The 1,153,433-nt window shown below is 49.2% G+C and overlaps 6 protein-coding genes and 1 long non-coding RNA gene across 15 annotated transcripts; 3 read left to right on the plus strand and 4 right to left on the minus strand.

Moving 5' to 3' along the window:
• Window positions 1–31,449: 31,449 nt before the first annotated feature.
• Window positions 31,450–46,429, minus strand: CCDC190 (coiled-coil domain containing 190). 3 transcript variants are annotated; one of them, XM_045028305.1, is made up of 4 exons: window positions 46,121–46,429; window positions 35,989–36,156; window positions 34,763–34,892; window positions 31,450–32,261 (listed from the first exon to the last, which is right to left on the minus strand). In XM_045028305.1, exons 2-4 carry the CDS (start codon window positions 36,047–36,049, stop codon window positions 31,637–31,639), a joined length of 816 nt encoding a protein of 271 aa, XP_044884240.1. In that variant the 5' UTR covers window positions 36,050–36,156; window positions 46,121–46,429; the 3' UTR covers window positions 31,450–31,636. The 3 variants fall into 3 exon arrangements, with proteins under 3 accessions (XP_044884240.1, XP_044884238.1, XP_044884239.1); XM_045028303.1 differs by having other exon boundaries at window positions 35,989–36,294; XM_045028304.1 differs by having other exon boundaries at window positions 35,989–36,305.
• A 17,443-nt stretch (window positions 46,430–63,872) lies between these two features.
• OLFML2B (olfactomedin like 2B) lies at window positions 63,873–200,613 on the plus strand. The gene is made up of 8 exons (XM_045026747.1): window positions 63,873–64,209; window positions 65,698–65,961; window positions 135,345–135,452; window positions 169,311–169,487; window positions 181,904–182,129; window positions 190,929–191,543; window positions 197,252–197,428; window positions 198,812–200,613. Exons 1-8 carry the CDS (start codon window positions 64,030–64,032, stop codon window positions 199,411–199,413), a joined length of 2,349 nt encoding a protein of 782 aa, XP_044882682.1. The 5' UTR covers window positions 63,873–64,029; the 3' UTR covers window positions 199,414–200,613.
• A 7,486-nt stretch (window positions 200,614–208,099) lies between these two features.
• ATF6 (activating transcription factor 6) lies at window positions 208,100–609,491 on the minus strand. 4 transcript variants are annotated; one of them, XM_045028792.1, is made up of 16 exons: window positions 609,228–609,491; window positions 608,082–608,158; window positions 589,610–589,697; window positions 587,520–587,611; window positions 580,839–580,950; window positions 578,553–578,762; window positions 535,703–535,911; window positions 498,673–498,858; window positions 496,208–496,299; window positions 419,112–419,252; window positions 404,898–405,011; window positions 402,006–402,108; window positions 393,487–393,551; window positions 374,390–374,504; window positions 266,816–266,900; window positions 208,100–213,006 (listed from the first exon to the last, which is right to left on the minus strand). In XM_045028792.1, exons 3-16 carry the CDS (start codon window positions 589,656–589,658, stop codon window positions 212,798–212,800), a joined length of 1,782 nt encoding a protein of 593 aa, XP_044884727.1. In that variant the 5' UTR covers window positions 589,659–589,697; window positions 608,082–608,158; window positions 609,228–609,491; the 3' UTR covers window positions 208,100–212,797. The 4 variants fall into 4 exon arrangements, with proteins under 4 accessions (XP_044884727.1, XP_044884726.1, XP_044884725.1 ...); XM_045028791.1 differs by lacking the exon at window positions 609,228–609,491 and adding an exon at window positions 608,790–608,951 and having other exon boundaries at window positions 374,390–374,501; XM_045028790.1 differs by lacking the exon at window positions 609,228–609,491 and adding an exon at window positions 608,790–608,951.
• An 8,533-nt stretch (window positions 609,492–618,024) lies between these two features.
• On the minus strand, window positions 618,025–694,200 carry LOC123375390 (P-selectin-like). Of its 3 annotated transcripts, XM_045026220.1 has the most exons (19): window positions 694,116–694,200; window positions 691,439–691,529; window positions 682,633–683,022; window positions 681,073–681,180; window positions 664,123–664,308; window positions 662,128–662,313; window positions 661,234–661,419; window positions 660,285–660,470; window positions 656,110–656,295; window positions 655,638–655,823; window positions 654,677–654,862; window positions 653,461–653,646; window positions 652,990–653,175; window positions 652,029–652,214; window positions 635,674–635,859; window positions 629,256–629,378; window positions 627,233–627,263; window positions 625,943–625,998; window positions 618,025–618,932 (listed from the first exon to the last, which is right to left on the minus strand). In XM_045026220.1, exons 1-18 carry the CDS (start codon window positions 694,116–694,118, stop codon window positions 625,944–625,946), a joined length of 2,847 nt encoding a protein of 948 aa, XP_044882155.1. In that variant the 5' UTR covers window positions 694,119–694,200; the 3' UTR covers window positions 618,025–618,932; window position 625,943. The 3 variants fall into 3 exon arrangements, with proteins under 3 accessions (XP_044882155.1, XP_044882156.1, XP_044882157.1); XM_045026221.1 differs by lacking the exon at window positions 660,285–660,470; XM_045026222.1 differs by lacking the exon at window positions 654,677–654,862.
• A 151,539-nt stretch (window positions 694,201–845,739) lies between these two features.
• RGS4 (regulator of G protein signaling 4) lies at window positions 845,740–886,027 on the plus strand. Its single transcript, XM_045028190.1, is given in 7 exon segments — window positions 845,740–845,837; window positions 881,777–881,838; window positions 883,077–883,124; window positions 883,127–883,242; window positions 883,844–883,902; window positions 883,904–883,956; window positions 885,837–886,027. Coding segments are annotated over 7 exon segments (570 nt in total). The 5' UTR covers window positions 845,740–845,742; the 3' UTR covers window positions 885,974–886,027.
• Window positions 886,028–902,384: 16,357 nt separating this feature from the next.
• On the minus strand, window positions 902,385–1,003,720 carry RGS5 (regulator of G protein signaling 5). The gene is made up of 5 exons (XM_045028768.1): window positions 1,003,521–1,003,720; window positions 964,514–964,624; window positions 923,796–923,857; window positions 914,414–914,580; window positions 902,385–909,344 (listed from the first exon to the last, which is right to left on the minus strand). The coding sequence occupies exons 1-5, from the start codon at window positions 1,003,562–1,003,564 to the stop codon at window positions 909,183–909,185; spliced, it is 546 nt and encodes a 181-aa protein (XP_044884703.1). The 5' UTR covers window positions 1,003,565–1,003,720; the 3' UTR covers window positions 902,385–909,182.
• On the plus strand, window positions 974,499–981,587 carry LOC123376617. 2 transcript variants are annotated; one of them, XR_006581849.1, is made up of 3 exons: window positions 974,499–974,855; window positions 980,493–980,646; window positions 981,244–981,587. It is a non-coding gene; the product is annotated as an uncharacterized LOC123376617 (long non-coding RNA). The 2 variants fall into 2 exon arrangements; XR_006581850.1 differs by lacking the exon at window positions 974,499–974,855 and adding an exon at window positions 979,627–979,646 and having other exon boundaries at window positions 981,244–981,585.
• Window positions 1,003,721–1,153,433: the final 149,713 nt, after the last annotated feature.

Below are 1,153,433 nucleotides of genomic sequence, written 5' to 3' on the forward strand. Positions count from 1 at the left end.
GCGGCAGGTTATATATGTTTGCGGTGCTCAAGCACCAGGAATATTCAGGGCTGGGGGCCCTGCTCCAGCAATATTTGGAGCTGGGTCTCTCCCCCGGCCCTGCCTGGATCGGGCCCCGGCCCCCGCGGGTCTCCCCCCGCCGTGTCCCCGCCTGACAGAAAGCAGCGCGGTGCCTCTCCCCTGCCTGCTTCTGCTGCCGGAGTAGAGCGGCTCCCGGCAGAACTGCTGTCTGCTGCCCCAGGATCCTAGCGCCCACCATTCACTAATGGCAAGGCAGGCTGCCCTTATCCTGCCCTTCTGCCCTAGCCCTGAACCTCTCCAATGCCCCAAACCCCTCATCCCCAGCCAGAGCCCTCATCCCCCCGCACCCTAATCCTCAGCCCCAGCCCTGAGCCCCCCCGCAGCATGAACCCCTCATCCTCAGCCCCACAGCCCTCACCCCACACCCCAACCCTCTGCCCTAGCCCTAAGCCCCCTCCTGCATCATGAACCCCTCATCCCCTAGCCCCAGCCAGAACCCTCATCCTCCTGCACTCTAATCCTCTGCCCTAGCCCTGAGCCCCCCCCACAGCATGAACCCCTCAGCCCCAGCCAGAACCCTCATCCCCCTGCACCCTAATCCTCTGCCCCAGCCCTGAGCCCCTCTGCAGCATGAACCCCTCATCCTCAGCCCCAACCCTCATCCCCCTGCACCCTAATCCTCTGCCCCAGCCCTGAGCCCCCCCATCATGAACCCCTCATCCCCATCCCCACAGCCCTAACCCCATACCCCAACCCTCTACCCTAGCCCTGAGTCCCCCCGCATCATGAACCCCTCATCCTCAGCCCCACAGCCCTCACCCTTGCACTCCCTCCTATCCCCAAACTCCCTCCCAGAGTGTGCATTACTTCCCCCTTCCCACACACCCCTTCCCACCCTCAAACTCCGTCCCAAAGCCTGCACCCCTCACCCCCTCCTGCCACCCACCCCCTGCCCCAGCCCGGAGCCTGCACCCAGCTCCCAAACTCCATCCCAAAGCCTGCACCCTAATCCCCAGCCCAGGACCTGCACCCCAGACCTCCCCCCTCAAACCCCTCCCAGAGCCTTAGGCAGGTGGGGGCGGAGTTTGGGGGGGTGGAGTTGGGCGGGCGGGTTCTGGGCACCACCAAAATTTCTACAAACTTGCCACCCATGCCACCAGGCCCAGGGTGCCCAGTCTAAAGGCTTCTGGTCGGCCACCACTGAACCGAGGGTGCCAGAGGCCTCAGGCAGTTCCCCCCCACCCCCCAGTGATGCTGAGGAGGTGCCGTGCTCCCACCCTCCTCAGAACCAATTCCAACACCGGTTTCTGAGTCAGAGACTGATAGCGAAGCAGGTCATCAGGCTCCTGATGAGCAGGAGGGTTGGGAGGATCCTGTTCCTACCTTGGCCTCTTCGTCCCCCTCCCCTAACAAGGCCATTGCAGGCACTTCTGTCTCTGGGCCATGTCCCATAGACAGCTGCGCCCACCAGTGTCTTCTGCGCAGGGAGGCGTGCAATGTGGGTCTGCAGGCCAAGGAGGGATGGAGTCAGAGGACCTAGTGGTAGACATTTTGGTCTGGAAGGTCCGTCGAGTGTGGTCCTTCCCCTTGTCAAAACTATTCAGGCCAATGCCAAGACTATCTAGCAGACTCCGGCCTCCATCCCCCCTGCAGCCAAAGGTGTGGAGAGGAAGTACTTTGTGCCTTTGAAGGGGTACAAAAACCTCTTCATGCACCTGCAGCACTGCTCTCTGGTGGTTGCAGCCATGAATGAGAAAGAGAGGCGGGACAGCAGGCCCCAGTGCCTAAATCAAAAGATGCCAAGCGACTGGACTTATTTGGCATTAAGGTGTATTTCACGGAGCGGGGCTCCAGCTCAGGATTGCCAACTAGCAGGCTATCCTGAGCCGATATAACTTCCAACTCCTGGAACTCGATGGTCAAGTTCAAGGAGCTTGTGCCACCTGAGTCCAGGGAGGAGTTTGGGGCTATAGGAGAGGAGGGCAAGGCAGTAGCACGGAGCGCTTTACAGGTCTCACTGGATGCTGCGGACTTGGCGGCGTGTACCTTGTCCTCAGGAATTGCCATGAGGCGCACCTCTTGATTACAAGCCAGGGGCCTACCGCCTGAGGTTCCACAGACAATGCAGGACCTGCCCTTTGACGGGGCAGGCCTGATCACGGAACAGACTGACTCTAGGCTGCATAGCCTAAAGGACTCAAGAGTGACTATGAAGTCCTGCGTATGCACTCCCCAGCAACCCAAAGGAAGTACTTCAAGCCCCAGCAGCTGCAACAGCAGTCCTGCCCTCCTCGGCTGAGGCAGGACTTTTACAGGCGGAGGAGAAGGAACGGCAGAAGGAAGCCTTCCAGCCCCTCGTCTGGACAAGGCCAGGGCCCAACTAAACCATCGTCAGGTTTCAAACAGGCCTTTTGAAGGGACACCTGAGGACGGCGCACCAGACTTACCCTCATATCCTTCCCTGCCCTTTTTGAATCATTTGTCCCATTCGGCCGTGCATGGTCCCAAATAACCTCGGACTGCTGGGTCCTCCGCACAGTGGAAGCAGGATACTGTCTCCAGTTCTGTTCCTACCTTCCCTCTCACCCCCCCTTCCCTGTCCCCCTTTAGGAACCCCTCTTGCGAGCAACTCCTTATCCAGGAGGTGTGAGCGCTTCTCACCATGGGAGCAGTGGAGGAAGTTCCTCAGGAGCCAAGAGGCAAGGGATTCTAGTACTGGTACTTCCTAATCCCCAAGGCCAAGGGCGGTTTTCAGACCTATCCTGGACCTGTGTGGGCTCAACAAGTTGATGGTAAAGTTGAAGTTCCGCATAGTCTCCCTAGGTACTATTATCCCCTCCCTGGATCCGTGAGTCTGGTGTGCTGCCCTTGACGTGAAGGACACGTACTTCCACATAGCAATTTGTCCTGCGCACAGATGCTTTCTGCGCTTCGTGGTCAACCGTTATTTGGCGCTGTTCTTAAAGCCCCAGCTCCCGGAGTCATGTGATGATGAGAATCTTCAGTTTTAATTAAAATAAAAAATGTCACCCTCCTAACCCTCCTTCCTCCTGCACCAGCTTCCCAGGCTCCAGGCCCCCTCCCCCACACCTGCTTCCAAGCTTCCTGACCCCTCTTCCCCCTGCACCTGTTTTCCAGCCTCCTGACCCCTCTAAAATGCATAGAAAAATGTGTCCTAGAGGAAAGCCCAGAGAAAAGTGATGAAGTCCTAGAGACCACTGTGGTGGTTAAGGATTCCATGGGCTCTGTAGCTGAAGCAAACCCAATTCAAAGATGGAGAAGGGTGCAGTGTTTGCCAGTGAAAAGACTGTTCTGGCTGTTAGTTGTGAGCCTACAGCTGAATGGGGGACAGATTCCACTCTAGGGAGCCCAGGGATGTATGCCCTTGACGGGGGCCCAGAGAAGGAAGTTAAGAAATGTGAGGGTACAGGAATGTCTCCTCCCTGATTACATGTGGGGGAGTTGCCCAGGAGAAATTTGCTGGATCTGCATCTGTGATCCGAGGCACCTCACCTGTGGCTCCGGTTTTAAGAGGGGAGCAGCCATACAGCTGACCTCTGGGGAATGGAGAGAGGGGTGACTGAGGGTACCCCAATCCAGGTTCCACTATTGCAAAACGTTGTTCCTGCTGTACTTGTGAAAACTAACTCTGTCCCTTTAAGGCAGGAGGGTTCTAAGCATGCTGGTGTAAATAAACATGCTAATTAACCATCTGAGAAGGCGAGGAGTCTGCCATTTCCTGGGCAGGTAAACCCATCTCAACAGCTAAGTATCAAAGGCTGAGTGATGGGGATGGACAACACAAAAGGATTGGAGGGGTGTGTGTGTGTGTGTGTGTGAATTCGTCACATGGGCTTAACGCTGGAGAGGAAATGCAAATTCACAGGGGGTGGACCAGTAATATACAAGATCCCCACACACCCTTTCCTTGCCAAAACCCCAAAGACATAATTAAAGTAAAATCCTTTACTGAGGGGATGAGGAATACAACATATGCTGAACAAACTGGTTTGTTTAGACAGAGGGGTGGTATGATAGTCATACTTGGAAGGGTCTTCCTGTCATTAATTTGATGGTCATTTTTTGTCTCTTACTACACACTCTACGGGTAAAAAGAAAAAAAATTGTACTAATGGTAAATGCTTTAAAAATATGTAACCTGCATGATTTTTGGAAGAAACTTTGGTACAGGCTAGAAGTGATAACAAGAAAGTCCTGTAAGAATACTACTCAGCTAGTACCTGTGAACAGGCTTAGATCTTGGCACAGCAGAGAGAGCATAACCAATCTAGACTGCTGTGTGGAAGGGGAAACCGAGGCACACCGCCTCCTGGCATTGATGGCTAAATGCCAAGATATCTACACTTTAAAAGATATTGACATCTGCATTATGTTAACAGTGCTACACATCAAAATATTTTCAGGCAACCTGGGAACAGAAATCCAGAACTTCGCAAAAACGCCTATGGATAACATTACAGTGTTTGGTAACACTTGGAGGTTGTATAACCAAAGCCAAAAAAACATTTTAGATACACTGCCTCTGCATTGGTCAGTGATCAACCCTCTGGCAGTAATTTAAGCGGAGAGATGTGATGTTACACCCCATATTCTTCATAGAAATATGATTATGATACGAATATGGCATAACTAAGATATACGTTATGCAAGATGGCGCATGTAAGGTATCTTTGGAAAGATTATTAGTTACTGAATGTGATTATCCAATTTGTATGCATGTATCATTTCTGTACCTAAAGTTAGGAATATGGACTATGTAACAATTACAACTGGGTTTGTATTTGGGAGACAGGGAACAGACAACAGGCCATCAGGCAACAGGCCTTCTTCCTGTCAAAGGTAGGGGCCCGGGCAGAGACAGATGCATCATGGAGGTGAATGCCTGGCTGCGAAGATGGTGTCGCCAGGAGGGCTTTGGCTTCCTCGACCACGGGATGCTATTCGAGGAAGGACTGCTAGGTAGAGATGGCATTCACCTTTCGAGGAGGGGAAAGACCCTATTTGCACACAGACTGGCTAACCTAGTGAGGAGGGCTTTAAACTAGGTTCAACGGGGACAGGTGAGCAAAGCCCACAGGTAAGTGGGGAACATGGAGACCTGGGAGATGGGTCGGAAACAAGAGGGAGCATGAGCTATAATGGCAGAGAGAAAGGAGGGTCAGGGCAAAACTGGGAGGCAAGATCAAACCAGTATCTTAGATGTCTATATATAAATGCGAGAAGTATGGGTAATAAGCAGGAAGAACTGGAAGTGCTAATAAATAAATACAACTATGACATTGTTGGCATCACTGAAACTTGGTGGGATAATACACATGATTGGAATGTTGGTGTGGATGGGTACAGCTTGCTCAGGAAGGATAGATGGGAAAAAGGGAGGAGGTGTTGCCTTATATATTAAAAGTGTACACACTTGGACTGAGGTGGAGATGGACATAGGAGACTGTGGAAGCAGGGAAAGAATTAATAAGGATTTGAAGGGGATTTTAATGCATGTTAGTCAGTTAGCAAGAGTCAGGCCATACTGTAACCCTAATGACGTGAGACTTGTAGAAGCAAGGATAGTGCGAGGCGAGAGGACAAGAACTGTGTACAAAGTTATTACGACCTTGCAACAGTCTAACCAAATATGCAGGCTTGCTTTTCTTAGGAGTGAGACAAATAAGATAGCAGAAAGGCTTATGTATAAACAAAATGTATTTCTTGCTTTTTACCGTCTGTATTATTGCTAGAAATTGTCTGTAACAAAGGTATAAAGCTTGCTGTAATTGTTTACCAGTTGAGAGTCCTGTCCGGGACTGGGGTGACCCTGTGTCCTATGGCACTCTCTCCCTCCATTGTAATTACTGGAGAAATAATAAAGTATTTGATTTTGCTGCACCCAAACAAAAAGCGAGAACTGAGTTTTTCTCCGACAATTTGGGGGCTCGTCCGGGATGGCAATGCCCACGGACCCACAGACGGCTACTACGGATCATTCCCCTTCGAACCCCATGGCGCCACATGAGAGGTATGAGACCTTTTGAAATCTCTATTGGGGTATCGGAGGAGGACTTTCCGTGAGGACGTCTGTCTCTGTTGGGCTAACGCCATCTGAACTTATTGACTGTGCAGCAAGATCAGATGCAAGTGGTATTGGGGAAAGGCCCCAATAAGGTTAGTTTATAGCAGTATTGGGAACTGCTGAGTTGGCCAACAAGGTAAATGCATAGGTAAATGCATAAGGTAATGCATAGGTAAATGCATTAGAATGCACCGGTGCTGCGGGGTTTTTACCGCCTCAGGAGGGGTTGTCATACCGCCTCATGGTATTGGTCCGGACCAGGTAAAGATGCATCGAGAGAAAAAAATTTTTTTAAAAAGAGATAAAAAGGTTAAAAAAGGGTTAAAAAAAAAAGAAAAAAAGAGGCCTTGGTGTGTGTGTGTACACCAGTGTGAGTGATCGTTATCGGAAGACGCCCAGAGTACCCTGTGAAGCGGAAGCTCATGATCAGGACTGCTCTAACGCAAGCCCGGTAACTAGTGGATCTTTAGGAGATCCGACCCATGGTGGGCTGACTCGGCCTGGCATAGTCCGGCGAGGAAGCTACCTGGGTCTAGGAGTGTGTGAACCCATCTTCCCTCCCCTTCCTTTCCGTGTGGGCTACTGACAGTCTGATCATCTCACTGGATGCAATCAGAGTAAGCGGCGCCGTCTCCCAGAGACTAGCCGACGCTCTTTGCTGAAGGGAGGTGTAGGAGAGTCGTGGTCATTTTTGTGAGTCTCTCCTGTGTGAGTACCCTGTAGGGAGAGATCCTTAGATTCTGATCCGCTAGCGCGGACAGGGCACCCCCCTCAGTTTGTGTGATTGGAAAATGGGGGAGGGACAGTCTAAACATTCCACCTTACCCCCTAAGGGTACCCCAGCATATTACATGTACGTACATTATAGTCCTAAAACCTGCAGGTATTTAAATGATTGGAATCTGTACACGCGTGAAAATTCATTTAAACAGTGCCCATTAGAAGGTACCTTCAATCTAGATAAGATCATATATCTCAGAGGAGCCTTTAATCACCAAAGAAAAGCCTCTGACACAGTGTGAGCAATTTGTCTAGGAACGGGTTAATTTGAAATTCAGCTTAGCCCAGAGATAAAGGAGAAGTTGTTTTGTGTTCAAGGTCAAGAATCAGTGCGGACTATGCTAAGTGCAAAGAAAAACTGCTTTCAGCCCCAGCTGCTTGTGGAAAATAGAGACAGAGGCAAACCAAAGGCAATACAAGTTACAGGATTGAAATTACATTTGCAAAGCTTAACTTTCCAGTGAGACATGTGTGAGTATTAAAGTGGCTTAAGGCTTGGGGCATTCATATTTTTCCTGTGTGATGTGGGAGCGTTCCCAACACTCTCCATTGTTGTTTTATTATTTTTAATGAAGCTTTAAAATTTGATTATATGCAGTGTCAGTCTGATCACCTGACATGAGGGATAAATTGGTAACAGAAATTTGTCACAGTTTGGTGAGCAATTGAGAATGGGGGGGCCTGCAGAATTTACACCATCTATCTGTTTTACCCTTGTTATTTTATGTTTGTTTTGTTTGGTGCTGTTGGTGTTATATGTTAAGAATAGCATGATTAAAGGTAAGCCCTAATAGAATATGGAAACACTATCTGGTTTTGTTCTGTTTTGTTTAACCGGTTACTGTTGTTTTTCTGCTCTGTTCATTTGGGCGTTGGGTGTGTGGGCGGAACTGAACTTCTCATTCGTAATTCCTCAGAGTGGAAGCCATGTGTGCGATGAAGCTCTGAGGTTGTATTGAGATCTTTCTGTCCCGCCCCCTGTAACGGACAATGTAATAGAAGTAGAAAAATCTGGCTTAGACTGTAATTCTCTCTGCTTTCTGTGTAATTTTCTTTTCTGTTTAAGTGTCAGCATACCAATGGGTGGGTCTCTGGGTAGACCCCCTAAAGTGGTTTGGATTATGTGTTAAGTAAATGGCCTTTACCCAATGACCATGTATTTTTGCCCAGGTGACAACCCTTACTAGGGAGGACTCAGGTAGTCTTGTGAGTAGAAATGTTTTAGGGAATAGACCAGAAGGGTGGGGGCTAGTTGAGAAGCTCACCATCCTAGCTAAACTGGTAGTGGAGCAAATTGGTGCCAATGGAAGGGACGACTCAGCGAGAAAAAAGGATCGGGCCCAGACGGGCAGGCAACAGACAAAGAGATTGGAAAACAGGTTGGAAACTTTTGAGGGTGTAGTGGAAAGAAGGAGTAAGTGAATATAAGCATGAGGATTTCAAATACTCAGGAGGATATTTGGAATGGTGATTTGAGTTGATAAAAGTGACTGTTGGGAGACAAGCAAGTGATTTTTAAGGAAAGTGAAAAGTTGACTCTGTAGTTGCTGGAGGGGACAGCAGTTGAACTTTGTAAAAATGCTAAAGAGAAAAGTTTTTGGTGTCTTTGAAATGTTTGTAGATAAATTCAGGCAAAGAAATTATTAGATTGCAATCATTTGGCCATGAACAATTTTGTTAAATTAGTTGAAGCATGTATACAGTGCTATGTAATGAAAATTTTATTAGGCTCTAAAGGCACTATAAGTGGTAATGTTATCTTTCAGTGTTTAAAAGCAGGAGTTAAAAGTCAAAAAAAAGCAAGCCAGAAAGCATCTGTGTTAATGCAAATTAACTAACTGATAAGGTAGAGGCCGCTGAACCAGGGCTGTCTAAGAAACACATACGAGAAAATATGGGGTAATTCCTCTGTTTTGCCTAGAATCAACAAGAGTATTTGTATATTTTAAGTATTTAACTGCCCAGAAGGGGTGGACCTCTGTTTTTGTCTTTCAGATTATCAAAGAAAACTAATGCCAGCTGCACAGCATTCAACGTACCATGATTTACTGGCACAGTCAAAATTATGTTGTGTGTTCTATGTTCTGTCTTGTGGTGTTTGTCTCGTGGCCAGAATTGTTGTGTTTAATATTTTCATGAGATGGTCTGATTTGAAATCAAGAGGAAGTGTTGGATTGAAATGCAGATACTTGTTTTGGTCAACTTAGAATACAAAGTGTTTGGTTACATCAGAAAAATGTGATATACTAAAGTCTAATACATTTTCTTAAGTAAGAGAAAGAAACTGAATTGGCCAAATCTTTTAATTGAGAATTGTTGTTAAAATTTGCATACTGACAGTCTTTGGAAGCAAGGACATGAAAAGTTAACCCACTCCCCATATTGTACAAGGGATCCTTCTGGCTACCTCAGACTTTTAGCCAGAGGGCTGGGGATGGTGGAAAGCTATTGGACTAGAGGTTATATTAAGTGAACTTCTCAAAGTGGGTGTGCTTGTCCTGGCTTGTTGTTCCAAAGTTCTGTAATAAGGCTATTTTAATGAAAGGGTATATGTGGCATACATAAGACTAATGTACTGTATAACAGTAATGTTTATGTGTTCATGGTATAAAAGAAGGTGTATAAGTAAAGAGTAAAAGTTTCCTTTGTAGGTTAAAAAAAAAAAGCCATGAAGGGAGAAAAAGAGAATAGCTAACATGCGCTGGCCCCAGTCAAGAACACCGCTCACGGCTAAGACTTGGCTGACTACCGAGGAAAGGGGGGGATGGTTGCTGCAGTTAAACGAGATTGGTGTGCAGCGGGCAGCCCACCCTCCTCCTTGGGGACCTTTTGTAAATATTCAGATTGATTTTATTTCAATGTCTAAATGTGGTTATGGATATGTATTAGTTTTAGTTGATGTATTTACCAATTGGGTTGACGCTTTTCCCTGCAGGAAAGCAGATGTCAGGACTGTTGTGAAATTTTGCTTAAAGATTTTGTACCATGTTTTGGCATCCCTGTGAGTATCAACAGTGATCGTGGAACTCATTTTACTGGACAGATTGTAAAGGAGTTATGTGCAGCTCACTGCCCTCACCACCCACAGTCTGCTGGGACAGTGGAACACCAGAACGGGATTTTAAAAAATAAACTGGCCAAGATTTGTGCTGAAACAAACTTAAGGTGGCCAGATGCCCTTCCTTTGGTACTGATGAGTATGAGAGCCCTTCCCAATCGAAAGACTGGACTCAGCCCTCATGAAATTTTGACAGGACGCCCAATGCGGCTACCAGCTGCACCCCCACTAACGCTAGCTCAGATGGACATTCATTTGATGGATGACATAAGTATTGTCAGGCACTAATGAAATATGTTAAGTCTTTTTATACACAGGTGAAGGAAGCACTACCGAAGAATCCTGTGCAACCCTGCCACTCGTTGGAACCAGAAGACTGGGTCTCCATAAAGATCCATCAACGGAAGACTGCCTTGGCTCCACGCTGGAAAGGCCCTTTCCAAGTCCTGTTGACTACCAACACCGCTGTGAAGTGCCACATACTGACTGCTTGGACCCAGGATTCTCACTGCACAAAGACCCCTCCACATCAGGAGAATTTTCCTACTGATGATTAGCCTATTCTTTCTTCTAGTTCCACTGTGCTTCTGGACAGCAGGAAAAAGGACAAGGTGACGTACTAGCAACCTCTCCCTTGTCCACTGACAGACCTACTGTGCCTTTGAACTTTTGTAGAAAAAGCAAATCATTACAGGATGATGTCCTGGTAATCTCCCCTGTAGGATGCTGAACCACAACTGCTTCAGGAAAGAAGAAGAAACACTCACTCCACTGACATTGCCAAAGTCCAGGAATTCCTGACTAAAAAGGACATTGAGAACTGACCCTGGTGAAGAAACAAAGAATTACACACTGGCAGGAAGAAATTTGTGGGACCCATGCTTGGGAATGTGGTATTGATTGGATTTTGGGGTTTATTCTACAGGCTGCGCCCTGTGTTTTGGATAAATCCTTCAGTATGTATTGCCCTCCCTAATTGGATTTTAATTGACATTGCCCTTATCCAGTTTTCGGATCACTTCTACATACCCAGATTGCTCACAAGGGGCTGCCATTAGATTAGCACAACAGAGGGCCTGGGTTATTTCCTCTGGAAAGAATGAGAATTGAGCAGATCCCTGTGGGCTAGGGCCAATATCTTAAAAGCCAAGAATGTGATAAGAAATTGGGCCAACTAGAAAAGGCCACTAGCCTTATTTTTGAAGCTCAGCTATCTTAAGTACAGGCTGGAGTTGGTGAGTTACATGTCATTTCCACCCTTAGTTCTATGACCCAGAAGTTACTGACAGAGATGGTATTGAATATCACTGAGGCTGGGAAGGCATTGCAGTGGGATCTAGACCAGACTTGGCCCACTGCCCTTACAGACACATCAGGAGTACCATCTGATCTGTGGTCATGAAGACATACTTGGACACTTTCTGGATGGAAGTGTGGACATTCACAGTGCTCCTTCCAAGCATATGGACCGGTTAGGGTGGGTGTGGGCTCCCACATACCGAATCCTGCCGGGTCCATGGGGAGGATGCATGTGGGACTGCATTATTTACCGAGACATCTGGGAAATTAGACCACCTGGTATACCTAACTGATTTATAGACAGTACCCCTAGAATAACACCTGACATTTTGGATAAGAATAGAGAGTCAATGGACATTTTGGCCGTTAGAACCACCACAGCTCAGTGTATCTATAAACTGATGCCAGGGGAAGTTGTCACTGTTTATGACAATATTTGCTGAGAGGGTGGAGGTCGAGGAACTACCCTGACGGGACACCCACTTTTTCAAGCTAATGATAGCTGTGTGTACGTTAAAGCCACCGCATTGCAAGATATACATATTAATCTTACCACTGCTGCAGGCAATCATATCATTTCCTGGCCTGCAGATAGAATGTTGCAAGTAGCTCTTAGATTTCAGGTATATTTTAATTGGATTAGAGTAGTGCCTGATCGGTTTCAAAATTTGCTTTCATTGTTACCAGAGGTTCGAAGAATCTCTGAATTGCAAGGGCAAATTCATATGCTTCAGAATATATATATCATGCTGAACAGAATGCCTTTCATACAGCTTATAGAGTGTCTACTTTATGTACTACGTATGATGTATTGTGCTTTGTAACCCCATTATTTTATTTCTATGGGAATGTTATTGTTTGTAGTGTTGTTAGTTAGTTTAGGATTATGTTATTGTTGTTTTTGCTATCCCTTATAATCACTTAAAATCTGCCTTTTGTAGTTAATAAACATAAACATAAAATGCTATCATGTGCCAGCCTTCTGACCCCCCTTCAACCTGCACCTGCTTCCCAGCTTCCTGACCCCCTTCCCTCTGCACATGCTTCTGAGCTTCCTGACCTCCCCTTTCTCTGCACCTGCTTCCTAGCTGTCTAACCTGCTTTCCCCCACACCTGCTTCCCAGCCTCCTCACCTCCCTTCCTCTGCAGCCACCTCTCAGCCTCCTGACAACCCATACCCCTGTACCTGCTTCCCAGCTTCCTAACCCCCTTCCCTCTGCATCAGCTTCCCATTTCCCACCTCCTGACCATTATTCCCCCTACACCTTCTTCCCAGCCTCCTGACCCCCTGTAATGAAGCGGCCTCTTGGTGGGACATAACTGAGAGTATCAATTCATTACAAATTGCTTAGAGCAGAGCAGTTATAGCCCAAGGCTGGGGTTCCTTTACTACTGAGACAAACCAAACCAGCCAAACAGAGAGAAGTTCGGTTTTACCCCACTGTCTAACCAGAAGTCATACAAGCAATTCCCTGAGACATGACTGTTTCCTAGTATCACCACCAGCGCCACTCCTTATGGGGAAGAATGGTTATGAAAACCAATACCCCAGTAAAAGGAAAAAGTTTCTCCTGATCCCAAAGGACCAAGCCCCAGACCCAGGTCAATATACCAGTTAGATCTTACCCACAAATCATGCTGTTGCCAAACCTTTAGAATCTAAAATCTAAAGGTTTATTCATAAAAAGAAAGAAATATAGATGAGAGTTCAAATTGGTTAAATGGAATCAATTACATACAGCAATGGCAAAGTTCTTGGTTCAGGCTTGTAGCAGTGCTGGAATAAACTGTAGGCTCAAATCAAGTCTCTGGAGTATATCCAAAGCTTGGATGGGTCATTCAGTCCTTTGTTCAGAGCTTCAGTTTGTAACAAAGTTCCTCCAGAGGTAAGAAGCAGGATAAACAGGGCCGGTGCAAGGATGTTTCGCGCCCTAGGCGAAACTTCCACCTTGCGCCCCACCCTCCGCTCTGAGGCACCCCCCCCGCCCCAGCTCACCCCTGCTCCATGCACGAGCACCCCGAGTATGCTGTGGCTGCTTCACTTCTCCCGCCTCCCAGGCTTGCGGTGCCAATCAGCTTAGGCACCGCAAGCCTGGGAGAAGTGAAGCAGCCATGGCATGCTCGGGGAGCAGGCGGGGCAGGGGTGAGCTGGGGCAGGGAGTTCCCCTCTGTGCTGCCCCCCCCTTTCTTGCTGCAAGCGGCCCTCCCCGCGCTCCCCTGCCCCAGCTCCCTCCACCTAAATGCCGGTGGCAACCGGGGCGGCCAAAGATCCGGCCGCCGCAGTCGCTGCCAAAGAAAATGGTGCCCCTCAAATCCCAGCGCCCTAGGCGACCGCCTACGTCGCCTAAATGGTTGCACTGGCCCTGAGGATAAAGGCAAAATGGAGAAGATACAGCTGCCTTTTATAGTCTCTTGCCATGCAGCCTGTGCTTCCTTTGTTCCAAACACAAGCTGCCCAGCACATGGCTTGAAAGCCTTAGAGTTCTCTCCATAGGCATGTCCCTGCATGCCTGGCTGAGTCATAAGGTGCATCTATCTGCCTTCTCTCAATGGGTCAATTGTGTAGCTGATGGTCCTTAATGGGCCATCAAGCAGGCTAGGCAGTGCTGATTCCAAACTGTCTGGGGTGTCACCCAGAAGCATAGCCCAAGTTTGAAATACAGTATAGAGCAGTGGTCCCCCAATGCAGTGCCCACGGGCGCCATGGTGCCCGCCGGGGCATCTATGTGTGCCGCTGTACTGTCCGGCGGACGAGAATCTGTCAAAATGCCGCCGAGAAGCTGTGTCATCCAGAGGCGTCGCCACCGAAATCCCGCTGATTTTCAGTGGTGACGCCTCTGGATGACGATGCTTGTCAGCGGCATTTCGGTGGCAACACCTATTGATGTTGCCGCTTCTCAGCGTCCTTTTGGCGGATGCTCGTCCACCGGCCATGGTCCTTGGTGGCTTGTCGTCCAGCGCCTGCCAGACGAAAGAGGTTGGGGACCACTGGTATAGAGCCAATACTTATAACTTTAAATACAAAATGATACCTGCATGCAGATAGCATAAATCATAATGAGCAAATCATAACCTTTTCATACACACCTTATCTGACATCCTTTGTACAAGATTTGGTGCAAGTATAGGACCTTGGTTGCAACAATGATCTATACAGTCACAGTTCATGACAGTAATATCACCCCCCCTTTCATGTGCACCTGCTTCCTAGCCTCCTAACCCGCTTTCCCCAGCACCTGCTTCCCAGTCTCCTGACCTCCCCCCCCTTCACCCTGTACCTGCTTCCTAGCTTCTTGGCCCCACTTTCCCCTACATCTACTTTCCACCCTTCTGACCCTCTTCTCCCTGCACCTGCTTTCCAGCCTCCTGACTCCTCTTCCCCCTCCACCTTCTTCTCAGCCTCCTCACCCCCTTCCTTCTGCACCTGCTTCCCAGCCTCTGACCCCCCCGCACCTGCTTTCCAGCTTCCTGCCCCCCCTTCCCTCTACACCTACTTTCCAGCCTTCTGACCACCCTTACCCCTGCACATGTTTCCCAGCCTCCTGATCCCCCTTCCACCTGCACCTGCTTCCCAGCCTCCTGGCCCCCCTTCACCCTACACCTGTGTGGTGAAGTGGGGATTTTCCCTTGTTATGTTGTATGTGAGCCTATGTGAGTCTTACTGTGTTGCATGAATGCTGTGTGTGCCTCAGTTTCCCTGTGCATTGCACCAATGTCTAGGTGGTGGGAATAAGGATGTGCAACTTTTGTGGGGGTCGCTCCAGCGGCCTGCACAGATCCTATGGCCACCCCTTCATAACCTGAGACCCAGGAGGGGCATGCGACCAGGTGACTGTTGGCCCAGGAAATGAGACAAAGGCCGGCAGGGACCAGGCAGCTGGAAGCGAGTCAGTCTTGGCTGGCTTGGGGCACAAGGGGAGGACCAGAGCCCTGGCTCTGGGCTCCCCTCCCCCCAAGATGGACTTGGCTGAAAGTCACTGATTTCTGTGCTAACAAGTTCTCTCCTATGATGTGTTCCTATCAACTAATAAACCTTCTGTTTTACCGGCTGGATGAGAGTCATGTCTGATTGTGGAATTGGGGTGCAGGGCCCTCTGGCTTTCCCAGGAGCCCCTCCTGGGAAGACTCATTGCGGGAAGTGCACAGTGTGTGGAAGGGGATGCTGAATGCTCTGAGGTCAGATCCAGAAAGGTCAAAGCTGTGTGAGCTTCTTGCCCTGGAGACAGTATGCTCAGAGAGAGGAGGCATGCTACACCAGAATCCTGACTGGCTTTGTATGGAGTAGTTTCCAGAGCATTGGCCTGGTGACTCTGTGACATTCCCCTTCCCCCTGCACCTGCTTCCCAGCCTCTGGACCTGTTGTATTTATTTAGATGGTATAGATTGAAAGGTGGTAACATAACCCAGTCACTGTCCCACATTAAACAGGATTAGACAAGGTTGGGGTTGGTGCACAGAGACCAGCTCAGTACGTTGGCGAACACACTATTAAAAAGCCTTTTAACTTTTCCTTAGAGATAAAGAAAATAAAGAAAAAGTGTGAAAGCGTTTGCAGTGTAAGGTATTAAGTCAGGCTTCATGTAACATCAGCCCTTGTGCACTGTCCCGTCAACTGCAGAGCATTTTTGAACGAAACCCCGCCTGTTTGTCAGTCTCTTATATGGGATCAGAGATTTTCGGAACTGTCCTTTTGGGGAAAAGAGAAGTTAATTGAGAGTGGCTGGCACTTGTGTTGTTACAGTCTGATGCCGTTTCATCCTACGTGTTAGTTGGGGTTAAGCTGACACCACTAGAGGTGGTAATGTCATCTGGGCAGGAAGCACTGGTAGAGAGGGATGGGGAGCTAATGAGGGGGCTACCAGTCAGTGCTGAGCACCCACCATTTTTTCCCTGTGGGTGCTCCAGTCCCAGGGCACCCATGGAGTTAGTGCCTGTGATTTTGTCCACCAATTAGGCCTAATATTTGACAATTTTGGTTCATTAATTTTCAGACCCACGTTTTCCTGTTTACCAGACATGATCTTAACACAGTCCTTGAGTTATAGCCATAGACCTTTTTGTTTAGACTAATTCAGTCTGTCTCCCTTTCGTACTTTTTCCCATCAACATTTGGTATTATAGGTTACTGTGACACTTTATTAACTTTTCCATTCATTTTACAGATGAGCTCACAAGTCGGGTAAATTTGTCAGCCCAATTATCACAACAGATCCCTTCCCCTGCACCTGCTTCCCATCCTCCTACCCCCTCCCAAGCTGTTTCTCCCTTGGTCATGTTTTCTGGCTGCCTCACTCCCTTCTCCTTTGCTCCCTTGGCCTTTCCTGTCTTGCTGGACCTGTTGTCTCTGGTCTCACAAGTGGCTCCAGTTCTCAAAAGCAGCTCCACTTTCCTCTCCTTCCCCCCTATAGTAGTGGCTGTTAGGATATAGATATTTAGGTCTGTTTGCAAAGGCCTATACTTTAAGAATTTAGGTGTATTTTTATTACTTAGCTAGTTATAGAGGTATACAAGAAAGAATTAAAATTACTGTCGGCCAGTGTAAGGGCCTTCTTTTACTGTGACAGTCTGAGGCCTGGTTCTTAGGCTAAGGCCTTTAAGCTAAGCAGCAGAGGCCAGCCATAAACTGGGAACTATATGGTCACATTCTTACATTTCAAACTAGTTACATTGAAATAAGGTGCTATTGGGCTGTTAGGAATACAATTCTGTTTTGATATTTTTCTTACCTCCAGAGAAAGGGAAGAGCCTAGAAGATGTAAAAGGAAACTTAGTTAGATAGCATCCTGTCTGCCAAGAACTTACTTATTAATAGCTGAAATGTAAAATTCTTATTTTTGTATTGTTTTATTACTGTAGTCTTTACTTTCCTATTGTTTGTTTGTATAATCTCTGTCTGGTTCTGTGATTGTTTGGTTTGCTGTATAATTAATTTTGTTGGGTGTAAACCAATTAAGGTGGTGGAATATAATTTGTTAAATAACCATGTTACAGTATGTTAGAATTGGTTGGTTAAATTTTAGTAAAATGATTGGTTAAGGTATAGCTAAGCAAAACTCAAGTTTTACTATATAGTCTGCAGTCAATCAGGAAGTAAGGGGGGAATAGGAACAGGGACTGGAGGTGAGGGAATTGGGATCATGTTTTGCTAACGGGGGGAATGGGAACAGGGAATGGGAACAGGAACAGGGACACAGCCAAGGCTCTGTGGTGTCAGAGCTGGGAATGGGGACACTAAGGAAGGAAACTGGAATCATGCTTGCTGGAAGTTCACCCCAATAAACATTGAATTGTTTGCACCTTTGGACTTCGGGTATTGTTGCTCTCTGTTCATGCAAAAAGGACCAGGGAAGTGAGAGGGTGAAGGAATAAGCCCCTGACATCTTGGTGCCGGTGACTTGGATGCATCGCATTGGATAGGTGAGTGGCAGCCTGTAAGATCCCCTCCCCAACATTCTGCGTAGCTGCTTGGAGGGGGTATAGTGAACTCTCGTGATGATAATTGCAGGTTCTGCCAAGCCAGGGTAAAGGATTTTTTGGATAAATGGATAAGGAAAAATCAGGGCCCATAACAGGTGCAGGGGTCAGCCTGGGATGAGATTAAAAAGGAAATGGAGGAAGTGTTAGGGGACCCAGAGGGATGGGGGGTGGCTGAAGAGCCCACCATCCTTTGGTATATGGGTAGTGAAAGATGGTCCCTGCCCATTGGGACTGAATGCCTTCCAGGGAAAGGAGGCACTTCAGTCCACTTGTGAGAGGTTTGAAGTAAGGGCAGCATTATGGGAAGCTGCCAGTAATCTTCCAGGTTTGGTGCTGTTTCAGCAGGGGCTGCTGAAGCATTGTAAATTAGTTAGGGTGGTTAAAGATGATTTGGCACAACAGGGTTTAGAGTCAGAAGCAGAGTTAACAGACCACCTTTAGAGACAGGAGCTGGGACTTGGTCCTGGGGGAGTGGAGGAAAAAAGAAAAGGTTTCAACGTGAAAAATGGCAGGGTTTGCAGGAGCAGGTAACAACAACCCCTGGTCTTCTCCCAGAGCCAGGATGAGAACCTGGGGGTAAGGGTTCCCAACTGGTTCAACCCAGGGAGCCTACTCTTGGTTCAAAGCTAACTCTATGTCCTTTTCTTCTTTTCTCAGTTTACTTAATTTGCTGCTGGTAGCCTGTACTTTAAACTGACCTAATGGGCTTAACTGGTTTATTTCCATCTCTTCCCCTTTCTCTCCCCCTGCCTTTCCACACTTGTGTACAAATATCTCTTGCAAAAATTGATAATACAGGGTTTGGAGGAAAGTAAACATTTGGGAGTTGTAAAAATGGTACAGGTAACAGTTGTGGTGTTACAAGAAGGAAGTTTTTGGTTTAATAATAAAACCCAGTTATATAAATGTAACTGTATGTGCAACTCTGTGCAGTCACATTGGATGGAAGCTTGGTAATTAAATTATACCAGGGGGTCAGGTAAAGTGGCTACTGCCACCACTATGCTTCTGTCCCCAGAAGCCTTTACAGCTATTCTGAGGGAGAATGAGCCCTTTTCCCACAAAAATGGTCTATAGGGGTCTGCTGCAGGCAGCAGGTGGAGAAATAATCTAATCAAAATTATTTGACTATTCGGTAACGTAATCAAAATCACTAAACGAATGTCAGGGGTTTCTATTGGAACTTAACTTGACTGCCCCTGGCTGTCTCTGGTTGTACAAGACGTAAGTGTAATCAGGCTACAGTTATGTAAAAAAGAGTAATCACAGTGCAAGGGATGTTAGACAAAATAGAATTTTGTGTGTGCACACAGGAAAAGGGGAGCAATGATGGGAACACTGAGCCTTGGGGTGGCTCTGGAGGATGGACTGTCGCTTTGGTTGAGGTGCATGAAAACTCTGTGGGCACAAGGGAGGCAGTTACACCTTGTGTAAAATTAATATGGCTAATATAATGTTATGGAGGTTAGACTATTTCCCAGGACATGTGCAGTGTATATTGGAAGGGGTAAAAAAAATGCAAACAAAACATGGTACTTAATTAAAATCCTGTTAGGGCTCCAAAAGGAGCCACAATAAATTGTGCTTTTTTTTCAGATCTGTGTGTGTTTTGGATCAGGAGGTGAAAGCAAAAAGTAGTCAAAACTCTGGTAAAAGTGGAATGTGTCCCTTTTAAAACAGTCTCTGAGCTGCTGATAGCTTTGAATCCAGAGGCAAGCCAAAAAAGCCTCTGTGTGGATGCAAATTACCTAGCTGATGGGGGAAGGAGGAAACTGCCCATAAGTAGCAGCACAAAAAACCTGCAAATAATAAATACATCTGGTCAGCAAACAAGCTACTAGAAGTCTCAGATTATGGCCCTCCAGGAAAGGGAGGTGAAAAAACAAGTCAAGCCTAAAAATAAAGGGGACAGGTTAAGAGTGTGTGTATGTGTGTGTGTATGCGTGCGCATGTGCGCACACAGCAAAAATCTAAAGCTGTCTCTCAGCTATTACCTAAAAATAAACTTAAAGCTTGGTGCAGCAAAAAAACTATTGCAAACCTGGTCTGTTGTACAAGAGGGGAAACTGAAGCACACCACCTCATAAATTTCATAAATAACCAGTAAGTGGGGTAATTCACTAGCCTAACTATAAAACAAAATAAGAACAACCTGAAGGTAATTCTTCTGTTTTTCCTGCAATTACATTTGCAAGGACATTTGTAAAAAAAATTGGTATTATTATTAAGCAATAATCTGTCCCCACCAGGGGGGTGGAAATTGTTTCTTTTGTTTTTCAGACACTCTACAAGCATGCTGGCACCAGCAAAAAAATAACCCAAAATACCATAAATCTATGTTTTGTGTTGTTTGTCTGTGGTGTTTGTCTTGTTGCTAGCATGACGTGTGTGGGGGATGGCTTCAAAAGGCTGACCTGGGGGGAGATGTGTATAAAAATGCAAAATGCTCAACTGAAAGGCCAGCACCTGTATAATAGCTACCATGGTGCCTGGAAATAGAGCGGCAACTAAGGTGGGCCCCATAACCCCTATGGGAATAATGAGAAGGGGAGGAGCTCACTGGAAATCAATTAAGGGTGTGTTAAATGGTGTAAATCCAAAAAAAAATGTTTGCATGTGCCCGTCTCCTATGACTATGGAGGAGCAGGATCCTATGGCAGGGGTCAGCAACCTTTCAGAAGTGGTGTGTCGAGTCTTCATTTATTCACTTTAATTTAAGTGTGCCAGTAATACATTTTAATGTTTTTTAGAAGGTCTCTCTCTATAAGTCTATATATTATATAACTAAACTATTGTTGTAGTGTAAAATAAACAAGGTTTTCAAAATGTTTAAGAAGCTTCATTTAAAATTAAATGAAAATGTTGATCTTACGCCGCCGGCCCGCTCAGCCAGTTGCTGGTCTGGGGTTGTGTTCACCTAGGCCGGCAGTGGGCTGAGTGGGGCCTGTGGCCGGGACCCCGGCTGGCAAGGGTCCGGCAGCCAGAACCCCAGACTGGCTGTGGGCTGAGTGGCTCAGCCTGCTGCCACTCAGGGGTTCCATCCACCGGCTCCTGCCAGCCAGGATCCTGGCTGCTGGACCCACTCAGCCCGCTGCCAGTCTGGGGTCCCGGCCCTACCCATATACAGTGGGTACCTACCTTCTCCCTGATTCTGGCCCATTCTCTTCCTCTCTCTGCACTGAGCTGAGGGTGGGAGTGGACCGAGCACAGGGCTGGGGGTGAAGGGTCTGGCCAGGAGCTAGAATGAGGGAGGGGGCTCAGGGTTGGGGCAGGAGGTTTGGGTGTGGGGCACTTACCTAGGAAGCTCCCATTTGGTGCAAGGGGTGCAGGTGGGAATGTGGGGTGGTGGTGCAGGAGCTCCCATTTGGTGTGAGAGGTAAGGATGTGGGGGTTGCATGGGGGGGTGGGGCGGCTGGGTATGTGGGGGGGTGCAAGAGTCAGGGCAGAGGGCTGGGGGCATGTGAAGGGGGTGCAGGTGTCAGGGCAGGGGGGGCTGGGTATGTGTGGGGGTGCCAGAGGCAGGGCTGGGGTCGTGGGGCGGGGAGTGAAGGAGTCAAGCAGAGGGCTGGGTGTGTATGAGGGAGGTACAGGGCTCAGAGCAGGGACCTGGGGGATATGCAGGGCTCAGGGCACAGGCCTGGGGGGTGTGCAGGGCGCAGGGCAGAGGGCTGGGTGTGTGTGAGATGGAGGTCAGGGCAGAGGCCCTCCCCCCCACTCCTGCAGCCCCCAGCTGGCTCACCCACTCGGGGCCCGCAACTAGTGCCCCCCAGCGAGACAGTCTCTTCTGTCTGTGTCTGGAGGAGCTGCTCCGGGTGGCACATGACCCCACAGTATGCGAGCTCTTTGCCCCAGGGCTCTCTGGCCACCACCAATTCCTGCTCACCCACACCTGCTACGCACTCAGCACCGCCAGGCTGTGAGGCTCTCCACTCCTCCCAGCTCAAGAATAGCAGGTACCAATCCATGGCCATGGCTGGGCGCCTCCTCTCGGGGATGCTCAGCAGCTGGCACTGCTGCCACCACCGGCCTCTCCCACCTCCACCACCCTCACTTCTGCTTCCTGCCACCGGCAGTCGGGATCAGATCCCACAGTGAACCCGCACCCCCCCCTGGCGCGCTGCCAATCCACCATGGCCAGCTATACCAAGGCGGCCCAGGTGAGCGGGCCCCTCTGTGCCCCCGGGCAGGGCTCCTCACCGGGTGAGGGGATGCGGGAACTTGTGGGCAGGTCGCTGAGGCGGCTCCTCTCTCGGGGGGCGTGGGCTCTGCCCCTCACTGTCTGTGTGTCCTTGGGACTCCAGCAGGCAGCAGCGTGCCATTAAAAATTGGCTCGCATGCCGTCTTTGGCACAAGTGCCTTAGGTTGCCGACCCCTGGCCTATGGCAAGGGATAAACAATTGGGTGTACTGTGTATAAGGTGTTTTGCTAAAAATGTACATATTACTAGAGGGTGCAATTACATCAGCCCCTAACCAAACTACACACATCTATATGCTGCTATCTGGACTTTGGTGCACAAATAAATCTGTAAATCTTATTGCTGTAAATAATCGAACCAGGGCATACTGCCTGATTCCATACCAAGTGGTTAAGTTGGTTTGGACAATAACCCATTTCTCTGTGAACATTCAATAAACTTATAATATAAACAAAAGCATGTAAAACTTGCAGGAGCAGCTTGCTGCAACTTCCAGCAACTGGACATATTAAAATCTTAACCCTGTCAAAGGAGAAGAGGCAGTGTTTTGGTCGTGGCTCAAATGTTGGACCATACTGCAGTGGTCAGGACGCAATGGTGCTATAAATTGTGTAGTGTTAACTGTACTTGTGTTATGTTGCATATGAAAAAAACCTACAAGTAATGTAGTAAGCCCTCCCCACCCCGTAGTGTGCGGACCCAACCTTCTCGGCCCCAATATAATGGGAAGTCTGGAACAGTAATTAAAATTGGTGTGGTATGCCTGTACGAGAGAAGGTACAGGGCACTGTACTACACAAGGGGCAGTGAAACAAATAAAATATCAACACTTTCCAACTTGATGCGTGGCCCTATCAGGAAATGTGTCACCATAGGTCCTATGCTTTTCCAGGCATACCTGGGCAGGAGGATCCCAAAGGAAAAAAAAGGGGTGGTGTGTTAGGATATAGATATTCAAGTCTGTCTGCAAAGGCCTATACTTTAAGCATTTAGGTGTATTCTTATCACTTAGCTAGTTATAGAGGTATAAAAGAAAGAATCAAAATCACTGTCTGCCGGTGTAAGGGCCTTCTCTTACTGTGACAGTCTGAGGCCTGGTTCTTACAGCCTTCGGCTAAGCAGCAGAGGCCAGCCATAAACTGGGAAGTGTATGGTTACATCCTCACATTCCAAACTAGTCACACTGAAATAAGGTGCTATTGGGCTGTTAGGAATATAATCCTGTCCTGATATTTTTCTTACCTCCAGAGAAAGGGAAGAGCCTAGAAGATGTAAAAGGAAACTTAGTTTGATAGTATCCTGTCTGGCAAGAACTCACTTATCAATAGCTGAAATGTAAAATCCTCATTTCTGTATTGTTCTATCACTATAGACTCCACTTCCCTATTGTTTGTCTGTATAATCTCTGTCTGGTTCTGTGATTGTTTCTATCTGCTGTATAATTAATTTTGTTGGGTGTAAACCAATTAAGGTGGTGAGATAAAATTGGTTAAATAACCATGTTACAGTATGTTAGGATTGGTTAGTTAAATTTCAGTAAAATAATTGGTTAAGATATAGCTAAGCAAAACTCAAGTTTTACTATATAGTCTGCAGTCAATCAGACAGTAAGGGGGGAATGGGAACAGGGACTGGGGGTGGGGGAATTGGGATCATGTTTTGCTACGGGGGGGAATGGGAACAGGGAATGGGAACAGGAATTAGGGTGACCAGATGTCCTGATTTTATAGGGACAGTCCAGATTTTTGGGTCTTTTTCTTATAGAGGTTCCTATTACCCCACCCCCCCACCTCCATCCTGATTTTTCATATTTGCTGTCTAGTCACCCTAACAGGAACAGGGACACAGGCAAGGCTCTGTGGTGTCAGAGCTGGGAAAGGGTACACTAAGGAAGGAAACTGGACTCATGCTTGCTGAAAGTTCACTCCGATAAACATCAAATTGTTTGCACCTTCAGACTTTGGGTATTGTTGCTCTCTGCTCATGCAAAAAGGACCAGGGAAGTGAGAGGGTGAAGGAATAAGCCCCTTAACGGTGACCCCTATATACCAGCTGCTAGGCTGATCACCACTTCTTGTTCACATCTCCTGGAGTCAAGTGTCTGCATAAGGGAAATAGACTTCTAGGAGGGAGGCTGGCTCATCTGATCAAAAGAGCTTTAAACTAGGTATTGGGGGGAGATGGTTGGGAGATGTCCAGAAACTCTCCACGCCAAATTTAAACATTGAGAGGGAGGACAACAGGATAAGAACGGATATAGCCAGAGGGAGGGGTTTGGACATAAGGAAGAGGGCGGGGGGATGGATACTAGACCAATAGGTCATACTGGTGGTACTGGGTCCCTACCAAATTGGGTAACAAAGGTGAGAAAAGCCAAACAGGAAAAATTAGGATGTTTGTTCACCAATGCGAGAAGCCTAGGTAACAAAATGGAGGAATTGGAGCTCCTGGTCCGAGAATTGAAACCGGATATCGTAGGAATAACCGAAACATGGTGGAACGGTAGTCATGACTGGAGTACAGGTATGGAAGGGTATGTGCTGTTTAGGAAAGACCGAAACAAAGGTAAAGGTGGGGGAGTAGCATTGTATGTCAATAATGAGGTAAACTGTAATGAAATAACTAGTAATGGAATGGATAATACGGAGTCTGTTTGGGCAATGGTCACATTAGGGAAGAAAACTACTAGAGCCTCCCCTGGGATAGTGATTGGGGTGTGCTATAGACTGCCGGGATCTAGCCTGGATCTGGATAGAGAACTCTTTAATGTTTTTAAGGAGGTAAATACTAATAGGAACTGTATGATCATGGGAGACTTTAACTTCCTGGATATAGATTGGGGAACAAATGCTAGTAATAATAATAGGGCTCAGCTTTTCCTAGACGTGATAGCTGATGAATTCCTTCATCAAGTAGTAGCTGAACCGACGAGGGGGGATGCCATTTTAGATTTGGTTTTGGTGAGTAGTGAGGACCTTGTTGAGGAAATGGTTGTAGGGGACAATCTTGGCTCGAGTGATCATGAGCTAATTCGGTTCAAAATAAATGGAAGGATAAACAAAATTGCATCTGAGACTAAGGTTTACGATTTCAAAAGGGCTAACTTTACTAAATTAATGTGACTAGTTAGGGAAGTAGATTGGACTAACATATTTAGGGATCTAAAGGCGGAAGATGCCTGGGATTATTTCAGGTTGAAGTTGCAGGAGCTGTCAGAGGCCTGTATCCCAAGAAAGGGAAAACGGTCCATAGGTAGCAGTTTTAGACCGAGCTGGATGAGCAAGCGTCTCAGAGGGATGATTAAGAAAAAACAGAAAGCGTACAAGGAGTGGAGGATGGGAGGGATCAGCAAAGAAACCTATCTTATTGAGGTCAGAGGGTGTAGGGATGCAGTGAGAAAGGCCAAAAGCCGGGTAGAGATGGACCTTGCGAAGGGAATTAAAACCAATAGTAAAAGGTTTTTTTAGCCATATAAATAAGAAGAAAACCAAGAAAGAAGTGGGACCACTTAAAACTGTAAACGGAGTGGAGATTAAGGATAAGCTGGGCATGGCACAATATCTAAACGAATATTTTGCCTCGGTCTTTAATGAGGCTAATGAAGGGCTTAGGAATAGTGGCAGAGTGACTGATGGGAATGAAGGTGCGGGGTTGGAAATTACAGTATCCGAGGTAGAAGCCAAACTTGAACAGCTTAACGGTAGTAAATCAGGCAGCTCGGATAATCTTCATCCTAGATTATTAAAGGAATTGGTGAGTGAAATTGCAAGCCCGTTAGCGATAATTTTTAACGAATCTCTAAACTTGGGGGTTGTACCGTTTGACTGGAGATTAGCTAATATAGTTCCTATTTTCAAGAAGGGGAAAAAAAGTGACCCGGGTAACTACAGGCCTGTTAGTTTAACATCTGTAGTATGTAAAGTCATGGAAAAAATATTAAAGGAGAGAATAGTTACGGACCTTGAGGTCAATGGCAATTGGAACAAATTACAACATGGTTTTACGAAAGGTAGATCGTGCCAAACCAACCTGATCTCCTTCTTTGAGAAAGTAACAGATTTTTTAGACAAGGGAAATGCGGTGGATCTAATATATCTTGATTTCAGTAAGGCGTTTGATACGGTACCGCATGAAGAATTACTGGTTAAATTGGAAAAGATGGGGATCGAAATGAAAATCCAGAGGTGGATAAGGAACTGGTTAAAGGGGAGACTGCAGCAGGTCGTATTGAAAGGTGATCTGTCGGGTTGGAGGGAGGTTACCAGTGGAGTTCCTCAAGGTTCGGTTTTGGGTCCGATCTTATTCAATCTATTTATCACTGACCTCGGAACCAAAAGTAGGAGTGGGCTGATAAAGTTTGTGGATGACACGAAGTTGGGAGGTATTGCCAATTCGGAGAAGGATCGGGATATCCTCCAGGGAGATTTGGATGACCTTGTAAACTGGAGTATTAGTAATAGGATGAAATTCAATAGTGAGAAGTGTAAGGTTATGCATTTAGGAATGACTAACAGGAATTTTAGTTATAAGCTGGGGACGCACCAATTGGAAGTAACGGAAGAGGAGAAGGACCTCGGAGTCCTGGTTGATCGCAGGATGACTATGAGTCGGCAATGTGATGTGGCCGTTAAAAAAGCTAATGCGGTCTTGGGATGCATTAGGCGAGGTATTTCTAGTAGAGATAAGGAGGTGCTAGTCCCGTTATATAAGGCGTTGGTGAGACCTCATTTGGAGTACTGTGTGCAGTTTTGGTCTCCCATGTTTAAGAAGGATGAATTCAAACTGGAACGGGTACAAAGAAGGGCCACTAGAATGATCCGAGGAATGGAAAGCCTGTCGTATGAAAGGAGACTTGAGGAGCTCGGTTTGTTTTCCTTAACCAAAAGAAGGTTGAGAGGAGATATGATTGCTCTCTTTAAATATATCAGAGGGATAAATACCAGGGAGGGAGAGGACTTATTTCAGCTCAGTACTAATGTGGACACGAGAACAAATGGATATAAATTGGCAGTCGGGAAGTTTAGGCTTGAAATTAGACGAAGGTTTCTAACCATCAGGGGAGTGAAATTCTGGAACAGCCTACCGAGGGAAACAGTGGGGGCGAAGGACCTCTCTGGCTTTAAGATTAAGCTTGATAAGTTTATGGAGGGAATGGTTTGATAGGATAACGTGATTTAGTCAATAGGTCAATAATGTGCGACCACTGGTAATTAGTACCGAGGGTCAATGTTGGGATATTGAAAGTCTTTTTCCATAGTGTCTGGCTGGAGAGTCTTGCCCGCATGCTCGGGGTTCAGCTGATCGCCATATTTGGGGTCGGGAAGGAATTTTTCTCCAGGGTAGATTGGCAGTGGCCCTGGAGGTTTTTCACCTTCCTCCGCAGCATGGGGCAGGGGTCGCTTGCTGGAGGATTATCTGCTACTTGAAGTCTTTAAATCAGGATTTGGGGACTTCAACAGCTGAGTCAAGGGAGAGAATTATTTCAGGAGTGGGTGGGTCAGCTTTTGTGGCCTGCATCTTGCGGGAGGTCAGACTAGATGATCATAATGGTCCCTTCTGATTTTAAGTTCTATGATTCTATAAGAACTGTGACTTGGCTTTTAAAAAGTAAGTTTCTCACTCTCCCAGTTGTGGAGAAAACCAGGAAGATATGACATTCCTCTCCCCAGGAGCACTGAAAAAACAGAATCAGTGTAAGCAGGGGCTGAATGAGCTCTCCCCTAACATCTAGCGACACACTGGGGGAAAAGGCTTCAGGAACAGACCGGATTTGCAGAGACACAATATTCTGCCTAGGTGCACAGCATGATGGAGCTGCTTTGCCAAAGTGATCACTTTTGCTGGGTGTTAGATTACACGGGGGTGAGATTACAGTGTGCACTGCCCACAGTGGGGTCTGCCCGGGTAGGGCTCCTGGGGAAGCTGGAGGGGCCCTGCACCCCAACTCTGCAGTCAGCAGTGACTCTCAGCCAGTGTTGTAAAATGGAAGGTTTATTAGTTGCCAGGCACACAGCGTAGAGCAAAGCTTGTTAGCACAGAAATCAAAGACTTTCAGCCAAGCCCATCTTGGGGGACTCCTGGACCTGGTGCCCTGAATTCCCCACTCTGAGTCCCAAACAGGAGACTGACCAGTTCCAGTTGCCTGCCCCCAGACATGCCTGTTGCCCATCCTCATTCCTTTGTCTTTTTCTCTGGACCAGCAGGTCACCTGGTCTGCAGCAACACCTCAACACCTCCAGCTGATCTTTGCAGAGGAGGGGACGCAGCCCTCAATTGCCAGGCTACAGAGTATCAGCTGTTCTCCCAGGCAGCCAGTTGCAGTCACACACCTTCTTGGACTGCTCCACCTAAATACTTGAGTAACACATGGGGGAAACGGAGGCACACACAGTATTCAGAGAAGACATTGACAACATTCCCACTTCGTTACAGCTAGCATAGCAACAATCACATACTATAAAGGCTGAGGAGAACAGAGTTTACCACACATTCAGGCCATCCATTAGTAAAGCAGCAGCATGCTCCAGTCCCAGGGCCTTTCAGATGGACGTTGTTATGCTGGAAGGTGCTAGCAACTGCTATCAGGTGGGTCTCAGACCCAAAGACAATCACAGACCCTCTTATGCTCCGCAAATGGAGCGACCAAGCCTGTCTATGTAGTAAAACTAGCCATAGCCAATGGGGATGCCCGCGCAAGACACTGAGACATGTGGCCAGGCCAGAGGTAACGGAGATAGATTAACAGGGGTTTCCCTGGGTGCAGATGCAGGGGCTAGGCTCTCTGTTGCAGGCGATGTGTGCTGGGAACAGAAAGCCTAGAGAAGGAGTTGTCAGCATGACCCTGAGAGGCAGTAGAGGGGCAGGGCATTTTGGACGCAGAGCTCGCTGGAGGGGCAGATGTGAGGATTTGTGAGCAAGGAAACTGCCTGCTGTTGTGTTCAGGAACACTGGAGTGTGTGGCCACTCTGTGACACCAGGAATAGCCCTGACTTCTAGCAGCCAGTCCTCAGCCTAATGCAAACAACCTTGCAAGGCCCCAGATATGGTGAACCCCCTCAGACCAAAGAGGCAACAGTAATTGATTTGGTGCACTTAAGTTGTATATAAGACAATTAAAGTCACATCCAGACTAATATTTTGAGTCTCCTGGATGGTCCAAGGGAGGCAAAAACTCAAGGCACAGATTGGAAAAGGAATGTCCCATACTCTTGTTCTCAGCTGGCAGAAATTATTCTATCATTTATTATTTGTATTATCATAGCACCTACAAGCCCTAGTCATGGACAAGGACCCCATTGGGCTAGGCACGGTACAAACAGGCCATAAACAGCCAGTCCCTGCCCCAAAGAGTGTCACAAGATACACACATGGCTGCCTCAGAAGAGCATGCCCAAGTCCTGCCTCTGGACACCAGCAGGGGCGGCTCTAGACATTTTGCCGCCACAGGCAGGGCGGCATGCCGCGGGGGGCGCTCTGCTGGTCGCCGGGAGGGCGGCAGGCGGCTCCGGTGGATGTCCTGCAGGCGTGCTTGCGGAGGGTCCACTGGTCCCGCGGTCTGCTGGTCCCGCGGCTTTGGTGGATCTCCCGCAGGCACGCCTGCGGGAGGTCCACCGGAGCCGCCTGCCGCCCTACCGGCGACCAGCAGAGCGCCCCTTGCGGCATGCCGCCCCAAGCACGCGCTTGGCGTGCTGGGGCCTGGAGCCGCCCCTGGACACCAGACTCAGATCATTAGGGGTGGAGGGAAAGCCTTCCCTAGTGGTTAGAGCTTTGGGGTTCAGGAGAGCTGGGCTGATCCTCTGGGTAACCTTCAGCATGTCACTTAACCTCCCAGCTGCAGAAAGATTTTTAAACATGCCACAGGCTCCTTCCAACTGCTGCCTATGCCTGCAGCTGCCCGCAGAGAGAGTCCCTGCAGAACCTGTGCCTGGGCGCAGGCCAGTAGGAGCAGCACTGCATGGGCATCCCAACATGGGGGCACACTGCACCCAGGAGGGCATGGAATGTGGCCTGGGACTTGCAGAGCCCCAGACCTTGGATGATGCTCTGGGTGGTTTGGGGTGATTGGGAACAGTGAGGAGATGCTCCGCTTCATTCCAGAGGAGTGAGATCCAAAGGTGGTCTGAACTCCCCTGCTCTGCCATTGCAGGGTTGCCATACAGTGTGTGTACTGTATCAGTGAGACCATTACCAGACACTGCGTCTCTTCTGGGGCCCACACTTCTACAGGGATGCTGAGATAGTGAAAGGGTTCGGAGAAGAGTCACGAGACTGATTTGAGGGCTGGCAATCCTGCCTGTGAGTGAGAGAGAAATTCAGCTCAATCTCTTTAGCTGATCAAAGAGAAGAAGGTTAAGAAACCACTTGATTATGGGCTACCAGTACCACCATGGGGAGATGATTTCTGAGAGAAGAGGGCTCTTCATTCTAGCAGACACAGGCAAAACGAGAGCCAAGAGCAGGAAGCTGAAGCTAGATAAATTCAGATTGGGAGAAAGGGGTAACTTATTTACAGTGCGGGTAAAACACCTTCCCAAGGGCTGTGGTGGATTCTTCGTCAGATGAAATCTTTTCGTCAGGAGGTGGTGTCTCTTTCGAAAAGCTAGGCTGTAGCTCAAGCAGAAGCAATGGGCAGTAGCTGGGTGAAATTCCCTGGCCTGTCTTAGAAAGGTCAGACTAGATGCCCTAATGGCCTTACTGTTAGAATATAGATATTCAGGCCTGTCTGCAAAGGCCTATACTTTAAGATTTTAGGTGTATTCTTATTGCTTAGCTAGTTATAGAAGTACAAAACAAGAATCAAAATCAGTCTGCCTGTTTATAGGCTTTCTTTCACTATGATAGTCTAAGGCCTTGTTCTTAGGCTAAGGTCTTTGGCTAAGCAGCAGAGGCAGCCATAAGCTGGGAAGCGAAGGGTCACAGTCCTCACCAGTCACACTGAAATAAGACAGTTTTGGGCTGTTAGAAAGGTGATCCAATCTATCACCTCCAGCGAAAGGGAAGAGCCTAGAAGATTTATAGAAAACTTAGTTTGATGCATCCTGTCTGGCAAGAACTCACTTATCAATAGCTGGGTGTGAAATTCTCATTTCTTTGTTGTTCTATCACTGTAGTCTCCATTCCCCTATTGTTTGTCTGTATAATCTCTGTCTGGTTCTGTGATTGTTTCTGTCTGCCGTATAATTAATTTTGTTGGGTGTAAACCAATTAAGGTGGAGGGATATAATTGGTTAGATAATCATGTTACAGTATGTTAGGCTTGGTTAGTTAAATTTCAGTAAAATGATTGGTTAAGGTATAGCTAAGCAGAACTCAAGTTTTACTACATAGTCTGCAGTCAATCAGGAAGTAAAGGGGAGGGGGAATTGGAATCATGTTTTGCTAAGGGGGGAATGGGAATAGGGAATGGGAACAGGGACACAGTCAAGGCTCTGTGGTTTTCAGAGCTGGGATGGGGAACACTAAGGAAGGAAATTGGAATCACTGCTTGCTGGAAGTTCACCCCAATAAACATTGAATTGTTTGCACCTTTGGACTTCAGGTATTGTTGCTCTCTATTCATGCGAGAAGGACCAGGGAAGTGAGTGGGTGAAGGAATAAGCCCCCTAACATTTACAATCTATGAATCTGTAACCCCGGCTAGCTGGCTGTTCCAGACAGCAGGGCAGACCACCTTTTCCTGTGGTTGACCCTAACAAGCCTCCCTTAGGGGAAGGAGCCATCATTCAGGGCTGTGGTGCTCCTGTTCTGCTGCTGGGGGGCTGGGGTCTAAGCTGTTTTCATGCCCAAAGATCTCTTGCAGGCTGAGTTCCTTCTCTGAGGCTGGAATGCCCTTGTGCCGGATATACCGGGCCTTCCTGGCTTCAGCATACAACTCCAGAAACCCAGGCCTGCTGTGCATAGGTCTGGGGTGGCTCCTGTCAGGGACATAGGGATCTGTATCAGAGTTTAGCTTCTCGTGGCCAAGGGAAGGCTTCCTTCTCTCTGTGCAGCTAGTGGGCTTGGGCATGGTGACACTGCCATCCACATCGCTGGCCTCTGCCTGTTCACAGGGCAGCACTGTGCGGCCTGTACCCAGCACTCCTTGGCTGTTGGTTTCTTCCTGCTCTGCTGGATTGGCAGAGGTGCTCAGCCGCCTAGCGATGGAATGCCTGAGGTCTGACAGGCTGATGTCTGTGATGGAGCTTGCAGCTTTGGCCTGGGTGCATGTTGAAGTTGACCCATGCCTTCCACAGGACTCCTGCCCCTCATCATCCAGGATGACACGATCGCATATCTGATGCTGCAAGGGTGATTGGGCTGCCTGTGTGGGACCTTCCATCTTGGGCAAAGTACTTCTTGGTGCTCTATAAAGGAGGGAAGGGAAAGGGGTGGAAAACTGTGCAGACACTGACCAGCAGCTCTCCCTTAGTCACCTCTCTTTGCTTGCCATCCTGACCCCAGCGACCACGACACTGCCCAGCTGCTTTGCCCACCTGTCGTGCTTAGCTGCTCTGCCAGGTGAGTCTCCTTCATGGAGCCGTGAGCACAGGTGTGTACCTGGCGTGGGTCACTCCCCTCCCTGACATCTGCCTCTTCTGCAGTGAAAGGGAGACAGGGCTGGCTCCAGTGTTTTTGCTGCCCTAAGCAGCCAAAAAAAAAAAAGCTGTGATGGGTGGCACTTCGGCAGCAGCTCTACTGCTTCTGCTTCATTCTATTCTTTGGCAGCAAGTCCTTCCCTCTGAGAGGGATGGAGGGACCTGCTGCTGAAGAGCTGGACGTGCGGCCCCTTTCTGTTGGCTGCCCCAAGCACCTGCTTGCTGTGCTGGCGGGAGACCCTAATGCATGTCTACCTGGAGTGCACCAGACTGCAGCCCCTTTTCCTGCTCCTCTAGAGCCTTCTCCTCAGGCTCTAGCTGCACTTCTCCCTGCACCATGCACACCCCATCAAGTCATGAGACCTTGCCAACTATCTCCTGGCACTGGCCAAGGTGGCTGTCATAGAATTTCAGGGTTGGAAGGGACCTCAGGAAGTCATCTAGTCTAACCCCCTGCTCAAAGCAGGACCAATCCCCAGACAGATTTTTGCCCCAGATACCTAGATGGCCCCCTCAAGGATTGAACTCACAACCCTGCGTTTATCAGGCCAATGCTCAAACCACTGAGTGATCCCTCCCCCCATCCATTGCACTAGGAGGAGGCTGTTGGATGAGGAGGTGCTCTGCACCTGTAGGGCCTATTTCCATTCCTCCCTCAGGTAACATCTCCGGGCAGAGTTCCTCTGGGCTGCATCTGCTGGCTCCCTCGATGCCTTAGAGGAGCAGTGGGCGCTGTCCAGGGTTCTCTGCTCGCTGTCCCTCTCTGGCTCCCTGCTTATGATTCTGTGACCCTCACTCCCACCCTTGCTTTTAATTAGTTGTCCCTCACATTCACTTGAGTCCTGGATCCAGTAGCACCTCCCCTTAGGCTGGGGGAGGGACCTTCAGCTGTGGGCAGGCTTGTGCCAAACCACCTTCCCAGGTGCTCTGCCAGGTGAGCCCCACAGGACTCCTTCAACCAAGATTCCCGGTGCTCATATATATGGGTTGGGCACTGCTCCCTTAAGCCCGGACAGGCCATATTTTTCCAATAAAAAAAAATCTTTTTTCAAAAAATGAGGACTTATCGGCAACGCACACACATGTTTTGCAGAGAGTTTGTGTACAGTAACATTTTTCATTGTTTAAAAAAATATTGAAGTGAAAAATGTATTTAAAAAGTAAGAATGTTTTTGAGTATTTGATACATTTTTGTTTCAAAATTATTGTAAAATGCCCACTTAGTATATTTTACTCTCTCCCTGCTGTTTTTTCACTGAAACAAAGCAGGAAAAGGTAAAAAATGAAAAGAAAGTGAGAAAATAACTCATTTTTTCCACTTCATTATTTTTTGCACTGGCAAATATGAGAAAAAGAAAGTGGAAAACCTGGGGTGTATGAAATGACGTAAGTGGATGTTTTTCCTCTTTCTACCCTTTTTCCTCCATTTCCCTTTATCTTGTCACTGAGTGTGACAGATTAAATAACATCAAGGGTTTGATTCTTGTCATTTTTTGCTACCTCTTTTCCTTTTTTCCTCTCTGTAACTTCAAAACACCCTCAAGCTTTGACAGGAGCTCAGTTCGCCCTTTGCTGCTCTGTTCCTTGCCAAAAATCAGGGAAGTTTTGAAATTAGTGAGTAGAAAAAGAAAAAATGCTACAGGAATGAGTGACAAGCAGCTATGCCTCCACCCTGCCCCTCCCATGTTACTAAATTTATTGCACTTGACGGCAATGGGGGGGGCAACAACACAAATTTGAAATTTTAAAAATCCAAAATTTTTAAGTTTTAAAAATTCAAATATTTTTGAAAAATATGTCATGACATTTAAAAAAAAACAAAATAAACTATGGCTCCATTTCACACCCTGTGACAAAGGGACAATGTCACCATTTCAACATGTTTCATGAACTTGTTTTTCCAAGTTCTGACCAGTTCTGTTAGTCAGTAAGTGCCATCAGAAGCTGGTTTCATGTGGGGCTAACCTCTGTCAGGACAAGATAGCCTGGGATAACTTCGTCCAGTCTGGAAGTTACCCTCTGTTCCCTATCCCCTGTCTTGTGATGAGCATCTCCAGCCATAAGCTGCTCAGCATGTTTGTAACCATCTAACTCCCTCTTGCTACCCACCCTCAGCCACCCCAAGGCTTACTCCACCCGGGGGCAGGAGATGGCTCAGTACAGCCCTCGCCTGTGCCTGGTTGGGCATTATGTTTTAATGAACATTTGTGTGTGGCGAGTGACTCAGGTTGCCAGGCTGCAAAGGAAGGTTACATTACACACATCCTTACCTCAGTCGTTCCGCTCGTCTCTTGCTGTGCTGCTGCCCTGACAAAGTGGGGAGCCTGGGCAGAACTGGCCTTTTACCAACCTCCTGGGAGAGGTCCCCTAGAGTTGCATGGGCCTTCTTCCGGGAATTGCCTAGGACATGAGCAAACACTGATCTCTAATCATGGAGAACACTGGGGAGCAGCACAGGAGAGCCTAGGGCCCACATAAAGCCACTCCTAGAAATGCACAGCTACCAAGGCACTGCTGAGGGCCAGGCTGGCTGGCTGGAAATCTTACCATCCATTTTGCCCTTCCCTTTGCCACCTCCACACGCTGTGTGCAATCCTCTCTCATCACTGGGGCTTTCACCTGAGTCTCCCACCCTCAGCTGTGTGTTTTCTCTCATGCCGCCCCTAGCCACTTGGCACAGCCATCTAGTTCTCCACTGCCAGGTGCTCTCTCCTCCTTAAAATCCAGCCATTCACACACTCCCAGCCCTCCCCATTCTCATTGCCAGTGCTTTCCCTCTTGGGCCTGATTCTTTGCCTGGGCAGTCTGACAATGCCTTTGGGCGCTGGCTTAGCCAATGTTTGCAAAGTGGCATGAACATTTATGGTGGCACAGAAGCGATTTTGAAATCAAGTGATAATTCATAACTAAACCCAGATACTTATGCCAACCATGTATGGCACCAACGGTGCCATGAACAAACTTCCCAAATAAATCTAACTACAATATAAAAGATCTAGCAAACTTACTGTTACAACCAACTCCCCACACCCCTGGCTTCACTTGGTCTGGTGACATGCCTGAAACCTGACTGACAGCCACATCTTCCAGAAACATTGCCTCCCCTTTCTACTTACACCCCACAGCAGCTTAGAGCGCTGCAAAAATGCCCTGATGTGGAAATGCAAAGGCTTCGTGAGCTGCTCATACACCTAACCTATGAATGGAACTGATATTGACACGGGGAAGTTCCGGCATGGAAGACAGGCAAGTGCAGTACAGCTACGTAGCACAGACACTAATACCAAAAATCCCAGTCCAGTGGCTCTTTAACTGGCCCTTTCTGCAGGTTGCCTCACAGATTCTCTCCTTCACTCGCACTTACCCCACTGCTTGGATTGCTGAGCTTGCTGCTGAGCAGGATCTCTTCTTACTGCATGTCTAATTTTGGAGGGTTTCTTTGTTACTGGTGCTGGGCTGGGGGCTCTATTTGGAGGAGATGGGAAAGGAGCCTCACCTTGCTGCAGTCTCTGTAGCTCCTTCTGGATCTGCCTCTGCTCTTTGATCATTGAATTCATTTGGTAGAGTCGTGCTTCCTCTAAGTCCTGCAGCCCATGGCTGAGCCGGGCTTCAGCCCGCTTGACATCCTGTCTCTCCAGCTCCCAGCGCTTGGATGGGTCTCCCTCTGCCATAGACCAATGTATGATGCCGAGAGTTGCTCCCCTCCTAGGCTGGGAAGTCCCAGATAACAGCACAGCACCACGGAAGGGACCTGTCAAGGCTGATTTCCCACTCTGGCACTTCGAGTGCAGGAGTTGGGGGCCTGCAAGGAGTCTAAAAATTAATACTGGTCACTCCAGGCTTGTATTAAACTCCCAAGATTACAGCTTCTCTCTGACCTTGGATGGATAGATGCTGCCACCACCCAAGTGCCAAAAAAGAGAAAACTCCTTTAGACCCAGGAAGGCGCACTTGGGACTTCCTCCCTGTGAGGTATCCTCAAGCCCACCCCCCACCCGGGGAAGAGCTGAGAAAGAAAACAAAGGAAATCAGCTGTTGTCACCAGCTAATTAAACAACAGATGCACAAACCTCTTAGGACACAAAAATCCTAATCCTGTTCTTAAAAAAGGTAAATTTTATTAAAACCAAAAAGAAAGAAAATACATCTGGAACTTAGGCTATTGCTAGGTTTTAAAAAGAGCAAATATAATAATTAAGCATCAAGAATGGTTTTCTTGAGGTCAGGTTAATGGTTACAAGCAAAACAAAAGCATTTGGGGGTTAGCACAGAGAAGTCCACAAGCCATAAAGAAATAAAAGAGATAAACCTATTTGCATCTTCCTAGACATTTCCTGATCTACTTACATATCTGGGATTTCAAATGAGTAGTTTCTAAGTATGATTTAATGATTTTCCATACCTAGCGCAAGCTCTTACAGCATAGTCCAGCCCTGTCCCAGCTCTCCGGGAGAACAACCACACACAGACAAAAGGGAAGTCTTGTTTCAATTTTAAAAAGTTCTAGCCTTCCCATTGGCTCTTTTGGTCAGGTGCCCACTCACTTCCTTATACCCAGTGGTGAGCTCCAGCCGGTTCGCAGCAGTTCGCGCGAACGGGTTGTTAAATTTAGAAGCCTTTTTAGAACCGGTTGTTCCAGGACAACCGATTCTAAAAAGCTTTTAAATTTAACAAAGGCTCGGGCAGCTGTCTGCCCGGCCCCAGCTCACCTCCCCCTCTCCCCTGAACGCTCCGCCCTCCTCCTCCTCCCCTTCCCCTGAATCAAATGTTCACGGGAAACCTGAAAAAAGGAGCAGGCAGGTAAGCCGGGCGTGTGGGGGAGGGGGCGAGACGGCTCCTCCTGGCCCTGGCCGAGCGCCCCAGCCTGGTCCCAGCGAAGCGTCCCCGGCTCAGGCTGGTCCCGCCTGCGCGGCTCGGACCCAGCCCAGCTCGGGCACCGCGGTTGCGGCTCCGGCTCCGGTCCTGGCCCGGGGCCGGGGAGTCGGGCCCCGCGGCTGCGGCTGCGGTCCCGGTGTCAGCCCGGCCCGGGGAGTCGGGCCCCGTGGCTGCGGCTGCAGCTCCGGTCCCGGTGCTGGCCGGGGGAGTCGGGCCCCGCGGCTGCGGCTCCGGCGCCGGTCCTGGTGCCGGCCGGTCCCGGTGTCGGCCGGGCCCCGCGGCTGCGGCTCCGGCGCCGGCCCCGGTCCCGGCCGGGCCCCGCGGCTGCGGCTCCGGCTCCGGTCCCGGCCGGGCCCCGCGGCTGCGGCTCCGGCGCCGGTCCCGGCCGGGCCCCGCGGCTGCGGCTCCGGCGCCGGTCCCGGTGTCGGCAGGGGTAAGAGGCCAGGGCCAGGGCCGGGACTGGGGAGGAGGGGTTGGATCGGGCAGAGGTTCTGGGGGGGGCAGACAGGGGATGGGGAAGGGGGGGTTGGGTAGGCACCACGTGGGAGTTCCTGGGGTCTGTTGGGATGGTGGTGGATGGAGTCGGGGCAGTCAGGGGACAGGCAGCGGGGCAAGTTTGGCAGGGGTGGGGTCCTGGGGGGGAGTTAGGGTTGGGGGTCTTGGGAAGGAGTGGTCAGGGGACAAGGAGCAGGGCAGGGGGGTTTATGGGTTGTGGTTTCTGAGGGGGGGCAGGATGTGGGTGGGGGGTGTACTCATTGGGCGGTTCCCTACCGGGTCTTCGGTGGTGGGTCCTTCAGCCGCCGGAGCCGTGCCGCCGAAGACCCAGTAGGGAACCGGTTCCTAAGATTTTGGCAGCTCATCACTGCTTATACCTATGCATGCAGTCAGACTTTTTAACCTTTTGCAGGTAAAGCAAGTAGAGAACAGCTACCAAGAGGGATTTTATAGCTAATTGGCTGGCTGGGTCCATAAAAGGAAGCTACCCTCCCTTCATTTATCACAGGACCTGAAAGAAGGAAGAACTCCGCAGGCTAAGGAACACTTTGCCATGAGAGAGTCTCCATCTCCCACCACAGGACCTGAAGCACTTTCCAGACCTGGCTGGCTTCACCCTCATCACACTGAAGCAGCTATTCTCACCACCAAGCTATTCTCAATTTGCCAAGTCAGAAAGCCATTAGAAGACTCACCCAACAGGCCAGTGGCACAGGCCGTCTTGCCTTACCTAATATCACAGACCAGTGGTCCCCAACCTTTTCATCTGGCAGGCGCCAGACAAAGGACCGTGGCGGCGGTCGAGCATCCACCGAAATGCCACTGAATTTCGGCAGCATTTCGGTGGCAACACCTCTCAATGACGTTGCTTGTCGGCAGCAAGCGGCATCATCCAGAGGCATCGCCGCTGAAATGCCGCCGAATTTCGGCAGCATTTCGGCGGATGCTCGACCGCCAGCCAGGATGCAGGCGCATTTAGATGCCCCCGTGGGCACCACATTGGGGACCCCTGCCACAGACAGTGCTTTTATCCCCTGACGGGGGCGTCTTCCAAAGATGGACTGATTTGGGATTGCTATCCCTATGGCGTCCCCCCTTGGCCCAGTTAATGTTGGTACTGTCCCCGTGCCCCAGTGTCACTGGGCCACTCTGGGTGAGGAGGGCCTTGTGCAACGGGAATGTTGAGATGTTTAAATGCACAAACCCCACAACATGCCCATGGTGTGATCGCCATAAGCATGTCCCCCAGCACCAACCTTACAGCCGTGGTGCAGCGGGGCTACCTGAGCAAAAGGCCAGCTTTCAATCGAGGAGAGCTTTGCTTGTCTTTGCTCTGCATGCACTCTGCCAAGCAGACATTCCACCCTGGCGCCTGCAGCCCTGGGCCCCTCCTCTTCGCTGTGAAAGCTTCTCTGTAGCTATTAAACTGTTGCCGGGTATTATATTGCTGAGAAGGCATTGCCAGTTTGTTTGTAATGGAAGCTCCACTGTGCAGAGGCTCAAGGGCAGCAGCAGCATACATCACCCGCAGGGCTGTCTGGGAGGGTGGGCAAGTGGGGCAATCTGCCCCAGGCCCCGGGCCCCACAAGGGCCCCATGAGCCCTGGCCTGGCGGCGGTCCGGGTCTTTGGCAGCATTTCGGCGGTGGGGGGCCCTTCAGTGCTGCCGAAGATGTGGAGCGACTGAAGGGCCCCCTGCCGCCGAAATGCCACCGAAGACCCGGACCGCCGCTGGGTGAGTACAAGCACTGCAGCTCCCCCACTTTGCCCCAGGCCCCCTGAATCCTCTGGGCAGCCCATATCACTCTTATTGGATTGCCACAGGCTTCTCCAGCACGTAGGCAGCACAGCTCAGCCACCAGCTCAGCCCACTCTGCCTGCTTAACTCCCTGCTGTGGGTATTTCTAAGGCACCTGTCCCCTGGGTATCTAAGAGCTTAGCAAGATTATTCCTTTCTCCTTGTTTGCTAAAGAAAAAAGCAAGTGTTCTCCTATGGTGGATAGGGCCTTCTCCTCCTCCTTATTACTATCATTAGTTATGCAGTGTTGTTGTAGCCTATCAGTCCCAGGATATTAGTGAGACAAGGTGGGTGAGGTAGTATCTTTGATTGGACCTACCTCTGTTGGTGAGAGAGACAAGCTTTCCAGCTTACACAGAGCTTTTCCTCAGATCAGACCTCTTATCATAGAATCATAGAAGATTAAGGTTGGAAGGGACCTCAGGAGGTCATCTAGTCCAACCCCCTGCTCAAAGCAGGACCAATCCCCAACTAAATCACCAACTCTTGGCTGCTCTTGTGGCTGCATGCTTTGTGTGGTTTGAAAGCTTCTCTCTCTCAACAGCAGAAATTGATGTAGTACAAGATATTTCCCCCGCCTCCCTTGTCTCTCTCTGTCAGGGGCAGGTTTAGACATTTCGCTGCCCCAAGCAGGGCGGCATGCTGCAGGGGGCACTCTGCCGGTCGCCGGTCCTGCGGCTCCGGTGGACCTCCCGCAGGCGTGCCTGCGGAGGGTCCGCTGGTCCCGCAGCTCCACCGAAGCCGCGGGACCAGCGGACCCTCCGCAGGCACGCCTGCGGGAGGTCCACCGGAGCCCTGCCTGCCGCCCTCCCGGGGACCGGCAGAGCGCCCCCCGCGGCATGCCGCCCCAAGCACGCGCTTGGCGTGCTGGGGTCTGGAGCCGCCCCTGCTCTCTGTAGTTATCTATGTATCTGTAGGTAGTGCTCAAAAGCCCCAGTACAGGACACGGCCCCCATGGCGCTAGGTATATAAACACACTGTGACACAGCCCCTGGGCTGGCCTGACAAGCTCACCGTGTAAATATCTGAAGGGGGTGGGGATAGGCAATGAACTACAAAAGGCCCACAGAATAAATGAAATGTAGAGCTGGCAGGATCTCAAGACATCAAGTCCAGCCCCCTGCACTGAGGCAGGACCAAGTAACCCTTGACCAGCCCTGACAGGGGTTTGTCTAGCCTGTTATTAAAAACCTCCAGTGACAGGGATTCCACAACCTCCCTTGTAAGCCTGTTCTAGAGCTTAACTGTCCTTATCAAAAGAAAGTTTTTTCTAATATCTAATGTAAATCTCCCTGTTGCAGATTAAGCCTACTACTTTTTGTCCAACCTTCAGTGAACGTGGAGAACAATTGATGACTATCCTCTTTAAAACAGCCCTTAACATATTTGATGGCTGCTATCAGATCCCCTCTCAGTCTTCTAAACATGCCCTTTTTAAAAACTTTCCTCAGAGGTCAGGTTTTCTAAACATTTGATCATTTTTGTTGCTCTCCTCTGGTCTCTCTCCAACTTATCCACATCTTTCCTAAAATGTGGTGTCCAGAGGGACGATAGGCATGGCTGGTTAGCTCATTTTTTTCTCTATATTCTGAATTTGACCCTAGTGCAGAGTATAATACAGCTTGCTAGGAAAATTCTTCAACAGGAAGCGCCCACTTTAGCATGGCCCACTTCATTGATTGAAATAAGCTGAGCTCAGAAGCTTCTGTATGGGTAGGGCTGGTTGAAAGTTTTCCATCAAAACTGTATTTTGATGGGAAAGTGAAAAGTTGCATTTAATTGAAACTATGTGTCTGCTTCTCATGGAAAATTTTGACTTTTTGTCGAAAAGCTGGACATCCAAACATTAGCAAGTTTTTGGTTTTTAGTTGAAAACTGAAAGTTTTCAATTTGGAAATGCCACTGCTGTGCTTCCTGGGAGTTTTAGTTTGGCTGCTTTATATCTCCATTTTGCTTTATGAGACAGGTTCCCTAGCCAGATTACATCTCCCTTGACACACAGTGGCAACTCAGTAAGAGGGGAGAATGCGGTGCATGATGAGAGACGTAATCTGGCCAGGGAGCCCAACCCATAGAGGAGAATGGGGGTGTGAGGCATCCAAACTACAATGGCCATGAGGCAGTGCAGCAGTGGCATTTCTGAATTGAAATTTTCAGTTTTTAATCAAAAGATTTTGGCCATAAATGTAAAGTGTTTGATTTTTTTTTTACTGAAAAAAATGTTGACCTTTATATAACTATATCATCTATATCAGCATGTTCATTTTTATCTTCCCTGGGAAAAAACCTCTTTTCTGACCAGCTCTACTTGGGGGTCAGCAGATCAAAAAACTGGCAACCTTAGCAGTAAATCTTTGAGCTCAGTGGCCCTGCTTAAAGGATATGAGGCTGAGAGGGGCCAAATCTAAGAGGTCTTTGGCTGGCTTCGTCCACCGTCAGCATGCAGCCTGACCCTGAGTGGAAGTTAAACTAGGGACTTGGTCCAGACAAAGCTGTGTGAGAGAGACATTGGAGAAAGCCAGCCTTTGTTCCTGGCTGTAACTGAATTCTGAGACCTGTATGGCCACTCAGTGCTGAAGGAACAGGCAGCAGCCCCAGGTGATTCCAAACCCAGCAGGATAGATTTGTGGCCCTGGTAGCAACAGTGCCCACTGTTAGTGCAGAGAGAAAATCCTGTGGAGAGAAGTCCTAACCCTCTCAAGTGACCCATCTCCTCCAGGCCAGGTGTTAGCCAGATCTGGACAAGCAGGGAAGCTGGCACCTCAGCTATAATTTGTTGTTAGAGACTGATGATGGTTACAGATTGTTTCTAGAGAAGCAGTGGGGAAGGCATGAGGATGTGTGTACTGTGTGTTTTATCTGTCGCAGGGAACAAAGCCTGGGAGGTGGGAGGGGAAAGTTTAATCAAGGAAGGGCTGAAATGTGGACTAGAGTCTCTCTAGTCTAGTGGTTTCATTGCCAGCCTGAAGAGGAGCCAGGTAAATCATGAGCACTAGTCCAAGGAAGACAATAGGACATTTTCAGGCAGGTTAAATGATGCTGTTCTGTGAGCTAACGTACAGCCAGTGAGTCACTGTGCCACTTTCAATCCACAGGCACCAACCCGCGGGGCGCAGAGCAGCTGCAAATTCAGTTCAGCTCCACTGGCTAGTCAAGCACAGCACAGACAGGTGCTGTAAAAGCACCTCCCTATGCATCTTCCTCTCAATCTGAAGCAACCCAGCTATGCCAGCCCTGGCTGCCCCATATAAAACTTTGCCAATGCACCTCAGCCCTGACTGGCAGCCCTCCAGCTATGCCAGTCTTCCCTTCTACCCCTCACCTGCTGACCTATTACTGTATTGGTATTTATTGTACTGTGGTACCCCTAGGAGCCCCAGTCATGGATCTCACTGGTGCCACTGACCCTCTATTTTAACTTTATCAGGCCTTGTTAGAGCCTCCCCCACCCCCAGTTCTGCCAACATACCTCACTCCTGGTTCTAGAGTACTAACAGACACTTCAGTGTAAGCAGAGGCTATTTGATCTTTTGTTAAGAAGTGTTTATTTTACTCTGAGGTGAGGCGTTCCCTTGGACTACTTAGCAGGCCAGCTCTTGTAAGCTGGAGGTGATCGCAGCAGGGGGTTGAGTTTCTTGCAGACACTTGAGCAATGGGCTCTGTGAGCTCTGTTGTCTTGGATTCTTACCGAGGTGTCAATAAAATGCTCCTCGTGTAAACAAGACACTCTCTTCCAGTCTAGCTCTGGACCACCCCCACCCAGTCCACCCACGCACATGCAACTATTCCTGCTTTCTGCACAAACAGCTCTGCCTGTGGACTCCTGCATGACCTCCTGCATTCCCAGCCCTGGGCACCCCAGCAGGGCAGCCCAGCCCTGACCCACAGCAGCATTGGTTATTCTAAGAGACAGAGGGACAGCTCTGCAGACAGAACATGAAAGGGTCCAATTCTCCTCTCCCATACACTTGTGTGTGCTGCGTGGGTTAATGTGTGGAGAGGCCATGACTTGGAGGCACTGGAGATGGAAGTTTTGGAGTGGTTTCCTTTGATTTGGTCAAAAAAATTGGTCAAAAAATTTCTACCAAAACAGTCTCAGTATTGCCAATATCAAGAGATCAAAACTGATGGGCTGGACACAAAGAAACCCACCAGATCTGTTTTTAAGAGGACTATATGGTGATTTGTGGTCTGTCCTTTGGTTGCTGAATGCCCCCTGCCCAGCCCCAGTGCATGTGGAGACAGTGTTGCCAATGTTCCAGATATATTGGATCAGGGGATTCTGGCCCCTGCTGCAGGAGCTCTTGCCCCAGAAGTAGCCATCCCCCAGCTTCCCCTTTGCTCCTCTTGGGGCACTTCACACCAGTCTCCCAGGCCTGGGGGGGGGCAGGGGGCTGAATGGGGTCCCCATCCTTGCCAAGGTGTGGGGGAGGATCCAGAGGCTCCTCACCCCCTCTCCCCTTGCCCAGGCATGTGCTGCAGGGGAGCCAACTCCTCCCTGATGGCAGAAGAGCCGCAAGAGTTGGGGGAGAGGCCTTCTGCCATCAGAAAGGGGTCTGCCATGACTGCAGCATCCCCAGCAGGATCTTCTGTCAGGAAAATCAACACCAAACATTTTGTTTAATTTCTTATCAATGTTAATCTCTGTTTCCTCATGGGAACTGTTGTGAGTCCAGGTCCCTCGTGCCACTGTTCACCATTATGGGAGTTGCTCCCAGGCTGGACTACATTTCCCATGATGCACCCCAGAGCCCGCACCCCTAGCCGGAGCCCTCACACCCCTCCCGCACTCCAACCCCACTGCCCCAGCAAGTGAGTGAGGGTGGCAAAGAGCAAGCGACAGAGGGAGGGGGGGATGGAGTGAGTGGGGGCGAGGCCTCTGAGATTAGAAAGTTGGCAACCCTAAACCCAGGGCTAGTAGTTATTTTAGGCTTTTGTGCTCTCTCCTGCTGGAGCTGTTCCACTTTGTATAAATAATTAACTATTCATTGGACCAGCAAGAAAGACTGACTCTGTAGCTTGGTAATTAGGTACTCATCAAGGATGTGAGAGACTCACATTTAAATCAGGTTTCAGAGTAGCAGCCGTGTTAGTCTGTATCCGCAAAAAAAACAGGAGTACTTGTGGCACCTTAAAGACTAACAAATTTATTTTAGCATGAGCTTTTGTGAGCTAAAGCTCACTTCTTCGGATGCATAGAATGGAACACACAGACAGGAGATATTTATACATACAGAGAACATGAAAAGGTGGAAGTATGCATACCAACAGGCAGAGTCTAATCAATTGAGATGAGCTATCGTTAGCAGGAAGAAAAAAAACTTTTTGAAGTGATAATTAAGATGGCCCATAGAAGGTGTGAGGAGAACTTAACATAGGGAAATAGATTCAATTGGTGCAAACTAGATACTATTAACTGTGGTCTAAACAAAGACTGGGAATGGTTGGGTCATTACACCAATTGAATCTATTTCCCTATGTTAAGTTCTCCTCACACCTTCTATGGGCCATCTTAATTATCACTTCAAAAAGTTTTTTTTCCTCCTGCTAACGATAGCTCATCTCAATTGATTAGACTCTGCCTGTTGGTATGCATACTTCCACCTTTTCATGTTCTCTGTATGTATAAATATCTCCTGTCTGTGTGTTCCATTCTATGCATCCGAAGAAGTGAGCTTTAGCTCACGAAAGCTCATGCTAAAATAAATTTGTTAGTCTTTAAGGTGCCACAAGTACTCCTACATTTAAATCAGGCAGTCCTGATAGGAAGCTAGAACCTGGGTCTTCTCTATGCCTGGTGAATGCCCTCATCACTGGGATACCAGCTATAACAGGGTAGTAGGGTCTGGAATTTTCTTGTTTAATCACAAAAAAATGTGAAAGGTCTCTGTTTCATCCTGCTATGGATTTGTGAAATGGAATTCCTGTTTTCCAGCCAGCCCTAGTTTACATTGTCTAGACAGCCTTTGCTATGGTAAAAGCAGATCAAAGCCCCTTTGCACAAACCACAATCCGTTCCTTTAATGTGAAACGTGGATTCTAGGAATATGCCAGGAACCCTCCCACACAACAGGGGATTTTGGAGCTGGGGGCGGGGGAGGGGGGGGGGACGGGGGATGGACACAACTGCCAGGCCCCAGCCCAGACTAGAAAGCAAAGTCCCAAGGCAGTGCAAAAGCCTGCTCTTGCCATATGTAAAGCTCACAGCTTTGCTAGTTATTCATCCTGAGTTCACGGTTGTGAAAGCAAAGTCTGAACCACTGGCAGGAACAGACCCCGACAGAGGTGACCAGTGATGGATCCAAAGGGACAGGGGAATGGGAGTTAGGAGCTTACAGAGCAGGGAGGGAAACACGCAGGCACAGTGCCCAGTAGACTAGGCGAGGTGCTGCTATGCCCTGCTCCTGGGCTAAGGCCACCACTAACCAGGCCTGAGGGTGCAGGGACAGCACAGGTACTTACCTGATTGGGAGCTAGCAGAGGGAGGCTGTTTCCTAGCAGAGCAGGGAGCTGGACAGGATCAGACTCACAGCTCAGGGCACAGATGCAGCACTGGAGCAGGGACTTTTCTGAAGGTAGGCTCACTCCTCCTTTGCATGGTTCACTCCTTCTCTCTCATTGGCCTGCAGGGAAGAGCCCACGCCCCCGACCGACCGCAGGACACAGCAAGGAAACACCCAAAGCACCTGCAGCTGCTTGGAGGCTGGCAGCCCCTTTGTCTCCCTGCCAGCAGGATGGGAGCAGCTCTGCCTGGCTCCACAGCCCAGCCTGCCCCCACCCTGCAGCGGGGCTGCTCAAGTCACTATTGCTCCTTCCCCAACCCCAGCATGCCTGTTCCCTGGCTCTGCTGCTGCCTGGAGATGGCTAATCGCCTGGGAGGTGGAGGCTGGGCCAGAGCCAGACACAGTAGGCATAGGGCTCTGGGAAGGAGCTGCACAGCACAGATTACTGCATGGGAAGCTGGCTTGGGAAGGAGCTGAAGCAGAAATGATCCATTGGAAGCAGCCAGCCGAGAAACTAGAGGACAAGACCCAGCCTTGGCCTGCTGAGAATGCCCCTGGGTGGGTGCGCCAACCCCACCAGCCCAGTGAGCATGCCCGGACTTGGAAGACAGAGCCCATGGCAGGAGCATCCCTAGGTCCTGACAATCTCAGCTCCCTCAGGACATACATCCCTTGCTGGGCCAAGAGCACAAAGACAGCTCACAGCCCCTGCGCACTGAGCCGTGCCAAGTGCATCAGGGACCTACAGATGCTCCTGTTCTTTACACCAGGCCAATGTTCTCTCCCTACCCCTGCCCTGCAAGGCAGGTGCAGGGTGTGTCTGGCTGAACGGGTCTGTGTGGGTGAGGGGCCATTGGGAGAAAGCCGCCAGGCTGAAGGACAGGGGAGGTAGGAGTTCACAGTCAGCTCAGATTCTAACGACCTCTTGTGGGAGACACTCGGGCCCAGGGGAATCGGTCTCTTTGTAAACACCATGTGCTTTGCTCTGGAGAGGCATCCTCCAAGAAGGCCTGCAGCTAGCGGCAAAGTCCCCAGCATGTATGATGAAGGAAAGGGTAACTAGAGCATGCCAGCCAGGGTTCCAGAGACAGATGCTGGATCACAAAAGCAGAAGCTACAGGCTGTGAAGGGCCGTTAGCTCCACTGGCCCATTGCCCGTCCAGCCACATATTTTTCTCCAGTGCAGCTATAGGTGCCTTGGACAATGGCCATCGCCAGAGTAGCAAGACAAGGTGGGAGAGGGAATATTTTTTATCAGACCATCTTCTGCTGGTGAGAGAGACAAGCTTTTGAGCCCCACAGAGCTCTTCTGCAGGGCTGGGAAATGTACTCACTGTCACAGCTACATACAAGGTGGAACAGATTGTTTAGTAGACCTAGTTAACATATATTTCAAGAGACCATTCAAGGTGGAGTGACCCAGTGACACCTTTGCAGTCTTAGGGGGTGTAACGCTCCCTCACTCACCCCGGAGGAGGGAGGTCCCTGGAGGGCTGTGATAACCTGTCTCCAGGCTTGTTTCAGTTTACCTGCATACCGGGCTTCCCTGGGCTCAGGCAGCCCATCCCCCGACAGTCTTAAGGGGCCGGCTATAGCCCGGGCAGGGCTCAGGCAGCCAGCAAACAACTGTCTTACAGGTAGGCTGGGGCCTGGGCTTGCAGGGTTCAGGCAGCCAGCAAACAACACAGTCTTAAGGGGCCGGCTATAGCTTGGGCGGGGCTCAGGCAGCCAGCAAACAGCACAGTCTTACAGGTAGGTTGGGGCCAGGGCCGTCCTTAGGCATAGGCAGAATAGGCAGCCGCCTAGGGCACCACTAGGTCTGGGGGCACCACTCTGCCCGGAGCCGAGACAGATGGGAAGCAGTGGAGCATGTAAGAGCAGGCTGCTGGGTCCTAGAGAGAGCCGAATGCAGCACAGTCTGAGGGAGGGGATTGGCTGCTGGGGTCTCTGGGAAGGAGCTCACCTGTGAGTGTGACTCTTTCTCCCTGGCTGAGGTGAGGTGAGGCAGGCTCTGCGGGTCTGGAACCAGTATCCTTGTCCCCCATAACATCCATTCTTCTCCCCCCCTTCCCCATGGAGCACCCCCTCCTTTCTCCCTCCTCCCCAGGAGCATCCCTCTCTCTCTCCTCCCTCCCCTCCGTCAGGGCTGGGTTGGGTGAGGTGCTGGGAGGTAGGTGGGGGGGAGGCTGCCTGCCTGCTGAGGAATGAAAGTGAAAGTAACTCACTTCCTCTGCCAGGATTGGAATGTCTCACAGGGCTGGGCTGGGGTTAGCCAGATGTGTGAAAAATCAGGACGGGGGTTGGGGTAGGGTGAGCAGATATCCCTATTTTATAGGGCCAGTCCCAATTTTGGGGTCTTTTTTTTATATAGGCTCCTTTTACCCCCCACCCCGTCCTGATTTTTCACACTTGCTGTCTGGTCACTCTAGGTGGGGGTAATTGGTGCCTATATAAGACAAAGCCCCAAATATCGGGACTGGCCCTATAAAATCAGGACATCTGGATCTGGTCACCCTAGCTGGGGAGCGCCTCTCCCCCGGGCTGGCAGCTGCCAGTGATCCATCTCATCCCGGGGGAGCTGCACAGGGCAGGATGAGCTGCTGTGGCTCCATGGGTGACCTGTCCCTGAGATCAGATGCTGTGCTAACTTCACCATGGTCCGTAAGGCTGGTGGTGGTGCCCATTGGCGTGTGATTGGACCTGAGGGTTTGCTGCTGCTGTTGCCACTCTGCACCCCAAGAGGTGGATTTTGGGGTCTACTGCAGCTGTTGGACCAGCAGGCTGGGGGGTGAGCCAAGCATGAAAGCAGTACTGTGTTGCCATTTAGATTGTCATTTAACAACTTTGATTGCCAAAAATTCTTGCTAACAATCCTGAATCCAATTTCAATATTTTTTTTAAATTAATATCTTAGCCAAAAACAGAAAATTAAGTTGTTGACAATTATTAGTGACAGGTTTGGTTTGCGGCAGGGAGTGGGCCAGGTTTCATCATAGAAACAAAAAATGTTGACTGACTTTCCTACAGCCTGTTACTGCTGATAAGAGCCCTCCAACAACTGTAATATGCTCATCTCCTTACTAGTGTATAAAGCAGGGGTCGGCAACCTACAGCACACATGCCAAAGGTGGCAGGTGAGCTGATTTTTGATGGGCGGCTCAGCCCATCACTGCTCTGGGGTTCCAGCTGCTGCCCTATTGCCAGCTGGGATACCAGCCGCCGGCCCCACTCAGCACCTGCTGCTGGCCTGGGGACCCCCAAGGAACCCCAGACTGGCAGAGGGCTGAGCAGGCCAGCTGAACCACTCAACCTGCTGTCAGCCTGGGGTTCCATTCACTCAGCCGGCAGCGGGCTGGGGGGTTGAGTGGTTCAGTCTGCTGCCAGTCTGGGGTGCCGGCAGCACTCAGCCTACTGCTACTCCGGGGTTCTGGCTGCCGGCCCCTTGCCAGTCAGGAGCCCAGCCGCTGGCCCCACTCTGCCTCCTGCCAGCCTGGGTGAGCAGAATCCCAGGCTGGTAGCAGGTTGAGGGGGGTTGGCAGCCGGGATCCTGGGTGGCAGGAGTTGGTGGTCAGAACCCCAGACCAGCAGCGGGCTGAGCAGGGCCTGGGATCCTTGTCTAGGGTTCCAGTCACCAGTCCCGCTCGGCCCGCTGCCAGTCTGGGGTTTCATTTATTCAGTTGGCAGTGGCCTGAGCAGGACCTCAGATAATAACAATAGTTTATTTATATAATATAGACATAGAGAGAGACCTTCTACAAACATTAAAATGTATTACTGGCAAGAGAAACCTTAAATTACAGTGAACTTGGCACACCACTTCTGAAAGGTTGCCGACCCCTGGTATAGACTGACCATATGTTGTACTAAGATTCTCCTGCTTTTTTTTTTCCTGTGTGTCAGTATAGCTTTTGCCAGCCCAGAAGTTGGGCAGCCAATGTTTTACATTTTCACAGTGTTTTCTCCAACTTTCATAAAGTAAATACATAGTTAATATGAGTTAAAAAGGCCAGGGACACTTCCTTGTGAAGAATCTGTACAGCAGATCATGCTAGAGCTGTGAAAATGTCAGTTTTTGATGGAACTTTAGAGACAGTGATTTATCATGTATTTTATCATGTGAATGTGCTGCTATTGCCAATGTCTTTCCAAACAAAAATAAGGCACAATAGGACTTCTGTAACATTTTTGTGCTACCTTAATCTAGATGAGATGATTCTGTGCTGACTTCATTTTGGTCACTTTGTGCTTTACCTAGCAGTAAAACTAGGGTTATATTTTCCCACTGTTTGGAAAACCAGCTTATTAAACTGATTTTGCAGCCAAAAAAGCCAGAAAAATTCCTTTTAATTAAAAATAAATCTTTGTTTCAATACCTCTTCATATACATTTCCAATAAAATTTTGACAAATTACAAAAATTATATTATTTGTATCATTCTGTCAAATCAGAATTTTTTCTATAGGGCTACTTCTTTAGTGCTAGTGCATCAGCATTACAGTGTGCTTAATTAAGTTAAACTGATTTTAATAACGTGAATGTGGCAAGTTTTCCAATACTGTATGCTTATATTTGTGTTGCTAAGAGCAGATCAGGCACAGGGGCACCAGTTTAATAATCTCGCCTAGGGCACCATAAATCCTAAGGACGGCCCTGGTTGGGGCCTGGGCTTGCAGAGCTCAGGCAGCCAGCAAACAACACAGTCTTAAGGGGGCTGGCTATAGCCTGGGCGGGGCTCAGGCAGCCAGCAAACAACACAGTCTTAAGGGGGCTGGGGCCACTTCTCTTCAGAGTGAGAGCCCCTTGCAGAGGAACGACAGTCAGCCAGCCAGGGGGAAGGCAGGGGGACGCGGGCCATCCCTATTCCACTGCGTCCCAGCCCAGGGCCCTGGCAGGGGCAGAGTTAGCTGCCCCAGGGTCGGCGGGGATCCAGCTGCAACACACCGATGCTGGGGGTCTGGGCTTTGCAGCCAGCCCTACGGCAGCTACCCCTGGGCCACTTCCTGCATCCAGGCGTTGTCCGGATCCTCTGACTAAACAGCAGCGGGCACTCCAGGCCAGTCGTCGTCCACGTCTGGGGCATGGACCAGGCTAGGCGGGGGAGCTGCTCCAGAACCAGTGAGACGTCCTTCCCCTCTGCAGGTTTCCCCCTGAACGGGCTGCGGGTCTGGTCTTTTATACTTCCAGCCCCGCCCTTCTCCTTCCGGCAAGGGGGGTGAGGAGGCTTAGGCTCTGCCCTCCCAGGGGCGGGTAACGCTCCCTCACTCATCCCGGAGGAGGGAGGCCCGTCCGCCTCACTACAGGGGGAAAGGGGGAAAAAAGCTGGAGAGGTGGTTTAAGTGGGTTATGGCTTGTTATAATAAGTCACAAATCATAGAATCATAGAATCTCAGAGTTGGAAGGGACCTCAGGAGGTCATCTAGTCCAACCCCCTGCTCAAAGCAGGATCAAACCCAACTAAATCATCCCAGCCAGGGCTTTGTCAAGTCTGACCTTAAAAACCTCTAAGGAAGGAGATTCCACCACCTCCCTAGGTAACCCATTCCAGTGCTTCACCACCCTACTAGTGAAAAAGTTTTTCCTAATGTCCAACCTAAATCTCCCCCTCTGCAACTTGAGACCATTACTCCTTGTTCTGTCATCTTCTACCACTGAGAACAGTCTAGATCCATCCTCTTTGGAACCCCCTTTCAGGTAGTTGAAAGCAGCTATCAAACCCCCCCCTCATTCTTCTCTTCTGCAGGCTAAACAATCTCAGTTCCCTCAGCCTCTCCTCATAAGTCATGTGCTCCAGCCCCCTAATCATTTTTGTTGCCCTCTGCTGGACTCTCTCCAATTTATCCACATCCTTCTTGTAGTGTGGGGCCCAAAACTGGACACAGTACTCCAAATGAGGCCTCACCAGTGCTGAATAGAGGGGAATGATCACATCCCTCGATCTGCTGGAAATGCCCCTACTTATACAACCCAAAATGCCATTAGCCTTCTTGGCAACAAGGGCACACTGTTGACTCATATTCAGCTTTTCGTCCACTGTAACCCCTAGGTCCCTTTCTGCAGAACTGCTGCCGAGCCATTCGGTCCCTAGTCTATAGCAGTGCATGGGATTCTTCCGTCCTAAATGCAGGACTCTGCACTTGTCCTTGTTGAACCTCATCATATTTCTTTTGGCCCAATCTTCTAATTTGTCTAGGTCCCTCTGTATCCTATCCCTACCCTCCAGCGTATCAACCACTTCTCCCAGTTTAGTGTCATCTGCAAACTTGCTAAGGGTGCAGTCCACACCATCCTCCAGATCGTTAATGAAGATATTGAACAAAACCGGCCCCAGCACCGACCCTTGGGGCACTCCACTTGATACCAGCTGCCAACTAGACATGGAACCATTGATCACTACCTGTTGAGCCCGTTTTCTAGCCAGTTTTCTATCCACCTTACCATCCATTCATCCAGCCCAGACTTCTTTAACTTGCTGGCAAGAATACTGTGGGAGACTCTATCAAAAGCTTTGCTAAAGTCCAGAAATAGCACATCCACTGCTTTCCCCCATCCACAGAGCCGGTTATCTCATCATAGAAGGCAATTAGGTTAGTCAGGCATGACTTGCCCTTGGTGAATCCATGCTGACTGTTCCTGATCACTTTCCCCTCCTTTAAGTGGTTCAGAATTGATTCCTTGAGGACCTGTTCCATGATTTTTCCAGGGACTGAGGTGAGACTGACTGGCCTGTAGTTCCCTGGATCTTCCTTCTTCCCTTTTTTAAAGATGGGCACTACATTAGCTTTTTTCCAGTCATCCGGGACCTCCCCCGATCGCCATGATTTTTCAAAGATAATGTCCAATGGCTCTGCAATCTCATCGGCCAACTCCTTTAGCACCCTCAGATGCAGTGCATCCGGCCCCATGGACTTGTGCTCGTCCAGCTTTTCTAAATAGTCCCGAACTACTTCTTTCTCCACAGAGAGCTGGTCACCTCCTCCCCATACCGTGCTGCAGAGTGCAGCTGTCTGGGAGCTGACCTTGTCTGTGAAGACAGAGGCAAAAAAAAGCATTGAGTACACTAGTTTTCTCCACATCCTCTGTCACTAGGTTCCCTCCCTCATTCAGCAAGGGGCCCACACTTTCCTTGACTTTCTTCTTGTTGCTAACATACCTGAAGAAACCCTTCTTGTTACTCCTAACATCTCCGGCTAGCTGCAACTCCAAATGTGATTTGGCCTTCCTAATTTCACTCCTGCATGCCTGAGCAATACTTTTATACTCCTCCCTGGTTATTTGTCCAATCTTCCACTTCTTGTAAGCTGTTTTTTTGTGTTTAAGACGAGCAAGGATTTCACTGTTAAGCCAAGCTGGTCGCCTGCCATATTTATTTTTCTTCCTACACAATCCAGTGTCTCTGTTCAGGCCAAGATTTTTAGTATCTAGCAAAGTTATGAATTTACACTCCCAGGCTCATCTTTTGAAGGCATGCAGGTTTCCTTTGAGGATGAGGACTGTAGAGTGATCGCTTTGTGAGAAGGGCTCACCGACAGGTGATATGGTGTTTTTGTCTATCATTTTTCTGTCACGTGTAACCCTTTGACCACTACACACAAGTCCAAATATGCTGAACAAGGCCTTGAGAAAAAATGAGGAACAACTTGATGCACCTCAGACACTCCAGAAGGGATCATGTCAGACAAGGAATCAATAGAAGCTCCCACACACTGGAAGAAACTTACCTGGAAATCATGCAAGAAACCCAAAACAACCATTCAGAAAACCTGATGACAGCCATCAAACCCAAAAACAAAAAGTGGAACCAACTACAATTCTACAACCCACAAAACACCATGTCCAGGAGAAACGATAGTGCCAGGATCTACCACATAGGCACTATACAACAACCCAACCTCATCAGTTTATCAAGACTACCCCTAACTGGAGCTAAATTACCTGTACTCTCCAAAGGACTGAACTTCTGCTCCACCACAGAACCTGAATCCATACTAACATGCACTGGCTCTGCCTCAAAAAATTCATAACAATAGCAACATCACCCACACCTACCATGTCCCTACCGACAGTCATAAGAAAAAAAAATTATCTGACTGAACACCCCGCAGAGTGGATGAAATCAAACTCTTGATCGTTACATCAATTGTTTCAGGAAAAAAATGACTGAAATCCTTAACAAACTTTACATCCACTATAATCGCTCCACTGCAGAGAGGACAGTTATACAGTCCCTAAAATCCAACCACCAAATAGTGATAAAACCAACAGACAAAGTGGGCACCCCTGTAGTCCTTAAGCATGAAGACTATGGCAACAAGGCAAATCAACACCTTTCTGACCCCACCTACTATAAAGAACTCAAAGAAGACCACAGTTTACCCAGGGATTTAAGGATCTCATCAAATCCTTCCCCAAACAACTCCAAGAGAAACCTACAACCTCATACCCCATGAACCCACCCCATGGATCTTTGACATGCTTCCCAAACAAGGGAACCCAGGCAGACCCATCATATCTGTCCATGGCACTCTTACCGAAGGAATATTGGGACTCATAGAAACCATCCTCAAAACACTCACCACACAAAGAGGCAGCTTCCTCCAGGACACAACCAACTTCCTCTGGAAACTCTGCAACATTAGCAACCTCCCTACGCCATCTTTGCCACCATGCATGTCACCTTTTTATACGCCAACATCCCTCACAATGATGGCATAGCTGCTTGCCTCAAATATTTACCAGATAATGGACACTCACCTCAGATATCCACTCCAAACAATCGCCAAACTCATCCTCACCCACAACAATTTTACATTCAACAAACACTTTGTCCAAACCATGGGAACAGCCATGGTACTAGGAAGATTCCCCACTGTGCCAACTTCTTCATGGGCCACCTTGAAGAAGAATTTCTGGACAAATGCAACATGAAACCAATGATATACTTGAGCTACACTGATGATATTTTCATCCTCTGGCCAGATGATCCAAACTCCCTCACAGATTTCCACCACAACTTCAACAACCACCACATGTCCATTAAACTCAGACAACTCCTACACCAAAATTAACTTCCTGGACACCACAATCAGCTTCAACAATGGAACTATACAAACAACTATATACAAGAAATCCACGAACCACCACACCTACCTTCATAGATCCAGTAACTACTCCAAACATACCAAGAAATCTGCTATCTACAGCCAGGCATTCAGATATCACAGCATATGCTCTTAGGAGAAAGTCAGAAAATCAGGTGCCAGGCAGTAGTGAGTAAAATAGAGTCATGTAGCTGCCACTGGGTGGCACTGTGCTCTCATCTTGGGAATCTCAGAGACCACTGAGTGAACAAGAGACCAGGCTGCAAAGCAGCAGCTGGGAGAGAGCGGGAGTTTCAATCCTTGGCCTGTGTCCAATGGGCTGTGACAGCCAGGACCTGAAAATGTGCTCCCCTATTGCCAGCTGGGACTGCTGTAGAACTCCCACACAGCCCAGTTTGGGGAAAGGTGTGTCTATATGATTTTATAAAAATATGCTAAGGAGTGAATATAATGTAACTGGAATATGCTTCATGCAAAAGGTCTCTTGTAAAGTATCATTACAAAGCTTATAATCTACTGAGTGTGATCATCCTATTTTATAAATGTACCACTCTTGTATCTGAAACTAGAAATATGAAATATAAATCTGAGGACCTATTGTAATTATGCAAAGTGTGGGACATTAATGGTGATTTTGAATCTTGATGACTCCCATTAACCAGGACAATTGACTGCAGATGGCTGTGTTTTACCTGTAAATCTTCCTATATACCTGTGTGCTGGCAAGTGGGCAATGAAATCTCGCAGTGACATGAGATCATGTCACCTGAACTGGAATACATCTTTAACCTGGTGTCTTTCCATTGAGAAGGAGGGGGTGGGAACCCAGAGAGGGACAAAGGATTCCTGCCTTATGCAAAAGATATATAAAGGGGTGGAACAGAACAAAGCAGGAGGAGCCATCATGAAGAATCCTTTAGCTACCACCTGAGCTGGAACAAGAGCTGTACCAGGGGAAAGAATTGTCCCCAGGCCTGGAAGGTGTCCAGTCTGAGGAAAAAACTTACTGGAGCATCTCTGAGGGTGAGATTATCTGTATTTAGTTTGATTAGACATAGATTTGCGCATTTTATTTTATTTTGCTTGGTGACTTACTTTGTTCTGTCTGTTACTACTTGGAACCACTTAAATTCTACTTTCTGTATTTAATAAAATCACTTTTTACTTATTAATTAACTCAGAGTATGTATTAATACCTGGAGGAGCAAACAACTGTGTATATCTCTCTATCAGTGTTATAGAAGGCGAACAATTTATGAGTTTACCCTGCTTAAGCTTTATACGTGGTAAAACGGATTTATTTGGGTTTAGACCCCATTGGGAGTTGGGCATCTGAGTGTTAAAGACAAGAACACTTCTGTTAGCTTCTTTCAGGTAAACCTGCAGCTTTGGGGCAAGTAATTCAGACCCTGGGTCTTTGTTGGAGCAGACGAGAGTGTCTGGCTCAGCAAGACAGGGTGCTGGGACCCCGAGCTGGCAGGGAAGGCAGGGGTAGAAGTAGTCTTGGCACATCAGGTGGCAGCTCCCAAGAGGGTTTCTGTGATCCAACCCGTCACACCCAGCTTCAGAGGAGGGGGTAAATGGGGGTATCCTCTCATGTCTGTGGGAGCTATCACAGGATATTGGGCCTCCAATTGCTATGATCTCTTATAAATAACTTTTCTGTATGTAATGCTCACCCTGCCCTATACTGAATAACCTGATAACCCTAACCACTCACACGGACCCTCACCTCTGATCCAAAACTAATCCATTAATCTCACCCTGTCACTCATCCCTGAACTACATCTTAGCTCCAGCCCCCTAATGCTAACTATAGCACAACCCTGAGATGGCATCAGCTCCAACCCTAAAGCACAGGACTGTTGGGTCCATCAAGCAGTGTGGTAGAGAATGTATGGGTCCCCAGTGATGAATGGCATCACACAATGGTGTGTTGTTAGGGTCCAACAGGACATTCCTTCCAATATGGTGGGAAGTGTTTGGATCCTGGCATAGCTTCTATTCCCCCAATGGCATTGCCCCTCTGCAAAAACTGGGGAAGTGGGAAACCAAGAAGACAATCAGGTCAGTGCAGGCCGATGTATTAGGGCCCTGTTATTTTTTTTCCTACAATGTTAAAAACTTGTTATCCCCCAACTGGATTGCATGGGGTGTGAGGATCCAGGAGGAGACTTTGCAATGTACCAGGAAGGTGAGAGTTCATTCTCTGACTGTGGTTTATATTTTTAACTCATGAGGAAATATTGACTAGTTCAGCAAAAACAACACTTGCCCCCAGCCACACAGCGAGGGACTAACCGTAATGGCTGCACTGCACCCAGTTCCAGGATACCCTGGGCCCCTGCTGGCCCCACCTTGTCTTTCATAAAGTTTCCTTCTTCTAACTGGTGTTTTGTGGGTCTTGGGTTTGTTTTAAATCAAAGCACTAAGATTCACATGGCCAGTTGAGGGCTTTAGTTATAGCTTGTTTCTCTTTATTGGCTAAAACAGGATCATCACTCCTGAGCCAGCACCATACACAAGGCCTGTGCCCAGCCCCTTTCTCTACATATCTTATCTGGCCCTGGTCATGCAGCAGCTGAGCCCCTCACAGCCATTAATGGCTTTGTGTCTTCTCCACAGCCTGGTGAGATAGGGCAGTGAACTGGGACTCAGGAGACCTGGTTCAATCCCAGGGTCAGCCACAGACCTTGCACTCGTCACTTGTGCCTCAGATCCCCATCTGTTAAATGGGGACAGACGCCTAGCTAATAGGCCACCACGGAGTTAGGAACCAATGACATCCAAGTTTAGGTGCTTGTCCAGGGATCTCACAGTGGCCAGAGAACTTGATGTGCTCAATCAACAGCTCTACAAAGGCCTGAGAGCAGCAAGCCAGAGACATTGAATCATTAACCACAGAAAGTCCTCTGGCTGGCCTGATGCCCTAATATTCGGGGCCTTCATGTAAGCATGACAAACTACAGGTGCTGATACAACGAACTTATCCCTTGATATCAGACCAGCCAGCTTGCAGAGCTGAGCCTGTGACCATACAGAGCCTGTGCCTTGACACAAGCCAAGAAAGGTTCACACTGACAGGAGTGAGCCAGTCACCTGCACAGAGGCCAGCTTTGACATCAGCCCAGAGTGGTGAAATCGCTGAGCTAGTGACATCACCGACCAGTCCCCGGACAGCAGGCCAGCAAGCCAGAGGAAGGTGCTAAGTCAGTGACTTCACAGAGCCTGAGCCTTGAGCCAGTAAACTCAGAGAGGCTTGTACCTTGACAACAGCCCAGCAAGCCGGACGTGTGGAGTTGGATACTTCACAGAAGCATGTCCCTTCGCACAATTGTGCTGGATATCAGCCCCGCAACCAAGAGCTGCTCTCAGGACCTGCCATTAGTGCTCAGCTTGGCTCAGCTGTGGTTAAAATAAGTGAGAATGCTGGAGATCACAAGCCCTGTCCTCCACTAAAAGCAGAGGGAGAGTTTCCTCCCTTCTCCCTTGCTTGAGCTCAGCTCTCCCTGAACCCTCCTTTCAGTCTCTTCATGGGCTGCTTGGGGAACTGCAGTGGGAGCAACAGGCCACATTGGTGCTTGGCAGAGGAGTTTTCTGGGACCCAGGCCTTCCCACCAGCACCCTCTCTTGCCCAGAGTGTGAGGGCATCTAGAGGGGAAGCAGAAAAGATGGTCTTGCTTGCAGGCCAGTGGCTGCAGAAGGCCAACCCATGGAGTTTTTACAGAACCCAGAATTGCCCTTTCTGAGGTTTCACCCATGCCGTATTCCCATTGGCTGTCTGGATTCTGGCTGCCCAAAATTTCAGACCAACAGCTCTGGCTCCCTCCACACTTCCCCTGACAAGGGAGGACACCGCTTATGTCTTGCTCTTGTTCCCAGCAAATCTTGCAATGTAGAGGCCTACATTTTCCATGCCCCTGACTCCTCTGGGGATTATGCTTTCCAGAAGTCCTTGTGGCGGAGAGGGGAGCCTTGCCCCACTTGCCTTCAAGGCCTAGGTTCCTGACCCTAGAGTCTGAGTTTGAGCTGTGTCTCAGACCAAACTGTCACGCTGGGATGACTTCCTTTCTCCCAAGGGTTATGTCTTTTGTTCCATGGGTCTGTCTTTGCAGTACGACTTCTGGAACAAGGCAGAACAGCTTCAGAGACTTCCCTGATCGGCTCTGACGGGCCAATATTCCCTGTTCTGTGCATGCCATGCACACTTTTGCGAGGCTAGCTATGGGCATGTTTGGGGACATGGTCTCTTTTCAGATACTGTTATTCCATTGGCCCTGTTCTCCTTCCTGTGTTGTGTCCCATCACACAATATGACAGAGGGTCACTTCGCCATGTGCTAGTAGTGCCCATGATGACATAAAGCCTCCCGCACTGGGAAAATCCCCCATTTATTCTGATCTTTAACCACTGCCCTCATATTTCACCCTCCATAGCTCTTCAGCCTAGCTGGTACTTTCACTCTCCAAATATCTGCAGAGTGCTTTCATTTCCATCACTCCCCATACACACCCATTGAAATCTTCACTTAGCCGTACTACACATATTTTAATCTGTCCTCATCATTCAGTCCCTCTATCACACTGTGGCTGTAGTTGCTTTCCTCTGAACTGCTTCCCACTTGTCAGCTCTTCCTGGTGGAGCCCAACATTAAATACCTTAGTCTAGGTGTAGCTGCACAGAGAGAAAAGGTGAGTAAATCCCTCTTCTATGATGTGATGCCTTTGCATATGCAACCCCAAAATGGCACTGCCCTTTTCTGAAACCATACTGTATTGCAAATGTATGTTTTTTAGGGCTGCAGTGTTGCCCACCTGAAGCATTCAAAAGCCATGAGCCCAGGTTCCAGAAAACACAAGATTGGCTTAAAAAACAGGAAATTTTAAAAAACATCTAGGTTCTGTTTATTTGCTTTCTGGTGTCATAGCCTTTAGGGGCTGTGTTTTGAGGCATTATGGTGCAACCAAGAGGGCTAGAAATGGACTTTTTAGAATGAAAGCTGGGATTCAAGTATATTCCCATGACTCCAGGAGCTGGGGCTTAAAAAACCATCAAAAATCATAAGACATGATAAAACTGCAAGAAATACCACACAGTGGGGCCTACACCACATGTCCAGCCTCCTGTGTGACACTCACCATCTGTCACGTGGCACGCCTGCCCATGGGATTGCTTGCAGTTGATTCTCCCAGTCTCTGGAGCTGTTGAAACCTGCTCTGCAGGCAGGTGACAGGGTCTCTCTCCCTCTTCTGAGTGCTCCCACTGCCAGCCAGCCCCACATGTTCGGGGGAGAGACTCAGCTGGCAGCGCAGGGCAGCAGGAACCATCTAGTAAAGGGTACTGCCTGCAGTGATCACTTTGGACATTTGCTTCCCTCTGCAACTGCCAACTGCCCCACATTCTCCCCTCCCTCCTGCTCCCCCTGCCCGGTCCCCTCCCTCCAGCTGCTGCCTCCAACTGCCCCACATTCTCCCCTCCCTCCTGCTCCCCCTGCCCGGTCCCCTCCCTCCAGCTGCTGCCTCCAACTGCCCCACATTCTCCCCTCCCTCCTGCTCCCCCTGCCCGGTCCCCTCCCCCCAGGGCCAGCCTTAGGGAAAATGGTGCCCTGGGTGAACTTGTATTTTGGTGCCTTTGGTCCCCATGAGGGCTGTGCCCCTCCCATTGTCCCTGGCCCTTGTGGGTGCCCCCCATTGTCCTTGGCCCCCATGGGGTCTTCACCCCCCTTCATCCTTAATCCCTGCATCCCCTTCCTGCGATCACATGGGAAACTGACCTGGATGCACAGAGCAACTGGCTGCTCCCCCACTTGAATGCTGCTCCTCTGTGCATGGCTAGGGGGCTCTGAGGGGGAGCAAGGGACAACATCAGCTCTCTCTGCATCCAGGTCACTTTTGCCACCTGGTCTGCATAAGGGGAGGACAGGAGAATAGCAGCTCCTGATGCTCGCCTCACAGAACAGCCCAGATGGGGAAAGTGACCTGGATATATGGAGCGCTTGGTGTTGCCCCTCGCTCCCCCACTTAGAGACCCCTAGGGGGCCGCAGAGGAACGTTGGGAGGCTGGGCCGGCTTTAGGCACCGCGGGTCCCAATTCGAAGGAGCTGCTGCTGAAGCCCCACTGCTGTCTTCGGTGGCAGCTCAATCACTGCCGCGGAGGAAGGACCCTCCACCGAAATGCCGCAAAAGACAGCGGCAATGAGTGAGCTGCCGCTGTCGACAGTGCCGGGACTTCAGCGGCAGCTCAATCGGCTGCCGGTGCCTTTGGCGGTATTTTGGCGGAGGGACCTTCCTCCGCGGCAGTGATTGAGCTGCTGCCAAAGACAGTGGCAGGACTTCAGCGGCAGCTCCTTCAGGATGTTGCAGGGCCCTCTTACGGGTCCGGGTCCGATTCCAGGGAATCAGCTGAATCACCCTAATGCCGGCCCTATTGGGAGGAGACGAGCAGTATCTGTGTGTCACCGCTTGCACGCCCTGCCCTGCATTCCTCTGCTGGAGGAATCAGGGAGAAATCTAGGCATCCCCCCAATGTAGCACTCCCCTGCCAGGTGTGAGGAGTTTCTGACTACACCAGCAGCACATACCTCTGTCCCCTTGACCATGGCACCTCTGGGTGGTTTTCTGGGTGGCCTACCCCTAAGGCTGGGCCCGCCTTCCTCCTTTGTCTCTGACCCTTCTCAAATGATTAACATACATGAAAAATAAACACACCCACACCCCTCCCAAAACCCAGACACAACAGGATGCTGGTTTGCTCTGCATCAGGTAGCCTTCCCCACCCCAACTTACTGTCTGCCTCGGCTATTCAGGCTGTGAGTGTGTGGGGGCAGAGATCACCTCTCATCTTGCATCTGTGCAGAACCTGGCACAAGAGGCCTGGATCTCAGGTGGCCTTTATGTGCTGTTAGTTCTAGTATTACTATCTCCTGACAATGCATGCTGCTGCGCAGTTTCCCCAGAACCCTCCCCACTAACCCAGCATTAACCTCACCAGCACCTCTCCAGAGCTACCCCCAGAAACCTCCCCACCAGCTACCCCTCAGTCGGGCAGGGACGGGCACAGCACTAACCCCCTGACAGATGTAATCCACACACTTTCTGGGTATGCTGCTCTGTCCCTTTTAGTGGCACTAAGACCACTCAGAGATTAATGAGTCTGCTTTATGGCCTTAGCCAGCGGCGGCTCCAGGCACCAGCGCTCCAAGCGAGTGCCTGGGGCACGCCCTGCCAGTCCCTGCGAGGGCGTCAGTCAGGTCGCTTTCAGCGGCGTGCCTGCGGGAGGTCCACCGGTCCCACGTATTTGGCGGCAATTCGGCGGTGGGTACGCTGAAGCCACGGGACTGGCGGACCTCCCACAGGCACGCCACCGAATCCGCGGGACCGGTAGCTGCCTGACTGCCATGCTTGGGGTGGCAAAAAAGCTAGAGCTGCCCTTGTCCTTAGCTAAGGGCCATGTGGCTTTTAGTTCATGCATTTAGCTCCAGAGGTCCCTGGTTCAATCCTGCTTGCTGATGACTGGGGTCTGTCTGTGTTACACAGACACTTTCTAGCTACCCACAGCCACACCAGTGCCCCCCTATGCCAGCTCCTACACACAGCTCCAGCCCCAGTCAGGTAACCCCCAGCAACCACTTGGGTACAAGCCATCCAGAAACCCTGGTTCCCCCACTACACATACAGCACCCATCCAACATCTCACCCACCCAGCAGTCCTTGTCTCCCTCCAGCCCTAAGCAGCCCTTCTAGCTGCTTCCCTCACCTTCCCTGGAGATGGGGGAATCGCACCCGGAACCCTAAGCTGTGTGGTGAATGTGCTCTGCTGGCGGCCAGCACAGTGCCTGCCACCCCTAAGCTCCTACACTGGGACCCATACTGTGCCACAGAGGTTCTCTGGGGCTCCCCCTCCTGCATGGATGCTGTGGTGCCTCCTAAGTCTCTGTCAGAGGGATGATCGAGGGCTCCCTTCTCTGTTCCCTTCCCCTGGTGCCCGTTGTCTCTGTCTGTGCAGGGGAGCCATGTGCCAAGCTTGAGGTCAGGGCCTTCGGCAACCACTCTTGCATTAACCCAGGTAGTCCCTCTCCTTGGCTGTGGCCTGCTGGGTGACTGTCACAGTGCTAGGCTGGTTGGCTGGCACAGCTAGTGTGGGAACCAGATGCCACTGTCCTGTGGGCTGCTGGGAGGGGTCCCTGGCTGGACAGAGCATCAATGGGATTGGGGTGGGGTGGCAGCCCCAGCCCCTCAGCGCAGGGGAGGGATGTCAATGCCCCCGTGCCCGGGGCGCGCCCATCCCTTTGATACAGGCTCTGGGGACATAGCACCCCAGTGGGGGGAAGGGCTCATTGCCCTGGGCTCTGCCGAGCGCCCTCTGAACGCTGCCTCGACCTGCCAGCCCCGGTGCACGGCATCTGCCCGGGGTGAACGGGCAGCCACGGGGCGGAGGGGCTCAGACCCTTGGGGCGGGCGCTGGACCCCCAGCTTCCAGGCGCCGGTGCCAGCCTCTGGCCCGGGCTGCTCCTCCTCTGTCCCTGCCCCGGCCGAACAGAGACACAATAGCCAGGCTCCTCCTCCCGCCCCCTGCCCTGCCGCCGAGCCCAGCCAGCCGCCAGCCCGGCGCGCTCCGCCGACACTCGCCAGGGAAGCGCGCCCGGCGGCGCAAGCGGAGCCCTGCGCCCTCCCCGGGGGACATGCGCGGCGCGCCCCGGCAGCGGCCCTTGCCGCGCACGTAGCCCGAGGGAGCCGGGATCTCCGCTGCGGCCGCCCTGCCCGCTGCCCCCATGGCTCAGCCCCTGGTGCTGCTGTGCTGCTGCGCTGCGCTCGTGGCTGTGGGCAGGGGCGTCCCTCCGACTGCGACCCCCGCCTGGCCCGGCTCGGCCCGCACCTCGCAGCCGGAGGGGGTCCCAGAGGAGGAGCCCCTGCAAAACGAGGCGGACAACCAGGAGAACATCTTATCTCAGGTACCCCCCCCCCCGCAGTGTGCAGAGCCGAGCTGCCCTGGCACCAGCCGGGCGTGAGGATCCCTCGCCAGGGAGCTGCGCGTGTGTGTGTGTCACTCTCCCGGCTCTGCACAAAGGCGCGGGGCTTGGCCCTCTGGTGCCAAATTTCCCTAAAGGACGCTGGGGCTTTAACCCTTCCAGTCCCGCTTGCTCTAAGGTGAGGCCCCCAGCCAGGCGTGGGGAGGCAAGGCAGCCAGTGGCTAAGGGAGAGCCAAATTCCTGTGGCTTTACGAATCCGAACTGTCTTGCTCTCCCGCTTTGGGAACTGGATTAGTTATTGGAGCTGAGAGCAGGAGAGGTTTATTATTCTGATTATTGCTGCATATAATTAATTGCCAATCCGCATAGTTAATTCCATTCATCCTTTTGTTTATTTGCAACTGCAGCAAAGTAATTGTTCCCTGTATACAGATGAACTGCTGTATAGGGAACTGGAGAATCAATTCACAGTTTCTCTGTATCATAGAGAAATGATTGAAAATCAAGAATATTCCATGAATGCGGTGTTGTAGCCTGTTGGGCCTACGATATTAGACAGAGAAGGTGGGTGAGGTCATATCTTGTATTCTGTCGGTGAGAGAGGCAAACTTTCCAGCTTACACAGAGGTCTTCTTCAGACCAGACCTCCTGACTGCTCCTGTGTCTGCGTGTTTTATACGCAAATCAGACCGGAGGAAGAGTTCACTGTAAGCTCCAAAACTTGTCTCTCTCACCAACAGAAATTGGTCCAGTCAAAGATATTACCTCCCCCACCTTGTCTCAAGAATAGTGCATCTGGATTAAAGCAGCAAAGTTCAGGGTTTGTTCTCTGTTAGATTTGGCAGATGTACTGTATAGTATTATCTATCCTTGGAAATGTCTAACACAGAAGAATATTGAAAACATACTGTCAAGTTATTTTTATATTTCAATTTCATGACCGATGTCTGTGAATCTCTATAAAGGAAACCTGTGGAATTGTAGGAGACTACTAGAAATTATATATTATCAGGAAGTATATGGGTTACTTTTATGCATTATTCCAGACCACGCATTGACTCCCTTAACTCCTAAAACCCACCCAAGTGCACCTTGTATGTAGTTGCAAAGAATTCAGTGGATTAACTCTGATAGAATCAGTGTATTTAATATAAACTGTGGTGGCTCTGTCCCTTTGTTTAAATTTTAATTTTACCAAACCCTTTGTAGATAAGGATTGTTTGGGCTTGAGCAGTTTCTTTTCCAATGGTGAAAGGAAATACCCCATCAGAAATCCCTCTTTCCCAAATAGCTAAGTAGCAAAAAACCAAGCAGTCTTGAAGAAATGTTAGTCAGCAATTTGTGTAAGCAGTGAGCTATTTCTGCAAGGTTCAGAGTGTCTGAGCCTTTCTCAAAAACTTTACAAAGTAAACCAAAAGTAAAATCTTATGTTAGGAGCAAACTGATGCATTGTGATTTTCTTGTGATTAGTTGCTAGGTGACTATGACAAGGTGAAAGCAGTGTCCGAAGGCTCCAACTGTCAGTGTAAGTGTCTGGTCAGACCTCTGGGCCGAGGCGCCTGCCAAAGGATTAATGAAGGCACATCCAAAGCAGAGGATTTTTACACTGTAGAAACCATCACTTCAGGACCTGATTGCAAGTGTGCCTGCGTGGCTCCACCTTCTGCTCTGAACCCTTGTGAGGGGGACTTCAGGTTGAAGAAGTTGCGGGAAGCAGAGAGCAGTGACTTAAAGGTATCAGTATAGTTCCTTTTCAATGGGAGTGCAAGTTTGCAAAAGACGTTGTGCATCTGAAGCAGGCTTGGCTTGCCCTTTGTAGGTTCAGCCCCGGAAGAAGATCAGTTATAAGGTGTACAAACATAGATTGATTACTTCAGCTGGCAAAGCTGCTGCTAACACTTTGGTGCCAAGTTTTGGCTGTGATAATGTGCAGGAAGCCTCATCTACGGTAGGGAAATTGTTACCACCAGCTAGCAAGTGTTAAAATATCAACAGACGAAAGAAAGGCAATATTTTCCTGAACACTATGTACAGCATAGCTCCTATCCACACAGCAGTGATTTGCACTTATTCCGTGTAGAACAGGGGTTCTCAAACTGGGGTCAGGACCTCTCAGGGGGTCGCGACGTTATTACATGGGGGGTCGTGAGCTGTCAACCTCCACCCCAAACCCTGCTTTGCCTCGAGCATTTATAATGGTGTTAAATATATTAAAAAGTGGTTTTAATTTATAAGGGAAGTCGCACTCAGAGGCTTACTGTGTGAAAGGAGTCACCAGTACAAAAGTTTGAGAACCACTGGTGTAGGACTACTGCTGACATCAGTGGAAGTCATGCAGACATGAGCAGTGGGTATCTTAGGCCAGGGGAGGCTAAGCCTCCCCAAACAGCCAGGCGTGGCCCCACCCATGCTCTGTCCTGAGACCCCGTTCCTGCACTTCCCCCATGGCACCACCCACATTGCTCCTCTTCCCGCCCTTGCTCAGCCTCTCCCCCAAAGCTGGCTGGGGCTAGGGTGGGTGGGCTGACGGGCCAGGGGTTGGGTGTGCTGGCGGGCTGAGGCTCCGGCTGGCTGGGGGTGGCCAGTGCATGGGCCAGCTGGCGGTGTCTTGGGGCTCAGGGCGGCTGGGGCTCAGGGCTCTGCCGGGGGAGGAGGGGGAAGAAGGGATGGGGTAGGGGAGGGTCCTTGGGCAGAAGGGGCAGAGCTGGGGGCTACCCTCCGTGAATGGGGGGCTCTTGCAGAGGAGTACAGAATATGCAATAGATCTGAAATCTGCAATGTTGAAAAGATATTAACAAGTGGACTGGAGAGGAGAATGTTGCCCTGAAAAGCACAGAGTATCCACAGCAGATGTTGCCTATTCCAGTCTGAAATAAAATCCAGTTAAAAACCGGTTATAAACTTTGCCAACTCTTAATAACATCAGTAGTATCATTTAAAACTCTCTTTTTCTGATCTTGTTGCACTTTAATTACCTAATACTTTTTTACAAATGTTATCTCTTGGCTGCTCTTGTATCTGCATGTTTTATACACAAATCTAGCTTAAATGAGTCATAAGGGAGTGATTTAAATTAACACACCACAGTGGATTTACTCCTAAAGTTGACACTCAATCCTTAAGTCACGTTGTTTTCTCTGTTTGCTATAGCTCTTGTGATGTGAAATTCTCATTTGCTGCTCTGTGGATTCAGAGAACACAGAATGAGCTGAGCCAAGGATGGAGTGCATATTTGTCACTTGTCATAAAATGCTGAATGGGGTTACTTCACTTTGTTAAACCGCTGCTCCATTTCACTCCATTGGAGGCTAGTGTGACCCTGGCAGATCAATCTGTAAGGCATTTTGGGTTCCTTTGGGATGAAAGTTACTACAATGTAAATATAAGATTGATATTGCAGTGAACCATCTTGCCGACCAGTAGGGGACGGGCTAGCTGACTTAATAGGTCAATAGGTCTTTCCCATTTCAAATTTTTGTGATGCTACAGTAACATATTAACCCTTTCCTTTCCAAATGACATAGTGAACAGTTATGAACAAGTCTGGGGACTTAACAGTTGGAAGTGACAGAGGAGGAGAATGACCTGGGGGTATTGGTTACTCACAGGTTGACTATGAACTGCCAATGTGATGCGGCCATGAAAAAGGCTAATGCCGTCCTTCTAGGATGTATCGAGAGATTTCCAACTGAGATTGGGAAGTGTTCTTACCATTGAACAAGGCATTGGTGAGACCTCATATGGTATACTGGGTGCAATTCTGGTTTCATATGTTTAAGAAAGATGAAATCAGACTGGGACAGGTGCAGAGAAGAGCTACTAGGATGATCTGAGGAATTGAAAACCTACCTTATGAGAAGAGACTCAAAGAGCATGGCTTGATTAGCCTAACCAAACGAAGGCTGAGGGGAGCTATGATTGCTCTCTCTATATACATCAGAAGGATAAATACCAGGGAGGGAGAGGAGTTATTTAAATTAAGTCCAATGTTGACACAAGAACAAATGGATATAAACTGGCCATCAACAAGTTTAGGCTTGAAATAACATGAAGGTTTCTACCCATCAGAGGAATGTGGTTCTGGAACAGTCTCCCAGTGGGGGCAAAAAACCTAACTGGCTTCAAGACTGAGCTTGTGAAGTGTCTAGAGGGGATGGTAATGATGAGATTGCTTACAATGGCATGTGGCTGATCTGTGACGGCTAGTAACAAATACCTCCAATGGCTGGAGATGGGGCATTGAGTTACTACAGAGAATTCTTTCCCGAGTGTCTGCCTGGTGGGTTTTGCCCACATGCTCAGGGTCTAACTAATCGCCATATTTGGGGTCAGGAAGGAATTTTCCCTTGGGTCAGATTGACAGAGACCCTGGGGGTTATCACCTTCCTCTGCAGCGTGGGGCACGGGTCACTTGCAGGTTTAAACAAGAGTAAATGGTGGATTCTCTGTAACTTGAAGCCTTTAAACCAGGGTGGATTTGATTTAAAACAACAATGTTATGTATTCTGGGTATTTTTCATCAACAGCAAACATATAATATTTTAACAAAACAAGCATATGAATTTTTGAATTTAGTTAAACATTCACGTTTTTTAAAATCAAGTTTGTTTTTGTTAAAATTATTTTTAACTAAAATAGTTAAATGAAATATTTAAAAAAAAACAACAAAAATTAAATCGACTATGTCAGCCAGGTCAACATGAGAAACTTAAAATATTGTCTTCTGCAGCTAACTTAGTCATCTTCACCTTCATTTTCCTGTTTGTTCATAATCTGGAAAAGAAAAACAAGCTTTCCTGCTTTTTCACATCCCAAACGATTTCTCCATTTGGAATGAATTTGTCCAAAGGAAGAAGATACTCTTTCTACAATGGCAGTCTCTAAATCCAAGTGCTTAAGTGACTTCCACCAGTTCACTGGTGTGACTTTCTTTAAAACATCATTAGCAAACATATATTTCTTGAATGGTTCACCCTTAGATCTGAAGTTTATTATAGTTGGCCTTATGGAGGGATGATTGCTGGATGTCCATGTCATAGCTAACTCCTCTTCTTCAGCAGTTAAGGTTTGACCCTGATACCGGGTATTGAGAATATTTGCAAGAAAATGAGCTGGAGATAGTGCTTGTCCTATTCGTTTTTTTAGTGCCATCTATTTTTTCATGATTTTGTTCACAAACTCTTATCAGATTAGGCCAGTTCTTGATATAGTGCTCAAAACAGTCCACTACTGAGTTCCATCGCACGTCTTGTGGGAGAGTTAGCTTGGTTCCTCCCACTTTTTTCTGAGCAGCTGCTGCAAAGTGGTTGTTACGGAAGTATTTTGCAATTTGGACAACATTAGCCTTTATTTCTGGAAAACTGAAGTCTTTGGCTAGGAGGTGCATCAAATGAACACTGCAACTGTATGTTGTTAGCTTGGGACTCTCTTCTAAATTTCTTCTTATCTTGGATACATTTGCAGCATTGTTTGTGACCAACCTGCGTACTAGACATTTGAATTTTTTTTCACAGTTTGTTATAGCTTTTACTGCTGCTACTTGTAAGCATTCTGCTGTGTGTGCATTTCCTGATGTATCAATTGTTTCTGTAAGGAAGACATTCCCTTCTTCTGTTGTCACACAAGCACATACAACAGGATCATTGTGGACATTGCTCCACCCATCAAGACTCAAGTTAACAATTTCATCCTCTAGACCTTTTGCACACTGCTCAATTTCTCTTTCATACACTTTATCCAGCAATTTGCCTGTGACATCTGCTCTGTTGGGTGGACTGTATCCTGGTCTTAATGACTGAACTATGTTAATGAAGCGTGGGTTCAACTTCTCAATCACATGGAAAGGCGGGTTTGTTGCATAAACAAACTGGGCAACTTTTTCATCAATTACCTCATTTTGTAATCTGCTGGTTCTTATTACAAATTTATCTATGGTTGTTTCTGGATGATGGAGATTTTTTTTTTCTTTTTGCTACAGGTGATATACTGTGGCTATGTGACATACATGATGTGACTGAAACACTATCATTGGCAGATAATTCTGAAACTATAGAAAATGATGGTGATCTTGAAGGTAGATAGTCTTCAGAATTCTGTATGTTGAGGATGGATTCTGCTAAACAAAATAAGTCAATGCAGTTATTTAATTATTATTACCATACTGCTCATTTAGTATTATTCGTTGCATTCACTGACACTCAGTACTATTTTAAAGGTGAAATTGTAAAAGGAAGATCTATCTACTTCAGCTATTGATTTTATATCACAACTGCAGCTAAAATGGTAGTATCATAGAGAAACAACTATATTTTTTGCTCAAACATGAGAATTCAAGAATAGTCCAGAAGGAAGACAGACAGTCCTTAAGAAAGAAGTATGAAATAAAAAACTTTACCAACCTGAAGATCCTGCATGTTCAGACATGTTCCTTTCATCATCTTCAACACAGCTTCCTCCTGAGAAGAAACACTTCTCTTGATGTTGTTTCATTGAGGCAACCAGGCCTTGCATTTCTTTGTTACACTGTTTGCATTTTGCACACGTGCCTGTCTTACCCACAGGTAGAGGAACTTCATTAAAATATTCCCAAACTGGGTCTCTTTTACGTCCTGTTGCCATTATAGGTATTCCCTTCTAGTGAGAGAATGGTATGGAAGATCTCAAATTAATGAAAGCTACACTCAGAAAGACCTCAAGACTTCTGGAATATGCTGCTCAAACAGTTTCACTTTTGTTTCTACTGCCTGTCCCTCCTTCCTCACATTTATATCCAGACGTCTTCTCCTTCTCCAGATCTATTCCACCCCCAACAATCTTCTATTCATTGAACTTTGTGAAACTTTGCACTTTTAGAGAGAGGTAAGAGATTGACTCTGTGTACACACATTTGCAGAGGGACAATAGGGTTGAGGTCCGTTATTTCTCATCTCTATATATTATTTATTTTAAAAGATTTTTGCTGTTAACAAGCATATTATCTCTGGAGACACAAATCTATGGTTTGAGAACTGCAAAACTAAGCATCTCTGATGGTATCTTCTCGACCAGAGGTGATACGATGCCCTCTGGTCGAAACGATGGCAAACGATGGCCCGCGGGCCACATAAGGCCCACAGGACCGTCCTGCCTGGCCCCTGAGCTCCTGGCCCAGGAGGCTAGCCCCCGGACCCTCCCCCGCTGTTCCCTCTCCCCTGCAGGCTCAGCGCACCGCGCTGCTGGCACAATGCTCTGGGCGGCCGGGCAGCGCAGCTGCAGAGCCGCAGCCTGACCCGTTGCTCTGTGCTGCACAGTGGCATGGCTGGCTCCAGCCACAAGCATGCCGCCAGCCACCAGTGCTCCAGGCAGTGTGGTAAGGGGGCAAGAAGCAGGGAGGGTTGGATAGAGGGCAGGGGAGTTCAGGGTGGTGGTCAGAGGGCGAGAGTGTGGATAGGGGTTGGGACGGTCAGAGGGCGGGGAACGGGGGGCTTGAATGGGTGCAGGGGTCCTGGGGGGCAGTGAGGAACAGGGGGGTGTTGTATGGGACAGCGGGGGGCAGTCAGGGGCAGGGGTTCGGGGGTGGTCAGGGAGAAGGGGTGGGTGGATGGGGCAGAAGTCCTGGGGGTGGGCACTCAGGAATGAGAGGCGGGGTTGCAGGGGCGGCTCTAGACATTTCGCCGCCCCAGGCATGGCGTCATGCTGCAGGGAGTGCTCTGCCGGTCGCCGGTCCCGCGGCTCCGGTGGACCTCCCGCAGGCGTGCCTGCAGAGGGTCTGCTGGTCCTGCGGCTTCGGTGGAACCGTGGGACCCTCCGCAGGCACACCTGCGGGAGGTCCACCGAAGCCACGGCAGAGCACCCCCCTGCGGCATGCTGCCCCAAGCACGCGTTTGGTGTGCTGGGGCCTGGATCCGCCCCTGCGGGGTTGCATGGGGCAGCAGGGGGCAATCAGCGGTGAGGGTTCTGGGGACGGTCAAGGGACAGGGAGCTGGGGGGATGGATGGGGCAGAGGTCCTGGGGGCCTATCAGGGAACGAGGGGGTTGGATGGGGCAGGAGTCCAGAGGGGGCAAGAAGCAGGAGGGAGATACGGGGTGGGGGCCAGGCCACACGTGGCTGTTTGGGGAGGCACAGCCTCCCCTAACCAGCCCTCCATACAATTTCCGAAACCCGATGCAGCCCTTAGGCCAAAAATTTTTCCGCCTCTATTCTAGACTAAGCACTGAGTCCCATTGGGTAGATAGAAAGATTAACCTAAATAATCTATACAGAAACCCCTGGAACCCTTTTAAGACTGGGTCCCTAATCCATGAACTATTGGAACTCATTTACAAAACTTTTCTTAAACATTACATGAATATATTGTCTCATACTATAGAATTAGAATTTATAATCCCTATTACATTATAGCTCAAAGATATCTCATCATGGATCTTAATTAAAACTATCTAAAGATAGTTTTTTTCCTCAAAAAGCATTTTATCAAAAAAATCAGATTTAAATAAAAAAATCAGATTTTTTTTATTTAAAAAAAGTGTCATTGATTTTTATCCACCCTGCTTTATTCCACGATTTGAGGACTTCAGTAACTTAGCCAGAGGTTAGGGGTCTATTACAGGAGGGAAAGCGGGGGGGGTTGTGGCCTGCGATGTGTAGGAGGTCAGACTAGATGATCACGTTGGTCCCTTCTGGCCTTAAAGTCTATGAAACTGTGAGACTTTGCAGCCATTTCCAATGTCACTGGACCTACAACTTTGCTTAGTAGTCTTCCTATTCATTGTCTACATAGGCCACGGGGACCCCTCTCCAAGGAGCTGTTACTGTGGATGGTGTCAGTGCATAGTTAAAACAGTACCCAGTGCATGGATAAGCTATATGTTATCCAGCTTTTTGCACAGTACTATGTTTGGTTTTGCACGGTGACTCAGTTCACTGTAATGGCTCCATTACCATGTTTACAGTCACAGCTCAGACAAAGTGAGAAGTATGAAGTCATTATGATGATAAAAGGCAAACTCACACTGGGTCTCTTTGTTTATTGTGAGTTAATCTGAGAGTCAAATGACAGACCCAGACACTGAAGTTCTCTTTATCAACAGACATGTGCAACAGCAGTGTGAGCTTCCTGCACATCATCCACACACAGCAGCCTGTCCCAAGCCCAGCAACAAGAGCCTGCCTCTAGGAGGAGTTCATTCTCCATGGATAGTTCAGTCCTTGGCCTCTGCTGAGACTCCCCCCAAGGAGGTATTTACAGCCAGTTGTGGCGTGGATACTTGTCATCTAGGAATGGGCTGAGCCCCGCCAGCTCAGTTCAGAAAGATCCCTCAACAGGGTTAGCCAAACATTTTTTTTGCTGAAGAAATCAAGCTGCAGAAGCTGTGAGAACAGGCTCTCTCTCACAAAGGGCGATGCTTCCTGGTGCCAGACAGGACAGCAATATATAGCCACAGTGCGGAAGCCATGCACTGTAAAGCCTGGCAGGGGGAAGACATGCACTTTCGATTTTTAAACTTTCTCCTTGGGAAATTAATAGATTTTAAGTTCAGAAGGAATCACCTAGGCTGACCTCCTGTATATCACAGACCATCACATTTTACCCAGTTACCCTGATACTGAGTTCAATAACTTATATCTTCCAGAAAGGTTGGATTGGCGAATCCCCCACTTCCCTGGAGAGTTTGTTCTAATGTCTAATTTCCCTCTCTGTTAGAAATGTGGGCCTTATTCTCATTGGGATTGGTCTGGCTTCAGCTTCCAGCCATTGGTTCTTGTTCTGCCTTTCTCTGCTAGATTAAAGAGACCTTTAGTATCCAGTATTTTCTCCCTGTGGAGGTACTGGTACACCATAATCAAGTCACCTCTTGATTTTTTTATTAAGCTGAAAAGATGGAGCTCTTTAAGTCTTTCATTATCAGGCATTTTCTCCAGCCCTTGAATAATTTTAGTGGTTCTTTTTTGCACCTTTTCCAATTTTTCAACATCCTTTTTAAGATTTGGACACCAGAACTGGATGCATAATCCAGTATTGGTCTCACCAAGGCCATATGCAGAGGTAAAATCACCTCCCTACTGCTACTCTCCTGTTTATACATCCAAGCATCACATTAGCTGTTTTTGCCACAGCGCCACTCATTTTTAGTTCCTCATCCACTATGACTCCTAAATCTTCCCAGAGTCACTGCTTTCCAGGATACAGGCCCTCCTCTTGTAGTTATGGCCTGCATTCTTTACTCTCAGATGTATGGTCATACTTGACTGGATGGCTTGGAAAACTTTTAATGGACTCTACAACTTTTCTTTCCTAGGTCAGTGGTGCATATCCAGCCTCTATCAACAATGTGACTATCTGATGGCTGTTTGGTGGCTTATGTAAACTCTGTTGATGGTCTCAGTCCAGTTCCTAGTGGAGAGTAAATGCATATCCACAAAGCAGACTGTGTTACGAAAAGCTGCCATGTCATTTAGCAGAAAGTCTCCCCTGCTGGCAGGCTTAGCAGAGTAGCCACAGAGCCTGGACAGGAAGGACATTGGGTGCCACTCAGCTGTGCCTGAGGGTACGTCTACACTACGGGACTATTCCGAATTTGCATAAACCGGTTTTGTAAAACAGATTTTATAAAATCGAGTGCGCGCGGCCACACTAAACACATTAATTCGGTGGTGTGCGTCCGCGGTCCGAGGCTAGCGTCGGATTCTGGAGCGTTGCACTGTGGGTAGCTATTCCCTAGCTATCCCATAGTTCCCGCAGCCTCCCCCGCCCCTTGGAACTTCCGGGTTGAGATCCCAGTGCCTGATGGGGCAAAAATCATTGTCGCGGGTGGTTCTGGGTAAATGTCGTTAGTCACTCCTTCCTCTGGGAAAGCAACGGCAGACAAGCATTTCGCGCCTTTTTCCCCTGGATTGCCCTGGCAGATGCCATAGCATGGCAATCATGGAGCTTGTTTTGCCTTTTGTGACTCTCACCGTATGTGTACTAGATGCCGCTCACAGAGGCGATTCAGCAGCGCTACACAGAAGCATGCTTTTGCTTTTGCATGACAGCAGAGATGGTTACCAGTCATACTGCACCATCCAAACCCTTCCATAAATTGGAACTGGTGAGGATGATTATGGCTACCAGTCCTTTTGTACCATTTGCTGCTGTCATAAGTGCCCCTGGCTGCTCTTAGCCAGGGGCGCAAAAGCCAAAATTGGGAATGACTCCCTGAGTCAATCCCTCCTTTTTGGTATCTAAAAATAGAATCAGTCCTGCCTAGAATATAGGTAAGTGTACTAGATAACCACTGTATCATAGAACCAGAGAGCACAGCTGCTCTGTGTCAGATCCTGCAGAAACTATGATCTGTATGCTATTCACAGGGGGTGCTCCTGTAACAACCCCACCTGTTGATTCCGTTCTTCCCCCAGCCTTTCTGGGCTACCGTAGCATTGTCCCCCCACTTGTGTGATGAAGTAATAAAGAATGCAGGAATAAAAAGACATGGTGACTTGTTAGTGAGAAATGAGTGGAAGGCAGCCTCCAGCTGCTATGATAGTCCAGACAGGACATTAAGCAGTGTGTAGGAGAGAAGCCCAGCATCCCTCTGCTAGTCCAGGGGCAACTGAATCTGTTCTTTACACATGAAGGGTGGGGGCTGATGGAGCTCAGCCCCCTGTTGCTATGATGACGATGGTTACCAGCCATACTGCACCATCCACCATCCACCAGAAAAAATTAGAGCCAGGAGCCCTTGATCGACCTGACGGATGCTAGTCAGCATGGTTACTGCCCCATGTGCCAATAGGCTGATGACGAGGACGGTTACCAGTCCTTTTGTACCATCAGCCACCCATGGCAGGGGGGGAGTGAGGATGTTGGTGTTGACGGCTGCAGCATCGTGTCTATCTGCAGCATTCAGTAAAGATAGGGTGACATGTAAAAGAGTCAGAGGATTGTTTTCCCTTTCGCTTCTGGGGGTGGGTGGGGGGGGTGAGTAGATTGCCAAGCTATGCCCTGACTCACCGCGGACACTGTGTTTGACCCTAGAAGCATTTGGAGCTCAGCCAAGAATGCAAATACTTTTCAGAGGCTGCAGGAACTGTGGGATAGCTTCAGTCCTCCAGTCCATGAGCGTCCATTTGATTCTTTGGCTTTCCGTTACGCTTGTCACGCTGCAGTGCGCTGAGTCCCTGCTATGGCGTCTGTCTGGAGATTTTTAAAAAAGGATTCTGAATTTCATCTTCTGTAACGGAGCGCTGATAGAACGCATTTGCCTGCCCTTACAGCGATCACATCCGCATGGTCCGTGCTGGAGCTCTTTTTTTATTTTGATTTCGGACTGCATCGCCACCCGTGCTGATCGGAGCTCCACGCTGGGCAAACGGGAAATATTCAAAAGTTCGCGGGGCTTTTCCTGTCTACCTGAGCACTGCATCCGAGTTCAGATTGCGGTCCAGAGCGGTCACTGCTGCACTGTGGGATACCTCCCGGAGGCCAATACCGTCGATCAGCGTCCACACTAACACTAATCCGATATGTTAATACCGATACTAGCGTTACTCCTCTCGTTAGGGAGGAGTACAGAAACCGGTTTAAAGAGCCATTAAAATCGATATATGGTGCCTCCTAGTGTGGACGGTTGTGGCGTTAAATCGGTTTTACGCTCCTAAAACCGGTTTAAACGCCTAGTGTAGACCAGGCTTGAGAGAAGCTTGCAGAGTGCTGCTTGTATTAAATGCTGTGTTCAAGGGTGTCTGCTGAGCACTTGACTCCCAAAATACAGGGGCATGGGGAGAAAACTTTTTTCAGAACCTAAGATGATAAAATTTTGCATTTCTGTAGCAACGGACAAATACTATAAACCTACTGCCTTCCTCACCTCACAGTGACTTAGTGAGTCTCCACACAATAAGATTTGAAATCACATTTCCCAGGGGAGGAAATTGAGGCACAGCCAAGTGATTCACCCAAGGTCATGGAAGGAATCGTTGTTGGAGCTTTAACCAGAAGACCTTCGTCCCAGGGATTGATGTTTTCATGATTTTTTTCTATTTCAAAGGGAGCAGTTTTGCAAAGGGATGTAAACATCCCCCGGCCAGGATGTGAACAAAACTGTTAGAATCTTGTATTACAGACCAAGACCATGCATTTTGTTAAACTCAAAACTCAGCCTAAATTATGCCCAAAAAATTGCTGTAGTGCATGAATCTTTTGAGGGACTCTGGGCAGTGTATGATTCCTACATGAAATGGGTGAAACACAGCAGTTGTTGCTGTTTTACTGTGGGTTTTTAGGACCATTTCAGTTCAAAACTCAAAGCAAAGTCTGAGGAGTGTGGATCAGTGGGAATTGAAATCAAAGAGGAAGTTCTTATAAACCATTGTGGCTTCTGCACTCTCCAACTGCACCTAGACTGTAGCTGTGGTTGCAGGTGTATATTTATTATGTGGATACTTGCCCATTAAGACATGAATTGAAAATACCAGTTCATTTCACCCTGAGCCAATGCTGAGGTGGGCACATCTACCTGTGGCTGGAGAGAGGAGGCATGTGAGAGACGTCTGGGCATGGGGCTGGAGGAAGCAGGTGCGTGAGAGACTTCAGGATGCAGGGCTGGAGGGAGCATGCGTGTGAGAGACGTCAGAGCTCAGGGCTGGAGGGAGTAGGCGTTTTTGTGACGTTGGGGCATGGGGCTGGAGAGAGTAGGTGCGTGAGAGATGTCGGGGCACAGGGCCAGAAGGAGAAGGCACGTGAGAGATGTTGGAGCATGGGGTTGGAGGGAGCAGACACGTAAGAGACATCGAGTCTCGGGGCCAGAGGGAGCAGGTACGTGATAGATGTCAGGACGTGGAGCCAGAGGGAATAGGCGTGTGAGAGACATTGGGAGGCAGTGCTGGAGGGAGCAGGCATGTGAGAGACATTGGGGCGTGCAGCTGAAGGGATCAGGTGCCTGAGAGATGTTGGGACGCAGGGCTGGAGGGATCAGGTGTGTGAAAGACATTGGGGCGCAGGACTGAAGGGAGCAGGCACGTGAGAGACATCGGGGCGTGGGGCCGGAGGGAACAGGCGTGTGAGAGACATTGGAGCATGGAGCTAGAAGCAGCAGGCATGTGAGAGAGGTCAGGGCACGGGGCTGGGGGGAGCAGCCATGTGTGAGAGACATTGGGGTACGGGGCTGGAGGGAGCAGACGTGTGAGAGAGACGTTGGGGCCGAGGGCCCGAGAGAGCAGGCCCCTATGAGAGATGTCAGGACACAGGGCCGGAGGGATCAGGCATGTGAGAGACATCGGGGCATGCGGCTGGATGGAGAAGGCGCGTGAGAGACGTTGGGGCACAGGGTCATAGGCAGCAGGTGTATGAGAGATGTCGGGGCATGGAGCTAGAGGCAGCAGGCATGTGAGAGACGTCAGGGCACTGGGCTGGAGGGAGCAGAGGTGTGTGAGAGATGTTGGAGCCGAGGGCCCGAGGGAGCAGGCCCCTGTGAGAGATGTCAGGATGCAGGGCTGGAGGGATCAGGCATGTGAGAGACATTGGGATGTGGAGCTGGAGGGAGCAGGCATGTGAGAGACGTCAGGGCACTGGGCTGGAGGGAGCAGGTATGTGAGAGACATTGGAGTGAGGGGCCGGAGGGAGCAGGCGCGTGAGAGACGTTGGGGTGAGGGGCTGGAGGGAACAGGCATGTGAGAGACATCAGGGCACAGGGCCAGAGGGAGAAGGTGCGTAAGAGACGTTGGGGTGAGGGGCTGGAGGGAACAGGCATGTGAGAGACATCAGGGCACAGGGCCAGAGGGAGAAGGTGCGTAAGAGACATCCGGGCACGGGGCCAGAGGGAGCAGGCATGTGAGAGACATCAGGATGTAGAGCTGGAGGGAGAAAATGTGTTAGAGAGGTTGGGAGGTGAAGCTGGAGAGAGGAGGCACGTGAGAGACTTCGAGACTCAGAGCTGGAGGGAGCAGGTGCATGAGAGACATCGAGGCGCAAGGCCAGAGGGAGCAGGCGCGTGAGATGTCGAGGCGCAGGGCCAGAGGGAGCAGGCACTTGAGAGATGTCAGGTCGTGGAGCTGGAAGGAGCAGGCATGTGAGACACCTCAGGGCACGGGACTGGAGGGAATGGGCATCTGAGAGACGTCAGGATGCAGAGCTACAGTGAGTAGGCACGTGAGAGATGTCAGAGTGCATGGCCAGAGGGAGCAGGCGTGAGAGAGACATATGGCACAGGGCTGTAGGAAGCAGGGATGTGAGAGACTTTGGGGGTCTGGGCTGGAGGGAGCAGCCGTGTGAGACACGTCTGGGTGTGGGTCCGGAGGGAGCAGGTGTGTGAGAGACGTCAGGGCATGGAGCTGGAGGGATCAGGCTCGTGAGAGATGTTGGGGTGCGGAGCTGAAGGAAGGGAACATATGAGAGATGTTGGGGCCCGGATCCGGAGCAGCAGGTTCGTGAGAGATATCAGGGCTCAGGGACGGAGGGAGCAGGCACATGTGAGAGACATTGGAGGGCGGAGCTGGAAGGAGAAGGCTCTTCAGAAACATCAGGGCACGGGGTCGGAGGGAGAAGGCGTGTGAGAGATGTTGGGATGTGGAGCTAGAGGGAGTAGGCACGTGAGAGACGTCGGAGTGTGGAGCCAGAGGGAGCAGGCGTGAGAGAAACATTGGGCTGGAGGAAGAGGTATGTGAGAGACTTCGGGGGTCTGGGCTGGAGGGAGCAGGTGTGTGAGAGATGTCAGGGAACAGAACTGGAGGGATCAGGTGTGTTAGAGATATCAGGGCATGGAGCTTTAGGAAGCAAGCAGGTGAGAGACATCTGGGCCTAGATCCAGAGCAGCAGGTTCATGAGAGATGTCAGGGCTCGGGGCCGAAGGGAGCAGGTGCATGTGAGATGTCGTGGCGCGGGGCTGCAGGGAGCAGGCATGTGAGAGACATCGGAGTGTGGGGCTGGAGGGAGCAGGTGTGTAACAAACATCGGGACACAGGGCAGGAGGGAGCAGGTGTGGGAGAGATGTCAGGACACAGAGCCGGATGTACGAGGTGTGTGAGACAGATGTTGGGGCACGGGGTGGAGGAAGCAGGTGTGTGAGAGACATTGGGACGCGGGGCCGGAGGAATCAGGATACATGAGAGATGTCAGTACAAGAGCATGAGGGAGCAGGCCTGTGAGAGATTTTGGGGTGTGGGCTGGAGGGAGGAGGCCTGTGAGAGACATCGAAGTGCAGAGTTGGATGGATCAGGTGCATGAGAAATGTCAGGGCATGGGGCTGGAGGGAGCAAGCATGTGAGAAACGGGGTGCGGGGCCAGAGGGAGCAGACATGAGAGAGACATTGGGCACAGGGCTGGAGGAAGCAGATGTAACAATGCTGCCTCTGGCGGACACAACTGAGAATATCAATTCAGGACAAATTGCTTAGAGCAGAGCGGTTGCAGCCTAAGGCTGGGGTTCCTTCACTACCAAGGCACACCAAACCAGCCAAACAGAGAGGACTTTGGTCTCACCCCACTGGCTAACCATCAGTCGTACTAGCAATTCCCGCAGACACTCCAGTTTCCCAGTATCACCACCAGCGCCACACCTTATTGGGATGAATGGTTATGAAAACCAATACCCCAGTAAAAAGAAAAAAGTTTCTCCTGATCACAAAGGACCAAGTCCCAGACCCAGGTCAATATACCAGTTAGATCTTACCCACAAATCATGCTGTTGCCAATCCTTTAGAATCTAAAATCTAAAGGTTTATTCATAAAAAGAAAGATAGATGAGAGTTCAAATTGGTTAAATGGAATCAATTACATACAGTAATGGCAAAGTTCTTGCTTCAGGCTTGTAGCAGTGCTGGAATAAACTGCAGGTTCAAATGAAGTCTCGAGTACAGCCACAGCTGGGATGGGTCATTCAGTCCTTTGTTTAGAGCTTCAGTTTGTAGCAAAGTTCCTCCAGAGGTAAGACACAGGACTGAAGACAAAATTGAGGGGTTTCCAGGGCCTTTTATATCCTCTGCCATGTGGAAGGACCCCTTTGTTCTTATAGTGGAAAATCACAGCAGCAAGGTGAAGTTTGGAGTCACATGGGCAAGTCACATGTCCATGCATGACTCAGTTCTTTACAGGTAGAGCAGCCATTGCTCACATGCTACCTTGAATGTTCCCAAGGAGGCTTCTCATATGTGTATTGGAGTCTCCCAAGATTCATTGTCAGTTCAGTGTTTCTTTATTGGGCACTTAATCTGAAGAGTCCCTTCTCAAGAAGCTGGCCAAATGCTTCACTGGTGCTACTTAGAATCAAACACATTGAGATACAAGTACATAGCCAATATTCATAACTTCATATATAAAAATGATACACATATACAGGCAGCATAATCATAACCAGCAAATTACAACCTTTTCATAGACACCTTGACTTCCTTTGTACAAGATTTGGTGCAACTATAGGATCTTGGTTGCAACAATGATCTATACAGTCACAGTTCATGTCAATAACGTCACAGCCTGCTCCTTCAGACCTCATACCCCAACATGTCTCATGCGCCTGATTCCTCCGGCCCCGCGTCCCGAGGTCTTTCACACACCTGCTGCTTCTGCCCCACGCCCTGAGGTCTCTCAAGCAGCTGATCCCTCCGGGCCCAAGCCCTGATGTCTCTCACGAACCTGCTGCTCTGGATCTGGGCCCTGACGCCTGTCCTGTGCTTGCTTCCTACAGCTCCATGCCCCGACGTCTCTCATATGCCTGCTCCCTCCAGCCCTGTGCCCAATATCTCTCTCATGCCTGCTCCTTCTGGCCCCGCACCCCGACGTCTCTCCTGCGCCTGCTCCCTCCGGCCCCACGCTCCGATGTCTCTCACATGCCTCCTCCCTCTGGCCCCAAGCACTGAGGTCTCTCACGCACCTGCTCCCTCCTGCCCCGTGCCCCAATATCCCACAGGTCTCCTCCCTATGTGTCTCATGTGCCTGCTCCCTCTGGCTCTGTGATCTCTCATGCGCCTGCTACCTCCAAATCCTCCCTGTGACATCTTACACGTGCCTGCTGCTCCAGATCCACGCTGCGACATCTCTCACACACCTGATCCCTCCGGCCTCGCATCCCAACAACTCTCACATGCCTGTTTCCTCCAGCCCTGTGCCCAATGTCTCTCTCATATCTGCTCCCTCCAACCCCCCACCCTGACATCTCTCACATGCCTACTCCCTCCAGCCATGTGCCCAATCTCTCTCTCATGCCTGCTCCCTCCAGCCCCACACCCCAACGTCTCTCACGCACCTACTCCCCCTAGCACCACATCCTGACGTCTCTCACACGCCTGCTGCCTCTGGCCCCATGCTCCGATGTTTCTCACGCACCTGCTTCCTCCAGGCCCACGCTCCGATGTCTCTCACATGCCTGTTCCCTCCAAGCCCGAGCCCCGAGGTCTCTCATGCACCTGCTTCCTCCAGCCCTGCGCCCCAACATCTTTCACACGCCTGCTCCATCGGACCCCGCACCTCAATGTTTCGCATGTGCCTGCTCCCTCCAGTTCCGCATCCCAAACTTTTCTAATGCACCAGCTTCCTCCAGCCCCTCTATGATGTTATGGACATGAACTGTATCCATATAGATCAAGGTCCTATAGTTGCACCAAATCTTGTACAAAGGAGGTCAAGTAAGGTGTCTATGAAAAGGTTATGATTTGCTGGTTATAATTATGCTATCTGTATGCAGGTATCCTTTTTGTATTTAAAGTTATAAGTATTGGCGTTATACTTGTTTCAAATGTTGGCTCCTGGGGTAACAACCATGAAGTAATCAACCAGATATGCCATGTAAGATATCTGCAAAAATGTTATAGTTTGCCAGAAACGATAATCTTGTTTATATGTTTGTATCTCCTTTGTGTTATGAGTTATAGATATGTATGTTTGTCTATATTTCAAACTTGTGCTATGCTTCTGGGTGACAGCCCAGACAGCTTGGCATCAGCACTGCCTAGCCTGCTTAGTGGCCCATTAAGGACCATCAGCTATACAATTGACCCATTGAGAGAAGGCAGATACACCTTATGACTCAGCAAGGCATGCAGGGACGTGGCTGTGGAGAGAACTCTAAGGCCATGGCTACACTTGCAAATTTTCAGCGCTGCAGCAGGGTGTGAAAACACACCCTCTCCAGCGCTGCAAATTGCGGCACTGCAAAGCGCCAGTGTGGTCAAAGCCCCAGCGCTGGGAGCGCGGCTCCCAGCGCTGTACGTTATTCCCCACAGGGAGGTGGAGTACGGACAGCGCTGGGAGAGCTCTCCCAGCGCTGGCGCTTTGACTACACTTAGCACTTCAAAGTGCTGCCGTGGCAGCGCTTTGAAGTGCAAGTGTAGCCATAGCCTAAGGCATCAAAGCCATGCGCTGGGCAGCTTGTGTTTGAAACAAAGGAAGCACAGGTCGCATGGCAAGAGACTATAAAAGGCAGCTGCATCTTCTCCATTTTGTCTTCAATCCTGCTTCATATCTGGAGGAACTTTGCTACAAACTGAAGCTCTGAACAAAGGACTGAATGACCCATCCAAGCTGTGGATGTACTCCAGAGACTTAACTTAAACCAGCAGTTTATTCCATTACTGCTACAAGCCTGAACCAAGAACTTGGCCATTAGTGTATGTAATTAATTCCATTTAACCAATTTTAACTCTCATCTATATTTCTCTCTTTTTATGAATAAACCTTTAGATTTTAGATTCTAAAGGATTGGCAACAGCGAGATTTGTGGGTAAGATCTAACTGGTATATTGACCTATATTGTCTCTCTCACACACCTGCTCCCTCCGGCCCCACACTCTGACGTCTCTCACGTGCCTGCTCCCTCCAGCTCCACAACCTGAGGTCCCTCATGCGCCTGCTTCCTCTAGCCCTGTGCCGTGACATCTCACATGCACCTGCTCCCTTCGGCCCCAAGCCCTGACATCTCTCACGAGCCTGCTGCTCCAGATCTGGGCCCAGACGTCTCTCACACAACTGATACCTCCAGCTCCGTGCCCCGATGTTTCTCCCATGCCTGGTCCCTCCAGCCCAGACCTCCGATGTGTCTCACATGCCTGCTTCCTCCAGCCCTGTGCCCAATATCTCTCTCATGCCTGCTCCCTCTGGCCCTGCACCCCGACGTCTCTCATGCACCTGCTCCCTCCCTCAGGGTATGTCTACACTACAGGATTATTCCGATTTTACAGAAACCGGTATTTGGAAACAGATTGTATAAAGTCGAGTGCATGCGGCCACACTAAGCATATTAATTCAGCGGTGTGCGTCCATGTCCCGAGGCTAGCGTCGATTTCTGGAGCGTTGCACTGTGGGTAGCTATCCCATAGCTATCCCATAGTTCCCGCAGTCTCCCCTGCCCATTGGAATTCTGAGTTGAGATCACAATGCATGATGGGGCAAAAACAGTGTCACGGGTGATTCTGGGTAAATGTCATCAGTCAATCCTCCCTCCGTGAAAGCAACGGCAGACGATCATTTCACGCCCTTTTCCCTGGATTGCCCTGGCAGACGCCATAGCACGGCAACCATGGAGCCTCTTTAGCCTTTTTTCACTGTCACCGTATGTCTACTGGATGCTGCTGACAGATGCGGTACTGCAGTGCTACACAGCAGCATTCCCTTGCCTTTGCAAGTTAGCAGAGATGGTTACCAGTCATACTGTACCGTCTGCTGCTGTCATGGGTGCTCCTGGCTGGCCTCGGTGAGGTCGGCTGGGGGCGCATGGACAAAAATGGAAATGACTCCCCAGGTCTTTCCCTTCTTTAAGTTTTGTCTAAAGGTAGAGTCAGTCCTGCCTAGAATATCAGGCAAGTCTACTAAAGAACCAGAGAGGCAAACAGCCGCTCTAGGTCAGAGCCCCAGACATCCCGCAGAAATGATGAGCTGCATGCCATTCTAGGGGGTGCCCCTGCAACAACCCCACCCATTGCTTCCCTCCTCCCCCATCCCTCCTGGGCTACCATGGCAGTTATCCCCCCATTTGTGTGATTAAGTAATAAAGAATGCATGAATAAGAAACAACACTTTATTGCATCTGCAATCAGAGATAAAGGGGGGGGGGGCGGGAGGCAGCCTCCAGCTGCTATGATATTCCAGGCAGGACTGAATCTCCATTAGACATTAAAGGTGGGGAGGGGAGCACAGCCTCCAGCTGCTATGATATTCCAGGCAGGACTGAATCTCCAGGAGACAAAGCTTAAAGAAGGGAATGACTGGGAGTCATTCCCGTTTTTGCCCAGGCGCTCCCGGCCGACCTCACTGAGGCCAGCCAGGAGCACTCATGGGATGATGATGACAGATACCAGTCATATTGTACCGTCTGCCATCAGGAAGGGAAGGGAATGCTGTTGTGTAGCGCTGCAGCACCGCGTTTGCCAGCAGCATCCAGTAGACATACGGTGACATTGAAAAAAGGCGAGAAATGATTTTTTTCCCTTTTCCTTCACCGGGGTGTGGGTGTGTGTGTGACGACATATACCCTGAACCACCCGCAACAATGTTTTTGACCCTTCAGGCATTGGGAGCTCAGCCAAGAATGCAAATGGTTTTCGGAGAGTGCGGGAACTGTGGGATAGCTAGAGTCCTCAGTCCCCCCTCCCTCTGTGAGTGTCCATTTGATTCTTTGGTTTTCCATTACGCTTGTCTCAGCTCCTTAAGTTTCACGCAGCACTGTGTTGAGTCCTTGTTGTGGCCTCTATCTATCAGAGCCTTGGAGATTTTTTCAAATGCTTTGGCATTTCGTCTTTTGGAACGGAGTTCTGATAGAACAGATTAATCTCCCCATACAGAGATCAGCTTCAGTATCTCTTGTACGGTCCATGTTGGAGCTTTTTTTTGATTCCGGGACTGCATGGTCACCTGTGCTGATCGGTGCTCCACGCTGGGCAAACAGGAAATGAAATTCAAAAGTTCGCGGGGCTTTTCCTGTCTACCTGGCCAGTGCATCTGAGTTCAGATTGCTGTCCAGAGTGGTCACAATGGTGCACTGTGGGATAGCGCCCGGAGGTCAATACCGTTGAATTTGCGGCCACACTAACCCTAATCCGAAATGGCAATACCAATTTCAGCGCTACTCCCCTCGTTGGGGAGGAGTATAGATATTGGTATTAAGTGACCTTTATATCGATATAACAGGCTTCGTTGTGTGGACGGGTGCAGGGTTAATGCGATTTAACGCTGCTAAATTTGATATAAACTCGTAGTGTAGACCAGGCCTCACACACCTGCTCCCTCCAGCTCTAAGCCCTGATGTTTCTGATGCGCCTGCTCCCTCTGACCCCTCGCCCCAATGTCTCTCACATGTGCTAACTCTCTCTGGCACCGTGCGCTGACATCTCTCACACACTTGCTCCCTTCAGCTCCATGCCCTGACATCTCTCACATGCCAGTTCCTCCTGCCCCATGCTCTGAAGTGTCTTGCATGCACATGCTCCCTCCTGCGCCATACCCCAACACTCTTACACACTGCTCCCTCCAGCCCTGCACCCCGATGTGTCTCACGTGTCTGCTCCCTCCAAATATGCACTGTGACATCCCACATATGACTGCTCCCTCCGCTCCATGCCTTGACGTCTCTCATGCACCTGCTCTCTCCAGCTCCGCATCCCGACATCTCTCACACACCTGATCCCTCCAACCCTGAGTCCCAATGTCTCTTACATGCCTGCTGTGATGTTATTGACATACACTGTGACCGTATAAATCTTTGTTGCAACCACTGTTATATATTTGCAGCAAATATTGCATAAAGGTTGTCGTGTGAGGTGTCTGTGACAAGGTTATGATTTACTGGTTATGATTATGCTGTCTGTATGTGTCATAAGTACTTAGTAAAGGGTTAAAACATAGTACCTGGTAGGCACCTGACCTGAGGACCAATCAGGGAAGAGAATTTGAAACTCATAGGAGGGAACTTTTTCCCTCTGTTTCTGTGTGTGTTGTTCTTAGCTGTTTGGAGTTACAAGAGTCCAGATGTTTTAATCAAGTCTGCTACAAATTTCCACCTTTCTGAACTAATTTCTTCTAGTCAAAATAGTGAGTATTAGAAAGGTACTTTGTGTCCTCATCTAATAATCCTATGTTTGCAATTCTGTGTGTTTGCTATTGATTATTCTTAATTCTGCCTATATTGTTTGTACTGAGAAGGAGAGAGGATTCTCTCCAGAACTTAGCAAGGTTATACCCTATGAGTGTCCAGCTTGGACTCATAGAGATTCTGTATTTTCTTGTTTTTCTTTTAATAAATTCTTTTTATAAAGATTTGATTAAATCCCTCTACTGTGGATACAGGGGGAGGGGCTAAGAAACTCCCTCTCGGTGGTGAGACAGACTTATCTCCGGGCAGAGAGGGGAGGGGGAAGGTTTCTCTCTCTGTGAGTTGATCTGTGTTTCCCCAGGGAACGTCTTTGGAAAGAGGCAGGGGGAAAACAGGGGTGTCCCGGCCCACGAAATTGACCGGGTGGTGGCGGCAAAAAGGGGACCTACCCTAGGATTTTAGGGTGGGGGGATACATGCTGGTCCTCAACTTGAAACCCCCCAGTTTCAAGTGAGGGTAAAACCATGACATGGTGGCAGGCGGTGTTTCGAACCCATTGATAGAGGCACGGGTTTTTTTTTCTACCTCGAGCACTCTGTAGCAGTTCAGGGTGAGAGGTGTGTCCTTCCTTTGTGATATCAGGTATCACTCAGGATTCCTTAGGTGGGGGGAAGTGCTCGTCGGAGCACATTCCCATCCAGCGGGAAAAACAGGTTTGGTGGGGGGGGAGAGAGAAACCCTCCAGCCAGATTTTTTTTTTCCCTGTGTCTTTTGAAATACTCAGGAGACAGGATTTCACTAGACTTTTCTCGCAAGTACTAGTAGCACCTGCCTGTCAGCTGGGCTTCTTAGTACTACAGCTCAGAGGAGAGGGAGACAGAGACTTTTTTTTTATCTTTCCCTCTTTCTCAGTACAAACCAGTAACATTACACAAACCACAATTTGCTATACAAAGGATTGATTTCTCTTTCTCTACTCAAGTTATCATAGACAGGGTTAGGGACTGTCAAGCACCACAAACAGTTCACTGACTACAGAGGGCTGTGGCCAGCACCTGAAGGCACAGACATGACTGAAACAAAGACCGAACTGCAGCTTGCTCAAGTAAATTTACAAATCCTACAGGCACAAAAAGAGAAGGAGGAAGCTGCCCAAAGGAAGGAGGAAGCTGCCCAAAGGAAGGAGGAAGCTGCCCAAAGGAGAGAGATGGAAAAACTAGAAGCTGACCAAAAAGCCAAAGAAGCTGACTACAGAAGACAATTGGAATTACAAGAGAAACAAATTGAGTTAAAAAACAAAGACCTGGAATTAGAAAAGACTAAGCAGAATACTCCAACAAATCCACCCCCTCTTCAACCTACTGATCAACCTGCTCGGAGAAAATTTCCCGCCTACAGGGCAGGTGAAGATGTTGAGGCCTTCTTAGAAAACTTTGAAAGGGCCTGTATTGGATACAAGCTTCATGAATCAGAATACATGGTAGAGCTGAGGTCACAGCTCTGCGGACAATTAGCCCTGGTGGCAGCTGAAATGCCTAGGGACCAAATGAACGACTTTCAACTATTCCTAACCAAGGCCAGATTCAGAATGGGCATCACCCCTGATCACGCCCGTCAGCGTTTCAGAGCCCAGAAATGGAAACCAGAAATGTCATTTCCACAGCACGCTGCTTACCTCGAAAAACACTATTTGTCCTGGATAACAGGATCCAAGGTTGAGGGCATAAACGGCCTGCACCTCCTGATACTGATGGAACAGTTCCTAGATGGTGTTCCTGAGAACATTAGACGCTACATACAAGATGGTAAACCAAAAACTCTCACTGAGGCAGGGGAGATTGGAGCCAGATGGATGGCATCGGTAGACACCACGAAAGCTACTGCCAAGGGGAGCGAATCCCACAAAGTACCCACCGAGACTAAACCCTACCATCGAGGGCCAATCAAGCCCACACCTACAAGCCAAGGACAGTCACACCCTACCTCTTCTTCTACCTCACCAGTCTCCAGTAATCCTCATCGGCCCAGTGACCCATCAAGTGGGTGATGCTTTCAATGCAATGAACTGGGGCATATCAAAGCCAAATGCCCAAAGAACCTAAACCGAGTGCAACTCCTTGCACCTTCACACCAAGGAAATCCAGACCTAGATGTATCTCAAATACCCTTAGAACATAGGGAAACTTTGAGAGTGGACAGAAAGGAGATTATCGCATGGAGAGACACTGCAGCACATGTGTCAGCTATCCACCGAACCTTCGTGGACCCCAAATTTATCAACCAGAAAACCAAAGTGACAATTCGCCCCTTCATGTCAAAACCTGTAACATTACCTACAGTGCGTTTACCTGTCCAGTACAAGGGCTGGTCAGGGAAGTGGACTTTTGCTGTCTATGACAACCATTCGATTCCCATGCTACTGGGGAACGACTTGGCCCGACACATTGAGCAGCCAAAAACAGAGGGAATGGTCACACGCAGCCAAGCCAGACGAGCTGCCAGACCCATCCCTGTTCCTGAGCCATCCACCAAGACCCCGTCTGTGTTACCAGAGACCCAGACAGAGGTGGTGGAACCGGATCCCATGCCAACACCTATAGCAGCCATAGTACATCCAGTCCCAGAACCGGAACTGGAAGAGCAACCAGCGACAGAACCAGCGCCAGCACCGACGCCAGCGCTTACAACTCCACCGCCAGAGGGCGACAACGGGCCTGAACTGGAAAAACCAGCAGACAACCCTACCCAAGAGGCTCAGCCGGAGCCTGAAATGACACCTTGTGCACCAGCGGAGAGCGGTTCACAGTCAACGGAAACAACCTCATCACCTACATCACTTCCAGAGGAACTGGTGTCTCCCGCCTCAAGGGAACAGTTCCAGACGGAGCAGGAAGCCGATGATAGCCTCAAGAAAGCATGGGCGGCGGCACGCAGCAACCCACCGCCTCTCACCTCTACAAACCGATCCCGGTTCGTTCTGGACCAAGGACTTTTATACAAGGAATTTCTTTCTGGTGGACACCAGGAGGGCTGGCATCCTCGAAAACGGTTGCTAGTTCCGACCAAGTACCGGGAAAAGCTCTTAAGCTTAGCCCATGATCATCCTAGTGGCCATTCTGGGGTGACCCGAACCAAAGACAGGTTGGGAAGGTCCTTTGACTGGGAGGGGATGGGCAAGGCGGTAGCCACTTACGTCCGGTCTTGTAAGGTATGCCAAACGGTAGGAAAACCCCAAGACCAGGTCAAGGCCCCTCTCCAACCACTTCCCATAATGGAGGTCCCATTTCAGCGAGTAGCTGTGGATATTATGGGCCCTTTCCCAAAGAAGACCCCCAGAGGAAAGCAGTACATACTGACTTTTGTGGACTTTGCTACCAGATGGCCGGAAGCAGTAGCTCTAGGCAACACCAGGGCTAAAACTGTGTGCCAGGCCTTAACTGACATTTTTACCAGGGTGGGTTGGCCCTCTGACATTCTTACAGATTCGGGAACAAATTTCCTATCAGGGACCATGAAAGACCTGTGGGAAACTCATGGGGTGCATCACTTGGTTGCCACCCCGTACCATCACCAAACTAATGGCCTAGTGGAAAGGTTCAATGGAACTTTGGGGGCCATGATCCGTAAATTCGTAAATGAACATTCCAATAACTGGGATCTAGTGTTACAGCAGTTGCTGTTTGCCTACAGGGCTGTACCACATCCCAGTTTAGGATTCTCACCATTCGAGCTGGTGTATGGCCATGAGGTTAAGGGGCCATTACAGCTGGTGAAGCAGCAATGGGAGGGGTTTATGCCTCCTCCAGGAACTAACATTCTGGACTTTGTAAGCAACCTTCAAAACACCCTCCGAGACTCTTGGGCCCTTGCTCGAGAGAACTTAAAGGATGCTCAAGCGGAGCAAAAGGTCTGGTATGATAGACACACCAGAGAGCGTTCCTTCAAGGTTGGAGACCAGGTCATGGTCTTGAAGGCGCAGCAGGCCCATAAGATGGAAGCGTCATGGGAAGGACCATACGTGGTCCAGGAGCGCCTGGGAGCTGTTAACTACCTCATAGCGTTCCCTGATTCCTCTTTAAGGCCTAAAGTGTTTCATGTTAACTCTCTAAAGCCCTTTTACCGCAGAGAATTACGGGTCTGTCAGTTTACAGTCCAGGAAGGAGATGACACGAGTGGCCTGAAGGTGTCTACTACGAAGGTAAAAGAAATGGTGGTGTGGAAGAGGTGACCCTCTCCACAACCCTGCAATGTCTACAGCGGAAACAGATCAAGGAGCTGTGCACTCACTTCGACACCTTGTTCTCAGCCAACCCAGGACGGACTGAGCACACCTGCCACTCCATTGACACAGGTAATGCTCACCCGATTAGAACCCAACCCTACCGGGTGTCACCTCATGCCAAAGTTGCTATTAAACAGGAGATTGACAACATGTTGGAGATGGGTATCATCCGCCCTTCTACCAGTGCATGGGCATCTCCAGTGGTTCTGGTTCCCAAACCAGATGGGGAAATACGCTTTTGCGTGGACTACCGTAAGCTAAATGCTGTAACTCGTCCAGACAACTATCCAATGCCACGCACTGATGAGCTATTGGAAAAGTTGGGACGTGCTCAGTTCATCTCTACCATTGACTTAACCAAGGGGTACTGGCAAGTACCACTAGATGAACCCGCCAAGGAAAAATCTGCCTTCATCACCCATGCAGGGGTGTATGAATTTAATGTGCTTCCGTTCGGACTGCGGAATGCACCTGCCACCTTCCAAAGGCTGGTCGATGGTCTACTAGCGGGATTGGGAGACTGTGCAGTTGCATACCTCGATGATGTGGCCATTTTCTCTGATTCATGGCCCGAACACCTAGAACATTTGAAAATGGTTTTTGAGCGCATCAGGCGGGCAGGACTAACTGTTAAGGCCAAAAAGTGTCAAATAGGCCAAAACAGAGTGACTTACCTAGGACACCAGGTGGGTCAAGGAACCATCAACCCCCTACAGGCCAAGGTGGAGGCTATCCAACAGTGGCCTATCCCAAAGTCAAAGAAGCAGGTCCAATCCTTCTTAGGTTTGGCCGGCTATTACAGGCGATTTGTACCACACTACAGCCAAATCGCTGCCCCACTAACTGATCTGACCAGGAAAACCCAGCCAAATGCAGTTAAGTGGACTGATGAGTGTCAGAAAGCCTTTACCCAGCTTAAGGCGATGCTCATGTCTGACCCTGTATTAGGGGCCCCGGACTTTGACAAACCCTTCCTAGTTACCACCGATGCATCTGAACGTGGGGTAGGAGCGGTACTAATGCAGGAAGGACCGGATCACAACTTCCATCCTGTCGTGTTTCTCAGCAAGAAACTGTCTGAGAGGGAAAGCCACTGGTCCATCAGTGAAAAAGAATGTTACGCCATTGTATATGCCCTGGAAAAGCTACGCCAATACGTTTGGGGCCGGCAGTTCCAGCTACAAACTGACCATGCTGTGCTAAAGTGGCTTCACACCAACAAGGGAAACAACAAGAAACTTCTCCGCTGGAGCTTAGCTCTCCAAGACTTTGACTTTGACATTCAACACATTTCAGGAGCTTCCAACAAAGTTGCTGATGCACTCTCTCGTGAAAGTTTCCCAAAATCAAGTGGCTAAAAACTGTTCTTACCATGTTTTCATGCTTAGTAGTCGATGTAATAGTGCATGTGTTTTATTACTCTGTTTGTTTTACAGTTCTAGGAGGAAATCACCGCCAGTGGATCCCACTGTGGCGATTTGGGGGGCGTGTCATAAGTACTTAGTAAAGGGTTAAAACATAGTACCTGGTAGGCACCTGACCTGAGGACCAATCAGGGAAGAGAATTTGAAACTCCTAGGAGGGAACTTTTTCCCTCTGTTTCTGTGTGTGTTGTTCTTAGCCGTTTGGAGTTACAAGAGTCCAGATGTTTTAATCAAGTCTGCTACAAATTTCCACCTTTCTGAACTAATTTCTTCTAGTCAAAATAGTGAGCATTAGAAAGGTACTTTGTGTCCTCATCTAATAATCCTATGTTTGCAATTCTGTGTGTTTGCTATTGATTATTCTTAATTCTGCCTATATTGTTTGTACTGAGAAGGAGAGAGGATTCTCTCCAGAACTTAGCACGGTTATACCCTATGAGTGTCCAGCTTGGACTCATAGAGATTCTGTATTTTCTTGTTTTTCTTTTAATAAATTCTTTTTATAAAGATTTGATTAAATCCCTCTACTGTGGATACAGGGGGAGGGGCTAAGAAACTCCCTCTCGGTGGTGAGACAGACTTATCTCCGGGCAGAGAGGGGCGGGGGAAGGTTTCTCTCTCTGTGAGTTGATCTGTGTTTCCCCAGGGAACGTCTTTGGAAAGAGGCAGGGGGAAAACAGGGGTGTCCCGGCCCACGAAATTGACTGGGTGGTGGCGGCAAAAAGAGGACCTACCCTAGGATTTTAGGGTGGGGGGATACATGCTGGTCCTCAACTTGAAACCCCCCAGTTTCAAGTGAGGGTAAAACCATGACAGTATGTGTGTATCATTTTTGTATTTGAAGTTATGAATACGGGCTATGTAGAATCATAGAATATCAGGGTTGGAAGGGACCTCAGTAGGTCATTTAGTCCAATCCCCTGCTCAAAGCAGGACCAACACCAACTAAATCAGGGGTCTCAAACATGCGGCCCGCGGAGCTCTTCCCTGCGGCCCGCGGAGCTCCCCAGGGCTGCCCAGAGGGGGGGGCAAAGGGGGCAATTTGCCCCGGGCCCCAGGCTCCGCAGGGGCCCCCAAGAGAAAAGCGGAGGCTCCCGCCTCCGCCCCTCTCCTGGAGCCTCGGCGCATAGAGCGCCGAGTCTCCGTCCGAGCGCCTGAGCCCCGCCCCGATCTGAGCCGCGTGGGGAGGGGGCGGGGCTGGGAGCTCTGGGCTGAGCACTGCGCTCGGCGTGGAGCTCACAGCCCCGCCCCCTCACCACGCGGCTCTGCGCGGGACGAAGCTCAGGCCTCGCCGGAGACGCGTTCGGGTAAGGGGGGGGGGAAGCGGGAGCCGCCGGGGCCGGGCCGGGGCCTGGGTGGGAAGCGGGACCCGCCGGGGCCGGGGCCGGGCCGTGGGGGGGGGGAAGGGAAGCGAGACCCGCCGGGCCGGGCCGGGGGGTGGGGGAGGGAAGCGAGACCCGCAGGGGCCGGGCCGGGCCGGGGGGGGGTGGGGGGAAGGGAAGCGAGACCCGCAGGGGCCGGGCCGGGCCGGGCCGGGGGGGGGGGGGGAAGGGAAGCGAGACCCGCCGGGGCCGGGCCGGGCCGGGGGTGGGGAAGGGAAGCGAGACCCGCCGGGGCCGGGCCGGGCCGGGGGGTGGGGGAGGGAAGCGAGACCCGCCGGGGCCGGGCCGGGGGGGGGGGGAAGGGCAGCGAGACCCGCCGGGCCGGGCTGGGGGGGGGGGGAAGGGAAGCGAGACCCGCCGGGCCGGGGGGCGGGGAAGGGAAGCGAGACCCGCCGGGCCGGGCCGGGGGTGGGGAAGGGAAGCGAGACCCGCCGGGGCCGGGCCGGGCCGGGGGGGTGGGGGAGGGAAGCGGGACCGGCCGGGGCCGGGGTGGGAAGCGGGACCGGCCGGGGTGGGGAAAAGAGGGACCCGCCGCCGCCGAAGCGCAGCCCGGTCTTCGGCGGTGGGGGGCCCCTTCTGTTCCGGGACCCGCCGCCTAAGTGCCCCGCCGCCAAGCCACCAAACAGCTGTTGGTGGCGCTTAGCACTTTCCAGGAGGGAGGGGGGAGGAGCGGGGAGCCGCGCGCTTAGGGGAGGAGGTGGAGAAGAGACAGGGCAGGGGCGGGGCCTCATGGAAGGGGTGGATTGGGGGTGGGGCCAGGGGCAGCAAGGGGGCGTGTCAGTGATGCGGCCCTCGGGCCAATGCACTAGTCCTCATGCGGCCCTCGGGGTCATTTGAGTTTGAGACCCCTGAACTAAATCATCCCAGCCAGGGCTTTTTCAAGCTTGACCTTAAAAACCTCTAAGGAAGGAGATTCCACCACCTCCCTAGGTAACCCATTCCAGTGCTTCACCACCCTCCTAGTGAAAAAGTTTTTTCCTAATATCCAACCTAAACCTCCCCCACTGCAACTTGAGACCATTACTCCTTGTTCTGTCATCTGCCACCACTGAAAACAGCAGAGCTCCATCCTCTTTGGAACCCCCTTTCAGGTAGTTGAAAGCAGCTATCAAATCCCCCCTCATTCTTCCCTTCTGCAGCCTAAACAATCCCAGTTCCTTCAGCTTCTCCTCATAAGTCATGTGCTCCACCCCCCTAATCATTTTTGTTGCCCTCCACTGGACTCTTTCCAATTTTTCGACATCCTTCTTGTAGTGGGGGGACCAAAACTGGACACAGTACTCCAGGTGTGGTCTCACCAGTGCCGAATAGAGGAGAATAATCACTTCCCTCGATCTGCTGGCAATGCTCGTACTAATACAGCCCAATATGCCATTAGCCTTCTTGGCAACAAGGGCACACTGTTGACTCATATCCAGCTTCTCATCCACTGTAATCCCTAGGTCCTTTTCTAGAGAACTGCTACCTAGCCATTCGGTCCCTAGTCTGTAGCAGTGCATAGGATTCTTCTGTCCGTCTGCACTTGTCCTATTTGAACCTCATCAGGTTTCTTTTGGCCCAATCCTCTAATTTATCTAGGTCCCTCTGTATCCTATCCCTACCCTCCAGCGTATCTACCACTCCTCCCAGTTGAGTGTCATCTGCAAACTTGCTGAGAGTGCCATCCATGCCATCCTCCAGATCATTAATGAAGATATTGAACAAATCTGGCCCCAGGACCGACCCTTGGGGCACTCCGCGTGAAACTGGCTGGCAACTAGACATGGAGCCATTGATCGCTACCCGTTGAACCCAATGATCTAGCCAGCTCTCTATCCACCTTATAGTCCATTCATCCAGCCCGTACTTCTTTAACTTGCCGGCAAGAATACTGTGGGAGACTGTATCAAAAACTTTGCTAAAGTCAAGGAATAACATGTCCACTGCTTTCTCCTCATCCACAGAGCCAGTTATCTCCTCATAGAAGGCAATTATGTTAGTCAGGCATGACTTGCCCTTGGTGAATCCATGCTGACTGTTCCTGATCACTTTCCCCTCCTCTAAGTGCTTCAAAATTGATTCCTTGAGGACCTGCTCCATGATTTTTCCAGGGACTGAGGTGAGACTGACTGGCCTGTAGTTCCCTGGATCTTCCTTCTTCCCTTTTTTAAAGATGGGCACTACATTAGCCTTTTTCCAGTCATCCGGGACCTCCCCCGATAACCATGAGTTTTCAAAGATAATGGCCAATGGCTCTGCAGTCACATCCGCCAACTCCTTTAGCACCCTTGGATGCAGCACATCCGGCCCCATGGATTTGTGCTCCTCCAGCTTTTCTAAATAGTCCCGAACCACTTCTTTGGCCACAGAGGGCTGGTCACTTCCTCCCCATACTGTGCTGCCCAGTGCAGCACTCTGAGAGCTGACCTTGTTCGTGAAGACACAGGCAAAAAAAGCATTGAGTACATTAGGTTTTTCCACATCCTCTGTCACTAGGTTGCCTCCCTTATTCAGTAAGGGGTCCACACTTTCCTTGACTTTCTTCTTGTTGGTATCAGACCTGAAGAAACCGTTCTTTTTACTCTTAACATCTCTTGCTAGCTGCAACTGCAAGTGTGATTTAGGCTTCCTGGTTTCACTCCTGCATGCCTGAGCAATATTTTTATACTCCTCCCTGGTCATTTATCCAATCTTCCACTTCTTGTAAGCTTCTTTTTTGCATTTAAGATCAGCAAGGATTTCACTGTTAAGCCAAGCTGGTCGCCTGCCATATTTACTATTCTTTCTACACCTCGGGATGGTTTGTTCCTGCAACCACAATAAGGATTCTTTAAAATACAGCCAGCTCTCCTGGACTCCTTTGCCCCCCATGTTATTCTCCTAGGGGATCCTGCCCATCGGTTCCCTGAGGGAGTCAAAGTCTGCTTTTCTGAAGTCCAGGGTCCGTACTCTGCTGCTCTCCTTTCTTCCTTGTGTCAGGATCCTGAACTCGACCATCTCATGGTCACTGCCTCCCAGGTTCCCATCCACTTTTGCTTCCCCTACTAACTCTTCTCTGTTTGTGAGCAGCAGGTCAAGAAGAGCTCTGCCCCTAGTTGGTTCCTCCAGCATTTGCACCAGGAAATTGTCCCCTACACTTTCCAAAAACTTCCTGGATTGTCTGTGCACCGCTGTATTGCTCTCCCAGCAGATATCAGGGTGATTAAAGTCTCACGTGAGAACCAGGGCCTGCAATCTAGTAACTTCTGTTAGCTGCCGGAAGAAAGCCTCGTCCACCTCATGTATTTGATTCCAAGTAGCCTCAGTGAAGCATTTGGTGATCTTCTTGAGAAGGGACTATTCTCAGTAAGTGCCCAATCAAGAAACACTAAACTGACAATGGACTCTGGGAGACAACAATACACATCTGAGCTTTCCTGGGAACGTTCAAACTAACATGTAAACAATGGCATCGGCCTGCAAACTGAGTCATGCCTGGATATGTGACTCAAAACTCCATCTTGCTGCTGTGATTTTCCACAATAAAAACAAAGTGGTGTCCTTCCATGGGCAGAGAATATAAAAGGCCCTAGAAATCCCTCCATCTTGTCTTCAGACCTCGGGAGGAACTTTGCTACAAACTGAAGCTCTGAACAAAGGACTGAATGACCCATCCCAGCTGTGGAGGGAGGAGGGAGCAGGCCCATGTGAGAGATGTTGGGATGCGGGGCCGGAGGAAGCAGGCGCATGAGAGATGTCAGGGCTCGGGGCTGGAGGGATGAGGCGCCTGAGAGATTTTGGGCCACAGAGATCGAGGGAGCGTGTGCGTGAGAGACGTCAGGACACGAGGCCAGAGGGGGCAGGTGTGTGTGTCAGAAGCTGCTACCCCTCTCTGCCACACTTTCCCCTTCCCCAGAGAGGGGTAGCAGCCCTGGGATGGGGAGTGAAGCTGCTACTCCTCTCTGGGGAAGGGGATAGCATGGCAGAATCATTTTAGATTCTAAAGGATTGGCAACAGTGTGATTTGTGGGTAAGATCTAACTGGTATATTGACCTGGGTCTGGGTCTTGGTCCTTTGGGATTGGGAGAACCCTTTTTCTTTTACTGGGGTATTGGTTTTCATAACCATTCATCCCCATGACGAGTGGCACTGGTGGTGATACTGGGAAACTGGAGTGTCTGAGGGAATTGCTTGTATGACTTCTGGTTAGCCAGTGGGGTAAAACCGAAGTCCTCTCTGGCTGGTTTGGTGTGCCTTGGTAGTGAAGGAACCCCAGCCTTAGGCTGCGACTGCCCTGCTCTAAGCAATTTGTCCCAAATTCATACTCTCAGGAGTTCCCACCAGAGGCTGCTTTGTTACAGTGGCACAGTCACATGATCCACAGAACCGGGTCAGTTAAGCTTTGGATCAGAACACCACTCTATCCAAATTTGAATTTTAGGCATGAGAGTTTGTTGGGTTTAAAAATCAGTGACCATGAGCCAAAAAGCATCAGCAGAAACAATGAAATTGCAGGCCCTGAGGGACAGCCTGCAATTTGAACATAATCAAAAACTGGCAGAAATTCAAATGAGAGAAAAGCAAGCCTTGGCCGAGTTGAAAAAAAAAGCATATGGGGGCGTATGGAACTGCTGGTTGCTGAGGAGAGGGTTCACCAGATGCAACAAGAAATTGCCAGACTTAAGCTCCAAGTCAAAAAAGCAATGGAACTACAGCAGAAACTGTATTGTCTTAAAAGTCCAGTTTATAACAATGTTGGTATGTTGTATTACTCTGATCAGTTGTCTGTGTTTAGCCAGTTTTGCTATGGCCAGGAAGAGGATGATTGAAACCTGGGAAAGGTGGCAAATAGCTGTTTGTCTGTGAATGAAGTTTCTGAATGTCTGTCTAATGTCTCAGAAGTGAATCTGGAATTAGATCAAGCACAGTGTGACGGGTTGGGTCACAAACCCCCTTGGGAGCTGCCAATTGATGTGCCAAGGCTAATTCTGCCCCTGCTTTTCCTGCCAGCTTGGGACCCCAGCACCCTGTCTTGCTGAGCCAGACATGCCCGTCTGCTCCAATACAGACCCAGGCTGAATTACTTGCCCCACAGCTGCCGTCTTAACTGAAAGCAGCTTACAGAAGTGTTCTTGTCTTTAACACTTAGATGCCCAACTCCCAATGGGGTCTAAAACCCAAATAATCCATTTTAACCTGTATAAAGCTTATGCAGGGTAAACTCATAAATTGTTCGCCCTCTGTAACACTGATAGAGAGATATGCACAGCTGTTTGCCCCCCAGGTATTAACACATACTCTGGGTTAATTAATAAGTAAAAAGTGATTTTATTAAATACAGAAAGTAGGATTTAAGTGGTTCCAAGTAGTAACAGACAGAACAAAGTGAATTACCAAGCAAAGTAAAATAAAACACGCAAATCTAAGCCTAATACTAGTTTCAGATACAAGAGTGGTACATTTATACAAATAGGATGATCACACTCAGTAGATTATAAGCTTTGTAATGATACCTTACAAGAGACCTTTTGCATGAAGCATATTCCAGTTACATTAGCATATTTTCATAAAATCATATAGAGTGCAATGTCACACACAGAACGAACTCATTGGTTGGGAAAATGTTTGTCTGGAGCAGATTAAAGTGGATGGTCAGGTTAAAGCCCTAACTGAGGAAGGAAAGGGTAGATATTTGATGGGTGATGGATTGTTGGCTAATACAGCTTGTAAAAGTAAACCTGAAAAAGGTGACTGTGATTTGCTGGAAGTAGCTCAGTGTAGTGTGGAGAACAGCAATCTCCCAGTATTTGTCTGTAACCAGCCCTGTGTGCTGGGACAAGGGAGAGGAGGACAATGAAATTTTGGAGGAGCCTAGGCTGCCTTGTGAGCTGATGGCTTTGTCTAATCAGCAGTTTGGGAAGGCAAGGTTAGTGGAAGATGAGTGTCCCTATACCTTAGAAGCTACCCCAATCTCCAAGCAATTGTCTGTGAACAGACATGTGCTGGGACAAGGGAAATGAGACCCCAAGCTGTCTGTCTGTTAAAGGGGAAGGTTTTTCCAGCTCTTTTTTGTCTGTGAAGCAGACAGAAAATGCTTCTCAGTTTATGCTACTTGACAATTTATCAGTGGTCCCAGAGTTGATTCTGGATTTGACAAAAGCCCAGGAAGGGAATGGTCCTAAGTTTGTGTCTGCTAGGGAGAATGACACTGTAACTAGGTTGCATCCAGTTAGTGTCCTAGCTAAATCCCAGAGACCAAACAATTCAGGTACTGTTTCTTTGCCTGTTGCTAGTGTGTTGGTGGGAAAGGGTGTACCAACTCTTTCTGATTAGATTGATATCCTAGCCAGGGCACAAGAAGAACATAAAGGTTATTTGATTGTGTTACCTACTGACGATGTGAAAACTTTCAGCAAGGAGGAAATAATTCCTAAACTTGTGTGTGTTGGGCCTGACAACTTGCATGTTGCTAGTGACTGTGAGGAAAGTTGCAGAGGGAAAAAGAGTACCTCTAACCTTCTTTTGAATGAGTTTATGAGCTTGCTGGAAAGGAGATTGTGTAAAAATTGTCCTGATAGGCCAGAAATTATTCTGAATGTGAGACCCAGAAAAAGTCTGTGGTTGCTCAGGAAAGTGTTCCTTTTTTTAGAGCAAGCCCTAGGTGAAGAGGGTAAGGGCAGAATTTCTGTGAGAGGTGAATTGTTGCTCAAAGGAGCTCCTAAGGAAAAGAATCCTCATAGTAATTTTTGCAAGCAGTTTGCTGTAACTGAAGGGTGTGAAAGTGATTTAATCAAGGACATTTCAGTTCTTCTTCAAGTGCTTGCTCATATCCATTCCAGTTAGGTGTGCGCGCATGCACTGATGTTGGAAACTTTTTCCCTAGCAGCTACCCGTCGGGCTGGCTGCGGAGCCCCCTGGTGTGGCACCGATATGGTGCTCCATATATGACCCTGCTGGCCTGACCCCCCTTCATACACTTCTTACCGCCTGTGACGGTTGTTGGAACAGTGGTCTCTTGTTTATCAAGGGCCCCGCTACTCCCTAGCTATCTCTTATCTTTGTATATAGTTACCTTTGTTAATTCATTGTTAGTAGTTATCTCTAGTGTTAAGTGTAGTATAGCAGTTGGGGGGGTCTTCCCTTTCAACGAGTGACCCGTGGGGCTCCAGGGCATGCCATCCCAGGGCTTCAAACCCTGCAGCTCCTGTGGCAAGCCTATGCCCACTGGCGATCCCCACGACTCCTGTCTTCAGTGTTTGGGAGAGGCCCACCAGGCTGACAAGTGTAAAATTTGCAAGGCATTTAAACCTCGCACAAGAAAGGAGAGGGCTATCTGCCTCAAGCAACTCCTCATGGAGTCTGCCCTCCATCCCTCTCAAGATGCTGGCCCAAGCGCCTCGGTGCAGAGCATCCCTCCAGCAGTGCCATCTACAGCACTGCAAAAGGACTCGGCACGCCCTCCTAGGGGCCGACGATCTTCCAGAGCCCAGAAGCGCTCCCCCTGGCACCGCTCCCATTCCCTGGCTGTCAGTAAAAAGCAGGCCATGGAAGGACCTCCTCAGAGGCCTGAGGTGGACACTGCGGCCCCAACAGGGCAGGGCGCGGACCAGGCCCCTAAGACTGGCAAATCCTCCACTAGGCCTCAGCCTACATGGAGCAGTCCTGCACCACTGAGCCCCCTGCAAGCGGAGGAGGTCATGCTGCCCTCCACTTTGAGGCCGCTAGAGGGCTCATTGAAATGACTGTGCCTGTCTCCCCGATCTTGAGGCCTCCCCTGGCTCGAGCTCCAGTACCATCGAGGGGCAAACCAGCAATGTTTGGACCGTCCTCCCCCAGACCAGCATCATCGTGCCGCTCTGAGTCCCGGCACCATTCTGAGTCGCAGCACCACACGTACCCTACGCGCCGGTCTGTCTCACGGCACCGGTCCGACTCGCGGCACTGGTCTCGCAGCCCCGACCCTCGGAGTGGTTCCCGCTCGAGACGGTCGTTGGCTGACAAATCATGGTCCTACTCGAGGTCCAGATTGTGCTCTGAGACCTCACGGCACTGCTTGGACCGACATCACTCTGCGCACCACTCCCCATTGCGGCACCGAGATTTATCAAGTTTCTGACCACAGCACCGCTCCCCACCGTGGCACAGCTTTCCTGCATGGCGTAGATCCCCGGCTCGACACCGGTCTCCATCCCGGCACCGGTTCCTGTCCCGGAACCAGTCCCCACCACGGCACCAGTCATCGTTGTGGCACTGGTCCCCTGCACGACGCCGGTCTCCATCATGGCACCGGTCTCCATTACAGCACCACTCCCTGGCACAGCACTGGTCGCGGTCACCCCTTCAACTTCGCTCTCCTTCAAGGCGGGGCCCATCTTCTCAGCACCTATTGTCCTCACAGCACTGCTTTCCATATCAGCCCCGATCACCGCACGCACCTCGCTACTCCCCGCAGCACTCATACCGCTCGTCAGGGGACACGGTGCCTTCCTTGGTGCACTCGTGCACTGCTCCCTCTTGGCCATTGCGCTCCCAGTCTCCCTCCATTAGGTTGGGTAGAGCATCAGGGGCTTCAGACATACCCCAATCGGGCCTGGGAAGTCTCGGACACGACCCCTCACTGCCTCACTGGCAACACAAGTGGCATTTCTGGACCCCCTGGGCATACCATCAGGGGCCCAGGGCGCCCCTCCTTCCCCCCCCCGTCCCTCTGCCATCATGCTCAGGTACCCAGCCTCCTGAGGCAACCCTCAGCTGCCCCCCTCCAGACCCAGCACAAACTCTGGAACCAGCCTCACCTGTCTTGGAGGCTACTCCTGGTGCTCAGGAAGACCTGGACCCAACAGACTAGGGGGCTATTTTGGACCTGGCTCTCCCGGTAGCATTTTCCTCGTTTTCCCCTGATGAGGCTGTGGCGGGCACGTCCACATCCGGCCCATCTCCTATGGACTTCAGGGCTCTACAGGAACTTCTCCAGCGAGTGGCTCTGAACATGAACCTCCAAGTGGAGGAGGTTGTGGAAGAAGGGCCTTTCCAGGGTGGCTTTGCTGATGAACAAAACGATTCAATCCAATGCCAAAACAATTTGGCAAACTCCGGCCTCCATTCCCCCCATAGCCAAGGGAGTTGAAAGAAAGTACTTTGTCCCCACCAAGGGGTATGAATACCTCTTTACCCATCCTTCCCCATGTTCCCTCATGGTGGATGCGGTAAATGAAAAAGAGAGGCAGGGTCAACAGGGGCCCGCCCCTAGATCAAAGGATGCGAAACGACTGGATCTCTTTGGGAGGAAGGTTTATTCTACTGGTGATCAACTCGCGATCCTCAGCAGATACAACTACAACTCGTGGTCTGCAATCCTAAAGTTCCAGGAGCTCCTCCCATCAGAGTCACACACGGAGCTGGGGGCCATTGCTGAGGAGGGCAGACTAGTGGGCCGCACATCTCTCCAAGGCTCCCTCGATGCCGCAGATACGGCAGCACGTACTCTGGCATCTGGCATCGCCATGCAACAAAACACCTGGCTCCAGTCATCGGGTCTTCCACCTGAAGTACAACAGACAATTCAGGATCTTCTATTTGATGGTCCAGCCACCAGCGCAAGGAATCGAGAGTATGGCTTGGGACTGTGAGCACCATGTCCAGGTTGTCGCGGCCCAGGCAACACACGGACGCCAACCACGTCTGTGGGGGCCTGAGCCTCAGTCTGACATGCTGCACCATGTAAGTGCAGGATGCCATGTGACCCAGCAACTTGAGACACTGCCTCGCTATGGTAGTGGGAAACCTGCAAAGGTTGGTGATTATGTTCACAAGAGCCAGAAGTCGGGCCTCTGGGAGGAACGCTTTCGCTTGGTTTGCATCCAGGACTGCCCCGATAAATTCTGTTGTTCGGATTGGGGTGAGAACAGACTTGCTGACATTCAAATGATGCCCAAGCAGTCGAATCTGTGACCATCTGCACCTGAGACTGAACTTACTGGCGAGATCAGCCTCATATGAGCCAGTCGTCTAGGTAAGGGTAGATGTGTATGTGATGTCGGTGAAGATGCCATGACTGCCATGCCCATTTGGTGAGGACGCAGGGGGCTGTGCACAGGCCGAACGGGAGGGCTGTGACCTGATAGTACATCTTGTTCACCACAAAGCGGAGAAAATGTCTGTGGGACGGGGTGATTAAAATGTGAAAGTAAGCGTTTTTCATATCGAGGCAGGGCAGCATACCAGTCTCCCAGATCCAGTGAGGGAATGATCGTGGCCAAGGAGACTATGCGGAACTTCAAGTTGACAATATGTCTGTTGAGCTCCCTGAGGTCCAGAATGGGCCTTAGGCCTCCTTTTGCCTTGGACAAGGAAGTAACGTGAATAGAAACACCTGCCCCTGAGCTCCCGAGGCACCTCCTCCACCACTACTAAATTGAAGAGTGACTGCACTTCTTGAATAAGAAGTTGCTCGTAAGAGGGGTCCCTGAAGAGGGACGGGAAAGGGGGATGGGAGGGTGGAGTGGAACAGAAGTGGATAGAATATCCCGCCTCTACCATGCAGAGAACACATTGGTCCAATGTAATAAGGGACCATGCGTGGTAGAAGCGGGATAGATGGTTCAGAAAGGGAGGAGGTTGTGGACTGGTAATCCATCCTCATGCACATCTTCAAAATGGGCGCTTAGGGCCCCGGGGGGTGGGGTGGGGCTTGGACTGCCCCTGGCCCTGCCCAGGAGGGGAGCGTGATGGCCTATGCCAAGAGTATCTGTTCCTCCTGCGGGAGAAGTTCTGCCTGGGTCTGGCAGGGAAGGAGGGCTGAGGCTTGAATGGCTTTCTTTGAGTTGCCGGGGTATGCATGCCTAAAGATTTAATGATGTTTCATGAATCTTTCAAGGTATGCAGTCTTGAATCGGTCTGTTCAGTGAATAGAATTTATCGGGGCAGTCCTGGATGCAAACCAAGCGAAAGCGTTCCTCCCAGAGGCCCGACTTCTGGCTCTTATGAACTTAATCACCAACCTTTGCAGGTTTCCCACTATCATAGCGAGGCAGTGTCTCAAGTTGCTGGGTCACATGGCATCCTGCACTTACATGGTGCAGCATGTCAGACTGAGGCTCAGGCCCCCACAGACGTGGTTGGCGTCCGTGTGTTGCCTGGGCCACGACAACCTGGACATGGTGCTCACAGTCCCAAGCCATACTCTCGATTCCTTGCGCTGGTGGCTGGACCCCCACATGGTGGGCGCCGGGGTTCCGTTCCTCCCTCCTCAGCCCACTCTGACCCTAGTAACAGATGCATCTGCGCTGGGATGTGGGGGGCACACGTCAGGAGCCTGACAATGCAGGGTTTATGGCAGGTAGAAGAACTAACCCTGCATATCAATATCAAGGAACTCAGGGCGATATGCCTCACATGCCAAGCATTCCTGTCCTGCCTACAGGGCCATTGTGTAGCAGTATTGACAGACAACACCACGGCCACGTTTTATCTGAACAAACAAGGCAGAGCCTGGTCATCTCCCCTTTGTCAGGAAGCCCTTCTACTGTGGGAATTCTGTTTAGCCCACTCCATCCTTCTTCAAGCTTCATACCTGCCGGGTGTTCAGAACGTACTGGCAGACAGCTTGAGCAGATGTTTTCTTATGCACAATTGGTCCATTCGTCTGGATATTATCCAGTCCATTTTCCTCAGCTGGGGGTTTCCCCGAATCAATCTGTTCACTTCACGGACCAACAGGAAATGCCCAGCCTTCTGCTCCTTCCGGGCTCGATCGCAGATGTCTCCCTGATCCTGTGGTCCAGCCAATTACTTTACGCTTTCCCGCCATATCCTCTGGTCCACATGGTGCTCGTCAAGGTCTGCAGGGACAAGGCGGACGTCATACTGGTGGCCCCAGCTTGGCCTTGCCAGAGTTGGTACCCAACTCTTTTGGATCTGTCGATTCGGGCCCCACTGCATCTACCTCTCACCCCTGACCTCATCTCACAGAACCACAGTCGTCTCCTACACCCAGACCTTCAGTCACTTCACCTCATGGCCTGGAGGATCTGTGGTTGAACCAGGCTGAGCGCACCTGTTCGAACTTGGTGACACAGGTGCTCCTGGAAAGCCATAAACCTACCAGAATTACGTATGAAGCAAAATGGAAAAGGTTTTCCATCTGGTGCGCTCAACGGCAGGTGCTCCCGCTCCAAGCTTCAATCCCGTGCATCCTGGACTACCTGGTGCACTTGAAGGACCAACACCTAACTTTCGTCTCGCTTAAGGTTCATCTCGTGGCTATCTTGGCATTTCACCTGGGTGTGGCCATGCGTTCTGGGTCCGCACACGCCATTGTGGGAAGCTTCCCGAAAGGCTTGGAAAAAGTCCATCCCCCGATGAAGCCGCCTGTACTGGCCTGGGACCTTAATTTGGTCCTTTCCCATCTTATGGGTCCCCCTTTCGAGCCGCTGGCCTCCTGCTCACTCCTCTACCTCTCCTGGAAGATCGCCTTCCTAGTAGACATTACCTCCGCAGGATGGGTTTCCGAGCTATGGGCTCTCACGTGTGAACCGCCATATACCATTTTCCATAAGGATAAAGTTCAGCTGAGACCTCATCCAGCTTTCTTACCAAAAGTTGTATCCTGTTTCCATGTTAGCCAGGACATTTTTCTGCTGGTTTTCTACCCAAAACCACATGCTGACCTTTGAGAACAGCAGCTGCATTCACTGGATGTCAGAAGAGCGCTCACCTTCTACATAGACCGGACAAAACCATTCCGCAAGACAACCCAGTTGTTCATCGCCATCGTGGAACGAATGAAAGGTGCACCGGTTTCCTCCCAGCAAATATCTTCATGGATCACCACATGTATCCACACTTGTTATAACCTGGCAAATGTCGCCTGCTGTTATGGCTCATTCCACAAGGACTCAGGCCTCGTCAGCAGCCTTCCTGGCACACGTACCCCTCCAGAAAATCTGCAGGGCTGCCACATGGGCCTCGGTGCACACCTTCACTTCGCACTACACCATCGTCCTCCAATCTCGTGATGATGTGGCCTTCGACAGGGCAATTCTTCAGTCTGCAATACCTTGACTCCGACCCCACCTCCAAGGTATGGCTTGGGAGTCACCTAACTGGAATTGATATGATATGAGCACTCAAAGAAGAAAAATCAGCGGTCCTTTTCTGTAACTGTTGTTCTTCGAGATGTGCTGTTCATATCTATTCCATTCCCTCCCACCTTCCCCTCTGTCGGAGTATCGGCAAGAAAGAACTGAAGGGGGGCCGGGCCATCAGGGTCATATATAGAGCACCAAATTGGCGCCACTCCAGGGGGCTCCATAACTGGACGGGTAGCTGTTAGGGAAAAAGTTTCCGACATCCGTGTATGCGGCGTGCGCACACACCTAACTGTTGTGAATGGATCCACTGACTTTCCTTTTGAAAGATCCAGTGTGGATAGCTTTAAGAAGGTCTCAGATGGAGTAAAAGCTGTTAAGAAAGTTGAACAGCCCCATAACCAAGTGCAGGGCCGGCTCCAGGCACCAGCTTAGTGTTATATCCTTAGGGGCAGCCGGTTTAGGAAGAAATCACTTGAGGCCAGACAGCAGACAGCTAACAAAACCACCATTTTATTTACAGACTCAGAGAACTCACCCAGCCGGCTGAAGCTGGCTGAGCTATCCCCTAATAATCTAACTCAGTTACCATAGGAACCAAAAACCATGACAACCAAATACACAACATATTCCTCCCCCCCTAATAAGAACATCCCCTAAATAAAAACACACACTAGACTAGAGAAGGAGGGTAGACTGCCTCCATTCCCGGCTAAACCCTGGGGATTATTTTGCCCCATAACCATGGGTTCGCCCTAGCTAAAGATCCAGCCGATGAGGAGGCCTTCTGTCTCTAGGTGGATTACGGCGAACTTCTGGTGTTGTTGCACCCGAAAGTACCATGGGCTCAGGGTCCGCAGCACGAACGGGTGAGGAGGTGGTATCAGCTCGTGCTGGGCAAAGGGGCATCTCAGCCGCCGGCAGTAATGGAGGAGGACAGTCAGGAATAGGTGATTCGTGATTCGGTGTCTCACCAGAAGAGGTGAAGTCAGACCCCTCAATTGCAGATGTGTCCTGAGGACTGGCATGACCTGGCAACAGCTGATCTACATGTCGCCGCCAGGTAAGATTCTCTGCAGTCCGGACTGTGTAGGAAACAGGTCCTGTTTGAGTGATGACTGTGGCCGGGACCCATTTAGCTCTGGAAGTATAATTCCGAGCCAAAACTGGCTGTCCCGGGCTAAAGGTTCGGTCTTTTGCTCTGGGTGCCCGTCTGATGACTTGATATTGCTGCTGATGTTGCACAGTTTGTCTGGGTTCAGAAGGTTTCAGCAGATCAAAGCAAGTGCGCAGCTGTCGTCCCATCATTAGAAAGGCCGGAGATGCCTGGGTCGTAGCATGAGGTGTGTTTCGGTAGGAAAGTAAGAAGGTATCCAGACGCTTTTGAATGGAGTGTTGTCCCCTTGCTGATTTCAAAGCGTTTTTCATTGTCTACACAAATCTTTCAGCTAATCCATTGGTGGATGGATGATATGGTGCTGACGTGATGTGGTGTATCCCATTTGCCTTCATAAAATTTTGAAACTCCTGAGAGACAAACTGCGGTCCGTTGTCACTCACAAGTTGTTCTGGCAGACCAAAACGACTAAAGAGTCCTCGTAGTTTTTGGATAGTACTCTCTGCAGTAGTGGACTGCATTATAGAGACTTCTGGCCATTTAGAATGGGCATCTATTGCCACCAAGAACATGCTTCCTTCAAGGGGGCCAGCAAAGTCAACATGAATACGTTGCCACGGGTTTTCAGGCCAGTCCCATGGGTGTAGGGGTGCCCACTGGGATGCATTCCTCACACCCTGACATGACATACAAGCTTTTGCCTTCTCTTCAATAGCACTGTCCAATCCAGGCCACCAAAAATAGCTTCGTGCAATTTCCTTCATGCGCACTATTCCACAGTGACCAGAATGTAGCTGTTCTAACAGCTGTGATCTCAGTGGTGGTGGAATAATGACACGTCTCCCCCACAACAAACAACCAGATTGGACCGATAACTCCGTCCGCTTGGACATGTAAGGAACAAGGTCAGATGAGACCGGAGAGGTTTGTCGAGATTTTCCATGCATCACCAGGTCCATAACTTGGGACAATACTGGGTCAACGCGAGTTGCCTTCTTTATCTGAGTAGCAGTGATGGGTGTATTCTCTACCTGTTCAAAGTAGAAGATTTCCTTTTGGGCACTATCTTGATGTTTGACCGGCAAAGGCAACCTTGAGAGGCCATCTGCATTGCCGTGCAGAGTGGATTTCCGATATTTGATTTCATATGTGTGTGCTGAAAGTAACAATGCCCAACGTTGCATACTACTAGCAGCTAATGGGGGAATGCCTGTGTAGGGTCCAAAAATTGACGTCAGAGGTCGATGGTCTGTGAGAAGAGTAAACTTTCGCCCAAACAGGTACTGATGAAACTTCTGAATTCCAAAAACAATTCCTAATGCCTCACGTTCGATTTGGGCGTAGTTAGTTTCTGCTTTGCTTAGAGTGCGTGAAGCAAAAGCAATAGGTCTCTCTTCTCCCGAAGGCATAATGTGTGACACGACTGCTCCCACTCCATAAGGGGAGGCATCGCAGGCCAATTGTAGGGGTAAGGATGGATCAAAGTGCGTTAGAACTTCAGAATTTAGCAATGCATCCTTAGCTTTGTTAAATGCAACATCACAGGCTTCAGTCCACTTCCAGGCCTTGTTCTGCCCAAGGAGCTCATGAAGTGGTTTTAGCAGTGTGGCTAACTGTGAGATGAACTTTCTATAGTAGTTCAGTAGTCCTAGAAACGAGCGCAGCTGGCTTACATTTCGAGGTGGGGGAGCCTCCACAATAGCTTTAACTTTTGCAGGGGCCTTATGAAGATCTGCAGAATCAATGATGTGTCCCAAATATTCAACAGAGGGCTTGAAGAATTCACACTTGTCTTTGCGAACTCGTAGGCCATACTCTTCCAGTCTTTGTAGGGTAGCCTCTAAATTCTTTAAGTGATCCTCTTCATTTCTTCCAGTGACCAGGATATCATCCAGATAGCACTGAACTCCTGACAAGCCACACAAGATCCGGTCCGTAGCCCTCTGGAACAAGGCGGGAGCAGATGTTATTCCGAAGGGTAGGCGGCAGTATCGATAAAGCCCCTTATGAGTCACAATAGTCAACAGCTCTTGGGACTTTTCATCGACGTGCATCTGTAATTATGCTTGACTCAGATCAATCTTACTGAACTTTTGTCCCCCAGCCAGGCCTGCGAAGAGGTCATCGATGTGGGGAGGCGGGTATTGCTCTGCACACAACACTGTGTTGACAGTGACTTTAAAATCACCACAAATCCGGAGAGAGCCATCTTTCTTCACTATTGGAACGATAGGAGTGTCCCATGAGCTATGGGTAACTGGTATTAGGACTCCATTGGTGACCAGGCGCTCCAGGTCTGCTTCAACTTTTGGCCTGATGGCATATGGCACAGTTCGGGCTTTCAGATATTTTGGTGGACTGTCAGGTTTAATGTTCAATGTCACAGTGATTCCCTTCATACTTCCCAAATCATCTCCAAAAACAGCAGCATGTTTCCTTAGTATAGGGGTTAGACTGGTTTCTTCTTTAGTCATCCGGTGCACTTCTGCCCAGTTCAGTTGAATCTTCCCAAGCCAAGACCTACCCATTAAGGCTGGGTAGTTACCTCTCACCACAAACAGTGGCAATTTATCCACCTGTCCATTGAGCTCCACCTTAACATCAATAGTGCCCAGCATAGGCACAGCTTCTCCCGTATACGTCTTCAGAACAGTTTTTGTTGCCTTAAGCGGAAGATGCTGTAGCTTTTCTTTATACACAGTCTCGGAGATCAGTGAGACGGCTGCACCGGTGTCCAGTTCCATGCGTATACGTTTGCCATCCAATAACGGGGTTACCCAGTATTCATGTGAGCCCACTGCCAAAGACAAAACATGCAGTGGCACTTTCTCTTGCGCTGAGGTGTCACCTTGATCATCCTGGGTATGCAGGGTTCCTCTTTTTGTTGGCCAGACCACAGGCCTCCTTTTCTTTTGTTTACAGGCACACTCAATGTGTCCCTTTTTGCCACAGTGTCAACACACCAGGTCCTTACACCAGCATTCCGATGCCTGGTGACCCGGCTTACCACAGCGGTAACATTCTTGACTCTGCACCATTTTGTGGGTCAGTTCTTGTGACACTTTTTGCACCCTAGGGGATGCACCGATGTATTGCGCCTCCCTTGTAGCCAGTTCCATGGAGACAGCAATATCAACAGCCTTCTGTAAGGTAAGCTGAGCCTCTGTCAGTAGGCGCTTCCGTATAACTTCACTGTACAGGCCACACACTAACCTCTCACGCAGGGCATCATTTACCATCTCTTTAAATTCAGTGTTCTGCTAGCTTTTTTAAAATGGCTACAAATTGTACAACTGTTTCATCTTCCTTTTGGTCTCTTTTGTGGAATCTATATCTTTCAGCAATTACCAGTGGTTTTGGGGAGAAATGGGACCCCAGGATTTCCACAATGTCACTGTAAGATTTAATCTCAGGCTTAACAGGGTGTAGTGTTGCATCGGTGCCTCTCAGGCGGGCACTGGACAGAGCCCAACAATCAATGTGATTGGTAGCAAAGTCATTTATTTCTCTCCAGCATACTCTTATATACAATTATGGCAGGCAATCAAGCAATTGCTAATTGGTTAACAAGGTACACACAGGCACAGCTATAACTTCATTGGATAATTGTCATCCTGTACAACTTTCTGATTTATTATCCTGTTTACTGCCTACTGGCAGATGAGAACCAGCCCAAGGCCAGCTTCGCACTACACAGTTCACAGCCTAATTAGCCCGTCCTTGAAGTCTAAACACTTCGGCTTCTCATATACCCATCTGCCAAGTTCCCACATCTCCTCCCTTTTCTCAAAATCAAAAAGAAAAGGAGAGAAGGCATTAGCAAAACATTCCCAACTTATAAAATCAATACTACAATCTACACAAGCCAAAGCTAAAAGGCAAATAAAAACACCAGCTGCCTAACTAAACCATAACAATATCTTCCGCAGTGCCCTACTTTTACCTATTACATCCCTCCTCCAGGTAACGCAAGTGGCCCAAGGGGCCAGGAGGGTCCTGCCAATGTGCGTGCCACACAACAACAACGGCGGCCACACAAATAGCAAAAATACAAAAGGCAAGCAGCAAAAATACACAGCATTTCCCACATCTCCCCCCTTTACTCAAAATCAAGATATTTCCCTATTCTATAGGGTGCACCTATAACCATGCAATTCTTAACACATAACACCAACAACATCAGACAAAACAAACATAAAATAACAAGGGTAAAACAAATAGATGGTGTAAATTCTGCAGGGTTCCCCCATTCTCTATTGCACACCAAACTGTGACAAATTTCTGTTACCAATTCATCCCTCATATGTCAGGTGATCAAACTGACACTGGGGGGGGGGGGTCCTAGAGAAAACACACCATAAACCACATAAAAATCTTCCCTAAAACAAAACAACAACAATTCTGGCCAGAAAACGAACACCACAAGACAAAACATAGAACACAAAACATAAATTTTAACTCTATTAAAAATGCATGGTACATAAAATACAATGCAACTAGCATCAATTTTCTTCAATATCTAAAAAACAAAACAAATCTACCCCTACTGGGCAATCAATCATTACTTAAAATATACAAATACCCTATTAATTTCAGGCAAAACAGGGGAATCACTTCATCAATTAAATCATTTACATTAATACAATTGCTTCTAGCTTACTTCTAAATTCAAAGCTATTCACAGCTTAAAATTTCTTACTTATAACTTCTATTTTTAAACACTGAAGGGAAACATCACCACTTATATGCCCTTAGAACCTAATACAATCTCAATTACATAGCACTACATACATTCTTCAGCTAATGCAACAAATTATATATAGCCAAACAATTGCAAACTAATTTCTTCGCCTAAATTTATTTACAAACATTTCAAAAACACCAAAAACATTTCTCTTAACATCTTTACAAAATTCAACTGCTGTTCCCTCTAGCAACCACAAAATTATCTTTTCTCAACTTAAATCACCATTCCAAGTATCCCCCTGAATATTTGAAATTCCCAAGCTTGTGCTCAATTACCTGTTCGTTCCACTACACCCTCACAAGTTTCCAACCAGTTTTGTAATCTCTTTATTTATTGCCTGCCCGTCTGGGCCCGATCCTTTTTCCTCATCAAATTCTCCGTCTATGGCCTGGCCGCCCGGGCCCGATCCTTATTTCCTCTTGCTAAACCGTTCCTTTCAAGGATACCAACTTGTTTTACTACCAATTTAGCTGGGAGGGTGTACCTTTTAACTAGCCCCCATCCTTCTGGTATTCTTCTGTGAGCAATTATCTGTACTTTCCCACCGTGGGGGCCACATTCTCAAAAATAACTTTAATTACAACATCTGCTTTCAACCTATCTATTTTAATATAGGCTACATCTAGTATCAAGCAGTCTTACAGCTGCCAATATCAGCACATAACACAAAATTCACAAAAATCTAGCAAGGCTAACAAAAGCACGTTACATAAAGGTACTTAGGGTCACATAAATTCAAAGCCATTCTTCCAAATTACCTAAATTTATGCCTAGTAACCTACAACTCCCCCCTTTGAGAATACTCAACAAACCTTTTGGCTGAGTTTTCTCAAACTTTAAAAACAAAAAACAATTAAACTCTAGGAAGCTGGGGTAATCAGTTCCACATTCATCCTCCCATGAACCCGGCAGGAGTCGGTAAGTGAGAGCCCTCACCCCCCAACCCAACCGGTCCACATGCTGGGGAGGAGCACTGCAAATATTCACACTTCCACCCAGACAGTGTCCAGGTATATCTCTACAGCCCCAAATCAGATGGTACTCCTAATATATCTGTAAGGGCAATGGGCCATCTTGGTGCTTAAAATCACTCCGAATGGCCATCAGCGAAGCTCCAACAATAAAAAACTAAATAAGGGCAATATCATTTACAATCCAATTAGGGAGGGCAATACATGCTAAAAATTTTATCCAAAACACAGGGCGCAGCCTGTAGAATAAATCCCAAAATCCAAGTAATATCACATTTCTCAGCAGGAGTCCCAAATTTCTTCCTGCCAGTGTACAATTCTTTGTGTTTTCGCCAGGGTCAGTTCTCAATGTCCTTTTAGTCAGGAATTTCTGGGCTTTGGCAATGTCAATGAGATGAGTGTTTTTTCTTCTTTTCCACCACCGTCGTGGTTCAGCTTCTACGAGGGAAATTATCAGGACATTATTCTGTAGTGGTTTTGCTTCTTTCAAAAAAAAAAAATCCAATAACACAATGGGGGCTGCAGCGGACAAGGGAGAGGTTTGCTAGCACGTCACCTTGTCCTTTTTTCCTGCTGTTTAAAAGCACAATGGAGCTAAAAAAAAAATAGGCCAATCATCAGTAGGAAAATTCTCCTGATGTGAAGGGGTCTTTTTGCAGTAAGAATCATGGGTCCAGGCAGTCAGTCTCCTGGTTCCAAGGAGTGGGGGGGGGGGGGGCTGCTAGGATCTTTGGGCAGCTCTTCCATACCTGTGAGAAGAAACAGCTAACACATTCCGTTAGCTGAGCGGCGTGTCCTTGACCGGGGCGAAAAAAAAAAAGAATGAGCTGTCTTCGATTAACTCATTCTGTTCTTTTACTTTCCCTGCTTGGCTTCTTTTAAACTGTAAATCCTGTGTCAGAACACCCAGCTGTTGCTGCTCATACCGGAGAGGCATAACGATTTTCTCGGCACTGTCCCTGGCTCAGACCAGCCAGCGTAGGACGCCTTCTCCAGGCTCCTGCCAAAACAACTTACTTGCTTGTAGGTCCAAACGACCTCCGGGGCCACGGCACGAGACTCTGCCTGCGCCGTGCACTCCAACGTCTTCCCGTCCAGGGCTCGCTTCCAGCGGAGCACCTCCTCGTCCTGTGCCCGAAGGGCGGTCAGGAGGAGCCTCTCCAGCTCCCCCTCTTTCCTTAATAAGTGAGGTAGTGCAGCAGGGGAGATTCTTTCCCCCTGTCGGTTCATAATGTGCAATAAAGGCTTCTGTGTTATCTTTTCTTCAGCTGATACAGCGGTACTCATAACTTAGCCGCTCTCCTCTGGGCTCAGGCGCGCCTCTCTTTTCGGACGCCCAGCAGCTTATAGCCACTCACCTCTGAGCCCAGGTGCGCCTCTCCTTTCGGACGCCTGGGGGCTTCTCCAGCACTCCCCGCCGCGACTTATAGCCGCTCTCCTCTGGGCTCAGGCGCGCCTCTCTTTTCGGACGCCCAGCAGCTTATAGCCGCTCACCTCTGAGCCCAGGTGCGCCTCTCCTTTCGGACGCCCGGGGGCTTCTCCAGCACTCCCCACCGCAGCTCCTCCGCCTGGAACAGGCCACCGACACTAGGCCACCGACACTATCATCATTCGATTCGAATCACGTCGGGGTCACCATTTGTTGCATCGGTGCCTCTCAGGCGGGCACTGGACAGAGCCCAACAATCAATGTGATTGGTAGCAAAGTCATTTATTTCTCTCCAGCATACTCTTATATACAATTATGGCAGGCAATCAAGCAATTGCTAATTGGTTAACAAGGTACACACAGGCACAGCTATAACTTCATTGGATAATTGTCATCCTGTACAACTTTCTGATTTATTATCCTGTTTACTGCCTACTGGCAGATGAGAACCAGCCCAAGGCCAGCTTCGCACTACACAGTTCACAGCCTAATTAGCCCGTCCTTGAAGTCTAAACACTTCGGCTTCTCATATACCCATCTGCCAAGTTCCCACAGTGTAGTAAGCTGCGTAGCAGGGAGTAGGTTTTAGCCCCTACAACACTTAAGAATATTGGCACCTTCTTTGTTTCTGTAATGTCATTTGCAATACCAAAAAGCTCAAAACACTCAGTATACACATGCCACTGCTCTATATTCTCATCAAAAGGTTCCAGTGTCCTGGTCAGAGTAGCCATGATTTTAGTTTCACTTTCATAGTCAGTGCAAACAAGCAGTATTTTTATTTGTTTGTTTTGTACCTTGACTTCTACTTCCTTCTGTTACTGGAGCAGCACCAGGATCCCATCCATCGTCACCACTTGTTATATCCTTGGGGGCAGCTGGTTTAGGAAGAAATCACTTGAGGCCAGACAGCAGACAGCTAACAAAACCACCATTTTATTTACAGACTCAGAGAACTCACCCAGCCGGCTGAAGCTGACTGAGCTATCCCCTAATAATCTAACTCAGTTACCATAGGAACCAAAAACCATGACAACCAAATACACAACACTTAGAAAGCAGGTGCTTGGGGCGGCCACTCTGGAGTGGGGCGGCACATTCAGGTATTCAGCAGCAATTCAGCGGAGGGTCCCTCACTCCTGCTCAGAGCGAAGGAAATCCCGCTGAATTGCCACAGATCGCGATCGCAGCTTTTTTTTTTTTTTTTTTTGGCTGCTTGGGGCGGCAAAACCCCTGGAGCCGGCCCTGACCAAGTGGCTGTGTTTGGCCAGCTTGTTGGGGAGACAAGGTTGTTGAGAGTGTAATGTCTCCATGCTGATTCTTTGAGTAAGCAGTCTGTGCTTCAGGGTCTGAGGGCAGATTTGGTTACTGCTGTTTCACAGCAGAACAGTTTTATGGCTGAATGCTTAAGGATGCAGGGGAGAGCAAGCAAACTCTCATCCTCAGACTCTTTGGATTTGTGTGGTATTTCTTTAAGACAGAGTCCAGCCTTGGAATTGGTAGCAATTAACGATCTGAAAACTGGTGAACAGGCTCCTGTCTGTGTTGATGCAAAGTACCTGGCTAACAGAGTACCTAGCTAATAGATGACATTGATGACATCTTCATCATCTGGACCCATGGGAAGGAGACTCTGGAAAAATTCCACCACGATTTCAACAGCTTCCATCCCACCATCAACCTCAGCCTGGACCAATCTACACGGGAGGTCCACTTCCTAGACACCACGGTGCAAATAAGTGATGGTCACATTACCACCACCCTATACCGAAAACCTACCGACCGCTATGCCTACCTTCATGCCTCCAGCTTCCATCCCGGGCACACCACACGATCCATTGTCTACAGCCAAGCACTGAGGTACAACCGCATCTGCTCTAACCCCTCAGACAGAGACCAACACCTACAAAATCTCCACCACGCATTCTCAAAACTACAGTACCCACACGAAGAAATAAGGAAACAGATCAACAGAGCCAGACGTGTACCCAGAAGCCTCCTACTGCAAGACAAACCCAAGAAAGAAACCAACAGGACTCCACTGGCCATCACATACAGTCCCCAGCTAAAACCCCTCCAACACATCATCAGGGATCTACAACCCATCCTGGACAATGATCCCACACTTTCACAGGCCTTGGGTGGCAGGCCAGTCCTCGCCCACAGACAACCTGCCAACCTGAAGCATATTCTCACCAGTAACTGCACACCGCAGCATAGTAACTCTAGCTCAGGAACCAATCCATGCAACAAACCTCGATGCCAACTCTGCCCACATATCTACACCAGCGACACCATCACAGGACCTAACCAGATCAGCCACACCATCACCGGTTCATTCACCTGCATGTCCACGAATATAATATACGCCATCATATGCCAGCAATGCCCCTCTGCTATGTACATCGGCCAAACTGGACAGTCTCTACTGAAAAGGATAAATGGACACAAATCAGATATTAGGAATGGCAATATACAAAAACCTGTAGGAGAACACTTCAACCTCCCTGGCCACACAATAGCAGATCTTAAGGTGGCCATCCTGCAGCAAAAAAACTTCAGGACCAGACTTCAGAGAGAAACTGCTGAGCTTCAGTTCATCTGCAAATTTGACACCATCAGCTCAGGATTAAACAAAGACTGTGAATGGCTTGCCAACTACAAAACCAGTTTCTCCTCCCTTGGTTTTCACACCTCAACTGCTAGAACAGGGCCTCGTCCTCCCTGATTGAACTAACCTCGTTATCTCTAGCTTGCTTGCTTGCAGGGGCAGCTCTAGTAATTTCGCCGCCCCAAGCACGGCGGCACGCCGCGGGGGGCGCTCTGGCGGTCGCCGGTCCTGCGGCTCCAGTGGACCTGCTGCAGACGTGCCTGTGGAGGGTCCGCTGGTCCCGCGGCTCCGGTGGAGCATCCGCAGCTATGCCTGCGGGAGGTCCACCAGAGCCGCGGGACCAGCGGACCCTCCGCAGGCACGTCTGCGGGAGGTCCACCGGAGCCGCCTGCCGCCCTCCCGGCGACAGGCAGACCGCCCCCCGCGGCATGCCGGCCCATCACACGCTTGGCGCGCTGGGGTCTGGAGCCAGCCCTGCTTGCTTGCATATATATACCTGCCCCTGGAAATTTCCACTACTTGCATCCGACGAAGTGGGTATTCACCCACGAAAGCTCATGCTCCAAAACGTCTGTTAGTCTATAAGGTGCCACAGGATTCTTTGCTGCTTTTACAGATCCAGACTAACACGGCTACCCCTCTGATAGCTAATAGTTGTTAGCAAAGAGAGCACACCCAATCAGCCAATAGATTCTGTTAAGCAAGAGAAATCAGGGTTTGATCCTAGAGGACAAGGAGAAAAAAAGAGCTTAATTTTGCAAAGGGAAGCCACGGGTTAACCCTAAAAGGCCCAAACCCTAATGGTATTGAGCCAAAGGTGTGGCATGACAAAAATATTTGTAGATGGACACTTGCAATGAATTTGTTGTTATTGCTAATGGTGATTTTTGTAACTAATGTGTTGCTAATACCAAGAACTGTAAAAATGTACAATGTGCCTAATCTTTTGGAAAATCCCTTGAACATGTTAAAGTGTGTTCTTATGTATCACTCTTATGTTAAAAGGCCTTGTAGTGCTCATGTTGCACAGTTAGTGCCTGTAAACAGTCTTGTAACTTTTCCCAGGAGAAAAGACATTCCAGACCTGATGTGCTGTATGGAAAAGGGAAACTGAGGCACACTACCATATTGCTTTCACGGCTAAATGCCAAGATTCCTAAGCTATGGACAACATTAATATCTACATTGTCTTGATATTATTTGGGTTCCAAACATTTGCCAGAGCTTGTATAAATAAAGTAGCTATGTTCTTCAGCTAGGGTGACCAGATGTCCCGATTTTATAGGGACAGTCCCGATTTTTGGGTCTTTTTCTTATATAGGCTCCTATTACCCCCCACCCCCTGTCCCTATAAAATCGGGACATCTGGTCACCCTAGCTGAAGAACATAGCTACTTTATTTATACAAGCTCTTATATAGGCTCCTATTACCCCCCACCCCCGTCCCGATTTTTCACATTTGCTGCCTGGTCACCCTATTTTCAGCCCTTGGCAAGATCACATGAGACATACAGGAACCATGCTGCAAGAGCAGATCCAATCCACTATTGTTCTAACTAAGTTTTACCTTGAGTTTGTAAAGAGATTAAATCATGTTATTGAACATGACTTTGATAAACCATTTCTGTTATACACTGGTACGGCTTCTAACCCAATACTAGCTGTAGTAAGACAGAACCAAGGATGGGGAGCTCTTGGGATGCAGTTAGCGATCTTTGTGTCATCCCTTGCTGCGTCAATTTTACGTTGGGGGTTGATACCAGTCAGCTCTGCATTTTTTGGGAACCAGGGCGCAGCATCTGGCCTGTCTGACTCATGAGGAACACCCTTCCCCCTCTGCTGGTCTCTGTTTGAACCAAGACCAATCAGATAAAAGGCTTGCAGAGAGCAATGAAAGGCACTGGGAGACACACCTAGACCCCTCCTAACAAGGGTGACAAGATTAAGACATCTCCATTTGCACACAGAATGGAGAGCAGAGACAACTCCCCTAGCCTCATCTGCATGAAAGATGGGACAGGAATAAGTGTACAGAATGAAGAATGGAGAAACACACTGAACTCTGGGACCAGAAAAGCAGGGACGCACTGCATCATGGGAATCTCTGCCCACACCCAGCTCAGCAGTTATCAGACCAATTCTAGTAATGAATCCTTGATTGATATCCAAAATATTGAAGCAGCCTAGCTGCATTGTGAGCTTCCTGGAAGAAAGCACCACCCATAGCCAAGAGTGATCTGTTCCTATTGTCTAGCCTAAAGAAAACCCTTGAGTCATCAGTTTACCTATAAACAAATCTAGTGTTCTCCCTTGAACCATTGTTGTTTCTCTACAAAAATCCCTATGTTCAAGTAAGTGTTCTGATGCTTAGATCCAAACTATGCATCAGTTCCACTGGGACTCCATCTTCTCCTGACTGATCGTGCTGGGGGCTCTCCCTGTCTCCAGCACTCGGGACCCTGAGCTACCACCATCACCTGGGAACCCCGACCTGTTCAAGCCTCATGGAGTGGGTGAGATCCCCCTCTTTCTCTCTCTGTTTTCCTTTCTACCTTACATTATTAAAGGTTAATACCTACATTATGTTGGTTTAGCCCTCTTTGTGTAGTTATCACTATTATTCAATAAATAACTTTTATGGTTAAGTTGGTTGCTTCTCTCTCTCTTGCTGAACTTTACTCTTTTGTGTTTCTAGCTTCCCTCATTTATTCTGCAGCAATGCTGCTTTTACCTAAGCTAAAGATCCCTGCAGTGCCCAAAATACTGAGGGGTTGGCTCATCAAGTAGGTTACTACCAGTACAATTGTGATGTGAAAGTGGGGATAGGGACGTGATGAGTCTGGGACATTTAAGGAGGGGGCAGCTTGAAAGTGCTGCTTGACCCAGTCCGCTCAGACTTGCTCTGTTTGTGTGTGTGTGTGTGTGCTCATCCAGTTCTGGGGCTGGAGGAACACAGCCCTAGGAAACCTAGGTCCTGCAGGATAGCTCCATTGAGAGGGGACTTGCATATGGGAGAAGTAGAGCTCCTTATGAAAACACACATGACACAAGCAGTACAGGGATAGAATTACGGAACACCTCTCCCCCCATCCCCCAGAAGAGTAACCCAAATAAATGAGCATACCCCAAAGTAACGGGGAAATCTGGTAACAGGGTGTGACATTATTGACATGAACTGTGACCTTATAGATCATTGTTGCACCAAATTTTGTACAAAGGAGGTCAAATAAGGTGTGTATGAAAAGGTTATGATTTGCTCATTATGATTATGCTATCTGCATGAAGGTATCATTATGTATTTAAAGTTATAAGTATTGGCTCTATACCAGGGGTCTCAAACTCAAATGACTATGAGGGCCACATGAGGACTAGTACATTGACACCTCTCCCCCGCCGCTCTCGGCCCCGTTCCCACTCCACCCCTTCCATGAGGCCCCGCCCCTGCCCCACCGCTTCCTACCCCTTCCCCACCCCCATTCCAACCCCTTCCCTGAAATCCCCACCCCAACTCTGCCCCCAGGGGGTGCAGGAGGGGTGTGGGGTGTGGCAGGGGCTCAGGGCAGGGGGTCGGGGTGCAGGAAGGGTGCGGCAGGGGGCTCAGGGCAGGGAGTTGGGGTATGGGGTGTAGGAGGGGTGGGGGTGTGTCAGGGGTCAGGGCAGGGGATCAGGGTGCAGGAGGGATGCGGCAGGGGGCTCAAGGCAGTGGGTTGGGGTGCAGGAGGGGTGTGGCAGGGGGTCAGGGTGCAGGGTGCGGCAAAGGGCTCAGGGCAGGGGGTTTGACTGCACACCGGCAGGGGGTTCAACTGCTCCCTGCCTGCCTGCCCTGCCCCCACTCAGCTCCGCTCCGGGAAGCAGCTGGAACATGGGGGAGCAGGGGCACGTGTGTGTGTTGCTGTTACTTCAGGCACCGCCCCCAGCATCTCCCATTGGCCAGGAACAGGGAGCTGCTGGGGGCGGTGCCTGAAGCAACATCAACACACAGCCCTGCGCCTCTCCTCCCCCAGGTTCTGTCCGCTTCCCGAAGTGGCGCGGGGGCAGGGCAGGCAGGCATGCAGGGAGCCTGCCCTGCCTCCGATGTGCGTCGGGCCGGAGCCGCTCTAGGTAAACACGGGGGGAGGGCCGCGAGGAGCTCACGGGCTGCAGAAAATAACCTCGTGGGCCGCGTGTTTGAGACCTCTGCTCTATACTATCTGTATTTCAAATTTTTGCTATGCTTCTGGGTGACACCCCAGACAGTTTGGCATCAGCACTGCCTGGCCTGCTTGATGGCCCATTAAGGACCATCAGCTATACAACTGACCCATTGAGAGAAGGCAGACGCACCTTATGAGTCAGCAAGGCATGCAGGGACATGCCAATGGAGAGGACTCTAAGGCTTTCAAGCCATGGCTGGGCAGCTTGTATTTGGAACAAAGGAAGCACAGGCCACATGGCAAGAGACTATAAAAGGCAGCTGCATCTTCTCCATTTTGTCTTCAATCCTGCTTCATATCTGGAGGAACTTTGCTACAAACTGAAGCTTTGAACAATGGCCTGAATGACCCATCCAAGCTGTGGATGTACTCCAGAGACTTAACTTAAACCAGCAGTTTATTCCATCACTGCTACAAGCCTGAACCAAGAACTTTGCTATTCCTGTATGTAACTGATTCCATTTAACCAATTTTAACTCTCATCTATATTTCTTTCCTTTTATGAATAAACCTTTAGATTCTAAAAGGTTGGCAACAGTGTGATTTATGTGTAAAATCTAACTGGTATATTGACCAGGAATCGGAAAAACCTTTTTTCTTTTACTGTGGTATTGGTTTTTGTAGTCATTCATCCCTGTAGCAAGGTTGAGACTCACCGGTGCGGCACCTCCTGTTGGTCATCCTGGGAATTAGCTCTTTTCCAGCCTTGGAGTGCCCTCTGCCAGCCAGTGGCTCACCTGCCTCAGGCCCCCAGGTCCTTCCTGCACCGCGGTACCCCTTTACGTCAAGATTCTGCCCTAGTAGTACCACCACACTCTGGGTCTCCCCTCCCAGGGGACCCCCCAACCCTCTATACACATCTTGCCTCAGTGGCTACTGCCAGTCATCACCTAGCCCCCTTTCACGGGGGCAGGGTTCAGTTTGTAATGGCCACTCATAATTGGCAAGGGGGTTGGACCTGCTGCCTTTCCCTGCAGCCCCAGTACCTCCGTAGGCCTTTTTGTCAGGCCTCAGCCTGGGAGGTCACCAGGCCTGAGCTCCCCAGCTTAGCCTCCCCTTCCTCAGCACTGCTCTGTCCAAGGTACCCTTTGCTCCTTTGGGCAGCTAGGTTTATCTCTCTCCAAAGCTAGAGAGAGACTCTGACCCAGCTCCTCCCGTAGCCCTTCTTATACTCCCAGCCCGGCCCTGAATGGCTGCCTCAAGCTCGCTCCTGATTGGCTCCCTGGGGCAGCCCTTTCCCAGGGCTGTTTTTAACCCCTTCCGCACCGGAGCAGGGTGACCACCCCGCTATAATTCCCATAAGGAGTGGTGCTGGTGGTGATACTGGGAAACTGGAGTGTCTGAGGGAATTGCTTGTATGACTTCTGGTTAGCCAGGGGGGTAAAACCAAAGTCCTCTCTCTTTGGCTGGTTTGGTGTGCCTTGGTAGTGAAGGAACCCCAGCCTTAGGGTGTGACTGCCCTGCTCTAAGCAATTTGTCCTGAATTGATACTCAACAATTTTATTGACTAAAAAAGATAGATTTTAAGCGATAGGCAAAAAGTCCGAGTTAGTTACCAAAAGAAAAGAAAATATAAGCATGCAGTCTAAACTCTCAATCCTATTATACTGGGCAACATCTAGATTAAGCAATTTTTCTCACCCCAGTGGTTATTGCCCTTGATACCTGGGCCAGTCCCATCTGTTGGAGTCTTCAGTCTTCTGAGCGTCCTTGTTGCTTGCAGCGTAGTTGGGGGAAGGAGAAAGGCCAGGCATGTGGCCATGGTGTTCTGTTTTATACCCTTAGTCCATGAGTTTGGAGAACACAAGTCCAGGCATGTCTGGTTGCCCATATATTGAACTGGAGTGTTTAAGTGGATGACACTGTGGAGTCAGCCTCCTTGGGACTGTGGCGCTGCTGCCAGGGGATTGAATTTTCCGATCGCACCACTCTGTGCATGTCTTCCTGTAGTTCTAGTGGGTTGATTTGGGGGTTTTCTTAGTCAAATTAATGCTCCACAAATTCAGTCCAGCTGCTTTCTGTTCCAGAAGAGGCATCTGTGACGCAGTACGGAGCAGTGCGGATTGACCTGGGAATGTCGTCTAGTTTTACTGGGACTGTCTGCACTGGGGATGGGATAGCAGGGGGTAACTTTACTTGAGGGATGATTCCTGAGCCTGTAACCTGAGCTAGGAGAGGGGTTGGGGCCAGGTGACACCTTTTCCCGGGAAACTGGACAAAGGCTGGAGGAGGAGCTGGGGTTTGTGGCTGGAGGAGACTGCTGGAGGGGGTTTCAGTTTGGAGCGGTCTGGGGAAATGGAGGGAACCCCAGGGCTGTGGTCTAAGCTTCCTGCCCCCCTGAGGGACCTGACTGAGGGGTCCTGATTGTACTTACTGAGATGGATTAGATCACAGAAATCCCCTGGGAGCTGCCACCTGATGTGCCCAGACTACTTTGTGACAAGATTATGGCAATCAACAGATGGCTCAGGCAGTGATGCTATAAGGAGGGCTTTGAGATGTATGGCCATTGGGAGGCATTCCTGGACAGAGGACTGTTCTCTTGGGATGGACTTCACCTGAGTAGGGAGGGAAATAGACTTTTAGGATGGAGGCTGGCACAACTAATTAAGAGAGCTTTAAACTAGGAATTGGGGGGAGATGGCTGGGAGATGTCCAAGTAATCTCCACGCCGGATTTTAACATCGAGAGGGAAGAAAACGAAGCAAGAAAGGATACTGTCATGGGTAGGAGAATGGACATATGGAGGAAGGGTAGTGTAGATACAATTCTAATAGGTGATAATGGTGGTAAAATGTCTGGGCCTAATTGGCTTCACTCACATTCTTTACCCGTACAGCAAGAATTAAGATGTTTGTACACCAATGCAAGGAGCCTAGGTAACAAAATGGAGGAACTAGAGTTACTGGTGCAGGAAGTGAAACCGGATATTATAGGGATAACAGAAACATGGTGGAATAGTAGTCATGACTGGAGTACAGGTATTGAATCATAGAATCTCAGGGTTGGAAGGGACCTCAGGAGGTCATCTAGTCCAACCCCCTGCTCAAAGCAGGACCAAACCCAACTAAGTCATCCCAGCCAGGGCTTTGTCAAGCCTGACCTTAAAAACCTCTAAGGAAGGAGATTCCACTACCTCCCTAGGTAACCCATTCCAGTTCTTCACCACCCTACTAGTGAAAAAGTTTTTCCTAATATCCAACCTAAACCTCCCCCTCTGCAACTTGAGACCATTACTCCTTGTTCTGTCATCTTCTACCACTGAGAACAGTCTAGATCCATCCTCTTTGGAACCCCCTTTCAGGTAGTTGAAAGCAGCTATCAAATGCCCCCTCATTCTTCTCTTCTGCAGACTAAACAATCCCAGTTCCCTCAGCCTCTCCTCATAAGTCATGTGCTCCAGCCCCCTAATCATTTTTGTTGCCCTCTGCTGGACTCTCTCCAATTTATCCATATCCTTCTTGTAGTGTGGGGCCCAAAACTGGACACAGTACTCCAAATGAGGCCTCACCAGTGCTGAGTAGAGGGGAATGATCACATCCCTTGATCTGCTGGAAATGCCCCTACTTATACAACCCAAAATGCCATTAGCCTTCTTGGCAACAAGGGCACACTGTTGACTCATATTCAGCTTTTCATCCACCGTAACCCCTAGGTCCTTTTCTGCAGAACTGCTGCCCAGCCATTCGGTCCCTAGTCTGTAGCAGTGCATGGGATTCTTCTGTCCTAAGTGCAGGACTCTGCACTTGTCCTTGTTGAACCTCATCATATTTCTTTTGGCCCAATCCTCTAATTTGTCTAGGTCCCTCTGTATCCTAGCCCTACCCTCCAGCGTATCAACCACTCCTCCCAGTTTAGTGTCATCTGCAAACTTGCTAAGGGTGCAGTCCACACCATCCTCCAGATCGTTAATGAAGATATTGAACAAAACCAGCCCCAGCACCGACCCTTGGGGCACTCCACTTGATACCGGCTGCCAACTAGACATGGAACCATTGATCACTACCCGTTGAGCCCGACCATCTAGCCAGTTTTCTATCCACCTTACCGTCCATTCATCCAGCCCATACTTCATTAACTTGCTGGCAAGAATACTGTGGGAGACTGTATCAAAATCTTTGCTAAAGTCCAGAAATAGTACATCCACTGCTTTCCCCTCATCCACAGAGCCGGTTATCTCGTCATAGAAGGCAATTAGGTTAGTCAGGCATGACTGTTCCTGATCACTTTCCCCTCCTTTAAGTGGTTCAGGATTGATTCCTTGAGGACCTGTTCCATGATTTTTCCAGGGACTGAGGTGAGACTGACTGGCCTGTAGTTCCCTGGATCTTCCTTCTTCCCTTTTTTAAAGATGGGCACTACATTAGCTTTTTTCCAGTCATCCGGGACCTCCCCCGATCGTCATGATTTTTCAAAGATAATGTCCAATGGCTCTGCAATCTCATCGGCCAACTCCTTTAGCACCCTCGGATGCAGCGCATCCGGCCCCATGGACTTGTGCTCGTCCAGCTTTCCTAAATAGCCCCGAACTACTTCTTTCTCCACAGAGAGCTGGTCACCTCCTCCCCATACCGTGCTGCAAGGGGCCCACACTTTCCTTGACTTTCTTCCTGTTGCTAACATACCTAAAGAAACCCTTCTTGTTACTCCTAACATCTCCAGCTAGCTGCAACTCCAAGTGTGATTTGGCCTTCCTGATTTCACACCTGCATGCCTGAACAATACTTTTATACTCCTCCCTGGTTATTTGTCCAATCTTCCACTTCTTGTAAGCTGTTCTTTTGTGTTTAAGACGAGCAAGGATTTCACTGTTAAGCCAAGCTGGTCGCCTGCCATATTTACTTTTCTTCCTACACATCGGGATGGTTTGTTCCTGCAACCTCAATAAGGTTTCTTTGAAATACAGCCAGCTTTCCTCGACTCCTTTCCCCGTCATGTTATTCTCCCAGGGGACCTTGCCCATCAGTTCCTTGAGGGAGTCGAAATCTGCTTTTCTGAAGTCCAGGGTACGTGCTGTTTAGGAAAGACAGAAATAAAGGCAGAAGTGGTGGAGTAGCATTGTATATCAATGATGAAGTAGACTGTAAAGAAATAAGAAGGGATGGAATGGATAAGACAGAGTCTATCTGGGCAAAAATCACATTGGGGAAGAAAGCTACTAGAGCCACCCCTGAGATAGTGCTTGGGATGTGCTATAGACTGCCGGGATCTGATTTGGATATGGATAGAGACCTCTTTAATGTTTTTAATGAAGTAAATACTAATGGGAATTGTATTATCATGGGAGGTTTTAACTTCCCAGACTGGAGGACAAGTGCTAGTAATAATAATAGGGCTCAGATTTTCCTAGATGCAGTAGCTGATGGATTCCTTCACCAAGTAGTTGCTGAACCAACAAGAGGGGATGCCATTTTAGATTTGGTTTTGGTGAGTAGTGAGGACCTCATAGCAGAAATGGTTGTAGGGAACAACCTTGGTTTGAGCGATCATGAGCTAATTCAGTTCAAACTAGATGGAAGGATAAACAAAAATAGATCTGGGACTAAAGTTTTTGATTTCAAAAGGGCTAACTTTAAAGAATTAAGGAAATTAGTTAGGGAAGTGGATTGGACTCAAGATCTTGGGGATCTAAAGGTGCAGGAAGCCTGGAATTACTTCAAGTCAAAGTTGCAGAAACTATCAGAAGCCTGCATCCCAAGAAAGGGGAAAAAATTCATAGGCAGGAATTGTAGACCAAGCTGGATGAGCAAGCATCTCAGAGAGGTGATTAAGAAAAAGCAGAAAGCCTACAAGGAATGGAAGATGGGAGTGATCAGCAAGGAAAGCTACCTTATTGAGGTCAGAACATGTAGGTATAAAATTAGAAAGGCCAAAAGCCATGTAGAGTTTTCCCTTGCAAAGGGAATTAGAACCAATAGTAAAAGGTTCTATAGCCATATAAATAAGAAGAAAACAAAGAAAGAAGAAGTGGGACCGCTAAACACTGAGGATGGAGTGGAGGTTAAGGATAATCTAGGCATGGCCCAATATCTAAACAAATACTTTGCCTCAGTCTTTAATGAGGCTAATGAGGAGCTTAGGGATAATGGCAGGGTGACAAATAGGAATGAGGATATGGAGGTAGATATTACCACATCCGAGGTAGAAGCCAAACTCGAACAGTTTAATGGGACAAAATCAGGGGACCCAGATAATCTTCATCCAGGAATATTAAAGGAACTGGCACATGAAATTGCAAGCCCATTAGCAAGAATTTTTAATGAATCTGTAAACTCAGGGGTTGTACCGTATGACTGGAGAATTGCTAACATAGTTCTTATCTTTAAGAAAGGGGAAAAACGTGATCCGGGCAGCTACAGGCCTCTCAGTTTGACATCTGTAGTATGCAAGGTCTTGGAAAAAATTTTGAAGGAAAAAGTAGTCAAGGACATTGAGGTCAATGGTAATTGGGACAAAATACAACATGGTTTTACAAAAGGTAGATCGTGCCAAACCAACCTGATCTCCTTCTTTGAGAAGGTAACAGATTTTTTAGACCAAAGAAATGTAGTGGATCTAATTTACCTCGATTTCAGTAAGGCGTTTGATACGGTTCCACATGGGGAATTATTAGCTAAATTGGAAAAGATGGGGATCAATTTGAAAATTGAAAGGTGGATAAAGGAACTGGTTAAAGGGGAGACTACAATGTGTCATACTGAAAGGTGAATTGTCAGGCTGGAGGGAGGTTACTAGTGGAGTTCCTCAGAGATTGGTTTTGGGACCAATCTTATTTAATCTTTTTATTACTGACCTTGGCACAAAAAATGGGACTGTGGTAATAAAGTTTGCAGATGACACGAAGCTGGGAGGTATTGCCAGTACAGAGAGGGACCGGGATATCCTACAGGAAGATCTGGATGACCTTGTAAACTGGAGTAATAGTAATAGGATGAAATTTAATAGTGAAAAATGCAAGGTCATGCATAAGAACTATTGTTATAAGCTGGGGAGGCATCAGTTGGAAGTAACAGAGGAGGAGAAGGACCACAGAGTATTGGTTGATCACAAGACGACTATGAGCCGCCAATGTGATATGGCTGTGAAAAAAGCTAATGCAGTCTTGGGATACATCAGACGAGGTATTTCCAGTAGAGATTTGGAGGTGTTAGTACCGTTATACAAGGCACTGGTGAGATCTCATTTGGAATACTGTGTGCAGTTCTGGTCTCCCATGTTTAGGAAGGATGAATTGAAACTGAAACAGGTTCAGAGAAGGGCTACTAGGATGATCCGAGGAATGGAAAACCTGTCATATGAAAGGAGACTCAAAGAGCTTGGTTTGTTTAGCCTAATCAAAAGAAGGCTGAGGGGAGATATTATTTCTCTTTATAAATATATCAGAGGAATAAATACCAGGGAGGGAGAGGAACTATTTAAGTTCAGTACCAATGTGGACACAAGAACAAATGGATATAAACTGGCTATCAGGAAGTTTAGACTTGAAATTAGACGGAGGTTTCTAACCATCAGAGGAGTGAAGTTCTGGAACAGCCTTCCAAGGGGAGTAGTGGGGGCAAAAGACATATCTGGCTTCAAGAATAAGCTTGATAAGTTTATGGAGGGGATGGTATAATGAGATTTATCTTTGACTACTAGTGGTAAATATGCCCAACGGCTTGTGATGGGATGTTAGATGGGGTGGGATCTGAGTTACTACAGATAATTCTTTCCTGGGTGTCTGGCTGGTGAGTCTTGCCCACATGCTCAGGATTTAGCTGATCACCATATTTGGGGTCGGGAAGGAATTTTCCTCCAGGGCAGATTGGCAGACGCACTGGGGGTTTTTCGCCTTCCTCTGCAGCCTGGGGCATGGGTCACTTGCTGGAAGGTTTTCTGCACCTTGAAGTCTTTAAACCACAATTCGAGGACTTCAATGGCTCAGACACAGGTTTGATACAGGAGTGGGTGGGTGAGATTCTGTGGCCTGCATTGTGCCAGAGGTCAGACTAGATGATCATAATGGTCCCTTCTGACCTTAAAGTCTATGATTCTATCCCCGCTTTCCCTGCCAGATTGGGGCCCCAGCACCCTGTCTTGCTGAGCCAGACACTCCTGTCTGCTCCAACAAAGACCCAGGGTCTGAATTACTTGCCCCAAAGCTGCAGGTTTACCTGAAAGCAGCTAACAGAAGTGTTCCTGTCTTTAACACTCAGATGTCCAACTCCCAATGGGGTCTAAACCCCAATAAATCTGTTTTACCCTGTATAAAGCCTATACCGGGTAAACTCATAAATTGTTTGCCCTCTATAACACTGATAGAGAGAGATGCACAGTTGTTTGCTCCCCCAGGTATTAATACATACTCTGAGTTAATTAATAAGTAAAAAGTGATTTTATTAAATACAGAAAGTAGGATTTAAGTGGTTCCAAGTAGTAACAGACAGAAGTAAGTCACCAAGCAAAATAAAATAAAATGCACAAATCTATGTCTAATCAAACTGAATACAGATAAGATCCTCAGTTCCAGAATGCTCCCTTTTACAGACTAATCTCCTTTTAGCCTGGGTCCAGCAATCACTTATACCCCTTGCATACTGTCCTTTGTTCCAATTTCTTTCAAGTATCCTGGGGGTTGGAGAGGCTCTCTCTTTAGCCAGCTGAAGACAAAATGGAGGTGTCTCCCAGGGGTTTAAATAGACTTTCTCTTGTGGGTGGAGACCCCTTCCTCACTCCTATGCAAAGTCCAGCTCCAAGATGGAGTTTAGGAGTCACCTGGGCAAGTAACATGTCCATGCACGACTCTCAGATTTTACAGGTAGCATCCATTGTTTACATGCTACCTTGAACGACCTCAAGTAGACTTCTGATGTGGATTGGAGAATTCCAAGATCCATTGTCCTTTAAGTGTTTCTTGATTAGGTACTTAATTTCAACATTCCTTTCTCCAGGAACTGACCAAATGCTCTACTAAGGTTATTTAGAAATCAAGCCAGTACACAGCCAACATTCATAACATTCATAACTTCAAATACAAAAATGATACATTCATACAAATAGGATTAATACATTCAGTAGATCATAACCTTTATGGAGATATGTTACATGGCATATGTAGCATAAAACACATTCTAAGCATATTTCCATAAAGCCTTATGGGAGGTACTGTCACACCTACAATCTCTGTTTGGAACTGTGCTCCTGTCGTCTAATAAACCTTCCATTTTACTGGCTGGCTGAGAGTCACAGTGAATCGCAGGAAGAGGGGGGTGCAGGGCCCTGACTCCCCCACACTCCGTGACAGCATCTTACAGGGCGAACTTGGAGGAAATGGTTCAGCCTCAGCAGAATATTAATTTTAATTTGGATAATGTACACTTTGTTAACTGTGTTCACTGCTGATCACTTTTTCAGAGCGTTATCTAGATGTTCTGGTATTCTGGACAGTGTTTGTGGGTGGATGTAATGATGCTGCCTCTGGCGGGACACAACTGAGAGTATCAATTCAAGACAAATTGCTTAGAGCAGGGCAGTTACAACCCAAAGCTGGAGTTTTGTTTTTTTTAAGGCACACCAAACCAGCCAAACAGGGAGGACTTTGGTTTTACCCCACTGGCTAACCATAAGTCATAAAAGCAATTCCCTTAAACACTCCAGTTTCCCAGTATCATCACCAGTGCCACTCCTTATGGGGATGAATGGTTATGAAAACCAATACCCCAGTAAAAGAAAAAAAAGTTCTCCCGATCCCAAAGGACCAAGCCCCAGACCCAGTTCAATATACAAGTCAGATCTTATCCACAAATCATGCTGTTGCCAATCCTTTAGAATCTAAAATCTAAAGGTTTATTCATAAAAAGAAAGAAATATAGATGAGAGTTCAAATTGGTTAAATGGAATCAATTACATACAGTAATGGCAAAGTTCTTGGTTCAGGCTTGTAGCAGTGATGTAATAAATTGCTGGTTCAAATCAAGTCTCTGGACTACAGCCACAGCTGGGATGGGTCATTCAGTCCTTTGTTCAGAACTTCAGTATGTAGCAAGGTTCCCCAAGAAGTATGAAGCAGGATTGAAGACAAAATGGAGGGGTTTCCAGGGCCTTTTATATTCTCTCTCTTGTGGGCTTAAACCTCTTGGTTCTCCTGTGCAAAATCACAGCAACAAGATGGAGTTTGGAGTCACATGGGCAAGTCACATGTCCATGCATGACTCAGTTCTTTACAGGCCAATGCCATTGTTTACATGTTAGTTTGAATGTTCCCAGGAAAGCTCAGAAGTGGATAGGCATCTCCCAAAGTTCACTGTCAGTTAAGTGTTTCTTGACTGGGCATTTACTGAGAATAGTCCTTTCTCAAGAAGCTGACCAAATGCTTCACTTAGAATTAAAACACATTAAGATACAAGTACATAGCCAATATTCATAACTTCAACTACAAAAAAGGTAGACACATACAGATAGCATAATTATAACCAGCCAATCATACCCTCTTCATAGACACCTCACATGACAACCTTTGTAGAATATTTGCTTCAAATATATAATAGTGGTTGCAACAATGATCTGTATGGTTACAGTTTATGTCAATAACATCACAGTGGAGCTCAGTAGAGTGCTGCCTCTTCTATCTTGGTTTGTTAATGATTCCCAGCACCCAAATCTTGACCCCAAGCCTTCTTCAGGCTCTGCAATGTGCCAGGTTTTGTTTCATCTTATGCACCTGTATGCTGTTGGGTTCTGGAACAGCCAATAGAGAGCCTGTTCTCATGGCACATCCACACAGAAACAGAAATACACAGCGGTAGCTGAACCATCCTCCTGAATGCAGAGGAGGCCACCCAAAATGTGGTACGGTGATAGGGAATAGTCAGCATGGATTTGTAAAGAACAAATTATGTCAAACCAATCTGATAGCTTTCTTTTATAGGATAACAAGTCTTGTGGATAAGGAAGAAGTGGTGGATGTGGTATACCTAGATTTTAGTAATGCATTTGATACAGTCTCACATGATATTCTTATCAATAAACTAGGCAAATACAACTTAGATGGGACTACTATAAGGTGGGTGCATAACTGGCTGGATAACCGTACTCAGAGTAGTTATTAATGGTTCCCAATCCTGCTGGAAAGGTATAACAAGTGGGGTTCGGCAGGGGTCTGTTTTGGGACCGTCTCTGTTCAATATCTTCATCAACAACTTAGATATTGGCATAGAAAGTACGCTTATTAAGTTTGCAGATGATACCAAACTGGGAGGGATTGTAACTGCTTTGGAGGATAGGGTCATAGTTCAAAATTATCTGGACAAATTAGAGAAATAGTCTGAGGTAAACAGGATGAAGTTTAATAAAGACAAATGCAAAGTGCTCCACTTAGGAAGGAACAATCAGTTTCACACATACAGAATGGGAAGAGACTGTCTAGGAAGGAGTCCGGTAGAAAGGAACCTACGGGTAATAGTGGACCACAAGCTAAATATGAGTCAACAGTGTGATACTGTTGCAAAAAAGCAAACATGATTCTGCGATGCATTAACAGCTGTGTTGTAAGCAAGACATGAGAAGACATTCTTCCGCTCTACTCTGTGCTGGTTAGGCCTCAACTGGAGTATTGTGTCCAGTTCTGGGCACCGCATTTCAAGAAAGATGTGGAGAAATTGGAGAGGGTCCAAAGAAGAGCAACAAGAATGATTAAAGGTCTTGAGAACATGACCTACGAAGGAAGGCTGAAAGAATTGGGTTTGTTTAGTTTGGAAAAGAGAAGACTGAGAGGGGACATGATAGCAGTTTTCAGGTATCTAAAAGGGTGTCATAAGGAGGAGGGATAAAACTTGTTAATCTTAGCCTCCAAGGATAGAACAAGAAGCAAGGGGCTTAAACTTCAGCAAGGGAGGTTTAGGTTGGACATTAGGCAAAAGTTCCTAACTGTCAGGGTGGTTAAACACTGGAATAAATTGCCTAGAGAGGTTGTGGAATCTCCATCTCTGGAGATATTTAAGAGAAGATTAGATAAATGTCTATCAGGGATGGTCTAGATCAGGGGTTGGCAACCGGTGGCTCGCGGCTCGCCAGGGTAAGCACCCTGGCGGGCCGGCCCGGTTTGTTTATCTGCCGCGTCGGCAAGTTCGGCCGATCGCGGCTCCCACTGGCCGCGGTTCGCGGTCCCAGGCCAATGCGGGAGGCAGGAAGCCGCGGCCAGAACATCCCTCGGCTCGCGCCGCTTCCTGCCTCCCGCATTGGCCTGGGACCGCGAACCGCGGCCAGTGGGAGCCGCGATCGGCCGAACTTGCCGACGCGGCAGATAAACAAACCGGGCCGGCCCGCCAGGGTGCTTACCCTGGCGAGCCGCAAGCCACCGGTTGCCGACCCCTGGTCTAGATAGACAGTATTTGGTCCTGCCATGAGGGCAGGGGACTGGACTCGATGACCTCTTGAGGTTCCTTCCAGTCCTAGAATCTAGGAATCTATGAAAAATCCCAGCCAATATTGTTTTAGTGTTTATATCCCATTGTTGTATCTGTTGTTTCCCCATGTATCTATTTAAAGACTTGCTGCACTAGAACTGAACAATGGCCCAACTTGTCCTGTGTTCTTTCTTGAGCAGTGGCCAGCGTGGATGCTAGAGGAGGGTGTAACCATCCATGCTATAAAGCGCCTAACTGTGTAATACCTTCCTGTTTGTGGACATTTTTTCCTAGCTGGTGAGCAGTATAAATCCTTACAGTACATGCTAATTTTAACACTAGCTAGTGTAAATGCAGGTGCCTTTTGTATCCATATAAATTCCTAAAATGCTCCACTTAGCTCTGCATGTTTTCTTTTGATTCCAAAATTCTCCAGGCTGCAGATATGAATGGAAAATCTTGTCTTAAAGCCAAGCTGATATTGTATAGCAGAGAAAAGTGGGAGACGATGCAAATCCCATCTTGATTAACATTATGTCACTTTTGTTTTACAGCTATCCTCCATCATAGAGATGCTAGAAAGCGCTTTCTATGGCTTAGACCTTCTAAAGTTACACTCAGTCACAACAAAATTGGTGGGCCGAGTGGAGAAACTAGAGGAGGTAAGATGAGATCCATTTCTTTTTCTTTGGGTTGTTTTGTTAGAGACGACGTCATGCAAAATGAAATGGCACCTAATCGTTTGGCATCTGGAGCCAAATCGTGGTGTTCCATTCCTTGTGGGAGAACTGGTAATTAGCCACCATTTCATTTAACTGTGTGGCCACTGTCGTCATGACCTATGACTGGACATTTGGAGAAAAGAGATCAAGGGGTAACATTTCAGAAGTGATTAGATATTCAAAGATCTTTAGGCACCTAGGCAATTTTGGAAATCCTGCTTGATGCCTAGCTGCATCTTTAGATGCCAAAAGGCCTTTGAACATGTGGCCGGTAGTTGCCTAAGTTCCATTGTCTTTCACTGAGGCTTAGATTCCTAAGTGCCTAAGTCACTTTTGAAAATGAGACTTAGGTTCCTATAACAGGGTTCACGACCCGCCCCTCTTCCTGGGGCCCACTTGCTGCCCCCAATAAGGCTCAGAGAGGCTTCAGGTTGTCCCACCACCAGTGTCCATCTATATACAAGCTTTACAAGATTAGTCACCTCCTTTACAGGCAGAGTCAGCCTTCAGCTTGGAGGCCTCCAGTTTCCTCCCTGACTGACTTCTTCCTGGCTGCCCCCTGCTTTCTGCCTCCCTCCCAGTCTTTCTAGCCCTTGGCTTGTCAGGCCAGGAGGTGTTGCCAATCCTTAGGCTGGCATCAGGCCTTTTCCATTAGCCCCAATGTGTTTCCCTTGATTGGAGCTGACTGGGCAGGAGCTGATTAGGTGCTTTTGCACCAGCATCCTGCTACAGTTTCTAAATCATTTAGGTGCTTTTGAAAATTTTACCTAACCAGTGTTGCCAATTCTCACAAGTCTTGAGATATTTCATACTCTTCTTAAAGCCCCAGTTCCTGAAGTCATGTGATTTTTGTGAGACTCTCAGCTTTCATTTCAAAGAAAAGTAAGATATCATGGTTATGAAGAAAAGCTTGGAAATGTGACCTAAGTGGGTAACCTAAAATTTTAAAGACTAAACAATAAGAACTTAAAATGTTTTACTTTTGAAGAACTTCATGATTTCTTGGGGCCTGACTCATGGTTTTAGAATACTGGGGATTGGCCATGCTGAGCCTGTTTGTAGTAATCCATATGTGTGGTGGAAGATCACATTTTAGCCACACACCAACATATATGACATCTTGCAACTCAGTCAAGGCAGGTCAATGAGAAGGGTTTCTCAGAAGAGAATGTGTGGTGGGAAGGCGATGCTGCATTTATGAACCCTGTGACCAGTGGCGTAGCCAGGTTCTAACAGGGGGAGTGAACACATAAAAAAAGGCGCCACCCAACGTATCAAATTACTAATTACATACTTTTAAATTTGTTATACATATTTATTTTGTACTTAAACTAAAAACACAAGAATGATATTTTTACAAGTGTGTGTGTTATTTTGCATTTAAAATATAAAAGTTTTACAGTATTGTATATAAAATCAAAACATAATAAAAACACGTGTTATTTACTTATTTTATATTTCAAAGATAAGATCAAAACAATATGATAATCTATGAAGCAAATACAACAGCCTCTTTCGTCTAAGCTTCATTCTAGCAAAATTATCTATTACTTTATTATAATCTACTTCAGTAGCCAATTGTCTTTCAATGGAGAGCAAAGCTAATCCACACAATCTATCTTCACCCATTGTAGACCACAGGTAGGACTTTATAAGTTTAAGTTGGCTAAAGGATCGTTCCGCAACTGCGCTACTTATTGGCAAGGTCAGAAAAATGTGGTACAATCTCGAAAGGTTAGGATGAATGGAACACATCATTGGCGATCATGAATTTCAGTACACTGTTGATGGTGAGTGTCTCGTCGACACTTGACTTTACCCTACCGCTAGTGCTCATTATCTCTTTGTACATGTCTTTAAATGAAAGAAACTCTTCCACAATTGTGGTTTCACTGTTGATCACATCTGAGTACGTCTGCCAAAAATTCTAATTTGTTCACATTATCCACGTTGTCAAAATGCTTTGGCTCTAAACCTAGTTTATTTGGCAGCCACATTTTTAATATGCTCGAATCTTTTACTCGTGCTATTTATAACAGAATCTAAGGACACTAAGTAGGATTCAACTATGAATTTCTTCCAGGCATCAAATATTCCTTCTTCATCCTCTGCAATTTCCTCATGGAATCTTTTTCTCTTACGTATTCTGTGCTGCTTATATTCCGGTAGCCAGGTCAATTTCACAGCTCTATGAATTTGATGCACGTCAAATTTGGTCAGCAAAGTGTTCAATGTTTTGTTGAAAAGGCGCCACTTTATTCAAAACTAGAGGAGAAGCGAAAACAATCCACACACTAAGAAGTAATCAAACAGACTGAACTATTTGAAACTATCCAAAGGGTTCAGCATTTGTTTACACTGCAGGAAGCAATTCTTATGAATACGCGCGCTTGTGTGGGTGCCTGGGTAAGTGAGTATACATGTCAACCGATAAAAAAAAGCGCCGACAAAAGGGCGAAGACAAAATGTTTAAAAAAATGTGGGCCTCTTAGCTCTTGCAAGGGATTCACATGTTACAAGACTGACTAATGCTGTAGTGGTAAGTGTTACAAGTGTACAGACAAAGCTTCTGCTACATTTGATTATGTGATGGAAGCTACTGCCCGATACTAGGGGCTTTCCTCCCCCCACGCACCATACCCCCCACAACGCCAGATTTGCTGTGTCTCAAGCCCAAGGCTGGGTCCAAGCGGGGAGACACCCCCCCACCTCCACAAACCCCTCTGCCAGCTCGAGAGAGGCACCAGAGCTAAGCACTGCAAAGCTGGCCCAGCCCCTGCAGCCCCCGCTCCCTGGCTCATGCACACACTGTAGCAAAGGGATCCGCTGAGACCAGCTGGGGTGTGTGTGGCGGTGCGACACCACCAGAGATCCGTCTCTCCAAAGCCCCAGCCTCAAATTGCAACCTCCTGGCAGGTGAGCACTGTAAGGGGAAAGCCCCCAAAGCGGGGCAGGCAGCCTCTGAGGCAGGGGGGGCAAACTGGGAGCTTACCCCCCATGTGAAAAAAAGTCTCCGTAGTGTCTGGAGCCACCAGATTTCCGCCTTTTTTGAATTAAAAGCTCCAAAGGAGAAGCAGATTGCTTGCGCCAAGCTCTCCTTCCCTGCATGGCACGCGGCTGGAGCAGCAGACTCAGGAGTGGGCTGGGGTCTGGGGTTGACCAGCTGCTGACTTGATCCTTTGGGCTCTGCCCCTGTTCTCAGCTCAGCGCCCGGATCCGCTCCAAGCCCCCAAGTGCCTTGTCTCGCCAAGGCAGCAGTACCCCTCCCCAACATTAATGCAATCCCAATGCTGCCTCCCCAAGGGACCTGAGCCCCCAGGATCTCAATGAAAAGGGCTGTGGGGGGAGGGGGCTGGTTTGCTTTCTGAAAGGCAAATTCTGCACGAAAAAGCAAGTCCCACTGATGTGTCATTGAATGAAGGAGAAACCCAGAGCACTAGCTCTGCACTTGGGCACACCTGGAGTGTCAGTGATCAGGCTTGCTGGCCTGGCCCCCAGCCACCATGCTCAGCTCATGCTGCCTCGCACTCCTCAGGCCGAGGTCTTGGCCTGACAGAGGCAGGGGCAGCGCAGCATCTCGCTGTGAGGGGGCCATTGCTCGCACGCACCCGGTGAGACAGTCCCTCTCATCTCTCCTGAGGCAGCTGCTCTGCAATCTGTGGCCCCTGGAAGCAGGCAGCTCACAGGAGCAGCGCGGGGGAGAGCACAGTCCCCTGCATAAGAGAGACAATCAGACAGACGTGGGCAGGGTCTGTTGGGGGTTTGCATGGGGGAGGCAGGGGAGAGGGGGTGGTGGGGCTGCACTTGGAGACTCTCCAATGCAGCACCTAGCCACGCTGGCTCTGTGCATCATGAGGCCACTCGGGAAAAGGAGGCAGTAAGAGAGAGAGGCTGAGGAGGAGGTGCCCTTCCCCTCCCAGCTCAGTCTGAGAGTCCCTGATTTCGCAGAGTCTCAGCGCTGCTGGCACCCAGCCCCCAGGTACTGGGCTGCAGTGCAAGCTAGAGGGGCTGATACAGAGAAGTCAGGACCAGTCACAGCACTTCCCATGTCATCATGAAAACTCATTCCTGGAAAGCTGGGTGAGGTAATATGGGGGGTGGAGGGGATATATATCAAGGTGGGTGAGGTAATATAGTTTATTGGACCAGCTTCTGTTGGTGAGAGAGACAAGCTTTTGAGCTTTCACAGAATTCTTCTTCAGGAAGAAGAAAGGACTCCATGAAAGCTCCAAAGCTTGTCTCTCTCACCAGCAAAAGTTGCTCCAATAAAAGATACTACCTCATAGAATCATAGAATCATAGAATCTCAGGGTTGGAAGGGACCTCAGGAGGTCATCTAGTCCAACCCCCTGCTCAAAGCAGGACCAAACCCAACTAAATCATCCCAGCCAGGGCTTTGTCAAGCCTGACCTTAAAAACCTCTAAGGAAGGAGATTCCACTACCTCCCTAGGTAACCCATTCCAGTTCTTCACCACCCTACTAGTGAAAAAGTTTTTCCTAATATCCAACCTAAACCACCCCCTCTGCAACTTGAGACCATTACTCCTTGTTCTATCATCTTCTACCACTGAGAACAGTCTAGATCCATCCTCTTTGGAACCCCCTTTCAGGTAGTTGAAAGCAGCTATCAAATCCCCCCTCATTCTTCTCTTCTGCAGACTAAACAATCCCAGTTCCCTCAGCCTCTCCTCATAAGTCATGTGCTCCAGCCCCCTAATCATTTTTGTTGCCCTCCGCTGGACTCTCTCCAATTTATCCACATCCTTCTTGTAGTGTGGGGCCCAAAACTGGACACAGTACTCCAAATGAGGCCTCACCAGTGCTGAGTAGAGGGGGATGATCACATCCCTCGATCTGCTGGAAATGCCCCTACTTATACAACCCAAAATGCCATTAGCCTTCTTGGCAACAAGGGCACACTGTTGACTCATATTCAGCTTTTCGTCCACCGTAACCCCTAGGTCCTTCCCCTAGGACCTCACCCACCTTGTGGCTCTAATTTCCTGGGAACAACAGGGCTACACTAACACAGCATACAAAAATGCAAGATTCACATGAACAGCACACAGTGACCACCATCACACCGGGACACTATTTTCAGGATTCATCTTAGCATCCAGCATTTCATCATCACACCAAGGAAGTAGCACTACCAGCACAATGAGATAAATATAGCCACATGTGCATGCCAAAAATTCACAGTACAAGCATACTGGGATCCACACTGCAGGATAGTAGTTTCAGTTTAGCTCTCAGTTTAGTGAGGATACACTCAGGGACTGAGTCCAAAGGTTCAGCTAAACACAAGGGCACCTGCAAATAGTTGTACTAACAGCAGGTTCTACACTGGCACAATAGGAGGAGTTCCATGTCAGGGCACTAATTCCCAATCCCAGTGCAAGGCGATATGGGATCCAGACACCAGGTCTTTAGTACTAGAATTTGTACTCCCAGGAGAGTTGGATTGAATTATTTAAGTTACAGAGGGCAACTCCCAAGAAACAAGAAGGCACTTGACTAAATGGCTGGGTGGATGTTAAACAACCATCACCAGCCATTGTGCAGCAAGTGAATGACAATTAGCAATTTAATGACCACCATCACCAGAGAATTACTCAACCCTGGGACTCAGGAATGCCCCCCCCCAACTTGATCACCATCAGGGGGGGCACCACACCCCGCAGTAGACCAGGAGATTTCTTCCCTCCCCCCGCCCACCATGCCCGTCCTGGTCCAGCTGCCCGGCAGGGGATGTTTTTGGAGATGCTTCTGGCTGAGCCCCCTGCCAGATGCAGAGAGCTGGGTGGCAGCTGGTGGTGTGCCCCCCACCATGCAGACGGCCACCCTGCCAGCAGCCAGCTCTCAGCACAGCCACCTGGGACGGGGTTTCAGTCGTCCTCCCCCAGCCACCGTCACCACAAGACCCCCTTTGAAATACACTTACCAGCTGCTGCTACTGTCTGCCTTTAGTTGGGTGAGAGGTTAGAAGCTGCAGAGCCAGAGAAAGCACGCCTGCCACAAGAAGCAGGTAGGAGAAGGAGGTGGGGCTGCACCGCATCGGTGGGGTTGCTCAGCTCAGCCCCTGGTCCAGGAGCAGAGTTCCCCTCGCTGATTGGCTGGTGGCCAAAAACCAGCTAAACAGCACTCCCCTAGCTACCTTACTGCCCCCGCCCTGGCTGAACAGCTGATGTCTCGCAGGCCCCCACGGGCCCCATAAACAGTTGACTGGTGGGTGGGTGTCCCTGCCCCCTATGGCTGGAGGGGCATGCCCCGACTGATTCCACTCCCTTCTTCCTCAAGGCCCTGCCCCCGCCTCTCCTCCTCCTAGGAGTGGGCAGCTTGCTGGAGCTCAGCTCTTCCCCCTCCCCTCTCTGTTGCCGATCAGCTGTCTCCCAGCAGGGGATGTTTTTGCAGGGAGACAGCTGATTGGCGGCAGGGAAGGGCGGGGTGGGTATGCAGCAGGCTGAGGGAAGAGGTGCGGAAGGAGCTTGGCTGCCGCTGGCAAAGCCTGCCTTGCTGCGGGAGCCCAGTGCTGGCAGCGCCAAGCTTCAGAGTGGAGCATGGGCCCAGCTGGCGCCATTGGCACCATGGTAACCCCTAAGGCGACACTTTTTGACAACATGCTTAGTGGGGTAGCGGCCGCTACCCCTGCTCCCCCCCCAGCTACGCTACTGCCTGTGACTCATGTCCTGTACATAGTGTTTAATGTTTAGTCCAATAACAAAAAAGTTAATGATCTAAACTGGAGCCAGTGTGAGCTGCTGCTAAGGTTGCCAAGCATCCGGTTTTCAACCAGAACTCCTGATCGAAAAGGGACCCTGGTGGCTCCGGTTGGCACCGCTGACCAGGCTGTTAAAAGTACGGTTGGCAGCACAGCAGTGGCCTGGGGCTAAGGCAGGCTCCCTGCCTGCCAAAGCTCTGTGCAGCTCCTGGAAGTGGCCACCAGTTCCCTGCAGCTCCTAGATGCATGGGCCGCCAGGGAGGCTTCACACGCTGCCACCGCCCCAAGTGCTGGCTCTGCAGCTCCCATTGGTTGGGAACCACGGTCCGCGACCAATGGGAGCTACGGGGGTGGTGCCTGCCGGTGCGAATGCAGTACACGGACCCTTCCTGGCCATCCATGTGCCTAGGGGCTGCAGGGACCTGGTGGCCGCTTTCTGAGAGCCACAGTAAGTGCCGCTGGGACCCCACATCCCCATCCGCACCCCAACTCCCTGCCCCAGGCTGGAGTCCCTTCTCACACTCAAATTCCCTCCCGGAGCCCGCACCTTCACCCCCCCCAACACTCTGCCCTAGCCCTTAGCCCCCTTCTGCACCCCAAATCCCTCATCCCCAATCCCACCCCCTCAGCCAGAGCCCTCACCCCCCTCCTGCTCCCCAACCCACTGCCCCAGCCCGATGAAAGTGAGTGAGGGTGGGAGAGAGTGAATGAGGGAGCCCCCAAAGCTGCAGGCTTTAAGTTAAAATAACTCTGCATATCTCTCTATCCATGTTATAGATGGCGGACAATTTATGAGTTTACCCTGTATTAGCTTTATACAGAGTAAAACAGATTTATTTGGGGTTTGGATCCCATTGGGAACTGGGTGTCTGGGTGCTGGAGGCAGATAATCTGCTAAGCTGTTTTCAGTTAACTCTGCAGCTTTGGGGGTGTCAGGATTCCCTCCCCACTCTGAACTCTGGGGTACAGATGTGGGGACCCGCATGAAAGACCCCCCAAACTTATTTCTACCAGCTTAGGTTAAAAACTTTCCCAAGGTACTAATTCCTTTCTTTGTCCTTGGATGGTATTGCTGCCACCACCAAGTGATTTAAACAAACATTCAGAGAGGGGCCACTTGGAGCCCTATCTCACCCAAAGTATCCCCCAAGCCCTTTCACCCCCTTTCCTGGGGGGGGTTGAGAATAATATATCAACTGATAGGTTAACAAAGTGAGCACAGATCAAATCCCTGTTTTTTAGGACACTGAAAATCAATCAGGTTCTTAAAAGAAGAATTTCATTAAAAAAAAAAGTAAAAGAATCACATCTGCAAAATCAGGATGGAAGATAACTTTACAGGGTAAATAAAAAGATTTTAAACACAGAGGATTCCCCTCTAGGCTCAACTTCAAAGTTACAAAAACAGGAATAAATCTCCCTCTTAGCATAGGGAAAATTCACAAGCCAAAACAAAAGATAATCTAATGCATTTCCTTGCTATCACTTACAAGTTCTGTAATTTTTAGATGTATCAGTTCAGGATCTTTTTAGGAGCTAGGTTACCTTCTTGTTCTCTCTCTTTGTCCCGAGAGGGAACCAACAAAGAGAGCACAAACAAACCCTTCCGCCCCCGCCCCAGATTTGAAAGTATCTTCTTTGCCCATTGGTCTTTCTGGTCAGGTGCCAACTAGGTTAATTGAACTGATTAACCCCTTACAGGTAAGGGATTCTGTACTTCTGGCCAGGAAGGATTTATGTTACTGCATACATAAAGGTTGTTACCCTTCCCTTTATATTTATGACAGGGGGCACGGCCTGGACCCTGGGTCTGTGTTGCAGCAGGCTAGCATGTCTGGCTCAACAAGGCAGGGTTCTGGAAGTCCCAAGCTGGCAGGGAGAACGGGCTCAGAGGTAATTCCAGCACGTCAGGTGACAGTCCCAAGGGGGTCTCTGTGACTGAACCAGTCACTGTGGCATAGTCGAACAGGATCTGTGCACAGCTGATTGCTTTGAGACACTGGTCGTGATTTTAAGTGAGTTTTAAGTGTGGTGGCCGGAGAATAGACAAAGTGGTTACTGGTTTGTTATTTTCTGTTTGCTTATTTCGGGTAAGGGAAATAGAGGCAGGAAAATCAGCAAAATGATTGACAGTGAGGCTCAGAAGAAGCTAGAACTGCACAGGTTGCAGATGGCTGAGAAGGAAATCACCAGCACGTCAGGTGACAGTTCCAAGATGGGGACCTGCATGGGCTCCTCTAAACTAATCCTAGTCTAGATCCGGTTCTGCTGCCACCAGTTAAGTTTAAAGTGGGTAACACACTGCCTGTCCCCCAAACTTTCCCTGAGGAACCCAGATTCAAACCCCTTGAATCTTACCAGAGAGAGAGAAACAGCCAGTTCCCCTCCCCTCCTTCCCCCTCTCCAGCCTGCTCCGGAGAGATTACACACGGAGTCAAATCCTTGACTCAACACAAAGAGGGACTCACCTCCCCCTCCCCTTCCCTTGAAATGCAACCAAGAGAAGAATCAATCAAGTCCTAAAAAGAAAAGAGTTTATTAAAAGAACAAAAGAAAGTACACTATCTCTGTAATACCAGGATGGAACAATACACAGGGTCTAACTTATAAACCTGGAGAGATTTCTTCCTCCCCCTTTCTTTCTCAGTAAAAGCAAAGTAACAGCAACAGAAATAAAGATATTCCTTGAGCAAAACACACAATTGCAAATGTAGAAATAAACTTATAATACTAGTCCGCCTTTTTAACACTTACTAGCCTGAACAATACTTCAGAAATCTTGGAGGACTTGAAAAGGTGTCTGGACTCCCTTAGCTCCAAAGAGAGACTCAACTCAAACAAAAAACACAGAAAAAAACTTCCCTCCACAGAGATTTGAAATGATCTTGTCCCTGATTGGTCCTCTGGTCAGGTGTTCATCAGATACTGCTTGTTAACCCTTTACAGGTAAAAGAGACCTTAACCCTTAACTAACTGTTTATGACAAACATAAAAGACAGATGGAATTAAGAGAAATGGAGATTAATGCACAATTTGCTTGGGAAAAAGCTGCTCTCGAAAGAGACATGGAAGCCCAAAGGTTAGCACAGCAAGCTGCTCAGGAGGAGAAGGAAAGAGAGAGGCAGCAGGCCCTAGAGTTAAGAGACAAACCCAAATGGAGACCCAGAAGCATGAACTGGCTGTAATGGAGTGGAAGATACAGAACCTTTCAGCAGCTGGCTCCACGTCCCCCAAAATCCATAAATGGGAGCGATTATGTCCACCGTATGATGAATCCAGTGATATTGCTGAGTATTTCATCACCTTTGAGAGACTCCATGCAATTCCTGAGGATCAAAAGATGACTACTTTGGTTGCAAAATTGACTGGGAGAGCTCTGGACATATTCAGTAAGATGTCTATTACTGATGCTTCAAACTATGGTATATTTAAGGAACTGGTTTTGAAACAGTTTCAGATTACACCTGAAACCTACAAGGTTAAATTCAAGAGCCTTAAAAGGGGAACTGGGTTTAGTAATGTGGCTTATGTAAATGAAATGAGAGATTTGTTAGACAAGTGGGTGAGTGGAAAAGGCATTACAAGCTTTGAAGAAATGTGTGATTTGGTTGTTCAGGAACAGTTCCTGAATATGTGCAGTGACAGTGTAAAACAGTATTTGTGGGACAAAAAGGTGGATGCAGTGGGTGAATTAGCTGGGTTTGCAGACTCTTATGAGCAATCACAAGCTGCAATTAAACATAAACCACTGGCAGAATCACTGTTTTACCCCTGGGAAAAAGGAGGCTGGGTGTTCATCTCCCCATTCCCCTGTTACTCATCCCAAGTCTCCTATACAAGCAGAGGAGCCCAGAAGGTGCTATCATTGTAATTCCACTAAGCACCTGAGGAATAAATGTCCTGGGCTGAGTGGGAACAGGCTCCAGGTAACACATGAAGTTGCTGCTTCTCAGAGCACAGGGGTATCCCAGGTTACTGCCACTTTCTACACAGGATTTGTAAAGGTTGCTTCTACACAAACAAGCAGTGAGCATATGCATGCTGTTAAACTTAATGGAAAAGTGCTCCAAGGTTGGAGGGATACTGGTGCAGAGATTTCTGTGGTCAGGAGGGACCTGATCCACGAGAAGGATTTGTTACCAGGAAAAATGGCAGAATTAGAATTGGTGGGAGGTTACAAAGTCCTTGCACCTTCAGCTAAGGTACACATGGAAACTAGTGATTTGCAGGCTGAACTAACTGTTGTAGCGGTGGTACATAATTTTGCGCTGTTTCTACTGGGGAATGATTTTTTTGATGTGGCAGAATCTGTCCCAGGGTTTGTTAGCAGCAAGAAGGAATCTTGTGCTGAAAGCCCCAGAGGGGGCGGGTGAAGTCACAGGGGCTGCTGGGGAAATGGGAGAGTGTCTAATTCCTCTGTAGCAGGGGAAAATGTGCCATTGGGGGCAGGGATGGAGCCCTGGGGCTCAAGACAGGTCCCTGTGGGAGGGGATGGATAGAGCCAGCTCCTGTCCTGTGATCATTTCCCTGGGGGAGAGGGATGTTTCACCTGGTAACAGGGGGGGCTTCTCAGCTCCTGACTGCCAGGAAGTTGCAGGTCAGCAGGCGACAGACCCTGCCCTAGGGTGCACAGGGACATGTATCCTGGAAATGGAAGTTGGGGTCCTGACAACCACTGCAGTGGGAACAGACCCCAAGGGCTCTGTAGCTGGAAGCAAGCCCAACCTGAGTGAAGGGGTGGGGGCAGGGTTTGCTGGCCAGGGAAGGGTCTCTCATATCTGGTAGTTGTGAGCCCACAGCTGGATCAGGGTCACCTTCTCTTTTGGAGGACGCAGGGGTGTCTGCCTTGGGGGGAACCCAGAGAGGGAAGTCCAGATGGAAGGTGAGGGTGGACAGGAGGGTTTGCCCACCTTTTGTAGGAAGGCATTTCCCCAAGAGAAGGGTGAAGGATCTACATCTGAAATGCCAGACCCCTCACCTGTGGATCAGGTATTAAGGGAAGACTGGGGGTCAAATCTCCTGGATGGAAGAGTCCACCCAGCTGAACAGAGAATGGGGTGACCCAGGGGATCTTACCAATCCAAAGCACTCCATTAAAAGATATTGTTCCTGCTATGCTTGTAGAAACTAACATTGTCTCTTCAAGGCAGGAGAAGGAAAAACTTTGCATTTGGGACGCTTCACAAGCTGGTGGGACCCAACAGAAAGAGATTCCAGATGGAGGGGCCAAGGGCAGGCATGGTTTCAGTGCACTTTTTCCTTGCCAAAACCCCAAGCACCCTACCTGAATTGAAAGCCTTCACCAAAGAGACAGGAGACTCTGTGTCTAAACCCTTATCATGGCACACAAAGGGATTGGAAAATACAATAGACACTGAACGAGCTAAACTATGTGAACAGAGCCTGTCTGCCATAGATTTGCTGGTTATCTTGTGTCTTTGGCTACTTCACCTATGGGTCAAAACAAAGTTGTTAATACTAATGGTAAACCCTTTGAAGATGAGTAACATACCAGATCTCTGGAAAAAACTTTTGTTCATGCTAGGGATGGTGACAAGACAGTCCCACAAGCAGGTTGCTTTTCATCTTATACCTGTAAACAGGCTGGGAGCTTCACACAGCAGCAAAAGCATAACAGGCCTACAATACTGTGTGGAAGGGGAAACTGAGGCACACTGCCTCATGGCATTAGTGACTAAATGCCAAGAAACCTACACTTTTACAGATATTGCTATCTGCATTCTGTTAGCAATGCTACACCCCAACAAGTTTTCGGGTACCTGGGGACCAGGAACCCAGAACTTTGCAAGAACCCCTATGAATAGCATTATAGTGTTTAATAATGCTGGATGGGGGTATGACCAGAGCTGAACCAGAATTTTAAATGTACTGCCTCCACCATGGACAGTGTCCAAGTCTCTGGCAGTAAGTTCAGGAGGAGGACGTGATGTTGCACTCCATATGCTTTATGAAAATATGCTTATGAATGTGAATATAATGTAACTGGAATATGCTTTATGCAAAAGGTCTCTTGTAAGGTATCATTACAAAGCTTATAATCTACTGAGTGTGTTCATCCCTATTTGTATGCATATATTATTCTTGTATCTGAAGCTAGAAATATGAAGTATAACTCTGAGGTCCTATTGTAATTATGCAAAGTGTGGGCCATTAATGGTGGTTTAGAATCTTGATGGCTCCCATTGACTAGGACAATAGGTTGTAAATGGCTGCAAGCCTTCCTGTGTAGTGTGGGCCAGCCCGTGGGTAATGAGGAATGAGGTCTCACAGGGACACATGACCATGTCACCTGATAATGAAATCCATCTTAAATCTGGTACTTTTCCATTTAGAAAGAGGGGTGGGAACCCAGAGAGACAAAAGATTCCTGTCTTGTGCCAAAGCTATAAAAGGAGCAGGACAGAGGCGGCTGCCAGTCATCAGAAAGTTTTCCACCTAAGATGTCTGCTGGAACTAAAAAGAACCGTACTAGGGGAAAGGATTGGGCCTATACTAGGAAGGAGTTTAGTCTGTGAAAGAAGCTTATTGGAACATCTCTGAGGATATTACCTGTAATCAGTTTCTTTATGTATTAGGCTTAGACTTGCGTGTTTTTGCTTTATTTTGCTTGGTGACTTACTTTGTTTTTCTGTGATTACTTGAAACCACTTAAATCCTACTTTTTATACTTAAATTCCGGTTAAGCTTTATACAGAGTAAAACAGATTTATTTTGGGTTTGGATCCCATCGGGAACTGGGTGTCTGGGTGCTGGAGACAGGTAACCTGCTAAATTGTTTTCAGTTAAGTCTGCAGCTTTGGAGGCATGGCCCATACCCTGGGTCTGTGTTGCAGCAGGCTGGCATGTCTGGCTCAACAAGGCAGGGTTCTGGAAGTCCCAAGCTGGCAGGGAAAATGGGCTCAGAGATAATTCCAGCACGTCAGGTGACAGTCCCAAGGGGGTCTCTGGGACCAAACCCGTCACACTGTCCATGATTTTTACTAAAAATACCTGTAACTAAATCTTAACCTTACCTCTGGACAGCTTAACCTATAGTTAAGATTGCCTAACATTTTCCATTGTAAGCCCCTCTTTTCACTAGCTTGTTACTTTTGCAGATTTCAACTATTGGGGGTAAAATTTTCCATGCTTGCTCTTTGCTTCAGCCTGAATTCTCTTAGTATGGTTCAGCAAAAATTGTTCAGCTGTTTCCAAGAAAGAGAAAAATTGGTAATTTTGCCCAAGATAAATTCTTACAACTCTTTCTTTGAAGAGCTCTAATATCTTTACACTTTGGCACAGGAAATTTGACAGGGATGTAACCCTGGGACCAGAGAGATGCCTTTTGCTGTCCTCATGAAAAATCTGCTCACACTTAGCAGAGTTAAAAGCCTCTGAAAAATCAACATTTGTACATGTTCAGTAGAGGTTGTTAGAAACTTGCTGCTGAAATCTTGGAACATGCCATCTTCAGTGAGCATGCTCCCACCTCCAGCCCCACAGGGCCACCTCCTTGGCAGTGGATGGTACACAGGCTAAACAGCAGCCCTGGGCCTAAGGAGATGCTCTGCTCTAGGTGCTTCTGCTATCTGGTATTCGTAATTCTGTGCTACCCTAAGAAGCTAGCATCATTCTCTCGAGTTGACAGATGGGGCTACACTAGGTTACTCCCAGCAGAGCTGGCAGTAGAACCCAAGTCTTTAATATGACAGGTCTAAAGCCACATGGCCTCTTAGAATCAATGTGCCTAATCCATCCACTTGGCAGTGTTGTCAGTAACCACTAGCCCACACACCCCTCCAAACCCAGGAATAGAATCCTGATTCATAACAGTCTTCTGCTGGGAAAGTGTGTGTCACATCCCCACTGGTGTTTGGGTTACAACTCTTACCTCAAAGGATTAAGGTCTGTGCTGTGGCTCTAACACTGCTGATCCAGGCCATCTGACAGCATGAGAATCACCACTAACCTCTCCTCCTGCTCTGGGCAGATGTCACTGAGCTGGCATACCCTCTCTGGTTTTGTAGTTTCCTTGGGATGGTGTTTTGCCAAAACGGTTTATTTTTATTATTTCTAATTGCCTTTATTAGGAGCTTTTGCTTCCCACAAAATCCAGGAAGTGGCTGAGTGCTGGGGGTAAGGTAGGGGCATCTGGCAGGGCATGCTAGCCTCTCTTACTAGTGCCTGAGAGGGTCAAATAATGGCAAGGGAGGTACACTATGTCTTGAATTCAGAGTACACCACCTAAGAGTGAAAATCCTATCTTAAAAGATAAGCTAAAATTTTTAATTTATTTTTTTTAAATGTAGACTTCCCAGTAAATCATTTTCTCTTTCATGCAGTGTAATATTGTTTTGGCCAATAAATTGTGCCTTGCACAAGATTTGCTAAACTGCGTTTAGCTTTGTAGCATCAGGTTGTCAGCTCAAATACTGGAGCTTTTTCCCTCCCTCTGTATCTGGGAGAGTAATTCCACATTCTTTTAAATGCAGACCCGTTCCAATAGACTTCAAACATGAGCCAGATGGAGTGGATTCAGAAAGCCAAAATTCCACATGCAAAGCATTTTGGGAGAGCACTGCATAACTCATCCAAGAGGTCAAAAAAGAGGCACCTGAAAATGGTGCATGTGAATGTGATATCTTGGGTTACTGGACTGACCACATATGGTGATCTACAAAGGAGGGTAAGGGATATGGATGTTTCTATTTCTATTTGAGATCCCTCCTTCTTAATCTGGTTTGACTTATTCTCTAGTTGGGTCATATGAGTTTCCTGCTGAATCATCAGTATTTAAAAAGGCAGAATTGGCTTGACTGAATAAGGGCAGAATTGTGCTCTCAGTTCACCACTGCGTCTCTCCACGTTCTGCTCTCCTGATATCTATGAAACTGTTGCTGGGAGAACAGAATATTGGAACATGATCTACACGTGAATAGATGGAGCAGAACTTTGCCCTAGGAGGGGAATCCACCAGTCCCTTAGGGTGGGATCATAGTTACTACTGAGAATTCTTTCCTAGCTGTCTGGCTGGTGAGTCTTGCCCACATGCTCAGGGTTTAACTGATCGCCATATTTGGGATCAGGAAGGAATTTTCTTCCAGGGCAGATTGGCAGAGGCCCTGGGGGTTTTTCGCCTTCCTCTGCAGCATGGGGCACCGGTCACTTGCTGGAGGATTCTCTGCACTTTGGAGTCTTTAAACCATGATTTGAGGACTTCAATGGCTCAGACATAGGTTAGGGGTTTGTTGTGGGAGTAGGTGGTTGAAATTCTGCAGCCTGTGTTGTGCAGGAGGTCAGACTAGACCAGGGGTCTCAAACACGCAGCCTGTGGGGTTCTTCTGTGTGGCCCGCCAAGCTCCCCGCACCCCTCTGCCTACCTCCAGGCAGGACTGGCTCCAGACCCCAGCGCGCCAAGCACGTGCTTGGGGCGGCGTGCCGCGGGAGGGCGGCAGGCGGCTCCGGTGGACCTCCCGCAGGCATGCCTGCAGAGGGTCTGCTGGTCCCGCGGCTCCGGTGGACCTCCTGCAGACGTGCCTGCGGAGGGTCCGTTGGTCCCGCGGCTTCGGTGGAGCATCCGCAGGCGTGCCTGCGGGAGGTCCACCGGAGCCGCGGGACCAGCGGACCCTCCGCAGGCACGTCTGCGGGAGGTCCACCGGAGCTGCGGGACCGGCGACCGCCAGAGCGCCCCCCGCGGCATGCCGCCCTGCTTGGGGCGGCGCAATTCCTAGAGCCGCCCCTGCCTCCAGGCCAGGGGTAGGCAAAATACAGCAGCCCGTGGGATTGCCCCCCCGGTGCCATGAGCCCCATGCCACTTCCTTAAGCGGCTGGCAGCATGTTCCTTCGTGCCGGAGGGGTAGGGGAGGAGGCAGAGGGCTCCTGCGTTGCCTTGCTTCAAGGTACCCCCTCTCCCCCCCCCGCAGCTCCCATTGGCCGGGAATAGGGAACCGCGGCCAATGGGAGCTTTGTGGGAGGTACCTGGAGGAGCAGCAGTGGAGCCCTGTGCCCAACCCCGCTCCCCCAGGGGCCGTGGTTCCGGCTGCGTCCTGGAGCGGAGCGGCACAGTGCGGGGCCAGGAGTCTGCCCTGGCCCCGATGCACGCCGCTGCCACCCCGGAGCCGCTCTAGGTAAGCGGTGCCGGGCCAGAGCTCGCACCCCGCATCCCTCCTGCACCCAACTCCCTGCCCTGAGCCCCCTGTCGCACTCCACACCTCTCCTGCACCCAACTCCCTGCCCAGAGCCCCCTGCCACACCCCACACTCCTCCTGCACTCCCTGCCTTGAGCCACCTGCTACACCCTCCACCCCGACCCCCTGCTGCACCCCTCACTCCTCTTGCACCCCACACACCAACTCCCTGCCCTGAGCCCCTGCCACACCCTGCACCCCCCTGCACCCCCTGGTGACAGGGAAGGGGCAGTGTTGGGGTGGGGACTCTGGGGAAGGGAGTGGAAAGGGGCAGAGAAGGGGTGGGAAGAGGCAGGGCAGGGGCGGAGGGGTGGAAGGGGTGGAGTGGGGCCCTCATGGAAGGGGTGGAGTGGGGCCGGGGGCAGTGAGGGTAGGGGTGTCAGTGATGCGGCCCTCGGGCCAATGCACTAGACCTTGTGTGGTCCTTGTGGTCATTTGAGTTTGAGACCCTTGGTCCAGCTGGTGGCTTGTTTGATTACTCTGTGTGTGTTGCAGTGACCTGTGGTATATTGTTTAACACAATTTCTCAAAATAAGCAAGTGGTGGCAATGGTTTCAGGCAGTGGTTTCAGGCTGCTCTTTTTCAGGAGAAGAAATTGTACTGGCCATGTCACTAACCGTGAAATTCAGAAGGATTTAACAGAATTTGAATCTTGAGTCTCTTTGAAGAACATAAGAACGGCCATACTGGGTCAGACCAAAGGTCCATCTAGTCCAGTAACCTGACTTCTGACAGGGGCCCTATTCTAGGTGCCCCAGAGGGAATGAACAGAACAGGTGATCATGACGGATCATGATGGATCAAGTGATCCATCCCCTGTTGCCCGCTCCCAGCTTCTGACAAACAGAGGTTAGGGACACCATCCCTGACCATCCTGGCTAATAGCCATTGATGGACCTATCCTCCATGAATTTATCTAGTTCTTTTTTGAACCCTGTTATAGTCTTGGCCTTCACAACTTCCTCTGGCAAAGAGTTCCCCAGTTTGACTGTGAGTTGTGTGAAGAAATACGTCCTTTTCTTTGTTTTAAATCTGCTGCCTATTAATTTCATTTGGTGACTCCTAGTTCTTGTGTTATGAGAAGGAGTAAATAACACTTTCTTGTTTACTTTTTCCACACCAGTCATGATTTTACAGACCTCTATCATATCCCCCCTTAGTCTCCTCTTTTCCAAGCTGAAAAGTCCCAATCTTATTAATCTCTCCTCATATGACAGCCGTTCCATGCTCCTTATAATTTTTGTTACCCTTTTCTGTACCTTTTTGAATTCCAATGTATCTATTTTGAGATGGGGCGACCATATCTGCATGCAGTATTCAAGAGGTGAGCATATCTTGGATTTATATAGAGGCAATATGATATTTTCTGTCTTATTATTTATCCCTTTCTTAATGATTCCCAATATTCTGTTCACTTTTTTGATTGCCGCTGCACATTGAGTGAATGTTTTCAGAGAACTATCCACAATGACTCCAAGATCTTTCTTGAAAGGTAACAGCTAATTTACACCCCATCATTTTGTATGATGGGATTATGTTTTCCAATGTGCATTACTTTGTGTTTAGCAACACTGAATTTCATCTGCCATTTTGTTGCCCAGTCACCCAGTTTTGTGAGATCCCTTTGTAGGGCTTCGCAGTCTGCTTTGGACTTAACTTGGACATTGCTTACCCTGGATGGTAGTTTACAGGATGATCTTCTGCTTTGCAGAACCTACACACACAGAGCCTGAACTTCCTGATCCAGCTCACTCAGTTATGGTGTCATGGACTCAGCAATGGTTGACTCTTTAGATTGCAACAGTGAGTGTGTCTGACTGCAAAATGTCTCAGCTTCCATGAAGTCAGAGTTAGTCCTGTGCAGTTGGGTGTGATATTAGAGGAGTTAGATATGTTCATTGTAGATGGCTGTACGTGGGAAGGGGGAAGGAAATTTATTTTGGTGGTGAAGAGTCGATGAGTGTTAAGTTTCAGTGGAGGACATGTGACCCGAGGTCCCTTTCAAGAGTATCCAGCCTTGAGATTTCTTGGCAAGTTCCTGAAGTTGTATGATTACGTTGATAATAGAAAATGCCCACTAGCAACCTTCATTCTAGGAGAGTGTGTGTGTGTGTGTGTGTGTGTGTGTGTGTGTGTGTGTGTGTGTGTGTGTGTGTGTGTGTGTGTGGTTAGGCCCACATTCTGTCTGCTTCTGCAGCCGGCATGTAAAAGAAAGGCACTAAGCGTATTCTGCCACTCTTACCCATCCTGAATAATACCTTACTCTACTGGCTTTCCCATTGCTTTAACTGAGCATGTGTGTGTAATGAGGTTGTACCCAAGGTGAACAAAGGTGGCAGAATTGAGCCCATAGGTTGTAAAATGCTGTAGGATCCTTCTGAAAGAAAAGCATTATAGAACAGCAAGGTATTATCTGGGTTTATTAATTGTATTTTGATAGCAGTTGGGAACTCCAGTCGAGGATGAGTGCTCCATTTTGGACAGACAAGTAACAAAGAGGGTCCTGTCTGTGACTCCATGTTAAGGCTGTTACAGTGCTTGAGGAGTTCACACTTGATTCTCGGTTGGTGAAATATAAGTATAGAACACACAACCACTTTGGAGTTTGTGCCCTGGTTTGTGACAGTCTGCCCTGACGTTGGCACCCACGTTCATGAGCCACTGCAGACAGCCTAACACTGGAGTAGTCGTGGCAGGATTTACATGCCATGGGTCAATTGGATTTATCAATCATAACCCAGTGCTGTTAAAAGTTTAAACTTGCTATTGAGAGTTTAGATGTCATATGATGGGTTTCAGACAAAAGACCTCGAACAGCTATGCTTGCAGAGGGGAACTGAGAGCTTTGTTCATAAGTTTTGACAAGGCATCCAAGGACCTTCCTGCCCCAGAAGCCGTAGAAGCCACTGCAGTGTTAGCATTTATATAGCAATTTGAAAAGTATTTATAGTTATTACTGTTCCGTGTACTGAGAGTTAGGTATATGTTGGTACCTGCTGTATGTCACTGACCAAAGGCTGGTCCTGTAGAGAGTTGCCTCTGTAATTGTTACCATGTCTACTTACTATGCTGCTGATCCCCTGCTGTACACTGCCCCTCCATGCCAATGTACATCCCTTGCCTCCTCCAGGTCCCCCTAACAGCTGCATGATACCACTGTGCACACACCACAAGCCGGATGCCCATACCATCCAAAATGCATCCCTGTCATTGCAGTACTTTCCAGCTGAATGCCTTCTCCAAGGGCACACACACCCCAATCTGTTAATGCCACTCATACCAACCAATATGACATTTATCCTGGGCAAAATAATGGAACAGCCGATACAGGTCTTTACATTTCCACCTTTTAGCTCTTTACCATTAATACCAATCAAATGGGTCTTGTCAAATAAACTTGATATCATGCTTTGACAAGATCACAGGTCTTGTTTAAAAATGGAAACTGCTGACATAATATACTTTGGCTTCTATTGGGCATTTAACTTAGTACCACACAACATTCTGATGAAAAACTCACTATATAAATAAGAAAGCATAAAATTGCTGCTGGTAAGATTTGCCGCTGACAGAAAGTTTGTTGGAGTTGGTGAATAATGATGAGTCCAAGTCACAGATACACAGTGAGCTGGATTGCTTTGTTGAGTGTGTGCAGTCAAACAACATGTGTTTTAATACAGCCAAATGCAGGGTCATACATGCATCCAGAGACAAAGAATGCAGGCCATACCTACAGAACGGGGGACTGTGTCCTGGGAAGGACATAGGGGGCATGATGGAAATCAGCTGAACATGAAGTCACAGTGCCTAAAAAGGTTGCCTAGTTGAGAAGCACCTCACTCTGAGCTGTATGACCACAGCTGGGACCAGCAGAAGTGCTTGAGCTGGAGTCCTGTTGGTAGAGACGAGTGGGATGCTGGCAATGTGTTCTCTGGGAAGGCCCGCACCTCCCCGATGTGAAGTAGCCACAGTTTGGATCTACAAGGCTATCCCAGGAATGTGAAAACTTATGAGGAGCGGGGATTGCAAGGGTGAGAAATTGCAGGGGGAGTGGGATTTGACAGCTAGGATGTAGCATGGACAGGCCCCCTTCAGCAGTTTGATAAATCTAATCATTAAATAACCAACTGAATGCAGGCTCCAAGGGTGATGCTGCAGCAAGAAAGGCTAACATGGTATTTAGACATATAAGCAAACAGATAGCAAGTAAGAGCAGGAAGGTTACATTAAATAAATGTGGAGGTGTGAGACCATTTCTGGATCCTGTGTCCATTTCTGGGGGCCACACTTCAAAAAGGATTTTGAAAAATTGAAAGTTCAAAGAAGGGCTCCAAAAATGAATCCAGGACTGGAACCTGCCTTGCAGTCCTGCTGTGAGGAGCTCTTACTAAAGAAGTAACAAAGAGAAGGTCAAGAGGTGATTTGCTTATGATCTGTAAGTACCAACATACAGAGGAGTGTGACAGACCCAGACCAGTGGGGTACAGGAGTCTGGTCCTATTAGTATCCAGGAAGTGGGCGGGCGAAGCCCGCCCACTGCTAAAGGACCTCCCCCCAGCCTAAGGGGAGGATCCACAGGTCCGGGACATTAACTAATTACGTGGGACAACCAATGAAAAAAACAGGAGCGGGAGTGAGGTCATAGGGCTAAACGAAGGGAACCAGATGGGGACACCGAGCAGAGAACCCCGGACAACGCCCACTGCTCCTCGAAGGCGTCAAGGGAGCCAGTGGACGCCGCCCAGAGGAACTCTGCCCGGATGCGTGAACGGACGGAGGAGCGGAAATAGGCCCCACAGTCGCAGGAAATCCCGTCGACCAACCTCCTCTCCCTGGTTTTATAGATGGCCAGTTTGGCCAGGGCTAAGAGGAGGTTGACAAGGAGAGCCCACGACTTCGTGGGGCCACGGATGGGGAGTGCATAGATAAACAAGTGAGGGGAAAAGTGCAACCAAAAACACAATAGGAGATCCAAGAGGAGCCGGAACAGGGGCTGCAACCTGGCGCACTCTAAATAAACATGCGCCAGGGTCTCCTTCACGCCGCAAAAGGGGCAGGTGTTGGGGACAGGGGTAAACCGCGCCAAGTACACGCCCGTGCTCACGGCCCCGTGAAGGAGCCGCCAACTGACATCCCCGGCGGGCCTCGGGACTAGGGCAGAATACAGGCTGGCCCACCGGGGCTCCTCACCCTTGAGAGTTGGCAGGAGGTCCCGCCATTTCGTATCGGGGCGGGACGCGAGGGTGAGGTAGTGAAGCGTGTGGAGCACGAGCGCGTACAGATGTTTTCTTGGCACGGTCTGGAACAGAACCGGCTGCAGATCGGGCAGCCGGCTCGCAGTGAAAGGGCGAAGGGGGTGATTGGGTCCACGGGGCAGGGGCCCGATAAAAAGATCCACAGGGCCCGGGGTGGAAGGTGGGCGGGGCGTGCCCTCTCGCAGGACCCGGTCGAGGTAGGCCCGAACAGCGGGCAGTAAAGCAGCCTTCACCTCCTGAAGTACGCGCCGTGGGGTACGAGGGCTGGAGAGCCCCATGCGCTGAGCGAGCGTCAGGGGATCCAGCCAGTCTCCCCGGTCGTAGTCCAGGAGGTCTCCGACCCTGGTGACTCCTGCCAAGACCAGCCTCTGGCGCACCGCGGGGGACTCCGCCACCTGCACACGGAGCTGGGGGTTATGTAGCAGGGGCTCCGCGAGGAGATCAACCCCCACGGTGGCCGCCACGGACCTGGTCATTGAAAAGAGCTTCCAGGTCCGGAGGAGGTCTTGGTAGAAGACCGGCAGCCCAGAGAGGTCTCGCGGAAGACCTCTCGGATGGAGATAAAAGAGCTGCCGGTCGTATCGGAGCCCTCGGAAGCGGCGGAGGAAGGTGTGCGCCAATATGCTCCAGGCCGGACTACCCACACCATACAGGAGCCTCTGCAGGGCCTGGAGGCGGAAGACCTGCGCAGGCACTTCAGGCCCTGCCCCCCCTCCTCCAGGGGCAGGTGGAGGACCCCTGCAGAGACCCAGTGCGTTCCTGGCCAGAAGAACTCCAGAACCGCCGTCCGGAGGTTGGCCAGGAAATCCGGGGCCGGGACCAGGGTGTTGAGCCGGTACCAGAGCATGGACAGGACTAATTGATTCAGCACCAGCACCCTCCCTCGAAGAGAGAGGCACCGGAGTAGTCCTGTCCATTTCCGGAGCCGCGCCCTCACCCCGCCCTCTAAACCATGCCAGTTCTCCGGCGGAGACGGATGTGTGGCAGAAAGGTAAACGCCGAGATAGAGCAGCGGACCCGCGCTCCACCGGATGGCCTGAAGCGCGGGTGGGAGGGAGCTCGCCCGCCACCCGTCCCCTACCACCAGGCCAGAGCTCTTGACCCAGTTGACCCGGGCGGAAGAGGCCGCCGAATAAATGGCCTGGCAAGCCTCCACCCGCGCCAAGTTGCCCGGGTCCTGGACCACGAGGAGCACATCGTCGGCGTATGCCGACAGGACCAGCCGCAGCTCCGGCTCCCGGAGCACCAACCCCATCATCCTCCGACGGAGGAGACAGAGGAAGGGCTCGATCGCCAGAGCGTACAGCTGACCCGAGAGGGGACACCCCTGCCGCACTCCTCGCCCGAAGCTGACCGGCTCGGTCAGGGTCCAGTTGAGCCTGACCAGACACTCCGCGGAAGCGTACAGCACCTGGAGAAAACCCACAAACTGGGGTCCGAAGCCAAACGCTTGCAGAGTGCCCAGGAGATACCCGTGGTCCACCCTGTCGAACGCCTTCTCCTGATCCAGGGACAAGAGGGCGAACGACAGACCATCCCTACACCCTAATTCCAGAAGGTCCCGGACCAGATACAGATTATCAAAGATCGTGCGGCCCGGGACGGTGTAGGTCTGGTCTGGGTGGACCACGTCCGCCAGCACGGACCCTAGCCGCATCGAGATGGCCTTCGTAATGATTTTGTAGTCCGTGCTGAGGAGCGAGATGGGACGCCAATTCCGTAAATCGCGGAGGTCCCCCCTCTTCGGCAATAAGGCGAGCACGGCTCGCCTGCACGAGAGAGGGAGGACCCCGCCCCGCAAAGACTCGGCCCAGACGGTGACTAGGTCTGGGCCGAGGACGTCCCAGAACACGCGGTAGAACTCCACGGTCAGCCCGTCCATGCCCGGAGATTTATTGGTGGGCATGCGACGGAGGGCTTCCGAGAACTCGGCCAGAGTGAGAGGCAGCTCTAGCCGGTCCCGGTCGCCCGCGCTGACCGTCGGGAGTCCGTCCCAGAGCACTCTGCAAGCGTCAGGATCGGTCGGATCCGGGGAGAAAAGAGCCGCGTAGAAGGCCCTGGCCCTCCCGCATATCTCCACCGGATCCGTGAGGGGGGTGCCGTCCTCCGCCAGGAGGCAGGTGACATGCTTTTTGGCCCCCCTCCTTTTCTCCAGGGCGTAAAAGAAGCGGGAGCCGCGATCCATCTCCCGAAGGAGGCGGATGCGGGATCGAACAAAGGCACCCCGGGCTCGATGATCCTCGAGGGCCCGGAGCTCCTCCCGCTTCTCCCGGCACGCTCCGCAGAGGGATGGATCCTCGGGGCTGGCGGCCAGACGCCTCTCCAGCTTCAAAACCTCCCGTTCCAACCGCTCTATCGCCACATCCCTCCGTCGGCTGGCGCCCCGGGTGTAGTTGCGGCAGAAGAGCCGGGCGCGCACCTTCCCCAGGTCCCACCATCACCGCGCCGAAGGAAAGGCGCGCCTCTGCCCTCGCCAGGCCAGCCAGAACTCCCGGAAGGACGCCACGAAGCCCGCATCCTCCAGCAAACTATTATTAAAATGCCAATAGGCCGGCCCCGGCCTCTCCGCGCAGAGAGAGGCCGTCACGGTGGCAAGGTGGTGATCCGAAAAGGGGGCCGGCCGAACGCTGGAGGAGTGGGCTCGTGAAAGGTGGAAACGTGACAGGTAAATGCGGTCCAGCCGGGAGTGGCGCGACCAATGGGCCTCCACCCGGACGAAGGTGAACGTCGAGACGTCATCCGGGTGGTGGTCGCGCCAGACGTCCACCAGGAAGTGCCGTTCGACGATCTCCTGGAGGACGTCCGCGGCGGCCGGGCACTGCTCGGTCCCCGAGCGGTCCCGTTCCTCGAGGGTGGTGTTAAAGTCCCCGCCCAGGACCAGGCACTCACGAGGATCCAGAGAGCCGAGGAAGGCGGACGCCTGCTGATAAAAACGCAACCTCTCCAGGCCCGATGTCGGGGCGTAGACGTTGACGAGATTAACCACAAGCCCCTCCATGCGGACCCGGAGGTGCAGCAGGCGGCCCGGCACAGCCTCGGCGACCCCCAGCACCTCGGGCCGTAGGTCGGGGGAGAACAGGGTCGCCACTCCTGCCGAGCGAACTGAGAGGTGGCTAAAGTAGACCCTGTCCCCCCACTCCAGCCGCCAGCTAGCTTCAGTGGCCGGATTCGTATGGGTCTCCTGCAGGAAAACCACAGAGTACCCCCCGTCCCGAAGGAAGGAGAGCACCTGGCTCCTGCGGAGACCCATCCTACAGCCCCGGGCGTTCAAAGTGGCAAAGATGATCGGTGCCATGAGGAGTGCTTGGGGGGGATCCTCGCCGGCAGACACGCCCACGGCCTCCATCGGGCCGCGCAGCAATCCGTGACCAAACCCATAGGTGTGCAGAGAGTCACGGAAGAAGCAGACCCGCCGGTAGGCCGCGGCGGCCTGCTTCCCGGTCCCCTTACCCTCCCCCATGAGGGCCTTTGCGGCCCGGAGGATCAGGTGGAAATCCCCCCACCGCTGGAGCGCAAGATGGACTTTGTTACGGGAGCCACGGACGTCCTCAAGGAACTCCCGCAGCTCCTCCCGCAGCACATGGGGGGGCGGGGTAATGGATCGATGACCGTCCCCCAGCGGGGCCCCCATCACAGCCCCGTGGCCCACTGAGGCGGGCAGGCAGGGGGCAGACCCTCGACGTGGCGTCTGATGGGCCGACGCCACGCGGTCCGCCCCGTTCCCCAGTTCAACAGGGGGCGGCGGAAGGAGAACAGCAGCCCCTGATGGGTCAGGGCAGGGAAAAACAACTAAGGCCGCGCCCTGGGGAGTATCCCTAAGGGCGGCAATGGCATCACGGGAGGTGGAGGGGACAAGGGTGGGGCCAGGGTTCGGTTGGCCCACACCCAAGAGGGACACCCCCTGGGAATCGGGTCCGGGTAGCGAGGCACCGGCCGTCGCATCAATGGGCTCGGCGGCCGTTAGTGAGGTGCCACCTGCAGCCGGGCTGATGGAAGATCCCAGGGGACCCTCGGAGGCGGGAGCAGAAGCATCAGTCAGGGGTAGGGAACCCGGGGACAGGGGGACCGTAGTGAGGTTGCTCAGATCGAGGCCCGTTTGCAAAGGGTCGTCCTCCCCCTGTGTAACTGGGGTCAGACCCAGGGCCTCGATCTCCTCATAGATGGAGGGAAGATCGCCGTCCGCCACCCCGGGGCCCTCCCCACCAACACCCGAAGCGACGCCCACCTCAGCGCTCGCGGGGGCTTCGGATGGCAAGGGGGCAAGAGGGGCTCCCCCGGGGGCTCCCTCGGGAAGGAACCCCGGAGGAGGGGCAGCGTCACCGTCCGGTGCTGCCACGTCGTCCCCAGCCGGCACCACAAAACGGGCATCGTCAGGGGGCAAGGCGGAAGGCTCGTCATCAGAGACCCCCTTCCTGCTCTTCCGGGGGGTCTCCGAATCCGAAAGACGTAATGGGGCCTGAGCCTTCCGCTTGCCCCGCTTCCCCTGTACTAAGGACCAGCCCTCCATGGCATCATCCGGGGGCTGGCTAACAGGGGTCGGGTCTGGGGGCAAGGGCAATGACTCAGAGAGTCGGGGAAGCAATGGAGGGGCAACAGGAATGAGGGAGGAGTCTCCCTGGGGCGGGCCCTCTCCCACGCCCGGCATTATCTCCGCCGCACCCTCTCCCACAGCGGTGGACTGAGAAGGAGGAGGGGCAGCTTCAGATGCCGGGCAGCCAGAGGCACTGGCGGTGACAGGGCCGGCGCTTTGCCGGGGCTCGGGGGTCCCGGACGCCCCTCCGTGCCGGGCCAAGGGGCAGTCCCTCCGGACGTGCCCCATCGCCCGGCAGAGGTAGCACCGGGCCTCCCCCGTTGAGTAATGCACCCGGTAGCGGGCTCCCTGGTAGGGGACCACAAAGGACCCCTCGAGCGCCTCTCCATCACGCGCCGGCGGCGGCAGTTGAAGCTGCACTTGCCGGCGAAACGAGAGGACGTGACGGAGGGCGGGGTCCTTGCAGCCCAACGGGAGAGGGCTGATGACAGAAATAGGACGCCCCAGGGCAGAAAGGGCGGGCAGCAGGGCGGCATTGGGCAGGAAGGGAGGGACGGAGGTCAGGATCAAGCGGACCCCCAGGTCTTCCAAGGGCTCAAGGGGCACGAACACGCCCCCCACCATCAGACCCGTCTCTACCGCCTCCTGGGCGGCAGCCTCCGACGCCAGGAAGAAGACTACCTTCCCGTACATCTTGGAGGCCGCCACGATGGCCGTGGGCCCCACCACCCTCGCCAACGCCCACACGTAGATCTCCACGTGGGGCGAGGCGGACACCAGGAGGCAACGGACGCCGTGCTTCCTGGTCAAGGTGGGGAAGGGGCCCCGGCCGCTATAGATGGAAGCGGAAGCGGCGGTCGGAGGAGCAGCGGCAGGCGGGGGGGCCGCCGTCACCTGGGCATACGCCCTGGGGGCTGGGGGAGGGACACCCGCGGAGCTGGTAGAGGGAACAGCGGGGAGGGATGCTGCGGCCGGTAGTGGGGCCACGGCAGCGGGGGGAGGCCCCGCCATGGAGGGCTTGGTCTTTTTAGCAGGGCCCTTACCCTTCTTCCCACCCCGACCTTTCCCACCGGCTGGGGGGGCTCCCCCCGAATCAGAAGGGGCGAGAGACGTGGCAGCAGCGGACGTCTCCCCGGTACTCGCCGCTGCCGGTGCCCCAGCTGGGGCAGTGACAGGTAGACCGGCAGCGGCGGTCGAAGTAGAGGCTTGGGGAATGGACATGGGGGTGTCTGGAGGAGGGGCGGAGGGAGCATCGCGAGGGGTCTCCCCCGCCGCGTCCCCCGCCATAACGAGAGCGGGGAGGGGGACAAACAGCGAGGGGAGGGGAGGGAAAGGAGGCGACCACCCCTCCCCGCTAGGCTGCAGGCAGGGGAGGAGGGTGCCAGAAAGGGAAGGCTAAAGGGGCGTGGGGAGCAATCGAGGACCCAGGGGCGGGAGGGTGTCAGGTCTCCGACCCAGAGGGGAATTCCGGCTCCTCTAGTTGCACTAGGGGATCAGGGGGGCTAACAGCATAGGGGGGTGCAGTGAACAAGGGCAAACTCAAATGGGGGAAGAGCACAAGCGCATGGAAGGGGGCATGGGCGTACGAGGGGAGGGGCTAAACAGGGCTGGGGAAGCACAGGGAGGGGGGGAAAGTTGAGCTAGGAGTGGGGCAGAGGGACCACAGGGCTAGCTGCAGGGCTGGGGCAGGACAATCAGGGCCACATGGGAAATGGGTGGGGCAGACAAATGCGGCAAAGGAGAGGGGGCCAGACCAAGGGGTGGGGGTGGGGGGGCTGCGCCCACGGGCACTTGAGCAAAAAGTCAATTGTAGCTGGCTGCTGCTGCTGCTGCAGGCCCAAATGGTGGAAGTGGGCGTGGCAAGCCAGGTGAGCAGCTCAGTCCCAGAGGCAGGAGGCCGAAGCAGAAGGAAAAGCAGCCAGCGGGGGTGGTGGAGGGGGCAACGATGGTGGTGGGGGCGAAGGGGGACACGGATGGACCGGGGGCAGGCTCCGCGCCACACCCCCGGTGTCCCAACAGACACAGTCCAAACCCCCACCACAATAGCACAGTTCAAAAAATACTCAGTCCTTTAGTGCCCCCTCCACGGTGGTCTTCAGAGTCACCATGAGGTCCTCCAGCAGCAGACGGTCCTCTCCTCCTCGGGGCTCCAGCAGCTCCCCAGCAGCAAACACAGCAGCTCCAGCAGCTCCAGGTGGTGGTCTGGTGGCCAGGCAGGAGGGACCCCGCTCAGAAGATGGTGGTGGTGGAGCCCTCAGCAACAAGGGCCGGAGCTGGGGTCCCTCACTCCCCTCCTCCGGGGAGCAGGCCAGCAGCCCCCCCCCAGGGGCTGTAGGTGGAGTAACAGCAGCAACTGGGTGGTGGGGGGGGGAAAGCTACTAGCCAGCCAGCAAGCAGATAGCAGAGAAAGGGGTTGGGTGGTGGTGTCTAGCCCAGCCAGGGGAGCAGCCGGAGCAGCAGCAGCAGCAAGGGCCCAGCAGGAGCAGCAGCAGCAGCAGCCCTCTCCCTCCTAGCCTCTACAGCAGAGTAGCAGAAGGGAGGTCTTCTGGCCACTGGAGAAAGAGTTTTCTGTTCCCTGAGTGACCAGAGCAGGGGCTGCACAAGAGTAATCAGGAACCTGCTAGAACCAGTTAAGGCAGACAGGTTGATTAGAACACCTGCAGCCAATCAAGGCAGGCTAATCAGGGCACCTGGGGTTAAAAAGGAGCTCACTTCAGTTTGTGGTGGGTGTGTGAGGAGCTGGGAGCAAGAGGTGCAAGGAGCTGAGAGTGAGAGGGTGTGCGGCTGGAGGACTAAGGAGTACAAGCGTTATCAGACACCAGGAGGAAGGTCCAGTGGTGAGGATAAAGAAGGTGTTTGGAGGAGGCCATGGGGAAGTAGCCCAGGGAGTTGTAGCTGTCATGCAGCTGTTACAGGATGCACTATAGACAGCTGCAATCCACAGGGCCCTGGGCTGGAACCCAGAGTAGAGGGCGGGCCCGGGTTCCCCCCAAACCTCCGAACTCCTGATCAGACACAGGAGGAGTTGAGCCAGACTGTGGGTTCCACTAGAGTGGAAGATCACTGAGGTGTGCAAATCTGCCAATAAGCGCAGGACCCACCAAGGTAGAGGAGGAACTTTGTCACAGGAGATACCTGATATCAGAAAACAGCAGACAAACACGGCTACTCCTCTGATACCTGATATCAGAAGGCTTTTTATTCTAGCAGCCAAAGGCATAATAAGTTCCAGTGGCTGGACACTGAAGCCAGCCAATTTCAAAAAGGAAATAAGGTGTACATTTTTAACAGTGGGGATAATTAACCATGGCAACGGATTACCAATCTGGGGCTTGTCCATCACTTGATGGTGATTTAAATCAAGTTTGGATGGCTCTTTCTACAACTCTGACTCAGACTCGTTTAATCACTAGCTTTTGGGCTCAGTGCAGGAATCATTGGATGAGATACTCTGGCATGGGTTATGTGTGGGTGTCATGGATCCACAGGATCTGTGCTATGCCTCACCTTAACAGTCCCTGGAGGAACCCCTTCAGTGTACCAGATCCCCACAAGAGACCCAACTCTTCCTTACACACAGGCCACACAGCCTCAACCACAGCAGGACTGAGCCTCTGGGCTCAAGCACTCGTTTCACACTGGGAGTGCTGCCCAGTGAGTCCCACTGAGCTACACTCCTGGTCAGGGATGTGTAAACTGTTCAGGGACCCATGCACCTCAGCAAGTATTTGCAGTGACACCCGGAAGCCTTTTCAAACACAGAGTCATTTTTGTTAGTCAACTGGATATAACTTCAGAAAGTCTTCGTGTTAGCAGAGAGACGCAACCATTAAGACACAGTCCATCCTGCTCAAGCTAGCGCTTTACTCAACTAGGCCGCTGTGGAATCCATATCTGTCCCTCTCCGTCTGTTTCTTTGTCAGTCCAAAGTGAGAGCTGCTGAGTCTCTCCAAAAGCCAATGTTTATCCCAGATATCTGACACCTTTTGGTCCAGTCTCATCCTCCTGCAGACTCATGCTGAGTTTATAGAATCATAGAATATTAGGGTTGGAAGAGACCTCAGGAGGTCATCTAGTCCAACCCCTGCTCAAAGCAGGACCAACACCAACTAAATCATCCCAGCCAGGGCTTTGTCAAGCTGGGCCTTAAAAACCTCTAAGGAAGGAGATTCCACCACCTCCCTAAGTAACTCATTCCAGTGCTTCACCACCCTCCTATGAAATAGTGTTTCCTAATATCCAACCTAGACCTTTCACATTGCAACTTGAGACCATTACTCCTTGTTCTGTCATCTGCCACCACTGAGAACAGCTGAGCTCCATCCTCTTTGGAACCCCTCTTCAAGTAGTTGAAAGCTGCTATCAAATCTCCCCTCAGTCTTTTCTTGTGCAGACTAAACAAGCCCAGTTCCCTCAGGCTCTCCTCATAAGGCATGTGCTCCAGCCCCCTGATCATTTTCATTGCCCTCTGCTGGACTCTCTCCAATTTGTCCACATCCCTTCTGTAGTGTGGGACCAAAACTGGACACAATACTCCAGATGTGGCCTCACCAGTACTGAATAGAGGGGAATAATCACTTCCCTTAATTTGCTGGCAGTGCTCCTACTAATGTTCACATGAGTTCACATGATTCACCTTCCAGTTTCCTATTGGTAGAGGCCAGTTGTACAGTCCTTGGGCTCCCATTGTCTGTCTGGATGCTCCATTGATTTTGGTGTGTTTCAGCCAAACCTTTATTGACCCATTTATACCATCGCTGACAGATCTGAGACATGCACACTTCATGTCTTCTGCTCTGCCCAGGGAGCATTTAACCCCTTTGCACCCACTACCAATCCCTAGTCAAGTTGCACGTGCGTATCAAGTAGGTCACACCATACACATCATTCATTACACATATTACAGAAAATTCCCAATTTGTCACAGCGGGAGGTCAGAATGGGTGGTCATTCTAGATCCTTCTGCCATTAATATTGATGAACAGAGCCAACTCTTGTATAATAACAGAGGAACTACGGCCCAAGATCCACCAGTCTGTGTTCTGGGCAGTGGAGGATGATGTGTCCTGTTTTCTGCCAGTTTCATAGCTGAGAAAATGTAATTAGATAATGAAGCAGTTCAGTTCTTTGGCAGGATCTGTGCCCCAGGTCCTTCTGAGCATGGGAGCATGTATGGTGACAGAGGCATGGAAGAGGCAGAGCTGGTGCATGACAGTCATAGCATCAAGGCAATCTAGTACAATCTTGGAGTTTTACTCAACACACTTGGCAATTTTAAGGAACTCACACAGAGATCAACAATAGCAGTACTCATAAAGGGCTTCAGAGCAGTGGAAGGACTGCTGTGTATCCAGCATCATCAGAGCTGGGAGCTCCATGTCTGCCTGGCACCTGACCTGAGAGGCAGTGCTATGTCAAACTCCAAAGTTAACAACCTAAGGAAACGTTGGTTGTACACATGCACATCAGTGTGTGAAAAGTGCCAGCAGGGAGCCACTGTTGTCAGTGTGCACAGGGCAAAATATCAGGCAGGGTTTACAGAACCTCCATTGATTTCAGTGAGCATTTTGCCTGAGTAGGGACTTATGTTATGAATGCAGAATTTTACCTATAGACGGTACAATGAAGTGAGATGAAAGTGGCAATATAAATTCTTGAAACCAGAACTTCTATCACATGTAACCGCAGGGACCCCACCATGGGTCGGCAACAGGGCTCAGGCCAGGGACCTTCAGCTCCTCAACACAAACCTGTGCCACTTGAGCCAAAGGAGTGAGTGTTATCCTGTGTGTGGCCCAGCCACTAGTGGGGGACATGACACAATTGTGACACAGCTGTCTGCTAGATAGCAGTGGGATGTTAGAGATCAGGAGTTCTGGGTTGTGTTCTGGCTTGGGGAGGGGGAGTGTTGTCCAGTGGTTAGAGCTGTGGTTACAGTCAGGATAGCCATCTTAGATCTGGCATGTTCATTCTGCAAGACATTGTACCTAAGCGGATGAGACTTGGTCTGCCATATTAGAGAATCGGATTCTGCTCCCTGCATCAACCTTGTGCAACCGCTCAGTCAACTCATTTGTACAATAGGGGAAATGATACTTGCCACTGACCTAGAGTCTATGGCCATGCTTGGTAATAAGGGCTTGAAGTGGGTAGCGATGTGCACACTGGAAGAACAGACTTTAGAACTTATGGCCTCCTGGCTCCCAGCCCAGGGCCCTTTCCCCTAAGACAGTGGTTTTCCACCTGAGGTCCACGGACTCCTGCGGGTCCATAGACTATGTCTAAGATTTCCAAAGCACCTCCATTCGAAATTTCTAGGGGTCCGCAAATGAAAAAAGGTTGAAAACCACTGCACTAAGTCAAAGGGCACTTTGAGGGCAAGTCTCAGTCTCTCTCTGTGTCCACTCTGTGGAACATCACCCAGCCCGGTGGTGCTGCAGGATGGGTCAGAGGCCTGCCTATAATCATATGCTTTAGCACTAGATGTCTCTGTGCTGTATTAAAAGTTCCATAAAGGAGAGTGGTCATGGGTGGTGCGTGAACCACTGGCTGGGGAAGGCTAGCCCCCAGCCCCCCCCTTCTGTGGCCACCACACCCTGCCCCAGGCTAGCACCCCCAGCCCTGGAGCACTGGGAGGGAACACAGGCAGGGTGGCCCTACCAGCCCCTGGAGCCAGGCCGCAGAGCGGAAGCGGAAGCAGGAGCCCTGGGGGTGGAGCATGGGTGCGACCATGCATGACTATTTGGGGAGGCATAGCCTCCTCAGCCTATGGTACCCGCTGCCCAAGGGAGTGATCTCTCAGAGAGACTAGAGATGAAAGTGGCTTGTTTTGTCTAGGGCTTCTTGTTCTCTCTGTGGCTGCTAGTTAAGAACAACAACAGGAAGTCCCCTCTTCTCGCCCCAGAAAGGGGTCCTGAAGAATAATTAGGCAGCAGATGTCTGTCTAGTGAAGGCATTTCTAACTGTCAGGGTGTGCCATTCAGGCTAGCAATAATGCAAGCTCCAAGCACATTGTGACTAAGGGCCTGAATTTGGAAAGTGCTAATGGCAGTAAAATCACAGCTCTCTCTCTCTCTCTCTCTCTCTCTCTCTCAATTTCCTAGGAAGTGTCCAGAAATCTCACCAGAGAGAACATGGATGCAACAGGGAATGTGGATGCAGTCTGGAGTGAGCCAAAAACAAGGGACAAGGAAAACTGTTCCAGCAGTATCTCCAACAGCCTTCCTGATATCCGGAGCTCCCTGCAGAGGGATGCTGCAGCTGCGTACACCCACACTGAGGTAAGGCCAGCTGCCTTCTCCTGGCTACACATGGAAGTCCCAGGAGCCCCGTTCCAGTTCAAGAGTACTCAGTGTCGCTGGTGCAGGCAATGCTCAGCAGTAGGACTGGCGAAAGGTGCTGAGGGAGAAATGTACTGGAGCTGCAGGGCTAACTCTGAACATCAGGGTTGGAAGTTGGTGGACTTAGGCATCCTCACATGGCAATATGTGGTGAGAGTTGCATCCCCTCGTTGTCCTGGTGCCTGTAGGTGTCAGGACAGAACAGCTGCTTCCCCACGGAGCCCCCCTCCTCTGCCACTACACACCAGGCATGTCCTTGGCTGGAGCACATCTTGTCCAGGCTCGGGTTCCTTGACCTTTTCATGTCAAGCTCAGGCCTCTCTGGGTGGTCAGTCCCCACTCTGCCATGCAGTGTCCCCCTTACAGGCAGGGAGGGAGTCACCAGCAGCAACACACTGCACTGTGGCTTTAGGCCCTGGGGAGAGGAGCTGGCTTGGTGGCTCTGGAGACTTACTGTCATAGAGCAAGACAGGTAGCACTGCAGGCTTACCCTGCATGTGAGCCTGAGCTCTCACCCGAGGACAGCGGGGTTCCACTTCCATGACTCATTGCGTGCTCGACCTCTGCTCAGACGGGATCCACTGGAGAGGAGCTGATGAGGCCTCATTGGCATACATATCTGATTTTACCATGAGCACCAAACAGCCTCCAGCTGGTTCCTGCCGGTCTGAGGTGGGTTAGCATGGACAGGCTGGCAGGGGCTGGCTCCATCCCTACCTTCTCTTCCCTGCAGAGCTGTTTTCCCACTTGTAACAGGTTGGACTCATCCCCGTGGCGCCTCCTGCTGGTGCTTCTGGGAATTAGCTCAGTCCAGCGCTGGAGCGCCCTCTGCAGGCTGGTGATCCACCTGTCTTCAGGCCCCCCATGTCCCTCCCTGGACCCGGTGCCCTCTTACATGGGGTGCTGCCCCCTAGCAGTAACCCCTTTCTCTCTGGGTCTCCCCTCCTTAGGGAACCCTCACCCTCTATCCCCACCTTGCCTCAGTATTTGGCTACTGCCAGTCATTGTCTAGCCCCACACTCTGGGGCAGACTGCAGTATCAGCCTACTCATCACTGGCAAGGAGGGTTTGGACCTGCTGCCCTGGCCTACCCCTGGGCTGCCCTCTGCAACCCACAGTATCTGTTGGCCCACTGCTAGGCCGCAGCCTGGGGCTTTCTAGGCTGGAGCTCCCCAGCTCCTCAGCCTTCCCCAGCCCTGCTTCACTCAGGTATCCAGTCTCAAGCTCCTAAGCAGCCAGGCCTATCTCTCTCTATAGCCAGAGAGAGACTGTCTGGGCTTCTGGCTTCCCTGGCCTTTTTATAAGGCCTGTGGCTCAGTTTGGGGCGTGGCCTCAGCTGCAGCCACTTCCCCAATCAGCCCAGGCTAGAGCAGCAGCTCTCAAGCCCTGCCAGGCCACTGTTAAACCCCTCAGGGCAGGAGCGGGGTCCACCCCGCTACACACCCCCCACCTCAAGAACCCCTCCACCGGGGGGGCAGGCGGGGTGCTTTACTGGCCCAGCTTTCTCCTCAGCTGGGCCCGCAGGGAATCTCTTTCTGCTCGCAGGCTCTCCAGCGCTTGGAGCAGCCTGCTGGCTTCCTCCATTGTCTGGGTTCCCACTGTAGACTTCCCTAGTCCTACGTGGGTCCCCATTTCAGTTTGGGTTCCCACATCAGCGCTCCTGGCCACTATGTGGGTTCCCTTTTTTAGGTGGGGCCTCTCTGCCCCAGCCCCCTTCTCTCTGGGGGCCTCAGCCTTCACCACCCCTTCTCTGGGGCTGGTCTCGGACTGAGCCTTGGTTTCGGGCACTCCCCCTTTCTGTCTCAGGGGGCAATGCCTCTTTATGTGGCCCTCGGTGTGGCAGTGGAAGCACCCTTGGCGCCTTCCCCCTGCCACGGCCCTAGTTCTGGTTGTTTGGGCCCTAGCCCTTTCTTCTGGGCTGGCCCGGGCCTTGGGAGCTCCATGAGGGCACTCCCTCTTTAGGTGTCCCTGCTCCCCACAAGCCCAACAAGTTCGGAGCCCCCCTGTTAACTTCACAGGGGGCACTCGAGTCTGGTAGGGACACTCCCTTCTGAACTGTCCCCATCGCCCACAGGCGAAACAGTCTTTAGGCCCTGGCACTGGCCTCCAGCCCAAGGTGCCTGGCCCCCATTGAGGTCCATGTGCTCGCCCCCGCAGCAGCTGAAGCAGCCGTGCTTGCTGCTCGGCGAGCCGAGCCACACAGGCTCTCCAATAATAGTCTATGTTCTTCATTTTCTTCACCGTCTCAAAGTCCAGGCAATAGTCCTCAGTCCTTGCCCTGGCCCCTTGTATCAGGGGCGGACCGCTATGCCCGCATTCTCCACCACGTGTAACAGGTTGGACTCACCCCCGTGGCGCCTCCTGCTGGTGCTTCTGGGAATTAGCTCAGTCCAGCGCTGGAGCACCCTCTGCAGGCTGGTGATCCACCTGTCTTCAGGCCCCCCGTGTCCCTCCCTGGACCCGGTGCCCTCTTACATGGGGTGCTGCCCCCTAGCAGTAACCCCTTTCTCTCTGGGTCTCCCCTCCTTAGGGAACCCTCACCCTCTATCCCCACCTTGCCTCAGTATTTGGCTACTGCCAGTCATTGTCTAGCCCCACACTCTGGGGCAGACTGCAGTATCAGCCTACTCATCACTGGCAAGGAGGGCTTGGACCTGCTGCCCTGGCCTACCCCTGGGCTGCCCTCTGCAACCCACAGTACCTGTTGGCCCACTGCTAGGCCGCAGCCTGGGGCTTTCTAGGCTGGAGCTCCCCAGCTCCTCAGCCTTCCCCAGCCCTGCTTCACTCAGGTATCCAGTCTCAAGCTCCTAAGCAGCCAGGCCCATCTCTCTCTATAGCCAGAGAGAGACTGTCTGGGCTTCTGGCTTCCCTGGCCTTTTTATAAGGCCTTGTGGCTCAGTTTGGGGCGTGGCCTCAGCTGCAGCCACTTCCCCAATCAGCCCAGGCTAGAGCAGCAGCTCTCAAGCCCTGCTAGGCCACTTTTAAAACCCCTCCGGGCCGGAGCGGGGTCCACCCCGCTACACCACTCACCTTCGTCAGGACTGTAACTGGCACAGCTGCTCAGAGCTGTGGGATCAGACCCATAAGGCACTCGGCAGTGCCATGGGCACCATGACTTGGAGGCATGCGTTGAAGGTGCTTCAGCTGCTAGGCCCAGTAAACACCCAGAGCCATGACTGAGGGGAGTGGGTATTTTACTAGGGCTAGCAGGAAAATGAAGGGTTGAAAACACCCTGGGTGCCATGGCTTCAGCTGTTACAATTCAAGATAAAACAGTAGAATTCGTGGCTTGGCCCTGGGGACACCCAGCTGAGAGTTCAGGCCCTCTTGTGCCTGGGGTGCCCTCTCCAGTCTCATCCTTTAGGATAGGCAATCAGGTGCAGATGCCTTCCCCAGGATCACCCCATGGCGTTTCTCGTTGGGGCCCCTCTAGTTACAACAGCACTTCCTGCACAGTTGCTGCTAGCGGCTGCTCCAGCCAGAGCAACTGTTAGACTACTAGGCCTGATGTATAATTGAGATGGAATATATGGGCCAAAGGTGTTACTGCATGCCAGTCCCTCTCCAGTGTTAAACCAGGCCTGGGTTGGGATACCTGCTCAGTGCCATGGCAAACACTCCACTACACAGCCTTTAAACCTCTTCTTACAGAGAAAGGACAGAAGAAGAACCAGGCAAAGCATTTGAAATGTAGAGTATTAAGTCAGGCTTCCAGTGTAACAATTGGTCTTGTCCCTTTCCCTTTAGCTGGAGTGAGCTTTAGAAGGAAAAGCCCCTTGTTGGAGTGTCTCTTAGATGGGATCCAAGATGGTAGGAACTGTCCTTTTGGGGAAGAGAGAAGCAGTTAGCTGAGAGTGGCTGGCACTGCTATTACAGTCTGATCCTATTTCATCCCAGGTGGCGGCTGGGATTCAGCCACAGCTGGCGAAGGTGGTGATGTCATCTAGGTTCCTCCCTGGCCTGGTCGGGTCAGGACTCCTCTCAGGATTAGCACAAAGAAGGGCCAGGCCCAGGAGATGGTGGGGGTGGCAGCCACGATGGTGAAGCTCGCTCCAGTAACTTCTCTCTGGTTTTTGCCCCTCTTTCTGTAAGGAATCCCAATGGGAGTGGCAGGTGGAACATCCCATCCCCTCGTTATTTTGTCCACCAGTTAGGCCTAATATCAGGCACACCAATTTTGGTGTTTAACAAGCATAACTTCTTCTGTCTTTGGCTTATATCAACGTGGCCTTTTGTATCAGACTAATGCAGTCTCTCTGTCTGGTTCTCTTGCACCTGTTGTGGCAAATTGCTAGCACTACTAAGATGGGTCCCACACTTTCTCTTCTTGTGGGCAGTGTTCAGGGCGCCATTTCTCACCCCTGAACTGGGGTATTAACTGTCCCACTAGTATCCCAGAGAAGGGGAGTGGAAAGGAAGGGACCCTGGGCCCGCCCTCTACTCCATGTCCCAGCCCAGGGGCCCTAGGGATAGCAGCAAACCACTTGAACTAGTGACTCCTTCCCCTGGGCTACTTCCCTCTCCAGCCCTTCAGCTTGTGGGGCTTCCTGCCCTCTCTCTGCTTGGGCAAGGTTTCTCCCAACCCTTTGTGTCTGTGGAGTCCCTCTGCTCTATACAAGCCGGATTTCCCTTCACCTAGGGTCTTGGTCTTCTGGCCCGTCACAGCACTTCTCCAAACTCTCCTCTGCTTCCCTCCAAACTGCTCTCTGCTCCAACACCAAACCACTCTGCTTCAACTCCTCCAACTGTCTGATTGAAGCAGGAGGTTTTTATCAGGTGACTGGCTTCAGGTGCTCTAATTAAACTGTAGCAGCCTCTCTTCCCTCTACAGGAATGAGGCTCTCATCATCCTGGGGCTTACATATCTCTCCTTTCTATCACTCTCCTGCTGCCCTCTGGCCATGCTGTATCACACTGTTTAGAACATTCTTTATTGAAAATAACTTGACCTACTTTCCATAGTAAATTCCTAAGCAGGCAAAAGTTATAGACCAATTGTCCCAAAAGGCCCGCAGTCATCCCTGGCTACATACCATTGATTCAGCCCCAGGCAAAGGAGACTGCCCCCTTGCTAGGCTGATCCCCAGAGCTTTAGCTTCCTTCTGGATCCTGGGGCTCCCAGGCCAGCTGCTGGCTCTGTGTTGTGGAGAGTCCCCTGCAGGCCCCTTTTGCTCAGCTCTCTGGCTGCAGGCCCTCTCGGCTCTGTCTCTGCTCTGCACACAGCAGCATCCTGCTGAAGGGCTGCCGTTTGCAGCCTGCTCTACACGCAGCTGCTCCCATCCCTGCCTTGCTCCCAGCTCACCCTGCAGCCCCACAGAGAATCTCCAGCACCTGCTCCCCACCCCCACCCAGCATCCCTCACAACCCCTCCAGCGCCTACTTCCTGCCCCTCTCAGCTCCCCACACAACCCCTCCAGTGCCTGCTTCCTGCCCCTCCCCACACAACCCCTCCAGCACCTCCTTCCTGCCTCTCCCTGTTCCCCACACAACCCTTCCAGCATCTTCTTCCTGGGTCCTGAATATTCCTGGAGCATGGGCACCACGGACCCATATACCTCACCGACTGTGCTCTAGCGCCTGCTTCCTGCGCCCTCCCTGCTCCCCACCAAACCTCTCCCCAGCATGGTTCCTGCCCCTCCCTGGTCCCCACACAACCCTCACAGCACCTGCTTCCCTCGCCTGCCAGCTCCCCACACAACCCCTCCAGCGCCTGCTTCCTGCCCCTTGCTGCCCCTCCCCACAATCCCTCCAGCATCTTCTTCCTGCCCCCTCCCCACACAACCCCTCATGGGCGCCAGGTTTGTATAATTTTTGGTGGTGCCCAGAACTGGTCCCAGCCCACCCTGCTCCACTCTGCCCCCCCAGCTCTCGGCGTCACTCAGGGGAGAGAGTGAAAGCTGGAAAGAGGCGGGGCACAGCGGAGCAGAATGGGGCGGGCTGGGACCAGGACACTCGCTGCTGCCAGCACCAGCCCCCCCGCTAACCCCCGAGACCACCCTGGACCTCGCGTCTCCCCGGGTGGTTGCCCCGATCCTTCCTATGGACGGAATGGCTCTGAAAATATAAGCCCAAACATTGGTGGAGCCGGGCCCACCTTCTTGAATATTGGTGGAGCACGGGCACCACAGGCCCATATAACTCGCCGCCTATGCCTCCAGCATCTGCTTCCAAACCCTTCTCTGCTACCAACATAACCCCTCCAGCGCCTGCTGCCTGCCCCCTCCCTGCTCTGCACACAGCCCCTTTAGTGCTTGCTTCCTGCCCGTTACTGTTCCCCACACAACCCCTCCAGCGCTTGCTTCTCACCCCCTAGCTCAGGAGTAGGGAACCTATGGCACATGTGTCAAAGGCGGCACGCGAGCTGATTTTCAGTGGCACTCACACTGCCCAGGTCCTCGCCACTTTTCCGGGGGGCTCTGCATTTTTATTTAATTTTAAACAAAGCTTCTTAAACATTTTTAAAAACTTATTTACTTTACATACAACAATAGTTTAGTTATATATTATAGACTTATAGAAAGAGACCTTCTAAAAACGTTAAAATGTATTACTGGCACGCGAAACCTTAAATCAGAGTGAATAAATGAAGACTTGGCACACCACTTCTGAAAGGTTGCCAACCCCTGCCCTAGCTGCTCCCCACAGAGACCCTCCAATGTCTCTTTCCTGCCCCTCCCTGCTGCCCACACAACCCTTACAGCGCCTGGTTACTTCCCCATCCCCGCTCCCCACACAACCCCTTCAGTGCCCACTTCCTGCCCCTCCCTGCTCCCCAACAACCTCTCCAGAGCCTGTTTCTCACCCCCTAGCTGCTCCCCGCAGAGCCCCTCCAATGTCTTCTTTCTGCCTCTCCCTGCTCTCCACACAACCCCTCCAGCACCTGCTTCCCACCCCACCTTGCTCCCCACACAGCCACTTCAGCCTGTGCTTCCCGCCCAGTTGGTGCGCCCCACAGATCCCCTCCAGCGCCTGCTTCCTGCCCCTCCCGACTCCCCACACAACCACTCCAGTGCCTGCTTCCTGTCCCTCCCTGCTCTCCACACAACCCCTCCAGAGCCTGCTTCCCACCCCCTAGCTGCTCTCCACAAAGCCCCTCCAATCTCTCCTTCCTGCCCCCTCACTGATCCCCACACAACCCCTCCAGCCTCTCCTTCCCACCCCCTCACTGATCCCCATACAACCCCTCCAGTGCTTCCTTCCTGCCCCTTCCCCACCCCCACACAACCCCTCAAGCACCTGCTTCCTGTCCCTCCCTGCTCTCCACACTACCCCTTCCAGCCCTTCCTTCTTGTCCCCTAACTGATCCCCACACAACCCCTCCAGCGCCGCCTCCTCACTCGCTACATGACTCCTCCAGTGCCTCCTTCCTGCCCCCTCCCCACTCCCATAACTCTTCCAGCACCTTCTTCCCACCCCTTTCCGGCTCCCCACACGAATCCTCCAGCGACTACTTCCCACCCCCTTACTGCCCCCCCAACCCCTCCAGTGCCTGCTTCCTGCTCCATCCTGCTCCTCACTGAACCCCTCCAGTGCCTGCTTCCTGCCCCCTCCCTACTCTCCACACAATCACTCTATTGTCTGCTTCCCACACAACCCATCCAATGCCTGCTTCCCACCCCTCCCCACCCAGCCCCTCCAATGTCTGTTTCCTGCCCACTGCTTGTTCCGGACACCACCCCCTCAGTGCCTGCTTCCTGTCCCCTCCCCGCTCCCCACACCTCTGCAGCACCTACTTCCTGCCCTCTCCCTGCTCCCCATACAACCTCTCCAGCGCCTCCTTCCTGTGCCCCCACTCATCACATAACTCCTTCAGCGCCTGTTTCCTGCCCCTCCCCCCACAGCCGTTCCAATGTCTTCTTCCTGCCCACTGCCTGTTCCCCATACAACCCCTCCAGCGCCTGCTTCCTGCCCCCTTAGTGCTCCTGCTTCCCTGCCCCACTCCCTGTTTCCCATGGGCCTATCCAGCCTGTCCTGGTGTAGCTGCTGACATCCCAGAGAGCGGTCACTTCCAGGGTTTGTCCTTTGTCAGAGAATTTCCGCTCCATCCTGTTCCCACTAAGAGTGGAGTTTGGGTCTGTGGGGGGTGCGACAAAAAGCAGGGTTGGGGTCAGTGGACTATTAGTGGCTTCATGAGGGCATTTCCCTTGGGCAAGTGGCCACTTCGACAAGACAAACTAGTTTGAAATGCTTTTTCTCCTTGCTCAGCAAACTTGATTTCCGCTCCTCAGACTCCATCCTCCTGAAGTCAGCACAAGCCAGCAAACCCAGAGTGTAGGCAGAAGCAGGACCGGCCCATTCCGTGCCCCTCCCAAGGGATGTTGGTTTGAGGTCAGAGATGGATGGCAGGGTTGGTGTCTGGAAATCATGATGTCACTTTGCAGTATGGAGCAGCAATTTGAGGCGGGTCGAATTCTCTGGGAATGTCTGTGCTGCAGTGAGGCAGAGCCTGTGATTACCGGGCTTGGGGACGCAGTGTGTGGACAGCGTGGCACTGTGCAATCCAGAGAAACTATCCTCCCCTGCCAGCTTATGCCAGGCTCTACCGCCACCTCCTGTGCTGTGCAGAGCTCTGCTGCCCAGCTGAGTGGGCACAGAGCGCAGCTTCAGCTATTAGGGTTTCTAAGAGAAACTGCAGTTTGATTTTGCTCATTTCAAAGGGAAGAGATGGGGGCACCAAGTCTCCCCTGGTGCTGGAAAGTGCCAGGCTCAAAGCTGGTGTGGTCTGCCCAGCATAGGAGGCAGTGCAAAATTGGTATAGCAGTTCCTACCCTGTCCCTACTCTGTAGTGGTCATAGAGAGCATGGGAGGAAAGGGGCATGACTGGGGCTTCCCTGTGCAATCCCTAGTTGCTGTCATGCCCCCTTTGATTTAGCATTCCCAGCCTGATCCATGCTGTGCACTATGTGCCCGGAGCCAACAGTGTGGCTCTGAATCTCCCCCTTTCTGTTATGGTGCTGCTGGCAGAGACAGGGTTGCCGTGGGACAGGGAGCAGCCCCACAAGGCCAAGTAGAGGCTCTGAGCTCTAGCTTCAAAGAATGGACCAAGCTGAGTTGCTCCATGAGGTTGAATTGCTAGGGGACTCCACCAATGAGCAGCCTTGTCTCCCTATTGAGGAAGGCCCAGCATGGCAAAGCGCTGTGGCATTTGTGTGTGATGTTCACACCATGTAGTGTGCTTAGGCTGCAGTCTGTGACTAAGGCAGCCTTGGGCCCCATGATCATGGGCCCCACTATCACAGCCCCCAGAGGAGGTGGATTTTGCTCTGAATGTTTTGGTGGTTCCCAGCTTTGTGCTCAGCTGCAGCCTCTGCTGTGCACTTGGTGATCTGGAGAGGTAGATTTAGGGCTACTCTACACTGGCAATGCTAAAGTGCTGCTGTCCAGGTTCCTCCCCCACTCTGAACTTTAGGGTACAGATGTGGGGACCTGCATGGACACTTCTAAGCTTAATTACTAGCTTAGATCTGGTAACACTGCCACCATCCAGAAATTTCAGTGTCTGGATCACTTTCTGTCCCCCCAAAACCTTCCCCTCCCTGGGCAGCCTTGAGAGGCTTTTTCACCAAGTTCCTGGTGAACACTGATCCAACCCCTTGGATCTTAACACAAGGAGAATTTAACCATCCCCCCTCCCTTCCCCCACCAATTCCTGGGGAGTCCAGATCCAATCCCCTTGGATCTTAACACAAGGAAAAAAATCAATCAGGTTCTTAAAAAGAAAGCTTTTAATTAAAGAAAGAAAGGTGAAAATTATCTCTGTAAAATCAGGATGGAAAATACTTTATAGGGTAATCAGATTCATATAGCCCAGAGGAACCCCCTCAAGCCTTAGGTTCAAAGTTACAGCAAACAGAGGTAAAATCCTCTCAGCAAAAAGGAACATTTACAAGTTGAGAAAACAAAAATAAGACTAACACGCCTTGCCTGGCTATAACTTACAAGTTTGAAACATGAGAGACTGATGCAGAAAGATTTGGAGAGCCTGGATTGATGTCTGGTCCCTCTTAGTCCCAAGAGCGAACAACCCCCAAACAAAGAGCACAAACAAAAGACTTCCCTCCACCGAGATTTGAAAGTATCTTGTCCCCTTATTGGTCCTCTGGTCAGGTGTCAGCCAGGTTTACTGAGCTTCTTAACCCTTTACAGGTAAAAGAGACATTAACCCTTAACTATCTGTTTATGACAGCTGCTCTGGCAGTGGTTTAACGTGCCTTATGTGGTCGTGGCGCAGCTCCGTGAGGGGCATAGCTACCAGTGCTGGGAGCACGGCTCCCACTGCTGGTGCACTGTCTACACTGGTGCTTTACAGTGCTGAAACTTGCTGCGCTCAAGGGGGTGGGTTTTTTTCACACCCCGAGCGAAAAAGTTGCAGCACTCTAAAATGCCAGTGTAGACAAGCCCTTAGAGGTGAAGCAGGGAAGCTGTCCCTAGGCATTGGGGCGGTGCCAGCAGTGACTCCATCCTGAGTGGTGCGCTCAGTGGGCTTAGGAGCAGGTGCCCTAAGGGTCAGGGTTTTATGGGCGCACACAAGTGTAACTGGTTGATTGGTACCAGGCACACACAATGCTGACTGATGGGGCTGGATGCACATAAAACCTCCTCTCGCAGGAGCGTCTATGTCTGATTTTACCATACAGCAGAGAAGGGCTCAAGCACAGCTGCTGACATATAAAATATTCTCCATCAGCAGCAGCACTTCTACCCCCACGAGGTCCATCCCTCACTCTCCTCACCAGCCCCACCTTCACTAAGCATTGCAAAAGCCTAGGAATTTAATACAAATGGCTGTCAAGCAGTGCAAGGTGCAATGCACACAATGTGCCTGACAGAAACCCACAAAAGGCAATAAAAAGCTAAGCCACCTGGCACGCCTGACCTTCCACTCCTCCCACCACAGGCACACACCTTGCTATTACCACAAGGGCTGTGCACCACAGATCATAACCTTAACTCTGCCCCAGCTGCCCGCAGCCCTTCTCCACACAGCCCTTTACCAAACTGCCCTCTCCCAGCACAACCACATAATAATTCACCAAACACCCACAACTACTGGTGTTGGGGGGAAATGCTCTGGTAAAGTGGTATATCCCCAAGAGTAAAAGGGAGTGAAATGAAGGTCGTGGTGTGTGGTCTAGGATAATGGCACGCTGTGTCTCTGGGGCTGAAGGGTTCATAGGATTAGGTGGCTTAGCTTTACATTGCCTTGCTTTTGTGGGTTTGTGTCAGGCCTGTTGTATGCGACACCGCCCAGACTGCTTCATAATGGAGTTTTTGTGTCTTAATCTCAATAGCAGCCAGTTGAATGCTGGAGAGATTCCATTCCCATCCATACTGAAGTGCAAAGCACAGCACTTATGTTACCCTGAGTGACCTTGCTTCCAAAAATTCTTCTTTTCTTGTAGTTAATTTCTGCCAGGGTTTAAAGGAACCCTGGAGCCACCCTTTCAGCCAACTAGCCATTGCTGCAGTGGTTCTGGTTCTCTTTCCATTTCCTTTTAATGAGATGAAAATCATGGGTATTAGCCTGCAGCTTGAAAATGAACTCACCTCCTAAAGCCAGCCCCTGGGAACTCCTTGCTCCCCAGAGGAGGCTGCCCCAGGCATTCAACAGGCTCAGATTCTCCTTTCCTCATTAAGTATTTTTACCTTTGCTATGTGTAAATGGATTTAACACTCAAGTACACTGTGGAGTGCTGGAACCTCATCTGCAACACATACTTGTACCATCATCATATACAGCCCAGCTGTCTATGATTACACACCTAGCACATGCCCCATGTGTAATATATACTCACACTCAATATACAGTTCCATCATCACATACACAATACAACTGTTGACATACATCATTCCTCATATACAGCTTTTCAGCACCTGGAATACAGGCACTGCCTCTTGAGCTAAAAGGAGGTTTCCTTTAGCTGTGAGGTGGTAGAAGCCAATATATTTGCTAGTATGAGCCATTAGATGGAAACATGATCACAAGCACTAAGTCCATGTATTACACTAACACTAAGCACCAGCCCCTGCAAACACCCTAACAGCACATACACTATCAACATCCTGGTATGTACAACATATCATTTAGAATAGATCATAGGAACTGTATGTCCCTGTTGTCACACTTGCATCCCATACTGTACCTCATATGCAACATAAACCCCTACTATTCACAACAGTCTTTCCACTAGCAAAAAATGAAGCACTGATGACCCTGACAAATTAAACAAGGACAAGGTATCTTGCTTAACGGGCAACAAGTCAGACCAGCTATGGTATAGATCCACTCTTCCATTTCCCAGCTAAACACACTCAGCAATGTGCCATCATGTAACATCCTCTTTTATCTCATAAAGGAAAAATACAAAGAAAGATTCCTGCAAGATGAGATGGCTTCGCAGCAAATCAACTCTGTTGAGTCCTTGCAGCAGCTGCTCCCCGCTCCAGAGACAATGAAACCAAAACAGCCCTTGCAGAGGAAGATGCATGTGCGGAGCCGGCTTCCTTCCAAGCCCACCATCATTCGAGGCATCACTTATTACAAGGCAAAGTCCACTGAGTCAGAAAATGACCTAGAGGAACGTGAGTTGTGTTTGCAGCCATGTCTGGCTTCATGGAATTCGCCATCTGGGCCTCTTAGCAATGGGATGGGTAAAGTCTGTAGCCAATCAGCCTCTTCCCCACTCAGCAGCCTGGCTGGCCAAGCTGAGTACAAGATTGTACCTTCTCAAAATGTGACTATGTGAGAGAGTAGTCATAAGTGAATGTGTGAGGGAGAAGCTAGGGTCATGGGTTCCATGGGCCAGTTAGGTTCTGCATCACCAGGGCTTTCATTCTTCTTCATTCTAATGAAATCTGTGTTCCCTGAGAGCCATTCAACCTACCCCCACCATTGGGGTCAGCATCTTAAGGGCATCACTGCAGAAAGTGTGAGGAGAGATTTGAAGGAGCACGGGGCTTGGTTCCATGCATATGGAGCAGTGGGGAAGAAAGCACCACACATTTGTGGGAGAAGCAGCCAAATGGGCATTTAGGGCTGGTATCACTGGCAAAGCAGAGGAGGCGGGGACAATGAAAATCAAGAGAGAAGGGGGAGGAGCAGATGTGTGAAGATGAGTGAGTACAAGACACTGAAAGGAGCGAGGAAGGGATTGAAAAGGAGGGGTGACTTGCTCAAAGTGATGGACTGCAGAGATAATCTTAGTATAGTCTACATCAGTGGTTCCCAAACTTGTTCCGCTACTTGTGCAGGGAAAGCCCCTGGCGGGCCAGGCTGGTTTGTTTACCTGCCGCGTCCACAGGTTCAGCCGATCGCGGCTCCCAGTGGCTGCAGTTCGCCTCTCCAGGCCAATGGGAGATGCTGGAATCGGCAGCCAGCACATCCCTCGGCCCGTGCCACTTCCAGCAGCTCCCATTGGCCTGGAGATGCGAACCACGGCCACTGGGAAGGAGGAGGATCCGGGGAACTACAGGCCAGTCAGCCTCACCTCAGTCTCTGGAAAAATCATGGAACAGGTCCTCAAGGAATCAATTCCGAAGCACTTAGAGGAGAGGAAAGTGATCAGGAACAGTCAGCATGGCTTCACCAAGGGCAAGTCATGTCTGACTAGCCTAATTGCCTTCTATGAGGAGATAATCGGGTCTGTGGATGAGGGGAAAGCAGTGGATGTGTTATTTCTTGACTTTAGCAAAGCTTTTGATACGGTCTCCCACAGTATTCTTGCCGTCAAGTTAAAGAAGTATGGGCTGGATGAATGGACTATAAGGTGGATAGAAAGCTGGTTAGATCATCGGGCTCAACAGGTAGTGATCAATGGCTCCATGTCTAGTTGGCAGCCGGTTTCAAGCGGAGTGCCCTAAGGGTCGGTCCTGGGGCCGTTTTTGTTCAATATCTTCATTAATGATCTGGAGGATGACGTGGACTGCATTCTCAGCAAGTTTGCAGACAACACTAAACCGGGAGGAGTGGTAGATACGCTGGAGGGTAGGGATAGAATACAGAGGGACCTGGACAAATTAGAGGATTGGGCCAAAAGAAACCTGATGAGGTTCAACAAGGACAAGTGCAGAATCCTGCACTTAGGACAGAAGAATCCCATTCACTGTTGCAGACTAGGGACCGAATGGCTAGGAAGCAGTTCTGCAGAAAAGGACCTAGGGGTTACAGTGGATGAGAAGCTGGATATGAGTCAACAGTGTGCCCTTGTTGCCAAGAAGGCTAACGGCATTTGGGGCTGTATAAGTAGGGGTATTGCCAGCAGATCGGGGGACGTGATCATTCCCCTCTATTTGACATTGGTGAGGCCTCATCTGGAGTACTGTGTCCAGTTTTGAGCCCCACATTACAAGAAGAATGTGGAAAAATTGGAAAGAGTCCAATGGAGGGCAACAAAAATGATTAGGGGGCTGGAGCACATGACTTATGAGGAGAGGCTGAGGGAACTGGGATTGTTTAGTCTGCAGAAGAGAATAATGAGGGGGGGATTTGATAGCTGCTTTCAACTACCTGAAAGGGGGTTCCAAAGAGGATGGATCTAGACTGTTCTCAGTGGTGGCAGATGACAGAACAAGGAGTAATGGTCTCAAGCTGCAGTGGGGGAGGTCTAGCTTGGATATTAGGAAAAACTTTTTCATTAGGAGGTGGTGAAGCACTGGAGTGGGTTACCTAGGGAGGTGGTGGAATCTCCTTCCTTAGAGGTTTTTAAGGTCAGGCTTGACAAAGCCCTGGCTGGGATGATTTAGTTGGGAATTGATTCTGCTTTGAGCAGGGGGTTGGACTAGATGACCTCCTGAGGTCCCTTCCAACCCTGATATTCTATGTTTCTATGAAACTGCGGACATGGCAGGTAAACAAACTGGCCTGGCCCGCCAGGGGCTTTCCCTGCACAGGCGGCGGAACAAGTTTGGGAACCACTGGTCTACGTAGCTATTGTTAGAGCACTAGCACGAGCTCTGCAAGCCCTAGTCTATTAACCCAGGCTGGGAGACTTGCTACTGTGGGCTGCGTAGACTTACCCAAGTGACTTGGGACAGAGGAAGCAGCTAGTCCATGTGCCACCTTCTCTAAAAGAGAGAGTTAGAAATGAAGGAAACTGAAATAACATCAACGTGGAAATAGAAGTGTTTCTGACAGACAAAGATCCATCTACACTAGGTGTGGCTGAAGACGTGGAACAGAAAAAACATTTTGCTAAGGTGTGTCACAGAGTTAGAGCCCAGAGCGTCTGTTCACTGGGAGAACAGCAAAGCAATAACCTTGATTATTTGGTGGGCACAATGACTTTAAACTTTCACACTGGAGAGTAATACAGTGTTACAGTGCAGTAGCTAAGGGAATATGGAACTCTTACTGTTTGCTTTAAAACTCAATACAATAAATGCAAATTCATCACCTGTGTTAGGACAGAAAACCAGCCTAGCCAGGAAGTTAGGTAAAAACACATTTGCTGAAAATGGCTCACTATGAACCAGAGGCAACAGACAGTACGTAGAATTCCATCTGTCTCCCAAGGGCTGTAGTATCTGGAAGGAGACTGCAAATCACAAAACAACTTCAGTGATACATTCAATGAGAGAAATTCCATTGACCTTAATGGAGGAAATAAAAACAGAGTTTGAACATATGAAAAGCTGGGAGCAATTGAAAGTGTAAAAAACTTGGGTAAATGCCATGGGTGGAATTAAAAAGGCAGTTAAAGTGCAGATGTGCATTGATAAGGCAATGCTACACAATGTAAACTATTGGAAAGGTGGCTGCTAAGCTCTCAGAAGCCAAAATATCCTCTGCATTACATGTTTAAGCAAATGCCAGTTGGCTGTTATATTCTGGAGTGCAAGCTAGACCAGTGGTTCTCAACTTATGGCACATTGTGGGCCACATATGTGGCCCACAGTGTGTTACCTGGGCTGCAGGGACTGTGCAGTTGCCCCGGTCCCCCACTGTGCGGCTATCCCAGACCCCACAGGGCTGGCCAGCAGTCACAGACCTTCACCACATGGCTGCTGCGGACCCTGGCCTGTGGATTGCCCTTTAGCACACAACTGAGCTGGGCTGCAGCTCTGTGTTAACTGGGTTGCAAACCGCTGAGCTAGACCAATGAGGGGTTGTGTCACTGCCTTCCCTGGATCCTATGCATCCCAAAGGCTCTGCTGCTGTGCTTCTCTTTTCTGGACATGCTCAGCCAGTGGATAAGCCTGCACTGAGCGTCTGTGGGTTAAGCAGCTCTGTTTCCAACAGCCGGGTTGGCACCCCCCAGCCACAGTCTGATTCACCTGGCAAGGTGACCCCAACACACACATCAGTCCCAAATGTCCCCCAAACCATCTGCCCTGAAGTGTCCAGCCCTCTCCTTAGACACTCAGTGGAATAATACTGTGTGTTCACCCCTGTAAGGAGACAAAAGCACATCACTGGTTATTAGCTTAGCTGGTGGAAATACACCCTTCCCTTTAAGTACAGGACTAAATTGGTTTATTGGAAAAATAAAACATGTTTATTAACAAAAGGACATAGGTTAGGGGATACCAAGTAGAAGGAATAAAGTTAGAAGGATTGTAAACCATCAAAAGTAAAAATATGCTTTCTAATGGCAAAGACCTAAATTAACAAGCGACAGTCTTTTGCCAACCTTCCATTCCCAGAGATTTCAGCCCTCTTGGCTGAAGGACCCAGCTTTCTCACCTTGCAAGACCTCTGGCCCCTTGTGTCTGGACAGTGATGGTTGCCAAGATGGCTTCTTTCCTCGCCATATAGCTTCCCAAACTCAGTGTTTGTGTGCTGTTCTTCCCTTCCTGTGGCCTACCCAGACCCCTGATGATTCATATGTCAATGGCGCTTCCATTGTTTTTGGTCACGCCTTGCTTAATCTCATTGGAGACAGATATATAGCTGCCTTCCCTCCAGTCTGGGCGGGAACCTATTTTTCCCTGTGTTTGGTCACAGACTTTTAAAGCATAATATCTTTGAATATCTGTATTTCCTCCTATTCCGCTAATATAGACACTTCACAATGATATTAATTATCAGTGTCAGCTTTCAGACAAGCCCTTTCCTGATACACTTTGATAGTACAGTAATATTGCCCATAATCAGTTAATGTAATTGCTTATCAGTAGAGCTCCAGCTCCCCATCTTTACAGACTAGTAAACCTTTGCGATGTATGCTCTGAAAAGTAAAACACAGACCACGCTTCTTTTTCCTGCTGGGGTGTAGATGCTGTCTCCTCCCCCACGTCTTAGCTTGATAGAGTTGTTTACCTTTTACAAACATAAATGGACCTTCATTATCCTTGCCTGAGGACCAGACTGATCACAAAATGGCATATTCCTTTGTCTAGGGCATGCTGTGTTTATGCATTGCTTGCCAAACACATTTTAAGAATATAATTCTAGCCTATGTCCATAACTCTTTGTACACAGCCTGAACATACATCATGCAAGAATATTAATGATCAGTGAGTAATTAGTTTTACAGTGTCTTCTATACCACCTTTTAGATACAGATTATGACACAAGTGTTAGGTGTAGTGAGTATGTCAGGCTGGACAAGAGCTGCTGAACCACCAATGTATCCCAGTAACTAATATTGCCCCAAGGCATTCTGAAGAGCATTTGCACAGCTCCCTGAGGGGATTAAAAAAGTTTAAATGATAATGGATAGTATTTGAATTTGGGCTGAACATCTTAGAGAGCACAAAGCAAAATTCTGTAGGGAGCAAGAGGAAGCCTTAAAATGTTATAAATTGGTGTAATAGAAATGTTCTCTATTGGACATAAAGTGAGCAAGGTTGTCTTGACGGCTGACCCAAACATAATAAAAGCAGGAGTTGAAATGCCTGCTTCACAATATAAAGTTGGTCTGCATAGGTTTAGGAGGTTAGTAAACTAATTTGAAAAATTAATGCCCAGACTATCTGTGGATCATAAACTTGGAAGGAAATTAGCGGGAATGACCTTTTCTGGCCCTGGGAAGGCAGAAGCAAACAGCCATCGAATACTGGTCTCCATTCACCAGTTTTCAAGTACTTGGATGTTATTCAACCATCTGTGCTGTCAAGTAGAGGCATCGTCTGAAGGTCCAGGTGCAGGCCTTATGCAGGAAGGGCAGCCAGCAGCATTCACACTGAGATCCCCAAACAAGGAAGAAGGAAACCAATTCCATATTGAAAAGCAGATGCTGGCAATGTATGTGTTGTCTTAAATCCCACATAGAGGAGTATGAGAAAAACCACATGTAGGCACTTACAGACTTCTGGAAAAAAAATCTGTGTGTTTAACACCCCCATGAATCAAGTGTCTGATGTTGAATTTACAAAGCTATATGGAACACATTAGCAGAGCAGTAAACAGACCACCACCTAACAGCCATACTGATGACTATCAACCTCCTGTGTGTGACACCTAGCACCCTTTCCAAATTCACAGAATTTCAGATTGAATGCACTGATGAATAGGACCTCTCTTGGGTAGAGAGTGGTTTTTTACATAAGCTGAAATAGACAGATTTATAGGGATCAGCCAAAGAAAGAACAGGACTACATTTGCGGTGGATATCAAAGGGCAGGGCAGACTAAGCCTCCCCTGACCCAGGCCGTGGCCCTGCCCATGTTCTACCCTGAGGCCTCGCCCTCTACCCTTAAGCAGGTGGGAGCTCAACTCCAGCCTGCAGCCTGGAGCTTGGGCCTGCTGGCAGCCATGGCTACCACAGGGCGGCACTCGGGCTGGCCCAGGGGGTTGAGCCAGCAGCCTGGGGTGGCACTGCGGCCAGCTCAGCTCTGGGGGAGCTGGCTGGGGTGGGCAGCCCAGGGCTCCTCCAGCCGCAGGAGCAGCTCAGGGCTCTTCTGGCTGAAGGGGGCGGGGCTTCGGGTGAAAGAGGTGCACCTGCAGGGGTAGTCTCCCGAAAGGGGAGGTTCACCTGCCTCTCATGCAGGGCTAAGTCCCAAACTGACACCATACTGGCTATTTACGGAAGCAATTAGCAAGGAGAACGCTTACCTAAATGAGTAGGACTGATTTTTCCAGCAGCACAGAAAGAAAGTGCCCAGCAGTTATCTAGGAACTGAAAACTGTATGTGGAGGGTGAGGGACTAGACTGGGAAACACACAGAAACAGTTCCTTGTGATTATTTAGGCAGCAGGTTCATACACAGCTCTTACAGTGGGTTACAGAGAAGGTCAGCGTCTTTATTCCCAAAACCAGAAGCACACAGAAGGGGTCCACAGTCACCCAGCAGGCCACTGACAGGTCCAGAACTAGAATGCAGGTTTTCTGAGCCCTACATCCATGCCCGGTAAGTGATACTGGCTCCCAATATGATAGACATATTTGCTTCTACCGAGCGTACACTAAAGAGCCAATCCTGGGTCATGACCGCCTAGAGACACAATGGCAAAGGCTAGGAAGGGCTTACTACAGCCTTTGAATTGAACAAAGTTTCCTATTTGTTAGTTTTGAAATCTCCAGGAACTCAGCCTAGTAATTGCTCAATAGCAAACACAAGCAAGTGGCCTGCTGATTCCCCATAGGGCTCAGAAAACCCGAGCTGCTGAAAGCCCACACCCCAAACTCTCAGAAATCACAAGTCTTACTCAAAAATCAGGGGCTTTTGTGTTTTGGTGTTTTTAAAGATTGTCACATATTTTGGTTTTTACCCTTCCCTGCCATGCCCAGCGCTCACAAATATACAGCGAGTCCGGCAGTTTTGGCCCCTGCTGCAGGAGCTCATCTCAGCTTGGAGATGCTCCATTTGTCCAGTGCCTAGCACAATGCAAGAGCCAGGGCCTGCCCTGAAGAGCTAACTGGCCAGTGCAGAGCAAAGTGATGACATAAGTCCTGCACCCAGCTGTGATGTCCGTCAGTCACAGCCTATGCCACATGCGGCTTCACATGCCGTTCCTAGGGAATCTGATGTTCATACAGCTTCCTACAGATCCTGGCACCAACCCTTCCCCTGAGCTGCCTGGGGGGAAAGGGATGTGCAGTTGGGAGGGGAATGATGGGAGTTAGCTATAGGCAAACTAAACACCTGCTGAGGGAGGTAGATTCTGCCTACGACAACCGGGCCAAACCTGAGTGGTGCTGCAACCTGCGAGAGTTGGCCCTCACTTCAACCATAACCACTCACCGTTCCCCACCCCCCCGAACAATGCACCCCTGTGTGGAGAACCTCTGTCCTAGAGACTGAGCAGGGCAGGGGAAGAATACACATGTCCTGCCTAAGTCAGCAGATTGCCTTGAGTGACCTCTGCTCTGTGTAGCAGTTCCACCATCTGGGAGCTCCCATCTCTGCACACTGGAAGTGGCAAAATATCCCTCCAGTCCATGCTGTTCTTAGTCTCAAACTCACTGACAACTGCACCCTTCTCTTAAAGGGACAGCCCCCCCTTACCAAAATACAATAATAAACATGCAACAGTAAAACAAATATTAACACCACATCCAAATTCATAGCTAAATCAATGTCTTGCAATACAGAGGCATTGCAATAATTACTCTGAACTTCCTTCACTAACTTTCTTCTAAAGATGTACTTTTTTCCCACTTCTACATGCGTTATTAGCAATGTTTGACCCTGTAGCCTACAAATCCACAGCATAGACTGCTTCCTCGTCAGCTATAGGGGGAGGAAGCATGTTGTGTTCTTCTACCAGCCCAGCCCACACAGGGAGATACAGCACCCATGAGGCCAGTGGGTTACACCAGTAGCTGTGATACTGCAGTGAGGCACTGGGCATCAGGATTCTGGCTCTGGGAGAAGGTTTTGGTCTGGTGGTCAAAGACAGCACCTGTACTGGAGCCTTGAATTCTATTTCCAGCTCTATCTGCAGTGACCATGTGCACGATCACAGCTATCTTATCTCTGAAATTGGTGAAGAACAGTCCCCCCCATCCCATGATATGAACTTTGGCCATAGTAATGGCCAAATATTAATAGCACCAAATGACAGAGCTGAGACTTCAACTCTTGGGCTTGCGTGGTTGCACACCTTCCACTGGGCTACAGGGCACTGTAGAGAGGAGTTCCCCAAAAGTTATAGGAAGGCTGGAATGTATTGCAATACTGCCTTCAACAGGAGCCCATATCATGTTATTTGTGAGTGTTAGCATCACTGCACAATGGGCCCCACTTATCCACTGCTGATGCCTGGGGATTTCCTTTTGAGCAGCTCAGCTCATCCCCAAGGTCCCCCCAAACTAAGTACTGGGGTGGCTCAGCGAGCAATGGAGACAGGGCCTGGTGCTGTGTCCACTGACAAGCCTGACTCTGGAGCACTCAAGAACCATGACAGGCTAGTCCAGGCTCCCCTTGCGCAGTTCTAGTCCCACCATTGCGGGGGTTGCCATGCACCTCCCAGTGATGCGTGTTTTGCTTGCTTGGCAGAGGATGAGTCTTTCAGTGGGGATCACACAGTTGATTTGCTGATTGAAGATCAGCTCTTGAGGCACAACAGCCATGAGCGGAGCAGCACCACGAGGACGCCAGCTCCAGTAGGAGGGCCTCTGACACTCCAGAACATCGCCCCTACCATAGAGTACATTTCACAAGCTGCCCTTGCCATACCTGGGTCTCCAGTAGCAGAAACTGCCACCAGGACTCTACCATTGCCCTCTGCTGCCCCGTCCCTCTCCAGTGAACTGACACCAGCACTGACCCCTGTAGCTCCCACCACCATTGTAGATCAGCTCCCAGCAACTCTGAAGACCACCACTGCACCTGGAGCCATTACCATGAGTGGGTCAGTAGACGAGCCAGCCACATGGACACCAGCAACCTTGACCCATACAGGTACACAGGCACCCACAACAGCAGCAATCCTACCCACAGCCAGCCCTCGCAAAGCTACAATTGCTATGACAACCACCACTGTCCACATCTCGACAACAACTGGGTCAAGTGTGGACGCCTTCAGGAGTGAGCCTCCGACGCCAGTCAGCCCTACGCTCCCTGCCACGCCCAGACAGAACCTTGACGAAGAGGATCTGAGAAGCATCATTGGTGAGTCTGCCCTCCTCCACTCCTCTTGTGTCTTGGTCTCCAGGTAAGTTTGTTGTGGACCAGTGTGTGGAAGAGCTGCCCAGGATTGTGTGTGCCAGGGGTTGAGGAGGGCTCATTACAGGACTTGTGTTATAAGCTATTTTTGCAAAGAAGCATGAACAGCAATATTTTGGCACAGCAGGATGCCAACAGCAGCTGGAGTTAAGGAAGGGTGGCCCAGTGCTTAGGGTACTGGGCTGGCATTTGGTCCACCTGTGTTCAGTTCCCCACTCTGCTAGCATTGACCTGCATGACCTGGGACATAGGCTGAGTGTTGCGGTGCCTGGCTTTAGAGGCCCTGCTGCCCAGGTTCCTGTATGATGCATAGGGAAAGTGAGGGGCCTAAAATAAAAAAAGATTCACAGAAGCCTGCATACTGAGCAGGGAGCTGCCTAAAGGAGCCAGTGGGAAATGCTGGAAGAGGGTGTGGCCCCAGCCCTGCCCAGCAAAGGGACTTAGGCCCCTCTCTCTGAAGCCTCTCTTGTTGCCAGGCACCAATCGAGAGCAGTCTTCCTCCCAGATAACCAAGGTGGAGCTGTCCCCTAACACTTAGCGGCTAGAGCACTCACCCACACTGGGGGAAAGCCACATTCAAGTCCCCCACTGAGACTTGAACCCAGGTCTCCCATGAGTGCCCTGACCACTGGGCTACACCATGCCTCATGCTGCCATTGTCCCCAATAGTTAAGCCGGGAGCAGTGTGACTCCTGCACAAGGCATGGGGGGCAGGGAAACCAGGATGTAGTGTGTCTCCCACCCCATAGAGCTCACAGACACACCCCTTGCCCTCCTCCCTGCCATCCTGTTCCCTCCCTTGATATACACGTGCTGCCTGCCACCCACCCACGCCCCCTGCTGTCCCCTGACAAACTCACACACCCTGCTGTCCCTCTGACACAATCACATATACCCCTTGTTCCCCCCCAACACTCTCACACACGCCCCCTGCTGTCCCTCTGACACACACACACACACCCTGCTGTCCCCCCCGCAACCCCTGCCCCCACTGTGTGGGGAGCAAGGGGATGAGTGCCTGGGCTCCGAGGGGCAATGGAGGAGTTGCAGGCACCAGCCTGTGGTTCAGTGTCTCCTGGTGCTCTGCAGTTTGGGCACAGCAGCCCTCGGGAAGTGTGTGCTGAAGCACTGCGCTGAATGGTCAGGGAATGAGACTGGCCAATGACACCCCAGGCAATCCCCCATCACACAGCCAGAGCGACCGCCTTTCCCCACACCCACTCCCAGATGGGCCTGTCAGGGGCTAACTGAGGCAGCTCTTTGAAGAATTGGGCATATTCTGTGAAATTGGGCTCTATGATGGAGCGCACTCCCCTCTCATTAGTGCCTCCTGTCAGCTGGGTAGGAACCTGCACTCTGCTCGCCCTGCCCCCTATCAGCTGTTGCCCTCATTAGGTGCCCACTACTCCAGGTCCCGACCCAAATAGCAGCCACATGCTTCGTTTAATAGCTGCTGCTGCCGCTATTCCCTGGGCCACTTCCATGTAGCTCCTTCGTCTTCACCCTCATCTCAGGGCTGAAGATCTCAATTCCACTCCTTCCTCACTCTTCTGGGCCCAGCCAGCAACTGCCCTGTTCGGGTCCTGCAGCTCCTTTTAACTGGGCCTGCTGTGCTCTGAATGGCTGCTTCCCTGTAGCCTCTCTAGGCAGGCCTGGAGGACTCACCTTCACTGCTTCTTTTCTGGAGTAGGGTGTGGAAGGACTGCAAGGCCTCCAGTAGGGGGCCTCAAAGGGCCTGATACACCCCATCACATATCTCCCCCACGCAGAAACGATTGGGGTGGGGGATGCTATGGAGGGTAATGTCCCCTCCTATCCAGGCTTTGCCTTTCTTAGATAGGGTCTTCTCTCCCAGACCTCTCTGTCTGGAGAGCCTTTACCAACTTTGCCCTGCTTGTTAGGGTTCTCACTCTGTTTCCAGTCTCCACCCTGGTTAGTCAGGTGCCCCCCAATCCTCAAGCTTCTGTCTGGAGAGCTTTTCACTTTCTGCCCTGGCTGCTCAGATCTTCTGTCTGAGGCCCTTCTGCCTGGAGAGCTCTTCCAGTTTCTGCCCTTCTTTGGTCAGGGTCTTCTCCCTCAGGCCTCTTTGCCTGGAGAGCTTGTAGGCCCCAGTTAGTCAGGGCTTCCCCTGTCAGACCCCTCTGCCTGGAGAACTATTCAGCCCTCTGTCTGGAGAGCTTTCACAATCTGTGCCCTGACTTCTCAGGGTCTTCTTCTCTCCAGCTTCTCTACCTTGGAGGGCTTTTACAGTTCAGGGTCCTTCCTTAATTAACCCTGTCTCACCTTCTCCTGCAGAGCCAAACTGAACCCATAGGTGGGATCTACAAGAGCCGATACTTGGCCAAGTCCTGCAGCCAAGGGGGAACTTCCTGATTACCAGCAGTCAGGAAGTATACTAAACTCTTGGTAATGTGCTTGTTCTTCTCAGTTACATCATCTGACATGACCAGGACTTGGGCTCAATTCTGTTGTAGGCATTTCATATGGTGGGTATGTTCCTTCATATCTTGGGACATGTCATAATTCACCACATGCTGCATCCTGTGAATAGCTGGTTCCCAGCAACTTATGATGTAGTCAACACCAGGATTTCACCAAGGTTGAACTGACTTAAGGCTGCTGCCTAGTCTCAGAGAAGCACCTCCTTGGATGCAAACACAAGCACATCCCTCAGAATTAAAAAGTCTTTATCCACATCCAACCTCTGTCCAGGTCTTCCAAACACTAAGGATGGTATCCTGTTCCCAAAATGTCTCAGTGCTTCACTCAGCTGCACCACTTCTCCTGCTGGATCCACAGTACCTTGTGGCTGATATTCTGGGCCGTAGAACAATATGAGTCCTTTTCCTTCCTCAAGGTAGGCCCCTTCCTTTTAAACAGGATCCTGCCTGTGGCCTTGCTCTGCCAATATATCAAGATCCTGGGGTTTTAGACCCACGATTGGGTAGCTCTCTTTTTCAGCAGGTGGATGTATGTCCTTGTCCAAGCCATCTTCCTTCTGTACTGACCTCAGTCCACACAATTCCAGCTCTTTTTCTAGAGATGCCACTTCAGCCTCGAGACTTCCCAGATCTTTCTCCTTAGCCAAGCTGGGCTTTGACCCTGGCTGGACCTTGAGCGAGTTCTGGAGCTTAATCAGCTCCTTTTGCAGCAGAAAGCACTGCTGTTCTCCAGCCTCCTTTTCAACTTTGAGGCAGATCAGTTCTTGCTCTCTACGATCCTTTCCCATGACAAGCAGGTCTCTTCTGGCTCCTGTTGGTACCTATACCCCCCTGTAGTTCATAGAACCAGAGGATTATAATGAACCACAAGGGTCATCTAGTCTAATCCCTTGCCAAGATGCAGGTTTTGTTGTGGCTAAATGATCCAAGACAGATGGCTATCCAGCCTCTCTTTAAAAACCTCCAATGAAGGAACTTCCACAATCCCTAGCCAGTATGTTCCATTGTCTTGCTGCTCTTACAGTTAGGAAGTTTTTCCTGAGATTTAATCTAAATCTGCTGTGCTGTAGTTTGAACCCATTGACTCTTGTCCTGCCCTCTGTGTCTTTTTTATGGTAGCCTTTCAAGTATCTGAAGACCACTTTCATATCAACCCTTAATCTCCTCTTTTCCAAACTAAACATCAGGGCCGCCCAGAGGATTCAGGGGGCCTGGAGTCTTCGGCGGTGGGGCCCACCGCTTCGGTGGTAATTTGGCAGCGGGGGGTCCTTCTGCCCCAGAGTGGAAGGACCCCCTGCCGCCGAATTGCCGGCGAAGACCCAGAGCGGAAGAAGCTCCAGGAGCTCCGGCCCCGTGAGTGTTTTCTGGGGCCCCCGGAGCAAGTGAAGGACCCCACTCCAGGGCCCCCGAAAAACTCTCATGGGGGCCCCTCCAGGGCCCGGGGCAAATTGCCCCACTTGTCCCCCCTCCCCCCGGGCGGCCCTGCTAAACATAACTAAACACAGTTCCTTCAGCCTTTGCTCATATGACTTGCATTCCATCCCTTTGATCAGCTTTGTCGCTCACCTCTGGGTCCTGTTCTGCTGCTGTTCTGCCACTAACAGGCAGATCACCTCCTCCATTGTCCCCTTGTTTCAGGGGCTGATCTGTAAAGATTCCCCTTCTCATACCAAGCTGCCTGATACCTCTCGTTAGTGCCTCCTGTCGGCTGGGCGAGAACCTGTGCTCACTGGTTGTGGTGCCCCCTGTCAACTGTTGCCCTCATTAGGTGGGTTTTCAGTGGCTCAGCCCTCCAGCCGAGTCACACACTGTCTAAACACGTGAAGGCGGTCCAACAGGGCCTGCGCCTGTGCCTTTGTTAGTAGTCCTGTCTCTGTCCTAGTTCTAAGTCCGTATCTGCCCTGGTATAGAGCAGTGCCCCAAGGCTTCCTCCCTGGACACTCTAAGTTCTGCCCATCACTTGGGCCTCTAAACAATCCCTGCCCCTTTCTCTGGGCTCAAGCCACCCTGCCAGTGGGGTGACCCAGGCCCACCCACTACTCCAGGTCCCGACCTAGGGATCCTATGGATAGCAGTCACATGCTGCTTCGTTTAATAGCTGCTGCTGCTGCTATTCCCTGGGCCACTTCCCATGTAGCTCCTTCGTCTTCACCCTGACCTCAGGGCTGAAGATATCAATTGCACTCCTTCCTCACCCTTCTGGGCCGAGCCAGCAACTGCCCTGCTCAGCCCCTGCAGCTCCTTTTAACTGGGCCTGCTGCGCTCTGGTTGGCTGCTTCCCTGCAGCCTCTCTAGGTAGGCCTGAAGGACATGGTCCTTAGCACCAGTCACGTCAGGCTTTAGCATCAGTCTCTGGGGGGACACTGAGGTGCCTGCAGGGCTGGGTGGCCGCTGAGTCTGGGTTTGAGAGCATCAGTGGTGCCTACCGGCTGGACTTAGATGCCTAAGAGGCAGTTAGGGGCCCAAGTGCCTTTGTGAATGTTGCCCCTGGATCCTGATTTGCAACACCTTCTACCGCACTGGTCCTGAGCCAGTCCCGCCAGTCCAGGCCATGGGCTCAGCATTTAGCAGGCAGACATACCTTTGAGGCCATGGCTGAGACACAGCAAATGTAGCTCTGCTCACGCTCCAGCTTTGGTGCTGCGGGGATTTAAGAGTCAAACCCTCTGAATTTCAGCAATTTTTGGAAAACTCCAAAAAACTGCAAATTTCTCTGGACTTCGATGGCAAGTGACATGGCCAAGGTTCCCCTGAAAACATTGTGAATTTCAGCCGCTTGTGCAGTGACATTGGCCCCGAGTTTGGCTCCTGTGCCAGCACCCGCTGTATGCTGCCATGGCATTGGGCACATTTGCCATCCCTGCTGCAGGGGAATGGGCTGATCTCATCCAGGAGCAGACAGGGATAATTTACCAAAGGGAGTCGGCTTTGCTCAATGCAGGCTGTCTGATAGAGGACCCTGCAGGAACCAGGCACAAGGCTGCTAGTGCCTATGAAGCGTGGCATGACAGGACATCTGGCCTCATGGGGCTGGCAATGGGGAACAATTCGAGGATATGGTTTCTGAAGCAACTGGGGTGGGTGGGAAATGGTACTTGTTGAGCCGTGTGAAGTGGGCTGATGCCTCAGTCTGTGGCTAGAGAAGAGGCTTAGTGAAGACTCTGCATCCCCAGTAACTGCAGAGTGAGTGATTGCTCCTTTCCCCTGCCCTAGGACGCTGCAAAGATACACTCTCCACCATCTCGGGCCCCACCACCCAGAACACTTATGGGCGGAATGAAGGTGCTTGGATGAAGGATCCGCTAGCCAAAGATGAGCGGATCTACGTCACAAACTACTATTATGGAAACACGCTGGTGGAATTCCGAAACCTGGAGAACTTCAAACAAGGTACGCTTTCCGGCTGCCTCCCCAGTCTCTGTACTTGTGCTGGAACCATGTCAATGAGCATCTCTGCACAAACCAACATACTTCTCCGAGTGGTGCATGTGGGTCATGGACCAGTCTGCCTAGTCCCGGCTGCTGAGCAAAGCATGAGGGATGTCTCTTTGTACAGTGCCTAGCCCAACAGGATCTGGGCATGACTGGGCTCCTAGGTGTTACAGCAATACACCCAATAATAATGAGCCGTGGCTTATGGCACAGGTCCAGCTCTCTGCTTGTTCCTGTGTTGCTGTTGCTGGTAATGACACTCCTGTGAGTTCCAGACAGGGGCAGGAGGCCAAGCTCAATTGCCCTGGCTCCTTGCCAGGAAGCACTAAGATTTCCCTGCTGTGGCTGAGAGAGCCTCTGATCAGAGCCAAGCTGCAGATCAGTAGCCTCCTGGGAAAGGGACGGTTTGGTCCCAAGAAGGGTCAGAAGCTGAGCTAGAGTTAGCCATTAGGGGCGTGTTTGGGGTCACTGAGACAGAGGGATGAAAGTCACCAGGGTGTGGGGGAAGGTGATAGTTGCTGCTTTGAGAGAGCCAGGGAAAGGTGCAGCGGGGCTGGTGGTGGAGACATGCAGGGCAGTAGGATGGAGGCAGCATGCAGTATAGGTCCAGTGTGGAGGAGCCTTGGTTCATAGCCCAGATTAGCTCTGTGATGGAGGCAGGGAGGGGAGGGTGAGAGGGAGCAGGGGCTAGAGAAGGATGGAGAGGAAGGAAGGGCCAGCGATTAGGGCACTAGCCTGTCACTCGGGAGACCCGGGTTCAGTGCCTTGCTGGGCCAGGTGCCCTGTGCAACTGGGGCCCAGAGCGTCAAAGGTATTTAGGTGCCTAACTCCACCAAAGCCAATGGGGAGGAGCTGGGCCTCAGTCCCCCTCTGTGAAAGGGCCTGGCCCCACCTCTGGGTGCTTGAGGAGCAATATGGCACCCATATACCATGGTGATGGGGGCCATGCACACACCTGAAGGCACTAGAACAGTGTGGGTTAGAGAACGTAGTCTGGGTGTCATAGCTGGGCTGGTGCCACTTACTCCAGCAAACTCTGCACCAGGTGGGGTGAGGAAGCTAAGTGGTGGGGGAGCAACAGGTCACCTGCGTGGAAGAGAGAAACTGGCCCTGCCAGGTGACTCAGCAGAGCATGACCTGGGTTTGCCACATCCCAGGCAGAGCAAGTGCTAATTGGTGCCAGCAGCTGAAGTGGAGAAGATGCAGATGACCTGTGAATGGGGCAAAAGGGCCACCAAGAGCTGAGGGAAGGAGGGTGCTGAGTGACAGGTGGGGGCAGGAGAGCAGTGAACCTGGAGAGAGAGACAAGGGTTTAATTGGTGCAATGTCTCTGCTGTCCAGGGCGCTGGAGCAACTCCTACAAACTCCCCTATAGCTGGATTGGGACAGGACATGCTGTCTACAATGGCTCCCTCTACTACAACCGGGCCTTCACGCGCAACATCATTAAATACGACCTGAAGCAGAGGTACGTAGCTGCCTGGGCCATGCTGCATGATGTGGCCTATGAGGAGGCCACACCATGGCGGTGGCAGGGCCACTCCGACGTGGACTTTGCTGTGGATGAGAATGGCCTGTGGATCATTTACCCAGCCATCAACTACGAAGGCTTCAACCAGGAGGTCATCGTCCTGAGCAAGCTGAATGCTGCCGACTTGAGCACCCAGAAGGAGACCACATGGAGGACAGGCCTGCGCCGGAACTTCTACGGGAATTGCTTTGTCATCTGCGGTGTGCTCTACGCTGTGGACAGCTACAACCACAGGAACGCCAACATCTCGTACGCCTTTGACACCCACACCAATACACAGATCATCCCGCGGTTACTCTTCGAGAACGAATACTCTTACATCACCCAGATAGACTATAACCCCAAGGACCGCCTGCTCTATGCCTGGGACAATGGGCACCAGGTCACATACCATGTGATCTTTGCTTACTGAGACCCTGGCCACTGGACACTGAAAGGACCACTAGTACCTTTTATCATTATTATTATTTTGTACAAATCCAAGAGGAAATGCTGTTTTTAAAGTGGATTGTAGATCAGTCCACAGGCCAGAATCAAACCCTTTATTTTTGGTGTAACCTTCCTTCTCTTTTATACTGACACTGCTGCCTCCTACACCGAGCAGGAAGGATGGGCAGAATATTGCTTCATGAGTCCATCTGCAGTGGGGTGGCTGCTGTGGCACTATCAAGGCAAAGGGACAATGCAAATACGGCTAGTTGCTTTTTTGTTAACCAGTAAATAATAAAAAAGAAATCAAAGCAGCCTTCTTGCTCAGCACAAACATGTCTAGCGTGCAGCGGTGGCGAGGCCTCTCCTTTCAGGGGGTGCTCAGTTTGTGCTGTCTGCACTGAGTCAGGTTGGTGACAGTCCCACTGGCCTGCGAACAGCCACAGGTGTTAATTCGACAGTCATTTGAAAGCTGGGGCATCAGTTTTCTGCTCTGCAGCCTCCTTCGTGTGAATGGGATCCTAGGAGCTGACGGTGCTGTTATTTGCCTTTGCTGCCATAAGCTGTCGCTATAGCTCTGCCCCTTGCTCATATGACATGCCCACACATGTAGACCAGAGCTCCCTTGGCACAAGTTCTCACACGTCTGTCCTGCTATTAAGAGCGCCTAGATGACCAGATGCTGCCATGCTGGGAGCCACACTGGCAGCTACCCTGCCAGAAATGGGTGGGATGCCTTGTTGTTTTGTAAATAAATGTAGCTGATGCTGTCACCCAAAGGAGACCCCTGCAATATTTTCTTTTACTTGTATCTCCCTGGGCAGCAGCTCAGCTTTGCCATTTGGTCGCATTTTTCTGGAGATGCTCAGTGTGGTTGTCTGCCTGCACTTCCAGGGAGCGCCATGCATGTGGGAGCCTAGCCTGAGAGCAGCACCGCCCCACAGCTTGCATGGCTGCTTTATGGAGACCTGCACTAAATGTTCCACCCTAGCAGAGTAGCTTGGGCTTCAGGTTTGCTCCTGGCCTGCGGTTCCCTGTTTATATGGCCCATCCCCCCAGCTGCTGCCACTCAGCTTTTGTGGCGCATTTACAGCCTGTCGACACGCACTCACAGTTCTGCCAGCTGCTTGTTGTATTTATACACATCTAGTAATAAACATTCTTGTACCTTTGCAATTGTTGGGGGCATTTTTGGGGTTTGTTATATTTTCAGGTGGCAAAAAAATAAATGGAAAATGCTCCCCAGGTACAAGTCGGGGATGAGCTGGCCAAGGGAGCTGGGAACAGATGCTGGGCATCCTTTCACCTCCAGGCCAGCAGTGGCTGACAGTCACAGCCCTGCCAGATATTGCAAAGGAAGCAGGGAGCATCAGGCCAGGGCCTGGCTAACATCACAGAGACTGCAGTAGGCCCTTCTGTTTGCTTACTTGAAAATTCACTTTCTTGAGATAAGCAGGTGCACAGGTCCCTGGGAACAGGCCCCCAGTCAGATGCTCCAGGCCTGGGCTTTGCTGGTGCCTTTGCCAAGGATTTTACCCCTAGCACAATTTCCAGAACTGAGATTCAGGTGTAAGGTTTCCAAATGTTTATGCCTTTCAGGGCCAGGCACTTTTCTCCATGCTGCTGCAGGCAGCTATCTCTGAACAGTGCTATGGGTGCAGGGCCTGAGAGTCCAGCCCCGACCTCAGGGCTGGGCACAGACAGCCAGGGCAAATGGACTGTTATGCTTGCTGCCCATTGTCAGGGCATCCGGCAACCAGGTCGTCTGTATCCTGAGCCCAGGAAAAAGGTCCTGCAAAGGAGCACTGCAGGGCACGGAGCCCCTGGAGACACACATACGCTGTGCATTTTCATTTTGGCTGAAAAGTTCATTCTTGTCCCTCTTCCCCTCCTCTGTCCAAAGAGCCAGCACCTGAGCCCCACCCTCACCAAAATCACACTAAGATCAGGTGATGCGTTCCTCTCTACCGAGATCTCTGTGCTGTACAGAGAAAGGGTCCACAGTGCAACTAGGCAAGTCCCATAATAACCCCAACAAGGCAGGGGGTATTTGGGACCCTCTTTAAGCCACATAATTGAGGGAGGAGGGAAAGGGAAGGAAGAATAAGGGGAGATACTGACTCTACTGAGCTAAACTGCCAAAAGATCCCCCAAAAGTTAAAGACTTTTAAATAAGCTCCAATACTGACACCTCCCCCGCCCCCCCCCAGACATACACACACCAGAGGTGAGGATCAAGCATATATTAATTCCAGGGTGTTGGGATTGGGGTGGGCATTGTGGGCTCTGTGTTTCTCCTGGTGAATGAGTGGGAGGAGAGACGGCTTTAGGTCCTGCAGGAATGGGGGTGGGGGTGGTTGTGTGGGCAGGGTGCAGGCCCAGGAAAGGCAGCGTGAGGCTCAAAGCCAAGGTGGCTCCATTGTGGGAGCAGGGCACATGGGGATTTTGAAGGCCCAGGGGCTGGCTGGGGACATGGTGGCTCCAGACTCTGTGTGTGTGTGTGTGGGGGGGGGGAGTGTGTGTGTCAACAATGCTCACAGACTGCCCCCACCCTGCCAAAGGGCAGGTGGCGCCTCTTCGCTTGGGGGAGCGGGGCGCATCCTGCTCGGGCTGAGCGGGTACCCCCTTCCCTGCGCTGCCCCAGGCGCTGGGCAGGGGACACAGCAGGTGCACCGGTGGGGGGGTGCGCTCTGCCCCGATTACTCACTGTGCAAGGCAGGAGCTGGTGGTGGCACAGAGGGAGCACTGCCCAGGGGCGCCGGTGGGGCAGGAGCAGCAGAGCAGCGGTGCTCCTGGGTGCACTCTCACTGTCCATCCCCAGCACTGCTGCTGTCACTGGAGGAGGCAGCGAGTGAGATGTGGGCGTACACTGGGGGGGCATAGCTGCTTGCTGCCACCTACTGCTGACTCTCTGCCACGATCCCCTTCCAGTGCCTCCTTGCCCGCCAGCCCACTTGCTTGGCCCCAACTGTTTCGGCGCCCTTGAAGGCGGCAACTGGACTTTAGGTGTCCGATTAGTGTTTAAAAAAACAGACACTTGGCAACGCTATCTCCCATGCTGCAATCTCCCATGCTGCATGCGTGGCAGATAGGGCTGGCCACTGACACTCCTCCCCCGCAGCTAATGGGCTCCCTGAGCCCCTCCCCCTCTTGTAACAGGAGATGAAGGAGGAGCAAAGACCCAGGGCTGGGGACAAGGCAGGGAGTTGGGCAGGTGTGAGGGAGATGGCTGCTGTTGTGGACAGGGGAAGCACTCGAGGGGGGCTAGGAATTACAAAAGGCTCTCACAGCAGCCTGCCCCAGCCAGGCACACGGCTCTCCACCTGCAAGAGCTGCCTGTTCCCTCAGCCTGGCCAGGAGACAGGCAGGAGCAGCTCCTGAGTCCCACTCCACATCCTGCTCCTTGGGTGCTCAGGAAGCAGGATGGACTGGGGAACAGCAGATTTCCTTTTTGGGCCTCCTCCTTACCCAGAACATGTTGGGCTCAGCTGAGAATCTGGCCCCACCCAGCATCTACAGATTTGGGGCCACTTAAAAAGGGAGGGGCTCCTGGCAATCTGGCTTGGCAGTACTTTGTGTTGCCCTTACACACAAAACTCTGAGCGCAAGCTCCCCGCACTGGGGTTTTGTTCTAGCACAGCTGTAAGATGGGGAAACCACGGGCTTCTGGCAGCTTGTGCCCATCACCCGCTCTGTATTGATGCAAATATGCAGTGCCCTGCTCTATGGTAAAGGAAGCTGGTAGGATTGGTCAGCAAGTCTTTACTGAGCCAGTGCCTGCCCATGGGAGGCTGGTGCTGCTGGAGGTGCCATCTCCTGAATGAAGTGTAAGCCATGACCTTTTGTGGCCATCTGATGATCCCAAGACATTTTTTTTTAATAACAGCTAAAGCCCTAGTGCCTGACCCAATTCCAGCTGAGTAACTCCAGCTTGTCTCGCTCAATTCTCCATGGGACTTGTTCACCTTCTGTCCTAAACTCTTATGTCACGTTGCTGTTAATGTTGGTTTCCCCCACACTGGAGGTGGCTTCATCTCAGCAGCAGGTCAAATGATCCTTGTTTGTAGCTGAGTTTGAAAAATACATTGGGATCCTTTGGGCTGAGAGATGCTCATTCTTATTCCTGGACTTGGCCTGAATGCTCACACCTAACACACAGCCACCTTGGTTCTTATCTTCTCAGAGCACCAGTAGGGACAGGAAGCATACATATGAAACTTGTTGATGGGCACTTGGAGCACTGCTCTGAGAATTGTCACAGGAGTGATGAAGGCAGCACCTATAGTCTAGCTCTCCACCCTCGCGCATACTTTACCAAAATCCCTCCGAAGACCAGCAGCAATAATACAAGAATATGACCATATGATAACCCGGACATACCCATCTATGAAAATGCCACCTTAAGTACCAGAACCCCTTCTGATTAGCTCTTAAAACCTCGGGATTGTCACCAAAGGACAAGTGGCAGAGGCTATGGGCAAATAGTGGGTTCAAGAATCAAGACCTGATCATGAAGCCTACAGCCCAATCACCAGGGTTCACCGTGGCACATAAAATCCAGGACTTCCCACAGGCACTGCAAATACCTACTACACAAATGTGGAACATCTAGTGACTGATGGAGATTGGAGCTGCAGTTGGGTGTTGGAAAAGGGATTAGAAGGGCCTCAGCTAGCTCAGGGGGACATACTGGTAATTCTGGACACTTACACTAAGTGTGCACGCTTCCCCAGTTGACACAGGTGCACTCTCCATTCACATAGGCCATTTGCTGGCAGAGGGTCAAAGCAGCAGAAAGGAGTTGGGCTGTGCATTCAGGTTCCACAGGAACCTAAAGAAAACTGACAATAGCCATTTCTGAGCTAGCCCAGAACCAGCCGAACCTCTCCCCCATATATGGTCACATTCTTCTGAGGCCCCTAGACTGCTCCAGAGTGATACTGCTGTGGCCAGAATAACGGGTGCTCTGTCCCTCTGGAAGGGTAGATCTCACTTACAATAGGGGGTGAAGTATCATGGCTTCCTCAGGTCTATGAGAAAGAACCATAGAGCTCTGGAAAAGGGCAACATTCAGATCCTTGCAGCAGGAGAACTGGCTGGCATGTCTGGGGTCAGATATGGGGTGGGGGAGGGACTGAGTGCCTGTTTAACACCAAGGAGGACACGAAAGCTCAGGGATTTAAGAGTACAACTGTAAGAATGCACAGCAGAACCTGCATACACAGCCCCCTAACACAATGGGGAGGAGCATGCTAGCTGAGGAGTGACCCAGCCAAAGGGAAGACCTGCATGAGGAGCTGGCATCCTGTCCTGAAAAAGACTCTATGCGCTAGGTCAGCGTTTCTCAAACTTCATTGCACTGCGACCACTTTCTGATAACAAAAAATACTAAATGACCCCAGGAAGGGGAACCAAAGCCTGAGCAGCACCACCCCAGGTGGTGCGGGGGGGAGAGCCAACGCTCTGCCACCCCGAACGGGTGTGTGGGTGGGAGGGGGGCAAAACTGAAACTTGAGAGCTTCAGCCATGGATGTGTGTGAGGGGGTGTAACCTGAGCCCAGCTGCCCAGGGCTGAAGCAGAAGCCTGAGCCCTGCCACCCAGGGCTGAAGCAATTATTTGGCACCCAGACTTTGGCTTCAGGCCCAGGCCCCAGCAAGTCTAACATCAGCCCTGGAGACCCCATTAAAACAGGGTTGCGACCCAGTTTGAGAACCTCTGCTCTAGGTACCATAACCCAACAGGATGTGCAGCTGCAGGACGCTGAAAATCAAATAGCATCATAGAATCATAGAATATCAGGGTTGGAAGGGACCTCAGGAGGTCATCTAGTCCAATCCCCTGCTCAAAGCAGGATCAAGCCACAACTAAATCATCCCAGCCAGGGCTTTGTCAAGCCTGACCGTAAAAACCTCTAAGGAAGGAGATTCCACCACCTCCCTAGGTAACCCATTCCAGTGCTTCACCACCCTCCTAGTGAAAAAGTTTTTCCTAATATCCAACCTAAACCTCCCCCACTGCAACTTGAGACCATTACTCCTTGTTCTGTCATCAGGTACCACTGAGAACAGTCTAGATCCATCCTCTTTGGAACCCCCTTTCAGGTAGTTGAAAGCAGCTATCAAATCCCCCCTCATTCTTCTCTTCTGCAGACTAAACAATCCCAGTTCCCTCAGCCTCTCCTCGTAAGTCATGTGCTCCAGCCCCCTAATCCGCTCTCCGCTGGACTCTCTCCAATTTTTCCACATCCTTCTTGTAGTGTGGGGCCCAAAACTGGACACAGTACTCCAGATGAGGCCTCACCAATGTTGACTAGAGGCAAATGATCACGTCCCTCAATCTGCTAGCAATGCTCCTACTTATACCAACCCTAATGTCGTTAGCCTTCTTGGCAACAAGGGCACACTGTTGACTCATATCCAGCTTCTCATCCACTGTAACCCCTAGGTCCTTTTCTGCAGAACTGCTGCCTAGCCACTCGGTCCCTAGTCTGTAGCAGTGCATGGGATTCTTCCGTACAAAGTGCAGGACTCTGCACTTGTCCTTGTTGAACCTCATCAGATTTCTTTTGGCCCAATCCTCTAAATTGTCTAATTTGTCTAGGTCCCTCTGTATCCTATCCCTACCCTCCAATGTGTCATCTGCAAATTTGCTGAGGGTGCAATCGATGCCATCCTCCAGATCATTAATGAACATATTGAGCAAAACTGGCCCCAGGACCGACCCTTGGGGCACTCCGCTTGATACCGGCTGCCAACTAGACATGGAGCCATTGATCACTACCCGTTGAGCTCAATGATCTAGCCAGCTTTCTATCCACCTTATAGTCCAGGGGTAGGCAACCTATGGCACGGGTGCCAAAGGCGGCACGCAAGCTGATTTTCAGTGGCACTCACACTGCCCAGGTCCTGGCCACCGATCCGGGGGGCTCTGCATTTTAATTTAATTTTAAATGAAGCTTCTTAAAAATTTTAAAAGCCTTATTTATTTTACATACAACAATATCATAGAATCATAGAATCATAGAATCTCAGGGTTGGAAGGGACCTCAGGAGGTCATCTAGTCCAACCCCCTGCTCAAAGCAGGACCAAACCCAACTAAATCATCCCAGCCAGGGCTTTGTCAAGCCTGACCTTAAAAACCTCTAAGGAAGGAGATTCCACTACCTCCCTAGGTAACCCATTCCAGTTCTTCACCACCCTACTAGTGAAAAAGTTTTTCCTAATATCCAACCTAAACCTCCCCCTCTGCAACTTGAGACCATTACTCCTTGTTCTGTCATCTTCTACCACTGAGAACAGTCTAGATCCATCCTCTTTGGAACCCCCTTTCAGGTAGTTGAAAGCAGCTATCCCCCCTCATTCTTCTCTTCTGCAGACTAAACAATCCCAGTTCCCTCAGCCTCTCCTCATAAGTCATGTGCTCCAGCCCCCTAATCATTTTTGTTGCCCTCCGCTGGACTCTCTCCAATTTATCCACATCCTTCTTGTAGTGTGGGGCCCAAAACTGGACACAGTACTCCAAATGAGGCCTCACCAGTGCTGAGTAGAGGGGGATGATCACATCCCTTGATCTGCTGGAAATGCCCCTACTTATACAACCCAAAATGCCATTAGCCTTCTTGGCAACAAGGGCACACTGTTGACTCATATTCAGCTTTTCGTCCACCGTAACCCCTAGGTCCTTTTTTGCAGAACTGCTACCCAGCCATTCGGTCCCTAGTCTGTAGCAGTGCATGGGATTCTTCCGTCCTAAGTGCAGGACTCTGCACTTGTCCTTGTTGAACCTCATCATATTTCTTTTGGCCCAATCCTCTAATTTGTCTAGGTCCCTCTGTATCCTATCCCTACCCTCCAGCGTATCAACAACTCCTCCCAGTTTAGTTAGATATTATAGACTTATAGAAAGAGACCTTCTAAAAATGTTAAACTGTATTACTGGCACACCAAACCTTAAATTAGAATGAATAAATGAAGACTTGGCACACCGCTTCTGAAAGGTTGCCGACCCCTGTTATAGTCCATTCATCCAGCCCATACTTCTTTAACTTGCTGGCAAGAATACTGTGGGAGACTGTATCAAAAGCTTTGCTAAAGTCAAGGAATAACGCGTCCATATAGCAGCAGGAGTGGATTAAAAAAAAGCTAAATAAAGTGTCTTGTTTTGTTTCACTGGCAAGTCAGACTGGTTCCCAGTTCCAACCATTGTTGATATTACAATGTAGGGAACTTGTAATCCCTAACTACTGAAAGGTGACCCCCTCCCCCAACCCTCTAATCACAGCCATTGAAACAAGTGGTAGATTACCTACAGACACATTAGTAGCAATCAGACCTTTAGGGCGTAACCCTAGCTACTCTCCTTTCCTTCCCTCACCTAGTATTACACAGCTACAAAACTTGGGTTTCCCCCCTTCTTCTGCAGTGAGGACTAGACATGCCAGTTGGTCTCCTCTGCTGTGGCTGCTCCGGTATTCTCCAGCCCTGCCTCAGGGGACAGAATTCCATTGGAAAGATTTGGCCTACTCAGAGTAGAGAGTAGAACCTACGCGCTAAAGCTTCATTCAAGTCCTGGAGGTGACCAGAATTCAACTGATTTCCTCCCTCCATCGGTGGAGAATTTCTCTGCTTTCCATTCTCTCATTTCAGAAATGGAAATAGATATAAAAACAAAGTTTAAAAATTATTTTATTTCCTCTTGTTATAAACACAGATGGACTCATTTATGAGAATGAAATAAAGTTTTTTTTTCTGCATACAGTGATCCCACATATAATTTAAAAGCAAAATCAGAGCAGTCTCATCCCCTATCCCCCAAACAAGATTTTATTCTGAGGGTCTAAAAATAATCTGGTAAGAATAGCCTTGTTGCATCCATTTTATGGACTTTCCAGGATGTGCTGCACAGTCCATGCCCTGCTGGACTGCCTTTGCTGGCTTGAGTCAGGCCCTCTCAGTGCTGAGGTTTGCCTGGGGGGTCAATTGCAGGACTGGGTCTATGGATCTAGAGCGGGATTTGAAGCTTTAGGAAGTGCATGGTAGCTCAGCATGTGAAGAGCCTGCTATATCAGGCTCATGACTTAGTTACTGTCTTTCCAAGATAGAAAGTCCCAAATCTGGTCACTGTTGGGGATGGTGCTAGGATGTCATGGGGTGAGTTGGAAAAAGGCAGTGCTAGCAAGGGGGCAGCACTACTTTAGACAAGGCACAGGCATTTTTACTATTGTGTGGCCTGCTCCCTGGTCAGCAAGGGATACACAAACGGAGTCCCTGATGCTCCCAGCTGGCTCTAGTCCATGGGGACCAGGACCGCTGTAGTGCTCATTTGAATACATGCTTCCCACAGTTGTTGCAAAATCCTACTGAAATCTCATTTTGTTTAGGAGAGCATGAATAATCAGATTCTTCAGAGTGTGGAGATTTGGTCCAAGAGGACATGCTGGTGGTCTGTAAGGCTGGGGAGATTGGATTGTGAGGGACAGAATCCATTTATTTTAGGCCAAAATTAAGATTTGGATTTGTTTAAAAGTGTTTTGCAAAATGTAATAGAAATATTTCAGTGAAATTAAAACAACACATCAAGTAAAACAGTTCTTAGGGTGATTTAAATATTTCCCTGCAGTGACAGAAACACAGACATCAGCACTGCACTGGAAATGGGAGCCTGAAAGTGACACTGACATGAAAGTGAACAGTGGGATTCAAAACAGTGATGAGGGTTATATAAATAAGAACGTGAATAGATTTGCTTTCACCATCTAAGGTGAGTGAAGGGAAAAACAGAGCATCAGGATGAAAAGGGTGATTAAAAGAAGTTCACTTTAATAATCTGAGGTATCAGTAATCCAGGAAAGGTGTGTTCTTAAGAAAGATGATGCTATTTTTATCTTGGCCGTCCCTTCAAATAGAAACAAACTACTCACAATTGAGGTGCCCAAATTAATGAGTTGAACTCTGCAATTTAACCTGTGCAATCAACCTTTAAGGACTCTAGATTGGCATGCAGTGTTCTTGCTGTCTGCTCTAGCACCACTGATTTTCACAATGAGATTTGCAGTCAAAGTGTGGAAGCCATTCAGATGAGCTTAACAGAGAGTTTAATGGTTAAGATACTTAAATATCACCAGAGTCTAGTACAATCCTTAGAAACACATACATCTTTCATCACAGATTTCATCACACTTGCCAAGGGCTGGATCCCTTCAATGATCTGTGGTGTCAGAATGCTGGTAAAGGAAGGTTAATATAATTGCAAAGTAAATGCTTTTAAACAGATGTTCCTCATGGATTGTTACAGCATCCACCCTCAGCTGTACGTCTGCAGACCCCATTGTAAGCACTGGTGCAAAATACATGAGTACAATAACTGGAACAAGGTATCTGCACGCCTTTCCCTCTCAGAAGGTAAACACTGGCAGCCACTGTCCTGAAAGTCAGCACCATTAGCCCTAAAATGTAAAGTGCCATCAGCTGGGAAGTTTGAATGTGCTCTCCCAAGCACCCACAAAAAGCCACAGCAAACTTGCAAAATCCTGCACTGTAAAAGTAACGCCTGCCTCATCCCCTGCTCTGTCTCCTGCCAGATCCCATTAGTTAGTGTGCCTGTAGGCTACCACCTTGGTTCTCCTGCCAGAGTTCACACAGCCAGTGGGTACAAGGTCTAACGGCTAGTGTAAGCCACATCTTACAGTCACCAACATTCCAGATACTCTTATTTGTAAAGCAATGGACTCCCACTGCCTGCAGGAATTACTTTGGAGCACTGGAAAAATGGTCACTGTGTAGCAGAAGAGAGTGGTTCCTTGCTATGGAGGTATTCACCTCTGCTGGTAGCTCTGTTTTTTGTAGCTGGTGCCCAATTCCTCACCCATTTTAGAGGGGCATTTCTCTGCCCTGCTGCCCAGTTCTCATTCAGCTGTCTGGCCTGTAACTTGCAATGCAGCTTGGGCTACTCAAAGGCATTGGCCCCCAGCTCTAAGGAGCCCATGCTCCATTACAAACTAGGGCACACACAAGTGAAAGGGACCCCATGAGACTGAAGAACCACTAGCATAAAATGAACATCCCATAACAGGAAGTACAAGAAGTAGCTCAGCTGACTGATTTCTTCTTGCTAGATTTGCCTAACTTGGATCAGGGCCAGGCTGCTCAGACATGGCATTTAAAAAATAAAAATCCCATATTGCCTAAAATACATCGTAGTGACTCTAAACACACACAGGAGCTGGCAGGGACACTGCCTCCATAGCTCAGTTGCCAACTTTCACATGGTAAATAAGCACCGCAACTTTCACAATAAGCTGTGGTGGGCCCGCTGTGCACCCCTGACTCTCTCCCCCCCTTACCCCTGCTTGCCGGGAGCCAATCAAAAAAAAAGAAGCAACAAGCTCTAATAAGCAACAAGCAAAACAAGCTACAAACCAAAAACTAGCCAACGAGCAACTCACAAGCCAACTAAGTCAAAAACAAGCCCAATTTCTGCGTTTTTTTCACAGGTTTGGCATGTCTGCTCCATAGTGATGGTGCCTGGGATCCCCATACAGTTCTGTTCTAGACCAGTCCCATGTTGTACAGCAGCTAGGTGGCAGACAGGACCTTTCTCTGGTGAGCTAGGGCCACTCGTGTCTGATCTCACGATTCATACCATGGCAGATGATGTAGCAGTCACTCTCTGGCAAGTCAAAGATGCACCACAAGGTGCAGGTGAGGCAGTGTGCTGGCTCTTTAAAAAAACACTGTGAACCAACACACTGTGCTCACACAGGGCACAAAGGAAGGTTCATTGTTAAAACATTTTGTGTATTTTTCCCCAAATCTCTCTTTTAAGGAAGCGTCTGCTGTTTGTTTCCACGGATATTAAATTGCACATAGCTTGGCTTTCTCCAGGGAGCAAATGATCCAAGGATAATGCTGACTTCTGCGCTAGGAAGGGGACTCAGCATGCTAAGGGGACAAAGCTTTTCTCAATCATGAGAGTGTTTTAAAAATGCTATTCATTTCCCACAAGGAGCTAGCACAAATTTCCCTAGCAAGGAATCAAATGGCAGGAATTCCCTTCTACTGGTGAGAAGAGTGTGTGTGCCTGGAGAGCGAGGAGCTGCATTGTGTGGCCAGAAATGGAGGGTGCTGCATGGAATGGGATTCCAGGGCAATACATTCAGACTGAGCAGCCAGAGGAAGTTTGGTGACAACTATTAGACTGGAATAATCCCCACCATGTCCTGTGCACTGCAGGAAGTTAGACTGGGGGAATCTTAAAATCTAGCCCAAATCCAGTCCCTATTCTTCCTCCATGAGGGCAGCGGCTCTGCAAGCAGTAGAACTGGTTTGGCTCTGTGGGGGACGATTCCAGGGGGCCGTGAAGCTTGTGCCTGCTCTGGACATGCAGAGCTCAGCTTTGCAGTGGTTCCTGCGTGGAGCCACTCTTCTTCTTGCCTGCAGGGGGAACCATAGAGGCCAGGCCAGCTGTTCCTTTCTCCCATCCTGGTACCTGGCAGTAAGTACAGAGCAGAGTGTGAGCAGAATGGTTCACTGCGCACAGTTCCAGACAAAAGCTGCAGCCCTACTTCTGCACAGGTACAGGACATGTTGGTTCTAGGGCACCCCATGTCTTGCTGCCCCCTCCACAGTTAAACTTGCCCATTCTTTTCCTGCCGTTTGCTAACATGCTTGAGTGTAAATAAATACTGCGACTCTGGACTTCGACCAGAGCCTCCCTCCACAAGATCCCCAGCTCTCCATAAACAGCAGCTAATCAAACCTCAGAACCCCCTCCTCTGTGAGGTAGGGCAGGGGTTAGCCCCAATTTAGAAATGGGGACGCTGAAATACAGGTCAAGGAAGTTATTCCTGATCATACAACAGGTAAGGCCCTGTCCTCCTGGCCCCAGCCCTGCTTGCTGGCTACCAGGCCATACTGCCACTCTCAGACATCACCACTCGTCTGCCCAGTTTCCTTTGCCTGCCTGCCCTGTACCTGCAGGATGTCCGTTCACTCACTGTCATTACGAGTATGATGTCAAACACTGCCCAGGGCCATCATGGGACGTATCTGACAGGGGAAGAGGCTAGGTAGGGTGCACCAGCAAGGCTGGGAAGGCAATGGGCAGGGCAGCATCACAGGGTTCTGGTAAAATGTTCCACTTGAGGAGGAGTATCAGTGCTGGAATTATGCCCGGACTGAGCCTCTGCAGTTCTAGGAGTCCTGGAAAGGACAGTCTAACTGCAAGTGGTAGGGCCTAGTGCTGGATCTGGGTATCCCCAGCTGTTTACCTAGTAATAGTGATAGTGGTGAAAGCTGCATTTGTATCACCAAACATTTCTGCCTCCTTGCTGAGGCTCAGAGACTGCAGCTGTGAGGCTTCTGGGAGCTACTGCAGTGATTCCACGATTGCTCTCATGGGGTGGGCTGTCTCAGGGACGGTGGGAGCAGCACTATAGAAGGAGTTGGTCTGATTTCCTTGCTGTTCTCGAAGGTATCGGGGTATGGAGGAGCTTTTGATATGCAGAATCCTGGTGTCCATCACTTCACAGTCTATCTGCATCATCACCTCGTAGTCCTGCCCATTTATCACATTCTCTGCAAAAGGAAAGGGTAGCATTAGCACCTCAGCAGCATCTCCTTTCTGGTATGTTGGCTTGAAGTTTGGGAAAACCCTTTGAAACCAGGATATAAAGATACTTTCTAAGGCCTTTGGACCCAAAGAGTTTTCATAAACCACGCGCATGCAGCCACCTCTGGGGTGTGTAAGGCCCAGGGAGTCTTGAATCCGGGCCTGAAGAGCTGTCAGCAGGGCTGGCTTCAGGGGTTTGGCTGCCCCAAGCAGCCAAAAAAAAGAAGAAGCCGCGATCGAGATCTGCGGCAATTCAGCGGGAGGTCCTTCGCGGGAGTGAGGGACCCTCCGCTGAATTGCCACCAAATACATGAAAGTGCCGCCCCTCTCCGGAGTTGCCACCCCAAGCACCTGGTTGATAAGCTGGTGCCTGGAGCCAGCCCTGGCTGTCAGGCAGCAGACACCTCCATGCTACCCTCCAGCAGCAGCTATAACCAGCTTGTGCTCCACTACCTACAACCTGCTGTGGACACAGACCATGGGAAGTCTCGCCTCAAGGGGTCCGATATGCCACAGCTCTATGGCTCCTGATTGGCTCCCTGCCCTGTATAAGCCGAAGGGGATTCCAGGAAGTGTCCTGGCAACAGTGGGGAATCTCTTGTAGCTCCCACGACCTTCTGGCTTTGATCTCGCTTGACTTGGACCTTGCCTCCTGACCCCTCACTCAGACTCTGATCCTTGGTATCAAGCCCAGACTGGAACCTGACTAAGAACTCCTCTGCTAGTCTCAGCCTCCAGTCTGATCCTGCTCTGACTGCCCTTGTCAGGATCCTGACAGGGTGGGAGCATCAATCACTCAGCACACTCCATGTCAGTAACATGATAATGAGGGGAAATTTTGGCCATTGACATTAGGGCATAACCCCTCTTCTTACAAAAATGCCATAGAGAGTTGGTCCAATCAAAGATATTCCTTCCCCCACCTTGTCTCTCCAATATTCTGGGACCAACACGGCTACAACAACACTGCAAACAAAACATGCCATAGGCATTTCCATGACCATGCAGAGTAGAAAGGAGCTCAGATGATTAGGGCTCATCATTATCTGAATGATCACAGGACCTAGGGAGCCTCATGGCTGAGAAACCCCCAGCTCTGCAGCCAGCCAGTATTATATAACAACACTGTTCACTCATGGTCTTTAACAGAGATGGAAAGTTTGGGCATTCCTGTCTGGCCTTTTGGGCTGGCTCATTGTAGAGAGAGAGGCCAGTTCCAAAGCCTGGGCCTTGTGGGCCTGGGCCCAGGGTCCATCTCTAAGCTCTGGGCAGTGGCTATAGCTGGATATGTGCTACATATGCTCATTTGTCTTTGGGGACAATAGCACTACTTGAGAAATGTTTTAGCATAAAATTTAGGGACAGGATGAGAGAACAAGTCACCATTTCAGCTGGGAATATAATCCTCTGCCCTGCACCAACCCTCGCAGTCAATCACCCTGCCAGGCCCTGAACCCACAGCTCTTCCATTGCCTAGAGAGCCTGTATGTTCGCAGAGAGGGGCTAGGCTCTGAGCTGACTGGGGAATGCAATCAGTGGGGTGCTTACTGTCCAGAGTTTAAAGGTAGATGTGGGGGGGGGGAGGGGGAGAGAAGGACATCTGAGTCATTGAAAACAAAGCCAGTGTCTCTGGGGAGCTCTTAGGTTTTTGCCTTTGGAGCTAGGAGCTCTAAAGTAGTCAGCTGAGTTTGATTTCTGTGTCTCAAGATGGAAGCGTGTACAATGGAAAATGTATGGATCAGAGGCATGAAATACATGTTACCAATTTTACTGCTTTCCTGAATTAACTTTGATTCTAGCTGATGGCTCACAATCAGGGCTGCATCCCTTATGCCGCATGCCACCTGCAGCAGTCATTATATCAAATATGTCTGGTGCAGTAATGAAAAACAGGAGGCAACTTACTCTAAGGGGCTGACAGGCTGTGAAGGAAATGGAAATGTTTGATCTCCCTTGCACTCGGGGTGTGCCACCCTGTGAACAGAGCCAGGGGCTAGCTGTGACTGCCAGGCTGCTGAGAACTCAGGCTGCTGCTTTGAACACTGGACAATTGGCTAATACTCCTGTGAATGGGCTCTTCACTCGGGGGGCTGCAGGAGCTGGCTGGGGGGTGTGGGAGGTGAAAGGCTTGCAAGGTCTGAGGCAAGAGTGTCCCCCTTTGGGACTTCTCTCCTGCTCATTTGGCAGCTTTAACCTCTTGCCTGCTTCACCCTCACGCCCACCGCCAGCTTGGAATGTCCTTGGCAGTCTGTCCCTCTCTTTCCTGCACTCCTGAAACTCATGGGCAGGGGAGCTCCAGCACCAGCAAGGGTGTGGTTGTGCTCTGTTCAGTCGCCACTCTTCCTGTACACCTCAGGCAGGAGCATGCTGATAATGGGACTGACTGAGGGAGAGGGCTGGACAGCACTCCCACAGCCATGCAAATCTCCAGGGTGCCTTTGGAGAGAACCTGACAGCTGGGGCAGCAGTGCATGAGGTGACAGATGGCTTCAGGCTCATAGGAAGAAAAGTGGGTCAGGGTTGTTCCATTGTCTCATATACCAACTGATAGAAACTCACCCTCTGCCCGCGGCCTGCACTCCTGATATGGCGTGTCCCTCCACCTCTACCCTCACTCCCTTTACTGGAGCTTGGCTTGGCCCATGGGACAGCAAACACATCAGCAGCTCCCGCTGGGGAAACTGGGCATTCCGTGGAACTAGCAGCAGGAAGCAGCTGGGAGACAGGCTGTTGGCCAAGGTAATGCTGGCAGGGGTCTGGAAGAAACTGGCTTTGGGGAGGGGAATCACACAAGGAATGGAAGGCAATCTGCCTGGGCACAGACTGTGTGTGGGGTTAGAAGGAACCTAGGGAGGCGAGAGGAGCCTCTCCCTGTGGTGGGGACAGAGCACAGGGAATAGCATGGTTCCCTTTGATGTGGAGAACTCCTCATCCTTTGTGCTCTTGTGGTTAAGGCTAGGGAGGACCCAGACTGATCAAGAAAATGGAGCCCCCAGCCATGCTGGGCAGAGAAACTACTTGCATTGTAAGCTCTTGGGGCAGGGACCATCTCTTTGGTCTGACTGTGCAGAGCCCAGCACAGTGGGTCCTAATCTAGGATTAGGGCCCCAGGCACTACTGCAATACAGATGCTAATAACAAGAGAAAACAAACTGTATGAACAAGGGGATTACACCCGTATGTGTTTGCCGGCGGGGGGTGGGGGCAGGAAAGGAGGTTTTCAGTGCCTGGAATCATAGAACCATGGGGTTAGAAGGGACTGCAAGGGTCATCTAATCTAAACTCCTGCCAAGATGCAGATAGAAGTCAGGATTCCTGGGTTCTACCCCAGCTGTCAAAGACCTACTGTGTGGGTGTCTCTAAGGGTGAGTTTTTCCACATGTAAATGGAGGTATTTCACCTACAGGACTGTATGGCGTTGTTTTGAAGCTTAATTCATATTTGTCAAGTGCGTGGCAGTCCTTGTATGAAAATGCAAATATTATCGTTATTAACAGAAGAAAGACATCATGGTTTGTGTGCCTTGGAAAAATGTCTGTCTGTCCTAGTCATTTAACATCACACACACAACATTTAACCAAACATTACCCACCAATTTTTTGCTTATCAGGCTCAGAGCTAAATCCACACTTCAGGGAGACAATAGCTTTCTGATTCTTTCACTTTTAAGGGTAAAATTCTCAAGGCCTACTCTGTCATGGTGAATCACTGTGGAAAGTCTGAGCAAAGATGATTCAGCCACTCCTGAGAATGTGGATAATGGATACAATAATGCTTCCCACGATCTTTTTTCACCAGCTCTAACACCAAACTGCCTCGGAAGAGACAGCTGATGTTTTGCAGAGAAAGAGCCACTAAGGTGAAGCTTTCAGAGTTCGGGGGAATTCTATTTTGATTTGGGTAAGTTAGGCCAGGTCTACACTACCACTTACTTCAGCATAATTTATGTAGCTCAGGGGTGTGAAAAAGCCACTCCTCATAGTGACGTAAGTTACAGCAACCTAAGCACCGGTATGAACAGTGCTGTGTTGGTGGGAGAGCTTCTCTGTCAGCATAGCTCCCATTTATTATGCTGATGGGAGAGATCTCTCTCGCTGGGATAGGGTGTCTTCACCAGATGCGCTACAGTGGCACAGCTGTGCTGATGTAGCACTTTTAGTGTAGACTAGCCCTGAAGAGTCTGAAAGGAAGGTTTAAAATCACACGCAAACAGGTTCGTACAAATGCTGGAAGGCACTGCTAGGGCTAATGCCAGTACAGCTGAACCAACAATGCTGTGGGTGGGAATTATTTGATGAAATGCCCTACTGCAGATTGTAGCCATGATCATGGCCTACACTTGCAGCTGAAAAAGTTCAAAGCTAGCTTAGCTCCCCCACTCCTGATGCCGTGTACATTAATAGATTTCAAGGCCAGAAGGGGCCATTATCAAGGCCAGAAGGGGCCAGCTTCCAGTCTGAGCTCCTGCATAACACAGGACAGAGAGCCTCATGCAGTGACTTCTGCATCCAGCTCTGCTTGAGTCAGAGTAGATCTTTCAGAAGGAGACCCCCAAGTCTTGATCTACAGATGCCAAGTGATGGAGAATCCACTGGGGTCTCTGCACTGTGCATTGCTAATCATTGGCGCCATCCAGTCTCCCTTCTCTGTAGTAGCCTAACGTGCTTAACCCAATCCTTCCTCTCCAACTCCCAGTCAGCTCAGCCATGTACCACTGAGCCCTGTGCCCAGAAACCCTCTATTGCCTCATGCAGCGAGGTGGACAGCCTGGCAGACTGGCCAAGAATCAGCTGGGATTGAAAGCCCCAGGACTCAATATTGTTCCTATCCCTGTTAATCTGCTGGAATGTTTGCACTTTCCAGTCTGCATTAAACTTAGCTGCTTTTCACTGACATAATGTTCAGAAACACAGAGGGGCTAAGCTGCTTCTAATGTTTACTGCCCTGAGTTATCTGTGACTGATAGTTTTGCAGGGTTATGCAAGTGAAACAGGTCTGTGTAAAGGAATTGGTATTTATAAATAGATTTACTGCTCCTTTTTACACTTCATAACATACAGCCCTGTGTGCTATGCCACCTCAGGACAAAACTCCAGAACCTGCTGGGTTTTTTAAAAAATCCGTACTTTGTTTTTATGCTGAAAACCCGTACTTTGTTTTTTATGCCACTTTAGCTTGCATCTAATTAGTTGTTAGCATTGCTTAAGCAAAGGGCTTTTGAAAACCATGATTCAGAACAATTCAGGACGTATAATTTGGAAGCAACAGAGGGGGAGAAAGACCTGGGTATATGGGTTATCACAGGATGACTATGAGCCACCAATGTGATGAAGCTGTGAAAAAGGTTAATGTAATCCTTGGATGCATCAGGTGAGGTATTTCCAGTAGAGACAGGAAAATGTTATTACCATTGTACAAGGCACTGGTGAAATCTCATCTGGAATACTGTGTGCAGTTCTGGTCTCCCATGTTTAAGAAAGATGAATTCAAACTGGAACAGGTGCAGAGAAGAACTACTTGCATGATGAGAGGAATGGAAAATCTACCTTACGAAAGGAGACTCAAGGAGCTTGGCTTGTTTAGCCTAAGATAACGAAGGCTGAAGGCAGATATGATTGCTCTCTATAACTACATCCGAGGGATTAAAAACCCTCTGGGAGGGAGAGGAGTTAAGTGCCAATCTTAGCACAAGAACAAAAGGATATAAACAGGCCTTCAACAAGTTTAGGCTTGAAATTAACAAAGGCATAGCATGCAAGTCATGAGAAGTGATACTACTTGACACTGGTTAGGCCTCAGCTGGAGTACTGTGTCCAATTTTGGTCAATGCTGTATAGAAAGGATGTAGAGAAACTGGAAAGGATCCAGAAGTGAGTGACAAAGATGATCAAAGGGATAGAATGCAAGTCACACGAGCAAAGGCTGAAGGAACTGGCTATGTTTAGTTTGGAAAAGAGGAGATTAAGGGTGGACACGACAGCAGCCTTCAAATACTTGAAAGGCAGCCATAAAAAAGATAGAGAAAAGTTGTTCTCTCTTGACACAGAGGGCAGGACAAGGGTCAATGGGTTCAAACTATAGCACAGCAGTTTTAGATTAAATCTCAGGAAAAAATTCCTAACTGTAAGAGCAGCAGGACAATGGAACAGACTGCCTAGGGAAGTCATGGAAGCGCCTTCATTGAAGGTTTTCAAAGAGAGGCTGGTAGCCATTTGTCTTGGATGGTTTAGCCACAACAAATCCTGCATCTTGACAAGGGGCTAAACTGTTGTGACTGACCCTTGTGGTTCCTTCTAACCCTAGGATTCTATGATTCTAACATCTATTCATGTTTCTCCTGAAGCCTGTAGAGTTGAGCACTGAAGTTGCAGGAGGGTTGGTGTGGCCCTGTGGAGGCAAAACAGCAAGGACAATGGGAAACAACCCCATTTCCTCCTTCATGACACTGTCTCCACAGAGCTCCAGTTTAGGAGATTTGCTAGCAAGGACTTCCTCAGAAGAAGAGCTCAGGGGCACTGACTGAAGCACTGTCTCCTGAAATCAGCATTTGATCTTGCTGCAGTACTGACAGACCAGGAATTTCTGAAGGCTCGACCAAACTGCATGTAGCAAGCTTGCAGATCTCTAAGGTCTTTCTGCATCAAAACGTAACCATACAGATTGAGCTAAATGGAAATAAACAATGCTTAAATCAAAATAAGTACATCTACAAACAAAGTGGCACCATGGCTACTAAATTATTTTAAAAACACACCATTAGTTAAACTAAGGCAAGTGTGTGCAGACAAGGCCTCATAAGGCCACACCATGACAAGTTGAGTGCCCCAAGGGTCAGTCCTGGGACCGGTTTTGTTCAATATCTTCATTAATGATCTGGAGGATGGTGTTGACTGCACACTCAGCAAGCTTGTAGATGACACTCAACTGGGAGGAGTGGTAGATAAGCTGGAGGGTAGGGATAGGATACAGATGGACCTGGACAAATTAGAGGATTGGTCCAAAAGAAATCTGATGAGGTTCAACAAGGATAAATGCAAAATCTTGCACTTAGGATGGAAGAATCCCATGCACTGCTACAGACTAGGGACGGAATGACTAGGCAGCAGTTCTGCAGAAAAGGACCTAGGGGTTACAGTGGACAAGAAGCTGGATATGAGTCAACAGTGTGCCCTTGCTGCCACACTGATTGCCAGCAGATCGAGGGACATGATCATTCCCCTCTATTCGACATTGGTGAGGTCTCATCTGGAGTACTTTGTCCAGTTTTGGACCCCACACTACAAGAAGGATCTGGAAAAATTGAAAAGAGTCCAGCGGAGGGCAACAAAAATGACTCATGAGGAGCGGCTGAGGGAACTGGTGTGGAAGCAGGGAAAGAATTAGTAAGGATTTGAAGGGGATCTTAATGCATGTCAGTTAGTTAGCAAGAGTTAGCCCAGCTGTAACCCTAATGACGTGAGACTTCTAGAAGCAAGGATAGTGTGAGGCAGAGGGAAAGAACTGTGTACAAAGTTATTACGACCTTGTAACTGATAACCAAATATGCAGGCTTGCTTTTCCTAGGAGTGAGACAAATAAGATAGCAGAATGGCTTATGTATAAACAAAATGTAGTTGTTGCTCTCTATTGTCTGTATTATTGCTAGTTATTGTCTGTAACAAAAGTATAAAGGCTTGCTGTAATTGTTTACCAGTTGAGAGACCTGTCCGGGACTGGGGCGACCCTGTGTCCTATGGCACTCTCTCCCTCCATTGTAATTACTGGAGAAATAATAAAGTATTTGATTTTGCTGCACCCAAAAGAAAAAGCGAGAACTGAGTTTTTCTCCGACAATTTGGGGGCTCGTCCGGGATGGCAACGCCCACGGACCCACAGACGGCTACTACGGATCATTCCCCTTCGAACCCCATGGCGCCACATGAGAGGTATGAGACCTTTTGAAATCGATATTGGGGTATCGGAGGAGGACTGTCCGTGAGGACGTCTGTCTCTGTTGGGCTCACGCCATCTGAACTTATTGACCGTGCAGCAAGATCAGATGCAGAGTGGTATTGGGGAAAGGCCCCAACAAGGTTAGTTTATAGCAGTATTGGGAACTGCTGAGTTGGCCAACAAGGTAAATGCATAGGTAAATGCATAAGGTAATGCATAGGTAAATGCATTAGAATGCACCGGTGCTGAGGGGTTTTTACCGCCTCAAGAGGGGTTGTCATACTGCCTCATGGTATTGGTCCAGACCAGGTAAAGATGCATCGTGGTTAAAAAAAAAAAAAAAAAGAGGCCTTGGTGTGTGTGTGTGTACACCAGTGTGAGTGATTGTTTTCGGAAGATGCCCAGAGTACCCTGTGAAGCGAAAGCTAGTGATCAGGACTACTCTAACGCAAGCCCGGTAACTAGTGGATCTTTAGGAGATCCGACCCACGGTGGGCTGACTCGGCCTGGCATAGTCCGGCGAGGAAGCTGCCTGGGTCTAGGAGTGTGTGAACCCATCTTCCCTCCCCTTTCCTTTCCATGTGGGCTACTGACAGTCTGATCATCTCACTGGATGCAATCAGAGTAAGCGGCGCCGTCTCCCAGAGACTAGCCGACGCTCTTTGCTGAAGGGAGGTGTAGGAGAGTCGTAGTCATCCTCTTTAGTCTCTCCCGTGTGAGTACCCTGTAGGGAGAGATCCTTAGTTTCTGAGCCGCTAGCGCGGACAGGGCACCCTCTCTGTGTGTGTAAGTGGAAAATGGGTAAGGGACAGTCTAAACATTCCACCTCACGCCCTAAGGGTACCCCAGCATATTACATGTACGTACATTATGGTCCTAAAACCTGCAGGTATTTAAATGATTGGAATCTGTACATGCGTGAAAATTCATTTAAACAATGCCCATTAGAAGGTACCTTCAATCTAGATAAGATCATATATCTCAGAGGAGCTTTTAATCACCAAAGAAAAGCCTCTGACACAGTGTGAGCAATTTGTCTAGGAACGGGTTAATTTGAAATTCAGCTTAGCCCAGAGATAAAGAGAAGTTGCTTTGTGTTCAAGGTCAAGAATCAGCACAGACTATGCTAAGTGCAAAGAAAAACTGCTTTCAGCCCCAGCTGGTTGTGGAAAATAGAGACAGGCAAACCAAAAGCAATACAAGTTACAGAACTGAAATTACATTTGCAAAGCTTAACTTTCCAGTGAGATCCAGCAGTGTGCTTCTGCGACCCTGTAGCTGGTGTGGCATGGTGACACTGGAAAAGCCACAGGCAGTTGACCTGGACTGGAATCTCTGAAGGAGACACCGCAGGAGATTCCAGGGTGTAAAAGAACAACCGTCCCAAGAGTGGAAGCATGTTGGAAATTCTGTACAGGCTGTATACAGGATAATCTCCCGTCCACCTATTTCCCTTCTCTGAACGTTATACACAGACGTGGCCAGTCTGGACATGTGTGAGTATTAAAGTGGCTTAAGGTTTGGAGCATTCATATTTTTCCTGAGTGATGTGGGAGCGTTCCCAACACTCTCCATTGTTGTTTTATTATTTTTAATGAAGCTTTAAAATTTGATTATATGGTGTGTTTTCTCTATCCTCCCCCACCGTCCTGCAGTGTCAGTCTGATCACCTGACATGAGGGATAAATTGGTAACAGATATTTGTCACAGTTTGGTGAGCAATTGAGAATGGGGGAGCCCTGCAGAATTTACACCATCTATCTGTTTTACCCTTGTTATTTTATGTTTGCTTTGTTTGGTACTGTTGGTGTTATATGTTAAGAATTGCATGATTAAAGGTGAGCCCTAATAGAATAAGGAAACACTATCTGGTTTTGGTTCTGTTCTGTTTAACCGGTTACTGTTGTTTTTCTGCTCTGTTCATTTGGGCGTTAGGTGTGTGGGCGGAACTGAACTTCTCGTTCGTAATTCCTCAGGGTGGAAGCCATGTGTGCGATGAAGCTCTGAGGTTGTATTGAGATCCTTCTGTCCCGCCCCCTGTAACGGACAATGTAACAGAAGTAGAAAAATCTGGCTTAGACTGTAATTCTCTCTGCTTTCTGTGTAATTTTCTTTTTTGTTTAAGTGTCAGCAGACAAATGGGTGGGTCTCTGGGTAGACCCCCTAAAGGGGTTTGGATTATGTGTTAAGTAAATGGCCTTTACCCAATGGCCATGTATTTTTGCCCAGGTGGCAAGCCTTACTAGGGAGGACTCGGATAGCCTTGTGAGTAGAAATGTTTTAGGGAAAAGACCAGAAGGGTGGGGGCTAGTTGAGAAGCCCACCCTCCTAGCTAAACTGGTAGTAACAGGAGGATATTTGGAATGGTGATTTGAATTGGTAAGTGGCTGTTGGAAGACAAAGCAGGTGATTTAAAGGAAAGTGAAAAGTTAACTCTGTAGTTGCTGGAGGGAACAGCAGTTGAACTTTGTAAAAATGCTAAAGAGAAAAGTTTTTGGTGTCTTTAAAATGTTTGTAAATAAATTCAGGCAAAGAAATTATTAGATTGAAATCATTTGGCTATGAACTATTTTGTTAAATTAGTTGAAGAATGTATACAGTGCTATGTAATGAAAATTATATTAGGCTCTAAGGGCACTGTAAGTGGTGATGTTTTCCTTCAGTGTTTAAAAGCAAAAGTTAAAAGTAAAAAGCAAGCCAGAAAGCATCTGTGTTAATGCAAATTATCTAACTGATAAGGTAGAGGCCACTGAAACCTGGGCTGCCTATGAAACACATACGAGAAATATGGGGTAATTCTCCTGTTTTGCCTGAAATCAACAAGGGTATTTGTATATTTTAAGTAATTGACTGCCCAGAAGGGGTAGACCTCTGTTTTTGTCTTTCAGATAATCAAAGAAAACTAATGCCAGCTGAACAGCATTCAACGTACCATGCATTTACTGACAGAGTAAAAATTATGTTTTGTGTTCTATGTTCTGTCTTGTGGTGTTTGTCTCGTGGCCAGAATTGTTGTGTTTAATATTTTCATGGGATGGTCTGATTTGAAATCTAGCGGAAGTGTTGGATTTAAATGCAGATACTTGTTCAACTTAGAATACAAAGTGTTTGGATACATCAGAAAAATGTGATATACTAAAAGTCTAATACATTTTCTTAAGTAAGAGAAAGAAACTACATTGGCCTAATCTTTTAATTACAAATTGTTGTTAAAATTTGCATACCGACGGTCTTTGGAAGCAATGACATGAAAAGTTAACCCACTCCCCATATTGTACATGGGATCTTCTGGCTACCTCAGATTTCTAGCCAGAGGGCTGGGGATGGTAGGAAGCTATTGCTGTTGTTAAATGTACCGCTCACAAGACCCCTCAAGATGAAGTTACCCGTGGAAATGCTTTGGCAGACTCTGCAGCCAAAGCAGCGGCCCTTTCCATACCTCAGGCTGAACATACTTGTGTCCTAATTGGGCAGCCTTCACTAGCCTCCCTTGAGGATCTGGCTAAGGTCTAGGAGGCTGCATCAAGAACCGAGAAACACTCTTGGAGTGCTGCTGGATGCATTTTACATACTGATCATCTTTGGTGTGCCCCGGATGGTCGCCTGGTGGCACCGAAGATGTTACTGCCCTATCTTGCTCGCATATGCCATGGAATGGCATACGTGAGCAAAGGGGGGATGGTTGCTGCAGTTAACATAGATTGGTGTGCACCGAGTTTCCCTTCTGTAGCACATTCCTACTGTCAACACTGTGTGATTTGTCAACAGCACAACATTGGTAAAGCTGTTAAAGCTAAGCGGGCAGCCCACCCTCCTCCTTGGGGACCTTTTGTAAATATTCAGATTGATTTTATTCAAATGTCTAAATGTTGTGGTTATGAATATGTATTAGTTTTAGTTGATGTATTTACCAATTGGGTTGAAGCTTTTCCTTGCAGGAAAGCAGATGCCAGGACTGTTGTGAAACTTCTGCTTAAAGATTTTTATACACGTTTTGGCATCCCTGTGAGTATCAACAGTGATCGTGGAACTCATTTTACTGGACAGATTGTAAAGGAGTTATGTGCAGCTCACTGCCCTCACCACCCACAGTCTGCTGGGACAGTGGAACGCCTGAACCGGATTTTAAAGAATAAACTGGCCAAGATTTGTGCTGAGACAAACTTAAAGTGGCCAGATGCCCTTCCTTTGGCACTGATGAGTATGAGAGCCATTCCCAATCGAAAGACTGGACTCAGCCCTCATGAGATTTTGACAGGACGCCCAATGCGACTACCAACTGCACCCCCACTAACCCCAGCTCAGATGGACATTCATTTGAGAATGCTTAAGTATTGTCAGGCACTAATGAAATGTGTTAAGTCTTTTTTTACACAGGTGAAGGAAGCACTACCGAAGGATCCTGTGCAACCTTGCCACTCGTTGGAACCAGGAGATCCATCAACAAAAGACTGCTTTGGCTCCATGCTGGAAAGGTCCCTTAAGTCCTGCTGACTACCAACACCGCTGTGAAGTGTCAAGGATTACCTGCCTGGACCCATGCATCGCACTGCAAAAGACCCCTCCACCTCGGGAGGACACTCCTACTGATGATCAGCATACTCCTTCTTCTAGCCCTGCTGTACCTTCTGGACAGCAGGAAAAAGGACAAGGTGACATGCTCGTAACCTCTCCCTTGTCCACTGACAGACCTACTGTGCCTTTGAACTTTTCTAGAAAAAGCAAAACCATTACAGGGTGATGTACTGGTAATCTCCCCTGTAGGATGCTGAACCACAACTGCTTCAGGAAAGAAGAAGAAACACCCACTCCACTGACATTGCCAAAGTCCAGGAATTCCTGACCAGAAAGGACATTGAGAACTGACCCTGGTGAAGAAACAAAGAATTACACACTGGCAGGAAAAAAAAATTTGTGGGACCCATGCTTGGGAATGTGGTATTGATTGGATTTTGGGGTTTATTCTACAGGCTGCGCCCTGTGTTTTGGATAAATCCTTCAGTATGTATTACCCTCCCTAATTGGATTTTAAATGACATTGCCCTTATCCAGTTTTCAGATCACTTCTACATACCCAGATTGCTCACAAGGGGCTGCCATTGGATTAGCACAACAAAAAGCCTGGGTTATTTCCTCTGGACAAAAAGGGAATTGACGAGATCCCTGTGGGCTGGGGCCAATAGTGTAGTAGCCATTTGGAATATTCTTAAAGGCCAAGAACATGATAAAAAAATTGGGCCAACTAGAAAAGGCCACTAGCCTTATTTTTAAAGCTCAGCTATTTTAAGTACAGGCTGGAGTTGGTGAGTTACATGTCATTTCCACCCTTAGTTCTATGACCCAGAAGTTACTGACAGAGATGGTATTGAATATCACTGAGACTGGGAAGGCATTGCAGTGGGATCTAGTATGTTTAGAAATCCAGGATTTCCTGAATGACCAGCTGATGGCCATTTGGAATGATCTTGAGCACCAAGCTTGGCCCACTGCCCTTACAGACACATCAGGAGTACCATCTGATCTGTGGTCATGAAGACATACTTGGACACTTTCTGGATGAAAGTGTGGACATTCACAGTGCTCCTTCCAAGCATATGGACCGGTTAGGGTGGGTGTGGGCTCCCACATACCAAATCCTGCCGGGTCCATGAGGAGGATGCATGTGGGACTGAATTATTTACCGAGACATCGGGAAAATTAGACCACCTGGTATACCTAACTGATTTATAGACAGTACCCCTAGAATAACACCTGACATTTTGGATAAGAATAGAGAGTCAATGGACATTTTGGCCATTAGAACCACCACAGCTCAGTGTATCTATAAACTGAAGCCAGGGGGAGTTGTCACTGTTTATGACAATATTTGCTGAGAGGGTGGAGGTCAAGGAACTACCCTGACGGGACACCCACTTTTTCAAGCTAATGATAGCTGTGTGTACTTTAAAGCCACCACATTGCAAGATATACATATTAATCTTACCACTGCTGCAGGCAATCATATCATTTCCTGGCCTGCAGATAGAATGTTGCAAGTAGCTCTTAGATTTCAGGTATATTTTAATTGGACTAGAGTAGTGCCTGATCGGTTTCAAAATTTGCTTTCATTGTTACCAGAGGTTTAAAGACTCTCTGAATTGCAAGGGCAAATTCACATGCTTTGGAATATATATCAAACTGAAAAGAATGCCTTTCATACAGCTTATAGAGTGTCTACTTTATGTACTAAGTATGATGTCTTGTGCTTTGTAACCGAAATTGTACAACAGCCCCATTATATTATTCCTATAGGAATGTTATTGTTTGTAGTGATGATCCAGCCGCCCTCTCCGGACAGACGCACCGCGGCAGACGTTGGTCTCGGTCACCATCCCGGTACCGTGAAGACCGGTACCGATCCTCAGCACGGTCCGGGGCCGGACTGCCTCAGTCGACGGCGCAATCCATCAGCGCCTCGGCACCGCCATGGCCATCCCGCCCTGCGTCGGTCGCATCCGCGGCGGACAGCAATGGACACCTACCGCCTACCCGACATGGTCAACCTCAGGGGGCACAGCAGTGGGGATTCTGGATGCCATGGGCCCAGTATGAGTCTCAGGGGGTGCCGTTGCCCCCAAGAGCCCCTGCCTCCGAGCGCAGGGTACCAGAGGCGACTGTTAGCCGACCGCCCCCTTCACCACCACGCGAGCCTGACCGCGAGAGGACCATGCAGCCAGCCACCCAGCCGACGAACAGTCCGCAGGTCCTTCGACGGAGGTCGTCGTCCAGGGCTTGTCCTCGTCGTCCTCACCGGACAAGGCGGTGGCCGGAGCTTCTACCAAGGAGCCTCCGCCAATAGACCTGAAGGCCGTGTGGCGACGGCCATGGATCTTCCCGTGGCGGAGGTTCAGGAGGACGAGGACCCTATCACAAATGTCATCGGAGCGGAGGCTCCAGTGCGAGTGGCGTTACCGTTCGTACGGACAATACAAAAGAACGCCACCACACTCTGGCAGACACCGGCGTCCATCCCTCCTACGGCTCGTGGGGTCGAGCGCAAATATTCAGTCCCCCCCACGGGCTACGAGTATCTCTATACTCACCCAACCCCGGACTCGTTGGTCGTTCAGTCGGTCAACGACAGGGAGAGGCATGGTCAACCTGCCCCTGCGCCTAAGTCGAAGGACGCGCGGCGAATGGACCTGTTAGGCCGCAAGGTCTACTCAGTTGGCGGCCTGCAAATGCACATCGCCAACCAGATGGTCCTCCTCGCCAGGTACGTCTATGACATCATGGCGTCCCTGGCGAAGTTTACAGAGCTCCTGCCAACAGCCTCCCGCCAGGAGTTCTCGGCGATGTTGGACGAGGGGAAGAAATCGTCCAGGTCCTCCATCACGGCCGCCCTCAACGCCGCGGACTCGGGAGCTCGGACCTTAGCCTACGGCGTGACGATGCGGCGCATCTCCTGGCTGCAGTCCTCCACCCTGCCGCTGGAGGTGCAGTATACGTTACAGGACCTGCCGTTTGACACCCAGGGTCTCTTCTCTGAGAAAACTGATTCCCGGATTCAGACCCTGAAGGACGGTCACATTGCCATCCGCACCCTCGGGATGCACACGCCAGCTCCACAGCGCAGGTCCTTCCGGCAGCAACCCCCCCGGTCCTTCCATCAACAACGCTACCGCCCGTACAATAGCAGGCGACCGGGCCCAAATCGCCGTCGTCCTTCCGGCAACAGGCGTAACCAGGGCCAGGCCTCTTCCAAGGCCCCTCAGGGGTCCAAGCAGGCCTTTTGATGGGACGCACGAGGACGGCCCATCACTCTCCCTACCGGATCCTACCCTTCTCTTCCACAACCGCCTCTCCTATTTCTTTTCGGCGTGGTCCCAAATAACAACGGACAACTGGGTGCTTCAAACAGTCCAGTCGGGATACCGCCTTCAATTTGTTTCGCCCCCACCTTCCCACCCACCCTCCCTGTCCCTCTTCAGGGACCCCTCTTACGAGCAAGTCCTCTTACAAGAGGTCCAGACTCTGTTGAGCGTGGGTTCCATAGAAGCAGTGCCTCAAGACAGGCGGGGCAGGGGATTCTATTCCCGATATTTTCTCATCCCCAAAGCGAAAGGAGGGCTACGTCCTATCCTGGACCTTCGAGAGCTGAACAAATACCTGCTCAAGCCCAAGTTTTGCATGGTCACCCTGGGGACCATCATTCCCTCTCTGGATCCGGGAGACTGCTTTGCCGCCCTCGACATGAAGGACGCCTACTTCCATGTCGCGATCTATCCTCCTCATCGACGTTACCTCCGTTTTGTGGTCAACAACGCCCACTACCAGTTCGCCGTGTTACCATTCGGGCTCTCCACCACACCGAGGGTGTTTACCAAATGCATGGCAGTGGTTGCCGCAGCCCTCCGCCGTCGTCAGATACATGTCTACCCGTATCTCGACGACTGGCTGGTTCGCGGACAGTCTCGACAGCTGGTAATGGGCCAGTTGACAGAAATCCTGTCCCTCTTCCGGCGACTCGGTCTTCTCATCAACGCCGAGAAGTCCACCTTGATTCCGTCGCAGCGGGTGGAGTTCATTGGAGCGGTCCTCGACTCCTCGTTGGCCCGCGCCTGCCTGCCGCGTTCTCGGCACCAGACAATGGTCTCCATCATCCGGGACCTCGTCACCTTCCCGACCACGACGGTGCGATCCTGCCTCCGCCTCCTGGGCCACATGGCATCCTGTACGTATGTCACCGCATACGCGCGGCTCCACCTGCGCACGTTCCAGGCCTGGCTGGCGACAGTGTATCGGCCGCATCGCGATCCTATCGATATGGTGGTCACAGTCTCCAGGCCAACCCTCGAGTCCCTCAACTGGTGGCTAGACCTGGAGGTCGTCTGTGCGGGAGTCCCGTTCCACCCTCCTCGCCCGTCCGCCACTCTGACCACGGATGCCTCAGCGCTCGGTTGGGGAGCTCACCTGGGCGACCTTCACACCCAGGGCCTGTGGTCGCCCCAGGAGCTCGCTCTGCACATCAATGTCCGCGAGCTGCGAGCAATCCGTTTGGCCTGTCACACCTTCCGCACCCACCTGCAAGGCCGCTGTGTGACAGTGTTCACGGACAATACAACAGCAATGTTCTACGTGAACAAGCAGGGCGGAGCCCGCTCCTCCCTCCTCTGCAAGGAAGCGATGCTCCTGTGGGACTTCTGCGTGACCCACTCCATTCACCTGGAAGCGTCCTTTCTTCTGGGAGTACAGAACACGCTGTCCGACCATCTCAGCAGGTCGTTCCTCTCCCACGAGTGGTCTCTCCGTCCCGACGTCGTGCACACAATCTTCCGCAGGTGGGGGTTTCCCCGGATAGACCTATTCGCCTCCAAGGTGAACAGAAAGTGCCACCTGTTCTGCTCGTTCCGGGGTCACTCGCCGGGGTCCCTGTCGGATGCCTTCCTGTATTCCTGGAAGACTCACCTCCTCTACGCCTTCCCTCCGTTCCCGCTCGTGCACAGAGTGCTACAGAAGCTTCGGAGGGACAGAGCCACCGTCATACTCGTGGGTCCAGCCTGGCCGAGGCAACATTGGTACACCCTGCTGCTTGAGCTCTCCGTTCGGGATCCTCTCCCCCTTCCGTTGTGGCCGGACCTCATCACCCAGGACTTCGGCAGACTCCGCCATCCGAACCTGCAGTCCCTCCATCTTACAGCCTGGTACCTGCATGGTTGACCCACACAGAGAGGGACTGTTCGGCAGCGGTGCAGCAAGTCCTGCTTGAGAGCAGAAAGCCTTCCACTCACTCCACCTACCTTGCGAAGTGGAAGCGATTCGCACTCTGGTGTGATAGCCGAGAACTCAATCCATTCGTAGTACCTGTCCCTACCATCCTGGACTACCTCTGGTACCTTAAAGAGCAAGGTCTTGCGGTCTCCTCCTTGAGGGTGCACCTGGCAGCAGTGTCCGCCTTTCGCCCATCGGCGGAAGGTCGCTCCATCTTCTCCAACCAGATGGTTTCCCGCTTCCTTAAAGGCCTCGACCACCTGTACCCGCTGGTGCGGCGTCCTGCCCCGACCTGGGATTTGAACCTCGTCCTGACCAAACTCATGGGACCGCCCTTCGAGCCTATGGCCACGTGCTCCCTGCTCTACCTGTCCTGGAAGACAGCCTTCCTCGTCGCCATTACATCGGCGAGACGAGTCTCTGAGCTCCGTGCTCTAACAGTGGGTCCACCCTACCCTGTCTTCCACGGAGACAAGGTGCAGCTTCGACCGCATCCGGCCTTCCTCCCTAAGGTGGTCTCGGCCTTCCACCTGAACCAGGAGATCTTCCTCCCGGTCTTCTTCCCGAAGCCGCATGCCTCGCCTCGGGAGCAACAGCTTCACACCCTCGACGTCCGCAGGGCGCTCGCTTTTTACATCGAGCGGACGAAGCCCTTCCGGCGTTCGACCCAGCTGTTTATAGCAGTCGCCGACCGCATGAAGGGCGAGCTGGTCTCCTCGCAGCGGATTTCCTCATGGGTTACAGCATGCATTCGGACATGCTACGAGCTTGCTCACGTGCCACCATGCCGCTTCACTGCTCACTCGACGAGAGCGCACGCCTCGTCCGCCGCCTTCCTGGCCCATGTTCCCATCCAGGACATCTGTCGAGCGGCCACCTGGTCTTCGGTCCACAACTTCGCCTCCCACTACGCGTTGGTGCAGCAGTCTCGAGACGACGCAGCCTTCGGCTCCGCGGTATTACACTCCGCCACGTCTCACTCCGACCCCACCGCCTAGGTAAGGCTTGGGAATCACCTGACTGGAATGCATAGGAGCAATCACTCGAAGAAGAAGAGACAGTTACTCACCGTAGTAACTGTTGTTCTTCGAGATGTGTTGCTCCTATCCATTCCAGACCCGCCCTCCTTCCCCACTGTCGGAGTAGCCGGCAAGAAGGAACTGAGGAGCGGACGGGCCGGCTGGGGTATATAACAGGCGCCATAGCGGCGCCACTCCAGGGGGCGCCAGCCGGCCCGCCGGAGTTGCTAGGGTAAAAAAGTTCCGAAGAGCCGTGCACGCACGGTGCGCACACCTGACTGGAATGGATAGGAGCAACATATCTCGAAGAACAACAGTTACTACGGTGAGTAACCGTCTCATCTGTGGGGTAAGTGACTGTCTGTAGTGTGTGTTTGTTTGTGTTTGGGGGTTACTTGCTGTGTGCTGAGCTTGTGTTTGTCAGTCTGTTTGTTTGTTTGTTTGTTTGAGGGACCGTGTGCTCTGGCTGGCAGTTGGAGGCAGGTTTGAAAGCTCGAAGCCTCTGGTAATTGGCTGAGCCTTAATCAGTGGGCGGGGCATTCACTCAGGCCAGGGCTTTATAAAGCCGCGCACAAGCGACCAGGGGCTGCTAACAGGGAGTTTCGCAAGGGAGTTTAGAAGGGGAGTGGGAAGGGAGCGGGAGTCCCCCGCCGGCCGTAACCCCTTCCCTGTGGCCCCCCCCTAAAACCTATAAACCGAACCACATTCCAAAACTACTTCCGTAAACCACCCTTTCACTAACTAGGAGACAATGCAGGCAGAAGCCCAGCAGCAGAGTGGGGGCTATCCAGTTTATTGCGCTGACTGTCGCATGTATGATTACCTGCCCTGTGGGCGGGTGGCGTATGTGTGCAGTCGTTGCAAGGAGCTCCTGGCCCTCAGAGACCATGAAGTTCTTCTTCACGCACAACTTGTGGAACTCCTTACCTGAGGAGGTTGTGAAGGCTAGGACTATAACAATGTTTAAAAGGGGACTGGATAAATTCATGGTGGCTAAGTCCATAAAGGGCTATTAGCCAGGATGGGTAAGAATGGTGTCCCTAGCCTCTGTTCGTCAGAGGATGGAGATGGATGGCAGGAGAGAGATCACTTGATCATTGCCTGTTAGGTTCACTCCCTCAGGGGCACCTGGCATTGGCCACTGTCGGTAGACAGATACTGGGCTAGATGGACCTTTGGTCTGACCTGGTACGGCCTTCTTATGTTCTTATGTATGTTCTTATGTTCAAGGATAGTGTGAGGCAGAGGGAAAGAACTGTTGTGGCAAAGTACCTGCTTCTCCCCTGCTGGCTCAGTCCCTTTTTGCCTTGGAGACACAGGCTTGGGCAAAGTAAAAGCCTCCCCAGTCACGCAGGGTCTGGCTGATCCTCCTCTCAGTCAGCCCCTTGCTGTTTTGCTCCCCCTCTGGGGACAGAATGCAGTCTTCCTTGCTGGAAGAGGGCAGAGCCTTGCTGCATCTATTTGCTGGCAGCTTCTCTGCTTCTCTCACTCCCCCCTTGTTTCCCTGCCAGGGAGGGTTTAAAAAGGTCACCAGCAATTGGGGCCAGCTGAACCAAATTAGTTCCCTGGTAACCCCTGTTCCAGCTGAACCTAATTTCTCACAGCTGTCTCTCCTCAATGGATAGGGAGAAGCCTTTTTAATCCCCCTGGGACAAATTCCTACCCCCCCCTTTGTAGCCATTTGGCCTGGGTTTGCCACATATCCCCCCCCCCCGCTCAACACTACGGGGTTGGGCTACTTGGGTCAGAAAACAGTGCACCCTCGACAGGCCATCTGCATTGCCATGTTGGGTTCCAGACCTATGTCGTACTTTGAAGTGGAAGGGTTGAAGCGACAGAAACCATCTTATTACCCTCGCATTTTTGTCCTTGTTTTGGTGCATCCACTGCAAAGGGGCATGGTCTGTCACCAGGGTAAACCGCCGCCCAAGTAGATAGTAGCGGAGGCTTTCTATGGCCCACTTTACTGCCAGGCATTCCTTCTCCACTATGGCGTATTTCCGTTCCCTAGGTAGGAGCTTCCTACTGAGGAAGAGGATGGGGTGTTCGTCATCTCCAACCATTTGTGAAATCACCGCCCCCAGCCCTACTTCAGAGGCATCTGTTTGTAGGATAAACTCCTTCCCCCAGTCCGGAGCTACTAATACGGGGTCTGTGCAAAGGGCCGTCCTCAGATCGGCAAAAGCGGCTTCCGCTGCAGCAGACCATTTTACTATGTCTGGGCCCCGAGCTTTGGTTAGGTCTGTTAATGGGCATGCCCTGGTGGCGAAGTGGGGAATGAACCGTCTATAGTATCCCACTAGTCCCAGGAATGCTCTGACCTGTTTTTTCCGGAATGGACGGGGCCACTTCTGTATAGCTTCTAACTTGTTGAGTTGGGGCTTCACCACGCCCCTCCCCACTATATACCCAAGGTACTTGGCCTCAGCTAACCCGATTGAACATTTGGACGGATTTGCAGTCAGTCCTGCCTTCCTCAGGGTGTCCAGGACTGCTTCTACCTTCTCCACGTGCGTCTCCCAGTCGGGGCTATAGATAATGACGTCGTCGAGATAGGCTGCTGCGTACTTTCCATGGGGTCGTAACAGTTTGTCCATTAGCCGTTGGAAGGTAGCGGGAGCCCCATGCAACCCAAAGGGGAGAACGGTGTACTGATATAATCCTTCTGGAGTTGCAAAGGCCGTCTTCTCCTTGTCGGCCTTGGCCAGGGGGATCTGCCAATAGCCCTTGGTAAGGTCAAGGGTAGACATAAACTGTGCCTTTCCCAATCGGTCAATCAGCTCATCTATCCTGGGTATAGGGTATGCATCGAATCGGGACACCTCATTCAGCTTGCGGAAGTCATTGCAGAACCTCGTACTGCCGTCTGGCTTAGGCACTAAAACCACGGGACTGGACCATTGACTATGCGATTCTTCGATGACTCCTAAGGCCAGCATCTTCCTGACCTCTCTCCTAATCTCTTCTCTTTTGGTCTCCGGGATCCGGTATGGCTTGATGTTCACCTTCACTCCGTGCTCTGTGAAGATGTGATGGTGAACCTCAGTTGTCCTGCCTGGTTTTTCCGAGAACACGTCCTGGTTGCGTTCTATCAGGCTGATCACTTCTGACCGTTGTTCCGGAGCTAACTCCGGGGATATTCCCACCAGGTCGGGCTGGTTGCTTGTAGGGGATGGTGCCCCCAGCGCAACCACCAGAGCTTCTCTATCCTGCCACGGTTTCAACAGATTTACATGGTAGATCTGCTCCAGCTTCCGGCGACCTGGTTGTCGGACCTTATAGTCGACTTCTCCTATAGCTTCTATTACCTCATATGGCCCCTGCCACCTGGCCAGGAGCTTGCTCTCCGCTGTGGGTATGAGCACCATCACCCGGTCCCCTACCTGGAACTTCCGGGTCCTCGCTTGACGATTGTAGTACGTCCGTTGTGCCCCTTGGGCCTTCTCCATGTGTTCGCGCACAAGGGGAGCGACTCGGGCTATTCTGTCTTTCATCTCCAGCACATGTTCCACAACGTTTCTCCCCAGGTTCAGCTGTTCTTCCCAGTCTTCTTTAGCCAGGTCCAGTATGCCCCTGGGGTGGCGACCATATAACAGCTCGAAGGGGGAGAATCCAGTGGAAGCCTGAGGAACCTCCCGTACAGCAAACAGTACATAAGGCAGCAGGGCGTCCCAGTCTTTCCCGTCACGACTAATCACTTTCCGTAACATGTTTTTCAATGTCCTATTAAAACGTTCAACAAGGCCGTTGGTCTGGGGATGATAGACCGATGTATATCATCGGTCTATCATCATGGAGCATGGTACATAAGTCCTTCATCAGTTTAGACACAAAGGGGGTCCCTTGGTCCGTCAGGATCTCCTTAGGTATTCCTACTCTGGAAAAAATTTGGACCAATTATTTGGCTATGGTCTTGGACATGGTATTCCGTAGGGGTACGGCCTCGGGGTACCGTGTGGCATAATCTAGCACTACCAGAATGTACTGATGGCCCCGGGCTGACTTCTCCAATGGCCCTACAATGTCCATAGCTATTCGCTCAAATGGAACCTCGATAATTGGCAGAGGTACCAGAGGGGCCCTTAAGTATGGTCGGGGCCCATGTATTTGGCATTCCGGACAGGAGGTACAATATCGCCGGACGGCCGCATAAATGCCAGGCCAAAAAAACCTCTGTAGGATCCGATCAAGGGTCTTATCTACCCCTAGATGGGCCCCGAACAGATGACTGTGGGCCAGATCCATTACCGCCCTCTGATGCTTTCGGGGGACCAAGAGTTGTTCTATAACTTGCTCTTGGACCCAGACTACTCTATATAGCAGATCTTTCTTAATCACGTAATATGGCCCAGGGCCCTTAACTCTCCCCTCCACTGGGACCCCATTTACCTCGACTACTTCCTTCTGAATATTGTGGTATATGGGATCATTGGCCTGATCCTGCCCAAAATTCCTGCGTGCGGTCCCCATTTGACCAAATTCTGGGGGGTCTACCTCCGTCTCCCCTTCGGGGACAGCCCCTGGGGAAGTAGGCCCAACGATAGGGTTGTTGATGGCCAACCCAGCACCGCTGTCAGCCGAGCCCCTTCTTTCCCCGGCCAGCGTAGACTTCTGGTACTGGGTCAGGATCCTCGTCCCCCTCCTTTTATCCGCCCTCCGTTCCCTCCGAGTCTTCCTGGGCTTCCCCGGCGGGGAGGACAAATCCTGGCTAAACTCATGGAAGGCTGGGGAAGGGTCATCTATCTGGACCACACCTTGGGTCCCAGGGTCATTATTTTCTTCTACCTCGTCCCTGGGGAGTAGGCCATCAAACCCCGGGAAATCTCGTCCGATCAGGACAGGGTAAGGGAGTTTCGGAACTACTCCCACCGTCAACTTAGTGGGGTTTCCGAGAACTTCTGTGCTTACGGGGATGGTTGGATAATAGTTGACATCCCCATGCACACAGGATATTCCCGAGAGTTTGGCCCGGGATAGTTGGTCCTGCCTGACCAGCTTCCCCGAGACTAATGTGACTGCACTTCCCGAGTCAATTAATGCCGTGGTCTCTATACCGTTCATCTTAACGGGTCTAGTGTATCTATGCGGGACCATCGCAACCCCAACCAGACTTATTAGATCACATAGTCCCCCTATATCTCCCAGTTCACACTGCATAGGCTCTCCTAGATTTGGGCATTGGGCAGCAATATGCCCCAATTCGCCACAGGCATAGCATCGGTACCCCGCTTGGGGCAGCCCCCTATTTTTCGGGCTGCTGGGATTTATCCCCCGAGTCTTTCTCCCCCAGTCCTCCAGCCTCTCCGGGACTGCCGGCTGCTCTCCCGCCTCCTTCTTCCCCTCCATTGTCCGGCCTGGTGCTCGGGCAAACTGGGGCCTCGGCGCAGAGACTGGTCTCCGATTCTGGCGCCTCCCCTCAGTGGTCCGAGAAAGTTCTTGGGCTGCCAGGTGTCTCTCTACGAGAGCAACTAGTTCATCACAAGAGGAGGGATCATTTTGGCAGACCCACCCTTGTATGTCTGGCGGCAACCCCCTCATGTACCTGTCCAAGACCAGGATTTCCACTACCTTCTCTGGCCCATGGGTCTCAGGGCGGAGCCACTTCCGGGCGAGGTGTATCAAGTCAAATAGCTGGGACCTTGGTGCTTTGTCATCCCGGTATTTCCACTCATGGAAGCGCTGGGCCCTTATGGCCGGCGTCACGCCTGTCCTCGCCAGGATTTCCGCCTTCAGCTGGGGGTAATCCATAGCTGCGTCTGCGGTCAAGTCAAAGTAGGCCTTCTGGGCATCCCCACACAGGAATGGGGCCAGGAGGCCTGCCCACTGGTCTTGGGGCCAGGCCTCCCGCAGTGCCGTCCTCTCAAATGCGAGGAGATATGCCTCTATATCGTCATCTGTAGTCATCTTCTGTAAATAGTTGCTAGCCCGTAGCAGCCGGGTCCCCTGGGCCCCGTGCGTCAGCGTGGCCAGGGCTTTCAGCTGGCTCACTACTTCATTCAGGGTGGCTCGATCTTGGGCCGCCTGGTTCATCAGCAGCTGGTTGGTCTCCTGTTGGACACGTACTGACTCTTGCTGGGCCGCCACCTGTACCCTGGTAGCCTCTTGCTGGGCCGCAGTGGCGTGTAACAGCGCCTTCACTACGTCCTCCATTTTTTTTTGTTTTGTTTGTTTGTTTGTGATTTACCTTGCCCTGAGATGGCTTGCCACAGAGCCACACTCGCTATCAAATCCCACTCCTGACACCACGTGTGGCAAAGTACCTGCTTCTCCCCTGCTGGCTCAGTCCCTTTTTGCCTTGGAGACACAGGCTTGGGCAAAGTAAAAGCCTCCCCAGTCATGCAGGGTCTGGCTGATCCTCCTCTCAGTCAGCCCCTTGCTGTTTTGCTCCCCCTCTGGGGACAGAATGCAGTCTTCCTTGCTGGAAGAGGGCAGAGCCTTGCTGCACCTATTTGCTGGCAGCTTCTCTGCTTCTCTCACTCCCCCCTTGTTTCCCTGCCAGGGAGGGTTTAAAAAGGTCACCAGCAATTGGGGCCAGCTGAACCAAATTAGTTCCCTGGTAACCTCTGTTCCAGCTGAACCTAATTTCTCACAGCTGTCTCTCCTCAATGGATAGGGAGAAGCCTTTTTAATCCCCCTGGGACAAATTCCTACCCCCCCCCTTTGTAGCCATTTGGCCTGGGTTTGCCACACTGTGTACAAAGTTATTACGACCTTGTAACTGATAACCAAATATGCAGGCTTGCTTTTCCTAGGAGTGAGACAAATAAGATAGCAGAATGGCTTATGTATAAACAAAATGTAGTTGTTGCTCTCTATTGTCTGTATTATTGCTAGTTATTGTCTGTAACAAAAGTATAAAGGCTTGCTGTAATTGTTTACCAGTTGAGAGACCTGTCCGGGACTGGGGCGACCCTGTGTCCTATGGCACTCTCTCCCTCCATTGTAATTACTGGAGAAATAATAAAGTATTTGATTTTGCTGCACCCAAAAGAAAAAGCGAGAACTGAGTTTTTCTCCGACACTGGGATTGTTTAGTCTGAAGAAGAGAAGAATGAGAGGGGATTTGATTTGATTTGATAGCTGCTTTCAACTACCTGAAAGGGGGTTCCAAAGAGGATGGATCTAGACTGTTCTCAGTGGTACCTGATGACAGAACAAGGAGTAACGGTCTCAAGTTGCAGTGGAGGCAGTTTAGGTTAGATATTAGGAAAAACTTTTTCACTAGGAGGGTTGTGAAGCACTGGAATGAATTACCTAGGGAGGTGGTGGAATCTCCTTCCTTAGAGGTTTTTAAGGTCAGGCTTGAGAAAGCCCTGGCTGGAATGATTTAGTTGGTGTTGGTCCTGCTTTGAGCAAGGGGTTGGACTAGATGACCTCCTTCCAACCCTGATATTCTATGATTCTATGAAACCATATAGTCACTTCGATCTCGAATGAACTCACACAGAATAGTGTAAAGACACTCTGTTACCCATGGGCCTTTCACAGAACGATCACTCCATATTTGACCTCAGTCCTTATCCTCAAATGAAAAAGGCACTGGTTTTATGGCTCATTACAACAATTTGTAACCTATTGACCCTCCTTTGACCTATGACTGCAGTGGGGTTAATTGCCAACTTTACTCTAAGTGGTGTTCGGCAGTATGTGTTAACCCCTTATGCTTGACAAGCTGTCCCATATTGTATTTAGCTGTGACACTCTGGTTACCTTTTCCAGTCTGAAGAAAAGCTCTGTGTAGCTCGAAAGCTTGTCTCTTCTACCAACAGAAATTGGTCCAATAAAAGATATTACTTCCCCCACCGTGACTCTCACATACTAATCTAGCAGACAGAGGCCTAACAGAATCCAATGGCTGGAAGTAGAAGCTAGACAAATTCAGACTAGAAATAAAGGTGTACATTTTTAACAGTCATGGGAATTAACCACTGGAACCATTTACCTTGGGTCATGATCGATTCTCCATCAAGGCAATTTTTAAATCAAGATTGGATGTTTGTCTAAAAGAGCTATTCTATTTCAAATAGGAATTAATTCAAGGAAGTTAAGAAGCCAGCAAGTTAAAGTGGTATGGCTTGGATGAATGGACTATAAAGTGGATAGAAAGCTGGCTAGATCATCATGCTCAACAGGTAGTGATCAATGGCTCGATGTCTAGTTGGCAGCCAGTATCAAGCAGAGTGCCTCAGGGAGCGGTCCTGGGGCCAGTTTTGTTCAATATCTTCATTAATAATCTGGATGATGGGATAGACTGCACCTTCAGCAAGTTTGTGGATGACACTAAATTGTGGGGAGAGGTAAATACTCTAGAGGGTAGGGGTAGGGTCCAGAGTGGCATAGACAAATTGGAGAATTGGGCCAAAAGAAATCTGATGAGGTTCAACAAGGACAAGTGCAGAGTCCTGCACTTAGGACGGAAGAATCCTATGCACTGCTACAGGCTGGGGACCGACTGGCTAAGTGGCAATGCTGCAGAAAAGGACCTGCGGTTTACAATGGATGAGAAGCTGGATATGAGTCAACAGTGTGCCTTTGTTGCCAAGAAGGTTAATGGCATATTGGGCTGCATTAGTAGGAGCGTTGCCAGTAGATCGAGGGAAGTGATTATTCCCTTCTATTCAGCACTGGTGAGTCCATATCTGGAGTACTGCATCCAGTTTTGGGCCCCCCACTACAGAAAGGATATGGACAAATTGGAGAGAGTTCAGTGGAGGGCAACAAAAATGACTAGGGGGCTGGAGCACATGCCTTATGAGGAGAGCCTGAAGGAACTGGGATTGTTTAGTCTGCAGAAGAGAAGAATAAGGGGGGATTTGATAGCTGTTTTCAACTACCTGAAAGGGGGTTCCAAAGAGGATGGATCTAGTTCTCAGTGGAAGCAGATGACAGAACAAGGAGTAATGGTCTCAAGTTGCAGTGGGGGAGGTCTAGGTTGGATATTAATTAGGAAAAACTATTTCCCTAGGAGGGTGGTGAAGCACTGAAATGGGTTGCCTATTAGGGTGACCAGACAGCAAATGTGAAAAATCGGGATGGGGGTGGGGGGTAATAGGAGCCTATATAAGAAAAAGACCCCAAAATTGGGACTGTCCCTATATAATCGGGACATCTGGTCACCCTATTGCCTAGGGAGGTGGTGGAATCTGAATCCTTAGAGGTTTTTAAGGCCTGGCTTGACAAAGCCCTAGCTGGGATGATTTAGTTGGGGTGGTCCTGTTTTGAGCAGGGGGCTGGACTAGATGACCTCCTGAGGTCTCTTCCAACCCTAATCTTCTAGTACAGTTCTTCCCAAATGTAGCTCACTTGCAGCCCGTTTGCTGTTTAAATTTCTGCAAATGTTCTCATTCATACTATGCTCAGTAGTCTGGATAATGTTTCCAGTGGAAGAGCTGCTATGCACTACCAAATAAGTCTTAAATAGCAGTGATACTGTAATAGCTATGGAGACAAAAACACACTCATCCCAAGAACATATCAGTGGTTCTAAAATGTTTACAAATGGGACAGATTTACCTTCTATGCTGTATTGCTTGAGGCAATGGAGAAAGTATTATTTGCTTTTTGAGCCAAATCACTTTTCTTTTAAAAAGCAAGATGCGTTTGAGCCCCTTTCAAGAAAAATTACTTTCAGTGGCCTTACCTAAGTGGTAAAGCTTAACTGTCCATCAGACACCAAGACAAGTTAAAATGGACCCTTGGAGCATTCAAGTAAAGGTACTGTTCCTTCCCAGGTCTCCTTGTATGTCTCCCGCAGAACGGCATTGCTAGGAAAACAAACAATGGGCCAGATTGCGGGGTCCGATTAAGATGTGCTCAGCACAGGGCTTGGGGCTGCCACCTTTTCTCCCTACGAACCCTGGCCCCCAGTATACTGGCTGCAAAGGTCTCCTAGGTACTGCATTGCTCGCTGGTGGTCATGTGACCACAGCACTCATGAACTGACCACAGCCCCTTCCCACACAGCAGCACTGTGCCAGAGCCTCACGAACAGCTAGTGAACTGACCAAACAACCTTAGATGCAAAATTACCCAGCTACATTTTTAATCAAACCCTTTATATTCAGGCTAGATTTTTTTGTTTGGTTTGAGGGTTTTTAAAAACTGTAGTTTTGGGCCTAGTCTAATAAATTGTGGTGTCCTAATCACAATGGTGAAGCGGGTAAGGGTCAAGGTTTGGGAATTGCTGATTCCTGTGACTGTAGCTGCCCTGGAAAAGTTGGGTAGAGTCCTAAGAGCACAATAACTCCTTTAGTGGTCCTCCAAAGGGTGCAGAGACCCTCCTGTGTGTAGTGCAAGTAGCTAGGTCATGGTCGCATTTCTCTGAACTCCTGCTGTGAACAGTTCAGCAGTCATTACGTTTTCAGAGCTGCAGCAGTTTGCGGGGCAGACAGTGCACAGGGCTGCAGGAGCCAATGAACAGTCATGTGAGGGGGGCTTTAGCAGGGATGGGGAGGAGGAGTAGGCTTGTGTGCCATAGGGGATGTATTGCAAATGGGAAGAGGATTGTGTCTTTAGGCCAAGGCATCAGTGCTTGAAGGACTCTCCTGGCACAGTTGTCTGCTTCCCAGTGCACAGAGGCAGCTCCAACCCCAGAGGCTTGGTAGAGAGCACAGTCCTTCACCCAAGCTGCCCTGCCCCCAAATAAACATGTTTTTAAAAACTGTTCAGTAAGAAAACAATCTGCTGGCTAAAGAATGGCTGAACTAGAGCAAAGGCGGCACTCCAGTCTCCAGTGCAGCTGCCTGGGAAATGCAAACAGGGTCAAAGCCCACGGGCTCAGATTCACTCCCACCCCTTCCAGGAATGAGATGTTACATGAGAACAACTGGGAAGCCAAATTCCCAGAGATTCCCTCTCGGGGTTGTATCACATGGACCATGAGAAGAAAGGATTCTATCTTCCCTTGAACTTCAGCAAGCTTCTCTTCCGAGATGCAGCCTGTCACAGGGGACATGGACATGGGAGAGGAAACACTTCACAGGGGGTGCAGTTATGTAAGATGCCAGCATTGCGGTGGAAGGCAGCGCTGTGGCATTCATCACACAATAATAATGGTCCTTTAAAGGATTCGTAGGGCCAGGCAATCCTGTTGTGGCATATCCTGCCAGTCTCAGGTGGGAGACCTGTGAGGAGCCCTGGGGAGCTGTGCAAGGAATAAGTAAGTGCCCTGTCCCCCAGAGCTGGCACCTGTAACAGCATAATGACTCCTAATGCCAGGTTGTGTTTTAGGTGAAAGCTGGGGGCAGGGCAGGGCAGCTTGGGTGAAGGACTGTGCTCTCTACCAAGCCTCTGGGGTTGGAGCTGCCTCTGTGCACTGGGAAGCAGACAACTGTGCCAGGAGAGTCCTTCAAGCACTGATGCCTTGGCCTAGAGACACAATCCTCTTCCCATTTGCAATACATCCCCTATGGCACACAAGCCTACTCCTCCTCCCCATCCCTGCTAAAGCCCCCCTCACATGACTGTTCATTGGCTCCTGCAGCCCTGTGCACTGTCTGCCCCACAAACTGCTGCAGCTCTGAAAACGTAATGACTGCTGAACTGTTCACAGCAGGAGTTCAGAGAAATTTGACCATGGCCTAGCTACTTGCACTACACACAGGAGGGTCTCTGCACCCTTTGGAGGACCACTAAAGGAGTTATTGTGCTCTTAGGACTCTACCCAACTTTTCCAGGGCAGCTACAGTCACAGGAATCACCTAAACCTGTCGTTAAGGGTGTTAGCCCTGGCACACTGACCGGATTTCAGAGCAGGTAATTATAATCGGGTTCCCTAAATCCTCCAGCACACAAACAGAAACAGGTATCTTCACTCCCTCTCATAGTCCAAAGTTTAGGTTCGCTCTGCCCTGTAAAGTCACTGCTGCACTACTGCCTCAAGGGAGCTGCAGGGCAATGGTGCAGCAAGAGAATTAACATGCAAATTAGATACAATTAACTTAGGTTTGAACAGAGACTGGGAATGGTTGGGTCATTACACTAATTGACTCTATTTCCCCATGTTAAAATATCCTCACACCTTCTATGGGTCATCTCGATTATCACTTCAAAAGTTTTTTTCTCTCTCCTGCTGATGATAGCTCATCTCAACTGATTGGCCTCTTACAGTTGGTATGGCTACTCCCACCTTTTCATGTTCTCTGTATGTATAAATATCTTCTCTGTGTTCCATTCTATGCATCCAATGAAGTGGGTTTTAGCCCCCGAAAGCTTATGCTCAAATAAATTTGTTAGTCTCTAAGGTGCCACAAGTACTCCTGTTCTTTTTGCAAGAGTTCCTGGAAGATCAAGCGATCACATGCTTAAATAGGAGGGTCATGGTGACACGAATAGTAAATATGGCAGGCGACCAGCTTGGCTTAACAGTGAAATCCTTGCTGATCTTAAATGCAAAAAAGAAGCTTACAAGAAGTGGAAGATTGGACAAATGACCAGGAAGGAGTATAAAAATATTGCTCAGGCATGCAGGAGTGAAATCAGGAAGGCCAAATCACACTTGGAGTTGCAGCTAGCAAGAGATGTTAAGAGTAACAAGAAGGGTTTCTTCAGGTATGTTAGAAACAAGAAGGTGGACAAGGAAAGTGTGGGCCCCTTACTGAATGAGGGAAGCAATCTAGTGACAGAGGATGTGGAAAAAGCTAATGTACTCAATGCTTTTTTTGCCTCTGTCTTCACAAACAAAGTCAGCTCCCAGACTGCTGCACTGGGCAGCACAGTATGGGGAGAAGGTGACCAGTCCTCTGTGGAGAAAGAAGTGGTTCGAGACTATTTAGAAAAACTGGACGAGCACAAATCCATGGGGCCGGATGCGCTGCATCCAAGGGTGCTAAAGGAGTTGGCGGATGTGATTGCAGAGCCTTGCAGAGCCGTTGGGCCATTATCTTTGAAAACTCATGGCGATCGGGGGAGGTCCCGGATGACTGGAAAAAGGCTAATGTAGTGCCCATCGTTAAAAAAGGGAAGAAGGAAGATCCGGGGAACTACAGGCCAGTCAGCTTCACCTCAGTCCCTGGAAAAATCATGGAGCAGGTCCTCAAGGAATCAATTCTGAAGCACTTAGAGGAGAGGAAAGTGATCAGGAACAGTCAGCATGGATTCACCAAGGGCAAGTCATGCCTGACTAACCTAATTGCCTTCTATGATGAGATAACTGGGTCTGTGGATGAGGGGAAAGAAGTGGACATGTTATTCCTTGACTTTAGCAAAGCTTTTGATATGGTCTCCCACAGTATTCTTGTCAGCAAGTTAAGGAAGTATGAGAACAAACGCATTTTAAGGCTGGAAGGTTCACCAGAACGCTAAGTTACTGTAATATTTATACTGCTTATGGTATTTTTCACTCCATGCATCTGATGAAGTGGGTTTTAGCCCACAAAAGCTTATGCCCAAATAAATTTGTTAGTCTCTAAGGTGCCACAAGGATTCCCCATTGTTTTATCATCAGTGGGTAAGCTTTGAAAAGTACCTATGTGAGTTAGGAGCTTAAGTTCCACTGGCTATTGATGGGACTTGGGCTTTGAAATCAGAGGTGCTACTGAAAACACCATTATCAGAACACCTCTGCAGTCATTTCCAGGTAACCCTTTAAATTTACATTATGCCTTTCATCCTGAGGGACACTGAAGGGCTTTACAAAACAACATACAAAATACACACTAGGACAATTTCATCCACCACTGAAATGCAGCTCTTTCTGGGGGTTGTGGGGGAACAAGGCAGTTGCTCAGGCAATGTTACACAGCACAACAACACTACACAACAGCTTACAAAAGAAACAGGTGAGTATGATATCCTCCTGGAAGAAATACACTGCAGTGCTGGGGGAGTCACTGACAACACAATCTGGGCAACAGACACAATGCCATCACTGTTGGGGCAATTGATACCACAGATTCCTGACTAGCTAATAGGCCAGAATTTGCAGGACTGGGTAGATCTCTTACCCGAACCCATGGACTGCTTGCCTGTGTGCCCTTGCCAGGCAATGACCCTGGCCCTTCCACACTACAACCAGTCCCAAGAAATAAACAGGACTGTGTGTAAAATACTGCAGGCAGGAAAAGTTACCATCTCTTCATACAACGGCTCCCCTTAGTGCTTTGTGCTGCAGAGGGGACCCTGGGAATCTTGGCATTTCCGAGGCTTATTACAGTCTGACAGTCAGATCCCAGCAGCCAGAGTGTGATGGAGGAGACCTGGGAACATTTCACACTGTAGTGGGGGTCGCTGGTGGAATCTGAAAAGCTCTTCTTTAAATGCCTGGGGCATGGTATCTGACCATGGGGATATATGTTTAGTTCTAATTTCTTTCATACTGTGGCACTGACATGCAATGACTCGCAACTGGCTCTCCTTGGATGTGCCTTGGATTCTTCTGCAGGAGGTCCTCTGGAGGTTCAAAGGAGAAGGTTCATAGCAGGAAGTGCTAGAATCCACACCATGGGCAGGGATGACCCGGTTGAAGTAGTGGCAGAAATCTGATTTAGAGAAAGACTACAGACCAGGGCCTACAGTGGTCTCAGCCAACCAATGGCAGTGCCTGAGGGGCTGCAATCTAAAGACTGAAAAAGGCTATTATACTCTTTCACCATCATGTTTGTCTTAATCTTGAGAATTATCTCCAACAGTTTTCTCAAGGCAGAAAACTCATGTCCAAGCCTCCTCATTTGCTCCACAGTCCATTCATTTTTTGTGAGTTTTAACAGTGTGATCTCATTATGGAATTATGCTTCATTTCACTACAGAAATAAAAAGCTATCACAGTTACTAACAATAGACTGCAAACCACAAAACAACAGTAAAAATGTATTTGCCACCTAGAATTTAATAATAGTAGGAATTATGTAATCTTCAATTTAGAACATTTGCAAATATATTCAGACAGGTTAGTCCAGAGGTGGGCAAACTACAGCCCGCGGGCCACATCCGGCCATGGGACAATCCTGCCTGGCCCTTGAGCTTCCGGCGGGGGAGGCTAGCCCCCTCCCCTGCAGCCACTCTGCTGTGCAGGCAGTGCTCTGGGTGGCTTGGCTGCAAACTCCTGCAGAGCAACATGGCAGCGTGTCCGGCTCCGGCCAGGCGGCACGGCTGCCAGACATGCTCTGAGCAGCATGGTAAGGGGGCTGAGGCCGAGGGGTTGGATAAGGGACGGGGGGTCCTGGAGGGCAGTCAGGGGACAGGGAGCAGGGGGCGGTTGGATGGGGTGGAGGTTCTGGAGGGCAGTCACGGGATGGGGAACGGGAGGGGGGTTGGATAAGTGTGGGAGTCTCAGGGGGTGGGGGTGTGGATAGGGGTCAGGCATGGGGAACAGGGGGAGTAGGACAGGCGTGGGGTCCCGGGAGGCCTGTCAGGGGGCTGGAGTGTGGATAGGGGTCAGGGCAGTCAGGGGACTGGGAACGGGGGCGGGGGAAAGGGTTGGATAAGGGGTGGAGTCGCAGGGGGTGGTTAGGGGCTGGGGAGTCCCAGGAGGGTGCGGTTAGGGGACAAGGAGCGAGGGGGGTTGGATGGGTTGGTGGTTCTGAGGGGGGCAGTCAGGGGGCAGGAAGTGGGAGGGGTCAGATGGGGGTGGGGGCCAGGCTGTTTAGGGATGCACAGCCTTTATTACCCGGCCCTCCATATAGTTTTGCTACCCCAATGTGGCCCTTGTGCCAAGAAGTCTGCCCACCCCTGGGTTAGTCGGACTCAAACTTAGAATAAGAATGGGTGACACAACCAGAATTTGATGTTACAGACGAAGGCAACTTCACAAAGTTAGGACCAAATTTTGCTCCTTGATCTGTAGAACAGACCTCAGCATGATATTCTGTACCACTGATGTGCATGGAATGGCATGCATGTAGGGAGAGTATAATGTAGTACTGGCTGTGTTGTGATGCTGGCAGACCAGGTGCCAGTTCATGCCAAGGTCCCCATGTCTCAACTGAACACTGACAGATGCATAGCTGGAATCTGTCTGGTTCACTTGTGGGTTAATATTCATAGAGCAGGTATTTGAATTATAGGAAAGTGTGCAGTGTTTGGACTCTATTGAATGCTTCTGAGTTGCTGCCTGCCTTAAGCTTACTTTTACTATCTGTATTCCATATTGTAATGTAATAGTTGAGTGGGTGAAGTGTGAGCCTCTGTGACTGTATGAATCACCATATAGGAGAGGGACATAAATTAGTGTGAAGAGTTGCTCTTGTACAGAAATTACTATGTCCCTCGCAAAATAGCAGACTCATTGATACCAGATTGACTCTAGAAACTCCCTACATCTTTATTGAGAAATTATCAACAAAAGGACTAAAGACTCTTCTTGTTCTGCTTTCCTCATGAAGATGAGTCATACAAGTGGATTCCTTCCACCAGCTGAGTTTGCAGCTCAGAGAACATGGCAGAAGGGGGATAAAACCCCAAAACCAAAGGAACTAAGGACCTGCTTGGTCTCTGGGTAAGCAAGGAGTTTCTAGGCATACGCAAGAGATCCCCAGCTAAAGGACGAATAGAGTTTGCAGATTATAGAAGCCTATATTACTTTTTGAAACCTAAGACTCTAATTAATTTGTGTATCTATGATTTCTTACTTTAACCTTGTAAATAACTCTTTAATTTCCTTTTCCTATTTATTAAATCTTCATATAGTTTACTATAGGATTGGCTATAAGCTTTGTCTTTGGGGTGTGACTTAAAGCACAATTGACCTGGGGTAAGTGACAGGTCTTTTGGGATTAGGAGTAACCTGAATATTGCAGTGATTCTTATCACAAGATATGCTCACTTGAATGGCAAACAGACTGGAGTACCCAAGGGAACCGTGACTCTGTGCTAAAGCTGTTTAAGTGCCTGAGGAGTTTTCACTTAGTGCAGGTGGTTGGTGATATCCAAGTTTAGGACTCACAACCAATTTGTGATTTGTGCCTGGTGTTTATCAATTTGCCTTGATGTTGGTACTCATGCTCTTGTATTACCATTGGGAGTGTCACACTGGCACCTAGGGTTAAAGTGCCTAGAGAATGTGCCTAGAAAACGGAATATTGATAACAAGATCTGCTTTGCAGCTCTGACAGAAGAATTTGGCTTCATATGGAACTATATCCATATTTACAGTCAATATCATGGATTTTTTTTGTATCTACTTAAGGGATTTTAAAGTGTTCTTATCCATCAACTGGAAAAACAAACTTGTGTAATAATCCTAGATTTGCATCTGAAACACTGACGAAGTGACCACAAAAGCTTATGCTCCAATACATCTGTTAGTCTTTAAGGTGCCACAGGACTCTTTGTTGCTTTTTACAGATCCAGATTAACACAGCTACCCCTCTGAAATCTGAAACACTAACTCTGCAGTTCAATTAATTCATGATTCACTTTTTACCCCCTTCTTGTATGGTATGTTCCTAAGCAAATTCCATCTGCAGTACATACCCTGTATAGGGAAAACTAACAGTGCCAGAACTTGCTTGTCAAACCACAGTAAAAACCATAATATTAACAAAGGGGCAGGACCCACAGCAGTTCTCTCTGAATACACGACAATGGATTGCTTATTTAGCAATTTAGGAAACCAATGCATTATGAAATATTGCTGGGGAATTGGCCTTTATGATCTCATTTCTCTATTGTTTCCTATCTAACTACATATGAATTAATTTGACACAGATTCAGTTACTTTTGTGCACAAAATACTTGATCCACTTTTTTCAGGCTTTTTCTTATTAATCTTCTCCTTTCCCATAAAATACAATACATAATACCAGCAAATGCCTAGGATGAGCAAATGGTTTGAAGAGAATACAATCTGTCTGGAAGCTCCAGTCAAAGGTGAATCCAATCCAGGATCTATTGGTAATGCAGAAAACTGCTACAGCTTTTTGTCAGTTATGCCTTTTGCACATCTTTGTTTAGTGCAAAGACAGAAAGTGGAACTAGAAACTCCTGTGGCTCTTTCACAGTGTGGCCAGAACCTGCATGGGAAATTCCATAAGAAAGCCCATTCTTACACAATTTCCATCCCTCCTGCTAGATCAGGGCTTTGGATAAGCATATGACTGTTGGGATACATATATGGACTGAACAGAACCACTAGGCTATAGTAGAACCTTACTAATGCACACACTGCTAGGCCATCAGTGAATAAAGAAAATGGCAAACTCTCTCCTCTTCTCAGCCAAGGCTGTAGTGAAGTATTACCGACAGCTAGGAAAGCATGGTGCTGACTCCTCTCCAAAGCTCTTCTGTCTCCCAGTGGGCAGTCTGTACAGCTTAAAGGAGTTTCAAAGCCTCTAAGTGCCTTCGGAGCACATATCCCACTGACAGTCACTGAAAGTTTTGCTCCTAAATCACTTAGGGGCTTTTGGAAATCCCGTCTTGGGCGTCTCTGCGGGTGCTAGAAGGGCTGGGGCAGCTCTGCAGGGATGGTGAGCCATAGGGACTCTTACCCTAGCTCTCATAGAATCATATAATCATAGAACTTAAGATCAGAAGGGACCATTATGATCATCTAGTCTGACCTCCCGCAAGATGCAGGCCACAAAAGCTGACCCACCCACTCCTGAAATAATTCTCTCCCTTGACTCAGATGTTGAAGTCCCCAAATCCTGATTTAAAGACTTCAAGTAGCAGATAATCCTCCAGCAAGCGACCCCTGCCCCATGCTGCAGAGGAAGGCGAAAAACCTCCAGGGCCACTGCCAATCTACCCTGGAGGAAAATTCCTTCCCGACCCCAAATATGGCGATCAGCTGAACCCCGAGCATGCGGGCAAGACTCTCCAGCCAGACACTCAGGAAAAAGACTTTCAATATCCCAACATTGACCCTCATTACTAATTACCAGTGGTCGCACGTTATTGAGCTATTGACTAAATCATGTTATCCTATCAAACCATTCCCTCCATAAACTTATCAAGCTTAATCTTAAACTCTCCCATGCCCTCCCCCACGTCTCACTGCCACCTCAGGTCCTTAGCCTACCCATGCACACACACTGGCTTCCTCAAACCCCAGACTCCAACACGGCTCCCTCTTACCACCCTGGGCCTTGCACATGTCCCCAGACCCATCCACCTCTACCACCCATGCCCCAAACTCACCCAGATTTCCATCTTCCTCTTGGTCCTTGCCTGCATGGCCTCCATGCTCCCAGACTTCCCCATGCTACCTCCTCGCATCTTCGATCCATTGATATGCTGTGACTCAGTGGCCTATTCTGGTAACTTATGCCTGATGCTGGTATTTACACTGAGCTGTGTGAGTCAGCTTCGACATAAACATCACATATCACTAGTTTCCAAAATTTACATTTTTCCTCTTTTCTTATTCAGGTTTTTTTTTTAAGGTGGGGGAGGTGGAGAGAAGAGGTAAGAGGAGGTAATGCAACCTGCATTGGTTTGGGGAACTGGATGGCTGAGGGGTCTGACAACAAGATATAACTTTCTCACCTGTGATCATTGAAGACCAACAGTCACTATCATTTGAAGTCTATATGGCACCTTCATGGGAAACGACCTGGAAGTATGCAGTCCAGTCTTTCATGGGCTGGTGTCCATATAACAATCTCTCATAGTATCTGACACTAATGGCACCCCTTTACTGATAATCAGCAATGATGCCAAGGACTGAAGAGAGCATGACATCCCACCTCCATTCGCCTCTAGGCATACTCATTCCAGATCAGCACTGAGGCACACTGGCAGGAAAGTGACGCTTGCATATGGCTGCCTTTACTGTACCTGTTCTGAGTGGAAAACTCTTCCACTTCCAGGACTGCCAAGCAAATACTTATCACCAATACTACATACACTTACTATGTGGGCTATGAGTTCTTGCGGAGTCTGGAACCTGTCCCTTGGTAGGTAAGCTTGTGCTGTGACTGAGCTGATGGAGGCCCCTATGAAGTCTAAGGATTGTGTGGGGTCTAACGTTGATTTTTTGATGCAGATGCTGACTCTGAGGGAGGAAAGGAGTCTGAGCAACACAGAGGTTGAAATGCGGGCTTCGACTCTGGACCACACTGCTAGGAGCTAGTCATTGAGATAGGGGAATGGAAGGACCCCATAATGCCTGAGGTAGGCCACGGTGATGAAGAAAACTTTGGTGAAGACCCTGGAGTAGTGGTGAGTCCAAATGGCAGGACCCTGTATTGAAAATGCTGAGGGCCGACCATGAACCTCAGGAAGCACCTGTGGGCCAGATGAATGTCTGTGAAAATAAGCCACCTGAATATTGCCATCCATAAACAATATGCCTTCTTCTAATGATGAGATGATTGATTCTAAGGTGACTATATGAAACTTGGGCTTGTGGATGAAGCAATTGACACAGTGGAGGTCCAGAATTGGTCTCCATTTGCCCTTCTTTTTGGGTATCAGGAAGTAAGTTGAATAGAACCTCATCCCTTGATTTGTCCGGAGGAACCTGCTCTATCGCCCCTCTGTGTAGTAAGGAGTCCACCTCTAGGGGGAGGATACTGTTGTGAGAGTGATCCCTGGGGAGGGGTCAGGGGAGGGGCTATGGATGAGGTAACATGATGAACTGGATCATATAGCCATAGTGGATGACATTCAGAACCTACCTGTCTGTTTTTATTGCACTCCAAGCTGCTAAAAAGTGTGCTAGATGACCCCCAAAGGGGGTGAGGTGGTTGTATGGCAGCAGGCAAGGTGGTTGATGGCTCTCTAGGGTGCCTCAGAAATACCTCTTCTGTGGGGGTTGCATCTGAGAGGAGGAAGGCTGCACATGACTTACGAGGAGAGGCTGAGGGAACTGAGCTTATTTAGTCTGCAGAAGAGAAGAGTGAGGGGGGATTTGATAGCCGCCTTCAACTACCTAAAGGGGGGTTCCAAAGAGGATGGAGCTCGGCTGTTCTCAGTGGTGGCAGATGACTGAACAAGAAGCAATGGTCTCAAGTTGCAGTGGGGGAGGTCTAGCTTGGATATTAGGAAAACCTATTTCACTAGGAGGATGGTGAAGCACTGGAATGGGTTACTTAGGGAAGTAGTGGAATCTCCTTCCTTACAGGTTATTAAGGTCAGGCTTGACAAAGCCCTGGCTGGGATGATTTAGTTGGTGTTGGTCCTGCTTTGAGCAGGGGTTTGGACTAGATGACCTCCTGAGGTCTCTTCCAACCCTAATCTTCTATGATTCTATCATCTTCAAATCTTTTGATGCTTCCTTGGTGGTTCATAAGTCCTCTGATGGAAAAACTGGGAGGTGGGCTGCAGGTGGTAGAATTAATGTTTCAGCGCAGGTGTGTAAATACCCAAGGAATGGAATGTAGCTCTCAAATCCTTGAGAGTGTGGACGGAACCATCAATTTTTTTGGTTGAAGAGATGGGATTCATCGAAAGGGAGGTCTTTGATGGCATTTTGTACCTTCCTGGGAAAATCAGAGGAATGGAGCCATGACTCCCTACTCATGATGATGCCCATGGCCATTGAGTGCAATGAGGTATCTGCTGTGTCCACCGCTGTTGAGCGATGTCCTTGCTACTAGCTTTCCCTCCTCAATTTTTTGCTTGGAACCAGGTCCAGTCCTGCTGTAGCATTTTTTCCAAAAAGTCCTCCAATTTGTTGTAATTCAGGAAATTGTATTTGGAAGGTTAACGCCTGATAATACAAAATCCTGAACTGAAGTTTGGTTACAGAGAAGACTTTAGGGCCTAAAAGGTTGAGCGGCTTGCCCTCCCTGTCAGATGGGGTGGAGCATGGGTGCTGTTGCCTACCCCTTCCGTTGCTGCCTGGACCACAAGTGAATTGGGAGGCGGGGGTGAAAACAGAAACTCAGACCCCTTGGCTGGTACATAGTATAATTTTTCTGCCCCCTTGGGGTAGGCGTACATATGGCTGGTGTATGCCAAACTGTTCTAGCTAGCTCGAGGATGGCACTGATGAGTGAAGTATGTCCAGCAGCTTAGGCTGAGTGTGTTGGCTCTCCTGCAGGGGAATATGCAGCTCTCCTGTCACTCTACGCAGGAGATCCTGGAATTGGCAGTACTCATCATAGGATGGAGGGATGCCAAAGCCACCGCTGCATCAGGTGAGGAAGATGGGAATCTCTCCTGATCTGGTGGTACTGCAGGAACCAGATTGAGTGGCTCCTCTTCCGTTATACGTTCCAAGTGTCTACTCAAAGGCATTGGAGAGGGTGAAATGGATGAAGTCTCCCTGACAGAACTGACGAGTCCCAAGGGTGGGTATTGGTGCCAGGATCCCCAATAGAGCCAGCATGATGAATCAGGAGGGAGTTGTGGCGGGCACCTTGGAGCAGGGAACCAGTGACTCCGGGGTGACTGGAGTGGAGGATACTGCCACGATGTAGAAGGCCTCGTTGGTATTTGTAGTTGTGGGAAGGGATGTACAGTCCCTGTCCCTCATCTGATTCCTCTGAAGATGAAAATTTGGAGATAAGTTCCATCATCGGTACCGTCAGAGCTGGCAGAAGCGTGTAAACTGAGATATGGTATGTCCTGTGTTGAGATACAGTCTCCTTGGAAGCAGAGGGTCCCAGAATACGTGTTGATCTCAGCTCTCCTGGGGCAAACATTTCATGGGGCTCTGGTGCTTTTCCCAGCCTCCCTGGAGTCAAGGGTACTCTGTCAGTCCCTAAAACTGGTATGGGAGCAATGGTATTCCCCAGAGCAGATGGCTCTGTAGCTCTGAGGGATGTTGATGTTGACAGTGTGTGTGGAGCAGTACCCGGTACTGGCAGATCCGTCGATTTATGTGGATTCTTATCATGATTATGCGCTTTACAGCATGCTCCTTCCCTATGACTGGAACTCATGGAAGGAGTCTCTGCTTTCTTAGGTTTAGTGGAAAACTTACTGCCATGCTTATGTGCTTACTTCCTTACCTCTCGACTAGGCCCTGGCGCTGGTACCACTGTAGCTGGAGGCGCGCTCCTAGCAGCCTCAGGTCAATGCATGGGTGTATGTGTGTGTGTGTGTGTGTGTGCTGGCCAGTGTCTGAAAGAGGTCTCATGAAAGTTACATGTAATGCTTCCAGAGGCGGAGAGCCCGGCCTTCTTGGGTCCGGCTGGGGAACGATTAACAGATATTGCAACTGGATGAAATGTGGAGAGGCAGCAGTGGCAGCGTTGATGTTCATTACTGACTGAGAAGGAACGTGAGCAGGAAGTGTGGAGTTTAAAGCCTTGAGTCTTTGGCATAGTTCAGTACTCGTATATGGGTACGGGGCAGGGGATGGTGTGGTTCACGCGGAAACACGCCCAGAAGCCCCAACTCTACTCCCCAAACTAGCAAACTACTAAAATTATTATATGAACAGTAAACACAGTAAAATACTCTAAAGCTAACTATGTACAACTACATATTTTTAAAGTGCTTACATAAGAAATAATTTACATAAGAATGGCCAGTATCCTATCTACCGACAGTGACCAATGCCAAGTGTCCCAGAGAGAGTGAACCTAATGTAGTAAGATGTGGACCTGAAATATAAACTCTTGTGTCAGAGGACTAGTCTGAGGCCTGAAGCCTGAACCAAAGTACTTCCAGGCACTGCTAAGCAAAAGCTGGGCTGTGAGCCAGAGGCAGGCCTCACTCACAGAAATTGGCGAGAAGAGGGTTGTTAGAAGCAGGCGCATTCACACATAAGGGCTAATAAGAGGAACTTGTTCCAAGATGGCACCTGGACAGCCTGATACAAGGACACTCCATAGACATAACAAGGAACAGGCAGGTGCATCTTAAAGACAGGACAGCATGATGGATAGATCTGTATGTCTGGAACAACTTGATCAAAGGCAAGACAGCACCCTAATGAGCCAAGAGGCTGTACCTCAATATGTCATAGGGATGAGTAATCTGTCCTGTAACTGTATAAAAGTAGGTCCCGGAGTGCGCGTCTTTGGCCAGGCTAGGGGGCAGTGGAAAGTCCTGTCACTGACTGAGCTGTGTCCATTGCCAGGGGGCACATATTCGTAGTATGTCCTATAGAGTCTATAGGAAACTATTACTGTGCTTCATTTGACAATAAACCTGGCTCGGGTTCCTTCGTACCTTACTAGAGTCTGTGGTCTTTGGGGGGTCTCTCGGGGTCTGCTGTGTCAGCACACAGAGGGAACACGCACGCAGCCGACTGTTATCATCATCGAACAAGAGCAGAGCACCACACTGGTAGCTGCATACTAACAACACCTAACAGGTAATGATCAAGTAATTTTCCTCCTGCCATCCATCTCCACCTTCTGAAAAACAGAGGCTAGGGACACCATTCCTTACCCATCCTGGCTAATAGCCATTAATGGACTAAACCTCCATGAATTTATCTAGTTCTCTTTTAAATCCTGTTATAGTCCTAGCCTTCACAATCTCTTCAGGCAAGGAGTTCCACAGGTTAACTGTGTGCTGTGTGAAGAAGAACTTCCTTTTATTTCTTTTAAATTTGCTGCCCATTAATTTCATTTTGTGGCAACTAGTTCTTATATTATGGGAACAAGTAAATAACTTTTCCTTATTCACTTTCTCCACACCACTCATGATTTTATATACCTCCATCATATCCCCCCTTAGTCTCCCCTTTTCCAAGTTGAAAAGTCCTAGCCACCCTGCCCTTTATCACTTAAGATGAAACCATGAGGCAAGCCAAGGGTGCATGTGTGAACCAACGGCCACTAGTACTTTCAAAATCTCCGGCTCCAGATGCATGGAGAAACTCTCAGTGGAATACAGTAGGAACCATCACTTGAAGAAGAGTGTGGAAAACCTCACACACGCCCAACGGAAACAGCACAAGTCATGCCAGGAGCCAGAAGCAGTGTGCATCCAGCAGGGTTTAGCACTGAGAGGGGTTTCAAACCTGCCTTTTCGCTACCTGAGTTTTCTGACAGTTTTGTTTCTAGTAGCTGACCTCCAACATAGGATCAGCTGAACTCAACTGAGCAAAGGGTAACTAATCACCACCTCTCTCACTGCCAACCTGGACTAGAGAGTTCCTCAGCACTCATCTGACTGGTCTTTATGTAGCCAGAACTGAACATGATTGCTTCTGAGCTACCTGTGAAATTAACTGTTTACCCCATGAAGGGTAACATAGAGTCTATACAATATGAAACAACCCATGCACCAAAGTAGGAAAAATGGCTTGGCTGTCCAGCACAGTGTTGATCAGGGGTGGCCAACCTGTGGCTCCGGAGCCACATGTGGCTCTTCAGAAGTTAATATGCAGCTCCTTGCATAGGCACTGACTCCGGGGCTGGAGCTACAGGCTCCAACTTTCTAATGTGCCGGGGGTGCTCACTGCTCAACCCCTGGCTCTGTCACAGGCCCTACCCCCGCTCCACCCCTTCCTGCACCCTCTCCTGAGTCTGCATGCCCTCACTCCTTTCCCCTCCCCCCAGAGCCTCCTGCATGCCACAAAACAACTAATTGGGAGGTGCAGGGAGGGAGGGGGAGGCGCTGATGGATGGGAGGTGCTGGGAGTGGCGGGCGAGGGAGGGAGCTGATGGGGTCTGCTGACATATTACTGTGGCTTTTTGGCAATGTACATTGGCAAATTCTGGCTCCTTCTCAGACTCAGGTTGGCCACCCCTGGCGTAGACGATAATTGTGATGTAAAGATGAATGTTAACAGCCTTATACAATCTTGACAGCAGTTAGGTAAACAGGAGACTAATGGCAGATGTTTTTATTTAAACTATAAGAACGGTACCTCCTGTGTGTCAATTCTGAGTCACTGTCATACAGATAGTGAGACTCTGAACTGCAAACAAAGGTTTTTTAGGAATGAAAACAACTGAAATCTTAACTATCGTAGTCTCTGGTGGATAGTTAAATTTCTAAACTAATACTCATTGCATACCCATAACAAACATGATTTGCTTAAAAATAAAAGCTTGTGTTTAAATTTTAATTAAAGCTGGCTTCCCTTCTTATGAGAGCCCTCAACAGTGCTGGGAAAACCCTGAAAGATCTCTCTACTGAGAATAAACATCTCACTAACATAAATACCAAATGGTGCCTTCAGATAGAGATCATCAAGACACTCTATTGTGATAGGACCTAGGATTGGCCATCCTCTGGATCAGCTGTCTCCCACACTCAGTAATCAGAATGAGGATAAGGACTTTCACCTTCCATTAGTCTGGATGGAAGACCTGTGGCTAAATCCCTAGACTACTTTGAACATCCCAGTTTACATTTGTGTAGCACTTTTCCTCCACAAAGAATGTCCAACACTTTATAAACTATGGGCTGGATTTTCCTTGGTTACACTGCTGTAAATTACAAGATGAAACCCAGTAAATAATAGATCTTCCTGGACAACAAAGTGACTAATAACATTCAGTATGTAGCATTCTCCTTAACCCTAACATGAGGATAATCAGTTGATGCACCATGATTAATATCAGGGTTTCTAGCCTCTCAGAACCAAAGGATAGCTCTACACTGCAAGCAAATAAACAAACAAACCAATCAAACCCCATGACAGTGAGTCTTGGACCATGACAACTGACTTGGGCTCATGCTATGAGGCTTAAAATAGCAGTGTAGACCTTCGGGCTCAGGTGGAACCCAGGCTCTGAAACATGGCAAGGGGGATGGGTCTCAGAGCCCTGGCTCCAGCCCAAGTGGTAACATCTACAACGCTATTTTTAGCCTTGTAGCATCAGCCCTGTGAGCCTGAGTTAGTTGACCAAGGCTCTGACACTCTCTGCCACAAGATTTTTTTTTGTTTGCAATGCAGATGTACCCACACTGTGAAGTAAGTCTGCCTGTGAGTGAAATTAACATTGGTGAAAGATGCTGGACTGGCAGCCCAGGAGACAGAAGTCCTCTCTTTATCCAGAGAAGAGGTACATCACTATCAGTTGTGGTGCAAGCTTCCCCATGTACTTCAGCCCTTATCTGAAGGAATCACTTTTGGGAATAGAGCGTAACTTAGTTTCCATGGCTGATCGAAGCCTTGGAGTCTCCATGGAGACTCATAGCAAGAAGGACACTTAGGGCTTGTCTACACTACAAAATTAGGTCAACCTACAGTCACTGCAGCAATTAAATCGGCTGTTGGTGTCCACATTACCCTCCTTCTGTCAGTGGGAGCGTGTCCTCACGAGGAGCACTTGCACTGACTGAAGTGGGGCATTGTGGGGCACTGAAAGCCACGCAGGGCTCACAGGTAAAGCCCCCACCACAGGGCTGACAGCAGGAACTGGAGATGAAATGTGAAATAATAGCAGCCATAAAACTGACAAGAATGTCAATTTCACTGCTGGTAGGCTCCCTGCTGTGAAACTGAGTCACAGCTTGAGCTGTTAGCCCCTGGGTGGGGCTCCAGCTGTGAGCCGATGCCCGGCTGACAGCTTGGGCTGTCAGCGTTGGGGCCAAGGGGGATCCAGCTGTGAGCCTGGTACCCGGCTGACAGCCAACAGGTGGTGTAAGTAAGGCAGTGTCTACATGGACACTGCGTTGCCCTAACTACATCGACGTAACGGCTACACCTCTTGTGGAGGTGACGTTATTAAGTCAATATAGTGGGTGACTTACATTGGCGGGAGCACCATTGTAGCGTAGACACTGACAGAGTTAGGTTGACGTAAGCTGCGTTACATCAAGCTAACTCTGTAGTGTAGACCATGCCTAAGTCCTAACTCAAACAGTTTGAGAAAAAGGGTTTAAATTCACCTGTAATGACAGCATCAGGAACTCCATGAGAGGGAAAGGAGGAAATTGTTTGCATCTCACTCCTACAAGCGTCTTAAAGAACTGTGGAAACTATATGTGAAACATCTGAATGATGATGTGAAAGGGGAAAAACAAACAAACTGGCTGATGTACAGAAGTTTCTAAGCCCATTTTACTTCCCAATAGTTTGAAACTTGTTTAGAGAAACAGCAAAATACACACTGACCTCTAATCTCCCTCTTGCAATTGGCCTTTACTCTCCACTCTAGAGCCATACGCAGGTTCACACAGTGAGAGGCCATTCATTTCTTCTCTCTAATTCTAGCTTGTATCTATTCTCCGCATGAACCCCTTCTGATGTCACTGGGAGTCCCACAAAGAAGGCAAGGGCAGAATATAACAATAGAGATCAGCAATTCAGATGAGAGATCCTGGGGCCAGTCAGAAAAGGATGAGAATCCTGCCTGGAAGAGATTACCTGAGACTCCCAAACCACTTTCTATTGAATTGCATATTGTTTTGGGGTTCAGAATCAGGGCCAGTGTAGAAGGAAGCAAATGAAGGCATTCTGGGCATTGTTTCAAAATTAAGGAGGGCCCAATCACACTCCCTTGATCTGCACTCAAAGAGCCATGACAGCAAGAGGAAGGTTATCAGTCACCTCAATGGCAATGATTTCCCCTCCTCCCTCAGGGTTGTAGCTGGAGAAGAGGATGGACAGTGGGAGCAGGGGCCAGAGGGGCACATGTTCAGCTCCCACCAGCCCTGCTGACTCCTCTCAGAAAGAGCTGTCCTCTCCCCATTGGGGCAAATCTTTGAATGGTGGCTTCCTTCGGAAGCAGCAGCCACCTAGAGAAGCCTTTACTGTGGCTTCATTGCCTACTAACCGCCATATTCCTGTCAGCTGCCCCTGGACATGCGCAGTCCCCATGCCAGACTCTGCAGTGTCTCCAGGAAGGAGGGACAGAACTATGAAGGGGAGGAGTTCCTCCCCCACACAAGGCTCTCATGGGCATGATCTGCCCCAAAGTGAACTGGAATTAATAGGTTAAAAATGAAGCAGAGTCTCCCAGGGTCTCTCACAGATGCTCTGGTATTTCCCGCACCCACAGGCCAATTTGACTGACACAAGACAGGGTTTGCTGTATGTTTGTTCTGAAACTGCATTTATGTCTTATCGGTTTCAGTGTCTCTGCCCAAATCCCTGGGCCTCTGATATTCCCCAGGTAATGTTGGTGTTTCCATTTAAATAAACAATTTTACACTGTTTCCTCATTCTGAAGTCTATTTCTCACATTGTTTGAAAGCATTATTCAGTCCAGTTTCTTTTAAAAACTGCTCATATTGTGATCAGATAAAGTAACTTTTTCAAAGGAAATGTAATACTTTCCAAACCATTATCAGAAATATAACTCAGTCTCCAGATGATGAAATTATCTGTGTGTGTGACAATCCAGCTCAACCAGGGAAGGATTCTTGTAACATGGACACAAAAATGAATTTTCAGGCAGATAAGTGCAAAAAATAATTATGAAACCTCTAATGAAAATGTTTCCTCCGCAATAAGGTTGATTATATATTATCATATTTGTCTTACCAAACTGCATGGGAAAATGGAACCAGTAAAAATGTTGTAAAAGCAGCAAAGAATCCTGTGGCACCTTATAGACTAACAGACGTTTTGCAGCATGAGCTTTCGTGGGTGAATACCCACTTCTTCGGATGCAAGAAGAAGAAAAAATGTTGGACGCTTGAAGCTAATTCATTCAGTTTATGGAAATTCTGCATCTGACAGCGTTTTCAGTATGCTTAAATGTAACAAAAACATTTGGGTTTATGGTTCATTTGCACTATAAAGTGCATAATAAGGCATGATTTTGTATAGATTATCTGATGGAAAGTTTAACTAACCTGGTACAGAGTTCAGAGTAGCAGCCGTGTTAGTCTGTATCTGCAAAAAGAACAGGAGTACTTGTGGCACCTTAAAGACTAACAAATTTATTTTAGCATGAGCTTTCGTGAGCTGCAGCTCACTTCATGCATCCGAAGAAGTAAGCTGCAGCTCACGAAAGCTCATGCTAAAATAAATTTGTTAGTCTTTAAGGTGCCACAAGTACTCCTGTTCTTTTTTCTGGTACAGAGTGTATTCCTGTTCAGACAGAGACTCTGTGTACAACATGTGCCTTCGCTTGGCATACAGCTTCCTCCCTTTGGGAATTAACTACTGTACATGTTTATGTTGTATACATTCAGTCTTTTGGGTGCGACTCAAAATGAGTCTCCTCATCACTGATAGTCATTGAGCCTGTGTATTTTATGCAAAATTGGGTTGTTATCCCCAGAAAGCTGATCTAAGTCTAGTGTATTATTATTAAACATGCTAGTGCCCAAGGGCACTGATTGGGAAAGGGCCTCAGGGTGATGAGTGTTATGCACAGCACAGATAAGAGACAATCCCTGCTCTGGAGGACATACAGCCTGAACCACACACCCACTTGAAGGGGGGGAGGGGAGGGGAGAGAACGGGATGTCACATGCCATCAAATCCATGTGGTGTGGAATTGGCCCAGTGTTGTGAATTACGGGTTTGTTTTTTGTTTTTCATCTGGGAGCAGATGAGGGGTGAGGAGTGGCAAGAATGGTGGCAGCAGAGGTGGGATGGGATTAGTAAAAGAATGGAAGTTAACAAAAATGAGAGAGTAGGAAAAGGACCAGTCACAGATCACCTGCCTGGTCGTGGTGAGCACCTGGCTGCACTGTTCCCTCTAAACTGTGCACATGGCGAAACACCTGTGTGCACAAAAAATGAAATACTACATTGGAGCCAGGCCGAAATATCAGTTACGGGTGACTTTTGACATTGCTTGCCCGCCATCTGGAGGGGAAGGAGGGCAATGAATTATATCCCTCCCCGCCAGCATTTCGAATGTGGAACATTGATCATGTCGGGACCCACACATCTCCATTTTCCTGTGTTTTTTTGCCGCAGATGCATGGACGTGATTGGAGCTATGCACTATTATTATCACAAATTGCAAATTAAAACTTTTTAAATGTATAAGCATTTTACTCGCTTGGGCGCATTTGCCTCATAGCGCACAAATTTAAACTCTGCTTCAAAAATTTGCACAGAAGAAATTTTTTGCGCACATGGCCTGTCAAAAATTAGAGGGAACATTGCCTGGGTGTGAATCTGAAGAAGGGTCTGGCTGTTGTTGAATGGCCTTATGGCAGAGGTGAGCCTGAAGAAGGGTCTGGCAGTAGCTGTATGGCTTAGAGCAGGCTGATTTTTCCATGCATAATGGTAGAAAGAGTGGAGGTGCATAAGGAAGAAGCTAATTGGTGGGAAGTAAAGGCTTGGAGAACTGGCACAAGCGAAGGCAGCAGCTGATGATGTTATAGGTCACTAGAATTACCCATGCCAGCTGAAACCAGTTGTAAATGCAATATGAGAGCGTCCACAGAGGGGGCTGCACTGGTTTAAATTAAATGGGTTTTAAAAAATTATTTTACTTAAACTTGTGCAAATTGCTGTGTGCAGAGCAAGCCAACATCAGCTGGGTAGTGTGGGACTAAATTGTGAAGGGGCTTAAAGTTAAAGACACTAAGGCTGGGCTTGAAGGGGGAGGTAAAGGCAGAGCCCATGGAGTATTTCAATGCACCTTCTTAAATACATTTTCAGTTTCAACTGGAGAAGTGATTCTTCACTTCCACTTCTAAAAGCTGTGCTATACTGTTGCTAGTATGGACAAACTGGAGAAATGGTTTGAAGTAAATAGGATGGAATTCAATAAGGACAAAGGCGAAGTACTGAACAATCAGTTGCACACATACAAAATGGGAAATGACTGCCTAGGAAGGAGTACTGTAGAAAGGGATCTGGGGGTTATAGTGGATCACGAGCTAAATATGCATCAACAGTGTAACACTGTTGCAAAAAAAGCAAACATTCTGGGATGTATTAGTAGATGTGTTGTAAGCAAGACACAAGAAGTAATTCTTCTGATCTACTCTATACTGATTAGGCCTCAGCTGGAGTACTGTGTCTAGTTCTGGGCACCGCATTTCAGGAAAGATGTGGACAAATTGGAGAAAGCCCAAAGACGAGCAACAAAAATCATTAAAGGTCTAGAAAACATGATCTATGAGGGATGACTGAAAAAAATGGGTTTGTTCAGTCTGGAGAAGAGAAGACTGAGAAGGGACATGATAACAGTTTTCAGGTACATAAAAGGTTATTACAAGGAGGAAGGAGAAAAATGGATCTCCTTAAGAGAGGGTGGTTTAGGTTGGACATGAGGAAAGCTTCCTAACAGTCAGGATGGTTAAGCATTGGAATAAATTGGCCAGGGATGGTTTGGAATCTCCATCGTTGGAGAGTTTTAAGATCAGGTTAGATGAATGCCTATATATCTAGATAATACTTAGTCCTGCCATGAGTTCAGGGGACTGGACTAGATGACCTCTCAAGGTCCCTTCCAGTCCTACAATTCTATGATTGACTCTATGCAAAGGCTGAAGAGAAAACAATGGATATTCCACTCCTAACCCTCACACCTCAAGCAGCCCTTGCTATTCACACCGTAGGCCCTCATACAGCTCTGCCAATGTCTTTCAATCCTGATCCACAGTACTATCAGCTCAATTAAACTAAGACTGAGCCCCCTTCCCCTGACCTCTCAGTTCTGCACAAAACCTCACATCATTAGCCATCTCTGCTGGGACTGGAAAAATAGGGAGTAGGTAAGATTGAGGCGCACTGGCAAAGTGAGTTGGGAAGTGGACTAAGAGACAATGACAAGCATGCAATTCCTACAAAAAAATATTCCTGCCCAAAAGCCTGTGTTGGGAATTATTACGTTCTTCAGCTTGGAAAAGAAGAGACTAAGGGGGGATATGCTAGAGGTAGAAACATGACCTTTACACCATCAGAAAGGGCAATTCCAAGCTTCCTAATGAACACCACCTTTTCTTCCAATCATAGCAAGACTGAGATACTGGACTTTAAAATTATACCATTTAAAGCTGGTTTTAGAGGCATTAATGGACTCTACAGAGTTAACTAGACCTGTGTGGAGGATGGAAGTTCCATTTTGTGAGGGGCTTTGAGATTTCAAATCTGGCTGTATTCCAAACTGGAACAAACACTGAATTTCTGAATTCTCAATGAAGAAAAATTCCATTTTGGGTCCATCACTTTGTTTTGTTTCAACCAAATTGAAACGTTTTGTTTTTATTTCAATTTTTATTTAAAAAAATTTAGAAACAGGTTCAGAGAAGGGCTACTAAGATGATCCGAGGAATGGAAAACCTGTCATATGAAAGGAGACTCAAAGAGCTTGGCTTGTTTAGCCTAACCAAAAGAAGGCTGAGGGGAGATATGATTGCTCTCTATAAATATATCAGAGGAATAAATACCAGGATGGAGAGGAATTATTTAAGCTCAATACCAATGTGGACACAAGAACAAATGGATATAAACTGGCTATCAGGAAGTTTAGACTTGAAATTAGACGAAGGTTTCTAACCATCAGAGGAGTGAAGTTCTGGAATAGCCTTCCAAGGGGAGTAATGGGGGCAAAAGACATATCTGGCTTCAAGACTAAGCTTGATAAGTTTATGGAGGGGATGGTATAATGGGATAGACTAATTTTGGCAATTAATTTGTCTTTGACTACTTGCAGTAAATATGCCCAATGGCTTGTGATGGGATGTTAGATGTGGTGGGATCTGAGTTACTGCAGAGAATTCTTTCCTGGCTGTCTGGCTGGTGAGTCTTGCCCACATGCTCAGGGTTTAGCTGATCACCATATTTGGGGTCGGGAAGGAATTTTCCTCCAGGGCAGATTGGCAGAAGCCCTGGGGTTTTTTTGCCTTCCTCTGCAGCGTGGGGCACAGGTCACTTGCTGGAAGGTTCTCTGCATCTTGAAATCTTTAAACCATGATTTGAGGACTTCAATGGCTCAGACCTAGGCTTGTTACAGGAGTGGGTGGGTGAGATTCTGTGGCCTGCATTGTGCAGGAGATCAGACTAGATGATCCTAATGGTCCCTTCTGACCTTAAAGTCTATGAAACAAAAAGTTATTTCAAAATGAAAACCAAAATGGTTCGTTCTGAGAACACTGAAACGAGCAGTTTTGACATTGTCTGAACTTTTCTCTGGTTTTCTTTTAAAATAAAATTTCGTTAACATCAACCTGAATTCAGATGTGGTTAGATTTGGAGGAAGTTTCTCTGATCAACTTTAAAGTTAACTACAGCAGAGGGATACAGCCTGGAGTCATGGGTTGCAGGTGGAGGGATCTGGAAAAAAGGTTCCAATGAAGGGTATGATTCACTCTTGTTTTGTACCAGGTTAGTCCATGGGTTTCAGTGAAGTGACATTGGCGTGAAACACAAGTATTGCAGGGTGAATCAAACTCTGAATGTTGACACTAGTACTTTTGTAAAACAGTTTTTCTCTAATGTGGCACACAGAGGATGTCATAGTGTGGTGGGAAGATTTTATTTCACTTGTCTGAGCTGTACCACTTGCAGAGCAGACTGTAGCTGATAAAACCTCTCATGATCACATATTCTATCCTAAGAACTATGGAACACACTAAAACTGGATTTTTTTCTATTGAAAAATTGTTTATCAGACTGGAACATTAACCACCACGGAGACAGCACTTTGAGTTCTGTGACCAGGAGAAAGCCAAGAACTGCGAGTGGTTAGTGGAGGAGGGTTCTGTTGTACTTGGTTCTCAGATACTGGATCCAAAGCACGTGTGCTTGTAATGGATAACTTCTTTGAAAAAGGTTCTGTGCCTACTGTAGCAGGCAGGCCTGGCATTTCTGGGATGAAAAGGGGACATTCCCCTCTACCCCTACAATATCTTCAAGGAGCCCCAAATTATTGTCAGAAAGGCCAAAATATATACAGTTATCCAGTGTTAAAGCAGGAGATTGGAGACTCCTCATCCTTCATATACATTATAAATCATAGCAAAATACTGACATGATAGCCAAACTTTAGATTTTTTTAAATTCTAAGATTTTCTAGGGGTCTAACTATCCTGGAACCACAGAATCAAAGCAGGACCAATCCCCAGACAGATTTTTACCCCAGTTCCCTAAATAGCACCCTTAAAGATTGAACCCATAATACTGGGTTTAGCAGACCAATGCTCAAACCACTAAGCTATCCCTCCTCTCACTAGAAGGTTATTAACTAGTGGCATCCAGGGTCTCCAAATAGCCATTTGATCCACCAATAATGGGACCTTAGAACCCTGTTTTGGCAGGCATGTGATTCCTACATTAGGGGTATGTAAAGCTATGATATGGCTTCTGCACCAGAAAAGCAGTTTGATTTATTAAACTTACATTACATTTTTCTCTTCCATGACCAATCCAGGCATATCTTTTTTAAAGTATTTGTCCTAAATCAAGGGTTGGACTTACCACTGATGTTTATTGCTGGCAACACGATAGACATCTTGGGCCGTCTGGTCTTATTATGGGTGGTGGCAGGCAACAACAAGTGATCCTGGAAAATATGAAAAGATGTGTTACATTTCTATTGAAGCACTGAGTTGTAGAAATGCTTCTCCATTCTATGCCACTTGCATTCCAGATAAACTTATTTATGAAGGTTTGGTAATTTCATATTGGTAACAACAGTCACAACCATTGCCCATATTGTGTAACCAGAAAAAATCTCTATCACCTATGGCAACATCTGAAAGCACCTTAATCTTCATGTGGAAGGGGATGGGAAAAAACGGTTACCCACCTTTTAGTAACTGTTGTTCTTCGAGATGTGTTGTTCATGTTCATTCCAAGCAGGTGTGTGCGAGCCTCGTGCACGCCCGCTGGAAGATTTTCCCCTAGCAGCGTCCGTAGGGTCAGCCCTGGCGCCCCCTGGAGTGGCGCCACTATGGCGCCCTATAAAGGGGCCCGCCAACCCTCCATCCCCTCAGTTCCTTCTTGCCGGCACTCCGACAGACGGGCAGAAGGGTGGGTATTGGAATGGACATGAACAACACATCTCAAAGAACAACAGTTACTAAAAGGTGGGTAACCATTTTTTCTTCTTCGAGTGGTTGTTCATGTCCATTCCAAGCAGGTGACTCACAAGCCTGAACCTAGGTGGTGGGGTCGGAGTTCACTGTTGACTGGAGTACTGCACGACCAAAGGCTGCATCATCTCTAGCCTAGTGCGTGATGGCATAGTGCGATGTGAACGTGTGGATGGAGGACCATGTGGCCGCTCTACAAATCTCCTGAGTCAGGATCTGAGCCAGGAACGCCGCAGAGGAGGCCTGCGCTCTAGTGGAGTGGGCTGTGACCGGAGGGACAGGGGTCTTAGCTATGCGGTAGCATTCCCAGATGCAGGCCGCGATCCACGAAGAGATTCGCTGAGAGGAGACCGGGAGCCCTTTCATCCTATATGCCACTGCGATGAAGAGCTGAGTCGAGCGTCTGAACGGCTTGGTACATTCAATGTAAAAGGCTAAGGCCCTGCGGACATCCAGGGAAGGTAGCCTCCACTCTTCACCGGAAGAGTGTGGTTTTGGATAAAACACCAGGAGAAAGATAACTTGTCCCATGTGGAACTGGGAGACGACCTTGGGGAGGAAGGCCGGGTGAGGTCTAAGTTGGAACTTGTCCTTATAAAAGACAGTGTACGGGGGCTCGGATGTAAACGCCCTGAACTCCGACACCCTCCTGGCTGAGGTGATCGCCACCAGGAAGGTGGTTTTATACGACAAGTACAACAGGGAGCACGAAGCCAGGGGCTCGAAGGGAGGTCCCATGAGGGTGGAGAGGACCACATTCAGGTCCCAGGCAGGAGCTGGTTGACGAACATGCGGAAATAGCCTGTCCATGCCCTTGAGGAAACGACCAACCAGCAGGTTCGCAAACACCGAGGTACCCCTCTCTCCCGGATGGAAAGCCGAGATGGCCGCCAAGTGAACACGAATCGAGGAGAGGGAAAGGCCTAGGTGTCTGAGGTGGAGCAAATAGTCTAGGATAATAGGGATTGGGACCCCCAGTGGATCGTGGCCTCGCTGACCTGACCATATGGAGAAGCGCTTCCATTTGGCCAGGTACGTGGCCCTGGTTGATGGCTTCCTACTACCGAGCAGCACTTGTCTGACCTGCTGGGAGCACTGCATCTCCACCGGGTTCAGCCATGGAGCATCCAGGCTGTGAGGTGGAGAGATTCCAGGTTCAGGTGGCGGAGATAGCCCCGGTTCTGCGTGATCAGGTCCGGAAGCAGGGGCAGCATCAGGGGCGCCTGAACGGACATGTGCAGGAGCGACGTGTACCAATGTTGGCGTGGCCACGCCGGAGCTATCAGGATTACCTGTGCGTGGTCCCTGTGGATCTTCAAAATCACCCTGTGTATCAGGGGGATTGGAGGAAAGGCGTAGAGCAGTCCGACCCCCCAAGACTGGAGGAAGGCATCCAACAGAGACCCCGGACTGTGCCCCAAGAGACAGCAGAACCGTCGGCACTTCCTGTTTTCCCTCGAGGTTAACAGGTCTAACTGGGGAAAGCCCCAGAGCTAGAAGACTGAGCGTACTACGTCCCGTCGGAGGGACCACTCGTGACCCTGGAATGAGCGGCTCAGGGTGTCCGCCAGGCCATTCTGCTCTCTCGGAAGGTAGAACGCTGTCAGGTGGTAAGCATTCTGAATGCAGAAATCTCACAACGCGAGGGCTTCCCTGCACAGGGGAGAGGAGCGTGCACCCCCGTTTGTTGATATAAAAGACCGCCGACGTGTTGTCCAAGAGGACTGAAACACATTTGCCGGCCAGGTGGGACTGGAAGGTCAAACAAGCCAGGTGAACCGCTCTCAGCTCCCTGATGTTGATATGCAACTCGAGGTCCTCCGGCGACCACAAGCCCTGCGTCCTGAGATTCCCCAGGTGCGCTCCCCAACCCCGATCCGAGGCATCCGTTACCAGAGAGAGGGAGGGTTGAGGGGCGGCGAAGGGGACGCCCATGCACACTTTCTGCGGGTCGAGCCACCACCGTAGCGAGCTCAGCACCAAGTGGGGAATGGACACCACTGAGGCCAAGTTTAAGAAAGGTCCGCCTGATGAACAACACCTGAGCCTCCACCTGCTCCTTGGTGTGGCCCTTTATGAGCCAATCGTCCAGGTAGGGGAATACCTGGATGCCCCGCCTGCACAGGAAGGCCGCCACAACTGCCATGCACTTTGTGAAAACCCTTGGGGCAGCTGACAGGCCAAACGGGAGCACCGTGAACTGCAGATGGGCGTCGGTGTCGGGGAATTATGGCGATGTGGAAATAAGCGTCCTTTAAGTCGAGGGCGGCGTACCAATCTTCTGGATCCAGAGAGGGAATGATCGAGGACAGGGAGACCATGCGGAACTTGAGTTTTCGTACAAACTTGTTCAGTCGCCGCAAGTCCAGGATGGGTCTTAGGCCCCCTTTCGCTTTCAGTATTAGGAAATACCTGGAATAGAAGTCTTTGCCCCTGAGCTCCCGAGGGACTTCCTCCACCGCCCCTGCCTCCAGGAGGGACTGCACTTCCTGAATTAGAAGTTGCTCGTGAGAGGGGTCCCTGAAGAGGGACGGGGAGGGGGGCTGGTGGGGCGGGAGGGAGGAAAACTGGATAGACTATCCCCTCTCTACCGTGCAGAGCACCCAGCTGTCCGACGTGATTTTGGACCAGGCATGGTAGAAGGGGGACAGACGTGACCCAAAGGTAGGGGTAGAAGGATCCAGAGTCTCGATAGGTAGGTCGCCCTCGACCGTACCATCAAATAGGGGGCCTAGGCCCCGATGACAGCCTTGGTTGACCGGACGCCTGGCCGGAGGGGTGGCGTTGGTGATGCCTCCTGCCATTCCTGCCCCACCTGCGCCCCAGCTCCTGGCAAGTCTGAGGCTGGTAGGGGCACGGGGCCGTCTGCGGCCTAAACTGCCTGCGCTGGGTCGCAGGGGTATGCAAGCCCAGCGAGCGAAGCGTAGCCCTCGAGTCCTTTAGGCTATGTAGACGCTTGTCCGTCTTTTCTGAAAACAGCATCTGCCCCTCGAAGAGGAGGTCCTGAATGGTTTGCTGGACCTCATAGGGAAGGCCTGAGACCTGGAGCCAGGCTCCCCGCCTCATGACCAGGCCCGTGGCCAGGGTGCGCGAGGCTGAGTACGCCGCATCTAGGGCCGCTTGGAGAGAGGCTCGGGAGATCAGTTTCCCCTCTTCCACCAGGACTGAAAACTCTGACCTCAAGTCCTGGGGAAGGAGCTCCGTAAACTTCGACATGGCTGAACATGTGTTATGACCATATTGGCTTACGATCGCCTGTTGGTTGGCAATACGGAGTTGAAGGCCTGCCATAGAGTACACCTTTCTACCAAAGAGGTCGAGCCTTTTGGCATCCCTGTTCTTTGGTGTTGACCCCTGAAACTCTTGAAGCTCCCGTTGGTTGGCTGCGTCTACCACCAGGGAGTCGGGTGGGGGGGGGGTGAGTGTACAAGTGTTCGTGCCCTTTAGAGGGGACGAAATAACGCCGTTCCGTTCTCTTGGCAGTAGGGGCCAATGAGGCTGGCATTTGCCATAAGGTGCGGGACGTATCTGCTATGATCTTGATCAATGGAAGGGCCACCCTGGATGGTCCTGAGGGAGCCAGGATGTCCACTACCGGATCTGCGTCCACCTCGATTTCCTCAGCCTGGATTGCGAGGCTCTGCACTGCTCGCCGGAACAGCTGTTGGAGGATCTGAGTGTCCTCCAGGGCCGGTGCTGCAGCCGTGCCTGAGACCACTTTGTCCGGGGAGGAAGATGAGGAAATCACTTGGATCGGCCCCTCCTCAGGTGCATGTAGTCTTTCGGGGTCCTGCGGCACACGGTACTGTGGTTGCAGGGCCAGTTCCGATTCTGAATGCGGCACTGCGACCGGTACCAGGGTCGCCAGTGAGCGGCTTGGCATATCAGGCGGTGCTTGCTGAGCCCGAACCGTAGTCGCTGCCGGTGCTGCTGCCTGGCTAGGGGGTGCTGAACTTGGATATGGCACACCCCTGCCTGGCGACAGTGCCGGTGGAGGAGGCAACTGCGCTGGGGCCACCGATGCCGAGGAGACTGAGGCCGACCTGGATCGAGGACCAAACGTCTGGCCCACCGACTGGTGGTAGGCCCAGGGGGTCCAAAATGGCCACTGTGAGGGCGGATGCCATTGCTGCTGCTGCCACTGTGGGTAACGCTGGTGGCTCACCCCCGAAACCGACCTCCTGCTCCGCGACCGGCTGGAGCGGTAGGAATCTGCCTCTGAGTCTGAGGTCTCTGAGTAAGAGGACCTATGGGAAGCAGCATCCCGTGCCATTGGAGAGCGATGCTGAGGCGCGGGGAGCCTCCTATCTGGTCCGGTGCCGCCCGAGTAGCGCGGGGCGGGGAGGGAGGCGACAGCATGGCTGGCTTGCCCCTTGATTGTACTGGGGGATGGGCCATGGTAGGCAACTCCCTGCTACGGTGCGGGGAGGCCGGCGCTGCGAGTCCCATCAAGTCTAAGGCCGCCTCGAATGCCTCCAGTGTCAAGGGGAGGCGCAAGTCTCCGCTATGGTCTGGGGATCTAGGCCGGTCCAGACTCGACCGCACTCTCTGCGGTGCGGGAGTCGACGGAGCAGCCGAGGGCTGTAGCCCATCCTGTCCGCTTGTACCCGCGGATGGCGTCGGCCTCTGGAGGTCCTGGTGGGGTGACCGTTCCCTCACCGGCCTCCTCTTCTTAGCGGGCACCAGAGACGGTGAGTGGTGCCGCACTGAGGCAGACTTCCTATGACCCGACTCCGTTCGGTGCTGGGTTTTGGGGGATTTGGGCTGGGCCCTAAGTCTTGATGCCGGTGCCGGGGCGCGCCGCACCGAGGAAGACGTGCTGGGCACCGCCTCGGCCGGTTCCGGGTCCGAGGGTGGCCGCAAGGCAGCCTCCATCAGGAGGACTCTAAGTCTTTGAGCTCTGTCTTTGAGAGTTCTGGGGCGGAAGCCCCTGCAGATAGAGCACCGGTCCCTTTGGTGGCCCTCTCCGAGGCACCTCAAACAAGCAGAGTGCGGGTCACTCTTGGGCATGAATTTCCCGCAGTCCTTGCAGAGTTTAAACCCAGGGGACCCGGGCATGCCCCAGCGGGCGATGAAAACGTGTGTGTGTGGGGGGGGCCCAGCTACCAAGAACTATATACAAATGACCTAAGTAAACTAACTATATACACTGACTATACACACGAGGATAGAACACTGCTAACTTGCTGTCCACAAGAGAAGTTCCAGCTAGCCGTCACCGGCGGTAAGAAGGAATTGAGGGGGTGGAGGGTCGGCGGGCCCCTTTATAGGGCGCTGTAGTGGCGCCACTCCAGGGGGCGCCAGGGCCGACCCTATGGACACTGCTAGGGGAAAATCTTCCGGCTGGTGTGCACGCAGAGCGCACACACCTGCTTGGAATGGACATGAAGAACCACTCGAAGAACTACTCTTAGGCCCCTGATCAGTCAGTCAGATTTAAGCATGTGGTACTTTACTGAACTAGAGCCTTCACTGCCCATGATGTTTGGTTTATGTCATCCTGTTAAATCTGTCATCTAATTGAAAAGGGAACTGTGCTGGGTTTACTGCTTGGGAAAATGAAGACCTCTATTTGATTCTCTGCAGCTTGAGGTCTTCAAACCACAATGTGAGGACTTCAATAACTCAGACATAGGTTAGGGGTTTGTTACAGGAGTGGGTGGGCGAGATTCTGTGGCCTGCATTGTGCAGGAGGTCAGACTAGATGATCATAATGCTCCCTTCTGACCTTAAATTCTGTGAGTCTATGAGTCTATTTATACCCAGAACTGGTAATGCACAGAAAGTGTCAACTCAAGTATCTCCCCCACTACCTCAGGACCCTGACCTACATGGGCCATCTCAAAGAGTTAGAGAAGAATTCATTTTCCATTCCACTTCAAACCTCAGCTTCCCCAGTAGCCAGGGTGTTAATGGTGATGTACTCCAACTCACTACACAGCTACTAAAGAGCTCTTAGAAAGGGAATGGCTTTTGGTCATGATTAGTAACCTAGCTTCTGGTGTGAAACATAAAAAAATAAAACTGACAATTAATAAACACCCATCAAAGCCTGTCCAGGCTCTCAAATACAAATTCAAACTCATGTTTTTCCAAACCAAAACAGTTGGTAACTATCTTAGGCCAAAACCTCCAAGTCACACCCTGGCAGCCTACTGGTTTCAGTCAGAGTGATCAGGGAATGCAGTGGGGAAGGGATTAGAACCCATGGATATGGATGAGTTGGAAAGCTTTAGATGCAAAGGAGACAGAGACATATAAAGCTGTGCACTAGTCTCTAAGACCAGATTGGTGCGATGGCCTTTAACTTTGGAAGATCCAGCTTTAAATCTCAAACAGGTAAAAAGGGAAAGTGAGTTTGATGTTCTCATCCCATTTCAAATCCTACCACAATATGAAACTCTCATGACATTAGAGACAACTGGGGAGTGGGCAGGATGCTCTGAGGTTCATTGGCCCAGCTCTGTAGGGGGTCAAGGACAGGAATAGCACGGACTGCTCTGGGTCAGGACTGAGGGACATGGGCAGGGAGGAATTTCAGAAGCCTGCAATATGCTTTGCTCAAGGCAGCCCTATCAGCCCCTCAATTTCATGAGAACAATATTCACTTAATTTTTGTTTTAAACAAATGCAACATTGTTTGGTGTAAGTTTCAGGGTGCTCCTAGGGAAGTTCTTCATACAAAGCTAAGTCTTAGATATATGTTACACTGGTGAAATATTTTCATAGAATATCAGGGTTGGAAGGGACCTCAGGATGTCATCTAGTCCAACCCCCTGCTTAAAGCAGGAGCAATCCCCAGACAGATTTTTGCCCCAAATCCCTCCCTTAAGGATTGAACTCACAACCCTGGGTTTAGCAGGCTATTCCTCCCCCACATCTTTTGCAAGATACCACAAAGAAATAGAAAATCAGATTACTGTCCTTGCTAGTAAAAAAACCCCAACTCAATAAAGAACTATATTTAAAAACAACCACGGCTGTCAATCTACAATAGTCAACTCTGGCACTAAATTCTTAAAACCCCATAGTCAAGTATTTCTGAAGTAGTGACAAAACTCCGCAAAGGCCAACAACTCCACAGTAAAGAGTATTGTGAAAATCAACACAGAATATGTTTCCTGGGAATGCCTTAATGATGAGGTCAGTGTTAGGTCTAAACTTCCTGGCAGTGTTTGTGTCATAATCTGAAGATTGCTTTTAAACACTAATGCTTGGATTTTGTGTCCTTGATTTTTTTTCTTTTCAAAAAGAAAGAAAGTTATAAAACTGAACATTATTTACCGAATACTGGAGTTGCTTCTTTGAGGACATAAGTCAAGTAATTGATTAGCAGATTTAACTCAGTGAATCCTAGTTATTTTATTGATTTTGAATTATACAATGAGAGGAGACCCCCTATCTGATCGTTCTAGGACTGCTGGATAAATATTTCGAAATAAACAGCAGCCCCATTGCAAATGACCATTCAGCATAGAAGTAAAGCAAAACCCCATCTTTCCTTGTACATTGCCCACAACAGTATGTGCTTCCTCAGTTGTCCTGCTAAAGAGATCTCAGTGCTGGTGAAAGATGCTGGATTGAAAAGCTGCAGCAAACACCTCTTTCAGTATCCTGAGCAGATACAGAACAGGCAGTGCCCATGCCAGTTTATGCTACAACCGCCCCTCATCAGCAACAGAAGCCAGTGCAAACATCTCACATGTGAGCTGCGCAAATTCCACTAGCTCCATTACTTCACTGCTGAGTTCTAAATCTTGACTCTAATCTACAAGTACAATTGGAATCTAGCTAACTCAGAGAGGATTTACCTTCCATGATTCTCCAGGAAAGCTACATTACACAGCGCTGATGCAGCTGGACAGACACTGGCTCCATCTATCAGCCGCAGAGAATACGAGTGGGACCCTGGCTAAGGAACTATTTGCCAAACCTGATGTTCAGATCAAGATGTAAAACACACCTCTTCTATAAAGCCTCTAACAGAAGCAGATCTCTTGCAAAAAAAATTATATAAAATCCTGCTCTTCTGTCCAAGAAGAACGTAGAGGAAGAGAACAGAGTGCCCAGTGTCTGGTTGGGCACAAATACACCAAAACACGTGCTTTGCTGTTTAGATCATTACAGTCCAAACAACGTAGCAAAGAAAAAAAAAAGAGACTTTCAATGTCGTGGCAGAGTGAGAAAAGTCATGTGACTTGCATGCTCACATCCAAACAGCCTTTGGAATTTTCACGCAACTCCACAGCACTCCCATGGGGACTTTGAAGAAGAAAGGTGTATGACAGGCTAATATGCCCCAAGCCCAAAGTCTTGCCCAGTGCTAATTCTTAGGTTGCACCGATCCATTTGAAAGTTGGGGACTGCCCAAATTCTGCCCAACTAGGGATGTTTTGCAACTTGCCAGAGCCAGTGATTCGTAAGCATCCTTATCTTTGACAAGGAGATGTGTTCCCTGGCAACACTGGATTTGCCATGGTCTATCTTGATCCAAAGAGAGAGCCCTGTATTGAAGGTAAGGGTAGCAACAAGTAGACCCTGTAGCCTATCTTTGGCCTTTGGTCTGTACTCTGGCTACCTATGATGTTAGTCATCTGATTGGAAATCTGGAGTTGTTAAAAATCAAGAAGAAAACAGACTCCTCCCTTCTGAGGTATAATAGCAACTGATCAATTTTAATATTCACGCCATTTTGCCAGCATTAACTTTAATCAGTCCTCACAATGTTCCTGTAGGAGAGGTAAATATTATTTATTATCCCCATTGTGGAGATGGGGAACCTCAAGAGCAGGGTAAAGTTACTTGCCCCAGGCTACCAAGGGAGTTCATGGCAGAGCTATGATTAAAATTTAGCTGCCCTGATTCTGAGTCCCATACTCCAGCCACTGGAGCAAACCCCCTCTTTATGCTCTAGATGTCCTACAGTAAAATTAGGTCTATGTTTTATATTTCGGGATGGGTGGATATCCTTATCTGCTCTTGTGCCTTGAGGACCCCAGTTTCCCTTGCTTTACATCCTGCCCCACCTTAGGGCTGCTAAACATTACATGCCCAGATATTGCTGATGTTTTTCTGCAGTCTTGGACAAACTCACAAAGGTGTCAACACAGTCTCAAGAGCATCGCTGGAGAAGGATGGCATAGACAGCACTCTCTTTAGAGATGCTCCTCAACAGACAGGAAGACAATTTTCTCTGTTCAACCTCTTACATACAAAAAGCTGTTGGCTCTGCCTCCATAACCCTTGCTGCAGCCCTAGGCATCATTATTTGACGTGTAAGACACAAACACCTACCCATGCAAAAAATCAATGTAAAGATAAGTGATTAGAAAGAAATAAGACATTTAGAAACTTAAGAACATAAGAACGGACATACTGGGTCAGACCAAAGGTCCATCCAGCCCAGTATCCTGTCTACCAACAGTGACCAATGCCAGGTGTCCCAGAGGGAGTGAACCTAACAGGTAATGATCAAGTGATCTCTCTCCTGCCATCCATCTCCACTTCTGACAAACAGAGGCTAGGGACACCATTCTTTACCCATCCTGGCTAATAGCCATTAATGGACTTAACCTCCATGAATTTATCTAGTTTTCTTTTAAACCCTGTTATAGTCTGAGCCTCACAACTCCCTCAGGCAAGGAGTTCCACAGATTGACTGCGCTGTGTGAAGAAGAACTTCCTTTTGTTTTAAACCTGCTGCCCATCAATTTGTAAAAGTACTCTGTGTAGCATGTAATACATTGGGCAAAGACATTATTCTGCTAAACTCCTAAGCATTTTTAATTTCACACCAGAAGGGAAAAATAAGCTATTATTTACCTCTGATCTTAACTCTGTAGATATGTATATCTAAAATCAAAATGTTATTTGTAGGCTTGGCAATTTTTTTTTTTTTTGGTAATTTCAATGGATAGTATTAACTTTCATTTTAAAGCACTTTTCCTGAATTTTTTCAATTTGAATTTTCACAGTTGCAGGAAATTAAGGGTGTGTGTGAGACAGACAATAATTATTTAATGACAGTAGATGTTAACAGTGGGGCTTCAGGGAAGATCCCTGTGTGGCTGAGGGGCCTCAGACATCTGGGCACAAAGTCAGGGCCGCCCAGAGGGGGGGGCAAAGGGGGCAATTTGCCCCGGGCCCCGGGCTCCGCAGGGGCCCCCAAGAGAAGAGCGGAGGCTCCCGCCTCCGCCCCTCTCCTGGAGCCTCAGCGTCTCCGGCGGGGCCCCTGAGCCCCGCCCCGCTCAGAGACGGTCCCGCCCCGGCCCCGGCCCCAGCCCCAGCCTCTTACCGAGCACGTCTCTGGCGGGGCCTGAGCTCCGTCCCGCTCAGAGCCGCGTGGTGAACGGGGCGGGGCTGGGAGCTCCAACGGGGCCTGAGCCCCGCCCCGCTCAGAGCGCCGTGGGGAGGGGGCGGGGCAGCTGCCTCCGCTCGGCGTGGAGCTCACAGCCCCGCCCCCTCACCACGCGGCTCTGAGCGGGACGGAGCTCAGGCCCCGCCGGAGACGTGCTCGGTAAGAGGCCGAGGCCGGGGCCGGGGCCGGGGCGGGGGGGGGGAAGCGGGACCCGCCGCCGCCGCCGCCGAAGCGCAGCCTGGTCTTCGGCGGCGGGGGGCCCTTTCTGTTCCGGGACCCGCCGCCTAAGTGCCCGGAAGGCCTGCGGCGGGGACCCCCCCCGCCACCGAATTACCGCCGAAGACCGGGCTGCGCTTCGGCGGCGGTCCCGCTTCGGCGGTAATTCGGCGGCGGGGGGCTCCCGCCGCAGGTCTTCGGGGCACTTTGGCGGCGGGTCCCGGAACGGAAGGGCCCCCCCGCCGCCGAAGACCCCGGGCCCCCGGAATTCTCTGGGCGGCCCTGCACAAGGTTCTGGAGAGGCTGCAGCCCTGCCCCACCAGAACAGAGACCCCAGCCAATGCCAGCCCAGGAGGAGAACCCATGGGGGCAGGGAAGGCCTTCGCACTGCTGAGCAGCTTCAGCCCAGGGATGGTCCCAGCACTTGCAGCTGGTGAGAAAGTGAGCAGGGCTGTGACAGAGAGGCTACCTGCAGAGGGCTCCCTGAGTGGCTAAGGGCCCAGGATAATGAATCTCTATGGGTGCAAGGTGCTGGGGAGGCTGCCTCACTGACTGCCATCAATGTTTTTTTCCCCCTGATCAATTTCTGTGAAATTAATGTTTAGTGGACTAATGATTTAAATCAAATCCTTCCAAGCCTAGTTATTTGTGAAGTAATACATAAGATAAAACTGAAAAGTAGTAAAAGCAAATCCTAAAAGCCAACATCTGCTTCGTTCCTGCAAGTGTCAGCCAGAAGCAGAATAAATGACATTAGCCTACAACAGATGGCTCTGGCTCAAGCCAAGACATACACTTGGATGAAACGACAATTCCAATAGACGATGCAAAGCTGACAGAGCTGGCATGGCCACCGGAAAAATAACAGCCTGGAAAGACAAGATTTCCAAGTGAGACCCTGGCTCCAGCATGCTCCTTTTGTTAACAATCACCTGTCCAGCCTGGTGATACAAAAGCCAGATGACCTAAATATTCAAAAATCCATCCACACAGACAATACCTTTCTTTAATAAGTTCGAAATACAGTAATTTAGGATTTTCTGGGGCTAAAGTATGTTAACTGTTACTTATTAATCTCCCTTTAATAATCGTATTTATCAAGCCACTGACCTAAGAAAACAGTCAAGATCCTGCACAGTTAGAATACGACACACAACATCATGAAACACTTATAAGCTATTTTCCCTATAAAATGGAATGTCTAATCAGATCCTGCTACTCTTTAAGCCACTCTAGTGTCTGCCACCTGCTTCCTGACACAACCCTAGGGGATATTGCAAATGTTCAACAATGCAATCCCCGAGCATGGTGCAGGAAAGTGAATGTGGTCCTTAAAGAATCTAAGGATGTAAGATCAAAGGTAAACTGCTCCAATTCTGGTAGTTATACTCTGTATCCCTAAATATCCCCTGTAGTTTCAGAAGAAAATGGAACTCTTTTTCACTGTGCTAGGATATTCCAGTGTTGCCAGCTCCTGCTGTTTTAGTCTAAGTTTTGTGATATTTGGGGTGTTTCTTCAAGCTCCAGCTCCTGGAGTTATGCGAGAATATAAAAATATATGATAATGTGTGAAAATCTCAGCTTTTGTTTTAAAAAAGTAAATTTCTTGCCCTCATAGCTGCAGAACAAAGCTTGAAAACGTGACCTGACTCTAGCCTCAGGGTCTGTCTGGCCTGTGCCAGCCAATGTGCGCTCACAGGGCTCAGGCTGCGGGGCTGTTTCATTGCAGTGTAGACTTCTGGGCTCAGGCTGGAGCCTAAGCTCTGGGACCCTCCCTTCTTGCAGGGTCCTGGAGCCTGGGCTCCATCCAAGCTCAAATGTCTACACAGCAATGAAACAGCCCTGCAGCCCAAGCTCTGGGAGCCTGAGTCAGCTGGCAGGGGCTGTGGGTGTTCTAGTTGCTGTGTAGACATACTGTAAGGGTCCAAAAAACAGAATATAAATAAAAAGTTCCCAAAAATATATTCTTAAAATAATGATTTAATGGTGTTTGAATGCTTGGGGTTGGCATTCCTGCTATTCTCTGGTTTTGCTATACCCTGTTAAATAGCTATCATGTTTCACCCTGTCATAGATACATTTTAGTGGTGGATAAAATGTAAATTATTTATAGGCATTTCTATGATACTCATCATCAAAGCATTCGAATGCTGCAAAACACTTACTAGGTTATTGTTACCGCACCTGTGACACAGGGAAATATTATAATCCCTTTGGGGAAAACCAGCAAGAGAGAGTTTTGAAAAGTGCCTAAAGGACTGTCTATACTTGAAAAAGAATTGGATGAAGTATAGACAGTCCTTTAGGCACTTTTCAAAACTGTAGTTCTTTACTCCTAATATGTTTTTATGAAAGTAGAATCACAAAAGGCAGGCTATTCAGAACACTGTGTGCTTATTGTATGGCCTAAACCATGGCATGTAGGCAGCCTGGTTATTTTTCTGATCCCACCCAAAGGGGTAGAAATCCACATATACAGTAAATTGGAATTGGCATGGCTCCTCCCCAAAATTGGGGGATAACAGCCAGAGCCACGCACAAAAATAAAATCTTTGAAGAACACTGGTGTGGACGAGAGCAGTTCTGGTTGGACAATTTTAGACAGGCATTAGAGTGCTGCAAAAATTCATTCATCTCCGTAAGTGGTCAAGATACCTCCTGAGGCTTGTCACATACAAACAACAAACACACAAGGAAAAGGCAGTAACATAACACAGGTAGTGAAGGAGAGGGCAGAGTTGTTCAAAGCCACTCAAACAACTCTAGTTGCTTGTCCTTGCGGAGGAATGAGTTGTGCACTAATACTATTTGCGGTCACTAAAGACAGACTTCACTTCTACTGGAGGAAACAGAGAAGAACACATTACACATACTCTTTCTGACAAGAAGCATGAGCCTATAGCAGGAATAGACAGCAAGGCATTTTTCTAAAGTGAAGCAGTCACCATATGCATTCCTATGCTGACTTACAGCTATTGTGCCTAGCATGTACTTTATTTGGAATGAAATATTCTCACCTAGGCCTGTGAGCCAGAGGCTGGACAGAAATAGTACTATAGACAAATGGCTCAGTCACAATAGATTTTAAGGCCAGAAGGGACCATTCTAACCATCTAGGGTCTGACCTCCTGCATAGCACAGGGCAGAGAGTCCCACCCAGTGATTCCTGTATCAAGTGCATAATTTGTGTTTCTACTAGGGCACACCTAGAAAGAAACACCCATTCTTGATTTAAAAACTTCAAGTGATGGAGAATCCATCATGTCATCTGGGAAGCCGTTCCAATGGCTAATTATTCTCACAGTTAAAAATTTGCACCTTATTCCCAATCTGAATTTGCCTAGCTACAGCTTCCAGCCATTGGATTTTGTTCTGCCTTTGCTGCTAGTTTAAAGAGCCCTCTGCTACCAGAAATCTTCCACCTGTGTAAGTACTTGCAGACCATGATCAAGTCATAAGGACATAGGAATGGCTCATAGAATCATAGGGTTAGAAGAGACTGGAAGGATCATCCAGTATAACCCCATGTCAAGATGCAGGATTTGTTGTGTCTAAACCATCCAAGACAGGTGGTTCTCCAGCCTCCTTTTGAAAACCTCTAGCAAAGGAGCTTCCACAACCAGGGCCATCCTTAGGATTTCTGGTGCCCTAGGCGAGATTATTAAATTGGTGCCCCTGTGCCTGATCTGCTCTTAGCAACACAAATATAAGCATACAGTATTGGAAAACTTGCCACATTCACATTAAAACCAGTTTAACTTAATTAAGCACACTGTAATGCTGATGCACTAGCACTAAAGAAGTAGCCCTATAGAAAAAATTCTGATTTGACAGAATGATGCAAATAATATAATTTTTTTAATTTGTCAAAATTTTATTGGAAATTTATATGAAGAGGTATTGAAACAAAAGATTTGCTTTTTAATTAAAAGCAATCTTTCTGGCTTTTTTGGCTGCAAAATCAGTTTAATAAGCTGGGTTTCCAAACAGTGGGAAAATATAACCCTAGTTTTACTGCTAGGTAACGCACAAAGTGACCAAAATGAAGTCAGCACAGAATCATCTCATCTAGATTAAGGTAGCACAGAAATGTTACAGAAGTCCTATTTCAGAGGGGTAGCCGTGTTAGTCTGGTTCTGTAAAAGCAGCAAAGAATCCTGTGGCACCTTATAGACTAACAGACGTTTTGCAGCATGAGCTTTCGTGGGTGAATACCCACTTCTTCGGATGCAAGTAGTGGAAATTTCCAGGGGCAGGTATATATAAGCAAGCAAGAAGCAAGCTAGAGATAATTTGACACCATCAGCTCAGGGTTAAACAAAGACTGTGAATGGCTTGCCAATTACAGAACCAGTTTCTCCTCCCTTGGTTTTCACACCTCAATTACTAGAACAGGGCCTCATCCTCCCTGATTGATCTAAGCTCGTTATCTCTAGCTTGCTTCTTGCTTGCATATATATACCTGCCCCTGGAAATTTCCACTACTTGCGTCCGAAGAAGTGGGTATTCACCCACGAAAGCTCATGCTGCAAAACGTCTGTTAGTCTATAAGGTGCCACAGGATTCGTTGCTGCTTTTACAGAAGTCCTATTGTGCCTTATTTTTGTTTGGAAAGACATTAGCAATAGCAGCACATTCACATGATAAAATACATGTAAATCATTGCCTCTAAAGTTCCATCAAAAACTGACATTTTCACAGCTCTAGCATGATCTGCTGTACAGATTCTTCACAAGGAAGTGTCCCTGGCCTTTTTAACTCATATTAACTATGTATTTACTTTATGAAAGTTGAAGAAAACATTGTGAAAACGTAAAACATTGGCTGCCCAACTTCTGGGCTGGCAAAAGCTATACTGACTCACAGGAAAAAAAAAAAGCAGGAGAATCTTAGTACAACATATGGTCAGTCTATACCAGGGGTCGGCAACCTTTCAGAAGTGGTGTGCCAAGGTCACTGTAATTTAAGGTTTCTTGTGCCAGTAATACATTTTAACGTTTGTAGAAGGTCTCTCTCTATGTCTATATTATATAAATAAACTATTGTTATTATCTGAGGTCCTGGCCACCGGTCCTGCTCAGGCCACTGCCAGCTGAGTAAATGAAACCCCAGACCGGCAGCGGGCTGAGCGGGACTGGTGGCTGGAACCCTAGACAAGGATTCCAGGCCCTGCTCAGCCCGCTGCTGGTCTGGGGTTCTGACCACCAACTCCTACCGGCCAGGATCCTGGCCGCCAACCCCCCTCAGCCCACTACCAGCCTGGGGTTCTGCTCACCCAGGCTGGCAGGAGGCAGAGTGGGGCCGGCGACTGGGCTCCTGACTGGCAAGGGGCCGGCAGCCGGAACCCCGGAGTAGCAGTCGGCTGAGTGCTGCCGGCACCCCAGACTGGCAGCAGACTGAGTCACTCAACCCTCCACCGGCCCTGCTCAGCCCACTGCCAGCTGAATGGAACCCCAGGCTGACAGCAGGTTGAGTGGTTCAGCCGCCTGCTCAGCCCGCTGCCAGCCTGCGGTTCCTTGGGGGTCCCCAGGCCAGCAGCAGGTGCTGAGAGGGGCCGGCGGTCGGTATCCCAGCTGGCAATAGGGCAGCAGCCGGAACCCCAGAGCAGTGATGGGCTGAGCCGCTCAGCCTGCCGCTGTGTACCATCAAAAATCAGCTCACCTGCCACCTCTGGCACGTGTGCCGTAGGTTGCCGACCCCTGCTTTATATGCTAGTAAGGAAATGAGCATATTACAGTTGTTGGAGGGCTCTTATCAGGAGTAAGAGGCTATAGGAAAGTCAGTCAACGTTTTTTGTTTCTCTGATGAAAACTGGCCCACTCCCTGCCTCAAACCAAACCTGTCACTAATAATTGTCAACAACTTAATTTTCTGTTTTTGGCTAAGATATTGGTTTTTAAAAAAAAAATATTGAAATTGGATTCAGGATTGTTAGCAAGAATTTTTGGCAAACAAAGTTGTTAAATGACAATCTAAATGGCAACACAGTACTGCTTTCATGCTTGGCTCACCCCCCCAGCCTGCTGGTCCAACAGCTGCAGTAGACCCCAAAATCCACCTCTTGGGGTGCACAGTGGCAACAGCAGCAGCAAACCTTCAGGTCCAATCACACGCCAGTGGGCACCACCACCAGCCTTACGGATCATGGTGAAGTTAGCACAGCATCTGATCTCAGGGACGGGTCACCCATGGAGCCACAGCAGCTCAGCCTGCCCTGTGCAGCTCCCCCCGGATGAGGTGAATCGCTGCCAGCCTGGGGGAGAGACGCGCTCCCCAGCTAGGGTGCCCAGATCCAGATGTCCTGATTTTATAGGGCCAGTCCCAATATTTGGGGCTTTGTCTTATATAGGCACCAATTACCCCCACCTAGAGTGACCAGACAGCAAGTGTGAAAAATCAGGACGGGGCGGGGAGGGTAAAAGGAGCCTATATAAGAAAAAGACCCCAAAATTGAGACTGGCCCTATAAAATAGGGACATCTGGTCACCGTACCCCAACCCCGTCCTGATTTTTCACACATCTGGCTAACCCCAGCCCAGCCCTGTGTGACATTCCAATCCTGGCCGAGGAAGTGAGTTACTTTCACTTTCATTCCTCAGCAGGCAGGCAGCCTCCTCCCCCCCACCTACTCCCCAGCACCTCACCCAACCCAGCCCTGACGGAGGGGAGGGAGGAGACAAGTGCAGAGTCCTGCACTTAGGACGGAAGAATCCCATGCACTGCTATAGACTAGGGACCGAATGGCTGGGCAGCAGTTCTGCAGAAAAGGACCTAGGGGTTACGGTGGACGAAAAGCTGAATATGAGTCAACAGTGTGCCCTTGTTGCCAAGAAGGCTAATGGCATTTTGGGTTGTATAAGTAGGGGCATTTCCAGCAGATCGAGGGATGTGATCATTCCCCTCTACTCAGCACTGGTGAGGCCTCATTTGGAGTACTGTGTCCAGTTTTGGGCCCCACACTACAAGAAGGATGTGGATAAATTGGAGAGAGTCCAGCGGAGGGCAACAAAAATGATTAGGGGGCTGGAGCACATGACTTATGAGGAGAGGCTGAGGGAACTGGGATTGTTTAGTCTGCAGAAGAGAAGAATGAGGGGGGATTTGATAGCTGCTTTCAACTACCTGAAAGGGGGTTCCAAAGAGGATGGACCTAGACTGTTCTCAGTGGTAGAAGATGACAGAACAAGAAGTAATGGTCTCAAGTTGCAGAGGGGGAGGTTTAGGTTGGATATTAGGAAAAACTTTTTCACTAGTAGGGTGGTGAAGAACTGGAATGGGTTACCTAGGGAGGTAGTGGAATTTCCTTCCTTAGAGGTTTTTAAGGTCAGGCTTGACAAAGCCCTGGCTGGGATGATTTAGTTGGGTTTTGGTCCTGCTTTGAGCAGGGGGTTGGACTAGATGACCTCCTGAGGTCCCTTCCAACCCTGAGATTCTATGATTCTATGATTCTATGAGAGAGAGAGGGATGCTCCTGGGGAGGAGGGAGAAAGGAGGGGGTGCTCCATAGGGCAGGGCGGGAGAAGAATGGATATTATGGGGGACAACAAAGGATACTGGTTCCAGAGCCGCAGAGCCTGCCTCACCTCACCTCAGCCGGGGGAAAGAGTCACACTCACAGGTGAGCTCCTTCCCCAACCCCTCCTCCCTCCCCTTCCCAGAGACCCCAGCAGCCAGTCCCCTCCCTCAGACTGTGCTGCATTGGGCTCTCTCTAGGACCCAGCAGCCTGCTCTTACATGCTCCACTGCTTCCCGTCTGTCTGGGCTCCCAGCAGAGCGGTGCCCCCAGACCTTGTGGTGCCCTAGGCGGCTGCCTGTTCTGCCTATGCCTAAGGACGGCCCTGTCCACAACCTCCCTAGGCAGTCTGTTCCATTGTCTGACTCTTCTTACAATGGTCCATCTAGCTCAGTATCCTGTCTTCTGATAGTGGCTGATGCCAGAGGCTTCAAAGAGAATGACCAGAACAGGGCAATACATCAAGTGATCCATCCCCGGATGTCAAGTGTCAGCGTCTGGCCAGTCACCTCTTACCGTTCCGTTCTCTTCAAAAAGCTAGGTTTAGCTCCTTAAGTCTCTTACTGTAATTAGGTTTTCCAGACCTAGAATTATTCTTTGGCCATTCTTTAAGCACCCTCCAATTTTTCAACATCCTTTTGAAGTGTGATACTATAACTGGACACGGTATTCAGTAATGTTCTCACCAATGCTGTAGCCAGAGGTAATACCGCCTCCCTACTCCAACTCAATATTCCTTTGTTAATACATCCAAAGATCAACTTGTCTCACTATTTCTCAAGCTTTACAAGTTGGCAACTCCTTATTTAAAGTAACGTTTTTTTGCGACCACCTTACATTTATTATAAAAAAGTAAAATAGTGTACCAATGCTAAGCCTATAGCACTGATTTGTGTGTGTTTTGCAAAGCTGTCAGAGAATATTTGACTTTGAATGGGATGGGTGTGCAGGGATTGGCAAAGTCTGATTTTCTTTGCTTTAGACCAGAGGTTCTCAAACTGTGGTCCATGGACCACCAGTGGACCACACGCTCCACTCAGAGGGTGTCGGATTGTTTTGCATAAGAGTGTGAGAAACTGACATGCAAGTTTCAAGGATGAAGCTAGTTCTTATCTGCTGGGAGGCAATAACAGGATAATAAATTAGAGGGTTGGCCAGGATGTTAAATAGCCAATGAAGTTACAGCTGTGCCTGTCTGCACCTTATTAACCAATTAGCAATTGCTTGATTGCCTGCATTAATTGTATAAATGAAATATGCTGGAGAGAAATAAAGGACTTAGCTGCCAATCAAACTGACTGAAGAGCTTTGTTCATGCCCGCTTGAGAGGCACCGAGACGCAACAAGAGGGTCTGCAGATAGCTCCCTCGAAGGTGCATACCTGGGGGGTCGCACACAAGGGAATGAAGGGCCATCTACCGAATTAGTGGAGCCATGCAGGTGTGGCTCCACTAATTAGGTGCCTGGACACTGCAGAAGACACACATGTGGCCTTTACAGGGAATAGCGGGTAGGTGGGAGGGCAGTGGGGTGAGAAGAGGGGGTGGGGGGAATTTGGGACATGCAGGGCTGTGGCAGTCAGAGAAAGAGGTGACTGCCTCGCAGGGCTGCCGCTACTGCGGAGAGATGGCGCTCTCCTTACCAGCCTCAGCTTGGGGGCTGCTGCGGTTGGGGAGATAGAGTATATCCATCACATTAGAAAGGTAAGACTACTGATATTAAAATATGAGTTGTGTGCTTTTATTTGTAGAACAAAAAAACATTAATTATTATTAAGTTTTTTTTATATAGCACTTTTATCCAAAGCACTTTACAATACTTAGCTAATGGTACAAACAACATTTGGAAAGATCATTAAGCGGTCTGCAATTTTCAAGTGGTCCATGAGAAAAAAAGTTTGAGACCCACTACTTTAGACTGTAGTAAAATTTTGAACTCCTTGCAACCCCCCAATTGCCTTTTATGAGCCCCTTGGTGGGCTGCAACCCACCAGCTGAGAAACACTGTGTTAGCCCTTTTAGCCACATCATCAGGGTGGAGGCGGGGCTGTGATGCTGGCAGACCAGGTGTCAGCTCATGCCAAAGCTGCTAGGCCTCACTGAATCCTGACAAATAAATAGCTGGAAACCCTCTGGCTCACCTGTGTGTTAGTATTATGATAATAGGTATTAGATTTGTAGACATGTGCTTAGTGTTTGGACTTTATGACATGCTTGTGAGCTGCTGCATGCGTTAATCCCACTTATAATATCTGTATCCCATGTTATAAGGTAATATTTAAGTATTTGCTTTCAAATGATAAAAGCATTTGCTGTGAAACTGGAAACCCGCAACATCAGGAGAGAAGAATTACCAAGTATGAAATACTACTTTACCACAAGGGGTGGGTGTGGGTCATCTCCTGGCCTATAGACACCTGACAAACACTTGTGCAACAGCAGTGGACAAAAGACTTTGTTGATTGTTTCCCCTGCACCTATGAAAAGGGGATGTGCATAAAAACGAATCCCATCACATCTTGAATTCTGGAATCTCTGTCAAGAAGAAATTGTCATCACTGTGCTGCTTGGAATTTGGAGGGCAATGTTTCTAAACTTAAGCAAGGGACCCCTAAGCTATTTATCTTGGGTTAGCTGTAAAGGGCAAATAAAGCCTGCACATTACAGCAGTTTCAATTACCTTTTGGAACCTAAGACTAACTCATTTGTGTGTGTGTGTTTACCTGCTTTAACCTGGAAATAACGCTCCTATTTCTTTTTCCTAGTTCATAAAACTTTAATTAGTTTATTACAGGATAGGCTACTAGTGATGTCTTTGGTGAAAGATCTAAGGTACAACTGACCTGGAGTAAGTGACTAGTCCTTTGGGACTGGGAGTAACCTGAACAGTGTTGTGATTTTTTGGTGTAAGGGACCCTGTATCACAAAGCCAAGCTTGCCTGGGTGGTAAGATAGACTCTGGAGTGCCCAATGGGAACTCTCTGTGACTCTGTGTTAAGGCTGTTATAGGGTTTGAGAAGTTCACACTTGATACTTGGTGAAATCTAATTATAGAACACACAACCAGACATGGGTTTGTGCCCTGCTTCTTAACAGTCTGCCTGAGGCTGGCACCCACGTTCATGAACAACTCCAAACAGAGTGACGGGGGTATGTTCACTTGCTTTCTACCATGACCTCTAAGTCTGTTCCAAAGTTGCTGCTTTGCAGGATACAGTCCCCCATCCTCTTAGCGTGACTTTTGTCCTTTGTTCCTTGAAGTATGACTTTGCCTTTGATCACATTAAAACACGTTTTTGAATGCGTGCAGCTTAGCAAGTGATTTAGATCACTCTTTATCAGCAAGCTTTCCTCATAATTATTTATCAGCCAACCAACCTTTGTGTCAGCTGTAAACTTTACATCAATGGTTTTATATTTTATTCCAGATCATTGATAAAACTACTGAATAGTTATTAGGTCAAGAACCAAGATCCTGCACTCTTGTGTACTAACCCCTAGGCAGTGCTGCTTTCCAGTATAAATCAAGATTTGAATGATAAATCATCTGAAATTTACTGACTCATGTACTTTAGTAAAGTACAATAGGATATTTGAAATCTGGCAGGCTGGAAATACAGTAGAACCTCAGATTTATGAATACCTTGGGAATGGAGGTTGTTAATAACTCTGAAATGTTCTTAACTCTGAACAAAATGTTATGGTGGTTCTTTCAAAAGTTTCCAACTGAAAATTGACTTATTACCACTTTGAAACTTTACTATGCAGAAAAAATACTGCTTTCCCTTTTTTTTAAAAGTAGTTTATGTTTAACACAGTACTGTACTGTATTTGCTTGCTTTTTTTTGTCTCTGCTACTTCCTGATTCCGGTTCCAAATGAGCTGTGTGGTTAACTGGTAGTTTGTGACTCTGGGGTTGGTAACTCTGAAGATTTACTATACTAGTTTAGGGAAAATTCAGTGTTTGTATGGTGTTCAAATAAAAATCCAACATCATCACCAAAAGTCCATTTTGTTTCACATTTGGGTTTATTCACCTTACCAGTATGCGCTAACTCGCCTTTTGGAAAGGTTAGTGGCCACCACATGAAGATAACACATGCCAGAGCTTCCTTCCTGAAGTCTCTGAAGATGTCCAGAACAATGAGGTGCACAAGAAACATGGGCTTGGCACACTAACTAGTGTGAGCAGATGGAATTTCCAGCACTTGTTTCACACCCCTGGTGCACCCTGAGATCACTGGTCTTGGCTATGTGTCCAATATACAGATGTTTGAGTCTCCAGCCCATGCTGCACATCACAGTGACTATCACAGTTAAAAGAAACACTGCCACAAGCAGCTTTTAGGAGCACAAACCCTTTGATAGGACATGGAGTGTCCCATCTTCTGTATCAGTGGCTCTCAGAGAAAGCTCAGCAGAGCCCTCTCTGATGCTTCCCAAGGGCACCCTAGGGCTATGAGGCACCTCACTACCACCTGCCTTTAGCATGAGGGATGTGATGGGTTTGGTCACAGACACTCCCTTGGGACTGTCACCTGACGTGCTGACATTGCCTCTCAGATGGCTTGGGACTCCAGAACCCTGCCTTGTTGAGCCAGACATGCTAGTCTGCTGCAACACAGACCCAGGTCTGGTCCACACCCCCAAAGCTACAGACTTTAACCAAAAACTGCTCAGCATGTCTCCTATCTCCAGCACCCAGACACGCACCTCCCAGTGGGATCCAAACCCCATATAAATCCATTTTACATAAATCCATCTATAAAGCTTATACAGGGTAAACTCATAAGTTGTCCGCCCTCTATAACATTGATAGATATGCACAGCTCTTGGCTTCCCCAGGTATTAATCACTTACTCTGGGTTCAATAATAAATGTGATTTTATTAAGTATAAAAAGTAGGATTTAAGTGGTTTTAAGTAATAACAGACAGAATAAAGTAAGTTACCAAGCAAAATAAAACAAAACACGCAAGTCTAAGCGTAATACATTAAGGAACTGCTTACAGGTAAATCTCACCCTCAGAGATGTTCCAATAAGCTTCTTTCACAGACTAGACTTCTTCCTAGTCCGGGCCCAATCCTTTCCCCTGGTACAGTTCTTGTTAGTTTCAGCAGGCATCTTAGGTGAAAAGCAGGGACTCTCTCATGACTGGGACCCTCTTTGTTCTGTTCCAGCCCCGTTTATAGCTTTGGCACACAGCGGGAATCTTTTGTCTCTCTGGGTCCCCACCCCTCCTTCTAAATGGAAAAGCACCAGGTTTAAGAAGGATTCCAGTTCAGGTGACATGATCACATGTCACTGTAAGACCTCCTTTTTCATTACCTAGGAGCTGACCAACCCGTACAAAGGAAGGCTTGCAGGTAAACAAACCCATTCACAGTTCATTGATTCTGAAGCACCCTTAATGGCTTCCACTTAATGTGTTTACATCAGTAATACAGGTTTATATCTTATTCTCCTAACTTCAGACATAAAAATAACACATACAAACAAATAGGATGAACACACTCAGTAGATTCTAACCTTTGTAATGATACCTTACAAGAGATCTTTTGCATAAAGCATATTCCAGTTACATCATATTTAATTTACACTCATAGGCATATTTCCATAAAATATTATGGAGTGCAACATCACAAGGGACTCTTGTCAGTCCCTGCTGTGGATCAGCTCCCTGAAACTGCCAGCCCATGGCAACACAAGCACTGCCTGCCAGACCTCGCTCTCTCTGTACAGGTTATTAACAGGCACACTCACCAATCTCTGAGTCCTTTGAGTGTCCTTCTTGAATGCTCAACCCCTGTTCTACTGAACACTCACAGAACTCTTAGTGTAGTAGTAGGATTTTATGTTTGTATTTTATATAATTTAGAATGAAGGATAAAAAATAATAATATAGCATGTATTAAATGTATTGGTGTATGCTTTGATCATATTCTGCCAGCCATCCTTCTGAATAGCAGAAAGGAATAGCCGAATGGGCCATCAGCCAGAATCTATGTCTGGACTGATTTCAAGGCAATAACAGATCCTTTGAGGGTCACCAATTTGTTGTAGATTTAGCATTTTAAAATAAGTACAGGAATGCCATAATTGTTTTTTTTTTGCATTGCAATTTGATGTTCCAGTTCAAAATGTTCTGTGTAAATTAATTTTGTTTTGTGTGTGAATGAGGAATGTGTGGGTTAAGAGATAAGCGAGAAGGCCACTGCTGAACCAGATGGTCTAGGGAGGAGCCAGAGACAGACGCAAGGGCACCAGGAGGCTGCAACACAACACTATTGAAATGTCGGAGGAGGGCAGATTGATGACTCTAAAGAAGATGATAGGCACTTATCAATGGGGACAAGATAACGGTCATCAAAACCAGTATGGAATAACTTCCTGAGGAACTTGATGTAAAGAATGAGAAGGACAATTTAAGAAAACAAGCACCCATCAAACAACAATTGATTACAGCATGTTGGTGCAAAGCTCTTTGGTCCCAATGAAGGAAAATCAATATTTAAAAAGGGTGCCTTGCCATGAAACTTTGGATTCGTCCTGCCAAGATTTCTCCAGAGCATTGTGTCGTGACCGATGGAACCTGGCTCCTCCCTACTCGTGATCAACCTAGCTGGCCACTAGGTTGATCTGGACTCTGGACTGGTAACTATAACATTGACTGGCGGGGCAGTGTGTGTGTATGTGATGTGATTGAATGCATATGCTAACTGTTGTATCTTCAATAAATGCGGTGTATTGTCTTTTCCCCTGAAAAAGATCTCATGTGCTTCTTATAAGCATAACATTAGATCTGCCACTCCTGAAGGAATAGTACACACCAGCTTGTAAGACTCAACTCAGGATCACCATTTTACCTAACACACATCACTTTGCTATATAGGGGAAATAAGAATAAGTTTATCAAAGAACAGATATTTAAGTGATGGAAAAGGTGACAAAGAGTCCTGTGGCACCTTATAGACTAACAGAAGCATTGGAGCATAAGCTTTCGTGGGTGAATACCCACTTTGTCAGACGCAAGTGGGTATTCACCCACGAAAGCTTATGCTCCAATACTTCTGTTAGTCTATAAGATGCCACAGGACTCTTTGTCCCTTTTTACAGATCCAGACTAACATGGCTACCCCTCTGATAAGTAATGGAAAGTAAGTATATTGGAAACAAATGGTTATATATAAAGCAAATTCACAGAATCACAGAAATTTAGGACTGGAAGGGACCTCAATAGGTCATCTAGTCCAGTTCCCTGCACTGAGGCAGGACTAAGTATTATCTAGACTATCTCAAACAGGTGTTTGTCTAGTCTGTTCTCAAAACCTCCAATGATAGAGATTCTACAACCTCCCTAAGTAATTTGTGCCAGTGTTTAAGTACCCTGACAGTTAGGAAGTTTTTCCTAATGTCCAACCTCAATCTCCATTGCTGCAATTTAAGCCCATTTTGTCTTTACCTGTCCTCTGTTGTAAGGAGGACAATTTATCACTCTCCTCTTTATAACAACCTTTTACATACTTGAAGATTGTTATGTCCTGCCTCAGTCTTCTCTTCTCTAGACTAAACAAAGCCAATTTTTGAATCTTTCCTCATAGTTCACATTTTCTAGACTTTTATTTTTGTTGCTCTTCTCTGGACTTTCTCCAATTTGTCCACATCTTTCTTCAAGTGTGGTGCCCAGAACTGCACACAGTACTCCTGCTGAGGTCTTACAAATGCTGCATAGAATGGAAGAATTACTTCTCGTCTCTTGATTACAAAAGTATTGCTAATACATCACAGAATGATGTTTGCTTTTTTCGTAACCGTGTTACATCGTTGACTCACATTTAATTTGTGATCCACTATGACCCCCAGACCCCTTTCTGCAATACTCCTTCCTAGGCAGTCATTTCCCATTTTGTATGTGTGCAACTGATTGTTCCTTCCTAAATGGAGTATTTTGCATTTGTCCTTATAGAATTTCATCCTATTTAATTCAGACCATTTCTCTAGTTTGTCAAGATCATTTTGAATTCTAACCCTGTCTTCCAAAGTGCTTGCGACCTCTCCCAGCTTGATATTGTCCACAAACTTTATAAGTATCAGAGGGGTAGCCGTGTTAGTCTGGTTCTGTAGAAGCAGCAAAGAATCCTGTGGCACCTTATAGACTAACAGACGTTTTGCAGCATGAGCTTTCGTGGGTGAATACCCACTTCTTCAGATGCAAGTGAAACTTTATAAGTGCACTCTCTATATCCTTATTCAAATAATTGATGAAGATATTGAAAAGAACTGGACCCAGGACAGATTCCTCCAGTACAGCACTTGATATGCCCTTCCAGCTTGCCTGTGAACCACTAATTACCACTCTCTGAGTACAGATTTCCAACCAGCTGTGCACCCACCTTATAGTAGGTCATCTAGGTTATACCGTATTTCCTTAGTTTGCTTAAGGGAAAATCATGTGAGACAGTAACAACAGTCTTACTAAAGTTGACATGTATCCCCTAAGGCCTGTTTCCCTGTCAACAGATGATACAGTACCAGGTTGGTTTAACATGACTTCTTCACAAATCCATGTTGACTGTTACCTTATTATCTTTCTGGTGCTTACAAATTGATTGTTTGATTATTTGCTCCATTATCTTTCTGGGGATCAAAGTCAAGCTGAGTGTCTATGATTTTCTGGGTTATCCTTATTACTAGGGCTTTCAATTAATCACAGTTTACTCACGTGATTAACTCAAAAAAATTAATCACAGTTTTAATCATACTGTTAAGCAATATAATACCAACTGAAATTTATTAAATATTTTTTGATGTTTTTCTACATTTTCAAATATATTGATTTCAATTATAACATAAAATACAAAGTGTACAGTGCTTACTTTATATTATTATTTTGATTACAAATATTTAAACATAGAATCATAGAATCATAGAACTTAAGATCAGAAGGGACCATTATGATCATCTAGTCTGACCTCCCGCAAGATGCAGGCCACAAAAGCTGACCCACCCACTCCTGAAATAATTCTCTCCCTTGACTCAGATGTTGAAGTCCCCAAATCCTGATTTAAAGACTTCAAGTAGCAGATAATCCTCCAGCAAGCGACCCCTGCCCCATGCTGCGGAGGAAAGCGAAAAACCTCCAGGGCCACTGCCAATCTACCCTGGAGGAAAATTCCTTCCCGACCCCAAATATGGCGATCAGCTGAACCCTGAGCATGTGGGCAAGACTCTCCAGCCAGACACTCAGGAAAAAGACTTTCATTATCCCAACATTGACCCTCGGTACTAATTACCAGTGGTCGCACGTTATTGACCTATTGACTAAATCACGTTATCCTATCAAACCATTCCCTCCATAAACTTATCAAGCTTAATCTTAAAGCCAGAGAGGTCCTTCGCCCCCACTGTTTCCCTCAGTAGGCTGTTCCAGAATTTCACTCCCCTGATGGTTAGGAACCTTCGTCTAATTTCAAGCCTAAACTTCCCGACTGCCAATTTATATCCATTTGTTCTCGTGTCCACATTAGTACTGAGCTGAAATAAGTCCTCTCCCTCCCTGGTATTTATCCCTCTGATATATTTAAAGAGAGCAATCATATCTCCTCTCAACTTTCTTTTGGTTAAGGAAAACAAACCGAGCTCCTCAAGTCTCCTTTCATACGACAGGCTTTCCATTCCTCGGATCATTCTAGTGGCCCTTCTTTGTACCCGTTCCAGTTTGAATTCATCCTTCTTAAACATGGGAGACCAAAACTGCACACAAATGAGGTCTCACCAACGCCTTGTATAACGGGACTAGCACCTCCTTATCTCTACTAGAAATACCTCGCCTAATGCATCCCAAGACCGCATTAGCTTTTTTAACGGCCACATCACATTGCCAACTCATAGTCATCCTGCGATCAACCAGGACTCCGAGGTCCTTCTCCTCTTCCGTTACTTCCAATTGGTGCATCCCCAGCTTATAACTAAAATTCCTGTTAGTCATCCCTAAATGCATAACCTTACACTTCTCACTATTGAATTTCATCCTATTACTAATACTCCAGTTTACAAGGTCATCCAAATCTCCCTGGAGGATATCCCGATCCTTCTCCGAATTGGCAATACCTCCCAACTTCGTGTCATCCGCAAACTTTATCAGCCCACTCCTACTTTTGGTTCCGAGGTCAGTGATAAATAGATTGAATAAGATCGGACCCAAAACTGAACCTTGAGGAACTCCACTGGTAACCTCCCTCCAACCCGACAGATCACCTTTCAATACGACCTGCTGCAGTCTCCCCTTTAACCAGTTCCTTATCCACCTCTGGATTTTCATTTCGATCCCCATCTTTTCCAATTTAACCAGTAATTCTTCATGTGGTACCGTATCAAACGCCTTACTGAAATCAAGATCCACCGCATTTCCCTTGTCTAAAAAATCTGTTACTTTCTCAAAGAAGGAGATCAGGTTGGTTTGGCATGATCTACCTTTCGTAAAACCATGTTGTAATTTGTCCCAATTGCCATTGACCTCAAGGTCCGTAACTACTCTCTCCTTTAATATTTTTTCCATGACTTTACATACTACAGATGTTAAACTAACAGGCCTGTAGTTACCCGGGTCACTTTTTTTCCCCTTCTTGAAAATAGGAACTATATTAGCTAATCTCCAGTCAAACGGTACAACCCCCGAGTTTAGAGATTTGTTAAAAATTATCGCTAATGGGCTTGCAATTTCACTCGCCAATTCCTTTAATATTCTAGGATGAAGATTATCCGGGCCGCCTGATTTACTACCGTTAAGCTGTTCAAGTTTGGCTTCTACCTCGGATACTGTAATTTCCAACCCTGCACCTTCATTCCCATCAGTCACTCTGCCACTATTCCTAAGCCCTTCATTAGCCTCATTAAAGACCGAGGCAAAATATTCATTTAGATATTGTGCCATGCCTAGCTTATCCTTAATCTCCACTCCGTTTACAGTTTTAAGTGGTCCCACTTCTTCTTTTTTGGTTTTCTTCCTATTTATATGGCTAAAAAACCTTTTACTATTGGTTTTAATTCCCTTCGCAAGGTCCATCTCTACCCGGCTTTTGGCCTTAGAATCATAGAATCTCAGGGTTGGAAGGGACCTCAGGAGGTCATCTAGTCCAACCCCCTGCTCAAAGCAGGACCAAACCCAACTAAAGGATGCCTTTCTCACTGCATCCCTACACCCTCTGACCTCAATAAGGTAGGTTTCTTTGCTGATCCCTCCCATCTTCCACTCCTTGTACGCTTTCTGTTTTTTCTTAATCACCCCTCTGAAACTGCTACCTACGGACCGTTTTCCCTTTCTTGGGATACAGGCCTCTGACAGCTCTTGCAACTTCAACCTGAAATAATCCCAGGCGTCTTCCGCCTTTAGATCCCTAAATATGTTAGTCCAATCCACTTCCCTAACGAGTCGCCTTAATTTAGTAAAGTTAGCCCTTTTGAAATCGTAAACCTTAGTCTCAGATGCAATTTTGTTTATCCTTCCATTTATTTTGAACCGAATTAGCTCATGATCACTCGAGCCAAGGTTGTCCCCTACAACCATTTCCTCAACAAGGTCCTCACTACTCACCAAAACCAAATCTAAAATGGCATCCCCCCTCGTCGGTTCAGCTACTACTTGATGAAGGAATTCATCAGCTATCACGTCTAGGAAAAGCTGAGCCCTATTATTATTACTAGCATTTGTTCCCCAATCTATATCCAGGAAGTTAAAGTCTCCCATGATCATACAGTTCCTATTAGTATTTACCTCCTTAAAAACATTAAAGAGTTCTCTATCCATATCCAGGCTAGATTCTGGCGGTCTATAGCACACCCCAATCACTATCCCAGGGGAGGCTCTAATAGTTTTCTTCCCTAATGTGACCATTGCCGAAACAGACTCCGTATTATCCATTCCATTACTAGTTATTTCATTACAGTTTACTTCATTATTGACATACAACGCTACTCCCCCACCTTTACCTTTGTTTCGGTCTTTCCTAAACAGCACATACCCTTCCATACCTGTACTCCAGTCATGACTACCGTTCCACCATGTTTCGGTTATTCCTACGATATCCGGTTTCAATTCTCAGACCAGGAGCTCCAATTCCTCCATTTTGTTACCTAGGCTTCTCGCATTGGTGAACAAACATCCTAATTTTTGCTGTTTGGCTTCTCTCACCTTTGTTACCCAATTTGGTAGGGACCCAGTACCACCAGTATGACCTATTGGTCTAGTATCCATCCCCCCCTCTTCCTTACGTACAAACCCCTCCCTCTGGCTATATCCGTTCTTATCCTGTTGTCCTCCCTCTCAATGTTTAAATTTGGCGTGGAGAGTGCCTGGACATCTCCCAACCATCTCCCCCCAATACCTAGTTTAAAGCTCTTTTGATCAGATGAGTCAGCCTCCCTCCTAGAAGTCTATTTCCTTCCCTACTCAGGTGGAGCCCATCCCGTGAGAACAGTTCTCTGTCCCCGAAAGCCTCCCAGTGCCCATACATCCCAAAGCCCTCCTTATAGCACCATTCCCTGAGCCAACTATTTATCATCACAATCCTGTCACCTCTTTGTCGCCCTTCCCTAGGGACAGGTAGAATCCCACTGAAGATCACCTGAGCCTCAATTTCCTTGAGCGTCTTACCCAGCCTGGCATAGTCTCCCTTGATTCTCTCCAGCGAGAATCTAGCCGTGTCATTCGTTCCTACATGAAGGATGATCAACGGGTTCTTACCTGCTCCTTTTAGGATCCTTTTCAACTGCAGGTCCACATCCCGTATTTTAGCGCCCGGTAGACAGCACACCCTTCTGTTCTCCGGATCGGCCCTGGTCACAGGCCTGTCCAACCTTCTCAGTATGGAATCCCCAATCACGTAGACCTGCCTTTGCCTGGTGACAGTGCGGTCTGCAAACCTATCCCCCGTTCCCCCTGGTTGCAAACTCCTTCCATTCCTATCATCCCTTGTAGTCCCCCTTAAGCCATCCTGCATCCTCCTGGGGCCCAAAGTTGGTGCTGTCTCCATCGACTCCTCCCCTTTTTCTATCGGACTAGCCGCTATTCTCTTCTTCCTTGCCCTCCCACCGTCAGCTACCACCTGCTGTACCCCTTCCTCATTCTCCAACCCTTCAAACCTGTTCCTTAGCTCTATTTCTCTTTCACTGGCTCTCCTTTTCCCCTGCCTGCTTCTCACGGTCACATGCCCTGTCCAGTGATTTCTTCTAGGTATGGAAGATGAATTTTTATACCTGGTTCAAGCCTTATACAGCATTCCTGCTTATATATTCCTTCTCTGGAGAACAACAGACAAAGGGAAAGTTTCTTTCCAAATTTTAAAAAGTTCTACCTTCCAATTGGCAATTTTAGTCACGTGCCCATTACTATTTTTTCTTTACCAGGGGGACTTTTTAACTCTTTACAGGTAAAGCAAGTAGAGAACAGCTATGAAGAGGTATTTTACAGCTAACTGGCTGGCTGGGTGTCCAGAAAAGGGAGCTATCCCCCCCGCCACTTCATTCATCACAGTGATTAAAAAAATTATTTGTGATTAATCGCAGTTTTAATTGCACTGTTAAACAATAGACAACCAATTGAAATTTATTAAATATTTTGGATGTTTTTCAACATTTTCATATATATTGTATTCTGTGTTGTAATTGAAATCAAAGTGTATATTATCTTTGGTAACAAATATTTGCACTGTAAAAATGATAAACAAAAGAAATAGTATTTTTCAATTCAACTCATACAAGTACCATAATGCAATCTCTTTGTTGTTAATGTGCAACTTACAAATGTAGATTGTTTTTGGTTACATAATAGTTTGTTTGAGTGATTGGCTGAACAAGAAGTAGGACTGAGTAGACTTGTAGGCTCTGAAGTTTTACGTTGTTTTATTTTTGAATTTAGGGTTTTTTTGCATCTAATCCTACATTTGTAAGTTCAGCTTTCATGATAAAGAGATTGCACTACAGTACTTGTATTAGGTGAATTGAAAAATACTATTTCTTATGTTTTTTACAGTGCAAATATTTGTAATAAAAATAAATATAAAGTGAGCACTGTACATTTTGTATTCGATATACATTTTCAAATATATTGATTTCAATATATTTGAAAATGTAGAAAACATCCAAAATATTTTAATAAATGGTATTTTATTATTGTTTAACAGCGCAATTAATCATGATTAACTTTTTAATCACTGGACAACCCTACTTATTCTTTTCATAGACTTCTATCTTACCTAAGTGAAGGTTTATCTACACTTAAAATGCTGCAGCTGTGCTTCTGTAGCGCTTCACTGAAGATGAACAAACACCAATGGAAGTGCTTCTCCTGGTGGAATAGGTAATCCACCTCTTGAAGAAGTGGCAGCTAGGTCAATCAGAGAATTCTCCCATTGATCAAGTTCTGTCTACACTGGGGGGCTAGGTCAGTTCAATTGCATTGCTCTGGGGTGTGGATTTTAATTAGTTATAACAACCTAATTTCCTAGTGTTGACCACTGTATTTTTAAATTTGTTCTTTACCTATTTTAGCCTCAGATCCTACCTCATTTACATCATGTTCACTATGTTAGCTGACCAATCACTGCTAAACTTTTTGGTGAAAACTGAAACAAAAAAAGACATTTAACACGTAGGCCATTGTTGCTTTTTCTGTTATTGTCTTTCCCTCCTCATTGAGTAATGAGCATATCCTGTCCTTGGTCTTACTCTTGCTTCTAATGTATTTGTAAAATGTTTTTGTTACCCTTTATGTCCCTAGCTAGCTAATTTCGTTTTGTGCCTTGACCTTTTAATTTTGTCCCTATATGCTTGTGGTTTTTTATATATTCAACCTTTGTAATTCGACCTAGTTTCCACTTTTTGTATGACTCTTTTTTTGAGTTTTTATGTTGTTGAAGATCTCCTGATTAAGCTAGGGTGGATTCTTACCATACTTCCTATCTATCCTGTGCACAGGGATAGTCTGATCTTGTGCCCTTAATGCAGGGGTTGACAACCTTCAGCATGCATCCCATCAGGGTAATCCGCTGGCGGGCCACAAGACATTTTGTTTACACTGACCATCAGCAGGCATGGCCCTCTGCAGCTCCCACTGGCCGCAGTTCACCATTCCCGGCCACTGGGAGCTGCGGGGGACCGTGCCTGCGGACTGTCAACGTAAACAAAATGTCTTACAGCCCGCCAGCGGATTACTCTGATAGGCTGTGTGATGAAGGTTGCCAACCCCTGCCTTAATGTCTCTTTAAAAAAACTGCCAACTCCCCTGAACTCTTTTTTCCCTTAGAATTGCTTTCCAGGGGATCTTACCTACCAAGTCTCTGAGTTGAAGTCATTGTCTTTATTCTGCTGTTTTCCCTCCTGCCATTCCTTAGAATCACAAACTCTATCACTTCACGATCACTTTCACCCAAGCTGTCTTCCACCTTCCAATTCTCAACCAGTTCCTCCCTATTTGTCAGAATCAAATCTAGAATAGCTTCTCCCCTAGTTGCTTTTTTTACCTTCTGTACTATAAATTTGTATACAATGCATTCCAAAAACCTGTTGGATAATCTGTGCCCTGCTGTATTATTCTCCCAACAGATGTCTGGGTAGCTGAAGTCCCCCATCAGCACCAAGTCCTTTGGATTACATTTTTAGATTTAAAAAAGCCTCATCTACCTCTTCTTCCTGGTTAGGTGGTCTAGTAGACCCCTACCATGACATTAGTCTTATTTTTTACCCATTTTATCTTTACCCTGGGACTTTCAAGATGTCTGCCTCCCACTTCTATCTTGACCAAATAATAATAAGGCAACACTTCCTCCCTTTCTTCTATGCCCGTCCTTCCTGAACAAGCTGTACCCTTCTATATCAATATTCCAGTCATGTGAAGTATCCCACCAAGTCTCTGTGATGCCAATTATGTCATAATTCTGATTATTCACTAGTATTTCTAGTTCTTCCTGTTTACTCCACATACTTGCATTAGGATACAGACATCTAAGATGTTCATTAGATTTCCCCTCTATATTCCCTCATCTCTCCTTTGTCCCTGCTATGATTTCCCATGTTCCCCCCAGATTCCGACCCTTCACCCAGGTCTCAATGGTCTGGACTTCCTATAGGCTTTTGTCTCCTGCCCCAGTCGAACCTAATATAAAGCCTGCCTCACTAGGTTAGCCAGTCTGTATCTGAAGATATTCTTCCCCTTCCTTGCTGGTAAACCTCATCTCTGCTCAGCAGTCCTTCTTGGAACAGCATCCACAGTTGAGGATGCTGAAGCCCTCCTAGCGACACCATCCGTGCAGCCATGTATTCACCTCCAGGATATGTCTGTCTGCTTTCACCCCTACCCTTGACTGGAAGGATTGATAAGAACACCTCATGTGCCCCCAACTCCTGCCCCCCCCACACTGAGAGCCCTGTAGTCACTTCTGATCTGCTCAGGGTCATACCTTGCAGTGTCCACACAGATGAGCAGCATGGGGTAGTAGTCAGTGATGATGCTCAAAAGTCCTTCTCTGATGTCTCGGATATGGGCCCCAGGCAGGCAGCATACCTCTCGGGATGCCAGGTCAAGCTAGCATATGGATCCCTCCATCCCCCTCATAATGGAGTCACCAACCGCCACTTCCCTACATTTCCTCTTAGAAGTGGTGGTTGTGACCCTCCCAGCCTTGGGGGTACATTGCTTCTTTTCCTCCACCTTTGAGGGTGATTCCTCATCCTTCGTTATCAGGGCAGCATACTGTATTTTTTATCTCTAAGGATGGTGGGTTGGGAGCAGGGGTGAACCACTATCTGCTTCTAGAAGTAACCACCTGCTGGCTTCCTCCCTATAAAGGAGCCATTTCCTCCTCCCCTGGTGGTGTTACTGCAGTCCTCCCCCACTGGCTTGCTTCCTCAACTTCGGAGGTTTCCATATGCATATTTTCAATGAATTATTCATATGCACAGATGCCCCTCAGCCTAACATGATTCCTAGAGGCAAAGCTTAACTCACAAGGCATTCCCCTATCTTCTACAAGACAACTTACCCCAAATCCTTTTCCTAGCATTTTCAACCAGTTTGGCTGAGATCCTTTCTCATAAGATCAAGCCTGCAAATTGCAACTTGTCCTCACAGACTGAAGGAAAAACCAGGGGTTCAGCTGTACCCCCAGATGTAGTTTCAAAAGTTTATCGTCTTATTCCTGAGCCACATAACCCCTGCTGGTTTTCTTTTTTCCTCTAGCCCCTGCAATCTATTGATTAGCATTTTGCCCAGACTGTAAATGGATGTCCATTCTGAAGGACACAATATTTAATTTGCACATGACCAGCCACATACTCCCTACCTGACAGGAGTATGTGGATCACCTTTTGGTGACCTGTCTTAACTCACAGATCTAGAGATTCTTTGGCGCACTGGTATGCAGCCATCAGACCCAGGGATCCCTGTAACCTTTATGTATGCTTGTGCCCTCTGCCAGTTGGCATCATAGAATCATAGAATATCAGGGTTGGAAGGAACCTCAGAAGGTCATCTAGTCCAACCCCCGCTCAACGCAGGACCAATTCCCAACTAAATCTTCCCAGCCAGGGTTTTGTCAAGCCTGACTTAAAAAACCTCTAAGGAAGGAGATTTCACTACCTCCTTAGGTAACTCATTCCAGTGCTTCACCACCCTCCTAGTTAAAAAGTTTTTCCTAATATCCAACCTAAACCTCCCCCACTGCAACTTGAGACCATTACTCCTTGTTCTCTCATCTGCTACCACTGAGAACAGTCTAGATCCATCCTCTTTGGAATCTCCTTTCAGGTAGCTGAAAGCAGCTATCAAATCCCCCCTCATTCTTCTCTTCTGCTGACTAAATAATCCCAGTTCCCTCTGCCTCGCCTCATATGTCATGTGTTCCAGCCCCCTAATCATTTTTGTTGCCCTCCACTGGACTCTTTCAAATTTTTCCACATCCTTCTTGTAGTGTGGGGCCCAAAATTGGACACAGTACTCTAGATGAGGCCTCACCAATGTCGAATAGAGGGGAATGATCATGTCCCTCAATCTGCTGGCAATGCCCCTACTTATACAGCCTGAAATGCCATGTGCCTTCTTGGCAACAAGGGCACACTGTTGACTCATATCCAGCTTCTCATCCACTGTAACCCCTAGGACCTTTTCTGCAGAACTGCTGCCTGGCCACTAGTCTGTAGCAGAGCATGGGATTCTTCTGTCCTAAGTGCAGGACTCTATACTAGTCCTTGTTGAACCTCATCAGGTTTCTTTTGGCCCAATCCTCTAATTTGTCTAGGTCTCTCTGTATCCTATCCCTACCCTCCAGCGTATCCACCACTCCTCCCAGTTTAGTGTCATCTGTAAACTTGTTGAGAGTGCCACCTTTTGCACCAGCTGCACCAACCTGTGACACTGAACCAAAGAGGCAGAAGTTACCTCCCGCCAGTGCACAGATGTGACCATGAGGAGGCAGGGAGGAAATAAGGGATGGCTGTTTGGCAGTCAGAGACCAAAAAGACCATTGGTTTGAGTGAGCTTGCTGAGGCAATTATTGTTCCTCACATTCAGCTGGTTTAGAGTACTGTAATGTGATAACTGCAGTGAGAAACTTGGGAGCCATTGGACCTTTTCCAGTAGCATTTTTACTGTGCCAGTCACTTGCTGAGTTGCCCCAAACCTCCACTTAGCACTTTTCTTCTTTTTTCGTTTTCTTCTCTTTTTTGGTGCTAATCTCATTCCTGACCTTTCCTTCTCTTTCTCTCTTTTCAGGCTGGGTTTCTGACCATATGAAGCATGGGTCTATGGAAAGAAAACTCTATCTTTTCAGAGAACAGGAAAATTACATCCAGCTTCAGAAACAGCAGTCTGCAAACTCTCTAAGGAACTGAACATTTTAAAATTCAGAGCAGAGAACGAGGTTGCTGGGAGACACCAATTTGTGACCAGCCAAATGAGTTAGCTTTGCTTTCATCTACCATGAGTTTAATATTCTTTGAAGCTTTCAGATTAATTGATTCAGGCTGCTTGGCTGTTGTCAGAGATGTGAAGTTTATGTGCTGATCTGTTAAATATGATGATGACTCTTACTTGAGCTATGAGAATCTTCTCTATAGAATCATAGAAGTGTGGGACTGAAAGGGATCTCAATAGGTCATCTAGTCCAGTCCCCTGCATTCAAGGCAGGATTAAGTAATAACTAGACCATCCCTGACAAGTGTTTGTCTAACCTGTTTTTAAAAAACTTCAGTAATGGAGATTCCATAAACCACCTTAGGCAACTTATTCCAGTGCTTAACTACCCTGACAGATTGGAAGTTTTTCCTAATGTCCAACCTAAACTTCCCTTATTGCTTTTTGTCCTATCCTCAGAAGTTAAGGAGAACCATTTTTCTCCCTCCTACTTAGAACAACCTTTTATGTATTTGAAAACTGTTATCACGTCCCATCCCAGTCTTCTCTTCTCCTGACTAAATAAACCCAGTTTTTTCAATCTTCCCTCATAGGTAATGTTCTCTAGATGTTTAGTCATTTTTGTTGCTCTCCTTTGGACTTTCTTCAATATGTCCACATCTTTCCCCAAGCGTGTTACCCCAAACTGGACAAAATATTCCTGTTGAGTCCTTATCAGCAGGGAGTAGAGTGGGAGAACTACTTCTTGTGTCTTGTTTACTATACTCCTGCTGATACATCTCAGAATGATATTTGCTTTTTTGCAACAGTGACTCATATTTATGTTGTGATCCACTAATATACTAAGAACAAATTATGCCAAAACAGCCTGATTTTCTTCTTTGACAGGGTAACTAGTTTGTTGTCAGCATAAGTTATGTCTCTCAAGGGGTGTCTAAGGCCTGGTCTACACAACGCGTTTAAACCGAATTTAGCAGCGTTAAACCGATTTAACCCTGCACCCGTCCACACAATGAGGCCCTTTATATCAATATAAAAGGCTCTTTAAACCGATTTCTGTACTCCTCCCTGACGAGAAGAGTAGCGCTGAAATTGGTATTGCCATGTTGGATTAGGGTTAGTGTGGCCGCAAATCGACGGTATTGGCCTCCAGGCAGTATCCCACAGTGCACCACTGTGACCGCTCTGGAAAGCAATCTGAACTCGGATGCACTGGCCAGGTAGACAGGAAAAGCCCCGCGAAGTTTTGAATTTAATTTCCTGTTTGCCCAGCGTGGAGCTCTGATCAGCACGGGTGGCGATGCAGTCCCAAATCCAAAAAGAGCTCCAGCATGGACCATACGGGAGATACTGGATCTGATCGCTGTATGGGGATACAAATCAGTTCTATTAGAGCTCCGTTACAGAAGACGAAATGACAAAGCATTTGAAAAAAACTTCAAGGCTATGATAGACAGAGGTCACAGCAGGGACTCAGCACACTGCTGCGTGACAAGCGTAATGGAAAGCCAAAGAATCAAATGGACCCTCATGGAGGGAGGGAGGGGGTACTGAGGACTCCAGCTATCCCACAGTCCCCGCAGTCTCTGGAAAGCATTTGCATTCTTGGCTGGGCTCCGAATGCCTGAAGGGTCAAAAACATTTTCCCGAGTGTTTCAGGGTGTATGTCGTCAATTTACACCCTTCCCCCACTCAAAGGAAAAGGGGAAAAATCGTTTCTCGCCTTTTTTCAATGTCACCCTATGTCTACTGCATGCTGCTGGTAGACGGGATGCTGCAGCGCTAAACTGCAGCTCTTCTCCCCTTCCCTCCCCGGTGGCAGATGGTACAGTACAGAAGGACTGATAGCCACCCTCGTCATCATCCTGTGAGTGCTCCTGGCTGGCCTCGGTGAGGTTGGCCGGGGGCGCCTGGGTAAAAATAGGAATGACTCCTGGTCATTCCCAGCAGATGGTACAGAACGGCTGGTAACCGTCCTCATCACAGCAACTGGGGGCTGAGCTCCATCAGCCCCCCCGCCCTTCATGTCTAAAGAAAAGATTCTGTACTGCCTGGACTATCATAGCAGCGGGGGCTGGGCTCCTCTCCCCCCCCCACCCTTTAATGTCCTGCCTGGACTATCATAGCAGCTGGAGGCTTCCTCCCCCTCATTTTATCTCACTAAAAACTCAGTGTTTCTTATTCCTGCGTTCTTTATTACTTCATCACACAAATGGGGGGACACTGCCACGGTAGCCCAGGAGGGTTGGGGGAGGAGGGAAGCAACAGGTGGGGTTGTTGCAGGTGCACCCCCTAGAATGGCATGCAGCTCATCATTTCTGCGGGATCGCTGGGGCTCTGACACGGAGCAGCTGTGCTCTCTGGTTCTCTAGTACACTTGCCCCATATTCTAGGCAGGACTGACTCTATTTTTAGACAAAACATAGGAAGGGAATAACCTGGGAAGTCATTCCCATTTTTGCCTATGCGCCCCCGGCTGACCTCAGCGAGGCCAGCCAGGAGCACCCATGATAGCAGCAGACGGTACAGAACGACTGATAACTGTCATCTCATCGCCAATTTACAATGGCATGGCAGACGGTGCAATATGACTGGTAACCGTCTCTGCTACCTTGCAAAGGCAAATGAATACTGCTGTGTAGCAGTGCAGTACTGCGTTTGTCAGCAGCATCCAGTACACATACGGTGACAGTGACAAAAGGCAAAATGGGCTCCATGATTGCCATGCTATGGCGTCTGCCAGGGCAATCCAGGGAAAAAGGGCGCAAAATGATTGTCTGCTGTTGCTTTCCCAGAGGAAGGATTGAGTGACGACATTTACCCAGAATCACCCGCGACACTGTTTTTCCATTGGGTTCTCAACCCAGAATTCCAATGGGCAGGGGAGACTGCGGGAACTACGGGATAGCTACGGGATAGCTACCCACAGTGCAACGCTCCAGAAATAGACGCTAGCCTCGGTACATGGATGCACACTGCCGAATTAATGTGCTTAGTGTGGCCGCGTGCACTCGACTTTATACAATCTGTTTTACAAAACTGGTTTATGTAAAATCGGAATAATCCCATAGTGTAGACATACCCTAATTCACATTCCTGAGAGACATAACTTATGTTGACTTAAACTGAAGTGTAGCCATAGATTTGGCTTAATCACAAGCAACTGACATGATTTTAAAGATGACAGGCTTTGTCTATGCTAAATGCTAACTGCATTCAATATCCTGTTATCTAACATGTGTTATTTAACACAGGCTATTTTCCCAGTGTAAATAGAACTTCAAGAGCTCAAAAATCAGAACACAACCCCCCCAAACCAGGGGATTTATTTAGTTAAAATAAGTCATGTTTTAAGCCAGAATCAGGAGTTGGGGTCTATCCCCTAATTTTAAAACTCCTAGGGAAGACAATAGTTTAGTTAACATCTGGGGGCAAAGTTCATGCTTTAGTAATCTGTCTATATTTTTGTCGAAAAGGCTTTCACTAACTTTGATGCAGTTCCATCTCCAATCTTCCTATGCACAGATTGTTTTTATAGCCTGTACCTTCAGTGGACTGATGAAGCAGTGAGAGAGGCTTTTTATTTAAGCACGCTACCAAAAATAGTCCAATCCCAAAATTAATAAAATATTGTATAGTGTCAGATTACCCCTTTCTGACTTTCCCAGAGTGGCAGAATGGAGTTTTGTTATCCACTTTAGTTCCTGTATGCACTTCACTTTATAGAAAAGTCTTTAATGCCAATTATCATCAGCTGCACTACCCTCAGATGTCATCCAGCCAGAGCTCACAAGTTAAACAGGTCAGGCTTTGTCACTATTGCGTAGGAGGCACTCGTGAAAAACTCAGGGTCCTGTAGGAGATGAGGTGGGCAAAATAGATGGAACTCGCTCTTCTGAACAATTTCTGCCTTTGGTTTCTATGGCAGTTTTGCTGCATGTGCCTGAGAGCAGACTTTGCCCTACAGAATAATACTAAGCTAATCACAGGGCAAGAGGCCCAGTCCTGGGAGGAGACCAGATCTTGCTGGACAGATATCACTCCAGAGGATGTGAGTGGAGACTCTTGTTGTGACTGAGGTCTAGCAAACCTACTCCAAAAGTGAGCTCAACTATTGGAAAGTGGGTGGAATCTCACAAACTATTACAATAACTTGTAAAAATGAATGTTGATAGAAGGGGTATGAAAAGGAAGAAGAAAATGGAATTAGTCCAAACAGAAAGGTCTACTGACACCACCCAGCCTCTGTGCTAAGATTGCGAGTGGCAGAGAATGGAAGAGAATGGAATTGGAAATTGGTGAACCAAAACTGGGGTGTCAGAAATTAGGCCTGAAAAGAAGTCAAAATAATGAGGGAATGGGCTATTCTGCCCACTATTCCCTTCTGGGGTTCTTATAAAAGGTACTTTGGAGGGAGAATTAAAATAGCTAGAGAATTGGTGGACTGAAAGGAGTGAGCACTAATATCATGGCTGCTGCTGTCACACCCACCATCTCCTGAGACAGCAGGATCCATCATGATGCCATTGAGCCTTCATGGTCCTGATTCTTAAAGACACCCTGACCAGACCAGGCCAGAGAGAGATGTAGATGACATCACCTCCTGGACTGGCTCCAGCTAAATCCCAAATACTACCGGGAGTGTGAGACTTGGGTTCCTGCTCTTATCCCTTCCTTGTGTCATTTTCCTTCCCCACATTATTTCTTCTATCTCCTCTCTCTCTTTTGCCTTCAGTCTAAAGAAGTCTGACTTAGCTAGTCAACACTGCTGTGAGCCTGTGATCACAAGGGCAGCTAAAAGCCATGCCCTGAACAGCTCAATGGTGGTACAAGTTTGCCAACTCTAAGAGCTATAGATAAGAGTATATGCTGATCCCATGTTTCTTCAGCAGTGAGGCTGCAAGTGAGAGTCAGCACCAGACAGGTGGGTTTCCTTATAAAAACTTTCAACAGCTAAAGGGAAAGAGAATAAGGAATTCTGTATTAAAAAAATGAAAAAAAAAGATCTATTTCTTGAAATTTCAAACGCTTTCCTTCTTTTCTATATCTTTAATAAAATGTTACAAAGATTTTAATGGTGTGTTTGCCATAAGACTAAGCAGGCCAAGGTCTATGCAGTCAAAGCCCCAACCTTTGTTTATTGTTTATTGTTGTATAGTGACTGGGTCATGTTAAAAACTTAGACTGTCTGGGTTCATTTATTCCTTTAAATTTAACTCAACAGGATCCTGAGGCTACAGCAGACAGGATTATGTGGTGCTGACCTGTCTGTGTGCTGTAGCAACACTGCAGCTCATGCTAGATAAGCAAGCATCAGTGAGATAGGAGCTCTTTCCATTTTATTCCTTCTCTTCTCCTTTTGTGTGTGTTTGTTATGTTTGCTTAAAGAGCAATATCAATCTTAACAGTAACTGCTCAACCAAAATCCAACAATGGATTGACTACTTTTCCACAAAACAGAATTTTGCTACCAGCAACTTTTTAATCAACATTTTCCCTCTGAAAGGCTGTACAGAATGTAAAAGGAAAGTGGAACCTGAATAAAATGTTAATGTTCGAATTTCCAGTATTTCAAAGTTCCTGTTTTGTTTTTCTGTCATGTTTAATACAATGTTTGAAAGGTTTTCTATGGTGTGGTTGCTACAGTAAAAATAGGCTTGAGTCATCACAACCTAATGGGTTGTGCAGGTTCAGAGAAGAGCCAGGAGAATGAGTAAGGGATTAGAAAGATAAAGTTACTCACCTTGCAGTAACTGAGGTTCTTCGAGATGTGTGTCCCTGTGGGTGCTCCACTCTAGCTGACAGTGCATCCCAGCGCCGCTGATCTGAGATTTTCGGTAGCAGTGCCTGGTCGGGACGCATGCTCTCAGTTGGTATCTCCTGCCTTGCTGGAATCTTCCTGAGTTCATGCGTCCCGAACCCTCCTCAGTTCCTTCTCTACCGTGGAGAATCATACTAGTACTCCAAAGTAGAGGGGAGGAGGGTGGAGGAGTGAAGCGCCCACAGGGACACACATCTTGAAGAACATCAGTTACTGCAAGGTGAGTAACTTTCTCTTCTTCTTTGAGTGCTGTCCCTGTGGGTGCTCCACCCTAGGTGAATGTGTAGCAGTTCCCACTATGGTTGGTGGGACTTTGGAGGTGCGGCAGCGAGTACTGTAGATAGTACTGTATGGCCTATAAGGGTGTCTGCCGTGGTATCTTGTGTGATAGCATACTGTTTGGAAAACGTGTGTTCAGATGACCATGTAGCCGCTTTACAGATCTCAGAAATGGGTACGTTATGAAGGAAGGCAATGGATGTCGACATAGCTCGGGTGGAATGAGTTCTAATGCCTTCTGGTGGTTGAATATTTTTAATACAGTAAGAGGATCTGATTCAGTCAGAGATCCACTTGGACAGACATTGCTTAGAGATAGTGGTACCTTTCTATCTTTCGGCGGTGGAGACAAAGAGTCATGGAGATTTGCAAAATGGGTTAGTTCTGTCTAAATAAAAGGCGATTGCTTGTCTGACATCAAGAGTGTGCAGGGTTGCCTCATGCGGATTCTTGCGAGGTTTCGGATAGAAAGTAGGTAAGTATATGGGTTGGTTAAGGGGAAGGTGGATATCACCTTAGGGAGAAATTTAGGATGTGGTCTCAGAGTGATTTTGTCTTTGGAGAAGATTGTGTAGGGAGGATAGGCCATCAGGGTGCTTATTTCACCTACTCTCCTTGCTGATGTTATTGGAACTAAGAAAGCTACCTTCATGGATATATGGAGAAGAGAGGAGGTAGCCAAGGGCTTGAATGGAGGTTTTAGGAGAGCGTGAAGAACAAGGTTAAGATTCTATGTAGCTGCTGTTGGGTAAATTTCAGGGTAGAGATTTTGCAGGCCGATGAGAAATCGTTTTATGGTGGGGTGGGTAAAGAGTGAATAACCTTCTAACAGGTCGTGGAAGGTGGTGAGCACCGCCAGGTGTACCTTGATGGAGCTTAGCAAATGTCCATCCTGTTTTAGTTTCAGGAGGTAGTCTAGAATGTTAGGGAGGGTCACCATATTGGGCATTAAGTGATTACGTGAGCATCAGAGGGCGAAACGCTTCCACTTCTGCATGTAGGTTTCACGAGTGGAGTCTTTCCTACTGTGAAGGAGGACATATCGGACCTGTTCGGAACAGGCTAGTTCATGGGTTTGGAACCATGAAGGAACCAGGCTGTGAGGTGGAGCTTTTGGAGCTGGGGGTGAAGAACCCGTCTGTTGTCCTGGGAAAGGAGATCTGACCTGTTGGGGAGATACCGTGGTTGACGGGAAGACATGCAGAGTAGGTAAGGATACCACGTCTGTCTCAGCCACGCCGGGGCAATAAGTATGACCCAGGCCTTGTCGTCTATGATCTTCCAAAGAACCCTGTGTAGCAGAGGGATTGGTGGGAAGGCGTACAGGAGAGAGCTGTTCCACAAGATGAAGAACGCGGTTCCAAGGGATGCAGTCCCGAGTCCCGCTCTGGAGCAAAACAGGTGACATTTTCAATTCTGGGTTGTGGCAAAGAGGTCTATTGACGGGGTGCCCCAGAGGCAGAAGAGCTGTTGAAGTATTGAGGGGTGCAGTTCCCATTCGTGTTCTGTTGAGAAGTGCCTGCTAAGTGGTAGGTAGGAAGTGATGATCTGTATTTGATGTTGTATGCACCAATTCCATAGTTGGATGGCTTTCATGCAAACGGAATGTGATCGGGCTCCCCCTTGTCTGTCGATGTAGTACATATATGCTATGTTGTCTGTTAAAACCTGAATAGATTTGTTCCTTATGAGGGGAAGAAAGTGAAGGCATGCTCGTCTCACTGCTCTGAGCTCTAAGAGATTTATGTGTAGGTGCGTCTCTGATACGGGCCCCCGGCCTTGTGCCCTGTGTCCTCTTAGATGTGCTCCCCAACCAATTAGGGAAGCGTCCGTGGTGAGCATGAGCGTTGGGGATCATTGCTGGAAGGAAACCCCCGTTCAGAGGTTCTCTGGTCTTGTCCACCAATGTAGGGAAATTAAAACATGAGAGGAGGAGTTAACAGTGTCCCTAAGGTGTCTATTGGGTTTGAAATTGGAATTGAGCCAGCCCTGAAAACATCTTATGTGTAGCCTGGCGTACTGAACCACAAAGGTGGTGGCTGCCATGTGACCAAGGAGCTGTAGACAGATTCTTGCCTGTGTCCTGGGACAAACAGAGAGCATGCATATGAGCTGTGTGATGGCGAGGAATCTGTGATATGGGAGCGAAGCCTTGCTCTGGATTGAGTCGAGATGAGTCTGATCAACTCGATCTGTTGTGTAGGTGTCAGGGTGGATTTTTGGATGTTTATTTGGAGGCCTAGGCTGTGAAAGAGGGAAATGGCGAAACAGGTCGCTTGAAATGCCTTGCCATAGGAGTCGCCCTTGATGAGGCAATTGTCCAGGTGGGGGAACAGCGTGATCCCATGTTTGCAGAGGTGAGCCATGACCACGGCTAGAGTCTTGGAAAAAACTCTCAGCACTGTGGGGAGTCTGAAAGAACTCTGTATTGAAAATGGTTGTGACCGATTGTGAATCGTAGGAAGCGTTTGTGAGCTGGATGAATTGATTTATGAAAATAAGCATCCTGTAGGTCGAGGGCTGTGAACCAGTTCCCTTGATCCAGTGCAGGAATTATTGTGCCCAGTGTGACCATCTTGAATTTTTGTATCCTCGCGAATTTGTTCAGTTGGCGTAGATCTAGTATAGGCCTCCATCCCCCGGTCCTTTTCTGAGTCAGAAAATAATGGGAGTAGAAACCTTTCCCTTGATGTTGCGTTGGCACAGGTTCCACTGCACCTAGTTGTAGAAGGTGCACCACTTTTGTACGAAGTAAGCACTCATGAGAAGGGTCCCTGAAGAGGGACGGGGAAGGGTAGGAGGGTAGGATATAAATGGGATAGAGTAACCGGACTAAACTATTTCTAGGACCCAGCGGTGGTTGGTGCAGACCCTTGACCAACGTTTCAAAATTGTTTATTCCCTGATGGACAGAAGGTGGTTGCCTGAGTTTGATTTTGTCTGCGCTTAGGGGGTCTAGAGCGATTCCTAGTTGTGTCGTATGGTCTGGGTTGAGGACGATAATACTGTTGTGTCTTTGGTACGGTTGGTATCATTGTCTCCTGGGAAGAGATGGGTGAATGCCCAGGGTGCACAGCATTGCTCTAGAATCTTTCATGGTGTGAAGGAGTTCATCAGTTTTTTTGGAGAAAAGTTTGTCCTTATCAAAGGGGAAGTCCTCCACTTTGGTCTGCAGTTCTTTAGGGATGCTGGATGCAAAGAGCCATGAAGATCTGCGCATAACCACAGCAGCTGCAGTAGTATGGGCTGCTGCATCCGCCGTGTCTAGAGATGCCTGTAGGGCCATTCTGGAAATTAGTTGGCCCTCAGTCAGGATTGATTTAAAGTCTGCTCTCCTATCCTCTGGAATGTAGGAGGCAAATTCAAAAAGTTATCATTATCAAAGTCGTAGCTGGCAAGGAGGGCAGAATAGTTCGCAATTCTGAATTGTAGAGTGGATGACGAATAAATCTTGCGACCCAAGACGTCAAGGCATCTAAGGTCCTTGTCTTGCGGGGTGGGCCAATATTGTGACTGTTTTGTCCTCTGTGCAACTGCATCCATGACAAGAGAGTGGATGAGAAAATAGGAAGTCAGCGTCCTTAGCAGGGACATAGTATTTACGTTCAGCCTTTTTGCAAGTTGGTACTAAAGAAGCTGGGGTTTGCCAGAGAGTGTCAGCTGGTTCCAGGAGCACTTCGTTTATAGGGAGCGCAATCTTTTAGGGCACAGATAGTTAAAGGATTCTGAGGAGTCTGTGTTGTGTCTCCTGAACCTCTTTTAAGGGGATATCTTGACTGAGTGCCACCCTCCTGAAAAGTTCTTGAAATTGTTTACAGTCGTCCACATTCTGTGGAGGCGGATGGAAAAGGTCTCTGTCCAGGGCTGATGGAGAGTTAGGGGTCAGTGAGTCAGGATATGATAATGCGCTAGAGCACAGAGCAGGCTCAGTGCAGCCCAGGGAGCAGGAGCAACAGTTTCTCACTCAGTGTGACCTCTCAGTGCCACCTGAGCCTAACTCTCTGCTCCTAGATACACAGGGCTCACTTTTTGAACAGCCGCTCTCTCCAACTGAACTGGCTACTTTTACTGACAGCAAACTCGATTTAAAGCAGCAGGTGGAGTTCTCCCCTCCTGCTTCTCCTCATCCACCAGAACCTCTCTCACATCAGGTCACGGCTCAAGGCCACCAGCCTCAGTTTCCCTACTTGGCCCCCCCTGTGGGCAGCACCTGGGTTCTCCTACCCTATGCCATGGCCTCAGTGGTACCCTTGGCCACATCCTCCTACCAATCCTCCTCCTTCTGTGCCTCAATCTCCAGCTCCGTCCACTTCTAGGGTGCCGAGGAGACTGGTGCCACAGGAACCTTCCCGGCACGGGAGGTTGGGTCCCTGCCTCTGCGCTCTGTCAGAGCCGTGGCTGAGGCGTTAGAAGAGGCTGAGGCACTTGCATTTGGCACTGTCAGCGCAGAGGGTAGGGATCTCGCAGGAGACCCACTACCCTTGTTAAAGTCTCTCCTCTGAGACTGGTGTGTTTCTTGCCAGGGAGGGTGAAGCAATGCTCCCAACGGGTTCGGATCTGGTTGGGGAGTGTGTGGGAGAGGGTTTAACTTTCCCCGTCTCCGAAAGCGGCTGTAGGGATTTTTCCATTATAAGCATTTTAAGCCGCAGGTCCCTGTCACGCCGAGCCCTAGACTTGAGGGTCGTGCAATGGAAGCACTTTGTGGGGACGTGAGTTTCTCCAAGGCACTTTACACAACGTGAGTGCGCATCTGACCGTGGCATGGAATCCTGACAGGAAATGCACCTTTTGAATCCTGAAGCGCCTGGCATTATGAATTAGAAATGGCAGGGGAGAGTGTCTCAACAGGAGACAAGACTGAGGCGATTTTTTTTTAACTAAGTAAGTAACTATGTAACTATGCTAAAGGAAGGGAAACAACTGGGATGTAACTAATAACTATTTCTATGTTTTTTGTTACTGTTTCCTATAGAGACCAGGGAAGAAAGGCAGCACCTCCCTGAGTCCCATCTTCAGCCGAGGATGGTTGAGAAGGAACTGAGGAGGGTGCGGGACACACACACTCAAGAAGATTCCAACGAGGCGGGAGATACCAACTGAGTGCGTGCGTCCCGACCAGGCACTGCTACCAAAAATCTCTGATCAACAGCGCCGGGACGCACCGTCACCTAGAGTAGAGCACCCATAGGGACAGCACTCGAAGAAGAAACAAGCCATACAGTGATAGTAAGTGAGTTACAGATCGCCACTAGACACAAAAATGTATGTTCACCTAAATGCCACAAGAAAGCTGGGAAGGTGTCTGTGCAAACTTCATTCCCTGCTCTCTTTGATAAGCTGGCCTTTGATCCATATCCAGAATATATCTTGGAAAGATCACTATACATCATTTAAGAAAGAAAGAGTTAACTGTGCAGACGCTGGAGGGAATTAAGCAGTTGAATGTTCTAAAAATGTTAGAGGCAAAGAAACAATCTGATTTAAATCATTTGACTATGAACAATTTATTCAAATTTACTAAAGAACATAAGGGTTTTCTATTGGAATTTAACTGCCCTCAAATGTATAAAAGGGAGTGTAATCGATGTACAGCTGTGTAAAAATTAAAGCAGTGCAAGGGATGTTAAAAAAAGTATGTATGTATCTCTGAGTGTAGATATATTATATAAAAATGTAAAATTTTAAGAACCTAAACCAATACTGCTGCTTTGTAAAACCCTGTTTTGTAAGTTTAAGATGAATTGGTTTTGTTTTGTTTTTCAATAATGCCACTAAAAATCCATTTGAATCTTTCATTCAGAGTTGCAAAACTGACAGACACTTTTTGCCAGACAGAGGTAATTAGTGTTGTTTGGCTTTGGTATTTAGCATTTAACCCTTAAGGTACCACAATGCTTTATAAAGTTTAATATGTTTTTAAATAAAGAACAAAGTCATAGAGGCAGCCAAGAGCTGCAGTAAAAATAATAATAAAAAAAAACATTTAAAAACAAAGACAGTGCCCCCTGGAGCAACAGCAGGGATAAGGTGCACAAAGAATCCAGGTTAGAAACACAGAGCCTTAAGGTGGCTCTAAGTAATCAGACTGTCACTGTCACTTTAATAAAAGTACATCAAAACTCTGTGGGAACAAAAAAAAGGGCATTATAGTAATTATGCTTCTCAGCTATTGCTTGTAAATAAACTTAAAGCTTAGCACAGCAGAAAAACTATTACAAACCTGGTCTGCTGTATAAAAAGGAAAACTGAGGTACAGATCACCTCATAACTGGACAGTGGGATAATTTACCCTAAACCCTTAAAAGGTTGAACTTTTAAAAGCCATTAAAACATGGCCTACCCATAAAACAAAAACACAGGAAAGTATGGGGGCAATTCCTCTGTTTTGCCTGCAACGAGCAAGGAAATTTGTAAAAACGAAAAAAACAAAAAAAAACAAACGAGAAGTATTTTAAGCAATACCTTCCCTCCGCCTCCCAACCACCCCGGGGTAGAAAAATGTTTTCTCAGAACTTCAAAAAAAAAATGGTACCAGTTGAGGAGCAACTTAGAATACCATGGATCTACTGTCGTGACAAAGATTATGTTTTGTGTTGTTTGTCTTGTTGCTAACATTGTTGTGTATTGTGGTATTTTTTAAAAAGAGAGAATTCTGCATTAGAAAAAAATGATGACAAATTTTAAGCACAAAATAAAATTACGAAGGAAAAGAATGGTATTTAAAAACATTGTTTACTAAAAAAAACAAAACAAAAAACCCCAGTAATAATTGGGAAATCTTAATCAACTTCCAGCCTCCATGCTCAGCTAAGTGTACCTGGGTATAGTAATCGGAGACGGCAGGCAAGTAGACCAGTGAAAAGGCACTGCTAGAAATGCCAGCCCCCACAGATGTACTCTCCTTACGAGTCTTGTTGGGTGGATTCAATTTCCGGTGGCCACATATGTACAAATATGCTGAGATTACACTTCCTTTATGGAAACTGTTAAAAAAAAAAGATTCAATGGGAATGGGGGCCAGAACAGGATTCCACCCTAAGTACTTTAAAGCAAAAAGCAACCGCAGCTCCAGCTTTACACTTTCCCCATGAGTCAAAGCCATTTGTTAGCCATCTGGCTGCTAATGACGTAGCACTAGCAGCTACTCTACTGTAAAATAATGAAGAAAGAAAACTGGTGCCAGTAGCCTATGAATCAAGGAAACTGCAAGGCATAGAATTAAATTTTAATCCCTGTGAACATGAATGCCTAGCAGCTGTCTGGGCAATACAATTCTTTGAATCACTCAAAGGCACAGCGCCCATTACTACTCAAAGTACCCACACTCCCCATAAATATATTTTCTCAGGCAAAGTGATGGGAGGTAAGGTTTTTAATACCCGCATGGCCAAGTGGACCCTCATTCTAGTTAACAGAGGAGTCACTACTGAAACAGTGTCCAAACCAGACATGCTGACGAGTGCTTTAATTGAAAAGAAAATAAACATGAGTGCCCAGAGATCACTCTGGAACAGGGGATTGCTTAGTGCAAGCACCCCCCTTAAGGAATTGTATACTTTAGGCCAGGAAAAACACGTTTGGTTTACTGATGGGAGTTCAGTGATAATCAAAGGGAAAAGATGGATTAAATGTACTGCTATTAACCTAGAAGAGGAGGTTATTCAGGGACATTTGGCCTATGGGTCAGCACAGCATGCTGAACTTCACAGTATATACCAAATTTTAGAACATTATGAAGGCTCACCCCCAGACCTCCGTATATCAGAATTTCTCGATACTTTAAATGACTGCTTCTTGGAGCAGCTGGTATGGGAACCCACAAGGGGAGAGACAACTCTAGATTTAATCCTGAGTGGAGCGCAGGAGCTGGTCCAAGAGGTAACTATAACAGGACCGCTTGGAAATAGTGACCACAGTATAATAACATTTAACATCCCTGTGGGGGGAAGAACATCTCAACAGCCCAATACTGTGGCATTTAATTTAAAAAAGGGGAACTATGCAAAAATGAAGGGGTAGTTAAACAGAAATTAAAAGGTACAGTGACTAAACTGAAATCCCTGCAAGCTGCATGGGCGCTTTTTAAAGACACCATAATAGAGGCCCAATATGTATAAATATATACCCCAAATTAAGAAACACAGTAAAAGAACTAAAAAAGAGCCACCGTGGTTTAATAACTATGAAAAACAAGCAGTGAGAGATAAAAAGACTTTCTTTAAAAAGTGGAAGTCAAATCCTAGTGAGGTAAATAGAAAGGAGCATAAACACTGCCAAATAAAGTGTAAAAATGTAATAAGAAAAGCCAAAGAGGAGTTTGAAGAATGGCTAGCCAAAAACTTAAAAGGTAATAACAAAATGTTTTTTAAGTACATCAGAAGTAGGAAGTCTGCTAAACAACCAGTGGGGCCCCTCGATGATCGAGATACAAAAGGAGTACTTAAAGATGATAAAGTCATTGCGGAGAAACTAAATGGATTCTTTGCTTCAGTCTTCATGGCTGAGGATGTTAGGGAGATTCCCAAACCTGAGCCAACTTTTATAGGTGACAAATCTGAGGAACTGTCACAGATTAAAGTGTCACTAGAGGAGGTTTTGGAATTAATTGATAAATTTAAGATTAACAAGTCATCGGGACCAGATGACATTCACCCAAGAGTTCTGAAAGAACTCAAATGTGAAGTTGTGGAACTATTAACTAGGGTTTGTAACCTGTCCTTTAAATCGGCCTCTGTACCCAATGATTGGAAGATAGCTAATGTAATACCAATATTTAAAAAAGGCTCTAGAGGTGATCCTGGCAATTACAGACCGGTAAGTCTAACGTCAGTCCCGGGCAAATTAGTCGAAACAATAGTAAAGAATAAAATTGTCAGACACCTAGGAGAATATAAATTGTTGGGCAAAAGTCAACATGGCTTCTGTAAAGGGAAATCGTGTCTTACTAATCTATTAGAGTTCTTTGAAGGGGTCAACAAACATGTGGACAAGGGGGATACAGTAGACATAGTGTACTTAGATTTCCAGAAAGCCTTTGACAAGGTCCCTCACCAAAGTTGTCATGGGATAAGAGGGAAGGTCCTTTCATGGATTGAGAACTGGTTAAAAAACAGGGAACAAAGGTTAGGAATTAAATTCTCAGAATGGAGAGGGGTAACTAGTAGTGCTCCCCAAGGGTCAGTCCTAGGACCAATCCTATTCAACTTATTCATAAATGATCTGGAGAAAGGGGTAAACAGTGAGGTGGCAAAGCTTGCAGATGATACCAAACTGCTCAAGATAGTTAAGACCAAAGCAGATTGTGAAGAACTTCAAAAAGATCTCACAAAACTAAGTGATTGGGCAACAAAATGGCAAATAAAATTTAATGTGGATAAATGTAAAGTAATGCACATTGGAAAAAATAACCCCAACTATACATACAATATGATGAGGGCTAATTTAGCTACAATGAATCAGGAAAAAGATCTTGGAGTCATCGTGGATAGTTCTCTGAAGATGTCTACGCAGTGTGCAGAGGCGGTCAAAAAAGCAAACAGGATGTTAGGAATAATTAAAAAGGGGATAGAGAATAAGACTGAGAATATATTATTGCCCTTATATAAATCGATGGTACGCCCACATCTTGAATACTGCGTACAGATGTGGACTCATCTCAAAAAAGATATAATGGCACTAGAAAAGGTTCAGAGAAGGGCAACTAAAATGATTAGGGGTTTGGAACGGGTCCCATACAAGGAGAGATTAAGGAGGCTAGGACTTTTCAGCTTGGAAAAGAGGAGACTAAGGGGGGATATGATAGAGGTATATAAAATCATGAATGATGTGGAGAAAGTAGATAAGGAAAAGTTAGTTACTTATTCTCATAATACAAGAACTAGGGGTCACCACATGAAATTAATCGGCAGAAGGTTTAAAACAAATAAAAGGAAGTTGTTCTTCACACAGCGCACAGTCAACTTGTGGAACTCCTTGCCTGAGGAGGTTGTGAAGGCTAGGACTATAACAGTGTTTAAAAGAGAACTGGATAAATTCATGGAGGTTAAGTCCATTAATGGCTATTAGCCAGGATGGGTAAGGAATGGTGTCCCTAGCCTCTGTTTGTCAGAGGGTGGAGAAGGATGGCAGGAGAGAGATCACTTGATCATTACCTGTTAGGTTCACTCCCTCTGGGGCACCTGGCATTGGTCACTGTCGGTAGACAGGATACTGGGCTAGATGGACCTTTGGTCTGACCCAGTGCGGCCGTTCTTATGTTCTTATCTATGCTGACAGTGGTTTTGTGCGAAAGGGATACAGTAGTGGATGTATGACTGGCAAAGAAATGGGTGGAAACCAGCTGATGAAAAGGATACAGAAGTCGTATGCAGGTATGGGGACCCCCAAGGTTATATATGCAGACAATGGGGGTATGTTTGTGGTGGAAATCTTTACCATAATAATGCATGCCCTGGAAATTAAGCAAAAGTTTCACATCCTATACCGACCCCAATCTTCACAACAGGTGGAGAGAATAAATCACACCATTAAGGAAGCACTGCGAAAAGTGGTGGACCGCACCGGTAAAAATTGGCCTGAAAAGCTGCCCCTAATCCTAGCTGCCATCCGCAGCAGTGACAGACTAAGGACAAAAATCCAGCCATACCAAATCCTGTTTGGGCAGCTGATGCAGTTAATGATTAATCCTGAATGCCTCACTGAAGAACACCCTACAGGAACCCAGCATGACTACTTTCAGTGGCTTAAACAATTGCAAGAAGACAAAACTACCTTACAGTACAGGGTGAATCAAGCCATTGAACAAATGAATACAAAATTATAGAAGCAAAAAGCCACCAATTCTGATCTATGGGAAGCCAGTGACCAGATAATGTATTTAAAGCTAGGGAAAAAAGATCACACCCAGGATTCTAAGTGGACAGGTCCCTATTCTATAGTTGACCGGCTTATCCCACTAGTGTACTGTATTGAGAAAGACGGCAAACTTAAATGGGTTCATGTGTCACAGATAAAATTGTTTTCCTAATTTGTTTGTGTTTTATTATTACAAGTATTGAATATGGACTAGAAGTATATATCTGTCAATAATCACGTGAATTCCTCCCAAAAGAGATTCCCTCTCACACTACCGGATCGTGAGGGAGTCCGGCCTGAAGCCAGAAACCTGCTAAGGGCAAGATGTTGTTATTTTGGGGGATATTCATAAACTTTTGGGGTTCAGGGATAACATATGCACATTGGAGGATACAATGGTTTAACTGTACAGAGTGGAACAGGACTCAGGAAATACCCATGCATAACAATACCCTGCATGAGCCCTTCACACAAATTACATTACAAGCCTAGGTTAATATAACCAATGAGGATCATGACTGCATGATTGAGGCGACAACCCCTATGGAGCCAAATATGGCTTTTAATCCTTTTTGTGCACCCAGTAAACCTGGTTTACACACCTTTCCACCATTCACACCAGGACCATTAGAGGTGCGCACAATTACAGTGTGGGTGAACAAAACAATATTTGTAGGCAACATAATAGTGCTACTGTTAAATGGTCCTCCAATAATGGAAAGACCCTACTCACATTTACTTAAAAAACCAACCGCCTGTTAAGGCATATGTGGCACCCATGATAACAATGCTACACATCATAGTTAATTGGACAAAGAATAATGTAACTACCACACAGCCCGCGTGCACCATACAGCACTCACTTATTCAACGCTTGGTATGCCTCCTTGAAACAAAAACATTGTCCCCTTCATGGGAAGACAGATCTAGCCAGTTCTATACTGGGAGGAATAGGAGCCAAAGCAGGAAATTAAATTCAGTGGATCTAAAAATATTAAAAACTAAGACCAGTGCAGTAGAAGTTTTACATCACACAATAGTACAAGGGCAAGAACACCAGATAACTGAGTTGGTACAGACAGGGGTGGATACATTAAATCTACAGTGGTACACTTGGAATCACATCAATTATACATCTTGGGCTTACTATGCCACTATGCGAGACATAGCTGACAAAACAGCTATAACCTTATGCTGTTCTGAGCAATAGCTGTTAGCCATTGTTTTAATAGAAAGAGAGATGGATTGGATTTGAGCCAAGGATATGTATGCCTTAACCATCCCCCTCCCCCCTTCTCAGCAGACATAGAAATAATATTTTCTTCCCTAATGTTCCAGAATGGTATAAGCCTATGAAAATATACATATACATAAACCCCCTAACAGGATACATCACTTTCCAGGTGATACGGGTTCGCCCTGCCAGGCACCTGAACACCCTACGGTCTTTCCTAGCACTCCCAACCCTACAGGGAAGACATATTTGGGCCCCACGATTGTCAGGAATGTATTTCAATGAGAAAGGAGACATCATTGATTACCGTGTGTGTGAAAAATGGACTACCCGGCAGTGAGTATGCCCCACCTTGCCGATTTTAGAGGAGCCTTGCTCTGTGCAAAACAAAAAATTAGCAACATGCTACTGGGATGAATTGGATAATAGCACCACCAAAGTATACTATGATGGACAGAACTGTGTTTGTCTTATCAGATTGAAAAAAATTGTATACTCAAAGGCTACTTGTACAACAATGTATGTGCAATGTAATAATATTGTGAACTCCCACCATGACTTACTATTTTTCGGTTCATGAAAACAAGGATGTTAACCGAGTAGATGCCAATAATGCTTTGAGTTTTAACTTTTCTTTGGGGGTTAATTGGACCACCTTGTACCAATGGCTAGCAGGGAATAGGCATATTAATCAATTGACTGCAGGAACCTGGACAAAACTACTAACACTTAGTCTGGCTATTTTGCACCAAGGAACTGAAATTCTAAAGGTATCCACACAAGCTCAACAAATGATGGTGCACCAGTGATATAACATTTTTAGAGGCTGGTCCCTCTCACGGACATCAGTTTTAAATATTATGATTCATCCCATAATTTCTTTCTGTACTAATAGGAATAACGTTTGTCATAATGTGTTTTATGTGCTGTTGGATGAAGAGAATGTACCTTAAATTAAAACCACAAGCCCAAATTGCTTCGCAATACATTGCCTTAAAGCAATTACACAAGATGTGACCCATTTAATATACTGATATTAAAGGGTCAAAAGGGGGACAATGTAAGCAAAAGCCTAATGGGAAGAAATTGTCTCAAGTAAAATTGTACTCCATTTTGCTTATTTTGCTTTATACTCCATTTTGCTAGCTTTGAATTAGTTAGAAGAAATTGCAGCCTTGAATTAGTAAGAAGAAATTGTTCTGAGTTTATTCTTTACTGATTGTGTTAATGATTGTTCTTAGAAGGATAGACGTTTTATAGCTGTAATTGCCTTATTTACTGTTTGGTGTGAGTGAAGAATGTATGGTAATTAACTGAGAAAGGACAGCTAGGCCGGATGGTCAAGAAGGGAGTGAAGGAGTCGAGAGGCGCCAACTTTCACCCGGATGGCAGATTGACAACCCTGAAGCAAAGGCATAAACCCCAAGGACAAGATAAAGAGTGGAGCCAGAGGGACGAGATAAGAAACAGCTGTGGATAATTCCCACTAACAACCCAAATATGGCTAATTGGAGCAACCTTGACTAACTCATGATTAACAGCTCCAGTGTGACACAGGGAGGTCCAGAGACTTGTTTGGGAACTTATTACTATAAAAGAAGGGTGTATTGCCATGAGACTTTGGGTTCGTTCTGCATTAACATCAGAGCTTCGAATGCGTTCGACAGACGCCCAGCTCCACTCCCTCGTGTGCAGTTTCAGCTGGTCACTGGAACTGACCGAGCAACACTAAGGACTAGTAACTATAAAATCCAGCTGCAGAACCTTTTGGTGTATGTGTGTGTGAATGGAAGCATGCTGGTTTTAATGTTTAAATTGTATTCTCAATAAACGCGGCATATTGCCTTATCCCCTTTAAGAGATTCCATGTGCTTCTTATAAGCATAAGAAACTTACGCTATACAGTTTTCTGTGCAGTGCAAGACAATACAATTTTGGGTTTACATTCCAGAGGGAGTGTGCACTTGAGTGCTGGGCAATTCCTGAGCTGAGTCTTCCCATGCAGAGCTGATCTCAGTGTCTGTGTCTTTCTGCAGCTGGGTGTGGCCCTACCTGCATGTGTGCTGGAGGAGGCTCGAGGGCCTGGCTCATCAGGGAAGTGTAATGGAACCCAGAGTGGTAGAACTGATGGGCTCTGTGGTACCCCAGTATATCAGGTGGCACCCCGGAAAGGGTGGGGGAGGCAAACCATCTCAGTAGGTTAAAACAGTGTGGTAGGCTTTGTGGTAAGACCCTGAATTTTGGACAAGATAGCTGGATAATTAAATCTCAGGCTTTACAGTCAAAACTGATCACTTGCAGAAAGGAAGAAGGAATTACTATGCAGTGGGTTGGTTGTATGATGGAGATTTTCCACCTTGCTCTGAAGTAGTAGGCACTAGGAACTGCCAGGGGCAGGATACTGGACTTGATTGATGGACCTGATCTTTTGGTTCCTCTCACTCTACAGCTCAGCAGTGGAAGCCTTCTAAAACAGTGCATTCAGCATCTGGAGGTTGAGAGTAACAGAGATCTCACTCTGCTCAACAGCAACACTTATGGTTCCTTATAGAGCAATGGGCTCATGGACAATGCTCCAGTCCTCTTTAACTAGAAGGATAATGTCTATAACACAGAGATTGAGGAAAATAAAGATGCCTGGGGAATAGGGATGTTTCAAAGCTCTGCCAAGACTAGCCAGGTTTCTTTTAAAATATCTTAACATGATGGTTAACTGGCAAGCAGTGGGATACAATGCAAATTATTAATTCCTCTCTCACATTAAAATACAGCTGTAGGCCAGCTGCCACACGGAGTCAGAGGAGATGACTATAAAATTCTCTCTCTACTGGTCTACTTCTTTATATTTCCCTTACTTAACTTCTCGTGCCTGGAGGAGAAATTATTCCAATACTTGAGATAATATTTGAAATTTGTTACTAATAAGGCATTTGCTGGTCAAATGGTAGCATTCAAATACTGGCACTCACCAGGAAAAAGACAATCTAACCTGCATTTCACATTGAAATACCATGAACTTGGCACTTTGGAAAGCAGATTTTAGGTCAAATGTTTTTGTTCTAATAGTCAACAAATGTTCTGAAAGGACAGATGCCTCCTGCAGTAGGACTCGATATTCAAAGCCACTCCGCAATATCCTTTGAATTTTCCCCTTTTCTTTAACTACTGGACTTTGGGCACTATTGGCTCATCATATTTTTGATTTCTTTAATGCAGAACAGCAAATAACTGTGTGTCATTAGTAACTAAGTTTATGGAGGGATACAACTTATCCATTTTAAACACATTGCATTCAAATCTGACCCCCTTAAAAGCATTTATTGCCGTTATATAGCTCCATCCATCTCAAATCCTCACAACACTCCAAGGAAGTATGTAGGAAAGTAGCACTGTAGGGCAAACTGTAGTCAAACAGATTAAATGACTTACTTGTTCAAGGCTTCACAATCAGACAGTGGTAGAACTAGGAGAATTCAAAAGTTCCGATTCCCACTTCCTACTGTAAGCCACTAGACCACACAGTTCTTGGATGCAATACACACTACATTAAAGCTTATTTTCTGTTCAAATTCCTTTTTAGAAGTAAAAAATTAGGTAATGGATTAATGTAAACACAGCTCAAGTAGAAATACAATCCTCAGAGAATTCTAACTTCCCCAAAGGAAGCTGAACTTTTCATAGGTTGATGGGCATGCCAGCTTTCTGCCTCACAGAGATCATGTATCTTCTAATCCTGTTAATAAAAAGAGATCAGCTGCTCCTGAATAGCTTCAGGCTGCCTGGATATGATAAGCTATTCCTAGTCTTACAGGTCCTCTGTAACTCTGCCATTAGCACAGGTCAAATAAGCTTCCTTTCCATCTGTGACCCTTTTGTATCCCACCTTTGACTTACAAAGCACCCTAACTCAGGAACATTATATATCACTGGCATTCTTCTGCATGCAGTACAGTTGCTCTAGGTACAGTGCAAAGCTAAACAAATCATAGGAATATGATGAGACATCAGAAATTCAGCCTTGCTGCAATGGAGGGGATTGGTAGGTGGTAGGACTTTTTTGAATTTAAAAACCAAAGTAATAGCTTGTGAGGAACAAAATTCAAAGTTTAAGTAAATAATTTTGGTTAAAATCACATAGGAGTTTTAAAGCTTCTAAACAGCTTTGATAATCATTTCCATGATTTGCGGAATTTGATGTGAAGTGAAAAAAAAAATCTCCTGAATGTCTGCACACTGCAGTTCTGTGCTACCATGAAGAAAATTTTGGCTGCGGAATTCCTGTCATGTTTTGTAATGAGATCGGACATCAGGTTAGGGATCAACTTTCCTTCTATCAGCTCCTTCAATAAACCTAACAAAAGTCAGATTTTTAAAAAATACTATCTGATCTAAGTTACTGAGAAACCTCTTTGTGTCCACCTGCCTGTCATTTGCATATATACAGACATACCCATGCTCTTCATCTATAACCTGATATTTTCCGTTTGAGCCACCCTTCACCTCCACCTCAGTGAAGTTCTGTTCCATATTACAGCTGGAGACTATTAGTTTTGTGACTGTAAACTGTAATTGCAATAACATGTAATTTATGGAAGGCGTGTGAGTGAGAGGCAGGAAAATAAAAAAGGATATAATCCAGATTCTTTACTTCTCTGTCAAAATGCTAACCCAGAGTTCCTAAAAGCCTGCTTCCAAGAGATCAGGCCATCTACACTGGACACACAAGCAAATGCTGACGACTCCTCAGCACTACTACACCACTAGAGAGGGAGCCCAACAAAAACAGGCAGAGTGCAAACTGTAGCAAAGAAGGTTATTTATTAGTCACTATTCTTCAAATATATTGCCTTTACAAAATCACCCTGTATGAATGGCATCCTTGCCCTGTGAGTCAGAGAACCAGCCATAACAGTAAAGCTGTTAAGTGGCATATGCGTATGCTCCCTGGATCCTGCTAAAGAATGCAAAAATTCAGTTACATTTAGGGTATTTCGAACTTGCAAGGATCTATCACAAATCAACAGTTTAATAAGATCAGGAAGTGTGAGGTTCTGTAGGATGGCCTCTGCTGGGAAGTCATAGAATCATAGAATATTAGGGTTGGAAGAGACCTCAGGAGATCATTTAGTCCAAACCAATGCTCAAAGCAGGACCAATCCCAACTAAATCATCGCAACCAAGACTTTGTCAAGCCTGACCTTAAAAACCTCTACGGACAGAGATTCCACCACCTGCCTAGATAACCCATTCCAGTGCTTCACCACCCTCCTAGTGAAATAGTGTTTCCTAATATCCGACCTAGACCCCCCGCCCCTGCAACTTGAGACCATTGCTTCTTGTTCTGTCATCTGCCACCATTAAGAATTACCTAGCTCCATCCTCTCTGGAACCCCTCTTCAGGTAGTTGAAGGCTACTATCAAATCCCCCCCCTCACTCTTCTCTTCTGCAGATTAAATAACCCCAGATCTCTCAGCCTCTCCTTGTAAGTCATGTGCTCCAGCCCCCTAATCATTTTCGTTGCCCTACATTGGACTCTCTCAAATTTGTCCACATCCCTTCTGTAGTGTGGGGACCAAAACAGGACACAATATTCCAGATGTGGCCTCACCAGTGTCAAATAGAAGGGAATAATCACTTCCCTCGATCTGCTGGCAATGCTCCTACTAATATAGCCCAATATGCAGTTAGCCTTCTTGGCGACGAGGGCACACTGCTGACTCATATCCAGCTTTTTCTCCACTGTAATCCCCCGTTCCTTTTCTGCAGAACTGCTGCTTAGCCAGGCGGTCCCCAGCCTGTAGCAGTGCATGGGATTCTTACTTCCTAAGTGCAGGACTCTACACTTGTCCTTGTTGAACCTCATCAGATTTCTTTTGGCCCAATCCTCCAATTTGTCTAGGTCACTCTGGACCCTATCTCTACCCTCCAGTGTATCTATCTCTCCCCCCAGTTTAGTGTCATCTGTGAACTTGCTGAGGGTGAAATTAATCCCATCATCCAGTTCATTAATAAAGATGTTGAACAAAATCGCCCCAGGACTGACCCCTGGGGCACTCCACTTGATACCAGCTGCCAACTAGACATTGAGCCGTTGATCACTACCCGTTGAGCCTGACAATCTAGCCAGCTTTCTATCCACCTTACAGTCCATTCATCCAATCCATACTTTTTTAACTTGCTGGCAAGTTAATTGTTGTGATGTCTGCAGGATCTGCACTGTAGGCTGTGTGATCTGCAGTACTGGGAGCCACAGCATATATGTCGGCTCTGTAGGCTGTGCCGGTGTGTGCATCGAGAATGCATTGGGTTTCCAGGAGTGAGCCACAGTCTGCACTGGTGCTGCGCCACTGTGTGTTGATTGTGGCTTTGGCTGAGTTGGTGCCGAGGCATGGGGTTTTGATTTCCCCTTAGTGTCTGTGTCCAAGCTGGCTCTTTTAGAGTCCGTAGCTGGATGGTCCTGTTATATAGGCTCCAGGCACTGACAGTGCAGCTGGTGCTGATGATGTTTGCCTGTTCGCGGAATAGCACTTTTTGGCAGATTCTTACGTTGGGGACGTAGTTACTCGCTTTTTAGACACTTTTTTAGCAGGTTGATCAGAAGTCTGGGTGGAGGAGGGACCGTGTCAGAAACTGTGGTTGGCAAGGCTTGTCCAAGCAGGGTCCGTGCTTCAGGCTCAGATGCAGGTCTGAGAGACTTCTCCATGAGAAGGAGTTTGAGTTGCAAGTCGCTAGCCTGTTTTGTTTCGGCAGTTAACTTGAGGCAATGAAGACACTTCTGTGTTATGTGCGTTTTGCCTGGGCAGTGAACACTCTGAGAGTGCCCTTTCGAAACGGGTATCGAAAGCCTGCAGGTGAGGCAACATTTAAAGCCCAGGGAACCAGGCATTCCTGTCCATGGAGGCATTTGCCCTCATAGAGGCTGACTATCTTAAAGGGCCAACTGAAACCTAACTTTAAACAATAACAAAAATATATACATATATATTTTAGAAGTGGTGATGGGGACAAAGAAAAAACAAAACAAGTCAACTATCTAAACTGCTCTGACTTGTAGCTAAGGGCGGTAGAGAAGGAACCGGGGCGGGGGAGGGCCAGTTAACTGCCCAAAGGGGCGCGAGACAGGGACTGCGCATATGCAACCCAACCATACTGCTACCAAAAATCTCTGATTACGAGTGCAGGGGTGCATGAACACCTAAAGTGGAGCACACACAGGACAGCATTCAAGGAAGTGTTTGTTCCTGGGGTAACACCCACCAGGTAGAATCTACGTTGAAGCCAAACAGCTTTGTGTTGGTGGCCCCTTAAAGACAATTAACTCTCACAATGGCCCATAGAAGAAACTTATCCTGTCCAGCAAGTCTTCCTGTGGATGCCTTAACCTCCAAGTGGCCAATGGCTGCCTCTGTGAGTTAGCAAGCCATGTAAGGGCACGTGACATGCTCATATGACCCTGGACTCCCTTGAATTATCTCCATGTTGCCTCTTTACATAAGAACAGCCGTACTGGGTAAGACCAAAGGTCCATCTAGCCCAGTATCCTGTCTACCGACAGTGGCCAATGCCAGGTGCCCCAGAGGGAGTGAACCTAACAGGCAATGATCAAGTGATCTCTCTCCTGCCATCCATCTCCACCTTCTGACAAACAGAGGCTAGGGACACCATTCCTTACCCATCCTGGCTAATAGCCATTTATGCACTTAACCACCATGAATTTATCCAGTTCTCTTTTAAACGCTGTTATAGTCCTAGCCTTCACAACCTCCTCAGGTAAGAGTTCCACAAGTTGACTGTGTACTGCGTGAAGAAGAACTTCCTATTATTTGTTTTAAACCTGCTGCCTCTTTTCTGCCCTGACACTCTGGACTTGTGGATTTATAACTGAAAAGAGCATACTGACTATGGACTGTGGACCTTCCAATTTTTTGGAAGTTACCAGAGACTTTACAAGCCAGCAGTTTGTAACATCACTGCTACAAACCTGATACAAGAAATTTGCAATGATTGTATGTATATGATCTATTAACCATTTAAACTCTCTTTTTCTTTTCTCTTATAAATAAACCTTTAGATTTTAGCTACTAAAGAATTAGCAACAGCGTGATTATTCGGTAAGATTTGAGTTATGTGTTCACCAGATGATGTGGCTGATCTCTTAAGATCAGAAGAACCCTTGTTTGATTAAAATGGTTTTCAGTAACCACTCATCATAAAGTCTAGTGTCTGGGTGGTGAAATAAGGACTGGGATGCCTAAGGACACTGCATTTCTGACTTCTTGTTAACCAGTGTGGTGAGACAGAAGTTTACTTTTGTTACTGACTTGCTATATCTAATGATAGAATAACCATCAGTCTGGGGTGCGTCTGCCCTATTTCTCAGCAGTTTGTCCTGAATCTGGCATCCTCAGATGTAACCCACTGAAGCATGGTGACACTCACCTGTGTGTCAGTATTGTTCAGATAGATATTAGAGTAATAAGAATGTGTTTGGTGTTCTGACCTTATGTACAGCTTGGAGGATGCTGCATGTATTAGTCTCACTTATCTGTACCCCAAGTTACAAAACAATAGCAAATATTTGCACTGCAAACCATTATAACTGTGTAACTCATCAAACAGGAAAGAAGCCATCCTTAATGCAAATACTGACTTCCAACAGAAGACGTTAGGCACTGCACATAGCAGCATGCCATTCTTTCCTGTGCAAGAGTTATGCAGCTAACAAGAGCAACACTGGAATGCCACACAAGGAAAAAGGAAAGTGTTTTTCCTCTTTCGGCTATGATCTGTGACTTATTAAAGCAAAGGAGGCAGAGGACATTCCTGCATGAGGGCGCACGTGCTGGTGAAAGCTGAACAATGGTTAATTATCTAGCCTGACTTTGCTTGGAGAGAATTCAAGAGTTTTCCCTGACAGTTTATTCAAAATGGAATAAAAGACTTTGTTTTTCTACAGTAAAAACAGAACTCCAGTGATTCCATTGCAACGTTTCATCCAGCCACAGCTACAAATTATTCTAAAGCATGTATACTAATCCCCTCATATTATACAAAGAGGCCAACAAAATCATTCAACCCAACAAATACTCACTGGCAGCACCACATCTCTTGCACCATCTATCTAACATGGAATCTGTCTTAGGATACATTCTATGCAGCAGACAGAGTATATCCTTTGCAGCTTGTTTGTGAACAGTATAGGAGAGCCAGAACCAGGGCTGCCCAGAGGGGGGGGCAAGTGGGGCAATTTGCCCCAGGCCCCGGGCTCCACCGGGGCCCCCACGAGAATGGCTGAGGCTCCCTCCCCGGCCCCGGCCCAACCCCGTCTCCGCCCCTCTCCTGGAGCCTCAGCGCATCCAGCAGCGTCCCTGAACAGCGCTGCAGAGTGGCTCCGGTGGGGCCCCTGAGCTCCGCCCCGCTCAGAGCTGCGTGGTAAGGGGGCAGGGCTGCGAACTCCAGCAGGGCCTGAGCTCCCTCCGCTCGGCTTGGAGCTCGCAGCCCCGCCCGCTTACCACGCGGCTCTGAGCGCGACGGAGCTCAGGGACCCCACCGGAGCCACGCTGCCGCTGTCAAGGGATGCTGCTGGATGCGCTGAGGCTCCGGGTGAAGGGGGGGAGCTGGGGGTAAGGGGCCGGGGGGGTTGGTTAAGGGGCAGGGAGTCCCAGGGGACAGGGAGGCGGCAGAGGTTGGGGGGGGCGGTCAGGGGACAGGGAATGGCGGGGTTGGATTGTGGGTGTTCTGGGGGTCTGTCAGGACTCAGCGGGGTGGGGGGGTGGATAGGGGTCGGGGCAGTCAGGGGACAGGGAGCAGGGGTAGGGTCCCGGAGTGGTGGTTGGGGGGCATCTCTGGGAGATGGTGAGGGGACAAGGAGCAGGATGGGTCAGGGATTCTGAGGGGGGGCGGGCAGTCGGGGGGCAGGAAGTGGGTGGGGGTCGGATGGGGGCACAGCCAGGCTGTTTGGGAGGCACAGCCTTCCCTACCCTAAAGCTCATTCGGCAGTTTGAGGCTTGCAGAAAAGCCAAGCTGTTAGCTTTTCCATTAGGGCTACCATCCCTTTCACTTCTCAAATGCCAAATTATTGTCTATATTTTATTTCAGTGCCATAGGGAGATTCATGTCAGGGGTGGGTAGCTTCATTTAAAATTAGCCATTGGGGGAGGGATCACAATGCAGGCAACAGAATCTCACCCACCCACTCCTGTAAAAAAACCCTAACCTATGGCTGAGTTATTGAAGTCCTCAAATTGTGGTTTGAAGACCTCAAGCTGCAGAGAATCCTCCAGCAAGTGACCCATGCTGCAGAGGAAGGCGAAAAACCTCCAGGGCCTCTGCCAATCTGCCTTGGAGGAAAATTCCTTCCCAACCCCAAATATGGTGATCAGTTAAATCCTGAGCATGTGGGCAAGACTCACCAGCCAGCACCCAGGAAAGAATTCTCTGTAGTAACTCAGATCCCACCCCATCTAACATCACATCACAGACCACTGGGCATACTTACCTGCTGATAATCAAAGATCAATTGCCAAATTAATTGCCAAAATTAGGCTATCCCATCACACCATTCCCTCCATAAACTTATCAAGCTTAGTCTTGAAGCCAGATATGTCTTTTGCCCCCACTACTCCCCTTGGAAGGCTGTTCCAGAACTTCACTCTTCTAATGGTTAGAAACCTTCGTCTAATTTCAAGTCTAAACTTCCTAGTGTCCAGTTTATATCCATTTGTTCTTGTGTCCACATTGGTACTAAGCTTAAATAATTCCTCTCCCTCCCTAGTATTTATCCCTCTGATATATTTATAAAGAGCAATCATATCCCCCCTCAACCTTCTTTTGGTTAGGCTAAACAAGCCAAGCTCTTTGAGTCTCCTTTCATAAGATAGGTTTTCCATTCCTCGGATCATCCTAGTAGCCCTTCTCTGTACCTGTTCCAGTTTGAATTCATCCTTCTTAAACATGGGAGACCAGAACTGCACACAGTATTCCAGATGAGGTCTCACCAGTGCCTTGTATAATGGTACTAACACCTCCTTATCTTTGCTGGAAATACCTTGCCTAATGCATCCTAAAACGGCATTAGCTTTTTTAACAGCCATATCACATTGGCGGCTCATAGTCATCCTGTGATCAACCAATACTCCGAGGTCCTTCTCCTCCTCTTTTACTTCCAACTGATGCCTCCCCAGCTTATAACTAAAACTCTTGTTATTAATCCCTAAATGCATGACCTTGCACTTTTAACCATTAAATTTTATCCTATTGCTATTACTCCAGTTTACAAGGTCATCCAGATCTTCCTGTAGGATATCCCGGTCTTTCTCTGTGTTAGCAATACCTCCCAGCTTTGTGTCATCCGCAAACTTTATTAGCACATTCCTACTTTTTGTGTCAAGGTCAGTAATAAAAAGATTAAATAAGATTGGTCCCAAAACTGATTCCTGAGGAACTCCACTAGTAACCTCCTTCCAGCCTGACAGTTCACCTTTCAGTACGACTCTCCTTTCAATTTTCATATTGATCCCCATCTTTTCCAATTTAACTAATAATCCCCCATGTGTAAGCGTATCAAATGCCTTACTGAAATCGAGGTAAATTAGAACCACTGCGTTTCCTTTGTCTAAAAAAATCTGTTATCTTCTCAAAGAAGGAGATCAGGTTGGTTTGGCACGATCTACCTTTTGTAAAACCATGTTGTATTTTGTCCCAGTTACCATTGACCTCAATGTCCTTAACTACTTTCTCCTTCAAATTTTTTTCCAAGACCTTACATACTGCAGATGTCAAACTAACAGGCCTATAGTTGGTTCTCTGACTCACAGCCCTATAGTTACTCGGATCACTCTTTTTCCCTTTCTTAAAAATAGGAACTATGTTGGCAGTCATACGGTACAACCCCTGAGTTTACTGATTCATTAAAAAATTAAAAAATTCTTGCTAATGGGCTTGCAATTTCATGTGCCAGTTCCTTTAATATTGTTGGATGAAGATTATCTGGGGCCTCCGATTTTGTCCCATTAAGCTGTTCAAGTTTGGCTTCTACCTTGAATGTGGTAATATCTACCTCCATCTCCTCATTCCCATTTGTCATCCTACCATTATTCCTAAACTCCTCATTAGTCTCATTAAAGACTGAGGCAAAGTCTGTGTGTGTTTTAATCTGCTTACAGAGAAATATTCCTGCTGAGCTAGTGGCACAGGGAAATGAGAAAACTAACAGCAATGACTTCACTCAGTTGCAGAAGATAATTCAGCCATACAAAGATTGAAGAATTTGAACTTATCTAGGTAAGAAGTATTTACCATTAAACTTTTTAGTTAAAATGATGGACTTGGGAGTTAAGAACACTATCCCTGTCCTTGCCAGTGTTTCACTATGTCCCTTCACCTCTTTATGCTTCCATGTTCACCTCTGTAGAATGGGGATATTACTTCCCCGGCAGGGGTCCTGGCACCAATGCTTAGGAAATGCTTTGAGGTCCTTGTTGTACATATATACACAGTTACAACTTTGAACAAAATGCCTTTTGAACTGGGTTTGAGTATTAAGGGTCTTGTTTTCATCAACACTGATCCCCTTTCCCTCACTCTGGGTAATTTATACCTGCTATAAAGCCCTTGTACGTTGCCAGAGTGGTGCAAAGGGGTCTTAGTGTCAAAGAGAATTAGAGCCTAAATATTTAGCTTCTGGAAGTGGTTGGTGCTCTGCGTTCCATACTGTGGGAGGTGAAGGGTGTGAGCAGAGACAGGGAGAGATGCTCTGTCACTTCCACCCAATGCTCTGATCAGAGTTGATTCAATACATTTCTTTATCTATATATTTTAACTCAAATATCTCCATGCACTCTACCTCCCCAACAGTGTAAACCCCACCGACAGGACTGCAAAAATGTGACAAAATGAGTGCTGCATAAAAAACCCCATACCTATGCAGCAAACAGTAGAGAGGCAAACAGAAGGAGTTTGCCTGGGATCCCTCTGAGCAGAGGTACGCTAAGTGCTGCAGTAGGGGGACTGCGTTGGTGAGTATCTGAGTGTCTGTTGGGGGGGCAGTTTGGCAGTTTGACTGTGTGCTTGATTGTTTGATTGCTTGTTTGACCAGTTTGATTTGGGAGTGCTTTGTTCCAGCTGGGCCTGACTGTTATAAAAAGGCAGTCAGCTGCGAACCAGCTGAGCAGCGAACAGCAGAGAGGCAAACAGAAGGAGTTCACCTGGAGAGAGCTCTTAGAAGGAAGAGACCATGGATGCTGAGCAATCCGCCGTTGTGACCTGCACAGGATGCGCCATGTTTGTCTTCCTTCCACAGGATAGAAGCGACTTTGTCTGTACAAAGTGCAAGCTGATCTCCATCTTGGAAGAGAAGATTCAAGGTCTGGAGAAACGAATAACAACCCTGCGTTCCATAAAAGAAAATGAGGATTTCCTGGATAGACGTCAGAATCAGCTTCAGCGGCCACAATGTTCTGAAGATTCAGAGCAGGCTATGCAGCGGGGACAGAAGGCCAGTGAGGATAATTGGCGGCATGTGACTTCCAGAAGAGGAAAGAGTACCAGAAATGTCCATGTACCAGTAACACAGATACAGGTGAGCAACCGTTTTCATGTTCTCTCCGCAGGTACTAGCGCAGAGAGTGGAGTGGATGATACATCTGAGGGAACAGAGCAGAAGGAGACTCCACTGATTGGAAGGCATGAGATGCGCCGTCCTAGGGATGGGGGTTCCACAACCACCACTCCCAAGAGGAGGAGGAGGAGGGTGGTGGTGGTCGGGGACTCTCTCCTCAGGGGGACTGAGTCATCTATCTGCCGCCCTGACCGGGAAAACCGAGAGGTGTGCTGCTTGCCAGGGGCTAGGATTCACGATGTGACGGAGAGACTGCCGAGACTCATCAAGCCCTCGGATCGCTACCCCTTCCTGCTTCTCCACGTGGGCACCAATGATACTGCCAAGAATGACCTTGAGCGTATCACTGCAGACTACGTGGCTCTGGGAAGAAGGATAAAGGAGTTTGAGGCGCAAGTGGTGTTCTCGTCTATCCTCCCTGTGGCAGGAAAAGGCCAGGGTAGAGACCGTCGAATCGTGGAAATCAACAAATGGCTACGCAGATGGTGTCGGAGAGAAAGGTTTGGATTCTTTGACCATGGGATGGTCTTCCAAGAAGAAGGATTGCTAGGCAGAGATGGGCTCCACCTCACGAAGAGAGGAAAGAGCATCTTTGCAAGCAGGCTGGCTAACCTAGTGAGGAGGGCTTTAAACTAGGTTCACCGGGGGAAGGAGACCAAAGCCCCGAGGTAAGTGGGGAAGTGGGATACTGGGAGGAAGCACAAGCAGGAGACTGCAAGAGGGGAGGACTCCTGTCTCAGACCGAGAAAGTGGGACAATCAGCGAGTTATCTTAAGTGCCTATAAACAAATGCAAGAAGCCTGGGGAACAAGCAGGGAGAACTAGAAGTCCTGGCACAGTCAGGGAACTATGATGTAATTGGAATAACAGAGACTTGGTGGGATAACTCACATGATTGGAGTACTGTCATGGATGGATATAAACTGTTCAGGAAGGACAGGCAGGGCAGAAAAGGTGGGGGAGTTGCGTTGTACGTAAGAGAGCAGTATGACTGCTCAGAGCTCCAGTATGAAACTGCAGAAAAACCTGAGTGTCTCTGGATTAAATTTAGAAGTATGAACAACAAGGGTAATGTCGTGGTGGGAGTCTGCTACAGACCACCGGACCAGGGGGATGAGGTGGACGAGGCTTTCTTCCAGCAACTAACAGAAGTTGCTAGATCACAGGCCCTGGTTCTCATGGGTGACTTTAATCACCCCGATATCTGCTGGGAGAGCAATACAGCAGTGCACAGACAATCTAGGTAGTTTCTGGAAAGTGTAGGGGACAATTTCCTGGTGCAAGTGCTGGAGGAACCAACTAGGGGAAAAGCTCTTCTTGGCCTGCTGCTCACAAACAGGGAAGAAATAGTAGAGGAAGCAATAGTGGATGGGAACCTGGGAGGCAGTGACCATGAGATGGTCGAGTTCAGGATCCTGACACAAGGAAAAAAGGAAAGCAGTAGAACAGAGACTCTGGACTTCAGAAAAGCAGACTTCGACTCCCTCAGGGAACTGATGGGCAAGGTCCCCTGGGAGAATAACATGACGGGGAAAGGAGTCGAGGAAAGCTGGCTGTATTTCAAAGAAACCTTATTGAGGTTGCAGGAACAAACCATCCCGATGTGTAGGAAGAAAAGTAAATATGGCAGGCGACCAGCTTGGCTTAACAGTGAAATCCTTGCTCGTCTTAAACACAAAAGAACAGCTTACAAGAAGTGGAAGATTGGACAAATAACCAGGGAGGAGTATAAAATATTGTTCAGGCATGCAGGTGTGAAATCAGGAAGGCCAAATCACACTTGGAGTTGCAGCTAGCCGGAGATGTTAGGAGTAACAAGAAGGGTTTCTTTAGGTATATTAGCAACAGGAAGAAAGTCAAGGAAAGTGTGGGCCCCTTGCTGAATGAGGGAGGGAACCTAGTGACAGAGGATGTGGAGAAAGCTAGTGTACTCAATGCTTTTTTTGCCTCTGTCTTCACAGACAAGGTCAGCTCCCAGACAGCTGCACTCTGCAGCACGGTATGGGGAGGAGGTGACCAGCTCTCTGAGGAGAAAGAAGTAGTTCGGGGCTATTTAGGAAAGCTGGACGAGCACAAGTCCATGGGGCCGGATGCGCTAAAGGAGTTGGCCAATGAGATTACAGAGCCATTGGCCATTATCTTTGAAAAATCATGGCGATCGGGGGAGGTCCCTGATGACTGGAAAAAAGCTAATGTAGTGCCCATCTTTAAAAAAGGGAAGAAGGAAGATCCAGGGAACTACAGGCCAGTCAGTCTCACCTCAGTCCCTGGAAAAATCATGGAACAGGTCCTCAAGGAATCAATCCTGAACCACTTAAAGGAGGGGAAAGTGATCAGGAACAGTCAGCATGGATTCACCAAGGGCAAGTCATGCCTGACTAACCTAATTGCCTTCTATGACAAGATAACCGGCTCTGTGGATGAGGGGAAAGCAGTGGATGTACTATTTCTGGACTTTAGCAAAGCTTTTGATACAGTCTCCCACAGTATTCTTGCCAGCAAGTTAAAGAAGTATGGGCTGGATGAATGGACGGTAAGGTGGATAGAAAACTGGCTAGATGGTCGGGCTGAACGGGTAGTGATCAATGGTTCCATGTCTAGTTGGCAGCCGGTATCAAGTGGAGTGCCCCAAGGGTCGGTGCTGGGGCTGGTTTTATTCAATATCTTCATTAACGATCTGGAGGATGGTGTGGACTGCACCCTTAGCAAGTTTGCAGATGACACTAAACTGGGAGGAGTGGTTGATACGCTGGAGGGTAGGGCTAGGATACAGAGGGACCTAGACAAATTAGAGGATTGGGCCAAAAGAAATATGATGAGGTTCAACAAGGACAAGTGCAGAGTCCTGCACTTAGGACGGAAGAATCCCATGCACTGCTACAGACTAGGGACCGAATGGCTGGGCAGCAGTTCTGCAGAAAAGGACCTAGGGGTTACGGTGGACGAAAAGCTGAATATGAGTCAACAGTGTGCCCTTGTTGCCAAGAAGGCTAACGGCATTTTGGGTTGTATAAGTAGGGGCATTTCCAGCAGATCGAGGGATGTGATCATTCCCCTCTACTCAGCACTGGTGAGGCCTCATTTGGAGTACTGTGTCCAGTTTTGGGCCCCACACTACAAGAAGGATGTGGATAAATTGGAGAGAGTCCAGCGGAGGGCAACAAAAATGATTAGGGGGCTGGAGCACATGACTTATGAGGAGAGGCTGAGGGAACTGGGATTGTTTAGTCTGCAGAAGAGAAGAATGAGGGGGGATTTGATAGCTGCTTTCAACTACCTGAAAGGGGGTTCCAAAGAGGATGGATCTAGACTGTTCTCAGTGGTAGAAGATGACAGAACAAGGAGTAATGGTCTCAAGTTGCAGAGGGGGAGGTTTAGGCTGGATATTAGGAAAAACTTTTTCACTAGTAGGGTGGTGAAGAACTGGAATGCGTTACCTAGGGAGGTAGTGGAATCTCCTTCCTTAGAGGTTTTTAAGGTCAGGCTTGACAAAGCCCTGTCTGGGATGATTTAGTTGGGTTTGGTCCTGCTTTGAGCAGGGGGTTGGACTAGATGACCTCCTGAGGTCCCTTCCAACCCTGAGATTCTATGATTCTATGATTCTATGTAACAGAACAACAGGAAACAAATGCTGTTCCCAATCAGAAGCCAGATTGGGTTTTAGCATTAAACCCCCAGATCGAACCAGCGACTTTAATTCAGGGCTGGGTGGGTCTCTGTACATCTTGGCAGCAAGGCCAGGCAAAGCTCCTACGCAGCCTAACGTCTACATGGTGGTCTGGCAGCTGTGAGTGAAGCCAACATTCAACCCCCCCTCTCCTTTTTTTCTTCCCAAAATGTTAGTTCAGAAAAAAACAAAGCTTTAATTCAAATTACAGTGGGCCAAATCCATCCCTGATGGATGTGCTTTGAGCTGTGCAATGTGCACTGCATTACAAGTGCTCATTGGGAGAATGCAGGTCCTGGAGGACATTCAAAAGGCTAAAAAATTTATTACTGTCTCTTCTCATTAAAAAGCAACCAAAGGAATCATGGTAAAACAAATCTTTACCTATGTTACCAGTAACAGCTTTCATGATTAAAACAGGAAGATTTTGAAAAGCAAGTTTCATTTAATCATTTCTGATGTTTGCTTCCTTTTCTGCATTTCTCCCAGACCAGATTGTTTCTAGCTAAGTCTCATGTCTATCTAGTATTAACAAACGGTATGTTCCGTCTGGATTTTCAATGCTGCAGAGGAAGGGATAAATCACTCCAAGAAACGGACTGCAATTCATTGGTTGTTTCAGCAATAAAACAGATAAGGGAGATTTTCACAGGCACAAATATCAGCTAGGTGCCTAACTCCATTGAGTAGCACTGGGAGCTGGATGCCTAACTGCCTCTGAGATTTCTTCCCCTAATTGTTTAGCTTAAACTACATGTCCCTTTTTCTCCAGGGGTAACAATGCATGCAATAGTTTAATACGCTGGCACGTGGTCCTCTCTAGAAGATTTAGAATTTGAAAACAGCTCACAGTAACCAGGGAGGAGAAACAAGTCAGAGGGTAATTTTTTGGGTAACGGGTGAGGAAAATCATTCATGCAGGCAATCAAAAGTGGAGATTCAACTCTAACTATAGTGTCAGAAAGGAAGATAAATAAACTGTACATGTTTCATCACTAATGCTGGATGTTTCCTTAGCAAAAGGCATTCCCAGGTGCCAGCAACAATTTATTTGGACCCCAGTTTGCAGCGTGACGGGGGTAAAAGGAACAGGTAAAGGTTGATGGACACGGTCTATTGAGAACAGTTTATTCTACAAAGATAAGAAGGTGGCCCCTGATAACTGGGTCCATAATGGGGCTTTGGAGCCTTCCATAATTTTTCCATCATGTGTGTGCATGGACAGTTGCCTGCCAATTCCATGAATTTAAGCAGCAGGCTCAATACTCTCCCAGATCATAAACACCAAATTACACTGAAAAAAGCAAGAAGGAAGCTCTTTAAAGGCATAAGTGTACAGAGACTCACTCACGTCCTTGTCATTGACAGAAACATCAGCCCACAGCTTTTCAAGCTAGACTCACAGCTCTCATTTTTATTGTTCCTACTGAAAAGCCGTACATTTGTTCCACCTTCCCAGGCCAGTTTTTAGGCACATGTTTTAAATACAAAGGTTCACATGAAGAGAAGCCTTTTATCTCCTCATATCCAGTCAGGCACAGCTGGAAAGCACTCAGAATGCCACGTCTCTGGTCTGTTTGTGTTCTCATATAGCACACATTACTGTGATACCTAAGCATTCCCCTCCGTGCTGGCCCAGGCTGGATGGAACAGATTACATACCTCTTACGCACAAAGGACCTCCCCAGGAGAGAATGACTCTCTCTAAGGTATGATGTCTCCAGAGTTTCTTCTGGGGCAGTGCAGCTCCACACTGCCCCCTCTGTCTTAAAAGTCATAGCCCAATGGGATTTGGAGGGGGTTTCTTTTACATCCCAGGGAAAGAGAATACCAGAGTTTCAGCATCTCTTATGACTTTTTTTTTTTTTTATAAATAAGGGACCTGGTGCCAGGGAAACGTTGCTGAAGTCATTCACTGGAATTCTTTAGCTTGTGTTATGCAGCAGGTCACACTAAAACTATGGCCCCTTCTGGCCTAAAAATCTATAAATCTGCCTTGTGCTTTTCCATTATCAATTTTCAAGGCCAGTTATGCACACATTATCATGGACTCAAAAGTATCAAAGCAATCTGAACTATTTTTGTAAACTTCCTGCAGAATGTGATGCAATCACGTCAAGCAGCCACAGAAGCCATTTACAAAGATGTGGTTTACAAAAATAAAATACTGCATTCATAGCACTTTGCAAATTTGTTGGGATTTCCAACTTTCAATAATGCTTATAAACACAAGATACTATCACAGCTCTACTTTGGTTCTAATCAGAAATGGGAGAAGAGAAGAACTCCATGAAGTTTATTAGGGACCTTTCTACATGAATTTAATTTACCTGGAAAGCACTTAAGGTGCTGTGATAATGTATGCTAGATACAGCAAACCAACAGATTCGAAAGGTACAGGTAAGGGGTACTAGCGAAGACATTTCCAAGGTGTTTTATTTATTGTCTGGATCATACTTCTCCTTGACACCATTCGTGACATTCTGGCATATACAGCCTCATCTGGCAAGAGATAAGCACCTTTTGCTCATACTGATTCCAATGAGATTCTAGAATGCTCAGTACAAGAGGGCCAAGCATAGAAAAGACGGTTACTCACCTTTGTAACTGTTGTTCTTCGAGATGTGTTGCTCATATCCATTCCAATTAGGTGTGTGCACGCCGCGTGCACGCTCGTCGGAAGATTTTTACCCTAGCAACACTCGGTGGGTCGGCTGTGGCGCCACTATAGCGCCGGATATATACCCCTGCCGACCCAACGGCCCTTCAGTTCCTTCTTGCCGGCTACTCTGACAGTGGGGAAGGAGGGCGGGTTTGGAATGGATATGAGCAACACATCTCGAAGAACAACAGTTACAAAGGTGAGTAACCGTCTTTTCTTCTTCAAGTGCTTGCTCATATCGATTCCAATTAGGTGATTCCCAAGCCTTACCTAGGTGGTGGGGTCGGAGTGAGATGTTGCAGAATGCAAAACTGCTGAACCAAAGGCTGCATCGTCTCTGGACTGTTGAACCAATGCATAATGTGAGGCAAAGGTGTGAATCGATGACCAGGTAGCTGCCCGACATATTTCCTGGATGGGGACATGGGCCAGGAAAGCGGCAGAAGAGGCTTGCGCCCGAGTAGAATGGGCGGTGAGATGGCTAGCGGGAATGTGAGCCAATTCATAGCATGTTCGGATGCAGGACGTCACCCAAGACGAGATCCGTTGGGAAGAGACCGGCATGCCTTTCATGCGGTCTGCCACCGCTACAAAGAGCTGAGGCGAACGTCGGAAGGGTTTGGTTCTCTCTATATAAAAAGCGAGAGCCCTACGGACATCCAAAGTATGTAGTTGTTGTTCCCGACGTGATGAGTGCAGCTTTGGGAAAAAGACTGGGAGGAAGATGTCTTGATTGACATGAAAGCCAGACACCACCTTAGGGAGGAAAGAGGGGTGCGGTCACAGCTGTACCTTTTCCTTGTGGAATACTGTATACGGGGGATTCGCTGTCAAGGCCCGAAGCTCCGATACTCGTCTCGCTGAGGTGATAGCGACGAGGAAGGCCGTCTTCCAGGAAAGGTACAGCAGCGAGCAGGTGGCCAGAGGCTCAAAAGGGGCCTCCATAAGCTTGGCTAGCACCAGGTTTAGATCCCAGGTAGGGGTTGGGCGTCTGACTTGAGGGTACAACTGTTCCAATCCCTTAAGGAACCTGGAAATTATGGGGTGAGAAAAAATTGAATGGCCACTTTCGCCTGGGTGAAAGGCGGAAATAGCTGCCAGATGTACCTTTATAGAAGAGACCGCCAGGCCCTGCTCCTTCAGGGACCAGAGCTAATCCAGGACTGTAGGGACAGAAACCTGTCCGGGGACTAAGTTACTCTGAGCGCACCAGTGGGAGAAACGCTTCCACTTGCTGTACCCACTTGCTGTACCCAATTGGCCTGGGTCTATCACAGTATAGACATGCCCTAAGGCCAATTGGGTACAGCAAGTGGGTACAGTATAGACATGCCCTAAGGCCTGGGTCTATCACAGTATAGACATGCCCTAAGGGTGTCAGTGTGTGCACTCCAACATGTTCTAGGAGAATGCTGACTATTGTCAAATACAAGTATATTCAAAATATTCCTTTTTCATGCAGGGACGGTTCTCTTACAGACAATGGTTAGAATGCGGCGAAGAAGAACTAAGGAGGACTTTGTCTGTGAGGTTATGATGATGCACTCCGCAGCCGAGAAACAGGAATTGAAGGAGTGGCGGAACAGCGAGAAGAGGGACCAAAAGGAGAACGTGGCACACCTGAAGGAAGCCATGGAGCAGCTCTTAAACATTATGGAGCACCAAGTGGACACGCTTCAGGCAATACTAGCTCTTCAAACCGAGCAGCTCCATGACTGCCCTCCCCTGTAGCTGCTGTCACAAAACAAACACACCACCAACACACTGTTATCAACCTCCTGGCTCCACTCTACCCTCAGCATTCCACTCCTCCCAGTCCAGCAGTGTGGATTCCCACTACCCACTGCACTCAACACACATCCCTCTGCAGTTTGGCCCTGCTGAAGTACAGCACCCACTGTATTGTACTCCAAAGGAGAAGATTGGGTACGATCCCTGGACATACACAAATCTGTAGTCGTCTCAGGACCCCTCCTTCCCTCAAGACCTTCCCTTTCCTCATCCCCCCCCCCCCCCGAGCTGATGAATTTTTTTGTTTGACTTTCTCCTCCATTTGTTGTCTTTTAATAAGAGAATTGTGTTGGTTTGAAAGCAATCTTTATTCTATTAAGTGAAAGCAAAAAGAGCACTGCAAAGCAACATACAATTATGTTAAGCCCCCTTCTTGCATCATGTGCACCAATCACCTCCTAGCATTACAAGCACTGAAATCCTGACCATAGCAACAAATATTAGTGGCTTTCGTCTTCAAATTGCAGCCTCAAGGCATCCCTGATCCTTACTGCCCCATGCTGCACCCCTCTAATAGCCCTGGTCTCTGGCTGTTCAAACTCAGCCTCCAGGCACTGAGCCTCTGCGGTCCAGTCCTGAGCGAAGCTTTCACCCTTCCCTTCACAAATATTATGGAGCGTACGGCATGCGGCTATAAGCCTAGGAATATTGTCATCGGCCATGTCCAGCTTCCCATAGAGGCATCACCGGAGGGCTTTTAAACGGCCATATGCACACTCAACAGCCATTCTGCACTTGTTCAGCCTGTTGTTGAACTGCTCCTTGCTGCTGTCAAGTTGCCCCGTGTATGTCTTTATAAGCCATGGCATTAAGGAGTAGGCGGGGTCTCCCAGGATCACAATGGGCATTTTGGCTTCCCCTAAGGTGATTTTCTGGTCTGGGACGAAAAGTCCCTGCTTGCAGCTTCTTGAACAGGCCAGTGTTCTGAAAGATGCGTGCGTCATGCACATTTCCGGACCAGCCTGCGTTAATGTCTGTGAAAGCCCACGGTGATCCACAAGTGCCTGGAGAACTATTGAGAAATACCCCTTGTGATTAATGTACTCTGTGGCTAGGTCATCTGGTGCCAGAATTGGAATGTGCGTGCCATCTATCACCCCTCTGCAGTTAGGGAAGCCCATTTGTGCAAAGCCACCAAAATGTCACGCACGTTACCCAGAGTCATGGTCTTTCGGAGCACGATGCGATTAATGGCCCTGCAGACTTCCATCAACACGACTCCAACGGTTGACTTTCCCACTCTGAACTGGTTAGCAACCGATCAGTAGCAGTCCAGAGTAGCCAGCTTTCACAGTGCAATCACCACGCGCTTCTCCAGCGCAGGGCAGCTCTCATTCTTGTGTCCTTGCGCCACAGAGCTGGGTTGAGCTCATCATACAGTCCCATGAATGTGGCTTTCCACATGCGAAAGGTCCGCAGTCATTGCTCGTCATCCCAGACGTACATCATGATGTGATCCCACCACTCAGTGTTTGTTTCCTGAGCCCAAAAGCAGCGTTCCACAAGCAATCTCGTGTCGTAGCTACTACTTGTGGAGAGATCAATGTTGCACTCCTCTTGCCTTTGTAGTTTAAGGAATAACTCCACTGCCACTCATGACGTGTTGGTCAGAGCGAGCAGCATACTAGTCAGCAGTTCAGGATCCATTCCTGAGTCCTGAAAGAGGCAGGGCACGCTGTATACAAACCATTGAAAGATGGCGCCAAATGCGGACAGAAACACAGGGATTGCTGGGATTCCCCCGACTCCCTCCGCCTTCCCACAAGTCTTAGAGGCAAAAGAGAAAGAGGTGCTTTGTGGGACAGCTGCCCAGACTGCACCGCTCCAAATAGTGCCACAAGTGCCACAAGTGTGAACAGACTATTGCTCAGGCAGCTGTCAATGTGAACACACAACAGTGGTTTTCCTTCTGTTGTCTCTGAGCGGCACTTTAACTGCCGGTGTTGTAACTTTGCCAGTGTAGACGTGTCCTGAGTCTGCTTCATTGCAGGACCTGCCTCAGGTGTCTGTTATGCCATTCACTCAACTTTGTCTATCTGTCTGTAAAGCGGTAACTTTTGAACTCCACATCTGAGCAATTCCAAAATTCCAAGAGAAGTTCTAGGCAACAATGGGCAGAACTCTACTGAACTTGGGGAAAATCAGAAAACGAAAAGGGAGAAAATATGGAACTTTGAAACTCTGACATCTGTTTTGCACAGCCACAGTACAAACACCTTTGCAGTTGTCTACAGAAAATAACTGGTTCATTGCACCCATTAACACAGGCCTGCACAACATGCGGCCCGCGGAGCCTCACTGTGCGGCCCGCCGGGGGATTCTAAATCCCCCCCACACGGCGCTCTGCGGGCAGCCCAGAGCCCTTTAAATCCCAGCTGTGGCCGGGAATCAGAGGGCTCTGGGCTGCCGGCAGCCGCGGGGAGCCCAGAGCCTTTTAAATCCCAGCCGCCACTGGGAATCAGAGGGCTCTGGGCTGCCTGCAGCCGCGGGGAGCCCAGAGCCTTTTAAATCCCAGCTGCGGCCGGGAATCAGAGGGCTCTGGGCTGCCCGCTGCGGCGGGGAGCCCAGAGCCCTTTAAATCCCAGCCGTGGCCGGGAATCCGAGGGCTCAGGGCTCCCCGCGGCTGCCAGCAGCCCAGAGCCCTTTGAATCCCAGCCCCTGGCCGCTGATTGCCCCCTCCCCAGACCCCTGCCCCAACTGCCCCCCAGGACTCCAACCCCCTATCTAAGCACCACTGGTCCTTGTCCCCCGATTACCCCCTCCCAAGACCCCTGCCCCTAACTGCTCCTTGGGACCCCACCCCCTATCTAAGCACCACTGGTCCTTGTCCCCCGATTACCCCCTCCTGAGACCCCTGCCCCTAACTGCCCCTTGGGACCCCAGCCCCTATCTAAGCCTCCCTTCTCCTTGTCCCCAACTGCCCCCTCCTGAGACCCCACCCAACTTCCCCCCAGGACCCCACCCCCTACCTGTCCCCTGATAAACCTCCTGGACTCCCATGCCTATCCAATTGCTGCCTGTCCCCTGACTGCCCCTCCAAACCTCTGCCCCATCCAACCCCCCCTGCTCCCTGTCCCTTGACTGCCCCCCCGGAACTCCCTACCCCTTCTCCAACCCCCAAACTGCTTACTGTGCCACTCAGACCAGCATGTCTGGCTCCGTGCAGCTCCAGACAGTTGCTGCCATGCTCCCCCATGGAGCCCACAGCCCTCTCCCACCCCCAGCACCTGCCTTCCAGATTTGAACACCTCAAAATTCAGGAGTGCTCAAGCTCGGTTTGGGCAGCTTTTACTTCATTTCTCCCAAATCAAATATACTGATCCACTGTAACTTGCTGTAGAAAAAATAGGATAAAATTGAGCAAGAAATGCTTATTAGGACTGGAATTGCTATTTTCAACAGCCATTGCCTTTTTGTTTGTTTGAAAGGAAGACAGTGATATTGCATTGGCAAATTCCCCATAGAAAGAAAGAGTGGAACAAAAGAATAATAAATGTACCTCAACTTTTCCTCATTTATGGAGGACAGTCTTATAATATGCATCCAGATATCCTCCAATCACACAAGCTGAAAATTGTTCCACTTTACTGCAGCTCTGTAACCATATGGGAACCAATCCTGTCTGTGTTTTGTGCACATCCAAAATTCCGGCTGAATGACCCGCCCTGGGAGCGAGTTACCAGTGACCCAGGGCTAGGGTGGCAGGAGGTGTGTGGGGGGGCACTGGTGGGGGGGAGCCCAGGGCTGGGGCAGCAGCAGGGTGGAGGGAGGGCACTGGTGGGGAGGAAAGGGGGAAGCCCAGCGCTGGGGTGGCAGGGGGTGTGGGTGGGTGGGTGGGGGGAGAGCCCAGGACTGGGGCAGCAGGAGGGTACAGGGGGAGCCCAGGGCTGGGAAGGGGACAGCCAAATTTTTTTTTGCTTGAGGCAGCAAAAAACCTAGAGCCGGCCCTGCCGTGTTCCCCCAGCTGCCAGAGCCCCGGGCCCTTTAATTTGACCCTGAGGGCTCCCAGCCACCTCTTTAGCTGGGAGCCCCTGGTTGATTTAAAATAAAGTATCACCTCCCCACCCCCAACCTTTCTTTTTGGCCCACAGCTGTTTTGGTGGGGCGGCGCTGGGGAAGGAGGGTTTGTTTCCGTAGGGCTGGGCGGCCCTGGGGCGGGGTGTTTCCTCGGGCTGGGAGGTTTTGGCCCTCAGCTGTTTTCTTTGGAGGAATGTGGCCCTCGCCGCTTTACGAGTTGTGCAGGCCTGCATTAACACGTTCAAGCATAACACCACCACCAACTAATTTCTGCTCATCCTCCCAACAGAGTTTAACATGTTGACATTCTGACGCTCGAAATGACTTGCCTCCCAAACAAATAATGGTGCTGGGGGAGAGGGAGAATGGGGGAGTGCACACAACTCTGACATGGCAGGGGGGAAATGGGAGATTTTGGTATGAGAGGAGAGAGCCACATAAATTCCTGGTGGTAGTGGGAAACCAGGGGACCCTGGTAAAGGGGGCACATAGAGCCTCTAGCATGGAGGGAAAGGTGGGGATGGGGCAAATAGAGCCTCTGGCATGAAGGGAAGAGGGGTGAAAATGGAGGACCCTTGTGTGGGGAGGAGGGGCACACAGAGCCCCTGAAAGTAGGGAAAGTTGGATGGGGTGAAAACAGAGCCACTGGCATGGGGAGGATAAATGGGGGGCCCTGGTATGGGAGTAGGGAGGAATGAGGGACACACACAGCCCATGGCAGGGCAGGGAGGTGGGAATGGGGAGCCCACAGAGCCCCCCACAGGAAGGAGATTGGAGGAGCTGCAGGGAGTCCCTGAAATAGAAGGGGATGGAAGATTGGCACTCAGGGAGCATGTAGGATGGAATGGAGGGGTGCAAAGAGTTCAGCTCCGAAGTACAGATTATAAAGTGTGCAACCTTCTAGTGTACAGAACTGACTCTGGCATGACTCCACACTGGAGTGCTCTTGAGCATGATGAGCAAGAGCTCATCATCGCTGTCTGGGACCTGCTTAGGTAGAGTGACTGAAGACAATTTTGTGCTGCTATTCACTCCTGCTGTGCCTAGCATACAGGGCTGTAGCTCCATATGGGCGTGGTGAAAGTTGCCCTATGTTCACATTCTGACCATTTATGGATTAGATCGGATAGTGTAAATCGAACCAATGGTCTCCGGGGCCCAAACGCACACATCTGTTAGACCCCACTTATAAAAGCTGAGATTCTTTTCCCCATTCTCCAGAAAAGAGAGGTACAAGGAGCTATCTCAAGTTTGATGAATGCTATTCCAAAGGCAAAAAGGTACCATATCTAACATCCCGCTAATAGGTTAAGGCTTGGGTTATCCCTTTCACTGGTATGAGAAAAAGGAGTTCTTTTGCAGTCATATTTCCATTATCTGCTTGCATTTAAAGTACTTTGGCTTATTATTTGCTTAAGGATAAATAAATGTGCCTGCCTGTCTGAGTACAACTATCTTTCTATTGTGGAAAACAGCACAAATTGTTTGGTACATGACACTTCTCTAGTCGTGAAATCCAGTTTTTATTCTCCCTGCTGAAGCCTCATTTACCTTCTGATCACCTCCAAACTCTTTTTCCCTCTCTTACTTCCTGGTTATTGTTTCTTGCCAGTACCCTGAAGAGTAGGTCTTTCATGGAAACTCTGAAAAACCATACTGTCTCAATCTATTTCTTGCCCACAATTCTTTGTCTGCCAAATCTGCAGCACACATTTTATATACATATATATTACTGGTCACATCTGTCTGCAACCATGCTGTTTTTTTGTTCTGGTGACATCTTTGTAAGCTGTTCTATATTCATCATAATTATCTACAGTGTATGTTATCCTTCCAAATGCTAGTTAAAAAAAAGATGGTTACTCACCTGTAGTAACTGGTGTTCTTCGAGATGTGTTGCTCCTATCCATTCCATGTAGGTGTGCGCGCCGCGCGTGCACGGTTCTTCGGAACATTTTTAGCCTAGCAACTCCGGCGGGCCGGCTGGCGCCCCTGGAGTGGCGCCGCCATGGCGGCGGATATATACCCCAGCCGGCCCGTCCGCTCCTCAGTTCCTTCTTGCCGGCTATTCCGACAGTGGGGAAGGAGGGCGGGATTGGAATGGATAGGAGCAACACATCTCGAAGAACACCAGTTACTACAGGTGAGTAACCGTCTTTTCTTCTTCGAGTGATTGCTCCTATCCATTCCATGTAGGTGATTCCCAAGCCTTACCTAGGCGGTGGGGTCGGAATGAGACGTGGCGGAGTGTAATACCGCAGAGCCGAAGGCTGCGTCGTCTCGAGACTGGTGCACCAACGCGTAGTGGGAAGCGAAGGTATGGACTGAAGACCAGGTGGCCGCTCTACAGATGTCCTGGATGGGGACATGGGCCAGGAAAGCGGCCGATGAGGCGTGTGCCCTCGTCGAGTGTGCGGTGAGTCGGCACGGGGGAACACGAGCAAGCTCGTAACACGTTCTGATGCAGGACGTCACCCAGGAAGAAATCCGCTGCGAGGAAACTGGCTCGCCTTTCATGCGGTCAGCTATTGCCACAAACAGCTGGGACGAACGCCGAAAAGGCTTCGTGCGGTCGATGTAGAACGCGAGTGCTCGGCGGACGTCGAGGGTATGCAGCTGCTGTTCCCGAGGCGAGGCATGCGGCTTCGGGAAGAAGACCGGGAGGAAGATCTCCTGGTTGAGATGGAAGGCCGACACCACCTTGGGGAGGAAGGCCGGGTGTGGTCGGAGCTGCACCTTGTCCCCGTGAAAGACGGTATACGGGGGACCCGCCGTCAGGGCGCGGAGCTCTGAGACCCGTCTGGCGGATGTGATCGCCACGAGGAAGGCCGTCTTACAGGTAAGATGGAGGAGAGAGCACGTAGCGAGGGGCTCGAAGGGTGGGCCCATGAGCTGGGCGAGGACCAGGTTCAGATCCCATGTCGGAGCAGGAGGACGCACCTGCGGGTAGAGACGGTCTAACCCTTTAAGGAATCGCGATACCATCGGGTTGGAGAAGATCGAGCGACCTCCTATAGCTGGTCGAAATGCTGACAGCGCTGCCAGGTGCACCCTGAGGGACGAGATTGCAAGACCTTGACCTTTGAGGTACCAAAGGTAGTCGAGGACAGTCTGGATGGGGGCCGAGAAAGGGTTGATACCTCTCTGGTCGCACCAGAGGGCAAAGCGCTTCCACTTGGCGAGGTAAGTAGTTCGCGTTGAAGGTTTCCTGCTTTCGAGCAGAACTTGCTGCACCGCCGCGGAGCAATCCCTCTCTGCGTCGGTTAACCACTCAGGAACCAAGCTGTAAGATGCAGCGATTGCAGGTTCGGGTGACGAAGCCTGCCGAGGTCCTGGGTTATGAGGTCCGGCCACAGCGGAAGGGAAATGGGTTCCCGAACCGACAGCTCGAGCAGCAGGGTATACCAGTGCTGCCTCGGCCAGGCCGGAGCGACGAGTATGATGCGGGCGCTGTCTCTCCGGATCTTGAGTAACACTCGGTGGACGAGCGGAAACGGAGGAAACGCGTAGAGAAGAGGCTCTGTCCATGACAGGAGAAACGCATCTGAGAGGGAGCCTGGAGCTTGACCTTGGAAGGAGCAGAACCTGTGGCATTTGCGGTTGGACCGGGAAGCAAAGAGGTCTATCTGGGGAAAGCCCCACCTCTGGAAGATGGAATAAGCCACATCTGGGCGAAGGGACCACTCGTGAGAGGCGAAGGACCTGCTGAGGCGGTCGGCCAACGTGTTCTGCGCTCCTGGCAGAAAAAACGCTTCGAGGCGAATCGAGTGGGTTACGCAGAAATCCCAGAGGAGCAATGCCTCGTTGCAAAGTGGGGAGGACCGCGCTCCGCCCTGCTTGTTGACATAAAACATGGCTGTGGTGTTGTCCGTGTAGACCGCTACACAGCGGTTCTGCAGGTGAGCCCGAAAGGCGAGACAAGCTAAGCGGATCGCTCTCAGCTCCCGGACGTTGATATGGAGGGAGAGCTCCTGGGGTGACCAGAGACCCTGGGTGTGTCGGTCTCCTACGTGAGCCCCCCAGCCCTGCGCCGAGGCGTCCGACGTCAAGGTGATTGACGGGCGAGGCGGGCGGAACGGAACTCCCTCGCAGACCGTTTCCGGGTCCAGCCACCAGGTGAGCGTCTGGAGAGCGGGCTTTGCCACCGTTACCACCATGTCTAGGGGATCGCGATGAGGGCGGTACACCGACGCCAGCCACATTTGGAATGGGCGAAGTCGCAGCCTGGCGTGTGCGGTCACAAATGTGGACGCTGCCATGTGACCCAGGAGGCGGAGGCAGGATCGCACCGTTGTCGTCGGAAAGGCCTGCAGCTCCCGAATGAGGGAGGCCAACGTCTCGTGCCGAGTGCGAGGGAGGCACGCTCTGGCCAGATTGGAGTCGAGGACCGCTCCTATGAACTCCACTCTTTGCGCTGGAACTAAGAGGGACTTCTGGGTGTTGACAAGCAGGCCGAGAGACCGGAACAGATGTAGAATCTCGGTCACCTGATTCGCCACCAGCTCTTGGGAGCGGCCCCGAATCAGCCAGTCGTCGAGATATGGGTAGACGTGGATGCGACGACGGCGGAGGGCTGCGGCGACGACCGCCATGCACTTGGTGAATACCCTTGGCGCGGTGGAGAGGCCGAAGGGGAGCACTGCGAACTGGTAATGAGCTCCGTTGACCATGAAGCGCAGGAAGCGTCTGTGGGGGGGGTAGATTGCCACATGAAAGTAGGCATCCCTCATGTCGAGGGCAGCAAACCAGTCTCCAGGATCCAAGGAAGGGATAATGGACCCCAAGGTTACCATTCGAAACTTGAGCTTGCACAGGTATCTGTTGAGCTCCCGGAGGTCTAAGATGGGACGAAGGCCTCCTTTCGCCTTGGGGATGAGGAAGTATCTGGAATAGAATCCCCTGCCTCGCCTGCTGGGAGGCACCTCCTCGATGGCACCCACGCTCAACAGAGATTGGACCTCCTGTAAGAGGACTTGCTCGTGAGAGGGGTCCCTGAAGAGGGACAGGGAGGGTGGGTGGGAGGGAGGGGGCGAAATGAACTGTAGGCGGTAGCCGTATTGGACAGTGCTGAGGACCCAACTGTCTGATGTTATAGATGACCACGCCTGGAGGAAGCGGGAAAGGCGATCGGAAAACAGAAGGGGTGGATCCTGATTGGAGAGAGGTGAGCGGCCCTCGGACGTCCCATCAAAAGGCCGTCTTTGGGTCTTGAGGGGCCTTGGACGATCCCTGGGCTTGATTACGCTGCCCGCCCGATGGTCTGCGGCGGAAGGGGGCTGAGCGCCTATTGTTAGGCGGGCGAGGTCGGTTGTGTTGAAAGGGGCGATAAGGTTGACGCCGGAAGGAACGCCTTTGGGTGGCCGGCGTGTGCATTCCTAATGTGCGGATCGCCACTCTGCCATCCTTTAGGGTCTGAATGCGGGTATCAGTCTTTTCTGAGAATAGACCCTGCATCTCAAAAGGAAGGTCCTGGAGCGTGTATTGGACCTCCGGCGGCAGAGTAGAGGACTGAAGCCATGCAATGCGTCGCATGGTTACCCCTGACGCTATGGTCCTGGCCCCCGAGTCCGCTGCGTCTACCGCTGCCTTAATTAAGGTTCGGGAAGCCAGCTTTCCTTCCTCCAGCAGTGCCATTTGGTTGGCGATGCGGAGTTGGAGGCCGCCCGCTGAGTAAATTTTCCGGCCTAACAAGTCCATGCGCTTGGACTCCTTCGACTTTGGCGCAGCGGCGGGCTGTCCGTGTCGCTCCCGGTCATTGACAGATTGGACAACTAGAGAGTCCGGAGCCGGGTGAACGTAAAGGTATTCGTACCCCCTCGGGGGGACCGAGTACTTCCTCTCAACCCCGCGCGCTGTAGGCGGGACGGAAGAGGGCGACTGCCAGATAGTGGCATTGTTCTTTTGAATTGTCCGGATGAAGGGGAGCGCTACCCTCACGGGGACCTCCGCCCCCACCACGTCCGTGATGGGGTCATCGACCTCCTGGACTTCTTCCACGGGTAGGTTGATGGCCTTAGCTACCCTTCTGAGAAGGTCCTGGTGAGCCTTGAGGTCGATCGGCGGAGGCTCCGATGGTGACGCCCCTGCCACCGCCTCATCGGGGGAGGAGGATGAGGAAGGACCCGGTAGCACTTCTTCCGGTGCCTGCTCCGTGTCTGCGGGAATAGGTGCCCGCGTTTCATGCTCTAAGTGCGTGCCGTGAGCGGCGGCCTGTGGAGTGGGGGACGGAGGTGGCCTGCTGACCGTGGCTACCGGTACCGAGCGCACCGAGCCTGGCTGTCGCGGCGGAAGGGGAGGCCCCTGTACATGTTCGGCCCAAGGCACCCAAAATCCCCATTGTTGAGGTCCATGTTCTGGTGGGAGGGACCCCGCCCGGAAGTCAATTGCGCTGCCCCCAGGGGAAGCGACTGAGGGCTCTCTTGATGGCCAGGGGGGGGCCGAAGCGGTGGCCGGGCGGACGTCCGGTGCCGGAGTAAAGTGCCCCCGCGGTGCCGACGGACGGTGCCGGTCGTCACGTGGTCTAGCCGGCGAACGGGACCTGCGCGTGGCGCGGTGCTGGGAGCTCAACCGGCGGTGCCGGGAGCTCGACCTTCGGCCCCGGGAGCTCGACCGGCGGCCCCGGGAGCTCGACCTGCGGCATCGGGAGCGCGACCGAAGGTGCCGGGAGCTCGACTGACGGTGCCGGGATGCGGATCTGGACCGCGTGCGGCGGCGTCTGGAGCGACTGCGTGACTCTCGACGCCTCTCGCGGTGCCTGGAGCCGGACCTGGTGCGGTGCCGGCGACTCGGCGACCGGGACTTGGAACGTCGCCGGGAGTGCGACCGGTACCGCGACTGGGAGCGGTACCGGGACTGCGACTGGCGAGGAGACGGGGAGCGTCGTCTCGACGTGGATCGTCGTGCTCGGTGCGGTGGAGAGCGGTGCCGTGAGCGAGATCGGGACCGAGATCTGGCGGCGGTGCTGCGATCAGCTCGGAGGCCCGGGGACGGGGGGCGCATCATAAGTGGCTTCCCAATAGATTTGAGAGTCCGCACCGGTGGCACCGGCAGCTGAGCGCTTGCATCAGCGGTAAGGTCAATCAAATGTCTTGCCGTCGCGAACGCCTCGGGCGTGGACGGCAGCCTCAGCTCCTCCTCGGTAGGTACCGGGGAGCCGGGCGGTGCCGGACTCGACGGGCCTTGCGGCGCCGGAGTCGACAGCACGGTGCACGTTTTGTGCACAGCCTCAGCCTGCACCGTTACAGTCGGAGGCGGCTGGGCTAACGGTCTCTTGTGCTTGTCCGAGACCGTCTTCGGCACTTTGCGCTTCTTTCCCGGGGAGATGGAGCGGTGCCAGGTCTTCGGTGCCGGGTGCCGAGATGCATCATCGGCACCGGGGCGGCTGGGTGCGGTCGGCGCGCTGCTAGCTGAGGCAGTCTTTGGCGCCGCCGGTGCTGGTGCCGGAGGTTGGAGGGCCGACTCCATGAGGAGTTGTTTCAACCGTGAGTCCCGCTCCTTCCTCGTGCGAGGCCTGAAAGCGACGCAAATGGGGCACTTGTCCGACCGGTGCGACTCTCCAAGACAGCGGAGGCAGGAGTCGTGCGGGTCACTCACCGGCATAGACCGCTGGCAAGCCGCGCAGGGCTTGAAACCCGCCGGTCCGGGCATAAGCCCGCACCGGGGCGGAAGAAGAGGGCTAACCCCTCTAATTCCCTAATGACTATCGTAACACTAACTATAGAACTATTAACAAAACTTAACAACTATGATAACTATATACACTAACGATCGGAGAACGCTAAGGCTGTGGAGGAAAGCAGATCACTCCACTGTTCCTACTAGCCGTCACGGGCGGAAAGAAGGAACTGAGGAGCGGACGGGCCGGCTGGGGTATATATCCGCCGCCATGGCGGCGCCACTCCAGGGGGCGCCAGCCGGCCCGCCGGAGTTGCTAGGCTAAAAATGTTCCGAAGAACCGTGTACGCGCGGCGCGCACACCTACATGGAATGGATAGGAGCAATCACTCGAAGAAGAATAACACAATATTGGTTAGGTCTGAGAACTGGGACATTTGATGCTGAAGGAAGCTCAGTCATGGGATTAATTTCTGACTCATGAAGTTCCAGTAAACTGTACAGAAGACAATAGAATCAGGAGTAAGTAATAAAGAAAATGGACTGCAATCTGTCTCCCACACTACAGGCCATCAAGTAACTTCTTCTCTTCTTACTTTACACAAATACACTTGACACAGAGACAGCAAGTTCAGTGCAGTACTTCATTCCTGGTTTATTCAGGGACCTTTTTAAACAGCAGTTCTGCTTCCAAGGAGCTAAGTCCTACAGAGTGTTTTCTTCATTTGAATTATCTAGACTTTGTATTTTCAAACATCTTCCTGAAGCCACCTATGGGACTCTAGAGTTTATACAAATATGACAATTAACACTGGATGTGATACAACTGCAACAGGCACAACAACAATGCAGCTTCTTTCCCAGGAGCATTTTGTGGATATCACTCCAGTCCTGGCTAACTGCCCTTTAAGTCTGGCTGAGGCAAGCACCTGAAGCCCGGAAGTGGGATTGTACAGCTGGCAGCTGTTCCTCTATCACTTTTACTGCGTAAGGATCAGCAATGTCTCTTCCCTTCTTTACTGCTGAGGAGAAGGCATATGCTCCACTAGGACACGGCTTCCAAACTTTGTATCAAAAGCAGGGGAAGAAGAGAGAATTTGCGATTCAGCTGGAAAGTGCCACAGTGCATACACTGCCCTGGTCTTTCTGAAATTGTGTTATTTTGATAACTCCCATGCCATTAGTGCACCAGTCCCCAGTAGGTGCTTTCAGCCTTAACTCCAGGTTAACAAAGATTCTCTGGAGATTTCTGGATTTTTTTTTAATGGCCCTAAGGCCCTTGAGCAAGCAGCCCTGCTCCTGCAGACATTGCTCCGGAAGAGCGAGCTCCAGGGCAGGAGACCCAGGAAGTGAAGAGTCTCCCGTTTGGACACCAGTTACTTCCTTCTGATTTATGAGCTTTGTGGAGGAGAACCAGGGAGTGAAGATTTCCTCCCCTGCTCCCCTTCACGAGAGACACTCTGCAGCCACTAGGGTGGATTGGGGCTTCTGAATGTGGTATGAGGGCTGGAACTAAACTGTGTTACATTGTGTCAAGGTGCAGAGTGAGACTGGGGAGGGGGATTTCTTCTTGTTGTGGAGGGAAGAGAGAGTCTGCACTGGTAGAAGGGAAAAGGAAAATTGTCATAAGCACTGCAGGACCTTGGGGTTCTTTTGTTGACAGTGGGCGTGTCGGGGGAGGGGAGGAAGGAGTGTTGGGGGATTGCACAGATCACAGTATTAAATGCAGTTAGTTGGCCAAATCCTAAATTGTGATACTGGGAAGTATCTGTGCTTTGAAAAGGAATGGAAAAAGTGGTGACTGGGTATGCTACTGGCTTTTTAAACTCCTTAAGTGAATCAGACTTTAAATCATCTGCTTTCCCTAATTACAGCAATTGTTCTCTCACCCTGAAGAGATGTCATCATAATTAATAAGCCTCTTGTGATGTTGTCAATGGTCTTTAACAAGACCTTATAAGAGTAGGATCTGCTTGCATATCAGAATTAGAGTGGAATAGATCAAATGTTTTTCTTCTAACCACATATATGAGGGGGGAGGGAAAAAGGGAGGACCTGCAGGCCAAAATAAATGGGAATTAATTTGCTTTCTCAAATATTTTACTTTAATTACCTTTCAAAGCAAGTCAGTTATCCATGGTTTAAAGAGCTGCTGACTTCTCTTGGAAAACTTACAAGAGTCTCTTTAGAAACTGCACCTAGATTCTGTTTTCTGTATTTCTCACCCTATGTTCCTAATCAACAATAGCTCCGTGTGTGCACATGAGAGATACCATAATTAGCCTTACATCACTATCATCTTCACTAGCTCAGTGATGTCAAAGAGAGACTTATAAATGACTTCCAATGAGGAATCAACAGTACAAGCAGATGAAATCCTAAACATGCAAGTTATAGTGATATTACAGGGCCCTATGTACTTCACGGCAGGTAGGCCCTAAACCTGAAGAAAGGCATCTTCATTTAGGGTTGCCAACTCTCCAGTATTGTCTTGGAGTCTCCAGGAATTAAAGATTAATCTTTAATTAAAGATTATGTCATGTGACGACACCTCCAGGAATAGACCTCTACCCCGATATAACGCTGTCCTCCGGAGCCAAAAAATCTTACTGCGTTATAGGTGAAACTGCGTTATATCGAACTTGCTTTGATCCGCCGGAGTGACCAGCCCCGGCCCCCCAGAGCACTGCTTTACCACGTTATATCCGAATTAGTGTTATATTGGGTTGTGTTATATCGGGGTAGAGGTGTACATCCAACCACAACTGGCAAGCCTATCTTCGTTTCTGTTGCACTCCTGTGCTGAAATGTGTGGGAAATGTCAATGTGAGCTGTGTGCCTAACTCCCCTAGGCGTTCTGAAAATCCAAGATTTTTAATGGACTGAATATGAAAATGATTAATACGATTCTAGTATTTCCTGTGTTAAATTCATTTTACTGAATGCTGGAACAACATTTTCAATGGGGGTTTAGCACTGTACTGATTAAGCAGACTTGCCAGCATAGAAAGCTATCAAAAAGGTTGGAGGTTTTGGTAGCTGTGAGGACATGCTCTGGAATAAGTGGGAGGCAGTTTGGCACCCAGGGGAGATTCTGACACACACACACACACACACACACACCAGAATGAATGTCTTCTTTGCCTCCCCCTTGTGGGTAGGAGGGGAAGTGACTTTAAATTTTGGGTGGGGGAGTTTGAAAAAATGGTTACTCGCCTCTCATAGCTGTTGCTCTCCAAGATGTGTTGCTCATGTCCATTCCAATTGGGTGTGCACGTGCTGCGTGCACAGTTGTCAGAAAGTTTTTCCCCTAAAAGCACCCGTCGGGTCAGATGTGGAGACCCCTGGAGTGGCGCCTTCATGGCGCTCAATATATGACCCTGCTGACCAGGCACCTCCTCAGTTCCTTCTTGCCGGTTACTCTGACAGAGATGAAGGAGGGCAGGTTTGGAATAGATATGAGCAATACACCTTGAAGAACAACAGTTACGAGAAGTGAGTAACTGTTTTTTCTTTTTCGAATGATTGCTCATATCGATTCTAGCCATACCTAGGTGGAAACGCTGATTGTAGCACTGCTCTGTCAAAAGCTGTATCATCTCTGGCTTGCCAGATGATGGTGTAGTGAGATGTGAAGGTATGTACTGAGGACCAAGTTGCTGCCCTGCAGATTCCTTGGATTGGGATCTGGGTCAAGAATGTTGCTGATGAGGCCTGACGAGCCTCTGCTCCTGGTTACTGGCCTGAGGCTTAGGGTAAAAGACAGGCAGGAAAATGTCCTGACTGGTATGGAAACATGACACCACCTTGGGAAGAAAGGCTGGCTGAGGCCTAAGTTGCACTTTATCCCTGTGGAAAACCGTGTAAAGTGGGTCAGAGGTGAGGGCCTTTAGCTCAGACACCCTCTTTGCCGAAGTAATGGCGACCAGGAAGGCTACCTTCCATGACAGATACAGGAGGAAGCAAGTTGCCGGTCGTTCGAATGGGGGCCCCATTAGTCTGGAGAGGATCAGGTTAAGGTCCAACGTGGGGATAGGCTGCTTGATCTGGGGATGTATGCGGTCCAGACCCTTGAGGAAGCAACCAACCATATGGTTGGCAAAGATGGATCAACCGGACGCTCCTGGGTGGAAGGCCGAGATAGAAGCATGGTGTACCCTTATGGCCTTGCTGTTTCAGGTGTAGAAGGTACTCCAAGATGAAAGGTACAGGCGCCTGGACAGGGGCTGTATGACACTGGTCACACCAACACAAGAATCTCTTCCACTTCACCAGATATGTGGCTCTACAGCAGGGCTTCCTGCAGCCGAGGACCTCCCTTACTTGTTCTGAGCACAGAAGTTCCACAGGGTTCAGCCAAGAAGCTTCCAAGCCATGAGGTGGAGGGACTGCAGGTTGGGGTGATGGAGGCGACCGTGGTCCTGAGTGAGTAAGTCAGCGAGGAGAGGTAACGTGACCAGGGCGCCCACCAACAGCTCTAGGAGCACAGTGTACCAGTGTTGTTGAGGCCATGCTGGAGCTACCAAAATTATCTCTGCCCCGTCCCTGCGGACCTTGAGCAGGACCTTGTGCATGAGAGGGAACTGGGGAAAGGCGTAGACCAGGTGACCTGACCAGCGTAGCAGGAATGCATCCGAGAGTGACCCTGGGCTGTGACCCTGGAAGGAACAGAACATTGGGCACTTCCTGTTGCGGCGGGCGGCAAAGAGGTCGACCTGGGGAAACCCCCACCTTTGGAAAACGAGGTGTATGACATCCCGCCAGATGGACCACTTGTGTGTGCGGAAGGACCTGCTGAGGTGGTCCGCCAGCATGTTCTGAACTCCTGGTAGAAAGGATGCTTCCAGGTGAATGGAGTGGGCTATGTAGAACTCCCACAGCTGGAGGGGAAGAGGAACATGGCGTTGGTGTTGTCTGTTAGAACTGCTACACACTGGCCTTGTAGTCAGGCCTGAAAGCTCCTTGATGTTGATATGTAGGGAGAGCTCATCCTGTGACCAGAGGCCCTGTGTCTGGAGGTCTCCCAGATGCGCACCCCATCCCAGAGCTGATGCGTACGTAACCAGGGAAAAGGAAGGCTGAGAGCTGTGGAAGTGGACTCCTTTGCAAACTGCTAGAGGGTTGAGCCACCAGTGGAGGGATGGGAGGACCTGCCTTGGCACTGTGACCCCTGAATTCAAGCTGTTGTGCCCCGGGTGGTAGACCGAGGAGAGCCATGCCTGCAAAGACCTGAGCTGCAGCCTGGCGTGCCGGGTCACATAAGTGCAAGCAGCCATGTAGCTGAGGAGACTCAGGCACCCCCTTGCTGTTGTGGTTGGGAATTGCCAGAGGCTTTGAGTTATGTCCGTGATGGCTCGGAACTGGGTCTCTGGCAGAAGTGCTCGCACCTGAACCGAGTCTAACACCACCCCAATGAATTCTATTCTTTGGGTCGGTTCCAAGGTCAACTTCTCAAAATTGAGGAGACCCAGTCGCTCGAATGTGTACCTGACCAAACGGATTTGGGACTGCACCTGCCCCCGGTGCGGCCCCTGAGCAGCCAGTCATCAAGGTAGAGGTATACCTGCACCTGCTGTCGACGGAGAAAATCAGCCATGACCAACATGCACTTGGTGAACACTCTGGGGGCTGTTGAGAGGCCAAATGATAGGACCGTGAATTGGTAATGCTTGTGGTTGACCATGAAGTGTAGGAAGCGTTGGTGTGCGAGACGAATTGCTATATGGAAGTACGCATCCTTCATGTCGAGGGCGGCATACCAGTCTCTGGGATCCAGGGAGGGACTAATGGTGCCCAGGAAGACCATGCGGAACTTCAACTTTACCATGAATTTGTTGAGTCTGCGCAGATCTAGAATGGGTCTGAGACCCCCCCCCCCCGCCCTTGGCCTTGGGGATTAGGAAGTATCAGAAGTAGAATCCCTTGCCCCTTAGTTCCTGAGGAACCTTCTCCACCACTCCCATGGCAAGGAGCGTCTGCACCTCCTGCATGAGGAGTTGCTTGTGAGAGGGGTCCCTGAAGAGGGACAGGGAAGGGGGGTGGGAGGGAGGGTAGGAGAAGAACTGGAGAGAAAATCCCACTTCCACCATATGGAGGATCCAGCGGTCCGAAGTTATTTGGGACCAAGCATGGTAGAAGTGGGACAAACGATTCAAAAAAGATGGGGAAGGATCCGGAAGCAAGGCTGGTGCACTGTCCTCGGGTGCCCCTTCAAAAGGCCTGCTTGGAACCCGATGATGGTTTAGTCGGGCCCTGGCCCTCCCGGAAGGCGGGTTGGAAGGCTTCCTTCTGCTGTTCCTCCCTGTAGACATGCAGACTCACCCCTGCGGCGCCTCCTGCTGGTCGTCCTCGGGAATTAGCTCATTCCAGCGTCCAGAGCGCCCTCTGCCGGCTGGTGATCCGCCTTCGAGCTACTGGCCCCCGTGTCCCTCCCAGGACCCCGGTGCTCCTTTAACTGGGTCTCCCCCTCCCAGGGGAACCCCCACCCCACTATGCCTCAGTATTGGCTACTGCCCAGTTTCCATCTAGCCCCCGTTCCCTGAGGCAGACTGCAGTATAAGCCACTCATCATTGGCAAAGGGGTTTGGACCTGCTGCCTTTGCCTACCCCTGGGCTGCCCCCTGCAACTCCCAGTACCTCTTGGCCTAATGCTAGGCTGCAGCCTGGGACTTTCCAGGCAGGAGCTCCCCAGCCTTTCCCCAGGCCTGCTCCACTCTAGGTACCTTGTCTAGCTCCCTGCAGCCAGGCCCTTCTTCCCCTACAGGCAGAGGGAGAGTCCTGAGCTCCTGGCTCCCAGCCTCTTTATAGGGCCAGCTGGGCTCTGATTGGGGCGTAGCCCAGCTGCAGCTGCTTCCCCCAATCAACCCAGCTCTTTCCTTCCACAGCTCCAGCCCTCTGCAGGGCAGGCTTTAACCCCTCAGGACAGGAGCGGGTAACCACCCTGCTATACACCTCCCCCGTCAAAACCCCCATCTCTGGGGATAGGGGGGCTTCTTCGCCTGGACCAGCCGCCCATGTGCCTCCAGTGCCACTCGCTTCATTTCAAATTCCTCCAACCGCTTCCGCAAGCGGACCTCCTCATCCACGACGGCCGCATACTCCTTAGCGAGGTCCACCGCACTCGCTTCAGACTCGCGGAGGGCCCGCTCTGCTGCCTCAAGCCGTTCCCGTAGATTTGAGTCCCCCAGGCCCTCTTCCCTCAGGGTCTGGGTCCCCTTGGTGGTCTGTCCCACAACCACCTGGGTCCATTTTGTTTCTTGGACATGTCCCCCCTCTTGCTGGGCCCACCCCATCTGGGTCTCTCTCTCCATGACTGGCAGGTGATTGTCTGGGTCCCAGCCTCCTGTGGGGTCCCTGCGATCTCCACCTCAGCCAGTGTCACCTTCTCCAGATCCAGCGTGGCCCCTTCTGGGCCTCCAGGCACCTCCATCGGCCAACCCTCAACTCTCTTGAGGGGGCAGTGCCTCCTAATGTGGCCTGGCTTCTGGGAGCCCCAGCAGGCTCCCTGCCTCCTTGCTGCCTTGGGCCTTCTCCGTCCCTTCGTGGGCCTAGCCCTCCCTGGGCTGCCCTGCATCGTGTTCCCTGGGCCTGGACAGTCCCTCCAGAAGTGGCCCATCTGCCCACAAGTCCAACACGCTGGCAGCTGCCTGGGTTCCCTCACCCGGCAGACTGCCCGAGGGACCTGCTGCTGCCCCTTCTCTGGGTGAGGCACCTTGCTCCCAACCCAGTAGGGACAGTCCCTCTTTATATGTCCTTGCCTTAAACAGGCATAACATGTCCGGCGCTCGGCCGCAGGCCTCCTGGCCCCGGCTCTCTGCCTCTCCCATCTGTCTCCACCACGCCTCCGGAACTCCGTCCTGAGGATGTTTACCAGGGCCCGCTGTTCCTGTACCAGCTGGCCCAACTGTTCCCGGAGGGCCTCCTGCACTTCCCACATGTCCTGTTGGGCCTCCCGGATCCCCTGCAGGTGGTCAGCCCCCTTTCTCCGGGGCACTGACACCGGGGCCCAACCAGGGACTGCATCTGGGGCCTCTGCATAGAAGACCCCCGTGTACCCAGGATCCATCATCCCCTGGGTCACTCCAGTCCAGGCAATAGTCCACAGTCCTTGCCCTGGCCCCCTGTATCAGGGGCAGACCGCTATGCTTGCATTCTCCACCAACTGTAGACATGCATACTCACCCCTGCGGCGCCTCCTGCTGGTTGTCCTCGGGAATTAGCTCATTCCAGTGTCCAGAGCGCCCTCTGCAGGCCGGTGATCTGCCTTCAAGCTACTGGCCCCCGTGTCCCTCCCAGGAGCCCTGTGCCCCTTTAACTGGGTCTCTCCCTCCCAGGGGAATCCCCACCCCACTATCCCCACTTTGCCTCAGTATTGGTTACTGCCCAGTCTCCATCTAGCCCCCGTTCCCTGAGGCAGACTGCAGTATAAGCCACTCATCATTGGCAAAGGGGTTTGGACCTGCTGCCTTTGCCTATCCCTGGGCTGCCCCCTGCAACTCCCAGTACCTCTTGGCCTAATGCTAGGCTGCAGCCTGGGACTTTCCAGGGAGGAGCTCCCCAGCTCCTCTGCCTTTCCCCAGCCCAGCTCCACTCTAGGTACCTTGTCTAGCTCCCTGCAGCCAGGCCCTTCTCCCTCTACAGGCAGAGGGAGAGTTCTGAGCTCCTGGCTCCCAGCTTCTTTATAGGGCCAGCTGGGCTCTGATTGGGGCGTAGCCCAGCTTCAGCTGCTTCCCCCAATCAACCCAGCTCTTTCCTTCCACAGCCCCAGCCCTCTGCAGGGCAGGCTTTAACCCCTCAGGGCAGGAGCGGGTAACCACCCCGCTACACTCCCCTTCTCCTATAAAAGTCCTGCCTCGGCCAAGGAGGGTAGGAGCGCTGCTGCTGCTGTTGGGGCTTGAAATGTTTGCGTTGGGTTGCCAGGGTGTGTGTACCCAAGGATTTCATAGTAGCCCTTGAGTCTTTTAGGCTATGCAGCCGAGAGTCAGTCTGTTCAGTCTGAACAGGCCCGCCCCATTAAAAGACAGGTCCTGCATCATCTATTGAACCTCAGGCAGAAGGCCTGAGACCTGCAACCATCAGCTACACCTCATGGCGATACCAGAGGACAAAGCGAGCGCTGCCGAATCCGCAGCGTCCAGTGAGGCTTGTAAAGAGGTCTGTGTCACCACCTTGCCCTCCTCTACTATCGCTCCAAACTCCTCCCTGGACTCTGTTGGCACCAGCTCCTTGAACTGGAGCATCGAGTTCCAACAGCTGAAGCTATACTGGCTCAGAATTGCCTGCTGATTGGCAATCCTGAGTTGCAGCCCCCCACGTTGAGTACACCTGGTGCCCAAACAAGTCCAGGCGCTTGGCATCCTTGGACTTAGGCGCTGGGGCTTGTTGCCTCTGCCTCTCCTTCTTGGTCACTGCCACAACCACTAACAAACAAAGCTAAGGGTGCGTGAAGAGGTATTCATACCCCTTTGATGGGACAAAGTATTTCCTCTCAACGTCCTTGTCGGTGGGAGGGATGGAGGCTGGGGTTTGCCAGATGGTCTTGGCATTGGCCTGTATGGTCTTGATGAGGGCAGAGCCACCTTCGAAGGACCTTCTGGGGCCAAGATGTCGACCATCGGGTCCTCTGACTCCACCACCTCCTCGGACTGCAGAACCATGTTGCCCGCTACCCTGCGAAGGAGGTCCTGGTGGGTGCGGCTGTCTATGGGGGGCGGTCCAGAGACAGAAGTGCCTGCAATGGCCTTGTCTGGGGAGGAGGATGAGAAGGCTAATGGGGGAACAGGGTCTTCCTGTCCCTCCTGCTCTTCAGGGACCTCCTGTCCTGTCTTGCTGGCTGGACCTGGTAGACCAGGGTCCTGCTCAGGAACTGGAGTTGGAGTTGGTTCCATGATGGGGTGTGGGCACAGCACCTCCCCTAGGGGTGGGGCAACTGATGGAAGCCTCCGGCACACGCAGTTCAGAGGTGGCCAATCTGGAGCTTTTAGACTGGGTGCCCTGTTCTTGGTGGTATGCCCACAGGGTCTAGAATGGCCACTGCACTGGTCCCTGTCCCCATCTCAGAGCATCCACGGCCCGACCATACTGACCCCACTCGGAGTATCTAGATTCCATCTCCGAGTTTGAAGATTGGGATCAGGACTGCGATGGCGAGTGTGGTGCCAAGTGGAGCTGATCCGACGAGGAGCGCCACACTGGGGAGCAGTTTCATGATGCCGGAGAGTGGTGCCCCAAGGCTGGAGAGTGGTGCCACGACCTGGATTGGTGCCGCAACCTGGATAGGTGCTGCAATCTGGAGCTGTGTGGGGTTGCTGAGCAGTAACAGGACCGGTGCTGGGAGTGGGACCTGCTGCACGACGGGGATTGATTCACAGATTGGTGTCACGAGCGGGAGCACTGGCGCAACCTGGAGCGGTGCCACAAGTCCGACAAGTGCTGCGATTGCGAGCTACTTGAGGTGAAAGTCTCGTTCTTTTTTAGTTCTGGGGCAAAACCCCTCAAAAATCCTGTACCTGTCGGCTTGGTGAGCCTCCCCCAGACACTTTAGACAAGTGTCGCGGGGGTCACCTGTTGGCATGGGCTTGCTGCAGGACATGCAGGGCTTGAACCCCTGGGACTTGGGCATGTAAGCCCTCCCAAGGAAAATCGGTTGGGACAGAGGGTAAACCCCCCAGCCCAGCTGCTAACTACTAAGTACATAGAACAATAAACAAACAAAGCTAGGTAAGAAGGAACTGAGGAGACGCCAGGTCAGTAGGGTCATATATTGAGCACCATGAAGGCGCCACTCCAGGGGGCTCCACAGCCGACCCGATGGATGCTGCTAGGGAAAAAACTTTCCGACGACAGTGCACGCGGTGCGCGCACACCTAATTGGAATCAGTATGAGCAATCACACGAAGAACTCCTAATTCTCCACCCCAGAAGCTGGCTCTCTGCTACTGCATCCAACTACAAGTATTTTAAAGGTGTTGCTTAGAACCAGATTACCCAAGCAAGACCACTCTCCCCATACCAACCTGCTATGGCCACAGCCAGCAGCACACCTCAAGCTGGCACTCCCTTGGTAGAGAAACATGGCAGCTGTTGGCAAAGCACTCTGCAAGGAGCCCTTGGCTCTGAACTTGCTCCTGAGCTTGCTCCACAGTATCTGAACTCTTCTGAGCTTTCAGGCATGCTGCAAAGACCTAGACTATGTGAGCATCTGGGGAGATGACAGCATGGGTTTGGGTGTGAAGGGCACTGGGGTGAGCCCGTTGTGCGTAGGCTTTGCTATGCTGGTGGATGGTTATTCCCGTCAGGATTATTATATGAGATACCTACAGCTGTGGATAGAAGTCTCAAAAATTTAATTCAAAATAGAATAAAATGAATGAGATAATGGAGTATTTCTTAAGAAACGATCAGCAATAATATTGACATCAGCATTGTTGAGCTTCACAGTTCAAACCTCAGCCATCATTTCAGGGCATTTGTAGATGTAGAAATAAGAAGCACTACACTGATTCCTATTTATTACATATTCAAAGGAGTTCTTTGCATGCCAAGCTCCAAATACTAACCATGCTGTACCCTAGACAGCACTGACATGTGACTGAACCTAAATGAGCACCAATAAAAAATATGAGCAAATGGGAGTCAGGGCTTCTGGGGTCTATTCCCAGCTTGATCACTGACTTGGGCATGTCACATTGTCTCCTGATTCCTTTGTTTCCCCTTCCATGCTTTGTCTGCCTTGTCTATTTCAACTGTAAGCTCCTTGGCATAGGGACAGTCTTATACTCGGTCTGTGCAGTGCTTGGAACAATGGGGCCTGGATCTCAGTTGGGGCCTCTAGTGGCTTGTCTACATGGGTACTGAACATCTGTGGCTGGCTGATGTGAGCTGACTCTGGCTTGTGGGGCTCAGGCTGTACAACTATGCTGTAGATATTTGGGCTCGGGCTGGATCCTGAGGTGGGAGGGTGCCAGAGCTTGGGCTGCAACCTGAGCCCAAACATCTACACTGCAATTAAACAGCCCCATGAGTTGAGTCAGCTGACTCTGGCCTGCTGTGGGTGTTTAATTGCTGGGTAGACAGACCCTAGGTTGTTCTGTAATACTCTACTAATACTGTACTACACTAATAGTGCCTTTTCCCATTGGCCACTGTCACTACGAAACAGCCTATACTGAAGCAAACACTTCTCAGGACCCTGGCACATTGTAATGCTCAGTTGCTGATGCTGACTAGGAGGCAGTCTAGAATTCACATGTGCATGTGTGGTCAGATAGCGGGTGGGGCGGGGGGGGGTTCAATTGATATCAGAGGCCTCCAAGACAATGGTCTGAGATCTTGCAGGGTTCAGTAGCCGGATGATTCAATGGGGCCAGGTCAGCGGATTACGGAGGAAAGGTTGGCAAGGTAGGGTGAGGCAGGGCACTGGGGCAGGGTTGGGAGAAGCAAGGTCAGATGGGACAGGGTGTGGTAGAGTGGCGAGGCATGGTCAGGCATGCTGGGTGGGAGCAGGTGAGGCAGTGTCGGGCGGGGCAACATGGGCCATGGTGGGGCAGAGGGGCATGGTAAGGTAGAGCAGTAGGCAATGGCCTCTTGCTCAGACAGCTTCCTCTTCCTGTTGGGGTCTTTATAGAGTCCAGGTATCCAATGAGAATGCAGTATGTCCAGCCAATCAGGGGTCTGTGGCATAACTGCAGTATGGCTGTAGGCCTTTAGCACTAATTCTGCTGGTCAGGGGGGTGATTAAGTGCGGCATGGAGACTAAGGATGCCATCTAGGGACAAAGAAGGGTTGGGTTCAATACTGGGGTCCTGACAGTGCCCCCTCCCTTGGGACTGAGCTTATCTGGGCAGGCCCTGTGGAAGGTTCTGACTTTTTCAGGAGTGTGCACATAATGGGCTGGTTCCCAGGACAGATCCTTTGGCCTGTACCCTTCCCAGTTGATGAGGTACCATATCTTCCTCTTCCTATCTCGGAGTCTAGGATCAGGACAGGAGGTTGCTTTCATTTGGGAAAGGGATTGTCAGAGAAGGTCCTAAGGGAGGAGACATGGAATACAGGGCATATCTTAAAGGAGGGAGGAAGTTGAAGTTTGAAAGTTACTGGGATGATTTGCCTGTGAATCTCACAGGGTCTTAGGAACAGGTGGTCCACGTTACATATGAGGCTGCCTGTCTTGAGATTTTTGGCCAATAGCCATCTTTTATCCTACACCAATGTAGGACTCTCCTGCTGGTGATGGTCAACATGATGTTTGTATGCCATCTTGGCCCCATCTATGTTTTGTCTGAACTCTTCCTGTGTTTGATGGATTTGATGAAGCAGGTCTGAGATTGTAGGAGCTGTGGGTGCTGTAGGCAGTTTGGGGTGGAACTAACCATGGAAGCCAGAATTTGCAAAGAAAAACAGGCTTATGTTGGTTGAGGCATGGTCTTGTTGTAGGTGAATTCCAGTCATTTTGGTGATAGTTTGTGAAGCATCAAAGGTATTGTTCTAATACCTGGTTTACACTTTCTGATTGGATGTCAGTTTGCGGATGGGAAGTAGCTGATGCATGGAGACACACCTATAGTAGGCAGAACACCTCCTGTCAAAACCAAGACATGAACTGGGAACCCCGCTGTAAGGTGATGTGGTCTGGGAGGCCATGGAGGCAGAAAATATGTGTGATGAGGAGACAAGCACTATCCTTGGTAGCAGGAAGATGTGCACGAGGAATGAAGTGCACCATCTTTGTCAGCTGATCCACTACTGTCAGTATGGTATGGCATCCCTCAGACTCTGGCCGCATTTAACGCACAAAAGTCTATTGTCATTCTGTAAGTAACCCCATCCACCTTAAGGACTGGCCATACTGAACTTGGTGAAATTGCAGATACACCACTACCTCGATATAACGTGACCCAATATAACACAAATTTGGATATAACGCTGTAAAGCAGTGCTCCAGGGGGAGGAGGGGGGCTGCGCACTCTGGTGGATCAAAGCAAGTTCAATATAACGCGGTTTCACCTATAACACGGTAAGATTTTTTGGCTCCCGAGGACAGCATTATATTGAGGTAGAGGTGTAGGCACGAGCACCCCTTGTTCAAGAGACAGTCTATAGTATTTTTAATGCCCTCCTCTGCTGCAGCTGTGTATTTATATTGCCTTTGAGGAGGGGGATCTTTTCCCTCAATCAAAACTTCAGCATCTATTTTTCCCACCGACATGCACTCCCTATGAGCTCTCTTGGGAACTTTTAATTTCTCCAGAGAGTTCATTGAAATGTTCTCTGACACAGCCAAGCCTCTGTACCAATTATTAAAGAAAAACAGGATTTGGGAATGGGGACCAGACCAACAGACTGCCATGGCTTATCCTGACCCTGCCCTCTGTGATTCAATTGGCCTCCTCAGAGACAAGTGTCTGAGTTACTCTTAACTAAAGGCATTGCGACAAGCTCAGAGCCCCACTGCCTGTGGTGGCTTGGAGCTCCGGGGCCCCTGCTGACTGACAGCTCCAGCGCTGCCACCCCAGGGAAGGGAAAATGTCACCGAGGTCTCTGAAAGTCACAGAATCTGTGACTTCTATGACAAAATCTTATCCTTACTGATGACTTATCCGAAGAGAAGTGTATTGACCCTCCAGAGGGAATAGTTTCAGAAAATATATTATTTCCAATACCTAATACACAATGAAATTTGAAACCTTGGTGAGAAGGAGTTTGGGACAGTGATCCCTAATGAAGAAAGGAAACTTCCCAGACTGAGTTCCTGGTAACTGCACCCCAGGGCATGTGAAGGAATTTTTCCTTTTCACTTACAAAGGGATCTATGTAGTTCATCTAAGTGGCAAAGAGTTTGCCTCTAAGGAAATAATTTCATCAGATCAGGTTTACATTGATAAAGTAATAAATGAGAGATGCACAAAACAGGTACATTAGCTACATTAGCAAGCTTACAGAGGCATAACTGTACCAATGCAGATGCACCGCTATAAGGTCGCTCATGTAGCCACTATATGCTGACGGGAGAGAGCTTTCCTGTAGACATAATTAAACCAACTTCAACGAGGTGATAGCTATGTCAGTGGGAGAGCATCTCCTGCTGACATAGAATCATAATCATTAGAATATCAGGGTTGGAAGGGACCCTCAGGAGGTCATCTAGTCCAACCCCCTACTCAAAGCAGGATCAATTCCCAACTAAACCATCCCAGCCAGGATTTGTCAATCCTGACCTTAAAAACCTCTAAGGAAGGAGTCATACTGCTCTCTTACATACAATGCAACTCCCCCACCTTTTCTGCCCTGCCTGTCCTTCCTGAACAGTTTATATCCATCTATGACAGTACTCCGGTCATGTGAGTTATCCCACCAAGTCTCTGTTATTCCAATCACATCATAGTTCCTTGCCTGTGCCAGGACTTCCAGTTCTCCCTGCTTGTTTCCCAGGCTTCTTGCATTTGTGTATAGGCACTTAAGATAACTCGCTGATAGTCCTGCTTTCTCAGTCTGAGACAGGAGTCCTCCCCTCTTGCACATTCCTGCTCGTGCTTCCTCTTGGTATCCCATTTCCCCACTTACCTCAGGGCTTTGGTCTCCTTCCCCCGGTGAACCTAGTTTAAAGCCTTCCTCACTAGCTTAACCAGCCTGCTTGCGAAGATGCTCTTCCCTCTCTTCGTTAGGTGGAGCCCGTCTCTGCCTAGCACTCCTCCTTCTTGGAACACCATCTCATGGTTGAAGAATCCAAAGCCTTCTCTCTGACACCACCTGCGTAGCCATAGCGCTGTCCACACCAGTGCTTCTGTTGGTGCAACTTCTGTCGGTCAGGGATATGTTCTTTTTCACACCCCTGGCCTGAGCAACATAAGTTATACCAACAAAAGTATAGTGAAGAGATAGACTAAAACATTTCATTCACAAAATAAACATACTGACTGCTTAACCCTAACCCTAAGAGACTTTATGTTTGGTAAAAGAAAAATCACTTGTTTGGCTCTGATGTATTACAAGCAGGAGTTTCATCAAATACAAAAAACATTAAGCATTTAAAGCATAGCTTTGCAAGTCAGAATGGAAGTCAGTGCCTCTTTCTAATTATTATCTGCCAGTGCGTACAATCTAAACAGAATACATGAACTGGCTAGCGTATTCAGGTAGGCCCATGACATGCAACTGCAGAAGATGAAGAGCTTGACAAATACAATTGTGCTCTTTGTTATGAAGTTGCTTCAAAAAGTTTCATAATTAACCATCCCACACAAAGCTATTTCAAGTCTCAGTCTAACTATATTTGTGCTGTTAGGGACTACTGAAAGAACAGATGCACTTGCCAAGCATTTAATAACAAAATTCCAACCTTGTGACACAAGCCTGAAAATTAAGCCTTATTCAACACAAAACCCTCAGTTCCAGTAAGAATGTCACTATTTGATTGTGTCTGAGATTTTTACAGACACAAAACCTCACATGATAACTGAAAGTTCTGTAGAGAGGCCCAGTGAAGTAAGGGATGTATTCAGAGATCAAACACACATTCTCATGGACATACAGTGAAGAAGAATTATTGAGGCTGGGAAAAATAAGATTTTAAAAATAATCAGTTTCCTAACATGCTTTTTGATAATATATCTCAGGGGTAGGTAACGTATGGCACGTCTGCTGAAAGCGGCATGTGAGCTGATTTTCAGTGGGTATCTCTTTAAAGAGCCTTTTTAGGAAAGGCTGAATATTCAGTGTCAGGACCAGAATGCTCAATGGCTTGCAGTAGCAAGTCCTTACGGATCCTCTAGTCAGTTGCTTGTTCACACTATTCCAAAGCACTTGTAAGGTTTAGTGCAATGAGGTACATGGACAATACAGACACTCCTGGATGGCTTTAATAATAGCCTTGGTACAGATGTGTGCTACATATGCTTTCATTGTACTTCTAGCACACGTCTTCTTGTTTAATATTACCTGTGTTTGGCTATATGGGTCCTACCCTCTGAATGGCCCTCTCTGCTCTTCCCTTTACAATCAGCAGAAGCAGCAGTACAACATCTGGAAAAGTGAACAGGATGACAGCCCTTGGAAGAAGAGCATAGCTGTCCCCCAGAAAGCCTGTGAAATAGCAAAGGTCACATTCAGCCCAATGAGAACTGTGTGAACAGCTTTTACTGAAACCTGGTAAATACTAAGGACTACCACTGGTGATTTACCTACTCCTTGAGGGGTATGAATCTCTAGCTGGGAAGCCTTGAACTAGTGGTTACTAATCAGATTGCAGATAAGTGAATCTGCAATCTGATTTTTAACCTCACTGATCAGGCTTGGCCTTTCAGTAACAGCAACTCCATTAGAAACTCAGAAATGGTACCTTTTGAGTTTACTTACATGACTAGTTATTCCTCTACCACCTGATAATGTCCATCACCGGCTGGAATGCAGAGCAGTCAGTCTGCTCACAAATGTCTGGCTTTTTAAGAAAGATTGATGCTTAACAATTAAACTGATCCCAGCATAAGTCAAGGGCTGGATCAATGTTTAGCAACAGTACAATCCTATTCTAGTGCACTCCAGATTTAAACTACATTCTATGGATTTACTGGCAGTCCTCAAAAGAGAGAAAACCTTCCCTGCACTGACACAATACAAGTGATCCTTTGGGCTAAGTTTGCAACCAAGATTTATTCAGTAATAGCCATAGACAAAAATAAATAAATAAATAAATTAACCAATATTTAAGCCAGAAAAAAAATCCATCATTTGCTTTATCCAAAAACCATGAAAACAATGCTGCAGTTTTCACAAGACCCATAGAAAGTCTGGGATTCCAAATGAGAGTGCCACCCTATAACCTTCCTAAAAAGGTCTAAACTATGGAAATATACCATCATTTCAGCCACACAAGACTAGCCGTATCCTGACTGTGACACCTTGAGAACAACTAGAAGCTGTGAAACAACCATATCCATTCATCACTTAGGTTCATCTCATTAGTGACCACTCCATAATTGCTACAAGCACCTCCTCAAATCCCATGAAAGACACTTCCGTTCAGTAATGACACTTGGAGATGAAGTGAATCTTCCACATGAATTAGGAAATATAGTAACCAAAACAGTTTAGAAAACATCTGTAAAAAAGGGAACAACAAGGAAAAAAAATCAAGCTTTGTATCTTTGAAACTCCTTGTGTGATTCATCCCGGACTTTCCAGACAACTTCTATCCTGGAAAGAATTGTGGCATGTGCAATTTCAGGTAGATTGTTTGTTTTTTTTCAGTAAAACAAGAGATTTTTGAAAAAAATCAGACTTAAAAAGATAAACTAGCTTCAACTTCAACTGTGGACTAGCACTCCTCCCCTAACTCAAGGACCAAATGCTGAATCATCATGATCTTTACCACTGCCCCATTTACCAGTTCAATACTGAATGTGTGTTGCACTTACCCTACGAAAAGATACCACGTAGAATGTATCCCCCCTTCTGTGAATAGCTTCAAAGAAGTCTTGGTGATTTCTCAGAGAGGCATAATACACCTGCAGCTCATTCCCTGAGTTCCTGCTGAAATAGAGAGGGGAGTTAAGAACCTTAAGTGAGAAACCATCTTTAAGGGCTAGATTTTCAAAGAGCTCAGCATGCAGCAGCTCCAATTGTCATCTGGATCTTGTGCGCTAGAGAGTATGAACATGTGGGCATACAATAAGGGCTGCTGGATGCCAATCTCTTGAAAATCTGGCACTAAGAACATTTGTATGAACATTAGGTAAGATTAAACCCGCGGCAGGAATAAGAACAGAATTTAGGAATCCTAGCTACCACTCTTCTGCAAGTCTAGATTTACATATTATCACGAGTCTGGGGATGAGAGTTCTCTTCAGCATGTTTAAAATATTCTGAGCAAAAATATCTGCTTGCCTGACTCTTACAGCACTGCCTAGTTGCTCTGGTAGGACAGTGAGAAAAAGACGGTTACTCACCTGTAGTAACTGGTGTTCTTCGAGATGTGTTGCTCCTATCCATTCCATTATAGGTGTGCGCGCCGCGCGTGCACGGTTCTTCGGAACATTTTTACCCTAGCAACTCTGGCGGGCCGGCTGGCGCCCCCTGGAGTGGCGCCGCCATAGCGGCTGCTATATACCCCAGCCGGCCCGTCCGCTCCTCAGTTCCTTCTTGCCGGCTATACCGACAGTGGGGAAGGAGGGCGGGTCTGGAATGGATAGGAGCAACACATCTCGAAGAACACCAGTTACTACAGGTGAGTAACCGTCTTTTCTTCTTCGAGTGATTGCTCCTATGCATTCCATTATAGGTGATTCCCAAGCCTTACCTAGGCGGTGGGGTCGGAATGAGACGTGGCGGAGTGTAATACCGCAGAGCTGAAGGCTGCGTCGTCTCGAGACTGCTGCACCAACGCGTAGTGGGAGGCGAAGGTGTGGACTGAAGACCAGGTGGCCGCTCTGCAGATGTCCTGGATAGGAACATAGGCCAGGAAGGTGGCCGACGAGGCGTGCGCCCTGGTCGAGTGTGCAGTGAGTCGGCACGGGGGGACGCGAGCAAGCTCGTAGCACGTTCGTATGCAGGCCGTCACCCAGGAGGAAATTCGCTGTGAAGAAACCGGTTCGCCTTTCATGCGGTCTGCGATCGCTACGAACAGCTGTGTCGAACGCCGGAAGGGCTTCGTTCGGTCAATGTAGAAAGCGAGGGCCCTGCGGACGTCCAGGGCCGGGTGTGGTCGAAGCTGCACCTTATCCCTGTGAAAGACGGTATACGGGGGACCGACCGTCAGGGCGCGGAGTTCTGAGACTCGCCTGGCGGATGTGATTGCCACGAGAAAAGCCGTCTTCCAGGTGAGACAGAGCAGAGAGCACGTGGCTAAGGGCTCGAAGGGCGGGCCCATCATCCGGGCGAGAACCAGGTTCAGATCCCAAGTCGGAGCAGGAGGACGCACCTGAGGGTAGAGACGGTCTAACCCTTTGAGAAAGCGGGCTACCATTGGGTTGGAGAAGATGGAGCGGCCTCCTACAGCGGGTCGAAAGGCCGACAGAGCTGCCAGGTGCACCCTGAGGGACGAGATCGCGAGACCTTGACCCTTCAGGTACCAGAGGTAATCGAGGACGGTCTGGATGGGGGCTGAGAAGGGGTTAAGACTTCGCTGGTCACACCATAGCGCAAAGCGTTTCCACTTCGCGAGGTAAGTAGAGCGCGTGGAAGGCTTTCTGCTTTCCAGCAGAACTTGCTGCACCGCCGCCGAACATCCTCTCTCTGCGTCGGTCAACCACTCAGGAACCAAGCTGTAAGATGCAGGGACTGCAGGTTCGGGTGACACAGCCTGCCGAGGTCCTGAGTGATGAGGTCCGGCCATAGCGGGAGGGGAATGGGATCCCGAACCGACAGCTCGAGCAGCATGGTGTACCAATGTTGTCTCGGCCAGGCCGGAGCGACGAGTATTACGCGAGCCCTGTCCCTCCGAAGCTTGAGCAGCACTCGGTGGACGAGCGGGAATGGAGGGAACGCGTAAAGGAGGGACTCTGTCCACGGCAGGAGAAACGCATCCGAGAGGGAGCCTGGAGCTTGACCTTGGAAGGAGCAGAACCTGTGGCACTTCCTGTTGGCCCGGGAGGCGAAGAGGTCTACCTGGGGAAATCCCCACCTCTGGAAGATTGCGTAAGCCACATCTGGGCGAAGGGACCACTCGTGGGAGGCGAAGGACCTGCTCAGACGGTCGGCCAGCGTGTTCTGTACTCCTGGCAGAAAAAACGCTTCGAGGCGAATCGAGTGGGTCACGCAAAGGTCCCAGAGGAGCATCGCCTCCTTGCAGAGCGGGGAGGATCGAGCTCCGCCCTGTTTGTTGACATAGAACATGGCCGTGGTGTTGTCCGTGTACACCGCTACACAGCGGTCCTGAAGGTGAGTCAGAAAGGCGAGACACGCCAGACGGATCGCTCTCAGCTCCCGAACGTTGATATGGAGGGAGAGCTCCTGGGCTGACCAGAGGCCCTGGGTGTGCAGGTCTCCCATGTGAGCCCCCCATCCAAGCGCCGATGCGTCCGTGGTCAGGGTGATCGACGGCCGAGGAGGGCGGAAGGGAACCCCTGCGCAGACCGTCTCCGGATCCAGCCACCAGATGAGCGACTGGAGAGCGGAACTCGGCACCACCACCACCATCTCTAGCGGGCCGCGCTGAGGGTGGTACACCGATGCCAGCCACATTTGGAACTGGCGAAGTCGCAGCCTTGCGTGCGCGGTCACAAACGTACACGCCGCCATGTGGCCTAGGAGCCGTAGGCAGCACCGCACTGTTGTCATTGGAAAGGCCTGTAGTGACCGTATCAGGGAGGCCAACGTCTCGTGCCGAGCCCAAGGGAGGCAGGCTCTGGCCAGAGTGGAGTCGAGGACGGCTCCTATGAATTCCACTCTTTGTGTCGGAACTAAGTGGGACTTGTCGGCGTTGACAAGCAGGCCGAGAGACCGAAACAGATGGAGCATCTCGGACATCTGAGCTGCTACCAGGTCTTGGGTACGACCACGAATCAGCCAGTCGTCGACATACGGGTACACATGGATTTGGCGACGACGGAGGGCTGCGGCTACGACCGCCATGCATTTGGTGAATACCCTCGGTGCGGTGGAGAGGCCGAAGGGTAACACCGCAAACTGGTAGTGGGTCTCGTTGACCAGAAAGCGCAGGTAGCGTCTGTGGGGGGGGTAAATTGCCACATGAAAGTAAGCGTCCTTCATGTCGAGGGCGGCAAACCAGTCTCCCGGATCCAAGGAAGGGATAATGGTCCCCAAGGTTACCATCCGAAACTTGAGTTTGCAGAGGTATTTGTTTAGCTCCCTGAGGTCTAAGATGGGACGAAGACCTCCTTTCGCCTTGGGGATGAGAAAATACCTGGAGTAGAATCCCCTGCCCCGCCTGCCGGGGGGCACCTCCTCGATGGCACCCACGCTCAACAGAGTCTGGACCTCCTGTAAGAGGACTTGCTCGTGAGAGGGGTCCCTGAAGAGGGACGGGGAAGGTGGGTGGGAGGGAGGGGGCGAAATAAACTGTAGGCGGTAGCCGTGCTGTATGGTGTTGAGCACCCAGCTGTCCGATGTTACAGAACACCACGCCTGAAGGAAGCGGGAAAGACGACTTGAAAACAAAGGGGATGGATCCTGGGGTGAGAGTGGTGCGCCGTCCTCGGGCGTCCCATCAAAAGGTCGGCTTGGGGCCTTGAGGGGCCTTGGACGAGCCTTGGGACTGGTTACGCCGTCCGCCTGATGGTCTGCGGCGGAATGGAGCCCTGCGGTTATTAAATGGCCAAGACCTGGCCTGCTGCCCGGGCCGATAGGGCTGCTGCCGGAAGGGACGCCTCTGAGTGGCCGGGGTATGCATCCCCAAAGTGCGGATTGCCACTCGTCCGTCCTTCAGGGTCTGAATTCGTGTGTCCGTTTTCTCGGAGAACAGGCCCTGCATTTCGAAGGGAAGGTCCTGGAGGGTATATTGTACCTCCGGCGGCAAAGTGGACGACTGCAGCCACGCAATGCGTCGCATGGTTACACCGGACGCCACCGTCCTGGCCCCCGAGTCCGCTGAGTCGACCGCAGCTTTAATCAAGGTTCTGGAGGCCAGCTTGCCCTCTTCTAGGAGGGCCGAGAATTCTCGGCGGGAGTCCTGCGGGGTCAGCTCCGCGAACTTCCCCAGGCATCCCAGGATATTAAACGTGTACCGGGATAGCAAGGCCATTTGATTCGCGATGCGGAGTTGTAGGCCGCCCGCTGAGTAAATCTTGCGTCCCAGCAAGTCCATGCGTTTGGACTCCTTAGACTTGGGCGCACCTGCCGGCTGTCCATTACGCTCCCGGTCGTTCACGGATTGTACTACTAAGGAGTCCGGTGTGGGGTGCACGTAAAGGTACTCGTACCCTTTAGGTGGTACGGAATACTTTCTCTCCACACCGCGTGCCGTGGGAGGGACGGAGGATGGCGACTGCCAAATGGCGGCATTGTTCCGCTGGATCGTGCGGATGAACGGTAGCGCCACTCTCACGCGGGCGTCTGCTCCCACAACATCCGTGATGGGGTCATCCACCTCCTGGACTTCTTCGATGGGTAAGTTGATGGCTTTCGCCACCCTCTGCAGAAGGTCCTGGTGCGCCTTCAGGTCAATAGGCGGGGGCTCTGATGGTGACGCCCCTGCCACCGCCTCGTCGGGAGAGGAGGACGAGGATTGACCTGGAAGCACCTCTTCAGGTGCCTGCTCTGCCTCTGGGCGGTCAGGTGCCAGCGTCTCATGCCCCAACGGCGCGCCGTGAGTGGCGGTCTGTGGCGTCGGAGACGGGGGTGGCCTGCTGACCGTGGCCACCGGCACCGAGCGCGCCGAGCCCGGCTGTCTCGGAGGAAGGGGAGCTCCCTGTTCATGTTGGGCCCAGGGCACCCAAAATCCCCACTGCTGGGGTCCATGGTCCTGCGGCAGAGACCCCGCTCTGAAGTCTACCGCGCTGCCCTCAGGAGAAGCAACTGAGGGCTCCCTCGAAGGCCAGGGAGGAGCCGTTGCGGTTCCCGGGCGGACGTCCGGTGCCGGAGTAAACTGCCGCTCCGGTGCCGACGGACGGTGCCGGTCGTCCTGCGGTCTGATGGGCGAACGGGACCTGCGCGAAACGCGGTGCCGGGAGCTCGACCGACGGTGCCGGGAGCTTGACCTGCGGCGCCGGGAGCTCGACCGGCGGCGCCGGGAACTCGACCGGCGGTGCCGGGAGTCAGACCTGGATCATGAGCGACGTCGCCGTGAGTGGCTGCGAGAGTCTCGATATCGCCCGCGACGCCTGGAGCCGGACCTGGTGCGGTGCCGGCGACTTGGTGACCGGGACCTAGAGCGCCGCCGGGAGTGCGACCGGTACCGCGATTGCGAGCGGTACCGGGACTGCGACCGGTGACGAGATGGAGAGCGGCGTCTCGACGTTGATCGTCGTGCGGCTCGGCCCCGGTGCGTTGGCGACCGTCGTCTAGAGGGAGAACGGGAGCGAGAGCGGATCATGGTGCTCCGATCACCTCGGCCTCCAGGAGAAGGAGGGCGCATCATCAATGGCTTTCCGATGGACTTCACTGTCCACACCGGCGGTGCCGGAAGCTGATGGCCCGTATCAGCAGTGAGGTCGATCAGCTCCCTCGCCGTCGTGAACGCCTCCGGCGTGGACGGGAGCCTCAGCTCTTCCTCGGTCGGTACTGGGGAGCTGGGCGGTGCCGGACTCGACGGCCCTTGCGGCACCGGAGTCGACGGCCCGGTGCACTTCTTGTGCACTGTCTCAGCCTGTACCATTTTGGTCGGTGGCGGCTGGACTAATGGCTTCTGCTGCTGTTTCGCAGTGGCCGTCTTCGGCACCTTTTGCTTCTTCCTCGGGGAGAGCGAGCGGTGCCGGGTCGTTGGAGCAGGGTGCCGAGACGTGTCGGTACCGGAGCGGCTTGGTGCTGCCGGTGCGCTGCTCACGGAGGCCGGTTTCGGTGCCGGAGGAGCTGGTGCCGGCGGTTGGAGAGCCGACTCCATAAGGAGCTGTTTTAAACGAGAGTCCCGCTCCTTTCTCGTACGAGGCTTAAAAGCCACACAAATGGGGCACTTATCTGTCCTGTGCGACTCTCCGAGGCAGCGGAGGCAGGAGTCGTGCGGGTCACTCACTGGCATCGGCCGCTGGCAAGCCACGCAGGGCTTGAATCCCGGTGCTCCGGGCATAAGCCCGCACCGGGGCGGAAGAAGAGGGCTAACCCCTCTAATTCCCTAACTATTTACACTATACAACTAACTGAACAACTATAACAAGAAACTTTAACGAAATACTACAACTATATACACTAAACTATGGAGAAAAACGCTAGGGCTGTGGAGGTAAGGGAGCACTCCACTGTTCCTACTAGCCATCACGGGCGGAAAGAAGGAACTGAGGAGCGGACGGGCCGGCTGGGGTATATATCAGCCGCTATGGCGGCGCCACTCCAGGGGGCGCCAGCCGGCCCGCCGGAGTTGCTAGGGTAAAAATGTTCCGAAGAACCGTGCACGCGCGGCGCGCACACCTATAATGGAATGCATAGGAGCAATCACTCGAAGAAGAACTCCCATGATATGTTGCTACCAAAAGTTTTCCCTAATTTATTTTTAAGAAGTAAATATGTTCTCTAATTTGAGGGACTGATTTATACAATTCATTGGATTTCAGCATAACTTAACTTTCAAGAAGTTCTGCTTTAGTGGCACATCACCTGCTTGCAGTATTTGCTGTGGTAATACCATAGCATATTGGCACAAAGCAGTACTGCATTCTATAAGCAGATACCATTGTCTTGGATTTTCAGATGATGGCATTGCTTTTACTGACCCAGTTTAAAGTGCAATGGAAGCAATGGATTAGTTTGGTTTTATATTTCTAAAGTGTGCTACTTATGCAGCTCAGGGCACAAACACATTGCAAAGTGGTCTCTCTGCTGTGATACTATGTGGCACTACCTCCTGCTGCTAGCAACTGTTTGTACTGTTGTTGTGGTAGCAGCACTGCAACTGCTAGCCTAGCAGGATCCCACCCTGTCATAGGGCTGGCTGAAGATTAGGTGATAAGAAAGTGCTGTGGGCATAACATATTAAGTCCATGGTGTGGGGGTTAATTTCCCAGGCAGGGTATGTTGGTTTTTTTAAACAAACCTTTAGAAATATTATTTTTGATAGTGGGGGAAGGATGGGCGGACATGGGAGCTAGAAGCAAGAAATGGTAGCATTTTAGACTATAAAGGGGGTGGTCCCCCCTTCAATTGGAATGAAGGTGTAAGCAAATAATAATAATTAATATCAAATAGCAATAAGCAGCAAGCATAATAGGACCATGACACTAGCACTGAGACATAGTATCTGTCTTACCATATAAAAGACATCACAAACATATTATACAATAAAACACATTGAAAAGAGAAAATATATTCCTCAAAATAAATAGGTTCAGCACTTCCTCACAAAACATACTAAATCTGGATCAGAAACAGAATAAACACTCTTCAGAATCTGGACCAACCTCTTCATTAGCCTCTGATCCAAAACCCAGTAGAATCCGTGGGACCTTTCCAACGCTCTGCTGGTAGAGGTTTTGGAACCACACTAAGGGTATGGCTACACTTGCGAGTTGCAGCGCTGGTGGAGGCTTTCCAGCGCTGCAATTAGTAAGCGGCCACACCTGCAGGGCACTTCCAGCGCTGCAACTCCCTGGCTGCAGCGCTGGCCGTACACCTCACTCAGCATGGGGAATAAGGATTGCAGCGCTGGTGCTGCAGCGCTGGTCATCAAGTGTGGCCACACACCAGCGCTGTTATTGGCCTCCAGGGTATAAGGGTGTATCCCAGAATGCTTTTAACTAAATTACTCCCTTTGTTTTGTTATGCAGCCTCTCTTTGTTTTGTTGTGAACCACCGGAGCTGCTCTACCGGAGCTGCTTATCAGCTCCTGTTTGCTGTGATCAATCTGTGAACAATCAAATGAGATCCTCCTCCCTGCGTGATTCACAGGGGTTGAGTGTTTGCGTTTTGCTTGACCAGCAGCGAGAGAAGGAGTCATTCACAGGGGTTGAGTGTTTGCTTTGCTTGAGAGAAACAGGGGGAGAGAGTATGTTGGATGCAGGCTGTTTGCAGTTAACAGTAAGGGGGTGGGAAAATTTTCTGATTTTGCACAGTGTCAGTTCCAAAAATCCACTCTCTCTTTCCCCCCCCCCGGTCCCTGTCATGCTGCCCCACCCCACCCCCCTCTTTTGAAAAGCACGTTGCTGCCACTTGAATGCTGGGATAGCTGCCCATAATTCATCACTCCCAACAGCGCTGCAAATGCTGCAAATGTGGCCACACTGCAGCGCTGGTAGCTGTGAGTGTGGCCACATACCAGCGCTGGCCCTGCACAGCTGGACAACCAGCGCTGCAACTACCAGCGCTGCAGATTTGTAAGTGTAGCCATGCCCTAATACAGATGGCAGATTCTAAGTAACCTCAGTGGATTGATCCCCTGCCTTTCAGCATTTAAGTGTTCACAGTGAGGGCTGCTGAACAAGAGCAAAGGAAAGGACTTTGGTGTATATCCAAATGCCAAGCACATTGGAATTTTCAGAAACTGCACACTGCTTTTTACTGAATCAGGCCTTACAATGTCTACAATGTGCTCAGTCGTCACAGGCCACCACCACCATAGAAGGTGACTGTATTTATGATAAATCCATGCCATGAAGGGATGAGAAGTCTGATACATTGGTGTATGTACTGACTGCACAAATTCACCTTTTACCAGCATGTAGTAGAGGAAGAGGGGGGAAATCCATAAAGCCCTTTATTATCTGACACACCCCTTCCCCTGTGTATGTGCTTATAGATCCTCATCAAGTCACCGCTTAACCTTCTCTTGAACAAGCTGAAAAGACTGAGCTTTTTCAGTCTCTCACTGTAAGACAGGTCTTCCAGACCTGGAATCATCATTGTGGCTCTTCTCTGGATCCATTTCAATTTGGCAACTTCCTTTTTAAAGTGGGAATGGAGTATGCCACTACTCATCTCACCAGTGTTCTATACAGAGGTATAAATCATCTCTTTCTCCTGCTTGATATTCCCCCGGCTATGCATCCTTTGATCATGTTAGTCATTTCAGCCACAGCATCACTGGGGGAGCTCACATTCACATGGTTCCCACCAGACTGTATGGTCCTTTTCAGTCACTGCTTTCCATATTAATTCCTTTGGAGTAGCAGCCATTCCCATGACTGAGAGTGACAGAGACCAGCATCACCCCTGATAGCAGAAACGAAGGAACCTGCAATGAAAGTTCCTGATCTGGATAGGCTGGGAAGCCATATGGCCATCCACATACAAGGCTTCCATGGTTCCATACCAGGAGTCTTCAGAATTTTCCATGCATCTGTAGAGAGACTTTAGATATATTATAGTTTCCCACAGGCTGTGCCTCCTGGGCAATACAAATACAATAGAGCAGAGCAAGGGAAATCTCTCATCTTCCCTCTTATTGTCTTGTCTGGGACAGCTGCTTTATTTTATTCAGTATGGTTCAGTGCATCTGGTTGTTGGAGGCTTGAGAGAAGAGAAACCTGCTCTTTGGGATCTTACCAATTCCAGGACACAGTCACTTTATAGAACTGCTGTGACTCTGACACTTCTCCTTCCCTGGACATCTCCTGGAGAGGTCAGGACCAAGGTAAAAGGCAGCGTGGCAGCGTCTACAAGTTCTCCACAAAAAAGACATGGATTTCTTGGTCAACTCACTACCAGGAACAAAGGCAGAACTGCCTCCTGAACACCACTGCTGCATGAGGCTCTCAGAGCATCCAAGGAAGCTCCAATATATAAGAGGCTACCAGGGAGATCTTATGGAGTACAGACGTGACTCATTATTAGATTCATTCTAGTCATTTGTCTAAGCCAGATGACCTTGTGTGGGCCTCGGAAGAGATGTATACTTGAAGGACGATAGTTAAAGCTTCATACATTTTCTGAAGGATGCCTATTGGTTTGGTGTTCAGGAAAATAGTAGGCCTGTGTCTACTGTGTAAGGAATTTGGAGAGTCTTATTTATCTTAGGAGAAACGACAGAATTTGGGAGCCTGTTTTTCAGAATATCTATCTGTAGCTGGCTCTTCCCATTCAGATTGATCCTGCTTTCACACAAGGAATGCAAGGGAAAGAACATAGTTTTCTTAGTCTCATTTTGAGCCTTTCCCCGCAAAAAGGTCCATCCTCCTGTCACAGAGTTGGCACAGGCTCTCCTACTTTTGTGCCTGCATCCTGTGTTTAGGCTGGTTTAATAGAGTGTTCACACCCTCTTTTGTTGAATCACCCCAGTGTCTTTATTTACCGTGCTTATGCAGTTCCCAGATCCCCCAACAGTTAGTGCCTCACAGACCCTTCCCAGGGTCTCCTGGCCCTTGAGGCTTCCTTATTGGCAAGGAGACTTAGGGTACGTCTACACTACAGGACTATTCCGAATTTGCATAAACCGGTTTTGTAAAACAGATTGTATAAAATCGAGTGCGCGCGGCCACACTAAACACATTAAATCGGTGGTGTGCGTCCACGGTCCGAGGCTAGCATCGACTTCTGGAGCGTTGCACTGTGGGTAGCTATTCCGTAGCTATCCCATAGTTCCCGCAGCCTCCCCCGCCCCTTGGAATTTCCGGGTTGAGATCCCAGTGCCTGATGGGGCAAAAATCATTGTCGCGGGTGGTTCTGGGTAAATATCGTCAGTCACTCCTTCCTCTGGGAAAGCAACAGCAGACAAGCATTTCGCGGCTTTTTTCCCTGGATTGCCCTGGCAGATGCCATAGCATGGCAATCATGGAGCCTGTTTTGCCTTTTGTGACTGTCACCGTATGTGTACTAGATGCCGCTGACAGAGGCGATTCAGCAGCGCTACACAGCAGCATGCTTTTGCTTTTGCATGACAGCAGAGATGGTTACCAGCCGTACTGTACCATCTACCAATCCATAAATTGGTAAAAAGATGATCATGGTTACCAGTCCTTTTGCACTGCACCATCTGTTGCTGTCATAAGTGCCCCTGGCTGCTCTTAGCCAGGGGCGCAAAAGCCAAAATTGGGAATGACTCCCTGAGTCAATCCCTCCTTTTTGGTATCTAAAAATAGAATCAGTCCTGTCTAGAATTTGGGCAAGTGTACTAGAGAACCACTGTATCATAGAACCAGAGAGCACAGCTGCTCTGTGTCAGATCCAGCAGAAATTATGAGCTGTATGCTATTCACAGGGGGTGCTCCTGCAACAACCCCACCTGTTGATTCCGTTCTTCCCCCAGCCTTCCTGGGCTACCGTAGCATTGTCCCCCCACTTGTGTGATGAAGTAATAAAGAATGCAGGAAGAAGACACAGTGACTTGTTAGTGAGAAATGAGTGGAAGGCAGCCTCCAGCTGCTATGATAGTCCAGACAGGACAGTAAGGAGTGTGGAGGAGAGGAGCCCAGCATCCCTCTGCTAGTCCAGGGGCAATTGAATCTTTTCTTTACACATGAAGGCTGGGGGCTGATGGAGCTCAGCCCCCTGTTGCTATGATGACGATGGTTATCAGCCATACTGTACCATCTACCACGAAAAATTAGGACCAGGCGCCCTTGATTGACCTTACCGATGCTAGTCGGCATGGTTACCAGTCCTTTTGCACTGCCCCATGTGCCAATAGGCTGATGATGAGGACGGGTACCAGTCGTTTTGTACCATCAGCCACCCATGGCGGGGGGGGGAGCAAGGATATTGGCGTTGAGTGCTGCAGCATCGCATCTATCTGCAGCATTCAGTAAAGATAAGGTGACATGTAAAAGAGTCAAGAGAGGATTGTTTTCCCATTCACTTCTGGGGGTGGGAGGGGGTGGTGCGTAGATTGCCGAGCTATGCCCTGACCCACTGCGGATACTGTGTTTGACCCTAGAAGCATTTGGAGCTCAGCCAAGAATGCAAATACTTTTCGGAGACTGCAGGAACTGTGGGATAGCTGGAGTCCTCCAGTCCATGAGCGTCCATTTGATTCTTTGGCTTTCCGTTACGCTTGTCACGCAGCAGTGCGCTGAGCCCCTGCTATGGCGTCTGTCTGGAGATTTTTAAAAAATGATTTTGAATTTCGTCTTCTGTAACCGAGCGCTGATAGAACAGATTTGCCTGCCCTTACAACGATCACATCCGCATGGTCCAGCGGGAGCTCTTTCTTTATTTTGATTTTTAACTGCATCGCCACCCGTGCTGATCGGAGCTCCACGCTGGGCAAACAGGAAATATTCAAAAGTTCGCGGGGCTTTTCCTGTCTACCTGAACACTGCATCCGAGTTCAGATTGCTGTCCAGAGCGGTCAGTGGTGCACTGTGGGATACCGCCCGGAAGCCAATACCGTCGATCTGCGGCCACACTAACCCTAATCCGATATGGTAATATCGATATTAGCGCTACTCCTCTCGTTAGGGAGGAGTACAGAAACCGGTTTAAAGAGCCCTTTATACTGATATAAAGGGCCTCTCAGTGTGGACGGGTGTGGCGTTAAATCGGTTTTACGCTCCTAAAACCGGTTTAAACGCCTAGTGTAGACCAGGCTTTAGATACTGCCCTCCTGTCTCCTCCCAGGCTAGCCTCCTCACTGAGATTTGCCTAGGGCTTTTAAAGCCTTCTCCTGCCCCAGCCCAGCTGTCACTACTTAGCCCAGCATGTTCGTCTGAGCCAGCCCTCGTTAGGGCTTGCAGCTGGGCTCTCTGCTGAGTACCTGCATCTCTACATCTGGCCTACTGGCCAGAGAGCAGGCTGTAGCCAGCATTTTGGCAGGGCTTTAAAGGGGTTTTACCCCTGCCCTGCCACACATCCATTCTGACCTTTCTTGTTCTCCTTTGTCTGCTAGGCTTAGAGTCCTAGCGTAATGGAGACCCTTTTAAACATCACCTCCAAGAATTCAGGAGGGATTAGTCTACTGGGTCTCATTCCTCCATCTCTTCCTTGGGCGTTATGGTGGGGTGCCCCTTTAAGGGACAGTCTGGCGCTTACAGCCCAAACAGCTTGAGTGCAATCAAGGAGCCCTCTCTGGGGCTAGGCTATATGAACAGGAGAGTGAGAGAGAGAAGAGACCAGAAGCCATGCTGGCTGCTATGGGTTGCAGAACCCCTTGGACTCCGGATCGCTAGCCTGTTAAGACAACAGAGGCCTCAATGCCTCCTTGACTGAACCTCTGGGCTTCAGTCCTCCTGCTTCACCCGTGAGCTCTGTTCAGCAAGTCCAACTAAGACAGACTCCTGCTTGACACTTGTCCACTCTTCAGGGATTAATGCACCTCAGCAAGTATTTGCAGCGACTCAAACAACACTGTCAAACAGTAGCCTGTATTACTCCACTAGAACACTGCACAGGATGCTCATTGGTTAGCACAGAGAAATAAAGGCTAAAGCATAGTCCATTCTGGTCAGCCCAGAGCCCAGCCAAGCTGTAGTGCACTCGTGTTCAGGCTCTGTGTTTTTCTCTCCGTATCATCGTCTTAGTTCCCAAGTGAGAACTTCCTCCAGAATCCAACACTTATCCCCAACCTCACACCTTCCAATCCTTTGTTCTCAAGCTGGGCTCTATGCTCACTTTACCCAGTGACTCAAGGAAGTTCAAACCCACAATTGTTATCCATAGATGATCCAGCATATTTCTCATCACCTTGGTAACTGTTCTACCGGGCACTTCCATGATTCTTACTGCACAGTTTCTAATCAGTCAATTTACCGTTTCCAATCCACAGTTCAGAGCCATTTCATATCTTCCCTTTCAAAAATTCTGTCACATAATTCACAATCTGAGCCTGAACTGCTGGCTGCTTTCTTGGCTGCACAGAGTATGCGTGCGTCTCTCTGTCCTGGGCAAACCTTACTTCATCAATCCTTAGGCATTATGCCCTGTTTCCTATAAATGTTGCATCTCAGGTCTTTACAATCTCTTAGCAGGGGCTACCTGGGTCAGCTGCTCCCCTCACTGTGGGTTTACCTCAATCCCACTTCTCGGGTACCTCTACTGGTTCCCAATCCCAGGACTGATGCCTAGGCCAGTCCCCGCTGGATCTCTTTTCATACTCAGACCAACTGTCCATCTGCCAACGAGCTTGCATTACATAGCCCCTTAGTCTTCCTGTCCACTAACTACATTTTTAGCTCATGGGAACACATCTCAGAGTTTTCCAACTTCACCAACATTGAATCATAGAATCACAGAAGATTATGGTTGGAAGAGACCTCAGGAGGTCATCTAGTCCAACCCCCTGCTCAAAGTAGGACCAACACCAACTAAATAATCCAAGCAAGGGCTTTGTCAAGGATTCATACAAATCCTCCACCTGCACCCTTATCCCATCAGGCTCAATGGGTAGTGCTCAATGGCTCCCTGTTTAGTTGGCAGCTGGTATCAAGCGGAGTGCCCCAAGTGTCGGTCCTGGGGCCGGTTTTGTTCAATATCTTCATTAATGATCTGGAGGATGGTGTGGATTGCACCCTCAGCAAATTTGCAGATGACACTAAACTTAGAGAAGTGGTAGATATGCTGGAGGGTAGGGATAGGATACAGACGGACCTAAATTCTCAACCCTGTTAGGCTGAGCAACATCTAGATTAAGCAGTTTTCTCACCCCACCGGATATTGCAGTTCATAGGACACAGGTGTTATGCTTGAAACCTGGGCCAGTCTCCTCTGTTGGAGTCTTCTGAGTATCTTTGTCGCTTTCAGCATAGGTGGGGAAGGAGAAAAGGCGAAGCATGGGGCCACTGTGTTCAGTTTTATACCCTTGGTCCGTGTGCTTGGGGAACACAAGTCCAGGCATGGCTGGTGGGCATTGCTGAGTCACAAGATGAAGCAATACCCCAGTAATACCCAAGCCCTCTACACCAACATTCCACACAAAGATGGACTACAAGCCATCAGGAATAGTATCCCCGATAATATCACGGCTAACCTGGTGGCTGAACTTTGTGACTTTGTCCTCACCCACAACTATTTCACATTTGGGGACAATATATATTTTCAAGTCAGTGGCACTGCTATGGGTACCCGCATGGCCCCACAGTATGGCAACATCTTTATGGCTGACTTAGAACAACGCTTCCTTAGCTCTCGTTTCCTAACGCCCCTACTCTACTTGCGCTACATTGATGACATCTTCATCATTTGGACTCATGGAAAAGAAGCCCTCGAGGAATTCCACCGTGATTTTAACAATTTCCATCCCACCATCAACCTCAGCCTAGACCAATCCACACAAGTGGTCCATTTCCTAGACACTACTGTGCTAAGCGATGGTCACATAAACACCACCCTATACCGGAAACCCACTGACCACTATACTTACCTACATGCCTCCAGCTTCCATCCAGGACACACCACACGATCCATTGTCTACAGCCAAGCTCTAAGATACAACCGTATTTGCTCCAATCCCTCAGACAGAGATAAACACCTACAAGATCTCTATCAATCATTCTTAAAACTACAGTACCCACCTGCTGAAGTGAAAAAACAGATTGACAGAGCCAGAAGAGTACCCAGAAGCCACCTACTACAGGACAGGCCCAACAAAGAAAATAACAGAACGCCACTAGCCATCACCTACAGCCCCCAACTAAAACCTCTCCAGCGCATCATCAAAGATCTACAACCTATCCTTAAAGATGATCCCTCACTCTCACAGATCTTGGGAGACAGGCCAGTCCTCGCTTATAGAGAGCCTCCCAACCTGAAGCAAATACTCACCAGCAACCGCACACCATACAGCATAAACACTAACCCAGGAACCTATCCTTTCAACAAAGCCCGATGCCAGCTCTGTCCACATATCTATTCAAGTGACACCATCATAGGACCTAATCACATCAGCCACGCCATCAGGGGCTCGTTCACCTGCACATCTACCAACGTGATATATGCCATCATGTGCCAGCAATGCCCCTCTGCCATGTACATTGGCCAAACCGGATAGTCTCTACGCAAAAGAATAAATGGACACAAATCTGACATCAGGAATCATAACATTCAAAAACCAGTGGGAGAACACTTCAATTTCTCTAACCACTCAGTGACAGACTTGAAGGTGGCAATTTTGCAACAAAAAAACTTCAAACACATACTCCAAAGAGAGACTGCTGAACTTGAATTAATATGCAAATTAGACACAATTAACTCAGGCCTAAACAGGGACTGGGAATGGTTGGGTCATTACACTAATTGAATCTATTTCCCTACGTTAAGTTCTCCTCACACCTTCTATGGGTCATCTTAATTATCACTTCAAACGTTTTTTTTCTCCTGCTGATGATAGCTCATCTCAATTGATTAGACTCTTTCTGTTGGTATGCATACTTCCACCTTTTCATATTCTCTGTATGTATAAATATCTCCTGTCTGTGTGTTCCATTCTATGCATCCGAAGAAGTGAGCTGTAGCTCACGAAAGCTCATGCTGAAATAAATTTGTTAGTCTCTAAAGTGCCACAAGTACTCCTGTTCTTTTTGCCAATACCCCAGTGTGTCTCCTGTGAGTGAGAATTGTAATTCCTCTCCTGGACAATGGCTGGTGGTGTCTGGTCAGCACCCACCCAGCATTGGTTACCGCCCTTGTCATTGTTTCTGGAGAGCTAGTATCTGGGTGCTTCCCAAACCCACAGTATATTTTAGTGAAAACTATACAACACAATTCTTATAATTTTATATGCCTTAGTGATACACATGTCTAGATGGGACAATGGGTTTCAGCAGATCATAACCTTTCCCCTGATACCTCACATGGCATGCTTTATTGCAATATCACAATTATATATAGATGATGAATATGGGGGTTACAAAGCACTCCTCTGGGGTATAAAGTGTCACAGTGGAATCTCCATCATTGGAGATTTTTAAGAGCAGGTTAGACAAACACCTGTCAGGGATGGTCTAGATAATATTTAGTCCTGCCATGAGTGCAGGGGACTGGACTAGATGACCTCTCAAGGTCACATCCAGTCCTATGACTCTATTCAAGATATTTAAGTCCAAAGCTGACTTCAAAGAGTTACAAAGGGATTTCCAAAAAATGGATGAATGGGCAACAAAATGACAGATGATATTCAATGTTGATAAATACAAAAAGAAGAGGAACAAAAATTAGTAGGGGTATGGAACAGTTTCCATAAGAGGAGAGATTAAAAAGACTGGGACCGTTCAGCTTGGAAGACGACGACTAAGGGAGGATATGATAGAGGTCTACAAAATCATGAATGGCGTGGAGAAAATGAATAAGGAAGATTTATTTACTCCTTCACATAACAAGAACCAGGGGTCACCCAATGAATTTAGTAGCCAGCAGATTTTAAACAAACATAAGGAAGTACTTCTTCACACAACAATCTGTGGCACTCATTGCCTGGGGATGTTGTGAAAGCCAAAAAAACAACGGGGTTAAAAAAAAAATTAGATAAGTTCATGAAGGCTATTAGCCAAGATGGTCAGGGATGCAACCTGATTTCCTGGGTTTCCCAAGCTTTTGACTTCAAGAAGCAGGGGGTGGACAACAAGAGGGTGGATCACTGTTCTGTTCAGTCCCTCTGAAGCATCTTGTATGGGCCACTATTGGAAGACAGGATACTGGGCTAAATTGACCATTGGCCTGAACTAGTATTGGCCGTTCTTATGTTCTACCTGGTACAGGTAAGGACTGCCTTCATGGCCCAACTGGTTTGGAATGATGTATTAAAAAACAAGAGATAAGGGGTATGCCATAGTACCAGAAAAAGAAGCTAACGAGCTGATTGGTGAAGATTAGTCTTGGGTGACGTATAGAGTGCTTTTAACTTGTAATCAGGTCTACTGTAAATATAGGCAGTTTGGGGACCTATTTAGGGAGCACATCTTCTGTGTAATGTGAACTGGCACTCTCTGAGAAACACCTGCCCAGAAGGATCAGTAATATAGTAACTTTTTCTTTCCTATACTGTACTGTAGTTTACTTTTAGCAACAAAATTGGCTAAGTTTGCTTGTTTGGCGTCTTGAACATTTTTCATAACAAAATACAAGTGTAGTTGGTCAATTGGTTATACTTTTAATCAATAAGCCTGATATGAGTTCTAGAGACTTTGCCTGCTCAGACTCAAGGCTCTGAGGTAAGGGCCTTATGAATTGGGTGAAGCGGCTCCTTCCCTGACCTAAGAGAAAGGGAGACAGCCTGCCTTCTTTCTACAATCAGAAACTCTGCTGGCTGGGTTTGGTTTTGAGGCCTTCTTAAAAAGGATATTTTCTTTCTTTCTTTTTGCAGTGTCCCAGGATATTAGAGAGACAAGGTGGGTGAGACAATATCTTTTTGGTCCAATAAAACATGTTTTCTTTTTGTCAATTTGCTTTTGGTCTCGCTGTCTTGGATCCTGCAAAGGAGGAGACGTTTAAAACTCCCCTTCCTCCAAAGAAGAGTGGGCAGGGAAGATCAGTAGGAGATGAGAGAGCTATTTGTCTGTTTTAGGTTTTCTTGGCTCTAGCATAGAAGCCTTCTCTCTCATGATGAGGGTCCCTGGAATGCTCTCAAGGAGAAGAAACCCTTCCCTTATTGGAGCTACTACACTTTGTAGCCTTTTTGAGCACTTGAATATTCCTGTAGAGTCCTCCAGGCATCTTCCTAGCTTGGGGACTGGATTGATGGATGGACTTCTCACCAAGACCGGCCCTATGCTTTTTTCTGAAGGTTCTCTCTTCTTAGGAGGGGACTCAGTGGAGCGAGAGGAGGACTCCAAGAGTCATTGATAGAAACGCTAGAGGAAAAGGAGAAAGAGCCATAACACTAGGGTCTCTCCAACTTAAATGCCCCAGAGAGTGAACAGAAAGATTCAAATACACTAGTTTAATAAGGGTCAGTAGTTTTGCCAGTAGAGGTAGATGACGTCTGAGGCAAATTATGAGAGCCAGATGGGGTATTCAGAGGTGGGCAAGAGAACAGGTATGTGTAAGGTAATAACCAAACAGAATATCTAAACACCGCTAATCCAGATGAACAGGATTTGTCCTAACTTACCTGATGCTGGGGTCTGTGTTTGGCATGGCGATCAACTGAGAATCTGCATTCTCCCCTGTAGAGCTCTGAAAAGGGAAAAATAAATCACATCACACAAAAGGGAAATCAACAAACAGTCTCACTGAATTCAACAGTATACTGTATATGAAACCAGGTCGCCAACAATTGGTGAGTACGGATTACCTTGCAGCACAAATCTGAGACAGGTGATCACAGATTCAAGTCCAACAGCTGGGTTTATGCCCAAGTCTGACAATAAGGCTATAAATTACTTAGGGGGAAAGGGAGAAAATGACTGCTTCACTTTAAGAAGTGCCATTTTGGGAAGAAGAATTGTTAAGCCCACTGCTTTCTGTCAGTCGCAGGTGGCTATCACCGGTAAAATGTAAAGCTCAAGGGAACTTTAACAAATATAGTGAATAAAGCATGACACCTTGACTAACGTTCCATCGCCTCATAAAACAGATGCTAATGTTGAAAGTCTGTGTGCAAGCTACTGTGAACACATGACTGCTGCAGTGTTCCCAGCAGCTACTCCATTAGCAGTATCTAATTAGATGCCTCAAGAATGAAAGACCCTGTATAGGAGCCAAAATCTTTTCCACTGCAGAATGATTTAACTGCTGCAGAAATAGCCAACACAACATTCTAATTAAAAATAACAGTATAAAAAATCAATATGGTCCCTATTAAATGGATCAAATACTACTAACTGATGGATCTCAAAACACAGTGCAGTTCTTCAGCTGTGTAGTGAGGCGGGGTGGCCTCCCACGGACCCGCAGTGGGAGGAACCCCTCACTGAACCCTGGTGGACGGAGTCAGGCTGTGCTCATCCCTCTCGCTGGAAGTCAGTGGACGGGACAGGAAGTAGAAAAGGCGGGTCTGGGAGCTCCGTTGGGCTGCAGCTGCCGGAAGAAACAGTCGCCTCCTGCTCGCTCTCCAGCTGGGAGACTGCTGAAGGCCCCTGGGGAGCTGAGGACTGGCTGGGGCCGCCGGAGCCGAATGTTGCCCAGCCCACAGAAAAGTTGCCAGGACTGCCACAGGCCTTCTACCCTGATGATTTGAAGAGCCCTTTACAGTCCCAGGTACAACCTGAGGGGGAGTTAGGAAGTAGCCCAGGGGCAGCCGACCCTAATCTGGCTGCAGCACTACCTGAGCTTAGGTCAGCATGTTGCAGTCAGGGTCCCTGCTGACCCCGTGGCAGACCACTCTTCCACTGTTAGGGCCCTAGACCAGGATGCAGTGGAGTGGGCGGGCCTGCGTCCTCCCCAACTCTGGGGTGGCACTCTCCCCTTTTCTCGGCCAAGAGGCCAGTGTTTGTCGGCCATCCACAGGAGATAGGATGCCCGAACCCATTGCTGCTTGGCCCTGAACACAGGCTCGAGCCATAGACCTTGATTGCCCTGCCTGACTGAGGGCCCGGAGCTAACTAACTCCAGTTGTTGCTCAGCCCTGACCACAGGCCTGAGCTATAGACTCATTACCCTGTCCTGACTAAGGGCCTGGGCTACCTGTGTCTGTTGCTCACCCCCCTGAACACAGACTGAAGCTATTGTCGCCCCACTAATTCCCCACGGTAGGCGACATGCTGGGACGTAGTGAGGCAGGATGGCCCCCCATGGACTTGGAGAGGGAGGAACCCTGCTGCTTAACCACAACAAGCTGGTGTAAACTGATGTGGACACATTGTCTTAAACAGAGCTATGCCAAGTTTCACCACCTTAGGATCTGGCCCTTCATTATTACCGGGGAAACATCAGTGAGTTGTATTTGCAGAGGGATACTGTTTGAATTGGTTCTCAACCCTATGCTGCTCAATATTTTTATCCATACTCTGGAATAAAGTATAAGCTTATTGCTGATAAAGTTCGCAGATGACACAAAGCTGGGTGAGGTGGTAAATAATGACAGCAGCAGGTCACTGATAGAGTGTGACCTTGATTGCTTGGTAAGCCAGGCCCAATCAAACAAAACATGTTTTGACACAGTCAAATGCAAGATCACACGCGTAGGAACGAGAAAAAGAGGGTAACTTTTCGTAACTATTGTTCTTCAAGATGTGTTTCTCATCTACATTCCACTGTAGGTGTGTGTGTGCTCACCACATGCACTGGTGCCGGTAGTTTCTCCCTCAGTGGTATCCGTAGGGGACCAGCTCTGGCACCTTCTGGAGTAGCGCACATATGTGCTGGTATTAGGGGCACTGCTGCCCTCACCTTCAGTTCCTTCTTCCCAGAACTCCGCCAGAGGGGAAGGAGGGTGGGTCATGGAATGGACATGAGCAACATATCTCAGAGAACAACAGTTATGAAAGGTAGCCATATTTTCTTCTTCAAGTGCTTGCTCATGTCCATTCCATTGTAGGTGACTCCCAAGCAGTACCTCTGGAGGCAGATAGGAGTTCATGAACATGGCTCTGCCAAAGCCAGTATCATCTCAGGCCTGCTGGGTGATGGCATAGTGCGTCGTTAATGTTTGTACCAATGACAACATTGTGGCTCTACAGATGTCCTGGATAGCCCTTGAGGAATGAGCCATCACTATCGGTGGCAAGTACCGATACAGGTGATGATCCAAGCCAAAATCCTCTGCGAAGACACCAGGAGGTCCTTCATCCTGTCAGCCACCATAATGAAGAGTTCAGTAGATCTGTGGAGGGCTTGGTGCACTCCAGGTAGAAAGCCAGGGCATGCCTGACATCAAGGGTGTGCAGATGCCTCTCCTCGTTGGATGTGTGAGGCTTTGGACAGAACCAAAGATCTGGTTCTGGAAGTGTCATAAACAGATAGTTAAGGGTTAAAGTCTCTTTTACCTGTAAAGGGTTAACAAGCAGTACCTGATGAACACCTGACCAGAGGACCAATCAAGGGACAGGATAATTTCAAATCTCTGTGGAGGGAAGCCTTTGTCTGTGTTTCTTTGTTTGGAGTTAGTCTCTTTTTGGATTTAAGAGAGGCCAGTCATATCCTTCAAGTTCTCCAAGTTTCCTGAAATAGCCTCTTCTATTCAATATAGTGAGTATTAGTTAAAAAGGCAGATTAGTCTTTTAAGTTACTTTCTGTATTTGCAATTGTGTGTTTTGCTGAAGGAATATCTTTATTTCTGTTTGCTGTTACTTTGATTATTCTGAGAAAGGAGTGGGGGGGAGAGCCTCTCCAGGTATATAAGTTAGACCCTGTATTTTTGCATCCTGGTAATACAGAGATAGTGTACTTTTTTTTCTTTCTTTAATAAAATATTTTCTTTTTTAGAACTTGATTGATTTCTTCCCTTGTTTGGATTTTCAGGGGAAGGGGAGGGGGAAAAAGTGAATCCCTCTTTATTTGATTCAAGGAGTTTGAATCAAGGTATTTTTCCCAAGGACTAGGGGAAAGGGAGGCGGGGATAGGGAATCCCTCTTTGTTTGATTCAAGAAGTTTGAATCAAGGTATCTCTCCCAAGGACAAGGGAAGGGGGAAGAAGGGGAGGGGGAAAAGTAAATCCCTCTTTGTTTGATTCAAGGAATTTGAATCCAGGTATCTCTCCTAAGTACTAGGAGAGGGGAGGAGGGAAATGGATTATTTCCCTTTGTGTTGAGATTCAAGGTGTTTGGATCTGTGTTCCCCAGGGGAAGTTTTTGGGGGAACAGGGAGTGTGTCAGACACTTAAAACTTGACTGGTGGCAGCGAGAACCAGATCTAAACTAGGATTTTACTTTAGAGGAGTCCATGCAGGTCCCCATCTTGTGAACGCTAAAGTTCGAGCCTGAAATATCACCTTGTGCACCAGCGAAGAGCGGTCCACAGTCAACGGAAACAACCTCATCACCTACATCGCTTCCAGAGGGACCAAGCCCAAGTCCACAGTCTAAGGAGGAACTGGTGTCTCCAGCCTCAAGGGAACAGTTCCAGACTGAGCAGGAAGCCGATGACAGCCTTAAGATAGCTTGGGCGGCGGCACGGAGCAACCCACCACCTCTCAGCTCTTCTAATCGATCCCAGTTTGTTGTAGAACAAGGACTTTTATATAAGAAGATTCTTTCTGGTGGACACCAGGAAGGCCAGCATCCTCAAAAACAGTTGGTAGTTCCAACTAAGTACCGGGACAAGCTCTTAAGCTTGGTCCATGATCATCCCAGTGGTCATTCTGGGGTGAACAGAACCAAAAACTGGGAGGGGATGGGCAAGGACGTTGCCAAGTATGTCCGGTCAAATGTATAAAAAGTGTTCTTCAATGTCAAATATCTCGTTGTTTACATACTTAGTAATATATGTAAGAGTGCATGTGTTTTATTAATCTGTTTATTTTAAAGTTCTAGGAGGAAATCACCGCCAGTGTGGTTCCCCCACTGTCTGCGATTTGGGGGGCGTGTCATAAACAGATAGTTAAGGGTTAAAGTCTCTTTTACCTTTAAAGGGTTAACAAGCAGTACCTGATGAACACCTGACCAGAGGACCAATCCGGGACAAGATAATTTCAAATCTCTGTGGAGGGAAGTTTTTTTCTGTTTTTTTTTTTGTTTGAGTTGAGTCTCTCTTTGGAGCTAAGGGAGTCCAGACACCTTTTCAAGTCCTCCAAGATTTCTGCAGTATTGTTCATCTATTCAGGCTAGTAAGTGTTAAAAAGGCAAACTAGTATTATAAGTTTATTTCTACATTTGCAATTCTGTGTTTTGCTCAAGGAATATCTTTATTTCTGTTGCTGTTACTTTGCTTTTACTGAGAAAGAAAGGGGGAGGGAGAAATCTCTCCAGGTTTATACGTTAGACCCTGTGTATTGTTCCATCCTGGTATTACAGAAATAGTGTACTTTCTTTTGTTCTTTTAATAAACTCTTTTCTTTTTAGGACTTGATTGATTCTTCTCTTGGTTGCATTTCAAGGGAAGGAGAGGGGGAAGGGGGGGAGGGGAACTGGCTGTTTCTCTCTCTCTGGTGAGATTCAAGGGGTTTGAATCTGGGTTCCCCAAGGGAAGTTTGGGGGACAGGCAGTGTGTTACCCACTTTAAACTTAACTGGTGGCAGCAGAACCGGATCTAGACTAGGATTAGTTTAGAGGAGCCCATGCAGGTCCCCATCTTGGAACCCAACAGCTCCAAGTGGGGGAGAAGACCTATGACAGGAAGATATCCTGGTTGACATGGAATTGTGACACCACTTTTGGCAGGAAGGCTGGATGGGGATGCAGTTGGACCTTATCCTTGTAGAACACTGTGTACAGCAGCTCTGATGTGAGGGCTTTAATCTCTGAGACTTATCTCACCATGGTAATAGCTACAAGGAATGCAACCTTCCATGACAGGTGAAAGGGAGCAGGAAGCCAGAGGTTTGAAGGGAGGGCCTGTGAGTCTGGAGAGGATTAGGTTGAGATCCCACTGGGGAATTGGGTCCCAAACCAGTGGAAAAAGTCTTTCAAAGCCTTTCATGAACCTGATCATCATCTCGTGCAAGAATACTGATCTACCCCTGGACATGAGGGTGGAAGGCTGATATGGCCACTAAGGCTGATATGGCCTTGATCAATGAACATGCAAGGCCCTGGTGCTTTAAGTGAAGCAGGTAATCTAGGATGGATTGTAGAGACAACTGGATTGGAGAGATATTCCGCTCCAACGCCCATCAGGAGAAGCGCTTCCACTTTGCCAGGTATGTTGCCCTGGTAGAGGGCTTTCTGCTCTCCCAGAGGATCTGCTGCAACTGACTAGAGCAGGCTTGTTCCTCAGGGTTCAGACATTCAGCAACCACACTGTGAGGTAGAGAGAGGCGAAGTTCGGGTATAGTAATCGTCCGTGATTCTGAGAGAGCAGGTCCAGGTGGCTGGGAAGTGTCCACAGGGCTGCCACTGCTAAGTCCATGAGCGTGCTGAACCAATGCTGGCAAGGCCAAACGGGGGCGATCATAATGACTCGTCCCTTGTCCCTCTTGATCTTCAAGAGGACCTTGCTGATCAGTGGGACTAGTGGGAAGGTATACATCAGGTCGCCTGACCATGACAGGAGGAAGGCATTGGATAGTGATCCATTGTCAAGGCCTTGCAGAAAGCAGAACTGAGAGAAAAACTTCCGGCACCAGCGCATGTGGTGAGCACACACACCTACAATGGAATGGACATGAGCAAGCACCCAAAGAAGAACAGAGGTCACACCTACAGAATGGTTTCAGAGTGGTAGCCGTGTTAGTCTGTATCAGCAAAAACAACGAGGAGTCCTTGTGGCACCTTAGAGACTAACAAAGTTATTTGGGAATAAGCTTTTGTGGGCTAGAACCCACTTTATCAGATGCATGAGACTGATGCTCTTCCTGCTCCTAAGGTAAAGTAACTTGATAATAAGGACTTTTAAGTGCACAGAATTCACACTACCCATCAGTGGAAGGTTTCCCTCTGGCTCCTATACCAAGGTTGAAGGAGGGGCACATTGCTGCTGCAGCACCTTCATCCTCTCTGGAGCTCTAGATCTGGGCCTGGGCCATGTAGGAGACTGAGTGGGCCCTGGCAGTACCCTTGGTGCAGATCAAAGTCAGCAGAGCTGGAAATATGTTTAGTGCAGATGGAATCTTCAGAGATTTTTGCAGCAAGCCTCTAAAAAGCTTTATTGGGCCTGTGCATATGACAATTTTCAGAAGCCTATACTCTGCCAATGCTGGATGGATTTTCATGAGGTCAGCCAAAAGCACCTCCCTGGCCCTAGGACCATCTCCTCACCAAATTTGAAATTCCTGCTCCAAAGTACACAGATGCTAAAACTTTTCAATTAAATAGCTGGAAATATTTTCTTAAAACAGGGAAAACGGTTGTTTTGCATAATCTTGTTCTTTCAAATGGCTGAACTAATTTTGATGATGTTTTTTTTAGTTCAGCCTGAAGCAGAGTGCAAGCATGGAAAAATTCAGCCTGATTATTTAAATTATGGCAAAGTAAAAACCATCTGAAAACAGTGATTTATGCTGGAAAGAGTCAGGCAATCTTAACTATCGATGTTGCTGCCAGCTCAGTCTATAACACCAAGCATAGAGAAATAAAAGGAATCATTGCAGATATAGAGGTAACCACATGTATTAGGTTAAGTACAAAAAGATTTACAGTCTCAACACTCTCCTTTGGGTCTCTATCTTGAAAGTTTATTTATATTGATTTTACTATTCACAAAAGACAAAACTCAAGCAAGGTATAGAGTCGAGGAGGTATCTACAGCTTTCATTCACAGCTCTTGTAACACCACTCAATCCTTATCTGCCAAATCCACTGCTACGCCAGTCCTGGCATCCCTTGAACAGCGGTTTACAACCATGCCGAACTGTATGGCAGTTCTGTGATGTGGACGAATATCTGCCAAGAACTTAAGGTGAGACCATTTTTGGTTGTGAACTTCAACAAGTTGAGAGTTGAACCAGTATCAAGCGGAGTGCCCCAGGGGTCGGTCCTGGGGCCAGTTTTGTTCAACATCTTGGGATGGACTGCACCCTCAGCAAGTTCACAGATGACACTAAACTGGGGGGAGAGGTAAATATGCTTGAGGTTAGGGATAGGGTCCAGAGTGACCTAGACAAACTGGAGGATTGGGCCAAAAGAAATCTGGACAAGTGCAAAGTCCTGCACTTAGGACGCAAGAATCCCACGCACAGCTACAGGGTGGGGACCGACTGGCTAAGCAGCAGTTCTGCAGAAAAGGACCTAGGGATTACTGTGGATGAGAAGCTGGATATGAGTCAGCAGTGTGCCCTTGTTGCCAAGAAGGCTAATGGCATATTGGGCTGCATCAGTAAGAGCATTGCCAGCAGATCAAGAGAAGTGTTTATTCCCCTCTATTCGGCACTCATTAGCCCACATCCGGAGTATTGCGTCCAGTTTTGGGCACCCCAATACGAAAAGGACATGGACATTCTCCAATTGGAGAGAATCCAGCGGAGGGCAATGAAAATGATTAGGGGCTGGGGCACATGACTTATGAGGAGAGGCTGAGGGAACTGGGCTTCTTTAGTCTGCAGAAGAGAAGAGTGAGGGGGGATTTGATAGCAGCCTTCAACTACCTGAAGGGGGGTTCCAAAGAGGATGGAACTAGGCAGTTCTTAATGGTGGCAGATGACAGAACAAGAAGCAGTGGTCTCAAGTTGCAGTGGGGGAGGTCTAGGTTGGATATGAGGAAAAACTATTTCACTAGGAGGGTGGTGAAGCACTGGACTGCGCTACCTAGGGAGGTTGTGGAATCTGCTTCCTTAGAGGTTTTTAAGGCCCGGCTTGACAAAGCCGTTGCTGGGATGATTTAGTTGGGGTTGGTCCCGCTTTGAGCAGGGAGCTGGACTAGATGACCTCCTGAAGTCTCTTCCAATTGTAATCTTCTATGATTCTATGAACCAGGGACTCCAGAAATAACTAGTGTGTTAACCCTTTGCTGTACCAATCTGCAGCTTTCTTTTACATTTAATCTTTGATCAATTTCACTACACACAAAACCCTTGTGGAATGAGCCATATCTCAGGAAAGCTGATCATGTTGCCAGCAGTTAATTTGTGCTGCTAATGATTCAGCAGTACAAACCTACCTGGACAACTTGTGTTTTCTGTTGCTGGTTTTCTGACATTCTTCTAGACCTTGTCCTTTCCACTTCATGCCTATGAACCCATCCTCGAAGTTCGTGATTTAATCTGTAAAATGCAACATTAAATTAGGCATGTCTTTAAAAAAAGGAGTCAAAACGTCTTGGGTTTTGAGCAGCATTTTAACAATCCACTTGAAAATTATTGCGATTTAATGTTAGGGTTTTGCTCATCTTAACATTTTATATTGTGTTCCTTTTAACACTGGGGCATGAGTGTTAGTCACAAGTTCAAAGAGAATTCATAGCTAATATCTGCCATGTGTTAATATTGGACTGGATTTTTCCACCTACAGTGGTTCCTATATATAATTAAACAGACACAAATCCTGAAAGCAATGGGGGAATATTGAGAATTTAAATCACAAGGCTACCAACTCAAGAATAAAATTAGATTATAAACTCAAAAATTAAATTTAATAGAGTAAAGGGGAAATAAAGAAGAAAAGAAAAAAATATGCAGTGATGAATTCACATCTTTAGAAATCACACAATTCCAGTTCTTCCATCAAGGCAAAGAAAGTATTAGCTACTTCAATTATATCTTTGTTTACTTTATGATGTTTAAGGGAAAAAGTCATGACCTGTGTATCTCTGTCTTTAACTGGCCTCTAAATCCATTTTATAATAAATTTTCTAACTTCATAATTTTATTAATGGAAAAGCTTTGGACACAGGCAGATCTGTGGTGGACTGGATGGCTCAGAGAATTGTTACAATGTTTTATGATTGTTACTCGTCTCTAGCAGTAAGTAGGCTAGGCTGCTGGTTCCAAGTGAGCGAAGGCTGATGGTGAGTGAAAGTCAATATCCCACCTAACAGCATCAGAATGGAGGGTCCAGTGCCTCCAGGGGAATTGGGAGTCTCTGATTATCTTAGGACAGGGGATAGGGAAGATGGGGAACTGCTTTTCTTATATAACAGAGAAAAAAGTAAAAGTAAGTCACCTAGAGTTCCCCATCCTGCAGAGAAATACACTGGACTTTCTGGGCAATTGGAAAAATTGCTCCCTCTTCCCATTGCTCCCTCTTCTCTTTGCGACCCCTCTCTCTTTACTCTCCATGGCTCTTCTTGCTCCCCCTGAATGCTTTCCCCACCTTTCTTACCCTAAACTCCACAGATAATCCCCTCTCCCTCCCACACCAGGAACTGACCTCTTTGTATGCATGAAGGCCAATAGTCTTCAGTGCTCAGTAACCCATTCCCAGCTCCCTGCTGGCTGCTCCACTTTCCTAGCAACCAAAAAGGATGGGCCCACATCCTCTCCATGAAGCTACCTCTCAGCTGTTCTCAATTCAACGGAAGATGAAAGCTCAAGCCCAGTGCTGCTACTAAGAGTGGGGTCTGCTGAATTGCCGAGAAGGAGAAGTAGCTGCTTTCTGTTGGAAACAGTCCCAGGATTCTAGTTCATTTGTGCTAAGCGCAGGACAAACCCCCAATGTTTCTTTTTGTCAGGAGTCAGGCAGAATAGATGCTCATGAGAGCCCCTTGACTTGGGGGGAAGACATATGCTTGACAGGTAGGAGGTTCCAGCTGCTGATTCAGCACTGGGCCAGCATCCTAGGGAATCCTCTGATCCCATCAAGTGCAAGCCACCATCCTTACTGCATTGCTGCCTGCTCAAATGCATTATGGGACAATCTAGAATGTCTCATAGGTCAAAGGGAGGCAAGTCAGCTGAGCAAGTGGGAGCTAAGGCCTAGTCCATACACAAAAGATGCATGTGACATCTTGGGTCTTGAACCCAGGCTTGGGAGTCTCCAGAGAGCCACTGCGTCCTGGGCTGCACCCCATGGCGGCTGAAATCTGGTGGGCTGAGGAGCTAGTAGGACTATGGCTCAGCCAAGGCGCCATCCATGGGAGCCCTGATTGGAGGATCGCCCAGCTCCACAGATTGGTCCATCCATACTATTTGAGCCAGAAGATGGCACAGGAAATTTATCCAAGCAACAAGGTGTTTTCCTATTGTGGCTGCATTTGACCCTGCTTGTGCCTGCCTCCCACACCCAACCCTGTTCCTGATTCCTGCTATGCTCCTGCCTCACCCCTGTTCCCACCATGCTCCTGCTCTGTGCCTCTCCTCAAGTTCCTCCCCTTACACCTCACCTCCAATCATTAGTGACCAGTCCTGGCTCTGACCCCAGCCTCTGACTTCTGACCCTGATTCAAGCTTGACCCTTGGCTCTGGCATTTGGTATCTGACCTTGGTTCTGACCCGCAGCATTGTTTCCTGGATCTAGTAACTGGTAGTTGATTCTGGTACTGACCCTGTGGCTTGGTTCCTCTATCTGGACACCAGCACCACCCACTAAACCTGACTCCTGCTCTGACTACTAGGTCAGACTGTCTACATCTTGGTACAAAACAGCGCACTGGTTTAACTAAAGATGAAAAGTTAAACTGAGTTAATTAAACCAGTGCAACATTGTGTGTGGGCACTCTAACGTTGGTTTAAGCATGGTTTCTATTGGTTTAGCTTGCACTTGTAAATTACAAGTGTCGATAACCTGATATAGGTCAGGTTGGTGTAAATGGATGTTAGAGTGTCCACACACAAAGTTACACCGGTTTAACACACTAAGATCCATTTAAAGCAACCCAGTTTATATTGGGTTTCCCACATCTGTAACTTACAAATGCCAGCTAAACCAGGATTCAAACACACCTGTAGAACAGTGGGGAAGCTTGTGTTGCCACTGATCACAATGTATCTAGTATGGATATAAACAAAGGAATGCCAGGCACCTTGGCTGCCAGTCTGGCACCTTTAATGTACACAGAATTCACACAATAATTACAAACTGAAAAACAAGCACTTGGAAATCAATGTTTGCTAACCTGAGAGACTCAGTCCGGTTGATCAGTGGCTGACAGGGTGGTGGAGAAATAGACAATAGTGGGTCTTCTGTTACTACCATTAAGGCTTTGTTATCAGAAACAGAACGTTCATTCCTAGAAATAAAGACACCAAAAAATCCCTTCAAATTTCTTTCAAAGTTCCTTCAGCCTCCCCCAATGAACATGTATCACCAAGGGCCAATGAGAGAGCCAATGAACAGATTACTATTGCTCCAACAGATTCTTCTTCTAGAAGAGATGAAAATTTGTGCCTAGTAACCCAGTATTTTGCTCTCTCTTCCCTCAGGATTTTTGTAGAACCCAATGCAGGGAAACATCAGCAGTATGGAAGCCAAAAACAAAATTTGCCTCTTAAGCCAAAAATCATAGTTCTCACACAAACAAGCCAAAAAAGTTAGCAGTTTAATTGTAAATCTTATTTAGACTGTTAGCTCCACGGGGCAGGGACTGTTTTTGTTCTGTGCCCAGCACAATGGGGTCCTGGTCCATGACTAGGGTTCCCAGGTGTTAAGTTGATACAAATAAAATGATAATCATTCAGATTAGATTTGCAGATGTTACTAATCACGTGTAATAAATTCATCTCTACATCAACCGTTCAAAACAAGCCTTCTGCCCACAGCAGTTTGCTTTGCTCCTACAGCACTGTGTTTGTATGTAAACTAGTGAACCTGGGTGAACCTTGACTCCAGTGTACAGGCTCCAGGAGGTGATACTCTGCATAGCTGGGGGAGAAAGAGCCCTAGCCATGAAGAAGTGGAAATACTGAAGCAGGGGTTATCTAAATCTGCACCACAGGCCATTCTGCCCAATTGGCAGGAGCTCAAAGACATCATCCCATTTGCACGCATATTGTAACCATACTTCTAATTGATTTCAAGTTTTATAATGTAACACAAATGTAAGGGGCACAGACCAAACAGCAGCCCTACAGATTTCCTACCCAAAGAGACAGCCTTCTCTGGCCAATATGCAGAGAAGCCTCTGATCAAGTGGCCTGCTCTTTGGTCTAGTGAGATAGGACCTGCTAACTCATACTCTAGGCCAGGGGTCGGCAACCTACGGCATGCATGCCAAAGGTGGCACGCAAGCCGATTTTTAATAGCACGCTGCTTCCAGCCGAGGTCTCAGCCGCCGGCCCCACTCAGCCCACTGCCGGCCAGGGTGAAAGAGACCCCAGGCCAGCAGCAGGCTGAGCGGGGCCAGTGGCTGGGACCCCAGGCCGGCAGCAGGCTGAGCGGGGCCAGTGGCTGGGACCCCAGGCTGGCAGTGGGCTGAGTGGGGCCGGTGGTTGGGACCCCAGAGCGGCAGTGGGCTGAGCGGCTCAGACAGCTGCCGGCCCCACTCAGCCCGCTGCTCTCCGATAGGGAGTTCCTCCAGGAAGAGAAGGCAGCCGCTGGCCAGGGATTCTTCCCCGCGGTGCAGTGGAAAGGCACCTCGGTGATCTTGGATGTGAGTTCCAAAGCCCCTGCCCACGGGGCTCAGGGAGCACTGGGGGGACTGGGCTCTGGGAAGCAGCTGCGTTAGGGCTCCCAGATGCTGCATGAGCAGCTTGTATGACTCTCTCCTGGCCCCTGGACTTTAAAAGGGGAGCCTGGACTGGTGCAAGGCACTGTGAGTCGCAACTGGCCCCCCTCTTTGCATGGCCCTGCTGCCGCCTCATGATCCCACTCTCCTCTCCCCTTCTCTGGCACTGCATCAGCCCAGGAGGGGGTTGTGCCCTGGTGCCCCTGAGCTGGGCAGGTGGTGGTGGGGTTGGATGGGTTTTGCAGCCTCTGGAAAGGGCAGATGGAGACAGGGAGGCTCTTGCTGTCTCTGTGCATCCTAACACAGTGGCACTTCAGCTTGGGCGAGAGTGGCCCCCCGTCTGGGCAGCTTTCAGCCCCCAGGAGAGTTCAGGTTTAAAATGCGCAAACTGCGGAGTGATCTGGGTAGGTCTTGCATCGCAGGGGATCTGCATCTCAAAGGCAGTGGGGAACGCAGTGGTCCCTAGAAGCAGCGATATGAGTTTTTTGGGCAACAGGGACCCGGGTCTTAAGGGCTGCTTCTGAGAGCTCCAGTCCCTGCTGAGTCAGTTTCATGTCAGGAGTTGCAGCTGAACTGCTTCTCTGAGCCATTGGCATCACCGAAAGGGAGAAGCTGAAACTCCCCTGGGCACTGTGTCAATAAGAGTATTCGGTGCACAGGTTCATTTGAAAGAACCTCCTAATGCTCCTTTATGTGGTAGCACTGTCCCCCCTCCCCCTGCCCTGTTGCTGGTACAGTCGCTGCTTTTCCTCTTAAATTCACATGCTACCATCTTCTGAAATTGAAAAGCATCTAGGGTGGCTGTGTGGATAAATATTGCAGGGAGAGATGGGAGCCAAAAAGGGCAAAATCTATATGGACTGTCCATTTAGATCAGCGGTAGGCAACCTATGGCATGCGAGCTGATTTTCAGTGGCACTTGCACTGCCTGGGTCCTGGCCACCGGTCCGTGGGGCTCTGCATTTTAATTTAATTTTAAATGAAGCTTCTTAAACACTTTTAAACCCTTATTTTCATTATATACAACAACAGTTTAGTTATATATTATAGAATTATAGAAAGAGACCTTCTAAAAACGTTAAAATGTATTACCGGCACGCAAAACTTTAAACTAGAGTGAATAAATGAAGACTCGGCACACCACTTCTGAAAGGCTGCTGACCTCTGCTCTAGGCAGATACAAACCTGAAGCCACCTATACACTGTAGTCTTGGAAGCCTCTTTCCTTTTTAGGGCCCTTGGAACACACCAACAGCTATTTGTCAGTTCTGAAATTTTTAAGGAGATCCAAATTTAACCCAATAATTCTACAGCCTCCAAAGCCTCTTCTGCCTCTGTGAAACGTGCAGAATAAAAAACATGGCAAAATAATTGGCTGGTTAATATGAAACCTCAGGTTAACCTCAGGAACACAAGAATGGGGTTAATGAAAGCCCTGGGAAGAGAATCAATAATCAAAGCTATTCTGGATCAGCCTTCCTGGCAGAAGTGATGTAGTCGCTTTCATCCAAAGTTGGCAGAGGGACATTTTCCCAGCTGGTTCAAATGGCTGTAGCATGTACACCTGAAGACTAATACATCCCACTGGGCAAAGCGGGTTTGAAAACTTCACACTGAATTGTTAGGAATCGAACCAATGGAGAGCACAGGCCAGCCCCTGGCTGTGGAAGTAGCAGATGTACAGACTTGCATGGCCTTAATCTTTCACTTTTAAAACCCTGAGGAACAGACTGTAGTAACCCGAAGGGTGATGCAATCACCAGAGGAGAAGCCGTTAGTTAAACACCACACCAGCTTCATTTCTACATCCTGGTGTAGGAATCCTTGTAACACTTTTTGACAATCGCCCAGCATCTGGGAGACACCCCATCCCTGAAGCCACTGGTATTCATTCACTCTCCAACGTCCTAGATGCACAAAGTGAGCTGGCTCTTGGAGGAGGAAATGGGTTCTCACTGATACATTCTAACAGCGCCCAACTGCCTGACCAGCAATGCAGAGAAAAATTACTTCCACTTTGACTGGTTTGATCTTGCAGAGGATATGGAGAATCAGAAGAAAAGATGGAAAAATGCAGCCATCTCTGCCCCCCAATTCATCAAAACAGCATCTGACACTATGGCCAACTGGTCAAACAGCTGAGAGCAAAACCTGGATGTTCTTGCATATTTCTGTTGGCAAACCAGTGGTCAGCTGGACAGCCTCAATATTGACAAATGGTCTGGAAAGCCTTCAAGTTCAAGCTCCATTCCCCTGGGATTAGTTCCCTCTTGATTTGTAGATTCCAAGGCCAGAAGCATTGTGATCATCTAGTCTGACCCTCTGTACAATACAGGCTATAAGATTTCCCAAAAACAATTTCCAGACCAGATCTTTTAGACAAACATCCAATCTTGAATTTAAAATCATAAGTGACAGAGACTCCACCATGACCGTTGGTAAATTGTTCCAGTGGTTAATTACCCTCACTGTTAAAAATGTATGCCTTGATGAGCCAATCCACCTGGATATTGTGTTCATCCTGGAAATAAAGCCAGGGTACTTTCCTCCCACTGAAAAAGGCTCAGTTTAACAGTAAGATGGAGTTCCCGGTGCCTTGCTGATGTAGAGCACTCCTGTATGCTTGCTGCACCATTCTAGAACAGGAAACCCCCTGAGCAGCATTTCCTAAGCTGAGGTGGCTAGTAGCATCCTTCACAGTAACAGCAGACTGCATTTCCACCCCAGGGCGGACAGAATTCTGACTATATGGGTTCTGCCTGGTCAGGTACGGAGGTGAAGGTAATTCTTTCCCAAGGGTCCACTTTGGATACAGCTGTTCCTTCTCCAAGAAAGGAGCCACCCTATGTGCTCATCCTTCGATTTATATTTTTTGTGAGTGGAGCTAAGGTGGGCAGTAGAGGGCAAGCAAAAGAGCAAGACAACACTGCCAGCTGCTTGCAGGAAGGGGATCCAGAACTGAGGGCAGCTGGAGAGGCCACAGAGCGAGCAGGGATGAAAAGTGGCAGAATGGGCAGCAGAGAGCCCACTGCTGCCTGTATGTCCATAGTAAGGGGTTGTTCTGGCAACAGCCACAGGATAGCTCTCAGAATTGCCTTTTTGACTCCTCACAGACATAGGCATGACCATTTTTAAGCCTGAGAGGGCCTGGGAGAGGGGTTGCAGCTGAGCCTGCTACACAATAGCTGCTAGTAGATCAACAGCTCTTCCAAATGGGAGAAACATGGGGAGAGAGGAGCCTGAGGCAGAGAGGCTCACAGGGGCAGCAGGGCCTTGGAGAAAGAAGAGAAACCCCAATCTCAACCCCAGCTGGGATCTCAGCCATAAGAATGAGGAGAGGAGGGAACTAGCTCTCCCTTTCCCAGAGTCCCTAAAGAACCACAGGGGCTCTCCTTGTTCCAGCTTTGAGAGCGGGAGGCATATAAAAAGCCAGGCCATCTCTTTCATATGTGGAGTAGCAGAGGAAAAGTTTGTCTGTGAAGGAGATTTTGCCTGAGATGCTGCTGGGAAATCCTGGGGCCTGCCCAGAGGAGAATTGGGAAGGAGGCCTAGAAGCAAGGTAGAAGTCTTGGCTTGGCTCTTAAACTCAGGCAGTTACCTCCAGGTCCCTCGCCTCAGTTCTTTATGATTATCCTTGGGTAAAAAATGTGAAAGCACTTAAATGACTTAGGAGCTGAAGTCCTACTGACTTTCAGTGAGACTCAGGCACTTAAATGCCTAGGTTCCTTTTGAAAATGTTACTCTTTTTTTTTTCCTTTATCCTTCTTTCCACCTTCTTGCTTTGTCCCTCTTCTGGTCTCTGCTTCTAGCACAGAGAGAGGGGAAAAAGAAGCAGAGGGTTCCAAGCTTGCCAAGCAACAAGGTGAAAGTGACTGGACAAAAAAGAGGAGGTGCTGGTTCTGACATACCTTCCTGAGTGAGCATCTCTGCTGCCTCATCACATAATTCATAGTCTAAAATGTGCCACATAGGATATAGGCCCTTCATCATAGCCACATAATACTATGTCATTAGAGTATTCCTGATTGATTGCCTTCTTTCTACCTGGCAACAATCTATTAGTGCTTTCTGCACATTTGCGGCTGTTTCTATTCAGCTAGCCAAAAAAATATTTTATTGGAAAGAACAGATCTGTTAGAACAGACTCTGTGAAGGAGAAAACACAGTCTGAATAAGCCAACCTTCAATCTGGACACAATCCAGAACATACGCATCCACTGCCTTCTGGAGATCTAAAAAGGCTTGAAGTGATTTTATGTCAATTGAATACACCCCTGCAAATGACCAATAAAGATATTAATGGATAAAATAAAAATTATTCTTTGGGAATACTTGGTAGGCAGCCGCTAGAGCAGACTGTAACCATACACTCGTGAGGTGCATCTCTGTAGATATCCAGGAATAATGGCTAGCACAAGCATGCATGAGGTTTCTAACAAAGAGCACTGCTCACAGATAGGATCCAGTCCTTTCCTCTGTAAGTATCTTGAACTTTGCTGAACATATTTTGAGTGACTAAGGGTATGTCTACACTACAAGACTATTTCGAATCAACTTAAGTCGAATTTGTGGAATCGACCTTATGAAGTCGAATTTGTGTATCCACACTAAATACACTAATTCGACTGTGTGAGTCCACAGTAACGGGGCCAGCGTCAAATTTGGAAGCGGTGCACTGTGGGAAGCTATCCCACAGTTCCTGCACTCCCCGCTGCCCATTGGAATTCTGGGATTTCCCCCCAATGCATGCTGGGGGAAAAAATGTGTCGAGGGTGGTTTTGGGTAACTGTCATCATTGAACCGTCAATCACGCCCTCCCTCCCTCCCCGAAAGTGCCTGCGGGCAATCTGTTCATGCACTTTTCTGCTCAGTGACAGCGCGGGCACCACAGCACTGCGAGCACGGAGCCCGCTGCAGTTATGGCCGTTGTCAACTCCTCGCACCTTATCGTCCACCTTTTCCACAGTCAGCTGCTGAGAAATCGGGCTACTTTTCAATGGTGCTGCGAGCACTGGTGGACCATGGGGGACGTTTTACCAACATCAACGTTGGGTGGCCGGACAAGGTTCATGACGCGCGTGTTTTCAGGAACTCTGGTCTGTTTAGATGCCTGCAGGAAGGTAGTTTCTTCCCGGACCACAAAATAACTCTTGGGGATGTGCAGATGCCTATAGTGATCCTCGGGGACCCAGCCTACCCGCTAATGCCCTGGCTCGTGAAGCTCTGTGCAGGCGCCTTGCACAGCGACAAGGAACTCTTCAAGTACCAGCGAGCAGCGTGACCTGTGACTGTTCAGTTTCTTTACAGAGAAGCTGAACCTGCCCCTGTTTCTTTACCAAGTTACTGTTGACTAGCATCTGCAGTTACATACCCCGTCCACCCCGCTTCCCCCACTTCCAACACACGTTTAAAAATAAAACACATGTTCCACTGTGACTTTACAAAGGTTTCTTTATTGATGACTTTGCGTTAAAGGGTTGAAACTGGGACGCAGACTGTGCTGGGTAGGGTGTGCGGTGATGTAAAGACCGCCTCTAAACTCGAGGAATGACAGGCTCCTGCTCCCAGAGCGGTCCGCAGTGCCGGACTGGTTGTTTCAACGGAGCCTGCCATCCCTCCTTTTTGGGACTCTGTGTGCGGGGGCTATGTGGCCTTGCGGCGGGGGAGGACGGATACAGATTCCTCTGCTCCGTGGCTCTGTGGTCCAGGACAGGGACCGTTGCATGAGATCTGTAACCCCCCTCCCCCACTACAAAGTCACGTACCCCCGCACCCACACAGAACCTGCAAACCACCTCCCATACCGACCAGGGTGCCTACTGACTGCACTGTGTGTGTGACCTGCTGCTGATTCTGCCCCCGTCTCTGTACCCGGCTAAAGGTGACTGTCCTATGCAATACCCTACCCCCTTCCCCACCCACCCACCCACCCACCCCTTCAAACACAGCGTTGTGTAAAAAAGCATGACGGAAACAGTAATTAACAGCAAAGTATTTTTAATAATTAAGCAGACAGTCAGGGGATGAAACTGGGATTGGGGCCTGGGTGAGTCAGGAAGGGAAGGAATTGTCAAAAATTAGGGTATGAGAGCTTTTGGGTACTTGAGCACTCTGCTGGGGTGCAGTGACAGTTTTCACGGCCCCTGGCGCCACTCCTTCTGGTTACTTTGGGTGACGGGACGTATGGGACTTTGTGGCGGGGGAGGGCGGTTGCAGATACGCTGCGGCGGGGCTCTGTCCTCCTGGCTGCGGTCCTGCAAAACATCCACAAGGCGCCGGAGCATGTCCGTTTGCTCCCTCATTAGTCCAAGCAGCGTTTGAGTCGCCTGCTTGTCTTCCTCACGCCACCTCTCCTCCCGTTCGTTGTGTGAGCGCTGGTACAGAGAGAGGGTCTCCCTCCACTGGCTCTGCTGGTCCGCCTCGGCTCGGGAGCACCCCATAACTTCAGCGATCATCTCGTCCCGTGTCTTTTTCTTTCGCCGCCTAATCTTTGCCAGCCTCTGTGAGGGGGATGCTGTGGCAGGTCTGGAGACAGTTGAAGCTGTGTGATGGGAGAAAGGGAGTGAATTCCTTGCAAAGATACATTTTTGCGAACAATGAACACAGTCTAGTCTGTGTCTGTGAACAACACCATGCACAGCACCTATCTCGTCCGCACTCCTGCAGCAGGCAATCCTGAAAGCATAAACTCTGCCCCTGTTCTACCCCATCGCAGTGTCCCCCGACCCTTGCACTTCTGGGTTGAGATCCCAGTGCCTGATGGTACAAATTTCATTGTCGCGGGTGGTTCTGGGTAAATGTAGTCAGTCATTCTTTCCTCCGGGAAAGCAACGCCAGACAATCATTTCGAGCCCGTTTTCCCTGGATTGCCCTGGCATACGCCATAGCGTGGCAGCCATGGAGCATGTTTTGCCTTTTGTCACTGTCACCGTATGTGTACTAGATGCCGTGGACAGAGGCGATTCAGCAGCGCTACACAGCAGCATTCATTTGCTTTTGCATGACAGCAGAGATGGTTATCAGCCATACTGTACCATATACCATGCCATTGTAAATTGGCAAGGTGATGATGGTTACCAGTCGTATTGCATTATACCTTCTGCTGCTGTCATAGGTGCCCCTGGCCGAGATCAGCCGGGGGCGCAAAAGACAAAACTGGGAATGACTCCCCGAGTCAATCCCTCCTTTATGGTATCTAAAAATAGAATAATTCCTGCATAGAATATGGGGCTAGTGTAGTAGAGATCCAGTGTTTCAGAGAACCAGAGAGCACAGCCACTCCGTGTCAGATTATTCAGGAATGATGAGCTGCATGGCATTCACAGGGGGTGCTCCTGCAACAACCCCACCTGTTGCTTCCCTCCTCCCCCAGCCTTCCCGGGCTACCGTTGCAGTGTCCCCTGATTTGTGTGCTGAAGTAATACAGAATGCAGGAATAAGAAACAGTGACTTGTTACTGAAATGAAATAAGGGGAAGGCAGCCTCCAGCTGCTATGATTGTCCAGACAGGACATTAAGCAGTGTGTGGGAGAGGAAAACAGCATCCTGCTGCTATGACAGTCCAGGCAGTACAGAATCTTTTCTTTACACATGAAGGGCGGGGGCTGATGGAGCTCAGCCCCCTGTTGCTATGATGAAGACGGTTAGCAGGCCGTCTACTTATGGGCTGATGACAAGGACGGGTACCAGTCGTATTGCACTACACCATCTACAGCAAGGCTGACGATGATGACGACGGATACCAGTCATATTGCACCGTCAGCCACCCATAAGGGGGGGGGGGAGGTTGCTACAGTACAGTGCCGCAGCATCGCGTCTACCAGCAGCATTCAGTACACATAGGGTGACATTTAAAAGAGTCAAGAGACGATTTTTTTTCCTTTTCCTTCTGGAGGTGTGGGAGGGGGGTACATTGACGAGCTATGCCCTGAACCGCCGCGGACAAGGTGTTTGACTGTACAGGTATTGGGAGATCAGCCAAGAATGCAAATGCTTTTCGGAGACTGCAGGAACTGTGGGATACCTTGCGTCTTCAGTCCCCCCTCCCTCCATGAGCGTCCATTTGATTCTTTGGCTTTCCGTTACGCTTGTCACGCAGCAGCGTGCTGAGTCTCTGCTATGCCATCTGTCCGGAGATTTTTTAAAAATACTTTGGACCAGGCGTAACATTACAGTAATTCCCCTAATTAGATGCAGGAGTCGCCGAGCAAGATCGCCCTGAGGAGGTTCACAGAAGGAGATTGAGAGCGCATGCTGCGTGAAAGCCAGCACAAACCAGGGCCCTATGCAGCCGTGCTCGGGGAGGCAATGCTCCCTGAGTACCTCATGAAAGCCTGGCACGGAAAAGTGTGCTACCACGGAGCACCCAATAAGGCAGCTCTCCCCAGGAACCTCCTGCGGAGGCTTTTCGATTACCTCCAGGAGAGCTTCGTGGAGATCTCCCAGGAGGATTTCTGTTCTATCCCCATATATGTAGACCTCCTTTTCACATACTTCAGCTTCCTGTTATATTAAGAATAAAAGTTTACATGTTTAAAGCACTTACCGACTGCTCCTTCCCCTGATTCAGGGTCCGGGTTAACGGCCGGGGAGGGTTGGTAGGGGATCTCCGTGACGGTGATGAAGAGATCCTGGCTGTCGGGGAAACCAGCGTTGTAAGCGCTGTCGCCTGCCTCGTCCTCCACAAACCCTTCCTCATCTTCCCCGTCCGTGAACATCGCCGAGGAACTGTCCATCGACACTGTCCCATCGTCAGAGTCCATGGTCACTGGTGGGGCAGTGGTGGCAGGCTCCGTAGCGTCCGTTTGCCGCTTTGATTTTTTGGTAGCCTTGTCTGGGGTCCTTGATTTTCACGCGGCGCTGCGTTGCATCCCGCCTGTATCCTCTGTCTCTCATGGCTTTGGAGACCTTCTCGTAGGTCTTTGCATTCCGTTTTTTGGAGCGCAGCTCCGAAAGCACAGACTCCTCGCCCCACACACCAATCAGATCCAAGACTTCCCGGTCAGTCTATGCTGGGTCCCTCTTTCTATTCAGAGATTACATGAACTCCTCTGCTGGAGAGCTCTGCATTGCTGCCGGTGCTGCTGAGCTCGCCCCGATGTCCAACCACGAAATGAGATTCAAACTGTCCAGACAGGAAAAGGAATTCAAATTTTCCCGGGGCTTTTCCTGTGTGGCTGGTCAGAACATCGAAGCTCGGACTGCTGTCCAGAGCGTCAACAGAGTGGTGCAGTGTGGGATAGCTCCCGGAGCTACTAAGTTCGATTTGCATCCACCCCTAGCCTAATTCGACATAGCCATGTCGAATTTAGCGCTACTCCCCTCGTCGGGGAGGAGTACAGAATTCGAACTAAAGAGCCCTCTATGTCGAATTAAATGGCTTCCTGGTGTGGACGGGTGCACGGTTAATTCGAATTAACGCTGCTAAATTCGAATTAAAGTCCTAGTGTAGACCAGGCCTAAGAAAACAAATATCATAGCTTGAATTTTAAGAAGGGCTGGGTAACATGACAAATATTAACATTCATAACCATGCAAGTCAAGACAAGTCTACTGCACTTTTCAAGGACGAAGAAAAGTTTCCTTCTCTGAATGAAGTGTTGGTTATTTCGGTCAGAAGTGGCACCAATCGCTAATAACTCTCTTTCACAAGCCAGGGAAGGCCTGGGTCGGATTCCCAAGTCTTGAGTCAAGACTCCTTTAGGGTGCATAGATAGTATTGCCAACCTCAAGTGTTCAAAAATTGTGAATCAGTCCCCCAAATCATGAGATTGTCTTAAACATTAGTTTTAATAATAAATGTCGGGTTTTTTCCTTGCCTGCTGGTTTCTGAGCCTGTAGGGTACACGCTTTTCTCTGCAACCATGAGAGCTAGAAACTAACTTTTTTTTTCCAAATGAAAGTTATGATTCTCTTCTGATCTCTTGACTCTACTAGCTGGGTCTTAAGAAAAACACCATTTCAAGACCTGTGGTAAAATCCCAAGAGTTGGCAACAATGTGTAGAGTACATGCATAGAGTATATCCCCCCCCCCCCCCCAACGCTTTCCAGGGAGGAGGGATAGCTCAGTGGTTTGAGCACTGGCCTGCTAAACCCAGGGTTGTGAGTTCAATCTTTGAGAGGGGCCATTCAGGGGTCTGGGATTGGTCCTGCTTTGAGCAGAGGGTTGGACTAGATGACCTCCTGAGGTCCCTGATATTTATGATTCTGACACTGTGAAAGATTCTTCAGCACAGCTATAGAGGATGTGGTAGTATCTCAACATTAAGTTCCTCAAGCCAAATCAAGTGCTTGATCTTTCTAAGCCCTTATGAAGGAATTGCAGAGATCTGTGCAGCTGTTGCCTGTTGTGATGTTATTGACATAAACTTAGATCATTGCTTCAACCACTGTTATATATATATATATGCAGCAAATATTGTACAAAGGTTGTCACGTGAGGTGTCTATAAAAAGGTTATTATTTGCTGGTTACGATCATCCTAGCTGAATGTATCATTTTTGAATGTATCATAGTTGAAACTATGAATATTGGCTACGTACTTGTATCTCAATGTGTTTGATTCTAAGTAGCATTAGTGAAGCATTTGGTCAGCTTCTTGAGAAAGGAAGTTGCAGATTAAGTGCCCAATCAAGAAACACTTAACTGACAATGGACCTTGGGAGACTCCAATTCACATATGAGAAGTCTTCCTGGGACATTCAAGGTAGCATGTGAGCAGTGGCTGCCGCCTGCAAACTGAGTCATACATGGACATGTGACTTGCCCAGGTAGCTACAAACTCCATCTTGTTGCTGAGATTTTGTACAGGAGAACAAAGGGGTTTCCACCCACAGGAGAAAGAATATAAAAGGCCCTGGAAACCCCTCCATTTTTCCTTCAATCCTGCTTCTTATCTCTGGAGAAACTTTGCTACAAACTGAAGCTCTGAACAAAGGACTCGATGACCCATCCCAGCTGTGGATGTACTCCAGAGATTTGATTTGAACCTGCAGTTTATTCCATCACTGCTACAAGCCTGAACCAAGAACTTTGCCATTACTGTATGTAATTGATTCCATTTAACCAATTTTAACTCTCATCTATTTTTCTTTCTTTCTATGAATAAACCTTTAGATTCTAAAGGATTGGCAACAGCGTGATTTGCAGATAAGATCTGATTTGTATATTGACCTGAGTCTGGGGCTTGGTCCTTTGGGATCGGGAGAACCTTTTTTCTTTTATTGGGGTATTGGTTTTCATAACATTCATCCCCATAAGAAGAGGCTGCTGGTGGTGATAATGGGAAACTGGAGTGTCTAAGGGAATTGCTTGTATGACTTCTGGATAGCCAGTGGGGTAAAACCAAAGTCTTCTCTGTTTGGCTGGTTTGGTGTGCCTTGCTGTGCAAAGGAATCCCTAGCTTGGGCTTTAACTACCCTGCTCTAAGCAATTTGTCCTGAATTGATACTCAGTTGTGTCCCACCAGAGGCAGCATCGTTACACCTGTGCTGATGAAAGTCTATGATAGTAACATTTGGCCCTGTAGAAGGTGCACAACTGGCCACAGTGCTGCCTAGAGGCCAGGCAGGGATTGACAGATCAGCATCCTGCCCCAAGGGTTACCTGTCATCTCCTTCAGCCCAGGTAATTTGGGGACTAGGCTCTTGGCCAGTCAAGGTCTACTCCAGTGCGACTCTCACCTGAGGTGAAGGCCCCTGGTGTTGTAACGTCTTCTGGGGGTGGAGAGGGGAGCTCGGGCCTACCCTCTACACTGGGCTATGCTCCAGGGCCCAGTGATGGGCAGCTACATTCGATACCTTGGGGTGCTAAGATTCTGCCCCCCGGGCCACCTCTCCATCCCCATTGGCTTCATGAAGTGAGTCACTTCCACCAAGCCTCTTGCCTGCATGCTCAGCCACTTAACTCTCCATTGTACGTTTCCACTGGTCTGTGTAGTCAGACCTCAAGCAAGGAGCTCCAGGGCAGTGCTTTCCCTTCACAACAGCTGCCTGCACCTTTCCACTGCCTGCCCACTCTGAGCTAATCTGCTCCCCCTCTTAAAGCCCTGCCACCAGCTTGTGCAGGCCCTGCAAGTGCAACTGGGTGGGGCCACCTGGGCCCAGAGCTCCTCCTTAACCCCTTGCTCTGCAGTGTGGAGGTTGTACACCCCATCACAGCCCCACACATGGAAAGCTGGCAGCAACTTCTTGCCTACTATGCTGGAAGAGACAGGGAGCTGCTCTTTGAGTTGTATGCAAGTCCAGTGTCAGGGACTGTCATAGGACTTGCTCAGCACCAGAATGAGGCCAGGCATGGAACTGCACATCAAAAGCATGACACCATAGTGGCTTGCTCCTGCTTTGCTGAGGCAAGAGTGCTCACACAGCTTGTTCTCTCACCATGGAATGCATGCACTGATTTGTCTGATTCAGGGGTTGGTTAGTTTTTTATACCGCAGTGCATCAAAGGTGGGCCTTAGAGAGGAATCTTGCCAGGAAGATCCTGTAACTACAGTACAAGAGGAATCAGCTTTCAAGGCACTCCATTTTTAGGCTTAGCTGCCTTAACAATGCTCACTTAATAACTCTGCTTCATGAAGCACAGGGAAATTGAAGGCAAGAGAGCAAAGCATGAAAGTATCATGAACAGCTAGTACTTTTAAACTTTAAATATATTCACCTTACCTTTCCTTATTCTGGGAGATGATGTTAGGCATTTGTTGAGCTGTGTTGAGCTTCTGGCTGGCTGAGAACTCCAGCAGATTTCTGCTGCGGTGGGCAAGGCTCACGCTGGGTTCAGCTCCATTGGGATCCCTTTCAAATACACTGAAATTCAAAAATACATACCCATAAATATAACAAGAGGGACAGAACAGATATACACATATGAAACTCACTGCCTCATGGTATTAAATACTCTAACTGGATAACTAATGGCGTTTCAGATTTGTTGTTCCATATGGTAAGATATGTATCACCAAATCCCATGCCCATGGGCAGAAATTGTTCACTTATATATTTAATTGCAATAGCTTCACAATAGCACTAAAGGAAGAGCAGAAGATGGCATCCTTCACGGGGCTCACTCTGTTAAGTGAGAATTCACAACGAATGCCATCAACTCAGCGAACGAACATCACTCAATGATCTCCTGGTCATCAGAACAGCAACTCAGCAAATCCTAAAGTTCTCCTCAGGGCCATACAGAGTGCCAAATAGGCCCGGGAATAAAAATCCTGCAACTTACTGTTGAAAGACTCTCATGGGCAAAATGTGAGTACCTTGGAAACTTGCTGAAGACTTACAACATTGATATCCTCATGTTGCAGAGACCCATGTTGGCAATGACCAACAGGCTAGGCGCTACCATATCTATGGATACAACCTACCAACTAGCCATTATCATCCTAAATATGGCTTGGCAATATACATCAAGGACACTATCACAGATTTTAATGTTATTCCATCAACTGAAGAGGAGACCGCATTTACCACAACTATCAAAGTAGGGGAGCTCCACATTAACAACCTCTATAAAGCCCCTAGAACAAGATGGCCAAAACCAGTGCTACCTAGCACTCCTATTCCATGCATCTATGCAGGTGATTTTAATAGTCACCACACTATATGGGGCTATAAAACAAATTAAAGCGATGGCGAAGAACTTATGGACTGGATATCTGCACAAGACTTACAACTAATCTACAAACTAAAACAACAATTAACATTCCATTCAAGCACTGGAAACGTGGGTACAATCCAAACCTAACATTCGTGCCTAAAGACTAACGTGGTAACACTCTCATCGTAACACATGAAGTACTATTGGCATTTCCAAACAGCCAACACAGGCCTATAATGATCTATACAGGCATTGAAATTCCTAAACAGGTAACATGATGGAATTTTCCTAAAGCTGATTGGGATGCCTACAAATAGGTGGTTGAGAAAACTGTTGCAAGGATTCCAGTGAAACCAGAATGCTATCAATGGTTCGCAGGGCTCCTGAAAGTAGCAGGAAAGAACATTCCTTGAGACTTCTGGAAAAGTCACACTCCCTGCTGGACAAGAGAGAGGCAGGAGTTGCTCCGGCAACACAATCAGACTAGGAGTCTTCATACCGCAAAAACCCTACTACACTCCCTTGACACAGCAAGACACCAGCGCTGACTTGATTGCATGCAAAACCTTGATTTTACACATTCAAATCATCGAACCTGGATACTACCAGGGTGCATAAAAATCAGGGTTTTTTTAAATTAAAAATCGATTTTTTTTATTTAAATCGGAATTTTTTATTTAAATCGGATTTTTTTGATAAAATGCTTTTTGAGGAAAAAACTTATCTAAAGATAGTTTTAATTAAGATACATTATAGTTCAAAGATATCTCAACATAGAATTAGAATTTATAATCCCTATTCCATAGTATGAGACAATATATTCACGTAATGTTTAAGAAAAGTTTTGTAAACGAGTTCCAATAGTTCATGGATTAGGGACCCAATCTTATGGGGTTCCACAGGCTTCTGTATAGATTATTTAGGTTAATCTTTCTATCTACCCAATGGGACTCAGTGTTCAAACTAGAAGATATAATCAGAGATGCTTAGTTTTGCAGTTCTCAAACTGTGGATTTGTGTCTCCGGAGGAAACATGCTCGTTAACAGCAAAAATGTTTTAAAATAAATAAATAAAAAACATATAGAGGTGAGAAATAACAGACCTCAACTCTATTGTCCCTCTGCAAATTTGTGTACACAGAGTCAATCCCTTACCTATCTCTAAAAGTGCAAAGTTTCAAAAACTTCAATGAATAGAAGATTGTTCGGAGCGGAATAGATCTGGACAAGGTGAAGATGTCTGGAGATAAATGTGAGAAGCGAGGGACATATGCTTGTTTTGTTAAATTATTATATGTTTGCTGTTGATGAAAAAAATCCAGAATACTTAACGTTGTTGTTTTAATTAAATAAAACAATTTAAAATGTCTGTCTGGTGATGTTCTCTTCCTAATACAGCATGGCAAGAAAATCCTCCAAATATTAATGATTAATCTATTGAATTGGAGATAGTTCGCCTCCCAGTGACTTCATAAATATCTGCTTCAATTACCTTTGGTAAATGAAATAACCAATCATTCATTTTTTGATATAGCTGTAAAACTAATCTGAAAAGTTTTCAAAATAAATCACTGTTTAAAAATGTATAGTGTGTACCTTCTAAAAATGAAACCTACATCTATCTCTGAGTTGTGAAGAATATGTATTAAGGTTATAACAATCAACAAGAATGCAACTTTTATGTAGAAAACGATGATTAAATTGAGTCTTCCTGACAAGTGCTTTAAATCACCCTGGACACTACTACAACATCTTGGGGATGCTAATCCCACAGAGTACAGGGCACCAAAAATTCAGTCAAACTCAATAGCCTAGGGTGACCAAACAGCAAGTGTGAAAAATCGGAACAGGGGTGGGGGTAATAGGAGCCTAAGTAAGAAAAAGACCCAAAAATCGGGACTGTGCCTATAAAATTGGGACATCTGGTCACCCTACAATAGCTTCCAAACTGGTGGAGAACACAAAAGGACCACTTGATAAACACACAGGAAGAGAAGTGTATCAACAACTCTACCGAACACTTGCATCAAACCCCTGAGGAGAACCTTCCACTGTCAGGATTGAGTAAGTAAAAGAAGGATTTGCTGTGATGAAAAAAGGGAAGGCTGCAGGCCCTGACGGTATTCTGCCAGAACTCCTCCACCATCTCAGCCCCAGAGGACTCCAATGGCTAGCAACTTTGCTACCTTAAGGACAGTACAGCTCCCTGAAATATGGCGAGAGGCAATGGTAATTGCCATTCCAAAGCCTAGAAAGCCCCCTGATGAAGTGGGATGCTATAGGCCAATTTCTCTACTATGTACGACCTACAAACTTCTTGAACGTATCTGTGACGGGTTGGATCACAGAAACCCCCTTGGGAGCTGCCACCCGATGTGCCAAGACTACTTCTACCCCTGCCTTCCCTGCCAGCTCAGGACTCCAGCACCGTGTCTTGCTGAGCCAGACACTCTTGTCTGCTCCAACAAAGACCCAGGGTCTGAATTACTTGCCCCAAAGCTGCAGGTTTACCTGAAAATAGCTCACAGAAGTGTTCTTCTCCTTAGCACTCAGATACCCAACTCCCAACGGGGTCTAAACCCAAATAAATTTGTTTTACCCTATATAAAGCTTATGCAGGGTAAACTCATAAATTGTTTGCCCTCTATAACACTGATAGAGAGATATGCACAGTTGTTTGCTCCCCCAGGTATCAATACATACTCTGAGTTAATTAATAAGTAAAAGGTGAATTTATTAAATACAGAAAGTAGGATTTAAGTGGTTCCAAGTAGTAACAGACAGAACAAAGTAAGTCACCAAGCAAAATAAAATAAAATGTGCAAATCTATGTCTAATCAAATTGAAAACAGATAATCTCACCCTCAGAGATGCTTCAGTAATTTTTTCCCTCAGACTGGACACCTTCCAGACCTGGACACAATTCTTTCCCCTGGTACAGCTCTCTTCCAGCTCAGGTGATAGTTAGGGGATTCTTCATGATGGCTCTTTTCCCTCTTTGTTCTCTTCGACCCCTTTATATATCTTTTGCATAAGGCGGGAATCCTTTTGTGCCTCTCTGAGTTCCCACCCCCTCCTTCTCAATGGAAAGACACCAGGTTAAAGATGGATTCCAGTTCAGGTGACATGATCACATGTCACTGCAAGACTTCATTATCCACTTGCCAGCACACAGGTACACAGGAAGACTTACAGGTAAAACAGTCATTTGCAGACAATGGTCCTAGTTAATGGGAGTCATCAAGATTCCAAACCACCATTAATGGCCCACACTTTACATAATTACAATAGGCCCTCAGATTTATATTTAATATTTCTAGTTTCAGATACAAGAGTGGTACATTTATAAAATAGGATGATTACACTCAGTAGATTATAAGCTTTGTAATGTGATACCTTACAAGAGACCTTTTGCATTAAGCATATCTCAGTTACATTATATTCACTTACTATTAAATTTTTATAAAACCATACAGATTGCACAAGGTCACAGTATCATCCTCAAAAGAATACACCCTTTTATTGAGCCACTTCTCCCTGTTGAACAGGCAGACTTCTGGACAAAACTTAGTTGTTTAGACCAAGTTCTGGCACTCACAACTCACATTGAGGCTGGCTATCAAAAAAACCTAAAGACTGACAGTATACGGTGGGTCCACCGTAAGCACTTGAAGTTCGGAGACCCGTCTGGCAGATGTAATGGCTACTAGGAAAACCAGGACAGGTATAGCAGTGAGCAAGTCGCCAATGGCTTGAATGGCAGAATCATAAGCCTGTTTAGGACTAGGTTGAGGTCCCAGGTAGGTGTAGGGCGGTGTACCTGGGGATAGAGGCTCTCCAGGCCCTTGCGAAACCGAGTAAATAAGGAGTGGGAAAAAACGGAGTGGCCACGCTCTCCTGGATGGAATGTGGAGATGGCCGCCAAGTGCACCCGCAAAGAAGATATCGCCAGGCCCTGCTGCTTGAGGGACCAGAGGTAGTCCAAGATAGTAGGGATCGAAACCTCCGAGGGAGTAGCATTCTGCGTCTCACACCAGCAGGAGAAGCGCTTCCACTTGGCCAGATATGTGGACCGAGTGGAAGGTTTCCTGCTACTCAGGAGTATATGCTGTACCGGAGCGGAGCAGCGTAACTCTGATTTGTTTAGCCACACAGGAGCCACGCCGTGAGGTGGAGGGCCTGCAGGTCCGGGTGGCGGAGATTGCCGTGGTCCTGGGTTATGAGGTCCGGGGGGAGTGGCAGGGTAATTGGGCTGGCTATGGAGAGGTTGAGCAGTGTCGTGTACCAGTGCTGTCTGGGCCACGCTGGCGCGATAGATGCGCTCTGTCCTGGCGGAGTTTTAACAGGACCTTGTGAACCAGCGGGAACGGTGGGAAGGCATAGAGCAGTCGGTGCTTCCACGACATGAGGAATGCGTCCGAGATCGACCCTGGTGAAAGACCCTGGAAGGAGCAGAACACCTGGCATTTCCTGTTCGCGCGAGATGCGAATAGGTCTATGTGGGGAAAGCCCCACTTCTGGAAGATCGAATGAATAATGTCTGGTCTTATCGACCATTCGTGACACAGGAAGGATCTGCTTAGCCGATCCGCCAGAGTGTTCCGAACCCCTGGGAGAAAGGACGCTACCAGGTCCATCGAGTGGGCTATGCAGAAGTCCCAGAGTCGGATGATCTCCTGACAGAGGGGGGAAGATCGAGTCCCTCCCTGCTTGTTTATATAATACATGGCCGTTGTGTTGTCTGTAAACACTGAGACACAATGGCCGTGCAGATGCTTCTGGAATGCCTGGCACACCAGGCGGACTGCTCTCAGCTCTCGGACATTTATGTGAAGCGCCAGTTCCTGCGATGACCAAAGGCCCTGGGTGCGAAGGTGTCCGAGGTGAGCCCCCCATCCGAGAGATGATGCATCTGTCGTCAGGGATAGTGAGGGTTGTGGCGGATGGAACGGTAACCCTGCACATACATGGGAGGGGGTGAGCCACCAGTCGAGGGAGCATAGGGTGCTCAGTGGAATGGTGACTATTGAGTCCATTGAGTCCCTACCCGGACGATACACCGAATTGAGCCACGTTTGGAGGGGGCGAAGGCGGAGTCTGGCATATTTGGTCACATAAGTGCAGGCAGCCATGTGTCCTAGGAGACTGAGACAAGTGTGAGCCGAGGTTGTGGGAAAGTTCTGCAGACCTCGGATGATTGCTGCCATTGCCTGGAATCGCAGCTGAGGCAGGTAGGCCTTGGCTAGAGTGGAGTCCAGGGTAGCTCCTATGAAGTCTAGCCATTGTGTGGGGACCAGTGTGGATTTCTCCGTATTGAGCATCAGGCCTAAACGTGTAAATAGGTCCCTGACGATGCCTACGTACTGCATGACTTGCGCCTGGGAGGTCCCTCTGATGAGCCAGTCGTCCAGATACGGGAAGACGTGTATCCCCCATCGGCGGAGGTGTTGGCGACTACGGCCATACACTTTGTGAACACCCTTGGGGCTGTGGAGAGGCCAAAGAGAAGGACCATAAATTGGAAATGTTGATGGTTGGCCACAAAGCGAAGGTACTTCCTGTGCGGAGGAAAAATGGCGATGTGAAAGTACGCGTCCTTCATATCGAGGGCAGCATACCAGTCTCCAGGATCCAAGGACGGGATAATGGTCCTGTAGCAGGGTGACCCCCTGCTCCGGCCCAGAGGGGTTTAAAAATGGCCTGGCAGGGCTTGAGAGAGGCGGTTCTCAAGACTGGGCTAATTGAGGAAGTGGCTGCAGGTGAGGCCACGCTCCAAACTGAACCACAGCTGGCCCCTATAAAAGGCCAGGGAAGCCAAAGGCAGTCAGTCTCTCTCTGCCTTCAGAGGGAGATGGGCCTGGCTGCTTAGGAGCTGAGATAAGTACCTAGGGTGAAGCAGGGCTGGAGAAAGGCTGAGGAGCTGAGGAGTTCTAGCCTGGAAAGCCCCAGGCTGCAGCCTAGCACAAGGCCAACAGGTACTGGGGGTTGCAGAGGGCAGCCCAGGGGTAGGCCAAGGCAGCAGGTCCGAACCCAACCCTGCCAATGATGAGTAGGCTGATACTGCAGTCTGCCCCAGGGTGTGGGGCTAGACAATGACTGACAGTAGCCACATACTGAGGCAAGGTAGGGATAGAGGGTGGGGGTTCCCTGAGACAAAAGGGGAAGCCCAGAGCAAAAAGGGGTTACTGCCAGGGGGCAGCACCCCGGAGAAAAGGGGCACCGGGTCCAGGGAGGGACACGGGGGCCTGAGAACAGGTGGATCACCAGCCTGCAGAGGGCTCTCCAGTGCTGAACAAAGCTAATTCCCAGAGTAACCAGCAGGAGGCGCCGCAGGGATGAGTCCGCCCGTTTACAGGTCCCCAGGGAGACCATGCGGAACTTCAACTTTATCATGAACTTGTTGAGGCCTCGCAGATCTAGGATAGGCCTGAGATCAGAAAGTAACGTGAGTAAAAACCTTTGCCCCTTTCTTCTTTTGGTACCTCCTGTATCACTCCGATGGCGAGGAGCATCTCCACCTCTAGTAGGAGGAATTGCTCATGAGAGGGGTCCCTGAAGAGGGACTGGGATGGAGGGTGGGAAGGCGGGGTTGAAACAAATTGGAGGTGGTATCCTTGTTTCACCGTGCGTAGGACCCAGATGTCTGAGGTCAATTGGGACCACGCCGGGAGGAAGTAGGAGAGGCGGTTGGAGAAGGGAGGAAAAGGATCCTGTCTGGAAACTGGTACGCCATCCTCGGTCGTACCTTCAAAAGGCAGGCTTTGGTCCTGCTGGTGGCTTGGGGGGACCGTGGTTTTGGCCCGCTTGGGGCCCTGACTGACGTCTATGCCCACCTCGCCCACGCCGTCTGCTAAAGTCTTGCCTGTGTCTGGGCACAAAGTACGGTGGTAAGTTTGGGGACGGAAAGGTCTGCGCTGGGTCACAGGTGTATGAATGCCCAAGGAACGCATGATGACTCTATTGTCTTTTAAGCTTTGTAGCCTGGGGTCAGTCTTTTCCGAGAACAGACCCTTACCATCAAAGGGTAAGTCTTGGATAGTATATTGTAACTCCGGCGGAAGGTTGGAGACCTGCAGCCATGACATATGTCTCATGGTGATCCTGGAGGCCAGAGTTCTGGCTGCCGAGTTGGCCGCATCTAGAGAGGCCTGGAGGGAGGTTCTGGCTACCTTTCTCCCTTCCTCTAGGAAAGCAGCGAATTCCTGGCGGGAATCCGGGGGGAGTAGTTCTGTGAATCTACCCACCTCCGCACAGGTGTTGTAACTATATCGGCTCAGTAGAGCCTGCTGATTTGCTACCCGGATCTGTAGGGCGCCTGCCGAGTACACCTTGCGGCCGAGTAGGTCCATTCGCCTAGCCTCCTTCGACTTTGGGGCTGGCGCTTGTTGGCCATGGCGCTCCCTCTCGTTGACCGATTGGACAACTAAGGAGGAGGGAGGAGGGTGGACATACAGATATTTGTACCCCCAAGAAGGTACCATGTATTTACGCTCGACCCCCTTTGCTGTAGGGGGGATGGAGGCTGGGGACTGCCGTAAGGTGTTGGCATTGGCTTGGATGGTCCTGATGAAGGGCAAAGCCACTCTAGTGGGGGTATCTGCCGACAGGATGCTGACCACTGGGTCTTCGACCTCCGGGACCTCCTCTACCTGGAGGTTCATATTGAGCGCAATCCTCCTGAGGCGGTCCTGATGGGCCCTTAGGTCTATTGGTGGTGGCCCCGAGGAGGAGGTCCCTGCCACTGCCTCATCAGGAGAGGAAGAGGATGAAACGCCGGGGACGAGTGGGTCCTGTATGACCTCTTGCTCTTGCGCCGGTTCCTGCTCCAGCGGATCTTCCGTCCCGGTTGGAGTGCGGCGGCTAACTGTGGCCTCTGGTGCTCGGTGTTCTGATGAAGCAGAGCAGGCCGGAGCTAACGGAGCACCTTGGGCCTGATGGTACGCCCAAGGTGTCCAAAAGGACCACTGTTGAGGTCCGTGGTCTTGAGGCCGGGCTTCTTGGAAAACTGCGGCAGGCACGTCCGAATTGCAGTCTTGGGCATAGTAGCTGTCCGCATGGGACGACACCGATGTATGTCTGGATGGACATGGAGAAGCAGAGAAGCCTTGGGCAGAAGTCCCGACGGACCTGGCTCCCCTACGTACCGGGGACCGGTGTCGTGAAGCATCTCGATACCGAGAGCGAGATCGGGACCTGTGACCGGAACGGCGCCGGGAGGTCAACCGAGATCTCGAATCCCGGCGTCGTGAGTGGCTTCGGGAGGCACGGTGCCAGGAGCGGTGCCGAGATCTGGAGCGGTGCCATGATTAGTGGGATACCGACCGGTGCTGCGAGTCTGACCGGTACCGTGTAGCGGAACGGTGCCGGGACTGCGAGCGGCGTCGAGAGCGGGAGCGCCGTCTGGACCAGGAGTGTCTGGGGGACCGCGATCGTGAGCGGTGCCGGTCCGCTGCACCAACAGAGGGTGGTCTAATCAAGGTCGGTTTGCCTATGGATTGAATTACCCTCACCGGCGGTGCCGGGGGTATAGGCAGTGCCAAGTCTGTCAAGGTGATCAGGTCTCTCGCCGCTGAGAACGCCTCCGGCGTGGACGGCATGGTGAGCTCTACCGCGGCACGTGCCGGGGAGGTAACAGGCTCCGAACTTGACAGCCCTTGTGGGACTGGAATCGGCGGTGCCGGCTTAGTCGGTGCCGCGGCAGGTGTCGGTGCCGGGCGATCCAACTGAGGTGCACTTGCTGGCCGCGGTGCGGGTGGTGCCGAGGCGGCAGGAGTCTTGGCTTTCCTCACCCTCGGGGAGATGGAGCGCCGTGGGGCCGACTTCAGTGCCGGCGACGTCCGGTGCCGAGAGGCCTTGGGCGTACCGGTACAGTCCGGTGCCGAGGAGGTGCTTCTGGTCTCCGACTGACCAGCGCTCGGTGCCGAAGATGGAGGGGTGAGAGCCGCCTCCACAAGGAGCTGTTTAAGCCTTATGTCCTGCTCCTTTTTTGTTCGTGGCTTGAAAGCTCTGCAAATGGGGCACTTAGCTGTTAAGTGCGACTCCCCGAGGCACTTCAAACAGGAGTCGTGCGGATCTCCTGTTGGCATCGGCCTGTGGCAGGCCGAGCATGGTTTGAAACCCAGTGAGCCGGGCATGGGCTCCGGCACCGCGTGCGGGGAAGGGGCTAATCCCTGAACCCCTCTAACTATTACTACACTAACTATACTATTAAACAAATAAATATAACTATATAACTATATATAACTATATATATATATATATATATATAACTATATATATATATATATAAAAGAATTATAACTATATACACAATAACGAACGAGAAACTACGAGTAAGCTAGGGAAGTGGAGGTCAGCTCCACTGTTCCAACGACCGACACGGGCGGTAAGAAGGAACTGAGGGGTGGCTGGGTCAGCTGGGGTATATATCCGGTGCCATAGTGGCGCCACTCCAGGGGGCGCCCAGCCGACCCACTGAGTGTTGCTAGGATAAAAGTCTTCCAACGAACGTGCATGCGGCGCGTGCACATCTAACTGTAATGGATATGAGCAATCACTCGAAGAAGAAACACTATTTCACTAGGAGGGTGGTGAAGCACTGGAATGGGTTACCTTGGGAAGTGGTGGAATCTCCATCCTTAGAGGTTTTTAAGGCCTGGCTTGAAAAAGCCTTGGGTGGGATGATTGAATTGGTGTAGGTCCTACTTTAAGTAGGGGATTGGACTAGATGACCTCCTGAGGTCACTTCCAACCATAATATTTTATGATTCTATGACACGCCTCCAACTAAATCACGAAAATTTGGATACGCAGATGATCTTGCCATGACAATACAAGCATCAAACCTCCATGACACTGAGAAAGCATTAACTGCAGACCTCCAAAATATGGAACAATATTTCCAGAAATGGAGGCTCAAACTAAACCCTGGAAAAACAATAGTAAGCGCAATTCATATTGATAATAAGAGTGCCAAAAACACACTGAAAGTAGCTTTCTGTGGTAAAAATGTGCAACATGATTACATTTCCAACATATCTCGGAGTGAAACTCTACCACATCCTCTCCTTCCATGATCAACTTGAGAAGATAGCTGCAAAGATAAACCAGAAACTAGCAGGTACAACCTGGGGTGCATCAGCATCACTGTTGTGAACATCTGCAATAGCACTTGTATATTCTGTAGTTGAATATTATGCACCAGTATGGAGCAGATGCAGTCACACACAACTCGTGTATACCCAGCTGAATACAGTGATGCAGTGCATGATGGGAACCCTTAAGTCAACTCCAACACCATGGCTACCTGTCCTGTCTAACATCACTCCCCCGCCGATACACCAAACTGCTGCAACATTCCGCGAAGCTCAGCGAATCCGGGAAAACAAATGAATTCCTATTCACCAAAAGCAGCAAAGAATCCTGTGGCACCTTATAGACTAACAGACGTTTTGCAGCATGAGCTTTCATGGGTGAATACCCACTTCTTCGGATGCAAGTGGTGGAAATTTCCAGGGACAGGTTTATATATGCAAGCAAGAAGCAAGCTAGAGATAACGAGGTTAGTTCAATCAGGGAGGATGAGGCCCTGTTCTAGCAGTTGAGTGAAAACCAAGAGAGGAGAAACTGGTTCTGTAGTTGGCAAGCCATTCACAGTCTTTGTTTAATCCTGAGCTGATGGTGTCAAATTTGCAGATGAACTGGAGCTCAGCAGTTTCTCTTTGAAATCTGGTCCTGAAGTTTTTTTGCTGCAGGATGGCCACCTTAAGATCTGCTATTGTGTGGCCAGGGAGGTTGAAGTGTTCTCCTACAGCTTTTTGTATATTGCCATTCCTAATATCTGATTTGTGTCCATTTATCCTTTTCCTTAGAGACTGTCCAGTTTGGTCGATGTACATAACAGAGGGGCATTGCTGGCATATGATGGCATATATTACATTGGTGGACGTGCAGGTGAATGAACCGGTGATGGTGTGGCCGATCTGGTTAGGTCCTGTGATGGTGTCGCTGGTGTAGATATGTGGGCAGAGTTGGCATCGAGGTTTGTTGCATGGATTGGTTCCTGAGCTAGAGTTACTATGGTGCGGTGTGCAGTTGCTGGTGAGAATATGCTTCAGGTTGGCAGGTTGTCTGTGGGCGAGGACTGGCCTGCCACCCAAGGCCTGTGAAAGTGTGGGATCATTCTCCAGGATGGGTTGTAGATCCCTGATGATGCGCTGGAGGGGTTTTAGCTGGGGACTGTATGTGATGGCCAGTGGAGTCCTGTTGGTTTCTTTCTTGGGTTTGTCTTGCAGTACAAGAGGGTCTAGCGTGGGGAACCTGCAAGACAAACCCAAGAAAGAAACCTGAAGTTTCGCATGGTATCCATGGGGACCGTCATCCCATCCTTGGATCCCGGAGACTGGTATGCCGCCCTCGATATGAACGGCGCGTATTTTCACGTCGCCATTTATCCTCCACACAGAAGGCACCTCTGGTTTGTGGCCAACCGTCATCATTTCCAGTTTACGGTCCTCCCGGTTGGCCTCTATACAGCCTGGAAAGGAGATTGGGCTAAACAAGACTTAAAAAAATAAGCATCTTGTGCCAGATCCCATGCAGAAGGTTCCTGGGTTTGACCTTCCACGGTCATCTTGGTCAACTCTGAACCGAATAAAAACCAACCATGGTAGATGCGGATATCTAATGCACAAATGGAAAATCAAAGACTCCCCGGTGTGTGTGTGTGGTTCCCCACGCTAGACCCTCGAACATATCACTACCTACTGCCCAATTTTTATAAATATGAAGGAGGCATTACTGCAATAAATTCTGCTACTCCTGATGTAGCCATTTGGCTCAATCAAGTTCAGGTGAAATTGTAGTTGCTGCTCTACACCAGCCATACCAGCAGCAGCAGTAAAGGAACAACAATACTGGTCAATCTCAAATGTGTGATTACAAGTGGGCAGGAATCCTCCCATCCCATGAAAAATTTCAAGATTTCAAAACTTTTCCTGTTGAAAACAGAGACCCTTCAAAGATTGTTTCCAAAAAAGCTAGGAGATCAACCCCTGCACCCACCCCAGAACAGCCAAAAGCCCAGTGGTTAGGGCACTCACCTGGGATATAGGAGACCCAGGTTTGAGATTCTCATTCAGAATCAGAGAGAGACAAGGTGGGTGAGGTAATATCTTTTACTGGAGCAATTTCTATTGGTGAAAGAGACAAGCTTTCAAGCTCAACACAGCTCTTCTTCAGCTCACCTTGTCCTCTCACCAATGGAAGTTGCTCCAATAAAAGATATGATCTCACTCACCTTGCCTCTCTCATGTCCTATGACCAACGCAGCTACAACAACACTGCAAATAATTCAGAATCAGAGACTTGAACACTGGGTCCCCCACATCCTAGATGAGTGCGCTAACCACTGGGCTACACTGAGCTCTCTCCTATTTTAACCAACAATTCCACCCTGGACCTGAGACATCTTCCCAACAAAGTTGAGAAGAAACTGATAAGTTTCCTAGAAAAGTTTTGGTTTCAGTAAATCAACATTTTCCAACAAAAAAATGTTGCCTTAAAAAATTCCTAACCAGCTCTGTTACTTGCTTTAAAGTTTGTGGTGGTTTGGTTTCTTGTTTCCCCTTACGTTGTGCCTCAGAAAATTTAATTCAATTTGTACATGGTATAATTCCTTATGACACTGGAAAATTATTTCTCTTCATGTTAATGATCCCTTAACTTGTACTTTCGTCACCCAGGTAATAAAACTGACCAAGTATATGTGACAAACATGGTTCATGAATGTGTATGGTAGGCAAGGATACAGCTGCCAAACTCTGTGCAGTTCCATGTATGACATTTTATGCAAATCACTTGAGACAATTTCTATACAATCAGAGATCATTCTTAAAAGAATTGTGTGTGTATATTTGAAGTTGCTGAAAGGCTTGGGGACCCTAGTGACTAGAGTTCTCCCAGTATTTGCAAAGCAGCAGCAGGGTGCACCTCCCACACAGCCTTGCCAGCATGCCCCTGACCTGATTTAGGATGGAGGAATCCTCCTCTTGGAATTGTTCAGGCTCCATGGCCTGTGCAATTCTTGGTGCAAAACAATGAGTTTGTGATGTGGGAGCTGGAACTGAGACCCACCAAATGTTCATTAGATGGGAATCATTCTGAACCCAGTCCAGGTTAAAACTGGTGATAAAAGGCTCTGTAAGGCCACTAGTGATGCCCTGAGGCATCCAGTCACCATAGGAAAAGACGGTTACTCACCGTTGTAACTGTTGTTCTTCGAGATGTGTTGCTCATATCCATTCCAGTTAGGTGTGCGTGTGCCGCGTGCACCTTCGTCGGAAGATTTTTACCCTAGCAACACTCGGTGGGTCGGCTGGGCGCCCCCTGGAGTGGCGCCGCTATAGCGCCAAATATATACCCCTGCCGACCCATCCGCTCCTCAGTTCCTTCTTGCCGGCTACTCCGACAGTGGGGAAGGAGGGCGGGTCTGGAATGGATATGAGCAACACATCTCGAAGAACAACAGTTACAACGGTGAGTAACCGTCTTTTCTTCTTCGAGTGATTGCTCATATGCATTCCAGTTAGGTGATTCCCAAGCCTTACGTAGGCGGTGGGGTCGGAGTGAGATGTTGCAGAATGCAAACTGCTGAGCCAAAGGCTGCATCATCTCTGGACTGTTGAACCAATGAGGCAAAGGTGTGGATCGAGGACCAGGTAGTTGCATGACATATCCCCTGGAAGGGTAAGTGAGCCAGGAAGGCAGCAGAAGAAGCCTGAGCCCTGGTGGAATGTGCAGTAAGGTGGCTCGATGGAACATGGGCCAAGTCAGAGGAGGTGCGGATTCATGACGTCACCCAAGATGAAATCCTCTGGGAGGAGATAGGTAGGCCCTTCGTCCGGTCTGCCAGTACGACGAAGAGTTGGGGCGTTACGAAAGGGTTTTGTCCGCTCGAGATAGAATGTGAGCGCCCTACGGACGTCTAGGGAGGGCAAATATGCTCCCCTCGCGATGAGTGTAGCTTCGGAGCGAAGACCGGAAGGAAGATATCCTGGTTGATATGAAAGGTCGACAGCACCCTGGGGAGGAAGGCCGGACGTGATCACAACTGCACCGTGCCCTTGAGAAACACAGTATACCGTGGGTCCACCTTGAGAGCCTGAAGCTCGGAGACTCGTCTGGCCGATGCAAAGGCTACAAGGAAAAACTGTCTTTCAGGACAGGTATATCAGCGAGCATGTTGTCAGTGGCTCGAATGGGGCAGTCATAAGACTGGTTAGAACCAGGTTGAAGACCCAGGTTTTGGCGGGGCGGCAAACTTGGGGGTATAAACGCTCCAAGCCCTTGAGGAACCTAGAAACCACAGGGTGTGAGAATACGGTGCGGCCACTCTCCCCTGGGTGGAAGGTAGAGATGGCTGCCAAGTGTACCCTTAATGATGACCGCGCCAGGCGCTGCTGTTTGAGACACCAGAGGTAGTCCAAGATGGAGTGGATCGGAACCTCAGTGAGAGAAACATTGTGTGTTTCGTAGCAGCAGGAGAAACCCTTCCACTTGGCCAGATACGTTAACGGAGTGGAAGGTTTCCTACCACCCAGGAGAATCCTGTAGAACCGAGGCAGAACAACGTAACTCGGATCGGTTTAGCCACGCAGCAGCCCTGCTGTGAGGTGCAGGGATTGCAGGTCTGGGTGGTGAAGTTTGCCGTGATCCTGCGTTATGAGGTCTGGGCAAAGAGGCAGGGGAATTGGGTTGGCTACTGACAGGTCTAGCAACATGGTGTACCAGTGCTGCATGGTCATGCTGGAGCAATCATGATCAGGTGCGCTCTGTCCCTGCGGAGTTTTAGCAGGACCCTGTGAACCAGCGGGAACGGTGGAAAAGCGTACAGCAGACGGCTCGACCAAGGCATCAGAAAAGCCTCCAAGATCGAGCCCGGGGAGAGGCCTTGGTATGAGCAGAACTTCTCTCTCTTTCTGTTCTCGCGAGAGCGCAGAGGACTATGCGGGGAAAGCCCCACTTCCGGAAAACGAAATGGATAACGTCCAGAGGAATCGACCACTTGAGAGACAGGAAGGATCTGCTGTGGCAATCCGCCAGAGTGTTCTGGACCTCTGGGAGAAAGGACGCTACCAAGTCTATCGATTGGACTGTGCAGAAGTCATGGAATTGGATAGCTCCCTGCAAAGAGGGGAGGACCGTGCTCCGCCGTGCTTGTTTACGTAACACATGGCCGTTGTGTTGTCTGTGAACACCGAGACACAACGGCCTTGCAGGTGCTGCTGAAACGCCTGGTACACAAGGCAGACTGCTCTCAGCTCCCGGACATTGATGTGCAAGGCCAGCTCTTGAGCCGACCGAAGGCCTTGAGTGCGAAACTGACCCAGGTGAGCCCCCCAGCCGAGAGATGGGGCGTCCGTCGTGAGAGACACCGAGGGGTGAGGTGGATGGAACAGCATCCCTGCACACACCAGGGAGGGCGTCGACCCCCAGTCAGGGGAGCCTAGGACACTCGGGGGGATCGAGGCGACCATGACTATGCTGTCTCTGTCTGGGTGGTACACCGAGGTGAGCCACGATTGAAGTGGATGGAGATGAAGCCTGGCATGTTTGGTTACGAACGTGCAGGCAGCCATGTGACCCAGGAAACCTAGGCAAGTGAGAGCCAAAGTTGTCGGGAAGATCCGTAGACCTTGTATAATTGTTACCATCGCGTGAAACCGAGGCTGAGGTAAGCAGGCTCTGGCGAGACTGGAGTCCAGGATGGCCCCAATGAATTGTATTCCCTGTGTGGGAATCAGAGTGGATTTCTCTATATGGATCATCAGGCCTAGACGCAGGAATAGGTCCTTGTCGATGCCCACATGACTGGTAACTTGGGCCCTGGTGGTCCCTCAAATGAGCCAATCGTCTAGATACGGAGAACGTGTATCCGACGGTGGCCGAGAGAGGCGGCGACTACAGCCATGCACTTTGAATACACTTGGGGCTGTATAGAGGCCAACCGGGAGGACCGTAAACTGGAAATGATGACGGTTGGCCACAAACCGGAGGTGCCTTCTGTGTGGAGGATAAATGGTGATGTGAAAATACGCGCCGTTCATATCGAGGGCGGCATACCAGTCTCCGGGATCCAAGGATGGGATGACGGTCCCCATGGATACCATGCGAAACTTCAGGTGTATCATGAACTTATTGAGTTCCCGCAGGTCTAGGATAGGTCTGAGACCTCCCTTCGCCTTGGGGATTAGGAATTAGTGGGAGTAGAACCCTTTGTCCCTTTTGTCCTTTGGTACCTCCTCTATAGCTCCAATGGTGAGGAGCGTCTGCCCCTCCTGCAAGAGGAATTGCTCGTGAGAGGGGTCCCTAAGAGGGACGAGGATGGATAGGCTTTTGCCCCATTGGTGGTTAGAAGGACCCTGATTTTGCCTTCGGGGTCCTGACTGACGCCTACGACTGCCTCAGCGACACCTGCTGGCAAAGTCCTGTCTTTGTCTAGGCGAAGGGTAAGGGCGGTGAGGCTGGGGCGGAAAGGTCGGCGCTGAGTCACCGGCGTGTGCATGGCGAGAGGGAGCGCATAGTGACCTTGCTGTCCTTTAGGCTTTGCAGCCTAGGGTCAGTTTTTTTTTATTTGTTTTTTGGGAGAACAGGCCTTTGCCATTGAAGGGCAAGTCCTGTATAGTGTGCAGCAGCTGCGAGGGAAGGCTCAATAACTGGAGCCATGAAATGCGCCTCGTGGCAACACCCGAGGCCAGAGTCGTGGCTGCAGAGTCAGCTACATCCAACGAGGCCTGGAGGGAAGCTCTCGCCACCTTCTTCCCTTTTTCCAGGAGGGCAGCAAACTCTTGACAGGAGTTCTTAGGAACAGACTCCGTAAATTTGCCCACCGCCACCCATAGTAGCGGCTAAGCAGGGCTTGCTGGTTTGCTACGCGAAGTTGCAGGGCCCCTGCCGAGTACATCTTACGGCCCAGTAAGTCCATTCGCCTAGCCTCCTTGGATTTAGGGGCTGGTGCCAGCTGGCCATGGCGGTCCGTCTCATTGACGGACTGGACAACAAGGGAGCAGGGGGGAAGATGTACATATAGGTACCCGTAGCCCCTGGAGGATACCATGTACATGCGTTCGACTCCCGTGCCCGCGGGCGGGATAGAAGCTTGAGACTGTCAGATGGTATCCGCATTGGCCTTGATCGTCGGAATGAACGGTAGGGCCACTCTAGTGGGGGCGTCAGCCGACAGAATGTCTACGACCGGATCCCATATCTCCGAGACTTCCTCCACTTGGAGATTCATATTGAGTGCCACCCGTCTCAGGAGGTACTGATGGGCCCCCAAGTCAATTAGAGGAGGGCCCAAGGAGTACGCTCCTGCCCGCGCCTCATCTGGGGAGGAGGAAGAAGAAAGGCTGGGGACAAGCGGGTCCTGTGTGGGCTTGCGCTCCTGGACGACCTCCTGATCCGGTGGGATGTGGGAGTCCGGTGGCTGAACCGGGGCTTCCTCCGTACCAGTCGGAGAAGGGCGGCTAACTGTCGCCTCTGGCACCCAGTGCTCTGACGGAACAGAGCGAGATGGGATCACAGGTAGGCCTTTGGCCTGATGGCACGCCCAAGATGTACAGGGTGACCACTGATGGGGTCAGGGTCCTGGGCCTGGGGCACCTGGAAGACTCTGGTGTGCACATCCGAATCACAGTCCTGCGCGTATAAACTGCCGGCGCAGGACGACACTGATACATGTCTGGATGGCCATGGAGGAGCTAAAAAGCCCTGGGCAGAGTCTCCCTCTAGCTGACGTCGCTCGATGCGGTACTGGGGATCGGTACCGGGAGGCATACTGGTACCGGGAGCGAGAACGGGACCTGCGACCGGAGCGGTGCCGGGAGGTCGACTGAGATCTCGAGGCCCGACGTTGGGAGTGGTGACGGGAGTCCAGTGCCTGGAGCGGTGCCGGGAGCTGGATCGGCGCCGAATGTACCGGGCCGGCGAACGGGGCGCTGATCGGTGCCGCGAGTACGACCGGTGCCGAAATGGAGAATGGTACCGGGACTGCGAGCGGCATCGGCACCTGGATTGACGACGGGACCGAGAACATCTCCGGGACCGCGATCGTGAACGGTGCCGCTCTGCGGTGCCGATGCAGGGTGGTCTGATCAAGGCAGGCTTGCCGATCGACTATATAACCCGCACCGGCAGTGCCAGGGGTTGAGACAGCGCAGGCGCTGTCATTGCAATCAACTCCCTCGACGTGGAAATGTCTCCGGCGTGGAGGGAATAGTGAGCTCAACCACAGCTCGCACCAGGGAGTGTTCAGGTACCGGACTCGACGGCTCTTGCGTGGCTGGAGTCGACGGTGCCGATATTGTCGGTGCTGCGGCAGGTATCGGAGCAGGGCGATCCGACTTAGTATAGCGCTCGGGCTGCGGAGCAGGCGGCTCTGGCGCAGCTTAATAGTGAGCTCAACCATGGCTCGTACCGGGGAGCTTTCCGGCACCGGACTCGACGGCTCTTGCGTGGCTCTTGCGTGGCTCTTGCAGTGCCGATATTGTCGGTGCCACGGCAGGTATCGGTGCCGGGCGGTCTGACTTAGTATAGCGCTCAGGCTGCGGAGCAGGCGGCTCGGACGCAGCAGGAGTCTTGTGCCTCTTCATCCTCCAGGAGAGGGATCCGTGCTGAGCGGACGTCGGTGCCGGCGACGGCCGGTGCCGAGAGGCATTGGCGGTACTGGCGATCCGGTGCTGAGGGAGTGCTTCTTGAAGACTGACCAGCGCTCGGTGCCGAGAGCGGAGGAGTAAGAGCTGCCTCCCTCAGGAGCTGCTTGAGACGAAAGTCTCGCTCCCCTATTGTTCTCGGCCTAAAGGCCTTACAAATGCGGCACTTATCTGTTAGGTGAGATTCCTCGAGGCACTTAGGAGAGGATCTCTTGTCGGCATCGGCTTGTGGCCGGCCGAGCACGGTTTGAAACCCTGTGAACCGGGCATAGTACCCGGCACCGGGTGCGGGGAAGGGGATAATCCCCGAACCTCTGTGAACTATATACACTAACTATAATACAAACGAATAAAGTTAACTACAACTATATAAATCTGAACTAGATATACAAGAATTAACGAGAGAAACTACGAGTAGCTAGGGAAGTGGAGGTCAGCTAAGCCGTGCTCCACTGTTCCAATGACCGACACGGGCGGCAAGAAGGAACTGAGGAGCGGATGGGTCGGCAGGGGTATATATTCGGCGCTATAGTGGCGCCACTCCAGGGGGCGCCCAGCCGACCCACCGAGTGTTGCTAGGGTAAAAATCTTCCGACGAACGTGCACGCGGCGCGCGCACACCTAACTGGAATGCATATGAGCAATCACTTGAAGAAGAACCATAGCTGCACCTTTGGGAATGAGTCTGCTTTCCAGATAGATAAGCTGATTTCAGGCTCTGACTCTTTTGGTGCTGACACACAGGCATGGTTTCCCAACTAGTGCACACAGACACAGCATCTCCCACACATTGCTCTTCAAACACTGCACAATAAAGTGCAATGCCTGCTTCTTAATGGAGCAGGGTCCCATTAACCACACTACAACACTAAAATACAACAATGAAATAAATATTCATGTCCAACCACAACATTTTCAAATATAAAATAGTTTCAATAGTAATAATTATTCTAGAGTCCTCACGCTAATGTGTATATTTCCACCCACCCCATGAGTCATGAGTAGTGTCTGAACCAACAACTTTCAGGTCTACAGCAAAGTGAATGGTCACATCAGCTAACAGGGGAAACATCATTAAACCTTTTGAGGATGAGCCCATAGATGGAACCACAGCACACACACACACACACACTTCACCTGCAGGTGACACAATTATTTGTGAAATAGCACTGGATTCCTGACTTGCGGAACAAATGATCTAATGGTTACAGACAACATATCCAAGTGAAATGATGCCCTTGTTTGTGTCATCTGCAGGAACTAAACAAAGTATGACTCTCTACCACTTAAGCTAAAGGAGCAGCTCTACTAGTATGAAGGCAGTTAGAGACTCAGACCTCCACATGTGGTTGACCCACACTGTTAGCATGGATTATATCAGCACATAAATTGGCCCATTTATTCTGAAAGGCAGTATGGCACAAAAGGTAAGCTTTAGGTCCATGCTATTAGAGACATCGGTCCTAGTCCCAGCTCTGCTTACAATGACATTGTGCACCTTCTCAGCTCTCTTATCTAAGAAATTAAGATTACTTACCTATAACCAAAGTTCTTTGAGATGGACTTTGCGTATCTATGCTCATGGGATATTCTGACCAATTGTGACTGGTAAAACTCCACTGGCTGTAGCCATTGGAGCATCCACATGCCTTCCTTGCTCCCAATTGAACTCTGGATGTTCTAGGGCAAGGGTTTAAAAGGAGTGTGGTGGTCCGCTGCCTCAATTCCTCCCCTGCAATCCCAAGCCTTTTGGTAAGTAGGACTCTGAGAAAGTGGGGAAAGGTGGACAGGAAGTGTGAATATGTGACAGATGTATCAAATCCAGATACTACTGTTGCCTGGGCCATGCTGATATTGTTAAAATCACCCTGGCTTTGTCCTGTCTTATCTTGTTTATCGCTCTCTGAATGAGAAGAAATGGGGGAAAAGCATACATTAGACCCTGACCCCAGTGTATCAAAAAAGCATTCAATATTGATTCATCTCTGCCTGCCCAGGAACAATATCTCTGCCCAAGAACAATATCTCTGCCATTTCCTGTTGTTGCTATATGCAAACAGATCTGTTATTGGGTTCCCCTATAAACTGAGGTGATTCATTATTTCGTCCTTCAAGGACCATATGTGCATCCAACCTGATGATCTGCTCCGATGATCTGCAAGGGTGTTCTGTTCCCCGGCTATGTGAATTGCTACTGAATGAATATCATGTTCTATACTGTAGTTCCAAAGACTCTTGGCCTCCTTGCATAATTTCACAGAGTGAGTCCTCCTCTGCTTGTTTGTATAATATAATGATGTCCTATGGCTTTGGTTTTGAATTAAGTCAGATAAGACTTTAGAGCTAGTTTGATTGCTCTCCGTTCTAAAATATTAATATGTAAGCTCCTTTCCTCTGGTGACTAATGATCTTTGGCCTACACTTTATTGTTCAGATGGGCTCCCCATCCTAGGGTAGATGGTCAGTATTACTGATATTGCAGGTGGATTGAAAAGTGTACTTTTCACTGCATTTTGTTGTTTACCCACCACATTAGTGATGTTACCACTTGTGGAATTAATATTTTTTATGCATGCCATTTAAACCTGGTTTGTAATTCTTTGCTAACCACTTCTGAAGGTCTCTCACCTGAAGATGAGTTTAAGGAGTCACTGCTGTGATTGATGCTGTGACTAATGTGAATATATTTGACATATACATAGTAAGATCCCTTTCTTAGATGACACTTTTATTAGCTAGTCATCAAGGTATGGGTATACATACATCTCCTGCCTTCTTAGTATGCTGCCACAACAGACAGGCATTTTGTAAACAGCCTGGGTGCTGTGGACAACTCAAAAGGGAGGACCTTGTATTGAAAATGGTCCTCTCCAACAATGCAATTCAGGTACTGACAATGACATGGTCTTATAGAAATGTGGAAGTATGCCTCAAGTCCACAGCTTCAAAACAACCCTGGAGGAAAAGAGAAGGTATTATCGAAGTTAAGAGTCAACATGCAGAAGTAAAAATTCTTTATGTGTTTAATCTCCATAAATCCAAAATATGGCAAACTCCCCCAATATGTTGTTGGCATTAGAAAATAATGTGAGTAAAATCCCTTCCTTCTGTGATCTCATGGAACTACCTCTATTGAACCTAACTTTAGTAGAGACTTCAACAAATCAAAATTACTTTGATTTCTGCCCAGATATGAAGTAGGTGGGTTGTTGGAGGGAAAGGTTTTTAATTGAATTCTGTAACACCATGAAATCATTTCTAAAATCCATCTGTCTGAAGTTATTAACTCTCAGCAGTAATGAAAATTGGACAACTGGTCCCCAAAGTCTGGATGAATAATGTCCAAATGGCCTGTCTTGAAGCTCTATGTCCTCATCTCAAATCTGATGTCTCAGAGGAACTGGAGAGGACAAAGAGGCAAAACTTTTCCTTTATTATTGTGAACATTACATTTCTTCTTCTGTGGTAGCTGGTGTTGTGGGGTATAATGCTGAGGTTGGAAATGATATGCCTATCTCTGGAGACTGTAATGAAGTGAAGGAGAAGGAGGGTATTGTCTTTAATCCTTGTGTAATGGGAGTCAAATATGGCCTCTTCTGTGTATTAAAGAAAACTGCAATCTAGCAGTAAATCTTACATTTTTCATCTTCTCTTGTACTTCATTGAACTGAATATTAAACAGACCTCATTCAAACGGAAGGTCCTCAATCCTCATTTCTGCCTCACAAGGGAGTCGCACTGATCTTAACCATGCATATCTCCTTAGTGAGGCAGCCAAAGCTACTGATCTTGCTGAAGTATCTAAGGAATCAAAAGCTACTCTCAACTGTTGCTTAGCAACATTCAGTCAAAATAGCACTGGTAACATTTTGTGTTCCTCTGGAAGCGCATTAAGAAAAGAGGGCAATTTGCTCCAGAGATGATGCTGGAACCTAGTCATGACAGCTTCATAGTGGGATATGTAAATATTTAATGCAGCTGAAATTATTTTTCTTCCTAATGCATCCAGCCTCTTCCCTTCCTTATCTTATGGAAGAGAGTGAGCTTGGGCACCTTTTGATCTATGAAGTGTCCCACTTTGACCACCACCAAGTTAAGACGTGGATAACTATGAAGTCCTTCTAGAAGGAAGTTATACAATTTCTTTGCCTTTTACATGGAGACTGAATAGTAGAGGTAATTTTCCAGGCTGCCTTTGCTGGCTGAAGCAATCCCTCTAACAAGGGAAGTGTGACTTGTTGACTAGCTGCTGCCCCCAAAATATCAAAGATAGGAAGGATGTGATGATTCCACTACAAAAACAGAAGGAATATCTAACTTTTTGATACTAACTCATGAAAGGCTATAGCATCTTCCGCTGGTGATGGTATGAGACGTCCCCCATATTTGCATCTGGGAAAGGCACATCCCTTAATTCTGAATCAGACTACCAGCTCCAGTTCCTCCTCATTGGGTAATATTTCACCTATTTCCACAGATGACTTGTTCTGAGTAAACTGCATTGACTTGTCTTTTTATCTCTTGGATCTGATAATTGACTGTCCTCCTCATACTGTCTTGCTGAAGTTCTGTCCCGTACATTGGTCCTTCCTCATAAGATGTCACAAATGGCCAGTGAAACCTCCTTACATGGTACATGCCACTCAGACTAAAACCCCATTGATGGATCCGGCTAGACATTTCTCTGTGCCTGCAGATCCAGCAGGGCTGCATTGAACTGATTATAATAAATTCTTCCTGGTTCTAATCTGTGACCCACATCTCTCTTCTGGCCCTAATCCATTTACGACTCAAATGGGACCAGAGTCATTAGCAGCCTTGAAAAGGAGAGTGGAGAGAAGTTCTTCTCTGGAGATCCCAAACTCCTTACCCTTTCCTGTTTTTTGCAGTCAGCTTGCAGTGGTAACACACCTGACAGGCTCTGAAATGCAGTACCTGGCTCAACAGTCAACAGAGACATAATCAGACATCAGGATCTGCCTGATGAACTACTGCTTTAAATAATAATACTGTGCGGAGTTGAATGAAGTGCCATGCTCTTTTAAAACTCTTGCCATAAAATGTCCGAAGGGGAACAGGAGGGTGCATGGATACTCTAATAGCTATTACTAATAGAATTTTACCATTCAGGCCTCACCGGTTGGAGCATCCCATGGAGTGGAAATATGCAAAGGACACTCAAAGATATAGGTGAATGACAATTGTCTTCCTCTAAGGCAGGAGCATGAGGCCTTGGTTAACGATAAGGAGAGCACAGCAGTATTAACAGCAGTAAGCAGAAGAGAGCGGTTTAAAACCTATGATCTCTGGGCTAGCAGGAGTTCTCAAAACTTCATTGCACTGCGACCCCCTTCTGACAAAAAAAAATTATTACATGACCCCAGGAGGGAGGGCCAAAGCCTGAGCCTGCCCGAGCCTTGGCACCCCGGGCAAGGGGGCCAAAGCCGAAGCCTAAGCCCCAGCACTCCGGGTGGAGGAGTCAAAGCCAAAGCCCAGAGTCCCAGTGCCCTGGGCGGGGGCGGGAGCGGGGGAGGCCAAAGGCAAAGTCTGAGCCAGCCAGGACTGAAGCTGAAACCTCAGCCCATGGGCAGCGCACGATTCCTCCATTTGGGGAGAATGGGTGCATCTGGACCATGGCCCTTCCCTGAGGCTGGCATCCGCTCAGCCTCCTCCCCTGAATCTCCACCCACGCTCCACTCCCAGCCCCACTCAGCCGCCCCCCCTTCCCCTGAGGTCCCCCGCCCGCCTCTTCCCCCAAAGCCCTCCCCACCCATGACTTGTACTCCTTCGTGCCCTCCCCCAGACTCCCCCACCCACCCACCTGCCAACCATTCATCATTCGCATGCACCTTTGTCTCCTCCTATGAGGCCCCCATGAGGGCAGAGTGGGGATGCGAGAAGGCAGAAAGAGGGTGGGTCTTGGAGTGCGGGGTGGGGGGAGAAGAGGACAAGCAGGAGTGAGGCTTGGGGCAGAGCATGGGCGGGGCCACATCTGGCCTCTTTTACCCACCATCCATGCCTGGGCCCCACCATCCAGGGCTGAAGCCAAAGCCTGAGTCCCCTGACCCAGGCCTGAAGCCCTTGCCCTCTGGCCCCGGGTGGTGGGGCTCAGGTTTCTGCTTTGGTCCCGGACCCCAGCAAGTCTAACACCAGCCCTGGCACCCACATTAAAACCACATTGTGACCCACTTTGGGATCCCAACCCACAGTTTGAGAACTGCTGTGCTAAAAGGTAGTCTGTCTTCTACCTCCTCCAAAGGAAAAAAAAAAAAAGTGTGACACTTTACCAGAGCTGTGGGCAGGAGTGACAAACCTGATGGGTGTATGATGTACAAAATGTGTAACACTTGGCAGTCCTACAAGAGCAGCAATAAAGAAAATAACCTCCTTCTCCTCCCAGCCGATTGGGATGGAAGACATACCCTGAGTGGAGTCACTCCTTGGGAGCAAGGAGATTCTCCACCCCCATAGGAGTTGGCGGCAGCAGCAGTGGCACTGCTGGCAGGTTGGGAACTCTGTTTATCGTTTGAATACTTTTTCCTCCTTCCTGGTAGCTGTTCTCTCCAACTCCCTCCACACCTCACCATCATTTTGCCACAAGTTCACTTTCTGTCCCCCACTGTCCCCTCTACCCTTTCCTCCCTCCCCTCCCTCTTTTTCCCAGGCTCATGCTCCTATCAACTCATCTCCTGCCTCACTCAATAGAGTTTAAAAGAACACACAAAGCACATTTTAAAAACCCAAAGGCAAGGCACTACCATACTGTTTACTATCCAGCCTGCTGATAACTTGGCTTATGCATTACATCTTCCCTGCGCGTCATCTGTCTTGTTTACTTGAAATGTAATTTCTTAGGGGCAGGGACTGTCTTTTGTTACCTGCGTATACAGTGCCCGGTACGATGGGCCATTAGCTGGTGTTGTGTCATCTTCCTCTCAACCTTCAGTCACTGGCAGAGCCAGGCTGATAAAGGACAAAAGGGCTGCCCCAGTATGGAAAGGCCTGTTTTCCTAAACCTCATGCAACTCCAACTGAAAGCCGATCTTTCTCCATATACATGTAGCACCACAGAATAAGGGAAGTGTTAATACCAGGTATCTGCGATGACTCTGTACTGGATACTAAGTACCTGGTATCTGTAAAGGATCTCTACTGAGACAAGTGCCATTCAACATATTCATAAATGATCTGGAAAGGAGGTAAACAGGTGGCAAAGTTTGTAGACAATACAAAATTATTCAAGATAGTTATGTCAAAAGTGTACTGAGAAGAGTTACAAAAGGGACCTCACAAAACTGCGTGACCAGGAAACAAAATGGCAGATGAAATTCAATGTTGATAGATGCAAAGCAATACACATTGGAAAACATAATCCCACCTATACATACGCAAAGATGCAGTCTATTTTAGCTGTTACCACTCTAGAAAGATCTTGGTGCCAGCGTGGATAGTTCTCTGAAAACATCTGCTCAATCTGTGGTAGCAGTCAAAAAAGCTAACAGAATATTAAGAATCCCATTAGGAAACTGACAGATAATAAAACAGAAAATACCATAATGCCACTATATAAATACATGGTTTGCTCACACCTTGAATGCTGCATGCCGTTCTGGTCACCCCACATCAAACGAGATGTATTGGAACTGGAAAAAGTACAGAGAAGGGCAATAAAAATGACCAGGAACATGGCACAGCTGCATATGAGAGATTAAAAGGACCGGAACTGTTCACCTTACAAAAGAGGCAATGAAGGGGGAATATGACAGGGGTCTATAAAATCATGATTGGGAGAAAATAAGAAAAAGACAGTTACTTACCTCTCGTAACTGTTTTCTTCGAGATGTGTTGTTCACGTCCATTACAATTAGGTGTGCACGTGTCTCATGCACCGACGTCGGAAACTTTTTCCCTTAGCAGTTCGTGTTAGGACAACAGGGGAGCCCCCTAGAGTGGTGCCCTTATGGCGGTGTATATAGTACCCTGCCAGCCCAACCCCTCTTTGATTCCTTCTTGCAGTTGACTGACAGAGGGGAAGGGGGGTGAGTATTGTAATGGATGTGAACAACACATCTCGAAGAACAACAGTTATGAGAGGTAAGTAACCGTCTTTTCTTCAAGTGATTGTTCACATTCATTCCAATTAGGTGACTTCCAAGCTTACCATTGGAGGCGGGTAGGAGCCATGGAATGATTGACTGAAGAACAGCTCTGCCGACTGCCGCATCATCTCTGGCCTGTTGGTTGACAGCATAGTGGGCTGTAAACATGTGCACTGAAGACCAGGTGGCTGCTTTGCAGATCTCCTGGATGGGGACCTGAGCCAGAAAGGCAGTCGAAGAAGCATGCGCTCTGGTTGAATGGGCCGTAATCGCTGGGGCTGGGACCTTGGCCAGCTTGTAGCACGTGTGAATGCAGTCTGTGATCCAGGACGATATGCATTGTACAGAGACTGGGAGGCCCTTCATTCTATCGGCTATGGCAACGAACAATGGGGTTGATTTGCGGAAAGGTTTTGTGCACTCTATGTAGAATACCAAGGCTCTTCAGACATCCAGCGTGTGTAGGCTGCGGTGTCTCGGGCTTGTGTGGGATTTTGGAAAGAAACACAGGCAAGCAAATGTCCTGTCCTATATGGAATTGGGATACCACCTTGGGGAGAAATTTGGGGTGTGGTCTAAGGGTTCGGAGGTGAGAGCTCTCAGCTCGGACACCCTCCTTGCCAATGTAATGGCCACCAGGAACGCTACCTTCCAAGAAAGGTAGGGGAGGAAACAAATGGCCAGGGGCTCAAATGGTGGACTCATGAGTTTGGAGAGGACCAGGTTCAGGTTCCAGGTTGGGAGTGGCAGGTGAGAATAGAGGAACACCCTCTCCAGCCCTTTGAGGAATCGCCCCACAATAGGATTTGAAAACACAGAGCACTCAGACTCCCCTGGATGGAAAGCTGAAATGGCCACCAGGTGCACTCTGATGGAAGAAAGGGACAGACCCTATTGCTTAAGGTGTAGGAGGTAGTCCAAAATAACCGGGATAGGAATCTGAAGTGGTTGAAAGCGCTTGGGTTCACACCAGCAGGAAAACCTTTTCCACTTCACCAGGTAGGCAGCCCTAGTGGAAGGTTTCCTACTCCTGTGGAGAATCAGTCTCACTGACTGAGAGCACTGGCTCTCCATGGGATTTATCCATGGAGTTTCCAAGCCATGAGATTTAGAGACTGCAGGTTCGGGTGGAGGAGGCACCCGAGGTCCTGTGTGATCAGATACAGAAAGAGGGGCAGGACTATCAGGGCATCTATGGACAGCTCTAGGAGGGCTGTGTACCAATATTGCCACAGCCAAGACGGGGCAATCATGATTACCATCGCTCTGTCCCTGCGAATTTTGAGAAGGACTCGGTGGACCAGGGGGATAGGAGGGAAAGCATACTTCAGCCTCCTGCCCCATGGTATTAGGAACGCGTTGGCAATTGAGCCCAAACTGTGGTTTTGGAATGAGAAGAACTAAGGGCATTGTGTGTTGCTCTTGGTGGCGAAGAGGTCTACTTGGGATAACCCTACCTTTGGAAGACTGACTGTATGATGTCCAATCTGATTGGCCACTCGTGCATGTGGTATGACCTGCTGAGGTGATCTGCCAGCTCATTCCGTACCCCTGGAAGATAGGATGCTTCCAGCTAAATAGATTGGGCTATACAGAAGTCCCAGAGAAGAAGAGCCTCGTGGCAGAGAGGTGAGGAGCGGTAGTGTTGTCTGTCAGGACTATCAGGCTGTGACCTTGCAAAGTGGCATGAAAGATTTGGCAGGCCAGACGAACTGCCCTGATCTCCTTCAGGTTGATATGGAGAGGTATCTCATCCCTCGACCACAAGTCTTGTGTCCTCAGATCCCCTAAGTGTGCGCCCCAGCCCAGATCTGACGCATCTGTTACTAACGTCAGCGAAGGGGATCCCTGCACAGACCACTTGTCGGTCCAGCCACCAACGCAGGGATTCTTGTACTTGCCCCAGGATCATCACCACAAGGTCCAGGGGGTCCCGGGATGGGCGGTAAGATAGTGCGAGCCACGCTTGTATGGGCCTGAGTCTCAGTTGGGCATGCTTGACCACATACGTGCATGCTGCCATATGCCCTATTAGCTGCAGGCAACACCTGTCATGATGAGATATTGAAGCACTGTTTTGACAATCTGCTCTATGGCTTGGAACCTGGGCTCTGGAAGGCTTGCTTTTGCCTGTACCGAGTCTAGGACTGCCCCTATGAACTCTATCCTTTGGGTAGGTATGAATGACGATTTGGGTACATTGAGGAGTCCCAGTCTGTGAAAGGTGTCCATGATCATTGTCACGTGGGACTGGAACTCGTCCTTGGACCAACCTGTCAGTAGCCATTCGTCGAGGTACGGGTACACTCGAACTTGCCTTTTCCTCAGGAAGGCCGCCACCACCCCAATGCATTTGGTGAACACTCCGGAGGCTGTAGACAGGCCAAACAGGAACTGGTAGTGATGTTGGTTTATGACAAAACGGAGCAAGTGTCGGTGTGCCAGATTGATGGCAACATGGAAATAGGCATGTTTCATGTTGAGGACAGCGTACCAATCTCCCAGATCCAGCAATGGGATGATAGTGCTTAGGGAGATCATGTGGAACCGGAGTTTGACCATAAATTTGCTGAGTCTGTGAAGGTCTAAAATGGGTCAATGACCCCGCTTGGCCTTGGGGATTAGGAAGTAACAGGAGTAAAAATCCTTTCCCCTTCTCTCCTGTGGAACCGCCTCCACCACCCCATCTTGAGGAGCAAACGAACCTCCTCCATAAGGAGTTGCTCGTGAGAGGGGTGCCTGAAGAGGGACGGGGAAAGTGGGTGGGAAGGAGGGAAGGAGGAGAACTGGAGGGAGTATCCCACCTGTAAGACCCAGCGGTCCGATATTGTACAGCACCATGCATGGTAGAAGTGGGATAGCTGGTTTAAAAACCAAGGGAATGGATCCAGGTACTGGGTTGGTACACTGTCCTCGAGCGCACTTTCAAAACCCTTGCTTCTTTCTGGGCTGGGGTTTATTCTGGCCTTGGTTAGGTGCATTATTCTGCTGTCTACGCCTGTTATTTCTGCCCCGCCTGCAATATGGCTTCTGTCTGGGATGGGGTTGATACTGCCTCTGCTGAAGAGGCTGAGGCCTGAAGGGCTTTCTCTGCATCCCTAGCAACTTCAGGGTGGCCCTGGAGTCCTTAAGGCCGTGTAGCCTGGAGTCTATTTGCTCCGAGAAAAGGCCCGAGCCCTCGAAGGGGAGGTTTTGGAGTGTGTTCTGGACCTCTGGGGGGGGAGGCCCGATGCCTGGAGGAGTAGACCTTTCTACCTAAGGGTATGTCTACGCTACAAGAGTAGTTCGATTTAACTTAGGTCGAATTTGTGGATTCGACCTGATGAATTCGAATTTGTGTATCCACACTAAGGACATTAATTCGACTTTGTGAGTCCACAGTAACGGGGCAAGCGTCGACATTGGAAGCGGTGCATTCTGGGCAGCTATCCCACAGTTCCCGCAGTCCCCGCTTCCCATTGGAATGCTGGGTAGAGCCCCCAATGCCTTCTGGGGGAAAAATGTGTCGAGGGTGGTTTTGGGTAACTGTCATCATTCAACCGTCACTCCCGCCCTCTCTCCTTGAAAGCGCCGGCGGGAACTCTGTTCGCGCACTTTTCTGGTCAGTGACAACGCCACAGCACTGCGAGCATGGAGCCCGCTGCGATCATCGCTGCACTTATGGCTGTTGTCAACTCCTCGCAGCTTATCGAACACCTCTTCCACAGTCAGCTGCTGAGAAATCGGGCAAGGAGGCTCCGGCAGCGCGGTGAGGACGTGAAGTGTGAGAGTGGCACAGACCTCTCACAAAACACGGTACGCCGTGCCGTGGAGATTATGGTGGCAATGGGTCACGTTCATGCTATGGGACGGCGATTCTGGGCCCGGGAAACAAGCACGGACTGGTGGGACCGCATAGTGCTGCAGGTCTGGGATGAATCACAGTGGCTGCGAAACTTCAGGATGCGTAAGGGCACTTTCCTTGAACTGTGTGACTTGCTGGCCCCTGCCCTGAAGCGCCAGGACACCCGGATACGAGCAGACCTGACTGTGCAGAAGCGAGTGGCCATAGCCCTCTGGAAACTTGCAACGACAGACAGCTACCGGTCAGTAGCGAACCACTTTGGCGTGGGCAAATCTACCGTGGGGGTTGCTGTGATGCAAGTAGCCCACGCAATCGTTGACCTACTGCTCTCAAAGGTGGTGACCCTGGTAAACGTCCAGGTCGTCACAGATGGCTTCGCCGCGATGGGATTCCCAAACTGCGGTGGGGCTATAGATGGCACTCACATCCCTATCCTGGGACCGGCCCACCAGGCCAGCCAGTATATTAACCGAAAGGCCTACTTTTCAATGGTGCTGCAAGCACTGGTGGACCATAGGGGACGTTTTACCAACATCTACGTCGGGTGGCCGCGCAAGGTTCATGACGCGCGTGTGTTCAGGAACTCTGGTCTGTTTAGACGCCTGCAGGAAGGTAGTTTCTTCCTGGACCACAAAGTAAGTGTTGGGGATGTGGAGATGCCTACAGTGATCCTCGGGGACCCAGCCTACCCGCTAATACCCTGGCTCATGAAGCCCTATACAGGCGCCCTGGACAGTGACAAGGAGCTCTTCAACTACCGGCTGAGCAAGTGCAGAATGGTAGTGGAGTGTGCTTTCGGACATCTCAAGGGGAGATGGAGGAGCTTACTCACTCGCTCGGATCTCAGCGAAACCAATATCCCCATTGTTATTGCAGCTTGCTGTGTGCTCCACAATCTCTGTGAGAGCAAGGGGGAGAACTTTATGGCGGGATGGGAGGTTGAGGCAAATCGCATGGCTGCTGATTACGCTCAGCCAGACACCCGTGCGATTAGAAGAGCCCAGCAGGAAGCGCTGTGAATCCGGGAGGCTTTGAAAGCTAGGTTCCTCAGAGAGCAGGGTAACCTATGACTGTGCAGTCTCTTTACAGAGAAGCTGAACCTGCCCCTGTTTCAGTTACTATTGACTTTTTTCAGCGGTTACATACCCCGTTCACCAGGTTTTGCAGTTAGTTAGTTCCAACAGACGTTTAAAAATAAAGTTATTGGAACATGTTTAATTAACAAATTTTTCTTTACTAACGAATTCTCGTTCAAGGGTTCCAACAGGGACGCAGACTGTGGTGGGTACGGTGTGCAGTGATGTACAGACCGCTTCTACACTCGAGGACTGACAGGCTCCTGCTCCTACAGCGGTCTCTGGGGGGAGGACGGTTACCGGAGGGTGTGCAGGAAGGGGTGGGTTTGCAGGAAGGGGTGAGGGGTGTGTGGGAAGGGTGAGTAGGTGTGGGGGGATGATGGCTCTGGCTGGGGCTCAGGGCATCGGAGAGGTTCATGGCTAGGGTGGAAGGGCATGGTAAGGGCAGCCTGCCTTGCCATTTGTGGATGCCAGGCGCTCGGACCCTGGGGCAACATACACCTCCCAGACTGACCTGGGGCAGCAGACACCTCGCACAGTGACCCGGGTGCCTAGTGACTGCACTCTGTGTGTGACCTGCTGTTGATCCAGCCCCCATGTCTGTACCCTGTTAATGGTGGCTGTCCTATGCAATTAACAAACCCCTCCCCCACCCTTCACACAAAGTCTTCTGCAAAGAAACATGACGGAAACAGTAATGAACAGCAAACTATTTTTAATACTCAACTACACAGTTGGGGGATGAAACTGGGATTTGGGATCGGGTGAGCCAGGAAGCCAAGCAATTCTCAAACTTTAGGGAATGAGAGCTGTTTGGTACATGAGCGCTCTGCTGGGGTGGGGTGACAGTTTTCACGGCCCCTAGCGCCCCTCCTTCTTGTGATTTTGCGTGAGGGGGGGACAGGACTTTGTGGCGGGGGAGGGCGGTTGCAGATACAGTTCAGGGGGGCTCTCTGCTCCTGCCTGCGGTCCTGCAGAACATCCACAAGGCGCCGGAGCGTGTCCGTTTGCTCCCTCATTAGTCCAAGCAGCGTTTGAGTCGCCTGCTGGTCTTCCTGCCGCCACCTGTCCTCCCGTTCGCTGTGTGAGCGCTGCTGCTGAGAGAGGGTCTCCCTCCACTGGCTCTGCTGGGCCGCCTCGGCTCTGGAGCAGGCCATCAGTTCAGCGAACATCTCGTCCCGAGTCTTTTTCTTTCGCCGCCTAATCTGCGCCAGCCTCTGTGAGGGGGATGCCGGGGCAGTTCGGGAAAGAGCCACAGCTGTGTGATGGGAAAAAGGAAGTGATTTCCTTCCAAAGATACATGTTTGCGAACACTGAACACAGTCTACTCAGTTTCTGTGAACAAGACCATACAGGGCACCTAATCTCATGTGCTCTCAGGACAAGTTCGAATTTTCGGCATTCACTTTCATTGCCTGGGGTCTTGCACTGGAGATCGGACAAGCAGGGCAGGACAGCAGAATCCGTGTAGCAGCCAGGCCTGGTAAGCCGGAAACTTTAGGCTGCTTAACAGTTAATGGATAGCAGTGCCCTCCTGCTGCAGGCAATCTGGAAAGCATAAAGTCTGACCCTGTTCCAGCCCCTCGCGGCTGTCCCCGGGAAAGATCCCTGTATGCTTTTCCTCTGCAGCCTACAACACGTGGCTGTTAAACGACGGTCATTGTTATGCAAAGGAAAAGTCAAGCATTCACAATAGTAACATTAAAGTAATTCCCCTAATTAGATGCAGCAGTCGCCGAGCGAGATCACCCTGAGGCGGCTCTCCAGGACAAACAGAGAGTGCATGCTGCGTGAATCCCTGCACAGACCAGGGCCCTATGCTGCCATGCTGGTCGAGGCGATGCTCCCATTATACCTCCTGATGGCCCGGCGCGGAAGAGTGTGCTTCCACGGAGCACCCAACAAGGCACCTCTCCCCAGGAACCTCCTGCGGAGGCTTTTCGAGTACCTCTCAGAGAGCTTCGTTGAACTGTCCCAAGAGGATTTTTGTTCGATACCTATATGCATTGACCTTCTTTTTATATAGTTTTTATTCCTGTTTTGTTAAGAAATAAATGTTTACATGTTTATAGCACTTACCGACTGATCCTTCCCCTGATTCGGAGTCCGGGTTAACGGCCGGGGAGGGTTGGTAGGGGATCTCTGTGAGGGTGATAAAGAGATCCTGGCTGTTGGGGAAAGCAGTATTGTAACCGCTGTCGCCTGCCTCGTCCTCCACAAACCCTTCCTCATCTTCCCCATCGGCGAACATCGCCGAGAAACTGCCCCTCGACACTATCCCATCCTCAGAGTCCACGGTCACTGGTGGGGCAGTGGTGGCAGACCCACCGAGAATGGCATGCAGTGCCTCGTAGAAGCGGCATGTCTGGGGCTGGGCTCCGGAGCGTCCGTTTGCTGCTTTGATTTTTTGGTAGCCTTTGTCTCAGGTCCTTGATTTTCACGCGGCACTGCGTTGCATCCCGGCTGTATCCTCTGAGTGCCATGGCTTTGGAGACCTTCTCGTAGGTCTTTGCATTCCGTTTTTTGGAGCGCAGCTCCGAAAGCACAGACTCATCGCCCCACACAGCGATCAGATCCAAGACTTCCCGGTCAGTCCATGCTGGGGCCCTCTTTCTACTCTGTGATTGCATGGACTCCTCTGCTGGAGAGCTCTGCATCGCTGCCAGTGCTGCTGAGCTCGCCATGATGTCCACACAGGAAATGAGATTCAAAATGGCCAGACAGGAAAAGGAATTCAAATTTTCCCGGTGGTTTTCATGTATGGCTGATCAGAACATCTGAGCTCGGACTGCTGTCCAGAGCGTCAACACAGTGGTGCACTGTGGGATAGCTCCCGGAGCTAGTAAGTTCGATTTGCATCCACACCTAGCCTAATTCGACATAGACATGTCAAATTTAGCGCTACTCCCCTCGTCGGGGTGGAGTACCGAATTCGAACTAAAGAGCCCTCTAGGTCGAATTAAATGGCTTCCTGGTGTGGACGGGTGCACGGTTAATTCGAATTAACGCTGCTAAATTTGAATTAAAGTCCTAGTGTGGACCAGGCCTAAGAGGTCCAAAAGCTTGGCCTCATTGGCTGAAGCTTGTTGGCCCTGCCGTTCCTTCTCATTGACTGCTGAAACAACTAGGGAACAAGGAGTTGGATGGCAGAACAGGAACTCGTAGCCCCTTGGAAGGGGTGAAGTATTTCCTTTCTATCCCCCTGGCCGTCAGTGTGATGGAGGCCGAGGTTTGCCATATAGTGTTGTAAGCTGTCTGTATGGTCTTTATGAGAGGGAGCGCAACTCTGGAGGGGCCCTCAAGAGCCAGGAAGTCCACCATCGGATCCTCCTGATCGACTGTTTCTTCCGCTTGGAGGCCCATATTGAGGGCGATCCTGCAGAGCAGCTCCTGGTGAGCCCTGTGGTTGATTGGTGGCAGTTCTGAGACTGATGTACCGGACCCCGCCTTGTCTGTGGAAAAGGAGGAAGTGAGTTGCTGCTGGTTGCCCTCATCTAGACCCTCCTGTGTGTCCCCGTAGGCCTGGGTCACTTCAGGGCCCAATGGGGCTGACACTTCTCGAGCTGTTGCAGTGCTTGGTACTGCCTCAGGCATTGGGTCTGGCATCGCCGGTTGCTCTTGGGGGCGGCCTGGAGAGAGTGGTCTCCCTTGCGATTGATGCATGTCTGTGTGGCGATCTAGAATGGAGTTGCATGGAATGCCCAGACCTGGAGGCTCTGGAGATGGTGCTGATGGTAGGCCCATGGGGTCCCAAAGGGCCACTGATCCAGAGGAGGCCACTGTGGCTGCCATTCTGAGTGGGACTCTCTGCTGGCCACGGTCCGATGCCTGTTATAGCTGGAGCGACCGGAGTCGGCCTCGGAGCTGGAGGCTGTTGATGGAGAGGACTAGGGTGGTGCCGAACATTGAGTGGCTGTAGGGTGCTGCGAGGTGCGGGCCAGAGAGCAGTGCCTGGCTGAACGGGACTGCAAACAGTACCGGGAGTCTCGGGACCGGGACCAGTGCCTCTCACTTGGTGCTGGTGAGGTTGCTGGTGCCGGAAAACCGATGGCGTCATGGACCAGCGTGTAGTCGCTGCGGGTACCGCTGGTAGGTTCGCCTCCAGTGCCGTAACCTCACATTGGGTCACAGGCACCAGGGAGTAGTGGGACACTGAGCTCAAATGGAAATGGTGCCGTGAGCGGTGCTGAGACGGTGACCTCAAGTGGCGCACCACTGCCAGCTTCCCTCTGGATGGCACCGTCTTAGGTGGTGCCAGAGGCTTCTCCCTGCATGGGATAGGGTTTGGTGCTGACAGCTCAATGAGGTCTTTCGCTGCTTCAAAAGTGTCAGGCGTGGAGGGGTGTTCCAGGACGTCCTCCAGACATCCATCGGCACTGAATTCGCTGGGTACTGGACTCAATGGGGCCTGTGGTGCCAGAGTCGACAATGCAAGTTCTTGGCTCAGGACTGCAATCTGCCTTTGTGTGCCGGGAGTTTCTCTGAGTGGCTTGGCAGCTCTTTGGGGAGAGCTCCCTCTTTCCCCTTTCTTGTGACACTTAGTGGGTGCCGGAGAGGTCGACCAGTGCTGAGGTTGGTCGTCCGTCTCGGTGCCTGGGCAGTGCCAAATTGCAATTGAATGCCGGAGCACTTTGCACCGAGGAAGCCGGGCCTGGTGCTGGTCGGTCTGGGGCCGGTGGTTGTAACGTGGCCTCCATGAGCAACTGCTTAAGGTGAAAGTCTCTCTGTCTTAGTGCGCGGCCTGAAAGCCTTGCAGATTTTGCAGCGCTCTCCCAGACACATGGTGCAAGCTTTGAAACCTGGGTTTGCAGCATGCCCTGCAGCCCAAGGCTGGTGCTGGAACTAGCTTCCAGACACCTGAATACAACAGTATTTAACTAACTGATAACTATGTAAGAACAACTCTAACTAGAAGACTGAAAAGCTAAGGGATCACTCATAAGCGAGAGAGAGAGAATCATAGAATCTCAGGGTTGGAAGGGACCTCAGGAGGTCATCCCCCTGCTCAAAGCAGGACCAAACCCAACTAAATCATCCCAGCCAGGGCTTTGTCAAGCCTGACCTTAAAAACCTCTAAGGAAGGAGATTCCACTACCTCCCTAGGTAACCCATTCCAGTTCTTCACCACCCTGCTAGTGAAAAAGTTTTTCCTAATATCCAGCCTAAACCTCCCCCTCTGCAACTTGAGACCATTACTCCTTGTTCTGTCATCTTCTACTACTGAGAACAGTCTAGATCCATCCTCTCTGGAACCCCCTTTCAGGTAGATGAAAGCAGCTATCAAATCCCCCCACATTATTCTCTTCTGCAGACTAAACAATCCCAGTTCCCTCAGCCTCTCCTCATAAGTCATGTGCTCCAGCCCCCTAATCATTTTTGTTGCCCTCCGCTGGACTCTCTCCAATTTATCCACATCCTTCTTGTAGTGTGGGGCCCAAAACTGGACACAGTACTCCAAATGAGGCCTCACCAGTGCTGAGTAGAGGGGAATGATCACATGCCTTGATCTGCTGGAAATGTCCCTACTTATACAACCCAAAATGCCATTAGCCTTCTTGGCAACAAGGGCACACTGTTGACTCATATTCAGCTTTTCATCCACTGTAACCCCTAGGTCCTTTTCTGCAGAACTGCTGCCCAGCCATTCGGTCCCTAGTCTGTAGCAGTGCATGGGATTCTTCCGTCCTAAATGCAGGACTCTGCACTTGTCCTTGTTGAACCTCATAATATTTCTTTTGGCCCAATCCTCTAATTTGTCTAGGTCCCTCTGTATCCTAGCCCTATCCTCCAGCGTATCAACCACTCCTCCCAGTTTAGTGTCATCTGCAAACTTGCTAAGGGTGCAGTCCACACCATCCTCCAGATCGTTAATGAAGATATTGAATAAAACCGGCCCCAGCACCGACTCTTGGGGCACTCCACTTGATACCGGCTACCAACTAGACATGGAACCATTGATCACTACCCGTTGAGCCCGACCATCTAGCCAGTTCTCTATCCACCTTACCGTCCATTCATCCAGCCCAGACTTCTTTAACTTGCTGGCAAGAATACTGTGGGAGACTGTATCAAAAGCTTTGCTAAAGTCCAGAAATAGCACATCCACTGCTTTCCCCTCATCCACAGAGCCGGTTATCTCGTCATAGAAGGCAATTAGGTTAGTCAGGCATGACTTGCCCTTGGTGAATCCATGCTAACTGTTCCTGATCACTTTCCTCTCCTCTAAGTGCTTCAGAATTGATTCCTTGAGGACCTGCTGCATGATTTTTCCAGAGACTGAGGTGAGGCTGACTGGCCTGTAGTTCCCCGGATCCTCCTCCTTCCCTTTTTTAAAGATGGACACTACATTAGCTTTTTTCCAGTCATCCGGGACCTCCCCCGATCGCCATGATTTTTCAAAGATAATGGCCAATGGCTCTGCAATCTCATCGGCTAACTCCTTTAGCACCCTCGGATGCAGCGCATCCGGCCCCATGGACTTGTGCTCGTCCAGCTTTCCTAAATAGCCCCGAACTACTTCTTTCTCCTCAGAGAGCTGGTCACCTCCTCCCCATACCGTGCTGCAGAGTGCAGCTGTCTGGGAGCTGACCTTGTCTGTGAAGACAGAGGCAAAAAAAGCATTGAGTACACTGGCTTTCTCCACATCCTCTGTCACTAAGTTCCCTCCCTCATTCAGCAAGGGGCCCACACTTTCCTTGACTTTCTTCCTGTTGCTAACATACCTAAAGAAACCCTTCTTGTTACTCCTAACATCTCCGTCTAGCTGCAACTCCAAGTGTGATTTGGCCTTCCTGATTTCACACCTGCATGCCTGAACAATACTTTTATACTCCTCCCTGGTTATTTGTCCAATCTTCCACTTCTTGTAAGCTGTTCTTTTGTGTTTAAGACGAGCAAGGATTTCACTGTTAAGCCAAGCTGGTCGCCTGCCATATTTACTTTTCTTCCTACACATTGGGATGGTTTGTTCCTGCAACCTCAATAAGGTTTCTTTGAAATACAGCCAGCTTTCCTCGACTCCTTTCCCCGTCATGTTATTCTCCCAAGGGACCTTGCCCATCAGTTCCCTGAGGGAGTCGAAGTCTGCTTTTCTGAAGTCCAGGGTCTCTGTTCTACTGCTTTCCCTTTTTCCTTGTGTCAGGATCCTGAACTCGACCATCTCACGGTCACTGCCTCCCAGGTTCCCATCCACTATTGCTTCCTCTACTATTTCTTCCCTGTTTGTGAGCAGCAGGTCAAGAAGAGCTTTTCCCCTAGTTGGTTCCTCCAGCACTTGCACCAGGAAATTGTCCCCTACACTTTCCAGAAACTTCCTAGATTGTCTGTGCACTGCTGTATTGCTCTCCCAGCAGATATCGGGGTGATTAAAGTCACCCATGAGAACCAGGGCCTGTGATCTAGCAACTTCTGTTAGTTGCTGGAAGAAAGCCTCGTCCACCTCATCCCCCTGGTCCGGTGGTCTGTAGCAGACTCCCACCACGACATTACCCTTGTTGTTCATACTTCTAAATTTAATCCAGAGACACTCAGGTTTTTCTGCAGTTTCATACTGGAGCTCTGAGCAGTCATACTGCTCTCTTACGTACAACGCAACTCCCCCACCTTTTCTGCCCTGCCTGTCCTTCCTGAACAGTTTATATCCATCCATGACAGTACTCCAATCATGTGAGTTATCCCACCAAGTCTCTGTTATTCCAATTACATCATAATTCCCTGACTGTGCCAGGACTTCTAGTTCTCCCTGCTTGTTCCCCAGGCTTCTTGCATTTGTGTATAGGCACTTAAGATAACTCGCTGATTGTCCCGCTTTCTCGGTCTGAGACAGGAGTCCTCCCCTCTTGCAGTCTCCTGCTTGTGCTTCCTCCCGGTATCCCACTTCCCCACTTACCTCGGGGCTTTGGTCTCCTTCCCCCGGTGAACCTAGTTTAAAGCCCTCCTCACTAGGTTAGCCAGCCTGCTTGCAAAGATGCTCTTTCCTCTCTTCGTGAGGTGGAGCCCATCTCTGCCTAGCAATCCTTCTTCTTGGAAGACCATCCCATGGTCAAAGAATCCAAACCCTTCTCTCCGACACCATCGCCATGTCGTAGCCATTCGTTGATTTCCACGATTCGACGGTCTCTACCCTGGCCTTTTCCTGCCACAGGGAGGATAGACGAGAACACCACTTGCGCCTCAAACTCCTTTATCCTTCTTCCCAGAGCCACGTAGTCTGCAGTGATACGCTCAAGGTCATTCTTGGCAGTATCATTGGTGCCCACGTGGAGAAGCAGGAAGGGGTAGCGATCCGAGGGCTTGATGAGTCTTGGCAGTCTCTCCGTCACATCGTGAATCCTAGCCCCTGGCAAGCAGCACACCTCTCGGTTTTCCCGGTCAGGGCGGCAGATAGATGACTCAGTCCCCCTGAGGAGAGAGTCCCCGACCACCACCACCTTCCTCCTCCTCCTCTTGGGAGTGGTGGTTGTGGAACCCCCATCCCTAGGACGGCGCATCTCATGCCTTCCAATCAGTGGAGTCTCCTTCTGCTCTGTTCCCTCAGGTGTATCATCCACTCCACTCTCTGCACTAGTACCTGTGGAGAGAACATGAAAACGGTTGCTCACCTGTATCTGTGTTTCTGGTACGTGGATGTTTCTGGTACTCTTTCCCCTTCTGTAAGTCACATGCCGCCACTTATCCTCGCTGGCCTTCTGTCCCCGCTGCATAGCCTGCTCTGAATCTTCAGAACGTTGTGCCCGCTGCAGCTGATCCTGACGTCTATCCAGGAAATCCTCATTTTCTTTTATGGAATGCAGGGTTGTTATTCGTTTCTCCAGACCTTGAATCTTCTCTTCCAAGATGGAGATCAGCTTGCACTTTGTACAGACAAAGTCACTTCTATCCTGTGGAAGGAAGACAAACATGGTGCATCCTGTGCAGGTCACAACGGCAGATTGCTCAGCATCCATGGTCTCTTCCTTCTAAGAGCTCTCTCCAGGCGAACTCCCAGGCAAACTCCTTCTGTTTGCCTCTCTGCTGTTCGCTGCTCAGCTGGTTTCAATGTTTCAATGCCGCCATGGACGGTAAGAAGGAACAGAAGGGGGGTTGGGCCAGTAGGGTAATATATACACCGCCATAAGGGCGCCACTCCAGGGGGCTCCCCTGCTGTCCCGACGGGAGCTGCTACGGGAAGAAGTTTCTGATGTCCGTGTATGCGGCACGCGCACACCTAATTGGAATGGATGTGAACAATCACTCGAAGAAGAAGTGTTATTTATCCCTTCACATAACACAAGAACCAGGGGTACCCCAATGAAATTAATAAGCAGCAGGTTTAAAAACAAACATAAAAAAGTACTTCTTCACACAACATACACTCAACCTGTAGAACTCATTGCCAGGGGATGTTGTGAAGGTCAAAAGTATAACTGGGTTCAAAGAAAGAATGAGGTAAGTTCTTGGAGGATAGGTCCATCAATAGCTATTAGCCAAGATGGTAAACCTCATGCTCTGGATGTCCCTAAACCTCTGTGTGCCAGAAGCTGGGATCACTCAATAAATTGCCCTGTTTTGTTCATTCCCTCTGAAGTATCTGGTACTGTCCACTGTTAAAAGACAGAATATTGCTAGATGGACCACTGTATGACCCAGTAGGGCCTTTCTTATGTTGTTATGCAGGCTTCGTTTTCACTGACATAAAGGGCTTGGTTTCGCTTTGATTTCTTGTTGTTGTTACAATTAGATAACTAATGTTATTTCTGACTCTAAAATCCTAAGGCGAGACAAGGCACACATAGTGTTTACTGTAAGGTATCTAGGCAAGGTCAGCACTATACTTCATGCCCATGGCTCACCTCTCCTAGTTTACCTCCACTATGTTTCCACAGTGATGTAACTAACCTGTGTTAGATATCCCATGGTAAAAACACCCCTTTTTTGTCAGTGTTTAGTCTCAGTGTGCTGTGAGGTCCTCATGCCCCACCCAGCAGGAGTAGACTATCACTATAACCAATTGCTTGAAGGATTTTACTGACTTTCCCATATGTTTATGAAACAATTTAAGGAAGTAAGGGCCTTCAATTTCCAAGCGCTGTGTTAAAGGAGTATGGATGCTTAATATTATTGATGCGCTTGTGAAGTCTACCAGTATGTGAGCACATCTTGCTAACTGCGGTATACACTTAGCTGTACAGAACTTTGGCGCTCCAGCAGGAGTCAGCTCTCTCTGTGTGGGCCAGTCTAACCAATGGTCCACGGTTCTGTATAATATAAGGGTTAAGAAAAAGCAAGCATGCCTAAAAGATTCCTTTTAAAAGAAAAAGTTGTTTCTCTGGTGTTTGGGGGACAACAGATTGTGACCACCTTTCTGGAGAGCAACTGTGTTCTTGTCTGGAAGTCAGCAGCTGATACTGATTAGCAGGTTGGTTACACGCTCCTGCCCTGAGAGGTTTAAAAAGCGGTCTGGGAGGGCCTGAAAGCTGCAGCTCTAAAAGCTGGGCTAATTGGGGAAGTGGCCGCAGCTGGGCCACACCCTAATCAGGCCACAGCTGGCCTGTATAAAAAGGCCAGGGAAGCCAGGAGCAGACAGTCTCCCTCTGTCTAGGGAGAAGAGCCTGGCTGCAGGGAGCTAGAGACACAGGATACCTGAGTGGAGCAGGGCTGGGGAAAGGCAGAGGAGCTAGGGAGCTCCTGCCTGGAAAGCCCCAGGCTGCGGCCTAGCATAAGGCCAAGAGGTACTGGGGGTTGCAGGGGGCAGCTCAGGGGTAGGCAAAGGCAGCAGGTCCAAACCCCTTTGTCTATGATGAGTAGCTGATACTGCAGTCTGCCCCAATGAATGGGGGCTAGATGGAGACTGGGCAGTAGCCAAAACTGAGGCAAAGTGGGGGTAGTGGGTTGGGGGTTCCTCAGGGAGGGGAGACCCAGATTGGTGGGGTACTGCCAGGGAGCAGCACCCCAGTTAAAGGGGCACTGGGGTCCTGGGAGGAACATGGGGCCAGAGGACAGGCAGATCACCGGCCTGCAGAGGGCGCTCCTGGCTGGAAAAAGAGCTAATTCCCGAGGACAACCAGCAGGAGGGGCCGCAGGGGTGAGTCCACGCGTCTACATAGATAGTATTAGGAGTCATGCCCAGCTGCCTTTTTGTTCTATTTCATGAAGGTCAGATTGTTGAAAATCATGGAAGTGCTGAAACAGGCATTTTTAAACCTTCTTTTTACTAATCCAGTGTCTGCTTTCATAGAAACAGGAGCACAAACTAAAACTGCCCCATCCCCTTCTGCAGCTGAAAGACTAGGATTTGCTCATTTTAGCAGCTTTGTGGATGTGACATGGAAAAGTATGCCATGTCAGCAATGGCCAGGGACAGACCTGCCCGAACTTAGTGGGGAAAAATCTCTGACTGGTCCCCACAGTCACACCTATGAAAATGACACGGTGCCTATTAGAAAGGAGGAGATGGCAGCAGGTCCATTTTTTTTTTCCTGGGACTTTGTTCTTACTGCTAGCAAGAGAAGCCCATCCTATCACAGGATGTGACATTTATTCTAAGGTAGCACTACCAAATGGGGAGAATTATGGGTGAGAAGAATGCATTTTATCGTTCTACTTGCCCTGGGAAGAACAACTTGTAAAATGCATTCTTCTCACCCATATGTCTTACAAATCCTGGAGCAAATGTGTGAATTAAAAAGGTATATATCTAAGGCTCTCCTACTGCACAAGAAACTATCACTGCCATATCTATATATGTATGAGATTGTGTTTCTCTCCCTCAGATGAAATCACCGGCACAGCTGAGCGCAATAAAAATCAGCACCTGACACCAGAACTAAAACATTACTGCAGTTGATAGCACCTGGCCTCTAACTGGATCCTCCAGGAGGAGAGGCTGTAAATCAGTGGAAGACTGGACATCAATGCTACAGACTTGCTTGCAGACAGTTCACTGTTGTATTTATACGTACTCCACAGGATTGAGAAACACTTAAAGTGTTCCAGTCCAGCTTCTATGACAGGGGTTGACAACCAAAGGCACATGTCCTCCCTCTATAGTTACATGGGGAGAGCGACCATAGGCTGAATTTGGGCACTGACCTGGCTGATCTATGGGCCATCATTTAAAATATGGATATAAATCCAAAGGAACAAAGAAAGGAGAACCAATTACCCTGTACAGACATTTGTTTAGAAACATGGATAAATTAGACAATGGGGGGGAAAGAACAGCAGTGCCCTTGTCTCTAGAAAGTCTCTAGTTCTCCAGGCATTCTACAGCACCTGGTATTTAGCAGTATTTTATTTCTCCAGTTTGTATGTCAGTTTGATAAATGTGGAAAGCCATTCTTGCCAAGAACTTTAACTGGATTTCATTTGTAAATCTGGCTCAACAAATCCTGTGCAGTTTTTGAACACTGACATTTAAGCTGTACAGTAACTTGTACACTCAAGCCAACAGTGATATCATACCAACAAATGTGTTCAGTTATAAAAGTTTTCTGGGGATGGGATAATCTCTGAATATGAGCTGGTTTTTCTTTCCCTAACAGGATAAATGACCAGTTGACAAGGCTTGAAAATACTAGAACAAAGTTGTTTCCTTCCCAATGAATTCCGGATAAAACTGCCACAATGCCAAGAGCTCTCTCTACACACCTTCTCCTTATTACTATCCTGATGAGGGCACCATCTGCTGGGCCACTTCAGAGCAACATCAGCAGAAGATTCAGACCCTCTCCTAGAAGAAGCACCCGAAGTACTATCCAAAGTGGTCAGTGGAGTCCAGCTTCTGCCCCCTACAACTGCAGGATGAGGAAAAAAAATTGATCAACTGCAGCCGTTTTTGCTAGTGAACTCAAACCACAAGAAGTTTCTATTAAGTCAGTCAATGAAGATGCAAGTATAGTGCATTAATTTTTGCTTTTAAAAATTAAGTGTGATTATTTGCAAACTGTATATGACCCTTTCATTATACATCGCTTTACATGTCTTGGGGATAGCTTGGTCACTTGGTAGAAACCAGTCCCTGTACAGCATGCGAGGTTCACACACTGTCCATGCACCACTTACTCATTACCTTATCTTAAATTCCAGGCTTATCCTACCCATTGTTATCTTATGCAGTGTTACTGTAGCCTTCGAGGAGCTTGATGCTACCTTAAACTGGGACATGATAAAGTTTACTGACTACTGTAAGACTTGGCGCCTCCAGCCAAGCGTCATAAAAACAGTCTCCAGTTTGTTCCATCTTCATCACGCCAGCGCAACCCGAGAACTGAATGTTTATCTGAATGGTCAGAAGGTGAAGCATGAAGTAGAACCGATCTATCTAGGTGTGACCTTAGACTGCACACTGAGCTACCATGCTCACAAGAAGAAGACAGCGGCTAAAGTTAAAGACACACAACAATCTTTTTAGCAAACTGGCAGGTTCGTCATGAGGTGTTGGTGCTCCGATTTTGCGGACGTCAGCTCTTGGCACTTCGTATTCGGTGGCAGAATACTGCACTCCAGTTTGGAGCCGATCATCACACACCAAACTGGTGGATACACAGTTATGCGTCGCCATGCGTCCAACTCCACTCCCATGGCTTCCAGTTCTGAGCAATATTGCTCCTCCTCATATCAGACAAGAGGTTCCACTGGCAAGTTACTGGAGAAAGTATGCGTCAACCCAAGCCTGCTGCTGCACAACAACCTTTTCAAACCACCAGCTGCATATCTGCAGTTCTGTCGCCTATATGGTCTCATCCACCACACCAGGATGTTAAGGCGGAAACACTCTGGCGAGAGGAATGGATACTTGTTATAATCCCCAACCAGTCCCTCGTAGCCAAACCCACAATTTGCCTGACTGGTTTTGACCTGCCCCATTGCCAGTGGTCCCTGTTGAACAGGTTCCAGACAGGGCAAGGTCTCTGTTCAGCCAACCAATATCGCTGGGGCCTTCGTGACAGCCCTTTGTGCAGCTGCGGTGCAACACAGACGACGACACACATTGTCAATGAATGCCTGCTGACTAGGTTCAGCGGTGGCCTAGAAGAATTGCATCACGCCACTGAAAATGCCATCATGTGGCTAGATGACTATGCACATGCTAAATAAAAATTGTAGCCTTATAGGTCCCAGGATATTAGAGACACAAAGAGGGTGAGGTCGTATCTTTTATAACTTCTGTTGGAGAGTGAGACAAGCTTTCAAGCTATACAGCTCTTCCTCAGGTCTGGGAAAGGTACTAAGACTAAACTAAAAAGCAAGAAAGAGTCCCATGGCACCTTATAGACTAACAGACGTATCGGAGCATAAGCTCTCATGGGTGAATACCCACTTCATCAGATGCATCTCACTGCACTATGACTACACTAGCACTTTTGTCAGCAAAACTTTTTTCAGTCAGGGGTGTGAAAAAACCATGCCATTGTGACGGGATCCCCGGTGGTGCAGCCTGGGACGGTGGGACCACTGTGCTCCCGTAACTTTCTCCAGCCTGGGCTGTCTCTCACAATGCCTTGCTAGTGACCAGCAGCAAACCCCTCCACGGGAGGGATAGCTCAATGGTTTGAGCATTAGCCTGCTAAACCCAGGGTTGTGAGTTCAATCCTTGAGGGGGCCACTTAGGGATCTGGGGCAAAAATTGGTCCTGCTAGTGAAGGCAGGGGGCTGGACTCGATGACCTTTCAAGGTCCCTTCCAGTTCTAGGAGATTGGTATATCTCCAATTATTACCTTTTTTTTTTTTTATCACTTAGCACAACCACATGTGGAGCCCCACACACAGCTAGATTGCATGGTAGCTCCCAGAGCCACTCAAGAATTACACAGAGAAAGGCACCAGCCGAGTCCCCCCAGCTCCCAACACTGAACCTCAGGGAATATACCATCTTTCACTTAATTGGTTCACCACTTCATCAACAGAAAGTGGATATACACCAGCTTTTGCAAACCTGAGCGAGCACCCTTATTAAACACTTTGCGCAAACTCGCTGGTAAAGATAAACAGTTAAACAAATGTACTGACTACAAAAGCTAGATTTTAAAGTGATTATAAGTGATAGGCAAAAAGTCCGAGTTAGTTACCAAAAGAAAAGAAAATATAAGCACGCAGTCTAAACTCTCAACCCTCTTAGACTGGGCAACATCTAGATTAAGCAGTTTTTCTCACCCCACTGGATATTGCAGCTCATAGTACACAGGTTTCACTCTTGAAACCTGGCCCAGTCTCCTCTGTTGGAGTCTTAAGTCTTCTCAGTGTCCTTGTTGCTTGCAGCATAGGTGGGGGCAGGAGAAAGGCTCCCTGTGTTCTGTTTTATACCCTTAGCTCATGTGCTTGGGGAACACAAGTCCAGGCATGTATGGGGGGCATTGCTGAGTCTCCAGGCAAGGTTGAGCAATTGCTCTGCTGTGGCCTAATGGAGGTGAGTCATTGAATTGTAGCTCCCTTGCTGAACAATGGCTGTTGATGGTTGTTTGACATCCCACCCGGGCGTTGGTTACTTTCCTTGCTGTTGTCTCTGGCTGATTCCCCAACTTACAGCATGTTTTAGTGACAACCATACAACACAATCTCATAACTTTGTATGCACTGTGATACAGCATGGCCAGAGGGCAGCAGGAGAGGGTTAGAAGGGAGCCTTATTCCCTGTAGAGGGAAGAAAGTTTGCTATAGATTAATTAGAGCATCTGAAGCCAATTAGAGCATCTGAAGCCAATTAGAGCACCTGAAGCCAATTAGAGCACCTGCAGTTAGTCACCTGATAAAAACCCCTGCTTCAGTCAGACAGGGGAGGAGTTGGAGCAGAAAGGATTGGTGTTGGAGCAGAGAACAGTTTGGAGAAGTTGGAGCAGAAAGGATTGGTGTTGGAGCAGAGAACAATTTGAAGGTGTTGGAGCAGAGGAACAGTTTGAAGGGAAGCAGAGGAATGTTTGGAGAAGTGCTGTAGTGGGTTAAGAAGTCCAAGACCCTAGGTAAAGGGGCAACTGGCTTGTGCAGAGGGAGGGCAGGAAGCCCCCCCCCATAAGCTGAAGGGCAGGAGAGGGAAGTAGTCCAGGGGAAGGAACCGTCAGTTCAAGTGGTTTACCACTATCCTCAGGGCCCCTGGGCTGGGACCTGGAGTAGAGGGCGGGCCCAGGTCCCTCCCTCTCCACTCCCCTCCTCTAGGACACTAGTAGGGTAGTTAATATTCCAATTCAGGGGCAAGAAATGGCACCCTGAACCCCCCCCCCCAAAGAATAGAAAGCGTGAGACCCATCATAATAGTGCCGGCAATTTGCCACACACTAAATATATACATATTTAGATGGAACAGTGGGTTTCAGCAGTTCATAAGCTTTCCCCTGATACCTCACATGGCATGCTTTATATGTAAGATCACAATTATATATAAAACAAGGAATATGGGGGTAACAGGGTGCTCCCCTAAGGTACAGAATGACACAACCATGACTGACAAAAAAGTTTCACCAACAAAAGCGCCGGTGGGGACAGCACTGTGTCGGCCAGTCATTTAGGGTGGTTTAAATATGCTGGCGGGAGAGCTCTCACCCGTCGACAGAGTGGCTACACAGGAGACCTTACAGTGGCACAGCTGCAGTGGTCCAGTATTGTGTATGTTTTCTTTGAGGATGAGGACAGACACAGTGATCACTTTGTGACAAGTGTTCACCCACAAGTGATGTGGTGTCTTTGTCTTTTATTACTTTTCCTGGGTGCGTTCATTTGAGAGTGCAGCGATTGTCTGGTTTCACCCACATAGTTGTTTTTGGGACATTCAGTGCACCAGATGAGGTACACCACCTGTTGTGATAGGCATGTATAGGACCCATGGATCTTGAAAGGTGGATCTTGATCATTGTAACCCACTAACCTCCCTTTTTGTCCTATGACCGCAGAGGTGTTAACAAGCCACTTCACCTTGAATGGTTCCTTAGAATATGGAAACAGAAGTTGGTCCAATAAAAGATATTACCTCACTCACCTTGTCTCTCCATTTTTATCTTGCCATTGTAAATGGTTCCCTGGATGTTCCCCCTTATTTTAGCTAGTACAGATATTCTGTTTTCAGCCTGCTGATCTATTTACCTCCCCAATCTCATCTGCCAAGAAATGAGGCCTCACCCATGTCCGATTACTCATGCCAAGACACCCACCCTGTTTGCTGCTGGTGGTCTCAGCAAAGCCATTGGAATGGACTTCAGACAAAAGACTCTAATGCTATGACTTGTCAGTGGAAAGGTTACTAAAGGTTTTCCTGGCTCCCTCTGAGCCCAGTAAAGTTGGATTTCTGGTACCTACCAATAAGGCACCTAGCAGGATACAAAAATAGTTCCAGAAAATATTTTCAAAACAGTCCTAATCATTTTAAATAGTTTGCCTGTAGCACATGCTGTAAAGATACATGATGGCACAGTGTAGATTAAAAGTTTTGTTGGATATTTTTTGTTTGGATATTCCAAATTTGCATAAAACTTTTAATCCTCATCTTGTGTTTTCTTTACATATTATATACAGAGTAATCTATTCTGCTTCACTGTAATTACAGGTCACTTCTACCAAAAATATTTATATTAGAGCCAACTGAAAGCCAGTAGCAGCACCCTGTATTTCTGTGCTATTAGGAATGCAAAAATCCTTTTCCATTAATAACAGTGCACCAAATTTAGCAGACAATATCCCGAACAATTGGTGCATGCTGCTTGAATTCACAATTTTTACCAGGAGTATTTTCTTAAAACAAAACAAAACAAAACAACAACAACAAAACACCCCACACAACTGTTTCTTTAAAGAAATGATTTGCTTGAATAAGATCATGCTGTGGTGCTGGCAGACCGGATGCCAGCTCATGCCAAGGCCCCTGGGCCTCACTGAACACCGACAAATGCAGAGCTGGAAACCAGTCTGGCTCACCTGTGTATTAGTATTAGAGATATTAGAGTTAAGAATGTGTTCAGATCCCTTATGAAATGCTCATAGGATGATGCATGCATTAATCTCACTTATATCTGTGTCCCATGTTAAAAGGTAATATTTAAGTGTTTGCTCTGTAATTATAAAAATGTTTGCTAAGACTGGAAACCTCCCCAATCAGGAGAGAAGCATTACCAAAGTGTGAAATACTAGCTTACCACAAGAGGGGTCATCTCTGCCCAATAAAAGAAGGCCTATAGACACCAGACAAACCATTGTGGAACATCAGTAGACAAAATACTGTGCTCATTGCTTCCCCAACACCAATGAAGAGGGTACGAGCACAAGCCCCTGTCCCATCACAGCTTGAATGCTGGGGGAAGAGAATAAAAATTCCTGTTAAGGAGAATTTACCACCAGTATGCTACTTGGAATTTGTCAAGCATAAGCAAGGGATCCCCAAGATACTTAGCTTGGGTTAGCCCTAAAGGACATACAGAACTTGCACAATACAGCAGCTTCCATTACCTTTTGAAACCTAAAACTGGAACTCATTTATGTGCGTATGTACCTGATTTAACTTTGTAACTAAGAAATGGTTACTTACCATAACTGTGGCTCTTTGAGATGTGATGCAGACATATTCCACTTTGCACTGGGTGTGCACACCCAGAGCCAGAGCCTTTTGCTTTCCCGTGCCCATAGAGGGACGGCGCTCATTCCTTATGGCTTGATGAATTTGTTGAGGCCACGAAGGTCTCATCTCACCCTTGGATTTCGGTATCAGGAAGTACTGGGAGTAAAAACCATGGTCACTCCTCCACTGCTCCCAACTTCAGAGAGCTGGCCTGCTCAGGGAGCAGTGACCAATGAGATGAGTCCCTGAAGAGGGACAGGGAAAGGGGAGGGGGGTGGAAAGGAACTGAATTGCATAGCCCAATCTTAGTGTCTAGGACCCAGCTGTCAGAAGTTATCGAGTTTCGAGCATTTTAAAAGCAGGCCAGCCTGTCCCCAAAGAGATGGGGGCAGGGACAGAGGAACGACTGGACCAGTGCTCTGAACAAAGCAGTCAAATGAGTGTTTGGCCTGCACCAAGGTAGGGCATGTGGACTGTCCAAAGCCTGAGCCCGACTGCTTTCTCTGGTGGGATCTATCCCTCTTTCTAGGGTAGTGTTGCTGTTTTTGGGGGGAAAGGTTGTGCAAAGGAATGCTGTGAGCAATATTGTTGCTGCTGCTGAACCCCACAGTGGCATCTTTGTGCAGAGGGCATGTACACTCCCAAGGACCTCAAAGTAGCCCTGGACTCCTTGAAGGAGTGCAGGTGTCATCCGTCTTGTCCAAGAACAAGACTCGGCCATCAAGGGGCAAGCCCTTGATGGCTTGCTGGTTATTTAGAGTGATCCCAGATTTTTTCAACCAGGAAGCCCTCTTCATAGTTACTGCCGAGGCCATGACCCTGGCCACGGTGTCCACAATATCATTTTAGCCACCAAGCAGCCTTCCGCAACAAATGGCCAGAATTCCTCATGTGAGGAATTTAGCCATGGCTGACCAACTGAGGAAATCATACTTGGCCAGAAAAGCTTGTTGATTAGTGATCCTCATCTGTAGGGATAATAAGATATAGATCTTCCTACCCATAAAAGTCTAACCACTTGGAGTCTCTGTCCTTGGCGGCTGACTTGAACCTACTCTGCTGGGCCCCATCATTTACCGTTACTACCAAGGAGTTTGGGGCCAGGTGGGACTAGAACCCCTCAAATCCCTGTATGGGAACAAAGTAGTGCTTTTCCATGCATTTCAACATCAGCGATACTGAGGCTGGTGTACTCCCCAGAGCTCTCGCCAGCTTGAGGAGCACATAATTGATCAGGAGATCCAAAGTCCTGGGGATGGCAGGCTGTAAAACATCCATCAGTTTATGCACGTTCTATTGAAGGAACTCTGTCTGGATGCCCTTGGATGTGGCCAAGTGGTGTCAAAGGTCCTGGTATTCCTTAAAATACTCCAGGAGAGAAGGGGAGGACGACCCAGGCAGTACAGCATCATCCAGCAACAGGGACATAGGTCTGGTCTGAGCTAGAACTCGTTCACCTTCCTGGGAGGGAGCATTCCAGCAGTTCTGTGGGGAGGAAGACCACCGGTGCCTGGGCTGTGGCAGATCCAAAGCCACCACCATTGACCATGTAGGTGACTTTGGCTTCTAGCGGGATCTCCATGAACGAGGAACATCCCAATGAGTACAAAACACTGATACAGGTAGTGCATTAGTGGCCAGTAGGGGCTAGGCCAGGGACCTCTGCCACAGCCTTGGGGCACATGCCAACTCTGGGAGCCATACTGGTCCATTGGCAGTCCTGAGTTCATTGGGTGATGCAGAGCAGGAGGATAAGGACTCTGACTTCGACCCAGGATCTCAAGTGACATGGGTGGAGCGATGCCCAAGAGAGCCAACAGGCCAGCTGATTCATCCGCCGCCCAATAAGAGGCAGGAATTGGTGCCCCTATGAAGGTGGTACTGTTGGTACAGAGCATGCTGGTGCCATAGCCAGTGTCAGTTCTGATGGAAAGAGCGGTACAGGAATGCCCGAATGCGCCATCAAAGGTGGTGAGAGCCACCATGGGAGCACTTGTGGCACTGAATGTGGCAGTGCCAAAAAGGATCCCAGGGTTGAAGGTTCCCTGCACTGATTCTGGCACTTGCCCCATCCCTACCACGGAAAGCGAAGCATCTGGGTGCAGCGCTGACAGACATGGCGGCTCAACGGCTCATTCCATCAGAGAGGCCATAGGTGGCCCTGGGAAAGTCCTGGACCAACGGTGAGGTCAGGACCAAAAAGCAGAGCAGGTCTGTGGCTTCATGGTACACAGATGACATGGACATAGACAGTATCAGCATCTCCCTTGTCACCACCAGAGTCCATGGATGCCAGAGGCCAGAACTGGAATCAATGGTATGGGGTTTCTGCCCTTTCCACTCAGTACCAGGGAAGGGTCAGAGGTACCTGCGCCAACTCGTGCACCAGAACCAGCACTCTGCTTGTCTGCACAGTGCTTGTTTTCCTAGGGGAGGAAGAAGAGTTGCCCTGCGACTTGGAGCAGTCCCAATTGGTATTATGAGACCTTCCTCAGTGCTGATGATAGAGAATGGCTCCTCCATCTCTTCAGTGAGGCACCTTCCCGAGAACAAGAGGCAGCAGCCAAGCTCGAGGGCAATCTTTGGCCCAAGCCTGGCCTCGGTACTGAATCAGGCCGCATGACCTGTTGAAGCAGGTGCTGCTTGAGGTGAAGGTCCCATGCAACCTGAGTCCACTTCTTGAATGATTTACAAATCAAACAGTGCTCTTTAAGGTGAGCCTCACCGAGGCAAAGCAAGCACCATCACCCCTCCACACAAAGGACAGTATTTAAATCCCAGCTGGGCATCACTGGGAAAAACAACTATCAACTAACACTATCTAACTACTAACACTAACTATATTCAATAAACTAGGTTAAACCGAAAGGCAAGGTTGTGAGGCTACAATCACACAGAGCTCTGACTCCAGCCATGTGTGATGGGAAAGGAACTGAAAGAGGTTAGGGCGGCGCTGCCTCATATAGCCAGGGGAGGGGTCACAGCCATGAGGCTGGAGCGCCACCCCTCTTCAGCACGCACACACCTAAGTGGAACACAAGTTTGCATCTACTCAAAGAACTCATTTCTTTTTCCTAATTAATAAGTCTTTAGTTAGGATTGGCTACAAGCCCTGTCTTTGGTGAGAGATGGAAGGTACAATTGACCTGGGGTAACTGATGAGTCCTTTGAGAGTGGGATTTTTTGGTGTAAGGGGCGATCTATCACAACGGTAGGCTTGCCTGGGTGGCAAGATAGAGGAGTGCCCAAGGTCCCCCATGATTCAATGTGAAGACTGTTATAAGGTTTGAGGAGTTCATACTTGATACTTTGTTGGTGAAATCTAATTCTAGAACACACAATTACTTGGGGTTTGTGCCCTGCTTCTTGACAGTCTGCCCTAAGGTTGGCACTCATGGTTGTGAGCCACTCCAGGCAGCTTGCCATACACTTTCAAATTCTGTATTTACATTTTTTGCAATACTTTGACAGCATTATCCATAGTTTTAAATTTCAGATCAGATCTTGTAAACAAACAATTCAGTAACTTGAAGTCAATGGGACTAACTTGTATGAGCAAAGTTATTCATTTGTTTGCAGGATCGAGACCTGAATAGTTAAGTGATTTAATTTAGTATCCATCTTTTCTCCAGAGTTTTCATGGCAAACATTAGTCTCTTCAAATAATTATCCCATGAACCTAAAATAATTCCCCCTGGAAACATGAGTCTGACACATTAGAGGAGGATACATGGAGGGGGACAAAACCAAACACAGACTCCCTCTTCACAGCTGCCTAAATCTAACATTTCATTGATTAACTTATTTATTTCAATGTATGCATATAAAAAAATGCCTATGCCATGGACTAAGCACCTCTGACACCAAGTTTGCCAGTAAACTGGTATATATATATATGCAGGGTGTGGAGAAGTACGGTAACAAAGGCAGTGGTTAATCATGCCTAGAACTTAACTAATTTGGAGTCTTTTTTTGTCTCAGAAGCCATGGTTTGCATTATCTTGGCTAACCTGCTTCAGGGAACTGGGTTGGGCTTCTGGGTGCCCACCTCCAGAAATCAGAGACGGTACCTGATACAATGGCATGCTAGACCAAGCTTCAGTCACCACTGTCCCAACAGTATGCTTCATCCCTGACCTGATAGGAGCTCCATTCACAATTTGTCCACTAAACTCTTGGACTGTCTCCTGAGGTGGACAGCTGTGGCAGTGGCTTTATGATGTGTGCACTTTCTTCCTAGGAACTACCCTGAAATTACAATCCATTCCACATTGGCATCAGATGGAAGTGACTTCTGGTCATGGTGCAGCAGACCAGTGAGCTGGAAGGAGAGGTTCCAAATTCTGGTTTCCAGGGCGCATAAAAATTAGTGATTAAAAAAAAAATCTAATTTTGTATATAACCCTAAATTAACTATAGGGTTTTTTTAAATAAACCCATTTAAAACTAAATTTGAAATTATGACAACCTATATTAAGGCCTAAGCTTACTATAATTATTTAAATTAAATAATATTAAGCTTTGCATATTTGCTGCTGAAGTTTAAAAGAAAGTTAAACCACTTGACCTGGTGAAAGTCACTGGCTAAGCACCTGGAAGCAGAATGTTTTGACATGCTAAACCAGCTTTTGACAGCAGTAGCTTCTTTTGCATGTGCAGAAAGGATATTTTCTTCATTTCAGTTTAATCAGTTCAATGGTTACCTGATTCGAAGTTATTGCAGAGTTGCTTGCAAGCACTATGTCTATGCACTCAGGTTTGTTAATGCACGTTGTTACACTAAACCCTACATGCACTCGAGATCTTAGCATGCTCCATCCCTCTTCATTGCACCACACTGTGCAGTACAGTAACTCCTCACTTAAAGTCGTCCCAGTTAACGTTGTTTCGTTGTTACCTTGCTGATCAATTAGGGAACATGCTTGTTTAAAGTTGTGCAATGCTCCCTTATAACACTGTTTGGCAGCCGCCTGCTTTGTCCACTGCTTGCAGGAAGAGCAGCCCATCACAGTTAGCTGGTGGGGGCTTGGAAACAGGGTGGACTGGCAGCCCCACTATCAGCTCCCCTAAGTTCCCTATGCGGCAGCCACCCAGCAGGCTATCAATTGCTGGCAGTTCAGCTGTCCTTCCCCCAACTGCCATGTGCTGCTCCTGCCCTCTGCCTTGGAGCTGCTTCCAGGAGCCTCATGCTTGCTGTGCAAGGGAGGGGGAAAGAAGAGGGCTAATGTCAGAGTGTCCCCCTCCCCCCTACTCCTGCACCCCACTTACCCCTTCTCCATATAGAGCGGGCTGGGGACATGACAGGGCTCAGGACAGAGAGAGCTTGCTAGCTCCTGTCTCAACTTCCTGATCTAATTAAAAAGGCAGTGTACTTAGAGTGGGGTCAGGCATCTCTCTCACACACACAGAGTGTGTGTGTCTGTCTCCCATGCTATCTCCCCTCCCTCCATTCATGCTGCCTTGTAGAGTGTGAGGCTACATTAACAACGCTACTTCATCATTTAGCAGTAAGTCATTCCCTGGACAATATCTCACCTTCTTCCACCCTCTAACTTCATCACCTCAACCAAGCTTCACAATCATCATTGTTGTGCACAGTATTAAATTGATTGTTTAAAATATATATAAAATATAAAAGCAGCAAAGAATCCTGTGGCACCTTATAGACTAACAGACGTTTTGCAGCATGAGCTTTCGTGGGTGAATACCCACTTCTTCGGATGCAAGTGGTGGAAATTTCCTGGGGCAGGTATATAAAAGCAAGCAAGAAGCAAGCTAGAGATAACGAGGTTAGATCAATCAGGGAGGATGAGGCCCTGTTCTAGCAGTTGAAGTGTGAAAACCAAGGGAGGAGAAACTGGTTCTGTAATTGGCAAGCCATTCACAGTCTTTGTTTAGTCCTGAGCTGATGGTGTCAAATTTGCAGATGAACTGGAGCTCAGCAGTTTCTCTTTGAAGTCTGGTCCTAAAGTTTTTTTGCTGTAGGATGGCCACCTTAAGATCTGCTATTGTGTGGCCAGGGAGGTTGAAGTGTTCTCCTACAGGTTTTTGTATATTGCCATTCCTAATGTCTGATTTGTGTCCATTTATCCTTTTCCTTAGAGACTGTCCAGTTTGGCCAATGTACATAGCAGAGGGGCATTGCTGGCATATGATGGCATATATTACATTGGTGGAAGTGCAGGTGAATGAACCGGTGATGGTGTGGCTGATCTGGTTTGGTCCTGTGATGGTGTTGCTGGTGTAGATATGTGGGCAGAGTTGGCATCGAGGTTTGTTGCATGGATTGGTTCCTGAGCTAGAGTTACTATGGTGCGGTGTGCAGTTGCTGGTGAGAATATGCTTCAGGTTGGCAGGTTGTCTGTGGGCGAGGACTGGTCTGCCACCCAAGGCCTGTGAAAGTGTGGGATCATTGTCCAGGATGGGTTGTAGATCCCTGATGATGCGTTGTAGGGGTTTTAGCTGGGGACTGTATGTGATGGCCAGTGGAGTCCTGTTGGTTTCTTTCTTGGGTTTGTCTTCCAGTAGGAGGCTTTTGGGTACACGTCTGGCTCTGTTGATCTGTTTCCTTATTTCCTCGTGTGGGTACTGTAGTCTTGAGAATGCTTGGTGGAGATTTTCTAGGTGTTGGTCTCTGTCAGGCTAAACAAGCTGTGGCTGCAGCCTCCCTGCCAGGTCGGGGGCTGACAGCTGGGGCCACAGCCTCCCCTCATGGAGTGAGTGGGTGACAGCTGGAGCCACAGCCTCCCACCCAGGTTGAGGGCTGACAGCCACCCTCATTTCTGCGCTGCCTTTAGAGCTGAGCTCCCAGCTAGCAGTTGCGGAGCTTCTTGCAGCCCAGGGAGATTCCTGGAGGTGGATATGACCCAACTCCAGGAGGGGTCCTGGCAGGGGAATTAGAAGTCCCATCCCTCCTCAGCCTGGGCCGGGATTAGCAGCTGGAGCCCCTCACACAGTAGGAGCCCCCTGCTGGGGCGCCCCCAGCCCTACCCCTCCCCTACAATAGCCAGATTTCACAGGGGAGATTAGATTTCACGGTCTGTGACACATTCTTCACAGCCGTGAATTTTGTAGGACACTACATATAGGAAAACTTAAAATGATAACATGCTACTTGTAAGTGTAAGGCAGATGCACACATATTATTGGAGGGTTGCTAACACATTAGAGAGTGTCTGATTCAGAAGTATTTCAAAGGGGTTCCTTATCCCTCGTCTGAACCTCACTGATAATTCCCAAATACAAAAGACTTCATTAAGCTTACACATAAGGTTGCCAAGTCCAACCTGTAATAATACACCAAAATTAATACACAGTTCATTCACACAGTCACACAAGAAATTTCTACACAATACTCAAAAACCGTTAAATGAGATTAACACTACAATCTACCAATTAGAAATGGACACTAATACATATCCCTCACAACTCCCTCTCCTAGGTGAATTTATTTATTTGTGCATCCAGAACATCTAAAAACTCCTGTTTTCTGCACAGATATCCACTACCAATATCATTTAGCAGTACAGTATTTATTGCATAAAGTGATGAATAATTCCATTCACCCCAATTCCATTCACCCCAATTCTACAAATAGTATTAGAGACCAACGAACAGTATTAATATATCCCACTGAGGTGATGGAAAGGGCTCTCTGTTCACATTCTCTCACCAAACAAAGAGAGGCTTGTGTAATTTTCATTCCTATGAGGGAGGTTCTGAAGAGCAACATCCTTGTCACTGAAATGGATGAGACTGGACTAACACACAAGTATCCTGTCTTTCAACGGTGGCCAATGCCAGTTCTCCAAAGGGATTGAACAGAACAGGTAATCATCAAGTGATCCATCCCGTCGCCCATTCCCAGCTTCTGGCAAACAGAGGGTAGGGACACCATCCAAGCCCATCATGGACCTATCCTCCATGAACTTATGTACTTCTTTTATTTTTATCCTTTCACAACATCCTCTGGCAAGGAGTTCCACAAGTTGACTGTGCACTGTGTGAAAATATACTTCCTTTTGTTTGTTTTAAACCTGTTGCCTATTAATTTCATTTGGTGATCCCTAGTTCTTGTGGTATGAGGAGTAAATAACACTTCCTTATTTACTTTATCCACACGAGTCATGATTTATAGACCTCTATCATATTCCCCACTTTGTTGTCTCTTTTCCAAGCTGAAATGTCCCACTCTTATTAATCTCTCCTCGTATGGAAGCCGTTCCCCTAATCATTTTTGTTGCACTTTTCTGAACCTTTTCCAATTCAAATATATGTATTTTTGGGATGGGATGACCACATCTGCATGCAGTATTCAAGATGTGGGTGTACCATGGATTTATAGAGGCAATATCATATTTTCTGTCTTATTATCCATCCCTTTCTTAATAATTCCCAACATTCTGTTTGATTTTTGACTGCCACTGCACATTGAGTGGATGTTTTCAGAGAACTATCCACAATGATGCCAAGATCTCTTTTTTTGAGTGGTAACAGCTAATTTAGATCCCATCATTTTATATGTAAAGTCGGGATTATGTTTTCCAATGTGCTTTACTTTGCATTTATCAACATTAAATTTCATCTGCCATTTTGTTGTCCAGTCACCCAGTTTTGTGAGGTCCTTTTGTAACTCTTCGCAGTCTGCTTGGGACTTAACTATCTTGAGTAGTTTGCCACTTTACTGTTTACCCCCTTTTCCAGATCAATTATGAATATGTTGAATAAGACTGGTCCCAATACAGATCCCTGGAGGACACCATTATTTACCACTCTCCATTCTGAAAACTGACCATTTATTTCTACCCTTTGTTTCCTATCTTTAACCAGTTACCAATCCATGAAAGCACCTTCCCTCTTATCCCATGACAGCATATTTTGCTTAAGAGCCTTTGGTGAGGGACCTTGTCAAAGGCTTTCTGAAAATCTAAGTACACTATATACACTAGATTCCCCTTATACACATGTTTGTTGACCCCCTCAAAGAATTCTAGTAGACTGGGGAGGCATGATTTCCCTTTACAAAAACCGTGTTGACTCTTCCCCAACAAATTATGTTAATCTATGTGTCTGACAATTCTGTTCTTTACTTTGTTGCCAAGAAGGTTAATGGCATATTGGGCTGTATAAATAGGGGCATTGCCAGCAAATCGAAGGACGTGATCATTCCCCTCTAAATGACATTGATGAGGTCTCATCTGGAGTACTGTGTCTACTTTTGGGCCCCACACTACAAGAAGGATGTGAAAAAATTGGAAAGAGTCCAGCGGAGGGCAACAAAAATGATTAGGGGGCTGGAGCACATGACTTATGAGGAGAGGCTCAGGGAACTGGGATTGTTTAGTCTGCAGAAGAGATGAATGAGGGGGGATTTGATAGCTGCTTTCAACTACCTGAAAGGGGGTTCCAAAGAGGATGGATCTAGACTGTTCTCAGTGGTACCACATGACAGAACAAGGAGTAATGGTCTCAAGTTGCAGTGGGGGAGGTTTAGGTTGGATATTAGGAAACACTTTTTCACTAGGAGGGTGGTGAAGCACTGGAATGGGTTACTTAGAGAGGTGGTGGAATCTCCTTGCTTAGAGGTTTTTAAGGTCAGGCTTGACAAAGCCCTGGCTGGGATGATTTAATTGGGGATTGGTCCTGCTTTGAGCAGGGGGTTGGACTAGATGACCTCCTGAGGTCCCTTCCAACTCTGATATTCTATGGTTCTATAGTTTCAACCAGTTTGCTCGGTACTGAAGTCAGGCTTACAGGCCTGTAACTGCCGGGATCACCTATGGAGCCCTTTTTAAAAACTGGCATCACATTAGCTATCCTCCAGTCATTTGGTAGAGAAGCTGATTTAAATGACAGGTTACAAACTACAGTTAGTAGTTCTGCAATTTCACATTTGAGTTCTTTCAGAACTCTTGGGTGAACATCTTGTGGTCCTGGTGAATTATTACTGTTTAGTTTATCAATTTGTTCCAAAACCTCCTCTAATGACACCTCAATCTGCGACAGTTCCTCAGATTTGTCACCTAAAAAGAATAGCTCAGGTTTGGGAATTTCCCTCACATCCTCAGCCATGAAGACCGATGCAAAGAATTCATTTAGTTTCTCTGCAATGGCCTTATTGTCCTTGAGTGCTCCTTTAGCATCTTGATCGTCCAGTGGCCCCACTAGTTATTTAGCAGGCTTCTTGCGTCTGATGTACTTTAAAAAAAAATTGATATTACTTCTGCGTTTTTGGGTAGCTGTTCTTCAAATTCTTTTTTGGCCTTCCTAATTATATTTTTACATTTCATTTGCCAAAGTTTATGCTCCTTTCTATTTTCCTCACTAGGGTTTAACTTCCACTTTTTAAAGGATGCCTTTTTGCCTCTCACTGCTTCTTTTATGTTGTTGTTTAGGCACAGTGGCTCTTTTTTGTTCTCTTACTATGTTTTTTAATTTGGGGTATACATTTAAGTTAAGCCTCTATTATGGGGTCTTTACAAATTTTCCATGCAGCTTGCAAGGATTTCATTTTTTGCACTGTACCTTTTAATTTCTGTTTAACATCCTCATTTTTGTGTAGTTCCCCTTTCTGATATTAAATGCTACTGTGTTGGGCTGCTGCGGTGTTTTCCCCACCACAAGGATGTTAAATGTAATATATTATGGTCACTATTACCAAGTGGTCCAACTATATTCACCTCTTGAACCAGATCCTGTGCTCCACTTAGGACTAAATCAAGAATTGCCTCTCCCCTTGTGGGTTCCAGGACTAACTGCAAGACACAGTCATTTAAGGTGTCAAGGAATTTTATCTCTGCATCCCGTCCTGAGGTGACATGTACCCAGTCAATGTGGGGATAGTTGAAATCCCCCATTATTATTGAGTATTTTATTTTTATAACCTCTCTAATCTCCCTGAGCATTTCACAGTCACTATCACCATATAGAAGATAGTTGTCCACTGGTCCGACACTATTTGGATATTTCAAGATCAGATGAGGGGGAGGAAGGCTTTGCAGGGCCAAAGGACTTCTCTCAGTTCTAATAATTATGCATCCTGGACTCTGAAAGGGTCCAGATGCCTTGTACAGCATGATCATCCATATGAGCACCCGAACCTAAGAGGGAGGCTTTGGTAATGATGGTTGTCTCAGATATCGGTGTGAGGAAAATGATCCCCATGCAAACGTTCTCCAGTTTTGTCCACCAAATAAGAGTCCAGACCCTTGGAAGGAATTGTCACTTTGGCATTGATGTTGCCCTTTATGGTGAATAGACAAGCCAGGTTTGCTGACAATGGAGATGGAGCCTGGCAAATGGTGTCAGATGTGTGTATGAGGCCACATGGCCGAGAGGAGGCAGGCATGATCTGACTGAAGTCTGGGGCTTGAGGGTGACCTGGTTTATGAGAGCACCCATAACATGGAATCTCTCAAGAGGTAGATAAGTTCTGTGCTGTGGTCAAGTCCAAGGTCACTCAAATGAAGAATGTGGACTTTGTGGGGGTCAACAAAGACTTCTCGTGATCAATACAAATTACTAGAGAAGGAAGCAGGCAAAGAAGGAAACGGGTTGCCAAATTGACTTGCTTGTATGATATGCCCTTTAGGAGCCTGTTGTTGAGGTATGGGAAGATGGTGAACCCATTTCTTCTCATCCAAGCTGCCACCACTGACAAAAGCTTTCATAAAGACTCTGGGTGCTTTAGCTAGACTTAATGGAAGGACGCTGAATTGGCAATGGTCTGGACCAAAGAGGAACCTGAGGAACTGATATGCCTTCTCTCCAATCCCATTAATACCACAGGTTCTATGGAAAATCTATCATGACAGCACTTGAGTCATCCTTATTGTGCCCAGCTGGCTAAGACAGTTCTGATTCACAGATCTACTGAAGCTCTCAGCTCGTCTGCCCATAAGCATCTACTTATAGTATGGGTAAATGTTAATGTGAAAGTATGTGTCTTTCATATGGAGAGCCGCAAACCATGTGCCCTCCTCTAGGGAGGAAATTATTGATGAAAATATGACCATGTGGAATTTTAATTTTTGGATGAACATATTTAGTCGCTGTAGGTCCAGAATCGGCCTCCATCCCCCATTCTGTCTGGAAATTAAGAATTATGGGGAGCAGAATCCTTTTCCCTGATGGGAATATGGAGTCCACTTCTTGATAGACAATTTCCTTGTGAGATTGGTCCCTGAAAAGGAACCAAGAAGGGGGTTTGTGGGTAGGAGTTGACAGAAACTTGATCAGATAGCCACAATGAATACTTTCCAGTACACATTTGTCGACTGTTAGGGCCCTCCAGTTTCAGGCAAACTGGGTAAGGCAGCCTCCAAAAAACTGAAAGGGAGGGGGGGGGGGATGATGTGGCATCAGTAAAGGGACACAAGTCTTAACAGTCCCATCAAAATAAATTCTTTGATTGAGGGTTAGAGTGAGGGGTGGCAAAGGATGTCACAGGCACTGTGTGTCTGGGCTTATGCACCCGCTGTCATTTACAAAGGCATTGGTGGTAAAAAGGTTGAGGAGGTGGTCTTGCTCTGTATCCCTGCCTGTGACGCTTTCTCTTAGGGGAAGGAATATAGATGTACAGTGAGCAAAAAGCTGTACTCAAGTCCTTGACGGGGTGGACAGAATCAGCTGTCTTCTTATGGAAGAGACTAAGTGTATTGAAGGGCAGATCCCACATGGTATTCTGCACCTCCCTAGAGAAGAAAAGTAGGGGAAAAAAAGTGTAGGAAGAAAAGTAAATATGGCAGGCGACCAGCTTGGCTCAACAGTGAAATCCTTGCTCGTCTTAAACACAAAAAAACAGCATACAAGAAGTGGAAGATTGGACAAATAACCAGGGAGGAGTATAAAAGTATTGCTCAGGCATGCAGGAGTGAAATTAGGAAGGCCAAATCATGCTTGGAGTTGCAGCTAGCCGGAGATGTTAGGAGTAACAAGAAGGGTTTCTTCAGGTATGTTAGCAACAAGAAGAAAGTCAAGGAAAGTGTGGGCCCCTTGCTGAATGAGGGAGGGAACCTAGTGACAGAGGATGTGGAGAAAGCTAGTGTACTCAATGCTTTTTTTGCCTCTGTCTTCACAGACAAGGTCAGCTCCCAGACAGCTGCACTCTGCAGCACGGTATGGGGAGGAGGTGACCAGCTCTCTGTGGGGAAAGAAGTAGTTCGGGACTATTTAGAAAAGCTGGACGAGCACAAGTTCATGGGGCCGGATGCGCTGCATCCGAGGGTGCTAAAGGAGTTGGCCGATGAGATTGCAGAGCCATTGGCCATTATCTTTGAAAAATCATGGCGATCTGGAAAGGTCCCGGATGACTGGAAAAAGGCTAATGTAGTGCCCATCTTTAAAAAAGGGAAGAAGGAAGATCCAGGGAACTACAGGCCAGTCAGTCTCACCTCAGTCCCTGGAAAAATCATGGAACAGGTCCTCAAGGAATCAATTCTGAACCATTTAAAGGAGGGAAAAGTGATCAGGAACAGTCAGCATGGATTCACCAAGGGCAAGTCATGCCTGACTAACCTAATTGCCTTCTATGAGGAGATAACCGGCTCTGTGGATGAGGGGAAAGCAGTGGATGTGCTATTTCTGGACTTTAGCAAAGCTTTTGATACAGTCTCCCACAGTATTCTTGCCAGCAAGTTAAAGAAGTATGGGCTGGATGAATGGACGGTAAGGTGGATAGAAAACTGGCTAGATGGTCGGGCTCAACGGGTAGTGATCAATGGTTCCATGTCTAGTTGGCAGCCGGAATCAAGTGGGGTGCCCCACGGGTCGGTGCTGGGGCCGGTTTTATTCAATATCTTCATTAACGATCTGGAGGATGGTGTGGACTGCACCCTTAGCAAGTTTGCAGATGACACGAAACTGGGAGGAGTGGTTGATACGCTGGAGGGTAGGGATAGGATACAGAGGGACCTAGACAAATTAGAGGATTGGGCCAAAAGAAATATGATGAGGTTCAACAAGGACAAGTGCAGAGTCCTGCACTTAGGACGGAAGAATCCCATGCACTGCTACAGACTAGGGACCGAATGGCTGGGCAGCAGTTCTGCATATAAGGACCTAGGGGTTACGGTGGACGAAAAGCTGAATATGAGTCAACAGTGTGCCCTTGTTGCCAAGAAGGCTAATGGCATTTTGGGTTGTATAAGTAGGGGCATTTCCAGCAGATCGAGGGAAGTGATCATTCCCCTCTATTCAGCACTGGTGAGGCCTCATTTGGAGTACTGTGTCCAGTTTTGGGCCCCACACTACAAGAAGGATGTGGATAAATTGGAGAGAGTCCAGCGGAGGGCAACAAAAATGATTAGGGGGCTGGAACACATGACTTATGAGGAGAGGCTGAGGGAACTGGGATTGTTTAGCCTGCAGAAGAGAAGAATGAGGGGGGATTTGATAGCTGCTTTCAACTACCTGAAAGGGGGTTCCAAAGAGGATGGATCTAGACTGTTCTCAGTGGTAGAAGATGACAGAACAAGGAGTAATGGTCTCAAGTTGCAGAGGGGGAGGTTTAGGTTGGATATTAGGAAAAACTTTTTCACTAGTAGGGTGGTGAAGAACTGGAATGGGTTACCTAGGGAGGTGGTGGAATCTCCTTCCTTAGAGGTTTTTAAGGTCAGGCTTGACAAAGCCCTGGCTGGGATGATTTAGTTGGGTTTGGTCCTGCTTTGAGCAGGGGGTTGGACTAGATGACCTCCTGAGGTCCCTTCCAACCCTGAGATTCTATGATTCTATGATTCTATGAAACCTGAGGACTGTAACCATGAATGACTGTAGCCATCCCTCTGGATGCAGTGTCTGTAACATCTTCTATAGCTTGGAAGGAAATCTTAGCCACCAGTTTGCCCTCATCAATTAAGGACTGGAAGTGGGCTCCATTTTCCTGAGGTAGTTTGTCTTTGAATTCTAAAACCTTTGTATAATTGGTTAAATCATATTAACTCGAAAAGCCTGGTAATTTGAAATCTTGAATTGGAGAGAGGTGGAGGAGAAGTCCTTTGATCCCTGGAGATCGAGCCATTTGGCACCCATGTCTGAGGGAGTAGTTGTTGGATGTTGCAGCCTGGATCTCTCCATGACCACGTATATCACCAAAGAGTTAGGAACTGGGTGCAAGACTAGAAACTCTCCCCTCCTTGGATGGAGCAAAGCAGTGCTTCTTGGACCTCTCTGTGGTGGGAGCACAAGAAGCAGGAGTGCACCACACTATTTTTGTTGGATCCACAGTATTGTGCCAGCAAGTTAAAAAAGTATGGATTGGATGAATGGACTATAAGGTGGATAGAAAGCTGGCTAGATTGTCGGGCTCAACGGGTAGTGATCAACAGCTCAATGTCTAGTGGACAGCCGGTATCCAGTGGAGTGCCCCAAGGGTCGGTCCTGGGGCCAGTTTTGTTCAACATCTTTATTAATGATCTGGATGATGGAATTAATTGCACCCTCAGCAAGTTTGCAGATGACACTAAGCTGGGGGGAGAGGTAGATATGCTGGAGGATAGGGATAGGGTCCAGAGTGACCTAGACAAACTGGAGGACTGAACTGTAGTGGGCCAGCTTAAGAGCTGGGTCCAGAAAAGCCCTGAGAGGGCGAAGACATTGCCTCCAGGGAAGGAGCCCTGAGGCACTGCTCTATTCCAGAGCAGGGACAAACTGAGACACATCAGAGAGGGCACTGAGAGAAGCCCCTGTTGGACTTGTTCCCCAAAAGGGGTTTGTGTTGCTTTTACGTCACAGCCAGACTGTGTATGACTTGGCTGGAAGGCTGAATCACCAAAGACCCACCACAAACAGAGAGGGAGTGCAGGCACACACATTTGGCCAGGGAGCACTTGTGAGAGGTAAGTGCAACCCTGTTACACCTTCCAAGCAGAAGAATATTTTTATGTGCATTCTCTCACCAGGGTGGAGATTTTTTGTTTAATTAAAAAACAAACCCACCAAAAAAAACCATCCATCCACCCTAAACTGACATTCAAACTTAGAGATACAGCCAGAATTATTCCCAAACCCTCATAGCACAAAGGCAGCAGTGACTTCAGTCCCACAAAAATGTTTGTTCTTAAAGCTTTTGAACTCTCAGAAGAGAGCAGTATCTTGTTTTGTAACCATTATTTTCCATTTCTATAGCACATTTCACCCTAAAAGATCCCAAAGCAATTTATAAACTATGCAGGCATTACTTAATTCATGGCTAACAGCTGCTGTGTTCCATGCTAAACAGCACATAGCAACTCCACATGCCAATTTAGGACAGGAAGTAGAAAACCCTGTGCAACTAAAACTACACTGAGATTTAAGGAGGCAGAAAGTAATTACTCAAACTGGAAGTGTTGCCAGGGCACCTGAATTAGCTTCCCTACTGCTACAGACAATGCCATGGGCTCTTCAATCACAAGTGGTCAGGAGCTCAACTTTATGAGTTAATAGTGCGATATTCTATATCACCACCCATTGCTTCCCAAAGTACCTATACTTTCTTTGGATATCTCCCATTCCTGCACTCATTAGCCCCAACACTTATCTTGTAATGTCTGGGAGAATCACTGTCTGAAGAGGCGGGACTTAAGAGTTTTAAAGGACTTGTTTTACTTCTCTATAACCTGCCTGGTAGATTTTCTGTAGATTAGATTATAAATCTATTCATTCTATTTTTAGATGCTGGGTGAAACGTGTGGTTTAAATTCATACAATATTGCAGGAATTCACACAGTAGGCTCTATGTAAAACACCTATAAAGTTCTACAAAAGCCAGAAAATCCAGCAACTGTCCTGTATTTATAAAATAAAGCCCATGAGCATTTCCATAGCATACACAGCCACAAAAAAACTAATTTCATTTGGTCAAATGTTCAAGGCACAAAAACAAGTAGTGTAGGTCCAAATTTTATGTACTGGGGAAAATGTGTATTTTCAGAATTTTAAAAATCAATGTAAATGAGGTGGTTTGAAGATAAGTACAGGTTTTAAACCTTTTCCTGCAGTGTCTGAATCACAAATATAACAATTGATGTGCAGCAATCTGGGCTTAATATCAGAAATAAGCAAAACTGTGCTGTCCAGTTTCACTGCTGACATTGAGGGAAGTGAAGGTGAAGACAGATAGCATCAATACTGGCAAGTCACTTAGAGTTTAAAGTCCTTTCAGTTTTAACTGGTGTCGGTAAACATTTCATTTTCAAATACAGGATCATCTTGGCAGTACCCTTTTAAGAAAAGAGACGGTTACTCACCGTAGTAACTGTTGTTCTTCGAGATGTGTTGCTCCTATCCATTCCAGTTAGGTGTGCGCGCCGCGCGTGCACGGCATCTCGGAACTTTTTTACCCTAGCAACTCCGGCGGGCCGGCTGGCGCCCCCTGGAGTGGCGCCGCTATGGCGCCTGTTATATACCCTAGCCGGCCCGTCCGCTCCTCAGTTCCTTCTTGCCGGCTACTCCGACAGTGGGGAAGGAGGGCGGGTCTGGAATGGATAGGAGCAACACATCTCGAAGAACAACAGTTACTACGGTGAGTAACCGTCTCTTCTTCTTCGAGTGATTGCTCCTATGCATTCCAGTTAGGTGATTCCCAAGCCTTCCCTAGGCGGTGGGGTCGGAGTGAGACGTGGCGGAGTGTAATACCGCGGAGCCGAAGGCTGCGTCGTCTCGAGACTGCTGCACCAACGCGTAGTGGGAGGCGAAGGTCTGGACCGAAGACCAGGTGGCCGCTCGACAGATGTCCTGGATGGGGACGTGGGCCAGGAAGGCGGCCGACGAGGCGTGCGCTCTCGTGGAGTGAGCGGTGACGCGGCATGGTGGCACGCGAGCAAGCTCGTAGCAGGTCCGGATACACGCTGTGACCCAGGAGGAAATCCGTTGAGAGGATATTGGCTCGCCTTTCATGCGGTCCGCAACCGCTACAAACAGCTGGGGCGTGCGCCGGAAGGGCTTAGCCCGCTCGATGTAGAAAGCGAGCGCCCTGCGGACGTCGAGGGTGTGCAGCTGCTGCTCCCGAGGCGAGGTATGCGGCTTCGGGAAGAACACCGGGAGGAAGATCTCCTGGTTGAGGTGGAAGGCTGACACCACCTTTGGGAGGAAGGCCGGATGTGGTCGGAGCTGCACCTTGTCCCCGTGGAAGACGGTGTATGGCGGACTAACCATCAGAGCGCGTAGCTCAGAGACTCGTCTCGCTGATGTAATGGCGACAAGGAAGGCCGTCTTCCAGGAGAGGTAGAGCAAGGAGCATGTGGCTAAGGCCTCGAACGGAGGACCCATCAGCTTGGCCCGCACGAGGTTCAAATCCCAGGTCGGGGCAGGACGCCACACCGGCGGATACAAGCGGTCCAAGCCTTTAAAGAAGCGGGAAACCATCTGGTTAGAGAAGATGGACCGACCTTCCACGGATGGACGAAAGGCGGACACTGCTGCCAGGTGAACTCTCAAGGAGGAGACCGCAAGACCTTGTTCCTTAAGGTACCAGAGGTAGTCCAGGATGGTCGGGACAGGGACTACAAAGGGATTGAGGCCTCGCTGGTCACACCAGAGCGCGAACCTCTTCCATTTCGCCAGATAGGTGGAGCGAGTGGAAGGCTTCCTGCTCTCTAGTAGGACTTGCTGAACTGCCGCTGAACAGTCCCTCTCTGCGTGGGTCAACCACTCAGGTACCAAGCTGTAAGATGGAGGGACTGGAGGCTCGGATGGTGGAGTCTGCCGAAGTCCTGAGTAATGAGGTCCGGCCACAACGGGAGGGGGATGGGATCCCGAACGGAGAGCTCGAGCAGCAGGGAGTACCAATGCTGCCTCGGCCAGGCCGGAGCTACGAGAATGACAGTGGCTCTGTCCCTCCGAAGCTTCTGTAATACTCGATGGACGAGCGGGAACGGAGGGAAGGCATAGAGGAGGTGATCCTTCCAGGAATACAGGAAGGCATCCGACAGGGATCCCGGCGCGTGACCCCGGAACGAGCAGAACAGGTGGCACTTCCTGTTCGCCTTGGATGCGAATAGGTCTACTTGGGGAAACCCCCACCTGAGGAAGATTGTGTGCACGACGTCGGGACGGAGAGACCACTCGTGGGAGAAGAAAGACCTGCTGAGATGGTCGGCCAGCGTGTTCTGTACTCCCGGAAGAAAGGACGCTTCTAGGTGAATGGAGTGGGTCACGCAGAAGTCCCACAGGAGCATCGCTTCCTTGCAGAGGAGGGAGGAGCGGGCTCCGCCCTGCTTGTTCACGTAGAACATTGCTGTTGTATTGTCCGTGAACACTGTCACACAGCGGCCTTGCAGGTGGGTGCAGAAGGTGCGACAGGCCAGACGGATCGCTCGCAGCTCGCGGACATTGATGTGCAGAGCGAGCTCCTGGGGCGACCACAGGCCCTGGGTGTGAAGGTCGCCCAGGTGAGCTCCCCAACCGAGCGCTGAGGCATCCGTGGTCAGAGTGGCGGACGGGCGAGGAGGATGGAACGGGACTCCCGCACAGACAATCTCCGGGTCGAGCCACCAGGTGAGGGACTCGAGTGTTGGCCTGGAGACTGTGACCACCATATCGATGGGATCTCGATGCGGCCGGTACACCGACGCGAGCCAAGTCTGGAATGGGCGGAGATGAAGCCGCGCGTACGCGGTGACGTAGGTGCATGATGCCATGTGGCCCAGGAGGCGGAGGCAGGAGCGCACCGTCGTGGTCGGGAAGGAGACGAGGTCCCGGATGAGGGAGACCATCGTCTGGTGTCGAGATCAAGGTAGGCAAGCCCGGGCTAGCGAGGAGTCGAGGACCGCTCCAATGAACTCTACCCGCTGCGACGGGATCAAGGTGGACTTCTCGGTGTTGATGAGAAGACCGAGCCGTCGGAAGACGGACAGTATGTCTGTCAACTGGCCCATCACCAGTTGTTGAGACTGTCCGCGAACTAGCCAGTCGTCGAGATACGGGTAGACATGTATCCGACGACGGCGGAGGGCTGCGGCAACCACCGCCATGCATTTGGTAAAGACCCTCGGTGCGGTGGAGAGCCCGAATGGCAACACGGCGAACTGGTAGTGTGCGTTGTTGACCACAAACCGGAGGTAACGTCGATGAGGAGGATAAATCGCGACATGGAAGTAGGCGTCCTTCATGTCGAGGGCGGCAAACCAGTCTCCCGGATCCAGAGAGGGAATGATGGTCCCCAAGGTGACCATGCGAAACTTGGGCTTGAGCAGGTACTTGTTCAGCTCGCGAAGGTCCAGGATAGGACGTAGCCCCCCTTTCGCTTTGGGGATGAGAAAATAACGGGAGTAGAATCCCCTGCCCCGCCTGTCTTGAGGCACTGCTTCTATGGCACCCACGCTCAACAGAGTCTGAACCTCTTGTAAGAGGACTTGCTCGTGAGAGGGGTCCCTGAAGAGGGACAGGGAGGGTGGGTGGGAAGGTGGGGGCGAAACAAATTGAAGGCGGTATCCCGAATGGACTGTTTGAAGCACCCAGTTGTCTGTTGTTAATTGGGACCACACCGAAAAGAAATGGGAAATGCGGTTGTAAAATAAAGGGGAAGGATCCGGTAGGGAGAGTGATGGGCCGTCCTCGAGCGTCCCATCAAAAGGCCTGCTTGGCCCCCTGAGGGGCCTTGGAAGAGGCCTGGCCCTGGCTACGCCGATTGCCGGAAGGACGACGGCGATTTTGAGCCGGTCGCCGGCTATTGTACGGTCGATAGCGCTGCTGGTAGAAGGGCCGGGAGGGTTGCTGCCGGAAAGACCTGTGCTGTGTCGCCGGCGTGTGCATCCCCAGGGTGCGGATGGCAACGCGACCGTCCTTTAGGGTCTGGATCCGGGAATCCGTCTTCTCGGAGAAGAGACCCTGCGCGTCAAAGGGCAGGTCCTGCAGTGTATATTGCACCTTCGGTGGCAGGGTGGAGGACTGCAGCCAGGCGATGCGCCACATCGACACGCCGGAGGCTAAGGTCCGAGCTCCGGAGTCCGCAGCGTCGAGGGCGGCCGTGATGGAGGACCTAGATAATCTCCTTCCCTCATCCAACATCGCCGCGAACTCCTGGCGGGAGGCTGATGGCAGGAGCTCTGTGAACTTCGCCAGGGACGTCATGATGTCATAGACGTACCTGGCGAGGAGGACCATCTGGTTGGCGATGCGCATCTGTAGGCCGCCTGCCGAGTAGACCTTACGGCCAAGCAGGTCCATGCGCCGGGTGTCTTTGGACTTAGGGGCAGGTTGACCGTGCCTCTCGCGGTCGTTAACCGATTGCACGACGAACGAGTCCGGGGTCGGGTGGGTATAAAGATACTCATAGCCCGTAGGGGGAACTGAGTATTTATGCTCAACCCCGCGGGCCTTGGGAGGGATGGATGCGGGTGTTTGCCAGAGCGTGGTGGCGTTTTTCTGGATTGTCTTCACAAAGGGCAACGCTATGCGCACGGGAGCGTCCGCGCCAACCACGTTGGTAATGGGGTCCTCGTCCTCCTGGACCTCCGCTACTGGGAGATCCATGGCCGTCGCCACCCGGCGAAGCAGGTCCTGGTGGGCCTTCAGGTCAATGGGCGGCGGCTCCTTGGCTGAAGCACCGGCTACCGCCTCGTCCGGGGAGGACGATGAGGACAAGCCCTGCACGACGGCCTCCGCCGCAGGGGCTGCTGACTGCGCCTCGGCTGGGTCGTGCTGCATGGAGGACTGGTGGTCCGGCGGAACGGAGGGCTCGCGTCGAGGCGAAGGGGCCGGCCGGCTAACCGTTGCCTCGGGGACCCTGCGCTCGGAGGCCGAGTGTCTCAGGGGAAACGGTACGCCCTGCGTTTCATACTGGGCCCAGGGAACCCAGAAGCCCCACCGTTGAGCCCCCTGAGGTTCGCCGTGTGGGGTCGGTGGCAGGTGCGCGTTGCTGCCAGCGCCGGAGGCCACCGATGCTGGGCGGGATGGCCAAGGAGGCGCTGAGGCGCTGACGGATTGTACCGCCGAAGGCGGCAGTCTGTCCGCAGACGGTGCCGAGGAATGGTGCCTGTCCATCCGGTACCGGGACGGTGATCGAGACCGTCGGCCACCGCGGTGCCAGGAGCTCGACCGGTGCCGGGAGCTCGACCGGGAGCGGGATCTGCGGTGCCGGGAGTGGCTGCGGGAGTCGCGGTGCCGGGAACGGTGCCGGGACTGAGACCTCTGGCGGTGCCGACGCGACGGCGATCGGGACCTGGATCGGTGCCGGGAGTCCGACCGGTACCGGGATGACGAACGGTACCGGGACTCCGACCGGCGTCGGGATGGCGACCGGTACCGGGACGGCGAGCGGCGCCGAGATCGGGATCGACGGGATGGCGACCTTCGTCGGGACCGGGAGCGGGACCGGGAGCGTCGTTTGTGTCGGCGGTCCGTGGAGGGCGGCCGGATCATCATCGCCGGCTTTCCTACGGACGCGACAGCCCGCACCGGCGGTGCCGGGGGCCGGAGGCTCGGTGCCTCTACGAGCTGTATCAGCTCATGCGCCACGGAGAATGTCTCCGGCGTCGACGGCAGTCGTGGCTCAACCGCGGACGGTGCCGGGGAGTGTGGCGGTGCCGGACTCGACGGCCCTTGCGGCGCCGGAGTCAACGGCCCGGTGCCCGCCTGGTGCACGGCCACCGCGGGAGTCGCAGGTGGCGCAATAGTCTTGGCTGAGTCCTCAGCGCGGGACTGAGCGATCGCCTTCGCCAGCCTGTGCTTCCTAGCAGGCGAAAGGGAGCGGTGCCGGGTCTTCGCAGTTGCTGGCTCAGGCTGCAGTGCCGCGGTGCCGGAGCGGCTCGGAGCAGCCGGTGCGCTCTGCGCCGATGAGGCTCTCGGTGCCGGCGTGGCCGGTGCCGGGGGCTGCAGCGACGCCTCCATGAGGAGCTGCTTAAGTCTATTGTCCCGCTCCTTACGCGTTCTCGGCTTGAAGGCGGAACAGATCGGACACTTGTCTGTCCGGTGACCTTCGCCGAGGCAACGAAGACAGGCGTTGTGCAGGTCCCCGATCGGCATAGACCTCTGGCAGATCGCGCAGGGCTTAAAGCCCGGTGCCTTGGGCATGAGCCCGCACCGGGGGAAGAAAGGGAGGGGAAACCCCCCTAACCTTATCACTAAAACCTAACTAACTAACTATAACAACTATCTACACGTACTATGAACGAACTATATACAAAAAACCTTTAGCGAGAGCTAGGGTAGTGGAGGACAGAGAGCACTCCACAGTTCCAACTTGCCGTCACGGGCGGTAAGAAGGAACTGAGGAGCGGACGGGCCGGCTAGGGTATATAACAGGCGCCATAGCGGCGCCACTCCAGGGGGCGCCAGCCGGCCCGCCGGAGTTGCTAGGGTAAAAAAGTTCCGAGATGCCGTGCACGCGCGGCGCGCACACCTAACTGGAATGCATAGGAGCAATCACTCGAAGAAGAATCCAGATTCTTCTAATCTCTCTCTCTTACATTAAGGGTGATTCTTCATGTACTGAACGGGCACATACAGTATACAGCAACTGAATGTCTATTGTAGTGCTCCACCTGGGGAGCAGGAAGGAGTTCCACAAAGGACAGAGCCCTACTTTCCAAAGCCAGGTTTAGTGAACAGGGATGTAATCCCAGAATAAAAAAAAAAACCCAAAAAACAAACCTCTGTTTTTGTCCCCATTATGCTAAAGATTTATTTATAATAGACCTGGGAGGGAGTGGAGTTCTTTCCCGATCCCTCACTCTGTGTCCCACGGGGTATTCTACTAAAAGACCTTCCCTGGCTCCCTTGGCTATCTACATTAATTTCAATTCCCAGCTTAAAAAGCATTAGTGTATATGCTTTATGTTCAACTGGACATTGTTTGGTCCACAGGCAACTAGTCAGTCAAAGGGAATTCACAACATTCTCTCTGCAGCATTGCTTTCCCATTATGATGGGAACTTTGTAAATCAGATTGTCAGAAAAGGCTAAACAGAGTTATGACTATAACTTACATATCCAGAAGTCTGGCCCTTCTGTAATGAGGGATGTGCCCATGATGGAGGAGGGAAACAAGAGAAACTCACAATTTTAAGCAATGCCTACTGTGACTCTTTATGGAGAAGCAGCAAAGAGCCAGACAAAAGTTCCATGATAGTAGAACAAATACATTATTATATACTCCTGGGGCAATTCTGCGCTACTGTGCATGCACAGAATGTATATCCCCTACAGATTTGTTTACTTCCCTGCAGAAAAATGACTTCCTGATAGGAAAGCAAAGGGAAGCCACAAGAGCGGTCATGTGCTCCTTCCCAGCAGTATGTTTTGGGTGCCATGGGCAGCTGGCAGAGAGGTAAATCACTGTGGGGCGGGGGGCTGGGGAAGACCCTTCTAGTGGCTCCTACCCTGTGCCGGGCTCAGCTGCCAGTCCTGGCTGGGCTGGGGAGGATGGGACTTCCTCTTCCCGTGCACAGCATCCAGGGCTGGGTCAGATTCACTCCCAGATTTCTTCCCCCAGATGCACGAAGCTCTGCAAACTCCCTGCCACTTCCTGCACCCATAGCTCCTCAGCTGCAAGGGAGGAATCCCTGTACAGGGACCTGCTCCCCCATGCATCCAGACCCCCTCATACGCAGACCCTCCTGCTGAGCCTCACCCCCCTGACACTCAGAACCCCCCTGATGAACCCCACTTCACCTGGACCACCCCGACGAGCCACCCACACACGGCTCCCCACCCCAAGCCCCAACCAGCTGCACATGGAGTACTCCCCCAGCATCTGGACCCCCAACTAAGCCCCAATATCCAGACCCCCCCTGCCAAGCTCTATCCTCCCCATGCCCAGACCCCCCTTGCTTAGCCCCAACCACCTTCACCTAGACCCCCACCCTGCAGAGTCCCATTACTATTGTACCAAGAACCCCCCCCCAACAAGCCCCTGTGCATCCAGATCCCCCCACAAATGGATCCCCCCCTGAGCTGCCCACACTCAGGTTTCCCCACACAGAACCCTCTCAACCCACATCTGGATCCCCCATACTAAGCACCTCCACACTTGGATAGAGCCTGCCTGCCCACATCTGGTGCACCTGGCACAGAGAGGAAGAACCCTGGGGTATTTCTGAGGCAGGCCCGGTCCTTGCCCTGTGTCAGGGTTGTGTGCAGCCTCACTGCTGAGCCCATGTACCGGGGATGCGGGGGGAGGGGAGGCGGCTGCACAGTGATCTCCCACCTCTGTGCAGCCAATGCTCCCCAGTGCCATGCTGGAACCTCCACATTTATCTGACAAATAAAATTTGTAGAATTTTAAAATATTGTGTGCAGAATTTTTAATTTTTTGGTGCAGAATGCCCTCAGAAGTAATATTTTTGCTTCTAAACTAACTCCACTTGCTCAACTGAAAGGGATGCTGACACGCTGACAGAAGAGACAAATTTTAAGACTGATCATATCAAAGTAAGGGAGCTAGAAACAACTGGATTTTATTTTGACCAAAAAGAGGGAAAAATGGGGTTTCACAAACTACGTTTTTTGTCAGAACTTGTCTTTTTTTTCTTTTTTTTTTAATTGAGATTTTCACTTGTTTTTGAAAAATAAAAATCATTTTGAAACTTGGGATTTGTTTTCTCCCCTTTTGTCACTGAATGCAAGAGAGTAAATTATATCAAGAGGTCCTCCCTGTCCCTTTTTCCACTATTACTTTTCAAAGCTTCTCCAACTTTCAAAAATTGAGAGAGTGGAGAAAGAAGATACTGGGGGGGGAGGTGGAATACCCCCCCAGTATCATTCACTCTGTTATTATCCATGGTAACATGTCAGCTATTAAGGCGCCCTCTTAGTGTGGAAGATGGCAAAGGAAAAAAACCATGCTGTGAGCCCATGGCCTCCCACCACCAGACAGACCGTATTAAAGATCTAGGTAGAAATGAACTGGGAGGAGGGCAGATAACCAAGGCTATGGATTCAAATCAATAATTAATTCTATTGTTGTAGGGAGAGGATGAAGGGGCTTGAAGGTAGCTTACCTGAATGGGCCATAGTTCAACATTACAAAGGCCAATATCACCATCACACACACAGCTCTTCTCTTTGGAGAGGGGATTTTAAGATTCTGGTTCTAAACAGGGAGACAGAGCACATACTCAGTGTAAGTGAGGATTTGAAAACACAAATGCATTTCAGACACTAACTCCTGTTGTTGCCTTTTATATTAAGGATGACTTGCAGAGCATAAAACTGCAGAGATAAAAATGAGTTTCCCCTTTTTTCATAAAGATGTATGAATGCAGCCAGACCTTTCTAAAAATAAATCTAGACCTCTTTTACATTGCATTCAAGTCCCATCTACCCAAATTTTCTATGGACAACTGGAGAACCAATAGTTTACAACAAGGAATTAACACTAATAAATTTATCTAAGGCTCTTATCTGTCTCCCGTCACCATAGTATCTGAACACCTGAGTCTGTAATATATTAGTCCTCCCCTTGAAACAGGGCAGTAGTATTATCCCCACTGTACAGATGGAAAGATGAGGTACAGAGTGACTTCCCCAAGGCCATCAGGGAGTCTGTGGCAGAGCCGGGAATTGAACCCATTTCTCCTAAGGCTGTGTCTACACTGGCAATTGAATGACAAAACTTTTATCTTTCAGAGGTGTTAACCTCACCCCCACCCCAAAAAATCCCACAATTTTCCCATGACAAACACCAGAGTAAACAGCATGAATGCCACTTGTTGGGGGTGGAAGTTTTATGTCAGCAGGAGAGCCAACAAACAGCAGCTACACTGCACGACTTCTAGCAGCACAGCTGTAACGATCCAGACATGTCATTAAAAGATGTGTAGTGTAGACAAAGCCTATGCCTCAGGTAGTATCCTGACCACGGGTCTACTCTTCCTTTCTTTCCCGCTTCTAATTGAAGGGGAAGTGATTTTTAATCAGCTTCGTGTAGCTCAAATGCCTGTCAATCAGTAGAAGAAAAGCTCTTTGATTTAAGATTCAACTACTTTAGCTCTTACATTTAAGGCTATGAGTTCCCAATCCACAACACTGGGTGCTCCAGGAATGAGGTGCATGTAGTATAACAGGGAAGACAAGCCTGGATATTTTTTAAGTGAAAAAAATTGAGGAAAGGGAGAGTTTTTCAGGCCTTCTTCACACATTTAAATACTACGAAGGCCAGTCTAACACTTGCTTTTTCAGCCCCTCTTTTAGTCACCTTTAATGGATTTGATCTGAAATAAAGACACCTTGATGGAGAAGGAGGTGTTTAAGGAAGTCTCCGGAATAATCTCTTTTCCGCAGACAGTTGCTAGAGGAAACTGAAGTGAATTATAATGGGAATTATGTAGCGGGGTTAACATTTGGAAGCTATCCCACAGAAATCTGCAATCCTGAAATTGTCCTGCAGATCATAGAATCATAGAATCTCAGGGTTGGAAGGGACCTCAGGAGGTCATCTAGTCCAACCCCCTGCTCAAAGCAGGACCAAACCCAACTAAATCATCCCAGCCAGGGCTTTGTCAAGCCTGACCTTAAAAACCTCTAAGGAAGGAGATTCCACTACCTCCCTAGGTAACCCATTCCAGTTCTTCACCACCCTACTAGTGAAAAAGTTTTTCCTAATATCCAGCCTAAACCTCCCCCTCTGCAACTTGAGACCATTACTCCTTGTTCTGTCATCTTCTACCACTGAGAACAGTCTAGATCCATCCTCTTTGGAACCCCCTTTCAGATCGTTGCTCCCTTCTTCCATGCCAGCGAGAGCAGAGGCTCCCGCTAGTGCTGCTCCTGCACACAGCATGCCCAAGCAGGAGAATAAAGGGAAACCGACTAGGACTGTCACTTGGTTCTTTTCTGATGCAATTATTGCTTGAGAAGCAGAAACACCCTCCCAGGCATATGGGGAAAGAACAAAGAGCAGCATAGGGATGGGGTGACAATTTTAAAATCAAGATTGGGTATTTTTCTAAAAATATATGCTCTAGGACTTATCCCGTTAAAGTTCTATGGCCTATGTTATATAGGATCAAGCACATGATCACAGTGGACCCTTCTAGCATCACTCTAGGCTTCTATGCCAACAATTCTGAATGGTGGCATGGAGGGAGCATAACTGCATGTGAGAAGCACATCACTTAATTTAGTGTGGAGTTTCCTTCAAATGTCAATTTAATTAACAATGGTAATTAGTTGGGTAAGTAAACAAATGTAATTCAGAAATGATGCATCTAGCAGTGTATCTGGACAGCATGCTGACATGGGGACTCTGGCTCCAGACCAGCAGGTGAGAGAAAAGGAAGGGGGAACATGATGAACATGTGCATTATTTTAAGCTAATAGCAGATAGAGGTCCATAACAGCCATCCCTATTGCCCCCCAGTTGTTGGCACGTGCCATTATGATGCCTATACCAACACAAGTTCATTACCATGCTGTTCTAAGCAAAGCACTGCATGGATTTTGTCCTTCCACAAACACTTCTTACCTCTAACACCAATTCCTCCAGTTGTCTCTTCAGTGAGCCATTCTCTCTCTTGAGCTGCTCATTCTCCAGTAAGGCAGCCTTCAGCCTGGCCTCCAGCCCCAACATGTATTCTTTCTTCTTCCTGCGTGACTGGCAGGCTGACTCCCGGTTTTTGATCATGCGTTGCTGTCTTCTCAGGATGTTAATCTAGATGGGGACCAAGCAGTCTGGTTAAAATAGGGAACCCTAACCTACTAGCACATTGGTCATCTCATACACAGTTTCTGCTCTGCTACTTTTTCAGTCAACTGAGCACTTCTATCCAGAAGTTACTAATGTGTTCATCACCACAGCATCTAGTCTCTTATCAGGATATACCCCCAAGAATTAGATCACAGAAGGAATGAAAGAATTATGTCCCAATTTCTTGTCTTTTCTGACCTGTACTCTTTCATATTTCCTTGGCACAAACTGGTACCCACCATATATAGGAGTGCAGGACAACTGCTGTGCTTGTGCAGCAAATGATTTTCAGGGACCAATTTATGAGGAAAGGTAAAGAACTTAACATACACAGTTTGTAAAAATCTTGACTAAGAGTTATCAACTACAGTGATAATATGCACTACAGCATATTGTAACCAACAGGAATGAGAATCAAGCAAACAGGATTGTGCACGGTGGTATCGGGAGGATGAAGAGCAATAGAATGAAACTAAAGAAAATGTAGGCTCAGTGTCAGGAAATTTGTAAATAGCGACATTAACTCAAATTATGAGATTTCTACCAGTCCCCTTGGGATACTATTTCAGAAGCTATTTAAAACTGGACTGAACAAGGCACTGGTAAATAAACTCTTGGGTTTGCAGGCAACAACTCTGCACTGTGTTGCAGGGGAAGTTTTTTCCTATTGTGTGATGAAGTGGGGGGTTTTCTTGGGTTTTCTGTGTTTTCCAGTGGGTTGCATGCAGAGGGAGTGGGACTCAGTGTACCCGGGTATTACTGGTTTAACAAGGTGAGGGGAGAGAGAGTTTGTTGTTACAGAGGACCGGAGAGGGAACTTGGGACCCCGGCCGATGGCCTGGAGGATGGAGACCCCAGCGACTGGTGACCTGGTGACCCGGAGACCCAGCTCAGGAGTCACAGCCGGTTCTGGCCAGTGGGAGGACAATGGGCTGCGAAGAGAGGACCCCGGTGACCCGACCAGCCGGTTCCAGCCAGAGGAGGGCTGAGAGGAGAGGAGACCCAGGCCATCCTGTTTACGACCCTGTTTACCTGGAGAGAAGACAATGGACAGAGGCGGGGCTTGGGGCTGGGGATATCGGAGGCCCAGTTGGGAAGCAGGGGGGCCTGGGCTGGAGAGGGGGAGCAGGTAGAGCCCACCTGGATGCAGGGGAAACTGGGATGTGCTGTGCTGAGGGAGGCCAGGCCTGAGGCCCTGAGAGTTTCCTGTGCTGTGTTCAACTCTCAATAAACCTTCCTGTTTTATGCTGGCTGAGAGTCACTCCGGTCTAGAGAACAGGGTTTCATCAACCACTTCAGGGATGAGGAGGCCCGGGGGGTCCAGAGCGCGTGGATTCCCTGAGGGGGCCCACAGCGAAAGACAGACGTGCTAAGGCTCAGAGAGGTGCGGCTCCAGGAGGTGGAGGGGCCTGACCCCGAGAGACAGTGGACCCCCGAGAAGGGCTGTCTCACTGAAAGAGGCACCCCCCACGGACCGCACGAGGCCATGGGTGGGCACGATCTGTGAGCCCGTGACATTGTAATCTAAAGCCTAAGAATTTATCCTTCCAAACTCTGAGTCTGATTCTCATTTACACAAAGGCCCATTTACTGAACCAAATGAGTTGCCAAAGGAGGGATTGAACAGGCAGGAAGAGAAGCAGGAAAAGCCAACAGAGGACAGGATTTTAAAAAGTACAGAGTGCTTGACCATGTCAAAGGTCAAGGAAGATGAGAATGGAGGCCTTGCTGCTCTTTAATTTATCAGTTTGTTCCAGCACCTTCTCTTTCAACATCTCAATCTGACACTGGACACTGCTTCCACTGGAATAAAACCAAGCACAGAAACATTTCCATTGATCAATTTAATAAAAGAATATAAATTTGAGACCTAAGCTGACCTGAAAGCACCCTGTTAAAGACAAGAACAGTCATGGTCCACACTAGCATTATCTGGAGCTAGTTTGCTACTTCTGCCTTAAATCTTACATTGAGTTTCTTTTCTGCATAGCCTAGGAATGGGAATTGTGTTCTTGCTTTATTATGGACACACATAGTTAAAGATAAGGAACAACTTCCAATAAACCACAACAGGGTGTGTGGTGTTGTTATACAGTAATTCCTCACTTAAAGTCGTCCCGGTTAACATTATTTCGATGTTACCTTGCTGATCAATTAGGGAACATGTTCGTTTAAAGTTGTGCAATGCTCCCTTGTAACGTTATTTGGCAGCTGCCTGCTTTGTCCACTGCTTTGGGGGGGGGCGGGGGGGAGCAGCCTTGGAAACAGGGTGGACCGTCAGCTCCCTTATCAGCTCCCCGCTCCCTTAAGTTCCCTGTGCAGCAGCCACCCAGCAAGCTATTAATTGCCCGCAGTTCAGCTGTCCCTCCCCCAACTGCCATGTGCTGCTCCTGCCCTCTGCCTTGGAGCTGCTTCCGGGAGCCTCATGCTTGCTGTGCAAGGGAGGGGGAAAGAAGAGGGCTAATGTCAGAGTGTCCCCCTCCCCCCTACTCCTGCACCCCACTTACCCCTTCTCCATATAGAGCGGGCTGGGGACATGACAGGGCTCAGGACAGAGAGAGCTTGCTGGCCACAGCTCCTGTCTCAACTTCCTGAACTTTTTAAAGGTAATGTACTTAGAATGGTGTCAGCATACTTAAAGGGGCAATGCACATCTCTCTCTCTCCCCCACATGTCTCTGTTTGCCATGCTATCTCCCCTCCCTCCATTCATGCTGCCTAGTAGAGTGTGAGGCTACATTAACAACATGTTAAGCCTTGAGGGCTCAGCCAGCACTAATTCATCATTTAGCAGTAAGCCATTCGCTGGGAAATATCCCGCCCTCTTCCACCCTCTAACTTCACCACCTCAACCAAGCTTCACAATCATCATTGCTGTGTACAGTATTAAATTGTTTGTTTATAACTTATACTCTGTGTGTATATATATAGTGTTTTTTGTCTGGTGAAAAAAAATTCCCTGGAACCTAACCCCCCCTATTTACATTAATTCTTATGGGGAAATTGGATTTGCTTAACATCGTTTCGCTTAAAGTAGCATTTTTCAGGAACATAACTACAATGTTAAGCAAGATGTTACTGTATTTGTATTGGCCTGGAGTGCATTGGAGACACAAGACTGAAAGCTAATTGTTTTCATACACCTGAGGACTACTCCAATAGCCTAACAATGGACACACTAGTAGCTTACAACTGTTAGAGTTTGGTTTATTAAAAAGGAACATAATTTGAATAATTTTGGGAGTAGGGATTTGTGAAAATCAGTAGAATGATAAAAGAATAGCAGAGTCCATAAACTCTGCAAGCCAGACAGCTTTGGTTGCGGCAACTACAAGAGACAAAGTTGAGGTTATTTGTGTCAGCTTTCCTCTAAATTTTCTTCCTGCAGATAACTGTCTCATAACTACAGTATTCTGCTGTGCAGCATTTGCAGCTAATTTTCCTTGCAGACACTGACAGTCATTCTATCATTCTGAAGAAGCCACATGGCTAACATTTCACTACTATTCTTCTTCATGATATTACAGCAGGGTTACAAAGACCAAGAAAACAAGCTACAATGCACTAAGGATTTGGCTTCGCTCCCTGCTGATCTAATTGCGTTCTGTAAAGATCATTTATAATATGGCTAGTCTGCTGCCACTGACATAATCCTGTGAAAATGAAGCTGTTTGTACTTATTCCAACTTCTTTGTGGGGGGGTTGGGGTTGGTTAGTTTTTTTGTTTTGTTTTGTTTTTTAATGTTCTCTGTAAGCATTGAGCTTTGTGCACAAACATTTTTCTGGGCATTGATGAAACTTTTCAGATACTGCAAAACACATTCAATTTTGCAAGCGTATAAAGCCTTTTAAGAAAACAGGTTTTAGATGAGCAAGGCGTATGATAAGGTCTGGAGGCTGAGAGAGCTTCAACTACCCAGAGTTCAGATAATCGGTATTATACTGGAGATGTAAGATACAACATATTCCACATTCACACAGTAGTTCTGGTTTCTATGAGCCACACGGTATTTCAGTCAACAAACATTAAATGTCTATGTATTTAGGTAAAAGGTCTGGAATCCTGGAAGTTAGAGGAAATAGATTGGGGCCTGTCATAAACAGATAGTTAAGGGTTAATGGCTCTTTTACCAGCAAAGGGTTAAAAAGTTCACCTAGCCTAGCTGACACCTGACCAGAGGAACCAATGGGGGAACAAGATGTTTCAAAAGGAAGGAGGGAAGTTTCCTTTGTTTAGAGTCAGTTTCAGTTTCAGCCAGAGTGAAAAAGATCAAGGAACCAGCCTCTTATCAGAGTAGTAAATTTTCGAAAGGAATAAATAGGTTTATGTTTATTTTCTTTTGTAACTTGTTTTTGTGTAATTAGGGGAATTATCAAATTGGGTATTCTTGTGTGTATTAATGTTTCTGCCCAGGGGAACATCCTGTGTTTTAAATCTGTTGTCTGTGAGATCAGCTGGTATGCTGTCTCCCAGAGGTTTTTTTCTTTTACTTTTCTTTTCTTTAATTAAAAGTCTTCTTTTTAAGAACCTGATTGATTTTTCCTTGGTTTAAGATCCAAGGGGATTGGATCTGGACTCACCAGGAATTGGTGGGGGAAAGGAGGAGGGATGGTTAAATTGTCCTTGTTTTAAGATCCAAGGGATTTGGATCAATGTTCACCAGGGACTTGGTGGAGGAGCCTCTCAAGGCTACCCAGGGAGGGGAAGGTTTTGGGGGGGGAAGAGAGTTTTCCAGATAACTCAGAAATCTGGATGGTGACAGCGAGACCAGATCTAAGCTGGTAGTTAAGCTTAGAGGTGTTCATGCAGGTCCCCACAGCTGTACCCCAAAGTTCAGAGTGGGGGTGAGACCTATGACAGGGCCCCATCCAGACTATCCCCCAGGACCTGTGCAGGATTATTTATTACAGTATATCTGCCAGTTTAATTTAGATGTCTCAAACTTCAGCACTTCTACTCCTTCCCTTCGGAGAATGTTTCAGAGTGAGAAAAAATGTTGATAAGCCAAAATTGAGAGTATTTTTGTAAAGAAAGGTTAAAATCCTTACACAAGAACTTTGTATTTATCAAACAGCTATGAGAAACCCACAAAATTCAGAGTTAAGATTAAATTTAAAAGAAAATCAAATATTGGCAAGAATTGAAAAACACAGATCAGGCACCTAAGCTACTTAAGCTCTACACTTTTACTCTGTAGATAACACCAGAGATGCATCAGCCTCCCTCCAGTGTCTCTGCTATGTTGGCTGCTGAAGGAACACTAGGAGAAATCTACACCCAACAGAGTTAAGAACAATAAGAAAGAATTGTTTAAATATATTAGGAACAAAAATAATCCTCACAAAGGTACTACTCCATTATTAGATGGAAATAGTAGAATTATCAATAATAATACAGAAAAGGGTGAGATGTTCAATACAAATTTCTGTTCATTATTTGGGGGGGGAACAGAAGTGATGCAGTCTCATCATATGATGATAACACTCTTTTTATTCCACTAATAACTCTAGTAGCTTCTGTTTAACATCCTGCAAAGTCAGACATTTTTAAATCAGCAGGTTCAGATAAGTTGCATCCAAGAGTTTTAAAAGAGTTGGCTCTGGCATTTGCTGGAGAGTTAATATTGATTTTTCAATAAGTCTTGGAGCACTGGAGAAGTTCCAGAAGAAAGCAAATGTGCTAATATTAAAAAAGGATAGATGTGATGACCTAAGTAATTATAGGCCTGTCAGCCTGACATTGATCCCATGCAAGATAATAGAGCAGCTGATAAGGGACTTGATTAATAATGAACTCAGTGAGGGCAATGTAATTAATTCAAATCAACATGGGCTTATGGAAAACAGATCCTGTCAAACTAACTTGATATCTTTTTTTGACGAGATTACAAGTTTGGTTGATAAATGTAATAGTGTTGAAGTAATATATGTAGACTTCTGTAAGGTGCTTGACTTGATACAGCATGACATTTTGATTAAAAACTAGAACAATATAAAACTAACATGGCACACATTAAATGGATTAAACGCTGTCTAAATGATAGGTCTCAAAATGTATCTGTAAATGAGAGATGAACATTGGGCAGGTCTGTTTCCAGTGGCCCTACACTATTTGACATTTTTTATTAGTGACCTGGAAGAAAAAATAAAATCATCACTGATAACAAAAATTTGGGGGAGTGGTAAATAATGAAGAAGACAGGTTACTGCTTCAGAGCAATCTGGATCGCTTAGCAAACAGTATACATTTCAATATGGCTACATGTAAATGTATACATCTGGGAATAAAGAACTTACAGGATGGGGGACTCTATTCTGGGAAGCAATGATTCTGAAAAAAAGCCAAAAAAGCTAATGCCATCCTGGGATAAATAAACAGGGGCATCTCAAGTAGAAGAAAAGAGTTTATTTTACCTCTGTATTTGGAAATTGGCACTAGTACTACCACTGCTGCAATACTATGTCCAGATCTGGTGTCAACAATTCAAGAAGGATGTTGACAAATAACTTCACAAATACACTCTTCCCTTCCTTCAAGTTGGTACACAAGTACTCCTGAGATCTTACAGGAGTCCAGGAGAGCTGGCTGTATTTTAAAGAATCCTTATTGAGGTTGCAGGAACAAACCATCCCGATGTGTAGAAAGAATAGTAAATATGGCAAGCGACCAGCTTGGCTTAACAGTGAAATCCTTGCTGATCTTAATCACAAAAAAGAAGCTTACAAGAAGTGGAAGACTGGACAAATGACCAAGGAGGAGTATAAAAATATTGCTCAGGCATGCAGGAGTGAAATCAGGAAGGTCAAATCACACTTGAAGTTGCAGTTAGCAAGAGATGTTAAGAGTAACAAGAAGGGTTTCTTCAGGTATGTTAGCAACAAGAAGAAAGTCAAGGAAAGTGTGGGCCCCATACTGAATGAGGGAGGCAACCTAGTGACAGAGGATGTGGAAATAGCTAATGTACTCAATGATTTTTTTGCCTCTGTCTTCATGAACAAGGTCAGCTCCCAGACTACTGCACTGGGCAGCACAGCATGGGGAGGAGTTGACCAGCCCTCTGTGGAGAAAGAAGTGGTTCGGGACTATTTAGAAAAGCTGGATGAGCACAAATCTATGGGGCTGGATGCGCTGCATCTAAGGGTGCTAGAGGAGTTGGCGGATATGATTGCAAAGCCATTGGCCATTATCTCTGAAAACTCATGGCGATCGGGGAAGGTCCCGGATGACTGGAAAAAGGCTAATGTAGTGCCCATCTTTAAAAAAGGGAAGGAGGAGGATCCGGGGAACTACAGGCCAGTCAGCCTCACCTCAGTCTCTGGAAAAATCATGCAGCAGGTCCTCAAGGAATCAATTCTGAAGCACTTAGAGGAGAGGAAAGTGATCAGGAACAGTCAGCATGGATTCACCAAGGGCAAGTCATGCCTGACTTGATGAGATAACTGGCTCTGTGGATGAGGGGAAAGCAGTGGACATGTTATTCCTTGACTTTAGCAAAGCTTTTGATACAGTCTCCCACACTATTCTTGCCAGCAAGTTAAAGTAGTATGGATTGGATGAATGGACTATAAGGTGGATAGAAAGCTGGCTAGATTGTCGGGCTCAATGGGTAGTGATCAATGGCTCCATGTCTAGTTGGCAGCCGGTATCAAGCGGAGTGCCCCAAGGGTCGGTCCTGGGGCCGTTTTTGTTCAATATCTTCATTAATGATCTGGAGGATGGCATGGACTGCACTCTCAGCAAGTTTGCAGATGACACTAAACTGGGAGGAGTGGTAGATACGCTGGAAGCTAGGGATAGAATACAGAGGGACCTAGATAAATTAAGTGGATTGGGCCAAAAGAAACCTGACGAGTTTCAACAAGGACAAGTGCAGAGTCCTGCACTTAGGATGGAAGAATCCCATGCACTGCTACAGACTAGGGACCGAATGGCTAGGCAGCAGTTCTGCAGAAAAGGACTTAGGGGTTACAGTGGACGAGAAGCTGGATATGAGTCAACAGTGTACCCTTGTTGCCAAGACGGCTAATGGCATTTTGGGCTGTATAATTAGGGGCACTGCCAGCAGATTGAGGGACGTGATCATTCCCCTCTATTCAACATTGGTGAGGCCTCATCTGGAGTACTGTGTCCAGTTTTGGGCCCCGCACTACAAGAAGGATGTGGAAAAATTGGAAAGAGTCCAGCGGAGGGCAACAAAAATGATTAGGGGGCTGGAGCACATGACTTCTGAGGAGAGGCTGAGGGAACTGGGATTGTTTAGTCTGCAGAACAGAAGAATGAAGGGAGATTTGATAGCTGCTTTCAACTACCTGAAAAGGGGTTCTAAAGAGGATGGATCTAAACTGTTCTCAGTGGTAACAGATGACAGAACAAGGAGTAATGGTCTCAAGTTGAAGTGGGGGAGGTTTAGGTTGGGGGAGGATATTAGGAAAAACTTTTTCACTAGGAGGGTGGTGAAGCACTGGAATGGGTTACTTAGGGAGGTGGTGGAATCTCCTTCCTTAGAAGTTTTTAAGGTCAGGCTTGACAAAGCCCTGGCTGGGATGATTTAGTTGGGAATTGGTCCTGGTTTGAGCAGAGGGTTGGACTAGATCACAGAATTGAATCATAGAATATCATAGTCATCCTGAGGTCCCTTCCAACCCTGATATTCTCTGATAGCTCTCATTTAAAGGTCCTTAGACAAGGTGTTCAGGAGATCAAAAATGTACAAAACAAATTCCAAACATAAGTGAAAGCAATTTTTCCTGGCTCCCTCACCTTCAAATGGTTTGTCCAAATTACTTCGCATTTAGACAAAAATTGTCCACTAGCCACAGCTCAAAAATTCTAATTGAATTCCTTTTAAAAAGGAACAAAAAAATCAAGCTTGTAAAGGGAAATAAGTAGCAACGTTCACCATGGAGGCATCTTACAGATCTACACACACACTCACTCACTCACCAATTTAAAAACATAAGAATGGCTATACTGGGTCAGACCAATGGTCCATCCATCCCGGTATTCTCTCTTTTGACAGTGGATGGTGCCAGGTGCTTCAAAGGGAATGAACAGAACACAGCAATTTATTGAGTGATCCATCCCCTGTCATCCAGTCCCAGCTTCTGGCCGTCACAGATTTAGGGAAACCCAGAGCATGAGGTTGCATCCCTAACCATCTTGGCTGATTGCCATTGATGGATCTACCCTCCATCAACTTATCTCATTCCTTTTTGAACCCATTTATAATTTTGGCCTTCACAACATCTCCTTGCAACAAGTGCCACTGGTTGACTGTGCATGGTATGATGAAATACTATGTTTGTTTTAAACCAGTTATCTATTAATTTAATTGGGTGACCGCTAATCCATGTGTTATGTGAAAAGAGTAAATAACACTTCCTTATTCACTTTCTCCCACCCACTCATGATTTTACAGACTTGTCTCATATCCCCCCTTAGCCATTTCTTTTCTAAGCTGAACAGACCTAGTCATTTTAGTCTCTCCTCGTACAAAAGCTGTGCCATACTCCTAATCATTTTTGTTGCCCTTCTCTGTACTTCTTCCTATTCCTACTTGAATACATCTTTTTGGGGGCAACCAGAACTTCACCCAGTATTCAAGGTGTGGGTATACCATGGTTTTATATGTGGCATTATGATATTTTCTGTCGCATTATCCATCTCTTTCCTAATGGTTTTAATATTGTTAGCTTTTTTGACTACCGTCACACATTGAGCAGATGTTTTCAGAGACTTATTCATGATAACTCCAAGATCTCATTCTTGAGGGGTAACAGCTAATTTAGATGCTAATTTCAACAGGGGGAGGGATAACTCAGTGGTTTGAGCATTGTAGGGCTTCCTACATTCTGCACAGAATACTAACAACTAAGCTACAGGGCTATCCATTTTCATAATTACTTCTCAGAATAGAGCCGGACATTAAGACTCTTAAATAAAAGAAACAGGAGTACTTGTGGCACCTTAAAGACTAACAAATTTATTTTAGCATGAGCTTTCGTGAGCTAAAGCTCACTTCTTCGGATGCATCCGAAGAAGTGAGCTTTAGCTCACGAAAGCTCATGCTAAAATAAATTTGTTAGTCTTTAAGGTGCCACAAGTACTCCTGTTTTTTTTGCGGATACAGACTAACACGGCTGCTACTCTGAAACCTTAAATAAAAGATAATATACAAATGGAAAGTATTATTATCAGGAATAGGAACTGAACTCTAGTTTGCCAGATAGTAGCATATAGTATTAGCCAAAAGGTTAAGGGCAGGGTCTGCTGCAAGGTAGCAGATTAACCACTAGGTTATAGATTGACTCCTACTGCACTGAGGTACCACTTATATAAGGGTTGGGAGGAGTGGGCAGTGATTTCATGCAGCAGGGTAAAAGGGCTTTAATGGAGCTCTGTTGAACTGACTGCTGAATGTGCTCTTAACTATAAAGGAACAAATTGCATTCAAAATCCATCCAGGAATAGATTATGTGCCTGCCATGACTAAACCTACAGCCACAGAAAAGCAGCAGCTATCAAGCCATTCTTGACACTGAAACAAAAAGTAGCAGCAGATCCTCCCTGTGAATCTACTGCAGGAGTGCCTTCTCCTTGCAGTCAATCCAAATTATTATAGAAGGACCTGAATAATCTCTTCCCCTGCAGGAAATATTGTGACCCTGAAGTCCTCTGCTGAAAATCCCAGTCATAACAACTTGTCTGAAACACTGTCTCATCTTAACTCCTATGCAGCAAATCCTGCCATGTTACAAGGCCTATGACAATAACATAAGAACAGACATATTGGGTCAGACCAATGGTTCATCTAGCCCAGTATCCTGTCTTCCAACAGTGGCCTATACCAGGTGCTTCAGAGGAAAGTAACAGAACACGGTAATTTTGACTAATCCATCCCATCGTCCAGTCCCAGCTTCTGGTAGTCAGCATTTGAGACACACCCAGAACATAGGGTCAAGTCCCTGATCATCTTGGCTAATAGCCATTGATGAATCTATCCTCCATGAACTTATCTCATTCTTTTTCTGAACTCATACTTTTGGCCTTCACAACATTCCCTGGCAACGAGTTCCACAGGTTGACTGTGCATTGTGTGAAGAAGTACTTCACTGTGTTTGTTTTAAACCTGTTGCCTATTAACTTCTTTGGGTGACCTCTAGTTCTTGTGTTATGAGAAGGAGTAAATAACACTTCCTTATTAACTTTCTCCTCACCAGTCATGATTTTATAGACCTCTAGCATATCCACCCTTAATAATCTCTTTTCTAAACTGAACAGTCCCAGTCTCTTCAAACTCTCCTCATATAGAAGCTGTTCCATACCCCGGACATTTCTGTTTCCCTTCTCTGCACCTTTTCCCATTCTAATTTATCTTTTTTGAGATGGGATGAATGGAATTGCATTCAGTATTCAAGATGTGGATGTATCATGGATTTAGATAGTGGCATTATATTTTCTGTTTTATTATTTATCCCTTTCCCTAACAGTTCTTACCTTTTTTTAGCTTTTTTAACTGCTGCTGCACACTGAGCGGATGTTTTCAGAGAACTATCCACAATGATTCCAAGATCTCTTTCTTAACGTACATTTTGTATGTATAATTGGCATTATTTTTTCCAACGTGCATTACTTTGCATTTATCAACACTGAATTTCATCTGCCATTTTGTTGCCCAGTCACTCAATTCTGTCAGATCCCTTTGTAACTCTTCAGAGTCTGCTTTGGACTTAACTATCTTGAGTAATTTTGCATAGCCTGCAAACTTTGTTAACTCACAACATCCCATATTCCAGATCATTTATGAATATGCTGAACTATGCAGGTTTCAGAGTAGCAGCTGTGTTAGTCTGTATCCGCAAAAAGAACAGGAGTACTTGTGGCATCTTAGAGACTAACAAATTTATTTCAGCATAAGCTTTCGTGGACTACAGCTCACTTCTTCGGATGCATAGAATGGAACACACAGACAAGAGATAGTTATATATACAGAGAACATGACAAGGTGGAAGTATGCATACCAACTGGAAGAGTCCAATCAATTGAGATGAGCTATCACTTCAAAGGTTTTTTTTCTGAACTATGCAGTAATTTTCTGACTCATAGCAGACATTCAGAACGTGCCAAAACTTAAACACTAGAATTAACTGCTCAACCACATATTAAAGAGTTACATATAATGTCATATGTCTTGTATATTTGCTTTTAAAAGAAGTCCAAAATAAGTGTGGGAAAGTTTTCCCCCTAAATAGTGTTTTTTTACAACACTAACAACTAGGCTCATATTGTCCTCTCATCTTCCAAGTTATCTACAAAATTCAAGCACTTTACAAACTGAAGTTGCCATTTCAAATTAGTGCTACAAATAATACTGTTTTGAGCAAATTTTAAGCCCCTAACACATGACATCTGGCAGTGCCTTAACTATGTGCTCACTACCACTCCCACATAATGTGGTAGGAATGACCCACAGGGCAATTATTCTGCTAACGAGTTATGGGAAAAATGGTTAGCCATCTTTTGTCACTGTTGTTCTTCGAGATGTGTTGCTCATGTCCATTCCATTCTAGGTGTGTGAACGCCCATGTGTGCAGTCATTGGAGATTTTTGCCTTAGCAATAGCCATAGGGTCGGCCAAGGTGCCACCTGGAGTGCCGCACTCATGAGCTGGTATTTCAGGTGCCACCAGCCTACACTGTCTCAGTTCCTTCTTGCCGACAGCAGGAAGTCGAGAACCTTGTGTACCTGGGGGCAGTAGAGGAGGTCCCTTGGGACATGAATTGAAATGGTTCTACTCGCGGTACTTCCTAATCCCGAAAGCAAAAGGAGGCCTCAGACCCATCCTGGAACTGCATCGCATCAACCAGTCTCTCAAGAAGTTGAAGTTTTGCATGGTTTTCCTGGCCTCCATCATCCCCTCCCTGGATCCATGAGACTGATGACCATGCACATGGGTGTGTGCACACCTAGAATGAAATCGACCTGAGCAAGTACTCAAAGAACTAACTTTTCAGATAACCTGAACTAAGCTTCCTATGGAATTACTTTGGATAATGCTGGGTTTACCATCTCATGGGAGTTATCCCATGAAAAAATGAGACAGCTATTACTCATTTGTAAGCATTAGCAAGACATGTACTAGTCACATAACAGAAGAGAAAGAAACCCCCACACAGAGTTTTAGGCCCTCGTATGGAAAAGACAATGGGCACATTAAAAGACAAGACCGTCCAACTTTACGTGCGCTGGCTTTCTGTGCTGGTTTATGAAGAATCCGATACTTTTGGAGATGCCTCTAAGCTGGATAAGTACAAAGCTGTATAAATATTGCTTTTTCCACCCAAGTCAAACATACTCTCTTATGTAACTCAGCAGTAATGTATAACTTCCCCAAGAGGCTTTTATTTTTCATAGAAATGTATGAACACAGCCCAGAGCCTAAAATTCTGAAATAAGAGACCTTTGCTGTACCTGTTTTAGGTTGCTGACAATTGCTTACATTTTTTAAAGACTAAAGGCTGGGAGGTAGAACTGAAGCCCTGTCTGTTACATGGCAGTTCAGAATACTAACCACAAGGCCCTATGGGAACACATGCATATTGTATTCCCTCATGTGCCAACTGTTTGGTCAGATCATTATAACATCTAAATGCAATAGGTATGGCTGTTTTTTCAAACCTCTTCCCCATTTCTCCGCTGGAATTAAATGTGTTGCTGTCCAAACGATTGACTCTTCTTGTTTGGTTTCACTCAAAGGCTGTCACTTTCTTACTGTTGGTGAGCTTTATTACTAAAGCATGGGAGCTGAGAAGCACAGTATTCTGCCTTCACACACTGAACTTACTATCAGCTGATCTTATTCCATTCCAATCCAATTCATCTGAAGAGCTGAGTATTAATTTGTTAATAGCTTATGTTGCTAGAGTACAAAAGAGGAAGTCCTGCAATGTTTTCCTTATCCTGGGACATCTACTTAGACTAGCAAACAAAGAAATTTGTTAGAATGTTCTTATGAGAGCTACATCTGTGCAGTTGTAACCATCATATCTGGTTCATGCTACAGTCACAAAAAACATGTAACCCTTTTAGTGCCTACTTATTGGTACTGGTAGCGTCCCCCAGGGCAAAGCTCCTGAAATATTAGCAATAAGAAAATAATACTATTTGACATTTATGTACCGTATTTATCGGCGTATAACACGCACTTTTTTCCCCTGAAAATAGGGGGCAAATGATGTGTGCGTGTTATACGCCGATATAACCACCCCAGGCAGAAAAGAAAAGCGCCGCCCCCCCCCCAGCGGCGCGGAGCGGCGCCCTAGCCCCTGCCCCACTCCCGAGCAGCGCGGCCCTAGCCCCCCCCCAGCGGCCCGAGCCCCCGCCCTCTCCCCCCCCCCAGCGGCGGGGCCTGAGCCCCGAGCCCCGGCCTGCGCGAGCCCCCACCTCCCGAGCGGCGCGGCCCGGCCCTAGCCCCCTCCCGAGCGGCCCGGCCCGAGCTGCCTTAGCCCCCGCGCCCCTCCAGAGCGGCCCGAGACCCCGTCCTCCCTCCCTCCCCCGAGCGGCCCTGGCCCTAGCCCCCGCCCCCCTCCCGAGCGGCCCGGCCAGAGCCGCCTTAGCCCCCGCCCCCCTCCCGAGCGGCCCGAGACCCCGTCCCCGTCCCCCCCCCCCCCGAGCGGCCCTAACCCGCGGAGCACCGCCCTAGCCCCCGCCCCCCTCCCGAGCGGCGCGGCCCGGCCCGAGCCCCCGAGCGGCCTTAGTCCCCGACCCCCTCCCGAGCGGCCCGAGATCCCGTCCCCCCTCCCCCCCGAGCGGCCCTAGCCCCTGCCCCCCTCCCGAGCGGCGTGGCCCGACCCGGCCCGAGCCCCCGCCCCCCTCCCGAGCGGCCCGGCCCGAGCCCCCCTCCCCGCGAACGGCGCGGCCCGCCCGCCGCCCCCTCCCAAGGCGCCGCACCCTGAAATTTTTCCTGAAATTTCCCCCTTAAAATGAAGGTGCGTGTTATACGCCTGTGCGTGTTATACGCCGATAAATACGGTACCAGAAAAGGTCCATTTCCTCATTAAACATACAAAAGTGTTGTGGGTCTGACCTCTCATACCATTTCTTCAGATTGCTACCTATCAGATTAGCACCTAACTCTACTTCAACACTAAGAATTGTAGATTTTTTTACTGGTGGAAACAGGCAAAACCCCACCTAAAATGGACTGTCATCTGCTGAGCCAGTCATTAATTTGGTTCCAAATTGGCAACAGTTTTGTATACACAGATGGACTAGGATATGCTGGATGAAGTTAGGAATAACTATATAGATTCACAGCATCCAAGGCCAGAAGGGACCCTTGTGATCATCTAGTCTGACCTGTATAATACAGGCCATAAAACTCCCCCCACCACCAATTCTATAACATATATTTTAGCAGAACATCCTTGATAAAGGGCTCAGAAGCATATACTGTAGCAGTGAGAAGTTGCACTGCTAGACATGTAATGTACCATTAGGCCTGTAGGCCTTGCTGGACAGACATAACTAAAAGTATGAACCAGAGTAGGTTAGAATAGTAACACACCAGGTGTCAGCAAACCAAGTAAGCACATTCCAGACTGGAAAGAACGGTACAAAAAACACACAGCTCTCTCAAGTAACTACATAAACACATGCCTAAGAGATGGTACAAAAACATACCAACTCCTCAAAACAATAAGGAGGAGATTACCAGATAATGGATAAGGATGTTTTCTCTTAACTAGCAGGTTCAAGGTACAGTAACTCCTCACTTAAAGTCCTCCCGGTTAACGCTGTTGTTGTTTCGCTGTTACATTGCTGATCAATTAGGGAACATGCTCATTTAAAGTTGTGCAATGCTCCCTTCTAAGGCCCTTTGGCAGACACCTGCTTTGTCCACTGCTTGCAGGAAGAGCAGCCTGTTGCAGCTAGCTGGTGGGGGCTTGGAATCAGGGTGGACCGCCAGCCCCCCATCAGCTCCCCCTATCAGCTCCCTGCTCCCCTAAGTTTCCTGTGCTGCAGCCACCCAGCAGGCTAGCAATTGCAGCTATCCCTCCCCCGCTGCCATGCGCTGCTCCTGCCCCCTGCCTTGGAGCTGCTCCCAGAGCCTCCTGCTTGCTGTGGGGGAGGGGGACTAATGTCAGGGTGTCCCCATCCCCCCTGCTCCAACACCCCGCTTACCCCTTCTTCTCCATATAGAGCAGGGTGGGGGCATACAAGAGATACAGAGATCCTGGGGCAGCAGCTGCTGAGCTGCTGTCTCAACTTCCTGATCCACTTACAAAGACAATGCACTTAAGAGTGGGTCAGCTCACTTAAAGGGGCAGTGTGCATTTCTCTCTCTCTCCCACACACAAGGTGTGTGTCTGTCTCTGTCTGCTATGCTATCTCCCCTCCCCTCCATTCCTGCTGCCTTGTAGAGTGTTGTTAATGTAGCCTCTCACAATGTGTTAACCCTTGAGGGCTCAGCCCAGTGTTAGTTCATCATTTAGCACAGGGGTTCTCAAACTGGGGGTCGGGACCCCTCAGGGGGTCACGAGGTTATTACATGGGGGGTCATGAGCTGTCAGCCTCCACCCCAAACCTTGCTTTGCCTCCAGCATTTAGAATGGTGTTAAATGTATAAAAAGTATTTTTAATTTATAGGGGGGGTCGCACTCAGAGGCTTGCTATGTGAAAGGGGTAAACAGTACAAAAGTTTGAGAACCACCTGGGCATTCCCTGGGAAATATCCCACTCTCTTCCACCCTTTAACTTCACCACCTCAACTAAGCTTCACAATCAGTATTAAATTGTTTGTTTAAAATGTATACTCTGAGTGTGTGTGTAATATATATAGTTTTTTGTCTAGTGAAAAAAATTTCCCTGGAACCTACCGCCCCCCCATTTACATTAATTCTTATGGGGGAAATTGGATTTGCTTATCATCATTTTCCTTAAGGTCGCATTTTTCAGGAACATAACTACAACATTAAGTGAGGAGTTACTGTATAAGGGTGGTAACTAACAACATCTGGAGTGACAAGATGGGTGAGGTAATGTCTGTTACTGGACCAGCTTCTGTTGGTAAGAGAGACAAGCTTTCAAGCTTACACCGAGTTCTTCAGATCTAGGAAACTAACTCAAAGTGTCACTGCTAAATACAAGGTTTGAAGAGATTGCTTAGCGTAAGTAGTTAACACATTTCAATGGACTATTCTGGGACCAACAAAGCTGCAACATTGCATACAATATCTAGAGTGTAATATGGAACTTTTTGTATCAATGTATAAAAGGAGAAGTCATAGGAGGCGCATCTTTGTGCAAGCCTAAGGGACAGCATCATGTTATGTTGATTGAGCTGATACCCTGTTGCGGGCATACATGTGTTAGTGTATATGTAGCTCCTATGGGGCACTAGGACTGTGCTTTGTCAACAATAAACCTGACCGAGTGCCTTTGCCAGGGAACCAAGCCTGTGGTCTTTCTTATCATTTCATTTGGAGTACTGTGTCCAGTTTTGGGCCCCACACTACAAGAAGGATGTGGATAAATTGGAGAGAGTCCAGCGGAGGGCAACAAAAATGATTAGGGGGCTGGAGCACATGACTTATGAGGAGAGGCTGAGGGAACTGGGATTGTTTAGTCTGCAGAAGAGAAGAACGAGGGGGGATTTGATAGCTGCTTTCAACTACCTGAAAGGGGGTTCCAAAGAGGATGGCTCTAGACTGTTCTCAGTGGTAGAAGATGACAGAACAAGGAGTAATGGTCTCAAGTTGCAGAGGGGGAGGTTTAGGTTGGACATTAGGAAAAACTTTTTCACTAGTAGGGTGGTGAAGAACTGGAATGGGTTACCTAGGGAGGTAGTGGAATCTCCTTCCTTAGAGGTTTTTAAGGTCAGGCTTGACAAAGCCCTGGCTGGGATGATTTAGTTGGGTTTGGTCCTGCTTTGAGCAGGGGGTTGGACTAGATGACCTCCTGAGGTCCCTTCCAACCCTGAGATTCTATGATTCTATGATTCTATGATTGTGAACAACACTGAGGTCTGCTGAATCCACACTGTACACTTTCTGCTAGTGCAGTTGACACTGGAGCTCTAAGAACAGCAACACTAGCAGCATTAACAATACTGCAACATCAGCAACACTAACAACAGGACATATTACACAGTGTCCATATTCTAACAGGAGCACAGTGCTCTGAGAAGAGGGAGTTGCAAATTTATCTATTGCTCCAAAGAACTAGATTTTTATTACATGTTTCTGAAGTCACTGGTATTAAAGCAGGTGGATTTAAAAAAAAAAAAAGATAACACCAAACAACTAGTTGGTTCTTCAGCTGAGGGGCCTGGATTTATAGGCAAGCAAAGGAAAGCTCAATTCCTCATGAAGCTGTGACTGAACTGTTCAAAAGTAAGTTTTCATTTAAATAATTTGGTTCATACATATGCTTAGAAGTGGTTAACAAATGCTAATGTCAAACTAGACGCTAATGATTCTCAAATGTTATGTAACTTACGAATAGCATTTCTATAAGCAGTTGGAATGCTCCTCAAATGCTCAAGAAATTCATTGAGCTTTGCCTATTCCAAGCAGAAAGGAATGGTATGGAAGAATGCAGGGAAGGAGAGTGGGGCAAGGAAACAAGGGGAGTAACTAACTGGGACATTTGAGTGGAGCACAGATAGTGAGGGGAAGGGAAGGCGTGGTAAGAGAAAAGTAATGTAAGTGGGGCACAGCTGCACACATCTACAACGTGAGCACAATTTGATATACAAAGTAAGTACAAAACAATTAAAGGGTTCAGAGAGAGCAGGAGCCAAGCGGAAGGAAAGGAAGGTTGTTTTAGCAATGGCATTCTTGATAAACTGCAAACAGGGAGAGGGGAAGAAAAAGGAATGAATTTGCAGTAATTAAGGCTCCCATTCAGCAAAGCATATAAACGTGTTTAAAGTGCATCCTGATCCAGGATAGCACTTAAAGTTAAAAACAGACTTAACTCCCATTGACGTTGGTTAAGCACATGCTTAAGTCCTTTGGGCTCTTCAGTCTAGCAGACAAAGGTTAAGAAGATCCAGAGACTGGAATCTGAAGCTAGACAAACTGGAAAGGCAATTTTTTTTAAACAATGGGGATAATTAAGCATTGGAACTGGTTGTGATGGACTCTCCTTCATTGCCAATTTTTAAATCAAGATTGTATGTTTTTCTAAAAGATCTATTCTAGTTCAAAGAGGAATTGATTCAGGGCAGTCCTATGGCCTGTGTTACACAGGAGGTCAGCTAGTCCCTCCTGACCTGGTAATCTATGAATCAGGACCCAAGGCAGGAGAGCATCAAGGTACAGACCAAAATTCTGGCAGTCAGAATAGAGAGCACAGCGCAGGTCTTAGAGACAGCAGAGTAGAGGACCTAATAAAGGCTGGCAGCAGCCTGGATGTGGGCATGGGAGGGGATGATGAAGAAAGAGAGCAGAGTCAAAAGAGCCGCCAAATTTGTAGAAGATTGGGTGATGTGGAGGCTTGTGGAGTTAAACAGTGATCAGGAAGGGAATGGAGGGAGGAGAGGAGCCCCACATCCCTTTCACTGTCACATCTCTTTCATCTGTGGGAAGAGAGTTTTAACCTCACGGTGCAGTGCCAAGAGAAGGGATTCAACATTGGCTCTGAAAACTCTCCTCCTTTTGGAAGTTTATATTAAGCTCTTAGGGCACTTTGAACATTTTGAGGCTTATTTCTTAAATGTGTGGTGTATTTAATTGTGCTTTGGCTCAACCCACAGGGCTGATGTGTCTGTTAATACATAGTATCATTTCATCCAGAGATGGGCGTGCTTTGCAGCAAGAATGCTTTGTAGTGGAAGGTTCACTCGTTCCCTAAGAAACCTCCAAAGAGAAATTCCACAGCAGGAGCAAGGCTGCATTCACTTTTTCCAGCAGGTCTGGAACCAATATATAGTCTTATGGCTTTTAAAATATTATGTGAGGTTTTTAAAGAAGTTTAACAAAAATGGCTTTACCATCAACAGACAAGAAGAGTGGGAAAATAATTTGTTTAAAATAGGAAAATGGCTTCATAAGAGAAACTGGGACGAACATTAGGAGCAGTTTGTCTCTCTCTGCGTGCCAGAAAAACTGAAACCAGCCAAAAAGGATGGAAATATCCATATAAAAAAGAAGAGGTAATGGGGAAGGGATGGGGAATGTCTCAGCGCTACTGAAGGGGGAGTAGCATACCAGAAAGTCACCCAGCACCTACACAGCCATTCACTAACATCTTTTTCCTGTTCAACATAAAGGGTCAGTTCTTCAGCAGTTCCAATGAAATCAGTGGCACTATGCCCATTTGCGTCAATGAAGGATGGGGCCTAAGTGCGTATTTCACATCACATTCTGTTAAAGTTCAGTCACTGCATTTTCTCTCCAGCCTTTTTTCACCATTATTTGTCCATTGGCCATTTCTTGGAGAACAACGTTTTACCAAGCCTCCCATTCCCAGGTTTCTTCTAGGAGGCTTGAAATGATTTGTTTTAACTTTTTTTTTTTCTCTTTTTTTAAAACACAGATGTTTCTTTCAGAAAGAAACAGCCAGGTCGCTAATAAGAAAGACGGGTATTTAATCACTTTACCTTCATCTAAGAGCAGTACACCAACACGCAGCCAGACCCAAAGCTAAAATGTTGCCAACAGTGCTGTGTAGTTAAATGCCTGAAGCCCAGCTAACTTGGCAGAAGAATCTCACTGCAAAATCCATCTGAAAGTGATACCAGAGCTGTCTGTTCATACAGTCAGATTCCTCGCAGAGCCCCCAGTTTAACACCGTTTGCACTGGAGATGAAATAGTGGAATCTGCTTTTCAATACAGTTTTTTCCTTTTCCCCACCCACACACGCACAAATATAACCAGCACTGTGCCTTTCCCCAATAGTGTGAGGGCATGTCTACACTACGAAATTAGGTCGATTTTACAGAAGTCGATCTTTAGTCAGCAATTTTACACAGTCGATCGTGCATGTCCCCACTACGCGCATTAGGTCAGTGGAGTGAATCCTTAATACCTTGGCTAGCATCGACTCACGGAGTGGTGCTCTGTGGGTAGCTATCCCACAGTCCCCACTGCCCACTGGAATTCTGGGTTAAGCTCCCAATGCCTGATGGGGCAAAAACATTGTCGCGGGTGGTTTTGGGTACATGTCATCAGTCTCCCATTCTTCCCTCCTTGACAGCAACAGCAAACAATCATTTAGCCCCTTTTTTCCTGGGTTATCCATGCAGACGCCATAGCATGGCAAGCATGGAGCCCGCTCAGCTGCACACTGCTTTTGTGAGCATTGTAAACACCTCACGCATTGTCCTGCAGTATGTGCAGAGCCTAGTTCGGAGCCGCCCGCACAAGGAAGATTGTGAGGAGGACATGAACACAGACATTCCGGAAAGCATGGAATGTGGCAATTGGGATATCGTGGCAGCACTGGGGCATGTTGATACAGTGGAACGCCAATTCTGGGCCCAGCAAACAAGCACAGACTGGTGGGACTCCATAGTGTTGCAGGTAAGGGATGATTCCCAGTGGCTGCGAAACTTTCGCATGCCACTTTCATGGAACTGTGTGAGTTGCTTTCCCCCACCCTAAAGTGCAGGAATACCAAGATGAGACCTGCCCTGACAGCGGAGAAGTGAGTGACGATAGCCCTGTGGAAGCTTGCAATGCCTGACTGCTACCAGTCAGTCAGGAATCAATTCAGAGTGGGCAAATCTACTGCGGGGGCTGCTGTGATCCAAGTAGCCAGGGCAATCAATACCCTTCTGCTAAGAAGGGTAGTGACTCTGGGAAATATGCAGGTCATAGTGAATGGCTTTGCTGCAATGAGGTTCCCTAACTGTGGTGGGGTGATAGACGGAACTCATATCCCTATCTTGGCACCGGACCACCTTGCCAAAGAGTACATAAACCGCAAGGGGTGCTTCTCAATGGTGTTGCAAGCACTGGTAGATCACAAGAGCCAACATTAACGTGAGATGGTCGGGAAAAGTGCATGACGCTCGCATCTTTTGGAACTCTAGGATGTTTGGAAAGCTGCAAGAAGGGACTTTCTTCCAGACCAGAAAATTGTTGGGGACGTTGAAATGCCAATAGTTATCCTTGGGGACCCAGCCTACCCTTGCTCCCATGGCTCATGAAGCTGTACACAGGTAGCCTGCACAGCAGTAAGAAGCAGTTCAACTATAGTCTGAGCAAGTGCAGAATGGTGGTAGAATGTGCCTTTGGATGTTTAAAAGGGCGCTGGCGCAGTTTGCTGAGTAGGTTAGACCTCAGCGAAAGCAATATTCCCATTGTTATTGCTGCTCGCTTTCTGCTCCATAATATCTGTTAGAGTAAGGGGGAGACATTTATAGTGGGGTAGGAGGCTGAGGCAAATCGCTTAGCGGCAAATTTTGAGCAGCCAGACACCAGAGCAATTAGAAGAGCATACCAAGGCACGCTGCGCATCAGAGAGGCTTTGAAAAACAGTTTAATGACTGACCAGGCTACGGTGTGACAGTTGTGTGTGTTTGTCCTTGATGCAAACTACCCCCTTTGGTGAACGTACTTCCCTGTAAGCCAATCCCCCTTCCCTCCTTCGACCACAGCTGGCACAGGAAATAAAGTCCGTATTGTTCTGAATCCATTCATTTTTTATTTATTAAAAAAAACTTGAGACCACTGACAATGCTGACTAGTAAAGGGTAGCCCGGGTGATAACGGGGTGGGGTGGGAGAGGAGGGAAGGACAAGGCCACATTGCTTATTGTAGCCACACTACAAATCAAAGCTGTTTGAATGACAGCCTTCTGTTGCTTGGGCCATCCCCTAGAGTTGAGTGGCAGTGTGCCCGAAGCCTCCCTCTCCCACCCACCCCCACGTTCTTGGGTGTCTGGGTGAGGAGGATATGGAACTTGGCGAGGAGGGCACGTGGTTACACAATGGATGCAGCGGGGGGTCTGTACTCTAGTTACCTTTCCTGCAGCTTCACCAGACACCTCTTCATGTCCGTTTGCTCCCCCATTAGCCTCAGCATTTTCTCTTGCATGTTCCAATCACGCTCACTATATGCTTTCCTGGCCTCTGCCACCGAATGCCTCTATCCATTTAGCTGTACCCTATCAATGCGGGAGGACTGCATGAGCTCTGAAAACATGTCATACTTTTTTTCGCCTTCTAATCTGCGATAACCTCAGGGACGGATTTGATGCAGGGAGCATAGAAACATTTGCAGCTGCGGGGGGGGGGCGAGAAAAGGGAGAGTAGATTTTAAGAAGATACATTTCTCAGAACAAAAGGGAGACTTTTTCACAGTGAATCAAGCAATTCACAGCAGACAGCACATATGTTTTAGGTACAAGGTCGCATTTTGCCTTTTATATTGAGCGCCTGCCGGTATGGTGACACATCACACATGGCTAGACAACAGAATGCCTGCCTGAATTTGGTTTCCTTGCAGCCATGTTAAGCCAAAGGGTACGTGGGGTTGGCGTCTTCTGTGTTCATAACACGTGGGAATGGTATCAAACTGCAGCACCCTCTTTTCCCATTGCAACCAATGCCACTTGGGTTTGCCATTTAAAAGGAGGGGCTGTGGTTTTAGGGTGGATGTGCAGCACACCCCTCCCCAACCTGTGTGGCTATTCTCCAGGATGATCCCTTTTAGCCAAATGCAAACAGCCCAGCATGACCGGGGTCTAATGTGTCCGGGATCACCAAACAGAGGGGATTACTGTTCCCTTACAAAAATTCCCCTGTTTCTACCAGGTGACCATGAATGATATCACTCTTATGAGGCTGACACAGAAAGATAAAGACCGAACGTTACATGAATGTGACCAAAACCCAGGACCATTCGCTGCCATGCTTTGTGCTGCAATGATTCCAGACCATTTGCTACTGGCTTGGCATGGTAAAGTGTCCTACCGTGGAGGACCCAGAAACCTTCTGCAAAGACTTTCAGAGTACCTCCAGGAGAGCTTCATGGAGATGTCCCTGGAGGATTCCCGTTCCATCCCCAGACACATTAACAGACTTTTCCAGTAGCTGTACTGGCCACAAATGCATCCCAATTGTTCAGGGAAAATCAAACATTAAACACAATTGCTTTTAACCCCTGTAGGGTCGTTACAAATGTGCACTCACCAGAGGTGCCTTCTCCGCCTACAGGGTCTGGGAACAATATGCCCTGGGAGGATACTGACCCCAGGGTGAGGAAAAGGTCCTGGCTGCCGGGGAGAACGGATTCTCCGCTTGCCTGCTGCGCATTCTCCTCCTCCTCCTCTTCCTCATCCACAAAATCCTCATCCATGTTGTGTGAGATTGCCACTTTGCAGGTGTCCACTGACAGTGTTGGGGTACTGGTGGGGTCCCCCCCTAGAATGGCATGCAGCTGATCATAGATGCGGCATGTCTGGGGCACTGACCCAGAGCGACCGTTTGCCTCCTTTGTCTTTTGGTATGCTTGCCTGAGCTCCTTAATTTTCATGCGGCACTGCTGTGTGTCCCTGGTGTAGCCTTTGTCCACCATGCCCTGTGCAATTTTGGCATATATATCAGCATTTCTTCTGCTGGATCAGAGTTCAGCCTGGACAGATTCTTCTCCCCATACAGCAATCAGTCCAGTGTCTCCCGTTTGCTCCTTGCTGGAGCTCATTTGCAATACTGGGACTGCATGGTCACCTGTGCTGCTGAGCTCACCACGCTGATCAAACAGGTTATGAAATTCAAAAGTTCCCAGTGCTTTTCCTGTGTACCTGGCTAGTGCATCGGAGTTGAAAGTGCTGTCCAGAGCAGTCACATTGGAGCACTCTGGAATAGCTCCCAGAGGCCAATACCATCGAATTGGACAGCATTGCGTCTACAGTACCTCAAATTTGACCCAGGAAGGTTGATTTTAGCGCTACTCCCCTCTTCGGGGAGGAGTACAGCAGTTGATTTTAAGAGCCCTTTAGGTCAGCGAAACGGGGTTGGTAGTGTAGATGCATTCATTATAAAATAGACCTAACGCAACTAAATTCGACCTAACCTCGTGGTGTAGACCAGGCCTGACTTTTCTTCATCATGGAGCATAAGGGAACTAAATCGTGTTTGGCTAACAATCATTTGAAATACAATTCTTTTTAACTTATTTCTTATTACCACCTCAAAATACTGAGCAAATTTTTGAAGTCTAATTTATTTTCATGCTGACTGCTCTTTCACTTCATTCAGCATGCAACATTCAAACACACAAGGCAGTTTCTAATCAGTTCAATTTTCCAGCTTTCATGCATTAGCACAACAATAACAGTTTGAGCCAAATATTGTGGGACAATGTTTTAATCTCAGCAAAAAGTTGCTTTCATTGACCAATAAAAATACTGAAGTTTTTTTAATTTTAGAGTCTGGGAAATTGTATCTTCACAAAGCATAGACTTTCTGGTCTAATCAACCATAGTCACAGAGGGACTGATCCCATCACATGGCTTTTTCCACAGCTCTTCACAGTGGTTCTAAGGGTTTCTCCACTAAATGGAGAGCTAAAAGCACCCACACTGCAGGGGCTACATCACTTTTTCCTACCCATTTAGTTACATTGGTCAGTACCAGGTTTACAATGGTGCCAACGACACCAGGCCCACACTCAGAAGGGGCCTCAGCACCCAAACCGCTGCCCCTCCTGCCCACTCCGCCCAGAGGCCCTGTTCCCACTCAGCCTCTTCCCCCCAAGACCCCACTTGCGCCTCTCTGCCCCGCCTCTCCAACTCACTCCTCTCTGCAGCCTCCTCCCCATGTGAGCAGCTGGCAGGGCATGGGGGAGTGGGGACCTCAGGGCAGAGCACAGGCGGAGCAGGGGCCATGGTACAGGTGCCAGGGCCCACAAAAGATTAATACGGCCTTGACATTGGTACAAACTCCAATTTAGCCTCCCTGTGAGGATGCAGTCACACCAGTACAAAGGTATTTATCATCCACCATTTATCGAAATAAACTATAGCAGTGATGCCCAAACTCTTCCTGTCGCACCTCCCTCCCCCGATCCCGGTAATGGAATCTGTCCATGCCCCGCCTTCATTACTAAACGGTTGCTCAGCAGAGGAGCTTGGACTGGGGACTGAACTGGGGATAGAGGTAGAGCTGGCCTGGGGGTGGAGAGGGAATGAAGGCAGGACTTGGGGTGGAGCAGGCGGTGGAGTTGAGCTGTGGCTGGAGCCAGAGCAGGGCTGGGTGGCGCTCCCTCCCCATCCCCCACGAGGGCTGGCCTAGGCTCTGCCACATGCCCCCCCAAACATTTCTCCGCACCTTCCAGGGAGTTGCGCCCCACAGTTCCCTTTCTCATTCTCTCTTTTGTACCCTCTTTTAAATGGATGTGAGAGGCGACAGAGGGACTGGAGCAGGGTGGTGAGCAATGCCATGAAGGAAGGAAACTTCTGTGAACAGCTGTAGTATAGAAAGCCATGTGATGGCTTTCATTTTTGCACAAATATTGTTTGTTAAAGAGATACTAACAATTTGAAATCTAGCCACTTAAAAAACCCTAAAAGTAGTTTCAAAGTACAACACCTGTGTCTGAGCCCACTGCCAATTTCTGCTTCGAATCAACTGACTATAGGCACAAAACATAGCCCATAACAGCGTTCTGAGTGTACATCACCTTTCATTCATATATATAATATAAAAAAAGAAAGCCAGGACACTCAGATTCAAGGTTCCACATAACAACTGCTACGAAGTCTTCTCTACACTGCAAAATTACATTGTATTAGACCATGTGTTAACGCACTCTCAGGGTAGAGATAAAGCTATCATCAGGGAGCCAGTTACTCCACAGCAGAATGGGAAAAATTCTGCAGCAAGGACCCTTATAGTTGTGCAGCAATGTCACTGTATTCCATCTGTGACGGGGTGTGCATACCATGCTCTGGACAAGGGGGGGGTTAACCCCATACTATGGGAGGCGGAAGTCCCACCTCTCAGACAGTGCTGGGCATGCTCCAACTACTGCCTCAGAATAAAGGGGAGTAAGCCCAGCTCATTCTAGGCCAGGGTTTCTCAAACTGGGGTCGCCGCTTGTGTAGGGAAAGCCCCTGGCGGGCCAGGCCGCTTTGTTTACCTGCCCAGTCCATAAGTCCGGGCAATCATGGCTGCCACTGGCCACGGTTCGCTGCTCCAGGCCAATGGAGCTGCTGGAAGCGGCGCGGGCTGAGGGACTTACTGGGCACTGCTTCCAGCAGCCCCCATTGACCTACACAAGCGGCAACCCCAGTTTGAGAAACACTTCTAGGCTGACCGCCGAAGGGGAAGGACCTTCAGCGGAGACTCCAACTGAAGAGCCATCACAGCCTTTGACTGCGGGAACTGGAGACCCTGAGAGCCAGACCGGAGGGCTGCGGCCAACGGAGCCGCAGGGAATCACCCGTGCTGAGGAGCCTGGGAACCCCAATGCTCAATGGACTAGAACGCCTGGAAATGCGGTAGAAAGTGACCCACGGAGGGTGCGCGAGTGGTACCTCCCACCCGAGTGAGGTCAGCGTGTTTCGATGGGAGTCCCTGCTGACCCAGTGGCAGACCACTCCGCCACTGTCAGGGCCCTGGGTTGAGGCCCGGTGGAGTCAGATGGGCTCGGGCCTCCCTACCCGGGCCGCCACTCCCCTGGTGGTGGCTCCTTCCTTCTCCCCAGATACTGGCCATTGGGCCTCACTGCTCTGCGCCTAGGGGCTGCGACACTGACTCCGGCCATTGGGCCACATTACCCTGTACCAGAGGGCTGTTATATGGACCCTGGCCACTAGGCCGTATTGCCCTGCACAAGGGCCACTGGAACTGACTCTGGGCACTAGGCCACTCTGCCCTGAACGCAAGGGCTGCCAGAACTGACTCTGGCCGCTGAGCCGTGCTGCCCCAAATGCAAGGGCCAATGGAAAAGACAGTTACCTTTTCCATAACTGGTGTTCTTCGAGCTGTGTTGCTCATGTCCATTCCACAATAGGTGTGTGTGCTTGCCACGTGCACTGGTGCCAGACGTTTTTCCCCTAGCAGTAGACGTAGGGGAGCGCCCCTAGCGACGCCTGGAGTGGTGCTGCTATGGCGCGGTATAAGGAGCGCTGCACGCTCCCCCCACCCTCAGTTCCTTCTTGCCAGACAACTCCAATAGAGGGGAAGGAGGGTGGGAGGTGGGATGTTGAATAGACATGAGCAACACATCTCAAAGAATACCAGTTACGGAAAAGGTAACTGTTTTTTCTTCTTCGAGTGATTGCTCATGTGCATTCTACAACAGGTGATTCCAAGCTATATCTGTTGGAGGTGGGTAGGAGTTCATAGACACTCAGGACGGAGTACAGCCCTGCCGAACCCAGCGTCCTCCCTGGTTTCGGAGATGATCGCATAACAAGAAGTGAACGTGTGAACCGAAGACCATGTGGCAGCCCTACAAATGTCCTGGATGGGGACATGGGCCAAAAAAAGCAGCTGACGAGGCTTGCGCCCTAGTCGAGTGTGCCCTCACAATCGGCAGCGGGGGGGAGTCCCACCAGGTCATAACAGGTATGAATACACAAGGTGATCCAATTGGAGAGCCACTGAGTGGAGATCGGCCAACCTCTCATGCATTCAGCTGAGGTGATGAACACCTGCGAGGACTTCCTGAACGGCTTTGTACATTCCAGGTAAAAAGTCAGAGCCCATCTCACATCCAGCATGTGGAGGCGGTGCTCCTCACCGGATGCATGGGGCCTGGGACAGAGCACTGGCAGGAAAATATCGGTGGAGACCACCATGGGGAGGAACAAAGGATGTGGTCGGAGCTGGACCTTATCCTTATGAAACATCATGTAAGGGGGTTCAGAGGTCAGAGCCCGGAGCTCCAAGACCCGTCTACCAGATGTGACCACCACCAGGAAGGCTACCTTCCATGAGAGGTGTGACCAGGAGCATGTAGCTAACCGTTCAAATGGGGGATCCATCAACCTGGTTAGCACCAAGTTCAGGTCCCACTGCGGACTGGGGGACTAACATACAGGAAGAGACGATCCAAACCCTTAAGGAATTGGCCAGTCATGGCATGGGAGAACACCATGTAGCCCTGTACCGGCGGGTGGAAGGCCGATATGGCCGCCAAGAGCACCTGGACAAACGAGGGCGCTAGGCCTTGGGCTCTTAGGTGAAGGAGGTAGGTCTAAAATGAGCTGAATTGGAGCAGCCACAGGTGAAATGCTGCCCACCGGGAAAACCGAGACCACTTTGCCAGGTAGGCCCGATGCGTGGAGGGCCATCTGCTTTCCACGCGCTGAACCCCTTTCAAGCAAGTGCTCCCAGCCTAACCATTGAGCAACCACGCTGTGAGGTGGAGTGCTGCTAGGCTGGGGTGGAGGAGGCAGCCCTGGTCCTGGGACAGCAGGTCTGGGTGGGATGGCAACGGCCACAGCGGGGCGACTGCCAGGCTCATGAGAGTCCCGTACCAATGTTGGGCAATCAGGAGGACCCTGGCCATGTCCATGTTTATCTTCTCCAAGACCTTGCCAATCAGTGGGATCGGGAGAAAGGCATAGAAAAGCTGGCCCAACCAGGCCAGGAGCAGAAGCAGGAACACCGGCAGTTCTGCTGTGTTGCAAACAGGTCCACCTGGGGACTGCCTCACGTTTGGAAAATCCTGTGCACCAACTCTGGGTGTAGTGACCACTCGTGCTGAGAGGAGAAGTCTCGGCTCAGGCGATCCACCCGAGAATTCCGGGCACCCGGTAAGTGGTGGGCTTCCAGGCAAATATCGTGGGCTATGCAGAAGTCCCACAGCCTGAGGGCTTCCTGAAAGAGGGCTGAGGAATGGGCCCCACCTTGACTGTTGATGTAGAACATCGAGGCCATGTTGTCAGTGAGAACCCAGACCACTCTGCCCTCCAGGTGCCAGTGGAAGGCCATGCATGCCAGATGGACTGCCCTGAGCTCCTTGACATTTAAATACAGGGCAAGGTCCTGCGCGGACCACAGACCTTGGGTCTGAACGTTCCCCATATGGGCTCCCCACCCCAGGTGCCGGTGATCAACGCCTGGGGCTGCGGGAGTGGTGCCGCAGCGGGGACCTCAAGCGAGACAATTGGAACGGCAGCGATGCCCGTACCGCCAAGGGCTACGGTAGCCCCTCGGAGACAAGAACCTCTGGTGCCATCTGTCCCGGACTCGACGGGGCACTCTCTCCTCGCGAGGTCTATGGTCCCTGGAGGTGGAGCAGTGCCTGGAACCCCTACCAGTCGGTACTCAGCCAGACAACCTGGTGGGGGTCGACAGGGCGCAGACTGCACACGGGGCGGTTGCTGAGCAGGGAATGGTCTCGGGAACCTTCCCTAGACCATGAACAGTACCGTCCAGGTGGTGACTGCGGGGATCCAAGCGGTGGCTTCCCTCTGGACCATCTCGGGCATAACGTCTCGGGCCACTTGCAGGGCCTCCGGCACGGAGGGCATCCGAACATTTGGGGAGGTCGTCTTAATGTGGGCTGGGCTACTCTGCTCAACTTGAGTCGGAGGCCGGGAGGCCGATGGGGACTGAGAGCTACCCAACATGGGTCTAGTCTCTCCCCAGGTCTTGCTACAATGTCTCGGCGGAGAAGACCACTTTTTTCTCTTTTTGGAGTGTCCCATGGACAGGGAGTGGTCCTGGCTGGTGGAAGGCACTGAAGGGTCGTCGCGCACCAATGCCGCAGTGCTCGGTGCCGACTTGGAGCGGTACAATGGTGTAGGAGTGAGGGCCAACTCAATCAAAATGGCTTGGAGCCAAATGTCACACTCCTTCTTGGTCTGAGGTCTGAAGGATCTGAAAATCTTACAGCGATCGCTGAGATGGGTTTCCCCCAGACAGTGTAAACAGTCAGCGTGTGGCTCACTCATGGGCATCGGCTGCTTGCAAGTGTCACACGACTTAAAGCCCGAACCGGGCACACTAATCTAACTTTAAACTAAACTACTTCTAACTACAGGTACTATTAACTAGGAACTAACAGAGTCCAAGAGGAAAGCTACAGCAAAGCTGGAGCAGAGCAGTTCTGATGCACCTTCACTGGTGGCAAGAAGGAACTGAGGGTGGGAGGAGCGTGCAGCGCCACTTATACTGCGCCACAGTGGCGCCACTACAGGGGTCACTAGAGGCGCTCCCCTACGGTTACTGCTAGGGGAAAAACTTCCAGCACCGGTGCACGTGGCGAGCACGCACACCTAGTGTGAAATGCACATGAGCAATCACTCGAAGAAGAAATAACGCAAGGGCCACTGGAACTGACTCTGGCTGCTTTCTGCTTAGAGCAGTGGTCACCAACTGGTCAATCGCGATCGACTGGGAGATCCTCTAGGATCATTGATTGCAATCTCCAGTGGCACAGTGTGGCTGCCGCTAAAGCAGATTCCCTGCCTACCCCAGCCCCACACCACTCCCGGAAGCAGGCAGTACAGCCCCAGGGGCAGGGAGACAGCTGCTGCCTGCAAGCACTGGCCCCGCAGCTCCCATTGGCCAGGAGAGCTGTGGGGGTGGTGTTTGCAGAGAGGGGCAGCGCACGGAGCCACATGCCCCCTGCCACCCCCAGGGGCTGCAGGGGCGCGTTGGCCCCTTCCGGGAGCAGTGTGGAGCCGGGGTAGGCAGGGAGCTTGTCTTAGCCTCGCTGCATCCGCCACCAACTGGGAATTGCCAGAGGTAAGTGCTGCCCAGTGGGAGGCCACACCCCAGCCCTGAGCCACCTCCCCGAGCCAGCACCCCAAACCCCCTCCTGCACCCCAAGCTGCACCCTGAGCCCCCTCCTGGAGCCAGTACCCCATACCTCCTCCTGCCCCACAACACTCTGCCCCAGCCCTGACCCCCATCCCAGAGCCAGCACCTCATACCCCCTCCTGCACCTCAACCCCTGCCCCAGCCGACTCCCCTCCCAGAGCCAGCACCTCGCACTCTCTCCTGCACCCCAACACTCTTCCCCAGCCCAGAGCCCCCTCTTGCACCCAAACTCCCTCCTAGAGCTTGCACCCCAATCCCCTGCCCCAGGCTCAGCCCAGAGCCCCCTCCCACACTGCGAACCCCTCGGCCCCAACCCAGAGCCCGCACCCACTCCCAAACCCCAAACCCCTACTCCAGCCCAATGAAAGTGAGTGAAGGTGTGGGAGAGCGAACGACAGAGAGAGGGGAGGATGGAGTGAGTGGGGCAGGGCTTTAGGGGAAGGGGTGGGGCCTCAGGAAATGGGCAGGGTAGATCCTGGGTTGTCCTTAGATTCAAAAAGTGATCGTGGCTGTAAACAGATTGGAGACCACTGGCCTAGAGGCTGTCGGGGAGACTGTAAGAGCATTGGTATCACAACCCCACCCCAAAAGGGGAACGGGGTTTGCATATCCATCGACACCATCTCTAGCAAGACCTTTCATTCCCATCCTCCTCCAACTACAAAAATCACACAGCTATGGCTCATGCTTAGGATTAGTCAATGATTATTTTCAACTATGAATTATTTCTAAAAATAGGTTTTTTTCATTCTGTTCTGTAGTCAGCCCAGATTCACTCCCCATGCCTCAGATCCTGCAATGTTATCCAGGCAGCAAGTGAGAAAGGCAAAGAGGAGACTGTATCCAGTTTCAGTAACTGGGTCAGACCAATGGTCTGCTAGCTACCAAGTCTCCTGCTAACCGTGGCTCCTACCCACCATTCCATGGAGAAGAGCCCTGGTGCTGCAGACCTCCAATGGTCCACAAATAGGGGCCACTCTTGTGAACTTCTATAGGTCCTGTCACAGAGAGCCTGAGTTTCACAGTAGTGCAGCTCCCCTTCTGTTGACTTCATATTGTCTGCAGGACTGAGGATCACCTGGAAAGGTCAGCTGGCAAGAGGCTTAGGAGTCAGCAGAAGTGCAGGATGGGAGAAGCTGCCTGACCTACACAGAGGGAAGTACAGTGAAAGATGAATCCTTTCCCTGGTCCATTGGGCTGCTTCCTTCTGCCCCCATCTCTGTTGAGAGGGTCCAGAAAGTGAAAACTCCCTCCCACACAACCTTGGAAGGTTCTTAAGTCACCTGATAACCAGAGCCGCTTGGGAAGCTCATTGAGGACCCTGTCTGACTAAGTGGGTATTCACCCACGAAAGCTTATGCTCCAATATGTCTGTTAGTCTACAAGGTGCCACAGGACTCTTTGTTGCTTTTTGAGGACCCTAATATTCCTCTCTCATTAGGAGATGCCAGGGCAAGTCCTAGAAGACTCCTGGCCCATGCACCAGTTGGCCCCAATTGGCATCCCAACAGCCACTGCCCAAGCCTTTTTGGGGTCCCCAGCACAGCCTCAGTAGATTTGTCAGCCCCTCCGTCTCTCAATAAGCCAAAATAGCCAAGGAAATAACAAGACTTAGACTCATAGACTTTAAGGCCAAAAGGGGACCATCATGATCATCTAGTCTAACCTCCTGCACATCGCAGGCCACCAAACTTCACCCACCCACTCCTGTAATAGACCCCTAACCTCTGGCTTAGTTACTGAAGTCCTCAAATCATGGATTAAAGGCTTCAAGTTACAGAGAATCCGCCATTTACACTAGTTTAAACCTGCAAGTGACCTGTGCCCCATGCTGCAGAGAAAGGCGAAACCCCCACAGGTCTCTGCCAATCTGACCCAGGGGAAAATTCCTTCCCAAACCCACATATGGCAATCAGTGAGACCCTGAGCATGTGGGCAAAACCCATCAGGTTGGGATCACATATTGTGGGTGATGCTCAACAAAACACCTCAGGTATGAGAGGGTGAGTTCCCAATCAACCTCCCAAAACTGACAAGGGTCAACACAACCTCTGAGACATACTGCAAGAATCAATAAGTGTTTGCAAAATGCCTTGAAATCCTTGGCTGAAAGGAGCTGAAGACATGGAGCTTATCCTGACATCTTTTGAAAGATACATTACACATCCCAAATTGTATGTTCTGTGCAACATAAATACACAGAGGCCAGTCTGTCCAACAAAATTCACTCTAAGAAAACATTTTCCCATATACTGTTGTTTCTAGCATACTTCCATGTTTATTTTGTGCATGAAAGAATGCACTCCTTGCACTTTCATTCATCATTGCAAGCTCTGAAAAAGTCAGCAATGCTTAACATAACTTAAACAAAATAATTTTGTTTTGCTATGTGCCATTAATCATTCTGCAAAGCAATCCAATTCAAGCAGGTCACTACTTTTCTGATCTTTGTTAATTTACAAGTGGATTCCAAGTTATTTCCTTGCTACAAATGTTTTAAACTTCAGAAGACCATCTATATCATTTCCAAAGACGTAACAGCCGATCATTGCTGCCACTTTTGGTGTCTTCTCAGGAACAGTATCTGCTGAACAACAGAAGCCACCTAACAAGAATACCTGGCTAAATTTGCCTCCTGCTAAGGCTCATTTGTAGCTAATTCTAAAAACACTGCAGGTCCTGCACTATATTTAAGCTTGGCAGGATTCAATTAAAATGCATTGATGTCAGTAAATGTTAATTTCAGCTGACACACTGAAATCAACAAAAAAACATATCCATTGGGCCAGGGGTCCCCAACGCGGTGCCCACGGGCGCCATCTAAATGCGCTCGCATCCTGGCCAGCGGCTGAGCATCTGCCGAAATGCCGCCGAAATTCAGCGGATGCTCGACCACCGCCATGGTCCTTCGTCTGGGGCCCGCCAGACGAAAAGGTTGGGGACCACTGCATTGGGCAGTTGCTGGAAGTGCAGCCTCCCCCACGCACCCCCTGCCGCCCTGCTGCCACAACCTCGCTCCCTCACTCACCAGCCAGGAGTGCAGTAGCCATCCTCAGGCCGGAGCTGTTCAGTAGCAGAGTGGCCTCACCCGCAGCCAGGGGCTCGTCCTTGCAGCCCTGGTTGCGTGGGTGTGCTCCACCAGACCAGGACCGCAGACTCCCCTGAACCTTGTGCCCCAGTGTCTTGGGCGCCTCAGCCATAAAGGGAGACCCTGAAGTCTCATTGCCAGCATCACAGCTAACCCTAACCTCAACCCTTCCCATCTTCCTTCTTAATTTTCTGCAGCTATAAAAATAAAAATAGTTAAAAATTCAAATATAAACACATAAGTTAATCAATAAAACTGCAAAAAATAAAAACAGAATTCTGCCAGCCTAACTATATTTCCTGTTCTCACATGACCCTCTTGTGGAAAAGGATAGATTGCTACCTGACAGCTTTTTAAACCCAAGGGTGAACTTCTAAACGTTGGGATTAGATACTATCCTAACAGCTTGAGTCTACAAGATCAGGCTAGAAACCAGACTCTTTTGCTTCCATGAGAGCATTTTTATTCTGTGAACTATAGTACTGCCTAGAGGCCCCAACCCACGGCAAGACCCTGATGAACTACTCCGTATGTACACACAGTGAGAGAGCCTAAAGAGCTAACAGTCTAAGTAGACAAGACAGACAAAGGCAAAAACCTCTCAAGTCTCACCTCTGTCATGACATCCAGCCTGCTCACCAAGGCTAGAGAAGTGACAAGCTGTGTCTATTCTTTCTCCTTTCCTTTGCCTACTCCCTTCCTCCTATCCTCTAACCACAATGAAATAAACACATCACCATCCACATAACACTGGGCCAATTCTTCACCTCCCTCATTTGCTTGTATGTTGTATCCCCATCCTCTACCCTTGTCTGTTCATCTGAAGAGATCACATCTGTGCTGTGTTTGTACATCACCCAGCCCAACTAGTGCTATTATAATACAAATATTTAGTAACAGTAAAAGGTGGAAGAAGAAGATAATATACTTTCCTATTTTGCAACTGGAGGACTGAGGAACAAAGAGGTTAAGTGTCTTGCCCAGGGTTACTCAATTAGTCTGTGGCAGAGCTCAAATCTCCCAAATCCCAGTCCAGTGCCCTAACTTCAGGGGCAGCCCTCCTCATCTGTGGTATGTGGGCACTTCCAGTCTTAGGCCAAGAATGCACAGAAATAAAGACTATCATTAAAATCTTCATCGGAATACTTCAGAACTTTCTATAATAGCATGGGTTTGGTCCTAGAGATGGGTGAAGGCCCACAAATCTGGGGCTGGGTTGTCTTAAAGTCAATGTTTTACCCATTCAATGATTTACCAATGATACATACACATACACACAGAAAGCACAGACTAGTGCAGTGGTTCTCAAACTTCATTGCACCCCTTTCTGACAACAAAAATTACTACACGACTCCAGGAGAGGGGACCAAAGCCTGAGCCTGCCCGAGCCCTGCCGCCCCAGGTGGGAGGGTGGTGGCACAAAGCCAAAGCCTGAGCCCCACTGTCCTGGGTAGGGGGACCAAAGCCGAAGCCCAAAGACTTCAGCCCCAGACAGGGGGCCTGTAACATGAGCCTCGCTGCCCAGGGCTGAAGCCCTTGGGCCTCAGCTTCAGAGCCAGGCAGTGGGGCTTGGGCTTTGACTTTGGTCCTGAGCCCCAGAAATCTAATGCCAGCCCTGGTGACCCCATTAAAATGGGGTCGTGACCCACTTTGGGGTCGTGACCCACAGTTTGAGAACCACTAGACTGTCTTAAAAAAAAATTAAAGGTATCCAGCAATCTCACACACCCTCTTTCCTGGTTAGACATTAGGAAAATATTTCTTCCTGGGTAGTTAGACAATGGAACTGTTTGCCAAGTGAGGCTTCTGAGCCCCAGACACCAGCAGTGTGAAAGCACCCATCACTTCAGAGCTCCAGCCAGCGGAGCCAAGACGCCTTCTTCCTAAGGCTGCACAGCCCACAAGCACTCCCACACCATGTGCCAGCAGCTGAGGGGACAGGGGGTTTCAAACCTAAATTAACTACCATAAAACAGCTGGAACTTACATCCATGCCTGTAGTTTGGAGGAGGGGTTTAGTCAGCGCTATTTTTCCACTCACTGAACTGCTTCCTGTAGCTGGTGCCAGTACATTCACAGTGTGACTGGACAGCTGCGTGGTCCCTCCAGTGACAGCAATGACTGGCTGAGATGCAGGGTGAACTCCAGGAGTCTGGAGCTGCACCACAGTGGACTGAGAAAGCACCACTGGCTGACCTAGAATGGAGACAGAAAGACAATGGTCACTGAGTGTTCAGTGGGGGATGGGGAATATGTTCTTATACTATCAATTTGTGGGGGGTGGTTTTGATGTGAGGGTAGGGAGGCTTCACTCCCAAAACCACTCGGCACTGCTCCCAGTTCTAAAGCATCAATATACTCCCAAACAAAACTCAGTTAAACAAAACAAGTCTGCAGGGTTCTATATTTATTCCCTCTATTTCATATCAGTTTATAAACCAAAACACAAGTCTTCCATCTCCCACACCACAAACTTAATCTGGGATCAGATAATCCATCTAGACTTTTTCTGCCTCTTACACCATAACTGGTAATCGGATTTTGCACTGAGAATTTAGCTGGCAGTTTTGCTAATGATACACAAAGCAGAATAGAGTTCAGATCACTCTCCCAGAACTGTGCAGGCTCCTGAGGGCTCACAAGAGTAAACATCTGTTGGTGTCATTACAACAAGTGTGGCAGCCTTAAGGAGGCTGTGATCCTTAAGCCTTTTAGCACCCATCAACCCTTAACCAGGGGGCGGGGCTACTCAGAGAGACCAGGGCTTTAAAAAGCCCATTTCTAAGTGACCAGAGGAGCTAGCGACCAGGAGCGGCTAACAGGGGAGTTTTGCGAGGGAGTTTTCTATAGGGGGAGTGTGAGTAGGGGCTAGAACTCAACTTTCTTTAAACTTAAAAGCCAAAAACACCCCCTTGATATAAACAAAACAACAACAAAGGAACCAACTGCAGGAGTAAAAAGAGAATGCAGGCAGAAGTTCAGCAACACAGTGGGGGCTACCCAGTTTATTGCACCCAATGCAGCGTGTATGATTACCTGACCTATGAGCAGGTGGCATATGTGTGCATTTGGTGCAAGGAGCTCATGGCCCTCAGAGACCATGTACAGGCTTTGGAGGCCAGAGTGGCTGAACTGGAGGAGCTGAGGGAGACAGAGAAGTACATAGATGAGACTTTCTGGGACACAGTAGAACGGTCCCACCCCCGGTCTGACAGCCTCTGTGCTGTTGAGGAGGATGAAAGTCCCAGCAAAGGAGAGCATCTAACTGGAGCAGAGGGAAACAATCCCATAGTTGCAGCAAAGAATCCTGTGGCACCTTATAGACTAACAGATGTTTTTGCAGCATGAGCTTTGATGTTGTGGTATCCTCTCGCACTGAGGATCTCTCTCCAGGGGAGGGAACTCCAGGTATTAGAAAGAGACCGGTATTAGTAATGGGCAATTCAATCATTAGAAAAATAGATAGCTGGGTTTGCGATGACCGGGAGAACCGCATGGTGACTTGTCTGCCTGGTGCAAAGATTGCGGATCTTTCAAGATATTTAGATACACTTATGTGTAGTGCTGGGGAGCAGCTGGCGGTCATGGTACATGTAGGTACCAATGACATAGGTAAGGATAGGAGAGAGGTCCTGGAGGCCAAATTTCGACTGCTAGGTAAGAGACTGAAGTCCAGGACCTCCATGGTAGCATTCTCTGAGATGCTCCCAGTTCCACACGCAGGGCCAGTTAGTCAGGCAGAACTGCAGAGTCTCAATGTGTGGATGAGACAATGGTGTAGGGAGGAGGAGTTTAGATTTATTAGGAACTGAGGAAACTTTTGGGAAAGGGGGAGCTCCACCTAAACCAAAATGGAACCAGATTGCTGGCACTTAACGTTAAAAAGGTTGTAGAGCAGTTTTAAACTAAGGGCTGGGGGAAAGCCGACAGGTGCGGAGTAACACATGGTTCAGACATCCCTTAGGGGAGGATCTATTAATAGAGAATCTCTATGTCCTAGTAATGATGAGAGGATAGAAAATGATAAAATACGGGCAGGGTCTGATCAGAAACAGTCAAATAAAAAAGAGTCTCATTCAATTACATCGTGTAATGGCAGACAGCTAAAAGGAGACAAGTTTTTAAGTGCTTATATACCAATGCTAGAAGTCTAAGGGTATGTCTACACTACAGGAGTAGTTCGATTTAACTTAGGTCGAATTTGTGGATTCGACCTGATGAATTCGAATTTGTGTATCCACACTAAGGACACTAATTCGAATTTGTGAGTCCACACTAACGGGGCAAGCGTCGACATTGGAAGCGGTGCATTCTGGGCAGCTATCCCACAGTTCCCGCAGTCCCCGCTTCCCATTGGAATGCTGGGTAGAGCCCCCAATGCCTTCTGGGGGAAAAATGTGTCGAGGGTGGTTTTGAGTAACTGTCATCATTCAACCGTCACTCCTGCCCTCTCTCCTTGAAAGCGCCGGTGGGAACTCTGTTCGCGCACTTTTCTGGTCAGTTACAGCACAGACGCCACAGCACTGCGAGCATGGAGCCCGCTGCGATCATCGCTGCACTTATGGCCGTTGTCAACTCCTCGCACCTTATCGAACACCTCTTCCACAGTCAGCTGCTGAGAAATCGGGCGAGGAGGCTCCGGCAGCGCGGTGAGGACGTGAAGTGTGAGAGTGGCACAGACCTCTCACAAAGCACGGTACGCCGCGCCGTGCAGATTATGGTGGCAATGGGTCACGTTCATGCTATGGGATGGCGATTCTGGGCCCGGGAAACAAGCACGGACTGGTGGGACCGCATAGTGCTGCAGGTCTGGGATGAATCACAGTGGCTGCGAAACTTCAGGATGCGTAAGGGCACTTTCCTTGAACTGTGTGACTTGCTGGCCCCTGCCCTGAAGCGCCAGGACACCCGGATGCGAGCAGCCCTGACTGTGCAGAAACGAGTGGCCATAGCCCTCTGGAAACTTGCAACGCCAGACAGCTACCGGTCAGTAGCGAACCACTTTGGCGTGGGCAAATCTACCGTGGGGGTTGCTGTGATGCAAGTAGCCCACGCAATCGTTGACCTACTGCTCTCAAAGGTGGTGACCCTGGGAAACGTCCAGGTTGTCATAGATGGCTTCACCGCGATGGGATTCCCAAACTGCGGTGGGGCTATAGATGGCACTCACATCCCTATCCTGGGACCGGCCCACCAGGCCAGCCAGTATATTAACCAAAAGGGCTACTTTTCAATGGTGCTGCAAGCACTGGTGGACCATAAGGGACGTTTTACCAACATCTACGTCGGGTGGCCGGGCAAGGTTCATGACGCGCGTGTGTTCAGGAACTCTGGTCTGTTTAGACGCCTGCAGGAAGGTAGTTTCTTCCTGGAACACAAAGTAAGTGTTGGGGATGTGGAGATGCCTACAGTGATCCTCGGGGACCCAGCCTACCCGCTAATGCCCTGGCTCATGAAGCCCTATACAGGCGCCCTGGACAGTGACAAGGAGCTCTTCAACTACCGCCTGAGCAAGTGCAGAATGGTGGTGGAGTGTGCTTTCGGACATCTCAAGGGGAGATGGAGGAGCTTACTCACTCGCTCGGATCTCAGCGAAACCAATATCCCCATTGTTATTGCAGCTTGCTGTGTGCTCCACAATCTCTGTGAGAGCAAGGGGGAGACCTTTATGGCGGGATGGGAGGTTGAGGCAAATCGCCTGGCTGCTGATTACGCTCAGCCAGACACCCGTGCGATTAGAAGAGCCCAGCGGGAAGCGCTGTGCATCCGGGAGGCTTTGAAAGCTAGGTTCCTCAGAGAGCAGGGTAACCTATGACTGTCCAGTCTCTTTACAGAGAAGCTGAACCTGCCCCTGTTTCAGTTACTATTGTCTTTTTTCAGCGGTTACATACCCCGTTCACCAGGTTTCCCCCCTTCCAACAGACGTTTAAAAATAAAGTTATTGGAACATTTTTAATTAACAAAGTTTTCTTTACTAACGAATTCTCGTTCAAGGATTACAACAGGGACGCAGACTGTGGTGGGTACGGTGTGCAGTGATGTACAGACCGCTTCTACACTCGAGGACTGACAGGCTCCTGCTCCTACAGCGGTCTCTGGGGGGAGGACGGTTACCGGAGGGTGTGCAGGAAGGGGTGGGTTTGCAGGAAGGGGTGAGGGGTGTGTGGGAAGGGTGAGTAGGTGTGGGGGAATGATGGCTCTGTCTGGGGCTCAGGGCATCGTAGAGGTTCATGGCTAGGGTGGAAGGGCATGGTAAGGGCAGCCTGCCTTGCCATTTGTGGATGCCAGGCGCTCGGACCCTGGGGCAACATACACCTCCCAGACTGACCTGGGGCAGCAGACACCTCGCACAGTGACCCGGGTGCCTAGTGACTGCACTCTGTGTGTGACCTGCTGTTGATCCTGCCCCCATGTCTGTACCCTGTTAATGGTGGCTGTCCTATGCAATTAACAAACTCCTCCCCCACCCTTCACACGAAGTCTTCTGCAAAGAAACATGACGGAAACAGTAATGAACAGCAAACTATTTTTAATACTCAGCTACACAGTTGGGAGATGAAACTGGGATTTGGGATCGGGTGAGCCAGGAAGGCAAGCAATTCTCATACTTTAGGGAATGAGAGCTGTTTGGTACATGAGCGCTCTGCTGGGGTGGAGTGACAGTTTTCACGGCCCCTAGCGCCCCTCCTTCTTGTGATTTTGGGTGGGGGGGGACAGGACTTTGTGGCGGGGGAGGGCGGTTGCAGATACAGTTCAGGGGGGCTCTCTGCTCCTGCCTGCAGTCCTGCAGAACATCCACAAGGCGCCGGAGCGTGTCCGTTTGCTCCCTCATTAGTCCAAGCAGCGTTTGAATCGCCTGCTGGTCTTCCTGCCGCCACCTGTCCTCCCGTTCGCTGTGTGAGCGCTGCTGCTGAGAGAGGGTCTCCCTCCACTGGCTCTGCTGTGCCGCCTCGGCTCTGGAGCTGGCCATCAGTTCAGAGAACATCTCGTCCCGAGTCTTTTTCTTTCGCCGCCTAATCTGCGCCAGCCTCTGTGAGGGGGATGCCGGGGCAGTTAGGGAAAGAGCCGCAGCTGTGTGATAGGAAAAAGGAAGTGATTTCCTTCCAAAGATACATGTTTGCGAACATTGAACACAGTCTACTCAGTTTCTGTGAACAAGACCATACAGGGCACCTAATCTCATGTGCTCTCAGGACAAGTTCGAATTTTCGGCATTCCCTTTCATTGCCTGGGGTCTTGCACTGGAGATCGGACAAGCGGGGCAGGACAGCAGAATCCGTGTAGCAGCCAGGCCTGGTAAGCCGGAAACTTTAGGCTGCTTAACAGTTAATGGATAGCAGGGCCCTCCTGCTGCAGGCAATCTGGAAAGCATAAAGTCTGACCCTGTTCCAGCCCCTCGCGGCTGTCCCCGGGAAAGATCCCTGTATGCTTTTCCTCTGCAGCCTACAACACGTGGCTGTTAAACGACGGTCATTGTTATGCAAAGGAAAAGTCAAGCATTCACAATAGTAACATTAAAGTAATTCCCCTAATTAGATGCAGCAGTTGCCGAGCGAGATCACCCTGAGGCGGGTCTCCAGGACAAACAGAGAGCGAATGCTGCGTGAATCCCTGCACAGACCAGGGCCCTATGCTGCCATGCTGGTCGAGGCGATGCTCCCATTATACCTCTTGATGGCCTGGCGCGGAAGAGTGTGCTTCTACGGAGCACCCAACAAGGCACCTCTCCCCAGGAACCTCCTAAGGAGGCTTTTCGAGTACCTCTCAGAGAGCTTCGTTGAACTGTCCCAAGAGGATTTTTGTTCGATACCTATATGCATTGACCTTCTTTTTATATAGTTTTTATTCCTGTTTTGTTAAGAAATAAATGTTTACATGTTTACAGCACTTACCGACTGATCCTTCCCCTGATTCGGAGTCCGGGTTAACGGCCGGGGAGGGTTGGTAGGGGATCTCTGTGAGGGTGATGAAGAGATCCTGGCTGTTGGGGAAAGCAGTATTGTAACCGCTGTCGCCTGCCTCGTCCTCCACAAACCCTTCCTCATCTTCCCCATCGGCGAACATCGCCGAGAAACTGCCCCTCGACACTATCCCATCCTCAGAGTCCACGGTCACTGGTGGGGCAGTGGTGGCAGACCCACCGAGAATGGCATGCAGTGCCTCGTAGAAGCGGCATGTCTGGGGCTGGGCTCCGGAGCGTCCGTTTGCCGCTTTGATTTTTTGGTAGCCTTGTCTCAGGTCCTTGATTTTCACGCGGCACTGCGTTGCATCCCGGCTGTATCCTCTGAGTGCCATGGCTTTGGAGACCTTCTCGTAGGTCTTTGCATTCCGTTTTTTGGAGCGCAGCTCCGAAAGCACAGACTCATCGCCCCACACAGCGATCAGATCCAAGACTTCCCGGTCAGTCCATGCTGGGGCCCTCTTTCTACTCTGAGATTGCATGGACTCCTCTGCTGGAGAGCTCTGCATCGCTGCCAGTGCTGCTGAGCTCGCCACGACATCCACACAGGAAATGAGATTCAAACTGGCCAGACAGGAAAAGGAATTCAAATTTTCCCGGGGCTTTTCCTGTATGGCTGATTAGAACATCTGAGCTCGGACTGCTGTCCAGAGCGTCAACACAGTGGTGCACTGTGGGATAGCTCCCGGAGCTAGTAAGTTCGATTTGCATCCACACCTAGCCTAATTCGACATAGCCATGTCGAATTTAGCGCTACTCCCCTCGTCGGGGTGGAGTACCGAATTCGAACTAAAGAGCCCTCTAGGTCGAATTAAATGGCTTCCTGGTGTGGACGGGTGCACGGTTAATTCGAATTAACGCTGCTAAATTCGAATTAAAGTCCTAGTGTGGACCAGGCCTTAATAATAAAATGGGTAAACTAGAGTGCCTCGTATTAAATGAGGATATTGATATAATAGGCATCACAGAAACTTGGTGGAATGAGGCTAATCAATGGGATACAGTAATACCAGGGTACAAACTATATCAGAAAGACAGAACAGGTCATGCTGGTGGGGGAGTGGCATCATATGTGAAAGAAGGCATAGAATCAAATGTAGTAAAAATCGTAAATGAATCAAACTGTACCACAGAATCTCTATGGATAGAAATTCCATGCTCTAATAATAAGAATATAGCGGTAGGGATATATTACCGACCACCTGACTAAGATGGTGATAGTGACTGTGAAATGCTCAGGGAGATTAAAATAAAAAACTAAATAATAACAATGGGGAATTTCAATTATCCCCAAATTTACCGGGTACATCACTTCAGGACATGATGCAGAGATAAAATTTCTTGACAGCTTAAATCACTGCTTCCAGGAGCAGCTGCTCCTGAAACCCACCAGAGGAGAGGCAATTCTTGATTTGGTCCTACGTGGAGCATGGGACCTGGCCCAAGAGGTAATAGTGACCATAATATAATTAAATTTAATATCCCTGTGGCAGGAAAAACACCACAGCGGCCCAACACTGTAGCATTTAATTTCAGAAAGGGGAACTACACAAAAAATGAGGCAGTTACTTAAACAGAAATTAAAGGGTACAGTGCCAGAAGTGAAATCTCTGCAAGCTGTGTGGAAACATTTTAAAGACACCATAATAGAGGCTCAACTTAAATGTATATCCCAAATTTTAAAACGTAGTAAGAGAACCAAAAAAGAGCCACTGTGGTTAAACAACAAAGTAAAAGAAGCAGTGAGAGGCAAAAAGGCATCTTTTCAAAAGTGGAAGTTAAATCCTAGTGAAGAAAATAGAAAGGAGCATAAACACTGGCAAATGAAGTATAAAAATACAATTAGGAAGGCCAAAAAAGAATTTGAGGAACAGTTAGCCAAAGACTAAAAAAGTAATAGCAATTTTTTTTTAAGTACATCAGAAGCAGGAAGCCTGCTAAACAACCAGTGGGGCCACTGGATGATCGAGGTGCTAAAGGAGCATTCAAGGATGATAAGGCCATTGCGGAGAAACTAAATTAATTCTTTGCATCGGTCTTCATGGCTGAGGATGTGAAGGAGATTCCCAAACCTGAGCCATTCTTTTTAGGTGACAGATCTGAGGAACTGATTGAGGTATCATTAGAGGTGGTTTTGGAACAAATTGATAAATTAAACAGCAATAAGTCACCAGGACCAGATGGTATTCACCCAAGAGTTCTGAAGGAACTCAAATGTGAAATTGCAGAACTACTACTGTAGTCTGTAACCTATCATTTAAACCAGCTTCTGTACCAGATGACTGGAGGCTAGCTAATGTGATGCCAATTTTCAAAAAGGATTCCAGCGGTGATCCTGGGAATAACAGGCTTGTAAGTCTGACTTCAGTACTGGGCAAATTGGTTGAAACTAATAAAGAACAGAATTGTCAGACATATAGATGAACATAATTTGTTGAGGAAGAGACAACATGGTTTTAGTAAGGGGAAATCATGCCTCACCAATCTACTAGAATTCTTTGAGGGAGTCAACAAGCATGTGGACCAAGGGGATCCAGCGGATATAGTGTACTTAGATTTTCAGAACGCCTTTGACAAGGTCCCTCACCAAAGGCTCTTACACAAAATAAACTGCCACGGGATAAGAGGGAAGGTGCTCTCATGGATTGGCAACTGGTTAAAAGATAGGAAACAAAGTGTAGGAATAAATGGTCAGTTTTCAGAATGGAGAGAGGTAAATAGTGGTGTCCTCCAGGGGTCTGTATTGGGACCAGTCTTATTCAACATATTCATAATTGATCTGGAAAAGGGGGTAAACAGTGAAGTGGCAAAATTTGCAGATGATACAAAACTACTCAAGATAGTTAAGTCCCAAGCAGACTGTGAAGAGTTACAAAAGGATCTCACAAAACTGGGTGACTGGGCAACAAAATGGCAGATGAAATTTAATGTTGATAAATGCAAAGTAAAGCACATTGGAAAACATAATCCCGACTTTACATATAAAATGATGGGGTCTAAATTAGCTGTTACCACTCAAGAAAGAGATCTTGGCATCATTGTGGATAGCTCTCTGAAAACATCCACTCAATGCGCAACGGCAGTCAAAAAAGCTAACAGAATGCTGAGAATAATTAAGAAAGGGATAGATAATAGGACAGAAAAATATCATATTGCCTCTATATAAATCCATGGCATGCCCACATCTTGAATACTGTGTGCAGATGTGGTCACCCCATCTCAAAAAAGATATATTGGAATTGGAAAAGGTTCAGAAAAGGGCAACAAAAATGTTTAGGGGTATGGAATGGCTTCCGTCTGAGGAGAGATTAATAAGACTGGAACATTTCAGCTTCGAAAAGAGACGGCTAAGGGGAGATATGATTGAGGTCTATAAAATCATGACTGGTGTAGAGAATGTAGATAAGGAAGTGTTGTTTACTACTTCTCATAACACAAGAACTGGGGGTCACCAAATGAAATTAATAGGCAGAAGGTTTAAAACAAATAAAAGGAAGTATTTCTTCAAACAACGCACAGTCAACCTGTGGAACTTCTTGCAAGAGGATGTTGTGAAGGCCAAGACCATAAAAGAGTTAAAAAAAGAACTAGATAAATTCATGGAGGATAGGTCCATCAATGGCTATTAGCCAGGATGGGCAGGAATGGTGTCCCTAGCCCAGAGGTGGGCAAACTACAGCCCGTGGGCCACATCCAGCCTGCGGGACCCTCCTGCCTCGCCCTTGAGCTCCTGGCCTGGGAGGCTAGCCCCCTCCCCCGAAGCCTGAGCTCACTGCGTGGCCAGCGCAATGCTTTGGGAGGCGTGGCTGCGAGTTCTTGCCGGGCAGTGCAGCTGCAGAACCGCGGCCTGACCCAGTGCTCTGTGCTGCGCAGTGGCGTGGCTGGCTCCAGCCGGGCAGCACAGCTGCCTGTCCTGGTGCTCTGGGTGGCGCGGCTATAGCACCGCCCGCCACCGGTGCACCAGGCAGCATGGTAAGGGGGCAGGGAGCGGGGGGTTGGATAGAGGGCAGGGGAGTTCGGGGTGGTGGTCAAGGGGCAGGGGCGTGGATAGGGGTCAGGGCAGTCAGAGGGCGGGGAACAGGGGGGTTGAATGGGGGCAGGGGTCCCGTGGGGGCAGTCAGGAAGGAGGGGGGAGCTGGATGGGACGATGCGGGGCAGTCAGGGGCAGGAGTTCCGGGGGCAGTCAGGGGACAGGGAGTGGGGGGGGTAGATGAGGCAGGGGTCCCGGGAGGGTCATCAGGGGACAGGGAACAGGGGGGTTGAATGGGGCAGGAGTCCTGGGGGAGCCATCAGGGGGTGAGAAACAGGGGGGGTCAGATGGGAGTGGGGTCTGGGCCACGCTTGGCTGTTTGGGGAGGCAAAGCCTCCCCTAACCGGCCCTCCATACAGTTTCAGAATCCTGATGTGGCCCTCAGGCCAAAAAGTTTTCCCAACCCTGCCCTAGCCTCTGTTTGCCAGAAGCTGGGAATGAGCAACAGGGGATGCATCACTTGATGATTACCTGTTCTGTTCATTCCCTTTGGGACACCTGGCACTGGCCACTGTCAGAAGACAAGATACTGGGCTAGACGGACCTTTGGTCTGACCCAGTAGGGCCATTCTTATGTTCTTATCATTAATTCCAAATACGACTAATGTATAGCACTTTATAAATATTAACTAGCCTATTAAATATTCTTCTCACCCCCACAATAGAGGTGTTATCCCCAATAAGAGATGGAGACACCAAGGCACAGACAGATAAAGTGACTTGCCCAAGGATACCACAGGAAATCTGTTGCAAAGCCAGGAATAGAACACAGGTGCTCTAACTCTGGGGAAAAAGGCTACTTACCATTACACGTAGCTCTACCTCTGCACAATCACACTCACGGGATTCAAGGCAACTGCATTGCAATGATGCAGAACCTAATGTCCCGTTGGGGCTTGCACAAGCATCACTTTGAGGCACCGAATGTTCAGAGGTCATATAGAGGTTGGTGCTAGCCCTAAGCACCTCAGGTCCTCTCTCCTCAGCTCCAGTCCAAGCACATGTAGGAAACTCCAAGAAGGAGGAGAGTGTGAACATGAGGAATCATCCCTTGAAGAACTACATTTATTGGCAAACAACCTCTCCTTCTGCAGGGACCTCTGCTGTGTGGAGCCCCCACTCCACAACTGTAATGGGAAAGAGCCACTCCTGCCTCCAGTGGGCCCTGATTAATTAGCGGGCAAGTTGGAAAAGGAGCTCACCCCACCACCCCCACAGAAAAATTAACCCTGACCTACTGTGCCAGCCCACATCCTATTGGAGGATGGGAATGGTGCTCCAGAACAGGAGCTTAGCCCTGCCCATGTGGGGACAGGCCATCTAGTTCGTGGTGGGCCAACTGACTGGCACTGGGGCAGTGCTGGAAGAAGGTTGTACAAGTTTAAGCAAGGAGCACATATTGCTGCTGCTGGAGGGAGCAGGGCCAAATGAAGCCTGAACCCCGAGCTAGGAGATGGCCCAGGGAGCAGGAGAAGTTTTCAGCCTGGCTGTGGTTGTATGAGCAGCTCAGACCTGTGAAGAAAATCCTATTAGCACAGCAGTCACAGAAACAGGCAGCTGGAGACACAGCAAGGACGAGCATTCACCACCCTGAGCTTACACTGCACCCAAGCATCAGCTACTGTAAACGGCGGGGTGTGGGGGAGAGTTGGGGTGGTTAAGTTAAGAATACTCAGTTATGTAAACACTGGGGATTCTGCAATGCATTACTGTTAGAGTAAAGTGTTTCTTCTCCAAGGGCCCCTTAATGGTCCCTTTTACTAGTTGTGGTTATGCATCCACATAAAGTCATTGCTACTGTGCCTGAGAACAAGGTAAATCCTTGCCTCCTCAAGGACATGGCTCAAACTGAGCCGGTATTCAGTGGCACAGCACATTGGCGCAGGCTGCAGCCTATAGATACAGGCACTTGCTAGGTAAGACACAGGTATAAGTTAAGGCAATAACGCATAGAGCAGGCCTGCACAACATGCGGCACGCGGAGCCTCACTGTGCGGCCCGCCGGGGGATTCTAAATCCCCCACACACGGCGCTCTGCGGGCAGCCCAGAGCCCTTTGAATCCCAGCCGCGGCAGAGAATCAAAGGGCTCTGGGCCGCCTGCAGGAGCAGGGAGCCCAGAGCCTTTTAAATCTCAGCGGGGGCCGGGATTCAAAGGGCTCTGCGCTGCCCGCTGCGGTGGGGAGCCCAGAGCTCTTTAAATCCCAGCCGCAGCCGGGAATCAGAGGGCTCTGGGCTGCCTGCAGCCGTGGGGAGCCCAGAGCTCTTTAAATCCCAGGGAGCCCAGAGCCTTTTAAATCCCAGCCACGGCCGGGAATCAGAGGGCTCTGGGCTGCCTGCAGCCGCGGGGAGCCCAGAGCCCTTTAAATCCCAGCCACGGCCGGGAATCAGAGGGCTCTGGGCTGCCGGCAGCCGCGGGAAGCCCAGAGCCTTTTAAATCCCAGCCGCAGCCGGGAATCAGAGGGCTATGGGCTGCCGGCAGCCGCGGGGAGCCCAGAGCCTTTTAAATCCCAGCCACGGCCGGGAATCAGGGCTATGGGCTGCCGGCAGCCGCAGGGAGCCCAGAGCCTTTTAAATCCCAGCCGCGGCCGGGAATCAGAGGGCTATGGGCTGCCGGCAGCAGCAGGGAGCCCAGAGCCCTTTAAATCTCAGCGGGGGCCGGGATTCAAAGGGCTCTGCGCTGCCCGCTGCGGCGGGGAGCCCAGAGCTCTTTAAATCCCAGCCGCGGCCGGGAATCAGAGGGCTCTGGGCTGCCGGCAGCCACGGGGAGCCCAAAGCCTTTTAAATCCCAGCCGCGGCCGGGAATCAGAGGGCTCTGGGCTGCCCGCAGGGGCAGGGAGCCCAGAGCCCTTTGAATCCCAGCCCCTGGCCGCTGATTGCCCCCTCCCCAGACCCCTGCCCCATCTTCCCCCCAGGACCCTCACCCCCTATCTAAGCACCACTGGTCCTTGTCCCCCGATTACCCCCTCCCGAGACCCCTGCCCCTAACTGCCCCTTGGGACCCCAGCCCCTATCTAAGCCTCCCTTCTCCTTGTCCCCAACTGCCCCCTCCTGAGACCCCACCCAACTTCCCCCCAGGACCCCACCCCTACCTGTCCCCTGATAAACCTCCTGGACTCCCATGCCTATCCAATTGCTGCCTGTCCCCTGACTGCCCCTCCGAACCTCTGCCCCATCCAACCCCCCGTGCTCCTTGTCCCTTGACTGCCGCCCCGGAACCCCCTACCCCTTCTCCAACCCCCAAACCGCTTACTGTGCCACTCAGACCAGCATGTCTGGCTCCGTGCAGCTCCAGACAGTTGCTGCCATGCTCCCCCATGGAGCCCACAGCCCTCTCCCACCCCCAGCACCTGCCTTCCAGATTTGAACACCTCAAAATTCAGGAGTGCTCAAGCTCGGTTTGGGCAGCTTTTACTTCATTTCTCCCAAATCAAATATACTGATCCACTGTAACTTGCTGTAGAAAAAGTAGGATAAAATTGAGCAAGAAATGCTTATTAGGACTGGAATTGCTATTTTCAACAGCCATTGCCTTTTTGTTTTTTGAAAGGAAGACAGTGATATTGCATTGGCAAATTCCCCATAGAAAGAAAGAGTGGAACAAAAGAATAATAAAGGCACCTCAACTTTTCCTCATTTATGGAGGACAGTCTTATAATATGCATCCAGATATCCTCCAATCACACAAGCTGAAAATTGTTCCACTTTACTGCAGCTCTGTAACCATATGGGAACCAATCCTGTCTGTGTTTTGTGCACATCCAAAATTCCGGCTGAATGACCCGCCCTGGGAGCGAGTTACCAGTGACCCAGGGCTGGGTCAGCAGGAGGTGTGGGGGGGCACTGGTGGGGGGGAGCCCAGGGCTGGGGCAGCAGCAGGGTGGAGGGAGGGCACTGGTGGGGAGAAAAGGGGGAAGCCCAGCGCTGGGGTGGCAGGGGGTGTGTGTGGGTGGGGGGAGAGCCCAGGACTGGGGCAGTAGGAGGGTACGGGGGGAGCCCAGGGCTGGGAAGGGGGACAGCCAATTTTTTTTTTGCTTGAGGCAGCAAAAAACCTAGAGCCGGCCCTGCCGGGTTCCCCCAGCCGCCGGAGCCCCGGGCCCTTTAATTTGACCCTGAGGGCTCCCAGCCACCTCTTTAGCTGGGAGCCCCTGGTTGATTTAAAATAAAGTATCACCTCCTCACCCCCAACCTTCCTTTTTGGCCCCCAGCTGTTTTGGTGGGGCGGCGCTGGGGAAGGAGGGTTTGTTTCTGCAGGGCTGGGCGGCCCTGGGGCGGGGTGTTTCCTCGGGCTGGGAGGTTTCAGCCCTCAGCTGTTTTCTTTGGAGGAATGTGGCCCTCGCCGCTTTACGAGTTGTGCAGGCCTGGCATAGAGCCTACAAGCCTCAAGGCCTTTAGTACAACAGCTTAGCTCAGGGGTCTCAAACACACGGCCCACGGGCCGTGCCCCCCTCTAGTTACTTCCTGTAGCTGCCAAACTCTCCTCACCCCCGCCCCGCCGAGTTATTTTATATGGAGGGTAAGCTCCCTGCGCGCTGCTCCCCAATGTTTGGGGCCAGGTCTCTTCCCCGGCCCTGCCTGCTACACCCAAGCGCCTCCCCCGAGTGTCCCCCGGCCTCACTTGCTGCCCCCTCACCGCCCCGGAGCCTGCAGCTCATGCTGACTCTGCTGCTGGCTTCCGGCATCATCTGCTATTGCAGGGTCCTAGTGCCCCCCTCCACTAGGGCCAGGGCAGGCTGCCCTTCCCCTGCCCTTGTGCCCTAGTCCTGAGCCTCTCCAATGCCTCGAGCCTCTCCAATGCCCCAAACCCCTCATCCCCAGCCCCACAGCCCTCCCCCCTGCATCCCCTCCTATCCCCAAACTCCATCCCAGAGCCTGCACCCAGCACCCAAACTCCACCCCAGAGTCTGCACCTCAGACACCCTCCCCCATCCAAACTCCCTCCCAGAGCCTTAGGCAGGTGGGGGCGGAGTTTGGGGGAGAGCAGGTTCTGGGCACCACCAAAATTTCTCCAAACCTGCCACCCCTGGAAGAGGCAGAGCAGGAGTGGAGTTGTGGTGCAGTCCAGTGCAGTGAGGGGGCTTTACTGAGTGTATATATTTTATTAAAACTGCCTGGAAATGACTTCATCGAAAAAAAGAACACTCATGGAAGAAAAGAGAGTTTTTCAAGACAAATGGGAGAATTTATATTCTTTCAGAGCTAAAAGATAAAATTCAATGCCTTATTTGTCATCAAATGATTGCTGTTCCCAAGGAGTGTAATGTGCGTCGGCACTATGACACAATGCACCATGAAAAATATGATGCATTCACTGGAAAAATCCGAGAGGAAAAAGTTCAGCAACTTAAAGCAGCATTTGCCAAGCAAAGAAATTTCTTTTCGGGGATTAACAAGTCTAGCGAAGATTCAGTAAGAGCAAGTTTTGTCATAAGCGAAATGATAACTAAATCATCACGACCTTTTACAGAAGGCTTATTCGTAAAAGAATGTCTTATGAAGGCCAGCGAAATTTTATGTCCTGATAGGAAGAAAGTTTTTGAAGATATAAGCTTGTCTGCAAATACAGTTGCTTGAGGATAACGGATTTAGCTGATAATGTGCAAAAACAATTGATTCAAATGGCAAAAGACTTCGAAGCATTTTCAGGTGCTCTTGATGAGAGTACAGATGTATCAGATACCGCACAGTGTGCAGTGTTCATTAGAGGTGTGGATTGCAATTTGAATATAACTGAAGAATTGCTAGACTTAATGCCACTGAAGGGTACTACAACGAGACGTGACATATTTCAAGGACTGGAAGACTGCATTGAAAAAGCTGCGCTGCCATGGAAAAAACTCGTATCTTTGGCTATGGATGGTGTGCCATCAATGTGCTCTGAAAACGTTGGTGTGGTTGGATTACTGAAGACCAAACTGAACAGCCTCAATATACCAGGAATTAGCTATTAGTAAAAGTCTACAAATGAAGGAAGTTATGGATGTAGTTGTTAAAACAATATTAATTTTATACATGCACGAGGGCTGAATCAGACAGTTAATTTCTTTTCTAGCAAGTATGGACAGCGAATATGGGGAACTTCTGTATCACACTCAAGTTAGATGGCTGAGTCGTGGAAATGTTTTGAAGCTGTTTTTTGCACTAAAGAGGAGATTGATTCCTTCATGAAAATGAAAAACAAGGAGGTTCCACAGCTTGCTGATTCCACTTTTATTTGTAACCTTGCTTTTGTAACAGATGTGACTGATCACCTGAATGCACTGAACTTGAAACTTCAGGGTAGAAAACAGGTGATAACACAGATGTATGCCAGTGTTAAGTCATTCAAAGTGAAGCTCACTTTGTGGGGGAAACAGCTGACTGCTGGCAATTTGGTTCACTTCTCGACTCTGAATTCCTTAGGAAAAGTTGAACCCAAATCTTTGAAAGAATATGCAGAGATCATTTCTAACTTACACAAATTGTTTGATTTGCGGTTTAAAGATTTCAAGGCACTTGAACCACATTTTCAACTTTTTTCCATTTGCTGTTGAAATTGACTATGTTGCAGAGGAAATGCAGATAGTTAGTGGAGCTTCAGTGTGACACCATTTTGAAGCAGAAGTATACAGATGTTGGAATTCCAGTATTCTACGGGTTTCTTTCACAAGAAAGATTTCCCATGTTATTCTCTGCTTCCGCAAGGATAATGGCAATGTTTGGAAGTACATATATATGTGAACAGTTTTTCTCTTCCGTGAAGATTAACAAATCTGTGTTATGGTCAAGGCTCACTGATAAACATTTGAAAGCAACACTGAGATTGGTTTCGTCTCAGGATATCAAACCTAATACTGAGGATCTGGTTGATGCAAAATGCTGCCAGCTAAGTGGCCAAAAATGAAATGACTCTCAAAATTAGCACTGACTTTTCACATTACAGTTAAAGTTAATAAAAAAGTTAATAAATTGACTTTTAATAGCATACTATATTTTAATACTATACTACTTGTGACGGTGTTGCCCGTGGGAACCAGCTGAGGTCACTCAATTAGGGTGAACTGCAAACAAAACGGGGCAGACAAACCCCAAACGCTGGTGGATATTTCAATACTTAGATTTACCTGCCAGCCCAAAACAGCTTCTATAGTACCTCACTGGTTACTTAGAAGTCCAAACCACACAGTTCCCTTAAAGTACCCAGCCTCAGGCCTCCGTCCAGACACACACGTCAGATATGATGATGATTACTGAGAATCTTATCTCATCATATAAAAGAAAAGGTTCTTTCAATCCCAAAGGATCAGCCACATACCCAGGTCCAATTATAATTTAGATCTTACCCAAAATACACACTATAGTCAATTCTTATTAACTAAGCTAAAATTTATTAAACAAGAAAAGAGAGAGTGTGTTGGTTAAAAGATCAATATACATACAGACTTGAATTCAATTCTTGAGGTTCAGATACATAGTAGAGATGACCTTGTAGTTGCCAAAAGTCCTTTTAGAAATAGTCCATAGGTTATAGTCTAATGTCCATATTCAGGGTGGCTCCAGTCAGTGACTGGGTATCTCAATCCTTGTGGCTTAAGGTTTCCCCCTCTTGAAACCCAAAGCAGATCTGAGATGCAGAAGGATCGAGTCCCAAGGTTCTTATACATTTCCAGCAGCCTTTCCGCCTGAGAAAACAATAGGCTTAATTCTCCTTCCAAACATCCTGGCAATTAGCACAGGGTAATTTATCCATTAAACAGTTCAGATACAGGTTACCACAACCTTCAAAGAGACACAGACAATAATACTATTTCACTCAAGTATCTTCCTAAATGTTGTTATTCCTTTTTTGATGTTTGAATTAAAGCCATAGCAATAAACAAGCCTTGTTTGCTTACATCACAACACCTGAGCAAACACCTACCCTTCTACCTCTAACAATGCAGACTTGCATTTCAAAGCTCTATTCATTTACATATCTTCCTAACCAGTTTCTAAAGTTCGGCCCTGGTTAGTCTGTGAGTTAATTAACTCTTTCTGGCCCTGTCATCCTTCAACGAGATATTAGATCAGACTCATAACGTCACACTACCATATTACTCTTCTTTTTTTTTCTGCCTACCTCCAGGCGCTTCCCACCGCCAAGCCGCCAAACAGCTGTTGGTGGCGCTTAGCACTTTCCCTGCTCCTCCCCCCTCCCTCCTGGAGAAGAGACGGGGCAGGAGCGGGGTCTCATGGAAGGGGTGGAGTGGGGGCAGGGCAGGAGCAGCAAGGGCGGGTGTCAGTGATGCAGCCCTCAGGCCAATGCACTAGTCCTCATGTGGCCCTCGTGGTCATTTGAGTTTGAGATCCCCGGCTTAGCTAAACTAATCAAGGCATAATGCCCAAAAAGCATAAGCAGCTAACCAGGATAATCCTAGATCATAGGACAGCACAAGATGAAATGCTGTAATAAACAAGTATGACTGAAGTGCAGACAGGTAACCACAAGATGCCAGTTAATATCAGATTTAGATATGCTAAGTTTGGAGCAGCAGCAGATGTCAGACCACAAGAATGCCATGGTAACTAATTGACATACATGCTAATAAGCTTGAGGTAAAAGGACTAGTGGGGTCTATGGGGTGCCCAGGGAGGGGTAGTACCTCTGATGGGGGGACTTGTTGTATCCCTTCGGGGATAGTCTGTCCACTTTGGTCCCCACCTGTCACTCAGCTCTAACCTGTGGCTCCAAGTAGCTGCAGCATGTGCAGTGGCCACACCCCGGGCAACGGCTTCAACAGGCCAGCCAAACCAGGTGAGTGTAACTGATGGGACTCAAACCCTCAGTGAATTAGGGATATGCCTACCCGCATGCGACATCAGCTCCGGCGGACTGGGCGAAAGAGATCACTATGATCCAACGGCCAAGAAGGTGGTTCTGCAACGCTTTGTGGAAAGTGAAGGGCTTGACGAGGCACAAAAGACAGTAAATTAGCGTGAGTGCTGCATAATTGCTGTTAACAGCCCATATGCCAATCCTTTTTCCACTTTAGTGTAATGCTTGAGAATGGCATGTTTCCTGGAGAGTCTACACTTCAGTAGAGCAGAACAATTCATCTCATAGCACAGGCAGCCATATGAAGAGACTGAGGGTCGGGTTCTAATGTCCTGTGACCAGAGCTTTTGTGACACTGGGAGGTACAGAGGAAGATTGCAGGTCCACTCTGAGTACCAGAAATTTCTGGCCCATGCTGGGGCTATCAGGATCACCCGGGCCCTGTCTGGTCCCAATTTCCTGAGCAGTCGAGGGACCAACGGAATCAGCAAGAATGTGTACTGGAACTGTGTGTTCGACTCTCACAGAAAGGTGTCTGTCAAGGCCCTTTTGCTATCCCTCATCAAGAGCAATGCAGGGCACACAGAGTTGGTCCTGGTGGCAAAGAGTAAAGGGGAGGACCCCACTTGCTGAATAGGAGTTTGACCACACAGGCTGTTTGAGAGACCATTCATGCTGTTCCTAAGTCCACCAGGAAATCCTATCTGCCAGATCATCCTCCCTTGCTAGATGCAACAATACCAGATATATGCTGTGCTATATCAGGGGTGGGCAACCTATGGCACATGTGCCGAAGGCGGCACGCGAGCTAATTTTCAGTGGCACTCACACTGCCCGGGTCCTGGTCACTGGTCCGGGGGCTCTGCATTTTAATTTAATTTTAAATGAAGCTTCCTGAACATTTTAAAAACCTTATTTACTTTACATGCAACAATAGTTTAGTTATATATTATAGACTTATAGAAAGAGACCTTCTAAAAACGTTAAAATGTATTACTGGCACGCGAAACCTTAAATTACAGTGAATAAATGAAGACTCAGCACACCACTTCTGAAAGGTTGCCGACCCCTGTGCTATATTCACAACTCCATGAATTTGCCACTTCCTTGCACACAGTCTGGGAACAAGCGCTTTCTTGCTTATGAGAATACATAACAGTGGTATTGTCCATAAGCATCTGTTCTACTTTTCCTATAAGTTGAGGTAGCATGGATTTCTAGGCCCATGGGATGGCTCATAGTTCTAGCAGATTGGTTCCCCATTGATTCCAAAGTCACTGGCAGTGCATGCCATAGTCCAGCTTGGATGCATCTGGACTGCTTTTGCTGAGGGAGCTGGAGGAATGCAGGGGACTCATCTTAAATTGTATTCTGTGGGGTCCACCAACTTATCTGCTTTGGGATCTTTGGAGATATGGAGAACATCAGGTCAAGATTGTCCACATTGAATTTGTAGTTCTGGGACTGACTACTCGGGCTTGAGACAGGCTTGGGAAGAGTGAAGACTAGGCAGCTGTATCTGTCTGGAAGGTATGTCTCTGAGCCAAAGAGGGACTGGGCACCTGCATCCATCTTGGGAAAGGCCCTAGGGCAGGAAGTGCTCCATTTAAAGCCCTAAAAGGGCTCTGATGTAGTTGGCACCAAGGTAAAACTAAAAATGGACAAAATTACTTTAACTCACAAAAGCTCTAAAACTTCCTAGGTTATCTAGACTCAGGATACGTCTACACTGCAATCAGAGGTGTGATTGCAGCCCAAGTTGGCATACCAATAGTAGCTTTAATCTAGCTAGCACAGCTAAAAATACTAGTTTAGCTGCAGCAACACAGGCTTCATGTACTTGCACTGCTAGCCCATGCTGAAATCTGTGCCACGCCTTCGCTGCTATTTTTACCTGTGCTAGCTAGATTAAAGCTCATGTAGGTATGCCAAAACATGCCACAATCACACCTCCGACTGCAGACTTCAGACACACCTTTAGTAAGAATCCTAAAACAAGTGAGTGAGTCCAAATTGGCAGTTTTCCAGAAGGTTCCAGATCACTGAGGAGCAGACACCATGGATCCATAAGTGGGAATATGCAGTGACTCCCTGAAGTACATTTTCCATTTCAGAACTAGACCCCGTTCCAGCACGGTCCAGAATTGCAGTGTTCAGAGGATGACATGACAAGATAAGAATTCTGGTACCAGGTCTTACAGTGTAATGATTACTGCTGATTGCCCCACTTACTCACTAGTCAAGTAGGGTTGCCAACATTCTACTCGCACAAAACTAAACACCTTTGCCCCGCCCCCTGCCCCACACCTCCTCCACCATTCTCCGAGGCCCCACCCCCCACTCACTCCATCCCCCGCTCCCTCTGTCACTTGCTCTCCCCACTCTCACTCACTCACTCATTTTCACTGGGCTGCCTCAGGGGGCTGGGTTGCAGAAGGGGGTGAGGGCTCTGGGTGGTGGTGTGGGCTCCAGGGTGGAGCCAAAAATTAGGAGTTCAGGGTGCAGGAAGGGGCTCCGGGCTGGGGCAGGGGGTTGGGGTGCGGGGCGGAGTGAGGGCTCTGGCTGTGGGTGGGGCCAGGGATGATGGGTTTAGGGTGCAGGAGGGGGCTGGAGCTGAGCAGTTTGGAGTACAGGAAGGGGCTCCAGACTGGTGCAGGGGGTTGGGGTAGGGAGGCGGTGAGGACTCCAGCTGGGGGTGCAGGCTCTGGGGTGGGGCCAAGGATAAGGAGTTTGGGGTGCAGGAGGGGGCTCTGGGTTCGGGCTGAGGGGTCTGGCATGCAGGTGGGGGCTCTGGACTGGTGCAGGTGGTTGGAGTGCAGAGAGAGTGAGGGCTCCAGCTGGGGGTGTGGGCTCTGGGGTGGGGCGGGGGATGAAGAGTTTGGTATGCAGGAGGGTGCTCTGTGCTGGGACCGAGGGGTTCGGAGGGCGGGAGGGGGATCAGGGCTGGGGTAGGGAGCCCCAGCTGGGGATGCGGGCTCGGGGATGGGAATGAGGTATTTGGGGTGCAAGGAGGTGCTGGGGCTGAGGGGTTCGGAGCATGGGAGGGGGATCGGGGCAGCAGGCTGGGGTGCGGGAAGGGGTGCAGGCTCCAGGTGGCGCTTACGACAGGCGGCTCCCGGAAGCAGCAGCATGTCCCCTCTCCGGCTCCTACGCAGAGGCACAGCCAGATGACTCTGCACACTGCCTGGTCTGCAGGCGCCATCCCCGCAGCTCCCACTGGCAACCAATGGGAGCTGCGGAGGTGGCACTTGGGACGGGGGCAGCGCACAGAGTCCTTTGGCTGCCCCTACGCATAGGACCCAGAGGGGAGACATGCCACTGCTTTCGTAAGCTGCAAGGAGCCACAGCAGGCAGGAGCCTTCCTTAGCCCCGCTGCACTGCTGACTGGACTTTTAATGGCCCGGTCAGCAGTGCTGACCGGAGCTGCCAGGGTCCCTTTTCAACCGGGCATTACGGTCAAAAACCGTACACCTGGCAACCCTACAGTCAAGACCTCAACATTGCTCCCCACCTCCTTTTCAGAACCTGGTCCCGATTTTAAACTACTGGGGGGGCAAGAGGGGGAGTAATTCTCTAAGTCTTATAAAATAAAAAAGGGCCAACTTTTGACACCCACAAATCAGAGAATGATTGAGAGAGAGATCCCAAATCTGTAGGAGAGTCACTCCAATGGCAGGGCTATGGTGTCTGCTATTGTATGATTGCACTGATCAGTGCTCAGCATAATCCACATGGCTCTGGGTAAAGGCCTGGAGCCAGAATCCAACAGTAATGTTTGTTAGCCATTTGGGAATTCCTATGAACATAAGACGGTATAGAAAATAACATAGTGATCATAAGGAAGTCTGAGATATTTTAAGTTGCTTCATGTCTTTGTAGTTTCCCAGTGTATTAGTTTTATTATTGTTTAATCAGAAAAGACGGTTACTCACCTGTAGTAACTGTTGTTCTTCGAGATGTGTTGCTCCTATCCATTCCAGTTAGGTGTGCGCGCCGCGCGTGCACGGCTCTTCGGAAGACTTTTACCCTAGCAACACTCGGTGGGTCGGCTGGGCGCCCCCTGGAGTGGCGCCGCTATAGCGCAGGATATATACCCCTGCCGACCCATCTGCTCCTCAGTTCCTTCTTGCCGGCTACTCCGACAGTGGGGAAGGAGGGCGGGTCTGGAATGGATAGGAGCAACACATCTCGAAGAACAACAGTTACTACAGGTGAGTAACCGTCTTTTCTTCTTCGAGTGATTGCTCCTATGCATTCCAGTTAGGTGATTCCCAAGCCTTATGTAGGCGGTGGGGTCGGAGTTAGATGCTGCAGAATGCAAACTTCTGTGCCAAAGGCTGCATCATCTCTGGACACTTGGGCCAATGAGGCAAAGGTGTGTACTAGCTGCACGACACATCCCCTGAAAGGGTATGTGGGCCAAGAAGGCAGCAGGGAAGCCTGAGCCCTGGTGGAATGTGCAGTAAGGTGGCTCCATGGAACATGGGCTAAACACAGGAGGCGCAGATGCACCAGTCATCGAAGATGAAATCCTCTAGGAGGAGACAGGTATGCCCCTCGTCCGGTATGCCAGTACGATGAAGATTCGGGGGCGTTACGCAAGGGCTTTGTCCGCTCGATATAGATTGCGGACACCCTACGGACGTCTAGGGAGGGCAATTGTTGCTCTCCTTGCGATGAGTGTGGCTTCGGAAAGAAGACCGGAAGGAAGCTATCCTGGATGATATGAGAGGCTGACACCACCTTTAGGGAGGAAGGCCGGACATGGTCACAACTGCACTTGTCCTTGAGAGACACAGTATACCGTGGGTCCATCGCGAGCGCCTGAAGCTCGGAGACTCGTCTGGAAAGGCTACAAAGAAGACTGCCTTCCAGGACAGGTATGCCAGGGAGCATGTCGTCAGCGTCCCGAATGGGCAATCATAAAACTGGCGAGAACCAGGTTGAAGACCCAGGTTGTGGCGGGGGCCAACCGGGGGGGTATAACGCTCCAAGTCCTTGAGGAATCTAGAAACCACAAGGCGTAAGAATACGGAGCGGCCACTCCCCGCTGGGTGGAAGGGAGAGATGGCTGCCAAGAGTGCCCTTAATGAGGGCCGCGCCATGTGCTGCTGTTTGAGACCAGAGGTAGTCCAAGACAGACTGGATCGGGACCTCGGCGGGAGAAACATTGTGCGTTCCGTAGCAGCAGGAGAAACGCTTCCACTCTGCCAGATACGTTAACCGAGTGGAGGATCTCCTATCACCCAGGAGAATCCTGTAGAGCCGAGGCAGAACAATGTAATTCGGATCGGTTTAGCCACACAGCAGCCCTGCTGTGAGGTGCAGGGATTACCAGTCTGGGTGGTGAAGCTTGCTGCGATCCCGCGAAATGGGGTCTGGGCCAAGAGGTAGGGAAATAGGGTTGGCTACCGACAGGGGTAGCGACCTGGTGTACCAGTGCTGCCTGGGATACGCTGGAGCGATCATGATCAGGTGCGCTCTGCCCCTGCGGAGCTTTAGCAGGGCCCTGCAAGCCAGCGGGAACGGTGGAAATTGGACAGCCGATGGCTCATCCATGGCATCAGAAACCTCTCCAAGACTGAGCCCGGGGAGAGGTCTTGGAATGAGGAGGACTTCTCTCTGTTTTCACTCTCGCGGGAGCGAAGAGGGCTATGCAGGGAAAGACCCACTTCCAAAAAACGGAATGGATACCGTCCGGAGGGAACGACCACTTGTGAGACCAGAAGGATCTGCTGAGGCGATCCGCCAGCTGAAAAGCCTGGCATACAAGGCAGACTGCTCCCAGCTCTCAGACACTGATGCGTAAGGCCAGCTCTTGGGCCGACCAAAGGCCGTGAGTGCGAAGCTGACCCAGGTGAGCACGCAGCCGAGAGATGGGGTGTCCGTCATGAGGGACGCCGAGGGGTGAATGGAACAGCATCCCTGGATACACCAGGGAGGGCACTGACTCTTGGTCGAGGGAGCCTAGGATGCTCAGGGGGAACGAGACGACCAGGGTGGTATCCCTGCCCGGGTGGCACACCCAGGTGAGCCACGATTGGAGTGGACAGAGGCGAAGCCTGGTATGTTTGGAAACAAACGCGCAGACAGCCATGTGACTCAGGAAACCTAGGCCTGGGCGAGCCAAAGTTGCCGGGAAGGTCCGTAGACCTTGTACAATTGTTACCACCGCATGAAACCAAGGCTGAGGTAAGCAGGCTCTGGTGAGATTGGAGTCCAGGGTGGCTCCAATGAATTCTATTCCCTGTGTGGGAACCAGAGTCGATTTTACCATTGATGATCAGGCCTAGACACCGGAATAGGTCCGTGTCGATGCCCACAGGACTGGTACTTGGGCTGGGAGGTCCCTCGAACGAGCCAATGTGGAAGAGAAATGGGGACATGAAAATACGCGCCCGTCACATCGAGGGCGGCATACAGTCTCCGGGATCCAAGGGTGGGATGACGGTCCCCCTGGGAACCATGCGGAACCTATCCGCAGCATGAACTTGTTGAGGACCCGCAGGTCTAGGATATGTCTGAGACCTCCCTTCGCCTAGGGGATTAGGTTTTGTCCCTAGGCACCTCCTGTATAGCTCCGATGAAGAGGAGCGTCCGCACCTGTTGCAAGAGGAATCGCTCATGAGAGGGGTCCCTAAGAGGGACGAGGATGGTTAGAAGGACCTTAACCTTGAGGGCCTGATTGACGCCCACGACCGGATAAGTGACGCCTGCTGGCAAAGTCTTGTCTTTGTCTAGGCGCAGGGTAAGAGCGGTGAGGCTGGGGACGGAAAGGTCGGCGCTAAGCACCGGCGTGTGCATGCTAATAGAGAGCGGAAAGTGACCCTGCTGCCCTTCCGGCTTTGCAGCCTAGGGCCAGGTTTCTCAGAGAACAGGCCTTTGCCAGAGCAGGGCAAGTCCTGTATAGTGGACAGCAGCTGCGAGGGAAGGCTCGATAACCGGAGCCAGGAAATGCGCCTCGTGGCCACACCCGAGGCCAGGGTCGTGGCAGCGAAGTCAGCTGCATCCAACTAGGCCTGGAGGGAAGCTCTATCCAGCTTCTTCCTTCGATCCAGGAGGGCATCGAGCTCTTGACGTGAGTTCTGAAGAACCGACTCTGTAAAGTTGCCCACCGCCACCCGTAGTAGCGGCTAAGCAGGGCTTGCTAGTTTGCTACACAAAATGGCAGGGCCCCCGCCGAGTACATCGTACGGCCCCGTAAGACCAGTCGCCTAGCCCACTAGGATTTAGGAGCTGGTGCCTGCTGGCCATGGCATTCCATCCCAGTGAGGGACTGGACGACAAGGGAGTGGGAGGGGGGGTTAGATGTACCTAGGTACTCGTACCCCCTGGATGATGCTATGCACTTGCATTCCGATCAGAGGAGGGCCCGAGGAGTATGTTCCTGCCCCCGCCTCAGCTGGGGAGGAGGAAGAAGAAAGGCCAGGGACAAGCGGGTCCTGTGTGGCCTCGCACTCCTGGACGACCTCCTGATCCGGTGGGATCTGGGAGCCCGGTGGCTGAACCGGGGCTTGCTCCGTACTGGTCGCAGGGGGACGGCTAATTGCCGCCTCTGGCACCCAGAGCTCCGACGGAACGGAGCGAGATGGGAGCACCGGTATGCCTCTGGCGTGGCAGTACGCCCATGGTGACTAGAAGGACCTCTGATAGGTCTCCTGGAAGACTCTGGGGGGCACATCGGAAAAGAGAGTACTGCGCATATGAAGTGTCCGCACGTGGCAACACTGATGCGTGACTGGGTGGCCCTGAAGGAGCTGAAGAGCCTTTGGTAGAGTCTCCTTCTCTAACTGACGTCGCTCGACTCGGCACCGGGGATCGGTACCGGGAGACATACCGGTACCGAGAACGAGACCTGCCACCGGAGCTGTGCTGGGCGGTAGACTGAGAGCGCGAGGCTCGACGTTCAGGAGTGGGTACGGAAGTCTCGGTGCCTGGGGCGGTGCCGGGGGCGGGATCGGTGCCGAATGTACCGGGCCAGTGAACGTGACGCTGGCCGGTGCCGCGAGTACTAAAGGTACCGCAATGGAGAACGGTGCCGAGACCACGAGCGGCGTCGGGACCTCGATCGGTGACGGGACCGAGAACGTCTGCGGGACCGCGATCGGGGACGGTGCCGCTCTGCGGTGCCGATGCAGGGTGGCGTGAGCAAGACAGGCTCACCAAAAGACCATAAAACCCGCACCGGCGATGCCGGGGGTTAAGCAGCGCAGGCTCTGCCCTTGCCATCAACTCCCTCGCTGTGGAAATGTTCCCAGCGTGGAGGGAATAGTGAGCTCGACCACAGCTCGCGCCGGGGAGCATTCAGGTGTTGGACTCGACGGCTCTTGCGAGGCCGTAGTCCACGGTGCTGATACTGTCGGTGCCGAAGCAGTCACCGGTGCCGGGCAGCCCGACGTAGTAGAGCGCTCGGGCTGCGGAGCGGGCCGCTCAGACGCCGCTGAAAAGCGAGCTCGACCACGGTTCGTACCGGGGAGCTTTCCAGCACCGGACTCAACAGCTCTTGCCTGGCCGGAGTTAACGGTGTGGATACTGTCGGTGCCGCGGCAGACATCGGTGCTGGGCGATCCGACTGAGCATAGCGCTCAGCTGCGGAGCAGGCGGCTCGGACGCAGCTTCATAACGAGCTCGACCACGGTCCGTACCGGGGAGCTCTCCAGCACCGGACTCGACGGCTCTTGCCTGGCCGGAGTTAACGGCGCGGATATTGTCGGTGCCACGGCAGACATCGGTGCCGGCGAACCGACTGAGCGTAGCGCTCGGCTGCGGAGCAGGCGGCACGGACGCAGCGTCTTAGCGAGCTCGACCACGGTCCGTACCGGGGAGCTTTCCAGCACCGGACTCGACGGCTCTTGCCTGGCCGGAGTTAATGGTGCGGGCATTGTCGGTGCCGCAGCCGACCTTGGTGCCGGGCGATCCGACTGTGCATAGCGCTCGGCTGCGGAGCAGACGGCTCAGACGTAGCGTCATAGCGAGCTCGACCAGGGTCCGTACCGGGGAGCTTTCCGGCACCGGACTCGACGGCTCTTGCCTGGCCGGAGTTAATGGTGCGGATATTGTCGGTGCCGCGGCAGACATCAGTGCTGGGCGATCCGACTGAGCATAGCGCTCGGCTGCGGAGCAGGCGGCTCGGACGCAGCGTCATAGCGAGCTCGACCACGGTCCGTACCGGGGAGCTTTCCAGCACCGGACTCGACGGCTCTTGCCTGGCCGGAGTTAATGGTGCGGATATTGTCGGTGCCGCGGCAGACATCAGTGCCGGGCGATCCGACTGAGCATAGCGCTCGGCTGCGGAGCAGGCGGCTCGGACGCAGCGTCATAGCGAGCTCGACCACGGTCCGTACCGGGGAGCTTTCCGGCACCGGACTCGACGGCTCTTGCCTGGCCGGAGTTAATGGTGCGGATAATGTCGGTGCCGCGGCAGACATCAGTGTCGGGCGATCCGACTGAGCATAGCGCTCGGCTGCGGAGCAGGCGGCTCGGACGCAGCAAGTATATTGTGCCTCTTCATCCTCCAGGAGAGGGAACCATGGCGAGTGGACGTCGGAGTCAGCGAGGGCCAGTGCCGGGAGGCCTTGGCGGCACCGGGGAACCGGTGCCGAGGGAGCGCTCCTTGAAGACTAACCAGCGCTCGGCGCTGAGAGCGGAGGAGCAAGAGCTGCCTCCCTCAGGAGCTGTTTGAGACGAAAGTCCCGCTCCCCTTTGTTCTAGGATCAAAGGCCCCGCGAATGCGGCACTTATCTGTCAGTTGAGAATCCTCGAGGCACTTAGGAGAGGATCTCTTGTCGGCAATGGCTTGTGGCCGGCCGAGCATTGTAAAACCCTGTGGACCGGGCATTGGACCCGGCACCGGGTGAGGGGAAGGGGATAAACCCCGAACCCCTGAAAATAAATCCTATACTACAAACAAATAAAGTCAACTACAACTATAAACTATACACTAAACGAGAGAAACTACGAGTAGCTAGGGAGGTGGAGGTCAGCTAAGCTGCGCTCCACTGTTCTAACGGCCGTCACGGGCGGAAAGAAGGAACTGAGGAGCAGATGGGTCGGCAGGGGTATATATCCTGCGCTATAGCGGCGCCACTCCAGGGGGCGCCCAGCCGACCCACCGAGTGTTGCTAGGGTAAAAGTCTTCCGAAGAGCCGTGCACGCGCGGCGCGCACACCTAACTGGAATGCATAGGAGCAATCACTCAAAGAAGAATTTACATCTTTCTGTGTCTCATTCTTCCCATCTCTTTGCCCCCTCCTGTACAGTTATTAACTTAAAACATTTAATGTATTGAAATATGACTCATAAGCAAAATTACAAACTAACTCAAAGGGGCATAGAGCTCAATAAATAAATGACATAAGCAAATAGTATAAATTACAGACATTCAACATCAGCCAGGTCCTTAAGTTACCTAAAATTGAAACCGTTTTTCTGAGAAATAGGCGTTCTTATACAACACAGCTTTTGGGGGCAGGTGAGGGAGGGCTGACCAAAGCTTAACAGAAACATCTGCAGGTTAAATTAAGGGGGAAAAATGACTTTATGAAGGCATTGAAGGGTAATACAGCATTGTTACTGCAGCATTTTCCAAACTTCTGAAAGCTGAAAAATGAAATCCATCACTATGCCCTTCAACCTGCCATGTGTTGTTACAAGCCTACCCAAAATGAGCAAATTGTGTAGATCTTCAAAGCATTGCCAACTCTCATGATTTTTATCATAAGTCTCATAACATTTGGCATTTTTTTTAAAGCCCAGCTCCTGCAGCCATGTTATGCAATAATCTCACTTTTACTCCTCTCCAATCCCCATGTAGTTTCTCGTCCTCATGGTTGCTGGAAAAGCAGCTTGAAAGTGTGAACCCTAAAGGCTCAAACACTAGCAGGAAAATAAGAAAGCACCTGATATTTACTGTTTTTTAAATTTCATGCATTTTAAACCTATCATGATTATTCAGAGGCCCAACTCATGATTTCTGAACGCTTGGGATTGGCAATACTATCTTCATACTATGATAATACTTCTTTTCTTCCAAGCTTTGATGAGCAATGAAACAGTAACACTGACATTCAAAGTATCATCTCTGGCACATGAGTTAGCATTTCCTGAAATGAATGGGCAGTTCACATCTCAGAGCTATGGTTTCAGGCTCTCTGCAAACTCAGTCTGCTATCCTTGCATCATTTACACTTAAGTACATTGTCAAGGTTTACTCTGCAATCATAACTGCTAGAGACTTAATTTGTTTTTGTTTTTTAATGACAGATGAGACTTTTCAGAACAGTTGAGTAATATTATATCTTAAAGTTATAAACACAAGCTGAAATTAGATCTGAAATGCGTTTATCAGACAAATGCATTTAGCGGTTCCTCAAAGACAGAAGACAGGCTGATGCCTCTAGCCAGGTGTCATCCAAGTCAATGGGCAATCACTAAGGCTACGTTTATGTCACAGAAGCCGTGACTTCCACAGACCTCCGTGACATTTTCTGCTTCAGCCCCTGGGGCCGCGGGACTGGAGCTGGCAGCCAGCAGGGTCCCAGTGCTGGGCGACAGCCTCTTCAGGCTCCCCCTGCGGGGTTCCAGCAACAGGCAACAGCCTCCTCAGGATCCCCCTGCAGGGTTCCAGCGACAGCCTCCTCTGGGGGCTCTCGTCAGGGTCCCAGCGATGGGTGACAGCCTTGGGTGGGGGGCGAAGGGGGGGACCCCACAGCTCCCAGCCACCACAGTGGCGGGGGAAACCACGGAGCCACAGCAGCAAAAGTCACTGACAGGGCACGGGCTTCCATGAATTTTTTGTTTATGGCCCATGACCTATCTGTGACTTTTACGAAAAATTACCATGACAAATCTTAGCCTTAGCAATCACCAGTCAAGTGACTATTCATTGTTAAGGAAGGGAGGCAAGAACAAACAGATCTGCATCTTAGCACACAACAGCATGAAACCTCTTTGACCACGAGACTCCTTGTCTCTGTCTTCAAAGCAGGAATAAACTTTATCTAAGGGTAACCCTCAAGAAAATGCATTTCAAAGGGGACTGGACTATAAAAGTGAGAGGGAAAAACACCTCAAGGTCTCTCTCTCTCTATTCATCTCTCTCTCTCTCTTTCACCTAAGACAACAAAAAAGACGGTTACTCACCTGTAGTAACTGGTGTTCTTCGAGATGTGTTGCTCCTATCCATTCCATGTAGGTGTGCGCGCCGCGCGTGCACGGTTCTTCGGAACATTTTTAGCCTAGCAACTCCGGCGGGCCGGCTGGCGCCCCCTGGAGTGGCGCTGCCATGGCGGCGGATATATACCCCAGCCGGCCCGTCCGCTCCTCAGTTCCTTCTTGCCGGCTATTCCGACAGTGGGGAAGGAGGGCGGGATTGGAATGGATAGGAGCAACACATCTCGAAGAACACCAGTTACTACAGGTGAGTAACCGTCTTTTCTTCTTCGAGTGATTGCTCCTATCCATTCCATGTAGGTGATTCCCAAGCCTTACCTAGGCGGTGGGGTCGGAATGAGACGTGGCGGAGTGTAATACCGCAGAGCCGAAGGCTGCGTCGTCTCGAGACTGGTGCACCAACGCGTAGTGGGAAGCGAAGGTATGGACTGAAGACCAGGTGGCCGCTCTACAGATGTCCTGGATGGGGACATGGGCCAGGAAAGCGGCCGATGAGGCGTGTGCCCTCGTCGAGTGTGCGGTGAGTCGGCACGGGGGAACGCGAGCAAGCTCGTAACACGTTCTGATGCAGGACGTCACCCAGGAAGAAATCCGCTGCGAGGAAACTGGCTCGCCTTTCATGCGGTCAGCTATTGCCACAAACAGCTGGGACGAACGCCGAAAAGGCTTCGTGCGGTCGATGTAGAACGCGAGTGCTCGGCGGACGTCGAGGGTATGCAGCTGCTGTTCCCGAGGCGAGGCATGCGGCTTCGGGAAGAAGACCGGGAGGAAGATCTCCTGGTTGAGATGGAAGGCCGACACCACCTTGGGGAGGAAGGCCGGGTGTGGTCGGAGCTGCACCTTGTCCCCGTGAAAGACGGTATACGGGGGACCCGCCGTCAGGGCGCGGAGCTCTGAGACCCGTCTGGCGGATGTGATCGCCACGAGGAAGGCCGTCTTACAGGTAAGATGGAGGAGAGAGCACGTAGCGAGGGGCTCGAAGGGTGGGCCCATGAGCTGGGCGAGGACCAGGTTCAGATCCCATGTCGGAGCAGGAGGACGCACCTGCGGGTAGAGACGGTCTAACCCTTTAAGGAATCGCGATACCATCGGGTTGGAGAAGATCGAGCGACCTCCTATAGCTGGTCGAAATGCTGACAGCACTGCCAGGTGCACCCTGAGGGACGAGATTGCAAGACCTTGACCTTTGAGGTACCAAAGGTAGTCGAGGACAGTCTGGATGGGGGCCGAGAAAGGGTTGATACCTCTCTGGTCGCACCAGAGGGCAAAGCGCTTCCACTTGGCGAGGTAAGTAGTTCGCGTTGAAGGTTTCCTGCTTTCGAGCAGAACTTGCTGCACCGCCGCGGAGCAATCCCTCTCTGCGTCGGTTAACCACTCAGGAACCAAGCTGTAAGATGCAGCGATTGCAGGTTCGGGTGACGAAGCCTGCCGAGGTCCTGGGTTATGAGGTCCGGCCACAGCGGAAGGGAAATGGGTTCCCGAACCGACAGCTCGAGCAGCAGGGTATACCAGTGCTGCCTCGGCCAGGCCGGAGTGACGAGTATGATGCGGGCGCTGTCTCTCCGGATCTTGAGTAACACTCGGTGGACGAGCGGAAACAGAGGAAACGCGTAGAGAAGAGGCTCTGTCCATGACAGGAGAAACGCATCTGAGAGGGAGCCTGGAGCTTGACCTTGGAAGGAGCAGAACCTGTGGCATTTGCGGTTGGACCGGGAAGCAAAGAGGTCTATCTGGGGAAAGCCCCACCTCTGGAAGATGGAATAAGCCACATCTGGGCGAAGGGACCACTCGTGAGAGGCGAAGGACCTGCTGAGGCGGTCGGCCAACGTGTTCTGCGCTCCTGGCAGAAAAAACGCTTCGAGGCGAATCGAGTGGGTTACGCAGAAATCCCAGAGGAGCAATGCCTCGTTGCAAAGTGGGGAGGACCGCGCTCCGCCCTGCTTGTTGACATAAAACCTGGCTGTGGTGTTGTCCGTGTAGACCGCTACACAGCGGTTCTGCAGGTGAGCCCGAAAGGCGAGACAAGCTAAGCGGATCGCTCTCAGCTCCCGGACGTTGATATGGAGGGAGAGCTCCTGGGGTGACCAGAGACCCTGGGTGTGTCGGTCTCCTACGTGAGCCCCCCAGCCCTGCGCCGAGGCGTCCGTCGTCAAGGTGATTGACGGGCGAGGCGGGCGGAACGGAACTCCCTCGCAGACCGTTTCCGGGTCCAGCCACCAGGTGAGCGTCTGGAGAGCGGGCTTTGCCACCGTTACCACCATGTCTAGGGGATCGCGATGAGGGCGGTACACCGACGCCAGCCACATTTGGAATGGGCGAAGTCGCAGCCTGGCGTGTGCGGTCACAAATGTGGACGCTGCCATGTGACCCAGGAGGCGGAGGCAGGATCGCACCGTTGTCGTCGGAAAGGCCTGCAGCTCCCGAATGAGGGAGGCCAACGTCTCGTGCCGAGTGCGAGGGAGGCACGCTCTGGCCAGATTGGAGTCGAGGACCGCTCCTATGAACTCCACTCTTTGCGCTGGAACTAAGAGGGACTTCTCGGTGTTGACAAGCAGGCCGAGAGACCGGAACAGATGTAGAATCTCGGTCACCTGATTCGCCACCAGCTCTTGGGAGTGGCCCCGAATCAGCCAGTCGTCGAGATATGGGTAGACGTGGATGCGACGACGGCGGAGGGCTGTGGCGACGACCACCATGCACTTGGTGAATACCCTCGGCGCGGTGGAGAGGCCGAAGGGGAGCACTGCGAACTGGTAATGAGCTCCGTTGACCATGAAGCGCAGGAAGCGTCTGTGGGGGGGGTAGATTGCCACATGAAAGTAGGCATCCCTCATGTCGAGGGCAGCAAACCAGTCTCCAGGATCCAAGGAAGGGATAATGGACCCCAAGGTTACCATTCGAAACTTGAGCTTGCACAGGTGTCTGTTGAGCTCCCGGAGGTCTAAGATGGGACGAAGGCCTCCTTTCGCCTTGGGGATGAGGAAGTATCTGGAATAGAATCCCCTGCCTCGCCTGCTGGGAGGCACCTCCTCGATGGCACCCACGCTCAACAGAGATTGGACCTCCTGTAAGAGGACTTGCTCGTGAGAGGGGTCCCTGAAGAGGGACAGGGAGGGTGGGTGGGAGGGAGGGGGCGAAATGAACTGTAGGCGGTAGCCGTATTGGACAGTGCTGAGGACCCAACTGTCTGATGTTATAGATGACCACGCCTGGAGGAAGCGGGAAAGGCGATCGGAAAACAGAAGGGGTGGATCCTGATTGGAGAGAGGTGAGCGGCCCTCGGGCGTCCCATCAAAAGGCCGTCTTTGGGTCTTGAGGGGCCTTGGACGATCCCTGGGCTTGATTACGCCGCCCGCCCGATGGTCTGCGGCGGAAGGGGGCTGAGCGCCTATTGTTAGGCGGGCGAGGTCGGTTGTGTTGAAAGGGGCGATAAGGTTGACGCCGGAAGGAACGCCTTTGGATGGCCGGCGTGTGCATTCCTAATGTGCGGATCGCCACTCTGCCGTCCTTTAGGGTCTGAATGCGGGTATCAGTCTTTTCTGAGAATAGACCCTGCATCTCAAAAGGAAGGTCCTGGAGCGTGTATTGGACCTCCGGCGGCAGAGTAGAGGACTGAAGCCATGCAATGCGTCGCATGGTTACCCCTGACGCTATGGTCCTGGCCCCCGAGTCCGCTGCGTCTACCGCTGCCTTAATTAAGGTTCGGGAAGCCAGCTTTCCTTCCTCCAGCAGTGCCGAGAATTCTCGGCGGGAATCCTGCGGGGTGAGCTCTGCAAATTTCGCTAGGCAGCCCAAGATGTTGAATGTATATCTCGAGAGCAGGGCCATTTGGTTGGCGATGCGGAGTTGGAGGCCGCCCGCTGAGTAAATTTTCCGGCCTAACAAGTCCATGCGCTTGGACTCCTTCGACTTTGGCGCAGCGGCGGGCTGTCCGTGTCGCTCCCGGTCATTGACAGATTGGACAACTAGAGAGTCCGGAGCCGGGTGAACGTAAAGGTATTCGTACCCCCTCGGGGGGACCGAGTACTTCCTCTCAACCCCGCGCGCTGTAGGCGGGACGGAAGAGGGCGACTGCCAGATAGCGGCATTGTTCTTTTGAATTGTCCGGATGAAGGGGAGCGCTACCCTCACGGGGGCCTCCGCCCCCACCACGTCCGTGATGGGGTCATCGACCTCCTGGACTTCTTCCACGGGTAGGTTGATGGCCTTAGCTACCCTTCTGAGAAGGTCCTGGTGAGCCTTGAGGTCGATCGGCGGAGGCTCCGACGGTGACGCCCCTGCCACCGCCTCATCGGGGGAGGAGGATGAGGAAGGACCCGGTAGCACTTCTTCCGGTGCCTGCTCCGTGTCTGCGGGAATAGGTGCCCGCGTTTCATGCTCTAAGTGCGTGCCGTGAGCGGCGGCCTGTGGAGTGGGGGACGGAGGTGGCCTGCTGACCGTGGCTACCGGTACCGAGCGCACCGAGCCTGGCTGTCGCGGCGGAAGGGGAGGCCCCTGTACATGTTCGGCCCAAGGCACCCAAAATCCCCATTGTTGAGGTCCATGTTCTGGTGGGAGGGACCCCGCCCGGAAGTCAATTGCGCTGCCCCCAGGGGAAGCGACTGAGGGCTCTCTTGATGGCCGGGGGGGGCCGAAGCGGTGGCCGGGCGGACGTCCGGTGCCGGAGTAAAGTGCCCCCGCGGTGCCGACGGACGGTGCCGGTCGTCACGTGGTCTAGCCGGCGAACGGGACCTGCGCGTGGCGCGGTGCTGGGAGCTCGACCGGCGGTGCCGGGAGCTCGACCTTCGGCCCCGGGAGCTCGACCGGCGGCCCCGGGAGCTCGACCTGCGGCGTCGGGAGCGCGACCGACGGTGCCGGGAGCTCGACCGACGGTGCCGGGATGCGGATCTGGACCGCGTGCGGCGGCGCCTGGAGCGACTGCGTGACTCTCGACGCCTCTCGCGGTGCCTGGAGCCGGACCTGGTGCGGTGCCGGCGACTCGGCGACCAGGGCTTGGAACGTCGCCGGGAGTGCGACCGGTACCGCGACTGGGAGCGGTACCAGGACTGCGACCGGCGAGGAGACGGGGAGCGTCGTCTCGACGTGGATCGTCATGCCCGGTGCGGTGGAGAGCGGTGCCGTGAGCGAGATCGGGAGCGAGATCTGGCGGCGGTGCTGCGATCAGCTCGGAGGCCCGGGGACGGGGGGCGCATCATAAGTGGCTTCCCAATAGATTTGAGAGTCCGCACCGGTGGCACCGGCAGCTGAGCGCTTGCATCAGCGGTAAGGTCAATCAAATGTCTTGCCGTCGCGAACGCCTCGGGCGTGGACGGCAGCCTCAGCTCCTCCTCGGTAGGTACCGGGGAGCCGGGCGGTGCCGGACTCGACGGGCCTTGCGGCGCCGGAGTCGACAGCACGGTGCACGTTTTGTGCACAGCCTCAGCCTGCACCGTTACAGTCGGAGGCGGCTGGGCTAACGGTCTCTTGTGCTTGTCCGAGACCGTCTTCGGCACTTTGCGCTTCTTTCCCGGGGAGATGGAGCGGTGCCGGGTCTTCGGTGCCGGGTGCCGAGATGCATCATCGGCACCGGGGCGGCTGGGTGCGGTCGGCGCGCTGCTAGCTGAGGCAGTCTTTGGCGCCGCCGGTGCTGGTGCCAGAGGTTGGAGGGCCGACTCCATGAGGAGTTGTTTCAACCGTGAGTCCCGCTCCTTCCTCGTGCGAGGCCTGAAAGCGACGCAAATGGGGCACTTGTCCGACCGGTGCGACTCTCCAAGACAGCGGAGGCAGGAGTCGTGCGGGTCACTCACCGGCATAGACCGCTGGCAAGCCGCGCAGGGCTTGAAACCCGCCGGTCCGGGCATAAGCCCGCACCGGGGCGGAAGAAGAGGGCTAACCCCTCTAATTCCCTAATGACTATCGTAACACTAACTATAGAACTATTAACAAAACTTAACAACTATGATAACTATATACACTAACGATCGGAGAACGCTAAGGCTGTGGAGGAAAGCAGATCACTCCACTGTTCCTACTAGCCGTCACGGGCGGAAAGAAGGAACTGAGGAGCGGACGGGCCGGCTGGGGTATATATCCGCCGCCATGGCAGCGCCACTCCAGGGGGCACCAGCCGGCCCGCCGGAGTTGCTAGGCTAAAAATGTTCCGAAGAACCGTGCACGCGCGGCGCGCACACCTACATAGAATGGATAGGAGCAATCACTCGAAGAAGAAGAAACAGCCTTTGGAAGCAGATCCTGGCCTGAGAATTTGGTCAGCAATGTTACTGGAAATACATGGTAAGGGATTTCACCTTGAACCAAGTCTAGTCTGTCAAATCTTAGTACCAGGAAGCGTTTTATCTTTATTTCTCTTATCATTTCTCACTTTAATGACTTATACTTGTGCTCATTTAAAACCCATGTCTTTGTAGTTAAATAAATTTGTTTTATTGTTTAATCAAAACTAATCCACTGCTGTGTTTAAACTGAATTGTGTGGGTAACTCCAAGTAGCAAACTGTTGATATTGATCCCCTTAGAGGGGCAATGGACTTAAAATATCTGACCTGTCCAGGAGAGGGCTGGACTGTGCAGAAACAAGTTTTGAGGACTAGGAGTGTGTTGGAGTTACTCTGCAAGTGGTAATCAAAGCTGGTGCAAACTAGAGAGTGACTGGAATGTGCTGGAAGCCTGCAGCTACACACAGATGGGATCTGCATGCAGTTAAGCTATTTATGAGGGGCCCAGGTTGGAAGCTACAGCAGCAAAGCATTGTGAGGCACCACAGGTTGCAGGGCAAGAGTGAGACAGCTTCTCACTGGCCTGGAATGCTCTCCAGAATGTCATATCCCCCCCATACCCCATACCCATTGTGTCACTCACTATTGAGATGTTGACTCAATTGGCCCATGACCCCATCTTCCATTGCCCTCTTGTTAAATTTTCAAGCAAGCATCATAGAATATCAGGGTTGGAAGGGACCTCAGGAAGTCATCTAGTCCAACCCCCTGCTCAAAGCAGGACCAATCCCCAGACAGATTTTTGCCCCAGATCCCTAAATGGCCCCCTCAAGGGCTGAACTCACAACCCTGGGTTTAGCAGGCCAATGCTCAAACCACTGAGCTATCCCCTCCCCATGAATTAAATAATAATTGGAGATATACCTATCTCCTAGAACTGGAAGGAACCTTGAAAGGTCATTGAGTCCAGTCCCTTGCCTTCACCAGCAGGACCAAGTACTGATTTTTGCCCCAGATTTCTAAGTGTCCCCCTCAAAGACTGAACTCATAACCCTCGGTTTAGCAGGCCAATGCTCAAACCACTGAGCTATCCCTCACTCCCATCCCTCATGCTTTCTTCCATGCTGCTGCTCAGGCTTGGGAGGAGCTCCCCATAAATGTCTGTCAAGCCACCTCACTATCCTCCTTCAAATCCCTCCCTAAAACTACTTTGCTGTGATATCTACAAACATCTTGACAACAGTTAAGCCACTGGTATCCTGAGACCACTGCCCATCAGGCTGACTAATGTTGTCTCACTGTAATCACTTCATCTGTCTGTCTGTTGTGCCTTGTACAGCATCTAGCACAATGGGGTCCCGGGCCGTGACTAAGGTGACTAGGCACTATGGTAATACAAATGACAATATAAAGGTCCACACGTTATATATTTGTACTGTGCCTGGCAAAATGGGCCCTAGCCTCTAAGCACTGCTGTAATACTAATTAGATTAATAAGATCTGTAGCCAAAATCAAAGGTCATACTCATTACACCAGATGCAGAAGGAAAAACCTCTCTTCACCTGAGCGCCTACTTCTGACTCGAGAAGCAGACCAAGGTCTAAATAATTCTGATTTACAAACTCAGGCTGCTCACCATCAGTTAGCGAGTCTGATCTAACTAGTCAGTTCTTCCAAATTCCTCTAGCACTTTTCATCCCAAGATCCTAATGCTCTGCAGTACCGAAATTCAGCCACCTCAGGGGTGGAGAATACCAGCCAACAATTGCCTGCTGCAGTAGATAGGTGGAATTTTGACTAAGGACACCCTCTAAGCTGGGGGACCAGCTCCACAGAAGAGTTTTCTTCCTCAAGAGTTTATGACAAAGTTTACAATTAGAAAGTAAACAGAAAATTTCTGCAGGAGCCCTGGGTGTGGGTCCTGACCTCCTCAATGATATTTCCTCCTCACATGCCTTCCCCAAGCCACACTCATACCACCTATGCAAGGGAAGGGGGAAGCTGATCTTATGTTAACACTTGTTCACAAGAGCCAAGTAGTACCCCTTCCCACCATTGTCATATTTCCACTTTAGAGAAAGGGATCTTTTCACCATCTTATTCAAAATACTACTGAAATGAATTGCACCTCATTGGACAAGTACTTCAAAAGGATTAAGGGCTGTGTCAGCCCAACTAGAAAGTGAACTTGTAGTTCAGGCAGTTTGATAATTTAGGCAAATCATACATGACAAAAACTTTCTGCCAGTCTCTCTGGCTTTAGCCTAACTCCTAGTGGAGAAGCAATCAATAGTGAAGATGTATTTCCTTAGATCTCTACCAAAGCATTTTCACACACACATACAGCAAGTTTTCACATTTCCTGCTACTGTTGTGTTCAAAGCCTTTTTAGTTCAAACAGCTGCTGAACTGTAAGTACTTTTCGCCATCTGCTGGTCAAAATATACAACTACATGAGACAGTTTCAGAGAATCAGTTGCCGTTCCACAGGTCTGTTCTGAATTTGCAAGAGGATAAAATACAGCTCAGAGCTCGTCAAGAAGACTGAGCACACTTTAGCAAATAACAGAGCAAGTATGGCAGCCAAAACCAAGAATGCAGAGCTTAGAGGACTGTTAAGGGAATAAGGAACCTTTCCTCTCTAGTTCAAATCTGGCACAGGGCTGGGTGTGACCAGTCAGCAACCTCTAACACCTCTTTGGTGGCCTATCTGAACAGAAATAATAGTTCCAGTTCTTTCTCTAGTAGGAAGCTTCATTATCAAAACATGCACCAAAATTACAATTAATAATAGTTTCACATTATGAATTCTTAAGGGGAAAGCATAGGTAACTAAGACTTGTGAGAACATCAGGGAGGAACATAGCCATACCAGACTAGAAGAATGGCGTGTGTAGTATTCTGTCTCAGACCACAGTCAGAAACAGATGCTTCAAAGGAAGGTGAAAGAATCCCTGTAGTAGGCAATTATGGAATAACCTACCCATGAGCGAAGCTTCTTCCTTCCCCTATCAGTCAGTGGTGGGTCATGGCCTGAAGGAGGTTTCAGAGGGGTAGCCGTGTTAGTCTGTATCAGCAAAAACAATGAGGAGTCCTTATGGCACTGTAGAGACTAACAAATTTATTTGGGCATAAGCTTTTGTGGGTTATAACCCACTTCATCAGATGCATGGAGTGAAAAAAAGTAGGCAGGTATACAGCACATGAAAAGATGGGAGTTGCCTTACAAAGTGTGGGGTCAGTGCCAAGGAGGCCAATTCAATTAGGGTGGATGTGGCCCATTCCCAACAATTGACAAGAAGGGGTGAATATCAATAGAGGGAAAACTACTTTTTATAGTGCCTTGTTAGGGGATAGGGAAAAAAAAAAGGGGGGGGGATAGAGAATAAGACTGAGAATATGTTATTGCCCTTATATAAATCCATGGTACGCCCACATCTCGAATACTGTGTACAGATGTGGTCTCCTCACCTCAAAAAAGATATTCTAGCACTAGAAAAGGTTCAGAAAAGGGCAACTAAAATGATTAGGGGTTTGGAGAGGGTCCCATACGAGGAAAGATTAAAGAGGCTAGGACTCTTCAGCTTGGAAAAGAGGAGACTAAGGGGGGATATGATAGAGGTATATAAAATCATGAGTGATGTTGAGAAAGTGGATAAGGAGAAGTTATTTACTTATTCCCATAATACAAGAACTAGGGGTCACCAAATGAAATTAATAGGCAGCAGGTTTAAAACAAATAAAAGGAAGTTCTTCTTCACGCAGCGCACAGTCAACTTGTGGAACTCCTTACCTGAGGAGGTTGTGAAGGCTAGGACTATAACAATCTTTAAAAGGGGACTGGATAAATTCATGGTGGCTAAGTCCATAAATGGCTATTAGCCAGGATGGGTAAGAATGGTGTCCCTAGCCTCTGTTCGTCAGAGGATGGAGATGGATGGCAGGAGAGAGATCATTTGATCATTGCCTGTTAGGTTCACTCCCTCTGGGGCACCTGGCATTGGCCACTGTCGGTAGACAGATACTGGGCTAGATGGACCTTTGGTCTGACCCGGTACGGCCTTTCTTATGTTCTTATGTTCTTGTTAGCACTACAAAAAGTAATTTTCCCTCTGTTGATATTTGTATATTTATACCTGCCTACTTTTTTTTCACTCCATGCATCTGATGAAGTGGGTTACAGCCCACGAAAGCTTATGCCCAAATAAACTTGTTAGTCTCTGAGGCGTGGTCTACACTGGGGGAGGGTGTCGATGTAGATACGCAACTTCAGCTACGAGAATAGCGTAGCTGAAGTCGATGTATCTTATTTCGACTTACCTCCCGTCCTCACAACGCGGGATCAACGGCCGCGGCTCCCCCGTCAACTCCGCTTCCGCCTCTCACCCTGGTGGAGTTCCGGAGTAGACGGGAGCACGTTCGGGGATCGATTTATTGTGTCTAGATGAGAAGCAATAAATCGATCCCCGATAGATGGATCGCTACCCGCCGATCCGGCGGGTAGTGTGGATGTACCCTAAGGTGCCACAAGGACTCCTTGTTGTTTTTCAAGTCGGTTTGTAATCCTAACCTAATTGTGGACATTTTCATTATTCATACAAACATCTCTTATTTTCTGGATCCTACTAAATTCTTAGACTCTAATTTCTGGAGCAATGAGTTACACATTGTGTGATAAATAAAGGAGGGGGCTCCCTTTTATGAACACCCAGCCAGCCAATTAGCTATAAAATCCCTCTTGGTCTGTTCTCTGCTTGCTTTACCTGTAAAGGGTTAACAAGTCCACAGATAAAAGAAAAGGAGTGCACACCTGACCAAAGAGAGCCAATGGGAAGGCTAGAATTTTTAAATTTGGGAAATAAACTTTTCCTTTGTCTGTTGTTCTCTGGGCTGGAGGGACAGGGCAGCAATGCTGTAAGTAGCTTTAAGCCAGGTATGATCATAAATCATCAGATCATACCTAGAACTACTTATCTGAACTCCAGATGTGTAAGTAGATCAGAATGTTTAGCTAGATGTGATCAGGTTTATTTCTGTTTATTTTTTAAGGCTTGTGGATCTCCTCTGTGCTAACCTCAGATGCTTTTGTTTGCTGGTAACCTTTAAGCTGAACCCCCAAGAAAGCTATTTTGGGTGCTTAATTTTTGTAATTGTTTCTTTTAAGATCTAGCCTACGGTCCAGATGCATTGTTTTCCTTTTTGTTTTTAACAACATTTACTTTTTTAAGACGAGGATTTGATTTTTGGTGTCCTACGAGGTTTGTGTATGTTGTTTGATTAGCTGATAGTCACAGCTAATTTCCTTTGTTTCCTTTCTCAGCTCTTCCCTGGAGGGAGGGTGAAAGGGCTTGAGGGTGGCCCACAGGGAGGAATTACCAAGTGCTCCTTCCTGCAATTTCTTTTTTTAATAGATCTTAGGAAACTCCGAGTGTCCCAGATCCTCTCCTGCTTCTTTGTCAGTATGTAGTAGTCTTGATAGCATTTTGGAGAGTATTTATATCTTTTCACGTCAGTAAAGCTCTTAGCCTCCCCCTGCCCTTTCTGGGTCCTCTGTTTCAGATGTCTTTTTCACTCACTTTACTTACCTCAGAATATGGCTTTTTCCCTGTGTACCTTCAAAGAAAAAAGAATCCATCTCAAGCCCTGCTCAATCATAACTAGTCACGTACCTTTAGGAGGGGCCGGTTGGATACTAACAACTGGATGCTGCTTTGTCAGTGGCAAAAGCGCTGGAAGAGCCTGAATAATGATGGCTTTAGCCTGAATGCCAAGGCTGGCCTGAGCTTCAGGTACTGCAGGCAGCAAGAGAGGCTTCGGTTGAATTGAAGGTTTGGATGTTGTCTGACTAGATCTTTTTGGTGTCCCCACAGAGCTGTTTGCTGGGGAAAGAAAAAATCTGAGTTGAACCACGAAATCTAAAAATAAAAATTCTATACAACACTGTGTAAGGGTTACTGAAGTCTTTCTTTGTCCATCTATTTATTAAAAGATGTGTCTTATGCACAAATGGATTTATCTTATCAGAAATAAAAGAGCTGTCTACTAGAACTGGACTGCTGACACCTTTCTGTGAACATTTTCTTGTGCAAAGCATGTGATAATTGGGCCTGCAAATTTACCCTAATTGTGAGCTCAACTATAAAGAGTATGTGAAAGTTCATAAAACGAACTCAAGGACTGTGTTACTATCATGCTCGGTACACAACAAGTGTGGGACTGAAAATTAAAAACAAACAAAATTGGTGTGTTGGATAATAGGCCTAATTATTTTGTCCACCAATGAGAGGATGGACTGTTCCACTGACAATTCCCTTTTGGGGTCCCTAAAAAGAGAGACTTTTGGGGAGAAAAATTGGCTACTTGCGTGAGCTGCATCATCATGGCTGTCAGCCTCACCATCTCCTGGGACTCCAGGACTTAATCCTAATCCTGAGAGATGTCCTGACCAGACCAGACCAGAGAGAGGGACCCAAATGACACCACCTCCTCTATAAGCTCCAGCTGAATCCCAACCACTACCTAAGATGAAACAGGATCGGATTGTAACAGCTCTAGCCAATCACAACTAACGTCTCTTTTCCCCAAAAGGACAGTTCCTACTTTGATCCCATCAAAGAGACTGTCCAACAAGATTGTTTTTCCTTCTAAAGCTCTCTCAGCTAACGGGAAAAAGAGCAAGAGATATTAAAACAAAAGCCTTACTTAATACTTTACATCTCAAATGCTTTATCTGTTTTTTCTTCTTTTCTTTATCTTTAATAAAAGGTCAAAAAGACTTTAAATGGTATAAGCAGCAAAGAATCCTGTGGCACCTTATAGACTAACAGACGTTTTGCAGCATGAGCTTTCGTGGGTGAATACGAAATGCATCCGACGAAGTGGGTATTCACCCACGAAAGCTCATGCTGCAAAACGTCTGTTAGTCTATAAGGTGCCACAGGATTCTTTGCTGCTTTTACAGATCCAGACTAACACGGCTACCCCTCTGATACTTTAAATGGTATGTTTGCCACAGTACTAAGCATGCTGAGCTCTCTGTATACATAGCCACACTAGGCCAGAACAATATTCCATCTAGTTTAACAGCCTGTCTTCTGACAATGGACAGTGCTAGATGCTTCCGAGGGAGCAAATAGAACACAACAATTTATTAAGTGATCCATCCCCTGCTGTCCAGTTCCAACATCTGGCAGTCAAAGATTTAGAGACACCCAGAGCATGTCCCTGATCATCTTGGGTAATAGCCATTGATGGATCTATCCTCCATGGACTTCTCTCAATCTTTTTTGAACCCACACTTTTGACCTTCACAACATCCTCTGGCAACTAGTTCCACAGGTTGACTGTGCTTGTTTGAAGAAGTAGTTCATTATGTTTTAAACTTACTGCCTATTAATTTCATCAGGTGTCCCCTGGTTCTTGTGTTATGTGACGGGAAAAATAGCACTTCCTTATTCACTTTCACCACACCATTCATGATTTTACAGACCTCTATCATATCCCCCTCGGACACCTCTTTTCTAAGCTGAACAGCCCCACTCTTTTTAATCTCTCCTCAGATGGACACTGTTCCATAGACCTATTCATTTTTGCTGCCCTCCTCAATACTTTTTCGAATTCTCATATATCCTTTTTGAGATGGGGTGACCAGAACTGCACACAGTATTCAAGGTGTGGATGTACCCGGTATTTACATAGTGTATTATGATATTTTCAGTCTTATTATCTATCCCTTTCCTAATGGTTCCTAACACTGTTAGCTTTTTTTTCTTATGGTTGTTGCACACTGAGCAGATGCTTTCAGAAAACTATCCAGAATTACTCTGAACCCTGAACCTTGTTTAACACTGTTTAATATTGGACAGTGACTTGGTTATGTAAACACCTTCACCTCATATATTCCATTTAAATTAATACAACAAGCTGTGTGGTCAAAGTAAGCAGATCACTCTTACCAGACTGGTGTGCAGCATTGGAAGTGAGCTTTTTATCTTTCTGACTTCCAGATCTCTTGCTGTACAGAGAGAGAGGAGACATCTGGGAGCTGGTGCTGAAGTCCAAATCTTCCTGTTGACAAAGAATATATAAAACAAATGACAATCCTTCTCAGAACAGAAGAATGTGCTTACAAAAGCACTCAAATGTTGTTCGGATTCTGCTTTCAGATCTGTGCTACTGACCACAAATCTAATATTCCACTCTTCCTCTATTAATTATTTGTACTCCAGTAATGCACAAAGGCCCCAATCAAGATCTAGCCCCATTATGCTAGGGGTTCTATATATACATGAGATATACCTGAGGGTTCTGAAGGCTAAGACAGATGATGGATGAGAGAGTGGTGAAGAACCTTGCCCAAGTCACCAAGCATCTCAGTGACCAGGAACAGAATCCAGGTCTCCTGAGACCAAGTCCAAGGCCACTGGACCATATGTAGGTAGTACTCCCAAGTACAGATTTCCCTGTGGGTCCCTGTGACTTCAGTGGGAGCAGGCCCTATACAGCACTCTAAAGTACAGAGCTCCCATGTAGAGCGAACAGAACAGAGGATTCAGAATGATAGAATCTAGAGATCAAAAGATCAGTGAGTCCATCTCCTTGTTAACACAGGATTTAGTCTCCCTATAGAAGACGAATAATATTCAACTGATAATTGAAACAAAGAGTCATTCAAGCTGGGCCTGAACTAAGTTGATCTGAAAAGCTGTTTCTCATTACTGAAGAAACCAAATCACAATGAATAGCTGCTTTAAAAAAGACAAAACAAAACAAAAAAATATTCTCTTAACATCCTCTGGGGCTGAGCACAACCTCTCAAATGAGGCACATACTGGCACAGCATGCAGCCAGCATGCCTCATTGGTATGGCTAAGATTTAGTCATGGGTATTTTTAGTAAAAGTCATGGATGGGTCACAAACATTAAACAAAAATTTGCGGCTCCTGACCTGTCCATGACTTCTACTATAAATACCCTGGACTAAATCTTAGGTGTTCTGAGGGCTCCGGGCATCGCTGCTCTGGAGGGGGGCCTCTGGGGTAATGCTACTACAGCTGAGGGGAGGGAGGAGGTGTCCCTGGATCACAGCTACTGCAGCTCGGGGGGGCAAAGCAGGTGGTTGGCCCGGGGCTGCCCCAGAAGCAGACGGTGTGGCTGGCCCTGGGGGGCGGCCCTGGAGTCAGCCACACCAGCCACTGCAGAAGTCACGGAGGTCACAGAATCTGTGACTTCCATAACAGATTTGCAGCCTTACTCACTGGCAGCAAAGCAAATAATTCACATTGATGCTCTTCAGACGCCATAGGCGCCCAAACACTTCAAATGCAAGAAATGCAAGAAACACACAAATGCAAGAAGCATGGGAAACAAGCAGGGAGAACTGGAAGTCCTGGCACAGGCAAGCAACTATGATGTGATTGGAATAACAGAGACTTGGTGGGATAACTCACATGACTGGAGTACTGTCATGGATGGATATAAACTGTTCAGGAAGGATAGGCAGGGCAGAAAAGGTGGGGGAGTTGCATTGTATGTAAGAGAGTAGTATGACTGCTCAGAGGTCCGGTATGAAACTACAGAAAAACCTGAGAGTCTCTGGATTAAGTTTAGAAGTGTGAGCTACAAGGGTGATGTCATGGTGGCAGTCTGCTATAGACCACCAGACCAGGGGGATGAGGTGGACGAGGCTTTCTTCCGGCAACTAGCAGAAGTTACTAGATCGCAGGCCCTGGTTCTCATGGGAGATTTTAATCACCCTGATATCTGCTGGGAGAGCAATACAGCAGTGCACAGACAATCCAGGAAGTTTTTGGAAAGTGTAGGGGACAATTTCCTGGTGCAAGTGCTGGAGGAACCAACTAGGGGCAGAGCTCTTCTAGATCTGCTGCTCACAAACCGGGAAGCAAAAGCGGATGGGAACCTGGGAGGCAGTGACCATGAGATGGTCGAGTTCAGGATCCTGACACAAGCAAGGAAGGAGAGCAGCAGAATACGGACCCTGGACTTCAGAAAAGCAGACTTTGACTCCCTCAGGGAACTGATGGGCAGGAACCCCTGGGAAAATAACATGAGGGGGAAAGGAGTCCAGGAGAGCTGGCTGTATTTTCAAGAAGCCTTATTGAGGTTGCAGGAACAAACCATCACAATGTGTAGAAAGAATAGTAAATATGGCAGGTGACCAGCTTGGCTTAACAGTGAAATCCTTGCTTATCTTAAATGCAAAAAAGAAGCTTACAAGAAGTGGAAAATTGAACAAATGACCAGGGAGGAGTATAAAAATATCGCTCAGGCATGCAGGAGTGAAATCAGGAAAGCCAAATCACACTTGGAGTTGCAGCTAGCGAGAGATGTTAAGAGTAACAAGAAGGGTTTCTTCAGGTATGTTATCAACAAGAAGAAAGTCAAGGAAAGTGTGGGCCCCTTACTGAATGAGGGAGGCAACCTAGTGACAGAGGATGTGGAAAAAGCTAATGTACTCAATGATTTTTTTGCCTCGGTTTTTATGAACAAGATCAGCTCCCAGACTGCTGCACTGGACAGCACAGTATGGGGAGAAGGTGACCAGCCCTCTGTGGAGAAAGAAGTGGTTCGGGACTATTTAGAAAAACTGGATGAGCACAAGTCCATGGGGACGGATGCGCTGCATCCCAGGGTGCTAAAGGAGTTGGCAGATGTGATTGCAGAGCCATTGGCCATTATCTTTGAAAACTCATGGCGAACAGGGGAGGTCCCGGATGACTGGAAAAAGGCTAATGTAGTGCCCATCTTTAAAAAAAGGGAAGAGGGAGGGATGGATAGCTCAGTGGTTTGAGCATTGGCCTGCTAAACCCAGGGTTGTGAGCTCAATCCTTGAGGGGGCCACTTAGGGATCTGGGACAAAAATTGGTCCTGCTAGTGAAGGCAGGGGGCTGGACTCAATGACCTTTCAAGGTCCCTTCCAGTTCTAGGAGATAGGTATATCTCCAATTATTATTATATATCTGGGGAACTACAGGCCAGTCAGCTTCACCTCAGTCCCTGGAAAAATCATGGAGCAGGTCCTCAAGGAATCAATTCTGAAGCACTTAGAGGAGAGGAAAGTGATCAGGAACAGTCAGCATGGATTCACCAAGGGCAAGTCATGCCTGACTAACCTAATTGCCTCCTATGACAAGATAACTGGCTCTGTGGATAAGGGGAAAGCAGTGGATGTGTTATTCCTTGACTTTAGCAAAGCTTTTGATATAGTCTCCCACGGTATTCTTGCCAGCAAGTTAAAGAGTTATGGGCTGGATGAATGGACTATAAGGTGGATAGAAAGCTGGCTAGATCGTCGGGCTCAACGGGTAGTGATCAAAGACTCCATGTCTAGTGGCAGCCAGTTTCATGCGGAGTGCCCCAAGGGTTAGTTCTGGGGCTGGTTTTGTTCAATATCCTTATTAATGATCTGGAGGATGGCGTGGACTGCACTCTTAGCAAGTTTACAGATAACACTAAACTGGGAGGAGTGGTAGATACGCTGGAGGGTAGGGATAGGATACAGAAGGACCTAGACAAATTAGAGGATTGGGCCAAAAGGAACCTGATGAGGTTCAGCAAGGACAAGTGCAGAGTCCTGCACTTAGGACGGAAGAATCCCATTCACTGTTACAGACTAGGGACCAAAAGGCTAGGAAGCAGTTCTGCAGAAAAGGACCTAGGGGTTATGGTGGATGAGAAGCTGGATATGAGTCAGGAGTGTGCCCTTGTTGCCAAGAAGGCTAACGGCATTTTGGGCTGTATAAGTAGGGGCATTGCCAGCAGATCGAGGGATGTGATCATTCCCCTCTATTTGGCATTGGTGAGGCCTCATTGGTGTGTCCAGTTTTGGGCCCCACACTACAAGATGTGGAAAAATTTGAAAGAGTCCAGCGGAGGGCAACAAAAATGATTAGGGGGCTGGAGTACATGATTTATGAAGAGAGGGTAAGGGAATTGGGATTATTTAGTCTGCAGAAGAGAAGAATGAGGGGGGATTTGACAGCTGCTTTCAACTACCTGAAAGGAGGTTCCAAAAAGGATGGATCTAGACTGTTCTCAGTGGTACCTGATGACAGAACAAGGAGTAATGGTCTCAAGTTGCAGTGGGGGACGTTTAGGTTGGATATTAGGAAAAACTTTTTCACTAGTAGGGTGGTGAAGCACTGGAATGGGTTACCTAGGGAGGTGGTGGAATCTCCTTCCTTAGAGGTTTTTAAGGTCAGGCTTGACAAAGCCCTGGCTGGGATGATTTAGTTGGGAATTGGTCCTGCTTTGAGCAGGGGATTGGACTAGATGACCTCCTGAGGTCCCTTCCAACCCTGATATTCTATGATTCTATGAATTCTCATTGTCCCGGCCTTATGGTACACACTTGCTTAAAGGATTAGGACCTAGCTACCTCAAAGACCACTTTATCTCCTACCTTACCTCTGTGTTGCACTGACTGCCTGCAAGTTCCTGGATGGAATTCAGACAGTTGCTTGTAATCTTGAAAGCCCTAAGGGTATGTTTATACTACCCACCGGATCGGCAGGCAGTGATCAATCCAGCTGTCGGAGGAGCAGGCCGTTGTTCAAGACAGGCAGTTGTACACATGCACAGCATAGTGTAAGGTCTGAGGCCTTTCGCTGCAGCCATATTAGGAGAGCAGCAGCCATGAACCAAGAAACAGAAAGTGATATCCTCACATTTCTTCTAAATTATATCAAAACAGTGTAATATCAGGAAGTTAAGAAGGTACCCCTCCTCATAATACCCACCATCACCATATAAGTAAGGAATCTCTTAAGGTGTTTACAGAAAACTTTGCTTGATGGCATTCTGTCTGGCAAGAAGTCACTTATTAACAGTTGTGATTGTAAAATCTATACTTCTACTGTTTTGCCTTTATGGTCCCTACTTCTCTACTGTTTATGTGTATGGTCTCTATCTGGTTCTTTGATTGTTTCGATTTCTTGCATAACTAATTTTGTAAGATTTATATCAGCTAAGGTGGTGGGGTCTGATTGGTAAAAGAATTGTTTCACAATGTGTTATGATTGGTCAGAGTTATTTTGTAATATTTTAGTAAAATGATTGGTTACAGTATAGCTAAGCAGGACTCAAGTTTCACTGTAAACTTGGGTCCAAGAAGGAGTCCAGCTGGGAAAAGAATAAGAAGAAGGAAAGACCTGGAAGAAGAACTCACCTCTTAAGACACAACCTAAGATCAGAGCTGCTAAGAATCCTCTGCACAACAGTGACATGCAGAAACCACAACCCAGATGAGACCAACCTTGCCTGGCCAACAGGGAAAGTCCACCTGCATGATCAGGATTGCTGAGCATAGCTTTGTGTGCTTAGCAGGTGTATTCTGCTTGGTAATTGTTAATAAGTAGAGGATATTACTGTGTAAGGCTCTTTCACTGGTAAAAGGTGCTGCAAACCTGCAGAAGATTATGCTTTGAGCCCTACGAATTGGGTAAGGATGGCCCTGAGCCCTAGGAACTGGGTAAGAGTAGGTGTCTTTCGCCCAGAGCCTTAGGAACTGGGAAAGGGTGGGGGTGCCTAAATCAAATGAGTTACGCCTTGAGCCCTAGGAACTGGATAAAGGTGGATGCCCTAGAATGTGCATGTAATAGGACACTTCTACATGTTTCTACACCCCATGCTGTGTACATATATCCCCCTGTTTGTTTGGATCACCCACAGTGGCAAGGAAAGAAAACACTTTATACAGGAGAATGTTAAAAGAAAAGTCAGTGTTTCAGGTGTAGGTATGACAAATTGCTTTCATTTATATTGTGAAATTGAGCAGAATTTAAGCTTAGATTGCGCCTTTCGTTTGTATTTTCTATATGAATGTAGGGAGCCAGGGTGGCTTCCTTCCGAACCTGAGGGTAAAGAGCCACTCTCTCAGCCTGAGTGGGCGGGGTCAGGCCAAGCTTACTCCACCCCCCGGAAGGGGAGGGGTGGAACAGGAAGTACAAAAGACAGGGCACTTAGCCCAGTAACCCCATCAGGGCAGTTCCAGGAAGGGAGGCAGATGCAGACCGCTGGCTGTTCCCTTCAGACCCTGCTGCTGCACCAGGGGAGGCCCTGGACCAGGAGAAACCTGACCTGGAGGAAGGACTGGGGCTACCAGGACAGCCCTCTGCTGAGTAACCGGAGGAGCTGGAGCTGCCAGCAGCAGAGTACAGGGATGCGCCAGAGGGACTTGCTCGAGCGACCAGGTAGGAAGAAGCCCAGGGACAGAACTGCACAGTGCAGTGAGTCTATTTGGTCAGTGTGTTGTGGAAGGACCCCCGCTGACACAGTGGCGGGACCCTCGCCCTGCCACTGTCAGGGCCCTGGGCTGGAACTCAGTGGAGTTGGTTGGGCCTGCGTTCCCCTACCCCGGCCAGCAGAATCCCGACAACACTAGGGACTCTTGCCGGAGCTCCCCAGCCGGAGGAATGTGCTAGGGACTCTTGCCGGTGCCCCTCCCTCCACTAATTCCCTAGTGACAGATGGTGTGACTCAGGCCGGCCAGTGAGGCTGTAGCTCCCCACTGTCCCCTAGCGGCTCAGTGGGCCAGCTGACACAGGTCACAATGAACCATAAGTCAGTTCATACAACATAACTGCACAAACATAAGGCACCAAGACTTTATTACTTACAGGCACATGCTGCACTGAAGAGTCTGATAATGGTGAAGGGACTGAACAAATTGAAGTGGCTGGCGACTGAGGCTCTTCCTTCAAGTTTTCATCTACAAGAGAGCGGTAAGTAGACTTTTACACTAGAATCATAGAATCATAGAATCTCAGGGTTGGAAGGGACCTCAGGAGGTCATCTAGTCCAACCCCCTGCTCAAAGCAGGACCAAACCCAACTAAATCATCCCAGCCAGGGCTTTGTCAAGCCTGACCTTAAAAACCTCTAAGGAAAGAGATTCCACTACCTCCCTAGGTAACCCATTCCAGTTCTTCACCACCCTACTAGTGAAAACGTTTTTCCTAATATCCAGCCTAAACCTCCCCCTCTGCAACTTGAGACCATTACTCCTTGCTCTGTCATCTTCTACCACTGAGAACAGTCTAGATCCATCCTCTTTGGAACCCCCTTTCAGGTAGTTGAAAGCAGCTATCAAATCCCCCCTCATTCTTCTCTTCTGCAGACTAAACAATCCCAGTTCCCTCAGCCTCTCCTCATAAGTCATGTGCTCCAGCCCCCTAATCATTTTTGTTGCCCTCCGCTGGACTCTCTCCAATTTATCCACATCCTTCTTGTAGTGTGGGGCCCAAAACTGGACACAGTACTCCAAATGAGGCCTCACCAGTGCTGAATAGAGGGGAATGATCACATCCCTCGATCTGCTGGAAATGCCCCTACTTATACAACCCAAAATGCCATTAGCCTTCTTGGAAACAAGGGCACACTGTTGACTCATATTCAGCTTTTCGTCCACTGTAATCCCTAGGTCCTTTTCTGCAGAACTGCTGCCCAGCCATTCGGTCCCTAGTCTGTAGCAGTGCATGGGATTCTTCCGTCCTAAGTGCAGGACTCTGCACTTGTCCTTGTTGAACCTCATCATATTTCTTTTGGCCCAATCCTCTAATTTGTCTAGGTCCCTCTGTATCCTAGCCCTACCCTCCAGCGTATCAACCACTCCTCCCAGTTTCGTGTCATCTGCAAACTTGCTAAGGGTGCAGTCCACACCATCCTCCAGATCGTTAATGAAGATATTGAACAAAACCGGCCCCAGCACCGACCCTTGGGGCACTCCACTTGATACCGGCTGCCAACTAGACATGGAACCATTGATCACTACCCGTTGAGCCCGACCATCTAGCCAGTTTTCTATCCACCTTACCGTCCATTCATCCAGCCCATACTTCTTTAACTTGCTGGCAAGAATATTGTGGGAGACTGTATCAAAAGCTTTGCTAAAGTCCAGAAATAGTACATCCACTGCTTTCCCCTCATCCACAGAGTCGGTTATCTCGTCATAGAAGGCAATTCGATTAGTCAGGCATGACTTGCCCTTGGTGAATCCATGCTGACTGTTCCTGATCACTTTCCCTTCCTTTAAGTGGTTCAGGATTGATTCCTTGAGGACCTGTTCCATGATTTTTCCAGGGACTGAGGTGAGACTGACTGGCCTGTAGTTCCCTGGATCTTCCTTCTTCCCTTTTTTAAAGATGGGCACTACATTAGCTTTTTTCCAGTCATCCGGGACCTCCCCCGATCGCCATGATTTTTCAAAGATAATGGCCAATGGCTCTGCAATCTCATCGGCCAACTCCTTTAGCACCCTCGGATGCAGCGCATCCGGCCCCATGGACTTGTGCTCGTCCAGCTTTCCTAAATAGCCCCAAACTACTTCTTTCTCCACAGAGAGCTGGTCGCCTCCTCCCCATACCGTGCTGCAGAGTGCAGCTGTCTGGGAGCTGACCTTGTCTGTGAAGGTCAGCTGCACAAAGGTCTAACACTAGGAGTTTAGCTCATGCAAGAAATATGCTGTTCTATTCCAAACATTAACTTCTGGAGTAAACCACCCAAGTGAATGTAGTAAGACTACAGCAACTAAAGAATATGAGACTTGTAGGAGAGACCAAAACAACAGCCATGTCCCATCCCAGGAAAATCAATGAAGTGATCTCTGTATACAAAAAAGCCTACTCCAGCAAGCAGTACCACTGAAGTCAATATTCCTAGTAGTCACTCTTTTAAGATAGTCATAGCTGAAACATTTGGCATGTAATTACCTATACAAGTATGGCTCGTCACATCCCAAGGGCCTGAATCCCAAGACATCAAGTCCAAATCAAAGTCGAGTTTATAAAGACTGTTCTCCTGTAGATGATGATAATTTAACAAAAATAAGTTAAGAGATGCAAAACAGAAAAGACTATATATTGCAACCACCAAGCACTACAGCTCTTAAGAAGGCAAAAGGATTTAGTCACCTCAATTTGCATGTTTTTGGTGGCATGGCAAGGCCACAAATATATATGAGAAGCCCTGAGAGAGGAGAGCTCTCAGTTAGATTTCACAAGGCAGGGTTTCCAACTAAACAGACTTGAGCTGGGGAGTTATTTGTGGCTTTAGTTCAAACCTAACTCTGACCTCAGTAAAGGGAAGTGAGAGTAAATATCATTACTACAATTATTTGTACTCCAGTAATGTCTTATTAGTAATTATTTGTATCACAGTAGTGTCTAGGGCAGGGGTAGGAAAACTACGGCCCGGGGACCACATCCAGCCCTTCATACTTTTTAATCCGGCCCTCGAGCTCCTGCCAGGGAGCGGGATCTGGGGCTTGCCGTGCTGCGTGCCTGCTGTGGCTCTGCACGGCTCCAGGAAGCAGCGGCATGTCCCCCCTCCAGCTCCTACGCATAGGGGCAGTCAGGGGGCTCCATATGCTGCCTGCATCCCAAATGCTGGCTCTGCAGATCCCATTGGCCAGGAACTGAAGCCAATGGGAGCTGCAGGGGCAGCACCTGCAGACGGGGCAGCATGCAGAGCTGCCTGGCCACGCCTCTGCATAGGAGGCGGAAGAGGGACATGCCGCTGCTTCCAGGAGCTGCTTAAGGTAAGCGCCACCCGGAGCCTGCACCTGTGACCCCATCCTGCACCCCAACCCCCTGTCCTAGCCTGATTCCCCCCACCCACCCTCTGAGCCTCTCGGTCCCAGCCCAGAGCACCCTCCTGCACCCCAACCCTTCATCCCCAGCCCCACTCCAGAGCCCTCATCTCCTCTTGCACCCCAAAGCCCAATTTTGTGAGCATGTATGGTGGGCCATACAATTTCCATACCCACATGTGGCCCTCAAGCCAAAAAATTTGCCCACCCCTGGTCTAGGGGGCCTAGGCAATGCACTCAGTACTGTACAAACATGTAACAAATAACTCCTTCTTAATTATTTTTTGTAAGCTGTCACTATGGGGGCCGGGGGGTGTTGCATTTTATTTCTCATCTTTAGGGTAAACTGATCTCTTCAATTCTAAGAGTCTCCATCACCCTTTTCAAACAGAGGAAGATTAAATCAGTTCAGCTGCTCTGAGACTATGCAGTAAATTGTGAGAGTCTTTTGTTGAAAAGTTTCTGCTGGCACATTTAACTAGACAAAATGTTTTCATTCTGAATAGCTGGTTGGGGAAGGGCCATTAGAAAAACAACAGATCTTAAAAGAAGCTTATCTCCCACATGGGGGCCTTCCTGAGGATGCTACAAACAGCCTCCAACAAATGGCTGCTGTGATACTACAGGGTCATGTGACCAGGCCACCTGGTGCTGGACTCCATCTTGGGATATCAGTATTTTTCCAATGACTGGCGTGGGAACCAAGCTTTGAAACAAAGGGTTCCCGACATATGCAAAAGCTATATAAGGCAGGGGAGTGACATCATCTTGGTTCTTCACTGACTCCCCACCCAAAGAGACTCTTGAAAACACCCGAGGACCAAAGACTGAACTGGGGGAATTGCTAGACCTAGGCTAAAGGGATTTTTACCCTGTGAATGGAACACCTGGGGATTCTAAGCTGCAAACTTGCCCCTTAAGAATCTGCAGCCGGCTTGTATCATCACTTAGGGTGAGAATTTTCTATTCATAGCTGATCTACGTAGTATATTAAATTTAGTTTGCGTTTTTTGTTTATTTACTAGGTAATCTGGTTTGATATGTTTGCTATCCCTTATAATCACTTAAAATCTATCTGTTGTAGTTAATAAACTTGTTTTTGCTTTATCTACAACCAGTGTGTGGGAGTCATAACTCAGAGCAGAAAGCTGTTCCATATTCTTCTCCATATTGAGAGAGGGGGCGAATTTCATTAGTTTATGCTGTACAGCACGAGACAGTATAATTTTGGGTTTACACTCTGGGGGTGGGGGGGTGCCTGAGTAGTTGGGAAGTAACCTAGCTGGAGCCTTCCAATGTAGCTGGTCAAAACGTCTGTATGTATCTGCAGCTGGGTGTGTTCCTACCTGTATGTGTGCTCGTGAAAGTGCAGGCTGGACCCTGGATAGAATTTGGCAGCTTGTCACAGAAGTACAGTGTAAACGGAGCCCAGGCTGGTGGGATGGGGGGCTCAGTGGTACCTCAGTTCCAGGTAGCACCCCGGGGGGAACCTGTCACAGTGGTGCAGCAAGCAGGGTCACATGCACAGCTTGTTACTCTGAGTGAGATGGGCACTTCATACACTGGTGGTGATTTTAAGTGAGATTTAAGTGTACTGGCTAGAGATCAGTCAAAGAGGTTACCAGTTTGTTATTTTCTCTTTGCTTATTTCGGGCAAGGGAAGTAAGGACAGGAAAGCAGGAAAATGAGTGAAAGTAAAACTAGTAGAAGCTGGAACTATACAGATTGCAGACAGAAGAGAAGATGAAAGAACACAAAAGTCATATGGAATTTAAACAAATGGTGATTAATGCGCAAGAAGCTGAACACCAAAGAAGCAGAGAATGCCAGGCAAGAAGCTGCACACCAAAGGGCCCTAGAACTGCAAGCCAAAGAAATGGAGGCATGTAGCGAGTCGGTGTGGCTCCTCTCCGGTCCAGCAGAGGGAGCTCCTTGCCAGACGCCCAAGTGGGCTGAGACACCACTTCCTGTCCCCGCCCCCCGGAAGTCAAGGGGCGGGACAGGAAGTATAAAAGGAAGATGCCAGAGCTCAGTCAGGAGCCAGCAGCCGCCGGGAGCAGACGTGCCGGCGGGAGCTCCTGACCGGGAGCCTTCTAGGAACCAAGGCAGCTGCCCAGACTGGCCTCCGCTTCCCCGCGCCCACTACGAGGAGGAGGAGCCGCCCGAGCCGCCCCGTGACAGGTACTGAGACCACCCGCCGGACCGCCCCTGCGCCCCCCCCGAAGAGGAGCCGCCGGGGCTTCCCCGGCCCTGCTTCCCGGAGGAACCGCCGGAGCAGGCCTGGCCGGACTTTCCGGAGGTACTACCAGACCTCCCCCCAAGCCCGGACCCGGAGGAGCCGAGGACCTTTGACTGGCCCGATCCTGATCCAAGTGTGCAGGTAGGCCCCGAGGGGGATATGGAGTGTAGCCCGGGGATAGCCGACCCCTGTCAGGCTACGGACACTGAGGTCCCCATGTCAGTGTGTTGCGGTCAGGACCCCACTGACCAGCGGCCGTGAGAGCCGCTACTAGGGCCCCGGGCTGGAACACAGTGGAGTGGGCGGGCCTGTGTTCCCCCTGCCACCCCACTCGCGGGTGGCAGTTTCCCCCTCACCTCCGCACTCAGGCACGGAAGTCTGAGCCTATATTGACTTTGCTGTTGCTCAGCCCCTGCTCCAGAGGTCTGAGCCTATATTGACTTTGCTGTTGCTCAGCCCCTGCTCCAGAGGTCTGAGCCTATATTGACTTTGCTGTTGCTCAGCCCCTGCTCCAGAGGTCTGAGCCTATATTGACTTTGCTGTTGCTCAGCCCCTGCTCCAGAGGCCTGAGCCTATATTGACTTTGCTGTTGCTCAGCCCCTGCTCCAGAGGTCTGAGCCTATATTGACTTTGCTGTTGCTCAGCCCCTGCTCCAGAGGTCTGAGCCTATATTGACTTTGCTGTTGCTCAGCCCCTGCTCCAGAGGTCTGAGCCTATATTGACTTTGCTGTTGCTCAGCCCCTGCTCCAGAGGCCTGAGCCGATATTGACTTTGCTGTTGCTCAGCCCCTGCTCCAGAGGTCTGAGCCTATATTGACTTTGCTGTTGCTCAGCCCCTGCTCTAGAGGTCTGAGCCTATATTGACTTTGCTGTTGCTCAGCCCCTGCTCCAGAGGCCTGAGCCTATATTGACTTTGCTGCGGCTCAGCCCCTGCTCCAGAGGCCTGAGCCTATATTGACTTTGCTGCGGCTCAGCCCCTGCTCCAGAGGCCTGAGCCTATACTGACTTTGCTGCGGCTCAGCCCCTGCTCCAGAGGTCTGAGCCCAAGGACTGCTGTCCGGCTACGCGCCCTAGCTGAGGGCCGGGGCGTATACTTAGTGACTGTGTGCCTTGTGCGGCCCCTGCCTGAGGGTCTGGACCTGGACTCATATTGAGACTGATTGCCATTATCCAGCCCCCCGGCTCCAGAGGGACTGGACTCATATTGAGACTGATTGCCGTTATCCAGCCCCCCGGCTCCAGAGGGACTGGACTCATATTGAGACTGATTGCCATTATCCAGCCCCCCTGCTCCAGAGGGTCTGGACTTCCCACGTAGAGGGGACAAGGAGCGAGTCGGTGTGGCTCCCCTCCGGCCCAGCAGGAGGGTTGAGCCCCGACGCGCCAGCTTACACTGGTGCCTTCTCTGAGGACCACTGACGAACTCCTACCCTGTGAGCAAGGGTAACAAAGCAGAGGGGAGAGGGTTACCTCCCCCCCCCGAGGACCAAGCATGGATATGGAGCGCCTACTTCAGCGCCTTGTGGAAGGCCAAGAGCGGCAGCAGGCTGCTCAGATGCAGCAGCAACAGCACCAGCAGGCCGCACAGCTTGAGCAACAACAGCAGCGGGATGCCGCCCACCTCCGGCTCACCCAGGAGCTACACGCGGCCCAGATGGAGCAGCAGCAGCAGCTGCTACAACAGCTGGGGACCCAGCTCCAACAGCTCCTGGTTAACCCCCCTCGCCCCACGGGAGGACCGGTTGGCGAGGGGGCAGGGAACCCCCGGATGGCGGCTCCCCTCCGCTTGACTAAGATGGGCCCGGATGATGACCCCGAAGCCTTTCTGGTCACTTTTGAGCGCGTGGCCCTAGTCGCAGGGTGGGCCCGGGAGCATTGGGCCACACTGCTGGCCCCGTACCTGACCGGGGCGGCCCAGACGGCATACCGGGACTTAGCGACGGAGGACGCGCGCGACTATGACCAGGTAAAAGCGGCTATCCTAGACGCACTGGACATCAGCCCCGAGACGTTCCGGCAACGATTCCGAGGCCAGACGTACCCATCCGGCGCCCGGCCGCGGGCGGTGGCACAGATGTTAAAGGAGGCCGGCCGCCGCTGGCTCCTCCCCGAACACCGGACCGCGGAACAAGTAACCGAACAAGTCATTTTAGAACAGTTTGTTAGCATCCTGCCCTCCCGAGGAAGGGCCTGGGTGCTCCGCCATCGCCCGGCGACGCTCGCGGTGGCGGTGTCACTTATGGAAGACTTCCTTGCCGCCGAGACGGCGACGGGGCCAACCCTTCCGCGGCCCAGCACTAAGCCCGAGGCCGCCCGCCCAGAGAAAAGGGGGAGCCCCGCGAGCGCTGTGCGACCTCCTGGCCGCACGCTCGCCTTGCTCCCGGAGTCTCGAACCCGGTGGCAGGAAGCCGGACCCCGAACAAGACCGGCCGGCCCCAGTCCTGGAGCCCCGGGGGCCCGGCGAAGCCCGCCCCGGAGCCCAAGCCAAAGGGCCGTTCGGAGTCACCGGCCTGAGCTCGGTCCGTGCTTTGGTTGCGGGAAGTTGGGGCACCTCCAGAGGGATTGCCCCAACATGGACTGTAGCTACGGACAGGTTTGGGCGGGACACAACCGGGCCCGGCCGGCCCTGCATCCCAAACTCACAGTCAACGCGGTTGTTGGGGGCCGGAGCGTCGAGGCCCTGATCGACTCTGGCTGTGGCCAGACACTAGTCCGCCAGGGCTTGGGACCCCGAGCAGACCCCAGTCTGCAACCGATACACTTGCAGTGTATTCACGGCGATGTTCGGCCGTATCCCAGCGCCCGAGTCTCCCTAACGGTCGCGGGGGTCACCCGGAGCTTAACCGTTGGCCTTGCTCCCCACTTGGCGTATCCCGTTGTCCTCGGTCGGGACTGGCCCGCCTTCGAGGAAGTGCTTCGAGCTACACCGACCCTAGAAGCGGAACCCCGGGAGCCCCTACCCGAGTCCACCGGGGACGCCGTTGAGGGAGAGCCCGCAGCTACAGACGACGCGGAGAGGCCAACGGGACCCGCCCGGGACCCCCACCTCTACACCGATTTCTGCCGCGACCAGCGAGCCGACCCTACGCTCGGCCACTGTTACGAGCAGCTCGCGGCGGTGGATGGGGCCATCCTGGACCCCCAACGGGCAGCCCAATGGCCACACTTCGAGCTACGCCGCGACCGACTCTATCGGATAGACCGAGATTCCCGCACTCGCGAACCACAGGTTCAGCTATTAGTCCCCCAGTGTCACCGGCGGGCCGTACTGAAGTTGGCCCACGATGTGCCGGCCGCCGGGCATCTGGGGCAGGAAAAGACTTTAGCAAGGATCCTGGGGCGGTTCTTCTGGCCAGGGATCTATCCCGACGTCCAGAAGTACTGTAGCTCATGCCCACAATGCCAACTCGCCGCTCCACCAGGAGTGCCTCGAGCACCCCTGGTCCCTATGCCACTCATGGAGACACCCTTTGAGCGGGTTGCCATGGACCTTGTGGGGCCCCTGCCAAAAAGCACGGCCGGGTTCCGGTACGTGTTGGTCCTTGTCGACTACGCCACCCGGTTCCCGGAGGCCGTCCCGCTGCGAAGTACGACCGCCCGGGCCATTTCCAAAGAGCTGGTAAAAATATTCGCACGAGTTGGACTCCCCCGGGAGATTTTGACGGATCAGGGAACCAATTTCACCTCTAGGCTGTTGAGACAAGTGTGCGCCATCTTGGGGATAAAACAGCTCCGCACGTCAGTATACCATCCGCAGACGGACGGACTGGTGGAGCGTTTCAATCGCACCCTCAAGGGGATGATGCGAAAGTTCCCACCAGAGGAGCTCCGCTACTGGGACCAGTTCCTACCAGCCCTGCTGTTGGCCATCCGCGAAGTCCCCCAGTCTTCGACGAGGTTCTCCCCATTTGAACTCCTGTATGGACGCCGGCCGCGGGGCCTCCTAGACCTGATGCGGGAGACCTGGGAGCAGTCGGCCTCCCCGGCCCAGGGCCTCCTGGAATATGTCCTACAGTTACAGGGGTACTTGTCCCAAGCCGGGACCCTCGCACGGGAGAATTTAAAGAAGGCCCAAGAGAAACAAGAGCGAGCCTATAACCAAGGGGCTCGAGACCGGGAGTTTAAACCGGGGGACCGAGTCCTACTCCTCCTCCCGTCCAGCGAATCCAAGTTATTGGCTCGCTGGCAGGGACCATATGAGGTCGTCCGGAGGGTGGGAGCAGTCAATTACGAGGTACGCCGACCCGATAGACGCAACGCGACTCAACGGTACCACGTAAATCTACTAAAACCGTGGTCTGACCGGGAGGGCCTCTTAATCAACCCGTACCCGCCTGAGCCGGAACTGGGCCCCCGAGTGCCCGAACCAGACGACCCCCCGACTCCCCTGCTTGGGGAGTCACTTTCCGAGGACCAGCTCAAACAAGCCAAGTGTCTCCTGAGGGCCTTCCAAAAGACCTTTACCGCCGTCCCGGGGTACACTACGCTGGTCTACCATTCAATCCAAACGGAGCCCGGAAAGGTGGTCCGAGAGACAACCCAGCCGCTGCCCTACAGGATGCGGGAAGCGGTCGAGGAAGAGGTACGAGCGATGCTGGCCCTGGGGGTCATCGAGCCCTCCCTCAGCGAGTGGCGTAGTCCCATAGTCTTGGTGCCCAAGCCCGATGGCACCCGTCGGTTCTGCATCGACTTCCGGGGGGTGAATGCCATCTCCCGTTTCGATGCCTACCCGATGCCCCGAGTGGACGAGCTATTGGACCGACTGGGAGAAGCCCGCTTTATTACCACCCTGGACCTCAGCAAGGGGTATTGGCAAATCCCCCTTGAGGAGACCTCTAAAGAGAAGACCGCCTTTGCCACCCCAACGGGACTGTACCAGTTCACCCGGATGCCCTTCGGTCTTCACGGGGCCCCAGCGACCTTCCAGAGGCTGATGGACCACCTACTTCGAACACATCACGACTATGCGGCCGCGTATCTGGACGATGTGGTCGTCTATAGTCGTCGGTGGGAAGACCATCTACCCCGGGTCGCGGCCGTCCTGAGGTCCCTAAGACAGGCAGGGTTGACGGCTAACCCCAAGAAGTGCCGGATCGCCTGGCAGGAGACTACATACCTGGGGTACACTGTTGGCAGGGGGCAGGTAAAACCCCTGGTGGGGAAGGTCCAGGCCCTAATGGAATGCCCGACCCCGACCACCAAACGGCAGGTCCAGCAGTTCTTAGGCCTGGTCGGATATTACAGGAGGTTTGTCCCACAGTTTGCCTCCATAGCAGCACCCCTCACCGGTCTGCTAACAAAGGACAGCCCCCAGCAACTGAAATGGACCCCAGAATGCGAGTCAGCCTTCCGATGCCTCCAGGACTGCCTCTGTCGGGAACCGGTCCTGTATAGCCCGGACTTCGATCGACGGTTCATCCTACAGACCGACGCCTCCGAGATAGGACTGGGGGCCGTCCTGTCACAGGAGGTGGAGGGGCAGGACCACCCCGTGCTGTACTTAAGTCGTAAGCTGTTCCCCCGTGAGCGAAATTACGCGGTGGTGGAAAAGGAGGCGCTGGCCATAAAGTGGGCCTGCGAAGCCCTCCGTTTCTACCTCTTGGGAGCGCCGTTCACTCTGGCCACGGACCATGCCCCCCTCACCTGGTTAACACGGCTGAAAGACAAGAATGCCCGCATCATGAGGTGGTACTTGGCCTTGCAGCCGTATGCGTTCACTATTCTGCACCGGGCTGGCAAGGACCATGCGAACGCCGACTTCATGTCTCGTATTGGGGGAATGGAAGGGTCTGGCCCCGATCGGCGGGAGCCAGACTTGAGGGGGGGGGTGTGTAGCGAGTCGGTGTGGCTCCCCTCCGGTCCAGCAGAGGGAGCTCCTTGCCAGACGCCCAAGTGGGCTGAGACACCACTTCCTGTCCCCGCCCCCCGGAAGTCAAGGGGCGGGACAGGAAGTATAAAAGGAAGACGCCAGAGCTCAGTCAGGAGCCAGCAGCCGCCGGGAGCAGACGTGCCGGCGGGAGCTCCTGACCGGGAGCCTTCTAGGAACCAAGGCAGCTGCCCAGACTGGCCTCCGCTTCCCCGCGCCCACTACGAGGAGGAGGAGCCGCCCGAGCCGCCCCGTGACAGGTACTGGGACCACCCGCCGGACCGCCCCTGCGCCCCCCCCGAAGAGGAGCCGCCGGGGCTTCCCCGGCCCTGCTTCCCGGAGGAACCGCCGGAGCAGGCCTGGCCGGACTTTCCGGAGGTACTACCAGACCTCCCCCCAAGCCCGGACCCGGAGGAGCCGAGGACCTTTGACTGGCCCGATCCTGATCCAAGTGTGCAGGTAGGCCCCGAGGGGGATATGGAGTGTAGCCCGGGGATAGCCGACCCCTGTCAGGCTACGGACACTGAGGTCCCCATGTCAGTGTGTTGCGGTCAGGACCCCACTGACCAGCGGCCGTGAGAGCCGCTACTAGGGCCCCGGGCTGGAACACAGTGGAGTGGGCGGGCCTGTGTTCCCCCTGCCACCCCACTCGCGGGTGGCAGTTTCCCCCTCACCTCCGCGCTCAGGCACGGAAGTCTGAGCCTATATTGACTTTGCTGTTGCTCAGCCCCTGCTCCAGAGGTCTGAGCCTATATTGACTTTGCTGTTGCTCAGCCCCTGCTCCAGAGGTCTGAGCCTATATTGACTTTGCTGTTGCTCAGCCCCTGCTCCAGAGGTCTGAGCCTATATTGACTTTGCTGTTGCTCAGCCCCTGCTCCAGAGGCCTGAGCCTATATTGACTTTGCTGTTGCTCAGCCCCTGCTCCAGAGGTCTGAGCCTATATTGACTTTGCTGTTGCTCAGCCCCTGCTCCAGAGGCCTGAGCCGATATTGACTTTGCTGTTGCTCAGCCCCTGCTCCAGAGGCCTGAGCCGATATTGACTTTGCTGTTGCTCAGCCCCTGCTCCAGAGGTCTGAGCCTATATTGACTTTGCTGTTGCTCAGCCCCTGCTCTAGAGGTCTGAGCCTATATTGACTTTGCTGTTGCTCAGCCCCTGCTCCAGAGGCCTGAGCCTATATTGACTTTGCTGCGGCTCAGCCCCTGCTCCAGAGGCCTGAGCCTATATTGACTTTGCTGCGGCTCAGCCCCTGCTCCAGAGGCCTGAGCCTATACTGACTTTGCTGCGGCTCAGCCCCTGCTCCAGAGGTCTGAGCCCAAGGACTGCTGTCCGGCTACGCGCCCTAGCTGAGGGCCGGGGCGTATACTTAGTGACTGTGTGCCTTGTGCGGCCCCTGCCTGAGGGTCTGGACCTGGACTCATATTGAGACTGATTGCCGTTATCCAGCCCCCCGGCTCCAGAGGGACTGGACTCATATTGAGACTGATTGCCGTTATCCAGCCCCCCGGCTCCAGAGGGACTGGACTCATATTGAGACTGATTGCCGTTATCCAGCCCCCCTGCTCCAGAGGGTCTGGACTTCCCACGTAGAGGGGACAAGGAGCGAGTCGGTGTGGCTCCCCTCCGGCCCAGCAGGAGGGTTGAGCCCCGACGCGCCAGCTTACAAGGCAAAAGAAAGGGAGAGAAAGCATCAACTGAACTTGATAGAGAAGCAGAACCAGAACCCCCAGGCACCAGTGAGCTCCACCTCTTCAAAATCCACAAATGGTAATGGTTGTGTCCTGCATGCAGCAAGACAGGAAACATGGCTGAATATTTCATCACCTTTTGAGAGGCTGTGTACTCCATGAAATTCCTGAAGACCAAAAGATGCCCACTTTGATTGCAAAGTTGTCTGAGAGAGCTCTGGATATGTTCAATAAGATTCCAATTAGAGATGCTTCAGATTATAGTCAATTCAAGGATATGATTTTAAAACTGTTTCAGATTACATCTGAAAAATACAGAGTAAAATTTAGAAGCCTTAAGAGGGGGGCTGGGATTAGTAATGTGGCATATGTAAACCAGATGAAAGATTTGATAGATAAGTGGATAAGGGGTGTAGTAGGAAGAGGGCCTGAAACATAAGCCCATGTATCAGAGGCCTGAAGCCTGAGCTAAAGTAGTCAAAACTGCTGATAAAAAGCAAAGTTAAGTTGTGAGCAAGAGGCAGGCCCTGCTCACAGGATCAGGCAAGAACAAGGCTGATATTGCAGAAACACACATTCCTAAGTAGTGCTAGGCAAAAGAATATATAGACAAACATAGTCCAGAAAGGTGGTACCAGAACACCTTGATACCAGCACATTCCCCAAAGATAACAGGAACACACTGACCCATCGTAAAGATGAGGTCAGGATGACAGAAAAACAGATAAAGATGTTTTGATCAAACCAACATGTACTAGGTACTGGATGGCACCTAGACACGTCAGGGGTAATGCATAGCTTGTTTGTATCTGTGTATAAAGATGTATCTCAGAGGGAGTGTCTTTGTCTGGCCGAGGGGATAGTGGAAAGTCCCACCACTAACTGAGCTAGTCCATTGCAACGGACATACTTGTGTTAGTGTACCTGTAACCATTGAGCCAGGGCATTAGGACTGTGCTTCAATGACAATAAACCTGACCATGTGCCTTCGCTATGAACCAAGTCTGTGGATTTATTGGGCAGTTTGATCGGAGCCTGATGTATGGCCTATCTGTCCAGAGTCAGTACAGCACGCAGAGAGAACACACATATACACACACAGCCAAACATCTAATGACAAGGGGGAAAAGTATTACAAGCTTTGAAGAAATGTGTGATCTTTTTGCTCAGGAACACTTCCTGAGTATATGAAGTGATGATGCAAAACAGTGTTTATGGGATAAAAAGGTGAAAACTGTTGATGAACTTGCTACTGTACTGATGAATTTGAGCAGACACAAGCGTCTATTAGAAATAAATCACAGGCAGAGGAGTTAAAACCTGGGGGGAAAGCAGGGTTCCCGTTTTACCCCAGGAAAGAGGGTGGATGGGAGACTGGACGCTCACCTCCCCAAATCCATTCCTCTAGTCCTTTTCCCAAATCTCCTGTAAAAACAGAAGAGCCCGGAAGGTGCTATCACTGTAATTCCACTGAGCCCCTGAGGAATAAATCCCTGTGTTGGGTGGGAAAAGGCAGCAAGCAACTCACGGGAATGCTGCTACCCAGAGCACTGAAGCACCTCAGGCAATTGCCACTTATCATACAAGGTTTGTAAAAATAGCCTCTGCCCAGCCAGGCAGTAAGCACATAAAGGCTGTCAAAATTAATGGCAAGGAACACCTTGGGTGGAGGGACACAGGTGCAGAAATTTCTGTGGTTAGGAGGAGCATTGTTCAGGAAAAAGACATTCTGCCAGGACAGATGGCAGAGCTTTTGTTAGCAGGAGGTCACAAAACCCTTGTGCCTTTGGCTAAAGTGCACATAGAAATTGAGGATTTGAAAGCTGAATTGAATGTGGCAGCAGTACCTACTAACCCATCACAATTGTTACTGGGGAATGATTTTTTCAATGTAGCTCAGGCTGTCTGCAGCAAGGAGGAATACCGTGCTGCAACCCCAGAGGAGAAAGATAAAGTCCCAGAAACTGCTGAAGGAATGGGAGAGCATCTCTTTAATGCCTCTGCAGCAGTGGAACAGTATGCTACCAGGGGTGGGTTGGTTGAGACCAGCTCCTGCTGCCCAGTGGCTAAAGACAGCCTTTCCTCTAGCAGGGAGGGAAGCATATTGCCTGTCAGTGAGAAGACTGTCCAGGTTGCTGGCTGCCAGCAGGTTGCAGATAGGCAAGGGGCAGACCTCACTCTAGGGTGCACAGGAAGATGCATCCTAGAGGGAAGCCCAGAGAAGGGTGATGGAATCCTAGAGAACACTGAGGTGGCTGAGGGTTCCATGGACTCTATAGCTGGAGGAAAACCCAATTCAAAGAGGGAGGAGGGTGTAGTGCTTGCCAGAGAAAGGACTGTTCTAACTGTTAGCTGTGAGCCCTTCACAGCTGAACAGGGGACAGCTCCCACTCTAAAGAGCACAGAGGTGTGTCTTAGGCCTTGTCTACACTACAATGTTTTGTTGACAAAAGTGATGTCGACACTCAAAAATCAACATAATAGCATTCAGAATGTCATGTTCACACTCGCTCCCTCTGTTGGCAGAGCGCGTCCACAGTGGGGACACTATCATCAACATTGTGAGCAATGCAGTCCAGCTCGACACCTTCTGTCACTAGGTGTTGAGGGAAAGTGGATCAGATCGTAGCGCATCTTGGGACTGAGCCCAATGTTCTGTGATGCATTGTTTTCTGTCCCAGCACTCCATGGGCTTCCGGCTTTCTTTCGCTGCATTTTTGCAACAGCCCTTCTTTACTGTGCACCTGTGTGAGAAGGGATGGATCCCACACTGCTCTCTTGTGCTGTTAACATTCATGAAGACATTGTGGATGGCAGTGCAGTTAATCATGAACTTCCTAAATGAAGAAGACTCGCAGGCACCTGACATGCTGCGTGAAATGGATAGGAGCAACTTTAGATTGCTTTTGGCATTCACAGAACAGCTACATAGGGTTGATTGTCACTTCTGAGCTTGGGAAACAAGCACTGAATGGTAGGATCGTATTGTCATGCAGGCGTGGGATGAAGAGCAGTGGCTATCTAGAGCTTTCAGATGCAGAAAGTCACCTTTCTGGAACTGTGTGTGGCGCTCGCCTCAGCACTGCGGCGCAAGGATACCAGAATGAGTGTCCTCTATCAATAGAGAAGCATGTGGCAATTGCTGTGTGGAAACTGGCAACTCCAGACTGCTACCAGTCAGTCACAAATCATTTTGGAGTGGGGAAGCTGACTGGTGGGGCTGCATTAATGCAAGTGTGCAGGGCAATATGTCACATCCTGTTACGAAGGACCGTGACTCTGGGAAATGTGCATGAAATAGTCGACAGCTGTGTAGAAATGGGTTTCCCTAACTGTGGAAGGGCAATTTTGGCACCAGACCACCTTGCAACGGAGTACATCAATAGAAAGGGGTACTTCTCAATGGTGTTGTAGGCGCCTGTGGATCACCGTGGGCATTTCACGGAGATCAACGCAAGGTGGTCTGAGGAATCTTCAGGAACACCGGCCTGTACAGAAAGCTACAAGCAGGGACTTTCTTTCCAAACCAGAAGATTCCAGTAGAGCATGTTGAAATGCCCATAGTGACCCTGGGAGACCTGGCATACCCCTTACAGCCATGGCTCATGAAACCTTACACAGGTCACCAGGACAGCAGTAAGGAGTGGTTCAACAACAGGCTGAGTAGGTGCTGGGTGACAGTTGAACGTGCCTTTGGAAGATTAAAGGCACGCTGGCAAGGCCTTTATGGCAGGTTAGACCTTAATGAGGATAATATTCCTGTGGTTATAGTCATGTGCTGTATATTGCATCATCTTCATGAAGCTAAGGGTGAAAGGTTTGCTCAGGGGTGGACCTGTCAGGCAGACCGCTTGACTACTGATTTTGAGCAGCCAGATACCAGGGTTATCAGAGGAGCCCAGAGCAGGCAATTTGAATCAGGGAGGCTTTGAGGCAACACTTTGAAAATGAGAACCATTAATATATATCTCCGTGATTGGTGCTTCAGCGTTACATTACATGTAGTTTTCCTAGGAAGCAGTGGTGACATTTGGGGCCTTATATTCCAGTAAGCAAATGATTAAAATATCTGTGCATGTATTGGTAGTGCCTGCAATCTCAATTTGTAGGAAACAAAGATGAGTTACCCTTCAAAAACTTTGCTTTTATTGCACAAGAAACAGCAAACACAAACACACAATGATGCTTGGTGGGAAAGGAGGAACCAGGGAAGGGCAGACTTTAACAGCTGTGTATAGGTTCAGCTATCATTGTGAAAGTTGTCCGAGAGGGTGGAGTGAAGGGGAAACTGAGAAGTCCCAGAAAGTGGAAAGGAATGTGTGAGTGGAGTTTGGGGGGGGAGCGGGTATGGAAAAGAGTTCTGAATGCGCTGCAGGGGAGGGTGGGCATAAATCTGCTCAGTCTGCAGCATTATTAAGGACTTCAGCATCCACATTTGCTCCTCCATTACTTTAATCATCTACTCAGTTGCATCCTTAACAAACTCCTGATTCTTTTTTTCTGTCCTGCCATTCAGCTTCCCAGAACTCCTTGTGTTCCCTTTTCTCTACATTGGAGCAGTGCACATGTCTTCTTTGCTGCATCTTGGGCACGTTTTTTATCTGGTGGAGACACTCAGCCGGGGTGTGTGGGGTGTTCCTGAAGGCCACATCTGCCAAAGCACAAGGGACAATGCACAGAAGCGGGATTGTTAAATTCACACACAGCACTGAAACATTTCAGTTAAATACACCTTCTGAAACACTGTCATCACCTTCTCACTGACTCTTGGCACATCTCTTCAAACACCCAAAGCATGGTGAGTGTTGGCAGGCGGGCGGGGTGGGGGGTGCTTCACATGGGGAAAAGAGCACACACTCTAGAAGGGTCATGGTGCAGCATGCTAGGGGAAAAATTCTAAAATTCTCCCACACTTTTCCACAGGTGAGGGTCATTCTAGCAGATATCTCACTGCTAAGGGTAAGCAGGGAAACAAGGGCACATCTACTCCATGCTTGTGGCTTCTGCCCTGCTCCCTATGCTGCTCACCTATGTGACGCTTTGGTCCCTGCACAATTGATTGCCAAATGACGCAGGAAAGTTTCCTACAATGTGGGAAGGAATAAAGCTGCTCTGCCACAGAACCTTCGGCAGAGGATTATAGAGTACCTCGAAGAAACTTTCCTGGAGATCTCTCTGGAGGATTCTGGTGAGATATTGACATGTATCAACCCCCTGTTCCACCGTACCAATTAGCTACACAGGGAAATGTCCATCTCACAGAAACAGCCAGCCTTCCACATTTCCATACCCCAAACCCACCTCTGCACTACACAAACCACAACCACTTACCAGGCATCTCCTCTCCTGTTTCTTGCTTGCTGGAGAGCAACTGCTGAGACTGGTTAGACACTTCTAGAGTGGAGAAAAGTTCCTGACTGCCTGCACCACTCGGCGACCCCACCCGGAGCTGCACATCGTCGTCTAACTCCACCTCTTCATCAATAACTTTATCCTCCAGGTTAGGTCCTCTTTCCATCACCTCCAGGCCCGTCAAAGTATCCATGGGGCTCTTGATAGTGGAGGTGGGTCGTCACCAAGGACGGCGTCCAGCTCCTTATAGAACCAGCAGGTCTTAGGTGACGCACCAGAGTGACAGTTTGTCTCCCTTGCCTTATGGCACGCTTGCCTCAGCTTCTTTATCTTCGCTCTGCACTGCAGTGTGCTCCAATTTAACCCTTTTCGCACAACCCTCGAGAAATATGCCCGTAGGTATCCCAATTCCTACGGCTCAAGTGCAGCTGTGACTGCACAGCCTCCTCTCCCCATATACTGATCAGATCCAACAACAGTGGTCCAAGTAGGAGAGCATTTGGTGCAATAACCCACCATGGTCACCTGGGAAATTGTGATGAGACCTCTCCATGCCGAGCCAGCAGGAAATTTAATTTAAAAAATTCCTGGGGCTTCTAAGGGGGAGGGGCAGATGGTTGTTTACCTGGCTGCAGGGCAGCGGAGTTCAAACTGCTGACCAGAGCGATCACAATAGGCATTGTGGGACACCTCCTGGAAGCCAATTAAAGCAATGCAATCAAACGTGGTGTCTACACTGGCACTTTGTCGAGAAAAATTTAGAGGGAAAAGATGCATGTCTCTCGTTGGGATGGTTGTATTTTGTCGCCAAAACCAGGCATTTTTCCTGACAAAAGTCACATCGCAGTGTGTACGCATTCACTATTTGGTCGACAAAACGCAGTTTCTGTCAACAAAACTTGGTAGTATAAACAAGGCCTTAGAAAGGGGCCCAGGGAAGGAAGCTGAGAAGAAATTTGGGGCAGTACAGGAATGTCTCCTCACTGATTACAGGGGAGGGTTTGCCAGGACAGATTTGCTGGGTCAGCATCTGTGCTCCCAGACACGCAACCTGGGGCTCAGGTTTTAAGAGGGAACTGTGTAACTGACCTCTAGGAGGGGAGCAGACATTCAACTGACCTCTTGGGGACAGAGAAAGGGGTGACAGAGACTATCCCAAGCCAGGCCCCACTTTTGTAAAATGCTGCTCCTGATGTACTTGTGGAAATTAACTCTGTCTCTTTAAGACAGGATGGGAATCTTACTAAAGGCTTATAAGGCAATTCAGATTGCTCAGTAAGAGTGACCTGGTGTCATTACCTACCGTCCCCCATCTTTAAAATCTTCAGACTATCAGCAATTATTTAATATCTTCCAAGTCACTGACATAAAACATTAAATTGCATTATGTCTTGAACCAATCCCTGTGGGATGCTGTAGAAACACGTGCATTTGATGATTCCTTATTAAACAATTATGTTTTGAGATCTCATTAGACAGTTTTTAATCCATTTAATATGTGGTTTATTGATCTTGTATGATACCAATTTCCTCTTCAAAGTATCATGCTGTATTTAAGTCAAATGATTTACAGAAATCACATCATATTAGGTGACAGTTACCTTTGCTGACCAGACTTGTAATCTCATAAAACAGTATCAAGTTCATTTGACAGGAATTATTTTCCACATAACCATGTTGGCTGACATTAAGGTATACTACTGTCCTTCAGGTTCTATAGGGAGAAAGTCAAGCATCCATCATTTCATAACTTTGTCCAGGATCAGTGTCAGGCTAGCAGGCCTGTAATTACCATCTTCTTTACACTTTTTGCCTATTAATATAACAATAGCTTTCTTCCAGTCATCTGGAACTTCCCCCGTATTCCAAGATTTATTAAATCAAATATAATTTGTGCTATTATTTTCCACTATCCATATATTCTGTTACTGGACCTTTGAAATAAATATTTTAACCATATATATATATATATATATATATATATATACACACACACACACACGCTGTTTTCTACTGCTGTTTATCAAATTGTTCCAGTGCATACAATGTCTTTTTCTCTTGTTAAAAAGATACCTTAGGACATTCTATACAAAAAACAATGTTAAAAGAATGTCAACATTATAATACATGCAGAATATCGAGGATAAAAACAAACATTAAACAAGTTCCTTTTTTGTTTTCTGTCATCCAGTCTGTACACAGAGTGAAACAAGGGGCCCATGGAAAATAAGAATCGTCTACCACATAATTAGAAATTGGATAGCAATGCATTCACACAAAGGGACACAGGTACCATTCACTTTGGCATCTTCTAGCTTTTGCATGCTTCACTTTGCAAACTTAACATAGTGTTTTGTATCTGAAATGGCCTGTTACCCCTGCTCTGCTCCTGAGGCTCTTTTTAGGCAACAAATTATTAGACAACCAAATGCACATACTAAAAGCTACTCACATAAATCTCATTATCCACATCCAGCTGTATTTCATCTGTGTCAACCAGGTCACTGAGCTCATCAAAGAGGGCAGACTCTAAAGGCAAAGCAAACAAAGTGGTACATCAGCATATCCTAAAAGTTAAAGATGGGAGTTTCAAAGGAGCTGAACAGGGAAATTCAATGGAATTCAATGTTAGACTGAACTTTTCAGCCTAAAAAATTAGGGTAAGCCAGTATTTGTACTACAGTTCTGTACCAGACACAGGAGAGTGGCAGATCAGATGTTCATGTTATAAACCTCACTCATGCAGACTCTGTGGATATTAAGGCCACTATTCAGCAAACACGTCCGTGAGTAAGCTTACACGCCCAGGCAGCTCCATCAGTGTCACATGCAGTGTTTGCAGGACTGGGCCAGAAGTTCATAGGATCTCACAACGAGTCCACGTGTCTAAAACAGCCCACAGGCACCCTTAACTCTGCCCGCGCCACTCCACCCGGATCCCAACCCCAGGCCGCACGACTAGCCACGCGGCCCTGTCAGCGCCCAACTAGCCCAGGCTCGAAGACCTGCCAGAGAGGCCCAGCGGCCGCACCGGGAACGAGAGTCAGCCAGGCCTCTCGCCCGGAGTCCGCGCCGGGAGCAGCGAGACCCGGCAGCGGGGACATAGCTGGGCTTGCGCCCCTCCCCGCCCGCTCAGGAGGACGCTCCGCGCCTGGCTCACCCCAGTCGGGTCCGACCCCGGGTGGCAGCAGCCCCGGCTCTGCGGCGCCGCGTTCAACCTCCCCCGCCGCCATCTCCCTTCCGGGTCCCCCTAAACACACGTCTCCTAGCTCAGCGCAATGCGCCGCCCGCTACGATGGCCGGGAGAGGACACGGGCCCGGCGGGGCGGGGCCAGCGCCGTGTCTCCGAGCCAGCTGGGACGGTGTCACCCGCAGGAGCGCGCTGAGCCCGGCGCGCCTCAGGTAGCTGGGGACAAACACTCCGAGGGCGGGCAACGCTGCATGGGGCGGGGGTTCTCGCAGGGTCCGGGTTCAGCTGCCCAATCCGGGTTCAGGGGACCCACGGGACAGGGGCTCAGGTGGAGTTCGGGTTCAGCAGGGCCGCCCAGAGGATTCAGGGCGCCTGGGGCAAAGCGGGGGAGCTGCGGCACGTACTCACCCAGCGGCGGTCCGGGTCTTCGGCAACACTGAAGGGCCCCCTCTCCGCCGAAGACCCGGACTGCCCCCGGGCCAGGGCTAGCTGGACATTTTGGCTGCGGGGGTCCTTCAGTCGCTCCGCCTCTTCTGCAGCTCTGAAGGGCCCTCCTCCCCCCCACCTGCCAAAATGCTGCCGATTGACCGCCACCGGGACAGGGCTCGTGGGGCCCCTGCGGGGCCTGGGGCAAATTGCCCCACTTGCCCAGGGGCGGCTCTACGTTTTTGGCCGCCCCAAGCAGTCATGCGCGGGAGGCGCCCCGGAGCCGCGGGAGCAGCGGACCTCCCGCGGGCATGACTGCAGAGGGACCGCTGGTCCCGCGTGGCTCGGCTGGACCTCCCGCGGCTGCGGACGGTTCGCGGGTCCGGCGGCTCTGCTTGAGCTGCCGCAGGCATGCCTGCGGGAGGTCCAGCCGAGCCGCGGGACGAGCGCCCCCTCCGCAGTCATGCATGCCGGCCCAGCCTGCCGCCCCCCGCCCCCCCCCCCCCCCCCCCCCCCCCCCCCCCCCCCCCGCGCCAGGGAACGCCCCCTACATTTTGCCGCCCTAGGCACCAGCTTGTTTTGCTGGTGCCTAGAGCCGCCCTTGCACTTGCCCCCCTTCCCCCGGCGGCTCTGAGCAGTAGCGCCATTTCGGGGTGGCAGCCGTGATTCCAAAGGCTACTTGGGCACCTGAGAACTCTTATCTTTTTGCAGATAACTTAGATACAGTGCTCCTGTCAAATAATAATTTCTAATTCCTATATAAAGAAACAAAATTAAATAAATATTAGACCCACTCAGCTAATGCTGGCAAGCTATTTAAAAAAATTGTGCTGTTAATAATAGAATACCATATATATAAATATTTTTGGATGGAGCTATCAGGGGAAAAATGGGGTTGGTATGAATTGTATTAAAAGGTTCCAAACTCTGTGTTGTAATCCACAGACTTCCATATCACAGGCTCTTCAGTCTCACCTGCTGAACTAGAGCCTAAAGGCAAGGCTCCCTTTTCCCCATTATTATGATTTAATCTAGGGCTCTCTAAGCCTTGTAACAATTGCATTTGCTTTCTGTAATCAGGGGTAGAACAGTTGTCCGAGCTGCTCCCTGGAAAGGAAGCACACCATAGGCACCAACTTTCCCCAGTGCCGGTTGGGGCTCGTGCCCCCCACCCTGGCCCCGCCACGACTCCACCCTTTCCCTGCCCCCATTCCAACCCCTTCCCCAAATCATAGAATCATAGAATCTCAGGGTTGGAAGGGACCTCAGGAGGTCATCTAGTCCAACCCCCTGCTCATAGCAGGACCAAACCCAACTAAATCATCCCAGCCAGGGCTTTGTCAAGCCTGACCTTAAAAGCCTCTAAGGAAGGAGATTCCACTACCTCCCTAGGTAACCCATTCCAGTTCTTCACCACCCTACTAGTGAAAAAGTTTTTCCTAATGTCCAACCTAAACCTCCCCCTCTGCAACTTGAGACCATTACTCCTTGTTCTGTCATCTTCTACCACTGAGAACAGTCTAGATCCATCCTCTTTGGAACCCCCTTTCAGGTAGTTGAAAGCAGCTATCAAATCCCCCCTCATTCTTCTCTTCTGCAGGCTAAACAATCCCAGTTCCCTCAGCCTCTCCTCATAAGTCATGTGCTCCAGCCCCCTAATCATTTTTGTTGCCCTCCGCTGGACTCCCTCCAATTTATCCACATCCTTCTTGTAGTGTGGGGCCCAAAACTGGACACAGTACTCCAAATGAGGCCTCACCAGTGCTGAGTAGAGGGGGATGATCACATCCCTTGATCTGCTGGAAATGCCCCTACTTATACAACCCAAAATGCCATTAGCCTTCTTGGCAACAAGGGCACACTGTTGACTCATATTCAGCTTTTCATCCACCGTAACCCCTAGGTCCTTTTCTGCAGAACTGCTACCCAGCCATTCGGTCCCTAGTCTGTAGCAGTGCATGGGATTCTTCCGTCCTAAGTGCAGGACTCTGCACTTGTCCTTGTTGAACCTCATCATATTTCTTTTGGCCCAATCCTCTAATTTGTCTAGGTCCCTCTGTATCCTATCCCTACCCTCCAGCGTATCAACCACTCCTCCCAGTTTAGTGTCATCTGCAAACTTGCTAAAGGTGCAGTCCACACCATCCTCCAGATCGTTAATGAAGATATTGAACAAAACCGGCCCCAGCACCGACCCCTGGGGCACTCCACTTGATACCGGCTGCCATCTAGACATGGAACCATTGATCACTACCCGTTGAGCCCGACCATCTAGCCAGTTTTCTATCCACCTTACCGTCCATTCATCCAGCCCAGACTTCTTTAACTTGCTGGCAAGAATACTGTGGGAGACTGTATCAAAAGCTTTGCTAAAATCCAGAAATAGTACATCCACTGCTTTCCCCTCATCCACAGAGCCGGTTATCTCGTCATAGAAGGCAATTAGGTTAGTCAGGCATGACTTGCCCTTGGTGAATCCATGCTGACTGTTCCTGATCACTTTCCCCTCCTTTAAGTGGTTCAGGATTGATTCCTTGAGGACCTGTTCCATGATTTTTCCAGGGACTGAGGTGAGACTGACTGGCCTGTAGTTCCCTGGATCTTCCTTCTTCCCTTTTTTAAAGATGGGCACTACATTAGCTTTTTTCCAGTCATCCGGGACCTCCCCCTATCGCCATGATTTTTCAAAGATAATGGCCAATGGCTCTGCAATCTCATCGGCCAACTCCTTTAGCACCCTCGGATGCAGCGCATCCGGCCCCATGGACTTGTGCTCGTCCAGCTTTCCTAAATAGTCCCGAACTACTTCTTTCTCCACAGAGAGCTGGTCACCTCCTCCCCATACCGTGCTGCAGAGTGCAGCTGTCTGGGAGCTGACCTTGTCTGTGAAGACAGAGGCAAAAAAAGCATTGAGTACACTAGCTTTCTCCACATCCTCTGTCACTAGGTTCCCTCCCTCATTCAGCAAGGGGCCCACACTTTCCTTGACTTTCTTCCTGTTGCTAACATACCTAAAGAAACCCTTCTTGTTACTCCTAACATCTCCGGCTAGCTGCAATTCGAAGTGTGATTTGGCCTTCCTGATTTCACTCCTGCATGCCTGAACAATATTTTTATACTCCTCCCTGGTTATTTGTCCAATCTTCCACTTCTTGTAAGCTGTTCTTTTGTGTTTAAGACGAGCAAGGATTTCACTGTTAAGCCAAGCTGGTCGCCTGCCATATTTACTTCTCTTCCTACACATCGGGATGGTTTGTTCCTGCAACCTCAATAAGGTTTCTTTGAAATACAGCCAGCTTTCCTCGACTCCTTTCCCCGTCATGTTATTCTCCCAGGGGACCTTGCCCATCAGTTCCCTGAGGGAGTCAAAGTCTGCTTTTCTGAAGTCCAGGGTCTCTGTTCTACTGCTTTCCCTTTTTCCTTGTGTCAGGATCCTGAACTCGACCATCTCATGGTCACTGCCTCCCAGGTTCCCATCCACTATTGCTTCCTCTACTATTTCTTCCCTGTTTGTGAGCAGCAGGTCAAGAAGAGCTTTTCCCCTAGTTGGTTCCTCCAGCACTTGCACCAGGAAATTGTCCCCTACACTTTCCAGAAACTTCCTAGATTGTCTGTGCACTGCTGTATTGCTCTCCCAGCAGATATCGGGGTGATTAAAGTCACCCATGAGAACCAGGGCCTGTGATCTAGCAACTTCTGTTAGTTGCTGGAAGAAAGCCTCGTCCACCTCATCCCCCTGGTCCGGTGGTCTGTAGCAGACTCCCACCACGACATTACCCTTGTTGTTCATACTTCTAAATTTAATCCAGAGACACTCAGGTTTTTCTGCAGTTTCATACTGGAGCTCTGAGCAGTCATACTGCTCTCTTACGTACAACGCAACTCCCCCACCTTTTCTGCCCTGCCTGTCCTTCCTGAACAGTTTATATCCATCCATGACAGTACTCCAATCATGTGAGTTATCCCACCAAGTCTCTGTTATTCCAATTACATCATAATTCCCTGACTGTGCCAGGACTTCTAGTTCTCCCTGCTTGTTCCCCAGGCTTCTTGCATTAGTGTATAGGCATTTAAGATAACCCGCTGATTGTCCCGCTTTCTTGGTCTGAGACAGGAGTCCTCCCCTCTTGTAATCTCCTGCTTGTGCTTCCTCCCGGTATCCCACATCCCCACTTACCTCGGGGCTTTGGTCTCCTTCCCCCGGTGAACCTAGTTTCAAATCCTTGCCGCAGCCCTGCCTCTTCCCCTAGCACGCTGTGTTCCCCCCCCCCCTCCCAGCACGTGCCATGCAAAACAGCTATTTTGTGGCACAAGCTCTGGGAGCTAGGGGGCAAAAGCGGGCACGTGGCACGCTCAGGGGAGGAGGCAGAGCGGAGGTGAGCTGGGGCGGGGGGAGGGGCAGGACAGGGAAAATTTTTCCCCATGGGTGCTCCAGTCCCGGAGCACCCACAGAGTCAGTGCCTATGAAGCGTGTGCTCCTGTAGCTGCAGGCTGGTGTTCAAGACCATCGATGTTCCACACAAAGAGTATGTCTATACTACAATCAGAGGAAGGATTGCAGCATGTGTATACAGACATACCTGAGCTAGCTTTGACTGAGCTCAATGGGAATGTTTACACAGCAACTAGATATCTGTGCCTGGCCTGTGTCAGTCAACTTGGGCTCCTGGAGCTCAGGCTGCAGGGTTATTTGATTGCTGTGTAGACTTCCAGGATTGAGCTGGAGCCTGATCTATGCATGTCACACTTCTGATTGCAGTGCAGACAGACTTAAGACAGGGTGGCCAACCTGTGGCTCCGGAGCCACATGCGGCTCTTCTCAAGTTAATATGCAGCTCCTTGTATAGGCACCGATTCCAGGGCTGGAGCTACAGGCGCCAATTTTCCAGTGTGCCAGAGGGTGCTCACTGCTCAACCCTGGCTCTGCCACAGGCCCTGCCCCCGCTCCACCCCTTCCTGCACCCTCCCAAGCCTGTCATGCCCTCCTTCCTCCCCCTCCCCCCCCAGGCTCCTCCATGCCACGAAACAGCTGATCAGGAGGTGCAGAGAGGGAGGAGAAGGCACTGATCAGTGGGCAGGAGGCACTGGGAGCGGGTGCGGGAGCTGGTGGGGGGCTACTGACATATTACTATGGCTCTTTGGCAATGTACATTGGTAAATTCTGCCTCCTTCTCAGGCTCAGGCTGGCCACCCCGCCTTAAGAGGTGCTTAGTCAGTGTCTCTAGTTACCATTTCCTAGCAGGAGGTGACCCACTTCCTCTGAGATCTTGATCCATCGCTGCTGCACTCCATGCCCCACAGGGGTGTACTGAGGACAGGGTGTCTTCCCAGGTTGGTAATGGCTGCATTGTGTACTGTAGTATTTAAGGCTGAGCTTTGAGAGATGGGTCTGAAATACTAACATGTTCTGCAATCTTGTGTCAATTCAGTTAAGGGACACTGGTTAAATTTAAAAATGTAATGTATATTCTTACTTTGTTACTAACTCTTGAATACAACAATTGAAACAATTGTAGAAAATTTTGGATTACTTTCTATCACTTTTTTGCAGTTCATCAAGCTTGGAATAGATCATTTAACTTTTGGAAACATCCTATTAGGGCAAGGCCCTGTGAGTTTATACTGCACCTGCCTGGGGCTCTAGGGCACAGTTGCCAACTTTCACTGGCTAAATAAGCTCCCTGACTTTCACAATAAGCCAAAAATCAAGCTAATCCCATTTCAAAACAAGGTCAAAATAAGATAATTCCGTAGAATCCCAACACTCTATGTGACTAGATCCCCTGGCGTGCAGTCTGGAACTGTGGTGGGCCCACTGTGCATCCCTGACTCTCTCCCCCCCTTGCCCCTGCTTGCCGGGAGTCAATTGAAAAAAAAGAAGCTACAACAAGCTACAAGTCAAACAAGCTACAAACCAAAAACTAGACAACAAGCAACTCACAAGCCAATTAAGCCAAAAACAAGCCCAATTTCTGTTTTTTTTCCCATGGGTTTGGCATGTGTAACATAACTTGTTTGTATCAGGGTATAAAGATGTATCTCAGAGAGAGTATCTTTGTCCAACCGAGGAGGGAATGGAAAGTCCTGCCAACCATTGAGCTGGTCCATTGTCACAGGCATACATGTCTTAGTATCCTCGTAGAGTCTGCCACCTGCTATTACCATGCTTTGCCAACAATAAACCTGTCCTGCCACCTTCATACGTTAATAGATCTTGTGGTCATTGGGCGGTTCGCTCAAGGTCTGCTGTGCTGGCTGTCTGTGCAGAGCTGGGGCAGCATACAGGGAGAACACATGTAGACAAACATCTAATCACAGATAACACTGGCAATAATTAGGGATGTTTCTAACCTGGTGAAGAAAGGTGTTATATCTAATGCACTTTGGAATCTTTTCTCCTTATGTCTAATAAAGGTTGTTTGTTTTGCTAAGGAAAGTGAAGTAGGTGCTTTGTGATTTAGTGCACAATATTACTTGCTAAATACATCACTGGTGTTCAAGAGATTCAGCACTAATGTGGAAAGGAGCTGTAGCATATGTAAAATAATCAATAAAGATTTCAACTGTCTAACATGTCTTGTAATATGTTCTAATGGTCCCTTGTGCCATGAAATTGAAGTCAGCTAAATTCATACTGACGGTGATTAAGCATTGCAACAGATTACAAAGGAATGTGATAAATTCTCCACTTTAAATCTTTAAATCAGGACTGGTTATGTTTCTTAAAGATATACTCTTGTTCAACTAGTTATTGGGCTAGAAAAAGGCAAGAATCAGTTGGTGGATTCTTTAGCCTGTTTTATGCAAATATTTCAGATTAGATGATTGTATTAATCCCATTTGAAGGCCTGTTTTATCTGCTATTCAGTTCAAGGTATTGATTGTGCCTTGCTTGTTCCATAGTGCTCAAAACTAAGATGAGCAAAAACCAGGTTTCACATTCACACTTTTATTTTTGAATTCTACTTTATTGGACCCACTTCTGAAAGACAAAAAAAGAGTAAATTACAAGATAGCCAAAAAAGTACTAATGCTCCATGTGCATATTTATATTTTTCCATCTCCTTTGCTGATCATTGAGGAAGCACTGGGATGGCATTGGCAATACAAGAGATGCCTCACCATGTCTGCATAGTGGCTTCAGAAAGAGCAAGGGTGGGCAGCAAGCCTGGCATTCTACAGAGTTATTTTTCAATATTCATAGACTGTTGTAAACTGGGTTCAATTCTCCTCCAAATATATAGTGCAAAAAAATGGAGGTGTGGGGGAGGGAGGGGGGAGTTGGGATAGTCTTGCCAGGAAACTTTGGAGGAGAAAGGCAAATTAGGAGAAGCCATCAAACACTGAGTGAGAAGAAACCTGCAATGATTCCACAGAGTGCCTGGAAAAGATTCCTGCCTTCATAGATAGGAGACGGGGAGCAGCTCTCTCCCTCCCTGGTATGAAAATGATCGTATGGAAGAAATACTAAAATTCCACTGAGCACCTGGTAGAAACATTAATAGAGGAGGCTGCTTAGAAAAACAAAAATAAAATCACTCTGTGCTCAGCTTTTCCTGTGCAAACCCAATGCCATCTGTGAAGGTATATGAGTTTAATGAAGAGAAAAGGTCAGCCTCCAGGGTCTCCTTACAGAACTATCGATAATTATGCCAGGGTTTTGTGAGGTGGACGATCTCAGCTAAAGAACCCCAATGACACATTCAGGCAAGGGATGCTAGCCTCCATAATGCTATCTTGTGTTTCCTTTCCCTAGCCAACATAGCTTGAAGTTCCAGTCAGTTGTCTCCTTCCTAGATAGCTGTCCCTCCACCTGCTCAGTTTCTGCAAGATGTTCCAGTGTCCAGGGGAAACACCATAGTCCACCATCACAGGCAGACAGAGAGAAGACAAGAAGCTGGAAAATGTCTCTGAAGGGCAAGTGGCAACTGGAGACTTGATAACCCATTTCAAGTGGTGGTCACAGTTACTGGCTATTGCACACACTTGTCATAGTCCACCAGTAATAGAAAAGCCCTGGGCAAGACTTTTTAAAAAGCAATACCAAAAAGCCTGTGTGCTGTGAATAATAAGCACATCTGGAGAACAAGGCAGAAGGAATAGGTACCTCTTATGCAATTTAGCCAATTTACATCAGAAGCTGACAGACACTTTACAGAACAGTAACCATTTACTCCTAAAGCACTTTGAAGAGTGTGAGTGTTGAATATTATGATGGTTAGGATGGGACTAGAGCAGGGGTGGGTAAATTATGGCCCACAGGCCGGATCCAGCCTGCGAGTCGTTTTAAGCCGACCCGCGAGTTCCCTCTGGGGAGCGGGGTCTGGCTTTGCCCTGCTCTGGCACTCCAGCCAGGATGCTGGGTCGGGTGCCACACCATGCGGCTTGGCCCTGCTCCGGCACTCCAGCCGGGGCGCTGGGTCAGGGGCCGCACCACATAGCTCAGCCCCGCTCTGGCACTCCAGCCAGGTCACTGGGTCGGAGGCTGCACCCCACAGCTCCCAGAAGCCGCGGCATGGCCCCGCTCCGGCTCCTATGCACTCCAATGGCCCCCTCTGGCGCTCCAATGGGAGCTGCAGGGGCGGTTCCTGCAGATGGGGCAGCGTGCAGAGCCGCCTGGCCGTGCTCGTAGGAGCTGGAGAAGGGACATGCCACTGCGTCTGGGAGCTGCTTGAGGTAAGCGCTGGTCAGAGCCTGCACCTCTGAGCCTCTCCCAATGCCCCAACCCCATGCCCCAGCCCTGATCCCCCTCCCGCCCTCCAAACCCCTCAGTCCCAGCGCAGCTCACCCTCCTACACCTGAAACTCCTCATCCTCAGCCCCATCCCAGAGCCTGCACCCCCAACCAGAGCCCTCACCTCCTCCCTCACCCCAACCCCAATTTTGTGAGTATTCATGGCCCGCCATACAATTTCTATTCCCAGATGTGGCCCTCAGGCCAAAAAGTTTGACAACGCCTGGACTAGAGAGTGATTGAGGGTGTAGATACTAGGGCCCAGCTCTGGAGGACCTTTCTGAGCATCCAATAGGCAGATGGATGAAGGAACAAGTGGCTTGGGGACATGGGCGGCAGGTATCATAGGCTGGGGGAGGTGTGGCCTCACCCACACTCCATCACCAGTCCCCTCCTGCTTCCCACTCTGTGGGTGGCTCTTCCCCTGTGCCATCATGGTCCCAGCTGGAGCTGGTGCTGGGGCTGTGCTGCCCACCCTTCTGGAGCTAGGGAGGCTGGGGCTGCATTGCCGGGCCTCCTCACGATCCAGGGCTGAGCTGGGGCCATGCTGCCCCGCCTTCCTGCAACTAGGGGGGTGGGTCTCTGGGCTCTGGCGGGCATGGAAGGGGCAGGGCTTCGGGTAGAAGGGGCGGGATTGGGGGCTAGCCTCCCTGAGCCAGCGCTTCACCCGCCACTCATGCTTGGGGACCTTTACATGTTACAACTGGATTGTGAACCGAAGCCCAGTGTCAGATGAAGAACAAGCCCAGATTTTCGATCAGAACTGGATGTGTGCACCAGAGTTAGTTTAATCCCTGACTGTCAGTGACTGTGAGTTCTTGGGCTAGATGATGGCAGAGCTGAGCTGAGGAGTAAGGTTTAAAAACAGCTTCTAAAAGGATTGAGGCATGAGTACCATCTTCAGGTCCTTTTACTTCCAGTGATCTTCTCTCCTGGGGGCATCTTCTGCTTTAGCTATAATGAATATAAATAAGAAATTACCCAAAGGAAAGTATCTTTGAAGAGTTTGATAAAGTTCAGTTTGTTCATTTTTGAGTTATTGACATGGTGGTGGGGTGAATGGGGGATGGGGATGGGAAGGGGAGTTATTCTCATTTATTGAAGAGTTTCCAGATGCCTTTTTAGGACTAGGTTAGGACTTTCTGCTACTTTTTGCATGGTGTACCAACTTGTAGAGCTTGTCCATGTATCCAAAACAGCTCCTCTAGCACAGGGGTTCTCATCCTTTTCCATGTCATGACCCCATGTCACAATAGAAAAGCATTCATGACACTTCTCCCATCTACCCTTAGAGAAACAGGGGTGGTCATGATGCACAAGTTGAGAACCTTTGCACTAGTGCATGTTATTGAGACAGTAAAACAAACACACATTGAACCATGTTGGATTTTCATGTAACAAGCTGTAGAAGAGTGTCTTTGTCTTCCTCTAGTGCAGGCCTGCACAACATGCGGCCCGCGTGGGCTCACTGTGTGGCCCGCGGGGGGAGGTGAGTAGGCAAGTGGCGAGTGAGGGAGGGGGGCTGAGGAGGTGAGCGGGCGGGCAGTGGTGGGAGGCAGGTGAGCTGGCGGCTGGCCCCAGCTCACCACCGCTCCACCTCCACCTCTTCCCCTGAACACCCCCCCCCGCTTCTCTCCCCTCCCCCCCCCCCCCACTTCCCACGAAACAGCGGTTCGCGCAGGGAGCCTGGGAGGGCAGAGAAGTGGTGCAGCAGCTTCGCGCTGAGGCCCAGCGAGGCGGAGATGGAGCCGAGGTGCACTGGGGTGGGGGGACGCAAGGAGGGCCTCCTGTGCTGCAGCAGGTAACGCGGGGGAGGGGCGCGCAGGGGAACTGCTCCCTGCCCCAGCTCACCTCCGCCTCCCTGGGCCTGAGCGCGAAGCCGCCGCTTGCTTCTCAGCCCTCTCAGGCTTCCTGCGCGAACTGCTGATTTGCGGGAAGCGGGGGGGGCTGCGAGCTCAGCCTGACCTGGTGCTCCAGGCACTGCGCGGCAGCTGCGTTTTGCCCGGTTCCAGCCAAGTGGCACGGTTGTAGCACCCCCAGCCACCTCCAGGCAGCACGGTAAGGGGGCAGGGAGCTGGCGGGGGGGGGGGGGCTTGATAGGGAGGGGGGGTGGGGGTGGATAAAGGTCAGGGTGGTCAGAGGGCGGGAAACGGGGGGTTGAATGGGGGCAAGGGTCTCGGGGGGGCCGTCAGGAAGAAGGGGAGGTTGGATGGGGCAGCAGGGGGCAGTCAGGGGCAGAGGTTCCAGGGGCGGTCAGGGGACAGGGAGAAGGGGTGGTTGGATGGGGCAGGGGTCCCAGGGGGGCCATTGGGAATGAGAGGAGAGGTTGGATGGGGTGGCGGGGGGCAGTCAGGGGACAGGGAAGGGGGGTGGATGGGGCAGGGGTCCCAGAGGGGGCATCAAGGAACGCGGGGGGTTGGATGGGGCAGGAGTCCCAGGGGTTGGGGGCGGGCCACGGCCCCCTTGTGGGGTGAGGAGGGAACTGGTTGTTAAGATTTTGGCAGCTCATCACTGGCCAGGGAGTGGGAGGCTGAGGAGGTGAGCGGGTGGGCAGTGGCAGGGGGTGAGTATGTGAGCCAGGGAGGGGGGCGCTGAGAAGGTGAGTGGGGGGCAGGTGAGCCGGGGGAGTTGGGGGTCTGAGGAGGCGAGCGGGCGGGCAGTGGCGGGGGGAACAGGTGAGCCGTGGGGGGCTGAGGAGGCGAGCGGGCGGGCAGTGGCGGGGGGGCGGGTGAGCCGGCGGCAGGGGAGCGGGGCTGAGGAGGCGAGCTACGAGTCGGTGGCTGACCTGTCCTACTGATCTGGTCTGGCTCCCATCCCCTCTCCAAAGGTTGCAGCTGTCTGGAGGTGCCTGCCTTCCACGCCTTCCTCAGTCACACCTCATTCATTCAACAGGGCAATTGATTACAAAGTGGGGGGAAGATCTTATTCTACTTCTAGCAAAAAGACATTTTTCTTTTACCTTAATTATACTACCTTAGGGGCTCGCTATAACATATTACCAAGGTTCAATACGGCGGATTCGGCGGGGCAGCACTGGGGAAGGAGGGTTTGTTTCCACGGGGCGGGCAGCGCTTGGGGGGAATTGTATCGGGGGGGGCTGGGCGGCACTGGGGTTGGTTGTTTTCACAGGGTGGGCAGTGCTGAGGGGTTGTGTTTCGGGGGGGCTGGGCAGCTCTGGGGGGGGTGTTTCGGTGGCGCTGGGGGGGGGTTCAGCCCTCAGCTGTTTTCTTTGGATTAATATGGCCCTCGCCGCCAGGGGCGGCTCTAGGCACCAGCAAAACAAGCTGGTGCCTAGGGCGGCAAAATCTAGGGGGCGTCCCCTGCGGCCGGGGGGGGGGGCGGCAGGCTGGGCCGGCGGACCTGCCGCAGTCATGCCTGCGGGAGGTCCACCGGAGCCCCGGGACGACTGGACCTGCCGCAGGCATGACTGCGGAGGGGGCGCTCGTCCCGCGGCTTGGCTGGACCTCCCGCAGGCATGACTGCGGCAGCTGAAGCGGAGCCGCCGGACCCGTGAACCGTCCGCAGCTGCGGGAGGTCCAGCCGAGCCACGCGGGACCAGCGGTCCCTCTGCAGTCATGCCCGCGGGAGGTCCGCTGCTCCCGCGGCTCTGTGGCGCCTCCCGCGCATGACTGCTTGGGGCGGCCAAAAACGTAGAGCCGCCCCTGCTCGCCGCTTTACGAGTTGTGCAGGCCTGCTCTAGTGGCTGGTTCACATAGGATGCTATGACCATTTGGCAACTATGTCTGGGTTAATTTACTAATTCCATTTTGCTATGTGCAATATCACATGTAATTATAACAGTCACTGTGAATGAGCTCAGCTCTTTGCTAGCATGGTCCTGGCATTTAGTGAACAGATTGTGTCTGGAAAGGTGTGATCAGGGCCGCCCAGAGGATTCCGGGGGCCCGGGGTCTTCGGCGGCGGGGGGGCCCTTCCGTTCCGGGACCCGCCGCCAAAGTGCCCCGAAGACCCGTGGCGGGAGCCCCCCGCCGCCGAATTACCGCCGAAGCGGGACCCGCCGCCCGGTCTTCGGCGGTAATTCGGCGGCGGGGGGGGGTCCCCGCGGCGGGCCTTCGGGGCACTTCGGCGGCGGGTCCCGGAACAGAAGGGGCCCCCCGCCGCCGAAGACCGGGCTGCGCTTCGACGGCAGCGGGTCCCGCTTCTCCCCCCCCACCCGGCCCCGGCCCCGGCTTCTCCCCCCCCCCCGCCTGGCCCCGGCCCCGGCCTCTCCCCCCCCGCCCGGCCCCCGCTTCTCCCCCCCGGCCCCGGCTTCGGCCCCGGCTTCTCCTCGGCCTCAGCCTCTTACCGAGCGCGTCTCCGGCGGGGCCTGAGCTCCGTCCCGCTCAGAGCCGCGTGGTGAGGGGGCGGGGCTGTGAGCTCCACGCCGAGCGGAGGCAGCTGCCCCGCCCCCTCCCCACGGCGCTCTGAGCGGGGCGGGGCTCAGGCCCCGTTGGAGCTCCCAGCCCCACCCCCTCACCACGCGGCTCTGAGCGGGGCGGGGCTCAGGGGCTCGGCCGGAGTCTCGGCGCATCCAGGAGAGGGGCGGAGGCGGGAGCCTCCGCTCTTCTCTTGGGGGCCCCTGCGGAGCCCGGGGCAAATTGCCCCCTTTGCCCCCCCCTCTGGGCGGCCCTGGGTGTGATGGGGGCATAGCTATGGCGTGGCAGCTGTGCTGCTGTTGCGCTACAGTGTAGACACTTGCTACAGTGATGGAATGGGTTTTTCTGTCACTGTGGTTAATCCATCCCCTTGAAAGGTGGTAACTAGGCTGATTGAAGAATTCTTCTATTGACCTACTGGTGTCTACACCAGGGCTTAGATCAACTTAACTTTTATGTGTAGACCAGGTCACAGAAACCTGTGTGGGGAAGGAAGATGCTGGAATTCCCTTCCTGGTTGAACTGCTATTTTCCTCCAGCTGACTACCTGACAGAGACATATTGTCTGCACAAGGGATCCAGACTACTGCCAGAAAAAGAAGACATGCTGGAGGAGTGGGCAGGAGGGGCTTGTCTTCCCACCAGGACCCTGACCAAAACTCCAGAGGACTCAAAGGAGTGGTGAGGACTTGGAAGGAGAGAATTGCATGCAAATGTTTGTTGTTTTGGGTTAGATCTGTAACTCTTGTGCTATCTAAGAGTAAAGTGTGTGTGTTTATAGAGTTCCTTTGCAAAGACTCTGTGTTCCTTGATTTAATTGTCATGTGGTCCCCAAAGAGCTAAATTATAAACTGTAGTGCCCATGAAGGAAACCAAAGGTTGGGTCCCATACAGTAGACTAGTGACTATCCAGAGTGGAGACTCAGCCAGGGCTGTAACAGAAGATAAGCTGCTGTCACCAGCTAACTGGACTCCTTTAGTCCATGTTTCCTCACCCTGAGTTGTCACTGGGAATTAAAACCAGCACCTAGGGTGACCAGACAGCAAGTGTGAAAAATCGGGATGGAGTGGGGAGTAATATGAGCCTATATAAGAAAAAGACCCAAAAATGGGGACTGTCCCTATAAAATCGGGACATCTGGTCACTCTACCAGCACCAAAAGCATGAGCTTCTCCCATCTGAGCTAAAGGACTAACTTCTCTAGCTGACAGCTGTCACTGACTCATATTCACAAACATGAACCCCAGCCACAAGAGAAGACAAAAACCCACTTGGCCCGTGTATTCCAGTCACATTATAAATAGAAAAAAATGTGTTTCATTCCAATGTGAGATTGTTTTAAAAGAGGCAGGAGCAGGGCTTTGTATATACCACAGAAATAAATATATGCAATGTTGCAGCTGTGTTGGTCCCAGGATATTAGAGTGACAAGGTGGGTGAGGTAATATCTTTTATTGGACCAACTTCTGTTGGTGAGAGAGACAAGCTTTTGAGCCACACAGAGCTCTTCAGGTCTGGAAAAGGTAGTTGAAACCTCACAACTAAATGCAAGATGGAACAGATAGTTTAGCATAAATAGTTAAAATATGTGCTAAGGGCCCATTAACACCTTCCATTAATCTTTCTCTGGAATACTCCCACACTAATATCAACTTCGTGGACACCACAATCAGCTTCAACAGTGGAACCCTACAGACAACTATATATAAGAAATCCATTAATCACCACTCCTGCCTTCATAGATCCAGTAACCACCCCAAACATACCAAGAAATCTGTTATCTACACCTACACATTCAGATACCACAGAACATGCCCAGAGGAGAAAGACTGGGATATACATCTTAACACATTCAAAACTGACTTCGCCAAAAAAGGACACTCCGCCACGCAAATACCCCAAGAAAACCTGCATCAATACAGAAATAAAATCCCCTCCAACTGCACATGCCTTGTTGTCACCTACTACCCCACACTGGAACACATATGGGATATCATCAAAAAAATACAAGTCATACTTGATGGGGTCCCCATCCTGAAAGAAACTTTTCCTAAACCCCCACTTCTGGCCTTCAATCAAGGCCCAACCTCTCCAAGTGCATCATCAGAAGCAAGCTCCGCACAGACCAAGAGACACCAACTGAAAATGGCACCAGCCCCTGCCAGAATAACAGATGCAAAACTTGTAGACATAAATCCACTGCTACAATGATCAACAGCCCTCACAACACACCTTTCAAGATCCATGGATCATACTCATGCCTATCACAACAGGTGGTGTACCTCATCCAGTGTACTAAATGCCCCAATAAAAACTATGGAGTGAAACCAGACGATCACTAAGCTCTTGAATGAGTCACATAGGAAAATGAAAAAAGACAAAAATGTCACATCACATGTGGGTGAACACTTTTCACAAAGCAATCACTATATGACCTATCAGTCCTCATCCGCAAAAGAAACCTGCACAACATTTTCAAAAGATGAGCCTGGGACTGGGAACTTAAATTCATAACTCTGCTAGACACTAAGGGCATGGCTACACTTGCTGATGTAGAGCAGTGTGAATTAAACTAGCCTTCGAATACTGCAGCAGGGGAAACACTGCCATGTGTTTACACTGTCAGCTGCAAGTGCACTGGTGTGCCCACATTAGCAGCTCTTGCAACACCACAAAGAGCAGTGCATTGGGTAGCTATCCTAGTGTGCAAGTGGCTGCAACGTGTTTTTCAAATGGGGGAGTGGAGTATGACAGGGAGTGTGTTGTGTGTAGGTGTTTTGGAGGGCTGAGAGTGTGTCAGCATGCTGTCTTATAAGTTCAGATAGCAGCAGACCCCCTCCCCCAGCCTCTCTCTCACACACACTCACAGCAAGCAGCATTCCACAGTAATGGTTGCTTTGTCCCGGAGCAGATAAGCATGTCGGCTGTCAGAAATGGAGCTTTGAAAGGGGATATCCAAGCCGATTTCAAAACAATGAGAAGCGTGGCCACTTGACTTCAAAGGATTATGGGACATTTCCAGAGGTGAAGCACAGCGCAGTAATGCAACACCTCATCCACACTGACGCCTGGGCATTTCAGCCGGGGCGCAGCAAGTTTTATGCTTCTTGTGGAGGTGGATTACCAGGACTGCTCCAGCTGCAGAGTTCAGGCACTCTACATGCCTTGCCAGTGTGGACACATCAGGAGTTAGGGCATCTGGGGCTGTTTTAATGCGCTCTAACTTGCAAGTTTAGCCAACCCCTAAAAATCATGGACTGAACAGAGACACTGGATTTATGGCTCATAACAACAATCTACTACCCACAAACTCCCTCTTTTTGTCCTATGATTGCATAGGTTTTAATAGGCCACTTTACCTTGAATGGTCCCTTAGAATATGTGCTAACTACCTATGCTAAACAATCTGTTCCATCTTGCATTTAGAGGCTTGGAGTACATTTCCCAGACCTGAAGAAGAGCTCTGTATGGCTCGAAAACTTGTCTCTCTCACCAACAGAAGTCGGTCCAGTAAAACATATTACCGCACCCAGTCTGTCTCATAGAAATAAATAAGCATTTCAAGACTGATTTCTCTGACAGTTTACCTTACAAGTTGGAGTCAAACGCTGCATTTGTAAAGACACCAGGTGCTCCCAGGTTACTAGACAACAACAGAAACACACTGGTATAAACCTAGAGTGATAGGAAATGAGAGAACCCCTACCATCGGTCAAAAAATCCCTTTTCTCTCTTAAGGAACTGGTTCTTCCACCCTAGGCAAAATAAAAATTGGGGCACAGATTTGGCTGCTCCTGAAGACTCACATTTTCCTGAATGAGTCACTGCATCTGTGTCTGGAAGGATGCATTATCAGAGCCTCTTTATCCCCTGAATGTGGTGCTGTAACCACTCATGACTGCCCATAAATTTTGTACCTGTGTTCATATGGATCCATATTACAAGTAAACAGCAATGAACTTAATGACGCCATCTTGTGGGACATTCTCCAGTCTATTGTTTACAAAAACCTTTACTGCCCTTCCAGGCCTGAGCCTGCTCTGCATGGAAAGCCAGGGTCTAACAAAACAGCACTATATAAGGGTCATCTTCAGGGACTTCATGTCAGGTTGTTTTTGGCTTCATGGTGGAACACACTTTAAATTCTCACAATGTGGATTATAACAGAGACCCCTGTTAAACCTGCAATTTTTAAAGGACCCAATGAAAGAAATGGCTCTCTGTGTTATTATTTTAAATACTGGAATTTAGTAATAACAAATAATGGTACACGTAACAGGCAAGACAATCCCATTGACCAGGACAGGACTCCTCTAGAGCCCTAACTCATTCTGTTGGCATCAACTGACCAGTTGTTTACAATGTGTATGCAGTCCCATTAGCAACACATGCAAAATAGTGCACCCTGCCTTTCTTTGGAACACTGACAAATCATTGTTAAAAATGCACCTATCATGCCTCTGTGTATGCACAAAGTGCGACTTCTAAAGGTTCATCATTTGGTCTAATCAAAACCAGTTTTCACTGTAAATCCCAAAGCCCATTTTGAGAAGATGTCTACGTCCCCACCAGAATTCAGCTTTCTAGCCCCAGCTGGTTCAGCACTAGAGTTATTAATGCAAGGACTATATGACTTTTATGATGGGGGAAAGTGCCCTACACACCTCGTGCTTGATACTATAAACCATTCCTGTTCAGACTTTCAAAAAAATTCACTTTTGGGGTCGGGCACGAATGTTTCACCCCAAAAGGCTATAATTTCTGGAAGAGCTGGGTGAGGAAAAACAGGGGACTGGCAAGCTCCATGGTAGCTGCAGTGCTCATGAAAGACATGGTGGAAGTTAGAGTGATCAGCTCACAGAGCACATTGCTCTTACCTGGTGGGATTCAGCAGCATTTTTTCTTCCTCTGATGATGGAGTTGAAACATCCATGGGATGATGCAGAAACAACAACAAAACAGATCTCATCAGTGAAGGGTATGGTAAGCATGTGGGATAAAGCAGTCTCTGACAGACTAGTTTCTCACCATGGCTTCCAAGAGCAAATTCTGAAATGGTTAGTGGAGATACACTGTGCTCAGGTGCATATACCCCCCATGTGATGTTCTGTACCTCGGGGGAACATCCTGCACCCCCATGTTCATCTTTATAATATGATTGTGTGGTATCCAAGGCAAAGTTTGTCATGCCGGGTGTCTTCGGAAGGCTCATGATGCAATGAGTATTGTTGTTACAGTAATATTATAGTAATGATATAGGTTGTAATTTCATGTATATAGTTATGAGGCTGAAAATGTAACCTTTTGGCTTAAAACAAGTCCAGGCAAAACTCTCCAGGAACAGAGGGGCAGTTCACACCTCATCAGGGCATGTATGGGACAAACCCGGCCCAGCCTCACAGGAACAAAGGACACTGGCCTAGGCAGCAACAAAGGATCTGTTGAACTCTCCAGTGAGTCACCCCCTTCCCTTGGTCAGTTTGGGACTATAATGAGGTAATGCTCACCTGACCCTGAAGTGGGGGGGGGAGAGGGCAAAGCCAAGGGGTAAGAAAGAACATAATAAAAGGGATAGATGTTTGCCATGCTGGCTCTGTCTTCCTTGATCATCTACAGACACCACCACCAAGCAACTGAAGCGATGATCAAAGGGGAGAGCCTGGCTGAAGGGCAACCAGCCAGCCTATGGTGAGAAGCATCTATGTTTGTAAGGGCACTGAAAGTGTTAAGATCAGCTTAAAATGCATTTTCTTTTATTTAATTTGGCCAAATCTGACTTCTTGTGCCTTGACTTATAATCACTTAAAATCTATGTTTTGTAGTTAGTAAATTTATTTGTTTAGTCTACCTCAAGTAGTGTGTTTGGTTTGAAGCGTGTCAGAGACTCCCCTTGGGATAACAAGCCTGGTACATATCAATTTCTTTTTTAAATTGACAAACCCATATAAGCTTGCAGCATCCAGCAGACATAACTGGACACTACAAGACAGAGTTTCCTAGGGTTGTGTCTGGGACCAGAGATATTGGCTAGTGTCATTCAGTTACACAATCAAAGCAGCGGTTGGCCAAAAGTGCTCACTCACATAGCTGGGAGCAGCTTACATGCAAGAGGCTATTCAGGAAGAACCCAGGAGTGGTGGTTCCCACAGCAGAGCAGGATAAGGATGACTCCCAGAGTCAAGGATTGGAGTGACCTAGCAGATCACCGGTCGAGATAACTCCAGGGGAATGTCACACCCCACATGGCTAGACTCCATGCCTGGGCAGAGGGAAGAGAACTGGGACCACCTTAAAGATGCCATCTGAGTCAAGGGGCATGGATGCAAGGCCTCTGGAACATGTGCGATTATTATTAGGAGGGCCCAGCAGAGCAAGGTGCAGCTGACAGGGCTCCTATCTCTCTGTTGGGGCTTTGTTTACCTCCTCAGGAAAATGGACAGCATTGGTTACCCTCAGAAAGGGTTCTATGTAGATCCTGGACTTGTTCTCTGGGAGTCTATTTCAACAACAGCATGCCAGTCTTCTGTATTTCAGGCCTTTGGACCTCCCTGAAAATAGTAGCAGCAGCCACACTTGTTCTGTTGACTTCAGTGAGGGTTGGCTCAGCCCCTTCATCTCACTGAGCCTCATCAGAGACAAAGATGCTGCTGCCCTCAGCCATGTGAGGCAGAATAGAATCCAGCTCCTCCTTCAGCTATGGTGGGTCTGCAAGGCTGAGGAGAGGGTGTACTTTTGTCCATAAACAGGCACACAGGGATGAACCACGTGGACTAATAAGGGCCATCTTGAATCACTTTTCTGACCTTATCTGCACTTCTTCAAGGGATAAATCACCTGTTTCCAGGCAAATGCCCTCAGCAATAATGACCAAAGGCACAAACAAATCCATGCATTTCTTACCTTTGTCACTGAGACGCTTGATTAGCAGAGCTATGAACATTCCTGTCAGCAACAGGGCCACAAGGGCCACAGCTCCACCACCCATATAAAGCAGGACTTGCTTGAAATAGGGAGCAGCCTCTCCTGAAATAAATCCCCAGGCCAACATGTTAGGATTCAGATCACTGGGGGTAAAATCTTCAAAAGTGCCTAAGGGTCTTAGAGCCAGATTTTCAAAGGTATTTAGTCGCTAGTGAGACAAATAGGCCCTAGTAGGATTGACAAAAGCACTGTGGCAAACCCAGAACAAATAGCTACCAAGGAAGGGGTAGTAATTAGTCCCAGAGGGGTTAAAAGGCCTCTCCCTATCCATTGAGGGGAGATAGCCATGGAGAAATAAGTTTCAGCTGGAACAAGGGTTACCAGGGAACTAATTAGGTTCAGCTGGCCCCAATTGCTGGAGACCTTTTTAAACCCTCCCTGGCAGGGAAGTGTGTGCGCGCCCGCCAGCCCGCCCGCAAGACTCCGAACCCTTCCAGCAAGGAAGACTGCACTCTATCCCCAGAAGGGGAGAAAAACAGAGCAAGGGACTGACTGAGAAAAGGATCAGCCAGACCCTGTGTGACCGGGAAGGACTTTGCTTTGCCCAAGCCTGTGTCTCCAAGGCAAAAAGGGACTGAGCTAGCTGAGGAGAAGCAGGTACTTTGCCACAGCACCTAAGCAGGTGAGGTGCTGAACTCTGGCAGTTGGATGCCTCTGACATTCCCACTAGGCCCCTGTCTGCATCTTTCGGTGCCGCAATACTTTTAAAAATCTGGCCCTAAGTGACTTAGACAGCTAGGTCCCTTTTCAAAAGTGACGTAGGTACTTAATGGGACTTAGCTGTCTAAGTCACTTAGACCTTGCAATGCTGAAAGAAGCAATGCGTAAATACCTTTAAAAAAACTGAGCTTTAGGCTCCTGAAGCCCATTGAAAGTTACTGGGACTCCTGTTCCTAAATCAGATGAAATTAAGTGTTGATAAATGCAAAGTAATACATGCTGGAGGCAGGAGTGCTGGAACCTAGGTAGAAGTGGGGGGCCCATGAGGCCCTGCCTCCTCCGTGGCCTCATGCCTGCCCTCCTCTTCCCCCAAGGCCCCGCCTCCCCTGTGGTGGAGGGTCCAGTACTCTCCACATTGGCCGGACTCCTTGGATGGCTCTTACCACTAAGGTGACCAGATGTCCCAACTGTCTAGAGACAGTCCTGATATTCAGGGCTTTTTCTTGTATTGGCACCTATTACCCCCCACCCTCGTCCTGATTTTTCACACTTTCTATCTGGTCACCCTACTTATCATGGCCCAGCTTTGGCTTCCGTCCTGGCCAGAGGGCAGGGCCTTGGGGGGGGGGCCACGGAGGGTGGCCGGGACTGTTGGGATATAGATATGCAGGCCTGCCTGTAAAGGCCTATACTTCAAGAACTTAGCTAGTTATAGAGGTATAAAACAAAGAATCAAAATCACAGTCCACCTGTCTATGGATCTTCTCTCAGTAGGATAGTCTGAGGCCTGGTTCTTAGGCTAAGGCTTTTGTCTAAGCAGCAGAGGCAACCATAAGCTGGGAAGCGTATGGTCACATCCTCACATTCCAAGCTAGTCACATTAAAATAAGGTGCTATCGGGCAGTTAGAAATACAATCCTGTCCTGATAATGCCTATCACCACCAGATATAGATGGTTAAAGAAAACTTAGTTTGATAGCATCCTGTCTGACAAGAAATCACTTCTCAATAGTTGTGGTTGTGAAACCCTCATTTCTATATGTTTTATCTTTATGGCCCCCACTTTTCTATTGTTAATCTGTCTGGTTCTCTAATTGTTTCTGTCTGCTGTATAATTAATTTTGCTGGGTGTAAATTAATTAAGGTGGTGGGATATAATTGGTCAGAGAATTATGTTACAATATGTTAGGATTGGTTAGCTAGATTTCAGTAAAATGATTGGTTAAGGTATAGCTGAGAATATTGCTATATAAATTAGGGGCAAACAGGAAGTAAGTTGGGAGGGCAGTGGTGCTATAAGAAGGGTGTTGGGATATATGGCCACTGGGAAGCATTCATGGACAGAGGACTGTTCTCTCGGGATGGACTTCACCTGAGTAAGGAGGGAAATAGACTTCTAGGATGGAGGCTGGCAAAACTGATTAAGAGAGCTTTAAACTAGGAATCTGGGGGAGATGGTTGAGAGATGTCCAGGTAATCTCCATGCTGGAATTCAACATTGAGAGGGAAGAAAACAAACTAAGAGAGGATGCAGCCATGGGCAGGAGACTGGACATAAGGAGGAAGGGTAGTATAGATACCAGTCTAATTGGTGATACTGGTGGTAGAATGTCTGTGCCTAACCGAGTAAAGAATGTCAGTGAAACCAAACGGCAAAAATTAAGATGTCTGTACACTAATGCGAGGAGCCTAGGTAACAAAATGGAGGAACTAGAGCTACTGGTGCAGGAAGTGAAACTGGATATTATAGGGATAACAGAAACATGGTGGAATAGTAGTCATGACTGGAGTACAGGTATTGAAGGGTATGTGCTGTTTAGGAAAGACAGAAATAAAGGCAAAGGTGGTGGAGTAGCATTGTATATCAATGATGAGGTTAACTGTAAAAAAAATAAGAAGTGATGGAATGGATAAGACAGTCTGTCTGGGCAAAAATCACACTGGGAAAGAAAGCTACTAGAGCCTCCCCTGAGATAGTGCTTGGGATGTGCTACAGACCGCTGGGATCTGATTTAGATATGGATAGAGACCTCTTTAATGTTTTTAATGAAGTAAACACTAATGAGAATTGTATGATCATGGGAGACTTTAACTTCCCAGATATAGACTGAAGGACAAGTGCTAGTAACAATAATAGGGCTCAGATTTTTCTGGATGTGATAGCTGATGGATTTCGTCACCAAGTAGTTGAAGAACCAACAAGAGGGGATGCCATTTTAGATTTGGTTTTGGTGAGTAGTGAGGATCTCATAGAAGAAATGGTTGTAGGGGACAACCTTGGTTCGAGTGATCATGAGCTAATTCAGTTCAAACTAGATGAAAGAATAAACAAAAATAGATCTGGGACTAGGGGTTTTTATTTCAAAAGGGCTAACTTTAAAGAATTAAGGAAATTAGTTAGGGAAGTGGATTGGACTGAAGAACTTGTGGATCTAAAGGCGGAGGAGGCCTGGAATTCAAGTCGAAGTTGCAGAAACTATCAGAAGCCTGCATCCCAAGACAGGAGAAAAAATCGTAGGCAGGAGTTGTAGACCAAGCTGGATGAGCAAGCACCTTAGAGAGGTGATTAAGAAAAAGTAGAAAGCCTACAAGGAGTGGAAGATGGGAGGGATTAGCAAGGAAAGCTACCTTATTGAGGTCAGAACATGTAGGGATAAAGTGATAAAGGCCAAAGGCCATGTAGAGTTGGACCTTGCAAAGGAAATTAAAACCAATAGTAAAAGGTTCTATAGCCATATAAATAAGAAGAAAACAAAGAAAGAAGTGGGACCGCTAAACACTGAGGATGGAATGGAGGTTAAGGATAATCTAGGCATGGCCCAATTAGATAACAAATACTTTGCCTCAGTCTTTAATGAGGCTAATGAGGAGCTTAGGGATAATGGTAGGATGACAAATGGGAATGAGGCTCTTGAGGTAGATATTACCACATCCGAGGTAGAAGCCAAACTCGAACAATTTAATGGGATGAAATCAGAGGGCCCAGATAATTTTCATCCAAGAATATTAAAGGAATTGGCACATGAAATTGCAGGCCCATTAGCAAGAATTTTTAATGAATCAGTAAACTCAGGGGTTGTACCATACAACTGGAGAATTGCTAACATAGTTCCTATTTTTAAGAAAGGGGAAAAAAACGTGATCCGAGTAACTATAGGCCTGTTAATTTGACATCTGTAGTATGTAAGGTCTTGGAAAAAATTTTGAAGGAGAAAGTAGTTAAGGACATTGAGGTCAATGGTAATTGGGACAAAATACAACATGGTTTTACAAAAGGTAGATCATGCCAAACCAACCTGATCTCCTTCTTTGAGAAAGTAACAGATTTTTTAGACAAAGGAAACGCAGTGGATCTAATTTACCTCGATTTCAGTAAGGCATTTGATATGGTTCCACATGGGGAATTATTAGTTAAATTGGAAAAGATGGGGATCAATATGAAAATTGAAAGGTGGATAAGGAACTGGTTAAAGGGGAGACTACAACGTGTCGTACTGAAAGGTGAATTGTCAGGCTGGAAGGAGGTTACTAGTGGAGTTCCTCAGGGATCAGTTTTGGGACCAATCTTATTTAATCTTTTTATTACTGACCTTGGCACAAAAAGTGGGAATGTGCTAATAAAGTTTGCGGATGACACAAAGCTGGGAGGTATTGCTAACACAGAGAAGGACTGGGATATCATACAGGAAGATTTGGATGACCTTGTAAACTGGAGTAATAGTATTAGGATGAAATTTAATAGTGAAAAGTGCAAGGTCATGCATTTAGGGACTAATAAGAATTTTAGTTATAAATTGGGGACACATCAGTTGGAAGTAACAGAGGAGGAGAAGGACCTCGGAGTATTGGTTGATCACAGGATGACTATGAGCCACCAATGTGATATGGCCATTAAAAAAGCTAATGCGGTCTTGGGATGCATCAGGCGAGGTATTTCCAGTAGTGATAAGGAGGTGTTAATACCGTTATAGAAGGCACTGGTGAGACCTCATCTGGAATACTGTGTGCAGTTCTGGACTCCCATGTTTAAGAAGGATGAATTCAAACTGGAACAGGTACAGAGAAAGGCTACTAGGATGATCTGAGGAATGGAAAACCTGTCTTATGAAAGGAGACTCAAAGAGCTTGGCTTGTTTAGCCTAACCAAAAGAAGGTTGAGGGGGGATATGACTGCTCTTTATAAATATATCAGAGGGATAAATATTAGGGATGGAGAGGAATTATTTAAGCTTAGTACCAATGTGGACACAAGAACAAATAGATATAAACTGGAAACTAGGAAGTTTAGACTTGAAATTAGACGAAGGTTTCTAACCATTAGAGGAGTGAAATTCTGGAACAGCCTTCCAAGGGGAGTAGTGGGGGCAAGAGACATATCTGGCTTTAAGACTAAGCTTGATAAGTTTATGGAGGGGATGGTATGATGGGATAGCCTAATTTTGTCAATTAATTTGGCAACTGATCTTTGATTATCAGCAGGTAAGTATGCCCAGTGGTCTGTGATGGGGATGTTAGATGGGGTGGGATCTGAGTTACTACAGAGAATTCTTTCCTGGGTGCTGGCTGGTGAGTCTTGCCCACATGCTCAGGGTTTAACTGATCGCCACATTTGGGGTCGGGAAGGAATTTTCCTCCAGGGCAGATTGGCAGAGGCCCTGGAGGTTTTTCGCCTTCCTCTGCAGCATGGGGCACGGTCACTTGCTGGAGGATTCTCTGCAGCTTGAGGTCTTCAAACCACAATTTGAGGACTTCAATAACTCAGACATAGGTTAGGGGTTTGTTATTGAAGTGGATGGGTGAGATTCTGTGGCCTGCATTGTGCAGGAGGTCAGACTAGATGATCATAATGGTCCCTTCTGACCTTCAAGTCTGAGTCTGAGTCTATTTGAAAATAAGGAAAAAGGAATTTGGATTTAAGCTTGCTGGAAGTTCACCTTCGGACTTTGGGTATTGTTGCTCTCTGTTCAGGCAAGAAGGACCAGAGAAGTGGAAGGGTCAAGGAATAAGCCCTCTAGCAGGGACTAGTGGTGAGGGGGGGCTAAGGCCCACCTCAGTCCCCCACTGGGAAGAGGCTATTGCTGTGGGCAGGGGCTGAGCTTTACAGTGGGGGAGCGCATCATCAGCTGCCCGCTGTGAAACACAGCCCCTGCCTGTGCCACTCTGTGCCAGTCTGGGCTTGCGGTTGGGGGGGGGCAATGTGGCCCCCTGCCCCCCAACTGCATCCGTGTAAAAAGTGGGTGGACATAGCTGGTTCTGGTGCCCTTGGCTGAAGGGAATAACTCAAACTACCCATCCATCATACTGAGTTATAAATAAGCTGTGTGAGCTCAGGAAATAGACTTGGGCATCCCTAGGGACAATTCAGTGGAGAGCACTGCTCTGCTTTATGTGCAGTGGCAGTCAACAAACCAAACAAATTGTTAGGGTGCAAATGAAACTGGATGGAGCATTATTTGCAAAGGGCTGTAATTATTAATGTATACCCCAAAGGGCCCTGCTCTTCCTGTTACCGAGCCCAGCCTCATTTGCTAGCCCTGGATTTCTTTCCCCACACTGGGAATGCTCACTCCCCACCTGAGCCTCTCCACATTCATCCTCTTGTCTGTCTCTGGCAAAGATCTTGTAAAGGAAAAGCACTGCTCCACATGGAAGCTAGAACATGGAAAAAACAACTTACCTTGGCAGGCAGGCATCTTGTCTGACCAGTACCCATCAGGCTGGCACTGAACCCTGCTCGTCCCATTGAGGAAGTAGCCCTGAGTGCAGCGGAAGCGACACACTGACCCATAGCTGAAGGATCCCAGAGGGTGGGAGCAATTCATAAGAATTGGCTCTAGGCCCCTCAGCTTGGGGCATCTCATGACTGGAATAAAAAAAACAAATGATGAAATGTTCAGACTAGGGCTGTCGATTAATCACAGTTAACTCATGCCATTAACTAAAAAAAAATCATCGTGATTAATCGCAGTTTTAATCACACTGTTAAACAATAGAATATTGATTTCATTTACAACACAGAATATAAAGTATATAGTGCTCACTTTATATTACTATTTTTATTACAAATATTTGCACTGTAAAAGTGATAAACGAAAGAAATAGTATTTTTCAGTTCACCTCATACAAATACCATAATGCAATCTCCTTGTTGTGAAAGTGTAACTTATAAGTGTAGGTTTTTTTGTTACATAACTGCACTCAAAAACAAAACAACAATAAAACTTTAGAGCCTACAAGTCCACTCAGTCTCCTACTTCTTGTTCAGCCAATCGCTCAGACAAACAAGTTTGTTTACATTTATGGGAGATAAAGCTGCCCACTTCTTATTTACAATGTCACCTGAAAGAGAGAACAGGCATTCCCATGGCACTTTTGTAGCCAGCATCGCAAGGTATTTACATTCCAGACATGCTGGACATTCATATGCCCCTTCATGCTTTAGCCACCATTCCAGAGGACATGCTTCCATGCTGATGATGATCATTAACAAATAATGCATTAATTAAATTTGTGACTGAACACCTTGGGAGAAAGTTGTATGTCTCCTGCTCTGTTTTACCCGCATTCTGCCATACATTTCATGTTAGAGCTGTCTTGGATAATGACCCAGCACATGTTGTTCGTTTTAAGAACACTTTCACAGCAGATTTAACAAAACGCAAAGACGGTACCAATGTGAGATTTCTAAAGATAGCTACAGCACTTGAAACAAGGTTTAAGAATATGAAGTGACTTCCAAAATCTGAGAGGGACAAGGTGTGGAGCATGCATCTGGAAGTCTTAAAAGAGCAACACTCCAATGCAGAAACTACAGAACTCGAACCACCAAAAAAGAAATCCAGTCTTCTCCTGGTGGCATCTGACTCAGATGATGAAAATGAACATGCATCGGTCTGCACTGCTTTGGATCATTATCGAGCAGAACACATCATCAGTATGGACACATGAAGGGACATATCACATAGGATATATGAATCTTTAGCACATCTGGCACATAAATATCTTGCAACACTGGCTACAACAGTGCCATGCAAATGCCTGTTCTCACTTTCAGGTGACATTGTAAACAAGAAGCGGGCAGCATTATCTGCTGCACATGTAAACAAACTTGTTTGTCTGAGCGATTGGCTGAACAAGAAGTAGGACTGAGTGGACATGTAGGCTCTAAAGTTTGACATTGTTTTATTTTTGAATGCAATTATTTTTTGTACATAATGCTACATTTGTAAGTTCAACTTTCATGACAAAGGATTGCACTCCAGTACTGGTGTTAAGTGAATTGAAAAATACTATTTCTTTTATTTTTACAGTGCACATATTTATAATAAAAAATAAATATAAAGTGGGCACTTTGTATTCTCTGAGATTGAAATCAATATTTGAAAATGTGGAAAACACCCAAAAATATTTAAATAGTATTCTATTATAGTTTAACAGTGCAATTAATCAAGTGATTAATTGCAATTAATGTTTTTAATTGCTTTACTGCCCTAGTTCAGACCCATCTCACAAAGCTCAACCTTAAATATTACAGTACACAATGCAGCCATTGCCAACCTGGGAAGACACCCTATCATTAGTACACCCTAGTGGGGCATGGAATGCAGCAGGGATGGATGGATGAAAAGCTCAGAGGAAGTGGGTCACTGATAGTTCATAGAATCTCAGGGTTGGAAGGGACCTCAGGAGGTCATCTAGTCCAACCCCCTGCTCAAAGCAGGACCAAACCCAACTAAATCATCCCAGCCAGGGCTTTGTCAAGCCTGACCTTAAAAACCTCTAAGGAAGGAGATTCCACTAGCTCCCTAGGTAACCCATTCCAGTTCTTCACCACCCTACTAGTGAAAGTTTTTCCTAATATCCAGCCTAAACCTCCCCCTCTGCAACTTGAGACCATTACTCCTTGTTCTGTCATCTTCTACCACTGAGAACAGTCTAGATCCATCCTCTTTGGAACCCCCTTTCAGGTAGTTGAAAGCAGCTATCAAATCCCCCCTCATTCTTATCTTCTGCAGACTAAACAATCCCAGTTCCCTCAGCCTCTCCTCATAAGTCATGTGCTCCAGCCCCCTAATCATTTTTGTTGCCCTCCGCTGGACTCTCTCCAATTTATCCACATCCTTCTTGTAGTGTGGGGCCCAAAACTGGACACAGTACTCCAAATGAGGCCTCACCAGTGCTGAGTAGAGGGGAATGATCACATCCCTTGATCTGCTGGAAATGCCCCTACTTATACAACCCAAAATGCCATTAGCCTTCTTGGCAACAAGGGCACACTGTTGACTTATATTCAGCTTTTCGTCCACCGTAACCCCTAAGTCCTTTTCTGCAGAACTGCTGCCCAGCCATTCGGTCCCTAGTCTGTAGCAGTGCATGGGATTCTTCCGTCCTAAGTGCAGGACTCTGCACTTGTCCTTGTTGAACCTCATCATATTTCTTTTGGCCCAATCCTCTAATTTGTCTAGGTCCCTCTGTATCCTAGCCCTACCCTCCAGCGTATCAACCACTCCTCCCAGTTTAGTGTCATCTGCAAACTTGCTAAGGGTGCAGTCCACACCATCCTCCAGATCGTTCTCACTATGTAATTGGGAGCATGCAGTGTATACCTCCTGCTAGGAAACTGTAACTAGAGACATTGACTAAGCACCTCTTAAAGTCTGTCTGCACTGCAATCAGAAGTGTGACTGGAGCATGCGTAGATCAAGCTCCAGCCCAAGCCTGGAAGTCTACACAGCAATCAAATAACCCTGAATCCTGAGCTCCGCAAGCCCAAGTTGACTGACACAGGCCAGGAGCAGGTATCTAGTTGCTGTATAAATATTCCCATTGAGCTCAATCAAAGCCAGCTCAGGTATGCTGCAATCCCACCTCTGATTGCAGTGTAGACATACTCTTTGTGTGGAACATTGCTGGTCTTGAACACCAGCCTGCAGCTACAGGAGCAGTGTGCTTCCTCCCCAGGGAGCAGCTCGGACAACTGTGCTACCCCTGGTTACAGAAAGTAAGTGCAACTGTCACAAGGCCTAGAGAGCTCTAGACTAAATCATAATAATGGGGAAAGGGGACCCTTGCCTTGAGCCTCTAGTTACCTTAGCAGTAGGTGAGACTGAAGAGCCTGTGGTATGGAAGTCTGTGGATTACGACAGAGTTTGGATCCTTTTAATACAATTCATACCAACCCCATTTTTCCTGTGATAGCTCCATTCAGCACTGACAACTACTTTGCAGGCACACATTAACAGCCATGCCTGAGGCCTGTTCAGAGCTGTGTTTCAAGATGAGCTGGATACTTATAGGCCTGTCAATCTGACACTGATACTAGGAAACATAATGGAGCAGCTGATACGGGGCTCGATTAATAAAGAATTAAAAGAAGGTAATATAATTAATGCCAATTAACAGAGGTTTATGGAAAATATATCAAACTAACAATATCTTTGTTTGATGAGATTAAATGTTTTGTTGATAAAGGCAATAGTGTTGATGTAATACATATACCCTGTAATACACATACTCTGTAATACACTGTAAGATGTCTGTCTTTTTACCGCACAACATTTTGGTTAAACTAGAATAATATAAAATTATGGCACACATTAAACAGATTAAAAGCTGGCCAATTGATAGGTCTCAAAATGTAATTGTAAACAGGATTCCTCATTGAGTGGGTATTTCTAGTGGGGTCCTTCAGGGATCCGTTCTTGGCTCAACATAAAATCATTACTAATAAATTCTTCAGATGACACAACAATGTGGGGAGTGGTAAATAATGAGGACAGGTCATTGATACAGAGCCATTTGGATCTGTTGGTCAGCTGGGTGCAAGAAAACAATGTGCATTTGAAAACAGCTAAATGGAGAATCACAGAACCATAGAATCACAGGGTTAGAAGGGACCACCATCTAGTCTAACCCCCTGCCAAGATGCAGGATTTGTTGTGGCTAAACCATCCAAGATGGATGGCTATCTGGCCTCCTTTTGAAAACCTCCAGTGAAGAAGCTTCTACAACCTCCCGAGGCAGTCTGTTCCACTGTCTGACTGTTCTGACAGTTAGGAAGTTTTTCCTGAGATTTAATCTAATCTATTATTACATCCAGGAACAAATCATGTAGGCTGTACTTACAGGATTGGGGATTCTATCCTAGGAAACAATGACTCTGACAAGGATTGGGGGGGTCGTGGGGATAATCAGCTGAATATGAGCTCCCAGTGTAACACTGTGGCCAAAAGAGCTAGTGTGATCCTTGGATACATAATAAGGGGAACCCCGAGGAGGAGCAGAGAGGTTATTTTACCTCTGTTTTTGGCACTGGTGTGACCATTACTGGAATTCTGCGTCAAATTCTAGTGTCCGTAATTCAAGAAGGATGTTGATAAATTGGAAAAGGTTCAGAGAAGAGCCATGAGAATGATTAAAGGATTAGAAAACCTGCCTTATAGTGACAAACTCAAAGAGCTCAATCTATTTATCTTAACAAAGAGAAGTTTAAGGGGTGGATTGATCACAGTCTATAAGTACCCACATGGGCAATTCTGATGGGAGGTATAAACCCCTCACTGGCCAGGAGTGGGTTAAGTAACAGTTAAGGGCTAAGGAAGCCCTGCCCCATGCCCTTGCCGAGCATGCTCAGCCTGGAGGCAGGGTTTAAAAGCCAGCCAGGCAGCTCAGTCTGGGGCTGGCAAGCCAGGTAGTAGGCCGTGCCCTGGGAGCTCCCAGGCAGGACCAGCATTGACCCAGCATCGAGCAGGGAAGACATAGCACCCAGTGGCCAGAATGAGGGCTTCTCCTTCTGGAAGCCCAGAAGGAGAAGTCTACCAGAGATGGGTGGCAACTGGATGGGATGCAGATGGTAGCAGGAAGTGGCCAAGGAAGCTGACTGGAGGCTGACACCATAGCCTGAGTTCCCCTACTCCCGTTTGAGCTGTGACTAGTCGGCAGGACTTCTGCCACATCTGCACCATTGCCATTGACTGTTGCCACTTGGCGGGACTATCGCCACATTTGAACTATTGCCATTGGGCAGGACTGCCTCCAACAGGACCAAAGCCACTGGGCAGGACTGCTAACATACTTGAACTGTAGCCCTTAGGTGGGACTGCCGCCATATTTGAACTGTAGCCACTAGTCAGGAGGCCCTGCATGACCCCTCTGGCCCCAATAACAGCAACAGCTATTTGATAGTGGGATCTTCAATCTAGCAGAGAAAGGTCTAACACAATCCAGTGGCTGCAAGTTGAAGCTACAAATTTAGATGGGAAATAAAGCATAATTTTTTAATAATGAGAGTAATTAACCACTGGAACAATTTACCAAGGGTTGTGGATTCTCCATCACTGACAATTTTTAAATCAAGACTGGATGGTTTTCTAAAAGATCTGCTGTAGGAATTATTTGGGGCAATTCTCTGGCCTGTGCTATACCAGAGGTTAGACTAGATGATCACAGTGGTCACCTCTGGCCTTGGAATCTATGCACCTATAAGATTGCTCAGGAACACCATGGTGCAAGTTCTGGGCAGCATCTGACACCAAAATAGGCCAGGATTTTGGATAGTTCTAGTGCCTTAAAAACAATAAGCCTGATTTTTTTTCCAGTTTGAAGGGAAAAAAGAAAGAACTTGCTTCCCTCTCTGAAAGCTTTCAATCTATGTTTCAAGAAGAAATAGGACTTTTAGTCAGGTAAAAGACATGTGAAGTTGACACCCTATAGCTAGGAAAAATGTGGAATTCACAGCTATTCACTTACAAATGAGGAGGAAAACTGACAGCAAAGAGAGCTCTGCAACTCAGCCAAGGACCCCCAATGTTGGGTAAAACACCAAACGGTACATAATACCAAACATATGAGTGAATACATAAATGCTCGCATGCCTAAGAGATGGGAAAGAGCTAATGGGCCACATTTAGTCCAGGCCTGGAGACAAAGGCAGGATTGTTTCCTACCCTGCTTTTTACTGCCTAGTTTTAAATATGCCCAGTGATGGGGCATCCACACATTTCTTTGGGGGACAATTCCACTGTGTGATAAATCCCACTGCCAGGAAGCCTTGCAAATATTCAGCCTAAATTTGCCTTGTTTGGTTTCCTCTTTTTACACTTAGTAATAATGCTTTGGTGTCACAGAGTGTCGGGGAGTCAGGTCCCTGCACCCTCCCTTCCTGCAATTCACCATAAGTCTCGGCCAGCCAGTAAAACAGAAGGTTTATTAGACGACAGGAACACAATCCCAAGCAGGGCTTGTAGGTACAACCAGGACCTCTCAGCCAGGTCCCTCTGGAGGCAAGGAGCTTAGACCCCAGACTTGGGGTTCCCTGCCTCTTCCCAGCCAGCCCAATACCGAAAACCCCCCTCCAGCCGACTCACTCACCTCCCCCCGGCTCTTCCTCTCCCTTTGTCCAGTTTCCCGGGCAAAAGTGTCACCTGGCCCCACCCCCCTCCTGGCTCAGGTTACGGGCTCAGGTATCGTCCCTCAAATAAAGCCATCTCCTGCTCTCCTATCCCCAATGCAGACAGTCCCAGTAAAACTAGATGACATTCCCAGGTCAATCCGCCCCACTCCCCTACTGCGTCACACTTGGGCCAGCTTGTTGGTGATGTGTTACTATAGTCCTGGCCTCCACAATGTAGACAGCAGGAAGACAAATTGTTCACCCACCACTAAGGATGGGGAACTGGTTGCTTGTGGCAAGAATGGAAGAAAGAGTGAGGTTAGCTGTGGCCAACCCACCACATAGAAGGAAGTAGATTTTCTTGTAGCCCAACTGTTTAAGTCAAACTCCTGACTATAAAAATTAGGGAGAATTGTTCTTTCTGTGAATGACTGATTATTGGCCTGAGTTGCCAAGTCTGTACCAGCTTTTGATGCATGGTGACATACCAGAACTACATGCCTCTGTCCTAGTGAATCCCCTCTTTCTTCACTGGGAAGCTGCAGCTCATCCAGTTCAAATAACCTCCCCTGCAGCTTTAAACAGAGAGGTGGGTCTAGAAAAAATGAAAAGGAGGAAATTCTAGGGAATGAAGTCCCTGAAGTAATGATGGCACCTACAGAGGCTCTCTGAACACACCTGTGTGTGACACATATGCCCTGCAAAGCTCAGAAGTATATAGATAATTAGGAAGCCAATTGTTTCAATTAAGGGGATTTCCAAACTAAGAGGTGACATATTTGTAACGGAAATGGCTCTCAGTGCTTATGAAATTGATTTATCTTACTAATGAAGGAAAGGTAACAACATAGAACTAGACCTGACCAAAGGCCGGGTTGAGATGCAATTGAACTAGAGGAAATTTCTGAGAACTCTTGGGATATGAGCAGCTTGAAGAGAGCAGTTAACTTTGAGGAATGTTTACAAGGTGTGGAACAGAGCACTGAAGTGGTTTAGCTTTGCTGGCCTAGCACTAGCAGAGGTCTTTAAAACAGAAACAAAGTGGCATCAATTTCTGCGGATTGTAACGACCTCATGTCCCCACAGGACCACCACTTAATCACCTCCAGACCAAACAATTGATCAACAGTGTTGCCATTGACTATCATTAGGTTTAAGTCAGTTCCCTGAGAAACATCCTAGTTAAGATTTGCCAGTTAAACTGACTGCAGTTGAAGCAACTATTGAGCAGTCACAATGCTGTCTAATAAGTGGCCAACAAGTGGAAGGTAAAACAAATTCTGTGTGCCTCAAGGAGGTTTGCTCATTCAAACAATGATTCATTTTGGTGTTATTCAGCTGACATAGCTGGAGACAAAGCAGCCAGCCACTACTCATCTCTGGCATAATACAGTGTATCATGCTCACAGAAACAGTCCTGCCTTTTATCTTTCTGCATCTGCAGGGTGCTACAGGGCAATACTGTGGCCTTGTCTACACTACAAGACTATTTCGAATCAACTTAGTTCGAATTTGTGGATTCGACCTTATGAAATCGAATTTGTGTATCCATACTAAATACACTAATTCGAATTTCTGAGTCCACATTCACGGGGCCAGCGTCGACTTTGGAAGCGGTGCACTGTGGGAAGCTATCCCACAGTTCCCGCAGTCCCCGCTGCCCATTGGAATGCTGGGTAGAGCCCCCAATGCCTGCTGGGGGGAGAAATGTGTCGAGGGTGGTTTTGGGTAAGTGTCGTCATTGAACCGTCAATCACGCCCTCCCTCCCTGAAAGCTTCGGCGGGAAATCTGTTCGCACCCTTCTCTTGTCAGTTACAGCGCGTACGCCACAGCACTGCGAGCATGGAGCCCGCTGCGATCATCGCTGCACTTATGGCCGTTGTCAACTCCTCGCACCTTATCGAACACCTCTTCCACAGTCAGCTGCTGAGAAATCGGGCGAGGAGGCTCCGGCAGCGCGGTGAGGACAGGAATTCACAGAGTGGCGCAGACCTCTCACAAAGCAGGTTACGCCGCGCCGTGGAGATCATGGTGGCAATGGGTCAAGTTCATGGTGTGGAACGGCGATTCTGGGCCCGGGAAACAAGCACGGACTGGTGGGACCGCATAGTGCTGCAGGTCTGGGATGAATCACAGTGGCTGCGAAACTTCAGGATGCGTAAGGGCACTTTCCTTGAACTCTGTGACTTGCTGTCCCCTGCCCTGAAGCGCTAGGACACCCGGATGCGAGCAGCCCTGAGTGTGCAGAAGCGAGTGGCCATAGCCCTCTGGAAACTTGCAACGCCAGACAGCTACCGGTCAGTAGCGAACCACTTTGGCGTGGGCAAATCTACCGTGGGGGTTGCTGTGATTGAAGTAGCCCACGCAATCGTTGAGCAACTTCTCTCAAAGGTAGTGACTCTCGGAAACGTCCAGGACATCATAGATGGCTTCGCCGCGATGGGATTCCCAAACTGCGGTGGGGCTATAGATGGGACTCACATCCCTATCCTGGCACCAGCCCACCAGGCCAGCGAGTACATTAACCGAAAGGGTTACTTTTCAATGGTGCTGCAAGCACTGGTAGACCATAGGGGACGTTTTACCAACATCTTCGTTGGGTGGGCGGGCAAGGTTCATGACGCGCGTGTGTTCAGGAACTCTGGTCTGTTTAAATGCCTCCAGGCAGGTACTTTCTTCCCGGACCACAAAATTACGGTTGGGGATGTGCAGATGCCTACAGTGATCCTCGGGGACCCAGCCTACCCGCTAATGCCCTGGCTCATGAAGCCCTATACAGGCGCCTTGGACAGAGAGAAGGAACTCTTCAACTACCGGCTGAGCAAGTGCAGAATGGTGGTGGAGTGTGCTTTCGGACGTCTCAAGGGGAGATGGCGGAGCTTACTGACTCGCTCGGACATCAGCGAAAAGAATATCCCCGTAGTTATTGCTGCTTGCTGTGTGCTACACAATCTCTGTGAGAGCAAGGGCGAGACCTTTTTGTCCGGATGGGAGGTTGAGGCAAATCGCCTGGCTGCAGTTTACGCTCAGCCAGACACCCGTGCCGAGAGAATATCCCAGCGGGAAGCGCTGTGTATCCGGGAGGCTTTGAAAGCAAGTTTCCTCGGAGAGCAGGGTAACCTATGACTCTCCACTTGCTTTCAAGAGAAACTGACCCTGGGCCTGTGTCTCTATGTGTCGATTTTGATCTGCGGTTACATACCCCGTTCTCCAAGTTTCCCCCACTTCCAAAGCACGTTTTAAAGCAAATTAATTGTAACACTCATTATTAATAAATCTTTGTTTTACTTTGCATTTCTGTTCAGGTGTTGAAACATGGACGCATACTGTGCTGGGCACGGTGTGCACTGATGTACAGACCGCTTGTTCCATAGAGGAATGACAGCCTCCTGCTCCTACATAGGTCTCTGGGGTGGGGGACGATTGCAAGTGGTTGTGCATGAAGGGGAGAGATTGCAGGAAGGGGTGGGTTTGCAGGAAGGGGCGAGTGGTGCCTTCTTTGGATAGGGGTTTGGATGACGGCAGTGGGCTGCGGGTTTGGGCGTAGGAAGGGGTGAGGGGTGTGGGGGAAGGGTGAGTATCTGTCCGTGGATGAGGGCTCTTGTTGGGGCTCAGGGCAGCGGAGAGGCTCGTTGCTACGGTGGAAGTGCATGGTAAGGGCAGCGTGCCTTAACATTAAGGGGGTGGCAGGCGCTAGGACCCTGGACAAGCATACACATCACAGAATGACCCGGGGCAGCATACACCACACAGAGTGACCCTGGTGCCTACTGACTGCAGTGTGTGTGTGCCCTGCAGTTGATCATGGCCCCAAGTCTGTACCCTGGTAATGTAGGCTATACCGTGCAATTATAAATCCCCTCCCCCCCACATACACAAAAAAATCCTCTGACACGAAAGACGTGACCGAAACAGTGAATAACAGCAAACAGCTTTTAATAATCTAATACACACTGGGGGGATGAAACTTGGATTTGGGACTGGGTGAGCCTGTAAGGGAAGCACTTCTACAAATTTATAGCGTGAGAGGTGTGTGGTACATTAGCGCTATGCAGTGGTGCAGTGACAGTTCTCACGGCCCCTACCGCCCCTCTGTCTTGTACTTTTGGGTGGGGGGGGGCAGGACTTCTTGGCGGGGGAGGGCAGTTGCAGATACACTGCAGGGGGGCTCTGTCCTCCTGCCTGCAATCCTGCATAACATCAACAAGGCACCGGAGCGTGTCCGTTTGCTCCCTCATTAGCCCAAGCAGCGTTTGAGTCGCCTGCTGGTCTTCCTGCCGCCACCTGTCATCCCGTTCGATGTGTGTGCGATGCTGTTGACATAGGGTCTCCCTCCACTGTCTCTGCTCTGCCGCCTCGGCTCTGGAGCAGGCCATCAGTTCCGCGAACATCTCGTCCCTAGTCTTTTTCTTTCGCCGCCTAATCTGCACCAGCCTCTGCGAGGGGGATGCCGGGGCAGTCCGGGAAAGAGCCGAAGCTGTGTGATGGGAAAAGTAACTGATTTCCTTGAACAGATACATGTTTGCGAACAGTGAACACAGTCTAGTCAGTTTCTCTGAACAAGACCATACAGGGCAACAAGTCTCACGAGATCTCAGGACAAGTTCGAGATTTCGGAATACGCTCTCATTGGCTGCGGCATTGCACAGGAGAGCGGACAAGTGGGGAGAGACAGCTGAATCCGTCTAGCAGACAGTCCTGGTAAGCCTTACAGTACATTCTGCTTATCAGTTAATGGATAGCTGTGCCCTCCCGCTAAAGGCAATCTGGAAATCATATACTCTGACCCTTTTCCAGCCACTCCCGCCAGTGCACGGGAAAGATCAATGTATGCTTTTCCTATGTGGCCTACAACACGTGGCTGTCAAGCAAGGGTCATTGTTATGCAAAGTAAAAGTCAACCATTCACAACAGTAACAATACACTAATTGCCCTAATTAGATGCAGCATTTCATGAACGAGATCACCCTGATGCGGGTCCCTCGGAGTCACAAAGAGCGGATGCTAAGGGAAGCCCTGCAGAGACCAGGACCATATGCGGCCATGCTTGTGGAGGCGATGATTCCCATCTACATAAGGATGTCCTGGCGCAGAAGAGTGTGCTTCCACGGAGCACCCAACAAGGCACCTCTCCCCAGGAACCTCCTGCGGAGGCGTTTCGAGGACCTAAATGAGACCTTTCTTGAATTGTCCCTGGAGGATTATTGTTCAATCCCTATATGTGTGGACCTACTTTTCATATAGTTTTTCATTGAAAATTTTATATATAGTATTTCTATTTTTTTATACCTGTTTTATAAAAAATAAATGTTTACATGTTTATAGCACTTACCGCCTGATCCTTCCCCTGATTCAGAGTCCGGGTTAACGGCCGGGGAGGGTTGGTAGGGGATCTCTGTGAGGGTGATGAAGAGATCCTGGCTGTCAGGGAAAGCGGTATTGTGTTCGCTGTCGCCTGCGCCGTCCTCCACAGACCCTTCCTCATCTTCCACATCGGCGAACATCGAGGAGGAACTGTCCAGGTTCACTATGCCATCCACTGAGTCCACGGTCACTGGTGGGGCAGTGGTGGCAGACCCACCTAGAATGGCATGCAGTGCCTCGTAGAAGCGGCATGTCTGGGGCAGGGCTCCGGAGTGTCCGTTTGCCGCTCTGACTTTTTGGTAGCCTTGTCTCAGGTCCTTGATTTTCACGCGACACTGCATTGCATCCCGGCTGTATCCTTTCTCTATCATTGCTTTGGAGACCTTCTCGAAGGTCTTTGCATTCCGCTTGCTGGAGCGCAGCTCCGACAGCACAGACTCCTCGCCCCACACACCGATCAGATCCAGGACTTCCCGGTCTGTCCATGCTGGGGACCTCTTTCTATTCTTGGATTGGCCGGACTCCTCTGCTGGAGAGCTCTGCATCGTTGCAGGTGCTGCGGAGCTCGCCCCGATGTACAGCCAGGACGTCAGATTCAAAGTGCCCAGACAGGAAAATGAATTCAAATTTTCCCGGGTCATTTCCTGTGTGGCTGGTCAGAGAATCCAAGCTCCGACTGCTGTCCAGAGCGTCAACAGAGTGGTGCACTGTGGGATAGCTCCCGGAGCTAATAAGTTCGATTTGCATCCACACCTAGCCTAATTCGAGCTAGCCATGTCGAATTTAGCGTTACTCCACCTGTCGGGGTGGATACCAAATTCGAACTAAAGAGCCCTCTAGTTCGAATTAAATGGCTTCCTGGTGTGGACGGTTGAGCGGTTAGTTCGAATTAACGCTGCTAAATCCGAATTAAAGTCCTAGTGTAGACCAGGCCTGTGGCAGTCCTATCTGCAGTACTATATGTTATACCTAACTCTGCATCTTCTGACCCCTGGTCTGAACTAGGATCAAGCTAGCATCTCATGTTTTGAACCCAGTCCATCCTTGTGATACCAGAGAAATTCTTCAGAGTCCATTTTGTATTCCTGGCCTCCATTTTAAATAAGCAAGAGTCACTCCACCATTAGGTGAAAGCTGAAGGGCACATGACAACATAGCATTAAAAACCAGACTGCCAGGAAAAGGTAGTAAACTGTGAGGTAAATAGAATGTAGGCTAAAGGTCAGTTGAGATAAACAAGATAGAATTGACAGGAAAACCAAAGTAAGGGAAAGGTCAGCATACCATAATTCTGAGGTAAATAATGTTTGGAATGCTTGAAATGTTGGCATGTGTTCAAGAATGTTTGGAATGTTAGTGAAAATGTGCAGTAAAGATGTGATAGAAAGATATTACCAAAAGTGTCTGGAAAGCTCTGACAGGACAGTATAAAAGTCAGTGTGTCAGTGGGCAGCCAAGGGTTAGGAACTGACAGGAGCAAAGAACTGAGGTGTTTGTGGAGAGTACGTACTGAGGAGAGTCAAACGGTTGGACGATCGAGCTGACAGAGGAACAGCAGCAGTAGCAGTGACTAAGCAGCAGCAGCAGCAGAGGGAGTCCTGCCACTGAAGTGAAGTCAGCAGACAGAGTAAGCCTGTCAGTTATAGTTTAGTTATAGTATAACACAGAGTAATATAATATGGTGTTAGGCTATGTCTACACCAGCACATTTGTTGGTAAAGCTTTTGTCGGTCGGGGTGTGAAAAAAACCACACCCCTGACCAACATATGTTACACTGACAGAAGCACCAGTGTGGACAGCGCTGTCAGCGGGAGACACTCTTTCACTGACATAGGTACCACTGCTCTTTGGGGGTGGTTTAATTATGCCGACAGGAGAGTTCTTTCCCATTGGCATAGAGCAGCAACACAGGACACTTACAACGATGCAGCTGCAGTGATACTGCTGTGCTGCTGTAAGGTCTCTGGTGTAGACATAGACTTAGTGTGTATAAGTATATGCCTGGGTTAATAAAGATGTCTGTATGTGTGCTGATTGTGAAAGGAATTTATATGTGTAAAACTTAATACACTTAAGAACTGCTGTCAGCAATTTGTGAGAGACTGGCCATCTGTCACAGCGTGCAGCCACTTTGAATCATTTCAAACGGTGAGACAATATGTTTTGGGATGCTCTTTAACTTGTTATAAGGTATTTGTGCTTTAGATTATTATTGGATTGTTATTTGCCACAATAAAAAGGTGCTTTGTTTTCGAAAGAATACTGCTTGTGTCAATTATCTGTCGGAAGGCTGTATCTGTGTTCTCTGTGGATAACAAGTCTGAGCTGTTCTGGGGAGTTTTTAAAACAGGGAACAACTGGCAAATCCAAGGTATTTCCTTAGCCATCCTGGAGATCCATATCTTAGGAGAACAGATTTGTTAGTAGGTGGGCTGTTTTGAGGGAACCTCTGGTAAACCTGGGAGGGGGCAATAGGTGAGCTATTCTGGGGGGTCCCTAAATCTATGTTTGGGGTAATACCTGTTGCTTCTTCCCTCACTTCTCAGGACAGATCAGCTATTAAGGCAGCAAGTTCAACCCCTGGGAGGGAGGAAGCAACCTCCACACCAGTCTCAATGCTGATGCAGGAGTGGGGATAATGGTCGCTTTGCAGAGGTGTAACTGATACCAAGGAGGAGGATCAGGCCCAGTGTTTATGTTGCTAATCTTGGAATAGTAAATCAATGTAATAAATAGTGACACTATGCAATATGTACACCATTGTGTTTAAGGCATTTCAGTGGATCCAGATTAGATGAAACTGAGCTTTCAAGATACATTTGATTTTTTTCTTCTCGCCCCCTCCTTATGTTGCGTGCAGTGACAGGGGCAGAATTAAGGTTGCTTGGGTGCCTCAACTGTGCATTTCTTACCTTAACAAGGGTAGACTTCTTTTAAGTTTACCCTTAACTCTGAATATCATTACACAGCTGCCCTGGGTCTAAGGATCCTGTCCTCTGGCTCCCAATCCAGAATAGATTTCCTCTCCAGAACTAGCAATAAAGATCTGGGCTTCTATGGAAAGGGCACCTGGTATCACACCAGCTCCACAATATGCACCCTAATCACCCCAAAGTTAATGTTGTGCCTCTGAGGGTCATACACTCCAGCATCTCCGATCCATTCTGCACAAACCTCGTCTTGCAGAAGAAGGTGCAGGTTGAGTTATACGTGAAGTCTCCATGTCAGTGAGAGCAGTTTAATTGGCCCCTCTCTGGGACAACCAGAACTGGGCACTTTACATCTGGAAAAGTAAAGCTCAAGTCTTTAATGAAAAAGTTTGCATGTGTCAGGGTTGGTTGTTGGGGGTGAAGTGCCAGGGGAATGGGCTGATGGATAATGAAGTGCCAAGGGTACATGGGTGCATGAGGGTGGGTACTAGGGGCATAGGGTGCCAGATGGATGGGCTGACAGATGTGTGGGTTGCTTGAACTGCAATGTGAGGTGGTTGGGGTCAGAGGCTTCTCCAACTATAGGCAAGCTAGGCAGCTGCCTAAGGCAGCCGATTTGGCCTGGCTGCCCCTCCATCATGATGGGGAAGTCGGGGGTGACCTGGCCAAATTAGAGTGGCATTGTGACCCTGCGCACCCGGTTTCAGTGTCATTTACTAAAATTTAGCCCAGGTGCCCTCTGCTCCCTGACATGACAGAGGCACAGCCAAGCCAAATCTGCTGCCCTAGCACTATGAGAAGTGGGTGGCACACTGAAGATTTTCTTAGATGGCAGATTGTCTTGAGCAGCTTCAGGTTGAAGTGCTCTGGCCAGGGGCATATGGGGCCAAATGAAATGGCATGCCAGAGAGAGGTGCAGCCAGACTCGGTGTCAGTGAATGGGGTGCGGATGAGCAGCATGCCAGGAATATGGACTGGTGGATCATGAAGGTAGGATATCATGTGTGTGTTGAGAGGTAAGGTGCTGGAGGGATAAGTTGTTTTGCCAGGGATTGCATCCAATTTGCAAACACTTTGCATTAGTGTAAATGACTGCCCAAGGGGCAGAGCAGTGGTGACCCATATCCATTGTCTCCCAATTACAAAACTTTCTCCAAGTGAAGCTTTATATTGCGCAGCTGCCCCAGATCAAAAGGTCAAGTCCCCTGACTCCCAACCCATCGTACAAAATAGCTCTCTTCCCTAGACCTGGCAAAGAAATGGTCCCCTATAGAAAGTCACCTTGGCTCACCCCAGCTCAGCAATGTACATTCCAAACACCCCACAGTTAACACTGTGCCTCTACCTTCACAGCGCGGGGTTTGCCCTCTCCATTGTTCCAGGGCCATGCACTCCAGTGTCTCCGATCCATTCAGCACAAACCCCGTCTCGCAGGAGAAGGTGCAGGTGGAGTTATACGTGAAGTCTCCATGCCAGTGAGTGCAGTTTAATCGGCCCCTGCCCGGGGAATCCAGCACTGGGCACTTGACAGCTGGAATAGCAAAGCAGAACTGCATAAGGGGATAGGTCCACTGGTGCTGAAGGGTGAAGGGACAAGGGAATCAGCCAATGAGGGGGTGAAAGTGCCATGGGTGTGTTACTGTATGAGGGTGAGTGCCAGCGGTATGGAGTTCTGGGTGATGTGGTGCCAGAGGCATCATGTGCAGAGTAGTGCAATGCTGGGGATTTCAGACCATTGGGGTGGCGTGCCAAGGGAACTGGGTGGTGGGTGGTGAAAAGTTATGTGGGATGAGGAGCTGGGGTGTTAGCATCTCTGGGGTATTAGATGCCATCATGAGTTCAATGGCTACGTGCCAGAGATGTGGTGCCAGAGGGGTGAGCTGTCTGGAGGGGTGGTACAAGGGACATGGACTGATGGTTATTGAATTGCCAGGTTAGTTGGGTGCCAGGAGGCAGGTGGCTGGTTTTGTCTGGGGGAATGTGACGGGAAGAGAAGCCAGGAGACAGTAGTGGCAGGGGTTGTGGGGCATTCACTTGGCACTGGTGTAAAAGGCTGCAGAAGGAGCAGAGCAATAGCAAATCAGGCCCATTGTCTCCCTTTTACACAACTTTATCTCAGTGAAGTTTTATATTGCACAGCTGCCCCAGAACAAAAGGTCCAGGCCCCTGGCTTCCAAACCATTGTACACAATAGCTCTCTTCCCTAGTGCTGGCAAAGAAATGGGCTTCTATGGAAAGTAACCTGGGATCACACCAGCTCAGCAATGTACATTCCACATCCCCCACAGTTAATGCTGTGCCTCTACCTTCACAGCGTGGGGGATGCCCTGTCCATTGTCCCAGGGCCGTGCACTCCAGTGTCTCCGATCCATTCAGCACAAACCCGGTCTCGCAGGAGAAGGCGCAGGTGGAGTTATACGTGAAGTCTCCATGCCAGTGAGTGCAGTTTAATCGGTTTCTGCCAGGGGCAGCCAAACCTGGGCACGTAACAGCTGAAATACCAAGGCAGAACAGTACGGATTACTCCACGATGCCTGCAGCAGCCACAGCACTGGAAATCCTGGCCTTAGCTTACATTATCATAGCGGTTACAGAGTTTCCTGTTAGTGTTCACAGGGGCTCTAAATCCTGGGTTTAAGATTTCCTTGATTTGCTTTTCAGTTCTGTAAATTCATACTTTCTAAGGCCAACTCAGTGTAATTCACCCCAGAGCTTCCTACCATGTGAGCAGAAGCAGCTTCCCAAGCCAGTCCTGCAGCATATAGCCTGTACCATACCTTCACAGCGTGGGGTTTGCCCTCTCCATTGTCCCAGGGCCGTGCACTCCAGCTTCTCCGATCCATTCAGCACAAACCCCATCACACAGGAGAAGGCACAGGTGGAATTATACGTGAAGTCTCCATGCCAATGAGTGCAGTTTAATTGGCCTCTGTCCGGGGAATCCAGCACTGGGCACTTGACAGCTGAAATAGCAAAGCAGAACTGTATAAGGGGATAGGTCCATTGGTGCTGGAGGGTGAAGTGACAAGAGAATCAGCCAATGAGGGGGTGAAAGTGCCATGGATGTGTCATAGTATCATAAAATCATAGAATATCAAGGATCTCAGGAGTTTATCTAGTCCAACCCCCTGCTCAAAGCAGGACCAATCACCAACTAAATCATCCCAGCCAGGGCTTTGTCAAGCCTGACCTTAAAAACCTCTAAGGAAGGAGATTCCACCACCTCCCTAGTTAACCCATTTTTCCACATCTTTCTTGTAGTGTGGGGCCCAAAACTGGACACAGTACTCCAGATGAGGCCTCACCAATGCTGAATTGTCAGTGTCAGCGTATGAGGGTGAATGCTGGGGGTATGCAGTTCTGGGTGTTGTGGTGCCAGAGGCATCATGTGCTGGGTTGTGCAAGGCTGGGGATTTCAGACCATTGGAGGGACATGCCAAGGGAACTGGGTGCTGGATGGTGAAATGCTATGTGGAATGAGGAGCTGGGGTGTTAGCACCTCTGGGGGATGAGATGCCATCATGAGTTCAATGGCTATGTGCCAGAGATGTGGTGCCAGAGGGACGAGCTGTCTGGAGGGGGGCACCAGGCACAGAGACTGATGGTTATTGAATTGCCGGGTTAGTGGGGTGCCAGGAGGCAGGTGGCTGGTTGTGTCTGGGGGAAGGTGATGGGAAGAGAAGCAAAGGGACAGTAGTGTCAGGAGTTGTGGGGCATTCACTTGGCACTTGAGTAAAAGCCTGCCCAAGGAGCAGGGCCATAACAAATCAGGCTCATTGTCTCCGTTTTACACAACTTTCTCTCAATGAAGCTTTACATTTCACAGCTGCCCCAGATCAAAAGGTCCAGTCCCTGGGCTCCCAACCCATTGTACACAATAGCTCTCTTCCCTAGACCTGGCAAAGAAATGGTCCCCTATAGAAAGTCACCTTGGCTCACCCCAGCTCAGCAATGTACATTCCAAACACCCCACAGTTAACGCTGTGCCTCTACCTTCACAGCGCGGGGTTTGCCCTCTCCATTGTCCCAGAGCCATGCACTCCAGTGTCTCCGATCCATTCAGCACAAACCCCGTCTCGCAGGAGAAGGTGCAGGTGGAGTTATACGTGAAGTCTCCATGCCAGTGAGTGCAGTTTAATCGGCCCCTGCCTGGGGAATCCAGCTCTGGGCACTTGACAGCTGGAATAGCAAAGCAGAACTGTATAAGGGGATAGGTCCACTGGTGCTGAAGGGTGAAGTGACAAGGGAATCAGCCAATGAGGGGGTGAAAGTGCCATGGGTGTATCAGTGTATGAGGGTGAGTGCCAGCGGTATGGAGTTCTGGGTGATGTGGTGCCAGAGGCATCATGTGCAGAGTAGTACAACGCTGGGGATTTCAGACCATTGGGGTGGCATGCCAAGGGAACTGGGTGGTGGGTGGTGAAAAGTTATGTGGAATGAGGAGCTGGGGTGTTAGCACCTCTGGGGTATTAGATGCCATCATGAGTTCAATGGCTACGTGCCAGAGATGTGGTGCCAGAGGGGTGAGCTGTCTGGAGGGGTGGTACAAGGGACATGGACTGATGGTTATTGAATTGCCAAGTTAGTTGGGTGCCAGGAGGCAGGTGGCTGGTTTTGTCTGGGGGAAGGTGACGGGAAGAGAAGCCAGGAGACAGTAGTGGCAGGGGTTGTGGGGCATTCACTTGGCACTGGTGTAAAAGGCTGCAGAAGGAGCAGAGCAATAGCAAATCAGGCCCATTGTCTCCCTTTTACACAACTTTATCTCAGTGAAGTTTTATATTGCACAGCTGCCCCAGAACAAAAGGTCCAGGCCCCTGGCTTCCAAACCATTGTACACAATAGCTCTCTTCCCTAGTGCTGGCAAAGAAATGGGCTTCTATGGAAAGTAACCTGGGATCACACCAGCTCAGCAATGTACATTCCACATCCCCCACAGTAAATGCTGTGCCTCTACCTTCACAGCGTGGGGGATGCCCTGTCCATTGTCCCAGGGCCGTGCACTCCAGTGTCTCCGATCCATTCAGCACAAACCCGGTCTCGCAGGAGAAGGCGCAGGTGGAGTTATACGTGAAGTCTCCATGCCAGTGAGTGCAGTTTAATCGGCCTCTGCCAGGGGCAGCCAAACCTGGGCACGTAACAGCTGAAATACCAAGGCAGAACAGTACGGATTACTCCACGATGCCTGCAGCAGCCCACAGCACTGGAAATCCTGGCCTTAGCTTACATTATCATAGCGGTTACAGAGTTTCCTGTTAGTGTTCACAGGGGCTCTAAATCCTGGGTTTAAGATTTCCTTGATTTGCTTTTCAGTTCTGTAAATTCATACTTTCTAAGGCCAACTCAGTGTAATTCGCACCAGAGCTTCCTACCATGTGAGCAGAAGCAGCTTCCCAAGCCAGTCCTGCAGCATATAGCCTGTACCATACCTTCACAGTGCGGGGTTTGCCCTGTCCATTGTCCCAGGGCCGTGCACTCCAGCTTCTCCGATCCATTCAGCACAAACCCCATCACACAGGAGAAGGCACAGGTGGAATTATACGTGAAGTCTCCATGCCAATGAGTGCAGTTTAATTGGCCTCTGTCTGGGGAATCCAGCACTGGGCACTTGACAGCTGGAATAGCAAAGCAGAATTGTATAAGGGGATAGGTCCATTGGTGCTGGAGGGTGAAGTGACAAGGGAATCAGCCAATGAGGAGGTGAAGTGCTATGGGTGTGTTAGTGTATGAGCGTGAGTGCTGGGGATATGGAATTCTGGGTGATGTGGTGCCAGAAGCATCATGTGCTGGGTGGTGCAATGCTGGGGATTTCAGACCATTGGAGTGGCGTGTCAAGGGAACTGGGTGGTGGGTGGTGAAATGTTATGTGGAATGAAGTGCTGGCGTGTTAGCACCATTGGGGAGTTAGATGCCATCATGATTTCAATGGCGAGATGTCAGAGGTGTGATGCCAGAGGGTGAGCTGGCTGGAGTGGGGGTACCAGGGACAGTGACTGATGGTTATTGAATTGCCAGGTTAGTGAGGTGCCAGAAGGCAAGTGTCTGGTTGTGTCTGGGGGAAGGTTATGGGAAGAGTAGCCAGAGCACAGTAGTGCCCGGGGTTGTGGGGCATTCAATTGGCACTGGTGTAAAAGGCTGAACAAGTGGCAGGGCAATGATGACCCAGGAATATTGTCTCCCTATCTACACAACTTTCTCTCTGTAAAGATTTTCATTCTATGGCTTCCCCATATCAAAAGATCCTCTCCTGTGTCTCCCAAACCATCCTACACAAGATCTGGGGCAGAGATCTGGGCTCATATGGAAAGTGAGCCTGGATCTGGTCAATTAGGAAACAAAGAAATAATAAGTAATATGTGTCAATCTTTGCAGACTGCTCTCTTAATAAAAAAAAGTGTCTATATCTGACATGGTCGGAAAAGGATGTGGATAGACAAATTATCTCAGTGGAATGGGGTTTGATCTCGGAAAGAGGACCATCAACCTCAGTCTGCAGCACAATAAAAGAAATTTATTTAATATGCTGTTTCAATGGTAGTTCACACCAGTTAGGTTAAAAAATATAGAGAGACTCAATGGGGATAAATGTTGGAGCAACTGTGGTGAAAGAAATTTTATGCATATATAGTGGATATATCCAATCATTAGAGAGTAGTGGGATGCAATCCATAACCAAATATCACAAATTGCTGGATATTTATTACCAAATGACCCTCCTGGGGCTTCCTAATGGAAATGATCACACAAAAGGAAATGAAGAATTAATCACTCATCCGTTAGCATGCTTGGCTATTGTAGCCTCTCATAAGAAAAAAAATAGCCCAATCATTGAGGAATGATTAAAAAAAATATGGGAAGTTGTGCTTATGGAATAATTAATACACCAATTACATACCCATCAAAATAGACTGAGGACAGATGGATATCTACATATTTGGTTACCTTTTATTCAGTAGTCATACAAAATACATACACCTTCAAAAAAACCCAGCAAATCTGTCCAATTTTTGTGATTTTCAACAATCGAAACATATCTGGTCTGTTAAATATGTGTATATAGAGATTTTACTAAATTTGATAAAATCATTAGAAACAAGATGGGCATTATAATGACACTCACTCTGTAATATGGTAATATCCTCTTAAATAGAGAGATATGATTACTATATTCCTGTACAAAGTCTCTTTAAACAAAAGTTTATGGTTATAATCGTTGTTTTGTTTCTGATATTTACATGGCAAGGGTTTGTAAACTTGTTAAAACTTTCTAAATAAATAGTAAAAGAAAGCAAGGAAGAGTGCCTGGTATCACAACACCATCACCACATACTCTCTGGACAACAAAAGTTAACCCTGTGTCTCTGCCTTCACAGAGCAGGGGATGCCCTGTCCATTCTCGCAGGGCTGTGCACTCCAGCTTGCCTTGTCCATTCCACCCAAACCCCGTCTCACAGGAGAAGGTGCAGGTGGAGTTATACATGAAGTCTCCATGAAAGTGAGAGCAGTTTAATTTACTCTTGGCCAGGAAGGCCAGTATTGGGCACTTGACAGCTGGAACTGCAAAGCACAGGCCTTTAAGGTAGAAGTGTGGAGGTGTTGGGGGGTTGATCCTTTGATGGTGGAGAGTGAAGTGCCAGGGGAATAGGCTGAGGAGTGATGAAGTGCCATGGGTGTGTGGGTGCATTAGGGTAGGCGCTGGGGCATAGAGTCCCAGACGTGCATGTGTTGGGTGGTGCAGTGGTGGGGGTTTCAGACCCTAGAATGGTGTGCCATAGGTGCAGATTGAAGTGCTGGGCTGCTAGTGCCACAGGAGGATGAGGTGCCATTGTGAGTTGAAGGGAAAGGTGTCTGGGGTGAGGTACCAGAAGGGCAGGGTGTAGAATGGGGTGGTGCCAACGGGTGGGATACTAGGGATATGAACTGATGGTTAGTGCAGTGCCAGGCTGTTGGGGTGCCAGGAGGCAGGTGACTGGTTGTGCCCAGGAATGAGGTGATAGGGGAAGGGATGAGATGGCAGAAGGTGGGGAGCGAGGATGTTGTAGTATGAGGTCAGGGTGCTGGGGGGATGGAGCATCATTTTTCACTGGTGTAAAAGGCTGCCCAAAGGGCAGGGCAATGGCGACCTAGGCTCATTGTCTCCCTATTATACAATTTTCTCTCTATAAAGCTTTCCATTGCACGTCTGACCTGGATTGAACAATCCTCCCCCATGGCTCCCAAACCAATGTACACAATAGCTCTCTTCCCTAGACCTGGCAAAGAAATGGGTGTTATTACATGAACTGTGACCCCATAGATCATTCTTGCAACCAAGGTCCTACAGTTGTACCAAATCTTGTACAAAGGATGTCAAGTAAGGTGTCTATGGAAAGGTTGTAATTTGCTAGTTATGATTATGCTGTCTGTATGTGTATATCGTTTTCATATTTGAAGTTATGAATATTGGCTATGTACTTGTATCTCAATGTGTTTGATTCCAAGTAGCATCAGTGAAGTATTTGGTCAGCTTCCTGAGAAAGGAATATTCTAAGTCCCTAATCAAGAAACACTTAACTGACAATGGACTTTGGGAGACACCAATGCATATCTGAGCTTTCCTGGGAATGTTCAAACTAACATGTAAACAATGGAGTTGGCCTGCAAAAAGCTGAATCATTCATGGACATATGACTTGCCCAGGTGGCTACAAACTCCATCTTGTTGCTGCGATTTTACACAGAAGAACAAAGGGGTTTCTGCCCAAAAGAGAAAGAATATAAAAGGCCCTGGAAACCCCTCCATTTTGTCTCCTGCTGGCTCCAGAGATATCTCCTCTACCCCAAAGAGATGCCTGAAGGAAACTGAAACAAAGGACAATAACTACGGGGGTGTGAGTGATTGCTCGACTCACGCCATAAACTACAATGTTGGTATGAAAAGGATTGGGGCCAGACTAGGAAGGAGTCTAATCTGTGAAAGAAGCTTTTTGGAACATCTGTGAGGGTGAGATTTACTTGTGTTCAGTTTCCTACTGTTTTAGGCTTAGACCTGCATGTTTTGTTTTATTTTGCTTGGTACCTTACTTTGTTCTGTCTGTTATTACTTGGAACCACTTAAATCTTACTTTTTATATTGAATAAAATCACTTTTGCTTATTAATTAACCCAGAGTAAGTAATTAATACCTGGGGGAGCAAATAGCTGTGCATATCTCTCTATCAGTGTTCTAGATGGTGGACAATTTATGAGTTTACCCTGTATACGCTTTATAGAGAGTAGAACAGATTTATTTGGGGTTTGGATCCCATTGAGAGCTGGGTGTCTGGGTGCTAGAGACAGGAGCACTTGCTAAACCATTTTCAGTTAAGTCTGCAGCTTTGGGGGCATGGGTCAGACCCTGGGTCTGTGTTGCAGCAGATTAGCATATCTGGCTCAACAAGACAAGGTTATGGAGGCCCAAACTGGCAGAGAAAACGAGCTCAGAGGTAGTCTCAGCACATCAGGTGACAGTCCCAAGGGGGTATCTGTAACCGAACCTGTCACAATGGGCTCCTATAGAACCACACAAGCTCAGCAATGTACATTCCACACACACCCCCCCCCCACAGTTGATGCTGTGCCTCTACCTTCACAACGCGGGGGATGCCCTGTCCATTGTCCCTGGGCCATGCACTGCAGTGTCTCCGATCCATTCTGCACAAACCCCATCTCACAGGAGAAGGTGCAGGTGGAATTATACGTGAAGTCTCCATGCCAATTAGTGCAGTTTAATTGGCCCCTGCCCGGGGAATCCAGCACTGGGCATTTGACAGCTGGAATAGCAAAGCAGAACTGTATAAGGAGATAGGTCCATTGGTGCTGGAGGGTGAAGTGACAAGGGAATCAGCTAATGAGGGGTGAAAGTGCCATGGGTATGTCAGTGTATGAGGGTGAGTGCTGGGGGTATGGAGGTCTGGGTGATGTGGTGCCAGAGGCATCATGTGCTGGATGGTGCAATGCTGGGGATTTCAGACCATTGGGGTGGCATGCCAAGGGAACTGGGTGTTGGGTGGTGAAATGCTATATGGAATGAGGAGCTGGGGGTTAGCATCTCTAGGGAATGAGATGCCATCATGAGTTCAATGGCTAGATGCCAGAGGTGTGGTGCCAGAGGGGTGAGCTGTCTGGAGGGGGAGTATCAGGGACAGTGACTGATGGTTATTGAATTGCCAGGTTAGTGGGGTGCCAGGAGGCAGGTGGCTGGTTGTGTCTGGGGGAAGGTGATGGGAAGAGGAGCCAAGGGACAGTAGTGGCAGGGGTTGTGGGGCATTCACTTGGCACTGGTGTAAAAGGCTGCAGAAGGAGCAGAGCAATAGCAAATCAGAACCATTGTCTCCCATTTCCACAACTTTATCTCAGTGAAACTTTACATTGCACAACTGCCCCAGATCAAAAGGTCCAGTCCCCTGGCTTCCAAACCATTGTACACAATAGCTCTCTTCCCTAGATCTGGCAAAGAAATGGAAAGTCACCTGGGATCACCCCAGCTCAGCAATTTACATTCCACACTCCCCACAGTTAATGCTGTGCCTCTACCTTCACAGCGCGGGGGATGCCCTGTCCACTGTCCCAGGGCTGTGCACTCCAGCATCTCCAATCCATTCAGCACAAACCCCATCTCGCAGGAGAAGGCGCAGGTGGAGTTATACGTGAAGTCTCCATGCCAGTGAGTGCAGTTTAATCTGCCCCTGTCTGAAGCAGCCAGCACTGGGCACTTGACAGCTGGAATATTAATGGAAATTATACCCAGGAATAGATTGATCAGTTTAATAAGGATATTAAGCAAATAATTTCAGAAGAATCCAATATAAAATGTAATCCCTTTTCACATCCCTGGGTTACAATAACATGACTCAGGCTTATTTACTGAGGTTACATGTTCAATTCAGCCCACTTAAGGCGTCTCCACCAAACTAATGAACTCCTAATTAACACTGAATTTACTATCCCAAATGGCAGTTAGCCAAGACAAATATCCCCCTTTTTGACTTATTGAGACACTAAAGCAAATTTGCTTTTGTCCTTTAGGCAAAAATGGTGTGCGGTCTCAGTTCCCGACCTAGTAGGTAAGACACTGTTTCCTACTCCTGTAGGAGCTTGCCTCAGTAACTACTATGGCTATCGAGATATTGACCTTGCTACTGTAATTGCTAGAGATGGGTTGGTATAGGTACTCTGAAGACCTCCATTAGTCTGTACTGATTGCTCCACGACATCTGAACAGCTCACAGCACTGGAATCCTGAACTTATCACAGCAGCTACAGAGTTTCCTGTGAGTGTTCACAAGGGCTCTAAATCCTGCATTTAACATTTCCTTGATTTGCTTTTCAGTTCTGTAAGTTCAGACATTCTAAGGCTTCAGTGCTTCCTACCATGTAAGCAGAAGCAGCTTCCCAAGCCAGTCCTGCAGTGTATAGTCTGTACTGTACCTTCACAGTGTGGGGGATGCCCTGTCCATTGTCCCAGAGCCGTACACTCCAGTGTCTCCGATCCATTCCGCACAAACCCTGTCTCACAGGAGAAGGCACAGGTGGAGTTATATGTGAAGTCTCCATGCCAGTGAGAGCAGTTTAATCGGCCTCTGCCCAGGGAATCCGGCACTGGACACTTGACAGCTGGAATAGCAAAGCAGAACTTTATAAGGAAAAATCTGGAGGTGGCAGGGGATGGTCCTTTGTTGCTGTGAGGTGAAGTGCGAGGGGATTAGCTAATGGGTGTGCGTGTGAAGTGCCATGAGAGCATGGGTACATGAGGTTAGGTATTGGGGGCAAAGGGTGCTGGGGGATATGATGCCAGAGGCATCATGCTTCACATGACATTCCCATAAGCAAACTAGGGAAATGTATTCTAGATTTAATTTCTAGAAGGTGGGTGCACAACTTCTTGAAAAAAATCACACTCAGTTACAATGGTTTGTGTCAAACTGGGAGGGCGTATCTAGTGGAGTGCCACAGGAATCAGTCCTGGGTCCAGTACTATTTAATATTTTCATTAATGACTTGGAGAATAGAGTGGGGACGATGCTTATAAAATTTGCAGATGACACCAAGCTGGGAGAGAGTGCAAGCACTTTGGAGGACAAAATTAGAATTCAGAACTACCTTGTCAATTTGGAGAACAGTTCTGAAATCAACAAGATGAAATTCAGTAAAGACAAGAGCAAAGTACTTCACTTAGGAAAGAAAATTGAAATTCATAACTACAAAATGGGGAATAAGTGGTCAGGTGATAGCACTGCTGAAAAGGGATTTTAGTGGATCACAAATTGAATATGAACCAACAATGTCATGCAGCTGCAAAAAAGGCTAATGTTATTCTGGGGTGTACTAACAAGTGTGTTGTATGTAAGATATGGCAGATAAATGTCCCACTCTACTCTGCACTGCTGAGGCCTCAGAAGGACTAGTGTGTGCAGTTCTGGGTGCCACACTTTAAGAAAGATGTGGACAAACTGGAGAGTCCAGAGAAAAGCAACACAAATGATGAAATGTTTAGAAAACCTGGCCTCTGAGAAAAGGTTAAAAAAACTGGGCATATTTAGTCTTGAGAAAAGAAGAGGGGGTATCTAATAATGGTCTTCAATTGTGTTAAGGGTTGTTATAAAGAAGACAGTGATCAATTGTTCTCCATGTCCACTGAAGATAGGAAAAGAAGTAATGGGCTTAATCTGCAGCAAGAGCAATTTAGGTTAGATATTAGGGAATTTTTTTTAACAGTAAGGATAGTTAAACTCTGAAACAGGTTACCAAGAGAGTTTGTGGAATCCCTGTCACTGGAGATTTTAAAGAATAGGTTGGACAAACACTTGTCAGGGGTGGTCTAGGTTTACTTGGTCCTGCCTCAGTGCAGGGGTCTGTACTTGAAGACCTCTTGAGGTCACTTCCAGCTCTACATTGCTATGTGTTAAGTGATACAGTGCTGCGGTTTTCAGACCCTGGGGGTGGCATGTCTTGGGCGCTGGGTGGAACAATGCTGTCTGGAATGAGGTGCTGGAGTGTTAATGGCTAGATGCCGGGGGTGTAGTGCCAGAGGGCTAACTGTCTGGAGTGGGGGTACCAGCGACAGAGACTGATGGTTACTGAATAGCCAGGTTAGTGGGGTGCCAGGAGGCAGGTGTCTGGTTGTGTTTGGGGGAAGGTGACAGAAAGAGGAGCCAGGGGACAGTAGTGCCAGGGGTTGTGGGGCAGCCAGTTGGCACTGGTGTAAATAGCTGCCCAAGGGGCAGGGGAATGGCAACGCAGCTTTGCATTGCACATGTGCCCCATATCAAAGGATCTAGTCCCCTGGCTCCCAAGCCATCATACGCAATAGCTCTCCTCCCCAGAATGGGCAGAGATCTGGGCTCCTATGGAAAGGATGTCTCATATCACACCAGCTCCACCATGTATTCTCTGCAAACCCCACAGTTAACGGTGTGTCTCTACCTTCACAGAGCGGGGGATGCCCTGTCCATTGTCCCAGGGCTGTGCACTCCAGTGTCTCTGATCCATTCCGCACAAACCCCGTCTCACAGGAGAAGGTGCAGGTAGAGTTATACGTGAAGTCTCCATGCCAGTGAGTGCAGTTTAATCGGCCCCTGCCCGGGGTGGCCAGTGCTGGGCACTTGACAGCTGCAGACAGTCAGAATACGAGCAAAATAAGGACAGTCAATGTAAGGACCCACTCTCGCTCTTGATGGGGTCCTCTGTACACAGCTCTCAGCCCTCACAGCAGATCCTTCCTCCCCCCGACCAGTGGAAGTGGCAGAGCCAGCTTCAGGGATGGTGTCATGGGAGGGGGGGGGGAAAGAGGGATGGTAATTGAGCCAACTGCATGAGAGCTGTTTGTTTTGTGGGAGCTATATTGGCATAGTTGTGGGGAGCTAGGACAGGAATACCGGTGGCTGATGTAAATTCTATGATTCTTTGTCAAGGCCTGAGCCTTGAATACCAAAGGTTGCTGCAGAACAGTGTATGGCCACATGGCTTGACTAGTGGGAAATGATGCACAAATTGGATTGAGGTGTGTTAGCAGAGCTGGGATTGGGAGATACGCAAGACCAGAATAGCAGGGAGCGAGGCAGGATGTAGATCAGGATTGAAGTGCTTTTGCAGAGCTGTATAACTCTCTTGAATTGCAAGATTCCAGTGCTCCAGTCCTCCTCCCCCATGTCGCCTGTCACAGACAATCGGTGAGCCTCAGTTACTTGTGAGGGCAACCACCAGGTGCAGCCATGATAGCGTTAGTAGGGAGCAGTTATAATAATATTCCCTTAAATTACACTGCTCTACAGGCAAAATGCTTCTGAAATAAATGTAGTCAAACTTTACTAAATCTGGGTCACTGAGAACGAAAATGATGCTTAAAATTGTTGATTGCCTCTAGTTTTCAAGATATGCTATTCAGTCAGTATATACAACCCTTGACTTGGGAATAGCGGAGGATAAGTGAGTTATAAAGGGAAGGGATCTCAATTTAAACCAGAAATGACTAAAATACATCTTTGACTGGATCTATGAATAAATCTATGACTGGGTTTGGACAGTACTTGCTTTTTAGGCAAAACAATGAATGATGCAATCTGAAGCTGGTATTGCATCATACATGATAAACTCATACATCATACATGATACAGGGATAAACTCACTGCCTTCATTCTGTTATAAAAAGGCGATCAGCAGTGAACCAGCTGAGCGGCGAACAGCGGAGGCTAACAGAGGGAGTTTGCCTGGGGAGAGTGCACTGAGGCTTTCATCTGATAGGCTTCTCTGAGTAGTTACTACAACAGCTGAGGAAGCTCTTAGAAGAAAGGAAATATGGATGGCGAGCGTTCAGCTGTTATCTGCACAGGATGTGCCATGTTTGCCTTTCTTCCACAGGACAGAAGTGACTTTGTCTGTAAAAGTGCAAGCCGGTCCCAATATTGGAAGAGAAGTTTCGAGGTCTGGAGAAACAAGTATCGACCCTGTGTTGCATAAGAGAAAATGAAGATTTCCTGGATAGACGTCAGGATATGCTTCTATGGGCACAACATTCTGAAGCATCAGAGCAGGCTGAGCAGCAGGGACAGAAGGACGGTGAAGAAATTTGGCAATATGTGACTTCCAGAAGAAGGAAGAGGAGCATTGTAGAGGAGCGAACTCACCCTTGCAGCGCCTCCTGCTGGTGACTCCTGGGAATTAGCTCGATTCAGCTCCGGAGCGCCCTCTGCAGGCCGGTGTTCCGCCTGTCCTCTGCCCCCCCCCCCCCGTGTCCCTCCCTGGATCCGGTGCCTTTTTACAGGGGTGCTGCCCCCTGGCAGTAACCCCTCAGTCTTAGGGTCTCCCCTCCCCAGGGGACCCCCCACCCACTATCCCCACCTTGCCTCAGTATATGGCTACTGCCAGTCATTGTCTAGCCCCCATGCCCTGGGGCAAACTGCAGTGTCAGCCAGTCATCACTGGCAAGGTTGAGTTTGGACCTGCTGCCTTTGCCTACCCCTGGGCTGCCCCCTGCAACTCCCAGTAACTGTTGCTAGGCCGTAGCCTGGGGCTTTCCAGGCTGAAGCTCCCCAGCTCCTCTGGCTTTCCCCAGCCCTGCTTCACTCAGGTACCCCGTGTCCAGCTCCCTGCAGCCAGGCCCATCTCACTCTACAGCTAGAGAGAGACTGTTTGCTCCTGGCTTCCCTGGCCTTCTTATAAGGCCTTGTTGCTCAGTTTGGGGCGTGGCCCCAGCTGCAGCCACTTCCCCCAATCAGCCCAGCCTAAAAGCTGTTTTCTCTAGCCACAGCCCCCTCCTAGGGCTGTTTTTACTCCTTCAGGGCAGGAGTGGGGGTCCACCCCGCTACAAGCGTCCATGTACCAGCAATGCAGATACAGCTGAGCAACCGTTTTCATGTTCTCTCCACAGGTACTAATGCGGAGAGTGGACTAGATGATACATCTGAGGGAAGGGAGCAGAAGGAGATTCCACTGATTGAAAGGCATGAGATGCACTGTCCTAGGGATGGAGGTTCCATGACCACCACTCCCAAGAGAAGGGGGCGGGTGATGGTGGTCGGGGACTCCCTCCTCAGGGGGACTGAGTCATCTATCTTCTACCCTGACCGGGAAAACCAAGAAGTGTGCAGCTTGCCAGGAGCTAGGATTCATGATGTGATGGAGAGACTGCCGAGACTCACCAAGCCCTCGGATCGCTACCCCTTCCTGCTTCTCCACGTGGGCACCAATGATACTGCCAAGAATTACCTTGAGCGGATCACTTCAGACTACATGGCACTGGAAAGAAGGATAAAGGAATTTGAGGCTCAAGTGGTGTTTTCGTCCATCCTCTCTCGGAAAAAGCCCGAGTAGAGATGGTCGAATCGTGGAGGTCAACAAATGGCTACGCAGGTGGTATCAGAGAGAAGGCTTTGGATTCTTTGACCATGGGATGGTGTTCCAAAAAGGAGGAGTGCTAGGTAGAGATGGGCTCCACCTAACGAAGAGAGGGAAGAGCATCTTCACAAGCAGGCTGGCTAACCTAGTGAGGAGGGCTTTAAACTAGGTTCATCGGGGGAAGGAGACCAAAGCCCTGAGGTAAGTGGGGAAATGGGATACCTGGAGGAAGCACGAGCAGGAGAGAGCAAGAGGGGAGGACTTCTGTCTCATACTGAGAAAGCGGGACGATCAGCAAGTTATCTTAAGTGCCTATACACAAATGCAAGAAGCCTGGGAAACAAGCAGGGAGAACTGGAAGTCCTGGCACAGGCAAGCAACTATGATGTGATTGGAATAACAGAGACTTGGTGGGATAACTCACATGACTGGAGTATTGTCATGGATGGATATAAACTGTTCAGGAAGGACAGGCCGGGCAGAAAAGGTGCGGGAGTTGCATTGTATGTAAGAACAGTATGACTGCTCAGAGCTCTGGTATGAAACTGCAGAAAAAGTTTCTGGATTAAGTTTAGAAGTCTGAGCAACAAGAGTGATGTCATGGTGGTAGTCTGCTATACACCGCCAAACTAGGGGATGAGGTGGACGAGGCTTTCTTCCGGCAACTAACAGAAGTTAGTAGATTGCAGGCCCTGGTTCCCATGGGAGACTTTAATTACCCTGATATCTGCTGGGAGACCAATACAGTGGTGCACAGACAATCCAGAAAGTTTTTGGAAAGTGTAGGGGACAATTTCCTGGTGCAAATGCTGGAGGAACCAACTAGCGGCAGAGCTCTTCTTGACTTGCTGCTCACAAACCGGGAAGAATTAGTAGGGGAAGTAGAAGTGGGTGGGAACTTGGGAGGCAGTGACCATGAGATGGTCGAGTTCAGGATCCTGACACAAGGAAGAAAGGCGAGCAGCAGAGTACGGACCCTGGACTTCAGAAAAGCAGACTTTGACTCCCTCAGGGAACTGATGGGCAGGAACCCGTGGGAGAATAACATGAGGGGGAAAGGAGACCAGGAGAGCTGGCTGTATTTTAAAGAAGCCTTACTGAAGTTGCAGAAACAAACCATCCCAATCTGTAGAAAGGATAGTAAATATGGCAGGCAACCAGCTTGGCTTAACAGTGAAATCCTTGCTGATTTTAACACAAAAAAGAAGCTTACAAGAAGTGGAAGATTGGACAAATGACCAGGGAAGAGTATAAAAATTTTGCTCAGGTATGCAGGAGTGAAATCAGGAAGGCCAAATTACACTTGGAGTTATAGTTAGCAAGAGATGTTAAGAGTAACAAGAAGGGTTTCTTCAGGTATGTTAGCATCAAGAAGAAAGTCAAGGAAAGTGGGGGCCCCTTACTGAATGAGGGAGGCAACCTAGTGACAGAGGATGTGGAAAAAGCTAATGTACTCAATGCTTTTTTTGCCTCTGTCTTCACAAACAAGGTCAGCTCCCAGACTACTGCACTGGGCAGCACAGCATGGGGAGGAGGTGACCAGCCCTCTGTGGAGAAAGAAGTGGTTCGGGACTATTTACAAAAGCTGGACGAGTACAAGTCCATGGGGCCGGATGCGCTGCATCCCAGGGTGCTAAAGAAGTTGGCTGATGTGACTGCAGAGTCATTGGCCATTATCTTTGAAAACTCATGGTGATCGAGTGGAGGTCCCGGATGACTGAAAAAAGGCTAATGCCCATCTTTAAAAAGGGGAAGAAGGAGGATCCGGGGAACTACAGGCCAGTCAGCCTCACCTGAGTACCTGGAAAAATCATGGAGCAGGTCCTCAAGGAATCAATTCTGAAGCACTTAGATGAGAGGAAAGTGATCAGGAACAGTCAGCATGGATTCACCAAGGGCAAGTCTCATGCCTGACTAACCTAATTGCCTTCTATGATGAGATAACTGGCTCTGTGGATGAGGGGAAAGCAGTGAACGTGTTATTCCTTGACTTTAGCAAAGCTTTTGATACAGTCTCCTACAGTATTCTTGCCAGCAAGTTAAAGAGTTATGGGCTGGATGAATGGACTATAAGGTGGATAGAAAACTGGCTAGATTGTCGGGCTCAATGGATAGTGATCAATGGCTCCATGTCTAGCTGGCAGCCGGTATCAATCGGAGTGCCCCAAGGGTCGGTCCTGGGGCTGGTTTTGTTCAATATCTTCATTAATGATCTGGAGGATGGCGTGGACTGCACCTTCAGCAAGTTTGCAGATGACACTAAACTGGGAGGAGTGGTAGATACGCTGGAGGGTAGAGATAGGAATACAGAGGGACCTAGACAAATTAGAGGATTGGGCCAAAAGATACCTGATGAGGTTCAACAAGGACAAGTGCAGAGTCCTGCACTTAGGACAGAAGAATCCCATACAATGCTACAGACTAGGGACTGAATGGCTAGGCAGCAGTTCTGCAGAAAAGGACCTAGGGGTTATGGTGGATGAGAAGCTAGATATGAGTCAGGAGTGTGCCCTTGTTGCCAAGAAGGCTAACAGCATTTTGGGCTGTATAAGTAGGGGCATTGCCAGCAGATCGAGGGGCATGATCATTCCCCTCTATTTGACATTGGTGAGGCCTCATTGGTGTGTCCAGTTTTGGGCCCCACACTACAAGAAGGATGTGGAAAAAATTGAAAGAGTCCAGTGGAGGGCAACAAAAATGATTAGGGGGCTGGAGTACATGATTTATGAGGAGAGGCTAAGGGAATTGGGATTATTTAGTCTGCAGAAGAGAAGAATGAGGGGGGATTTGATAGCTGTTTTCAACTACCTGAAAGGAGGTTCCAAAAAGGATGGATCTAGACTGTTCTCAGTGGTACCTGATGACAGAACAAGGAGTAATGGTCTCAAGTTGCAGTGGGGGAGGTTTAGGTTGGGGGAAGATATTAGAAAAAACTTTTTTCACTAGGAGGGTGGTGAAGCACTGGAATGGGTTACCTAGGGAGGTGGTGGAATCTCCTTCCTTAGAGGTTTTTAAGGGCAGGCTTGACGAAGCCCTGGCTGGGATGATTTAGTTGGGGATTGGTTCTGCTTTGAGCAGGGGGTTGGACTAGATGACCTCCTGAGGTCCCTTCCAAACCCTCGTATTCTATGATTCTAAGAAGCAATGGGCTTAAATTGCAGCAAGGTCAGTTTAGGTTGGACATTAGGGAAAACTTCCTAACTGTCAGAGTGGTTAAGCACTGGAATAAATTGCCTAGGGAGGTGGTAGAATCTCCATCGTTGGGGATTTTTAAGAGCAGGTTGGACAAACACCTGTCAGGGATGGTCTAGATAATACTTAGTCCTGCCTTGAATGCAGGGTACTGGACTAAATGACCTCGTGAGGTCCCTTCTGGTTCTATGATTCTATGAGTCAATCCCAACCCAGGAGCTAGTGCCCAGTTCTATGTGAGGAGCCTGCAGCATTCTGGGATAGCCCCATGCTTGTCACAGCTGCCATGAAGCCTCAGCTAATCTGGATGCAGCAGCAGCCACATGGACAATGATGTCACCCACACCCAGGGCAACGGCCTCACAGGCCCAGCACTGCTGGGAGCTGCACTCAGTCACTGAGCCATAGTGCCTTCTTCATGCTCAGGAAGTTCCTACTCCTCATCCTCTCTGCTCTTTTGACATGTGCTTATTTCTAGTTTGCCTGTATCACTGTGTCTTTCTGATTGTCAGCTTTTCAGGGGAGGGGCCATCTTCTATTCTACAAGTGTCCAACATGACAGAGTCCCAACTGGAGCCTTTAGGTCCGACTGGGAGGCAAATTGATAATAGTCAGAACAGGGAAACCTACAGTTAAGGATGCCTAAATGTTTCCATTCTAACCCCTGGTTTTTCAATTGCTCAGAATTTTCCAAAATTTTTGCTTATTGGGCTATTACTTATCTGTGCAAAGGTGAAATTTTGGGGAAAGATTAAGCCAAAACTAAGTTTTGATTATGAGAAATGTGAAGAAATACACTTTTCCCAGTATAAAACAAAAATTCAGTGCAAAGTTTTCTTTAACACCTCTGCAGGCAAAACACTTTGGGATAGACAGCTGAAATTTACAAGGGAACATTTATAAGAGGGGAGAAATGTCTGTGAGAACTGGGTTGGATCTAGCTGGATTTAGTGACCTGCGACATTTACAGTGTAGTCATGTATCCTGGTTTTTACTGACAGCATTTATAAACCAATATTTATAGTATGTATGGCCAGCTTAACTGTGCAGGCCGCATGCTCCCTAATGCTCCTGTCTCACTCTGTGCGGCTGTCTCAGCTGTTCACTGAATAAGGAGCTCTAACAGGGGTCAGGGCATGTCATGGAGTCATTGGGTGATGCTCTGGAACTACTCCATATGAAGCCAGTCAGGACTCTGGGGGAGCATGCCTCCTTTCTCTGCGCATACTGTCACCAGGGCAAGAAGCTTACATAGCTTCAACTTTCCTGGGTCTGACCTCAGAGCATTCAGCGTCTTCTTTCTCACTGGGCACTTCCTGCAGCGAGTCCACTTGGGTGGGGCTCCTGTGGAAGCCAAAGGGCCCTGCCCCCCATCTCCACTCTCAGCCAGCCATTGCAGACAGAAGGTTTATTAGTCAACAGGAACGCAGTGTAGAGCAGAACTTGTTAGCACAGAAAAGAGTGACTTGAAGCCAAGTTCATCTTGGGGAGTCCTGGGCCAGATGCCCTGGACTCCCCTTCTTCCAGTTCCCCTAAGCATACTGCCAATTTCCAGTGACTCGACCTCAGACACCCATGTTGCTCCTCCTCCCTGTCTTTGTCTCGCTTCCCGGGCAAAGAATCACGTGGTTGTCACCTGGTTACATCCCTCTCCTGGGTCTAAGGTTAGGAAGGGGACTGGACAGAGCATACATGCAGGCAGCTGGAGTAGCCTCACCTGCCCCAGAGGTCTCAGCCAAAGTCACAACCCCTATTCCCACCACTGAGGTATTGGTGCAGCACACAGGGAAACTGAGGCATACACAGTATTCATGCAAAACAGTAAAACTCACATAGGCTCAACAGTAAGACTCACATAGGCTCACATACAACATAACAAGGGAAAATCCCCACTTCATTACAGGGCACACTCAGCAAGGCAGGTTCTTGTCTCATTGAATTGAGTGCTCATTTGGCAATGCAAGACTCCCCAGGAGGTGTCATCTCACTGACCGTGAATGGTGCATAGGTCAGGGCATCCTGCAAGTACCAGCCAGAGTTCCAGACTTTGTTCTTTAAAACAACAACTTGGGAAAATCCATCCCCAAAATGATGCTATGGGGACATTGAATTTGCACCACTAGGCGCTCAGAAGTCAAGAAATGCTGATGTTACACCTGCATGCACAACTTGGACTAGTCAGCTCCCCATTGTGGTATAGTTTTCAGTTATGTGATCACATAATGCTTCTCTTATAAAACAATATAATATCACAGCCTTAGCTAGACGCTTGGAGCATCTTTTAGTACCATGTATTGCTCTGTATATGGAGTCCATGAACATAATCTCAATGTAAGATGCAGGGTGAAAGATATGTTCCTGCAGGGCCCTTGCCATCCAATCCTACAGAAAATAAGGCACAGTGTCCTGTTGCTGATCCCAGGTATCGTTCACTGTGCATCTTACACAAGGCACCCTATAACCTGCAGTCATTTGATATGATCTTTTATTGCATTCTTGGAGTAAAAGTACTGAACTGCAACACCTAAAGGAACTGCATCGTTAGAAACTTCAAGGTGTGCAATTAATGAATATATTTAATCCATGCAAAATATAACTTTAAGTCAAGCTAGAGAAAAAGAAGAATTCAGCTGTGGACAGATGTAGCTATAAAAAGTTCAAGAGCCCCATTAGAAAAGGGGCAATGTGGCCTACTTCTTCAGGGGAGACCTGGGTTCTGCTGCTGGCCTGTGGGGTGACCTTTAGTGAGCCACTTCCACTCTCTTTCTCAGTTACCCCATTTGTAGAATAGGGATAATGATACTGACCTGCTTTATAAAGGGCTTTGAAAGCTACTGATGGGAAGTACTAGAAAAGGGGTAGGTGTTTATTATCATTTAAAGGGTCAGGTTGAACAAAACATGTTCAGGGCTCATTTATTCCAATTTCCCACCGTTGAGAGCTCTTCATGATCAGGGCCAAAATATGTCTTATCAAATGTGATTATTTAGTCAATAACATTATTTGCTCTTTCCTATTAGGGCTCTTTTTATAGACACACCACTCCTGTGTAAGAGACCTGCTCCTTTCCCACGTTGACTTGTTTTGATCTGATGAAATGTTCTGGACCTAGCAATAGTCTGTCTGTCACCCTCCCAGTCTTTCAGAGGTAGGAATTACTCTACTGTCACATTAAAGAAACAAAGAGCATAGAAAGGGCTACTTAATGACAGCACCAAGGAAAATGACAGACTATTGTAGCGTTCCAGGTAGCCAGCAGGGGCAGCTCATTCAGTTCCACGAATGAGGTGGGTGGGATAAGACACACATCCATAACCTTACAGTAAGCACCCGCCCATGTCCCACTAGGCCTGCCAGGAGGAACCCTCCTACTAGGTCAAGGGTGCTGCTTTCTCCCCTGGAAAATCTGGCTGCCCCATCAATGATGGCTTGTACTTTTCAATCCAAACCCTCTGACCCTATTGTGAATGTCTGCAGCAGCAGAAACCCAGGAAATGCAGGGGTTCAGAGGGGCCTTTCTGGTTGAAAATAATCCATCAGACTCTTGGGCTTAAGGCTTTGGACAGTTCCTGTTCTAAAGACTGCGACTCTTGCTGGACTCTCTCTAGAGCAGGGTAGATTTCAAGCAGTTAGAACATGCTCAGAAGCCACAGTAATGGGCACGGTCTAGGAAGTGCACAGTGCAGCCCCAGTGTGTGGGGAAATCTGCTGCAGACCATTCACTACTAGAATTAAGCTTGTCAAGGCTGAGGTCTGTAGTCACTCCTCGGTCAGTTTCTAGTCCTCTAAGTCAGACTGGTTATTTGTAGCATTTGCTAATATTTCTTTGACAACTGCACATCAAAGCCAGCCTTAGCATTTGAGTAGCCCTGCAAAACAATTTTTGCTAGCTCCAGTTGTAAGGGACTGTTGTTTACCATGCATACACGGCTATGCACAGGGCTAGATGAGGATGTGAGGGAGGGTTAGCTGGTTACACCCCAAACATATTTGTTCCTGCACAACTCTGCCTCTCCCTACTTATCTGATTTTGGTTTTTATCATGTTTCCACCCTCAGGTCCTCTGCTCTACCCATGCTGCCAGCCTCTGCTTCTGGTTAGCTGGCTCCCAAAAGCATCTTAGAATCATAGAATCATAGACTATCAGGGTTGGAAGGGACCTCAAGAGGTCATCTAGACCAATCCCCTGCTCAAAGCAGGACCAATCCCAACTAAATCATCCCAGCCAGGGCTTTATCAAGCCTGACCTTAAAAACCTCCCTAGGTAACCCATTCCAGTGCTTTACCACCCTCATAGTGAAAAAGTTTTTCCTAATATCCAACCTAAACCTCCACTACTGCAGCTTGAAACCATTACTCCTTGTTCTGTCATCTGCTATTACTGAGAACAGTCTAGATCCATTTTCTTTAGAACCCCCTTTCAGGTAGTTGAAAACAGATATCAAATCCCCCCTCATTCTTCTCTTCTGCAGACTAAATAATCCCAATTCCCTTAGCCTCTCCTCATAAATCATGTGCTCCAGCCCCCTAATCATTTTTGTTGCCCTCCGCTGGACTTTTTCAAATTTTTCCACATCCTTGTAGTGTGGGGCCCAAAAGTGGATACAGTACTCCAGATGAGGCCTCACCAACGCTGAATAGAGGGGAATGATCACGTCCCTCGATCTGCTGGCAACGCTCCCACTTATACATCCCCAAATGCCGTTAGCCTTCTTGGCAACAAGGGCACACTCCTGACTCATATCCAGCTTCTTGTCCAATGTAACCCCTATGTCCTTTTCTGCAGAACTGCTGCCTAGCCACTCGGTCCCTAGTCTGTAGCAATGCATGGGATTCTTCTGTCCTAAGTGCAGGCCTCTACACTTGTCCTTGTTGAACCTCATCAGGTTTCTTTTGGCCCAATCCTCTAATTTGTCTAGGTCCCGCTGTATTCCTATCTCTATTCTCCAGCGTATCTACCACTCCTCCCAGTTTAGTGTCATCTGCAAACTTGCTGAGGGTGCAGTCCACGCCATCCTCCAGATCATTAATGAAGATATTGAATAAAACCGGCCCCAGGACCGACCCTTGGGGCACTCCGCTTGATACTGGCTGCCAGATAGACATGGAGCCAAACAAATCAAATCTTCATGCATTCTTCTGAATTGTCCCTTTGCCTAGAGTGGCCTCCCAGGACCAGGAGTGGCCAGTTATATGGGACCGTGGTGCCCGGGTTCCAGCAATATTTAGGGCCCGGGGGCCTGGGGGCCTGGCTCAAGCAATGTTTGGGGCTGGGTCTCTCCCCTGGCCCTGCCTGCCGCCCCCATGCACCTCCCCCAAGTGTCCCCCGGTCCCCACTTGCTGCCCCTGTGCACCTCCCCCATGCCCGGAACGTCCCTGCCTCAAGCTGGCGGCTGCCTGCTGCAGCTCCGAGCTGCACTCTGCTCTGCTGTCTCCCGGCATCAACTGCCGCCACAGGGTCGTAGCACCCCCCATCCTGTAGTGCTAGGGAAGGCTGACTCTGACCCTGCCCTTCCACCTTGGACCCTTCCCTTTTCCTGTGGGACCCTCCATCAGCACAGGGGACCGCCCCCATCCACAGTCACCAGTCCTACCCCACACTGGGCAAGGGGAAGTCCCATCCCCCACCCCCAGGGAGGCTACAGTGAGGTGCAGCAGTAGGGGAGGAGGATCACATGTGATGGCAGCCCCCCCCCACCCTGACACCCACCACAGGGGAGGTGAGGGGGCTTCCTGGACCTGAGAGGGGCCCTAGGAGCACGTGCAATGACAGTGGTGTGAGGCAAGTGTGCTGCCGGGGTGGGGGTCTCCCCCAGAGCTTGTGGCTACTGGCGGGAAGAGGGCTGGGGGGAGTTCTTCTCTCTGACCCCAGTCCCAGGGCAACTCAGCTACACCCCAAACTCCTCAGCCCCAGCACCGCCCCACCCCAGAAACCACACCCCCAGACAGAGCCCTCACTTCCCCACACCCCAACCCTCTGCCCTAGCCCTAAGCCCTTCCCACACCCCAAACCCCTCATCCCCAGCCCCAGCCAGAGCTCTTATCCCCCCATACTCTAACCTTCTGCCCTAGCCCTGAGCCCCCTCCTGCATCATGAACCCCTCATCCCCAGCCCCACCCCACAGCCCTCAACCCTGCACGCAAACCCTGCACACAAAGCCTGAGCCGCTCCCACACCCCAAACTTCTCAGCACCAGCCCTACCCCAGAGCCCTCACATTTTTACATTATTTTAAAAAATATATATTGTCTTACAAGGCAGGTGTGGGGGGGCGGGACTTGGACCTGTTCTGGGCACCACCAAAAATTATACAAACCTGCAGTCCCTGCCCAGAACTGATCTGTGCAGATACAGGTGAATATTGAGTGCAAGTAGAGAGGGATTTTGCCTCTAAACACAGCACAGGTGACACCACTAATAGAAGCCTGTGTCCAGTTCTGGGCACACACTTTTAAAAGGGCTTTGCAAAACTGGAAAGGGTTCAGAAAAAACACTATGAGGCTAATGAAAGCTATGAAACCTGCCTTCTAGTAAGAACAAAAAAGATCTATTTATCTTATAAAGAGAAGGGTAAGAGGCAACTTGATTAATAGATGTTAAGGCCAGAAGTGACCATTATGATGATATAGTCTGACCTCCTGTATAGCACTCCAAGGGATGGAGAATCCCCCACACCCCTTGGTAAGTTGTTCCAATGTTAATTATTCTCATGGGCAATTCCAGTCTGAATTTATCTGGCTTCAGCTTCCAGCCATTGGATCATGTTATACCTTCGTCTGCCCAGCAGAGGAGCTGGCTCTGCCATAGGCAGCTGCTGGCAGAGGCTGGAGCTGCCCTGGGGTCAGGAGGCTAGCCTGGAATCCTACCCTCTCTAGCCACATGAACTAGGGGCCCCTAGCTGTGATTTTGCACCCCCAGCCCTGGGAATCCCTGGTGATCTTTAGCGACAAGCATCCCGCCCTAGCCTCAGAGTTGCTTTGGTTACATTTCCAAGGGTGTCTGCACAAGGAGCAGGGCAAGAAACTCAGTGTTTTTCAAGAGATAAACGGAGAGTCTCCTTTCCATTTCCCCTAGGGCCAGCTCTCATTAATGTCCAGTGAGGCTACAGCCGGGGAGTGTCATGTCATGGGGCTATGACCATCCCTCTAGCTCCCTGCAGGCACCAGGCAGACAGGAGACACCCAGCCTGCACCAGTGTAGTGCATTAGTAGGAGCATTGCCAGCAGATCGAGGAAAGTGATTATTCCCCTCTATTCGGCACTGGTGAGGCCACATCTGGAGTACTGTGTCCAGTTTTGGGCCCTCACTTCAGAAAGGATGTGGACAAATTGGAGAGAGTCCAGCGGAGGGCAATGAAAATGATCAGGGGGCTGGGGCACATGACTTACGAGGAGAGGCTGAGGGAACTGGGCTTGTTTAGTCTGCAAAAGAGAAGAATGAGTGGGGATTTGATAGCAGCCTTCAACTACCTGAATGGGGGTTCCAAAGAGGATGAAGCTCGGCTGTTCTCAGTGGTGACAGATGACAGAACAAGGAGCAATGGTTTCAAGTTGCAGTGGGAGAGGTCTAGGTTGGATATTAGGAAACACTATTTCACTAGGAGGGTGGTGAAGACCTGCAATGGGTTACCTAGGGAGGTAGTGGAATTTCCATCCTTAGAGGTTTTTAAGCCCTTGACAAAGCCCTGGCTGGGATGATTTAGTTGGTATTGGTCCTGCTTTGACAAATGGACATTCTCCTTTCCATTTCCCCTAGGGCCATCTGTCTTTAATGTCCAGTGAGCCTGCAGCTGGGGAATGTCATGTCATGGGGCTGTGACCATCTCTCTAGCTCCCTGCTTTGAGTCCTGCTTTGAGTAGGGGGTTGGACCTCCTGAGGTCTCTTCCAACTCCTAATCTTCTATGATTCTTCTATGATTCTATGATCACAAACACCACTGCAAGTGTGGTTCTGCTCTGGTGAAGAGTATGGGTCAATGGCCCTGCCTAGGCTGGGCAGCACACAGCTTGTGCAGTGCGAGAGCTGTTTATTTACCCTGTACATTACAGAAATAGCCCAACTTCTCTAAACATCTCTGTGCCGATGTCACTGCAGCCTCGCCAGGGTTAGCTACATTGATTTCTAAACAGATCTAGTTAATGTGGTACAAAAGCTGTGTGTAGACAAGCCCCTACTCAGTTGGTCTGCTCCCCATGCACCTGTCTTTAGTGACTCAAAGAAATGTTACCACTCCTTACATTTACTAGGCTGGAGCAAGAAGCGGGAGTAAGGAGTGACCAGCAGCCCCATTGCTTCTTGTGCATCATCAATGGAACCATGTCTAACCTCCCATCAGTGTCACCTGTGCAGATATTTGCACAGCAGCTGGGTTGGCAAGATGTCACTGAATGGGCCTTGTGTCATATGGAGAGTCTGTGTTATCTGGTACAATGTACAGAAAGAAAAGAACTCAGCTTGACTCAGTGGTCCCAGGCCAGGTTTGCAAGGCTGGTGCAATGAAGTTTCCCTTTCAGACCACCATATAACGGTCTGAGAACTTGCTGGAGTTTGTGAGCAGCAAGAGCAGACAACTGGAGCTCTGCTAATAATGGAGCATTAGCCTTGGACCTGTGTGTGTACCCAGATTGACATTCACAAGGTGCTGCAGCTGACACGTAGGAGAAAACATCTTTTTACTTGTAACTTGAGCACATTTCACAGGGAAACATCGACACAAGAAACACAGGACTCTGGGATGCCCTGCCTCCAGAATCACCGTGCAATTCAGGCCTGAGCATGGATGGCAAGATGTCCAAGATGGCAGTGCAGTATCCTCCAAAGAAAATGGTGGCACAGATCCTAGGATGATAACTGATGAAGCAACATCCTGCAATGCCTCCAGCCAGGGGATGAGCATGGTGGGCTGTCTGGTCTCCCCCCATCTCTAAGCCCTGTGGCTTCATTCATGTTGAGTATCCCTAACATAGTATAATGCCACAAAGAGTGAATTTCTCCTCCACATCACCCGAGTATGAGATCCCCCTCCAATGGCCAGTCCATGCACCCTGCCCTACAATATCTGTATGGGACTCTTTGGACACACTGCTGAAGTTTGACTGGTGTGGCAGGGGACAACCCTTGTCCAGCCTGCAAACTCAGGTGGTCCCTGTGATTGTTGTGGAACTTCCCAAGCTGAATACATCAAACCAGTTATAATTAAGCTGGAGCTCGACTACATTTTACAGTTAAAAACAAACCACTATGGGAGGATGGGGAAACCAGCCAGAGATGATACATGTACATGTAGAGCTGGTAAAGCACAGATAACACGGAGATGAGTGTGGTATAAACCCCAGAGAGATAGAAAGATTAGCGAGGGCTCCAGGCCAACCACCAGCTGCAAACACCACATGAGAAGCCAAAGGTATTAAATGCTAAGTCTGGGGCTGTTCAAAGAGGTGAGGTGCTCAACTTCCAATCAGCATCAGTGGATCTGGGTTTTTCCCCACATAGGCTCTGAGAATTCCACTATAAAATCAGTGGGGAGGAGGCAGGAACAGCTCCTGGCACCCATTTGCACACTCTGGAGCCGCTGCTGTCCAGTTCCCCAACGTCAAGCACAGCAGTGTGTCCAGCCCTTGCAGTTCAAACCCTTCCTGGCACTGGAACTTGCATGTGGAGTTGTAGCTAAATTCCCCCAGGGTATGGCTGCTGACAGGCCTGGGGTCAAGTTTTTGCACCTCACAACTAAAAGGACATACAGCAGCATGAGCAGCTGGGAGGCAGGGGGAGGGGTTTCAAGCACACATGCCTGTTGCTCCCTCAAGTTCCCAGGTCTCAGGCTCTCTGGAGCACAGCCTACCCCAGCCCCTTGGCTTGAGCTTCAGCAGGAGCCGCAACATCCATACTGCTATTTGTAAAGCTCGGGCTTGAGCCCCCTAGCCCAAGTCTGGCTAGCTGGGCTTGCACCCAGCTGCAGTGGAGATGTGCCGTGACAGCCCTGCTGGGGCTGAGCTCTGCAGGCAAGGAGAAGGGCACATGCTTTCTCTGGGTAACAGAGTGAGATGAGTAGCCTGTCTGAGAAGTTGTGTCTGCCAGTCAGGCCCAGCTTTAAGCCGATTCCACTGATTCCCGGGAATCGGGCCCCGCGCTGAAGAGGGCCTTGCGTCTGTGCCTAAGGGGGCCCCGCTCCAGGGGTCTTCAGCAGCATTTTGGCGGCAGGGGGTCTGCTCTGGGGGTCTTCAGTGGCATTTCGGTGGTGGGGGGTCCTTTGGTGCCACGGAAGACCCGGAGTGGATCCCCCGCCGCCGAAATGCCACCAAAGCCGCAGACCACCGCCGAGTATTCCAATCGGGCCCCGTGGGTCATAAAGCCAGCCCTGCTGGCAGTCGGGCACAAGCTGAGAGACTTTCCAGGCCTGGAAGCTGCTGCTGACTCAGCACAGCAGGAGGCTCCGCCCCCTAGTTGAGGCCTGGGCACCCTGCTCAGCCCTAAGGGAGATAGCAACTGTTTATGCTGCTAGGGCAGCTCCAGACTGACAGCAGGATAGGGGTGTAGCCTTACCCCTAAAGGAGGCAAACTGCCTGAGCTGACCTGGGGCGGGTGTGCTATAGCAGCAGTGCGGTCAGGCACTTGAGAGGCTACAACCCCACCCACTCTGCCTCCTTGGCCAGGGAGCAGTAGCAAAGGCCATTCCTCCAGCTGTGCTAGTGCCCCTCTTTGGTGAATCTAGGAGCAGCACTGATGGGTGCCCAGGCCATTGTCCCAGAGGATGTCTCTGGGGAGACCTTCCAGAAAGTAAATGCAGTGACTGTAGCAGGCCCTGCAGCAGGGCTCCCTCCCCTAGTGTCCCTGTTCGACTGCTCTCACCTTGTTCACACTCAGGCCCGTAGAAACCAGGGTAGCAATCACAGGTGTAGTTCCCGATGGTCTCCACACACTCACCACGCTGGCTGCAGGAGGAACGCTGACAAGATGCTGCAGAGGTACATCTGGGTTAGGATCCACCCTAACAGCTCCTTAGAGACAAATCATAACCCACCCCACTGCCTGGATCCTGCACTCCATCCCTGCTGCTTTTCTTAATTGTGGGATTCTTTTAGAGCCTGTTCAAGCCATGGGAAAAAAACCCTGCCTTCAAAGGCCTTGGCTCAGGTCCTGCAAGGGCACCCAAGTTTTGCCCAGCCAGGTGGCATTGGCACCTTGCCAGAAGTTTGGAGGCAGTGGCTGTTTTGCATAGATTGTCACACTGCTCTTGGACCCAGAGGCGCTGCCTGTGGACAGCGCTGACCTGGATGGGTAGGCTGGTCTCTGGATTGAGATGGAGTGTTGCATGCTAGGCCTGCAGGACATACACACATGCATTGATCAGAGGCCACCATGTGTCACGTTTGGTTATCAGGCTGTGCTTTGACTTCCCTGTCCCTCCCCGCCCCTGCACTGATTGCACTCCGAAGAGGGTAAGTAACTCTTTGGCAGAGAGACTCCACTGCATCTCTCAAGGGCTCAGAACAGGTGCTCCTGGGGCCAAGCACCTGGCATATCAATTTACAACGGGACTTTGTGATGAGAAGAATGTAGGGATCAAAGCAAGACTCATTCAGAGAACAGGTTCAGCTCCCATCTGCATGGCCCATTTGTGAGGGAGAACTTGGAAGGCAGGACTTTAACTTCCCAACCAAAGGAACCAGCGAGACACAGAGAACACCACAGCAGTGAGTGCTCCCAGTGTTGCACACAGAAGCTAACATGCAAAGCTGGTGCAAGCCTGTGCTGTCGGCCACGGGACAATATCACTAATGTCTAACACCAGCTAGCACTAACCAGGCCCTTGGTGGCTGTCTCCACAGAGAAGTCAGGAATCAGTGGGCCATGGAGACCGACTGACCCTACAGATCAGGGTTGAGGCACTCTAGCTGGATGGGTGGGTTAAGGTCCTCTGCCCAGACCATACCTCTTTGTAACAGTGTGTCTGGCCCTTTAAGGGCTAGAGGCCTGAGGCCAGGTAACCCTAGTTACAAGGAAGGCACAGCTGAGCAGGAGTCAGCTGATGTCCCTGGACAACAGGAAGCTTCAGAGAAGGGGAATGCTCAGGGAGAGATAAGCCAGGAGGCTTCTGCAGGAAACCCTTCACCAGCTGGCAGGGTTTGTGCCTGGAAGGAAGCCCGAGCCAGAGGGCTGAAAAAGGCTGAGAGCCAGGGAGAACATACTCCAGGAAATTAGGAAAGACTCCAGTCAGGCAAGGCAAGAGTGGCTTGCGGAGCAACCTCAGACCATGAGGGGGCATGGGAGGCAGCCAGCCTACTGACACTCTTCTATGGACAATTAGGGACTTAATTCTCCAGAGCTGTCAATCCAGCAACTCTCCCCAGCCTTACATGTTAGACAGACACACACTTACATAGAGAATGACAGTGGTGGGGTGGTTACCTTGGTAACACAGCGCCTTCTTTTTCTTTTGGCAGTGCTCATCGTTCCATTTTCCAGCATCACGGTCCCTCTTTATGTAAATCTCCACACAGTCTTGGTTCCTCCCTTTATTGTTGGGTTCCCTGTTAGCCCAATTCTCAGCCTCCTTCGTCAGGACCTTGTTGGTACCAATCCAGGTCCAGACATTCTTTATCTTTCGTATCCCAATCCAGTAGTATGTTTTATAGTGGGGTAAGACACTGTTGAGATAAGCAATTTCCCCCTGGTTCTGTATTGCTACAAGGTCAGTGTAGAATGACCTGCAAAAGTTTCTGGCCAGCTCCCATGAGTAATCAGATTTGTTACCATAATGGTAGGTCCAGGCTCCCACTTCCATCTGAGTCACGAGCACTGTTGGAAAGGGTAAAAACAGGCAAACTTGTGTTACAGTCAGTGACAAAGCTACGGGTTGACTATCAATGGATGACACCAGACAAAAGAACTGCATTAAAAGAACACTATTTAGGTTGCAAAGTCAAGCACTCAAACATTAGGAAATGCCACAATTAAGGTTGCCCATGTAACTGAGTTCAGCCCCCTTGTGCGTATGCATGGTGGTATAGTCTTTAATGGCATGATAACATACAATTTTTCCATAGGTCCTCTGCCTCACTCGGTGCACAGGATGGACGGTGCTCACTGAATGAGGAGCTAGCTATTCAATAGTTTGTTTTCTCCTCACTTGTCAATGTGTGACCGCCCCAGCCTTATTTACTGCACACTGTACAAATCCTGCTCTGAAGACAGAATTATTCATTTCCCCAAAGGCTTTTCTATAGTGCTTATCATTACAGTATCTGAGTGCTTCACAAACGTTAATGAGTTTATACTCACAACAGCTCTGGGAGATGAGAGGGTGGTATTATCCCCATTTCAAAAATGGGAACAGAGGCATAGAGGCACTGGTTCTCAAAGGTATTTAGGCACCTAACTGCCATTGATTTTATTGCAAGTTAGGTGCCTAAATACCTTTGAGGAGCTGGACTAGAGAGATTAAGGTCGAAAGTAATTTTGGGTGTCCCATTTGAGTAGAGCCCTGTGCAGATACATAATTATATCCACAGATGCGCATATCCATGGATATAAAGCAGATATCTGCAGACTTGCAGGGCTGTAGTGACAACGAGTGAGACAGGCTTACATGCTCCTGGTCAGGAGATACCGCTTGCACACACTAGTGTGACCAGAGAAATCTGCCAGTGAGCCTAGTGCCCGCCCCAGTGGGCAGGGCTGGAGGAGGTACAGCCATGCCTGAGGAGCTGCCTGGGCTGGGTGCTGGCTCCTATGAGCGGCAGCCTGACATGCTGTGGTTTCTGGCCCAGTTGTTGGCCATGGCCCTGATCATCTCACTCATTGTCACTAGAGTCCTGCAAATCCATGGATATCAGCTTTATATCCACAGATATCTGCATCCGCGGATATAAACTGTGTATCCATGCAGGGCTCTACATTTGAGACCCCTAGGACCTGATTTTCTGAAGTATTTAGCATTATAAAGCACTTTATATGTTCAGAGCGCTGTTCCCATTGACTTTAGTTGCAGCAGTGAGTGCTAAGCACTTTTGAAAATCAGATCATAGGGTCTCAATTTGAGAACCCAGAAAGTGAGGAACACACATTCAGTGGCCACCTGGGAAGTTTGGTTTAAGTGACTTGCTCTGGGGCAGAGGCAGAATCCTGTTCTCCAGGGCGGCAGTCAACAGCCTTACCCTTGAAACCATCCCTTCTCTTCTTGCAACCCTCTGCCTCATTCATCACACACCTTCCAGCTCCTGCAACAGATGAGGTAGGGTTCCTACAGACAACAGCTTTTTTCACTGTACAACCTGGATTCATTCCCTAGCATAGGTGCACTCAGCGAGGCACGGGTTCTGGCATTTCCTATGGTATGAGTGCTTGACTTTGAAATGTTAAAAATGTTCGTTTAAAGTAGGTTTGTGTGTGTGTGTGTGTGTAATTCCCTACGTTTTTTAAAAAGCAAATTGTAAAAAACAGAAGCTCTATCACATGGCATCATAGTGACACCAATATGGATCATCAGCAGGGTTAAAATCCTGAGATCAGGTGCACAGACCTCTGCCACCTGAGCTAATGGAGGAACCAATAGCAGTAGCAGGTTGTCATAGTCCCTATGGGTCAGCACTAGAGGGATATGAAACATACATTTTGCCAGTGGATTTCACAGATACTTGCTGACAGCAGAGAACTCAGGAATTGTGGGCTCCATTCCAGGCTCTAGAGAAGAGTGTTCTCTAGTGGCCACAGACTCTTCTGCCTCTGTCTCCTAAGCATGACCCCTTCTGCCCTGTCCCCTCCAACCTGTCCCTATTCCAGGCCTGTCTCTTACCCATCCCTGGCTCCTCATCTCAGTCCCAGTCTCATTGTCTAGCAAGTCCTAGTCTCACCTCTCTGGACTCCCTGCCCTACCGCAGGCATCCCTCCACACCCAGTCCCATTCTCCGATCCTGGCCATTCTCAGTTTCCCCCCACCCTCCAAACTCCTTGTCCCCAGGCTCCTTGCCCAGGCAGTCCCAGTTCTCCCACTCCCCCCCATCCTGGCTCTTCATCCAATCTATATCCCTATTGGCTCGCAGGGCCACTATCCCTCCCTGGGTTTGTCATCCAGTCTCAGCAGCTGTCTCCGGCCTCCTTCCCCCAGTGTCTTTGCCCAGCCATTCCCCTTGAACACCAGCTCCTTGGCAGAGTTGTTTGTCTTCCTCTGCAGCATGGGGCACGGGTCACTTGCTGGAGGATTCTCTGCAGCTTGAGGTCTTCAAACCACAATTTGAGGACTTCAATAACTCAGACATAGGTTAGGGGATTGTTATAGAAGTGGATGGGTGAGATTCTGTGGCCTGTATTGTGCAGGAGGTCAGACTAGATGATCATAATGGTCCCTTCTGACCTTAAAGTCTATGAGTCAATGAGTTGTCTCCCCTCCCGTTTCTCTCCTTCCTCCTACCCTACTAGTTCTCCGTCCCAGTCACCTTGCTTAAATAATCCCAAGATCCCCCAAGATCCTCATCCAACCTCACTCTCCTCCAACCTACCTTCTCCCACTCCCCTCATTTTCCTCCCTAGATCCCAGTCCCAGTCTCCTTGCCCAACCAGTCCCAGTCTCCCCTGGATCCCAGTCCCAGTCTCCTTGCCCAGACAGTCCCAGCCGCTCCCCAATTCCCAATCCCAGTTTTTTCTCTCTAATGTAAACCTCCAGTCCCAGTCTTCCCCCTGGACTCCTTTTCCCAATCTACATCCTCTGCCATCCCCACCCACTGCAGGTCTGGCTCTTGCCCCTCAAATAAGGCAGCTTCCTGCTTCATGCTGCCTGAGCTCAGAGAGCGGGCATTGAGAGCCCAGGAGAGCCAGCCTCTCTTCTCTTGGTTCCATTACCTGGCTTAGCTCAGAGCTGCAATTACAGGGAACATCTTGCACAGCCCCGAGCTGGAGCATGACCAATATTATAGATGGAATTTTCAGGGAATGTGGCTGCTAAAATCAAAGTCTCTACTGAGCAGTACAAACTGCAATTTTTCAAAGGCTTATAACTTGGCCAAATTTTGGGCAGATTTTCACAGGCATTTTCCTGACGCAAGCACCTACTCCCTGCCAAATTTCAAGTTCCTGCTCCAAAGTATGGGGGCACCAGAGCTTTTCAATGAAAAGCTCACCAGATTTTTTGAACACCAACAAAACAACATATTTTTTCCATAGCCTTATTCTTAGAAATGGCTGAACTGTTTTGGTTGAAATTTTCCCAATAGTTCAGCTTCGGGCAGACAACCCTTATGGAAAAATGTCAATCCAAATGGTTAAAGCCTGGCAAAGTTATAAGCAACTGAAAACCAGATCTTATAATGGGAAGTATTGGCAACCTTAATGATAGGCAGTGCTACCAGCCTGCCTATAAGAGATCAGTCCAATTCTAATGACCTATATGTGTTATTCTTGGATCTGACATCACAAATCTCATGCTGAGAGTCTCTACCTAACTAGCAGAGTATAGTGAAATAAGAAATACAGGGATTGAAAACTGGTAAAAGGTGAACTGCAAAAATTAAAACGGCTTTAGGCTTTGATTTCTGGTCTGAATATCTCCACTCAGCAGAGGCTAACAAGCTAAGAGACAGCTAACTAACCAACCCCTTCTCCTTCCCTCCCCTCCATTCTATGAAATCCTTTGGTAGGTTGTAGTTTAATGAAAGTATCCCAAAATGAGACACCACAAATATCAAATGTCTCATTGTGATCCATAAATGGATTCTATGCTGTTGTCACTGAAAGATGTATGCTGGGATACCTTCAGTGCACCAGGAAGAACCAAAAGGATTTCCCAGAGCGGGAATTGTTTTTAAGGAGGTTCATTAAAACTTATTTTTTCCTCATATAAGTGCTCAAGGCCCTCTTTTGTCAGGCACAGAAATATGGGATTAACTCAATTTTAATTTTAATTTTAATTTTTCCTTTGTAGTTTTACATATGAAGCCAGCAAAAAAGTCTGAATCCAGAGCCAGATTTGAGCATTTTCATAAGTTGCTGGTGTTTGCCACTTCTCTGCTTTAGCAGCTAATATAAATATACAAGACATTTTTTGAGAGCTTTGTAAAACTGAGTTTTGTGAAGAAGCTGGCCCAGCTGGTAGTGCTTACAAATCAGGAAAAGATAAAAATGAACTACAAATCAAGGCTGAAACTAGCCACGGAGCTGAACGTGACATAACTGAAACACAGTGTCTATTTATATTATTTCTCAACATTATTTGATGCGATCCAGGGTTTTTAGCTACTAAACAACCACCATATTGCAGTGTCTCTATGGTTACGGAAATCTATCTGAAAATAGCTCTGAAGTCAGATCTTCTTCCAAACAATGCAGCCTAGGGACCTGCCCTCAGCTCAGTAGTGTTCATTTCAGGGAACATATGATACACTTTATTTGCAAAGCATGGATCAAAAGTCTTGCACCATAGATTTAATACAACTTCAGGATTTGCCCCTTAGAGATAAAACTCAACAAAAATGTTTTTCTGCATGAAATTCCAATATTTCAACATTTGTTTTCATTCAGAAAGGTTGAAATTTTTTTTTTCACAAAATGAAAGAGGTCAGAAAAATGTTGATTAGGAAAAGTCAAAATGTTTCACTTCAAGTCAGGTCTACATCCCTGGCTAGTCTGTATCTCCCATGATACAACTACAGACATGTGCCCCATCAGAGGGAAGACAACAGTGGATCTTGGAAGATATAGTCTGGCCAAGGAGCCTGGCCTTTTGGATAAAATGGGGGCACGAAACACCCAAACTATAACTCCCATGAGACAGCGTGTCACCAAAGATAGATGCAGGTTAATAGCAAACTGACTTGGGTTGAATTGACTTGAAACAAAAAATTTGATTTAGATTTTCCCCAATGGAAAATAAAAAAAATTCAACATCAAAATTTTCCTGTAGAAAATTTTGATTTTGCTGAATCTGCATTTTTCTTTAACAAAACATTTTGATGGAAACTTCCCAACCAGCTCCACTTTTAGCATTGCCTCATGCAGCATAAAGATTTCCCAGAAACGACCAGCACTTTAGCATCCATTTAGATGAGCCAAAAGAGCCAGACTTGTGGTTAAAGTTTTATAAGAATCCATGGGAGTGCTGATATGATGGACTGGTTTATTTGCACAAGAGCCAAAGCCAGAGCCCTTTGGGAGTTCAGGAAGCTTGGCAAGCTGTCCCGTCCCATTACTTTTCATGTGGTGCTTGATGCCCTCTGCACATCTGCTAGTGATGGGCCTGAAAGTGGAGTTCCAAAGCATCATGTCACTCAGCACTGTTCTTGTGGTATTTCTGGCCTGGTTGGAATAAGAAGGACTCAAAATCTCACAAGAGAACTCCTCCCTGGAGAATTAAAGCACAGTGTTGCTGACACAAGATGTCCTGAGGATTTGGTTTGGGATCTGGAATGTCGGGTGTTTAGCTGATGAAAATCTTCACACCATTTGGTCTCTCCAACCCACCAAGCTCTGCTTGTCATTCCTGTTCTGCCTGGTGAACATTACACCCATGTTATGAGGGATGCGCCTCAAATGCTTTACAGTAAAGATGAGCCCAAACAACTCCCCAAAATCCAAACTTCTCCCCCTGCCTCTTCTCTATAATAGGGTGAAGCAGAGCTCAAGACTCCCATTTCCATGGAGCACTGTGGCTCAGGACACCTGACCCCCCCCATTCTGCAGCTGGTGCCCATCTCTATTTTGAACTTAACAAAGGGCTCAGATAAGCAACCAGCAATGTGACACTCTGATCCTCCTCTAAGGCCCCTTGAAATAATGCAGCGGGATTCCCTTGGAGCACAGCTTCCCCCAGCCCTGCTCACGATATGACAGCACTGGTGCTGATCTCAAGCCTGGCAGTGCAAGAATGAACAGTTATTTAAAAAGTGAACAGAACATTTTCAAATCAGCTGAATGGTCTGGGGTCAGGGTCAGCTTTGTGCAGAGGTCCAGGCAGAGTAGTTCCCCAGGCCCTATGCTCATGCTGAGCCTGAGGTCAGAACAGACATCAAAGACTCTTCAGTTCAAATGATGCCAAGCCAGTAGACAGAAGACAAAAGTGATACCCAGCACAGATCGGCCTGCGCCAAGGAACTCACCCAAGAACAATAGTCTCTTCCTTGCCCTGTTTCTTGTGGTGTAGATACCACTATGGGACAGCGCCTCGCCTGGTGTAAATCAGCACAGCTCCATTGAAATTAATGCCACTGGCCAGGGCCGCCCAGAGGATTCAGGGGGCCTGGGGCAAAGCGGGGGAGCTGCGGCGCTTGTACTCACCCGGCGGCAGTTCGGGTCTTAGGCAGCACTGAAGATCCTCCCACCACCGAAGACCCGGACTGCTGCCGGGCCAGGGCTCACAGGGCATTTTGGCAGCTGGGGGCTCTTCAGTCGCTCTGCGTCTTCAGCAGCACTGAAGGGCCCCCCTCCGCCAAAATGCCGCCAAAGACCCGGACCGGCGCCAGGCCAGGGCTCGCGGGGCCCCTGAGGGGCCCGGGCTCTGGGGCAAATTGCCCCACTTCTCCCCCCCTCTGGTAGGCCCTGCCACTGGCCCCTTATATGTACATAGCACATCCATGTTTCAACAGCACGTGTCATGTTTCACAGCTAATTCCTCATGGGAAATGCCACTAGGAGAGCTGTGGGCTGAGGTCTAGCCTCCAATTCACAGGTGCAACTCAGTCAATGGGGATTGCGTCTGTGTATCTGAGAGCAGACCTGAGTGTGGTAGGGCTCTCCTCTCTCTGCAACAGGTAGGGGAGGATTCACACATGAGAGGTGAGTAGCAACCTGTTCTTGGAGGAGATGTGATAGCTGGGCTTTCCAAGCACAGGCTGGCCAGGTATGGCACAATCATCTTGTGCACCAGGGAGCTCCTACCTGAACTGGGTTCTGGGTGCCAGCCGGAGATGACATGACTGGAGGGGCTACTTGGAAGTACACAATTGTACACAGTCACAGTGTCAAGCAGGATTTCTGAGAGGTGCTATGAGGAATGTGGGAACTTTTCGTACAATTGTTATAAACCTCGGGGTCTGTCTCTACTTTGTAGTGTTACCCACTGGGCAGAAAGAGTTTTTCTCCTTGGAACCAGACAGCTTAGCAAGAACTGGCTGGAATCTACACAGAGGAATTGGAGACCCTGCATTGATAAGGGAAGAGCCAAATACTGGGCCATTAATGCTTAACTTCCTCCAAACCTCTTCAGAGAGTCAGAGTGAAAAGGCCATAGGTGGAGACAAAGGGATGAGGTGACTGTCTGTCTGTTAAGGTTGCTGTGATGAGCAGATGGACTCACACAGGCAGGGTCAGAGAGAGCAAAGAAGGATCCCGGAGAATCAGGGCATGGCAAAACCATTGCTCCTACTGATATGGACTCTGAAGCTTGGCTGCCTCATGCTGACTAAGGATGCACTGATGCTGGATTCCAGGTAACTAATCAAAGCTACCTAGTTTTAAAAAGGCTGCCACATAATCTGCTGGGTGCATTGCTCCCTCAAAGGGGACAGGCTCTCTCAGGTGTCTGATCTTGGCTGGATTCACTGCAGAGAACCGCAGTGAGAAATAGGGGTGCTGGAGTCTGAAGGCCCAGGCCTGCAGTAATAGAGTCACGTGGCCTGCCCTTCGAAGTCTGGCACACTAAAGATGTTACTCCCAGGGCCCAGACCCTCTAATCCATAACAGGTGTCAACCCCCTGCACTCTGCACCAACACTTGCATTGCTGCTGGTGCCGGTGCTGGAAATGGGGTCCAGACATTCTCAATGCCGTCAGAGGAGAGAGCTGGCCTGGACTATGCCTGTTCAGAGGAGTTCATCGGCCCCTGGCCTGGTTGGGGAACTGTGAGCTGCTTTGGGAAGCCAAGCAGGCCGTTTGAAGGCCTCTCCATTGTAACTAGGGTGGAAGCACCTGGCTCCCATAACCTCAGGAGGCTGTGTTTCTCAGGTAATTTCTAGAGACTCTACTGGTTTCTGGGATACAGGAGGGGCAAAAAGAAGGGATTAGGAGGAATAGGATTTAGGTCCCTAAATAATCACTCCGGGGTCAGAATTCTGGCCCAAATGAAACTGTTTCAATGTGCCTGCCAGTAAAATGTCCCTGGGCAGACCAGGAGTGGCTGTTGGTGCCACAACAATACCACTTCTCTCCCAGGGCTTTCCCAGGGATGTGTCTGTGAATTCTCCCCTGGCAATGTCAGGGGCAGGCCACCAAAGAGTTGCAGGAAGGCTTACCCCAGCTAACGGCAGCAAAGCACAGGAGTCGGGTGACATTCCAGCCACATCCCCAAGCCCTTGGACTGGAGCAGAGTCCTACGGTGCTGCCCTGGGGGTCAGAAAAACATGTCCATAAATCCCTCAGTACTTCACAGCAGGCAGGTCCAGGCATATTTGACACACTGAGCTGAAACAGGCACTGTTGGACACACCTGGCTGACACAGACACTATCTCTGATTAGTATCAGAGGGGTAGCCATGTTAGTCCGGATCTGTAAAAAGCAACAATAAGTCCTGTGGCACCTTAAAGACTAACAGATGTATTGGAGCATAAACTTTCGTGGGTGAATACCCACTTCATCAGATGCATGCGAAGTGGATATTCAATCACGAAAGCTTACGCTCCAATACATCTGTTAGTCTTTAAGGTGCCACAGGACTCATTGTTGCTTATCTCTGATTAGTTCATATTTACAATGCAGATAAAATGCAGAATCTCAAAGAGCAACAGTTGCCAGCCTCCACAGGGGAAGTAGGATCATCTCCACAACAGGTTGTTAATGAACATCCTGGAGAATGTAACTATGAGCGTGAGATGTTGTTGGTCAGTGTCATGAGTTCAGCTCAGAGGACGGAGGCAGTTTTTGTCCATAAATTAGATAAACAGCTGAGCATCTCAGTCAATCAGAGAAATATTCAGGTGTAATAGAGTTATATTAGAATTAGAAAAAATGGGAACCATCCATGGGTCTAAACCTGAAATGCTGCAAGCATCAGGCTCCTCCTCTCCCTGGGCTTCAGAGGGCAGGATCCAGCCCCAGCCCGAATGTCTACATAGCTGTGTGTAGGGCTATAGTGTGAGCTCTGTGAACCTGAGTCTGTAGGCCTGGGCTGTGAGACACCCTGCCGTGGGTTTAAAACACAGTGCAGATGTACCTACCCTCTGGCATCTTACCAACAGGGGCCGAGCCCAGCCTTGCCCAGAGATCTGGGGGAAAGGAGCAGTGTGGTCTGAACCAGTTAAATAGGATGGTGGTTTGGCAAGTGTTGTAGTTCTGGCTGCTCCTTTCATCTGGGTCTCAGCTTCCCGGGGGTGGCTGGCTGGCTCCCCAAGCAGCCTCCCAGGCCTGAGAGGCTCCATACTATCTTTTGGATGGCAGGGAGGCTTTGAATGAGGCCATCTGTGTTAGCCCATCTCCACTTTCCCAACCAATCCTCATGCTGGGGTTGCTGCTATTCCACCGCCTGTGCGCCAGCTCTTCCCACTGACGCACACAAAGCTCAGCTGGAATTGGGGGGCATAGGGAGCCATTGGCTAGCATTCAGCAAAGTCATTAATGTAGGAGCTCTGGAGGGAAGGCAAAAAGGAAGGGAAGGGGAAAGCAGGGGAAGAGGGGCCCCCATGCAGTTTTTAACCTTTAGCTCTGCTTCCCAGGTCGGGATCTCCAGATGTGCAGGGGATATTCATGGGTTTGCTGGGGGAAAGAGACTCCCAGCTCAGGTGACTGAGTGAAATCCCAATTGCACAGCAGTGGGGATGGGGGCTCTCCTTATCAGCTCAGGGCTGGACAGGGTGTGTGTGTGTTTCTCTCCCTGGCCATTCAGTGCTGGGTGGGAGGGCTCCCCTGGCAGATCAGGACTGGGTGCAAGTGGGTGGGGCTCTCCTTGTCAGCTCAGGGCTGGGCAATGGCCTGGGGGTGGGGGCTCCCCTGGCCGCTCAGGGCTGCGCAGTGGAGGAGGCTCCCCTGAGCAAGTCAGGGCTGGGCAGAAGAGGGGGCTCCCCTGGCAGCTCACAGCTGGGTGGTAGTGGGGCTCCTGTGACTGCTCAGGGCTGGGCAGTGAGGGGACTCTCCCTGGCCATTCAGGGGTGGCCAGTGGGGGGCACTCCCTGGCTATTCAGGGCTGGGGCTCTCCCTGGGCAGCTCAGGGCTGGGTGAGGGTGCATGAGGGGACTCTCATCAGCTCAGGGCTGGGCAGCGGGGGGGCTCCCTTGGCAACTCAGGGCTGGGAGGGGCTCTCCCTGGCAGCTCAGGGCTGGGAAATGGGTGGGGGCTCTTTTTGTCAGCTCAGGGCTGGGCAGAAGGGGGTGGGGGTGTTCTCCCTGGCCATTCAGGGCTGGGCAGTGGGGAGGGCTCTCCCTGGGCAGCTCAGGACTGGGTGGGAGTGCAGGGGGGCTCTCCTTCTCAACTCAGGGCTGGGCCGGGGGGGCTCTCCTTGGCAGCTCAGGGCTGGGCAGTGGAGGAGGGGCTCCCCTGACTGCTCAGGGCTGGGCAGCAGCGGGGGGAGGCATGGGGGGGCTCCTCTGACAACTCAGGGCTGGTCAGTGGGGCTCTGCTGGTTGGAGCTGGGTGGTCTCATTTCAATTAATATTGGTGAGTTGAGCACAGGAGAGAACTCAGCCCTCCTCACCACCTCGAGTTTCCTTCTGCAGCAGTCTGTGGGGCACTGTCAGGGCATCGTCCCTGTTGCCCATGCAAGGTCCTGCTCTGGGGGCCATTTGGGGTCTCTGTTCCTGGCACTGTCCCCTGTACCCACACTCAGAGTTGTCTGGGGTAGAGGGTGAGGGCTGTCGCTAAGGAACCAGCTTGTAGCTCTCCCTTGTGAGCAGCAGCTCCTCTGCCTGCCTCACTCCTTCCTAAACACTGCGCAGGTGAAGCCAGCCACATCCCCAGGTAGAAGAAGGTGTTAGACCTACCATCTCCAGTGCCGACCTGCCAGCCTTCACTCTCCTCCCCTCTCGCTCAATCCCTGGACCGAGATGATTTAAACCGGCCCTCTGCTTGGCTGTATCTTGCAGCACTTCCTTTAATGTGTGCAGAACCTCATTGCATCCCTTTCCTGTTCCTCCCCCCACATCGAGTCACAGCTTGAAGAGTCATTGGGCCAGAGAGAGCGTGACTGTGAAGCCTGCTGGGTAGGGACTGACCTGGGAGGTGGGAAATCCAAGGCCCAGTCCCCCTGCTTCAGTGATTTGGTATTGATCCAGAATACAACAGCTGAAACTGAGGGATCCTCCCTCAGAATATCCCTTAGGAAACCTCTCCCGAGAGGTGGGAGACCCCTGTGCAAATCATTTCTCCCCCTTAAGCAAATGGGGGAATTGAACCTGGGGCTCCCACAGGCCAACTGAGTGTCCTAACCAGTGGGCTAGAAGCCATATGGTAGACACCACCACCTCCTTCTCTGGCAGCCAGACTTTGATAGGACCTGCTCAAGTAGGTGGCCTCTGAGAAAGCGTACTGGATCGGGCCCTGCATGCAATTCAGATGGCTCCTGTCTTCTCCCAATTCACAGATCACACTGGGGCTTAGGCAGGAGCTAAGTACTCAGGTGCCTAGAGAGAGGCAGCAGGGCACATGCCCGGATGCACAAACTTTGGTGTGGAGGGGACTTTTCCCTGAAAACATAGGTGCCAAATGAGTTTAAGTATCTACATGGGCCAGTGGGAGTTTTTTGGATCTCAGTGAAGGCTCAAACTGAGACTTAGGCACCTAAACCCCAAACCTAGGTGCTTAAGTCTGGGATTTTCTTAGGGTACCCAGGACTGTGAGTCACCCTTTAGCCAGAGGGAGACTTGCTGTGGTGGCTGGGGTCAGCTCCCTAACCCCACCAGCCCGTCAGCCATTCAAGCACTCTCCTATGGGTTAGGCCACCCCTGTCTGCCTCACAGGTCCACCCCTGTCCCTTTGAAGCATTCCCCTGTGATATGCAGCCCCTGATGCTGGCTACTCCCAGAAAACCCAGAACCTCTGCCCCCAAAGGAGCAACATATCCCACTTTACCAGTTTCACCTTAAATCATTGCTCCTGTAAACCACACAGCACTTGTAGCGAAACAAGAGATGGTTTATTTAAGAGAGAATACAGATTCCATTAGAAACAAGAGAGCAGTTGAAACCAATGATTACAATACAAAACAAAATCATAAAATGCAAACTAGGACCCAGGCAGTAGCATAGCTAAGGGAGGAGCAGGGGAAGCGGCCGCTCCCCCTGAGCACGTTCCCCTAAAGTGGCGTCTTTTTAACTCACTCACAAAAAAATGCGCCACCTGTTCTCTGCGGGGCTTCATCGGCATTTTGGCGGCGGGTCCTTCAGTGCCTCCGAAGACACCCAGAGCTAGTGAAGGGCCCGCCGCCGAAGACCTGGAGCACCACCCGGTCAGTAAAAGTGACGCTGGGTGAGTAAAAGCGCCGCAACGGGTAGTGCCTTTTTAACTCATTCACAAAAAAAGGTGCCACCCGCTGCGGCGCTTTTACTCACCCAGCGGCACTTTTACTGATGGGGCAGTGCTCCAGGTCTTCAGCGGCAGATCCTTCACTAGCTCTGGGTGTCTTCAGCAGCACTGAAGGACCCGCCGCCGAAATGCCACCAAAGCCCCATGGAGCGAGTGAACGTCCTGCCGCCGAGGTGCCGCCGAAGACCCGGGTGAAAACAAGCACTGCAGCAGGTGGCACCTTTTTTTCTGATTGCTCCCCCTATTCCCTCCACCTGGCTATGTCACTGGGCCCAGGGCCGGCTCCAGGCACCAGTGAAGGAAGCAGGTGCCTGGGGCAGCCAATAGAAAGGGGCGGCACTCCGTCTGTTATTGGGGCGGCATGTCTGGGTCTTCGGCGGCAATTTGGCAGCGGGTCTTTCACTCCCTCGCTTCCTCTTCGGCAGCACTTCAGCGGCAGCTCAATCAGTTTTTTTTTTCTTCACCGCTTGGGGAGGCAAAAAGGCTGGAGCCGGCCCTGCTAGGGCCACACTTATCAATAGTTCCCTTTCCTAGCTAGAAAAGTAATGCCTCCACACCCCGAGTTCAGTCTGTTGGAGAATTGGCTAGTGTCATAGGAACAAGGATCCAAACTTTCATGAAACACCCCCATTCAGCAAGATGTCTCCTCAATGAATGGATTCAGGGGGCCTCTCCCCTTCAGGGTTACACTGAAAAAGTCTTTTGTCTCTATTCCCAGGCAGGGTGATCACTTGTCTGTTGTAATGTTCCCTTTTTACTTCCAAGTGGTTTTGATTGTTTGCAGTTGTCTCTGAGGGTTTGCCATTAAAAGTCTTGGGATGGAGCAAGACTAGACAACTGAGCCTGGCATTACATCACCGAATAACCAGGGAGAGGTGACAGCCATCACTAAGGCACATTACCCCCCCCCCCCCCCGGGGACTAACTTTTACTCCGAGGCCAAGCAAACTGTCAATATAGTTACATTATTCCTTAAATGTTACCTTACCCACATCTCACAATGATTGTGAGCCTTGACAAGTTACGAGCTTTCTATAGATACCTTACATGTTACCCTTTATGGATAAATAGCCTGCAATACGTGATTGGTGTAGTGAGTTTGTCAGGTCTGAGATGAAAGTTGTTTGCAAAGAACAGGGGCCCCTTTGTCATGGAGCCTGAGTGTCAAAGCATCTAAATACCTTTGTGAGTCCCATCTATTGGCCCTACTCCCAAGGCCTCTATGCAGTGGCATGTGGGGGTCGGGGTCAGGGGGAAGGACAGCCCCTGTACAGCCGTCTAGAGTCTGCAGATCCCGACACAAGTGGAGAAGAGGGGCTGCACTCCTGATTCCCCCTCTCTGCGTGCAATGGAGCAGGGAGTGGGAAGATCCATGGCTAGGACCCCCAAGTGCCAGCCAGTGGGACAGGCTGGGTGGAAGCTCATCCCTTATCTTCAAGGTGCTCCATGGCCTGGGCCCAGGGATGAGACTGCAGGTGACAGCTCTGCTTGTCTGGCCCAGTGGACTCTCTATCACCAGGGTAAAGCCCAGCTGTGCAGGAGACAGAACTTACTCAGCGGCTGGCCCCAGACAGTGGAACAAGCTCCCCCACAAACTCAGATCCATCCCAAACCTCCCCATTCCTGCTGCAAGGACCAGGAGCCTGGATCAGACCTACCTTCTCTACTGGAAACACAGAGCAGTGTATGTAAATATCTATGTATAAAATCTTACAAAACAAGACATGCCACTGCACATGATTTTGCCCCATGGAGAGAATGAAAGAACAAACACCACATGACAGATGTCAGTCCCAGTCCTTATTTCCCAACTGGATGCTGCATAAATGCTTCAGAGATGAGTGCAGTATAAGAACCTGCCTAGACTAGACTAGACTAAGTGACACCTTGAGATGGGGTGAAGTAGCCTCTTGGCCCCAGAAATAGAGTCTCTCAAATCTCTTCAGATTGCAAGCTGCCCCTTTCAGTCCCTCATGGGCCGACCAATCCCAGCCAGGTCACAGTGACCCAGCCCCGTTCTCCCAGAACCCTGCCAGATGAAGGACTGTGCCTGGCTCACCTGAGTGACTTAGCACTTTAGTCACTGATGTCCATGGGGACCCAGGGCAGACCCAGGCTCCCGGTGTCTCAGTCACTTTTGGCATTGGGGCCCAACCTCCTCAGTCTTGTTGATGGGCTAAAAAACATCATCCCAGAAGGTGGTAGTGAAAGAAAGCACCAAGCCAAAGCACAGTGGGGCTAGACTAGAAATGCTCAAGCAGACCCACAACAGCTGTCCCTGGCACACTGGCTGCGATACGTTAAATTGAAAGGAAAAAATGAAATATGTCTGAGCTGGTCTAGTGGACAGAGCATAGGACTGAACTCAGGAGACCTGGGCTAGGCTGCAGGGGGATCTTGGGCAAGTTCCTGTTAGTATATAGGCTTGTTTGTCAGCCTGAGATAGACGCTTGTGTTTGACTTTTTGATACTCTTATATCTTATACTAATATGTGTGATGAACAATGAACAAAGACACTGTGTGTTGCATTTCCCACAACCTGATGGGGCTTTTAGAACAATGAGAAAAGATAAGAGATGGAGCTAAAGTGTTATGGGGCATGGTAGGAGTATAATATATGAGCATACACTGAAAGACTGCCTGGCTCCTTTCTCAAGCCAAGGTCAAGCAACCAGTTAGGAGGGGCAAGGGAGGATGGGGGTGGGAGGCATAAGAAACACTAAAAGGCCAAAGAAATTCCTAGCCTTGGCCAGAGCACAACCTCCCTCCTCTCTCCCATGGGATATAAAAGAGGTGGGACGAAGACCCTAGACTCAGAACCCTCCAAAACGGAACATGACCATAAGTTGTAAGGGGTGGGACCAGGGGTGTGCATTGTAGGTATATTTGGGCCTGCTAAGGAGGAGGAGGTGGGAAATGGGAATGGGGAACAGGGACACAGGCTCTGTGGCATCAGAGCTGGGAACAGAACGCTGGGGAATAGACTCTGCCGGCTTAGACTCATAGACTCATAGACTTTAAGGTCAGAAGGGACCATTATGATTCATAGATTCATAGATACTAGGACTGGAAGGGACCTCGAGAGGTCATCGAGTCCAGTCCCCTGCCCTCATGTCAGGACCAAATAAGAACATAAGAATGGCCATACCGGGTCAGACCAAAGGTCCATCTAGCCCAGTATCTGTCTACCGACAGTGGCCAATGTCAGGTGCCCCAGAGGCAGTGAACCTAACAGGCAATGATCAAGTGATCTCTCTCCTGCCATCCATCTCCATCCTCTGCCGAACAGAGGCTAGGGACACCATTCTTTACCCTGTCTAGACCAAATACTGTCTAGACCATCCCTGATAGACATTTATCTAACCTACTCCTAAATATCTCCAGAGATGGAGATTCCACAACCTCCCTAGGCAATTTATTCCAGTGTTTAACCACCCTGACAGTTAGGAACTTTTTCCTAATGTCCAACCTAAACCTCCCTCGCTGCAGTTTAAGCCCATTGCTTCTTGTTCTATCCTTAGAGGCTAAGGTGAACAAGTTTTCTCCCTCCTCATTATGACACCCTTTTAGATACCTGAAAACTGCTATCATGTCCCCTCTCAGTCTTCTCTTTTCCAAACTAAAAAAACCCAATTATTTCAGCTTTCCTTCATAGGTCATGTTCTCAAGACCTTTAATCATTCTTGTCGCTCTTCTCTGGACCCGCTCCAATTTCTCCACATCTTTCTTGAAATGCGGTGCCCAGAACTGGACACAATACTCCAGTTGAGGCCTAACCAGCGCAGAGTAGAGCGGAAGAATGACTTCTTGTGTCTTGCTCACAACACACCTGTTAATGCATCCCAGAATCACGTTTGCTTTTTTTGCAACAGCATCACACTGTTGACTCATATTTAGCTTGTGGTCCGCTATAACCCTTAGATCCCTTTCTGCTGTACTTCTTCCTAGACAGTCTCTTCCCATTTTGTATGTGTGAAACTGATTTTTCCTTCCTAAGTGGAGCATTTTGCATTTGTCTTTGTTAAACTTCATCCTGTTTACCTCAGACCATTTCTCCAATTTGTCCAGATCATTTTGAATTATGACCCTGTCCTCCAAAGCAGTTGCAATCCCTCCCAGTTTGGTATCATCTGCAAACTTAATCAGCGTACTTTCTATGCCAATATCTAAGTCGTTGATGAAGATATTGAACAGAGCCCGTCCCAAAACAGACCCCTGCGGAACCCCACTTGTTATACCTTTCCAGCAGGATTGGGAACCATTAATAACTACTCTCTGAGTATGGTTATCCAGCCAGTTATGCACCCACCTTATAGTAGCCCCATCTAAATTGTATTTGCCTAGTTTATCGATAAGAATATCATGTGCCTTACTAAAGTCTAGGTATACCACATCCACCACTTCTCCCTTATCCACAAGACTCGTTATCCTATCAAAGAAAGCTATCAGATTGGTTTGACATGATTTGTTCTTTACAAATCCATGCTGGCTATTCCCTATCACCCTACCACCTTCCAAGTGTTTGCAGATGATTTCCTTAATTACTTGCTCCATTATCTTCCCTGGCACAGAAGTTAAACTAACTGGTCTGTAGTTTCCTGGGTTGTTTTTATTTCCCTTTTTATAGATGGACACTATATTTGCCTTTTTCCAGTCTTCTGGAATCTCTCCCGTCTCCCATGATACCTCCTCTATTAGCTCCTTGAGTATTCTAGGATGCATTTCATCAGGCCCTGGTGACTTGCAGGCATCTAACTTTTCTAAGTGATTTTTAACTTGTTCTTTTTATATTTTATCTTCTAAACCTACCCCCTTCCCATTAGCATTCACTGTTAGGCATTCCTTTGGACTTCTCGGTGAAGACCGAAACAAAGAAGTCATTAAGCATCTCTGCCATTTCCAAGTTTCCTGTTACTGTTTCTCCCTCCTCACTGAGCAGTGGGCCTACCCTGTCCTTGGTCTTCCTCTTGCTTCTAATGTATTGATAAAAAGTCTTCTTGTTTCCCTTTATTCCCGTAGCTAGTTTGAGCTCATTTTGTGCCTTTGCCTTTCTAATCTTGCCCCTACATTCCTACGTTGTTTGCCTATGTTCATCCTTTGTAATCTGTCCTAGTTTCCATTTTTTATATGACTCCCTTTTATTTTTTAGATCATGCAAGATCTCGTGGTTAAGCCAAGGTGGTCTTTTGCCACATTTTCTATCTTTCCTACCCAGCGGAATAGCTTGCTTTTGGGCCCTTAATAGTGTCCCTTTGAAAAACTGCCAATCTCCTCAGTCGTTTTTCCCCTCAGTCTTGATTCCCATGGGACCTTACCTATCAGCTCTCTGAGCTTACCAAAATCTGCCTTTCTGAAATCCATTGTCTCTATTTTGCTGTAATCCCTTCTACCCTTCCTTACAATTGCAGACTCTATGATTTCATGATCACTTTCACCCAAGCTGCCTTCTACTTTCAAATTCTCAATGAGTTCCTCCCTATTTGTTAAAATCAGGTCTAGAACAGCTTACCCCCCTAGTAGCTTTTTCAACCTTCTGAAATAAAAAGTTGTCTGCAATGCAGTCCAAGAACTTATTGGATAGTCTGTGCCCCGCGGTGTTATTTTCATCTAGTCTGACCTCCTGCACAATGCAAGTCACAGAATCTTACCCACCCAATCCTGTAACAAACCCCTAACCTATGCCTGATTTATTGAAGTCCTCAAATCGTGGTTTAAAGACCTCAAGGTGCAGAGAATCCTCCAGCAAGTGACCCATGCCCCACACTGCAGAGGAAGGCGAAAAACCTCCAGGGTCTCTGCCAATCTTCCCTGGAGGAAAATTCCTTCCCTACCCCAAATATGGCGATTAGTTAAACCCTGAGCATGTGGGCAAGACTCACCAGCCAGCACCCAGGAAAGAATTCTCTGTGGTATAGAGAGCTTACAGAGCTATGGATATGTTTGCTTGGAACTAACCCCGATAAACATCACATTGCCTGCACTTCGGACTTCTGGTCTTCTGCTTTCTGTCTGCGTGACAAGAACCTGAGAAGAGGGTGAAGGGAAAGCGCTCTAACAGTCCCTTCCTCTCCCTGTGCTTCAGTTGCTGAATCTGTAAAATGGGAATAAGGATACTGAGCTCCTTTGCACAGCACCTGGAGATCTTCTGATGGAAAGCAGTTTATAAGAATTAGGTGTTATTACTCTAGGAGACTGGAGCCTAATTAGATGCTGACTTAATAGAACACTCTCCCAGAATGGAATGCATTGACTGATACTGTGCTAATTACAGGGTGTTCATTTTTAGCCTGGGTTGGATAACTATTGTCTTGTACGTGTGAGGAATGGGATATGGGGGTGTCCTTTTCTCCCCCTTCCCACAGCCATTAGAATGCAGGGTTCCTGGTAGGACAGTGAATACATTTCCCCAAGTTTTCCAATTTCCTCTCTTTTCTCTCATTAAACCTTCAGAACTAGGTCCCATGGTCTGTGTCTTATCTAGGATTGCTCTGTAGTCTGTTGGAGTTGTTTGTTCTGTCCTGCTTCCAGGTAAAATAGTCCTGGAGGGATTTTTTTTGCCAGGAATTACTCTACCGTCTTCCAACCAAAAGCAAAATAAGAACACCCTTAGCTACACACATTTTTGATTCCAAAGAATTGCCCTTGGCTCCAGAAGAATGAATACCAGACAAAAGGAGGAACCTGCAGTGCAGTCCAGTAAAAACTATGAGGCACTTGGCCAATGTAAATCAAACCTAGAATTGTGTGCCAGACTCTAACCATCTTCCCTTTGCAAAATGTTTTGTGTAGAATTGTACATTTTAGTGGAGTAAATATATACCAACGGGGATGACCTGAGAGGCTTTGTTAATTCTCAGTAATTTGGTGGCATCAAATGCATATGGAGTGTGGGATTAAAAGAAGAAAAGACATGGAAGTATTGATTGGCAGGCTGCAAATTCAACTTGGCAGTTGTTCAGGGAGTTTTCTGTGTGCAGAAAGAATAGCAAATATGGCAGGCGACCAGCTTTGCTTAACAGTGAAATATTCGATGAGCTTAAACTCAAAAAGGAAGCTTACAAGAAGTGGAAATTTTGACAGATGACTAGGGAGGAGTATAAAAATATTGCTAGAGCATGGAGGGGTATAATCAGGAAGGCCAAGGCATGACTGGAGTTGCAGCTAGCAAGGGATGTGAAGGGTAACAAGAAGGGTTTCTACAGGTATGTTAGCAATAAGAAGGTCAGGGAAAGTGTAGGACCCTTACTGAATGGGGGAGGCAACCTAGTGACAGATGATGTGGAAAAAGCTGAAGTACTCAATGCTTTTTTTGCCTCAGTCTTCACAAACAAGGTCAGCTCCCAGACTGTTGCACTGGGCAACACAGTATGGAGAGGAGGTGAGCAGCCCTCAGTCGTGAAAGAACAGGTTAAGAACTATTTAGAAAAGCTGGACATGCACAAGTCCATGAGTCCAGATCTAATGCATCCAAGGGTGCTGAGGGAGTTGGCGGATGTGATTGCAGAGCCATTGGCCATTATCTTTGAAAATTCATGGCGATTGGGGGAGCTCCCGGACGATTGGAAAAAGGCAAATGTAGTGCCCATATTTTAAAAAGGGAAGAAAGAGAACCCGGGGCCCTACAGACCGGGTAGTTCATGGAACAGGTCCTCAAGGAACCCATTTATAAGCACTTGGAGGAGAGGAAGGTGGTCAGGAACAGTCAACATGGATTCACCAAGGGCAAGTTATGCGGATATGTGGAAAGCGGAGGATGTGATATATCTTGACTTTAGCAAAGCTTTTGACATGGTTTCCCACAGTATTGTTGCAAGCAAGTTCAAGAAGTATGGATTGGATGAATACACTATAAGGTGGATAGAAAGCTGGTTAGATTGTCAGGCTCAAAGGGTAGTGATCAATGAGTCGATGTCTAGTTGGCAGCCGGTATAAAGCAGAGTGCCCTAGGGGTTGGTCCTAGGGCTGGTTTTGTTCAACATCTTTATTAATGATCTGGATGAAGGGATGAATTGCACCCTCAACAAGTTTGCAGATGACACTAAGATGCAGGGAGAGATAGATAAGCTGGAGGATAGAGATAGGGTCCAGAGTGACCTAGACAAATTGGAGGATTGGGCCTAAAGAAATCTGATGAGGTTCAACAAGGACAAGTACAGAGTCCTGCATTTAGGAAGGAAGAATCCCATGCACCGCAACAGGCTGGGGACCGACTGGCTAAGCAGCAGTTCTGCAGCAAAGGGCCTGGGGATTATAGTGGATGAGAAGCTGGATATGAGTCAACAATGTGCCCTTGTTGCCAAGAAGGCCAATGGCATATTGGGCTGTATTAGGAGCATTGCCAGTAGATCGAGGGAAGTGATTATTCCCCTCTATTTGGCACCGGTGAGGCCACACCTGAAGTATTGCATCCAGTTTTGGTCCCCCCACTACAGAAGGGATGTGGACAAATTGGAGAGAATCCAGCGGAGGGCAATGAAAATGATTAGGGGGCTGGGGCACATGACTTACAAGGAAAGGCTGAGGGAACTGGGGTTATTTAGTCCGCAGAAGAGAAGAGTGAGCAAGGATTTGATAGCAGCCTTCCACTACCTGAAGGAGGTTCCAAAGAGGATCGTGCTTGACTGTTGTCAGTGGTGGCAGATGACAGAACAAGAAGCAATGGTCTCAAGTTGCAGTGGGGGAAATCTAGATTGGATGTTAGGAAACACTGTTTCACTAGGAGGGTGGGGAAGCACAGGAATCGGTTACCTAGGGAGGTGGTGGAATCTCCTTCCTTAGAGGTTTTTAAGGTCAGGCTTGACAAAGCCCTGGCTGGGATGATTTAGTTGGGAATTGGTCCTGCTTTGAGCAGGGGGTTGGACTAGATGACCTCCTGAGGTCTCTTCCAACCCTAATATTCTATTATTCTTCTATCATTCTGTGAATCAAAGAAAACAAAGCTGACGATCACAGTCAGGGCTATACTTGAAAGAAGTTTCCACACATCAGACTCTCTGAGTCCCAATAAATGAGGGAAATAGTAAATAGTGTAAAGAGTGCCTGGCTCAGGGCAGTCAAAGGAGAGAGCAACTGGGCACAAGTAGGTTGTGCTGCTAGAAGTGTCACTGGTAAGAGAGGCCTAGGGGCATGGAGGGAAGAGTAGAAAAATGCACCTGCCATAGATTGAGTTTTACTATTGAAACCTAAGAACGGCCATACTGGCTCAGACCAATTGTCCAGCTAGCCCAGTATCCTGTCTTCCAACAGTGGCCAATGCCAGGTGCTTCAGAGGAAATGAACAGAACAGGCAGTCATCAAGTGATCCATCCCCTGTTGTCCATTCCCAGCTTCTGGTAAACAGAGGCTAGAGACAAATAGTGTTTGTTATTGTCTGTAAACAAGGTACAGAAGGAGAATCCCCAGGATATCCAAAGCCTGCAATTACAGAGTGCAAAGCATTGAGAATACCAGCTCCGTTCAAAGCTGTAAATCAGAATATTTCTGAAGTTCAAATGCCAACACAAATTAAGAAGACTGACATTGCTGCACTGTAGAATCTCAGCCCTTTAGCATGGAATCTAGCTCTCAGGAAGATTGGGCTAGTGTGGGTCAATACACTTTCTTTTTGAAGAATTTATATAATAGGCTGATTAGATATGGAGCAAAAACTATTAAAGACATCCCTGGTTTGGGGGAGTGATTGTCTTTGAGGATTCTGAAGTCTGGCAACAATGTAAGAAGGTGCAGTAGACAGAGAGTGCTCCCAGCTCTAGTATTCTGTGTGATGGAGTGGTAGCCACCAAGTAGCAGGCAGGGGCGGCTCTAGACATTTCCCCGCCCCAAGCATGGTGGCATGCCGCGTGGGGCGCTCTGCTGGTCGCCGGTCCCGCGGCTCCAGTGGACCTCCCGCAGGCGTGCCTGCGGAGGGTCTGCTGGTCCCGCGGCTTCAGTGGACCTCCCGCAGGCGTGCCTGAGGAGGGTCCGCTGGTCCTGCGGCTCCACCGAAGCCGCAGGACCAGCGGACCCTCTGCAGGCACGCCTGCGGGAGGTCCACCAGAGCCGTGGGACCAGCGGACCCTCCGCAGGCACGCCTGTGGGAGGTCCACCGGAGCCACGGGACCAGTGGACCTCCGCAGGCATGCCGTCGAAGGCTGCCTGCCTGCCGCCCTCCCGGCGACTGGCAGGGTGTCCCCTGCGGCATGCCGCCCCAAGCACGCGCTTGGCGTGCTGGGGCCTGGAGCCGCCCCTGGTAGCAGGGGACGCTGGAGGAAGGGGTACAAGTGGAGGTTTGGAGAAACCAGACAACATCAGGGTTAACTTCTAGGAATTACATTCTGCACTGCTGCTGGGTTCCAGGAAGCTGTCAATAGGCAGCATAGACAATTGTGTTTAAGTGCCTCCTGTCAGGTGTCATAGGTGGAGCTGGGCGAATAACTGACTTTTCAGTTTGGCAGGGGCGGGGAAGGTTCAGCAGAACAAATCAAAATTTAAAAAAAAAATTGTCAAATCAAAAAACTCCATTTTGACCCAAAATGTTTTATTTTTGAGCATTTTTGAAGAGCTAGAGTCACAGACTGACAGAGGCAGGGCCGCCCAGAGGATTCAGGAGGCCTGGGGTCTTCGGCAGTGGGGTGCCCCCGCTTCGGCGGTAATTCAGCCGCGGGGGGTCCTTCCACTCCGGGAGCCGCCGCCAAAGTGCCCCGAAGACCTGCAGCGGTTGCCTCCTGCTGCCAAATTACCACTGAAGACCCGGCACTTCAGCGGCGGTTGGCATTAGTTCGGCAGCGGGTCCTTCTGCCCCGGGGCGGAAAGACCCCCCGCCACCGAAGACCTGGAGCGGAAGAAGCTCTGGGGGCCCGGGCCCCGTGAGAGTTTTCCGGGGCCACCAGAGTGAGTGAAGGACCCCGCTCCAGGGCCCCCGAAAAACTCTCGTGGGGGCCCCCGTGGGGCCCGGGGCCTGGGGCAAATTGCCCCACTTGCCCCCCCGGGCGGCCCTGGGCAGAGGAGGTGGCGTCTCCCTTGTAACCTTTAGCCCAGTGTTTAGGACTACTGTTCTGTGATATCAGAGACCCAGGTTCAAATTGCAACTTTGGAATAAGGTCTGGAGGTGGGGTCTCCCGCGTCCCAGGTGAGTGCCCTAAGCAATGGGCTGCAGAGTCATTATTGCTCCCTTTACCCAGTGACTATTCAAGCATTTTATGCAAAGTGAACAGCCTCAGCACGAGAGCTACTCACCTGAGAATAGCCACTAGCTCAGGACATGGGCCCTGGCCCTGATCCAGAGCAGCAATTCAAACCTGCGTCTACAACATCCCCAACAATAGGCCTAGGCCCAGGCTGTTTGGTTTAGCCAAGGAATAGGCCCTAGAAGATGCTGGTTGTGGACAGGGAAGGTAGAAATCTTTGTGAGGGAATTTCAGGAATGGTTTGGCCCATAGCTGCCATTATCCATCTTTCCAAAGTAGTGATGACCCCTGTAGTCAGGAAGCAGATCAGTCTCGCCCTCGTATCCTTGGACAGACGAGCATTGAACAGGTTTTAGAGGGAGCTTGTCTATTGAGACCTGTTCAGGATATTCCTGCTGAGAGGGCTTCTGGAGTGAGGGCTACTCTGGGAACCAGAGTAGGAGAGTAACCCTGAAAGTGCTGTTTGACCATGTACCAGGCCTGTATCCCTTTGTCCAATGAAGGGAGGGACTTATCTCATTGGTGTCCTGTCCCAAAAGCAGCTTTCCAAAAGGGGGCCCACCTGCACAAAGGCCATCAGATTTTTGGTGATCACTCAGTGCTTAAGGACTTGGCAAGAGCTCTGCTCTATTCTATGTCCGGCTCCAACTGTCTGTGCTTAAGAACAAGAGATGCACGGGGCCCCACCCAGACTGGGAAGCTCAGCCCTTGAAGGTGCAGTCCTTAACAGGACAATCAGTGTGTTGGTCTGCCTTCTAGGACTGGCTACCACTTTCCTGAAGCCAAAAGGGAGGGAGTGCAGTGAAAGAGCTGAGCCATGGCTGATGCCAGAACCATAGTATCCTTAGGCTTCTGGCTTCAGCAATGCGCCTGTCCATTCCGCAGGGTGAGGAGGGATCAGCACTGACGTTCTGAGGGCTACAGGAGGCAATTTCTCAAGAGGTGATTTTACCTCTGTATTTGGCCCTGGTGCAACTGCTGCTGGAATCCTGTGTCCAGTTCTGGTGCCCAGAAGGATGCTGATAAATTGGAGAGGGTTCAGAACCATCAGAATGATTAAATGATTGGAAAACCTGCCTCATGAGTAGAGACTCCAGGAGCTCAATCTGTTTAGCTGAACAAAAAAGGTTAAGAGGTGACTTGATCACAGTCTATAACTACTTGGGGAACAAATATTTAATAATGGGCTCTGCAGTCTAGCAGAGGAAGGTAGAGCATGATCCAATGGCTGCCAGCTGAAGCTAGACAAATTCCGACTGGAAATAAGGTGTACATTTTAACAGTGAGAGTAATTAACCTTGGGAACAATCTACCAAAAGTCATGGTGGATTCTCCATCACTGACAATTTTAAAATCAAGACTGGATGTTTTCCTAACAGATCTGCTGTAGGAATTATAGTGGGGCAGTTCTCTGGCCTGTGTGCTACTGGAGGTCAGACTAAATGATTACAATGGTCCCTTCTGGCCTTGGAATCTATGAATCCACAAAGAAACAGCATTTGAAATTAAACTGGAAGCCTGACCTGCAAACACCTGGTTCCCAGGGCCAGATTCTTGACTGCATCTGAGGATGCAGTGAGGGAGGAGGGCCGGTCAAAAAGCTCCAGTGAAATCCCTGCAAGTTGCATGGGCCCTTTTTAAAGACACCATAATAGAGGCCCAACTTCAATGTATACCGCAAATTAAGAAACACAGTAAAAGAACTAAAAAAGAGCCACCGTGGCTTAATAACCATGTAAAAGAAGCAGTGAGAGATAAAAAGACTTCCTTTAAAAAGTGGAAGTCAAATCCTAGTGAGGCAAATAGAAAGGAGCACAAACACTGCCAACTTAAGTGCAAGAGTGTAAGAAGAAAAGCCAAAGAGGAGTTTGAAGAACGGCTAGCCAAAAACTCCAAAGGTAATAACAAAATGTTTTTTAAGTACATCAGAAGGAGGAAGCCTGCTAAACAACCAGTGGGGCCCCTTGACGATCGAAATACAAAAGGAGCGCTTAAAGACGATAAAGTCATTGCAGAGAAACTAAATGGATTCTTTGCTTCAGTCTTCACGGCTGAGGATGTTAGGGAGATTCCCAAACCTGAGCTGGCTTTTGTAGGTGACAAATCTGAGAAACTGTCACGGATTAAAGTGTCACTAGAGGAGGTTTTGGAATTAATTGATAAACTCAACATTAACAAGTCACTGGGACCAGATGGCATTCACCCAAGAGTTCTGAAAGAACTCAAATGTGAAGTTGCGGAACTATTAACTAAGATTTGTAACCTGTCCTTTAAATCGGCTTTGGTACCCAATGACTGGAAGTTAGCTAATGTAACGCCAATATTTAAAAAGGGCTCTAGAGGTGATCCCGGCAATTACAGACCGGTAAGACTAACGTCGGTACTGGGCTAATTAGTCGAAACAATAGTTAAAAATAAAATTGTCAGACACATAGAAAAACATAAACTGTTGAGCAATAGTCAACTTGGTTTCTGTAAAGGGAAATCGTGTCTTACTAATCTATTAGAGTTCTTTGAAGGGGTCAACAAACATGTGGACAAGGGGGATACAGTGGACATAGTGTACTTAGATTTCCAGAAAGCCTTTGACAAGGTCCCTCACCAAAGGCTCTTACATAAATTAAGCTGTCATGGGATAAAAGGGAAGGTCCTTTCATGGATTGAGAACTGGTTAAAAGACAGGGAACAAAGGGTAGGAATTAATGGTAAGTTCTCAGAATGGAGAGGGGTAACTAGTGGTGTTCCCCAAGGGTCAGTCCTAGGACCAATCCTATTCAATTTATTTATAAATGATCTGGAGAAAGGGGTAAACAGTGAGGTGGCAAAGTTTGCAGATGATACTAAACTGCTCAAGATAGTTCAGACCAAAGCAGATTGTGAAGAACTTCAAAAAGATCTCACAAAACTAAGTGATTGGGCAACAAAATGGCAAATGAAATTTAATGTGGATAAATGTAAAGTAATGCACATTGGAAAAAATAACCCCAACTATACATACAATATGATGGGGGCTAATTTAGCTACAACGAGTCAGGAAAAAGATCTTGGAGTCATCGTGGATAGTTCTCTGAAGATGTCCACGCAGTGTGCAGAGGCGGTCAAAAAAGCAAACAGGAAGTTATGAATCATTAAAAAAGGGATAGAGAATAAGATTAAGAATATGTTATTGCCCTTATATAAATCCATGGTACACCCACATCTCGAATACCGTGTACAGATGTGGTCTCCTCACCTCAAAAAAGATATTCTAGCACTAGAAAAGGTTCAGAAAAGGGCAACTAAAATGATTAGGGGTTTGGAGAGGGTCCCATATGAGGAAAGATTAAAGAGGCTAGGACTCTTCAGCTTGGAAAAGAGGAGACTAAGGGGGGATATAATAGAGGTATATAAAATCATGAGTGAGGTTGAGAAAGTGGATAAGGAAAAGTTATTTACTTATTCCCATAATACAAGAACTAGGGGTCACCAAATGAAATTAATAGGCAGCAGGTTTAAAACAAATAAAAGGAAGTTCTTCTTCACGCAGCACACAGTCAACTTGTGGAACTCCTTACCTGAGGAGGTTGTGAAGGCTAGGACTATAACAATGTTTAAAAGGGAACTGGATAAATTAATGGTGGCTAAGTCCATAAATGGCTATTAGCCAGGATGGGTAAAGAATGGTGTCCCTAGCCTCTGTTCGACAGAGGATGGAGATGGATGGCAGGAGAGAGATCACTTGATCATTGCCTGTTAGGTTCACTCCCTCTGGGGCACCTGGCATTGGCCACTGTCGGTAGACAGATACTGGGCTAGATGGACCTTTGGTCTGACCCGGTACGGTCATTCTTATGTTCTTATGTTATGTTCTTATCCAGGATCCTGAGCTGCCCAGTCTTGGCACAAGTTAGCATTGCAAGAAAACCACTTTCACCTGTGCCGCTGGCATAGGAGCCAATGCTAGAGGAGAGTCAAGGATAAGTCTCTTCTGGGAAACTGCCAACCCTCATGCAGCACTCTAAACTCCACTCACCACTTGGAATGACCCCAGTTCCTCTCCTCCCCCTATACAAGGTAGGCCAGGGGTATCTGGCAAAGGGGGCGCTATGCCAGCTCTGCACAGGGGAGGCCTCTGCCTGTTTTGGAGAGCTGGAAGCCCACTTGTGCCACGTAGTGGTAAAGTGGCTGCAGCAGAGCAGACCATCCATCCCCATTTCACCACAAGAACGTGTGTCCCGTAGTCTGATTTGGATACTCCTTGCAGAGGGGCTGGTGTCAGTCTCTGAACTGGGCAGGGACAGGCTCCCCTGACTATAGCCACTGTGCTTTTTCAATCCAGCCTAGTAAAACATCAAATGTAGCAGGGCTGGGGATCCCCCAGCAGCCTAGCAAAGTCCCCAAACCCCAGCAAATCTTCCCAGGAACCAGCTGCCCAACTCCCTTGGGAAATTCCAGCCCTTACCTGCCCCCAGGCTGGAGAACAACCAAAGAACAACCCAGCCATTAGCAGCTGCTCTCAAGCAGCACACTGGAGACACTCCAGTGCCTGGAAAACAGGCCAGCTGCTACCATCTTGGCCGGCTCCTGGGGTTAAACCAGGGACCTCCACGTGCTGCTACTGGTTAGGCAAAGATTCTGGCTCCATGGCTGTGTCTGGCAAAGCCTCCCATCCCTTAGGCATGCCGACCTGAACAAAAAGAGCCCTGGGAGCTGGGTTTCAGGGGGCAGCTCTGCAAAGATAGGGAAGTCTTGTGGAAGCAGGAGGAAAGGGCCTCAGAAAAGCACAGCATGTGTCTTCTAGTAAAAGGAGGGTGGAGCTGTGAAGCTGGCAGGATTGAGCAATCTACCAGGAGGCAATAACTATGTGACTTGCTCAACGGGAAATGGCTTTGCCACTGCAGCCTTCACCTTCATGCACAGGGTCGAAGAGGCACTTCCTTCTGCACTCTGCTTGATCTGCCCCGGTGCCAGGCAGTGTTCTCTCAGAGAACAGCTGTGGGGTGGAGTGGGGGCAGTGGAAGAAGATTGGCACCTGGCTGAAGACAGGAACTGGGATATGCTTCTTTGCCTGATAAATGGTTGGAGTGGAGCTGTCATCAGTTGACTTTCAAATCCCTTCCTGCAGCTCTGCTGCTCAGCCCATTTTACTGGAAGATTCTGTTGTAGCTGCAGAGGTCAGCAGAGCGACAGTTCTACAGATAATATTAAAATCCCACTGCACCTGGTGCTGCGCAAACACAGAACCAAGGGTCTGTGCCTTCCCCTGAGAGCCAAGCTAAGTAGCTATTTACTCATGTTTGGCTCAGTTAGAGGCTCCCCTGTTGCTGCACCCTTGGGTATCTCTGGCTGTAGTGTAGATGGGCCCCATAGCTGCTGCTGATCCTGGGAGTATTACCTGGGGTGGGAGATGAGGGTTGGCACACTTTCCCATGTGTATCACAAGGAGCTCTGCACCTTATTTCTGCTCCTCCAGGGTGTAGCTGGTGTCTCCCACGTGTTGTGCCCAGAGGGTGGGGACAGACAGACAGACAGTGGGACCTCCACTAGCCAAGCTCCAGCTTGCCCCAGAGCTCCAGCTTCCCTCTCACATAAGGCTCCCCAGCAATTGCTGGCTCTTGGTCAGCAAGGTGCCCATAGAGGCTACAGCCATTTCCCTTGCTTGCCATTGTTCCTGGAGCTGAACATGGCCATGCTCCCCTGGGCTTGCCAGGGCCTGGCCAAGGATTGCCTGTTCCCAGCCATTTTGCCAAGCGCTTGCTGGGCCCGTTGGTGGAAGAAGAGAGACCTCTCTCTCAGTCTCTTGGTGGGTGGCTCTGAGGGCTGGTTGTGCCCTGTTGTCTGTAACCTCTGCCCTGCTGCCTCTAGCCAGCCTCAATCAGCCAGCGCCCCAGGGAGAGCCACACAGGCACTGTCCAGAGAGAAAGAGGAAGCAAAGGCCACCCCACTAGCGCCCCCGAGCCACTACTCAGTGGTAGCAGTGTTGGAAAGGGGGCACACAAGCATGTTCTGTTTACTTCTCTCTGGAAGCTGCTGTTTTCAGTGGGAGCAGCTAGAGCCATGTGCTTCCTCTGTTGTGTAACGGGCTTCAGCAAACCACACAGGAACCAAGTCACCCTGACAGTCACTCTTCTGGCCCAAGCCGGGGCAGCCTTTCCCTGAGCCCTGTGTTCTCCCATCACTTTTTCCCTTTGGGGAAGAGCTGAAACTTGTTGTTGTTGGGATAATCTAACTTCCTCCATTCCTCAGTAAAATGCACAGAATTGGCCACCATGTGTTGGGAAGGTCACCTCTGGCGACAGCTGTACTCCAGATTTCCAGCTGGGCAAGGTGTGGGATCACAACACCCTGGCCAGGGCAGTGAGAAGTAGCTGCAGGAATCCTGCAGCCGATGGGGTAATGTCCTGTGGATTGTACCTTGCCGCACTTACTAGCCCCTTGAGAGTGCTTGCTGCTGTCTGCAGCCTAGTGCTAACAGCTGGGGCAGGACTCCACCTCTGCACTGCACACCAATCCCACTGGGAGCATGGTGCAGGCAGGCTGTTCCCTGGCACAGTACATCCTTCAGTGTTATGGAGTGAAAGAACTCTGCTCTTTCCAGGGTCATTCTCCACTCTCCCTGGCTTGTGCAGCTCAGGACAGACACATGTTATGGGAGGGATGAGGGATCTCAAACAGAAATGCTGACATCTGACATCTGCATGCACTAGTAATAATGGCTTGCAGGTCTGTACCTCCCTCCCGTCAGCACTGCCCGTGGAGGTAGGTGAGCATTACCCACATTCTATGGGCAGGGAAATCGAGGTGAAGTGACTTCCACAAGGTCACACAGCAGTTAGGGGCATACCCTGGAGCAGAACCCAGCATGCATCTATCCAGATGTGAGTGTGCTGCAATATGACAGCAGGGGAGGTGTGTCAGCTCAGAGCAGAGCTGAATTAGGCCCTGTGTCCATAACTGCACAGATGTGGGCCTTCTTCTGAGTGGTTGAATGCATGTGTTTGTGAGCTCCGGTAATGACCATTGAGGCCTAAATTCGGCCTCACAATCCTTGAGCCTGTGTGTACATAGGCCAGTGAAATGAAACTCTCAGATCTATATAAGATTGTTTCAGCACTGATATCCTCTGTTTATCAACTACCCGAAGCGGGGGGAGGAGGGGTTCCAAAGAGGATGGAGCTAGGCTGTTCTCAGTGGTGTTAGATGACAGAACAAAGAGCAATGGTCTCAAGTTGCAGTGGGGGAGGTCTAGGTTGGATATTAGGAAAAACTATTTCACTAGGAGGGTGGTGAAGTACTGGAATGGGTTACCTCAGAAGGTGATGGAATCTCCATCCTTAGAGGTTTTTAAGGCCTGGCTTGACAAAGCCTTGGCTGGGATAATTTAGTTGGTGTTGGTCCTGCTTTGAGCAGGGGGTTGGACTAAATGACCTCCTGAGTCTCTTCCAACCCTAATATTCTATGATTCTTGTTAGAATGAGCAGGAGGACCCAGAGGCAGATTGAGTAAATGGGCTTCTTTAGTTCAGTGCTTGTTGCCCTCGACCCAATTGTTGAATAAACCCCGAGTTAATCACATCACACACTTTTATCTAAGTTAATATGTAAATACCCACATTTACTACAACACCCCCAAAACCCTTATTTGATCATATGAATGCCCATATAATGAATATTAATAGCTATATACTGAATACAATTATACCCGCCCCTGTTTACTGTTTACAGTATTAAGCATATTATACAGACATTTTCACCTTGAAGATACATTTCTTTGCAGTATTTGTAGCCACAAGTTCCCTTAATCAGCAGTTCACAGGGGAGGGAGGAAGGGTCATAACTCTGAGCTTGTTTATGTAGCTGGGAGAGGAAGGGAGGGGGGAGATAACATTTCTTCACCCAAAGGGTATCCTTCAGTCAACCATATTCCTCGTGCAGCTGCAACGCGTATCTATCCTTAACAAACAGAAGGGAAGGAAAAAAGATGACAACTTTATCTATCAAGCGAAGAAACAGTGCTTGCTTGTGCCTCGCTCCCTATTACCATGATAGCGGTTACCCCAGTCTTTACTTAACCCTTACATACCTCAACACTCCCCCATTTTCTTCAAAGAAGGGCCCAGGCGCCCCTTCTTCCCATAAACTGAACGATGGGACACTCGAGCTGGAAGCCCTGGCTCCGGTTAGCTAGATGCCTTGGTCCACCGGTCATGCTACAGGGAGAGAGAGAAGACGGGTCATAAAAGTCATGAATTTACAAGTATGGCTTTCGGGGAAAGGCTAAGGCAGCACATAACCTTAAGTACCCCATGAATACAATCAATAATACAATTAATATGAATAAGACCCTTATAACACAAGTAATATGACCAAGAAGTGAATGAGTGTCCGTTAGGCCTGTTCGAAGGCACAGGCTACAGTCCAAGTACAATTAGCAGGCAGTTTAGTAGCTAGTTGGAAGGCATTCATTCCTCGAAGGGCTTGAGCTTCCAAGACCTGCGTTCGGCATTGCTTGGCCTGGAGCTGCCCCTGCAGTGTTCATGTGCTCTTGTATATATCATGAGTCCATTGAATATTCACAGAGAAACGGGGTATTGTCCAAACCAGCTCGACCGCTTGGTATGGAATTGCACTGGTTCGATTGTCCACAGCAATGAGTTCCATAGATCCATTTATGCACCAAAATCCCAATGACAGCATGTAGATGTGTGTAATTGTGCCAGATGCTGGTGCACTTGTACTCCCAAGTGTTATATTACAGAACTATGCACATTTCCAGCAGAACACTCCATACCCATATACATTAACCCCAATCGTTCACCCCTGGCACAGGCCATTGGGTCTGCTCCTTTATGGCTAACGGGGAGGAACACATTTAAATATTTTCTTTGGACAAACAATTACTTAACTGAATTATTGTTTATTTTACACCATTGCATTTTTCCTATTTATTCCCTCTTGGTTTCCAGTGAGCTCCTCCCATTCTTATTATTCCCATAGGGCTCATGGGGACCACCCTAGTTTCTGTCTTATTCCAAGGTACCATTGCAACTATTACCCAGGTGCTAGCCCCCTAGTTGAGCATTTTGCATTCCCATACACACCTTTTCCCCCTAAGTTAGCCTTTTGAAGCCATCCCCCACCCATGTCTCAAGGTTCCCTGTTCATTGAGTTAACTGCAGGTTCACATCTGCTGCCCTTTTCCATCCCATTGCAATTTCAGATAGTTGCTGTGCCAGTAGTTCATTGATTTGTTGTTGAAATTTTACATTTTGGCTTATTAATTACTTGGTTACCCAATGGTCCTCCTGAGTCCATACACCAACCCTGTGGTTCGTACTGCCAATAGATTCCTTCTGCAGCGACAATTCCATGTGTATCCTCTCACCCACCAATTAAATTGTTGCTTTAACCCTTCTATGTATGTGCTGTAGTTGAGGTGTACCCAATCCACCCACCATTCTCTGGAGTGTACCACCCATTCATGTAATGGACTGAAAGGACACATTGACGAGCTCTGGTTGCACCCACTCCCACAGTGACTCCCACACATTTGCCCATAAGGAAGCATTTCCTGCTCCAGGCTGCGGCAAGCTTAAATCAGGATCCTTCCAGGTTGGCATCCACATTACCTGTAGGGTTATATTCTGCAAAGTTAAATTGTCATATTCCCAGCATTCCAGGGGAGACTTCATGCCCAGTCTGGTATGTACATAACTTCAAGCCTAAGGATTGTCCTCTATGGAGGTACCATTATGATTACACATGGTAACACCACACCCCAATTGTGGGGCCCCATAACCCAAACACCCCAGGAGGCCAGAGAGTTATATTTTGGGCCCTTTGTGATAAACCACATGTCTGAATGACTGTTTCCCACTGTTATTCATTATGGCATATTTTAAGGAATACCATGCAATATTTCCTGATAAATTTGATATTCTCCATTGGGGTTAGGAACTCCCGCATCTAATCCATACACCACATACCGACATTGCCAAATTCCTACAGGGGATTAGTAGTACAGTTTTCCACAGGTAAATCCTTAAAGTCCTTATTTGCCTCATTACCACCACTTGGGGGTGTAACGGTCCATGTGTTTCCTCCCTTTGCCACTTCACATCACTGGATTTGGGTAGGGCTTACAATAGCAAGAATAGCAGCAATGATTGTTTTATTTCAGGCCAGGCCTTGTTTTCCCTTTGTGGGTCCACCTGTAAGATGCACGCAATAAAATTTATCCATCCCCATTTTTAACCCCCATTCTGTGCCTTTTTATTTGAGTGCAATAAACCCATTTCCGTCCTCCATTTTTCGTTCCCAATAGCAGCAGGCTGGGCCCCAACTGGTCAAAGATTAGGTAAGGAACCCTCCATTTAGGAACTGGGAATGGATGGTGTTCTCCTGGAATGCAGTACATTACTTGATTCCCCCAGTTGGATAGACTGCTCTCCAGGCAGGTTATACCATGCACTGACCTTTGCTGCTATATGCGTTAGCCCTCTTTGTACAATATTCACCAAAATAATGGTAATAACACAATCTTCATCACAACAGCAGACCCATGGTGTTCTGGGTTCTCCACTGGTGCCAGCTTGCCTATAGAGTGTCTGAAAAACAAAACAAACATTTCCCAGCCCCTTGGTGGGGACAGATTATTGCTTTAAAATACCCCTTCCTTTTACAAATCTTTTTGCTGACTGCAGGAAAAAACAGAAGAATTACCTCCATATTTTCCTTGTTTTGTTCTATAGGCAGGCTAGGTTTTTACCCTTAAAGGGAAAGGGTGAATTATCCCGCTGTTCTTTTATGAAATTCATGAGGTTGTGTACCTCAGTTTCCCCTCTTGTACAAGAGACCAGCTTTGTAATGGTTTTTCTGCTGTGCCAAGCTTTAAGTTTATTCACCGGTAATACCTGAGAGGCAGTATAACTATGACATGAAATTTGCTTTCAATTACCATTTTTAGCATGCTTAAAAATTTCCCCAAAATATTATACACAATACACATTGTTACAGGATTACTCAGTAGCATTTATCCCAAGGTTTAACATTGTAACAGTCAGATTACTCAGAGCCACCTCAAGGCTCAGTGTTTCTGACATTGCTTCTTTGTACATTTCACCTCTGCCTTTCCTTCAGAGGTACACTGTCTTTTAACTTTTTGTTACCTTCCTGAAGTTCTTAGCTGCTGTTTATTACCAAAAAAAGGATTCAGAATTTCTCCCCATTCTTCCAGTTCGGGCTGTCCCAGCCAGGAACATATTCTCTGGTCCTTATTTAAAAGATATTAAACTTTAGAAAAAACATGGAAGTACCCAAAGAGTTAAATGCTAAATACCAAAGCCACATCACACTAGCTGCCCTTGTCTGGCATAAGGGTCTGTCAGTGTTGCAACTTTGAATGAGAGACTAAAATGGAGTTTTAGTGGCACTGGGTTTTTTTATTTAAAAAAACAACAACAACAAAAACCAATTTATCTTAAACCTATAAACCTACAGGATTTTACAAACCATGAGTGTTGGTTTAGGTCATTAAAACCTTACATAATTACACACACACAGGTTTTTTTTTTGCCTAACTCTCCTTTCATTTTCTTTTTTTTACACAACTACCCAGATTACATTCCCATCTTGTACAATTGGAGACAGTCAAGTTTCAATGGAAACCCCTTATATTTCTTTAGTGATTTTTATTAAATTGTATTTACAAACCATTTCTGTAGGAAAAGGGCCCATTTCCCCTCAGAATAGCTGTAAAAGCTCCTGGGGACAAAAAACACAGTGGTGGCAGTAGTCACCTGATCCCCTTGTATAATTTAACAATCAGGATTCCAACCAATGTGAGTGTACCGAGTTGCCCATATATTACATCCTTTAACCCTGTTTCCACATTCCCCCGTTTTGTGCTTGTCTTTAGCACAACCGACATTCTTAAATCTCCAATTGCATCATGCCTTGTATTTCTGTTTCTAGCTTAAAAGGATCAGGACTAGCCCTATCCATCTTAGCTGGATATAACAATAATGCATGATTAGTATGTATCCCTTCTGCCCCTCTGAGTTGGCAGCAACAAGGGCCGGGTTCAGTATCCAGGGGTTCCGTTTCAATAACACAATGCAAAACCAGCTCGAGCCCCCACCCAGTGACCTGGGACAATTACATACCACCCGCCCCGGGCGCCTCTAGAAGGCAATACTTCCCCTCTCGCAAGCACAGAGTCCGAGTGTAGCAAAATCCTTTTAATAAAGGAGGGAAACAATGTGGCATCATATTGGGGAAACACCACAAACAGGATTCATAACATAAACCATGAGCAAAAGACCCACCAAGTAAGTTCTGGCAATGTCCTTTTCCCCTTAGGGTCTTAAGTCCAATCACCCCAAAGTCCAACACCCAAAAGTCTCTGTCCCTGGTCAGTGCTGCCCCAGAGTTCAAAAGTTTATCTGCAGAGTTTTACCCCCCCCCAGCCTGGGTGGAAATGGGGGGGGGCACACAGGGTGTTAAGGGGCACCTTACGTGGGCTGGGGCCAACTGCCCCGCCTCTCCATGGAGTTCTGCTGCAGCCTTCACCACGACCGGCTCCACTCCACCAGCTGTGCCGCTCCTCCAGCCGACCTGTGAGCCGCTCCAACCGTCCCACAAACCGCTCCGCTCTGTTCTGCGGGCCACTCCAACCGTCCCGCAAAACTGCTCAGCTTGGCTCCGTTCCACTCACTGTTCTGTGGGCTGCTCCAACCGTGCTGCAAACTGCTCCGCTCTGCCAGCTGCTTAGCAATAGATCTTCAGGCTCCCCCACTAGTTAACACAGCACTCAGCTCAGTAAGTTTAGCTCTTTTAGCGATTTCAGCGCTTAGTGATTTCAGCTTGTAGTAGGAGACCCCAGTGCTGGTGCACCATTGGCCCAAAGTGAATTCAGCTCAGCAGCCTCTAGATGGACTCCTAATGGAATCAAAATTAGCTCTGCTCTTCAACAGTGGAGAGAGGAGGTACAATTGGTGTTCCAGGCCCTCAAAGGGGGCCCATACCATCAGGTACACATACCAGTCCCCAACCTCTCTCAATTCACTGGGTTTTGGAACCCATGTCCCTTGTCTAGCAAGTGCTACTTAGTTGATGGTGAGATCCTCTGTCATAAAACAGGTTCATAGTCCCTCATTCACATAATCAGGGTAACAACACTTTATTTTCCTGCCCCAATAACAGAGAAATTGAGGCTCCCACAGCTGTCAAAGTGACCATTTTAGGCTGCCATGGGCTATGCTAGGTGGGGTGGGTGTGCCTATGCAAACAAGATCAGCCCCCTAAGTTCTTTTCCACATTCGCCATAATTCACCACCAAATGTCAGGGTAGAGCTCATCCTGACTCTGCTTACAAGTATAAACATGAAAGGCATTTTTATTATTATACTTTTTACAACAACAATAACACATTTCTAGACTAAACAAAAGCAAACAAGCATTAATGTTCCCATTGTAATAATGTGCTGGGGTTGTTTTACTGCCTTAGTTACATAGCACATCACATCATAATTAATACACAAAGTAGACACTCTATAGGCTGTATGAAAAGCATGTTTTTCAATTTGATATATATTCTGAAGCACATGGATCTGAACCTCTGGTAGGAGTAGGTGCAAATTCTGAAATCAGTCAGGTATTAAAGTGGTCCAATTAAAAGAATTTGATACCTAAGGTCTAATTGTAGGGCTTTGTCTGCTGGTCAATAAATAATGTGATTTCCTGAGGCCGTGGTGAGATTAAAATGCATATCTAGCAAAGTGATGGCCTTAATGTATACACAGCTATCATTAGCTTGGAACAGTAACTATTTTGTCAGGTATCAGAGGGGTAGCCATGTTAGTCTGGATCTGTAAAAGCAGCAAAGAGTCCCGTGGCACCTTATAGACTAACAGATGTATTAGAGCATAAGCTTTCCTGGGTGAATACCCACTTTGTCAGATGCATTTTGTCAGGGTAGTTCCTTGTCCCATACCTTCCCAACAAACTTTGTTAAACATTGTGACAACTTCCCCTTGGTTCAATTTCCTTATACACTAAAGCTGGTTCCAAGGGCCAAAATGTCCACTGAATCCAAATATCAGGTGTTATTCCAGGAGCACTAACAACAAATTGGCTAGGCATTACCAGGTGGTCTAATCTTCCAGATATTATAGTGAATTATCCAATCCCACATGCATCCTCCCTACACCCCTTCTACCAGCCCATATGATTGGAAGGAGCACTGTGAGTACTTGTACATCCATCCTGAAAATCTTTAAGTATGTCTTTACGGTCACAAATCAGATGGCACTCCTGAAGCACTAGTAAGGGCAGTGGGCCACTCTGAATGGCCATCAGCTGGTCATTCAGGAAATCCTGAATCTCGGAACATGCCAGATCCCACTGCAATTCCTTTCTTGCTTTAGTGATTTTCAGTACCATTTTTGTCAACAGCTCCTGTGTCATTGAACTAAGGGCAGAAATAACATGTAATTCACCAACTCCAGCTTGCACCTGGGTCAGCTGTGTTCCAGTAATAAGACCAGTGGCTTTTTCTAGTTGCCCTAATTTTTCATTATGTTGTTGGCCCTTAAGAATATTCCAAATTTGTGCTGCACTATTTGCACCATCCCATAAGTGTCCAGCTAAATTTCTTTTCTTTTTAGAGGAGACCTGTGCCCTTTGCTTTGCTAGCCAAATAGCAGCCCCCTTTGAGCAATTTGGATACATTAAAGTGATTTGAAAGCTGCATAGGGGCAGGTTAAATTTTACAGTCCCTAATGGGACATTAATTATTGTTATTTGATGTTTTAGTACATCTCTCTCAGGGATAGCATTATACCACATTTATTATTTAAATATTTTCAGGTACTTTAGAAAGGCATTAACATTAATATCACAGGAAGGGGTATATGGTAATATGGTACAGGTTAAATGATTAGTTACTGGGATTATTTCAATACAAGTAAAATTTCCAGTGGCAGAACACATTCTCTAAATATAAGTCTGATTATTTACTAATTGGGTAACCAAAATGATAAGGACCCCTTCCCCCGATATACTACAGACCCCTAGAATGACCATTACATCAACCCCATTATAAAGCCTTAATTTCAAATTCTTGAAGCTCATTTGTAGTGATGTCATATACTTTTATTTTATTTTTGACCAGTTTTTTCCCCCTGAATTGTTTGCTTATATGGGATATTTTGAACCTTAAAAATATTTTTTAAACAATATTTAAATAAATTACTAAAGTTTGAAGGCCTTGGCCATTGGGTTTTACCAGCTATATGGCATTGTCTGTATTTGGAAGTATTACAGGCAGTATTTGGAAGTATTATAGTGTAATGGAGGAGATGGCAGGGGCAGTGGCAACAAGGTGCCTTTGGTATTTGTCATTTAAAATACAATTAGGGAGGGCAATACACACAGGGCGCAACCTGTAGAATAAACCCCCAAATCCAATCAATACCACATTCCCAAGCACGGGTCCCACAAGTTTCTTTCTGCCAGTGTGTATATATATATATTTTACCATGGTCAGTTCTTAATGTCTTTCGTAGTCAGGAATTTCTGGACTTCAGCAATTTCAGCAGAGCGAGTATTCCTTCTTCTTTTTTGAAGAAATTGTGGCTTAGCATTATACAGGAGAGAGGTTACCAGCACATCACCTGTAGTGCTTTGGTTTCTGTAGCAAATACTGAATGCAGGTTAGCTCTGTCAATGGACAAGGGAGAGGTTACCAGTACATCACCTTGTCCTTTTCTCCTGCTGTCCAGAAGGCGGAAAAGAAATACCGAAAAGAGGGACAGGCTGATCAGCAGTTGGAGGGTCATTTCGAGGTGGAGGGGTCTTTTTGCAGTAAAAAGCATGACTCCAGGCAGTTAGTCCTTGGCACTTCACAGCAATGTTGGTAGTTGGCAAAACTTGGTAAAGGCCTTTCCAGTATGGAGCCAGAGCAGTCTTTTGTTGATGGACCATAAGCGTGTGCATGGGGTGTGCCAGGTGTGCCGAAGCACACCCTAATGCAGGGGTGCGCAAATGGCTCCACTATCCCAGCGTGGAAAGCAGTGGGGTCTGCGCTCCCGGGCTGCAGCACCCGGCTGAGTGCAGCAAGCCGCCGGCCCCTTCCTGCCTCCCCCCTCTCCTGAAGCCATGCCGCCGCGCATGCAGCATTCTGAGGGGCCCGCTCCCATGGGGCAGCGTGTCTGGCTTTGCGCCAAGCAAAACATGCTGCTTGGAGCCTCATGGTAAGGGGTCTGGGTCCAGGTCGGGGGGGGGGGTTGGATAAGGGGTGGGGGCAGTCAGGGGACAGGGAGCAGGATATTTGGGGCCAGGTGTCCCCCCCGGCCCCACCTGCTGCCCCCATGCCCTCCTGCACCCCCCCCCCGGCCCTGACTTACTGTCCCCGCTTGCCTTTCTGGGTCCCCAGAGCAGAGTTGCCTCCCTGCAGCAACTGCTGCCACAGGGTCCTAGTGCCCCCCTTCCCTCCGACTGCCAGGGCAGGCTGACTCTGAGCCTGCCCTTCCCCCTCAAACCCTTCCCTTTTCCAGCAGGATCCTTCAGCAGCACAGGGGTTCCCCCTCGCCCACAGTCACCGCTCCTGCCCCATGCTGGGCAAGGAGGCAGCCCCATCCCTCTCCCCCAGTGAGGCTACAGTCAGGGCCAACAGCAGGGGAGGAGGTGCACGCAGCACCCCCTGGCACCAACCACAGGGCTGGCGAGGGAGATTCCTGGACCTGAGAGAGGCCCTAGGAGCACATGCAGTGACAGTGGTGGGGGTGAATGTGCTGCTGGGAGGGTGGGAAAGGGGGGGCTCCTCCCCGAGAGCTTGCTGCTGCCGGCAGGGAAAGGGCTGGGGGGAGTCCTCCTCTCTGGCCCCTGTTCCGGAGCAGCCTGCCTGCACCCCAACCTCATCCCCAGCCCTGCCCCACCCCAGACCCCACACCCCCAGTCAGAGCTTTCACCCCCCACCGCACCCTCAACCCGAGCCCCTCCAGCATCCCAAACACCTTATCACCAGTCCCAGCCAGAGCCCTCACCCCCCTGCACCCTAACCCTCTGCCCCAGCCCTGAGCCCCTCCCACAACCCAACCCCTCATCTCCAGCCCCAGCCAGAGCCCTCACCCCCCACACTCCTACTCTCACCTTGAGCTCCTCCCACACTCCAAGCCCCCCATTCCCAGCCCCACACAGAGCCCTCACCCCCTACACCACTAATCTCTCACCCTGAGCCCCCCCACCAGTGGTGGATTAATGATTTTGCTGCCCCTAGGCCCTGAAATAATTGCCATCCCCTGGCCCTGCCCCAACTCCACCCTTTTCCCACTCCCACTCCAGCCCCTTCCCCAAAGTCCTGCCCCAACTCTGCCCCTATTGGATCCCTTCCCCAAATCCCCACCCCAGTCCTGCCTCTTCCCCCAGCGTGCCACATTCCCCCTCCTCCCTGTTTCACGGCGCAAGCGCTGAGAGGGAGGGGGGAGAAGCAGGACATGGCGGCGCGCTCACGGAGGAGGCGGAGGCAGAGGTGAGCTGCTACTACACTAGGGAGGCGGAGTTGACCTAAGATACTCAACTTCAGCTACGCTATTTGCATAGCTGAAGTCGGCGTATCTTAGGTCAACGTATCTGGCTGTGAGGACGGCGGCGAATCAACCCCTGCCGCTCCCCCGTCAACTCCGTTTCTACCTCTCGTGAGCTGGAGTTCCGGAGTTGATGGGGAGCGCATTCAGGGATCGATTTATCGTGTCTAGATGAGATGCAATAAATCAATCCCCGATAGATCGATCACTACCCGCCAGTCTGGCAGGTAGTGAAGACCTGCCCATAAATTTGCCGCCCCTGCAAATTTGCTGCCCTAGGCCTTGTTGGCCTAGGTGATAATACGCCGCTGCTCCCACACTCCAAACCTCTCATCTGCAGCCACAGCCCTCACCCCTGCACCTCATCCCTCTGCACCCCTCCCATCCCCAAACTCCATCCCAGAACCTGCACCCCCTCCATTCACACCCCCTCCCATCCTCAAACTCTCTCCCAGAGCCTGCACCCTGCACCCCAATCTCTTGCCCCAGCTTAGGGTCTGCACCCCAGACCTCCTCCCTCACCCAAACTCCCTCCCAGAGCCTTGGGCAGGTGGGGGGGTGGAGTTTGGGTGTGGTCGGGTTCTGGGCACCACCAAAGTTTCTACAGACCTGCCACCCCCGGGCGGGGGGTCTCTGGAGGGGGCAGTCAGGGGGCAGGGGGTGGATAGGGGTCAGGACAGTCAGGGGACAGGGAGAAAGGAGGGTCTGGGGGGGAAGTTAGGGTAGGGAGTCTCTGGAGGGAGTGGTCAGGGGACAAGGAGCTGGGGGGGTTGGATGAGTCAGAAGTTCTGGGGGGGCCTGTCAGGAGGCAGGGGTGTGGATAAGGGTCGGGGCAGTCAGGGGACAAGGAGCAGGGAGGCTTAGATAGGGGGTAGGGTCCTGGGGTGCAGTTAGGGGCAGGGGTCCCAGGAGGGGGTAGTCAGGGGACAAGGAGCATGGGGGTTGGGGGTTCTGAGGGAGACAGTCAGGGGGCAGGAAGTAGGAGGGAGTGGATGGGGGCAGGGCAGGGGAGGGGCTAGGGCAGGGTGGGGGCAGGGCTAGGGTGGGGCTCCCTGGGTGCACACCCTAATGAAATGTGCTGCGCACGGCTATGTGATGGACCTTACGTAGACTCAGTCTCCTGGTTTCAACGAATGGCAGGGCTGCTAGGGTCTTTGGGTAGTGCTTCTTTTACCTTTGAGAAAAGAAACCTAACACATTTTATTAATGCCTGGCAGTGTTTTGCAGATTTTACAGCTGCTTGGGCACATTCAAGGCCCCCCGTCCCCTTTTTCTTGGTTGTGAGCCAAGTCTTAGCTGGGAGCAGTGTCCTTGACTGGAGCCAGCCTCTTATTTTTGGACTGAGCTTCCTTTTTTTTTTTTCTTCCGGGGGTGGGGTGGGGTGTTTAACCTACAAAGGAAACTTTTACTTTTTACTTATACTCCTTTTTTTAACAATGAACACATACACATTGCCATTATACAGTACTTTAGTCTTATTATTTAATGTATGCCACATACACCCTTTCAGTAAAATAACATTACAGAGCTTTGGAGCAACAAGCCAGGACAAGCACACCCTTTTTTGAGGAGTCCACTCAGTACAACCTTTGGTGTCCAATAGCTTCCCACCCTCCCCAGCCCTCTGGCTAGAAATCTGAGGTAGCCAGAAGGATCCCAAGTGCAATAGGGGGAGTGGATTAACCTTTTATGTCCTTGCTTCCAAAGACTGTTTGTGTTTAAATTTTAACAACAATTTTTTCAATTAAAAGATCTGGCCAATGAAGTTTTTTTTCTTACTTAAGCAAATGTATTAGACTTTAGTATATCACATTTTCCTGATATTATCCAAACACTTTGTATTTCAAGTTGAATAAAACAAGTATTTGCATTTTGATTTAACCCTTTTATTTGATTTTGAACTAGACTATCCTATGAAAATATTAAACACAATAATTCTGGCCACCTGACAAACACCACAAGACAGGACATAGAACACAGAACATAATTCCTATTGTGCCAGTAAATGCATGGTAAGTTGATTGCTTTTTAGCTAGCATCAGTTTTCTCTGATTTTTTGAAAGACAAAAAGAACATAGGTCTACCCCTTCTGGGCAGTTAGTCATTGCTTAAAATATTTCCTTTTTATACAAATACCCTTGTTAATTGCAGGCAAAACGGAGGAATTACCCATTTTTCTTGTATTTGTTGCATAGGCAGCCCAGGTTTCAGTGGCTTCTACCTTATTAGTTAGATAATTTGCGTTAGCACAGAAGCTTTCTGGCTTGCTTCTGGATTCAAAGCTATTCACAGCTTAAAGACTTTTACTTAAAAGGGACACAATCCTTTTTATCAGAATTTTGATTGCCTTTTTTTAAACTCCTGCTTTCAAAGCACACAGCAATCTGAAAGAAAACACCACTTATTGTAGCCCCTTAGAGCCTAATAGGATTTTAATTAAATAGCACTGTATATTTACATTTTTTTAGCTAATTTGACTAAATTGTTAATAGCCAAATGATTGCAATCAAATAATCTCTTTGCCTGGATTTATTTACAAACATTTCAAAGACACCAAGAATTTTCCTTCTTAGCATTTTACAAAGTTCAACTGCTTGATTCCCTTTAGCAACTATAGAGTTAACTTCTTACTTTTTCTTTTAATTACTTGCTTGTTTTCCAAAGGACACTTTTTATTAGTTTAAATTACCATTTCAAGTATTGTCCTGGGGATTTGAAATCCCCATGCTTATACTTACTTTTTTTTTTACTATGCCCTTAAAGTTTCCAACCTGTTTTTCAATCTTTCTAGCTGTTGCTTGCCTGCTTGTCTGAGCTCGATCCTTTTTTCCTCGCTGCATCATTTCTTTCCATGGGCACAGGCTTTGTTCCACTACCAATTTATCAAGGAGGGTGGGCTTCTTAACTAACCCCCACCCTTTTTGGTCTCTTTTCTTAAACATTTTTACTTATAAGGCTACTCAAGTCTTTCCTTATGAGGTTTGCCACCTGGCAAGATGCATGGCCAATTGGCATCTTAGCTATTTAATTTATTTATGCTTTTAATTGCTCAGGTTTGTTTAAGGTGTCGGGTACATGTTTCTTCCCTTTTTTCCTAACTTTTCTTATTGCCTGGTCCTGCTACGACCAGGAGTAGACCCACCTGCAACCTTTTTTTTCATATTTAAAAACACGCCGCCTGGGCTGGCCAGGCCCAGGCGTAGGAGAGAGAGAGAGAGAGAGATAGGTGGACGGGAAGTTATCCTGTGCATAGGTTGTCCAGAGGTACTCTGCAAAAAATCTCCAACTTGCTTCCATTTTCGGGGGTTTTTCTCCACCCTTTGCTTAGTATTCCAGTCCAGGCTGGCTGGTTGTGGCTTTTTCAATATTCCCAAACCACACTGGCCCCAGGGTTGCAAAGGCAGACTGTTGGATCTCACTGGTAACTGTAAGTTGTATTTCCTTTGGTTTGCCTTTGTTATATTTTTCACAGCCAGCTGGGGCTGAAAGCAGTTTTTCTTTGTACTTGGGATGGTCTATGTTGATTCTTGACCTTGAACGCAGAGCAGCTTTCTCTTTATCTCTGGGCGAAGCTGAATTTTCAAATTAACCCGTTCCTTTCCTCAATAGACAAATTGCTCCCACTGTGTGTCAGAGGCTTTTTGGTGATTAAAAAGCTCCTTTGAGATGTATGATCTTATCTAGATTGAAGGTACCTTCTAGTGGGAATTGTTTAGATGGATTATTATACGTTTAAAAATTCCATTTTTTTAAATACCTGCAGGTTTTAGGACTATAATGTATGTACCATCCATTTTCCAATGACACACGCCCTGTCTTCTAGCTAGAAAGAATTTCCCTCACACTCCGGGAAATGCCCTGTCCGCTCAGCAGCTCATGAGATAAAGAAAATTTTCACTCTCTCACCTCCCTGGGAAAGGGTCCACTGGGGTCAGTGGCTCATAAAGCTAAAATAACCACACCCCGTCTCCGGGTCATGTACACTGAAAAGGTTAACGAGGATGTCCACGACTCTCCTACACCTCCCTTCAGCAAAGAGCATTGGCTAGTCTCAGAGAGATGGTGCTGCTTACTCTGATTGCTTCCAGTGAGATGGTCAGACCAGTCAGTGGCTCAGGCACGGAGAGACGGGGAGGGAAGATGGGGTTACACAATCCTTGACCCAGGCAGGCCCCTCACCGGTCATGTGCAGGAGGTCAGACTAGATGATCATAATGGTCCCTTCTGACCTTAAAGTCTATGAGTCTGTGAGTCTATGTTATGACATCTTGTGGCAAGTCACTTAAGGAAGACAGGTTAGGTTTAAAATTTTAATATATGTTCTTACTTTGTTACTAACTCTGTGAGGAGAGCAACCCCATCAGGACTCCTGGGTTCTATCTCAGCTCTGGGAGAGGAGTGGGGTCTAGTGGGTTACAGTGGGAGCAGCTACATCTGGGTTCTATATAAGAATGGCCATACTGGTTAAGAGCAAAGGTCCATCTAGCCCAGTATGCTGTCTTTTGACAGTGGCCAATGCCAGGTGCCCAGAGGGAATGAACAGAACACATAATCATCAAGTGATCCATCCCCTGTCGCCAACTCCCAGCTTCTGGCAAACAGAAGCTAGGGCCATGCAGAACATGGTGTTGCATCCCTGCCCGCCCTGGCTAATAGGGTGGGCAGGGATGCTTGTTTTAAATCTGATGCCTATTAATTCCATTGGGTGGCTCCTAGTTCTTATGTTATCTGAAGGAATAAATAACATTTCCTTATTCAATTTTCATGATTTTTAACCCCCTTAGTCATCTCTTTTCCAAGCTGAATAGTCCCAATCATTTTAATCTCTCCTCATAGGGAAGGTGTCCCATACCTCTAATCATTTCTGTTGCCCTTTCCAAATCTAATAAGTCCTTTTTGAGATGGCGTGACCAAATGCACACAGTATTCAAGATGTGGGCATACCATGGATTTATATCGAGGCAATATGGTATTTTCTGTCTTATTATCTATCCCTTTCCTAATAGTTCACAATATTCTGTTAGCTTTTTTGATTGCCACTGCACACTGAGAGGATGTTTTTTGAGAACTATCCACAATGACTCCACGATCTCTTTCTTGATGGGTAGCAGCTAATTTAGACCCCACCATTTTGTATTTATAGTTGGAATTATATTTTCCAATGTGCATTACTTTGCATTTATTAACATTGAATTTCATCTCCTATTGTGTAGCCCAGTCACCCAGTTTTGTGAGATCCCTTTGTAACTCTTTGAAGTCAACTTTGGACTTAACTATCTTGAGTAGTTTTGTATTGTCTGCAAATTTTACCACCTCACTGTTTACCCCCATTTCCAGATCATTTATGAATATGTTGAACAGACCTGGCCCTCGTACAGACTCCTGGGGGATACTACATTTATTCCTACCATTTGTTTCCTATCTTTTAACTGGCGTGCCTGGCAATGCTTTCAGTATCATCTAACAATCCTTAATTTAATTTAATAACAAGCCTTTTGTTATCTTAATCACCCTGCCTCTGTATAAACAAACTCCCTGCCCCAAGGGCAGAAGCTGGGAGCAGCACAGAACTCATCACATATCACACTCAAGATGTGTTTCAGTTAAGAGCTCCATCTGGGGCTAGGGCGAGGTCTGCTCACAGCCCACAGATATGAAACTCGGGGAGGGGGCTAGCCAGTCCTTGAAGTGATGGGGTCAGCCCAGCCTGGTGTCAGCACTAGCCATCCAGAGATAATGTGCTGAAAGCATGTTCAGCGCACACATCTGGCCATACACTAATGCCTTTAGTGTCCAGCTGTGTGCACCATTGTGCAGAGGGGGCTCTTCCCAGGGCACGGCTCCTCTTGCATTCCTGGCCCAGGGCTCTGTTTAAAATGGGAATATTTTATTAAACTTTTCCCATAGTAATAAAAAACAAGCCCAGCCTGCCCAATGCCCATTGCTGTGGCACCTCCCAGGAACAGTACACTCTCCCAGCCACACCTCTTTCCCCAGAGCTCTGTCCCTCTGACCCAGCAGTGCCAGCACAAATCCAAACCTTAAAGGGGCAGGGTGCTGGCACCAGTTGCCCACTGTGCTCTCAGATACCCATTCTAGTCCCTCGTCTCAACACCTTCCTTCATCACTTGGATGTCGTCCCAACATTTCTACTGACAAAATAGTACATTTGTGCCATTTGACTTCTCGTTTTGCCAAGGAGAGAATGAGGGATTTCTCTGAGCAGCTTCAGTGGTTTTGCCCACTGAGAGGATGCTTTCACCTAGCTCTGGTCACACCTCTAACAAACAGGTGACAAGAAGACCACTGGGAAGAGACTGAAGTTTATTTCCTGGCCAAAGTCACTTGTAAATTTCCAAAACAATCATTATCAAGCCCACCTTTGCTGTTTTCACCAGTTCTGGAATTGGTGGGGGGAAACATGTAGGTTTTTCTTCCTTTTTACCAATCAAGCATGGATTTTCTGTGATGCCTGTGGGTCCAGGATCCAACAGAATGGGCAGTTCTGAGCAGTCCAATAGGGCTTCATTTCTTACGAAAGGGCAGTGGCATATCCATGTGACTGGGCATTGTCAAGCTGTTTAGAAATACTATCTACTGAATTAACAAAATGCTAACAAATGAGCCTAAATTTGTAAACAAACACTAATCATCCCATAACAAGTTGCTATCACTTCCTTTACCAGTATTACATCAATCTGGGATAAGTTATAGAAGGCAGTACAGCATATGGCAAGGCAGCCCCAGGCCAATACCTGGTTTTAGATACTGATAACTTAGTTATCCCTTTGTGACAGGATCCCTGGGCTACAGGCTGGGACTGCTGTGCCCCCCTGAACTCTCTTACAATGCCTTGCTAGTGAAGCAGCAAACACTGCCAGGTGCTGTGATCATAGAGCCATAGAATATGAGGGTTGGAAGGGAACTCAGGAGGTCATCTAGGCCAGCTGCATGCTCAGAGCAGGACCAGTCCCCAGACAGATTTTTACCCCAGTTTCCTAAATGGCTTCCTCAAGGATTGAACTCACAACCCTGGGTTTAGCAAGCCAATGCACAAACCACTGAGCTATTCCTCCCCCACAACACTCAGACCAACAACACATGGAGCCCCACACCCAGCTAGATGAATGAATGCTCCTAGATCCATTCATGAATCATCACACAGGGAGAGGCACCAGCACAATCCCCATTGCTCCAGCCATGCACCTCAGGAATATATTGTCTCTGTCTTGCACTGCTCAAGACAAGCAGTGCAAATTTATTAATTGGTTCACCACTTCATCAATGGAAAGTAGACCTACACCAGCCTTTGCAAAACCTGAGCAGATTTGCCACACACTTCATACAAACTCACTAATAAAGAGAAACAGTGAAACAAATTTATTGACTACAGTATATAGATTTTAAGTGATATTAAGTGTTTGGCAAAAAGTCAGAGTTAGTTACCAAAAGAAATAAAATTTAAGCACACAGTCTAAACTCTCAACCCTATTAGACTGGGCAACATTTAGATTAAGCAGTTTTTCTCACCCCACTGGATATTGCAGTTCATAGTATACAGATTTCACCCTTGAAATCTGTACCAGTCCCCTCAGTTGGAGTCTTCGGAGTGTCCTTGTTGCTTGCAGCATAGGTAAGTGAAGGAGAAAGGCCAAGCATGGGCATTTGATATTCAGTTTTATACCCTCAGTTCCTATGCTTGGAAAACACAAGTCCAGGCATGTCTGGGTGGGCATTGTTGAGTCCCCAGGCAAGGTTGAGCAATTCTCCTGGTGTGGCCTCATACAGGTGAGTCATTGCATTGTAGGTGGGCTACAGGCAGGGGCGGCTCAATGATTTTTGCCACCCCAAGCACGGCAGTCAGGCAGCTTTTGGTCCCCGCCGCCGAATTGCTGCCAAGGCCGTGGGACCTCCTGCAGGCATGCCACTGAAGGCAGCCTGACTGCTGCCCTCACAGCGACCAGCAGGCCACCCCCCGCAGCTTGCCACCCCAGGCACGCGCTTGCTGTACTGGTGCCTGGAGCCGTCCCTGGCTACAGGGTGCTCCCAGAAAGTATAGGATGTCACACCCTTGTCACGGGCTCACAGGCCCAGTGCTCTCTCAGCTCCGTATGTCTCCTGGGAATAACCCCCTTCAGTGTGACGGGCCCTTATGAGGACTGCACTCGCTCTCTGGGGTTAGGCCCTTTGGCTCTGCCATCTCCTGGGACCATACCTCTGAGCCTGTCTCTCTCCGTGAGCCCCCTCAGGGAGTCCACTCACACTGGACCCCGGGGTCTCCACACCCACAGGGAACAATGCTATCCCAATCTCTAGCCTGCAGTGACTCTCAACCAGTGTAAAACAGAAGGGTTTATTGTATGTCTGAACCCAACACAGGCAGTTCTCTGGGTCCTTGGGCCTAGAAACTCTCAGCACCATCAATCTGGGTCTGTCCAGCTCGGGTGGGCTCAGGCTGCTCTTTGTCCCAGACCAGCCACAACCTCCTTCCAGCCGACCACCTAGATCACCTTCCCAACAGCTCCTCCTCCGTCCTTTATCTTTGTCATAAACAGATAGTTAAGGGTTAATGCCTCTTTTACCAGCAAAGGGTTAAGAAGTTCACCTAGTCTAGCTGACACCTGACCAAAGGAACCAATAGGGGGACAAGATGTTTCAAAAGGAAGGAGGGAAGTTTCCTTTGTTTAGAGTCAGTTTCAGTTTCAGTCGGAGTGAAAAAGATCAAGGAACCAGCCTCTTATCAGAATAATAAGTTTTAGAAAGGAATAAATAGGTTTATGTTTATTTTCTTTTGTAACTTGTCTTTGTGCAATTAGGGGAGTAATCAAATTTGGGTATTCTTGTGCGTACTAAGATTTTTGCCCAGGGGAACATTCTGTGTTTCAAAATCTGTTGTCTGTGAGATCAGCTTGTATGCTGTCTCCCAGAGGTTTTTTTCTTTTACCTTTCTTTTCTTTAATTAAAAGCCTTCTTTTTAAGAATCTGATTGATTTTTTCCCTGTTTTTTTAGATCCAAGGGAAGTGGATCTGGACTCACCAGGGATTGGTGGGGGGAAAAAGGGAGGGGGAAGGAGTAATTCTTCCTTGTCTTTGAGATCCAAGGGAATTGGATCTGGACTCACCAGGGAATTGGTGGAGAAGTCTCTCAAGGCTACCCAGTGAGGGGAAGGTTTTTTGGGGGAAGACAGTTTTCTCTAGATAACTCAGAAATCTGGATGGTGGTAGCGAGACCAGATCTAAGCTGGTAGTTAAGCTTAGAGGTGTTCATGCAGGTCCCCACATCTGTACCCTAAAGTTCAGAGTGGGGGTGAGACCTATGACAGTCTTCAATCTGGGCTCACAGAGCCGGCTGCCTTACAGATCACCTGGGCCCTCTCTCTTTCACCCTTTGTTCCCACTGGCCAGAGGCGGCTGCCTTACAGATCTCTGGGGCCTTCTCTCCTCAGCCCTTTGTTCCCACTGGCCAGAACTGGCTGGCTCCCCAGACGGGGTGGGCTTCTGGGTCACTGGTTGTTAAGTTTCACAGTGTCCAGGCCATTGTCCGGGGTCCAAGCTACTAAGCGAGGTCACACCTGGCCCTCTGCAACACCAAACCCTCTCTCCCACCACCTTGTTACACCCACAGCACAAGGGGAAACCAATACACACAATGCTCATGCAAAACACTAAGAAAATTCCCCCCTTTGTCACATCTCTAAATGTTCATATGTTAATCTTTTGGGGATTTTTTTCTCTCTAGCCAGATGGCCTCCAATGTCACCACTGCAGAAATGATTTATTTGTTGTGCACTATCCTATGTGCAAAGGCAGGGTCAGATCACAGGTCAGCGGCAGCTTCTTGTGAAGCAAACGATCTTTTGTCTCAAATGAGCTCGAACTAGGAAATTCTGGAGTAACTCTTCTGGCTTCTGTGTTTCTCTTGAGAGCTTCTGGCAAAGTTCAGGCATGTCTGTTTCCTAATATAGGACTTTACAGTGTTCCTCGGCTTTGGCAGGCTCAGATGTCTTTCCCCCTCATAGCGGCCCCTGAGGCTCAGCCCTGAACAAACTGCCCTGATCACAGCTCCTGTTCCCTCTGGTGCAGTGCATATGTAAGCAGGGGAATGGTCCCACTATTGTGGGGAACTTTCCTGGCTTATACGCTACCCCAGTGAAGTGGGCTAGTGAAAGGATCTGAATCCTTGCTCCCACTTCCTTTACTCAGAGGACTGCCTGACCTCAAGGGCTCCCCTTCCACTCTCCTGTGTGGCAGAGTCCTCATAATCCCAACAAAGCTGGGCCCAGGATTCCTGGGGGGGGCTCAACCCCCAACCTTGTCATGGTCACTTAAGGCAGGGGATAGGGTGTCCCCACTCCAGGGTGCTCTCTCTGCACTGGATGCTTCCCTTGACCCACTGATCATTACACACAATTCAAAGCAAATACAATTTATTAAACAGCAATCAAATTTTAAAAATAAGGAAAAAATGGGAACGGTTAAAGGAAAACACATAACCCCGCTTTGTGGCATGGGGACAACACAACCAGCATCTCTGGAATGTAAGGGAAGTTCACAATCTGTTCCTCACAAGTCCCAGGCCTCCTTCTCAGGGCTGGCTGTGCTGCAGGGATGCTGCGGGTCTGACACTTGCTCTGGCAGTGGCCACATGCTCTCAGGCTCTAGGTGGCAGGACCCTTCTTCCCAGCATCGCTCCATCCTGTCGGGGTTATGATCCGCCTCCAAGTCTGGCCTACAGGGCCTCTTGGCTGGGGGCGTCTCTCTGCGCTGGGCCCGCTGCCCAGGGTCCCCCTCGCTCTCCCCAGCTGCTCACCGCACCTGGCTCCGAATTGCTCCAGCTCCACTCTGCCTCAGCACGGCTGCTGCTGCTGCTGCTCTGCCTCCAGCTCCCTGAGCTGCTTCTCTGGCCCCTCTGGTTGCTTCAGCTCTGCTCCCAGGACAGGTCTGCTCTGTGGGCTGCTTCTGTGACTCTGCTCCCAGCATTGACCTGCTTCCTGGGCTGCTTTTCTGGCCCCTCTGGAACTGGCACAGCTCTGCTCCCCAGCTCAGCTTGGGCCCTGCTTTCTCCTTAGCTCGGCCCCACTCTGTCTGACCCAGGCAATTCCAGTTCACATGGAGGATGGGACCCCCCCCAGCCTCCTGACTCCCTGACACATCCTTCTTGTAGTGTGGGACCGAAAACTGGACACAGTACTCCAGATGAGGCCTCACCAACATCAAATAGAGGGGAATGATCATGTCCCTCAATCTGCTGGCAATGCCCCTACTTATACAGCCCAAAATGCCATTAGCCTTCTTGGCAACAAGGGCACACTGTTGACTCATATCCAGTTCTCGTCCACTGTAACCTCTAGGTCAGGAGTCGGCAACCTTTCAGAGGCGGTGTGCCGAGTCTTCATTTATTCACTCTAATTTAAGGTTTTGCGTGCCGGTAATACATTTTAATGTTTGTTAGAAGGTCTCTCTCTATAAGTCTATATATTATATAACTAAACTATTGTTATATTGTAAAATAAACAAAGTTTTCAAAATGTTTAAGAAGCTTCATTTAAAATGAAATTAAAATGTTGATCTTACGCTGCTGGCCTGCTCAGCCTGCTGCTGGTCTGGGGTTCTGTTCACCTGCACCGGGCTAAGCGAGGCCTGTGGCCGGGACCCTGGCTGGCAAGGGTCCGTCAGCCAGCACCCCAGACCAGCAGCGGGCTGTGCGGGGCCAGCGGCCGGGACCCAGAGGGTTGGAGTCAGGGCTGAGGGCTGGGTAGGTGTCAGGGCAGAGGGGGGGCTGGGTATGGATGGGGGTGCCAGAGTCAGGGCTAGGGTTGTGTGTGGTGGGGGATGAAGGAGTCAAGCAAAGGGCTGGGTGTGTATGAGGGAGGTACAGGGCTCAGGGCAAGGGTCTGGGGTATGTGTGGGGCTCAGGGCAGAGGGTGTGGTGTGTGGGGGGGGGGTCAGGGCTCAGGGGAGAGGGCTGGGTGACTGTCCCCCTAAGAACTCCCAACCCCACTTCTCCTTGTCCTCTGACTACCCCCTCCTGGGATCCCTGCCCCCCACTGCTCCCCAGGACCCCACTCCTTTTTTGGCCTCCTTGTTCCTTGTCCCCGGACTGGACCCTACCTCCTACCTGTCCCCTGACTGCCCCGACCCTTATCCACACCCCCGTCCCCAGCCAGACCCCCGGGACTCCCATGCCCCATCAAACCAGTCCCCGCCCCCTGACAGGACCCCCAGAACTCCTGACCCATCCAACCCCCCCCCCCCGCTCCCTGCCTGCGCCAACCCTTCTCCACACCCCTGCCTCCTGACAGCCCCCACAGAACTCTCAACTCATACAACCCCCCCAGCTCCTTGTCCCCTGACCACCCCCTCCAGAGACCCCCTAACTGCCCCCCCAGGACCCTCCTTGCTCCCGGTCCCCTGACTGCCCTGACCCCTATCCACCCCCTGCCCCCTCACAAACCCTGGGACTCCCATGCCCCATCCAACCCCCCCCCTGCTCCCTGACTGCCCCCTCCAGAGACCCCCCGCCCCCGGGATTCCACCCACCCTGCTTCCTGTCCCCTGACTGCCCCCACCCCTTATCCAACCCCCCCCAGGCCTGAGCCCCTTACCATGAGGCTCCACACAGACCTAGATACGCTGTTCCGCAGCAGCATGCAGCCCCGCCCCTCAGAGTGCTGCGCGTGGCTCCGGTTGAGCGGGGAGCGTGTCTGCCTCCCCGCGGAGCCAAACGCTGCCCCGCGGGAGCGCGCAGTCCCAACCCCCAGAGCGCTGCGCGCGGCGGCAGGGCTCCAGGGGAGGGGTCGGCAGCTTGCGGCGTTTGGCCGGCACTACGGCCCAGGAGCGCGGACCCCGCGGCTTGCCATGCTCGGAGAGTGGGGCCATTTGCCCACCCCATGCGCACGGCTATGCTTCTGCTCCCTGCCCCTGCGGGGGGAGCAGAGGGCAGAGGAGAGCAGGCGGGCTGGGTAGGATTTTTAATGGCATGCTGGAGTCCCGGCAGGCTCCAACATGCCATTAAAAATTGGCCCGCGTGCTGTCTTTGGCACGCGTGCCATAGGTTGCCGATCCTTGCTCTAGGTCCTTTTCTGCAGAACTGCTGCCTAGCCATTTGGTCCCTAGTCTGTAACAGTGAATGGGATTCTTCCATCCTAAGTGCAGGACTCTGCACTTGTCCTTGTTGAACCTCATTAGGTTTCTTTTGGCCCAATCCTCTAATTTGTCTAGGTCCCTCTGTATCCGATCCCCACCTTCCAGCGTATCTACCACTTCTCCCAGTTTAGTGTCATCTGCAAACTTGCTGAGAGTGCAGTACATGCCATCCTCCAGATCATTAATGAAAATATTGAACAAAACCGTCCCCAGGACCGACCCTTGGGGCACTCCACTTGATACCGGCTGCCAACTAGACACGGAGCCATTGATCACTACCCATTGAGCCTTGACGATCTAGCCAGCTTTCTATCCACCTTATAGTCCATTCATCCAGCCCATAGTTCTTTAACTGGCCGGCAAGAATACTGTGGGAGACCATATCAAAAACTTTGCTAAAGTCAAGGAATAACACGTCCACTGTTTTCCCCTCATCCACAGAGCCAGTTATCTCGTCATAGAAGGCAATTAGGTTAGTCAGGCATAACTTGCCCATGGTGAATCCATGCTGACTGTTCCTGATCACTTTCCTCTCCTCTAAGTGCTTCAGAATTGATTCCTTGAGGATGGATTTAGACTCTTCTCAGTGGTACCAGATGACAGAACAAGGAGTAATGGTCTCAAGTTGCAGTGGGTGAGGTTTAGGTTGGATATTAGGAAAAACTTTTTCACTAGGAGGGTGGTGAAGCACTGAAAAGGGTTACTTAGGGAGATGGTGGAATCTTCTTCCTTAGGGGTTTTTAAGGTCAGGCTCGACAAAGCCCTGTCTGGGATGTTTTAGCTGGGAATTGGTCCTGCTTTGAGCAGGGGGTTGGACTAGATGACCTCCTGAGGTCCCTTCCAACCCTGATATTCTATGATTCTATAAAAGTCTTTTTTAAGGGTAGGTCTGTTCCTGGGCTGGGAGTGACAGAGATTTCACTTGGGCTGGGGCTGAATTTCCTTCAGGCTTCCCTGGAACAGCATTTCAAGTACCATTATTTTCTCAGCATTCTCCTTCTGGACTGGCTCACTGTGGCTGCTTGAGTTGGCTTTTCTGTTTGCTGCATGAGAGAGGCAGTCTGAACATTTAGCCCCAGCTATGGAGACTAGCTCTTGTCTGCAAACTTTTCCTTCTCTTCACTGGTTCAGCTGGTTTGTGTAGATTTGATAAAAGCAGAAGAATTTTTCATGTGAATTTACTATGATCACTGACAGATCTCCTCAGAGAGAGGCAGGCTTCTATTAAATGCACAAGGCATCTCCCATGTCAGGGCCCCAGTGCATGAGGTGTCTCTCTCTGAGGAGCTGCACAGAGGCCATTATGCCCTGCTGGCACATGCTGTGATGCTGCTGCTCCCTGAACACACACAGCAGGGCTGGTTTCAGAATGGTTTCATGGGGCAGTATGAGTCCAATGCCCAAGTAAAGCCAGCCAATTGCCCACCTGTCCTTTGGGAGCAGCTCCTGCACAGCAGCTGCAAATGCCAGCTGCCAGGGACTGGGTGGGGTGCCACAGGGTAGTGGTGGATGTGGGCTGCTCTGCATGGCAGAGGGCGGGGGGCTCGGTAAAGTTCTGAGCTGGTGTGACAACAGCAGAAAACCAAGAAGGAGCAAGTTCACCCTGGTGGGACTAAATTGACCAAAACCTGTAGTGTCCTCAGACCAGGGCAACATCACCCCCTAGTGGCTGATAGAGACCTGTCACTGGGACTAATAGAGTCAGTCCACATTGCAATCAGAATGTGACTGCAATATTTGTAGATGTACCCACCTGAGCAAGTTTTGATCTAACTAAAGCCGTGACAGCATGGGCTGTGCAACACCCCCACCCCAACACCGTTTGTGTGTTTGGGCCACTAGCCCGCACTGCCCCAGTTTCACTGCTATAGTCATTCAACCTAGCTAAACCTTGGTGTTGTCTGAAGTTCTCTTAGGGATTCTGTTTCCTGTTTTTCATATTTCTGCAATTAGTACAGCTCGTTGATAGACCAGCTGACAGGAAAAAGCTATACTCTTGTTCCTCTGCTCTCACTGTTTTGCCAACTCTCTTAGTCTCTATCCTGTCTATGCCTCACCAGTGCCCGCTTTCCATGGCCTATAAAAGCACACTTGATCCATGGTCCCTCACCTGCTCATTACCCAGTTAGCAGTTTTTGTCATATGTCCTTCACAGTGTGCAAAATAATTCATGTGAAATGAAATATGCAAATGACACACTTAAGCTTTTGAAACCTGCTCAAATTGAAACGTGTAAACTGATATGTGCAAAGTAAAACCCATTTGAAAAGGACATACAGATGCCTGTGCAAACTGTGTGCAAAACTACATGTATGTGTGTTTACAATGACATGCAAACTGCACTGAATGAGCAAACAGTGTGTTCTCAGCTGGATCTGGCCAAGAAACAGACTGGGTGAATACTGGTGTCCTGGGCAGGACAGCATCCATACCACTGCCAGCGCCTGAACCAGCCCAACCCTGCCAGGGCAAGTTACCCTGGTTCCTTCCCCAGCAAGGACAGAACAAAATGTCAGGTGGGCTGTTAGCAGTAAGATATGTTTTCCCCTGCTAATGCTTACCATTATAGGCTCAAATCCCCATGCAGGGGGAATGAAAACAGCTGTACCTTTACATTTGGCAAGAAACAGGTCCAGGCAAACAAATTAAATTTCATGATGCTTTGAGCCCAGGTCAGGTTCCAAAGTGGTGTGGAAGAGTGGGTTTGGCTTGGGCTTGGGAAGACATGTGTTTTGTTCATTGTCACCACTGGTGTAATTGCATTGCTTTTCCAGTTCGATTATAATTTGCATTGTATTATATTTTAGATTGCACTTTACATTGCATTGCAATTAGAATTGCAACTAGTAATGCTAATTTTCACTGATACTTGTGTTGCAAGAGGAATTGTATTGCAACTTATGTTGTATCCACTATTATATTACATCATATCTTTTCATTTACTCTGCAATTTGAATTGCATGGCAACTTGAATTCCAACATTCATCACATTGTAATTTTTACTGAAAATTATATTGCAACTTGTATTGCATGGAAATTTACATTGGATCTTCTATTGCATTTCAACTTAATTGTAACTTGCATTGCATTACAACTTGCATAGCACTTGTGGCACCTTAGAGACTAACAAATTTATTTGGGCATAAGCTTTCGTGGGCTAAAACCCACTTCATTGGATGCATGCAGTGGAAAATACAGTAGGAAGATTTTTATATATACACAGAGCACATGAAAAAATGGGTGTTGCCATACCAACTCTAACAAGACTAATCAATTAAGGTGGGCTATTATCAGCAGAAGAAAAAAAACTTTTGTAGTGATAATCAGGATGGCCTATTTCAAACAGTTGACAAGAAGGTGTGAGTAACAATAGGGGAAAAATTAGCATGGGGAAATAGTTTTTACTTTGAGTAATGACCCATCCACTCCCAGTCTTTATTCAAGCCTAATTTAATGGTGTCCAGTTTCCAAATTAATTCTAATTCTGCAGTTTCTCATTGTCTGTTTTTGAAGTTTTTTTTGTTGGAGAATTGCGACTTTTAAGGCTGCAATTGAGTGACCAGGGAGGTTGAAGTGTTCTCCGACTGGTTTTTGAATGTTATAATTCTTGATGTTTGATTTGTGTCCATTTATTCTTTTGCGTACAGAATGTCCAGTTTGACCAATGTACATGGCAAAGGGGCATTGCTCACACATGATGGCATATTATCAGATTGATAGATGTGCATGTGAACGAGCCTCTGATGGTGTGGCTGATGTGATTAGGTCCTATGATGGTGTCCCTTGAATAGATATGTGGACAAAGTTGGCAACGGGCTTCGGCCTTTGTTGCAAGGATAGGTTCCTGGATTAGTGTTTTTGTTGTGTGGTGTATTGTTGCTGGTGAGTATTTGCTTCAGGTTGGGGGGCTGTCTGTAAGCGAGGACTGGCCTGTCTCCCAAGATCTGTGAGAGTGAGGGATCATCCTTCAGGATAGATTGTAGATCCTTGATGATGTGTTGGAGAGGTTTTAGTTGAGGGCTGAAGGTGACGGCTAGTGGCATTCTGTTACTTTCTTTGTTGGTCCTGTCCTGGAGTAGGTGACTTCTGGGTATTCTTCTGGCTCTGTCAATCTGTTTCTTCACTGCAGCAGGTGGGTATTATAGTTTTAAGAACGTTTGATAGAGATTTTGTGGGTGTTTGTCTCTGTCTGACGGATTGGAGCAAATGTGGTTGTATCTTAGAGCTTGGCTGTAGACAATGGATCGTGTGATGTGGTTTGAATGAAAGCTGGAGGCATGTAGGTAAGTATATTGGTCAGTAGGTTTCCAGTGTAGGGTGGTGTTTATGTGACCATCGCTTATTAGCACTGTTAGTGTCCAGGAAGTGGATCTCTTGTGTGGACTGGTCCAGGCTGAGGTTGATGGTGGGATGGAAATTGTTGAAATCATGGTGGAATTCCTCAAGGGCCTCTTTTCCATGGTTCCAGATGATGACGATGTCATCAATGTAGCGCAAGTAGAGTAGGGGCATTAGGGGACGAAAACTGAGGAAGCGTTGTTAAGTTAGCCATAAAAATGTTGGCATACTGTGGGGCCATGCGGGTATCCATAGCAGTGCTGCTGACTTGAAGGTATATATTGTTTCCAAATGTGAAATAGTTGTGGGTGAGGACAAAGTCATAATAAATAATAGGAGATATACCTATCTCCTAGAACTGGAAGGGACCTTGAAAGGTCATTGAGTCTAGCCCCCTGCCTTCACTAGCAGGACCAAGTACTGATTTTGTCCCAGATCCCTAAGTGGCCCCCTCAAGGATTGAACTCAGAATCCTGGGTTTAGCAGGCCAATGCTCAAACCACTGACCTATCCCTCCCAGTTTAGCCACCAGGTTTGCCATGACATTATCAGGGACAATTCTCCAACAAGAAAATCTTCAAAAACAGACTCCAACGAGAAACTGTAGAATTGGAATTAATTTGCAAACTGGACACCATTAAATTAGGCTTGAATAAAGATTGGGAGTGGATGGGTCATTACACAAAGTAAAAACTATTTCCGCATGCTAATTTCCCCCCTACTACTACTCACACTTTCTTGTCAACTGTTTGAAGTGGGCCATCCTGATTATCACTACAAAAGTTTTTTTTCTCCTGCTGATAATAGCCCACCTTAATTGATTAGTCTTGTTAGAGTTGGTATGGCAACACCCATTTATTCATGTTCTCTGTGTATATATATCTTCCTACTGTATTTTCCACTACATGCATCCGATGAAGTGGGTTTTAGCCCAAAAAAGCTTATGCCCAAATAAATTTGTTCGTCTCTAAGGTGCCACAAGTACTCCTCGTTCTTTTTGCTGATACAGACTAACACAGCTACCACTCTGAAACCTGTTGCATAGCACTGTAAATTACAATGCAAATTGTATTATATTGCAAATTACATTTCACTGCAGCCCACATTGTAATTTGCCTTGTAACTTCCATTACAATTGGCATCGCATAGCAAGCTGTATTGTAATTGTTGTTGCTTTCCAACTTCTACTACAACTTGCATTTCTTTCCAACTCTTTTGTGCAGCCTCTCTTTTAGTTCTCTTGCATGGAACGTACTATTGCATTGGAGCTTGAATTGCATTTCATCTTGTATTGCATCTTGAATTACAACTTACATTTCATTGCAACTTGTATTGAAACTGCAGGAATAATCTGTGACAATGTGGGCTACAGGCTCCTGCCTGGCATCTGTGCAAAGATGGGGTATAGGCACCTGCCTGGCACCTGTGACAACACTGGGTATGGGCACCTGCATGGCCCCTGTGACAACGTGGGATATGGTTCCCTGCCTTGCACCTGCAACAAAGTGGGGTGTAGGACCCTGCAAAAATGTGGAGTATGGGCCCCTGCCTGGCACTTGTGAGAATATAGGGTTTGGACCCCTGTCCAGAACCCATGAGAACGTGGGTATGGGCCTCTGCTTGGCACCCATGACAATATGAGATATGGGCCGCTGCCTGGTACACATCAGTCCCATGAAGCTGGGGCAGCTGGGAGGGCAAGGAACTGCCTTGTTTCCCAGAAGGATAATTGCATTCTAACTGCCTAAAATTCTCCCCTTCTTTCAAGGCATGCATCTTGCTAGTGCCATTATAACAGCTGCCATGTTGCACTCAGCAAGGTGCAAGCTGAGTGACAGCAGTGCAGTGTGCAGAGTGAGAGGGCCTGCAGACCAGCGGGGGCATCCGCCAATACAGACCACTTTGTCTTACCCAAATGAGAGTGTTTGCCTTGGGGAGATGTGAGGCATGAGGAAATATCTTGTATCAGAACGACTTCTGTTGATGAGAGCATAGGTGCTGGAACTAGTGGTGCAGCACCCCCTCGATTGAAGTGGTTTCCATTATATACAGGGTTTACAGTTTGGTTCAATGGCTTTCAGTACCCCCCCTGTTCAAATTGTTCCAGCACCCCTAGGTGAGAGAGACGAGCTTTCGAGCCACACACTTCCTTTCCCAGCCCTGAAGAGCTCTATGTGTCTTGAAAGTGTGTCTCTCTTGCCAACAGAAGTCAGTGCAATACAAGATATTCATCTAATATCTTGGAACTGACATGGCTACAATGACACTGCATATAGCTTTTGCCTTGTCGGCCTCAGTGTGCATGTGTGTGCATGCATGTAAGCATCTATAGTAAGCAGACACTCAGCAAGCCACAGTGTCTACAGCCACCCACTCCCTGTTTGGCTAGGGCCTGGCCCCTCAGCTGCAAAGAATCAGCTTGGATCCAGATGTTCACAAGAGCTGAGGCTGAATCCCCGCTCCACAAAGAGACACAGGCATTGCAATGCAGAGTGTAACAGCGGAGAGCTGCTAAGCCAGCCAATGGGAGATGGTGCTGAGAGGAAGGGTGTGCTAAGCCCTGCCCTTCTCACAGAGGTAGGTACCAAAATTTGCACGGCAGGGAGATGGGTGGGTGTCATCTTGCTATCAGGGCCGCAGTGAATAGTCTCATTAAGGAGCTGGTTGAAACTGACCCAGATAAACAGAGGGTCCCAAGGGGCAATGTATGCCCCCAACAACAGATCAGTGGGCCATTCCAGCAGATGGGACTGTGAGCTCAGCATGGCCCTGCCTGGACACAAAGGACTGTGGTGAGCAGCAGAGGATACAGAGCTGGCTTCTGGAGGAAGCTGGATGCTCTCCCCTGGGGCTGGCAAACAGGTCAGAGACGGAGCCTGAAAAGGAGATCACTACAGCTTGGGTGATGGAGTGTGCTGGCTTGGCCAGGTGGATGATGCTTTAACCTTTATGTCTCTAGGCCAGAGGTCCCCAAAATGTGGGGCACAGCCCCCTAGGGGGTACGGTGAAACCTTCAGCGGGGCACAGCCCAGGCCAGCCCTCACGGGGCAGTGGTTAGGGAGCATCACCCACCCCAAGCTCTGCTCCAGCCCCGTTCCCAGCCGCAGCCCTCGTGCCCAGCCCCTTCCCCAGCCTTGGTGTGGCTCTGTACCTGGCTGGGGTCCCAACTGTGGCTCCATTCCCGCCCTGGGGCTGAGGCTGGGAGGCAGGGCGAGGCCAGGAGTGGAGACACCCCAGTCACAGGCCTGGCTGCTGGCTCCCACCACGGCCCAGTTGCGACTCCACTCCTGCCCCCAGCCTTGACACCTGTCTGCAACCCCCCAGCAGCTGTGCCTGGCACCAGGGTGGGAGGGCACAGCCAGGGGTAACTGGGGGCACAGCCCTCAAAAGTTTGGGGACTGCTGCTCTAGACTAACCTGAAGCCTTCCAGTGTTGTGTCCTGGTGACTAATAAACCTGAGTCTGGTTTGAAAACATTGCCTGGTGTGACTGCAAATGCTAGTCCCTATGGTGTGGACAAGTCACGCCCAGAAGTCTGCCTCAGTTGGTCTTGCTGGGCAGAGCTCACAGGGTGAAGCAGGACTGCTGGAGCCCAGAGACTGAGGCACAGAGATGGCGAGGTCACGTGGCCGGCCCTGGTGGAAGAGTGGGACCCCTTAGGGGACTGGCACATTGAAGGGAAGTAGCCCAGACCCTGTGACTCCATCACAGTGTCTATCTCTGCTAGCGATCCATGAGTGAGGAGAAGAGAGGTGGCTAACTCCTATGTTGTGTGCAAGGCCCGATTCAGTAGATGTTCTCAAAGGCCCCTTAATTCCACAAAAAATATGGGGTTGGGGGAGAGCAGGTAGTCCTCCTTTATCCCAGTGTCCTGGAGGGGTGGGAGACCCTGGGTCAAGTGTCTGCTCTGCTCAAGGGGGAGAAAGGAGTTGATCAGGGTACCTATATCTTGGGGGAGTGCCCTACCCACCGGGCTATGGGATGTTCTGAGAGGGACCTCGCTCCTGTTGATGTTCCACTTTAATTAAATATTTATTGGGCCAGAGAAAATGCAAGAATCACTCCCTAGCCCAGGCTAAAAATGATCTCCTGGGAGGAGGCAGATCCTGCCCTCTTTGAATCCTTCTCCTCATCAGACAGAGTGGGGAGCTGAACAGGTGTGTCCCCCATCCCTGCTGAGTCCCCTAACCCCAGACTAAAAATTATGAGGGAGGTGGGTCCCCTCCCCTTGCTGTTTTGTTTGGAGGTAGGCATCCTCTGAGCACAGCTACTGGATCAGACCCCACGGACAAGTTACGTGGCTGAACACTTGTCTTCCCACGGTTCCTGCGTCGCTCTGGGGCTTAGGCGGGAGTGTGACGCAGTACAGAGCAGGGTGGACTGACCTGAGAATGTTGGCTAGTTTTACTGAGACTGTCTGCATTGGGAATGGGTTAGCAGGGTATGACTTTATTTGAGGGATGATACCTGAGCCTGTAACCTGAGCCAGGAAGGGGGTGGGGCCAGGTGACACCTTGGCCTGGGAAACTGGACAAAGGCGAGAGGTGCTGCTGGGAGGAGGGGGAGAGTGCCTGCTGGAGGGGTATTGGTTTCAGTTTGGTGCTGTGTGGTGGAACGCAGGGACCCCCCCCCCCAAGGCTGGGGTCTAAGCTCCTTGCCCCCCCGAAGGACTTGACTGAGGAGTCCTGGCTGTACCTACAAGCTCTGTTTTAGACTGCATTCCAATTGTCCAATAAACCTTCTGTTTCACTGGCTGGCTGAGAGTCACGGTGAATCACAGCAATCGAGGGTGCAGGGTTTTGACTCCCCCACACTCCGTGACGAAGACAGATGGCCACACACCTAGAGGTGCATGTGCTCACAGACAGGAAATGTAGGTGCTGAGTGAGTTCAGGCACCTTCAGGGTTCAGTGGTGCTGAATTCCAGTGGTGCCTGCAGCTGGGCCCAGGACTTAGGTGCCCAGGTATCTTTGAGATTCAGTCCTGAGTGTTCCCAGCATGTGGTGTAGTAGCGCACAGCTGCCTCAGGATGGCACTAAAGGCATGACAAATGGGCTGAACAGCAGAGACAAGCCTGGGACAAGAGGATCTCAAAGCACTTGCCAGCAACCCTGTGAGAAGAAAGTGTTGCTCAGCAGAGGAGCTGAGACTAGTGCTTCCAAATGGGGCCTCAGAGGGAGGTCTACATAGAATCATAGAAGGTTAGGGTGGGAAGAGACCTCAAGAGGCCAATACACAGCAGTTAGACACTCATGGCCGGCCTGAGCCAGCTGACTCAGGCTCACAGGGCTCAGGCTGCGGGGCTGTTTCATTGCTGTGTAGACATCTGGGCTCATGCTGGAGCCCGGACTCTAGGCCCTGATGAGGTGGGAAAGTCCTAGAGCTCGGGATGCAACCTGAGCCCAAATGTCTACACTACAATTAAAGAGCCCTTTAGCCCAAGCTCCTTGGCATAGGCTACCCATGGGTGTCTAATTGCAGTGTAGGCAGACCCTGAGTTTGTCCTGAGAACCAGGACCTGGACTTGCTAGGGGCTGAGCAACCTGCACATGAATTGGAGTCAGTGGAAGCCAGGGGTGCTCAGTGCCTCTGACAATCCTCCCTAGGGATCTCTACTGAGGCACACACCATTAGCAGGCCCTGAGCAGGTTTAGACTTGGGCCTGCTGCCTCCTTGCCCGTCTCCAGCCTCCTGCCCATGCTGCTCCCTTCTCAGCACAAAGTGCTCTGCTGGCACACACACAGGGAAGGTCTTATCTGGCACATCAAGGCACATGCTGGGCTACTCTCTGCAGCACACTCCATGGTCCCCTCCCTTGGTCCATTCTCATTTCCCAGCTGTCTCAGGAAGGAGGGCTTCCCTTTCATGACACACAGTCCAAGGGATCTCAGCAGCAGCACTTAGAGGAGAATATTCAGTGTTACCTCCTTGATTTAGCCCTCTTGGCTCCTGCCCTAGCTGGGAAAGGGTCTCTGGCCTGAGTTAGACAGGAGGTCAGATTGTAAAATTGTAATAGCTTCAGAATTGATGAATCCAGCTATTTCCTCCCCGTTTGGTTCACACCCCTCAGACACCTGTGGATAGCCACATGGAGTTTTGTGGTTTGTACCCCTCAGGCGGCTGTGGATAACATAAGAACATAAGAACATAAGAAAGGCCGTACCGGGTCAGACCAAAGGTCCATCTAGCCCAGTATCTGTCTACCGACAGTGGCCAATGCCAGGTGCCCCTGAGGGAGTGAACCTAACAGGCAATGATCAAGTGATCTCTCTCCTGCCATCCATCTCCATCCTCTGACGAACAGAGGCTAGGGACACCATTCTTACCCATCCTGGCTAATAGCCATTTATGGACTTAGCCACCATGAATTTATCCAGTCCCCTTTTAAACATTGTTATAGTCCTAGCCTTCACAACCTCCTCAGGTAAGGAGTTCCACAAGTTGACTGTGCGCTGCGTGAAGAAGAACTTCCTTTTATTTGTTTTAAACCTGCTGCCTATTAATTTCATTTGGTGACCCCTAGTTCTTGTATTATGGGAATAAGTAAATAACTTTTCCTTATCCACTTTCTCAACAACACTCATTATTTTATATACCTCTATCATGTCCCCCCTTAGTCTTCTCTTTTCCAAACTGAAGAGCCCTAGCCTCTTTAATCTTTCCTCATATGGGACCCTCTCTAAACCCCTAATCATTTTAGTTGCTCTTTTCTGAACCTTTTCTAGTGCTAGAATATCTTTTTTGAGGTGAGGAGACCACATCTGTACACAGTATTCGAGATGTGGGCATACCATGGATTTATATAAGGGCAATAATATATTCTCAGTCTTATTCTCTATCCCCTTTTTAATGATTCCTAACATCCTGTTTGCTTTTTTGACCGCCTCTGCACACTGCGTGGACATCTTCAGAGAACTACCCACGATAACTCCAAGATCTTTTTCCTGACTCGTTGTAGCTAAATTAGCTCCCATCATGTTGTATGTATAGTTGGGGTTATTTTTTCCAATGTGCATTACTTTACATTTATCCACATTAAATTTCATTTGCCATTTTGTTGCCCAATCGCTTAGTTTTGTGAGATCTTTTTGAAGTTCTTCACAATCTGCTTTGGTCTTAACTAACTTGAGTAGTTTAGTATCATCTGCAAACTTTGCCACCTCACTGTTTACCCCTTTCTCCAGATCATTTATGAATAAATTGAATAGGATTGGTCCTAGGACTGACCCTTGGGGAACACCACTAGTTACCCCTCTCCATTCTGAGAATTTACCATTAATTCCTACCCTTTGTTCCCTGTCCTTTAACCAGTTCTCAATCCATGAAAGGACCTATCCTTTTATCCCATGACAGCTTAATTTACGTAATAGCCTTTGGTGAGGGACCTTGTCAAAGGCTTTCTGGAAATCTAAGTACACTATGTCCACCGGATCCCCCTTGTCCACATGTTTGTTGACCCCTTCAAAGAACTCTAATAGATTAGTAAGACACGATTTCCCTTTACAGAAACCATGTTGACTATTGCTCAAGAGTTTATGTTTTTCTATGTGTCTGACAATTTTATTCTTTACTATTGTTTCAACTAATTTGCCCGGTACCGACGTTAGACTTACCGGTCTGTAATTGCCAGGATCACCCCTAGAGCCCTTTTTAAATATTGGCGTTACATTAGCTAACTTCCATTCATTGGGTACCGAAGCCGATTTAAAGGACAGGTTACAAACCTTAGTTAATAGTTCCGCAACTTCACATTTGAGTTCTTTCAGAACTCTTGGGTGAATGCCATCTGGTCCCGGTGACTTGTTAATGTTGAGTTTATCAATTAATTCCAAAACCTCCTCTAGTGACACTTCAATCTGTGACAGTTCCTCAGATTTGTCACCTACAAAAGCCAGCTCAGGTTTGGGAATCTCCCTAACATCCTCAGCCGTGAAGACTGAAGCAAAGAATCCATTTAGTTTCTCCGCAATGACTTTATCATCTTTAAGCGCTCCTTTTGAATTTTGATCATCAAGGGGCCCCACTGGTTGTTTAGCAGGCTTCCTGCTTCTGATGTACTTAAAAAACATTTTGTTATTACCTTTGGAGTTTTTGGCTAGCCGTTCTTCAAACTCCTCTTTGGCTTTTCTTATTACACTCTTGCACTTAAGTTGGCAGTGTTTGTGCTCCTTTCTATTTGCCTCACTAGGATTTGACTTCCACTTTTTAAAGGAAGTCTTTTTATCTCTCACTGCTTCTTTTACATGGTTGTTAAGCCACGGTGGCTCTTTTTTAGTTCTTTTACTGTTTTTCTTAATTTGGGGTATACATTGAAGTTGGGCCTCTATTATGGTGTCTTTAAAAAGGGCCCACGCAACTTGCAGGGATTTCACTTTAGTCACTGTACCTTTTAACTTTTGTCTAACTAACCCCCTCATTTTTGTATAGTTCCCCCTTTTGAAATTAAAGGCCACGGTGTTGGGCAGTTGAGATGTTCTTCCCACCACAGGGATGTTGAATGCTATTGTATTATGGTCACTATTTCCAAGCGGTCCCGCTATAGTTACCTCTTGGACCAGCTCCTGCGCTCCACTCAGGATTAAATCTAGAGTCGCCTCTCCCCTTGTGGGTTCCCGTACCAGCTGCTCCATGAAGCAGTCATTTAAAGTATCGAGAAATTTTATCTCTGCATTTCGTCCTGAAGTGAAATGTTCCCAGTCAATATGGGGATAATTGAAATCCCCCACTATTATTGGGTTCTTAATTTTGATAGCCTCTCTAATTTCCCTTAGCATTTCATCATCACTATTACTGTCCTGGTCAGGTGGTCGATAATAGATCCCTACTGTTATATTTTTACTAGAGCATGAAATTTCTATCCATAGAGACTCTATGGAACCTGTGGATTCGCTTAAGATTTTTACTTCATTTGAATCTACACTTTCTTTAACATATAGTGCCACTCCTCCCCCTGCACGGCCTGTTCTGTCCTTCCGATATATTTTGTACCCCGGAATGATTGTGTCCCATTGATTGCTCTCAGTCCACCAGGTTTCTGTGATGCCTATTATATCTATATCCTCCTTTATCACAAGGCACTCTAGTTCACCCATCTTATTATTTAGACTTCTGGCATTTGTGTACAAGCACTTTAAAAACTTGTCCCTGTTTATTAGCCTGCCTTTTTCTGATGTGCCAGATTCTTTTTTATGACTGTTTATCATCTGATCCGGCCCTTACATTATACTTCTCATTCCTCTGCTCCTGACTATAACCTGGAGATTCTCTATCATCAGACTCTCCCCTAAGAGAAGTCTGTGTCCGATCCACATGCTCCTCTGCAGCAGTCGGCTTTCCCCCATCTCCTAGTTTAAAAACTGCTCTACAACCTTTTTAATGTTTAGCGCCAGCAGTCTGGTTCCACTTTGGTTTAGGTGGAGCCCATCTCTCCTGTATAGGCTCCTCCCATCCCAGAAGTTTCCCCAGTTCCTAATGAATGTGAACCCCTCCTCTCTACACCATCGTCTCATCCACGCATTGAGACTCTGGAGCTCTGCCTGCCTACCTGGCCCTGCGCGTGGAACTGGGAGCATTTCTGAAAATGCCACCATAGAGGTCCTGGATTTCAGTCTCTTCCCTAGCAGCCTAAATTTGGCTTCCAGGACATCTCTCCTACCCTTCCCTATGTCATTGGTACCTACATGTACCACGACCATCGGCTCCTCCCCAGCACTACACATAAGTCTATCTAGATGCCTCGAGAGATCCGCAACCTTCGCACCAGGCAGGCAAGTCACCATACGGTTCTCCCGGTCATCACAGACCCAGCTATCTACATTTCTAATAATCGAATCTCCCATTACTAACACCTGCCTTTTCCTAGAAACTGGAGTTCCCTCCCCCGGAGAGGCAACCTCAGTGCGAGAGGCAACCCCAGCACCATCTGGAAGGAGGGTCCCAACTACGGGAAGGTTTCCCTCTGCTCCCATCGACTGCTCTACTTCCCTGGGCCCTTCTTCCTCCTCAACAGCACAGGAGCTGTCTAAGCGGAGGTGGGACAATTCTACAGTGTCCCGGAAAGCCTCATCAACATACCTCTCTGCCTCTCTCAGCTCCTCCAGTTCTGCCACCCTGGCCTCCAAAGTCCGTACATGGTCTCTGAGCACACGGTCCCTCAAACAACCAAACAAACAAACAACCAAACAAACAGACTGACAAACACAAGCTCAGCACAATGGAGTATTCTATGTTCAGGGCCAGCTCCAGGTTTTCTGCCACCCCAAGTGGGAAAAAAAAGCCTATTGGCGGTAGCTCAATCGCGCTGCTTCATTCTTCGGTGGCAAGTCCTTCACTCCCTCCCTCTCTTCCTCTTCAGCAGCACTTCAGTGGCAGCTCAAAGAGGAAGAGAGGGACTGAGGGACCCACCGCCAAACTCCCACTGAAGACCCAGATGTTCCACCCAAATAGCGGATGGAGTGCCGCCCCTTTGTATTGGCCTCCCCAAGCACCTGCTTCCTTAGCTGGTGCCTGGAGCCATGCCTGCGGGAGGTCCACCGGAGCCGCGGGACCAGCGGACCCTCTGCAGGCATGTCTGCGGGAGGTCCACCGGAGCCGCGGGACCGGTGACCGCCAGAGCGCCCCCCGCGGCGTGCCGCCCTGCTTGTGGCAGCGCAAATCCTAGAGCCGCCCCTGATTCAAAATAAAGTCTCTATCAGGTCACTCCCAGGCCTTCTCTGCCTGCGTCTTGCTCCCCAAAGCCAGGTTCCTCTGCTGGAGCCTCCTCACTCCCAGCAGACTCTGGTCTCTAGTCTGATCTCCCCTTTTGTCACCGTGCCTCAGTGGGTTACAGCTGATGATGCCAAATTCATGACAAACTGCTCAGAAATAGGGCAGACTATTTTTTCTATTATTAGTGTCTATTTTATTATTAGAGTCTACCATAGTCTATTTTTTCTATTCTTAGAAATACCAAACCATTAACAAAAGTAAACTTCTGTCTCACCAAACTGGTTAACAAGAAATCAGAAATGCAGTGTCCTTAGGCATCCCAGCCCTTATTTCACCACCCAGATATTAGACTTTGGTTTTCAGTAGTTTAAATCAAACAATGGTTCTTCTGATCTCAAGAGTTCAGCCACATCACCAGGTCAACATATAACTCAGATCTTACCAAATAATCATGCTGTGGCCAGTTCTTTAGTATCTACTATCTAAAGGTTTATTTATAAGAGAAAAGAATGAGGAGAGATTTTAAATGGTCAAGGAAAACAAATACATACACTCATTGCAAAGTTCTTGGTTCAGATTTGTAGCAGTGATGGTACAAAATATTGGAAGATCCTCAGTCCATTGGTTGAAATGCTTTTTTTTTTAGTGGAAGTCCATAGTCCAGAGATCGGAGCAGGAAAGAGGCAAAATGGAGATGCTTCCAAACCTTTTCCCAGGTGGAGGGAAATGCCCTTATTCCTAGTTTGTGGAAAATTATAGGCACAAGATGGAGTTCAGGGTCACATGAGCAAGTCACATGTCTTTACATGCTTTGATGACTCACAGGATTAGCCAGAATATGGGTAATGGCTGCGAGATACACAGGAAGGCTCATCAGATGAGGACAAACTTCTTCTATAGCCCATTGTGTTCTTTAATGGGCTATCAACTTGAATGGTCCATTCACAATTTTTTGGCTAGACTAGATGTAAGCTACCTTGCATAGGCAGCAGGTTATATACACCTGCGGTGCCCCGGCTCCAGGAATATTCAGGGCCGGGTGCCCTGCTCCAGCAATATTTGGAGCTGGGTCTCTCCCCCGGCCCTGCCGGGATCAAGCCCCGGCCCCCGCGGGTCTCCCCCCTCTGCCCCCCCCGCCCCGCCACGGGTCCCTGCCTGAAGAAGGTCCCAGCCCCCGCGTGTCCCCCCTCTCCGCTGCGCCCTGTCCCTGCCTGACAGAAAGCAGCGCCGGCCTCTCCCCTGCCTGCTCTGTGTTGCCAGAGGGCTCCCGGCAGAACTGCTGTCTGCTCCGCAGGGTCCTAGTGCCTGCCCTCCACTAATGGCAAGGCAGGCTGCCCTCCACTAATGGCAAGGCAGGCTGCCCTTACCCTGAGCCTCTCCAATGCCCCAAACCCTCAGCCCCAGCCAGAGCCCTCATCCCCCCGCACCCTAATCCTCAACCCCAGCCCTGAGCCCCCCCACATCATGAACCCTTCATCCCCCAGCCCCAGCCAGAACCCTCATCCCCTCGCACCTTAATCCTCTGCCCCAGCCCTGAGCCCCCCCGCGCAACATGAACCCCTCATCTCCCTGCACCCTAATCCTCAGCCCCAGCCAGAGCCCTCATCCCCCTGCACCGTAATCCTCAGCCCCAGCCCTGAGCCCCCCCACGCAACATGAACCCCTCATCCCCCTGCACCCTAATCCTCAGCCCCAGCCAGAGCCCTCATCCCCTGCACCCTAATCCTCAGCCCCAGCCCTGAGCCCTCCCGCAGCATGAACCCCTCATCCTCAGCCCCAACCCTCATCCCTCTGCACCCTAATCCTCTGCCCCAGTCCTGAGCCTCCCCACGCAGCATGAACCCCTCATCCCCAGCCAGAACCCTCATCCCCTCGCACCCTAATCCTCTGCCCCAGCCCTGAGCCCCCCCACATCATGAACCCCTCATCTTCAGCCCCACAGCCCTCACCCCACACCCCAAACCTCTGCCCTAGCCCTGAGCCCCCTCCTGCATCATGAACCCCTCATCCTCAGCCCCACAGCCCTCACCCTGCACTCTCTCCTATCCCCAAACTCCCTCCCCAGGTGCACCCCCTCCCCCTTCCCACACACCCCTTCCCAACCCCAAACTCCGTCCCAAAGCCTGCACCCTTCACCCCCTCCTGCCACCCACCCCCTGCCCCAGCCCAGAGCCTGCACCCAGCACCCAAACTCCATCCCAAAGCCTGCACCCTGCACCTCTCCTGCACCCTAATCCCCAGCCCAGGATCTGCACCCCAGACCTCCCCCACCGAGCCCCCTCCTAGAGCCTTAGGCAGGTGGGGGCGGAATTTGGGGGGGCGGAGTTGGGGGCGGGTTCTGGGCACCACCAAAATTTTTACAAACTTGCCACCCATGCTACCTTGTGAGTGTTACCCCAGGAGCAAACACATTTGAAATACAGATGCATAGTCAATATTCATAATGTTAGATACAAAGAAGATACATGCATACAAATAGGATAATCATAACTGATAGATTGTAACTTCCATTGATACCTTACATGACATACTCTGTACCAAATTTGTTGCAATTGTCTTACAGTGTCAATATTAATGATATAAACCAGTGGCTCTCAACCTTTCCAGACTACTGTACCCCTTTCAGGAATCTGATTTGTCTTGCTTACCCCCAAGTTTCACCTCACTTAAAAACTATTTGCTTACAAAAATCAGACATAAAAAATACAGAAAAGTGTCACCGTGTTCTATGGTAAGAATGAGAAAGCAAGTTTTCTAATTTTTACCATAGAATTATAAAATAAATTAATTGGAATGTAAATATTGTATTTGTATTTCAGTGTATAGTAGTATATAGAGCACTATAAACAAGTCATTGTATGAAATTTTAGTTTTCACTGACTTCACTAGTGCTTTTTATGTAGTCTGTTGTAAAACTAGGCAAATATCTAGATGTACCCCACTGGAAGATCTCTGCAGACCCCCGGGATACATGTACCCCTGTCTGAGAACCACTGATATAAATGGTTATGTTTCAATCATACAGCATCACACCCCTTTTGCAGCTTCCTGCTGCTCCTCTAGGGGAATCAGCTGACCCCTGCTCAGCTGTGCCTGTAGTAGGAAGAGAGCCTGAGACACAAGTCCTTCTATCAGAGGCCTGAGGCCTGGGCTAAAGTAGTAGTCAAAGCTTTACTGATATAAAGCAAAGACAAGCAGTGAGCAAGAGGCAAGACCTGCTCATAGAATGTGTCAAGAACAGGGCTGATATTGCAGAAATACACATCTTTAAGAAGTGCAAGGCACAAAGTACTCACCCAAACACATCCCGATATCAAGTGGTACTGGAACATCCCGATATTAAGGATGGTACAAAAACATTCCCCAAGGATAACAGGAACACACTGACCCCTCCTAAAAGATCAGGATGACAGTACATAATAGAGATGTTTTGATCGAACCAACATGTACAAGGTGAGGGGTGATAACTTGCCATGTCAAGGGGCAGTAACTAACTATGTCAGAGGGGCAGTACTAACTTGTTTGCAGCGTGGTATAAAGATGCATCTCAGAGGGAGTCTCTTTGTCTAGCCTGGGGAGGAATGGAAAGTCCCGCCGCTCACTGAGGTGCGTCCATTGTCCTGAGCATACATGTATTGGTGGTCCGGTAAAGTCTGTGGGATACTAGTACCGTGCTTCATCAACAATAAACCTGTCCAGGTGCCTTCATCCTTTAACAGCTCTTGTGGTCATTGGGCAGTTCACTTAAGGTCTGCTGTGCCAGCTGTCTGCACAGAGCTGGTGTAGCACACAGGAAGAACACAGAGAGAACACACACATGCAGCTAAACATCTAACCACAATGCTTACCTAGCAGTTAGATTGGCTGGCCCCAGGCCTCTAGCCCTTAAGGGAAAGCCAACCTGTTTCATTACCAAAGTGCCTAGAAGTGGCTCTAGTCACTCCAGGTGTGGGGTCAAGTGTGCCATAGCGAGAGGAGCTCAGCACCAATGTCTTGTCTCCTCAGTGTGAGGGCTCTATGTGTGCCACACAAATCACATGCTTGTCTTTAATTGTCTGCCTACCAACCTCCTGAGTCTTTAAAAACAGTGGTGGTTGACATTTTCCTGCTTGCATAAAGGTGTTGCTGTTATTTCTTATCCAGCCAGCTGCTTTACTCTTGGGTACAGAAGGTTGTAGTAAAGAGTGCTGAGCAGTAGATTTTCCACACATGTTGCTGCCTAAATGACCTCCCACACACACATCTGTTGATGTACTGGCCCTCTACCTAGCCATTTTCACTTGGAGCAGAAGTTAACTTCTGAACCTGAGCAGTGAGCTGCCCTGAGTAAGCTAGTGACACGAGTCTAAGACATGCATCAGTGTCCATCATGGGAAGGCAGTGATGTGGGGTTATCAGGAGCCCAGCCAGGCAGCTCACATTACATTTCTGGGGGGAAATCTGGGACTGGAGTGTGTTGGGATCACTGTGTGGCAATCTATAAGGCTGGTAAGAGCCAAGGGGTGGCTGTTTGGCTGTAGCATGCCCAGACATGGCTCTGAGTGACATATATGCTGGAGATTGCTTGTGGACCCATCCCCCAATGTGCTTCTCTAGTGGTTGTTGGTGAGGCAGGCCTGCCCCTGCCTACACTGTTTGGTGGTGGTGTCCTGCCCCACTCTATTCTGCAGTACCAGGACCAGGCCTAGCCCCTCCAACCTCCCCTTGGGGCTAGGATGGCCCAAGGCCCTGTGCTAACAACCTAGGTGGGTGTTAGGGATAGACTGAGACCCCCACTGGCCCAGCTCCTGAGAGGAGGACCCTGCTTTGATCCCCCGAGTTCCCTGCCCCCATCTGCAAATGTCCCACATCCCTCCACTGGGGCTCAGTGCCAGTGCTGGGGAGGGAGAGGTGAAGGCACCAGGCACAGCCCTGCAGAGAGGCCACATTAGCCCAGTGCCAGCTCCCTGAGCACCTCTTCCCACTCCACCCGCCAAGTCCTGCTCCAGGGAGATGTGGTATGTGCAGGAGCCTTGCACCACAGGAGTGGGATGCGGAGAGTTGCTGCTTGCTACAGCCCTGCTGCAGACACCCCCTCCCCTTGGCCCAGCCAGGCCCCTGCCCTGTGGGGAGTTGCTTTGGCCCCACAATCAGCGGAGTCCAGTTCACCCTGTCCTGGAGCCAGCACTGCAAGGCAGCCCCATCAGGGAAGAAATATGTTCTGGGGGTAATACAATTTCACCACTCACTACCCAAAGGCAGTGGCTCTGTCCTCCATCGAGGCAGACACCATAGCAGATATGTTGCTGATCACTTTCAGCAGAGTGGGATTCCTCCATGAGGTCCTTTCAAACCAGAGGTCTAATTTTATGTCAGCCCTTCTCTAGTGCTTGTGGGAGAAATTGTTTCTAATCCTTGTGTGGCAGGGCAACAACTCACCGGCACAGCACCTCCTGCTGGTTGTCCAGGGAATTAGCTCTTTTCCAGCTCCAGAGCACCCTCTGCCAGCTGATGTCTTGCCTGCCGCTGGCGCCTGTGTCCCTCACAGACCCGGATCGCCTTTGCCCAGGGGTTCTGCCCACTGCAGCAATCCACAATCTGGGTCTCCCCACCCAGGGGAACCTCCACCCCAACCTTGCCTCAGTAGGGACTGCCAGTCACCATCTAGCCCCTGCTCACTGGGGCAGACTACAGTCTGTAATGGCCACTCATCATCAGCAAGTGGATTAGGACCAGCTGCCTCTGCCTATCTCTGGGCTGCCCCTCTGCAGCCCCAGTACCTGTCGTAGGTCTTTTAACAAGGCCTGGAGCCAGTGGCGTAGCCAGGTTCTAAGTGCAGGGGGAGCAAACATAAAAAAGGCACCCCCCTTGGCTCCTCCTTCGGCCACGCTCCCTTCTTCCCCACCTCCTTGGCTCCTCCAGCCATGCTCTGCCCCTCCCCTTGGAGGGGCTCGGTCCAGGGGGAGGGGGCCGGCCGAGGAAGTTTTTAGGGTGTGGTCGGAGGGGGGGGGGAAGAAGAGGCAAGAAAGTTTCACGCGCCCCTGGGCGGGACTCACCAGCTGCTGAGCGACCTCAGAGGAAGCCATGACACTGTGCGGGGCGGCTGCCATGGGAGAGGGAGGGGAGAGGCACACGGGAAGCTCCAGGCGGGCTGGAGTCTCGGATGTGACATGAATGGGGAGCAGACGGTTGGTCCCTGCCCTCCCACCCCCAACACCCCTCTCATTGGCTCATTGGGTCCGTGCTTACCTGGCTGCCCAGGTGCCTCTGATGAGCGACCTCCTCCTCCCCCACAGCGCCAAGGAAAAGCGTCCCTAACTGAATGCTACTGCCTGGCTTGTTGGGCCCAGGAGAGAGCAGACCAGGCGCAGACAGCAGAGCTCCTGAGGCTCTCCTGCCGGGCTGATGGGGCTGAACATGAGCTCCCCAGCTGCTTCCCCTGCACCCTGCTAGCTATGCTACTGCCTGGAGCCTGGGGTTTTACTAGGCTGGAGCTCCCAGCTCCCTCTACCCTTCCCTAGCAATGCTCCACCTCAGGTACCCTTCTCAGCTCCCAGGCAGCCCATTCCTTCTCTCTCCCTGGACTTTAGAAGTCTCCCTGGACTTCAGAAAAGCAGACTTCAAGTCCCTCAGGGAACTGATGGGCAAGGTCCCCTGGGAGAATAACATGACGGGGAAAGGAGTCGAGGAAAGCTGGCTGTATTTTAAAGAATCCTTATTGAGGTTGCAGGAACAAACCATTCCGATGTGTAGGAAGAAAAGTAAATATGGCAGGCGACCAGCTTGGCTTAACAGTGAAATCCTTGCTCGTCTTAAACACAATAAAACAGCTTACAAGAAGTGGAAGATTAGACAAATAACCAGGGAGGAGTATAAAAGTATTGCTCAGGCATGCAGGAGTGAAATTAGGAAGGCCAAATCACACTTGGAGTTGCAGCTAGCCGGAGATGTTAGGAGTAACAAGAAGGGTTTCTTCAGGTATGTTAGCAACAAGAAGAAAGTCAAGGAAAGTGTGGGCCCCTTGCTGAATGAGGGAGGGAACCTAGTGACAGAGGATGTGGAAAAAGCTAGTGTACTCAATGCTTTTTTTGCTTCCGTCTTCACAGACAAGGTCAGCTCCCAGACAGCTGCACTCTGCAGCACGGTATGGGGAGGAGGTGACCAGCTCTCTGTGGAGAAAGAAGTAGTTCGGGACTATTTAGAAAAGCTGGATGAGCACAAGTCCATGGGGCCGGATGCACTGCATCCGAGGGTGCTAAAGGAATTGGCCGATGAGATTGCAGAGCCATTGGCCATTATCTTTGAAAAATCATGGCGATTGGGGGAGGTCCCGGATGACTGGAAAAAAGCTAATGTAGTGCCCATCTTTAAAAAAGGGAAGAAGGAAGATCCAGGGAACTACAGGCCAGTCAGTCTCACCTCAGTCCCTGGAAAAATCATCATGGAACAGGTCCTCAAGGAATCAATTCTGAACCACTTAAAGGCGGGGAAAGTGACCAGGAACAGTCAGCATGGATTCACCAAGGGCAAGTCATGCCTGATTACCCTAATTGCCTTCTATGATGAGATAACCGGCTCTGTGGTTGAGGGGAAAGCAGCGGATGTGCTATTTCTGGACTTTAGCAAAGCTTTTGATACAGTCTCCCACAGTATTCTTGCCAGCAAGTTAAAGAAGTCTGGGCTGGATGAATGGACAGTAAGGTGGATAGAAAACTGGCTAGATGGTCGGGCTCAACGGGTAGTGATCAATGGTTCCATGTCTAGTTGGCAGCCGGTATCAAGTGGAGTGCCCCAAGGGTCGGTGCTGAGGCCGATTTTGTTCAATATCTTCATTAACGATCTGGAGGATGGTGTGGACTGCACCCTTAGCAAGTTTGCAGATGACACTAAAATGGGAGGAGTAGTTGATACGCTGGAGGGTAGGGATAGGATACAGAGGGACCTAGACAAATTAGAGGATTGGGCCAAAAGAAATATGATGAGGTTCAACAAGGACAAGTGCAGAGTCCTGCATTTAGGACGGAAGAATCCCATGCACTGCTATAGACTAGGGACCGAATGGCTGGGCAGCAGTTCTGCAGAAAGGGACCTAGGGGTTACAGTGGACAAAAAGCTGAATATGAGTCAACAGTGTGCCCTTGTTGCCAAGAAGGCTAATGGCATTTTGGGTTGTATAAGTAGGGGCATTTCCAGCAGATCGAGGGATGTGATCATTCCCCTCTATTCAGCACTGGTGAGGCCTCATTTGGAGTACTGTGTCCAGATTTGGGCCCCACACTACAAGAAGGATGTGGATAAACTGGAGAGAGTCCAGCGGAGGACAACAAAAATGATTGGGGGCTGGAGCACATGACTTACAAGGAGAGGCTGAGGGAACTGAGATTGTTTAGCCTGCAGAAGAGAAGAATGAGGGGGGATTTGATAGCTGCTTTCAACTACCTGAAAGGGGGTTCCAAAGAGGATGGATCTAGACTGTTCTCAGTGGTAGAAGATGACAGAACAAGGAGTAATGGTCTCAAGTTGCAGAGGGGGAGGTTTAGGTTGGATATTAGGAAAAACTTTTTCACTAGTAGGGTGCTGAAGCACTGGAATGGGTTACCTAGGGAGGTAGTGGAATCTCCTTCCTTAGAGGTTTTTAAGGTCGGGCTTGACAAAGCCCTGGTTGGGATGATTTAGTTGGGTTTGATCCTGCTTTGAGCAGGGGGTTGGACTAGATGACCTCCTGAGGTCCCTTCCAACCCTGAGATTCTATGATTCTATGATTCTCAGAAACTAGAGAGAGTGTCTCTTAGCCTCTGTCCCTCAGCCCTTTTATAGGGCCAGCTGTGGACTGACTAGGGCATGGCCCCACCTGTGGCTGCTTTCCCAAACAGCCCAGCTTTTCCCCGGTCACAGCCCTCTCCCAGGGCTGTTCCAAGCCCTTCAGGGCAGGAGCAGGGGACCACACCACTACAGGGAGTGCTCAGTCTGCTTCGGCTGCCCTGCTGGCTGGAGCTCTTCCTCCCTTCCTGGGCTGCTGCTGCTGGCTGGAGGGCTCCTTCCCTGAACTGCTGCTGCCACTGCTGCTGAGCGAGGGGTGGGGGGGCCTTGCCCCCCCCACCTCTGGAGAAAGAAGCCAGGACCCCACCACCACCGAGTTCGATCCTGTGTCCCCCCCCCACCTCTGGAGCCGAGTTCGATCCAGCCCCCCCCCCCACCTCTGGAGGAAGAAGCCAGGACCCCACCACCACCACTACCACTGCTACCACCTGTGACGGGTCCTTCCTGCCTGGCCACCAGGGTTGCTGGGGCTGCTGCTGCTGGAGCTGTGTTTGCTCTGGGGAGCTGCTGGAGCAAGAAGAGGACTGAGAAGACCACCGGCTGCTGGGGGAGTGCACAGGACTCTGGAGACCACTGTGGAGGGGGCCATCAAGGACTGCGTAACTCTCAAACTGTGCTCTAGTGGTGGGGGGTTAGACTGTGTTTGTGGGGACACGGGGTGTGGCGTGAAGCCTGCCCCCTGGTCCATCTGTGTCCCCCCCACCCCCACAGGCCACTAACCATCTGCCTCAGCTCCTGCCTCTAGGACGCAGCTGCTTGCCTGGCCTGTCACACCCTATTTCCACTATTTGGGACTGCAGCAGCAGCCAGCCAAACATTGACTTTGCACAAGAGCTTGTGGGTGCACGCACCCCGCCCCCCTTCCCCGGACTGACCCTTTCCCCTCTGCAATGCGCCCCCCAGCTGTGCCCCTTGCTGCTTACCCTGTTTGACCCTTGCTGCCTTTTGCCCCTCCCCAGCTTCAGTTTGTTTGCCTGCCCCGCCCATCTCCCTCTGCAGCTTTGTTTGTCCCACCCCAGCCCCTTTGTTTGTCCCACCCCAGCCCCTTGGTTCCTCTGCCTCACTCCCAGCCTGGTTGGTCCCCTCCCCCTGCGGACCTCTCGCCCTGATCAGCCCTCCCCTCATGCGCCCATGCCCTCTTCAGTGCGCTTGTGCCCCTCCCCTGTTTGAGTTTGCCCCTGTTACACTGCACTCCCATTGCTATTGTACCCCTCCCCTCCCCTAGTGCAGCTAGAGGAGCCGAGTTCGATCCTGTGTCGATGACTGACCCCCCGTCCAAGTCCTTGATAGTCCCCTTATCTGCCCCCCTCCCCCATTTTGGCACCCTCCTCCCCTGCCTACAGCCTAGCGGGGAAGAGTGGTGGACCTGTTTCCCCTCCCCCCTCCCTTTCTCCGGTGTTTCCCCTACCTCCCTACTCACCATGGCGGGAGACATGGCGGATGGGATCCTGGGGCAGACCCCGCCCCCCTCTCCTGCCTGCTCTCCCAACAACCCCCCAAGTCTCTACCTCAACCGCCACTGCCGAACCACCTGCCACCGCTCCCGCTGAGGTGCCGGCAGTGGCAGGCGCCAGGGCGACCTCTGCTGCTGCCACATCCCTTGCCCTCTCTGATTCTGGGGAAGCCCCCCCAGCCGGCAGAAAGGGCCAGGGCAAAAAGAAAGGAAAGGGCCCCGCTAAGAAAACTAGGCCCTCCATGGCAGGGACTGCCACCACTGCCGAAACCCCACCACCGGCCGCGGCATCCCTCCCCGCTGTTCCCTCCACCCGCTCTGCAGGTGCCCCTCCCCCGGCACCCAGGGTGTACGCCCAGGTGGCGACGCCCCCCCCACTTGCCGCTGTGTCATCTCCCCCGACCGCTGCCTCTGCTACCATCTATAGCATCCGAGGCCCCTTCCCCACCTTGACCAGGAAGCACGGCGTCCGTTGCCTCCTGGTGCCCGCCTCGCCCCACGTGGAGACCTACGTGCGGGTGTTGGCGAGGGTGGTGGGGCCCACGGCCATCGTGGCGGCCTCCAAGATGTATGGCAAGGTTATCTTCTTCCTTGCCTTGGAGGCCGCCGCCCAGGAGGCGGTGGAGAAGGGCCTGGCAGTGGGGGGGCGGTGTTCGTCCCCCTGGAGCCGCTGGAGGACCTGGGTGTCCGTGTGGTCCTGGCCTCCATCCCTCCCTTCCTTCCCAATGCCTCCCTGTTACCTGCCCTCTCTACCCTGGAGAAGCTCATTTCTGTTGTTAGCCCTCTCCCGTTGGGCTGCAAAGACCCCGCCCTCCATCACTTCCTCTCGTTCCGCCGGCAGTGCAGCTTCAACTGCCACCGGCGGCGTGTGGTGAAGAGGCGCTCGAGGGGTCTTTCCTGGTCCCCTATCAGGGGGCCCATTACTGGGTGCACTATTCTACGGGGGAGGCCCGGTGCTACCTCTGCCAGGCAACGGGGCATGTTCGGAGGGACTGCCCCTTGGCCCGGCATGGAGGAGCGCCCGGGACCCCCAAGCCCCGGCAGGGTGCCGGCCCCGTCATTGCCGGCACCCCTGGCTGCCCGGTGCCCAGAGCCACCCCTCCTCCTTCCCAGCCCATCACTGCTCCCACTCGGTCCCCAGGGGTACCTCCCCCAGCGCGCCCAGACGAGTGGGAGATCCCCGCCTCCACTGCCTGCACTCTGGAGGGGCCTGTAGAGGAGGGTGCGGCAGGGGTGCTGCCGGGAGTGGGAGAGGGCTCTCCCCAGGGGGAATCTTCCCTCCCTCAGGCTGTCCCACCATTACCTCCCCAAGTCCCTGAGCCATCATCCCTGCCCCCTGACCCAACCCCTGTCAACCAGCCCGCAGGTGATGCCATGGAGGGCTAGACCAAAGTACAGGGAAAGCGGGGCAAGCGGAAGGCTCGAGCTCTGCTCCTCCCACCTGATGCGGAAGCCCCCCGAAAGACCAGAAAGGGGGCCACAGACACCGAGCCTTCCACCTTGCCCACAGGTTCGGTCCATTCACCAGTGCCGGCTGGGGAAGACATGGCAGCACCGGAGGGTACCACCATCCATCCTCCGCAATCCCTCCCTGCAGAGACCCCCGATGAGGCCCCTCCTGTTCCCTTGACACCTATGCCCCCTGCATTACCCGAGGTGAGCGTCACCTCGGGCACTAGCGGGGAGGACCCCGGGATGGTGGGAGGTGAGCTCCCTTCCATCTATGAGGAGATCAAGGCCCTGAGTCTGACCCTGGTCACCCAGGGGGAGGATGACCCTCTGCCAGTGGGCCTCGACCTGGCGGACCTCACCCCAGCTCCCCCTTCCCCATTCCCCTAACCGCTGCTTCCGCTCCCACCTCTGAGGGTTCCCTGGACTCTTTGACCTGCCTGGCCGCGGATGGTGTGGGGCGACCGAGTTCCTTCCCGGGCAGGGGCCCCACTGAAGGTTATCCATCTCCTGATGCCGTGGCTGTCACACCTGCCATTGAGCCTGGGCCCGGCACCACTGGGGACCCCCTCCCTACCCCTCAGACCCTTGAGCCTGGCCGAGAGGAGCCACCTCCCGGCAGTCCAGCTCCTGTGGCCCAGGATCCCGCCTCTGTCCCTCTGCCTGACCCTGCTCCTGACCCCAGCTCTGCCCCTACTCCTGACCCCGTCCCTATCCCCTCCACCTCCTGTGATGCCATTGCCGCCCCTGGGGCCGTCTCCTTCCCTTTCCCGGAGGATGACCCCCAGGGAGTGGCCTTTGAGTTTCCCAGTCCCGACCCACTAGGGGCTGCACTCTTCCCTCCGCTGCCCCCTATTGAGCCAGAGTCTGAGGTGGGCCATGTGGTGCCAGCCCATCGGGCGCCACGTCGAGAGTCCACCCCTTGTCTGCCCATCTCGGTGGGCCACGGGGCTGTGCCAGAGGCCCCACCGGTGGATTACTAGATGCCAGTGACCCCACCCCCCGATACGCTGCGAGAAGAGCTGTGGGAGTTTTTAGAAGAGGTCCATGGCTCCCGCAATAAGGTACTGCTTGCTCTCCAGCGATGGGAGGATTTTTTCAGATCCTCCGGGCCGTGAGGGCCCTCAGAGGGGAGGGTAAAAGGACTGGGAAGCAGGGCTTACCAGAGGGTCCGCAACTTCCGTGACTCCTTGCTCACCTTCGGAGTGGGTCACGGTTTGCTGCGTGGCCCAATGGGGGCGTGAGCGTCCCTGCCGATGAGAATCCCCCCCAGCCCTCTCAGGGCACTCATCACATTTGCAACGTTGAACACCCGGGGCTGTAGGGTGGGTCTCCGCAGGAGCCAGGTGCTCTCCTTCCTTTGGGAGGGGTTTACTCTGTGATTTTCCTGCAGGAGACCCATACGGATCCGGCCGCCGAAGACAGCTGGCGGCTGGAGTGGGGGGACAGGGTCTACTTTAGACATCTCACAGTTCGTACGGCTGCAGTGGCTACCCTGTTCTCCCCCGACCTACGGCCCGAGGTGCTGGGGGTCGCCGAGACTGTGCCAGGTCTCCTGCTGCACCCCTGGGTCCGCATGGAGGGGCTCGTGGTCAACCTTGTGAACGTCTATGCCCTGACATCAGGCCCAGAGCAACTGCATTTTTATCAGCAGGCTTCTGCCTTCCTCGGCTCCTTGGATCCTCATGAATGCCTGGTCCCGGGCAGGGACTTTAACACCACCCTCGAGGAGCGGGACCGCTCGGGGACCGAGCAGAGCCTGGCCACCGCAGACGTCCTCCGCAGACGTCAACCATCACTCCCTGGTGGACGTCTGGCACTACCACCACCCGGATGATGTCTCCACGTTTACCTATGTCCGGGTGGAAGCCCATTGGTCGTGCCACTCCCAGTTGGACCGTATCTACTTGTCATGCTTCCATCTTTCATGGGCCCAGTCCTCCAGCGTCCGTCTGGCTCCTTTTTCAGATCACCATCTCGTCACTGTGATGGCCTCTGTGCAGAGAGGCCGGGGCCGGCCTGTTGGCATTTTAACAACTGCTTGCTGGAGGATGTGGGCTTTGTGGCGTCCTTCCAGGAGTTCTGGCTGGCCTGGCGAGGGCAGCGGCACGCCTTTCCCTCAGCGCGGCGGCGGTGGGGTGTGGGAAAGGTGTGCGCCCGGCTCTTCTGCCGTGACTACACCCGGGGCTCCAGCTGACGGAGGGATGCGGCGATAGAGCAATTGGAATGGGAGGTTTTAGAGCTAGAGAGGTGTCTGGCCGCCAGCCCTGAGGATCCATCACTTTGCGGAGCGTGCCGGGAGAAGCGGGAGGAGCTCTGGGTCCTCGAAGACCATCGGGCCCGGGGTGCTTTTGTTTGATCCCGCATCCACCTCCTTCGGGAGATGGATCGTGGCTCCTGCTTCTTCTACACCCTGGAGAAAAAGAGGGGGGCCAAGAAGCACGTCACCTGCCTTCTGGCACAGGACGCCACCCCCCTCACGGATCCGGCGGAGATGTGCGAGAGTGCCAGGACCTTCTACACACAACTTTTCTCCCCGGATCTGACTGATCCTACCGCTTGCAGAGTGCTCTGGGATGGACTCCCGACAGTCAGCGTGGGCGAGCGGGACCGGCTAGAGCTGCCTCTCTCTCTGGCCGAGTTCTCGGAAGCCCTCCGCCGCATGCCCACCAATAAATCTCCAGGCATGGACGGGCTGACCATGGAGCTCTACCGTTCTGGGACGTCCTTGGCCCGGATCTGGTCACTGTCTGGGCCGAGTCCTTGCAGAGCTGGGTTCTCCCTTTCTCATGCAGGCGAGCCATGCTCGCCTTATTGCCGAAGAAGGGGGACCTCCGTGACTTACGGAATTGGCGTCCCGTCTCGCTCCTCAGCATGGACTACAAAATCGTAGCCAAGGCCATCTCGCTGCAGCTGGGGTCTGTGCTGGAGGACGTGATCCACCCAGACCAGACCTACACCGTCCCGGGCTGTAGCATCTTTGATAACCTGTGTCTGGTCCGGGATCTCCTGGACCTTGGGTGCAGGGATGGTCTGTCATTCGCCCTTCTGTCCCTGGATCAGGAGAAGGCGTTCGACAGGGTGGACCATGGGTATCTCCTGGGCACTCTGCGAGCGTTAGGCTTCGGATCCCAGTTTGTGGGTTTTCTCCAGGTGCTGTACGCTTCCACATAGTGTCTGGTGAGGCTCAACTGGACCCTGACCGAGCTGGTCAGCTTCGGGCGAGGAGTGTATTAAGGCTGCCCACTGTCAGGCCAGCTGTATACTCTGGCCATCGAGCCCTTCCTTCTTCTCCTCCGCAGAAGGTTGACGGGGTTGGTGCTTCAGGAGCTGGAGCTGCGGCTGGTCCTGTCGGCATACGCCGACGATGTGCTCCTCGTGGTCCAGGACCCATGTGACTTGGTGTGGGTGGAGGCCTGCCTGGCCGTGTACTCGGCGGCCTCCTCCACCCGGGTCAACTGGATCAAGAGCTCTGGCCTGGTGGTCGGGGACGGGTGGCAGGCGAGCTCCCTCCCACCCACGCTTCAGGCCATCCGGTGGAGCGCGGGTCCGCTGCTCTATCTCAGCGTTTACCATTCTGCCATGCATCCGTCTCCGCCGGAGAACTGCCACGGTTTACAGGGCAGGGTGACGGAGCGGCTCCGGAAATGGACGGGACTCCTACGGTGCCTTTCCCTTCGAGGGAGGGCACTGGTGCTCAATCAACTAGTCCTGTCCATGCTCTGGTACCGGCTCAACACCCTGGTCCCGGCCCCAGGCTTCCTGGCCGACCTCCAGAAGGTGGTTCTGGAGTTCTTTTGGCCAGGACTGCACTGGGTCCCTGCAGGGGTGCTCCACCTGCCCCTGGAGGAGGGAGGGCAGGGCCTGAAGTGTCTACACACTCAGGTCCACGTCTTCCGCCTCCAGGCCCTGCAGAGGCTTCTTTACGGTGTGGGTAGTCCGGAGTGGAGAGCACTGGTGCACGCCTTTCTGCACCGCTTCCGAGGGCTCCGATACGACCGGCAGCTCCTTTATCTCGACCCGAGATATATCTTCCGCAAGACCTCTCCAGGCTGCCGGTCTTCTACCAGGATCTCCTCCGGCTGGAAGTTGTTCTCTGCGACCAGGTCTGTGGCGGCCACCGAGGGGGCAGATCTCCTCGCGGAGCCCCTGCTACACAACCCCCAGCTCCGTGTGCAGGTGGCAGAGTCCCCCGCGGTGTGCCAGAGGTTGGTCCTGGCAGAATCTACCAGGGTCGGAGTCCTCCTGTATTACGACCGGGGAGACTGGCTGGATCCCCTGATGCTCACTCGGCGTATGGGGCTCTCCAGACCGTGTACCCCTCTGCACGTACTACAGGAGGTGAAGGCCACTTTGCCGCCCGCTGCTCGGGCCTACCTCGACCGGGTCCTGCACGAGGGCACGCCCTGCCCACCCTCCACTCCGGGCCCTCCGGACCTTTTCATTGGGCCCCTGCCCCGTGGACCCAACCGTCCCCCCGCCGCTTCTCTGTGAGCCGGCTGCATGACTTGCAGCCAGTCTGCTTCCAGACCGCGCCATGGAAGCATCCATACATGCTCGTGCTCCACACCCTTCACTTCCTCACCCTTGTGTCCCACCCTGACACAAAGTGGCAGGACCTCCTGCCACCTCTAGAGGGTGAGAAGCCCTGCTGGGCCAGCCTATACTCCACCCTGGTCCCAAGGCCCAAGGGATATCAGCTGGCGGCTTCTTCATGGGGCCGTGAGCACGGGCGTGTATTTGGCGCAGTTTACCCCTGTCCTGGACACCTGCCCCTTCTGTGGCGTGAGAGAGATTCTGGCGCACATTTACTTGGAGTGCGCCAGGTTGCAGCCCCTGTACTGGCTCCTCATGAATATTCTGTTACATTTCTGGCTCCACATTTCCCCTCACCTCCTTCTCTATGCAATCCCTATCCATGGCCCCACAAAGTCACAGAACCTCCTGGTCAACCTCCTCCTGGCCCAGGGAGAGGAGGTTGGCCAATGGAGACTTCTGTGACTGTGGGGCCTGTTTCTGATCCTCTGTCCGTTCACGTATCCAGGCAGAGTTCCTCTGGGCAGTGGACGCCTTTGAGGAGCAGTGGGCGCTGTCCGGGGTTCTCTTCTCGGTGTCCCCGTCAGGCTCCCTTCTTTTGACCGCACTCCTGTCCCTGTTATTCATTAGTTGTCCCCCGGAATCATTTGGTTTCCAGGTCCTGTAGATCCTCACCTTAGGCTGAGGGGGGGTGTCCTTCAGCAGTGGGCAGGCAAAGCCCATCCACTTCACAGAACCCAATAGGTACAGCTAGAGAGCATGTGCTCAGAGTGGCTGTACTGCCCTGTGTGTGTCCGTCTGCCTTCCTGAGGCTGCAGCACAGACTGCTCAAGCGGGGGAGGGGAGAACTGTCCCATTCATCCCAATGGAGTGTTGACTCTGAAATGTGAAGATGACAGATAATTGTAGATATTGCTAATTCACCTGATCATTTTATCAAAAGCATCCAGCTAATGTGCTTTCCCTGGAACCCATAACTGCCTCCCACACCAAGAGCCCCACCTACCCTCCCCTTCGCCAGTCATTTTCCTGATTGGTAGGTCAAACAGCTGTGCCTGTCAACAACCGGAAACATGGGGACAGTGCAGGCTGAACTTCATATGCAATCCCCAGGGCTGTGCACTGATGCAGCCTTCCATCATCAGCAGTGGAAATCACTGTTTAAAAGTGTTTGGTGTACACTAGAACCCCTAGTTAGTGCACACATCTGGGACAGAGGGGACCCAGGATCAGTTTCTCACTGCTGATGGGGAGAAGGTATTTGAACAGCGTTTCCCACCTCTCACATGAGTGCCCTAACTATTGGGCTGTGGGATTCTTAAGGGTGGGGGGGAGGGTTCCTGTAATCTCTCCTATTGAAGCTGTTCCACTGGGTAAATAATGAGAGTCCTTGGCCCTGAGAAAGCACACTCAGGAGACTCCTGGTGGAGCACTGAGGTGGGAGACCCAGGGGCCACTCTGCTGCTCTGATGAGTTCCTGCTTATTGACACACAGTGGAACATTTCAGCAGGACAGCTGGAGGGAGCACTGCCTCATAGTATCTCCTAGCTCAATGGTTAGAGCCCGCTCCTGAGAGGTGGCAGACTCCTCTTCAAATCTTTTCTCCCTAGCAGGTCAAGGGGGAGTTGAACTGGGGTCTCCCCCATCCCACTTGAGTGCCCTCACCCCTGGGCTAAAGGGCATGAGAGCAGGCTTCCCTTCCCCATCTGTTTGGTGTTAACCCATGGGAGAGGCCTGATCCGGTGGGGAGCCCCTGAGCACAGCTACTGGATTGGGCCTGCATGAGAGTTAGGTGGCTGAACACCTGTCTTGTGACTCACTCTGAGGTACAGGCACCAGGCAGGTGTCTAGATGCCCACAAGGAGGCAGCAGTGCACAGGCCCTGGATCAGGAGTGTAGGTGCTGAGGGAACTTTGACTGCAGACGCTTAAGCCCTGAGTGAGTGTAGGCACTTGAAGAGTTTGGCTGGGGTTCTGTGAAGCCTAAGGAGCTGGGTGTATCTAGGCCTCAGTCCTCATAGGCCTGGACTATTCCTCAGCAGGCACGCAGTGCAAATCGGCTGGATGCACTAGGAGAGACGGCTGAGCTCAGCCCCTGGAAATCCTTGCTGGCTGCAGCCATGTATTCTTTATTTGCCTATACACTAATTCAAAGGGCCTAGGCCACAAACAAGAGGAATTGGATTTGCTCATTTAGGAGCATATATTCAATCTAGCTGCTATCACTGAAACCTGGCAGGATGATTCTCATGATTGGAATATTAAAATCAGTGGTGATAACCTATTTAGGAAGGATTGAATGGGCAAAAGGAGAGTGGGGGTGTATGTGACAGTTTATGTCAAAAATGGTACTACCTGTTTCAGAGTCACTGATAACTTTTTTCTGAGTTATGTTGAGTGCTTATGGATCAGTGTCCTAATAGAACGCCCTAACAAAATGGGGTATTAGTTGGTGTCTGCTACAGCCCACCAAATCACACTAGAGACAGAACGACCAGCTCCTTATGTACCTATCTATAATATGTGAGGAAAAAAAGCTGCATGATCCTGGGGGACTTCAGTTGGAGTGACATATGCTGGAGGTTTCATGCTGCCAGAACTAAAACACACTTTGAATTTCCAAATATGATATATGACAATTTCTAATGCAAATAACATTGCAGCCAACACAGGGGGATTCCTTATTAGACCTTGTCCTAACACATAAAGAGGAACTGATCAAAGAACTTAGCTACAAGTGATCATGACTTCTCCGCCTCAGTGGGTTCCACACTTCCTCTTAGCAGCAGACTGGGGGATTCCTCTCTCCCTGGGAATTTCCCCCATGTCCCTAGGTTTACTGTCCCCACCTTGTCTGAGCAGGAGTTCCTCCTGGCCTCTCTAACAGGGGAGGGAGAGGGGGAGCCTCTTAGTCTCTGGTAGCTCCTCCAGGCTTAGTGGCAGCAGACCAGATACCCAGTTCAGTCTTTCCCCTCTGGCAGGGTCTCTTCCCCCAAACCTCTGGGGCCCTGAAGGGCTGTACACCAGGGGTCGGCAACCTTTCAGAAGTGCTGTGCCGAGTCTTCATTTATTCACTTTAATTTAAGGTTTCACGTGCCAGTAATACATTTTAATGTTTTTGAGAAGGTCTCTCTCTATAAGTCTATATATTATATAACTAAACTATTGTTGTATTGTAAAATAAACAAGGTTTTCAAAATGTTTAAGAAGCTTAATTTAAAATTAAATTAAAATGTTGATTTTACGCTGTCAGCCTGCTGCTGATCTGGGGTTCTGTTCACCTAGGCCAGCAGTGGGCTGAGCGGGGCCTGTGGCCGGGACCCCGGCTGGCAAGGGTCCGGCAGCTAGAACCCCAGACCAGCAGCGGGGTTCTACAACAACTGCAGCGGCACAGGAGCCAGCAAACAGAGCTGTAAACAGGGGAGTTTCAGTGGGAGTATACAGGGGGAGGTTGCGGGGGAGACTTAGAAACCTAGGCAAAGGAACTGACAGGCTAGTGAAGGGAGCGGGTGGTGTTCTGCCGGTGTTCTGGTGCCTGTCGAGAGTTTGTTTTGGTTTGTGTTTCCTGGACTAACAGGTTTTAGGTGGAAAGGCTATGACTGATACAGAGGCAGCAGTGAAAGACACAATGAGGATGACTGGATGTGGAAACTGCGGCATGTACATGGTCCTGGAGGGGATACCTGAAAAGAGTTTTGTCTGCATGAAGTGCTGCCTGATAGAGCTGATGGAAGAAAAGATCTGAGGATTGGAGATGCAGGTGGAAACTCTGGTAGAGTTTAGAAGGGGGTCCGAGCATATGATGGAGCAAAGATATAAGGAGGCTGAAGGGATAAGCTCAGACCTGCAGATGGAAGCAGGACCAAAGAATTCTGAGGGGAGACTGCTGGGTGAGGAAAGTGGATGGTGGAAGCATGTGACTAAGAGAACCAGGCAGAGGAAAAGACGGGCCAGTGAAGGAGAAATAGAGCTCAGGAACAGGTTTGCAGAGTTGGGAAATGAAGAAGCAGGTGATCGCTGAAGGTGAGAGGGCAAGAAAGAAGAGAAGAGCAGCTAGTCCTACAGGAAGAGGGGAAGAGTCAATGGAGACAACACCAAATATGAGCCCCAGGAGGATACGGGATGGGTTGCAGAGGATTGAGGGGAGGGATAGCTCAGTGGTTTGAGCATTGGCCTGCTAAACCCAGGGTTGTGAGTTCAATCCTTGAGGAAGCCGCTTAGGGATCTGGGGCAAAAATTGGTCCTGCTAGTGAAGGCAGGGGACTGGACTCGATGACCTTTCAAGGTCCCTTCCAGTTCTAGGAGATTGGGAAATATCTCCAATTATTACCTCTAGGATTGCAAGGTGAATAGGAGTCGAGAGGACTTGCAGCCAGTGGGAGCAGGGCATAGACCAGAGATGATTCTGTCACCAGATTCTCGCTGGAACATATCAAGGGAGACTATGCCAGACTGGGGAAGACACTTAAGGAAATCGAGGCTCAGGTGATCTTCAGTGGGATTCTGCCTGTTCCTAGAGAAGGGCAACAAAGGTGTGACAAGATTATGGTGATCAACAGATGGCTCAGGCAGTGGTGCTATAAGGAGGGTTTTGGGATGTACAGCCACTGGGAAGCACTCATGGACAAAGGACTTTTCTCTCGGGATGGACTTCACCTGAGTAAGGAGGGAAACAGACTTCTAGGATGGAGGCTGGCACAACTGATTAAGAGAGCTTTAAACTAGGATTTTGGGGGAGATGGTTGGAAGATGTCCAGGTAATTTCCACGCTGGAATTTAAAATTGAGAGGGAAGAAAACAAAGTAAGAGAAGATACAGCAGTAGGCAGTGAATGGACATAAGGAGGAAGGGTAGTGTCCAATAGGTGATACTGCTGGTAGAATGTCTGTGCCTAACCGGGTAAAGAATGTCAGTGAAGCCAAACAGCAAAAATTAAGATGTCTGTACACTAATGCGAGGAGCCTAGGTAACAGAATGGAGGAACTAGAGCTACTGGTGCAGGAAGCGAAACCGGATATTATAGGGATAATAGAAACATGGTGGAATAGTAGTCATGACTGGAGTACAGGTATTGAGGGCTATGTGCTGTTTAGGAAAGGCAGAAATAAAGGCAAAGGTGGTGGAGTAGCATTGTATATCAATGATGAGGTTAACTGTAAAAAAATAAGAAGTGATGGAATGGATAAGACAGAGTCTGTCTGGGCAAAAATCACATTGGGAAAGAAAGCTACTAGAGCCTCCACTGAGATAGTACTTGGGGTGTGCTACAGACCGCCGGGATCTGATTTAGATATGGATAGAGACCTCTTTAGTGTTTTTAATGAAGTAAACACTAATGGGGATTGTATGATCATGGGAGACTTTAACTTCCCAGATATAGACTGGAGGAAAAGTGCTAGTAATAATAATAGGGCTCAGATTTTTCTGGATGTGATAGCTGATGGATTTCTTCACCAAGTAGTTGAAGAATCAACAAGAGGGGATGCTATTTTAGATTTGGTTTTGGTGATTAGTCAGGACCTCATAGAAGAAATGGTTGTAGGGGACAACCTTGGTTCGAGTGATCATGAGCTAATTCAGTTCAAACTAGATGAAAGGATAAACAAAAATAGATCTGGGACTAGGGTTTTTGATTTCAAAAGGGCTAACTTTAAAGAATTAAGGAAATTAGTTAGGGAAGTGGATTGGACTGAAGAACTTGTGGATCTAAAGGCGGAGGAGGCCTGGAATTACTTCAAGTCCAAGTTGCAGAAACTATCAGAAGCCTGCATCCCAAGAAAGGTGAAAAAATCATAGGCAGGAGTTGTAGACCAAGCTGGATGAGCAAGCATCTCAAAGAGGTGATTAAGGAAAAAGCAGAAAGCCTACAAGGAGTGGAAGATGGGAAGGATTAGCAAGGAAAGCTACCTTATTGAGGTCAGATCATGTAGGGATAAAGTGAGAAAGGCCAAAAGCCATGTAGAGTTTTCCCTTGCAAAGGGAATTAAAACTAATAGTAAAAGGTTCTATAGCCATATAAATAAGAAAAAAACAAAGAAGGAAGTGGGACCGCTAAACACTGAGGATGGAATGGAGGTTAAGGATAATTTAGGCATGGCCCAATATCTAAACAAATACTTTGCCTCGGTCTTTAATGAGGAGCTTAGGGATAATGGTAGGATGACAAATGGGAATGAGGATATGGAGGTAGATATTACCACATCTGAGGTAGAAGCCAAACTCGAACAGCTTAATGGGACAAAATTGGAGGGCCCAGATAATCTTCATCCAAGAATATTAAAGGAACTGGCACATGAAATTGCAAGCCCATTAGCAAGAATTTTTAATGAATCAATAAACTCAGGGGTTGTACTGTACAACTGGAGAATTAAAGGTAATAATAGGAGATATACCAATCTCCTAGAGCTAGAAGGGACCTTGAAAGGTCATCAAGTCCAGCCCCTTGCCTTCACTAGCAAGACCAATTTTTGCCCCAGATCCCTGGGTGGCCCCCTCAAGGATTAAACTCACAATCCTGGGTTTAGCAGGCCAATGCTCAAACCACTGAGCTATCCCTCCCCCTACTAACATAGTTCCTATTTTTAAGAAAGGGAAAAAAAGTGATCCGAGTAACTATAGGCCTGTTAGTTTGACGTCTGTAATATGTAAGGTCTTGGAAAAAATTTTGAAGGAGAAAGTAGTTAAGGACATTGAGGTCAATGGTAACTGGGACAAAATACAACATGGTTTTACAAAAGGTAAATCGTGCCAAACCAACCTGATCTCCTTCTTTGAGAAGGTAACAGGTTTTTTAGACAAAGGAAACGCAGTGGATCTAATTTACCTTGATTTCAGTAAGGCATTTGATACTGTTCCACATGGGGAATTATTAGTTAAATTGGAAAAGAAGGGGATCAATATGAAAACTGAAAGGTGGATAAGGAACTGGTTAAAGGGGAGACTACAACGTGTCGTACTGAAAGGTGAACTGTCAGGCTGGAAGGAGGTTACTAGTGTAGTTCCTCAGGGATCAGTTTTGGGACCAATCTTATTTAATCTTTTTATTACTGACCTTGGCACAAAAAGTGGGAATGTGCTAATAAAGTTTGCGGATGACACAAAGCTAGGAGGTATTGCTAACACAGAGAAGGACTGGGATATCCTACAGAAAGATCTGGATGACCTTGTAAACTGGAGTAATAGTAATAGGATGAAATTTAATTGTTAAAAGTGCAAGATCATGCATTTAGGGATTAATAACATGAATTTTAGCTATAAATTGGGGACACATCAGCTGGAAGTAATGGAGGAGGAGAAGAACCTCGGAGTATTGGTTGATCACAGGATGACTATGAGCCGCCAATGTGATATGGCCGTTAAAAAAGCTAATGCAGTTTTAGGATGCATCAGGCGAGGTATTTCCAGCAAAGATAAGGAAGTGTTAGTACCGTTCTACAAGGCACTGGTGAGACCTCATCTGGAATACTGTGTGCAGTTCTGGTCTCCCATGTTTAAGAAGGATGAATACAAACTGGAACAGGTTCAGAGATGGGCTACTAGGATGATCCGAGGAATGGAAAACCTGTCTTATGAAAGGAGACTCAAAGAGCTTGGCTTGTTTAGCCTAACCAAAAGAAGGTTGAGGGGGGCTATGATTGCTCTTTATAAATATATCAGAAGGATAAATATTAGGGAGGGAGAGGAATTATTTAAGCTTAGTACCAATGTGGACACAAGAACAAATGGATATAAACTGGACACTAGGAAGTTTAGACTTGAAATTAGACGGAGGTTTCTAACCATTAGAGGAGTGAAGTTCTGGAACAGCCTTCGAAGGGGAGTAGTGGGGGCAGAAGACATATCTGGCTTTAAGACTAAACTTGATAAGTTTATGGAGGGGATGGTATGATGGGATAGCCTAATTTTGGCAATTAATTTGGCAATTGATCTTTGATTATCAGCAGGTAAGTATGCCCAGTGGTCTGTGATGGGATGTTAGATGGGATGGGATCTGAGTTACTACAGAGAATTCTTTCCTGGGTGCTGGCTGGTGAGTCTTGCCCACATGCTCAGGGTTTAACTGATAGCCATATTTGGGGTCGGGAAGGAATTTTCCTCCAGGGAAGACTGGCAGAGGCCCTTGAGGTTTTTCGCCTTCCTCTGCAGCATGGGGCACGGGTCACTTGCTGGAGGATTCTCTGCAGCTTGAGGTCTTCAAACCACAATTTGAGGACTTCAATAACTCAGACATAGGTTAGGGGTTTGTTATTGAAGTTTTTACTCGTGTGCCATCTTTGGCATGTGTGCCATAGGTTGCCGACCCTTTGGCAGGGTTTCCCCAGCTCTTCACCTCTGTACTAGTGAGGTCTCTCTCCTACCATTTATCAGTATCTGTACTGTCCTGCTCTCCAGTAACACACCTGCTCCCTACAGCTCCTAATACACAGACCTACCTGACTGGAGGGGAGGCTTGTAACAGGTTCTGGCAGGCTCTTGATTGGCCCCAGATATCCTCATTAACCTGGAGTAACCCTTGTTCAATTACCAGGGCAAAAGAGACTTGCTTATCCTGGGGCAAATATCCCTGCCTTTCAGACCACTTTCCTGTAGCTATCCTGCTGCCCCCTCGGCTGTTACTGCTGCTGTGGAGAGGACCCTGCTGACTTAACCCCCCGAGGGTTGTGCAAGGCTCCACCTTTGCTACCACTTTTGGGGCCTCCCCTGGCTGGTTTGCTGCTTCTGCTAAAGATCCTGCTACTGCTACAGCCAAGGAGGAAGCAGAGGAGGCATGGCTTTGTGGAGGGGGTTTGTTACTGATCTGAATGACTGTGACATCTTTGCTCCTGTGATGGTAGGTGCTGTTGCTGTGGGGAGCAGGGGGAGTGGTGCAGAGCCCTCCTCCTAGTCTATTTACTCCCATACTACTACCACCCCCACAATTACCATCTGGCCCTGCTCTCTGCTCCCCAGCCCAGCAGTTTGCCCTGCCCTTGTTCCACCCTGGGACTGTAGCAGCTGTAAACAAGCACTTTGTTTCTCAGGTGCTTGTGGGTGCATGTTTCCTCTTCCCTCCCTTGGATTTGCCCTGATGCATTTGGCTGGTGGGCTCCCTTTTCCTCCCTTATCCCCTGCCTCGCCCACTGACTTTCCCTTGCAGCAGTTTGTCCCCCTTCCTCTTGCTGCCTGCCCCCTCTGGCTGCTTTGTTTGCTCCTTTAGTTCAGCCCTGGTCTCCTAGGGGTGTTTTTTCTTTGTTACCTCCCTTGCTAGTTTGTTTGCCTTGCCCTAGTTCCTGGAAGCAAGTTGGCCTGAAGTGTGGGTGGGAGGGAGCTCACCAGCCAACAGGCCCTGACCATCAGGCCAGAGCTCTTGACCCAGTTGACCCTGGCGGAGGAGGCTGCCGACTCGCCGAGTACACAACTTGGCAGGTCTACACTCGCACCAGGTCCTGGACCACGAGGAACACGTCATCGGCGCACACTGACAGGACCAGCCCCATCTCTGGCTCACGGAGCACCATCCCCATCAACCTCTTTCAGAGGAGATGGAGGAAGGGCTCGATGGCCAGAGTATACAGCTGGCCTGACAGTGGGCAGCCTTAACACACTCCTCGCCTGAAGCTGATGGGTGCGGTCAGGGTCCAGTTGAGCCTGACCAAACACTCTGCGGAGGTGTACAGAACCTGGAGAAAACCCATGAATTGGGGCCTGATGCCAAACACCCGCAGAGTGCCCAGGAGATACCTGTGGTCCATCCAGTTGAATACCTTCTGATCCAGAGACAGACCATCCCTATACCCAAGCTCAAGGAGATCCTGGACCAAATAGAGGTTGTCCTGTGTGTCTTCCTTGAAGAATTAGCTTGCTCTTACCCAGGTGCTGACTTGTTTTCAGTAGTGCTGCTCAATAGCCAGGCTTCTCACACCTGGGTGCAAATCACCCATGATAGCTCTGTAGTGCAGAACCCCTCCACCCCCGCACCCCTCCAAAGGAGCAGGAGCTGGAACTGCCCACAGTCTCGCCATAAAAGGGCCAGTGAGAGTGAGCTGTCTGAGGAGCTTAGTCCTGGGTCAGGAAAGGGTGGTGGCTTGTTTTGGCTCTGACATGGGCTGGCTGAGAGGAATAGGGGAACAGAGGTGCTGATGGGGGGTGACCTGGCAGATTGGCCAGGCAGCCCCCAAAGCACCCTAGTCATTACTTGTAGCCAGAGCCAGCATAGGGCACTCTGCCCTGACACTGGGGGGGAACCCTGCACCAGCGGGAAGGGAGCCACTGGGGACAGGACTCAGCAGGGTTGTGGCCTCAGACCCAGCCAGTGAAAGGGATCAGGTCCCCATCCCTTCCCCAGCCGCTGAGTTCCAGGCCAAGCTGCGGAAGGATCCCTCTGTAGGGTATGTCTACACTACGAAATTAGGTCAATTTTTATAGAAGTTGATTTTTAGAAATCCATTTTATACAGTTGATTGTGTATGTCCCCACTAAGCTCATTAAGTCGGTGGCGTGCGTCCTCACTAGCATTGACTTACAGAGCGGTGCACTATGGGAAGCTATCCCACAGTTCCCGCAGTCTCCGCTGCCCATTGGAATTCTAGGTTAAGCTCCCAATGCCCGATGGGGCAAAAACATTGTTGTGGGTGGTTTGGGGTGCATGTTGTCAGGCTCCCCTATCGCCCTCCCTCCGTGAAAACAACTGCAGACAATCATTTTGCACCTTTTTTCCTGGGTTACCCATGCAGATGCCATAGCATGGCAAGCATGGAGCCCGCTCAGCTCACCGCTGCTCATTATACTGATTAAAGACCTCACACATTATACTGCAGTATGTGCAGAACCTGGCTAAGAGATGGCAGCATGAGGACGATTGTGAGGAGGACATGGACACAGACATTCCTGAAAGCAAGGGATGTGGCAATTGGGACATCATGGTGGCTGTTGGGCTGGTTGGTACAGTAGAATGCTGATTCTGGGCCAGGCAAACAGGCACAGACTGGTGGGACCGAATAGTGTTGCAGGTATGGGATGATTCCCAGCGGCTGCGAAACTTTTGCATGTGTAAGGCCACTTTCCTGGAACTGTGTGAGTTGCTTTTCCCTCTCCCTGAAGCACAGGAATACCAAGATGAGAGCTGCCCTGACAGTTGAGAAGCGAGTGGAGATAGCTCTGTGGAAACTTGCAATGCCTGACTGCTACCGGTCAGTCGTGAATCAATTTGGAGTGGGCAAATCTACTGTGAGGACTGTTGCGATTCAAGTAGCCAATGCAATCACTGACATTCTGCTATCAAGGGTAGTGATTCTGAGAAATGTGCAGGTCATAGTGGATGGCTTTGCTGCAATGGGTTTTCCTAACTGTGGTGGGGCGATAGATGGAACACATATCCCTATCTTGGCACCGGACCACCTTGCCAACCAGTACATAAACCACAAGGGGTACTTCTCAGTGGTGCTGCAAGCACGGGTGGATCACAAGGGATGTTTCACTGACATCAACATGGGATGGCCAGGAAAGGTGCATGAAACTCCGGGCTGTTTGAGAAGATACAAGAAGGGACTTACTTCCCAGACCAGAAAATTACTGTTGGGGATGTTGAAATGCCAATAGTTATCCTTGGAGACCCAGCCTACCCCTTGCTCCCATGGCTCATGAAGCCATACACAAGCAGCCTGGACAGCAGTAAGGAGCAGTTCAACTATAAGCTGAGCAAGTGTAGAATGGTGGTAGGAGGGGCTTTGGATTTTTAAAAGGTCACTGGCGCTGTTTGCTGACTAGGTTAGACCTCAGCGCAACCAATATTCCCATTGTTATTCATGCTTGCTGTGTGCTCCACAATATCTGTGGGAGTCAGGGGGAGACATTTATGGCAGGGTGGGAGGTTGAGGCAAATGGCCTGGCTGCCAATTTTGAACAGCCAGACACCAGGGTGATTAGAAGAGCACAGCAAGGCATGCTGCACATCAGAGAGGCTTTGAAAACCAGTTTCATGACTGGCCAGGCTATGTTGTGACAGTTGTGTGTGTTTCTCTTTGATGCAAACCCACCCCTTTGTTGATTTTAATTCCCTGTAAGCCAACCACTCTCCCCCCTTTGAAATAAAGTCACTATTGTTTTGAAACCATGCATTCTTTATTAATTTAAAAAAAGGGAGATAACTGATAAGGTACCCCTTGTGGGGGAGGAGGGAAGGACAAGGCCACACTACAAATCAAAACTGTTTGAATGACAGCCTTCTGTTGCTTGGGCCATCCTCTGGAGTGGAGTGGCTGGGTGCCCGGAGCCTCCCTCCCCCACGTTCTTGGGTGTCTGGGTGAGGGGATATGGAACTTGGGGAGGAGGGTAGGCAGTTGTACAGTGGATGCAGCGGTGGTCTGTGCTTTTGTTGGCTTTCCTGCAGCTCCACCAGATGCCTGAGCATGTCCGTTTGCTCCCCCTCAGCATTGCATCCTGCTTCTTCTCATCATGCTCACTTAATGCTTTCCTGGACTCTGCTACTGAATGACTCCATGCATTTAGCTGTGCCCTATCAGTGCAGGAGGAATGCATGAGCTTGGAAAATATGTAATCATGAATGCGTTTTTTCCACCTTCTAATCTGTGATAACCTCAGGGGGAGCATAGAAACATTTGCACTTGCAGGGGGATAAAAAGGGAAAGTAAAATTTAAGATGATACATTTCTGAGAAGAAAAGGGAGACACTTTCACAATGAATCAAGCAATTCACAGCAGACAGCACATGTGCTTTAGGTACAAGGTCGCATTTTGCCTTTTATATTGAGCGCCTACCGGAATGGTGACACATCACACATGGCTGGGTAACAGAATTCAGTTTCCAGGCAGCCATAACATGTGGGAATGTTTTCAAAATGCAGCACCTTCCTTTCCCATAGCAAGCAATGCCGGTTGGGTTTGCCATTTAAAAGGAGGGGCTGTGGTTTTCGGGTGGATGTGCACCACACGCCTCTCTCCACCCCTCCGCGTGGTTATTTGGGATGATCCCATCACCCCTTCCCCCTGCCGCATGGCTTCCCACTCCATCCCCAGACACATTAATAGACTTTTCCAGTAGCTGTACTGGCTGCGAATGCATCCCAAGTCTTCAGGGCAAATCAAACATTAAACACTTCTGCTTTTAAACTCTGTACTGTAGTTACAAATGTGCACTCACCAGAGGTGTCTTCTCTGCCTTCAGGGTCGGGGATCCTGCCTTGGGAGGGTATTGGCTCCAGGGTGATGAAAAGGTCCTGGCTGCCGGGGAGAACGGATTCACTGCTTGCCTGCTGCGCATTCTCCTCATCTTCGTCCTCCTCTTCCTCATCCACAAAATCCTCCTCCATGTTGCGTGAGACTCCCCCCTGGCAGGTGTCCATGGACAGTGGTGGGGTAGTGGTAGGGACCCTCCTAGAATGCCATGCAGCTGATCATAGAAGCAGCATGTATGGGGCTCTGAGCCAGAGCGACTGTTTGTCTCCTTTGTCTTCTGGTAGGCTTGCCTGAGCACTTTGACTTTCATGCGGCACTGCTGTAGTAGTTGTAGCCTCTGTCCATCATGCCCTGTGCTATTTTGGCATATATATTAGCATTTCTTCTTTTTGATCGGAGTTCTGCCCGCACAGATTCTTCTCCCCATACAGCAGTCGGATCCAGTGTCTCCTGTTCACTCCATACTGGAGTTTGTTTGCGATTCTGGGGAAACTGCATGGTCACCTGTGCTGCTGAGCTTGCGACGCTGACCAAACAGGAAATGAAATTTCAAAAGTTCCCGGGGCTTTTCCTAGTGCATCGGAGTTGAAAGTGCTGTCCAGAGTGGTCACATTGGAGCACTCTGAGATAGCTCTCGAAGGCCAATAACGTCGATTTGCATTAGCACCACCCCAACTTCAACCCAGCAAGTTTGATTTTAGCGCTACTCCCCTCGCCAGGGAGGAGTACAGAAGTCAATTTTAAGAGCCGTTTAGGTTGACGGAATGGGGTTGCTTGTGTAGGTGCATTCATTATAAATTTGACCTAATCCTGTAGTGTAGACCAGGGCTTAGAGAAGCTGAGGGAACTTGCTGGCCAGAGCATGCCGCAACCCCTGGGGGAAGATTGCCAGGAAAGATTCCTCTGGGAGAAGGGATTCCTGTAACCAGAATGGACTCCCCCAGGGGAAGTGGAACTGTGGGGGATCAGGTGGTGGTCCCCCAGAAGTACCACTGCAGGCTACTGTATCTGGCCCACGGTGTCCCTCTTGGGACACCAGAGAATCCACTGCACCAGGCAGAGACTGCTGCAGAACTTTTACTGGCCCTGGGTCTTTGATGCCATCCAGCAGTACTGCAGGTCCTGCAACCCCGGCCAGAAGGTGGGGAAGGCCCAGGACAAGGGGAAAGCAGCTTTGAGGCCCCTGCCCATCATAAAGGAGCCTTTTCAGAAGGTGGCCATGGACAGAGAGGGGCCCCTCAACAAGGCAACTCGGACAGGGAAAAAATACATTCTGATGGTAGTAGATTTTGCTACTCACTATCCCGAGGCAGTGGTTCTGTCCTCGATCAAGGAAGACACTGTGGCAGACATGCTGCTGGCCATTTTCAGCAGAGTGGGGTTCCCCAAGGAGGTTATTACAGACCAGGGCTTCAATTTCATGTCAACCCTGCTTCGGTAGTCATGGTGAAGCCGTACTTTGACAGGGAGAATATGGTATTGGCTGTGTGTGGCCAATGGGAGGAGCAGGGAGATGATCCCTTGGTGGATCTATTCCCTTAGACAGGGGCTGGCCCTTTGCTAGAATCAAGTCCCCTCTCTGCCCAGCTAACCCCTGCCCAGCGGCAGAGGTCAGAGAGGTGCTGCGTTCCTACCAGCAGCTGTTCTCCAACCAGCCTGGGCTCACTAACCTGGCTGTCCACTGGGTGCACACCCTCCTATAAGAAGCTCCCTATTCTGGGTCATTGGGAAAAGAGCCCAGGACCTGGAGAGAGAGGTCAAGGACATAGAATCATAGAATATCAGGGTTGGAAGGGACCTCAAGAGGTCATCTAGTCCAACCCCCTGCTCAAAGCAGGACCAATTCCCAACTAAACCTTCCCAGCCAGGGTTTTGTCAAGCCTGACCTTAAAAACCTCTAAGGAAGGAGATTCCACCACCTCCCTAGGTAACTCATTCCAGTGCTTCACATGCTGGCTTTAGGGTTGATGCAGCTGTCCTCCAGCCCTTGGGCCTATCCCGTGGTGTTGGTTCCCCAAGAAGGATGGGTAAATCTGGTTTTGTGTGGACTTCTGGAAGCTTAATGCCATCACCAAGTTCGATGCCTACCCCATGCCTAGGCCTGACGAGCTCCTAGACAAGCGGGGGTGGGGGGGGCGCTCGTTATCTCACTACTATGGATCTCACCAAGGGCTACTGGCAAGTGCCTATGGATCCAGATGCCAGGCTTAAATCTGCTTTTATCACCCCTCTGGGGCCCCTTGAGTTCCTGATCCTACCTTTTGGCCTAAAGGGGTCAACTACCACCTTCCAGCACCTGGTGGACCAGTTAGTCAAGGGGATGGAGAATTTTGCCCTGGCATATATTGATGATAGCTGTGTTTTTAGCCAGACCTGGGAGGACCACATGTTCTAGGTTAAACAAGTGCTGGACTGGCTCCAGGATGCAGTACTGACTATAAAAGCTAGGAAGTGCAAGTTGGGTATGGCAGAGGTATAATACCTGGGCCACAAGGTGAGGAGCAGCTGCCTAAAGCAAGAGCCGGCCAAGATGGAGGCAATCCGAGATTGACCTACTCCCCAGACTAAGAAAAAGGTCCAGGCCTTTATTGGAATGGCGAGGTACTACCAGAGGTTCGTGATCCACTTTAGCTCCATAGCCGCCCCCATCACTGAGCTATGTAAGAAGGGTAAGGTGGTCTGGACCAAGCAGTGCCAGAGGGCTCTCGGTGCTCTGAAGGAGGCTCTGGTCAAGGGCCAGGTGCTGGTAAAACCAGACTTTGACAAGCCCTTTTTGGTGTTCACCAATGCCTTGGACACAGGGCTAGGTGCAGAACTGATGCAGGTTAATGAAAACGGGGAGAGACACCCCATCGTGTACCTGAGCAAGAAGCTGCTTCCCCGGAAGCAGAACTATGTGGCCATAGAGAAGAAATGCCTGGCCATGCTGTGGGCCCATAAAGCTGCAGCCATATTTATTTGGGTGGCTTTTCACTGTGTACACTGACCACTCACCCCAACATGGTTACACCAGATGAAAGGGGCCAATACCAAGCTCCTGAGGTGAAGTCTCCAGCTTCAGGATTAGGGCATGGAGGTGGTCCATGTTAAGGGGAGTGCCAAAGTTATAGCAGATTCTTTGTCCCGGAGAGGGGGGCCGTAACTTCCCCAGGCTGCTGGCTAAAGTGGCCTTGCTCAGTTCGGTCTCGGAGGAGGGAGAGATGTGACAAAGTAGGGTTTTCTTCATCTTGTTGAATGTGAGTCTTACTGTCCTATCCTAATACTGTGTGTACCTCCGTTTCCCTGTGTACTCCACCAATATTTTGGTGGTGGGGATTGGGTGTGTGATTTTTGCTGAGGTCTTTGGGGCAGGTGAGGCTGCCCAGCTGTCTGCATGTATGTAACCTGCGACCGAGGAGGGGGGTGCGACCAGGTAACACCTTTTGCCCAGGAAGCGGGACAAAGAGGAGGAGAAGGAGCAACAGGTGTGTCAGATGTCAGATTGCTGGTAGCTTGGCAGTCTGCTTGCGGGGGACTGGAAGAGGGGGAGTCTAAGCTGTCTGACCAAGGACTCCCCAAGATGGACTTGGCTGAAAGTCATTGATTTCTATGATAGCAAGCTCTGTTCTATGCTGTGTTGCTGCCAACTAATAAACCCTTCAGTTCTACAGGCTGGCTGAGAGTCACTGCTGATTGCAGGAGCTGGGGTGCAGGGCCCTCTGGCTTCCCCAGGAGCCCCACCTGGGTGGACTTACTGCAGGAAGCACATGGTGTGGAAGGGGATGCTGAATGCTGCAGGGTCAGACCCAGGAAGGTCGAAGCTGTGTAAGCTTCTTGCCCTGGTGACAATATGCTCAGAGAGAGGAGGCATGCTACGCCAGAGTCCTGACTAGCTTTATATGGAGTAGTTCCAGAGCATTGGCCCAGTGACTCCGTGACAGACCGTATCAAAAGCTTTGCTAAAGTCACGGTATTCCATGTCCACCACTTTCCCCATATCCACAGAGCCAATTATGTCATCATAGAAGGCAATCATGTTGACTGTTCCTGAACACCTTCCTCTCTTCCAAGTGCTTCAAAAATTATACGACAATAGCATCTGTTTTTTCCCCAAATACAGAACAGAAATATTTATTGAACACATCTGCCTTTTCTGCATTATTATTGAGAACGCTACCATTTCCATCTAGTAATAGAGCAATACTATAGCTAGGGGTTTTTTTTGTTTCTAATATACTTTAAAAAAACCAAACCCTCCTTTTTGTCCTTAACTCTGCTGGCCACTGATTTCTCCTTGTGTTCCTGTACTTCCCTTATCAATTCTTTACACTTCCTAGCTCAGAGGTAGGCAACCTATGGCACATGTGCCAAAGGCGGCACACAAGCTTATTTTCAGTGGCACTCACAATGCCCGGGTCCTGGCCACCAGTCCGGAGGCCTCTGCATTTTAATTTAATTTTAAATGAAGCTTCTTAAACATTTTAAAAAACCTTATTTACTTTAAATACAACAATAGCTTAGTTATATATTATAGACTTATAGAAAGAGACCCTCTAAAAATGTTAAAACGTATTACTGGCACACGAAACCTTAAATTAGAGTGAATAAATGAAGACTCGGCGCACCTCTTCTGAAAGGTTGCCGACCCCTGCCCTGGTGCATGTCTATCTGCAGTGTGACTGGTTGCAGCGCCTCTTCCAGCTCCTCCAGAACCTCCTGTTGAGGTTCTGGCTGTACTTTTCCCACACCTTTTTATACATGTGCATCCTATCCGTGGCCCCATGAAGTCACGGGACCACCTCGTCAACTCCTCCTAGCCCTGGCCAAAGTGGCCATTTACAATACCAGGGAGAGGAGGTTCGCTGAGAGGGGTGGGGGGCTTGCGACTGTGGGGCTTATTTTTGTTCTTTCATCTGTTCACGCTTCCGGGCAGAGTTCCTCTGGATGGCACCTGCTGGCTCTTTGGACCCTTTTGAAGAGCAACAAAGAATCCTGTGGCACCTTATAGACTAACAGACGTTTTGCAGCATGACCTTTCGTGGGTGAATACCCACTTCTTCAGATGCAAGTCTGAAGAGCAGTGGCCGCTGTCCAGGGTTCTCTGCTTGGTGTCCCCTTCTGGTTCCCTAGTTTTGGTCCTTTGACCCCCAAACCTGTTCCTATTTTTTCCCCTTCATTGTCCCCCACATTTAGTTGAGTACTGGGTTCAGTAGCCCCTACCCAGGCTGTGGGAGGTGCCTTTAGCAGTGGGTGGGTTTGTATCCACACACTTCCCGGCACCCAATATGACCACTCTCCTATAGCCATCTGGCTCGACCCTGTCATCTATCTATCTATCTATCTATACTTGGTGTTTTAAAAGGGCCAATTTTTCTAAGTTGAAAATAATTTTGAGCCAAATCAGCTGGGAGGAAGAAAAATGTGAATGATAATTGGGAATTGTTTAAGAATAACTTTACTAGATGGCCAAATCCGCAATTGAGGAAGAAGGCTATATTTGTTAACATCCCCGCCTTGACATGGTTTAGCAGGGAAGTGAAAACAGCTATAAAATATATATATATATATATATATACACAACAAAAGGAAGAAAGAGGAAGTTGATCGTAATGAATAAAAATCAGAAGCTAGGACAGGGGTTGGCAACCTTTCAGAAGTGGTGTGCTGAGTCTTCATTTATTCACTCTAATTTAAGGTTTTGCGTGCCAGTAATACATTTTAACATTTTTAGAAGGTCTCTTTCTATAAGTCTATACTATATATGTAAGCAAAGTCAGAATGAGCTCTACCCTGACATTTGGCGGTGAATCATGGCAAGTTGTGGAAAAGAACTTCAGGGCCTGATCTTGTTTGCATAGGCAGACCCACCCCGCCTAGCATGAGCCCAAATAGTCACTTTGGCTGCTGTAGGATCCCCAGTTTCTCTGTTATTGGGGCAGGAAGAATAAAGTATTGTTACCCTGCTTATGTGAATCAAGGACGATTAAACTGTTTTACGACAGAGGGACTCACCATTAAGTAAGTAGCATGTGCTAGACAAGGAACATGGGTTCCAAAACCCAGTGAATTGAGAGAGGCTGAGGACAGGTATTTGTACATGATGATGGTATGAGCCCCCTTTGAGGGCCTGGCATACCAATTGCATCCCCTCCTCTCTCTACTGTGGAATATCAGAGTTAATTTTAATTCCATTAGGAGTCTAGTTACAGGTTGCTGAGCTGAATTCACTTTGGGCTAATGGTGCACCAGCACTGAGGCTTCCCTCCTACAAGCTGAAATCACTGAGTGCTGGGGGGGTGAGGGCCTGAAGATATGTTGCTGAGCAGCTGGTGGAGCAGAGCAGTTTGCAGGATGACTGGAGTGGCTTGCAGGACAGCTGACAGAGTGGAGCAGTTCACAGAATGGCTGGAGCGGCTCATGGAATGGTTGGTGGAGTGGCTCACGGTGAAGGCTGCAGCAAACCCCATGGAGAGGCCAGGCAGTCGGCCTCGACCACGTAAGGTGCCTCTTAACACTGCTGCGCCCCTCCCCCCCAGCTTGGAGGTAAAACTCTGCAGATAAACTTTTGAACTCTAGGGCTGCACTGACCAGGGGCAGAGACTTTTGGGTTGTTGGACTTTTGGGTGATTTTTTGGGTTGCTGGACTTAAGACCCTGAGGGGAAAAGGACACTGCCAAACTTACTTGGGGGTGGGTCTTTTGCTCATGGTTTGTGTTATGAATCCTGTTTGTGGTGTTTCCCCAACATAATGCCGCATTGTTTCCCTCCTTTATTAAAAGGATTTGCTACACTCAGACTCCGTGCTTGCGAGAGAGGAAGTATTGCCTCCTAAAGGCACCCGGGGGGTGGTATGTAATTGTCCCAGGTCACTGGGTGGGGGCTTGAGCCAGTTTTGCATTGTGTTATTGAAATGGAACCCCTAGATACTGAACCTGGCCCTTGTTGCTGCCAACTCAGATGGGCAGAAGGGTTACATATAACTAAACTATTGTTGTATGTAAAGTAAATACGTTTTTCAAAATATTTAAGAAGCTTCATTTAAAATTAAATTAAAATGCAGAGCCCCTGGTGGTCAGGACCCGGGCAGTGTGAGTGCCACTGAAAATCAGCTTGTGTGCTGCCTTTGGCATGCATGCCATAGGTTGCCTACCCCTGTGCCAGGGTCTTCCGCACACTGCAAAAAGGGCAAGCTTCGGGAACAAGGATGAACCATGCCAGGTACACACCCATGCTCATGGCTCCATGAAGGAGCCACTAGCTAATATCCTCAGTAGGCCATGGAACCAAGATGAAGTACAGGCTGGCCCACTGGGGTCCCTCACCCTCTGCAGCTGGTAGAAGGTCCTGCCACTCGGTATCGGGGCAGGACATGAGGGTGGGGAGTGAAGAGTGTGGAGCATGAACGTGTAAAGATGGTCCTATGGCAGGGTTCAGAAGCAAACCAGCTGCAAATTGGGCAGCTGGTTTGGGGTACAAAGGGGTGGGGGCCAAGATGGCTCACTGGGCAGGGCCCTGATGAAGAGATCCGGAGGGCCTGGGGCAGACGGGGGATACCCTCTCACAGGACCCACTCAAGGGAAGACTAAGAAGTGGGCAATAAGGCTGCCTCCACATCCTGAACTACGTGCCAGGGGGTACCAAGGGCAGAGAGCCCCATGCACTGGCCGATCATATAGGGATCCACCCAGTCTCCCTGGTAGTAGTCTCCGATCCTGGTGACTTCTGCCAGGACCAACTTCTAGTGCACCAAGGGCAACTCCACCACCTGCACACGAAGATGGAGATTGTGTAGCAGGGGGTCCCCAAGGAGATCTGCCCCCTCGGTGGCCACCATGAACCTGGTCACCGAGACCAGCTTTCAGGTCTGGAGGAGATCCTGCTAGAAGACCAGCAGCTCAGAGAGGTCTCACGGATGACCTCTTGGATTTTTTTTTTTATTTTTTAGAAAGCTGCTCGTCATATCGGAGCCCTTGGAGGCGGAGGAGGAAGGTGTGCCCCAGCGTACGCCATGCTGAGCTACTTGCACTATAAAGGAGTCTCTGCAGGGCCTGGAGGTGGAAGATATGGACCTGAGTGCGCATGCACACCAGGCCCTATCATTCCTGTCCTCCAGAACCAACCCCGTCAACCTCCGGCAGAGGAGACAGAGGAAGGGCTCGATTGCCAGAGCAGACAGCTGGCCTGAGAGGGGGCACCCCTGCTGTACTCCCTGCCCAAAGCTAACTGCCTCGGTCAGGGTCCTGTTGAGCCTGACCAGACACTCTGTGGAGGCATACAGCACCTGGAGAAAACCCACAAACTGAGGTCTGAAGCCAAACGCTTGCAGAGTGCCCAGGAGATACCCGTGGTCCACCCTGTCGAACGCCTTCTCCTGATCCAGGGACAGAAGGGCGAACAACAGACCATCCCAAGAGATCCCGGACCAAATAGAGATTATCAAAGATGGTACGGCCCAGGACGGTGTAGGTCTGGTCGGGGTGGACTACGTCCACCAGTACAGACCCCAGCCGCAGCGAGATGGCCTTCACTACGACTTTGTAGTCCGTGCTGAGGAGCGAGTCGGGATGCCAATCCCGAAGGTTGCAGGGGTCCCCCTTCTTTGGGAGCAAGATGAGCACAGCTCACCCACATGACAGGGGAGGACCCCAGTCTCCAAGGACTCGGCCCAGATGGCAACAAGGTCTGGGCCGAGGACATCCCAGAACACATGGTGGAACTCCATGGTCAGCTCATCCATTCCTGGAGATTTATTGATGGACATGCGGCGGAGGGCTTCCGTGAACTTGGCCAGAGTGAGAGGCAGCTCTAGCTGGTCTCGGTCACCCGTGCTGACTGTTGGGAGTCCATCCCAGAGCACACTGCAAACATCAGGATCAGTCAGATCCGGGGAGAAAAGGCCTGCATAGAAGGCCCTGGCCCTCCCGCACATCTCCACTGGACCTATGAGAGGGGTGCTGTCCTCTGCCAGAAGGCAGGTGACTTGCTTCTTGGCCCCCCTCTTTTTCTCCAGGGCATAGAAGAAGCGGAAGCCATGATCCATCTCCTGAAGGATCGAACAAAGGCACCCCAGACCTGATGATCCTCGAGGGCCTGGAGCTCCTCCTGCTTCTCCCAGCATGCTCTGCAGAGGGATGGATACTTGGGGTTGGCAGCCAGATGCCTCTCTAGCTCTAAGACCTCCTGTTCCAACTACTCTATTGTCACATCCTTCCGTTGGCAGACGTCTCGGGTGTAGTCACAGGAGAAGAGCCGGGCACTCACCTTCCCAACATCCCACCACCGCCACGCTGAGGGAAAGGTGCGCCTCTGCCCTCGCCAGGCCAGCCAGAAGTCCTGGAAGGACACCACTAAGCCCACATCCTCCAACAAGCTGTCATTAAAGTGCCAATAGGCCAGCTCCAGCCTCCCTGCGCAGAGAGAGGCTGTCACAGTCGCTAGGTGGTGATCCGAGAACGGGGCTGGCTGGATGCCAGAGGAGTGGGCATGTGAAAGGTGACAATGTGAGAAGTAAATGAGGTCCAACTGGGCGTGGCGTGACCGATGGGCCTCCATCCGGATGAAGGTGAACATTGAGACGTCATCCGAGTGGTGATCATGCCAGACGTCCACCAGGGAGTGACTGTCAATAATCTCCCAGAGGATGTCCATGGCGGCTGGGCACTGCTCGGTCCCTGAGCGGTCCCATTCCTCAAGGGTGGTGTTCAAGTCCCCACCCAGGACCAGGCACTCGTGAGGATCCAAGGAGCCAAGGAAGGTGGACGCCTGCTGATAAAAAAGCAGCCACTCCGGGCCTGATATCAGGGCATAAATGTTGATGAGGTTGACCACTAGCCCCTCCATGCAGATCTGGAGGTGCAGCAGGCGGCCAAGCTCAACCTTGGCGACCTCCAGCATCTCAGGCCATAGGTCAGGGGAGAACAGGGTGGCCATCCCAGCCAAAGTGGTGGTGAGGTGGCTAAAATAGACCTTGTCATAAACATATAGCTAAGGGTAGCATAAAATCTCTCTTTACCCTGTAAAGGGTAAATTCCTCTTTTACCTGTAAAGGGTTAAGATGCTCAGATAACCTGGGTGACACCTGACCAAAAGGACCAATAAGGGGAGAAGATACTTTCAAATCTGTGGTGGAAGGTTTTGGTCTGTTTGTCTTGGAGCCAGCCAAGAAACCAGGCAGGGAAATTCAATCTTCTTAAGTATATCTGAATTAAGCATCTAGTCTTGCAGAAATAGTAAGTAATAGCAGAAAAGAAATGTATTAGATTACCTTTTGTTTTAGCTTGTGAATTTTCCCTGTGCTAAGAGGGAGGTTTATCCCTGTTTTTGTAACTTTAAGGTTTTGCCTAGAGGGGAAATGCTCTGTGTTCTTGAGTCTTTTGTTATTCTGTAAAGAACTTACCAACCTGATTTTACAGAGGTGATTCTTTTACCTTTTCTTTAATTCAAATTCTTTTAAGAACCCGATTGATTTTTCATTGTTCTTAAGAGCCGAGGGTTTGAGTCTGTGTTCACCTGTACTAATTGGTGAGGATATTATTCTAAAGCCTCCCCAGGAAAGGGAATGTAAGGGCTTGAGGGGATATTTGGGGAAGGTAGGGCTCCAAGTTTGTTTAAATCACTTGGTGGTGGCAGCGATACTAAGGCTAGAAAGGAATTTGTGCCTTAGGAAGTTTTTAACCTAAGCTGGTAAAAATAAGCTTAGGGGATCTTTCATGTGGGTCCCCACATCTGTACCCCAGAGTTCAGAGTGGGGAAGGAACCCTGACAGACCCTGTCCCCCAACTCCATCCACCAACTTGCTTTGGTGGCTGGATCCATATGGGTATCCTGCAGGAAAACCCAGAGTGCCCCCAATCCCATCCTACAGCCCCAGGTGTTTAACATTGCAAAAGATGATGGATGCCATGTGGAGGGCTTGGGGGGGGATCCTCGCCAGCGCCACGCCGCCCATCTCAGACCCCAGATCAGTGGGGGGCAGTGGAGGTAAAATAGCAGCCCCTAGGGGGTCGGGACAGGGGAACATGAAGGCTGCTCCCTGGGGGGTCATCCTCTGGGAAGGGGAAGGAGACAGCCCCAGGGGTGGCAATAGCAGCACGGGAGGTGGAGGGGAGGGAGCCAAGGTCGGCATCAGGGGCAGGGCAGGGGTCAGGAGCAGGGTTGGGGAGAGGGGCAGAGTTGGAACTGGGGGCCCCGGCAGCTGAGCTACCAGGGGGTGGCATCTCTGGATCACTGGGGTCAGACCCAGGGCCTTGATCTCCTCAAAGATGGAGGGGAAATCACCACCTACCACTCTGTGGACCTCCTCACCAGTGCCTGAAGCGACTCTTGCCTCGGAGCATTCAGGGAGGTCAGATGGCAAGGGGGCAGGAGGGGTTCCATCAGGGGGCCCCCCAGGGGCAGTGCTACCCTCCATTGCTGCCATGTCATCCCCAGCCGGCTCTAGAAGATGGGATACACCCGGGGGCAAGGCAGAAGGCTCGGTCTAGGTGGCCCCCTTCCTCATCTTTCAGGGGGCCTCCACATCAGATGGAAGGAGCAGAGCTCGAGCCTTCCGCTTCCCCTGTACTTGGACCCAGCCCTCGATGGCATCATCCATGGGCTGGTGGACAGGGGTTGGGCTGGGGGGTAGGGGCAGTGACACTGAAGCTCAGGGTGCTAGTGGTGGGGCAGCATGGGGGAGGGAAGATTCCCCCTGGGGCGGGCCCTCTCCCACACCCAGCAGTAATCCCACCACATCCTCCTCCATAGGCCCTGCCAGACTACATGCAGCAGAAGCGGGGCTCTCCCGCTCATCTGGGCGCACTGAGGGAGGTACCCCCAGCACCTGAGCGGGAGCAGTGGTGGGCTGAAGAGGAGGAGGGGAAGCTCCAGGTGCCGGGCAGCCAGGGGCGCCAATGATGATGGTGTCGGCACCCTGCTGGGGCTCGGGGGTCCCGATGCTTCTCTGTGCCGGGCCAAGGAGCAGTCCCTCTGGACGTGCCCCATCGCCTGGCAGAAGTAGCACTGGGCTTCCTCCATAGAGTAATGCACCCGGTAGCAGGCCTCCTGGTAGGGGGCTAGAAAGAACCCCTTGAGCGCCTCTCCATCACACGCCGCCGGTGGCAGTTGAAGCTGCACCTGCCGGTGGAATGAGAGGCCATGACGGAGGGCTGGGTCTTTGCAGCCCAGCGGGAGAGGGCTGACAACAGAGATCGGTTTCCACAGGGCAGAGAGAGTGGGCAACAAGGCGGCATTAGGGAGGAACAGAAGGACAGAGGTCAAGACCAACTGGATGCCCAGGTCCTCCAGCGGCTCCAGGGGGACAAATACGCCCCCCCCCCAACCAGGCCCTTCTCCACTGCCTCCTGGGTGGCGGCATCCGATGCCAGGAGGAAGACCACCTTCCCATACATTTTGGAGGCCGCCGTGATGGCCGTGGGCCCCACCACCCTCGCCAATGCCCGCACATAGGTCTCCATGTGGAGCGAGGCGGGCACCAGGAGGCAATGGATGCCATGCTTCCTGGTCAAGGTGGAGAAGGAGCCCCGGCCACCAGAGATGGTAGCAGAGGCGGTGGCCAGGTGAGATGATGTAGAAGCAGGTGGGGGAGCCGCTGCCACTTGGGCATATGCCATGGGGGCCAGGAGAGGGGACCTGCGGAGCTGGTGGAGGGAGCAATGAGGAGGGATGACGCAGCCGGTAGTGGGGCCGCAACAGAGGGGGCAGCCTCTGCCATGGATGGGCTCTAACCTTTTTGGCAGGGCTCTTACCCTTCTTTTTGTCTTGGCCTTTCCTGCCAGCTGTGGGGGCTCCCCCAGAATTGGAGGAGGCAAGGGATGTGGCAGCAGTGGAGTTTGCCCCATTGTCTGCCGCTGTCAGAGCCCCAGAGGGGGCTGTAGCAGGTGGTTTGGCAGAGGCAGTTGAGGTGAAAGTGACAAGGGATGCTGGGGGGGGCAGGTGAAGGAGGGGCAGTGGGGGCTGCCCAAGGGGTTCCACCTGCATTGTCCCCCGCCATAATGAGCAGGGAGAGAGGAGAGACACCAGGGGGGCAGGAGGGGAAATGGGGAATAGATTGACCACTCCTCCCTGCTAGGCTTCAGGCGGGGGGGGGAGGGGAGGGCTGGATGGGGTGGCCTGTGAAGGCAAGGACTGGGTGTGGGAGTTATGTTCAGTCACTGACTCAGGATGGGATTCCAGCTCCTCTAGTTGCACTGGAGGATGGGGGTTATAATAGCATAAGGGGGGGTGCAGTGATACAGGGGCCAACTAAAATGGGAGGGGTACAAGCACACGGGATGGGGGCATGGACGTACAGAGTGAGGGGCTAAACTGGGCAGGGGGCACTGTGTGGGGAGGGGAACAACCAGGCTGGAGGTAGGACAGGGAGATCAAGGGGCTAGCTTCAGAGGGTGGGGTGGGGCAGGCAAACAAAGCTGCAGAGGGAAAAGGGCGGGGCAGCCAAATGAACTGAAGCTGTTGAGTGGCTGGGGCAAAGTGGGAGGGAGAAGCAAAGGGCTGCAAGGGAAGAGGGGGAGACTGCTGCAGGGAAGGGGGGGTGTCAGTCCGGGGGCGGGCATATGCACCCACATGCACTTGCAAAAAAAGTCAAGTCATGCAAGCAACTGAGTCCTTGAGGCAGGAGATGAGGCAGATGGTAAGTGTCCACTGGGGATGGTGGAGGGGGCAGGGCAGGGTGGTGGGGGTGGGGTGGGGACACAGATGGACTGGGGGCAGGCTCCACGCCACACCCCCTGTCTCCCCACCAACACAGTCAAGACCCTCACCACAAGAGCACAGTTTGAAAGTTACCCAGTCCTTGAAGGCCCCCTCCTCAGTGGTCTGCAGAGGCTCTGTGTGCTCACCCAGCAGCACATGGTCCCCTTCTTCCTCTTCCTCGAGGCATCAGCGGCTCCCAGGCAGCAACAGCAGCTCCAGTAGGCAGTCTAGTGACCAGGCAGGAAGGACCCCTCTCAGGTGGTGGTGGTCACAGCAGCAGTAGCAACAGCTGGGGCTGGGGTCTCTCACTCCCCTCCTCTGGGGAGTGGAGCAGAAGCCCCTCCTCAAGGGGCTGCAGCAGGCGCAGCAACAACTGGGGTGTGTGGGGGTGTCCAGTAGACAGGTAGCAGAGAAGGGGCATGGTGTCTGGCCCAGCCAGGGGAGTAGCTGGAGCAGGAGCAGCAGCGAGAGCCCAGGACCTAGCAGCAGCCCCATCAGGGACAGCAGCAGCCTCCCACCTCTATTGTCCATTGAAGAAGCAGGGATCTGTTCCCTGACTGACCAGAGCAGGGGCTGCTCTATGCTAGGGTGGACATATGACTCCAGTTAGCCTGCAAAGAGTCAGTTGAAGCCATTAAGCTAATAAGAACACCTGACTCTAATTAAGGCCCCTCTGATATTATAAAAGGGCTCACTCCAGTCAGGCCAAAGAGAGCCAGGGAGCCAGAGGAGAGGAAGTGCAGCTGAAGGGCTGGGTAATGAAGACATCAGTGCCGGCTTTAGGAAGTGCGGGGCCCAATTCGAACTGTTTCGACGGGGCCCCGGCAGGGATGACTAAAACAAAAACACACACACACACGCATAAAAAAGCACATGGGGCTTGTACTCACCGGGCGGTGCTCCGAGTCTTCGGGGGCACTTCGGCGGTGGGTCCTTCACTCGCTCCAGGTCTTCGGCGGCACTGAAGGACCCACCGCCGAAGTGCCGCCAAACACCCAGAGCAAGCGAAGGACCCGCCGCCGAAGTGCCGCTGAAGACCCAGAGCACTGCCAGGTGAGTAAAAATTAGAAAGGCGCCTCTAGCCAGGGAAGGGATTCTCACTGGGTGCGGGGCCCTCTTAGGCGCAGGGCCCAATTCGGGGGAATTGGTGGAATAGGCCTAAAGTCAGCCCTGATCCTGAAGCCACTGGAAAAGGAGCCCTAACGTAAGGGTGAAGAAGGCATTAAGAGAGAGAAGTGGGAGAGCTATGGGGAAGTGGCCCAGGGAAATGTAGTAACTCTGGCAGTGAAAGGTTGGCTGCCAACAGCTGCTGCCATTAGGGTCCCTGGCCGAAACCCGGAGTAGAGGGTGGGCCTGGGTTCCCCCCAACCTGCCACTACAGAAACACTTCCTAGGAGGGGAAGACAGGCCCCTGTCAAGACAGGAAGCTAAACTCTTCTGGTATAAGCCCGTAGGGACAACAGAGACTGTGGGAGTTCTCTCACCAACCTCCTTGCTGGCTTATGATGAAAAGGGCTCAGTAGACTGTAACTCTAGCCCTAGAGAGAGAAGGGCTACATGGAGGGTCTCAGTGAGCTTCTGAGGCTAGCATAAACCACCCGGAAACGCGGGACTCATGGGGACAAGGTCGGAGCCTTGCCACAGGTATCATTACAAAGCTTATGACTTACTGAATATATTCATCCTATTTGTATGCATGAATCATCCTTCTATCTGAAGGTAGAAATATGAAGTATAACTCTGAGGTCCTATTGTAACTATGCAAAATATGGGCCATTATTGGTGATTTAGAATCTTGATGGCTCCCATTGACTAGGACAATTGGTTGTAAATGGTTTATTTACCTTCAAGCCTTCCAGTGTTCATGTGAGCCAGCCCAGGAAGAATGGAGGCTGGGGTCTCGCAGGAGATGTGAACATGCCATCTGATACTGGAATCCATCTTAAACCTGGTGCTTTTCCATTTAGAAGGAGGGGTGGGGACCCAGAGAGACAAAAGATTCCTGTCTTGTGCCAAAGCTATAAACGGGGGTGGAACAGTACAAAGGAGGCTGCCAATCATGAGAACACCCCTGCTTTCCACCTAAGATGTCTGCTGGAACTAACAAGGACAGTACCAGGGGAAAGGACTGGGCCCAGACTAGGAGGGAGTCTAGTCTGTGAAAGAAGCTTATTGGAACGTCTCTGAGGATGAGATTTTACCTGTAATCAGTTTCTTAATGTATTAAGCTTAGACTTGTGTGTTTTTCCTTATTTTGTTTGGTAACTTTCTTTGTTCTGTCTGTTATTACTTGAAACCACTTAAATTCTACTTTTTATACTTTTGTTTATTAATGAGGCCAGAGTAAGTGATTAATACCCAGGTGAGCAGGGTCTCACCACTGCTGATTTTCTACAGAGCAGAGGGAGCCTTGCACGCCCCCCCATTGCCCACCCTTAACCCTGGCTGGAGCAGGGGTGTAGCTCCCTAAGGGAGGGATAGCTCAGTGGTTTGAGCATTGGCCTGCTAAATCCAGAGTTGTGAGTTCAATCCTTGAGGCGGCCACTTAGGGATCTGGGGCAAAAATCAGTATTTACTTAATTTTTAGAAGTCTAAATAATAAGATGGGTGAACTAGAATGCCTTGTGATAAAGGAGGATATTGATATAATAGGCATCACAGAAACCTGGTAGACTGAGAGCAATCAATGGGACACAATCATTCCGGGGTACAAAATATATCAGAAGGACAGAACAGGTTGTGCAGTGGGGGGAGTGGCACTATATATGAAAGAAAATGTAGATTCAAATGAAGTAAAAATCTTAAGCGAATCCACATGTTCCATAGAATCTCTATGGATAGAAATTTCACGCTCTAATAAAAATATAACATTAGGGATCTATTATCGACCACCTGACCAGGACAGTAATAGTGATGATGAAATGCTAAGGGAAATTAGAGAGGCTATCAAAATTAAGCACCCAATAATAGTGGGGGATTTCAATTATCCCCGTATTGACTGGGAACATTTCACTTCAGGACGAAATGCAGAGATAAAATTTCTCGATACTTTAAATGACTGCTTCATGGAGCAGCTGGTATGGGAACCCACAAGGGGAGAGGCGACTCTAGATTTAATCCTGAGTGGAGCACAGGAGCTGGTCCAAGAGGTAACTATAGCAGGACTGCTTGGAAATAGTGACCATAATACAATAGCATTCAACATCCCTGTGGTGGGAAGAACATCTCAACAGCCCAACACTGTGGCATTTAATTTCAAAAGGGGGAACTATGCAAAAATGAGTGGGTTAGTTAAACAGAAGTTAAAAGGTACAGTGACTAAAGTGAAATCCCTGCAAGCTGCATGGGCACTTTTTAAAGACACCATAATAGAGGCCCAACTTCAATGTATACCCCAAATTAAGAAACACAGTAAAAGAACTAAAAAAGAGCCACTGTGGCTTAAAAACCATGTAAAAGAAGCAGTGAGCTATAAAAAGACTTCCTTTAAAAAGTGGAAGTCGGGTCCTAGTGAGGCAAATAGAAAGGAGCATAAACACTGCCAAATAAGTGCAAGAATATAATAAAAAAAGCCAAAGAGGAGTTTGAAGAACAGCTAGCCAAAAACTCCAAAGGTAATAACAAAATGTTTTTTAAGTATATCAGAAGCAGGAAGCCTGCTGAACAACCAGTGGGGCCCCTTGATGATCGAGATACAAAAGGAGCGCTTAAAGATGATAAAATCATTGCAGAGAAACTAAATGGATTCTTTGCTTCACTCTTCACGGCTGAGGATGTTAGGGAGATTCCCAAACCTGAGCCGGCTTTTGTAGGTGACAAATCTGAGGAACTGTCACAGATTAAAGTGTCACTAGAGGAGGTTTTGGAATTAATTGATAAACTCAACATTAACAAGTCACCGGGACCAGATGTCATTCACCCAAGAGTTCTGAAAGAACTCAAATGTGAAGTTGCGGAACTATTAACTAAGATTTGTAACCTGTCCTTTAAATCAGCTTCGGTACCCAATGACTGGAAGTTAGCTAATGTAACGCCAATATTTAAAAAGGGCTCTAGAGGTGATCCCGGCAATTACAGACCGGTAAGTCTAACATCGGTACTGGGCAAATTAGTCGAAACAATAGTTAAGAATAAAATTGTCAGACACATAGAAAAACATAAACTGTTGAGTAATAGTCAACATGGCTTCTGTAAAGGGAAATCGTGTCTTACTAATCTATTAGAGTTCTTTGACGGGGTCAACAAATATGTGGACAAGGGGGATCCAGTGGACATAGTATACTTAGATTTCCAGAAAGCCTTTGACAAGGTCCCTCACCAAAGGCTGTTATGTAAATTAAGCTGTCATGGGATAAAAGGAAAGGTCCTTTCATGGATTGAGAACTGGTTAAAAGACAGGGAACAAAGGGTAGGAACTAATGGTAAATTCACAGAATGGAGAAGGGTAACTAGTGGTGTTCCCCAAGGGTCAGTCCTAGGACCAATCCTATTCAATTTATTCATAAATGATCTGGAGAAAGGGGTAAACAGTGAGGTGGCAAAGTTTGCAGATGATACTAAACTGCTCAAGATAGTTAAGACCAAAGCAGACTGTGAAGAACTTCAAAAAGATCTCACAAAACTAAATGATTAGGCAACTAAATGGTAAATTAAATTTAATGTGGATAAATGTAAAGTAATGCACATTGGAAAAAATAACCCCAACTATACATACAATATGATGGGGGCTAATTTAGCTACAACGAGTCAGGAAAAAGATCTTGGAGTCATCGTGGATAGTTCTCTGAAGATGTCCACGCAGTGTGCAGAGGCGGTCAAAAAAGCAAACAGGATGTTAGGAATCATTAAAAAGGGGATAGAGAATAAGACTGAGAATATATTATTGCCCTTATATAAAACCATGGTATGCTCACATCTCGAATACTGTATACAGATGTGGTCTCCTCACCTCAAAAAAGATATACTTGCACTAGAAAAGGTTCAGAAAAGGGCAACTAAAATGATTAGGGGCTTGGAGAGAGTCCCATATGAGGAAAGATTAAAGAGACTAGGACTCTTCAGCTTGGAAAAGAGGAGACTAATGGGGGATATGATAGAAGTATATAAAATCATGAGTGATGTGGAGAAAGTGGATAAGCAAAAGTTATTTACTTATTCCCATAATACAAGAACTAGGGGTCATCAAATGAAATTAATAGGCAGCAGGTTTAAAACAAATAAAAGGAAGTTCTTCTTCACGCAGCGCATAGTCAACTTGTGGAACTCCTTACCTGAGGAGGTTGTGAAGGCTAGGACTATAATAGGGTTTAAAAGAGAATTGGATAAATTCATGGTGGTTAAGTCCATAAATGGCTATTAGCCAGGATGGGTAAGGAATGGTGTCCCTAGCCTCTGTTTGTCAGAGGATGGAGATGGATGGCAGGAGAGTGATCACTTGATCATTGCCTGTTAGGTTCACTCCCTCTAGGGCACCTGGCATTGGCCACTGTCGGTAGACAGATACTGGGCTAGATGGACCTTTGGTCTGACCTGGTACGGCCGTTCTTATGTTCTACTGGAGGAGGGGCCCCATCCCCCACTGAGGGCTGAAGAAGGGCTGGGTCAGACTCTGCTGCAGCAAGCCCAGGGGCTACAAAAATTGAGCAGCTCATCATATGCGATTAATGCAGCCGTCTACCAGCTTCCCCGTATTCATATAATAATGCCAACAACATTGGTAACCTCATTTCGCTACCCCTAAAGTGATTTGTAACCCAACACCGGCCAAAGTGATTATTTTGAGCAACACTGCTCTATCTGCTGGATATCTAAGCGGAGTAGGTGTGTTCATGTAAATACAGTTTGCTCCTGAATTAATTGTCTCCCCCTCCCAGCTAGCCGTCAGGGGAGAATTCATTCAGTTCATTTAGACCCCTCTTACATCCTCCCCCCGCAGCTGAGAATTTGTCGTCCTGGCAAATCACACTCCAGATTATACCAACTGCATGAGTTCTCCTCAAAGGGTCTGAGGAAATCCACTATGGCTGCCACAAGCCTGTGAGCTAAATGTGTCACTTCTTCACTAACCACTGCAGGTGCATCATCCATTCGCCTGTTTACTGGCCTTATCATGCCTATTGACAGTGGGTATGGTAGGGGTAGGGGGGACTTCTTCTTGGGCTAGGGATGGTGAGGGTACCCTTGAGAGTACCCCTGCTACTGGTACAGGCCCCTGCATCTCTTGGTCTGGTACTAGAACATGTAGGGCACCAGGGGTACCTTCCATTTGTATGTCCCCTCTGTCCGACAACCTAGATGTGTCATCACAGGCCTGTTTGTCTTCCAGGAGGTCTGGGAAGGTTGTTGGGACAAGCTCTTTGTACCAGGCTGGTCTCATTGTTGATGGGGTGGGTGGGGGGTTTGCCAGCAACCGGACTAAATGCTTCTGCCCTGTGGTTTAGAGATGAAGAAATGGAGTTCTCACTGGGTTCAGCTGATGGAGGCCAGAATTTGGTCTCCATTCTAGGACATTCCATGATAGTATTGTCCTCTTCAGACTCACTCTCAGATGTGCTAGATAGGGGTAGATTAGCCCTACAGGGCCCACTGCACTTGTTGGGTGGTGGATTTGGTCCAGTACCCTTTTTTTGCCCAGGTCTCATGTCATGGTCCATTCCATAAGGGGCGTCTACCAATTCTCCCACAGGTAGTAGGAGGTTTCTATGTACCATCTTTATTTGCCCTGGCCTCATCTCAGGTTTAATCTTGTAGACTGGCAGATGTTCCAGCTTTTCCACCACCAGGTAAGGAATTGCCTTCCATCTGTCAGCAATCTTGTGTTTGCCAGCAACACCCAAATTTCACAGCAGAACTCTGTCCCCTGGCTGGAGCTCCAAAGTCATCATGCAGGGCCCTCTTGTTTTTTGTAAAGGATCTACTGTGATCTGGTGCAGCACTCTCTGTATCAGTTTTAGTTTGCTCCATTCCCTCAATAGTAGTCTACCCTAGCGTGTAGATGGAATAATTGCAACAGGGTTTTGCCCCTATCTTTTTGCAAGTAGTGTGTCTCGAATGTCAGTGTCTTGCAGTTGGGCTCTTTGCCAGTCAGCAGCATTGAGCATGGGAAATAGAGATTGATCCAACACAATATAATTCACTGAGGCAGATGACACACTTTCAGGGGGCAGGCCCAGAGTTTCTGTGACACAACCATCAAGACTCTTGTGGGCCTCTGACTCTCGATAACTCCCATTGCAAATCGCTCTCACTCAATCCATAGGAATCACAACAATTTCCAAGTGCTGTGTATGCCGTGACAATGCATCTGCATCTACATTGCTTCTCACTGGTCAGTACTGAATGCTGAACTCATATCTAGTCAAGGCAGCCATTCATCTCTGCCCTGTAGAATCCAGCTTAGCACTTGTTAACATGCAAGTCAGAGGATTGTTGTCTGAAAGCCTCTAACATCTTGGTGCCGTGAATCGGATGCATCACGCTGGACAGATAAGTAGCAGACAGGTAAGTCCCCCTCCCCAAATGTCTGCGCCGCTGCTTGGATGGGGTTATGGCGGGCTCTCATGATGGTAGTTGCGGATCCTTGCAAGCTAGGATAATGGTCTTTTTGGATAAGTGGATACAGAAGAATCAGGACCCATTCCAGGTATGGGGGTCAACTTGGGATGAGATTAAGAAGGAAATGGGAGCAGTGTTAGGGGACTCAGAGGGATGGGGGCTAGCTGAGGAGCTCACCCTCCTTGGTAAATGGGTAGTGGAAGAAGGTCGATGCCCATGGGGACAGGATGCCTTCCAGGGAAAGGAGGCGCTTAAGTCTGCTTGTAAGAGGTTTGAAGTAAAGGCAGCATTATGGGAAGCTGCCAGTAATCTTTCAAGTCTGGTGTTACTCCAGCGAAGGCTACTGAAGAATTGTAAATTAAAGTTAGGGGTGGTTAAAGATGATTTGGAAAACAGAGTGTGGAGTCAAAAGCAGAGTTAACAGACCACCTTAAGATATAGGAGCTGGGACTTGGTCCTAGGGGAGTGGAGGAAAAAAATAAGTTTCAAAATGAAAAACGGAAGAGTTTGCAGGAGCAGGTAATAACCTTACTCTTTTCCCAGAGCCAGGATAAAAACCTCAGAGTAAGAGTTCCCAATTGTTTCGACCCAGGGAGCTCTACTCTTGTCTCAGAATTAACTATTTCTTCTTCTTCTTCTATTTGCTGCTGTTAGCCTGTACATTAAACTGACCTCACAGGGTTAATTGGTTGCTTTCCATCACCACCCCTGTCTGCACTTTTGTTTTCTGAAGTTTTAATGGAGAGTACTTTGGATACTCATGTGAAATGTTTGTTTGGACAAAAATGTTAAAAGTAACGGTTGTGAAAATATTAAAGGATAACAGTAGTAGTGTTATAAAAAGGGAATTCTTGGTTTAATAATAAAACCCGGATATATAAATATAACTCTATATGCAACTCTGTGTAGTCATATTGGGTGAAAGCTTGGTAGTTAAGTTATACAAGGGAGTCAAGTAAAGTGGCTACTACCACCACTAAGTTTTTGTTCCCAGAAGCCTTTACAGCTATTCTGAAGGAAAATGGGCCCTTTTCCCCAAAGAAATGGTCTGTAAAGGACTGCTGCAGGAAGCAGGCAGCTAGATACTCTGATCTATGTTATTTGACTATTAGATGAGTTAATCAAAATCACTAAAGGAACGTAAGGAGTTTCTATTGAAACTTAACTTGACTGTCTCTGATTGTATAAGATGGGAGTGTAATCTGGGTACAGTTGTGTAAAAAATAATAGCACTGCAAGGAATGTTAAGAAAAAGGATATGTATGTATCACTTTCTGTGTAAATATATATTGTGTAAATATGTGAGGTTTTAAGGACCTAAATCAACACTCCTGGTTTGTAAAACTCTTATTTTGTAGGTTTAAGATGAATTAGTTTTGTTTTGTTTTTAAATAATATTACTAAAAATCCATTTGAATCTTTCATTCAAAGTTACAAAACTGACAGACACTTTTTGCCAGACACAGGTAACAAGTGTTGTTGTTTTTGGTATTTAGCATTTAACCCTTAAGGTACCTCCAATGCTTTATAAAGTTCAATATTTTTTTAAATAAAGACCAAAGTTGTGGCTGTGATAGGAGGCAGTCAGGGCCAGGGGATGGGGGAGACATTATGGATCTCTTCTTGTGTGTGCACAGGAAAAAAGAAAAGGAAAGGGGGAGCAATATTGGGAATACTGAGCCTTGGGGTGGCTCTGGATGATCAGACTGTCGCTTTGGTGGGGGTGCATGAGAATGCTGTGGGAGTTAAGCCCAACTGGTGTGAAGGGCTTTGGAGTATGCTTGCTTGGAAACTAGCCCCAATAAACATCACATTGTCTGTACTTTGGACTTCTGGTCTTTTGCTGCTTGATGTCTGTGTGACAAGAACCAGGAAAGTGGGAGAGTGAAGGCAAACCCCCTAACATCTGTCCATGCTTGAAACCTAGCACCATACAAGTAGTCATGAAACTTCTCAGTGATGGCCCATTTCAAGGTCAAGAATTCCAGCTTGTGGATGGGGTAGCAAGTTTCACTATCAGACAGCCCTCAGCTGGCAAAGACCACAGGTTTACATTTGCCTTCAAATTCCTTGTATAGGACCACTCCTAAACCCTCCAAACTGGCAACTGTATGTAAGATAAATGGCTTGCTTGGGTCAGCAAAGACTAGGACTGGAGCATGAGTTAGGCAATTAATGATTTCTCGGAAAGCCCTTTCACATCTCTCATCCCATCCTGGTCCAAAGGGCTCTAAGGGGCCATAGTGTCTCTGCTCAGGAGGCCTTGGGGACTTCCCCTTACTCTTATTCTTAGACTTTTCCTTGCTGGATGTGTATCTCTTGGTAAGATCATTCAGAGGCTTTACGATGGTTGCATAATTATTCACAAACCTGCAACAGTAGCCACTAAATCTGAGAAAGGTCTTAAGCTCTCTATAATTACTTGGGCATGGCCATGTAGTGAGTGCTTCTATTTTATCTAGGTCAGTGCTCACACCCTCTTGGGACATGATGTGACCCATGTACTTCACTGATGTTCTGCAGAACTGGCATTTATCAATGGAAAGCTTCAGTCCATAGGCCTCCAACCTGTCAAGCGCTTTAAGAAGTCTTTCTTGATGCTACTCCAAGTTTCTTCCAAATACAATCAGTTCATCCAAATAAACTAAGACTTGCAGTAAATTCATGTCTCCCACAACTTTCTCCATAAGACATTGAAATGTGGCAGGTGCCCCAGAAATCCCTTTAGGCATGCATTCAAACTGATCAAATCCTAATGGGCAGATGAACGCTGTCTTCTCCTTATCTTCTGCTCCCAGATGGATCTGGTAGTATCTGCAGAGATGAAGGAAGAGAGGCACCCACATCAGGGCCCTAATTGTGCCCTGGGTGATTGCCACTTCCCACCACCCAACACAGATGTAATGAGGTTGAGTAGTGCCCGTATAAGAAAAATTAAAACTACTGATTATTCCTCAAAAAAGGTTTTTAATGACTTTCAACTATAAAGGCAACCTAGACAAAATAAGAAAAGCAAGAATAAAGACCAACACTGAATAAGGATTAATATAATGGCAAGTTATACTGAAGACAAGCACAAGTACATGTAAAGTTATTATTCATCAGCTACTTACTACTATTCTTAACACTATAGTATCAATACAGACTTAAGATCAATTCAGCTAGAGCAACCAGACTTCTTTACTCCATAATCTTACCCTGCATTCGTCCGAAAATACGTTACCCTTCAGTCGGCCGTTTTCCACACTGACCAGGTACAGACAGTCAAGAAGTGCACGTTCCTTCGGTTCAGGGGGTGCGGGTACCGAACACACACACACACACACAGTCCCGTGCCTTCGTACTTTTTATCTGATCTGTTGGCTGTGTTTTAAAACAGATCAATCAATTAGGGTAGGTCAAATTCTCAGTGTGGTTAGCGTTGTCACTTTGACTGTATAATTTATACTTACTTATCTCCTTGTAGCCAATTGTTTCATAGATTATTTTACCGCATAGGAGTCAGCATAGATTGTTATCTTTTTGCAGCGCATTTTGACCACAAGTTTTAGCCTGCTTCTACAAAGCTTCCCCCTTTTACCTCTGCAAACTGAAAGTTTGAGGCCTAACACTGACAATACCTTTGTTCATTTCAAGCTTGGCAATACTTTTGTTCAAAGATTAATCACAGTATCCACTTTGAAGATCCAATACTGAGAACCACTGGCTTCCCAGCAAACAGTCTAAGGCATCTTGTACTTGAGGCATGGTGTAGCGGTCAACCACAGTAAGGATGTTTAGGGTGCGGTTGTTGATACATATCCAGATTTTCCCATTCTCTTTATGGACCACTACAATGGGTGAGGCGTATGGGGTGTGGGGCTCTGTAATGATGTAATTTGCAATCAGCTCCTGAAGATATCACACATCTGCCATTTCTGAGAGAGCAACCTCCCTAGATCTCTCCCTGAAGGTTCGAGAGTCTTATAGTCTGATGTTGTGCTCTAGTCCTTTTGCACATCCCATGTTCCACTCATGCAGTGAGAATACGTTTGATCTTTCACAAAGTTTCTTCCTCGGGCGATCCTTCCACTTCTTGGACAATGGTGAATCTCCAAAGTCAAACTTTGCAGGATCTATTGCTGGAACTTGAATTTCACACTGGTGTCTTACAATGGTTTCAGGCTCAGAGAGGTCCACTATCTTCTGCCCTTGCTTCACAACAACATCACATCTTGTTTCATTAGCAATCAATATAATCACCTTTTCCTGGGCTTCAGCTTCTGACTCCGCTGGGAACCAGCACTCCTTCAGGGAGTTCTCCTTCAGCCGGCTGCTTTATCATTGCTAATACCCCTTTACTGCTTTTCAGCCAGGTACTCATGATAAGTATTTCTTGCTCTGTCCTTGCAGGCACTACTAAGGGGGTCGTGCTTGCATACCTCAATGCCTCCATTGCTATTTCAGACATTTCCTTTTTAGTACTCTCAATTTTCCTATAGGCTTCAGCACAAAGCGTATGGATCATCAGGGTGTTTAGGTATTGGTCCCCAGTTCATTGTCTGCAGTAATCTGTGAGTACCTTGAAGAGACTGGAATTGGTCCTTATCAGCATGGACACATCAGAGATTCCTTTAGGGTCGGGGCATATTAAGGCACCAGTGTCTACCTCTTCTCTTACCCCAGAAACCTCTTCTGGAAATTCCAGGTGCACTATGAGACACTCTTGGTAGGAGTATTCACCCATGCTGAGGCCACACAGGCCAAGGCTGGTCAGTGGCTATATAGGCAGGTGCCTAAGCATCCGTTGGTAGAATGACTGAAATATAATTGTCACTTGAGATCCAGTGTTAAGCACTGCTTTGCATTCAGCCCCTTTGATCTTCACAGGGATCTCTGCTCAGGGCCCTATCAGTCCTGAGGGGTTCCAGCTGGACAGTCTCTTCTTGGGGAGCCTTCAAGTCCTGTAGGTCTAGGTGGGCCCCTTCCTCAGACCCTTTGGCAGTTCATCGACCCCTCCCAATTGGTCCTTAGCTTTCCGTACACTAAGTAGGAATTTTCTTCATTATGAAAGTTGGCAGCACTGTGTCCATCCTGGCCACACCGGGAGCAGAAGAATTGTCCTTTCCCCCTTTGCCTAGGTGGGATGGTGGCTCTAAATGTTGACTTCTACATCACCACAGCCAGAGGCTCCTTATGCCTGGAGTCTTAGTTCGGTTGATGGTGCTTTGAAGCTCAGCTATCTGTTCTCTCAGGACCTGTACTTGTGGGGCAAGTTCCTCTCAAATGCTCACCATCAGTACACTGGCTGTGCTCAGGGGTGCTGTGCTGGCTGGCTCAGATGGTTGGGCTTCCCAAAACTCAATGGCAGTCTGCCTTTCTTCCTCCTTTCTGATCTCTTTTATCAGCTGGGAGTAACTCAGGGAACTTTCCTGTCATTCTCTTAACCGGAGATGAAGTAGAATTGGGTTCTGATATTGAGTTCCTCTTACAATTTGAGCCAGTCCGGTCTGATCCATCATGACACCTCTCTGAAGCAGTCTCTCCAGCCTCTGTATATAGACTGAAACCTTCTCTCTCCTTTGCTGTTGGGAATTAAGGAGTTTACTATAACTGTCCTCAGAGCCCTTTATGCTCCCAACGTTGTGATCGAGGGCCTCTAGGCAGTCCTTCACACTGATCCCAGGGTAGTGAGCTTCAGGGTGCAAATCACATCTAATGCTGGGCTCCTGAAACTCTCTATTAGACATCTTGGCTTTTTTGCATCTGGTACAGCCCACTCCTGCAGCATTTCAGTGGTATGTTCCAACCAGGGTTCAAACTCCTCTTCCCCAGACAGTGGGATGGGACCCCCCCAGCAAATAACCTACACCTATGATAGGAGCTTCAGGTAGCATGGGACAACACAACCTTTTCCAATACTTGCCCCAATGCTTTTGCCCACTCGTCGGCTGAGTCTGCAGCCCCCAAGTTAGGGGCTGCTGAATCAGGGCCCAACAAATCTGACATATTAGCTATTATACAAACTGTGGTTTCCACAAAATATAAACACAATTGTTTTCCCAACTTAGTGGATCACTCAAGATGTGCTTGTGAGGGGTACTGACCCAGGATCCTGGATGACCCCACCAAAATGTAACCCTTCTGCCAGTAGAAGCCAGCAGCAACCAGGGCTGGATTCAATATCTAGGAGATAATTTTCAACAATATAGCCCAGAACCAGCTTGAGCCCTCTCCCAGTAACCTGGGAAAATTTTCCCACACACCACCCCTAGGCGCCTCTGAGAGGCAATACTTCCCCCCTCGCAAGCACAGAGTCTGAGTGTAGAAAAGAAACTTTTAATGAAAAGAGGGAAGTCATGTGGAAGCCAGTAAATAATTAACAAGGTTTTGAAGAGATCTTAATGAATGTTAGTTAGCATGAGTTAGGTTAACTGTGACCCTGGTGATGTGAGGAAGCAAGATAATGTAAGACAGAGTGAATTGTGTGAAAGTTATTACGACCTTGCAATATGCAGTCTTGCAGTCTTGTTTTTCTAGTGAGATAGCAGAAAAGCTTATGTATAAACAAAATGTATTTGTTGCTTTTTACTGTCTGTATTATTGCTAGAAATTGTCTGAAACAACGGTATAAAGGCTTGATGTAATTGTTTACCAGTTGAGAGACCTGTCCAGGACTGGGGTGACCCTGTGTCCTATGGCACTCTCTCCCTCCATGGTAATTACTGGAGAAATAATAAAGAATTTGATTTTGCTGCACCCAAACAAAAAGCGAGAACTGAGTTTTTCTTCGACAATTTGGGGGCTTGTCCGGGATGGCAACGCCCACGGACCCACAGACGGCTACTACGGATCATTCCCCTTCGAACCCCATGGCGCCACATGAGAGGTATGAGACCTTTTGAAATCTCTATTGGGGTATCGGAGGAGGACTTTCCGTGAGGACGTCTGTCTCTGTTGGGCTCACACCATCTGAACTTATTGACTGTGCAGCAGGATCAGATGCAAAGTGGTATTGGGGAGAGGCCCCAATAAGGTTAGTTTATAGCAGTACTGGGAACTTCTGAGTTGGCCAAGGAAATGCATAAGGTAATGCATAAGGTAATGCATAGGTAAATGCATTAGAATGCACCGGTGCTGAGGGGTTTTTACCGCCTCAAGAGGGGTTGTCATACCGCCTCATGGTATTGGTCCGGACCAGGTAAAGATGCATCGTGGTTAATAATAAAAAAAAGAGATAAAAAGAGATAAAAAGGTTAAAAAAAAAAAGGGTTAAAAAAAAAAAGAAAAAGGAAGAAAAAGAGGCCTTGGTGTGTGTGTGTGTACACCAGTGTGAGTGGCTGTTACCGGGCTAGCCCGGTAACTAGTGGATCTTTAGGAGATCCGACCCACGGTGGGCTGACTCAGCCTGGCATAGTCCGGCGAGGAAGCTGCCTGGGTCTAGGAGTGTGTGAACCCATCTTCCCTCCCCTTTCCTTGTGAGTCTCTCCTGTGTGAGTGGAAAATGGGTAAGGGACTGTCTAAATATTCCACCTTACCCCCTAAGGGTGCCCCAGCATATTACATGTATGTACATTATGGTCCTAAAACCTGCAGGTATTTAAATGATTGGAATCTGTATACGCGTGAAAATTCATTTAAACAATGCCCATTAGAAGGTACCTTCAATCTAGATAAGATCATATATCTCAGTGGAGCTTTAATCACAAAGAAAAACCTCTGTCACAGTGTGAGCAATTTGTCTAGGAACGGGTTAATTTGAAATTCGGCTTAGCCCAGAGATAAAGGAGAAGTTGTTTTGTGTTCAAGGTCATGAATTAGTGCGGACTATGCTAAGTGCAAAGAAAACTGCTTTCAGCCCCAGCTGCTTGTGGAAAATAGAGGCACTACAAGTTACAGAATTGGAATTATATTTGCTAAGCTTAACTTCCCAGTGAGACATGTGTGAGTATTAAAGTGGTTTAAGGCTTGGGGCATTCATATTTTTCCCGAGTGATGTGGGAGCATTCCCAACACTCTCCATTGTTGTTTTATTATTTTTAATGAAGCTTTAAAATTTGGATATATGGTGTGATTTCTCTATCTACCCCCCCCAGTCCTGCAATGTCAGTTTGATCACCTGACATAAGGGATAATTGGTAACAGAAATTTGTCACAGTTTGGTGAGCAATAGAGAATTGGGAAGCCCTGTAGAATTTACACCATCTATCTGTTTTACCCTTGTTATTTTATGTTTGCTTTGTTTGGTATTGTTTGGTATTATATGTTAAGAATAGCATGATTATAGGTGAGCTCTAATAGAATAAGGAAACACTATTTGGTTTTGGTGCACTATTTAGCTTTGGCTCTGTTTTGTTTAACCGGTTACTGATGTTTTTCTGCTCTGTTTATTTGGGCGTTAGGTGTGTGAGCGGAACTGAACTTCTCGTTCGTAATTCCTCAGGGTGGAAGCCATGTGTGCGATGAAGCTCTGAGGTTGTATTGAGATAATCCTGTCCCGCCCCCCCCGTAACGGACAATGTAATAGAAGTGGAAAAATCTGGCTTAGACTGTAATTTTTTCTGCTCTCTGTGTACTTTTCTTTTTTGTTTAAGTGTCAGCAGACAAATGGGTGGGTCTCTGGGTAGACCCCCAAAGGGGTTTGGATTATGTGTTAAGTGAATGGCCATGTATTTTTGCCCAGGTGGCAAGCCTTACTAGGGAGGACTCGAGTAGTTTGGGAGTAAAAATTGTTTTAGGGACAAGACCAGAAGGGTGAGGGCTAGTTGTGAAGCCCACCCTCCTAGCTAAACTGGTAGTGCCTAGGATAGGGACGATTCAGTGAGGAAAAAAGGATCGGGCCCAGGCGGACAGGCAACAGACAGAGAGATTTGGAAAACAGGTTGGAAACTTTTGAGGGTGTAGTGGAAAGAAGGAGTAAGTGAATATAAGCATGAGGATTTCAAATACTCAAGAGGATATTTGGAATGGTGATTTGCATTGGTAAAGTGGCTGTTGGAAGGAAAAAGCAATTGATTTTTAAGGGAAAATGAAAAATTGACTCTGTGTTTGCTGGGGGGAACAGCACTTGAACTTTGTGAAAAAGCTAAAGAGAACAGTTTTTTGGTGTCTTTGACATGTTTGTGAATGAATTCAGGCAAAGAAATTATTAGATTGCACTCATTTGGCTATGAACGATTTTGTTAAATCAGTTGAAGAATGTATACAGTGCTATGTAATGAAATTTTATTAGGCCCTACAGGCACTATACGTGGGGATGTTTTCTTTCAGTGTTTAAAAGCAGGAGTTAACAGTAAAAAAAAAAGCAAGCCGGAGAGCATCTGTGTTAATGCAAATTAACTAACTGATAAGGTAAAGGCCGCTGAAACCAAGGCTGTCTGAGAAACACATACGAGAGAATATGGGGTAATTCCTCTGTTTTGCCTAGAATCAACAAGAGTATTTGTATATTTTAAGTATTTAATTGCCCAGACGGGGTGGACCTCTGTTTTTGTCTTTCAGATACTCAAAGAAAACTAATGCCAGCTGCACAGCATTCAACGTACCTTGATTTACTGGCACAGTAAAAAATTATGTTGTGTGTTCTATGTTCTGTCTTGTTGTGTTTTTTTTTCGTGGCCAAAATTGTTGTGTTTAATATTTTCATGAAATGGTCTGATTTGACATCAAGCGAAAATGTTGCATTGCAATGCAGATACTTGTTTTGTTCAACTTAGAATACAAAGTGTTTAGTTATATCAGAAAAATGTGATATACTAAAGTCTAATACATTTTCTTCAGTAAGAGAAAGAAACTACATTGGCCAAATCTTTTAATTGAGAATTGTTGTTAAAATTTGCATACTGACAGTCTTTGGAAGCGAGGACATGAAAAGTTAACCCACTCCCCATATTGTACAAGGGATCCTTCTGGCTACCTCAGACTTTTAGCCAGAGGGCTGGGGATGGTGGATAGCTATTGGACTAGAAGTTATATTAAGTGAACTTCTCAAAGTGGGTGTGCCTGTCCTGGCTTGTTCTTCCAAAGTTCTGTAATATGGTTATTTTAGTGAAAGGGTATATGTGGCATACATTGAATGATAATACTTCTGTACTGTATGACAGTACTGTTTATATGTTCATGGTATGAAAAAGGTGTATAATTGAAGAGTAAAAGTTTCCTTTGTAGGTTAAAAAAGCCAAGTAGAAAATGGCTAACATGCACTGGCCCCAGTCAAGGACACCGCTTGGCTGCCTACCAAGAGGAGGCGGGGGGAATGCTTGCTGCAGTTACACGAGATTGGTGTGCAGCCCACTCTCCTCCTTGGGACCTTTTGTAAATATTCAGATTGATTTTATTTAAATGTCTAAATGTTGTGGTTATGAATATGTATTAGTTTTAGTTGATGTATTTACCACTTGGGTTGATGCTTTTCCCTGCAGGACAGTATATGTCTTTGCTTACAGGTTTTGTACCACGTTTTGGCATCCCTGTGACTATCAACAGTGGTCGTGGAACTCACTTTACTGGACAGATTGTAAAGGAGTTATGTGCAACTCACTGCCCTCACCACCCACAGTCTGCTGGGACAGTGGAACGCCGGTACGGGACTTACAAAAAATGAACTGGCCAAGATTTGTGCTGAGACACACTTAAAGTGGCCAGATGCCCTTCCTTTGGCACTGATGTGTATGAGAGCCATTCCCAATCGAACGACTGGACTCAGCCCTCATGAAATTTGACAGAACACCCAATGCTGACTACCAACTGCACCCCCACTAACCCCAGCTCAGATGGACATTCATTTGCTGGATAACATAATGCTTAAATATTGTCAGGCACTAATGAAATGTGTTAAGTCTTTTTATACACAGGTGATGGAAGCACTACCAAAGGATCCTGTGCAACCTTGCCACTCGTTGGAACCAGGAGCCTGGGTCTACATAAAGATCCATCAGCGAAAGACTGCCTTGGCTCCATGCTGGAAAGGCCCTTTCCAAGTCCTGCTGACTACCGACACCGCTGTGAAGTGCCACAGACTGACTGCTTGGACCCAGGATTCTCACTGCAAAAAGACCCCTCCACATCAGAAGAATTTTCCTATTGATGATTAGCCTATTCTTTCTTCTAGTTCTACTGTGCTTCTGGACAGCAGGGAAAAAGCTCCCTTGTCCACTGACAGACCAACTGTGCCTTTAGACTTTTCTAGAAAAAGCACAGCTATTACAGGGTGATATGTGCTGGAAACCTCTCCCCTGTAGGATGCTAAACCTTGATTGTTTTGGGAAAGAAGAAGAAGCACTCACTCCACTGACATTGCCAAAGTCCAGGAATTCCTGACTGAAAAGGACATTGAGAACTGACCCTGGTGAAGAAACAAAGAATTACATACTGGCAGGAAGAAATTTGTGGGACCCATGCTTGGGACTGTGGTATTAATTGGATTTTGGGGTTTATTCTACAGGCTGCGCCCTGTGTTCTGGATAAATCCTTCAGTATGTATTGCCCTCCCTAATTGGATTTTAACTGACATTGCCCTTATCCAGTTTTCTACATACCCAGATTGCTCACAAGGGGCTGCCATTAGATTAGCACAATAAAAGGCATGGGTTATTTCCTCTGGACAAAAAGGGAATTGACCAGATCCCTGTGGGCTGGAGCCAATAGTGTAGTAGCCGTTTGGACTATTTTTAAAGGCCAAGAACATGATAAGAAATTGGGGCAACTAGAAAAGGCCACTAGTCTTATTTTTGGAGCTCAGCTATCTTAAGTACAGGCTGAAGTTGGTGAGTTACATGTCATTTCCACCCTTAGTTCTATGACCCAGAAGGAGACTGACAGAGATGGTATTGAATATCACTGAGGCTGGGAAGGCATTGCAGTGGGATCTGGACTAGACTTGGCCCACTGCCCTTACAGACACGTCAGGAGTACCATCTGATCTGTGGTCATGAAGACATACTTGGACACTTTCTGGATGGAAGTGTGGACATTCACAGTGCTCCTTCCGAGCATATGGACCAGTTAGGGGGTGTGGGCTCCCACATACCGAATCCTGCTGGGTCCATGGGGAGGATGCATGTGGAACTGAATTATTTACCGAGACATCTGGGAAATTAGACCACCTGGTATACCTACCTGATTTATAGACAGTACCCCTAGAATAACACCTGACAAGATATACATATTGATCTTACCACTGCTGCAGGCAATTATATCATTTACTGGCCTGCAGATAGAATACAGATAGAATACAGATAGAATGTTGCAGGTAGCTCTTAGATTTTAGGTATATTTTGATTGGACTAGAATAATGCCTGATCGGTTTCAAAATTTGCTTTCATTGTTACCAAAGGTTCAAAGAATCTCTGAATTGCAAGGGCAAATTCCCATGCTTTAGAATATATATCAAGATGGAAGGAATGCCTTTCATACAGCTTATAGAGTGTTTACTTTGTGTACTAGGTATGATGTTTTGTGCTTTGTGTTCACGATTGTACAACAGCCCCATTATATTATTCCTATAGGATTGTTATTGTTTGTAGTGTTGTTAGTTAATTTAGGATTATATTATTGTTGTTGTTGTTGTAAATAACGTAAGAATAGCAATACCTTTCATGTTCATTCTAATCATGCATTGTCATTACGTCCCATGACGGTTGACATGTTTGCTGTAGAATCTGAAGTCCATGGTTTCATGCGAATTGAGAGTTGAAATTGTTTGTTGTACTAGAAGTACAAAAGGGGGGAGTGTGGAAGCCAGTAAATAATTAACAAGGTTTTGAAGAGATCTTAATGAATGTTAGTTAGCATGAGTTAGGTTAACTGTGACCCTGGTGACGTGAGGAAGCAAGATAATGTAAGACAGAGTGAATTGTGTGAAAGTTATTACGACCTTGCAATATGCAGTCTTGCAGTCTTGTTTTTCTAGTGAGATAGCAGAAAAGCTTGTGTATAAACAAAATGTATTTGTTGCTTTTTACTGTCTGTATTATTGCTAGAAATTGTTTGAAACAACGGTATAAAGGCTTGATGTAATTGTTTACCAGTTGAGAGACCTGTCCAGGACTGGGGTGACCCTGTGTCCTATGGCACTCTCTCCCTCCATGGTAATTACTGGAGAAATAATAAAGAATTTGATTTTGCTGCACCCAAACAAAAAGCGAGAACTGAGTTTTTCTTCGACAGTCACCTGACAATAATTAGGGAAAATGCCACAAGCAGGATTCATAATCATAAAACTGACCAGGACACCCACCCAAAAGTGCATGGGGCAATGTCTTTTGCTTCAGGTTCTTGAGTCCAACAGCAAAGTTCCTGTAGTATGCTGCCCCCTCCTTAACACCCCACTCACAGTTGTTGTCACTGGTCAGTGCAGACACAGAGTTCAGAAGTGCATCTGCGTGAATTCCCCTCCCACCATGAGCAGGGGTTACAAGCCACCATACTTGCTTCTCTGTCTGGGCTCCTGCCTGACGCTTCTGCCAGCCACCTGCTCACCTGCCTCTCTGCTGTGCCCTCTGCAGGTCAGCCTCTTAGTGATTTTCAGCTCTTAGCAGGCTGTACACAAACACCACCCCACCACAACTGATTTTAGCTCTGATCCTAATGAAGTCGATTTAGCTCTTTTTTTGAATAGTGGGGAGGAACGGGTTAAACCAGACCGAGGCGGGGATCCTTGGGGAGGGTCCACACCTCCTGGCTGGGACAATGGTCCCCACCCCTCTTACTATCACAGGGCTCTGGCAATGCCCCGTAGTGAATGTTAGTGAGACCATTCCTGGCTACTGTGTCCATTCTGGTGTCCACAATGCACAAAGGGCAGTGACAAATGGTCAGGGTCTGGAAGAGCTGCAAGAAGGTGCGGAGAACTGGGAAACCAGCCTGACAGTGAGAGACTAATGAAGCTCATTCTATTTAGCTTATAGAAGAGAGGATTAAGAGATGACTTGGTGTCAGTTGTACCTATCTGGGGAAGAGATTTCCAAGAGCAGAGGGTTCTCCAATCCAGCAGACAAAGGCAGAACAAGATCCAATGGCTGGGAGCTGAAGCCAGACAAATTCAGACTAGAAGTAAGGCACAGATTTAAAACAGGGAGGGTAATTAGCTGTGGGAACAGCTCTCCTAGGGCCATGGAGGGAGGAGGTGTCTCCTGAAAGGCATGCTCTAGCTCAGCAAGACATTTTGGGCTGGGTGCCGGAGCCACTGGATGGATTCTCTGGCCCAGGCTCTGCAGGATGAAAAACCAGCTATCCCAGTGCTCCTTTCTGGCCTCAGTACCTAGGAAATGAAGCAGTAATGGATGTTAGAGGTGCAGCAAGGGAACAGACTGGTGGTGAGTGCCCACAAGCACCTGGAGAAAGTCCTCATTCCAGAGGTAATTCCTGCATTCGACTGTCTATCAGCTGGGCTTTTCACGCTCACACTCCATGGCCATTAGATGACAGTAGCTGCAGTGACAAGGAGCAGGAGTGTAGTGATCTGGCCCATGCTCTGGGCAGAGATAAGGAATTGTGCTCTATGTGGGGGGAGGGGGCATTTAATGCAATAAGGAACCAGCACTGACCAGAGCCTGACACTAACACAGCTCATCAAAGGAGATGGACAAGTTTTAGCAGCCTTGACCTTCCCAGCAGATGTGGAGCATGCACAGTTTTTGGCTTGTTTTACTGCGGTGGGACGGGGGATGTAGTGATGAGATAAAAAGGCACTGGCAAGTTCACTCCAGACATTTTCCGGATACAGGCTGCTGAGATGGGGGAGGGGGAGCTCACTGATGCACAGAAACAACCCAAGCACCTGGCCAGAGCCCTGTGCTTCACAATAGGCAAAGCACAGGTGAAGGTGGGGGATAACAGCACAGTGGGGACTGGTGGATTTCAGTCCATTTCCTGACATAGCACATCTGTAACATAGCTGCAAGGGGCGCAGAGAGCAGCAGTGAGTCAGGTCCCTGGAATGCCAGTCCCTAGACCTGACACTAGTGGAGGTAGGGCTGCTAACTTTCAAATCACACAAAACAGAACACTCCTGCCCCATCCTTGCCCCAAGGCCCTGCCCCAAGACCCTGCCCTGCCCCTTCTCCAAGGCCCTGCCCCAACTCGCTCCATCCCCCCTCCCTCTGTTGCTCACCCTCACTCACCAGGGTGTTGGGGTGTTGGAGGGGGATGAGGGCTCCAGCTGGGGATTTGGGCTCTGGGATGAGGCTGGGGATGAGGGGTTTGGGGTGTGGGAGAGGGGTCCAGGCTGGGGTGCAGGGGGGTGAGGACTTTGGCTGGGGGTGTGGCTCGTGGTGAGGCTGGGAATGAGATGTTTCAGGTGTAGGAGGGGGCTCCGGGCTGGGGCAGGGATTTGGGGTGTGAGGGGTGGTGCGGGGTCCCAGTGTCCTCATTATAAAATCATGAGTGGTGTGGAGAAAGTGAATAAGGAAAAGTTATTTACTTGTTCCCATAATATAAGAACTAGGGGTCACCAAATGAAAGTAATGGGCAGCAGGTTTAAAACAAATAAAAGGAAGTTCTTCTTCACACAGCGCACAGTCAACCTGTGGAACTCCTTGCCTGAGGAGGTTGTGAAGGCTAGGACTATAACAGGGTTTAAAAGAGAACTAGATAAATTCATGGAGGCTAAGTCCATTAATGCCTATTAGCCAGGTTGGGTAAGGAATGGTGTCCCTAGGCTCTGTTTGTGAGAGGGTGGAGATAGATGGCAGGAGAGTGATCATTACCTATTAGGTTCACCACCTTTTGGGGCACCTGGAATTGGCCACTGTCGGTAGACAGGATACTGGGCTGGTTGGACCTTTGGTCTGACCCAGTATGGCCATTCTTATGTCCCTGCAGTGCAGCCCCATGCCATATGGGCAGCCAGGGAGGCTCGGCATGCTGCCCTTGTATCCGCAGACACCACCCCAGGAGCTCCCATTGGTCGCAGTTCCATTGGAACTGCGACCAATGGGAGCTGCGGAGCCAGCACTAGGTGCAGGGGCAGTGTGCAGAACCTCCCTGGCTACCCATGTGCCTAGGGGCCAAAAGGACCCGTCAGCCACTTCCGGGAGCCTTGCCAAGCTAGGGCAGGGAAGGAGCATGCCTTAGCCCCAGACCCCTGCTGTGCTGTTGACTAGACTTTTAACGGCTGCCGACTGGAGCTGCCAGTTTTCTTTTGACCAGGTATTCTGCTCAAAAACAGGACACCTGGCAACCCTAAGTGCAGGTAATGAAAGCCCACAGGGATCCATGATTGTACCATGCCTAACCACGCCAGGTGGACACCACTGGATCAGGCCATGCACTTGGCGGGGATAGGGCGTAGCGTGTGTTGCTGTACAGAGATGGGGAATACACTGCAGCTTCCGTGAAGGCCTCTGCCTAGAGCCCTGATACTCAGGCACCTCCATCAGTCAGACAAGGCTCTGACCACAACCTTGCGAAGAGGGCTGCCCCAAACCACCCTGGATTCCTGGGCAGACATGTCACAGTGAATCTGAAGTCTATTGGTCAAGCAATAAACTTGGCATCTGTCCTTTGATGAGGAAGGGTCCCAGCTAGTTACTCACTCTGGAGCCTGTGTATGCGTGTGTGTGTAACACCTGCAGGATTTTGTCCTTTACATCAGTCTGCACTGCTAAGGGCATTAGGTCACCTGGGGGACTACTGCACTGCCCAAGTACCAGACCCCCCACCACCTTCTGTCTTTAGTCCTGTGCTTTGGCCCAGGAGTTCTCTATCTGCCCAGAAATGCACTGTCTGGCAAGTCTGCCGATCTAGCATTATTCAGCTTAACTTCACAACATGGGCAAAAAGCCTCCCTTCAGCTATACCCAGTTTAGCTGGACTCTGCTCTCCTGTTCTTCCTGCATAATGCTCACAGACAGAGCAGAATTTCAAACCAACCCACAAGTGAGCAGGAGAGCAGCATTCTTCTCCACTAAGCTAACAGCAATGGGAAAGAGGAATAGAATGAGGTTTAACAAATAAATAAATAAATAAAGGAGCCAAGTTACTTTCGCAGCTGGAGATTCACAGAGACCTCCGTGGCTCAGCCTCAGATTGAAGGGATTGTTTACGAGCAGGGATAATTGATGGAGCAAAGAATTTCCATTACTCATTTGCTGCAGGAAAACCACCGCCTTGATTGTTATTTCATTAAACTCTTTGACGCAAACCACTACACCATCCTCCAAACAAGGGCACATATTCCTAGTTTGGAGGCACTGTGCTGCACTCATTCTGCCCTTGTAAGGAGAAAGCTTCATTAGCCAGAAGTATCAGAAGGAGAGCATGTCTGTGTTCAGAATCACACTCCATGGTACCACCCCGCAGGCCTCTTTTTGCTGCTTGTTGAATCTGAAACAACTGGGGACCTGGCTGTGCTGCACCCCACTGTGGGCTAGAATGGCCTGGGTCTGGGCCGACCTGTCTGCAAGGCGCTCAAGGTCATTGTGCTCTGGGGAGGGGTCTGCACTGTGTCTACAAGGGACATTCATCCCTCTGGAGGACAGAAGCCTATTAACATAATAAGAGATGCTTCCAAAAGAGGCTCTGACATGAGGGCATGTGCCAGAGGGACCAGCTAGATGCTGCATGTACTTCTGTCACCTCTAACTTCTTACACAGCATCCAAATTACACCGCAGGATGATACTCTATTTTTTCAGCTGTGGTGACCACGGCCAATGTATAGGCTTTAAAACTCCTGTCCCATAGAAAAAAGCAACTCAGCCCCTTGCCCCACCACACATGCACCCCTTCGCCCCCCATGGCTGTAGGCTCCCCACCTCATTGCACTGCCCCCCAGACAGCTAGGGACAGATTTCCAAGAGAGTCCAGTTAACAGCATGCAGTCATGGTGCTGAGCTGTGAAAATCTCACTGTGAGTAGTCACAACCCAGCCTTTGGCCTACAAAGGAAAAGGAAGAGCAGTGGCTCAGTGTGCTTATCTCTGCCTTGGCACTGCGCTAATGTCCAGCTCCCTGTAATTAGCTAAGGAAGTCTGTTTCCCACCAGGCACAGTGAAGAGTGGGTAACAAACCTGGCACATGCTGTGTAAGAGCAGTATTAGCAGGTTTCACTGCATCTCCCATGTCTGACCACTTATCTCCCCATCAGTGGTTGTAAATTAGACCCATTAAGTCACCAAGATGTCAGGCAACAGAGTGTCTAAGTGCAGAATTATCTTCCCTGGAATAGGACTTTAATGGGATTTTTAATGAGCTGGAAAAGATAAAGGGAGCTGGAGCTGTCCCCTGGACAGACTTCAAAGAGCAGCAGAGCAGAAAAACACCAGGCTGCTTGGAGTGGGTCACATAGCATTCTGAGCCTCCTTCCCAACCTGTGGAGAACAGGCCCTGAGAGCCTCTGCAAAAGGCCTCCCTGAGGCCTCATTTGGAGTACTGTGTCCAGTTTTGGGCCCCACACTACAAGAAGGATGTGGATAAATTGGAGAGAGTCCAGCGGAGGGCAACAAAAATGATTAGGGGGCTGGAGCACATGACTTATGAGGAGAGGCTGAGGGAACTGGGATTGTTTAGTCTGCAGAAGAGAAGAATGAGGGGGGATTTGATAGCTGCTTTCAACTACCTGAAAGGGGGTTCCAAAGAGGATGGATCTAGACTGTTCTCAGTGGTAGAAGATGACAGAACAAGGAGTAATGGTCTCAAGTTGCAGAGGGGGAGGTTTAGGTTGGATATTAGGAAAAACTTTTTCACTAGTAGGGTGGTGAAGAACTGGAATGGGTTACCTAGGGAGGTAGTGGAATCTCCTTCCTTAGAGGTTTTTAAGGTCAGGCTTGACAAAGCCCTGGCTGGGATGATTTAGTTGGGTTTGGTCCTGCTTTGAGCAGGGGGTTGGACTAGATGACCTCCTGAGGTCCCTTCCAACCCTGAGATTCTATGATTCTATGATTCTATGTGACAGCTCTCCCCTGGTTAGAACACACTCCTTCTGTGACAGCAGCTCAATGGGCAGCCAAACTATTGGAAGGCCTGAGTCTCTAAGGCTAGGGCCAGCTGATATGGAAAACTTCCTATGGGGCCATCCCAAGTGAAACAGAGATTCTGCAATGACAGCAGATGAGTGACCAGCAGGTGGCACTGTTAGTATGGAAACAAGACACATTTCAGTGAGGAAGAAATGGACAAGCTATGGACAGTGAGGAAATGCTGCCATCAGGACATTGGTAATATATGGTGCTTCTACAAGGGATTTTCACCAATGTGGATGGGGAGCATGAATCAGTATTCACATTGCACTCCCTATCAATACCTGGCCCAGGCCAGGGAAGCTAATGATCCAACCAACGGACCAAATTTGGTGATGGATCAGGAACAGTCAACAGGGATTAAGAAGGGCAAGTCATGCCTGACTAACCTGATTGCTTTCTATGATGTGATAACTGGTTCCGTGGATATGTGGAAAGCAGTAGACGTGATATACCTTGACTTTAGCAAAGTGTTTGATATGATCTCCCACAGAATACTTGCCAGCAAGTTAAAGAAGTATGGATTGGCTGAATGGACTATAAAGTGGACAGAAAGCTGGCTAGATCGTTGGGCTCAATGGGGAGTGATCAACGGCTTGATGTTTTGTTGGCAACCGGTACCAAGCAGAGTGCCCCAGGGGTTGGTCCTGGGGCTCATTTTGTTCAACATTTTCATTAATGATCTGGATGATGGGATGGATTTCACCCTCAGCAAGTTCACAGATGACACTAAACCGGGGGGAGAGGTAAATACACTGGAGGGTAGGGATAGGGTCCAGAGTGACCTAGACAAATTGGAGGATTGGGCTAAAAGAAATCTGATGAGGTTCAACAAGGACAAGTGTAGAGTCCTTCACTTAGGATGGAAGAATCTCATGTACTGCTACAGGCTGGGGATCGACTGGCTAAGCAGCAGTTCTGCAGAAAACGACCTGGGGATTACAGTGGATGAGAAGCTGGATATGAGTCAACTGCGTGCCCTTGTTGCCAAGAAGGCAAGAAGGATGTGGACAGATTGGAGAGAGTAAGTGGAGGGCAACCTGGTGGGGACTAGGGGGCTGGGAAACATGACTTATGAGGAGAGGCTGCGGGAACTGGGCTTGTTTAGTCTGCAGAAGAGAAGACTGAGGGGAGATTTGATAGCAGCCTTCAACTACCTGAAGGGAGGTTCCAAAGAGGATGGAGCTAGGCTGTTCTCAGTGGTGGCAGATGACAGAACAAGGAGTAATGGTCTCAAGTTGCAGTGAGGGAGGTCTAGATTGGATATTAGGAAAAACTATTTGACTAGGAGGGTGGTGAGGCACTGGAATGGGTTACCTATGGAGGTGGTGAAATCTCCATCCTTAGAGGTTTTTAAGGCCCGGCTTGACAAAGCCCTGGCTGGGATGATTTAGTTGGGATTGGTCCTGCTTTGAGCAGGGGATTGGACTAGATGGCCTCCTGAGGTCTCTTCCAACCCTAATCTTCTATGATTCTATGAGTCTATGTGCCACCTGAGGCACACTGTGCATACGCTGAGAAGATCAGTGTAGATCAGTCAACATACCAGCAACTCCAATCCAAGCTTTCAAACAGCACCAATCTAGTCCCCAAAATTCATGAGATTGGCTTAAAAATCATGAGATTAAAATAAAAAGAAAAAATCAACATGCATTTTTTTCTCTGCCTTCTGTTATCTGACCTTTGGGGTTCTCTTGGGTCACCTTTTCAAGCTTTTCTCTGTGACCACAAGGGCTAGAAACTTTAATAAATGCTGTAGTTCTTACCCAATGCCAAGCCATCAGGCTCCTGACAAAATGGTGGGAGTTGGGAATGCTACTGTGCTTGGGAGCTCATCTCCTAGTAACCTAGTTCGCCTGAGCTGTGGCGTTCATTCAGGTGGCCTTGAGCTCACACATGAGCTGTGTACGTTCACCTGACTCCTGGTTTATTGTCTCAGTAGACAAGTGAACAACTGACCTGCTCTCTGTGCAAAAGGCAGAGGTGTTCCCTGTGGGAGATGTAGCACAGTTTAAGCAATATCAAGCAAATGGCTTAGCATTGTCTTCACTCAGGAGCTGCTTTGCCTACAGGGCCAGGTGAAAGTCTAGGGCAAGAGGCCCAGGCCCTGCAGTCAATGATGGCATCAGAATCGGAGCTTTCAATGCAAAGTGTAATGGCATCCTCCTGGTAGGAGAAGTAGTGGGAAGCTGCTGCCAGCCCTGTCTTTACAGGCTGCCCACGCTGCTCCCAAGGAAAGGGGCCCTGGCTGCCCCTCATGCTGCTGCTCTTTCTCGCAGGGGCAGCTCCAGGCCCCAGCACGCCAAGCGTGTGCTTGGGGCGGCACGCCGTGGGGGGCGCTCTGACGGTCACTGGAGCCGTGGGACCAGCGGACCCTCCGCAGGCACGTCTGCAGAAGGTCCACCGGAGCCGCGGGACCAGCGACCGGCAGAGTGCCCCCCGCGGCGTGCCGCCGTGCTTGGGGCGGCGAAATGGCTAGAGCCGCCCCTGCTTTATCCTCACCCTGTGTGAAGAGTGACCTGCCCAAAGTAGTCTGTGCTCCACCCACACCTCCTGCAGATCCCATCGCCAGACCTGTGCCTGCCCCCAGCCCTTCGCTGCCCTGGCTGGGAGACATGTTTATTGGCCAAATCGGGGAGGGGAACACTCAGCTCAAAGCCATTTTCGCCCTCTCCCTCCCTTAAAAACAAACAACAAACCTGTAGCTCGTAGCATAGTGCCAGCTCCTCACCACATGAGTTTGTTATGTTACATCCCTGCCCCCCTTCACGCGTGTGTCTGTGGTTCAGGCTGTGCCCTCCAGAGGAGGGACGGGCTCTTAGCTGTGTTGTATAGCACCCATCAGGCCCTTGGGCACTAGGATAGCAATGATTACTGCTCATCCACCTGCAGGGGAAAGGCATTCATAGGTTGGTATGTTGCCCACACAGGACAGTGCTGGGGCACACACTTAAGAGCCACTCCACTGCACTGCACTGCACTCCAGCTCTGTCTCGGCTGCACCCCATGTTCAGGGCCAGGCAGGGACCAGGTCTCACAAGGCCATGCAGGGCACACAACATTAAAGAAGTCCTCTGACTGTCACAGATTCTGTGGCCAGGAGAGACCTTCTGACCATCTAGCCTGGCTCCTCCATGGCATGGACCAGAGAATAAATGTAGGGTATTAATTACTTGATTTTCACTTCCACTGCCTGTTCCTGCCTGGGATTTGGACTCAATCTGGCACAATAGGCAAGAGCTGCATCCTAGAACAGCTAGTGGAGCTGTGAAAGGGCAGATAAATAGCAGTACACAGTAGCAGAGGCTTCTGGGGAGCCAGTCACCTGAAAGGGCTTGGTGAGGAGACAAAGCCATGGCTTGCCTGCAGAGCAGGGCTGGCATGCCTGGGAGAGCAATTGGCACCCCTAGAGAATGATGGGAAGTGCATTCCCCCCCACCATGCACACCGCCCCCTGCTCAGAGCTCTATACAGCTCTGGCTACTACTTGCCAATGTGCACTGGCGGAAGCTCTCACTCAAAACTGAGCTCAGGAGCATGGGATGCCATTTCTTGTAAGTGTCACTCCTCAGCAGGGCTGAAGGATCAGGAATGCATTAGTCCCTCTTGGACTGCATGATGGAAGCCAGGAGCCTGCCCCAGGATGCTGGGGAAGGATTGTGTGTGCACTTTATACATGGACTAGAGGCCAGATTGGGCAGACTAAAAAGGCTTGGCCATTACAGCCTAAACATGGACAATGGCTGCAGGCTGATAGCAGCAGGAATGTTGCCAGCACTATCAAGATGTGATGAACAACACCACAAACTGAGTAGCACTGATGGTAGGCAGGCAGAGCTCACCCTACTTTGGAAGTGGTTTGAACCAGGTGCATCCCCAACCAGTCGTCACAGACTCTACAGGAGCTCAGGGAACAGGCAGTGGGCATGGATTAGAGCAGCAGAAGCCATGCAGCTATTGGCTGTCTATCTAGTATTAGCTATGCAGAAGTCACTGCAGGAGTTAACACAGCCCTCAGGGGAGGGGGATGGATTAATGAATCAATGCTCCATTGTGTCTCTGTGAGCTGAGACACCCCCTGATTTGGAACAAGCTCCACCCAGGGCTCATTTTGACTTCTCAGTAAGGTTTTAACCTGTGTTAAAGAGAACAAGCACTACACAAACATTCATGCCAGGCCACGGCTCACAACAGACACAACTAGCTACAAACGGTGGGGTCCTATCTGTGCTAGAACTTACAAGCTGAGTTAATGTACCTCACATGTGGCTGAGATGTCACGGTCAGACAAAACTCCCTGAAAAATGGAGCTGGCTCCACACTGTCCAGCATATGTCCCATTGGCCACCTTCCCAAGCACGCTCTGGCTATAGCCTGCTAGTAACATTGCCATTGCCCATGCCCGTGGGAATGGATTTCTCAGTTACGAGGTTGTGAGCTGCACCAGCAAAGGCTTTACTCAAAGCCCAGCCTGCTGTCAGTTCTGCTGCAGAGCAAGATGCACACTTGACCCTCACCCTGTTTCCCATCTCAAGGGAATTTTTTAGATTTCAAAATGTGTTACTGTCTGAAATTGTCCAAAAAGTCAAAAATCTTGAAACTTTTCATAACCTGATCATCTGAAAAAAAATGGATTGGGTCAAACAAAAGGCTTTTTTTCCATTTTTATTTTTTTTTTAATTTTGATTTCAACTTTTTTATATGCTTAACCTTTTCTTTGGTATAATTACAATTTCAAAAGGAAAAGTCATTTCAAGTCAGAAAACAAAACATTTAATTTAGAAAACTTCATCATGGAACATTTCAAGAATTTCCATTTTTTTCCCCAGAAATGTCTTAAATGGGGAGATTTGGCGAAACTGGTCTTTTGGTATGAGTTTTGACAAATCAACATTTCTGACAAATGTTCAGTCAGAAAATTCCTGGCCAGCTCTGGTTGATATCATTGTTCTGAAGGTGCCTGCAGTGCTGTGTTCAAATTCAGCCATCTCTCCTCACGTGGACAGAGCCCACAGCAATGGTAAGGAAGACTCAGGCTTTTGGGGTGTTTCTCCGTGGGCTATGGTGTGTGCTAGGGCAAAAGAAGACAGTGTCTCAGAGACAGCTGACTTCTTTCCATCCCGCCTGTGTAGAATTGGGCACATCCTGCACCTAAGCTGCCTCACCTGCACTCTGCCAATCCATTTATCCATCTCCTGGCACAGGTCTAACAGCCCAGAGCGTAAATTCACACAGATTGTCTTTGGTGTAAGTAAATCTACCAAAGAAATGTTTCCTTCCTTGCTCAAAATGTTCTGTTTCCACCCATGTTATACCTGCCCAAGGGCCAGGATGATCTGTACCCAGGCCTGATATCTTGTGATCATGCAGAGCTAGAAATGGGAGCATTATCCCATTGTAAAGGGGAGAGTCACAGCTTCTTAATGGCACCTGGCACCTAGCCCTAGCTGATAATTACTCTAACATTGTGATATTTCTACATATTAAAGTGATTTTAAGTCCTCAGAGGATTTTATGGCTCCGTCTGAGCCCCATGTGGTTGGAGTCATGGTGTCACGGAGAGTGGGGGAGTCAGAGCCCTGCACCCCCGGCTTCCTGCGATTCACCATGACTCTCAGCCAGCCAGTAAAGCAGAAAGTTTATTTAGATGACAGGAACACAGTCCACAACAGGTTTTGCAGGCACAGACAACAGGATCCTCCCGAGTTAGGTCCATCTTGGAGTCCCAGGAGCACCTCAGCCCCCTTGGAGGGTCAGAGCCCTGTCTGTCCTTCCCTCCATTCCCCAGCCAGCTCCTGAAACTCTCTCCCTCCAGCGTCTCCTCCCCCCAGCCTTTGTTCAGCTTCCCAGGCAGAGGTGTCACCTGGCCTCTAACCCCTTCCTGGGTTCTCACGTTACATGCTCAGGCATCTTCCCTCAAGGCCAGGCTCCCATCCCCCAGTGCAGATTGTCCTCCCAGGCCAACACTCCCCACTCAGCATTCACAGACCACATTAAGAACAGTCCCAGTTCGTCACACATGGTAACTTAGGGCTTGTCCACATAGTAAGTTAGTGCGTGGCAAGCTGGTGTGCCATAGATTCATGCCTGGCTTGTTATGCATTAACTTGCCATCTAGAAAAGTCGATAGGCCCCTGGCTTTATGTGAGGGGGTGGGGGAGAGGATACAAAAACAGCCCCACAAACTCTTGGAACCATTGCTAACCTAGACTTCCTGTCACATGTGCTGCAGCTCCAGAATCCATGACTGGGTTGTGTGACAGTTTCATAGGCACTTGTTTGGGCAGGATCTACATAATCCACTCCTGGCTTCTCCTGAGTGAGCAAAGCCATCAGTCCACATCGATAGGGCCTTTCTGCTGCCATCTTTTCCCTACAGAGTCACCAGTGTTCACATCACTCCAGTCTTTAGGGATGGACTGGTCAATGTAAATGTGCATTACTGCTTTATTAAGGCGCCATCATTAGAATTATTAAAAACTGAACTGGAGACTTTATTATATGAAATAAGTGGGCCAGGCAGGAGGATGGCCCAGGGTAAGGGCTAGCAGGTTTCTTCCACCTCTCATCTCAGTGACTGCACAATTCTAAACCATTAAAGCAGAAACAGAAAAAGCGCTGTTCCAACTTTGCAGCTGTCCCGGTGTCCCTGCTACCGTTGTACCTCTGAATGCCTTTGCTTGTGAGATTCGGAATGAGCAAAAGACAAACATGATTTTACAGATAATCTCTTTAGAGTTTGACACTGAATCCACTCGAGTCTCTGTTAGGGTTGATGTCCAACATAAAAAAACGGACTGACTTGTTCTGCACTAGTTGTGCATGGTGTGAGAGAATTAAACACATGAATGTAACAGAACAGCAAGAAAAAGCTTGCAACATGCATTTTTCCCTGCCAATACTGGATAGGAAACTAGCATTAAAAAAGGTCTAATATAAAATCTTTGGTGTTATACCAGGAGATATCCAAAGATGGGTGCAGGTTCATGAATCACATCAAATAAACCCATGAGCAAAAGAAGACACTCAGCCAGGCTCTCAGCTGGGGTAAATTGATGTAATTCTGTTGAAGTCAACTCTGCTGATTTACACTGACTGATGATCTGGCCATTTTCTCCAAGTCCTGGCTCTACCAGCTTTCCCTGCATGCATCAGTATTGGTTGACAGCTGGTATTTTAGCCAAGGAGAAATGTCTTTCCCCTGTTTCTATCTCACACTCCACTTTGCAATGGAATGGGCCCAAAGAGAACTGTGAGAACGCTCTGAGGCAGTGGTGGGCAAGCTGTGTCCTGCGGGCCGCATGCAGTCCATCAGGATAATCTGATTGTGATCCACGAGACATTTTGCTGACATTGATCATCTGCAGGCATGGCCCTCCTCAGCTCCAAGTGGCCATGGTTTGCGCTGGCCGCCACTTCCCACAGCTCCCATTGGCTGGGAACGGTGAACCGCAGCCATTGGGAGCTGCAGGAGGTGTGCCTGCGGATGGTCAACATCAGCAAAATGTCTCTTGGCCCGCAATCATGTTACTCTAATGGGCTGCATGTGGCCCGCAGGCTGCAGGTTGCCCACCACTGTTCTGAGGTCTGGTAAACCTGCCTCACAGTGGGTGACTTAAGACACAGTCTGTTCAGCTGACATAAGAGCAGGTTACAGAGTGACTTGATCACAGTCTGGAAGCACCTGCATCTAGAGAGCAGTTCTTAGAACCAAGGGCTCTGATACAGTTCATTGATGTTCTGATGTACTGATTTCACTGTGAATCACAGAAAATAACAATGGCCATACTGAGTCAGACCAATGGTCCAGCTAGACCAGTATCCCGTCTTCTGACAGTGGCCAGTGCCAAGTGCTTTAAAGGGAATGAACAGAACAGGCAATCATCGAGTGATCCATCCCATCATCCACTCCCAGCTTCTGGTAGTCAGAGGCTAGGGACACCCAGAGTATGGGGTTGCATTCCTGACCATCCTGGATAATAGCCATTGATCGACCTATCCTCCATGAACTTATCTGATTCTTTTTAGAACCCTGTTATACTTTTGTCTTTAACAACATCAACATCCCCTGGCAACGAGTTCCACAGGGTGACTGTGTGTTGTGTGAAGAAGTACTTCCTTACATTTGTTTTAAACCAGCTGCCTATTAATTTCATTGGGTGACACCTGGTTCTTGTTATGAGAAGAAGTAAATAACACTTTCTTCTCTACTTTATTCACACCAGTCAGGATTTTATAGACCTCAATCATATCCCCCTTAATCTTTTCCAAGCTGAACAGTCCCAGTCTTTTTAATCTCTCTGCAAATGAAAGTTGTTTCATACCCCCAATTATTTTTGTTGCCCATCTCTGTACCTTTTTTCCAGTTCTAACATATCTTTTTTGAGATGGGGTGATCAGATCTGCACAAAGTATTCAAGGTTTGGGCGTACCATGGCTTTGTATAGAGGTATTATATAGACGCAGTTTGTGAATGTCACTTGTAGGCTTAAGCAGCAAAGAATCCTGTGGCACCTTATAGACTAACAGACGTTTTGCAGCATGAGCTTTCGTGGGTGAATACCCACTTCTTCGGATGCAAGTGGTGGAAATTTCCAGGGACAGGTTTATATATGCAAACTTGTAGGCTTATTGAGACTGGGCCTTTACACACCTGCTGGTGATTACAGCACAGGGAGGGGCCAGAATATTATTAGCAGCTCCTCAGAGTAGCATCTCTGTAATGGGGTGCCTGTCCCACACTGGCCTGTTAGGAATTAATAGAGCACTAGCGTGGTTGCGCGACAAGCAGCCAATAGGAAAGGGGCTGCAAGGAGCAGCCAATCAGGACAGGGCAGGTCCATATAAGATGAGCTGCAGGGCAGAACAATGATGAGGGTGCGGGAAGCCGGTACAAATTACTGGGGCCCGGCAGTCCGGAAGGGGGCCTGGGGCCCGGCTTCCCCGGCCCTGTTTATCCGTTCTGCCCTTGCTAGGGGGGTCCAGAAATTTTTTTTCACTGGGACCGGAACCCGCTCTCGGTGGCCCTGCTGGAGATCGATGAGGGAAGATCAGGATCCTAGCCAGGCAGAAGGGAACTAGCACCCTGGACAGAGCAGTGCTGCTAGCAAGGATGGGGGATGGGGAAACTAAAGACAGCTCCTGGTTGGCTGCAGGCATTCACAGACTGAGGCCCTGAGGCAAGGGGCAAAGAGGGTGCTGGGGGCCACAGGGAAGTGGCCCAGAAAAATGAACTGAGCAGTCAGAGGGGACACAGCAAGTGGTGGCCATCTATATGGTCCCCAGGCTGGGACCAGGAGTAGTGGGTGGGCCCCAGTCCCCCTTGCCACTGAGGAAGTGGCCAGACCATTGGCTGAAGTTGTCACGGAGGGAAGTGGCGGGACAGTGGACTGCAGTTCCCCTGGAAAGGGGGAGAACAGAGCATGACATGGCTGGACGGCTGTGTCATGAAGAGGACACCGCGGTCCTGGGAATGCTGTAGGTCCTGGAGCTGAAGTGATGGCGGCAAGACACCACCAGAAGAGGGCACATGGGCTAGCAGAGCTAATACCCAGGACAGCCAGAAGTAGACGCTGTAGTGGTGAGTGAACCCCATTACAATCTCCTTCCCAGAACCCTCTGATTGCAGGTAAAGGTGGCAAGAACTCACAGCTAAACCAGCACAGGAAAAGAGAGGGTGAGTACCTCATTCTTTACCCCAAGAGACCAGACCCCCAGCCACTCCCAGAATGCTCCACATGATGTCAGCTGCCAGCAGTCCTGGCCTGTTGCTCTCCAGAGATTGCTGAGAGCTGGCAGTATTAGCCCCAGAACTCATCAAGGCATTTAAATACATCAATATTTCTAAGAGAAAATAAAGAGAAATTCAGGGGAACTCAAATACAAATGGCATAGAACCCACCTAGATCTGGTCCTGCACACATAGGCCAGTCCTCAGGTTAAATCAATCAGAAATCTCTAAAGCCACAGTCTTTGTGTTAATTCTGACTTTCTCTATTTTTGGAGAGCTTGACTTTGCAGCCTTACTCTTTAATGTAGTGTTTTGTCTGTAATTTCCATCATGTGGCATCATATTAACACCCATGTGAGTCATCAGCAGGATTGAGATAACGGGGTAACTGATAGCAGTAGTAAGTTGTCAGCCTCTATGTGGACTAGCACTAAAGGTATATAAGACACTCACTTTGCCAGTGGGTTTCGCAGATATTTGCTGACAACAGAGGAATGGTGAGACCTCCTTTGCCCCTGTGTCAGCCCTGTCTCTTTGTCCCAATCTCCTCACTTAGCCAGCCCCAGCCTCCTCCTCTAGGATCCTCTATTCTATGATGTGTAAGCTCTTATGCTGCACTCATCATGGTATTATCTGAGCATCTTCCAGTCATGCATTAAGTAATATGACTAACATCTGTCACATTGTTTGTACTCTAGTCCTGGCCCCAGGAGGAGAAGTGTGGGCAATGGAGTGTCTTGATATGGTAGGGTTTGTTTTGTTTTTGCTTTGCTTTGAATACACATGCTGCTCCGTGTTTCAGGGAGAGAAAGCAAGTCAGAACCAGGCTCCTGGCCCTAACAGCAGGAATGGGTCCTTAGTTCCTGGGGGAGCTCACTCCACAGTCTGGGACAAGCCCCCAACAAAGCTCTGTCTCCTGCACAGATGAGCTTTAACCTCAGTGGAGAGAGTTCCATGGGGCCAATGTGTAGTCTTAGTGGAAACCCAGGAGGTGGGCGGGCGGAAGAGCACCCCCTTGTCCAGCATCCTCCTCCTGGTAGTGTAGATGGAGAGTTTGGCCAGGGCCAGGAGGAGGTTGACGAGGAGGTCTTGCGACTTCGTGGGACCACAGATGGGGTGTGCAAAAAGGAACAGGTGTGGGTAAAAGTGCAGCCTGAACCTCAACAAGAGGTTGGAGGAGTCAGAATAGGGGCTGAAACCTGGTGCATTCAAGATAGGCGTGTGCCAGGTTGTCCCTCACGCCGCAAAAGGGGCAGGCCTCGGGTACGGGTGCGAACCACACCAGGTACACACCTGTGCTCACGGCTCTGTGAAGGAGCCGCCAACCTATGTCCCCGGCGGGTCGTGGGGCCAAGGTGGAATAAAGGCTGGCCCACTGGGGCTCCTCACCCTCTTTAGGTGGAAGATAGTCCCGCCATTTGGTTTTGGGGTGGGATGTGGGGTGATGAAATGCAATGTGTGGAGCGCGAGCGTGTACAGTTGGTCTCTAGGCACGGTTTGGAACTGCACTGGCTGCAGGGTGTGCAGCCGGCTTGGGTTGTGGGAATGGGGAGGCCGTGGGGGCTCATGGAACAGGGGCCAAATAAAAAAGTCCGGAGGGCCCAGGGTGAGGAGTGGGTGGGGAGCGCCCTCTTGCAAGGCCCGCTGCAGGAAGATAAAGAGATGGGGGACAAAGTGGCCTCCCCCTCCTGGAGTACATGCAGGGGGGTCGGAAGGGTGAAGAGCCCCATGCACCGACCGAGCACATGGGGATCCACCCAGTCCCCCCTGTCGTAGTCCAGGAGGTCTCCGATCCTAGTGGTTTCTGCCAAGGCCAACCTCCGGCGCACCGAGGGAGACTCCGCCACCTGCACACGTAGATCGGAGTTGTGTAGTGGGGAATCCGCGAGGAGGTCCGCCCCCTCAGTGGCCAGAAAGGACCTGGTCACCGAAAAGAGCTTCCAGGTCTGCAGGAGATCCTGGTAGAAGACCAGCAGCTCAGAGAGGTCTCGCGGAAGACTCCTTGGGTGGAGAAAAAAGAGCTGCCGGTCATATCGGAGCCCTCGGAGGCAGCAGAGGAAGGTGTTCGCCAACGTGCTCCATGCCGGACTACCTGCACCATAAAGGAGTCTCTGCAGGGCCTGGAGGTGGAAGACATGGACCTGGCTGTGAAGGCAAACCAGGCCCTGCCCTCCCTCCTCCAGGGGAAGACTCAAAATCCCTGCAGAGACCCAGTGCAGCCCCGGCCAGAAGAACTCCAGGACCATCCTCTGAAGCCTGGCCAGGATCCCCAGGGCCGGGCTCAGGGCATTGAGCCGGTGCCAGAGCATGGACAGGACTAGCTGGTTCAGCACCAGTGCCCTCCCTCGCAGAGAGAGACACCTGAGCAGTCCTGTCCATCTCCGCAGCCGCTCACCCACCCTGGCCTCCAAATCTTGCCAGTTCTCCAGTGGAGAAGGATGCGTGGTGGATAGATAAATGCCGAGATAGAGCAGTGGACCCGCGCTCCACTGGATGGCTTGAAGCGTGGGTGTGAGGGAGCTCGCCACGGAGGTCTGGGAGGGACACGGGGGCCAGCAGCAGGCGAGACACCAGCCTGCAGAGGGTGCTCTGGGCTGGAAGAGCTAATTCCTAGGATGACCAGCAGGAGGTGCCGCACCGGTGAGTTGTCACCTCGCTACAAAGTGGAACAGAGTTGTCAGTCATGGTCCTCATCCAGGAGATTTAGGCTCCTCTAGATACCCTGGGCCCATGCTATGAATAACCTTGAAGATCAGGATAGAGACCTTGAACTTGGATATTCTATGAGAAGCCAGTCTAGAGAGCAGAGAACAGGTTTATATGTTCCCAGTAGCCTGTTTTGCTAAGATGTGCTGCAGCAATCATGGAAGGTTCCAGGACCCCTTTTCCAATCCCTTGCAAACACTAGATCCTGCCTTTTCAGATGCCCAGTCCGACAGCTATGCAATAAGAACATAACAATGGCCATACTGGGTTATAGCAAAGTTCCATCCAGCCCCAATTCCTGTCTGACAACAGTGGCCAATGCCAGGTGCTCCAGAGGGAGTGAACCTAACAGGCAATGATTACGTGATTTCTCTCCTGATAGCCATCTCCACCCTCTGACAAACAGAATCTAGGGACACCATTCCTTACCATCCTAGCTAATAGCCATTAATGGACTTAACCTCCATGAATTTATCTAGTTCTCTTTTAAACCCTGTTATAGTCCTGGCCTTAATAGAATCATAGAATCATAGAATCTCAGGGTTGGAAGGGACCTCAGGAGGTCATCTAGTCCAACCCCCTGCTCAAAGCAGGACCAAACCCAACTAAATCATCCCAGCCAGGGCTTTGTCAAGCCTGACCTTAAAAACCTCTAAGGAAGGAGATTCCACTACCTCCCTAGGTAACCCATTCCAGTTCTTCACCACCCTACTAGTGAAAAAGTTTTTCCTAATATCCAACCTAAACCTCCCCCTCTGCAACTTGAGACCATTACTCCTTGTTCTATCATCTTCTACCACTGAGAACAGTCTAGATCCATCCTCTTTGGAACCCCCTTTCAGGTAGTTGAAAGCAGCTATCAAATCCCCCCTCATTCTTCTCTTCTGCAGACTAAACAATCCCAGTTCCCTCAGCCTCTCCTCATAAGTCATGTGCTCCAGCCCCCTAATCATTTTTGTTGCCCTCCGCTGGACTCTCTCCAATTTATCCACATCCTTCTTGTAGTGTGGGGCCCAAAACTGGACACAGTACTCCAAATGAGGCCTCACCAGTGCTGAGTAGAGGGGGATGATCACATCCCTTGATCTGCTGGAAATGCCCCTACTTATACAACCCAAAATGCCATTAGCCTTCTTGGCAACAAGGGCACACTGACTCATATTCAGCTTTTCGTCCACCGTAACCCCTAGGTCCTTTTCTGCAGAACTGCTACCCAGCCATTCGGTCCCTAGTCTGTAGCAGTGCATGGGATTCTTCCGTCCTAAGTGCAGGACTCTGCACTTGTCCTTGTTGAACCTCATCATATTTCTTTTGGCCCAATCCTCTAATTTGTCTAGGTCCCTCTGTATCCTATCCCTACCCTCCAGTGTATCAACAACTCCTCCCAGTTTAGTGTCATCTGCAAACTTGCTAAGGGTGCAGTCCACACCATCCTCCAGATCGTTAATGAAGATATTGAACAAAACCGGCCCCAGCACCGACCCTTGGGGCACTCCACTTGATACCGGCTGCCATCTAGACATGGAACCATTGATCACTACCCGTTGAGCCCGACCATCTAGCCAGTTTTCTATCCACCTTACCGTCCATTCATCCAGCCCAGACTTCTTTAACTTGCTGGCAAGAATACTGTGGGAGACTGTATCAAAAGCTTTGCTAAAATCCAGAAATAGTACATCCACTGCTTTCCCCTCATCCACAGAGCCGGTTATCTCGTCATAGAAGGCAATTCGATTAGTCAGGCATGACTTGCCCTTGGTGAATCCATGCTGACTGTTCCTGATCACTTTCCCCTCCTTTAAGTGGTTCAGGATTGATTCCTTGAGGACCTGTTCCATGATTTTTCCAGGGACTGAGGTGAGACTGACTGGCCTGTAGTTCCCTGGATCTTCCTTCTTCCCTTTTTTAAAGATGGGCACTACATTAGCTTTTTTCCAGTCATCCGGGACCTCCCCCGATCGCCATGATTTTTCAAAGATAATGGCCAACGGCTCTGCAATCTCATCGGCCAACTCCTTTAGCACCCTCGGATGCAGCGCATCCGGCCCCATGGACTTGTGCTCGTCCAGCTTTCCTAAATAGCCCCGAACTACTTCTTTCTCCACAGAGAGCTGGTCACCTCCTCCCCATACCGTGCTGCAGAGTGCAGCTGTCTGGGAGCTGACCTTGTCTGTGAAGACAGAGGCAAAAAAAGCATTGAGTACACTAGCTTTCTCCACATCCTTTGTCACTAGGTTCCCTCCCTCATTCAGCAAGGGGCCCACACTTTCCTTGACTTTCTTCCTGTTGCTAACATACCTAAAGAAACTCTTCTTGTTACTCCTAACATCTCCGGCTAGCTGCAACTCCAAGTGTAATTTGGCCTTCCTGATTTCACACCTGCATGCCTGAACTATACTTTTATACTCCTCCCTGGTTATTTGTCCAATCTTCCACTTCTTGTAAGCTGTTCTTTTGTGTTTAAGACGAGCAAGGATTTCACTGTTAAGCCAAGCTGGTCGTCGCCTGCCATATTTACTTCTCTTCCTACACATCGGGATGGTTTGTTCCTGCAACCTCAATAAGGTTTCTTTGAAATACAGCCAGCTTTCCTCGACTCCTTTCCCCGTCATGTTATTCTCCCAGGGGACCTTGCCCATCAGTTCCCTGAGGGAGTCAAAGTCTGCTTTTCTGAAGTCCAGGGTCTCTGTTCTACTGCTTTCCCTTTTTCCTTGTGTCAGGATCCTGAACTCGACCATCTCATGGTCACTGCCCCCCAGGTTCCCATCCACTATTGCTTCCTCTACTATTTCTTCCCTGTTTGTGAGCAGCAGGTCAAGAAGAGCTTTTCTCCTAGTTGGTTCCTCCAGCACTTGCACCAGGAAATTGTCTCCTACACTTTCCAGAAACTTCCTGGATTGCCTGTGCACTGCTGTATTGCTCTCCCAGCAGATATCAGGGTGATTAAAGTCACCCATGAGAACCAGGGCCTGTGATCTAGCAACTTCTGTTAGTTGCTGGAAGAAAGCCTCGTCCACCTCATCCCCCTGGTCCGGTGGTCTGTAGCAGACTCCCACCACGACATTACCCTTGTTGTTCATACTTCTAAATTTAATCCAGAGACACTCAGGTTTTTCTGCAGTTTCATACTGGAGCTCTGAGCAGTCATACTGCTCTCTTACGTACAACGCAACTCCCCCACCTTTTCTGCCCTGCCTATCCTTCCTGAACAGTTTATATCCATCCATGACAGTACTCCAATCATGTGAGTTATCCCACCAAGTCTCTGTTATTCCAATTACATCATAATTCCCTGACTGTGCCAGGACTTCTAGTTCTCCCTGCTTGTTCCCCAGGCTTCTTGCATTAGTGTATAGGCATTTAAGATAACCCGCTGATTGTCCCGCTTTCTTGGTCTGAGACAGGAGTCCTCCCCTCTTGTAATCTCCTGCTTGTGTTTCCTCCCGGTATCCCACATCCCCATTTACCTCGGGGCTTTGGTCTCCTTCCCCCGGTGAACCTAGTTTAAAGCCCTCCTCACTAGGTTAGCCAGCCTGCTTGCAAAGATGCTCTTCCCTCTCTTCGTGAGGTGGAGCCCGTCTCTGCCTAGCAATCCTTCTTCTTGGAAGACCATCCCATTGTCAAAGAATCCAAACCCTTCTCTCCGACACCATCTGCGTAGCCATTCGTTGATTTCCACGATTCAACGGTCTCTACCCTGGCCTTTTCCTGCCACAGGGAGGATAGATGAGAACACCACTTGCGCCTCAAACTCCTTTATCCTTCTTCCCAGAGCCACGTAGTCTGCAGTGATACGCTCAAGGTCATTCTTGGCAGTATCATTTGTGCCCACGTGGAGAAGCAGGAAGGGGTAGCGATCCGAGGGCTGGATGAGTCTCGGCAGTCTCTCCGTCACATCGTGAATCCTAGCCCCTGGCAAGCAGCACACCTCTCGGTTCTCCCGGTCAGGGCGGCAGATAGATGACTCAGTCCCCCTGAGGAGACAGTCCCCGACCACCACCACCCTCCTCCTCCTCTTGGGAGTGGTGGTCGTGGAACCCCCATCCCTAGGAAGGTGCATCTCATGCCTTCCAATCAGTGGAGTCTCCTTTTGCTCTGTTCCCTCAGGTGCATCATCCACTCCACTCTCTGCACTAATACCTGTGGAGAGAACATGAAAACGGTTGCTCACCTGTATCTGTGTTTCTGGTACATGGATGTTTCTGGTACTCTTTCCCCTTCTGGAAGTCACATGCCGCCACTTATCCTCGCTGGCCTTCTGTCCCCGCTGCGTAGCCTGCTCTGAATCTTCAGAAAGTTGTGCCCGCTGCAGCTGATCCTGACGTCTATCCAGGAAATCCTCATTTTCTTTTATGGAATGCAGGGTTGTTATTCGTTTCTCCAGACCTTGAATCTTCTCTTCCAAGATGGAGATCAGCTTGCACTTGGTACAGACAAAGTCGCTCCTATCCTGTGGAAGGAAGACGAACATGGCGCATCCTGTGCAGGTCACAACGGCGGATTGCTCAGCATCCATGGTCTCTTCCTTCTAAGAGCTCTCTCCAGGCAAACTCCTTCTGTTTGCCTCTCTGCTGTTCGCTGCTCAGCTGGTTCGCAGCTGACTGCCTTTTTATAACAGTCAGGCCCAGCTGGAACAAAGCACTCCCAGATCAAACTGGTCAAACAAGCAATCAAACAATCAAGCACACAGTCAAACTGCCAAACTGCCCCCCCCCAACAGACACTCAGATACTCACCAGCGCAGTCCCCCTACTGCAGCACTTAGCGTACCTCTGCTCAGAGGGATCCCAGGCAAACTCCTTCTGTTTGCCTCTCTGCTGCTCAGCTGGTTCGCAGCTGACTGCCTTTTTATAACAGTCAGGCCCAGCTGGAACAAAGCACTCCCAGATCAAACTGGTCAAACAAGCAATCAAACAATCAAGCACACAGTCAAACTGCCAAACTGCCCCCCCAACAGACACTCAGATACTCACCAGCGCAGTCCCCCTACTGCAGCACTTAGCGTACCTCTGCTCAGGCAAGGAGTTCCACAGGTTGACTGTGCGCTGTGTGAAGAAGAACTTCCTTTTATTTGTTTTAAACCTGCTGCCTATTAATTTCATTTGATGACCCCTAGTTCTTGTATTATGGGAATAAGTAAATAACTTTTCCTTATCCACTTTCTCCACATCACTCATGATTTTATATACCTCTATCATATCCCCCCTTAGTCTCCTCTTTTCCAAGCTGAAAAGTCCTAGCCTTCTTAATCTCTCATCATATGGGACCCATTCCAAATCCCTAATAATTTTAGTTGCCCTTCTCTGAACCTTTTCTAATACCAGTATATTTTTTTTGAGATGAGGAGACCACATCTGTACGCAGTATTCAAGATGTGGGTGTACCATTGATTTATATAAAGTGTGGCAAAGTCCCGTCTCAGTCTCCCCAGCCTTTGCTGTTTTTAGTTCTGGTGAGACCGGCTTGGGTAATGCAGTCCCCCTTAGAACTCAGGGGAAGTCTGTCCCCTGTCTTCCCATCAGTCTTAGTTAAAGTATTTTTTACCCTGCCTTTTAGGAGAGCGTCCTGCCGCTCCTCCTGGGGAGGCTTGCTGCTTCAACACTCCTGGCAGCCGGGCTCCTTCTCTCTCTGCTTTTTTCCCCCCCTTCCTTCCTCCCAGGAAGGGGTTTAAAAAGGTCTCAGGCAGCTCCAAGTTGGAATCAGCTGATCCTAATTACCCTCAGGTAGCTCCCCTCAGCTGATTCTAATTTGCTACCTTGGTAACCCTTTCTCAGCTGAACCTGATTGACCTGTAGTTGCCACTCAGTTGATAAGGAGGAGGGCCTTTTAACCCTCTGGGACTGACTCCTCCCCCCCTCTTGCAACTGTCTGTCCTGAGTTTATCACACATCCCCCCCCCCTGCTCAACACTACAGGGTTGGGCTACTTGGGTCGGCAAACAGTGTACCCTTGAAAGGCCATCCGCGTTGCCATGCTTGATTCCAGACCTATGTTGTACTTTGAAGTGGAAGGGTTGTAGCGACAGGAACCACCTGGTCACTCTCGCATTTTTCTCTTTGTTTTGGTGCATCCACTTCAGAGGAGCATGGTCCGTGACAAGGGTAAACTTCCGTCCGAGTAGGTAATAGCGAAGACTTTCAATGGCCCACTTTACGGCCAGGCATTCCTTCTCTACTACGGCATATTTACGTTCCCTGGGCAGGAGTTTCCTACTGAGGAACAGGACAGGGGTGTTCTTTCGCTCCAACCAGTTGTGAAAGCACCGCTCCCAACCCAATCTCTGAGGCATCCGTTTGCAAGATAAACTCCTTCTCCCAGTCTGGAGCTACCAGCACTGGGTCGGTGCAGAGCGCGGTCCGCAAATCTGCAAACGCCTCCTCAGCCGCGCTAGACCATTTCACTATATCCGGGCCACGGGCTTTCATTAGGTCAGTTAGCGGGCATGCCCTGGTGGCGAAGTGGGGGATGAACCGCCTGTAGTACCCCACCAGCCCCAGGAATGCTCTGACCTGTTTCTTCCGGACAGGTCGGGGCCAATTCTGTATTGCCTCTAACTTGTTGAGTTGGGGCTTCACCACACCTCTCCCCACTATATATCCAAGGTATTTGGCTTCTGCTAGCCCAATTGCGCATTTGGAGGGATTTGCAGTCAGCCCCGCCTTCCTCAAGGTGTCCAGGACTGCTTCCACCTTCCCCAAGTGCGTCTCCCAATCCGGACTATGTATAGTGACGTCATCAAGATAGGCGGCCGCATACCTGCCATATGGGCGCAACAGTTTGTCCATGAGCCATTGGAAGGTTGCAGGAGCCCCATGTAAACCGAAAGGGAGGACAGTGTATTGATACAGTCCCTCTGGAGTTGAAAAGGCCGTCTTCTCTTTGTCGGCCCTGGCCAAGGGAATTTGCCAATAACCCTTAGTCAGGTCAAGGGTGGACAAAAATCGTGCTTTCCCCAGTCGGTCAATTAGCTCATCTATCCGGGGTATAGGATACGCATCAAATTGGGACACCTCATTCAGTTTCCGGAAGTCATTGCAAAATCTCATACTGCCATCCGGTTTAGGTACTAGGACCACGGGGCTTGACCATTGGCTATGAGACTCTTCAATGACCCCTAACTTCAACATTTTCCTGACTTCTGACTTGATCTCTTCTCTTTTTGCCTCCGGGATCCGGTATGGCTTTACATTCACCTTCACTCCAGGCTCTGTGAGGATGTGATGGTGAACCTCAGTAGTCCGGCCTGGCTTTTCTGAGAACACGTCTTGGTTGCGTTCGATCATGTTGATCACCTCCGCTCGTTGGTCAGAGGTCAATTCTGGGGATATTCCCACTTGGCCAGGCAGGTTGCTCTCGGGAGGAGGTGACCCTATAGTGACCACATGCGCTTCTCTGTCTTGCCAAGGTTTCAACAGGTTCACATGATAGATTTGTTCCAGCTTCTGGCGTCCGGGCTGTCGGACTTTGTAATCGACCTCTCCAATGGCTTCTATTATCTCGTACGGCCCCTGCCATCTGGCCAGGAGCTTGCTCTCTGCTGTGGGTACGAGTACCATCACCCGATCTCCCACCTGGAATTTTCGGATCGTCGCCTGGCGATTGTAATATGTTTGTTGGGCCCCTTGTGCCCTCTCCATGTGTTCCCGCACTATGGGAGTGACTTGGGCTATCCTGTCTTTCATCTGCAACACATGCTCGATGACGTTTCTCCCTGGGTTCGGCTGTTCCTCCCAACTTTCTTTGGCAATGTCCAGTATGCCACGGGGGTGGCGACCATATAACAGTTCGAACGGGGAAAACCCAGTCGAAGTCTGAGGCACCTTCCTGATCGCAAACATTAGGTACGGTAGCAGGGTGTCCCAGTTCCTCCCATCCCGGCTCACCACCTTTCGTATCATGTTCTTCAACGTCCTATTAAAACGCTCAATGAGGCCATCGGTCTGCGGATGATAGACTGATGTCCTTAGGGTCCGTATGTGGAGCATTGCACATAGATCCTTCATTAATTTAGACACAAAGGGAGTTCCTTGATCTGTCAGGATATCTTTGGGTATTCCCACGCTAGCGAAAATTTGGATTAATTCTTTAGCTATGGTCTTGGACGTAGTGTTCCGTAGGGGAATGGCCTCGGGGTATCGGGTGGCATAATCTAGCACCACCAGTATGTGCTGATGGCCTCGGGCTGATCTTTCTAACGGCCCTACTAGGTCCATAGCTATCCGCTCAAAGGGGACTTCAATAATCGGGAGAGGTACCAAAGGTGCCCTTAAGCGTGGTCGGGGCCCGTGTAACTGGCATTCTGGACAGGAGGCACAATATCGTCGGACCGCCGCATATATTCCAGGCCAAAAAAACCTCTGCAGAATTCGGTCCAGGGTTTTATCTACCCCTAGATGTCCCCCGAACAGATGGCTGTGGCCTAGCTCCATCACGCCCCTCTGATGTTTCTGTGGTACTAGGAGCTGTTCCACGACTTGCTCTTGGATACGGACGACTCGGTACAGCAGATCCTTCTTGATCATATAATACGGCCCTGGGCCCTTGGCTCTCCCTTCCACAGGGACCCCATTCACCTCCACTACTTCTTTGCGAATGTTCTGGTATACTGGATCATTGGCCTGATCATCTGTTTTCTTCTCAAATACAGAACAGAAATGTTTATTAAATACTTCTCCCTTTTCTGCATTATTATTGATAATTCTACCATTTCTATCTAGTAATGGACCAGTACCATTGTGAGGATTCTTTTTTATTACTCATTTTTTAAAAAAACCTCTTATTTGACAGGCTGCTTCAGCACACTGCACCTCTGACACCAACCAGTGATGTAGCCTGGTTTTAGGAGAGAGACTGCAATGGTCTAGGACCTAAAATCAATTTGTTTGTAATCTCATCATTTGGTGATAACTCTCCATTCTCCTGCCCCCGGCCCCTGCAAATGGCAGGAAATTTTGACAAAAATGAAAAAAAATTGCAAGAAAAGTAATTGGATTTTTAGCCTTCTCAACCCAGGAGTCCCTGGCCTGTCGTTCAGATAGCTGAGTGACCCATGGATAGTGCATGTGTGCTGCTTCCCTCTGGGCTCATCCCTACAGAAGAGAACACCTAGCTCTCACCACTAGTTACTCCTGTAGTTCAAGCAATACAGCAGAGGGATCAATACTGGGGAGGGAGAGGAGTTAGTTCAATGCCAATGTGGACACAAACCAAATGGATATAAACTGGCCATCAACAAGTTTAGGCTTGAAATTAGATGAAGGTTTCTACTCATCAGAGGAGTGAAGTTCTGGAACAGCCTTCCAAGGGGAGCAAAATACCTAACTGGTTTCAAGACTGAGCTTGATAAGTGTATGGAGGGAATGGTCTGATGGGACTGCCTAGTGACTGCTAGCAGCAAATATTACCAACTGCTGGTGATGGGACACTAGATGGGGAGGGCTCTAAGTTACTACAGAGGATTTTTTTCCAGATGGCTTGCCCACATGCTCAGGGTGTAACCGATTACCATATTGGGGTTCAGGAAGGAATTTTTCCCCACATCGGATTGGCAGAGACCTGGGAGGTTTTCGCAATCCTCTGCAGAGTGGGGCATGGGTCACTTGCAGCTTTAAAATAGTGTAAAATAGTGGATTCTCTGTAACTTGAAGTCTTTAAGCCATGATTTGAGGACTTCAGTAACACAGCCAGTGGTTAGGGTCTATTTCAGGAATGGGTGAGGTTCTGTGGCCTGCGATGTGCAGGAACTCAAACTAGATGATCATGATGGTCCCTTCTGACCTTAAAGACTATTAGTCTAAGCAGGCAAGGTCTCTGCTGTGGAGTCAAACCCTCTGGATGAACAAAAAGACAAACACTGTGCTGAAGTTGAGCTAATGGTGAAAGTAAAAATATAGTGAACCCAAATAATGACAACCTATTGCAGAATTACCCCTGGAGCAATGTTTGTGACAGCACCTCTGCTTAGAGCAAGTGACCCCCCACCCCACCTGATCTTCCTCAGTCAGCCTGCTTGATCCTCCATCCTTTAGTTTTGCTAACATGACTTGTTTGGCTGTTTCATTTCCTTTAGCATGTGGTCAGATAAAAAAAGTGACTGTAAAAAACAACATTGTGTTTATTTGATCAGCGACTCTCAGCTCACAGTTGTTTGGTTTATAAAGTGCAAGATCACTAAATGCACTCAGCCTTGGATGGACAGGAAACTGGCTCTGTTCTGCCTCACACATCAACCTCAGTAATAAAAGCCCAAATCTGGAGTGGTATTGAGGTGATGAAGTCAACTGCAAGTGCAGAAATTCAGCCCAGAGATTCTGCAATCAGCTGATTCCTTTGATGAGGCTCCAAGCAGGATGGAACTCAGCTTGCTCTGCTATAAATAAATTGGCTCATCAAAGTGGAAGGACAGCCTTGCTGTTAGGATGCAGAAGCTCTGAGTTCATTTCCTGGCCTTTCCACAGATTCCCTTTGTGACACTTTGAAGCTCTGTGACTCCATTTCCCCATCTCACAGGATGTTGTGAGGGTCAGCTCATTAGTGTATCCACAGTGCTTATGTGGTAGGATTCTGGGAAGCCATGTAAGTAAAGTAACTGTGGCAGGCCTGGTTTGTCAATAAACAGATAGATTGGCCTTGAATATGCACAGAGCTGATGAAAGGGCCTTTGTTACATAATTGTGATACTTTTCTGAGTATAACTACATTTTATATTTCAAACGAAATAATAACAAATAAAACCTCTTCTATTGCAGTGATCTCCTAACAGGCAGCTAATCAAGCAACTTATTATAAGCTGCAATAATCATATTTGTTATACTGTTGAAAGTCCAATTCACTGAATGTAAGATCCCACTTGCTTCAATTCCTATGTTAATGCTATTTGTCCAAAACAGAAGAAGTGAACACTGACAAGTGATGCATCAGGGTTGGACATGCAGAGCTGAAATGGACCCGTAATACTGAGGAGTTCTAAGCTCATAGACTAATAGACTTTAAAGTCAGAAGAGGACCATCATGATCAAATAGTTCGACTGCCTGTGCATTGCAGGCCACAGAACCTTGCCCATAAGCTGTTTCATTTTGCACAAAGACCCTGCCTTTTGGCTCTTAATAATAATAGCTTTTATCAATGGTTTCTTGGTTTCTTTCTTCCAGTGCAAAATATATGAAGCATCATCTGGATTTCTTACTGCAGAAGCCTGATTCATGTGAGCACAGCTCTTCCCACAGCAAGAAGGAGAAATTGGCTCCACCCCAGAGGTAAGAGAAAAGCTGGAGGCAGGAGTGGCAGGGCCTGACGCTGGCAGGGAGAGTTTGCTCCTTCATTACAGTAGTTCATTAACATTCCTGGTGGTGCCACTGCAGGACAACAGCGGGCAGAACACAGGGCTAGGTGGATACAGTACATCCCAGGACAGAAGGAGACAGCACAAAGGGCTAGGTGGAGATGGTACATCCCAGGTTAGTTTGCCAACCCTCCAGGATTGTCCTGGAGTCTCCAGGAATTAAAGATTAATCTTTCATGAAAGGTTATGTCATGTGATTACATCTCCAGGAATACGGCCAACCAAAATTGGCAACCCTAGTCCCAGGATGCAGGAGGCTGCACACAGGGCTAGGTGGTTATGATACGTCCCAGGACAGAAGGGGCAGCACACAGAGCTAGGTGAATATGATACATCCCAGGACAGAGGGGCAGCACGCAGGGCTAGGAGGTTATGGTACATCCCAGGACAAAGGATGCAGCATGCCGGGCTCTGTGGACCATTGGTCTATTGTGGTGTGTCAATTCTATGTTCTTTATGCCTTTAGCAAAACTAACAGTTGTGGACGTAGAGAAAGAACTGACAGGGATTTGAAGGGGATTTCAATGCAAACAGTCCCCTCTGTGAGCAAGAGTCAGGCTAGCTGTAATCCTAACAACACAAGATTTGTAGAAGCTAGGATTGTGTGAGGCGAGTGGGAAAGAACTTTGTGAGAAGTTGTTGCGACCTTGTGTTAGATAAGTATGGAATGTAGACTATAGTCTAAATAGACATGAGAAAAATAAGATACCAGAATGACCTATGTATAAACAAAATGCAGCTGTTGCTTATTATTGTATGTAATCAAAGGTATAAATGCTCATAGACTCATAGACTCAAGGTCAGAAGGGACCACTATGGTCATCTAGTCTGACCTCCTGCACAATGCAGGTCACAGAATCTCACCCACCCACTCCTGTAGCAAACCCCTAACCTATGGCTGAGTTATTGAAGTCCTCAAATTGTGGTTTAAAGACCTCAAGGTGCAGAGAATCCTCCAGCAAGTGACCCGTGCCCCATGCTGCAGAGGAAGGCGAAAAACCTCCAGGGCCTCTGCCAATCTTCCCTGGAGGAAAATTCCTTCCCAACCCCAAATATGGCAATCAGTTAAACCCTGAGCATGTGGGCAAGACTCACCAGCCAGCACCCAGGGCGAAAACACAGGGCGTAGCCTGTAGAATAAACCCCAAAATCCAATCAATACCACATTCCCAAGCATGGGTCCCACAATTTTTTTTTCCTGCCAGTGTGTAATTCTTTCTCTCTTCACCAGGGTCAGTTCTTAATGTTCTTTTCAGTCAGGAATTCCTGGACTTTGGCAATTTCAGTGGAGTGAGTGTTTCTTCTTCTCCTTTCCCGAAGCAGTCGTGGTTCAGCATCCTACAGGGGAGATTACCAGGACATCACCCTGTAATGCTTTTGCTTTTTCTAGAAAAGTTCAAAGCAGAGTAGGTCTGTCAGTGGACAAGGGAGAGGTTACGAGCACGTCACCTTGTCCTTTTTCCTGCTGTCCAGAAGGTACAGCAGGGCTAGAAGAAGGAGTACGCTGATCATCAGTAGGAGTGTCCTCCCGAGGTGGAGGGGTCTTTTGCAGTGCGATGCATGGGTCCAGGCAGGTAGTCCTTGACACTTCACAGCAGTGTTGGTAGTCAGCAGGACTTAAGGGCCTTTCCAGCATGGAGCCAAAGCAGTCTTTAGTTGATGGATCTTTATGTAGACCCAGTCTCCTGGTTCCAACGAGTGGCAAGGTTGCACAGGATCCTTCAGTAGTGCTTCCTTCACCTGTGTATAAAAAGACTTAACACATTTCATTAGTGCCTGACAATACTTAAGCATTATGTTATCCATCAAATGAATGTCCATCTGAGCTGGGGTTAGTGGGGGTGCAGCTGGTAGTCGCATTGGGCGTCCTGTCAAAATTTCATGAGGGCTGAGTCCAGTCTTTCGATTGGGAATGGCTCTCATACTCATCAGTGCCAAAGGAAGGGCATCTGGCCACTTTAAGTTTGTCTCAGCACAAATCTTGGCCAGTTTATTCTTTAAAATCCGGTTCTGGCGTTCCACTGTCCCAGCAGACTGTGGGTGGTGAGGGCAGTGAGCTGCACATAACTCCTTTACAATCTGTCCAGTAAAATGAGTTCCACGATTACTGTTGATACTCACAGGGATGCCAAAACATGTATAAAAATCTTTAAGAAGAAGTTTCACAACAGTCCTGGCATCTGCTTTCCTGCAAGGAAAAGCTTCAACCCAATTGGTAAATACATCAACTAAAACTAATACATATTCATAACCACAACATTTAGACATTTGAATAAAATCAATCTGAATATTTACAAAAGGTCCCCAAGGAGGAGGGTGGGCTGCCCGTTGCTTTAACAGCTTTACCAATGTTGTGCTGTTGACAAATCACACAGTGTTGACAGTAGGAATGTGCTACAGAAGGGAAACTCGGTGCACACCAATCTATGTTAACTGCAGCAACCATCCCCCCTTTGCTCACGTGTGCCATTCCATGGTATATGCGAGCAAGATAGGGCAGTAACATCTTCGGTGCCACCAGGCAACCATCCGGGGCACACCAAAGATGATCAGTATGTAAAATGCATCCAGCAGCACTCCAAGAGTGTTTCTCGGTTCTTGATGCAGCCTCCTGGATCTCAGCCAGATCCTCAAGGGAGGCTAGTGAAAGCTGCCCAATTAGGACACAAGTATGTTCAGCCTGAGGTACGGAAAGGGCCACTGCTTTGGCTGCAGTCTGCCAAAGCATTTCCACGGGTAACTTCATCATGAGGGGTCTTGTGAGCGGTACATTTAACAACAGCAATAGCTTCCTACCATCCCCAGCCCTCTGGCTAGAAATCTGAGGTAGCCAGAAGATCCCATGTACAATATGGGGAGTGGGTTAACTTTTCATGTCTGTGCTTCCAAAGACCGTCGGTATGCAAATTTTAACAATTTGTAATTAAAAGATTAGGCCAATTTAGTTTCTTTCTCTTACTTAAAAAATGTATTAGACTTTTAGTATATCACATTTTTCTGATGTATCCAAACACTTTGTATTCTAAGTTGAACAAAACAAGTATCTGCATTTCAATCCAACACTTCCGCTAGATTTCAAATCAGACCATCCCATGAAAATATTAAACACAACAATTCTGGCCACGAGACAAACACCACAAGACAGAACATAGAACACAAAACATAATTTTTACTCTGTCTGTAAATGCATGGTACGTTGAATGCTGTTCAGCTGGCATTAGTTTTCTTCGATTATCTGAAAGACAAAAACAGAGGTCTACCCCTTCTGGGCAGTCAATCTTTGCTTAAAATATACAAATACCCTTGTTGATTTCAGGCAAAATAGAGGAATTACCCCATATTTTCTCGTATGTGTTTCATAGGCAGCCCAGGTTTCAGCGGCCTCTACCTTATCAGTTAGATAATTTGCATTAACACAGATGCTTTCTGGCTTGCTTTTTACTTTTAACTTTTGCTTTTAAACACTGAAAGAAAACATCACCACTTACAGTGCCCTTAGAGCCTAATACAATTTTCATTACATAGCACTGTATACATTCTTCAACTAATTTAACAAAATTGTTCATAGCCAAATGATTGCAATCTAATAATTTCTTTGCCTGAATTTATTTACAAACATTTTAAAGACACCAAAAACTTTTCTCTTTAGCATGTTTACAAAGTTCAACTGCTGTTCCCTCCAGCAACTACAGAGTCAGCTTTTCACTTTCCTTTAAATCACCTGCTTTGTCTTCCAACAGCCACTTACCAATTCAAATCACCATTCCAAATATCCTCCTGAGTATTTGAAATCCTCATGCTTATATTCACTTACTCCTTCCTTCCACTACACCCTCAAAAGTTTCCAACCTGTTTTCCAATCTCTTAGTCTGTTGCCTGCCCGCCTGGGCCCGATCCTGTTTTTCTCGCTGAACCATCCCTTCCATGGGTACTAGCTTGTTCCACTACCAGTTTAGCTAGGAGGGTGGGCTTCTCAACTAGCCCCCACCCTTCTGGTCTTTGCCCTAGAACATTTTTACTTACAAGACTACCCGAGTCCTCCCTAGTAAGGCTTGCCACCTGGGCAAAAATACATGGCCATTGGGTAAAGGCCATTTACTTAACACATAATCCAAACCCCTTTAGGGGGTCTACCCAGAGACCCACCCATTAGTCTGCTGACACTTAAACAGAAAAGAAAATTACACAGAAAGCAGAGAGAATTACAGTCTAAGCCAGATTTTTCTACTTCTATTACATTGTCCGTTACAGGGGGCGGGACAGAAGGATCTCAATACAACCTCAGAGCTTCATCGCACACATGGCTTCCACCCTGAGGAATTACGAACGAGAAGTTCAGTTCCGCCCACACACCTAACGCCCAAATGAACAGAGCAGAAAAACAACAGTAACCGGTTAAACAGAACAGAACCAGAACCAGATAGTGCACCAAAACCAGATAGTGTTTCCTTATTCTATTAGGGCTCACCTTTAATCATGCAATCCTTATCATATAACACCAACAGTACCAAACAAAGCAAACATAAAATAACAAAAGTAAAACAGATAGATGGTGTAAATTCTGCAGGGCTCCCCCATTCTTAATTGCTCACCAAACTGTGACAAATATCTGTTACCAATTTATCCCTCATGTCAGGTGATCAGGCTGACATTGCAGGAGGTTGGGGGAACAAAACACACCATATAACCAAATTTGAAAGCTTCATTAAAAATAATAAAACAACAATGGAGAGTGTTGAGAACGCAAATCAAATACTTTATTATTTCTCCAGTAATTACAATGGAGGGAGAGAGTGCCATAGGACACAGGGTCGCCCCAGTCCCGGACAGGTCTCTCAACTGGTAAACAATTACAGCAAGCCTTTATACCTTTGTTACAGACAATTTCTAGCAATAATACAGATGGTAAAAAGCAACAAATACATTTTGTTTATACATAAGCCTTTCTGCTATCTTATTTGTCTCACTCCTAAAAGACGCCAGCCTGCATATTTGGTTATCAAGTTGCAAGGCCATAATAACTTTTTACACAGTTCTTTCTTGCTTCTAGAAGTCTCACGTCATTAGGGTTACAGCTAGGCTAACTCTTGCTAACTGACTGACATGCATTAAAATCCCCTTCAAATCCTTATTAATTCTTTCCCTGCTTCCACACAAGGTTGTCCCCACAACCATTTCTTCTATGAGGTCCTCACTACTCACCAAAACCAAATCTAAAATGGCATCCCCTCTTGTTGGTTCTTCAACTGCTTGGTGAAGGAATCCATCAGCTATCACATCCAGAAAAATCTGAGCCCTATTATTATTACTAGCACTTTTCCTCCAGTCTATATCTGGGAAGTTTAAGTCTCCCATGATCACACAATTCCGATTAGTGTTTACTTCATTAAAAACATTAAAGAGGTCTCTATCCATATCCAAATCAGATCCCGGCGGTCTGTAGCACACCCCAAGCACTATCTCAGGGGAGGCTTTCTTTCCCAATGTGATTTTTGCTAGACAGACTCTGTCTTATCCATTCCATCATTTCTTATTTATTTGCAGTTTACCTCATCATTGATATACAATGCTACTCCACCACCTTTGCCTTTATTTCTGTCTTTCCTAAACAGCACATAGCCCTCAATACCTGTACTCCAGTCATGACTACTATTCCACCATGTTTCTATTATCCCTATAATATCCGGTTTCGCTTCCTGCACCAGTAGCTCTAGTTCCTCCATTTTGTTACCTAGGCTCCTCGCATTAGTGTACAGACATCTTAATTTTTGCTGTTTGGCTTCACTGACATTCTTTACCCGGTTAGGCACAGACATTCTACCACTAGTATCACCTATTAGACTGGTATCTACACTACCCTTCCTGTAATTGTTTACCTGTAGAGAGACCTGCCTAGATGGGGGAAACCCTGTGTCCTAGTGCACTCTCTCCCTCCATGCAATTGCTAGAGAATAAAGTATCTGACTTGCTGCACCCAACCTGAGAGTGAGAACTCTGTTTTTCTCCGACAATTTGGGGGCTTGTCTGGGATGGCAATGCCTGCAGAGACAACGGCAGCTGCTGTGGACCGTTCCACTTCAAACCTCATGGTTCCACAATAGAGTTAGAGACCTTTTGAAATCTCTATTGGGGTATCAGAGGAGGACTGCCTATGGGGCCGTTTGTTCCTGTTGGGCTTACACCATCCGAACTTATTGACTGTGCAGCAAGATCAAATGCAGAGCGGTACTGGGGAACTGTTTTTCCACCCCCAATAAGGTTAGTTTGAAGTGGTACTGAGGACTTAGTTTGCCACCCTCAATAAGGTAGTTGTACGTGGTACTGGGGTCTATAGTTTGGCCGCCCCCAATAAGGTTAATGCATAAGGGAAATGCATAAGGTTAATGAACCGGTGCTGAGGGGTTGTTACCACCTCAAAAGGGAAAGTGTATTGAGTCTGGACATAAAGTAAAGATGCATTGTGGTATTTAGAAATAGAGGCCTTGGTGTGTGTGTGGGTATACCAGTGTGAAAGAGAGTCACCAGAAGACACCCCAAGTATTCTGCGAAGCCGTAGGCTCGTAACCGGAGATACTCTAATGCAAGCCAGGTGACTCCACCTAGAGGATCGGTAAAAGATCCAACCCAAGGTGGGCTGTCTCTGCCTGGCTTCGTCCGGCGAGGGGCCTGCCTGGGTCTAGGATTGTGTGAACCCATCTTCCCTCCTCCTTTCCTCTCCACATGAGCCACTGACTGATCTGACCATTTCACTGGAAGCAATGAGAGTAAGCAGCGCCGTCTCTTTGAGACTAGCTCTTTGCTGAAGGGAGGTGTAGGAGGGTCATCCTCATTAATCTTTCCTGTGTGAGTGACTTGTGGTGTGATACCCTTAGTTTATGAGCCGCTAGCGGACAGGGTGCCCTCCCTGTGTGTGTGTGATTGGAAAATGGGTGGGGGACAGTCTAACCATTCCCCCTCACCCCCTAAGGGTACCCCAGCATATTACATGTACATACATTATGATCCTAGAACCTGCAGGTATTTAGACAATTGGAATCTTTACATGTGTGAAAATCCATCTAAACAATGCCCACTAGAAGGTACCTTCCATCTAGATAAGATCATACATCTCAGAGGAGCTTTTAATCACCAAAAAGCCTCTGACACACAGTTGGAGCAATTTGTCTATTGAGGAAAGGAACGGGTTAATTTGAAATTCACCTTGGCCCAGAGATAAAGAGAAACCTGCTCTGAGTTCAAGGTCAAGAATCAACACAGACCATGCCAAGTACAAAGAAAAACTGCTTTCAGCCCCAGCTGGCTGTGAAAAAATATAGACAGAGGCAAACCAAAGGCAATACAAGTTACAGGACTGAGATTACATTTGCAAAGCTTAGCTGTCCAGTGAGATCCAACAGTCTGCCTTTGCGACCCTGAAAGAGATGCTGCAGGAGACCCCAGGGTGTTAAAGAATAGCCCTCCCAAGAGCGGAAGCAAGTTGGAGATTCTGGACAAGCCTTATACAGGATAATTTCCCGTCCACCCCCCCGCCCTTCTCTGGATGTTATACACAGACGTGTCCAGTCTGGACATACGTTTGTGAGTATGCAAGTGGCTTAGGGCTTGGGGCATTAATATTTTTCTTCCCCTGAGTGATGTGGGAGTGTTCCCAACACTTTCTGTTGTTGTTTTATTATTTTATTAAGGAAGCTTTAAAATTCTGTCATATGGTGTGTTTCTCCCCCACCAACGATCCTGCGGTGTCAGCCTAATCACCTGACACAAGGGATAGATTGGTAACAGAAATCTGTCACACTTTGGTGGAAAATTGAGTAGGGCGGGGAGCCCTGCAGAATGCACATCTATTTGTTTTGCACTTGTTATTTTATGTTTGCTTTGCTTGGTACTGTTGGTGTTATATGTTGAGGATTGCATGATTAAAGGTATGTCCACTCTCAGCTGCAGTAAGTCTGAGAACCGGAGAGGGATTTAGCATTCCTTTCTCCACCCCGGTTGACTGGGAAGGGTGTCAGGTGGATCTACCCCCAGTCGTAACGATCATGAACCAGGCAGCAACTCAAACCTATGCCCAGGGCAAGTTGCAAGTCTTCAGACAGGACCTCCAGGCAGAAAAGGAAGCATAGGCTAAGCAAGTACCGGTCCTTCAGGGACTTGTCAAAATTTAACCATTTGTGCTCAGCATACGCCGTAACAGCAGTGTGTTTGCCACAAAGATGGAATCGAATAGTTAAATGCTAGTAGGCCATGTGTTTTTGCCCAGGAGGCAAACCTCAAAAGGGAAGACTCGAGTAGCCTTGTGAGTAAGAATGTTTAAGGGAAGAGACCAGGAAGGGTGGGCACTAGTTGAGAAGCCCACCCTCCTTGCTAAATTGGTAGTGGAACAAAGCTGGTGCTCATGGAAGGGATGGTTCAGCGAGAAAAGCAGGATCAGGCCCAGAGAGATTAGAAAACAGGTTGGAAACTTGGAGGGCATAGTGAAAGAAAAGGAGTAAGTAAGTACAGGAATGGGAAACTTAAATCCCTGGAACAATAATTGGAATGGTAAAATCTGAGTTGATTGGGTGTCGTTTTGGGAGATAAGCAAGTGATTTAAGGAAAGAGAGTGAGAAGTTAACTCTGTAGTTGCTAGAGGGAATCAAGCAGTTGAACTTTGTAAAATGCTAAAGAGGAAAATTCTTGGTGTCTTTGAAATGTTTGTAAATAAATCCAGGCAAAGAAATTATTTGATTGCAATCATTTGGCTATGAACAATTTAGTCAAATTAACTAAAGAAATGTAAATCTACAGTGTTACTTAATTAAAATCCTATTAGGTTCTAAGGGGTGTGATACAGCATGGCCAGAGGGCAGCAGGAGAGGGTTAGAAGGGAGACTTATTCCCTGTTAGGGGAAGAAAGTTTGCTATAGATTAACTAGAGCACCTGCAGTCAGTCACATGATAAAAACCCCTGCTTCAATCAGACAGTGTGGGAGTAGGAGCAGAGAACAGTTTGGAGGAGTAGGAGCAGAAAGGATTGGTATTGGAGCAGAGAACAGTTTTAAGGAGTTGGAGCAGAAAGGATTGGTGTTGGAGCAGAGAACAGTTTGAAGGAGTTGGAGCAGAAAGGATTGGTGTTGGAGCAGAGAACAGTTTGGAGGGAAGCAGAGGACAGTTTGGAGGAGTGCTGCGGTGGGCTAAGAAGTCTAAGACCCTAGGTAAGGGTCACCTGGCTTGTGCAGAGGGAGGACAGGAAGCCCCCCACAAGCTGAAGGGCAGGAGAGGGAAGTAGCCCAGGGGAAGGAACTGCCAGTTCAAGTGGTTCACTACTATCCTCAGGGCCCCTGGGCTAGGACCTGGAGTAGAGGGCGGGCCCAGGTCCCTCCCTCTCCACTCCCCTCCTCTAGGACACTAGTGGGGCAGTTAATATTCAGGGGCAAGAAATGGTGCCCTGACCCCCCCCCAAGAAGAGAGAGCACGAGACCCATCATAATAGTGCTGGCAATTTGCCACAGGGGCTACAATAAGTGGTGTTTTCGGATCATTGTGTGTTCTGAAAGCAGGAGTTAAAAGTAAAAGGCAATAAAAATTCTGGTAAAAACGATTGTGTCCCTATTAAATAAGAGTCTTTAAGCTGTAGATAGCTTTGGATCCAGAAGCAAGCCAGAAAGCATCTGTTTTAATGCAAATTATCTAACTGATAAGGTAGGAGCCACTGAAACCTGGACTGCCTATGAAACAAATACAAGAAAATATGGGGTAATTCCTCTGTTTTGCCTGAAACCAATAAGGGTATTTGTATATAAAGGAAATATTTTAAGCAATGACTGATTGCCCAGAAAGGGTAGACCTATATTTTTTTGTCTTTCAGAAAATCAGAGAAAACTGATGCCAGCTGAAAAGCAATCAACATACCATGCATTTACTGGCACAATAGGAATTATGTTCTGTGTTTTATGTCCTGTCTTGTGGTGTTTGTCTTGTGGGCAGAATTATTGTGTTTAATATTTTCATAGTTCAAAATCAAATAGAAGGGTTAATTCAAAATGCAGATACTTGTTTTATTCTACTTGGAATTCAAAGTGTTTGGATAATATCAGGAAAATGTGATATACTAAAGTCTAATACATTTGCTTAAGTAAAAAAGAAATTTCATTGGCCAGATCTTTTAATTGAAAAATTGTTTAAAATTTGTACACCAACAGTCTTTGGAAGCAAAGTAACCCCCTGGCAGTAACCCCTTTTCTCTCAGGGCTTCCCCTTGTCAGGGAACCCCCACCCTCTATCCCTATCTTGCCTCAGTGTATGGCTACTGCCAGTCATTGTCTAGCCCCACATCCTGGGGCAGACTGCAGTATCAGCCTATTCATCACTGGCAAGGAGGGTTTGGACCTGCTGCTTTGGCCTACCCCTGGGCTGCCCTCTGCAACCCTCAGTACCTGTTAGCCCTTCGCTAGGTCGCAGCCTGGGGCTTTCCAGGCTGGAGCTCCCCAGCTCCTCAGCCTTTCCCCAGCCCTGCTTCACTCAGTTATCCAGTCTCAAGCTCCCTGCAGCTAGGCCCTTCTCTCTCTGCATTCAGAGAGCAATTGACTGCCTCTGGCTTCCCTGGCCTTTTATAGGGGCCAGCTGTGGCCTGATTGGGTGTGGCCCAGCTGCAGCCACTTCCCCAATCAGCCTAGCTTTTAGAGCCACCGCTCTCAAGCCCTGCCAGGCTGCTTTTAAACCCCTCAGGGCAGGAGCAGGGGTCCACCCTGCTACTGCTCTGTCTGCTTGGGCTGCCCTGCTGGCTGGAGCATTCCCCCTTCTCTGGCTGCCTTGCTGGCTGGAGCTCCTTCTCCCTTCCTGGGCTGCTGCTGCTGCTGGCTGGAGGCTCCTTCCCTGGACTGCTGCTGCCACTACTGCTGAGCAAGTGAGTGAGTGAGGGGTGGGGGGGGCCTTGCTGGCCAGCCCCCACTCCCCCATCTCTGGAGGGAGAAGCCAGGACCCCACCACCACCACGACTACAGCTACCACCTGTGGGGGGTCCTTCCTGCCTGGCCACCAGGGCTGCTGGAGGAGGAGTTGCTGCTGCTACTGCTGCTGGAGCTGTGTTTGTCCTGGGGAGCTGCTGGCGCCTGGAGTAGGAGGAGGAAAGGGACTGAGAAGGCCACCGGCTGCTGGGGAGCACACAGGGCTCTGAAGACCACTGTGGAGGGGGCCTTAAAGACTGAGTAACTCTCTAACTGTGCTCTAGTGGTGGGGTTTAGACTGTGTTTGTGGGGGCACAGGGGGTGTGGCGTGCAGCCTGCCCCCTGGTCCATCTGTGTCCCCCTCCCCGACCCCCACCACCACCACTGCCCCCTCCACCACCCCTGCAGGCTGCCTACCATCTGCCTCAGTTCCTGCCTCTGGGGCTCGGCTGCTCACCTGGACTGCCACGCCCTGTTGCCACCGTTTGGGCCTCCAGCAGCAGCCAGCCAGCCATTGACTATGCACAAGTGCTTGTGGGTGCACGCACCCCCCCCTTCCCCTGGACTGACCCCTTCCCCTCTGCAACAGGCCCCCTAGCTTTGCCCCTTGTTGCCTGCCCCATTTGCCCCTTGTAGCCTTCCCCCGCCGCCCAGCTTCAGTTTGTTTGCCTGCCCCGCCCGTCTCCCTTTGCTGCTCTGTTTGTCCCGCCCCAGCTCTGCAGCCAGCCCCTCGGTCTCTCTGCCCTGCCCCCAGCCTGGTTGCTCCCCTCCTTCTGCGGCCCCTTGCCCTGATTAACCCCTCCCCTCGTGCGCCCATAGCCCCATCAGTGCGCTTGTGTTTCTCCCCTGTTTCAGTTTGCCCCCTATTGCACTGCACCCCCCGCAATTGCTTTTGTTTCCCCTCCCCTCCCTTAGTGCAGCTAGGGGAGCCGGGTTTCGATCCTGTGTCGGTGACCGACCCCCCCCCCCCAAGTCCTTGATAGTCCCCATATCTGCCCTCCTCCCCCCGGTTTGGCACCCTCCTCCCTGCCCACAGCCTAGCAGGGAGGAGTGGGTGACCTGTTCTTCCCCCCCGTCCCCTTTCTCCGGTGTTTTCCCTCCCTCCCCACTCAGCATGGAGGGAGACGCAGCGGGTGGGATTCCCGGGATGACGTTTGTCCCCCCTCCCTCGCCTGCTCCCCCCAAACGCCTCCCGGTCTCGACCTCACCCGCCGCTGCCAGACCACCTGCCACCGCTCCCGCTGAGGCGCCAGCAGCGGCGGACGCCGGGGTGCCCTCTGCTGCTGCCACGTCCCTCGCCCCTTCTGCCTCTGGGGGAGCCCCCCCAGCCGGCAGGAAGGGCCAGGGCAACAAGAAGGGAAAGGGCCCCGCTAGGCGGACTAAGCCCTCCATGGCGGAGCCTGCCACCGCTGCCACGGCCCCGCCACCGGCCGCGGCGTCCCTCCCCGCTGTCCCCTCCACCAGCTCTGCGGGTGCCCCTCCCTCGGCCCCCAGAGCGTACGCCCAGGTGGCGGCGGCCCCCCCGCCCGCCGCTATGTCATCTCCCCCGACCGCCGCCTCCGCTACCATCTACAGCGGCCGGGGCCCCTTCCCCACCTTGACCCGGAAGCACGGTGTCCGCTGCCTCCTGGTGCCCGCCTCGCCCCACGTGGAGACCTACGTGCGGGCGTTGGCGAGGGTGGTGGGGCCCACGGCCATCGTGGCGGCCTCCAAAATGTACGGCAAGGTGGTCTTCTTCCTTGCCTCGGAGGCCGCCGCCCAGGAGGTGGTGGAGAAGGGCCTGGCGGTGGGAGGCGTGTTCGTCCCCCTGGAGCCGCTGGAGGACCTGGGTGTCCGAGTGGTCCTGACCTCCGTCCCTCCTTTCCTGCCCAATGTCGCCCTGTTACCCGCCCTCTCTACTTTGGGGAAGCCCATCTCCGTGGTGAGCCCTCTCCCCTTGGGCTGCAAGGACCCCGCCCTCCGTCACGTCCTCTCGTTCCGCCGGCAGGTGCAGCTTCAGCTGCCGCCGGCGGCACGTGGCGGAGAGGCGCTCGAGGGGTCCTTCCTGGTCCCCTATCAGGGGGCCCAGTACCGGGTGCATTACGCCACGGGGGAGGCCCGGTGCTACCTCTGCCGGGCGACGGGGCACGTCCGGAGGGACTGCCCCTTGGCCCGGCTCGGAGGAGCTCTCGGGACCCCCGAGCCCCGGCAGGATGCTGGCCCCGCCATCGCCGGTACCCAGAGCCGCCCCTCCTCCCCCTCGGTCCGTCAATGCTCCCGCTCGGGCCTCAGGGGTACGTTCTCCGGGACGCCCAGATGAGCGGGAGAGCCCCGCCTCCACTGCCTGCACTCTGGCGGGGCCTGTGGAGGAGGGTGCGGCAGGGGTACTGCTGGGCATGGGAGGGGGCTCTCCCCAGGGGGACTCGTCCCTCCCTCCTGTTGTTCCACCAGTGCCTCTCCCAGCCCCCAAACTGTCTTCCCTGCCCCCTGACCCAATCCCTGTTGACCAGCCCGCAGGCGATGCCATGGAGGGCTGGACCCGGGTGGAGGGTAAGCGGGGTAAGCGGAAGGCTCGGGCTCCGCCCGTGCCACCTGAGGCGGAAACCCCCCGCAAGACCAGAAAGGGGGCCGCCGACACCGAGCCTTCCGCCGTGCCCCAGGGGTTGACCCATCTGCCAATGTCGGCTAGGGCAGACGTGGCAGCACCGGAGGGTACCACCATCCCTCCTCCGCGGTCCCTCCCTGCGGAGGCCCCCGATGAAGCCCCTCCTGTTCCCTTGCTGCCTGTGCCCCCCGCAATACCCGAGGTGAGCGTCGCCTCGGGCGCAAGTGGGGAGACCTCTGGGGTGGTGGGAGGTGAGCTCCCCTCCATCTTTGCGGAAATCGAGGCCCTGGGTCTGACCCTGGTCACCCCGGGGGAGGACGACCCTCTGCCAACGGGCCTCGACCTGGCCGACCTCACCCCAGCTCCCCCTTCCCCATGCTCCACCATCCCTCCTGTTACTTCCGCTCCCGCCTCCGAGGGTCCCCTGGACCCCTTGACCTGCCCGGCTGCGGATGGCACCCTGCTGCCGGCCGCCGAGCCTGTTGAGGCGACGGCCGGTGCCTCGTGGCCGGGAAACAAGCTACTGGGGGTGTCCCTTGGTGGTGCGGGGCAATCGACTTCCTTCCCGGGTGGAGGCCCCCCTGAGGGTTCCACATCTCCCCATGCTGAGGCTGCTCTGTTTGCCATTGAGCCCGAGCCCGGTGTCACTGGGGACCCCTTCCCTACCCCTCAAACCCCCGAGCCTGGCCGCGAGGAGTCGCTTACCGATGGTCCTGCTCCTGCGGCCCAGGGTCCCATCTCTGTCCCCCCCCCCAACCCTGCTTCTGACCCCAGCCTCGCCCCCTCCACCTCCTGTGATGTTATTGCCGCCCCTGGGGCTGTCTCCTTCCCTTTCCCGGAGGATGACTCCCAGGGAGCGGCCTTTGAGTTCCACAGTCCCGACCCACTAGGGGCTGCGCTCTTCCCTCCGCCGCCCCTCACTGAGCCAAGGTCCGGGGCGGACCAGGTGGCGCTGGTCCATCGGGCACCACATCGCGGGTCCACCCCTTGTTTACCCATCCCAGCGGGCCACGGGGCTGCGCCAGAGGCCCTACCGGTGGACCCCCAGAGGCCAGTGACCCCGCCCCCCCATTCGCTGCGAGAGGAGTTGCGGGAGTTCTTGGAGGACGTCCGGGGCTCCCGCAACAAGGTCGTGCTTGCTCTCCAGCGCTGGGGGGACTTCCACCGGATCCTCCTGGCCACGCGGGCCCTCATAGGGGAGGGCAAGGGGACCGGGAAGCAGAATGTCGCGGCTTACCACCGGGCGCGCGGCTTCCGTGACTCCCTGCTCGCCTTTGGGGTGGGCCACGGTTTGCTGCGCGGCCCAACGGGGGCCGTGAGCGCCCCTGCTGACATGGATCCCCCCCAGCCCTCCTCATGGCAGTCATCACCTTTGCCACACTAAACACCCGGAGCTGTAGGGTGGGTTTCCGCCGGAGCCAGGTGCTCTCCTTCCTTCGGGAGGGGGGGTACTCCGTGGTTTTCCTGCAGGAGACCCACACGGATCCGGCCGCCGAAGCTAGCTGGCGGCTGGAGTGGGGGGACGGGGTCTACTTCAGCCATCTCACCACCCGTCAGGCTGGAGTGGCTACCCTGTTCTCCCCCGACCTACGGCCAGAGGTGCTGGGAGTCGCCGAGGCTGTGCCGGGCCGCCTGCTGCACCTCCGGGTCCGCATGGCGGGGCTTGTGGTCAACCTCATCAACGTCTATGCCCCGACATCGGACCCGGAGCGGCTGCGGTTCTATCGGCAGGTGTCCGCCTTCCTCAGCTCCCTGGATCCTCGCGAATGCCTGGTCCTGGGCGGGGACTTTAACACCGTCCTCGAGGAGCGGGACCGCTCGGGGACCGAGCAGAGCCCGGCCGCCGCGGACATCCTCAGGGAGATCGTCGCCCATCACTCCCTGGTGGACGTCTGGCGCGACCACCACCCGGACGACGCCTCCTCGTACACCTATGTCCGGGTGGAAGCCCATCGGTCGTGCCACTCCCGGTTGGACCGCATCTGTCTGTCCCGGTTCCATCTCTCACGGGCCCAGTCCTCCAGCATCCGGCCGGCCCCTTTTTCGGACCACCACCTCGTCACCGTGACGGCCTCTCTCTGCGCGGAGATGCCGGGGCCGGCCTATTGGCACTTCAACAACAGCTTGCTGGAGGATGGGGGCTTCGTGGCGTCCTTCCGGGAGTTCTGGCTGGCCTGGCGAGGGCAGCGGCGCGCCTTTCCCTCGGCGCGGCGGTGGTGGGATGTGGGGAAGGTGCGTGCCCGGCTCTTCTGCCGTGACTACACCCGGGGCGCCTGCCAACGGAGGGATGCGGCGATAGGGCAGTTGGAGCGGGAGGTCTTAGAGCTGGAGAGGCGTCTGGCCGCCAGCCCCGAGGATCCATCCCTTTGCGGAGCGTGCCGGGAGAAGCGGGAGGAGCTCCGGGTCCTTGAAGACCATCGGGCCCGGGGTGCCTTTGTTCGATCCCGCATCCGCCTCCTTCGGGAGATGGATCGCGGCTCCCGCTTCTTCTACACCCTGGAGAAACGGAGGGGGGCCAAGAAGCACGTCACCTGCCTCCTGGCGGAGGACGGCTCCCCCGTCATGGATCCGGCGGAGATGTGCGAGAGGGCCCGGACCTTCTACGCGCGCCTTTTCTCCCCGGATCTGACCGATCCTGCCGCTTGCAAAGTGCTCTGGGACGGACTCCCGACGGTCAGCGCGGGCGACCGGGACCGGCTAAAGCTGCCTCTCACTCTGGCCGAGTTCTTGGAAGCCCTCCGTCGCATGCCCACCAATAAATCCCCGGGCATGGACGGGCTGACCGTGGAGTTCTACCGCGTGTTCTGGGACGTCCTCGGCCCAGTCCTAGTCACCGTCTGGGCCGAGTCCTTGCGGGGCGGGGTCCTCCCTCTTTCGTGCAGGCGAGCCGTGCTCGCTTTATTGCCGAAGAGAGGGGACCTCCGCGATTTACGGAATTGGCGTCCCATCTCGCTCCTCAGCACGGACTATAAAATCGTTGCGAAGGCCATTTCGATTTGGCTGGGGTCCGTGCTGGCGGACGTGGTCCACCCAGACCAGACCTACACCGTCCCGGGCCGCACGATCTTTGATAACTTGTATCTGGTCCGGGACCTTAAGGAATTAGGGTGTAGGGATGGTCTGTCGTTCGCCCTCTTGTCCCTGGATCAGGAGAAGGCGTTCGACAGGGTGGACCACGGGTATCTCCTGGGCACTCTGCAGGCGTTAGGCTTCGGGTCCCAGTTTGTGGGGTTTCTCCAGGTGCTGTACGCTTCCGCAGAATGTCTGGTCAGGCTCAACTGGACCCTGACCGAGCCGGTCAGCTTCGGGCGGGGAGTGCGGCAGGGGTGCCCCCTCTCAGGTCAGCTGTACGCCCTGGCGATCGAGCCCTTCCTCTGTCTCCTCCGCAGGAGGCTGACGGGGTTGGTGCTTCGGGAGCCGGAGCTGCGGCTGGTCCTGTCGGCGTACGCCGACGATGTGCTCCTCGTGGTCCAGGACCCAGGTGACTTGGCGTGGGTGGAGGCCTGCCAGGCCGTGTATTCAGCGGCCTCCTCCGCCCAGGTCAACTGGGCCAAGAGCTCTGGCCTGGTGGTCGGGTACGGGTGGCAGGCGAGCTCCCTCCCACCCGCGCTTCAGGCCATCCGGTGGAGCGCGGGTCCGCTGCTCTATCTCGGCGTTTACCTTTCTGCCACGCATCCCTCTCCGCCGGAGAACTGGCAAGGTTTACAGGGCAGGGTGGCGGAGCGGCTCTGGAAATGGACAGGACTCCTCCGGTGCCTTTCCCTCCGAGGGAGGGCACTGGTGCTCAGTCAACTGGTCCTGTCCATGCTCTGGTACCGGCTCAACACCCTGGTCCCGGCCCCGGTGTTCCTGACCGACCTCCGGAGGGTGGTGCTGGAGTTCTTTTGGCCAGGACTGCACTGGGTCCCTGCAGGGGTACTCCACCTACCCCTGGAGGAGGGAGGGCAGGGCCTGAAGTGCCTCCGCACTCAGGTCCACGTCTTCCGCCTCCAGGCACTGCAGGGGCTCCTTTATGGTGCGGGTAGTCCGGCGTGGAGAGCCCTGGCGCACGCCTTCCTGCGCCGCTTCCGAGGGCTCCGATACGACCGGCAGCTCTTTTATCTCGATCCGAGGGGTCTTCCGCGAGACCTCTCCGGGCTGCCGGTCTTCTACCAGGACCTCCTCCGGACCTGGAAGCTGTTCTCTGCGACCAGGTCCGTGGCGGCCACCGATGGGGCAGATCTCCTTGCGGAGCCCCTGCTACACAACCCCCAGCTCCATGTGCGGGTGGCGGAGTCCCCCGTGGTGCGCCAGAGGTTGGTCCTGGCGGAAGCTACCAGGGTCGGAGACCTCCTGGACTACGACCGGGGAGACTGGCTGGATCCCCTGACGCTCGCTCGGCGGATGGGGCTCTCCAGACCTTGTACTCGATTTGCAGCCGGTCCGTTTTCAAACCGCGCCAAGGAAACAACTCTACGCGCTCGTGCTCCACACCCTTCACTTCCTCACCCTCGTGTCCCACCCCGACACCAAGTGGCGGGACCTTCTGCCACCTGTGGAGGGTGTGGAGCCCCGGTGGGCCAGCCTGTACTCCGCCCTTGTCCCGAGGCCCGCCGGGGACATCAGTTGCCGGCTCCTCCACGGGGCCGTGAGCACGGGCCTGTACTTGGCGCGGTTCACCCCTGTCCCGGACACCTGCCCCTTCTGCGGTGTGAGGGAGACCCTGGCGCATGTCTACTTAGAGTGCGCCAGGTTGCAGCCCCTATACCGGCTCCTTACCGACATTCTGTTATGTTTCTGGCTGCACTTTTCCCTTCACCTCCTTATCCATGCACTTCCTATCCGTGGCCCCACAAAGTCGCGGGACCTCCTGGTCAACCTCCTCCTCGTCCTGGCTAAAGAGGCCATCCACGTGACCAGGGAGCGGAGGTTGGCCGATGGAGACTCCTGCGACTGTGGGGCTTGTTTCCGGTCCCTCGTCCGCTCACGTCTCCGGGCGGCATCCGCTGGCTCCCTTGACGCCTTCGAGGAGCAGTGGGCGCTGTCCGGGGTTCTCTGCTCGGTGTCCCCATCAGGATCCCTCCTTATGACCCTTTGACCTCACTCCTGTCCCTGTTCTTTTATAAGTTGTCCCCCGCACTTAGTGGGTTTCTGTGGCCCTGTGGATCCTCCCCTTAGGCTGGGGGGGGATCCGTTAGCATGGGGCGGGCTTTGCCCGCCCCGTTTCCCGGAAACCCAATAGATACCGGGAGCGCTCTGTCTGCTTGGGCTGCCCTGCTGGCTGGAGTGCTCCCCCTTCTCTGGCTGCCTCGCTGGCTGGAGCTCCTTCTCCCTTCCTGGGTGGCTGGTGCTGGCTGGAGTGCTCCTTCCCTGGACTGCTGCTGAGCGAGGGGGAGGGGCTTGCTGGCCAGCCCCCACTCCCCCATCTCTGGAGGGAGAAGCCAGGACTCCACCACCACCACCACTACAGCTTCCACCTGTGGGGGGTCCTTCCTGCCTGGCCACCAGCGCTGCTGGAGGAGGAGCTGCTGCTGCTGTGTTTGTCCTGGGGAGCTGCTGGAGCCTGGAGGAGGAGGAAGAGGACTGAGAGGACCACCGTCTGCTGGGGAGCGCACAGAACTCTGAAGACCACTGTGGAGGGGGCCACCAAGGACTGTGTAACTCTCTAACTGTGCTCTAGTGGTGGGGGTTTAGACTGTGTTTGTGGGGACACAGGGGGTGTGGCGTGGAGTCTGCCCCCTGGTCCATCTGTGTCCCCCCCCCAACCCCCACCACCACCGCTGCCCCCTCCACCTCCCCCGCAGGCCACTTACCATCTGCCTCTGCTCCTGCCTCTGGGACTCAGCTGCTCGCCTGGCCTGCCACGCCCTATTGCCACTGTTTGGGCCTCCAGTAGCAGCCAGCCAGCCATTGACTGTGCACAAGTGCTTGTGGGTGCACGCACCCCCCCCTTCCCCTGGACTGACCCCTGCCCCTCTGCAACAGGCCCCCTAGCTTTGCCCCTTGTTGCCTGCCCCGTTCGCCCCTTGTAGCCTTCCCCCCGCCCCGCCCAGCTTCAGTTTGTTTGCCAGCCCCGCCCGTCTCCCTTTGCAGCTTTGTTTGTCCTACCCCAGCCCTGAAGCCAGCCCCTTGGTCCCTCTGCCCCACTCCCAGCCTGGTTGCTCCCCTCCCTCCGTGGCCCCTCACCCTGATTAGCCCCTCCCCTCGAGCACCCTTAACCCCATCAGTGCGCTTGTGCCTCTCCCCTGTTTAAGTTGCCCCTCTTGCACTACACCCTCCATTGTTCTTGTTTCCCCCCCCCCCCCGCAGTGCAGCTAGAGGAGCCGGATTTCAATCCTGTGTCGGTACCTGACACCCCCCCCCCAAGTCCTTGGTAGTCCCCGTATCTGCCCGCCCCCGTTTTCGCACCCTCCTCCCTGCCCACAGCCTAGCAGGGAGGAGTGGGTGACCTGTTCTTCCCCCCCGCCCCCTTTCTCCGGTGTTTGCCCTCCCTCCCGACTCATCATGGCGGGAGACGCGGCGGGTGGGACCCCTGGGACAACGCCCGTCCCCCCTCCTTCGCCTGCTCCCCCCAAACGCCTCCCGGTCTCGACCTCACCCACCGCTGCCAGACCACCTGCCACCGCTCCCGCTGAGGCGCCGGCAGCGGCGACCGACGGGGTGCCCTCTCCTCCTGCCACGTCCCTCGCCCCTTCCGCCTCTGGGGGAGCCCCCCCCAGCCGGTGGAAAGGGCCAGGGCAAAAAGAAGGGAAAGGGCCCCGCTAGGAAGACTAAGCCCTCCATGGCGGAGCCTGCCACCGCTGCCGCGACCCCGCCACCGGCCGCGGCGTCCCTCCCTGCTGTCCCCTCCACCAGCTCTGCGGGTGCCCCTCCCTTGGCCCCCAGAGCGTACGCCCAGGTGGCGGCGGCCCCCCCGCCTGCTGCTATGTCATCTCCCCCGACCGCCGCCTCCGCTACCATCTACAGCGGCCGGGGCCCCTTCCCCAACTTGACCAGGAAGCACGGCGTCCGCTGCCTCCTCGTGCCCGCCTCGCCCCACGTGGAGACCTACGTGCGGGCGTTGGCGAGGGTGGTGGGGCCCACGGCCATCGTGGCGGCCTCCAAAATGTACGGCAAGGTGGTCTTCTTCCTTGCCTCGGAGGCCGCCGCCCAGGAGGTGGTGGAGAAGGGCCTGGCGGTGGGGGGGGCGTGTTCGTCCCCCTGGAGCCGCTGGAGGACCTGGGAGTCCGTGTGGTCCTGACCTCCGTCCCTCCTTTCCTTCCCAATGCCACCCTGTTACCCACCCTCTCGACCCTAGGGAAGCCCATTTCCGTTGTGAGCCCTCTCCCCTGGGGCTGCAAAGACCCCGCCCTCCGTCACGTCCTCTCATTCCGCAGGCAGGTGCAGCTTCAACTGCCGCCGGCGGCGCGTGGCGGAGAGGCGCTCGAGGGGTCTTTCCTGGTCCCCTATCAGGGGACCCAGTACCGGCTGCACTACTCCACGGGGGAGGCCCGGTGTTACCTCTGCCGGGCGACGGGGCACGTTCGGAGGGACTGCCCTTTGGCCCAGCATGGAGGAGCGCCCGGGACCCCCGAGCCCCGGCAGAGCGCCGGCCCTGTCATCGCCGGCGCCCTCGGCCGCCCGGTGCCCAGAGCCGCCCCTCCTCCTCCTCAGCCCATCACTGCTCCCGCTCGGGCCTCAGGGGGCCATCCTCCAGGGCACCCAGATGAGCGGGAGTGCCCTGCCTCTGCTGCCTGCACTCTGGCGGAGCCTGTGGAGGAGGGTGCGGCAGGGGTACTGCCGGGCGTGGGAGGGGGCTCTCCCCAGGGGGACTCTTCCCTCTCTCCTGCTGTCCCCCCAGTGCCTCTCCAAGCCCCCGAACTGGCATCCTTGCCCCCCAACCCAACCCCTGTCGACCAGCCCGCAGGCGATGCCATGGAGGGCTGGACCCGGGTACAGGGTAAGCGGGGCAAGCGGAAGGCTCGGCATCCGCCCGGGCCACCTGAGGCGGAAGCCCCCCGCAAGACCAGAAAGGGGGCCGCAGACACTGAGCCTTCCGCCATGCCCACGGGGTCAACCCATCTGCCAATGATGGCTAGGGAAGGCATGGCAGCACCGGAGGGTACCACCATCCCTCCTCCGCAGTCCCTCCCTGCGGAGGCCTCTGCTGAGGCCCCTCCTGTTCCCTTGCTGCCTGTGCCCCCTGCAACACCCGAGGTGAGCGTCGCCTCTGGCGTGAGTGGGGAGGACCCCGGGGTGGTGGGAGGTGAGCTCCCCTCCATCTTTGCGGAGATCGAGGCCCTGGGTCTGACCCCGGTCACCCTGGGGGAGGACGACCCTCTGCCAGCGGGCCTCGACCTGACCGACCTCACCCCAGCTTCCCCTTCCCCATGCACCACCGTCCCTCCTGCTACGTCCGCTCCCGCCTCCGAGGGTCCCCTGGGCCCCTCGACTTGCCCGGCTGCGGACGGCACCCTGCTGCTGGCCGCCGAGCCTGTTGAGGAGATGGCCGGTGCCTCGTGGCCGGGAAAGGGGCTACCAGGGGTGTCCCTCGGTGGTGCGGGGCAACCGAGCTCCTTCCTGGGCGGGGGCCCCCCCCGAGGGTTCTGCATCTCTCTGCACCAAGGCTGCTCTACCTGCCGTTGAGCCCGAGCCCGGTGTCACTGGGGACCCCCTCCCTACCCCTCAAACCCCCGTGCCTGGCCGCGAGGAGCCACCCACTGAGAGTCCAGCTCTTGCGGCCCAGGGTCCCATCTCTGTCCCTCCCCCCACCCCTGCTCCTGACCCCAGCCCTGCCCCCTCCACCTCCCACGATGTTATTGCCACCCCTGGAGCTGTCTCCTTCCCTTTCCCGGAGGATGACTCCCAGGGAGCGGCCTTTGAGTTCCACAGTCCCGACCCACTAGGGGCTGCACTCTTCCCTCCGCCGCCCCCCACTGAGCCAGGGTCCGCCCCTTGCTTGCCCGTCCGAGTAGGCCACGGGGCTGCGCCAGAGGCCCCCCCCCCATGTGCTGAGAGAGGAGTTGCAGGAGTTCCTGGAGGACGTCCGGGGCTCCCGCAACAAGATCCCCCTTGCTCTCCAACACTGGTGGGACTTCCACAAGATCCTTCTGGCCACGAAAGCCCTCGTGGGGGAGGGCAAGAGGACCGGGAAGTAGGGTGCCGCGGCTTACCATCGGGTGCGCAAATTCTGTGACTCCTTGCTCACCTTCGGGGTGGGCCACGGTTTGCTGCGTGGCCCGACGGGGGCCGCGAGCGCCCCTGCCGACGAGGATCCCCCCCAGCCCTCCTCATGGCACTCATCAACTTTGCCACACTGAACACCCGGAGCTGTAGGGTGGGCTTCCGCAGGAGCCAGGTGCTCTCCTTCCTTCGGGAGGGGGGGTACTCTGTGGTGTTCCTGCAGGAGACCCACACGGATCCAGCCGCCGAAGCTAGCTGGCGGCTGGAGTGGGGGGACAGGGTCTACTTCAGCCATCTGAATACCCGTCGGGCTGGAGTGGCTACCCTGTTCTCCCCCGACCTACGGCCTGAGGTGCTGGGGGTCACCGAGGCTGTGCCGGGCCGCCTGCTGCACCTCTGGGTCCGCATGGAGGGCCTCGTGGTCAACCTCGTCAATGTCTATGCCCCGACATCGGCCCCGGAGCGGCTGCAGTTCTATCAGCAGGCGTCCGCCTTCCTCGGCTCCTTGGATCCTCGTGAGTGCCTGGTCCTGGGCGGGGACTTCAACACCGTCTTAGAGGAGCGGGACCGCTCGGGGACCGAGCAGTGCCCGGCCGCCGCGGACGTCCTCCGGGAGATCGTCACCCATCACTCCCTGGTGGACGTCTGGCGCGACCACCACCCGGACGATGTCTCCACGTTCACCTATGTCCGGGTGGAAGCCCATCGGTCGTGCCGCTCCCGGTTGGACCGCATCTATCTGTCACGGTTCCATCTCTCACGGGCCCAGTCCTCCAGCGTCCGGCCAGCCCCTTTTTCGGACCACCACCTCGTCACCGTGACGGCCTCTCTCAGTGCGGAGAGGCCGGGGCCGGCCTATTGGCACTTTAACAACAGCTTGCTGGAGGATGGGGGCTTCGTGGCGTCCTTCCGGGAGTTCTGGCTGGCCTGGCGAGGGCAGCGGCGTGCCTTTCCCTCGGCGCGGCGGTGGTGGGATGTGGGGAAGGTGCACGCCCGGCTCTTCCGCCGTGACTACACCCGGGGCGCCAGCCGACGGAGGGATGCGGCGATAGGGCAGTTGGAGCGGGAGGTCTTGGAGCTGGAGAGGCGTCTGGCCGCCAGCCCCGAGGATCCATCCCTTTGTGGAGCGTGCCGGGAGAAGCGGGAGGAGCTCTGGGTCCTTGAGGACCATAGGGCCCGGGGCGCCTTTGTTCGATCCCGCATCCGCCTCCTTCGGGAGATGGATCGTGGCTCCCGCTTCTTCTACACCCTGGAGAAATGGAGGGGGGCCAAGAAGCACGTCACCTGCCTCCTGGCGGAGGACGGCTCCCCCCTCACGGATCCGGCGGAGATGTGCGAGAGGGCCCGGACCTTCTACGCACGCCTTTTCTCCCCGGATCCGACCGATCCTGCCGCTTGCAGAGTGCTCTGGGACGGGCTCCCGACGGTCAGCGCGGGCGCCCTGGACCAGCTAGAGCTGCCTCTCTCTCTGTCCGAGTTCTCGGAAACCCTCCGCCGCATGCCCACCAACAAGTCTCCGGGCATGGACGGGCTGACCGTGGAGTTCTACCGCGTGTTCTGGGACGTCCTCGGCCCGGACCTGGTCAGCGTCTGGGCCGAGTCCTTGCGGAGCGGGGTCCTCCCTCTCTCGTGCAGGCGAGCCGTGCTCGCCTTACTGCCGAAGAAGGGGGACCTCCGCGACTTACGGAATTGGCGTCCCATCTCGCTCCTCAGCACGGACTACAAGATCGTAGCCAAGGCCATCTCGCTGCGGCTGGGGGCCGTGCTCGAGGACGTGATCCACCCAGACCAGACCTACACCGTCCCGGGCCGTAGCATCTTCGATAACCTGTATCTGGTCCGGGATCTCTTGGAGCTTGGGTGCAGGGATGGTCTGTCGTTCTCCTGGATCAGGAGAAGGCGTTCGACAGGGTGGACCACGGGTATCTCCTGGGCACTCTGCAAGCGTTAGGCTTCGGGTCCCAGTTTGTGGGGTTTCTCCAGGTGCTGTACGCTTCCGCAGAATGTCTGGTCAGGCTCAACTGGACCCTGACCGAGCCGGTCAGCTTCGGGCGGGGAGTGCGGCAGGGGTGCCCCCTCTCGGGCCAGCTGTATGCCCTGGCGATCGAGCCCTTCCTCTGTCTCCTCCGCAGGAGGTTGACGGGGTTGGTGCTTCGGGAGCCGGAGCTGCGGCTGGTCCTGTCAGCGTACGCCGACGATGTGCTCCTTGTGGTCCAGGACCCGGGCGACTTGGCGCGGGTGGAGGCCTGCCAGGCCGTGTACTCGGCGGCCTCCTCCGCCCGGGTCAACTGGGTCAAGAGCTCTGGCCTGGTGGTCGGGGACGGGTGGCAGGCGAGCTCCCTCCCACCCGCGCTTCAGGCCATCCGGTGGAGCGCGGGTCCGCTGCTCTATCTCGGCATTTACCTTTCTGCCACACATCCCTCTCCGCCGGAGAACTGGCAGGGTTTGCAGGGCAGGGTGGCGGAGCGGCTCTGGAAATGGACAGGACTCCTCCGGTGCCTTTCCCTCCGAGGGAGGGCACTGGTGCTCAATCAACTGGTCCTGTCCATGCTCTGGTACCGGCTCAACACCCTGGTCCCGGCCCCGGTGTTCCTGACCGACCTCCGGAGGGTGGTTCTGGAGTTCTTTTGGCCAGGACTGCACTGGGTCCCTGCAGGGGTGCTCCACCTGCCCCTGGAGGAGGGAGGGCAGGGCCTGAAGTGCCTCCGCACTCAGGTCCACGTCTTCCGCCTCCAGGCACTGCAGAGGCTCCTTTATGGTGCGGGTAGTCCGGCGTGGAGAGCCCTGGCGCACGCCTTCCTTCGCCGCTTCCGAGGGCTCTGATACGACTGGCAGCTCCTTTATCTTGATCCGAGGGGTCTTCCGCGAGACCTCTCCGGGCTGCCGGTCTTCTACCAGGACCTCCTCCGGACCTGGAAGCTGTTCTCTGTGACCAGGTCCATGGCGGCCACCGAGGGGGCAGACCTCCTCGCGGAGCCCCTGCTACACAACCCCCAGCTCCATGTGCAGGTGGCGGAGTCCCCCGCGGTGCGCCAGAGGTTGGTCCTGGCGGAAGCTACCAGGGTCGGAGACCTCCTGGACTACGACCAGGGAGACTGGCTGGATCCCCTGGCGCTTGCTCGGCGTATGGGGCTCTCCAGCCCTTGTACTCCCCGGCGCGTACTACAGGAGGTGAAGGCCACTTTGCCGCCCGCTGCTCGGGCCTACCTCGACCAGGTCCTGCGTGAGGGCACGCCCCGCCCGCCCCCCAACCCGGGCCCTCCGGAACTTCTCATCGGGCCCCTGTCCCATGGACCCGACCGGCCCCCCCGCCCCTTCTCTGCGAGCCAGCTGCACGATCTGCAGCCGGTCCGTTTCCAAACCACACTGAGGAAGTATCTCTACATGCTCGTGCGCCACACCCTTCACTTCCTCACCCTCGTGTCCCGCCCTGACACCAAGTGGCGGGACCTCCTGCCACCTCTGGAGGGTGAGGAGCCCCGGTGGGCCAGCCTCTACTCCACCCTGGTCCCGAGGGCCGCCGGGGATATCAGCTGGTGGCTCCTCCATGGGGCCGTGAGCATGGGCGTGTACTTGGCGCGGTTTACCCCTGTCCCAGACACCTGCCCCTTCTGCGGTGTGAGGGAGACCCTGGCACATGTTTATGTAGAGTGCGCCAGGCTGCAGCCCCTATACCGGCTCCTCACCAATATCCTGTTGCGTTTCTGGCTGCACTTTTCCCCTCACCTCCTTATCCATGCACTCCCTATCCGTGGCCCCACAAAGTCGTGGGACCTCCTGGTCAACCTCCTCCTCACCCTGGCTAAAAAGGCCATCTACGTGACCAGGGAGAGGTGGTTGGCCAATGGAGACTCCTGCGACTGTGGGGCTTGTTTCCGATCCTTAGTCCGCTCACGTCTCCGGGCAGAGTTCCTCTGGGCGGTGTCCGCTGGCTCCCTTGATGCCTTCGAGGAGCAGTGGGCGCTGTCCGGGGTTCTCTGCTCGGTGTCCCCGTCAGGCTCCCTTCTTATGACCCTTTGACCGCACTCCTGTCCCTGTTCTTTTATTAGTTGTCCCCCGCAATTAGTGGGTTCTGAGGCCCTGTGGATTCTCCCCTTAGGCTGCGGGGGGAATCCGTTAGCATGGGGCAGGCTTCCGCCTGCCCCGTTTCCCGGAAACCCAATAGATACAGGGATCCTTCTGGCTACCTCAGATTTCTAGCCAGAGGGCTGGGGAGGGAGGAAGGAAAACTATTGGACACCAGAGGTTGTACTGAGTGGACTCCTCAAAAGTGGATGTGCTTGTCCTGGCTCATTGCTCCAAAGCTCTGTAATAAAGTTATTTTACTGGAAGGATGTATGTGGCATACGTTGAATAATAAGACTTAAGTACTGTATAATGGCAATGTGTATGTGTTCATTTTTGGGAAAAGGTGTATGAGTGAAGAGTGGAAGCTTCCTTTGTAGGTTAAAGGAAGCCAAGAAGGGGAGAAGGAAAAAGAGCAGAACAAAAAAGATACTGGCCCTATTCAAGGACATTGCTCACAGCTAAGACTTGGCTGCGGGGGCTTGAATATGCCCAAGCAGCTGTAAAATATGCAAAACATTGCCAGGCATTAATGAAATGGGTTAGGTTTCTTTTCTCACAGGTAAAAGAAACACAAAGACCCTAGCAGCCCTGCCACTCCTTGGAACCAGGAGACTGGATCTTTGTAAAGGTCCACCAACGAAAGACTGCTTTGGCTCCATGCTGGAAAGGCCCCTATCAAGTCCGGCTGACTACCAACACTGCTGTGAAGTGCCAAGGACTGACTGCCTGGACCCATGCTTCTAACTGCAAAAAGGCTCCTCCGCCTCGAGATAATTCCACTCCTACTATTGATCAGCCTGTCTCTCCTTCTTGTATTTCTTTTCCTCCTTAACAGGAGAAAAGGACAAGGTGATGTGCTAGTAACCTCTCCCTTGTCCACTGACAGAGCTAACCTGCATTCAGTATTTGCTACAGAAACCAAAGCACTACAGGGTGATGTGCTGGTAACCTCTCCCCTGTATAATGCTGAGCCACGATTGCTTCAGGAAAGAAGAAGGAATACTCGCTCCACTGAAATTGCCTAAGTCCTGACTACAAAAGACATTAAGAACTGACCCTGGTGAAGAAACAAAGAATTATACACTGGTAGGATGAAACTTGTGGGACCCATGCTTGGGAATGTGGTATTGATTGGATTTTGGGGTTTATAGTACCTTCAGCATGTATTACCCTCCCTAATTGGATTTTAAATGACAAATACCTTGTTGCCACTGCCCCCGCCATTTCCTCCATTATACTATTCCCCTGAAACACATCCAAATACAGACAATGCCATACATCTGATAAAACCCAATGGCCAAGGCCTTCACATCTAAGTGATTTATTGAAATTTTGTTCAGAAAACCTATTTTTTTCAGGTTCAGAATAGTTCATATGAGAGAACAATTGAATGGAAAACAAATGGATCAGTGGAAATATATATCACTACTGATGAACCCCAAGAGTCAGAAATTGAGATTAGTGGATTCTATAATGATGTAGAGATGATGGCTGTTCCTGGAGTTTGTAAAATGTTAGATGAAAGAGGCTCTTATTGTTATTTGATTACCCAGTTAGTGAATAACCAAATGTATATCCAAAGAGTTTGTTCTACCACTGGAAATTTCACCTGTATAGAAACTATTCCTGTAATTACCATATTGCAATATACCCCTTCCTATGCTATTAATGTTAATTCCTTTTGGAAATACATGAAAGTGTTTAGTCAATAGATGTGGTATGGTACTTCACCAAAGAGAGATGTGTTAGGATATCGATGGACTGTGATTAATACTACACCAGGGATTATAAAATTCACACTGCCCTTATCCAGTTTTCAGGTCATTTCTACCCATTCTAATTGTTCCAAAAGCGCTGCCATTAGATTAGCACAGCAAAGGGCCTAGGTTTCCTCTAGAAAGAAGAGGGACTTTGCTGGATCCCTATGGGATGGGGCCAATAATGTAGTAGCAATTTGGAATATTCATAGAAACCAAGAACATGATGAGAAATTAGGATAATTAGAGAAAGGCACAGGCCTTATCACTGGGGCACAGCTAACCCAAGTACAGGATGGAGTGGGTGAATTACATGTTATTCTGTCCTTAGTTCAATGACCCAGAAGTTTTAACAGAGATGGTATGTTGCGTCGCAGTGCCTCTCAGGCGGGCACGGACAGAGCTCAGCAATCAATGTGATTGGTAGCAAAGTCATTTATTTATTTCCAGCATGCTCTTATATACAATTATGGCAAGCAATCAAGCAGTTGCTAATTGGTTAATAAAATACACACACGCACAGCTATAACTTCATAGGGTAATTGTCATCCTGTACAACTTTCTAATTTATTATCCTGTTTACTGCCTACTGGCAGAACCAGCCAAGGCCGCACTACACAGTTCACAGCCTAATTAGCCCGTCCTGGAAGCCTAAACATCTCAGCTTCTCACATACCCATCTGCCAAGTTAACATAACATTCCACATCTCCCCCCTCTATTCAAAATCAAAAAAAGAAAAAGGGGGAAAAGGCATTAACAAAACATTTCCAAGCTCATAATATCAATACTACAATCTGCACAAGCCAAAGCTAAAAGGCAAATAAAAACACCAGCTGCCTAACTAAGCCGTAACAATATCTTCCGCAGTGCCCTGCTCTTATCTATTACATCCCTCCTCCAGGTAACATAAGTGGCCCAAGGGGCCAGGAGGGTCCCGCCAAGGTGCGTGCCACACAACAGCAACGGCGGCCACACAAATAACAAAAATACAAAAAGCAAGCAGCAAAAATACACAGCATCCCTCTGTTCTTGTAACCACGCTACTGTAACTTTCCACCAAAGCAGCATAAAAAAAAAATGCAACCCCACAGCTCCCCCCTATTCCAAAACACACAAAAAGGGGCATGCAAAACAAAGCAAAAAAAAAAATAACAATAACCAATTAAACAAAACAAAACCAAAACCAAATAATGCTTCCTTAACCTATAAGGCTCATCTATAACCATGCAATTCGTAACATACAACACCAACAACATCAAACAAAACAAACATAAATAAATGGTGTAAATTCTGCAGGGTTCCCCCCTTCTCTATTGCACACCAACTGTGACAGATTTCTATTATCAATCCATCCCTCATGTGTCAGGTGATCAAACTGACACTGAGGGGGGGGGGTCACAGCAGAAAAAACACAACATAAACCACGTAAACATCTTAACAACACCACAACAATTCTGGCCAGAAAACAAACACCACAAGCAAACATAAAACATAAAACATAAATTTAAACTCCATAATAACTGCATGGTACATTAAATACTATACAACTAACATCAATTCTCTTAAATATCTAAAAAACAAAAACACATCTACCCCTACTAAATAATTAATCATTATTAAAAATATACAAATACCCTATACTTTCAGGCAAAGCAAAAATTATCTCAATCAATTAAATCATTTACAATAATTCAATTGCTTCTGGCTTGCTTCTGGATTCAAAGCTATTCACAGCTTAAGGTTTGTTACTATTAACTTCTGCTTTTAAACACTAAAGGAAAACATCACCACTTATATGCCCTTAAGCCTAATACAATTTCAATTACATAGCACTATATACATTCATCAGCTAATGCAACAAAATTATTCATAACCAAACAATTACAAACTAATATCTTTGCCTAAATTTATACACAAACATTTCAAAGATACCAAAACTTTTCTGTTCGCATCTTTACAAAATTCAACTGCTGTTCCCTCTAGCAACCACAGAATTAACTTTTTACTGTGCCTTAAATTACTTGCTTGTTCTCCAACAACTACCTTTCTCAACTTAAATCACCATTCCAAGTATCCTCCTAAATATTTGAAATTCCCAAGCTTGTGCTTAATTACTTATTACGCCCGCTACACCCTCAAAAGTTATCAACCTGATTTCCAATCTCTTTGTCTCTTGCCTGCCGCCTGGGCCCGATCCTTTTTTCCTCATCAAAATTCTTTGTCTCTTGCCTGCCGCCTGGGCCCGATCCTTTTTTCCTCATCAAGTTCTCCGTCTATGGCCTGGCCGCTCGGGCCCGATCCCTTTTTCCTTGCAGAAACGTTCCGTCCATGGACACTAGCTTATCCCACCATCAATTTAGCTAGGAAGGTGTACTTCTTAACTAGCCCCTACCCTTCTGGTCTCTTCTGTGAACAATTATCTGTACTTTCCCACCGTGGGGGCTACATACTCAAGGATATAACTTTAATTACAACATCTACTTTCAATCTATCTATTTCAATATAGGCTACATCTAGTAACAAGCAATCTTACAACTACCAATAATCAGCACATAACACAAAATTTACAAAAATCTAAAAAGGCTAACAAAAGCACTTTACATAAAGGTACTTAGGGTCACATAAATTCAAAGCCATTCTTCCAAATTACCTAAATTTATGCCTAGTAACCTACAACTCCCCCCTTTGAGAATACTCAACAAACTTTTGGCCGAGTCATCTCAACTCTGAAAACAAAAAACAATTAAGCTCTAAAAAACAGGGGTTAGTAATGGGGGGGGGTAATATCATTTGCAATCCAATTAGGGAGGGCAATACATGCTAAAATTTTCATCCAAAACACAGGGCGCAGCCTGTAGAATAAATCCCAAAATCCAATTAATATCACATTTCTTAGCAGGAGTCCCAAATTTCTTCCTGCCAGTGTACAATTCTTTATTTCTTCACCAGGGTCAATTCTCAATGTCCTTTTAGTCAGGAATTTCTGGACTTTGGCAATATCAATGATGTGAGTATTTTTTCTTCTTTCCCAGCACCATCGTGGTTCAGCTTCTACGGGGGAAATTATCAGGACATTATTCTGTAGTGGTTTTGCTTCTTTCAAAAAAAATCCAATAACACAATGGGGGCTGCAGCGGACAAGGGAGAGGTTTGCCAGTATGTCACCTTGTCCTTTTTTCCTGCTGTTTAAAAGCACAATGGAGCTAAATATATATATATATATATATATATATATATATATATATATATATATATATATATATATATATATATATATATATATATATATATAGATAGGCCAATCATCAGTAGCAGAATTCTCCTGATGTAAAGGAGTCTCTTTGCAGTAAGAAGCATGGGTCCAGGCAGTCAGTCTCCTGGTTCCAAGACTCCTGGTTCCAGGGCTGCTAGGATCTTTGGGCAGCTCTTCCATACCTGTGAGAAGAGACAGCTAACACATTCCGTTAGTGCCTGGCAGGGTTTTGCAGCTTTCATTAGCTTTTTTGGGCCCAGTCAAGCCCCTTTGTCTAGGCTGTCCGCCAAATCCTAGCTGTGCCGCGTCCTTGACTGGGGCCAGAAAAGAATGAGCTGTCTTCGGCTAACTCATTCTGTTCTTTTTTCCTTCCCTGCTTGGCTTCTTTTAATCTGTGAATCCTGTGTCAGAACACCCAGCTGTTGCTGCTCATACCGGAGAAGCATAACGGTTTTCCCGGCATTGTCCCAGGCTTAGACCAGCCCGCGTAGGACGCCTTCTCCAGGCTCCTGCCAAAACAACTTACTTGCTTGTAGGTCCGAACGACCTCTGGAGCCACGGCACGAGCCTCTGCCTGCGCCGTGCACTCCAAAGTCTTCCCGTCCAGGGCTCGCTTCCAGCGGAGCACCTCCTCTTCGTATGCCCAAAGGGCGGTCCGGAGCCTCTCCAGCTCCCCCTCTTTCCACAATGATGCTGGAAGACCTTGCATTTGATCTAACTTATTATTAATGGCCTGCAGCTGTTGACCCCGGCGCTCCATTTTCTTATAAAAGGCATTAAACTGGGTAAACTGAATAGGCGTAGTCAAATTGGGATAAACCTGTGATGGCACGTGTCTTACCCAAGCCTCCTTTGTTTCCCCGCATTCGTGACACCCCCAGGTCCCGTGGACACGGCATGGCTTGGGAGGGGGTGCATACGGCAAAGCTGTTTTCATAGGCTCGGGCGTATCGGGGGGTAGCGGGACCGTAACAGGATTAGTTATATCGGGGCCGAGGGCCACATTGGAGGGTAATGGAACCATAACAGGGGCAACATTATCCAGGTCAGAAGCCAAAGGTATCACTGTGTCCTCGCCACCGAAAAACTCCCTGGCTCCAACCGGCAACACAGAAGGCATTTTGGGCGGTGGGCGGCAAAGCTCAAAAAGGGCCGCCTGCACTCCTGCCTTGGCCGCAAGAGTTGTTACTATCTTCTTTGTCTTATTCCATACTGGACTCAGGGAAAAGGCTTCCTTATCGCCCTGAGCCACCGACTTCCAAAGCTTGGAGCCTAGCCGCTCCCACACAGTTTTATTAAAAATTGCACTCGGCTTAACAAAAGGTTCCCTTCTCTGTCCCCACCGCAGCAGGCGGGATAACGTATCAGAGGGGAGCTTTTCTCCCTGCCGGTTCATAATGTGCAATAAAGGCTTCTGTGTTATCTTTTCTTCCGCTGATGCAGCGGTTCCCATGTTAGCTGCTCTGCCCTTCTCCGCCGCGACTTATAGCCGCCCTTCTCCTCCGCGACTTATAGCCGCCGCTTTTCTCCGCGACTTATAGCCGCCCTTCTCCTCCGCGGCTTATAGCCGCCGCTTTTCTCCGCGGCTTATAGCCGCCCTTCTCCTCCGCGGCTTATAGCCGCCGCTTTTCTCCGCGGCTTATAGCCGCCCTTCTCCTCCGCGACTTATAGCCGCTCTCCTCAGGGCTCAGGTGCGCCTCTCTTTTCGGACGCCCGGGGGCTTCTCCAGCACTCCCCACCGCAGCTCCTCCGCCTGGAACAGGCCACCGACACTAGGCCTCCGACACTATCATCATTCGATTCGAATCACGTCGGGGTCACCATTTGTTGCGTCGCAGTGCCTCTCAGGCGGGCACGGACAGAGCTCAGCAATCAATGTGATTGGTAGCAAAGTCATTTATTTCTTTCCAGCATGCTCTTATATACAATTATGGCAAGCAATCAAGCAGTTGCTAATTGGTTAATAAAATACACACAAGCACAGCTATAACTTCATAGGGTAATTGTCATCCTGTACAACTTTCTAATTTATTATCCTGTTTACTGCCTACTGGCAGAACCAGCCAAGGCCGCACTACACAGTTCACAGCCTAATTAGCCCGTCCTGGAAGCCTAAACATCTCAGCTTCTCACATACCCATCTGCCAAGTTAACATAACATTCCACAATGGTATTGAGTATCACTGAGGCTGGGAAGGCATTGCAGTGGGATCTAGCATGTTCAGAAATTCAGGATTTCCTGAATGACCAGCTAACAGCCATTCGGAGTGATCTCAAGTATGAGGCATGGCCCACTGCCCTTACAGACACTTCAGGAGTACCATCTGATCTGTGGACATGGAGACATACTTGGAGATTTTCTGGGTGAAAGTGCAGACATTCACAGTGCTCCTTCCAAGCATATGGGCCGGTAGGAGGGGTGTGGGCTCCCACATACCGAATCCTGCCGGGTCCCTGGGGAGGATGCATGTGGGACTGGATTATTCACCATGACATCTGGGAGATTAGACCACCTGGTATGCCTAACTGATTTATAGTCAGTCCCCCTAGAATAACACCCAACATTTGGATAGGAATAGGGAGTCAATGGATGTTTTGGCGGTTAGAAACACCACTACCCCCCAGTTTCAGTGTATATGTAAACTGAAGCCAGGAGAAGTTGTCACTGTTCATGACAACGTTTGCTGGGAGGATATGAGACAAGGAACTACCCTGACAGGACACCTACTTTTCCAAGCTAATGATAGTTGTGTGTATGTTGAGGCCACCACTTTGCAAGATATACATTTTAATCTCACCACGGCTGCAGGCAATTGTAGTATTTATTGGACTGCAGATAGAATTCTACAACTAGCCCTTAGATTTCAGATACCCTTTAATTGGACTACCTTAGTGCCTGATCGGTTTCAAAATTTGCTTTCGCTGCTACCAGAGGTTCAGAGAATCTCTGAATTACAAGGGCAAATTCATATGCTTCAAAATATATATCAAGCTGAGAAATATGTTCTTTATACAGTCTATAGAGTGTTTATTTTATGTATTAAGTATAATTAAGGTTGTATAGCAACCCCATTATATTATTACAATGGAAATGTTAATGTTTTTATTATTGTTTAGTGTAGGATTTTGTTGTTGTTGTGAAGGATGTAATGTTAACACCTTCCATGTCCATGCTAATCATGCATTGTCATTGCATCCAATCAAAACCCCTAAGGTTGAAGCATTTGATGTAGAATCTTAAATGCAAGGCTTGATGCAGATGGAGGTTTAAGGGTGTTAGTTGTGCTAGAAGCACAAAAGGGTGTGTGTGTGTGGAAGAGAAAGAACTGACAGTGATTTGAAGGGGATTTCAATGCAAACAGTCCCCCCTGTGAGTAAGAGTGAGGCTAGCTGTAATCCTAACAACACGAGATTTGTAGAAGTGAGGATTGTGTGAGGCAAGTGGGAAAGAACTGTGTGAGAAGTTGTTGCAACCTTGTGTTAGATAAGTATGGAATGTAGACTATAGTCTAAATAGAGGTGAGAAAAAGATATCAGGATGACCTATGTATGAACAAAATGCAGCTGTTGCTTATTATTGTATGTAATCAAAGGTATAAATGCTTGCTGTAATTGTTTACCTGTAGAGAGACCTGCCAAGTTGGGGAAACCCTGTGTCCTAGTGCACTCTCTCCCTCCATGCAATTACTAGAGAACAAAGTATCTGACTTGCTGCACCCAACCTAAGAGTGAGAACTCTGTTTTTCTCCGACACAGTCTCAGGAAATTGCCCATTTGGATTCACTGACTTGACCCTAAAGGCCAATCTCTACTCAGTGCTCCTGAGAGAGGCAAACAACCCCAAACTCTACCCAAGTCCATATCGACCATCCCTGGGGAAATTTCCCCAGCCCCTTCAAGAGATGTGTGATGTGTTGTCCATGAGAACTAGACTCTCCATAGATCTCTACCTGAACTAGTCTGTCTCAAAAGATCAGTGATAGCCACAGGAGAGGCATTCATCCCAGTGATGTGGAGTGGGTCAGTACATTTAGGGACAGAAGTGCTGGTGGTGATGTACTGGGGGGCTAAGCGAAGGTCCTAGGTTAATTCCACACTCCATCTATCCCTTTGTTCCCTCCTAGGGTTAGCCACAAGGAAGACCATAAATGGGCTGACTGTTTGGAGAACCTGATACATCATAACAGTAAGTAGATGGGGCCACTGTGTTAGAGGGATCTGGGGAGAGATCATATTCTGTACTGTTGGCTATTTGGCATCATGAGTGATCCCGGGCTGGTGCCATATGGTACAACTGCAGGCTCAGTTCAATGCTTTCACTCACTTCCTCCAGCAACACACATCCAGCTAGCTCCTGCCAGACACTGTCATCAGGGAAGGTCACAGGCACAGAGGGCAGTGTAGCTGGAGTGGAGACAGGTTCCACTGCATGTAGACATGGCAGAAAGCAGAGTCAAGAACTGTTGGTGGCTATGAGAACAGACCATGGCATTCGCACTGAACTATCCCTTATTGGTAAAGCAGCACATGCTCTGAGAAAGTTGGGAACAGATGAAATCCCATCCTCAGGCTGTGTGGAGAACTGAAGGAACCCACAATTTCCCAAACCTGTAGGGAGTGGCTCTGCCTTGGTCCCAGACTGTGGTCAGTGTCAGCTCTGCTGCTGACCCCAGCACGTCTCACATTTCTGTCCTATTCCTATTCATCCTGAAAGAAGGCAAATGTTGAGCCAAAGTCATCCCTGATGCAATTCCACTGAAGTCAGCTGTGTTAAACCAGAGTGAATTTAGACAATCTCATTTCCTGGCCTCACAAGCTTGTCCCAGCGCTCAGCTCTGGTTGTTTTCCTGGGGCCAGTTCCAAAGAACTCACCCCTGTTGGCCTATTGTGGGCATGCGGCCAGGACTTGTGTAGTTCCAGGCCTTCCTGAAGTTTGTTCTCAAAGTAAAGCTTGTCATGGGTGACATGAAGGTCAGGCAGTGAGGGACACATCTTCAGCTGCTCAAGTAGAAGCCCCTCTTACCCTGTGCTGCAGCCCCTGGGCTCTGTGCCACCAGGCCAGAAAGGTTCCCAAGCCTGGAAACACACACTGTGCATTAATGGCCTGCCTGGGGTCAGTAGGTTTAGGGTCTATCTGTGTGCTCCTGTCAGCTGCCCCAGGAAAGATCACTGCTTGGAAGCTGGTGCCAGAGGAGCCATGCTGTTTGGCTGCCCCTTGAGGCTTCCCCTCACCAGCCAATTGCCAGCTCTGGAAATCCCATGAGGCAGGCCAAGCTGAACATGCAGCCTCTGCAGTAAGGAGCTGCTGTCTGTGGATTTCTGTGCAGCAGCCCATTGGCTACTTGGGATCACCCTAACACAGCTAAGAGAAGCTAGCGGCTGAGGGGACTCACCTGCTGCCTATTGCTTTCATCACATCTGCAGGTGGGCTGGCTGCTTTCCAGGCTTTCCTCAAGTCTGAGTACAGCAAGGAGATATCGATTTCTGGGTGAGCTGCAAGGAGTACAAGAATACCAAATTGCCAGCCAAGCTTAGCCCCAAGGCCAGGAAGATTTACAATGAGTTCATCTCTGTGCTGGCTACTGGCGAAGTAGGTGCAGCACCCTCTGGAGAACCCTCAGCCTCAGGGCTAAGCAGAGTGGGCAGCTGGCCCTAAAACAGCACTTCTGAGAATGTGGTTCCAGTCTTCAGAGAGGTGGGAGAGGGGCTTTGCTGTGTGGACAAAATGCCTGTCAAAAGTGCCACTTTAACTGCTTTAAATGAGCTCTTCTCAGAGGGGGTCAGTCCCCATCCTTATGCACTCCAAATGCCAAAACAAGGAGTAGAGGACCAGACAAATGGAGGTTCCCATGCGCGTTCCATGCAACTGAAAGAATCTATCCCAGGGACATGCCACTCCACCCCTAGTGTATGATCCTTGCTCACTGTCCCAGAGAAGGGAAAGTACCCCTTACCGACCCCAGACTTGCATGCAAATAGTCCTATTTGTAGCCGGGGATCCCACTGAGGTCCAAGCAGCCCCCCTTTACTTCCACTGAGTGCTGACTGGGTGGATTCTGCAGTGAGACCCAGCCCTCTCTTGGTGCATTTAACAGACTAGCTGGAAAATATCTGGAGCAAACCCTGGCTCTCCATTCCTTGCCTGACTGTTTCCAGACCAGCCTGTACTAATCTCTCCCTCCCTTCTACAGGTGAACTTGGATTCCTGCACATGGGAAGTGATCAGCCACAATGTTCTCAAGCCCACCCTCATGCTTCGACAAGGCTCAGAAAAAAATCTTCATCCTCATGGAGAAGGATTCTTACTGCCTGTAGGCTGGTTGGCCGGGGCTCGTCCCCCTCCGGGGCGGCAGGGAGCCAGACCACCTCACTCTTTGGTCAGACTTAGCTTGGCTATGCGGTAAACAGGCAGCAGTTCCATCCCTCTGGTGGGGGCTGAGCAAACAGTTCAATAGTAGCAAGCCCCAGCCGTCAATCAGGGCAGGCAACAAACAGTCAGTAGCTCAGGCCCTCAGGCAGGGGCTGAGCAAACAGTTCAACATTAGCCAGCCCAGGCCCTGGGTCAGGGCGAGGCAACAAATAGTCACTAGCTCAGGCCCTCAGGCAGGGGCTGAGCAAACAGGTTCAACAGCAAACCCCAGGCTCCTAGTTCTGATCAGCCGGGGAGAGGGGGAGACTGCCACCCAGTTCGCAGGTGGCAGGGGGGACGCAGGCCCTCCCACTCCAGCCTGGGACCCTAGCAGTGGCAGAAGACCCGCTGCTGTGTCAGTGGGGATCCTGACCACAACACATTGACATTGGCTCTGGCAGTGTTGCAGCCAGACTCGGGTCGGCTGCCCCCAGGCTACTTCCTTTCTCCCCTTCTAGAGGTACCTGGATCCGGACGGCATCCTCCATGGGGTGTCACACCATGGGCTCCTCAGGATATCTGGCGAGTGGTAGGTGGTAGGCTTGGCAGCTCCTCGGGGTAACTGGCACATGGTAGGCCTGGCAGTTCCTCAGGGTAATGAGCAAGCAGTAGGCCTGGCAGCGTCTCTGGGCTCAGGCTAGTATCAGGTATTGGCTGGTCTGGCCAGTCCTCGGGTCAGCCGCCAATCACCGTCTGGTCACTCCAGTGGCTGAACCCCAAGTAAGCTCTGGGGTTGGGCTTTTATACTTCCTGTCCTGTGCCCTGACCTTTGAGGGGCGGGCACAGGGTTTGCTGGCTCCACCCACTTTGGTGTCCGGAGAGGCTCATCCCCCTCCAGGGTGGCAGGGAGCCAGACCACCTGTCATAGGTCTTCTCTCCCACTTGGAGCTTTTGGGTTCCAAGATGGGGACCTGCATGGACTCCTCTAAACTAAAATTCTAGTTTAGATCTGGTTCTCGCTGCCACCAGTCAGTTTAAAGTGTCTGACACACTCCCTGTTCCCCCAAAACTTTTCCTGGGGAACACAGATTCAAACTTGAATCTCAACACAAAGGGAAACAAACCATTTCCCTCCTCCCCTCTCCTAGTGCTTAGGAGAGATACCTGATTCAAACTCCTTGAATCTCAACTCAAAGGGAAACAAACCATTTCCCTCCTCCCCTCTCCTAGTGCTTAGGAGAGATACCTGATTCAAACTCCTTGGATCTCAACACAAAGGGAAACAAACCATTTCCCCCCTCCCCTCTCCTAATGCTTAGGAGAGATACCTGATTCAAACTCCTTGAATCAACCAAAGAGGGATTCACTCCCCCCCCCTTCCTCTGAAAATCCAAACAAGGGAAGAAATCAATCAAGTTCTAAAAAGAAAAGATTTTATTAAAGAAAGAAAAAAAGTACACTCTCTCTGTATTACCAGGATGCAAAAATACTGGGTCTAACTTATAAAAACTGGAGAGACTTCCCCTCCCTCCTCCTCAGCATAATCAAAGTAACAGCAAACAGAAATAAAGAATTCCTTCAGCAAACACACAATTGCAAATATAGAAAGCAACTCAGAAGACTAATCCGCCTTTTTAACTAATACTCACTATACTGGATAGTAGGAACTACTCCAGGAACACAGACAAAGCCTTCCCTCCACAGAGATTTGAAATTATCCTGTCCCTTGATTGGTCCTCTGGTCAGGTGTTCCTCAGGTTACTGAGCTTGTTAACCCTTTACAGGTAAAAGAGACGTTAACCCTGATCTGTTTATTTATGACACCACCTCACTACACCGCCACTTCCTCAAATCTCGCTTCTACCTCAACTTGGTCAGTCCACCTGCAACCACTTGTGGGACTCAGAACCACAAAAGAGCTACATCTGCTGCCTTAGCCTGCTCCTCCCCTCTGGTCTCTCAGTACGTTTAGCTCTGAGAGGCGAGCAGGCAGGTCTCCTGGGACTCTCTGGGGATGCATGCCAGCAAAGCACTCCTTGGCATGAAACACTGTTGCCAAGAGCTGCTTGCGGTCCCTACCTGTACCCACTATCTAACTCCAGCCACCACTAGTTTCAGCATCAAAATGTGTCATCTACATCAGTATGTGAGCCCCTGGAGACAGGTTTCCTGACACTCCAAGTCAATGGCAACATTAAGGGTTAGAGCATTAGATGTGCATTGTGTTCTTTCCATGTGTCGCCAGCACACACATGTGGCTTTGAAAGCACTACGGTGCAGGCCCTGCTCAGCAGTGCTTTATTACCAAGGCCCTAGGCCTGTGTGGGTGACCTGAATACCTAGCAAGGTGGTCTGAGGGGACAACCACACTTGCTGGACATGTCCTTGTGCATGTGTATCTGCTCTCTCCTGCAGTTGCCAACTCCCAACATGTTTAGATGCCTGCAATATGAGGCGCATGGCTGGGGTCCCTGTGTCACCTCTAGGGTAAGCAAAGGGAGAGATAAGAAACACTGCATCTCCCTGACTCATCCAGGCAGGCAGGAGCCAGCCCAGGAGAAGGCCTGTTGGACACAGAAAAACCATGGCACAATGCCCATGCTGTGCCATTGTGTGGGCCTTAGGACCATGCAGGCTGTGGTTTGCTTGTATCCTGGCAGTGCTCCTTTCTGAGGCAGCATGTGTGTGTGGGGAGAAATATGCATCATTGCTGAACCTTGGTTTATTATCCCACCTCATTTTCAGAGTCTCCAGATTATCCAGGGTTTCTCCAGTGCCTATGTAACCACACACCTTCTGGGTGTGGTGTTCTATCCCATCTAGTGGCACCCAGACCACTTAGCGAGAGAGTTAAATGAGCCTGCTCTACAGCCTTAGCTAAGAGTTAGTTGGCTTTTAGCTCATGTGGTAGAGGCTCATGCACTAAGCTCCAGAGATCCCCAGTTTGATTGCGCCCACCGACAACCAGGGTCTGATCACACCTGCTTACAGCTGGGCATGAGGAGATCTTACACCATTGGCAAGTCAATTCAGGAACAGTTCCAAGTTTATGTTAAAGGGTGACCGTCAGGTTACACGTTGTCAGTCTAACAAACCGACCCCCTGCCATGCCTCTGAGAAGCAGACCAATTCTTCTTCTCTGCCACTGCAGGTTTACTTCAGGCCCCTGAGCCAGCCTGGACACTGTCTGGAGCCACCCAGCCTTTTTCCCTTCCCATCTTCCCTGTGGAATGATGCTGCAGCAATTGCATGGAAGAAACCACCCAAAAGTATTGCTATAGGTTTTGTGAAATCCTCCCCTTCCGGCCCCCCCCCAATCTGCACACTGGGTGTAACACCCAGAGAGAGCCCCTTGAATGGGGTCTGTGCTGTCCTGGATTGCCTGGCCCCCTACAGGGCCTATGCCCAGAGATATTGAGGGGGAGATCTGCTGCTGTGGGGGAGGCACCCAGAGAATACTAGAAAATGCTCCTTTTTCTATTCTTTGATCTGAGTTAGTGTATCTAATGTTGTCAATGCTGCTTGTTAATATTACTATGAGGTGTCATGTCAGAGTCTGTCTACACTGCATTTAAACACCCGCTGCAGGCCTGTGCCAGCTGAGCCAGGCTGTTTAACTACAAAGTTGATGTTCAGGCTTGGGCTGGAGCCAGGGCTCTAGGATCCTGAGAGGTGAGAGGGTCCCAGAGCTCAAGCTGCAGCCTCACCCCCAGGAGCCTGAATCAGCTGGCGTGGGTGTAGACAGACCCCCCAGGGCTACTGAAAAGCAGCAATCTGTCCCGCATGTGTGGGGCAGGGATGTCTCGATTTCTCCTTTAGACTGTATGGCTGGAATTGACCTTCAGCCAAGATCAGGGCATGGGACTTTTGTTGGCTTCCAACAGAGCCCCCGGCAGCAGATTTGGCACTTTGGTGCAGTGGCACCAAGCAGCCTCTGCACTGTCCTTGTTGGCTGGGGGTTCAGGGAATTTCTCTTGCACAGCTAGTCACATTTGTTTTGAGCATGTGACCTGTGCCTCCCCTTCCCTGTATGTTACATCCTCATCCCTCACCTGATCCCACTGTGAGGCCAGCTGTGGGTTCCCTCTGCCCTGCCTGCTTTGGGGGTGGCACTCGTGTTGAGTATTCACAGGAGACAGAGTCTGGGAAGCCAGACAGCAATGGACACACAGAAAGAAAGTCTCTCTTAACAGCACTAGGTATTGTGTTCTTATTGTATTTCTGAAGCACACACTGACCTGTTTGTTGGGTGAGTGGATGGACATGCTTGTCTGTGATCTCAGTCAGTTCTATACCTGTCAAGCATGTTGCTAACTGTGTTTCTTCCTAGTACCTAAATTTCCTGATATATCTTGCAATGAAAAGTATAAATACTTTACGAAGAATAAATAAATTCTGAATAAAATAGTTTGCATTAAAACAATCCAAAATGTCATACATGTGTATGCCAGTGATTAAATTAACTGACTACAAAATGTACCAAACAACATCATGACAGACAGACTTTGACTTCTCCCAGCGTCTCTGACATCCAGTCACTAGAGGCACAAGCAGCATCCACTAATTGCTTGCTCCATAAAGTAGTGTGTGTGTAGCACAGGCCAGAGTCTGACCTCCTATGTAGCACAGGATGGAAAAATGCCCCAGAATAATTTCTAGAGCAGAGCTTTCAGAAAAAATCCACTCTTGATTTAAAAATTGGAGAAACCACCACAACTCTTGCTAAATTGTTCCAGTTGTTAATTATTCTCACTGTTAAAAATGTACGTCTTATTTCCAGACTGATGTCTAACTTAATCTTCCAGCCGTTGAATCATGTTAGACCTTTCTCAGCTACACTGAAAAACCCTTTATTAAATATTTGTTCCCTGTGTTGGAACTTATAGATTGTAATAAAGTCACTGTAAGTTGGTGTGACAATCTCTCTGCTTCCGCCTCTAAGGGAGGCCACACCTCCTCACAGTTTGGTCTGTTATAGACTTCTCCAAGCAAAGAAAAAGGGGTGGAATTAGTGGTTCTCAAGGGTCCCATCATTCAAACGGCCCATAAACAGTCTGGGCTCTGGCCTGTAACCAGGCAAAGCGGTAGCAGTCTATTTGCTCAGCAATCAGCCAGGGCTGGAGCAGTTTATTCACCCTGCCTTTAAGCAGAGCTCCCGCAGGGGTGAGTGCCAGACCCAGTCTATGGAGCTTAGGTGGGCGTGAGCACCAAGGACAGCCTATGGAGCTCTGGTAGGCATGTCTGAGAGGTGCAGGCCCCTTGCCCTAAGGAGGTCACCTAGTCCAACCCCTGCTCAAAGCAGGACCAACCCCAACTAAATCATCACAGTCAGGGTTTTGTCAAGCCAGGCTTTAAAACCCTCTAAGGATGGAGATTCCACCACTTCCCAAGATAACCCATTCCAGGTCTTCACCACCCTCCTAGTGAAATAGTTTTTCCTAATTTCCAACCTAGACCTCTCCCACTGCAACTTGAGACCATTGCTCCTTGTTCTGTCATCTGCCACCACTGAGAACTGCCTAGCTCCATATTCTTTGGAATCCCCCTTCAGGCAGTTGAAGGCTGCTATCAAATCCCCCCTCACTCTTCTTTTCTGCAGACTAAATAAGCCCAATTCCCTCAGCCTCTCCTCGTAGGTCATGTGCCCCAGCCCCCTAATCATTTTTGTTGCCGTCCACTGAACTCTCTCCAATTTGTCCACATCCTTTCTGTAGTGGGGGGCCCAGAACTGGATGCAATATTCCAGATGTGGGCTCACTAGTGCAGAATAGAGGGGAATAATCACTTCCCTTGATCAGCTGGCAGTGCTCCTACTGATGCAACCCAATATGCCATTAGTCTTCATGGCAACAAGGGCACACTGTGGACCATATCCAGCTTCTTGTCCACTGTAATTCCCAGGTCCTTTTCTGCAGAACTGCTGCTTAGCCAGTTGGTCCCCAGCCTGTAGCGGTGCATGGGATTCTTCCGTCTTAAGTGAAGGACTCTGCACTTGTCCTTGTTGAACCTCATCAGATTTCTTTTGACCCAATCCTCCAATTTGCCTAGGTCACTCTGGGCCCTATCCTTACCTTCCAGCATATCTACCTCTCCCCCCAGATTAGTGTCTTTTTCAGAGTCACTGATTTCCATGATAAAGTCCCCCATTGTATAAGTATGGCCTACATTCTTTGTTCCTGGATGTATACATTTCATTTAGCTTTATTAAAATGTATATTGTTTGCTTGCATCCTGTTTACCAAGAGATCCAGATAGCTCTGTATCAGTGACCTGTTTTCTTCATTATTTAGCACCTCTCCAGTTCTTGTGTCACCTGCAAAGTTTATCAGTGATGATTTTATGTTTTCCTCCATGTCACTAATAAAAATGTAAAATAATGTATGGCCAAGAACTGATCTTTGCAGGACCCAACTAGAAATACACTCTGGTTGAAGATGGTTCCCTGTTTACAATTACATTTTTAGATCTATCAGTTAGCCAGTTTTTAAATCCATCTAATTAAATCCATTAGAAAGAGATATACAAAGTAAGAGTGCATCTGTTTGCTTGCTTATAATTTTGAAGAAGGCAATATAAATGAAAATAAAGAAAGTATGTGAGTGTTTGAGGGTGACTGGTGTGATATTATAAGGACAATGATATTGAGCAAATATTCTGCATGAATTTTATTTGCCTGTTAAAGTTGTTACTTCTTGAATTAAGGCTCCAAAACTGATATAGGAAAGTAAATGCAAAGTAATGTACACTGAAAAATATAATCCCAACTATAAATACAAAATGATGGGGTCAAAATTAGCTGTTACCACTCAAAAAAGAGATCATGGAGTCATTGTGGATAGTTCTCTGAAAACATCTATTCAATGTGTAGTGGCAGTCAAAAAAGCTAACTGAATGTTAGGAACCATTAGGAAAGGGATAGATAAGACAGAAAATGTCATAATGCCATATAAATCCATGGTAACTGTGCAGATCTGGTCAGAGCATCTCAATATATTGGAATTGAAAAAGACACAGAGAAGTGCAACAGAAATGCTTAGGGATATGGAACAGCTTCCATATGATGAGAGACTAAAAAGACTGGGACTTTTCAGCCTGGAAAAGAGACAACTAAGGGGGGATATGGCAAAGGTCTATAAAGTCTTGACTGATGTGGAGAAGGTGAATAAGGAAGTGTTATTTATGCCTTCACATAACACAAGAACCAGGGGTAACCCAATGAAATTAATAGCCAGCAGGTTTAAATCAAACATAGTGAAGTAAATGCACAATCAACCTGTGGAACACTTTGTTGGGGGATGTTGTGAAGGCCAAAATTATAACGGGGTTCTAAAAAGAATTAGATAAATTCATGGAGGATAGGTCCATCAATGGCTATTATCCAAGATGGTCAGGGATGCAACCCCATACTCTGGATGTCTCTAGACTCTGACTGCCAGAAGCTGGGAGTGGATGACAGGGGATGGATCACCTGATGATTGCCTGTTCTATTTATTCCCGTTGAAGGACCTGGCATTGCCACTGTTGGAAGATGGGATACTGGTCTAGCTGGACCATTGGTCTGACCCAGTATGACCATTCTTATGATACCTCAAGGCTTGGGACTGTGAATATCTTGCTGTATTATCTCATGATTGTTCTAAACTTACATATACATTTAAAATATGGTTTTAATACAACATTTTTGTTCTTTATAGAGGAATTAGATACAGTGCTCCCGTAGGCTAATTTTTAAGTTATACCTATCTCATAGTGCTGCAAGAGACCCTGAAGAGTCATCAAGTCCAGCCCCCTGCCTTCACTAGCAGAACCAAGTACTGATTTTTCCCCAGATTCCTAAGTGGCCCCCTCAAGGACTGAACTCACAACCCTGGGTTTAGCCGGCCAATGCTCAAACCACTGAGTTATCCCTCCCCTTATTGTCTCAAAAAACCCTAAAGTTACCATGCGTGTAAGTAGCCACTGGTATCATGGTTGAAGCTGGCTCCCCAGCAAAATCTGATATGGGACCCTGTGATCGAGCCTTCAGTGGATGGGCAGTCTAGTGGCTAGATCAGGGGTCAGCAACCTTTGGTGTGCCAAGTCTTCATTTATTCACTGTAATTTAAGTTTTCGCGTGCCAGTTATTCATTTTAATGTTTTTAGAAGGTCTCTCTCTCTATAATTCTATATTATAGAACTTAACTATTGTATGTAAAGTAAATAAGCAGCAAAGAATCCTGTGGCACCTTATAGACTAACAGACGTTTTGCAGCATGAGCTTTCGTGGGTGAATACCCACTTCTTCGGATGCAAGTGGTGGAAATTTCCTGGGGCAGGTATATATAAGCAAGCAAGAAGCAAGCTAGAGATAACGAGGTTAGATCAATCAGGGTGGATGAGGCCCTGTTCTAGCAGTTGAGTGAAAACCAAGGGAGGAGAAACTGGTTCTGTAATTGGCAAGCCATTCACAGTCTTTGTTTAGTCCTGAGCTGATGGTGTCAAATTTGCAGATGAACTGGAGCTCAGCAGTTTCTCTTTGAAGTCTGGTCCTGAAGTTTTTTTGCTGTAGGATGGCCACCTTAAGATCTGCTATTGTGTGGCCAGGGTGGTTGAAGTGTTCTCCTACAGGTTTTTGTATATTGCCATTCCTAATGTCTGATTTGTGTCCATTTATCCTTTTCCTTAGAGACTGTCCAGTTTGGCCAATGTACATAGCAGAGGGGCATTGCTGGCATATGATGGCATATATTACATTGGTGGAAGTGCAGGTGAATGAACCGGTGATGTTGTGGCTGATCTGGTTTGGTCCTCTGATGGTGTTGCTGGTGTAGATATGTGGGCAGAGTTGGCATCGAGGTTTGTTGCATGGATTGGTTCCTGAGCTAGAGTTACTATGGTGCGGTGTGCAGTTGCTGGTGAGAATATGCTTCAGGTTGGCAGGTTGTCTGTGGGCGAGAACTGGTCTGCCACCCAAGGCCTGTGAAAGTGTGGGATCATTGTCCAGGATGGGTTGTAGATCCCTGATGATGCGTTGTAGGGGTTTTAGCTGGGGACTGTATGTGATGGCCAGTGGAGTCCTGTTGGTTTCTTTCTTGGGTTTGTCTTCCAGTAGGAGGCTTCTGGGTACACGTCTGGCTCTGTTGATCTGTTTCCTTATTTCCTCGTGTGGGTACTGTAGTCTTGAGAATGCTTGGTGGAGATTTTCTAGGTGTTGGTCTCTGTCTGCGGGGTTAGAGCAGATACGGTTGTACCTCAGTGCTTGGCTGTAGACAATGGATCTTGTGGTGTGTCCGGGATGGAAGCTGGAGGCATGAAGGTAGGCATAGCGGTCGGTAGGTATACCGAAAACCTACCGACCGCTATGCCTACCTTCATGCCTCCAGCTTCCATCCCGGACACACCACAAGATCCATTGTCTACAGCCAAGCACTGAGGTACAACCGTATCTGCTCTAACCCCGCAGACAGAGACCAACACCTAGAAAATCTCCACCAAGCATTCTCAAGACTACAGTACCCACACGAGGAAATAAGGAAACAGATCAACAGAGCCAGACGTGTACCCAGAAGCCTCCTACTGGAAGACAAACCCAAGAAAGAAACCAACAGGACTCCACTGGCCATCACATACAGTCCCCAGCTAAAACCCCTACAACGCATCATCAGGGATCTACAACCCATCCTGGACAATGATCCCACACTTTCACAGGCCTTGGGTGGCAGACCAGTTCTCGCCCACAGACAACCTGCCAACCTGAAGCATATTCTCACCAGCAACTGCACACCGCACCATAGTAACTCTAGCTCAGGAACCAATCCATGCAACAAACCTCGATGCCAACTCTGCCCACATATCTACACCAGCAACACCATCAGAGGACCAAACCAGATCAGCCACAACATCACCGGTTCATTCACCTGCACTTCCACCAATGTAATATATGCCATCATATGCCAGCAATGCCCCTCTGCTATGTACATTGGCCAAACTGGACAGTCTCTAAGGAAAAGGATAAATGGACACAAATCAGACATTAGGAATGGCAATATACAAAAACCTGTAGGAGAACACTTCAACCTCCCTGGCCACACAATAGCAGATCTTAAGGTGGCCATCCTACAGCAAAAAAACTTCAGGACCAGACTTCAAAGAGAAACTGCTGAGCTCCAGTTCATCTGCAAATTTGACACCATCAGCTCAGGACTAAACAAAGACTGTGAATGGCTTGCCAATTACAGAACCAGTTTCTCCTCCCTTGGTTTTCACTCAACTGCTAGAACAGGGCCTCATCCACCCTGATTGATCTAACCTCGTTATCTCTAGCTTGCTTCTTGCTTGCTTATATATACCTGCCCCAGGAAATTTCCACCACTTGCATCCGAAGAAGTGGGTATTCACCCACGAAAGCTCATGCTGCAAAACGTCTGTTAGTCTATAAGGTGCCACAGGATTCTTTGCTGCTTCTACAGAACCAGACTAACACGGCTACCCCTCTGATAAAGTAAATAAGGTTTTTTTAAATGTTTAAGAAGCTTCATTTAAAATAAATTAAAATGCAGATCTTATCAATTTAGCGTGATCCTTGCTCTTGCTTTTCCTTGCTGAGTTTTCCAATGTCTGGCACGTATTTGGATACTTTAAGCTGCACTCAGGCTTCTGAGTGATTAGTTGTTAACCGGCTCCGAGAGGGACAAAGGACAGATTTCATGTGTGAAAATACCTGTTCACACAGGTATGTGGATCCAAATGCTGAAAGCATTGCAAATGCAATTTTCGTCAAACAGTTACATTTCACTGGCAGGGCGTTCCAGCAGGTCAGACTAGAAGCCCAAAGATCTCTCTCAGTAGCTTCAGGTGCACTCTGCAGATCTCCAAACTTTGATACCCACAATTCTGAGCTTTTTAACTGAATGAGCTGCATTTCGAAATCTTCAACACCCATTCACTGAAATACAGACAAATCCATGTCACTTTCTTTGAAGTTTTCAGGTTTAATTAGAAAAGAAAGCATTGGGCCAAATTGCTGGAAATTTTGAAATCTGTCAGGAAATTCTGATTCCAGTTCTTGCATTCCAATCTCATTGATACTGACTGTGCAACATGTCGATAGCTCTTTTATGTGTTGGAAGTAGTAGAAAGTCGAAGTTCAAATATCCCGAGAAAAAAACTACTAGTTTTACTACAAATGCCTTCCAGGCTTCATAAAGATCCAGAACTGTTTGTCCTGCATCCTGGAGACAGAGGTTGAGTTTGTTTAGGTAAGCGGTGATGTCAGTTAGAAACATGAGCTTACACAGCCATTTGTCATCATCCAGTTTGGGGTAGTTTTGTCCTTTTTCCAACAAAAAGTCCTTGATTGTACCAAAACAGTTACAAAGCACACCAAAACCTTGCCACGACTTAGCCACCGAATGTTGCTGTGAAGTGGAATGTCGTTATAAGCACTGTCCATCTCGTCTAGCAGTGCTTGAAACTGTCTGTGAGTAAAAGCAGATAGAGCAACTGGGAAAGTCACAATTTACACCACTGTATTCATCACATTATTAAGCTCTGAATTAGAAATTTTAGCACACAGGCTTTCTTGATAGATGATACAGTGAAATTTGACTGTTGGGGGGCCAATTTGATCTTCAAGTAACTTTACAAATCCCTTCAGTTTTCCAACTATGGCAGGAGCACCATCTGTTGTCACACAAAATATTTTTCTGATGTCAACTCCTCATTCTTCAAAATGGTTTACAAAACTTTCCACTCTATCTTCCCCCTTTTTTGTGCCATGCAGGGGTTTTAGGAAACAAAGTTCCTCTTGGATTTCATCGGAAGCACAATATCTTGCAACAAATGCCAAACGTAAAATGCTGTTTATATCCACGCTCTCACCAACTGCAATGCTGAACACTTCTGTGTCTTTTAATGCAATCGTCTGCTTTTTGTTAATGTTTTATGCCATTTCGCTTATGCATCTTTCAACTGTTCTGGCAGAGACTGGAAGTTCTTTTATTCTAGGCATGATCATAGCTTTATTTGGCAAATCATTGAACAAAACCTCTGAACTGCTGAGAAAAACCTCTTTTACATATTTCCCATTTATAAACGGCTTTCCATTTTTTGCACTGCACTGTGCAATCTTGTAACTTCCTCCTATAGCTTGACTTTTACTTACACTTACGCATTTAAAAACACTGCTTTGCTTCTAATATCCTGCCTTTTTGATCAATTCAGTCTCGTCTGCTTCGTCAAGAAAGGTTTTCATGTGCTTCGTTTCAAAATGTCATCGAACACTTGATGTGCCACAAACAACACTTTCACAACAGAAAGCACAAACAGCATGGTCCTTCTTTTGAATAAATCCAAATGTATCTGTCCAAGAAGGCTGAAATGAACAGACATCTAACTTTGCTTTCTACCCCTCAACTCGCAGTGGGGAAAAAATGGCAACAGAGGGCATACACAAGATCAAATGCAGTGCGCTGTTCCACATGGCCTGATATAAGCAGCAAATCAGGACTTAAAAATATCCCAGTGGTGCTGGAACAATTTTTAAGGTAGGGGTGTTGAGCTGCGCCCCCCCTTGTCCCTGTCTGCACCTCTCACTGCCCCAGGCTGGGGCCAGTGGGCCACAGCTGGGGGCGGCTGCAGAGGCCAAGGCCAGGAACAGAGCCCCAGGCCGGCAGCTGGTATACCAGACCGGCAGTGGGCTGAGCGGGGCCAGCAGCTGCTATCCCAAGCTGGCAGCGGGCTGAGCAGGGCCAGCAGCCGGGACCTCAGGCCGGCAGCAGAGTGCCACTGAAAATCAGCTTGCATACCACCTTTGGCATGCATGCCAGAGGTTGTTGTCTCCTGCGCTAGATCACTTATTGGGGGTTGTAGGTGGACCTGACCCCTCCTTCTCCCTCAGGTCCTGGCACAGGGTCCTGTGTTGCTCAAACCCCTAAACAGGGGAGATGGATCTTTTTCCTGGCTGTGAGGAGCGGGGGGTTCAGGACCGCTTTTCCTGGGCTGCTCGCTATGAAAGTCCTTTTAGTTTGAGGTGAGGCCCCATTGGGTCAGTTAACCACAGTTGGGGCACACCCACAGGCTTCTATTGGCAGGGGAAGACTTGCCTTCAGTGTCTGCATTGGCTGGAAGGGTTGCTGGTCTGTGCTTTCAGGCAGGCAAACAAAGAGCTCTGCCTCTTCACCAGACAGCCCCTAACTGAGCCAGGCTCCATTCTTTTCTTCTCCCTCCAGGCCTGGCATTGGCTTCAGGTATAGCTAGCTGACCCCACAGGCTTTTTCTTTAACCCCTGCTGTGCCAAGCAGCAGTTTCTCTGCTCCTTCACAGACCCCTGCAGTTACTAAGGGGGAAATGCAGCTCAGTTTGTTCCCTGACTGGATGGCAGGTATATCTGAAATGGGACAAAGCAAGAATGGGAAATAGTGTATTTTCCTGGAGGGTTTTCAGCCAAACAATCTTTCATTCTAAATTGTGTAAAACAGCTGTGATTTCTGTGATGACCCATCAGGAGACGGTGAAGCATAAATACTCAACACCTCAAGTGGCATCAAACTGGACTTGGGGCAGGGAGGTGCAAATGCATCCTGGACCAGGGTGTTCAAGAATTCAGAATATTGGCCACATTCTGGTTTCCATGGGCCTCATGATATTTCCGACCCAAAGTGTTCAAGTTCGTCAGATAGACCCAAGCCATCACTAGCCTGGCTGCAAGATGAAGGCAGCTTATTTACCCTCCAGGGAGAGGATTATTGCTTTGTCTGGTGATTTCCCGGCATCCCATGGGCCGGTCCATCCCTGGGCTCCACTGTCCTACACCATGGTCTTCCAGAGACCCCTCTACTTTTCTGGTGGTCCTTGCCAACATAGGCCAGTGCTGTGGAACCCAGTCCATTCCCCCCCCTCCATGGCACGCTGGCAGTGTGAAGGGGCAGGTTAGTGGTTGATGCTGATCTGTGTGATGTTCCAAAACAGGTGCATTCCCATTTTTTAATGTGGGCTCAGGTATCTGTGCTTTGCTGTGCTGATCTCACTGCAGCTGCTAGTGCTGGTTCATATTTATCCCATGTCCCATTTGTGTGATCAGCAGGATGCAGGAGCTGGTGTCTGGGCTGACCTTTTAGTGGTTCCCTTGCAAGCTGAAAGTCCTTCACTGTAGTGTTTTATGTAATTTATAGCATGTCATTGCAGCTCATGGGGCTGCAGAGACAAACAGCATCAGATGAACATCCCTGAGTGCAAATACCCACTTCACTCAGCTCCAGTTCCTGGATTCCCTACTGGGATGAACAGTGCAAAGGGGTTAGAAACTGGATCTAGATGACCAGCACTGACTCCCCCTGAACTGCAGAGCTCCCTGTGGGGCTGATGACTGGGTCCTGGTTCCAGCTCATCATTCCAAGCTATCCATCACTTGTGGTACTCTGATCTGCTAGGGCGTGTTTGGTGTTTGATGACAGTAGCTGGGTCTGGTCAAGCTGTCAGACAAGTGTCTCACAGTGAAGCTGCCAGCCTTTACTGCAGGAGTGACATGGATGCCTATATCTTCTCTTCAAGATCAGGCCGCCTCTGTCTGCACAGCCCCATCCTGACCAGATCTCCCTCCCTCTGCTCGCAGTGCAATCAGAGACCTGTTCCATGTGCCTGAGCCATCTGCTGATTTTCCTGAGCTCTAGTGGGCTGCGGGCTGTGATAGAATATAACCCTGTGTTCACACCATACGCCCTTCGTAATAATGCTTGTACAAGATATGCCTTTTGAGATATTATTTAAAAATGCAAATCGCAGCGTTATATGTGAAGTTATAAACACAAGCTGAAATCATGACTAAAAGTATGTTTCCAGAGAAGTCTGGGGAGTGGCCAAACTAGTTCCTCAGAGACAAAGGGCAAGCTGATGCCTGAGCCATATGTAAACAAGGCTGATGGACAGTTACCTGACAAGTGGCCATTCTTTGGCAGGAAAGGTGGCAGGACAAAAATGTACATCTTAGTGAAGAAATAGCATGGATTTTCCTTCCACACCGACTGCTTGTTGCCTTGTTCCCAGCTGGAAATGCTTCTCAAAGTGGGGACAGGACACCTCAAGACACTTCTCCTCCCTGCCCATCACATTCACAACTAAAGAGACAAAGGAAGCAGCCATTGGACTCTGGGGGAGGGGTCCTGACCTAAGGAGTTTGGACAGTAAAACTGCTGAAAGCGTGTGGTGAAAGAACTTTCGTTTTGAATCTAATATAGGTTGTTAGGCACCAGTAAGCATTTTACCTCTATTTTTCTTGTAACCATTTCTGACTTTTATACCTCATAACTTGTACTAATTTAAAATCTCTCGCTTTGTGGTTAATAAACTGGTTTTACTGTTTTATCTAATCCAGTGTGTTCAAGTTGAAGGGTCTGCATAACTCCATTCGTGCATATTATTCCCTTAAAGAATAATGAACTCAGTATATTTCTACTGTGCAGAAGAGGGCTGGGCAGTACAGGACATATATTTCTGGGGAAAGTTTCAGGACTGGGGCTGTGCTGGGGTTACCCTGCAGCATAACCAAGGCTGGTCGGAGCCAAGGCATGGCTGGCTGGCAGCAGCACACATAGACTGGCTGGGAGTGACTTACATGCTGAAGGCTGTTTGTGAGCAGTCCCGGCTGGAGGCTACTGCAGCAAGGCATTATAAAGGGCAGCTCAGGTTACAGGGCAAGGGTGACACAGCTACTCACAGGTCTGGATTGTACCCTGGTATGTCACAGGGGCTCCACAGTGTTGTTGCCTCCCAGACTCTCCCTCTGACCACCATTCCCTCTGCATTTGTACTAGGGAGCATGTCATACCGGTCCCAGGGGTATCCATCCAGCAGACGCGGGTGTGTCCCTGACCCAGAACCTCTGGGCAATGACAGAACAGTGTGTGCTGCTCATTGACCATAGCATTGACCTCCTGGAACATGGGCATTAACATGCTGTCTTGAAGTGCCATGCTGGGCAGGCCCTGCTGCTAGTTTGGCAATCCCTGACCAGGCATCTCACCTGGGAGCCTGCTCTCCTCCAGACACGTCAAAACCAGCAAGATTCAAGCACACCAGCACCCAGCTTTGCTCAGAACAGGCCGAAGAGCTGACACAGTACCTTTGAATGCAGGGTCTACTCGGTGTGCCATGGGCATCCTTACACAGATGCTTTGTGTCCATATATCATTGCCCTGGCTCTGCCCCTAGCTGTCAGCATGCCCTGGGAGGTCTCGTGGAGCTGAAATACCACTTGCTGTCTCTGGCCTTAAGGAACATTCTCCTCATGCCCTGCAAGAGGGCTCCTTCCTGGCAGCAGTGGATCCTCTGTAGGATAGAGCACTTAGCAGCAGGGACAATGTCCCTCTTGTATCTGGACTGCCCCTTATGTGACAGGGCATTATTGCTTGGAGCTGCTGTGTCCTGCCTTAGCTCCTGAATGGCTGTTGTGGTATCAGGGTCTCAGGCACTGGAGAGAAGCTGTGTCATGCTGCCCTCTGCTGAAACATTCCATATTCACAGACTAGAGACTGATCCTCATGACATACTGCAACTGGCAGAGCTGCCATGCATGCCTCACCTTCTCTCCTCAGCTGGGTCTTTCCTTTGATTTCAGCTTCCCCCTTCCCCCAGCTGGCATTCATACAGGAGTCAGATGTCAGCAAACTCTGAATTGCTGTGAAAAAGGACTTGGGGATTTTCTCATCATTATTTGTTGAAACCCTGTGAAAGTGCTAATTCTATCCTTTCAGCTGAACAACCCCTTCACTCCATGTGTGGTGATTTGTGTTAAAGGGCTGGGCACTGGAGCTGGGTTAATAATGAGTTTTCTTGCAGCTCAGAAAAATCAAAAAACAACTTTTTATTTTCACTTTGACCTGATTTGGGGCAGAGGAGAGGAGTGGTGCTTCTCTTCCAGAGGAGTGCTGTGTGGGGATAGGGGGTTGTCATACTACAGGCAGGGGCAGCCAAATATGCAATATGGGTGTGATTTTACACTCCGTACATTTTATGGAAATATGTTTATAAGTGTGAATATGATTTAACTGGAATATTCTTCATGCAAAAGGTCTCTTGTTTGGTATCATTACAAAGCTTATGATCTACTGAGTGTGTTCATTGTATTTGTTTGGACGTATTATTTCTATGTCTGGAGTTAGAAGAATAAGTTATAAACTTGTATTACTGATGTAAACATGTTAAGTGGAAGCCATTAAGGGTGCTTCAGAATCAATGAACTGTGAATGGGTTTGTTTACCTGCAAGCCTTCCTATGAATATGTCTTCTAGCTACTAGATAATGAAGAAGGTGGTCTTACAGTGACATGTGAACTGGAATCCATCTTAAACCTGGTGCTTTTCCATTTAGAAGGAGGGGTGGGGATCCAGAGAGACAAAATATTCCTGCCTTGTGCCAAAGCTATAAAAGGGGGGTGGAACAAAACAAAGGGGGAAGCCAGTCATGAGAAATCCCCTAGTTACTACCTGAGCTGGAATTAACAAGGACTGTACATGGGGAAAGGATTGGGCCCAGACTAGGAAGGAGTCTAGTCTGTGAAAGAAGCTTACTGGACCATCTTAGAGGGTGAGATTTACCTGCATTCACTTTCATGTGTGTTTTGTTTTATTTTGCTTGGTAACTTACTTTGTTTTGCCTGTTATTACTTGAAACCACTTAAATCCTACTTTTTATACTTAATAAAATTACTTTTGTTTATTAATTAACCCAGAGTAATACCTAGGGGAGCAAACAGCTGTGCATCTCTCTCTATCAGTGTTATAGAGGGCAGACAATGAGTTTACCCTGTATAAGCTTTATACAGAGTGAAACAGATTTATCTGGGGTTTGGATCCCACTAGGAACTGGGTATCTGGGTGCTGGAGATAGGTAACCTGATGAGTGGTTTCCAGTTAAAGCCTGCAGCTTTGGCAGCGTGGTTCAGACTTGGGTCTGTGTTGCAGCAGGCTAGCATGTCTGGCTCAATAAGACAGAGTTCTGGCGTCCCAAGCCATAAGGGAAAATGGGCTCAGAGGTAATTCCAGCATGTCAGGTGATAGTCCAAAGGCGGTCTCTGTGACCAAACCCATCACTATGGGAAGGATTGGTCCCATTCTTTAGTTACCAAGTGATGGTCTATGGTTACCAGTTGAAGTGTGCTGGGGCTGAAGGGGCTCACACCAGGAATCTGGGGCAGGCCAATCTCCAGTAGTTGCTGGTTCATTTTTTTATCCCCAGGAAATCTCTCTCTCTATTCTAGCAGAGGTCTGGGGCTTCGCTTTGCTCTGTGCCTGCTTTCATTTGCCTTTCTAGTAAAAGCCAAGTCCTGGAAATGCATTGCTGAAGCTAAGCCTGATACCTGACCTTGATCATAAAGTGATGAAGTAAATAAACAAGCCACAGAGCCATGCCAGTGATAATATTTTTATATTCTGGTTATATTGAAGGTTACATGCATGTTACAAAATAGACCCAGTTGACCTAGCCTGCATTGCTCTGACATGGCAATGCCTCTGCGGGGGGACACACACCTTGTACCATCCTGCACTGAGGCCTGAGGCCACGGGTTTCGATGAATAAGAGCCGCTTGGGGGAAACCATTCAGCACCCTACAAGACAGGCCCTGTCATGGGAGTTGACCCACACAGATGTTCACCTCTTGTAGTGGGATGTGGTTTGGTTTGACATTACATGATGTTAACCTCTTCAGGGTACAGAGGGCAGATTTAAAGAGATTATGGTCCTGAAGATTTTCCAGATTCTGTACCAGATGCACAAGGTATTTCCACAGCCCGCTCAGGTCAGTTAACAGCACAGGCACGATGGAATAGATACAGGTTTTTAACGGTGCACAATGAGAATGGGTCTCATTGAGAGGGAGGGTGCAATTCACACAGCCTAACAGAGACACATGGCAAGTGGCCTCAACACCCATGGCCAGGAGGCAATTGGGGCAGCATGACATGCCAAGAGAGGGGCTTTCTGTCCGATGAGTGCTCTGCCAGGACTCTGGAACCACTGAACTCACATGAAAGCAATGCACTGAGACCAGAGACCTAGAAATTCAGCCTGGGGTTGCCTTGCCAGGAGAGGGTCCCTGGCCACTGGCCTTTCCCCAGAACAGCACACATCCACTTGCTTCTTTTCTAAAGATAATAGCTGCTGCTCCAATAAAGGAGTAATATGTCAACACAGTGCAAAAAAGAGATAGGAAGATACCAATGAAAGGTTGAGTTTTAGCTCAATAAAATACCTGAAACCATTCTACTTCTACTCAGTGCTCATGGCTGTGAGAGACAATGGACAAGTGTGAAACGTGAACAATCTTGCTTTTAGCTAACATGCATTTAAATTGTATGTTTTGATTCACTGACTCACTAAGGACTCAAGTGAAGTTAACATGATGAATATATATATAACGTGTATATAAGAATACAGATATATAATGCTGTATATATCGTGCTGATATATGTGTAACATAATAAAAGTACGAGTAACAGAGAATATATAAAATATTTGATAATAGACACATTACAGATGGTATCGGTCCCATAGCAGATGCTGCTTGGGTTTCAGAATTATCCACTTCCTCATCAGATGGTGTCATTTGTCACCTTTCAGACTGTTTATATACCAGAGTGAATAAACAAAGTGAACAGTCTACACAAACACAGCTTTTAGAAATCCCAAATGCTTCTGAGATCACACTGCACAGGCCCTTCTGTAGCTAATAGAGAATTAGGCTAAATTGGCCCTAGTTCAAAATTAAGTATCTAGGAGAGGAGGTTTATCCTTTATGTAGCAGAAGTGGAGGCCAGGAGGGGTTTCTGATAGACTATACTTTCAAAAGAACTCAAACCCAGGCTCAAGGCTTCCTGCTGCCCAGGTGCCACCAGAGGTGGTTGTGATAGCACATCACAAACCAAAGCAGTTTTTAGGCTACAAACCACATCTCAGCACAGGGCCACCCAGCACATCACTGTGCTGTCCCAATAGAGCCAATATCTGGTCTTTATGGACATGAGTGGACTGTGCTTTCATGAGACAAAAAGGAATTTTCTAAGGAGCACTATGAAGGGAGAGATCTGGTTGACTGAGGAAGATCTGAGAAGTTTGAGTATCTGGTAGAAGAGCACAGGTTAGGATGTACTCACCAGTGGTTACCAAAATAATCCACAGCACTTTTCACAGCTCCAACTGTCAGGAAATGGTCAATGTACATCTGATGCCTGTGGTTCCTATGGCACACTTGATACCTATGGCATCCCCCTTTCCTTTTAATGAGTGCAAGGCACAGTCCTGACTTCACCATAAATACCCAACCCAGCCCAACTTGTTCTCCTGTGTAAATTACCCTGCAGCAGGATTCAGGGAAGAAAGATTACATGTGTTGGAATCCAAATCAGACAGCTACAAGAGCAGACTTTTAGGATCACATTTTCAAAAGATGGCCTTGAATTTTGGATGTGGAATGACTGCCCGTGCATGTTTGTGTGATCAGATGGGATAGTTAGGCCTGAAGTACCTGTTTTGCAGGCATACATGTGATAACTAGGCAAACAATCAGCTGAGCATGTAATATTTGCATGAACAAATTTGGACACCTAGCAGAAACTGACTGAAAATCTGTGTGTGTGTGTGTATGTGCATATATGTATATAGAGAGCTGTTCATTTTAAGCAACCACTCAAAGGACCAGCCAAACCAGATACGTCCTGGAGAATGACTTTTTAAGTAGAGAACTGGAAACGTGCAGATACCTTAAAGAGGTTACTTAAACTAACAAGAAGTCACCCATTGGTGGCAGTCCATAGGGCAGGGTCTTACTGGAGAAAGCGAGAGAAGGGGATTAAATATATTGCCAATTAAAACACGATTTGTTTGGTTAACTTGCGATTACAAATTTGAATTCCCAATGTACCTGTGAGGCATTTCAGTCTTTCCAGCAACATCTTAAACAAGTGAATGACATGCGGGAGTCTTTCTGCTGGGAGCCCATTTGAGCCTGCATTCTGGCCATCTGTGTTATGCAATGACATACTGAACCAAGCTAATTCTCTGAGATACCTGCACTAAAATCAGTAGAATTACACCAGGAGTGAATGTGGCCCTGCGATGGCGTGGTTATCCTATATTGTAACTGCTGAACCAGTTTTGGTCATAGCCCCATTTCTGTTCCTAACCTATTTCCCTTCAAAGCCAGACAGAAAAAGGCTGCTGTTGTGGGATATTTTCTGCTCTAACCTTTTACTTTCTCAACGGGGAGGTGAAAGATGTGTGAGGTACCTTTGCAATGGGTTGGGCCCATTGTGATATTGCCACTGTACCACCTTGCAGGATGACTGACAGAGGGGTTACATCTTCACACAGGGGAAGGGAATGAGAATACCAGGCAGTAGCCCTGTCATGAGGCCTTTAACTTTCCCAGGCCATTTGCTTGAGAGAAAGAAAAATAAATGCATTACCAGAGTTTGTTTCCTGGAATGTTCAGCCCATCTAGCTATGTATTTTTATTCTGTCACCATGGAAACGAGGTGTAAATATTTGGGGATGATTTTTTGATAGTTTTTGTAAGTGTATAAAAGGTTTGCAAACCCATTGTTTATTTTATTGCATGTTGCACGCAGTCACCCATGCTCTGGATTGCCAGCTCTGGATTCTGAGCCTGGGTGGCCCATTTTAACAGATTGCTGCGAGTTTTGTAACTGATTTTAAAAAATAAAAATGCTGGATCGTCAGCTGTGGACACTGATGTCCTGTATTTAGCCACAGGCAGTCTTATCACAAGCAGTGGCATTGCAGGCTTCCTAGGAAACCCCCCGGAGGAGAAAAGACATTCATGTCAAGGTCCAGTCAGTCCCTGGCCTTTTCACCAGCAGGGGGCCCAGTTTCTGCCAATCATGCTTCTGATGGACACTTAGCTTGAAACTGGGTTGAGATCCCAGCTTTATTTCACACAGCACCCCCACCCTTGAAAGTCTGCACATGGTCACAACTTCTGGTGGCTGCTGAGCTGGGCAGGAACCAAGGGCAAAGGCTAAAGTCTGTGAGCTGTAATATTTTGCAAAATGAAAAAAGTCTGTCACTTTCCAGAAGCCCCACCGGTCCTGTCATCCTGCTTGAACACAAACTGGCCAATTGTGTCAGCAATACAAATATGTATGCCCCATCTAAACAGAATGAGGAGCCTAGACAGAGGGAAATGGACTGCACAAAGCTCAGCACCATTTGCCATCTGTTCAAGAAGGCAGGGTTTTATTTCTCCAATTTCCACTGATGCCTTTTCTTCAGGGCTGTTCTCAGCAATTGACCCAAACTGTTTCTATTAGTAAAGTTCTTTCAACAAGTTTTACCTCTTCTAATGAACTTTCTCTTTTGGGTTGGTGCAGAACTCTCACTTTAGCTTGCTGCTCTTGAGAGAATAACTAGGACAGGCCTTCAACAGCAGGACACCCATGGTGACGAGTCAAACACACCTCTAAACACCTGGGGAGCATTGAGTAAGGCTGTGCATAGGCATTGTGGGGTTGTATATGGCTCTGGAAATGACAAGCTCACTAAATCTAATGCAGGCAGAGCTCTGGGTTGCTAGTCAGCAGTCTCAGTGTTTTGGATAATGATGTTTGTTTTATTTTTCTTCCTGTCTCCTGCTCAAAAGGACGTTGTTTGTTCCAGCAGAGGTGGTATGTTGAAGGGCCTATCACTCACAATAGCCTCCCGCAGCACACTGACAATGGGAAGTGTGTTACTATAGCTGAAGAGTGCAGTCTGGGAGCTCTAATTACACCCTGTACCTGGGTTTGGCATGAATTGAACTGTCATTGTTACCAGTTTGTGATTCTCATCTGACCTTCTTGTGTCCACACAGCAGCTGTTTTCAAAAACAATCTTGTGACACCCATGTGAGCCCATGCCTTCCACGCTGCCTGTCTGTGACTGGATCAGTGCATGCTGGGAAAACCCCATAGTGCTTCTGTGTCCAGCAGATATGCTGAATGAGCAACAAGTGGGCTGTGCTCCCCCTTGGAAAGCAGGGAGGACAGAGGGCAGGCCAAACTAGTCATGTGGACACAGTTTGCTGGGGGTGTGCAGGATCTACATTGCAAGTAACAGTGTGTCCCAGGATCCAGGAAGGCAGCCGCATGGCAGTCTCTGTCATGGCCATGCCATGGCAAGACACTGTTGCTGCCATGGCTATGGTTACTAACTGTGCAGCCACCATGTCGTGTGTGGACATAAAGTGCAATTAGAGCTAATTCTGTCTCTAGCTGGTCTCAGACTCAGTGTCAGGGCCCTCAGAAAGCAAATGCTTCAGAAGAACTGAGGTGGCTTTCATTCAGGAGGGCTTGCTGTTGAACACCTCCTCCCTCAAAGACTGTCACAACCACACAAGTGCTAGCACTTAGAGCACAGTCACTTCAAGGTCTTGGGCCGGGGCAGGAGAAGACAGGAGTATTTTAACTCCCTTTCCATGCCATTAGTATTTCACATGTTCAGTTCATCCAGCTGGCCACAGTAGGGTTACCAGAGAGCAACTGAAAAAACAGGATGGGGGTGGGAGGTAATAGGCACCTATATAAGAAAAAAATCCCAAAAAACGGGACTGTCCCTTTAAAACAGGACATCTGGTCACCCTAGGTCACAGCAAGGGTATCAGACCAGTGTAATCTGATGTGCGAGTAGGGATGGGTGAGGACATAGGGTCTAGCAGCTCATTCATGTGGTTGTTTTGGATAAACATTGAAGTATGGATGCTTCTCTGATTCTCATCTGAGTTTATCTGAATAAAGTCTGCTCAGATCCAGATAGAGCATTGGACACTATGGCCTTGTGTACAGTATACAGTTTTGTCTGCAAAAGGCAGCTTTTATCAACAGAACAGTGGAGGTGTACACACTACAGTGCTACTTTTTCTGGCAAAACTTCCCTGTTTTGCCAATAAAATAAAACCACCTCAATGAGAGTCAGAGAGCATTTTGGGGCAAAGTTAAAGCGACAAAGTGACATGCTGTTCGTTATGTCAATGTAACTAACCTTCCCCAGTATCCCACAATGCCTGCTGTGACCACTCTGTTCACTGTTTTGAACTCCGCTGCTGTGCAGGTATGCACCCCTCCCCTTTCATAACTCTGGGAAGCTTTGACATTAGTACAGGTGAGGGGTGGATCATTGGTCTGTGGGCTCAAGAGGCTATGGGAGAACGTGGAGGGAATCACAGGACCCTTAACATGGAGTCCTGCTCTCCCTGTTACTAGGAACACAGTGGCAGACAGAGCAGGGGAGATGAGGGAGAGACTGCTGTGCTGTGCAGAGCAAGGGAGGGAGGAGGGGGCTGTTTGGGGGGGGACATTCCCCACCACCACCTCAGGATTGTTTGGACTTACAAAGACAGCATGGTAAGACACTCACTGTCCCCCAACACACACACACTCCCACTCTCTCATACACTCCCTCAACACACACTCTGTCTCCCCCCCCCAACACACACATCCTGTCACACACCCTCCCACCCCCACCCACTTTAGTTGAAAAGCAGCTGGCAATCTAGTAGGATGCCCATGGAACGAGAAACTTACATCATGTAACGCTGTGCCTGCCCCATGAGGCATTGCAAACTTATCCCAAAGCACCCTGTGGCCAGTTGCACGGTGGGATAGCTACCCACAGTGCACTGCTCTGTGTGTCGATGCAAGAGCTGGTAGTGTGGATGTGCTCTGCCAACACAAGGAGCTAGTCTGGACTTGGAACAGCAGTTTAATTAAAGCGGTTGCTGTATGTCAGCATAACTTTTGTTGACAAAACTCTGTAGTGTGGACAAGACCTAGGACCTATAAGCTCTACAGGCCACAGCCCTGCATACCAGATGAGTGCAAGCCTCCATGGAACTACTCTTGACAAGCTTGCTGTCAACTGGCTGCCGAGATGACTCTCAGTAATGCAGTCTAAGACCAATGGATAAAATCACTAGGGCTTTTTCATAACAGGGATCTTGGGAAGGGAGCAGGGAAAGAGACTGTAGAAAAGGAGACACTTGGCACATAGGAGAGAGTCCAAAGCAATGTGAAAGGAGTTTAGAAATGCAGTTGAGTGCTTTCTCAGTTTGGTATCTTTAAGGCAAAGCAGCTACAGACTAAAGGTGAGATTTGGAAAGAGGCATGGCTCACAATGAGTGCCTAGCAGGGGATGCAGTGCACAGGCTTGCTACATTGCTACTTGATTAACTCTTGATAAAACCCTGACCGCACAAATCTGGGCAGGGAGTCCTTCTCCATCAGGGCAAAGATCCGCTTCTGAGCCTCATTGAAGCTGCTCACTGATGGCTCCACCAAGTTCTTCATGGTCACAGCTTTGGTGCAGTGGTCGATATTCACCTGTGATGAGGACACAATAGGAGTGAACAGGACAAGGACTCGGTGCCCTAAGCAAGAGAGTGGGAACCACACTGTGCTATCCAGATACAGATGTGCAAACAGCAAGGTAAATGATCAAAGCCAGATTCATTGGTGCTGGGAGGCGCTAGTCCTGACTCCATAGTTCAGGTGGAGCTTTGTTCTGTATCTAAAGAAGGGATTCAGCCTCTTAGTTCTGTATGAAAAATAGCAGGTTTCAGAGTAGCAGCCGTGTTAGTCTGTATCCGCAAAAAGAACAGGCTTAAGAGCTTATGCTCAAATAAATTTGTTAGTCTCTAAGGTGCCACAAGTACCCCTGTTCTTTTTATGAAAAATAGAATGTACCCTCTCCAGAACTGCAGCACCAACTCTCTGGAAGTGAAGGAATGTTCTGGGAATTCATATGAAAACCCTTTCATTAGTTTATGATTTAAAATTAATATATACTGGGTCCTTGAAGAAATTTTGCCATTTTGTTGGTCTTTTCTTTGTCCAGAATGTTGTTAATAATGGAATAATACAGACATGTTAAACTTTCCATATTGATAAATTGATTGAAATCTTGTGCACAGGCTGCATCTGGAGAAATCTGTTTGTAATCCGATTTAGTTAATAATTATATTATATTATTATATATAATAATATATATATTATATAATAATAATTATATCCTTATGATTATGATTAGACAAAGGCAACTCTTACAAGTGGAGCTACTGTGCTATTAGAGGTAACTCTATCAGTCACCACTTTGCCTCTACAGCTACAATCCATGTACAAAGCATGTAACAATCCTATTCACTACAATGACCCAGTGGTCTGAGGGAAACCGGACCTATGTTCTTCAAGTGTTCCAAGAATGCTAGCTTGGGCACCAGTGCTGGAAAGACAAGAGCACAGGGGAGCCTTACGGCACAGAAACACTAGGACAGGGCTCTCCCCGTCTCCCCCTGCACAGAGTGCCATCGCACTGACACCGCTCTCTAAACCTGCTAGTTAGGGGGCACGTTCAGCAGTGCACTTTAGCTGCTTTGCTCTACTTCGGTGATACAAAGCAGCTGAACTCCCTGTGTAACTGGCTAGTGTGCTCTGACTTCTCTGTGTTGATTTGGCACCCTGGGGAATCTGCCCTTAGAAGTTAAACCATTTTTCTGTAGTTGAATGTCAATGCTGCATATTATCATCTTCTGACCAATACTGCATTGTTCCAGTATTCTCATTTGGGGTTCTCCTTTAAAGTCGGTGTATGCAATTGTAAATAATTTTTCAAAGCTAAGGAAATTCCTGGACAAAACCTACATTAAAAATCATTATCTAAAATGCTTTCAGCCCGGTTCTACCATCATTGCATGGAATTGCTGCAGGGAAAAGTTAAAGCTGGCAAACTACCTAGAGGCCAATACTGTGGCTGGGTGGATAGTGCACTAGACTATGACTCAGGATACTTTGGTTCTAGTTCTAGACCTGCTGAGGCAAGTTACTGTCCCTCTCCATTTTCCCATCTGTAAAATGGGGTTAATGTTACTGACCTGGTTTTTAAAGCACTGTGGGATGGAGAGTGTTAGAATATAAGATATTCAGGCCTGCCTGTAAGGGCCTATACTTTAAGAACTCAGGTGTATTTTTATCACTTAGCTAGTTACAAGGGTATAAAAACAAAGAATCAAAATCACAGTCTGCCTATGTATGGGCCTTCTCTCACTAGGATAGTCTGAGGCCTTGTTCTTAGGCTAAGGCCTTTGGCTAAGTAGCAGGGGCATCCATAAGCTGGGAAGCATACAGTCACATCTTCACATCCCAAACCAGTCACATTGAAATAAGGTGATATTGGGCTGTTAAGGAAGACAATCCTGTCCTCATATGCCCATCACCACCAGATAAAGAAACAGATCTTAAGATGGTTAAAGAAAACGTAGTTTGATAGCATCCTGTGAGGCAAGAAATCACTTATCAATGATTGTGCTTGTAAAACCCTCATTTCTGCATTGTTTTATCTTTGTGGCCCCCACTTTTCTATTGTTAATCTGTCTGGTTCTCTAATTGTTTCTGTCTGCTGTATAATTAATTTTACTAGGTGTAAATTAATTAGGGTAGTGGGATATAATTGGTTAGAGAATTATGTTACAGTATGTTCTATGACTCTATGATTCTATGTTAGGATTAGTTAGTTAAATTTCAGTAAAATGACTGGTTAAGGTATAGCTGAGAATATTACTATATAAACTGGGGTCAAACAGGAACTGGAAGGGAAATTGGAATCATGCTTGCTAAGGGGAATGGGAACAGGGACTAGGGAATGGGGAACAGGGACACAGGCAAGGCTCTGTGGCATCAGAGCTGGGAACGCGGACATGGGGTAAATGCTCTGTGGCATCAGAGCTTGGAATGGAACACTGGGGAACAGACTCTATCAGAGATAAACCTGACTGGTGTGAAGGGCTTCGGAATATGCTTGCTTGGAAAGCAACCCCAATAAACATTGCATTGGCTGCACTTCGGACTTCTGGTCTTTTGCTGCTTGCTGTCTGCATGACAAGAACCAGGAAAGTGGGAGGGAGAAGGGAAAGCCCTCTAACAGAGCATGCTAGGTAAGAGCTGTGTAATTCTTCCCTTAATGTGTTTAGATTTCCCTTAACTCTGATTGTCCTGGTTTTATTATAGTGGCGGGGGAGGAAGGGGCACTATAGTTAAGGTTCCATCATGACATCTATTTAAACTCTGACCGTTCTAAAATCTACATGTTTAGCTGTAGTTGGATTCTTTTGCAATTTGGTGTGTATAGCACCCTGTCCAGCCCTGAAGGGGTTTAAAGACAGCCCTGGGAGAGGGCTGTAGCAAGAGAGAAAAAGCAACTAGGCTGATTGGGGAAACAGCCGCAGCTGGGCCACACTCTAATCAGGCCTCAGATGGTCGTATAAAGGCAGGGAAGCCAGGAGCAGACATAGTCTCTCTCTGTTTACAGAGGGAGATGGGCCTGGCTGCAGGGAGCTAGACCGGGTACCTGAGTGAAGCAGGGCTGGAGAAAGGCAGAGGAGCCGGGGAGCTCCAGCCTGGAAAGCCCCAGGCTGCTGCCTAGCACAAGGCCATCAGGTACTGGGGGTTGCAGAGGGCAGCCCAGGGGTAGGCAAAGGCAGCAGGTCCAAACCCAACCTTGCCAGTGATGAGTAGGCTGATACTGCAGTCTGCCCCAGGGTATCTAAACCTACTGCTAACCAGTCCCGTGGGTTGTAAATGGAGATGAAGCACTTGTACATTTAATCAACTGTGGGATTGGCAGAGGAAAGGTATGTGTGTCAATGGGTCATATTCGGATATTGCTGAGAGAGGGGCAAAGGCAGGGCCGGCTTCAGGCACCAGCATCCCAAGCAGGTGCTTGGGGCGGCAATCTGCAAGGGGTGGCAGTCTGTGTGGTTTTTGCTCCCAAGCAGCGTGCTGAATTGCTACCGCAGACGGCAGGGGCAGTCCATGTGCCGTTAGGGCAACTTGCGCGTTTCTGTAGTGGCGGCGATTCCGAGGCAGCTTCTATATTCTGGCTGAAGACAGAAGCTGCTGCCGAATTGCCGCCACCACGGAAATGCACATGCCTCCCTAATGGCACATGGACTGCCCCCGCCGTCCACGGCAGCAATTCGGCGCGCTGCTTGGGGTGGCAAAAACAGTAGAGCCAGCCCTGGGCAGAGGTAAGGTTGCATGGGATTCCTTAACTCTGCATTTCCTCATTTTCAGACATTTGAGTTTTGTGCAACTGAGCTTTCTGCCATGGGACAACATATCACCAAGCAACCATAACTATGCATTACCATAGCTTTTTGCCATGGATTAATACTTAGTTTGGGGATAATTGTGACATTACTGGTAATTTAAGGGAAACAACATTACAGCAGGAACTCTCAACTTTAATGTCATCTTGCCATAGTTTGTGTGTGGGAATATACATCGAGACAAGACATCAGAGGGGCAACTGTGACATCTCCTCTGCAGCTTCCCAGGTCGCCTGTCCTGCCTTTTCCCACTCTTTTTGTTTCTTTGGGCCATAGGGTTTCTCCATAAGAAAGAGATCAGTGGATTTCCTGCACCTGTCCCGGCACTGCTGGAAGTGATGAGATCTCCCGGATGGGGCTAAGAGATGGAGGGGAAAGGTGGAGACAAGCCTTGTGCTTGGAGAAAGGACAAAGGGAAGGAAGTAAAGAGGGAGCAGGTGGGTTAGGAGATAGTCCTGCAGCAGCATTTTGAATAGCTGTGAGTGTTAGTTTGGAGGCCTGAGGTCCAAGAGGAGGAGATCATAATAATCAAGGCAGGAGATGCAAGGGGCTTGGACAAGAGCTTTTATCAACTTTATAGGTAGGTAAGGCTGGGTCTTCCCAGTGTCCTAGGGGCCACAGCAGTGAGGTTTAGACACAGTTTGGATGTGTGGGTCTGGGTGAGGGCCAGGTCAAAGTGACATGCTGGTTACCAATGTGAGTGACAGGGAAGCTAGGGATGTAGTCTGGGGTGACAGTGGGGAGAAGGAAGGGCTTGGGGGAAGATGAAGAGCACCACTTAGGCTGTGTTACATTTCCCTGAGAGATGTCAGAGAGACAGGTGAGATGTCAGTGTGGATGGAGCAAGACAGGTCTGCGAGAGACAGGTAAACTAGAGAGTCATCACTATAAAAATAAAGCTGTTGCTGGCATCACAACATACCTAAATACATGCACATTTCTCATGTGTTCCTTACCAGTGTAAGCCAGTTCCATAGCTCTAGGGAGGAATGGAAGCTGGTGTGACCAAAGTGCAGCCACCAGGCATGGGCCACAGTGACCCTTCTCTCTGTACAATTGCTGAATTGCATGCTGGGAGCTGCAGGCTCCCTTGGCCATGCCTCTGGATTGTAGACCTGGTGGTTGGAATCTGTTCCAATTTTTGCACATTTTCTATGGCTCTTCAGGTCTAGACAAGATGCCAATGTGGCTTTCAAGTGAGCACAGTGTGAGCAACCTGCTTTGGTGCTATCAGTACCTGTGTCATGTATCCATCCCTCTCCACATCAATCGCCCTCTGACTGGACTGACCTCTTTAGGTGCCTCCGTCTGGATGAACGCCTCATAAATTTTCTTGGCCTTCTCAGCCATCTTGGTGGGGGACTTGATTTTCTTGTATTCTTCACAGGCAATCCAAAACTCAATGTTCTCCTCACTGAACTCAGATCTAAGGAAGCTCCTGAAGCTGGCAAGCCCATCTGCTCAGAGAGAAAATTGGGAAAGGCTTCTCTCAACATCACACTCCCCAGTACAATCAGCTGGAAGAAATGAATTTGCCATGGCTGGGGCAGTTTGAGAGTGGAAGGGAAATGGAGCCGTCCCAGACCATGCACATCCAGCTCTGCCAGACCCAACCTTTGTTCAAGGTGTTTGCATTGACAATGTGAGATCATATCACCATGTTATGACACGGCACAGAGCAAAGACCATGTTGTGCTGACCTGTGAGGCTGTGTCTGATCACAGTGATCCCTTCATGCAATTAGTACTGCAGAACCCAGAGATGTTCAAGCTCTCCGTACATTGTGAGCAATCACAGAATCCAAACCCAATCTTCTCTCACCTCACAAACAAGCTCTTTTCAGTTATGGACATGTTTAGGTCCTCAGCAAACAAGCCCAGCATTGTTCAGCTGCTTGACTTTCGCAATTCTGCTCTGGGACACCCTGAGCCCTGGGGAAATGGCACATCTGAACCCAGATCTGAATTTCCTATCTGGCTCCTGTCTCTGCAAGGGCCTAAACCAACAACCCGGGCCTCTCCTGGAGTTCCCTCCTGCATGTCCCAAGTCTGGGGGTCGGGGGAGCTACAGGGAGCAGAATGGAAGTGCCATAATGCATTTGAGTGCATTTGGGGGAAGGAGCCTGTGTGTACAAGTCTGTGCTTGATTCACAGGGAGAGGGAGGGAGAGATGGTACAGGACTGGAAAGAACATAAGAATATATGGGAAGGGGTCAAAGGTTCCTCTTATGCACCTGGCTGGCAGTGCTATGGGTGGGGTTAGGGGTTCCCCCTCAAGTCCCTGGCTGGCAGTGCTGTAGAATGGTGGTCCCATCGTGTGCCTGGCTGGCAGTGCTGTGGGGCACAGGGGGTCCACTCGTGTGCCTTGCTGGCAGTGCTGTAGGATGGGGGTCTCCTCATGCCCCTGGCTGACAGCCCCGTAGGATGAGGGTCTGCTCGTGTGCCTGGCTAGCAATGCTATGGGGTGGGGTTCCCCTCGCCCACCTAGCTGACAGTGCTGTAGGGTGCGGGGGGTCCCCTCGCGCTCCTGGATGGCAGTGCTGTGGGACTGAAGTGTTATATTTTGAACATGTCGCAATGAAATATTTGGAGGGGTTGGGGTGCGCGTGTGTGTGTGTGCGCGCACGTGTGTGTACAAAACCATTCACTTTCCTTAACCCAAACGGGTATTTTTCAGTGAATACACTAATCTTCTGGAAATTTTCATCAGGCTCTTGTGCATGCACCTTTTCTCCCAGAAGCCAATTCCTGTCCGGCCCTTTCTCTTTAAGCCTTTCCAAAGCTGGACGGTGCTCATAGACTGATAGACCAACAGGCCATAAAGGACCATCGTGATCATCAGGTATGACCTCCAGCACATCACAGGACACAGAACCGCGCTCACCCACTCCTGTAATAGACCTCTAACTTCTGGCTGAGTTAGTGAAGTTCTCTAATCATGGTTTAAAGGCTTCAAGTTACAAAGAATCCACCATTTACACTAGTTTAAACCTGCAAGTGACCTGCAGAAGGGGATAAGCCCCTAGGTCTCTGCCAATCTGACCCAGGGGAAAATTCCTTCCTGACGCCAAATATGGCAATCAGTTAGACCCACCAGCCAGACACCTGGGAAAGAATTATCTGTAGTAACTTAGGGCCCTCCCCATCTAGTGTCCCATTATCAGCCATTGGAGACATTTGCTGCTACATGTTGCAGGTAGTTTCATCAGAGTACCACCTTCATAAACTTATCAAGCTCAGTCTTGAATCCATTTAAGTTTTTGCCCCTACTGTTCCCCTGGGGAGGCTGTTCCAGAATGTCACTCCTCTGATGGTTAGAAAACGTCATCTAATTTCATGCCTAAAGTTGTTGATGGATAGTTTATACCATTTATTCTTGTGTCACCACTGAACTTAATTCCTCTCCCTCCCTGGTATTTATCCCTCTGATGTATTTGTAGAAAGCAATCACATCTCCTGTCAGCTTTTGCTTGCTTAGTCTAAACAAGCCAAGCTCTTTGAGTCTCCTCTCACAAATTAGGTTTTCCATTCCTCTGATCATTTTTTAACCCTTCTTTGCACGTGTTTCAGTTTGAATTCATCTTTCTTAAGCATGGGAGACCAGAACTGCACACACTATTCCAGATGAGATCTCACCAGTGCCTTGTACAATGATAACACTTAATTATCTCTACTGGAAATACCTCACCTGATGCATCCTAGGACTGCATTAGCCTTTTTCATGGCCACATCACAATGACGGTTCATAGTCATCCTGTGATCAACCAATACACTCAGGTCTTTCTCTTCCTCTGTCACTTCCAATCCAGAATCCACAGTTTATAGCAAAAATTCTTATTGTTAATCCCTAAATGCATGACCTTGCACTTTGCAATATGAAATTTCTTGTATGATATTCTGGTCCTCCTCTAGATTAGCAATACCTCCCAACTTTGGTTCATCCACAAATTTTATAAGCACACTGCCACTATTTGTGCCAAAGTAAGTAATAAAAATGTTAAGATTGGTCCCAAGACTGATCCCTAAGGAACTCCACTAGTAACCTCCCTCCAGCCTGACAGTTCACCTTTCAGTATGACCTGTTGTAGTCTCCCTTTTAATCAGTTCCTTATCTACCTTTCAGTTCTCATATTAATCTCCTCTTCTCCAATTTAATAATTTCCTATGTGAAAATGCCGTACTGAAATCCAGGTAGATTAGATCTACTACATTTCCTTTGTCTAAAAAAATCAGTTATCTTCTCAAAGAAAGAGGTTAGGTTGGTCAGGCACAACCTTCCTTTTGTAAAACCATGTTTTATTTTATCTCAACTACCATTCACTTCTCTAACTATTTTCTCTTTCAAAATTTGTTCTAAGACCTTGCATACAACTGAGGTCAAACTAGCAGGCCTATAGATTCCCAGATCACTTTTTTCCCTTTCTTAAAAAATAGATACTATAGTAGCAATTCTCCAGTCATAGGGAACAATCCCTGATTTACAGAGTCATTAAAAATCCTTACTATTGGGTCTGCAATTTCATGTGACAGTTCCTTTAATATGGTCAGGTTCATGGTTGAATCTAGCTGCACATATGGGGTTACTTTACTCTTTCCTTGCCAGTTCATTTGCTGTCTGGGTCGTTGTGATAATCTCTAGCAGCATCCTCAAAACCTGGACAGAGTAAGGGTGTCACTGTGAGGACTAAAGCTCCAGAGCCCCTATTCAGGCACTTGAAGAATGCCTGTGGGAGACCTAAGGAGCCCAGGTCTCCTTGACACCCACCTACACTCTCCTTCTACAGATTACTGCGAGTGCCTCTAAGCCTCCAGCTCACCATGTGCTTCCCCAGCTTTGCCCTGCTGTCTCCTGCCCTACCCACTTGCTCCCCCTCAGGCATAATCTCTCTGGGGCCACGGTACAGGCAAGCAAAACACACAAGGATTCTGGTAGCTAATGTGAATGCACTGAGTCATTTGGGCTTCACTTTGCACAAAACAACAAGGAAAGCAGAGATGGGGGAGGCTCAAGTGTGTGAGTGTCAGTGTGTCTATGAATGGGGTATTGTAGCGGGCCGGTGTGGCTCCCCTCCTCCCCAGGGAGGGTTGAGCCCCGGACGCAGGAAGGGGCGGGGCTACAGAACAGTGAGCCCGCCCCTCAGAGGGTCAGGCGGCGACCCAGAAGGATAAAAGCTGGCCATTCCAGCTCAGTCGGCGCCCAGCCACCGTGGGGAGCAGACCTGCCTGAGTGAGCTCCTGATGGGGGAGCCGTTGGAGTCCAGGGCAGTTGCCCGGACTGGCCGGAGATACCCCTCGCTCGCTACTGGGAAGACCTGCCGGAGCTTCCCTGCCCCACATACGAAGAGGAGCCACCAGGGACTTCCCCGCTACCGTGCTGTTACCCCGAGGAACCCCCGGAGCAGAATTGGCCGGACTTCCCCGAGGAACTACCCGATCTACCCCCCAGCCCAGGTTGTGAGGAACCCATGCAGTGGGACTTCCCGGGACCAGACGCTGTGGACCAGGTAGGACCAGAGGGGATATTGGAAGTGGCTCGGGGGCAGCCGACCTCAGTCAGGCTGCTGACCAGACAGTGCCCATGTCAGTGTGTTGAGGTCAGGATCCCCACTGACCGTAAGCGGTAACGACCGCTGCCTAGGGCCCCGGGCCGGGACACAGTGGAGTGGGTGGGCCTGTGTCCCCCCTGCCACCCCACTCACGGGTGGCAGTTATCCCCCTCATGTTACTGCTCAGCCCTGCTGCAAGAGGCCTGAGCTTCCCCTGTACTGTTTCCTGCTCCACCTTGCAGCCAAAAGCCGGAGCCCCAGTAGACTCTAACTCTGTTGTCTAGTCTTAAAGGGACAGGGCAGAGCCTACGTGAGACCAGTGGGCCGGTGTGGCTCCCCTCCTCCCCTCAGAGGGTTGAGCCCCGGATGCACCCCGTTACAGGTATATATGAGTGATTTGTTAGCAGGCACCAACATTGGTACCTAAATAATGGCAGAACAGCAGTGTAAGATCTGCACAGAGCCACCTCTGCTACTGCTGCTGTGGCCAGAAGACAGCTCCCCTCTGCCTCCCCTGCAGAGCCCCAGGGGCAAGTTAGAGTCCTAGGTGCAGTATTGTGCTGAGTGCCACAGTCATCTCAGCAGCAAAGCTCCCTTCTTGGCTGGGGAGAAAGGCCTGCCAGGGCAGGCAAGCATCTCACGAGAGGGCTGCAAAGTCAGCAGCTTCCAACAGTTGCAAATGCATTGTGAAATCAAGAAGAATAAAAGAGGCTGTGAAGTGACAGAGGGTCTGTCTATACAGCAACTAGACACCCGTGGCTGGCCCCTGACAGCTGACTTGGGTTCTGGCTGCAGGGCTGTTTCATTGCTGTGTAGATATCCGGACTTGGGCTGATGGCTGGGCTCTAGGACCCTGCAAGGTGGGAGGGTCCCAGAGCCCTGGCCCCAGCCCAATCCTCAAAGTCTACATAAGAATGAAACAGCCCCACAGCCCAAGCCCTGCAGCCCAGAGTTGGCTGGTATGGGCCAGCCATGGGTTTTTCTTTGCTGTGTAGACAGACCCTCAGGTCCCAGACCTTCAGAGCTTTTCACAGGGCTCAGCAGCCAGCAAAGTCTGACAGAACCCTGAGTGCAGTTAGCAGGAGCTTTTGGCTCCCAGACAGCCTCTGCCCTGACACCAGTAAAGCACATGCTAATTAATGAGCATCAGGCAGGGTTAGCCAGAGAGCAGTTCCAAGAAAATGAACTCTGGGAATCATCTGGAGAAAGAATGAGGCATCAAGAGATGAGTGTTACAAACCAAGGCACATGTGTCTGACATGACCCCGAATCCCAGACTACTGAACTCGCCCATTCCAGCACCAAGCCTGGAGAAAGAGAAGCAGAGCCTCATTAAGCAACAGAATGACCAGTAACTCAGAAAGTTTCCTGTCCTGCAGCCAGATAATGGGCTGAGACTGAACTTAGTCTATTCTAGAAAATTAGATCAGCTTAACTTGTCCAAAGCTGGTCTCCAAAGTGCCTGTAGGAGGCCCCAAGGAGCCTAGGTCTCCTTGACGCCCACCTACTCTTTAATTCTGCAGATTACTGCGAGCACCTCCGAGCCCCCAGCTCCACACATGTTTCCTCAGCATTACCCTTCCTTTCTCCCGCCCCATCGGCTCACTCCCTCTCAGCCATGATTATTCACACCCCTAAGATGTCGCTCAAGGGAGGGACTTATGCTATGCATTGTTCACAATGTAGACAGATCAATGTAAGAATTCTTCCATCAACCTAGTGCTATCTACTGCCTCTCAGGGCAATGGATTACTTATGCCAAGGGGAGAACCCCTCCCATTGGCATAGGTAGTATCTACACTGAAGCGATATAATGTGCCACTGTAGTGTTTCAAGTGTAGACAAACTGTTACAAACAGCATACGGGAATATCTGGGCTGAACTGGCCCCATGACAGTGCAGGAGAACTTTGTCACTGACTTCAATGGATCCACCCAGCATGGATCATTTTCTCTGGATCTGTAGACAGGGCCATGAAGCTCACCCACTAATGCATTTCTATTGCATTCTACAAGCTTGTATAGAAAGCCCGTCATCTAAACCAGCATCATTGACCAGGGTACTGGGAGGATGGAAGAGTAAAGAACCAGTACATAAGAACGGCAATACTGAGTCACACTAATGGTCCATCCAGCTCTGTATCTTGTCTTCTAACAGTGGCCATGCCAGATGCTTCAGAGGGAATTAACAGAACAGGTAATCATCAAGTGATCCATCCCCTCTTGCCCATTCTCAGCTTCTGGCAAACATAGGTTAGGGACACCATCCCTACCCATCCTGGATAATAGCCATTGATGGACCAATCCTCCATGAACTTTTTAGTTCTCTTTTGAACCCTATTATAGTCTTGGCTTTCACAACATCCTCTGGCAAAGAGTTCCCCAGGTTAACTGTGTTGTGTGAAGAAATACTTCCTTTTGTTTGTTTTAAACCTGCTGCCTATTAATTTCACTGGGTGAGCCCTAGTTTTTGTGTTATGAGGAATAAATAACACTTTCTTATTTACTTTCTCCACACTGGTCATGATTTTATAGACCTCTATCATATGCTCCCTTAATCATCTCTTTTCCAAGGTGAAAAGTACCAATCTTATTAATCTCTCCTCATACGGAAGCTGTTCCATACCCCTCAACATTTGTTACCTTTTCTGTATCTTTTCCCATTCCAATATATCTTTTTTGAGATGGGGCAACCATATCTGCAGGCAGTATTCAAGATGTGGACGTAGCATGGTTTATATAGAGGCAATATGATATTTTCTGACTTATTATCTATCCCCTTCCTAATGATTCCCAACATTCGGTTAGCTTTTTTTGCTGCCTCTGCACATTGAGCAGATATTTTCAGAGAACTAGTTATGATGATTCCAAGATCTTTCTTGAGTGGTAACAACTAATTTAGACCCCATCATTTTATATGTATAGTTTTAACTATGTTTTTCAATGTGCATTACTTTGCATTTATCAACACTGAATTTCATCTACCATTCTGTTGCCCAGTCACCCAGATTTGTGAGATCCCTTTGTAACTCTTTGCAGTCTGCTTTGGACTTAACTATCTTGAGTAATTCTGTATCTGCAAATTTTACCACCTCACTGTTTAACCCTCTTTCCAGATCGTATATGAATATGTTGAACAGTACTGGTCCCAGTACAGATCCCTGGGGGGAACACCACTATTTACCTCTATTCATTCTGAAAACCGACTATTTATTCCTACCTTTTGTTTCCTATCTTTTAACCAGTTACTGATCCATGAGAGGACTTTCCCTCTTATCCCATGACAGCTTATTTTGCTTACGAGCCTTTGGTGAGGGACCTTATCAAAGACTTTCTGAAAATCTAAGTAGGCTATATCCACTGGCTCACCCTTGTCCACATGCTTGTTGACCCCCCTAAAGTAGTAGTAGTAAATCTAGTACATTAGTGAGGCATGATTTCCCTTTACAAAAACCATGTAAGTCTTTTCCAACAAATTATGTTCATCTATGTGTCTTATAATTCTGTTCTTTACTATAGTTTCAACCAGTTTGACAGGTACTGAAGTTAGGTTTACCAGCCTGTAATTGCTGGCATCACCTCTGGAGCCTTTTTTAAAAAAATTGTCACATTAGCTATCCTCCAGTCATTTGGTACAGAAGCTGATTTAAATGATAGGGTAAATACCACAGTTAGTAGTTCTGCAATTTCATATCTGAATTCCTTCAAAACTCTTGGTGAATACCATCTGGTCCTGGTGACTTATTATTGTTTAGTTTATCAATTTGTTCCAAAACCTCCTCTAATTATACCTCAATCTGGGATAGTTCTTCAGATTTGTCACCTAAAAAGAATGGCTCAGGTTTGGGAATCTCCCTCCCATCCTCAGCTGTGAAGATCAATGCAAAGAATTCATTTAGTTTCTCCACAATGGCCTTATCGTCCTTGAGTGCTCCTTTAGCATCTCGATCATCCAGTGACCCCTCACTGGTTGTTTAGCAAGCTTCCTGCTTCTGATGTATTTAAACATTTGTTTATTACTTTTTGAGTCTTTGACTAGGTGGTTTTCAAATTATTTCTTGGCCTTCTTAATTAGATAGATAGATCAGTAGCCTAAAGCCTTAAAAAAATCCTTAAAGTCTCTCAGACGTAATGAGTTTGTGAGAGAGGCATTTAGTTCAGTTGGCTGCCAGGAAATTAAACAAGCCAGGAGGTTAAGGGCACTGAATCTGAGCATCGGACTTTACCACAGAGGCTGCTAGGTGACCAGACCCAGACTTGCTCTCCCCAGGTAACAAAGACAGAGAATGCACTGACAGAATGAGGGTGCTGGAACAAGCGGACATGGGAAAGAGCAGAATTGCATGATGCATAGCCAAGAGGGCTGAGAATTTAGGAACTTCTAGAAATGCATTCCATCTATTACTAAAGAAGGCAATTTTTCCAAAGAGCAGCTATTCAGCTGTCATTTACAGATGGTTGGAATTCCATCTTCCCAAAGGAAAATGCTGACAAAAATTGCTGAATTCCTTCCCCCCTCCACCCCCCAATTTTCATTGAATGCTGAAAACTGAAATATTTTGGCCCAAATCTCCACATTTTCTCTTTTGACAAAAAGTTAAAGTTTCCTGCAGGGAGTACTAAACATGCTGACATCACTGCATGAATAGCCACCTGTAATTAAACGTTCATTTCAAGGCCCATTTGCTTCCCCACACATTAGCCCCAGCTCTGCTGTGCCACAGCACACTTCTCTGGCAACTGAATACCTCCTCTCACACCTATCACACGTACAGCACAAAGTTACAGAAGCGATCCACTTTGGGGCGTTTGTCCAGCTTTACATAGCTGCTGTCAAGTTGTCTCTAGTCCCTGGCTGAAAGCTCATGCAAGGCTGAGAGCAGGGCATGCAGGGGGGAATGGGGACCTTCCCCAGCTTGTTGACAGTCCCGCTTCCTTTTGGCATCAGCAGAAACGCTAGCCCTAAGCAGTGGCAGGGTCCTCTCCTGTACCCTACCCCGGAGCTATCAAGCCCCCAGCTGGCTGGTTTTAAAGGGAATCATGAGGGAGGGGTCACTGCTTTATGCCCGTGGGAACATTTCACGCTCAGGGCATCTCTGTTCTCACTGCAGGGGCACAGGGAACTTACAAGCATTTTGCAGGAGCTTCTCCAGGGACTCACACCACTGCAAAGCCTCATCTGGCAAGGTCCTAGAGGGAGAGAAAAACACAGACTGAAATTGTGACTGCACATCATCAATGAAAATGTAGGAGAACTGAGAACACTTCACAAGCCTTATCACCCCCTTTTACAGAGGGGAAATGGAAGCATAGAACAACAAAGTGACCTGTCCAAGGGCACAATGCAAGTCAGTGGCAGAGACAGGAACAGAACCTAGAAGTCCTGACAAGGCATTAGCCACTAACCATATGACTCTCCTCCTGGAGATGCATACAAATATAACCAGTCTCCTTTAGAGCCAGCTGGGGTTTCTATTGGGAGATAGAGGTGTCTTTTTCCCCACATGCTGACAAAAAGGAAAATCCAAACCAGCAGGTGCGAGGTAAATCTGTGAAGGAAATACATGGCACGGAGCAGAAAATTGCTTGTAGAAACTGGGTGCATCCATTGCCCCCTCCCCCTGCTCATCTGCGGTCTGGGACTGTGCCTGGTCCTGGGACTGGTTGCTGCTGGGAACCAGGGTGTTGTAAGGGTGCAGGGAATAGCTGGACCTGGATGCTCCTTGTAGCATAGGAGCTGCTCCAAGGAGAGCTGTTCCTCAGATATAAATAGCAGAAACAACCTCAATCTGTTTATCAGCATTAAAATGGTGGAGTGAGTCTTGAAGACACTGAGGGTCAGTCATCCCTGACAGGGCAGCGCCCAGTGCAAGGACTGAGATGGGGGCTTGTGCTCCCCCCACATCCTGGGGCTTCCAAACCCATGGTGCAGATTGCAGCCACCCTGAGAGCTGCGCTGACTAATTGCAATGGCCCACATGGTCTGTAGCAGTGCCACAGAATAGTTGGGCAGAACCTAGCCCTTTCACGTCCCCTTCTATTCCTGACCTTTCACAGGGGGTTGTGTGTGTTGTGTGGGTTTTGTGGGGGGTTTCCCCTTCAGTTTGCAGAGGCTGGTAGGGCACAGTGTGCAACAAGGGAGGCAGGGGAAGACGCATAAAGAAATGGCGGCTCAGGTGATCTTCAGCGGGATTCTACCTGTCCATAGAGGAGGAGAACAAAGGCAAGACAAGATTATGATGATCAACAGATGTCTCAGGCAGTGGTGCTATAAGGAGGTCTGTGACGGTCGGTGCCCCCATAAGGCTTTATGGAAATATGCTTATGTATGTGTATATATATATAACATAACTAGAATGTGTTGTATGCTATATATGCCATGTAACATATCTCTATAAAGGTTACGATCTACCGAATCTATTAATCCCATTGTAGGCATGAATCATTTTTGTATTCGAAGTTATGAATATTGGCTGCATACTTGTTTGATTCTAAGTAGGATGTAGTGAAGCAGTTGGTCAGCTTCCTAAGAAAATACTATTCTCAGTAAGTGCCCAATCAAGAAACACTTAAGCCAGCAATGAACTTGGAGACACCAATCCACATCTGGGCTTTCCCAGGAATGTGGCTTGGCTGGTAAGGAACTCAGTCATGCATGCACATGTGATTTGCCCAGGTGATGCCAAAACTCCATTTGAAGCTGGACTTCACATAGGAGAGAGGCGGGGGTCTTCACCCACAAGAGAGTCTATTTAAGACCATGGGAAACCCCTCCATTTTGTCTTCAGCTGGCTAAAGAGAGCCTCTCCACCCCCAAAGATACTTGAAAGAAACTGGAACAAAGGACAGTGATTCCAAGGGGTGTGAGTGATTGCTGGACCCAGACTAAAATGAGATTAGTCTGTAAAAGGAAGCATTCTGGAACTGGTGAGAATCTTATCTGTATTCAGTTCCTTACTGTATTAAACATAGACTTGCGTGTGCTATTTTATTTTACTTGGTAGTTCACTTTGTTCTGCCTGGTTTCAGAGTAGCGGCCGTGTTAGTCTGTATCTGTTCTGCCTGTTACTATTTGGAACCACTTAAATCCTACTTTCTGTATTTAATAAAATCACTTTACTTATTAATTAACCCAAAGTATGTATTAATACCTGGTGGGGGAACAGCTGTGCATATCTCTCTATCAGTGTTATAGAGTGTGAACAATTTATGAGTTTACCTGGTATAAGCTTTATACAGGATAAAACAGATTTATTTGGGTTTAGAACCCATTGGGAGTTGGGCATCTGACTGTTAGAGACAAGAGCACTTCTGTAAGCTGCCTTCAGTTAAGTCTGCAGCTTTGGGGCAAGTAATTCAGACTCTGGGTCTTTGTTGGAGCAGATGAATGTGTCTGGCTCAGCAAGACAGGGTGCTGGGGTCCCGAGCTGGCAGGGAAAGCAGGAGCAGATGTAGTCTTGGCACAGCAGTTGGCAGATCCCAAGGGGGTTTCTGTGATTCAACCTGTCACAGTGGCATAGTCGGCAGGATCTATGCACAGCTGATTGCTTTGAGATACTGGTAGTGATTTTAAATGAGTTTTAAGTGTGGTGGCTGGAGAACAGACAAAGTGGTTACTGGTTTGTTATTTTCTGTTTGCTTATTTCAGGCAAGGGAAGTAGGGACAGAAAAGGAAGCAAAATAAAGTCTGAACACTGGGTGCTGGGAAAGTCTGTTGACTAAGAATCCCCTGAGCTGAGTGCATCCCAATTTCAGTGAACTACTGAGGCGGTGTGGCCCAGCACAAGAAAGCAGGAAAATGACTACCAGTGAAGCAGCAACTAAACTAGAGCTGGCTAGACTGGAAGCAAAAGAGAAAGAAAATGAACATAAATGACTGATGGAGAGAGAGGAGGCTGCCCACAAGAGAGCTATGGAGGCAGAAACAGCAAGGGTGGAGGCAGAGGATGCTGCCCACAAGAGAGTTATGGAGGCAGAAACAGCCAGGGAAGAGGCTGCCCATGAGAGAGCTATGGAGGCCCAGAGGGAGGCCCAGAAGCATGAACTGGCTGTTATGTAGTTGAAGAGACAAAACCCTCCACCTGCTGGCTCCACTTCCCCAAAAATCCACAAATGGGAGCAACTGTGTCCACAGTATGAGGAATCCAGCGATATTGCCAAATATTTCATCACCTTTTGAGAGACTGTGCACCCTCCATGCCATCCCTAAAGATCAAAAGATTACCACATATATAGCAAAATTGACTGGCAGAGCTCTGGACATATTCAATAAGATGCCTGTTGGTGATGCTTCAAACTATGGTAAATTTAAGGAACTGGTTTTGAAACAGTTTCGGGTTACACCTGAAACCTACAGGGTTAAATTCAGGAGGCTTAAGAGGGGATCTGGATTGAGCAATGTGGCTTATGTAAATGAAATGAGAGACTTGGTAGAGAAGTGGGTGAGGGGGAAAAGGCATTACAAGCTTGGAAGAAATGTGTGATTTGGTTACTCAGGAACAATTCCTGAATATGTGCAGTGATAACATAAAACAGTATTTGTGAGACAAAGGTGGATGCAGTGGGTCAATTAGCTGGGTATGCAGATTCTTATGAGCAAGCACAAGCTGCAATCAAACATAAAACACTGGCGGAGGGGTACAGGATTGGGGGAAAGCAGAATCACTGTTTTACCCCTGGGAAAAAGGAGGCTGGGTGTTCATCTCCCCATTCCCCTGTTGCTCATCCCAAATTTCCTGTGCAAGCAGAGAGCCCAAGAGGTGCTATCATTGTAAGTCAACTGAGCACCGGAGGAATAACTGTCCCTTGCTGAATGGGAACAAGCAGCAAGTAACACATAAAACTGCTACTTCTCAGAGCCCAGCTGCTGCCTCTTTCCCACAGGATTTGTAAAGCTTGCTTCCACACAACCAAGCAATGAGCATATGCATGCTGTTAAAATCAATTGTGAAGTGCTTCTGGGATTGAGGGACACAGGTGCTGAGATTTCTGTGGTCAGGAGGGATCTGATCCAGGAGAAGGATTTGTTGCCAGGTAAAATGGCAGAATTAGAAGTGGTGGGAGGTTACAAAGTCCTTGCACCTTTAGCTAAAGTACTGCCTGCAAACTGGTGGTTTGCAGGCTGAACTGACAGTTGCAATGGTGGCACACAATTTTGCACCATTTCTACTGGGGAATGATTTCTTTAATGTGGCAGAATCTGTCCCAGGGTTGGTTAGCAGTGAGAAGGAATCTTGTGCTAAAAGCCCTGGTGTGCGGGGGAATAGGTAAGTGTCTCTTAGGCTGTGGCTACACTTAGCACTTCAAAGCGCTGCCGCAGCAGCGCTTTGAAGCGCTAAGTGTAGTCAAAGCGCCAGCGCTGGGAGACAGCTCTCCCAGCGCTGTCCGTACTCCACCTCCCTGTGGGGAATAACGGGCCGCGCTCCCAGCGCTGGGGCTTTGACTACACTGGCGCTTTGCAGTGCTGCAATTTGCAGCACTGGAGAGGGTGTGTTTTCACACCCTGCTGCAGCGCTGCAAATTTGTAAGTGTAGCCAAGCCCTCAGATTCCTCTGTAGCAGTAAAGAATGCAGCTTTGGGGGCAGGGATGGTTGTGGCCAGTTCCTGGGGCTCCAGGCAAGTCCCAGAGGGAGGGGCTGGACAAAGCCAGCTCCTCTGTAATCATCTCCCTCGGGGAGGGGAATGTACCACTTTGTAACAGGGGGGCTACTCCAGCTGCTGACTGCCAGGAAGGTGCAGGTCAGCAGTGGGCAAGGCCTGCCCTGGAGTGCACAGAGGCATGTGCCCTAAAGGTGGAAGTTGGGGTCCTGGTGATCACTGTGGTGGGAACAGACCCCAAGATCTCTGTAGCTGGAAGCAAGCCCAACCTGAGTGAAAAGGGGGGAATTTTGCTGGCCAGTGAAGGGTCTGCCATAGCTGGTAGCTGTGAGCCCACAGCTAGACCAGGGTCACCTTCCCTTTTGGGGGACACAGGAGTGTCTGACCCAGAGGGAAGCCGAGATGGAAGGTGAGGGGGAGTGAGAGAATCTGCCCACTTTTTGTAGGGAGGATCTTTCCCAGGAGGAAGGTGAAAAGTCTGCATTTAAAATTCCAGATCTCTCTCCTATGGATCAGGTTTTAAGGTAAAACTGGGGTCAGATCTCTGGGAGGGGGGAGTCCATCCAGCTGACCTGTTGGGAACAGAAAGTGGGGTTTTACCAAATCAAGGCACTCCATTGAAAGATGATGTTCTTGCAATGCTTGTAAGGGATAAAACTGTCTCTCCAAGACAGGAGGAGAAAAATCTCTGCATGGGTGAAAGTTCACAAGGGAGTGGGGTCCAGCAACTAAGATGTCTGTGCACCAATGCAAGGAGCCTGGGGAACAAAATGGTGAATTAGAACTACTGAGGGTGAAACCAGATACTTTAGGGATAACAGAAACATGATGGAATAGTAGTCATGACTGGAGTACAGGAATTGAAGGGTATGTGCTGTTCAGGAAAGACAGAAAAAAAGGTAAAGATGGTGGAGCAGCATTGTATACTAATGATGTTGTAGACTAAAGAAATCAGAAGTGATAGAATAGATAAAACAGAATCTGTGTGGGTCAAGAGCACTTTGGGGAAGAAAGCTACGGGAGACTCCCCATGGATAGTGCTTGGGATATTCAACAGACCTCCCCGCAAGGATCTGACTTGAATATGAATATGAACCTCTTTAGTGTTTTTAATGAAATAAACACTACTAGGAATTTTGTGATTATGGGAGACTTTAACTTCCCAGATATAGATTGGAGAACAAATGCTACTAATAGATGGATATAAACAGGCCAGCAACAAATTTAGGCTTGAAATTAGATGAAGGTTTCTACCCATCAGAGGAGTGAAGTTCTTGAACAGCCTTCCAAGGGGAGCACTGGGGCTAGGTTCCAGTGGAAACCTAACTGGATTCAAGACTGAGCTTGATATGTTTATAGAGGGGATGGTATGATGGGATGGTGTAAACGGGTTGACTCACCCCTGCGGCGCCTCCTGCTGGTTGCTTTCCGAATCTAGCTCTTTTTCCAGTCCGGAGCGCCCTCTGCAGGCTGGTGATCCACCTGCTTTACTCTCGGCCCCGTGTCCCTCCCTGGACCCGGTGCCCCTTTAACTATACTTGGGTCTCCCCCTCCCAGGGGAACCCCCAGTCTACTATCCCCACTTTGCCTCAGTAGTGGCCACTGACAGTCATGGTCTAGCCCCACACCCTGGGGCAGACTGCAGCATCGGCCCACTCATCACAGGCCAAGGGGGTTTGGACCTGCTGCTTTGCCTACTCCTGGGTTGTCCCTTGCAACCCCCCCACAGTACCTTCTGGCCTACCGCTAGGCTGCAGCCTGGGGTTTTCCTGGCCAGAGCTCCCCAGCTCCTTAGCCTTCCCAGCCCTGCTTCACCCAGGTACTCTTGCTCTGCTTCTAAGCAGCCAGGCCCATCTCTCTCTAACCACAGAGAGAGACTGTCTGGGCGCCTGGCTTCCCTGCCTTTTATAAGGCCCTGCTCCTCAGTTTGGGGCGTGGCCCCCAGCTGCAGCCACTTTCCCAATCAGCCCAGCCAAAAGCCCCTTCCCAGGGCTGTTTTAAAGCCCCACCGGGCGGGAGCGAATAGCCACTCCGCTACAGATGGCCTATAATGGCATGTAGCCAATCTGCAAATATCTCCAACGGTTAGTGATAGGACACTAGATTGGGAGAGCTCCGAGTTACTACAGAGAATTTTTTTCCAGGTGTCTGGATGGTAGATCTTGCCCATATGCTCTGGGTCTAATTCAGTGGTCCCAAAACTTTTTTAAGTTCTGCCCCCTCACCCTTAATGTAATTTTCTCACACTCCTGGGAGCAGCTGTCAGGAGCCAGGGCCATAGTCAGGGCCAGAGCTGTGGCTGGGGCCAGGGCTGGGAGTGGAGCCATGGCCAAGACTGGAGCCAGAGATGAAGTCAGGAGTGGAGCCAGGCCACATTCAGGAGCCAAGGGCTGAAGCCTGATGCCAGGCTTGAGTGATCATGAGCTAAACAAAATGGAACAAGAAAAATAGATCCTTGATTTCAAAAGGGCAAACTAAAAAATTAAGGGAATTAGTTAGGGCAGTGGACTGGGCTGAAGAATTTAAGGATCTGAATGTGGAGGAGGCTTGGAATTACTTTAAGTCAAAGTTGCAAAACCTTTCTGAAGCCTGCATCCCAAGCAAGGAGGGGAAAAATCATAGGGTTGCATACCAAGATGGATGAACAAACATCTCAGACAGGTGAAAGCAGAAAGCCTACAAGGAGATCAAAGATAATCTAGGTATGTCCAAACATCTAAACAAGTACTTTGCTTTAGTTTTTAATATGGTTAATGCTTAATCTCCTCATATTGGCAGGGTGGCTAATGGAAATGAGGATATGGAAATAGACATTACCACGTCAGAGGTCGAAGTCAAACTCAAACATCTGTTAGCAACAGAAAGAAAGTCAAGGAAAGTGTGGGCCCCTTGCTGAATGAGGGAGGGAACCTAGTGACAGAGGATGTGGAGAAAGCTAGTGTACTCAATGCTTTTTTTGCCTCTGTCTTCATAGACAAGGTCAGCTCCCAGACAGCTGCACTCTGCAGCATGGTATGGGGAGGAGGTGACCAGCTCTCTGTGGAGAAAGAAGTAGTTCGGGGCTATTTAGGAAAGCTGGACGAGCACAAGTCCATGGGGCCGGATGCGCTGCATCCGAGGGTGCTAAAGGAGTTGGCCGATGAGATTGCAGAGCCATTGGCCATTATCTTTGAAAAATCATGGTGATCAGGGGAGGTCCCGGACGACTGGAAAAAAGCTAATGTACTGCCCATCTTTAAAAAAGGGAAGAAGGAAGATCCAGGGAACTACAGGCCAGTCTGTCTCACCTCAGTCCCTGCACTTAGGATGGAGGAATCCCATGCACCGCTACAGACTAGGGACCAAATGGCTGGGCAGCAGTTCTGCAGAAAAGGACCTAGGGGTTACGGTGGACGAAAAGCTGAATATGAGTCAACAGTGTGCCCTTGTTGCCAAGAAGGCTAATGGCATTTTGGGTTGTATAAGTAGGGGCATTTCCAGCAGATCGAGGGATGTGATCATTCCCCTCTACTCAGCACTAGTGAGGCCTCATTTGGAGTACTGTGTCCAGTTTTGGGCCCCACACTACAAGAAGGATGTGGATAAATTGGAGAGAGTCCAGCGGAGGGCAACAAAAATGATTAGGGGGCTGGAGCACATGACTTATGAGGAGAGGCTGAGGGAACTGGGATTGTTTAGTCTGCAGAACAGAAGAATGAAGGGGGATTTGATAGCTGCTTTCAACTACCTGAAAGGGGGTTCCAAAGAGGATGGATCTAGACTGTTCTCAGTGGTAGAAGATGACAGAACAAGGAGTAATGGTCTCAAGTTGCAGAGGGGGAGGTTTAGGTTGGATATTAGGAAAAACTTTTTCACTAGTAGGGTGGTGAAGAACTGGAATGGGTTACCTAGGGAGGTAGTGGAATCTCCTTCCTTAGAGGTTTTTAAGGTCAGGCTTGACAAAGCCCTGGCTGGGATGATTTAGTTGGGTTTGGTCCTGCTTTGAGCAGGGGGTTGGACTAGATGACCTCCTGAGGTCCCTTCCAACCCTGAGATTCTATGATTCTATGATTCTATGATTTTAGGGACTAAATCAGGGGCCCTGGATTATCTCCATCCAGGAGAATTAAAGGAACTGGCACATAAAATTGCAAGCCCAATAGCAAGAATTTTTAATGAATCTGTAACCTTGGGAGTGGTACCATCTGACCGGAGAATTGATAATATAGTTCCTATATTTAAGAAAGGTAAAAGATGATCTGAGAAACTACAGGTCTGTTAGTTTGACCTCAGTTGTATGCAAGGTCTTAGAACAAATTTTGAAAGAGAACATAACTGATTTTTTAAACAAAGGAAATGCAGTAGATCTAATCTACCTGGATTTCAGTAAGGCATTTGATACAATTCCACACAGGAAATTATTAGTTAAATTGGAGAAGAAGGAGATTAATATGAGAATTGAAAGGTGGATAAAGAACTGGTTAAAAGGGAGACTACAACGGGCCATATTGAAAAGAGAACTGTCAGGCTGGAGGGAGGTTATTAGTGGAGTTCCTCAGGGACTGGTCTTGGGACCAATCTTATTTAACATTTTTATTACTTACCTTGGCACAAATGGTGGCAGTGTGCTAATAAAATTTGTGGATGACACAAAGTTGGGAGGTATTGCCAATATGGAGGAGGACCAGAATATCATACAAGAAGATCTGGATGACCTTGAAAACCGGAGTAATAGAAATGGGATGAAATTTCATAATGCAAAGTGCAAGGGACTTAGGGACTAACAAAAAGAATTTTTGCTATAAGCTGAGGATGTTGGAGTGGAAGTGACAGAGGAGAAGAAAGACCTAGGTGTATTGGTTGATCACAGTGATGCAATTATGAAAAAGGCTAATGCAGTCCTAAGATGCATCAGATGAGGTATTTCTGGTAGAGATAATTAAGTGTTAGTATCGTTGTACCAGGCACTGGTGAGACCTCATCTGGAATACTGTGCTCAGTTCTGGTCTTCCATGTTTAAGAAATGTTAATTCAAACTGGGACAGATGCAGAGAAGGGATACGAGGATAATCAGAGGAATAGAAAACCTGCTTTACAAGAAGAGACTCAAAGAGCTTGGCTTGTTTAATCTAACCAAATGAAGGCTGAGGGAAAATGTGATTGTTCTCTCAAAATATGTCAGAGGGATAAACACCAGGGAAGGAGAAAAGTTAAGAGTCAAGTTAAGCGCTAATGTTGATGTAACCCACACACCTCATAGTGGTGGTGTTCTGTCCCATCTAGTGGGGGCTCGTCCGGGATTCCAACTGGGAAGACTCTGAAGCTCTGTACGTGCTTCCTCAGCTAGGGAAAGTATGTAACCCACAAACCTTCTGGGTGTGGTGCTCTGTCCCATCTAGTGGCACCGAAACCACTTAGAGAGCAATTAATGAGTCTGCTCTACAGCCTTAGCTAACAGCCAGTCGGCTTTTCATAGAATCATAGAATATCAGGGTTTGGAAGTGAACTCAAGAGGTCATCTAGTCCAACCCCCTGCAGTACCAGTCCTTAGCTCATGCGGTAGAGGCTCATGCACTAAGCTCCAGAGATTCCAGGTTTGATTACGTCCGCCAATGACCAGGGTCTGGCGGCGTTACATTGACACAAGAATAAATGGATATAAATTGGCCATCAACAAGTTTAGGCTTGAAATTAGATGAAGGTTTTCTAACCATCAGAGGAGTAATGTTCTGGAACAGCCTTCCAAGGGGAGCAGAGGAAGGGGGAGTTGAAAAACCTAACTGGCTTCAAGACTGAGCTTGATGAGTTTATGGAGGGGATGATATGATGAAACTGGTTACAGTGGCAAGTGGCCCCTCTGCAATTGTTTGTAGCAAATATCTCCAATGGCTGGTGATGGGATACTAGATGGGTAGGGCTCTGAGTTACTTCAGAGAATTCTTTCCCAGGTGTCTGGTTGGTGGGTCTTGCTGGACATGCTCAAGATCCAAAAGACCAACAGATTTGGGGTCACGAAGGAATTTTACCATGGATCAGATTGGCAGAGACCCTGCGGGTTATCACCTTCCTCTGCAGCATGGGTCACGGGTCACTTGCATGTTTAAACTAGTGTAAATGATGGATTCTCTGTAACTTGAAGTCTTTAAATCATGATTTGAGGATTTCAGTAGCTCAGCCAGAGGGTAGGCTCTATTTCATGAGTGGGTGAGGTTCTGTGGCTTACAATGTGTAGGAGATCAGGCTAGATGATCATGATGGTCCCTTCTGGCCTTAAAGTCTATGAAAATGCCCTAGCACCACTGCTGCACTGGGGGAAGGGTGTGGAGCCAGCATGGCCTCTTCTCCTGCTGAGAATGTACTCTGTGCTGGGGGCGTTCCCTGAGATTGTGTGTTGTGTACTCTTTACACTGGAATGGACTCAGCCCAGCCATGGTCCTGACTGCAATCAGGCTCACCTAATCCAGCAGATTAGAAAATGTAGCAGATATTCAGACCACATGGGCAAGCACAGAAGGGAAACGGGAGGAAGGGGCTCAGGAGCAGAGACTGCAAACAATGCAACGGGGCTGAGTTTACTGGAATAAATCATCTAATATTACCTACTGACTTCTTGCTCATTTCCTTACAGGCAGGGCTGGAAGTGCTGCCTCTGGTTAAGGTTACCCAACACTTCCCACTATAAGACTGTCTTCTGTTGCTTATAACTTTGTTAAACTTTAACCATTTGGGCTGAAATTTTCAATGCCAATTGTCTGCCTTGGGCTGCATACTTTTGGGAAGTTTCATCTGAAACAGTTCAATAGTTTCTGAGAATGACAGAACAAGGAGTAATGGTCTCAAGTTGCAGTGGGGAAGGTTTAGGTTGGATATTAGGAAAAACGTTTTCACTAGGAGGGTGGTGAAGCACTGGAATGGGTTACCTATGGAGGTGATGGAATCTCCTTCCTTAAAGGTTTTTAAGGTCAGGTCAGGTCAGGCTTGACAAAGCCCTGGCTGGGATGATTTAGTTGGTAATTAGTCCTGCTTTGAGCGGGGGGTTGGACTAGATGACCTCCTGAGGTCCCTTCCAACCCTGATATTCTATGATTCTATGAATGAGATTAGGGAAAACATGCTAAAATTGTCACAACTGTTTTTGAGAAGCTCTTGTGCCTTCGTGCTTTGGAGCAGTGATATGAAATTTGGCTGAGGATCACCCTGGTGTCAGGGAGATGGCTTTTGTTGTTTTCAAGAAAATCTGCACAATTTTGCTGTAGTTAAAAGCTTTTTGAAAATGCCATTTGCAAATACTTAGTAGATACTTGTTAGAGTTTTGGCAGCTAAATTCTCCAAAGATTCCATCTGCACTGAGCATGCTTCATCCCCTCATGACTCCAACATGTGGCTGGACTGCACAGGCACCATCCTCCAAAGACTTATCTCTGCACTTGATATTCCCAGTTGCTGGAGTGCAGTGTGGTGCTGGGCACTATCTCGCCTGTGCTCTCAATGCCCTCTCTCAATGGCACCCAGGCAGTTAGGAGGAGCAGGGGTATGCAGTCTGACAGTGCTGTAGAGGGGTGAAAAGTGGGTAGGATGGGGCAGAGTTACTGGCCTATTGAGATGGGGGGAAGCAGTAGACATGATATATCTTGATCTTAGTAAATATTTTAACACAGTCTCACATGAGAGTCTCATAAGCAAATTAGGGAACTGTGGTCTAGATGAAATTACTATCAGGTGGGTGCACAGCTGATTGAAAGACCATATTCAAAGAGCAATTATCAATGGTTCACTGTCAAACTGGGAAAATGTATCTAGTGGGGTTCCACAAGGATAACTCTTTGGTCCTGTACTATTCAGTATTTTCATTAATGACTTCAGGAATGAAATGGAGAATATGCTTATAAAATTTGCATATAGCATAAAGCTGGGAAGGGGTGCAAGCACTTTGGAGGACAGGATTATAATTCAAAATGACCTTGCTAAATTGGAGAACTTGTCTGAATTGAACAATGTGAAATTCAATAAAGCCAAGTGCAAAGTACTTTACTGAGGAAATAAAAATCAAATGCATAACAACAAAATGGGGAATAACTGGCTAGGTGCTGAAAAAGATCTGCGGGTGATACTCGGGGTGAAAGTAACTTACAGGACTTACTGGTACTGCTGGACTCCTGAGGGGGGCATGGCCTCATCCGGAAGAGGCGTGGCCTCTCAAGATTTAAAGGCCCTGGGGCACCAGCTGTGGCTGGGAGACCCAGGGCCTTTAAATCAACCAGGGGCTCCCAGCTAAAGAGGTGGCTGGGAGCTCCCCGGGGCTCAGGGGCAAATTAAAGGGCCCAGTGCTCCGGCTGCCGGGGGAACCCCGAGCTTTGCGGGGCTGGGGCAGGAATTTAAAGGGCTCAGAGCTCCTGCCGCTGAGGGGAGCCCCGAGCCCTTTAAATCCTGGCCCCAGCCTGGCTGCCAGAGCCGTGGCTGGGATTCAAAGGGCTCTGGGCTGCTCGCAGCCGCGGGGAGCTCTGAGCCCTTTAAATTTCAGCTGTGGCCGGGATTTAAAGGGCTCAGAGCTGGCCCCAGCCCAGCCGCCGGAGCTGCTGCCAGGATTCAAAGGGCTCTGGGCTGCCCGCAGCAGCGGGGAGCTCTGAGCCCTTTAAATCCCAGCCACGGCAGGGATTGAAAGGGCTCTGGGCTGTCCGCAGCCATAGGCAGCTCAGAGCCCTTTCAATCCCCGCCGTGGAAGCTGGTGCAGTCCAGTACGGCGTACTGGCTCTTGCCGGTACGCCAGACTGGACCGGACTGGCTTACTTTCACCTCTGGTGATACTGGATCACAAATTAAATATGAGTCAACAATGTGATGCAGTTGCAAAAAATGCTAATATGATTCTGGGGTGTATTAACAGAATTGCCATATTCAAAATTCTGGAGCTAATTGTCCTGTTCTACTTGGCACTGGTGAGGACTCAGCTGGAGTACTGTGTCCAGTTCTGGGCACCACATTTCAGGAAAGATGGAGACAAATTGGAGACAGTCCAGAGGAGAGCAACAAAGGTGAAAAAATGTTTAGAAAGCCTGGCCTATGAGGAAAGGTTAGAAAACCTGGGCATGTTTAGTCTTGAGAAAAGAAGACTGAGGGCGGAGTTGATAACAGTCTTGAAATATGTTAAGGGTTGTTATAAAGGGGATTGTGATCAATTATTCTCTATGTCCACTGAAGGTAAGACAAGAAGTAATAGGTTTTATCTGCAGGAAGTATATTTACATTAAATATTAGAAAAATCTTTCTAGCTCAGAGTAGCTAAGCTCTGGAACAGGCTCCAAGGGAGGCTGTGGAATCCCCATCATTAGATGGTTTTTATGAACAGAATGAACAAATACCTGTCAAGGATGGTCTAGGTTTACTTCAGTGCAGGGGGCTGGACTTGATGACCTCTCAAGGTCCCTTCCAGCCCTACATTTCTATGATTCTATGGGGAATCATCATTGTGTGGGGGAATTTCTAGTGGGTTTCCACATGGATCAATTCTAGGCATGGCACTATTGAACATTTTTATCAGTGATCTGGAAGTAAATGTAAAATCACTACTGATGTTTGTGGATGACACAAGAATTAGAGGAGTGGTAAATAATGATGAGATAGGGCAACCATACAGGATGATCTGGATCTCTTGGTAAGCTGGGCCCCTCCAAATGTATTAATATATATTGTAACACAGCCAAATGTAAGGTCGTACATCTAGGATTAAGGACTGCGGGCCATATCTACAGAATGGGGGATTTTGTCTGGGAAAGCAGTGACTCTGAAAAGCATTTAGGGTTCATAGTAGACAACTCAACATGAGCTCCCAGCGTGATACTGTGACAAAAAGGGCTAATGCAATCCTTGGCTGTATAAACAGGAGAGTAGTGAGCAGGAGCAGGGAGATGATTTTTTCTTTGTATGCGGCATTGATGAGTGATACTGGAATACTGCATCCAGTTCTGGTGTCCACATTTTAAAAAGGATGAAGAAGAATTGGAGGGAGTGCAGAAAGGAGCCACAAAAATGATTAATTAGCAGAAAATGCCTGACTGTAAGGGTACGTCCAGACTACCTGCCCTATCGGCGGGTAGCGATCGATTTATCAGGGATCGATATATCGTGTCTCATCTAGATGCGATATATCGATCCCCGAACGCGCTCCCCATCGACTCCGGAACTCCACTGGAGCGAGTGGTGGTAGCGGAATTGACGGGGGAGCCGCGGACATCGATCCCGCGCCATGAGGACCCGAGGTAAATCGATCAAATTAGAGGATTGGGCCAAAAGAAATATGATGAGGTTCAACAAGGACAAGTGCCGAGTCCTGCACTTAGGACGGAAGAATCCCATGCACTGCTACAGACTAGGGACCGAATGGCTGGGCAGCAGTTCTGCAGAAAAGGACCTAGGGGTTACGGTGGACGAAAAGCTGAATATGAGTCAACAGTGTGCCCTTGTTGCCAAGAAGGCTAATGGCATTTTGGGTTGTATAAGTAGGGGCATTTCCAGCAGATCGAGGGATGTGATCATTCCCCTCTATTCAGCACTGGTGAGGCCTCATTTGGAGTACTGTGTCCAGTTTTGGGCCCCACACTACAAGAAGGATGTGGATAAATTGGAGAGAGTCCAGCGGAGGGCAACAAAAATGATTAGGAGGCTGGAGCACATGACTTATGAGGAGAGGCTGAGGGAACTGGGATTGTTTAGCCTGCAGAAGAGAAGAATGAGGGGGGATTTGATAGCTGCTTTCAACTACCTGAAAGGGGGTTCCAAAGAGGATGGATCTAGACTGTTCTCAGTGGTAGAAGATGACAGAACAAGGAGTAATGGTCTCAAGTTGCAGAGGGGGAGGTTTAGGTTGGACATTAGGAAAAACTTTTTCACTAGTAGGGTGGTGAAGAACTGGAATGGGTTACCTAGGGAGGTGGTGGAATCTCCTTCCTTAGAGGTTTTTAAGGTCAGGCTTGACAAAGCCCTGGCTGGGATGATTTAGTTGGGTTTGGTCCTGCTTTGAGCAGGGGGTTGGACTAGATGACCTCTTGAGGTCCCTTCGAACCCTGAGATTCTATGATTCTATGATCTAAGATACTTCAACTTCAGCTACGCTATTCACATAGCTGAAGTTGCGTATCTTAGATCGACACCCCCCTAGTGTAGACCAGCCCTTTGACACGTAAACTGTTTAGCTTATAAAAAAAAAGATGTCGAGGTTACTTTATTAGAGTGTATATATATTATAATGTGGATAAAATACAAGGTCCTAATGGACTCTATAATTGAGTGAAGAAAGGCAGAACAAGAACCAATGGCTGGAAGTTAAAGCCAGACAAATTCAAATGAGAAGTAAGGAACAAATTATTAATAGTGAGGGTGATCAACCACTGGAACAAACTATCAAGGGAGGTGGTGGATTCTCCATCTCTTGATGGCTTCAAATCCAGACTGGATTCCTCTCTGGAAGAGGCTTTAATCAAACACAAGTTATCTGGGCTCAACCCAAAGGTAACTGGGTGAAATTATCTGGCCTGTGCTATACAGGAGGTCCAAATAAATGGTTTTATGGTCCCTTCTGGCCTTAAAAATGTATGAATCTATAACAATGAATCTATCAAATAGTGTAACAAAAGGGAAGAGTTAAGCTTTATGGGTGCACTAATTCAAGATTTGCAGATTTTGACATTTGTTTAACAGTGATAAAGGTAATAGTGTTGATGTAATATACCTAAACTTCTATAAAGTATTTGACTTGGCATTGCATGCTATTTTGATTAAAAAATTAGAATGATAGAAAATTAACCGGGCCCACATAAATGTATACAAAACTGGCTAACTGATAGATGGCTCAAAATATAATGGTAAATGGAGAATCATCATCAAATGGATGTGTTTCTAGTGGGGTCCGGCAGGGATTGGTTTTGCCAGTGGTCCTCAAACTCTGGGGCACGCCTCCCTAGGGAAGCACAGAGGAATGTCTGGGGGGGCACAGGAGGCCAAGGACAGCCCTCTGGGGGTCAGCGAGGGAGCACTACCCAGCCCTGTTCTGCCCCCAGTTTCACTCCGGCTCTGGCCCCCCTCTCAGCCACCTGGACACTAAAAGTCCAGTTATCTGTAGTAACTGGCCTCTGCCACCAGGGGGTGGGAAAAGCAGCTGCTGCTGGAGCTTGGTGGAGCACTCAGGGAAGGCTCCCCTGTCCTGCCCTGAGCACAGCTCCCCCTCCTTCACCCAGTCCAACTCACCCCCCTCGCTCCCTAAGCACGGCTCCCTCTCTGCCATCCTGCTCCACTCACATCCCGCACCTCTTGCCCCGGCTCCCTGGGGGGGTACCAGGTAAGGGAGGGGCAAGATTGAAAAAGTTTGGGGACCACTGCCCTAACACTGTTTAACATTAACATAAAGAACTGGAAGAAAACATTAAATCCTCACTGATAAAGTTTGCAGATGACACACAAATTGCGGGAGTAGTAAATAATAAAGAGGACAGGTCACTGATACAGAGCAATCTGGATCACTTGGTAAGCTGGATACAAGCAAATATATGTTTTAACATGACTAAAGGAAATGTGTACATCTAAGAACAAAGAATGTCGGCCACACTTACAGAATGGGGGTCTCTATCCTGTGAAGCAGTGACTCTGAAATAGATTTGGGATGTATGGTTGATAATCAGCTGCACACAGGGCCGGTGCAACCATTTAGGCGACCGAGGCGGTTGCCTCGGGCGCTGGGATTTGGGGGGTGCCATTTTCTTCGGCAGTGACCGCAGCGGCCGGATCTTCGGCTGCCCCGGTCGCCACCGGCATTTAGGCAGAGGGAGCTGGGGCAGGGGAAAGCAGGGAGGGCCGCTTGCAGCAAGTAAGGGGGGGAGTGGCACGCAGGGGAACTCCCCGCCTCAGCTCACCCCTGCCCCGTCTCCTCCTCGAGCACGCAGTGGCTGCTTCATGTCTCCCGCCTCCCAGGCTTGCGGCGCCTAAGCTGACTGGTGCCGCAAGCCTGGGAGACGGGAGAATTGAAGCAGCGATGGTGTGCTCAGAGTGCTCGTGCTCGTGCGCGGAGCAGGGGTGAGCTGGGGGGGGGCGTGCCTCAGGGCAGAGGGTGGGGAGCTGCCGCAAGGGGGTGCGCCTTAGGGCGGGGGGGGAGTTGCCGTGGGGGAGCACCTCAGGGCGGGGGTGCAAGGTGGAAGTTTTGTCTAGGGCGTGAAACATCCTTGCACCGGCCCTGGCTGCACATGAACTCCCAGTGTATGCTATGGCCAAAAGAGCTAATGAAATCTTTGGATGCATAAACGGGAATCTAGACTAGGAGCAGAGAGGTTATTTTACCTCTGTATTTGGCACTGGTGTGGATGTTGCTGGAGTGTTGTGTCACGTCTGGTATCCACAATTCAAGAAGGATGTTGATAAATTGGAGAGGGCTCAAAGAAGAGCTACGAGAATGTCTAAAGGATTAGAAAACCTGTATTACAGTGATAGATTCAAGAAGCTCAATTTAACTTAACAAAGACAATGTTAAGAGGTAACTTGATCACGGTCTGTAAGTACCTACTTGGGAGACAAATATTTAATAATGGGCTCTTCAATCTAGCAGAGGAAGATCTAACACGATCCAATGGCTGGAAGTTGAATGTAGAAAAATTCAGACTGGAAATAAGGCATACATTTTTAACAGCGAGGGTAATTAACCACTGGGACAATTTACCAAAGGTTGTAGGGGATTCTCCATCACTGACATTTTTTAAATCAAGACTGGACATTTTCCTAATAGATCTGCTGTAGGAATTATTTGGGCCAGTTCTCTGGCCTGTGATATACAGGAGATCAGACTAGATGATCACAATGGTCCTTTCTGGCCATGGAATCTATGAATCTATTAATTTTTTATGTTTAACCTTAACACCGAATTTCCTGGGTTCCTAATGTTTGGGTTTGGGATAATCACAAAAATGCTGGAATGTGTTTTCCCTGAATTACCAAAGTGCACTCTCACCCAGAGCTCCCATTTAACATAGTTTTCATCTGGGAATAAAGATGAAGTTTCCCTAAAGTTTCCACTGTGACCAGAAGCTGGGGCTGATGTATGAGCAATGGGATGGCCCCTCCTCAGTTCCTCGTGCATTCATCTGATTTATCTGAGAATCCTGTGTCCTCAACCCCCCTCTGAATCAGAAAGGGGGAGTGTGCAGGGGGGTGGGACGAATAATTCCAGTTCTCAGTTCTCTCCACTGTGGTGTGGGGCTGCTATGTTGCACTCCCACAGCCTGCCTGTCCAGTTCCCATGCCCTGCTGCAGTGGAGGACACAGGGGATGACTCACTCTCTCTCTCTCTCTCTTTCTCAAGTGAACATGAACACCACGGTTCAGTTTTTAAGCCTTTTGGGAAGTAAAAGACTAATGAGATCCTGCCTGTGAAAAGTACTGAAATGGCAGGGGGTGGGGACTGTTCTGCTGCTCAAGAGTGGCAGCATAAACTGTCCTAGCCATGGCCTCAGTGTGATTTTTCCCCCGCCACTCCTGGAGTGACTTTCCTGTTAGGCTCCTCCAGCAGGTAGAGAAAGAGACTGCGGTGTTAGGGCAACTTCTCTGTGCATCACATTGAATCACAGATCCATTGGCTGGGAGATGGGCTAGAACAAAGCCCCAGATCTGAACTCATGATGTGGAGCCAAACTTCCTAGAGAATTGAACAAAATGCCTGAATCCAAACAGCATATTTCAACTGGAGTGGGGGAGGGTTGGGAGAGCAAATATCTGGATCCAAATTCCAACTTCCTCAGTGTTCAAGATGCTCAGATTTTGGTGTGTGTGTGTGTGTGTAGGAACTGACAGCCTCTGTGTGTATGTGACTCAACCTACATTTATGCACTCATTACAGCATCTTTAATTCCTGGAAATGCCAGGACAATCCTGGAGGGTTGGCAACCCTAAGTACTGTGTCTCATGTTTGTAAGCACCTGGCACAACCAAGAAGCTAATAAATAGTAACAGTAAAGTACCTAAATTAATGTGAACTAGGGCCCCTAGAGTTTGCACCTGCAGCATCCATGCAGGAAAGTTATAACACAACACTTTGGCATGGGCTGCAGTTCACACCATTGTAGTCTTCACTGGGGGACCCGTGTAGCGATTCCCTATGATGCAGCCATCCCTGGGTTGCAGCATGGCAACCATCAGAGCAGCCATACTCCACAGCAGTTTAGGCAAGGAAGTGAAGAATACCAGTGTCAAGCTGTCCTGCAGTGGCTCAAGAGCATAGGTACCAACCTCAGGGCAGACTGTTAAAAAGCAGGGCAAAAACCCCAAACTGGCTGAGAGTTTTGTACTTAGATTTCACCAATCAATTATCAAGTGTGAATTCCTGAAGTACTATACCAGCCTTAACACAGTCACAGTCCCCTTGGGCACTCCAGTCTATCTTGCTACTCAGGTAGGCTTATCTTTGTGATAAATGGTCCCTTACACTGAAGATCACAGCAATAGTCAGGTTACTCCGAGTCCCAAAAGACCAGTCACTTACCTCAGGTCAATTGTACCTTACATCTCTCATCAAAGACAATGCTTGTAGCCAATCCTATATTAAACTAACTAAAGATATATAGGTTTCAAAAGGTAATAGAAGCTTTTATAATAAGCAAGCTCTATATGTCCTTTAGGGCTAACAGAGGCCAAGCACTGGGGATCTTTTGCTTATGTTTAGGCCATATCTACACTACAAACTTAGGTTGACACAAGTTATGTCAGCATAAAGCCACCACAGTGAATTCATACATGTGCATGTGCATACTTGGCTCCTTATGTTGGCAGTCCATGTGCAACTTGCCACCATCCAGCACAATGTCTTTTGGAAAGTTTTGGTAGTATATGATGGGGCCAAAATGAGTTGTGCAGGAGTGACTGGTAGCATGGGGTCAACTTCCTATTTTGCAGCTGACCTCATTCCATCATCTTATCTGTATCCCATAATTTTCACATCTTTTTCTCAAAATCCCACAAACTCACATGGCCCTCCTTGCTGTCCACCATCTCTGACAGAAGCATGGAACCTGTACAGCTCTTCAGTGTTGTCATGAGCATTGCAAGCAGAGAGCACACAATCCTGCAGCATTTGCAGAGCCACAAGAAGAACTGAATCAGTGTGGAGCATGACAATTTCTTGGAGGACAGGTTGTTGTGGGACATAGTGAGAATCAATTCAAGTTTATTGGTGGTGTTCATAGTGCAGCTGAAGACGGTGGAGCCCAAGAAACAAGCACTGACTTCTGGGATTGCATCATAATGCAGTTTTGGGATAATGAGCAGTGGTTGCAGAACTTTTGGATGAGCAAGGCCACATTGCTGGATCTGTGCACCAAGCTTGTCCCAGACCTCCCATGCAAGGACATCAAAATGAGAGCTGCATTGACGGTGAAGAAGCAATTGTTGATTACACAGTAGAAACTTGCAATGCCATATTGCTACTGGTCAGTCGGGAATCAATCTGGAGTCAGAAAATCCACCATGGAGGTCATTATCATGCAGGTGTGCAGGGCCATTAATTGCCTTATGCTACATAGAACTGTGACTCTTGGCAATGTGCAGGACATAGTGCATGGATTTGCAGCAGTGGGGTTCCCAAACTGCAGTGGAGTGATAGACAGCACACATATTCCTATTTTGATACCAGATCTCCTTGCCATAGGGTACATCAACACAAAGGGGCTGCTTTTCTGTCGTTATGCAAGCACTGGCAGATAACTGAGGAAGGTGCATGATGCTTGCATCTTTAAGAACACAGGACTTTTCAGAAAGCTGCAAGCAGGGACTTTCTTTTCTGACCTGAGGATTACCATTGGGAATATTGAAATGTCAGTAGTCATCCTGGGTTACCTAGCCTACTCCTTCTCCTCTAGTTTATGAAGCCATACCCAGATCACATCAACAGCACCAAGGACCAGTTCAACCCCCAACTCAGCAGGTGCAGAATGACAGTTGAATGTGCCTTTGGTCATTTGAAGGGGGGCTGGCATTGTTTACTCACAAGTCTGGACCTCTATTAGAAAAATATCCCAATCCCAAAGCTGTCTGCTTTGTCCTACATAATACCTATGAAGCAAAGGGTGGAAAGTTTCCTTGAGGGGGGGGGGAGGAAGTGCACTGGCTGTCTGCTGAGTTTGAATAGCCAGACACAAGGTCTATTAGAAGAGCTCAAAGTAGAGCTATTTGGCTCAGGAAGGCTTTGAAAGACCATTTTAACAGTGAGCCTGTTGAGGCTGAATCCCCACTCTGACACTTCAAGAGCAGGAAGCGTGGGCCTGCAAGGATTTTAAAAATTAATACTTGCCACTCCAGGCTTGTATTACACTCCCAAGGTTACAGCTTCTCTCTCAGCTTGGCTTCGTAAACACTGCCACCACCCAAATGCAAAAAAACTCCTTTGAACCCAGGAAGGAGCACTTGGGAATTCCTCCCTGTGGAGTACACTCAAGTTCTTTCACTCCCCGCCCCACTTCTGGGGAAAAGCCAAGAAAGAAAACAAAGGAAATTAGCTGTTGCCACCAGCATATGCACAAATAGCATATGCACAAATCTCTTAGGACACCAAAAATCCAATCCTGTTCTTTAAAAAGGTAAATTTTATTAAAAACAAAAAGGAAAAAAATACATCTGGAACTTAGGCTTTTGCTAGATTTTAAAAGAGCAATTCCAAAAATCAAGCACTCAAATTTGCTTTCTTGGGGGTTCAGCTTAAAGGTTTCAAGCAATCAAAAGCATTGGGGGTTAGCACAGAGGAGATCCACAAGCCAAAATAAAAATAAACCTAATTCTGTCAAATTAAACATTCCCTGTCCAAATAATTTCTTCTAGGTATGGAAGATGAATTTTCATACCTGGTTCAAGCCTTACATAGCATTGCTGCTCAGTGTCTCCTTCTCCAGAGAACAACAGACAAAGGGAAAGTTTCTTTCCCAATTTTGAAAAGTTCTACCTTCCCACCGGCTCTTTTGGTCAGGTGCCCACTCCTTTTCTTTTACCTGTGGGCTTCTTAATGCTTTACAGGTAAAGCAAGCAGAGAACAGACACCAAGAAGGATTTTACAGCTAACTGGCTGGCTGGGTGTTCATAAGGGAGCTTCCCCCGCCCACCCCCTTCAATTATCACAGAGCCACAGTAATGTGTTTTGTTGCAGTGTGCTTTACCTGGCCCTGCTCTTTTGTTGCCTGATAGGAATTGTGTGGTGATTGCTGTACATGTAGGAATATAACATTGTCAATACATCTATTAATTTTGTTTGGGCTTATCCTATCAGTTGTGTCATATTGTCAGTAACAAGTAATTGGTTGCTTCAGACCTGCCAAGTACTTAGGAGCAGATGTGGCAAACTAATAAAGAGGAGTTATTTTTTTCAACAATAGAAATTTATTCTGTAAAAGAATTCTGTCAAAAAATGAAACTGTAAAATATTAAAACAAATACATTTAGAACTTACTAAAACTTAACAAATTCAGAGAACAGAATTGATGAGGAGGAAGGAACATCTGTGTCCATTTCAGCTACACATACATCAGTGGTGGTTTTCATAGGTTAATATACATGAAACTGTGATGTCCCTCTGGATGGAGTGGTAGGGGTAGTGCTGTGACCCCTGATGCCATGTGGAATGTTGAGAGGGGCATATGGTGGTCCTGATATTAAATTCTCAATAGGCTGCAGAGGGAGGCAAGGCCCACTCCATCCGAATCTGCAGCATCTGTGTTTGCTGCCTGAGAAGCCCCATTATGTCCTGGTGCGGCTCCCTCTCCTTCTTGGTTTCTGTTCTCTGCTTGCTTTACTTGTAAAGGGTTAACAAGCCCACAGGTAAAAGAAAAGGAGTGGGCACCTGACCAAAAGAGCCAGTGGGAAGGTATTGAGAAAGAAACTTTCCCTTTGTCTGTTGTTTTCTGGAGAAGGAGACACTGAGCAGCAATGGGTCTCTCTCTTCTCCACCTTCTCCTTCTCCAGGCTGTCCGCAGTGTTCATCCTCCAGGCCCTGTGCTCATGGTCCAATGCAGCACTGGCTTGCAGGGTCTCATTGAACATGTCATCCTAAGTCCTCTTCTTTCTCTTCCTTATCTGGCTCAGGCATTCCACGGGTATGGAGGAGGAGACCCTGAAGGCTGCAGCTGCAGATAAAACATGCAGAGGTACCATTGTCAGTCTGTTCACTATGGAAAGCAAAACTTAAGATGCAGAACTCACTCCCCTTGCTCCCCTAACATTTTAAGCACAACATACTAACTCCTGCTTGAGATCGCATGCACAGAGCACCAGTCACAGCACCAGCCATGGTGAGTATAGCTGCTGGGGGGTGGGGAAATGAGAAGGGAATTGCTCAGGTACATGAATCCAGTAGTCCAGGGCAATGGCACTGAATACTGGAACCATTTTCCAGAAGCGATGGTGCTAATCTGCTGAGGGTAGCAAAGGCAGAGAGAGCACAGCATCCTGAAGCTGCTCAGGCTTGTATGCTACTAGCCTCTGTACTGCAATGATGCCCGCTGAGAAACTGTCCTACTTTGAAATAAGGCTGCCAGCCCTAGAAACTTTCCAGAGAGGATTGCAGAGAATTTCCATGGAAGTGTCATTGAGCTTTCACAGGAGAATTCAAGGGACATCCCTGTATACATGAATAAACTGCTCAGCATGTCCTCCCCACCCCAACTCTAGAGGGACAGGAAATGCAGATAGCAACTGTATCTCTCTTGGTTGTACCGCTACCTCTTCTAGCATGAGTAAATTAATGAAAAGTCAGAAGCTGTGTCCTGCTATTTTTTGGGTGCCAACCCTGTAATGGAAAATTTATCTGCACACTTATCCGAGGTTCCTTCCCCTGCATTGGGCTCACCTGTGCTCAACTGGCAGGACTGGCTAGACTGTGGTGGAGTCAAAAATAGGTTCTGGCACACTGCATAGCTGGATTACCTGGTTGCCTGTCCCCCATACCCTTCCTCATCTTCCTTGTCCACCTCCTTCTCCTTGCTGTTCACGGCAGGGGTCTGTGACTCAGGGTCCTTGGAGGTATCCACCATGGTGTAGGGGGCTGGAGGGGTCAGTGCTGAGTATGGCATGCAGCTCATTTATTAAAATGTCAGGTCTGCGACTTGGCACCAGATCAATTGTTGGCCTCCCGGGCTCCTGGTTTGGCCACCGCAGCTCTTTGGCTTTTACTCAGCACTGCTGCTGGTCCCTGTCATGCCCCTTTTCCTGCATCCCCAAGGCAAACTGCTCATAAATGTCGACATTTCTGTTGGCTGGTTCAGAGCTGTGACTGCATAGCTTCTTCTCCTCAAAATCCCAGGAGGTTCAGTATCTCCTGTCTACTCCAGGCAGAAGTGTTTCTGGAGTGTGTACCTGGCATGGTCAGCTGGCCAGTTGCACTCAGCAATGAAGAGCTGCTGGGTGTGCTGGCTAAGGCAGGCAATCAGGAAAAGGAATTTCATAAATGTGTGGGCTTTAAAGGGGAGGTGACTTCTGGTCTACATGACCCTTGGTCGGTGGAGTTCACAATGATGACCAGAGTGGTCATTGTACAATCCAGACTAATGACAGAAATGTATGCTCAGATCCTCTCCTGGACAATACAAAATATTTTAAGTCTGTTATTCCTTAAAGGTAATAATACATCACCTTATCATCTCAAATAGTTATTCAGACACTTCAATTTAAACACACTGGATTAGATAGAACAATAAAACATGTTTATTAACTACAAAGAGAGATTTTGAGTACAAGTTATGAGGCATAAAAGTCAGAAATGGTTACAAGAAAAATACAGATAAGACTTTTGTTACCTAATTTAATGAACTATATCAGATTCAAGCAAAGTTTCTCACACGTTTTCAGATGATACCTTACAAAACATGGCTTGTACAAAATTATCACAATAGTGTGTATGGTGTGAAAACGGATATATTCGGTCACAATGCAACACTGTGGGTCAGCAGCTGGAGGACAGTTAAGGTTGAATAAGTAATGTAATGTCTACATTTGCACTGTGTCAACCTAAGTACATCAAATGTGGCTCTAAGCTGGCTCTTAGGCTCGGGGAGGTAGTGTTCCCATGTCAGTTTAACAGGGCACTTATATTGGTGGGAGAGACATGCACAACTAGGTTGACATAAGCCGCCTTGCATCAAACCTAACTTTGTAGTGTAGACCAGGCTTCAGTAATTCTTACCCCTCTGAGGCCAAGCAGCACAAAAGCTACAATTCTTCTTCGAGTGATTGCTCCTATGCATTCCAATGTAGGTGTGCGCGCCGCGCGTGCACGGTTCTTCGGAACATTTTTACCCTAGCAACTCCGGTGGGCCGGCTGGGCGCCCCCTGGAGTGGCGCCGCTATGGCGCTGGATATATACCCCAGCCGGCCCGCCCGTGACGGCTAGTAGGAACAGGGGAGTGCTCCCTTACCTCCACAGCCCTAGCGTTCTCCATAGATTTAGTGTATATAGTTGTAATATTTGTTAAAGTTTCTTGTTATAGTTGTATAGTTAGTTGTATAGTATAGTAGTTAGGGAATTAGAGGGGTTAGCCCTCTTCTTCCGCCCCGGTGCGGGCTTATGCCCGGAGCACCGGGATTCAAGCCCTGCGTGGCTTGCCAGCGGCCGATGCCAGTGAGTGACCCGCACGACTCCTGCCTCCGCTGCCTCGGAGAGTCGCACAGGTCAGATAAGTGCCCCATTTGTGTGGCTTTCAAGCCTCGTACGAGGAAGGAGCAGGACTCTCGTTTAAAACAGCTCCTTATGGAGTCGGCTCTCCAACCTCCGGCACCAGCTCCGTCGGCGCCGAAGCCGGCCTCCGTGAGCAGCGCACCGGCAGCACCGAGCCGCTCCGGTGCCGACACGTCTCGGCACCCTGCACCGAAGACCCGGCACCACTCACTCTCTCCGAGGAAGAAGCAAAAGGTGCCGAAGACGGCCACTGCGAAACAGCAGCAGAAGCCGTTAGCCCAGCCGCCACCGACTAAAACGGTACAGGCTGAGGCAGTGCACAAGAAGTGCACCGGGCCGTTGACTCCGGCACCGCAAGGGCCGTCGAGTCCGGCGCCGCCCAGCTCCCCAGTGCCGACCGAGGAGGAGCTGAGGCTCCCGTCCACGCCGGAGGCGTTCGCGACGGCGAAGGAGCTGATCGACCTCACCGCTGATACGGGCCATCAGCTACCGGCACCGCCGGTGCGGACAGTCAAGTCCATCGGAAAGCCACTGATGATGCGCCCTCCCTCTCCTGGCGGCCGAGGTGATCGGAGCACCATGATACGCTCTCGCTCCCGTTCTCCCTCTAGACGGCGGTCACCAACGCACCGGGGCCGATCCGCATGATGGTCAGCGTCGAGACGCCGCTCCCCGTCTCGTCACCGGTTGCAGTCCCGGTACCGCTCGCAATCGCGGTACCGGTCGCACTCCCGGCGGCACTCCAGGTCCCGATCGCCAAGTCGCCGGCACCGCACCAGGTCCGGCTCCAGGCATCGCGGGCGATATTGAGGATCTCGCAGCCGCTCACGGCGCCGCCGCTCGCGATCGAGGTCCGACTCCCGGCGCCGCCGGTCGAGCTCCCAGCACCGCGCTTCGCGCAGATCCCGTTCGCCTATCAGACCGCTTGACGACCGGCACCGTCCGTCGGCACCGGAGAGGCAGTTTACTCCGGCACCGGACGTCCGCCCGGGAACCGCAACGGCTCCTCCCTGGCCTTCGAGGGAACCCTCAGTTGCTTCTCCTGAGGGCAGTGCGGTAGACTTCCGAGCAGGGTCTCTTCCGCAGGACCATGGACCCCAGCAGTGGGGATTTTGGGTACCCTGGGCCCAACATGAGCAGGGACCTCCCCTTCCTCCGAGGCAGCCAGGCTCGGCGTGTTCGGTGCCGGTGGCCACTGTCAGCAGGCCACCACCGTCTCCAACACCACAGACCGCCGCTCACGGCACGCCGTTGGGGCATGAGACACTGGCACCTGATCGCCCAGAGGCAGAGCAGGCACCTGAAGAGGTGCTGCCAGGTCAATCCTCATCCTCCTCTCCCGACGAGGCTGTGGCAGGGGCGTCACCATCGGAACCCCCGCCTATTGACCTGAAGGTGCACCAGGACCTTCTTCGGAGGGTAGCGAAAGCCATCAACCTGCCCATCGAAGAGGTCCAGGAGGTCGATGACCCCATCACGGATGTCGTCGGAGCAGACGCCCCCGTGAGAGTGGCGCTGCCATTCATCCGCACAATCCAGCGGAACAATGCCGCCATCTGGCAGTCACCTTCCTCCGTCCCTCCCACGGCACGCGGCGTGGAGAGGAAATATTCTGTACCACCTAAAGGGTACGAATACCTTTATGTGCACCCGACTCCAGACTCTTTGGTAGTCCAGTCCGTGAACGACCGGGAGCGTAACGGACAGCCTGCCGCTGCGCCCAAGTCTAAGGAGTCCAAACGCATGGACTTGCTGGGGCGCAAGATTTACTCGGCGGGCGGCCTCCAACTCCGCATCGCGAATCAAATGGCCCTGCTATCCAGGTATACATTTAACATCTTGGGATGCCTGGGAAAATTCGCGGAGCTGACCCCACAAGACTCCCGCCGAGAATTCTCGGCCCTCCTAGAAGAGGGCAAGCTGGCCTCCAGGACCTTGATTAAGGCAGCGGTCGATTCAGCGGACTCGGGGGCCAGAACTGTGGCGTCCGGTGTAACCATGCGACGCATTGCGTGGCTGCAGTCGTCCACTTTGCCGCCGGAGGTACAATATACCCTCCAGGACCTCCCCTTTGAAATGCAGGGCCTGTTCTCTGAAAAAACTGACACGAGAATTCAGACCCTGAAGGACGGACGAGTGGCAATCCGCACTTTGGGGATGCATACACCGGCCACTCAGAGGCGTCCGTTCCGGCAACAGCCCTATCGGCCCGGGCCGCAGGCCAGGTCTCGGCCATTTAATAATCGCAGGGCCCCATTCCGCCGCAGACCATCGGGCGGGCGGCGTAACCAGTCCCAAGGCCCGTCCAAGGCTCCTCAAGGCCCCAAGCCGACCTTTTGATGGGACGCCCGAGGACGACGTACCATTCTCACCCCAGGATCCATCCCCTTTGTTTTCAAGTCACCTTTCCCGCTTCCTTCAGGCGTGGTGTTCTGTAACATCGGACAGCTGGGTGCTCAACACCATCCAGCACGGCTACCGCCTACAGTTTATTTCGCCCCCTCCCTCCCACCCACCTTCCCCGTCCCTCTTCAGGGACCCCTCTCACGAGCAAGTCCTCTTACAGGAGGTCCAGTCTCTGTTGAGCGTGGGTGCCATCGAGGAGGTGCCCCCCTGCAGGCGGGGCAGGGGATTCTACTCCAGATATTTTCTCATCCCCAAGGCGAAAGGAGGTCTTCGTCCCATCTTAGACCTCCGGGAGCTGAACAAGTACCTCTGCAAACTCAAGTTTCGGATGGTAACCTTGGGGACCATTATCCCTTCCTTGGATCCGGGAGACTGGTTTGCCGCCCTCGACATGAAGGATGCTTACTTTCATGTGGCAATTTACCCCCCCCCACAGACGCTACCTGCGCTTCATGGTCAACGAGGCCCACTACCAGTTTGCGGTGTTACCCTTCGGCCTCTCCACCACACCGCGGGTATTCACCAAATGCATGGCGGTCGTGGCCGCGGCCCTCCGTCGTCGTCGAATCCACGTGTATCCATATCTCGACGACTGGCTGATTCGTGGCCGCACCCAAGAGCTGGTAGCGGCTCAATTGTCCGAGATACTGCATCTGTTTCGGTCTCTCGGCCTGCTTGTCAACGCCGACAAGTCCCACTTAGTTCCGACTCAAAGAGTGGAATTCATAGGAGCCGTCCTCGACTCCAATCTGGCCAGAGCCTGCCTCCCTCGGGCTCGGCACGAGACGTTGGCCTCCCTGATACGGACACTGCAGGCCTTTCCAACGACAACAGTGCGCTGCTGCCTACGTCTCCTAGGTCACATGGCAGCGTGTACGTTTGTGACCACGCACGCAAGGCTGCGACTTCGCCAGTTCCAAATGTGGCTGGCATCGGTGTACCGCCCTCAGCGCGACCCACTGGATATGGTGGTGGTGGTGCCGAGTCCCGCTCTCCAGTCGCTCACCTGGTGGCTGGATCCGGAGACAGTCTGCGCAGGGGTTCCGTTCCGCCCTCCTCGACCGTCGATCACCCTGACCACAGACGCGTCGGCGCTTGGATGGGGGGCTCACATAGGAGACCTGCACACCCAGGGCCTCTGGTCAGCCCAGGAGCTCTCCCTCCATATCAATGTCCGGGAGCTGAGAGCGATCCGTCTGGCGTGTCTCGCCTTTTGGACCCACCTTCAGGACCGCTGTGTAGCGGTGTACACGGACAACACCACAGCCATGTTCTATGTCAACAAGCAGGGCGGAGCTCGATCCTCCCCGCTTTGCAAGGAGGCGATGCTCCTCTGGGACCTTTGCGTGACCCACTCGATTCGCCTCGAAGCATTTTTTCTGCCAGGAGTGCAGAACACGTTGGCCGACCGTCTGAGCAGGTCCTTCGCCTCCCACGAGTGGTCGCTTCGCCCAGATGTGGCGTACGCAATCTTCCAGAGGTGGGGGTTTCCCCAGGTAGACCTCTTCGCCTCCCGGGCCAACAGGAAGTGCCACAGGTTCTGCTCCTTCCAGGGTCAAGCTCCAGGCTCCCTTTCGGATGCGTTTCTCCTGGCATGGACGGACTCCCTCCTTTACGCGTTCCCTCCGTTTCCGCTCGTCCACCGAGTGCTACTCAAGCTTCGGAGGGACAGGGCCCGCGTAATACTCGTCGCTCCGGCCTGGCCGAGACAGCACTGGTACACCCTGCTGCTCGAGCTGTCAGTTCGGGATCCCATTCCCCTTCCGTTATGGCCGGACCTCATCACTCAGGACCTCGGCAGGCTTTGTCACCCGAACCTGCAGTCGCTGCATCTTACAGCTTGGTTCCTGAGTGGTTGACCGACGCAGAGAGGGGTTGTTCGGCGGCGGTGCAACAAGTTCTGCTGGAAAGCAGGAAGCCTTCGACGCGCTCTACCTACCTCGCAAAGTGGAAACGCTTTGCGCTCTGGTACGACCAGCAAGGTCTTAACCCATTCTCGGCCCCCATCCAGATCGTCCTCGACTACCTCTGGTACCTGAAAGGTCAAGGTCTCGCGATCTCGTCCCTCAGGGTGCACCTAGCAGCTCTGTCAGCCTTTCGACCCGCTATAGCAGGCCGCTCCGTCTTCTCCAACCCAATGGTAGCCCGCTTCCTTAAAGGGTTAGACCGTCTCTACCCTCAGGTGCGTCCTCCTGCTCCGACTTGGGATCTGAACCTGGTTCTCGCCCAGATGATGGGCCCACCCTTCGAGCCGTTAGCCACGTGCTCTCTGCTCCATCTCACCTGGAAGACGGCCTTCCTTGTGGCGATCACATCCGCAAGACGAGTCTCGGAACTCCGCGCCCTGACGGCGGGTCCCCCGTATACAGTCTTCCACGGGGACAAAGTGCAGCTTCGACCACATCCGGCCTTCCTCCCGAAGGTGGTGTCGGCCTTCCACCTCAATCAGGAGATCTTCTTTCCGAAGCCGCACGCCTCACCTCGTGAGCAGCAGCTCCACACTCTGGACGTCCGCAGGGCCCTCGCCTTCTACGTTGACCGGACGAAGTCCTTCCGGCGTTCCTCCCAGCTCTTTGTGGCAATTGCCGATCGCATGAAAGGCGAGCCGGTCTCCTCGCAGCGGATTTCATCCTGGGTGACGTCATGCATACGGGCTTGCTACGAGCTTGCTCGCGTCCCCCCATGCCGACTCACCGCACACTCGACGAGGGCGCACGCCTCGTCGGCCGCCTTCCTGGCCCATGTTCCCATCCAGGACATCTGTAGAGCGGCCACCTGGTCTTCAGTCCACACCTTCGCTTCCCACTACGCGTTGGTGCAGCAGTCTCGAGACGGCGCAGCCTTCGGCTCCGCGGTATTACACTCCGCCACGTCTCATTCCGACCCCACCGCCTAGGTAAGGCTTGGGAATCACCTACATTGGAATGCATAGGAGCAATCACTCGAAGAAGAAAAGACGGTTACTCACCGTAGTAACTGGTGTTCTTCGAGATGTGTTGCTCCTATCCATTCCAGACCCGCCCTCCTTCCCCACTGTCGGAATAGCCGGCAAGAAGGAACTGAGGAGCGGGCGGGCCGGCTGGGGTATATATCCAGCGCCATAGCGGCGCCACTCCAGGGGGCGCCCAGCCAGCCCACCGGAGTTGCTAGGGTAAAAATGTTCCGAAGAACCGTGCACGCGCGGCGCGCACACCTACATTGGAATGGATAGGAGCAACACATCTCGAAGAACACCAGTTACTACGGTGAGTAACCGTCTTTTCCTCCTTGTTAGGGCTTTTTATCCCTTTTCCCCTTCTGCTTCGATTTGCAAATTCAGCTGCTGGGAGGAATTCAGTTGCATGTCTCCTTCCCATGGGTCAGGGGACAATGGTGGGGAGCAATCAACACAGTCTTTTGGCATCTGATGTTCCACAATGGTTTGTCTGGTGTTGGTGGGCCTTCTTTTGTTGGGCAGAAGATAACAGCTCCTGTGGCAAACTAGTATTTCACACTTGTTAATTCCTGTCTCATGTCTAGTGATTTACATTTACAGAGCAAACACTTAAATTTTACCTTATAGCAGGTGATACAGATGTTATAAGTGAGATTAATGCATACAGCAATTTACAAACAATCCATAAAGTCTAAACACTAAGCACATTTTTAGAACTCTACTACCTAGTTCAACAGTACTCATACATAGGTGAGCCAGACTTTTTCCAGCTGTGTAATTTGTCAGTGTTCAGTTGAGATTTAGGTGCACCTGGTCTGCCAGTGTCAAAACCATACGCATGGCAGTACAACGTGATTACCCCAGTGAGAATCTGGTCAGGCCTCAGGGACTCACACAACAGTGTAAGGGATTCTTTCATCATCACAAGGTAAAGACTTATATAAACAGTCACACCCCAGCATCAGGCAGGAGTAGATGCTCAGATGGGAAATGAAACAACTATCTCCATGCACAGAAAAGGGACTCCAGACAGGTCTGCCAAGCACAGAGCCATTTGTGTTGAGATCCCTTCTTTGTGCCTTTATCCTCATGCAACAGTGTGTAAGTAAAGGATGCTGACTCTGGAGCCCCCAGGCACTCCAGGAGCACAGTGCCCAATTTGTTCCTAACAGCTTGTTAAAATGAGGCTAATGGTCAATAACAGCAGAACAGCATGACCCAGATTAAATCTCTGAAGGCACATCTGCAGAGTCTGCCAGGTTTTAATTTAACCAGATTGATTCAAGGGTACACAGCCTTGATTCATTTCCCCCGAAAGAGGCCATCAGTTTTTCTTAGAGAATCAGATGCTAATTGGTTTGTTGTGTTCTGATTCCTAAATCTGATGTGCCTCTGGTACAGATGGCAGTCTGTTCTTCAGAGATAAGGCTGGTGCTGATTCATACTGTAGATTTTCAGGCACTGGCATCCACCAGAGCTTGTGCCAGGCTCAAAGATAAATGCAAGGTGGATAATGCTGTATTAATAGTTACTGTTTCCTTTGTTTCCCAGCTTGTCCTTTGTAGGTCCCAGCCTTTAGTTTTTGTCTTTATTCCTACACACCTCGCTCCTAGCTATGCACTTTATTAATGTATTTTATAAACTCTTTTGCCTCCTAGTCACCTCCGGCCCTATTCTAGTTCACCTAACACCCCTCAGCATGAAAGTAACCTTGCCTAAGCTCCCCACACAGGCGTGTGCAATTGTTCACCCAGATGCTACAGTGATGGACAGCTATATAATGCCCTGACAGGGGACTTCTGACAGTTCCCTAACAGTAAGCCCCTTGCCAGGGCTCCCAGAGCTCAGCAGCTGCACATGGTGTATGGCAAATGGTACTCACACAGCACTCCGTGCCTCGTGACTGCAACATCTGACAGATGCAGCATGTCACAAGCTCCCACAGTTTAAATTCAGTGACAGCCCCAGCCTCCTGCTCTGTGGGGAAAAAAAAGACACAGCAGACACCCTCCCAGGGCTGGGCCACTCCTCAACATATAGGGTACACCATTCTGGACTTTGCTGGACTTCCACCCATCCACCACCCTATAACCAACAGCCCCTTCTACTGCACCTCTGAATGGGGCCCACTCAGTCTTCAGGGCTCTACAACAGGGGCTGCGCAGAGAAGTATTGCAGGATGAACAGCTAATGGGAGAGTGTGAGGAGATATAAGTTACATTCAAGAAGAATAAGGATTATATATTAGGTTTTTGTGGGTATAAAATTCAAACAAAATCCCTGCCATCTGACAGCAGTGAGTGAGTGCAAAATAGCTTTCATCCTTTTAATTGCCTTCTCTCAGACTATTATGAATGGGTAATAAAAATAAGAATGTATAATAACAACAATGCATTACATTTACATCACGCACATCTTGGAAGATCCCAAAGCACTTCGCAGACTGTTCTTAAAGCAACACGGCAGTGACAAATATGGTGAAGGAGCCTGAATGTTTCTATTTTAAGCTTCTGTTTTTAATTATTGATACTTTATTTTCTTAAGTATTCATATTTTGGGCTAAAATTTTCAAGTTCTGGTCCAAAATTATGAGAGTAGAAGGGAAAATCCCTATTTAAAAAAAAGTAATGATTTTTGTAAACAGCGGGAGTTCTGGAGTATATGGGAAGTCAAAAGATGAAATTTGGCAAGATAAGAATACTGAAAGAGCAGAGATTGTCTTTCGGTGTTTTGGGGGAAATCAACTTTGAATATGCCCCATCATTCAATGGACTGTGTGCAGGCTTCTAGAACTCTTGGTATTTATAAATTTATCACCTCTTAATCTTCTCTTGGATTAGGTTCTACAGTCTCTTACAGTGAGGCAGGTTTTCCAGACCTCAAATTGTTCTTGTAGATTTTTTTTACTCCTTTCCAGTTTACCAACATAATTTCAAACATGGACACCAGAACTGGACACAGTATTCAGTAATGGTCTTGCCAATACTGTACACACAGGTAACACTGCCTCCCTGCTTCTACTCAATAGATCCTTGTTCATATATCCAAAAATCACATTGATCCTCTTAAGCCACAGCATTGCACTAGGAGCTCACTTGGTTTCCACCATGAACCCATAAGGCCTTTTCAGAGTCACTGCTTTCCAAGGCCTGTAAATGTGACCTGCATTCTCTGTTCCTTGGATGTTTGACTTTGCATTTGGCCATAATGAAACCTATGTTGTTCCAATGACCCCACCTTATCAAGAGATGCAAATCTCTCTGTAGAACTCTGTGGAGCAATGACCAGAGGAGAACCAACAGAGGGAGTTTGCCTGGAGGGGAGTTCCCACAGAGATTTTTTGCCTTTCAGGCTTCTGTGAGCAGTAAATACAACGTCTAAAGAGGCTCTTAGGAGGAAGACAATATGGATAGTGAGCGATCAGCTGTTGTTGACCTGCACAGGATGTTCCATGTTTGTCTTTCTCCCAGACGATAGAAGCGACTTTGTCTGTACAAAGTGCAAGCTGGTCTCCATATTGGAAGAGAAAGTTAAAGGACTAGAGACCCAAGTATCAACCCTGCACTGCATCAGAGAAAATGAAGATTTTCTGGATAGACGTCAGTGTTTGGTACTGCAGGCACAGCATGCTGAAGAATCAAAATCAAAACGGGGAAGAAAATTGGCAGCATGTAACCTCCAGAAGAATAAAGAGGAGAACCCATGTACTCCCAATGCAGATAGAGGTAAGAAACCATTTTCAGGTTCTCTGCACAGGTACTATGGAGGAGAATGGTTTGGAAGGGATGAGGGAAGGGATCAGAAGGAGACCCCATCAACCAAAAGGCATGGGGTGCATTGTCCTAGGGATGGGGGTTCCATGACCACCACTCCCAAGAGGAAGAGATAGGTAGTGGGGTTGGGGAATCCCTCCTAACGGGGACGGAGTCATCCACCTGTTGTCCAGACCGGGAAACTCGAGACGTCATGGTGGGCATGTGCTATAGACTTCTGGACCAGGAGGATGGGCAACAAAAATGATTAGGGGGCTGGAGCACATGACTTATGAGGAGAGGCTGAGGGAACTGGGATTGTTTAGTCTGCAGAACAGAAGAATGAGGGGGGATTTGATAGCTGCTTTCAACTACCTGAAAGGGGGTTCCAAAGAGGATGGATCTAGACTGTTCTCAGTGGTAGAAGATGACAGAACAAGGAGTAATGGTCTCAAGTTGCAGAGGGGGAGGTTTAGGTTGGATATTAGGAAAAACTTTTTCACTAGTAGGGTGGTGAAGAACTGGAATGGGTTACCTAGGGAGGTAGTGGAATCTCCTTCCTTAGAGGTTTTTAAGGTCAGGCTTGACAAAGCCCTGGCTGGGATGATTTAGTTGAGTTTGGTCCTGCTTTGAGCAGGGGGTTGGACTAGATGACCTCCTGAGGTCCCTTCCAACCCTGAGATTCTATGATTCTATGATTCTATGATGAGCTAGACGAGGCTTTCTTCAGATGATTAACTGAAGTTTCCAGAACACAGGCCTGGTTTCTCATGGGGGATGTCAATCACCCTGATGTCTGCTGGGAGAGCAATACAGCAGCGCACAGACAATCCAGGAAGTTTTTGTAGAATATTGGGGATAACTTTCTGGTGCAACTACTGGAGGAACCAACCAGGGACCATTCTCCTCTTGACCTGCTGCTTACAGACAGGGAACAATTGGTAGGGGAAGTAGAAGTGGGTGGCAACCTGGGCAGCAGTGACCATGAGGTGATTGAGTTCAGGATCCTGACAAAAGGAAGAAATGAGAGTAGCAAAATACGGACGCTGGACTTCAAAAAAGCAGACTTTGACTCCCTTAGGGAACTGATGGGCAGGATCCCCTGGGAGACTAATATGAGGGGGGAAGGAATCTAGGAAAGCAGGTTGTATTTTAAAGAAGCCTTATTGAGGGCACAAGAACAAACCATCCCGATGTGCAGAAAGAATAGCAAATATGGCAGGTGACCAGCTTGGCTTAAGAGTGAAATCTTAAACACAAAAAGGAAACTTATAAGAAGTGGAAACTTGGACAGATGACTAGGGAGGAGTATAAAAATATTGCTCGAGCATGCAGGGGTGTAATCAGGAAGGCCAAAACACAACTGAAGTTGCAGCTAGCAAGGGTTGTGAAGGGTAACAAAAAGGGTTTCTATAGATATGTTAGCAACAAGAAAAAAGGCCAGGGAAAGTATGGGACCTTTAATGAATGGGGGAGGCAACCTAGTGACAGATGATGTGGAAAAAGCTGACGTACTCAAAGCTTTTGTTGCCTCGGTCTTCACAGACAAGGTCAGCTCCCACACAGCTGTCCTGGCCAACACAGTATGGGGAGGAGGAGAGCAGCCCTCAGTGGTGAAAGAACAGGTTAAAGACTATTTAGAAAAGCTGGACATGCACAAGTCCATGGGTCCAGATCTAATGCATCCAAGGGTGCTGAGAGAATTGGCTGATGTGATTGCAGATCCAGTGGCCATTATCTTTGAAAACTTGTGGCAATCGGGGGAGGTCCCAGATGACTGGAAAAAGGCAAATATAGTGCCCATCTATAAAAAAGGGAAGAAGGAGAACCCGGGGAACTACAGACGGGTCAGCCTCAGCTCAGTCCCTGGAAAAACCATGGAGCAGGTCCTCAGGGAATCCATTTCGAAGCACTTTGAGGAGAGGAAGGTGATCAGGATTCACCAAGGGAAAGTCATGCCTGACCACCCTGATTGCCTTCTATGATGAGATAACTGGCTCTGTGGATTGGAGAAAGCAGTGGACATGATATATCTTGACTTTAACAAAGCTTTTGATATGGTCTCCCACAATATTCTTACCAGCAAGTTCAAAAAGTATGGACTGTATGAATGGACTTTAAAGTGGATAGAAAACTGGCTAGATTGTCAGGCTAAATGGGTAGTGATCAAAGGCTCAATGTCTAGTTGGCAGCTGGTATCAAGTGGCGTGCTCCAGGGGTCATTCCTGGGGCTGGTTTTGTTCAACATCTTCATTAATGATCTGGATGATGGGATGGATTGCACCCTCAGCAAGTTCACAGATGACACTAAGCTGTGGGGAGAGGTAGATACGCTGGAGGGTAGGGATAGGGTCCAGAGTGACCTAGACAAATTGGACGATTGGGTCAAAAAAAATCTGATGAGGTTCAACAAGGACAAGTGCAGAGTCCTGCACTTAGGACGGAAAAATCCCATGCACCGCTACAGGCTGGGGACCAATAGGCTAAGCAGCAGTTCTGCAGAAAAGGACCTGGGGATTACAGTGAATGAGAAGCTGGATATGAGTCAGCAGTGTGCGCTTGTTGCCAAGAAAGCTAACGGCATATTGGGCTGCATTAGTAGGAGCATTGCCAGCAGATCGAGGGAAGTGATTATTCTCCTCTATTCAGCACTGGTGAGCCCATATCTGGAATATTGCGTCCAGTTTTGGGCCCCCCACTACAGAAAGGATGTGGACAAATTGAAGAGAGTCCAGCAGAGGGCAACAAAAATTATCAGTGGGCTGAGGCACATGACTTATGAGGAGAGGCTGAGGGAACTGGGCTTGTTTAGTCTGCAGAAGAGAAAAGCGAGGGGGGATTTGATAGCAGCCTTCAATTACCTGAAGGGGGGTTCCAAAGAGGATGGAGCTCGGCTGTTCTCAATGGTGGCAGATGACAGAACAATGAGCAATGGTCTCAAGTTGCAGTGGGGGAGGTCTTGATTGGATATTAGGAAACACTGTTTCACTAGGAGGGTGGTGAAGCACTGGATTGGGTTACCTAGGGAGGTGGTGAAATCTCCATCCTTAGAAGTTTTTAAGGCCTGGCTTGACAAAGCCCTGGCTGGGATGATTTAATTGGGGTTGGTCCTGCTTTGAGCATGGGGTTGGACTAGATGACTCCTGACATTTTTTCCAACCCTAATCTTCTGTGATTCTATGATTTTAACTCACCTGTTCCAATCATTACTTACCACTTCACCAATGTTTGTGTCATCTGAAAGTTTGACCAGCAAAGATTTTACATTTTCTTCCAGATCATTATTAAAGATAGAGGAGTAAGACCAAGAACAGATTCATGCAGGGCCCTACAGAAACACCCACTTTGGATGATGATTCACCACTTTACAGTCTATTTTTGAGATCTATCTGTTAGCCAGTTTTTAAACCAGTTAATATGTGCTACATTAATTCTTTTTAGTGCTGCTAATTATTTTAACTAGCATGTTATTTAATACTAAGGCAAATGAATTAAATAAATCTCAGTAGTTTGCCAACAATTTGTCAAACCAAATTTGCAATCTCATTAAAAAAATAAAATAAAATCATGGTTGTTTGAAAGACCTGTTTTCTGTAAAACCATATTGATTGGTATTAATTATGCTGCCATCTATTAATTCTTTACCACTGTCTCCCATAACAGAGTTTCCACAGTTTTTCCTTTGATTGATGTCAGGCTGATGGGCCTGTACATCCTTTTTAAATATCCTTTTTAAATATCCTTATCCTTTTTAAATATCAACACAAAGTAACTTTCCTCCAGTGCTCTGTGACTTCCCCAGGAAAATGCTACTTCTTTCTAGAGGTTTGAGGCCAAGGCCCTGAGTTTTCTTTCCCTAACTGGGACACATGGGGGAGGATAGCTCAGTGGTTTGAGCATTGGCTTGCTAAACCCAGAGTTATGAGTTCAATTCTTGAGGGGGCCATTTGGGGATTGGTCCTGCTTTGAGCAGAGGGTTGGACTAGATGATCTCTTGAGGTCCCTTCCAACCCTAATAATCTATGATTCTATGTGGGGGCTATCATAGTCTAAAAATCAAATAATTAGAATAATAAAAGTTTCATCCAAACCCAAAAGTATGGCAGAAATGAGTGACAAAGAAGGGGGAAAGAGAATGAAAAAACTCATACATAACAGTAGCTTTCTGCGTACATCTATCATGCTTTCTCTATTAGATGCTACAGATAAATTATGACCCCTCAGGTGCCTCATTTTATGAGCAACACATCACTTCACCCAACACAAAAAGCAGCTAGACTGAGGCTGGAGGCCAGAGCTGTTTGATGACACCCAGCTGCAGTTTAGGAAAGGAAGTTGAGAAGAGCACCACATCTAGCTGGAACAGCAGGGAGACATGGTGAGGCACATAGAATTACCCCTCAGAGAACTGGCCAGGACATTCTGTTTAGATTAGGCAATTGATTTGAAAATTTAACAGAAAAGCAGAAACAAGCAGGCCCCAGCCCCCCAGTAAAACTAAATGCCCCTTGAGCCAGGGTGGTTCAGGATAACAGGTCATTCCACTCAGTTCTAATGACCCAGGGCTTGGCTACACTGGAGAGTTGCAGCGCTGGTGGTGGGTTTACAGCGCTGCAACTTACTCACCGTCCACACTTGCAAGGCACATACACTGCTGCATCTCCCTGGCTGCAGCGCTGGCTGTACTCCTGCTCTGCCTCGGATATAACTATTGCAGCGCTGGTGATGCAGCGCTGCTCCACCAGTGTGGCCACCAAAAGCGCTGTATTTGGCCTCCAGAATTTTCCCATAATGCTTTTAACTAAAGAACTCTCTTTGTTTTGTTATGATGCCTCTCTTTGTTTTGTTGTGAACTCGGGGCTCCCGGAGCTGCTTATCTAAAAAACAAACACAGCTCCTGTTTGCTGTGAATGAGGCAGGCAGGGGGATGAATGTCTACAGCTAGTGTTTGCTTGAGGAGAGAAACAGCACAGCGGGGTGGGGGGGGAAAGGGAGTCCATCGGAGCAGCTGCTTATCTGGTCTGCAGGCTATTTGCATTTAAGAGTGAATGAGGGGTCGGGGAAATGGTCAGAATTTGCAAGGCAGGGAGCTGACAGAGCATGAACGAGGCGGTGAGAGAAGCCGAGGGTTGCACTGATATCACCTTGGGCAAACTTAAAAGAAAGGAAGGGATCGGAACTTGCAATCCACTCTCTCTCCCCCACGCTCCCTGTCACACTCCACCCCACCCCCCTCTTTTGAAAAGCACATTGCAGCCACTTGAACACTGGGATAGCTGCCCATAATGCACCACTCCCAACACCGCTGCAAATGCTGCAAATGTGGCCACACTGCAGCGCTGGTAGCTGTCAGTGTGGCCACACTCCAGCGCTTTCCCTACACAGCTGTACGAAGACAGCTGTAACTCCCAGCGCTGCACACCTGCAAGTGTAGCCAAGCCCCCAGTGTCTCCAGTGTCTGACAAAGCAGCATTGATAAATGGGGAAGTACTCACTTCTGGGTCTTGGCTGGCTTCTCCGGCTTCTCTGGGTATGGGATGATCAGGTCAATAGCCGAGTCAGGCTTCTGGAGAAGTGTGCCCAACTTGGTCTTGATCTCCTTTGCTCTGCAGAGGATAGAAAGCAAGAGTGAAGAGAAGATGGAGAGAGACTCTTCAGAGTGCATATAAATATCTCTTGGCAATGATTACTATGATCATGCGTAGTCCTGGCTTGACATAGGTAACTTGCCTCATTTCTCTGTGGGCATAACTGAGAAGGTGAATGGAAGGTTAAATTGTAAATAAGAACATAAGAATGGCTCTACTGGGTCAGACCAAAGGTCCACCTAGCCCAGTAGCCTGTCTTCCGACAGTGGCCAGTGCCAGGTGCCCCAGAGGGAATGAACAGAACAGATAATCATCAAGTGATCCATCCCCTGTTGCTCATTCCCAAGTTCTGGCAAACAGAGGCTAGGGACACCATTCCTGCCCATCCTGGCTAATAGCCATTGATGGACATATCCTCCATGAATTTATCTAGCTCTTTTTTGAGCCCTCTTATGGTCTTGGCCTTCACAACATCCTCTGGCAAGGAGTTCCACAGGTTGACTTTGTGTTGTGTGAAGAAATATTTCCTTTTATTTGTTTTAAACCTGCTGCCTATTAATTTCATTTGGTGACCCTTAGTTCTTGTGTTATAAGTCGTAAAAAACACTTCCTTATTTACTTTCTCTACACCAGTCATGATTTTATAGACCTCAATCATATCTCTCCTTAGCCATCTTTTTTCCAAGCTGAAAAGTCCCAGTCTTATTAATCTCTCCTCAGACAGAAGCCGTTCCATACCCCAATCATTTTTGTTGCCCTTCTCTGAACCTTTTCTAGTGCCAGTATATCTTTTTTGAGATGGGGTGACCACATCTGCACACAGTATTCAAGATGCGGGCGTACCATGGATTTATATAGAGGCAACATAATATTTTCTATCCCATTATCTATCCTTTTCTTAAATATTCCCAGCATTCTGTTTGATTTTTTGACTGCCGCTGCATATTGAGTGGGCTTGACAAACAGTTCCTAGCATGAAGGTGTTGCTGCTTATCTTAGCTAGCACAGACATCCTGACTCTAGCATACTATGGACAAGATAAACCTGGAATGTAAAGATCAGGTTCCACATGAACAGCACATGGACAAAGCATGCTGTACAGAGGATTGGTTCCTGCAAAGTAACCAAGCCCTGCCAAAGATGTGTGATGTAATGTATAGAAAATGCAATGTAATGTGTAAATGTGTGTAAAGGAAGAGGTTATCTGTGCAACTTTGGATGTGGGTACACCCTATACCCACACCCTAGGCTTGAGTCTGATCAACTCAGCGTAGCTTTGCTGTATCCCAAATAAAGAAACCTAACTGATGAAATCCAGAGTCAAACTGAGTGGTTTGGATCCCAGAGAACTGGATGAAATGTTCTCCCAGAACCAGAAAAGGTATTCTGGATAAGTTGAATGGAAAAGGTCTCGGGGGGGGGGGGGGAATTCCAACATCATGTTTCTACTGAGTGTACTTGCCTGGGAAGGAGGCACAAGCCCTGCCATGAGAGACAGTCATTTACGTGGTGGCTGTATAGTATGTAGTTGTTATGCTTCTGTTTCCTGTCTGCCTCTAAGGTTGCTGTTCATGGGCTGGAGACAGACAACCATTGTGAACTGAACATGCAGAAGACAGACTGGGGGTACTCTCTCATAGACATGCAACATTTGATGTTCCTTATTCATTTGTTCCTTGGCTCTAAGCATAGGTCAATCTGTCTGAAAGCATGTGCCTGCCCTTTGTGTATAGAGGTATAGCAGCTCTGACACAGCAGGCTCTGGCTCAGCAAGCGATGCCTCACAAAACTGCACCCTTGCTTGGTTTGGATGCTCTGCCATGAAGAGCCATGCCACAGGTCATGTTGGAAACGAGGCTCTATTTCCAAGAAAACTTTGACTTTTCAGTGAAAAAATTGAAAACTGAAAAACTTTTGGCTGAAAACTGACATTTTTCAATTTGGAAATGGCACCTTAGAGCTTCCTGGGAATTGTAGTTCAGGTGCTTCATGCCACCTTTCTCCCTGTGGCTGGGGTCTCTGGCTGGACCACACCCCCAGTCAGTTGTTGGGCATTCAGCTTTTTAGTGGAAAGCAGACACTTTTAGTGAAAATTTCATTTAGCTGAAACCCCCAATTTTCCGTCCAAATTCAGCCTTGATGGCAAATGGGCAGATATATTGTGCAGGGCTTGGAGAGAGGCCAGGTGGGTCCTTGGCACCCTGGGCAGGAGTGAGCTGCAGCCCTGGGGTGTAAAGGAACAGCCTGCATGGGGCACATGGCTAGGAGGGGATGCAGCAGACACGAGGGAGCAAGGAGCAAGAACAGAGATGCATGATGTCAGGCTGGAAGGGATCTCGATAGGTCATCTAGTCCCTCCCTCCATACGGAGGCAGGACCAAGTAAACCTAGACAATCCCTGACCAGTGTTTGTCCAACCTGCTCATAAAAACTCCAGTGATGAGGATTCCACAACCTTCCTTGGAGTCTATTCCAGAACTTAACTACCCTTAAAGTTAAAATCTAACCTAAATCTCCCTTGCTGCAAATCAAACTCATTACTTCTTGTCCTACCTTCAGTGGACATGGAGAACAATTGATCACTGTCTTCTTTATAACAGCCCTTAACATATTTGTTAAGGGCTATTATCAGGTCTCCACTTAGTCTTCACTTCTCCAGACTAAACATGTCCACTTAATTTAGTTACATAAGTACAAAAACAGACCATGTGAAAAACTTATGTGATACAATTGTAATTAACCAGGCACTATCTCAGGCTCCTCACAGTTCCTTGTCCCTCTGCTCCCTAGTGAAAGTACAGGCTTCAAGTACAGCCTTCAAAATTTCTCTCTCTGTCCTGAGACTCTGACCAAGGTCCAAATCAGTTTATGCATCTTCACCAGGGACGGGGGGACAGGGTTGGATGTCAAAGCTGTGGGCTTTCTACTCTGGTCTTTAATTACCTGTGATTGCAGGGCCCTGAAGAGCATTGGTCTTCATTTCCTGTGCACAGGCCTGTCAGCATCTGCTGGACAGTCACCATAGCAAACTGACAAACAGGCACATCAAATTTCATAAACATCACCCTGAGATCTCCCCCACTCAGTACACATTGCAAAGGCTGAAGCTAGGGTTCTGAAAGGAGCTGAGGGAGTTAGGTACCCAAATCCCACTGACCTTTGGGTGCCTAACTCCTTTATCTGCTCTGGAAATCTCACCTGACCGGGCATGTGCACAAGGGGACTAAACAGCATAGACAGCAGGACTGACGTTTCCTAAGCCCTGAGAGCTTGGCCTTGCAACCTAAGTAACGGCCTTGTGATGTAGCATGTAACAGAAACTGTGCTATGAGTAATCACTGCAGGCACTCAAGGCTTCCTTGCATGCCAGCAGTAAAGAGATGGAAGCAGTTAGAAACCCCTATATCAGAGGTAGAACCTAGAGGGAGCTGGGAGTCAGCATAATGCTGTCACCGGTCTGATCAGGCTCCCCATGATGGCAGCCCAATAGATGGCTCAGTGAATCTAGCCTCTGGATCCCCAGATGTTTTAAGCCTCTGGAGTCTGAACAGAGCCCAGGCAGCCCCAGTCTTCAGGTCCCTAGACACACTCATGAGGTGAAGACCTTCTGTCTAGCACCCCTTCCTGGGAGCAGAGACCACACAGTCTCCTGCTCAGTCCGTGGAATCAGTGTTGACTGTTACAGAGTCTCTCTGTAGCTTAACCACTCCCTGAGGGTGTTAGCCTCCTGAGGTAGTTTAACTTTCTCCAGGGCACTGTCATGAATATAGGGAAGGGTAACAACCTTTATGTATGAAGTAACATAAAATCCCTCCTGATCAGAGGTACAGACAGAGGTACAGAATCATTTTACCTGTAAGGGGTTAATCAGTTCAATTAACCTAGTTGGCACCTGACCAGAAGGACCAATGGGAAAAGAAGATACTTTCAAATCTGTGGGGGGGAGGTTTTGTTTGTGCTCTCTTTGTTTGTTCCCCCTGGATAGAGAGACAGAGAGACCAAGCAGGTAAACCATCTCTTGAAAAGATACCTTGCAATGATACATCTAAAATTATAGAAATTGTAAGTAAAGGCAAGGAAATGTGTTAGATTATCTTTTGTTTTAGCTTGTGAATTTTCCCTATGCTAAGAAGGAGGTTTATTCCTATTTTTATTCCTGTAACTTTGAAGTTGAGCCTAGAGGGGAATCCTCTGTGTTTTAAATCTTTTTATCACCCTGTAAAATGACCTTCCATCCTGATTTTACAGAGGTGCTTCTTTTACTTTTTTCTTTATAATAAAGTTCTTCTTTTAAGAACCTGATTGATTTTAGTGTGCTAAAAATAAAGCATCTGGTCTGTACTTTTATTAAAGGCAATTGGTTGGTATATTATTCTCAAGTCTCCCCAGGAAAGGGGGTGAAGGGGCTTGGGGGAATATTTTGAGGAAACAGGGACTCCAAGTGGTCCTTTTCCTGAATCTTTGTCTAGATCACTTGGTGGTGGCAACAATACTGTCCAAGAACAAGGAAAGGATTTGTGCCTTGGGGAAGTTTTTAACCTAAGCTGGTAGAAATAAGCTTAGGGGGTCTTTCATGTGGGTCCCCACATCTGTACCCCAGAGTTCATAGTGGGGAAGGAACCCTGACAGGCACATGGTAGGTGTAGCATACAACACACAGAGACACTTGCACAGAGTTTAACACGTTATTGCATTTTACTGAATCACCGAAGATCTACACAGATCCATATAACGTATATATCCCCTCTCTAGCTCACCCTTTCCTGGTGAGTCCTTTGGGGACTATGTGAATTCAGAAAGGCAGGGCCCTCCTGCCTCACCCAGCTCCTGCAGCAATTTCCCTCATGTTAAGCTTATGAAATATGGCAGAATTGAGAGCAGCTTCTGCCCTCTGTAACCTTCCAATCTCCTCTGTTCCATAACTCCGTGGTCAGTCTCAATAGGTGACTACAGAGTCCTACAAGGAAACTTCATTGCTATGTGACCTCTCCCATGATAAATCAGTTCTCATGATTGGGAGACAGTCTATTGTTTAGAGTGATTCCATTTCAATGGTCAAGCACTTGAACATCAATAACCCTATTTCTTTATTGTTTTGCTACCCTCCTTTGGAATTCCAGTCCAACATGGAGGCAAACAAACAATAGAGAAGGCAAATGCAGGTTGCAGCTTGGCAATGATATACACAGAGAGTTAATCATCTCACATAGAATTCATAGCTTGCACACACAGATTCCCCAAATCCTCAGGGAAGGTCCACTTCACATGAGAGAGCAATGGCTGAGGCAGTCACAGGCCACTATTCTGCGCTACTCCAAATAGGGGCATTTATGCCAGTGAAAAAGAAGTCAGCCCAATGAAGGAGAGGGCTGCTCCCCTGCTCCTCCTTGGACCCCTCAGGGATGTTTTACATGGAATCAAGGTTCTGCACAAGAGGAATGGGGAGTGGCCTGACCTTCAGGGAGTGGAATCAGCAGGGAACAGATTCAAACTTCATGGAGGCCACTGAGAACTGGCCAGACACTTTAAGACTATACTGCTCTCCCCTTAAAGCACGTGCTGTCTGGGTGACCCCCACTCAGAGGGGCCCAGTTGCAGCCTGGGATGGGTTCTTTGTGAGCACTGCCTTCTTTCTGGAAGGGGCTAGCATAAGGCACAGGGCAGGTCTCCATCCCATATTACATGGAATCAAAGGCTCTGAGCCTCTGCTTGTCCAGTTATGGGCTGGGCTGGGGAAGACCCCTCCTCCACCAAATCCATAGGGAAACCACATGTGAACAGTCTGTGTTCCTTTCTCACCTAGAATTTAGCCAACCCTGAGTTTCCATTTCTCAGGTTTTGCTGTTGTCCAACACTGGTCCCCTGTGCCATCCCATCCTGGCTATCCTCAGAACAACTGGGAGTGCAGGGGCAAAGTTGTTTAGTGTCTCATGCATGAGCCCCATGTTGCCCAGTGCACTGCATGCAGGGTTTGTTTAGAAAGAAGCAAGACTAATTTATTTAGCTGGATCCATGGGTGGCGGATATAATAGGCCAGGGAAGGCTCAGCCTACCCTGGCAGAGCCGCTGCTGAGGGACACCAGGTTGTGGGTTTTTGCTTATTATTATGTGCTACGCAGGTTCCAGGGCAGTTGAGGAGGTGGGATCTGCTATTCAGCTTCCTGGGGTCATCAGTAATATACCTGGACTCCAGAGAGATTACTGATGAACCTGGGAAGCGGAGTAGCAGATACCACCTCCTCAGCCACCCCAGAACCTACATGGCACATATAAAAAGCTCAGCATTCTTCTTCTGGGAGTCTGGGGGTCTCAGGAGGTGAGGCGCATTGCCTTTCCCATTCTCCGGCCTGGGGCTCAGGTCGGCTGGCCCCAGGCTCGGGTTGGTAGGCCGGCAGGTGCAGCTGGGGCAGCTAGGGCTGGCCCGGGATTGGTCAGCTGGCCAGCAGAGCTGGGACTGGCCTTGGGCTCAGGTCAGTCGGCCAGCACAGCTGGGGCCAGCCCAGGGCTCCTCTGGTGGCGAGGCGGGGGGGAGGGGCAGCCTGGGGTTCTGCTGGCCTGAGGCTTCTCCAGCCATGGGAGGGGATCTGAGATAATGACACCCATATCTGGATCTGAGATAATGACACCCAATATAGGGAGCCCTGTGGTTTGCTTCAACTTTGTAATCATCCCAAAGAGCAATTTACTAGCTGTGTCTCCTGGTTTGTGTGGACACTACTTTGTATTTTGTTAAGATCCTGCTTTTCCCTGTTAAGTGTCAGTTCACCATCCTCAGGTACAGTGTGGTCCCTTTGTTCTCTCACCATTTGGTTTGTTGATTCTAATAAGTGTGGTGAAGTCAGTGTGACCCTGCCAGCCCAGTACAGTGCAGTCCTCACCTTGCTGAGCATTAGGCATGTGTTGGCCCTGGTGGCCTCACTTCCTGGCCCACAGACAGTGAGTTCTCACTGAACCATGAGTCTATTACTATGTCTTTGGGATATGTATGTGTGTGTGCACATGCATGCTGTAAGTATGAATGTACTGGTACCTGCCCATGTCTGTGTATGCAGGTTTCTGGAACTGGCTATAGGGGCCAGGTTCAGTCATGACATGAAAAGTCCTGTGGGTTGCCTATTGGCTGTAAATTGGAAGGAAAGGTGTGAGAGATACGCAAGTCTTGGCATTCAGTGAATAGTAAAAAGCTGTCCCAGTGAGGGATTGCTGGAAGCTGTGTAGCAGGAAAGGTGGCTAAGGAGGAGTGTAAACTAACCCAGACAAGACCACAGAGGCAGTGGAGTTACGGCAAAGAGGAACTTCAAAATGTACCCTATAAGGTCACATTCTATGGCCAAGGCATGTATGCTAAAGCCAGTTCCATTGTGTTCCACTGCTCTCCTCCCCCATAGGCCATCACTGGAAAAATTATTTGGGTTCATTTTAAAAGTTCTTTAGCCCTATTTGAATGCCTTCCAGTGAGGGAGGGGTGGCTCACAGGGTCTCAGGGTTTGGCCATCTCAGTCTAGTTTCTAATCACGATAGTCATCAATCCCACATTCCTCTCACTCTCTCTGGTATGTACACAGGAAATCCCAGGATTTCCAAAAGTGACCCTTCTGTCCTTGACTTTTCAGGAAATGGTGGGGATGGGAAGCACCAAGCAAGCCTGTGTTCTCAGCGGATCCAAAGAGAGTTTCCATCGCTTGCGCTTCCAAGAAATCTATAAACATGACCTAGAAAAGCCATGTTCTTCAGTGATGGGTGAGCAGCCCCATGATCCCATTGCCCGGGGTATCTCCTGTGTTGAGACACTGTCATAGTCACCCTGAGCACCCAGGAGAGGCTCATGTTCCAAGTGGCAGCTGCACCTTGCTGTTCTCTGGCTCCTGATAGTTACTCTAGGAGAAGCACTTCAGCAATCACCTCCTCTGCAGTGTGGGCCCAGGAAGTGCCCATAGGAGCAGGGCAGCCCACAAAGCTCTATGGAGTGGCCCAGGCCTGCCCCTGTTTTAATAACAGAGAGTGCAGCATGTGGAATTGACAGGGGAAGGGTACCTAGGAAAAGATGGAGTTGTGCATGCTGGGACCTGTGGATACACCTCCATGCCTAATATGGGCTATGGAAATCAGATCCATTTTATTCACATTTGTGCATCCCTCAGTGGGACACAGGTGAGAACCTGCTCTGTAGCTACAGGGTTTGGCTACTAGGGGCCAGCAGAGCACAAGGTAGCAGAGCACACGGTAGCCCAGGGTAATCCTAAAAAAGCCAGGCTTGCTTGGTGCTTTCTTATCCTCACCTACTGCTAGCTAGAACCCCATGTCTTACAGCAGATGTCCTAGGTTCCTAAAAATTCATCTGATAAGACAACGCCCATTTAGACTGAACACCACCTCAGTGTCCATAGTCTCTGGTCTGGTCTGAAACCAGAGCTAGATTATGGTATACACACCATATGATATACACATTGTGCATAGGGCCTTGGCTGCTATGGTTACTTGGTTACAGCTGAATCTCAGGTTTCATTTAAAGAGGGAAAAAGTGTTTCTAAGTAAATTTTTAGCCGTCGTGGTTTCAAATTAAAAAAAAAAGCTGGAAAAGGTGATGTGTGTGTAACTGACACAGTGAAGCTACCTTAGTCTGCCGAGAGCCTGAGCCCATAGCTCTGAGAGGGGGGAACTGTCCTGCATGTGCCTGTCTGCAGAAAGCTTGAGCCTGTCACTCTGAGCAGGGGGGGAGCTGCCCCAAGTGTAACTGATGCAGCAATACTGCCTGAATTTGCAGAGAGCCTGATCTCATTGCTCTAAGAGGGGAAACTGTCCTGAGTATGACTGACACAGTGACACTTCCTGTATCTGCAGAGAGCTTGAGCCCATCACTCTGAGAAGGAACATACATCCCATGTATCTCAGTTGGGTGTTATCTCCCAGTCCCACTGCTTCAGGAACCCCACCAGCCCCACTCTGGGGAGGGGCTCCAGGGACCCCACCAGCAGGGGACTCTGTGGGGAGGGGTGGAGCATAGTGGGCCTAGGACCCAACCCCACAGAGATACCCAGCAGCTGGACTAAGTATGGGGGAGCTCTCCTTGCACCCAGCTGCTCCCAAGGGCCACACAGTCACTTCTGAGGGGGAAGGGGGCCCATGCTTCTGCCCCTGCCTGTCTTGAAAGGGTCCCCATGCCACTACCAGTGCCACTCATGCCACCCTGGCCATGAGATAGGGCAGTATTAATACTACTGTACCAGGCACTGGTAAAGACCTCATCTGGAATACCGTGTACAATTCTGGTCACCCATATTCACAAAAGATTAATTCAAACTGGAACAGACACAGAGAAGAGCTACTAAGATGATGAGGGGAATAGAGGACCTATCTTATGAGTGGAGACTGGAAGAGCTTGGCTTGTTTAGTCCAGCAAAATGCACGCTGAGCAGGGATCTGATTGTTCTCTATAAATACATCAGAGAGATAAACACCAGAGAGGGACAAGAGCTATTTAAACTAAAAGACAATGTTGGCACAAGAACAAATGAACATAAACTGGCCATGAACAAATTCAGGCCAGAAATTAGGAGACAGAGGGGTGGCAGAGCCTCCCAATAGGGGTTGTGAAGGCAATCAACTTAATTATGAGTGCAAATTTATGAGTACAATTGTATGATGAGGTTGCTTGTGATAGAAGGTGCAGAACTCAGTAGGCCTGGGGCTCACTCCTGGATTATGCCTTCTGTTCCTAAAGGTCATTGTGTTGGGGCATTCACCCCACACTAGCCCTGGTGGGGTTAAAATGGGCAAGTGAGACCAATTAGTCATAGGCTGCACCTGCAGAGGAGCTAGGCTGCAATGAGGCTTACTTGGGGATGAAGTTCACCTGGGCAAAAACAGGCAGGGCTTTTATGAAGCCAGGGAGCTGGCAATGGAGATATAGGCAGTGTAGGAAGCAGTTCAGGGGAGGAGTACTGAGGGAACAAAACCCTCAGCTACTAAATTGTTGGTCCCTGGATTGGAACCTGGTGTAGAGGTGAGCCCAGGTTCCACTACAAGCCACTGTGGGAGCAGTGTGCTGGGGCAGCCTCTTTGGGGGCTGCTAGGGACAGTCTGGAAGGAGACTTTGATAATACCCTGGAAAGGGGGGGACCTTCAGTGTGACTTGGATGGAAGGCTAAACCATGAAGAGGCAAGCGCTGCAGCTTTGTGAGCATGAGAGAGGTCATGGAGTGATTGGGACAACAGTCTGAACAACTGCAGGAAGGAGTGTCAGATTGTGGTGAGCTAATCTTCAGATGCACTATGAGGAGGTGGTAAAATAGTGCACCCTGTTGCATTCATTCTTCAGTGGTTTAGTTGGCCACCTGCAGGGGTTAAGAAGGGATTTCTTTCCCTCTGTGTATTCTGTGCTTTTTTTTTTTTATTCTTCTTCCTTTGAAGCATCAGGGATGATCATGGCTAGAGACTGGACATTGGATGGGGAGGGTCAGGGCTCTGAGGTGGTGCCAAGTATTCTCTCTCTCTCTCTCTAGTATGTATCTGGCTGGTTTTTGCTTGCATGCTCAGGGTCTACCTGATCATTGTGTGTAGGGTCTGAAAGGAAGCTTTCCCCCTGGTCAGACTGGCAGTGACCTTGGGGATTTTTCACCTTCCTCTGTGGTGTGTGGGTGGAGGGGTCACTTGCCAGGATTATCTGGGTCTATCTCACTTAATCATTTCCCTGCCATTGTGGGTGCCTCAGGTAGTAGGGCACTTCCTATTATCTGCCTGTGGCACATAATCTAGTCTCCTGTGTGCTGTAAGATGTTGGTTTTTTATTTGGGTTATTAAGTTTAGTGTGCAGGTGCTCAGGGGTACAGTTGGTCTATGAGGTACAGAAGGTCAGACTAGATGATCTGGTGGTCCCTTCTGACCTTGAACTCTGACTCTATCTGGGTAGGCCCATGAGTTCCACCCCCCTGGTGGGGTATAGTTGGGGCCCAATTCCCTGAACCTGGGCCTGTCTGCTCAGCTGTACCGCTTCAGTAGTGGGCAGGAAGATGCCCATGTGTGTACCTGAGAGAGGCTGCAGACCATTAACGCTGGCCTGGTCTAGACCTGAAACTCAGGTCAATCCTAGCTATGGCCTCTGGAGAGGTGGGTTTACTACAGCGACAGAAAACTCCCTTCTGCAGCTGTAGCAAGTATCTACACTGTATGCTACAGTAGAGTGACCAGATGTCCCAATTTGATTGTAAGACAAAGCACATAATCAAGATGGTCCCAAAGACCCCTATTACCCCACACACCCTGTTACCACCCCCCTTCCCCTCCCATCCTGATTTTTCACACTTGCTATCTGGCTGCAGTGCCATAGCTGCAGCATCTGTAGTGGAGACAAGCGCACACACAGACATTAGGCTGTACCTAAGTGACACTACCCTGCCCCCTTGGGAAAGACAACATTACTGAACAGAGGCTAGCCAGCACTCTGCACAACATTAAACCACCTGGCACATTCCCATGACATCCCTGTGGTGTAGCTAACAGTTATGTAGCCAGAATTTCAGTATCTGAAACATTATCATGGCACAAAGTTAAAGTTGCATTGTGACATGCTTAAAGGGGACATTTTAAGTCCTCTAAAATTGATATGCCTAGTCTGATTCCTTTGATCTTTGGTGTGATTCAAGAGGATATAAGATAGGGTTACTATGCCAAATTTGGAATCATTTGAGCCAGGGACTCCAGAGATACAAGCCCCCAAAATAGTAATTTTAAAAATTTCTAGGATTATTTTCCCCAGAGCTAGAGAACAAACAGACCATGTTGACCCACATCACTACAATAATCTGTTTCATTTTATCCCATGGTACCCTTGAAACTTCTAGGGACCTGTAACGGGTTGGACTCACTCCCGCGGCGCCTCCTGCTGGTGACTCCAGGAATTAGCTCTGTTCCAGCATTCAGAGTGCCCTCTGCAGGCTGGTCTTCAGGCCCCCATGTCCCTCCCTGGACCCGGTGCCCTTTCACATGGGGTGCTGCCCCCTAGCAGTAACCCCTTTCTCACTGGGTCTCCCCTCCTTGGGGAACCCCCACTCTCTAGCCCCACCTTGCCTCAGTATGTGGCTACTGTCAGTCATTGTCTAGCCCCACACCCTGGGGCAGACTGCAGTATCAGCCTATTCATCACAAGCAAGGAGGGTTTGGACCTGCTGCTTTGTCCTACCCCTGGGCTGCCCTCTGCAACCCACAGTCCCTTTGGCCCACTGCTAGGCCGCAGCCTGGGGCTTTCTAGGCTGGAGCTTCCCAGCTCCTCAGCCTTTTCCCCAGCCCTGCTTCACTCAGGTATTCAGCCTCAAGCTAAGCAGCCAGGCCCATCCCTCTCTGAAGGCAGAGAGAGACTGTCTGGGCTCTGGCTTCCCTGCCCTCTTATAAGCCCTGTTCCTCAGTTTGGGGCGTGGCCCCCAGCTGCAGCCACTTCCCCAATCAGGCCAGCCTTGAGAGCAGCCGCTCTCAAGCCCTGCCAGGCCACTTTTAAACCCCTTCAGGGAAGGAGCAGGGGCCACCCTGCTACAGGACCCAATCTAAGAACAGGTATCTAGGAAAAAATAAATGTTTACACTGCACCTGCACTAATACAGAAATAGCTAGAGGGTTTCTAGTCCCACCATTTTATGGTCTAAAGATCAATGCTTGTAAGTGCTTTTAAAACTTAATGGTTAATCACATTGCTTTGAAATGTGGTGTCTTATTAGGGGACAGAAGCACTAGAGTTCCAAAGTTGGGGTGACTTGAATAAGGGGTTCCTGAGTTACAGCCCCCTGTCACCAAATGGTTTCCTTCTGCTGCCTTGTACTGTTAAACTGAGAGTAGGGGTTTTGTCTTGTATATGCAACTATACCCTCCCTTCCCTCTGCCCCACCAAATAAGTGTCCTGATTTTTCACACTTACTATCTGGCCACTCCAACTGAGATGCACTAATGACTGGTATAATCACAGACCCTTGGAAGGCTGTGAACTCTCCCTTCCATTAACATAACTAAGGTGGAATGAATCACAACTCCCACCTATGACAAAAGAAGTTTTGGACTAAATGGCTGGCAGTTGCTACAGTTTGAGTCATGGGTGGCAGTTCTATTGGTGGAGGCTGGGGAAATGTAATCAAAGTATGGTGGTGGGGGGGGAGAATACACATGTGACTGCTTCCTGGAAGAGGTGGGATATTAGGGGTTGGAGGAGTGAGGGAATAGTGGGAGAAGGACTTGAGACTGTAGCAAGGGGCAGAGGGTTATGGAGAAAGGAATAAATGAGAATAGATAGCTGTGTAGGTAGAGATGTTGGGGCATCTGTGAGGGATGCATGGCACCCCCCCAGTTTTGCCAGTGCATTCCAACACCCCTATATGCCAACCTGCCTGTACCCTTCAGCTCTACCACTACACCCCAATGTACCTGCATTCCACCTGACCTGAACCCCCAAGCCCCTTTCCTGCCCAGCTTTGCCAGTGCAACCCAACACCCTATTATGCCCCAACCTTACTGTACCCCAGCCACCCTGCATCCTCAGCTCTGATGGTGCACCCAACCTCTTTCCACCCCACTGCTGTGCCAGTGCACCCCAGCCATATACACCAATGCCTCTGCACTCCACAGCTCTGCCAGTGCATGCCAAACTTCCTGCATCCCAACCCCCCACAGCTCTGCCAGTGAACCCCAACTGTTCCCTCTAATGCTGCTGCAGCCCCAACTCTGCTAGTGCACCCAAACTCCAGAGTGGCCTAGGCACCCTTTCCCCTGCCTCTGTCCCTTTAATAGAATGGAATCCTGTGATGAGTCAATGGGTTCAAAAAGTAACCAATAAAATATGCTGCTGCAGTAACAAGACCAAGAAAAAACGAGGAGTACTTGTGGCACCTTAGAGACTAACAAATTTATTTGGGCATAAGCTTTCGTGGGCTAGACTCCACTTCATCAGATGCATGGAGTGGAAAATACAGTAGGAAGAGAGAGATGGGGGGTTGCCTTACCAATTAAAGTGCACTCTTATGAACAGGAGGAAGAATTGCTTTTGTAGTGGTGGTCAGGATGGCCCATTTCAAACAGTTGGCAAGAAGGTGTGAGTAACAGTAGGGGGAAAATTAGCATGGAGAAATTAGTTTTAGTTCTTGTAATGACCCATCCATTCCCAGTCTTTGTTCAGGCCTAACTTGATGTCCAGGTTGCAAGGTAATTCCAATAATTGCCACTTCTAGGTCTGAGTGTGCAGGGACGCTGAAGTGTTCTGACTGGTTTTTGAATGTTATAATTCTTGATGTCTGTGTCCATTTATTTTTGCATAGAGACTGTCCAGTTTGGCCAATGTACATGGCAGAGGGGCACTGGTGGCACATGATGGCATATAACACATTGGTAGATGTGCAGGTGAAGGAGCCCCTGATGGTGTGGCTGATGTGGTTAGGTCTTATGATGATGTCCCTTGAATAGATATGTGGACAGAGTTGGCAACAGCGTTTGTTGCAGGGATCGGTTCCTGGATTAGTGGTTTTTGTTGTGTGGTGTGTAGTAATGCCCCTCTGCCATGTACATTGGCCAAACTGGACAGTCTATGCCAAAGAAAAAAACACAGATCAGATATCAAGAACTATAACATTCAAAAACCAGTTGGAGAACACTTCAACTTCCCTGGGCACTCAATAACAGACCTAAAAGTGGCAATTCTTCAACTTCAAAAACAGACTCCAACAAGAGTGCAGAACTGGAATTAATTCATAAAATGGACACCATCAAATTAGGCCTGAACAAAGATTGGAACTGATTCTTCCTCCTGTTTATAGCCCACTTTAATTGAATTGTCTCATTAGAACTGGTAAGTCAACCCCCATCTTTTCATTTACTGTGTATGTAAATCTTCCTACTGTATTTTCCACTCCATGCATCTGAAGTGGGTTATGCCCAAATTTGCTGGTCTGTAAGGCACCACAAGTACTCCTTGTTTTTGCTGATACAGACTAACATGGCTACCACTCTGAAACAAGACACAGAAAAATGTCCTTTTTAAAAAAAAAAAAACACTCCCACTGTCCATCTGGTAAGCGAAGATGGGGGAGGAGACAAAGGAAGGCTATGGAGGAAGGAAAGTAGTAAAGACAAATGGCTTCAAACTGGTTTGTGTGGGGTTCTCCCCCTCCCCCTCCCCCAGCACATTAGCTGAAGAGACTAAAGAGCCAGGAATATGAAGGTTCTTTATCAGATACAGCCCAATCATGCTGGGGCAAACAAGATGAGCGGACTATTGTCTGATCCATCTGGAGTAGTAGTGATCACATGCTTCTGAATGTTACTGTGTTGTATGTACACATTTAAAGCAATTGTATGATACAAAATGGCCTTTGGATTTAATAACAGAACTTAGGGCACCATGAGACATTTAACTATATCATAAATAATTCCAACACTCTAGACTCGAGAGACCTGGTTTTAATTCCTGGCTGTGCCACAGACCCTTTGCCTAGCCTTGGGCCAGGCACGCAGTCTCTGAGACACCATTCCTGCCTCACAGGATTGTGAGGTGCCCTCACATTGTGGCAATGGTGGGGAGGGCTTAGACAGCACTGTCTGGGCTTCTCTTGCAACATGGGGATGTGCATGTGGTGTTACTCTATATTTATGATTAAATAACTAAGATGGCACATGTAAGATCACTGGAAAGGTTATGATTTACTGAATACAATTATCCAATTTGAATGTATCAGTCCATATTCCTAACTTTAGATACAGAAATATGTAACAATTACAAGTGGGTGTGTATTGGGAAGACACCAGAGAACAGGCCATGAAATTTGATGGGCTGTTAGTATCTTCAGTCTTTTTGTTTCTTCCTAATCTCTCTCTCTCTCTCTCTCTCTCTCTCTCTCTCTTCCACTGCCTACCCAAGAAAGGGGACTGCTGAAAGAACCTAAAGGGACAAAAGAACTAACCTGAAAGCAAAGTAGGAGAGAGTCCAGACCGCAACAGGGGTTCAGTCTAAGAATAATAACTGGAACTCTGAGCTACAGAAACTTGGCATCCTGCCTAAATTCAACATTTAGGTGACAAATTACATTTTTGTAACCTGTTTCTTTAGTGAATCAAGCTGCATGTTTTGTTTTTAGCAAACAGTAATCTGCTTAATCTGCCTTTTTTATAGTTACATAAATCAGGTTTAATAAACAAAACAGATTTTATTAACTTCCAACTGCAGGTGGGGAAGAGAAGCTGTGCGTATCTTCTCCCACATTGAGGGAGGGGGTGAATTTATGGTCTTACATTGTATAGATTTTTTTTCTATATAGTGCAAGACAATATACATTTGGGCCTGCACTCCAAGAGAGGTGTATGTCTGAGTTCTGGGGCAAGTCCCTTAAGTGGGTGGGGGTGGCAGAACAGGTGGACTCAGTGGTATCTCAGCACATCAGGTAGCATCTTGGAGGGGGGGCAACCCATCACAGTGGTGTAGTTGCACAGGATAATGTGCACAGCATATTGCTCTTAGACACTGATTTTAAGTGAGTTTCAAGTGTGGTGGCTACTGACAAAGCGGTTACTGGCTTTATTTTCTGTTTGCTTATTTTGGGCAAGAGAAGTAGGGACAGGAAAAACAATAAAATGAGTAAAAGTGAAATTACCAAAACACTGGTGCTCCACAGCTTTCAAGCAAAGGAAGATGACAGAATACATAAGTCACAGATGGAATTAAAACAGATGGAAATTGATGTAAGCCCACTTCTGTCTGGCTGCTTCCACAAGAAAGCCATGGAACTGAAAGACAAAGAAATGAAGCATGACCTGGCCATAATGGAGTGGAGGAGACGGAACCCCCACAAGGGTGCTCAACCTCTCCAAAACTCCACAAGTGGGAGCAGTTGTGTCCAGCATGTAATAGCCTCTCAAAAGTAATTAAAATAATAAACAATGTATGCTCCATGTTGCAGAATTGACTGGGAGAGCTCTGGCAATAATCAATAAGATGCCAATTATGGTAAACTAAAACCAATTTCTTCAAAACAGTTTTTGATAACTTTAAGTTTCAGGTGTAAAAGTTAGAAGCCTTAAGAGAGGGGCTGGATTATGTAATGTGGTTTATATATCCCGTGAACCAACCGAGAGAGGAAGGGGGGGAAGTATTAAAGCTTTGAAGGAATGTGTGATTTGGTTGCTCAGGAACAGTTCCTGAATGTCTAATGATGTAAAACAGTGTTGTGGGATTAAAAAGGTGGAAACAGTCACTGGATTTACAGCTTTTGAAGATAAATTTGAGCAATCCCAAGCACCTAGTAGGAATAAATAACAGGCATAGGAGTTAAAGTTTGGGAAGCAAGGTCACTACTTTACCCCTGGGAAGAAGGCAGGTGGATGAGAGATTGGACACTCACCTCCCCAACTTCACTCCTTTAGTCCTCAGCTCTTCTGCTTTCCCAGAAGATCTGGGATATCTTAATTCTACTGAGCACCTGAAGAATAAGTGCCCTGTGCTCAATAGGAACATGCAGCAGACAACTCATGGAAATATTGCTACCCAGAGCACAGAGGGACCTCAGGCACTTGTCACTTATCATACAAGGTTTGTAAAGATTGCCACTGCACAGCCAAGCAGTAAGCACTCTAAGGCTGTCAGAATAAATGGCAAGGTTCTCCCTGCAGAGGTTGGTCAGCAGCAAGAAAGAATCCTGTGCTGAAGTCCTAGTGGGAAAGAGCAAAGCTATAGAAACTGCTGGAAATGGGAATGTCTCTTTAATTCCTCTTCAGCCCTGTGAAGCAGTTTGCTGACAAAGATGGGAGTAGGTTAAAACCAGCACCTGAGCAGTGGCTATCTCTTGGGGCAGATGCAGCAGTGGATCCAGGCCCCAGCATGCCAAACATGTGCTTGGGGCGGCAAGCCGCGGGGGTGTGATCTGCCAGCACCACGAGGGCAGCAGGCAGGCTGCTCTCGGCGGTTTGCCTGCGGAGGGTCCACTGGTCCCGTGGCTTCAGTGGACCTCCTGCAGGTGGGACCAGCGGACCCTCCACAGGCAAACCGCTGAGGGCAGCCTGCTTGGGGTGGCAAAAACCCTAGAGCCACCCCTGGGCAGATGGGAGTGTTTTGCCTGATGGAAGGGAGACTGGCCAGGTTGCTGGCTGGTGGGAAGTGGCAGTTAAGCAAGAAACCAAACTCACTGTAGAATGTAGAGGAAAATGTGTCCTAGAAGAGAGCCTGGAGAAATAGGGGCTGGAGTCAGGGAGACTGCTGTGGTGATTAAGGATTCTATGGGCTCTGGAAATGAAGGTAAACCCAATTCACAGAGGGAAGAGGGTACAAAGCTGACCAGTGAAGGGTCTGCTCTGGCTATTAGCTGTGAGCCTATGGCTGCACAGGGAGCAGATTCCACTCTAAAGAACACAGGGGTGTGAGCTCTGCATGGGACAGAGAAATAGGTTAAGAAGGAAGGTGGGGGAACATAGGACTGTCCACTTATTACAGGGAAGTGTTTGCCCAGGAGAAATTTGCTAGATCTACATCTGCACTTCCAGGCACTACCTCTTAATGCAATTTGACTAATTCACTTTAAAAGGAAACTTGGTCCCCAGGTAGACAAGCCCTTGCCTTAAGCCTATTCTTGGCAAGCACACTGATAAAGGGGAATATTTCAAAAGCTCTACTATCCCATTGAAAGTCAGTTGGGTTGGAGCCCTTAAGTGCCTGAATCACCTTTGAAAATGGGACTTAGAAGCTTAAGTCATGTAGGCATTTTGAAAATGCTCCCCATATCCTACTGTGCATACTCATGACACAGTTTTCAGAGGTTCACAGCTCAGACAATGCAAATGCTTCCTTTGACCCAAGGTAGGGTGCTGATGTTGAACGAGTGCTGTCTCTATGTGACCTGCTAACCTCTCACGGGGCTGGTTGTAGCACTACTCAAAAAGTCATCACAAGAATTGTTTACACTCTATTCATACTCAAAAATGGTAAAACCATTTCCCCTTCAACTGTCAACAGAATATCCTCATCAGGCAGAGGCTAAGGTCCCAATTCTCCACTGACTTACACAGCATGCTCCCAAGTCTCATTTACACTGAGGCTCCTGTGTCCTAAATTACATTTATCCTCTTTAAGGCCAGAGCTGGCCCACAGCATTTTGGCACCTGAGGTGAGGAGCTCAAATGATGCCCCCATACCCTCTCGCTTGGCCAAAACTTTGAAAGGTCTCAATTCTGCCTTCTTCCTGTTCTTCTTCTCCTCATGGTACTACTCTGGTACCTAGCCCAATAAAGGAGAACTAACAACTTAAAATGCCTTGTTCAAAAATTGTAAGTAATACTTTACTTTTGCTGTTCAGGCATTTGAAAGTTAACTTTTCTTGTCTGCATAGTAAACACTGGCATTTTTATCTGTTTGAATAGTCAGTGGTGCTTTCTGAGGTGCTTTTCTTGGTTGCAAAAATTTGAACTGCTTCCTGAAGGTCCACAGTCTGGGCCAGCTCATGCTCTATTGAGATGGTTGCAAGGCCACCCAGCCTCTCCTGTGTCATTGTGTAGTGTAGATGTGTTTTTTATTAACTTCAGCTTGGAGAAGCTGCATTCTCCACTGGCAACTGTTACAGGAAGTGTTAGAAGTATGCGCAGAGCAACACAAGCATTTGGAGAGAGGGTGGTCATCTTACTTGTGCACATATGTTCCAGAACAGCCTTTGGAGTTGATCCTGCTGAAATGTATCTTGAAAGGGCTTTCAGTTCATCACCTAAATCACTCGCATCAATAGCATGCATGTCATTATGTGTCAACACTGTCTCTAGTGCCCTGCATTGCTGGTGCAGGTCGTCTTTAGGTGTAGTGAGGCGTTTTGGAATATCATACAACATCCCAAATATCCTTTGCCATTTGTGTAATGGCAAAGTAAAACTATTTTCCAATGTTTGTTCCACACACAGTTCCTTACATCTCCTTGTCAATTGCTGGCAATGGGCCATTTTCATTACCACTACAAACAGTTCTTTTTCTCTCCTGCTGATAATAGCTCACTTTGACCACCAAGTTCAATGAATGAGAACTGCATGAGACAAAAAAAGCTCAAGGGTTTAACTCTTGGATCCATGTCTGCACTCCTCTGTTCTTTTCTCTCATGTTGGCACCATTATCATAGCCCTGACCTCTCATGTCAGCTATCGCAATTCCCATATCTTCCAGCTTTTTAAGAAGCACATTTGTCATACCAGCTCCTGTATTATCATCAATGTAAATAAATTCTAGAAAATGCTCTGACAGGCACCATTGCAGGGACACTTTCACTAGGTTCTGTTACAAAACATACCATTAAAGTCATTTGTTCTGTATGGCTGATGTCAGGTGTGCAGTCCAGAATAACAGAGTAATATCTTGCTGACTTCAGATCTACCACAATCTTCTGTTTGACTTTTGTTGCCAGTAACTGTATGATCTCATTTTGAATTGTTTTTCCAAGGTAGTGGGGTGTGTGTAATTCTTGGGTGGTGCCTCTTAGATGCTCCTGGAGTACAGCATCAAACTCAGCCATCAGCTCCACAATTTTAAGGAAATTTCAATGGTTTGGCACATGCAGCTAATCTGAAGTGCCGCCACACAATGATGGGTTTGGGGTAGCAAGCATTCTCACAATGGCAATGAGTTTTTCAGAACATTTTGCCAGTAAAGAGACTCTGATGCAATCTTCTCTTGATGCTGATCATGAATGGTGGCCTTTAACCTTAGTCTCGTCTCAAGCTCTTTCCACCTATGGAATGCTCTTGGTGATTTGCTGCCTTCTCATGGCATAACAGATTTCTAGCCAGATTTTTCCAGTCCTTTGTTCCTGTAGAACTTTGTTCCTGTAGAACCCAATGTGGCTGGAACATTAGACTGGAAGAGTTTGCAACAAAAACAGTATGCAGCATTCTGGGATTTTGAGTACATAAGCCATGGCCTCTCCACTTTGTCACCATTGGGGATTTCATGCCAGTAATGTGTTGGATGGAAACTTCTATTTTCATTGTCTTTGGGGAACATGACGTTTTTCACTTGCTATGGTCCATGCAGTACAAGGAAGTTCCTCAGGCTACTGCTCAAGTGGATCCACAGTCCTGGATCACCTAGACTTAAGGAACTAAACTCAGCAGCAGCTGTTTCTTGTGCCTCCACCACACTCTTCTCTGATCTATACTTTTTCTTCAGGAATGTGCACAATTACATCCATTTAGGGTGACCAGATGTCCAGATTCTTAGGAGCCTATATAAGAAAAAGACCCATTACCCCCTACCCCCTGTTCCGATTTTTCATATTTGCAGTCTGGTCACCCTACATCTATTTGAGATGGTGATATGGGTGCTGCAGTAGCTGTCAGGTCACCTGCATTATGACTAATTGGAAGATCAGGCATCTCCTTACCACTCAAATCCTCCCTGGGGCTGGAAGGCTCACCATGAACATTTGTGTCTATGTATCTCAGGAAAGCTCCTTCCTGCTTAGATTGAAAAGCAGCAAAGAATCCTGTGGCACCTTATAGACTAACAGACGTTTTGCAGCATGACCTTTCGTGGGTGAATACCCACTTCTTCGGATGCAAGTCATCCGAAAAGTTTTGAAAAGATTGAAAAGTTTCCTTTGCTTTCTTTTTCTGAATGCTGCCCTAGAGGGGCATTTTCTTCTTTCACTCATGACTGCTGTTCTGTGCCAGCTATAGTGGCTCTCAACACTCAGTTGAAGGGGGCAAATAAGCAGGCTGGTAGCAGGGCCTGAGTGAGAGACGATATCAGCATCTTAAGGGCCTAACTGGCTCCTACTACTTCTGTTGAACTGCCTGTTCTCCTCAAGTGGGTTCAGGGAAGCAGCAGAAAACAGGAAGCTCCCTGAGAAGCTGATGTTAATCAGCCCAGGCTCCTCCTGGGGGTGCTAGAGAGGTACATAAGAGGCGGCTCCTCGTCTCTTTCCCTGCAGCTCCTGCTTCTTTCTGTTATTTCCTCACCTTTTCTCCTGCCTGCCTGTTAATTCTCTTGTGCCCTCTTTCCTCCAGAACACTCCACCATCTCTGTGCATCTAGAGCAGAGAGAATACATATACACCAGCAGCAGACACAATTTTCTACACTCTGAGTCCTAGTGGCGCCCTCCCCCAGTCTGGCACCTGAAGTGGCCACCTCAGTTTGCCTCATGGTAAGGCCAGCCCTGTTTAAGGCCCCTTGACACTGCCAGAGTTGTGAAAAAAGAACTTGTTTGTATATGAGAATTTGTCCCTATGTTGTCATTTACACTTGTGTAAAGGGGGATGGATAGATTTAAGCTGCAGCTACATTGATACAAAATCTCCTAGCAAAAACAAAATGGACAGCAAATTTGCATCAGATTTGTGTTTAATTATTTGGTAAGTGGAGGAGTCCCTAGAAGTGTCTATTTGTTAGCTGTTAGTTTTAAAGACTGTCCCAGAGCATGGTGAGCCCAGGGTCAGCGCTCCTTCATGCAGAAAACTGAGAGCACAGTTTCTTAAACTATAGATACTTGCACAAATTATCAGAGGTATTTTAAAGTTAGTGTAACTGACCCCTAGTATGGGGAGGAAATTACACACAAGTATAGAGTCTAGAGTGTCTGACCAGTGCCATATGAAGAGAGAGGACTTCCTATTACATATTGCCAATATTAGTGCTACAATCTTTGTTCATATGTATGCATGCACATGGAACACCTATTAGTGCAGTTGTTTCTTAATTAATCACAAACATGTTAGAAGGAAATGGAGCAAGTCAGCCATTTGCAACAGCTCTGCCCTGGGGGTTCTTAGAAGAACTAGTAATGAGGGGTTGGATTTTCCCAACACCAAGTGACTTGGTGCAGGGGTCCCTGTTTGTGATCTGACATCCCTTAGGAGCTTCTGAAATTCCCAGCTGATACAGCTAAGATAAGCATTTTCCAGCCAGGGACCTGCAAATTCAGCCCCAGTCTTTCGCTGTAACAGTATTTTCTCTCTGACCTCAGGGAGCAACCTGGAAAATTCTAATGTGGCCCCTAGAAGTTCTCATAGCAAGTGTGAAGTACCTCAAGTAGGATAGAATGAGAAATCTCAGGAAAGTGGCTATTAATAAAAACAAGAACAAATATTGTGAAATAGCTGAATAAGAACTGTGCCTTGTCAGAGGGGCTGGGGACTGTGGATTTGGATAATGCACATTCTGAGAGAAATCCAGGAAACAGGAGAGGACTTTGAAACATTTAGAGTAAGGCTATTTCTTAACAGCCACAAATCACATTCTGATCTCATGAGATCATTGCACTAAGCCTGGCTTCACAAAAAGCATATATATCTTTCTCTCCTTGTGCCTCTAGTCCTGTATAATGGGTCACAAATCTACAGGGGAAACAGCAGACTTGGCACATATAGATCCACCAATTCATTCAGTATCTCCAGCTATTTACACAATAGACCCAATCCTCCCCAGTCTAAATAGCCCAGCTCCAGATCTGCAGTTGGGGCTTGTGAACAGAAACCCTTTTTAAAGATTCATGTGTTTGACCAGGTAATATGTAGCTGGCCAGTTAACTAGTGTAACTGTTGCTTTCTCAGATTGTTCCAGATGCAGGGTTAGCGCTCTGTATTCAGGGCTAGATTTCAAGCTGTACAAGATGTCTGCGCAAGGGAGGAAGAAGGAGTGAGCACTAGTCTGGTACCCTTGCACAAGCTGCCCAGCCTTGTCCTGTCAGTCAGGCCTGGTCTACACTAGGCTTTTAAACCGATTTTTTAGCAGCGTTAAACCGATTTAACGCTGCACCCGTCCACACCACGAGGCCCTTTATATCGATATAAAGGGCTCTTTAAACTGGTTTCTGTACTCCTCCCCGATGAGAGGAGTAGCGCTAATATCGGTAGTACCATATCGGACTAGGGTTAGTGTGGCCGCAAATTGACGGTATTGGCCTCCGGGTGGTATCCCACAGTGCACCACTGTGACTGCTCTGGACAGCAATCTGAACTCAGATGCACTGGCCAGGTACAGAGGAAAAGCCCCGCAAACTTTTGAAATTCATTTCCTGCTTTCCCAGCATGGAGCGCTCATCAGCACAGGTGACCACGCACAGCTCATCTGCACAGGTAACAATGCAGTCTCCTGAGAATCGAAAAAGAGCTCCAGCATGGACTACATGGAAAGTACTGGTTCTTCTTTGAGTGATTGCTCCTATGCATTCCAGTTAGGTGTGTGCGCGCCGCGCGTGCACGGCTCTCCGGAACATTTTTACCCTAGCAACTCCGGCGGGCTGGCTAGGCGCCCCCTGGAGTGGCGCCGCCATGGCGCTGGATATATACCCCAGCCGGCCCGTCCGCTCCTCAGTTCCTTCTTACCGCCCGTGACGGCCAGTTGGAACAGTGGAGTGCTCTCTTACCTCCACAGCCCTAGCGTTTCTCCATTCTTCAGTGTACATAGTTGGTTAACTTAGTTAGTTTTTAGATTAGTTGAATAAGTTTAGTTAGTTATAGTATAGTAGGGGAGTTAGAGGGGTTAGCCCTCTTCTTCCACAACCGGTGCGGGCTCATGCCCAAGGCACCGGGGTTTAAGCCCTGTGCGGCTTGCCAGCGGCACATGCCCGTGGGCGACCCGCACGACTCCTGCCTGCGCTGCCTCGGGGAATCTCACAGGACAGATAAGTGCCCAATCTGCACGGCGTTTAAGCCGCGCACCAGAAAGGAGTGGGACTCTCGCCTCAAGCAGCTCCTTACGGAGGTGGCACTTCAGCCTCCCGCGCCGTCCCCGGTGGCACCGAAATCGTCCTCGGCACGCAGCGCACCAGCGGCACCGAGCCGCCCCGGTACCGACGCTGCTAGATCTTCGCAGACGGCACCGACGTCCCGGCACCGTTCCCTCTCTCCACCGAGAAAGCGGAAGACGGCGCACTCGGCTTCTAAGCCTCCTGCTTCGGGACAGCTTACCCAGCCATCACCGGCACCTCCGGCAGCGGCTGTGGTAGTGCACAAGCCATGCACGGTTCCGTTGACTCCGGCACCTCAAGAGCCGTCGAGTCCGGTACCTCCCTGCTTCCCGGTGCCAACCGCGGTCGAGCTGCATCTCCCGTCCACGCCCGAGACATTCTAGACGGCGAGAGAGCTTATCGAGCTCACAGAGGCACCGAGCCTCCGGCCCCCGGCACCGCCGGTGCGGGCTGTTCAGTCGGTGGGCAAGCCGGCAATGATGCGGCCCCCGACAGACAGGATGGACGGCGCTCCAAGTCTCGGTCCCGATCCAGGAAATGGTCGCCGTCACGCCGATCCCGATCCCGGCACCGATCAACGTCTCGGTACCGCTCCCCATCTCGGCACCGGTCGCAGTCCCGGTGCCGCTCACGGTCCCAGTCACCGGACCGACGGTACCGTCGGAGGTCTGGCTCCCGGTACCGTTCTCGGCACCGCGACTCCCGAAGCCGCTCCCGTCACCGCCGATCGAGGTCGCGGTCAGGCTCCCGGTACCGGGAGGCAATCGACGGTCCCGATCTCCATCCTGGCACCGCGACGGTCGGCACCGATCCTCAGCACCGTCCGGGGACAAGCTGCCACCTTCCACGGCGCACTCCATCAGCGCTTCTGCCCCCCCCCCCGTGGCCTTCGCGTCAGTCGTCAGTCGCCTCTCAGGCGGGCAGCGGGAGAGATCTCCGGGCTGGCACCCAGAACCAGGACCTTGGTCCACAGCAGTGGGGTTTTTGGGTCCCCTGGGCCTACCATGAGCCCCAAGGGCTCCCTTTCCCCCCACGCCCCGCGGGTGCTGAACACAGGGTGCCAGAAGCCACAGTGAGCAGGCCTCCCCCATCACCACCGGGGGAGGCCTTGTCGCCGTCAGGTCCCGCAGAGCATCCGGGGCACGATACAGCCCAAGCCCCTGAGCAACCACTGGCAGATGTGGTGGTCCAGACTCTTTCCTCGTCTTCCTCACCGGATGAGGCGGTGGCGGGTGCCGCTACAGCGGACCCTCCCCCGATTGACCTGCAGGCCCACCAGGGCCTTCTTCGCAGGGTGGCGAAGGCTATTGACCTCCCGGTGGCGGAGGTCCCGGAGGACGAAGACCCAGTGACCGTCATCGGAGCCGAGGCCCCGTTGCGGGTGGCCCTCCCATTTATCCGGACTATTCAGAAAAATACCACTACCATCTGGCTCACCGGCATCCGTCCCTCCTACCGCAAGGGGTGTTGAACGAAAATACTCAGTCCCCCCCACTGGATACGAGTATTTGGAGTGGGGTGGGTGTACAGACTCACTCGTTGTGCAGTCTGTTAATGACCGCGAGAGGCATGGACAGCCAGCGCCAAAGTCCAAGGACGCCAGGCGCATGGACCTGTTGGGCCGAAAGGTGTATTCGCCAGGGGGTCTCCAGCTCCGGATTGCCAACCAGTTGGCCCTCCTAGCTCGTTACACCTTTGACATTTTTGTGTCCCTCACTAAGTTCTCGGAGCTGATCCTGACGGCTTCCCGACAGGAGTTCTCCACTCTAGTCGAAGAGGGCAGAAAAGCCTCCTGGTCCTCCATCCAGGCTGCTCTGGACTCGGCGGACTCAGGGGCCAGAACTTTGGCCTCAGGAGTGACCATGCAGCACATCTCCTGGCTGCAGTCCTCCACCTTGCCGCCGGAGGTGCAGTATACCCTACAGGACCTCCCCTTTGAGACTCACGGTCTGTTCTCAGAGAAAACGGACTCCAGGATCCAGATCCTCAAGGATGGTCGTATCGCTATTCACACTCTGGGTATGCACACACCGGCTACCCAGAGGCGCTCATTCCGGCAGCAACAGCCCTACCGGCCTTTTACCCAGGCCAGATCGCGGCCGTATAATAGTCGGTGGAACGGTCTAAACCGCCGTAGGCCATCCGGCAGCAGGCACAACCAGGCCCAGGTGTCGTCCAAGGGCCCAAGCAGCCGTTTTGATGGGACACCCGAGGACGGCCCATCAGACTCTTTCCAGGATCCAACCCCTTTATTTTGCAACCGCCTTTCCTGCTTCCTCCCGGTGTGGTCCCAAATAACATCGGACAACTGGGTACTTCGTACTATCCAGTATGGTTACCGCCTTCAGTTTGTTTCGCCCCCTCCTTCCCACCCACCTTCCCCGTCCCTCTTCAGGGACCCCTCTCACGAGCAATTCCTCTTACAAGAGGTCGAGACTCTAAGTTTGGGTGCCATAGAGGAGGTGCCGCACGACATGCGGGGCAGGGGATTCTATTCCCGTTATTTCCTGATCCCCCAAGGCAAAAGGAGGTCTCAGACCTATACTGGACCTCCGGGAGCTCAACAAGTACCTGGTCAAGCTCAAATTTCGCATGGTAACCCTGGGGACCATCATTCCCTCCCTGGATCCGGGAGACTGGTTTGCCGCCCTCGATATGAAGGACGCGTACTTCCATATCGCGATCTACCCTCCCCATCGACGCTACCTGCGTTTCGTGGTCAACAGTGCGCACTACCAGTTTGCGGTACTACCCTTCGGCCTATCCACCGTGCCGAGGGTCTTCACCAAGTGCATGGCGGTAGTTGCTGCAGACCTCCGCCGTCGTCGCGTTCACGTCTACCCGTATCTTGACGACTGGCTGGTTTGCGGGCCATCCCAACAACTGGTGGTAGACCAAATTTCCGAAATACTATCCCTGTTTCGGGTACTGGGCCTTCTCGTCAATGCCAAAAAGTCCTCATTGACTCCATCGCAGAGAGTGGAGTTCATCGGAGCGGTCCTCGACTCCACAGTAGCCAGGGCCTGCCTCCCTCGTCCTCGGCACCAGACGATGGTCTCCATCATCCGAGACCTGCACACCTTTCCCACTACAACAGTTCAGTCCTGCCTACGCCTTCTGGGTCACATGGCATCCTGCACGTTTGTCACTGCTTACGCGAGACTGCGCCTTCGCCCATTTCAAGCCTGGCTAGCGTCGGTGTACCGCCCGCACCGCGACTCCATAGATGGGGTAGTCACGGTCACAAAGCCTACCCTCGCTTCGCTCAGCTGGTGGCTGGACCCAGAGGTCGTGTGTGCAGGAGTCCCGTTCCGCCCTCCTCGTCCATCCGTTACACTGACCACGGATGCCTCGGCGTTGGGATGGGGGGCCCACCTGGGCAACCTTCACACCCAGGGTCTCTGGTCACCCCAGGAGCTCTCCCTCCACATCAACGTCTGGGAGCTGCAAGCAATCCGCTTGGCGTGCCACACCTTCCGCGCCTGTCTGCAAGGCCGATGCGTAGCGGTGTTCACGGACAACACGACGGCGATGTTCTATGTGAACAAGCAGGGCGGAGCCCGCTCCTCCCCGCTCTGCAAGGAAGCGATGCTCCTGTGGGACTTCTGCGTGACCCACTCAATTCGCCTGGAAGCGTCCTTTCTTCCGGGAGTGCAGAACATGCTGGCCGACCATCTCAGCAGGTCGTTCCTCTCCCACGAGTGGTCCCTCTGTCCAGATGTCATGCACACAATCTTCCGGAGGTGGGGGTTTCCCCACATAGACCTGTTTGCCTCCAAGGAGAACAGGAAGTGCCACCAGTTTTGTTCGTACCAGGGTCACTCTCCAGGCTCCCTGTTGGACGCATTCCTCTGCTCCTGGACGGATCACCTCCTCTACGCCTTCTCTCCTTTCCCGCTCATACACCGGGTGCTGCTCAAGCTTCGGAGGGACAGGGCCCACGTCATACTCGTCACTCCGGCCTGGCCGAGGCAGCACTGGTACACCCTGCTGCTCGAGCTCTCCGTTCGGGATCCCATCCCCCTTCCGTTATGGCCGGACCTAATCACGCAGGACTTCGGCAGACTCCACCATCCGAACCTGCAGTCCCTCCATCTTACAGCTTGGTGCCTGCGTGGTTGACCCACGCAGAGAGGGACTGTTCGGCGGCCGTACAGCAAGTCCTGCCATTTCGCTCCACCTACCTTGCGAAATGGAAGTGTTTCGCGCTCTGGTGTGATCAACGAGGCCTCAATCCCTTCGTAGTCCCTATCCCTACCATCCTGGACTACCTCTGGTACCTGAAGGAGCAAGGTCTTGCGGTCTCCTCCTTGAAGGTGCACCTGGCAGCAGTGTCCGCCTTTTGTCCATCCATGGGAGGTCAGTCCATCTTCTCCAACCAGATGGTTTCCCACTTCCTTAAAGGCCTGGACCGCTTATACCCGCCGGTGCGGCGTCCTACCCCAACCTGGGTTTTAAACCTCGTTCTGGCCAAGCTTATGGGACCGCCCTTCGAGCCTCTGGCCATGTGCTCTCTGCTCTACCTCTCCTGGAAGACAGCCTTCCTCATCGCAATTACATCTGCAAGACGGGTTTCTGAGCTCCGTGCATTAACGGTTAGCCCACCATACACCATCTTCCACGGAGACAAGGTGCAGCTTCGACCACACCCGGCCTTCCTCCCTAAGGTGGTGTCGGCCTTTCACCTCAATCAGGAAATCTTCCTCCCGGTCTTCTTCCCAAAGCCGCACGCCTCACCTCGTGAGCAGCAGCTTCACACCCTGGACGTCCGCAGGGCCCTCGCTTTTTACATCGAGCGGACGAAGCCCTTCCGGCGTTCGCCACAGCTGTTTGTAGCAGTTGCCGACCGCATGAAAGGCGAGCCGGTCTCCTCGCAGCAGATTTCCTCCTGGGTAACAGCATGTATCCGGACATGCTACGAGCTTGCTCGCGTGCCACCATGCCGCCTCACCGCTCACTCGATGAGGGCGCACGCCTCGTCGGCCACCTTCCTGGCCCATGTCCCCATCCAGAACATCTGTAGAGCAGCCACCTGGTCTTCTGTCCACACCTTCGCTTCCCACTACACATTGGTGCAACAATCTCGAGACGATGCAGCCTTCAGCTCAGCAGTCTTACACTCTGCCACGTCTCACTCCGACCCCACCGCCTAGGTAAGGCTTGGGAATCACCTAACTGGAATGCATAGGAGCAATCACTCGAAGAAGAAAAGACGGTTACTCACCGTAGTAACCGTTGTTCTTTGAGATGTGTTGCTCCTATCCATTCCAGACCCGCCCTTCTTCCCCACTGTTGAAGTAGCCGGCAAGAAGGAACTGAGGAGCGGACGGGCCGGCTGGGGTATATATCCAGCGCCATGGCGGCGGCACTCCAGGGGGCGCCCAGCCGGCCCGCCGGAGTTGCTAGGGTAAAAATGTTCCGGAGAGCCATGCACGCACGGCGTGCACACCTAACTGGAATGGATAGGAGCAACACATCTCGAAGACGGTTACTCACTGTAGTAACTGTTGTTATCTGATCGCTATATGGGGAGAGGATTCAGTGCTAACAGAACTGTGTTCCAAAAGACGAAATGAAAAAGTATTTGAAAGAATTTCCAAGGCTATGATGGAAAAAGGCCATAGCAGGGACTCAGTGCAGTGCAGAGTGAAAGTTAAGAAGCTCAGACAAGCCTACCAGCAAACCAAAGAAGCAAATGGAAGGTCCGGTGCAGGGCCAAAAACATGCAGCTTCTACACTGAGCTGCATGCAATTTTAGGGGGCTGCGCCACAACTACCCCACCCCTGTCCATGGATTCCGAGGTGGGGGTTGTAATCTCTGCCATGGCTGAGGATTATGCGGACAGGGAAGATGAGGAGGAGGAAGAGGAGGACGACCTTGCAGAGAGCACACAGCACTCCGTTAGCCCCAACAGCCAGGAGCTTTTTCTGACCCAGACAGAATTACCCTCCCAAGACACTATCCCAGACAATGAAGTTATGGAAGGGACCTCTGGTGAGTGTACCTTTTGTAAATATCAAACATTGTTTTTTAAGCAAGCGTTTTTTTTAATGATTGATTTGCCCTGAGGACTTGGGATGCATTCGCAGACAGTAAAGTTACTTAGAAAAGTTTAACATGTCTGGGGATTGAGCGGAAATCCTCCAGGGACATCTCCATGAAGCGCTCCTGGAGGTACTCCAAAAGCCTTTGCAGAAGGTTTCTGGGCAAGGCAGCCTTGTTCCGTCCACCATGGTAGGACACTTTACCACGCCATGCATGTAGCAAGTAATCAGGTATCATTGCATGGCAAAGCATAGCTGCGTATGGTCCCGGTGATTGCTGGCATTCAAGCAACATCCGTTCTTTATCTCACTGTGTTATCCTCAGCAGAGTGATATCGTTCAGGGTAACCTGGTTGAAAATCAGGAATTTAATTAAGGGGACAGAGATGGCCATTTTCTTACTGGGTTCGTGGACTGCAGCTTAAAAAAAATCCTTTCTTGCACATAGCCAAGCGGGGGGAGGGGAGGAGTGAAATACCGATGAGCTTTTTCACGTTTGGTTCGCAGGGATCTTCCCAGGTAACAGCCATGCGGTGGGGGGGCGGGGGGAAGGAGGGTGATTAGCAGCTTTCATGGTACCAGCCATGCAGTGGGGGGAGGGATTAAAGAACTGCAGAAGCCGAAAGACAGTGGCTTACCATGGCCGCATGCAAGCTGAATTCTGATGCCCGGACCTGTCTGTGAGATCTGTAACACCAGAGCCGCAGGCACTCAATATTAAGATGCAAAATGCGACCTTGTAGTGAAATCACATGTGCTATGTAAGGTGAATAGTACTGTTCACTGTGAAAGAGTATAACCATTGTTCTGTAAAAGTATCTCTTTTTTAAATACTTCTCTCCCTTTTTTCCCTCCCTCCTGCAGCTGCAAATTTTTCAAGCCTCCCTACTCCATCCCAAAGGCTAGCTCAGATAAGGTGGAGGAAAAAAGACGCGAGATGAAATGTTCTCGGATATAATGGAAGTAACCCGCAAGGAAAGAGCTCATCTGAATGAGTGGAAGGAGGTGGTATCAAATTACAGGAAAGATGCCAGTGAACGTGAGGACAGGAGGGACACCTGATATCAGCGGTGGCGGTATGCAACTCTGGGGCTGCTGCATGATCAAACTGACATGCTCCGGCGTCTGGTGGAGCTTCAGGAATGGCAGCAGGATCACAGAGTGCTGCTGCAGCCCCTGTATAACCACACTCACCATGTTCCACATCCTCCTCACCCAGACGTGTAAGAACGCGTGGGGGGAGGCTCCGTGCACCTGCCCACTCCACGCCTGTGGACAGCCCAACCAGAAGGCTGTCATTACTGTGAAATTTTTTTAGTGGGCTTTTCCATCCCTCCTATCCTCCTCCCAAACCGCACCCGGGCTACCTTCTCAGTTCTCTCCCTCTTTTTATAATGAATTAATAAAGAATACATGATTTTTAAACTATAGTGACTTTATTTCCATAAGCAAGCTGTAATCGAAGGGGGAGGGTGGGTTGCTTACAAGGAATGAGTCAATCAAGGGGGGTGGGGGTTCATCAAGGGGAAACACACACAGCAGTCACACCCTACCCTGGCCAGTGATGAAGCTCATTTTCAAAGCTTCTCTGATGTGCACCGCTTCCTGGTGTGCTCTTCTAATCTCCCTGGTGTCTGGCTGCGCGTAATCAGCGGCCAGGTGATTTGCCTCAGCCTCCCACCCCGCCATAAAGGTCTCCCCGTTACTCTCTCAGAGATTGTGGAGCACACAGCAAGCAGCAATAACAAAGGGGACATTGGTCTGGCTGAGGTCTGAGCGAGTCAGTAATGTGCGCCAGCGTGCCTTTAAACGGCCAAAGGCACATTCTACCACCATTCTGCACTTGCTCAGCCTGTAGCTGAACAGCTCCTGACCACTATCCAGGCTGCCTGTGTATGGCTTCATGAGCCATGGCATCAAGGGGTACGCTGGGTCCCCCAGGATAACGACAGGCATTTCAACATCCCCAACTGTTGTTTTCTGTTCTGGGAAGTAATTCCCTTGCTGCAGCCATTTAAACAGAGTAGTGCTTCTGAAGACGCGAGCGTCATGAACCCTCCCTGGCCATCCCACGTGGATGTTGGTGAAACGTCCCTTGTGATCCACCAGTGCTTGCAGCACCATGGGAAAAGTACCCCTTGCGGTTTACGTACTGGGTGCCCTGGTGCTCTGGTGCCAAGATAGGGATATGGGTTCCATCTATCGCCCCCCCCCACCCCCACAGTTAGGGAATCCCATTGCAGCAAAGCCATCCACTATGGCCTGCACGTTTCCCAGAGTCTCAACCTTTCGTAGCAGCAGCTTAATGATTGCTTTGGCTACTTGCATCACAGCAGCCCCCACAGTAGATTTTCCAACTCCAAATTGATTCCTGACTGACCGGTAGCTGTCTGGCGTTGCAAGCTTCCAGAGGGCTATTGCCACTCGCTCCTCCACTGTGAGGACTGCTCTCATCTTGGTATTATGGCATTTCAGGGCAGGGGAAAGCAAGTCACAAAGTTCCATGAAAGTGCCCTTACGCATGCGAAAGTTTCGCAGCCACTGCGAATCGTCCCACACCTGCAACATAATGCGGTCCCACCAGTCTGTGCTTGTTTCCCAGGCCCAAAATCGGCATTCAATGGCTAGAACCTGCCCCATTACCATCAGGATCTCCAAAGCACAGGGGCCCGCGGTTTGAGAGAATTCTGTGTCCATGTCCTCATCACTCTCATTGCCGTGCTGCCGTAGCCACCGCCTCCTCGCCTGGCTTTGCAGGTCCTGGTTCAGCATAGACTGCACGAGAATGCGCGAGGTGTTTAAAACATCCACGATTGCGGTATTGAGCTGAGCGGGGTCCATGCTTGCTGTGCTATGGCGTCTGCACAGTTCACCCGGGAAAAAAGGCACAAAACGGTTGTCTGCTGCTTTCACAGAGGGAGGGGTGAGGCTGTACCCAGAACCACCCGCAACAATGATTTTTGCCCCATCAGGCACTGGGATCTCAACCCAGAATTCCAAGGGGTGGGGGAGACTGCAGGAACTATGGGATAGCTTCGGGATAGCTACCCACAGTGCAACGCTCCGGAAATCAACGCTAGCCTCGGACCATGGACACACACTGCCGAATTAATGTGCGTTGTGTGGCCGCATGCAATCTACTTTATACAATCTGTTTTACAAAACCAGTTTATGTAAATTTGGAATAATCCCGTAGTGTAGACATACCCTCAGCCACACACCTGCTGACCCCCCACTTCCCACAGAAACTGTGTGGGTAGGGTCAGGGAATGGTTTGAACTTTTGTTACCTTCTGCTCAATGAAGTAGGTCTGCTCCCTGCACATGTATGAAGAGTGGGGTCATTTGTTGGTAGCCTTGGCCAGCACAAGTGAATGCCCCCCTATAGCAAGGAGGAAGCAGGAAGGAATTGTGACTATACTCAGGGCTACACTAGGAAATGAGGATGGTATAATTCCATAGCTCAGTGGTGTGAAAATCCACATTTCTGAGTGATGCAGTTAAACTGACCTAGCCCAGCTGTAGACAGTGCCTAGTGCCCGCCTCTTGGGGAGGAGGGGCACCTAAGCTGATGGGAGAAGTGAAAGTCCTCCTGTCTGCATAGGTAGTATCTTCACTACAGCAGCGCATTTTAAGTGTGGTGTAGAGTGATTTCCCTACATTCCTCCCTGAATTTCCCCAACAACCCCCCCAGTTTTGTGAGCTAGTTACATACCAATTTAGTGACTGTTTGGAAATCTGAATTTAAAATGAAACATTAATACACACTTTAAAAGCTTATACAGTGTATGATAAAATATGTGTATCTGAAAAAGTATAATAGACTTGAAAAGTATGAACATAGAGTAGCTTCCTTGCTTCCTTATACAGCTGTTGTTTTTTATGATGTCAGTGCATTAATTCAGTGATGTTGGCCAACCTAATAATTTCAAATGATGATTTGTAAGCAAAGTCTAAATGAGCTCTCCCTGACAGCTAGTGATGAGCTGGGGCTGCAGGGAAAGGCTTCAGGGCCAGATTATATTTACATTCACACCTAATCTACCTAGGTATCCAGCAAACAGAGCTGTGTTGGCCAAGTGATAGATTTTTGGCTGGGGTTGGGTTACAAACCACTTGAATGTGGGGGGTATGAGGAATGAAATGTTGTTCTTATTGTATGAGTAAAGGGCAGTAGAACTGTACTTAGCCTGTGATGATTTGAAGGCATCAAGAGAGAGGATGGGGACCTGTCCCTCTCCACTGTTTAAAGACCGAGCTGATTAGGCTCCATAGATAGTCTTTTGTTTTGTTAAGTGACCACTGCACCTGAAATCACTGACAATCAGGTCTAAGTGCTTAGTCCTGTTGTAGGGACAGTGTTCCTGTGGGTACAGTGTTTTTGTGTAAGAGACAGCCCAGACTGCACTAGCAGTGAGGTTCCCCCACTGAGAGTTCAGCTGAAATCACTGAGAGCTGGTGGAACCTCAAGAGACCAACTCGCAGAGGTCACAGTGGCAGGTGGCAGCAGAAGGTGACTGCGCAGGGCCATTGGCAACAGAGCGGTGGAGTGAACGGTGGCATAACGAACAGCCGTGGCCAGATCGAACAGTGAGCAGCTGGAGGAACAAGCAAGGTGCCTTCTTGTCCCCCACCTGGAAGGTGTACTCACGTGAAAGCACCTCTGAACTCTGAGTCTACTCTCCACTGACCAAGGACAACACCGGTGAGTGGAATGCGGTGGAGGGAAAAGTGAGGGGCACGTTAAATAAACATTTGTTTGTTGGACTATATTTTAGTCACTTTGCTCCAGAATGCTAGATTTGTGACTGGGAATGGAAACTTATATAAATATGTTTCCTAGTAGGCCAAGATTTTTAAAATGCAGTATTTGCCAAGGTTGTTATCTCACATTGTTGCTATCTTGAGAGGTCATTATGTTGGGGAGTTTCTGTACTAAACATTTTTATTATTATAATTAATTTTTACATAAGAATGGTCATACTGGGTCAGACCAATGGTCCATATAGCCCAGTACCCTGTCTTACAACAGTGGTCAAGGCCAGGTGCTTCAGAGGGAATGAACAGAACAAGTAATCATCAAGTGACCATCCTCTGCTGCCCATTCCCAGCTTCTGGCAAACAGGCTAGGGACACATGCAATGCATGGTGTCGCATCCCTCCCCATCCTGGCTAATAGCCACTGATGGACCTATTCTCCAGGAATTTATCTAGTTCTTTTTTTAATCCTGTTATAGTTTTGGTCTTCACAACATCCCCTGGCAAAGAGTTCCCTGGGTTGACTTTATATTGTGTGAAGAAATACTTCCTTTTGTTTTTTTAAAACCTGCTGCCTATTAATTTCATTGGGTGACTGCTAGTTCTTGTGTTATGTGAAGGATTAAATAACATTTCCTTATTCACTTTCTTCGCACCAGTTTTTATAGACCTCTATCATATCCCCCTTAGTCATCTCTTTTCTAAGCTGAAAATTCCCAGTCATTTTAATCTCTCCTCCTGTTTCATACCCCTGATCATTTTAGTTGCTCATCTCTGTACCTTTTCCAATTCCAATATATATTTTTCAGGATGAGTGACCAGATCTGTGCACACTAGTCAAAGTGTGCACGTACCATAGATTTATATAGAGGCAATATGATATTTTCTGTCTTATTATCTATCTCTTTCTTAATGATTCCCAATGTTGGGGACTCTGGTACCCCAAACGGCAAAGTTTGTTGTCTGACCGCGAGAGACAGGCAACACCAGCAAAGTTCAAATATAATGCTCTTTATTGAAGAGTGCACACGACAATAGAGAGCGAGCTCGTCTCCAAAGAGAACCAGCTAGCTTCTTTGCAAAATTACCTAGGTTTATATAGACAGCTCCGTCGCATCATCATAATTGCAATTAACTAGTTAAGTAGCCACTCCCCTTCTTTTGAAACTAGAAACTGTTACCATACATTCTTTTTTATGTTCTACAAGATTAAATGTTTTACATGATTTATGATACCTTAACAATCACTAATCAATCTAAAATGTAATTGTTAGGAATAGACATAGAACAGAAACAGGGAGTACTGCACAGGGAGTCTGGAAGTTTGGAATCTTGGCTTCTTATGAGTTCTTTAAACGAATTGTTTTTACCTCAGTACGTTTGGTACCATGCTAGGAATACAGTCCCTTTCTTATCTCATGGTTGCTTAACTTTGTGAGAGACAGACCTGCAACTCCCTGGGACTTTCCACTTATGAATTACCCATAAACCTCTGTTAGGCTGTTAGCTTAACTTTGTTCAGGTTGACACAACTGGCTTTGGGTTACATTTTATTTAGGCCTAACAATCCCCCCTTTGTCCCTAGAGGACCGTAACGGGACTCTTGGGATAACAAAACTACTGCTTAGGGCAGAGTCGAGTGCCCATCCAGCAGCCACCTCGGATCATAACATATAGGACCAGCAGGCCACAAATTATTACAACTGCACTGCGGAGCAAGTTGTGGAGCCATCCCCCTATGTTTGGGAACCAATTAAACAGGTTACTCCACCAAGACTCACTTCGCTCCCCTCCATGGTCCTTTGCCACTTGCATGATGTGATCCGCTCTCTCCCATGTGGCATTGTACATATCAGGGACATAAACACAACACTCTTGTCCAATTAAAGCACGTGTTCTTCCTTGTGAGGCCAGCAAGATGTCCAGTGCCAAGCGATTTTGGAGAACCATTTGTCTCAGTTTCTTTTATAAAATGTAACCCAAAGCCAGTTGTGTCAACCTTAACTTTGTTAAGGTAACAGCCTAACACCAACATTCTGTTTGCTTTTGTGACTGCTGCTGCACATTGAGTGGATGTTTTCAGAGAACTATCCACAATGACTCCAAGATCTCTTTCTTGAGTGTTAACAGCTAATTCAGATGCCATCGTTTTGTATGTATAGTTGAGATTGTTTTTCAATGTGCATTACTTTGCATTTATCAACATTGAATTTAATTTGCCATTTTGTTGCCCAGTCACCAAGTTTTGTGAGATCCCTTTGTAACTCTTCCCAGTCTGCCTGGGACTTAACTATCTTGAATAGTTTTGTATCATCTGCAAATTTTGCCACCTTACTGTTTACGCATTTTTCCAGATGAATATGTTGAACAGTACTGGTCCCAGTACTGACCCCACTATTCATCTCTCTCCATTCTGAAAACGGATAATTTATTCCTACCCTTTTAACCAGTTACTGATCCATGAGAAGACTTCCTTTACTTTTCAAGTCAATTTAAATTAAATTTTTTTTTAAATTTATATTTTTTTAGAAATCTAGACCTGTTATGCATTTTGGTGTAACTTGCATTATTCTTATGTTAAATTTGCATCATCCTAACAAAACATTTACTTTATTCATATCTCTTTTATTCTCATCTCTTTATATATCTCATTGGTCCTGACACCCCCTCTCCCTGTAAATTCGAACCCCCCCACACCCATTTCAATTCCTGGGGAAACCACTGGTGGTGTTTCTTGAAGCACAAACCTCCAGGGTTACCTGTGTGGTCTCTCACTGACACCTCTCCTCGCTCAGTGTGAGCATGTCAGCTCAGGATCCAGCCAAACGGCAGTACAGCCCGGATCCCACAGACTCCCCGCGAACTCCGGGACCGGGACAGCCCCACCGCGGCTATGCGAGCTCCTAGGGCCGTGGCCAGGGCAGCCGGCACCGGCAGGCCCCGTGAACTCCGAGGTCCGGGGAAGCTGGCTGCCCCCCGAACTCCGGAGTCCGGGGCAGCCGCCCGGCCCCGCACCGCGAGCTCAGGGGCCAGAGGTGCCGGCCGGCTCCGGTCAGTGGCAGCCGCCCGGCCCCGCGGTGCCCGGGAGAGCAGCCGCCCCGCCCCGCGCGGCGAGGGTGCGAGGTCGGGGGTCCGGGCTGCCGCTGCCTTGCACCGGGCCCCTGCGGCCCAGATAACAGAACAACATACAGGGAAAGACACCCTCCCGCTGCTCTTTGGAACAATACTGATACCTGCTTTTCTCTAACATGCTGTAACTGTCCTTTGTGTTGGACAGAGCGGCATGCAGGACCTTGCCTCACGCGTTGCCCTCCAACACAACACCGGGCTAAGTATTTGCATGTTTAAATGCCCCATCTAATTTAAGAAATTGAAGCAATCTTGCCTGTAAATCAACAACCATCTTGTCTTCTGCACAAACACCCATTGTTCTCACCTCTCCAGACATGTGTGTGGCAAGGCAGCTAATCCTTTGCACATTTTGTCAAGCAGTTATTTCCTCAGCTTTGAGCAGACCGTGGGACAAGGCAGGACGAGGCGGCTCCAGTTCTCTCTGTGATGCAGCTTTCCCCTCTCCGAGCATATATAGAGGCTCTCTCTGCCCTGGAGCGGAGCCAGACACTCCAATCACGCCCCACAGAGTAATCTCAGCTGCGGAGCAGACAGGGCTCAGCAGACACTAGGGAAGGGGTGGGCAAACTTTTTGGCCCAAGCGCCACATCTGGGTGGGGAAATTGCATGCGGGGCCATGAATGTAGGGCTGGCAGGGGTTTGGGGTGCAGGAGGGACTGCAGGGTGGGGGGGTGCCGTGTGCTGGAAGGAGCTCAGGGCAAGGGGTGGGGGTGCAGGATGGGTGCGGGGTATACAAGGGGGCTCAGGGCAGGGGGTTGGGGTGCAAGAAGGGTGCGGGATGCAGCAGGGGGCTCAGGGCAGGGGATTGGGGAGCAGGAGGGATTGGGGTGCCAGGTCTGGCCCGGCGCCGCTTACCTGGAGTGTCTCTGTGGTGGCAGTGGCATGCAGCAGGGCTAAGAGAGGCTCCCTGCCTGCTCTGGTCCCACGCCACGCTGCACCACTCCCAGAAGTGGCCAGCACAACATAGAATCATAGAATCTCAGGGTTGGAAGGGACCTCAGGAGGTCATCTAGTCCAACCCCCTGCTCAAAGCAGGACCAATCCCCAACTAAATCATCCCAGCCAGGGCTTTGTCAAGCCTGACCTTAAAAACATCCCTGCAGTACCTGGGGTGGGGGAGTAGATGGCTCTGCACACTGCCCTCGCCTGCGGGTACCTCCTCCAAAGCTCCCATTGGCTGCAGTTTCCTGTTCCCAAACAATGGGAGCTGCCGGGGGTGGTGCCTGCAGGCTAGGGCAGTGCATGGAGCCCTCTCCCCACCCCTCTTCCCCCAGGGGCCGCAGGGACATGGCGCTGGCCGCTTCTGGGAGTGGTGCAGGGCCCATGGCACCATGGGGGTGACAATCCCGTGGGCTGGATCCAAAGCTCTGATGGGCTAGATCTTGCCTGTGGGCCATAGTTTGCCCATCCCTGTGTTAGGGAATGTGAAGCCAAGGGGCTTTGGTGTTCATGTTATGTTCCCCAAACCAGCACATGATGACCAATTTATTTCACTGGAGTAAGATCAAGTAACCAGATCTGAAGGCTGGAAGATAGTTTGTGTGCCCCTAAGATTTTTCAGGGATGTCAGGCTCCTGCTGTGAAAGCCCTCTCCCTGACAACTCTTAGCGCTATCCTCTAGGCTCCTGTTGGTGAAAGGTATCAGAGAAAGGCTATCCCCACAGAGAGCAGTTCAGGGTTCATTTGCCTCAGAGTTACATGGCAACACAGTGCAAACTCCCCACACAGCCCCTCCCCATGTACCCAGCCCACTGCAGCAGGACCACTGAGAGAGGGAAGATAGGCTTCTGGCATGCCCACTCTGTTACCCCTCTGCCTGGACTGTGAATGCTGGAGCCAGTTCACCATAATGGCAGCAGTGACATCTGGCCACAGAGATCTGGACCAATATGCATTTCACATGGTGATTCTTAATTATTGCAACTGCTTGCATACAGGTGTATGCCATCTCACTGGGGTATCATAGAATCTCAGGGTTGGAAGGGACCTCAGGAGGTCATCTAGTCCAACCCCCTGCTCAAAGCAGGACCAAACCCAACTAAATCATCCCAGCCAGGGCTTTGTCAAGCCTGACCTTAAAAACCTCTAAGGAAGGAGATTCCACTACCTCCCTAGGTAACCCATTCCAGTTCTTCACCACCCTACTAGTGAAAAAGTTTTTCCTAATATCCAACCTAAACCTCCCCCTCTGCAACTTGAGACCATTACTCCTTGTTCTGTCATCTTCTACCACTGAGAACAGTCTAGATCCATCCTCTTTGGAACCCCCTTTCAGGTAGTTGAAAGCAGCTATCAAATCCCCCCTCATTCTTCTCTTCTGCAGGGTAGTGCCAGGGTGCCTTCATGTACCCGAAAGAAGGTTAAGAGGTGACTAGATCATGGTCCATAAATATCTGTGTGGAGAGACGTTATGAAACAGCAGAGGGCTAGCAGCCCTCTTTGAGCTAGCAGCCAAAAGTAGAGCAAGGGTACATCCACTGCAAACAAAGATGTGATTGTAGCATGGGTCGGCAGCTAGGAGAGTCTGAGAGAGACCCATCCCAAAATATTCCTATAGACTAGTGCTTGGGGCACTCACCTGAGAGGAGGAAGATCTTGGGTCAAGTCTCTGATCCAGCTCAGGCAGAGGAGGAAGTTTAACCTGGGTCTCCCACTCCTAGGGGACTGGCCTAGCTATTGGGTGCACACAGCAGCCTGCCCTGCCAAATTCTTACTCCGCTCACCTCAAATGTCATCTGTGTGGGGCCTGATCCAGCAGCACACTCCAAGTACACCCACCTGGGGCCTGCAGGTGAGAAAGGCAGATGATGTCTTGCTTGAGATTCCTGCTGGGGCTTTGGGGGGAGCCTCAAGATAGGATGACCAGACAGCAAGAGTGAAAAATTGGGACAGGAGGTGGGGGATAATAGGTGCCTATGTAAGAAAAAGCCCCCAAAATCGGGACTGTCCCTATAAAATCAGGACATCTGGTCACCCTACCTCAGGACTTAGTGATATTCTGCGTGCCATGGGCAGAAAATTAGGTGCCATGTTATTATGTGCCTCCAAGGGTGGGTGGCAGCTGGAACAGGGTCTGAGGATCTCATTGGTGCCTAAATGTTGGCTTTAGGGCCTACAGTGGCAGTTAGGCACTTGAGTCCCTTTGTGGATCTCACCTGCTGTCACTCCTCAGCCTTATTCAACATTTTCCCTGCACTGAGGGGACTCAGAGCCTAGATCCTACCTCAGGGGATTAGCTAGTGGTCTCATAATGCAGGGGTCATAGGTTCAAAACTTTGAGGCCAGCCTTGGATTCTTCTTACTAGTAGCTTGTTGCTCCTCAACCTCAAGCAATCTCCTTAGACTCATAGAAGATTAGGGTTGGAAGAGACCTCAGGAGGTCATCTAGTCCAATCCCCTTCTCAATGCAGGACCAACACCAACTAAATCATCCCAATCAGGGCTTTGTCAAGCCAAGCCTTAAAAACCTCTAAGGATGGAGATTTCACCACCTCCCTAGGTAACCCATTCCAGTGCTTCACCACCCTTCTAGTGAAATAGTGTTTCCTAATATCCAACCTAGACCTCCCTCACTGCAACTTGAGACCATTGCTCCTTGTTCTGTCATCTACCACCACTAAGAACAGCCTAGCTCCATCCTCTTTGGAACCCCATTTCAGGTAGTTGAAGGCTGCTGTCAAATCCCCCCTCACTCATCTCTTCTGCAGACTTAATAACCCCAGTTCCCTCAGACTCTCCTCCTAAGTCATGTGCCCCAGCTCCCTAATCATTTTCCTTGCCCTCCACTGGACTCTCTCCAATTTGTCCACATCCCTTCTGTACTGGGGGGACCAAAACTGAATACTCCAGGTGTGGCCTCACCAGTGCTGAATAGAGGGGAATAATCACTTTCCTCGATCTGCTGGCAATGCTCTTACTAATACAGCCCAATAAGCCATTGGCCTTCTTGGGAACAAGGGCACACTGCTGACTCATATCCAGCTTCTCATCCACCGTAATGCCCAGGTTCTTTTCCGCAGAACTGCTGCTTAGCCAGTCAGTCCCCAGTCTGTACCAGTGCATGGGATTCTTCCTTCCTAAGTGCAGGACTCTGCACTTGTCCTTGTTGAACCTCATCAGATTTCATTTGGCCCAATTGTCCAGGTCACTCTGGACCCTATCCCTACCCTCCAGCGTATCTACCTCTCCCCCCGGCTTCCTGTTATCTGCAAATTTGCTGACGGTGCAATTCATCCCATCATCCAGATCATTAATAAAGATGTTGAACAAAACCGGCCCCAGGACTGACCCCTGGGGCACTCCGCTTGATACCAGCTGCCAAATAGACATCAAGCCATTGATCACTAACCACTGAGCCCAACATACCTTCTCTCCTGCCTGTTCTGAGGGCACTTGCTCTGTAGCTGAAGGGGTTAGAGCAGCAGAATCAGAATAGACTGAAATTTCAGTGGGGCCTGGGTAGCAGTCTCTGCCTCAGACTCTTCATGATGATGGCTGGTCACTCAACACACATTAACCAATCTCCTTCCTGTGCTGAGGGGACCTGGGTCCCATCTCAGTAGCTCATTTATTTTTTTACATTTTTAATAAAAAAAATAGATTTTTAGCTGAAAGTTTTATTTGAATTTTCCAATGAAAAATAATAAAATAATTTACTTTTATAAGAAGACTTTTGATTCAAAAATCAATTTTTTGCAGAAAAAAGTTAATAGATTGTTTTGAAGACAAAATTGATTTTTTTGGTCAATTTTTTACATTTTTTATCAAAACAGACTTTTAGAATAATTATTTTTTAAAAAATTCCAGTATAAAATAATTTTTTAATTCCAAATTCAACTTTTGGAAGAAAAATTATAATCTGTTTTGTTATTAAATTAAAAAAAAAAGGTCTTTTCTTTGGTTTTCAGTTTTCGGTTTTGGTTTCAATCAATATTTTTGCCTAAAAAAAGTATTTTATTTTTGCTAATGAAGAATAAATTTTTTTTCAAGATTTTTTTCTTCAAAATAATTTTTCACGGTTTTTTTTATATTTTGGTGAAAAATTCTCTCTTGTGGGCGGAAACCCCTTTGTTCTTCTGTGCAAAATCACAACAACAAGATGGAGTTTGTAGCCACCAGGCAAGTCACATGTCCATGATTCAGCTATTTGCAGGCTGATGCCATTGTTTAAATATTAGGTTGAACATTCCCAGGAAAGCTCAGATATGGATTGGTGTCTCCCAAAGTCCATTGTCAGTAAAGTGTTTCTTGACTGGCAGGGGCGGCTCTAGCTTTTTTGCCATCCCAAGCACGGCAAGCAGGCTGCTTTCGGCAGCTTGCCTGAGGGAGGTCCGCCGGTCCCGCGGCTTCAGCATACCCACCTCCAAATTGCCACCAAATCCACGGGACCAGTAGACCTCCCGCAGGCAAGCCGCCAAAGTCTGCCTGACTGCCACCCTCGCAGGGCGCCCTCCACAGCTTGCCACCCCAGGCACGCGCTTGGAGCGCTGGTGCCTGGAGCCGCCGCTGTTGACTGGGCTCTTACTCAGAACAGTCCTTTCTCAAGAAGCTGACCAAATCCTTCACTGATGCTACTTGTATCTCAATGTGTTTGATTCTAAGTACATAGCCAATATTCATAACTTCAAATACAAAAATGATACACACAAACAAACAGCATAATCATAACCAACAAATTACAACCTTTCCATAGATACCTTACTTGACCTCCTTTGTACAAGATTTCGTGCAACTATAGGACCTTGGTTGCCACAATGATCTAGATGGTCACAGTTCATGTCAATAACATCACAGAGAGGGCTGCAGAATTCCAATCCCTTGTCAGTTTAGAAAAAAGAACCTTAATTTTCTAATTTTTTGTCTTCATTAACAGCGCAGACTTTCTAGTATATTGGGGGTGACTGTGTGTGTGCGCACACATGCGCATGCAAGAGAGAGAAAGACGTGAGGAAGATACTAGAAAGAGTAGTTCCCCAAATCTAAATATCCCTAAATTGCTGCTCTATTATGTCATTAATTGCATGTTCCTCATCTGTGAAAGGGTTCAAAGAAACTAAGATGTTGGATATTTTGATTTATTGTGACCTTTTAAGCTTTTGCTTATAACCGTCTCAATAAGGTCTATATCTGTGTTACGCTGAGGCAGCAGCTTTAATTGGCTCTGAGGTTGTGGCTAAAAAGTAAGTAGTAATTTGTTTTCAGTATTGAAATATTCAATCAGCTCAGTCTGGATTGCACTGGTTGGTTTCAGTTCTCTGTTTTAGGATTTATAAGGGTTGATTTTCTGCTGTATCAATCTGATGATTTGCTTAAGCTGGTGACCTGGTTCCAATATAATATCATTGTTAACTCAAGTATCAGAGGAGTAGCCGTGTTAGTCTGGATCTGTAAAAGCAGAAAAGAGTCCTGTGGCACCTTATAGACTAACAGACGTATTGGAGCATGAGCTTTCGTGGGTGAATACCCACTTCGTCGGATGCATGTAGTGGAAATTTCCAGGGGCAGGTATATAAATGCAAGCAAGAAGCAGGCTAGAGATAACGAGGTTAGTTCAATCAGGGAGGATGAGGCCCTCTTCTAAAGCAGTTGAGGTGTGAAAACAAAGGGAGGAGAAATGGCTTTTGTAGTTGGCAAGCCATTCACAGTCTTTGTTTAATCCTGAGCTGATGGTGTCAAATTTGCAGATGAACTGAAACTCAGCAGTTTCTCTTTGAAGTCTGGTCCTGAAGTTTTTTTGCTGCAGGATGGCTACCTTTAAATCTGCTATTGTGTGTCCAGGGAGATTGAAGTGTTCTCCTACAGGTTTTTGTATATTGCCATTCCTAATATCTGATTTGTGTCCATTTATCCTTTTTCGTAGGGACTGTCCAGTTTGGTCGATGTACATAGCAGAGGGACATTGCTGGCATATGATGGCGTATATTACATTGGTGGATGTGCAGGTGAATGAACCGGTGATGGTGTGGCTGATCTGGTTAGGTCCTGTGATGGTGTCACTGGTGTAGATATGTGGACAGAGTTGGCATCGAGGTTTGTTGCATGGATTGGTTTATGAGTTAGAGTTACTATGATGTGGTGTGAAGTTACTGGTGAGAATATGCTTCAGGTTGCCAGGTTGTCTGTGAGCAAGGACTGGCCTGCCACCCAAGACCTGTGAAAGTGAGGGATCATTGTCCAGGATGGGTTGTAGATCCCTGATGATGCGCTGGAGGGGTTTTAGCTGGGGACTGTATGTGATGGCCAATGGAGTTCTGTTGGTTTCTTTCTTGGGATTGTCTTGCAGTAGGAGGCTTCTGGGTACACATCTGGCTCTGTTGATCTGTTTCCTTATTTCCTTGTGTGGGTATTGTAGTTTTGAGAATGCTTGGTGAAAATTTTGTAGGTATTGGTCTCTGTCTGAGGGGTTGGAGCAGATGCGGTTGTACCTCAGTGCTTGGCTGTAGACAATGGATCGTGTGGTGTGCCCGGGATGGAAGCTGGAGGCATGAAGGTAGGCATAGCGGTCGGTAGGTTTTCGGTATAGGGTGGTGTTAATGTGACCATCACTTATTTGCACCGTGGTGTCTAGGAAGTGGACCTCCCGTGTAGATTGGTCCAGGCTGAGGTTGATGGTGGGGTGGAAGCTGTTGAAATCGTGGTGGAATTTTTCCAGAGTCTCCTTCCCATGGGTCCAGATGATGAAGATGTCATCAATGTAGCATAGGTAGAGAAGGGGCATGAGTAGATGAGAGCTGAGGAAGCGTTGTTCCAGGTCAGCCATAAAAATGTTGGCATATTGTGGGGCCATGCGGGTGCCCATAGCGGTGCCACTGATCTGGAGGTATATATTGTCATCAAATTTGAAGTAGTTGTGTGTGAGGATAAAGGCACAGAACTCAGCAACCAGTTGTGCTGTGGCATCATCAGGGATACTGTTCCTGACAGCTTGTATTCCATCTGTGAGTGGGATGTTTGTGTAGAGAGCCTCTACATCCATGGTGGCTAGGATGGTGTTTTCTGGAAGGTCACCAATGCATTGTTGTTTTCTCAGGAAATCAGTGGTGTCACGAAGATAGCTAGGAGTGCTGGTGGCATAGGGTCTGAGTAGAGAGTTCACATATCCAGACAGTCCTTCAGTGAGAGTGCCAATGCCCAAGATGATGAGGTGTCCAGGATTTCCGGGTTTGTGGATCTTGGGTCTTATTAATTCATTGATTTGATCCTATTGTGATAACAGTATTATTTCACCCTTAGTTCGCTGAGTGATGTGTATAGTAGTTTTGCTTTAGTGAGCTGTATTCGTGATTGTATTGGTTCATTTTAATAAACTGTACAAAAGGGATATAAAGTCAAAATTCTTTCACTGAGCACCATGAGCTGGAACTATAGCAAATCTGGGTGAAGATCAGCCTTTCCACCGCAGATCCCCATCGGCTCCCTCTCAATTTAACCTCTGGTTCTCACAGAGGAGCAGTTGAGGTGGGCAGAAGTTTAAGGGAGAGCTGAATCCTGTAGCACTCACGGCAGTACAAAGGAAAATAAACTCTCCCCATGCAGGCTTTTTAGGAGTGTGTGTGAGGGTCATGGGCATGTGGCTATGGGAAGGATCACTGAATTAGGGGGGTTTTATGAGTGGGTGGATGTTGGTAGGCATTTACTGTCCTTTCCAGGTATAGCCAGGGTCCTCATCTGGCTCACCCTGGTCAGGGCAAGCTGAGGTTGTGGATCTGGTTTGAAGGGATCTAAACAGAAGGGAAAAGCTCCTCCTCTTGGTGGCCTGAGAATTCAGGCTCCAACATTGAGCTTCACCCAAGCTTCCCAGGAACTGGCAACACACCAATACATTCAGTCTGGGAAAGGCATGGAGTACCCCCAGGCACTGCAGACACAAGCTCCTTCAACTCCACACCAGTAGTGTAACACCAACAGACCCCAGACATCAGTGGGTGGGAGTGAACCTGGGACCTCTGAAGCTAAATGCATGAGTCTTTAATGCATGAGCTAAAAGTCACGTGGCTCATAGCTATCACTGTACAGCAGACTCATTAATCTCTCCCTAAGTGGTCTTGGTGCCACTAGATGGGACTGAACACCACACCCAGGAGATGTGTGGGTTACAGTAGCACACCTCTCACATGCCATCAGCTACAGGAACTAGCCCTAACAGCTGCAGCAGTAATCAGAATGGGGGGAGAGGGGGCGCGTGATCTGAGCCTAAGCCTAAAAGTTGCTCTCTACAAGAAAAGTCAGGCCCTGGGTGAGCACGAAGCACTGAAGATGGATTTATTTCATGCTCTCTGTAGAGAGAGCACTCAAGGAGCAAAAGATGGAGAAAGAGACACAGCTCACACTACCATCAACAGTGAAGGCAGCTATCAAAGAGAGACAGCAACCCCCCAGTGCTTTCCATAAGACCACAAGGCCCTTTTCCCTCTGGATTGCAAGGCCAGTGGGGTGTCAGGAAACTTTGCCTACAGTGCCAAGCACTAAAGGACCCTTCCTCAGAAAGGCCACCTACTGAAGAGAAAGAGTAACATCAAGGAGGACTCTGAAGAGATGTCTTTTGAAGGTACTGGGGCATGTATCATAGGGAAAGACTCCCTGCCTGACCAGGGACTTAAATCCTGGACACTCAGCTTAAAAGCCTATGGTTCTACCAACAGAGCTAGCTCACAGACAAAGACACCAAGTTGGTGCAGAAGAGAAACTAGTGAGGAAAAAGAGAAGCACAGAAGGAGAGATTTAACTCCTCTTCCCGCAACCTCCAATATGCAGAATCATAGAATCATAGGACTGGAAGGAACCACAAGAGGTCATCTAGTCCACCCTCCTGAACTCATGGCAGGACTAAGTATTAGATCATCCCTGACAGGTGTTTGCCTAACCAGCTCTTAAAATCTCCAATTATGGAGATTCCACAATCTTCCTGGCAATTTATTCCAGTGCTTAACTACCCTGACAGGACGTTTTTCCTAATAGCCAACCTAAATTGCTTTTGCTGCAATTTAAGCCCATTGCTTTTTGTCCTATCCTCAGAGGTTAAGGAGAGTAATTTTTCTCCCTCCTCTTTGTAACAACCTTTTATGTACTTGAAAACTGTTATCATATCCCCTCTCAGTCTTCTCTTACCCAGACTAAACACACCCAATTTTTTTCAATCTTCCCTTATAACTCATGTTTTCTAGACCTTTAATCATTTCTGTTGCTCTTCTCTGAATGTTCTCCAATTTGTCCACATCTTTCCTGAAATGTGGCACCCAGAACTGGACATAATACTCCAGCTGAGGCCTAATCAGTGTGGATTCCCTCCAGAAAAGAAGGGCTGCAACTAAAAAACATGGGGAACACCTCAAAATCTCAAAGAATTTTTTAAAAATCAATATTTGATAATTGTATGGGAAATTGCAAAATCTGAAATTTTATAGCTGCGTTTAATGATTAAAAAGAAAAGGATGCAAATATGACCAATCTGAGATCCACTATCACAAATTAGAGGAAAATGGATATGTATGAGTAATTTTATACCAATAGTTGATATGAGGTAAAGGTTAAAAACTTGAGTGGATTTCATATAAATTTTGGTGATTAAAGGGGGCAAGATTTGCAAGGATTTTATAGCAATCAATTTTTCAAGAATTTGATCAAAGGGCAACATCTGAGGAGATTTGATGGTAATAGCATATAATTAGATGGGAAAATGATAGGGGATAACAAAATCAAGCGTGGATAACTAGAGAGAAAATGAGGCAACGTTTTCAAGAAATATATTTTAGAATTGAGGAGAAAATGGGGCAAAAATTAAATAGGTGCTAATGTAAAAGAAAAAACATTGGAGGTGATTTTAGAGGGATATTCAGTAATTCTGGGGAAAAGAGGGAAAGTTTGAGGGGATTATGCAGCAATAGTCAATAAACAATGGAAAAGAATGAGTTCGTCTTGCCTGATACTCAGATGGGCAGTGCTGCTTTTACAGAGGAAGAGATGAGGGGGATGGAGGCAGAAGAATTGCTGGCTTTGGGGAGGAGGTGGTGCTGAGGTCTGGGAACTGTGCCTGGGAGCTGATGGCTGGGGAACTATTGGAGAGGAGGGGGAAGTTGCTGTGACAGGGTAACTTGGGACCCCCTTCCCATTCCCCTTCCCCTTCCCCTTCTCTCCACAGCTCTGCCTGCTAACCCTCTTCCCATTTGGCAAATGGCTCAGGGTGCCAATTCCCCACCTAAATGTGGGCAATTTGCTGCATATAAAAGAGGTGGGCAGATGCTGCAGATTCAAGGAGTTTTTAAAGTAATATTTGAGAGTCAGAGAAACAATGGGGCAAAATCTGAGACTAGATAAAGGGTCAATAAGTTGAGAGCCAACTTTTCATCCATACTTGATAATTACAGAGAAAAAAAAGTTTGAGAGAATTACGTCAATCTTTGAGAGGGAAGTGGCAAAATCAGAGATTATGTCTGCACACACCCAGTCTCCACCATATCAATTTTTTTTTAATCTCATTTTTTTTTGGTGCTGCCTGCTTTGCTGGTGCCCTAAGCACGTGCTTAGTCTGCCTATTGGGTAATCCAGCCCTGCCTCTCAGCACCCACCGCTTTCAGCTGCTCTGGCTCAGCCCCTTCCTGTGTGTCCTTCACTTCAGTTCACTACTACTCTAGGCTGCAGCACTCACTAGGACGGGGGCTTTGTCCTGCTGAAACTGTCCCCTAGGGCAGCTCTGGACTTTGCCAACAGACTGAGAGAGACTTGGAGGGCCCTGCTTGGGATGGGAAGGAAAGTGACTCTGCACAAATGGCCCCGGGAGAATGAGATCTGGCAGCCCCTAGAAATCTGCCCCCTGCCTGCGAAAGTGCCTGCAGGAGGGCTCAGAGCATCGGAGCTGGAACTAGGAGTTCAGAGGGTGTGACTTGAACCACTGGCTTGAAGTAGTAATAAAAACCAAACACATGGGAATAGCTTTCAGCATCCCCACTATGAAAATCTATTCTTCCTATAGTGTGAAAAAGTGCTCTCTGACTGAATTTGCTGCTTAGGGTATACTGAGCATGCTCACACGAACCAAGAATGCTCATTAACATCTGTTGAGGCCACTGCCCTTCACCCTGCCCTTACTTGGCATCACACTTACAAGGGCACCTATGGCTCAGAGCTGCCTTAACAGCAATGAAAGGGCTGCCCTCCTCCACTCAGGCCAGGATCTCTCCTGGGGCAAAAAATTCAGGCAGGGAGAGAGACCAGGCCCCAGTAGGGTTTACCTTGTGTGTGTCTGGGTAAGGGTGGGAGGGCTTTCAGGTAGGAAAGGAATGAAAAAGATGCCAGAGATGAAGGGGAAAGGAGGGAGGACAGGGAAGGAGCAGGCCTGGTAAAATGTGGCAGACGGAACCATTTCTGGGCAGTTGGGAAATTGCAGGGACCCCAGAGTGGTGGGGAGAGGAAATGGGAAATTAAATCCCGTCTGACTTGTCCACTTCCCTCTCCAATATCAATACATTGTGGGAAGCCACATCCACAGGCCAGGGAATTCTTGGTTTTCCATTTGTTCACTAGATGTGCGCATCTGCCATGGTTGGTTCAGATTCGGTTCAGAGCTGACCAAGGTTGAAGCCAGGAATCTTCTGTGTGGGATCCTGCAGAAGATTGTAAGAAGTTAATACTTGCTGTCCCCAACCCTATGCTGCTGTACACACACACATCAATTTACCAGCTTATTGGAAGGATGCATGCCACCTTTACTATGTAGCCCAAAATGCACACTGAGCTGTGCTCTTCCCTCCCATTTCTACCTGGGTCCCCACACACCCATGTATCTTAACTATTTCTTTCCTAGATTTCAGATTATTAAATTTGTGTTACCTTGGACCCCCACTGCTCCCAGATCTCAGCTCCGCCAGATCTCAGGATATATAGGGGGCAGGGAGAGTGGTAGGGCCTCTCCAAATCCCAGGACATATGCAGAAGGGGAGAATACAGGTCTGACAGGTCTGCCCCTCACCCCAAATTCCTCTGCTACCCCATACATAACCCCTCGAGCCCTCTGCCTTCCCCATTAAACCCTGCATCCCTACCTGCAGACACAAACTCCTCTCCCCCTATTCCCACCCACTCTTGCACCCCAATTGCCCCCTCCCAGTGAGATACAATTCACTTTCAAATTTGTTTGAAACCCTTCCAATTGCTATACTCCGATTATATTTCTTAAAACAGCCTTGGCAGAGGCATAAGAACGGCCGTACTGGGTGAGACCAAAGGTCCATCTAACCCAGTATCCTGTCTACCATCAGTGGCCAATGCCAGGTGCCTCAGACGGAGTGAACCTAACAGGTAATGATCAAGTGATCTCTCTCCTGCCATCCATCTCCACCCTCTGACAAACAGAGTCTAGGGATATCATTCCTTACCCCATCCTGGCTAATAGCCATTAATGGACTTAACCTCCATTAATTTATCCAGTTCTCTTTTAAACCCGTTATAGTCCTAGCCTTCACAACCTCCTCAGATAAGGAGTTCCACGAGTTGACAGTGTGCTGTGTGAAGAAGAACTTCCTTTTTATTTGTTTTAAACCTGCTGCCTATTAATTTCATTTGGTGACCCCTAGTTCTTGTATTATGGGAATAAGTAACTAACTTTTGCTTATCCACTTTTTCCACATCACTCATGATTTTATATATCTCTATCATATCCCCCCTTAGTCTCCTCTTTTCCAAGCTGAAAAGTCCTAGCCTCTTTAATCTCTCCTCATATGGGACCCGTTCCAAACCCCTAATCATTTTAGTTGCCCTTCTCTGAACCTTTTCTAGTGCCAGTATATCTTTTTTGAGATGAGGAGACCATATCTGTACACAGTAATCGTACCATCAATTTATATAAGGGCAATAATATATTCTCCTTCTTATTCTCTATCCCCTTTTTAATGCCTGCAGGAGGTCCGCTGGTCCCGTGGTTTCGGAGGCAATTCAGCAGTGGGTACACCAAAGGCACAGGACCGTGGGACCTCCTGCAGGCATGCTGCCGAATCCGTGTTACCAGCAGACCTCCCGCAGGCATGCCACCGAAAGCCACCTGCCTTCCGTGCTTGGGGCGGCAAAATACATAGAGCCGCCCCTGTATGAAGGTGTGGATTTTGCGCCTCTGAGAGAGAAGATTTTTTTTTCTGCTCACGAAATAGAACTAAAAAGATGTTTTGCCAAAATATGTTTTGGTCACAGCAATGACTAAAAAGTACCCTTCCCCTCACCAGTCCACAGCTTTCTCTAGCAAATGTATTCAGAGAGATTCTTAAAATGAAGGTAAAGTCATGGTTAACAGCTAGAACATTATGATTAAAGAAAATCAAATGAGCTAGAGTAAAACACTTCAGATTTTGTGTCACGAACACCAGTCACATTGTTATACCCTCTGTTTCCATAACAGAACATAGTGGCCCTGGGTTGAGTAGCTATCTTAAAATAAAATTAAGGAAAAGCTACAATTCCAACATCTATAATGCCTATCCCATCCTGGAGGTAATGAGGGGGCTCAAACCCATAACTTTTGTATGAATAACCCCACACACTGCATCTAACCACTCAGGTTTAACTGAGGCCTGTCTGCTTATGAGTAAGGCTGTTTGTCTGTCACAGAAGGCCGGAGGTCACAGAAGTCATGGATTCTATGACTTTTTGTGACCAGGGCTGGCCTTAGGGAAAATGGCACCCTGGGTGAGCTTGTATTTTGGTGCCCCCCCCATGACCTCTGGCCCCCATGGGCTCCCCGCCCCATCACCTCTGGGCCCCGCTGCGTCCCTCAGTGTTTAATTTGTATTGTATTGAAAGAGATGCCAGAGCTCAGCCCTGGCAGAAATTAAGCACTGGCAGGGTGGCCTGATACTGGCGAGTTCTGGCCAGGCACCCTGCTCTGAAGGCAACACCACCACCAGGTGGTACAAAAGTAAGGGTGGCATGGTATATGGTGTATTGCCACCCTTCTGCTTGTGGTGCCTGATGCTCATCATGTGGCTCAAGGCAGGCTTTGCGCTGTCACATGGGGAGTGCATCTCGCCAGAGCCCATGGCCCTCCTGCAGCCCTCTGGCTACTCATGGCTCACCCAGGGTGCCATTTCAGATTGGAGGGCAGGAGGAAATTTTAGCCATGATTCCAGGGACTATTTAGGCGCCTAAAAACTCTATCTCCGGATGAGGCAGTTGCAGGAACTTCAGCGGCACCAGCCCTAGAGGACAACCAGGTGCTTCAACAGCTCCTTAAGCGTGCAGCTCGGAGCCTGGCGATTCAAGCGGAGGAGATCGAGGTGGATGTGGATCCGGTAGCGGACATCCTGGCCCCCTCGGGCCCATCTAGGGTTGCCGTACCATTGATAAAAATGATAGCTGATATGTCCCGCACCTTGTGGCAGATGCCAGCTTCGTTGGCCCCCATGGCCAAAAAGACAGAGAAGCGCTACTTTGTGCCCTCCAAGGTCCATGAGCACCTGTATGCCAACCCTCCCCCGGACTCTCTGGTTGTGGATGCGGCCAACCAAAGGGAGAGTCAGGGGTTCCAAGGATCCACACCGAAAAACAGGGAGGCCAAAAAGTTGGACCTATTTGGCAGAAAGGTGTACTCAACAGGGGGTCTGCAATTACGTATAGCCAACCAACAGGCTATAGTGAGCCGGTGTGGACACAACACATGCTCAGCATTGTCCAAGTTCGCTGAACTCCTTCCCCAGGAATCACGAACAGAGTTTTTGGCTAAAGTGGAGGAGGGGAAGTTAATTGCCCGGGCATCCCTCCAAGCAGCCCTGGATGCGGCGGACGCAGACTCCCGCACAGTGGCAACCGGGCTGGTTATGTGACGGGGAGCCTGGCTTCAGGTCTCAGGTCTTCCACATGAGGTCCAGCAGACCATCCAGGACCTCCCTTTCGAGGGATCATGCTCTTCTCCGAAAAGACAGACAAGAGGCTCCATAGCCTAAAGGACTCAAGGGCTACCCTACGCTCGCTGGGCTTACACACTCCAGCCACCCAACGCAGGCAATTCAGACCACAGCCGGCCCCGCAACCTTACCAGCCACAAAACCGCACAGACACCTCGCGTAGGTGGAGCAGAAATGGCAGAAGGAGGCAACAACAGCCTTCCAGCCAGTCGTCTGGCCAGCCGCGGCCCCCGTCAGGGCCTAGACCCCAAATTTGATGGTGCGGTCTGTCCCCCTTCTATCATGCCTGGTCCTGAATCGCATCAGACAGTTGGGTGCTCCGCGCGGTAGAGAGGGGATACTCTATCCAGTTCTCCTCTCTCCTGCCCCACCAGCCCCCCTCCCCGTCCCTCTTCAGGGACCCCTCTCACAAGCAACTTCTAATTCAGGAAGTGCAGTCCCTCCTCGTAGTAGGGGCAGTGGAGGAAGTTCCTCAGGAACTCGGGGCAGGGGTTTCTACTCCTGGTATTTCCTAATACCCAAGGCGAAAGGGGGCCTCAGACCCATTCTGGACTTGCGGCGTCTGAACAAGTTTGTAAAGAAGCTCAAGTTCCGTATGGTCTCCCTGTCCTCCATCATTCCCTCCATGGATCCAGAGGACTGGTACGCCGCCCTTGACTTGAAGGATGCGTATTTTCATATTGCAATAGTTCCCCAGCACAGGCGTTACCTCAGATTCATTGTGGGCAACGCCCATCTCCAGTTCACAGTCCTGCCTTTCAGCCTGTCAACAGCTCCGAGGGTCTTCACAAAATGCATGGAAGTCGTGGCAGCCTACCTGCGCAAGCACAGGATCCAGGTGTTCCCCTACCTGGACGACTGGCTCATCAAGGGCCGCGCCAAGGCACAGGTGAAAGCTCAGGTGGTTTTCATCAGACGGACCGTCCTTGAGCTCGGCCTCCTGCTGAACGAGGCCAAGTCCACCCTGTCTCCTGTCCAGAGGATAGAATTTATAGGGGCTGTTCTGGACTCGATGCAAGCGAGAGAATACCTACCGGAGGCCATGTTCCGGGCCATATCCGACATCATTTTCAGTCTCCAACGTTGCCCAACCACCACAGCAAGAAACTGCCTCAAGTTGATGGGTCATATGGCGAACCATGCCAGGCTCAGGCTACGCCCTCTCCAGTCATTGTTAGCGACTGTGTACCGCCCAGCCAGGAACACACTGGACTCAGTAGTGACACTTCCCAGAATGGTGCTAGATTCCCTCCAGGGGTGGTTCTCGACCCACGGGAGGTCTGCGCGGGAATACCCTTTATCAGACCCCAGCCAACCCTATCCTTGGTAACAGACATGTCGGATTTGGGTTGGGGAGCACATCTGGGGAACCTCAGGACTCAAGGCCTTTGGTCCCCAGTGGATCTCTCCCTGAACATCAATGTCAGGGAGCTACGGGCGGTACGTCTAGCCTGTCTGACCTTCAAATCTCGCCTGGCGGGCAGGTGTGTTGCAGTCCTCATGGACAATACCTCGGCGATGTTCTATAGCAACAGACAGACAAGGGTTGCACACTCCTCTCCCCTGTGCCGGGAAGCCCTCGCATTATGGGATTTCTGCATACAAAACACAATTCACCTGATGGCATCCTACCTCCTGGGGGTGCAGAACAGACTGGTCCCTTCGCCGAGATGTAGCACGCTCAATCTTCCATCTCTGGGGCTATCCCCAGATAGATCTGTTTGCCTCGAGGGACAACAGAAAGTGTCAATGCTTCTGCTCCCTCATGGGGCGCAGTCTAAGGTCTCTGATGGACGCCTTCCTCATCTCGTGGGAAAGCGGCCTGCTCTACGCCTTCCCCCCCGATTCCCATGGTTCACAGGGTATTCCTCAAGATCCGCAGGGATCATGCTTGTGTCATCCTGATAGCACCCGCATGGCCGTGACAACACTGGTACACGTCACTGCTGCACACGTCCACACGGGCGCCCCTCTCCTTGCCCCTGCTCCTGGACTTGATCACACAGGATCGGGGCCATCTCCGCCACCCAAACCTGGAGTCATTCCACCTCACAGCCTGGATGCTCCATGGCTAAACCCCATAGAGGTGCAATGCTCTCAGCAGGTCAGGCAAGTCCTCCTCGGCAGCAGAAAACCCTCCACCAGGGCCACATACATGGCCAAGAGGAAATGCTTCTCCATCTGGGCTGAACAGCAGGGTCAGGCTCCATTGCTCGCCCCGATCCCTCGTATACTGGATTACCTGCTGCATTTGAGAGACCTAGGACTTTCCCTCTCTTCGGTTCTGGTCCACTTGGCGGCCAATCTCAGCATTCCATCCAGGAGCGGAAAGTGGTTCAGTTTTCACGAACCCATTGGTTGGTCGCTTCCTCAAGGGCCTGGACAGACTGTTCCCACGTATTCGACAACCAGTCCCAGCTTGGGACCTCAATTTGGTCCTTTCCGCCCTCACAGGGCCCCCTTTCAAGCCGCTGGCTATGTGCTCTCTGTTATCTCTCTCATATAAGGTCTCATTCCTAGTGGCTATCACCTCGGCCAGGAGAGTGTCAGAACTCAGAGCACTGACATCTGAGCCTCCATACACTATCTTCAACAAGGACAAAGTCCAACTTAGGCCACACCCGGCGTTCCTTCCGAAGGTGGTCTCCCAATTCCACATGGGCCAAGATATTTTTCTCCCTGTGTTCTATCCTAAGCCACACTCCTCTGGCACGGAGCATAGGCTGCATTCCCTGGACGTTCGCAGGGCCCTGGCATTCTATATTGAAAGAACCAAACCGTTCAGGAAATCAACTGAACTCTTTGTTGCTGTTGCCGACAGGATGAAGGGACTCCCCGTCTCATCACAGCATATCTTGAATGCTACGGTCGGGCTAAGGTGCCTGCCCCGCCGATCACTGCCCACTCCACAAGGGCACAGGCCTCCTCTGCGGCATTTCTGGCTCAGGTCCCACCACAGGAAATATGCAGAGCGGCCACGTGGTCCTCGATCCACACATTTATGTCACACTATGCCATCGCACACCAGACCAGAGACGATGCAGCCTTCGGCCGTGCAGTGCTCCAATCCGCAGTGAACTCCGACCCCACCACCTAAACTCAGGCTTGTGAGTCACCTGCTTGGAATGGACATGAACAATCACTCGCAGAAGAAAAAATGGGTACTTACCTTCGAGATGTGTTGTTCATGTCCATTCCAATACCCACCCTCCTACCCCTCTGTCGGAGTGCTGGCAAGAAGGAACTGAAGGGGTGGAGGGTCAGTGGGCCCCTATATAGGGCGCCATGGAGGTGCCACTCCAGGGGGCTCCAAGGCCGACCCTACGGATGCTGCTAAAGGAAAATCTTCCGACTGGCATGCACACAGTGCGCACACACCTGCTTGGAATGGACATGAACAACACATCTTGAAGAACAACAGTTACAAAAAGGTAAGTACCCATTTTTTTCCGCATGGCACTGTTGTAGCTGGCGTTGCAAGATATTTACATGCCAGATGCACCAAAGATTTGTATGTCCCTTCATGCTTCAACCACCATTCCAGAGGACATGCTGATGATGGGTTCTGCTTGATAATGATCCAAAGCAGTGTGGACTGATGCATGTTCATTTTCATCACCTTAGTCAGATGTCACCAACAGAAGGTTCATTTTCTTTTTTGGTGGTTTGAGTTCTGTAGTTTCAGCACCTGCGTGTTGCTCTTTTAAGACTTCTAAAAGCGTGCTGTATACCTTGTCCCTCTCAGATTTTGGACGGCACTTCAGATTCCTAAACCTTGGGTCAAGTGCTGTGAAATTTCTAAAAATAGCTACATCAGTACCTTCTTTGCGTTTTGTCAAATTTGCTGTGAAAGCATTCTTAAAACGAACATGTGCTGGGTCATCATCCGAGACTGCTATAACATGAAATATATGGCAGAATGCAGGTAGAACAGAGCAAGAGACATACAATTCTCCCCACACACACACACACAAGGAGTACAGTCACACATTTAATTGACGCATTATTTTTTAAACAAGCATCATCAGCATGGAAGCATGTCCTCTGGAATGGTGGCAGAAGAATGGAAGGGGCATACAAATGTTTAGCATATCTGGCATGTAAATACCTTGCAACGCCTGCTACAAAAGTCCCATGTGAACACCTGTTCTTCTTCGAGTGCTTGCTCATATCCATTCCACATAGGTGTGCGCGCGCCGCGTGCACGCTCGTCGGAAGATTTTTACCTTAGCAACACTTGGTGGGTCGGCTGGGCGCCCCCTGGAGTGGCGCCGCTATAGCGCCGGATATATACCCCTGCCGACCCATCCGCCCCTCAGTTCCTTCTTACCGCCCGTGACGGTCGTTGGAACTGTGGAGAGCGGCTTTGCTGACCTCCACATCCCTAGCTTCTCGTAGTTATTTACTCTTTATTGTGTATATAGTTCAAGTTCTTGTAGTTATAGTTAATTTTAGTACGTATTTTCATAGTTAGTGTATATAGTTAAGCGGGGGATTGGGGGGAGTAGCCTCCTTTCCTCCGACCCGGTGCGGGCTCATGCCCAAGGCACCGGAATTTAAACCCTGCTCGGATTGCCAGAAGCCGATGCCGGTAGGGGATCCGCATGACTCCTGCCTAAAGTGCTAAGGAGAATCCCACCTGACAGACAAGTGCCGAATTTGCAAGTCGTTCAAGCCAAGAACGAAGAAAGAGCGGGGCTTCCAACTAAAGCAGCTCCTTATGGAATCGGCCCTTAGTCCTGCGGTGCCGGCACCGACCACCCAACAGACCGCATCAGTGAGGAGCGCACCTTTTGGCACCGGATCGCTCCGGTACCGAAAAGGACTCCTGGCACCGACATCTGCCGGCACCGGCTCCCCGGCACCGCTCCGTTTCCCCGACTGGGAAATGCTGTAGTGCTCCAACCCCATCCTCGCAGAAGGAGCACGCATCAAAGTCCGTCCGTCAGACCCTGGTAACCGCTGCGGCACCGTCAACACTGGCACCGCAGTTGTCAGCTCCTCCTAGCGCGGCACCGTCGATTCCGGTCCCACAAGGGCTGTTGAGTCTGGTGCCACATAGCTCCCCGGCTCACGCTGTGGTGGAGCTCGCTCTCCCTTCTATGCCAGAGACCTTCAACGGCAAGAGAGCTCATCGCGATGACTGAGTCGATGCAGCCTCAACCCCCGGCACCGCCGGTGCAGGTTATCCAATCCGTCGGCAAGCCGGCCCTGATAATGCCTCCTTCTGTCGGTCTACCGGAGAGACGTCTTTCCAGGTCGTGGTCTCGGAGACGCTCCCGACGTTCCCAGTCCCGGCACCGCTCTCCATCGCGGTACCGGTCGTACTCGCGGAGACGTTCAAGATCTCGGTCACTGGACAGATACTCCCGGTACCGATCCGGCTCTCGGTACCGATCTCGGTACCGTGCGTCCCGCAGTCACTCCCGGCACAGGGACTCGAGATCCCGGTCGACCTCCCGGCACTGGCACGGTAGAAGGTCCCGGTCTCATTCGCAGCACTGTCGAAGAAAAACTCAGTTCTCGCTTTTCGTTTGGGTGCAGCAAAACCAAATACTTTATTATTTCTCCAGTAATTACCATGGAGGGAGAGAGTGCCATAGGACACAGGGTCACCCCAGTCCTGGACAGGTCTCTCAACTGGTAAACAATCACAGCAAGCCTTTATACCTTTTACAGACAATTTCTAACAATAATACAGACAGTAAAAAGCAACAAATACATTTTGTTTATACATAAGCTTCTCTGCTATCTCACTAGAAAAACAAGACTGCAAGACTGCATATTGCAAGGTCGTAATAACTTTCACACAATTCCCTCTGTCTTACATTATCTTGCTTCCTCACGTCACCAGGGTCACAGTTAACCTAACTCATGCTAACTAACATTCATTAAGATCTCTTTAAAACCTTGTTAATTATTTACTGGCTTCCACACTCCCCCCTTTTGTACTTCTAGTACAACAAACAATTTCAACTCTCAATTCGCATGAAACCATGGACTTCAGATTCTACAGCAAACATGTCAACCGTCATGGGACGTAATGACAATGCATGATTAGAATGAACATGAAAGGTATTGCTATTCTTACGTTATTTACAACAACAACAACAATAATATAATCCTAAATTAACTAGTTTCTTTCTCTTACTTAAGAAAATGTATTAGACTTTAGTATATCACATTTTCTGATGTAACCAAACACTTTGTATTCTAAATTGAACAAAACAAGTATCTGCATCTCAATCCAACATTTCCGCTTGATATCAAATCAGACCATCTCATGAAAATATTAAACACAACAATTCTGGCTACGAAAAAAAAACACAACAAGACAGAACATAGAACACACAACATAATTTTTTACTGTGCCAGTAAATCAAGGTACGTTGAATGCTGTGCTGCTGGCATTAGTTTTCTTTGATTATCTGAAAGACAAACAGAGGTCCACCCCGTCTGGGCAATTAAATACTTAAAATATACAAATACTCTTGTTGATTCTAGGCAAAACAGAGGAATTACCCCATATTTTCTCGTATGTGTTTCTTAGACAGCCTTGGTTTCAGAGGCCTTTACCTTATCAGTTAGTTAATTTGCAGTAACACAGATTATTTCTGGCTTGCTTTTTATTTCTTCTAACTCCTGCTTTTAAACACTGAAAGAAAACATCACCACTTATAGTGCCTGTAGAGCCTAATAAAATTTTCATTACATAGCACTGTATACAGTCTTCAACTGATTTAACAAAATTAGTCACAGCCAAATTATTACAATCTAATAAATTTATTTGCCTGAAATTATTTACAAACAGTTCAAAGACACCAAAACTGTTCTCTTAAAAATCACTCGCTTTTCCCTTCCAACAGCCACTTTACCAATTCAAATCACCATTCCAAATATCCTCTTGAGTATTTGAAATCCTCATGCTTATATTCACTTACTCCTTCTTTCCACTACACCCTCAAAAGTTTCCAACCTGTTTTCCAATCACTCTGTCTGTTGCCTGGTCGCCTGGGCCCGATCCTTTTTTCTCGCTGAATCGTCCCGTCCATGGACACTAGCTTGTTCCACAACCAGTTTAGCTAGGATGGTGAGCTTCTCAACTAGCCCCACCCTACTGGTCTTTTCCCCAAAATATTTCTACTCACAAGACTACCTGAGTCCTCCCTAGTAAGACTTGCCACCTGGGCAAAAATACATGGCCATTCACTTAACACATAATCCAGACCCCTTTGGGGGTCTACCCAGAGACCCACCCATTTGTCTGCTGACACTTAAACAGAAAAGAAAATTACACAAAAAGCAAAAAATTACAGTCTAAGCCAAATTTTTCTACTTCTATTATATTGTCCGCTACGGGGGGGCGGGACTGTAAAAATCTCAGGACAACCTCAGAGCTTCATCGCACACATGGCTTCCACCCTGAGGAATTACGAACGAGAAGTTCAGTTCCGCTCACACACCTAACGCCCAAATGAACAGAGCAGAAAAACATCAGTAACCGGTTAAACAAAACAGAGCCAAAGCTAAATAGTGTTTCCTTATTCTATTAGAGCTCACCTTTAATCATGCAACCAACAATACCAAACAAAGCAAACACAAAATAACAAGGGTAAACAGAGAGATGGTGTAAATTCTGCAGGGCCCCCCCATTATTAATTGCACACCAAACTGTGACAAATTCCTGTTACTAATTTATCCCTCATGTCAGGTGATCAGACTGACAGAGCATACAATCAAATTTTAAAGCTTCATTAAAAATAATAAAACAACAATGGAGAGTGTTGGGAATGCTCCCACCTCACACAAGAAAACATGAATGCCCCAAGCCTTAAACCACTTCAATACTCACACATGTCTCACTGGGAAGTTAAGCTTTGCAAATATAATTCCAATTCTGTAACTTGTACAGCCTTTGCACTTAGCATAGTCCGCACTGATTCATGACCTTGAAGACAAAACAACTTCTCCTTTATCTCAGGGCTAAGCCGAATTTCAAATTAACCCGTTCCTAGACAAATTACTCACACTGTGTCAGAGGCTTTTCTCTGTGATTAAAGCTCCACTGAGATATATGATCTTATCTAGATTGAAGGTACCTTCTAATGGGCATTGTTTAAATGAATTTTTCACGCATGTACAGATTCCAATCATTTAAATACCTGCAGATTTTAGAACCATAATGTACGTACATGTAATATGCTGGGGTACCCTTAGGGGGTGAGGTGGAATATTTAGACAGTCCCTTACCCATTTTCCACTCACACAGGAGAAACTCACAAGGAAAGGGGAGGGAAGATGGGTTCACACACTCCTAGACCCAGGCAGCTTCCTCGCCGGACAATGCCTGGCCGAGTCAGCCCACTGTGGGTCGGATCTCCTAAAGATCCACTAGTTACCGGGCTAGCCCGGTAACAGCCACTCACACTGGTGTACACACACACACACCAAGGCCTCTTTTTCTTCCTTTTTCTTTTTTCTTTTTAACCCTTTTTTTTTTTTTTTTTTAACCTTTTTATCTCTTTTTTTTTTATTTTAACCATGATGCATCTTTACCTGGTCCGGACCAATACCATGAGGCGGTATGACAACCCCTCTTGAGGCGGTAAAAACCCCTCAGCACCGGTGCATTCTAATGCATTTACCTATGCATTACCTTATGCATTTACCTATGCATTTACCTTGGCCAACTCAGCAGTTCCCAGTACTGCTATAAACTAACCTTATTGGGGCCTCTCCCCAATACCACTTTGCATCTGATCCTGCTGCACAGTCAATAAGTTCAGATGGCGTGAGCCCAACAGAGACAGACGTCCTCACGGAAAGTCCTCCTCCGATACCCCAATAGAGATTTCAAAAGGTCTCATACCTCTCATGTGGCGCCATGGGGTTCGAAGGGGAATGATCCGTAGTAGCCGTCTGTGGGTCCGTGGGCGTTGCCATCCTGGACGAGCCCCCAAATTGTCGAAGAAAAACTCAGTTCTCGCTTTTCGTTTGGGTGCAGCAAAACCAAATACTTTATTATTTCTCCAGTAATTACCATGGAGGGAGAGAGTGCCATAGGACACAGGGTCACCCCAGTCCTGGACAGGTCTCTCAACTGGTAAACAATCACAGCAAGCCTTTATACCTTTTACAGACAATTTCTAACAATAATACAGACAGTAAAAAGCAACAAATACATTTTGTTTATACATAAGCTTCTCTGCTATCTCACTAGAAAAACAAGACTGCAAGACTGCATATTGCAAGGTCGTAATAACTTTCACACAATTCCCTCTGTCTTACATTATCTTGCTTCCTCACGTCACCAGGGTCACAGTTAACCTAACTCATGCTAACTAACATTCATTAAGATCTCTTTAAAACCTTGTTAATTATTTACTGGCTTCCACACTACCGACAAGACTGGTACCACTCACCGGTACCGCCCTGGGACCAAACGTCCGGAACAGCGGCACCCTACCAGGGTCTCTTGGCACCGCCATGGCCTTCGAGACACATGTCGATGTCGTCCCAGGCTGGTAATGCTTCTTACCACCAGGACCGGGTATCTGATATTCCGGGCCACCATCCAGAGGCACAAAGCCAGGAGCAAAGTCCTCAATGGGCCTTTTGGACTCCGTGGGCATATCACGAGGCCCAGGGTGCCCCATTTGTGGCTCAACACTCCGGCCACTCAGAGCACAGGGTTCTCGAAGCGACAGTAAGCCGTCCTCCTCCCGCGGGCACGGACAAGGATCCGCTTCAATCTGCAGACCCTGAGGTTCCACCTGATGCAGATAGTGCTCCGCCAGTCCATGACCCTCCTCAGGACCCATTGGTACCGGGCCTCTCCTCCTCCTCCTCTCCTGATGAGGCCGTGGCAGGAATATCCTCCTCTGGTCTTCCGCCTATCGATCTCCGGGCCCATCAAGACCTCTTGCGGAGAGTAGCTCAGAACATGAATTTGCCAGTGGAGGAGGTTGCTGAAATAGAGGACCCTGTCGTAGACATATTATCGGTGGATGCGCCCCTTCGAGTGGTTCTCCCGTTCATCCGCACTATTCAAGCCAATGCGGACACAATTTGGCAATCCCCAGCTTCTATTACACCTACAGCTAGGGAAGTAGAGAGAAAATATATGGTCCCCTCCAAGGGGTATGAATATCTCTACATCCACCCACCTCCCTGCTCCCTGATTGTCCAATCCGTGAACAAATGGGAGCGTCATGGCCAGCAAGCACCAGCTCCTAAGGCGAAGGAGGCTAGGCGCATGGACCTCCTAGGCCGTAAGATCTACTCGGCTGGAGGCCTCCAACTTAGGGTGGCAAATCAGCAGGCCCTCCTAAGTCGCTATAATTTTAATACATGAGTGTCTGTGGGGAAGTTTGCAGAACTCCTTCCCCAGGAGTCCCACGCACAACTTACGGCCCTACTAGAGGAGGGTAAAAAAGTGGCGAGAACTTCCCTTCAGGCCTCTCTGGATGCAGCGGACTCGGCAGCCAGAACGCTTGCATCCGGGGTAACAATGAGACGCATCTCCTGGCTACAAGCTTCAGGCCTTCCCCCAGAATTGCAGCAGACAATTCAGGATTTGCCTTTTGAGGGCCAGGGCCTTTTCTTGGACAAAACTGACTCCAGGTTGCAGAGCCTGAAGGTCAATCGAGTCATAATGCGCTCGTTGGGTATGCACACGCCGGTGACCCAATGTAGGTCCTTCAGGCCCCAACCATACTACCCTTATAACCAGCCTAGGCCGCGTCAGAATTCGACCAGACGGCGCAGCAGGGGGAATCGCCCGAGACAGTCTGGCCCTCAGGGAAACCAAAGTCAAGTGCCCCCTAAACCACCTACGGGGCCAAAACAAAACTTTTGATGGGATGTCCGAGGACGGCCCACCACTTTTCCTGCCGGATCCTTCTCCCTCCTTCTTCAACTGTCTCTTCCATTTCCTCCCTGCCTGGTCCCAGCTGACCTCCGACCGTTGGGTCCTCCGCACGGTGGAAACAGGATACCACCTCCAATTTGTTTCTCTACACCCATCCCACCCTCCCTACCCGTCCCTCTTCAGGGACCCCTCTCACGAGCAATTCCTCTTACAAGAGGTCCATACGCTCCTAAATCTGGGAGCCATAGAGGAGGTGCCAGAGGACATGAGGGGCAAGGAATTCTATTCCCTCTACTTTTTAATCCCCAAGGGAAAGGGCGGTCTACGACTGATCCTGGACCTGCGAGAACTCAACAAATTCATGGTAAAACTCAAGTTCCGCATGGTATCCCTGGGGGACCATCATCCCATCCCTGGATCCGGGAGACTGGTATGCCGCCCTCGATATGAAGGACGCGTATTTCCACATCGCCATTTACCCACCGCACAGACGGTATCTCCGGTTTGTGGTCAACCAACAGCACTTCCAGTTCACAGTGCTTCCCTTCGGTCTTTCTACGGCCCCGAGAGTCTTCACCAAATGTATGGCCGTAGTAGCTGCCTCCCTCCGCCGTCGTCGAATACACGTCTACCCGTACCTCGACGATTGGCTCATTCGAGGGACTTCCCAGTTGCAAGTATCACAGCACCTGTGTGTCGTCAAAGACCTCTTCGGGAGGCTAGGCCTCATTATCAATGTAGAAAAGTCTACTCTGACTCCAACACAGAGAATAGACTTTATTGGAGCAGTTCTGGACTCCAATCTGGCCAGGGCCTGACTTCCTCTGCCACGTTTTCAGACAATGTCTTCGATCATTCAAAGTTTTCAATCCTTCCTGACAACGTCATGCACATCTGCCTCGGCCTCTTAGGTCACATGGCGTCCTGCACCTTTGTGACCAAGTACGCGAGGCTGCAACTTCGGTGCTTCCAAACCTGGCTTGCTTCATTATATCGTCCACAGAGACAATATAGATTCGGTGATCACTATCCCCAGGACGGTTCTCGACTCCCTCACCTGTGGGACTTTTGCATAGCCCACTCTATCGATTTGGTAGCGTCTTTTCTACCAGGAGTCCAGAACACTCTGGCAGATCGCCTCAGCAGGTCCTTCCTGTCTCACGAGTGGTCGATCCGTCCCGACGTCATCCATTCCGTTTTCCGGAGATGGGGCTTTCCCCGCATAGACCTCTTTGCCTCCCGAGAGAACAGGAAGTGCCAGGTGTTCTGCTCCTACCAAGGACGCTCCCCAGGCTCCCTCTCAGACGCATTCCTCCTCCCATGGACAAGGCACCTATTTTATGCCTTCCCACCATTTCCCCTCATTCACAGAGTCCTACTCAAGCTCCGCAGGGACAGAGCCAACCTGATCCTCGTTACTTCAGCATGGCCGAGGCAGCATTGGTACACCCTGTTGTTCGACCTCTCAGTGGCGGATCCAATTCCCCTGCCACTGTGGCTGGACCTCATAATGCAGGACTTCGGCAGGCTTCACCACCCAGACCTGCAGTCCCTTCATCTCACTGCATGGCTCCTACGTGGTTGAACCAATCTGAGTTGTGCTGCTCTGCTTCGGTACAACAGATCCTCTTGGGAAGTAGGAAGCCTTCCACTAAGACGAGTTATCTCGCCAAGTGGAAGCGTTTCTCGCACTGGTGCGATCAGAGTAACTTAGTCCCCTGACAGGTATCTATCCCTACTGTCCTGGATTACCTCTGGTCCCTCAAGGAGCAGGGCCTGGCGGTCTCTTCTATAAAGGTTCATCTGGCAGCTATTTCCGCCTTCCACCCAGGCAAAAGTGGCCGTTCAATTTTTTCTCACTCCATGGTTTCCAGGTTCCTTAAGGGACTGGAACGGTTGTACCCCCAAGTCCATCACCCAGCCCCCACCTGGGATCTAAGCCTGGTGTTGACCAAGCTTATGGGGGCCCCCTTCGAGCCTATGGCCACCTGTTCCCTCCTGTACCTTTCCTGGAAGATGGCCTTCCTCGTCGCTATCACCTTGGCGAGGCGAGTCTCGGAGCTTCGTGCCTTGACGGCTGATCCCCCTTATACAGTCTTCCATAAGGACAAGGTGCACCTGCAGCCACACCCCTCTTTCCTCCCTAAGGTGGTGTCTGCTTTTCATGTAAATCAAGACATCTTCCTCCCAGTTTTTTTCCCGAAGCCGCACTCATCGCGCTGGGAACAACAATGGATGTCCGTAGGGCTCTCGCTTTTTATATAGAGAGAAAAAAACCCTTCCGGCGTTCACCTCAGTTCTTTGTAGCGGAGGCAGAATGCATGGAGGGCATGCCGGTCTCTTCCCAGCGGATCTCATCTTGGGTGACATCCTGCATCCGAACGTGCTATGAACTGGCTCATGTTCCCGCTGACCATCTCACTGCCCATTCTATGCGGGTGCAGGCCTCTTCTGCTGCCTTCCTGGCTCATGTCCCCATCCAGGAAATATGTAGGGCGGCCACCTGGTCATCGATTCACACCTTTGCCTCACACTACGCATTGGTCCAACAATCCAGAGACGATGTAGCCTTTGGCTCAGCAGTTTTGCATTCTGCAATGTCTCACTCCGACCCCACCGCCTAGGTAAGGCTTGGGAATCACCTAACTGGAATGGATATGAGCAAGCACTCGAAGAAGAAAAGACGGTTACTCACCGTTGTAACTGTTGTTCTTTGAGATGTGTTGCTCATATCCATTCCAAACCCGCCCTCCTTCCCCACTGTCGGAGTAGCCGGCAAGAAGGAACTGAGGGGCGGATGGGTCGGCAGGGGTATATATCCAGCGCTATAGCGGCGCCACTCCAGGGGGCGCCCAGCCGACCCACCGAGTGTTGCTAGGATAAAAATCTTCCGATGAGCGTGCACGCGGCACGCGCACACCTAACTGGAATGGATATGAGCAACACATCTCGAAGAACAACAGTTACAACGGTGAGTAACCGTCTTTTCTCACTTTCAGGTGACATTGTAAATAAGAAGTAGGTAGCAGTATCTCCTGTCATTGTAAACAAACTTGTTTGTCTTAGTGATTGGCAGAATAAGACATAGGACCAAATAGACTGGTAGGCTCTAAAGTTTTACAGTTTTGTTTTTGAGTGCAGTTATGTAACCAAAAAAATCTGCATTTGTAAATTACACTTTCACAATAAAGAGAGTGCACTTCAGTACTTGTATGAGATGAATTGAAAAATACTATTTCTTTTGTTTATCATTTTTACAATGCATATATTTGTAATAAAAAATAATATAAGGTGAGCACTGTGCACTTTGTATTCTGTGTTGTAATTGAAATGAATATTGAAAATGTAGAAAAGTATCCAAAAATATTTAATACATTTCAATTGGTATTCTATTGTTATAAGTGCAATTAATCACAATTTTTTTAAATAGTGATTAATTTTTTGAGTTAATCGCGTGAGTTAACAGCGATTAATTGACAGCCCTAATATATACATAAAGGATTAAAATATTCTCCAGACAGCTCAGTCCCAACTGTCCTCCTTTGCTGTTGCCAGTGAAGCTCAGTTCTGTCCCACAGCCCCAAGAACAGCTGGCTGCAAGTCCTGGCCCTGATGTGAAGAAAATGTAGGGGTGACTCTGCGTGCCTAGACTTTTCAGTAGAAAAATCCAGACACAATACTACATCTGGTGAAGGACATACAGATGTACTCAATCATTTTCATGAGACCATGAAGTTGAAGGAAGAAAGCGTGAAAATACCCATGGGAGAGAGGGAGGTTTCGGAGAGGAGGGGTAGAGCTAGAGATTTTCATGAAAGGAAGAGCTGGAGCAAAGGGAGAGTTTTTTTGGGCAGTTTCATTTTAACCAGACCCACATCCTTTAGTCCCTAGTGACCTAGAGCATCCACACTGGCAAAGCCGCCTGTGACTCCTGAGACAGCCCTACTGGTCTGGCTCTCCTCCCTACTGCAAAACTGCAGAGCCCCCAGGACTCCCTTTCCTAGCTGAATCCCATAGCAGCCAGAGCTCTCCGCAGAGCTGTGGTGGTTACTCTCCTAGGTGTCTGTTCAAGGACGGCTATTGGCTTATCCTGAGAGGGAGCTGAGAAATGACTCTCCCTTCTCTAGATTCTCACTTGTGGACTCTGAGAAGCAGGCTGGCGTCTGTATGATAAAGTCCATGCAACATTCCCCTTTCATCCCAGCCCTGGTATATCTCCAATAGCCCACTGTCCCCTAGCAGCAGCAAAGGATGTTTCCAACTGTCCAGGAGACCCCAGCCTGGGACAAAAGTCAGCTTCAGGCTTAGAATCATAGAATATTAGGGTTGGAAGAGACCTCAGGAGGTCATCTAGTCCAATCCCCTGCTCAAAGCAAGACCAACACCAACTAAATCATCCCAGCCAGAGCTTTGTCAAGCTGGGCCTTAAAAACCTCTAAAGATGGAGATTCCACCACCTCCCTAGGTAACCCATTCCAATACTTCACCAGCCTCCTAGTGAAACAGTATTTCCTAATATCCAACCTAGACCTCCCCCACTGCAACTTGAGACCATTGCTTCTTGTTCTTATCTGCCACCACTGAGAGCAGCCTAGCGCCATCCTCTTTGGAACCCCCCTTCAGGGAGGTGAAAGTCAGTGGGGAGGGATAGCTCAGTGGTTTGAGCATTGGCCTGCTAAACCCAGGGCTGTAAATTCAATCCTTGAGAGGGCCATTTAGGGACCTGGGGCAAAAATCTGATTGGGGATTAGTCCTGCTTTGGGCAGGGGGTTGGACTAGATAACCTCCTGAGGTCCTTCCCAACCCTATAATTCTATTAAATCCCCCCTCACTCTTCTCTTCTGCAGACTAAATAGCCCCAGTTCCCTCAGCCTCTCCTCATAAGTCATGTGCCCCAGCCCCCTAATCATTTTCCTTGCCCTCCACTGGACTCTCCAATTTGTCCACATCCCTGCTGTACTGGGGGGACCAAAACTGGACACAATACTCCAGGTGTGGCCTCATCAGTCAAATAGAGGGGAATAATCACTTCCCTTGATCTACTGGCAATGCTCCTACTAATACAGCCCAACATGCTGTTGCCCTTCTTGGCAACAAGGGCACACTGCTGACACATATCCAGCTTCTCATCCATTGTAATGCCCAGGTCCTTTTCTGCAGAACTGCTGCTTAGCTAGTCGGTCCCCAGTCTGTAGCGGTGCATGGACTTCTTCCTTCCTAAGTACAGGACTCTGCATTTGTCCTTGTTGAACCTTATCAGATTTCTTTTGGCCCAATCCTCCAATTTGTCTAGGTCACTCTGGACCCTATTCCTACCCTCCAGCGCATCTACCTCTCCCCCAGTCTTAGTGTCATCTGAAAACTTGCTGAGGGTGCAATTCATCCCATCATCCAGAGCATTAATAAAGATGTTGAAAAAAGCCATCCCCAGGCCCGACCCCTGAGGCGCTTTGCTTGATACCGGCTGCTAACTAGACATCGAGCCATTTGATCAGTACCCATTGAGCCCAACAATCTAGCCAGATTTCTGTCCACTTTATAGTCCATTCATCCAATCCACACTTCTTTAACTTGCTGGCAAGAATACTGTGGGAGACTGTATATCAAAAGCTTTGCTAAAGTCAAGATATATCACATCCACTGCTTTCCCTATATCCACAGAGCCAGTTATCTCATCATCCTATTAGAATCCAGGAAGTGGGCGGGCTTCCGCCTGCCCCTGCCAAAGGACCTCCCCCCAGCCTAATGGGATTATCCACAGGGCCTGGAAACCAAATGATTCCGGGGGACAACTAATGAGATAACTGGGATGGGAGTAAGGTCAAAGGGTCAAATGAAGGGAACCCGATGGGGACACCAAGCAGAGAACCCTGGCCAGCGCCCACTGCTCCTCAAAGGCGTCAAGGGAGCCAGCGTATGCCACCCAGAAGAACTCTGCCCAGATGCGTGAGCAGATGGAGGATCAGAAATAGGTCCCACAGTCACAGGCCAACCTCCTCTCCCTGGTTTTATAGGTGGCCATTTTGGCTAGGGCTAGGAAGAGGTTGACCAGGAGGTCCCGTGCCTTTGTGGGGCCACAGATGGGGAGTGCATAGATAAGGAGGTCAGGGGAAAATTGCAACCAAAAACGTAACAGGATATCTAAGTGGAGCTGGAATAGGGGCTGCTTCCCGGTCCTCTTACCCTCCCCCACGAGGGCCCTTGCAGCCTGGAGTATTTGATGAAAATCCCCCCATCACTGGAGAGCAAGACCCAGGAGCTGAACTACTGGGAGGTGGCACCTCACAGTTGGGCTCAGGAGTCTGTGGGATGGGAGGGGGGCCCTCAGCGATGCCGGGCTTGTGCTCTAAGGCAGGTGGTATAGCCACAGCATCCGTAGGTGGGGAATCAGCGATGGGGCCCGGGAAGGAGGTCGGGTGCCCCGCAGCCATGAGGGATTCTCCTGGTGACTCAGGTCCCAGCTGCAGGGCACTGGCCATCACATCTAGAGGCTCAGCGGCTGCTAGCAGGGTGCCATCCGTGACCGGGTTGGTGGAAGAGTCCAGGGGCTCCTCGGAGGCGGGAGCAGAAGCAACGGTTTGGGAGATGGAGCATGGGGAAAAGGACGTGCCATGCATTAATTTAAAATATCTGCATTTTATTTAGGCTATTTGCTATTTGCATCATAGAAGGCAATCAGGTTGGTCAGGCATGACTTCCCCTTGGTGAATCCATGTTGACTGCTCCTGATCACCGTCCTCTCCTCAAAGTGCTTCAAAATAGATTCCTTGAGGACCTGATCCATGATTTTGCCGGGAACTGAAGTGAGGCTGTAGTTCCCCAGGTTCTCTTTCTTCCCTTTTTTAAATATAGGCACTATATTTGCCTTTTTCCAATTGTCCAGGACCTCCCCCAATGGCCACAAATTTTCAAAGATAATAGCCAATGGCTCTGCAATCACATCAGCCAACTCCCTCAGCATCCTAGGAGGCATTAGATCTGGACCCGTGGACATGTGCATGTCCAGCTTTTCTAAATAGTCCTTTACCTGTTCTTTCACCACTAAGGGCTGCTCACCTCCTTCCCATAGTGTGTTGCCCAGTGCAACAGTCTGGGAGCTGACCTTATCTGTGAAGACTGAGGCAAAAAAAGCATTGAGTACTTCAGCTTTTTCCACAGTATGTTGCCTCCCTCATTCAGTAAGGTTCCCACACTTTCCCTGACCACCTTCTTGTTGCTAACATACCTGTAGAAACCCTTCTTGTTACGCTTCACATCTCTTGCTAGCTGCAACTCCAATCGTGCCTTGGCCTTCCTAATTAGAAGAATTAGTAGGGGAAGCAAAAGTGGGTGGAAACCTGGGAGGCAGTGACCATGAGATGGTCGAGTTCAGGATCCTGACAAAAGGAAGAAAGAAGAGCAGCAGAATACAGACCCTGGACTTCAGAAAAGCAGACTTTGACTCCCTCAGGGAACTGATGGGCAGGATCCCCTGGGAGAATAACATGAGGGGGAAAGGAGTCCAGGAGACCTCGCTGTATTTTAAAGAATCCTTATTGAGGTTGCAGGAACAAACCATCCCGATGTGTAGAAAGAATAGTAAATATGGCAGGCAACCATCTCGGCTTAACAGTGAAATCCTTGCTGATCTTAAACACAAAAAGAAGCTTACAAGAAGCGGAAGCTTGGACAAATGACCAGGGATGAGTATAAAAATATTGCTCAGGCATGCAGGAGTGAAATTCAGGGCCGGTGCAACCATTTAAGCGACCTAGGCAGTCGCCTAGGGCACTAGGATTTGGGGGGCACCATTTTCTTCAGCAGTGACCGCGGCGGCCGGATCTTCGGCCACCCCGGTCGCCGCCGGCATTTAGGCGGAGGGAGCTGGGGCAGGGGAGCGCGGGGAGGGCTGCCTGCAGCAAGTAAGGGGAGGGCAGCACGCAGGGGAACTACCCGCCCCAGCTCACCCCTGCTCCTCCTCCTCCCCGAGCATGCCGTGGCTGCTTCACTTCTCCCGCCTCCCAGGCTTGCGGAGCCTAAGCTGATTGACGCCGCAAGCCTGGGAGGCGGGAGAAGTGAAGCAGCCACGGCGTGCTCAGGATGCTCGTGCTCGGAGCAGGGGTGAGCTGGGGCAGGGGGGTGTGCCTCAGGGTGGAGGGTGGGGAGCTGCCGCAATGGGGGTGCCTCAGGGTGGGGGCGCAGGGTGCCTCAGGGTGGGGGCGCGAGGGGGGAGGGCGCAAGGTGGAAGTTTCGCCTAGGGCATGAAACATCCTTGCACAAGCCCTGGTGAAATCAGGAAGGTAAAATTACACTTGGAGTTACAGCTAGCAAGGGATGTTAAGAGTTTCTACAGGTATATTAGCAACAAGAAGAAGGTCAGGGAAAGTGTGGGCCCCTTACTGAATGAGGGAGGCAACCTAGTGACAGAGGATGTGGAAAAAGCTAATGTACTCTGGGGGGAGGGATAGCTCAGTGGTTTGGCTTGCTAAATCCAGGGTTGTGAGTTCAATCCTTGATGGGGCCACTTAGGGATCTAGGGCAAAATCAGTACTTGGTCCTGCTAGTGAAGGCAGGGGGCTAGACTTGATGACCTTTCAAGGTCCCTTCCAGTTCTAGGAGATAAATAAATTGATGGAGATATCCTATTTAATTTACTCAATGCTTTTTTTGCCTCTGTCTTCACAAACAAGATCAGCTCCCAGACTACTGCACTGGGCAGCGCAGTATGGGGAGGAGGTGACCAGCCCTCTGTGGAGAAAGAAGTGGTTTAGGACTATTTAGAAAAGCTGGAAGAGCACAAGTCCATGGGGCTGGATGCGCTGTATCCGAGGGTGCTAAAGGAGTTGGCTGATGTGATTGCAGAGCCATTGGCCATTATCTTTGAAAACTCATGGCGATCGGGGGGAGGTCCCAGATAACTAGAAAAAGGCTAATGTAATGCCCATCTTTTAAAAAGGGAAGGAGGAGGATCCGGGGAACTACAGGCCAGTCAGCCTCACCTCAGTCCCTGGAAAAATCATGGAGCAAGTCCTCAAGGAATCAATTTTGCAGCACTTAGAGGACAGGAAAGTGATCAGGAACAGTCAGCTTGGATTCACCAAGAGCAAGTCTTGTCTGACTAACCTAATTGCCTTCTATGATGAGATAACCGGCTCTGTGGATGAGGGGAAAGCAGTGGACATATTATTCCTTGACTTTAGCAAAGCTTTTGATACAGTCTCCCACAGTATTGTTGCCAGCAAGTTAAAGAAGTATGGACTGGATGAATCGACTATAAGGTGGATAGAAATCTGGCTAGATCAGGGGTCGGCAACCTTTCAGAAGTGGTGTGCCGAGTCTTCATTTATTCACTCTAATTTAAGGTTTCACGTGCCGGTAATACATTTTAATGTTTTTTAGAAGGTCTCTCTCTACAAATCTATATATAATATAACAAACTAGTGTTGTATTGTAAAATAAACAAGGTTTTCAAAATGTTTAAGAAGCTTCATTTAAAATTAAATTAAAATGTTGATCTTACACCACCGGCCCGCTCAGCCTACTGCTGGTCTGGGGTTCTGTTCACCGAGGCCAGAAGTGGGCTGAGTGGAGCCTGCGGCTGGGACCCCAGCTGGGAAGGCTCTGGCAGCCAGAACCCCAGACCGGCAGTGGGCTGTGTGGGGCCGGCAACAGGGACCCCAGACTGGCTGTGGACTGAGCGGCTCAGCCCACTGCCGCTCAGGGATTCCATCCTCCGGCTCCTGCCAGCCGGGATCCCGGCTGCCGGACCTGCTCAGCCCGCTGCCGGTCTGGGGTCCCAGCCCTGCCCAAATACAGTGGGTACCTACCTTCTCCCTGGTTCTGGCCCATTCTCTTCCTCTCTCTGCACTGAGCTGAGGGTGGGAGTGCACTGAGCACAGGGCTGGGGGTGAAGGGTCTGGCCAGGAGCTAGAATGAGGGAGGGGGCTCAGGGTTGGGGCAGGAGGTTTGGGTGTGGGGGCACTTACCTGGGCAGCTCCCATTTGGTGTGAGGGGTGCAGGTGGGAATGTGACTCCCATTTGGTGCTCAGGGTGGGGGTGGGGATGTGCGGGACGCAAGGGATGGGGTGGGGCTGGGGATGTGGAGGGTGCAAGAGTCAGGTCAGAGGGCTGGGGGCATGTGAGGGGGTGCAGGTGTCAGGGTAGGGAGGCTGGGTATGTGTAGGGGTGACAGAGTCAGGGCTGGGGTCATGGGGTGTGTGTGAAAGAGTCAACAGAGGGCCGGGTGATACAGGGCTCAGGGCAGGGGCGCGGGTGAGGTGTGGGGGTGCAGAGCTCAGGGCAGAGGACTGGGTGTGGGGGGGGTCAGGGCTCAGGGCAGAAGGCTGGGTGACTGCCCCCCCAGAACCTCCAACCCCCCACCGCTCCTTGTCCCGACTACCCCATCCTGGGACCCATCCCCTATCTAAGCCTCCCTGCCCCTTGTCCCCTGACTGCCCCCCTAGGAGCCTACCCCCTATCTGTCCCCTGACTGCACCAACTCTTATCCACACCCCTGCACCTAGACAGACCCCCTGGACTCCCATGCCTATCTAACCACTCCCCACCCCCTGACAGGACCCCCACAACTCTGGACCCATACAACCCCACCCCGCTCCCTGCCTGCCCCCAACCCCTCTCCACACCCCTGCCTCCTGACAGCCCCCACAGAACTCCCGACTCATCCAACCCCCCCAGCTCCTTGTCCCCTGACCACCCCCTCCAGAGACCACCCTAACTGCTCCCCCAGGACCCTCCTTGCTCCCTGTCCCCTGACTGCCCTGACCCCTATCCACCCCCCAAACAGACCCCGGGACTCCCATGCCCCATCCAACCACCCCCCCTGCTCCCTGACTGCCCCCTCCAGAGACCCCCATCCCTAACCCCTCCCCGGGATCCCACCCCTCCATCCAACCCACCCTGCTCCCTGTCCCTTGACTGCCCCCACCCCTTACCCAACTCCCCCGGCCCCCTTACCATGAGGCTCCCCGCTCATCTGGAGCCCTGCCGCCGCCGCGCGCACAGCCCAGCCCAGCCCCGCCCCTTGGAGCGATGTGCACGCAACAGCAGTGCTCCGGATGAGCGGGGAGCGTCTTTACCGCTCCACGGAGCAAAACGCTGCCCCGCGGGAGCGCCTAGCCCCAGCCCCTACAGCGCTGCGCGTGCAGCGGCAGGGCTCTGGGGAAAGCCGGTATCAAGTGGAGTGCCCCAAGGGTCGGTGCTGGGGCCGGTTTTATTCAATATCTTCATTAACGATCTGGAGGATGGTGTGGACTGCACCCTTAGCAAGTTTGCAGATGACACGAAACTGGGAGGAGTGGTTGATATGCTGGAGGGTAGGGATAGGATACAGAGGGACCTAGACAAATTAGAGGATTGGGCCAAAAGAAATCTGATGAGGTTCAACAAGGACAAGTGCAGAGTCCTGCACTTAAGACGAAAGAATCCCAGGCACTGCTACAGACTAGGGACCGAGTGACTAGGCAGCAGAAAAGGACCGAGGGGTTACAGTGGATGAGAAGCTGAATATGAGTCAGCAGTGTGCCCTTGTTGCCAAGAAGGCTAACAGCATTTTGGGCTTGTAGCAATGCATGACTCACCCCTGCAGTGCCTCCTGCTGATCTCTCAGGGAATTAGCTCATCCAGCCTCTGAAGCGCCCTCTGCAGGCCAGTGTCCCACTGCCGCTTGGCCCCCATGTCCCTCCCAGACCCAGTGCCCCATTATCTGGGGTTCTGCCCCTTGGCAGTAACCCCTTTCTTTCAGGGTCTCCCCTCCCCAGGGAACCCCCACCCACTATCCCCACCTCACCTCAGTATAAGGCTTCTGCCAGTCATCGTCTCGCCCTCGTGCCTTGGGGCAGACTGCAGTATCAGCCTACTCATCACTGGCAAGGTTGGATTTGGACCTGCTGCCTTTGCCTACCCCTGGGCTGCCCTCTGCAACCCCCAGTACCTGTTGGACTTCTGCTAGGCTGCAGCCTGGGGTTTTCCAGGTCCTCTGCCTTTCCCCAGACCTATTCTACTCAAGTACTCTGTTCAGGTCCCTGCAGTCAGGTATCTCCCTCTCAGAAGCTAGGGAAGTTAGCTCCTGGCTCCCAGCCTCTTATATAGGGCCACCTGAGGCCTGATTGGGGCATGGCCCAGTTGCGGCTGCTTCCCCAATCAGCCTAGTAGCTGCTTTCTCCTGCAATAGCTCTCTCTCAGGGCTGTTTTAAACCCCTCAGGTCAGGAGCGGGTGACCACCCCACTACAGGCCTGTATAAGTAGGGGCACTGCCAGCAGATTGAGGGACGTGATGATTCCCCTCTATTCGGCATTGGTGAGGTTTCATCTGGAGTACTGTGTCCAGTTTTGGGCCCCACACTACAAGAATGACGTGGAAAAATCAGAAAGAGTCCAGTGGAGGGCAACAAAAATGATTAGGGGGCTGGAGCACATAGAATCATAGAATCACAGAATATCAGGGTTGGAAGGGACCTCAGGAGGTCATCTAGTCCAACCCCCTGCTCAAAGCAGGACCAATTCCCAACATGATTTATGATGAGAGGATGAGGGAACTAGGGTTATTTAGTCTGCAGAAGAGAAGAATGAGGAGGGATTTGATAGCTGCTTTCAACTACCTGAAAGGGGGTTCCAAAGAGGATGGATCTAGACTGTTCTCAGTGATAGCAGATGACAGAACAAGGAATAATGGTCTCAAGTTGCAGTGGGGGAGGTTTAGGTTGGATATTAGGAAAAACTTTTTCACTAGGAGGGTGATGAAGCACTGGAATGGGTTACCTAGGAAGGTGGTGGAATCTCCTTCCTTAGAGGTTTTTAAGGCCCGGCTTGACAAAGCCCTGGCTGGAATGATTTAGTTGAGGATTGGTCCTGCTTGGAGTAGAGGGTTGGACTAGATGACCTCCTGAGGTCCCTTCCAACCTTGATATTCTATGATTTCAAATGGAATTTATTCCAATAAACTGTAGGTACATTTTTGTTAAGAGGAAAACTACTTAAGGAGACACTTTGTATAACCTTCTATGCAGTCAGTCTGTAAAGATCACTGAGTTTCCCAGTTTTTCTGTTTACAAAGCAAAGATGTCACAGCTGTCAGGAGATATCTCTGTTTAAGATAGTGATGCATGAATGATGGCAGCTTTTCTGTTAATTTTTTTCAAATAACAAATTGTATGGCTTCTTCTCCTTTTAAGGACACCTTCTGTTAAGAGCATGGCCATTTACCCTTTAGGCCAGGTTATGGGAACTTCCTCAAAACTGGCCTTGTTTTTCTTTCATTTTTGAGATCTTTGGGGTTCATACATACACACTGAGTGGTTTGCAACAGCAGATATTTTAAGGAAGCTGATGGGTTAAGCAGCACTTTTTCAAGCTGACATTGGCCAAAAGTCAGCCACACATCAACTGAGATCGGGATGTGTTGTCTGTATCCAAGGTGTACTTCACACTTGATTTAGAGGGAGACCTTCGGGAAGGCATGGTAAGGTGGAACTGACAACCATCAAGATCATGGTAAAGATGGATGTCCTTTGCCTTTCAGGGCATCAAGCCTTCCAAGAGAGACTGATCCCCCTGGGGAAGGAAGTCATGACATCAACAACAGCCTACACTAGTTTCTATGTGCCTGGTAAAAGGCGCTACACTGACATGCCGGGCCAGCTACACAATCGCTTGTTTCCTTGGCTGCAGCTACAGTTCCTACTCCACTTGAATCCAAAGTGTGAGAGGGCTGCAAAATTCCAATCCTTTGTCAATTTACAAAAGTATGCTTCCTTTTTCTATATTTTGTCTTCATTAACAGCGCAGAATTTCTAGTATATTGGGGGGTGATTGTGTGTGTGTGTTGATGGGCGCAAGAGAGAAAGAGACGTGAGGAAAATACTAGAAAGAGTAGTTCCCCAAATCCAAATATCCCTAAATTGCTGCTCTATTAAGTCATGAATTGCACATTCCTCATCTGTGAAAGGGTTCGAAGAAACTAAGCTGTTGGATATAATTGGTTTATTGAGACCTTTTAAGCTTCTGCTTATAACTGTCTCAATAAGGTCTATATCTGTGTTGTGGTGAGGGGGCGGCTTTAATTGGCTCTGAGGTTGTGGCTTAAAAAGTAAGCAATAATTTGTTTTCAGTATTGAAATATTCAATTAGCTCAGTCTGAATTGCACTGGTTGGTTTCAAATCTCTGTTTTAGGATTTATAAGGGTTGATTTTCTGCTGTATTAATCTGATGATTTGCTTAAGCTGGTGACCTGGTTCCAATATAATATCATTGTTAACACATTGATTTGACCCAAATGTGATAACAGTATTGTTTCTCCCTTAGCTAACTGAGTGGTGTTTATAGTAGTTTTGCCTTAGTGAGGGATATAGAGTCAAAATTCTTTCACTGAGCACCATGAGCTGGAACTATAGCAAATCCGGGTGGAGATCAGCCTCTCCACCACAGAGCCCCATCAGCTCCCTCTCAATTTAACCTCTGGTTCTCACAGGAGAGCAGTTGAGGTGGGCAGCAATCTAAGGGCCAGCTGAATCCTGTAGCACTCAAGGCAGTACAAGGGAAAATAAACTCGCGCATGCAGGCTTTTGGGGAGTGTGTGTGAGGGCTGTGTGGCTGAAGGAGGGATCACTGAACTGGGGGGTGTTATGAGTGGGTGGACCTTGCTAGGCATTTACTGTCCTATCCAGGCATAGCCAGGGACCTCATCTGGCTCACCGTGGTCAGGGCAAGCTGAGGCTGTAGCTCTGGTTTGAAGAGATCTAAATGGAAGGGAAAAGCTCCTCCTCTTGATGGCCTGAGAATTCAGGCTCCAACACTGAGCTTCACCCAAGCTTCCCAGGAACTGGCAACACACAAATACCTTCTGTCTGGAAAAGGCATGGAGTAGCCCCAGGCACTGCAGACAAATGCTCCTTCAACTCTACTCCAGTAGTGTAACACCAACAGATCCCGGTCGTCGGCAGGTGGGATTGAATATGGGACCTCTGAAACTAAATGCATGAGTCTCTATTGTAGGGGTTCTCAGACTTTTGTACTGGTGACCCCTTTCACACAGCAAGCCTTTGAGTGCGACCCTCCCCCTTATACATTAAAAACACTTTTTTCTATATTTAACAACATTATAAATGCTGGAGGCAAAGCGGGGTTTGGGGTGGAGGCTGACAGCTTGTGACCCCCCATGTAGTAACCTTGTGACCTCCTGAGGGGTCCCAACCCTCAGTTTGAGAACCCCTGCTCTGTTGCATGAGCTAAAAGCCACATGGCTCAAAGCTACCACTGTAAAGCAGACTCATTAATCTCTCTCTAAGTGGTCTCGGTGCCACTAGATGGGAAAGAACACCACACCCAGGTGGTGCGTGGGTCACAGTAGGGGACCTCTCACATACCTCCAGCCAGGGCCGCCCAGAGGGGGGGCAAAGGGGGCAATTTGCCCCAGGCTCCGCAGGGGCCCCCGAGAGAACAGCTGAGGCTCCCGCCTCCGCCCCTCTCCTGGAGCCTTAGCACATCAAGCGGCGTCCTCAGACAGCGCTGCAGTGTGTCTCCGGCGGGGCCCCTGAGCCCCGCCCCGCTCAGAGCCGCGTGGTGAGGGGGCGGGGCTGGGAGCTCCGGGCTGAGCTCAGCTGCCTCCGCTCAGCGTGGAGCTCCCAGCCCCGCCCCCTCACCACGCGGCTCTGAGCGGGACGGAGCTCAGGCCCCACTGGAGGCACGCTGCAGCTGTCGGGCGAGGCGCTGAGACTCCGGGTGAGGAGGGAGCCGGGGGTAAGAGACTGGGGCCAGGGGAGTTGGATAAGGGGCAGGGTGTCCCAGGGACAGTCAGGGCACAGGGTCTCTGGGGGACGGTGAGGGGACAAGGAGCAGAATGGGTCAGGGATTCTGAGGGGGGTGGGCAGTTGGGGGGCAGGAAGTGGGTGGGGGTCATAGGGAGATTCATGTCAGGGGACGGTAGCTTCATTTAAAATTAGCCACTGGGGGGGAAGGATCACATGAGAAGAGCAATATCCTTTCCAACCCTACCAAGGGAGACCCCCCTCCCCTGCATTCCCTGAGGCTTCAGAGGGGTTAATTCAGTGGTTCTCAAACTTTTGTCCTGGTGACCCTTTCACACAGCAAACCTCTGATGCGACCCCCCCCTTTATAAATTGAAAACTCTTTTTTATATATTTAACACTATTATAAATGCTGGAGGCAAAGCGGGGTTTGAGATGGAGGCTGACAGCTCACTACCCCCAGTAATAACCTCGTGACCCCCTGAGGGATCCTGACCTCCAGTTTGAGAACCCCGGATTAATTTAATTTTAGCACCCTGTGTCCATTCACATGCATGTGCTATTTTGAGCATTTCAGTTTTGACAACATAGGCTCATCCCAGATTCTGGAACAAGCTCAAATGCTCACTTCGTGGAGTAAGTACATAAGCTATAGTAAAGAAAAACCCACAGTAACCGTCTCCAGTTTGTGAGGGACCACATGGAGCCAGTCTCTAGGAAACAGATAAATGCATGGAGATTAAGTCCATTAATGGCTATTAGCCAGGATGGGTAAGGAATGGTGTCCCTAGCCTCTGTTTCTCAGAGAGTGGAGATGGATGGCAGGAGCGAGATCACTTGTTCATTACCTAATAGGTTCACTCCCTCTGGGGCACTTGGCATTGGCCATTGTCAGTAGACAGGATACTGGGCAGGATGGCCTTTGGTTTGACCCAGTATGGCTGTTCTTATGTTCTAACCTAAATGAACCCAAAGTTATGGAGACAGATATGAGTCAAAGAAGCCAGCAGAGTATCAGAAACCTGGAAAAATCTCTGCCTGGATGGGCTCAGGTGTTTGGTTACAAGCTGAGGTTGTTCAAAAGTTTTGCATGTTTTTTTTAAGCAGAATTTTTTTATTGTTTAAAGAAACAATCAAATACAGCAAGCAGCAAATATTTGGCCACACACTTCTGAAACCTCAAACCATATTCAGGTTTTGGCAGACTAATTTCAGCTTTTCAATTAAAAAAACCACAACAAATTTTGAAGGAAAGCAGACATTGTCCATGATTTTTTTTCTGCTTTTTAAAAAGCCCTAGTTTTTGATCCAGAAAAAGTTTTGATGGAAAATATTTGTCCAACCCTTTTAATGAGCTTTAGTGCCTTTTAGCACTAGCTGATGCTGAGAACCAGTGATACCTTGTAAAGAAGTTTTCTCAAAACTGGGTTTGTGCCGAAATGCGGAAGGTTTATTTTTCCCAGGAGCGCCTGTGGAGGGAAGCAAGTGGGGCAATTTGCCGTGGGCCCCACAAGGGCCCCCAGGAGAATATAGTATTTTATAGAAGGGGCCCCCAACATTTCTTTGCCCCAGGCCCCCTGAATTCTCTGGGCGGCCCTGCCTCCAGCTACAGGAACTAGCCCCCAAAACTGCAGCAGTAACCAAAATTGTGGGGGTGGGGAGGGAGGTTCAGCATAAGCCTAAAAGCTGCTCCCTCCAAGGAAAGTCAAGCCCTGGGTGAGCACCAAAAACTGAAGGTGGATTTCTTTCACAGTCTGTGTAGAGCCTTGCACTGCTGCAGGAAAGAGCACTGAAGGAGCAAACGTGCCAAACATTCTACACATCCTGCCTCAGAAAGGAAATCCAAATCAGCAAATTCACTTAAAGATGGAAGCAGAGATACGGCTGACATTACCATCAACAGTGAATGCAACCATCTAAGAGAGACAGAAACACTCCAGTGCTTTTCATAAGAGCACAAGCTCTTTTTCCCTCCAGATTGCAAGGCCAGGAAACTGTGCCTACAGTACCAAGCACTAAAGGGCCTTTTCTCAGGAAGGCCACCTACTGAAGAGAAAGAGTAACATCAAGGACGCCTCTGAAGAGAGGTCTTTTGAAGGTCCTGGGGCATGCATGAGAGAGAAAGGATCCCTGCCTGATCAGTAAGTGCCGCATTTGTAAGGTCTTTAAGCCGAGAACAAAAAAGGAGCGGGACTTTCATCTCAAGCAGCTCCTGATGGAGGCAGCTCTTACTCCTCCACCCTTGGCACTGAGCGCTGGACAGTCTTCAAGAAGCGCTCTCTTGGCACTGGATCATGCCGGTACCGCCAAGGTCTCTTGGCACCGGCCGTCGCCGGCACCGACGTCCGCTTGGCACCGATCCCTCTCCCCGAGGGCAAAGAGGCACAAGACTCCTGCTGCGTCCGCGCCGCCTGCTCCACAGTTCGAGCGCTCTACTAAGTCGGACCGCCCGGCACCGACAACATCGGCACCGTCAATTCCAGCTACACAAGAGCCGTTGAGTCCGGTGCCTGAAAGCTCCCCGGTGCAAGCTGTGGTTGAGCTCACTATTCCCTCCACGCCGGAGACATTTTTCACGGCGAGCGAGTTGATTGCAATGACGGAGTCTGCGCTGCCTCAACCCCCGGCACCGCCGGTGAGGGTTATACAGTCAATCGGCAAGCCTGCCTTGATCAGACCACCCTCCGTCAGCACCGCAGAGCGGCACCGTTCACAATCGCGGTCCCGCAGACGTTCTCGGTCCCATCGCCAATCCAGGTGCTGACGCCGCTCGCAGTCCCGGCACTGTTCTCCATTTTGGTACCGGTTGTATTCGCGGCACCGGTCAGCGTCTTGTTCGCCAGCCCGGTGCACTCGGCACCAATCCAGCTCCCGGCACCGCTCCAAGCACCGTGACTCTTGTAGCCACTCCCGACGTCGAGCCTCGAGATCTCGGTCACCCTCCCGGCACCGCTCTGGTCGCAGGTCCCGATTTCGCTCCCGGTACCGGTATGCCTCCCAGTACCGATCCCCGGTGCCTCATTGAGCGACGTCAGCTAGAGACGGAAACTCTGCCCAGGGCTTTTCAGCTCCTCCATGGCCATCCAGACATGCATCAGTGTCGTCCCATGCGGGTAGTTCATACGCGCAGGACCGTGATTCGGATTGCACACCAGAGTCTTCCAGGAGCCCCAGGCCCAGGACCCTGGCCCCCATCAGTGGTCATTCTGGACACCTTGGGCGTACCACCAGGCCCAAGACGTACCTGTGATCCCATCTCGCTCTGTTCCGTCAGAGCACTGGGTGCCAGAGGCGACAGTTAGCCGTCCCCCTCCGACCGGTACGGAGGAAGCCCCGGTTCAGCCTCCGGACTCCCAGATCCCACTGGAACAGGAGGTCATCCAGGAGCACGAGTCCACACAGGACCCGCTTGTCCCCGGCCTTTCTTCTTCCTCCTCCCCAGATGAGGCGGTGGCAGGAACATCCTCCTCGGGCCCTCCTCCAATCGACTTGAGGGCCCATCAGGACCTCCTGAGATGGGTGGCACTCAATATGAACCTCCAAGTGGAGGAAGTCTCGGAGATAGAGGATCTGGTCATAGACATTCTGTCGGCTGATGCCCCCACTAGAGTGGCCCTACCGTTCATTCGGACGATCCAAGCCAATGCGGATACCATCTGGCAGTCTCCGGCCTCTATCCCAACCACGGCCAGGGGAGTCGAACGCAAGTACATGGTACCCTCCAGGGGGTATGAGTACCTATATGTACATCCTCCACCTTGCTCCATTGTCGTCCAGTCCATCAATGAGAGGGAACGCCATGGCAAGCAGGCACCAGCCCCTAAATCGAAGGAGGCTAGGTGAATGGACTTATTGGGCCATAAGGTGTACTCGGCAGGGGCCCTGCAACTCCGCATAGCAAACCAGCAAGACCTGCTTAGCCGCTACAATTACAACACCTGGGCAGCGGTGGGCAAATTTACGGAGTTGCTTCCTCAGGACTCCCATCAGGAGTTTGCTGCCCTCCTGGAAGAAGGGAAGAAAGTTGCGAGAACTTCCCTCCATGCCTCGTTGGATGCAGCTGACTCCGCTGCCAGGACTCTGGCTTCGGGTGTTGCTATGAGGCGCATTTCATGGCTCCAGGTGTCGGGCCTTCCCCCGGAGCTGCAGCATACTATACAGGACTTGCCCTTTGATGGCAAAGGCCTGTTCTCTGAAAAAACTGACCCTAGGCTGCAAAGCCTAAAGGACAGCAGGGTCACGATGCGCTCTCTCGGCATGCACACGCCGGTGACTCAGCGCCGGCTTTTCCGTCCCCAGCCTCACCGCCCTTACCCTGCACCTAGACAAAGACAGGACTTTGGCAGAAGGTGTGGCCGAGGCGGTCGTAGGCGTCAGTCAGGGCCCCAAGGGGGCCAAAATCAGGGTCCCTCTAAACCACCAGCGAGGCCAAAGCCAAACTTTTGAAGGCATGCCCGAGGACGGCATACCAGTTATTACCCAGGATCCGTTCCCTCCCTTTTACAACCTCCTCTCCTTTTTCCTCCCTGCGTGGTCCCATCTAACCTCAGATCGTTGGGTCCTACACACGGTAGAACTTGGGTACCGCCTCCAGTTTATTTCGCCCCACCTCCCACCCTCCATCCTCGTCCCTCTTCAGGGACTCCTCTCATGAGCAATTCCTCTTGCAAGAGGTGCGGATGCTCCTCGCCATCGGAGCTATAGAGGAGGTACCAAAGGACGAAAGGGGCAAGGGGTTCTACTCCCGCTATTTCCTAATCCCCAAGGTGAAGGGAGGTCTCAGACCTATCTTAGACCTGCGGGAACTCAACAAGTTCATGAGAAAGCTGAAGTTCCACACGGTATCCCTGGGGACCATCATCCCATCCTTGGATCCCGGAGACTGGTATGCCGCCCTCAATATGAAGGACGCGTATTTTCACGTCGCCATTTATCCTCCACACAGAAGGTACCTCCGGTTTGTGACCAACCGTCAACATTTCCAGTTTACGGTCCTTCCGTTTGGCCTCTCTACAGCCCCAAGAGTATTCACAAAGTGCATGGCTGTAGTCACCGCCTCCCTCCGCCGCCGTCGGATACACGTTTTTCCGTATCTAGACGATTGGCTCATTCGAGGGACCTCCGAGGCCCAAGTTACCCGTCATGTGGGCATCATCAAGGACCTATTCCTGCATCTAGGCCTGATGATCAATATAGAGAAATCCACTCTGATTCCCTCACAGAGAATAGAATTCATTGGGGCCATCCTGGACTCCAATCTCGCCAGAGCCCGCTTACCTCAGCCTCGGTTTCAGGTGATGGTAACAATTATACAAGGTCTACTTCCCGACAACTTGGGCTCGCACTTGCCTAGGTCTCCTGGGTCACATGGCTGCCTGCACGTTCGTAACCAAACATGCCAGGCTTCACCTCCATCCACTCCAATCATGACTCACCTCAGTGTACCACCCGAGCAGAGACAGCATAGACATGATCGTCACAATCCCCCCGAGCATCCTAGGCTCCCTCGACTGGTGGCCGACGCCCTCCCTGGTGTGTGCAGGGATGCCGTTCCACCCACCTCACCCCTCGGTGTCCCTGACGACGGACGCCTCATCTCTTGGCTGGGGTGCTCACCTTGGTCAGTTTTGCACTCAGGGCCTTTGGTCAGCTCAAGAGCTGGCCTTGCACATCAATGTCCGAGAGCTGAGAGCAGTCCGCCTTGCGTGCCGGGCGTTTCAGCAACACCTGCAAGGCTGTTGTGTCTCAGTGTTCCCAGACAACTCAACGGCCATGTATTACATAAACAAGCAGGGAGGAGCATGGTCCTCCCTTCTTTGCCAGGAAGCTATCCAGCTCTGGGACTTCTGCATAGCCCAATCGATAGATCTGGTAGCATCCTTTCTCCCAGGAGTCCGGAACACTCTGGCGGATCGCCTCAGCAGATCCTTCCTGTCTCACGAGTGGTCGATTCGTCTGGACGTTATCCATTCTGTTTTCCGGAAGTGGGGCTTTCCCCACGTAGACCTCTTCACTTCTCGCGAGAACAGGAAGTGCCAGAAGTTCTGCTCATTCCAAGGCCTCTCCCCGGGCTCAATCTCGGACGCTTTTCTGATGCCGTGGACGAACCATCTGCTGTACGCTTTTCCACCGTTCCCACTAGTTCAAAGGGTCCTGCTAAAACTCCGCAGGGACAGAGCGCACCTGATCATGATCGCTCCAGCGTGGCCCAGGCAGCACTGGTACACCATGTTGCTAGACCTGTCGATGGCCAACCCGATTCCCCTGCCTCTTTGCCCAGACCTCATAATGCAGGATCACGGCAGACTTCACCGCCCAGACCTGCAATCCCTGCACCTCACAGCATGGCTGCTGCGTGGCTAAACTGATCCGAGTTACGTTGCTCTGCCTCAGTACAACAGATACTCCTAGGTAGTAGGAAACCTTCCACTCGGTTAACATATCTGGCCAAGTGGAAGCGTTTCTCCTGCTGGTGCGAAACACACAACGTTACTCCCACCGAGGTCCCGATCCATTCCATCTTGGGCTACCTCTGGTCTCTCAAACAGCAGGGCATGGCAGTGTCGTCATTGAGGGTACACTTGGCAGCCATCTCTACCTTCCACCCACGGGAGAGTGGCTGCTCAGTATTCTCGCACCCTATGGTTTCTAGGTTCCTCAAGGGCTTGGAGCACTTATACCCCCAAGTTCGCCGCCCCACCCAAACCTGGGACCTCAACCTGGTTCTAACCAGACTTATGACTGCCCCATTCAAGCCACTGGCAACCTGCTCGCTGCTATACCTGTTCTGGAAGACAGTTTTCCTCATAGCCATTACATCGGCCAGACGAGTCTCCGAGCTTCGGGCTCTCACGGTGGACCCACCGTATATTGTGTTTCACAAGGACAAGGTGCAGTTGCGACCACATCCGGCCTTCCTCCCTAAGGTGGTGTCGGCCTTTCATATCAACCAGGATATCTTCCTTCCGGTCTTCTTTCTGAAGCCACACTCATCGCGAAGGGAGCAACAATTGCACTCCCTAGACGTCCGTAGGGCGCTCACATTTTATATTGAGCGGACAAAGCCCTTTCGTAAAATGCCCCAACTCTTCGTCGCAGTGGCAGACCAAACGAAGGGCTCACCTGTCTCCTCCCAGAGGATTTCATCTTGGGTGACATCGTGCATCCGCACCTGCTATGACTTGGCCCATGTTCCATCGAGCCACCTCACTGCACATTCTACCAGGTCCCAGGCTTCTTCTGCTGCCTTCCTGGCCCACATACCCATCCAAGAGGTCTGTCGTGCAGCTACCTGGTCCTCGGTCCACACCTTTGCCTCCCATTATGCACAGGTCCAACAGTCCAGAGATGATGCAGCCTTTGGCTCAGCAGTTTTGCATTCTGCAACATCTCACTCCGACCCCACTGCCTAGGTAAGGTTTGGGAATCACCTAATTGGAATGGATATGAGCAAGCACTCGAAGAAGAAAAGATGGTTACTCACCTTTGTAACTATTGTTCTTCGAGATGTGTTGCTCATATCCATTCCAAACCCGCCCTCCTTCCCCTCTGTCGGAGTAGCCGGCAAGAAGGAACTGAGGGGCCATTGGGTCGGCAGGGGTATATATTCGGCACTATAGCGGTGCCACTCCAGGGGACGACCCAGCCGACCCACTGAGTGTTGCTAGGGTAAAAATCTTCCAACGAACGTGCACGCGGCGCGCATACACCTAATTGGAATGGATATGAGCAACACATCTCGAAGAACAACAGTTACAAAGGTGAGTAACAGTCTTTTCCCAACCCAGGATTACGGTCTTGGGGGTGGAGGGGTAAACCAAAATGTTAGTCTACCAGTCCTATCCATAGAATCATAGAATATCAGGGTTGGAAGGGACCTCAGGAGGTATCTAGTCCAACCCCCTGCTCAAAGCAGGACCAAACCCAACTAAATCATCCCAGCCAGGGCTTTGTCAAGCCTGACCTTAAAAACCTCTAAGGAAGGAGATTCCACTACCTCCCTAGGTAACCCGTTCCAGTTCTTCACCACCCTACTAGTGAAAAAGTTTTTCCTAATGTCCAACCTAAACCTCCCCCTCTGCAACTTGAGACCATTACTCCTTGTTCTGTCATCTTCTACCACTGAGAACAGTCTAGATCCATCCTCTTTGGAACCCCCTTTCAGGTAGTTGAAAGCAGCTATCAAATCCCCCCTCATTCTTCTGTTCTGCAGACTAAACAATCCCAGTTCCCTCAGCCTCTCCTCATAAGTCATGTGCTCCAGCCCCCTAATCATTTTTGTTGCCCTCCGCTGGACTCTCTCCAATTTATCCACATCCTTCTTGTAGTGTGGGGCCCAAAACTGGACACAGTACTCCAAATGAGGCCTCACCAGTGCTGAGTAGAGGGGAATGATCACATCCCTCGATCTGCTGGAAATGCCCCTACTTATACAACCCAAAATGCCATTAGCCTTCTTGGCAACAAGGGCACACTGTTGACTCATATTCAGCTTTTCGTCCACCGTAACCCCTAGGTCCTTTTCTGCAGAACTGCTGCCCAGCCATTCGGTCCCTAGTCTGTAACAGTGCATGGGATTCTTCCGTCCTAAGTGCAGGACTCGGCACTTGTCCTTGTTGAACCTCATCATATTTCTTTTGGCCCAATCCTCTAATTTGTCTAGGTCCCTCTGTATCCTATCCCTACCCTCCAGCATATCAACCACTCCTCCCAGTTTCGTGTCATCTGCAAACTTGCTAAGGGTGCAGTCCACACCATCCTCCAGATCGTTAATGAAGATATTGAATAAAACCGGCCCCAGCACCGACCCTTGGGGCACTCCACTTGATACCGGCTGCCAACTAGACATGAAACCATTGATCACTACCCGTTGAGCCCGACCATCTATCCAGTTTTCTATCCACCTTACCGTCCATTCATCCAGCCCAGACTTCTTTAACTTGCTGGCAAGAATACTGTGGGAGACTGTATCAAAAGCTTTGCTAAAGTCCAGAAATAGCACATCCACTGCTTTCCCCTCATCCACAGAGCCGGTTATCTCATCATAGAAGGCAATTAGGTTAATCAGGCATGACTTGCCCTTGGTGAATCCATGCTGACTGTTCCTGATCACTTTCCCCTCCTTTAAGTGGTTCAGGATTGATTCCTTGAGGACCTGTTCCATGATTTTTCCAGGGACTGAGGTGAGACTGACTGGCCTGTAGTTCCCTGGATCTTCCTTCTTCCCTTTTTTAAAGATGGGCACTACATTAGCTTTTTTCCAGTCGTCCGGGACCTTCCCCAATCGCCATGATTTTTCAAAGATAATGGCTCTGCAATCTCATCGGCCAGCTCCTTTAGCACCCTCGGATGCAGCGCATCCGGCCCCATGGACTTGTGCTCGTCCAGCTTTCCTAAATAGTCCCGAACTACTTCTTTCTCCACAGAGAGCTGGTCACCTCCTCCCCATACCGTGCTGCAGAGTGCAGCTGTCTGGGAGCTGACCTTGTCTGTGAAGACAGAGGCAAAAAAAGCATTGAGTACACTAGCTTTCTCCACATCCTCCGTCACTAGGTTCCCTCCCTCATTCAGCAAGGGGCCCACACTTTCCTTGACTTTCTTCCTGTTGCTAACATACCTAAAGAAACCCTTCTTGTTACTCCTAACATCTCCGGCTAGCTGCAACTCCAAGTGTGATTTGGCCTTCCTAATTTCACACCTGCATGCCTGAGCAATACTTTTATACTCCTCCCTGGTTATTTGTCCAATCTTCCACTTCTTGTAAGCTGTTTTTTTGTGTTTAAGACGAGCAAGGATTTCACTGTTAAGCCAAGCTGGTCGCCTGCCATATTTACTTTTCTTCCTACACATCGGGATGGTTTGTTCCCGATGGTAGGAACCGAAGTACTAGTGGTGGCCCCTAACTCCACTCGCCTACACAGGGTAACACTAAGCCTAACTCCAATTTGCCTACACCTAGAAACCCTAACATTAACCCCATGTGGCCTACCAACAGAAACCCTAACCCTATCCTCAAGTGGCATACCAGTAGGAACACTAAACCTCTCTCGAAGTGGCTTACACTTAGGCTAGGGTGGGAATCCCTAAGACTACGGTGTGGACCACTACCCATGCAAACCCTAACCCAAGTTGAGAACCGTAGCAATAGGAATCCTAACACTAGGGGTGAGGAGTCTTACTCGTACAAACACTGAACGCTAACTGCAAGGGGCTTACACAACATGACTTGCCCATAGGATCCCTAACCCTTCGGCATGGACTTCTATGAATAGGCACTCTACTTCTAGTGCGAGGGGCCCTATCCATAGGGACCCTAACTCTAAGTCCATGCGGGGTGGTTTGGTTTGTGAAAATTACAAGGAAAGAGAAAGTCATTACTGATCAGTGCTTGTGACAGATTTCTCAGAGAGGATTCAGTTTAAACAGTTTGGCTTGTGTCGTCGTTTTGAAGAGATCGGTTAGTGAAAAGTGTAAACAAAGTAAAGTCATTACTGAAGAGAACTTGTGACAAATGTCTCATGGAATATTCCTCTAATGTTCTTAGGATTCTGTCCTGATCATTTGGAAAACATCAGACCGTGAAAAGTGACATTATAGCAAAACTCATTACTGAACAGGAAAAAAAAACCCTTAATAGTAAAGGAGATAAAATTGCATCTTCCTCATTTGGAAGAGCTCGTTTGGGAAAATTACAATGACAGGAGTCCTTTAGTCTTTTAGTGATCACTGCTTCTGAAACATTTCTCACGGAATGTTCCTCCTAAAACCTCTGGGATTCTATCCTGACCATTCGGAAGAGCTTGACTTCTGAATATAACAAACAAACTAAAACTGGGGCCAAAGCTGAAGCCCGAGCCCCACTGCCTGAGACCAAGGCCAAAGCCTGAGTTCTTCCACCCTGTGTGGGGAGGCCAAAATGGAAGCCCAAGGGCTTCAGCCCCAGACAAGAGGCCTGCAACCTGAGCCTGACTGCCCAGGGCAGAGGCCCTCAGGCTTTGGCCTTGGCCTCAGGCAGTGGGGCTCGGGCTTCAGCTTTAATCCCAGGCCCCAGCAAGTCCAAGACAGCCCTCGTGACCCCATTAAAACCCCCACTTTGGGGTCCTGACCCACAGTTTGAGAACCACTGGTCTAATGTGAAGTGCCACCCTGCCCACCACTTTTTTTACCTTCTCTCCCCTACCTCAATGGGTTGTAACCAGCGACATTACAGTCATACGCATCATCCCACCGGGTGTCCCCATTTCCCCTCCCCAGGGAGAATTTCCAACTCCTCTTCCTTATTGCCCAGATTCCGCTGCCAAGAGCAGTGTTGCTTCCCTTCACGAGTGATATCTTGCACATACGCCTCAGCACAGCATTCCCCTGAGTTCACACTTGTGTTACTGCAGGACGGGTTATCTGTAAGCCAGGGAGCGACTCCATCCCATGTGTCCCTTTCTTCCCTCCATTGCAAGGTTCTGGGGGAGAAAGAGACCGTGTCCCCAGGGCTGAGGCAGCATGGGATTGCTGGTGTTGCAGCATGCTCTCCAGGAACCCTCAAGCCTCTGCAGCATCAGAACAGCAGAGCCTGGATTGGAGCAAAGGAAAGGCCTGTTTTCCACACAATCCTTCCCTCAGGCCTGGAGCATTTAGAGCAGAAATCCCTGTGGGAGTTAATGTTGCTCTAAAAAGAGCTGCCAAGGGGTGTGCAGCTTCTTGACAACACCACGCAAAGTGATCTGTTTGTAGAGATGAATAAAGCCCTGCACTGATTCTCTGAGAGGATTCCCCCGAGCAGTTGGGGGAAGCAGGAGCTTATTCCTTACCTCTTGTGACAGGGCTGTGTGAGCGCTTGTAGAAAGCCAGAGGCAGCTTTCTAGAGGGTTAATTCAGAAATTGCCTGTGGAACCTAGGGGCTGCGGCCTATGGCAGGAAGGAGCCAGGTGGTTGTTGGAATGACTCTAGGAGGAATGCTATGGGATGGTTCTCTGATCACCTCTTAACTCTGCTTCATCCCACACCCCTACCTTTGGGGTAAGTCCATCACCTCCTCCTTAGTGCGTGTGGGCTGGAAACCAGATATGGCAGTAGAGACATTGCCCACTCAGCCCATGCACAGGAGGATCCATTGCAGCTCATAGCCTCCTGCTTGTCACAGCCCAGAAGAATGCATGACACCGAGCCTGGACTCTGTGACTGCATTAGTCACCAACAGGTGAGTGTGGCAGGAGAGGACACATATCTACAAATAGCTTTTTCTGGACTGCTGAGGTTGGGGGAAAGAGACCAGATTCCATCTGTCTCTTTAGGACTCTGAGGAAGCTCTGGGATCTGGACAGAGGTCTCTGGAGCCTCGGGATGTGCAGATTTGGAGACATTTGGCTCCAAAGTAACCTATCATGCTCCCCCACAAAAGCCATATTAACAGGCAACACTGCCTCTCTATTTCCTTGGCCACATGTATCGTGTCCTTTTTCTGGTGACTAGTCCAGAAAAGGAGGACAAGAGCTCACTACTGCTACCATCTGATGGATTTGCTGGGTTGAGATCAGCTGGTAGAAGCAGGCAATAGCGTCAGAATCTGGGACTTCAAGCCCCTAGAGCAGCGGTCCCCAATGTGGTGCCCGCGTCCTGGCCGGCGGTCTAGCATCCGCCGAAATGCCACCAAAATTCAGCGGCATTTCGGCGGCGACGCCTCTCGATGATGCCGCTTGCCGCTGACAAGCGACATCATCAAGAGGTGTCACTGCCGAAATGCCGCCGAAATTCGGCGGCATTTCGGCAGATGCTCGACAGCCGCCAAAGTCCTTCATCTGGCACCTGAAAAGGTTGGGGACCGCTGCCCTAGAGTGACCTCTTACCTTTATAGACCTGCCCTTTCATCATACACAGCTATTTTAAAGTTTAGTGTGATAGTAAAGAGACCCCTTTTCAATCCTTCACCACGCAAGACAAAGCCTGCAGTATTTGTCATTAACTATTTATTTCTACTCTTCTGGCTCCCAAACTGCTGCTCCTCCCTACTGCCGCCAGACACCTTCAAGTTCTCCCTCTTCTTGCCCTGGCTCTGCTCACTTGATTGCAACAGCTCAGCGGATGGTCCAGCTTTGCTCTTTCACTTCCATTCTTCTTCACTTCTTTGCGTGGCTGCATTTGCCATTGAACAGTAGCATAGCTGGGGGGAACAAGGGGAGCGTCCGCTCCCCCTGACCACATTCCCCAAAAGTGGCGCCTTTTTAATTTTCATACTCACTTGGCACCGCTTCCGGGTCCTTCTGCTTCCTGGTCTCACTCAGCGCCTGCTCCAGCCCCTGCTCTGGCTCTCCCCCATGGCCCCTGCCCCTGCTCCACCCCAGCCCTGCCCCCTTTCCCCTGAGACTTGCAACCAGGCCCGACCCTGCACTCACCGGTAAGTGGAGTGACCCGGCCCCAACAACGCCACTGGGGGGTGATTCTCCTCTCCCCCCAAGCCTGGGAGCCAGGGTAGCAGAGCAGGCTGAGGCCATGGCCCCCAGGCCTCCATGGGGGGGAGGGGCTCTAGCCACTTCCTGCAGGAAGTGGAGTGACCTGGCCCCAGCCTGCTCCACTCCCCTGGCTCCCAGCCGCGCCACTGGGGGGTGGTTCCCCTCTCCCCCGAAGCCTGGGAGCCAGGGTAGCAGAGCAGGCTGAGGCCATGGCCCCCAGGCCTCCATGGCGGGGGGCTCTGGCCACTTCCTGCAGGAAGTGGAGTGACCCGGCCCCAGCCTGCTCTGCTCCCCTGGCTCCCAGGCTTGGGGGGAGGAGGGAACCGCCCCCCAGCACTCGCCAGTGGCCGGGCTGGGAGCCAGGGGATCGGAGCAGGCTGGGGCCGGGTCACTCCACTTCCCCAGAAAGTTAAAGACAATACTGCAGAGCCCCAAAATGGGCTCTACTTTCAAAAGGTCCTGACCTACTGGGGAATTTCCTCCAGACTCCAATGCCTGTTGGTCATATTCTGTTGTCTTTTATTTTCAGGGGCTTCCTTGGTCTCTTTCTTCTTTAACTGCAGAATTACGGTTCAGCCTTAGGGCTGGATTATGATCTCGTGTTCAGCTGTGGAAAACCACTGAAGCCAATGGAGTTGTGCCCAAATATGCCACAAAAGAATTTGACAGTGGGGATACTCCAAGTTTTCACTTGTGTCACTGAGAACAGGATCTGGCCCTCGGTAATTAAATGGCTGCTTTTTTTACGGCCAATGATCAAATTATCCTGTAATAGCTTCCTGAAGGGATCAGCATTGATCAAAAGAAAGGGTGGAAGTTGTCTTCCTGTTAGCACAAATGACTGAGGTACGAGGTGGTTCTATTCTCTCACCCCTCTAGTTCAGTGTATATATCACCATTAGTGGGCTGTTGAGCCTTCAGTATGCAGATGATACACAATTCTGCATCTCCATTTTATGTGACTTATACAGTACATGAGGTGAGCCTTCTCAGTCTCTAACAGAGATGGGTACTTAGATGTGAATTAGCTGGCTTATTCTTAATTTGAATAAGAAATAATAGTGGTAGTCTGGGGGAATCAGCCAGAAGCAATGGCGAGATTTACAGTAGTTCTTTTACCTGAAGGACTATGCCTAACTTTTGTTACTCATGTTTACAACCTGAGGAATCTTGATCTGGATATTTAGATAGCAGCAGTGGCGAAGAATAACATTAATCTCTGTTTAGGAAGAAGGTTGTTAACTTTTTTGCCAGTTACATATCTTGCCATGGTCCATGCCTGATGGGAGTCTTACGATGCACTGTGGTGGCTCAATCACCGGGAGAGACTGTGGTGCATCATGGTAGACAGTGTAGCTGGGGAGTAAGGCACATAAAGGAGAAAGGCAGCATGAGGGAACTGGCATTATAACTTCCTTGAGGTGCGATGGCTGCTCAGTTGGACACAAAGATTGTTGACTGAAAATGAAATATTTCATTTTGACTACACAAACCAAAATTAAAATGTTTCTGTTCAATGAAAAGAGGTCCAAGCAAAATATTGGGATGTTTCTGAATAGAAATTTTTTGGGGAATTTATTTTTCTGTGAAGAATTTCACCTGGAGCTAGTGAAAACTCAGAATTTACAGAAATTCTGACATTCTGAATTTTGTTTTCAAAATGACCTGGCTGCCGTGTGGACAGTTTTTTTAATTAATCACATCCAGGGCATTTTCAGCCTTCCAAAATGGATGGCACCTTTTTTTATGTGTTCGCTCCCCCTGATGTTAGAACCTGGCTGCGCCACTGCTAGACCACATTGAATTCGGTTTACTATTCCCAGCCCTAAGGTTTCTATGCGTTGGCTAACACCAAGGGGGATACCTAGAGGAACCCTAAACCTATCTCGAAATGGCCCACCTTTAGAAAGGCTAACCTTTTTTCCAAGTGGCCTTCCCTCAGGAATCCGAGACTGAACGCCAAGGGGCATACCCTAAGGCCTGGTCTACACTAGGACTTTAATTCGAATTTAGCAGCGTTAATTCGAACTAACCGCTCAACCGTCCACACCAGGAAGCCATTTAATTCGAACTAGAGGGCTCTTTAGTTCGAATTTGGTACTCCACCCCGGCAGGTGGAGTAACGCTAAATTCGACATGGCTAGTTCGAATTAGGCTAGGTGTGGATGGAAATCGAACTTAGTAGCTCCGGGAGCTATCCCACACTGCACCACTCTGTTGACGCTCTGGACAGCAGCCCGAGCTTGGATTCTCTGCCCAGCCACACAGGAAATGACCCGCGAAAATTTGAATTCATTTTCCTGTCTGGGCGGTTTGAATCTGACGTTCTGGTTGCACATCGGGGCGAGCTCCGCAGCACCGGCAGCAATGCAGAGCTCTCCAGCAGAGGAGTTCATGTAATCTCTGAATAGAAAGAGGGACCCGGCATAGACTGACCGGGAACTCTTCGATCTGATCGGTGTGTGGGGCGAGGAGTCTGTGCTTTCGGAGCTGCGCTCCAACGAACGGAATGCAAAGACCTACGAGAAGGTCTCCAAAGCCATGATCCAGACAGAGGATACAGCCGTCATGCAACGCAGCGCCGCGTGAAAATCAAGGACCCCAGACAAGCCTACCAAAAAATCAAAGCGGCCAACGGACGCTACGGAGCCTGCCACCACTGCCCCACCAGTGACCATGGACTCTGATGATGGGACAGTGTCGACGGACAGTTCCTCGACGATGTTCACGGACGGGGAAGATGAGGAAGGGTTTGTGGAGGACGAGGCAGGCGATAGCGCTTACAACGCTGGTTTCCCCGACAGCCAGGATCTATTCATCACCGTCACGGAGATCCCCTACCAACCCTCCCCGGCCAGGAACCCGGATCCTGAATCAGGGGTAGGATCTGTCGGTAAGTGCTTTAACCATGTTAACTTTTATTCTTAATATAACAGGAATCTGAAGTGTGTGAAAAGGAGGTCTCTGTATATATGGTGATAGAACAGAAATCCTCCTGGGAGAATGCCACGAAGCTCTCCTGCCGTTAATCGATAAGCATCAGCAGGAGGTTCCTGGGGAGAGCTGCCTTATTGGGTGCTCCGTGGTAGCACACTTTTCCGCGCGAGGCTTTCATGCGGCATTCAGGGAGCACTGCCTCCCAGAGCACGGCTGCATAGGTCCGTGGTTCGTGCTAGATTTCACGCAGCATGCGCTCTCTATCTCCTTCAGTGCCCGTCCTCACAGTGATCTCGCTCGGAGACTCCTGCATCTAAGTAGGGGAAGAAATGTTACGTTACGCCTGGTCCAAAGTATTTTTAATAAATAAACGGACAGACGGCATAGCACAGACTCAGCACGCAGCTGCGTGACGAGCGTAACGGAAAGCCAAAGAATCAAATGGACGCTCATGGAGGGAGGGGGGAACGAGGACGCAAGGTATCCCACAGTTCCTGCTGTCTCCGAAAAGCATTTGCATTCTTGGCTGATCTCCAAATGCTTCTAGGGTCAAACACAGTGTCCGCGGTGGGTCGGGGCATAGCTCGGCAATTTACGCAGCCCCCCGACCCCCAGAAGTTAAAGGGAAAACAATCCTCTGTTGACTCTTTTACATGTCACCATATCTGTACTGAATGCTGCAGATAGACGCGATGGTGCAGCACTCAACAACAACATCCTTGCTCCCCCCACGCTATGGATGGCTGATGGTACAATAAGATGGAAATCCATCCTCATCATCAGCCTATTGGCACATGGGGCAGTGCAAAAGGACTGGTAACCATAACGACCGTACCAACTTGCTTGGAACAGGTCGGTCAAGGCCGCCTGTTGCTAATTTTTCATGGTAGATGGTGCAGTATGGCTGGTAACCGTCCTCATCATTGCAACAGGGGGCTGAGCTCCATCAGCCCCCACCCTTCATTGTAAAGAAAAGATTCAATTGCCCCTGGACTAGCAGAGGGATGAGTGGCTCCCTCCTCCACACCCCTTAATGTCATCTCTGGACTATCATTGCAGCTGGAGGCTTCCTTCCACTCATTTCTCACAAACGACTACCTGTGTCTTATTCATGCATTCTATATTACTTCATCACACAAGTGGGGGGACAATGGTATTGGAACCCAGGAAGGCTGGGGGAAGAATGGAATGAACAGGTGGGGTTGTTTCAGGAGCACACCCTGTGAATAGCGTTCAGCTCAAAATTTATGCAGGATTGGACAGAGAGCAGCTGTGGTCTCTGGTTGTATGATACAGTGGTTCTCTAGTACACTTGCCCATAATCTAGGCAGGACTGATTCTATTTTTAGATACCCAAAAAGGAGGGATTGACTCGGGGAGTCATTCCCAAATTTTGCTTTTGCGCCCCTGGTGCAGTGCAAAAGGACAGGTAACCATGACCATCTTATTACCGTCTTCTTACCAGTTCATGGTATGGTAGACGGTGCAGTATGCCTGGTAACCATCGCTGCTGTCATGCAAAAGCATAAGCATGCTGCTGTGTAGCGCTGCTGGTCCGCCTCTGTCAGCGGCATCCAGTACACATACGGTGACATATACAAAAGGCAAAATAGGGTCCATTGTTGCCACGCTATGGCGTGTGCCAGGGCATTTCATGGAAAACGTGCTCGAAATGATTGTCTGCCATTGCTTTCCCGGAGGAAGGAATGACTGGCGACATTTACCCAGAATCCACCGCGCAAATGATTTGTGCAACAGCAGGCACAGGGGTCTCAACAAAAAATTCACAGAGACAGCCTAGACTCAGTTAATTGTTCGCAAAAAAGTATCATTGCAAGGAATTAACTAACTGTTTCCCATCTCACAGCTTCCACTGTCTCCAGACCTGCCACAGCATCCACCTCGCAGAGGCTGGCGAAGATTAGGCGGCGAAAGAAAAAGACAAGGGACACGATTTTCGATGAATGTGTGGGCTGCTACCTAGCCGAGGCGGACCAGCAGAGGCAGTGGAGGGAGAAAGTCTCTCTGTACCAGCGCTCACACAGCGAATGGGAGGAGAGGTGGCGTGAGGAACACAAGCAGGCGACTCAAGCAATGCTTGTACTACTGAGGGAGCAAACGGACACGCTCCGGCGACTTGTGTATGTTCTGCAGGACCGCTGCAGGACAGAGCCCCCGGCAGTATCTCTGCAACTGCCCTCCCCCGCCACAAAGTCACATTCCCCCCTCACCTCAAATAACCAGGAGGATGCCCGCCCTGGGCCGTGAATACTGTCACTGCACCCCAGCAGAGTGCTCAAGTAACCAAAAGCTCTCCTACCCTACGTTTGCATAAGTCCTTCCCTTCCGGACTCAAACAAGTCCCAATCCCAGTCCCATCCCATAACTGTGTACTTAAGTAATAAAAATACTTTGCTGTTAAGTACTGTTTCCGTCATGTTTCTTCACTGAAGACTGTGTTTGAATGGGGTGCGTGGGGAAGTGCGTTGCTAAGTGCATAGGACAGGCACCTTTCGCAGGGTACAGACACGGGGGCCGGATCAGCAGCGGGTAACACACACAGTGCAGTCAGCAGGCACCGTGGTCGGTATGGGAGGTGGTTTCCAGGTTCTGTGTGGGCGGTGGGGATGTGACTTTTTAGCGGGGGAGGGCAGGTACAGATCTTATACAGCGGTCCTTGTCGTGGACCGCTGAGTCACGCAGCAGAGGAATCTGTATCCGTCCTCCTCCGCCACAAGGCCACATAGCCCCCCGCACACAGAATCCCAAAAAGGAGGGATGGCAGGCTCCGTTGAAACAAGCAGTCCGGCAATGCGGACCGCTGTAGGAGCAGGAGCCTGTCATTCCTTGAGTTTAGAGGCGGTCTTTACATCAGCGCACACCCTACCCACCGCAGTCTGCGTTCCAGTTTCGACCCTTTAACGAAAAGTCATGAATAAAGAAACCTCTCCTCAGTAACAGTGTGACATGTATTTTATTTTTACACGTGTCTTGGAAGTGGGGGAAACGGGGAGAACGGGGTATTTAACCGAAGAGGAGAGTCAACAGTAACTGGGTAAAGAAACAGGGGCAGGTTCAGCTTCTCTGTAAAGAAACTGAACAGTCACAGGTCACGCTGCTCGCTGGTATTTAAAGAGTTCCTTGTCGCTGTCCCAGGCGCCTGTATAGGGCTTCATGAGCAAGTGCATTAGCGGGCAGGCTGGGTCACCGAGGATCACTATAGGCAAATGCACATCCACAACAGTTATTTCGTGGTACGGGAAGAAACTACCTTCCAGCAGGCGTCTGAGCAGCCCACAGTTCCTGAGAACACACGCATCAGGAACCTTGCCCGGCCATACGACGTTCATGTTGGTAAAACGTCCCCTATGGTCCCCCAGTGCTTGCAGAACCATTGAAAAGTAGCCCAATTTCTCAGCAGCTGAATGTGGAAGAGGTGGACGATAAAGTGCGAGGAGGAGAAAACGGTGAGGATCGCAGCGGGCTCCATGCTTGCAGTGCTGTGGCGTCCACGCTGTCACTGACCAGAAAAGTGCACGAACAGATTGCCCGCAGGCGCTTTCAGGGAGGGAGGGAGTGAGGGCGTGATTGACGGTTCAATGACGACAGTTACCCAAAACCACCCTCGACACATTTTTTCCCCCAGCAGGCATTGGGGGCTCTACCCAGCATTCCAATGGGCAGCGGGGACTGCGGGAACTGTGGGATAGCTTCCCACAGTGCACCGCTTCGAAAGTCGACGCCGGCCCCGTTAATGTGGACTCAGAAGTTCGAATTAGTGTATTTAGTATGGATACACAAATTCGACTTCATAAGGTCGAATCCACAAATTCGAATTAAGTAGATTCGAAATAGTCCTGTAGTGTAGACAAGGCCTAAGAAACACCAATGCCAAGTGGCCCACCCCTTAGATTCCTAACCTGAATTCCAAGCGGCCTAGCCATAGGTGTGTGCCTACTGTGTGCACTCACCTAACCTTAGGGCCACATAGGCACACACTTAGTAGGAGAGGTGGTTCCCGATCCACAGCAATCGTAACCCTAGGGCAAGGAGCCCTTCCCCTTGGAACTGTAAAGCCTAACTCCAGCTTGCCTAACCACAGGAACCCTAATTCCACTCGCCTACGCATAGTAACACTAAGCCTAACTCCAATTTCCCTACACATAGAAAATCTAACATTAACGCCACATGGCCTACCAACAGAAAACCTAAACCCTATCCTCAATTGGCATACCAGTAGGAACACTAAACCTCTCTCGAAGTGGCTTAAACTTAGGCTAGGATGGGAAGCCTACCCATGGAATTCCCTAAGACTAGGGTGTGGACCACCATCCATGCAAACCCTAAGCCAAGTTGGGAACCGTAGTGATAGGAACCCCATGCCAAATTCAATGTTTCCTACCCTTTGGAAGTGTAATCTAATGCCACGAGGCCTACGCATAAGAATCCCAACACTAGGGGTGAGGCATGCTACTCATACGAACACTGAACGCTAACTGTAAGGGGCTTACACGACGTGGCTCGCCCATAGGATCCCTAACTCTTCAGCATGGACTTCTATGACTAGGCACTCTAAATCTAGTGCAAGGGGCCCTAGCCATAGGGACGCTAACTCTAAATCCAAGCAGGGTGGTGTGGTTTGTGAAAATTACAAGGAAAAGAGAAAGTCATTACTGATCTGTGCTTGTGACCGATTGCTCAGAGACGATTCAGTTTAAACAGTTAGGCTTGTGTCATTATTTGGAAGCGATCGGTTCGTGAAAAGTGTAAAGAAAATGAAGTCATTACTGAAGAGAACTTGTGACAAATGTCTCATGGAACAGTCCTCTAATGTCCTTAAGATACTGTCCTGATCATTTGGAAGACATCGGACCGTAAAAAGTGACATCATTGCAAAACTCATTACTGAACAGGAAGAAAAACCTTACTAGTAAAGGAGATAGAATTGCATCTTCCCCATTTGGAAGTGCTCGTTTGGGACAATTCTAATGAGAGGAGTCCTCTAGTCTTTTAGTGATCACTGCTTCTGAAACATTTCTCACGGAATGTTCCTCTTAAAACTTCTGGGACTCTATCCTAATCATTCGGTAGATCTCGACTTCTGAATATAACAAACAAAGTAAAACTCAAGTATCAGCGGCTTAGCCGTGTTAATCTGGATCTGGAAAAAGCAACAGAGAGTCCTGCGGCACCTTAGACACTAACCAACGTATTGGAGCATAATCTTTCATGGGTGAATACCCACCTGTGTCTGAGGAAGTGGGTAGTCACCCATGTAAGTGTCTGCGCCAATAGGTATGTTAGTCTACAAGGAAAACTCATTCCTGATCAGTGCTTGAGCTACATTTCTCATGGCCTCCGTAGCTGAAAGCCATTGGGACGCTGTCCCGATCATTTGAAAAGCTCCGGTCATGAAAGTTCCAAACAAAGAAAAAGGCATTAGTGATCATTGCGGGTGACAAAATATAAAGGCATCCTCGGTTTGAAGCCTTGAGGATTAGGTCTTGAGACATTTCAGTAAATGTGTTAGTGAAAATTAGAAAGAAAACGAAGTTCACTGCTATTCACGGATTGTGACAACTTGCTTATCATGTCTTCACCTGAAAACCATTGGGCCTCTGTCCTGATCATTTGGAAGAAAGTGGGTGGGGAGAATTAGAAAGAAAGCAAAGCCCGTTATTGATCATTGCGGATGACACATTTATGGGAGAAACTACCTTTCAAAGCAGGTAGGATTGGGTAGGTCACTTGGAATTGGGGTTAGGCATCCTATGGGTTGGGCTCCCTGTCCTATCGTTAGGGTCAGGGCCGGTGCAAGGAAGTTTCGCGCCCTAGGCGAAACTTCCACCTTGCACCCACCCCCTCCCCCAGCCCTGCGGCAGCTCCGCCCTGAGGCGTCCCCCCCCCCGTTTAACCCCCCCGCCCCTCCCGGGAGCTGTGTGGCACCTCCCCACCCCAGCTCACCTCTGCTCCAGAAGCCCTGCTCTCGCGCCCGTCTCCGGGCTCATGCCATGTGTGCTAAGCAGAGCTGTGGAGCTCTGCCCAGCTGCCAGTGCCACCGCCGGCAATGAGAAGAATCGCATGGGATGGAGCAGCCGCTGCGCTGTGCTGGGAGGGAAAGGGAGTCTGAGCCGCCAGCAGGCAGCCTAGGGGTTCCCCTGGGTCAGCACACCGCCAGCAGCCCAAACCCCTGGGCTGCCGGCAGTGCGCTGACTCAGGGGAACCCCTGGGCTGGCTGCCGAGACGACGTGCTGACCCAGGGGAACCCCTGGGCTGGCTGCCGGCAGCGGCGTGCTTACCCAGGGGAACCCCGGGCGGCTGGCTGTTGGGGCGGCGCGCTGTCCCAGGGGAACCCCTTGTGAAGGAGCAGGGAGCAGGGCGGATTTGACCTGGGAATGTTGCAGGGAGGTTACATTGGGGATGAGAGTAAATCTACCTGAGCTGTAACCTGAGCCAGAAGGGGGGTTGGGAGAATTCACACCTGCCTGGGAGACTGAACAAAGGGAGGAGGAGAGAGGGGAGGGGGAAAGAGAGCTGCTGGAGGGATTTTTGGTTTCAGTTTGGGCAGGGTGGTGGAACGCAGGGAACCCCAGGGCTGAGGTCTTAGCTCCCTGAACCCCCAGAAGGACTTGATTCAGGGGTCCTGGTTGTGCCTACAAGCTCTGCAGTAGACTGCGTTCTATTGTCCAATAAACCTTCTGTTCTTCTTAGAGTGCTTGCTCATATCCATTCCACTTAGGTGTGCGCACACCGTGTGCACGTTCGTCGGAAGATTTTTACCCTAGCAACCCCCAGTGGGTCAGCTGGGTCACCCCCTGGAGTGGCGCTGCCATGGCGCAGGATATATACCCCTGCCGACCCGACCGCTCCTCAGTTCCTTCTTACCGCCCGTGTCGGTCGTTGGAACAGTGGAGCGCAGCTTAGCTGTCCTCCACTTCCCTAGCTACTCCTTATCGCTATCTTGGTTGTATATACTTATAGTATAGTATAGTTAACTTGATAGTTCTTTAATTGTTAGTGTATATAGTTTAGCGGGGTTTGGGCGTTAGCCCCTTCCCCGCGCCCAGTGCCGGGGCCCATGCCCGGTTCACCGGGGTTTAAACCGTGCTCGGCCTGTTACAAGCCGATGCCCACAAGTGATCCCCATGACTCTTGTCTAAAGTGCCTCGGGGAATCGCACATCACAGATAAGTGCCGGATTTGCAAAGCGTTTAAACCGAGGACAAAGAAAGAAAGAGACTTTCGCCTAAAGAATCTCCTCATGGAGGCGGCTTTGAACCCTCCGTCCTCGGCACTGGCCGTGGAGCGCACCGCTAGCAGCGCCCCTCTGGCACCAGACCATGCTGGCACCGCCAAAACACCTCGGCACCGGCCTTCTCCGGCGCAGGCTCCTGCTCGGCACCGATCTCTCCCCCTGAAGCAGAAGAGATCAAAGTCCTCTACTGTGCCTTCGGCGCCACAGACGCAGACCCGTTCGGACCGCCCGGCACCTACACCTGCTGAGGCACCGACTGCTGCGGTACCGTTGACTCTGGTCCCAAGGGGGCCGTTGAATCCGGTCCCTGAGAGCTCCCCGCTGAGGCCTGTGGTTGAGCTTACGGTCCTTTCTACACCAGAGACATTCTCCACAGCAGGGACCTTATTGCCATGACAGAGTCTGTCCTGCCTCAACCCCCGGCACCGCGGGTGCGGGTATTACCCTCCAGAGGCAAGCCAGCCATACTGAGACCTCCCTCAGTCGGCTCGACAGACTGGCACCACTCAAGATCCAGGTCCCGGCGCCGCTTCAGGTCTCATCGACGATCACGGTCCCAACGCCGCTCGCAGTCCCGGCACCGCTCACCGATTCGGTACCGGTCATACTCGCGGCATATATCGACATCTTGACCTCCAGCCCGGTACTCTCGGTACTGCTCCACCTCCCGGCACTGCTCCCGGCACCGCGATTCTCGCAGCTGTTCTCGCCGCAGACATTCGAGATCCAGGTCGACCTCCCGGCACCGCACCAGTCACAGGTCCCAGTCTCGCTCTCGGCACCGGTATGACTCCAGGTACCGATCCCCGGTGCCTAGGAGATCACCAACGGAGAGAGCAGGGGCTCCATTCCAAGGTCTTTCAGCTCCTCCATGGCTGTCCCGACACCCGTCCGTGTCTTCGCAGGCAGACAGTGCATATGCCCAAGACAGGGACGCCGATGTGCCCGCTGCGATATTCCACGAGCCCCAGGCTCAGGATCACAGTCCTCAACAGTGGGCATTTTGGACACCTTGGGCATATCACCAGGCCCAAGGTGCGCCTCTGGGTCCATCACACCCAGCCACATCGGAGCACAGGGTGCTGGAAGCCACAGTAAGCCGCCCTCCTCCTTCTGCTTTGGAGGAAGGGTCGGTCCAGCTTCAGGAATCCCAGATCCCAAGGAAGGATGAAACTGTCCATCAGGAGGAGTCTTCGACTGACCCACTTGTCCCAGGTCTCTCCTCATCCTCCTCCCCTGATGAGGCAGTATCGGGAACGTTGTCGGTAGGCCCTCCACCAATCGATCTGAGGGCCCACCAGGACCTCCTCCGGCGTGTGGCACAGAATATGAACTTGCAAGTCGAGGAGGTCCCAGAGGTAGAGGACCCAGTGGTGGACATCTTATCATCTGATGCCCCCACGAGAGTGGCCCTCCCCTTTATACGGACAATCCAGGCCAATGCCAACACGATCTGGCAGTCTCCGGCCTCTGTCCTCCCTGCTGCCCGCGGAGTGGAACGTAAATATATGGTGCCCTCCAGGAGCTATGAATACTTATACGTTCATCCTCCTCCTTGCTCTCTTGTTGTCCAGTCGGTCAATGAGATAGAGTGCCATGGCCAACAGGCTCCGGCCCCAAAATCAAAAGATGCAAGGCACATGGACTTGCTTGGGCGAAAAGTCTACTCTGCAGGAGCACTCCAACTCCGTGTGGCTAATCAGCAAGCCCTTCTTAGCCGCTATAACTACAATACCTGGGCGGCAGCGGACAAATTCAGGGAGTTGCTCCCGCAGGACTCCTGACAGGAATTTGCAGCCATCCTGGACGAGGGTAAAAAGGTCGCTAGAACTTCCCTCCAGGCTTCCCTGGATGCCGCAGACTCAGCTGCCAGGACCCTAGCCTCCGGGGTCACTATGAGGCGTATCTCATGGCTGCAAGTATCGGGCCCAGGGGCGGCTCTAGCAATTTGGCTGTGACGATGCGGTTCTGGCGGGACCCAACTGAGAGTGCCAAATCAGGACAAATTGCTTAAACAGGGCAGTCACAGCCCTAGGCTGGGGTTTTTCCACCTCTAAGGCAAACCAAACCAGCCAGACAAAGAGGACTTCGGTCTCACCCCACTGGCTAACCACAAGTCACACAAGCAATTTCCTTAGACACTCCAGTTTCCCAGTATCACCACCAGTGCACTCGTCCTGGAGATGAATGGTTATGAAAACCAACATCCCAATAAAAGAAAAAGGTTCTCTCGATCCCAAAGGACCAAGCCCCAGACCCAGGTCAATATACACATCAGATCTTACCCACAAATCACGCTGTTGCCAATCCTTTAGAATCTAAAATCTAAAGGTTTATTTACAAAGGGAAAAAGGTAGAAATGAGAGGTAGAATTGGTTAAATGGAATCAATTACATACAGTAATGGCAAAGTTCTTAGTTCAGGCTTGCAGCAGTGCTGGAGTAAACTGCAGGTTCAAATCAAGTCTCTGGAACATCCCCCACTGGGATGGGTCATTCAGTCCTTTGTGCAGAGCTTCAGTTTGTAGCAAAGTCCCTCCAGAGGTCAGAAGCAGGATTGAAGACCAAAATGGAGATGAGGCATTAGCCTTATATAGACTTTTCCAGGTGTAAGAATCTCTTTGTCCTCACTGTGGAAAATTACAGCAAAATGGAGTCTGCAGTCACATGGACAAGTCTCTGCATACTTTGCTGAGTCACAAGGTGTGTCTGCCTTCTCTCCATGGGTCAGTTGTGTAGCTGATGGTCCTTAATGGGCCATCAAGCCAGCTAGGCAGGGCTAACACCAGCTTGTCTGGGATATTTCCCAGAAGCAGAGCATAATACAAAATACAGACAGTACAGAGCCAATACTTATAACTTCAACTACAAAATGATACACAGACATACAGACAGCATAATCATAACCAGCAACCCAGAACCTGGTCTTAGACACCTTATATGACCCCCTTTACTTAAGATTTGGTGCCACTACAGGACCTTGGTTGCAACCCATGTTCTATATGGTCCCCATTTATATCAATAACGTCACATTGGCCGCCCCAAGCACGGCGGCATGCTGCAGGGTCGCCGGTCCCGCGGCTCCGGGGGACCTCTTGCAGTCATGCCTGCGGGAGGTCCACAGGAGCCGCGGGACCAGCGGACCTCCCACAGGGTCTGGAGGTCTACCCGAGCGCGGGACCAGCGCACCCTCCGCAGTCATGCCTGCGGGAGGTCCACCGGTCCCGCGGCTCTGGTGGACCTCCCACAGACATGACTCCGCGCTGGGGTCTGGAGCCGGCCCTGATCGGGCCTCCCCCCTGAGCTCCAACACACAATCCAGGACCTCCTCTTTGAAGGGCAAGGCCTCTTTTCTGACAAGACAGACCCTAGGCTGCAAAGCCTAAAAGACAACAGGGTCATGCGCTCACTAGGCATGCACACGCCAGTGACTCAGCTCAGGCCCCTCCGCCCCCAGCCGCACCGCTCTTACCCTCAGCCCAGACAAAGACAGGACTTTGCTAGGAGGCGGGGTAGAACCGGTCGCCAAAGGCAGTCAGGCAACCAAGGTGGCCAGAACCAAGGCCTCTCCAAACCTTCCACAGGACCAAAACCCTCCTTTTGAAGGTGCGCCCGAGGGCGTCGTACCAGTTTTGTTGCAGGATCCGTTCTCTCCTTTCTCCAACCGCCTCACCCACTTCCTCCCTGCGTGGTCCCGGCTAACGTCAGACTGCTGGGTCTTACGCACGCTGGAATTTGGGTACCACCTCCAATTTATTTCACGCCCCCCCCCCTTCCACCCCCTTCCCTCATCCCTCTTCAGGGACCCCTCTCATAAGCAATTCCTCTTCCAGGAAGTGCAGACGCTCCTCAACAAAGGAGCCATAGAGGAGGTACCGGAATACAAATGGGGCACGGGGTTTTACTCCCGCTACTTCCTAATCCCCAAGGCAAAGGGAGGTCTCAGACCCATCTTGGATCTGCGGGAATTCAACAGATACATGATAAAGTTGAAGTTCCGTATGGTATCCGTGGGGACCATCATCCCGTCCCTGGATCCTGGAGACTGGTATGCCGCCCTCGACATGAAAGATGCGTATTTTCAAATAGCCATCTACCCACCTCACAGGAGGTTCCTCCGGTTCGTAATCAACCGCCAACATTTTCAGTTTGCAGTCCTCCCGATCAGACTCTCTACAGCCCCGAGGGTATTTACAAAATGCATGGCTGTGGTTGCCGCCCACCTCTGCCACCATCGGATACACGTTTTCCCGTATCTAGACGACTGGCTCATCAGAGGGGCCTCCGAGGCACAAATAATCCATCACGTCAGCATTGTCAAGGACCTTTTCCTACATTTAGGCCTAATGATCAATGCGGAAAAATCAACTCTGACTCCTACTCAGAGGATAGAATTCATTGGTGCCACCCTGGATTCCAACCTCGCCAGGGCCTGCTTACCGCTGCCCCGGTTCCACGCAATGGCGGCCATCATCCAGAATCTGCAAGTTGCTCCATTGACTTCAGTTCGCACTTGCCTCGCTCTCCTGGGTCACATGGCGGCCTGCACGTTTGTGACGAAATACACCAGACTACGCCTCTGTCCCCTCCAATCGTGGCTCAACTCAGTGTACCGACCACACAGGGACGCCATAGACATGATAGTCACCATTCCCCCGAGCGTCTTAGACTCCCTCAAATGGTGGCTGACCCCCTCCCGGGTGTGTGCAGGGCTGCCGTTCCATCCGCCCCAGCCCTCGGCATCCCTGATGACGGACGCATCATCTCTCGGTTGGGGTGCTCACCTTGGACATCTACGCACTCAAGGCCTTTGGTCACTTCAGGAACTGGCCTTGTACATGAATGTCCGGGAGCTGAGAGCAGTCCGCCTTGCTTGCCAGGCATTCCAACAGCATTTGCAGGGCCATTGTGTGTCAATATTCACCGACAACACAACAGCCATGTACTATATAAACAAACAGGGCGGGACAAGGTCCTCGACCCTTTGTCAGGAAGCCTTGCGACTCTGGGACTTTTGTATAGCCCACTCCATAGACCTCATGGCGTCCTTTCTCCCGGGGGTTTGGAACACTCTGGCGGATCGCCTCAGCAGATCCTTCCTTTCTCATGAGTGGTCGCTTCGCCCGGACGTTACTCTTTCGATCTTCCGGAAGTGGGGATTTCCCCATGTAGACCTCTTCGTGTCCCGCGAGAACAGGAAATGCCAGATGTTCTGTTCCTTTCAAGGCCTCTCACAGGGGTCCATAGCGGATGCTTTCCTGATACCGTGGACGTCTCACCTGCTATACGCTTTTCCACCATTCCCACTTGTTCACAAGGTCCTCCTGAAAATACGCAGGGACAGAGCCCGCTTGATTATGATCGCTCCAGCGTGGCCCAGGCAGCACTGGTACTCCATGTTGCTAGACCTGTCAATAGCCGACCCTATCCCACTACCTCTTCACCTGGACCTGATAACTCAGGACCACGGCAAACTGCGTCACCCAGACCTACAGTCCCTCCACCTCACAGCATGGCTCCTGAGTGGTTGACCCAGTCTGAGTTGCATTGCTCTGTCCCAGTGCAACACGTGCTCTTAGGTAGCAGAAAACCTTCCTCTAGGGCGACATATCTGGCCAAGTGGAAGTGTTTCACATGCTGGTGCGGGGAGCACAACGTTCTTCCCACTGAGGCCTCCATCCCCACCATCTTGGACTACCTCTGGTCTCTTAAGCAACAGGGCCTAGCGGTATCATCTTTGAGGGTACACTTAGCGACCATCTCTATCTTCCACCCAGGGGAGAGTGGTTGCTCGGCGTTTTCGCATCCTATGGTATCTAGATTCCTCAAGGGCTTGAAGCGTCTATACCCCCAGGTACGCCACCCCGCCCCAACCTGGGACCTCAACCTGGTTCTTACCAGACTTATGTCGGCCCCATTCGAGCCATTAGCAACTTGCTCCCTTCTCTACCTGTCCTGGAAAACCGCCTTCCTCGTGGCCATCACATCGGCACGACAAGTTTCTGAGCTTCGGGCTCTCACGGCGAACCCTCCATATACTGTGTTCCACAAGGACAAGGTGCAGTTGTGACTGCACCCGGCCTTTCTCCCCAAAATGGTATCATCCTTCCATGTTAACCAGGAGATCTTCCTTCCGGTCTTCTTCCCGAAGCCACATTCATCACGTAGAGAGCAACAACTGCACTCCCTAGACGTCCGTAGGCAGGGGCGGCTCTAGAAATCAGGCTGCCCCAAGCAGCGCGGTGCGCTGCGCCGCCCTTCCCCGGTCCCGCGGCGGGTCCCCTCTTCCCGCGGCTCCGGTTGAGCTCCCGCAGGCATGCCTGCGGCAGGTCCACCGGAGCCCGGGACGAGCGGACCTGCCGCAGGCATGACTGCGGCGGGTGCCGTGGTCCTGCAGCTCCAATTGACCTGCCGCAGGCATGCCTGCGGGAGCTCAACCGGAGCCGCGGGAAGAGGGGACCCGCCGCAGGCATGCCTGCGGCAGGTCCACCGCAGCCAAATGCCGCCCCCCCGGGAAAGGGCCGCCCCACGCGCCTGCTTGGCGCGCTGTGGTCTAGAGCCGCCCCTGTCCGTAGGGCACTCGCTTTTTACATCGAGCAGACAAAGCCCTTCCGCAGATCCCCCAACTCTTCATAGCAGTTGCAGAGCGTATGAAGGGCCTACCCATTTCCTCACAGAGGATTTCATCCTGGGTGACATCTTGCATCCGCACCTGTTACGACTTGGCTCATGTTCCGTCGAGCCACCTCACTGCCCACTCTACCAGGGCTCAAGCCTCTTCTGCTGCTTTCCTAGCTCACGTGCCCATCCACGAGATATATCGCACAGCTACCTGGTCCTCGGTCCATACCTTCGCCTCTCACTATGCCCTGGTTCAACAGTCCAGGGATGACGCAGCCTTTGGCTCCTCAGTACTACACTCTGCGACATTTCACTCCGACCCCACCGCCTAGTTAAGGCTTGGGAATCACCTAAGTGGAATGGATATGAGCAAGCACTCGAAGAAGAAAAGACTGTTACTCACCTTTGTAACTGTTGTTCTTTGAGATGTGTTGCTCATATCCATTCCAAACCCGCCCTCCTTCCCCAGTGTCGGAGTAACCGGCAAGAAGGAACTGAGGAGCTGTCGGGTCGGCAGGGGTATATATCCTGCGCCATGGCGGCGCCACTCCAGGGGGCGACCCAGCCGACCCACCGGGGGTTGCTAGGGTAAAAATCTTCCGACGAACGTGCACGCGGTGCGCGCACACCTAAGTGGAATGGATATGAGGAACACATCTCGAAGAACAACAGTTACAAAGGTAACCGTCTTTTTTACTGGCTGGCTGAGAGTCACTGTGAATCCCAGGAAGAGGGGTGCAGGGCCCTGACCCCCCAACACTCCGTGACACCCCTGGGTTGCCTCTTGGCGGTGGCGCACTGACCCAGGGGAACCCCTGAGCTGCCTACTGGCAGCTCAGACTCCCTCTCCCTCCCAGTGCAGTGGCCGCTGAAATGCTTTAAAAAAAATTGGGGCACTCTAGGCAACCATCTAGTTGGCCTAAATGGTAGCACCAGCCCTGGGTCAGTGGGTGTGTGTCCCAATCAAACCAAGCTCCAGCTGCTTTCAGCGGCGCCCCTTAGTCCCTGCTGCACGGGGTGGGCCTGTGGAGCCGAGACAAGGGCAGGCTGTGTCACTGAGCCATTTGTCTGCACTGAAATGTGGAGAAGGCACCACCACCCCTCCCCCGCCATCTGCACCACTCCCCTGGAGAGGGGACTGACCCCTGAGTGCCCAGAGCACCTACTTGCATGGCCCACACAAGAGGGCCTGCAATGCCTTGTGCTTTTCAGTGGGTGCAGTGACACCCTCCCCAGGCACCACTGCCAGATCCAGGGGTAATCCACCCCCTCCCCCATTGCTTGCCTTTCACGCCTCCCTTAATACCAGGAGTCACAGAGCTACTTCGCCTAGGGCATCCCCATGGCAACCTGAACTCTGACCCAGGGACGCCCTGATGAACTCCCAGGCACGCTGGGAGGATCCCCTTTTTCAGACTGTTGCAGTAGGTGTCATTTCTTCCAAGGGAAGGGTGAGATCACGCAAGGCCTGCGCTGGACTCTGCTGAAATGTACCTGCCTGCTGGAGGCTCTCTTTAAAGAAGCCAAACGTTAATGCTCAGCGTAGGGTCCCATGGGGCTGGTGCATAGCCAGTGCTGCAGGGGAGCGTTGCACTGACAGATCTCCTCTCCCGCAGGCTGTGGGGTGATGATGGTGTTAAAGGGAAACAGGGGAGACATACCGGAGATTTGATGGTGGAGGGAAGTGGGGGAAGCTTGTGCCCATATGGAAAAGTTTAAGGTGCTGATCCAGAACCCACCCATAACAAGGCAAACATATTCACTGACTCCAATGGGTGTTGGAGCAGGCCTTGCTGCTCACAGCTTTCCATCTAGACACCTTTAAACATTTTAGAATTGCTAAAAGACTCCACCTTTCCCCTCCTACATTCTGTACCAGCGCTGGTCCTTTTCACTGCATCCCCTACACACATGCCCTCTCATCTTCCCTGCCATACCTTGCCATCCCATAACTTGTTATGGCCAGAAGGGACCACTGTGATCATTGCTATGACCTCCTGCATCACACAAGCCATGGGACTTCCCTGAATTAATTGCTGCTTCAAGTCCAATAAAATGTCGTTGAACTAGAGCAGAGCTTTTAGAAAAATATCCAGTCTTGATTTAAACATTGCCAGTGATAGGGAATCCACCACATGCCTCGGTCAGTTGTTCCAATCGTTAATAACCCTCATTGTTAAAAAATGATGTCTTATTTCCATTCTGATTTTGTCTAGCTTCAGCCTCCAGCCCCTCGTTCTTGTTATATCTTGTCTACTCAATTGAAGAGCCTATTATCAAATTTCTGTTTGCACATAGGTACTTATACACTGTGATCAGATCACAACTTAACTTTCTCTTTGATAAGTGGCATACATTGAGCTCCTTAAGTCTTTCACTATAAGGCAGGTTTTCCAATCCTCTAATTTTTCTCATGGCTCTTCTCTGAACTCTCTCCTATGTTTCAACATTCTTCTTGAATTGTGGGCACCAGCCCTGGACACACTATTCCTGTAGTGGTCGCACTCGTGCCAATGCAGAGGTAATAGAACCTACTCAAGATTCCTCTGTTTCTACAGCCAGGGAGTGCATTAGCCCTTTTGGGAGCTCACATTCAGCTGACTATCCTGGGAAGCAGTGACTCTCAAAAGGACTTGAGTCATAGTGGTTAGAGTACTCCATCTTATAAATATGGCAGGTGTGCTTTGTTCCTAGATGTATAACTTTACATTTAGACGTATTAAAACACACATTGTTTGCTTGCGCCTAGCGTTATCAAGCAGTCCAGATCGGTCTGTGTCAGTGACCTGTCCTTTTCATTATTTATCACTCCTCCAAAAACCCAGGGTTGTGAGTTCAATCCTTGAGGGGGCCGTTTAGGGATCTGAGGCAAAAATCTGTCTGGGAATTGGTCCTGCTTTGAGTAGGGGGTTGGACTAGATGGCCTCCTGTGGTCCCTTCCAACCCTGACATTCTATGATTCTATGATTTGACATTGTCAGAAATGATTTTATGTTTTCTTCCATGTATTGAAAAAAGTATAGGGCCAAGAACTTGTCCTCACACCTTCTCAGTAATAATTCCCCATTTAGCATAACATTTTAGGTCCTTCAGTTAGCCAGTTTTAATTCATTTAACGAGTTTCATGTTGAATTTGTATAGTTCTAGTTTTTTAATCAAAATACCCTGTGGTATGAACTCAAATGCCCTACATAAGTCTAAATATATTCATCAACACTATTACCTTTATCAACCAAAATTGTAATCTCATAAAAATCAAGTTAGTTTGACATGATCTATTTTGCCATAAACCCATGCTAATTTGCATTAATTATATTACCATTTTTTAATTCTGTATTAAGTCTCATAACAGCTATTCCATTATTTTGCCCAGAATCAGTGTCAGGTTGACAGGCCTATAATTATCCAGGTCATCCCCATTTACCTTTTCTTAAATATTGGCACAACAACATTAGCTTTCTTCCAGTGTTCTGGAATTTGCCCAGTTTTCCAAGACTTATTGAAAATCAACATAAATAGTCTAGAGAGCTCCTTAGCCAGCTGTTTTAAAACTCTTGGATGCAAGTTATCTGGACCTGATGATTTAAAAAGTCTGACTTTAGTAGCTGTTTTTAAACATCCTTCTAAGTTACTGTTGGTAATGGAAAGCATTTCATCATCATCTGATATTTATCATCATCTGTCTTTTCCCAAATACAGAACAAAAATATTTATTGAGCACTCTGCATTTTCTGCATTATTGTTGACAACTCTGTTATTTCCATCTAGTAATGGACCAATACCATTGTTATGGATCCTTTTGTTCCTAGTATACTTAACAATAAACTCTTCTGGTCATAGCTCTTATCTTATGTCCTTTTGCTTCCCTTACCAATTTTCTACAATTTCTAACTTCTCATTTATATTCATAGTTATCAGCTTTCATTTTATCCTATTTTTATTTAGCTATATATTTATTTATTATTGATGCTTTCACTTCCCCTTTAAACCAGGCTGATTTTTGAACCAATGTAGTCTTCTTTCCCGATTGTGGGACAATGGCTTTTGGGCATCTAGTCAAATGTTCATAAAGTTCTTGATTATTATTCACATTTCCATTTACATTCTTCATCCAGGCTGATTTGGCTAATAGTTGTTTTCAACTTTGTCAAACTGGCTCTTTCAAAGCACCAAGTATTATATTACTGCTCCCATCTCCCTGTCCCTTCTCTCCTTCCCCGATATGTCTCTCTGTTGCCTACTCCTTTCCATGCTCCTCTCCCCTGCCCTTCTGTGATGTATGGTAACAGACACACATACCTCTGTGAATCTGAGGGCAGGTCTACACTAAGGGCGGGGGTCGAACTAGGGTACGCAAGTTCAGCTACGTGAATAGCGTAGCTGAACTCGAAGTACCCTAGTTCGAACTACTTACCCGTCCAGACGCCGCGGGATCGAAGTCCACGGCTCCAAGGTCGACTCCGCCACCGCCTTTTGCAGTGGTGGAGTACCGGAGTCGACCGTGGCGCTTCCGGAGTTCGAACTATCGCGTCTAGATCAGACTCCGAGAAGTCGAACTCACCGCGTCGACCCGGATGGTAAGTGTAGACTAGCCCTGTGATACTGTGCCACACTCTAGCACAACAGAGCCCCAGTCCTGACTGGGACCTTTAGTGCTAGCCCTATTCAAATGCTAGTAATAGTTTCACAGGGGCCTCTATTGGTTCAGAGAAGCAGCCATCTTTCTTAATTCCCCTAACCATTTGCTTTTCTCCCATGGCTAGCGTAAAGGTGTATATAATCCATGATGAGATTAACGTGAGGTACAAGATACAAGTCCTGGATCACAAACATTCTCATGATATATACCCAAAAAGCATACAGAACAGGGGGTACACACAACATTCTGCAGCCCCAGAGCCCTGGCTCACTTGGAGATGAGTCCCTGGAAAATGTTAAGCTGCTGACAACTTTGGTGACTCAATTTTCCTGACAGGCAGTGCCACAGCTTTTGGATGCAAAAGTCCCCAGTTTGATATCTTGCTGGAATGGATTCTTCATGCATAGGGGTAATCCTTCACTGGCTCGTCCCATGTTTGGCACCACTGGATCAACTGTGCCAGGCCTCGCGGGTTTTATTTCCCTGTATTTCATCAGGATGCATCTATTCTTCTTTCTGACATCAAGAGGCATTTCTGGTTTAATCTCCTCTTTTCAGGGGCTTCCAGTCACTTTGTGAAACAGCTTGTTTCCAGGGAGAGTTTGGTTTTTGAAGTTTGAAGATGATGCGCTCAGCTGGGTTTGCAGTTGCATTTTTTTTAAACACCCTTATTGAAATAAATAATAATTTCACTGCACTGTGCTGTAAGCTTGTGTCGCCCCAGGGAGTGCTGTCACAGAGACCCCCCTCTGAGGCACAGTCCCCCCCTGCTTCCCCCTTCCGTGCCACAGCCCCAGAGGAGCTCTGTGTCCCGATTGATTTCTGGGGGCCCATGCCCTTGCTTTCCCCCCTTGTGCATGCCCCTGCCTGCACTCCTGCTCACCTGCTCTGGTGAAGGAGGTTGCAGGCATGGAGAGTGCAAGGAGAGCCTTCACTGGCCTGGGCAGGCACAATGTAGCTCTGGGTGATTACAAACTAACTGATGACATCACATTTCAAAGCCTGCCCTGTTGCAGCATTAAAGGAACACGGCACAAGACTCCCATGTAAAGACATAGCCACCTCCCTGGAAGCCTTGGCATCACACCATTTGTACAGTGCTGTGAGATCAGAGCCTGAAGCCAAGAGCCTGTTGGTGCCAGCCGTGTCATGCTTGCTCTAGTGACAGGTAACACTATGCTGCATGAGAAAGAAGAAAGGGGAGATCTTCCACTCTTGCTGTGTCTGGACTTTGGACTCAGTAGCAAGGTGCGTCACTGCCTCAGCTCCTACCCTTGCATGATGTTATCACATTCATGCCAAGGATGATGACTGTACACAGGTGCCATGCTCCAGAAGCATGCGTGCATCCCATTTCCCAGCCATTCTGGGGTGGGTGTGAGAGTGTTGTGTCCACATGCGCACACACACACACACACACATACACATACACCATGCACAGCCTTCCTGCAGCCTTGCCCAGAGCTGGAGTGGGACTGAGAGTCCCTTCCACCTTTCTGCAGGGTAGGTAGAGGTGCTGTGAATTGGGGGAAAGTGGGATTCCCACTCCCTCCGTGGGGCTGTGGGAGACACTGGGAAGCAGGCAGGACTACCTAGTGTCCAGCCCCTCATGTGACAGTGCATTGTGGAACCCAGCTGGGATGCTCCCACATCCAGCTCCAGGATGCCCCTCCCTACCCATCAGGGGCTGCTGTGGTGCCTGGCCTCTCTGTGGCTCCCCCTGTCACAATCCCTGGGGACGTGGTGGAGCTGGTAGGGAAGGAGGGGAAGGACTGCAGACTCACGAGTGGGGAAAGGTCTGAAAAGGGATGGGCCAGAATGAGGAAGGAGAGATTATTTGCAAATATACAAATTAGTTCATTCCATAATTTGCATTAAATGTCCCCTGCGGAGTTACCGGGGCTTGAAGACAGGAGTATGTAGCCATCCCTCAACTTCTTGGGCCTGGAAAAAAAACACAGGCAAAGGGCAATGGGGGATTAGATGCCCCCAGCCTGCCCAGTGGTGCAGGGGCACTGGTATGTGGCCTAGGGACAAGTGCAATGTGTTTGTGGACACCCAGCCAGCCAGTAGCTATAAAATCCCTCTTAGTAGCTGTTCTCTAATTGCTCTACCTGTAAAGGGTTAAAAAGTCTCACTGCTATGCATAGATAAAAGGCTATTGGGAAGGCTAGAACTTTTTAAAATTGAAAAGACTCCCTGTCTGTTGCTGTTCTCCCACGGAGAGACGGATGGGTCTACAGCTATGCTGTAAGAAGAGCCAGGTATGAAAAAATCATCAGCATCATACCTAAAAACTAATTTAAAACCCCAGATATGTAAGTAGATCAGAAAAGGTCTAGGAAGATGCGAGGGGAAGTTCCAGGCCTGGGGGAGCTTTGTTTTAGTTTTAGTCCCCTATACTGAGGCCTTGTCTACACTACAAGACTATTTCGAATCAACTTAGTTCGAATTTGTGGATTCGACCTTATGAAGTCGAATTTGTGTATCCATACTAAATACACTAATTCGAATTTCTGAGTCCACATTCACGGGGCCAGCGTCGACTTTGGAAGCGGTGCACTGTGGGAAGCTATCCCACAGTTCCCGCAGTCCCCGCTGCCCATTGGAATGCTGGGTAGAGCCCCCAATGCCTGCTGGGGGAAAAAATGTGTCGAGGGTGGTTTTGGGTAACTGTCGTCATTGAACCGTCAATCACGCCCTCACTCCCTCCCTCCCTGAAAGCGCCTGCGGGCAATCTGTTCGTGCACTTTTCTGGTCAGTGACAGCGTGGACGCCACAGCACTGCAAGCATGGAGCCCGCTGCGATCCTCGCCGTTTTCTCCTCCTCGCACTTTATCGTCCACCTCTTCCACATTCAGCTGCTGAGAAATTGGGCTACTTTTCAATGGTTCTGCAAGCACTGGGGGACCATAGGGGACGTTTTACCAACATGAACGTCGGATGGCCGGGCAAGGTTCCTGATGCATGTGTTCTCAGGAACTGTGGGCTGCTCAGACGCCTGCTGGAAGGTAGTTTCTTCCCGTACCACGAAATAACTGTTGTGGATGTGCATTTGCCTATAGTGATCCTCGGTGACCCAGCCTGCCCGCTAATGCACTTGCTCATGAAGCCCTATACAGGCGCCTGGGACAGCGACAAGGAACTCTTCAAATACCAGCGAGCAGCGAGCAGCGTGACCTGTGACTGTTCAGTTTCTTTACAGAGAAGCTGAACCTGCCCCTGTTTCTTTACCCAGTTACTGTTGACTCTCCTCTTCGGTTAAATACCCCGTTCTCCCCGTTTCCCCCACTTCCAAGACACGTGTAAAAATAAAATACATGTCACACTGTTACTGAGGAGAGGTTTCTTTATTCATGACTTTTCGTTAAAGGGTTGAAACTGGAACGCAGACTGTGGTGGGTAGGGTGTGCGCTGATGTAAAGACCGCCTCTAAACTCAAGGAATGACAGGCTCCTGCTCCTACAGCGGTCCGCATTGCCGGACTGCTTGTTTCAACGGAGCCTGCCATCCCTCCTTTTTGGGATTCTGTGTGCGGGGGGCTATGTGGCCTTGTGGCGGAGGAGGACGGATACAGATTCCTCTGCTGCGTGACTCAGCGGTCCAGGACAAGGACCGCTGTATAAGATCTGTAACCGCCCTCCCCCGCTGCGAAGTCACATCTCCCCCGCCCACACAGATCCTGGAAACCACCTCCCATACCGACCACGGTGCCTACTGACTGCACTGTGTGTGTGACCCGCTGCTGATCCGGCCCCCGTGTCTGTACCCTGGGAAAGGTGCCTGTCCTATGCAATTAGCAACGCACTTCCCCACGCACCCCATTCAAACACAGTCTTCAGTGAAAAAACATGACGGAAACAGTACTTAACAGCAAAGTATTTTTATTACTTAAGTACACAGTTATGGGATGGGACTGGGATTCGGACTTGTTTGAGTCCGGAAGGGAAGGACTTATGTAAACGTAGGGTATGAGAGCTTTTGGTTACTTGAGCACTCTGCTGGGGTGCAGTGACAGTATTCACGGCCCAGGGCGGGCATCCTCCTGGTTATTTAGGGTGAGGGGGGTATGTGACTTTGTGGCGGGGGAGGGCGGTTGCAGAGATACTGCCGGGGGCTCTGTCCTGCAGCGGTCCTGCAGAACATACACAAGTCGCCGGAGCGTGTCCGTTTGCTCCCTCACTAGTACAAGCATTGCTTGAGTCGCCTGCTTGTGTTCCTCACGCCACCTCTCCTCCCATTCGCTGTGTGAGCGCTGGTACAGAGAGACTTTCTCCCTCCACTGCCTCTGCTGGTCCGCCTCGGCTAGGTAGCAACCCACACATTCATCGAAAATCGTGTCCCTTGTCTTTTTCTTTCGCCGCCTAATCTTCGCCAGCCTCTGCGAGGGGGATGCTGTGGAAGGTCTGGAGACAGTGGAAGCTGTGAGATGGGAAACAGTTAGTGAATTCCTTGCAAAGATACTTTTTTGCGAACAATTAACTGAGTCTAGGCTGTCTCTGTGAATTTTTTGTTGAGACCCCTGTGCCTGCTGTTGCACAAATCATTTGCGCGGTGGATTCTGGGTAAATGTCGCCAGTCATTCCTTCCTCCGGGAAAGCAACGGCAGACAATCATTTCGAGCACGTTTTCCATGAAATGCCCTGGCACACGCCATAGCATGGCAACAATGGACCCTATTTTGCCTTTTGTGTATGTCACCGTATGTGTACTAGATGCCGCTGACAGAGGCGGACCAGCAGCGCTACACAGCAGCATGCTTTTGCTTTTGCATGACAGCAGCGATGGTTACCAGGCATACTGCACCGTCTACCATACCATGAACTGGTAAGAAGACGGTAATAAGATGGTCATGGTTACCTGTCCTTTTGCACTGCGCCATTTGGTGCTGTTATAAGTGCCCCTGGCCGATCAGCCAGGGGCGCAAAAGCAAAATTTGGGAATGACTCCCCGAGTCAATCCCTCCTTTTTGGGTATCTAAAAATAGAATCAGTCCTGCCTAGAATATGGGCAACTGTACTAGAGAACCACTGTATCATAGAACCAGAGAGCACAGCTGCTCTCTGGCCAATCATGCATAAATTTTGAGCTGAATGCTATTCACAGGGTGTGCTCCTGAAACAACCCCAGCTGTTCATTCCGTTCTTCCCCCAGCCTTCCTGGGTTCCAATACCATTGTCCCCCCACTTGTGTGATGAAGTAATATAGAATGCATGAATAAGACACAGGTAGTCGTTTGTGAGAAATGAGTGGAAGGAAGCCTCCAGCTGCAATGATAGTCCAGAGATGACATTAAGGGGTGTGGAGGAGGGAGCCAATCATCCCTCTGCTAGTCCAGGGGCAATTGAATCTTTTCTTTACAATGAAGGGTGGGGGCTGATGGAGCTCAGCCCCCTGTTGCAATGATGAGGACGGTTACCAGCCATACTGCACCATCTACCATGAAAAATTAGGACCAGGCGACCTTGATCGACCTGTCCCAAGCAAGTTGGTATGGTTACCAGTCCTTTTGCACTGCCCCATGTGCCAATAGGCTGATGATGAGGACGGGTAGCAGTCCTATTGTACCATCAGCCACCCATGGCGGGGTGGGAAGAAGGATGTTGTTGTTGAGTGCTGCAGCAGCGCGTTTATCTGCAGCATTCAGTACAGATACGGTGACATGTAAAAGAGTCAACAGAGGATTGTTTTCCCTTTAACTTCTGGGGGTCGGGGGGGGGGTGCGTAAATTGCCGAGCTATGCCCCGACCCACCGCGGACACTGTGTTTGACCCTAGAAGCATTTGGAGATCAGCCAAGAATGCAAATGCTTTTCGGAGACAGCAGGAACTGTGGGATACCTTGCGTCCTCGTTCCCCCGTCCCTCCATGAGCGTCCATTTGATTCTTTGGCTTTCCGTTACGCTCGTCACGCAGCTGTGTGCTGAGTCTGTGCTATGCCGTCTGTCCGGAGATTTTTTAAAAATACTTTGGACCAGGCGTAACATTACAGTAATTCCCCTACTTAGATGCAGGAGTCTCCGAGCGAGATAACCGTGAGGACGGGCACTGAAGGAGATAGAGAGCGCATGCTGCGTGAAATCTAGCACAAACCACGGACCTATGCAGCCGTGCTCTGGGAGGCAGTGCTCCCTGAATACCGCATGAAAGCCTCACGCGGAAAAGTGTGCTATCACGGAGCACCCAATAAGGCAGCTCTCCCCAGGAACCTCCTGCTGATGCTTATCGATTAACGGCAGGAGAGCTTCGTGGAGATCTCCCAGGAGGATTTCTGTTCTATCACCATATATACAGAGACCTCCTTTTCACACACTTCAGACTGCTGTTATATTAAGAATAAAAGTTAACATGGTTAAAGCACTTACCGACTGCTCCTACCCCTGATTCAGGATCCGGGTTCATGGCCGGGGAGGGTTGGTAGGGGATCTCCGTGACGGTGATGAAGAGATTCTGGCTGTCGGGGACACCAGCGTTGTAAGCGCTGTCGCCTGCCTCGTCCTCCACAAACCCTTCCTCATCTTCCCCGTCCGTGAACATCGTCGAGGAACTGTCCGTCGACACTGTCCCATCATCAGAGTCCATGGTCACTGGTGGGGCAGTGGTGGCAGGCTCCGTAGCATCCGTTGGCCGCTTTGATTTTTTGGTAGGCTTGTCTGGGGTCCTTGATTTTCACGCGGCACTGCGTTGCATGACGGCTGTATCCTCAGTCTGTATCATGGCTTTGGAGACCTTCTCGTAGGGCTTTGCATTCCGTTTGTTGTAGCGCAGCTCCGAAAGCACAGACTACTCGCCCCCCACACCGATCAGATCGAAGAGTTCCTGGTCAGTCTATGCCGGGTCCCTCTTTCTATTCAGAGATTACATGAACTCCTCTGCTGGAGAGCTCTGCATTGCTGCCGGTGCTGCTGAGCTCGCCCCGATGTCCAACCACAAAATGAGATTCTAACTGTCCAGAAAGGAAAAGGAATTCAAATTTTCCCGGGTCGTTTCCTGTGTGGCTGGTCAGAGCATCAAAGCTCGGACTGCTGTCCACAGCGTCAACAGAGTGGTGCACTGTGGGATAGCTCCCGGAGCTACTAAGTTCGATTTCCATCCACACCTAGCCTAATTCGAACTAGCCATGTCGAATTTAGCGTTACTCCACCTGTCGGGGTGGAGTACCAAATTCGAACTAAAGAGCCCTCTAGTTCGAATTAAATGGCTTCCTGGTGTGGACGGTTGAGCGGTTAGTTCGAATTAACACTGCTAAATTCGATTTAAAGTCCTAGTGTAGACCAGGCCTGAGACAGGACCAAGTAAACCTAGACGATTCCTGAGAGAGGAGTTTGTCCAACCTCTTCTTAAAACCCTCCCATGACACGGATTTCACCACCTCCCTAGGCAACCTGTTCCAGAGCTTAACTACCCTAATACTTACAAAGCTTTTTCTAATATCTAACCTGAATCTTCCTTGCTGCAAACTAAGCTGATTGCTTCTTGTCCTAGCCCAAGTATCCTATCATCAAAGGGGTGTAGGCTTCTTGCAGACTGAGTGCCACTGGCTTGATCTCTAGCAAGGTCCTTAAGGCGGTCTGGCTAGAGATTCAGTCTATGTCCATCGTTGATGATTTTATTGCACCACCGAAGATTTGGTACCCGTGGGATCACCATAATTCATTGGTCTTCCATCCTAATAGTATGTCCATGCCAAGAAAGCCACCAAAATGGAACCAGCGCTGATGGAGGCAGTTGCTGGGCTCAGCTACAAATATCCTCATTGCTGAGCTTATCCTGACGTTTAATATGAAGCCACTGATTAAGATGATGAGAATCAAAAACTTCCATCTGCTGCTCTTCAGCCATCCTCAGTGTCCATGTTGTGGTGAATATTACTTGACCATCTGTCAGGTTGGTCAGAAACTTCAAATAATTCATTGTGAACAATGTATTGTTTAGCTGAGATCTGTCAGTTTCCAATGTGACTCACATGGCTGTGTCATAGAATCATAGAATCATAGAATCTCAGGGTTGGAAGGGACCTCAGGAGGTCATCTAGTCCAACCCCCTGCTCAAAGCTTTGTCGCTTTGGTGACCTCAGCAGATTTCCCTCTAGTCATTTTTAGGAAGTGATCACTAGTGCTCCTTGAAAAACTCTTTTGAAGATTCAGGGTCAAATCTTCACTTGGTGTAAATTTCTGCAGCTCCACTGGAATCAGTGGGCCAGATTCTCAGCTGGGGTAAACAGGTATAGCAACATGGACTGCCATGGAACAATGCTAGTTTATGCTGACTGAGGATTTGGTCCTCTGAGGGTGCTCATGGACCCCAGCAGTGAGGATACAGCTACAGCCTTCAGCAAGAGAGCAGCATGTTAGCCAGGGTCCCCTTTATATGCCTTCTGCTGGGGCTGGGGCTGTGGCTGGATGCTGAGGTCCAGTTTCCTATTTCCAATCCTGCTGTTCTGTGCTGCTCAGGGATTTTGCACCTAACTCGCCCAATGAGAATTCATAGAATCATAGGAGTACTTGTGGCACCTTGGAGACTAACAAATTTATTTAAGCATAAGCTTTTGTGGGCTAAAACCCACTTCATTGGATGCATGCATGGGTTTTAGCCCACAAAAGCTTATGCTTAAATAAATTTATTGGTCTCTAAAGTGCCACAGGTACTCCTCATTCTCTTTGCTGATACAGACTAACACTGATACTACTCTGAAACATAGAATCATAGACGATTAGGGTTAGAAGAGACCTCAGGAGGTCATCTAGTCCAACCCCCTGCTCAAAGCAGGACCAACACCAACTAAATCATCTCAGCCAGGGCTTTGTCAAGCCTGGCTTTTGCTGATTGGTGGGGGAAATGTGAGTAATTTCATCATACATCATAGAAATGCAGGTCTGGGAGGGACTTTGTTTTAGTTTTAGTCCACCAGCAGGGGGAGCTCTCAGCAGGCATACCATCACTCCCTCACCAGCACAGGAGGCACATGGGGGGAGAGGAGGCATGTCAGAAATGGGGTTGGGCTCCAGCCCACCCACCAATTCTCAGCTCGTGTATGGACTCTTAAGGACCATACGCCACAGACACAAACTAGAGCAGTCTGGAGGCTGCTCTAACTCATGCTGGGGCCAAGTGCCCACTCGCCCACAGAGTCAGGAAGCCAAAACAGGCTCCATGAGGCTCTCCCCTGCCCCCACAAGTCCCCTTCCTACAGCAAGCAGATCTCAAACACCAGGGAGCCTTGAATTATTCAGCTTTGTGAGTCTGACAAAAGCAGGGGAAACCCAAAGCTTCTGCACAGAACAGAAAACAAGGAGCAAAGGAGCAGAACCCCGGGCAGGAAAGGGTCCTCCCCATGTGCGTGTAGCATTGGGTCAGATGGCTGAGGTCAGCAGCAGCCAGATCAGATGCCTCCCTGTTTCTTCTGGAGGCCAAATCCATGCTACAGAGGTTGCTCGCAGTGAGATGGCATGTGACTGGTGACTGGCAGGACGGTGTGGCCAAACGTCCCCAGAGTAGGTGCAATTCTACCATCCACACTATGTTTTTACAGTGCAGCTCGTGGCCCCTGGGGGATGGGCTGCAATAAGCTAGCCCAGCGGAAGCTCAGTGTTGTTGGTAAAAGCTGCAAGCTCCCCAGAGTGCTTGAGAGCCTGCTGTCTGGTGCAGCTACCCCAGCAAAGTGCTCCTAATGTAGACATGGCCATAATGAGACCCGCACAGAATGACCCCTCCCCAGTTCCAATTGTTAGCCCCATTCCCCTAGAGGGAAAAGCCACTTTCCCAGGCACTCTAGGACAGGGGTGGGCAAACTCTTTGGGGCGAGGGCCACATCTGGGTGAGGAAATTGTATGCAGGGCCGGGGCAGGGGGGGGTGGAGTGCGGGATGTGGAGGAAGGGGCTCAGGACAAGGGATTGGGGCAGAGAAGGGGTGCAGAGTGTAAGAGGGGGCTCAGGGAAGGGGGTTGGGGTACAGGAGGGGTGCGGAGTGCAGGATGGGGCTCAGGGCAGGGAGTTGGGGTGCACGGGGTGCAGGGTGCAGCAGGGAGCTCAGGGCAGGTGGTTGGAAAGCACAGGAGTGCAGAAAGGAGCTCAGGGCAGGGAGTTGGGTGCAGGAGGGGTGCGAGGTACAGGCAGATGGCTTAGGGCAGGAAGTTGGGGGGTGGGGGGCAGGAGGGGTTTGAGCTCCAGCCCGGTGCCGCTTACCTAAAGTGGCTCCGGGGTGGCAGTGGCGCACACCAGGGCCAGGGCAGGCTCCCTGCATACCTGCCCTGTCCCCACGCCACTCCAGGAAGTGCTGCGGCCCCTGGGGGGGGGGGCAGAGGGCTCTGCGTGCGCAGATGGAGCCCTTTGCCTCCCAGCCCGGGGGCTGCTTCTGAGAGCAGCGCCGGGCCCGCAGCACCACCAGGGGTAATCCCGCGGGCCGGATCCAAACCCCTGAAGGGCCGGATCCGGCCCGCGGGCCATAGTTTGCCCATCCCTGCTCTAGGAGCTAGCGACAGCACTCCCGGCCTGATGCACTATGACTGCTCCCTCGTAATGGGAACCTGCCAGCCATGGGGGCGCTGAGGGTCCCTCTCTGCTTTGCAGGGAACCGGGAAACGGAGCAGGGGACACAAACTCTCCCAGGCCTGGGTTAACATAACTTGGAAACAGAGCGGTGGGATCACAGCAGTGAATTGGCCTGCTCCGGTTTCCCATCCCATGCCCCAGGCTCAGAGTGGGTGAGTGCACAGTGTGAGGGGGCGGGGGGTAGTTCCCATGCTGCTCCCCCAGCTTCCTTCCTTCCTGTTCCTTCATCCCAGCAACTCCACCTTTGGGGACAATGCGGCTGCTGTTGGCCTCTGATTCCCTACTTGTTTCTTCCCCAGGTAAGTGAGGAGGACCCAAGGAGCAGGAAGGGCTGGGAAGCTGCCTCTTCTCTGTGTGGCTGTCACACTGCCCTTGCTTTCAGACAGAGAGCTTTTTGTTGCCTTCTTTCTGCACTGGGAATCAAGGGAGCTCAGTGTTTTGGGGAACCCATTAGCATCCAGCCGAGCAGGAGAGGCAGGAAAGGCACTGCTCTGCCCATGGAATGCATGAGGTGCATCCTCAGACAAAGGAAACTGCTTCTCCCTGCCCGCTCCCCTTTCCTATGTCTCTGGGCCCCTGAATCCTCACCGTGGATCCTGGGCTAGGAGCTGGCACTCCTGGCACCTAGCCCTTCTGGACAGTCTGAATTAGTCCCATCACTCCAATGACTCGTGCTAATCTGCAGCCCCATTCAGATGCATGGTGCTGGCATCAAACCCCTGTGTGCTGGGGAGCACTCCCTTCCTGCCCCCCTGGGGTGCACGTTGCCCATTCCCCAGTCAGCCCATGTAACAGTGCCAGCATGCACTGGTATTGGGTGGGGGCGGGGAGATTTGCATAATTACTAAGTGGTTCTGGCTCTCACCAAAGGTTTATCATAGGCTATGGCTACACTTAGCGCTGCACAGTGCTGCCGCGGGATCACTCCCGCGGCAGCGCTTTGAAGCGTGAGTGTGGTCGGAGCGCCAGCGCTGGGAGAGAGCTCTCCCAGTGCTGTCTGTACTCCACCTCCCTTGCACCGGCCCTGCAGATGTGAGCTGGGGTGGGGAGGTGCCGCACGGCTCCTGGGGGGAGGAGCTGCCACGGGGGGGGGCTCAGGGCATGGGGGGGAGCTGCCATGGGGGGGCGCCTCAGGGCAGAGCTGCTACAGGGCTGGGGGGGGGCGCAAGGTGGAAGTTTCACCTAAGGCGCGAAACTTCCTTGCACCGGCCCTGTTCCCACCCATATCAATTCATTTCACAGCTGCAAGCTGAATATGCAGATTGTCAGTGCAGGGCAGTGAATGGGTTACACGGAGCTCTACTTCAGGTCTGCGAAAGGTCTTCCGAGTGTCACAGGAAGAACAGATTGTTTAGCATAAGCAGTTAGCCTAGATTTCTTTGACTACATATTTCTTCATGGTGATTGGCATTTTAGCCTATCTATGGATCCAAGGAAGAACAGATGGTTTAGCATAAGCAGTTAGCCTGGATTTCTTTGACTACATATTTCCTCTTGGTGATTGGCCATTTTAGCCTATCTATGGATCCAGTTGTTACAGGAGTCCGGCCGGCACAAGAATCTACTTGTGGTGTACCTCTGGTGCCTCTTTCTATTTGGTCTTTAAGTATCAAAGCCAAATATTTAATATTCAGCACATACAGCGTATGGATTTGTCACACCCTACATAGTATGCAGTGATGCTGTAGCCCTGTCTGTCCCAGGATATTAGAGAGACAAGGTGGGTGAGGAAACATCTGTTATTGAACTAACTTCTACTGGTGAGAGAGACAAGCTTTCAAGCTCCACAGAGCTCTTCTTCAAGTTTGGGAAATTCACTCAGCATGTCACAGCTAAATATAAGGTGAAACAGATTGTGTAGCATTGAAATATGTGCTAACTGCTTATACTAAACAATCTGTTCTTCCTTGTGTTTAGCTGTGACACTCGGAAGACCTTTCGCAGACCTGAAGAAGAGGTCTGTGTAGTTTGAAATCTAACCCCAAACTGAAATCACTTTAAAAGGGTCTGCATTTAATTCTCAGCATTCACAAATGTGAATTATCCCACAGCAGGGAGCTCCAAGGCTCATACTGTGTTCCTAGAACCTGATCCAAAGGTGATTGAAGCTAATGGAAAAATTCCCCATGCCCTGTCCCATGTGACTTCCCTTTACAGCTTACTGCTCCAACTCCTGTTTATATTAACTTCCATGCAAAATCATTTTTCCTATACATTGTCTGGATTTTCCAGTTCTCTCTCTGGAGAGGGAGGGCTAGCTTAGTGGTTTGAATATAGCTCTCTTAAACCAAGGACTGTGAGTTCTATCATTGAGAGGGCCATTTAGGGATCTGGGGAAAACAAACAAAAAAACTGGGAGGGATAGTACTTGGTCCTGCTAGTGAAGGCAGGGTACTAGACTCAATGACCTTTCAAGGTCATTGAGTCCAGCTCTATGGGATAGGTGTTTCTCCACATATTCATATTTTTTATTTATTTATCTACTCTCTCTATAGTCTTATGCTGCAATCCTATTGGGATCACAGCACCAGAGCACCTCTGTCAGTTTTGAATCAGCTTTACTATTGAGCTACATCCTAGGTTATGTAGTATGTAAATCCTAGGTCAATGTCAAAGACAAACTTCATTTCCAGCCTGTGAGCAAGAGACATGTTTTCTCTTCTGGTGTTCAACATATTTGTTTTTTTTAAATCATGACAGAAAAATAAGTTGAGCTCTAAAATGTTACATTTACAGTCGAACCTCAGAGCTATGAACACTTCAGGAATGGAGGTTGTTCATAACTCTGAACAAAATGTTCTGGGTGTTCTTTCAAAAGTTTACAACTGAACATTGAGTTAATACAGCTTTGAAACTTTACTAAGCAGAAAAAATGCTGCTTTAAACCATCTTAATTTAATGAAACACAGAAACAGTTTCTTAGCTTGTCAAATCTTTTTTTAAACTTTTCCATTTTTTTTTAGTTTACGTTTAACATGGTACTGTGCTGGATTTGCTTTTTGTTGTTGTTGTTGTTGTTGTTGTCTTTGCTGCTGGCTGATTGAGTACTTCTGGTGCAAATGAGGTGTGTGGTTCACCAGTCAGTTCATAACTCTGATGTTCATAACTCTGCAGTTCTACTGTACATGTATTAACATTCAATGAAGTATGCTTTAGGGAGTATAGCAAATGCCCGATTTCCATTGCACTGTTGGGAGCTTCCACTCTGCTCGGAGGTAGGTAATGCTCTGTGACTGTGAACACCACCAATCATTTTTGGGGAGGTATGGAAATGTCCTCTTCATGTTCGAGGGATAAGGACTGCCCTTTCCTTTCTCTAGGGAACCTCAATTTTAACTACAGACTGACCTAGCAGAAGGCAGATTGTATGTATGTATATAATGGATGATGCACAAGTTTAATTTGAGCACAGAAATATGGTACTTTCTATAACTGGAGGGAGATAAGGTGCTGTAAGATGAGTGAGACACAAATTGGTGTCTCATTTCCTATGGGGGAGTGCATCTATGCTGCCTGGGATTTGTATGCTCAGCGCCCAGTTATGTGTGTGGGAGTTAGATGTGCAAATCCCTTATGTAACTTGGAAAATCCTAGCCAATAATTTTAATTATGGAAGTTTTGTTACATTAAAATGACAACTGCAACTAATGTAGCGTATTTGTGTGTGACTACGTAAAGGCTCATAATCATATGACATTCACTTCTGTTGGTCTCATTCAGAGCCCATTGGCCTTCCACTGACTGCACTGGGCTTTGCATCAAGTCCCATGTCACGATCAGTGGTGCCTCACTGACACACCTTATTGCAAATATACTACTATTGTTTGATACATTGTAAAATACTCAGTAACTGGAAACACGCACACACATTTGTGTCAAATCATGACAATGGCCAATTTTCAACGTATGTGCCATTGTGAGGTTAGAATATTACTAACTGCCAGAGCAGTAGACTAGAAGAATACAGTCTGTTGTCAAAAAATTCTTATATGATCTCCAGGTCACATTGGGCACACCACACCAATCTGTGCCACTCGGTGCAGAATTTGTGCCAAAGAGACAAAGTCTGTCTACATGAACCCAACGTTGTGAGCAACAAATGATGACACAAGAGGCATCTGATTAGATGGAAGAATTTCTTTCACATGCAGTAAAAATGTCAGTAGGAAGCAGGAAGGCCTGTGAGATTTGGCTCAGGGTCTTGCCTCCAAAGGATTCCATCAAGAGCTGGCTCTGTGTTCCTAGGACTGTAAAGGTCCCTTAATTGGTGGGTCTCCAGACCATGCTGCTCTCTAGATGCTTGTGGAGGCCAGGTCCCTTTGCATTGTCTATGCAGAGCTCCTTGGACGTTGCCCCTCATGGCGTTTCACCCAGTAGAGGAGAGAATGGGGAGCAAGCTCCATCCCAACCCACCTGATCTGGGTGCTCTCTCTCTTGGAAGAAGGAATTATAGAGTTTAATTTTAGATAAGAACATAAGATGGCTGGACCCAGTGTGGTGTTTATCCCAGAGATATCCAAACTCCTCTCCCTGCAGCACTGGCTGGTGTGCTCCTGAGAGCTGGCTGCCTGGCTGATCATATGGCTCTTCCATCTTTTCTCCAGCTGCTAAATTTCATTAGAAGACAAAGACAAATACAGACATGAAACTCCTTCCTAATATTCCTTTCCGTGCAGGCAGTCGCTGCACTGCCAGGATCTCGTGAGATGGGAAATGGATAGGGAGGTGGCCACAAGATGAGCTCTGCATTGAAATGTGACCTGCACTAGGTAAGTTTGGGAACTCCTGGTTTAGCAGATGAGTGGGCCATATTCTCATGTTGCTTCCAGCAGGGCAAATCTGGAGTTGACTCCAATGAAGTCAATAGAATTGCACCGGTGTGAAAGCAGAATAAGAGAACCAAAAGGCACGTGGAGTCCATCGTCTTTTCCCACAGCGTTTCACTCCATTTAAGTACGCTCTCTAAATTCCTTTCCCTTTTAAAGGATAGATGTGTAAAAGGCCATTTCATTAAAGGTTTATATTGGATTTACAGTAGGAACTGCAGGCTCTTCTGCTATGTATTGTAGCTGCACTAGGGGCCCTGGCCCTGCTTCACTTTTCAGAAACCCAGGCTCTGTGTGACACCACTCAGACCCCCTATTAAACAGAGGAATACAAACCCACAGTGCTCTTGCTGGGGGCAGAGACACAAAAGAGAAACCCAAAATAATTGAGCATTGGCAGGGGAAACACATACACTCGGTGATTATCAGTGATGGGAAACAAAAATATACTGTACCCAGCATTCCTTGGGTATTTCAGATAGAACACAGCATGCAGGGCGTATGCACCTCTCACATCCCAATTAATCTCATATCATGGGGCATTAAGGGGATGTAAATTATACCTAATCTTTGGCTGGCCCTCTTTTTATAGGGCTGAACTGCACCTTTTTTTAATTCATTTGAATAACCAATATCTGCCTATTTCATAGCAGTAAATGTACACACCCACTATGCTATTTTCCTTCAGTCACAGCTGGAACAGGTTGAATAATAGCCACAAATAATCCATTTGGTATTTTTTCCCTATCAGTTATTGAAAAATTGTCCAGAGAATCAGTTTTTGTTGTCACTATTCAGCCACATTTATCAAATATAAATCCTGTATTATTCTTTCCCACCGATATGTACATTGTTTGTTTGGCAAAATCATTATTTGAGTAGGGCTAATTACAATAGCTTTTATTTTTGCTCACTCAGGATAAATTGTCTCCATTATTATCCAACTGCAAAACAAGCCAAGATTTGTACATTTTAAGGCTGGAAAGGACCACTGCGATTATCTAGTCTGACTTCCTGCATAGCACAGGTCAGAGAATTCTACTCAGAGATTCATGTAGTGAAGGAGCTAAGGTGGCACATATGGAACTGGGCACTATCTGGACCAATAAATGCAATGAATTGCAGCATACTAGGAGAGCAAGGGTGGCCCAGAGATTCAGGCACTAATCTGAGATTGGGTTTAAGTCTCTGCTCCATCACAGACAGCGTGGAGCCTTGGGCCTCAGTTCCCATCTGTAAAATGGGGCTGTCGTAATAGCACTTCCCTATCTCACAGGGCTGCTGTGTGGATAAATGCACTGAAGACTGTGAGGTGCTCAAATACTACAATGATGGGCACTATATAGATACCTACCAGAGACATCATATTTCCCAAAGCAGCTGTAGCCTTCCTCATCCCTTGCACACCTCACCTTTGGCCTGAGAATAAGCAGGAAAAAATCAGCCAGTAGAGCAGTTTTGAGGGCTAGCTATAAGCTCCAGAGAACTGGGGGGGGGGGTAGAATAGAGGCGCCTCCTTGTGCATAAGCCAAGTCTTGCTGCTCAAAAGCTCCCTTATTTGGGGTCTGTCTCTGGGAAATAGCCAGCAGTTGTCCTCACTGGCTTGTTCTGGTGCACTAAACAGGCATGTTCTCTGCTTATGTTCTTCCTCTGCTTTGCTTCTCCTGGCAGTCAAATCAGAGCTCTTTCTTGAAAAGCCCTGGGCATGTGAGCATCTTCTGCCTGCTATTGGGTTTTGCTGTTGGAGATCAGCTGCCTCTCTCCTGGTCCTGGTTCTGGTTATTTTACTCATACACCTTCACTGTGTGGTGTAGAACTCTCGTCTTAGGCTTAGGGAATGCTGGGGGAGCAGCAGACGTCCAAGGTCCAGCCAAGGGGTGAGGTAGCAGGGCTGAAAGCTCCATGTGTTGCCAGAGCCCGGCAAAAAGACTATTTTCATAATGTCCTCAAGTCTGCTCCTGCTCGCACTGATGTCACTGGCAAAACTCCCAGTGAGTGACATGGGAACAGGATCAGGTCCATTGATTGCAATGATCCTTTTTGAGGCTGTTCCCAGCCTACCTGATGAGCCACCTCATGCTAAAATGTAAGATGATCCCCGTTGTTTAGTACTCCCTGTAACCTGGAAATGTGCATACAAGCAGTGCCCTTGGGGCCTAGCTGAAGCCCCATTGAAGACAAGGGGAGACTTTCCACTGACTTCCTGGGCTTTCGATCAGACCCTGAAAGCAGTTTGTGTGTTCGGCCAAGAGGGCAGCTGTCAGACATGCAAAACCCTTATAGCTCTGTATTGACACTATAGATGGAGCTCGGCTTTGGGGGTATTCAGATATTGGCACTTTGCTCTGGATCTGAATTCTGCAGGCACTGCCTCCCCTTTTGTTATAACAGGAGGAACACAACACCAGTCTGACTTTGGAAAGTTTTGTAATCTAAAACCATTCAGCCTTAATTCAGGCATTTCTTAACTTTGTGTGCTTGACTTTGCAACCTTAATGTTATTTTACTGCAGGGTTTTTTAAAAATGTAATTTCCAAAGAAAACAAACAAAAACAGCAACTCCATCATGTGGTACCATATTGTCTCCTTCCATGTTCTGTGCAGAGGTGTTTGTACATCAGTATTGCGGGGATTCCAGGGATTGTAATATGGGGAAGGGACCATCTTTGCATGCTGTTTGTACACAACGGGGTCCTGGGTCATGAGAGCTACAGTAATACAAATGATAATAATTAATAAAGCAGAAGCACACCACAGCTGTCTCAGGAGAATTCAAAGGACAAAACTCCAATCCCAGTGGCTCGTCTGTGCAGCTGGTTGAAGAAAGGTACACACATTCTGAGGAATGAAATGCACTGTTTTTGTTTTGTTTGAGTTGTTCCTTGACTTCTTTGACATTAAAAAAACCAAAACTTTTCCTCCTTAAAAAAGGAGGAAGAGGAAAGTAAAGAAGTCAGTGAAAGTATTTCCTCCATCACGTCTGAACAAAGGGGGAAAATAACATATTTAGTTTCCAAAATTTTTAAATTATTTTTGCCAAAAAAAGAAAAAACAGCAAAGAGATTACATGCTTTTGCCAAACATTTTGATTTCTTCATATAAAAACATCAACCAGTATCCTTCTCACTGTGTACAGGGAGTTTTAAAGTCTAAGCCTCTATCCACAATTATCTGAAAATCCTGCACACTTGTTCTCTCGCCAATACTCATATAGTCAGAAAACCACTTCATCTTTGATTGTCACTGGCAAGGAGACATTAGGATTAGTGAGATAGAGTCTGGAAGCCAGAAGAAAACTTATTCCAAATGTGGAGGGGAAACTAGCAGTTAAAAATAAGCTACCAAACGATCCCCTTTTCTATTAGTATCAATGACGAGGCGCTAATGGCTGAGGGAGTTAGTGAAATTGACAATAACTGGAAATGGACAGTAAAAGACTCATTATGCTAAAAACTGAGAGGAATGAGAATGAACAGAAGCAAAGAAGTGCCCAGTGAAGTGTGTGGAGCTTCCTGGGAGTACTGCTGGGGCTTCCTTCCTCTCTCTTGGGCACACGGCACCAGCAGCTTTCTCACTAGGAAAAGTAGCAGGAAATTTGGCTGCTATCTTGCCACTGTTTCCCACAATACTGGCCACCATAGGCATTGACTCCGTAGGTGCTCCAGGGGTGGAGCACCCATGGAAAAAAAATAGTGGGTGCTCAGCACCCACCAGTCACCTGCTGATCAGCTGTTTGGCAGTGGGAGGGAGGCTCTGGGGGGAGGGAATGGAGAGGGGGGCGGGAAGAGTCGGAGTGGGGGCAGGGCCTCGGGGTGGAGCCGGCGTGGACTACCCACCCATAAAGAAGAAAGTTGGCGCCCGTGTTGGCTACCCCCACCAAGTGTGAGGGGCAGCATCCCCTGCAGAATGCCATGGCACCCTCTAGTAATGTGTTAAGGTACTGACTCAATATAAAGCGCACCCCTCATGGCCCACTGACCCCACCTCCTAGACCAAAGCACTGCCTAGCAATAGGCCGAGGCATGAGAGAAAAGCACACCTGGCTGAATCCCCAGCACAGCTCCCTGACCCCCCCTGGGCCATCCCTGAAAGTCTCCCAGTCACTTGTTGACCCCACCCAGCTTGCAAACTGAGCCAAGAGCCCAGTCTGCAGTGGAATGTCTGCACAGCTGTCTTGCTGGTGCTGTGTGGCAAGTTCTGTCCCTATGCGGAAGTCCAGCAATTAGACAGACAGGGGAGGTAATATCTTTTATTGGATTAACATCTCCTGGGGAGAGAGAGAATCTTTCAAGGCACACAGAGCTCTTCTCAGAAGGTGGGTTATTCCATTCACATGGAGAGCCAACATTTTACCCCTTGAGTGCACAGAAAAGAGGTGTCCCTCCAGGTGAGAGGAGGACAATCCTGATTGAAATGATTCAGCACTTCTTGCCCTGACCTTCTTTGCCCCATAGCCAAAGCTGGGGAGTCCAGTTCAAAGCCTGGCTAAAGCCAAATGGTGCTGTTGGCCCCATAACTATTCATAGGGTGAGGTGCACAGCTGTAGTGGTGCACTGCGATACCAAAACTTTTGCAGGGAGCGCTCCTCCAGCCCTCTCTGCATCAGTGATGTCAGGCCTAATGTAGACACAAACTTAGACTGGTTTTCAGGAGTCCCATGTTCTGTTCCTGGGCCTGCTGCTGGGTGACCTTGGGTAAATCATTTTCCCATTCTGTGTCTCAGTTTCTCCATGTGTAAAATGGGAATAATGATCCTGACCTGAGCTAGGTATTGATTATTATTACATCGTCAGCTTCCTTCTGCTGCACTCACCTAAGGGGAGGGAGTTAGCTGCTAAACTGCTGTAACATAGGGAGGAACATGCTTCTGGGATGAAGGTAAAGTGTCATGTCCAGCTTGCCTGTAGCTTGAGACTACCCATCTCCCCACCACTTGGCACAGAGATGGAGCTTTTATAAACTCCTCCTGCCCTTATAGCATGTCCCTTAGATATGGGTAGGAGTATTCAGGGCTTTGTTCCACTCCAGCTGCTCTGATTTACAGGGGCTAATGCTGCTGAACAGGGCAAAGCTGGTAAACAACAGCCACAGCACATCCCTAAGCGGTGATGCAGTACACATTACACAGGATGGCACACGGGGAACCCTCCAGAGCCCCCAAGGAGATTTCAGACTTCAAAGGAAGGAGTTGTTGGGAGGATGAAAACAGGGACACACATAAAACCCAATGTGTAACTCTGGAGGTACTGGGCCATGTCCCTAGTTTATGGAAATCAGCATATCCCCACTGACATCATCAAACTACCCTGATATATAGCAGCTAGACTCTGCCCATTGCTGTCCTCATGTCCGACAGGCTAGTGGCAACTGTTTAGAGTCTATGTGATCAAAGCATTCTAATTGGCTGAGCGATTGAGATTGCTCTGAGCATCAGCCAATCAGAAACTAGGATCTTCATAACATTCCATCCAGCTATTCATCTGGGGAGGGGTGTGTGTGTTAGTTTTCCAGTAGTTGAACTGCTGGACGCTGATTTAACTGTTTGCAGTGTTGTTGTAGGTCCCAGGATATGAGAGAGACAAGGTAGATGAGGTAATATCTTCAGAGCCCTGTGTAGACTGAAAGCTTGTCCCTTCCACCAACAGAAGTTGGTCCAATAATAGCTGTTACCTTCCCCAGCTTGTATTAATGATTTGATTTGTTAGAATAAAAGTCTCTGCAGAAGCCCTTGGTGAATCTCTTGATGACCATGAAACCAATTTAATTGGCACTGGGGACTTGACTAAAAAGCATTCCATCCAGAGGCCTGAGTTTTCATGAAAGACTAAAGCTGGTGTTTCCATTAAAAATTAAAATAAAAAAACCCTGAAAATCTTGACCAAAATGAAAAACTTTAATCGAAACTTGGGTTTGTTGTGGGGGGGAGGGTTGTAAACCAAATATGGCTTTTTGACCAAAAGAAATTTTTGATTTGGGTAAAAAGCTGTTTTGCATTAAAAAATGTTTTAGCAATAATATTTCTACAGCTTCCTCATGGACACCTCTGGAATCCTTTCATTCTGTCTCTCAGCTCTCAGGCCCCTCCTATGCATGGAAATTCATTTTGAGAAAGAACCTGAACATAATAAGGTCAGATCCTCAACTTCATTGACTCCAGTTGATTTACACCTGCTGAGGAGCTGCATCAGCAGCTTCACAACTTGTTATATGAAAACAGATCAAATGTAACACAAAGAGAGAGAGAGAGAGAGAGAGACAAGGCGGGTGAGGCAATGGCTTTTATTGGACCAACTTCTGGTGGCGAGAGAGACTGTTTTTGAGCTACACGGGGCTCAGGTCAGGTCTGGGAAAGGTACTCAGAACGTCACACATAAGTACTAGATTAAACATATTGTTTAGCATAAATACTTATCACATATTCTAAGGCAGTGGCTCTCAACTTTTCCAGACTACTGTACCCCCTTCAGGAGTGTGATTTGTCTTGCTTACCCCCAAGTTTCACCTCACTTAAAAACTACTTGCTTACAAAATCACACATAAAAATACAAACGTGTCACAATACACTATTACTGATAAATTGCTTACTGTCTCATTTTTCTATATAATTATAAAATAACTCAATTGGAATATAAATATTGTGCTTACATTTCAGTGTATAGTATATAGAGCAGTAGAAACAAGTCATTGTCTGAACAAAATTTTAGTTTGTACTGACTTTGCTAGTGCTTTTTATGTAGTCTGTTGTAAAATGAGGCAAATATCTAGATGTGTTGATGTACCCCCCGGGGAAGAGCTCTGCATATCCCTAGGGGTACCCATATCCCTGGATGAAAACCACTGTTCTAAGGGACCATTCAAGGTGGAGTGGCTCCTTATGTCCTGCAGTCATAGGACCAAAAAAAAAGAAGAAGAAGACGAGGGGGGCTAGTGGGTAGCAGATTGTTTTAATAAACCATAAATCCAGTGTCTCTGCTCAGTCCACAATTTTTAGTGTCTATCGATTTAAGCTCCCAGGCTCATCCTTTGAAAGTGTTGTGCAGGTTTCCTTTGAGGATGAGGACTGAGAGGTCAGATATAGACTGATCACTTTGTGAGACATGTTCACCCACAGGTGATGAGGTGTCTTTGTCTTTTATAATTTTCCTCTGTGAGTTCATTCGAGAGCGCAGTGACTGCCTGGTTTCACACACATAGCTGTGGTGTGCAGCTCGGTGTTAGGGGCACTGTGCTGCAGGAAGAGCTGCTGGTGAGTCACTAGGGGATGTTTTATCCCTGCCAGACAGCCCGGTGATTGTTCCTCCCCCACACATGACTCCAGCACTGCTTTGTGAAAGCTCATCCCCTCAAGTTCACCTGTCATTCAACAGCATTGTCTGTTGTTCGCAAACCACAGCATGGACTGGCTGGTGTGCAGCAGCTCCTTTAATCTATCTCTGTGACCTTTTCCCTCCCTCTCTTTCTGCCATGGAAACCTGTGCTGCTTCAAACTGAGAGCAGATCTGAAATTATTACTGCTGGTTCTCCATGGCTGCTTTCATTAGCCCACAGGATTTCCCCAGAGTAATCAAACCAAATCAGAAATCACATTAAACCATCAGTACAAACTCCAGTGTTAGCAACACAAAGTTCTTCCATCATCATTAAGTTGCAGCATATTCCCCTTCCTTTTTGCTATGACTTATCCAATGCACCATCATCTATCCAAACAGAAGGGCAGAAAAATGGACAAGGGCAACAGAAAACTTGCGGAGGAAAAACATTATTGCATCCTTTAAGTTGTGTCTGTTTGATGCAGACAATTCTCTTACCAAACCTCACTGCAAAGATAAATAAATCCTTATAGTCTAGGTGTCTGTAGTTTCTTCTCTTATCCCTTCTCCTTACCCCAATGGAATTCTGATAGTACTTTAGACTTACATAGCATCTTCCATCCAATGTGCTCAGAACACTTACAGCAATTAACAAATGATCACATCATAGGTATTATTGTCCCCATACTACTAATGAGACAGAGAACCTGTCCAATGTCACACTGCAAGTCCAGAGCAGAACCAGACATTCTGGCTTCCAGTCGTGTACATTCACTACTCCGCATGGGGCTTGGTTAATGGCTGTGATTAGGCTCCAGGATGTATTTTTCTTATATATTGCTAATGTTTCTTTTCCATTTATTTATGATGATAGGTTCACCTGATGGGGCCACAGCCTTAGCTGGTGAAAACTCGTGCAGTTCATTTGAAGTCAGAGGGCCAGATCCTCCACTGGTGCAAATCAGCCTGGCTCCGCTGAGGTCACTAAAGCAACATGCCGATTGACACCAGCTGAAGATCTCTGTTGCCGTTCATAGTCTCTGCCTGTATGAAATCCAATACAACCAGGGCCACCCAGAGGGGGAGGCAAAGGGGGCAATTTGCCCCGGGCCCCGGGCTCCACAGGGGCCCCCAAAAGAACAGCTGAGGCTCCCACCTTCGCCCCTCTCCTGGAGCCTTAGCACATCAAGCGGCGTCCTCAGACAGCGCTGCAGCGTGTCTCCGGCGGGGCCCCTGTGCCCCGCCCCGCTCAGAGCCGCGTGGTGAGGGGGCGGGGCTGGGAGCTCCGGGCTGAGCTCAGCTGCCTCTGCTCGGCGTGGAGCTCCCAGCCCCGCCCCCTCGCCACACCGCTCTGAGCGGGACGGAGCTCAGGCCCCGCTGGAGGCACGCTGCAGCTGTTCAGCGAGGCGCTGAGACTCCGGGTGAGGAAGGAGCCGGGGGTAAGAGGCTGGGGCCAGGGGGGTTGGATAAGGGGCAGGTGTCCCAGGGACAGTCAGGGCACAGGGCGGTCAGGGGGCAGGGAATGGGGGGGGTTGGATTGTGGGCGTTTGGGGGGGGTGGATAGGGGTTGGGGCAGACAGGGAGCAGGGGTGGGGTCCCAGGGTGGTGGTGGTGGAGGTCTCTGGGGGACGGTGAGGGGACAAGGAGCAGAATGGGTCAGGGATTCTGAGGGGGGTGGGCAGTTGGGGGGCAGGAAGTGGGTGGGGGTCCGATAGGGGGCAGGGCCAGGCTGTCTGGGAGGCACAGCCTTCCCTACCCTAAAGCTCATTCAGCAGTTTGAGGCTTGCAGAAGAGCCAAGCTATTAGCTTTTCCATTAGGGCTACCATCCCTTTCACTTCTCAAATGCAAAATTATAGTCTACCTGTAATTTCAGTGTCATAGGGAGATTCATGTCAGGGGACGGTAGCTTCATTTAAAATTAGCCACTGGGGGGAAGGATCACATGAGAAGAGCAATATCCTTTCCAACCCTACCAAGGGAGACCCCCCCCGTCCCCTGCATTCCCTGAGGCTTCAGAGGGGTTAATTCAGTGGTTCTCAAACTTTTGTCCTGGTGACCCTTTCACATAGCAAACCTCTGATGCGACCCCCCACCTTTATAAATTGAAAACTCTTTTTTATATATTTAACACTATTATAAATGCTGGAGGCAAAGCGGGGTTTGAGGTGGAGGCTGACAGCTCACTACCCCCAGTAATAACCTCGTGACCCCCTGAGGGGTCCTGACCTCCAGTTTGAGAACTCCGGATTAATTTAATTTTAGCACCCTGTGTCCATTCACATGCATGTGCTATTTTGAGCATTTCAGTTTTGACAACATAGGCTCATCCCAGATTCTGGAACAAGCTCAAATGCTCACTTCGTGGAGTAAGTACATAAGCTATAGTAAAGAAAAACCCACAGTAACCGTCTCCAGTTTGTGGCCACACACTTCTGAAACCTCAAACCATATTCAGGTTTTGGCAGACTAATTTCAGCTTTTCAATTAAAAAAACCACAACAAATTTTGAAGGAAAGCAGACATTGTTCGTGATTTTTTTCTGCTTTTTACAAAGCCCTAGTTTTCGATCCAGAAAAAGTTTTGATGGAAAATATTTGTCCAACCCTTTTAATGAGCTTTAGTGCCTTTTAGCACTAGCTGATGCTGAGAACCAGTGATACCTTGTAAAGAAGTTTTCTCAAAACTGGGTTTGTGCCGAAGGTTTATTTTTCCCAGGGGCGCCTGTGGAGGGGAGCAAGTGGGGCAATTTGCCGTGGGCCCCCCAAGGGCCCCCAGGAGAATATAGTATTGCAATATTTTATAGAAGGGGCCCACAAAATTTCTTTGCCCCAGGCCCCCTGAATTCTCTGGGCAGCCCTGAATACAACTATAATTAAAAGACAGCCAAAAAATGAAAAGAGAAAACACACAATTGTCTCCCTGTCTGACCCTCACCCTCCAAAATCCCTCACCAGTGGACCAAAGGGGCGGTGGAGTAAAGGTACATAAGGATGAGTGGAAACGCCCCACCACTTGTGGTTGTGAGCACTTACTTTAATTACTAGCGACACTGTACCTGAGTGGAGGATGCATGTAGTGAAGCTCCCAGCTATCTGCTCTGATCACATCCTAGAATTGCACAGACATTGCTCTTGCACAGACATAATCTAGATTCTTAAGGGAATCAAAAATTAACTCTGACATTCCACAGTGGAGAGAGACATAGGTGGAACTGGTGCTTCTGGCTCACACAAGGAGCTTATAGCACCAAGTACAACTATCTGTCCCCAGCCTCTCTCCTCTCAATGGGTTTTGGAATCCATGTCCCTTGTCTAGCAAGTGCTATTTAGTTGATAATGAAACCCTCTATCATAAGACAGTTTTGTAGTTCCTCATATACTTAATCAGGGTGACAACATTTCATTCCTCCTGCCCCAATAACAACAAAATTGGGGGTCCCACAGCTGTGAAAATAACCATCCCATGCTGCTTTGCGGTATGCTAAGTGGGGTGGGAGTGCCAATGCAAATAACTGAAATACCAATGCAAACACTTGAAACTTCTTTCCACACTCCCCATAATTTACCACCAGATGTCAGGGTGGGGCTCATCCTGACTCTGCTTACATTCCTCATATTGGAACATTTACAGAAATGCTGGTGACCAATAGAGTAAGTCTGCAAATCTGGAGAAGGCTGAGGAATGTATAGTGTTTGCCAGAAGTACATTTGCCAAGAATGTCTGATTTTGCTTTAACTTAAATAGGTGTGTTCTTGTTGTTGTTGCCAATTTCAGTTCAGTTGAAATAGGACCCTTTTATTCCCAAATAAGAATGTTCCCACAGAATTGTACCCAAACAACTAAAGCAGCAGTATGTTGGTGAGATTATGCTTAGCCTGTCTGCAGCATAGTGGAAGGGGCTGTTAATTAGAGAGGAATTTTTCAGCAAACTGTTTTTTCACCAAAAAGTGCTGATTAATCAACATCAAAACTGTTCCCAAAACAGGGTTGGTTTTATCGAATCTTCGGGCTCATAAAAATGTGTGGAAAAAAGTTTTTGGTCTTTTTCAAAGTAACTCTTTTGACAGTTTTGAATCAGATAGTGTCTTTTTTTTTAGCTGAAAATGTCTCCGTTCAAATTTTTTGCAAATTTAGACTAAAAAAAAGGATAATAAAAAGAAGAAAAATCAAAATTGAAACAAAATATTTTAAATGACCAAAATTGACCAGAGCTGAAATGGAGAACTAGGGGGCCAGACGTCAAAGCAGAGAAATGACAAATTGTTTTAACCTAGTCTTTTGGATTTACAAAGGGTTGAGCACTAATACAGCTAAAGAAAGCAGGAAATGGGAGCAGCAAAGCCTTTTCTGTGGTTAAAAAGTGATCAAATGGTGGGATTGGGTGACAGTTCTCCTGGCAAAAGGTCCCTGGGTTAATCACTGATTTGAATAGCTTTTGGGGGAAAAATTCCAAAAAGAGGGATCTGAGTCCATATACATAGTTACTGGGCACACTACAGCCTGGTCTACACTAAGGGGGGAGGAGGGGTGTCGAACTAAGGTACGCAACTTCAGCTACGCGAATAGCGTAGCTGAAGTCGAATTACCTTAGTTCGAGCTACTCACCCGTCCAGACGCCGCGGGATCGAAGTCCGCGGCTCCCCCGTCAACTCCGCCACCGCCGTTCATGGTGGTGGAGTTCCGGAGTCGACGGGAGCGTGTTCGGAGTTCGAACTATCGCGTCTAGATTAGACGCGATAGTTCAAACTCCAAGAAGTCGAACTCTATGCGTCGACCCGGCGGGTAAGTATAGACCTACCCTACAGGAGTAACTGGATTAGATTATCTGGTCTGTGCTGTATAGCAGGTCAGACTAGATGGTTCCAATCGGCTGGACTAGCCATCATTTAAAATATCCTCTACATTTTTTTTCCTGCTAAATCAAGTCTCCTGTGTGTCTTCCTGTAGTAGCCAGTGTGGAGTGGGGCTGGGGTGAGAGTGAGGGAACAGAAAATGATCTTAAAAGAACAGGCAAATCAGTGTTAATCATTCCCTTAAAATGAGGCGTACATGCTCGATAATGACTAATTCACCTGGAGCAGTTAGTTTCCAGAAACTGGATATTAACCTTTAAACAATATGAACTTCAAGCAATCAATTTTAGAAATCAGTAGCAATGATTGCTCTTGTTCCAGTGCTGGATCAGTGAAACTCCACTAGACATGACAACAATAAATTAATCATTCTGCCAAGGCAGTTGGATTCACATAGGACTAGAGACTAAAGTTCATGGAGATGCCAGTTCTCTTTGTTTATTTCACACAGCTAATGCCAGTGTAACTTGGATGGATGTCACACAAACTGAACACTGACAGTTCAATTGCCATGCTGTGGCTTGGATTTCTATTTGAGATTAACACCACTGTCAAATATTGATTAATAGAGCAGCATCAGGTGCAGTGCAAAACATCCTTCTGATTGTTAATTAGAGCTGGTAGGCAAATGGGTTTTTTTTGTCCTGGGAAAATTTTTGAGATTCCAAAAATTTTTCCCATCCAAATCAAGACAAAAAGTCAAAAATTTTCATTGATTAAAAATCTGCGGGGAAAAATTCATTTAGGGTCAATCAAAACATTTTATTTTGATAATTTCAAACAGTTTCATTTTGATTTTTAATGTGACATTTTGACAGCTTCGAAACTTTGTCTTTCAATTCTTTTTTCGAAGCAGGAAATGAATCAAAACCAGTCCACTCCAGTTAAAACTTTCAGTGTTGATGAATTGGCATTTTTCTATGAAAAAACTTCTTTTTGAAAAATTCTAGACCTTCTTGGATCTGAAGGAGAAAGTAGCCCAATGTTTGTGACGTTCTGGAGCTCGTATCCAGCAAACTCTAATGCTAGTCAGTGAATGACTCAGGTAATTGGTAATGGGATACAGAACCCCCCGCCCCCAAATCAAAGGCTCTGGTTCAATTCTGGGCCAGTTCTGTGGTGATAGAATGGATGGCTCTTGGTGGATGGTGGGAACTCAAGTTAGTGGTTACAGTCCCTTTCCTATGGCCACAGCACCAAATCCCCCCATTGCAGTTGCCGCTAATTTACCACTCCATAGGCACTCTCAGCAGAGAGCCTGAGGCTGATTGGGCCAAGGGGATGAGCCCAGTTTTCACCCAGCAGATCAAAATCAGGGCATCCTGGCATGGGGTATTGCTGGGGAAGCTTGTGCTGCTACTGCCCATGCTCCTCTTGCTTTGGGGATAAAGAAGAAACCCAGTTCATGGGGTTTTCAGCAGCCTGGCAGGGCTCTTTGACTAAGCCACCCAGCAGCTGGAGCCCTACTAGGCGATATGGACTGATCCCTGCAGACTCTGTACAGCAGGTGCACCTGGTTAGGTGCGCTGGGATATTGGGCAGAGAAACTGAGGGTTTAGGGTCGAGTGATTTGGCCACAGAAACCACAGTAACAGTCCATGGGAGAAGGCTTGGATGAGATTTACATTATTGTTGCTGACCTCATTAGTAAAGCTGAAGCCTGGGAAGGGGATGGGGATGGGCTATAAACAGAGAGTGAGATCCTCACCCCTCTCTGGCCAGGTAAAAGTGCCAAAGAACATGAAGGAGCCCTAAAAGCCCTTGATCCATCTGGGGCAGGTGTTAGGGGGCTTATTCCTTCACCCTCTCACTTCCCTGGTCCTTCTCGCATGAACAGAGAGCAACAATACCCGAAGTCCAAAGGCGCAAACAATTTGATGTTTATTGGGGTGAACTTCCAGCAAGCATGATTCCAGTTTCCTTTCTTAGTGTCCCCCTTTCCAGCTTTGACACCACAGAGCCTTGCCTGTGTCCCTGTTCCTGTTCCCATCCCCTGTTCCCATTTTCCCCTTTAGCAAGACATGATTTTAATTCCCCCATCCCTAGCCTCTGTTCCCATTTCCCCCCCGCCTTTCCTGATTGACTGCAGACTATATAGTAAAACTTGAATTCTGCTTAGCTATACCTTAACCAATCATTTTACTGAAATTTAACTAACCTGTCCTAACACATTGTAACGTGGTTATTTAACCAATTATACCCCACCACCTTAATTGGTTTACACCCAACAAATTAATTATACAGCAGACAGAAACAATTACAGAACCAGACAGAGACCATGCAAATAAACATACAAAACAATACAGAAGTGAAGATTTCACAACTACATCTATACAGACATAAGGGTTTTCCAGCTGTGTCTATTGATAAGTGAGTTCTCGCCAGACAGGATGCTATCAAACAGTTTCCTTTTACATCTTCTAGGCTCTTCTCTTTCTCTGGAGCTGATAGGAACATCAGGGCAGGATTGTATTCCTAACAGCCCAATAGCACCTTATTTCAATATGACTAGTTTGGAATGTGAGAATGTAACCATACACTTCCCAGCTTATGGCTGCCTAACTACATCTTAGCTGAAGGCCTTAGCCTGTCACAGTAAGAGAAGGCCATTACACAGACAGTGATCTTGATTCTTTTATACCTCTATAACTAGCTAAGTGATAAGAATACACCTAAATTCTTAAAGTATAGGCCTTTGCAGACAGTCCTGAATGTCTATATCCTAACACTCCACCCCTTTTTTTTTTTCTTTTGGGATCCTCCTGCCCAGGTATCCCTGGAAAAGCATAGGACATATGGTGACACATTTCCTGATAGGGCCAGGCATCAAGGTGGAAGGTGTCGATATTTCATTTGTTCCACTGCCCCTTGTGTAGTATAGTGCCCTGCACCTTCTCTCGTATGGGCATACCCCTCTTATTCCAATTAGTGTCCCAGACTTCCCATTATATTGGGCCCAAGAAGGTTGGATCTGGGTTGTCTTGCACACTGCGGCATGGGGAGGGCTTACTACATTACTTATAGGTTATCTGCATATGCAGCATAACACAAGTACTGTTAACAATATACAATGCACAGCAACACCGAGTCCTGACCACTGCAGTATGGTCCCACGTCCGAGCCACAACCAAAACACTGCCTCTCCTCCTTCGATAGGGTTAAGATCTTAATGTGTCCAGTTGCTGGCAGTTGCAACAAGCTGCCCCTACAGGTTTTGCGTGCTTTTGTCCACGTTATAAGTCCACTGAATGTCCACAGAGAAATGGGTTATTGTCCAAACCAACTTAACCACTTGGTAAGGAATCAGGCCATATGCCCTGGTTAGATTATTCACAGCAATAAGATTTACAGATCCATTTGTGCACCAAAGTTTAGATAGCAGCATATAGATGTGTGTAGTTTGGTTGGTGCTGGTGTAATTGTGCCCCCAGAAATATGTACATTTCCAGCAAAACACCTCATACACAGTACACCCAATTGTCCGCCCCTTGCCATAGGCCATTGATCCTGCTCCTGCATAATCATAGGAGAGGGGCACAGCCAAACATTTATTTTGATGTACACCATTTTTCACACCCCTCCATTGATTCCCAGTGAGCTCCTCCCCTTCTCATTATTCCCATAGGGCTTGTAGGGCCCACCTTAGTTGCCGTTCTATTTCCAGGCACCATAGTAGCCATTACACAGGTGCTGGCCTCCCAGTTGAGCATTTTGCATTCCCATACACATCTTCCTCTCCCCCCAGGTCAGCCTTTTGAAGCCATCCTGCACCCACCACATGCTAGCAACAAGACAAACACCACAGACAAACAACACAAAACATAGATCCATTGTATTCTGGGTTATTCTTCCGCTGGCACCAGCATGCTTGTAGAGTGTCTGAAAAACAAAAGAAACAATTTCCACCCCCCTGGTGGGGACAGATTATTTCTTAATAATAATGCCAATTCCTTTTACAAATTTCCTTGCTAATTGCAGGAAAAACAGAAGAATTACCTCCAGGCTGTCCTTATTTTGTTCGATAGTCAGGCTAGTGAATTACCCCACTTACTGATCATTTATGAAATTTATGAGGTGGCATGCCTCAGTTTCCCACAGCTTCAGATTTTTGCTCTGTACACACACACACACTCACACTCACACACTCTCTCTCTCTCTCTCTCCTTAGGGTTAACCTGTCCCCCTTTTCAGGCTTGACTTCTTTTTTCACCTCCCTTTTCTGGAGGGCCATAATTTGAGTCTTCTAGTAGCTTGTTTGCTGACCAGATGTATTTATTATTCTCAGGTTCTTTGTGCTGCGAAGGGCAGTTTCCTCCTTCCCCCATCAGCTGGGTAATTTGCATTCACAAAGAGGCTTTCTTGGCTTGCCTTTGGATTCAAAGCTATCAGCAGCTCAGAGACTGTTTTAAAAGGGACACATTCCACTTCCACCAGAGTTCTGATTATTTTTCACTTTCATCTCCTGCTCCAAAACACACAGAGATCTGAAAAAGAAAGCACAATTTACTATGGCTCCTTTTGGAGCCCTAACAGGATTTTAATTAAGTACCATGTTTTGTTTGCATTTTTTTTACCCCTTCTCCAATATACACTGTACATGTCCTGGGAAATAGTTGAATCTCCATTATATTAGCCATATTAATTTTACACAAGGTGTGACTGCCTTCCCCATGCCCACAGAGTTTTCAGGCACCCCCAAAGTAACAGTCCGATCTTCCAGAGCCACCCCAAGGCTCAGTGTTTCCATCATTGCTCCCCTTTTCCTTTTCCTGTGCACACACAATTTTATTTTGTCTAACATCCCTTGCACTGTGATTACTCTTTTTACACAACTGTACCCCAATTACACTCCCATCTTGTACAACCAGGGGCAGTCAAGTTTCAATAGAAACCCCTGACATTCCTTTAGTGATTTTGATTACATTACCCAATAGTGAAATAATTTTGATTAGATTAATCCTCCACCTGCTGCCTGCAGCAGTCCCTTATAGACCATTTTCTGGGGGAAAAGGGCCCATTTTCCCTCAGAATAGCTGTAAAGGCTTCTGGGGACAGAAGCATAGTGGTGGTAGTAGCCACTCTACCTGATCCCCGGTATAATTTAATTACCAAGCTTCCATGCAATGTGACTGCACAGAGTTGCACATACAGTTACATTTATATAACTGGGTTTTATTATGAAACTGTTGAGTCTGAACTTTTGATGAACTGAAACTTAACTCAGACTTGATGTCTCTGTCTGAAACTTTTAATCAAAGCTCTGACCTGCGAACAACTCATGACACCACCACCCCCTCCCAATAAGTAGCCATCTCCCCCTTTGTCTTTTCTAATTTACATTTTAACCTGTTTTATCCTGTAGAATCTTGATTGATTATGCATGACCATTATGATCTGTTAATCACTTTGTTTACTTCTGTGTATAAACATTGATGCTCACCCCTAATAAACTTGCCACACTTACTCCGAAGCTTTTTTTAAGCTAAGGATGGTGTGAGCCCGTTGATCAACGAATTGTTGTCTGGTCTCTGACAGACTTGTGAGCCCCATACCAACTCCGCACAAACTCGGGTGCTGGAGAGGTGAGTAGGACTTGCTTTTTACCTAACAAAACCAAAAACTTCTTTTTTGTAACACCACAACTGTTACCTTTAACATCTTCACAACTGTTATCTGTACCATTTTTACAACTCCCAAATGTTTACTTTTCTCCAAACCCTGTATTATCAATTTTTGCAAAAGGTATTTTTAACTTTTAACTTACTTTTTTAAATCACTTACTCCTACATTTAGTTCTTTAAGGTAGTGCACTTTGTCTTTAACAACTTAGCCACCAAGTACAATTATTGCCACACAGCTGCCTTAACCTGTGTTGTCTTTACCTTGAGACTGTTTAAAAAGGCAGTAAAACATTTGTCTCTATGGTTGCCCATGGATCTTTTACTCCAAAAATTCCAGTGGAATACAGCAGACCTGTCATACTTTGTCCAAAACAAAACCAAACCCAAAAACATTTCACATAAGTATCCAAAGTATCCTCCATTAAAACTTCAGAAAAACAAAACTGTGGAAAGGCAGGGGGAGAGGAGGGGGAAGAGGTGGAAAGAAACCAATTAAGCCTGTTAGGTCAGTTTAAAGTACAGGCTACCAGCAGCAAATTAAGTAAACTGAGGAAAAGGAGGAAAGGATATAGTTAGCTCTGAACCAAGAGTAGGCTCCCCAGCTTGAAACAGCTGGAAATCCTTACCCCCAGGTTCTCATCCTGGCTCTGGGAGAAGAGTGGGGGTTGTTACCTTCTTTTACAAACCCTGCCATTTTCCACACTGAAACCTTTTCTTTTCTTTTTTTTTTCTCCATTCCCCCAGGACCAAGTCCCAGCTCCTATCTCTAAAGGTGGTCTGTTAACTCTGCTTCTCACTTTAAACCCTGTTGTGCCAAAACATCTTTAACCACCCTAACTAATTTACAACACTTCAGCAGCCCCTGCTGAAACAGCAGCAAACTTGAAAGATTACTAGCAGCTTCCCATAATGCTGCCCTTACTTCAAACCTATCACAAGTGGACTGAAGTGCCTCCTTTCCCTAGAAGGCATCCAGTCCTCAAGGGCAGGGACCTTCTTCCACTACCCATATACCAAGGGCAAGTGGGCTCCTCAGCCACCCCCCATCCTTCTGGGTGCCCTAACACTTCCTCCATTTCCTTTTTAATCTCATCCCAGGCTGACCCCTGCACCTGGTATGGGCCCTGGTTCTTCCTTATCCATTTATCCAAAAAATCGTTTACCTTGGCTTGCCAGAACCCGCAACTACCATCACGAGAGTTCGCTATTGCCCCTCCAAGCAGCTGCGCAGACTGTTGGGGAGGGGGACTTACAGGCTGCCACTCACCTATCCAATGCGATGCATCCGAGTCACCGGCACCAAGATGTTAGGGGGCTTATTCCTTTACCCTCTCACTTCCCTGGTCCTTCTCGCATGAACAGAGAGCAACAATACCCGAAGTCCAAAGGCACAAACAATTCGATGTTTATTGGGGTGAACTTCCAGCAACCATGATTTCAGTTTCCTTCCTTAGTGTCCCCCTTCCCAGCTCTGACACCACAGAGCCTTGCCTGTGTCCCTGTTCCTGTTCCCATCCCGTTCCCATTTTCCCCTTTAGCAAGACATGATTTTAATTCCCCCATCCCTAGCCTCTGTTCCCATTTCCCCCCCCCTTTCCTGATTGACTGCAGACTATATAGTAAAACTTGAATTCTGCTTAGCTATACCTTAACCAATCATTTTACTGAAATTTAACTAACCAATCCTAACATATTGTAACATGGTTATTTAACCAATTATACCCCACCACCTTAATTGGTTTACACCCAACAAAATTAATTATACAGTAGACAGAAACAATTACAGAACCAGACAGAGACCATGCAAATAAACATACAAAACAATACAGAAGTGAGCAGCGGCACGGGAGCCGGCAAACAGGGCTGCTAACAGGGGAGTTTGAGTGGGAGTTTACAGGGGGAGGCGGAAGGGGCAGGGGGCGTGGTGCTGTGTTCTCCAGGTGAGAATGCTGATAGAGGCAGAGTCAACAGCAGCCATGAGCCAAGCAGCAGAGGATACAACGAGGATGATTGCATGCAGCAGCTGCGGTATGTACATGGTCCTAGCGGGGGCGCCGGAACAGAGGTATGTATGCATGAAGTGCCGCCTAATAGACCTGCTGGAAGAAAAGATCCGAGGTCTAGAGATGCAGGTAGAAACCCTGGTAGAGTTTAGAAGGGGGTTTGAGCAGCTGATGGAGCAAAGGCAAGCTGTGGCTGTAGTGGAGTGCTTAGGGGTACAGGGGGAAGCAGGGGCTAAGGCCTGCTGCTAAGGAATGCTGGATGGGGAACATGGGCAGTGGAAGCATGTAACCGTGAGAAGCAGGAAGGGGAAAAGGAGGGCCAGTGAAGGAGAAATAGAGCTAAGGAACAGGTTTGAAGGTTTGGAGAATGAGGAAGGGGTACAGCAGGTAGTAGCTGATGGTGGGAGGGTAAGGAAGAAGAGAAGAGCGGCTAGTCCGATAGAAGGAGGGGAGGAGTCGATGGAGGCAGCACCAACTTTGGGCCCTGGGAGGATGCAGGATGGCTTAAGGGGGACTACAAGGGAGGATAGGAATGGAAGGAGCTTGCAACCAAGGAGAATGGGGGTTAGGTTAGCAGACCGCACTGTCACCAGGCAAAGGCAGGTCTACGTGATTGGGGATTCCATACTGAGAAGGTTGGACAGGCCTGTGACCAGGGCCGATCCGGAGAACAGAAGGGTGTGCTGTCTACCGGGCGCTAAAATACGGGATGTGGACCTGAGGTTGAAAAGGATCCTAAAAGGAGCAGGATGACCCATTGATCATCCTTCATGTAGGAACGAATGACACGGCTAGATTCTCGCTGGAGAGAATCAAGGGAGACTATGCCAGGCTGGGTAAGACGCTCAAGGAAATTGAGGCTCAGGTGATCTTCAGTGGGATTCTACCTGTCCCTAGGGAAGGGCGACAAAGGGGTGACAGGATTGTGATGATAAATAGTTGGCTCAGGGAGTGGTGCTATAAGGAGGGCTTTGGAATGTATGGGCATTGGGAGGCTTTCGGGGACAGAGAACTGTTCTCACGGGATGGGCTCCACCTGAGTAGGGAAGGAAATAGACTTCTAGGAGGGAGACTGGCTCAACTGATCAAAAGAGCTTTAAACTAGGAATTGAGGGGAGACGGTTGGGAGATGTCCAGTCACTCTCCACGCCAAATTTAAACATTGAGAGGGAGGACAACAGGATAAGAATGGATATAGCCAGAGGGAGGGGTTTGGAGGTAATGAAGAGGGGGGGGATGGATACTAGACCAATAGGTCATACTGGTGGTACTGTGTCCCTACCAAATTGGGTAACAAAGGTGAGAGAAGCCAAACAGCAAAAATTAGGATGTTTGTTCACCAATGCGAGAAGCCTAGGTAACAAAATGGAGGAATTGGAGCTCCTGGTCCGAGAATTGAAACCAGATATCGTAGGAATAACCGAAACATGGTGGAACGGTAGTCACGACTGGAGTACAGGTATGGAAGGGTATGTGCTGTTTAGGAAAGACCGAAACAAAGGTAAAGGTGGGGGAGTAGCATTGTATGTCAATAATGAGGTAAACTGTAATGAAATAACTAGTAATGGAATGGATAATACGGAGTCTGTATGGGCAATGGTCACATTAGGGAAGAAAACTACTAGAGCCTCCTCTGGGATAGTGATTGGGATGTGCTATAGACCGCCGGGATCTAGCCTGGATATGGATAGAGAACTCTTTAATGTTTTTAAGGAGGTAAATACTAATAGGAACTGTATGATCATGGGAGACTTTTAATTTTTAATGAATCTCTGAACTTGGGGGTTGTACCGTTTGACTGGAGATTAGCTAATATAGTTCCTATTTTCAAGAAGGGGAAAAAAAGTGACCCGGGTAACTACAGGCCTGTTAGTTTAACATCTGTAGTATGCAAAGTCATGGAAAAAATATTAAAAGAGAGAGTAGTTACGGACCTTGAGGTCAATGGCAATTGGGACAAATTACAACATGGTTTTACGAAAGGTAGATCGTGCCAAACCAACCTGATCTTCTTTGAGAAAGTAACAGACTTTTTAGACAAGGGAAATGCGGTGGATCTAATATATCTTGATTTCAGTAAGGCGTTTGATACGGTACCGCATGAAGAATTACTGGTTAAATTGGAAAAGATGGGGATTGAAATGAAAATCCAGAGGTGGATAAGGAACTGGTTAAAGGGGAGACTGCAGCGGGTCGTATTGAAAGGTGATCTGTCGGGTTGGAGAGAGGTTACCAGTGGAGTTCCTCAAGGTTCGGTTTTGGGTCCGATCTTATTCAATCTATTTATCACTGACCTCGGAACCAAAAGTAGGAGTGGGCTGATAAAGTTTGCGGATGACACGAAGTTGGGAGGTATTGCCAATTCGGAGAAGGATCAGGATACCCTCCAGGGAGATTTGGATGACCTTGTAAACTGGAGTATTAGTAATAGGATGAAATTCAATAGTGAGAAGTGTAAGGTTATGCATTTAGGGATGACTAACAGGAATTTTAGTTATAAGCTGGGGACACACCAGTTGGAAGTAACGGAAGAGGAGAAGGACCTCGGAGTCCTGGTTGATCGCAGGATGACTATGAGTCGGCAATGTGATGTGGACGTTAAAAAAGCTAATGCGGTCTTGGGATCCATTAGGCGAGGTATTTCTAGTAGAGATAAGGAGGTGCTAGTCCCGTTATACAAGGCGTTGGTGAGACCTCATTTGGAGTACTGTGTGCAGTTTTGGTCTCCCATGTTTAAGAAGGATGAATTCAAACTGGAACGGGTACAAAGAAGGGCCACTAGAATGATCCGAGGAATGGAAAGCCTGTCGTATGAAAAGAGACTTGAGGAGCTCGGTTTGTTTTCCTTAACCAAAAGAAGGTTGAGAGGAGATATGATTGCTCTCTTTAAATATATCAGAGGGATAAATACCAGGGAGGGAGAGGAATTATTTCAGCTCAGTACTAATGTAGACATGAGAACAAATGGATATAAATTGGCAGCCGGGAAGTTTAGGCTTGAAATTAGACGAAGGTTTCTAACCATCAGGGGAGTGAAATTCTGGAACAGCCTTCCAAGGGAAACAGTGGGGGTGAAGGACCTCTCTGGCTTTAAGTTTAAGCTTGATAAGTTTATGGAGGGAATGGTTTGATAGGATAACACTATTTAGTCAATAGGTCAATAACGTGCCGCCACTGGTAATTAGTACCGAGGGTCAATGTTGGGATATTGAAAGTCTTTTTCCCGAGTGTCTGGCTGGAGAGTCTTGCCCGCATGCTCGGGGTTCAGCTGATCGCCATATTTGGGGTCGGGAAGGAATTTTCCTCCAGGGTAGATTGGCAGTGGCCCTGGAGGTTTTTCGCCTTCCTCCGCAGCATGGGGCAGGGGTCGCTTGCTGGAGGATTACCTGCTACTTGAAGTCTTTAAACCAGGATTTGGGGACTGCAACAGCTGAGTCAAGGGAGAGAATTATTTCAGGAGTGGGTGGGTCAGCTTTTGTGGCCTGCATTTTGCGGGAGGTCAGACTAGATGATCATAATGGTCCCTTCTGATCTTAAGTTCTATGATTCTATGATTCTATGATTTCACAACTACATCTATACAGACGTAAGGGTTTTCCAGCTGTGTCTATTGATAAGTGAGTTCTTGCCAGACAGGATGCTATCAAATTAAGTTTCCTTTTACATCTTCTAGGCTCTTCTCTTTCTCTGGAGCTGATAGGAACATCAGGGCAGGATTGTATTCCTAATAGCCCAATAGCACCTTATTTCAATGTGACTAGTTTGGAATGTGAGGATGTGACCATAGACTTCCCAGCTTATGGCTGCCTAACTACATCTTAGCTGAAGGCCTTAGCCTGTCACAGTAAGAGAAGGCCATTACACAGACAGAGATCTTGATTCTTTCTTTTATACCTCTATAACTAGCTAAGTGATAAGAATACACCTAAATTCTTAAAGTATAGGCCTTTGCAGACAGGCCTGAATGTCTATATCCTAACAGCAGGATTACCCTGAGGTGGTGACTTCAGACACAGCTGTACAGCTGCCTTGGGAGGCCCGTCACACAAGCCCTATTTGGGGTAGGGCTACAGGCACACAGTTCTTCAGAGATCCCAGTAGTGCCATAGCCCAGAGCAGCCCTAGGAGGGTGCTGTAACTGAGACAGGCCTCTCAGAGCCGTGTAAGTTACAATGTGGGCCTCTCAAACTCCCAGCGCAGCCCAGAACCCGAGGGTGCAAAGCTGCCTTAGCCCACCGCCAGGCTGGACTTCCCCTCCTGGAGGCACAGGCCAGACCCGCACCCCGGGTGCATTTGCTGTTTTGGAACAGGGCAGTACCAGTCAACAAGCACTTTCCATCAGCTCTGAATTAAAACCCAGGCAGATGTTCAGGCTTGATGACGGTGCCTCCGGATGCGTCGTGTCCCAGGATGACAACAGGCTGCCTTTGGTGAGTATCTCAGTAGAGCACTAATTCTGGCTGCAAAAGATTTCAAAATGAAGACGTGAACAGTTATCAGCACACACCTGCCATCCAGCAGATGTATTTAATGACTATAATACACAGCAGCACCCTGTGATTAAAAGAAATGGAGCTTCTAAACTGAAGAGAAAGGTTGTGATTGTGATTTCTTTTTAGCTGCTTGTGCTTTATGGGCCAGAGCATCAGCTGGTGTAAATCAGAGTAGCTCTGGCAACATCAGTGAGGATGTGCTGATTTACACCAGATGAGAATCCAGCTCTTTGTCTGGTAAGCTAAAATGGTTTGATTTTACTTTTTGTTATGACTGAGACTACACCAAGCACTGAACCCAGTGAGATTGTTTCCAGCACATCCTTCTCTCCTCCCTCAATGCTCTTTCACCATTGCAGCTAGAAGTGCTAGGCCTCTCCTAGATACTCTCCCATCCTGCTTTGTAACCCTAGGGCACAAGGTGTCTGATTATGAGGGTCCCCATTGCCATGGCAACCTTCTCTCCACCATTTTGGATTTGCTGCTTTGGAAGGATGACTCACCTCAGCCAGATGGAAATAGCCAGAACGAGTCTTATTCTCTGAGATGTGCTCCATTCTGCATGCTTTAGGGCCAAATCTGTGGGGCTCACAGAGGTGCAGCCCAAACTGGCAGCTCCACTAGTAACGATGGGGAGTACAACAGCAGCAGAACACAGGCAATACAATGGGAGTTTAGGGAACTTTGGATAACCAGATTGTTACAGAAGCTTATCAGGGCCCAACTCAGACAAAACTCATGGTGTATTATTAATGGTGTACTGCCTGACTCCTGCACAGATCATCCAATATGATACAGTTCCTACCTCAGCAAGCTCACGATGGCTGTACACAAAAACACCAGGCAGCCATGGGGTAGATAAACATAGCAGGCCTGTATTTAATTTCAGATACTATGCTTTACATTTAATAAACTGTAGGACGTCAGATTGAGAGTGAACATTAATCTAGTTTACGTGCTTCTAAGACAACTATCATTATCGTATCTGAGTGCTGATGGACCTCTCAAAAGAAGTTTCAGCAGGGCTGATTTGCAGGGACTTTCTACACCTGGATGGGAGAAGGGTATGTTATACTGGCTATAGCTACTGCAGCTAGCTAGGCACATCAGAAATGCAGACAGGCAGAGAGGTGGACAGCTGGCAACTAGGCCCAGGAAGGCTGAATAGTGCAGAAATCATTTTAAAGACAGCTGAACATCTTTCAGGGGATTTTAGAAGGAGATAACTGATTCAGCCCCTTAACTTTGGAGGATGTGAATAATGGGAAGCTGTTTCTGATTAATTAGAGCTGTCAGGTGGGCTTTATCAATCAGAACATCAGGGTGAATGTGCCGAGTGTGCTAAGAAACACACAGTAAGGGTATGTCTACACTACCAGAGTAGTTCGATTTAACTTAAGTCGAATTTGTGGAATCGACCTTACAAAGTCGAACGTGTGTATCCACACTAAGGACAGTAATTCGACTTTGTGAGTCCACATTAATGGGGCAAGCGTCGACATTGGAAGCGGTGCACTGTGGGCAGCTATACCACAGTTCCCGCAGTCCCCACTGCCCATTGGAATTCTGGGGCGAGCCCCCAATGCCTGCTGGGGGAAAAAATGTGTCAAGGATGGTTTTGGGTAACTGTCATCATTCAACCGTCACTCCCGCCGGCAGGCAATCAGTTCGCGCACTTTTCTGGTGAGTGACAGCGCGGACGCCACAGCACTGCGAGCATGGAGCCTGCTGCGATCATCGCTGCGCTTATGGCCGTTGTCAACTCCTCGCACCTTATCGTCCACCTCTTCCACAGTCAGATGCTGAGAAATCAGGCGAGGCGGCTCCGGCAGCACGGTGAGGACATGAAGTGTGAGAGTGGCACAGACCTCTCACAAAGCACGGGACCCCGCGCCGTGGATATCATGGTGGCAATGGGTCATGTTCATGCTGTGGAACGGAGATTCTGGGCCTGGGAAACAAGCACGGACTGGTGGGACCGCATAGTGCTGCAGGTCTGGGATGAATCACAGTGGCTGCGAAACTTTCGCATGCGTAAGGGCACTTTCCTTGAACTCTGTGAGTTGCTGTCCCCTGCCCTGAAGCGCAAGGACACCCGGATGTGAGCAGCCCTGAGTGTGCAGAAGCGAGTGGCCATAGCCCTCTGGAAACTTGCAACGCCAGACAGCTACCGGTCAGTAGCGAACCACTTTGGCGTGGGCAAATCTACTGTGGGGGTTGCTGTGATGCAAGTAGCCCACGCAATCGTTGAGCTCCTGCTCTCAAAGGTAGTGACCCTGGGAAACGTCCAGGTCGTCATAGATGGCTTCGCCGCGATGGGATTCCCAAACTGCGGTGGGGCTATAGATGGAACTCACATCCCTATCCTGGGACCGGCCCACCAGGCCAGCCAGTATATTAACAGAAAGGGCTACTTTTCAATGGTGCTGCAAGCACTGGTGGACCATAGGGGACATTTTACCAACATCAACGTTGGGTGGCCTGGCAAGGTTCATGACGCGCGTGTTTTCTGGAACTCTGGTCTGTTTAGACGCCTGAAGGAAGGTAGTTTCTTCCCGGACCACAAAATAACTGTTGGAGATGTGCAGATGCCTATAGTGATCCTCGGGGACCCAGCCTACCCGCTAATGCCCTGGCTCATGAAGCCCTATACAGGCGCCTTGGACAGTGACAAGGAACTCTTCAACTACCGGCTGAGCAAGTGCAGAATGGTGGTGGAGTGTGCTTTCGGACGTCTCAAGGGGAGATGGCGAAGCTTACTGACTCGCTCGGATCTCAGCGAAACCAATTGTTATTGCTGCTTGCTGTGTACTCCACAATCTCTGTGAGAGCAAGGGGGAGACCTTTATGGCGGGATGGGAGGTTGAGGCAAATCGCCTGGCCGCTGATTACGCTCAGCCAGACAGCCGTGCGATTAGAAGAGCCCAGCGGGAAGCGCTGTGCATCCGGGAGGCTTTGAAAGCTAGGTTCCTCAACGAGCAGCGTGACCTGTGACTGTTCAGTTTCTTTACAGAGAAGCTGAACCTGCCCCTGTTTCTTTACCCAGTTACTGTTGACTATCCTCTGCAGTTACATACCCCGTTCACCTCGTTTCCCCCCCTTCCAACACATGTTTAAAAATAAAATACATGGAACATTGTTAATTAACAACCTTGTCTCTATTAATGACTTCGCGTTAAAGGGTTGAAACTGGGACGCAGACTGTGCTGGGTAGGGTGTGTAGTGATGTAAAGACCGCTTCTAAACTCGAGGAATGACAGGCTCCTGCTCCTAGAGCAGTCTGCAGTGCCGGTCTGGTTGTTTCAACGGAGCCTGCCATCCCTCCTTTTCGGGACTCTGTGTGCGGGGGCTATGTGACCTTGTGGCAGGGTGAAAACGGTTACAGATTCCCCTGCTGCGTGGCTCTGTGGTCCAGGACAAGGACCGCTGCATAAGATCTGTAACTGCCCTCCCCCGCCACAAAGTCACGTACCCCCCACCCACACAGAACATGAAAACCACCTCCCAGACCAACCAGGGTGCTTACTGACTGCACTGTGTGTATGACCTGCTGCTGATCCTGCCCCCGTGTCTGTACCCTGGTACAGGTGACTGTCCTATGCAATTACCAACCCCCTTCCCCCCCCACTTCATGTACAAGAACATGACGGAAACAGTAATTAACAGCAAAGTATTTTTAATAATCAACTAGACAGTTAGGGGATGAAACTGGGATTGGGGCTTGGGTGAGTCAGGAAGGGAAGGACTTCTCAAAATTTAGGGAATGAGAGCTTTTTGGTAATTGAGCACTCTTCAGGGGTGGAGTGACAGTTTTCACGGCCCCTGGCGCCCCTCCTTCTTGTTACTTTGGGTGAGGGGGGTATGGGACTTTGTGGCGGGGGAGGACGGTTGCAGATACACTGCAGGGGGGCTCTGTCCTCCTGCCTGCAGTCCTGCAGAACATCCACAAGGCGCCGGAGCGTGTCCGTTTGCTCCCTCATTAGTCCAAGCAGCGTTTGAGTCGCCTGCTGGTCCTCTTGACGCCACCTGTCCTCCCGTTCGCTGTGTGAGCGCTGGGACTGAGAGAGGTTCTCCCTCCACTGGCTCTGCTGGGCCGCCTCGGCCCGGGAGTAGCCCATAAGTTTAGTGAACATCTCGTCCCGTGTCCTTTTCTTTCGCTGCCTAATCTGCACCAGCCTCTGTGAGGGGGATGCTGGGGCAGGTCGGGAGACAGTCCCAGCTGTGTGATGGGAAAAAGGGAGTGAATTCCTTACAAAGATACATTTTTGCGAACAATGAACATAGTCTAGTCTGTCTCTGTGAACAAGACCATGCACAGCACCTATCTCATGCGCACTCAGGACAAGTTCGAATTTTCGGCCTTCGCATTCATTGCCTGGGGTCTTGCACTGGAGATCAGACAAGCGGGGCAGGACAGCAGAATCTGTGGAGCAGGCAGGCATGGTAAGCCGTAGACTTTTGGCTGCTTAAAACTTAATGTATAGCAGTGCCCTCCTGCTGCAGGCAATCTGGAAAGCATGAACTCTGCCCCTGTTCCACCCCCTCGCGGCTGTCCCCGGGAAAGATCCCTGTATGCTGCCCCTCTGCAGCCTCCACCACGTGGCTGTAAACCGGCGCTTATTGTTATGCAAAGGAACAGTGAAGCATTCCCAATACTAACATTACCCTAATTCCCCTAATTCAATGCAGGAGTTGCCGAGCGAGATCACCCTGAGGAGGATTACTGAAAGAGATAGAGAGCGCATGCTGCGTGAAAACCAGCACAAACCAGGGGCCTATGCTGCCATGCTCGTGGAGGCAATGCTCCCAGAGTACCTGATGATAGCCTGGCGCGGAAAAGTGTCCTACCACGGAGCACCCAATAAGGCAGCTCTCCCCAGGAACCTCATGCGTAGGCTTTTCGATTACCTCCAGGAGAGCTTCGTGGAGATCTCCCAAGAGGATTTCTGTTCTATCCCCATATATATTGACCTTCTTTTCACATAGTTCAGATTCCTGTTCCATTAAAAATAAATGTTTACATGTTTAAAGCACTTACCGACTGATCCTTCCCCTGATTCAGGGTCCGGGTTAATGGCCGGGGAGGGTTGGTAGGGGATCTCCATGAGGGTGATGAAGAGATCCTGGCTGTCGGGGAAATCAGCGGTGTAAGCGCTGTCGACTGCCTCGTCCTCTTCATCTCCTTCCTCATCTTCCCCATCCGCGAACATCTCCGAGGAACCGGCCGTCGACACTATCCCATCGTCAGAGTCCATGCACACTGGTGGGGCAGTGGTGGCAGACCCACCGAGAATGGCATGCAGTGCCTCGTAGAAGCGGCATGTCTGGGGCTGGGATCCGGAGCGTCCGTTTGCCGCTTTGATTTTTTGGTAGCCTTGTCTCAGGTCCTTGATTTTCACACGGCACTGCGTTGTATCCCGGCTGTATCCTCTGTCTGCCATGGCTTTGGAGACCTTCTCGTAGGTCTTTGCATTCCGTTTTTTGGAGCGCAGCTCCGAAAGCACAGACTCATCGCCCCACACAGCGATCAGATCCAAGACTGCCTGGTCAGTCCATGCTGGGGCCCTCTTTCTATTCTGAGATTGCATGGACACCTCTGCTGGAGAGCTCTGCATCGTTGCCAGTGCTGCTGAGCTCGCCCCGATGTCCAAACAGGAAATGAGATTCAAACTGGCCAGACAGGAAAAGGAATTCAAATTTTCCCGGGGCTTTTCCTGTGTGGCTGGTCAGAGCATCAGAGCTCGGACTGCTGTCCAGACTGTCAACAGAGTGGTGCACTGTGGGATAGCTCCCGGAGCTATTAGCGTCGAATTCCATCCACACCTAGCGTAATTCGACATGGCCATGTCGAATTTAGCGCTACTCCCCTCGTCGGGGAGGAGTACAGAAATCGAACTAAAGAGACCTCTATGTCGAACTAAATAGCTTCGCTGTGTGGACGGGTGCAGGGTTAATTCGAATTAACGCTGCTAAATTCGACATAAACTCCTAGTGTAGACCAGGCCTAAGTCTTACTCTTTACACTGCAAGACTGGCTAAACCATGTACCAGCACCAGAGAATCTTGTGGGTTTACTAGACAGAAATTAAGCTGCCGCTCACTTTCCTAAATCATCAGGTCTCATTCTATCCATTGCAAGATGAAAGCCAGTGGCTAATGCATCACCAAGACATTCCATGATCCCAGCAAGCTATGATCAGGGCAGTGCCCAGGAAGAGTAAAGAATGGTCTGGTAGTTCCACAGGTAAAGAGTTCAGCCTGGTCTCCCTGCCTACTCTGACAAGAGCCCTTCCATCATCTACTGTCCCCATGATTTTGTGAGTAGGATCCAGTTTCTCGTGAGATGGATAGCCCTGGTCCTTGGACACTTTTGCACAGTCATCAAGATGCCCTTCACCTTGGCTTTGTGTCTTAACTAATTGTTCTGTCTCTCCATATAGCACTTATCAAACCCGCCGATGATAAACTTTCCAGCTTTTAGCTCCTGGAGTGTCAATATTTCTGCTCATATCACTCTGAGACTAAGGGACAGGGGCCAAACACATGCCAATTAATCAGAGACCTCAAACTGGCAAGGGCACTTGGAGGCAGCTGCATTGGCTTAGCAAACTGTGGAAAGGACAGACACTCCAGCTGAGATTTTCCAGGCATCTGAGATATTTTAACACCCAGGTTTCATACATTTTAATGGGAATTAGGTGTCCACTTCTTTCAATCAGCTTTGAAAACCTCAACCTAAAGTTTAATATCATGGAGAAGCTGAGAGCTTGGATGATACACAGACTTCTTCTATTCCTGGGCATGCTCTCAAACAGGAGAGCTGAGCTTTTAGGACATGACGTAAGGTCCATCTCATTGCTCAGGTCTTCTGGTCACAGAGCATCAAACATGACAGGAAAAGTCTTCATGGAAGTATTGAACCCACTCAGAATAGCAGATCAATAAAAGCAGAGATGTTCTGTTTTATGGGGCTGAATGAATGTGATTTGTGTATGGAACCTAAAGAATATAACCAGGCCTTGAGAATGACTGGCACATGCCCACACACCATATTGACACGTCTCAGAAGTTACTGCCTTGGTCCAGGATATTAGAGGGCTTATTCTTTCACCCTCCCACTTCCCTGGTCCTCCTCGCGTGAGCAGAGAACAACAATATCCGAAGTCTGAAGGTGCAAACAATTCAGTGTTTATTGGGGTGAACTGGAAGCTTAAATCCAAATTCCTTTTTCCTTATTTTTGAATCTCAGCTTACTTCCTGTTTGCCCCTAATTTATATAGTAATGTTCTCAGCTATACCTTAACCAATCATTTTACTGACCTTTACCTAACCAATCCTAACATATTGTAACATGATTAGCTAACCAATTATATCCCACCAGCTTAATTAGAATCTAAGTATAAGAAGTATGCCAGCCAGCCTTGACCCTGTGCTATGACTCTTATGATTTTGACACAGGCTGGGACTGAGATGATCTGAGTTCAATTCCTGGTCATGTTCCAAGGAGCTTACTAGTATTTGGACAGTTCTGTATTAGTCATCGAGCAGGTCCTCAAGGAATCAAGTTTGAAGCACTTGAAAGAGAGGAAGGTGATCAGGAACAGTCAACATGGATTCACCAAGGGCAAGTCATGCCTGACCAACCTGATTGCCTTCTATGATGAGATAACTGGCTTCATGGATTGCAGTGGACATGATATATCTTGACTTTACCAAAGCTTTTGAAACCTTCTCCCACAGTGTTCTTGCCAGCAAGTTAAAGAATTATGGATTGGATGAATGGACTATAAGGTGGATAAAAAGCTGGCTAGATCATTGGGCTCAATGGGTAGTGATCAACAGCTCAATGTCTATTTGGCAGCTGGGGGGAGAGGTAGATATGCTAGAGAGTAAGGATAGTGTCCAGAGTGACCTAGACAAATTGGAGGATTGGGCCAAAAGAAATCTGATGAGGTTCAACAAGGACAAGTGCAGAGTCCTGCACTTAGGATGGAAGAATCCCATGCATTGCTACAGGCTGGGGACCAACTAGCTAAGCGGCAGTTCTGCAGAAAAGGACCTGGGGATTACAGTGCACGAGAAGCTGGATATGAGTCAGCAGCGTGCTCTTGTTGCCAAGAAGGCTAACGGCATATTGGGCTGCATTAGTAGGAGCATTGCCAGCAGATTGAGGGAAGTGGTTATTCCCCTCTATTGGCACTGGTGAGGCTGCATCTGGAGTATTGCATCCAGTTTTGGTCCCCTCACTACAGAAAGGATGTGGACAAACTGGAGAGAGTCCAGCAGAGGGCAGTGACACATGACTTATGAGGAGAGGCTGAGGGAACTGGGCTTATTTAGTCTGCAGAAGAGAAGAGTGAGGGGGATTTGATAGCAGCCTTCAACTACCTGAAGGGGGGTTCCAAAGAGGATGGAACTAGGCTGTTCTCATTGGTGGCAGATGACAGAACAAGGAGCAATGGTCTCAAGTTGCAGTGGGGAGATCTAGGTTGGATATTAGAAAAAACTAATTCACTGGGAGGGTGGTGAAGCACTGGAATGGGTTACCTAGGAAGGTGGTGGAATCTCCATCCTTAGAGGTTTTTAAGGTCAGGCTTGACAAAGCCCTGGGTGAGATGATTTAGTTGGTGTTGGTCCTGCTTTGAGCAGGGGGTTGGACTAGATGACCTCCTGAGGTCTCTTCCAACCCTAATCTTCTATGATTCTATGATTCTAAGTGGAAGCAATAACATTTGGGAGATAAGACTCTCAAGTCCTGAGCCTATGTGTTGCATTCTTTACTGAGCTGCAGCTCTCCAGACAGTCACCTCTGTGGCTATTATATGCCCAGCTGTCAGATATTAAGCAGGGTTTGGCTTGGTGAGTACTTGGATGGGAGTCTGCCAAGGTGTACATAGATACTGCAAGAAGCTGTGTTGGTGGTCCAGTCTGCCTTGTTCTGAACCAATGCATTTGTACAAAGCTGTGGGGTGCTAAAATGGTGGAGCAAACTCAGGTCTCACTGAGCCCAGTGTAAATCCAAGGTACTTCCGTAGACTTTGAAGAGGAAATTGTACAGCTTTTAATCGTGTGATTAAAGACAACCCTAATGCATGAGCACTAAGAGGCAGAGATACAGTTTCATGTTCAGCCTAAATGTTCACATTTCCTGACTTCTGACCGTTTAATTTAGCAGCTATCATGGTGCATTCACATATTTTCAGTGATGTGTGTGCTTGTATTTTACCTTCCTGGATTATTTTCTCTTTTTCAAGAAATAAGAAATGTTTTAAAAGTCCCAAAGTGATTGCCTGGGGTCCTGCTGCAGGGCCCTCCTGCAAAGTGTGCAGCATGGCAGGCCTGATCCCGACCCCACTGAAATCACAGGGGACTTCATTGGAGCAGCACTGGGCACAGAAGCTACCCACTTCTGTGCTAAAAGCTGAAGATATTTGTTGTCAGATGTTGGGTTGTGCGTGTGTTCTTTTTGCATGCTGCACTGGCTCTGGCCAGATAGCCCGTACAGCAGGCTCCAATTGAACTGCCCAATAACCACAGATCCGTTAGTCTCAAAGGTGCCTCGCCAGGTTTATTGTTGACAAAGCACAGTAATAGCACCCAGCAGACTGTACGGCAGGGGTCCCCAACGCAGTGCCCGCGGGGGCACCTAAATGAGCCCGCATCCTGGCTGGCGGTCGAGCATCCGCCGAAATACCGCCGAATTTCTGTGGCGTTTCAGCGGCGACACCTCTGGATGACGTCGCTTGTCGGCGGCAAGTGACATCATCGAGAGGCATCGCCGCCGAAATGCCGCAGAAATTCGGCATCATTTCGGCAGATGCTCCACCGCCGCCACGGTCCTTCGTCGCCTGCCAGACGAAAAGGCTGGGGACCACTGCTCTACGGGGATACTAAGACATGTATGCTGTGACAATGGACCAGCTCAGTGAGTGGCAGGACTTTCCACTGCCCCCTAGGCCAGCCGAAGGGTTAAGGAGAGGTTTCCCAACATTTATAGACTGGGACAAACAAGCTGGGATAATCAGCTTATGTATCATCTTACCTATATCATGACATGTTTGTTACCTCCCCTTGTACTTTCCTTCTGATGTTTCAGACAAAACATTCCTATTCACCACCTGTCTTTGTACTTTTATTCCTGATGTTTCAGACAAAATATCACTATTCATCACTTTTGTCAAACCATTTTATTGTGTGCTAGCTTGGGGAGGTCTTGTGGTGGCCTGCTGGAATGTGGTTACATATTCAGTGTGTTTTAGCCATGCTAGCAATACCGGTGCTGAGTTTGTGTACTGGACACTGACTCGCTGGCAAGCATCTGCTTTTGACAGGGCCTGACTGTTGCTCATAGCATGCTGAATCATGGGGTGAGAGAGAGAGAGAGAGAAATTCAGGAGAATGACTCCATAGCCTGGTGGTCTGAGCCCTCACTGGGGAGAACAACAATCCAGTCTCCTGTTCCAGTGACTTTAAAATTATTTAGCCACAGAGGAACAACTTCAACAGGAGAGATTGCGGGGGTCCCCCTGTAGAATAGCTCAGAACCCAATGGCCAGCTCACTCACTTGAGAAGTGGCCGATACCTGTTCATATCTTTTCCAGTAATTTGGGGATGGGACTTGAATGAGAGATCTCCCACATGCCATGGGAGTACCCAAACTTCTGGGCTAAAAGTTTTGGGAGAAGGAGAATGTAGTACTTACAGCTTATGTGGATTGGGGGAGTATTGCCCTTTGGGGGAGGAGTTGGGGAAATGAGTGAGGATAGCTCACAGATTTGAGTATATGTGTATAGGGCAATGGAACGTGCACTGTTTTCCACAGGCAGTGGTGATTTTAGATGATATCTCACTCCTGAGGGTCACAGAGACAGAGAGCATACAGCTGCTGCTGCTGGCATCCCGATATTGCCCAGATCTATATGCTATTTGCCTGGGAGCTCAGGGCCAGCATTAGGAAAAATGGCGCCTTGGGGAAACTTGTATTTTGGTACTTTTGGCCCCTGTTGCCTCCCCATCCATCCCCCCATGATACCTGACTTCCATTGCCTCCCCAGGTTCCCCCGTCCAATGCCCCCAGGTCACTCTGCCTTCCACTCATATGGGCCCAAGATCCATTCTATGTCCTCGCACCTTGCCTCTTTACCATGGTGGCTGGAGAGTGGCAGCTGCTGGCCAGGCTCCCAGCTCTGAAGGCAGTGCTGCCACAGGTATGGTGTATTGCCACCCTTACTTCTGTGCTGCTTGTGGTGGCAGCTGCTGTCCGGGAGTCCAGAGGTGCTGGGGCTATGAACTGCCAAACCTACAGGTACCAAGGCTCAGCTCTGGCAAGCCCTGGCACAAATTAAGCACAGATGGCACCCCCCTGACAATGGTATTGTGGGAAGGCGCCCACGTCACTCACCCATAAGGCTGACCCTGCGTGTGCTGCAGTGGTGCCTGCTGATGTAATCACAGAGTGGCATGGAAAAGTGTCCTCCTGCAGCAGAAGAAATAAGGTAGCTAGCCCTAGAAACATTTGGCACAGGATTGCAGACTACGTCCAGGAAATTTTCACTGAGCTCTGTATAGAGGATTCATAGGACATCCTGGTGCACATAAACAAACTGCTCCCCATGGCCCACCCTGCCCTGCCTATCTATGGAGGGGAATGAAAAGCTGAAAGCAACTCTCCCTCTCTTAATTGTTTGGTTACTTCTGCTACCACAAGTGAAAAAGAGTAAATCAAAAGATATGTCCTGCTGCTTTGAGGGTTCCATCCCAGTAATTTCAGAGCCATTAATGATCTAGAAGTGAATGTAAAATCTTTGCTGGTGCAGTTTTCAGATGATTGGTGGAATAGTAAATAATGAGGAGGACAGTTATAGAGTGATCTCAATCTGTGCAATGCTGTGGCAAATGAGGGCTAATGCAATCCTTGAATGTATAAAATAGGGAATAGCAAGCAGAAGTATGAAAGTGATCTTGCCTTTATATGCAGCATTGGTAAGACCTCTAGAGAATAGTATGTCCAGTTCTGGCATCCAAACTTCAAGAAGGATGGGAAGATACCTGTCCATAGGCATGGCTGTCTGCAGCTCTCAGTGGCTGGGAACGGCAAACCGTGGCCACTGGAAGCTGCAGGCGGCCATGCCTGTGGACAGTCAATGTAAACAAACTGTCTCACGGCCTGGTTGTAAATGGCTCTGTTTACTTGTAAGCTTTCCTGTGTTCCTGTGAGTCAGGCCAGAAGGAATGGAGGCATGGGGTCTCACAAGACATGTGACCATGTCACCTGGTACTGTAATTCATCTTAAACCTGGTGTTTTTCCATTTGGAAGGAGAGGTGGGGACCCAGAGAGACAAAAGATTCCCACCTTGTGCCAAAGCTATAGAAGCAGGTGGAACAGAACAAAGGGGGCTGGCAGTCATGAGAAATCCCAAAGTTACCTGAGCTGGAGCTAACAAGAACTGTACCAGGGGACAGGATTGGGCCCAGAGTAGGAAAGAGTCTAATCTGTGAAAGAAGCTTATTGGAACATCTCTGAGGGTGAGATTTACATGTATTCAGTTTCTTAAATGTATTAGGCTTAGACTTGCATGTTTTGGTTTTATTTTGCTTGGCAACTTAGTTTGTTCTGTGTGTTATTACTTGAAACCACTTAAATCCTACTTTTTATACTTAATAAAATAACTTTTATTTATTAATTAACCTTTGCATATCTCTCTATCAGTGTTACAAAGGGCAGACAATTTATGATTTTAAGCTTTATACAGAGTAAAACGGATTTATTTGGGGTTTGGATCCCATTGGGAGCTGGGCGTCTGGGTGCTGGAGATAAGTGACTTGCTGAGCAGTTTTTGGTTAAAGTCTGCAGTTTTGGGGGCGTGGACCAGACTTGGGTCTGTGTTGCAGCAGACTAGTGTGTCTGGTTCAACAAGGCAGGGTTCTGGAGTTCAAAGCCATCAGGGAAAACGGGCTCAGAGGTAATTTCAGCACATCAGATGACAGGCCCAAAGGGATCTTTGTAACCAAACCCACCACACAAGGTTACTTCTGCCCCTGGATGTAGGGAGGGGACAAAACATTGATCTGTGGGGCTGGATCCTGTTCAGGATGGCTATGAATTGTTTAACCTTCCTAGTGTAGAGATATGTTTGTGCAAGATTATAATTTAGAGAGGCTCCTTCATAAGGAACAGTATTATGAATATAGGAATGTTGAGACTTACCTTGGAAGCAGCGGTAAGAACACAGTGTAGCTGTGCACAGTAGCTCATCACAGATGCTCTCTAGTTTGTTTTTAATAAAAGTTTTATTCCTTTCTCATTCACTGGTTTGTTGTTTAATGAATCTCACGATTATTGCATGGTTTCAGAAGTGCTGAATGAGATGGAGCCTGCAGTAGGGTGACCAGATGACAAAGATGAAATATCAGGACGCGGGGGTGTCTCTGCCCACCTGGGCCCTGCCCGCTCTGCGCTGCCCCCAGACCCACCGCGCTGCCCCGGGGGCTGCAGGGCTGGAACAGCCTCCGCGCTGCACTCCCGGCCCCGGCCATGGCCCATGTGCAAACCTGGGAGGGAGGAGGAATGCCGCGTGCTTGGGGAAGAGGCGGGGCCAGGGCGGGGATTTGGGGAGGGTTCCAATGGGGCAGTGAGGGGGTAGGGCTGGGGGGCGGGGCCAGGGTCAGGGCGGGGATTTGGGGAGGGATCCAGTGGGGGAAGAAGGGGGCGGAGTCGGGGCGGGAGGGAGAGGCCTCACCAATGCCGAATAGAGGGGAATGATCACATCTCTCGATCTGCTGGCAATGCCCCTACTTATACAGCCCCAAATGCCATTAGCCTTCTTGGCAACAAGGGCACACTGTTGACTCATATCCAGCTTCTCATCCACTGTAACCCCTAGGTCCTTTTCTGCAGAACTGCTGCTTAGGTCCCTAGTCTGTAGCAGTGCATGGAATTCTTCCATCCTAAGTGCAGGACTCTGCACTTGTCCTTGTTGAACCTCATCATATTTCTTTTGGCCCAATCCTCTAATTTGTCTAGGTCCCTCTGTATGCTATTCCTACCCTCCAGCGTATCTACCACTCCTCCCAGTTTAGTGTCATCTGCAAACTTGCTGAGGGTGCAATCCACACCATCCTCCACATCATTAATGAAGATATTGAACAAAACCGGCCCCAGGACTGACCCTTGGGGTATGCCGCTTGATACCGGCTGCCAATTAGACATGGAGGCATTGATCACTACCCGTTGAGCCCGACGATCTAGCCACCTTATAGTCCATTCATCGGGCCCATACTTCTTTAACTTGCCATCAAGAATACTGTGGGAAACCATATCAAAAGCTTTGCTGACGTCAAGGAATAACACATCCATTGCTTTCCCCTCATCCACAGAGCCAGGTATCTCCTAATAGAAGGCAATTAGGTTAGTCAGGCATGACATGCCCTTGGTGAATCCATGCTGACTGTTCCTGATCACTTTCCTCTCCTCTAAGTGCTTCAGAATTGATTCCTTGAGGACCTGCTCCATGATTTTGCCAGGGAGTGAGCTGAGGCTGACTTGCCTGTAGTTCTCTTTTTTAAAGATGAGCACTACATTAGCCTTTTTCCAGTCATCCAGGACCTCCCTGGCTCGCCATGAGTTTTCAAAGACAATGGCCAATGGCACTGTAATCACATTAGCCAACTCTTTTAGCACCCTCGGATGCAGTGCATCTGGCCCCATGGGCTTGTGCTCGTCCAGCTTTTCTAAATAGTCCTGAACCACTTCTTTCTCCACCGAGGGCTGGTCACCTCCTCCCCATGCTGTAATGCCCAGTGCAGTAGGCTGGGAGCTGACCTTATTCGTGAAGACAGAGACAAAAAAAGCATTGAGTACATTAGCTTTTTCCACATCCTCTTTCACTAGGTTGCCTCCCCCATTCAGTAAGGGGCCCACACGTTACCTGACCTTCTTCTTGTTGCTAACATATCTGTAGAAACCCTTCTTGTTACTCTTCTTCTGAGCAGGATGCGATTAATGGCCCTGCAGACTTGCATTAACACAATTCCAACAGTCAATTTTCCCACTCCAAACTCATTAGCGACCGATCGGTAACTTTCTGGAGTTGCCAGTTTCCAGATTGCAGTAGCCACCCGCAGGGGCGGCAGCTTATATGGGCTCGAGGTGCCTAAGCACCAGGAATATTCAAGGCTGAGGGCTCTGCTCCACCAATATTTGGAGTTGGGTTTCTCCTCTGCCCCTGCCTCAGAGCTTCCCTGCCTGAAAGAAAACAGCCAGTGCCTCTCTCCTTTGTTTGTGCTGCTTCTGCCTAAGGCTATAGAGATCAGTGGCCAGCAGCCTCTTGGAGCACTGGGGGAGGGGAAGAGGGACAGAGGAGGAGGAAGGAGGCACACAGGTGCTTGGGAGCTCTCTCCCCTGCCTCCCCCACCCCCGGCACCCAGGGGCAGCAGCAGGGGTGGGGAGGCCACACATGATGGCAACCCCCCGCCCCAGTGTGACGAACTGGGAATGTTCTTAATGTTTTCTCTGAATACTGTGTTGGTGCCTCAGTGTCCCCTATGCAGTTCTTAAGTATCTAGGTGGTGGATCAGGGTGTGTGATTGCTACAGAGCAAGGGGCCAGTGCACCTAAATGCCTGGCACTCTATCTCCTAGCAACTGATGGCCTGGGCCCCTCCTCTGCAAAGGTGCCAGCTGAAGGTGTTGGAGACAAAGAGGTCAGGTGACCTCCTGGCCCGGGAAAGGAACTGAGCAGAGAGGAGGGGCTGGAGGGGGTTTGGGAGTCTGGAGCTGGCTGGGGATGAGGAGTGAAGTGCAGACAGGGGGGGTCTGGCTCACTGCCCCCAGAATGGACCCGGCCGAGGGGTCCGGTTCGCTGTATCTACAAGCTCTGTTTTAGACCCTGTTCCTGTCATCGAATAAACCTCTGTGTTACTGGCTGGCTGAGAGTCACGTCTGACTGCAAAGTGGGGGTGCAGGACCCTGTGGCTTCCCCAGGACCCCGCCGGGGCGGACTCGCTGTGGGAAGCGCACGGAGGGGCAGAGGATGCTGAATGCTCCAAGGAGAGACCCAGGAGGTGAAGCCGTGTGAGCTTCTTGCCCTGAAAAAGTCTGCTCCAAGGGAGAGGAGGCTCCCCAAAGTCCTGACTGGCTTTGTGAGGAGCAGTTCCAGAGCATCACCCAGGGACTCCGTGACACCCGGTACCCACCATAGGGGAGGTGAGTGGGCTTTCTGGACCTGAGAGAGTCCCTAGGAGCATGTGCAGTGACTGTGGTGCAGAGTGAGTGTGCTGCGGGGGGGGGGGAGGAGGGGTCCCTCCCCTGGAGCTTGCTGCTGCCGGTAACGGGGTGTGGGGGGGAGTCCTCTCTGGCCCTAGCCCTGGGGCAGCCTGTCTGCATCCCAAGTTCCTTATCCCCAGCCCTGCCCCACCCCAGAGCCTGCGCCCCCAACCCTGAGCACCCTGCTGCACTATGAACCCCTTATCCCCAGCCCCACCCCAGAGCCCTCACCTGAGGGGGAAAATGTGCAACTTAAATTTGGTGGTCAGTTTGGAGTATCATTGTGTTTAGCACAATACTTGATTATTTTACACTCTTTAAAGTATACAGGTGTTACAAAGTGGGAATGTTCTTAATGTTTTCTCTGAATACTGTGTGGGTGCCTCAGTTTCCCCTATGCATTTCTCAAGACTCTAGATGGTGGGATAAGGGGGTGTGATTGTTGTAGAGCCCTAGAGGGCCAGTGTGATGCCGTCTGCACAGAGAATGGTCGAAACCCTGTCTCCGGGCAACTGATGGCCTGGGCTGCTCTCCTGTAAGCTGCCAACTGAAGGTGTTGGAGAACAAAGAGATCAGGTGGCCTCCTAATTCCTGGAAAAGAGACAAAGGCCAGAAGAGGGAGTGTCAGTGCCTGTGCAGACTTCCGGGAAGCGCATGGTGTGGAAAGGGATGCTGGGATGCTTTGGAACTACTCCATACAAAGCCAGTCAGGACTCTGGGGGAGTCTCCTCTCTCTGAGCGTACTGTCTCCAGGGCAAGAAGCTTACACCTTCCTGGGTCTGACCTCAGAGCATTCAGCATGCCCTTCCACACTGTGCGCTTTCCGCAGCGAGTGTGCCCAGGCAGGTCCTGGGGCAACCAGAGGTCCCTGCACCCCAACTCTGCAGTCAGACGTGACTCTCAGCCAGCCGGTAAAACAGAAGGTTTATTAGATGACAGGATCACAGTCTAAAAAAGAGCTTGTAGGTACAGAAAACAGGACCCCTCAGTCAGGTCCATCTTGGAGGGTGGGGAGCCTAGACCCAAGTTCTGGGCCTCTCCCCATTTCCCCAGCCAGCTCCAAACTGACACTCCCTCCTGTAGCCTTTGTGTCTCTTCCGGACAAGGAGGCCACCTGATCTCTTCGTCCCCAACACCTTCAGTTGGCACCTTGCAGGGGAAACTGAGGCACCCACACAGTATTCAGAGAAAACATTAAGAACATTCTCACTTTGTCACAACAGGTGCAACAAAATTTAATACTGTATATTGAAGCAGCTTCTGACTTTCCACTTTTAATTGACCCTTGTAATCTTGTGGAGCTAATGCGTTGTAGCTTCATTTTATATCGGCTTACAGGGCGAGAGCAGGGGGGATGACCACCATTTTGGGCACCACCAAAAATTATACAAACCTGCCGCCTATGGCCACCCGCTTCTCCACTGTCAGGGAGCTCTCAATCTCATGACCTTGCGCCGCAGGGTGGGAGAGAGCTCATCACCCAGTCCAGTGAAAGTGGCTCTCTCATTTGAAAGTTCTGCAGCCACTGCTCGTCATCCCAGACTTGCATGATGATGTGATCCCACCACTCAGTGCTTGTTTCCCGTGGTGAGCATGTCCATGAATGCCACAAGCAATCTCGTGTTGTATGCGTTACTTGAGTCAATATCATCGTTGGAGTCCTCACTGTTGGTTTGGATCTTAAGGAGTAACTCAACTGACAAATGTGACATGCTGGCGAGACTCGTCAGCATATTCCTCAGCAGTTTGGGCTCCATTCCTGCAGACCGAAAGGGAAGACAGAGCATGCAGCACAAAAAAGGTTGAAAGATGGCGCCAAATGTGGATGGAAGCACAGTGATTGCTGCAATGTGAACCGAAGTATCTTTGGAGTGTTGGGAGAGGACCCAGAATGCCACGAAGCCCCCCACCCTTCCCACAAGCCACAGAGCCAGAATGGGAAGAGGTGCTCTGTGGGATAGCTGCCCATAATGCACCGCTCCCAATGCTGCTGCAAGTGCCGCAAATGTGACCGCAGCGCTTTCCCTACTGCTCTTTCCAAAAGCTATATAGTATAGAGTCAATACTTATAACTTTAAATACAAAAATGATACATGCACCCAGATAGCATAATCATAACCAACAAACCATAACCTTGTCTTAGACACTTTATTTGACCTCCTTTGTACAAGATTTGGTGCCACTACAGGACCTGGGTTGCAACAATGATCTATACGGTCACAGGTTATGTCAGTAATGTCACACCCTGATGATAAACAATCAGTCATCTGGTAAATGCCATTTACTGTAATGTTTTGGAACTTTATGGAATTACTTAGATCCCTTTGATTATGCCTTGATCTGTCTGGACTACATCAGACCTTGGATACAGCTGTGCTTTAATGGTACCCCTTTGGCCTCAAGTATTAGAGGTGTGATTCCTCAGGCACTTTCTATCTCCTAGGTTAAGAGATGGGAGATCATAGGCTTTTTGGTCAAAATAATATTTTTGCTTCCACATCTGATTTTCTTTCATCTTCTGTATGGCTTCATTGTTATGAGATTTCAGCAGATTATCAGTGATTGGTAAATTAGATCTGATCCTTCTTCCTATTAACAGCTGAGCTGGAGAAGAGCCATTTTCCAGAAGTGTACTTCAGTAAACCAATAAAGGCTTATACAAATCACCCCCTGTAAGGGTTCCCTCCCCACTCTGAACTCTGGGGTACAGATATGGGGACCCGCATGAAAGACCCCCTAAGCTTATGTCTACCAGTTTAGGTTAAAACTTCCCCAAGGCACAAATACTTTCCTTGTCCTTGGACAGTATTGCTGCCACCACCAAGTGATTTAGACAAAAATTCAGGAAAAGAGCCACTTGGAGTCCCTGTTTCCTCAAAATATTCCCCCAAACCCCTTCACGCCCTTTCCTGGGGAGGCTTGAGAATAATATCCTCACCAATTGGTACAATGTGAGCACAGATCAAACCCCTTAGCTTTTAGGACACTGAAAATCAATCAGGTTCTTAAAAGAAAACTTTTATTTATTTTTTTAAAGTAAAAGAATCACACCTGCAAAAATCAGGATGGAAGTTTCTTTTTACAGGATAATAAAAAGATTTAAAACACAGAGGATTCCCCTGAAGAATCATCTTCAAAGTTACACAAAAAAAACCCCAAAAAACCAACAATCCAGGAATAAAACTCACTCTTAGCATAGGGAAAATTCACAAGCTAAAACAAAAGATAATCTAACGCCTTTCCTTGCTTTACTTACAATTTTTGTAATCTTAGATGCTCATTTCAGGCATGTTTTTAGGAGATGTTTTTTTCCTGCCTGGACCTTCTCTCTGTCCAGAGAGGGAACAACAAAGAGAGCACAAACAAATACTCCCCCCCCTCCACCAGATTTGAAAGTATCTTCTTTTCTCATTGGCCCTTTTGGTCAGGTGCCAACTAGGTTATTTGAGCTTCTTACCCCTTACAGATAAAGGTTCAGTACAGCTACCCAGGAGGGATTTTATGCTACCCTTAGCTGTATGTTTGCCACCCCTTTTTCACAAGGCTCTTTACATGTGTTTTAGACCCTTTCCACAAATCCATTCAATTCGGGGTAATTTGGATTTGATGTTTTGGTGACAAAAATCCCAATCTGTGGCAAATTGCCTAAAATCTGCGCATGAAAATTGGGAGCCATTATTGCTAAAGACTCCATCTGGCACCCATGTCTGGAAAATATTCCCTTCATGCCAGCTATTACTGACTTCTACTAGTAATGTGCAGTATGCAAATTTCTGGATACAGAGAGTTATAATCTGTGATGTGACTATAAATAATCCTTTGATTTCCAGAAAAATAAGTCAGTGACTACCTTCTCATAAGGCCTTTGTGGAGCTGGGTGAAGTCTCAGCAGCTCTGCCTGTTGGCTTGGCTTGTATTTCAAGCATGAAAAGCAGTTTCCCACTGCATTACTAATGTTGTGATTGATCTGTGGCCAATACATCACATCTCTTGCTTGTTGTTTGCACATTTAAATTCTTAAATGATCCTTGTGGATTTTCTGTAGCATTTCTTTCCGGAGGCTCATTGGTATTACAACCTTGCTGCCCTTGGAAAATCACCCCATGTATCACAATAAGTTAATGTCTGCCATTCCAATAGCCTTTTATACCTGGACAGCAACTGTTATTTCTTCAGGCTACCCTTTAATTATCACTTCCTTAAGGATCCCCAGTGATTAATTTCCCTCCATTTTCCCTCTCATTTGTTGCAGTTTTTTGTTAGCTATGGGAATTAACTTTACAATCATATCACATAGGCTTGCATCTCTGTCTCTAGACTCTTCTCTGATTTCATAGTGGCAGTCATCGCTCTGGAAAGTACATCCACAGTACACATGAATTTATCAGGTGTGCAGTTCACAACCAGATCATATTTTTACAGCTTTATCACCATGCTTTTAATCCTTAAGATACAGTCATTTAGCAGTTTGCCAAATAATGCTACCAGGAGCTTATTATCCATTTCAGCATCCACCATATGGCTATAAATATATTGACTGAATCGCTCACAGGCAAGCAATATTCCAAAAAGCTCGTTCTCAATTTGCAAGTATCTGGTTTCTGCCTCAATCAGTGATTTGGATGCATATGCCACTGGTTGCCAACAATCCTCATGTTTCTGTAAAATCACTGCGCCTGATCTAGACTGTGAAGCATCTGCTGAAATTTTAATAGGCCTGCCCAGTGCATAAAATTTCAACACTAGTTCTTGTATTAGTTGTTTCAAACCTTCCCATGTTCCTTCTGTTCTGCAGCCCAGTACCATTCATTATTATTTTCTAAAAATTTCCACAAAGCTGCTGCTTTTGTCCCGGGTGGTTCAGGGTATATCTCGTCAATTTACGCCCCCCCCCCCGTGAAAGAAAAGGGGAAAAAATCGTTTCTCGCCTTTTTTCAATGTCACCGTATGTCTACTGCATGCTGCTGGTAGACGCGGTGCTGCGGCGCTGAACAGTAGCATCCCCTCCCCTTCCTTTCCTGATGGCAGACAGTGCAAAATGGTGGAAAACCGTCCTCATCATCCCGTGAGTGCTCCTGGCTGGCCTCGGTGAGGTCGGCCGGGGGCGCCTGGGCAACAATGGGAATGACTCCTAGTCATTCCCGGCAGACGGTGCAAAAGGATTGAAAACCGTCCTCATCATAGCAAGTGGGGGCTGAGCTCCATCAGCCTCCCTTTTCATGTCTAATGAAGATTCTGTACTGCCTGGACTATCATAGCAGCAGGAGGCTGCCTCCCCTTCATTTTATCTCACTAAAAAGTCAGTGTTTCTTATTCGTGCATTCCTTATTACTTCATCACACAAATGGGGGGGACACTGCCACGGTAGCCCAGGAGGGTTGGGGAAGGAGGGAAGCAACGGGTGGGGTTGTTGCAGGGGCACCCCCTAGAATGGCATCATCATTTCTGCGGGATCTCTGGGGCTCTGACCCGGAGCGGCTGTGCTCTCTGGTTCTCTAGTACACTTGCCCCATATTCGAGGCAGGACTGACTCTATTTTTAGACAAAACATAAAGAAGGGAATGACCTGGGGAGTCATTCCCATTTTTGTCCATGCGCCCCCGGCTGACCTCAGCGAGGCCAGCCAGGAGCACCCATGACAGCCACAGACGGTACAAAAAGACTGATAACCGTCATCACCAATTTCCAATTGCAAACGGTGCTATAGCTGGTAACCGTCTCTTTAACCTTGCAAAGGCAAATGAATGCTGCTGTGTAGCACTGCAGTACCATGTCTGTCAGCAGCATTCAGTACACATACGTTGACAGTGACAAAAGGCTAAACGGCCTGCATGGTTGCCATGCTATGGCGTCTGCCAGGGCAATCCGGGAAAAAGGGCGCGAAATGATTGTCTGCCGTTGCTTTCATAGAGGAAGGATTCAGTGACGACATTTACCCAGAATCACCCGCGACACTGTTTTTGCATTGGGATCTCAACCCAGAATTCCAATGGGCGGGGGAGACTGCAGGAACTATGGGATAGCTATGGGATAGCTACCCACAGTGCAACGCTCCGGAAATCGACGCTAGCCTCGGTACATGGACGCACACCGCCGAAATAATGTGCTTAGTGTGGCCACATGCACTCGACTTTATACAATCTGTTTTAAAAAACCGGTTTCTGTAAAATCGGAATAATCCCGTAGTGTAGACATACCCAGGGATAGCCCAAGACTTTGTAGTCCCCTTCACACATGGCACACTACTTGTGTCCTTCCTCATGCACCACAGGGACGGCAGGAGCCACAGCAGAAGCCTCCCCATGGTCGTTCTGGTCACAAAATTTGCAAGAATGCAAGAATGCAAATGCTTTTCAGAGACTGCGGGGACTGTGGGATAGCTGGAGTCCTCAGTCCCCCCTCCCTCCCTCCATGAACGTCCATTTGATTCTTTGGCTTTGTGTTACGCTGGTCACGCAGCACTGTGTTGAGTCCCTGCTGTGGCCTCTGTCTGGAGATTTTTTCAAATGCTTTGGCATTTCGTCTTCTGGAACGGAGCTCTGATAGAACAGATTTGTCTCCCCATAAAGCGATCAGATCCAGTATCTCTCGTACAGTCCGTGCTGATCAGCGCTCCACGCTGGGCAAACAGGAAATGAAATTCAAAAGTTCGCGGGGCTTTTCCTGTCTACCTGGCCAGTGCATCCGACTCCAGATTGCTGTCCAGAGCGGTCACAATGGTGCACTGTGGGATAGCTCCCGGAGGCCAATACCGTCGAATTGCGGACACACTAACCCTATTCCGAAATGGCAATACCGATTTGAGCGCTACTCCCCTCGTCGGGGAGGAGTACAGATATTGATATTAAGAGCCCTTTATATTGATATAACGGGCTTCGTTGTGTGGATGGGTGCAGGGTTAATTCGGTTTAACACTGCTAAATTCGGTATATTGCCACGATGGCTTGGGAGGAAACACACAAACCTCGATACTGGAATTTGTGTGGGATTTTGTGGGAAAGAAACCAAACACTCATGAAAGATTATGTGCCAATTATACTGGCATGGTACCAGTGGAGGTTGGGCCTGCTGAATCAGGATGGGGGTTACCACTTAAAGCATGGATGGAGGTAACCCAAAAGGCATGGCATACATTTGTTAAACGATGGCCCAAATTAGAATGGCCATGATTGGTAACAATTAACCAAGTTATCAGAGAGAGAGTGGAACCACCCGACTGTGTGTCATGCCCTGAACAAATCCCTGTTCCAGAGCCAGGATTGATAATGATAGGACCAGCCCTACCGGTCCTCACCTCGGTGGTATTCCACACTTACAGGGTCGAGGTGTGTATTCCTTTAGAGGAAGTGAACAGACAATGTGCAAAAGTCAGGCCTCAAATATTAGACTAAACTAGTCTAACAAACCAAATTGGTGAACGTTTAACCAGACAGAAGAGGTGGTTACTAGATACCCTTGCAGGATGGTTTGGTGCAGGAAATTCTGTGTACATGCCCATATAATGTTCTAATGAATCTGTCTAGGTTCGAAGTGGCCATTACTGAGAAACTGGCGCACACGGAGCTGGTCCAGATGAACTGTGCCTACTGGTGTGTGACTGCCCAGAACCATTCCATTGAGCTAAATGGAAAGCCCTGCCCCTCGAGACATCCATCCGTGTGCATGACGGTCCCCCGAAGGTCAACCCTGACTGTTGACAGGACGTGGTTCCACCATACTCCGCCAATGATGGGTAACCTAACATGGGATCCGGAATGGCACTATGGCAGTAAGTATCTAGAGGAGAGTCCACGGGCCCTGCAGGCGAAGATCGAGGAGTAAGTTGCCGAGGCCCAGAGGCATATTGGGGAAGGCCGTCTGAGGTACACTCAGATAGGGGAAACTGTGGACCAGGCCGACGTGAAGTACTCGAAGGCAAGGAACCAGGCAGTGGAGGTTAAAGCGATGATTATGGGCGATGCAATCTCAGGTGATAAGGTCCCCTGGGAATGAATCTGGGTGCTACTTTGTCAAATTATGTGGGGAGTGTCTATCCTGACCATTCTTGATGGTACAGTGCTTTATCGGCAACTCCACAGTAGGCTGGGTACATTTAAATTGGTATATTTGACCTGCCAGGTTAGGGAACCGTAGGGTCAAGAGGAGGGACTGAAGGGTTAAAATCCATGTGCATTTTATATAACAACCTGGTATATGGATTGTGCCAGCTCTTTCTCAGACCCAAAGTCCAGAGTTTGGTCTGGAGACCAGAGGCCTAGCAAATAGTAATTAGCTAAGAGAAAGCTGGGGTAAACAGATTGTCATAAACAGATAGTTAAGGGTTAAGGTCTCTTTTGCCTGTAAAGAGTTAACAAGCTCAGTAACCTGACGGACACCTGACCAATCAAGGGACAAGATAATTTCAAATCTCTGTGGAGGGAAGTCTTTGTTTGTGTTCTTTGTTTTGGGGGTTGTTCTCTCTTTGGATCTAAGAGGGGCCAGACGTATATCCAGACTCTCCAAGCTTCCTGAAGTATTTTCTTCTATTCATTATAGTGAGTATTAGAAAGGCGGATTAGTCTTATAATTAATTTCTGTATTTGCAAATGTGTGTTTGCTGGAGAAATATCTTTATTTCTGTTTGCTGTTACTTTTGATTATTCTGAGAAGGGGGGGGGGGAAGTCCCTCTAGGTTTATAAGTTAGACCCTGTAATATTTTCATCCTGGTGTTACAGAGATAGTATTACTTTCTTTTAATAAAATCTTTTCTTTTTAGAACCTGATTGATTTCTTCTCTTGTTTGGAATCTCAGGGGAAGAGGAGGCGGGGGGGAAGGTGAATCCCTCTCTGTTTTGATTCAAGGAGTTTGAATCAAGGTGATCTCTCCCGACGGCTAAGAGAGGGGGAGGTTGGGGGAATGGGCTATTTCCCTTTGTGTTAAGATCCAAGGAGTTTGGATCGGTGTTCCCCAGGGAAAGTTTTGGGGGAACAGGGAGTGTGCTAGACACTGGAATTTCTAGCTGGTGGCAGCATATCCAGATCTAAACTAGGATTTAAGTTTAGAGGAGTCCATGCAGGTCCCCATTTTGTGGACGCTAAAGTTCCAAGTGGGGAATAAACCTATGACACAGATAATCTTGTTTTTCCTAAAATAGGCCTGGTCAGCAAATTGCCAGGAGTTGGAGCTAAGAACTAAATAATTGTGTCTTATTCAGAGTTGCAAATTGAACAAAGGATCCTTGTTCCTATTGTGTCAGTCTCTTCTGTAGGGAACGTTCTTCCCACAGATCCAACCTTGAGTTTATGAAAATTGGCACGTCAGTATAAGATATGGCATCCTTCCACCTCCCTTCCCAGGGACCAATGCCCTGCCTTAAGACATAAAGAGACAATCTGTATTGTCATGTACTTTCACTGTTTCTTTGCTTTAACAACTAGGAATGTAGCTGTTGGACAATCAAAGGAGTTGCTCCATTCCTATGGACCCCAAATCAGAATTCAACATATATATTTTATACTAATAACATTTTATCAAAGTATTAATCAAATGTTAACTTGCTAACTTGAGACCATGGGCGGAGACATTATGTAACCTTTTAACCATTGACTAATGTGCTATCTTGTCTTGCTGCAAAACCTATCCCGGGATGTGGAACTGCCTACCCCGTTACTTTCCCCGCCAATGGAAAATCTATATATTCTATTGTAATCAATTGATTGACAGTGTCTTTGAGCCTAATAAGCAAGGTGACACTCCGCCAGCGCTGTGTGTAATAAACTCCTATGCTTGACCTCTACACAATGTGGATTTATGTCCTTCACCAACTGCCCAGTTTTGCCAAAAAAGTCAGGACTTCACAGGGCTTAAAAAGGGAACTGTCCTGGCCAAAACAGGATGTAGACTGCAGTAAGAGCTGCTCGTCGAGCCCGAGCAGCTGTGGGGAACTCCGGACCCTCCACCTGCCCTGGGTGAGGAACCAGGGTGCCCGAGAGCAGCCCCTGGCTCACGTTTCCCGGTCCTCCGGGTGCACTGTTCAGGACAGGTCCAGGGCTCCCCACAGCAGCCCAGGCTCCCTGAGCAGTTCCAGCCAGGCCAGGAGACAGGGCCATGGGGAAGGATGAGGAGCACGGGGCGTGGACCCATGGCAGGAGGGTGTGTGTGATAGGCCCAACTGTTCTTTGTGCCCAAAGCCCCAATAAATCATAATCTGCCTCTGCTTTCATATTGTGGTACCACTGGCCTGTGGGTCCTCATGTTCAATGTAACCACCACCTCTTCTGCCCCTGTTGTTTTTTTTCTGTATATAATGGAAATCACTTCAAGTCAGGGGGTTCCAGCACCCCCCTAGTTCCAGCACCTGTGCCATTTATCCCTCTGTAAATAAATGTTTTCCTTTTCTATATCATTGTACTATTCCGGTGTGCGTGTCCCTGGAAATGCCAAGTGTCCATTTGCATCATTTTTGTCATGGCACTCCTCTTGCCCAATACCATTGGAGTTTTGGCATTTTAGGGTTACTCTTTGGCTTCCCTTTGCAAAATTAATTCTCTTTTCTCCTTGTCCTGTAGGATCAAACCCTGATTTCTTTTGCTTAACAGAATTCACTGGGTGTGTTTTCTTTGCTAACAGCTATTAGCAAGTCTTTCCTCCCCAAGTCAGTCAGGTAATTTGCAGCAACACAAACACTAGCTTTTAAATTCTTAGCTGCTACCAATTTCAAGAGATACCATCCATTTTTGCTAGCAAGTTAGACTTAAAGTTCTGTGTTTCTTCCTTTACCAACCTCTGCTTCCACATGGAATCAGATGTTAAATCCACTGAGAGACTACAAGTTATATTCAAAGTGTCTAGAGATGAGGGTATACCTTCCCTCCCCTGCATTCTCAAGAGATTAACTGCACAGCTGTCCTGCTCTGCAGACTTAGCTACCCAGTCTTCCCTCTGTACCTGAGAGACAGACTGTTTACTTACAGAATCTACATGGAGACATTCCTCTCTCAACAACCTTTTCTTTCCAACAAACTGGTTAAGCACAGCCACTTGATTATAGGGCTGTTCAACTTTCTTAACAGTTTTACTTCATCTGAGACCTTCTCAAAGCTATCCCCACTGGATCTTTCAAAAGGAAAGTCAGTCGATCCATTCACAACAGAAAATTTCTGGCTGTTAGGAACTGAAACTTTCTTGATTAAATTACTTCCACACCCTGGAGTTGCAGCAAACTGCTTGACAGTATCCTCACACCTTTTTGTCAACTGTCTGGAATGGGCTATCTTGATTATCACTACAAAAGTTTTTTTTTCTCCTGCTGATAATAGCTCATCTTAATTAATTAGCCTCTTAGCCCTGGTCTTCACTACGAGTTTAGGTCGAATTTAGCTGCACTAGATCGATTTAACCCTGCACCCGTCCACATGACGAAGCCATTTTTGTTGACTTAAAGGGCTCTTAAAATCGATTTCTTTACTCCTCCCCGATGAGGAGATTAGCACTGAAATCGACCTTGCTGGGTCGAATTTGGGGTAGTGTGGATGCAAATCGATGGTATTGGCCTCCAGGAGCTATCCTAGAGTGCTCCATTGTGACTGCTCTGGACAGCGCTCTCAACTCAGATGCATTGGCCAGGTAGACAGGAAAAGCCCCACAAACTTTTGAATTTCGTTTCCTGTTCAGCCAGCGTGACAAGCTGATCAGCACAGGTGACCATGCGGAGCTCATCGGCACAGGTGACCATGCAGTCCCAGAATCGCAAAAGAGCTCCAACGTGGACCAAATGGGAGGTACTGGATCTGATCACTGTATGGGGAGAGGAATACGTGCTATCAGAACTCCGTTCCAAAAGATGAAATGTCCAAATACATCTCTACCCCGATATAACGCCACCCGATATAACACAAATTTGGATATAACGCAGTAAAGGAGCACTCCAGGGGGGCAGGGCTGCGTGCTCTGGAGGATCAAATCAAGTTCAATATAACGCGGGTTTCACCTATAACACGGTAAGATTTTTTGGCTCCCGCGGACAGCGTTATCTTGAGGTAGCAGTGTATCTGAAAAAATCTAAAAGGGCATGGAAGGACAGAGGCTATAACAGGGACCCGCAGCAGTGCCAGGTGAAACTTAAGGAGCTCAGGCAAGCCTACCAAAGAACCAGAGAGGCAACGGCCGCTCTGGGTCAGAGCTCCAGACATGCCGCTTCTATGATGAGATGCACGCCATTCTAGGGGGTGCCCCTACAACTACTCCACCCCTATGTGTGGACTCCATCAATGGATTCTCACGCAACAAAAATGCGGATTTTGGGGACGAAGAAGATCACGATGAGGAGGAGGTTGAAGATAGCGCACAGCAAGCAAATGGAGAAACCGTTTTCCCCGAAATCCAGGTACTGTTTATCACCCTGGAGCCAGTACCCTCCCAACTCACCCAAGGTGAGCTCCTGGACCTTGAAAGTGGAGAAGGGACCTCTGGTGAGTGTACCTTTGTAAATATAATACATGGTTTAAAAGCAAGTGTGTTTAATGATTAATTTGCCTGAAGACTTGGGATGCATTCGCGGCCAGTACAGCTACTGGAAAAGTCTGTTAATGTGTATGGGAATGGGGCAGAAATCCTCCAGGGACATCTCAGCGAAGCTTTCCTGGATGTACTCCCAAAGCCAAAAGGTTTCTGGGGAGGGCAGCCTTGTTCCGTTCTCCATGATAGGACACTTTACCACACCATGCCAGTAGCATGTAGTCTCGAATCATTGCATAACAAAGCATGGCAGCGTATGGTCCCAGTATTTGCTGGTATTCAAGCAACATCCGTTTTTTATCTCTCTGTGTTATCCTCAGGAGAGTGATATCATTCAGGGTCACCTGGTTGAAATAGGGCAATTTTATTAAGGTGACATTCAGAGGTGACTGTTCCTACTGGGCTGTTAGCCTGTGGCTGAACAGAAATCATCCCCACTGTTAGCCACATAGTGGGGGGAGGAGTGAAGCAATCATCCCAGAGAATTGAGGGAGGGAGGGGGAGATAGTTGAGTTTGTGTTGCACGTTAAACTGAAAACCGCAGCCCCTCCTTTTAAATGGCCAACCCAACAGGTGCTTGGCATGGGAAATGAAGGCGCTGCTGTTTGAAACCATTCCCACATGTTATGAAGGTTAAAGAAGCCAAAAGACTGTGACTTACCATGGCTGCTTGTAAGCCACATTCTGTTGCCTGCCAGCCCTGCGTGTTTAATCTCTTACACCAAACCGGCAGGCCCTCAATATAAGAGGCAAAATGTGACTTTGTAAAGAAAGCAGACGTGCTATGTAATGTTAACAGCTTGGTTCACCATGAAAGAGGCTACCCATTGTTCTCTAAAATGTGTCTTTTTAAATACTACTCTCCCTTTTTTTCCTCCTGCAGCTGCAAATCTTTCAACACTCCCCGTATCATCTCCTTCCCAGAGACTAGCGAAGATTAGAAGACGAAAAAAATGCACTCACAATGAAATGTTCTCTGAGCTCATGCAGTCCTCCCACACTGAAAGAGCCCAGCAGAATGCATGGAGGCAGACAATGTCAGAGTGCAGGAAAGAACAAAATGAACATGAGGACAGGTGGCAGGAGCAAGTGGAGAGGTGGCAGGATCATGATGACAGGCAGCATCAGCATGATGAGAGGTGGCAGGAAGCAATGCTTTGGCTACTGGAGGATCAAACAGATATTCTCTGGCATATTGTTGAGGTTCAGGAAAGGCAACAGAGGCAGGGGCGGCTCTAGACATTTCGCTGCCCCAAGCAGGGCGGCATGCCGCGGGAGGCACTCTGCCGGTCGCCGGTCCCGCAGCTCCAGTGGACCTCCCGCAGGCGTGCCTGCGGAGGGTCCGCTGGTCCCGCGGCTCCACCGGACCCTCCGCAGGCACGCCTGCGGGAGGTCCACCGGAGCCGCCAGCCGCCCTCCCGGCGACCAGCAGAGTGCCCCCCCGCGGCATGCCGCCCCAAGCACACGCTTGGCGTGCTGGGGTATGGAGCCGCCCCTGAACAGAGGTGCAGAGGCCCAAGCAACAGAAAGCTGGCATTCAATAAGTTTTGAAGTGCAGTGTGGCCTTGTCCTTCCCTCCTCCACCACCCCACCCAGTGCTTCCCTCCTCCCTAACCCCTCCCAGGCTACCTTGGCAGTTATCCCCCCATTTGTGTGACAAAGTAATAAAGAATGCATGAATTTGAAACAACGACTTTATTGCCTCTGCAAGTGGTGATCAGAGGTGGGGAGAAGAGGGCAGTTGGCTTACAGGGAAGTAGGGGGCAGGTTTTCATCAAGGAGAAACAAACAGAAGTTTCACACTGTAGCCTGGCCAGTCATGAAACTGGTATTCAAAGCTTCTCTGATGCACAGCGTGCTCTGCTGTGCTCTTCTAATCTCCCTGGCATCTGGCTGTGCATAATCAGCAGCCAGGCGATTTGCCTCAACCTCCCACCCTGCCATAAACATCTCCCCCTTACTCTCACAGATATTGTGGATCACACAGCAAGCAGTAATAACAATGGGAATATTGGTTTTGCTGAGGTCTAACCGAGTCAGTAAACTGTGCCAGCGCACTTTTAATGTCCAAATGCACATTCTACCACCATTCCGCACTTGCTCAGCCTATAGTTGAACAGCTCCTGACTACTGTCCATGGTGTCTGTGTATGGCTTCATGGCTTTAAGAGGTAGGCTGAGTCCCTAAGGATAACTATAGGCATTTCAACATCCCCAACGGTTATTTTCTGGTCTGGGAAGTAAGTCCCTTGCTGCAGCCGTTCACACAGACCAGAGTTCCTAAAGATGCAAGTGTCATGTACCTTTCCTGGCCATCCCACGTTGATGTTGGTGAAACATCCCTTGTGATCCACCAGTGCTTGCAGCACCACTGAAAAGTACCCCTTTCAGTTTATGTACTGGCTGCCTTGGTGCTCAGGTCCCAAGATAGGGATATGCGTTCCGTCTATTGCCCCACCACAGTTAGAGAAGAATCCCATTGCAACAAAGCCATCCACTATGACCTGCATATTTCCCAGAGTCACTACCTTTGGTAGCAGCAGCTCAGTGATCGTGTTGGCTACTTGGATCACAGCAGCCCCCATAGTAGATTTGTCCACTCCAAATTGATTCCCGACTGACCAGTAGCTGTCAGGCATTGCAAGCTTCCAGAGGGCTATCGCCACTCGCTTGTGCACTGTGAGGGCTGCTCTCATCTTGGTATTCTTGCACTTCAGGGCAGGGGAAAGCAAGTCACAAAGTTCCATGAAAGTGCCCTTACGCATGCAAAAGTTTCGCAGCCACTGGGAATCATCCCACACCTGCAACACTATGTGGTCCCATCAGTCTGTGCTTGTTTCCCAGGCCCAGAATCTGTGTTCCACGGCATGAACCTGCCCCATTACCACCATGAGGTCCAAATTGCCAGGGCCCGTGCTTTGAGAGAAGTCTGTGTCCATGTCCTCATCACTTTTATCACTGCGCTGCTGTCACCTCCTCGCCTGCTACTGAAGTTTCCAGTGCTGCATATACTGCAGGATAATGCACATGGTGTTTACAGTGCTCATAACTGCCGCGGTGATCTGAGCGGGCTCAATGCTTGCCGTGATATGGCATCTTCACGGAAAAAAGGTGCGAAACAATTGTCTCCATTGCTCTCACGGAGGGAGGGGCGACTGACGACATGGCTTACAGGGTTGGCTTACAGGGAATTAAAATCAACAAAGAGGGTGGGTTTTCATCAAGGAGAAACATACACAATTGTCACACCAAAGCCTGGCCAGCCATGAAATTGGTTTTCAATGCCTTTGTAATGCACAGCCCGTCTTGCTGTGCTCTTCTAATTGCAAACAGCCTAGGCAGCGAACAGCACCAGAGAGCTTTTAAACATCCAAAGGCACATTCTACCACCATTCTGCACTTGCTCAGCCTATAGTTGAACTGCTCCTTACCACTGTCCAGGCTTTATGATCCATGGGAGCAAGGGGTAGGCTGGGGTAGGTGTGATCACGCAGTGCTGTTGGATGTGAGAGCAGCGTGAGGCAAAAGCCTCCAGCTCACATGATATTCCAGGCAGGACTGAATCTCCATTAAACAAAACTTAAAGAAGAGAATGACCTGAAGTCACTCCCATTTATGTCCAGGCACCCCGACTGACCTCAGTGAGGTCAGCCAGGAGCACCCATGTCTGCCCAGATGCCCCCAACTGACCTCACCGAGGTCAGCCAGGAGCACCCACGTGATGATGACAACAGTTAACAGTCGTATTGCACTGTCTGCCTCTGGCAAGGCAAGGAAATGCTGCTGTGTAGCAATGCAGTACCGCATCTGCCAGCAGCACCCAGGAGATGTACGGTGACAATGAGCTGAGCAGGCTCCATGCTTACCATGGTATGCCGTCTGCATGGGTAACCCAGGAAAAGAGGCGAGAAACGATTGTTTGCCGTTGCTTTCATGGAGGGAGGAAGGGATGGGGGCCTAACGACATGTACTCAGAACCACCCGCGGCAATGTTTTTGTCCCATGAGGCATTGGGAGCTCAACTCAGAATTCCAATGGGCGGCGGAGACTGTGGGAACTGTGGGATAGCTACCCACAGTGCAACGCTCCTAAAGTCGACACTAGCCTCAGTACTGTGGATGCACTTCACCGACTTAATGCGCTTAGTGGGGACACACACAATTGACTGTATCAAATTGATTTCTAAAAAGTCGACTTCTATTAAAACGACCTAATTTCATAGTGTAGACATACCCTTAGAGTTAGTATGGCAACTTCTACCTTTTCATGTTCTCTACATGTATATATATCTTCTTACTATATGTTCCATTCTATGCATCTGATGAAGTGGGCTGTAGCTTATGCTCAAATAAATTTGCTAGTCTCTAAGGTGACACAAGTTCTCCTGTTCTTTTTCCCTAGGATCTTCTCT

Source organism: Mauremys mutica, chromosome 8, assembly GCF_020497125.1.
Source record: "Mauremys mutica isolate MM-2020 ecotype Southern chromosome 8, ASM2049712v1, whole genome shotgun sequence".
In the NCBI taxonomy this organism is placed as follows: Eukaryota; Metazoa; Chordata; order Testudines; family Geoemydidae; genus Mauremys; species Mauremys mutica.

Bases quoted from the DNA above. Each gene is read 5' to 3' on its own strand.
- OLFML2B (XM_045026747.1), top strand. From the start codon at position 64,030: ATGGCTCAGCCCCTGGTGCTGCTGTGCTGCTGCGCTGCGCTCGTGGCT. The intron at 65,962-135,344 runs GTATCAGTATAG...TTTGTTTTACAG, and splicing joins CAGAGAGCAGTGACTTAAAG to CTATCCTCCATCATAGAGAT. The intron at 197,429-198,811 runs GTACGCTTTCCG...TCTGCTGTCCAG, and splicing joins CCTGGAGAACTTCAAACAAG to GGCGCTGGAGCAACTCCTAC.
- RGS5 (XM_045028768.1), bottom strand. From the start codon at position 1,003,564: ATGTGCAAAGGATTAGCTGCCTTGCCACACACATGTCTGGAGAG. The intron at 964,625-1,003,520 runs GTGAGAACAATG...TATCCTCTGCAG, and splicing joins CCACACACATGTCTGGAGAG to AGCAAAGGAGATCAAGACCA. The intron at 914,581-923,795 runs GTAAGTTCCCTG...CTCTCTGAGCAG, and splicing joins GAAGCTCCTGCAAAATGCTT to ATGGGCTTGCCAGCTTCAGG.
- LOC123375390 (XM_045026220.1), bottom strand. The intron at 681,181-682,632 runs GTAACCACCCCA...GTACCTCTGCAG, and splicing joins GAAGGCGCTGTGTTACCAAG to CATCTTGTCAGCGTTCCTCC. The intron at 656,296-660,284 runs GTAGAGGCACAG...TTGCTATTCCAG, and splicing joins GCATCCCCCGCGTTGTGAAG to CTGTCAAGTGCCCAGTGCTG.
- ATF6 (XM_045028790.1), bottom strand. From the start codon at position 608,862: ATGGCGGCGGGGGAGGTTGAACGCGGCGCCGCAGAGCCGGGGCTGCTG. The intron at 498,859-535,702 runs GTAAGTTCCAGC...GTCCCCATCTAG, and splicing joins TCCAAACTACAGGCATGGAT to ATTAACATCCTGAGAAGACA. The intron at 402,109-404,897 runs GTTAGCAAACAT...TGCATTTTACAG, and splicing joins AACCGGACTGAGTCTCTCAG to ATTAAATCACGAACTTCGAG.
- CCDC190 (XM_045028303.1), bottom strand. From the start codon at position 36,163: ATGGCAGAGGGAGACCCATCCAAGCGCTGGGAGCTGGAGAGACAGGAT. The intron at 34,893-35,988 runs GTGAGGCTCCTT...CTCATGTCCTAG, and splicing joins GCTACAGAGACTGCAGCAAG to GCAATTCCCGGAAGAAGGCC. The intron at 32,262-34,762 runs GTAAGGATGTGT...CCTCCTTTATAG, and splicing joins AGACGAGCGGAACGACTGAG to AGCACCAAGAAGTACTTTGC.